The following is a 1,069,134-nucleotide window of genomic DNA, read 5'->3' on the forward strand; positions in this document are numbered from 1 at the left end:
CGCATTGCTGTGGCTCTGGCATAGGCTGGCGGGTACAGCTCTGATTAGACCCCTAGCCTGGGGACCTCCATATGCCATGGGTGCAGCCCTAAAAGGACAAAAGACAAAAAAAAAAAAAAGTTTGGTACAACCACTAGGGAGAACAGTATGGAGGTTCCTTAAAAAACTAAATATAGGGAGTTCCTGTTATGGCACAGTAGAAACAAATCCAACCAGTATCCATGAGGATGCAGGTTCAACATCTGGCCTCACTCAGTGGTTTGGGTATCCTATGTTGCTGTGGCTGTGGCTTAGGCCGGTAGCTATACTCCAGTTGTACCCCTAGCCTGGAAACTTCCATATGCCATGGGTGTGGCCCTAAAAAGCAAAACAAACAACAACAACAACAAAAAACTAAATATAGCAAGTATTGCTGGGAAACCTGAACAGCTGCATGCAAATCAATGAAACTAGAACACACCCTCACACCATGCACAAAAATAAACTCAAAATGACTGAAAGACTTAAATATAAGACAAGACACCATCAAACTCTTGGAAGAGAACACAGGCAAAACGTTTTCCGACATCAACCTTGCACTTGTTTTCTCAGGTCAGTCTCCCAAAGCATCAGAAATAAAAGGAAAAATAAACCAGTGGGACCTAATCAAACTGACAAGCTTTTGCACAGCAAAGGAAACCAAAAAGAAAACAAAAAGACAAGTTACAGGAGTTCCCGTCATGGTGCAGTGGTTAACGAATCTGACTAGGAACCATGAGGTTTCGGGTTCAATCCCTTGCCTTGCTCAGGGGGTTAAGGAGCTGGCGTTGCCGTGAGCTGTGGTGTAGGTTGCAGACACCGCTCAGATCCCGCATTGCTGTGGCTGTGGCGATTAGACTCCTAGCCTGGGAACCTCCATATGCCGAGAAAGCTGCCCTAGAAAAGGCAAAAAGACAAAAAAAAAAAAAGACAACTTACAGAATGGGAGAAAATAGTTTCAAATGATTCAACTGACAAGGGCCTAATCTCTAAAATATACAAGCAACTTATACAACTCAACAGCAAAAAAGCCAACAACCCAATTGAAAAATGGGCAAAATTCCTGAACAGACATTTCTCTAAGGAAGATATACAGATAGCCAACAAGCACATGAAAAAATGCTCAACTTCACTGATTATTAGAGAAATGCAAATCAAAACTACCATGAGATACCACCTCACACCAGTCAGAATGGCCATAATCAGTAAGTGCACAAATAACAAATGCTGGAGGGGGTGTGGAGAAAAGGGAACCCTCCTGCACTGTTGGTGGGAGTGTAAATTGATACAACCACTATGGAAAACACTATGGAGGTACCTTAGAAATCTAAATATAGACCTACCATATGACCCAGCAACCCCACTCTTGGGCATATGTCCAGACAAAACTTTCCTTAAAAAAGACACATGCAGAGTTCCCATTGTGGCTCAGTGGTTAATGAATGCAACTAGGAACCATGAGGTTTCGAGTTCCATCCCTGGCCTTGCTCAGTAGGTTAAGGATCTGGCATTGCCATGAGCTGTGGTGTAAATTGCAGATGCGGCTCGGATCTGGCATTGCTGTGGCTCTGGCATAGGCCAGCAGCTATAGCTCTGATTAGACCCCTAGCCTGGGAACCTCCATATGCCAAGGGTGTGGCCCTAAAAAGACCAAAAAAAAAAAAAAAAAGACACATGCACTCAAATGTTCATTGCAGCTCTATTCACCATAGCCAAGACATAGAAACAACCTAAATGTCCGTCAACAGAGAACTGGATTAGGAAGATGTGGTATATATACACAATGGAACACTACTCAGCCATACAAAAGAACAAAATAATGCCATTTGCAGCAACATGAATGGAACTAGAGACTCTCATACTAAGTGAAGTAAGAAAGAGAAAGACAAATACCATATGATATCACTTACATCTGGAATCTAATATATGGCACAAATGAAACTTTCCACAGAAAAGAAACTCATGGACACTTGGAGAACAGACTTGTGGTTGCCAAGGGGGAGGGAGAGGGGAGGGGACGGAGTGTGATAGACTGGGAATTTGGGGTTAATAGATGCAAACTATTGCTTTTGGAATGGATAAGCAATGAGATCCTGCTGTATGGCACTGGGAACTATATCTAGTCACTTGTGCTGGAGCATGATAATGTGAGAAAAAGAATGTATATATGTATGTGTAACTGGGTCACCTTGCTGTACAGTAGAAAACTGACAGAACACTGTAAACAAGCTATGATGGAAAAAATAAAAATCATTTAAAAATAAAATAAAATAAAATTTGCCTTTCTACTATATAGGAGAGCTTTTTGTTTCTCTCCCATTTATTCCTTTTATCAATGTATTGATTTATATCAAGATGAAATTAGTTTTTTTATTCTATGAATTTTATAATTATTACCATCATTTATTTTGATGTAAAATTTGTTTCAGATTTGGTTGGCGTCTATGTTCTTTTAACATCTTGCCATCATTTTTTAAAGCATTTCCCTTACTTTCTGGCCTTGTACGTTCCTAGTCCCAGCCCTGGAATCACCCATTTCCCCTAAAAACCCTTGTTGCTTTAGAAATTAAGATCTAAGTGGTAGCCGTGCTCATTGGCTCTGTGGTGACATTGCTTCCAGGGTCTCTCAGTAAGTACAGCTAGAAAACGCACACACACAAACCCACCACTTTTCTTTGAACCTCGTTTTTATTTTAAAGAAGAATAGATGAACTACAGTTATTCAGACTTGGGAATTTGGCAGAAATTTTCTAGCAAGTGGATGAATTGAGCTTGTCACTTTAAGGAAAACAACAAAACATTATCATTTATTACCAATGATAAAATTTAAGCTTTCAAGTAAATATTAGAATTTGAAAAGCTTGTATTCACCAACATAAACTTGACAGATACCCAAACCTTTCTGAAGAGATGGGTGGTTATTAACAAAAGCTGTGGAGTTCCATCGTGGCTCAGCAGGAATGAATCTGACTAGTATCCATGAGGACTTGGGTTCAATCCCTGGCCTCCCTCAGTGGGTTTGGGATCTGACATTGCAGCGACGTTCCAGTGAATTCAGGTCATAGACATGGCTCAGATCTCGAGTTGCCATGGCTGTGGTGTAGGCTGGCAGCTGCAGCTTGGCCCCTAGCCTGGAAATTTCCATTATGCCGCAGGAGTGGCCCTAAAAAGACCAAAAAAAAAAAAAAAAAAAAAAAAAAAGCTTGTGGAGTGTTGTTGTTTTTTTTTATCATATAATGAAATATGTCATTATTTGGAAGGTCTGCCTAACTCAGTTAAACAAGTATTTGTTTTTTATTTTTTATTTTTTGTCTTTTTAGGCCACCCCCTTGGCATATGGAAGTTCCCAGGCTAGGGGTGGAATCAGAGCTGTAGCCGCTGCCCTACGCCACAGCCACAGCAACTCGAGATCCAAGCCAAGTCCGAGACCCACACCACAGCTCATGGCAACACCAGATCGTTTAACCCACTGAGCAAGGCCAGGGATCACACCCACATCCTCATGGATAGCAGTCAGGTTCATTACCGTGGGGCCATGACAGGAACTCCTTGAACTAGTGTTTTTTCAAATGACCAGTTCATGATGTTATAAATATACACGTGGGTAAATGTCCCTCCAAGGTGTATATGGACCAAAAGACTTTAGTGAAACAGAGTGCCAAAATAATTTGATATGGTTTCAGATTCCACATTGCAGCTAACCATTAAGAAACTACCATTTGTCAAGTTTTAATGTAGTATCAAAAAAAATAACCACAAGTACCTGAACTGACTATTAAAATGCTCCTCACTTTTCTTTTTTTTTTCTTTTTTTTTTTTTTTTGGCTTTTGTCTTTTGTCTTTTTAGGGCTGCACCTGCAGCACGTGGAGGTTCCCAGCCTAGGGGTCCAATTGGAGCTGTTGCTGCCGGCCTACACCACAGTCACAGACACACCAGATTTGAGCTGCATCTGTGACCTACACCACAGCTCATGGCAACACCAGATCCTTAACCCACTGAGCGAGGCCAGGGAGTGAACCTGCAACCTCAAGTTTCCTAGTTAGATTCATTTTTGTTTCGCCACAACGGGAACTCCGCTCTTCACTTTTCTAACTTTTACGTCAACTAAAGACACATGTCCCAATGGACTGAATGTTTTGCACAGACAGTAAAGTATATATTGTGTTGCCCCTTCTACTGGTGACAAAACCTGCATGACATTTTATAGAAATGAATAATTTAAAAGGTAATTGACAAAAAAATCAAATGAAGCAAAGAAACACAAATGGTAAGGCTGAAAGTGAAACGTCAATTGTACATAAGTGAAATTATGGAAGAAATAGTTGGGCATGGGAATATTGATACTCTTTCCATTTGAAAAATACTAGATATGCAGCCAGAGGAACTTAATGAGGGTAAACTTATTGATATAAGTGGGGAAAGTGGTCGTGATCAAAAGAATGAAGATGTCTAAGAGAAACTAACTCTGGCAAAAACAACAACAACAACAAAAAAAAACTTTACAATTTTTAGAGGCCCTCCCACTGTGGCACAATGGGATCTGCAGCATCTCTGGAGTACTGGGTTGTGGGTTTGATCCCCTGCCTAGCACAGTAGGTTAAGGATCCGGCATTGCCAAAGCTGTGGTGTAGGTTGCAACTACAGCTCAGATCTGCTCCCTGGCCTGGGAACTCCATATGCCACAGGGTAGCCAAAAAAGAAAAAAAAATTTTTTTTTAGAGATACTTTACAAAGTTGAAAGCCGATTCAAACTTAGAAAGAAGCAGGACCATGTGCAACACATAGAAAAACTGGTCACTATAATTGAAAGTTATACCACAAGAAGGAAAGCACTGTTTAAATTACGCTTGGTAGGAGTTACTATCTTGGCACAGCAGAAACAAATCTGACAGATATCCATGAGGATGTGGATTCGATCCCTGGCCTCACTCAGCGGGTTTAGGATCTGGCATTGCTGTGAGCTGTGGTGTATGTAGATCACAGACAGGGCTCGGATCTCAAGTTGCTGTGGCTGTGGCGTAGGCTGGCAGCTGTAGCTCTGATTCAATCCCTAGCCTGGAAACCTCCTTATGCTGTGGTTGCAGCCCTGGAAAAAAAAAAAAAAAAGGCAATAAATTAATTAACTAAAATAGATAAATTGGGAGTTCCCGTCGTGGCACAGTGGTTAACAAATCTGACTAGGAACCATGAGGTTGCAGGTTCGGTCCCTGCCCTTGCACAGTGGGTTAACGATCTGGTGTTGCCGTGAGCTGTGGTGTAGGTTGCAGACACGGTTCTGATCTGGCGTTGCTGTGGCTCTGGCGTAGGCTGGTGGCTACGGCTCCGACTGTACCCCTAGCCTGGGAACCTCCAAGTGCCGCGAGAGCAGCCCAAGAAATAGCAAAAAGCCAAAAAAAAAGATAAATTGGACTTCAAATTTTAAACTTTTGTGAAATTGGTCATGGTGGAAATATTTGTATAATAGAAACTGGCAAATGCTACAAATCTGAGCAAGGCCAGGGATCAAACCCCTAGTGTTTGTTTTGTTAATTGTCTAGACCTAAGAAAGTAATAAAGCAAATGTTAATAATGCAGATGAAACTTAAAACTGTGTTGTATCTTTAGCTGTCACATTGTAAAAAGCACCAGAAAAATTGAGGAAATATTCTTCCAGCATTTGAAAACTGTTACCTGATTCAGCAAAAAAAAAAAAAAAGTCACTTATATTATTGACAAATGAGTGAAGTTCTAATAGACATCTTTGTTGTTTCACTTTTATCCTGTTAACATAAACAAAAATGTTAAAAAACTTTCGTGTCAGAACTATACTCAGAGAGCTGGTTATTAAACATGTACCAACACACCACAGGCTGGAATGGACATTAATGATCCTATAATCCAGCATCTCTTATTATTTTACATGTTAAGGTCATGAAGCCTAGGATTTGCCCAATATTACAAGCAAGTGAATGGATGGATGGTCAACCTTCAAATCATGTACTATTCTTTTATACTTTAATACCACCTCCCTGGGTATCCAGGAAAATATGTTTTCCATGACATGGCAGAGTGAGGATGGGCAGTGAAGAGGTACAAAGCAGGTGTCATCAGTTCAGCCAAAAAAAAAAGCCCTTCTTGGAGTTCCCATGAAGGCTCAGCGGTTAGCAAACCTGACTAGCACCCATGAGGGCAGGGGTTCAATCCCTGGCCTTGCTCATTTGGTTAAGGATCTGCCATTGCCGTGGGTTGTGGTGTAGGCTGTAGACATTGCTCGGATCCGCGTTGCTGTGGCTCTGGCATAGGTCAGTGGCTACAGCTCCAACTGGACTCCTAGGCTGGCAACCTCCATATGCCATGGGTGAAGCCCTAAAAGGACAAAAAGACAAAAAAAAAAAAAAAAAAAAAAAAAAAGACAAAAAAAGGCCTCTCCAGAGTCCTGGGAATGCTGTGTACCTTGCCTCAGGGAAGGAAGGGCCAGAAGAATGAGAACACAAGAAGGGACCTGCCAGGTGCCTCTTGGCAGACAGCAACAGGGCAGGCAAACAAGCCACGTCTTATTTTTAGACTATTCTTCTCAAGACACCCTGCGGCATTAAAGAGATTGGGGAGATATTCAGGCTTCTCTCTTCAATGAGGGATTAAACAGAGGCCCTGTGGGAGAGGATCAGATTCAAGCTCTCTCCTTGGCCTCAGTCATTTGGAATGTCATTTCAATATTATCTTATTTGCTTAGAGTCTCTAACATAGAGATTCTATGTTAGACTTAATACAGAGTCTCTGTAGGAGGCAAACCGAGAATTATTAATAATAACAGACCTTTACTTTTACATACAGCCCTTTACGATTTACAAGGCACCATCCTGTTTGAGCCCTGTAAGAGCCCTGTATGGTAAGGTTATTAAACCTATTTTATAGATGGGGAAATGAGGCTCAAAGAGACAAGGTGCTGGAGCTCCCCTGTGGCACAGCAGTTTAAGGAACCAGTGTTGTCACTGCAGTGGCTCTGGTCACTGCTGTAGTGTGGGCTCAACCCCTGGTCGACATGCTATGGACATGGCCAAAAAAAAGAGAGAGAGAGAAAGAAAGAGAGATCAAGGTGCCCAAGTTCATGTAATAAATTTAAGGACTGGAACCCAGAGATACTGACACAAAATGTAGTTGTCTTTCATGGCACAAAAGTACTACATCATAGGTCTAGGAGTAGTCAGAGAATTAGTATTAGTGATAGTCATGGATAATAAGTAGATCGTTAGGAGAGAGAATAAGTGGGGCAGAAAGATCTTTGAAAAGCAGTTATTCAGGAGGGTCCAGGAAGGTCTGACTGAGGAAGTGACATGTAAGTTGGGGCCTGAAAGCCAATAGCAATTGGCCAGGAGACAGCCTGTGCAATGGCTGGGGAACCTGAGAGTCAGCCAGTGTGGCTGCAGCGGCCTGAGCAGAGGCAAGAAATGAGACCACGGAAAGATAGGTAAAGGTCAGACCACAAAGGACTTATAGCCCAGGGTAAGGATATGGGATTTTATCTCAAGGACAATGGGAAGCCTTGAAGGGTTTTCTTTTCTTTTCTTTTCTGCCTTGGCCCATGGCATGTGGAAGTTCCCAGGCCAGGAATCAAACCCATACCACGGCAGTGATAATGCTGGATCCTTAACTAGCTGAGGGGAGGGCTGTGATCTAATTTATATTTAAAATATCATGGCTGCTGAGAGGCAACGGAATTCTAGAAACAAGATTTGAAACAGGAAACGGGAGGTTCTTTCAGAAATCCAAATAAGATGGTAGCTTGGACTGGGCCTCAGGTCATCAGCGGAGATGGATAACTTTGGATGGGTGAATTTGAAATATATGCCAGATACTGTCAAATATATTTTATTTAAGCCTCCACAACAACCCAGTGATGTAGGTTCTTTACAAATTTTAAAATTTTTTTTATAAGAGGAAGCTGAGATTCAGAGAAGTTCTGCTTCCATATCATGCTTCCCTTCTATGTAACAACGATCAACTCATGTGCTAAGTAAGGAAATGGAAATTCAGACCCAGAGTAGGTGTCAGGGTGATTAGCATGATAAGAGGCATTTTCTTTTTCCAGATGAAAGAGATCAGTCTAGTTAGAGACCTTCTGTGGTTGGAGGGGATTACATCAACTAGAGAACCACGTGTGTGACTTAGCACATGATCCGGCCATCAAGACGCTAGGTTCCAATCAGTGTGGTATTGGGCAACATGAAAAATTTAAGCCCTAGAAAGGAGTACTTGTAGATTGATAGATTTTGAAAGACTCCTCACAGATAGTTGGGTACAAACAACGAACTTCACAGATGAGAAAACCAAAAACTAAATTCAGAGAGGGGGAGGGACTTGTAAGGGTCACCAAGAATGATAGTGATGGACCTGGGGCTGGAACCGGGTCTTCTGATGCCCAGCCTACAGTTCCCACAGAACCGAGCTCTGCTATTTCTTTGACGGACCCAATGATCTTTTTACAATTGGGACACATATTCTGCATCAAATGAATTCCATGTGAGGAAAGTGTGTTTTTGAGTGGGGATGAGAGGACACAAATTTCTCTTCTGCTCCTACGAGTTCCCTGCCAGAAACAGGAGTCACTATCTTCCCGAGTAAAAACCTCTTAAATCCCCCAAAAAGCCAGCTCCTGGAAAAGCAGTAGAGAGGGCCAGATTGTCCTCAGGATTTTAGCCTCCTATTTTCCCCCTCTCTAGCCCCTTCCTGCTCCAGGTGCTCTCTTTTCTCTTAAAAGAATGCTTTCGGGAAAGGATCTTCTATCAGTCACTTGCTGTGGCATGAATTAAAGGGAAGCAAATCCCAAAAGTGTAAGTTTTGGCATCCCGCCTTAGCTACTTAGCCTTTTCCCTTCTCTGTGGTGCTAAAATAGTAATTTCTACCTTATAGTTAAATAATAGCAGCTTGCGATAGCTACTAATTATTGCAGTTATTAAGTGCGGGCTAGTGTACAAAACTTTGACAAACTCATTTAAATCTGACAAGAGCCCAGTGAAGTAGGTACTATTATTTTCAGATGAGAAAACTGAAACTTAGGTTAAATAAGTATCCAATGTAGCACAGACTTAAGCCCAGATCTAGCTGCCATCATAGTCCATGGCATCAGCCATTGTGTATAAAGCCTCTCTGGGGGCATATGGTAAAAAGGGCTTTGTGTACAGTAAGGCTGTGAACACTGGCTATTCATCACTATCATCATCTTCTTCCTCAGATCTGATGCTCAGATTACACAGCACATTATCATTCTCAAAGGCAGTTTTACTGTTTTGTGCCTGGGCTCACATTGTTCGCTCTGCTTGAAGTACTCTTATTTTCCTCTCAAAGAATTCCTTTCTTGAGACCCAGGGAGGAGATCACCTACTTTGTGAAGTCTTCCCTAACATGCTGTCATATCTCTCATCTCCTTAACAGCAGGTGTTAAGACTTCTCCACTTTGCGGTCCTTGGCTCTGTCCACTTGGTAAATGTTCAATAGGTATTTTTTGAACTCATTAATCTTAAGTTATTTATTATATATTTGGTGAAACCAATTAAAGGAGTTTGTTTTTTTTTTTTTTTTTTTTCTTATGGGTCTTCAAGGATGCCAGAAGAAAAAAAAAAAAACCTGTAAAGTGATGATTGAGTGACACTTGGGAGAAAAAAACAGTGCAATTCAAGCTATGTCCAACAGGCGGCACAGCATTCACTGTTTAAGCAGCCCAAGAAAGCTCTTTTGAAAAGGGAGAGAGATCATAGTTACTAACATTTGCATAATAGTCACAAAGCTCTTTTACATATATCATCTACATGAATTTTTAATCTCCACTTTACAAACGAGGGGGGAAATAAGGGAAAATTTCCAAATTCCAGAATCTTTTCAGAACACAGTATCTATCAGTTAGGCAAGGTGACTTCAAGGGTCCACCAGAGGCCCTGTGATTTTCCTTCCAAATTATCTCCCTCCTTTAAAAAAAAATGTGTTACTGTAAGAGCTAGAACTCTTTGGCTGAGGTTTTAATATTTAAATATTTAAATGGAGGTTAGGGATAGGGAGTGGAGGAAATACTTTAATCCATTTGTACTCTAGTGTTAAAAGTTTAAAATATATTTTTGAGAACCACTTGACTTAAGTGGGTTAGATGGATGCAATAAGTATGCATAAGGGCACTGGGGACCTGAAGAAGAGCCACAGCGATGACATGGCAGGTAGGGGAAGGAAGGGGAACTATAAGAAGTGTCAGTAACTTAATTTTGCCATAGGCTAACCTGGTTCTCTGCTGCTGTAGCCATTGCCAGACGACTCCATTCATCAAGGGATTTGTTATCCTGGGAATATGAGAGTACAATTCAGGACAGTGTAGAATCAAGTAAGAATGCCTGGTGAGGAGTTCCTGTTGTAGTGCAGCGGGAATGAATCTGACTAGGAACCATGAGGTTGCTGGTTTGATCCCTGGCCTCGATCAGTGGGTTAAGGCTCCGGTGTTGCCGTGAGTTGTGGTGTAGGTCACAGATGCGACTTGGATACTGCGTTGCTGTGGCTCTGGTGTAGGCTGATTGGACCCCTAGCCTGGGAATCTCCATATAATGCAGGTGCAGCCCTAAAAAAAAAAAAAGAAAAAAAGAACGCCTGGTAATCTCCATGTAATGCAGGTGCAGCCCTAAAAAAAAAAAAGAAAAAAAGAATGCCTGGTAAATTCTCAAGAAAACTTTCTTGGCATCCTCTAGAAAGAAGCTAGAAAACTAAGAGTCATATCTGGGGTTGGAGGAAAGAAATCTGGAGAAAAATAGTAAAATCCAAAATTCCAAGTTGGCACCTGGAGTTCAGCATTAAAATCTCAGAGTTTGATAGAAGTTGAAGGTCAAAAAGAAAATATAAAAGTCACAGATTAGAACTTGTGTTCCAATATAGAGTTTTGGGTCGATCTTATTGAAATTACAGAAGTAGAATTTCTGTGTTGTGGAATCTTTTTTTAAAATTTTATTTATTTTTATTTTTTACTTTTTGGCCCTTTGTCTTTTTAGGGTTGCACCCACAGCATATGGAGGTTCCCAGGCTAGGGGTCTAAGTGGAGCTGTAGCCGCCAGCCTACGCCACAGCAAGACAGTATCCAAGTCACATCTGTGACCTACACCACAGCTCACGGCAACACTGGAGCCTTAACCCACTGAGCAAGGCCAGGGATGGAACCTGTAACCTCATGGTTCCTAGTTGGATTTGTTTCCGCTGCTCCACTTCGGGAACTCCTGGAATCTAATTGTAGGGTTCATCAGAGAGTACAGCCTTATTTCCAAGAGTAGCATTTTGGGTTCCAAGTAGCAGCTGAGTTCTAATGGTAGAATGCTGAGGTTCAGAGAATAGAACTTGAATTTTCAATAGTAGATAGTGGAATTCAGTACTCCAATCTCAGTCTTTGAATCTGACGCCTGGAGTTCTAGTAGTAGAATCTCGGGTTACGAGAGTAAAATCTAGAGGTCCAATAGTGGAGTTTCAGTTTCAGAGAAAGAAGAACCTAGAGGTCCTGAACTTGAATGTGGGTTTACAAGTATAGAATATGGACTTACATTATCGGAATCTTGGGTTTTGAGATTAGAACTTTACATTACAATAATACAATATTGAAGTTAGAATGCTTAGCCTGAAACACAAGTACAGAATATGAGATTCAGAGAGCATATCTTGAGTTCCAGTAGAGAATCTCAAAGTGCCACAGAAGAAGCTTAAGGTACAATATTAAATTATGAATTTCCAAAATTGGAATCTAGCATATTAGATTAGTATTAGAATCGGCCTTCAATAGTAATAATGCTAATGGCTAAAACTAAGTGCTTACTATGTGCCAAGTATTATTCTAAATCCTTTATTATTATTACATTTAGTTTTCACAAAAACCTGTCAGGTGACTACTATTATTATCATCTCTATTTTACAAGTGAGAAAACTGAAGCATAGAGAAGTAAGTAATTTTCCAAAAGTTACACCTGGGAAGCCCAGAGATGTTATCTGACCATTTAGTAGGCCTCCAGTGCTCATGCCTTTAAGCACTATAAGTACCGCTTGATTCTAAAGTTTAGAACTTCAAATTCCATTAGTAAAATTTGAGCTTTAACAAATAGAACCTTGAGTTATTCTAATAGAAACTATAATACCAACAGTAGCATCTTGAGTTATCTTTATGTCCAATGGTAGAACGAGTGACTCATGAAATAGAAACTGAATAAAATTATTCAATTCTGAAAGTGCCAAATGAAGAAACTTGGTTTAATCCCAAAAACTGGAGTTCAGGGAGTTCCCAGTGGTTCAGGGAGTTCCTGGTGCAGCAGAAACAAATTTGATTAGTGTCCGAAAGTATGCAGGTTTGATCCCTGGCCTCGCTCAGGGGGCCGGGCATGCGGCATTGCTGTGAGTATGGTGTAGGTCACAGACAAGGCTTGGATCTGGCATTGCTGTGGCTGTGGTGTAGGCTGACAGCTGTAGCTCTGATTCAACCTCTAACCTGGGAACTTCCATATACTGCAGGTTTGGCTCTAAAAAGCAAAAAAAAAAAAAATTGAAGTCCAAAGTTCTACTATCAGAACTTCAGACCCAGCTCTAAAATCTTCAAATCTAATCTCAATTATGGAATCTGTGTAGGTTTTTATAGTAAAATTTTAGTTTCTGAGAGTAGAACTTTGATGGTTTTTTGTTTCTTTTTTTTTTTTTTTAGCGCTGAAGGTGGGGCATATGGAAGTTCCCAGGCTAAGGGTCAAATTAGAGCTACAGCTGCTAGCCTACACCACAGCCACAGCAACGCCAGATCCCAGCCGTGTCTGCAGCCAACACTGCAGCTCACGGCAACGCCAGATGGTTAACCCACTGAATGAGGCCAGGGATGGAACCCGTATCCTCATGGATAGTAGTTGGGTTTGTTAACCACTGAGCCACAATGGGAACTCCAGAACTTTGAGTTTTAATGGTAGAATTTTCCAGGGATACAAAGACATAGGGTTTCAAGAGCGGAATCTAGCTTTTTCAAATCTAGCTTTGAAGTGTTGTTACTAGAGATTCACTCAATGAAAATATGCTGAACAGGCTCAGGGCCAAAGTGAATACTAGACCAGTGTAGGAGAGATGGTCTCTGCTTGCATATACCTTAACAAAAACTTAGCTGATAGGAAAGATAAAATACTAACATAGAAGGAAAAAGATGGGCTTTAGATTAGGAATCTCTCCCAAGTTTTACCCATTAAATTTATTCTCATTTCCTGACCCTCCTTTATTCCATGAGCTCCTTGAGAATAGAGAATATGTCTTTTATTCCAAAACTCATTTTTTGTGGAAAAACTCATACATACAGGAAAGGTTAAATAAATATCCATAGGCTCAACTTCCTAGGTTTAATAATCAATATTTAACTTATTTCTATGCATATTTTTTTAACTCTATGAAAGTAAGTTGCAGACACCATGGCACCTTACCACTGAATATTTCAGCATGAACCTCCTAAAAATTAGGTTATTCACCTGCAGAATCAGAATACTATCATCACACCTAATATATGAACAATTCCCTAAAATCATCTATAATTCAGCCAATCTTCAAATTTTCCCAGTTGTCTCTAAATATGTTTTATAGATTTTTTAAATCAATTTTCAACCAAGGGTCAAGGATCGCATTGGATTATTGTGTTCCTTAACATTCTGAAATCATCTAAAAGAGTCACCCCATTTTTTTCAATTAACAGTGACCTTTTAGAAACAGGAGGCCTATTTTCTTAAAGAATGTTCCACATTTTGGATTGTCTGGATTTTCATGAAGCAGAAATTCAATCTAAAGTCTTGATTAAATACAGGTTAAATATTTTGGTGGAGTTCCCTAGTGGCCTAGAGGGTTACGGATCTGGTGTTGTCAGTGCTGTGACTTGGGTCACTGCTGTGGCAAGAGTTTGATCCTTGGCCTGAGAACTTCTGCTCGCTGCACCAAAAAACAAAAACAAAAACAAAATGTTTTTCAAAAAGCATTTTGACAGTGTTATTTCATAGGTGATACTGTGAACTTCATGTTGCATTGCACTGGGAGGCACATAGGTCAAGTTGGTCTCTCTCTTTTTTTTTTTTTTTTTTTGGTCTTTTTAGGACTGTGGCCAAGGCATATGGACATTCCCAGGCTAGGGGTCCAATCTGAGCTACAGCCCCCAGCCTACACCACAGTCACAGCAACTTGGGATCCCTGACCCACTGAGTGAGGCCAGGTATCGAACCTGCATCCTCATGGATACTAGTCAGGTTCATTAACCACTGAGCCATGGCCTACTCTTAATGATGCTAACTGTTATCAATTGGTTAAAGGCGGCCAATCACCACCCTCCCCCACCACACCTTTGTAATAAACGAGTAACTTGTGGCAATATGCCTTGGTATCACCTACCAAGCCTCCTCCTGTGTGATTTTGATATGGCTCCATCATTCTTTGAGCATTTCCTTACTTTCTGGAACAAAAAGATATCTTACATTCACTTTGTACTTTGTGTGCCCTAGACCTGGGAATCAGTCATTTTTCTGGGGGACCCCTGATTCCTTTTATTGGGGAATGATACGTAGAAGCCATGATCTGGGCACTAAATGTGCTTATTACTACTAAGGTCTCATTGCTTCTGGGCTCGTTCAGTGGGCAGAGCTTTCTAGCTCTGCCAATATTACCAATATTATCTCATGATTTTTAAAATATAAACTAGAAATATTGGTATTTCCAATTAAAGCTTGTTTTTCCATAACTTTTATTATATTTCTATGTTTTTTCTTAACACGAAAAAATCATAGTTTCTAATAACAGTAACATATTTATTTGCTTTCTCCTACAATATACATAAAATAGTTTGGAAATTATAATACCAATGTACTAAAATGAGACTAGAATCAAATTTAAGGTATTTTTGCAGAGCTTCTTTTCCTTAGATACTACTCCACATCCTACTTAGGATGTATAGTCAGCACTGTGTTTAGGAGACACTTGAAATAATTCTTTTCTCTATGATAATTATAGTAATTTGATGTAGAGTTAGGTCCACTTGCTTTAATTTATTTTCAATTTTAGTATTTCCTTTTTTTTTTTTTCTTTTTTTGATCTCTCTTTTGTCTTTTTAGGGCTGCAGCTGCGGCATATGGAGGTTCCCAGGCTAGGGATCCAATTGGAGCTATAGCTGCCATCCTACACCGCAGCCACAACAGCGTGGGATCCAAGCTGTGTCTTAGACCTACACCACAGCTTATAGCAACGCCAGATCCTTAACCCACTGAGTGGGGCCAGGGATGGAACCTGCAACCTCGTGGTTCCTAGTTGGATTCCTTGCCACTGAGCCACAATGAGAACTCCAGTGTTTACTTTTAAAATAACATCTTGAAGAGTTACCTTGTGGCTCAGTTGGGTTAAGGATCCCACACTGTCGCTGCTATGGCTCTGATTACTGCTGTGGTACAGATTTGATCCCTGGTCCAGGAACTTCTGCTTGCCGCGGAGTGACCAAAAAATAAAACAAAATAACATTTTGAATCTGTAACATTTTACATGGCTTAAAAGTAAAATTATTTTACAGTTCCAGCTGTAGCACAGTGGGTTAAGTATCTGGTACTGCTGCAGCTATAGCATAGATTGCAGCTGTGGCTCTGATTCAATTCCTGACCCAGGAACTTGCATGTGCCTTGGGTGTGGCCAAAAAAAAAAAAGTAAAAATATTTTAAAAGTTATGTTTAGAGACATCCTTTTTTTTTTTTTTTTTTTGGTCTTTATAGGGCTGTGCTTGCAGCATATGGAGGTTCCCAGGCTAGGGGTTGAAGCAGAGCTGTAGCCGCCTATGCCACAGCCACAGCAACTGCCAGATCCGAGCCTCAACTGCCACCTGCACCACAGCTCATGGTAATGCCGGATCCTTAACCCACTGAGCAAGGCGAGGGATTGAACCTGCATCCTCATGGATGGTAGTCAGATTCATTTCCGCTGAGCCATGACAGGAACTCCCTAGAGATATCTTCATTTCATCTGCTCCACCCCATTTTTTCCTCCCTTGATAGGTAGAAATTTTTACAGCTTCTAAAGTTCTTTGTGTTTGCGTTTCTTTCCTCTTTCTTTGAAAAAAATCCTTTACTTAAAAAAATCAAAATCTACAGGAAAGTTATAAGAATAGTTTAATGAACTGTCCTTCACCTAATTCGTCTAATTCACCTATTATTAATATGCCCCAATTTGATGTCTCTCTTTCCTCAAAGTATTATTGTTGTTATTATTATTATCATTTGTTGAACCATTTGAGAACAAGTTGCAGACATCATGACCCTTTACTCCTAAGGACATTAAAAAATGTATAATATAATTATCAATTTCAGGAAATTTAACATTCATTCCATATTTCTGTCTATTATATAGTCTGTATGCAAATTTCACTCATTGCCCCACTAATATCCTTTAGCTCAAGAGGTAACTCCCCACAAACATTTTCACATTTCTGCATGGTTAGGGCTTTCTGAGAAAACAAATTCTAGCAATCTGGGTTAAAGAGTAATTGAAGCGCAACCCTAAAAATAGAGACTTCTGGAGACAAAAAAAGCCTTCTCTCTTCCCCTAGCTATTTTATCCAGGAAGATGAAGTAGTGATCTCTCCAACCTCTCCCTGAATAGGATGCATTGGATTCCAGAGCGAAGATCTCTCTTCATCTCTTGAGGAAAGGATGGGCAACTGTGAAGGCCAGTCCAGATAAACTCTGAGATTCATAATTTTATGGAGCACAAACTCCACCGTATGTGCAGGTGACATCAGGCCCTCTCTCTGTTACCCCATGGGATAATAGGACATAGAAAACGGGTGCTAAGATCGTTATGTCAGTAAAAACAGTTCTCTCTCTGATCCAGATCCAGAGGTTTTTCATGTTGCTTTGCGTATGTGTGTGTGTGTGTGTGTGTATAAAACTGCAAGTGAGGTAATATCTCAGGCCCTTTACAGTTCAGAATTTAACACTTTCCAGCTTTTTCCGCCCAGATCTAGGATCCTAATGAGTAATGACGCGCTGCATTTACTTTCTTTTGTTGGGTTGTTGTTGCATTTACTTTGTTTCTTTGGTGCCTTTTAAAATTTACCTTCATCCGGAGTTCCTGTTGTGGTGCAGTGGAAACGAATCCAACTAAGAACCATAAGGTTGCAGATTCGAACCCTGGCCTTGCTCAGTGGGTTAAGGATCTGGTGTTCTGTGAGCTGTGCTGTAGGTCACAGATGCTGCTCGGATCTGGCATTGCTGTGGCTCTGGCATAGACCGGCAGCTACAGCTCTGATTGGAGCCCTAGCCTGGGAACCTCCATATACTGTGGGTGCAGCCATAGAAAAGCCAAAAAAAAAAAAAATTTACCTTTATCCAGGTTTTGTCATTTATCACACTGACTTTTTTTTTTTTTTTTTTTTTTTTTTTTTTTTTTTTTGGCCACACCTGTGGCATGCAGAAGTTCCAGAGCCAGGATCAAAGCCATGCCACAGCAGTGACTCAAATCATAGCAATGACAAAGGTCCTTTCTTCCTTACACATCTGCCAGTAGGGAGGGTCGACCGTATTCTTCTGCACCTTGCTTTTTCACTTAATATAATCCCATGAGAGTTCCCTGGTGACCTAGCAGTTAAAGATCTGACCATGTAACTACTGTGGCTCAGGCTCCATCTCAGGCCCAGGAACTTCTGCATGCTTTGAGTATGGCAGAAAAAACCCAAACAAACAGGAATTCCTGTCATGGAGCAGTGGAAATGAATCCAACTAGGAACCATGAGGTTGTGGGTTTGATCCCTGGCCTCACTCAGCGGGGTTAATGATCTGGTGTTGCTGTGAGCTGTGGTGTAGGTTGCAGACACAGCTTGGATCCCACATTGTTGTGGCTGTGGCATAGGCTGGCAGCTGTAGTTCTGATTTGACCCCTAGCCTGGGAACCTACATATGCCCCGGGTACGGCCCTAAAAAGCAAAAACAAGCAAACAAACAAAAACAATACATCCCACCAGAGATTATGACATATAAGTATATTAAGATCTTTTCTTTTTTTATGGCTGCATAATCCTTCTTTGGTTGGATATCCTGTTTTCCTAATATATAGCATATATAGTAGGTATTCAGTGAGTGTTTGTTGAGAAAGTGGATAGTTTCCCCTGCCTCCAAAAAAGAATAAAGGAATGGGGATCAGTTGAGCAGAGGAGCAATATATGGCCTGGACAGAGAATAACTTGGAGTCAGACAGACTAGGGATGCAAATCCAACTTTCCTGGCATTGGGCATTTTGGCACAGTGGTTAAGCAAGCTCTGAAACCACAATACCTGGGTTTGACTCCATCACTTACTTAGCTGCCTTTCCTTGGGAAGGCTGTTCAACCAATTGTGCTTCAATTCAGTTTAATGGAAATAATAAGAGCAGCTACTTCATAAAGTTATTGTAAGAGCTCAATAAATATCAGCTATGCTTTGGGAGTTCTCTTGTGGTGCAGCTGGTTAAGGATTTAGTGTCACTGCAGCGGCTCGGATTGCTGCTGTGACGCGGGTTTGATCCCTGGACGGGGAAATTTCACATGCCGCAAATGCAGCCAATAGTTATAGTTTATACGTAGAGCCCAATAAAAATTAGCTATACTTCATAGCAGTGATATTTTTAAATCTTGTTTCTTCATATGTAAAACAGGGCTAATAATACCCATTCAGCAGGGATGGGGGTTTGAGGACTAGGTGAGCTAATGTCTATAAGGCACTTAGCATAGTGACACAGTGGCACAGAGAAGCCATCAGTAAATGACAGCTATTAAGGCTGGGAGCAGAGGAAGAACAGGGTTACGGGGAGGAAAACAGGTACTGTCAACTCCCTGAGGGTTGGACTTTCTCTCATGCATTCACTCAGGCCCAAACACAATACCTGTCACATTGACTTTAGATCTATTCGAATTCAATTCCAGGCAGGACACCTGCAAACTGTGTGATCTTGGACAAGTTATTCAACCTGTCTGATCCAAATTTTCCTCATTGATAAAAACAAGAATAACGATAGTCCCTAACGCAGAGTTTTTATTGGAATTAAATAAAATGATTGTCATAAAGCTATCTCATCTCATCTCAGATGATGATTAAAAAAAAAAAAAAGTAAAGCAGATGGCGGCCTATGTATGCATTACGTAATAGTTTTATGATTACTCCCTGTGGTGGCCATGAGAATGTGACTTGCAGATCTGCAACTACAGCAAGGGTAATTGACCACAGCTCCAGCTGCTGAACTGTGAAATCAATCACTACATCTGTACTGAGGCCATGCCTCCCATGGGCTCCCAAGGCTGTACATCAATTACTGAGTATGGCAGGATACTAAGGCAGACTCACCCGATCATGGACTTTGCTTGGGAATTCTCTGATGGATTTGCCAAAACTCCCTCTGACTGCAAGGAAGCCTAGGGTGCTCACATCCAAACTTTTCTACCTCTATTCTTCACTTAGGGTCAGACTTACATAGCAGTCTGACAGCTCTCTCAGCCTGTTTTAGTTTCCTGCCTGTTTTCTTTTACACAGGAATTTCCCCTAATAAAACCCTTGCGTGATTAATCCCATCTTGGGTTATTTGAGGACCCAGACTAATAATCCCCTTGGAAAAGGAGCACTTAAACATAATGAATATATGTGTTTTTAAATGCTGGATCTTGTGATGAGTATATTTAAATCTAGATATTATCGGAATTTTAATTTGGAAGGAACAATGACTCAGAGGAGAGAGGAAGACTGTAAAAGGTCTGACCCTCAATCACTTAATACTCCTGGTCCTTCTCTCCTTTATCTTCCACAGATGTTATTCCTAACAGATTTATTGCACTTTGTCTTGGAGTCTGCTTCCTGGAGGACTCCAGCTGACACATCCATCCAGAGAGGGAGAATTCCTGATTCTTAAAAAGTGTTCTAGGAGTTCCTGCAGTGGTGCAGTGGGTTAATGATCCTGCTTCTCTGTGGAGGTCCTGGTTTGATCCCCAGCCCCATGAAGTGGGTTAAGAAGATCTGGTGTTGCTGCAGCGGCAGTGTAGGTCACAGCTCCAGCTCAGATTCGATCCCTGGCCTGGGGAATTTCCATATGCCATGGAGGTGGCTGGGAAAAAAAAAAAAAAAAGTGTTCTATAGCGAACTAAGGAGAAAAGCAGGAGTCGGTGGGGGGGGGGGCGCAAGGGTATGAAAAGTCAGATAAAAGGCAAAACAACAAGTGGCAAGCTAAGAATCCTCTTAGCTTGTCAAGGAGGGGTGGCCCCTGATGCAGGAAAGCATTTCCTCTGGCAGAGAGCAAAGAGCTTTATGCAAGAAGCCAATGGAGTTCCCGTTGTGGCTCAGGGGAACTAAATGTGACTACCATCCATGAGGATGCAGGTTCAATTCCTGGCCTTGCTCAGTGGGTTAAGGATCTGGTGTTGCCGTGAGCTGTGGTGTAGGTCACAGAGGCGGCTCGGATCCTGTGTTGCTGTGGACGTGGTGTAAGCCGGCAGCTGTAGCTCCAATTAGACCCCTAGCTTAGGAACTCCATATGCCACAGATGTGGACCTAAAAGAAAAAGAAAAAAAAAAAAAGAAGAAGCCATGCAATGCAGAGCCATCTCTGTATGCTACTTGCTGTCCCATTTGCCCCAGGAGCTGTGAGTGGGGAAGATAACCCAATACCATTGTAAGAGTTAATTAGATAAAATGAGCATTAAGAAATTTATCCGTGGCCTAAATTTTGGCTCCCTGAATGCAGTATGATCAAGATAAGCTGACCTTGATGGTCAGTTATTCCACAAAGGATATACAAGATATGAATGTTCTTATATTCATTTTGTAAAATGAAAAAGTCAGGAGTTCCCGTCGTGGCGCAGTGGTTAACGAATCCGACTAGGAACCATGCAGGTTCGGTCCCTGCCCTTGCTCAGTGGGTTAACGATCCGGCGTTGCCGTGAGCTGTGGTGTAGGTTGCAGACTTGGCTCGGATCCCGCGTTGCTGTGGCTCTGGCGTAGGCCGGTGGCTACAGCTCCGATTCAACCCCTAGCCTGGGAACCTCCATATGCTGCGGGAGCGGCCCAAGAAATAGCAAAAAGACAAAAAAAAAAAAAAAAAAAAAAAAAGAAAAAGTCACTTTTACAAGCATTTTTTGTTATCTATATAAAGAAAATGATTTCTTTCATTACTTGGTGTATATTTTGCAAAAATTAAGAAGACACATGTTAAAATGAATATGTTATTCAATCATAATAGAAGCCTGACAAGCAAAATAGAAGCCCAAATGAATGAATGAATGAATGAAGTGGCAAAAACTGGATTGGAATTTACATCTGACTCCCAAGCCCATTTTCTTTTCACTTCAACATGATGTACTTAAAAGCAGTTCTTTTCTAATCCTATGCAAATTATTGTCTTTTTGCCTTTTCTAGGGCTGCTCCCTCAGCATGCGGAGGTTCCCAGGCTAGGGGTCTAATCAGAGCTGTAGCCACCAGCCTAGGCCAGAGCCACAGCAACACGGGATCCGAGCCGTGTCTGCAACCTACACCACAGCTCACGGCAACGCTGGATCCTTAACCCACTGAGTGAGGCCAGGGATTGAACCCACAGCCTCACGGTTCCCAGTTGGATTCGTTAACCACTGAGCCACAAAGGGAACTCCTGTGCAAATATTTCTGTGCAAATAGAAAACTGTCATTTTTGTGTAAAGTTAAAGCACAGACTTACCATAAATGTTAAATAACAATGGTAGGAATCCATTGGCGGCAGTGTGCTTAGAATTTACAGAATCTCACAGAATCCCAGAGGGGAGAAAAGACCATTAAAGTCTTCAAATCTACGGATTTTCAAATGAGTCAAGTAGTAGAGCTCCTGTAAGTCACAGTGCTCTTTGCCAAAACTTCATAGATTACTGACCGCTAATATCACGTAAAATAGAAATGACTTCACTAGCAGATGCCAGGGAGTAGTGGGAAGCAGCACGCTTTTGAAGTCTCACAGATTTGACTTTCCCATTCACTAACTTGAGACCTTAGGTAAGTGAATTAACCTTTCTGTGCCTCTGATTCCTCATTTGAAAAATGGGGAAAGCAAATCTTTGTTTCAGAGTTGTTAAGGGTTACTTTTGACATACATAATGTTAATACCTTGAAAAATGATAGCTATAGGTCCATAATTCTGTATCTAAAATGCTCAGAGCCAGCTTAATTTCAGAATCAGCCATTTTTTTTTTTGTCTTTTTGTCTTTTGCCTTTTGTTGTTGTTGTTGTTGCTATTTCTTGGGCCGCTCCCGCAGCATATGGAGGTTCCCAGGCTAGGGGTTGAATCGGAGCTGTAGCCACCGGCCTACACCAGAGGCACAGCAACGCAGGATCACGAGCCGCGTCTGTAACCTACACCACAGCTCACGGCAACGCCGGATCGTTAACCCACTGAGCAAGGGCAGGGACCGAACCCGCAACCTCATGGTTCCTAGTCGGATTCGTTAACCACTGCGCCACGACGGGAACTCCAGAATCAGCAATTTTTTGATAAAAAATATAATATGGGATATATGTTTTATTAAGTAATACCCCAGCTGAGTCTGAGGTTGTATCCTATAATTCAAAACATATATTTCTACAGAGTTTTTTTTTTACCAAGTTCATTAAAAATATACTTTTCTTCTCAAACTACCTTGGATTTAGTTGAGGTTTTGGACTTGTGAATAAGGGATTATAAACACTTTTTTATTTGAAGATATTATGAGTGCTATATGTGTCTAGGTCTCCATGGCTTAAGAATATATGAGTTTCTTAATGAGGGATGCTGTTGGTACCAATCCAAATCCTTTTTAGCAGCTTATGCACCCATCCTCCGGCTGCTGCCAGTGGTGGCTGATAACAATTCAGTTGTTCCCTTCCTGGAACTTGCCTTCAACCAAACAGGAGCCATTTCTCTTTGGGTTGAGGGAAGTGGGGAGAAAACCTGTCAATATTGTCTGAGATAAGCCCTTGTCTCAAAAGACTCATTTGGACGTACAGTTCTTGTTTCAGAGTTTCTTTGTGGGTTTAGACCAATGCTGGTCTTTGTTTTTTTTTTTTTTTTTTTCTTTTTGCCATTTTTTGGGCTGCTCCCTCGGCATATGGAGGTTCCCAGGCTAGGGGTTGAATTGGAGCTGCAGCCGCCAGCCTAGGCCAGAGCCACAGCAACACAGGATCTGAGCCCCATCTGTAACCTACACCACAGCTCATGGCAATGCTGGATCCTTAACCCACTGAGCGAGGCCAGGGATCAAACCCGCAACCTCATGGTTCCTAGTTGGATTTGTTAACCATTTAGCCATGACGGGAACTCCCAATGCTGGTGTTTGAATCCATGCTTTTTTTTTTTTTCTTTTTTTAAATGACACACTGGTGTCAATATGGAAGTTTCCCCTCTAGGGATTGAATCTGAGTCACGGCTGCAATCGCCTCAGCTGCAGCATTGCCTGATCCTTTAACACACTGCACTGACTCGGGGATGGAACCCATACCTCTGCAGTGATCCGAGCCTCTGCAGTCGGATCCTTAACCTTAACACTGTGCTGCACGATGAACTCCCACTATTTTTTTTTTTTTTTTTTTTTGTCTTTTTGCCATTTCTTGGGCCACTCCTGCGGCATATGGAGGTTCCCAGGCTAGGGGTTTAATCGGAGCTGTAGCTGCCAGCCTGCGCCAGAGCCACAGCAACGTGAGATCCGAGCCGCATCTGCAACCTACACCACAGCTCACGACAACGTCGGATCGTTAACCCACTGAGCAAGGGCAGGGATCAAACCCGCAACCTCATGGTTCCTAGTTGGATTCGTTAACCACTGCGCCACGACAGGAACTCCCCCACATTTTTCTCTTAGTTTTTTTTCCCCTCCTATTTTCTACCATCTCCTGTGCTGCTACTATCTTTCCTCGTTTCCTAAGAGCAAATTCCTCAACAAGTTACTTAAGCCAGAATCCCTATTTCAGGCTCTGCTTCTAGAGAATCTAACCTAAGACATTTGGTGCCAGTAGTAATTCTAGAGAGTAGATCCTAAGGTTGAGGTTCTGAAGTCAGGATGGCAGTGTGGTAGATGGACTACAAGATTCCTTGGCATACTGTAAATGTAACCACAAAGACTTTCACCTTTAGTGAACTGGGTGGATACAAGTGGAAGGAAAGGGAATGGGGTGCTTAGTCTAACTGCTGCAATGCCTCAGGCGTTTGAAAAATACATTGGAAACATCAATTATTAGGATTGTGGAAGTGGATGACTGCTGTTAAGAGTCTGATGAGGAGTTCCCATCGTGGCGCAGTGGAAACAAATCTGACTAGGAACCATGAGGTTGTGGGTTCAAACCCTGGCCTCGCTCAGTGGGGTTAGGATCCAGCGTTGCTGTGAGCTGTGGTGCAGGTCTCAGATGTGGCTTGGATCTGGCGTTGCTATGGCTCTGGCTTCGGCCATTGGCTATAGCTCTGATTAGACCCCTAGCCTGGGAACCTCCATATGCCACGGGAGCGGCCCAAGAAATAGCAAAAAGACAAAATAATAATAATAATAATAATAATAAAAAGCGAAGGACCTCACTGCAAGCATTTAAAGAGACCCATGTCTTTTGTAGCCAGTGGTCAGAGATGGTTAATTATCAGGCAGAATTGCAAGAATGGGAAAATTTTAGAAAAGGTTGAACTCTTAGTCAAGGAAAGTCTTCTCATAAGAGTTGGCCCCTGATGGGGAAGAAATAAGAGCTTGAGATTTGGGATGATGATATCTAGGTAGATGCATTTGGGAAGATTGAATCTCAAGATTCCTCTGAAACCTCTGGGCCTACAGAAGTGACCCTCAATTCCAGGTAGGAAGATAAAGGCCCATCTCTCCCCACTTTGTGGGTACCTAAAAGACAATGTAAGTGCTCCTTAGGATCTTCTCTGATTTCTCCTCCTGGCCACTAGCCCCATGTCCAGGATCAAATACCCAAGTAGGCAAGATTATATCCCCAAATAGCTACAGGATCCAACTAACATTTGATAGCAAATACCAGGAGAGTATGCCTGAGGGCTGGAAAAGTGGGGGTGGAATTTAAAGCCAGATAAAGGAGAGTTCATCAATATCAGGGTGCTCTGCTGTGACTTAAGATTTAACACTCAGCAAGGGTCCCTAAGAGATGATTCTATACACTACTGGGATGGCTCTTTGACACCTGAAAAAAGTGGTAGCCCACATCCATAAATAGAGATGCCAGAACTGCCATGGTAAACTGTGGTGAAAGGAATCAAAAGGCTCAATGAAGTGGGCCTGCAATAATGGGTCTATTATCTAAGGTGAAATATCCACCAGTTGACCATGCTTCTTGGAAAGGCCTGGAGGATGCTCCATTTACCAAGGCAACAGGAAATGCACTAGATAAGGAAATTACCAGCATCACTGAGGATCCTGTAGCAGCTGTTGTCTCTAAGTCAGGACTGATGATAGGAGATGGGCTCCCTAGAAGCAAAGGGAATGAGGTCACAGATTAGCAGAGACCAAGTGGCAGTATTTAGTCATCAGAAGGGTGGGGCTTAATGTGAGAATGGTAGCCAGGAGGGTCTGGCCAATAAGGATTTTGGAAATGGCTCAAAGGACATGGTGTTCTTCGGGCCAAGATAGATGGACTTCCCATTTTATACAATCAAAAGTGATCAAGAATGGATGAGCAGACAAAAAAAAAAGACAAAAAACAAAAAACCCATCTGATTCTATTTATATGAGGCACCTAAAGTAGTCAAAAAAAAAAAAAAAAAAAAAAAAAAAAAAAAAAAAAAAAAAAAGTACCACTAGGTAGGAGTAAGAAAAGCTAAGTGGAAGCTCCTGAAACTATTCCTCAACGATGGCCAAAATAGAGTTCCTATTGTGGCTCAGCGGGTTAAGAATCTGACCAGTATCCATGAGGATGCAAGTTCGATCCCTGGCCTCGCTCAGTGGGTTAAGGATCCAGCGTTGCTGCGAGCTATGGTGTAAGGTGCAGACACAGCTTAGATATGGCATGGCTGTGGCTGTAGCGTTGGCCGGTCTTAACCTGGGAACTTCCATGTCGTGGGTGCAGCCCTAAAAAGAAGAAAAAAAAAAGTCAAAATAATAAATAAAAAAGCCTGTCATTTTAGAGGAATGGCAGAGTTTGGAATCTTCCACAAAACTGTAAAGAATGGAAGAATGACGGTCCTTGTTTTATTCCAGGGATACCTGCTATACCAGATGTGCTATCTTTCTAAAGGAGATTAACAGCGCCTAAGGTATCTGGTATGCAGCCATTGATCTAGAAAATGTGTTCTTTTCCACAGGAGATGCAACAGTATACATTCATGTTTTGCCCCAATCTTTTTTTTTTTAATCGACATTTTATTTCGTTTTCGTTTATATTCATGTCTGAACTTTGAAGGAAAATAGCACATTTCCCTCACTCTTTTTATATTCATTGAGATAGATTTTCAAAATGAATTAAGAAAATCTATAATGAAAAAGACACTTAAAAGCTGTACACGAGTTCCTGTTGCGGCTCAGCGATAATGAACCCGACTAGTAACCACAAGGATGCTATGTGGGTTCGATCCCTAGCCTTGCTCAGTGGGTTAAGTATCTGGCATTGCAGTGAGCTGTGGTGTAGGTTTCAGACACAGCTCAGATCCTGTGTTGCTGTGGCTGTGGTGTAGGCCGGCAGCTGCAGCTCCCCAGTGTCAGGTTAATTCACACATTCTCTGTCGTAATACAGTACAAAGGGATCTGAATTGTCAGAACATTTTACAGAACATCATATCCATAGTGATCCAGTATATCAATATCATCAGCTGTGATAGGAAGTTAAGTAGCAAATACTCTGGATGCCTTGGAAAGGCACATGTATTCCAGAATGTGGGGGAGAAATTATACAAATATTATTTAGAGGCCTACCAAATCAGTGAAGTTTTTTTACGGGTTAATGATCTGGATCCCTTCAGTACATTGCCTCCAACAGATAAAACTAGCCATTGCAGAATGCACATCTTACCACCAAGGAGGAAGTACCTTCTGTAAGCCTTTTAAGACTTTGGAGGCAGCATCATCCACACTTGGAAATACTAAGACTCATTTATCAGCAGATAGGAGGCTGCGCCTCACCAGGCCGACAAACCCTGTACTTGCCGAACTTTAAGACTGAAGAAAGAACTGAGTCAGCAACAGAAACACCAATGGTTTAATGAAGGGATCTTACCTGTCTGAAGCAAGGTCCTGGAATGACACCTTGCACCGTGCGGCAGAAGGCAGGCAGGACATGGTGGCAGTCTTCTCTCTCAGGGCGAGGGGGAGGTCACCAGTTATAGGGGGAATTGACATCAGATTGCCTCTTCATTTACCAGGGAAATCAGCAGAGGGGCACAGCCTACACCACCCCTCTGATAAGCTAATCATGGTGGAGATATTCTGATCTAAAGCTAGAACAACAATAGCCCGGGCCTGGGGCAAGTCTGTAGGAAGCTTAGTCATGTGAACAGGTGTAGGTGAAGCAGATGCTGGATGAGCAGGGGATGTACAGAGGGCAAGAGAACAGCCCTCTATAGTCACCTGGTCATACAGGTTTGTACCTTTGACTGGGGCCCAGAGCAAGAAGGGACTGAAGATCAACACAGAGATAAGAGCAACACCCTTCTTGGGCTGACGCAACAGATCCCATGTTACTAGAGGAATGTGGGATAGAGAATGACACTGTATGAAACCTTTGGCCACCTCTTGGCTCAGATATTTCCACATTCATGAATTTCTAAATTTAATTGATTCAAGTTTACCTAATATGTGCTTATTTACCATATGCCAGGCCCAGTCCTGGACACTGTAGACACAAAGATATAATAATACCTATTGTCTGTTCCCAAGTAGCTCAGTCCAACTTTATTCTATTTGCATGCCATTTGATTCATCCATTTCCTCCACCCTGGCACTTGCTACGATGCACGTAATGAAGTGGAGCCAAATGGGTGAAAACTTGAGAACAACTCTGCTAACTAAAAATATACCATAAATTGGGCCAAGACGATCATGATTTGACTTGAACAAGCCATATTAGTCATGCTTTACCAATGAAAAACTCACTTATTAAGTGTCTACTATGTATATGTCACACACTTCATATACATTTATTTCCCCCAATAATTCTGCAAGAATTCTCTCTCTCCACATAGGAAAACAGGTGTAGGAAGTTAAGTCATCTAAGACACAAATGAACTGGTGGAGCTAAGACTTGAATATGGGGCCGCTGCTGGCACCTCAAATCCTCTTTCACCATTACACTACATGACCTCGATCTATTTCTACTTCTTCATTAGACATCAAATTCCTATTTGAAGCCCTCCAGTGACATCAAGCTCTTTAAAACAGCCCTTTTCATCTATAAGGAGATTTTTTCTTTACATGGTTCCACCCGTGGCATATGCAAATTCCTGGCCCAGAGACTGAATCCAAGCTGCAGCTGCAGCAATGCTGGATCTTTGACTCCCTGCCCTGGGCCAGGGATCAAACCCACACTGCCATGGAGACAATGCTGGATCCTTAACTTGCTGTGCCACAATGGGAACTCTTTTTAAGTAGGTTATTCTTTTTGATGTCATCATGAATGGAATTATTTTCTTAATCTACTTTTTGGATTGTTCATTGTCAGTGTATAGAAGTGTAACTGATTTTTGTGTGTTGGTTTTGTATCCTGCAGCTTGCTGAATTCATTTATTAGTTCTAACTTTTTTGTGGGCTAGTTTCTTTAAAATATTTTTTAAAATGTGGCTGCAGGATAAATTCATCACCACTTTAAGTTTATAGAATATTTTTCTTTGACAACATATCCCTAAAGGGTGGCAAAGTTTTGAGAAGAAACACCAGTGCCAAGGAGATCAACATATGTAACCTAAGAATTTTTGCTCAAATACAGCTATCAAAGATCTTGTCTGGTACACTAAATATCCAATTATTAAGTTTATAAAAGTCAAAACCCTCAAACTTACTTTCTGAGTAATTCTTAAGGATTGACTTTCAGGCTAATATCGAGCGATATTCTATGAAAATGGCAACCCCTGGAGCGTAACACATATGAATGGTGACCCCTGGAGTTACGCATTATAGCAACCTTCTTGGAAAGGTTACAGTATAGTAGGTAATGGAACTGATCTCTATCTGAAAACCTGTGCATTCCCTACTATTTCATACTATGTCTTATTACTGAATCTTATTTATGGATATATAGCACACTTAGGATTAAATACTGAACTAATTAAAACAAAGAAACAAATCAAACACAAACCAATATGGGTTTTCACAAGAATTTGGTAGGCTTATTAAAATTAATTTAATGGAATCCTATAAACATTAGTTACTTAACACAAATCAAGAGGCTTGATGTATTCTAAAACCATTACTTAACAGGAAAAATAAGGGTAAAACAAATATAAGGTTCCAACTATTTACTCTGGGCTTCCCCAAAACAGCTAAATGAGGGGTTTTACAAAAACTGAAAGGACTAACCACAAAAATTAAGATTATGAATTATTTTTCTGCAGACATTTTCTTGAATTATCCCCAAAATTTAAGGTGAATTTCCCCAGAAATTCTTCTATAGTTATCTTGGCAATAAATACATAACTTTAGGAAAAAGTAAATACTAATAACTACTTCATATGTTAAAAATTAGTTAATTCATATTTATGCCAAGGATACCACAATTTACAGAAGTTTCACCCACACTCATGCCTACTCACTCTGAAGGCAGAAACATTTCTTTGGGTTCAATCAAGATTTCAATATGCTCAGACACAACTTAGAATAGATTTACAAGGAGATCCTGCTGAATAGCATTGAGAACTTTGTCTAGATACTCATGTTGCAACAGAAGAAAGGGTGGGGGGAAAAATGTAATTGTAATGTATACATGTAAGGATAACCTGACCCCCTTGCTGTACAGTGGGAAAATAAAAAAAATTATTAAAAAAAAAAAAAAAGATTTCAATATGCTTTGTCCAGGAAAAGGAAAGGGAAAATATAAAACAAAAAAGAATGTTGGCTCATTGCATACAAGAAAGGCCAGCCATTAGAGTTGTTGTCAACAGGATAAAAGGAAATACTGACCAGAGCTCCTCTGAATAAGTTAAAATGTGATAAAAAATGTAAAAGTGGGAGAAATATATACACAAAGAAACTTTCATGGGTATTGATTAAAAAGATATCTTTAAAAAGACGATAAAATCACCTCCTTGAGGATTTTTAGAAGTGAGAGTCAGAGAACTACAGAGAAGAAGAAATGTTAAGACTTAGAAACCTCTCATTTGATTGATGGTGAATTTCAGAGTCATTAGGTGACCTGCCCAAGGTCGTATAGTAACTTCCAGAGCTTGGACTAGGACCCAAACCTCCTGACTTCCAGATGAGTGTTTTTCTTCCCCCCTATACTACCTATGGTTCACGTGTCCCTAACCTCCTGAAGTCCCCTGACTCTCTCTGCCCTACAATGTGCACTTTGGGGACAGTCAGAGGAACAACATCTGGACTATGTAGACCATTTAGAGGTACTGACCTAACAATGGATGGAACAACATTATTTCAAAAAGTGACCGGGTTTAAATTCATTTGGGGTTAGCAGCAAAAGGGGAAATACAAAAGAAGGAAATTCTGTAGACAACAAAAAGAGAAGCACAAGAGGAAATATTATCCTCTTTTGTTATTTTATTACTGTTACTTTATTTTGTAGTTAATCCATATATTATATAAAACATAACAGGAAAAATGAACAAATGTATAAAATAAACTGAGGTGTCTAGATGGGGAAAAAAAAAAGAGCTTTGCCTTTGTGTATCGATCTCTTGATACATTGTTAGTCTTGCACTTTTAAAATAAACACTTTAGATATCAAATAAAGATATCTAGCTTGAAACAAAGCTGATATGCTGCAAGCCTAAGCCCTAGTTTGATGATGGGCCATGACAGATTTTCTAAATCTTATCCTTAAATATTGGCTATAATTAATGCTGATATAACAAAATGCAAGCTTTTATTATCAGACAGCAAGAGGGACGCTTCAATGAATGAATGCAACTTACCTCCAAATCCTCTGAAAGGAGGTGAAAAAAATAAATACTGTTTACCAGTGTTCCCCCAAAGCATTACTCTAAGCATGCAGGAGGATGCTGTGAGCAGCTACAATAGTAAGATCCAATCCAGAGGTAGGTTCAAGGCCAAGAGCGGGAGAGTGGTTGAAGAAATCCTCCTGGGGCCAGTACCAGTTCACAGAATGCCCACTTGTGCTGGGGAATGCATTTATGGCCTATTTTTTTCCTAATTCAAAAGGACATTCCCAATTTCAATCTTGCTGAAAGAGCCATTTTTGCACCTGCTATTAAAAACAGCTAGGATATGGGATAAGGCTGGCTTAAAATTACTTAGCAAGCACATGCTAGCTATTCCAGTTTGAAATCTACCAAACTGTAAAATCAAGGGAATAAAAAGTTGAAGATGGAGTTGTTGTTCTTCAAGATGCGGGAACAGTCTTACAAAAAGAGGGATTAGGCACTCACTTAACTCTATATGGAGAACATCCTTCTCAGGCTAGATGGAAGATGAGGAAGAGCATTACTAAAGGCTGACCAGGCCGTCTGGAGACCAAAAGGAGAGGAAACAAGGCATTTAGGAAGAAAGCTGGTAGAATAAATTCGGGGTCTGACTAGGTAAGTGAATCCAAAACAACTGCACTGAAGATATGCTACTTACTATTGCCAGCATGAAGCTGGTGGCAAAATATCTCAAGACATTTTAAACCCAGGAAAATGTACAAGAAATATGTTAACCAAGCAAATTAAAACCAAACTTTAAGGTAAAATTTCTTCAGATTTGAAATCCAAGATACTCACTTTTCATTAATTCTATGCATCATTAGAAAAAATAAAAAGTAACAAATGTAAAGATTTGTTTTATTTCTACTGGGGTAAGGAGGATAAATAGAACTGTTTTCCAATTTGCTCTCCACTTTATACACACGTACCCACACACGTACATACACATACACACCAAAAATACTCCAACAAAAAACCAAGACTCTAAAAACCAAAACACCTTCAAACTGCACCGACACTTCGTATTTTGACCAAAAGAATAGATCCTGGGAGGAAGTGCAAAATGCAAAATCAAATGACCAAAAAATGCTGAACAAACAGCATTGTTAATATACAAAATATTTATATTACTGAACTAGTAACAGTTGATGTTCTCCGTGTCTGTAAAACTTTGGAACCACATAGCTGATTTGTTAAATCTAGTCCATGCCAGCTTCCAAAAACCAGAAAAGATTTTAATTAGCTTCATTCTTTGATGCCTCATCAAAATTTTCTACGAGATCTGAAAAAAAAAGGTAAATGAGTTAAAGAAACAAAAAAAAAAAAAAAAAGGAAAGAAAGAAAAAGAGGAATAAGTGCAATCCCTAACTTCTAGCTCAATAAATACAAAATTGTTGCCACTAGAATTAGCTTGAAAATATACAGGACAAGAGGCAAAAATAATTTGGTGGCATTTCACTAATAATGCTTCATTTCTCTGCTTAAAATAGTAACCTTAAGGAAATGTTAGTCTTCCCCCCCCCTCCCCATTTTTCTTTTTTGGCTGCACTCGCGGCATAGGGATGTTCCTGGGCTAGGGATCGAGTCCAAGCTACAGCTGCAACCCTAGGTTACAGCTGCAGCAACAATGGATCATATGCCACATGGGAACTCCTAGCCTTTTTTCTCTTATGCAAACTACTAAGGTGAAGCATTTTCATATGTCAATCATAATTCCCGCAGAAATGTTAACAAAAACTACGCAAATTGATTATCACAGTGATTCCAATTTGATAAATGTAGACAGCAGAACTTAATGTGACAATTTCTTTTTTTCTTTTTTTTTTTTGCTTTTTAGGGTCACACCTGCGGCATATGGAGGTTCCCAGGCTAGGGGTCGAATCAGAGCTACAACTGCTGGCCTATGCCACAGCCAGAGCAACACCAGATGGGACCACCACAGCTACACCACAGCTCACGGCAATGCCAGATCGTTAACCCACTGAGTGAGGCTAGGGATTGAACCCGAAGCCACAGATTCTAATTGGGTTTGTTACTGCTGAGGTACAGCAGAAAAAATGCTGGTGACAATTTCTGATTCTGAGTACTACACGGGAAGGCTTTTTTATACTTTTTCATTAGACTATATGTTCACCATTGTGAATTAATTTAAATTCACAAGCTCACCATCAACGAAAAACTGAAAAATCATCATGTAAGGAATTATACAAGATTATCAGGATGTTAAATATCTCTTTTTAGGGCCGAATCTGCAGCATATGGAAATTGCCAGGCTAGAGGTCCAATTGGAGCTGTAGCTGCCGGCCTATCCCAAAGCCACAGCAATGCTGGATCTGAGCCATGTCTATGACCTACACCACAGCTCATGGCAATGCTGGATCCTTAACCCAGTGAGTGAGGCCAGGGACTGAATCTGTGTCTTTATGGATACTAGTCAGGTTCATTAACTACTGGGCCATGATGGGAACTCCATGTTAAAAATCTTAAAACTAAAGAAATGTCACTTACCTGGAACATCATCATCCTCCTCATCGATGTCTTCTGGTTTTGGTGCTTTGCTATCCAACACTACAAAAAGTTTATTTTAAAATTAGTCATTGAAAACAAAGACATTTATTGAATACTTACAATGTTTACCCTTTTTTCCTGCCTATATAGTTGTAGAAACAAATCTTACACAGTTGCTCAGAAAAAGCTAAGTACCTCTAATTTATCTATTTTTTTGGTTTTTTTCTAGAGCCACACCCGAGGCATATGGAGGTTCCCAGGTTAGGGGTCTAATTGGAGCTGTAGCCACCGGCCTACGTCAGAGCCACAGCAATGCGGGATCCGATCTGCGTCTGCAACCTACACCACAGCTCAGGGCCACGCCAGATCTTTAACCCACTGAGGGAGGCCAGGGATAGAACCCGCAACCTCATGGTTCCTACTCGGGTTCGTTAACCACTGAGCCACAACAGGAACTCCAGTACTCTCTAATTTAATGCCACATTTTTTACTTAATACTAAAATTAATAAAAGTTTAAACTTCATCAGATATACACTAAATATGGCTGGCAATTTCAATGGATAACGAAGGTAAAATTTACATGCAAAATAGAATTTAGATTTTTTTTTTTTTTTTTGCTTTTTAGGGCTGCACCCGTGGCATATAGAAGTTCCCAAGATAGGGGTCGAATTGGAGCTACAGCTGCCAGCCTATGCTACAGCCACAGCAATGCCAGAGCTGAGCTGAGTCTGAGACCTACACCACAGTTCACAGCAATGCCTGATCCTTCACCCACTGAGCAAGGCCAGGGATCGGACCCACAACCTCATGGTTCCTAGTCAGATTCGTTTCCACTGCGCTACAATGGGAACTCCCTAGATGAGTTTAAATAAAAGTATTATATATAGTTAATTTATTCTCTAAATCAAAAAACAGTATTCAAGTATTTTTCTCTCTCTTTTTGGTTTAAAAGTACCTAGCTATTAGCACTGGTAATAGTAATCAAAAGTACCTTTTCATTAGCACTGAAATAATAGGTTCAGACTTTTAGGGGTGACAAGACACATTTGAAATCCAGGACTATCCTGGACACTCAGAACTAATGGTTGTTGATTCTACAGTACAATCAATAATATTAAATAAAAATAGTTTTGTTTTAACACTATCTTCTTGGTGTCATTAGTTATAAGTGAATACCAAATCAACTGTTCATAAAATGTGGCCTGTAGATCCCGGCATATTCCTTTTAGGTAATTACCTCCCAACTCTCTATATTATTACCAGAATGTATCCAAATATTTTACATGCTACGCTGCATAATTATTAAAGAAACAAACTCAAAAATTTATGAAGCACAAAAATAACATTATAAAAAGTAAAATCTGTATATAGGCAAATCCTTCCAGCATAGAATGGACATCTTTTAAATCACTAGGTTCTCCAATTAAGGTGAGGAGGGAGAGGTATTAAAATGAAATACCTACCTTGCCGAGGGAACTGTTCAGCTAACTTCCTAAGACTTGTTAAGCTGTCAGCACCAAGCTGACTTAATATTCCAGGAAGCATTTCTGTGATGGGTTTAGCTTCTGCATGGCCGGTAATTGCAAAGGTGTTAGCAGAAAGGGAAGCCTGGACTTTGGGATTATTGAAATGAATAACCGTTCCATCATCTTTAATCATGTTCACCTGTAGGATCACGGAAGAAAAATATATTTCACGTATTTCATACAACTGTTATATCATAAACAAACAAAAAAAAAACTGTTTAAAAAACACTTTAGCCAATTATTTTTTACTTGGTAGTTAGTTAGGCAATCCCAATGTAGTATTTATCTAAGCAGTGGATTTGGGTGGAAAAAACCCTAGCAACAAAGTAAAATGGTGTAGATGGCATAAATCACTAGGATGGTCAAGAAATAATCACTTTATTATAGAATCTAGGTTTTAAATTCAAAGACTTCTACTATAAGAAGTTCATGCCCACATTTAAAAAAAGTAGAATTCAGAGCCATGAATTGTCTTCTTTCTTTCTTTTGGCTGCATTCATGGCACATGGAAATTCCTGGGCCAGGGATTGAACCCATACCACAGCAGCAACCGAAGGCACTGCAGTGACAACACTGGATCCTTAACCCACTGAGCCACAAGGGAACTCCAAGAATTAGCTTCTTAATGAAATTACCTGTTATCTTACTTAATTTACACTATCAAATTAAAACAGTACAGATACTATTTGGTGGGGTTAGCATCTTACTTATGGAACAGGTTGTAAGGGGGTAATACTGTATGGTAAAAATAACCACTGAAAACCCATAAAGAACACTCAGAATTTTAATTAATCAGATGTTTCACTCCTTTGAATACTTAGTAAATTTACACAAGTTTCAACTTGTTTTCATCACGTCATTCTTTGTATAGGATTTTCTCAGTTCCTGTAATTCTTAAATGTGGTTTTTCAACAACCTTCAATAAACTTTGTCAATGACAAAGAAGTTCTCCCGCCCACTTGCCTGGCCACGTGAATATTTATCAATTACTAGGAAGTCTTTTAAACCATCCTCACATTCCTTCTATAGTTTTTACTGATATGTATTAACTACTTTGGATTTAATTTAATCCACTGCCTGGGACTCACTGAAAAGGAAGGATGAATGTATGTACACTATTTAAAATGTTACTTTTCTCTCTCACTCTATGTTTTGTAGAGTATCTGCATGTAGGTTAAATGTGTAAATAATGTGATTCCACTACATAGTTGATTCCACTGGGTAAGTTACCTTGGTGGTAACATGCTTATTATAAAAAAGGTTAGGAGAGTTAACTCTTGGCTACTTTAGAAGCAGTTCATGATCCATCCAAAAACTGCCCTTGTCACAATCAAGCAGAGATGCTGAGTGTTCTCCATGGTCAGTGGAAGTGGGCTTTTCTTCCTCAGAGGTGATCACCACCACTGACAGACAGCACCAGAAAGGAAGGGGAAGAAAGGGGCTTCTAAATTTCAGGCAAGACCTGGAACACAGAGAAAATAAACGCAAATTCCCTAGAAAACTGTAACTAAACCCCATAAATATTACACAGAGTAATAAGCATTCAATCCAGCTATTCTGAACAAAAATCACTACAAGTTAAAAATAATTTACATTAATTTTAGAAAAAATAAAACCATGTAGTTCTGAAGACAACTAATGTTTAGGTAGAAAAGTTCAATGGAAAAATGGCTAAAAATTGGGGCAGAATGGCTTGAGAAGGCAGTGGTACAGTGGATATGAAATGAGATGTTGCTCTGGATCTATCTTAGAATCACATGATTTTAGTACGGGGAAAGAATAGATATGGTAGGGCTCTATTTTCCATATTAAGACCAAACCAGGAGTTCCCGTCGTGGCGCAGTGGTTAACGAATCCGACTAGGAACCATGAGGTTGCGGGTTCGGTCCCTGCCCTTGCTCAGTGGGTTAAGGATCCGGCGTTGCCGTGAGCTGTGGGGTAGGTTGCAGACGCGGCTCGGATCCTGCGTTGCTGTGCCTCTGGCGTAGGCCGGTGGCTACAGTTCTGACTTGACCCCTAGCCTGGGAACCTCCATATGCCGCGGGAGCGGCCCAAGAAATAGCAACAACAACAACAAAAGACAAAAAAAAAAAACAAAACACCAAACCACTTAATTTAATAAAGGATTTCTACAATATTTCCAGGTGTGAAGAGTCTTAAATATTGGAATACGATATATTTTTATTATTTATTTATTTATTTGGTCTTTTTGTCTTTTTAGGGCTGCACCCGCAGCATATGGAGGTTCCTGGCTAGGGGTCCAATCAATCAGAGCTGTGGCTGCCAGCCTACGCCACAGCCACAGCAACACAGGATCTGAGCCACATCTGCGACCTACACCACAGCTCACAGCAACACCGGATCCTTAACCAACCAAGTAAGACCAGGGATGGAACCCGAGTCCTCATGGATGCCAGTCGGGTTCACTAAATGCTGAGCCAGGATGGGAACTCTGGAATATGATATATTTTTAAATTTATAAATACTAAAGTCACAAGAGATTTGAAATCAATATTGCTCCAAACAGGTCAGGCCATTAAAAAAAGGTGAGGCCATATATTTGTTGATTAGAGGTCTTCTAATTAAAATCTCTTGTTAAATAAATAAATACTGAAGATTAGAACTCTTGGTTAAGCAACATACTCAAGGACAAACAGCTGGTTATACGCAAACTCAGAACATGAACCTGGGCTGTATTTTGGGCCTGACTTTTCTTATTGTTCTGCCCTTTCAGAATCAGCCCAACTGCCCTACAGAATTCAGGGCCATTTTAAGTCATTCCTAGCAACCGCTGGGTGGCCCAATCACACAGCTATCAAAACCTTAACAACCCCTGCCCTTGCTAGCCCTTTGAACAGGGTACATATGTTAACCACAGCAGCCTTCTATCTGGTAGATCTGATGGTTGCTTCATTTCTACTTGGTGATAAATTTTCATGGCTATAAGGAGGCTCACAAAGTTATTTTGAGTCCATAGCTCTTGCTGGTAAGTAACCTCAGTTCACAGAGGAGGTTTAAATTCTTCTATATGATTTTTTGTATCCAAGTTCCCACTAGGGCAGTCAGCTACAATTCATAATTGACAGCTGTCTTTTTTTGTTGTTGTTGTTGTCTTTTTGCCATTTCTTGGGCCACTCCCGCGGCATATGGAGGTTCCCAGGCTAGGGGTCGAATGGGAGCTGTAGCCACCGGCCTACACCACAGCCACAGCAACGCGGGATCCGAGCCGCATCTGCAACCTACACCACAGCTCATGGCAACGCCGGATCGTTAACCCACTGAGCAAGGGCAGGGATCGAACCCCAAAACCTCATAGTTCCTAGTCAGATTTGTTAACCACTGCGCCATGACGGGAATTCCTGACAGCTGTCTTAAAATCAAGTTTTATTGCTACTCTGTCCTCTATGTAGTGGCACTTAAATGTTTACCAGGAAATTAATTTTTTTTTCTTCCTATGTTTTAATGGGGTGAAATAATAGATATCTTAAGAATAAGCACATAAGGAGTTCCCACTGTATGCAGCAGGTTAAGGACTGAGCATTGTCTCTGTGGTGGCGTGGGTTCTATCCCTGACCAACACAGTGGGTTAAGGATCTGGCATAGGTTGCAGCCGCAGCTCAGATTCAATCCTTGGCCCAGGAAGTTCTATATGCTGCGAGTGCAGCGAAAAAGAAAAAAAAAAAAGAAAGAAAAGAATAAGGCACATAAGTGTCTGTATTTTGTGAGGCTAAGAATAGTCAGATTTTGAGAATTATGACCCTTGTACACACTCCCATAAATTAGTATCTTTCAACAATCTTTTTTTTTTTTTGTCTTTTTGTCTTTTCTACTTTTCAAGGCCACACCCCAGCCAGGCATATGGAGGGTCTCAGGCTAGGGGTCTAATCAGAGCCACAACTGCCGGCCTATACCAGAGCCATAGCCAACACCAGATCTGAGCCACGTGTGCGACCTACACCACAGCTCATAGCAACGCCGGATCCTTAACCCACTGAACAAGGCCAGGGATCGGCCTGCAACCTCATGGTTCCTAGTTGGATTGTTAACCACTGCTCCACGACGGGAACTCCTCAATAATCTTTTTAAGGTTCAGCACCTTATCTCTGCCTATTTCTAAAGGCTAGTATGAAATGTACCCTATTATTGTTGAAATAAGCAAAATCTAACATATGTCATCAGACTATATGAAACACTGGGATCACTTTCTCTTATGCTCTGGTGGCCAGAGTCTGATAAGGTAGATTATCTACAGCTATGCTGTAGATAGTGTTAAACAGCATAGCCTTTTTGTCTTTTTTTTTTCTTTTTTCTTTTTTAGGGCCATACCCATGGCATATGGAGGTTCCCAGGCTAGGGGTCCAGTTGGAGATGTAGCCTCAAGCCCACGCCAGAGCCACAGCAACGCTAGATCCGAGCCGCATCTGTGACCTACACCATAGCTCACAGCAACGCTGGATCCTTCACCCACTGAGAGTGGCCAGGGATCGAACCCGTAACCTCATGGTTCCTAGTTGGATTTGTTTCTGCTGTGCCACAACCGGAACTCCAGCATACCCTTTTTGAAAAGCAATTTGACAATATGGACCAAGAGTGCTAAAAATATCCATGATCTTTCAGTCAGTAACTGCATTTCTAAGAATCTATCTGAAGAAAATCAGAGATGAAGATAGATGTTTATGTATATAACATCCAACATGTGATTCTTTACTACTGAAGCACTAGAATGTTAAATTATGGTATATTTATATATTGGAGTATATGCAGAAATTTAGACTAAAGGTTAAGAAGAGGTTTTTTTTTAATGATATGAAACAATTTCTATAAAGCTATTTGGAAAAGAAAAGATTCCAAATTGACCATCTAGCTGTAATCCCAGATATGTTAAATATATATGCACATAAAGATGGGAAAGAACAATAAGACTAATAGTAGTTATTTTTGGATAGTGGAATTATGATTATTAGTGTCTTTTTCATATTTTATGTTTACCTCTAATTTCCTTTTTTTGTGTGTGTTTTAGAGCCGCACCCAAGGCATATGGAAGTTCCCAGGCTAGGGGTCGAATCAGAGCTACAGCTGCCAGCCTATGCCACAGCCATAGCAACGTGGGATCCAAGCTGCATCTGCAGCTGACCCCACAGCTCACAGCAACACCAGATTCCTAACCCATTGAGCAAGGCCAGGGATTGAACCTGAATCTCATGGGTACTTGCTGCATTTGTTTCTACTGAGCCACAGTGGACACTCCTTTTTACTTCTAACTTTCTATACTGACAATCCATTTTTACGCTGAAGAGAAGAAAAGCTTTTTTTTTTTTTTTTTGGTCTTTTTGCCTTTTCTAGGGCTGCTCCCACAGCATATGGAAGTTCCCAGGCTAGGGGTCTAATTGGAGCTGTAGCTGCTGGCCTATGCCAGAGCCACAACAATGCAGGACACAAGCTGAGTCTGTGACCTACACCACAGCTCACAGCAACGCTGGATCCCCAACCCACTGAGCAAAGCCAGGGATGAAATCCGCAACCTCATGGTTCCTAGTCAGATTCATTAACCACTGAGCCACGATGGACACTCCAGGAAAAGCTATTTTAAAAACAAAAGATGTTTACAGGAGTTCCTGCCTTGGCACAGCGGAAATGAATCCGACCAAGAACCATGAGGTTGGGGGTTCGATCCCTGACCTCGCTCACTGGGTTAAGGATTCGGCGTTGCCGTGAGCAGTGATGTAGGTTGTAGATGAGGCTCAGGTCCCGTGTTGCTGTGGTTGTCTCATAGGCCAGCAGCTGTAGCTCCGATTCAATCCCTAGCCTGGGAATCTCCATATGCCGTGGCAGCGGCCCAAGAAATGGCAAAAAGACAAAAAAAAAAAAAAGTTCATCAACAAACAAATGGAAACAGATGGATAAGGGAGTTCCCATCATGGCTTGGAGGAAACGAATTTGACTAGTATTCATGAGGACACAGGTTCGATCCCTGGCCTCACTCACTGGGTTAACGATCTGGCATCGCTGGGAGCTATGGTGTAGGTTGCAGATGTGGCTCAGATCCCATTGGGTCTGCAGTGTAGAACAGCTAGCTACAGCTCCAATTCAAGCCCTAGCCTGGGAACCTCCATATGCCATGGGTATGGCCCTAAAAAGACAAAAAACAAAGAATAACCCCATCCCAAACCAAATGGATAAAATATGTGGTATTATCCATAAAAAGGAATATTAATCAGCTATAAAAGGTGTTAAGTTCTGGTACATGCTAAACATGGATGAACCCTGAAAACATTATGCTAAGTAAAGTAAGCCAGACATGAAAGGACAATTATTATATCATTTTATCTATACGAAATATCTACAACAGGCAAATCCACAGAGATAGAAAGTTAGAGATTATCAGAGACTGGAGGAAAGGTGAATGGGAAGTTATTGCTTAATCAGTAACATTTTCTATTTGGGTGATGAAACATTTTATAAAGAGATTATGGCAGCTGGATATAACACTGTGAGTATAATTAATGCCACTGAATTATACACTTAAAAATGGTTAAAATGGAAGAATGTATGTGTATGTATAACTGAGTCACTTTGCTGTATAGCAGAAATTGGCAAAGAATTATAAATCAACTATCCTTTAATAAAATTTTTAAAAAATGGTTAAAATGGGAATCTAATTCTGGAGCTCTCTGGTGGATTGATGAGTCTGAACTTTTAAAAGGATTTCTGAAAGAAATGGTCCCAAGACTCTTGAGAATTATTAAGGGAGCAAATAAAGAACACTAATGGCAAAATTTCGAGGAAATAGTAGTGAGACAGAATAGAGAAGGAGAAAGCAAAAGAAATTAAGGACACATTGGCATAGGAGAAAGGATACGATGAAAACCATAGAATTTTAAGGAGAATCTCAGAAAATGCTGCAGAGTATTAGTAAAATGAAGATGGAGAGGAAGCAGAATACTACTTGAAATTGCCTGTAAAAGAAAGGAGGGGAAATTGAGATCTGAGAGTGACCAAGACAGCAGAGTAGAACCCTAAGCTCACCTCCTCTCATGAGCAAACCAAAATCACAATAACTACAGAACAACCATTGATGAAAAAGATTGCAACCTACCAGAAAAGATCTTCCATATCTAAAGATAAAAAGAAAGAACCACAGTGAGATGGGCAGGAGGGGTAGACTTGTGATACAATCAAATCCCACAGCCCCTGAGTGGGCAACCCACAAACTGGAGAATAATTATACTGCAGAAGTTTTCCCACAGGAGTGAGAGTTCTAAGCCCCATGTCAGGCCTCCCAGACTGGGTGTCTGGCACTGGGAAGAGGAGTCCCCGTAACATTTAGCTTTAAAGGCCAGTAAATTTGCAGGAGCGCCACAGGATTGGAGAAAACCAAGACTTTACTCTTAAAAGCTGCACACAAAATCTCACACTCAGTGGGACCAAGAGCAAAAGTAGTAATTTGACAGGAGTCTAGGCCAGACCTCCCTGCTGGTCTTAAGACGGTCTCTTGGGGAGGCTGGGTGGTGGGGTGGTGGCCATGACTCACCCAGAGGACACAGACAGCAGTGGTGCACATATCAGAGTATTCATTTGTGTGAGCGCTCCTGGAGGCTGACTTCTTAGCACCAAGACCTGGCCCCAGCTAACAGCCTGACAGATCCAATGCTGGGATGCCACAGTCTGAACAACAAACAAGGTGGGGACACAGCCCCACCTGTCAGCAGACAGGCTGCCTAAAGACTTCTTGAGCCCACAGCCGCCTCTAAACATGGCCCTGCCCACTAGAGGGCCAGGACTCAGCTCACACTAGCAATGGATGGGCACTGGCCACTCCCACCAGGAAGCCTACCCAGCCTCTAGACTAAGCCTCACCCATGAGAGGGCAGACACCAGGAGCAAGAAAACTATAGTCCTACAGCCTGCAGACCAGACCAAGTCTGCAAACACTAGCCTGGGAACAGCTGGCCCCGGTCCTTGGATGATGAGAGGGGCATGCATGGCTGGGATACATAAGATGTCTTCCACAGAGGGTTACCTCTCCAAGGTCAAGAAACATAACTAACCTACAACATACATAAAAATGCAGACAGTAATTTAGATAAAAATGAGGTGACAGGAGTTCCCGTCGTGGCGCAGTGGTTAACGAATCCGACTAGGAACCATGAGGTTGCGGGTTCAGTCCCTGCCCTTGCTCAGTGGGTTAACGATCTGGTGTTGCCGTGAGCTGTGGTGTAGGTTGCAGACGCGGCTTGGATCCCGAGTTGCTGTGGCTCTGGCGTAGGTCAGCGGCTACAGCTCCGACTTGACCCCTAGCCTGGGAACCTCCATATGCCGCGGGAGCAGCCCAAAGAAATAGCAAAATGACCAAAAAAAAAAAAAAAAAAAAAAAAAAAAAAAAAAAAAAAAAAAAAAGAGGTGACAGAGGAATGTTTCAGATGAAGGAACAAGATAAAAGCTGAGAAGAACTAAGTAATGTGAAGAAAGATAACCTATCTGAGAAAGAGTTCAAACTAATGATCATAAAGCTTATCAAAGAACTTGGGAGAACACATGTACAGAGCAAGAAATTAGAAGTTTAAACAAAGAATTAGAAAATATAAAGCACTAAACAGAATTGAAGAATGAACTGAAATGAAAGATACACTCGAATGAATTAACAGAAGACTAAATGAAGAGAGTTCCCGTTGTGGCTCAGAGGGTTATGAACTCGACTGGTATCCATGAGGATGCAGGTTCAATCCCTGGCTTTGCTCAATGGGTTAAGGATCTGGCATTGCCAAGTGGTGTGGTGTAGGTTGAAGATGCAGCTTGGATTCCACATTGCTGTGGCTGTGGCACAGGCCAATAGCTGCAGCTCTGATTAGACCCCTAACCTTGGAACTTCCATATGCTGCAGGTGTAGCCCTAAAAAGAAAAAAAGAGGAAAAGGAAGGAAAAGACTAAATGAGACAGTAAAACAGAAGAGTAAGTTGTAAGACAGAGCAATGGAAATCACTGCTGTCAAATAGAAAAAGAAAAAAGAGGAGGACAGTTTAAGAGAACTTTGGTACAAGTCAAGCAGGTTAATATTTGAATTATAGGGGTCCCAGAAACCCATAAATATACTGCCTACAAAAGACTCACTTCAGATCTAGAGATACATACAGACTGAAAGTAAGGGAATGGAAAAAGGTATTCCATGCAAATGGAAATCCAAAGAAAGCCAGAGTAGTGATACTTATATCATACTTATATTAGATTTTAAAATAAAGACTGTTTATAAGAGACAAAGAAGGATACTACATAATGATCAAAGGATTACTCCAAGAAGAAGATATAACAATTGTTAACATATATGCACCCAACCTAGAAGCACCTCAATATATAAGGCAAATGCTAACAGACATAAAAAGGAGAAGTTGACAGTACCACAAAAATAGTGGGGGACTTTAATATCCCACTTACACTAATGGACAGACCATTCGGACAAAAAAATCAATAAGGAAAGAGGCTTTAAATGACATATTTAGACCAAATGGACTTAACTGATATTTTTAGAACATTCCATCCAAAAGCAGCAGAATAAACATTCTTTCCAAATACACATTAAACATCCTGTAGAATAGATCACATACTGAGCCACAAAACAAACCTCTGTAAATTTAAGAAAACTGGAATCATAAAAGCATTTTTTTCTGACCACAACTGAGACTAGAAGTCAACTCCAAGGGAAAAAAAAAAACTATATATATATATATATATATATAAAATCAACAAACACATGGAGGCTAAACAATATGCTACTGAACAACCAATGAATCACTGAAGAAATCAAAGAGAAAATAAAAAATACTTAAGACACAAATGAAAATGAAAACATGATGATCCAAAATCTATGGGACACAGTTCTAAGGAGTTTACGACAATACACGCTTACCTCAGGAAACAAGAAAAATTTGAAAACCTAAATAACCTACACCTAAAGTAACTAGAGAAAGAACAAACAAAACCCAAAGTTAAGAGAAGGAAAGATATCATAAAGATCAGAGCAGAAAAAAATGAAATAGAGACTAAGAAAAGAATAAAGAATAGAAAAAGTCAATGAAACAAAAAGCTGGTTCTTTCCAAAAAAAAAAAAAAAAAAAAAAAAAACAGATTGATAAACCTTTAGCCAGACTCATCAAGAAAAAAAAAGGGAAAGGACCTAAATCAATAAAGTCAGAAATGAAAAAGAAGTTACAACTGACACCACAGAAATAGAAAGGACCATAAGAGACCACAAGGAACTATATTCCAATAAAATGGACAACCTAAAAGAAATGGACAAATTATTAGAAAGGTACAATCTCCCAAGACTGAACCAGGAAGTAGAAAATATGAACAGACCAACTGACAATAATGAAATTGACTTAGTAATTTAAAAACTCTCAACAAACAAAAATCTAGGGCTAGACGGCTTCACAAGTGAATTGAACCAAACATTAAGAGTTAACCCCTATCCTTCTGAAACCATTGCAAAAATTGCAGAGGAAGGAACACTTCTGAACTCATTCCATGAGGCCATTATCATCCTGATGCCAAAACCAGGCAATGATATCCCTCAAAAAGAAAATTACAGGCCAATATCACTATGATGAACATAGACGCAAAAATCCTCAATAAAATACCAGCAAACTGACTCCAACAATATTTTAAAGTATTACAGAGAGTTTCCTTCATGGCTCAGTGGTTAATGAACCCAACTAGGATCCATGAAGATGCAGGTTCGATCCCTGGCCTTGCTCAGTGGGTTAAGGATCTGGCGTTGCTGTGAGCTGTGGTATAGATCACAGATAAGGATCGGATCCCGTGTTGCTGTGGCTGTGGCGTGGGCCAGCAGCTGTAGCTCTGATTCAACCTCTGGCCTGGGAACTTCCACATCCGCAGGTGCAGCCCTAAAAAGCAAAAAACAAACAAACGAAAAGTATTATACACTATGATCAAGTGGGATTTATTCCAAGGATGTAAGAATTTTTCAATATCCACAAATTAACCAATGTGATAGACCACATTTATAAACTGAAGAATAAAAACCATATGGTCATTTCAACAGATACAGAAAAAACTTTCAATAAAATTCAAGATCCATTTATGATTAAAAACTCCCCAGAAATTCGGCATAGAGGGAACATCCCGCAGCATACTAAAGGTCATATATGAAAAACCCACAGATAACATCATGCTCAATGATGAAAAGCTGAAAGCATTTCCTCTAAGATCAGGAATAAGACAAGGATGTACATCCTCAACACTTTTATTCAACACAGTTTTGGAAGTCCCAGCCATAACTATCAGAGAAGTAAAAGAAATAAAAAGAATCCAGGAGTTCCCATTGTGGCGCAGTAGAAATGAATCTGACTAGGAACCATGAGGTTGTGGGTTCAATCCCTTGCCTTGCTCAGTGGGTTAAGGATCTGGCATTGCTGTGAGCTGCAGTGTAGGTTGCAGATGTGGCTTGGGTCTGGCATTGCTGTGGCTGTAGTGCAGGCAAGCAGCTATAGTTCCGATTAGACCCCTAGCCTGGGAACCTCCATGTGCCATGGGTGTGGCTCTCAAAAGACAAAAAAAAAAAAAAAAAAAAAAGAATCCAAATTGGAAAGAAAGAAGTAAAATTGTCATTGTTTGCAGGTGACATGATGCTACACATAGAAAATCCTAACAATGCCATCAGAAAATGGCTACAGCTCATAAATGAATTCAGTAAAGTTGTAGGATACAAAATTAACATACAGAAATCTTCTGCATTTCTATATACTAACTACAAAATATCAGACAGAGAAATTAAGGAAACAATCCTATTCACCATCACATCTAAAAGAATAATACACCTAGGAATAACCCTCCCTGAGGAGGCAAAAGACTTGTACTCTGAAAAGACAATGATGAAAGAAATTGAAGATAACAAAAACAGATGAAAAGATACACTGTGTTCTTTGGCTGGAAGAATCAATACTGTTAAAATTACTATATTGCCCAAAGCAATCTAGAGATTCAATGCAATCCTTATCAAGTCACCAATGGTATTTTCCACAGAACTAGAAGAAAAAAGTTTTAAATTTGTATGGAAAACACACACACAAAAACCCAAATAGCCAAAACAATCCTGAGAAGGAAGGGAGCTAGAAGAATCCCATCCCTGACTCCAGGCTATATTACAAAGCTACTGTAATCAAAACAGTATGGTACTGGCACAAAAAACACACATAGATCAATGAAGGAGGATAGACAGCCCAGAATAAACCTTTGCACTTACAGGCTATTAATCTATGACAAAAGAGGCAAAAATATAAAATGGAGAAATATATTCTCTTCAATAAGTGGTACTGGGAAAACTGAGCATGCAAAAGAATGAAATTAGGACATTCTCTAACACCATATACAAAAATAAACTCAAAATGGATTAGAGACCTAGATACAAGATGGGGTATTATAAAACTCCTAGAGAAAAATCATAGGAAGAATACTGTGATATAAATCAGAGCAATATTTTCTTGGATCCATCTCCTAGAGTACTGTAAATAAAAACAAAAATAAACAAATGACATCTAATTAAACTTAGAAAGCTTTTGCACAGCAAAGAAAACCATAAACAAAAAGACAATCTACAGACTGGGAAAAAATATTTGCAAACAATGCTACTGACAAGGGATTCATTCCCAAAATGTACGAACAACTCACATAGCTTAACATCCAAGAAACAAACAACCCATTAAAAAGAAATGGGCATGAGTTTCTGTTGTGACTAAGTGGTAATGAACCCAACTAGTATCCATGAAGACATGGGTTTGATCACTGGCCCTGCTCAGTGGGTTAAGGATCCAGTGCTCTCTGAGCTGCAGTGTAGGTGGCAGGGATCCAATGTTGGTGTGGCTGTGGCATAGGCTGGCAGCTGTAGCCTCCAATTCGACCCCTAGCCTGCGAATCTCCATATACCTCAGATGTGGCCCTAGAAAAAAAAAGGAATGGGCAGAAGAACTAAATAAACATTTCTCCAAAGAAGACATACAGATGACCAACAGATACATGAAAAGATGCTCAATATCATTAATTATGAGAGAAGTGCAAATTAGATTACAATTATGTATCACCTCACACCAGTGAGAATGATCATCATTAAAAAGTCTACAAATAGGAGTTCCTGTCATGACTCAGCGGAAATGAATTTGATTAGGAACCATGAGGTTGTGGGTTCGATCCCTGGCCCCACTCAGTGGGTTAAGGATCTAGCATTGCTGTGAGCTGTGGTGTAGGCTGCAGATGCAGCTTGGATCAGGCACTGCTGTGGATGTGGCATAGGCTGGCAGCGGTAACTCCAATTAGGCCACTAGCCTAGGAACCTCCATATGCTGCGGGTGCGGTCCTAAAAAGCAAAAAAATATTAAAAAAAAAAAGTCTACAAGTAATAACTTCTGAAGAGAGTGTGGAGAAAAAAGAATGCTCTTACATTGTTAGTGGGAATATAAATTGGTGTAGCCACTATGGATAACAGTATGGAGGTTCCTTAAAAAACTAAAAATGAGTTCCCACTGTGGCTCGGCAGGTTAGGAACCTGACTAGTATCCACGAGGATGCAGGTTCAATCCCTGGCCTTGCTCAGTGGGTTAAGGATTCGGGGCTTGCTGCAAGCTGCGGAGTAGGTCACAGATGAGGCTTGGACCTGGTGTTGCTGAGGCTGTGGTATAGGCCTGCGGCTAGAGTGCCAATTCAACCCCTAGCCTGGGAACTTCCATATGCTACGGGTGTGGCCATAAAAAGTAAAACAAACTAACAAAACAACAAAGCTAAAAATAGTTACATATGACTGCCCAATCCCACTCTTGGGCATATATCCAGAGAAAACTCTAATTCAAAAAGATACGAGCACCCCAATATTCACAGCGGCACTACTTACAATAGCTAAGACATGGCAGAAACCTAGATGTCTATCAATAGATGAAAGGATAAAGATGTAGTATATGTTCACAGTGGAATATTACTCAGCCATAAAAAACAATGAAATAATGTCATCTGCAGTAATATAAATGGACACAGAGACTATCATATTAAGTGAAGAAAGCCATTTAGAGAAAGACAAATATCCATGGTATCATTTATATGTGGAACCTACAAAAAAATGAAAGAATGAACTAATTTACAAAAGAGAAATCAACCCACAAACAGAAACTTATGGTTACCAAAGGTGAGTGGGTGGGGGAAAGATAAATTAGGAGTTTGGGATAGCATATACACACTACTACATATAAAACAGATAAACAACCTACTGTATAGCATAGGTAATTATATTTCTTATAATAACCTATAAAGAATCTGAAAAAGTAATGTAAGTATGTATATATACATGTAATTGAATCTAACCTGAAACTTGACACGACACTGTACACCTGAAACTAACACAACACTGTATATCATTGTAAATTAACTGTACTTCTTTATTTATTTATTTTGGGGCCACACGTGCAGTATATGTGAGTTCCAAGGCTAGGGTTGAATCACAGCTGTAGCAACAGTGGATCCTTAACCCACTAAGCCAGGCCAGGGATTGAACCCTTGCCACTACAGAGATAACACCAGATCCTCAACCCGCTTTGCCACAGTGGGGACTCCTCACTGTCTTTTCTTCAGTAATCTGCTATTTCTTTATTAGTGATTTCTTGTCTCCATATTGTTTCTGATCTGTTTTCAGCAGATGCGCATTAATAATCTACTAAAAATTGTGTGGTGGTACCACACATAGTAATGAGCTTCTTTGCTGAGGTAGTAATTTGAGAGATTGTGTTAGGTAGAAAGGTACTCTTATGGAAAAAAAACTCCACCTTACTTTAAGAAACCTTTGGGTTTATTTCTGTGTTATTAGAAAAAAAATCTTATTTTACACTAAAATTCAAGAGTGGTTCCATAATTTTGACATATATGTAAATACTTCAAGTCTGAAAAATATAATGAATTCCTTAACTGTCTACTAAAGCCATTTTTTTTTGATAATCATCTAATTTTATCCCAAAAGCAAATTCAATAGCCACAGTCCTTCAAACAGACAATACCAGATTTACCTAAGTGGATATTTTACAACTGAAAGTGTAGATAATTATTTGGGAATGTGCTATTTGTCCACATTACAATTCATAAAGTGATCATACCTCTTCAATACCAGCTATATTATTCACAGCCAGTTTTTTTAGAGAACTCTGAAGTTTTTTGTCATCAGCTGTAGCTGTTCTATGTACCACCTTCTTCTTTCTGCGAGCTGTACCCTAAAAAGTAACGAAACAGAAGTGTTAGCATGTGATCCATTTAACAACAGCAATCACATGTCTTCCTCTCCACAGTACTCTTAATTAAAACCCATAGAGGAAATTGCTGATGTAATAGTAATAAGACTGCTCAGAGTTGTGACTGTCAGCCTAACCCAGAGTTTTGAAGGTCAGTTTCTAGCCAATTCTTCCTATTCTTTTCAATATCCAGCCTTTATCATTTTAACACATTATGTTTCAAGTTTTTTTTTGGGGGGGGGGGTCGTTTTAGGGCCACGCCCCCAGCATATGGAGGTTCCCAGGCTAAGGGTCCAATCAAAGCTGTAGCCCCAGCCTACACCACAGCCACAGCAACACGGGATCCAAGCCACGTCTGTGACCTACACCACAGTTCATGGCAATGCTGGATCCTCAACCCACTGAACAAGGCCAGGGATCGAACCTGCAACCTCATGATTCCTAGTCGGATTCGTTAACCACTGAGCCACGACGGGAACTCCCAAAAGTTTTTAAATAAAAATACTTTACAACTTCAAGACAATTTAGTGTGCTTTATATCAAGTTTCAAGCATTACAAGGAATGATTTTTTTATAGTACCTACCTCCCTCTGACAATAAAGTCTAAAAATGTTCTGAAACTTTGGAGATTATGACATAACTAAGAGTCAAATGCCTATTCTGTGAGTGTTTTAGAGTCCTAGAACCCAGGAATGAAAAAGACCAAGTCCTTACTTCAAGAAGCATACGTTATAGTGGGAAGGAAAAGTCAAAAAATATATAAACATATTAGATCATTTCAAACAGGATAAGGATATTAAGAAAAAAATAACAGTGATACGACTATCAGTGGGCAAAGCACTGCTTTATTAAAATGTTCAGGGACGGCCCCTCTGAAGAGGTGACATATGAGCTGAGACCCACAGAAAGATCGAAGGGAAGAGTGATCCAAGCAGAATGAAACAAGAGTCACCTGTTATTTCTCAAGAAAACAGGCCAGTATGGCTAGAGCGGAGTTACTAATGGTAAAGGATGAGGAAAATGAAATCAGAAAGATCGGCAAGGGCCAGATCATATAGCCTAAAATGCCAGAGGCAGGGGCTGGACTTTATTTCAGCTGCAATAGGAATCCACTGGAAGGTGTTAAGCATGACAATGACTTGATCTGATTTATGATTTTAAAAGATGACTGACATTGCTATGGAAAATGAACCATAATGAGATCAATCAGGAAGCTACTGTAGCAGTCCTGATGAGAGATGAAGGCTGTGGCAGTGGAGGTGGGTGAGAGCTCAAACTGTCAGAAGAACCAACAGGACTTGCTGATGGATTGGCTGTGGGATATGAAGAAAAAAGGAATCTACAATGATATTTGGAACTTTGAGAAAAAAGGTTGAAAATTATACTATTTACTGAAAAGCAAAAGCTCATTTCCAAATGGACATTTTGAAATTCTAAATACAATTTTCAATTCCTGGACCAATTTATAAAAACATAACTGAAAGCAGAGCAGAACACTACCAAAAACAGCCTATGTCTTGAGGGTTAAATCTTTCTGAGACGTGGGAGGAGTAAAGAAAAAGGAAAAGAGGTTTTAATCTTTCAGTGGCTCCTGCAGCATTACGCAGGCAATTAGTCCTACAGAGGGTAGGCAGAAGCCTCAGTCTCAGCAACTCTGGTGGGAGTGGAAGAGAGTTCTGTGAGTAGCAGCAGAGGTTGCATGAAAACCAGCTGACGGGTAGACGAACAGTGATTATTTACACAGACGGCCATTAATTCATGAAGTGTTCCTGACTCAAGGATAGCTCAATTGCTTGCTGGATACTTCAGCTCAAATGGTCCTCTCAGGCACCTCAAAATCAGTATGTCTAAAAGTTTAGCAGTCCACTTAACTAATCTTTCTCTATTTCCTAAGTTTTGTAGCTTTAAAACTAGACGGTTGGGGGTCATCCTAGTTTCCTCTCTCTCCTTCATTCCCCACATTCCATCAGTTATTAAGGTGTGTCAAATCCAACCCCCAATCTGTGCCCCACATATAATAGTAGCTTCTCGATTTTTCTCCTCTATGCCAAACTTGTTTCATTTCATTTCCCCCAATGCCAGCAGGTATCTTTAAAAATGACTGTTATTTCCTTCTCAAAATTCTTGAGTAGTTGCCCTTGCCTATAGGGATAAAATCCTCTCAATACCCCCCGTATGCAAAACTATGATCTAACCCTAAATTACCTGGTTGTTTTCATTTGCTACCATTCTTTATCCATTATAGATTCTAAACTTTAGTTGTAACAAACTAAAGCAAGCCATTCCACTAAGCACGTTATCTCAGCATCCTATGAGCCTTTGCATGGACAAGAATGACAATCCCCTCTTTACTCTGCCCACTTATCCTCCCACCTGTTTTGTGTTTATTTTTCAAATCTCAGCTCAGTGATGACTTGTCCCTCCTAGGCAGGAGCACCTTGTACTTCATCTTAACATTTTCTATTCTGTAGTGTAATTGTAAGTATGCCTTTCTTCCAAGCTGAACTGTCAAGAGCAAGAAAACTTGACTTATTTATCTACTGTAGCTTGGCCACAGTAGATGTTCAATACATAAATTAAATAAATGTGCCGACCACCTGGCTTGAAATATATAACAGTTATGTGCTGCATCAAACTCTCCCAGGTATATTATTCTGTGGTTCTTAAATATCCCTAGTTTTTGCATTGGTATATTACATTGTACTTGATGCTACAATGTGATTAGTACTTTGGTTACAAGAATGTGGTAATATGATTCTAGAATCATATAACTGTATCACTACAAAAGGAGAAAGTACTAGTTGTTTCTTCCCTTCCCTGTCCTGTCCCCTTTCCCAGGAGTTGTGGTTATCACCAAAGTAAAATGAACACAGTGGGGTTGCTACATAGTGTCCTACCTTCCCCCTCCCTAGGTCTGAAGTCAGTATATTCTTTTCCTTTCACAAAGATTGTATTAGGCAGAGATAAGGGTATAACATTCTCCTTGTGCCTGGAGCTAGCACTGAAGGGAATCAAAGGATTTTCAGTGTTCAGAACTAGCTCCTCCTTAGGCTTCAAAGTATATGAATACAAATGCTTATGTTCATGTTCACCAAACAGAAATGCTTATGTTCATGTTCACCAAGCAGGAATTTGAGAGGAAAACCTAGCAATGGACAAATGTATCATCAGCTTGAGCATTTCCCACTGTAAGCCTAACTAAAGCAGTAGGGGTATCTAGTTAAGATAAGGTAACCTTAATAACTGGGATGCCCTGCAAGTGAGTAGCTGTTTACTAAGACACCGTGTTAGGTGTTTTATAAGTATTATTCTAATCTTTAGAAGCATCTTATATAGGATGATTTTATTTCGCAGATGTAAAAAAGGAAGCTTAACAGTACTGGTTGACTTGTTTATATAACTACCTGATGTTAAGAGGAATCAAAGGTTGCTATCTCAACTGTACCAACAGAGAGAGGTCTTCTAGTTACCTATTTTAATCTAGATGAGTTATTTTCAAATTGGAATGTGGTTTAATCTTGATTACTTAGAAGATTTTAGATTTTCAATGACCACAAATCCAAAAATAGTAATACTATCTGGTAATAAAACATTCTCCTATCAGTTTTTCTTATGCCACACTCACCTTGCCCCCTATCCGGACCTGAGCCTGAAGTTTGGCTAACTTTTCTTGATTCATGCTGTTGGTAAATCTAGGGGGGGAAAAATAAATTTGTTAAAGTCACTGTTTTATTTACCAAAACAAAATAACTGTTTATACAACAGTACCTTCTGGTTCACTGAACTTGTAATATGCATCACCACCATGATATTAATATGGTCTATATTTTTAAAAAATATTAATAACTTATTCTAGCTTCATAAACCAGATAGTAAAAAAATCGAAATCAATAATACCAAGAGGGAGCTGAATACATAAACAGAAAACAGAATGGGATTCAAAGTTTTCTACTTGAAGATCCCTCCTTAAAAACAAGATTCAGTACTCTGGCAGACAATAAAACCTAACCAATTATAAAATCTGTACACAAGCCAGTTTTTCCCCCAAAGATTTTTACAGCAGAGAGCTGTTACCAAATTAGCATAACATTTAAGTAAACTTTTTTCCCAAATCACATTCTGTATTTCTTTAAACCATAAATAGAAGATTAAAAAAAAAAAAAGGTAGAAAGAGAGAAGCTGGACAAAGAAAGAAAAAAAAATGCAACAATAGGCTGTCTAGCTGTCAATACGTGAGGTAGTAATGTCCTCTATGCAAGGTCAGGTGGTATGTTAATAATACGAAAAGAGAACCAGATTTTCAGACATTCAGTGCTTCTGTATCACTTCCCTGAGTTCATTCAATACCTTGTACTGATAAGAGTTATGTCATACTTGTCAAGATATTCTCACATACAAGGTAAAATGCCTCCCTGCACAATTTAACAAAAACCTATCTCTGCTATACTAATAACAAATATGGGTGGCAGGAAGGGGAGAGGAGACTCTTAAAAATAAACCTTTAAAGGTTATCTTGATTCTGAAAACTCTAAGACCATAACAAAGTCATGGATCCATCTGGCCAGTCCTTTCCTACTAAGACAAAAAGTTTTTAAGTTCATAATGGGTCATAACATTTCACACTATATAAGCAAATAAAAGCCAATGTTAAAAGTCTTGTTTTACTTGTTCTGTAGATCAAAAGATCATTTCTGAGATATGAAAAAGGAAATAAAAGGATAAGACTGTTATCAACACTTTTTGGCCAATTCTCTCGACTCTTTATAATGATCATTCTTCACTTCAGAGATGAAAGAGAATCAAAGATCATGTAAGTACTGATCATTCTACAGTCTGACACTGTATCAGAATACAAAGGCACTAACCCTTATCTCTCCACTTAAGGCCAAAATATAGCTCCTAAATAATATTTAGAATGTATACTTCCTCAGTCTTTATTCATACTGTATCACAATGTTCAAGCAGCTAAAACACTTTTATAGGATGAAATGTGATTACAGTACAAAGCAGGCTTTAGGTGTGTACCAATCTGAACTCTGTCATACTTAAATCTGCTGATGTAAATCCCAATCTCTATTCTCAATACCTGCCGAAAAGGACTAATATTCACAATTTTCAAAGGAATGTGGCCAGGAAGGTGTAGTGAACTAACAAAGAGCCTAAAGAATTTTTTTACAAAAAAAGGGGATAAGTGAAAATATTAGAGCCAAAAAGCAGGTAAACCTTTTGGGACTCTTCTGCATTTTGAGGTAATAATCCCCAAGAGAAGAGATGGAAGAAAAGTGATGGAAGTCAAAATAGAGTCCTGACTTGTTTGAAACAAAGCAAGAACAAAATTAACTCTATATCAATGTGTAGACAAGAAAGAACAGATTCCATTCCAGATAATCAGGACAACAGAAAACTTGTTCCCAAGGAATATCAGAGAAAAGCATTTTAGGGAGGTTGCAAACACAAGGTTGGTGGGGGGGTGGGGGAGAAGGGTGGCCCTCCTGTCCACAGCAGGTTGAGGTGTGTAGAGTTCAAGTAGGAAAGTGGATTGGACTCAGTCTATGAAAGAAGAAATGTCAAGCTCAGAATCTGGACTAGACCTCAGAGATCACCTGCTTTAACTCCCCATTCCTCAAGCAATCTTTACTTTCTTGTACCCATTATTCCCGTCTTGAACATGTGGCAAATACTTGCAAGCAGCAGCAGGGTATAAATTAGAAAAAAATAAAACAGCTCACCTCTTTCCCAATTTAATAATTTGGAAAATGAGGGCCCAGAACGGAGAAGTCACTTCCTAAGGCCATATAATTAGTGAATTCTTCCTTGGGGATCCTAGCATCTTTTCGCCCTTTCCTCAAGGATTCAAGAAAGGGTGTAAATAATTAAGTTATAATTAATATTTACTGAGTGCCTAAATTCCAAGCATTATGGTAGGCACTTTCAATGACATCATATTTACAGAGATAAAACAATTTCAATCTTTAATCCTGACTTTTTATTATGAAGGGTTACTCTATAAGAGAGGCACAGGCTTTGGAATCCGAAGGATCAAGGTTTTTCCACTTAGGGCTTCAGAAAGTTCTTTTACTTCTCTGAACTTGTATTCCTTCCTATTAGAAAAAGTGTAACAACACACACTTCACAGCTGTTTTACGGGTTAAACATTAAGTAATCAAGTACCGGGTATGGCTCAAGCAGATACTCAAAAACTGGTAACTATTGTTACCATTGCCCAAGGTACAGACATAGTATAGTGAAAGAACGTGGGAACAGAAATTGAAACCGCAATTCACTAGCTTTGTAACACTGCCTGTCGGTCAATCATCAACTTCCTGACAGCCTACTATGCATCACGCAGTGGGATGGGGCTACAAGGATGGGCAAGGCAATGTCTCGGAGAGGGTGGCACACTTGTAAACAAATACTGCCATTACGAGGTGAAGAGCGCAGCAATGGAATTTGGTTGGGGGCGGGGGCTGCTAACCTCGGTTTCCCTATCTGTCGAGTGGGAGGATCAAATGAGATGACAGCAGATAGGCTGTACAAAGCTCAAAGCTCAAGCCTTATTGCTGTGAATAATGAAGAGTAACAGGGCAGAGGCGGGGGACCACCTGCCACCTGGGCCTGGACCTGGGCTGCAACAACGCGGGCCCGCGAGCCCCGACAGAAAGCGGTGGTGCTGGGGACCTTCCCTCAGGTGCCGACCCCCAGCTGCGCCGCCGCTAACCGACAGGCCAAGACAGCCGCCTCCGCCCCCACTCGGCGCGCCACCGCGGAAGTGGCAGCCCGATCGGTTGGCGGGTGTCGGTAGAAAAGGGCGGGGGGAGACCGTGCGCGGCGGCCTATGGCCGTGGAGTGGCGGGACCGCCGGGGGTCTCACCTGAAGCAGGGAGGGTCCTCCAACACCAGCACGCGGCAAGAGCAAGATGGCTGCCTCAGTCGAGACAGAGAAAGACGAAGGCAGCCGCGGCGGCGGGAGTGGAGCCCACGTGACACACCCGGCCCCGCCTCTCTCGCCGGAGCAGCCTATCCTGGAAGCTCATATACAAACTACAAAGCCCAGGCTGCTCTGCGCTTCCCAACAGAAACGCGGCAGGTGCAGACCGCCGCGCTGCTTTCTGGAGCTTGCAGTCTCCTGGGCGTCCCATTGTGTCCGTGCCTGCAGTTTATAGGAAGCCTAATAAAAAGGCAATGGGTATTTTTGTTTGGGTGTATACTTTTGTCGAATGCTTCGCTAGGTATTAAGTACGCACTGTCGGACTCAACTAGAGTGGAGACTCGGAGAGACGGGAAATTTTGAGCCGTTTTTTATGCCTCAAGAGAGGAAAATCGAGAAATAACCCACAAAGTTTAAAAACAACAAAAACAAATACATTTAATCAGAAGAAGCTTCACACTTTAAGTGCCTGCAGTGACTTATGCCCCAGTGCCCCGCAGAGCTAGGTCAGATTTGCAGTAAGAAATCACAAGTTTGGTTTTCTCGGAGCTTGCATCAGTTGGTTGCATCATCCCTGAATGGAAGAATTTAGCTTACAAGGAATAAAAAATAAGGTCCAGTGTTTCTTCTCCAACCGTAAGGGACATTCTTGCAGGCACAAGACTGCACCGCAGAACAGGTTTGCCAGGTCTTCTCGAGACCCGAGCAGGAACTTAAGAATGAAATCCGGTTATCTGTCTTTTTTATTTGCGGAGGGGGATGGGGTACCTGAAACCAATGGGCAACCAGCCCAACAGTTGGGAGAGGCTGACTTCACCGATCAATAATTTGCGTAGTGAGTATTAAGTGCAGCGGTTCTTGGTGGGGGGAGGGGCTAGCCTGAAGGCGGACGCCACCAGCAACGGTTCTCCCGAGTCTCCTCCCCACCCGCCCACTATCTCGGCCCATCTTTTCTCTCTAGGTCCTCGGACGGAATGTCCAGAACCGGGGGGAAGCAACTACCGCTCGAAAGCAACGCCTGCAACCTTCTACGTGATCTGCACCTTTAAACTCAGTCCCAGACCGGACCCCGGAGGCACCACCCACATCCGTCTAACATCACTTCCTTCAGGGTTAGGGGAAAAAAAAAAAAAAAAAATCTGGGAAAGCGAGGGGTTGGGCTGAGCCGCACTTGGGATACCGCGCGGACCATCTGCTAGGACTCGGGCCCGGCGTCTGCTCAGCCCAGGGGCCCCGCGGACTTACCACCATGGAACCGCGGCCTCGTCTCGGGGCCACCTGTTTGCTGGGCTTCAGTTTCCTGCTCCTCGTCTCTTCTGATGGACATGTTGGGCTTGGAAAGGGTCAGACCGCGTTCTTATCTTAATCTTTACTCATTCTGGGCCCCAGCCCAGTACAACCCTCTCCTTGTCCTAACACGATCCCCTTCCCATTCTGTCTCTGGCCACCCTAGATTTCTTTTTATCCTCTCCAACTGCTCCTGGAGTTTGAGGAAGATCTCTTGGGGTAGGGAGTAGCGGTTCTGGGGAATATTGAGTTGGGGAAGTTGTACTTGAGGCCTCCCTAAATGCTTGGGTTGGGGTAAGGAATGACCCGTATATTAGGAAAAGCATGTTTAAGAAACCAGCTTAGTGTCTAGCACTTGGTGGGTCCTCAGACATCCGTCACCGTTCCTCAGGGTGGACTTTCATATTTGGATTCTTTTCGTGGGTCTGAAGATTCCGCTCCTCACCTCTTACCTGAAGAGCTAGATTACTGCCTCCAGACCTGGAGGGAACAGAACCTGCACCCAGGGAGGGTGACTGGGTGCATAAGGAAGGGCCATATAAAGGGTCGAAGGTCTGATGTTAGAGGGTCACCAACAGTTGTCCTCGGTGTGGTTCAGTGTAATTGAAGAAAATGGTTTTTTTGGAAGAATGAGGGACAGTGGTTACCAATGGAGAATAAGAGGTGTTCCCTACTGCATTTATCCCACTACCTACATCTTTATTGGAGATCAGGGTTTATGCTTTTTCTAAGTGGGTGTGATAGTATGTATTTCCCTCTTCTTACTTTTTTTTTTTGACCTGACCTTACCATGTGGAATATCTCTGCTGCAATCTCGCTGTTTTTAATTTTGTTTTATCCTCCCTATTTGCACCTTTATTGGTGGGTGATGAGATTGGGTGGACATTCAGTGTGCCTGAATGCAGTCATTCCTTCACTCAGTAAGTAATTTTTGATCACCTCCCATAATCCAGGTACTGTCCTAGGCACTAGGGATATGGCAATGGACGGGACAGATAAGGTTCCTGCTCTCATGAAGCTTATATTCAGTTCAGAGAGACAGGGAGCAGACACATGAACAAATTAATAGGCAAGATAATTTCAGCTAGGAATGAATGCTGGGAAGAAAATGAAACCGATGGAGTGGAAAGACTGGGGAAGGATGAAGGAGCTGGCATTCCTTGAGCTAGGAAGATCGGGGGAAGCTTCTCTGAGATATATGGGTTTCCATCTCAGTGGTGAAACTGCAAAGTGAATTCGATTGGGCCAGAATGTTTTAAGTACTGAAAATCCCATTTTAAGACAGAGTACTGAATATGTAATGTAAAATTATAAATACTGAAGGAGACAGAAGTGTATAGTGCTAGGAATGTAGGTTTAGATTTGAGTTTTAATTTATTCTGACGCTAACCAGCTGAGAGACCTAGGGCAAGTTGCTAAATTTCTCAAAGCTCAATTCCCTTATCTGCAAAAGGAGCATAACAACTACTTCAGACGCTCTACAAATAATTTACCCTATTCCAGTTAACTGTGTTAGGTGTAGGCAATATCTTGGAGTTGCATATTCAGTATTTTTATTCCTTGTTAGACTGTAAGCTATGTTCCATTTACCACTGCTGCATGATAAAACACCCCCAAATTTAGTGGTGTAGAGAAATCATTTTATGGAGTTCCCTGGTGGTTCAGCTCATTAAGGATCCAGCATTGTCACTGCAGTGGCTCAGGTCACTGCTGTGGTGCAGGTTCCCCTGGAACTTTGCCACAGATGCAGCCAGCGAAAAAAAAAAAAGGGGGATTTTTTTGTTATGCTTATGATTCTGCGGGCCAAGAATTCAAACAAGGCACGGTGGGGAAGGTGTATCTCTTGGTTCAAAGTCTAAAGCCTCAGTTGACCTGGTTATCTCCATGTGGTCTGTCTTCATGGGCTAGTGTGGGCATCCGTACTGTATGACAGCTGGATTCCAAGAGAGAGCACCCTAAGAAAACAAGGTAGAAATGCATTGTATTTTTGTCATCTAGCTGTACAAGTCACACAGCATCATTTCTGTTATACTCTATGGGCATGTTCAAGGGGAAGGGACATTAACACACACACCCCCCATTCCCCATGGAAGGAATGTTTATGTCACATGGTAAAAACAGCATGTGGAATGGGGGATATTATTGCAACCGTCTTTGGAAAGTATAGTCTGCCCCAGTAAGCTAGGACCATTTCTTATTCATGTTCAGGAATATTTGTTGAAAGAAGAAATGAATGGTACACATGATCATTGAGATCCCTGTCTTTTTTCAGCTTATAGTCTGAAGACTGTCAAGACAAGTAAGCAGGCAAGTACATAACACTGTGATATGTATGTACTGTGAACAGGGAAATAGCAGGTAACTGTAGGAACGTGTACACGGCAACAGAGTTGGGGGGGGCTGTGTTGTGAGGATTAAATGAAAAAACAAAAGGTACTTAATATTGTGTTGCAAACTTAGAAAGTATTTATTCGATGTTTATTATTATATCCTCCCAAGGAAGAATATTTTAATTGTTCCTAAAAAGAGTTGAGTTAATACTATTTCAAACTTTTTTTTTTTGTATCTTCTGGGTATGAATTCTTGGGAAGTAGATTATAGCCCACCCAACCCACCTCCCCAAAAAGTGCTACCCAGAGCAGTAATGAGTAAGATGTTTAAGTAGCTCTGAAGATGACCTGTGCTTTGCAGAGAGGAGATACTGAATGATCTACTCTCTTCATTAAGAAGAGAAAGTGCAACGGTGTGGTATGAGCAGCAGATAACAATCAAGAGACCTGAGTTTTGATTCTGATCAGACTGTACAGCCAGCTCTTATCTTCCCTGGGAAGCATTTATTACATGAGAGAGTTGGACTAGAAATGATTGCTAAGAGTCCTTCCAGCTCTAACGTTCTAGAGTTCTAAAACAATTTTGTTGTTCTTGGTGTGCTAAAAATGTGGAATATATCACCTGCGGGGAGATGTGTAATGATTAACATTTACTGTACATTTGCTATATTCCAGAAACTGTTCTGTGCGTTTGTCGTATATTGACTGGCTTAATCCTCATAATAACCCTCTGAGATAGAGAATATTTTTTTATCATCATCCCCATTTCACAGATGAAAAACCTAAAATTGGGCACAGTAGTCACACAGCTAGTGAGTGGACCAGCTGAGTTGTGCATCTCAGAGCCTGTGCTCCCAACCCATACACCACTCCTGCCCTGAGTACAGACACTATTTTGAAGACTTTAAAGGAGAAATGAAAAAGTTGTCAGCGGGAATAGTTCATATGCTCTCCTGCCTGAAACAGAAATAGAGGACTTTATCAAGTCTCCAGAATAAAACTTTGACCCATATAGAATATGTACCTTCCATACTGTGTTCTGTTCACATTCACAACAACCCTCTGGGATAGATAGTTTTGTTAGTCATGTTGTGTATATGTGGAAACAGCAAGTGGCCGACTAGCTCTGTTTGATGCAGACAGACTTTGTTTAGCCACTGTGTTATTCTACCTCTCAGGTACAGCGTTCCCTGTTTAGAGGCGTGGCTACCAGTTCTGACACTTAACCTTTTGTTTCGTCAGCTGGGAGGGGTGGATGATACTCTTCTGATGTCCTTAGCTTACACTCAGGAAAGCAGTTTTAGGATGAAGGGCTTGGGAATTCTGATGTAAGTGATGTGCTTGCAAATGGTCACTTTCCCCCTTTTAAAATTAATGTTTTAGGGAAGGAGCTGCTGATATGGGAGCTTTCCCCTCACTTTGCAGATAACTGATGTAAATTAAGCGGCTATGCAGGCGGCACTTTAGGAAATTGGACTGTCTTCAGATGTTCCACGTTGGCAGGGGTGTGAGTGTGGGTGGTATCAGGGAGTAGGTGATTTTAGTAACAAGGTAAACACCGAACCCTTTCAAGTTATTTTTGAAGGGAAACCAAAGGACCCAGGTTTTCTAGATCTGAAATCTGTGTTTCATTCTGCTTTGGTGGAGCCACATTCCTTTATTCATTTTTATCTTTGCTAGAGAGGCAGTGAAGTGTACTGATTGGTTAAATTACAGACCCTGAGGAGTTCTCACTATGGCTCAGTGGTAACGAACCCAGCTAGTACCCATGAGGACACAGGTTTGACCCCTGGCCTTGCTCAGTGGGTTAAGGATCTGCCGTTGCCATGAGCTGTGGTGTAGGTTGCAGATGTGGCTCGGACCTGGCATTGCTGTGACTGTGGTGCAGGCCTGCAGCTATGGCTCTCATTCGACCCCTAGCCTGGGAACTTCCATATGCCAGGTGTGTGTGTGTGTGTGTGTGTGTGTGTGTGTGTGTGTGTGTGTATGGACTCTGGAACTGTACTACCTGAGTGCTAATCCCAGCTCTGCTACTTTCTGGCACTGTAGCCTTGGGCAATATAGTTAACTTCAGCTTCCATATTTGTAAAATGAGGACAATTAGAGTTTCCACCTCCTAAGTTTACTGTGAGGATTAAATGTTAATATATGTAAAAGCATGAAAAACAGTACCTGACATACAATAAATGATATATGAGTTATTAGACCTTAATCATTATCAATACTATCATTGTATTATAATGATCACATAAAGGAAGAACTCAGAAAATGATGGAGGTTATTATTACTCTTACGAAAAATTCCAATGTGCTTTTTTTTTTTTTTTTTGGCTGCAGCATGCAGCAGCTTGATGCAGGATTTCAGTTCCCAGAGCAGGGATTGAACCCAGGCCACAGCAGTGAAATCACTGAATCCTAACCACTAGACCACCAGGGAACTCCCTCAGTATACTTTTTAATATGAATTTTCAAAGAAATTTTGTACAGGCAGTGAACTGTTTCAAATTATACTCTAGACTTGCTCTTATGGATAATGCAGTATGGCATTTAGGGAAGTGGTGGGGCACTAGACAAGCTTAATTAAGAATCAGACTAAATTCTGGTTGTGGCTTCCTTTGTGATATTGGGTAGCATCTTACCTTTTCCAGGCTTTTGTAATATGACAGGATTGGACGAATCTCTAAGTTTGTGCTGTCCAATAGAGTAGCATGGGGCACATTAAATTTTAGATAGAATAAAATAAATAAAATTAAATTAAAAAACTCAGCTCCTCTGAAATCTGTAGCTACATTTCAAGTACTCAATAGCTGGTGGCTACCATATTGAACGGTGCAGGTATAGAACATTTCCTGGAGAAAGTTCAATTGAACAGCCCTGCCCTAGGGTCTCTCTTAGCAATAACCTCCTATGACTGTAAGCTTTGTCAGCTAGCTTCTGGGTAGCCCGTGTTTGTGGAGAAATTTTACTTTGCCTGTTATTAATCTAGCTTTGCTGACTTTCTTTTGACTGATAATTGCCGGGATGTATTTTTCAATCATTTTCCTTTTGACTTTTATGAGTTCTGTTTTAGGTGCTCTTTAAACATCATAGAGGTAGTGTTTGTTTTTGTTTTTGTTTTTTTCTTTTTTAGACCACACCTGCAGCATCCTAGCACATTTCCAGGCTAGGGGTCGAATCGGAGCTACAGCTGCTGGCCTACGCCACAGCCACAACAACATCAGATCTGACCTGAGTCTGTAACCTACACTACAACTCATAGCAACACTGGATCCTTAACCCACTGAGTGAGGCCAGGGATCAAACTCGAAACCTCATGGCTCCTAGTCAGGTTTGTTTCCACTGAGCCATAACGGGAACTCCAATTTCTGTCTTTTAACTTTAACTGGCAAGTTTAGCTCTCTTATGTTTAGTGGTGATTATTGATGGAGCTGGTCTTATTTATCTCATCCAGTTTCCATTGCTACTGTTTTTTCGGTTCTTTTTTTCTCCCTTTTTTGCCCTTTCATTGGGGTTGAGTATTTGCTGGTTCTTATTTTATCTCCTTGATTAATACTCTAGTTCTTGTCTTTTAATGGTTACTTTTGAAATTTTACTCACATATTTAACAAAATCTAACCTTAACCCTCCAGTGGTTAGTGGGCCTTAGAACATTTTGACTTCAGTCACTTCCTCTTTATTTTTTAGCTGTTGTTGGCCAGTACTTTAGTTCTCTCTCTCTCTTTTTTTTTAACTCCACAAGTTGAGCATTGGAATTTTTTATACAGATGATTTTTTTTTTTTTTTTTTTTTTTTTTTTGCCACTCCTGTGGCATGTGGAAGTTTCCAGGCCAGGGACTGAACCCATGCCACAGCAGTAACCTGGGCCACTGCAGTGACAATGCCAAATCTTTAACCCACATACAGTTAATATTTTGATTTATCTACATGTTAACCAATTAATTTTGTTCATTGTTCCTTGTTTCTAGACTTCCTTCTGGAATCACTTCTATCCTAAAACATGCCCTTTATTTATGCTTTTAGTTTCTCTGTTCTCTCCTAAGGGATTATTTCCTATTTTTTTGTCTCTTCAAACCTCCAGTACTTCTTCCACAATCCTGGTTCTCAGCCAGTCACCATGCTTCCTATTTAACAGAAGACAGGAGAATTCAAAAAGGCCTTTCAAAAATCATCACCACTATATTTACCCATCTTCTAGTACCAGTGTCCATATATTCATCCTTTTCTGTCTTTACATATAAACTGTGTTCCTAGCAAAGGCTAATCCTTTTGAACACTAAATTCCATCTCTTTTCATCTACTCTAGATATTTTTGACTCACCCTTCTAGTCCTATATCATCAATTTTCCTACCTTTATTACATCATTTCTATCAACTTTCAACATCCATTATTTCCTCCATATTGAATAAATACCCTTCATGACTCACAACTTCCTCTAGCAAATTGCTTCCTCTACAGCAAAATGCTTGAGAGTGGTGCGAACTGTTCTCTAATTCTTCCCTTGGCTGTCTTGATCTCACTCTAATCATCTTTTCATCGTCACTCCTCTACTGAAACTGGTCTTGTCAAGGTCAGCATTATTCTCTACTTTCTAAATCCAGGGGTCATTTCTGAGTTAACAGGAGTATTGGAGCAGTAGGTCATCTGCTTGAAACATAGTGGAAGCTTGGATTCTAGGATTCTGTGCCCTGCTGGTTTTCTGCCGATCTCCCTGGCAGGTTCTCTTTATGTCCTTGGCTGGTTCTTCTTTATCTCCCCTAACCTGGGAGCTCTCTAGGGCTCTTGGACGCCCTCTCCAACTGCACTCACTCCCTTGGTGATCTTATTCAGTCTTAGGCTTTAAATAACATCTGTATCCTCAATCCCATTTGCTTATTTTGCATCTCTATTTGGATGTCTAATAAGCATCTCAAAATGAATATATCCAAATCCAGACTCTTAGTGTTCCTTTCCAAAACTCACTCCACCTACTCCCTTCCTCATTTCTATTAATGATAACTCCATTCTTCCAGTTGCCTAGGGCAAAAACTTTAGGGTCATCCTTAACTTCTCTCATCCCATATCTGAAGCAAAATATTTTCGACTTTGCCCACAAAATATATCCAAAATCTGATCCTACCTATTCCCTCTACCACCACAGCTGGTCCAGACCACTATCATTGCATGCCTGGATTATTGCAATAATCACTTTCCTGGTCTCTTTTGCTTTTGCTTTTCTCCCCTGTGTTAGTTTGCTAGGGCTGCGGTAACAAAGCACCACAAACTGAGTGACTTAACAGAAGTTTATTGTCTCACAGTATTAAAGACTAGAAGTCTAAAATCAAGGTGTTGGCAGTATCATGTCCTTCTGAAGGGTGAGGGAGGGATCTGAGCCATACTCCTCTCCTTATAGATGGCTGTGTTTTCCCCGTGTGCATATGTCCACAGATCCCTTTTTTTCATATGGACATCCGTCATATTGGGCTCTAAAGACCCTAATTCCAAATAAAGTCACAGTCTGAGGTATTAGGGGTTAGGATTCCAACACCTTTTTTAGGAGGGACACAGTTCAACCCATAGCACTCTCTGTAGTCTGTTTTCAACACAAAAGCCAGAGCAATCCTGTTAAAACAGAAATCATATCAAGTTACTGCTTTGCTCAAAACCCTCAGAGAGCTTAGTAAAAGCCAGAGTCTTTACAGTGGCCTTTCAGGCCCTGCAGTGTCTGCTCCCTCCCTTGTTTCTTTGTCCTAACCTCCTCCTACTTTGAAGGACAGCCTTGTTTAGTGCTTAAAAGCAAGGAGTCTGGACACTGAGCACAAAAGTTTGGCTTCCATCTCTGATAATCATTAGCTGTGTGAACTTGGGAAGGTTACTTAAACTTTGTGCCTGAGTTTTCTCATCTGTAAAATGAGAGTAAACATGAACACCTACCTCTAGGGTTGTTAGGAGGATCGATATTGGTAAAGTACTTAGAAGAGTGCCTGGTATATTAATTAATAGCAAATACTTGTAGCAATTCTCCAGTCCCAAACACTGTTATAAACTCTTTTTGTTGTTATTGTTTTATTATTTATTTATTTATTTTTTCTTTTAGGGCTGCACCTATGGCATATGGAAGTTCCAAGCTATGGGTCGATTAGAGCTGCAGCTGCTGACCTACACCACAGCTCATAGCAACACTGGATCCTTAACCCACTGAACGAGGCCAGGGATTGAACCTGCATCCTCATGGATACTGGTTGGGTTCGTAATCCACTGAGCCACAACGGGAACTCCTATTGTTGTTGTTATATTCATTTATTTTAGTTTTTAGATTCCTCATATAAGTGAGAACAGATGGTATTTGTCTTTCTTTGTTTGACTTATTTCACTTAGCACAGTACTTTCCAGGTCCATCGATGTTACTGCAAATGACAAAATTTTATTCTTTTTTCTGACTAATATTCCATTGTGTGTGTGTGTAGTATGTCATATATGTATATGTGTGAGTACACACACACTATATCTTCTTTATCCATTCATCTGTTTTTTAAATTTTAATTTAATTTTATTTTTTGCTTTTTAGGGCTGCACCTGCAGCATATGGAGGTTCCCAGGCTAGAGGTCAAATTGGAACTGTAGTTGCTGGCCTACACCACAGTCATAGCCATAGCAATACAGGATCCCAGCCACATCTGCAATCTACACCACAGCTCATGGCATCGCCAGATCCTTAACCCACTGAGCAAGGCCAGGGATCGAACCTATGTCCTCATGGATGCTAGTCAGATTTGTTAACTGCCAAGCCACGATGGGAACTCCCATCCATTCATCTGTTGATGGACATTTAGTTTGCTTCCATACCTTGGCTATTGTAGATAATGCTGCTGTGAACATTGTGGTACATGTATCTTTTTGAATTAGTTTTCTGTTTTTTCCAGATATATATCTAGGAGTGGAATTGCTGTATCATATAGTAGTTCTATTTTTAGATTTTCAAGGAAGCTCTATACTGTTTTCCACAGTGGCTGCGCCAGTTTACATTCCTACCAACAGTGTACAACGGTTCCCTTTCCTCCATATCTTCTCCAACATCTATTTTTTGCTTTTTTAAGATAGCCATTTTGAAAGACATGAAATGATATCTCATTGTGTTTTTTTTTTTTTTTTTTAATTTTCCCACTGTACAGCAAGGGGGTCAGGTTATCCTTAGATGTATACATTGTCATTGTGGTTTTGATTTGTGTTTCCCTGATGGTTAGTGGTCTTGTGAATTTTTTCATGTCCCTGTTGGCCATATGTATGTCTTCTTTGGAAAAATGTCTATTCAGATCCTCTGCCCTCCCCACCTTTTTTCTTTTTAGGGTGCACCTCTGGCACATGGCTGTTCCTGGGCTAGGGGTCAAGTAGGAGTTGCAGCTGCTGGCCCATGCCACAGCTACAGCAACACCAGATAAAAACTGCATCTGCGGCCTATACCACAGCTTGTGGCATCACTGGATCCTTAACCCTTTGAGCAAGGCCAAGGATCAAACTGCATCCTCATGGATACTAGTTGGGTTCTTAACCCATTGAGCCACAATGGGAACTCCCTCTGCCCATTTTTTAATTGGATTTTTTTTATATTGAACCATTATGAATTGTTTATATATGTGGAATATTAATCCCTTATTGGTCATATCATTCTCAAATGTTTTCTCCCATTCAGTAGGTTGTCTTTTCATTCTGTTGATGGTTTCCTTTGGTCTACAAAAGCATTTAAGTTTAATTAGGTCCCATTTGTTTATTTTTTGCATTTGTTTCTTTTGCCTTAGGAGACAGATACCAAAAAATATTGCTATGATTTATGTCAAAGAGTGTTTTGCCTATGTTCTCTTCCATGAGTTTTATGGTTTCAGGTCTTACATTTAGATTTTTAATCCTTTTTGAATTCATTTTTGTATATACTGTGAGGAAATGTTCTAATCTCATTCTTTTACATGTAAGTGTCTAGTTTTCCCAGCACTACTTACTGAAGAGACTACCTTTTCTCCATTGTATATTCTTGCCTTTTATGGCTTAGATTAATTGACTGTAAGTATGCCAGTTTATTTCTGCATTCTCTGTTCTGTTCCATGGAGCCGTGTATTTGTTTTTGTGCCAGTACCACACTGTTTTGATGATTGTAGTTTTGTAGTATAGTCTGAAATTAGGCTCAGTTAATATTTATTTATTGAAATAATGATTGGTGAATATTTGATGGTGGAAAAATACCTCAGTTTATCGAAGGTATTTTGCAGTTCCCTGGTGGCTCTTTGGCTTAAGGATCCAGCATTATCACTGCAGTGGCTTGGGTCATTGCTGTGGCACAGGTTCGATCCCTGGCCTGGAAACTTCCACATGCTATGGATATGACAAAAAAAAAAAAAAAAGTCTACTTTGCCATTATTCTTTTGTTAACTGTCCCTTGCAGTGACAACATGAGATCTTTACCCTACCACACCACAGAGAAATCCTATTTTACTCTTGTTCTTGAAACATATTTTTGCTAGGCATGTAATTCTAGATTTATAGATATTTTCTTTCAGCATGTTAAAGATGACATTCTGCTGTCTTCTGATTTCTAGTTTGTTTTTGTCTAATTATTTTGATTTTTTTGATAGAAATATATCATTTCCCTTTGAAGTGCTTATAAGATCTTAGTGTGATATTCTGAAGCTTCACTGCAATTTTTCCTTTTTTTTTTTTTTTTTGTCTTTTTGCCATTTCTTAGGCCACTCCCACAGCATATGGAAGTTCCCAGGCTAGGGGTCGAATTGGAGCTGTAGCCACCAGCCTACGCCAGAGCCACAGCAACACGGGATCTGAGCCTCGTCTGCAACCTACATCACAGCTCACGGCAACACCGGATCCTTAACCCACTGAGCAAGGCCAGGGATTGAACCTGCAACCTCATGGTTCCTAGTCAGATTCATTAACCATTGAGCCACGATGGGAACTCCCCCTTCACTACAATTCAAGTATATGTGTTTTCTTTTTGTAACTTGTCACAGTTGTTATACATTGTGCTTCCTAATATCTACAAACTCATGTATATCAGTCCTTGAAAAATGCTATGATCATCTCTATTTTTCTTTCTAAAATAATGCAAATGTATTTTTAGTAGATATAACACATTAACATGGTTTAATATTTAAAAGGTATATTTTTTTCTCCCACTCTTGTTTTCCAGTCACCGAGTGCCCCCTCCACTAATATTATCTCTTCAAATATGTCCTTTTCCTTCAACTTTTCATTCTGAGACTCCAGCTTTACATATACCAGTCTTTCTTAATCTACTCTCTCTTAGTCTCTCCTTTACATTTTATATCTCCCCATGTCTCTGGGCTGCATTCTGGATAATGTCTGATCCAGATTTCTATCTGTCTCTAATTTGCTATTTTAACCTATCCATTGAAATTTTTTTAATTAGTAGAGTTTATTTTTGAGCAGTTTAAGATCTAAGAGAATGTGTAAATGTATGTGTGACTGGGTCACCTTGTCATGCAGTAGAAAACTGACAGAACATTGTAAACCAGCTATAATGGAAAAAATAAAAACCATTAAAACAAAATCTATAGATAAACTCAGCAGTAAGTGCAGAGTTCGGGTATAAACCCTCAGCCTGTTACCTCCCTCCCCAGTTTCCCCTATTATGAACATCTCATGTCAGGGTGGTACATTTGTTGCCCTTGATGAACCAGTATTGATACAATGTTATTAACTAAAGTCCATGGCTTACCTTAGAGTTCACTCTTTGTGCTGTACAGTCTATGGGTTTTGACACATGTATAATGACCTGCATTTATTTGCTAGGGTTGCCTTAACAAATACTACAGACTGGGTTAAACAACAGACATTCATTCTCTTCACAGCTCTGGAGGCTAGCAGTTCAAGAGCAAGTGGTTGGCAGTATTGGTTTCTTCTTGTACGTGGCCGTCTACTTTCCATATCTTCACATGGTCCAATCTCTTTCTGTAAGGACACCAGTCATTGGATTAGGGCCTATCTTAATGACCTCGTTTTAACCTAATTACCTCTTTATAGACCCCATCTCCAAATACAGTCACATTCTGAGGTACTGGAGATTAGGACTTCAACGTATGGATTTGGGAGGGAGATGCAATTTAGTCCATGACATATATCGGCCATTACAGAATCATGCAGAATTGTTTCACTAGTATAAAAATTCCTTGTTCCACCTATTCATCCTTCCCCGTGAACCCTAGGCAACCACTGATCTTTTCACCATTTCCATAATTTTGCCTTTTCTAGAACATCAGCCATACAATTGGAATCCTACATTATGTAGCCTTTTCAGAGTGGCATATTTCACTTGGCAATATTTGAGGTTCCTCTTTGTCCTTTGCCAAATCCCCGCCACAGCTACGACCCAAGCTGTGGCAGTGACAATGCCAGATCCTTAACTCTTCCTCTGTGTCTTTTTTTTTTTTTTTCGTGGCTGCATCCATGGCATATGGAAGTTACCAGGCCAGGGGTTGACTCGGAGCTGCAGCTGCTGGCCTACGCCACAGCCACAGCAACGCCAGATGCAGGCTGCCTCTGTGAACTTCACCACAGCTTGTGGCAACGCCAGATCTTTAACCCACTGAGTGGGGGCCAGGGATAGAACCCTCATCCTCATAGATACTAGTTGAGTTCATTACTGCTGAGCCATGACAGGAACTCTTCTCTATGTCTTTTTTGTGGCTTAACAGCTCATTTATATATATTACTGAATAGTAATTGATTTTGTATTTTAACAATTACATTTTTAATTTTGAAAAGATTCTATTTAGTGCCTTTGCAGATTTGCCTCTTTATTTTGTGCATTATTTTATGCCCATTTGGGTGATGTCATGTCCTATTTCTTTGAGTGTTTATACATAGTTATTTTTATAGCCTATGCCTGATAAGTCTAATATCTGAAATCCTTAGGGGTTTAAACCTATTTGTTGCTTCTGCTGACTTTTAACTTGTAACTTCTTTTCTTACATATTTGGTGATCTGTGATTGTGAGCTCATAATGGTTGTTCATATTGGCCATCTTGGAGGCCTAAAGTTAGGAATGCTTTCCTCTAGAAAGATTTGGCATTTGATTCATCTGAAAACCAAGAGGTACTAACTACTGCTCTGGAAGCATTCTAGTCGCTTTTGACAGCTGAGTTAAAATGCAGCCTCAGGTTCATCTCTATTTTGCTGCATCACATGGACATTTGCTTTCGGGTCAACCTTGCCTTTTGCCTTTTGCTTGTTGCTCACAGTTCCTCATCTGGTTTTCCCTTACTTTGTGTTTGTGTCTATTACTTTGAGCCCAGTGAGTGCATTTTGAAAGTCCATTTTATATAGGATTTCATTGTTTTGTAGGTGGACATCCCTCTAGACTGTTTAGTCAAGGCATCCCTCCAAAGCAAGATTGTGTTGCCTGAGTTTGTCTTGACAGGTAGAAAGATGGTGAGCACATTAGGCACCTTCCAGTTCTCCTGGGCATCCTCCCAATTTCACTCTCAGTGAATCACTCTTCAGGATCAGACTTTGGGCCCTAGGCAAGTGACGCATTTTCTCTTGGCCAGCAGCCCATGCTATCAGTAATGAAAAGTGGCGATGGTTAGTTTGAATACTGTCTCTGTGTGCTAATCCAGGTGAGCTGTTTGTTTTCCTGTAGTAATGCTGATGGAAATTTAAACTTATGTCTGGGAAACAAGGCCTGGAAGCTAGTAAGCAACCAAAAAAGAAGTCATAAAATTGAAGTTTAAATCCCCCCTTGGCCATTCACCAGCTATGTGACCTGGTATAGGTTATATAACTTTTCTGAGCCTCAGAAATCTCAACTATAAAGAATCAAAAAGGGGTTATTTACTGATCAGTTATAATATGCTAAGCACTATGTTAAGCTCTCTCTCTATAATATATATGATATATAACATTTAATATTCAATAATCTGATGAGATATAACTATTTGTTAATACCTATTTTAAAGGAAGTATAGAGAAGTAAGAGTGGGTTATTGTTAAGGCCACATTTACATGACATAGCACATGTGGTGTGCCAGACACATATGAAGTGGTCGGTAAATAACAGCTAGCATTATTTTGATGGCTAACATTTATTAGATATAAAATCAAGTCATTTATGTAATAAGGCCTATATAAGATTCATTTGCCCAGTGAATATTTTGTGAAGCACTTACTATGGCTATGTGTAGTGCTAAATGTTAGGGAAACAGGAAGGAATAAGACAGATTTGGTCTTAGCCCTTAGAGAATTCCCTTTAGGGTGGGAGAGACAGAGACACATAAACATTTACAATTCAGCCTAGTAAGTGCTCTTTTGGGGCAAGAATATGAATATTTTATGAAGCACTATTTTATGAAGCAATATTTTATGAAGGGTGCTCTGGGAGTCAGGGAAGATTTACCAGAAGAAATGGCTTCTAGGTTTATACCTGAGGAATGAGTTGGAGTTGAGAATGGAAGGAAAGGCAGAGGAAGCGGTGATTGTGAAGGCTGGAGGGAAGAGAGTGCATACTGCATTTAAAGAAATGAAAGCTAGTTCTGTGTGTAGGATTTTAGAACAGGTATGGAAAGTGAACCTGGAGCCTAGATCTAGTCATTTGTGATGGAACATGATGGAGGGTAATATGAGAAAAATTATATATATATAAGTGACTGGGTCACTTTGCTGTATAGGAGAAATTGACAGAGCACTGTAAACCAACTATAATGGAACAAATAAAAATCATTTAAAAAATAAATTAAAAAAAAAAAGTGAGCCTGGAAAGGCAGATGGGTGCTGTACTCTGAAAGATTTTGTAAACCCTGATGTAAGAATTTGACTTTTCTTTTTAGGGCATTCAGAAGACTTTTTTTTTTTTTTTTTTTTTTTTTAAACCCAGCAGAGATGTGATTTTAAAAGATCCCTCTGGCTGAAGTATGGGGAATGATAACAAGAATAGCTTAAATATCTGAAAATGTATTATCTGAAAATCCTTATACCACCCCTTGGAGGTATAGATATGATTATCTTAATTTTTATAGATGAAGAAATTGGGTTTTGGAGAGCTTCTTTCATTCACAAAATTCACACATTTAATAGAAAGTAGAGTCACACACCCATGTCTTTCTGACTCTAAAACTATATTGCTGTATTGTTTCCAGTTAGTAGTCATTTGTTATGACCTGCTTTATTATTACTCTATAGAAAATTATCATTCATTCTTATAGCATTATTTGCATACTCTAAGTTAGTTTACAAAGCATTTCATAACCATTATTTAATCTCTTTAAAAATTGTGAATTAGGCGATGTTACCCTCAATTTACAGGAATGAAAAGCAAGACTTGAGGTATGGGACTGTCTGTGGTCCCATACACCTAGAAAGTGGTGGAGTTGGGACTTAAACACCACACTGTAGACAAAGGATAACATTTTTTATGGGTATCTTGTGAACAGGCCACACTTCTTTCTTGGGTCTTTGCCCTTTGTTAATGCGTGAATGTTTATAAGGCTTTTTCCTTCCAGGTTTTGGAGATCACATTCATTGGAGGACACTAGAAGATGGGAAGAAAGAAGCAGCTGCCAGGTACAAGATATGGTTTTAGGTTGTTTATATGGTAAATACCCTTTCCAGCCATCAGCTTCACGTTAATTTCAGGCAAAGGATTATGCCAGGCAGAGCAAGAATGGAGTAGTTGCCTGAATGACAATAATAATAGCTAACATTTATTAAGTGCTTATAACATACCAGGCATTGAATTATATGAATTAACTCATTTAATTCTCTCAACAACTCATTTGAGGTGGGTACTATTTCTTTCATTTTACAGATGAGAAAACTAAAGCACAGAGCAGTTAAATAACTTACCTAAGATCACACAGCTAATTTGATTCAGACCCAGGCACCCTGGCTTCAGAGCCTACACTTCACCAGTAAACCATGCTGCCTAATACTCCCAAGTTGAATGATCTTAAGTTCCATGTAGGTTTAATATATGCACAGAAAACTGATTTGACGGAGGAGGAAAAGGCAGAGCAGGGGAGGAAAGGCTAAACACTGATCTATGTGCTTTACATTCATTAATTTTTTAATCTTCACAACCTATGTATGAGGTTGGTTTAGCCTGTGAAATAAAAACCATTATTATTTCACAGGAGAGAAAACTGAGATACAGAATAGTCAAGTAACTTGACAGTAGTTTACATAGCTAGTAAGTGGCGAAGCCAAGACTTGAGCATACTCAGAGTTCCTCTTGTGGCTCAGCAGGTTATGAACCTGACTAGTATACATGAGGATGTGGGTTCAATCCCTGGCCTCACTCAGGGGTTAAGGATCTGCTGTTGCTGTGAGCTGTAGTATAGGTTGCAGATGCAGCTCAGATCCCACACTGCTGTGGCTGTGGCATAGGCTGGCCGCTGAAGCTCCAATTCGACCCCTGGTCTGGGAACATCTACATACTGTGGGTGCGGCCCTAAAAAGCAAAAAAAAAAAAAGACTTGAACATTCTACTCTACTGTATTGGAGAGATACAGAGACCCAATATATGTGCATTTTATACACACACACGTACTTGCACAGAAACACTCATATTTCTGTGTCTACCAAGCTAGAGTGCTTGCTTTTCTCAGAACAGAGCTTCATGGCTGAGTCTCATTACTTCTGCAGAAGTAAGGTTGCCAGATTTAGCAAGTAAAAGTAAAGGATGCCCAGTTACTGAATTTTAGGTAAGCAATAAGTAATTCTAATTATGCTCAAGCAATATTTGAGACATACTTGTTTGTTTTTTGTTTTTGTTTTTTGTCTTTTTGCTATTTCTTTGGGCCGCTCCCGGGGCATATGGAGGTTCCCAGGCTAGGGGTCGAATCAGAGCTGTAGCCACTGGCCTACACCAGAGCCACAGCAACGCCAGATCCAAGCCGAGTCTGAAACCTACACCACAGCTCAGGCAACGCTGGATCGTTAACCCGCTGAGCAAGGGCAGGGACCAAACCCACAACCTCATGGTTCCTAGTCGGATTCATTAACCACTGCGCCACGACGGGAACTCCCACACTTGTTTTTATATATTGATTTTTTTTTTTTCTTTTTCTTTTGGCACCTCCACTGGGCATATGGAGTTCCCTGGCCAGTGATCAGATCTGCCTATGTGGCAGCTGCAACAACACTGGATTTTTTTTTTTTTTTTTTTTTTTTTTTTGGTCTTTTGTCTTTTTAGGGACACACCGCAGCATATGGAGGTTCCCGGGCTAGGGGTTGAATCGGAGCTGTTGCTGCTGGCCTAAGCCAGAGCCACAGCAATGCCAGATTCAAGCCGCATCTGTGACCTACACCACAGCTAACGGCAATGCCAGATCCTTAACCCACTGACCGAGGACAGGGATTGAACCCTCAACCTTATGGTTCCTAGACAGATTCATTTCCGCTGAGCCACAATGGGAACTCCCTACATGAATCTTTTAACCCACTGTGCCAGGCATCCAGTCTGTGTCCTGGCACTGCAAATATGCTGCAAATCCCTGTTGCGCCACAGTGGTAACTCTGAGACATACTTATTTTTAAAACATTTTTTGTTGATTATCTGAAATACAGATTTAACTAGGCATCCTATACTTTATCTGGTAACCTTACCCAGAAGAAATAGGACTATTCCTAGGTAAAGTCTTCAGCAATATCTGTGGGCAGTTTGTTTTTCTCTTTTACACCTCAACCTACCTCTATCCATTAGCGTGTATATTATTCTGCTAGTAGGTACCTGATTTTTCCCATGCAGACCTTTGGCCTCCTATGGGGGAACTGTTTTATGTTCATTTCTAAATCCCCAATCATGAAGATGTTTAATGATTGAAGTGGTTATCGAAAAACAGTTACTGCGTGTACAGGCTGTAAGGAATGAAAGGGAATTAGCATGTGTGAACTGCCTTCTATGTGCTTAGTGCTAATGGTTTTGCAATATTTAATGCTCTTTAAGGCCCCATTGTAAATGGATGGACCTAGTCCTCGACCACTGAGAGATCACATTCTTCTGAGACTTGTAATATTTTATATAAATAACGGATGCCATTCTAAGCTCCCTCTCCTTTCAGAGAGACCGGGACCTGGCTCTAGTTGGCCAGAATTCCTGTTTCCATAGCAACAAGAGGTCCTGTAAGAGTCGTGGGAGGCAGGAAGTGCAGTTTGCATTTCCGTTTTGCGTCGGAAACTCGGGCAACCCGGAAGTTGACGGCGCAATTGCACATGGCCGCCCCCTGGGACGATGCCCCTCGTGGTGTTTTGCGGACTGCCGTACACCGGCAAGAGCCGGCGCGCGGAAGAGATCCGCCGCGCCCTGGAGGCCGAGGGCCGCGCGGTATACGTGGTGGACGAAGCGGCGGTGCTGGGCGCGGAGGACGCGACAGTGTACGGCGATTCGGCCCGTGAGAAGGCCTTGCGTGGGGCCCTGCGAGCTGCCGTGGAGCGGCGCTTGAGTCGCCACGACGTGGTCATTATCGACTCGCTTAACTACATCAAGGGCTTCCGCTACGAGCTGTATTGCCTGGCTCGGGCGGCGCGCACCACGCTGTGCGTGGTCTACTGCGTGCGGCCAGGTGGTTTGGGCAGAGGACCGCGGGTGGCCGGCGTAGAGGAGAATCGGAGCCTGAACGTCAGTGTGAGTTGGAGACCGCGCGCTGAGGAGGGAGGGAGACCTCTGCCGGCGGACACCAGTGTTCTCGGGGAACCGCAGGCAGTGGACTCCGTAGTCAACGGGAGACGCCAGACAGATGTACTTAAGGAACCAGAGCAGAAGGAAATCGGGGCGTCAGATTTTCTAGCTGTCTTGAATACGGAATCCGAGAAACCTGCAAAGCATGTGTCCGGTGTTTTTTACCCTCCCGAACTTCTGGAGGCTCTGGCGCTGCGCTTCGAAGCTCCCGACTCTCGGAACCGCTGGGACCGGCCCCTGTTCACTTTGGTGGGCTTAGAGGAGCCGTTGCCCTTGGCAGAGATCAGGGCTGCCCTCTTTGAGAACCGGGCTCCTCCACCCCATCAGTCTACACAGTCCCAGCCACTTGCCTCTGGCAGCTTTTTGCACCAGTTGGACCAGGTCACTAGCCAGGTGTTGGCAGGACTGATGGAAGCACAGAAGAGCGCAGTCCCCGGAGACTTGCTTAAGCTTCCTGGCACCACAGAGCACCTCCGGTTTACCCGGCCCTTGACCATGGCAGAACTGAGTCGCCTCCGTCGCCAGTTTATTTCCTACACCAAAATGCATCCCAACAATGAGAACCTGCCTCAACTAGCCAACATGTTTCTGCAGTATCTGAGCCAGAGCTTGCACTAACCAGGACTGGTGGGGAAAAACCACGGTTCCTTGTCTCACCTCTACACCTTGGGAAGAGTAATCTAAAGTTCTGCAGATTTTGTTAATGTCTGGTACTTGTGCTGTTGGGGCTAATTCACTCATACTTTCCTGAATGCCTGTGCCAGATCTTGAGCATAATTTGAGACTAGAGAAAATGAAGAAATGGAGCTTGGAGGATCTTCGCAAATTTCTCCGGAGGGACAGCTCAGGTGGATAGGGCTTGCTTAGGTTAGGATCACACACTATTGATTTTCATCTGAACTGTGGGAGGAGAGACTGGGTAGATGAATTGTTTTAAAACAATTCTGAACAGCACTGAAGATGGCACAATTCAGTGTCTAAACTGGGCCTTCTTTCATACCACAGTTTTTAAAATACTTTGCCTACTTTTTCTAGTCTTTGTCCTGGGGCCTGGGCTCACAGATCTCATCCACTAGTTTCTGGCTTTGGGAAGTTTTGGTTCTAGTGTAAGTGAAAGACAAAACCACTAGATTATTTCATCTAATAAAATCTTTCAGAAGTCTGTCTGCTGGCGTCTCTTTCACTTAATGTAACTTTATGTTCTTGTAACTTATTTAATGTAACATTTTAGATACACATGTTTCCCTGTTATACCTTTGATCAAAAGTACTTTTATAGTGCTCATCAGGAATCTAGATGTTTTGGTCTTCAACTATGGTCTTAACTATAGAGTAACTATAATGACAGATTCCATAACTGTTGTGCTTCATTCTGTTTTTCAAGGCAAATAGTACTTTAAGCTTGTCTTTCATTTTTTTCATTCATTTCCTTAAACATTGGTAGCTACCTCCTTTACCACTGCTTTGTGTTTCAAAGATGAATTAGGTACAGTCCTTGCCCTTGAGAAATTAAGTAAACAGGTGATTAGAGGATGAAAAGTCTGGAGGTTAGAATGCTTTGGGATCCCAGAGGAGGAATAGGATTAACTAGTTTTTGAGATAGGTGGTTTTGGGAAGGCGTCACAGAAGGTTTACATTTGAACTGTTGCTCTAGAGCAAGGGTTAGTAACAAGCCAGATAGTAAATATTTTAGGCTTTGTGGGACATAGTCTCTTGGCAGCTTATCAACCACCCATGATAGCACAAAAGCAGCCATAGACAATAAGTACACAAATGAGTGTAAATGTGTTTAAGTGAAACTAGGTATATTGAAGGTGAATAATACTTAATTTTGTAACACATCACAAGATGGCATGGAGAAGTTCCTGGGCTGGGGCTTGAATGCACGCCCCAGTTGTGGCAACGCTGGGTCCTTAACCCATTGTGCCACACAGGGACTTCCACAAAATACTATTCTTTAGATTTTTTTCCCAAGCATTTAAAAATGTAAAGATGCCACATCAGTGTATCACAGCCCTACAGAAGCAGGCAGTGGGTTGGGTTAGGCCTGCAGACAGGTTTACTGACCTTTGCTCGAGGAGGATGAATTGGAGTTTGGGAGAAAGGAGGAAGCAAGACATTCTAAATTGCTCTGTACGTGCATGGCACTGTTAAAAGTATAGGCTGCCTTGGTTGGTGATGTCTTTCTTGCTCATTGAGCCACCTTTTGTGTCTGATATATGAGAGTAGATTCCTGCATGAAATGGAGGCTTGGACTAGGCAGCCTCTAAGGTCTTTTCCATTCTTCATTCTCTAATTCCAGGTTAGTTGATTATTGGGAGATTGGGTTTAACCCTATGGATTCTCGATTACCATTCTAAATTGAAGTAGACTGTAATGGTTAGAAAGAACATTGATTTTGGAAACAGACTTACGAGTTAACTACTAAGTGGCAGAACCTAGATTTTGTGTGGCCAAATATTTAATCTCGTAGATATCTCAGTTTTCTCATTTATATTATGAGACCATTAATGGTACCTGCCTTAGGATTTCTGTGAGGATTTTTTTTTTAATTAAAATTTTTTTTTTTTTTTTTTTTTTTAGGGCCCCACCTGCAGCATATGGCAGTTCCCAGGCTAGGGGTCAAATTGGAGCTACAGCTGCAAGCCTGCGCCATAGCAATGCGGGGTTGTGAGCCATGTCTGCGACCTATGCCACAACTCGGCAACACCACGATCCTTAACTGAACGAGGCCAGGGATTGAACCTGCATCCTCATGGAAACTAGTTGGCTTCGTTTCCGCTGCACCACAACAGGAACTCCTGTTGTGAAGATTTTAATGGGATAACTCATGTAAAGCACATACAACATTGTCATGTAATAAATGGTTAGCATATTTAGCTATTATTATTGTGATCATCTAGATCCCACTTACCTAAGCTTGTCCTGCTCATTTGGTTTATAAGCTTTTACAAGTATGAGAGGCACAAATCTGTCCCAGATTTGTAGTAGGCCTGTGTACGGAAAGACAGCTGAATAATTCATAAATTAACTACTGTATATTTAGAATAGTGCCTGGTACATAGCAAATGCTATGTAAGTTTTCGTTGCCAATAATATTAATTCTCTGTGCTAGCTAGGTATGGGGAAATAGAGAAAATAGCTAAGAGTTCCTTCCTTAGGAAGCACACTTGAGGCATATGGAAGTTTCCGGACTAGGGGTCGAATCAGAGCTGCAACTGCTGGCCTACGCCACAGCCACAGCCACACCAGATCTGAACCTCATCTGTGACCTGCACCGCAGCTCACGGCAATGCTGGCCCCTTAACCCACTGAGCAAGGCCAGGGATCGAACCCATATCCTCATGGATACTAGTCGGGTTTCTTAGCACAGAGCCACAATGGGAGCTCCTATGTAAGCCCCTTCTACACATTGACATTTGAGCCTTAAGCGCCTAAGAGCTTCAACTGGCCAAAATTGATTCAGGTGAATTGTGTTGCTCGTTATTGCATAAAAGAAAAGGCTTTTTCCTCTTGATTATAAAAATTACACTTAATTGAAGAAAAATTTGGAAAATGTAGGAAAAGTATAGGAATATCTACAATCCTTTTATCGGAAATAATGTCTATTATGTTTTGGTATATTTCCTTTTAGATTCTGTATATTTTGATATTTTTTAAAATTTTATTAGTTATAGTTGATTTATAATGTTCTCTCAATTTCTGCTGTACAAAAAAGTGAACCAGTCATACATATATATGTACATTCTTTTTCTCATATTATCCTCCATCATGTTCTATCACAAGTGGCTAGATATAGTTCCCTGTGCTATATAGCAGGATCTCATTGCTTATCCACTCCAAATGCAATAGTTTGCATCTGCTAACCCCAAACTCCCAGTCCATCCTACTCCCTCCCCCTCGGCAACCACAGGTATGTTCTCCAAGTCCATGAGTTTTTTTTTTTTTTTTCCCCCTGTGGATAGGTTCATTTATGCCATATATTACATTCCAGATATGTGATATCATATGGTATTTGTCTTTCTCTTTCTGACTTATTTTTCTTAGTATGAGAGTCTCTAGTTCCGTCCATGTTGCTGCAAATGGCATAATTTTTTTCTATGTTTGTATAAACTATAATTTTATATTCTTGCTTTTAATTTAACATTGCACCAATGAAAAATTTTATTAACATTTCAATGGTTGTATAACCGTAACATTTGTTCTCTTCTACAGTCATTTCTCCCTGGCTTTAAAGCCCAAATTTGCAGAATTTACTGGGATGTCAAACTTCAGCAATAATTTTGCTATAATAATCTGCTCTTATTGAATATTTATATTGTCTAAAATTTTTTTCCAGTTGAAATTATACCACATGGAAGTCTTTGTATATCAATCATTGTCTTCATAGGCTGGTCATTTTATTAGAATATATTTGAAGAAATGAAATTGCTAGATTATAATTTCTTTGTTTTGTTTTTAAGTGGATTACCCCTGATGGTGATTATCCATAAATCCTGGTGTGGAGCTTGCAAAGGTAGGTGCAAATGTTCAAACCTCAGATGTATTCACAAATACTAATATTTAAAAAATATTACAGTGGACTTTGATTCAGCACTGCTTATTGCTCTAAGGAATACCAAAGAAATATATGATATAGATTCCCTGCCCTTGAGAAATTTGCAATTACATTTGCAAGGGGTTGTCGGGTGGGGCAACTAAGATATAATTATGTGGAATATGGGTTCAAGTGCCTCAATAGTTGTACGGACAGTTGTATGTACGGAGAGACATATGAAGAGTGGTTAGGGAAGTCTGGAGGAGGTGGGAGCCAAATTAGAACTCAGTTTATTTTACTTTGTAGCATGTATTCTTTCTGCTATACCACCCTGCCCCTTCCCAGTCAGGTTTTTTCTTTTGTTTGTATGTGACACTTAATAAAATCTTGTTGGAAAAGGAGTATAAAATTAGTACAAATCAGTGTAATAATATATATACATTTGTGGTAGAATATTGTTACTCTATTGTCTTTATTATATCTATTCTTAAATATTCTTTATTATATCTATTCTTAAATTAGGGAAATATGTAAAAGCAAATAGTAATAATTTCTTTTATTCATATGCCATTATCCATATTTTATAAATGAAAGTGTCAGAGAAATGAAGTCAGTCACTTAAGGATGCATAGCTGTGCAAGTAAAAGGCAGAAGCAGGACCAGAAATTGAGTGTCCTGATTTCTAGGTCTTAAGATTAGAAGAAGGATCAGTTACAAGAATCATCTCAGTAGGAGTTCCCGCCGTGGCTCAGTGGTTAGCAAACCCGACCAGGATTCATGAGGATGCGGGTTCGATCTGTGGCCTTGCTCAGTGGGTTAGGGATCCGGCATTGCTGTGAGCTGTGTTGTAGGTTGCAGATGCAGCTTTGATCCCGAGTTGCTGTGGCTCTGGCGTAGGCCAGCAGCTACCATTCTTATTGGACCCCTAAAGGACAAAAAGACCAAAAAAAAAAAATCAGTAAATTAGGGTTTGGGTATAACAATGTTTTCTTCTATTCTAAAATCTTTTTCTCTCCTCCTGCTCCCAGCTTTAAAGCCCAAATTTGCAGAATCTACAGAAATTTCAGAACTTGCCCATAATTTTGTTATGGTAAATCTTGAGGTAAGACTTCCAGAGTTTCTCCTTTCTTCTATGATTTTAAGTCTTTACTATTTTAGAATTAGTATCATTGATAGTATAAAATCTTGCTCAGCAGAGGTGGCTACTCGTTTGTTTTTTCTCTTGACCTCTAATTCTAAGATATGGTAACATATGGTAACAGATATGGTAGCATGCCATCCAGCCCCCGTTTGTGGGAGGAAGCAGGAGAGGAAAGATTGGATAAGATGACAAAATTTTAAGGTCGCTTCATTTTTAGTTTATGACCATGTCATGTTTTTATATCTTTGTAGAACTGAACTAAAAGTATAGTCACACATGCAGGCCACAACCCGGCTCTGTGCTGGGCTTATATGTACAGCTTCCTTGTTTCTTCATTAGATAGCCTTCATGTACTTCACAGAGACCAGAGGCCTTGGAATCCCAAGTCAGAATATCAGATCTTAGAGTTAGAAGGGATTCTTAGGTCATTGGTACCGTCCTCATTTTACAGACTGAGCATCTTAGGCCTGAAGGAGTTGAGTGATTTAGTCAAGATCATACAGCCTCATAAGTGATAAGAATGGTACTGTGACCTCGCTGTGCTGACTTTGAGGCTGTGCTCGTCAAATATGGAACCCTCAGATCCTCTATGATGATACTCCTTGCCCTAAGTTTCTATAAAATGATGTTTATGTAAACATAGGACTGGAAGTCTTCTGAACATATGAACAGTTAATGTTGAAGTAGATAAGGGATTGTTTACAGAGCTGATGGATAGCCTGAGTGCTCACACACCTCACTGAAGGCAAAGTGATACTCACTGCTTGAGGAAATGGCCCCATGTAGCTTTTGATATGGGAATCATACCATAAATGACAAAATTACTATTGATTCCTCAGTAGTGACTGCTCACCACTTTCTGTGGTAAGTTAGAATCACCACTCATAGGAAAGAGAAGTGTGTTCAGGGAGCATTGTCCAACTTGAGAGATTTCTTTAAAAGAAAGCTGAACTGTGTAGTCACGTCTCCTGGGAGGACTGTGACTTCTGATTGTAGCAAAATGTCTCATCAGTTCATACAGTCAAGAAAAACTGTAGGTCAGTGATATGAGTATTGGGAATCAGCAGTGAACGAAACAAAATTATCTGCTATTGTTAAATGATACACAAGGGGAGTTCCCACTGTGGCTCAGTGGTAATGAACCCAGCTAGCATCCATGAGGAGCAGGTTTGATCCCTGGCCTTGCTCAGTGGGTTAAGGATCTGGTGTTGCCACAAGTTGTGGTGTAGACTGCAGATGTGGCGCTGATCCCGTCTTAATGTGGCTGTAGTAAAGACGGGCAGCTGTAGCTCCAGTTTGACCCCTAGACTGGAAACTTTGATATGCCATTGGTATAGCACAAAAAAGACAAAAATAAAAAAATAAATAAATAACACACGGGGAATCAAATATGGGGATACAAACAAGTCAAATAAAAAATGTCAGATGTGGTAAATGCTGAAGCTAAAAATGAAAGATGGAGGGGATAGTCTGCAATTTTAATTAGGTGGTTAGAAAAGAAGGTGACATTTGAGCAAAGATTTGAGGCAGAAAAAGGGAGTGAGCCACATGGGTAATAGGGGAAGTGTGTCCAGACAGAGGGTAAGAGCAAGTACCAATGCCTGAGTTGGAAGCATGCCTGGCTTGTTTAATGCCAGGAAGCAGGTGAGTTAGTGTGGTTGGAAGCGACTGAACAAGGGATAGGACATGATGTTAGAGAAGTGCCCATGAGGCCAGAGATGTATGACCTCTTAGGTCACTGCAAGGACTTAAAAATTTTTATCCTGAGTGAGAGGGGAAGCCACTGAAAGTTTTCGAGGAGAGAAGGAACATGATCTGACCTAAGGTTTATACTTAATAGGATGAAGAGGAACCCAAAGATGAAGATTTCAGCCCTGATGGGGGTTATATTCCACGAATCCTTTTCCTGGGTAAGGTAAAAAGTCTTAATCTGGGGACCTGATCCCTGATGAGGAGAGAAATGAATCAAGGCACTGACTCCACCTAGTGAAATTAATACTGGGATGGTTAAAAACAAAGCCAAAGACCAGTTTCAAGAGAATGGGGGAGTTCTGAAGGCCAGAACCTCAGATCTGCAGGGAAACTTTTCCCATTAAGTAACTGCTTTTGTGAAAAAATAAAAAACAAAAAACAGGAGACTGACTGCTTTTGTGAGCAGTGGAAAGTATTGATCATTCATTATCCATTCAGCAATCACTCGTGCATCAGTCTTGTGTCAGACGCTGTGCTAGGCACTACAGGGACTAAGATAAGCCACAATTCCCACCCTTGAGCCTATAGTGAGGCTGAGGCAATGGGATACTATAACCAGACAAATGTCTTTCCGGAAACAATTTTATAAAAGATTTTAATGACCACCTAGTCTTTGATCAGCATTCTTCTATATTCTATGAGGGAAACAAATAAAAACATAGGATCCCACCATCATCAAACAGAAAAGGAACATGCTAGGAAGAGGGAACAGCATTTGCCAAGGCATGGTGGGAATAGGGGGTGGGTTGTGTTCAGGGAATTGCAAGGAATTCATTGTGATTACAACATAAAAATGCAAGGGGTAAGGAGTGAGATAATGAGCTGCAAAGATGGGCAGGTCTCGTTTTCCAGAAGGCCTAGTGTACCATACAGTGATGGAAATACCTCTCTGTTACATAATTATTGCAACCCCTGTGCCATTTTGTCTACAATAGATCCCAGCGGCAAGGTGCGGCCTGAAATCATCAATGAGCATGGAAACCCCAGCTACAAGTATTTCTACGTCAATGCTGAGCAAGGTATGCTTGTGTTGAGAGAGGAGAGGGAGGGTTGCTGCTACATTTAACTAGGATAAACCACATGCAAGGTGTGATGGGAAACTCAGTTGAATGTGTTTACTGAGTGACTAGCTTTTGGCTAGCTCCTGCCTTGAATCTAGGAGAAAGATAAGCTGAGCCCCTTCCCTTGTTTCTAACAATCCAGTTGAGAGCTAACTGACCCACAAGAAACTGGAGAACTGAGGCTCACAGAAATAGTCACTCACCCATAGTCTCACAGTTAATAATTCCCAGAGCCAGGATGACAGTCTGGAACCCAGTTTTTTCCCCAGTGCTCTAATGCTGTTCTTGTAAGAATTCAAAGGAAGGGGAATGCTGTTAGCCGGTCAAGTCTAAAAGGTTCCGCAGATAGTAAACTTTAGCTGGACCTCGGAGGATAAGAATTATCTCTATGGACAGATACGAAAAGGACATTTCAAGCTTGGGAAGCAAGGGGGGTGTGTGGGGGGGGTGTCACCCAACACGGAGAGCGTGTAAGGCATGCTAAAGGGATGGCAACGGGATTGAGGCCTGAGACGTGAGACCTAGCTAGCGGAAGAACGCAGAAAGCATGTCTGAGGCAGAGGGAACAGCATCAGCACAAACACTGAGGGAGGGTTGAATTCTCACGTCACTCATGCTTTTTTGTTCCTACTGCTTGAGCGCAGTCATTCTCGAGGCAGAGGTTGGGATTCGTACCACATACTGTCACTGTCTTCCTTCTGAAGTTCTCCCTGCCACCTGTAAAAGGCATCTCAGACACATGAAAGTTGCCATGTGCCTCCCATTGCCATGCTGCCGGGTTGTGGATCACTTTACGTTTTGAGTCCTTGGAACTCTTTCTCAGGATAGGGAGAGAGAGATCTGGAGAGGTTATCCTCTGCTTTCCATGGTAAGGAGAATGCCATCTTTCTTACCCAAATGCAGATCCCTGGAGGTTAGAAATAGAGGGAAATTTTCCACATGGAGAAGGGCAACGGAACTTCAGACCCAGGACCCCCCCCCCCCCCGCCGCCCCATTTTTAGGGCTGCACCCGCGGCATATGAAGGTTCCCAAGCTAGAGGTCAAATTGGAGTTGCAGCTGCTGACCTATAGCCACAGCAACACAGGATCCGAGCCACGTCTGTGACCTACCCCACAACTCACAGCAACGCCAGATCCTTAACCCACTGAGCGAGGCCAGGATGGAACCCGCGTCCTCATGGATATTAGTTGGGTTTGTTACCACTGAGCCACAATGGGGATTCGAAGACCCCCAACTCTTGACCCTTGAAATTCACCTTCCTTTCAGAATATTTCAGGAGGTTACCATGCTGTCTCGACACTGGCCTTGTCCTTTAACACATTAATTCCAATGTGGACACCTTGCCTAAATTCCCCATGGCTCAGCTGACATGAAACGAGAACATTCAAACTGGCTTTACTAAAGGCTTAGGTGAAACAAAAGGGATCTAACAAACTATACTACCTGGCTTTCTTTTTTTTTTTTTTTTCATTTTTGGCTGCCCTGCACCACATGGAGCTCTCCAGCCAGAAATCAGATTGGAGCCACAGTCTTGACCTAAGCCACAGCTACGGCAACGCCTGATCCTTAACCCACTGTTCCGGCCCGGGGATCAAACTTGCATCCCAGCACTCCCAAGACACCACCAATTCCATTGCACCACAGCGGCAGCTCTTACCTGCTGAGATTCACAGACTCTGGCTTAACCCAACTCTTGGGCTGCTGTTGTATGGGAGCCTGTACCAAGGCTGTACCAAGGAGGGGAGCCCTCCTTGATGTCTAAATCCACAAGAGGGACACCTGAGACAGGACGTTTCATCTCCACATCTCCATCTACCCAGCGCCGGCCCTTCCAGGTTCTTTTGCCTGAGAACTTGACTTCTGCCACACGTTATTGGTACTGGACATGACCACCTTTTTAGTGAAGACTGTCTTACTCCCTCCAAGTGCGCGCGCGGGCACACACACACACACACACACACTCACACGCACATGTCAGTGTAACCTCCACAGGAAGTGAAGTACATGCAGCGTTCACACTGAAGATAGGATGGAGATGGTAGAAAGATCTCATCTATCCCCTTAGTGTCAAGTGAGCATCTACTGACAGGTCGGGGGTTCAGCTTGAATCCTGGAGGGTAAGCCAAAGTAACTACGAACATTTTTGTAGGACTTCATAGTTTATAAAGCACATTTATGTTTCACTCATTTAATTTTTATAATATTTCTGTGTGAAGAAAGTAGCATCACCTTATTTGTAGATGAGAAAACAAATGTAACAGACTTTCCACAGCTAAAATCCAGCACTAGATCTTGAATCCAGCTCCTGTGCTCCTCTTATATTTTTCCTAAAACATAAAAAAAAATCTTTATTGGTTGTCAAATGTCAAAGATTAAAGGCCTGCTTTATGCTTTTCCCCTCAACCTTTATTTCACAGTTGTTCAGGGAATGAAAGAAGCTCAGGAAAGGCTGACGGGTGATGCCTTCAGAGAGAAACATCTTGAAGATGAGTTGTAACCTCAGTGTATCCCTTCTTTCATCAAAGTTATTGTTCTGGAAGGAAAGCCGCAGGGGAGGGAATATTGAGGAATCACTCAGAACGTTTAAATGGATCAGGAAACCTTGCTCCCGCCTACAGGGAAGGGGCCTCACTGCGGAGGAATTTCTGCCGCCAGAAGCTGGTTTCCATGTTCGTGGATCCAGCAGAGTGTGGCAGACATCCCTCTCCTGTCCCCTCTCACCAAAATGTCTCTCTGTCACTGAAGGTAAAGAATAACACCTTTTGACACAAAACTTGAGCCATTTGGAGTTTTACTCCTCACACTGCAGTATTTAAATCTTGTCATTTCCTTCTGCTTTACTCACCTTGGTGGTGAGAACAGAACAGAAGCATCTTTTCTATAATGTTAAAATTGCAGCAATAGCTTATCAGTTAAAACAACAAATGCTAAATGTAAATCAGTAATTCTACACCCCCCCCGCCCCCCCGCCCCCCCGCAAGGGGACCAGCCTGTTTCTTCTCTTTTTCTCCTGGGAGTAATCTTGGGCTTCTTCCTGAATCCCTGCATCTTCCTTCCTCTCCTCTGGCTTGGCTTCCCTGTTTGCACGCATGCACTTGCAGGATTGGCTGTGTGCGTGGACTCAGCCCCAGCTGGAAGTATGCTTTCCCCTGTTACTGTTGGAGAAAACTCAAACCTTCAAGCCCTAGGTGGAGCCATTTTTGTCAAGTCGTCAACTGTATTTTTGTACTGGGGTTAACAAAAAAAGTGAAAAAATATTAATTGTTCCATTACACTTTAATAAAACTTTGAAAGGAGATCTGTTGTGATGGCCTTTTTGTTGTTGGAGGATGGAGGGAAGGAGAGCACTTCAGGAAGAAAGCTAACCAACCTTGAGAGGCCTGGTCTAAGAGCTCTGACTAGGACTCCTCCTGGGCCAGCACCTCCCACACACGAGTCAACATCAGAGATCTTCTCCTCTACCTTTTTTTTTGTCTTTCCGGGGCCTCGTCCATGGCATATGTAGGTTCCCAGCTAGGGGTCAGATTGGGGCTGTAGCTGCCAGCTTATGCCACAGCCACTGAAATGTGAGCTCCAAGCCACCTCTGGGACCTACACCACAGATCACGGCAACGCTGGATCCTCAACCCACTGAGCGAGGCCAGGGACCGAACCCGCAACCTCATGGTTCCTAGTTGGATTCATGTCTGCTGTGCCATGACCTGAACTCCTCCTATACTCTTTAAATACCCGAATTCCCTCCGTCCTCACTATCACTGCTTTGTACCGGTCAGGCCTTGTCCATTTCCTAGTCTGTTTATTGCTACAGCCTTGGAACTTGCCTGCTTGTCCCCAGTATTCTCTCCTACAATCCATCCTCCTTACTTTCCCCGAGAGTCATCTTTTCATCTTTCCAAAGTGCTGACGTGCACTTATCACCCACGGCTTAGCGGCTTTCCTGCCATCGTCGAGAGACTGTTACTAACCCAGGCACTCTTCTAAGTGCTTTACGTGTATTATCCCATCTCCTAACAGCCTTGTGAGAAAGGTACTATTATCATCTCCATTTTATAGAAGAATCTGAAGCAGGCAAGGAAACCAGGGCACAGGATCAGGTCAAGATCTTTCCTGTGGCCTTTTAGGACGCTTTCTCGACATCATTTGTTCCCATCATGTCTGCGTATTGTGTTGTCATGATACCAGATTCCCTCAAGTCCCCCTCACAACATGCTTTTTATACTTTTGCGTCTTTGCTTGGTTTGTTTCCTCTGCCTAAGTTCTTTTTACTCATTCTTCACCTTTCTTTTTTCTTTCTTTTTAGGGCCGCACCCACAGCACATGGAAGTTCCTAGCGAGGGGTCAAATTGGAGCTGTAGCCACTGCCCTACACCACAGCCATAGCAACGTGGGATCCCAGCCACATCTGCAACTTACACCACAGCTCACTGCAATGCCAGATCCCTGACCCACTGAGCAAGGCCAGGGATTGAACCCTCACCCTCATAGATTCTAGTTAGATTTGTTTCCGCTGCGCCACAAAGGGAACTCCCTTATTCTTCATGTTTTGAGCCATCTTTTGGGGGGATTTTCCTGGTCTTTCTTTTTTCTTTTCTTTTCTTTTTTTCTTTTTTTTCTTTTTAGGGCCATACCCACATGGAAGTTCCCAGGCTAGGGGTCAGACTGGAGCTATAGCTGCAGGTCTATGCCACAGCCACATCACCTTGGGATCTGAGCCATGTCTGCCAACTACACCATAGTTCATGGCAATGCCAGATACTTAACCCACTGAGCAAGGACAGGGATCAAACCGGCATTTTCATGGATCCTAGTTGTGTTCGTTAACCACTGAGCCATGAAGGGAACTCCTGGCTTTTCTCATGAGGATAACATGCCCCTCCCTCCAATATCTCTGTCTTGGCTCAGCACCACATCATATTGTAGTTACTTGTTTATGGTCTGTGGCTGTCCTCAGGCTCTGCTCCTCTACATCAGAGACCCTTCTGTCCTGTGTACCAAGGACCCAAAACAATGTTCTTTAAGTGAATTGTCAAGCTCTGTGGTAGGTTCTTTTCATTCATCCTCTTAAATCCCATTCACAGTTCTAAGGGATAGGTATCATTAGCCTCATTTTATGGAAAAGGAAACTTTGGAGAGGAAAGTGGTTTCCCCTTAGTTTCTAGACTAAGTCACTACTGGGTTCTAACCACCCCTATCTTACTACAAACTCATGCTTTTTCCACCACACATATTACCTCCTTTATGTTCTAAGATGTGACTTGGAACGAGAGTTTTCAATCTGGGGTACATAGAGACTTTACGAGAAATACCTGAGCACAGGTTTGATTCCTGGCCCAACTTCTGCATGCAGCAGGTGCAGCCAAAAAAAAAATAAAAGAAAAGTGGTTTAAATGATAAATTTTGTTATGTATATTTTACCACAATTAAAGAACAAGGAGTTCCCTGGTGGCTTAGTTCCCTGGGTTAAAGCTCTCATGTTGTCACTGCTATGACTGGGTTCCATTCCTGGCCCAGGAGCTTCTGCATGCCATGGGCATGGCACACACACACACACACACACACACACACACACACACACACACACACCATAAATAATTTATAAAGTGGACACAAATTACAAAAAAAAATTCCCAAGAAATGTCATCAAGAGGATTCATTCCCACCTCCCTTTATCACTCTTCATGTTTTCTCACTTTACAGAAGACAGGCATACCTCTTACCCTGAATTTTAATATGATGCATTGCTCCGCTCTACTATGTTAAAACTTCTGTGGTACCAAACCAAGGGAAATGGAAATAGTTCTAAGCTTCCTTGATTAGAGGCTTTTTGTCTTATACCTAGTTGTAGTAAGCAGTTTGTCAAGAGTGGAAACTCACTTTAGAAATGGGCGATCTGCACCATTGGGAGGTGTTTAGAATTTGGAAATACTGTATAGTGAAAGTATGCAAATTTGCTTCTTGCAATTCTCAGTTATTATTAAAGAAGGGATTTCTCCCAAGGGAGAGTTCTAAGAGAAGATGGAAGTTGGAAGTTATCCAGGTGACAAATATATTACAAGTCTTCACCTTCTAGAATTTGGAATCAATCTTAGAGTTAGGATTTGAAACTAAATTGTCATAGAGGTTTATATTAACATGTTTATTTGAATTGAAAAATGGATTTACAATGTTGCCACTAGGCAAAGACTTGAACAGATACTTCACAAAACACTTAAGAATGGCCATCAAACACATGAAAATGTGTGATATTAGGCAATAGAGAAATGTAGATTAAAACTACAATGAGGAATTCTCTGGTGGCTCAGCAGTTAAGGATCCAGCATTGTCACTGCTGCAGCTTGGGTACTGCTGTGGTGTGGGTTCGATCCCTGGCCTAGGAACTTGTGCATGCCTGGGAGTGGCCAAAAAAGTTTCTTTTTAGCCATTGATAAATTCTTCCTTTTACATTCAAGAAGTCCTTCACCTTATGTGTTTCGGAGGGAGGCAGATCCCCTTTCCATTTTAGAAGTTGGAAATACCAGATAATTGCTTTTCCAGCCTCCTCTGCAGCTAGACTATAGGAAAATAACCTAGGCTCAGCAAATCAGATACACCTTCCAGAGTCCTCTGCGGCAGAGGCAACAGCATTTGCGGTAGAGTGCTTGGGGCAGTGGTGGTTATAGTGCCTTCCTGGTGTCTGGCGTTGGGGGCTAGTGGTGTTGGCAGTACCAGTGTAGTGCTTAATGGTGACGGCAATGGTGTCTTTCCCAGCATGTCTGCATTGCACACCCCCAAACCACCCAGGAGGGTTCTCTAGCCTCCCTGGGTAGTTTGTAATCTATTTAGTGGGTCAGTGTTATTTAATAAATTCTTTTTTTTCCTTAGATAAGCCAGAATAAGTTTCTGTGGCTAGTCACTATAGCAATCAATAACTGCTGTTTAGGGAGTGGGAGTTCCTATTGTGGCTCAGCAGTAACGAACCCAACTAGTATCCATGAGGACATGGGTTCCATCCCTGGTCCTGCTCAGTGGATTAAGGATCCGGTGTTGCTGTGAGCTGTGGTGTAGGTCGACAGCTGCAGCTCCAATTTGACCCCTAGCCTGGGAACTTTCATATGCAACAGGTGCACCCTAAAAAGGCAAAAAACCAAACCAAACCAAAACAACACTGCCGTTTAAAAAGGTTATTGATAGGGTCCCAGGACGTTGGTGACAGATCCCTCCCCACCCCCGCAATGTGGCTCTTCACCTTCGAGAACTGTTGTGGACATGGGTACACAAGATTTATACCCTCTCCCAGAATGTGGATGCCCAAGTTGGGCAGCAAGAAACAATGGCAGGCAGAAAAAAACTGCCTGCATAGATTAACCACCTAATAACATTAACTGCCCTCTGTCATGGGACTCGACCCCTCCCCCTCCCCTGACCTTCTCCTACTCCCTCTTCATGGTTCCCACCACAAGTTCTCGCCATAAATTCCCGCCGGGTTCCAGCCACAGATCCTTTGTAAGTCTAGCATCTCCTCAGTCAGCGCTGGCGCCATCTTGAGCTCAGCCCGTCTGCTTCGGACGCCTTAGTAAATCTCTCTCGCTTTACTGACTTGGCTTTGCACGTTCCTCCCTTGGCAAACCTAACATTTGGTGCTGAAACCTGGGGGAGAATGGTGAGGGAAGAGGAAGCCGGTCAGGGGTGCCCCAAACCCCGTGTATGCAAACTGGAGAGCAGCAGGAGCGGCAGTCTGTCCTGGGCTAGCCTCCAGATGCCACCCGGGGTTAGATCCTTAAGCTCCTTCCTGCCAAGCCTCTGGAGCCCAGCCAGGCAGGAATGCCTAACCGGAACTTCGCCTTTCCACTACCGACTCTACATCCACCACCGGCCTCTTCATTCTCAGGTGAGTAATTGCCACCTTTCCAGGTCCTCTGAGGGCATGGCCATTGCGTCCTGGTTCCTCTGACACGTCAGAGTGCAACCCTCTCAACAGATTCTAGCACTAGGTCAGAAGACTCCTCTGCCACTGGGTCCCATTTCCTCTGAGCGGGAGATGCCCCCATCAGAGCACAGCCTCTCTCAATTCTCAGGTCCACCACTCAGACCCTGGAGAACGCCCAGCCGGAGGAGTGGGCACTCCCAAAGATGGTCCTTTACTTACCCTCCATCCTCCCTTGTCCCCTTGTCCCCTCTTTCCTTCTCATCACGGACAACACTTCCTCCACTCCTCCAGGAACACGCCTCTTGGCTGCCTCTTACGAACTTCAGCTAGTCTCAGACTAAGATGAGACATTAGGTCCAAGCATCTTAAGTTTATAATACCACTTGTGTGACTGAAACTCCCGCTGCCTCTGTACTGCGATGCCAAATAGAAATGCAGAGAGAGTTGGAGGAAACAGAAAATGTAGCTTTAGGAGTTCCCTCGTGGCACAGTGGTTAACAAATCCGACGAGGAACCATGAGGTTGCGGGTTCAATCCCTGGCCTCGCTCAGTGGGTTAAGGATCCGGCGTTGCTGTGAGCTGCAGTGTAGTTCGCAGACGTGGCTCAGATCCCGTGTTGCTGTGGCTGTGGTGTAGGCCGGCGGCTACAGCTCTGATTAGACCCCTAGCCTGGGAAACTCTGTGTGCTGCAGTTGCAGCCTTAGAAAAGACACAAAGACTAAAAAAAAAAAAAAAAAAAAAAGAAAGAAAAGAAAAGAAAAAATTGCCAGGCAAAGAGGGAACACAGCAGCCTAGAGCCTCAAGGATCCTGGCAGCACCCCCCACTTAGATGGGGTAGTGATGAGTCGTATAGTGCTGGAGCACCAGGGTGTGATCAGCTCACGGACATTTTCCCGATTGGTGGGTGGGAGGTAACTGAGAGTCAGGTAGGAGTCAGTGTCATCAACCTTCTGGTTCCAGCTGGTCTGGGGACTGTGTGCTTACAGGCAGCATAGTTAACCTCTTCCAGCTGGTGGGGTTTCAACACCTGCAAAACAGCTCCAAGGACATGGGTCAGAATATTATCCATAGTCTTTGAAGAAGAACTAACTAGAAGTCCTTGACTTTGTTGAATGGCTAAACGATGATTATTCTGTCTTCCTCCATGGTTTTCCTTTTCCTCTGTATTTTTTTCCCTTCTCTGATTAAATTGGTTCTTTGACTAAAGTTTTTCTTTTCTTTTTTTTTTTCTTTTTTTTTTTTTTTTTGTGTGTGTGTGTGTGTGTGTCTTTTTGCTATTTCTTGGGCCGCTCCTGTGGCATATGGAGGTTCCCAGGCTAGGGGTCCAATCGGAGCTGTAGCCACCGGCCTACGCCAGAGCCACAGCAACGTGGGATCCAAGCCGCGTCTGCAACCTACACCGCAGCTCACGGCAACACCGGATCGTTAACCCACTGAGCAAGGGGAGGGACCGAACCTGCAACCTCATGGTTCCTAGTCAGATTTGTTAACCACTGCACCACGACAGGAACTCCTGACTAAAGTTTTTAATAGATAAAAAGGCAAGTGGAGCACATGAGTGCAGGGTCCACTCACAGGGTCCTGCTCGGTTACACTTGGACACAATACAGATTGGATTATGGCTCTCAATGGCCCGAAAACAGCATTTTCAATTTTAATATCCTGCGTGATCTCCTTGGCTTTTGTCGTCATAATGGCAAGTGGTCTGAAGTTCCCTATGTTCAGGCCTTCCTTTTTTTTTTTTCTTCTTCTCATTGTTAATCCATTCCAAAAGCAATAGTTTGCATCCATTAACCCCAAGCTCCCAATTCTGCCCACTTCCCTCCTGCCTCCCTGGGCAACTACAAGTCTATTCTCCAAGTCCATGATTTTTGTTTCTGTGGAAAGTTTCATTTATGCTGTATATTAGATAGTAGATACAAGTGATATCATATGTATTTGTCTTTCTGTTTCTGACCTCACTCAGGATGAGAATCTCTAGTTCCATTCATGTTGCTGCAAGTGGCATTATTTTGTTCTTTTGTATGGCTGAGTAGTATTCCACTGTGTATATATAGCACATCTTCCTAATCCAATTGTCTGTCGATGGACATTTGGGTTGTTTCCATGTCTTGGCTATTGTGAATAGTGCTGCAATGAACATACGGGTGCATGTGTCTTTTTTAAGGAAAGTTTTGTCCGGATGCATGCCCAAGAGTGGGGTTCCTGGGTCATACGGTAGTTCTATGTACAGTTTTCTAAGGTGCTTCCATACTGTTTTCCATAGTGGTTGTACCAGTTTGCACTCCAACCAACAGTGCAGGAGTGTTCCCTTTTCTCCACACCCTCCCCCCCAAGCATTTGTTATTTGTGGACTTACTTATGATGACCATTCCGACTGGTGTGAGGTGGTATCTCATGGTAGTTTTGATTTGCATTTCTCTAATAATCGGGGATGTGGAGCATTTTTTCATGTTCTTGTTGGCCATCTGTTCAGGCCTTCTTTACCCCCCCGCTCCCGACCCTCCCTCTGTTCGTCTTGCTCCACCTTTAGATTCTTCTCCTTCATTCAAAAGATTCACAACCTCTGATTCTGATGTCTCCGCTTTTGATCCTGAGATTATCCTCCTCCTCTGTATAACCCTCTCCATGCCCCAGCTCTCCCTCCAGCTCACAAATCATCTTCTCCTCCACCTCCGGCTTCCTCAGCTCCTCCGGATCCTAATCCAGATCCCAGCCCCTCTTTCTTCCTTCCTCATACCCAAACTCCTGTCTCCCTTTACTCCCTTTAGGGGAAGTTATAGGAACTGAAGGGATTGTCCAGGTCCATGTCCCTTTTTCTATGTGCGACCTCTCTCAAGTTGAAAAAAGATTAGGCTCCTTCTCTTCTGACCCCTCTACATACCTTAAGGAATTCGAGTATCTCACTCAGTCCTATGACCTTACCTGGCACGATATCTGCATATCATCTTCTCCTCCACCCTCTCCCCTGAGGAAAAGGAAAGGGTCTGGTTAGGCCCAGGGCCCATGCTGACGCCCTCCACCAGCTGGTTGGAGGAGCATCGGTCCCCAGACAAGATCCAATCTGGGACAATTAAGTAGATTCCCCAGCTGTTAACAATGAAAAAACTAAAGGAAATTAGTCAAGGCTCAGATGAAAACCCAGTCCTCTTTCTCACTTAAGGGAGCCTCTCCAAAAATATACTAATTTAGACCCATCCTCCGTAGAAGGAAGTCTTTTCTTTTTTCTCTTTAAGGCTGCACCCACGGCATATAGAAGTTCCCAGGAGAGGTGTTGAATCAGAGCTGGAGCTGCCAGCCTACACCACAGCCACAGCAACACAGGATCTGACCCACATCAGCAACCTACAACATAGCTCATGGCAACACCAAATCCCCAGCCCACTGAGTGGGGCCAGGGATCAAACCTGCATCTTCTTGGATATTAGTTGGATTCATTTCCTCTGTGCCACAATGGGAACTCCGGAAGTCTTAAACACTCATGGCAAAAATTGGAGGATGGCCCTTAAACCCTACAATGGGCTCTTGAGCCTCGCCTTCAAGGTCTTTAATAATCGGGATGAAGAGGCTGAAAGCCAAAATTTAAAAAGAGATCAGGCTATACATCAAATGCTAGCCACTGCCATCAGGGCTCCCAGAGATATAGGCTCCCTCACAAGAACAACAGTTCCAAGGCCCTTTGCAGGCCCATGTTACAGGTGCAACAAGGAAGGCCACTGGGCCAAAGCCTGCCCTGACCCTCAATCTTCCCCAGGCCCTGTCCACAGTGTGGCGAGAGAGGCCACTGGAAGGTCGACTTTGACACCTCCCTGCCCCCCTCCCCCCATCAGAGGAGGCCACATCCTTCTCCGTGGAGAGATTGGAATCACTGGACCTCAACCTGCTGAGCCTCCTTGGCCTGGCTGAAGAAGATTGACGGTTCCTGGCACCACCTCCCCATCCCCAACTCCATCCCCACACCTATCACTCCATCGGAGCCCTGGGTAACTCTGCTGGTGGCAGGTGAGCTGATCTCTTTTCTTATTGACATGTGGGCCACTTACTTGGCACTGCCTGAACTTACTGGCCCCATAGACCCCTCTCAAGTTTCCATTGTGGCGGTCGATGGCCTAATATCCAAACCCTTAACAACACCCCCTCTAAATTGCACCTTATCAGGAACACCCAGCATTCTTTCCTGATACTACTCAGGTGCCTAACCCTGATTCTCAGCAGAGACATTTTATCTAAATTCAGAGTCTCCCTTACTGGCTTCTCCCTCATATCTCTGTGTCTGACCCCTCCCTCTTCCTCCTTCTTACTCATCCAGAATCTGATCAGCTACCTCTCCCAGCCTCCATTGTTTCACCCAAGGTACGGGATACCTCCACCACTTCCATAGCTCAGCATCGTGCTCCCATTCAAATTAAGTTTTTTTTTTTAACTTTGACCCATCCACACACCCCTGCCAACCCCAATATCCTTTCCCTTGAGAGCAGAAGGGGCGTCCAACCTGTTAGTAACCAGCTTCTTTCTTGTAACTTACTCCGACCCACTCATACCCAGTCCTAGTCAGATGGCTCTTACTGCCTTGACCAAGATCTCTACACTATAAACCAGGCAGTCCTTCCAGTTCCCCTGGTGGTTCCTGCCCACATACTATCCTATCTCTTATTCCCCCAGATACCGCCCATTTCATGGTACTCGGTCTTAAGTGTGCCTTCTATACTATCCCTTTACACCCAGGGAGCACGATGCAGAGCTATGGAAGTGGTGGAGGTATCCCACACCTGGGGCGAAACAATGGAGCCTGGGAGAGGTAGTTTATCAGATTCTGGAAGAGGACTTTTTTGCCTTCACCTGGGCAGATCCTGACACCCACCAGTCGAGTCAGCTTACCTTGACAGTCCTTCCCCAGGGTTTTTGGGACAGCCTCCACTTTTTTTTTTTTTTTTTTTTTTTTTTTTTGGACGGGCCCTAGCTTCAGATCTCACCTCTCTCGACCTCACCCCTGGTACTGTCCTCCAGTGTGTGGATGATCTTACTCTGTAGCCCATCTTACGACACTTCCCTTAAACACCTGGCAACACTGAAACCACCTGGCTGATAAAGGATATCAGGCCTCTCCCACCAAAGCTCAACTTTCCTCCCCCCAGGCCAAATACCTCAGACTCTCTGTTACACCCCCCACATCACACTATCATTGTAGATAGAAAGCAGCTCAGTGCCTCTTTGTTTCCCCCCACTGTCAAACAGGAACTCCTCTCTTTCTTTGGCCTTGGGGGTTCCTCAGTATTTGGATCCCCAACTTCAGGCTTTTGGCCCCTCCCTTGTACCAAGGCACCACTAGGGCCTCTAATGGAGCCAAGGAGCCGACTGTCAACATTAAAGCTCTCTTCCATAAATTAGAGCAGGCTTTTTATCTCTGCCCCTGCTTTCTCCCCTCTTGACTTACAACAACCCTTCAAACTCTATACAACAGAAAGAGAAGGAAGAGCACTTGGTCTGTTGGGCTTATTTGAGCATTTTCTCTTCTCTTCCTTACTCTTTCCTATGACATAATTCCCTGGTACTTCCCAGACTGCCTCTGCCAAGCATTTATTGGGAAAACAGCTCCTCTCTCTAGATTAAGAGTCCTCTGTGAATAGACTGTATTATCCTTGCCCACTCTGCTTCCCCCTAAATCCTAACACCCCATATCCCCTCCCTCTACAAATACTGTCTACACTAGCCATGGCCTCTCTCCATCTTTGCCTTCATATCCTCACCTTCTTGTGGGAATCATTCCTGAAGGGAGACTCTGATTACCCATGGAATTGGATCACACACTTTTCTGGATCCTTTGAGAGACTGTCTGATGCACAAGATCCCCCAAACTTTCCTTCTCCACCTTACTAACCCTAATACTTCTCTTTCAACACCTGCTGTCTCCTGGAGGATCTTGCCATCCCCTCAACCCTACTGTCCAGTCTATAGCACAGACTACAAACCTAACCAATTGCTGGATTTGTCTGAAAACTTCTCAGGAGTCCTCAATAGTTTTATGGGCCTTTCCTCTAAGTCCAGAGATCCTTCTTAGCCTAACTTTAAATGACCATAAAGCCTCCATTTTTTTCCAGAAGATCAACTGTTAAGGATTGATTTAAGTACATTTCCATGAGTGTCTCAACCGATAGGGAAAGTTACTTATTCGGCTGATAAGGCCTATGTCTGCTTCCAACGTATATCTGACTACAACTGGTCCTTACCCCTAGGGAACCTGAGCATTTCCTACTGCAACCACATGCTCCCACTCAATGCCACTACAGGAACGTGGAGGCCTATAGGTGCCCATAAGCCTGGTGGGAGATGTAACGTAACAATTCACAGGGGAAAATTTCCAAATTACCATGCAAAAACTTATGAACCCAATCTCTTTATCTTGAGTAACTCTCACACTATACTCTTTGGGCTAATGTATCAAACAGGACAGACTCTCACTAAACCCATGGCTCATGGAACTTTTACCTTAACTGGCCTCCAAAACAACCTCTTTTATCTTTTATTCCAAAATCTACCCTGTCAGCACACTCCAAAAGCAGAGGCAAAAAGACAACAAGGAAAAAAACCAGGTAACCTCCATACGGCCCTATGTCCAGACCAATATTTTACAGGAGATCATAGATATGATGCCTCCACTGCCACCGCTACATCCCTCTCTTTATTAGGAACCGAACACTTCTTAGGTGGCAGTAGGACCCACCCAGTACTTCCAAGTCGTTTGTCAAGTTCATGTACTACAGTCGCACCAGCGCCCAGTGCTCAAATCCTACGACATCAGGCAATGGCTGCCTCAGATTTAATTCCTAATCTAGGGTCATTCTTAGCACATGCTCTAAAAAGACAAAAATGCAAAATAAAGACAAGGGAAATAGGCCCACCTGGATTTGGCTATAGGTCCTCGACATCCAGGGATAGGCCCCTCCATATGGTAAAGTCTCTTCTGGTTTGCGGAGATTCCCTTACTAAAAAGATCTATCTTGAACATCTCTCTAACCTTACAAAGGCTTGGAATGCCACACTGAAGGCATTCGAAGACCAGCAGAGGTCTCTTAATAGCCTAGCAGATGTGGTCTGCAAAATAGAAGCGCTCCAGACCTTTTAACTGCTGAAGCGCGAGGCACTTGTGTCGTAGATAATGAAACCTGATGCTTTTATATCAATACTACAGGACAAGGAGAAGAAAATACAAAAATTTAAAAGATAACATAAAAATAATACAGGAGTTCCTGTTGTGGTGCAGCAGAAATGAATCTGACTGGGAACGATGAGGTTGTGGGTTCGATCCCTGGCCTCACTCAGTGGGTTAAGGTTCTGGTGTTGCCATGAGCTGTGGTATAGGCCAGCAGCTGCAGCTGTGATTCAACCCCTAGCCCGGGAATCTCTATATGCCACAGGTGCAGCCCGAAAAAGCAAAAAAAAAAAAAAAAAAAAAAAAAAGATAAAAGAAAAAAAAGAAATAATACAGAGGGCTAGAGAGCACACTGCCTTAGAAACCTCCTGGTTAGGACCTCTCTTTGCCTCATTTTCCTCCCCCTTTATAAAGCTACGCTTCTTCTCCTCATAGCTCCCTTTATAATTCTTAATATTACTCCTCCTCGGTCCTTGTTTAATATATATCTTAATCAATTTCATATGAAACACTGTCCAGACTGTGGTCAACAGAGTTACCAGAGAAATGCTCCTCCTTCAGCAGTACGGGTGCCAATCTATACCCCAAACCCCTACTTAGCTTTATTTTTCTTTTCTTCCCATCCACCATAGTAGGAGCCTACCATGTCCAGCCACCCAGGACTCGTCACCCCTAGCCAGCAGGAAGTAGCTACAGGAGAGAGGACCATTGCCCCATCCCATATAACAAAAGGCTGGAATGATATGTTCCCAGGAGGATGGTGACAGACCTCCCCCTCCCCCATTGTGGCTGTTCACCTCAGAGACCTGCTGTGGACATGGGTATAGACTGGCACAAGATTTATTCCCTCTCCCAGAATGTGGATGCTCAAGTTGGGCAGCAAGAAACAATGGCAGGCAGAAACAACTGCCTGAATAGATTAACCACCTTCTGTCATGCGACTTGACCCCCTACCCTTCCCCTGACCTTCCCCTCCTCCCTCTTCATGGTTCCCACCACAAGTTCCCACCATCTTGATCTCAGCCCAGTCTGCTATGGTGGCATTAATACATTTTCTTGGCCTTGCATGTTCCTCCCTCGGCAAACCTAACAGGTATAGCAGCTTTTTCCAAAGGATGTTCCACTGCAACACTGGTGCCCCTGGAAAGGCATTCCATGGTTTAATAAGTTTGGATAACAATGTATTCCTTGGAGTGATTTATAATTCAAAGTAATGTTTTAGAAATTCTGGGAGGTCTCACAGGGGAGAGATTTTTACTTGTCACTCAATGGCGTGTGAAGCTAACACATGCGGGTGGGGGACGATTGAGAACACTGCAGTGCAATGTGGTTGGAGCCAGTGGATTAAGTCAACCTTGAATCCCGCTTTGTAGACTTCCAGATGTATGAGCTAATATTCCTTTATATTTAAGTCAGTTGAAGCTTGGTTTCCCATTACTTGCCATTAAAAGCCATGAAAAACATAATCTAATACCTTGGCCTTTCATTGATTTGATTTCCTGTCATCAGTGACCTCCACTCTATTTCAGCTGCCCACTTCAAATGTTAGCACTTCCATCTTTCAAATCTTGAATTCAGAAATTCCATTCTCTAAGCACACCACCTGTTTATCCTTTCAACCTAACTGATCAACACCTTCCATTACGCTTGGACCTTATCCAGATCTTCTCAGCTTTGCACAGGCAAATCTATAGACCTTGCCTGCATCTGTCCCATCCCCTCCTCCTACTCTCTTATTCCAGTAGGAGAGGTGGTTTCTACTTATAGAAGCTAATCCTGGAGTTCCTGTTGTGGCTCAGCAGAAATGAACCCGACTAGTATCCATGAGGATGAGGGTTTAATTCCTGGCCCTGCTCAGTGGGTTAAGGATCTGGTGTTGCTATGACTGATGGCGTAAGTCCCAGACAGGGCCTGGAACTGGTGTTGCTGTGGCTGTGGTGTAGGCCAGCAGCTGTAGCTCCAATTTGACCCCAAGCCTGGGAACTTCCGTATGCTGCACTTGTGGCCCTGAAAAACAAAAACAAACAAACAAACAAAAACGGACACTAATCCTTCCATTGAGTTCTGATGTCATCCCCTCCTTGCCCTCATATTTTTTAATTTTTATCTTTATTTTTATTTTTACCATAAGTGTTCCTTTCTCTCTCTTATATCGTCAATCTCTCTGTCTGTATTGGGTTATTCCTATGCAAATGTAAACAAGCACTGGTATTTCTCATCTAAAAATAAACCATTCATAGAATTTATGTGTTTCTCCAGCCTGACTCACACTGTCAAAATTTTCTCATCTCCTTCATTTTCTCTTTGACATTCTACCTGTTCCACTATGGCTTTGGCCTTCACAGCTCTGCCTAAATATTTTCAGTTCAGGTAATGGTAGGAGATGTGGGATTTGTCACCTAGACTTGTTTTTTTGTCTTTTTAGGGCCATACCTGTGGCATATGGAGGTTCCCAGGCTATGCATCCATCAGAGCTACAGCTGCTGGCCTACGCAATGGCCACAGCAACATGAATCCAAGCCGTGTCTGTGACCTACACCACAGTTCACAGCAATGCTGGATCCTTAACCCACTGAGCGAGGCCTGGGATTGAACCCTCATCCTCATGGATACTAGTCGGGTTCATTAACCACTGAGCCACAATGGGAACTCCTTTCACCTAGACTTTTACAGTGTAAGATCCCTCAGAGCAGGGCTTTTATCTATCTTGTTCATTTCAGCATCCTCAAAGCCTTGTATAGAATCTGGCACGTGGTAGGCACTCCAAATATTAATGAGATAGCTAAATAAATGAAGAGCTGTTTAGGTGGTTTCCTTGAAGCTATCCCTGCCCCTCTCAAATATTTTCCACAGAGACGGCTCTCTTTATAATAGAATTCTGGTCATATTATTTCCCTGCTTGAAATTCTTCATTGTCTCTCCTCCACTACTCAGGATACAGTCCAAAATCAATACTATTGTTTAAATGGGTGGTATAATTTGGCTCCCAATTTTCTCTCCATCTTCATTGAATGTCATTTTCTCATTCTCTCATAAACTCCAGCCGTATCTGTTTTCTTTCCCTTTTTTGGGCTATGCTCTCGTCATGTGGAAGTCCCTGGGCCAGGGATTGAACCTGCACCAGAGCAGCTGCAGTGACAATGCCTGATCCTTAACCCAGTGAGCCACAAGGGAACTCCTCTTTATATTTTTCAGAGTTCCTAATGGTCTTTATATATGCTGTTCTCTCTACTTGGAGGGTCCATCCTCACATTTTTTGTCTAACTTGTCTTTCAGATATGCCACCTAATGTTGCTTTGTGAAATCTTCCCTGATTGTGGCACCAAAATAGCTTTTTACATTTATTTATTTATTTATTTATCTATCTATCTGCCTTTTTAGGGCCATACCTGCAGCATATGGAAATTCTCAGGCTAGGGGTTGAATTAGAGCTGCAGCCGCTGGTCTACACCACAGCCACAGCAACACCAGAGCCGAGCCGTGTCTTCGACCTACACCACAGCTCATGGCAATGCTGGATCTCTAGCCCACTGAGCGAGGCCAGGGATCCAACCGTGTCCTCATGGATACTAGCTGGGTTCATTAATCATGGAGCCATGACAGAACTCCCAGCTTTTTTCTTTTTATATCTACCATTGCTTTTCCTTCAAGACAGTGATCACAATGGGAATCATTAATGTGGTTATTTGTGTAATGTCTGCCTTTCTCATTCTCATTAGCATGTAAGTTCGGTGAGAATGGGGACTGTATCTATTTTGCTTTATTGTATTTCTGGTTTTCAGTACCTTAGTGATGCCTAGGATACCATAAATGAATAATTCTTGAATTAACGCATGGGCACTGTTAATTTCCTAGGGCTGAACTCTTTAGCTATCACGTACCAAGTGCAAGCCTAAGGTCCAGAAGGGGTACAAAGGAGGCAGTGGTTAAATTCTCTCCAAGCGAGGATGATGTGGAGAGAAGAATGAGTAGGGGTGGGTCTTCTTCGTAAAGGAGAGGGGTTCAGGAAGGCACTCAATGTAGAAACAAAAGCCTTGGCAAAATGCTGAGGTTTAAACAGTTTCTGGGGACTATAAGTCATTCTGCATAGCCAGAGAACAAGGACCAGGGGGACTAGTGGTAGGAGATAAATCTGGAGAGAAAAGGACCTGGTTGAATTTGTTAAGGACGTTGCATTTTTTCCAGTTCTTTCCTTTGTTTAGGTCTTTTTTTTTTTCTTCTTCTTCTTTTTAGGGCTGCACCTATGGCATATGGAAGTTCCCTGGCTAGGCATCAAATCGGAGCTTCAGCTATGCCACAGCCATAGCAACTCAGGATCTGAGCTGCATCTGCAAACACCGCAACTCATGACAACGCTGGATCCTTAAACCACTAAGCGAGGTCCAGTCCGCATCCTCGTGGATACTAGTTGGATTTGTTTTTGCTGAGCTATAGTAGGAACTCTTGTATAAGTCTATATTGCCCTTTACTATCTGTGGATATTTGGAAAAGTCATTTAACCTTGCTGAACTTCAATTTCATCTTGTTGAATGGTTCATGAGAAACATGAGATAATGTATGGAAGGCACCTCAGAAGGATTCTGGAATTTGGCAGGTGCTTACCAAATGTCAATTCCCTTCCTTTCAGCCACAGTGCTCAGGCTGATTTCAGCACCATGAGGGCTGGTCAGCCCTGAGAGACTGCAGTTCCCATTTAGAGCACAAGGGGGAGTATGGAACTAAATCTTTGCAAAGGGTGACCCGGCATGGTTGGCAAGGGTCCCTTTGCAAATCCTCTGAGAAAGAGGAAATAGACATTTTTCCAAAATTAGAGAGGCAGCCTGATTCATTTTATAGATTCTAAGTGAGTGGCAACTGTTTTTAAGTTCCGTAGACATGTATTGAAGGGAGAAATCATTGGCAATTATGATGTATTTAGTTATAAGTATTGTCAGACCCCTTAAATTAGCTTATGGCTTTTTTTGTGTCTGCGTCCTTTTAGGGCATATGGAGGTTCCCAGGCTAGGGGTCGAATCAAAGCTGTAGCCGCTGGCCTATGCCACAGCCACACCAGATTTGAGCCACGTCTGCAATGTACACCACAGCTCACGGCAATGCCAGATCCTTAATCCACTGAGTGAGGCCAGAGATGGAACCTTCATCCTCATGGATACTAGTCAGATTCGTTTCCACTGAGCCACAATAGGATCTCCAGAGTAGCTTGAGTTTTTAAATACCCTATTATGCATCTCCTATTTTACATACATTATCATTTTTGTTTGTTTGTTTTGTCTTTTTGCCATTTCTTGGGCCGCTCCCACTGCATATGGAGGTTCCCAGGCTAGGGCTGAACTGGAGCTGTAGCCACCAGCCTACACCACAGCTCACAGCAACGCAAGATCGGAGCCGCGTCTGCAACCTACACCACAGCTCATGGCAACGCCGGATCCTTAACCCACTTAGCAAGGCCAGGGATAGAACCTGCAACCTCATGGTTCCTAGTCAGATTCGTTAACCACTGAGCCACGACGAAAACTTCATACATTATCATTTTTTAACGTTATCACTTTTAATTGAAATCTCTTAAGGAGCCAGTGAAATAATTCTCATCCCCCTTTTACAGATGAGCAACCTATGTGATCAAGAGAAATTCAATCTCATAAATAGCAAGCAGTGAAATTTGACTTTGAACATTGACCTCTCTGATTCCAAAGCGTGTTCTTTTAATGATCTCGTACTGGTTAACCTTAGAAAGACTTGGAGTTCATTTTAACTGAATTCCCTTATTTAACAGAAATGTTCCAGAAAGAGGACTGGTCAGCAGTCATTGATTACTGATGAGACCAAGGGGGGATGTTGTGCCGAGAGTTGGTTGGTGGACATAAGGACCACTAGCCACTGACTATAGTTGAGCCCATGCCACAGCTGTGTAAACACTTTGCAAGAGAAGAAGGCTTTAGCATTGGTCATGTAGCCATGGTCTCACCCTGGGAGAATTGTCTGTCCTCTCTGCCGCTTAAGTCCCTCATCCTTAAAATGGACTGACTCTTTCTCTTCCATCCGGTCTCAACTCAAATGTCACTTCCTCAGAGAGGCTTTCATTCTAAAACGACCCCTCTCCTAGTCCCTTTTTACCCCATGATCTTGTATGATTATTTCTTTTTTGTTTTGTTTTGGCCACGCCCATGGCATGTGGAAGTTCCTGGACCAGGGATAGAACCCATGTCGGCCACATCAGTGACCCAAGCCACAGCAGTGACAACACCAGATCCTTAACTCGCTGAGCCACTAGCACTCTGGACTATTTCTTTAAATGTGCTCATCACTAACTGAAATTATCTTATAGATTTTGTTTCCTCATTTATTGTTTGTCTCTCTCCCTAGAATTCATCACCTCCTTATGAGCAGGGGTTATGTCTGTTTAGTACACATCTGTGTACTCTGTGTCTAAAACACCACAAAGGGTTAGCACCTACTAACGCATCTTTATAGAATGAATGAAGGGATGGATGATGTGATGATGAAGGACTAGGAGCAGGGGGTGAAGGATACAAACAGGCGTATTTCAGGAAAGAAGAGAACTTTCCTTACAAAAAGAGTTGTTCAGAGACAAAGCAGTTTGCCTTGAATAAGATACTCTCCCTTCCTCGGAAGTGAGCATGCCAAGCCTTTAGAGGGGGCTCCCACGTTGAATTGGTGGGGGAGGGCTGAGTTGAGGTTCTTTTAGCTCCTCAGTGAAATCTTAATTATTGAACTAAAACCCTGGTATCAGGGTGCTGTCTGATCACATCTTTGCCAAGTTTTGACCTCTCTAATGACCAGGGAAAGAGAGGCTCAGAGGGTAGGGGACGAAGAGAAGAGGGGATGGATGGTGCTGGATTCTGCTTCGGGGCTTTGTGGGCTAGGCCTGACTGAGATGCTGGTGGGCTTGCTTAAACCTGAAGACAATTAATGAAGACAATTATGAGTAATTATTTCCAGCTCAGTTGCTGCTTTTATCACAAGGCTCTTGTTCCCTGTCTTCCGTCTTTCCCCGTGGCTCTCTCTCCTGTTCCCTTTCTCAAAGGGAATGGCGCCCAAGTCAGAAAGCTCTCCAGTTGCCTCCGTTTCCTTTTCCCCCATCTACATCCACACAGTCACCAAATTATGTCCTTTTCATTCCTTTAATGTCCCCCTGCCTCTTCCAGCTCAGGCTCATAATCTCTTTTGAAGTCACTGCACCAGCTTTCTCTCTAGTCTCCCTGTCCCCAGTATTTGGGAAACTCTCATCCATTTTCCACTGTACCGGCTGAGATCTTTCCAAAGCAAAAATTTGGACAAGTCTTCCCCTTGTAGAAAGCAGTGTAACAGATCTGCCTTGGCCTGATCTTTGAGTCCACCATCCTCAGAATAGCTCCCTGGGCCCTGGCTGGCCTCTGGCTCTGACTCTCCCTCCCACCTCACTCATTGCCTGTTCTATGCCCATAGTGACTATGCTTCCAGGGACTTACAGTCCTTAAAGTTCCCTGAAACTTTCATATAATTTCATACCATTGGGGTTTCCATTGAAGCTCAGCGGAAACGAACCTGACTAGTATCCATGAGGACGCAGGTTCGATCCCTGGTCTCACTCAGTGAGTTAAGGATCCCATAGCATTGCTGTGAGCTGTGGTGTAGGTCGCAGACGCAGCTTGGATCCAGCATTGGTGTGGTTGTGGCATAGGCTGGAGGCTACAGCTCCGATTAGACCCCATATGCTGCGGGTGCAGCCCTAGAAAGCCCCCCCCAAAAAAATTTTTTTTTTCATACCGTTGAGTGTTTGCTCATGCTAGTCCATCTGCCTGGGTTTCTTCTCCAAAAGTTTAACTCCTACTTATCCTTGAAGGCTCAGCTTAAGTCTGCCTTCCAGGACCTGCATCCCAGCATGGGATGTGGCCTAACTCTGACGCTCCTCCCTGGCGATGTGTCCCACAGTGAGAAAACAGCCATGTCTTGCCAAATACATTAATGTGGTTGATTTTAGTTTTGCTTTTCTCTGCTTTAATTAGCTAAGAAACCATGGGCTGATTATTTTTTCCTAACATCCACGATGGTATGAATCGGTGCCCACATCCCTGGTTTATCGTGAACATTAGATGAGACGGTGCATGCGAGGAATCCCTTGTGAATATCTGTATGCTTATTTATTCAGCAAATATTCTCTGACCCTTCTAAGAATGATCCAGGATACATCGTGCTGAGTTGCAATTTGGCCTATGCCTTTGTGAACTCAGACCAGAGGATCTTATGGCCTGCTATCCTGCACCAGACTCTGAGCAGCTTGGGTCAGGGACTGTTTGCTCTCCACGCTGATGTATGGCAGGTGCTTAGGGGATATTTGCTGGGTGGGTGTGTGAGTGAATGAATGGATGAGTGAATGGTGTTCAAGGTAATGGGAGAAGCAGGCAGATTCATGGAGATATTATGGAGTAGGTCAGACTCTGGGAACCCAAAGGAGTTTAATGTTGCTGGAGCTTACGTCATGCGGGGGAGTGCCCAGTAATAAGGCAAGAGGGTAGGTGAGGCCAGACCACCAGAAACCATTATGTGCACATTAAACAGACTGAAGCTGGCTTAAGAGGAGTCCTCTGCTTCAGCCTGGAGTGTGGATTACAGACGAAGTTTGGAGACAGTTGTGGGGGCAGGATAGTGAGAAGGCTGTGACTGCGGTGGAGAGGAAGGGATGGAATGGAGAGCTCTCAAGAGGTAGCAGGCACAGACTCTGGTGAAGGACTGGTAGGGTGGGTGAAGGAGAGGGAGGGGTGGTGGGTGCGACCTGGGTTCTGCTATTCACCTGTTGGATGCTTTGTGTCTGTGTGTGTGTGTGTGTGTGTGTGTGTGTGTGTGTGTGTGTGTGAGCAATTCCACCCCTGCTCACCATGGTATGCTCTAGAGATGGGGCAGTGTCTTCTGTGTGCATTTTCATTTATTTTACAAGTGAAAAAACTGAACCATAGCAAAGAAAGAAGGCATGATCAGTGCATGAAGTGGTGTTTGAGATACTTGTCATTTTTCATTATTGTCCAAATCTGTTCCTGTTCTGTGCTAGGCTGGTTAAAGGCCATAGATTCCTCCCTTCTCTGTATCCCTTTGCCTTTGTGATGAGACTTTGCTCTTCTTCTCAGACAGGCCCTTTGGAACCTGGCCTGGGCTTGTGACTTGATTTGGCCAGTAGAATGCAGTATATGTGGTGTCATGCAGTTTCTGAGGCTAGGTCTTAAGAGATCGTATCTTCTGCCTTTACCCTGTTGGAACACGGCCTCAAGACCACCATGTAAACTGGTCTAGCTGACTGGTGGATCAGAAGCCTCATGGGGCAGAACCATGGCACCCAGCTGCCCTCAGCCATCCCCCACTGCCAGCCCTAGGAGTGAGGCCGTCTTCGACCTTCCAGTCCAGCTGACCTTCCAGCTGAATGCTGCTCACGAGTGATCTGAGGCACAGTCTGCAGATGAACTCTTTCAGCCACTCACAGAATTGTGACAAGTAATAAACCATTGCCGTTTTAAGCCACTGAATTTTGGGGAGTGGTTGTTACAGAGCAATAGATAACTGAAATAATTTCTCCCCTCCCGTTATCAGTAAATGTCTTCACTGCCTACCTGGTTGTTGATGCCAATTCCTTTTCCTGCATATCTCCCATTTAACCTGTCACCAGGTGCTAAATACAAATCAAATCCCTCTATGTTCCACTGTCCCGAGTGATGTGAGTTCTGGTCCTCTTCACCGCTCCCCTGGATTATTATGGCCATCTGTATCTGTGCTCCCGATCTCCTTTCTCCCTGCTTCTCATCCTTCCCATCCAATCTATCACACTCGCCACAGTCAGAGCTATCTTTCTTACATGCATATGCAACCACGTTATTCCATTGCTTCAAACTCTTTGCTTGCAAGGTAAATGCCCAAAACTCTAACCTGGTTTATAAGGCCTTAGACCATCTGGTTTCTGCCTTTCTTTCCAGCCTTATCTTCTACCACCCCTCTCAGGAACCCTGTGTTTCTAGAGCTGCTTTACATGTTGTGGTGACTTCCTGGTACCTGCTTCAGTTCCCTCATTATATGAGGCAACCCACTGAAGGAGTCAGAGAAAACCACACATCTACATTCCTAAGCTGGGGAGTTCCTGTCATGGCTCAGCAGTTAATGAACCCTGACTAGTATCTATGAGGACTCCGGTTCGATCCCTGGCCTCACTCAGTGGGTTAAGGATCTGGCATTGCCATGAGCTGTGGTGTAGGTGGCAGACACGGCTCGGATCCCCCAGTGCTTTGGTTCTGGTGTAGGCTGGCAGCTGCAGCTCCGATTGGACCCTAGCCTGGGAACCTCCATATGCCACAGGTGTGGCCCTAAAAAGACAAAAAAAAAAAAAAAAAAAAAAAAAAAGAACCTGTGTTACATTCCTAGGCTGGCCATCAGGGACTCGTACTGGGGTATAGATCTGAACCTTGTAAAGATCTGAACATTCCAAGTGGCATCCACACTGAGGCTACTATCTTTCTTTTTCAAATCGAAGTATAGTTGATTTACAGTGAGGCTACTACCTTTTCTAAGTGACTGATTCTTATTCAATAAAAAGTATCAGTTGTATATTTCATGTAAAAAATTGGGAGCTAGAGAAGACTGATTACTCTTGGCAACTAGAAAAGTCTTTTAAGGAAATTTTGTTTGTTCGTTTCTTTTTAGCCATGCCAGCAGCATGCAGAATTTCCTGGGCCAAAGATTGAACCTGCGCCACAGCAGTGACATAACTGTGTCACTGAGCCACTGGGGAGCTCCTTGTTTGTAAGACTTTTAATCACAGTGATGTTTACTGAGCCACCACAATTCTGGGGTCTAATAGAAAGAGCCCTGGACTTGGAGTCAGACAGACCTATTATCTAGTGCAACTATTTAAGCAGATATGTGCCCTTGGAAAGTCACTTAAACTTTTTGACTTCTATTTCCTCATTTATAAAAAGAGGATGACAATCCATACCTTGCATGATTGCATGGAAGACTAATTGAGACAAAAGATGTGAATGAGCTCAGAATGTTTTGAGGTTCTTAATAATCATAATTGTTAGCCAGTCTGATTCCAGGCAAAAGGTAGAATTTTGTCTTTCTTCCTATTCTTACCTGGCCTTTGATCTGGAAATGAAGACAGTCCAATGTAATTTGATTTGTTTTGTACTCTCTCTGGTGCTCAACTATTAGGCAATAGGGAGGTAGCTATTAGGGGCACAAATGATACAGCCCAAATATCAGATATGGCCTCCCTGCCTCTTTAAGATCTAAATCAATGAGCTTGAACCTCAATTTTCAAATTTTATAATGCTTGTAAGCTGGACGACCTGGGGATGTCTGCAGATTCCACAAGGGCTTGCGCTCTCATAGTCTTGACTGTAGTTTCTTTTTTCAACTTAGAGAAACAAAGCCCATTGCTCAGTTTCCCTACTCACTCATCTTTACAACTGCCCCATCTCAGAAAGCATTCCTGAGTGTGTGGCCTGTACTGAAGTCTTGAGAGTCACAGAAAATGATTACATTCCATGTGCAATGAACAACTTCTACCATTTCATACACTTCAGGGCTCAAATACCCTTTGTCCACCTGCCACAGAGGTTTCTTTTGACCCTTTACCCATGTAGGACCTACCCTTACACAGATTCTCTGTCTCATCTTTTCCTTTCCCCCTCCCAGCTCTTTATTATCCCTCCCACCCATTTTGCCAAGTGAATTCCATGTTCTTCTCCCCCTTTTTTGGATGTGCACCCAACATGTGGAAGTTCTGGGGCCAGGAATCGAACCCATGCCACAGCAGTGATCCAAACCACAGCAGTGACAACACTGGCTCTTTAACCCACTGAGCCACCAGAGGACGGCCCTTCTCCTTTTATTTGCACAGAGAAGGTTAGTGTCTCCCTTCTCCTCTCACACTTACGAAGGACCTCTGTATATTAGGGTCTATCCTGTTTGGAAGGCAGTTGGGGCTAAAAATACAATTTTTTTTTTTCTGTTACAATAACCACAGTGTTTCCTCTTTATCGAGGGCTTACTGTGTGCCTGGCGCTCTGGCAAGGGCTTTTCAGCAGCTATCGCAGTTTCTTATTTGATTACCACTATTTCCACAGCTGAGGACGAGGTGGGTGTGTCAGAAAAATGAGGAAATTTACCTAAGATCACACAAGTAAGTGTGTAGAGCAAGGATTGAGAACCACATCTGTCTGGCTCCAAGTCTGTGCTCTTCGTTTTACTACGTGGCCTTTCAGCGAGGAAGGAGAAGACCTGAGGCGGTGTAAGCACAATACCATCTGTTCTCATGTGGTCTCGCAGCTTTAAAAGGATGGCTTTATGTACTATCTCATTATTTCTGTGAAGAGTGAATCATCGTTAGCATCACACCCATTTTGAAATGAGGAAACTAGGGCCTCGTGGTAGAAAGGGAATGAGTGGCTAGTGTAGGGTATTTGATTTTAAGATCATGGAGGCACTAGTTCTGAGTGATTGAGACGTTCAAGGTGTGTTCCCAGCTGTGGTGTAGTGGGTTAAGTATCCTGAACTGTCTCTGCAGCAGCTCAAGTTGCTGCTGAGGCATGGGTTTGATCCCCCACCTGGCCCAGTGGGTTAAGAATCTAGCATGGCTGTAGCTGTGGTGCGGATGGCAGCTATGGCTCGGATACAGTCCCTGGCCTGGGAACTTCCATATGTCGTGGGTGTCCAAAAGAGAGAGAGAGAAAGAAAAAAGGAATGAAAGAACAAAAGAGAGAAAGAGAGAGAGAAAGAGAGAAAAAAAGAAAGAAAGAAGTCAAGAAAGAAAGGAAAGAAATTCAAGGTGTGACCATGATGGGAGGTGATGTGAAGACCAAGAGCAGAGGGAACAGGAAACCACATGGCTGCTGAGGGCACCAGGAGGATGGCAGTACAGGGATAACGAGGATGGCCATGAGCAGGGGCTGAAATTGTCCATGCACAGGGAGTGGGTGGGAGTCAGAGATGATATCCTTGATGAGGAGGGGTAAACAGTAGTAGGGCTGGAGACCTAAGGAGAAGGAACTTTTGTACAAGGGCAAGAGGCAATGCTGACCCACCTCCTGGGGCTGTGGTGTGTGGGGAGGGCGAACGAGAGAAGGCTTCCTGCAGAGGGCTACCAGAGGAGTCTGGGAGGAGGGTCAAGTTTCAGTAAAGGCAAAGAAATAACTTGAGTGGCCTCTGAAACAGTAGAGGGTGTAGGAGAGTTTGCTGACAAAGGAAAAGGATTGTGGAGGGCACAGTGGACAAGGATGCTGGGAAGTGGACTGTGAGAAAGTGAGTGGAAGGGGTAGGGTGGAGTAGCTCAGAACAGCACAAGGATGAATCTGAGAGAGAAGTCTGACAACCAGAGGGGCTGTTAATTGAGTGGTTCCTCTGGCCAAAGAGACAAATTGCAGTTAAGTTCATAACAGAATGTGGGGAAAATGTGTTTTGGTATCTGACTCAGACCTTCAAGATTTGAGATTGGGGAAGAGTATGTAGAGGGCGATGATTCTAAACCAAAGTTCCCAGTCGTGGCTCAGTGTTTAAGGAATCCGACTGGGAACCATGAGGTTGTGGGTTCAATCTCTGTCCTTGCTCAGTGGGTTAAGGATCCTGTGTTGCCTCAGCTGTGGTGTAGGCCGGCTGCTACAGCTCCGATTAGACCCCTAGCCTGGGAACCTCCATATGCCGTGGGAGTGGCCCTAGAAAAGGCAGGAAGACAAAAAACAGACAAACAAACAAAACCCAAAACTTGCAGCTGGTTCCTGTGACCTCAGGAAAACTTGAAGTCTAGGTCCTCACAGAAGGGTGGGGTGCTAATTAGCTTTCGTGGCTGCCTTATCTGGCAAAGCTGGGACTTCTTAATGACCAGGAAAGAATATTTTCTTATTCCAGGCTACTACTGGTAATAGGGAGCCATTGCAAATATTTTGTTTTGTTTTGTTTGTTTCATAAGGGTTGATGGTGACGTTTAGAACAATCACGCAGGCTGCTGGTGTAGATGATGGATTGGGAGTGGAGACAGGGAGGACCCATGAGGAGACTGTTGCTTTAGTCCAGGCAAGGAGTGATGAGGCCTGACCCAGCGTGAGAGCAGTGGAGACGGAGAGGAAGGGAAGGGATAGGTTATGTTAGGGAGGCCATATTACCCGGCTGATGGGCTGTGGGGTGTGAAGTGCATAGGGTAGAGGACAATGCCCAGGTTTCTGGCTTCGTTTCACTCAAAGACAGCAGTCCAGATTCTGCCTCTCCCTGGGCTTTTGTGAGGTTGAAACGACGTAATGGACAGGAAAGTGCTTTGGAAATGGCGAAGCCACAAACCCATCGTTATCTACATTATCATCAAAGCTCCCTGATCATCCCAGTAAGTTCAATCTGCGGAACGAGGGGTGAGAATTAAGATCAATTACCATAGTCGTTGGCGAGCTCCAAGTCCTCCAGAGACCTCCCATTCCCTACACCTGCCCGGAGCGGGGGCCGGGCGAATACGGACTCCGCCCCTGGGCGGGGCATGGGTGGGGCCTGGACGCGGCAGCAACCCGCCCAGCTGCAGCTGGAGCCTCAGCCCTAAGTCGCCGCTGTGGGGACCAGACCCGCCCCGCACTGCCCTGCTCCGTGAACCCGCTGCGCCTTCTGCCGCCCACCGCCAGGTCCAGGGCTTCCGCGGCGCTGCCAGGGAGGGAGCCGCTTGTCCTCACCCGGAGTCCCAGGTAAGGGGTGCGGCCAGGCAGCGCGCCCGGGGAGCGTCTGGGACTGGATCCCGGCGCGGAGCGCTGGGGGCAGTGAGCGGGCGTTGAGAAGGAGCACGGGTCAGTGGAGCGGACGCCGAGGAGAAGGAGCCAGGGGAGGCCACTCAGGAGGGACAGCTGCAGTGCATGGGCGGGTACCCTGGGGAGGGGGCGCTGAGGGGGTGTCTGCCCGGACTGGATCCCGGTGAGGGCCGCAAGGGGAGCTTTCAAGGCAGGGGCCGCGGTGGGGGGCGGGCAAGAAAGAGGGCGCCAGAGCTGGGGGAGAGGATGAACGGCAGCTGGAGCGCAGGGACTGCTCGTGGAGGGGGCAAGGTGGGTAGGGGCGTTGGGGGCGGGGATCTTAGGTGGAAGCCGAGGTGGGCAGTGCGGGCAGAGGGTACCCGCTGAAGGGGGTGCTGAAGCGAGAAGATTGAGGGGAGAGAAGGTGAGGCGCGCAAGTAAAGAGCTAAAGAAGAGGGGGCCGGCTGGCAGGGGTGGAGTGGGGGCTGGAGAGGAGTGAGGTGGTGAGGGGAAGGGGCGCTGGTCAGGGAGAGGGAAAGTGAGTGTGGTGCGGAGCCAGGGCCCAGCCGGGTGTTGGCAGCGGGGGGTGGGGGGGCAACCTGAGGGAGGAGAGGGGCGGGGTTTGAGGGTGGGAAGCTTTGAAGAACCAGAAGGTGGGAGGCAAGGTTGAGTCTATCCGGACTGCAGAGAAAGGGGTGGGGAGCCCATGGAGAAGGAGAGCCGTGGCCTTGGATGTGGGCTGTGGGCACTGCGTGCTGGCCAGGAGTGGCACTTGGAAAAGCCCTGAAATAGAGCAGGGGCTTGGCAGCTGGGAGTGGAGGAACTGTCAGGGAACTTCGAGAGTTTAGCTGGGTGGATGGGCTGGGCAGGGGATGGAGAAGAGGCCAGGTGTGGATTGTGGTGTGAGAGTGGAAACATGAGGGGGGCCCAGAGCGCAGTCCAAGGGCATCTAGGCACTAGCCATGTCTTAGCTCCTCCGGAGACTGAGGAGGGGGATGCAGGCACTGGGCTCTGTTACACTGCTACATGGGATCAGGGACAAGAAGAGAATCTTTGACAAAGGAATTAATGCACAGGCTGACTCTGTTCTTCAAAGATTTTAGGGAGGGCAAGGTGGCAGCCTCTGGAAACTAATAGAGGTGTGGAGGGGAGTGGGAGCAGGACAAGGCCATCTATCCCAACTTCTTGGAATCCAGATGGAAAAGGGTGGGGGGATAGTAAAAAAAAAAAGTGGATGTATGTGTGTGTACAGGTAGATACTACCTGCTCTGAGCCTAGAAAGACAATGGAAGTCCATGAAAAGCCCTATCTGTGGTACTGGGAGGCCCTGGTGCTGTGTTAGCCAGAGCAAAGACATTTTGCCAGAGGATAGTGGGTCAGGGAAGACTTTCTGGTCATGAAGGATTCAGCTAGCAGCAAAGGCAAGTAAATTCCTATCAGAAGAAACAGTATGGAAGACAAAAATCTAAAATGATCTCTAGTCCAAGAAAGAAATCTCCAATTTCTTAAGGTTTAGGATATGAAAGGAGACATGAGTAACCTAGAGAGGATGATTAAAAAGTTTTCCTCTCTAAGCTGAAATGCCTGTGGTTTTTCTTCACCTCCTCAGAGTAGAGCACAGGACCTGGCACATAATAGGTGCTCAGTGAATGCTGACTGAGTGAATAATTGAGCTGTAGTTTTGCTCCTGCCTCAGTTTCCTCATCTATCCGCAAGAGTTGTTGTGAGAATAAAATATGATAATGTGGGTTTCATAAACTGTAAAGCACTGTACAAAAGAGAAAAGCCACCGGTGTTATGCAGGTGTGCCTGTGTTATGTCGGTGGTCACACCCATGACTATCTCTTTCCAGTCTGGAGAAGGAAGTGAACATTTATCAAATGTCTATGGTATGCAAGATAGAATGCATCAAAAACTCCTAGTAGAGTGCCTGGCATTTAGTAGGTGCTCACTAAATCGTAGCTATTACAGTACTGTTTCTATGGGTCTAAGAGAACAGTGAGGCACTGGGCTGGGCTGGGCTGGTGGTGAGGAATGGTCTAAAGAAAGACTGAATTAGAGAAGTTAATAGGGTATGGCTTTAGGAAGGAGGTTGCATATAGTAGCATGAGGTGCACATTGCCCAACTCCCTCCTTATTATCACTGATAAGTGTTCCAAAAGGAAGACAGAGTTACATTTGCTGAGCACCTGCTGCATGTCATATACTATCTAGATGCTTCACCAACACTGACTGTAATCTTCCCAACAATGCTTGTTTTACAAATGAGGGAACTGTGTCTTACTCATGTAAAATTTCTTGCCAAGATCTCACAGCTAATAGTGGTAGACCTGGAAACTGAATCTAGTCTGTTCGATTTGGAACCCCAAGCTAATTCCACTACCCAGGATGACTTGGTAGAAGAAAACATGAAGCACATAAACAAATGAAATTTTTTTGAAAGGGGTTTATAAAGCTATAAAACACTCTCTCAGATATTGATTTTAATTCTTACTATAGTTTGCCCAGAAGTTGTTTCGTTAACTCATTTTATAGATGAGGACATTGAGGCCCAGGGTGTGATCTGTCTGAGGTCATACAACTACTTAGAGAGCCAGAGCTCAGCCCAGGTCTCTCTGACTTAATCTTGCGCTCTTTCCATCAAAAGCGAAGTTCATCCATTTACTTCTTCACTATATGTATTCAGCTGATCTCTTCTTACTGGATGTTAGGGCTGTCTCCTCTCCCTCCCTCTTCCTTAGCTTAAGTTAGCTTCTTCCTTAGCTGCTTATCTGACTGAAAGTGTTATTTGTTTTTCACACCAACCCTTGGAGGAACTCTTTTCTTCTTTCCACCAGCCTGCAACCAGAGATGACTTCCCAGATGGTGCCTGGGCCTTCATCTGTATTGCTTGTCACGAAGACAGTGAGCTACCCAGCTCTGTCATTTATGTGACTGTCACAAAAGAGGGACAATCCGATTGATGCTATCTTACAAATGTGGTTCTGCACACACCAGCCTGCAGTGACCTGTCTGCTCAGATCTGCCTCAGGCGGCTGCCTGCTGGGATGGTTTTTACCTCGCTTCCAAATGTTGTATAGCCCCCACCCCACCCCCACCCCCAGAAGATCCCCTCGGGCGCTCTCAGCTGGACCTGCCCTCCAACCGAATCTCTCCACTGTCTGCCTCTCCCTGTTCTCACACCACCTCTGGGACAGCTATGCTGTGTGCACATAAACAGATGTTGACAGTACAGTATGGCAAGTGCTAGGAAGGAGATCTCAGGGTGCTGGGAATGCTTTTTCAGTCACCCTAACGTTGTTGTAGTTCTTATTTCCCCTCAGCCCAGTCCAATCTGGGAGTCATGAGATGACAAGTTCTAGTAATGATGTTCCGATTGCCTTGCTGTGTGACCTTTGACAAATCACTTCTCTTTGTGGAGCCTCAATATTTATCTATTTATTTATTTAACCTGTAAAGTGAAGGGCAGTGGATCAGATCAGGAATTGAAGCTATTTTTTACTCTTGCCTCACAGCCGTGGCAGACCTAGCTCATAAAGGCAGGCACCACTTCTGCTGATGATTCACAAGGCCACTCGTAGTTTTCTCCACACAGTGTACATATGAAGCACACTTATATATATGTTCTTATTCAACATTCACAGCAGCCTTCTGAGGTAGGTCATATGATTGTATCGTAGATGAGGACCCCAAGGCTTAGAGGTTAGGTCACCTGTCCAAGTTCATACATTGTGGTACTTGGGAAAGCTGGAACTAGGAGCCAGCTTTTTTCTTATGATAAAGCTGCCACTCCCAAATCCCTTCTAATTCTAGAAATCTAAGTGCAAACAGCTGCATCCGAAAAATGACCAATAATACAACATTTATATCTATAGTCTGGCACATGGCAAATGCTCAATATACGTTTTTATTGAAAGGAGTAACATGTCAAAGGATTTACTCTAGGGTAAATGTTGACCGGGCTTGTGACTGGATGAAACTCAGCTGAATCCAGAAGGCAAGACAGATAGTTAATTGAAGCTCAAATTATGGAGCCCAGATCAGGGAGAGGGCAGTTGAAGAAGATTTGGCTGCCGAAGTGAATTAAAGAAGCCAGTGAATTAATATTTATTGCATACCTCTCATAGGTCAAGAAACCATGTCAGATTATTATGTGGGAACTGCTCACTCTGTTGGTACCATAGCTCAGTGAAGTTGCTGGTATTTTCTGTTTTAAGGTAAAAATGCTGTGGCTTAGGGAGGTGATATGACTTGCCTAAGAATTCACCTGAGGAATAGAGCAGGGATTTTAACTTTTCCCATATTACTGCATGGTACGAGGTCTAATCTCGGCTGTTAGCTGTGAGGTTTGGGCAAATCCTTGTAATTTCTGACCCTCAGTTCCCTTCTTGATCAATGAAAATAATAATCTCTGCCGTTCCAGTCTTACCTCCCAGGTCTATGTAGAGGATAAATGAAAGGAAATTGAGGTAAGGATCAAATCTGTGTTTCAGTAAAGTTATTCTTCCTTCCTTCACTGCTCCATGGGATATGGAGTTCCTGGGCCAGGGATTGAATCCACACCACAGCTGTGACCACGCTGAATCCTTAACCCACTGGGCAGGGCTGGGATGAAGCCTCACCTTTGCAGTGACGCAAGGTGCCGCCGTCAGACTCCCAAACCACTGCACTACAGTGGGATATTACTTTTTATGCTAAAAGTTAAGAAAATAGTGCAAATTACAGATAGAGTAATACTTACAGGTAGTAAAAGTTGTTTGAATTATTTTCAGTGTGTATTGCCTCTTTTTAAAACTAGGTTACTGTTTTATTGTAAAAGTGTAAAAGGATATGACTCAGGAAGAGCCAGATGGAAGAGATGCATAGGGCAGGGTATGGGGAAAGGTGGTCTTGGCACTTCCATGCCCTCTCCAGGCTTGCTGCCCTCCCAGCACTTCCCCGTGATCACCAGCCTGGAAGATCCCCATACCTCTTTGGTTAGGGTTTTTTGTTTTGTTTTGTTTTTTTGTTTTTGTCTTTTTAGGGCTGCACCCACAGCATATGGAGGTTCCCAGGCTAGGGGTCTAATCAGAGCTGTAGCTGCCAGCCTACGCCAGAGCCACAGCAATGCCGGATCCTTAACTCACTGAGCGAGGCCAGGGATCGAACCCGCAACTTCATGGTTCCTAGTCGGATTCATTTCCACTATGCCACGACGGGAACTCCTGGTTAGGGTTTTTTATGAAGACTTCATTACTGTTGGCATGATTGATGAAGTCCTTGGCTTTTAGTCCTCAACTTGATCTCCAGTCTTTCTCCCCTTCTCAGAGTTTAGGGGGTGGTGCTGAACATTCTAGCTCTCTAGTCATGTGGTTGGTTCCTCTGGCAACCAGTCCCCACTCTGAGGCTGTCCTGGAGCCCCAGCCACCAGTCATCTCATTAGCATACAGCAAGACACTTATCACGTGCACTGCTGGAGATTCCAAAGATTTTAGGAGCTCTGCCGGAAACCAGGTAACCAGACCAAATACATGTCTTTTATTACATCGCATCATCACAGTGCTCAGTAAATGGTAATATGTTATCTGTTTATTGTCACCATCGTATCTTTCAGCAGAAGTAACGAATGCTTAACAAATATTTGCTGGTAATATTGAGGCCCAGGTATACTACAATGTATTACCTTTTAAATGAACAAAGAGTAAGATATAATTTCAAAATAGATGCACTTTGTTGCATGAAAAAATAAAGGAGGAAGTATACTTCAGATGTTAACAGCAGCAGTTTCTGAGTGGATGGGATATCTAGTAATTTGAATTTTTCTTTTTACACTCGTGTTTTTTTTTTCTAACATTTTATAATGCATATATACTCTCAAAGGAGAAACTTTCTCTTGTAAACAAAGACAACTAGCAGCAGAGAGTGGGGGATGGCTGTGATTGTTTTCCCTGTTTTTGAGAAAAAAAGCATAATTCCTTTAAATTGCCAATTCTTGAATGGGCTCTGCATCTTGTACCATGGAAAACTGAAAAGTTAGGGCTCTGAGACAGTTTGAGCAGAGAGAGCTGGGAGAAAAAGGGAAGGACAAACCAGTTCCTGAAAGCTAGTGATGGCATATTCAAACAAGTATCATTAAGGGCTGCTAATAATCCCACATATTTGTCTGGCTTTGAGCTTTTAATCTGCATTTGTCAGCCCCTTGTCTTTACAGCTCATCTGAGAGGGGCCCAGAGAGATAAATCCATCAGTTTTGCTCTCTTTCTTTTTCTTTGAGGGAAAAAAGCAGGGATTCCTAAAGAGAGTGACACTCTGGACATTATCTTATGTTAGGGCTGACCTCCCATCCTCTTCGACCGCTCACCCAGCCTGTCCGAGTACCCAGTGCTGAGCAGGAGGAATGATTGCAGGTGTATCTGCAGGGTACCCGGAGCTAGTAAGATGTAGAGCAAGCAACAAAATAAAAGTAAATTTAAAAGCAAATAAGGAGTTCCCATTGTAGCACAGCAGGTTAAGGATCCAACATTGTCTCTGCAGCAGCGCGGGTTCTAATCCCCAGCATAGCACAATGGGTTAAGTTTCCAGCATTGCTTTGGCTGTGGCATAGGTTGCAGCTATGCCTTGGATTTGATCCATGGCCCAGGAACTTCCATATGCCTTGGGTACAGCCAAAAAAGAAAAAAAGAAGCAAATAAGATTGTGGGACCAAGTGCTGGATTATGGCATTCAGATCCAAAGTGTTTCAGGAGAGGAGAGGATGGTGGCAGGTCTGAGAGGGTCAGGGTCTCAGGGAAGGTCCAGCACATAGTAAATACTTGCTGAATGAATGACTGAGCAAATGAGCAAATAAATAAATGAAGGATCTAGGCTTTGAAGGGTTTGGAATAGTAATGACTTGTATGCACACCTATTTGCATTTACCATCTTATTAAGATCTTACTCCTTGTTATCTCATTTGAGTCCTGTAACAGCCTTGTGAGAAAAGCAGGGCAGAAATTGTTCTCCCCATTTTCCAGATGATGAGATTGGGACCCAGAGTGGTGACGGGCCTTTTTTTTTTTTTTTTTGCTTTTTAGGGTGGCACCTGCAGCATATGGATATTCCCATGCTAGGGGTAGAATCAGAGCTGCAGCTGCCAGCCGACACCACAGCCATAGCAATGCCAGATCCGAGCCGCATCTCCAGCTTTCACCGTGGCTCAAGGCAACACCAGATCCTTAACCCACTGAGTGAGGCCAGGGATTGAACCTGCATCCTCATGGATACTAGTCAGATTTGTTTCCACTGAGCCACAATGGGAAATCCCAGTGACATAACTTTTATTAATTCAGCACACGTTTACTGAGTGCTGATTAGGTACTAGTTCATGTGCTAGAAGGCAGAGACACAGAAATGAGGTACATTCAGTCCTAGATGAAGGGGGAGCTGGAATAGTAAACAGTTGTGAAATGATACAAGTGCTGGTAGAGGGTCCTGGGAGCATAGGGGCAGGAGTGTGTGCCTCTGCCCTACACAGGGGAGATGAGACTTCCTTTGAATCTAGAGTTGAATAGGAGTTTATTAGGAGGAGAAGTGTTGTAGCTAAAGGGCCAAAAGCAAGAAATAACATGGCATATGTGGTGCAACGTGTGTAATTTGGTATAAAAACAGCATAGGTTGGTGGAGAGAAGTCTTGGGAGAAGATAAAGTTTAGAGAATTTATTCTTTGGTTAGTTTGGTCTTTGTCAAGTTGAACAGCTTGGGCTGGATCTTTAGAGCTATGAGGAGCCATGAAAGCTTTTGAAACAGAGGACTGATAGTCCTGCTTTGGGGCTTTCCTGGAATGTTCAAGCCCTTGCTTTTTTGGTCTGGTTTTTTTTTTTCCTTCAAAACTCAGCTCAGGGAGTTCCTGTCATGGCTCAGCAGAAATGAATCTGACTAGCATTCATGAGGACGCAGGTTTGATCCCTGGCCTTGCTCAGTGGGTTAAGATTGCAGACGTGGCTTAGATCTCACATTGCTGTGGTGTAGGCCAGCAGCTGTAGCTCTGATTCAACCCCTAGCCTGGGAACCTCCATATGCTTCCAGTGTGGCCCAAAAAGGACGAAAAAAAACTCCCCCCAAAAACCCAAAAAACCAAAACAAAAAACACCACTCGGCTCAGGAGCTACCTCCTTTAGGAGACTCTCTTTACCAGCATGCCTCCAGGTTGGGTTAGAAGCTTCTTGTGGGCTTCCTCAGCCAAGGCTACCCTCTGTCTTATCACTGACTTACAGCTTTGTTACTCTGTGTTTATGAGCTTTTTCACTCTATGGCTACTCAGAGGTCAGACATCACGTCTGATTCATATTTGTATTTCCCTTGCCCAGCACAGGGCTTGACCCAGAACAATGTGCTCAGTAAATATTTGCTGAAGGAATGAATAGGAGGAGCTGTGTTCCACCCCAAGCCTGAGACAACATTTGGGGCAGGTGCAGTGATGGGGTGATACTGAATAGTGTGTTTCTGAGTAGGAATTTCCTAAATGACAGCTGGAATGAGGGTGCGAACGATGGTGTGACCATTATAAAGTAGGTGACTCAGGGTGACCTTGGGGGTGTGTTCCTGAGTGACCACAGGTCTCTCCTCCAGATGGCTTCAGTGACTGATGGGAAAGCCGGCGTCAAAGATGCTTCTGACCAGAATTTTGACTATATGTTCAAACTGCTCATCATCGGCAACAGCAGTGTTGGCAAAACTTCCTTCCTCTTCCGCTATGCCGATGACACCTTCACCCCAGCCTTCGTCAGCACCGTGGGCATCGACTTTAAGGTGAAGACTGTCTATCGCCAAGAGAAGCGTGTGAAGCTTCAGATTTGGGTGAGTCTTGGACATCTTGGGCAGGATTGTCTCAAGAGCTGACTCGTTTGCTAGTTCAAAGGCTGGGAAGTGGGACCAGTTTAGAACTTCTGGGTCTTATGATATTAGGCACCAGTGCAATTGCAGGTCTGGTTCCTGACTGCCCCTTGCTGGTTTTATACAAGTTTGCTCTCCTCGGGAGACTCAGTGGCTTCGCTGCTTAACTGTCTTAAGAGGTTTTATCCTGGCTATGAGTGACAATGAATCTGAACTTTGGAGATCTGGATTCTGATTCCAGTTTTGTCATAGAACCTTGACTAAGTTACTTAACCTCTCTGGGCCATGCTTTCCCCTGTGCGATTATAGCATCTTCGAAATAGGGTGCTTAGCATAGTTCCTGGAATATAGTAAATGCACAATAAATGTTAGCTACTGTATCCATAATCTGTATTTGAGTAATAAATCACTTCAAAACTCGATGGCTTGAAACATAATAACACTTCATCAACACATAGTTGCAGTGGATCAAACATTTGGGAGTGACATGGTTTCTGGCTTATGGTCTCTTGTGAGGTTGCTGCCAGATGTTGCCTTGCGTTGCAGTCATCTGAAGGCTTGAGGATTCCCTTCCAAAGTGACACAAGGAAACTAAACAGGAAGTGCCAGTGTTTCTTATTAACATCTCCTGTCAGTCATTGTTTCAGTGTAGGAGGAAACTGCTCAAGGGTATGAATCCTGGGAGGTGTGGGTCATCAGGAATCATCTTGGAAGCTGGACATCATAGCTACTGTTATCGGTATTTACCAATGGTACTAATAAAATATATACATATTTGAGATACAGCACCATGCAGACAATATACTTTTCACTAATGAATTAGAACTGGAATTGAAAATTTTGAAAATTCATAAAGTATTCAGAATGTATTATTTATTATCAGTCTATTCAACTTGTTAACAAAGTACATTAATGCGTTGTACATGTATGTGATTGGTATAATCTGTATATAGTTCTTTTCTTTTCTTTTTTACAAACCATTTCCATGTATTAACATTATCTCACAATTAACCATGAGACAAATGTTCAGAAAGTGATTAACTGGCCTTAGGTTGAACACACAGCTACCAAGTGGGATTCCAACTCAGATCTTCGGCTTTTAAATTAAGTGCTTTTTTCTCTCCCCAGTGCATGTTAGCCCATATCTTCATTTGTGGTCATATTAAGTATTAATTTATAGAGATAAAAGTTCATTGTGTTTATTTAGACTCCATTAAAAGCATTGAAGAATCAAAAACCATTAAAAATGCGAGAAGCTATGCAGACCACTTAATCCATTGGTTCTAGAATTATGGTCTCCAGATCAGCAGCATCCGTATCAGCTGGGAATTTGTTAGAAATGCATCTCTCAGGTCCTTCCTCAGACCTACTGCATCTGAAACACTGAAGTATAGCCCCACGATGTGTTATGATAAGCCTTCCAGGTGGTTTTGAGGTAGGCTAAAATTGAAGAACCACTGATCTAGTTTAACTCCCTTGTGGTGAGAATCACTAAGCATTTATTAAGTATCTGTGATGTACCCAGTGCTTCCATTTGTATAATCTGACATCCTCCCTGCAGCCAGTGGTGCGGGGGGAGGGGGGTGCTCCAGCAGAGGGTGTTTGGGGCATGGTGAGCAATATCGTGCAACTAGAGCAAGGCTGTGAAAGAGCAGGGAGCAGGTGCTGAGACAGAAACTTGCTGGAGAGGCTATCAGGTGGCAGCTTGGGGGTCAGGGAGACCTTTAAACAATAGAAACTTCTTGTCTTGGGCCTGCTTACTCCTTAGGGAGCTGAAGAAACTACTAGAGTTCATCCTTATCCTTGAATATAAAATAAATGTTTACTGATATTTACTATCTGGATTGACACGGATGTCTTCATTTGATCGCCATCACCATTAGATGGTCACATATCCTACACTCGAAAAATCTTCAGGTGGGAGGAGATATTCTATCCTCCTAAGGGGCTGACGGTGGTGGCTCCCTCACTCTTTCATTCATTTTTAGCCCATTGTGAGCTTTTGCAGTGTTCCTGTGCCTGATTCAGTGGATTTATTGATTTCACTAATTTTAACTAAACGAACCCTCATGATGGATATGTGGCTTTGCAAGAGTCCTGCAAAGAAACCTCTTCCTACCGCGTATAGGAAGCCTAAGAGAGCACAGAAAACAGCCGCACTGATGTTTACCTGACACCTAGGGGAATGGCAATGTTTTGAGGTAAAATCAATGACAGTCTAGTCAGATATGAAATAGTCAATCACATTGCTTTTGCTAAAAAAAAAAAAACAAAATTAGCAAAGGGTTTTTTTGGTGTGTGTGCAGATGTGCTTTTCTGTAGCAAAAAATAAAAAGTTACTGTTTGTAAATACATTAAAAGGTAAATACTTAAATATTATTCATATCACTTTAATGTATTTTAATATTTTTTGTATAAAGACATGCATATATGTGTAATCTGAGTAAATATACAAACACTGTGAGTGCTGTGCCTACATTTTCTTACAGGGTTATAAATTTGGAGACCATTGCCATAGGCAGTGGGGAACCATAGAGGGTTTTAACAAAGTCAGATTTTCTGGCTTCAATCTGCGGAGTCATTGGATGTGAGGCAAAGAAACTAGTAGTTAGGGTGAGTTATAAGGGCCTAAACGAAGTGTGTTAGTCTGATCAGGCTACCATAACAAAATAACACAGGCTAGTTGGTTTAAACAGCAGAAATTTATTTTCTCACAGCTCTGAAGACTGGAAGTCTAAGATCAGGGTGCCAGCAGGGTTGATGTCTGGTGAGAGTTCTCCCCTTGGGTTACAGATGGCTTCCTTCTTCCTATGTCCTCACACTGCCTTTCCCTAGCACTTAATGCTGGAGATGGGTGAGCAAGCTTTCTGGAGTCTCTTCTTGCAAGGACACTAATCCTAACAGGTCAGGGCCCCACCCTTATGACCTCAATTAACCTTAATTACTTCCTTGAGTCCCCATTTCCAAATATAACCACGCTAGGAATTAGGGCATTAACATTTGGATTTTGGGAGGAAACAAACATTTGGTACATAACACTGAGACAATGACAAAATGACAAAAGGGATAGAAATGAGAGATTTAGGACTAGAATTTACAGAATTTGATGATTAATTGTATAGGGAGAGGGAGGCTCATATATATTCTTATGTATATCTGTATATATATTCTATAAAAGTTCTGTGATTTTTTTTTTTTTTTTTGGCCATGCTCACAGCATTCAGAAGTTCCCAGTGCAGGGTTCTAACTTGCACCATAGCAACCATCCAAGCTGCTGCACTGACAATGCCAGGTCCTTAACCCACTGTGCCACAAGGGAACTCCTGATTTTACAACAGTTATTTATTTATTTATTTGTCTTTTTGCCTTTTTAGGGTGGCACTTGCAGCATATGGAGGTTCCCAGGTTAGGACTCCAATCAGAGCTGTAGCCACCGGCTTACGCCACAACCACAGCAATGCTGGATCCAAGCCACATTTGCAATCTACACCATAGTTCACGACAACACTGGATCATTAACTCACTGAGCAAGGCCAAGGATTGAACCTGTGTCCTCATGGATTCTAGTTGGGTTCATTTACCACTGAGCCACAATGAAATGTCCTGATGTTATGTTTTTAATGTTATGTAAGCTTTAGTAAGTCATTTCACTTCTATGAATAGATAATATCTTCTCTCACAGGTTTGTTAGGATACATAGTATTATACTCTACTCCTGATCTGCAAGCAAACAGTGACTGGGTTCCCTCTTAAGGTTTCCCACCTCTTGGTTCCAGGAGGACTGGAATAGATTCCAGGGATTCGCTAGCACTGTATGAAATCTTCAATTAAGTTTCTCAGGTTCCCTTGTTCTCTCCCAGAGGATTTCAAAAAGCCACTGTCTGGGTGGAAGGTGGAATGGGAAGAAGAGGTTATAAGCATCACTGAGCATGACCATTCACAAAAAGAGTTTCTATCATCTCTAGGGGATAATGGATGATGAAGACATTGGTAGCGCCTTGTTCCCTAGGGTCCCTCACCACATAGGTCCCTGAGAGCCCCCTTTGTTTCCTGAGAGGTTAATTATTGTGTAAAAGAGAAGAGAATCTTACTGAGGAGGGTGGGGGTAAGGCAGAAGTCTCATTTATTTTTATTTTATTTTATTTTTTGCTTTTTAGGGCTGCACTGAGGCATATGGAGATTCCCAGGCTAGGGGTCTAATTGGAGCTATAGCCGCCAGCCTACGCCACAGCCACAGCAACATCAGATCCAAGCCGCATCCGTGACTCACACCACAGCTCACGGTAATGCCAGATCCTTAACCCACTGACTGAGTGAGGCCAGGGATTGAAACTGCAACGTCATGGTTCCTAGTTGGATTTGTTTCTGCTGCGCCACGATGGGAACTCCAGAAATCTCATGAATAGAGAGTGAGAGCACGTACAGGTGTGGCGGGAGGGAGACCTGATGACTCCACAGCAAGGCACCTGACTAGAGGCTACTTACTGCTTGGGTGCCCGTTGCCAAGCAACCCCTAGAGACCTGTGGGAAGAGAAGAGCAGGAGAGGGCCTTTCACCACCTCTATGTGGGGCCCATTGCTGACACAGTTGGGTCTGGGGCTGGCCAAGGAAAGAATCAGAGGAGGACTGAGCTGACCCAGGACTCTGGAGTCTTGGGTTCCAGTCCTGGCTCTGCCCTGCATTGCAGTTGTTGTGTGATCTGGAATAATCCTTCCTCTCCATGGGCCTATTTCCCCAACTATCAGATGGAGAAAATAATACTTGCTCTTCTTCCCTCATAGGATGTTGTTCAAGTAAGGACATGGAAAGAAAAGTTCAGTCCCTGGCCTGGGAGCTTCTACATGCCACAAGTGCGGCAAAAATAAATAAATAAATTAATTAATTAAATTAAAAAGGACTTTAAAGATAGGAGTGTTGGAGTTCCCGTTGTGGTGCAGCAAAGGAATCAGACTAGTATCTAGGAGGATTCATGTTCGATCCCTGGCCTCGCTCAGTGGGTTAGGGGCCTTGCTCAGTGGGTTAAGGATCCAGCATTGCCATGAGCAGACTGGGTAGGTTGCAGACTGGGATCCCAAGTTGCTGTGACTGTGGTGTAGGCTGGTGGCTGCAGCTCTGATTCGACCCCTATCCTGGGAACTTCTCTATGCTATGAGTGTGGCCCTAAAAAGACCAAAAGAAAAAAAAGATAGGAGTGTCGCTTCTCTCTGTGGTTCCTTGTACAAAGACTGGGGAATGGACAGGCTGGCCTGTGCAACATTTTTCTATTGAGAGTTCAAGAGCTCTGTATTTTGTGAAGGGTGTATAGGCCACTCTCCTCACTCCTGGCCTTGCCTTGGCATTGCCGTTCTCCATCCTCTTTCTTTCTCTGCACTTCCCTCCTCTGAAACCCTCAGTCACTCTGGTGCTTGTGTTATCTCCATTATTCTACTTGTCTTGTTGTGTGGCTGATGATGTTAAAAAGATAATGTGTATAAAGCACCAGAGTGGTCCTTGGCATGGAGTAAACACTAAACAAACAGTAGTTTTTATTAAGCTTCTAGGGAGATGAAGAAGTGACACTCTCTTTTTCCCCTCCACTTAAGTCTGGAACCAATGGAGAGGTGGACACAAGAGTAAGAGAGATGGGGAGATCTGTGACAGTCTTCTTACTGATCCAAGGTAGGATGAAACACACGGCCCAAGTCTTCAGGAAGTGGAGCTTGCTAATACTCCTCTCTGGAATCAGAGATATAGACCCAGTCATAGGCTGACATGAGTGGCTAGCTGCAATTAGCTTCTACAACATGCCCCCAAGGTCAAATTCCCTGTGGCTCAGACTTACTAATGCTTCAGGCCTAAAACATCCCATGCAGGTCCATAGTAGGAGCCTCTGTCTCCATGGACAGCCTTCATGGAGGGGGAAAGAGGTCCCTTCTCCAACAGGTTTTTTATAATTAAAGAAATAGATGGAAGGCAGCATTAGTTCCAAAGAGAGGTTGGGCAGAATGATGAAATCTGGGAAAAATAGAAGGAGTCTTTTTTTTTTTTTTTTTTTTTTTTAGGGCCACACCCGTGGCATATAGATGTTCCCAGGCTAGGGGTCAAATCAGAGCTGTATCTGTTGGCCTATATCACAGCATCGCAGGATCTGAGCTGTGATGTCTGCACCCTACACCACAGCTTATGGCAACGCCAGATCCTTAACTCACTGAGCAAGGCCAGGGATTGAACCTGTGTCTTCATGGATGCTAGTCATATTCATTAACCGCTGAGCCCATGATGGAACTCCAATAGGAGGAGTCTTAAGAGACTTCATGGAAATCCTAAGTTCCACAGTGGTGAGAGTATCTCCCTACCTAACCAGGACTGGAGAACAAGAGGACCGGGGTGAGATGGGCTGTTGGGGAGTCAGCTAGGTTCACTCACTAGCCAGCCTTATTCCCACAGAGCTGCCTCGATGAGATTTCAGTTACCACATGGCTTTGGAATCACCTATAAATATTACAACTGGTAAATAGTAAATCTGGGAACATCGAAGACTTTTGTCTTAGGACCAATAATATAAGAGTAAAATAAAATGTAGTAGAGCTTAGGAATGTGGGGGAAGACTAGACCAGAAACCCAGATTTTTTTTTTTTTTCAGGCCACACTTGCGGCATATGGAAGTTCCCAGGCTAGGGGTCGAATCAGAGCTGCAGCTGCCAGTCTATGCCACAGCCATAGCAACGCAGGATCCAAGCCATGTCTGTGACCTGCTTCACAGCTCACAGCAACACCAGATCCTTAACCCACTGAGCGAGGCCAGGGATCGAACCCACGTTCTCAGGGATCCTAGTCAGATTTGCTAATCACTGAGCCACAACGGGAACTCCAGAAACCCAGATTAAGGAGGATGGTGGCTCTTGAGCAGTCTTTTAACAAGTATTTACTGCACCAGACAATGAGGATAGAGAAATTAATATGAATATGACACATTCTCTGATCTCCAGGAGAATTTACCTCTGAGCTCCAAAAGTGAAATAAAATGAGTAGCTTAATTCTCTTGTTCTCTTAAGGGAAACAAACTGGGACATCAAGAGAGACAGACTTTTCCCTAAAATTGAAGCATGTATAATAATAGATCTTTATACAAGGTTGGACAGCTATCTAATGGGCATCTGAGTTTCATACTGCTGGTTTAACAAATTATCATAAATTTAGTGGCTTAAAACAGTACCTATTTATTATCTTACTGACTTGGAGGCCAGAAATTCAAAATGGTACTGTCTGTTTCTGAGGCTCAGACTGCCTGCTGAGAAAGCCTGCCTTGTTGTTACTAGCAAGCCTGTGAGCTTGGCGCTATCATAAGCTATTGCATCTCAGTCTCATTTTAGACATGAGGAGGTTGAGGTCCAGAGAGCTAGGACTTTACTGCTCATTCCAGTGCTCCTCCCACCACCTTTCACCATGGTGGTGAAATCTGGCCACCAGGACATAATGGAGCCCCACAGAGAGACCGATGGGCAGCACAGAAGAGGCTGAAGGCTGAACAGGAACGCTGGGGCTCTGGCAGGTCCCTGTGGCTGCAGGAATAAGGAGACACTTGCTGAGTACAACGTCTGTACTTAGCTCTTCCCATATTCAGAATTGATTTTTCTAGGCAACAAGTTTCCTGGTGTGGCTGCAGAGACATGTTGACGCTCTCATCTTCTCAAAGCTGGCAGGAACCAGCTGCTGGGAAGGTTTAATCGGATTTTTAAAATCACAACAAAAACTATGGGACATCAAATCAGAATTGCAGGCATAGTCCGCCTTTGCAATGTGCAAATGAATTAACCAGCAATCCTGATTGGCTATTCGGAGGGGCCTCCACCCCTCCTCCCAGACTGGAGCGGGAGAAAAAGAAATGACCTTCCAAGCTGTTTGCACATTTCGTTCATTTAATAAACAGATCTTGTGTACCTGTTTTGTGCCAGGCGCAGTCATTATAGGGCAAATAAACAGGTATGATACAATATAAATGATATGAGGGGATGAAGAAAGTGCTGTGGGAACACAGGAAAAGGCGCTGACATCTCTGCCTGAGAAGGTTGTTTTAGGCTTTATGAAGGAGGGGACATTTGAGCTAGGTGTTGGCAAATGAGTGAGGGTTTTTCAGGTTAATGTGGGGAAGATCTTTATAAGTAGAAGAAAAGATCATGATTTTTGTAAAAATCATGATTGCTTTTGAGGCCCCATCACTGGCTGGCTGGGCTGGGCTCTGCAGGGATTGGTGAGACAACATCCCTACCTTTAAGGGAGTGCTCAGTGTAGTAAGAGAGAAAAAACATGTACACTAATAGTGGGGATACTACAGATGGGGATGATGCCTTGAGAGAGGTATAGAAAGTTCTGAGGGAGTTCAGAGAGGGCTTGCTTGATCCCTGTAAGCCTGAGAGCATCTGAGAGGGCTCCGTGAGGAGGCTTTATTGTAATGAGAGCTGGCTCTAGCAGATAACATCCTGAGGTAGGACTCTCCATCTCATTACTCTCCATCTCATTCATCCAGCTCTGTAGTCTTGGCTGATCTCAATTTTTTTTGCTTTTTAGGGCTGCACCTACGGCATATAGAAGTTCCCAGGCTAGGGTTCAAATCAGAGCTGCATCTGCTAGCTTGCACCACAGCCACAGCAACATCACAACCAAGCTGCATCTGCTACCTACAGCACAGCTTGTGGCAGCTCCAGATCCTTAACCCACTGAGTGAGGCCAGGGATCAAACCTGAATCCTTCTGGACACTGTATCGGGTTCTTAACCCACAGAGCTGCAATGGGAACACTACCTCAAAAAATTCTCTAGGAGTTCCCATAGTGGCGCAGCAGAAACGAATCTGACTAGGAACCATGAGGTTGAGGGCTCTGCTCAGTGGGTTAAGGATCCGGTATTGCTGTGGCTGTGGTGTAGGCCAGCAGCTACAGCTCCGATTAGACCCCTAGCCTGGGAACCTCCATATGCCATGGAGGTGGCCCTAAAAAGACAAAAGAAAAGAAAAAAAAATTCTCTAAGTGTTTTGGGTTTTACTCAGGATGAGATGGGAGGGTTTTGGAGAGTGAAATTGTATGATCTGACTTATATTTTAAAAAAATACTTTATGTATTGATAGTTTTAGATTTATAGAGAAATTTCAGTGATAGTACCGTTTCCTTATATTCTTCACCATTTTCCTAATATTAACATTTTATATAATCATGGTGCATTTGTCAAAAGTAAGAAATTAAAATAGGTACAGTATTTATTATTAACTAAACTATGGGCTTTATCTATATTTTACTACTTTTTCAAAAATTCACGTGTTTTTATTTTAAAATTTGTTTTAGTGCCGCATCTGTGGCATATGAAATTCCCAGGCTAGGGGTCAAATTGGAACTGTAGCTGCCACCCAACATCACAGCCACAGCAACTCTCGATTCCAGCCGCATCTGCGACCTACACCACAGCCCTTGGCAACACTGGATCCTTAACCCACTGAGCAAGACCAGGAATCGAACCCTCATCCTCATGGATACTAATTGGATTCCTTTCTGCTGTGCCACAATGGGAACTCCCAAATTCAGCCTTTTAAAGTATACAATTTAGGAGATTCCTTTGTGATTCAATGGGTTAAGAAGCTGACTAGTATCCATGAGGATGTGGGTTTGATCCTGGCCTTGACCAGTGGGTTAAGGATCTGGCAATGCCATGAGCTGTGGTGCAGGTCACAAATGGGGCTCAGATCCTGCATTGCTGTGGCTGTGGCATAGGCTGGCACCTGCAGCTCTGATTCAACCCCTAGCCTGGGAACTTCCATATACCACAGGTGCGGCCCTAAAAAGCAGGAAAAAAAAATGAAGTATACAATTGATTTTTAGCATTCACAAAATTGTGCAATAATCACTACTAAGTCCAGAACATTTCATTGTCTTACATTTTAATATTTAACAGGATGGCTCTGAGGCAGAATTATGTCTGTTTCAAGAATAAGTTATAAACAAAGGGCAGAAGTCAGCAAGATCAGTTAGGGTTTGTTATAATCCAGGCTGGGAAGGATGGTGGCTTGAAGTAGGAGGTGGCAGTGGTGGTAGTGAAAATGATTCTAGATAAATGTTGAAAAAAATTTTTGTCTTTTAATGGCCACACCTGAGGCATATAGAGGTTTCCAGGCTTGGGGTCGAATTAGAGCTACAGCTGCCAGCCTACACCACAGCCACAGTAACTAGGGATCCAAGAAGTGTCTGTGACCTACACCACAGCTCACAGCAATGCTGGATCCCCAACCCACTGACTGAGGCCAGGGATCAAACCCACATCCTCATGGATACTCATTGGATCCGTTTCAGCTGCGCCACAACAGGAACACCCTAAATGTTGAAAATATTATTGACAAGATTTGCTGATGAATTGGATGTGGGAGAAAAGAAAGGGGAGGAGTCAGGGATGACCCCACGTGTTTGGGCTGAAAAACGGGAAGGTTGACGATGCCTCTGACTGGGATATGGAAGACTTCAGGGAGAGCAGGATTTGGCAAGTCAGTTTGGTGATGTGAAGTTTGCGATGCCTGTGAGATAACCTAATAGAGATGTATAATAGGCTATTGGATAAATGAATCTGCAGGCCAGGGCAGAGGCCTTGCTTGGAGATATAAATTAGCAAATCCTTAGCATAGAGGAAGTTTTTTGTTGTTACACCTTTGGAAGTTCTGGGTCCAGGGAACAAACCTGTGCTACAGCAGTAACCAGAGCCACAGCAGTGACAATGCCTGATCCTTAACCTACTGAGCCACCAGGGAACTCCCATAGAGGTGGCATTTAAAACCACGAAGCCATGGTGCTGTCCTGGCTTAGAGGTAATGAATTGAGCTAATATCCATGAGGACGTGGGTTCAATTCCTGCCCTCGCTCAGGGGGTTAAGGATTTGGCATTGCCGTGAGCTGTGGTATAGGTTGCACTCACAGCTTGGATCCTGTGTGGCCGTGGCTGTGGCACAGGCCGGCAGCTGCAGCTCCGATTTGACCCCTGGCTTGGGAATGTCCATGTGCCACAGATGCAGCCCTAAAAAGACAAATAAGTAAATAAAAGCATGATGCCCCACAAGATCAACAGGGGAAGGAGTAAAGATTGAAAAGTTCTAAGGACTAAATTCAACGGCATTCCGGCACTAAGGTGTTGGGAAGATGAGGAAGAATCACAAAGGAGAGTGAAGAAGAGCAACTGAAAAAGGAAAGTGTAGTGTTTGCAGCCAAACACAGAGTTTTCTAGAGGAAGAAGAGATCAGCTGCATCCCATTCTGTGACTATGAGGATGGAGAACTGACCACTGGATTTAGCAGCCGGGAATTAGTTCATTGGTAACCTGGATAGGGGCACTTTTGGTGGAATGGTGGAGATGACAGCCTAATTAGAGTGGGAGAAGAGAAACTGGATACTCAGCACTTTCAAGGATTTTTGTTCTTAGGGAAAGGAGATCACTGAGTGGTAGCTGAAGGTGAAGGGGAAAGTGAGTCAGAAGAGGTTTTTGGTTTTCAAGATGGGAGAAGTAGCGAGTTTGTGTGCTGGTGGAATAATCCAATAGAAACCAGCAAACTAAGCAACAGATAAAAAACCATAAAACTGATGCTAGAGAAGAGAGAGGAGAGTTTCTGAGACACTATCCTTGAGAGGGATGGGGTTGCAAGCTGAGTGTGAGTCCTTGCTAGGAGCACAGCCTGTGCATCCATATTAACATGGCAGAGCACAGAAGGAGTGGGCACAGGTGCAGCTAGGGGCTACATAGCTGGTGGGAGCTCTTTTGGATGCCATCATTTGGTGAAGTAGGAAGCAAGGTCCTCAGCTGAGAGTGAGGTTGGGGGAGGGGGTGTAGAGATTGAAGGAGAGAGGAAACGTCACCCAGGAAAGTGGGAGAGTGAATAGATGAGGGAAATGTAATTTGATCGCTGATTAGCATTAAGGTTCCACTTGAAATTAGTGATCATAAATTTAAATTCACAAACTCATGAATCTGAAGCATGGTTGTGTGTTTTTCTCTAACCACATTTTGCTCTTTGGATGCAGTCATGGAATAGGCAGAGCGACTTGGCTCCAGTGAAAGTACTGTTTTGCTGAATGAGCATGACAAAGCAATAGAGGGCCAAGGAGTCAGGGGTGTGTGCAAGGAAGCCACTTTCATAATTGGCCATAGAGTTCAACCTGGGCAGAGAGGGAGGTGATGACATAGGGCAGTGAAAAGATGGTAGAGGCTGAAGACTGTTGCCACTAGGAATCTAGAAGGGATGAGCCAGAAAAGTCGAGGCAATCTGAGAGCAGGATGCTTGAAGTTACTCTCCGTGCTGACAAGGTGCAGGGATGATGGTGAGAGTGAGTGGCTGAGGTGGGTGTGGAGATCAGCATCCCTGGAGGAGAGGAAGTGTAAAGAACGAGAGTCCAGGATGTTGGAAATCTCATCTCTATGGCTATGAAATTACTGAGAATCGTGGAGAGAGTAACAGAGAAACAGGAGCTGGTCACTGATCAGTAGAGTGGCCAGCATCATCTCATCATGTGAGACCCAAAGCTGGAGGGCATTTGTGTTTTGAAGGAGGAAAAGAGAATGACTGCAGGCAGTGGGGGGTGGGGTGAAATTGGCAACCTCCTGGCTCAGAGAGTCAACAGTGGTGAGAGAGGAAGCCGCCATCCGCCATCCGTTTGGAGGTTTTGGGAGAAGCCTGCATCTTCAAATGGAACTAAGTTTCAGTCACAGCACAGTGTGGGGGTGGGGGGAGGGTAGGGGGAGTGGGCAGAAAACATCCAGACTAGAGGTTGAGGAAAATGAGATTTTTCTGAGGACTATGGGTTCCGGAAGGCCCAGGGAAAGGTTTCAGTGGGGAGTGGAGGAGATAGAGTTAGAAAAGATGATGGGTAGAGCTGCATGGGAATCAGAGTCCAGTAATCGGGGGTGGCCTGGGAGACTTGGGATTCTTGCCAAGACTGCCATGAAAAGAAGGATAAAAGGGACAACAAAAGAGATTGTAATGCAGACCAGTGGCACTGGGGCAGGCAGTGGTTGGGTGGGCATCAGAGGAAGGATAAGGGCCTGGCTTCCTGGTGATCCTGCTTTTAGAGGCCCAGAGGCTGGGAGGGCTGCCGTTCTTGCTCAGAATGCCTCTTTCTCGATTTCACGTCAGTAATTATTGAGGCAATAAACAGCAACTACCATTTCTGTAAAATGTCCTCACCTGTAAAATGGGGCTCATAACACCTCCTGCAGGGTTGGTGTGAGCTGACAGCACTGCTAAGTCGCCAGCGCTGGGCTCAGGTCCGTTAACAACTTGGTGTCCTCACAACAACCCTGTGAGCCAGGTACTGTTATCATCCCCATTTTACAGGTAAGTAAACTGAAGTCCAGAGAAGTTAGATAGCTTACCCAAGTTCTCACAAAGAGTGGTAGTGTCCAGATTTTAATCTAGGTCTGTCTGACTTCAAAACCCATATATGCCCCACACCGTGCATGCCCACCCTCCTTGTTATATCTTTGCATGGGTAAGGAATTGGGTGCTTAGGAAGCGCTCAATAGATGGTGAAAGCGGTGTGAAGAGTTATAATTTATTGGGCAGAAATTATATATTTTACAGGCACTTTACACACCTTTAAAGAAAATCATCACAACTATATGGAGTTCCCGTTGTGGCTCAATGGTTAACGAATTGGAGTAGGAACCATGAGATTGCGGGTTTGATCCCTGGCCTTGCTCAGCGGCTTAAGGATCCCGAGTTGCCGTGAGCTTTGGTGTGGGTCGCAGACGTGGCTCGGATCCCAAGTTGCTGTGGCTGTGGCGTAGGCTAGCGGCTGCAGCTCCAATTTGACCCCTAGCCTGGGAACCTCCATATGCCACGGGAGTGGCCCAAGAAATGGCAAAAAAGACAAAAAAAAAAAAAAAAAGAAAAAGAAAATCATCACAACTATAGTGCACAGAACAGATGAGAAAACTAAGTTAAGGAACTTGACCAACGTTACCAAAATTAGTAAATGGCACAATGAAGATTCAAAATTAGGGCTGTCTGCTGCCAGAAGCTGTGTTCTTTTTACAGCCAACTGCCTTTCCCACTCTTCCCCTGGCCCTGTGGTACCCCAGGGACCTCACAGGTGGTTGAGCATCAGAGACACAGCTGAAATTTGGAGCCGCGTCTCCAAGGAAACACTCTCAAAAAGGGACGGGTTATCTGTGGCAAAGTATCTCCTGTGAGCTTTCCGGCTCTTTATACCTCCTCTCTCGCTGCCCCTGCTACTTCACAGGTGGTTCTAATGGGCATCGTTGAGCTGCAGGTAAGTCGTTAAGTGGCTTGGGACGTAATGTCCTGCTCTGTGAGGAGCTGCTGCACATTCTGGCACAGAGTGAGGGGACAGGTGGGGGCTTTGTTAGTTGTGGTAGAAGTAGAATGAAAACATGGCACTGGCGGTGTGACAAGTAGCCATGTCTCTGAACCTCTGTTTCCTCAGCTATAAGCTAGGAATGTTATTAAGATCTGCTTCTCAGCAGTGCCGTAGAAATTAAACAAGATAACACAAGGAAAGGGGCTAGTATGGTGCCTGTAATATCTTAGGTGCTCTATAAACTTGCCCAAAGTTGCACAGTGAGTGGCAGAGCAGGATAAGTTGTCTTGTGCTGTACTATGGTGACTGGTCTTGGTTACTGCCATTTAAAAACAACTTTTTTATTATAGTTGATTCTGTCAAATTTCTGCTATACAGCGAAGTGACCCAGTTATATATTTATACACATTCTTTTTTTCACATTATCTTCCACCATGTTCCATCACAAGTGACTAGATATAGCTCCCTGTGCTGTACAGCAGGATCTCATTGCTTATCCACTCCAAATGCAAGAGTTTGCATCTACTAACCCCAAAGTCCCCATCCATTCCCCCCCCTCACTCCCCCGGCAACCACAAGTCTGTTCTCTCTGTCTGAATCTGTTTCTGTTCTGTAGATAGGTTCATGTGTGCCGTTTTTTAGATTCCACATATAAGTGACAATCATATGGGATTTGTTTTTCTCTTTCTGACTGACTTCACTGAGTATGAAAATCTCCAGTTCCATCCATGTTGCCGCAGATGGTTACTGCCGTTTTTAAGACTGGCACCATGGGGCGTACAGGGTCGAGTTCACCAGCAGAGAAGTTAGATAGTCGTGGACCTTTTACTCCCGCCTTCAAAGGTGGAGAGAGAGCAGAGCGGTTTCTGCCCCTGAAAGGCCCCTGGCTTGCTTGGGTCCTGCCTGATGTGTTGCTAAGGGCAGAGGCAGGAGGAAGGGAGGCCACTCAGCGGAGGCTTTATCATTTCTTCCTGCAGACTCCCCCTTCCCCCACACCATTGCCCACACCTAGGGTTGCCAGGTGACGGCTGGAAACGCTTACCCTCTCTGTACTCCTATGCTTCTCACCTTCCCCTGTGAAGTCTGTTGACTCTGTGTTAATGACGCAGAGGCTCTGAGCTCAGGCCCAGAATGGAGGTGGAGGAGACTGTGCCCTAAACTGGCGGGACCTTTCCGTTTTCTTAGCTGGACTTGGGGAGGAAGAGACAAAGGAAGTGAGAGAGAAGAGAAAGCAGGGATAGAGAACATTATAGGTGAGTCTAAGGTTGGACCTTGTGTCCAGGCTCCCATGAGGTACCATTTTGTGGGGAGAGAAATGTTCTCTCTGGGTACTGGCCTCCCTCCACTGGTGTGTGGCTGTGTCAACTGATTGAGCCCGAGGCTGGCCTGGAGATTTACCACTTGCAGAAGCATAATTAGCCCTTTAATTTCCTTCCAGCAAAAGTTTGCTCAGGCAGTTTCCAGCCCTGCTTTCTTGGGCTCCTCCCTCTTCACTTTCCTCTACCACCAGCTCTCCGAGAATCTGAGGCCTGTCCTGGATGTGGCACCAGCGGAAGAAGAGCAGATTATCAGGGGCAAACTGTAAATGAAATGATTATGACTAGTGTTGATACAGACCTTTACAGCTGCCCAAGCACTGTCATACCACTTATCTCATTTTATCTTCCCAACAGCCCTGAGAAAAGAATATTCATTTGGCTCATGAGTTGGCTCAGAAAGTCAGGTAACTGATCCAAGGTCACATGCCAGGAAGTAGCAGAGCTGGAATTTGAACTTGGATGTGCTTAACCCTGAATCTACACTCATACCACTGCCCCTCATAGTACCTGCTCATTGAGTGCTTAATGTGCTTTTTTAAGTGACATTTAAGTGCTGAGGGACACTAAAATTGAGAGGATGATGAGAATTAGGATTTTAAGAAGCATTTTAAAGGAGGTGATCCCCCACCTCCTGAGATGGGAACAGCAATGGTAGAATTAAAAATGCCTTTTTATTTATTTATTTATTTATTTTGGTGGGAGGATGTTGTTCCCAAAGGGATTTAAAGTGGCAGAGAGAGAATTAGACAGTATGAGGGGTTTCATCTTCTTTGTTCTGTTTTGTTGTACGGTTTGGTCCTGATTCTAGCCTGGTCGTTTTCTTCAGGCATGCTGCTTCAGATTACCTCCCAGCAGTTCAGCTGATCCTATGAAGGAAAAATACAAAGCAAGCAAACAAACGACAAAACTAGAACAGTGTATAGTCTAGTGGAGGAGACAAACATGCTGGCAATCCATACACTGTTTCATTGGAGAGAGGATAGGCTGTGTGGTCAGTTTCTCTGGTTCAGATCTTTATCCAGCTGTGTGACCTAAGGCAAGTATTTAACTTCAGAGTCTCAGGACCTTCATCTGTAAATGGATATGATTCCCGAACCTCTCTCAGAAAGGTGTAAGAATTAGCACGGTGCCTGGCACACTCTTAGTCTCAACAAATAGCCATCGGCCATCTCTTCTGCCTATAGAGAGTGGGGAAAATGTAAATTATAGCGGAGGAAGCGTTGGAGCTGAATGCTGAGTGGTAAGTAGCAACTGGTTCAGCAGAACAGGGGATTAGGCTGATCCGGGCAGAGGAACTGGCCGGAGGAAAGCACAGACTTTGAGGAACACAATGTTTGGGACCTGGGGAACAGGCCAGGGAGAAAGAATGGGAGAGGTGACATGAGCTTAAGGCAGTGAGACTTTTACATTAAAAAAACAAGGATAGGAGTTCCCGTCGTGGCACAGTGGTTAACGAATCCGACTAGGAACCATGAGGTTGCGGGTTTGATCCCTGCCCTTGCTCAGTGGGTTAACGATCCGGTGTTGCCATGAGCTGTGGTGTAGGTTGCAGACGCGGCTCCGATCCCGCATTGCTGTGGCTCTGGTGTAGGCCAGCGGCTACAGCTCTGATTCGACCCCTAGCCTGGGAACCTCCATATGCCGCAGAAGCGGCCCAAAGAAATAGCAAAAAGACAAAAAAAAAAAAAAAAAAAAAGTGTTCGTCTCAAAAACTAAAAAAAAATTAAAAAAAAAAAAACAAGGATAAGTGTAGCATTTTAGCATTCTGGGAGGCAGTCTAGCTCAGGGGTTAAACTCCTAGCTCCAACATTTGCTAATTTGGGCACGTACCTCTCGGTGCCTCAGTTTCTTTGTCCTGCCTGCCTCAATGAGCTGATTGTGAGGACTGATGAAGTCATACATGAAAAATACGTGTCACGGTGCCCAACACTTAGTAAATACTCCATTCATGTTAGCGATTATTATTACTCTTTATCCTGACTCCTTAGAGCTAGAAGGGGCCCTAAAAATCATGTAGTGGAATATCCCTCTTTTAAAGATGGAAAACCCGGAGTTCCCGTTGTGGCGCAGGGGTTAACAAATCCAACTAGGAACCATGAGGTAGCGGGTTCAGTCCCTGCCCTTGCTCAGTGGGTTAAGGAGCCAGCGTTGCCGTGAGCTGTGGTGTAGGTTGCAGACGCAGCTCGGATCCCGCGTTGCTGTGGCTGTGGTGTAGGTTGGCGGCTGCATCTCCAGTTCGACCCCTAGCCTTGGAACCTCCATATGCTGCGGGAGCAGCCCAAGAAATGGCAAAAAAGACCAAAAGAAAAAAAAAAATAATAAATAAATAAAATAAAATAAAAAGATGGAAAATCCAAGGCCCAGAGTTGAGGAGGGTTATTCATAAACCCACAAAACACATCATGCCTGGGCCTCCTGACTCCTGGCCTGCACCATGTGACTCCTTTACTATTGTCAGGCTGCCTCTGACAGCTTCCCCTGTCTCTTCAGATGATTGTCTCCCCTCCCTTGTAAATAAATTTCAAGGCATTTGCTTTGAGCTGAGTGTTTATCCTATTTTTAGAACACTCTGGCACCTGCATGCAAATGATCCTCATGGGACTTGTCTGCTATAATGACTCGGGCCAACTCCCAAAAGGAAGCAGCTATGAGACCAAGGGGAAAGCACAGCCTGGGGCAGGATGGAGAGCCTGGACTCTTTTTCTAGTTAAGTCCCAGAAGTCTTGGAGTTCATCCTAATCTCTTACCTGCTTCGTATACACTGACTCCTTGTGTCTCCTTGTCTGCCTAGTAAATGTTAACTCCTTGGAAATGAGTTCATAAGTGGGTCTCTGGGCCAGGCGTCAACCCAAGGTTTTGGACTTTAGCATGTCTTCAGAAGGTGCCATGGAACCCAGGCCTGTACGCATTCACATTTCTTTAGCTATGATGCTGGCTCAGACTCTGGGGAAATATTTCTTACTATCAGGAAAATGGAAGTAATATGGGGGATTGGAGAGAGAAAGACTTTATCAGACAACTTCATGGTTTTGCTCTGCAAAGATGGAGAGAAATGGGACTCATGAGATGACAAGAAGGTGGGGAGAGCAAGGCCTCAAACAACTCTCCTATGAAGGTCAGTGTCCCCTGGCTCTGGGCATAAAAGGGCCGTGTTCCCATCCTCAAAGGCCTCACCACTTAGCACACACTTACTGAATGTCCTTCAGGCAATAGGCCCTGTGTTGGGTGCCACTAAATCCCTCAGTGCTTCCCTATTTTTTAGACAATGTCCAAGTGCCTGGCCTGGCATTCCATCATCTCCACTGTCTAACCCCAGCCTCACTTTCTATTTTAAGAACTGTGTTTCAGAAATCGAAAACTCTATCAATTGTAAGATATATCCTTATTTCAGAGACGCTAAAATGTGAAAAAAATGAGCATCTTAGAATCTATATAATATTGTATTTTACATGCTGGTGAAAATGGAACTGCTTGTACTCTCCCCAGATGCCATGCTGTTTTAGGCCTTACTGTATTTTTTTTTTCTTTTTAGCTGTTTATAATGGAAAATTTCAAACATACACTCAAGTAGGGAGACTAAATAGTGCTTGAACACCATCATCCATCTATAACAAAGATAAACTCATGGTTTGTCCTCCGTGTTTTTGCCGTATTTCCTTCTCTCTGGAATATTAATAACAGCAACTGCCAGCCATCATTATGGTTTACTTTTCTTAATTATAAAAGTAATATATGTTCATTAAAAAATACTTTGAAATTATGTCAAGCATAAAGAATAAAATATTATTAACATTTTGGTTGGCTTCTTTCCAGTTTCTCTTCTATAAATTTTTAACATAGTTGAGATCATGATGTATATTCAATTTTATCTCCTTTTTATTTATTTTTTTATAACTTTATTTTATTTCATTTTTTAATTTTATTTTATTTATTTATTTATTTTTGTCTTTTTGCTATTTCTTGGGCCGCTCCCGCGGCATATGGAGGTTCCCATGCTAGGGGTCGAATCGGAGCTGTAGCCTCCGGCCTACGCCAGAGCCACAGCAACTCAGGATCCGAGCCGCGTCTGCAACCTACACCACAGCTCACGGCAACGCCGGATCGTTAGCCCACTGAGCAAGGGCAGGGACCGAACCCGCAACCTCATGGTTCTTAGTCGGATTCGTTAACCACTGCGCCACGACGGGAACTCCTCCTTTTTATTTTTAATTAAAAAATTTTTTTTGGCCATGCTTGCAGTATGTAGAAGTTCCAGGCCAGAGATCAAACCCAAGCTATAGCAGTAACCTGAGCCACAGCAGTGACAATACCAAATCCTTAACCACTAGGCCACCAGGGAACTCCATATCCTGCCTTTTAAAATGTAACACTATGACATAAGCATAGCCAATATTGTTAAAAAATCTTTATTAATGTGTTTTAAATGACTTCATTTATAGGGAAGATGTACCATTATTCATTATTTCATTCATCAACAATATTTCTTGTGGAGTTCCCTGGTGGCCTGGTGGTTAAGAATCTGGTGTTGTCACTACTGTGGTATGGGTTCAATCCCTGTCCCAGGAACTTCTGCATACCATAGGCATAGCCAAAAAGTCAACAATATTTGTTGCATTTACTGTATTTCGGGCATTCTAAACAGTGGTAAAATAATGAGGCACAATCTCTGGCCTCTTTTTTTTTTTTTGCCTGTGCCAGCAGCATGTGGAAGATCCTGGGCCAGGGATCAGGGGTCAAAACTGTGCCGTAGGAGTTGACCCAAGCCTCTGCAGTGACAAGGCCAGATCCTTAACCTGCTGTGCCACAGAGGATGCCATCTTTGGTCTCAAAGTTTGGTTGTTCTCCATTGTTTGAACGTTTAACTACTTTTCAATTTGGGGTGGTTGTGGACCACATTACAGTGATCAATGATCATCCTTGTGTATGAAAATTTTCCTAGTTTCAAATTATTTCCTTCGATAGAGTTTCAGTAATGAAATTCCTGTTTTACTCTACCTTTGACAACGTAAGATGTTATCTTAGTTTAATTTTAGCTAATTTAATGGGTTAAAAATTGCATTTCTCTGACTATTTATTGAACAATCATCTATGTGCTTATTAACCATTTTTCCCTGCAAATTGTCTGACAAGGGTCCTATTTTTATCACCAGCAGTTTCTTAGTGCAAGACCTGAACTCTCATTTCCTTTTACTTGCTATGACCTGAGGCTATATTAAGTGTAATCTTGTTTCAAGCTTCTCTTTTTCCTTCTGGCCTTTTCTCGCATCACTCTTCCCCCACCTCTTCCTGTCTTGAAGGGGAGTTGGGTGAGTCACCTAAAAGGTACAGCAGGTGGCAAATTAAGTGAATTCCCTAGAGAGATTTCTCAGAATGCTCTGAATGGTGCTGATGTCAATTGGGAGGCAAAAAGACCAAAGAGGAAATGGATTGGCAATTCTGAGGTTCAATCTGTCCATGCCAAAGCGCTGGGGTGTTAGGGATGGTGGTTTGTTCAGGAGGCATCTTTAAAACACCTGCTACATGCCCAGATCTGTGCCAGGTACTGATGAAGGCTTATTAGCTGGAGCAGACACAAATGAAATAGGTTATACGTAATCGTCAACTGTACATGTCGAAGGCATTCAGACTAAGTGGAGACGTCCTGTAGATAGTTGGAAATGTGCATCTGAAACTCAGAAATAAGGGACTCGAGGAGGGTAAAGAGCCAGTTTAGGAGTCAGAGCAGGAGCAGCAAGAGATGTGGGGAAAGCACTGATGAAGTGAGGTTTTGCAGCAGCCGAGGAAAGGAGGGCTTTTGAGAAGATGAGTGTGTTTGGGTCATGTCATCTTTGTTACTTAAGGCAACAGGGAGATCGTGTTATCCGCTTTTCTTTCATTCATTCATTCCTTTGTTCATTCAGTATTTTTGGAATACCTACCAGGTGCCAGGCATTGCTCTAGACATTGCTGAGGGTACAGAAATGAAAAGCACAGCCTCTCACCCACAGTCTAAATGAAGAGATATAAATGGGAGTGGAAACCAATCCCTGATATAGATGCTATAATCCATTCTTTCAAAAATATTTCTTGAGTTCCTGTTGTGGCTCAGCAGTAATGAATCTGACTATTATCCATGAGGACATGGGTTCGTTCCCTGGGCTTGTCCAGTGGATTGAGGATCCCGGTATTACTGCGAGCTGTGGTCTAGGTTGCAGACGTGGCTCTGATCTGGCGTTGCTTGGCTGTAGTGTAGGCTGGCGGCTACAGCTCCAATTTGACCCCTAGCCTAGGAACTTCCACATGCCCCAGCTGCAGCCCTAAAATGAGAAAACAAAGCAAAACAAAACAAAACACAACTTCTTGAACCCCTAAGATATGCCAGATGCATTGAAGAACAATGAGAGGAACCTCTACAACTTTTAGTTTATATTAAGTAAAATGTAGTGTCTTGTATCTTAGTGGAAATCATGGAACTTGATCATATCTCTGAAAGGTTTTGAGTTTTTGATGGGTTTGTGTGGGATCAGTGCCAAAAATAAGAAATCAGGGCATTTATCTCTCTGGGCCTGGATTTTGCATCTGTGAAATGAAGGTGTTAACCCTCTGTGTACCTGTTGCAGAAGTTGTCATGTGTGAGGTGGCTTCCCTGCTAGACTGAGAATTCCGAGGGCAGGGATCACCTATGTCTTATTCACTGGGACGGTGTAGGCTCAGTAAATATTTGTGGAATTTGTTACTCTCACAAGGGCTTTCTAGCTCTAATAGTCTGTGCCCTGCTATTGCTATAATATTATTAAAATAAAGGCCCAAGTACATTCTGTGGAGGCCCTGAAAAAATGATGATGAGTTTTGATGCTGGAACTCAAATAACTTCCCAGAATAGGTGCACTTTGACCTGGACCTTAAAGGTTAGCTAGGATTACAGAGGGCAGGGAAGTGCTATAGAATCCCCAGTTCTGGATTCCAGTGACCTCATTCATGCCTTCTTACCCTCAAGGATCTACCAGCTACTACCTATGTGCCCTTGGACTCCAATTTTCTCATCTGTAAATCAAGAGTAATACATGGTGTGCTGGAAAGAACAGTGGATGTGGAGTCAGAATATTTGTGTTTGAGTTCCAGCCCAGCTAACAAGTAAGAAGCTATGTGACCTTAGGAAAATCACTTTACCTCTCTGTGTCTTAGTTTCCCTACATGCAGACTGCAGGAGCCCTAAGACTGGCTTCTTCTGGCTCTAAAAAGTCTGCGTCACAGGGTCATTGTTAGAATCCAATGAGATGATGCAGCAAAGATGCTTGTAAATGGGAGGGTGCTCTAAGTATGGTCTATACTCCTGAAGACATATGGGTGCAACACCAAACCAGCTCCAAGGGATCACTTTCTCCTTTTCTCAGTCCTTTGCTTTTCCTTGGCTCCACGGAACTTTCCTAAAAACCTCTCTCCTTCTGCTTTCTTCCTATTCCCATGAGACATAATGCCTTGGCTCCCAGGGGCTGCAAAATACAAAGGGCTTGGAGCTTGGCAGCTGTGAACCAGCCCAGAAGCTCTCATTACCTGCCTTCCTGGTGCTCCTCATGCCCACCCCATCGCCTGGCCTGGAAGGAATGAATGGAAGAGTGGGGACAGAGGCGTTTGGCTGGGGGAGCGTGTGTATAACAAGGCGGGATCTAGGGGTGAAAGCCTCAGAGATAACATTTTCCTAGTTGTGTGACCTCTGAGCCTCCCCCTTCTGTCTATAACAGGTAAAGGAATCAAAAAGAAGAGGTGACCCTTCTCTCACAGATCCTTTTCCAACCAATCCTGAGGTTCTCCCTGAGTTTTCCCTCTTCAGCACATAGTCACTCGTTGAGTTTCATTCACCAGCATTCTCATGAAGTGCCTGCTATGTACCAAGTGCTATAGTTGAGGTCCTAGGACTTATCTAAATATAAGATTGGGTCTCAAGATATTCATAATCTGAAAGAGGAGACAGATGAATGAACCAGTAAGTAGAGTAAGCGTGATGTGTGCAGTGATAGGCCAAACCATAAAAGGGCAGAGAAAGCAGTTACTTTGTCAGGGGAGAGGAGGTCAAGGAAAGCTTCAGAAGATGTGACCTTGAATAAGGTTGTGAATTATTAAAGAGAAGAAGATTTCAGGCAAAGATGAGCATATCAGTTTAAGGCCCGAGGATGTAAAGGAACCGTATTTGGGAAACCACAAGTAGTTAGGCAAAGCTGGAACTCATGGGTTCAGAGGAAGACTGGGAGGGAAGGATCTGGAAGGGAAGCCCGAGTAGATCTTAAAGGGTCTATGTTCTACAGAGATGCTTGGACCCTGTCATGTGGGCTGTGGGAAGCCTGGGAAGGGATTTAGAACAGGAGAGAGAAGATAAGCTTCAGATTTTAGAAAGATCCATCTGACATTCATTGTGCTCTATTGAAAATGTTGCAGTAACTCCCCATATTCACCCTTTCAACAAATGTTTATTGAAAATCTCTCCCACCTCATGTGCCAGTGCTGTACCAGGCACTAGAGATATAAGGAAAACCAGACATCCTGTTCTCATGGCACTTGCAGTTTGGCAGGGGAGACAGACTTTAATCAAATAATTACACAAATAAATACACAATTGCAGTGGGTATGAGCGCTACAGAGCAGAAGTCCATGGTGCCAGGAGAATGTGTAATTGGACCATTTGCGTTTGCCAGGATGCTCAGGGCAGCTCCTCTGCTGAGCTGAGCCCTGAAGGAAGTGTGTTGCCTCTCGGAAAGGTGCTGGAAGCCTCTATGGGATTGGGCCTCTCCTGCTTCAGAATCCCCATCCAATGCACACTTCCCATCTACAGTAAACAGGCACTGTAGATTTCAAGCAGGTATCCTGTCGTATTCAGCCTTTTATCTTCACGACCTGGCCAACACTTGCCACAGAATCAGTACCGAGTGAAGATTTGAATAAAAAGGAAGGAAAAGAAGGAAAACTTTTGGGCGTTCCTGTTGTGGTGTAGCTGAAACGAATCCAACTAGTATCCATGAGGATGCGGGTTCAATCTCTGGCCTCGCTTAGTGGGTCTGGGATCCAGCATTGCTGTGAGCTGTGGTGTGGTTCCCAGACGTGGTTCAGAGCCTGTGTGGCTGTGGCTGTGGCCAGCAGCTGTACTCCAGTTTGATCCTAGCCTGGGAACTTCTATACGCTGCGGGTAAGGCGCAAAAAAACAAAAAGAAGAAGGAAGGCACTTCAGATATTTGAAGACAGCAGTACTATGCCCAGAGCTGCTTCTTTCTTCCTTCAGCTGCTCCTCCCATGATACAGTTTCAAGTTCCCATCACCATTCCAGTCATTCTGCTTAATTGTCAAGTTCCCTGTGACGGGCTATTTAAAAACGTCAGAGGTGTATCCCTGTGCCTTGAGCTCTGGTCTCTTGGAGCCGGAAGGCCTTGTTTTATTTAAGCTTCTTTTCATCATTCACCTCTTCGAATCTCAGTTGTCTCTTTTTTTGTGGAATGGAGATATTGGTTCTCTCACAGGATTTTTCTGGGAATTGACTGAGCTAATAAGAAAACACTCTAAACTCTAAGAGCTAAACAAACATAGGACTTAAATATTTGGAGGGCTGCCACAGGAGTAAAAAATTAGATTTATTCTTTGGGTCTCCAGAGAACAGAATTAAATCAATGGCTAGAAATGACCACATGCAGATTTCAGCTCCATGGAAGGGAAGAAGTGTTCTCATGATCAGAACCATCCGTCAGTGGGATGGTTGCCTTTGGAGGTGGTAGGCATCCAGCATCGGGAACACTCAATGCACTTGTATGCTGTGGAAAGAATTCCTTTTTTAAGTGAGAGGGTGGATTGAATAACTTCTAAGGTTTACTTTTAATTTTAGAACTCAACAGTCTGATAGTCAAGACACGTGAAGGAGCTGGGAGAGGGCATATGTGGCAGAGGGAGTAGCATGAACAGACATATGGAGCAGTAATGAGTATGGCATGTGTGGGTGACAATGAGGAAACTCCAGAAAGGAACGATGGGTCTATGTTGGATCAATGATTCGCGGGAAGGTAGAGAAGATAACTCATATGGGTTGAGCACCTGTGTACCAGACACACCTGATTCCATTTAAGCTTTATGGGTGATTTCCAGTCTTACCCTCTAGGGAAGCGGGGATTGTTGGCCTCAGGAAGGCTTAGACATGGTTGGAGGATCTGCTGTCTGGAAGGCTGTGGTGTGGGCTGGGTCCTGTCCTGGGGGGTAGAGAGGGATTAAGAATACACAGTCTGGTTGGGCTGTAGGCTGTGTTGAAAATACATAGACTTTTGTCAAAAGATGAATTTGAATCCCCAGTCTGTTTCCTTGTGACTCTAGCAATTTACTTAACCTCTGTAACCCTCAGTTAATTCACATATAAAATGGGGACTCAAATTTGTCCTGCTTCAGGCCGACATAACAATTAAGAGAAGTAATGTTAGGCAAAGGGCATCCTGGGAAGAGCGCAGGCTTTGGAATCAGACAGACCCAGTCTGAATCTCAGTCTGCCATGAACTGGTTGCAGGATCTTCGGCAAGTTATTTAACTTTTTCTCATCTGTAAGTAGAGACAACAGTATTTCAAGGCTGTTTTGGAAATTAAGTAAAATAGGTAAAGGGCTTGACATACCACCTGGCACATAGCAGTTTTATTTTGTTAGTGCGAATAGTAAGATCTCACATGTAAAGCATTCATCAAAGTGCCTGGCACATAGTAGGTATTTAGCTGACATTAGCTCCCTCCCCCCGGGCTGTGTGTCTGCCGGCCACATGGACAGAGCTGCTGGAGGCCACAGAGGTGGCGTGTGCATCCTGGCATCCACTCTGGCATAATGCTCTGCCCATGTGAAGAGCTCAATGAATGTCTGCTTTGTAGAAGTGAATCGATTGCTCTTGATGACATGGTCTCCTTCCTCAAGTAGCCAGTGAGTCATACCTCTTTCTTTCTCCTCCTTCCTGTCTCCTCTTTGGTTCTATTTCTGACTCTCATCAGTGGGAGGGGAATCAATGTTCGTCAAAGTGATTTTTAAAAATAAAAGAGAGAGGGAGGTTCAGAAGCAATGCTCTGGGCTACTTTCCATTGAGCACACGATAGTGAGAGCTGGGTTGTTGTTTCCAACCTTGCTTTCCTTTAGGTGAAATAACAGAAACAACAATACCAGCTGTAACAGCAGCAGCTGCTATGCACTTTATTGAGCACCTACTATGTGCCTGGCACTGTGCCAAGCTCTACCAGTACACTGTCTGTAATCCTCACATAACCACTTCAGGGCTGGCATTCTTATCATCACTTTACTGAAGAGGAAATAAAGGCTTAACTAAGTTAAATAATAATGAAAATGACAAATACTGCTATATTTGAGTACCTATTATCAGGTAAAATTAAAAAAACCTTAATTACAAACACAAAGTAGGGATTATTATTTCCATTTGAATCATGAGGAAACTGAACCTCAGAGAGATTCAAACAAACCAAGCAACCAAGCTGTCCAAGGTTGCAGAGTTGACAAGTGGCAGAGCTGGGAGGCAGACCAAAGCCTGCTCAGTTCTTAGCTCATCCATTCCTTTTCTGTCTGGCCATCTTCTGCTCTTTGAGGGTAACATCAGTTGAGACCCTGGGCAGAGGCAGCCCTCAGCAGGTTTGAATGAGAGGGAGGTGGCACACAGCATGAGACTCATTCACTCCAGGCAGGCAGGCCCTGAGAAACTGGCCCTGCTCCTGGGGCTGACGGTGGAAGTACAAAAATAATGCCTAAATGGCTCTTACTCAGGATCAGGAACTATTCCAAGCGTCTTAGATATAACGTTTTTAATCGTCTCAGTAATGCTCTGAAATAGGTATTGTTGTTCCCATTTTATCGATAAAGATATTAAAGCCCCCAAAGGGAAATTGCCCCAGGAGGGGATGACGCACGGGCGTGACCACCAGGAGAGAGTAATCATTGGGTGCCGTTTTAGAGGCTGCCTACCATCATCATAGTAATAAGTGCTAGAACAGGGAATTACCACTGGGGTGTAAGCCCAGAGACCATGCTCCTAACCCCAAAACTGTGTAGCCTTTAGGAGTTCCCATTGTGGCTCAGTGGAAACGAACCCGACTAGTATCCATGAGGACATGGATTCAATCCCTGGCCTTGCCCAATGGGTTAAGGATCTGGCATTGCCATGGGCTGTGGTGTAGGTTGCAGACACGGCTTGCATCTGGCATTGCTGTGGCTGTGGCGTAGGCCGGTAGCTATAGCTCTGATTCAACCTCTAGCAGGGAACTTCCATATGCAACACCTGTGGCATGGAAAAAACAAAAACAAAAGCTGTATAGCCTTTTTATTTTACAAGTGGTGGTAGAATCCCTACTGTGTTCATAGCCCTGTGCTAGGCATTGAGAGTATAGAGGTGAAACTGATTCCATATCCAAGCTGACTTATTATTTTACACCAGGATTTCTACTTAATTTGGATCAGTTGGGTGGCAGGATTCTTTGTCAAAGAGCTGGGGCACAGGAGCAGGCTCCAGGCAGAGCTGGGAGACTAGAAACTCTCACAGAGAAATGATATAACATAGGCTGAGTGAGAAGAGTTGAGGCCCGCTGGCAGTGCAGGTGCTTAGGAATCCTGCTTGGGCTTCTGGGTCCCCAGTTTGGGCAGGGGGCTTACCTCTAAACCCTATAGGACAAAGTGAGGGTCTGAACCTGTAGGTTGGCGGGGCGGGGGGAGGGGGAGTCTGGTTTGTGACGTTGGCTCTGAGGAGCTCAGTAAGCAGAGGTAAGTGTGGGAGGGGTGGACCAAGCTTTGCTGCAGTGTTTCATAGGTAGACACACACACACACACACACACACAACTTTTGTGTAGCTGTGGCAGAGAGTGACTGTTACGCTAATATTAGTGCCTAAATTACAGTGTTAGATGTTTATTCATCTCTTTATTCATTCTTAAATTCTTTCATCTTCTCACTCATTCCTGAGCTGGATAAAATTCTATTTGCCAGAACCCTTAGGGAGAAGTATTGCATGTGATCAGAAGGAATACTCTGATGAGCTGCTTGAGGTGAAGAGTAAGACACCCAAAAAGCATGCTCGACAAACAGGGGATGTTGATTCATATGCTTTTCAAGGATAGTGGGTATGTTAAATGCAGATTTTTTGGTTTTGCTGAGTAATGTGCAAGTCTGGGCCAGAGCTGAATTGCTGAGGACATGAAGAAGCTGAGCCCTGCCAAAAACATAACTGGTCCATCATCACGCCCTGTAATTCACCTCTTAAATACTCTTTGAGTCTATTTCTACTACATCCCTGTTGCTACCACTCTAGTTCAAATCCTTACTGGGTCTCTTCTGACCCACTGCAAAGAATTTCTAACCAGCCTCCTACATCCCATCTCTACTTCCTCCAGTCCATTCTTCACATCATAGAGTAAACTTTTTAAAGTTTGGATCAAATCATGTTAATATCCTGCCTCAAAATCTTTGATCCTAAACAATCAAGTTCAAATCCCATAACACAGCATGCAAAGCTCTTTCTAGCTTCATTGCTTACTCAGTTCCCACCATGCCTTAAGTTCTTCTGGAGTAGTCACTGGATAAAACACTTCCTTCTGCTACAATACTTTTTGTTCTCTTCTCTGCTTGGAAAGTTCTTTAGGAAGAGCCCTGTTATCCTCCTTCTGTTGCCAAATAAGCACATCTATAGTTAATGCTCCTGGGCTCAATACAGATTCCATCCATGGGAGTTGTCATGCCATCTACCACATTTCCCATTCTCCTCTTGGGCACTTTGTAGGATTGTACTTTCTTGGGTGTGGGCGTGTGACTTACTTTGGCCAGTGAATGGGAAAAGTGGAAAAGCCAACACATGACACACACTTCTCTTACTGTCTGACTGCCCTCTCAGTCTTTTTCCTGAAATGAGGAAGACAAAAAGCAGAGCACCCAGCCAACTCTTGATGGATATGTAAAAATAGTGAAAAATAAAACTTTGTTACTGAAGTTGCTGAGATTTTGAGATTGCTTATTGCTGAATAACCCAGTCTATTCTAACTGGTACACTCTGCTTTGACATCTTCCATAACTATCCCCAAACCACCATGTTTCTACCTTATCTAAATGTGTGACACATTTTCTTTATATAGTCACTTATCTGGTACTGATGATATACTGCCACATATTGCTAATTATCAGTTCAGTGGTATGTCTTAGCCACCTCTATACTTTTGCCAAGACTTCCTGAGGTCAAGGATGCTTCTCGTTCCTTTTGTTTGTTTGTTTTTTAGGGCTGCACCCACAGTATATGGAATTTCCCAGGCTAGTGGTCAAATCTGAGCTGTAGCTATGCCACAGCCACAGCAACACAGGATCCAAGCTGCATCTGCAGTCTATACTGCAGCTCATGGCAATGCAGGATCCTTAACCTACTGAGCCAACAGGGCCAGGGATTGAACCTACATTATCATGGATACTAGTCAGGTTCATTACAGCTGAGCCACAGTGGGAACTCCATTCTTGTTCCATTTTTGTATCACACAAAGTATGGTTCATAGCCAAGGCAATATACTGTAATGGATGCAGGAATCAGACAGACTTGTTTTGAACTCCAATTCAAACATTTGATGGGCAATCTATCTGTACCTCAGTTTTCTTATCTGTAAAATGAGAGTAATAATAAGTACCCTACAAGGTTTTTCTAAAGTTTGTGGATAACAAGTACAGCATATGCACAAAAAATGTCATGTTATAATTCTTATTGTCCCCATTATTTATTTTTATTATCATTATAGATGTTGTTTCATAAATGACTGTGGATAAATCTTTTATGGATTGAAGTGTAATAGTATGTTCATTGGACTTGGAATCAGACATGCAAGATTTAAGGCATACATAGCTTTTGTCACTAGCTTTGTAATCTTGGAAAAGTCTTTAACTCTCTCTGCATTTTTATATGTAAATACTGATACCTACCTCACATAGATTTTGTAAAATTTAAATGAGATAACCTATGGGGAAATGTTTCATACATGCTCAGGTATCACACGTCTAAAACTGCAATGATAGAAGACTGGCTGGATCCTCACATAAGGACCACGTGACATTTATGAAGCACCCCAGGGCGCTCCAGTCACATTTCATTTTGGGGCTCATCTTAGCTTGCTTACAAGTTTGTCCTTCCAACTAGATTGTGAGCTGCTCGAGATAAGGAATTGTTAGTCATTTTTTAAAGTAAAAATATTTATTTCTCCTTAATAAGTAACATATATTTATGGTAGAGAATATAAAAAATACCTGAAGAAAATTAAAATCCTGGTAACATATCTCATACAGAGATAATCACTATTAGCCCTTTGATGTGTCCTTTCTAGTTTCCTTCTCTGTGTATACAGTAATGAAACAGATACTATATTGGACATACAAGCATTGTTCCATTACCTTAAATATTTCTATATAAATACATTTGAAAATCTTGTATTTTATCCATTCTCCTATTGTTGATTATACAGGTTGATGATAATTTTTCACTAAATAAAGTTGTAACCAACATTCTTGCGCATAAATATTTGTCTGATTTTTCTATTTTTGTAGAAAAAGTTTCAGAAGGAAAAATTTCTGGTCCAGAGGGTACAAATATTTTTTGATTCTTTGGAGATTTCCAAATTGACTTCTAGAAAGATTGAACCAAGTTTCACTCCCACAAGCAAGATGTGAGTTTGCACACCTCACTACGTCCTCATCAGCAGTGGGAATTATAATTAAAAATAAGGTTAGGAGTTCCTTATTGGTGCAGAGGGTTAAGAATCCAACTACAGGAGTTCCCATCATGGCTCAGTGATTAATGAATCCGACTAAGAACCATGAAGTTGCGGATTCGATCCCTGGCCTTGCTCAGTGGGTTAAGGATCCAGCATTGCCGTGAGCTGTGGTGTAGGTTGCAGACGTGGCTTGGATCCCACGTTGCTGTGGCTCTGGCATAGGCCAGCGGCAACAGTTCCAATTAGACTCCTAGGCTGGTAACCTCCATATGCAGCGGGAGTGGCCCAAGAAATGGCAAAAATACGACAAAAAAAAAAAAAAAAAAAAGAATCCAACTATAGTGGCTCTTGTTGCTATGGAGGTGTGGGTTTGATCCTCAGCCTGGCACAGTGGGTTAAAGGATCTGGCATTGGCACAGCTGCAGTGTAGGTCTCAGCTGTGGCACGGATTCAATCCCTAGCCCAGGAACTTCTGTATGCTACAGGTGAGGCCATTAAAAAAAAAAGGTTGAAACCTTTTAATATAATAATCCATTTACATCAAAACTGCAATGAGGTATCCCCTCACTCCAGTCAGCACGGCCATCATCAAAAAGTCTACAAATAATAAATGCTGGAGCAGTATGGAGAAAAAGGAACTCTCCTACACTGTTGGCGGGAATGTTAATTGGTGCAGCCACTATGGAGAATGGTATGGAGGTTCCTTAAAAAACTAAATATAGAACTCTCATATGATCCAGCAATCCCACTTATGGGCATATATTCAGAGAAAACTATAATTCAAAAAGATACATGTACCCCAGTGTTCATTGCAGCACTATTTACAATACCCAAGACAGAGAAGACTCCTAATGTCCATCAGCAGATGAATAGATAAAGGTGTGGTATGTATCACCAATGAAATATTACTCAGTCATTAAAAAGAATGAAATAATGGCATTTGCAGCAGTGACCTAGAGATTATCACACTAAATGAAGTAAGCCAGACAAAGATAAACATATGACATCACTTATGTATGGAATCTAAAAAAAGAAAGATAATTTTTTTTACAAAACAGAAATAGACCCAAAGAAATCCTCTGGTGGCCGAGAGGTTAGGGATCTGGCATTGTCACTGCTGTCGTGTGGGTTCAGTCCCTGGCCTGGGAATTTCTGCATGCCACAGGCATGGCAGGAAGGAAGGAAGGGAGGAAGGATGGAGGAAAGGAAAGAAGGAAGAAAGGAAGAAAGAAAATAAATAGACCAACAGACATAAAAAAACAAACTTATGGTTACCAAAAGGGAAAGGGGGGAAGGATGCATTAAGCATTTAACATATACACACTACTATAAATTAAATAGATAATCAACAAGGACTACTGTAGAGCATAGGAAACTACACTCAACATTTTGTAATAACCTATAATAGAAAAGAATCTGAAAAAGAACATGTCCTTTATATATACAAATCTGAATCACTTCGTAATGCACCTGAAACTAACATAACACTGTAAATCACCTATACTTCAGTTGAAAATAATAATAATAAAAAGGAGGAAAATTGGCATGGTAGCAAATCTCAGAAAACTAGTTTTGCATCTTTGTTGTTTTGCTATGTTGTTTGGGTTTACATTTTGCCATTCTGTAAAAAAAAAAAAAAAACGATCCATTTACATTTCTTCTGTGAATTGTTCTTTCCTCCTGATCACTTTTCTATGGAGATTTTAACTATTAATTTCTGTGAGGTTTTATTTATTTATTTATTTTAAATTGTTATCTCAGAGGTTTTAAAAACCGTTTTATTTTAGTCTAGTATGATACAAGATCCATGATAGATACCTCTTAAATATACTTTGAACTATTAGTTAATTGTCCTGGGGGCTTTTTAAGAGCAAAAGACTTTCTAGGAGGCTGACTCCTTCCTTTTTCTCCCCAGGACACGGCTGGGCAGGAGCGGTACCGGACCATCACCACAGCCTATTACCGTGGCGCCATGGGCTTCATTCTGATGTACGACATCACCAATGAGGAATCCTTCAATGCCGTCCAAGACTGGTATGAGAGTTCTTCATCCTTCCATTCCTCAAACCGTTCATGACAACCGAACATATGCCAGGCCCTGTGCTTTGAGCCAGGGAAGCGCGGATGAATCAGACATGGCTCCAGTCCTCAGAAAGGTCACAGATGAGAGGGGAGGACAGACAGATCCGTGAGCAGGCAATGAAACTATCATGTGACAGGTGCAGTGAGGAAGAGCAGCACCAGGGCTGTGGGGACCCAGCTGAGGGCTTGGACCTAGCTTGGGGAGTCAGGGAAGGTGTCCTGGAATTGCTGTTACATATGCTGCATTTTGTAAGATAAACAGAGGTTAGCCAGGGGGACAAATGGATAAGAATGTTCCAGAAAAAAAAAAGTGTAAATGTGCAAAGGCAAGAAAGTAGGTGAGAAGATAAGAAGAGCAGAGGTCATGAAGGATTTTGTATGCTGGGGTAAGGAGTTTGGATTTTATCCCATAGGTGATGGCATTTGAACAGGAAACCATTGGGTTCAGAGGAGTGTTTTAGAAAGATCATACTGAACATTGTACCAAGTGCATCCACATACTGCTTTCCTATAAGATTTATCCCTGGGCTGAGCTGGGGGTCCAAGTTCATAAAGATTCAATATGTAATAGAGGTCAGCGCACTTCTCCAGAAATTCAGCCTCTGAGCAACTTACATCTTCCTTCCCTGGACGTGACTCACAGGGAGAAGAAGCATGCAGGAAGGACAGGTGAGAGGGAGGGCCAGGACCGTGTGCCCCTAATCAGTGGGAAGGTTGAGGGTGGGGAAAGTGGAGCATCTGTACCTGGCTCTTCACGAGTCAGAGAAGCTGGGAAGCCATGAGCATAGCAGCAGTGCTGGCCAACGCTGAGATTGTCTCCTGCTCTCTTTTGCCCAACAGCTAGCCTTTTAAAACTTCGCTTCTCCAAGGAACAGTTGCTGTGACTATGTGAAGCTCTGTTGGTGTCTTGGAGCCTTGAGCTGGGAGCGACCTAGCAGGCTGCCTGCCGCACTCCTCAGTTCTGAACAGCAGTCTAGGGTGCCCCTGAGTGCCTGGCACTCACGTGTTCTTTTCCGCCTCTTGGTCATCCTTGTTTTCCTCCTTTAGCCCCCTTTTTTGATAACTCCTCTCCACCTTCCTTTTTTCTCCTCTATTTCTTCTGTTTTTCTCTTCTCTCTTTACGCCTCTTTTTTTCTCCTGCTTTTTTTCCTTTCTTATTCCCTCTCTTCCTTTCAGTCATGACTTTTCTCTCGTCCTCCCTTCTCACCCTCCTCCATCCCCCCCTCACCTCCCACCTTGAAGTGATTAGCTCTTAAGGATCCCCACACTGCCCGTTCCCTGTTGGCCTTGACCTCCTTCCCTTTCTCCATCAGTCCCTGTTCATTCTGCCTCAGGAACACCGTGACTTTAACACCTGGTGACGATTCCTCCAAGAATAACCCACGTTGCTAATCTGGGAGCTGAGAGTGGATGGTGGTGGGAGGAGGGAGGAAGGTGACGGGAGAGTCGCACGGGAGGCTGGGAGAGTCGGCTCCAGGTACCTGCCTTGAGGCTGAAGATGGAGTGTCTATCTTCGCACGCTCTGGCCTTTAGTTTTGCCTCTGGTCCCAGCCTAGCACTCACCTGCCATCTAAACCCCAGTGCCCAACATGGAACCTGATGGTCAGTTCACAACAAAGGGCTGTTGAGTGAACCCCATCCTTTGAAGGGAAGGCTCTTCACCCTTAAAGCGAAGGTTGGTGGTGATATCAGCTGTAGGAGCAGAGTTGGTAAGCATTCCAGGCTGTAGTCAGGGTTGAGATGTCAGTGTCAGGATGGGTCAGATTTTATTTATTTATTTGTCTGTTCATTTGTTCATTCATTCATTCATTTGGCTGCCCCATGGTATCTGGAAGTTCTTGGGCCAGGGATCAAACCTGCACCATAGCATTGACAATACCGGATCCTTAACTGCTAGGCCACCGGGAACGCCAAGGTCAGATTTTATTTAGATTTACTTCAGGATTAATCACTTGCTGGCTTTTTTCTTCATCAGGCATTCGCTGACGTGTTCTTTTCTCTGTCTCTATGCTGGGAGCTGGCACTCCAAAGATGAATAAGCCTGTCTCTGCCCTCAAGAAGAGATAGATAAAGTCAACCAAATGGGAGTTCTCTGGTGGCCTAGAAGTTAATGATTTGGCCTCGTCACTGCCATGGGTCAGGTTCGATCCTTGGCCTGGGAACTTCCGCAAGTCCCAGGTGTGGCCAAAAAAAAAAAAAAAAAAAAAAATTTCAGCCAAATGTCACAGGTGTCGCAGTGAAGATGTAGGGGAACAAAAGGGAGGTAATTGTTTCAACCTGATGACGTATTTGGGGACAGTTAGGCCCACTCCACAAAAAGATATCTCCTCAATATAAAGGTCTGATTATATGCCCTCTGTTTAAAATTTTGTTTTTCATTATAGAAATACTATCTTCTCACTGTCAAAAATTTGAGAAGTAAAGTTTTTTTTAAGTTTCATCATCATTCTCTGTGAAGGAAACCACTGACCAGCAAAACCAATTTGCTGACATTTTGGTTTCTGCAAATCCTAATGATCGAAGGCCTCAGTGAAGATTTATGAATCACAGAGGAGGAGGGAGAGGCTAGCTGGGCCAGGGAAGGCTTGAGAAGGCTCCTCCAAGCAACTGTGGGGTCATCCCTGGGCCTTAGAGGGTGAGTTAGTGTGCAGAAGGGATTCCCAGGGTAGGCAAAGGCACAAGCCATGGAAAAGCATTTGGGTGAGAAGGTTTGTGAAGTGGGAGGAAGGGTAATGAGGCTGGAGAGACAAGATGTGAATGATCTTGAACGCCTAACCGAGGGATCTAGACTTCATCACTAAGCTCGTCCGGGGACCAGACAAGGCTTTTAAGAAAGGACAAATCATGGAGTTCCCTTGTGGCTCAGCAGGTTAAGGATCTGGCATCGTGATTGCTGTGGCTTGGGTTACTACTGTGGCTCTGGTTCGATCCCTGGCCCAGGAACTTCCATATGCTGCAGGTATGGCCAAAAAAAGGATAAATCATGGTCATGTCGATGTTTTAGAAAGTGCTCTCTGCCCAATGAGGAGAGGGCTGGGCAGATGCATAAGAGGTGGACTCCAAATAGCTGAGTGAAGTTTGCAGCCAGGGATTAGGGGGCAGCATCTGTGACAGTTGGCAGGAGCAGAGGTCTGACTCTGTCCTAGGCCGAATTAGTTGAAAGTAGCTCAGGTGCTGCATGCCACATTGAAGGGGCTTCTTTGAGCTTTGTGGGGGGTCCTTTCCAGCCTAGGAGGGTGTCATTAACACAGAGTTCTTTTTGTCTCTCTTTAGGGCTACTCAGATCAAGACCTACTCCTGGGACAACGCGCAGGTCATCCTGGTGGGGAACAAGTGTGACATGGAGGAAGAGAGGGTTGTTCCTACTGAGAAGGGCCAGCTCCTCGCAGAGCAGCTTGGTATGTACATGACATATGTGTGTGCATGTGTGCATGTGTGTGTGCACCCAGGAGTGAGGCAAATGGAGAGGGCAAGTGTATGTTTGTATTTGTGATGTTGTGGGAGTTGTCTTGTGGTGCAGCAGTTTCAGGATCTAGCATTATCACTGCAGCAGCTTAGGTTGCTGCTCTGGCATGAGTCTGGTCTCTAGCCTGGGAACTTTTGCATGCTGCTGGCACAGCCCAAAAAAAATGTTGTATGATTGTGAGTTATGTACATATTATGTACATATCTGTGTGTATGGTTTTGTATTTGTGTGATGTACATATGGGCTTTGTGCTAGTGAATTCTAGGTAATTCATTATTTACGATACATGTATATTTTGTTACATTGAGTGTATAAATGAAATTTAAATTTATGAAATTTTTTTTTTTTACCAGCTTCTACCACAAAAGATTTGAGGTATCTTAGGAAAATTATCATAGTACATTGATAAAAAAAATAAGTGAGACAATTGGAGCAAAGGGAAAGAAAGTGTAGGAGAAAATAAGAGGAAGCCAGGGGTGAGATAAGTATATATTTTGTAAGTTTTTGTGCATGTGCAAGAGTTAGGCCAAAATACTTGCTTTGAGCTTTCTAGCAACCATTGCAAAGAAGGAAATGCAGTCAGTTACATGGTTCAGAGATATGGACCTTAAGATTAAAATAAACCCATTATTCCAGAAAGTACTTCTCATCACTAGTAGCTGTAGAGCAGACTCTATATGCTGAATGTAACAAATATTCATATCAACTTCATATCAAACATCCATATAGCAACTACAATACTGAACATCTTAGACTGTGTCTTACGATTTCTCATAAGACAAGATGCTTCATCACCAAAATGCAATTAACAACAAAAATAATTGCATGAAGGGATGAGACAATGTGGTTTAAGGGTATAGCTCAGTGTTGCTCTGACTTTTTCCAAGGTTAAAGCACCATGATCCTTAAGCTTCACTGAGGCCCAGGTACCTGACGTGTGTCTCAGTGACTGCACGGCAGGACACCTACCTACACTTGTTTAAAAGAGAAGCTTTCCTGGGAGTTTCCTGGTGGTCTGGTGGTTAGGACTTGGTGCTTTCACTGCTGGAGCCCAGGTCAATTCCTGGTCTAGGAACTGAGACCCCACATTAAGCCATTGCAAGCAGCGGTTTAAAAAAAAAAAAAATCAGGTTTTTTTAAAAAAAATCTTTTTAGGGCTGCACCCTTGGCATATGTAGGTTACCAGGCTAGGAGTCTAATTGGAGCTGCAGCTGTGGGCCACAGCCACACCAGATCCACACCACATCTGCGACCTACCCCACAGCTCACAGCAATGCCGGATCCTTAACTCACTGAGCAAGGTCAGGGATCGAACCTGCATCCTCATGGATACTAGTCAGATTTGTTTCCGCTGAGCCACAAAGGGAACTCCAAGAGCAGCTTTCTTTTCTTTCCTGTATTGGGGTTCAATGTAGGATCACCTTAGATAAGTTTTCTTCTAGAAGACTGAGTGTGTTGCTTGGCTTATAGCCAGTCTCCTTAAAGATTTCTCACAACTTAGGTGTTGTAAGTATTGAGGAGCAAGGAGTTTAAAATTATATTCCCTGCCAGTTTCTGAAGTACAGATATTTGGATTGGTAGGTGGGTAAACCATGTGATATATATGTGTGAACTAGGTGTTATATATATTTGTATTATGTATATTACAAGTAGATGTATAGGGGAATGTTCTATACTTCTTTCTTCCCTCTCCTATTTTCCAGTATGGCCTGGAAGAGAAGTTAGCAAATTGTAGGTGCTTAATAAATAGGGAGGATGGGTCATTTGGCTCTTGATGTTCTTACCCCATGGCAGAGGTTCTCAGGGTTCAGGATGTGCCTCTACTCCTGCCTGTGGTTCACAAAATAGTAAGCATGTGCTGAAGTCTGCATGTGGGTAACTTCAGGCTATCTTTTATGCTTTCAACCTGCTGCTCCCAAGACCCAGCACTCTCCCTGGACCAACTCTGCCCCATCTTTTTGGAACGTTCTTTTCTTTTTTTTCCTTCCCCTTTTCCTCTTTCTTTCTTTCTTTCTTTTCTTTTCTTTCTCTCTCTCTCTCTCTCTCCTTCCTTCCTTTCTTCTTTCTATCTCTCCCTCCCTCTGTCTGTCTTTCTTTCTTTCTTTCTTTCTTTATCTCTCCCTCTTTCTCTCTCCCTCTTTCTTTCTCTCTCCCTCTTCCTTCCCTCCCTCCTTTCTTTCTTTCTTTCTTTCTTTCTTTCTTTCTTTCTTTCTTTCTTTCTTTCTTTCTTTCTTTCCTTCCTTCCTTCCTTCCTTCCTTCCTTCCTTCCTTCCTTCCTTCCTTCCTTCCTTCCTTCTTTCCTTCTTTCTTTCTTTCTTTCTGCTTTTTAGGGCTGGACCCTTGGCATGTGGCTGTTCCTAGGCTAGGGTTTGAATCAGAGCTGTAGCTGCTGGCCTATGCCATTACCACAGCAACGCGGAATCCAAGCTGCATCTGCGACCTACACCACAGCTCATGGTGTAGGCCAGGGATTGAGTCCACACCATGAGCTGAGCGAGGCCAGGGATTGAGTCCACACCCCTATGGATACTAGTTGGATTTGTTTCCACTGCACCACAATGGGAACTCCCTTCTTTTTTTTTGGCTTTTTCGGTTTGTTTGTTTTTTTACCATGTCTATGGATTGTGGAAGTTCCTTACCCACTGAGCCACCAGGGAACTCCTGAAATGCTTTTTTCTACTCCCCATCCCTGTCTTCATCCAGCTGTTGAATTCCCACTCAGCTTTCAGAACAGCTTCATATCTTCTATGAAGCCTTTTCTGTCCCCGCCTCCAGCTCTTTCCTTTGTGCCCCCACTTAATGCACCCTGTACCTGCAACAGTCATGGTACCCATTACACTTGGGTGCACTCGTTTCCTTGTTTGTCTCCAGAAAGCTCCATGAGGACAGGAAATGAGTCTTGTTGATCTTTACACCCACAGTGCCTGGCATATGGCCTGGCACTGAGTAAACATGAAGATATGTTTTGATTAAAATTTTATGATATCAAGTATTTGGCAGCTTCATTGTACTTCATTCTAATTATGGCTTCCTGAGCTCTTACTGTATGCCAAGTGCTGTTCTGTGAAATAGGACACGTTCCCTGGTCCGAGACAGAAGCAGTGATACACCAAGGGGTCATTGCTGCGGTCAAGGGATGCGCTGGGGGTTGTGGGCGTGCAGAGGAGGCACTCCTTCAGTAGGGGTCCAAGAACATGAGGCCCACACAGAGTCCTGAAGACAAGTAGGAGCAGACACATGAGAAGAAAGGCAAGGACATTCCAGCAGGGGGATTAACACTGGCAAAGGCCAAGGAACAGTACTGTGTGTTTAGGGAACCATGAATCACTGGGTCGTGTGAGCCTAGAGTAGTGTTTCTCAAAAGAGACTCATGTGCAAGATGATGTAATGTATATATTTTGATATGCATTCGAAAAATATAATCAGCATATCAAGGTCTTAAAGTTTTAGAAGACTGAGTTTCTAAAAGTTGAGTTAATTTCATATGAGGAAAAAATATAGCTAGCATGCCAACCCCTTATGACTAAGATTTTTAAAAGGCAAACTAGTTTGATGTTTTTTAGGTGTTTACTATGTGCCAGGTCCTATTCTAGGTGTTTTAAAGTATTACTTATTTAATGTAATCTCCCTAGAACCCTCTGAGATATGTACTTTTCTTATATCCAAGTTGTTCATCTTCCAGATGAGAAAACTGAGGCACAGAGAAGTTGAGTAACTTGTTTAAGGTCACATGGCTAGTAACAGGTAGAGTTAGAATTTGAACTCAAGCAGTAGTGTGCTGCCAGAGTCTGTTCTCCTAACCATTTAACCTCATGATACAGAAAATATGGTGATAATGGCTGACATATATTGAGCCAGGCATTATAGGAAATACTTTGTGTTAATTATTTCATTTGATTCTCACTGTAACCCTTCAAGGTAGGTTTTGTTCAATACTCTGAAAAATGAGATTCTTGCTCAAGATTCTGCAGTTAGGAAGTGGTAGGGTCAATATAGAGCTATCTAATTTATGCAGAAAAACAGATGGACGTGAGATTAATTCTGAGTACAGGGTTTAGAAAGGCACTTGAAGAGGGCCTTAATGAATTGGTTTGATTTGGGTAGGGTAAGGTAACCCATCTCAGTCCTACACAACTTCCTGAGCTTTCCTCTACTGCTTACCAGAACTTGCCTATCTGCATGCCTGGCTCTCTTGCTAGACCTCAGCAGTAATAGGGATTATGTTTAATTTTTTTCATTATCTCAGCCACCCATCTTGAGATAGATATTCATTCACTCACATATTTATTCATTTATTCAATGAAAAGTATTTATTGAGCACATACTCTGAGCCAGGTCATAAAACATAATCCGAGTCAGAAGCTTAGATAACAAAGGTTTATTTCTCACTCACATTACACGCTGGCTCCAAGTCAGCTGCGACTCTGTTCCATGTGTCTTCTTCTGAATCCAGTCTGGAGTGCCTAAACCACGCAAGGGCTCTCAAAGCTTCTGTTGGGACTTAGAATTCCCACAGCTCTTGGCTGAAGCAAATTAAATGATCGAATCTGATGTTGCTAGATTGGGAGAGCTCTTCCTCCCACAAGGAGACCCTACAAGCCACTTGGCAGGGGATGGGGATATCAGATCTTCTACAGGGAGGGTAGTGACTAATCTGCCCCAGTCACTGAACACATGGTGGATGGACCCTGGTGATGCAGAGGTGAATCGGTTCCCTGCCCTCCGGATGTTCGCTGATACTCAGGGAAACAAAATAGTGGAAAGATGATCTCAACATCTTGTGCCAGCCCTTTGCCTGTTTGCTATCATGTTCCACCCTTTCCCTGCTCTGGCTCTCTCTTGCACCCACCCCTGCCCCCAGAAGCTGACCTGTGCAGGCTGAGTTTTCCAGGCCCCTGTGACAGTGGCTTCTGAATGGGTTTAGCCAGGGAGAGGCACTGGCAAGTGATTGGAGCTGGGGAAAAGGGAAAAACTTGCATGCGTGTCTCCCTTACCCCTTGGCCGGCTTCTCAGTAGAAGCTGCTCCTCTTCTCTGGCTCCTGCTCCCATAGTTTTACATCCTTTGGCTCCATGAATAGTTAGTGGTTTTAGTTTATTTGTTTTTTCTGTTGATAATCTCTGGGTTTCTTCACTATTCTACTTGGCCTCTTAGTTCTTCTAGCACCTGTATAACTAATCCCCTCTGGTTTAAATGTTAAGAATAGTGCCCGTGGTGCCTGTCATGGCTCAGAGGTAATGAACCTGACTAGTATCCATGAGGATGCAGGTTCAATCCCTGGCCCCGCTCAGTGGATTAAGGATCTGCCATTGCTGTGGGCTGTGTTGTAGGTCGTAGACACGGCTCAGATCCTGTATTACTGTGGCTGTGGCGCAGGCCAGCAGCTACAGCTTTGATTCAGTCAAAAAGACAAAACAACAACAACAACAACAACAACAACAACAAAAGAATAATGCCCATTTTCCTAGTAGACTCTGATTAGAACAGTCATATAGGGTGGCACTGGAGTCTAGGGGAGAAGTACACTGTATGTTCCGAGTGGTAGAGATGGGGTGGGAGGGGAGAGAGAAGGCTCTCTGCAGTCAGTGATCCCACAGGTGAGTAATGAGAAGGATGAGAGTAGGAGCTAGAGGGTAATAGCATGAGTCAAGTCACCAAATAAGAAAGTGTTGAGGTTTCTGGAGCATGGTGTGAGCCAAGAAGATGAAGCTGGGGAAGCAGACAGAGGCTGAGCTGTGCAGCATCTTGGGTATGAAGCTAATGGGGCTGGATATTGGATAATTTGGACCTCTCTGAGTTCCAGTGACACAAATCTAAGTCAAAATAGTTCTAGTGGACATTGCCATTGTGGTAACAAGCCTGACTAGTATCCGTGAGGATTCGGGTTTGATCTCTGCCCTTGCTCAGTGGGTTAAGGATCCAGCATTGCCTCGAGCTGTGGTGTAGATCACAGATGCGGCTCAGATCTGGCATTGTTGTGGCTGTGGGTTAGGCTGGCAGCTGCAGCTCTGATTTGACCCCTAGCCTGGGAACTTCCATATGCTGCAGGTGCACCTTCAGCCCTAAAAAGCAAAAAAAAAAAAAAAAAAAAAGTTTGAGTTCTAAGGACAGGGACAGAGCAGAAGCAAAACAGAAGAGAATGTTGCTGGAAATGAGATGGTTATGTAATGAAGAGCCAGGGTGTTGGTTGGATTGTCCACCTGAACCCAAGAGCTCCTGAGAATGAATGCAAGCCTGGGTAGAAAGGAAGACAGTGAGTCCCTTGCCAAAATCATCAGTGACCAGAGGGGCTTGAGTTGAGGATTGATGCAAGACATATGAGGAGATATCAGAGCAAAACAGAGAGGGGATTTGAACATACAAATGGAGGAGAATGTTCTAGGGGCACTGTCAGGGTGAGGAGAGGTGAATTTAGCTAGTTGTGCGTTTCCGAATAGAATTCTGAGGTCAAATCCAGAAGCAGGCAGTGTGGACACAGTCAGTGGAGTCTGCGGGGCTGTGACAGCTGCCTTTGGAAGGATAGATAAACAGGAGCATTTTGGGGGTGGGAATCATCTCAGACACAGTTAGGAATTGGGCCCTATTAAAGGCAGCAGAAATTGTGTTGCTCTGAAGCCCATTAGAGGGGGGAGAAGACTGGGGGCAAGTCTGATTAATTGGTTGTCATCTTCCTGAGCTCCCTAGATGCTCAGCTCCTGAGACGCTTTACTAATGAACCTGAGGAAAAGGTTACCATCTGGGCCTGCTAATGAAAAGCCTTCCCAGAGGCTGACAGTAATTGGGTGGAGGTGCATTTGGGGTTGTTCTGCTAGCAAAAGAGACCCATGCACTGGCCAGGGCCAGGCGCTGGTTACTTGAATCCGAGTTCTCATACCACAGGTGCCTTTGAGATGGCAGGGCATCTCCTTGGCATGACATATGAACTCTCCACTGCTTCTTCGCTCACCACTTTGAGCTTTCTGCTCTGATGATAAACTGCTGTGGTCATTCTGGGATACACCAAGGCTGTTTTTTGCCCCTTAAATGTGTGCATGCTGTTTCCCCTGCCTGGCATGCTACACATGCATGTACTCACACATACACTCACAACCACATGTCTTTATCCAGCTGCTTAGGAATCAGCTACTCCAAGGAGCCTTCCCTGGGCTCCAGACTCAGATAGGTGCCTCCTCTGTGCCATGACAACCCCCCCACCCTTCCAGCATTTAACACTGTAATAATGTCCCTATGTCTGTCTCTCATACCAGACTAGGATTTCCTCAAGGGTAGGAACTGCATCTGATTCAATTTGGTGTTGCCAGTGCCCAGCACAGGGTTTGTCATGCTTGTTGAGTTGAGGTCTCATGACCCCTACTGTCTGCAGACCCTCTGCCACACTGTCCATGCTCATTCTCATCTCCCTCGTCCATCTGTCCATTCACTCAGTTAACACTCACCAAGCACCTACTCCTCTGGCTGGTGCTGGAGCTCAGATGAATGACAGGGTCCCGGCTTAGGGAGCTTGTTGTCAGATGGACTTCCACCGTGCAGGGTGACGTGCTGTGGCAGAGGGAAGCCCAGAGGAGGATTCAGAAGCCATATCTAAGCTGAATCCTAAAGAATAAGTTCGGTGAAGGGTTTTGCTCAACTCTGGCCTCAAAGTTGCCTATCTCCGCAAACTCTTGGAAGCCTATTCTCCACCCCAAACCCTCCCTACCACCCTCTCCCTCAGCCACATTCCTGCACAGTCTCTGGTTTTCTTTACTTGGGTAAGAGTGTGAGCTGTCTTTCATCCAACTGAGGGCAAGGGGGCGTAACAGATAGAGCCCTAGCTTATGCCCCATCCCTGAGCCTCGGTTTCCCTATCTGTAAATTACAGGTGATAATCTGTAATTGCCTCCCCCTTCCCCCCACCAAAGTTGTTCTAAAATTGTATTTGTAAATTGTTGAGGACTATGCACATGTGAGCTATTGACCCTTGGGTTAGCGTGTCTTTACTCCACAATCGATTTGGTTTCCCCTTGTCCCTGGCACTCAGTGCAGGACCTGGCACACAGTCAGTGTTCAATAAAGACCAGGTTTATTGATTGACCTTGAACGATGAAGAAAAAGAGGCTTTCCCCAAAAGCCCTGGAGAATGATGGTGGGGTGAGGAAGCTAAGACTCAGGCTGGGAACATAAGAGAAAGGGAATTGCTGTGTATTCTACATGCCGATCACTTTGCATACTTTTGTGCATTTAATTCTTATTATCACTCTGTGAAGTAGGTAACATCGACCTATTTTCACCAATGAGGAACAGAGGCTGGGGGAAATTGCACCTTGCCTGGAGTCACACAGCTAGTAGCTGACAGAGACGGTACTGAAATCTAGGCTGACGCTTGATCTTCTTCCCACTGCCCGCCTGCACAATGGGGCATGTCCTCCCCTCAGTCCAGTTCCCCAGAAGGGAATGCTGCCCTTGGCCTTGACTTTTTTTTTTTTTTTTTTTTCTTTTTGCCTTTTCTGGAGCCGCTCCTGTGGCATATGGAGGTTCTCAGGCCAGGGGTCTAATCGGAGCTGTAGCCACCAGCCTATGCCAGAGCCACAGCAATGAGGGATCTGAGTCAAGTCTGCAACCTACACCACAGCTCACAGCAACGCCGGATCCTTAACCCACTGAGCAAGGCCAGGGATCAAACCTGCAACCTCATGGTTCCTAGTCGGATTCGTTAACCACTGCGCCACGATGGGAACTCCCCCCTTGGGCTTGACCTTTAGCCCCACTTTCATCCAAATTGATGGTTACACCTATTTACTTCTTTACCTGTTTGTCCCTTTCCTAGGCAAGCAACATACTCCACCCACTTCTCCAAACAATGTCACTTGTTATAAACCAAAGGCCAAAGAGTCAATTTTTATGATATTCATTAAGGAAAAGCTACATGCAGGAGGGTCCCTAAAGCCAGCTGAGTTTCTACAGCTTGAGGATAATGAGCCAGCAGCTGCTTCCTTCTTCATCACATGTTCTCAATTAGCAGGCACTTCTGCAGCCTGCCTTTCTCAGGTTGAGAAGCGGGCCACAGGAGAGGCTGGCGACCAGAGGTGGGCTGGCAGGAATTGTGAGGGCCTGCACTCTGAAATGGCCCGGGGAAGAGGAGCCTTGTTTGTACTTGGGGGTGTTCGTCCTCTCTGTGGACTGTGGGATAATAGGGAGAAGGAGGGAGGAGGGAGGAGACCCCGTCCTTTGCTCTAGAGGATGATAAAAGAGGGGGAAAGGGATGAAGAGGAGCTGAGAGGAGCAGATGAAAGAAGAGCAGAGACTGATTCAAACAGGCAACTTCATACGCAATTTATTCATCATCTCACTCAGTCCTCCCAACTGCTCTCAGCAGGAAGACACTGTTGTTATTCCTATGTGACAAACGAGGGGTCTGAGACGCAGGCAGGTTAAGTGATTCAGAGAGATGAAGTGATTTGCCCAGATTCCCAGACTGCGGTACTCAGATAAAAGCAAAGGAGGCCAAAGAGACTCGTGAAGGAAGAAAAATATATGATGGGGGGAAGAAAGGAAAGTGAAAGGGAGAAAGAGGAAGAAATGGGAGGCAGGGCTGCGTGTGGACGCAGGAGCCATTCAAACCCAGATCCAAACCCAGTTTCCACTCGTACAGTCATGTGACCTTGTGTGAATGACCTCATCTCTTGGAGCCTTCATTCTTCTCATTCACTCATTAGAGACGATTATGTTTACCCCACAGGCTGTTGTGGGGATTAAGTGGAACAATATTTGTAAAGCTCCTAGCATAGCATCTGGCATATAGTAGGCACTTAGTAAATATTAAAGATCCCATGGAGCTTAAGAGAAAAAGAAGGAGGTAAAATGGAAAAAAAAAAAAAAATAGGAAGAGAGAAGGTTTTGAGGAGAAACAAAGATGGACCGAGAAGTTAGGGAAAAAGGAAGCTGGAGGGAGCAGCCTGGGGCAGGGACACCAGGAGAAAGGAGGGTTAGGATTCTAAGGACTGCTGCCAACATGCCAAGACTCCTCAGCTGGGAAGCAGCTGCTTTGCCTCAATTAGGAGGCCCTTACTCATTTCCCCCTTGGACAATTGAGTTCTGTTCATTGTCATAGAAAGTTATCTTTAAGGACCTCAAGGTGCAAAACAGCTTCAGGTGCAGTTTTTCCTGGGCCATTGCTGGGTTTGTGTGAGGAGGGAGCCATCCAGAGTAATTCCTAGGAATTCAGGCAGGAGGAACCCCTCTGAGGGGAGATGAACCAGTATGTCTGTGCATGGAAAGAGCAAAGGAAGCTTTACTCATTCAGTGTGCACTTCTGGGTGCCTCCCAGAGCCCAGGCTAGAGTTGGCCAGGCTGGGATGAGTGGAAAGTGGGGGGGAAAGAGAAGTGAAAGCCCTGGTCAAAAAGGCCAAAGCTTGGGCCTCTTATCCTCGTGACCTTGGGCAAGTCAGCTCATTTCCCTGAGTCACAGTGTCGGCATTAGGGCCATGGGGAGGGTCTGCCTGGATCCTTCCTCCCCCCGGGGGGTGATGTGAGGGTCAAATGTGATAACGGTTGTGATCCATGCTTTGGAAACAGAAGTGCCGTGTACACATAGTGAAGTATACACTCTTCTCGAAAACACCTAAGGACGGCTGCTCCCCACCCCCACCTCAGCCGGTGCCCCGCGTCACACACAGGGTTATACACTTGACGTGTGTCATCTTGTTTAATCCTTGAAATACTTCTAGGAGACAGGTAAAATTATCCTGATTTATAAACCAGGGAATTGAGTTATAAAGGAGATAGGCGACTTGCTGGGGTTACACAGCTGGTCAGTGGTAGAGCCAGGATCCCTCTGACTCAAACCAGGGCGGGTAATCTCTGCCCTGTCTCCTTGAAGCAGACTCCTCTGCCTGTGGGATTAGGCCTCCTTGCTTCACTCCTGAGCACTGGCGGTATTAATCCAGAGTGTTCTAGCCAAGGAGGCATGAAAGAGAAGGGGAAAATCCTTACTGGCATCTCTCTTGTGTCCTCAGGGTTTGACTTCTTTGAAGCCAGCGCCAAGGAGAACATCAGCGTGAGGCAGGCCTTCGAGCGCCTGGTGGATGCCATTTGCGACAAGATGTCTGATACTCTGGACACGGACCCCTCCGTGCTGGGCACCTCCAAGAACACCCGTCTCTCGGACACCCCGCCACTGCTGCAGCAGAACTGCTCGTGCTAGGCAAGGCCCACCTCCTGATCTCCCTTCATTGCGGCCCCACACCCACTCTGCTTCCCCATTACATCCGCAGCTGAGCTGCTGCTGTTCTTTGCCTGCAGTGGAGAAGAAGGCTGCCCCCGGGTTCTCTACACATGGCCCTACTTACAGACACTCAGCACCGGAGGAACTAGGTCCCAAGGTGGGTGGAGATTCCCTTTACAAAAGGAGACTCCACTTGACAAAGGGGATTCACTAGAGGGACTTGGAAAAGCCAGTCTCTTTTCTGCCTTTAACGTAAGATCTCCTCCATTGACCAAAATTTGACACACCCGCACACACTTTTTATTTAGGGCCTGGCCAACTGTGTCAAGTTAGACATACCTGCTTAGCTAATCTCTTCACAGAAAACCCCTCCGCACACAACATGCTTGTGTCCTCTCAGGCTCCCTGTGGGGCTTCCTCTCACCACAGTCAAGCTTTGTTTCTCAAAGGCCTCACCTGTTACCACGGATGCCCACAAGGCCTGGACAGTTGCTGTGGCGACAGGCTAGCGCTAATCTCCAGAGAGCTCAGACTTTCTAAATGATGCTGAAGGAGCAAAGGCTGAGTCAGAAACACACTTAAAAGAAAAAGAGTATCCCCTGCAAAATGTCAAAGGTTCCTGCTGTATGAAAGAGCAATCGAGTGAGCTCAAGACAGGAAAAAAAACAGAAATCCAGGCAAGATAAAGAAAAAGTCACAGATTTGTAATTTTGCTGCTCTCGAGTGGGTTCTTAACTGTGGGAACTCCATGACATTGGTTATGGGTTCTTAGACTCTCAGAATCTGAAAATTTACAATTGGTGGGATCCCAAAGTTTACCAAGTCTCACTAGTGAATTGAGATCTTAATATCTCTGACAAGTGGCTGTCAAACCTCACAGCCAAATCTATTTATTTCTTCTAAAATATACCTTCTAGGCAGGGCTGGGAGCTCATTTTCCACACCATCTTTCGGCAGCTCTCATCATCAGAAAGTTTTCCTTGCTTTAAGCTGAATTCTCCCTCCTGGAAATTCTTCTTCCTTTTCCCACCCCATTTGTGCCAGCTCTGCTGTCAGAGAGGTCCCAGTCTCTGCTCTCTCTGCCCTGTGGCAGCCTTAGATGACTTGAACTCATGAAATCTGGGCTCTTCCCTTCTCTAAGTCAAATAGTTCTAATCTCCATCTTCTCCTCAGTCTCCCTTTCCACCAACCCAGCTCTCAATCAGTCCTGAATAACCCAACTGGGAAGTAATGATTCAAAGCAGGATAAATTTAAGGCGGCATGACCCCAAAAAAATTGTGAAAAGTGAACTCAGAGATCCCAATCCCAACCTTATTCTCCTGAGAGAGAAACCTGAGTTTCTACCAAAGTGCAGATGTGAAACCACTTCTGGTGGAAGCCACTTAATTAAACACTCAAAGAAACAAAACCCAAAGAAACCCTCTAACACCAGAAACAATCTGAATGCATGAGCTCATGATTCTAGCTTGTTTGGACATAGGGACGTATTTGTTTTTTAACTGAAATAATGACATGGACCTAGCAATGATTCCTGAAAATCTTTTCTCCCAGCCCTGGCCTGAATCCCTGCTGCCCCCTGCACTAACATGCCACTCTAGAAATCAGTGGGGAAGTAGGGAGACTCTCTCCCAAGTTTTCTCCTTATTTCAAATGCAGCCCATTGTCCTAGGAAAGAGTATTGACTAGCAACAGGTCCCACAACTACATGAAAGGACCCTTTAGAGTCAGCTCTGTGGAGTGCAGAGGACAAGAGCTTTGGGCTTGGAATCAGGAAACTCAGACTCTTCCCTTAAATCAAGTGTGATTCTGGACCGGTTACTCTCTATCATTGAGTCTTGAGTCACTGCTTATAAATGAAGGGGACTCTTTGGTTAATCTGTTAGGTCCCTTCTGGCACTAATAACTCTGAGACTTTTTCTTCACCTTCATCATTTCAGTTGATCTGCCAAATAAACCCCAAAGATGAGGATTATCACCCCAATATCATTGTAGCTAACACTGATGTCATGCTTACTCAATACTAGTCACTGTTCCAAGCACTTAACACAAGTTAACCCATTTACCTTTCCAAAATCTTTGTGTGGGAAGCACTATAATCAACCTCATTTAAAGACAAGGAAATAATGAGCAAAGAGGTTCTCTAGCTTGCCTAAGGCCATATAATGAGTAAATGGTAGAGCTGGGATTCGAACCCACACAGTAAGCTCCAAGGTCTGTGCTCTTCACCACCGTCTCTTCTCCATTCCTTAGAGATAAACTGTGATCCAAAGAGGTTAAGGGACTTGGCCAAGGTCACATAACCAACAAGTGTAGAGCCACAGTAGAATTCAATCCCCAGGCCATCAGATTCCAAGTCCACAGGAGAAATGATTTATATCTGAAATCTATTGATAAATTATTTGGCTGCTCAGACTAATCTGAGGTGATGTATGTCTAATGCTTCTAGGAAGGCGTCTCTGAGGCAATTAGGTCCTCTAGGGGCCTGAGCAAAAAACACCCAATGTTTCTGAAGTCCAAGTGCTAGCTTTCCCTACTTTTCTAAGTATCTGCTCTCCAGGCTCTGAAGCAGTGCTGAAGCAGTGCTGCAAGCAGCCTCCCTACATCAGCAATGGGGAATATCAGGGGCATAACTTAGTAAAGTTCTCTGGCTGTGGAAGAATGTGGTCCCCTCCCAAGACGGTGGTTCTGGATGTGCTTTTTACACTGTGGAGTCCCATATGGGTCAAGGATAATTACTGTTTTTCTGGGCAGTAATACCCATCTATCCAAGTACTAGGATTTCAGACCAAGATCCTCATAATCCCTCGATATATTAGTACATATATCCAGTAATCTTTTCTCTCCCACTGAGTATTCCAGCAAAAATTGAAATTTTTACTTTAAAATTCTTTAACACGCAAGAACCAGTTCAGGGGAACAAGCATCTTCACAGCAGGTGGAATCAAGAGTTAAATGTAATAGTGGAAAGCTCTTCTACTGGGCAACGAACAGAACTGCTCGTTGGATGGCAGTTCCCCAGCCCTTCTGTGTGACCTCATTTCTGCTGAGTGGAAGGCAGCAGCTTCCAGCTGATTGCGGTAAATGTTCATCAATCATGGTAATAGTGCAATTAGCTACGAGGGTTCAAGCTGCATAATATGTGTTAGTGGCAACGTGTCCCAGTTTTCATCTTGCTTAACAATCCAAATAAAAGAAGATTAAAAAAAAAAAAAAACCTCTTGACCTCTAAAAAGACAAAAGTAGGCCCAAAGTGCAATACAGTATTGTAGCTATTTACAGACTCTGTTTTAAATGCATGTGTATCTGTAAATACAACATGATTCGTGACTTATTACTGACTCCTTAGTCTGTAGCATTAACTTCCAGGAGCAGCAATGTGGTAGAGTCTACTGAATGGTCGCAGATTAATTAAATGTTAGATCTGGAAGGGAGCTTAGAGGAAATCTTGTCCAAGCTCCTTATTGTACAAAAAGGAAGGTTGAGGTCCAGGGAGGGGGAAGAAATTTTCTAAGATCACCCTGAGCGTGGATTAGTGATGGGGACAGGATCCGGTCTTGGATCAGCTCTAGGAAGAAGTTCACCTAGTCTGTATCTACTGTGGGTCTGGCATATATGTGTGTGTATATATATATACATATATATATATGAAAACAAATGATCCCTGCCTGCAGGTACCTATAGTCTAATGGAGGTAATGTTTCTGAAATATCATTATCCTAATTTGGCAGGCACGAAAACATAGCCTTGAAAACGTTAACATGCCTAAGTCACTCAGTATCATTTGAACCCACCTCTGTCTGACTCCTGTTCTTTCACTTTTCTTCTTCAGATTGTGTATTTGGGGTGTTGATAGTGACAGACTTTCAAGGATTGTCCAAATTAATTAAACAGCCTCACTTGGGACACTGGTTTCACACCTGCTTTGTGACTGCAGCCTTGTAATGTCCCCAGAATGATATGAACATCTTTCAGACATGACTTTCCCACTTATACCACCTGTTTCTGCCCCAAGGCTCCTTGCTTGTGTATCAAGTTTCCTATAGTGTCTGGAGGAATATTTATGTAAGTTTGCTTACCAACCAGTTGGCGTAAGTAGAAAGAATTATAGCAACGAGTGTTCTGGGACCTCACTGATTTCAGAATCCCAGCCCCAAACCTATACCTGCTTACCTGCCACAGCTGGAAAATCAAGCAACAGCCTTGATTGCTGGGAGTGCCTGCGAGAGAGAAATTTGGATACAAACACTGTTAAGTGATGTTTTTGAAGGCCTAGATCCCTTCTATGGAGCAGGCAAGATTCAAATTTACTCATAAACAAATTAGCGTCGAGTACGTGCTGGATATAATCAGTGGCAAATTAGACACAGTCCTTGCCTTCATAAAGCTTATAGTCTAATAGCTTATAGTTTAGTCTAGACATTGTAAAATAATCATCCTATATTACAAAGTTCAGGGAAGCAAAGGTACATCATTCCATGAGAACATGCAACTGGAAAACCTGGATCGCCTTTGTGGAATTGTTTCAAGGGCCTGAAAAAGACTCCACTGGCCATTGCTGTACATTTCTCAGTGAAGCTTTCATCTTTTAGTTTAAACCTTTGATGGCTGATCAAATACAAGTCCTCCAAAAAGAGTAAGGATGAGAGAAAGAATATGCGTACCTGTGGAATATCTGCAGCTTACATGGTTCAGAGTTCATTGTGGTCCTCTGAGAGACATAACAAACCACTCAGAAACTTCATGATTTAAAACAACAAGCAGGAGTTCTCGTTGTGGCTCAGTGGGTTACAAACCCAGCTAGTATCCGTGAGAATTCCGGTCTGATCACTGGCCCCGCTTAGTGGGTTAAGGATCCGGTGGTGCTGTGAGCTGCAGCGTAGGCTGGCAACTGCAGCTCTGATTAGAGCCTTAACCTGGGAACTTCCATATGCCGCGGGTGTGGCCCTTAAAAAAAAAAGCTAATAATAATAATAAAACAAATGTTATTTCCCATGATTCTATAGATCGGCTAGGTGATTCCTCTGGCCATGGCTGAATGGTCTAAAATGGCTTCTTTCGGAGTTCCCGTCGTGGCTCAGTGGTTAACGAATCCAACTAGGAACCATGAGGTTGCGGGTTCGGTCCCTGCCCTTGCTCAGTGGGTTAAAGATCCGGCGTTGCCGTGAGCTGTGGTGTAGGTTGCAGACGCGGCTCAGATCCTGCGTTGCTGTGGCTCTGGCGTAGGCCGGTGGCTACAGCTCCGATTGGACCCCTAGCCTGGGAACCTCCATATGCCGTGGGAGCGGCCCAAAGAAATAGCAAAAAGACAAAAAAAAGGCTTCTTTCACATCTCTGGGGTCCCAGCTGAGATACCTAAGGTGGCTGAGGTCTCTGCATGTTCTCATCCTCCAGAAGGTGACCCAGACTTGTTCACATGGTGATGGAAGTTTTCCCAGCAGCACAAGAGGGCAAGCTCCAATGTAGAAGCATTTTTTTCAGGCCTCTGTATCCTGTTTTCTCCTATCCCACTGATTAGCAAGTCACAAGGCCAAGCTTAATTTTAAAGAGAAATAGATGCCATCTCTTGATAGGAGGAGCTGTAAAATAATTGTGGCCATTTTTCAGTCTACCAAAGGAAGCAACCCTAAGTCATCGGAAACTAAGTCTGGTAAATTTTCCTGGGTCCTAGAACCTGGCTCTGAAGATAACCCCAAAGGGCAGCAGGGCAGCCCCACTATTTGTTTAGTTGTCCAAAGGGTCTACTTTGGAGCAATCAAGACACAGCTCATGGAGTTTTGGTGCTTGTTTAACAGCTCATTTCGTTACTTCTTAGCTCCCCCAAGGAATGAGTCTGGCTTCTCATTCCATGGGATTCACTGTAACAAAAATGTCTGTGATTCCCACCTGAAGTTCCTGGCTGGAAGCCCAGCAGAAAAATTCAGTATATGCAAAAGAGACAGCTAACAGAACAGCTGGGCCCCCTGCTTTAGCTATGCTTTCTTCCTTGGAGCCTCATCTAGTCCCGAGGCTTTAGATGCCACCTCTTTGGTAATGATGTGTGTACACAAGTACCCACTAGACATCTCTATGTCTCAGACTGAACATGTTCACATTGGAACTCCTGATTCTGCCCCAAATTTATTTATTTATTTGGGCAAGAAATAGATTTATTAAGATAGGACCCTTGTGAGAGATACAGGTGGGCCGGCAAAGAAGCAAGGCCTGCCCCAAATTTATTTTAACCCCGGTCTTCATGGAAATTTCAGTATCATTTCTAATTCCTTAGTTTTCTCTTCTTTGTTTTTTTGGTCTTATTTTTAGGGCCACACCTACAGCACGTGGAAGTTCCCAGGCTAGGGGTCAAACCAGAGCTGCAGCTGCCGATCTCCGCCACAGCCACAACACCACCAGATCCGAGCTGCGTCTGTAACCTACACCACAGCTCATGGCAATGCCGGATCCTTAACCCACTGAGCGGGGCAAGGCATCAAACCCAGATTCTCATGGATACTAGTTGGGTTCGTCACCGCTGAGCCACAATGGGAACTACTCCTCGGTTTTCTTTTCCTTAGTATCCACATCTAATCTAGCAGCAAGGCCTGTGATACTGCTGCAAAATATCTCAAATCTGCCCACTTTTTTCTATTTCCATCATCATCACCTTGGTCCAAGCCACCGTTTTTTTCTCTCCTACCAGTGAGCTACCGCAGAGCTGGTAACTAGTTCCCCTCCTCCACACATGTTCACCTACAGTCTACCCTCCACACAACAGCAGTCTTTAGAAAATACAGATGGAGTTTCCGTTGTGGCTCTGGTGTCGCTGTGGCTCTGGTATTGCCCAGCAGCGGCAGCTTGGATTCCACCCCTAGCCTGGGAACTTCCATACGCTGCAGTTCTAGTGAAAACTGTCAATAAAGGGGACATGCGATGAAGTGGGCCAATCAAAATCCTTCCTTAGGATTTTTTTTTTGCCACACCACCAGCATATGGAAGTTCCTGGGGCCAGGCATGGAACTTGAGCCTCAGCAGTAATCCAAGCCACTGCAGGGAAGACGCCAGATCCTTAACTCGATCCACCATGGTGAGAACTCCAGGATTATTTTTTAATTTTTAAACTGGAGCTATTTTCTTTCCTTTTCAGTAGCAAATATATGCAGAGGTATGCTCTGAAGCTGTGATGGCCTATCCTCAACTCAGGTTTAGAATACTGGGCTGTAGTGAGAGAAAACAAGCTCATCATGCAGAAAGAAGTGTAGACATGAGAGAGTGTGTCCTCTGACTTTCCTGGCCTTGATTCTGGCTTCTTGAGGTTTGGCTGGAAGGTCACCTCTTCCTTTGATGCAGTTGGACACCTCCGTACATGTTTCAAATAAAGCCTCCATTTAGCTTTGCTCATTGGAGTCAGGTTCTTATCACTTGCAACCAAAATATATTCTTTCCTCTTTGGTTCTCAGTTTTCTTACTGCTCCAAAGTGTAGTAATTCTAATTTTTAAACACTGAGTCTTCCGAGAATCCCATTTCTATGGACTTTGCAATTAAGACTTTGTATAGGAGTTCCCGTTGTGGCTCAGCAGAAACAAATCTGACTAGTATCCATGAGGATGCAGGTGCGATCCCTCGCCTCACTCTGTGGGTTAAGAACCTGGCGTTGCTGTGAGCTGTGGTGTAGGTCTCAGATGAGGCTCAAATCAGGTGTTGCTGTGGCTGTGATATAGATCAGCAGATTTGACCCTTAGCCTGGGAACTTCCATATGCCATGAGTATGGTCCTAAAAAGAAAAAAAAAGACTTTGTATAATTTGGAACAAAACCTACACTTTTCACCATTTTCACTTTTCATACCTGAATGCCCAAGGAAGAGGTATTTTGCAAGGTAAAATTTTTAGCATCTCTCCATGAACACTGGTGATGGCATAGGCAAAGGTTCCTATGGTTAGTCACTGGTCCACATGGGGTCTGGCTTCTCAGGTACTTAGAAACTACACAAAACATCTAACACCACTGCTGCTAGTTCTCCATATCTGTTCCTATTTCTCTGCCAATGTGGTTGGGGACATCTGCCATCTCGAGAACACCCTATGGAATGGATTGAGTTGTGTGGCATAGGCTTTTGGCTGCTTCTCGTCTATCATTTCGAAATGGCCAAACAGCAAATACCCAAATAGGAAGACTCTTGAAGGGAGACTTGAATAAAACAGTTTTTCTTTGCTTGGTACAAAGTCTTGCAGCAGAAATGCAAAGTAACTCAGCAAGTCCCAGCTCCCTCCGGATCCTAATGCATCTCTTCCTGAGATTTAACAGGCTGTGCAACTTGAGATAAGTCACTCCCCATCTCTGGGTTTCAGGAGCTTATACCAGATGGTTTCTACAAGCTGTCTTGACACTAATATCTATGTTTTTATGCCCATTTTCTGTAAGAACTGCAAGTGGCAAACAGGATCTTGGCAGGAATTCTTTCACTATGAAAGCTTCTTTCTCCTTAAGTACAATGAAAACAGCCAAGGCTATGTGACTCCCTCATCCCTCAGCCAGGCTTGTGGCTTCAGTTTCTGAGGCTGCCAGAAAGCATCTTAGTAATTAAGTGCATGTGGATGGTCCATGGACGGCCGGTCCCAGGCCAGAGTTTCCTAAAGGGTTAACAAGAGGAAAAGGAGAAACAAGAATTTCTGAGGAGACTTATTAAGAACAGAGCACAGGAGTTCCTGTCGTGGCGTAGTGGTTAATGAATCTGACTAGGAACCATGAGGTTGCAGGTTCGATCCCTGGCCTTGCTCAGTGGGTTAAGTATCCAGAGTTGCCGTGAGCTGTGGTGTAGGTCGCAGACGAGGCTCAGATCCCGTGTTGCTGTGGCTCTGGCGTAGGCTGGTGGCTACAGCTCCAATTCGACCCCTAGCCTGGGAACCTCCATATGCCTCAGAAGTGGCCCTAGAAAAGACCAAAAAAAGAAAAAGAAAAAAAAGAACGGCGCACAGACCCATCCTCTCCCCTCACCCCCCGGCTCCCACACCCTCAGTAGGCATGTGTAATTTCTTGGGCAAAGGGTCAAACCTGCACCACAGCAGCAGCACAAGCTGCTGCAGTGACAGTGCTGGGTCCTCAACCTGCTGCACCACAGGAGAACTCCAGAACCGTGCATTTTCAAAGAGACACTGGGGCAGCCAGTGTTTCCAAGCCATAAATGTATTCCAATCAATCAAGGAGGACTTAATTTATAGAGCACCAAGTGTGTGCCCGCCTCAGCTGGGCAAGATCTTTCTGAGGACAATCTCTGTCATGAAGCTGGAAGCCTGGAAACTAAAGGGCTGAGAGATCTGCATGTGCTGAATTATCTTCCAATCTCTCTAATCTTCAGTCTGAGGCGTGAGGACCGAGAAGGTTGTATGATACATGGTCTGAGAGGTCAGGGCTTGTGGTCCAGCAGACCCAGGTTCAATTCTTGGCTCTTCATCACTAACTAGTTGTGTAACTTTAAACAAATTACTCTTGGAGCTTCAATTACTTGACATGTAAATGGAAAAACAGTATTTACCTCAAGAGTTTGTAGAAAGGACTAAACATGAGAATGGTATAAATAAAGCCTTTAGTACAGGGCTTGACACCCATCAGGTGCCCAGCATTTGTTGACTGTGGTGCTACACAAGATGCACCCAATCAGGCAGAGCAGGGAGAAAATCCAGTCCAGAATCTTTGTAAGGGCTCTAGGAACAGAGACAGGAAAGACCCAGTAATGTTGGGAGTGAGGGATGTACGTAGAAGACAGAGCCTGGACTTGGGAAGTGGCTCAAGGCAGAGTCCCATCAGGAACAAAGGAGAAACCAGGAAAATGGCCTTGAATGGCTGTGTTTCATGACCTTGATGGGCTGGCTGCCACCCGACACCTGACAGAATGCGGAGTCCAGCCTCCAGGAGTAAGGAATAAGCCAAAAATGAAGTGTAGAGTGTCCTGGAGCCTTTGTTAGAAATGCCCTCCAATGATCAGAAAGCCAGGATCCTCAAAACTCGGGTTTGAGTCCAGCCTTTGCAACATCCTAAATGTGTAACCTCGGACAAACATATTTTCATTTGTAAAATGAGGTTAATAATCTTGCCTGCTTAACAAGATAGTTGTGAGAGTCCAGCAAAAGTGCATTTTGCCGACTGTTGACCTACGTATAAGATGGAGCCTCTGTGAGGGCCTGGAGGTAGGTGCAGGTGGCATTCCTCACAGAATGAAACTCAGCCTACCCCTCCTGGAGGAGCCATTTCCAAGGGGTCTCTGCTTCCTCCACCTCCTCTCTTCCCTCCCATCAAATTTCGGTCCCAGGAACCTAACCTCACATGGAAGTATCAGGGCTAACATGCCTTATACCCAGAGGTTTGGTTGACTTCAGGGAAACCTCCAGAGGCTAAGAGCAGCCAAAAGGAACTGGCCAGTGTGTGGAGGGACTGGATGAACAGAGCAGTGAGCTGTGACAGGACTGGACCCCAGGAGGAGCAGACAGTAGAGTCCCTATGTATGATCATTAGAAGAGCATAACAAAAACCACCAATCATGGGAGCTCCTTGGTGGTCTAGTGGGTTGAGGATCCAGTGTTTTTACTGCTGTGGCACGGGTTCGATCCCTGGGCTGGGGACTTCTGCATGCCCCCCAGGCATGACCAAAAAAAAAAAAAGTCACCAGTCATGTATTTGGGACGTTACAGTTCCCAGAGCAATTTCTTATCAAAGCCCCCATGATCTTCCACACAATCCAGTGATGTGGGTTTCATTACTTCTAATACTCAGATGAGGAAAACTGAGGCCTGCATCAGAGAAGCAGTCTGCTCAAAACTACAGAGAGAAGGCAGCAATGGCTTGGCTGGTCTCAGAGCAAAGTAGGGTCTGTCCTCAGGAGTGGGCTGTCTTGGTCCTGAACCCTGCCTGCTGTGGGTAGGGGGAGGGCAAGCTGAAGGGAACATTGAGGCATCAGTTGTGTCTACAGCTGGCTTCTTCTCTGCGTGTAGGAGGGAGAGAAGGGAGGGTAGACACGCTCTTCTCACCGCCCCCCGACCCTCAGTAAAAGGAAACTCTGGAGCAGAGTTAGATGGTCCCCAGTCAAATGAAGAAATGCATTTTACTCAGTCTGCACACCACCTTCAATTCCGCCAATGTCTCTTTCTAATTTATTCAACCAGAAACTAGGCTGGTCTCACGCCAGCCTAGGAGATTTACCATAACAGGCTGAGCAGAATTCCTCAGGAGGAGCAATTAGCAGAAACTGAAGTTGTTGCTCCATAGAAAGGAGCAGAGAGAGAGGAATCATAAATCATGCCCACCCTCCCATCTGATTTTAGCTAAGCAGATGTTTTCACACTTTTTAATTTTTATGTTCTGTATACTGACACCTCAGTGAAGTATGAAATGCCATTTGGTGTTGTGAGTTCATACAGATATAAAGAAGATATAGGGGTATACACAGTAACAAAAGGGAAAATCTGGAGTTCCCTTTTGCTGCAGAAGGTTAAGGATCTGGCATTGTCACTTCTGTGGTGGGGGTTCAATCCCTGGCCTGTGAACTTCTCTGTGCTGTGGAAGTGGCCAAAAAAAAGGAGGGGGGAGATCCAATTTGCAAACATCTGTGGTGTCTCCTTGTTCTGTGTTGATATGTGATGTGTTCTATTGATACAAATTGGCTTTTTTTTTTTTTTTTTTTTTTGGGCTGTGCCTATGGCATGTGGAAGTTCCTGGGCCAGGGATCAAACCCATACCACACCTGCACCACAGCTCTGGCAATGTCAGATCGTTAACCCACCGTGCCACAAGGAAACATCCAAACTGGCTTTTTTTTTTTTTTTTAGGGCCTCACTTGTGGCGTATGGAAGTTTCCAGGCTAGGGATTAAATTAGAGCTGTAGCTTCTGGCCTACACCACAGCCACAGCAACACAGGATCTGAGCTGCATCTGCCACCTACACCACAGCTCACGGCAACGTCGGATCCTTGACCCACCAAGCGAAGCCAGGGATCAAACCCACATCCTCATGGATACTAGTCGGATTTACTTCCACTGCGCCACAACAGGAACTCCCCAAACTGGCTTTTCTTAATGTAGCTCCTACCCTCATCATAGTGGCGATGGTGGCAGATACATTAAAGTTCACCTGAACTATGCCTCATTTATGGAGTGACTCTTCCCTGATTTGTGCTCAGAGGTTTGGGAGGAAACTCCTGCCATCTGAGATCTTAGGAACTGGGGAAACAGATCCAGCACCAATGCAACAAAAGCCACAATATAAGGCAATAGTTCATGACAGACTCAGAAAAGGGGGAGATCAGAGTGGACAGTTAGGAAAGGCTTAATGGAGGGGGAAGCCCTGGGGCTGCAAGAGGACAGGCATAGCCATCCAGCTGCACCTGTGAGGATCCTCTGGGTCCCAGGTGTGCTGGGTGATACAGAGGATGCAGAGAATCACAAGGAGCTGTGTGTACTTCCAAGCAGCATTCCTCAGTCCTGACTCCCAACAGTGGTTTAGGATGCACTGCTGCATAGCACTGGGGAGCAAGTGGACTCCTCAATACACTGACCTGGACAGAAAGCACTCAATGCACAGGACAATGAAACAAAGTGCAGACAGAAATGGCAGGAGTATCCATTGTGGCTCAGTGGGTTAAAGACCCGACATTATCTCTGTGAAGATTCGAGTTCCTTGGCCTCACTTGGTGGGTTAAGGATTCGGCAGATGTGCAAGTCACAGGTTTGGCTCAGATCCAGTGCTGCTGTGGCTGTGGCATAGGCCAGCAGCTGCAGCTCTGATTTGACCTGTAGCCCAGGAACTTCCTTATGCCTAAGGTGTGGCCATAAAAAGAAAAAAAGAAACGAAAGAAAGAAGGAAGGAAGGAAGGGAGAAAGGAAGGAAGAGCAGCTTCCGGAAAGGAAAGAATTCACTCCCCATCCACCAATCCAGCCAAAATATAGCAAGCATAATCAGAGAGCAAATTCACTGTGCTTCCTCTTTTTTTTTTTTTTTTTTTTTTTTTTTTAACTTTTTTGGTCACACCCGTGGCATACGGAAGTTCCCAGGCTAGGGATGGAATCCAAACCTCATCTGCAAATTTTGCCACCACCGCAGTAGTGGGATCCTTAACCCACTGTACTGAGCCAGGGATCGAATTGGCACCAGCGATGCCACCGAGACAAGCCAAATCATTAACCCACTATGCCACAGCAGGTACTCCCACTCTGGTCCTTCACCCATCTCCACCCTGGTGTGGTGGGGAAGCTTTTCCCTGTCTGTTGCCTGGTTCACTCTACTCATCTGTCAGGACCTGGTGAGCCAGAAAGGATGCAGAACTTTGGAAATGTAGAGCAAAATAATGGAAGTGTCAGATACTGCATTCAGTCGGGATTCTTTTGATTATTTGATATATAAACCCCCTTATATTTCTGGCCAGGCCTGCGGCATGCAGCAGTTCCCAGGCCAGTGAGCCTAGCCACACCAGATCCTTAACCCTCAGCACCACCAGGGAAACAAATCCCTTTTTCAGATTCTTTTCCCTCAAAGGATATTGCAGAATATAGACCATGGTTCCCTGTGCTCTACAGTAGGTCCTTGTTGGTTGTCCGTTCTATATACTGTAGTGTGTAGATGTTAATCCCAAACTCCTAATTTATCCCTCCCTCCCCGCCTTTTCTCTTTGGTAACCATAAGTTTATTTTCTATGTCTGTGGGTCTATTGCTGTTTTGTAAACAAGTTCATTTGTGTCATATTTTATTTTTTTCAGCATTTTTTAAAAGTATAGTTAATTTGGAGTTCCCGTCATGGCGCAGTGGTTAACAAATCCGACTAGGAACCATGAGGTTTCGGGTTCGGTCCCTGCCCTTGCTCAGTGGGTTAAGGATCTGGCGTTGCCGTGAGCTGTGGTGTAGGTTGCAGACGCGGCTCAGATCGTGCGTTGCTGTGGCTCTGGCGTAGGCTGGTGGCTATGGCTCCGATTGGACCCCTAGCCTGGGAACCTCCATATGCCGTGGGAGCGGCCCAAGAAATAGCAACAACAACAACAACAACAGCAACAACAAAAAAAAGTATAGTTAATTTACAATGTTGTGCCAATTTCTGCTGTACAGCGAAGTGAATATATACATATACCTTTTATATTATCTTCCATCATGGTCTATCCTGAGAGACTGGATACAGTTTCCGATGCTATACAGGGGACCTCATTGCTTATCCATTCTCAATGTAATAGTTTGTGTCTACTAACCTCAAACTCCAAGTCCATCCCTCTTCCTCCCCACTCCCCCTTGGCAACCACAAGTCTGTTCCCCATGTCTGTGAGTCTCTTTCTGAGATAATTCCTTTGCACCATATTTTAGATTAAAAAAGATGAAGAGGTCATCATGCGAGGGGAATTTGTGAACTCATTTAGATTCCACATGTAAATTATACCATATTGTATCTGTCTTTCTCTTTCTGACTTATTTCACTTAGTATGAGAATCTCTAGTTGTATCCACATTACTGCAAATGGCATTATTTCATTCTTTTTTAGGTTGAATAGTAGTCCATCATACATATGTACCACATCTCCTTAATCCATTCATCTGTCGATGGACATTTAGGTTGTCTCCATGGCTTAACTATTGCAAATAGTGCTGTTATGAATACACAGGTGCATGTGTCTTTTTGAACTGGAGTTTTGTCCAGATATATATGCCCAGGAGTGGGCTTGTTGGATCACATGGTAGTGCTATGTTTGGTTTTCTGAGGAACCTCCATATTGTTTTCAGTAGTATTTGTACCAACTTACCTTCCCACCAACAGTGTAGGAGGGGGTCACTTTTCTCCACACCATCTCTAGTATTTGTCATTTGTAGACGTGTTAATGTTGGCCCTTCTGACCATGTGAGGTGGTAGTTTTACTTTGCTTTTCTCTAATAATTAGTGCTGTTGAGCATTTTTTCATGTGCCTATTGGCCATCCATATGTCTTCTTTGGAGAAATGTCTATTTAGGTCTTCTGCCCATTTTTTCAATTGGGTTGTTTGCTTTTTGTTGTTGAGTTGTATGAATTGTTTATTTATTTTGGAGATTAAGCCCTTGTCAGTTGCATCCTTTGCAACTATTTTCTTCCACAGCATAGGTTGTCCTTTTGGTGTTTTTGTGGTTTCCTTTGCTGTGAAAAAGCTTATAAGTTTGATTAGGTCCTATTTGTTTGTTTTTGTTTTCATTTCTTTTGCCTTGGGAGACTGCATTTGTGTCATATTTTAGATTCCACATATAAGTGATATCATATAGTCTTTATCTTTCCCTGCCTGTCTGCCTTATATCCCTTTTGTGATAATCTCTAGGTCCACCCATATTGCTGCAAATGGTATTGTTTCATTTTTTATGGATGCATAATATTCCATTAGACATATACACACTTTTTATGATCACAAGAAAAAAAGAAGAAGAGGTCATTATGTGAGGGGAATTTGTTAGCTCATGTAGCTGTAAAGTTCAGGGGTATATCTAGCTTCAGGCTCAACTGGAACCAGATGATTAAATTATATTATCAGGATTCTCTTTATCTTTCAGTTTCACTCTCCTCTGGACTGACTTAATTCTCAGGCTGCTTCAAGTTTATCCTGCCAGTGTACCCATCCAGACCAAAAAACAAACAAACAAACCAGAGAGCTTTCACTTCCATAGTTTTAGCAAAAGTCCTAGGTAATGTACCCATTCTGGAATCAATCATCATACCAGGAGTTGAGGTGTTGCAATTGGCTAAGCCTGGACCTTGTGCCCATCTCTGGATTTGGTGAGTAAAGTCAATCCCACTGAAACCAGACGAACTGCAAGTGGGAGAGGAGTGGTTTCCCCAAGGATAATTAGGGTGCTGTTTCCAGAAGATAAGAGAAGAGAATGAATGCTGACCAGGCAAAAATACCACCTATTCACAGGAGATCATTCCTCAAAAGACATCCAAAAACTGGACATAGGAGAACAAGAATGAGTTCTACCTACAGGATATGGGCATGAAGGGAACAGTGTGGGCAAGGATGGCAAGGGGGTGGGAGTTTATACAGACCTGAGTCTGCCGCAGGTGTCGCCCTAAAAAGATTAAAAGAAGAAAAGAGGATGAGGGCATGCTTTAGATTGGAGCCTCTGCATGTGCCATTCTTTCCTCTGCCTCCCAAGCTCAGTTTGGTGCCTTTTCTGGGAAACTACACCTCGCTCTGTTTTTCTTTGCCGTAGGACGTTCTGTGCCATATTGTAATTTTCTGATTACTTGTGGGAATAGATTGTTCAATGATACAGAGCACACTTTTCTGTGAAATAAACCAGGCAAGAACTAGGCAAATGTGCGCAAGGAGTCTGGAGACCTACTTAAACCATGGAAATGAGACGCCAAGAGAGTCACTGTCAGGATGCAGAGTTATTGAAACCAGGGTAGCGATGAATACAAGCCAGGGACAGGGAAGGTCAGTGAGTGCCTGGAATGTCATTCCCCAGAGAAGTGTACCCTGAGTCTCTCACACCCCCTCAGCTTGGGTTTTATTTCCTTCATGAAAATGTCTTCATTAATCACCATGAAATTATTTTATTTGTTTGGTGAATGTTGTTTCACAACAGCAGGGGCCTTGCCTCTTTTGTTCCCTGCTGTATCCTGGGAGCCTTGGGCACGTTACTTTACCTCTGTTTTACTTTAAACCTCTATTATAACCCTCTCATTTTTATTTTTTATTTTTTAATTTTTTTTGAACCTCTCATTTTTAATTTTATTTATTTATTTTTTTTTATTTTCCCACTGTACAGCAAGGGGGTCAGGTTATCCTTACATGTATACATTACCATTACATTTTTCCCCCCACCCTTTCTTCTGTTGCAACATGAGTATCTAGACAAAGTTCTCAATGCTATTCAGCAGGATCTCCTTGTAAATCTATTCTAAGTTGTGTCTGATGAGCCCAAGCTCCCGATCCCTCCCACTCCCTCCCCCTCCCATCAGGCAGCCACAAGTCTCTTCTCCAAGTCCATGATTTTCTTTTCTAAGGAGATGTTGAACCTCTCATTTTTAAAATGTACCAACCTCATAGGATTTTTGTGAGGATTAAATGCATTAATGTAAGAGCTTAGGAGTTCTGGCTGTGGTGCAAAGGGACCAGCAGTGTCTTGGGAGCGCTGGGATGCAGGTTTAATATATATATATATATCTGAGAGAGATATAAAATCATATATGTATGTATTTTACTCATCACATAAGCAGATTTCTCCACATTATAATGAAAATATCATTCTAGAAATACTTCTACTCAGTAAACCTGCTCGTCCTCAGCAGACTAGATCTACACAAATGTCCCTTGGCTACTAGGATCAGGGCCACCCCTCTCTATCTTCCTCCATCTGTTCCTCTTTGCAGGGGGCACCATCTTTCATGTGACAGGTGTCTTCAGTTTGCTTTACAGCCTGTTCTTTCTTCCCCCATTATTAAAATAACCACCCTCTCAGGTCCTGCTACATGATAGATGCTAATAAGTTATTCTCCCATTGAGACGATCTAAAAATAATGGCTTAATAGATCATTTCTCCAGGGGCACTAACATCAAATCAGAGTCTTCAGGAGCTGAAGTCCCTAATGGAAGAATTTCAGGCGCTATGGCAGGGTTAGCAGAATACATAAAGAATCCAGGAAAAGACGGATACATATATGGTAACAAATTTTTTTTTTTTTTTTTTTTTTTTTTTTTTTGGTAACAGAAAGCATTTACAGATCAGTTAGGGAAAGGTGGACTATTTAATAACTGGTTATCTATATGAAAAAAAAAATCTAATCCCTATCTCACACCATGCACAAATATCAGTTGTAGGTTGATTTAAGACAAATATGAAAGATTTAAAGCTTATAGCCTGATGTAAAACAGCAGAAATTTTATTTATTTATTTATTTTTATTTTTTATTAAAAAATTTTTTTTAATTGTTATTTCCCCAGTACAATTTTTTTCCTGCTGTACATACATGTATACGTTCTTTTTCCTCCCATTATCATGCTCCATCATAAATGACTAGACATAGTTCTCAGTGCTACATAGTAGGATCTCATAGCTAATCCATTCCAGAACAACAAAAATTTTAGAAGACAAAGTAGGATATATCTTTATGACCTCAGGTTAGAGAAAGATTTCCCATAAAAACTCACTACTGCATATTCCCTGGCTACTCTTGTGCCTTTTTTTTTTTTTTTTTTTTTTTGTTTTTTGTTTTGTTTTTTGTTTTGTTTTTGTTTTTTTTTTGTCTTTTTGCCATTTCTTGAACCGCTCCTGCGGCATATGGAGGTTCCCGGGCTGGGGGTCTAATCGGAGCTGTAGCCGCCAGCCTACGCCAGAGACACAGCAACGCAGGATCCGAGCCGCGTCTGCGACCTACACCACAGCTCACGGCAACGCCGGAACCTTGACCCACTGAGCAAGGGCAGGGATCGAACCCGCAACCTCATGGTTCCTAGTCGGATTCGTTAACCACTGCTCCACAACGGGAACTCCTCTTGTGCCTTTTGAGATGGATCACATTCTGTCTATGGAATGTGTATCTTCCATGCCACTCTCCCCTTCTGAGACGGCCCACCCCACACTCTCTCTCAAAATCTACTTCTTATGTATCATTTTGCCTCCTGCTGAAATCTTTCTGTGCTTAGACTTGACCTGAATTTCAATAATTGAGACCTGAGACCAGGTGTGTGATATTAATTGAAACACAGTGGGTTCAAGTCACAGTCTGAACTGTATGTTTTCACTATCAGGTGGCCTTCTCTACACAGCCCACTCTGTTTGACTTCCTGTCACCTCCTCACCTCTCCCCCTTCAAGCCTAGGGTGATAAAAACACCGTTACTGGCCTCAAGATAATATCCCGTTGTTATGTTCTTACCATACCCTGCCTGCACCTTTGTAAATAGTTCCTTTAATAAACTCTCCTCAAATTACCCAAATGTGAGTGTGACATCTGTTTCCTGCCGGGATCCTAACTGATATAATATTGTTTAGGAATATACAGATACTATGGTACAACTTATAAAGAAAAGCAAGATAATTATTAACACAAAACTCAGGATAGTAATTACCTCTGGGAGACTCATTAGGTGCTGATACTATTATTATTTTTTTCTTTTTAGGCATATGCAGAGGCTCCGATCATGCTGAAGTCTTCCTCTTCCTTTTCCTCTTCCTCTTCCTCCTCTTCTTTAGGGCCACACCTCTAGCTGATAGAAGTTCTTAGGCTAGGGGCTGAATCAGAGCTGCAGCTGCCGACCTATACCACAGCCACAGCAACATAGGATTTGAGTTACATCTGTGACCTATGCCACAGATTGCAGCAACGCTGGATCCTTAGCCCACGGAGGGAGGCCAGCGATCAAACCCACATCCTCATGGATACTAGTTGGGTTCTTATCCTGCTGAGCCACAATGGGAATACAAACCTGACTCTTTTTTTTTCTTTTCTGGCTGTCCTGCAGCATATGGATTTCCTGGGACAGGAGTCAGATCCAAGCCACAGTTGCAAACTAAGCCACAGCTACAGTAATGCAGGATCCTTTAATCCACTGTGCCGTCTCTTTCTTAAACGAGGCTGTTTGTACATGTGTATTTGCTTTATGATTATTTATTAATATTATTGTTATTTAATGTTATAGATAACATTTTGTATGTATATCCTACAGCAAAGATTAAAATATAATAAACTTCCATTAGAATGAAAGACCGTGAGGGCAGGAGTTCCCATCATGGCTCAGTATGTACCTGACTAGTATCCAAGAGGACATGGGTTCAATCTCTGGCCCTGATCAGTGAGTTAAGGATCTGGCGTTGCTGTGAGCTGTGGTGTAGGTCACAGACACAGCTCAGATCTCACGTTGCTATGGCTGTGGTGTAGGCCCGCAGCTGTAGCTCTGATTTGACCCCTAGCTTGGGAACTTCCATATGCCATGGATGCGGCCCTAAAAAAAGACAAAAAAAAAAAAAAAAAAAAAAAAAGATTGTGAGGGCAGAGATTTTTGTCATTTCTTTGCTACAATGTTGTTGATAATTTTATCGAATAAAAGTTTGTGTCTCTGATGCACAGTGAGGCCAAATAAGTAGAAACATTGGAGTTTGGAGCAGAGAAAGTTTTATTGACGGGCCCGGCAAGGAAAGGGGTGGATCATGCTCAAAAACCCCTGAATTCCCCAGTGGGTTTGGGGGATGTTTTTATAGGCAACATTTGTGTTGAGGGCTGCAGGGTATATAGCTTTCTTCTGATTGGTTGGTGGCGAGGTAGCAGGATGGTACTCCAGGAATCCTGGAGGACACAGGAAAGATTTGTACCTGGTCTTCTCGGTTTCAACAACAGTAAGTACAAAAATGTGTGTTGAACATTGATTGAATGGATATCTAACTTTGGCCTAGGACTTCCCCATCCATGATAGGGAGTCAAGGAATCTTTGTTCAGATTGAAAACAAACAAACAAACAAAAAAAAAAAACAAACTCCAAACCCACTGTACAAGCCAGGAAGAGCTTCCTTTATTCTGTCGTCCTTCCTACAAGTTCCACAGACTCAGTCTCCTTCCCTCTCTTCTTGGTGGCTATCACCATAATTCTGCTTTGGGGTACTCTGCCACACCACCCCATCCTTCTCTCAGTCACCAGAATTAGGTATTTTCTTTCTTCATCTTTCTTCTTCCTTAGACAGCAAGCTCAAAGAGTCATTTTGTTCAAAGGCTTTCTGCCAACAATCTTAGGGAAATAGAAAAGGAATTTTAAAAATAAATATTTACAAAGGTCTTGGTTCCCCAATTATGATTTGAATTCCTAGTAGGAGGTCAAGTTAGATTTTAGCCCTTCCCTTTTAAATATTCTTCCGTGGGTTTGGTCATTGCAACTCACTTTCCAGGTCTTTGGGAAACCACACTTGAAGCCACTGGGGTTTTTTGGGGTTTTTTGTTTGTTTGTTTTTTAACAGCCACACCTGCAACATATGAAAGTTCCTGGCCAGGGATTGAAGCCAAGCTGCAGCTGTGGCACTGTTGGATCCTTTAACCCACTGAGATGGGCTGGGGATGCAACCCGCTCCTCCACAGGGACCCAGGGTGGTGCAGTCAGATTCTAAATCCACTATGCCATGGTGGGAACTCCAAACCCTCTCTTTTTTAAATTAAAATTATATACTTGGTTTCAGGACTTACTGAAGTTCAGGTTCTTTAAGTCTCAGTGCAGAAGGAACTCAGAAAAAGGCAAAGTGATAGGTAAGAAGTAGATTTATTGAGAGAGGTGTGCAGAGTGTGGGCTCAAGAGGCGAGAGATCGACCCTGGGAAAAACACCTTCCATAGACAGAGTGTGGGTATCTCAGAAGGCAAGAGGCGCTGAAACATGGGAGGTGAGTTTTTAAGGGCTGGGTAATTTTATAGACCGAGGGGGAGGATTATTCCAACTACTTCAGGGGAAAGATGGGGGTTCCTGGCAACTGAGCCACTGCTCAGTTTTTGGCCTTTTGTGGTTGGCCTTGGAACTGTCATGGCACCTGTGATTGTGTCATTTGGCATATGCTAATGTATTAAAATGAGTGCACAATGAGGCTCAGGATCTACTGGAATTTGAATCTTCTGCCATCTTGGACCTTGTTGGTTCTAAACAGTTTTTGTCATAGCATTAATGGCCATGTCATTCTTTTAAGGTTGTACCCTGTCACCTTCTCTTCTGTTTCACTTGGAAGAACAAGCTTGGTGGAATGACAGTAAACAATGTGTTTCTCTGAGGACTTCTGAGGAGGGTCATTTCTCATTCCTGGAATTGCTCATTTGAAACATTATTTAACATGCCCTAGACTCCTTTCTCCAAGGTTCTTTCTTCACCATTGGTTTAGATCCTGATGGTAGGTAACAGAATACCTAAGAACAGGCAGATCAGCATAGGAAAAACAAATTATAAGTCAGCCTCTTCCAAGTTGTTTCCCACATTAGTCTTGTAAGAATATTCATTGCCCAAAGAATAAAAATTTAAAAAAGAGAAGGGGTGTATCCTATGGTCAAGCAAGTTTGGGAAATGCATGCTGTACTGTCCTTTTGGAGAATCAGAATATATGTTTAGAAAATTAAAGAACCTGAGAATCAGCTTTGTCTTGTTTAACTCTGCATTTCCCAAGTTTATTTGACCACTGAACTTCTTTTCTGGACCCCAGTTAATATTCTGCTGAAGTGAGGGTTCCTATTACCGCACAGCAGAAATGAAACTAATTAGTATTCATGAGCATTTGGACTCAATCCCTGGCCTCACTCAGTGGGTTAAGGATCTGGTGTTGCTGTGAGCTGTGGTGTAGGTTGAAGGTGCAGCTTGGATATAGCGTTGCTGTGGCTGTGGTGTAGGCTGGGAGCTGCAGCTCCTATTTGACACCTAGCCTGGGAACTTATGTAGGTCTTGGGTGCGGCTCTAAAAAGCAAAAAAAAAAAAAAAAAAAAAAAATCTGCTGAAGTTCTGCCAAACACTTTTGAGGGAATTCTACAAGTATTGGGCACAGATGAACCTTTCCACAGAAAAGAAAATCATGGACTTGGAGAATAGACTTGTGGTTGCCAAGGGGGGAGTGGGAGGGAGTGGGGTAGTTGGGGAACTTGGGGTAGATAGATACAAACTATTGACTTTGGAATGGATTAGCAATGAGATCCTGCTGTGTAGCACTGGGAACTATGTCCAGTCACTTGTGATGGAGCATGATAATGTGTGAAAATAGAATGTGTACATGTATGTATAACTGGGTCACCATGTTGTACAGTAGAAAAAAATTATATTGGGGAAATAACTATTTAAAAAAATAAATAATAGAAAGTAGAATGAAGTCTATACTCGTCTACCAGGGCTGTCATAACAAAATGTAAAAAACTAAATGGCCTAAACAACAGAAATCGATTTTCTTTCAGTTCTGGAGGCTGGAAGTCCAAGATCAATGTATCCAAAGGTTTAGTTTTCCCTGAGATCTTTCTCTGTGGCTTGCAGGTGGCCACCTTCTTGCTGTGTCATCACATGGCCTTCTCTCTTTTGTATGCATGCCCGGTGTCTCTCTCTCCTCTTATAAGGATACCAGTCATATTGGATTAAGCCCCTACCCTACGACATCATTTAACCTTAAGCATCTCCTTCAAGGCTCTGTCTCCAAATACAGTCACACTGGGGTTAGGGCCTTAATGTATGCATTTTGGGTACATATGATTCAGTACATAATAGGGTCACACCTTTATCTTTTCTCTTTCATCTCATATTTACACAACTCATCACATACGTAAATCATGCTTCCCAGGCCTTAGTGTTTTTCCAGTAGGGCAATGAAATCAAGAATTTGGATCAGCAGGTCATGGTTCAATTACACATGTATTGAGTACCAACCTGGTGCAAAGTATTTTGCTGGGTATTTCAAGGGATACAAAGATTGTTGGTGACAAAGGCCAGGTCCAGTTTTCAGGGAACTAAGATTTTTACCAAGACTTATCTCTAGGACAGACTGTTTTGTCTACCACTATACTTTTCCTATTCTTTAGTAGAAACACTGGGTCCAAAAACCTTAAGATCGTTATATTACTTTTTATTCTAAAAATGGCATGGGTTCCTTAGTTTCATGGAGATGACATGCACAACATAGTGCAGCTTTGGAATCACGTATGAGCTTTTTTGACCTCAACCCACTTGGTTCAGTAATAAAAGTTGGATGCTCTTCTGGAAAATAAAGTTGGAGAGATCTTATTTTCCATGAAAACCATTTCATTTGCTGTTAAAGCAGCTCTTGAAAGACGTACAGATGGACAAGCATGGATGAAGGGATGATATGAGAGCTACAACTGAGATAGTCAAGGAGGGCTTCTGAGGAGGTACCTGTGATGGACTGATGGGGGGTGGGGTGATTTGAGCTAAATCTTGGTGGATGGGATGGATTAGAATAGGAAAATAAACAAACAAACCTGAGAATAAAGCAGATGAGGTTGAGGAACTGCTAAAGTGAGGAGATGGAAATTAGCATGTTATTTGGAGCAAAGACACTGAGGGTCATCTGGCAGGAGCAGACAATATTATCCACTGGCCGGGCAGCAGGTCATCAGGGACTGAAATTTAGGGCTAACTGAAAAGCAGTATTTCTTGAGAAGCAGGAAAAGCTCAATCCCTGAGTCAAGGACAATGTGGCAATATCGAGCCAATTTCAACTGTCAAGTTGATCTGCTAGGGGCCCAGTGCAGTGTTCCTCAAAATGTGGGCCTAGGAATCTGTTTTTCTGGTTTTAAAACTGTCTCAGATATCCCTTGAGAATATTCATCTGCCTTTTGTGGAAGAGGCTAGACTCAGTAATCCCCTGTTAACTAGGATTCGTACACAGCCTTTAAAAAAAAAAAATGGATAGTGGTCCCAGAGTGACCCTCTACCCTCAGCACTATGGATAACATTTGCTAAGCCCTCATTATGAGCTGGGCAAAATTATTTCATCTAGCTCTTAACAATATTTCTATATCTATGAGATAGGTTCTATTATCTTCATTTTATACATGAGGAAATTGACACACATTGAGAATATGTAACCTGCTCAATGTCTCACAGGAGTAGAGCCAGGATTTGAATCCCACTAATCTGACTTCACAGCCTCTGTTGTGCTAAACTGCCAATTTACTGTAGTCACTTGCTGTCAGTTTATTCATTTAACAAACATTTATTTACTAAGAACCTGATGTGTGACAGCATTTGTAAATAAATAAGAAAAGTAATCCAGAAAGCAGCAGAGTAATTTTCTTATCTTCATAACAGCAGAAAAAGCAAATTTAAATAAAACTTGGGGAATAATTTCCCAGGAGTACTGAGTCATCAATTTACTCAGCAGATATCACTGAGCACTTCTCTGTGCTTTGTATCATGGTAGTAGCTAAGGATAAGGATATGAATCAGGATCCTAAGACACTGTTCCTGACTGTTGGAGCCTGATAGGGGTGAGAGACATCTAAACCATTAAATCTAACATCAAACGGAGTTAAAGGCATGCCGTAAAGATGACTAAAGTACTGTGGGCATCCAAAGGAAGAAAAAGTCCAACCATGTTCCTTCTTTTTTTGTAGCTGGATAACATTCCATTTATCCATTGATGAACATTTAGATTGTTTCTGTGTCTTGGCTATTGTCAATAATGCTGCAATTAATGGGGGGGGGCATGGGAGTGGTAAAGATACTTTTTCCAAGTTAGTGTGTTCCCTTTCTTTGGATAAACATCCAGAAGTGGAATTGCTGAATCATAGGGTAGTTCTATTTTTAATTTTTAAGGAATCTCCATACTGTTTTCCATAGTGGCTATGCCAATATACATTCCCACCAACAGTGTGTTAGTATTCCCTTTTCTTCACCTCCTTGCCAATACTTGTTATTTCGTGTCTTTTTTGCAATAGCCATTTTAACAGTCGTGTGGTAATATCTCATTAGAGCTTTTTTCTTTTATTTTTTTGGCGATACCTGCAGCGTCCAGAAGTTCCTGGGCCAGGGATGAAACCTGTGCCAGTGCAGCGACCTGAGCCACAGCTATGATAGTGCTGCATCTTTAACCATCAAGCCACCAGGGAACTCCTTTTATTTTAGTTTTGATTTGCATTTTCTTTTTTTCTTTTTATGGACACACCTGTGGCATATGGAAGTTCTTGGGTGAGTGGGAGCTGTAGATGGGGCCTATGCCATAGCTTCAGCAATACCAGATCCAGGACACATCTGTGACCTACACCATAGCTTGTGGCAATACTGGATTCTTAACCCACTGAGCCATAATGGGAACTCCTTGATTTGCATTTCCTGATGATTAGTAATATTGAGCACCTTTTCATGTTCCTGTTTGGCATCTGTATGTCTTCTTTGGAATAATGTCTATTCAGAACTTCTTTCCATGTTTAAATCAGGTTCTTTGTCTTTTCGCTATTGAGTCATGAGTTGTATATGTTTTCTGGATATTAACCCCTTATCAAATATATGGTATGCAAATATTTTCTCCTGTTCTGTAGGTTGCCTTTTCATTTCGTGGATGGTTTCCTTTGCTGTGCAGAAGCTTTTTTGTTTGATGTAGTTCCAATTGTTTATTTTTGCTTTTGTTGTCTTTGCTTTTAGTGTCAAATCCCAAAAACTAACTATAAGACCAATGTTAAGGAGCTTCTCCTCTGCATTTTCTTCTAGAATTTTTATTGTTTGGGGTCTATTTTCAAGTATTTGATTCATTTTGAGTTGATTTTGTGGATGGTGTAAGAGAGGAATCCAGTTTCATTCTTTTGTGTGTAGCAGTCCACTTTTCCCAATAACATTTATAGAAGAGACTATCCTTTCCCCACTATATATTCTTGGTCCCTTTGTTGTAAGTCAATTTTTTTGGGGGGGTGCAGGTGTAGCATATGGAAGTTCCCAAGCTAGCTGCTGGCCTACACCATGGCCACAGCAATGCCAGATCTGAGCCCCATCAGTAAACTACACCACAGCTTATGGCAACAATGGATCCTTAACCCACTGAGCAAAGCCATGGATCAAACCCACAACCTCAGGGATAATAACTGGGTTTGTTTCTGCTGAGTCATGATGGGAATTCCTGTTGTAAGTCAATTGACCCTATATGTATGGGTTTTATTCTGGACTCTATTCTGTTCCTTTGATCTATGTGTCTGTTTTTATGCCAGTATCATACTGTTTTGATTACTATAGATTTATAATATAGTTTGAAATCAAGAAGTGTGATAACTCCAGCTTTGTTCTTCTTGCTCAAGATTGCTTTGGCTGCTCAGGGTCTTTTGCTGTTCCATACAAATTTTAGAATTTTTTTGTTTTAGTTCTGTGAAAAATCCATTGGAGTTTTGATAGAGATTGCCTTGACTCTGTGGATTACTTTGGGTAGTATGGGCATTTTAACAATATTAATTCTTCCAACCCATGAACGCAAAGTATCTTTCAGGTTATTTACGTCTTCTTCAATTTCTTTCATCAAGGTCTTATATTTTTCAGTGTAGGTTTTTCACCTTGGTTAAATTTTATTCCCAGATATTTAACTTTTTGATGTGATTATAGATGGGATTATTTACTTAATTCCTCTTTCTGAGAGTTCATTATCAGTGCATAGAAATGCAGTTGATTTTTATATACTGATTTTGTATCCTGCAGTTTTACTAAACTCATTTTATAACTCTGACAGTTTTTTGGTGGAGTCTTTAGGGTTTTGTATATAAAAAAATCATGTCAGCTGCAAATAAAGGCAGTTTAACTTCTTCCTTTCTGATGTGGATGCCTTTTATTTCTTTTTCTTGCCTAATTTCTCTGGCTAGGACTTCCAATACTTTGTTTAGTTCTTACAGCAACTTCAAGGGGTAGGCGTCACTGGTCCCATTTTATAGGTGAAGAAACTGAAATCTAGAGAGATAAAGTGATCACCTAGGTAGTAAGATCTAAAACATGAACATGCATCCATCTCATTTCTAAACCATTGCATTTTATTGCTTCTTCATCCCAGACAATCCTCAAATTATGGTGTGATTAGCAACAACATCCCATAAATGTTTTCTTTTCATTTATGGAATAGAAATGGAATAGTAGTATCCATCCATTCCACTGCTATTGCTTCAACTTACAGCATCAACTTTTACCTTACCAAAGAATAGAACACAGTCTCTGGGAGTTCACTGGTGGCTCAGCAGGTTAAGGATCCAGCATTGTGGAGTTTCCGTTGTGGCCCAGTGGTTAGGGAATCTGACTAAGAACCATGAGGTTGCGGGTTCGATCCCTGCCCTTGCTCAGTGGGTTAAAATCTGGCGTTGCTGTGAGCTGTTGTGTAGGTTGCAGATGCGGCTCGGATCCCTCATTGCTGTGGCTCTGGCGTAGGCCGGTGGCTATGGCTCCGATTGGACCCCTAGCCTGGGAACCTCCATATGCTGTGCGGGAGCGGCCCTAGAAAAGGCAAAAAGACAAAAAAAAAAAAAAAAAAAGGATCCAGCATTGTCACTGCTGTGGCTCAGGTCACTGTCGTGGTGCAGGTTCAGTCCCTAGCATGCTGTGGCCATGGCAAAAAACAAAACAAAACAAATTTCTTAATACAAATAAATTTAAAAAATTTTTATATCTTTAAAAAAAGGAACACAATCTCTGGAAAATGTATGGATTTGAATTGTGGTTTACTAGCTGTGTGACTTTGAGAAAATTACTTAATCTCTCTATACTTCAGATTCCATATGTGTATAGGAAGTATACTTCATAGAATTTCTGTGAGAATTAAATGAGTTAATGCATATAAACTGCTTAGGAGCATGCATGGAACATAATAAAGATGAGCTGTCATTACTTGTTTTTTCCTGTATCAGTGTCCTGGCAGGAAAACAGCACACTCAATTTGACAATTTGAGGTTTTTTGTTTTTGTTTTTTTTTCTTTTTAGGTCCGTACTCCCAGCATATGGAGGTTCCCAGGCTAGTGGTTGAATTGGAGCTGTAGCCACCAACCTATGCCACAACCACAACAAAGCCAGATCCAAGCTGCATGTGCAGCCTACACCACAGCTCACGGCAACACCAGCTCCTAAACCCACTGAGCGAGGTTAGGAATCAAACCTGCATCCTCATGGATCCTAGTCTGGTTTGTTAACTGCTGCTGAGCCACGAAGGGAATTCCTGAGGTATGTTTTTTCTGTTGTGTTTTTGTTTGTTTTTGTCTTTTTTTTTTTTTTTTTTTTTGTCTTTCTAGGGCCGTACCCAGTACCCGTGCCATATGGAGGTTCCCAGGCTAGGGGTCCAATTGGAGCTGCAGCTGCTGGCCTATACCACAGCCACAGGAACGCAGGATCCGAGCCGCATCTGCGACCTACACCACAGCTCACGGCAACGAGGGATCCTTAGCCCGCTGAGCAAGGCCAGGGATCAAACCCGCAACATCATGATTCCTAGTCGGATTTGTTAACCACTGAGCCATGATGGAAACTCCTCCTGAGGTATGTTTAATAACGTAACTGTTCACAAAATGTCCCCAAGGGCAGGGAGACAAACATGAGATATAAATTCCCCTGGTGCCAGCAGCAGTGGGAATCACTTCTAGCCAAAAGCATGAAAGGATAAAGGGAGGAAGTCTAAAGCGATAAAAGGGAGTTCCCGTCATGGCGCAGTGGTTAACGAATCCGACTAGGAATCATGAGGTTGCGGGTTCGATCCCTGGCCTTGCTCAGTGGGTTAATGATCTGGCGTTGCCGTGAGCTGTGGTGTAGGTTGCAGACGCGGCTCGGATCCTGCGTTGCTGTGGCTCTGGCGTAGGCCGGTGGCTACAGCTCAGATTGGACCCCTAGCCTGGGAACCTCCATATGCCGCGGGAGCGGCCCAAGAAATAGCAAAAAGACAAAAAAAAAATAATAATAATAAAAAAAATAAAGAAAAAAAGAGAGATAAAGGGAACACTCTAAAGAGGACAGTTGTGTGGAGGATGCTGCCTGATAAGAGCTTTGGCCTTTGGCGGAGGGAAGTTTCCTCACAAAGTGACTCAACAGGGAGGGAGCTGGGGGATAACTACTCAGACATCCCTTTCCTCCTGGCCTCTGGTCTCCTGCTGCTGTCTCCCCATGCTGGACCCAACCAGAAGCCAGAGGGCAAGGGGAACTCTTGGGAGCCTATGTAGGTCAAACTTCTGGGACACAGACAAGTGGAGTAGGAGAGGCCAACAGAAAATATCAAGCACCTTCCATTCGATCGTGCCTTCCTCTCTTCTCAACCTTGCAGCCAGAGTGATCTTTCTAGAACATGAATCTAGCCTTGTCTGGCCCTACTTTGATGTCCTTTGGTAGCTCTGCATTACCCTCAGATGAAGTCCATACTCAACGCAAAAAATACAGGGCCTAACGATTTATCTCCCACTTCCCCCTCCAGGTTTAACTATTGCCATTCCCCTCTCAAACTTTACTGTGGAGCCATCCGTAATTATTTTCATACCTACAGGAACATCCCTTTTTTTGACCCTTTGCATGTCTTAGAACTCAGCCTGGAATGATCTTTTCTCTTCCATTCTCCTTCACTTGGCTAATGCTTATTCATCCTTTATTTATACATAGAAATGAAAGGGTTTCTCCATCCAGTTAGATTTTGGGAGAGCTAAGGAAAATTGCTGTTGTTTCCATAGCAATGTTTTCTTGAGTCCTGAAAGCAGAGGTTCTTTGAGGTTGCATGATATTACCTTCATCTTTTAAGTGGACTTTTGTGATTTTCTTGAGATTCTAATTATAACAGATATATAGCCTACAAGATCAAGCCTGAAAGTAATGAGAGTTAAGTTTTTTGGGTTTTTTTTTAAACTAAAGTGTAGTTGATTTACAATGTTGTGTTAGTTTCAGGTGTACAGGAAAGTGATTACATATTTTTTCTTTTTCCAATTATTTTCCATTTACAGGTTATTATAAGATACTGAATATAGTTCCTTATGCTATACAGTAGGTCCTCATTGTTTATTTATTTTATATGTAGTAGTGTTTATCTGTTAGTCCCAAACTCCTTTTTTTTTTTTGTTTTTTTGTCTTTTGTCTTTCCAGGGCCGCACCCAAGGCATATGGAGGTTTCCCCAACTAGAGGTCTAATCCAAGCTGTAGCTGCCAACCTATGCCACGGCCACAACAACGCCAGATCCAAGCCGTGTTTGCAACCTACACCACAGCTCATGGCAACAACGGATCCTTAACCCACTCTGCGAGGCCAGAGATCAAACCCGTCACCTCATGGTTCCTTGTTGGATTCATTTCCGCTGCGCCACAACAGGAACTCCTGTTAATCCCCAACCCCTAATTTAGCCTTCTTTTCCTTTTCCCCTTGATAACCATAAGTTTGTTTTCTATGTCTGTGTGTCTGCTCCTGGTTTGTAAATAAGTTCATTTGTATCATTTTTTTCAGATTTCACAATAAGCGATAGCATGTGATATTTGGCTTTCTCTCTGACTTACTTTACTTAGTATGATAATCTCCAGGTCCATCTATGTTGTTGCAAATGGCATTATTTTGTTTTTTATGTATGAGTAATATTCCATTATACATACATAATGGAACACACACACTCGTGCGCGCGCGCGCATGTGCGCGCGCACTCGCATACCATACCCTTATCTATTCAATCCATTCATGTGTTGATGGACACTTAGGTTGCTTCCATGTCTTGGCTCTGGTAAATGCTGTTATGAATATTGGGGTGCATATATCTTTTCAAATTAGAATTTGTGTCTTTTCTGGATATATCCCCAGGAGTGAGATTGCTGGATCATATGGTAACTCTATTTTTAGGTTTGTTTTCTGTGTGTGTGTTTGTGTGTGTTTGCTACCCCACAGCATGTGGAGTTCCCAGGCCAGGGATCAGATTTAAGCCACAGACGCGACCCAAGCCACAGCAGCAGCAACGCTGGATCCTTAACCCACTGCACTGGGCTGGAGATCGAACTTGCATCCCGGAGCTCCCAAGATGCCTCCGATCCCATTACGCCACAGCAGGAACCTCTATTTTTAGTTTTTTAAGGAACCTCCACACTATTCTCCATAACGGCTACACCAATTTATATTCCCACCATCAGTGTAGGAGTGTTCCCTTTTCTCCACATCCTCTCAAGAGTTAAGTTTTTAATGAGTTACTGAAATACGCCTTCGAAGTGAGAACAGCAGATGCCTAATCTACCTCCTTAGAATCCTGGGATGCTAAATAGACTTCTAGGAGTCCTATTTGCATGGGGACCCAATGGGCTTCTTGGAAAAAATGATAAGTACATCTTTTGGAGGGAATTCTTCTGTGGCACAACAGGTTAAGAATCTGGCATTGTCACTGCAGCAGCTTGGGTTGCTGTTGTGGCACAGGTTCAGTCCCTGGCCCAGGAACTTTCACATGCCAGGGGTGCAGCAAAAAAACAAAAAGTATGTCTTTTGGAGCAAAGAATGTAGACAAGAACTGCTTCTGTCCTCTGGACTGAAGAAGCTAAAGAGAATGAAGTGTATTAATGATTTTCTCTCATAACTGCACAGTCATCTCCAAATAGAAGTTAAATTTACATTATTAAAGAATATCAATTGAAAGTTCCTTTGTCCATCTGATTTTTAAAAATCATTTTTAAAGTTTCACTGAATTATAGTCAATTTACATCTGATTCTTTTTGAAAAACAAAAAACAACCAACCAAAAACCCCAAAGCTCTTATGACGGAGGAACATAGGCTTAAAGGGGGGTAGGATTTATTCTGTCAAGATTCAAATAGAAAGGCTATTCTTTTTTCCCTTAAGTCCAAAATTCCTATATTCAAGGTTAGGACATACATTTCTATGACTCTTGCTCCACCTTGTGGTTAGTCAAGAAATCACCCACTCCCTAGTAGCTCTATTCACAATGGCCAAGACATGGAAACAACCTAAATATCCATCAACGGATGAAAAGTTTAAAAAGATGTGGTGCATATATACAATAAAATAATACTCAGCTTCACAAAGAACAAAGTAGGAGTTCTTGTTGTGGCTCAGCGGTAAGGAACCCAACTAGTATCCATGAGGACGTGGGTTCAATCCCTGGCCCCACTCAGTGGGTTTAGGATCTGGTGATGCTGAAAGCTGTGGTGTAGGTCACAGATGCAGCTTTGATCCCATGTTGCTGTGGCTATTGTGTAGGCTGGAAACTTCCAATTCCACCCTATCCTGGGAACTTCCCTATGCTGTGAGTGTGGCCCTAAAAAAAAAAAAAAAGAACAAAATAATATCATTTGCAGCAACATGGATGCAACTAGTGATTCTCATAGTAAGTGAAGTAAGTCAGAAGGAGAAAGACAAATACCATATGATATCACTTATATGTAGAATTTAAAATATGGCACAAATGAACCTATCTCACAAACAGACTCAGAGACATAGAGAAAAGACTTATGAGTGCCAAGGGAGAGGGAGGTGGGGAAGGGATGGATCGGGAGTTTGGGTTTAATAGATGCAGACTATTACATACAGAATAGATAACAATTAAGGTCCTACTATGTAGCACAGGGAACTATATTCAGTATCCTGGGATAAACCATAATGGAAAAAAAATACAAAAAAGAATATATATGTGTGTGTATAACTGAGTCAGTTTACTGTACAGCAGAAGTTAATATAACATTGTGAATCAACTATACTTCAATAAAAAATAAATTTTAAAAAATTATTAAATTTAGGCTATCATATTTTGAATTTCTAGCTTTGGGTAGATTACAATCATTTAAAATGTATGCATCATATTATAAGTTAAATAAATTCAGTGGTTAAAAAAAAGAAATCACCCACACCTCGTCAACTGGGACCTAGTCATCAGGCTCTATATACTTGCCAACTGTTCCTCATAACAACTTTAGTCCAGACTCTGTGTAAGTACTATTCAAGATTTATTATGGCATTTAATCCTCAAAACAACACTATGAAGGGTGGTTTTTCATCTATTTTTTGTTTTGTTTTGTTTGCTGCACCTGTGGCACATGGAAGTTCTCAGGCTAGGGATTGAATCCAAGCTACAGCCACCCCACATCACGACTATGGCAACACTGGACCTTCAACCCACTGCACCAGGCTGGGGATTGAACCTCTGCCACTGCAGAGACAATTGCCAGATCCTAATCCTGCTTCACCACAATGGGAACTCCTGAAGGATATACCTTATAGATGGAAAACCAAAATTAAGTGAGTTTACTTGATTTGCGATTGACATAAAGCTTTGTATCAAACATCATGGACCATAAATATCTTCGGTTAATATTAATAGAAAAAACCCATCTGTTCAAATGTAATGGAACACATAAATGTATGATTAAACAGACATAGCCATTACAATGATTTATGACTATGAACTTTTGAATTACAGAAAATTGCGTATAGAATAATTTAAGTGTAATAAACCATTTTTTAAAAAGAGAGTTTACCAGAATTTAGGACTTGTCGAAGACCATACAAGTGGCAGTCAGGACTTGAACCAGCCCCTACTAGGCCTTTCCTTGCTATCACAATTGTCTGCTTATAAACTAATGCACACGTACATCACATATGTTTTTTTCTCTTTACAACACACATGTAAACATGTATCTTATTCAATTCCTCTACTGCAGAGATTTTCATTTTCAAGGCAGTCCAAAAGAAATGAATGATCCAAAGATAGAAATCAGTATTTAAACCATAGGCATTAGATTAGAGCATTAGGCCCCAGGATTAACTATTCTTGGTGAGAAAATTGTGTGTTGGAAAAGCCAAGAGCTTTGCAATAGGACCTATGTTTGACTACCTGCTCTGCTGCTTACTACCTTTGTATCTTTGGGCACATTACTTAAGGTCACTGGTTCAGTTCTCTTACTTGTTGAGTTAAGAACCAGTGGACTCATGCCAGAGGCAAGGACCTAAAAAGCAAAAAAAAAAAAAAAAAAGAACCAATGGACTCAGATAATGCTAATTTTTATAAATCAAACTCTGGCTTGTTTTTCATAGAAATTAATTTCTAAAAGTTAATAACATCAGTAAATAAAGTGTCATGTTGGAATCTGATGGTTGATTGTTAGTAGATGGAAGAACTGTTCACATAGTGAGTTAAGATGTTAATGCACAGTGGATTGTTGGGAAGTGAAACTTTGAAGACCATATGCATGACAGCTGCAATGGTGGCTCCCAAAGATGTCTACATCTTTTTTTTGTTGTTGTCTTTTTTGCCATTTCTTGGGCAGCTCCCTCGGCATATGGAGGTTCCCAGGCTAGGGGTCCAATCGGAGCTGTAGCCACCAGCCTACACCACAGCCACAGCAACGTGGGATCCGAGCCGCGTCTGCAACCTACACCACAGCTCATGGCAACGCCGGATCCTTAACCCACTGAGCAAGGCCAGGGATCAAACCCGCAACCTCATGGTTCCTAGTTGGATTCGTTAACCACTGCGCCACAAGGGAACTCCAAGATGTCTACATCTTAATCCCCAGAATCTGTGAATATGTTAGGACACATGGCAAAGGGGAACCAGGGTTGCTGAAGGTATTAAGATTGCTAATCAGCTAACCCTAAAATAGGAAGATTATCTTGGATTATCTGGGTAGGTCCAACTTAAACACAAGGCTTTTGTTTTGATAAATGGTTGAGTCAGAGGAAGAAGTAAATGTAGAAGAAAGTCATACAGAGATGCACTGCTGCTTGCTTTGAAGATGGAGAAAGAGGGACAGGAGTCAAAGGATATGAACAGCATCTAGAAGCTGGAATGAGCAATGGAACAGATTCTCTTCTAGAGCCATTTTTTTGGGGGGGTCTTTTTAGGGCTGCACCTGTGGCATATAAGGATTCCCAGGCTAGGGGTCGAATGGGAGCTGTAGCTGCCAGCCTACGCCACAGCCACAGCAACGCCAGATCTGAGCTGAGTCTTCGACCTACACCACATCCCATGGCAAGACCGGATCCTTAATCACTGACTGAGGCCAGGGATCAAACCTGTGTCCTCATGGATACTAGTCAGATTCATGAACCATGACAGGAACTCCCTATAGCCTTTAGAAAGAAATGCAACCCTGCTGACTCCTTAGTTTTACCCCAGTGATACCTGGGTCAGACTTCTATCTGACAAAATTGTAAGATAATATATTTGTACTGTATAAGCCACTAAGTTTGTGGCAATTTGTTGTAGCAGCAATAGAAAACTAACACAATACCTGTGATCATCAGCGTGTCCAGATTTCTTACCTATTTCCTATGGTTGTGTGGAAAAACCATTGGACTTGGAATCTGAAGCTCAAGGTCAACATCTCAATTCTGCTGTTACATAGCTGTGTGACTTCCAGTAAATCACATTCCTCTCTAAATGTGTTTATCCTATGGTGGCACCTACCTCACAGAGTTGTTATGTACATATGAGATAATGGATGTGTAGGTGTTGTATAAACTATAAAGCATGCTATAGATGAAAGGAATTATTTACAGTGCCTAGTAGGTAATTGATATGCAGGATGAGATTAACCATCTTTGACAGTCCTTGGGCTGTGGAAATGTGATTTCCAAATGTAAGCTGGAAGAGTTCCTGCTGTGGCTCATTGGGTTAAGGATTTGGCATTGCCACAGCTGTGGTGTAAGTCACAGGTGCAGCTCAGATATAGCTGGCCTAGAAACTTTCATTATGTCGTGGTGTGGAAAAAAACAAAACAAAACCCTAGGAAGCTAGGTACTTTGGGGAGAACAAGAGATCATACATGATATCTGCTCTTATGTTGTTTACAGTGTAATTATGGAGATAACATATTGATGAGAAGATTTAAACAATAACTCAAAATGTATATGATAATTGCACAAGAGAAGTCACAAGGTTATATGTGATTAAGTGCCAAAGAAGTGATACCAAAAATGTATCTTGGAGTTCCCATCGTGACTCAGGTGGTTATGAACCCAACTAGTATTCCTGAGGATATGGGTTTGATCTCTTGCCTCCCTCAGTGGGTTAAGGATCTGGCATTGCCATGAGCTGTGGTGCAGTTCACAGATGTGGCTTGGATCCTATTGCTGTGGCTGTGGTGTAGGCCAGCAGCTGCAGCTCTAATTCAACCCCTAGCCTGGGAGCTTCCATAAGGCTGTAGTGTGGCCCTAAAAAGCTAAAATAAAATAAAAGACAAGACAAGAAGACATTTAAAAAATGTATTCTAAGTTCAAGTAAGAGATGGATGGAGGGGTGGGCAGGAAGACTCAAAGACAGATGCCAGGCAGAGGAAGGTTGTAGGCAGGATTTTGGTAGGTGGTTAGGTGGACAGCAATTGCCACTATTATACCCACAAAGCACTGTTTTTCAACACACAATTCCAGGAACCATACTTTACATTTAAGACATTAGCAGTCCTTTCCAACATTTCAAATGATATTCTTTTTGACCCCTTTGTTTCCTTTTTCTTTTTTAAAAATTGCCAACTTATAGAAAAGTTATAAGAATGGTGTAAAGGAGGAATATCCCCCCCTGAACTTTAGAATCCCCAAATGATGCCTCACCACCCCCCAAATTATCAAAATCAGGAAATAAACTTCTATGCATATTACCATCGAATCCACAGACCCCAAGTTTAGCCAATTGTCCCAATAATATACTTTGTAGTGATGCATTTAATTATCAAATCTCGTTAGTCTTTAATCAAAACACTTCCTGAATCTTTCTTTGATTTTCATGACCCTGTCTTTTTAAGGATCATATGTAATATTTCATAGAATATTCCTCAATTTGCGTTAGTCTGATGTTTCCTTTTTATTTATTTATTTTTTGCCCCACCCGTGGCCTGTGGAAGTTCCTGGGGCAAGGACTGAACCTGTGAACCCAAACCACTTCAGTGACCTGTTGAACCACACAGGAACTTCCTGATGTTTCCTCTTGATTAGAGTAAGGTTATACATCTTATCAGGGATAGCTCAGAAGTATGCTGGGTTTTTCCTCATTGCAAAGGATTAGGCGGTAACAATTTTAATCAGTCTCATTACTGATGTTGACTGTGTTCATAGATTAAATGATACTCGTCAAATTTTTCCATTGTAACATTGTTCTTTTCTCCTTCTTAACCAACAAGTATTTTGCAGGGAGGTACTTTGAGACCATGCAAATTTCCCATTCCTCATCACATTTTCACCAAGTTAGTACATACACTGATGTTTCTTGATAGAATTATTACTAGTATGATTGCCAAATGGTGATTCTCTGATTCCATTATCTTTGCTAATTCATTATTGTAGAAACAAAAATCTTTCTTTGCTCCCTCTTTATTTCTTTATATCAGTTTAGACTCATGTCTTCCTATTCTATACAACGGACTGTAATCCTTTAGCATCATTATTTATTTTGGTTCTCAAATTGTTCCTCTTCTGGCCCTGGGGGAGGGGAGTAGGAACCCCTTCAAGCTGGCCTCTGTGTCCCTTTGACATGTTTTCATCATTCTTTGACTACTTCCTTACGTTTTGGCATACAAAATGTTCCAGATTCATCTTGTACCTGCCCTGTCCTTGTCTTGGGTATCACCCATTTCTCCAAGGAGCTCTAGTTACTTTCAGTGGAAAATGGCCTTTTAGTGGAGAACAATATTTAGAAACCAAGATGGAGGTATTAGGTATGCTCATTGCTTTTGGGGTGTCACAGCTCCCCCTCTCAGTGAACATGGCTTTAAAATATAGGTATGCATATACATCCTCACATATATATATGCACATAAACATTCACCTCTATATTTACTTCTGTATCTATCATTTAAAAAATAGGAGTTCACATTGACACATACAATTCCAGTCCAATATCACAGCATACATTTTTTTTTTTTTTTGTCTTTCTGTCTTTTCTAGGGCCGCACCTGCGGCATGGGGAGGTTCCCAGGCTAGGGGTCTAATCGGAGCTGTAGCCACCAGCCACAGCAAGGCCAGGTCCAAGCCATGTCTGTGACCTACACCACAGCTCACGGCAACGCCGGATCCTTAACCCACTGAGCGAGGCCAGGGATCGAACCCTCAACCTCATGCATGGTTCCTAGTTGGATTCGTTAACCACTGAGCCATGATGGGAACTCCCACAGCATACATTCTAATTTCTACCTTTCCATATTTGTAACTGCCTTCTTGCACAATGATTTATCTGAGAAATCATGGCTGTATGTAACCAGTCTCCACTGCCACTGCTACCCTCTCCCCTCACCCTCTTTATTTGGCTTGGATTCTGACATCTTGCACCATCAACCCACATATTTACTCTCCTCATACTGCTCATGCTCCAATACCTGTCATCAAGCAACACTTACACACCCGGGCCCAGATACCTAGCTTGATCAGCCCCACCTAGGCAAATTTTAGACTTAATTATTCAGAAGGGAAGGAGAGAAGGCTAATGGAACCAGATGCTTCCTTCTTTTTTTTAAACTGAAGTATAGTTGATTTACAATGTTGTGTTACTTTCAGGTGTATAGCCAAGTAATTCGTGTGTGTGTGTGTGTGTGTGTGTGTGTGTGTGTTCATGGGAACATGTGAAATATATATACACGGGAACTCCCTTGTATCGCATTTCAAAAAGAAGACAGAGGCCAGGGTTGTCAGACAGAAACTCTTAAATTCTTGCCCCTTCCTTCCTCCTAACAACATTTAAACTCTTTGCTGCTCCCATACCTGTCTGTGCTTCTTTCCCTCCAGACCCAATGATAGACACATTCCATTCTATTTTAAGGCTAATCCCCCATTTTTTTCCTGCCTCTCTAAGGATCTTGAAACTTCACTTGTCTCCTCTTTTTCCTGTATTGTACCAGATGCTTTTGTTATTACTGGGGATATGGTGGGTAAAAGGTAGGTAAAGTATCAACTTTCCAATGGACCTTATAAAATAGAGAAGACAGGCAGACAATAAGCTAAAAGACAAATAATATAACTTCAGATAATGAGTACTATTTTATATAGAGTGGTAAGAGAAGACCTCTTTTAAGAGGTAACATTTGAACTGACATACGATTGTGAGAAGGAGCCAGTGATGCAAAATCTAAAGGAAGAACAGTTCAGGCAGAGAAGTAGACATGACGGCCCTAAGGCAAGAACCGCCATTCTATGTTGAAGGACGTTACGAAAGCCAGCATGAATGGAGCAGAGGGAATGGAGGAAGAGTGGAAATCATATGTGAGCCGTATAAGTGATGGCAAACAGCTAGATTTTATTTAAAGTGATGAGAGGAGCCACTGGCAGGTTTTAAAAGGGGAGTATTATGATCTGGTTTCTGATTAATATATTTTATTTTATTTTATTTTATTTTTTGTCTCTTGTCTTTTTCGGGCTGTACCTGTGGCATGTGGAAGTTCCCAAGCTACAACTTAGAGCTGTAGCTGCCAGCCTACACGACAACCACAGCAGCTCAGGATCCAAGCCATGTCTGTGACCTACACCACAGCTCACGGCAACTAGGGATCCTTAACCCACTGAGCAAGGCCAGGGATCGAACCCACATCATCATGGATGCTAGTCGGGTTCGTTAACCACTGAGCCATGATGGGAACTCCTGATTAATATATTTTAAATATCATTTTATGTCTTCACATTCTCCCTTCCAGGCAGAGTCTCAGAATCTGTATCTTTAGATCAGAGATGAGGAACACTTGGCTGGTATTTGTGAGTGAAGAACTTTCATTTTACATAAAGTATTTTTTTAGAGTCATTTACTTTATTCTAAAGTTTGAACATCAAATTCTTCCTAGAACTATGCTTATGGTACAAGAGAGAACTGTTTCTTATGGTCACACAAATTCTTTGCTATGTCGTGCACACATCTGGTCTCTTAATAGAAGACTCTGTAAGAACATGCCTACGTTTTGACCTAGATGCCAAGCTACCAAATGTGGAGCGCTTCAGTGGGCAGGACACTAATAACTAGCGCTCCTAAGGTATAATTGCTTAGAGTGTGGGCCCAGGACAGAATGTTAAATAGTATTTCTCTTGTTACCCATCTCCTCCTTCTGGGCCTTTCCTCCCACACTTAGCAACCCCTTTCCCCACCCCAGGTTTATCGGGCTCTCAAGTGGCCCACAGAATGCTTTAAAAATGGGGAATAAAAACAAATCCATTCACAAAATGGTGCTAGTTTTTCATTCCTTTTAAGGGTATTATTGACAGTTAAGAGGGGGTTTTTGTTTGTTTGTTTGTTTGCTGCATCTGCGACATGTGGAAGTCCCTGGGCCGGGGATCAAACCCATGCCACAGCAGTGATCCAAGCCGTTGCCGTGTGACAATGGAGCCTTAACCTGCTGCGCTACAAGAGAACTGCAACAGACCTAAAGGGGACAATGAATCACTGATGTGGGAATTTTAGACACTAAAATAGATAACTTTGAGCTTGACTTTAACGGACTCACAGTACTCCCAATCTACTCAACCTAGAATCAGTATTCCATATTTCTGATTTATCCTGACTCTCAAATGTAAATGTGGATAATGGGATTAACGGAGAAATTTATCTTTGAATTTTTAGGAGTAAGGCTCAGATTTGTTCCTTTGGAAGGCAGATAGCAATTTCATTGACTAAGATAACTTTCTGGTAGTTCCCACTGTGGTACAGTGGGTTAATGATCAAGCTTGTCTCTGTGGCATTGCTGATTTGATCCCCAGCCCAATGAAGAGGGTTAAGGATCTGGTGTTGCTGCACGGTAGGTCTCAGGTGTGGCTTGGATTTGATCCCTGGCTGGGGGATTTCCACTAGCTGCAGATGCGGCCAAAAGAGGAAAAACAAACAAACAAACAAACAAAAACCAAAAAATTTTGTGAAGCAGGCAGCAAACATAAAAATGAGGTATATTTAATTTTCACTATTTCTGACCTCTCATCAGAAAAAAATGGGGAGAGAAGTGTCACCAAAACTGATGGGATGGAAATTCTTGAGGTGAAAATGAGAAGGAGTGTGAGGTGACTGAAGATGGAAAAAAAGCACTTAAATACTCTTAGAGAGCCTGGGAAAATGGGGCAAAAAATTATAATCTGCATGTCTTATGTTTATTTGGGGCCTTAAGATACTTTTAACTTGCCAATGTCTCAATTTCCTTTAAAGTGGTAATAGCTTATTTTATGTTTTCTCTGAGAAATAGGCTTTACAATAGTTATGAATTAGAGTTCTCATTGTGGTTCAGCAGTAGCAAACCCGACTAGCATCTATATGGTTGTAGGTTTGATCCCTGGCCACGCTCAGTGGGTTAAGGATCCCATGTTGCAGTGAGCTATGGTATAGGTCGCAGATGCGGCTCAGATGTGGCTGTGGTGTAGGCTGGCAGTTGTAGCTCTGATTTAACCTCTAGCCTGGGAACGTCCATATACTGCAAGTGTGGCCCTAAAAAGCAAGCAAACAAACAACCTCCCCAAAGTTATGAATATTCAAAGGGAGGATGGCAAATTTATAAATTATTTAAAATGGGAAAATAGGAGTTCCATCATGGCGCAGTGGTTAACAAACCCTACTAGCATCCATGAGGAGAGGACGCAGGTTTGATCCCTGGCCTCACTCAGTGGGTTAAGCATCCCGTGTTGCCATGAGCTGTGGTGTAGGTCAAAGACGTTGCTGTGGCTTTGGCATAGGCTGTCAGCTACAGCTCCGATTCAACCCCTAGCCTGGGAACCTCCATATGCCACCGGTGAGGCCCTAAAAGACAAAAAAAAAAGAAAATAATACTTTTGGTTTGGAAGTCCTGACTGTGCCACAGGTCACTTGTGAGCTTCACCTCTCCAGGTAGATATTTCTCTTCATAGGCCAGCTCAAAGTCCTCCTATGATTCCTTGAGGGTCTTCATATTTTATATATCCAATCTGATATTTTGTCATTCGAAATGGGGTCAGAATTGTATTGGGCCAAGCAACAAAGAGAAATTTTTCCTGTACATTCTTCTGGTTTCCCTCTGGTAGTTCCATTCTGATAGTTCCTCTTGGTCTTTTGGGGGAGTTCTTCCTCTTCTATAAGCTCCTCAAAGCTTGGTTCTTGAGCCCTTTTCTCTTCACAGTGAGTGTAGGTGATTTTATTAATAGGCTTTGGTTACCACCTAGAAGCTCATAAACTTCACATTGATATGTCCAATTTAGGCCTCCTTCTGAGCTCCAGACCTGGTCCTCCTTTTGTATGGCTCACAAATGACTCAAACATAACATATCCAAAACTAAGTTTAAGCTTATCTTCTCCCAGAACTGCTTCTCTTTCAAAAGTTGTTTACTGAGATACTGGCACCGTCACCTATTTGCCCAGAAAACCAGGCACACATTCATTCTTCCACTATCCCAAACCAGTCAATTCTACCTCCTGAATATATGACATATCTGTATACATATATTTCCACTATTACTCCTCAAATGTGAATCATCACTAATGCCTATATTACTTTAATGCCCTCCTAAGTGCTCTCTTCTTTCAGTCTTGGCCTCACCACCCCACCCCCAAACTATTTTTCACACATCATCCAGAGTGATTTACTTGGAAAACACTTGTGATCATGTCTTCCTGTTTTATTTGTTCAATTATTATTTACTGAGTACCTATGGTATGCCAGACAATAGTCTAGAAGCTAGGAACCCCATGATACCAAAAAATACACAAGGTAATGTCTTCTTTTTATTCTTAGGAAGGTTCTATATAATCTCTCTCTCTCTTTTTTTTTTCCCCTTGCTTTTTAGGGCCGTACCTGTAGCATATGGAAGTTCCCAGGCTAGGGGTCGAATTGGAGCTGCAGCTGCCGGCTTACACCACAGCAACGCCACAGCAATGCCAGATCCGAGCCTTGTCTGTAACCAACACTGTAGTTCATGGCAATGCCAGATACTTAACCCACTGAATGAGGTCAGGAATCCAATCTGTATCCTCATGGTACTAGATGTGTTTGTAACCCACTGAGCCACAATGGGAACTCCAGTTCTGTATAACCTTGATTACTGACTCAATTCTCCTTTGCCCCTGAATCACTTACAGTTTAGCCAAATTGACCTTTCTCAGAGTTTTTGAACAAGTATATTCCTATATGTTCCTATACCCATTCTTACACAATTTTCAAATGTTTGCCTAAGTATCTCTTGTTTATAGAGAAACTCTCTGACCAAACTAGATCCCTCCGTATTTCTCTTTCTAGAAACATTCTCAATGATGAATTTTTAAAATTGCATGCTTATTTAATGTCTCTCCAACTAGTTTTCTTGTAAGCTCCAACAGAACAGGAAAATTTCTTTTTTATTACTCTATTCTGAGTGTCTGAGACATGTTAGGAGCTCAATTTCTTGGTTCAATGAGTAAATAAAAATGCCTCTCTATAGAATGTTACATATTTAAATTTTCTGTGACCTGTAAGATTTGGAGGCCTCTTTATAAAGGGAAAAACTAACAGGTCACACTTTAGGATGTGGCCTCTCTTTGTTTCTCGTCAGAAAATTCTAATTACTGACTGAATTTGAAGACTTTTTTACTGTAAGCAGATGGGGTAGGGAGTCCTTGGAGGAAAAGAATTAGATATAATTATTTGACATAAGAGAAGTCATTTTGGACTAAGTCTGTGCTGGCCACAATATTTGCCCTTGAACTGGTCTCAGTAATTAATGAACTTCAGGGAACAAAGCGATGCAGAAACAGAGGAAAAGCAGTCAAGAAACAACAAAACAGTGTCCTAGTTCCTCCTCCAAGGATATACATATCAAGCTGATACTTATCTTTGAGTTGTTCTATAGGAACTAACCTCTGTACCCCCTCTTGGAGAATGGTAAATACATGATAAGACCTCAGACTGGTAGGAACCTAAGGAATGATGATGATGTTAACATTTTTCAGTCTCTTGTGACTTGAATCAACTAAAGGTTGGACCTTGTCAATCTTTGCCCCAATTCAATATTGAATTCACCTCTTCTCAAGCCCCTTCATGAATATGCACATACCCTTTATGAATATGCATGTAACCTTAGCTTAAAACTTACCCAATTTTGCTGGGGAGACACTGCTTTGGGAAAGATTCCCCAGTATTCTTACTTGTTGCAGCTAATAAATCCTTCCTTCTCCTGATTTTTGGCTTAGTTGTTGTCTTTTGGTTAGATATCCACCAAAAGGCTAACCCAGTTGTGGGGAATCATTATTGGTAGTGTGTTATTATTGCTTCAGAGAGTTTAAGAAAATAACACCCCAAAATACACATATCACTTCAGGTATTTATTCAACAAACATGACTGTTTTACAATGTGCTGGGAAGCTATGTTAGGGGTTAATAATAAAGTAAAAACACGGCTTTAAAGGAGGGCAATCTAGTGGAGTTGCTTGGTTTAAAAATTGATAGGTTCTTGAAAACCTGTTTTTTTTTTTTTTTTTTTTTGTCTTTTTAGGGTCACACCTGAGGCATATGGAGGTTCCCAGGCTAGGGGTCCAACTGGAGCTGTAGCCGCTGGCCTACACCACAACCACAGCAACGTGGGATCCGAACTGCATCTGTGACCTACACCACAGCTCACGGCAACACCTGATCCTTAACCCACTGAGCGAGGCCAGGGATAGAACCCGCAACCTCATGGTTCCTAGTCGGATTCAATTCCCCTGTGCCACAATGGGGAACTCCATATTGGGATATTTGAACAATATTTTTCAATTAATTTATTTCATCTGCTGCTCTACTTCAGGTTTCATAATTTTTTTTTCTTTCTTTTTCGGTTTGTGTATTTAGAGCTGCATCCATGGCAAATGAAAGTTCCCAGGCTAGGGGTCGAATCAGAGCTGCAGCCACCAGCCTATTCTACTCCACAGCCACAACAATGGCCAATCTGAGAGCGCATCTGTGACCTACACCACAGCTCAAGGCAACGCAAGATACTTAACCCACTGATTCAGGCCAGAGATCCAACCTGAGTCTTCACGGATACCGGTTGGGTTCGTTACTGCTGAGCCACTATAGGAACTCCAGATTTTACCATTTCTTTTCTGATTCCTTGGGCTTCTCCTTCCCAACTCTTTATTTTCCTATCCATCATCATTTCTTGTCTTAGCATTCCCACCTCCGCCCTTTTTGCCTTTTTAGGGCTGCACCCACGGAGGTTCCCAGGCTACAGGTCGAATTGAAACTGTAGCTGCGGGCCTACACCAGAGCCACAGCAACACCAGATCCCAGCCATATCTGAGACCTACACCACAGCTCACAGCAACAGTGGATCCTTAACCCACTGAGCAAGGCCAGGGAGTGAACCTGCGTCCTCATGGATACTAGTCAGATTCCGTTTCCCCTGAGCCATGAAGGGAACTCCCTTAGCATTCACTTTTTAAAAATTATTTTATTCTGTTTCTCCCCATTTGAATGCATGCTCCAAGAAGGCAACAATTTTTGTTTTGTTCATGATTGTCTTCCCTATATCTGGAGCTGGGGAGGCCTAGAAAAATGTAAAGACCTAAAACAATCATCAAGATATCTCTGCTTCAAGTGCTTCTGCATTCACTCATGTTTCTTCCTTTTGTGTGCTACAACTGCTTATGCCAAGGTTAGTAAATCACACACCTAGTACCACATCAGTTGCTTTTTATTTTCCAAGTACGTCTGTTTCAATCACATCTTGCCCACCAACGGCCACTGAAGGCAGGAAAAAACCTTGGGGAAACGGACTTAAGGGACAGGAGGTGGCTGCTCAGCGAAAGTTGGCTAACAACACTAACTGTGGACTCTAGTCTCTGGGGGAAGCTCAAAATGTTTTCGCATAGAAGAGTGAACACATTTACACCGGTCTTTTAAACACTTAGGCGAAGTGCACGACGGTCTAGCAAGCTGTAAGGAGGAGAAGCACGGCGGCTATTTCTCCGGTTCCGCTCAGCTCCACTCCCACGCAGCTTCCATCCGGCTGCAGAAAAACACTTCCGGCGTTCTGCTTTTTACGTGCCGAGTCACGGCCAAAACTCCACCCAGGTCTGAGGGGCATGATACGCAAAATACGACATGAGTGGGGGGAGGGGAAGCCTGGGAATTAATTTTCTCCACTCGCTTAGCGGTTTTCTCATCCGGGGAATATTTCTCTCGGAGCGGTGGAGCACTATTCAGCTGCTACCTCAAGCCACCTCCCCTCTTCCGTCATAAACGCTGCGCAGCCTCCCAGGCGCCGTTCTCCCGTCGTCCTCCGCGTCCCTCTCTCCGCCTCTTTTCTCTCGCCCCGCCCACTCCGTGTCCCGAAGAGCTCTCTGCGTGCTGCGAGATGCCGGCCCGGTCTCTTTGGTTCTTTTTTATTCCTTGTTCCCATTGGTTGATCACATGCACATGACTTCTATCTTGCCTTGTTATTGGCTAAAGTCAGTTGCGTCATCGACGGCGGGAGGGTGGGGGGGATGAGGGAAGTTGGCTTGGGGGAGACCGGATTGGGGGAGGGGTTCAGGCCTGTCCTCCCCGGCGGCTGCGGCAGCACCAGCGCCGGCCGCCACCGCCTCTGGAACGCGGAGGAGGAGGAGCGGCTGGAGAAGTAGGAGGAGGAGGAGGGCCCTAGGGAGCGGGATGCCCATTACTCCGGCTTGGTGGTGAATGTTGAGGAGAGTCACGGTTGCTGCAGTCAGTGCCACCGGGAGGAAGTTGTGGTGTGAGGCCGGGCGGGAGCTCGCGGCGCTGTGGAGAGTAGAAGCGCGGGGTCGGTGCGAAGACTCCGCGGCTGCCAGACCCTTTCCTACTCTGACCATGCCTGGGAGGAACAAGGCGAAGTCTACCTGCAGCTGCCCTGACCTGCAGCCCAATGGACAGGATTTGGGCGAGAGCGGCCGGGTTGCCCGTCTGGGAGCCGACGAATCTGAGGAGGAGGGACGGAGGGTGCCTGTCAGTAATGCCGGAGACCCTGAGATCGTCAAGTCTCCCAGCGACCCCAAGCAATACCGGTGAGGGAGGAGGCTTAGACCAGGGAGGAAAGCAGGGCGAGGGCCTCAGAGTGGCCGCTGTGGTCTCTTCTTGTCTCCGAATCTTCCGAAGGAGCACCAGGGGCACATTCCCAGCCCCAAAGCTTCCTTGGATGGAGGTGTCAAGAGCAGTTAGAGGCTTCCGTGTTGTGTGAGCTGGACGAGGGGGAAAACTTGGGTTCCACAAGGAATCTGGATGTCAGAATGGGCAGGGTTGTTGGAATAATTTTGATACTCGCTAAAGCAAGAATGGAGGTTTCTCTGAGGAAAGCAGGCTGGATGGGCGGGGGGTGGGGTGGGGTATTGGTATTATGAGGAAAGGTTCAAGGAGCTGGAGATTTTAATTTTGGAGGGGATATTTAAGGGAAATACTATCATTATCCACAAACATTCCAGGTGCCCGTAGATGAAAGAGGGGTAAAACTAATGGGTGGAAGTTACTGGAGGGTCATGTGGCTTCAGTAAAACAACTTAGGCATCAGAGTTGGCCTGAAATGAAGTGACTTACTTCCATGGTTTTTTTCTCAATGCTCGAATGGTTGGGTGACATCTTCCAAGAATATATTAGAGAGGGCTTGAGTCTCAGTTGGGTGAATCATAGAAGATTTGTAAGGTTTCCTCTCATCCCGCAATTCTCAACTTTTGGTTTGTATCATAATCCTCTAAACATCTCTAATATCTGGAGGCTCAATCCCCACCTGAGTATATTCTTCGCAGGTAGCCTATTCCATAGAATGTCATGACTATAATTATTTTAAAGAGAGATCATATTGCTTAGCTTCATTTTACAAGTTGAGGAAATTGAGATCCAGAGGGTTTGCTTCTTGCTCAGAATTACATAGCTAAATAACAACAGAGCTGGTATGAACACGGTGTCCATCTGACACTAACTCCAGTGCACCATTTACTGATTTTTTTTATAAAGTTCTTACTCATATTGAGTTGAAAGCTAAAGGATTCTTTCTAGGTTTTAATTTGTTATAAGCCCCTACAGTGTTAGAGCAGGAAAGAACCTTAAAGATAATCTTTTTCATTCCCTACCACCCTCAATAGGCAGATGACTGAAACTAAGGTCTAGAAAGAAGTGATTTAGCCCCAAGTTGAAGACAGACCTAATTTTTTCTTACTAGAGATTAACAGTTTACAACTCTGTACTATTCTTCCCTGGCTGCAGATCTTTATGGATGGGCCAAATTTTCTCTTATCAAAGACATTATATTAGTAATGATGTAATGAGCAATTTGGACCTTGATAAAAAGAGATTAACAGTTCACAACTCTGTACTATTCTTCCCTGGCTGCAGATCTTTATGGATGGGCCAAATTTTCTCTTATCAAAGACATTATATTAGTAATGATGTAAATGAGCAATTTGAACCTTGATAAAAGGTATTTAGTTTTTGCCTTCCAGTTTAAATAACAGCTTCAGTTTTTTTCCTGCCTTTTTAAAGTTATATAATAAAAGTAATGTTTATAGAACATACACCACATGTCAGATACTGTTCTAACTGCTGTGGATGTATTTTTTCATTTAATGACCTCATTTTGGGCAAATTCATTCGAAAAACTCTTGTCTTACTGTGTCTTAGGCACTGAGCTATCTTAACTCTTTTCTGAAACTTGGTTGAATATAACTTGATAAATGATATTTTATTCTGGTACCAGGCATACAGAGGTGATTAAAACTGTCCCTGCTGGGAGTTCTCTGTGGTCCAGTGGTTAGGACTCAGTGCTTTCACTGCTGTGGCTTGGATTCAGTGTCTGATCTGGGAACTGAGATCCCACATCAAGCTGCTACATGCCTTGGCCAAAGAATTAAAAAATAAAACATTCCCTGCCTTCAGGGAACTTCCAAAGTAGTAGAGGGACACAGACATATAAAAAAGGTATAATTAGAGCACTAAAGTTTGATAGAAACTGTAATAGAAGTGTGTGCTAGGTATACTGAGGAATAAAGTAAGGAGTGGTAAACTCCTTACTGGGGAGAAAGTTGGAAAAGACCTTCAAAAGAGAAGATAAGACTTAAAAAGGTATTTTTGTATGAGTTGTTGCATTTCCACATTTTTATGGACCTTTGCCAAATGATGGTCCTTCTTAGTGTCTCAGTTTTTGTGTTTTGTTTTGTTGGCCAAGATTGTGGCATGTGGAAGTTCCTGGGCCAGGGATCAAACCTGTGCCACTGAAGGTCCTGAGCCACTGAGTGACAAAGGCTGGATACCTAATCCACTGTGCCACAAAGGAACTCCTCACTTTTCTTATTTTGTCTTTTTTGTCTTTTTGTCTTTTTTGTTGTTGTTGTTGTTATTGTTGCTATTTCTTGGGCCGCTCCTGCGGCACATGGAGGTTCCCAGGCTAGGGGTCCAATCAGAGCTGTAGCCACCGGCCTACACCAGAGCCACAGCAACGCGGGATCCGAGCCACGTCTGCAACCTACACCACAGCTCACTGCAACGCCGGATCGTTAACCCACTGAGCAAGGGCAGGGACCGAACCCGCAACCTCATGGTTCCTAGTCGGATTCGTTAACCGCTGCGCCACGACGGGAACTCCACTTTTCTTATTTTGAAGTGAAAGGGGTTGATTAAAAATACCAGTGTTTTCCAGGAGCTTTCTCTCCTTTCAAAGGAGCACGTCCACTTTTATCTGTTTTACATACTAAAATTTTCAGTTAGGCTTTTAAAAGAAAAAGTTTGTACTTTAAAATAAAGGTGGAAAATTGTGATACTAGATGATATATACGGATTTACCCAACCTAAAGTTAAATTCTCTTGATTTTGTTGCCAGAAGTAGACATGAGGCCCAGAGAGCTGAATTATCCTTCCAGGATCTGCTCAGGTGTTATCTCTGTGAGGCCTTTCCAGGCAGAACTAATCCCCTTTTTCACTCTATTTCAGTAGTACCTTGTACACGTCCATCATAATATAATTATATGTCTCTTGAATGTGTGAAAAAGCACCAGAGGCAAACCTGATTAAAGGATTATTTTGGTGAAATTATCATCCTGAAATATTTGCTTATCAGACTGCATTTATTAGGCAATAGCTTGTGGAATTTTACTTCTGTTTGTGTAAATTGTTTTAAGCTTCTTTGAAATGTTAATCATACCTCTAGGACATCTATTCTGCTTTTTAAGTGATCTGTATAAATGCCTGTGATTGTTGATTTCTTTCTTTTCTGGAAAGAAAAAAATATGCACACACACACAGGATTCTTTCCCCCCTCCCCCCCGCTGTAAAGTAGGCCTTGAGAACTACTCAAGTGGAGGTCCTCTAAGAAGTTGCAGGGAAAGTAGTGGGAAGGAAGGCTTTAGTGGTTAAGACTTGAAATAGTGTAGAGAGTGGGTGAAGTATACTTGAGAAATATTGAAAGAAGCTGTGAGTTCTTGAGCATGAAAAATGATATAATAAAGCAGCGTTTTAAAATTAATCTGAAGGTAGTAGCTTAGATCCACAGAATGTGGCAAGACTTTTAAGAGGTAATTATAATTGTGTACTGAATGGTGTGCACTCATGTATATGGTACTAGTCTTTCTCTAATTGATGTGTTCTCCTCTTCACTTTTTTTTTCCCTTTCCTCTTGTTAACCCATTTAACAAATGTTTGCTAGGCTAAAACTCTATAAATCCGGAGATCACATCTGTTTTGTTCACTCACAGCACATCATAGGCTCTCAAATAGTATTTGTAGAATGTATAAATGCACGAGTGCCCGTATGCTAGGCATTTTCATGGAACTCTTGAGGATATTCTGCTAGAAATTTTTTCAAATTTGTGTCCTGGCCAGTTTTAAAATAATTACTTGATTTTTCAGAGAAAACAAGTATGAATAGACAGGTTACAGAGAAAAAGAAGTGAATTATGCCAATAGTAATAATATGAAAGGTGATATTGTACTATATTTAATTCACGTAGATCAAATTTGTGTCCTGGCCAGTTTTAAAATAATTACTTGATTTTTCAGAGAAAACAAGTATGAATAGACAGGTTACAGAGAAAAAGAAGTGAATTATGCCAATAGTAATAATATGAAAGGTATATTGTACTATATTTAATTCACGTAGACGCTTGTGGTGGTTGGCACATTAATAAGCATTCAGATGTTAGCCATTGTTTTAATATGTTCACAATTATTAAATGGTATTTGCAGCACTATAATAGCAAAAAATTGGCAACAATTTTATTATCTGTTGGGTGGCTAAAGATTGTTATTATGCCATTCTGCAGTGAAAATAATATATTAGCTATAAGAATAGGTAGGTGGTTTTATATATTGATATCGAAAGGTGTCCTATGACTTGTTATTAAGAGTTAGTTGCAAACCAAAATATATTGCATAATTCCATTTTTATAACAAAAAAAACCCAGAAAACAATACCTCCCATTGTATGTTTACCTGAAATGTAATTTTCTATGTTTAAATATGTGTAGAAATGACTAGAAATGATATTCAGCAAACTTACTTCTCTAGGGAAAAGGATACACTTGGGTTGTTTACTTTTTAGTAATTAAGAAAGATCATCAATAAACAAAAGTATTACATGATCCTTGTAGGAAATTTAGATAACAAGAAAAATTTCATATTCTCTATAATCATTCTACCCAGCATTAACCACTGGTAACCTCTTTTTATAATATTTATTCCTTTTTGTTATGAATTTATAATATTAAAACGTATGATATTTAATGTTGTGAACATTTTCTTATTGTTTTTCTATATATTTTGTCTACTTAGATGTCCATGGTGCAGATATACCATAATTTAATCATTAGCATTTTATAGGATATTTAGATTGTCAAATTTTCTTTACCTTAAAAGCCTGTTTATTCTCAACTGAATCCTTTGGGTGTAGACCAGTCATAATGGGTTTGGTAGTTGGGTAAGGTAGCTTGTCGTAATCCAGTCTTTCTAGGATTTTTTTTTTTTTTCCTTTCTCCTTTTTATGGCTGCACCTGTGGCATACGGAAGTTCCTGGGCCAGGAGTCAAACTTGCATCCTCTCGGAGACAGTGTTGGGTCCTTAACCCGCTGAGCCCCAACAGGAACTCTGTCCTAGGATTTTTTTTTTTTTTTAAATTTTTAAAATTAAAGTGTAGTTGATTTATAGTGTTGTGCTAATTTCTGCTGTACAGCAAAGTGACCCAGTCATACATATGTATGCTTTCTTTTTCTCATATTGTCTTCCATCCTCAGTTTTAATATATGCTGCCTTTAGGGGTTTATAAGAATATGAAAACAAGGTGAATTTGCCATACAAATTCCTTTATTTATAAATACAGGGAGTTTCTGTTGTGGCGCAGCGGAAACAAAACCAGCTAGTATCCATGAGGATGCAGGTTCTATCCCATGAGGCTTCAGGTTCAATCCCTGGCCTTGCTCAGTGGGTTAAGGATCCTGCATCGCCATGAGCTGAGTTTAAGAAAATAACACCCCAAAATACACATATCACTTCACTGAGCGAGGCCGGGATCGAACCCTCAGCCTCATGGTTTCTAGTCGGATTCATTTCCGCTGTGCCACAAAGGGAACTCCAGAATAAGCACTTGTCAACCTTATTTAATTTTAAAAAATTAAAAAATTTTTAAAGAATAGTTGATTTATAATGTGCCAATTTCTGCTGTATGACAAATTGACCCAGTCATACATATATACACATTCCCTTTCTTATATTATCTTCCATCATTGTCTATCCTGAAGACTGGATATAGTTCCCTATGCTATAGAGTAGGACCTCATTTCTTATCCTTTCTCAGTATAATAGTTTGCATCTACTACCTCAAACTCCCAGTCCATCTCTTCCCCCATCCTCTCTTGCCCTTAGCAACCACAAGTCTGTTCTCAATGTCTGTGAGTCTGTTTCTGTTTTATAGATAGGTTCGTTTGTGCCATATTTTAGATTCCACATGTGAAAACATATGGTATTTGTCTTTCTCTTTCTGACTTACTCCACTTAGTAAGAGAATCTCCAGTTACATTCATGTTGCTGCAAATGACATTTTTTTATGTAGTATTCTATTGTGCATGTGTGCGCATGACTGCGTGTGTATGAATATGTGAATGTATATATTAATCCATTCATGTGGAGTTCCCTTTGTGGCGCAATGGAAATGAATCTGACTAGTATGCATGAGGATGCAGGTTCAATCCCTGGCCTTGCTCACTGGGTCGAGGGTCCCTCTGTTGCTGTGGCATAGGCTGGCAGCTGTAGCTCCGATTTGACCCCTAGCCTGGGAACTTCTGTATGCTGTGGGTGTGGCCCTAAAAAGCAAATAAAATAATCCATTCATGTGTCCATGGACATTTAGGTTGTTTCCAGTCTTGGCTATTGTGAGTAGTGCTGCTATGGACATAGAGATGCATGTCTCTTTTTTAATTGAAGTTTTGTCAGGATATATGCCCAGGAGTGGGATTGCTCAATCATATGATAGTTCTATATTTAGTTGAGGCACCTGTATACTGTTTTCAGTAGTGGTTGTACCAATTTACGTTCCCACCAACAGTGTAGGGAGAGTTCCCTTTTTTCCACACCCTCTGTAGCATTTGTTATTTGCAGACTTAATAATGATGGCTATTCTGACTGGTTTGAGGTGGTACCTCATTGTAGTTTTAATTTGCATTCCTCTAATAATTAGGGGTATTGAACATTTTTTCCTGTGCCTACTGGCCATTTGTTTGTCTTTGGAGAAATGTCTGTTTAGGTCTTCTGCCCTTTTTCGATTGGGTTTTTTTGGTTGTTGTTGTTGTTGAGTTGTATGAGTTGTTTGTATATTTTGGAGATTAAGCCCTTGCCAGTTGCATTGTTACAACTATTTTCTCCCGTTCCATAGTCTGTTTTGTTTAGTTTCCTTTGCTGTGTTAAAGAGTGTAGGTTTGATCAGGACTCGTTTGTTTTTGTTTTTATTTCTGTTGCCTTGGGAGGCTGACGTAAGAAAGCATTTGTATGGTTTATTTCAGAGAATGTTTTGCCTATGTTCTCTTCTAGGAGTTTTATGGTATCATGTCTTATGTTTAAATCTTTAAGCCATTTTGAATTTATTATTGTGCATGGTGTGAGGGTGTTTTCTAGTTTCATTGATTTCCATGCAGCTGTCCACTTTTGCCAGCACCACTTGCTAAAGAGACTCTCTTTCTCCCATTTTATATTCTTGCCTCCTTTGTCGAAGATTAATCCACTGTAGGTGTTTGGGTTTATTTCTGGGCTGTCTGTTCTCTTCCATTGATCCATATGTCTGTTTTTGTGCCAGTACCACCCTGTCTTGATTACTGTGGCTTTGTAATATTGTCTGAAGTCTGGGAGAGTTATACCTTCAGCTTTGTTTTTTTTTTTTTTCCTCAGTAAGATATTTTTTTAATTAGGAGAACTGGAAGACAAGAAGGTGGTTTGTTCTAGGACTTCCACTCTGACATAAGTTTTTTATTCATATTTATATTCAGAGAATGACGACAGTCATAACGGCTCTCCAACTCACAGGAAACTGAGTAGATTATAGTCTCTAGCATGTGTTTGTCTGTGTGTGTGTGTTTGTATATATATATTTTTTATAATTTGTTTTTTGTTTTTAGTGGGGATGAGTCTTCAGTTATATGGTTGGACCAGAACAAACCATTTGCCAAAAGGTTGGAAGTAGATTGTAGTTTGGAAAGTTCACTTGGTTTTCAGGGGAAGTGTTCACAGAGATTTTATATTTTTATTACCACTACCATCGATAATATTTGTTCTCTTGGTAATAGCTAGTATTTATTGAGTGCTTGCTAGGTACTAAGTACTATTCTAAGAAATTTACATAGATTATCTCATTTAATCTTTATAGTAACCCTGTTAGATAGTGCTTTTATCACATGATAGCCTAAATGCTATTCAATAAAAATGCATTACTTGGGCAGCTACTGAGCACTAATTGGCACTAGTGTAAATGAATTGTGTTCTCTCATTTGGTTCCTTCTTTTTTTTTTTTTTTTGCTTTTTAGGGCTGTACCTGCAGCATATGGAGGTTCCCAGGCTAGGGGTCCAATCGGAACTGCAGCTGCCAGCCTATTCCACAGCCATAGCAATGTTGGATCCAAGCCACGTCTGCTACCTACACCACAGCCCATGGAAAACACCAGATCCTTAACCCACTGAGTGAGGCCAGAGATCGAATCCCCATCCTCCTGGTTCTGCTGCACCATGACTGGAACTCCCTCATTTGGTTCCTTCTAAGCAAAGTTCTTACCGTGACAGAAGGTCCATGACCCTTCATTTTTTAGTTCTTAACTTTCTAGCTTTAGTTCTTAACTTTGTTGTACTGTTTTGTGCTGCTTGTCTTGACACATGCAGTACTCTTTGGTCAAGCATTACCTCCTCTGTGAACCCTTTGACTTTTTTCTTTCAATTTTCCCTTCCTACATATGAGTTATTTACATTCTTGTGTGCCTTTGTAGCAATTTTTTCCCAAGCTATTTCATATTTTTTATGAGTTGTGTTTTGTCTCTTCACTCCATGAGCTGAAATTTTGTGGAGAGGGACTTTGTTTCTTTGAGCCTTCTCTTCTGTTATTAACAAATCAACTGTCTATACTCCTAAGACCCATCTCTCCACTTGTACACTAGATGCCATCCTCTCTTTATTGATCCCATTCACCAGTTATTCCAGAAGTTGTTCCCCTTCCACCCTGCATCATCAGTTTCCCCCTTTTACTGGGTCATTCTCATGAGCATCCATATATGCTATAATTATTCCTATCTTCTAGGGAAAAACATTTCCTTACTCAAATTTCTTTGGAGCTGCGCCCTTCCAACTACTCATATTTCTCTAGTTCCTTGATAGTGAAGCTGGTTTAAAGAGTTGTCTGTATTTAAAATTTGTAGTTGATCTACTCCCATTTTTTTCTTGAACTCATAGTGGACTTTTGCTACTACTGCTATACCAAAATAGCTGTTTTCAAGATCACCAGTAACCTTTACAATTGGTCACTTCTCAGGTTCTTATCTTATTTGACCTTTCAGTATCTTATGACATGGTTGATCATTCTTTCCTTCTTAAAATGCTTTTTTTTCAGTTGGCTTCCAGGTCAACACTGTACTTAGTTCTCTTTCTGCTTCATTTGCAAGGTTTCTCCTTATCTCCATGACCTCTAAATTTTGGAGTGCCTGGGCTCAGTCCTCGGACTTCTCTTCCCTGTCTGCCTTTGCTCCCTGTGTTACCTAATCCAGTCTTGTGGCTTTAAATAGCACCTCTATTAAATAAAAATTTTACTCAGGTTCCCTACCTTTATGCTCTTTCTTCTCTGTTTTATTTTTCTTCATAGCACTTATTTACCATTTGATACACTGTATGTTTACTTGTTCATGAGATCAAGGACTTTGTTTTGTTCATCACTTTAGGTGCCTAGAATGATGCCTTTCTCATAGTCTTGCTTCCATCTCTGATCCCTTCATCCTTTTCTCCTCTGGCCTGATTTTTGTATAAGGATATATTTTTCAGATTTCCTTTTAAAATCATTTTATTTATTTTTATTTCAGATCAAAAATATTTTTTAAAGAAATAAAACCACATAGATATACTTGAAGCTCTTTGGATACTGCCCCTTCCTATCACATTCCCTACCCTCTTTTTCCGGTGTTAACCATTATCTAAATTTGGTATATATGAATTTTTATGTATATTTTTATTAAATATACTTGTATCTATAAATAGTACACATTATTGCTTTCACATCTTTTAAGACAGAAATTATATCACATTGATGTCTCATAACTTTTTTTTCGTTTAACATTGCTTTTGAGATTTGTTCTTAGTAATAAGTATAATACTAGTTGTTTGTGTTAAATGTTGTTTAATATCTTGTGTGTCTAGATCATTTGTCTGTTTTCCTGTTACTGGTCATTTAGACAGTTCCCCACTTTCTGTTGTATTTTGTTTTCTGATTATGCCGATTTATCTTTTCTCTGATTATTGTACACTGAGGTTGTTTCCAGTGCGTCATTGAACATTTTTATACATGACACCCTGTGTACATTTTTGAGAGTTTATCTATATACCTATGAGTGAAATGACTAATTTAAAACCTTAAAGTACTCCAATTGATTGTACTATTTTACGTTCATTTCAGAGTTCCCACTACTATACACTGCTGATTCTTGATATTATTGGATTTTTAAAAAGTTACTGAGAATTAGATCTTTGGGAAATATTTCTGTCTTAAAATTTTTTATTTGCATTTTCTGTTATTAATAATAAAATCAAGCATTATTTCATGTTTCCTGGCCATTTGGATTTCTCCTTTTATGAACCACCCGTTTCTCTATTAGGGTTTTTTTTTTTTTTTTCCTTTCAGGGCTATACCTGTGGCATTTGGAGGTTCCTAGGCTAAGGATCAAATTGGAGCTGTAGCTGCTGTGGCCACAGCCACAGCAATGTGGGATCTGAGCTGCACCTGTGACCTACACCACAGCTCATGGCAATGCTGGATCGTTAACCACTGAGTGAGGGAAGGGATTGAACCAGCATCCTCATGGATGCTAGTCCGGTTCACAACTGCTTAGCCACAATGGGAACTCCTTTTTTTCCTCTTTTAAATTGACGTGAGAATTCTTTATGTATTTTAAATGCTAATCCATTGTTGATTACCTAAGTCTGTATAGTTTATAGCTTATCATTAACCTTTGGTTATAAAGTCTTAAAATTTAATCATATTTATTTACCTTTGTATTTATGGTTTGTGCTTTTATTTTATTACTATTTTTAAAAAATATGGAGTTCCCGTCGTGGCGCAGTGGTTAACGAATCCGACTAGGAACCATGAGGTTTCGGGTTCGGTCCCTGCCCTTGCTCAGTGGGTTAATGATCCGGCGTTGCCGTGAGCTGTGGTGTAGGTTGCAGATGCGGCTCGGATCCTGCGTTGCTATGGCTCTGGCGTAGGCCGGTGGCTACAGCTCCGATTCAACCCCTAGCCTAGGAACCTCCATATGCCGTGGGAGCGGCCCAAGAAATAGCAAAAAGACAAAAAAAAAAAAAAATATGGACAGCTACAGGAGTTCCCTGGTGGCTTAGTGGGTTAAGGATCCTGCCTTGTCACTGTTGTGGCTTGGGTCACTGCTGTGGCAGAGGTTTGATCCCTGGCTTGGGAACTTCTGCATGCTGCAGGCACGGCCAAAATTAAAGAAAAGAAAAGAAAAAAAAAAAAGACAGCTAGTAGCCCAAGTACATCTTTTGAAAAGTCTGTATCCCAGAGGTCACCAAATTTTCTGTAAGGGCTAGATAATAAATATTTTAGTCTTTGTCTGTCAAGAGGCAAAATTAAGGATATCATGTAGGTACTCATATAACAAGAAAACAAATTTCTGCAAATTTGCAATGTAATTTTTTATTATGTTCAAAATATAACAGTAGTACTTTATTTAGTAATACACATTTACTGGTGAGAAGAGTGGAATTTTTTTTTTTCGTTTTTTGAAATTTTAATTTTTTTTTACAGAATAAAATACATTTAAACACATTCACACAGATTATTATATCATGGATCTTAAGAAACAGATTAAGTGACTCCCTCTGGAGAAATGGAATGGAAAATATGCTGAGACAAATAGGATATTTATTCTATGCTTTATCTCATTTTGTATGGCTTTCATCCTTACTATTTAGTATTATCTATTACATTTTAATTTTTCTTTCACAATTAGCATTATATTAAAATTGTTATATTATGCAACTAAAATTTGTAAAGAAGAAAGCCTTATTATATATACCATTAAATATTTTATATAGCATAATAAAAAGAATAACTTAACTGGTAAGAATAACAAAAGTAATACACCCTCTGAAAATAAGTAAAATATAAAATGCATAAATTGGTTAAAAGACAGTGTAGCTATATAAATATGTCCTCACAGTTTGTTAAATCTTATTGATTCTTCAATATAGGCATTAAACCATTCTAGGTGATGTGATAAACAAGACATTATAGACCTGACATTGTACCATGGAGAGAAGTGGTTATTAATAATACAGTTGTAGAACTGTATTATTGTACAGTTTCATTATTTAATTATAATTATGATAAATTCTTTGATGGACAGGAAATCAGAATCAGATCTAAGAAGACTTCAGCATTCCAAGAATGATGTCGAATGACCCTCTTTATGGTGGATTATGCACTTATTTACTATGAGATATATTTGTTCTCCAGAGATTCCTTGTTTGTGTATCAATTGTAGATTTTTGGTTTGCAATTATTCTGAAGTTTTGATGTAAGAGTCTATATGTATATGAGATTGTTTTAAGTTGTTCTCTTAATTGCAAGTACATCTCCAGTGTCCTGCATTTGCACCCACCTCTTCTCATGATTTCTGATTTTGGTGGTATAATTGTGCATGGATGATTTTGTATCTTTATATATACCTTTACTGGTGAGCCTTGTCATGTGTGGAATTTTTGTTTCCTGTTGCTGTCTTTTCTTTTCTGCCTAGAGAAATTCTTTTAGTATTTGTTGTAAGGCTGGTTTAGTGTTGCTGAATTCTCTCAACTTTTGCTTATCTGTGAAGGTTTTGATTTCTCCTTCAAATCTGAATGAGAGCCTTGCTGGGTAAAGTAATCTTGGTTGGAGATTTTTTTCCTTTCATCACATTAAGTATATCATGCCACTCCCTTCTGGCCTGCAGAGTTTCTGCTGAAAAATCTGCTGATAACCTTATTGGGGTTCCCTTGTATGTTATTTGTTTCTTTTCCCTAGCTGCTTTCAAGATTTTCTCTTTGTCTTTAATTTTGGTCAGTTTGATTAATATGTGTCTTGGTGTATTCCTCCTTGGGTTTATTTTATATGGTACTGGTTGTGCTTCCTGGATTTGAGTGAGTGGTTCCTTTCCCATGTTAGGGAAGTGTTCGGCTATTATCTCTTGGAATATTTTTTCTGTTCCTTTCTCTCTCTCTTCTCCTTCTGGCACCCCTATAATACGGATGTTGGTGTCATTGTCCCAGAGATCTCTGAGACTCTCTTCATTTGTTTTCAATCTTTTTTCTCTCTTCTGTTTCACATCCGTAATTTCCACTAATCTGTCCTCCACCTCTGCCCCCTGGTAGGTGGAGCCGATTCTAATCCCTCTGGTGGGTGGGACTTAGTCTCTGGATGGAATTAGAGGCAGCTGTGTGCCTGAGGGATCTTTAGGCAGCCTGTTTACTGAGGGCTGTGATCCCACCTGGATTGTTGTTTGCCCTGGGGCTTCTCAGCTGCTGACTGATGGGTGGGGCCAGATTTTCCCAAAGTGGCCACCTCCAGAGAAAGGCAGCTGCTGAATATTCCCAAGAACTTTGCCTTCAATGTCCTTCCCTCACAGCAAGCCACATTCACCCCTGTTTTCCCAGGATGTCCTCCAAGAACTGCAGTCAGGTTTGACCCAGATTCCGAAGGAGACCTCACTCTGCCCTGGGACCCAGTGCACGTGAAAGTCCGTGTGCGCCTTTTAACAATGGGGTCTCCATTTCCCCCAGTCCTGTGGAGCTCCTGTGCACAAGCCCCACTGGCCTTCAATGCCAGATGCTCCCGGGCTCTTTCTCCCAGTGCCAGATCCCCGCAAGTGAGGGTTTGATGTGGGGCTCAGAACTCTCACTCCTGTAGGGGAGTCTCTCTCTGTGAACCAGTTGGTTTTCAGTCTGTGGAGCTTCCCACCCGGTAGGTATGGGGTTGTTTATATCACGAAATCGCCTCTCCTACCTCTTGATGTGGCCTCCTCTTTTTCTTCTGCAGTAGGTTATCTTTTTTTAAGGTTTCCGGTCCATTTGGGTGGAGATTGCTCAGTCTTTGGTTGTGAATTTTGTTGTTTTTAGGAGAGAAGTTGAGCTCCAGTCCTTCTATTCTGCCGTCTTAATCCTGAGTGGAATTCTTTTTTGCAGGGGATAACATTTTTGCTTTTGGGGAGGTTCAAAGTTAATGTTCCTTGGTATTAAAGTTGATTGCAAATGTGTCATCTACTAATACTGATTTGTAATGAGATTTTACATATTTCATTTTTGAAAATATGTTTTCCACATTTTTGGTACTGCCAAATACTGATATTGGTCTGTGAGCATTTGATTTTATTTGAGCTTTTTCATTGTTTTGAAGGCGTTATAGAATTCTTTTAGTTTCTTCTCTGATATTTTTACCATTTGGAATGTCATTACATTGTAGATTAATCAACTTTGATGGGACATCAGGTGGAATTTGTGCTTGCACCAATATCTTTAAAACACTAGGGGAACTGTACACTTGATCTTGACTGAAAGGCTGAGAAGCAATACCACTGGAGCTGTAGTTTGCTTGGAAAACATATCTGTTGCAAATTTGTGTGAGAATGGAGATAGGGCTTCTTGTTTTAACTTTTGACAGCTCAGGAAATGTATAAAGCAGCTTGCCATTGCTTGTAATTCAGATAGCATTAGTTGTTGTTGAAATGACTTTACTGTAAGTTTTGCATACAAGAACTGTTTGGTAATTTTGGGTTGACTTCATTAAGAAACATGAAGACTGTAGCAAAAGCTAATTTCCAAAGGTGTTTGGTATTTGATAGTGGTTGAAGGCTATTCTTCAGAAGATTCAGTCTTTTCTCTTCTTTTTTTGGCCACCCCGCAGCACACAGAGCTCCCAGGCCAGGGATCAGATCCCAGCCACAGCGGGGAAACAAGCCTCAGCTGCTGCAATGCCAGATCCATAATCCACTGTGCTGGGCTGGGAATCGAACCTGCATACCAGTGTTCCCAAGATGCTGCAGATCCTGTTGCGCCACAGTGGGAGCTCCAGAAGATTCCGTCTTTACTCCGTGGTCAGAATATTGCAATAAAATGTTCCTATTGCTAAGCCATCAAACTCCTTGCTCTAGAGTAAGAGAAATTAAAAATATTCAGCTTCTATTTTTGACAAAAACTCATAAAACTAGTGACTGTAAAGTCTGCAAGAACAAATGACACTACTGAAGATAGGAATTTAATAACAAAATCCACATTAAAAGTGTGATATTTAAATTCCACTTTCTCCTTTGCTTATTTGGACATGATAAACATGTGCTGCAGTTTCAAAGAAAAAGTTGCAGCACAGTGATAACGTGACTCTTGAAATGCTGTTGGGTTATAAATGCATTGCTACAGTTTTTAGGGTGTGGACCAGCAGTGCAAAGCAGTGAAAATGCTGTTTATGCTCTCTCACAACTATTTCACTCTGCCATTGCAACTCAAAAGCAGCCATAGACAATAAGTAAATGAACAGTGCACTGTGTTCCAATAAAACTTTTGAATTTCAGATAATTTCATGTATCATTAAATATTGATCTTTTATTGAGTTTTTTCAACCATTTAAAAAAGTAAAAGCTGTTCTTGGTTTGAAGGCTATAAGCCATAGTTTGCTAATTCCTGGTATATCTTTTTTCCTGTATTGCCAACTCTGTCATATATTAAATTTTCATATATGAATGGATATTTTCTCAGGAATCTTTTTATTATATTTCATTTTGTTAATTTCTTATTTTAGCATATCATGGCCTAAAAGTTCATATTTTGTTTGCAGAGAGGGTTTGTCAAAAAATCTCCATGTCTGTGGACTAAAAAATTCGATTTCTTGCTGCTTCCATTTATTTATTTTACTTGATACAAGTCTTAATTTTTTTTTGTTTTGTTTTGTTTTTTTTTGGGCTGCACCTGTGGCATATGGAGGTTCCCAGCCTATGGGTCTAATCGGAGCTACAGCTGCTGGCCTGTGCCACAGCCAAAGCAACACCAGATCCGAGCCTTATCTGCCTGCACCACAGCTGATAGCAATGCCGGATCCTTAACCCACTGAGTGAGGCTGGGGATCGAACTTCTAACTTCATGGTTCCTAGTCGGATTCATTTCCACTGTACCACAATGGAACTCCAATACAAATCTTAAATTAATCTGGTTTATTATGTTGCTAAAATCATCAGTTTCTTTTTTTTTTTTTTTTTTTTTTTTTTTGTCTTTTTGCCATTTCTAGGGCCGCTCCTGTGGCATATGGAGGTTCCCAGGCTAGGGGTCTGATCAGAGCTGTAGCTGCTGGCCTGCACCAGAGCCACAGCAACTTGGGATCCGAGCCATGTCTGTGACCTACACCACAGCTCAAGGCAACGCTGGATCCTTAACCCACTGAGAAGGCTGGGGATTGAACCCACAACCTCATGGTTCCTAGTTAGATTCGTTAACCACTGAGCCACAATGGGAATTCCAGCAATTTCGTTATTAATTTTTCATTAATAGCTCTTTTTTTGATAATGAAATTTAGATGTAACATCCCACTTCCTCTCTTTGTTTCTAAAATACATCCTGATTTTTTGGATAAACCAATAATCAGTATTTATAACATCAAAATAGTGTTCATACTGAGACATGTAGTCTACTGTGATTACATTTTCTTTTTTGAACAACTTTCTTTTCTCTAGCATTAAAAATTGCCTTGATTTTTAAAAACAGCTTTACTGAGATATAATTCACATACCATACAATTCACTGATTTAAACATGCAACTCAGGAGCTTTTAGTGTATTTACAGAGTTGTGCATTCATTCCCATAATTTCAGAACACTTTCATTACCTCAAAAAGAAACCCCACACCTGTTACATCAGCCTCCCCAGTGTCCTAATCCCCACAAACCCTAGGCAAATGCTAATCTATTTTCTGTCTCTAGTCTGCTGTCTGTCTCTCTGGATCCTTTCTTGTCTCTCTTCTGGACATTTTATATAGGTGGAATCATATGTCATCTTTTGTGATTGGTTTCTTTCACTTAGCATAATGTTCTCAAGGCTCATCCATATTGTAGTACTTCATGTCTCAGACTTCATTTCTTTTATTACTGACTGATCCATTGTATGGATATATTTTACTTATCCATTCAATGGCTGATGGATGCTTTTTGGCCATTCTGAATAATGCTGCTATGAACATTTATGTGTAAGTTTTGTGGACATATGTTTTCATTTATTTTGAGTACGTAATAAATAGGAATAGAATTGCTGGATCATATGGAAACCGTTTAACCATTGAGGATCTTTCAAACTGTTTTCAAAAGTGACTGTTCTGGAGTTCCCATTGTGCCTCAGTGGTTAACAAACCCAACTAGTAACCAAGATGTTGTGGGTTCAATCCCTCGCCTCGCTCAGTAGGTTAAGGATCCGGCGCTGCTGTGAGCTGTAGCAGACATGGCTGAGATCCCGTGTTACTGTGACTGTGGCATAGACCGGCAGCTACAGCTAGCCTGGGACCCTCTATATGCTGAGGGTACGGCCCTAAAAAGACAAAAAAAAAAAAAAAAAGTGACCGTTCCATTTTACTTTTCTTCCAGCATTGTGTGAGAGTTCCACTTTCTCTACATCCTGATCAACACTTGTTACTATCTATCTTTTTGATTGTAACCATCCTAGAGAATATAAAGTGGTATCTCCTTGTCATTTGCATTTCCCTGATGGCTGATGATGTTGAACATCTTTTCATTTTCTTGTTGGTTATATGTCATTTTCTTATACTATGTGTTTCTTTGGACAAGTGTCTGTTTAGATCCTTTGTCCATCTTTAAATTTTTTTTTTTTTTTTGTCTTTTGGTCATTGTTGTTGTTGCTATTTCTTGGGCCGCTCCCGCGGCATATGGAGGTTCCCAGGCTAGGGGTTGAATCGGAGCTATAGCCACTGGCCTACGCCAGAGCCACAGCAACGCAGGATCCGAGCCGCGTCTGCAACCTACACCACAGCTCATGGCAACGCCGGATCGTAAACCCACTGAGCAAGGGCAGGGACCGAACCCGCAACCTCATGGTTCCTAGTCGGATTCGTTAACCACTGCGCCACGACGGGAATTCCTATCTTTAAATTTTTAATTAAGGATATTCTAGATATAGGTCTTCTTAGATAAATGATTTGCAAAGATTTTCTCTTGATGGTATCCTTTGTGCACAAAAGTTTTAAATTTTGATGATGTCCAGTTTATTTTTGTTGTTGCTTGTGTATCATATCTAAGATGTCTTATTATTATTTTTGTTTAGTTCTCTTTGTGATTTAACATGTATTCTACCTTAGTTCTCTGCCCAAGCTTTAAAACTCCTCTACACACATCAATTAATCCATCAGTTTGACTCTTTTCTTGTATCTTCATTCCTTAATCAATTTAGAATGTATGTTCTTTAGTCCTAGGAAATTTTTCTTGAAAATTTTTCCCCTCTGTTTTCTTTTTTCTTTTGAAATTACTTTATAATATGGGAACACTGGTTCAGTGTGGAGGGAATTTACTTAGGCAACACTCTTAGTCTCTTTCTCTACCTCTGATAAGTCACTTCTTTTGTGAAGAGGAGGAAGAGATAGAGAAAATTATAAACTGTGCACAACAGAATTTACCACTTTAATAATCATTTTTAAGTGTTCTGTTCGGTGGCATTAAGTATATTCATATTGTGCAACCATCACTACCATCCATTTCCAGAACATGTTTTCATCTTCTAAAATTGAAACTTTGCACTCATGAAATAATAACTCCCCATTCCCTCCTACCTCCAGTCCCTGGCACTTCCATTCTACTGTCCATTTGTGAATTTGACAACTCTAGGTGCTTCATATAAGTGGAGTCATACAATATTTATCCTTTTATGTCTTTATTTCATTTAGCATAATATTTTCAACATTCATCGTGTTATGTGGCATGTGTTAGGATATCCTTCCTTTTTTTTTTTTTTTTTTTTTTGTGCTTTTTAGGGCTGAACCTGTGGCACATGGAAGTTCCCAGGCTAGGGGTTGAATCAGAGCTGTAGCTGCCAGCCTATACCACAGCTCATGGCAATGCCAGATCCTTAACCCACTGAGTGAGGCCAGGGATCAAACCTGTGTCTTCATGGATACTAGCTGGATTTCTTGACCCACTAAGCCACAATGGGAACTCCAGGATTTCCTTCCTTTTTAAGACTGAATAATATTCCCTTATATGTATATACCATATTTTGTTTAACCATTCATCTGTTGCTAGACATTTGAGTTGTTTTATTACCTTTTCTCTGTTGTGAATAATGCTTGCTATGAACGTTGGTTTACCAATCCTGTTTGAGTCCCTGCTTTAAACTCAAATATATACACAGAAATGGACTTAATCATTTGAGTCCTTTCAGTGTATTAGCATTACTGTGTAACAGTCCACCTCAAATTTGAGTGGCTCAAAGCAACACTGATTTATTATTTTTTACAATTCTATGAGATGGCTATGCAATTTTTTTGTTTCTCTTACCTGAGTTCACTTGTGTGGCTGTATTCATATCATGGTTGGTGGGAGCTAGGGGGTCCAAGATGGCTTCAATCACGTGTCTAGGGCCTTGGTAGGGACAGATTGAAGGTGGGCTTTCTCTCTGTACATAACCTGTCCTCATTTATGGTCTAGCTTAAACCTCCTGATGTAGCAGCTGAGTCCCAAGACAGTGAAGGCAGAAACTGCAGGGCATCTTGAGGCCTAGGCTCTAAGACTTCACACATCAATTTCATCAGAAATTATAGGGCAGAGTTTACAAAGCTAGCCCAAATTCAGGCAGTGGGGAAAAGTAGACTCCAACTCTTGTTGGGAAAATTGACCAGGTCGCAGTAGGGGCCATTATTAAAATGCTCAGTAATACCTAATAACCTAACAACTGATCCATAGATGAGAGGAACCTTGAGAAATGGAGAAGGACTGCCATTTGGGGAACAAAAAGTCCTTCTGGTGGGCCCTAATTTGGGTAGCTCGCTATTATATTTTAATAAGCAGAGAAGCATATGTATTTTTTTTTTTGTCTTTTTTTTTTTTTTTTTTTGCTATTTCTTGGGCCGCTCCCGCGGCATATGGAGGTTCCCAGGCTAGGGGTCCAATTGGAGCTGTAGCCACCGGCCTACACCAGAGCCACAACAACACGGGATCCGAGCCGCGTCTGCAACCTACACCACAGCTCACGGCAACGCCGGATCGTTAACCCACTGAGCAAGGGCAGGGACTGAACCTGCAACCTCATGGTTCTTAGTCCGATTCGTTAACCACTGCGCCACGACGGGAACTCCGCATATGTATTTTTTGAGCTTGGTTATTTGCAAGAACTATGATATATTGTACCATGCAATAAGTTTTTGTTTCTTTTTCCTCTTTTTGTAAACAACTGTATGGTTATCTTTATTTATTTATTTATTGTCTTTTTTTTGTTTGTTTTTTTAGGACCACACCTGTGGCACATGGAGGTTACCAGGCTAGGGCTTGAATTGGAGCTGTAGCTACTGGCCTGCACCACAGCTCATAGCAGCACCCGCTCCTTAACCTGCTGAGAGCAGCCAGGGATTGAACCTGCATCCTCATGGATACTAGGCAGATTTGTTTCTGCTGAGCCATGATGGGAACTCCCAAAACAATTGTGTGGTTAACTTTAAACTAATGTAGCTTGGGTGAAAAGGCTTTAGCTGACCCAGGCAAGCCATATCAGCTTTATTACTCTCTGGGCTATTTTAACTTGAGAGTTAAAACTGGCCTAGAATTATAGGCAAAGCTAAATAGGGATTTGATTTTTAATGTTTTTTTTTTTTTTTTTTTTTTGTCTTTTTGTCATTTCTTGGGCCGCTCCCGCGGCATATGGAGGTTCCCAGACTAGGGGTCTAATCGGAGCTGCAGCTGCCAGCCTACGCCAGAGCCACAGCGGCGCAGGATCCGAGCCGCATCTGCGGCCTACACCACAGCTCACGGCAACGCCGGAACCTTGACCCACTGAGCAAGGGCAGGGATCGAACCCGCAACCTCATGGTTCCTAGTCGGATTCGTTAACCACTGCGCCACGATGGGAACTCCTGATTTTTAATGTTTTGGTAGGCATAACAATATTATTGCTTTTATGGACTTCTTAAACCAGGTCTGTAGCTTTAAACTGGAAGGATGTCTAAAGTTCCAAATATGCTATCAAGTAACTAATGACTGAGTTTCGGAAGCTGTTAATTCCAGGTCTAGACAGATAGTTCTGAATCTTTTTAGGTTAAAAGAGGGTACTTTGTAATTATGTAACTTGTCACTACCCCTCCCCTGACCCCACCAGGTGGTTTCAAGTATTCTTGGATTTATAAAGATGAGCTTAACTGTGATAATTTTAGTGACTGAAAGTGGCTTCACAAAAGGTTCATTTTATGAAGGAACAGATAAAACTGAGTGGGGGGGATACTTTATTAAAAAGAAAATAATACGTAGTCTTGATTCTTGGACTTGGTTTGAAAAATCTACTTCAGTCTTTATAGTCAGTACAGGAGCAGTGGGAGAATAAAACCAAATAAAGGTGGACAAATTGAATAAGTTAGAGGGAGAGAGGTTTTCTTAGACATCTTAGAAGAACCCTACCCCTCCAAAAATTTGTACACACACACTCATTTGCACACACACAAGCAAATGAGACCACATGGTTTGACAAGTTATATAATTACAAAGTTAGCCCTCTCCCACATACCCTTTTTTGACCTATAATGATTTAGCACTATCTATTTAGATCTAGAAATAGCAATTTAAGACTAGAACCTAAGTCACTAATTATTTTCTCTCTATATATGAAATTGAGGTCTTGAAGGCTGTATAGCGTACTATCATATGGCAGTGAGGTAATTTTTTTGCATATTTTTATATCTGTGGACTTTTGGATGATTTCCAGTGTTTCTCTATGGCAAATGTTACTGCAGTGAACATTGTTGACATCGTTATGCATGTACATGAATGTTTCTATAAGATATTTGGAAACGAAATTACTGGGTTAAAGGATATGCAGAGTTTATATTTTTAAGAAAATATTTATGGCCCTATTTTCCTACAAAGATACCCATTGAAATTCATAAGCAAGTCTTTAAGAATGCCCTGTCCCCTTGTCAGTATTAGATAGCAATACTATTTATTAACTTAATTTAGCTAATTTGCTGAATAAAAAAAATATTGTTTTAATTCGACCACCTTTGATTTCTGATGAGGTTTATTTTATTAATTTATTTTTTGGCTGCCCCGTGGCATATGGGGTTTCCCGGGCCGGGGATCAGATCTGAGCCACAGTTGTGACCTATGCTGCGACTGCAATGCCAGATCCTTAACCCATTGTGCTGGGCCGGTGATTGAACATGTGTTCTGGTGCTGCAGAGATGTTCTGGATCCTGATGTGCCATTGTGCCACAATGGGAGCTCTTCTGGTGAGGTTTAGCATCATTTCATTTATTGGATATCTTGTATTTCTTCTTGTATATATATTTTAAACCCATTTTTATTAGTTTTTGTATTTTGTTACTGATTTGAAGGAACTCTTTTTTGTATATATTTTTTTCTCTCAGTATGCAATTTGTTGTTTGATTTAGTTTATGTTATTTTGTTTTAGAAAAGCTTTAAATTAGAATATAGTGAAATCTTTCTATTTTTATTTTTCCTTTATGACTTTTGGATTTCGTATCTTGTTTAGCACAAGTTTTCTTCATCCCAGTATCATAACAATATTTTCTTAGACTTATGAAACATTTTTCCTTTTAGCTTTGTAAACTATGTGGGATTTATGTGTTGGATATAAGGTAGAGATGGCTATTTTGTCTCCCTAAATGATTACCTATTGTGTTAACATCATTTATTGAATCATAATAAGTAGTACTTCAATAATGTTACAAACATTTCTTTGTTTCTAGAACTTGTTTTCTTTATCTGTGGGTGGTCCTGTTCCAGTATGTTCTTTAATTTTAATTGCTTTTAAATACTATATTTTTATAATTGTTATGGTAGTTCTTCATATTTTTCCTTTTTCGAATGTCTTGGCATTTTTGTCCACATGAATTTTAGGATTAGTTTGCCAAGTTAACACACACACACACACACACACACACACACTTTTTGGGATTTTAAAATTGGGATGGCCTTGGAGTTCCTGTTGTGGCTCAGCAGTAAATAACCCAACTACTGTCCATGAGGATGCATATTTGATCCCTGGCCTCGCTCAGGGGTTAAGGGTCCGGTGTTGCTGTGAGCTGTGGTGTAGGTCCCAGATGCAGCTCGGATCTGGCATTGCTGTGACTGGCAGCTGCAGCTCTAATTCGACCCCTAGCCTAACAACTTCCTTGTGCTGCACCTGCGGCCCTAAAAAAAAAAAAAAAAAAAAAAAAATCAATCAATCAATCATGCCCTGAATTTATAGATTAATTTAGGGGGAGAATTTTAGATGTTCCTATCCAACAAGCATGGTATGCCTAATCAGGTCTGTTATATTCTTCTGTAAAGTATTTTAGTTTTTCTTATGTTGGATGTGTTGAATAGTAATGAAAAAAGTGGCTTCTGGTGCCAGGCTATTTGGATTCAGTCCCTACTAAGCTTGGGCAAATAAAAGCCCTTTTTTTGTGCTTTAGTTTCTACATCCATAAAATGGAAATAATAACTCATTAGGGTTATTAGGAAGATTAAGTGGGTTAAGACATAAAAGTTAATACACTTGAAATATGAGTTATTATTAGGTATATATAATTTCTGTTGCTTTTGTGAATAAGATCTTATTTAAATCTCATTTTAATTGGTTGCCTTAGGTGTATAGGAAATTTATGATGTTTGTTCATGGTTCTTGATTTTAGATGCCTTGCTGAACTATAGTAATGTTACTAATTAGTACTATACTAATGTTTTTTTTTTTAATTCTCTTGCATTCTTTAGATAATCATATATTTTGGCAGTGAATTGTTTTAGCTTTCAGTATCTATGCCGTGTAATTACTTTTTACTTATTTATATTGTGGATCTATTTTCATTGACTAGGACTTCTAATACAGTATGGAATAGAAGTGATGATAAAGAATGTTTTGTCTATGTCTTTAAGTGGATTTGATGTTGATTTATAGAATTTAACTCTCTATGAAACTAAGAGTTTTTTTGTGTATATGTTCCTAACTTGTTAAGGAGTGGGTTTTGGCTTTTCATTAAATTATATTATACAAATAATAAATGATTATGTTTTTACTACAGAATATTGAAAAATATGTAGAAATTATAGAGTAAAGCATGAAAGTTCTTCCTGTATCTTACTCTACTTTTATTCTCTGCAGATATATATGTTACTGTTATAGTTGGTTTGTATCCTTTTAATTCTTTTGCTATACCTTTATGTACATTTAATGTGTGTGTATGTACACATAATTTTATTTTTATAAAAACTACTTGATATTTTATTTGATTTAGCAGATGTAAAGTACCTATCATGTATCAGGCTGCTTTTAGGCATTAGCATTCTTTTGTTTATTCAACAAATGTTTCTTCTGAATGTTTCCTAAGTGCCAGGCAGGGTCTTAGTTGCTGGAAATATAGCCATAAAGAAAAAGAAAAGTTCTGCCCTCAGAGCTAACATTCTAAAGGTGGAGACAAAAAATTAAAAAAAGAAAAAACCAAAAATGTAAGGGTAACTTGACCCTCTTTCTGTACAGTGGGAAAATAAAAACAAAACAGAACAAATGATGATAAAGGTGTGAAAAAAGTTAAAACAGGATAAAAGAGGATAGAGATTGACTAGTCTGCTGTTTTAGTGAGTGTGTCAGAGAAGACGTTTTTTGGAAAAAGGGACATTTTAGCAAAGACTTGAAGAGGCAGATGCTCAAGAAAAAACAGTAAAGTCTTAATCAGAGCAAAGACTGAGGGAAGAGTGGTAGGAAAGAAGTTTGGAGATGTAGTGGGGTGCCAGATTAGATGGAACCTTCTAGACCCTGGTAGGGATTTTGCATTTTATTCCAAGCATAATAGGAAGCCACTGATGGTTTTTGAGAAGGAAAACGGCCTTGTGTTAGTTTGTTAGGGCTGTCATAACAGAATACCAGAGTGGCTTAAACAACAGAAATTTATTTTCTTATAGTTCTGGAGGTTAGAAGTCCAAGATCAAGCTGTTAGTTTGGTTTCCTCTGAGACTTTTCCCTTTGGCTTTCAGATGGCTGCCTTTCTGCTTTGTCCTTACCTGGTCTTTGATCTGTGTGTGCACATGTCCAGTGTCTGTGTCCAAATTTCTTCCTCTTATCAGGACATCAGTCAGATTAGATCCACTCTAATGGCTTCATTTTAACTTAATCACCTCTTTAAAGCCTTATTTCTTTATTTTATTTAAAATATTTTATTACAGTTTTTTGCAATGTTCTGTCAATTTCTGCTGTATAGCAAACTGACCCATTTATACATATATATACATTCTTTTTCTCATATTATCTTCTATCATGTTCCATCGTAAGTGATTGGATATAGTTCCCTGTGCTATACAGCAGGACTTTGTTGCTTATCCACTCCAAATGCAGTAGTTTGCATCACTAATCCCAGGCTCCCAGTCCATCCCACTCCCTCCCTGTCCCCCTTGGCAACCACAAGTTTGTTCTCCATGTCCATGAAGTCTGTTTCTTTTCTGTAGATAGGTTCATTTGTGCCATATATTAGATTCCAGATATAAGTCATATCATACTGTATTTGTCTTTCTCTCTCTCTCTCTCTCTCTCTCTTTTTTTTTTTTTTTTTTTTTTTTTTTTTTTGCTTTTTAGGGCCGCTCCTACGGCATATGGAGGTTCCCAGGCTAGAGGTTGAATTAGAGCTACAGCTGCTGGCCTACGCCACAGATACAGCAATGCAGGATCCAAGCCTCATCTGTGACTTACACCACAGCTCAAGCAACACCAGATCCTTAACCCCCTGAGTGAGGCCCAGGATTGAACCTGCATCCTCATGGTTCCTAGTTGGATTCGTTAACCACTGAGCCATGATGGGAGCGCCTTTAACTTTTTTAATAGAAGTTTTGTCAGGCTATATGCCCAGGAGTGGGATTGTTGGATCATATAGTTGTTTTATATTTATTTTTCTGAGGTACCTCCATACTGTTTTCTGTAGTGGTTGTACCAATTTACGTTCCCACCAACAGTGTAAGATGGTTCCCTTTTCTCCACACCCTTTCCAGCATTTGTTATTTGTAGACTTATTAATGGTTGCCATCCTGACCAGTGTGAAGTGGTACCTCTTCATAGTTTTGATTTACATTTCTTTAATAATTAGTGATGTTGAGCATTTTTTCATGTGCCTGTTGGTCATTCCTCTATCTTCTTTGGAGAAATGTCTGTTTAGGTCTTCTGCCCATTTTCAGCTGGGTTGTTTGGTTTTTTTTGCTATTGAGTTGTATGAGTTGTTTATTTTGGAGATTAAGCCCTTGTTGGTTGCATTGTTTGCAACTATTTTCTCCCATTCTGTAGGTTGTCTTTTTTTTTTAAGCCCTAATTTTCCTTTTTTTTTTTTCCTTTTTAGGCCCACACCTGTGGCATTTGGAAGTTCCTGGGCTAGGGGTCTGATTGGAGCTGCAGTTGCTGGCCTACGCCATAGCCACAACAATGTGGGATCCATGCCGTGTCTGTGACCTACACCATAGCTCACAGCAATGCTGGATCCTTAACCCACTGAGCAAGGCCAGGGATTGAACCCGTATCCTCATGGATACCAGTTGGATTCGTTACCCCTGAGCCATGATGGGAACTCCTAAATCCTTATTTTTAAATACAGTCAGTCACATACTGAGGTTAAGACTTTATGACTTTTGGAGGAACACAGCCTGTAATACACATGATCTGCTTTCCTAAGTTTTTGTTTATTTATTTAGGGTAGTTTTGCTGGCATCTTTTTTTTTTTAAATTTATTTATATTAAAGTATAGTTGATTTAGAGTGTTGTGCCAATTTCATGATCAGCTTTCTTTAGGCTGCTAAGGATAGACTTGAGGTATGTGTGTGGAGTAGGAGTGGGGAGTAAGCTGAGGTATTAAGGTTAGAATGGACAGGAGACCAGTTAGGATACTAGAGATAGTGAAAGCATAGACTAAGCAAGTAGCTGTGGGTTTGTTTTTTTTTTTTTTAAGGCCACACCTGCAGCATGTGAAAGATCCAGCCCAGAAGTTGAATCAGAACTGCAGCTGCTGGCCTGGCACGGCAGCACCAGATCTGAGCTGCATTTGCGAAGTACTCTACAGCTTGCAGCAATGCTGGATCCTTAACCTACTGAGCAAGACCAGGGGGTTCTTAACCCCCTGAGCCACAGTGGGAACTCCCTAGCTGTGGTGTTGATAAGAAGTTACAGATTTGTGATTTGGAGAGTTGAGTACCCTTAGGTTTTTATTCCCCCTCCTTGTGTTCTCTTCCTATTTTTTTTTTCTTTCTATTTTTGAAAATTTTAAGCTAGTCAGAAATAAAAGTGGAGTTCCCGTTGTGGCTCAGTGGTAACAAACCTGACTAGTATTCTTGAGGATGCAGGTTCTATCCTTAGCCTTGCTCAGTGGGTTAAGGATCTGGCATTGCTGTGAGCTATGGTGTAGGTTGCAGATGTGGTTCAGATCCTGTGTTGCTGTGGCTGCGGTGTAGGTTGGCAGCTGCAGCTCTGATTCAACCCCTAGTCTGGGAACCTCTGTATGCTGCAGGTGTGGCCCTAAAAAGCAAATAAAATAAAAGCACTTTACCAAATCTGAGCAAAGTGTCCTTCCCTCTTGCCCACCTGTCCTAAAACAGGCCTCAATGTTTACTTTTCTAAGATTCTGTGTCTCTGAGATTTATCCTGGAATTCACTTCTGGACAGATTGTTCACATCCTTAGAAAACAGCTCTTCAGCTTTAACATGTCCTATTGTTATTTGTTTATTTGGCACAGAGGAGCATGGCCTGACTGGCTAAGTTATTACTGAAGTTCTTTATCATTTAAGAAATTTATAAGACTGTAATTTTTGCTATATGCAAAAGAAAACATACAGCCTCTATAGAAGTGGTAGATAGTACACCCCAAAACAAATAACTTGTCACTCACCTTAAAAGCTAGGATCTAGGAGTTCCCATTTGGCTCAGTGGTAATGAATCTGACTAGTATCCATGAGGGTGTGGGTTTGATCTTTTGTCTTGCTCAGTGTGTTGAGGATCCGGTGTTGCCATGAGCTGTGGTGTAGGTCTTAAAAGAGGCTTGGATCTGGTGCTGTGGCATAGGCTGGCAGCTCAGATTCGACTGCTAGCCTGGAAGCTACCATATGCTGTGGGTGCAGCCCTAAAAAGACCAATACACCATGTGAATATCAAAAAAAAAAAAAAAAAAAAAGAAGAAAGTAGGATCTATTTCAGTGTTCTCCCCCATGTTCTTCCTCTGTTTTCTCCCATGTTTTCCCCCCACAACAATTATTCTGAATTTTGTATTTATAATTCTTTTGCTTTATCTGTTGAAGTTCCCACTGTGGTGCATTGAGGGTTAAGGATTCAGTGTTGCTGCAGCTGTTGTGTAGGTCACAGCTGTGGTTCAGATTTGATCGCTGGCCTAGGAACTTCCTGTATGCCATGGGTGTGGCCGGAGAAGAAAAATGGAAAAAATAAAAAAGTTTTATCACATAGTATATATATAAACAATATACTGTTTATTTTTGCTTGTTTTTTGACTTTATATTAATGGTATTCATATGGTGTATAGTCCTGTGATTTGCTTTTTTCATTCACTATTATGTTAAGATTTACTACGGTTGTAGCTTATTGTTGAAGTATGTATTTCTTTGTTTTATTATATTCTATTATGTGAAAATAAATTTCATTGTGTGAACATTCCATAGTTTTTCCATGCTGCTGTCAGTAACATTTGGGTTGTTTCCTGTTGAGTTCATAATTGAGCTTCTTGTCTTAACACTCTCCCTACTTTTTTCGTTTATTGACCTGGAGCATAGGCTTTTTTCAGACTTTCTGGGAAAGAACTAATACCTTATGTGTATTTAGGCCTGTGGTTCTCTTTTCTATTTTCTCCATTATTTGACTGATATTTTCATGTTGTTTTCTAATTATTTCTAAAAAATTCCGAACTACTAACAGCGTCCTTTTCTTTTTTCTTTTATTGAAGTATAGTTGATTTACAATATTGTGGATACTATGTTAGATTCAAGTGTACAACAAAGTGATTTAGCTTTTATATGTAGAGATTCTTTTCATTAGAGGTTATTACAAGGTTTTGAATATAGTTACCTGTGCTATGCATATATCCTTGTTGTTTATTTTATATATAGTAGCATATATCTGTTAATCCCATACTCCTAATTCCCCCCCCCCTTCCCTCTTTGGTAACCGTAAGTTTGGTTTTTTTTATGTCTGTTTCTTTTTTGTAAATAAATTAATATATTTTTTCCTTTTTCTTTTTACGGTGGTACCTGTGGCATATGGAAGTTCCTGGGCTAGGGGTAGAATTGGAGCTGCAGTTGCTGTCTATGCTACAGCCACAGCAATGCTGCATCCGAGCTGCGTCTGTGACCTACTCCGCAGCTTGTGGCAACGATGGATCCTTAACCCATTGGTTGAGGCCAGGCATTGAACCGGTATCTTCATGGACACTATGTTGGGTTCTTAACCTGCTGAGCCACAGTGGGAACTCCAATAAATAAATTAATTAAAAAAAATTAATGGCCATGTCCATGGCATGTGGAAGTTCCCAGGCTGGTGATCGAATCTGAGTCACAGCTATGAGCCACACTGCAGCTTTAGCAGTGCTGTATTCTTTATCCCGCTGTGCTGGGCTGGGATCAAACCCACACCCCTGCAGTGACCTGAGCTACTGCAGTTGGATTCTTAACCCCCCATGTCACAGTAAGAGCTCCTATTTGTATTATTTTTAATATTTATCTTTCTCTGTCTGACTTACTTCACTCAGTATGATAATCTCTGTCTATCCATGTTGCTGCAAATGGCAACATTTCATTCTTTTTCTTTTTTTTTTTTTTTTTTTTTTTTGTCTTTTCTAGGGCCGCTCTGGAGGCATATGGAGGTTCCCAGGCTAGGGGTCTAATCGGAGCTATAGCCACTAGCCTACACTAGAGCCACAGCAACTCGGGATCTGAGCCATGTCTGCAACCTACACCACAGCTCACAGCATTGCTGGATCCTTAACCCACTGAGCAAGGCCAGGGATCAAACCTGCAACCTCATGGTTCCCAGTCGAATTCATTACCTGCTGCGCCACCATGGGAACTCCCAATATTTCATTCTTTTTATGGCTGAGTAATATTCCACTGTGTGTCTGTGTGTGTAACATCTTCTTTATCCATTCATCTGTGATGGACACTTAAGTTACTTCCATGTCTTGGCTATTGTAAATAGTGCTGCTGTGAGCATTGTAGTGCATGTATCTTTTCAAATTAGAATTTTCATCTTTTCTGGGTATGTGCCCAAGAGTGGGGTTGCTGGATCATATGGTAGTTCTACTTTTAGTTTTCTGAGGCACATCCATACTGTTTTCCGTAGTGGCTACACCAATTTACATTCCCACCAACGGTGTAGGAGGGTTCCCCTTTCTTCACACCCTTTCCAGCATTTATTATTTGTAGACTTTTTGATGATAGCTATTCTAACTGGTGTAAGGTGACACTTTATTGTAGTTTTGATTTATGTTTCTTTAATAATTAGTGACTTTTTTGTTGAACATCTTTTCATGTGCCTGGTGGCCATCTGTATGTCTTCTTTGGAGAAACATCTATTTAACTCTTCTGCCCATTTTTCTATTGGGTTGTTGTTTGTTTGTTTTCTTTTTAGGTCCACAAGTTCCCAGGGCTAGAGGTCAAATCAGAGCTGCAGCTGCCGGCTTACACCACAGCCACATCAATGCCAGATCTGAGCGGTGTCTGCAACCTACAATGCAGCTCATGGCAACGCTGGATCCTCAACCCACTGAGTGGGGCCAGGAATCAAACCAGCATCCTCATAGATACTGGTTGGGTTCATAACTTGCTGAGCCACAGCAGGAACTCCCTGTTTGTTTTGTTGTTGTTGTTGTTGTTGTTTTGATACTGACTTGTATGAGCTGTTTGTACATTTGAAATTTAACCCCTTGTTGGTTGCATTAATTGCAAGTATTTTCTCCCAGTCCACAGGTTGTCTTTTTGTGGTGTTTGTGGTTTCCTGTTCTAACATTTTCTAAGTCTGTTGTGATTTTATTCTCAAAAAAACCAAAACAAAAAATCACTATGAATGTGATTTTTAAATGTGATTTTTGATATGGAAGTGAGATAAATCCATGAGTTTAGTCTTCCGTCTGGATCCATAGGCTCCTTCTGTTTCCTTTGTTTGCATGTTATTTTTTCATCTTCAATGCTCAAGTTAATTGCACCCTATCTCAGAGAGGCCTTCCCTGACAGCTTCCTTCTTTCTGACTTTCTGTGTTTATGTCTTCTGCTCTGTATTATACTGGCTTTCTTGTATTGAGTGCCTGAGGATGAGGAATGTGGTTTTATCCTTTTTACCTTTGATACACTAAAGGCTGCTAAGTAAATGCTTATTGACTAACACATCAAAGAATGAGTATAAATACAAGAAGTTTGTAGTAGGTACCCAGCCATCATACTGCCAGAACGGTTTTACTAATTAGGATAATCATCTTCCTGCAGGGCTACCAGTCTGTGGGATATGCTTTCTTAGAGATGTAGTCATTTTCTTAGTCTGTAAAAGCAGTTTTGGGGAGTTCCGCAGTCCTCTAGTGGTTAGGAGTTGGCAGTTTCATCACTGTGGCTACAGTTCAATCACTGGTCTGTGAACTGAGATCTGCATTGAGCCACTGCACATTGCAGCCAATAAGTAAGTAAGTAAATAAATAAATAAAAGCAGCTTTGGAGACTGGTATAAAATGTCAAATACATTGTACTAGAAGAGACTGACAAAAATCATCATAAAAATAAGATTGGCAGAGTTTAAATATGATGAGATTTTGTTCTAATATTTAAGCTGATATGACTGCTCTATGTATTGAACAATATGCTTCTTTTAGGTTAAGTCTTCTGGTATGGTAGAATGTTTATTAAGTGCTTACAAATAAAAAGTAATGGAGGCTGAGTGGTAGGTTTGTTGGTTATGTTTAACTTCTAAAATACAGTTTTTGCATAGGTAAATATATTTTCATAGTTTAGAATTAAAAATACAGAGTATATTCCCTGTGTATAGAAGATACAAACAGGAAAGTGTCTCTCTCATCTTTCTCTGTAGATATTGAAACTGACAAGCTTTTGAAGTTCTCTTCCCTAGGGTCAGCCAGTTTTTATTAGTTTAAAAATAGTGTTGGTTGTGTATGTGTGTATATTTGGATTTTTTAAAAAGTTGTATGGTAGTTGATTTACAAGGTTGTGGTGATTTCTGCTGTACAATAAGTCAGGATTTTTTTTTTTTTTTAATTCTGCTATGCTGATCACTTGTGTTGGTGTAGTATAATGAATAGTTGACAAACCAGAACAACATGTGTTTTGTTTTGTTTTAGATACATCAAATTACGAAATGGTTTGCAGGCACTTTTGATTTCAGACCTAAGTAATATGGAAGGCAAAATGGGTGATGCAACAGATGATGAAGAGGAAGAAGAGGAGGAAGAAGAAGATGACAATGACGACGACGACGATGATGATGATGATGAAGATTCTGGAGCAGAAATAGAGGATGATGATGAAGAGGGTTTTGATGACGAAGATGAGTTTGATGATGATGATGATGATGAACATGATGATGATGATGATCTGGATACTGAGGATAATGAATTGGAAGAATTAGAAGAGCGGGCAGAAGCTAGAAAGAAAACCACCGAAAAACAGGTGTGAATCATGTCTGCTATATCTTTTTCTAATCTAGGAATCCTTGGGATAAGTTGTAAGCTTATATTTTAACTCTTAATGGCAAAAAGGAAGTATATATCTATCTTTTGGTCTTCATTAAGGGTATTCTTTATAAAGATTACATTTTAAAAAACATTTTTTTCTCTAATTATAGAAGTGATAAATGCTTATTATAGAAACTAATAAAAAATAAACAGAGATATAAAAATCGCCCATAACCCTAACTCTCAGAGATAATCACTTGTAGTGTTTGAATTTATGTTTATTTGTATACATTATATGTTTCATAAACAAATGCCTGGAGGCAAGGATCTGCATAATCCTTAGCCTAGGATAGAGGAATGAGAGGGTGTATTAAGATGCTGGAAAAAGCGGAAAAAAAAGAACAAGGCTAGTGTAGAATCCTCATCTAGGCCTTTGGGTCTAAGAGTCCTTTTATATGGGTAATTTCTATCTAGATAATTGAATGTGATTTATCTCTTTTTTATGGGAAAGCACCAAGGTCTGAATAAATAATAAGTAAATTGGAAGAATTGAAATTAAAATGGAGAGTTGAGCTTAGTGAAGTATATAATAACAGTTTATAAATAGATAAATAGGCTTGAAAGAAGTATTTTCTTCTCTGGATATTTTTTGAAAAAATGCCATTTTGCATAAGGAAGTACCAACATTGGTGGATGCTATTCTGGAGCCATTGTCGTGGAATTGATCAGTAAATGTTTGTTAATGTTAGGACCTTGAATTTGATAATATATTCAACATGGTACAGTCCTTAAAAAAATGAATTTAAGTCCAGATTACTACCACTAAAATCTAAATGGCAAATGTATAATGCCATAAAGTCAGCTCTCAAAGTGTGAAGATGTGAGATATAAGTAGTAGATAAATCTCAGATAAATCCTTTGTTAGGTACTCTTCCTGGAAAAAATTATTTTTTTGAAGAAAGTTGTCCCAGTTCTTTCGCTGAATTGTTGTGGGGATTGAGTCATGTTTTAAAGAAGCGATTTGCATGAGCAATGAGATCCTGCTGTATAGCACAGGGAACTATAATCACTTGTGATGGAACATGATGGAGGATTATGTGAGAAAAAGAATGAATATATACACTGAGGTTGTGGGTTTGATCCCTGGCCTTGCTCAGTGGGTTAAGATTCTGGCATTGCCATGAGCTGTGGTGTAGGTCACAGACGTGGCTGGGATCTGGCATTTCTGTGTCTGTGGCGTAGGCCAGTAGCTGTAGCTCCAGTTCAACCCCTAGCCTGGGAACCTCCATATGCCATAGGTGCGGCCCTAAAAAAAGCAAAATAATAATAATAATAAATAAATAAAGATGCTCTTTGCAGAAGTTCCCTTGTGGCACCCTGGCTGAGATTGGGCATTGCCGTGGCTGTGGCACAGGCTACAACTGCAGCTTGTGTTCGCTTCCTGGTCCAGGAACTTATACATGCTGTAGGTGCAGCCAAAAACAAAACAAAACAAAACATCCCTACAAACTTTGGGAAAAAAATGTATATATGTGCTGCTTGATAGTCTATACTAAAGTCTTCATAAATAAATCAAGAAATAGTAAATCCAGTTTTAATTTAAAATAGATCTCATAATTCCAAATAGAGTGGTACTAGAAGGGAAGAAATGATAAAAGTCAGAGTGGAAAGAACATTGACAGTCTGGAAACCTGAATTCTGATTCTGACTCTGTCCCTATCTTTCTGAATGATCTTGGCCTTTTCATTTTCTTGGTTTTTTTCCTCATTTCTAAAACAAGGGAATTAGATTACACACATTTCGAAGTCCATTTTAGCTCCAAGACTTAAAACTGTGTTATAACTTTATAACTGAATATTCTTTGTCTGTGGGTTGTCTGTCTGTTAGTAGCTTTTCCTGTGCTTTGGACTTGTTTATATCTTCTCTCAACTGATAAGCAAAACTCTAGGGTTAAATTAAAAGTTGTTTTGCCAGCCAATTTTATTGTCAATATATAATATCTTAGATTTATAGAGCGATTGTGAGCTCCTTTGACAAATGAAGTTGTGATTCTATTATTTGGGGTACCCCTTTTTATTTTGCTTAAGTACATCAAACTCTAAATGTTTACCTCTTCTAGGAGCAGCAAACTCAGATTCTAGTGATCATTTAAAAACTGGCTTAGATGCAGCCTTTCTTTTCTGAGAACTCAGTATATTTCCTCATATGATATTGATAGCTAATTTTCTGGATATTAGAAAGGAATGGAAGAACCTAATGTAGTTTGAAGAGGAGATCGAGTTGTTTTGTTTCAGGTGCAGTGTGTACACTAGTGAAAGGAAAGACCCCATGATCGTAATGATGGAAATGATTATATTCACTGAATGAATAAATACTTGCAAAAGGGAAATAAAGTAGATAGTTTAGATAAAGAGGTGGCTTAAGCTGTAGGGTTTTGAGTGGTTTTATGATTTTTTTTATTTGGAAATTGTGAACTGTATTTAAGATAAATACAAGAATTTATAAGGGAAGTGGGAAGAAAAATTTTTGAGGTTTTTGGAAAGTATTTATGTAATTAAGAAGTTAACTACTCTTTTAAGTCATCATTTTTATCTCCCTCCGTTTTCTTCCTTCTAAAATAAAGTTCTTGATCTGAAAGTTTTGATAAATTAACAAGATTAAATTTTAAGTATGATGTATGTTGAATTATGATTCATTCAGGGCTTTCTTAAATCATTTCTCAAGTATGAATATCTCAAGTATGAATTTCTTGGGTAGATAATTCTCAAGTATAAATTTCTTTTCTAGCAATTGCAGAGCCTGTTTTTGCTGTGGTCAAAGCTGACTGATAGACTGTGGTTTAAGTCAACTTATACAAAAATGTCTTCAACCCTGCTGGTCGAGACAAGAAATCTTTATGGGGTAGTTGGAGCTGAAAGCAGGTTAGGCATCTATTAAACATCACAGAACAGGTTAGACTGTGGTTTGAAGAAGTGGCTATTCCCTCATGTTTTAACTGAGTTTATGTGCCTGAGTCTTCAAAATAGGATAAGCGAGGCTGTTTGGTTCTTCCAAAAACATACTCTTTTTTTCCCCCTGGCACATGGTTAGACTTTAAATCAGGTGCACACTGTTATTTAAAAGCCCTGAGACAGCATAACCATTTATCAAAAACTATGTCAGAGTTCCCTTGTAGCTAAGGATCTGGTGTTGTCACTGTAGTGGCTTGGGTTACTGCTGTGGCACAGGTTTCATCCCTAGCCTGGGAACTTCCATATGCTGTGAACTTGGCCAAACAAACTGAAAGTCTGTGTCATCAAATGTGTTAGCCTTTTAAAATTGACATTTGTAAAATTTGGGAAAGTTAATCAACTTTCTATCCTCAAAGGATTCAAATTGACTATTTTTGTCTCCTTTTTTGTGTCCTTTAACTTACAATGGTAATAATAGTATGCCCTGATCATTTTAAATGCAGAATTTGGTGTACCTCCTAACCATCTATTTTGTCGGAAGCTGACTTTCCCAAGGTATTGGGAAACTATCAACAAATAAGTAATATATCCCATTTATTTTCAATAAGAAGTGAAGAACTAAAAAGCCTCTTTAAAGTTTAGTTTTTTAAATAGTTACAATTTTTCTTTTTTAATCATTTATCATCTTTGTTAGATGTTTTCCTAACTTGTTATTTTATGCCGTTTTAATAAAAACAAGATTTCCTGAGTTACTTGTTGAGAATTTTCCCGTCTAGTAACTGAATTCTGAACACAGAGCCTTTCGTTGCTTAGGGATCTTTAGAGAGCATCTACTCAGATATATTACTTCTGCAGATTTCCAAAATCTGATAAATCAGGAAACAGACTTGGTTCAGAACTCTGAAATGCTGACATGGAATGATACTTGCGTGGGCCGGTCAGTCCCCCTTTGCTTTTCTGTCTGTTTCTGCTTTTTCCCTTAGGTCTGTACCTGTTCAGCATTTGGCAGGATGGCGAGAGGAGGAGCAGCAGGGTGAAACTGACACAGTTCTGGTGAGTTTCACTTTGCTGCTCCTCCTGATTCTCAGGGAAAGAATTTTGTTACCTTCTATTGGAAAACATCCACCACCTCCAAGTGAATCCTTAAGCTGCGATGACAATATTATTCCTTTAGGATTGACTCACTATTTGTATGTGTTCTACTCACTCCAGTCTGCAGCGGCTCTTTGTGTTGGAGTTGGGAGTTTTGCTGATCCGGATGACCTGCCAGGGCTGGCACACTTTTTGGAGCACAGTAAGATCTTTGTAAAATATCATTCCTGGGTGTGTTTTTTCCTCTAAATTTGTATGGATTATTTCAAAGATAAGTAACTGGTTTAGTAGAATTATGATGTGTTTAATCTGAGAAAAGCTGGGGAGTTCCCATTGTGGCACATCGGAAACGAATCCGACTAGGAACCATGAGGTTGCGGGTTTGATCCCTGGCCTTGCTTGGTGGGTTAAGGATCCAGCGTTGCCGTGAGCTGTGGTGTAGGTCACAGACGTGGCTCGGATCTGGCGTTGTTGTCGCTGTGATGTAGGCCAGCAGCTACAGCTCTGATTTGACCCCTAGCCTGGGAACCTCCATGTGCACGGGTGTGGCCCTAAAAAGACAAAAGGGAAAAAAAAAGAGCAAAGCTTAGAAAAAAATCTTTATGAATAGTCATAGGGGAGGACTTAATTTTAATCTCCTTGAGTGTACTTGTTTAAGGATTGGAGTGAAACCACTTAAAAAACTATTTTAAAATGGTAGGTTTTATTATTCACGTATGTTAAAGCCAACAAATCAGGAGAAAATTGCTAATCTCTAGGTTTAGGCTGTAGCCTTGGGAAGGGGGGGCAGTCTTTTCCAGGGTTGGCAAAGCCTCAAGATGTCAAAGCATCAGAAATACAGAAAATAAAAAGGCATGATTAATATCAAAACAAAGCAAAATCTTCAGTTTAATTATGAATGTTCCTAAGTAAAACCTATATGGATGCACAGTTAGAAATCCTTAAATCTTGAATTATTCCTTTTTTGGTATCCTGATTTTCTAAGCTCTTTGAGGATAAACTTCTCAACCTTATGAGTTTTTAATAGCAGAAATCATATATATATATATATGTTTACATTTTAACCTTTTTTATAAATTGTGTATTTCTTTCATTAAAAATAAAATATTTTTTGAGTATAAAAGTAATATAATTTTATGGAAAATTACAAAAACAGAAGTGTAATGGAGCAAGTAAGTATAAACCAGGGAATTCCCGTTGTGGCCCAGCAGGTTAAGAACCTGACAAGTATCCATGCAGATGCAGGTTTGATCCTTGGCCTTGCTCAGTGGGTTAAGGATCCAGCATTGCTGCAAGCTGAGGCATAGGTCACAGACGCAGCTTGGATCTGGCATTGCTGTGGCTGTGGCGTAGGCTGGCAGCTGCACCTCTTATTCAACCCCATATGCTGCAGGTGTGGCCTTAGGGAGAGAGAAAGTAAGTATTGTCCAGATGTAACCATTGTTCATGTGTTGGCATATATTCTTCCTTTTTTTTTTTTTTTTTTGCATTTGTTGAAATTTCGTCTTTTTAAATAAAAGCATTGTCTCTATCTTTGTGTTCTGTGACTTTGTGTTCTTTCCACTTAGTGGTGTTCATGGGTAGCTTGAAATATCCGGATGAGAATGGGTTTGATGCCTTCTTGAAGAAACATGGAGGTAGTGATAATGCGTCTACTGATTGTGAACGTACAGTCTTTCAGTTTGATGTCCAGAGGAAGTACTTCAAAGAAGCCCTGGATAGGTAACTAACTCAAAATGTAATTTTATTTTGATTATCTAATGCTACCTTATAATTAGAGGCTTTTTCTTATAGAGGTTCTCTGATTCTGTAGAATTGTCACAATGCTTTATTTGGAGACAAGAACAAACTATAAATACACCTTGGCACTTGTTCTATAATATTTAGTCTCTGTATTAAAATTAAACTGAAGCCCCCCCCCCCTTTTTTTTTTTTTTTTTTTTTTGTCTTTTTGCCATTTCTTGGGCCGCTCCCGTGGCATATGGAAGTTCCCAGGCTAGGGGTCTAATCGGAGCTGATACACCAGGGCCACAGCAACGCTGGATCCAAGCCGCGTCTGCAACCTACACCACAGCTCACGGCAACGCCAGATCATTACCCACTGAGCAAGGGCAGGGATTGAACCCGCAACCTCATGGTTCCTAGTCGGATTTGTTAACCACTGCACCACGATGGGAACTCCCTGAAGCCCTTTTAAACACCTTTTGAGTATTATAAATATTGTAGTCTCTAGTGACTCATAATTGCAGTTGTTGTTGTTTTTTATAATTTTGTAGAAAATGTGGAAAATCAGAGAAGAAAAAAGAGATAAGATTGCTCCCAATTTTCTAATCTAGGGTTAACCATGATTGATATTTTGGAATATAGCCATCTATATTTGTAATATATATGGGATAAGCTTGTTTGTATCTTTCATATTTTTAACAAGATATGTATTTTTTATGTATGATTTTATATAATCTATAAAATATGATCTTAACTGATTATATATGATTCATATTATATAGAAGTACCATAATCTGTTTAGCCAGTCACATATTACTGGACCGTTGAATTATTTCCAGTTTTCTAGTAATAGATTAGTGATAACTCTACTAATCTTTGTGTATATCCTTAACTATTTCTTTTAGTTAAGTTCTAAGGATGAAATTGCTGGGTATATTTGCATGAATGTCTTAAAGCCTTTTTTTTTAAAGCTTTTGGTACTGCAAAATTGTCTTCTAGAAAGTTTATGTCAGTGCATTAATAGAGCTTTGATATCACACGGTTGTAGACCAAAGCCTATACTAGAAAAAAGGAGTCGCTTTATACCAAATTCTAGATAAATGTAAGATTGAAATATGAAAAAGAAAAATCTTGGAGTTCTCTTGTGGCGCAGTGGGTTATGGATCTGATATCGTCACTGCAACAGCATGGGTTGCTGCTGTGGTGTGAGTTTAATTCCTGGCGCCGGAACTTCCACATGCTGTGGGCATGGCAAAAAAAAAGGAAAGAAAAATACTAACTTTGACCAGTATACTATAAGTCCTGAGGGCAGAGGTTTTGGTCCATTTTTTTTATTGATATATCTCCCATATCAAAAATTTGGCAGCTACTTGGTATTTCTTGAATGAATTAATAGAAAAACACCCCATAAAGTAAAAACACAGTGGCAAAAAAATTCTCAAAACATGACAAAAGTCCAGTTTTCTTAAAGAAATCATCTTATCCCTTAAGAGAGTAATTTAACCCTGAGAAATCTTTCAGGTAAATTCCTTTAAGTTGAAAGCATATGCCATTATTTTCAAGAATAAATATTTATGTGTTTTTTGTTTCTTTTTTTTTTTTTTTTTTTTTTTACCTTCATCCTCATAGATACTAGTCAGATTCGGCTCCACTGTGCCACAACAGGAACTCCCTGTTTGTTTTTGAAAACTCAGTGAATTTTATAATATTTGTAGTTGTACAACCATCATCATAATCCAATTTTACAACATTTCCATCCCAAACCTCCAGCCTATCCCTCACTACCCCAACCTGTCTCTTTCGGTAACCATAAGTTTTTCAAAGTCTTTGAGTCGTTTTCTGTTCTGCAAAGAAGTTCATTGTATCCTTTTTTAAGACTTGACATGTAAGTGATAGCATATAATGCTTGTTTCTGACTGACTAACTTCATTTAGCATGATAATTTCTAGATCCATCATTGTTGCTGCAAATGCCATTATTTAGTTCCTTTTTATGGCTAATGCTGCATTATGTACGTCACTCATCTTCTTAATCTATTCATCGGTCCGTGGACATTTAGGTTGTTTCCATGACTTTTGGGAATAATGCTGCTATGAACACAGAGATGCATGTATCTTTTTGTATTGTAGTTTTGTCCGAATATATGCCCAGGAGTGGACTTGCTGGATCAAATAGTAGTTCTACATTTAGTTTTCTGAGAAACCTCCATACCATTTTCCATAGTGGTTGTACCAATTTACATTCCCACCAGCAGTGTAGGAGAGTTCCTTTATTCCCACACCCTCTCCAGCATTTATTGTTTATAGACTTTTTGATGATGGCCATTCTGGCTGGTGTAAGGTGATACCTCATAGTAGTTTTGATTTGCATTTCTCTAATAACGAGTGATGTTGAACATCTTTTCATGTGTCTTTTGGCCATGTGTATGTTGTCTTGGGAGAATTGCTTTTTTAGATCTTCTGCCCATTCTTTGATGGGGTTGCTTGTTTATTTTTTAGAGCTGCACCCATAGCATATGGAAGTTCCCAGGCTAGGGGTCAAATTGGAGCTGTAGCCAATGGCCTACACACAGCCACAGCCACAGCCACAGCCATGCCAGATCCGAGCCATGTCTGTGACCTACACCACAGCTCAAGGCAATGCCGGATCCGTAACCCACTGAGTGAGGCCAGGGATTGAACCCGCAACCTCATGAAATTACGACAGTATTCATGATACTAACTCTGAGGCTAATGTGGGTGCTGGGTCCTTGCTGACAGTGGTCTTTCTTTTTTGCTTTTTAGGTCCACATCTGTGGCATATGGAAGTTCCCAGGCTAGGGGTCAGATCAGGGCTACAGCTGCCGACCTACGCCACAGCCATAGCAATGTGGGATCTGAGCCAAGTCTGTGACCTACACCACAACTCACAGCAACATCAGATCTTTAACTCACTGAGTGAGGCCAGGGAGTGAACCTGAATCCTCATGGATCCTAGTTGTGTTCTTTACTGATGAGCCACAACAGGAACTCCTTTTTTCTTTTTCTTTCTTTCTTTTTCTTGCTCTGAGTGCGGGCCATTTAGGTGTTTACTTTATAGTCTGTCCCTTTACTTTTCTGTATGGTGTCATATTTTATAATAGAGAAAAGGTAGTTTATAGACTTTAAAATCTAGAAATGCAGTGTATTTTTATGTTTTACATACACATGATTATGAACTAAATCTTCAACTAAGTAAAACTAATTAAAAAAATAGATGTTGACTGATGAAAAGCTTTTACTGAATAGTTTTTGTGTTTTTTTGTTTTTTTGTTTTTCAGATGGGCCCAGTTCTTCATCCATCCACTAATGATCAGAGATGCAATTGACAGAGAAGTTGAGGCTGTTGATAGTGGTAAGTGCTTTCTGTTTTACTACTTTTTCCTTCATTGATCCAGTTATTTAACACATTTATCATTCTTTATCACTCTTTATATCATATAGGTCTAAATTGAAATAGATACTTCATGTTTATTCCTGAAGCTATTAAATATCTAATTCAGTATATATTTGAAATAAATCAAAGGATGGTAGATTTTTTTATTTTTCAGCCTCTGTTTTTTGATGGTTTTACCACAGTGAGTGACCTTTTGCAGGATAAGAGCCTAATTCTTAAAGCTTATACTGGCTGTTAAAACTAAAAATTCACATACTCTTTTTGCATGAAGAGACATTTTCTGTGAGGTTCTATTTTAAGCACTATCCTGGTATTTAAATAGCTTATCCTTTGTTACCTTTGTGTGTCAGTGCTTTGTGGTTTGAATATCTATAGTTCCAAAAACAACTGTGATGTATATGTGGATGAAGAAACTAAACTGAGCAGGAAATGCATTTAATTTTACATTTTGATAGTTTTTCTTTGTGATTTAAAGAATGAAGACCATAAAGCTATATGTCCACATAGGGTGAGGATTCGTTATAGAGCTGTACTATAAATATTCCTTAATTACAGAGTACCACTAAATAGCACCACTGCACATTAACACTGTTCTTTATTTTAGCATTAGAAACATGTAATAGTAGACTTGGTGGGGAGGTACTTCCAGTTCATATAGATTGAGTTTGGCTTGCAACAACTGAAGAGGCCAGGCCTCTCTGCGTACTAGTTCCTCCTTTTGTAACATTTCCCCCCGTGGTTTGATTGAGTATCTAGTTTTGGTAATCATTTATTGCACTCACTAGACTGAGTAAACTTCCGATGGCTGGAGAGAACTATGTCTTGAGTCAGCAAATTGTGTTTCACTTATAGAAATGTCACTAACTTGTGGCCCTCAATTTATTTGTAAAAGAGGGTGGGATGGAGTTAGATGCCTCCTAGCTCTAGTAGCTACTTAGAATCAAGAATTTATTTTCTTCATTTTTGTTACTTGCTTTCTCTCCCATAGTGTCTGTTTTTTCATAGACTTAAGTAATTATTTGTTGAGTGCTTGAAAAACCAAAATAACTAAGGAAAACTTGGAGTTCCCATTGTGGCTCAGTGGTAACGAACCTGACTAGTATCCATGTGGGTTCGATCCCTGGCCCCACTCAGTTGGTTAAGAATCTGGCATTGCTGTGAGCTGTGGTGTAGGTCGCAGGTGCAGCAGCAGCTGCAGCTCTGATTCAACCTCTAGCCTGGGAACTTCCTTATGCTGTGGATTCGGCCCTAAAAAGACAAAAAACAAAACAAGCAAATACCCCGCCCAACCCCTGCCAAAACTGAAGAACACTAAGTGCCTTAAAACCTTCCCTACTTTTTGGGACCTAGGAAGTATACTGTGTCTTTAATTCTTTCAAGTCTAATTCTATTTTATAAGTTTAATTCAGAATGTATTTCGTTATAGTTTAAATATTATGAAGAAATATATATACACACATATATATGTGATATATGACATGTATACACGTACGTAAAGTATTTTTGGTTTCAAATGAACTTAAGCTAAAAGCTGTTTGTTTTTTGTTTGTTTTTGATGATAGGAGACCTAAATTGCAATTTGTGATCTGATACAAATAGCTAGGTATATATCATTAGTTACCTAACCTAAATATGAAGGATTTACTTGAGACTAAGGATATGGAAGAGGTCTTTATATTTTTACACATTGATAGATGTTGGTATTTATTGTGAACACAGCATAAATTTATCTTGGCTAAGACCACAACATATTTAATAGTTTTATATGTTAACACATATAATATGAAGACCATCAAGAGGTAATAGCTCTTGGCCAGGTCTAAGTTAGTATTATATTCACTCATCTTAGCTTTTCTTTTTCCAGAATTAGTATCTGCAAATAATAAATGAGATCCATTAACCAGTTTTGAAAACTCAATAATCAGATGTTATTTTCTTTTATTCAGATGTGATAGTCTTTATTCTATCATTCTCATCTCATTCCCATATTTTTAGTTGCCTGCACCCTTGGATGGCCTATTCAGTGTAAGAGGAGTTAAAAGGAAATTCAACTAGTAGATTCTATCCTAGTAGATTCATCTTTTTCCTTTTCCTTTATTTTTCTCCATCTGCTTATGGAAGAGATTCTTTTGTGAGTTTGTATTTATTACCTTGTTTTACCTTCATTACTTTATCACCATGCCCTGCATTGATGATCTATTTGTGTCCTAATCTTTCAATGGAATGGTTATACACATAAATGTATAAGCATTTATTTGCACAGTACAGGTAGGTCCGTTCATTATAGTTTTCTTGAATATATTTAATAACAAGCTTATACATCTCCACAGGTAGGTTTTAAAATTAACAAACTGAAGGATAAAAACCATATGATCCTCTCAATAGATGCAGAAAAAGCCTTTGACAAAATCCAACACTCATTTCCAATAAAAACCCTTCAGAAAGTGGGCATAACGGGAACCTACCTCAACATAATAAAGGCCATATACGACAAACCCACAGCTAACATCATTCTCAATGGTGAAAAGCTGAAAGAATTCCCACTGAGATCAGGAACAAGACAAGGATGTCCGCTCTTGCCACTACTCTTCAACATAGTTTTGGAAGTCCTAGCCACAGCAATCAGAGAAGTAAAAGAAATAAAAGGAATCCAAATTGGAAAGGAAGAAGTAAAACTATCCCTGTTAGCAGATGACACGATTCTATACCTAGAGAATCTTAAAGATTCTACCAGAAAACTGTTAGAGCTCATCCATGAATTTGGCAAAGTCGCAGGATACAAAATTAATACGCAGAAATCGACGGCATGTCTATACACTAACAATGAAAGATCAGAAAGAGAAATTAGGGAAGCAATCCCGTTTACCATCACATCCAAAAGAATAAAATACCTGTAAGTAAACCTGCCTAAAGAGTCAAAAGACCTGTACTCATAAGCCACTGATGAAAGAAATCAAAGATGACACAAACAGATGGAAAGACATACCATGTTCTTGGACTGGAAGTGTTAATATTATCAAAATGACTATACTACCTAAGGCAGTCTACAGATTCAATGCAATCCCTATCAAATTACCAAGGACATTTTTCACAGAACTCAAACAAAATATTTTAAAGTTTGTTTGGAAGCACAAAAGACCCACAATAGCCAAAGACATCCTGAAAAAGAAAAATGGAGCTGGAGGAATCAGGCTTCTGGACTTCAGACTATACTACAAAGCAACAATCATCAAAACCACATGGTACTGGCACAAAGACAGACATATAGATCAGTGGAACAGGATAGAAAGCCCAGAATTAAACCCACGCATCTACAGCCAGCTAATACGTGACAAAGGAGGCAAGAATATACAATGGAGAAAGGACAGCTTGTTCAATAAGTGGTGCTGGGAAAACTGGACAGCCACGTGGAAAAGAATGAAATTAGAACACTCCCTAACACCATACTCAAAAATAAACTCCAAATGGATTAAAGACCTAGACATGAGGTCAGACACTATCAAACTCTTAGAGGAAATCATAGGCCAAACACTCTCTGACATAAAAGACAGCAGCATCTTCTCAGATCCACCTCTCAGAGTATTGACAACAAAAACAAAAATAAACAAATGGGACCTAATCACACTTAAAAGTTTCTGCACAGCAAAAGAAACCCTAAACAACACAAAAAGACAATGCATGGAATGGGAGAAAATCTTTGCAAGTGAATCAACTGACAAGGGATTAATCTCCAACAAAATTTATAAACAACTTCTGCAGCTCCATACCAAAAAAAAACACAAAAAAACAAACAACCCCATCAAAAAATGGGCAAAAGATCTAAACAGGCAGTTCTCCAAAGAAGACATATGGATGGCCAAAAAACACATGAAAAGATGTTCAACATCACTCATTATTAGAGAAATGCAAATCAAAACCACTCTGAGGTACCACCTTACACCAGCCAGAATGGCCATCATCAAAAAGTCTACAAACAATAAGTGCTGAAGAGGGTGTGGAGAAAAAGGAACCCTATTGCACTGTTGGTGGGATTGTGAATTGGTGCAACCACTGTGGAAAGCAGTATGGAGGTTTCTCAGAAAACTAAACACAGAATTACCATTTGATCCAGCAATCCCACTCCTGGGCATCTATCCAGAGAAAACCGTGACTCGCAAAGACACATGTACTCCAATGTTCATTGCAGCACTCTTTTCAATAGCCAAGACATGGCAACAACCTAAATGTCCATCGACAGAGGAGTGGATTAAGAAGATGTGGTACATATACACAATGGAATATTACTCAGCCATTAAAAGAAATGAAATACCAGCATTTTTTGCAACATGGATGGCCCTAGAAACTATCATGCTGAGTGTAGTCAGCCATACAATGAGACACCAACATCAAATGCTTTCACTGACATGTGGAATCTGAAAAAAGGACAGACGGAACTTCTTTGCAGAACAGATGCTGACTCACAGACTTGAAAAACTTGTGGTCTCTGGAGGAGACAGTTTGGGGGATGGGGGGATGTGCTTGGGTTGTGGGATGGAAATCCTGTGAAATTGGATTGTGATGATCATTATACAACTACAGATGTGATAAATTCATTGAGTATAAAAAATGCGGTTAACTTATTGCTAAAAGAAGATCGTAAAGAAAAAAATCATTCTTAATAATTAGGTCTTTATTTTAATAATTGTTCATACTCCTACATAAGCATGTGTAATTGCCTACATAGAGTATTTTGGTAATTGAGGTTGAGGATATGGCTAAAGCCTTTTTTAATATAATCAAGTGGTTGAGTGTGTTTTCTTAAGTGTTCAGTATTTATACTCTCTTTATCTGTTGTGGGGGTTCTAAATCACTTTTTTAAAAAATATATATGTCTACTCCATTAGTTTCCTGTTTGTGCTATAACAAATTGCCGGAAACTCAGTGGCTTAAAATAACAGATTTATTTTCTTAAACTTCTGGAGGTTGAAAGCCTAAAAATATTTCTTCAGGGTTGCATTCCTTTTGGAGTTTCCAAGGGAGAATCTGTTTCCTTGCCTTTTTCACTTCCTAGATATCACCTGCTTTCCTTCTTGGACTTTCCTTGGCTTCTTGCACTATCATAAGAGCCATCTTAAGAATCTTCTTTCCAGAGTTCCCATCGTGGCGCAGCAGAAACGAATCTGACTAGAAACCATGAGTTTGTCGATCCAATCCCTGGCCTCAGTCAGTGCGTTAAGGATCCAGTGTTGCCGTGAGCTGTGGTGTAGGTTGAAGACGCGGCCTGGATCCTGCATTGCTGTGGCCCTGGTGTAGGCCTGGGAACCTCCATATGCTGCGGGTGCGGCCCTCAAAAGACAAAAAGACAAAAAGACAAAAAGACAAAAAAAAAAAAAAAAAAAAAAAAAGAATCTTCTTTCCTATCTGACCTCTACTTCTGTCTTTACATCTTCTGATTTCGATCCTCTTACCTCCCTCTTTTACATTGGGACCACCCAGATAATTCAGGAGAATCTCCCCTTCTCAAAATACTTAATTTAATAACACTGTGAAATTCCTTGTACCACGTAAGATAACACATTCACAGGTTTTGGAATTAGGATGTGGCCATCTTTGAGGCCATTATTCAGTCCATCACACTTAATAATGGAATTGTTTCTTCTGTGTTACAGCCATATCTTCATATTTTTTACAAAGATTTAAAAAATTAAAGCTATGTATATATTTATTGAAACTTTATTGAAGCTATGTATATATTTTTACAATGTATGTTTTCCAAAGTGTAAAAATTACAAATGCATATATATTTTTTACGGTCTCATCTTCAGTTTAGACTTCATGGGTTATAACTGAAATATTTTATCAAAGATACTTATACTTAATTCTGCTTCTTTCCATCCCTACGGTTACCACTTTAGTTTCTACTCTCTTTACCAAGTAGAGCAGTGATGGCTCCTAATCAGTTTTTTCTATCTACTTTTGCTTCCACATTTACAACTTTATAATGTCACTCTCCTTATTAAACATTTGCAATGCCTTGCCATTATTCCTATGATGATTAATAATAGCTAACATTTATTGAGCACTTATTATCTACTTTATTATGATTATTTATCACCTACGTTATCCTTATTTTGACATACAATGAAACTGAGGCTTAGACGGGCTTTTTCAAAAATTGTTTCTTCCTTTTCTCTTTAGCTTGATATCTTGCCTCTGCTTTGATTCTGAACTTTCTACATCCAGCAGCTAGTATGTAGTTGTTTGGTAAAAGGAATATATCTTATTTAATCCTTTTAAAAATCCTGCGAGCTAGATACTAGTAACTACTTATTAAAGATGTAGAAGTGGAATCAGGAAAGTAAGACACCTCTCTCAAGGTAGTACAGCTTAGTAAATGGCAGAATTTGGATTCTGGCCCAGATATTTCTGACTTCAAAGTGACTATTCTCACTAACACTTAATTACCAACATAGTTGGCTTTAGAGAAAATTTAAACAATATATATGACAAAGTTCTTAGATAGTATTTATTAGCACTTTTGTTAGTAAAACCTGGGATGCAGCTTCCCAGAATTTTAACCTTCAGATCATTAACTATCTGTTTCATTTGAAAATAAGGAAAAACCTCAGAAAGGTGAATTGACTATCCAGAGTTAAAAAAGAATGATAGAACTTGTCCTAGATCATTGAGTTCTCCACTTCAGTCTTAACTACACGATTCATAAAATTAATTTTTGCTATTTCCTTACTTTTAGTTATTTAAGCTTGAATTTTGAGATAATAACTCAAGATAATGAATTTATTAAAAGTGTTTCCTTAAAACTGACAGAATATCAACTTGCAAGACCCTCTGATGCAAACAGAAAGGAAATGTTGTTTGGAAGCCTTGCTAGACCTGGACATCCTATGGGAAAATTTTTTTGGGGTAAGATAATAAATACTCTATCTTATTTCATATTTTCTAGTAAAGGAAGATTGAGAGTATGAATAGTTTATAAAGATTGGAAAGTTATAGAGGTAGGTTAGCCTACGTACCTTTTACCTTTTAGGGTAGGTAGCTTTTCAAATAGAAGGTAGTTAAGCATGCCAGTATTTGGTTCTCTAACATTAGATATATCAGGAATAGCACCTAATGTTTTGTGAATGTTTTCTGGGTGCCATATAGTCTGCTAACACTACATGAATTATCCCATTCAGTCATCATAACAATGTTATAAGCTGGGTACCATTATAATCTCTGTTTTTAAAAATAAAGAAATAGGCTTAGGGAAGTAATTTGCTTAAATCCAATAGTAGTGGATGTGGGATTTGAACATCTTTATCTGATTATAAAGTTTTTACTTTACCCCAATCTGACATTTCCATTTATCAACAAAGATTCAGCAATGCTTTCTTTCTCTAGTAGTTTTTGAGCTGTGACCTAATTTTGTGTAACTGGTAAGCTGTTTAAATGGTATCTGTTTTTCACCAAGGCTTTTTCTTAGTGTTAGAATTCAGTTATTATAGCTGTGTATTAATCCTCTTGACCAGAGTAGAATCTGCAGTGGGTTGATCTGAATGGTACTTCATTCAAAGGTTTTTCTTTTTCTTTTTTTTTGTCTTTTTAAGGCCATATTTGCAGCATATGGAAATTCCCAGGCTAGGGGTTGAATTGGAGCTGTTGTTGCCGGCCTACACCACAGCCACAGCAACGCAGGATCTCAGCCATGTCTGCGATCTACACCACAGCTCATAGCAATGCCAGATCCTCAACCCACTGAGCGAGGCCTGGGATCAGACCCACGACCTCATGGATACTAATTCGGATTTGCTACCGATGAGCCACAAGAACTCCCATAGAATGTTTTTCTTGTTTGTGCAGTTATATACACTTTATATGACATCCTTGTTTTATGTGGCTCATTTTTATTTTATTTTATTTTTTGTCTTTCTAGGGCCACACCCGTGGCATATGGAGGGTCCCAGGCTAGGGGTGCAATCGGAGCTGTAGCCACTGGCCTACACCACAGCCACAGCAGGGCAGGATCCAAGCTGCGTCTTCAACCTACACCACAGCTCATGGCAGTGCTGGATCCTTAACCCTCTGAGCGAGGCCAGAGATTGAACCCACGTCCTCATAGATACTAGTCAGGTTCATTAACCACTGAGCCACTATGGGAACTCCTATGTGGTTTATTTTTAAGAATTATGCAAGAGTTCCTGTTGTAGGTTAAGGATCTGGCGTTGCCGTGAGCTGTGGTGTAGGTCACAGACTCGGCTTGGATCCTGAGCAGTCTGCTGGCGTAGGCCGACAGCTACAGCTCCGATTAGACCCCTAGCCTGGGAACCTCCATATGCGGTGGGAGCAGCCCTAGAAAAGGCAAAAAGACAAAAAAAAAAAAAAAAAAAAAAAAAAAAAGAATTATATTACTGAAGTAATTTAGAGATGAAACCTGTATTGAATAGTGGACTAATTAAGAAAGGGAGCTTAAGGCAATTACCATTGTTACGGTATTGTCAACTAGAGGTTAATTCCTTATGTGTTAAAATATACTTTTGAAATTGTTTCTTGTGAATTTTTGTCATATATATATATATATATATATATACACTCAATATTTTGAGTCATTTGGGTTCTTTCGTTTGTTAAATATAGTAGCAGAGGATGCATTGTTGGTGTAGACTTTTAACAAAGTAAATTTAGTCATTTCTATAATCTTTTTCATCTCTTTATAGGAAATGCTGAAACTCTTAAACATGAGCCAAAAAGAAATAATATTGATACACATGCTAGACTGAGAGAATTCTGGATGCGTTTCTATTCTGCTCACTACATGACTTTAGTGGTTCAATCCAAAGGTAATATTGCCTACCGTGGCCATTAGAATTACTTGAAAGTAGTGCTTTCTTAGGATTTGTCTGTCTTATCAGTGTTGCAGTACACTATTAATTTACTTTGGTGCTTGATCCTAATATGAACTAAGGGAAATCAGAATTTGGAGAGACAAAACTCAGGGAAGCACAAAATCATCTGATCCTCAGGCAAATTTTTTTTTCTCTTATAGACACGGGTCTTATTGCTGAGCTAGTCCAAGTATATTAATGTGCAATAGATTGTGAATTGGTCTATTAAGCCACATTCAGCTGTGGCCTCTGTTATCTCTGGTTTTGCATTTAATTTGTATTAAACATAAACTCTTATAGGACACACTATTTGTCTTCTCATCCTTACATAGGGTCTAGTAAAATGACGTGATTAATTTTTCTTAAATGTAAAAATACTGATCAATACCTCTTTTCCTTCTTTTATTATTACTGAAGGTAATATTGTGTCAGCTTTTCTCATGAAAGAAGTTACAGTACCTTTCTTTTGTTTTCTTTATATTTTAATCTCCTTAGGCTATTTTTCAAAATCAGTCATTTGCTAAAAACTATTCCTTTTGATATTCCTTAGAGTTTGCATATTTCTTTTTGAAAAACTAACCCTCTTTCCCTAATGTGATTCTCCTTTTTATAAAATTTTGTTCTTTCATTGTCAAAATTGAGGTTAGAGCCAACTTGGTACATTTTAAGGTTTAAAATTAGTCCACTAAAGTTGACTTGAGGAGTTCCCGTCGTGGTGCAGTGGTTAACGAATCCGACTAGGAACCATGAGGTTGTGGGTTCGATCCCTGCCCTTGCTCAGTGGGTTAACGATCCGGCGTTGCCGTGAGCTGTGGTGTAGGTTGCAGACGCGGCTCGGATCCTGCGTTGCTGGGGCTCTGGCGTAGGCCGGCAGCTGTAGCTCCGATTCGACCCCTAGCCTGGGAACCTCCATATGCCGCAGGAGTGGCCCTAGAAAAGGCAAACAGACAAAATAAATAAATAAATAAAATTAAAAGTTGACTTGAATGTAAAGTTATGGATGTGGTATGGCATTCAAACTACAAATGTGCTTCTGGATTCCTTTTACAATATTTTTAAAATAGGCAATTTCATATTTGATATGTAATGTTAATTTACAGTTTTAATTTTTGTTTCCAAATCTGTCATGAACATGCATTTTTCTTCAACTAGGTATAGATTCTTTCGCATTCTCTTCTGTGTGGTAACAAATATAAGAGCATATTAATGCTTGTTGCGGATTTCTAAAATAAGCCCCAGATATTTGATAAGAAAAGCTTGTCCCATCTGGAGTCAATTGATTTTGGAACTTTAGCAATTATTATACCATTTATGAGTAAAATATCTTTATAAATAGTGTAATTCAAGACTTGACTAGTCTAATTTGTGTTTTGTATTTTATGAACTGGGGCCTCTCTTTTGAGAATTAGTGAAAGTCATGTGTCTGGTGGAATTTACAAATACTATCCAGTGGTGGTAATGAGTCATTAGGATAACACTAAAAGGGTTCCTTTTCCTTTCTTCTTTTTTTTTCTTATGGCCTCACCATGGCATATGGAAATTCCTGGACTGGGGTCGAATTGGAGCTGCAGGTGCAAACTGACACCACAGCCACAGCAGCACCAGATCTGAGCTGCATCTGCGATCTCTGCTGTAGCTTGCGGCACCACTGGATCCTTAACCCACTGAATGAGGCCAGGGATCCAACCTGCACCCTCACAGAGACTGTTGGGTTCTTAACCCACTAAGCCGCAATGGAACTCCTAACGGGGTTCCTTTTTCATTTAGACCTCCTGTTTTACTAGAAATTTCAAAAGAATGTAAGAAAATTAAAAACTATAAGAAAATTTTAAAAAGATAGAAATCATGTGTAACCTAAGAAGACAATGCATTAAAACCTTAAGTATGAATTAATATAAAATAATGGAGTATAATAGTACCTATGAGCTGTTGAGAAGGATTAGTGTAGTGTAGGTTAGTTAAGAGAAACTTTCCTAGAGGAAATAAATTTTGGAATGGGGTAGGGGAATGATTGATGTATTCTTATATCTTGGTCCTTCACACTAGCCTAATGATAAAAACTTCTTTTTCCTACTTGTGTACTTTTTCTAACTTCACCAGGGAGAAAGAATAAAGCAGTCTAACAAAATTATATGTGTCTCAAGGTTTTCTTAACTATTGTTATTTTTCCTGTTACTGATTACCAATTAAGGAGTGGCAAGTGATTTCCCCAAATTATTCATTTGTTTTATAGCAAAAGATAAGTGAGAAATCGAAATTGCATTTCTACCTTTAGTAACAACATTGCCTTTCCATGTCTCCTTCCTGCCCTCTCCACCAAGAAACACTGGATACTTTGGAAAAGTGGGTGACTGAAATCTTCTCTCAGATACCAAACAAGTAAGACATTTATTTTCATAAATCACATACCTGTAAAGTTAAACAGGCCATGTCTTCTTGTATGAGTTTCAGAGGTTTTCGCTTTCAGTTTATTTTTTAAACAGGTGATTAAATTAAGACTTAAAGTAGTTTAGTAAGATCACAAAGCTTTTGAGTGAGAAAACTAAGATGGGAACCCAAGTTTCCATAGTTTTTGTAGTTCAGAATTTAAAAGCTTATAAACATATAGCAAGCAGTAACTGAAGAATTTGTCTCTTTTTATGTTTATTCAGAGTTTTTCTGTTACTGTGTAGAATGTTTGAAACTATGATGTGAAAGCAAATATTATATTGAGAGGCAGAATACACATAAATATAAGTGGGTTACACATACTTATATGTATTCCCTTTTTCAGAACAAATTGTGTTCTCAAAGTTTGTTTTTTAAGTCAGTTGTTTGGAACTTGGAATGCTTTTCCCCCGTAAAGGAAATAATTTTGTAGATGATGATTGACTGTGTGTTGCCTGAAAGCTTATTGCATATACTTGAACCAAATTATGTTTTATTAGAAATTGGACATAGCGTTCCAGTTCAAAAAGATATTTTTTGACCACCTCAAATTCCATCAAAATAGACATTTTATTGTTACATTTTTGTTACAAAGAATACAAAAAAAATTAATTCTGAAGCAATGAATCTCTCCTCCCACCCTAGCAATTTGCATTTTAGTAAACTTAGTGAAATGAGATTATTTTTTCTTGCATCAGGTGAGTAAGCTAGACTTTTTCCAGTTCTTCATTCTAAGACAATTTGTTTTAAATTTATGAAAGAAAAATTAGCTTTAAAAGATGTTAGAATAATTTGTCATAACAAATGATTGGTTACTATTATTATGGCTTTATATACATTTCTATTGGTAATTAGCAGTACTTTTAAGTATGGGTAGATAATGAGAGCCATGACAAAGTTATGGAGTTGTTTTACATTTTTGTTTGCTTGATTTGGTAAAAAATGAATATGAGCTATGAAATGTCAAATGGCAGACTGAAATGTGTTTCACTGTGAGACTTTACTGATAAAATCAGAGGTATTTCAGTAGAGGAATTGATTCGGTCTTGTCAATCTCTGATAAGAATTTAAATTTTAAGCTTTAAAAAATCCTCTTAAATATTTTTCACTTAAGAACTTTGGTTCCTTAATCAGACAGGTTAAAAAATCTGGGTATTTAATACTGATTCATTTTGACCGTGTTTTAGAAGAAATGTTAGTTTCAATATATTCAACCAGGTGGGAAGCCTCTAGAAGGAGAGTCTAAGTTTTTTAAATACCCTAGCACCTAATATAGTACTTTATACCTAGTAATCACTCCATATATATTTGTTGGATTAAAAAATGTCTCTAGTCTAAGTTTTCTTTCTGAAATGGCTTTTGTATTAAGTGGAGAACTAAAGTTGAATGGGACTGATAGAGGCAGTAAATATAAAGTATTCGAGTTATTGGGACTGAGGTTAAGAATAGTTTGTGTAGTTCTGGGTTTTGTGGCTTTGTTGCCATCTGTTTTCTTATGCCTAGAATACTTTTCAACCAGGAATATATAGAATAGATTATAAATACCTATCAGGTAGGCATCCCTAAAGATACTGCTTATAAAGGCTTTTGCCAATTAAATCTTAATGTATTTGTTTTATTTTCAGTGGGTTACCCAAACCAAACTTTGGCCATTTAACGGATCCATTTGACACACCAGCATTTAACAAACTTTATAGAGGTTCGTGAACCAAAGGTTTAAAACTGTTTGAAATAACTTTAGCCCATTCTCTAAAACTTAATTGAGGCTGCCAATTTTCTTTGAAAATGAGAATACAACAGAAAGTACAGCTGGGTTTGAAAGGGAGTAGGTAGATAGTGGAAATCCAACTAGTGATAGATAGCAGGCCATTAACTAGTAGCAGATTGATTGGTCTGGTACCTTGATTCTACTTGATTAAGTCTGTGTCATGCTTTCGCCTATTTTCCTTTTGTTCTTGGCTTTTTCTTTCCTATTTCATTTTATCTGTGTTCTGCTCTTTTTTTTTGCCTTTAAAAGAGAAAAATAAAGGATGGGAAAACACTTTGGAAATCATTTCCTTTTAGCTTCATTATAAAAACAATTTTTGTTAAATGAAGACAAATTTAATGTAAAAGGGGGGGGTCACTCTTAAAGTTACCATCCAGAGAAGTGGTTTTGGCAGATTTCCTTTTACATTTCTGTAGGTGTATTTTCTTAACTTAGTTGAGATTTTAAAGTATATAGACATCTATCTCTTGCTTTTTTCATTTAATATTATATTTGTAATAACTGCCCAATGAGTCATCACATGTTTATGCTATAATTTACTTAACGACTGGCCCATAGTGAATGATTGTGAGAACATTTCCTAATTCACCATTTCTCTTTCTTTGCTCTTTTTACCATGGCAGATATTTTTTCTTTCTCTTAATTGCCTAGGTATTCCCTTCTCCTTTACTCCATTGCCAGTCTTTTTCCTCTCCCCTCCCTCTGCCCAGTGACTTTCTGTCACACCCTTTTTTGTCGCACTCTATTTATGTGCTGCTGCTTGCGTTCTATCTAAGGTGATCTTCCCAGAGACAGCTTATTTTTCGTTGTGCTCTTTCTGGCTTTAGATTTTCTTTTCATAGAATCCTAGCATAATAGCATTGGAGAGAATCATTGAGTTACTTTTTAACCTTACCCCACTCATCCATACCATAATAGATTCAGAAAGATTTAAATGCAAGCGATTTTCTCTAGGTTGTGTAAACACAGATAGCAAGATAGTAGTATTGCTGGATTTCACCATGGGTCTTCTTACTCCTTGTCCATACCCTTTCTTGGAGGAAGGGATCCATCCTGCAAGAAAGGGTATGCATTCGTATTTTCGTAATTCCTCTATCCATGCTTTCTTTACTTGTGAAACCAAATTGGAAATAATTTTACAAAAATTGCATTATTCAAATTGGAAAATTGGCAACTTAAAATAATGATTGCATTGTATTTAACTTTCCCCTGCTTTTTGAAGGATGAAATATATTGAATTAAAAAAATTTCATGTAACATAGTATTATAAGTAATGGAGAAACACTTATATCTGTTCTTCTGAAAAATATTTTTGTTCAGTTGTTCCAATCAGAAAAATTCACGCTCTGACCATCACATGGGCACTCCCCCCTCAACAGCAACATTACAGGTAAGAGTTCAAGGGCATATTTACTCCATTCAGTAATGAGTGAGAATCATATTTTATTTTACTTTTTAAATTTTTATTTATTTTTGGCTTTTAGGGCCGCACCCATGACATACGAAATTCCCAGACTAGGGGTCTAATCGGAACTGGAGCTGCCAGCCTATGCCACAGCCACAGCAACCAACTCCAGATCTGAGCCGCATCTGGGACCTCATGGCAATGCTGAATCCTTAACCCACTGAGTGAGGCCAGGGATCGAACCTTCATCCTCACGGATGCTAGTCAGGTTCGTTACCGCTAAGCCACAATGGTAACTCCAAGAATCATATTTTAAAAGCATACTAAATGGTTTAAATTTGGGGGTTCTGGTTTTATAAACACAGGTTATATAGTAAACTGAGATCTTACTACTCCTGGATTGTTCAAGCCTTTGCTATATATTTTAATGTCTTCTTTAGTATAAAAGGTAGAATCTTCTTATAATTACTTGCCTTTCCTTAGTCTTTGAAATTATCTTAGTGTGAATGCTAACTTTTCTAATTATTTTCTTTAGTACTTTGAGTATGAATATATACTAGCTTATGATTTGTCAGTGACGACCATTTAGTTTGATCTTGTCAAAAGAAAAGTTAAATAATTTTGAGCCTGGAATACAATATAGCATAAATCTCAAGGACTTAACTTGAGTTGGGAATGAGGGCCGATTTTTAGAAATTAGAAAACATTTCAATTTATTTAATTATCTTGCAAGAGCAATTTATATTGGTTATGAAGTTCTTTAAAGATAAAGATCAGTCAGTGGCTACAAATGCTTTTCTCATTAAAAATAAATGCTAAAGTACTGATAAAAATTTAACGTAAGTTTCTAAAACCATTATCAATAGATCCTATGAAGGCACACAAACAGGCAGAAGGAAAAAAGTAACGTGTGTTACTTAAGCTTAGTAAAAAATGCTTTTAACAATCAAGTCCCCTAAAGCTAACAAGAACAGTATGTGTCCAGTAAAAAAGTAGCGAATGTCTATGTCTGCTTGCTTTAGTGCAAGAATAATATAGGAAAAAGTAATATACTTTGATTGTATAGTTATGTTAGAGTATCCCCAAAAGTGTTAAAATGATTATAAGCATATTTTAAAGCTTATTCCCTTTGTATTAAATTCTGACTATAAAATATGCTTGTAAAGTATTAAAATATTCAGGATGGATTTCCTTGGTGGCTTAGTGGTTAAAGATCTGGCATTGTTACTGCTATGGCGCAAGTTTGATCCCTGGCTCAGGAACTTCTACATGCCATGGGCACAACCAAAAAAAATTATTGAGGACAAACAAATATTAAGTAAAAAGTAAAGCTCTACTTCTCCTTGTCTGTCCTCAGAGATATGCCCAACATTAATAGTTTCTTATATGTCCTTCAGACATTAAAATGATGAATATAAAACACATCTTTTTTGGAAATAGAATTATGCTATATATGTCATTTTTCTCCTTTTCTGCATTTCTCTTTTTTTTTTTTTGTAATTAACAGTGCCTTTTTTATCCTCCACCTGATTACTAAAGTAATTCATTGTTGAATCTTGAAAACTACTGACAAGTAGAAAAAAGTCATCCATGATTCTGTTTTCCAAAAACTGTTAACATTTCTGTATATTTTGGTTCAGTTTTTTTTTTTTTTAATAAAGAAACAAGAGAAATTACTCCAGAATTACCAAATATGGTACAGTTACATTTATTCAGATGTAAATGTAATCACTAATCAGATAGCATGTAATCAACTTGGTTCATTTTTTTTTTTTTTAAATGCTTTTTAGGGCCGCGCCCACAGCATATGGAGGTTCCCAGGCTAAGGGTTGAATCAGAGCCCACAGCATATGGAGGTTCCCAGACTAAGGGTTGAATCAGAGCTACAGCTGCCAGCCTACACCAGAGCTGCAGCAATGCCAGATCTGAGTTGCGCCTGTGACCTACACCATAGCTCGTGATAGCGCCAGATCCTTAACCCACTGAGCGAGATCAGGGATCGAACCCACAACCTCATCGTTCCTAGTTGGACTCGTTTCCATTGTGCCAAGACGGGAACTCCAGTTTGGTTTATTCTTTAACTGATTTTGCTCCTCTGTATCAGTTTTAGGATAACTATAATCTAAAACACGTCAAATTCATATTTTAAACAATGACTTTTAAGAGTTTACTGAGTATAATTCTGTAAACTAATTTTAAAATTTAGGAATGTTTGGATTTCCTAGCTCAATTTTTGTTTGTTTGTTTGTTTGTTTAGGGCCACGCCCACAGCATATGGAGGGTTCCAGGCTAGGGGTTGAATCAGAGCTGTAGCTGCTGGCCACAGCCACAGCAATGCCAGATCCAAGCCATGTCTGAGACTTACACCATAGCTTATGGCAACACCGGATCCTTAACCCACTGAGCGAGGCCAGGGAGTGGACCTGCATCCTCATGGATGCTAGTCAGATTCATTTCCGCTAAGCCACGACGGGAACTTCACAATATATTTTTTTTTTAGTTTAGGAATGTTTAGATTTCCCAGCTCTATTTTTCTGTATATTTTTAGTAGGAATATATTCCTGAAATTATAGTAGAAGCCAGTGGGAAAAGGCAATGTGAATAACATTTAAACAACTGCTCAGACTTTTAAAGTGTGTTATTATACAAGAAAGAATTTGTACACTTGTTACTGTGTTTTCACGAAAAATCCTATGAGTCCCAACATTGTAAATCAACTACACTTCAATAAAACTTTAAAAATGAAAAAAAAGAAAATCCTATAAATAGTTAAGCAAGTGAAGAGAAAAAGAAAATATTGAGTCTTTTGCTCAAGATCATGCACTTGCTTTAACAAATAACTAAAACTATAAGCTAGATTTTCTGACCCTTATTTTATTTTATTTTATTATTTTGTTTTATTTTATTTTAATTATTTTATTTTACTTTTTGTGGCATATGGAGGTTCCCAGGCTAGGGGTCAAATTGGAGCTGTAGCTACTGGCCTACGCCACAACCATGGCAATGCAGGATCCAAGCTCAGGGCAACGTAGGATCGTTAATCCACTGAGCAAGGCCAGGGATTGAACCCATGTCCTCATGGACGGTAGTCAGATTTGTTAACCGCTGAGCCACGGCGGGAACTCCCTAGATTTTCTGACCCTTAAAGCAGCACTTTTCAGCTTACCATCTAGCCTGATGTAGTGCCGAAAGCTTTTATAGATACAGAATGATTCATATCTGCATTAGCTTCTAAAATGATAAAGAATCTGTATTATTTCCAAATCTTTCTAAAAGAGAAATATTCTACTATGAAAAAAAAAGTTGATATTCAAGAGAAAAAGTAGTAGTCTTAGATTTTGGAATGTTTGTACTCATTCAATGATTTCACATAAAGAATTTAAACTTTATCCTGTTTTCTGTTTTTATCTTGCTGCTGTCAAATTATTTATAGTTTTATATTTAGTGGAATTTATGTGAGAATAAGTATGACTGCATTTTCAAATATCAATCTCAGAAGTAAGATTTTCTGACCTTAACTTTTTTTTTTTTTTAAAGGTCGAAGCCACTTCATTATATCTCTTGGCTGGTTGGACATGAAGGCAAAGGCAGCATTCTTTCCTACCTTAGAAAAAAGTAAGTGTTTCATTATTAAGTATTTTCATTGTAGCAATCTCTGAAGAAAAATCACAGACAATAATTTGTTATAAAACCCATTCTTTTTTTTTTTTTTTATTTTTTATTTTTTTTTTATTTTCCCACTGTACAGCAAGGGGGTCAGGTTATCCTTAGATGTATACATTGCAGTTACAGTTTTTTCCCCCACCCTTTCTCCATTCTTTAATTTTTTTTTTTTTTTTTTTTTTTTGCTTTATCTGCTAGGAAGTCTAGAATCAAATCTTATGGTCAATTATAGTCTCTTTCCTAACCTGGATTATTATGCTGGCTGTATTATATCTGTGTATTTCCTTGGAAGCCATCTTTTAGCTCATGTTGGAAGTAGTTGTACCCAGAATTTTTAAATTCATAAATAGAGTCCAACATTACATAAAAGGTCAGCTCTAATCAGTAACTTGGATTTCAATAGTAATTAAGTCAGTTATTTAAATGCTGTGGATCTCCAGGCTTTCCCACCCAGAAGGCATGCTTTAATGAAAACGTTATTGGGCAGGTGAATCATATAAATATATGGGGACTGTGAACAGTATATACAGCCATGTTAACAGAATGTGTTTAAGCAGTTGTTTACATTTCCTATCCAAAGAATAGAAATACAGCTTTAGAATCAAGACCAGTACATTAAAGCAATTCCTTTTTTGATTTTTCTGTACACTAATTCAAGAATAGAAAAGTAGATGAGAGATTTCAATAAAACTCTAAAACGTTGATGCGTACTAGATTATTCTAAGAAAACTGAGAGGGCAGGGTTATAACAGGAAAAAAGAATGATATTAAGTGCATATATGCCTTACACAATAAATGTAATATGATTTGAGATTTGTATAACCTTTCTACCTTACTGAACTTTATTGGAATTTCACATTTTTTATTCTGGCTTCCTCCCTCCTTGCTGTAGACTTTCAGGATTATTCTAGTTATGAAAAGATAGATTCTTAATGCTTCTTTCCTGGATAACCTTTGTAGGTTAGCTGATAGTCTCAAAGAGCTCATTTGACATTCTAAGTAGAAATGTATCTGAAGTGTTTTAAGGCTTTTCCTGGGAGATGATTCAAAAAGGAATTCAAGAAATGCCTCCAGCAAGTGTAATTTTTTTTTGCTTTTTAGGGCTGCACCTGCGGCATATTATGGAGGTTTCCGGGCTAGGGGTTGAACTGGAGCTCTAGCTGCTGGCCTGCACCACAGCCACAGCCATGCCAGATCCGAGCCTCTTCTGCAACCTACAACACAGCTCATGGCAATGCAGGATCCTTAATGCACTGAGCAAGGCCAGAGATCGAACCCACATCCTCATGGATACTAGTCAGATTCGTTAACCACTGAGCCACAATGGGAACTCCCAGCAAGTGAAATTTTAATATTTTTGCTGTTCTCCTCAACAAAAAATTGCAAGACTTCATGAAACTCTTCCTAGTGATTTACTGTGCTGTAATATTACATTAGTGTTTCCATTAAAGAAGTCAATATGGTTATTATTCCTTCTGTTCATTCCTGCATGCACTACAATTCCTTGAGAGGCCTTTGTACTTTTAAAAAACTTGTACTTTTAAACTTACTATTGGAAAGCATGTTTACTTCAGAGGCTGGGCTTCCTGAATTTTAAATAGAAAGCTTACCTGTTTTGTTAATTTGAAGTATTCATATATTATCCATCCTAAGATATTGATTGCATTAATTTTTTCCCATAACTATAGGTGCTGGGCTCTTGCACTATTTGGTGGAAATGGTGAGACAGGATTTGAGCAAAATTCTACCTATTCAGTGTTCAGCATTTCTATTACATTGACTGATGAAGGTTATGAACACTTCTATGAGGTAAATCATTAAAATGGTTTTTTTTAATATTACATAGATATCACTTTATGCACAAGTATAACCACTGTTTTGTTTTCAGGTTGCTCATACTGTCTTCCAGTATTTAAAAATGCTGCAGAAGCTAGGCCCAGAAAAAAGGTAACATATATTTATTAGAATTAGGCCAAGAGTCAGTCCTAGTTTGGGTTAACCTTCAGGTTGCCAGTAGACATGCTTTAGTCCTGCCTTAATGATTTTCCAGGCATTGCTTAATTTCCTTGACTGGCTCCATATCCTTATTCCTCTACATGTAAATGTACATTAAGGATTTGTTTATATGGGCAGTCTATTTTTATACTTCTCTTTTCTTGGTGGTGATTCTAATAAGAAATTTAAATATGTTCTCTAATTATAATTTTCTTTCACAGAATTTTTGAAGAAATTCAGAAAATTGAGGATAATGAATTTCATTACCAAGAACAGGTACTGGACATCAAATTTTTTTTGAATGTTATCTGTGACCAAGTTGAAACTGGTGTGGACATTGTCCCTCTTTTTGGAAGTGTCACTGGAGTTTTAAATCTGCCACTCTCTGTCATGTGAGTCTCAAGATGGCCTTGAGGCTATGTGAAAATTAAGTCTTGTGTTTTTGAGTATTTGTATTGAGTAACAGAGAATTAGGCAGATTGACACAGATCATGCTGTATGACAATCATTGATCTATGAAGTCATTTCACCTGTCTATCCCTTTGATAACCCTTCATGGAGAACTCGCTATTTTGGGAACTCAAGTAGTGTGAAGACATTCTACAAAGTAATATGAAGCAGTTACCATATATAATGTTAGAAACAGTGTGCTTTGGGATTTCAGGGCAAGGAGAGTATTTGCCTTGATTGGAATAGGACAGAGAAGACTGCATGGATGTAGTACATTTGAATTGAGTTCAGCATTAAAAATGGATAAGGTTTAGATACATTTTAAGCAATGGAGGCACATATTATGGAACTGTGAAGTATTGTGAAAAAGTGAATGATCCTACATGTCTATAGCATAGGGTATATGAAAGTTGAAAAGTAAGGAGTTTGGAGCAGGGTTTTCTTTCTTTTTTTTTTTTTAATTTAATGATTTTTATTTTTTTCCATTATAGCTGGTTTACAGTGTTCTGTCGATTTTCTACTGTACAGCAAGGTGACCCAGTCACATACTCACTTACATTCCTTTTTCTCACACTATCATGCTCCGTCATAAGTGACTAGATATAGTTCCCAGTGCTATACAGCAGAATCTCATTGCTTATCCATTCCAAAGGCAATAGTTTGCGTCTAATAACCCCAAATTCCCAGTCCATCCCACTCCCTCCCCCTCCCCCTTGGCAACCACAAGTCTATTCTCCATGTCCATGATTTTCTTTTCTGTGGAAAGGTTCATTTGTGCTGTATATTAGACTCCAGATATAAGTGATAATCATGGTATTTGTCTTTCTGACGTACTTCACTTAGTATGAGAGTCTCTAATTCCATCCATGTTGCTGCAAATGGCATTATTTTGTTGTTTTTTCAGAGTTTTCTTAAAACCCTTTTTGTGCCTTGGATCCCTTTGCAAATCTTTTGAATCCAATGGACCCCTCCTCAGAATAGTATTTTCTCTCTTCATGTTTTTAAACTTCTCAGAAAAGTCACCCTAGTAATGCTAGTATAATGATCACTGGTAATATCCTTCACCTAGATTTACCAGTTCTTAATATTTTCTCATATTTTCTTTCTTCTCTCTTTGTTCTTCGTGTGTGTGTGTGTGTGTGTGTGTGTGTGTGTGTGTATTTTTTTTTCTTTTTATGGCCACACCCGCAGCATATGCAAGTTCCCAAGCTAGGAGTTGAATCATAGCTACGGCTGCCATCCTACACCACAGCCACAGCAACACCAGATCTGAGCCATGTCTGTGACCTACACCACAGCTCATGGCAACGCTGGCTCCTTAACCCACTGAGTGAGGCCAGGGATCGAACCCAAATCCTCATGGATCCTAGTCGGGTTTGTTAACTGCTGAGCCACACAGGGAACTCCCTATTTTTTTTTGGCCACCCTGTGGCATGAGGAAATTCCCAGGCCAGCGTCGAACCTGTGCCACAGCAATAATAGCCAACACTGGATCATTTAACTGCTAGGCTACCAAGAAACTCCCTGTTGGTATTTTTTTAGATTTAGTTACAGATATCTTAGTACTTCACCTCTTGTAGTTTTTTTAGCATGTACAAACAAATGTTTTCTCTCATATAACCTCATAAAATTGTCAAGCTCAGGAAATTTAACGTTGAAACAATACTGTTAAATAGTAGGGTTTTTTTGTTTTTGTTTTTGTTTTTTTTGAAGTATGGTTTATTTATAATATTGTATTAGTTTCAGGTGTACAGCAAAGTAATTCAGAAAAGAGAAAAAGAGAAAAAAAGAGCCCGCAATTTAGAATGAGTCCATAGAACTTTTTTTTTTTTTTTTTTAAAGGCCACATCTGTGGCATATGGAAGTTTCTAGGCCAGGGGTTGAATGGGAGCTGCAGTTGTAGCCTATGCCATAGCCATGGCAACACTGGATCTGAGCTGCATCTGCAACTTATGCTTTAGCTTGAGGCATTGCTAAATTCTTAACTCACTGAGCAAGGCCAGGGATCGAACTCACATCCTCATGGATACTAGTTGGGTTTGTTACCACTGAGCCATGACAGGAACTCCCTGTACTGGCCATTTGAGGGTCCTATAGACACTCCTCTCTATAAATAGATTGATATGCATAGAACCTGCAAGTCCTGCCATCAGCCTTAGCAGGACTGATTTTGTTCAGTGTTCTTATTAGCTGTTGTCACAACATGTGGGCCAGATCTGTGGCAGGGAAGAGTGGGAGCAAGAATTGTGGACTATAGTCATAAGTAATACTCATTCCTTTTTTAGGGACTGGCTTTTTAGCATTAGTTGAGTAATATTTTTTTCTGCTCTTCTAGTTCCTTCTTACCAAGACATTTCAAGATACCTTTTTTGTAGCTCCCCATTTTGTGGCTCATTTTTTTCATCTTTAGCAGTATTCATGAATGCTTGTCTTGATTTTAAAACTGAACTTAAAACATTTTAGACTAAAACATAATCAGCACAAAAAAAGAAAAAAAATCAGAAAGGTCCATATCTCTGAACTGCTACATTTTAACTTAACTCAGCCTATTTTGGCATTTACATATTTCTGTTTTATTAACAAATTTGACGTATCTCCTCTTGAGACATTTTTCTGGTCTTCACTGATAAAGGCAAATAGGAATGCTCTTTCAGACTAGTCAAACCATCTTTTTTAATTAAGAAATTTAAAAAGAATTTTTATTTCACATGGGAACTTGGACTCAGTATGTCTTATAAATTAACTATTCGAAATAGAAAAAAAAAAGCTATTTAAGTGCTTTACTGTTGACAGAGAAACAAAAATGTAACAGTAATGGAAAGCAGTCTGTTTGTGGTAGACAGAAAAATCAGAGAGTTGATAACAAGTGTTGGAGAAGATGTAGAGAAACAAACTCTCATGTATTTCAGGTAGGAGTGTAAAATGGTACAGCTGCTTTGGAAGACAGTTTGGCAGGTCCTTAAAAAGTTAAGCATAGAGTTACCATATAAACCAACAGTTCCACCTTTAGGTATACAGCCAAGAGAATTGAAAACATATGTCCACACAAATACTTGTACACTAGTGTTGACAGCAGCATTAATCATTATAGCCAAAAAGTGGAAACAACCCAGAAGTCTTTCAATGAGTGAATGGTTAAACAAAATGTAGAATATGTATACTGTGGAGTATTATTTAGCATAAAAAGGAATGAAGTACTGATTCATTCTACAACATGGATGAACCTTGAAAACATTATGGTAAGTGAAAGAAGCTAGACACAATAGGCCACATGTTATGTGATTCCATTTTACGTGAAATATCCAGACTAGATAAATCTATAGAGACAGAAAACAGGTTGATGGTTGTCAGTGGCTGGGGGAGGGATGTAACAGGGAGCAACTACTTAATGGGTTATAGAAGTTTCCTTTTGGGCTGATGGAAATATCCTGGAACTAGATAGAGGTGATGGTTGTACAATTTTATAATATACTAAAAACCAGTGGATTATACAATTTATTATAAATTTTTAATTTTTAATTATATACTTTAAAAATGTGAATTTTATGGTATGTGAATTATATTTTTTTAAATTAAAAGATAGCATATAAGTGTTTTTTCCTAATTCCTTCTCCATTGCCTTGGCATCAAAGATCTACTTTTAGTGGGTTCTGTTTTCTCATAGGAAACATTGTGAATCACTCAATTTTGTAGCATTTTGATTAGAACAGTTAACTTAAAAGTAAGTGGCTAGAGAACATCACTGATTGAAAAATGTAGAACAGAGTAGGGGAGAGTCATTTTAAGCAGTAATAGCACTTGAGGGAGTGGGAGATAAGGGAAATAGGGAGAAAGTACAAACTTCCAGCTATAGATAAATAAGTCATGAGGAAATGATAGGGAATACAGTCAATGCTGTTATAACTTTGTATGATGACAGATGGTAACTAGACTTACTGTGTGGATCATTTTGTAATGTATAAAAATATGGAATCATTATGTCGTATACCTGAAATTGATATAATACTATAAATCACTTATACTTAAAAAGAAAAGGTACCTTAACCTACATATACACACATACAAAGTAATAGCACTTTAGTGACTGATCAACTTTGATTCAAGAATGTTTCCCGAAGTGGGACAAAAAAAGATAATAATGAATCTTTCCATACTTTTTCCATATTTTTTTATGTGATAATGTGGTAGGTAGCATATATCATGATCTCTCATTTGATATATTCATTTCTCCTCAAAGAATGTAATAACCTTCATTTCTGTACTGTCTTCCACTGGATGAGAGGACAACCCAGAGACTGTCTAGGAAGGAACTGAGCAGTATGGTATTTTGGGAAAGAATGTTCACTGCTATGTTAAGAGGCATGAGTTCTACCCTGCCTATTACTTATCGTGTGACCTGGGCAAGTTACCTAATCAGTCTGAGTGCATTTCCTCATTGTAAAATGTAGGAATGGAGCCACTTGGTATCTAAAGGACCTATCAGTTTTCAAGTCTCTGTGCATTTGGGTGCTCAGAAAATACTTGAATTGATTTCTTTCCTCTGGAAGAGTATTTCCATTTCATAGGTTAGAGAAGTTTTGGTCGTTATTTCAGTTTTGTTTTGTTTTTTTTCTTTTTTTGGCTGCCCCATGGCATATGGAGTTGCCAGGCCAGGGATCAGATCCGAGCCACAGTTGTGACCTAGGCAGCAGCTGTGGCAACACCTGATTCTTAACCCACTCTGCCAGGTTGGGGATCAACCTGTGTCCGTGTTCCCAAGACACTGCTGATCCTCTTGCGCCATGGCGGGAATTCCTATTTCAGTTTTAAATCGAGATTATGTACTGATTAACTTCTTATATCAAGACTTTCATCTAAGGACACATTTTGATTTCTACATTGATTTTGATTTGTGCTTACATAGTTTTCAGGTGATAGTTCTGTAGTGATAAAATGATGAAGACCCCATCTTTAGGGACATCACAGTCATCAGCATTTACTGGTTCAGTGTTGCAATTCAGTGTTCAATGTTGTAATTTCTCCCAAGAAGACCTACAGTACGGTTAGAGCCTAGTGTGTTGTAAAGCTCAGGATGGGGTATTGGAGGGGTGTTAGGTTAAGCTCCTCCTTAAGGTAGTTCTCTGGCTAAATTTCTTTAGAGTTCTGAGTATCAGATCTTTAAGCTAAAATTATATCTGATTTGTTTGGAAGTTTTTGGTTTCATTGTTTAAAAAAGAGATAAGTATTTGTTGTCTTGTGGCAAATTAAGAAAAGTAATGGGGAGTTTCTGGTGTGACATAATTTTACCTCTTTACAGACAGATCCAGTTGAGTATGTGGAAAACATGTGTGAAAACATGCAGCTGTACCCACTGCAGGACTTTCTCACTGGAGATCAGCTTCTTTTTGAATACAAGCCAGAAGTAAGGTGGTTTTCATTTCTAAAACTTACTTGTAGAGAAAGAGGAAGGTGAGATTAAGAACTGTGGGAATGGAGGAAACCTGGTTTTATTTGTCAAGTTTTTTTGTTTGTTTAAACAGAAGAAATATCAATAGTTTTGTGAATAATTTTTCATGATTTGTGTTTGCAACTTTTTTTTTTCTGTCTTTGAAGGGCTGCACCCGTGGCACATGGAGGTTCCCAGGCTAGGGGTCCAGTTGGAGCTGTAGCTGCCAGCTTATGCCACAGCCATAGCAATGTGGGATCTGAGCCGTGTCACGGCAACTCTGGATCATTAACTCACTAAGCGAGACCAGGGATCAAACCTGCAACCTCATGGTTCCTAATCAGATTCGTTAACCACTAGGCCATGATGGGAACTCCTGTGACTACGTTTTAAGATGAGGAGAAAAATCAAGTCCTCTTCTTAGGTCCTATTCTCCCACTATTTTTCAAGTGTTGAAATATCTACCAAAGTCATTTCTAAGAACTATGTGCTTTAGAGACTAAACATACTTAGAGACATGTTTAGCTTACCTTTTAATTCTGTTGAAGACTAAACAATAAATGTTAATCATTTTGAGGATATCAACAAGAAAAACATAAGATGCCCTAAGTTCAGAATATATGACTAATGGATAATATTACATAAAAATAAATATTTGGTCAAAGTCTTTCCTTCACTAGTCCTGAGAAATAAGTTACTTTACTCCATATAGCATAGCAGTTCTTAACCAGGAGTGATTTTGCCCCTAGGAGATATTTGTCAATGTCTGGGCACATTGCAATTGTCACAGCGGGGGAGTGCTCTTGGCACGTAGTACGTAGAAGCGAGAGATGCTAAACATTCTGCAGTGCAAAAGATGGTACTCTGCAACTAAGAATTATCTAACCCAAGATGTTAATAGTGCCAACGTTGAGAGACTTTGGTATAGGATATTCTAAAACTATTAATTTTAAAGAGGATAGGGAAAGGTAAAGGAAGAAGCAGCAACCACACATTCTTGTCATTTCCTTAGCATGGTTGTGCCCAGGGGTCCAAGTGTTTTTGTTTTTGGGTGTTTTTTTTTTTGAACCACAATTTGTTATTTTTTCTCAAAAGAAATGATGTTTAAGTGGTAGTTAAGGTTTTAGATCTAACCCACAAATCTTGTGTTTTAGTCCTCATCGTAGCTGAAGGATTATTAAAGGAGGCCTTACATTGGGATCATTTCATTGATTCTTGTGTATGGAGTAGTATAATACATAGCAGTTAAGAGCATAGTTTTGGAATTATGTATAAACTTGTTTAGAACTCCACTTTTGCCAATTTTAGGTGTATTTTTCTGTGCAGATTACAGAATCTTTAACCTGAGCAAATTACTTAACCTTTAACTTCCGAGGCTGTTTTCCACAAAATGGGTGTACCTTAGGGTTGTTTTTAGGAAAAAACAAAATAACGTATGTTAAACACTACCTGGCACATAGTAAAAGCTTAGTAAATGATAGCTCTTTTCACTGCTAGTGCTCTTACTAGTAGGATTTGAGATGATAACTGTCTATAGCATTCTGAAATAACATATTAGAAACAGCTAACAGACTAGTGAAGTTTTATAAATTTGAATGTTCATGGGCTATAGACAGTTTTATGAGCATCAGGATCTAGAATCTTGGGTATCTAATATAACATGGCTTTGCTTTTTTTTTTTTTTTTTTTTTTTGGTCTTTCGTCTTTAGGGCTGCACCCTCAGCATATGGAGGTTCCCAGGCTAGGGGTCCAATTGGAGCTACACTGCAGGCCTACACCACAGCCATAGTAATGTTGGATCCTTAACCCACTGAGCGAGGACAGGGATTGAACCTGCAACCTTATGGTTCCTAGTCGGATTCCTTTCTGTTGTGCCACAATGGGAACTCCAGCTTTGCCTTTTTAACAGAGATGTGTTACATTAAAGTTATAATTGTTGTGTGTGTCTCCCCCCCCCCCCAACTAGGTCATTGCTGAAGCCCTTAATCAGCTAGTTCCTCAAAAGGCAAATCTTGTTCTACTCTCTGGTGCTAATGAGGGAAAATGTGACCTCAAGGAGAAATGGTTTGGCACACAGTATAGTATGGAAGGTAAAATATTTTAAAATTGTCCTACATTTTAGGTGTATGACTCAACCTGGGAAATTTTATTCCTTAATAATTTGTCTGATGGTTCCTGTGGGGGAAAAAAGTATGTATCTTTTCAGAAGTTTACCTTTAGAATTATTTATACCTCTTTGCAGGAAATTGTTTTCTGCTATATTTATACCTATATTTATTAGCTAGTGAAGAAATCTATTGTCTTGGTAGTTTGGGAGCAGAGTTTTGACTGTGTTTCAGAAAAGTGCTTCCCAGACTTCGGTGTGCATATGTATCACCTGGAGGTCTTATTAAAATACAGATTATGGTTCAGTAGCTCTGGAGTGGGACTGTGATTCTGCATTTCTAACAAAGCTCCCAGGTGATAACAATGCTGCTGAGACCACACATTGAGCAGTAAGGGTCTAAAATGCCTGGATATGTCGCTCAGCAGTGTTCCTGAGAGAAAAGAATTGATTTGTGGGGCCAGTTGTTGACTGGTTTGTTATTAAGAGAATTCTGAACATTGCATTCTTTATTGGATCAGTTTGTCTTTTCATCTTTACAGATATTGAAAACTCTTGGGCTGAACTGTGGAAGAGTAATTTTGAATTAAATCCAGATCTTCATCTTCCAGCGGAAAACAAGTACATAGGTCAGTGAGATAGCAATCATACATAATTCATCCATGCACTGCTAATAAAACAAATAGCACCTATCATTTGAATTCATATTTGAGGTTCCCAGTAACACTCTGGGATGAGCATTCCCATCTTCTGACTTTTCCAAGTGAGAAAACTGAGGCTTAAAAAAGCAAAGTGACTCATCCTAGTCTCTTCAGTTGGTGAATGGAGAAAACAGAACTTAAACATAGATCCTGGGACTTTTTCTTGTATATCACAGCTGATCCTTTCATGTCAGTCTCTGTAGGAATTACCATCATCTTACCTGATTGTTCTGGTGTTTTTCAAACTACAGGTTGCAACCCATTAGAGCATTGTGAAATCAGTGTAATGGGTTTTGAGGTCAATGTAATGAATTATGAAAGCATTAAAAAAATCAGTTGGGAAAAAAACAAAATGTTTCATTGCAGAAAGAAAGGGTATTTTTTCAAGAACTTTTGTTCCAGGTAGGTATATGTGAATATTTCTGTTCACTAGTTTGCAATGGAAAACAATTCTAACTGTGAGGAAGACATTGGTCTAGGTTAAAGGTTACAGTTGAATATAACTAATTTACTCAGATAATCGTTTTTCCTAGCAATTCCACTCTTAGTTGTGTACCCAAAGGAATTGAAAAGAGGTACTCAAACAAATATGTGTACGTGCATGTTCACAGTATTGTTTACAAAAGTCAAAAGGTGGAAACAAGCCTGTGTCCATAATGGATGAATGGATAAACAAATTATGACATATACATACAATGGAGTACTAACCATAAAAAGAAATGAAGTACTGATGCATGCTGCAGCATGGAAGGACCTTAAAACATTGTGCTGAATAAAAGAAGACAGAACCAAGGGATCACAGATTGTATGATTCCATTTACATGAAATATCCAGAATAGGTAAATCCAAGACAGAACTCAGGGTTTGTTTGTTTTTTTGTTTTTTTTCCCCCCTTTTTAGGGAGGCACCTGTGGCATATGGAGGTTCCCAGGCTAGGGGTCTAATTGGAGCTGTAGCTGCCAGCCTATACCATAGCCACAGCAATGCCAGATCTGAGCCTCTTCTGCAACCTACACCACAGCTCACAGCAACGCCAGATCCTTAACCCACGGAGTGAGGCCAGAGGTGGAACCCACAACCTCATGGTTCCTAGTCGGAGTCATTTCCCCTGTGCCATGACGGGAACTCCCAGAACTCAGATTGGTGGTTGCCAGTGGCTAGGGGAGTGGGTAATGGGAACCACTGCTTAATGTGTGGTTTCTTTTTGGGTGATGAAAATTTTTTTTTTTTTTTTTTTTTTTGTCTTTTTGTCTTTTTGTTGTTGCTATTTCTTGGGCCGCTCCCGCGGCATATGGAGGTTCCCAGGCTAGGGGCTGAATCGGAGCTGTAGCCACCGGCCTACACCAGAGCCACAGCAACGAGGGATCCAAGCCGCGTCTGCAACCTACACCACAGCTCACGGCAACGCCGGATCGTTAACCCACTGAGCAAGGGCAGGGACCGAACCCGCAACCTCATGGTTCCTAGTCGGATTCTTTAACCACTGCGCCACGACGGGAACTCCTTGTTTTGTTTTGTTTTGTTTTTTGTCTTTTTGTCTTTTTGTTGTTGCTATTTCTAGATGAAAATATTTTGAAACTAGAAAGAAATGATAGTCGCACAACATTGTGCGTGTACTAAATGCCCCTGAAGTTTTCACTATAAAGTGGTTAATTTTATGTTATATATGAATCTGATATCACTTAGGGAAAAATGCTTTTATACAAAAAGTCTTGCATATTTTAGACAATTCAGTTGTGTGTCTTGAACTTTATCTAAACAACCCCTTTTTATTTTTAAAAATTTTTTTTGCTTTTTAGGGCCCCACCTGCAGCACATTCCCACGCTAGGGGTTGAATTGGAGCTACAGCTGCTGGCCACAGCCACAGCAGCAGAGGATCCAAGCCATGTCTGTGACCTACACCGCAGCTCACAGCAACACAGGATCCTTAGCCCACTGAGAAAGACCAGGGATTGAACCCTTGTCCTCACAGATGCTAGTTGGGTTTGTTACCACTGAGCCATGACGGGGAACTCCCAATCCATTTGTTTTTGGTAGAGCCAGTACGTTTTAATTCTTAAAAGGTTTTGTACCTAAGTGTTGATGAAGCAGTTTATGTTATCATTAACTTAAAGGACAAGTTTGACATTGTTTGACCAAAACTATTTTGTTACCTTTCAAAAGTCTATAAGTTTGGTAAAAGACATTCTAATTAAAAAATGAATTCAGTTGTAAATTGATTTATACACCTATTCTGACCAGAGGTCCCTCTCACAGTTAAGATTGTCTCTGAGAAAGGAAATGAAGTGGAATATGGAGATATCAGAACCAACTCTTGGGAAATTACAGATCTTCAGAGTTCATTTAGTTTAAGGCCAAGAGGACTTTCTTTTTAGTATTGTTTTACTAATTTATTTTACTCCAGTGTTTGAATTTGGCTTATTTTTGTCACAAAGTAGAGTTACTTAGGCTTCTGAAACCAAGAGAGATTGCTGGGAATCCTGTTGAAATAACTAACTGAATGATTTATTACTTTTTACTTTTGTTAGCTACGGATTTCATGTTGAAGGCCTTTGATTGTCCAGAGACAGAATACCCTGTTAAAATTGTGAATACTCCACAAGGTTGCCTATGGTATAAGAAAGACAACAAGTTCAAAATCCCCAAAGGTAAAATGTTTTCCTCCTTAAAAGAAGTGAAATAAGTATGACAAATCTTCCTCCACTTTGTAGCGACCTTGTCAACCCTGTGTCTGTCCCCTCCCTCCCTTTCCTTTTCTTCCACTAGAAGACCTTTTCTAGGCTTATGTATCAGATCCATACCATGCCCCTGTGCTATCACTGACATTCTTATAGACGCTACAGATGCCAGGAAATACATGAAGATTCAAGCCTAAAATGGAAGTATTTTCAGATTTTTTTTTTTTTTCCCCAGTTATATGAAAGCTGACCTAGGTGTTTGGTCATCTTAGGGAATAGGTGGTGTTTTTGAATATTATTGTTAAAAAGAGATTAAGAATAAGCTGAAAGAAATTATTCTTGGACATAATAGATAGCCAAATCCAGCATTACAAATGTGAAATATCCTCTTGTCTTTCTCCCTCTCCTGTTTTGCTTTTCAGAATAAAGGAAGCAAAGTATACAGTTAAACAGACTCTAAGGCTTTTGTCTTCAGCCTGGTTGCCTAAACTGTGTTGCTTTTTTCTTTTCTTTTCTTGTGCATGGCATAGGAACTTAACTGAAGCAACTTGGAATCAAAGGCCGAGTGCTCTTGGTTGCCATTCAACCCCTATTTCTAACCTAACGTAACTGTAGCTCTGAGAGATTCTTGACTTCACTGGAAAGGTGTTTTCTCAGTTTTTCTTGAATAGATTATAAGAGTTTCTAAAAATATTCTTAACATTTATTCAGCTTCCTTGGAAAGGGTCTGATACAACTTTCTGTGAGCACTGGGATTGTTCCCATAATGTTCTTGACATGTATACCTCCGTAAGCATTTTTTGTGACCAAAGTTTTTGATAAATAAGAGTATTCATAGGCCTCTCTGTATATCTGTCTAAATATATGATCTTCCCTTAGATTAATTTGGGTCTTCTGAACACTGGAATGATAAATATTATTTTTTAAGGACACTTAAGGATAAAAATATAATGGGATTTAAGGATTAGTGGTTTATTTCAGAATTATTAAAACAACATCTGGGAAAAAAACAGATGTATTAAATATTTAAGGTTTCTAGTATGTATTTTCTTATTTAGGGTCTTTTTTCTTTCAGCATATATACGTTTCCATCTGATCTCACCTTTGATACAGAAGTCTGCAGCAAAGTAAGAAAGTGTCCTCTTTTCTGGAAAATATATTTTTTTAATTATTGAAAGACTGTTTTGTTTCATTCTGTATCACTCTATCATTTTTCTCTATCAGTACTTGAGCTATGCTCCTGATTTATGTGTTTCTTATGTGTCCCAAACAAATTATATGTATGAATACTAATTACTAAGGTGGTATTATGGCTAATCTAACTCCAGAACCCATTTGTAAAACATGCGAACAATGTAGGCTAGTCATAGAAGTTCTGGACTGAGAAAGTTCCTAAGAGATGAGTTTGGGTTATCTCCCAGTTTATAGTAAGGACTGATGGATCTGTTTATTCTCTATTTAGAGACTGTCAAGGAATCTGATTATACTTTGTTCTAAGCAAATTATTATATGTTTATATAGATAGATGCTTTGCGGGGAGGTCAGAGAGCCTAAGATGTACCTGGATCATAGGGGGTGCTTAGGAGGTGTTAATGTACTTCTTTATTTTGCCACTTAACATGTCAAATCCAGCCTTAATGTTTTTGACAAGCAGCAGTGACATTTATTACTATACAGTTTAAAAGAAAAATGCATCACCCTCCTCCCTTCCCTCAGATTTTTAATTTGTTGTCAGAAAACCTAGGCCACGGGGATATCCAGAGCCTTTGGTCTGTTGCCTTTCATGAATTTTATATTTACCCCATTGTGCAGTATAAATATCATGTTCTTTGTGTGCATGTGTCCATGAAAAAGATAGGGAAGCACTGCTGAAGGTGGGAGTTCTATATAATGCCCCCCTGTGAAACTGAGTCCTGGGTAAGCCATATTAACCTTTGAACTCAATTAGTATAATCTTACATTCCGGAGTAGTGAAATAACATCTTTCTAAAAGTGAAGTTTTTCTTGGAGTTCCCATTGTGGCGCAGCAAAAACGAATCCGACTAGGAACCATGAGGTTTTGGGTTCAATCCCTGGTCTCACTCAGTGGGTTGGGGATCCAGCGTTGCTGTGAGCTGTGGTGTAGGTCGCAGACGCAGCTCAGATCTGGCATTGCTGTGACTGTGGCGTACGCCGGCAGCTACAGCTCCAACTGGACCCCTAGCCTGGGAACCTCCATATGGCACTGGTGCAGCCCTAAAAAGACAAAAATAAATAAATAAATAAATAAAAGTGGAGTTTCTTATTCTGGGTAGAAGCAAATCTGTTTCTGTTTCTTGCCAATTAATGATGCTGTTTACATTTTATACTCTTAGTGTGGTCCTCTTTGATATCTTTGTCAATATCCTTACCCATAACCTTGCGGAACCAGCTTATGAAGCAGATGTGGCACAGCTGGAGTATAAGCTAGTAGCTGGAGAACATGGTTTAATTATTCGAGTGAAAGGATTCAACCACAAACTACCTGTAAGTACCAGTGCTCTGTTTTCCTTGCAGACAGCTTTAAAACTTTTATGCTTGTTGGGTCTGTAGCAGCAAGCATAGAGGTTTGTGTGTGAGGTGTTGTACATAGAAATAAATATTTGTTTGTTTGGTTTTGTTTTTTTGGCCATACCCATGGCATGTGGAGGTTCCCAGGCCATGGATCGAACCTGCAACTGTAGTTGTGACCTGCACTGCAGCTGTGGCAATGCCAGATCATTAATCTGCTGCACCACAGGGGAACTTCCAAGAAATGTTTATTGATATGGATTATTGTGGATTTTTGGGCTGATGACAGGTATTCCAACTTTGGTCACATGTAAGAGCAATATATATTCATTCATTAATTACATTAAATAATGTTGTATGCTGTGCTTCAGGCTTGATTTCACTTCCTTTTGCTGTCTGTTTCTCTGCAGCCCACACTGGCATTTAGGACTGGTTTGAGGTTAATTCCATGCCATATAGCAAGTACAAATTTAAAGCACCTGGGACATTGCCTGACACAGAGTAGAACTCACGTGCTTGTGTTCTGTCTTCCTCTTTTTGTACTCTGTTCCATTGTTTCAAACATGTGTCTTCTTTCCCTTCTAAATTTATGAACTCTTAGAGTATATATCTTAGTCAACACTTATCTTTTGATAAAGAATATGTTTCATTGTCACTTTGTCAAAAACTTCGTAAGTAAAGGATGAAATAATATGGGATGCTAGCTGAAGGATTAGATCATCAAGTGCCAGGTAAAATAACATAATGTAGTAACAACAACTTTTATGTCTTAGTTTCTTGGGTAGGACATAAATTATAAGTTTTGGGAACTGGGTTCATATGAGAAAAAAAAAAAAATCAGAGGAGATGACCTGGTAGAAATTATACCTGTGCTAAGAGATTATAGCCTCTATATTTTAGCAAAAACCCTAGAGAAGAATATAGTTCTGTCCTTTATACTCTCATCCTTACCAGTCTCCCCAGGGGAAAAAAATTGATCTTAGGAGGAGACACCATGGAATATTTTATTTTTATTAACCTTCAAAAGTTTAAATATAATGTAGTTTAAGATCCAAACAGATTAGAACCAAATACAGTAGTTGTCATTTGGGTGGTAAGTTTTGAAATTACCTGGAGAGCTTTTTAAAAATACAGACCATAGAAAAGTATTTGAGGTTCTTCATTTTATGAAGCTTACCTAGCCTTAACATTAAAACTTGATATGGGAGCTCCTACTGTGGTGCAGTGGGTTAAGAATCTGACAGTAGCAGCTCAGGTAACTGTGGAGGTTTGGGTTCAGTTTCTGGCCCAGTGCAGTGAGTTAAAGGATCTGGTGTTACCATAGCTGTGGTGTAGGTCACAGCTGTGGCTCACATTCAGTCCCTGGCCCAGGAACTTCCATATGCTATGGGTGCAGCCAGTAAAAAAAAGGAAAAGAAAAAGAAAACTTGATATAGACTATAAATATATTTTTAAAACTAGAGATCAGTTTCACTTACAAACATTCTAAAATTTTGAAAATTAAATTCAACAATATAACAAAAAGAATAATTCAGCATGACCAAGTGCTAGGAATGCAGAGTTCTTTGTTCATTATTAGGAAGCTGATGAACATAAATCATAACACAAATCATTTGAAAAGCCCTATGTGAATATAGTGATAAATGCCAAAAAAATTATTTGATAAACTTGTATGGTCATTCCTAATTCCTAATAAGTAGGAATGGAGGGCAATTACCTAACGACCATAAAAACCTTAATTAAAAGATTAAAAGCAAGTGTTAAATGAAATGCTGAACATTAAAATTAGGAACAAGCTAAGATACCCACAATCACCTCTGCTACTTAACTTTATTTTAGAGATTCTGGCTACTACATTAAAGTGAAAAAATAAAATAAAAACCCTTGGAAAAGAAAAAGTATTTTTATCTTTGCAAGCGAAATGATTATATTCTTTTTTTTTTTTTTTTTGTCTTTTTGCCTTTATGTGAGCCACTCCCGCGGGATATGGAGGTTCCCAGGCTAGGGGTCTAATCGGAGCTGTAGCTGCCAGCCTACACCAGAGCCACAGCAACTCAGGATCCGAGCCACGTCTGCAATCTACACCACAGCTCACGGCAACGCCGGATCGTTAGCCCACTGAGCAAGGGCAGGGACCGAACCCGCAACCTCATGGTTCCTAGTCGGATTCGTTAACCACTGCGCCACGACAGGAACTCTGAAATGATTATATTCTTAGAAAACCTATTATAGTACTAAAATTTTAAAAAATAATTTGCGATGTAGCTCATCACAAGATCAGTATATCAAAATCAGTAGCTCCTTTTCCTGTAGTGCAGTAACCACTTAGAAATGGATTGGAAAAAAAAATGCCATAAAGAAAAATAATAAAATATCTAAGAGTAAATAAGTATAGAACTTATCTAAAGAAAACTATAAATCTTTTTTTGAAGCATATAAAACAGACTTTAAGGGAGATAATCATCTTTCTGGCTTGGACAGGTTGATGCAAAGTTGTCATTATTTCTAAAATTATGTGCTCCCAATTAAAATCACACTTAGAGGCAGTGGAGATGCTGAATAAAATTATTTTAAGTTTATTTGGAAGAAAAATTTTCGAACTCATGAAAATTATTTTTTAAAAAGATTCATTGCTCTAAATTTGACAGTGACTGGGAATTTTAGCCCCTGAAGATTCTTTGAGTCATTAGTACTTCTCCTAGGTCCCCCACAATGCCTGTTAGCCTGTTGAGCCCCTGGTAAAAACCAGTGGGAAACATTTTCCGCCTAAAACTTAGTAGATTACCATGCTTCACCACTTAAGGTGCTTCTTTTTCTTCTTAGCTACTGTTTCAGCTTATAATTGACTACTTAGCGGAGTTCACGTCCACACCAGCTGTCTTTACGATGATAACTGAGCAGTTGAAGAAGACCTACTTTAACATCCTCATCAAGCCCGAGACTCTGGCCAAGTGGGTATATACATGGGATAAACTTATATTTTGAAGACCCGAGAAGTACTTACCTTCCTAGGAATTAAGTGTGGGGAATGAGGCTCTAGTTTCAGTGCTAATTTTCAGTCATAGAATTGTGCTGTGTTTTAGGAAGCCAGCCCACAGAATTAGAGGACTTCTAACCCCAGCGTTAAGTAGCTGCATAAGCAGGGCTGCAAGCAGCTTACTCTACTTATTAGAGGCTAAAGGTAAAAAGGATATTTTTTCCAAAGTTTGCAAGTAAATAACAGTTCAAGAAGTGCTGTTTTTGTTGTAGCTCAAAATTGCTTCCTGGTTGGTTTTAGTATGGTGATTTTAGTGTGTTGGATGTTATGTTAAGTAGGTGGATTACATTGCTTAACTCATCACTTACCCCTGGTAAGTGCAGCTATTCAGAATTCAGCCAGGTTTCAGAAGAGAGCAAAAACGGCTTCTGGACAGTCTGTATACTAATGCTTAAACCCTCTGCTACTAGGCAACCCTCTTGGGCCGTTCATTAGAGCCTGTTCTTTCATCCAGAGCTAACAGTAGACTATAGAGTCCTTTGTGTGAATCAGAAAAAAAGTACACACCCTTAGGGTAACCTCAGTTCAGCATCTCTAAGTGGTAAACAGCACAGCTTTATATAGAGGCTCGGCTTCTGACAAAGTTAAAATTAGCCCATAAATGGCCAAAGTTCAAAAGCAGGGGAGAGAGCAGAGAATCAGACAGGTAATAACTGATAATCTGATCATAAGAAGTTACAAAAACTAATAACCAAATATAAGTTCAAAAGGCAAGTTGTCTAGAACTGTTTTTTTTTTTCTTTTTTGTCTCTTGTTTTTTGGCCTAGGCATATGGAGGTTCCCAGGCTAGGGGTCAAATTGGAGCCACAGCTGCTGGCCTACACCCCAGCCACAGCAACACAGGATCCAAGCTGCATCTGCAACCTACACCATAGCTCATGGCCACGCCGGATCATTAACCCACTGAGCAAGGCCAGGGATCGAACCCACAACCTCATGGATACCAGTCGGGTTTGTTAACTGCTGAGCCATGACGGGAACTCTAGAACTGTTGATATGATGAAAAAAATAGCTCCGTGTATCCAGTAACTCCTCAATACCAATCTGTTAAAATGTGGTAGAGTAGTAACACCTGTTTCACTGAAGATTTGTTAGATGTTAGATCTCAGAACTTTAAATGTATTTCTCACTAAATTATTATTATTATTATTGTTTCCCTTGGTTTACAGATAAAGAAATTGAGTCACAAATTTTAGATAACTTGCCAAGTTCAAACAGCTTACTGTGTACGAGGAGGTTAGGGGGTGAGGGTTAGGGGTTAGTCTGATTCGGGCCTAGAGCCGCTTTTACTGTATTGTCATTGTAGTAATAGACATCCATGATGGTCACCTCCAGTAATTAATAAATGTTAGTGAGATGTCAAATCAAAATAGTAGTAATATTAAATTGGTATGTGGTATCTGGCAACTTATGTGAAATATTTTATTTTTCAGCTGAAACAGATAAGGGAATTGTACCAGTGAGCTAATCTATATAATAGTTTGTATATGCAGTTTTAAATGCTTTTTGGTTATTATGACATTATTTCCCTATCTTAAGTTTTGATAGAAATTGTCTCTTTTTAGAAACACATTATCTTTAGAAACAACCAAATCCATCTTTACCTTTAAGATTCATTTCTTAACAAAAAGACTTCCTTTTGTTTCTGGTCTCTGTGCAGAGATGTTCGGCTTTTAATCCTGGAATATGCCCGTTGGTCTATGATTGACAAGTATCGAGCTTTGATGGATGGCCTTTCCCTTGAGTCTCTGCTGAGCTTCGTCAAAGAATTCAAAGCCCAGCTCTTTGTTGAGGGCCTGGTGCAAGGAAATGTCACAAGCACAGTGAGTGTGAGGTGCTCTGTTACTACTGGCCAGGTTTGAATGCTGTTGTGGGCTCTGGAATTGCATTAATTCTTCACTAAAGGGGAAGCTTTGTAGTTTTGGCAGGTCAGCATTGTCATGGTCTGTTAGAAGGGAACCTGGCTTCTCCAGTGCTAGGCAAGACTTTGTTATGAAGGAGACTGCTGGTACAGGACATGACTTTGAATTCAATGTTTGATAAATATTTGTTTTGGGTTATGTTTGTTGAAGATTGTGAAAACCACAGTTTAGAAATCAGAGTTGGAGCTGGGGAGTGGTGAGGGATGTGTATATACATATGCACATGTACTTAGGCAGATCTTGTATGTCAAGCTACGTGTCAAGCTAAGGAGCTTGAGCTTTATTTTGTAGTAAATGGAGAACCACTGATGGATGTAAAAAAGAGGATTTGTCATCAGTGAAGATCCAGAGATACCAGTTATGAAGCTGTTACAAAAGTTGACACGAAGTGAAATTCCATTTACATGAGACATCTAGAGTAGTCACAGTAACAGAAGGTAGAAGAGTGGTTACCAACGGTTGGGGAGGAGAAAAAAGGGAGTCATTGTTTTATGATTGAGTTTCAGTGTTACAAGATAAAAAATGTGGGGTTCCATTTCACAATAATGTGAATATACTTAACACTATGGAACTCTACATGTAAAAGTGGTTAAGATGGTAGACCTCTTGTGTTTTATCATAATAAAAAAAATTGGGAGTTCCCGTGGTGGCTTAGCAGAAACAAATCCGACCAGTATCCATAAGGATGCGGGTTCGATCCCTGGCCTTGCTCAGTGGGTAGGGGATCTGGCATTGCCATGAGCAGATGCAACTCAGATCCCGTGTTGCTGTGGCTATGGCTGGCAGCTGTAGCTCTGATTCAACCCCTAGCCTGGGAACTTCCATATGCTGTGGATGCAGCCCTAAAAAGCAAAAAACAAAAAAAGGTGGAAGTGCAAAATGATGAAGCCCCAAGTTAGGTATAATAAATGAACGAGAAATGCTCAAGAAATAATGAAGTAGAAGATGATCAAAACTCAGTGACTGCTTGGGTATGGGAGTGAGGGAGAACGGAGGGCTCTAGGATGATGCCTAAAATTTCTTTCTTTCTTTCTTTTTTTTGTCATGGATGCTAGTCAGATTCATTTCTGCTGAGCCATGATGGGAACTCCCACCCAGATTTCTTATTGGAACCTGTGGGTTGGTAGAGGAGTGGGAATAGTGGTAGTAGGTTTGGGGGCATATGAGGAGTTGGTTCTGATACACACTGAGTTGGATACGTCTCTGGGACCTTGTAACTAACTCAGGCCTCTTCTAGACAAGAGTGCTTGTTTGGGACTCTTCCTGTTGACCATCCTCTGCCATGGCTTTCAAGTTTCTCAGGACTCACCCTTTGTTGAATATATAAAGTGCCGCTCTTAAGATTGGCTGCTCTCTTCCCTGCCTCCTCTCTGTCTTTATCCCCCAACCTCCAAACTAGCCTTGGTTTCTGTCCTGCCCACAGAAGGAAGTTTAAAAGCCTCACCTCTGGAGAAGAGCAGGAATAGCTGCCTGCTTCTCTGAGCTCAGTTGGGAGTACTGTGCGGGGCGATGGCAAGTGGTGGGGGCGGTCTGGTCTTTTGGTTCAGAGGACTCAGTGTCATGAATTGCCCCAGGCAGAAACCACTTTAGAGATGAGCTCCCCTCCCCACTTGTCCCTCCTTTTATAGGTTAGAAAACAAATCTTGGGGGAAGGGATGCCTCATTCACTTACTGTTAAGTATTATTCTGTTGCTCACATTATGCCATGCTCCGTATTAATAATCCAGGTTTCTAAAACACAGCCCAGTGAGGTAAACTGAACACTAAGTTTGATCACAGTGGACAGGTAAACAGAGTGCCAAGAGAAAACAGAGAAGGAAGCACTTCAGTTGAGATCCATTTAATATTCAGCAAACATAATCATATTGAATGAGTGAATGAGCTCAGTGAATGAATGGCCAGCGTTTGGGGTAATAGACTGTATCTGCTTTCCTGATGCATTCCGGGGCTTCCCAGGCAATTCAAATACTGGTTTTAGCAGGTTCTGGGTGAAATTAATGTCAGTAGAGCCTGATGTTATTTTCTTCTTTTTTGCCTCCTAGGAATCTACAGATTTCCTGAAATACGTTGTTGAGTGAGTAATGGTTTGAGTTTTTTGGAGTTACATATTGTTAATAGCAAGAGGGACTTGAGCTCACAACTCAGTTGTTATTAAATCCACAATGGAGATGCTTCTTGCAGTAGGTTTTTTTGAGGCTAGTTATGTAAACAGAGCAATTCAGAAGGGACTGTGGAAGACCTGACCTTTTCAGTTTTGAGGGCAGGGGTAAGAGGATAAAGGCACTGCCTCAGTGACCCACGCTGATTGTTTTGCAGCAAGTTGAACTTCATGCCTCTGGAGCAGGAGATGCCTGTGCAGTTCCGGGTGGTAGAGCTGCCCGGTGCCCACCACCTCTGCAAAGTGAGAGCTCTGAACAAGGGTGATGCCAACTCTGAAGTCACTGTGTACTACCAGGTCGGTGGTCCCTGTGCACACAGCTCTCCTCATGGCTATCTTTAGGACACTCAAACTTGGTGGAAGGTCCAAAGTATCTGCGCAGAAGTGAGCCTGTGATCTTTAAAGCCCTTTGGTGGTTACTTTGGTTTTATGCTTGGGGTCATTTGTCCTCTTGAAGCAACTGTGTTTAAAAATCTCTGTCACAGTGCTCCATTAATCACCCAGCCACCAGGCCAGAGGGAAGTGTGCTTAGAAGTTCCTCCATGTTCCTCTGACAGAAATCCAGGGAGCAGGAGGACATCTGTTAGCCAATCAATCAGTATATGTAAACAGAATGATTACCAGAGTCATAGAGCTTTCAAAGCACCCAAGAGATTGGATTTATCACCTCTGTTTTATGGATGATGAATTTGAAATGCTTCACTTACCTTCCATCATACCAGCTGGGGCTTGAATTTATACCTTCTCTCCTCAAATCCTGTGTATTTTCCACATCATTCTGGGGAGATGGGCGGTGCTTAAGTTGAGGAGGAACTTTACAAGTGTCACTTGGCCCGTAGACTAGGACTGTGGGGACTTGTGCCTGTCTAGACAGATCTCAGACTCATCCCTGGGGCTCCTAGAGCTGCTGCTATGGTCAGGTTTTCTGCCTGAGGAAGCTGCTTCTCTGTCTGGCCCTGTGGAGACCCCTGGTCTGGACTTTGGACAGGGCTGTGTACGTGGCCTCACTGTTACCTTGTCCTTTTCCTGTGTTTCTGGCCCTGGGCTCTTTCCCTAGAGACCCAGCTTGTCTGTAGAGCTTGTTTTCCTCTAGCTGTAGCTACCTGGGGTTTTTTCCAGGTTCCCCACATATTTGAAACGAAAATGACCACCCGTTCCCAAACTTCGTAAATTGTATGACCTGGCTCTGCTTAGCCTTGTCCACATTTCCTGTGCATAACCCAGAGAGAGTAGTAGTTTTCCAGTTTCAGGCAGGATTTCAGTGTAAAAGGGAGCCTGCTGAGGTGCTCTCCATCCATCACCTCCTAGCACTAGCTTCTAATACAGACTGCTTCCCTTAGGGAACCATTTCCCTCCTCACCGAGAGCATTTTGACTAGTAGGTGGATAACAAGGTTTGGACTAGTTTTGTTACAGTCCTTTCAGAAGCAAACAGGAAATCTGCTGATGAAGAGGGCTTGCGGGGCACACAGGCTTCAGCCTCCTCTGGTGAAGCGGGAAGTGGTAATGAGTCTGTATCAGAGGAGCCTGATTGTGGGATGCACTGGCAACACTCTGCTTATTGGCCTCCTGCCCTCTTCCATTCTGACGGCTTGTTTTGCCTGTCTCCAGGCCAGCCAGGGTGTGGTCTCCAAGTGTGGATCTGCCTCTGAGGCATTTTTCTTATCTACTGGTTTTGGGCCCCTGTTTGTGGCCTCGGAAGCAACTGTGCGTATCCTCTCCAACTGAAGAATAGGTCCCGATATGCTTCGCTGATTCCCAGACATTTCCTGCTCTCCTCCTCGAGACCTTGACGTGCAGTTACTTGGCTTTAGGTTGTGTGCTGTGGGTCCTTTGGGCAGGAGCTGCCAGGTCGGGGGTTATTGGACTCATCTCCCTGTCTGCCTGTGGTTCTGTGCTGGGGCTGGGAATGCAAATGTTCAAGCCATGAGTCCTGTCCTCACAGACCTTCTGTTTTGTGAGGAGGCAGAAAGTATGGCAATGGAAAGTATGATAAACTCTCTTGAAGGAAGAGTAGAGTGGGATAGTTACCTGAATAAATGGTGGCCAGGAATAGCTGGATTATTAAAAAGCCTTGTTAGCCATTGGGTTTTCAGTTAGTCTGATCAGCTTCTCCTTTCAGTCAGGTGCCAGGAGTCTGAAAGAATACACTCTAATGGAGCTGCTTGTGGTAAGTTGTATAAAGGAGAGCCCCTGACCCACTGTGAGGACTGGGCGTTTCTGCTTGGGGGTAAGGACTTGGGAATGGTCAGAGATCGGGTCAGTAGGTGAGGTGGTTAGTATTTCTCACTCAGCATGAGTGTAGACAGGGGCCTGGGCAGTTTAGGAAGAAGACAGTCAAGGGAGGCTGGACTCTGGGGTTGTGTGTAACACTTTTGGGGGAAGAAATGGAGTTTTCTCTACTGGGAGGAGCTGAGCTGATGGATAGTATGTTGAATTACAGATGCACATGGAAGAGCCTTGTTTTGACTTCCTTCGAACCAAGCAGACCCTTGGGTAAGTCTGCTGGCAAGAGCACTGAGCTCAAAGTCTGGGGCTTACTTTGCAGGCCTGTTTATCAGGTAGCCTGACTGAGCAACCTCAGAGCTCTCTTCCATGCCTTAGAGTCATACCTATTGGTCAGAACTTCTGGAATTTGCATCTTGGACTACAATCAGGCTTTCAGTTTGGTCAGGCTTCAAGGTTAGCAAGAGAAGCAGCTAGCCTGTGGCTCTCAGTTCAGGAGGGTTGGACACCATAACCTGGGAGTAGAGTGTACACATTTTTTGGATCTTCTTCCAGGACCTCCAGGTCCAGGACCTCCAAGGATGAGCAGAACCCCTTCCCACTCCTCTCTAGTGCCTTTGAGGACAGGGTCCAGGTGACTACCTGAGCTCATAGGACTTTTCACTTTGGCTGTAGGTATCATGTCTATCCTACATGTAGGAACACATCTGGGATTCTTGGATTCTCTGTCACCGTGGGGACTCAGGCAACGAAATACAAGTGAGTAAACGGGCCCAACTGTTATTTCTTCTTGGCATAGAGAATGGGGGCTGCATCCTTCAATCAGGCAGCTCTGACCTGCTTCATTTAATAACAGCTGCAGGGGTGGCTCGTAGATGGCCTGATCCAGGACTTAGCAATGTTTCCAGGGGGCCCGTAGGGTTTGATTCAAGTCCTATGGTGACTAGGCAGGGCTTGCCAGTATTTCTTCTCTTCAGGCGTATCTGAAGACAAGAAAGGCAAAGATGCTCATCCAGGCATTCATGCTAGAACCAAGGTACAAGGCCTTGTTGGTTCTCAGCTTCAGATTGGTCAGCATGGCTCTCATGCTTCCAATAAGAACACCAGGAAATTGGGCTGGAAGTGGGGTAGAGGTGGGTTCCCTCCCCTCCCACATCTTAGGGGGAAAGAACCACTTCAGCCTTTTTCCTGGAAATAGGGCTTAGCCCCAGTTCTGTCCTTCACCTTTTACTTGAGACCTGGTCACTGATGACTTTTAATTGAAAACATTTTATTTCAGCTCTGAAGTTGTTGATAAAAAGATAGAAGAGTTTCTTTCTAGCTTTGAGGAGAAGATCGAGAACCTCACTGAGGATGCATTCAACACCCAGGTGACTGACGGTGCTGGCCTGGTCTTCTGTCCCTTGGCCCACACAAGCCCTCGTGACAGTGATACCAGTCCTGAAAATGCTGTGTGCAAGCTAGTTCTTGAGCTCTGATGGAGAGAGAACGATGGGGAGGGATGAAGTTCCTAGCTCCATCCCTCGCCATCATGCTGGCAGGTCCATCACAAAACAGACTAGACAGGGCCAAGTGTGTTTGGAGGGCCTTGCTGTGATGCCTGCCTGACAGTGTCTCTTTTGGTGCTAACAGGTCACAGCGCTGATCAAGCTGAAGGAGTGTGAGGACACGCACCTTGGGGAGGAGGTGGACAGGAACTGGAATGAAGTGGTGACCCAGCAGTATCTCTTCGACCGCCTTGCCCATGAGGTAGTTAACACAGTTTTCAGACAGCCCCATGGAGACTCCTGATTTAATAGAAGACACACTTCTGAGCAAACTGGTGTTGTGCACAAGAGAAACTTGGGACACTCGCCCAAGGGTCGTGCATTTTTACTCATTTCTTGATTTAACCACATCTTGTTTTCAGACCAGCCTCTCTAGTGCCTTAAGTGGCCGAGTGAAAAGGAATCCTTACTCCTGCACCCCCAGTTTCAGATTCATTTTTGGATTTATTCAGGTTCACTACAAGATTTGTAAAGAAAAATGGCTTCTGCTCTGTAAAGAAAATTGAGAACTTCTGGTTTTTATAAACACGGAATTTCTTCTCCAGATTTAAGGATTCCAGGTGTAGGTCTTTGAGACAACTTCTGGCCCAAAGTAGTAATTCCCATGAAAAAGAGCTCTGGGTCCTGGAGTTCCCTTTGTGGCTCAGTAGGTTACAAACACAACTAGTAACCATGAGGATGCAGGTTGGATTCCTGACCTCGCTCAGTGGGTTAAGGATCTGGCATTGCTGTGAGCTGTGGGGTAGGTCGCAAATGCGACTCCGATTCATCATTGGTGTGTGTGGCTGTGGCATGGGCCAGCAAGTGTAGCTCTTGATTCTAGCCCTGGCCTGGGAACTTCCATATGTCGCAGGTGCGGCCCTAAAAGAGTAAAAAAACCAGAGCTCTGAGTCCTTCAATGCAGTGAGTGCTCTGACACTATAACTCTTCGTGGCGAATTACTAAAGGCCACTGAAGCGGAGGGGTTATTTAAAAAGAGGCAGCTCTTGAGGCTCTGCAGTTTTCCTGTTAGAAGCCAGAGTGTGATACCATTACGTGTACCTGAGAGGCGACACCGAAGTCTGGTGGGTTTGGCTCAGCGTATAGTACTTCTAATTACAGCATCTACGACCCTCTCTTGCTTTCCCATCAGGCTCAGTCATCGTTCAGGAACACCAGAGTGTGTCAGGGCCCGTCTTTACCTTCTCTGAAAGGTTGGGAGCCAACTGAAAGGTTAAGATGACACGCTCAGGTGCTAATAGTGTTAGGTTTAAGAACTACCTTTCCGGGTACATTGCCAGTCTTACAGCTTGCTTTCTTTCCTTTCTTCCCTTCCCCCTGTTAAGATTGAAGCACTGAAGTCATTCTCAAAATCAGACCTAGTCAGCTGGTTCAAGGCCCACAGAGGACCGGGAAGTAAAATGCTCAGCGTTCATGTGAGTACCTGAGCTGGAATTCTGTCCTTTCCAGGGTCAGGGTCATGTAGCACATTTATCCTTCCCTCAGGTAGGGTTGGTATCAGAGAGCCCAACAGGTCTTTGCCCAAATTTGGTCAGCATTGTCTCTCACCTCTTTCAGGTTGTTGGATTTGGGAAGCACGAGCTGGAGGAGGATGGCATCCCTTCCAGTGAGGATTCGAACTCTTCTTGTGAAGTGATGCAGCTGACCTACCTGCCAGCCTCTCCTCTGCTGGCAGATTCCACCATCCCCATTACTGATATCAGGGCTTTCACATCAACACTTAACCTTCTCCCCTACCATAAAATAGTCAAATAAACTGCAGTCTCGTTGGCCTGAAGCACTGTGTATTTAAAAGTGTTTGTATTTTATGAAGTTACACTACTACTGCCTTAGGGCTTCCACTGAATTTTTTGCACTGGCATCGTAGAATTTGATTTACTTCCCCACCCGTCTTCTGTTGTAACTAACAAATCGATGGTTACCATATCATCAGCTGCGGAGAGAAACTGGGGTGGGCCAACTGTAACCAGTCTGAGAAGCCCTGGCCTGTCTTGGTCCTCTCAGATTGAGAGTCCAGTCCTCTGTGACCGAGGCCCTAAGTAACTGATGTCATCTTAGTACCGAAGTGCCAGGTGCTAATACTAATACCTGTGTTGTTGTTTTTAATGTATTTAAAAATAAAGATAATTCTGTATTGCCCTTCAGAATGAGCCATTCACTGCTGTGGCATTCCTTTTGTTATATTTTCAATGTGGGATGGGGATCTAAAGGTAAACATTCTTCCCAAATCCTCTAAGGCAATAAAATATTTTTGGATAAAATATTGGTAGCCCGACGTGTACTATTTGAGAGTTCAATTAAGACTTGAGAATAGCATTGTGGGGGCTAAAGACAACACAGAGTGTAAGGGAGAAAAAGGATGGACCCCTCCATAGTTCAAGAGTCCTAAAAAGCTAGCTCCTCCTGTATTCAAGGTTGCCAGGTAACTGAGTCCAAGTTTAATCATAAAAATAAGAAACACATTTTAAAAAAAGGTTGGAAAAATTATTTATGAAGCCTTAAGAAGCACTGAGTATAATTAAACTGTAGTCCAGAATTAGATACAATTTAATAATAGTTCAATTCCAAAATAAAAGTTACTGTAAGTGAGGCCATGAAATCTCCTAATACTTGATTTTAATACATTGCGCTACATTTTCTAAAACAACTCAGAGGAACCAATATTTACAGTAGATGGAGTATTTATGAAAAATCTGGCATCAGCTAGATTATATATATGTATATATATGTGTGTGTGTGTGTGTGTGTGTGTGTATATATATATATATATATATAGAACCCAAGATACCTGAACTAAGAAACATGTTGTATTATCACAACAGCAATTCTAGAGTGCAGAGTTTGAAACTGGGATTTATAAATGCTTTTCAAAGCGTGGGATTTGGAAAAGGAGCAGACATCTTGTTTTCAAAACCTGAAGTTTTTCTCAGGACTGAAGTCAAATTGTGACTGCCACAGAACAGGAAAAATGGAAGCTCTTCTCGCTTTAATTGTTCATCTGCATCAGAAAGTCCAGTATCCCTGAGATAGGAACCACTGCAATAAGAAGGGAGTTAACAGCTTCTCCCAAAGGAAGATTGTTGCTTGCTTACGCCTCCTGCCCTGGTTATCAGGAGCAAACCCTGTTTCCCAACCTAATGCTTGGCAGCACCCAGACGTTTCAGTAACGGTTCATCATACACCCAGCATTCTCCATCCTCGTGAAATAACTGTAAGAGAAAGAAGGGGGAGGATCGGTTACACACTTGCTTTGTACGTCTATCATATCATGCTTTTAATTACGTTATGCGTCTCTCCCCGCCACCCCAACACTGCAGTGACTTTTAGGCAGGGGCCATGGCTCATTCAAAACAGTGTTTGGTACTTTGCCATTCACTGAAATGAATAAATGAGTTATAGTTTAGGGGACAGCAGGTGGAAGGTTGAGGCAGGCTCCCCGAAGCAAGCTTACCCTTGTCTCCCATTGAATTTCCTTTTCCTTCCTTTCTCGGGCTTCCGCTCTTTGTCTTTCTTCAAGTCTATGCTTGGCTTCAGTTGCTGCATCAATGTCTCTGATTTTTAAGTTGAAAGTGACATCCTTCCAAAGGCTACGGAAAAGAAGTGAAGGTGCTAAGTACTTGATGGACAGAGCAGAAAGCAATCTTGACAATGAAAGGCTAGAGTCGTCCTGAATACAACATCACTACAGTACAAGTCAAATGGCTTTGACCGCTGTACTTCACAGACGAATCTCCTTAGACTGGCACTAGGCACTGGAGTAAAGGACAGAGAAAAGGACACAGAAGATGACACCGCTAGTTGTCAAAGGAGGAAATAAAGGATGAGAAGAAAGCTGGATACATGCTTAGACAAATAGAGGAGAAAAAACAGCTGAGACTGGGATTCCCGCTGCCCTCCCACCTCATCTGGCTGTACCTCTAACTAGGGATACAACCTTGGGGCTGTCAGTTCACCTCTCCAGGGCTTCAGTGTCCTTTACTATAAACCAAAAGGGTTATTTAGATCAGAGGAGCTGAGAAGTTCCATTTGATAAAAACTCCCTTGGAATTAAGAATGAAACCTGGGAGAAGCAGTTTTGAATACAGAGAATAAGGGTCAAGAGAAGCACTGCAGAGGCTTAAGGGGGTGATGGTGGAAAGAGAGCTGGCTTCCTCTCAAGGCCGGGAAGACTGGAAGATGAGAGACAGATAACGAGACACGTCTGGTCCAAACAACACTTTACAAGTGAAGATTCATTGGGACTAGAAAAGTAACCATCCTAAGACCCCCTTGTGTTAGCGGCAGAGCATAAATGTCTATGTATTTCCAGTCCAGGCAAGTAGACTGTTAACAACTTAAAGGCAATAGGCAGGGTTACAATTTGTAAGGTCCCCTTCATTTAAGAAATCCCTTCATGTGCTAAAAAACAACTTTAGTGCATGAATCCTCATACCACTAAAGGATCCTGATTTCATCCCACAGATGGAAGGGGGAAAAATTTATGATGTTTGAGACATTATAAATTGAATACCAATTAGATATTTGATGATATTAAGGAGGAACTCATTTTTTAAAAAATACATTGTGGTTAGTGTTTTTTTAAAAATGTCACTTTAGAGATACTGAAATTAATTTAGGAATGAAATTATTTTTTAAAGTTCCTTGCAAACAAAAAAAGACCTGAAGATGTTTTCGATATATATACACATGGTCTCAGTTGGGACCTCGCTGCCATCTCTTATGAGCCACAAAGGTGGTGCTAAGTCAGCATACACTTGACTCTTATTATATGCCAAGCAGCACACCTGTGCTCCATGTTTCTCTCATTTAGTTCTCATGACAATGCTGCAGTAGTTCCCTTTTCAGGGATGAAGGCAAAGAGAGGTTAACTTACTGTCACGGTTACAGTGCTCAGTGGTGGAGCTCCATGTGAACCCGGGCCTTCAAACTCAGCGTGTGCTCTGCTGTGTCCTGCTCTACAGCCCACCGCCAGCCCTGCACCTATGCATGGCCACCAGCAAGAGAATCAATAGCTCTAGTTGTGTCATCTCCTTACCAGCGGGATTCATACTCATTCTGGTCCTCCAATTTCCTCACTTTCTTCTTGATTATAGGCAACTTCTTGGTATCTATAAAAACTGCATTTTCCTAGAAGACAGAAGGGGTAGGTATGTATTTTATTGCTCACCTTATTCCAGGAGGAAAAGTCAACTCTTCTCATTAATAGATTTAATAATGAAACCCCACATATGTTAATGGTGTGGACAATGAGTTCCAAAGGCAAGCTTGAGGCTAAATTATAATTGTGTGGGGTTGTTTTTTGTCGTTTTAGGGCCATACCCACAGCGTATGGAGGTTCCCAGGCTAGGGGTCCAATCAGAGCTGTCGTTGCTGGCCTGTGCAAGGGCCACAGCAACGTGGGATCCGAGCCACGTCTGCGACCCACACCGCAGCCCACAGCAACCCTGGATCCCCAACCCACTGAGTGAGGACAGGGATCAAACCTGGGTCCTCATGGATGCTAATCAGGTTTGTTAACTGTTGCGCCACGACGGGAACTCCTAATTGTGTTTTAAACCTTGGTAAAGGCTCAATTCAACAGACATTTTTCAATGTTGCTATGTGCTACATGCCTGCAGAACTAGACAGATAAATCTTTTTTTCTTTTTCTTTTTCAAGGCCATACCTGTGGCACATGGAAGTTCCCAGGCTAAGGGCTGAATTGGAACTGCAGCTTCAACCTACGTGACAGCTACAGCAATGCTGGGTCCAAGCTGCATCTGTGACCTACGCCTCAGCTTGCAGCAATGCTGGATCCTTAACCCACTAAGCAAGACCAGGCATCCAAATCCACATCTTCACAGACATCACGCCAGGTTCTTAACCTGCTGAGCCACAGTGGGAACTCCGAGACAGCTAATCCTAACGTTAAGTACTCAAGTGCTTTTCACATTTCAAATGCTCCAAGTCCAAATCCAGTTCACTGATTCCTCCTGTTAATCCCATACTACCCGCTCCTATCTTAATTAGTAGTTTGCAAGTTCCTTGAGGGCCAGGACTATCTTATTTCTGTGTCCCTGGTGCCAGGCGATTAACACATTTCTTACAGTAAATCAAACTGTGTATATAAAAAACAAACATGAATTAATAATTTAGCACTTCCTTTTATTTATAAACATACCACACATTCTAAAGTCATAGCTAACACTGACTGGGTGCTTACTAAGTGCTAAGCATTCCCCCCCCCATGTTGTCTTTGAGTGTTTTAAGAGGAGAAGTGAAAGTAAAACTCATTCTACTGCCTATGCTGCTGGGGAAGAGGTGGGGAGGAAAAGGCTTGCCCTGAAGAGAGAGCATTAGAGCTCATCTTGGTGGTTCGGTAGCCAGCTGAAGGGAGCCAGAGGAAGGGACAGGCTATGATTCCACGAAGCCTGAAATAAGTGGCAAAACACAGCTTCTTACCCCCGTTGAATACTTTGCATACATTACACCATTCCATTCCCCTTCAATTGAGCAGAAAGACTTCTTGTCATTTGGAGAACTAAATTAAAACAAACAAACAAACACAAACGTTTGTGTTAGTCTCAAATTGAAATTTACTCTAGCAAAGAATCTGGTCAGTGTGGCCTACTCACAGAGCAGAACAAAGAGCAGCTGTGCAGTCTGTGGTGGAGGCAGCTTAATAAAACTGGATTCTCAGTCATCTGTCTAAGAAGGAGGGCCCTGAACAAGATGCTAATGAACAGGAACGGTGGCCATGAAATGCACTAGGTGCTGGGGCCACAGCAACCTAGGGACAGGCCCTGCTTTAAGCTGTGCACAGCCTGGTGGGGAAAGACATCGCCACTGAGATCTGAGATGGCAAGTCCTGTGGTGCGTCCAGATGGGCTCTGGAGAGCAAGGGCGATGCTGCTAGAATGAGGCTCAGGAAAGCCTTCACTTAAGGACACGACACTGGAGACGAGGCTTCCATCTTCAGGCTGAAAGGGACCTCTGGGTCAAAGGGGTTTACTCTTTTCCTTGCTTGGACATGGCAGTGACGTGCATGGCAGCGGTAAAACTCGGGAAGACATGCGTTACAGCAAAGGCCAGATTAGGAAGGGCAACGCATGAACACGGAAGGCTAGGAGGTCAGAAAGAGAAAATACACAGGGCAGAGGAATGAAGCCGCTGTCACTGGACTGAAACTTCTTTCCGCGGTGATTTGGGACTTTGTGCAAAGGAAGACAAATGGAAAGGAAAACGGTAGGACCCCAAGCTTGGAAGGTTACTGTGCAGAGGTTCTCAAAGTGTGGTCTAGGGGCCCCTGGGGCTTCCTTCCCCTTAGGTCAAAATTATTTTCATAATATTAAAATATTACCCTAACTTGAAGAGCTCACCAAGCGCTCTTTCAGAAAGCAGTCTTTGTTATTTTACGTCGCTGTGACTGGCCAAAAAATCTGCTAGCAGTTCCTGTTGGTGCAGGCCCGCCCATGTCTTCGTTCTGGACCTCCTACCTCCCCCACCTGCCTGTTGGGGGCCAGGGGCAGCTGCATTACAATGGGGTTGGGTGCTGCCTAAGCTCTCCCATAGGTGTTTTCTGACTGTAATGATATTTTAGATTTTAACATGATGCTTAGTAAACTTCATCTTGTGTTGTTCATGGTCCTATCCTGCTCAAGAATTTTATGGTTGCTGATTCTGTCATCCAAATTTAATAATCTCCCTAAAGAATTGCTTAACCAATCCTATGCCCAATAACGTCTTTTTTTTTTTTTTTTTTGGCTGTACCTGCAGCATGCAGAAGTTCCCAGGCCAGGGACTGAACCTGCAACACAGTAGTGACAATGCCAGATCCTTAAACCACTGAGCCACCAGGGAACTCCCCCAGTAGGCCTCTGAGGACAGAGAAAGTCCTGCATATTTGCCTTTTCTAGGTAGGCTCCAAACCACCCAGCTGACTGGTTACCCAGACAGCATAGCTCCTAGAGTGTCAAAAAGAATCAAGCAAAGATGTGATGGTTACTTTTCACCCCAACAAAGGCACAGAAAAGGCACAGTGGGGGAGTTCTTGTCGTGGCGCAGTGGTTAACGAATCCGACTAGGAACCATGAGGGTGCGGGTTCGGTCCCTGCCCTTGCTCAGTGGGTTAACGATCCGGCGTTGCCGTGAGCTGTGGTGTAGGTTGCAGACGCAGCTCGGATCCCGAGTTGCTGTGGCTCTGGCGTAGGCCGGTGGCTACAGCTCCAATTCAACCCCTAGCCTGGGAACCTCCATATGCTGTGGGAGCGGCCCAAGAAATAGCAACAACAAAAAGACAAAAAAAAAAAAAAAAAAAAAAAAAGAAAGAAAAGGCACAGTGGGCATCACAGGATCTACGGTATGGACTAGCTCATCGTTAATAATGATCAGGCACCCAAGAGTCCCTGTTGTGGCTCAGGTTACGAACCCAACTTGTATCCATGAGGATGTAGGCTTGATCCCTGGCCCTGCTCAGTGGGTTGGGGATCTGGCATTGCCATGAGCTGCAGTATAGGTCACAGACACGGCTTGGATCCTGCATTGCTGTGGCTGTGACCACAGGCCAGCAGCTGCTGCTCCAATGTGACCCCTAGCCTGGGAACTTCCATATGTTGCAAATATGGCCCTAAATAGAAAAAAAAAAAAAAATCAGGCACGCGTGATCTGGGTTAGTGAGGAGATGCAGGAAGACTCTTTCAGTTCCTCAACTGCAAGTCATTCCTAGGAAGGAAATCCTACCAATGATCTCAGATTATCCTGAACCCAGATTTTAGGTCTCTTTCTGATATGAGATGTTAGGAAGAAGTTTACAAGACAGAACCATTAAAACAGTCAACTCCTGATGGAAGTTGCAGTTCAAGATAAAAGAAGTATTTCTGAGAATCAGGGGCACTGAGACAGAAAAACAAAATACCTACAAAATCTCAGCAGTAATTCTGTGCTTCTTGCCCCCATAGAAAGGCTTAGTGTGGAAGACGATATTTGCGTTGTAGCCGGTTTTGGAACAATTAATACTGCATTCTCCGCCTAGTTCCACCCAGGGCACTGTGAGGATGGACCTGCAGAATCAGAAGTTTCAGGTAAGGCGGACCGTTGAGAGGAAAGAAAGGAGGGGACAGCGCAGGGAACAGCAGGACCTGCTGCTGGCCGTTCGGAGGAGGACACAGCTCTACTTGCCTGCCGTAACCATTGGGGAACGTGAGAATGTAATGCTCGTCATAGTCCAGACACGAGACACAGCCTGGGGAGAGAGGGCGGAATCGCGGATGAGCAGCGGACAGACACTCCTCTCAGTTTAGGGAAAACCAACCCTGCTCCCACCCCGAGGACACGTGCTTCCATGCCAACAATGACATCCCGCCTGTCTTTCTGGGGCCATTTACTCTTACTAGGCAAGTGTCCGGCACACATCAGAATGACATGAAATCCTCCTATTAACACTGCAGTTCACCCAAAGCACCCAGACTCACCCTGCCCTATGTTGTGCACCCCGATGGACATCCCAAGGAATTTTGATTTGGTCCAGATGTGAGCATTGAATTGTATCTTCTTGTTATAACACTCAGCATAAAAGGCTGAAACTGAATAGAAATTGTTTTCAATTGGTGCACTATCTACAGCCACAGCCTCCTCTCCCACTCCCTCAACCTAGAGAAAAACCTGCCTGCAAGGGGAAAATCCTTTACCCCTCAAAGGACAGCCTTGAATGTGGCCAGGAATCACCCACCTGCCTTTTACTCCCTGTTTCCCCCAATGCAAGCAACCATTCAGGACCTCGTGGGCAGGAACGTCCCTGAACCACGAGGCTATGGTCAATCCCAGGGCTTAAAATCAAAGGCTCTGTCCTTCTGGTCAGCAAGCACGTTTCTGCCCAGCCCCAACCTGGGCCCGTCCAGTGTTTCGGTCTTAACACTGCACTGAGCAAGTAACAGAGGAGAACACACGTTCTTTCCACTCGGCCAGAAATACACTGTGCAGAAACGACACCTCTCTCATATAAACTGTCTTCAGAGCTGCTGAGATCTCTTCAGTACAGCTCATGCTATGTAAGATGACTTTAGAAGTATTAAAAGTTGGCTTCCCTAATCCCTTCTTTCCATGTAGATTTAACCGGTGAAGCTAATAGAGCCTTTGGAACTTTTACAAGGAACAATCATCAGGAAGCATCCTCACAGGACTGGGAAGATACAGGCAGCCATAAAACAGACAGTATGGCGACCTCGGTTACAGAGTTTTTAGGAACCTCTTTAGACAGAGGAGTCTGAAAGCGGACCTTGCGGGAGCAGCACTGTGACTTACTGGGTGGATGATGGGAGACCTGCTCGGCCACGAAGGTTACGCTATTCTTGGAAACCCAGGGAACTGGTCCTTCTGAAACGAGCTCCTGTAAGCAAATAAAACATCACCTTCTTTTGATGTGGAAACAAATGACACTGCAGAGACTCTAACAGCTGGAGTCTCTGCCTCCCAAGGTGGTCACTGCTCCCTCCTCTACACACCCAAAGCATCGCACCTACACTTGTCTTACGGCACTTAACTACACTACAGAATTACTGCTCTATGTCAGTCTTCCTAAGTCTCCCTGAGACATTCCTGAAAGCAAGGACTGTGTGTCTAACTCAGGACCAGGGCTGGCTCAGAACAGGCACTGATCAATGTCTGCAGTATGAACAACAGACGTACACTGCCTCTCTTTGATTCAGTAAGAACTACTTACGGAAAGGGAGAAATATGGAGTTATGTTTCATGAGAGATTATGTGCCTGTCACTGTGGGCTAGGAGGTTACTTCTTCATCCTTAGGGGCCTGTTAGCATTTATTTGAGTCTTCCCTGCTCCCTGTTTTCCTTAAAATCAAGTCCCACACATTGGAGCCTGGGGCTCAGGTTTCAGTTACTTCCCTTCTCTAGCTGTGCTGTCTTTCTAGGTGATTTCACCTCATCTCAGGGCTTTACATGCCATCTAAATATACTGAAGTCTCTGAAAGCCCCATCTCCACCCGAGACGTCTCCCTGAACTCCAGACGCTTAATTCTAACTCCCTATTTGACAGTCCCACTGACAGAGCCAACAGATCTCTCATACATCAGAGTTGAGTTCTGGATTTGTCCCTCCCCAAGTTCAGTCTTTTCCCTTATGCTAAATGGCACCAGCCAATTACTGAGACCCACATGCAAGGACGCCTCTGATGGTCCCCTTTCCCTTACCTCCCCAATCTATCAGCTCTACCTCCAAAATATAGCTTGAATCAACCATGTCTCTCCTGGTTTTTCGCAAAACCATTATAATGACCTTTTCAAAACAAAAATGAGTTCCTGATAAGCCATAAAATGATTATGCTCCACAAGGACCTTGCATGATCTGATTTCTAGAATCTCTTTGTCTCATGTCACTCTTTCCCCTTGTTCATTCTATTCGAACTATGCTGATTGAACAACACCGTTCTTCTATGGGTGGCAAACATCTTTTGATCAGTGCTTTTGCCATTACTCTCTGCCCCCAAATAAAATGAAGTCTTGAATCGGTACACCGAGCTAAGTATTAAGTATCTAAGCACTAGGTCAATAAAAACATCACTGCAGAACGTACCGCATTCTCTTCCGTATCATTTGGCAGTGTCCAGTGACACTGAAAGATCTCACCCAAAATGGGGTTGTAGGGCTTCTTGGCAACTGATCCTTTTCTTCCTGCGTGAAAGGCTGAGAGGTACCATTTCACAACCTGAACCATTCGGTCCCTGGCATCCTTCTGGTCACTAATACTACAAGGGAGAAAGACAAAGTGTAAGGTCTTGCTTTCTGACAGGATACAAGCGGATGCAGCACCCTCAGGAGGGTCCACCCTAAGCCCAAACTGAGAGAGGACCCAGCACCAGGAGCTAGCTCAGTTTCTTATAAAAACTGAGGTATAATATACATAATTAAACACAACAGTCTTCATTGATGAGTTTGAAAAGTGCATCTGCCCATTTAATCAATCACCATGCAACTGAGATAGAGAACACTGCCACTACCTCCAAGTTTCCTGATACTTCTTTCCAAGCAATTCCCACCCCTACCCTGGGGCGGCAATCACTGCCTCTGTTTTCTAGTACCATTAGTCTCGCTCGTTCCAGAACTTCATGCATATAAGTGCACTGTTTAATTGTGAAATAGTTGGAGATTTTCTGGATATATCTGGGTTACTGATTTCAAATTGAATTATTTTATGATCAGTAACTATATTCTGTATGGTTCCAGTTATTCTAGATTTATTAAGTCTTCCTAGTTCATGGTCTAGCTTGATGAATGTTCCATGTGAACTTAAAAAAACTGTGTTATACAAACTGTCTGGTAGTATTTTAGAAAAGTCAACTGGATTTTCTACAGCCTCACTGATTTTTGGGGGGTAGGTGGGAGAGAGTGATTGTTGTTCAATCAACTCCTGAGGGAAGAATTTCCAACCCTGAGTGTGAACTTGTCTATTAATTTTTGCTGCACACAATTTGAAGCTGTTTTAAATACTTAGGATTATTATTTATTCTTGATAAACTGGTTCTTATCATACGACATAACTCTACTTGTCTCTGGTGATATTTCTATCATAAAAGTATCCTTTCTCTGATATCAGCTTTGTTATATTTAGTGTTTTGCATGATATGTCTCTGCCCATTCTTTTACTTTTTCTTTTTCTTTTTTTTTTTTTTTTTTGTCTTTTTGTCTCCTAGGGCTGCATCAGTGGCACATGGAGGGTCCCAGCCTAGGGGGTCGAATTGGAGCTGTACCCACCGGCCTATGCCAGAGCCACAGCAACGCCAGATCCTTAATGCACTGTGCAAGGCCAGGGATCAAACCTGCATCCCCATGGATGCTGGTCGGGTTGGCCAACCACTGAGCCACGACAGGAACTCCTCCTTTACTTTTACTTCTTTTTTTTTGGTCTTTTCAAAGACACTCCTGCGGCATATGGAGGTTCCTAGGCTAGGGGTCGGAGCTGAATCATAGCTGTAGCCGCTGGCCTACACCACAGCTCACAGCAACCATAGATCCATAACCCACTGAGCAAGGCCAGGGATTGAACCCGCAACCTCATGGTTCCTAGTCAGATTTGCTAACCACTGCGCCACGACGGGAACTCCGAACATGTATACCATTCCCGTTTAGTGTAATACTGTTATAGCTGGGTTTAACTCTGTAATCTTGGTGTTTGTTTTCTATTTATCCCCTTTATTCTTTGTTCCATTCCTTTCCTCCTTTTGGGGGAATTACTTATTTTTAAAACTATAATTAATCTTTATCTATTGGGTTTTTAGCTGTACTTTTGTATTTTTTAAATGGATTCTCTAAGGATCTCAAAGTTTAAATTCTCATACATAAAAACTATCCTTAGGGGTTCCTGTCATGACTCAGTAGTAACAAACCCTACTAGTATCCATGAGGACACAGGTTTGATCCCTGGTATCAGTCAGTGGGTTAATGATCCAGCATTGCTGTGTCTGTGGTGTAGGCTGGCAGCTACAGCTCTGATTCGACCCCCAGGTCCGGGAACTTCCATATGCCGCGTGCGCAGCCCTAAAAAGACAAAAAAGCAAAAACAAAACTATCCTTAAATCTCAAATCTTCATCTAGTGAATAACTGATAGTTTCTATCTTTGCTTACAAATGTTACCAATATTTGTTCAATTTTGTATTAATTTAAACAGTGTCACATTTATTTGAATTTCTATCCTTTGGGAACTGGTTAAGTAGCCCTCAAAATCTTCATCAACTAGGTATGCATCACTGTCAGCCAATGTGTCCACACACTGTGAAACTTAGTTATCCGAATCTGGTTTCAGTAAACAACAGTTCAAAGCCAAATAATACAATCAGAGAGGACGGATTAGAATATTCTGTTATAAAGAAAATTTTTCTGCTACCACCGCAAGGCAGTGTGAACTCACTGACCTCCTGATAAATCAATCCCACATTTGGATTATCTCTGTCCTTTGCACATATATCTAATATTGCGAGCTTTGTATTGAAATTTATGAATCCGTCCATAATCTGGACACTAGACTATAAACTCCTCAAAGGCAGACACTGACTCTCCTTTTCCAACTCATAATAAAGTATCTGGCAAACAACAGGTGGGAGAGAAAAGTCTGCTGAACTCAGACAACTGAACTTCATCAGGATATAGTGTAACTACTTTAACAGTGATTGATTACCAATCCCAGGATCAAAGAGGATCCTAGCCTTAGCTCCATAAATACTGGCCACATTATTAACAGGCTCTCAAGATTTTTTAAAGTGCTTAACTTGGTGGCCTAACAACATTACCAACAAATAACCTAAGCAAACAGGCATCTAATACAAACAAAATATTCAAAATCACGTTTCCCCAGATATGTTTGAAAGGCAAAAAGGAATTCATCTATCTTGCAATGGCAGAGAGCTAATAAGTAACACCTTTTTAGAAAATTGGAAACTACTGTATTAAGTCAAATACCTCACAAACAGGTCCGGATGTGCAAAAAAGTCTGCATACATTTCTAAAAGAGATCTTCTTTCAAGAATAAACGTTGGAAGAACTACCTGAAAAACATACGTATTTGATCCTTGAGGATCAAATTCCACTGCAAATAAACAGACTGCTGAAGTACTTAAGCAAAAAAAAAAAAAAAAAAAAAAAAACAAATGAGAACAAAAAACTCATTCTAAAGATGGTAACACCCACCAAACACTGTTCAGGCATGCTTCTGATAACTACTTCCCAAACTGTTCTGATTCAGAAATGCACTTTAACCTGCCCAGCAGATGGAAAACAGAGATTCTGAATGTTCAAACGTCACTTCCTTTGTGCAACATCCCTTTAGCTCCCTGAATCAGTGTAGCAATAACAAGCAGCAACCCTTTAATACCTAGGACCTTCTAGGGCATCACATATACATTATCTTATCAAACTGTACAACAATCCTGTTTAGAAGAAACTGTTACCTTTATTTTTATAGACGAGAAAAATGAAGCTCAAAAAGTGAGAAATTTTCTCACTGCCCCATTACTAAGTGGGATTCAAAACGCTCTGCCTAACTTCAGGGGGTGGGGGTGGGGGCGGTTCTGCACAGTCTTTACTGTGGCTTCTCTAACATCATAAGCGCATTAGGAAATTTATCTACTTATGGATCTGCGTTTCTCAAATAAACAATAAGCTCCTAGAATACTAGGGCCATACTTATTTGTACTTGCACCCTAGGCTACTATTACAAAGAAAGAAAACTTTAAATAAGTAACTGAAGGAATAAACAAAAGGAGAGAATAAAAATGGGATTCAGAAGTTCCCATTGTGGCACAGCAGAAACGAATCCAACTAGTATCTATGAGGATACGGGTTCAATCCCTGGCCTCGCTCAGTGGGTTAAGGATCCAGTGTTGCCATGAGCTGTGATGTAGGTTGCAGACCCAGCTCGGATCCTGCATTGCTGTGGCTGTGGCACAGACTGGCAGCTGTAGCTCCAATTCGACCCCTAGCATGGAAACCTCCGTATGCCGCAAGTGCGGCCCTAAAAAGCAAAAAAAAAAAAAAAAAAAAAGGGATTCAACCAACTCTTTCATCATGGGAATGTGGCAAAGGAGAAAGTAAAGAAAAGAAGAAATTGGAATATGGGGAAACAATGAGAAAGATTAGCATTAACCAATTTAAAAAAGGAAGATTTCATTAGGGAATGGAAGAAGAATTTTTAAAATGTGTATCAGATTAGACATTATTCACTATGGAAGTGGAGCATAATAGGAAGTAAAAATTCCTTTCAGTGCAGTAATTACTGCACATCTGCTATATTCAAAATCCAGTAGTAATGCTATAGTGGCAGCAAAGGCAAGTATGACAGAATAATACCAGCATTTACATTTTAGGTGGAATGTGATAAATATCATACAAAAGATGCTCAAGAACCCTTGACATTCAGAAGAGGGAAAGATGATGTTTTGTTTGGGGAACCAGAATAAGGGCAAAACTTAATTCAAGTGAGGCTAGAGAAAAGCCTTCGAGAGTGGGCTAAACTAGACAGAGGGAAAACAGAAGAATAAGACACAGAGACAGAAAATGAGTGTGACAGGGACTGACCAGTGTACCAGTACTGCTGAGTATATAGAGAGGGATGACAGAACACAGGCTTGGAAAGGAACACCAGGGTTCTAACATTTAGAGTGTTTATTATCAGACTCCAAAGTTTAAATGTTCCACAGAACATGTATGTTCACAATATAAATATCCTTAGAGTGGCAGGTAAGCTTGGCACAACTTCCTACCACTCTTGAAAAACACAGAAATCCTAAGTGTAACTAAGTTAAGACTATTGAAGAACAAGATGGGGTGAATACCTTAATATATAAATAGCTCTCCCAAATCAACAAAAATAACTGCTGCCAGTTGAAAAATGAACAAAAGAACTGAACAGGCAATTTGAAAAAGAAGAAATCGCTAAAAATCATAAATTTGATGTGCAGTAAAAAAAATTTTTTTTCTTTCTATTTGAAAATTTTCTTGAGAACTCTCATTCAACAGATTTTCAATGTTTTCAAAGCAATATACTGATATGAGTCATTATGTCAAGCTGTTGGAACAGTGATGAAAGTGACCTGGCTAACTTTCTTCAATCTGGGTTCAAGTACTTATTTCGCCACTTCTCAGTATCAAGAGACTCTGGAAAACTAATTCGTCTTCTCTAAGTTTCTGTAAAAAGGAGGATAATCATATGTCTTCCTAAAACTTTAGGACTGTTTTGAAGATCAAATGAGGTAAATGGGATGTGACTTTATGGTACTTCCAAACCCCACAATATATTTGGAAAATAACTTTTTAGAAAATAGTTGAAGTGAGAAAAAAAGATTTTTTTAAAATGGCTGCATCCCTGGCATATGGACGTTCCTGGGCCAGGGATTGAATCTGAGCTGCAGCTGTGACCTATGCCGTATCTGTGGCAACACCAGATCCTTAACCTGCTCTGCCATAGTGAGAACTCCGAAAATATTTTAAAAAAATAGGAAAATGAGACACAAATTTAAAGTTTTGGTTCTTTTTTTGCTTTTTTGGGCTGCACTTGTGGCATATGGAAATTCCCAGGCTAGTGGTCGAATCAGAGCTGCAGCTGCCAGCCTACATCACAGCCACAGCAATGCCAGGTCCGAGCTGCATATGCGACCTACACCACAGCTCACAGCAATGATGGATCCTTTACCCACTTGAGCGAGGTCAGGGATCAAACCTGCATCCCCATGGATACCAGTGGTTTTTTTTTTTTTTTTAAACCACTGAGCCACAAAGGGGAACTGCAAGGCTACTCCAATTTTAAAATCCCAGTAAGTTTGTGCGTGTGTGTATGTAAAACTGATTCTAAAATTCATGTGGACAAAAACCACAAAAATGCCAAGACATTCTGAAAAGGGAAAGCACGAAGAAGAACTAACCTTACCAATTAAAAAAATATAGTATTTTAAAGCAATAAAATGAACCCACATCCTTATGGATACCAGTCAGGTTCATGTCCGCTGAGCCACAATGGGAACTCCCAAGGCATTATTATAATAATACTTTGGAATGCACAAGGGAAACAAGATTTTAAAAGCCACTGCCAATCAGAGTCATTCATGTCAATAAATATTTATTAAATAGCTAACTTGGCAAAAAAATTAACAAACTTGTAGTGGCTACAAACCCAAATATAGACCATCTGGCAAAAGAAATTGTATGAGACAAGAATTACGCACTTGGTCGTGGCACACACTTCTGTAGCTTATGCGCATTCTTAGTAACACAACTTTGATTCAGTTCAGGTTTAGGCTCTATGTTGCCATGAGAGTCACAGGGCCCTTCCAGATCTCAAGGGGTGAATGTAGATTAATCCAAACCAATTGTTTACCCTCCTTTGCCAGTAACTGGCTTAGGTGTGCATACATGCCTAGCTCTGGCCAATGAGACTCAATTGGAAGCCTGATGGGCCAATTCTGGAAAAGAAATTATTCATGAAAATAAGTTATTTTTCTGTCGCTTGACGTAACTGCATTCAGATGTGATGACTGGAAGTATGGCAGTCATTTTGCAATGCGGAAGAGATGGATCTGAGGGTAGCAGGCTAAGGACAGCAGAGCAGAGAGACAGAAGGAACCTCGGGCCTTTGTTATACTGTTGACATATCACAAATTAATCCTGGAACTACCCTACGTCTGGACTTCTCATTACATGAGACAATATACCTAGTATTGTTCAAGATACCATTTAGGTAGATTTCCTATTACTGGAGACCCAAACCAACCAAGGTGAAAGATGTAGAAAAAAAATACATTATAAATGTCGACATCTAAAATTAAGCTCTATCTTTCAAATCTGGAGTGACAATTCTTCTCTAGCAATTATGCGATCAATCTAATGATCACTGAAAAAATTCTAGGGGCAAGCTCCTGCCAATATTCTCTTATCTAGAACATTCTCAGCACGTGTCTGGTTTCACGAATTAATCCTATTCTTGTGTTTCTGTTCTCATTTAGATCTGTGGTAAAAATTTTTATTATAAACACTTACTGGGAAGTATTACAGGTTAGTTTACAGATTTTGAAACCTTTGACCAGAAATCTTAAGACTCTCAGTTCTGCCACTGAACAGGACTTAGCCAAGTGACTTAACCTCTCTGAACGTAAGTTTCCTCATCTATGAAATGAAGTTAACAACAGCATCTACTCTGCAGCGCTTTGGTGGACATTAGTAAAAGGATGAGGCTTAGAGCACAGTGGCAGGGATTTTACAGTCACCTATACACCAGTCTCCTATACCACAGGCATTCTGTTTAGAGCTCCAAGTTTAAATTCAAATCCAGAACCACAGCAATTAAATGGCTCAAAGTGTATCATACAATTTTCCACTAACTGTTCCAATCCTTACAAGAATCCTGTAAAGTAGGTCACTGTATGTCCATTTTGCATATTAAAAAACCCAAACAAGGATCACAGAGGAAGTGACTTGTTCAGTGTCACATAGGTTGGTGAGAGCAGAAGTAGGATGCCAACAGAGGTCCTCTAAACCCAAGTTCAGAACTCTGCTCATATTGATTCTGTGCAAACTACATTGCTTTAGGTTTTGTCAAAACTATGAAACAAGCCCGATACTATTGCATGCTTGCCCCAATAAAATCCCAACCTTAATCCATACAATCCATATGTATTACCTCTATAAAACTGTTCTTTCTTTATTATTATTATTTGTCTTTTTAGGGCTGCACCCACAGCATATGGAGGTTCCCAGGCTAAGGAGTCAAATTGGAGCTGTAGCTGCCGGCCTACACCTTAGCCACAGCAATGTGGGATCCAAGCCGCATCTGAGACCTACACCACAGCTCACGGCAACACGGGATCCTTAACCCACTGAGCGAAGCCAGGGATCGAACCCATGTCCTCATGCATCCTAGTTGGGTTTGTTAACCACTGAGCCACAGCCATGATGGGACCTCCCCTATAAAATTATTCTAGTTTTACTTATTTTGTCCATTTATAAAAATTGTCGGTTTACTCATCTACATATATATTAACTCTTAAGACGAAGGTATAAACAAGTCATGTCACTGTACTACATCTGCATACACTCACCACACAATCACTGAGCAGTCTACATTTACATGCTCAGACGAACAGCAAATGCTAAATTTGATTCTTACCTTAGTAAGATCCATTCCAAGCCTAACCTGTGACAACAGATGCATGATAACGCTCTTGTGCTCTTCCACCGACCCTGCCTCTCCTTCATCATCTCTATCGTCATGTGAATCAAAAAGGTCTAAAAGAAAACAGATCTTCTTAAACTGGTGTTAAAATGGGCCAATCTGTGCTGTTACCAATATCATACAAATTTTTTTCAAACTTTTTTTTGGGCCACATCCACGGCAGATCGAAGTTCCCAGGCCAGCAACTCAAGCCATTGCAGTGACAATGCCAGATCCTTAACCCACTGCACCACAAGAGAACTACTCAAAATTTTTTTTTTCTTTTTGGGCTGCGCTGACAGCATGTAGAAATTCCAGGGCCAGGGACTGAACCCAAGCCACAGTTGTGGACGATGCCATAGCTGGGGCAACACCGGATCCTTAACCCACTGTGCTGAGCTGGGGATCGAACCGGCACTGCCACAGAGACAAACTGGACCATTAACCCACTGTGCTACAGCGGGAACTCCCTCAAACAAATATTTTAAGGGAAAAAAAGTTAAACTCTCAAAGATTGCTTACCGGCATCACTTGTCCCATTGGACATGGAAGAGTTAAGTGATTCTGTGGTATCTGGGCGCTTTAGACTATTTCCTGAGCTGCTGTGTGTTAAGACTGAGGCAGATCCAGAGGAACTAAAAAAAAAAAAAAAAAAAAAAAAAAAAAATTATCACCTTCTTAAGCCTTTAAAGAAAGCAATATAAAATCACAGTAAGATGTTAAACTATAAAGCTACTTAAAGTCAATTTTTTTTTTTCATCTTTTTAGGGGCACACTCATGGCATATGGAAGTTCCCAGGCTAGAATCGAGTTGCGGCTGTAGCTGTCAACCTACGCTACAGCCACAGCAATGCCAAATCCAAACCATGTCTGCAACCTACACAACAGCTCACGGCAAGGCCAGATCCTTAACCCACTGAGTGAGGCCAGGGATCAAACCTGTGTCCTCATGAATACTAGTCAGGTTCATTACCATTAAGCCACAATGGAAACTCCTACTTAAAGCCAGTTTATGCAGAAAGCTGACAGAAACAAACTACACTCTTAAAGTTGGCTGGTTCTATACATTCACACATATATGCTTCTCAACTCTCCTCGTCAGCCTCATGCTTTTTGCACAGTGTGTGCTCAACTAAGCCGTGTGGAAAGGTCATCAAAAATTAGTAAAGTGTTGCTTCTGCACCCAAGTTTAAAACTAGAGTTCATTTTCCAATTTTGTTACTTTGCATAAATGTAGGTATGTCATATTTTTCCCCCCACATTCATGGCACTCACAAGTTCCTGGGCCAGGGATGGAACTGTGCCACAGCAGTAACCAGAACCACAGCAGTTACGACACCAGAGCCTTAACCCACTGAGCCACCAGTGGGAACTCTGTGGTGTATCAAAATTCTTGGCAACAATTTTCAGAAACTCAAAAATGGCAAGTCTGTTACTTTGTCTCAGAAAGATGTCTTGTCTATACTTTTGAGATCCTTTGATAAAAGCCCACATTGGTATTAATGCTTCCCAGTCATTAAAAAACTGAATCTGAAATTAAAAAATAAAAAACCATATTACTTTCCACAAGTAAATTTATGGTAAGTAATATTATGAGCTGATTAACAGGGTCTTTTGAAAGCTTCCTCCTTTATATCATTATACCTGAGATCATAACTTACCCAGGATTAGTATTTTTACATTAAGAGAAGAATGATCAAAGGCATACGGTTTACCTATTAAGGGTAAAAACAGAAACCTAATTTCTCACACTGAGATATTATTTATAAAATAGCACACACATAAAAGTCTATTATAAACTTATAGATGCAAAACACATTATATATTCTAAATTAAACATTGTTTGCCTTGATTGCTTACCTTTTGATTTCTTTTCTTAGTCTTTTTAGGGCTGCACATGAGGTATTATGGAGGTGCCCAGGCTAGGGGTCTAATCGGAGATGTTGCTGCTGGCCTACACCACAGCCACAGCAATACCAGATGCAAGCTGAGTCTGCAAACTACACCACAGCTCACAGCAATGCCGGATCCTTAACCTAGTACGCAAGGCCAGGGATCGAACCCGCAACCTCATGGTTCCTAGTTGGATTCATTTCCACTGTGCCACAATGGGAATTCCTGATTTCTTATTTAAGAATAAACTTGATTTTTTTTTTTTTTCTATTTATGGCTGCACCTGTGGCATACAGAAGTTCCTGGCTATGGGTAGAACTAGAGCCGCATCTGTGACTGATGCCAAAGCTTGTGGCAATGCCGGATCCTTAACCCACTGAGCGAGGCCAGGGATCTAAGTGGTATCCTCATGGACACTATGCTGGGTTCTTAACCTGCTGAGCCATGACAGAAACTCCTAATTTAATTTTTTAAAAAATAGTTTTAGGTTCTCAGCAAAACTGAGCAGAAAGTGCAGAATTCCCATATGCACAACCTCCCCACTACCAATCTCCTGCACGAGAGAGGTACATGTGTAACAAGTGATGAACCTACACTGACACGCCAATGTCATTCAAAGTCCATAGTTTACAGCAGGATTCGCTCTTGGTTTTGTACATTCCATGGATTTTGATACACGTATAATGATAAGTATCTACAACTGTAGTGTCGCCTAGAATAGTCTCATTATCCTAAAAATCTTCTGTGCTCTGCCTCTGTTAGAACATTCTAATATTAGAATACATGTTAGAATATTATTTCATATTAGATATTATCTAATATTAGAATTTAAACATAGTTTGTCCTGGTTACCTTCTTTTGATCTATTTTTCAAAACTCCTTAGGTAACTAAATACTGCTCCTTTGATAATTTAGTGGTACATATCACAAAAGTACTTAACTAATGTCTACCTCCCCAGCTTTGAGAGCCAATGGAAAATAAGAGTAAAAGACCTAGGTAAGAGAAATCAAATTATCATTAAATAAAAGAGCTGTATAAAAACTATCTTCAAAGAGTTTTGTGGCTCTTTGATACAACATCAAAATAGAATCAATCTTTTAAATCAATTGATCTAAAAACTTTAATGCAATTCCGAAGGTCAGAGATAAATTTATGCTGTGCTTTTCATCCTTACTCAGGTTAGAAACCATATCTGGGCCAAGTGAAATGCTTAATAAAGCTCAAAATGGAAAAAAATGAGATCAGTTCTCATTTATTCATCTCATAATTTACCTCAGGAAAAAGAATTTAAAGACTAGAGTTATAAAACAAGAGCAATACTGGCAAAAATGATATTCATACAGGAAAGGTTTATCTGCAATGGGCTCGCCTGTACAAAATTAAATCATAAGATCATAAATAAACCAAAAAAATGCAAAGCTCTGAACTTAATTACCTCAACAGAATCCAAAATCTTACCGAGACCTTGTATGTGCCGATCACTGTACACGTTCAGCTCCGTAACAATCGAACTTTAAAAGGTAGGCTTGACTATTCTCATCATTCTCAGGGGCTCAAGAGGGTCAGTGACTGGCCAGAGGTCACACAACCAGTAAGCAGGGAAGCCATTTCAAACACACGTCTGGCTCCAAAGCACAATTTCTTTTCAACATGTACTTTCATTCAGTTTACAAATCAGTGAAACCCAATAACAAGAAGTTCACACAGAAGCTATCATATTACAGGTCTTTAGAAACAGAACAGTGAAAGGACTCAAGCTTTCAAATTCTCTTCCTTCAGGGAGAGAAACAGCGGAAACCTGACTCAACAGCTAGAAAACTAGTGGTAGCAGCAGATGACCAGCAGGTGGCACACAAGCTCAATCAACACCTACTGAGGCCAAGCAGGGAATACAATCCCGTGATCTCTGGGGCCGGTAACAAGGGAAGCTGGGAACCTGCCTATCAATTTGAAGGGATTTAAAGTGCCATTAAAATTTTTAAAAGTGGGGGGAATTCCCGGGATGGCTCAGTAAGGAACCTGACTAGCATCCATAAGGACGCAGGTTCAATCTCTAGCCTCGATCAGTGGGTTAAGGATCCTGCATTGCCATGGGCAGGTCAAAGTCGCTGCTCAGATCCCGTGTTGCTGTAGCTGTGGCATAGGCCGGCGGCTACAGCTCCGATTGGACACCTAGCCTAGAAACCTCCACATGTTGCAGGTGTGGCCCTAGAAAGACAAAAAATTTAAAAAAAGGAGTTCCCTGTCCTGGCTCAGCAGAAACAAATCTGACTAGCATCCATGAGGATGCAGGTTCGATCCCTGGCATCGCTCAGTGTGTTAAGGATCAGGCGTTGCCGTGAGCTGTGGTGTAGGTCGCAGACACAAGCTCGAATCCTGCATTGCTGTGGCTGTAGTGTAGGCCAGTGGCTACTGCTCTAATTCGACCCCTACCCTAGGAACCTCCATATGCCATGGGTGCAGCCCTAAAAATACAAAAATAGTAATAGTCAATGAACACTGTGCTGGCCAAATAAAATATCTGTAGTTCCACCAGTTTGGGAATCTATATTAGGGCAAATAAGGATAGATGAAATTGAGGGAGAAAAGGAAGCCTGAGCTGGTTAGCTGGACACAATTTAACTCTGGGTTCCTTCAAATAGGAGGTTCATAAATTCTGGATTTGTTCTGGGATGGGTACTGGGAGAGCACAGAGAAGGAGGCTTATAAGGTGAAGAAAGAAAAGTCTATGCGCCTGCATATCTGACTCTGTATACCTGTTACAGATACAACTGGTAACACTTAAAATTTATCTATTTCAGGAAAATTTCAGAAGAACCCTTAAAACTGAGGCCAGAGAGTGACTATCAGTGTCAATGTTATAAGACTAACCGATTATCAAGCTTTTGCTGAATACAGTTATATCCTTCTAGAGTACAGACGATCCATTTTGATATTCAATTGTACTTTGTTTTGAATAATAGCTAATGTCCAATGTAGGCGACTGCTCTTAATTCTGTTTCAAGACAGTGATTAAATACTTCAAAGTACTTCAATAATAACCTTTAGTTTGCAATTTTCTTCCAAACGCCTATTTTCTTTTAACTCTACTATCATTTTAAATTTTTTTTTTCAAAATTAAAGTGAAATTTCTACTGGCAAACTGCTAATTACGGTCTTGTAATAGTTTCCCCACATACAAATATTAAGAAAGCAACACACTAAACCAAACTCTTCCTGCTAAGCTAGCCTTCTTGAATCGTGGGTTCAAATCGCTCTTCCTTATTAACTAAAGTCTTCTGTCTTAACAGTATGTATTCACCTAGTCACATATATTTTACTTTTCCCACATTCAGAACCTGAATTTGATTCATAAGGTAACAAAATTTCCTGAATTAATACAGCCATTTTCCTTACAAAATTTGAAATTCTGAATAGTTACGGTAAAATTATACATGATACTGTATTTCTCAGTTCCTATGCACACACTTAAAAGAACTGGAATCCTCCACAATTTTTCCTACTAAAATAAACCAAGGTTCAAGGTCTATGTTTGGCTGATGGTACTGAGCTTGCAAATTCACATTTAATCATTTCCACATTTGTGCTAGCTTTCAAGGCAAACCCCAAGCTGTAAGAAGAGCACTGACTCCTGAGATGGCAAGAGTTGGAAAAAATACCCAACAAGAATTAAGCCAACTGCATCTACTACAAATATAAGAACACTAAAGCAAATAAATGTTAATTTGTCTTCTATAACAGCTACCATTTACTGCATATATATTATATATCAGAAACCAAAGCCAGCACTGACTGCCATTATTCTCATTTAAATGTCCACAATGACATCTTGAATCAGCTTAAACTATTATCATCCTCATTTTACAAACAAGAATTATATGGGTTAAATAACTTGACCAAGATTATGCACCTTTAAAGCAATACAGATTTAGAACCTATTCTAAGATTCCAGAATCCAAATTCTAACCATAGCAACCTATATACCAGTAAGGCTTTAAAAAGTATTTTGCTTATTACTCATGTAAAGACCTTTTCTGTACAACAGAGCACATCAAGCTCTGATCTGACAGAATACAATAGGTCAAATATTTCCTAATGAGTGAAAACTCATTGTCAGTATCTGCCCAAATCTGCCTACTTACTGCTTCTGAAGTCGATGTTTTTTCCTCTATTCCTCTGTGTGACCATAGTTCAGGCTATAAACATTTCTCAATTTTCTACCCAGTTTTGGCTGGTCTTCCTACATGTAATGCAGCCCCACTGCATTCACTGCTACACAATTTAGGTGTATCTATCTTTCTAAACTGCAGTCCTGACCAGCAACTGCCATCACTTATGAGAAAATATTAAAAATTCATAAAAGACTAAAAGGACACTTTCATGACCTGGTCCTTGTCACCCTCTTTTGCATCTTCCCACAATTTATGCCAGAGCCACTCAATAGCCTAGGGCTCCCCAAAGAAAGCAAGCGCCAGGCCTTTCTCACTGGGGTTTAACCTCCAAGGGAAGAGCATTTCCATTCCCCTCCCTCCCGTGGCCCTTCTCTCTGCTCATCCACATCTCACCTGAGGGTCACATACGCTCCCTCCTCTGTGAATCCTTCCCCGACTTCTCAGGACTTCGAAAGGCCCCCATTCTTTCTGTGCTTATTCTTACGCAGCGTATTTCCCACAGGGTTATAAACATCTATTTTTCCCCCAGACTGTAACTTCCTCGAGGAGAGGGACTGGCTCTTTTTTCACCTCTGTATCATTCATCCACCTAGTATAGTATCGGATTATAGGTATTCAAATAACTCTAATGCAAAAAACAAGTAACAGAAACCTCTTCTTATATGAATAATACGTCTTAGTTTAGTCGGTTTAACACTATCTTAATGTTGGTGCCAAAAAAATGACAGTTCAAAGCACAATAATGGCATATTATCACAGCTGATGCTAACTTATTCCATCTGAACTAAATCAGGAGTGAAATCAACATTCTCACAAAACCAGCTTTGCTCAATAAGCCAATTAAAAATAAGCTGTCATGTAGAGTTCCTGTCATGGTGTAGCGGAAATGAATCTGACTAGGAACCATGGGGTTGCAGCTTCAATCCCTGGCCTCACTCAGTGGGTTGACAGTCTGGCATTGCCATGAGCTGTGGTGTAGGTCGCAGATGCAGTTCGGATCTAGCATTGCTGTGGCTGTGGCATAGGCCAGTGGCTAGAGCTCCAATTGGCCCCCTAGCCTGGGAACCTCTATATGCCATGGGTGCAGCCCTAAAAAGCTAAATAAATAAATAAATAAGCTGTCATGTCTCAAAATCAAATTACATTTTTAAAAATCAGGAGAATCATTCCAATTCATAGGTAGTTCACCTACTTACTCTATTAAGTGCTTTGGGGATGAGCCACTTTGATGGAATTCATCAGCGTCATAGAATTCGTCTTCACTGCTAGAATAAGAGAACTCTGGAACTGTGTTTGGAGACAAGTTGACATGGCTTGGAGAAGTTAGACTGCTACTAGGTGGTGAGTGTCCACTGCCTAGGAAGTTAAAAAGTTTTCAATTAGGGGACAATGTTGGTAATAAAGGGAGATGGGGTCAAAGCAGACCTTTCTAAAATGAAGAAATATTTAAGTTGGTGGAAGTCTCTACACTAATTGTAAAGAAAACCAACATTTAAACTAGACAAAGAAAAAGGCAAATCACATCATCCACTCAGACACAGCCTTTTAAAATAAATGAAAAAATGCCATGTCCCCATGGCACTAATAATCACAGTGTGTAAGTTAAGGGTGTGGAAGTCCCATAACAGACACCACTACCAATGGGAAGCCAGAGCTCTTATGCAGATACCTAAAAAATGCAGCAGTAAGCCAACAGTACATAATGGAAAGACTATCAAAAATCACATGAACATGATTTGTCCAAATGGACACATTTTGGCTGTTTCAAAATTCTGACATAATTCCTCCTTATATAAAAAAGAAAACACGGGAGTTCCCGTCGTGGCGCAGCGGTTAACGAATCCGACTAGGAACCATGAGGTTGCGGGTTCGGTCCCTGCCCTTGCTCAGTGGGTTAACGATCCGGCGTTGCCGTGAGCTGTGGTGTAGGTTGCAGACACGGCTCGGATCCCGCGTTGCTGTGGCTCTGGCGTAGGCCGGTGGCTACAGCTCCGATTCAACCCCTAGCCTGGGAACCTCCATATGCCGCGGGAGCGGCCCAAGAACCAAGAGATAGCAACAATAACAACAACAACAACAAAAAAAAAAGAAAACACGGATACCGTCTTTAAAATGACACCATGTAATGAAATACAGAAAAAAGTCAGCCAAACATTTCAACCTCATTATTCAAACTGCTTATCAGTATTTTCCCAAAAGCTTCAAATGAGAACTGTCGTTGCTTGCTTTCTTTCAAAATTAAGAAAACATCTGCTCAGGCTGTTAAATATTAAAAACCAAAGCAATAATATCAGCACTTTTACTGGTGTAAATTTCACAACGGGCGAAAAAATCACAGTAACTTTTCATTATTACACAGCAAAGTCCCTCCCAGGAAAGAACTTGCAGAGCAAAAGCAGGGGCTTATCTCCCACCTCCTCCACAGGGGTTTTGTTTGGCCTCCACATGTAACAGGGATGAAAGCACTAAGTGCTCCCTTGAGTTTGGTTCTACTGGTAACCAAATTGGTTTTAAAACAAGAAATAAATATCTATGCAAACAATGTTAGCATCCCTGTTAATTAGAAAAAAAAAACAGAAAAATATAAACCATAAGTCTGATAAATCAAGAAAATGCAAATTGAAATGATCTTTTTTTTTTTGCCTATAAAACTGGCAAAACATGACTGATAAATCTATCCTTAAAAAATACATATGTGGGAGTTCCCATCGTGGCGCAGTGGTTAACGAATCTGACTAGGAACCATGAGGTTGCGGGTTCGATCCTTGCCCTTGCTCAGTGGGTTAACGATCCGGCGTTGCCATGATCTGTGGTGTAGGTCCCAGACAGGGCTCAGATCTTGAGTTGCTGTGGCTCTAGCGTAGGCTGGTGGCTACAGCTCCAATTAGACCCCTAGCCTGGGAACCTCCATATGCCACGGGAGTGGCCCAAGAAATGGCAAAAAGACAAAAAAGACAAAAAAAAAAAAAAAATGTATGTGCCAAAAGTTACTGTACAAGGATGTTCCCTGAAGTACGGATATTTACAATAGGAAAATACTGGAATCAACCTAAAAGTCCATCAGGAGGAAAACAGGTAATAGCTACTTGAGCAGCTATGAAAAGAATGCTGCAGACTCCATGAGCACAGACAACTCTCTAAATGTTCTTAGTTAAATGAAAACAGAAAGTCCCAGAACCACATGATCTCATGACAACAGAAATATACAATATAGATATGTATGTACATACATGCATGCAAACAACAGAGATGAGCAAAGAAGACTTACAGCTTTTGTTCTCATACTTCTGTATTGTTTGATTGCTTTATAGTAAGAAAGCGTGTAAGTCTAAAGAGCAAATTTTTTTAAAAAGCCAATATAGATCCTCAAAATAAATCTGAAGGTAAGCAAATACAGACAACTCTGCGATACTTTATTTCATTTAAATTTTAACTATAACTAAAGCTTCTGGTTCAATCACAAAGTTAACCAGTTCATGAATGTAATTACAATGGTAAGACTATGGTATCTCCAACTTGAGCATTCAACCTTTCTTCAATCTTTTTGCCATCAGTAAGCAAACCAAATTTTAAATGTTAGCAGGCAGTTATAAGAAGGGAAGGAATCTTACAAGTCTGTACCTGTACTATTTGGTGTTGGAGTCTGATGATGTCCCAAGGTAGCTAACACAGGTCCAACTGGTAGGGAAGATGGACGCTGCTCTGATTTACATAACTGAGCAGGTTCTAGAAGATATGAACACGTGAAGTAAGTTAGAGAAAAAGTCAAACACAACTCTTTAACTGCAACTGTGTGGGATTCAAAATTCTAAAGAGAATAATTTTTTTGTCTTTTTTGTCTTTTTAGGGCCGCACCCATGGCATATGGAAGTTCCCAGGCTAGGTGTCCAACCAGAGCTGTAGCCACTGGCCTACGCCAGAGCCACAGCAATGCCAGATCCCAGGCTAGGTGTCCAACCAGAGCTGTAGCCACTGGCCTACGCCAGAGCCACAGCAATGCCAGATCCAATGCCAGATCCAGGCATATGGAAGTTCCCAGGCTAGGTGTCCAACCAGAGCTGTAGCCACTGGCCTACGCCAGAGCCACAGCAATGCCAGATCCAATGCCGCACCCATGGCATATGGAAGTTCCCAGGCTAGGTGTCCAACCAGAGCTGTAGCCACTGGCCTACGCCAGAGCCACAGCAATGCCAGATCCAAGCCACAAGTGTGACCTACACCACAGCTCATGGCAACACCAGATCCTTAACCTACTGAGTGAGGCCAGGGACTGAACCCACAATCTCATGGTTCCTAGTCAGATTCGTTTCTGCTGTGCCACGATGGGAACTCCCTAAAGATAATAATTTTTGAGATTATATTCCATTAAGTCAAGTTCCACTACTCCTTTCTGACCTCCTATACCCTTTGAGCTCAACGATATGCTACCTAGTACTAAGACACTAGAGGCAAGATATCAAGAGACTAGTCAAGACATGCCAATACCTCAGTATAACTGCTCTGTAAAATCAGCAAATGCTTCTGATGATAAACTGTTTCCAAGCAGTTTATCATGCATGTTTCCAAGCCACATGTAAAATCTAAAATGGGGCACAGTACTTCCTCTTTAGTCTCATGAGAGATTATTAAGCTTATTCTCCTAAGGAATAAAAATTCAGAAAAAGGTCTCATACTGGTAAGTACTTTTTAAAAACATTTTCTGTTGAAGTTCCCTTTGTGGCTCAGTGGTTAACGAACTCCACTAGGATCCATGAGGAAGCGGGTTTGATCTCTGGCCTTGCTCATTGGGTTAAGGATCCAGCATTGCCATGAGCTGTGGTGCAGGTTGCAGACATGGCTCGGATTCCAAGTTGCCGTGATGTGGGCTGGCGGCTACAGTTCCGATTCGACCCCTAGCCTGGGAACTTCCATATGCCATGGATGTGGCCCTAAAATAGCACCCCTCCAAAAAAAATTGCTTTTTCTAGTATAATTTCTGACTTAATCACATCATCGAGAACACTGAAATGTGGATGCAACAAAAATGTAAAAGGAATCAGTGAGTGTTGGCCCTAAGCCCTCCTTTGCTGATTAAAAACAAAACAAAACAAAACAAACACTATTTATTAACCTATCCTTAAAAATACCCATCTATTTAATCAGTAGGCATCCCAAATTTCATTCTTCTCTTTCTCAGTGTCTTAAAGTTCACTATGAAGAAACCATTTGTATTATTCAGAGCTATAAAGAATATACCAAAATAGAACATTCCAGGATTAGTTTCAAGTAGTTCGAGGTAAATTAAGGTATAACTAAGTTTTCCTTTGTAGTCATGAATCTGGATCATGGGATTCTACCAGCTAATCTCAATTAACCATGTTTGTCTCCCATCTCACTTTGAAAACCAAAAGCCCTTTAACTGTACTTAAAAAGCTCCAACACCAAAAATATTATCATCTTTCCCCAGTTCATTATTTTTGGCTGCATTTTATGTGTGAGATTCCTTTTACTTATTTGGGGGAGAAAAAAAAAAGAGTCCTTCAAGATTACAACTGCCATAAAAAATTAAGCTTTTTGGGTCATCAATGAATCTGTGAAACATTTCTCCAAATATTATACTATACCTGGAGGTAAGACAGTCTGGGAAGGCATTGTGCTGATCACAGGTTCCAAGGGACTAGGTTGATATATTGCATCTACAGGATTAATAGTACTCTGAGATAAAGAAATACAGTATAATTATTTTTAAATATCCTTCAAGCGTTGACCCTCCCAAGTGTATGAAATGCCCCTGTTTCTGACAGCAAAGTCCTGAGGGTAGCTCTATAGACATGTTGGTCAAAATACAAGCAGTAAATAAAACTTTCCTATACAGAAGTCTAAGAGATTCTCATAAAATTTTAAAAAAAGCATAGTAAGGTGGGAAAGTGAATGAGTCTCTGTCATATAGAAAGGTAAAGCCAAGTGAAAACATTTGCAAAGAGCTATACAATGGTTTCAGGAAGCCAAAACAATAACCTCTTTATTCAACTCAGGGCCTCTCAAATTTTTAATTCACCATAAACATCAAAGATAGAAAATGCTCTCTCCTGCTTTGGTATTAATAACTATTACACCCTATGATTAGCTAATATACAGGCACCACTACATCATCTTATCTTTATATCCCATACTACTGCCACCTTCCATCACTGTGTATTCCCTGTCTAGGCATCTAGTTTCAGTCACTAAAGGAAAAGAGATGTGTCTTCTAATTGGTCGCTGTGAGAAAGGATGCTTTCTTTTTGAGGATTTAGAAGGAAAAAAATATTCAAACATACAGCTATAATTTGAGAGAGAGAAAAAAAAGTCTAGGTCTTTCTGATTCCAATTCAGGAAACTATTTTGCCAGCATGATGGCATTTTAAAAACAAGACTCTACAGCTTACTGATTTTTTTTTTTAATTTGGAGAAGGATCTTTGCCAAATAAAGTTTAATCCACTTTTTAGAAGGCTATACTAAATAAAACCTAGAAAATAAAAATTTAAGTTTTTCAGCTTTCCTGGATTTGGAAAACAAACCTTCAAACACATATTAGGTAGACCTTATGCTAGAAAATACCCAAACTGAATTAGAAAAGAAATACTTTACTAATGAATGAGCCCCAAAAAGCACTTGTAAAAATTTAAGAGCATGTAACAATAGAAACTGAGATAATGGGAACGTTTTTATAGCATTCTTATTTAATGCCTAAGTTAAATTTTTTTTCTTAAATCCTCTCTGCATAAAAAACATAAAATTCATTAAATCAAATTTAAGTGATTTGAACATAAGAATTCTGATTATTACTTTTTTTTTGGGGGGGGGGCTGCACCTGTGGCATAGGGAAGTTCTGAGGCTAAGGGTCAAACGAGAGCTGCAACTGCTGGTCTACACCACAGCCAGCCATGCCAGGTTTAAGCCGCATCTGCAACCTACGCCACAGCCTGCAGCAACATCAGATCCTTAACCCACTGAGCACAACTAGGGGTCAAACCCATATCCTCATGAAAACCAGTCAGGTTCTTAACCTGCTGAGCCACAATGGGAACTCTGAGAATTCTGACTGTCACCACAGTCAACCTACCATAAGCATTCTACTCCAAGAAAATAAAGGATAGAGAAGAAACTCTGAAAACAAGAATTAATACTCAAAAACCTCAAAGTCAAGTGGGAAAGGTTTTGAAGCATTAAGAAAAGCACAGAAACAGAAACTAAGAGTTTTAATTCCTAGAATCCTTGATCTACTAATGACTTGGCAAGTCTCTAATCTGCTGGGCCCCACATTCCCAGTGTATAAAATGAAGAAATGTCTGGATGATGTGGTCTCTAAGGGCTTTCTGGTTATTACTTTATGATTCTATTTTCAGACATCGGTCTGGCCATAATACCTAAACAAGTGTCTCAACAAGCCCTGGAGCAGTTTTTAAAATAAATTCCTTATTTTTACATAGTGATTTTCTCCAAAGGATTCCAAGTGCTTTACAAAGGCAAAATCCCACCTTATTATATTTAATACATTGAGCCACAGAAATAAGAATATCTCACCTCTTTATCCCCACCTATTATACAAGAAAAATACTAAAGAGACTGAGAAATAAAATAACCTTGGAAAAAGGGACCAGAATTCTATATTTTGAATGTAATCTTGTTTTTTCAGATGAACTGTTAAGATTAGGCTTGTCAATACCACAAAACACTTTTAGATTTTTTTTTGAACATACACTGAAAGTACCAAATATTTTTTGTTGCTATTGTAAATACAAGATGTAACTACTCTACATATACATAATAGTTCACTGTCTATCGAGCTTAGCCTAAAATTTGTCAAATATTCTACACTTTGCTTTGAAAAAGAATGTGCAGAGCTTGAGAAGTGCAAATTATAATCCTGAACACTAAATCTGTTGTAACATTAATATAATTCATGCAATACAATATATACATTATACACACATATATATGTATAGCTAACATTGATTACCATGTGCTCACTATCTTACAACAAACAACCCTCTGAGATAGAAGTCACTTTTCTTTATAGATGAGGAAACAAAGACTCAAAGGTTAAGTAACTTGCCTAAGGTCACAGTTAACAAGTGGCAGAAGGTGGGTCCTAGCAATCTGGGTCTAAGGCTACTAGGAACCACAAATAGTGCCTTTCTTTTTAAAAAACAAACACTGTTAACGAAAAACATGATCAAATGTTTCAAATATGTTTGTTTTCTACAATTTAGGTTTTCTATAACTATAAAATTTATATATATATATATATATATATTTTTTTTTTTTTTTGCCTTTTCTAGGGCCGCTCACGAGGCATATGGAGGTTCCCAGGCTAGGGGTCTAATGGGAGCTATAGCCGCCAGCCTATACCATAGCCACAGCAATGCCGGATCCGAGCAGCGTCTGCGACCTACACGACAGCTCACAGCAACGCTGGATCCTTAACCCACTGAGCAAGGCCAGGGATCGAACCCACAACCTCACGGTTCCTAGTCGGATTTGTTAACCACTGAGCCATGACGGGAACTCCTATTTTTTTAACTGCAAATAACCAAACATTTTTGGTATGCTTTAAAAAACTGCTATATCACATATTTAAAATTAAGTGATTCGCTCTGAGGGAGAAGAGATGAAAATAAGTGCCATCATTAATTTTCCTTGGGGTCTTTGGCAACATAGACCAACATAGACCATGCTAAACAACATGCATAGTCTTTTTCCATGATGCTTACAATCTTAATTGATATCTCAGAAAGAGATATTATAGTACATCATACTAATATCACATAATTGTATTAAATTGCCATGGCTCAAATTTTGAACTCACACTTGTGAAGAGAAACAAAAATTCCCATGTGTTTAATTCGAATTAAAAAAATTTTTAAATCTCTGTCACCTAAAGAAATACGTAAACAACATAGATATTTAACTTCTTTTTCATTTTAAACTAAATATAAAGATAAATCTCACCCTTTCACATACAATCATAAGATGGTTTTGAAGATTTACAAAATGAGTTTCCAGATCTTACATAAGCTGGCATTTGTAAAGCCTCAAGACAAAAAAAGAGGCTGCCTTCCTGCTTCAGAAATACAGTCTGAACAGAAGCCATTCAGTTACCATAAAACTAAAGTAGCTTAAACTGCAAACCTTCAAACTCTTATTTCTGAATAAACACAGCCAAGAATCAAATTCGTGCCCCAGCAGTGACAATGCTGGACCCTTAACCCACTGAGCCACCAGAGAATTCCAAATTTTCTTTTATTTTTGGTAGGGAAATTGAATACAACGGAAGAGTTAAAAAATCAATGGGAGGAAAGAATAAGAAAATGGCTGTAAGATAAAAGAATTCATGTTGCAATTTGTTCCAACAAAAAAGCAGTATATACCACAGTAGCAATGACAGTTAACATAATACACAAAATCTAAAAATAAAAATAATAAAAACCTATAAACATATAATTAGATTAAGATGTTTTAATATTGTGCCCCTCCATTTTTGTCAGAAAGAAAGAAGTTTGGCAAGAAATGTAGCATTGTGAGTTATGCCTTATTTAGTCATAAAAGCTGCATTTTTATACCATGATTAACCCTTGAAGTTAATAAATACATGCAAGGTGATTCAACATGAACCAATACTTAGAAAAATTTTAAGATCAACATTTCCCCTCCAAATGATTGCTGAAAGATGGCCAACTTTAAGAGCACAAGGAAAATTGCAAGAGTCAACAACAAACAGCAGCAAGTAGGTAAAAAGAGAATTTGTGTGGAAAAATGAGTAGAAATTCAGGCTTCTCCTGACATGACTGGTTATAATGCTCTGCAGAAGTAAAAGGGAACAAAGATTAGATTAAACTTACTATAATTCCATCTGCGTGCTTCTCCGCATTACACTGGTCCTTAAGGAAAAATGTTAAAAATATTAACTTCATTCCTTCATTTAGTAATGCCCTGGTGCTTTCTTCCCTAGTAAGAAGGCTTATTTTACTGGGTAAGTAACAATGTTAGAAAACTACTACCCTGCTTCCACTAAGATAATAATTTCATTTGTTCATTCCTAACCAAACATAATTCTAACCAACAGCAAGACAATTATTTTTCTATACAGGCATTTAATTATATTCTCTGTAGAAACATTCTAGCGAACTGTGTACTCACACTAGTACCAGTGATTAAAAGCAGATTATATTAACTCAGGATTAAAGATTCTGAATATTTCTGGGTTTAATTTTATAGTAAATTATGCCAACTTCTTAGAACCCCCAAACTCATACCATACTTTAAAGATAGGAGAATCACATACCATTAAAAACTCAGGATAGACACAATTTCCCATAATCCGCTGCTGACCCCAGAGTTGTATTAATACTTTTCTAAACAGATGATCTGATTTTTGTTTCAGTAACCATAATCATTATTCCACAGAATGGTGATACAGGGGCTGTTTTTTGGGGGGCTTTTTTGGTTTGTTTTTTTAAATTTATGATACACTTGCTACCTGGCTGTTTTGTTGTTGTTTGGTTTGGTTTTAATGGCTACACCTGTGGCACATGGAAGCCACCCCCCCGCCCCCGCCAGGGACTGAATCTGAGCCACAGCTGTGGCAATGCTGGGTCCTTTAACCCACCTAGCTCACCCAGGGATCGAATCCATGCCTCTGCAGCGACCTGAGCTGCTGCAGTTAGATTCTCAACCCACTATGCCACAGTGGGAACTTCCCTGGCAGAAATACCTTGGAGATACTGTGGTTCATTTCCAGTCCACCAAAATAAAGAAATATTGTAATAAAGCAAGTCTCACAAATTTTTGGCTTCCCAGTGCATATAAAAGTTATTTTTACACTACTATAGCGTATTAAGTATGCAGCAGTATTATGTCTTAAAAAATTATATACCTTAATTTAAAAATACTTGCTTGAAATCAACCATACTTCAATAAAACTTTTAAAAAGGGAAAAAATGAGGCAAAAAATACTTAGCTAAAAAATGCTATCATCTGATGGAGTTCCCGTCTCAGCTCAGCGGTTAACGAACCCAATTAGCATCTACGAAGATGTGGGTTCCATCCCTGGTCTCACTCAATGGGTTAAGGATCTGGTGTTGCCGTGAGCTGTGGTGTAGGTCGAAGACACTACTTGAATCTCGAGTTGCTGTGGCTGTGATGTAGGCCGGTGGCCACAGCTCTGATTGGACCCCGAGCCTAGGAACCTCTGTATGCCGCAGGTGCGGCCCTAAAAAGACAAAAAGACAAAAAAAAAAAAAAAAGCTATCATCTGAGCCTTCAGTGAGTTGCAGTAGTAATATCGGAGATCACTGACCACAGATCACCATAATATAGTAATGAAAATGTTTGCAATACTCTGAGAATTACCCAAATGTGACAGGCAAACTAAGCAAATGCTGTTGCAAACGTGGTGTCTATAGACTTGCTTGACACAGGGTTATCACAAACCTTCAATTTGTGAAAAACAGCATCTGCAAAATGCAATAAAGCAAGGTAACTTCTATGTTAATTCCCTTGTTCCACTAACAACTGTATAAAGTAGGTACTAGTATTATCTCCAGTGGATAGATGAGAAAAGCGAGACAGAGAGAGGGTGGGGAGCCAGGACTCCAACACATATGGTCTAGCTCCAGAGTTCATGCTCTTAACTAATATGCTATTTGCCTTGCCTCTCCTCCCTAAAGATGCACTTAAGGAAGAAGGGGGTAGAAAGTTACCACACATATTTGTTCCTGTAACTATAATCCATCTATTAATATTACACAGACAATATCTTTAACTTAAAACTAGTGTTTTAAATTTTTAACTCCATACTAACAGGAAGTTTTCAAGTTTTAATAGAAACCAACATTTGATCTTGGTTTTAAAGTTAATGGCCAGTTACTCATTTGTTTATAACCTTCCTTCTTTACTCTGAAATCTAAGGGTCACCCAGAGCAATCTGAAGATTTGGGGACAATTTTTCTTTAAAGAATTAACAAAGCAGGCCTACAATAGCTTTCCTTAGACAAACCTGTCTACAAACTTGGCCTTCGGCTGGTGTCTGTGAACTTGGATTTTAGGAGGGTTCCCACCACCTAACTATACTAAGGGCAGCTCACTGGGCCAAAAACTGTTTAAGCAAACAAAATGGTTTACGCTGATCCTGTGCTTTCCCTCTGAAAATATGGAATCTTGGTTAAGTGCTAGGTAAAGAGTGCTTATAGGACAACCCCCTGATAAAAACCTTGGGTGTCAAGTCTCTAATGAGCTTCTCTGGTAGACATTTCGCACACATTGTCCCAATTTGTTGTTGGAGGAATAGAGCACACCCTGCGTGACCGGAGGGGAGGAAGACTCTTGGAAGCTTGGGCCTGGTTTTCTCTGGAATTTGCCCCATGTGCTTTTTCCTTTGCTGATTCTGCTCTGGATCTTTTACTTTAATAAATTCTAGCTGTGAGTACAACTACGCGCTGTGCCCTGTGAGTCCTCCAAGCAAATCACCAAACCTAGGGGTGGTCGTGCAAACTGTCACCACAGTGCATATCCTTCCCACGTCCTTGAGAGTAAAAGTATTTTGATATCTACATAATTAACTTTGGGATTTCCACAACTGTGTTAACTATATAGTTACAATGTCCAAAGTTTCAGTAATTGTTTTTATGGCCATACCCATGGCATGTGGAAGTTCCCATACCAGGGACAGAACCTGAGCCACAGCAGCAATCCAACTGCAATGACAATACTGGTTTTGCTCTGCCACAAGGAAACTCCTCAGTAATTTTTATTAGAGATAGTTGAAAATAAATTATTGAGAACTACACAGAAAAAGAAAAAAAACTTTTTTTGTCTTTTGTCTTTTTAGGGCCACACCCACGGCATATGGAGGTTCCAGGCTAGGGGTCAAGTCAGAGCTACAGCTGCCAGCCTATGCCACAACCACAGCACCATGGGATGTGAGCTGCATCTGCGACCTATACCACAGCTTATGCAATGCCAGATCCCCAACCCACCGATCGTGGCCAGGGATCAAACCCGTGTCCTCATGGACACCAGTCAGATTCATTAAATCACCGAGCCAAGATGGGAACTCCAGAAAAAGAAATTTTAACAAGTTTTTTGGAGTTCCCACTGTGACTTAGTGCGTTAAGGACCTGACATTGTCTCTGTGAAGATGCAGGTTCAATCCCTGGCCTCATTCAGTGGGTTAAGCATCTGGTGTTGTGTGGCTGTGGTGTAGACCACAGCTGTAGCTCTGATTCCTGGGTCCCTGACCCAGGAACTTCCATATGCTGCAGGTGAGGCTGTAAAAAGGAAAGAAAAAAAAAAAAAAAAAGGTGTCTTGCTCAGACGATATTTTAATTTACTTTCAGCTTTCCTCTATTAATTTCTAAACATCGAATTGATTTTTCCACAGAATTTCTTAGAAAGACATATGTAAGCAGCAATAAGTGGAAGGAAATACATGCAGTAGACTAAATTTTCCAAAAGTGGCCCCAACAAGAGGTAGCATTCATGACCCCTACTCTTGAAACTTTGTGACTGCCCTTGCCAATAAACATAGAAGTAACGATACATGACTTCTGAACCAGGCCATGGAATTATCACAAATTTATACCTTGTTTTCTTGGAACCCAACCACCACATGTGAGAAAGCCTACCCAAACTGAAGATTTGTGAGGAAAATAAATAACCACTGCTATTTTAAGGCATTTAGTTGGGTTGGCTCGTTTTATAGCAATATATTACTGATACGGTACATTATATCACCTAAGAAATCCACTACTTCTATTTCTGGTATAATTTAAAATAATCTTAAATATCCAGTTTTAAGACAGTAAGTATCAGGCATAAAATGTACAACATGATACATATAATTAACACTCCTATATGTTATACATGAAAACTAAGAGAGTCAATTCTAAGAGTTCTCATCACAAGGAAAAAATTTTTTTCTATTTCCTTAATTTTGTATCTACATGAGATAATGATGTTCACTAGGCCTCTTGTTATAATCATTTCATGATGTGTAAGCCAAATAATTATACACCTTAAACTTATACTGTGCTATCAATTATATCTCAATAAACGTGGAAGAAAAAAATAAATATCTGACAATCCCACCCCACAAATGTTCTCAATTAAAATACATGCTATCTACAAGGTATTTTAAGTCAGCGTTTATCTTTTTCTTTTTGCTTTTAAGGGCCACACTTGTGGCATATGGAAGTTCCCAGGCTAGGGGGTTGGATCAGAGTTTTAGCTGCCAGTCTACACCACAGCTCACAGCAATTTTGGATCCTTAACCCACTGAGTGAGGCCGGGGATCGAACCTGCCTTCTCATGGATACTAGCTGGGTTCACTACCGCTGAGTCACAATGGGAACTCCAAGGGTTTATCATTTTTATTTATTGTCATGGTTTATCTTTTAAGGCAAAGTCTAATCTAGACGAACCCACGGACTTTTAAACATCTTACTACAAATCCATTCCCATCACGAACTTTAGGAATTTTGTTCTATTATTTTAACATACATTCATTTCCCCATTGCCCTCCTATCTTTCTTTTAATAAACTTTTACTGTTTTTGTTTTGTAAGTAAACCACAAATAGTCTTTTATCAGGGTCAGCTAACGGTAAATCTCAGGTTCTACTAAGCCAGAATTCAACTGAATTCGATGTGAATTATGCTACTGAAACAAAGAAAGGGTCTAATGCTACTTCCCACTTAGATTATAACATGTGTTTATCTGGTTATAATTCCCTCATTCCTTAACACAATGGCCATTCTCTTCTTTGAACAAACCAGCATGTGACCGAGATCTGGAAATATGATAGTGAACAAAAACATCAGCACAACATAATTTGGGAAGATCTTTGCCCAGAATTATAGACTCTAGCATTTTAAAACCATACCTACCAACAAAGTACATGAAATACAATCCCCATCTTTCCAGGCAATGTAGTCTAATGAACTCTCTCTTAATTATGGACCTACACACATACTTATTACACAAAATAAAAAATACACTATGTGATGAAGGAAAATTTCTAATTCGAGTTTGATGTGATGGCACTAGGATAACTGGATATCTACATGCAAAAAAAATTTTTTAAAATGATCTTGGATCCAGATCTCACACTACAAAGATTAGCTCAAAGAAGATCATACAGACTTAAATATAGAGCTAAAGCCAGAAAACTCTTAAAAGAAAACACAGGAATAAAAGCTTGTAACCTAGGATTAGGCAATGATTGCCCGGAAAAGCTACCAAAGACACAAGTAATAGAAGACTGATAATTCAGATTTCATCAAAATTTTAAATTTGCCTGTTTCTCTGGACACTATCAAGAAAGTGAAAAGATAACCCACAACACTTGAAGGAAAAAATTTGCAAGTCAAATATCTGATAAGGCTTATATCAAAAATATATAAAAACCACTCCTACTAAGATAACACAACTTAAAAAAAAATGGGCAAAGAATGTGAATAGACATTTTTCCTCCAGAAGAAATGCAAGTAAAAACCACAATGAGACACCACTAGGATGACTAAACTCGAAAACACAATCACAAATGCTGGTGAGGATGTGGGGCGAACAGAACCCTCATACATTACGATGGAAATATAAAATGGTTCAACTGCTTTGAAAGATAGTTTAGCAATTTTTCAAAATGTTAAACACAAAATTACCATATGATCCAGTAAGTATATTCCACTCCTAGGTGTGTACTTAAGAGAAATGAAGATATGCATCCACATAAAAACATAATATGCAAATGCTCACAGCAGCATTATGGTCAAAAAATGGAAACCATCCAAATGTTCATCAACTGATGAACTGGTAAAAGGTGGTATCATTTTATATGTAACATCATTGAAAGGAATATTATTCAGCAATAAAAAGGAATTAAGTCCTATACGTGCTATAACATGGATGAACCTTGAAAACATTACGCTAAGTGAAAGAAGCCAGTCACAAAAAACCACGTACTGTATGACCCTTAATGTCTAGAACAGGCAAATCTAGAGAGAGAAGGTAGATTAGTAGTTTCCACGGACTGGAGAGGCAGGGGCAAAGGCAAGTGAAGGAAGGAGGTATGGGGAATGACTTCCTTCATAGGCATGGTGTTTCTTTTTGGGGTGATAAAAATGTGCTAAGATTAGATTATGGTGATGGCTGCACAACTGTGTAAATATACTAAAAACCATTAAAGTTTAAACTTTAAATGAGTGAACTTTATGGTATGTAAATTATATATTAATAAATTCGGTTTAAAAAGAGGTCTGATGAGAAATTAATACTGCTGTAAACAAAAAGTCTGTGCAGAAAAATGTTCTAGGGGGAGAGTGCGGATCTAAGGACAACTTAAATATACAATCTGCTTTAAAAGTCTCTGTGGTCAGACAACTCAGCTCTAAAAGGGTAATTTAGACCTGTGAAATCTAGTTTGGAAGCCACTAGTTACATGTGGCTACTGAACACCTGAATGTGGCTAGCTCAAAGTGTAAAACACACCCAGGATACTGAAGATTTAATGTTAAGAGAGAGCGAGTGAGTGAGTGAGAGAGAAAGAGAGAGAGAGAAAAGACATGAAATCTCTCTTTTCGGGGGGTGGGGGGAGGCCTACTCTGGCAGCACACGAAGTTCCCAGGCCAGGGATTCAACCTATGCCACAGCAGTGACAATACCAGATCCTTAACCTGCTTGAACCATCAGGGAATTCATTCTCATTAATGAATGTTTATATTGATTACATGTTGAAACGGTATTATTTTGGATATACTGAGGTAAATAAAATACATTAAAATTAATTTCACTTGTTTTTATGAGTTATTCCATTTAATCTTGAAGAAGAACTGATCAAGTCCCAGGACATAGGGGTCTCCCAAATTATCTGACTCTGCTCCCTTCCTCCAATCTCTCACTTCCTCTGCAGTTCCCTATGAACAGAAAACTAGCTGTCTCTATCTATGGTACAAAGGAAGAATGAAGTCATCTAACGTAGCTCATCTGAAAATCCCACTAACCAAGTGGTTCTCAAACTTTGCTACACATTAGAATCAACCTGGGAGTTGAAAAGTCCCAAAGCCGAGGTGACACCCTACAACAACTACAACATAATGTCTGGGAGTGGAAGCCATGCATCAGAATTGTTAAAGATCACCAGATGATTCTACTGTGCAGGCAAGTTTGAAAACCAATACACTCATCATTTAGGCAGGTGGAAAGCTTTTGGGAGTGAGAATTAAAATCAAAGACTTAACACTGGAAGGAGCTTAAAATCCTAACTATAGCTTGCTGCTTCTAAAAAGCTAATACTAATCTACCCCAAACAAGGAAGGCATCAAATTAGCTATATATATATATATATATTTTTTTTTTTTTTTTTCTTTTTAGGGCCACACACAGCATATAGAAGTTCCCAGGCTAGGGGCCAAATCAAAGCTACAGCAGCCAGCCTATGCCACAGCAATGTCAGATCCGAGCCATATCTGCAACCTACACCACAGCTCACCACAATGCTGGATCCCTGATGCATGAGTGAGGCCGGGGATCGAACCTCATGGATACTTCACCACAACGAGAACTCCAAATTAGCTATATTCTTATATTCCTTTGGGGTCTCAGATGACAATACCTCTTCAAAGTAGCTGATTCCAAAATTTTATTACTCTACCAGGGAAGCATAATCCTCCAAAATAACTATAACAATTTATATTTCCATCGGTGTTAGATGGAAGTTCTCCCATTTTTACCAACATGACAATTTATGTCCTTCTAAAATGTTTTTTTTTAAAACAACTTTTTAGGATTAATTATATGTTTGGTACTAAGAGCATTACAAACACTAATCCATTTAAGTTTCATGCTATCAGTAAAACTACAGTTACAATAATTAGCCCCATTTTATATAGGAGGAAACCAAAGCACAGAGAGGATAAACTTGCTCAAACCCAGGCAGTCTGGCTCCAACAGCGTCCATGCCCTTAAATAAAATGTAATGCTGCCTCTTATTGTTATTTAAACACTGTATATCTTAATCACAGATTGACTGATTAGATTTATCTACAGATTAATTTATAAGGATGATCATCACAGAACAAAAGAGTTGGCTAAATAAAAAATCATAAATACTAAACCATGCAACTATTAAAAATTATGTAGGAGTTCCCATTGTGGTTCAGAGGTAACAAACCCGACCAGTATCCATGAGGACATGGCTTTGATTCCTGCCCTTGCTCAGTGGGTTAAGAATCCAGTGTTGCCATGAGCTGTGCTGTGGGTCACAGGCGTGCTCAGATCCTGCATTGCTGTGGCTGTGGTATAGGACAGCAGCTGCAGCTCCAATTCAATCCCTAGCCTGGGAACATCCATATGCTGCAGGTGTGGCCCTAAAAAAACCAAAAAAAAAAAAAGTATTAAAAATTCATTCAAAATTCGCAATTATTCATCAGGCCCCTACTCTGTGACAACTGCTCTAGGAACCGAGGATTCGGTGGTGTTACAAAGTGAATGTTTGTGTCCTCCACCACTCTGCCTCCCAATTCAGACAACGACCCCAGTGCGGCTCTATCTGGAGTAAAGGAAGTAAATTCAGGTTAAATAAGGTCCTAAGGGTGGGTACCTAATCCATAAGCGTCCGTCTAAGGAGGCACAAGAGAACTCTCATTCATGCTCTCTTCAGGGCACCAAGGAAAGGCCTTGTAAGGCCATAGTGGGAAGGTGGCTGTCTACAAGCCAGGAAGAGAGTCCTCACCAGAAACCAAATCAACTAGACTTCTAGCCTCCAAAACTGTGAGAAAACAAATTTCTGTTGTTAAAGCCATGGTTTCGTTACAGCAGCCCAAGCATTCTTATACAAGCAATAAATAAGACAAAGTCCTCACGGAGAATACAGTCAGGTGTAGACAGACAACAAACAGAGCACCATGTAAATGTGGCTAATGATGCAAGGCCATGAAGAAAAAAGAAGCTAACTGGAGGCAGAGATTATTTTAGATAGAGTGGTCAAGAAAGTCTCTCTAAAGAGATTTCATGTGGGTAGCAACTTGAATAAAGTGAGGGAGTGAGCCCTAAAAGTCTGGAGGAAATGCTTTCTAAGCAGAGGGGAAAGCAAATACAAGCCCTTGAAGGAAAAAAATCTTGGCCTGTATGAGAAAAAGAAAACAGGCCAATGTTGTTCGAGTCATGTGATCAAGTAAGATGAGGTAAGGGAGTGGAGACGGCTCAAAGGACATTAAGTTTAGTAAGCAGTTTAGATTCTACTCCCAGGGAGATGGGAAACCATTAAGGGGATGTGAGCTGACAAGTGACAGGTCGAATTTACATTTAAATTGTTAAAAAATACACAAGGTTCATAGAGGGTACGTATATAATTTGAGGGACATATCTGTACATAAAAAGCCTTAACAATGAAACCTCCCCCTGGAAAAAATTAAAAAGCCAAACTCCATTTACTTGATCCATGTTACCCATTCTGAAGGACCCTGAAATGCAGATCTATTAAAATGGGCTAAAATAGGCAGGAAGCAGGTACAGACTAAATTGTAGAAATTTCTAGAACAGTTTTCGTAATCTGCATTATAACTCATCCCAAAGTAAGAAAATCAAAGATGTTCTTGTTGGTGGCTAAATGGTGACCTAGTGAAAGAGGCTGGGCTGCCCTGGTTTACAGCTATCTGAAGTCCTGAATGATTCGCAGAGATGATCCAAACTGGCCTAAAGGCTATCAGCTCTACTAATGCCCCAACCTTCGAGAGAAGACACTGTAAATCCCTAAAATACCCACCTACTCACACTGGGCTTGATGTAGTTTACTGGTTATCTGTACATCAGCTTTTGGGTAACTGTAGGTGCCCCTAACCCACCCAGGTAATTTCACAGTAAAGAAAATAATAAAAACGTTACCCCTTTTTTGCCTCCACCCCATACTGCCTTAAGCTTTAGAATATATCTGATCACAAAACTAGATGGAAAACTTTTAAACACATACAGAGGAAATAAGGCATAGTGGTCAAAAATGCTTAGAAAATGAACACAAGCTTTTAAGTGCTGACTAATACTGAATCTGAATACTAAAGCCTCAAAAGAAAATGACATTTCCCCTCACCCCTTAACTTATAAGCTGAAGAGCCATATGATCTAAGCACAAATGCATTTTTCTACACTAATGTGTCATTAACAATGCTAAGCAAACAGTGTCCATTATTGGGCAAACAAATATACGCAACTGAAGAAGTAAAATAGGCCAAATAATTAAAAACTTAAGCATCATTTCCAAAAGCAGTTGCTGAATTGGCTGCCCACACACTTCTAGCCACTGGCTAGAAATACAGAGGTACAAGTCAGGCAGATAAAGAAATTTTTTTGAATTCTTACTTTCAAACACTAAAATTCTTGTTTCTCAAAATATGCAATCAAGCACACGTTTAGGTTCTATACACCAAAATTTTTTAGAAAACAGTTAATAGCGATGAAATTAACCAACCGAGTGATTCAAAATACATTTTATTTCACAAATAAGGAATAGTAATTAAAGTAGTGAATTATTAACATAGTTCAGTACCAGAAAAAATACGTAAAAAAGTAAAAAATACACCTCTATTTTATATTCTTCATTATGAATGAAAAAAACCGACTCTGCTAAAATTTAACTCCTTTTTTCCTAGGAAAACATTATTTTCTAAAAGGTTTTGCAAAATATGTTCCTGTTTCAAGCAGTCGTTCAAATGTGCTCCCCTCCTTCCCAGCCACCATCACAAATGATCTTATCAAAAGCAAGCACAGCCTGGGAAGGTAGCATCTAAACAAAATAGTTTTTTGATAGGACAAGAACCCCAAAAAACAATTTAAATTTACTGTAGAAAGGTAATAGATTTCAGAACCGAGGTATTTTGGCCATTAAGAAAAATGCCATTATATTTAAATCCCATTAAATTAATAAAAAATAGAATTTACTTACTTTAGCAATCTGTAGCAACACAATGCAGTGTTTAATTGATTCTACCATGCTCTATAAAAACAAAACACTGATATTAGCATACTGCCCCAGATAAAACAGCCATATAATATTAACTCTTAAAACATAAAAATCAGTTCAAATATATGGGGTTTAAGTCTATTCTACCCAGTAGATACCTTCTCTGGATTTCCAGTGAGTTCTAACACGCTGATTGTGTCTCATGAAATTTTCATTAGCAATCCTATGAATTGCTTAGGAATGCCAAAAAATTGTTAATTTATACTGAATAATATCTAAAGGGTCTTTCAATACTTCAAACATAAAGTAATATGAATCTGATTAACTTCCAAATGCTTAGATCAAATGCAGGCAATCCCAGTGTAAATTCCTAAAATATCTATTCAAGACTTTCATGGAATTATGGCGAGTAAAGGATCCTATCAAAATACTGGTGAACATGGAATAATATTCTGTGTTTTTAATTTATTTATTTATTTTTTGTCTTTTGTTGTTGTTGTTGTTGTTGTTGCTATTTCTTGGGCCGCTCCCACAGCATATGGAGGTTCCCAGGCTAGGGGTTGAATCGGAGCTGTAACCACCGGCCTACGCCAGAGCCACAGCAACGCGGGATCCGAGCCGCGTCTGCAACCTACACCACAGCTCACAGCAACACCGGATCGTTAACCCACTGAGCAAGGGCAGGGACCGAACCCGCAACCTCATGGTTCCTAGTCGGATTCGTCAACCACTGCGCTACGATGGGAACTCCGATATTCTGTGTTTTTAAAATGCTTTTATCAAAACACAAATCTTATTAGTAGCACATCATATAATGTCAGAAGGCCAATACATCAGAAAACTTGAACCATATATGTTTAATTACAAAAAAATAGAATATACGTTGTGCATGGATGACCCCTTTTATCCAAGGATCTCAGACAGACAAGACCAGAGACAGATGAAAGGGCATATCAAGTCAATTCAATTAAAGGGATTATTCTATTCATTTAAATTCCTTTAGAAAATACAATTCTTACATACCCCTGTACAAATTCATAAAAATTAAAATCTCAACTACTCTTATTAATAGTAGTAACTTAAAATAGAAACATTTTAAAGCACTTTCTAATGCAAAGCCAGAGTTTATCAAACACATAACTTACATTTGTTGTTTCTTTGAGAGTTTCAATTTTCTGTGGAAAATAATGTTTAAATGGATTATCAGAAGCACAAAGAGGCATCATTTTTTTACTGGTTAGTCATTTTAAAAAGAGTTTTATCAAAATGCATTCATTACTCTGAGTGCAGGCAGGCTGGTGTGTGATTTTAGTTATACTTTTTAATTCAAATCAAGCATTTATTGACATTTTGTGCGTTACATCCTCAAAATTCATGTGATTCAAGCTTTGTAAGAATAATATAAAACATTCTTATTCCTTACCTGAAAACAAGTTTTGTTCTTTTCTACAGGATTCACTATGTGATTTTAAAATGTTTATTTTTTTTCTTTTATGTCTATACCTGCAGCATATGGAGTGCCTGGGCCAGGGATGGAATCCTAGCCGCAGCTGCAACCTTAGCCGCTGCAGTCAGATTTTTAACCCACTGCACCATGGTGGGAACTCCTAAAATGCTTATTTTAGAAACACCTTAAAGTTGCTCAAAAATGACATGAGACTAAATTCCAAAACTAAGAAGGTAAGCTAAACATGAGTTACTACTATTAAGTACTGAAAGTGTCAAAGAGTAAAAAGAGTGTAAAAGAGTCAAACGCAAGGCTATGGTGAACAGAAATGCAAATAATAATAATAATAATAATGTTGCATCAGGAAATCTAGTCAAGGAGAAGAAAAACATTAATAGAAAAAAATTAATATTCAAACTGCAAAGTGGGTATTAGAAACCCAAAGTGGGGGGACTATATTTAAAGCAACATTCATTTTGTTTCCTCATTTGTGGCTTTTGGTTTATTCCGAAAATTCTTGCCAGTTGGTTTATTAATATTTGAAGTGACCATATGTAAATTTACTAAATTAACTCTACCTTCAACATATGATAACTGAAGAGAAAGAATGTGTTCTTAGGAAGATGATACTTACAAAAATGGTATCATATTCAAATTTTCTATGTTACTCTTTTGTTCAACTATGAAACCATACAGAAATTCACCAGAAAACTCCCCTTGAAATCTACATGACAGCAGTATCATAATACATCAACAGCACTATTATAGTAGTTGAAACACTGAAGTCCTTCTATTACCTCTCCAAAAGGCTCCTGGTTTTAAAAAAATTTTTAAATCAAAATCATGATTATAGAAGTTACCTTCCTCTGTTCATCATCTTTGCAGTTTTGAAGTTTGTCATCAAAAAGCTACAGGGTTAAATAAAAAAATGATTATAGTATCAAGCTACTTTACCACCTTGTAAACATATTACTAAACACAGAACAGCAAACATATTTCTTCCGTAGATGATTTATACATTTATTAAATGTATAATTAATATTTTTAAAAATATAACATCTCAAGGCACTGCTATCAAGTCAAATTCTATTGGACTATTTTAAGCAGTCAAAATCAATTACTCTGGTAGAATTACAGCAGAAGAAAATAAACTACTTTAAGAATTTAAAATATCACTTCAGGAGTTCCCGTCGTGGCGCAGTGGTTAACGAATCCGACTAGGAACCATGAGGTTGCGGGTTCGGTCCCTGCCCTTGCTCAGTGTGTTAACGAGCCGGCGTTGGCGTTGCCGTGAGCTGTGGTGTAGGTTGCAGACGCGGCTCGGATCCCACGTTGCTGTGGCTCTGGTGTAGGCCGGTGGCTACAGCTCCGATTCAACCCCTGGCCTGGGAACCTCCATATGCCACGGGAGCGGCCCAAAGAAATAGCAAAAAGACAAAAAAAATAATAATAATAAAATAAAATAAAATACCACTTCAAACCTAAGTTTTTTCTACATTGACATCCAAGTTTACCAACATTCCTTTTTCTTCCCAGGACCTTTGTTTGCAATTAATTTTAATGTGGGAACTGAAAGAGACAATTTTACTAATGATAAAGGAAGTAGAGAAATAAACTCTCCCAACCCCCAACTCCCTCAAACAAAAAAAGAGCTTAGAAATCAAGCCACTTAAAATTCACTAGTTTTACAGAACTTTTAAATAGAACATGAATCTAATCTTTTTTTTTTTCTAAGTATGTTTCGGTCAGCTTTAAAAATTTCTGAAGAACCACATGACAGGTGTAAAGTAGTATCAAGTAAATGTTTTTACTCAAAATCAAGCTCAGTAACATTTACTACTTTATATCAGTTCCATATATAATTGAATGCCATACCTTTAGCTGTTCTATCAAGATTTGTAAGTAAGCATCAGCCTCTGTAAGTTTCTTATCAAAGTCTTGAACAGTAGGAACAAATCCTGAATCCAAACCCTAGTGGGGGGAAAAAAACGCAATGAATTCCAGTAATATCGAAGAGTACAAAAGATACTTCATCCTTCACACACGGCGTTTCACTTTTTAAAAGTAAAAACAGTATTTTTTTGTAAATAATAGGTCTATTTAAATTACCTAAGTTCTTCAAGAATAGTGATATATCAATCTCCCTCATCAATTTCCAGCACTATCCCAGGCTTATTAATTACATGTGCCGCTGTTCAAATTAGGATTTACCCAGCTTTTTCAGAATCATTTTTTTCTCTTCCAAAGCCCCAAAATGGACTCCAGAGGAAGAGTAATTTAGCTAAAGGAACATATACAAACCTAGATTACCTCCTATTTCCCCCCTACTTTTTGTTCAGTGCAATGTTCTAGCCCCTTAATCTTAACTTCATATTCTCACTATTTAGTCCTTCTGTTTCCTATTCCACTCCATTAGCTCTGATGCTTTTCTCTTCCTCCATTATTTAAAAACAAACAAACAAAACCCCCTCCAAATTCTCACCTCTTCTAAGAGGGCCCTCCCTAAGTGAAAGTGACAACACTTCTATCTCAATCAAGTTCCCTACTCATTTTCACCCTTGGCAGGAACACTACACACTGGACACAGTGTGAATGCTTATTTATTTAGAGGAGTCATTTCTTTCTCAGTTTAACAGTCTAGTATTTGCATGTCCTTTTTTGGGCGGGGGGGGGGTATACTAAAGCTTTTAAGCTCCAAGAGCAAGGGATTCCGAGGTCTTCACACAAAAGGAAGTTTTGAGTTCTTAATCATCTTTGACTGAAAAACACATCAATCCTGGGTATAAAAGACAAAACCCTTTGAGAATAAACAAGCTATCAGCTTGTCATGTTTTCACGCCCAGAAGTCATACAATTAATATCACAATTTCAACCCAATTACCAAACTATATACTAAATGGATGAAATATAGTGCTTCAACATTCCATACCTGACTCTCATTTATCTTTCCTGCCTTTGGCCAAAACATGATGACCATTTCACATTTCTTATAATGTGAAATCATGTAAGTTACTACAAGAAATATGATAATTTTATATATCTTATACATCTTTTTTTACATTTTATACATCTTTTTTACATCTTATAGTGTAAACTGAGGCCAGAGTTCATTTTACATTAAACCAACTCCTCATCTTTGCCTAACACTTTATCATTAAAGCATTTTCACAGCCATGACCTCAAATATCAGACTGAGACACTACAGTATTATGGAAACAAGTTGGCAAACCCAGTTTTTAATTGCAGCTCAGCCACTAACAAGATATTGTGTCTCTCTAAACTATTTTCTTACCTGCCAAATACAGGCATCTTCCTCTTTCTCCTCCTATTAATGTGGCAGCTACAACCCCTACTAAAGACTATAATTACTATCAATTACTACTAAGTTTACTTATTGCTGCTTCTCCCAAACTAAAATTCAAAATCAGAATAAAAACATTAAAAACCTAAGTCCTATTAAGACCATGGGAAAAAAAAAAACTTATCTTGTAATGCATTTTCTTTTTCCAACTCAAAGGCAATAAAACTGACTACTTTTTTTTTTTACATACACATTAAGAAACTTCTTAAAATGAGTAATGAAAAACCCTTTTCCAATGACAGATGTCCTGTATAAACACAAAGTTTAAAAAAGAAAAATCATAATAATCAATGTATGTAAAATCCAGATACATTTATTAAGCTGTAGTAAAATATCTTTATTTTTAAAGATAACCCCCAAAACTTCCTTTTAGAAGCATTTACTATGTAGAGTATATTAAACATGTGGGAAGGAAAGGATCAATCCATCTACTGTACTTTCTTAAGAAAGCAGGGAGTAATTTCCTTCCATGGTACTACACCACAGGAAAACTGGGAAAGACCACTTGGCTTACTTTTGGTTTTGTTTAACAGAGTGATAAAAGACAATTTTCAATAATTTAACTATAAAACCCAGTTAAAATCGGCTAAATACATGGTTCTTACTACATATTAGGTCCATGACATATCCATAAAGTGAGTAAAAGGTAAAGCATCTAAATGAAGGAGAAAAAGTGATTTTTAAGAGTTTTCCCTCTTCTGAATCAATTTAGAAGTAGCACTATAAAAATCTAACATATTCTTCTCAACAAATCACTATCTGTTTTAAAAAAAAACAGTAAATAAATGGAAAAAATTAGATTTAAATAACTGAGATCTGAAACCTACCTAAATTAATTTCTTTCTTTTTTTTTTTTTTTTTTTTTTTGCTTTTTAGGGCTGCATCCATGGCATATGGAAGTTCCCAGGCTAGGGGTCAAATAGGAGTTACAGCTGCTAGCCTATGCCACAGCCCCAGTAATGCAGGATCCAAGCCCCGTCTGCGACCTACACCACAGCTCAGAGCAACACCGGATCCTTAACTCACTAAGCAAGGACAGGGATCGAACCCACATCCTCATGGATCCTAGTCAGGCTCATTAACTGCTAAGCCATGAAGGGAACTCCCTATCTAAATTAATTCTTAAAAAATAACTCTTTGATGTTGCTATAATCTTGTGAGCCTCACTTTGGCTCTCAGACTTGCCTCCTGATAGACATTCCTTTACCCTTAGAATAAACTCCACACATTGAAACATCCAAGTCAAAGACCTATGCAATAATCCATTTTCCTTTACGTAATGTATAACAGGAGGTTTATAACAACAGTTATTTAGCTTAAAATCCCAGAACTGTCCTAAATTCCCTTGCACAGTAATCCATAATTATCTGATGTACTTAAAAATAAAATCTACAGTTTCCTCATCTGAAAACAAAATAACATGTACATTTACTAATAAAATGGACAAGCAACTGACAGTAATTAAACTGTTTTCTCAAATCTTATAAAAATAATCCATTAGAAGAAAATACAAGTTTTCACTACATATTATAACAGTACACAGAATCAAAGCTACCTAGTCCAACCTCCCACTCATAGAAATTACTTTTATAATTTCCTTGAAAGTCATCTAATCTGTGCTTAAGCATCTTAAGAGACAAGGAACTCATTACCTCCTAACATAAACGATTACATAATATGCCTTTAAAGTCCATTCCTTTTTCCATTCAACACTTACGGCACTACACTTATCATACATCATTTTTAATGAAGTTTTGTTTTAAAACAGATCAAAAAAACAACATATAGTCCTTTACCACATTGAGTGGTCTGTCTTCCTTTGAAAAAAACTTAGAACAGGCAGACCCTTTAAGACAGTGTGACTTCATACTTCTTACAGTGACACCTCAATTCTTGAGAACAAGAGGTTGGGAGCCAAGCAGATTTACGTTCTAGTACTACGGACTGGCCTTGATCTAACACCTATCACACGTAATCGTAATCAAATATTTAACTGATTGACTTCTCTAAAGGATTACAAACTCTATGAGGGCAGGAACTGCCATTCATTCCACACCCTACCCCTCTGCCCCAACTCCAGGCTAGCTCACTGTTTATAAGTGAGCACTGCACTGACTGCAGCTTCTGGCAGTTGCTAATGCCATACCAGCCCTCTCTATGACCACCTCTCCCGAGACTTCCCTTGCCTTTAGGTTTTCTTTCTTTCCTTTTTTCTACTCCCTCGCTCCCTTCTTCAGTGTCTTTCTTTCCTTTTCTTTTGTCCTTCAGCAGTAACTAAAGTGGTTATGTTATATTTTTGGCAAATGGAACCAAAGAGGTTGCTGTTCCCTAATTTACTATACTGATGAGTCATAGCTAACTTGATGATTTCTGTATGAATTCATTTAAAGTTTAAATTAAACACAACTATTATAGAGGAATAACGACAAAATGGTCTGTGATGTAAAAGAAGTTAAGTCAGAAGAAATGCAATAGAAATTAAACCTACAGCTAACCATAAAATTAGAAATCTATATTAAAAAAAAACTCCACTTGTGTGGCAAATATGCTAAAAAACAAAAGTCTCTAGTTTTCAAGAACAATTTACTAATTAAAGGAGGCTAAAGTATATACATAAAGTCAGGAAGAGTAACACATTATTCTGTATCATGATTATCCAGTTTAAAAATATATACACATATGTATATACAGAGACACCTGCCCAATTTAAGGGGAATTTCAAAAAATAGTACCTAGAATGATAGAAGAATATTATTAAACTGCCTCAAAACTGTATAAGTGCTTCCTACTACCTAATACTTACGTTCAATAGCATCACTTTTCTCAGAAGGTACTTCAAAGCTAACAAATATCAGCCAAATTAAAGGCATTTCTATTAATGACTTTAATTCAGACATTAAAAACTATTTATACTTTACACATACATATACTGAAGCCTCACAACCATTAAAAAGAAGAGTATCACAAGGGATGTCTTTAATACTTTCTGAAGTACATATGAATTGTACTTTATATGTAGCTGCTTTGGAGAGATACTCTTAGTAAAAGAGTACAAGAGACTATTTTTGAGGCAAGGAGTAAAATCTTTTAAGGTAATTCCTGCTGGTAGAGGAAGAGTAATGAATAGTGGAGGTAAAGGTGGTTTAAAGTCTTCTTGAGGTCAGAATCAGGAAATAAGAAAGTTATGGGTAATTTAAGGAACTAAGAAGAATAATGTAGAACAGGAAGGGCTGTGGCTGAATAATAACATTGTAAAAAGAAGTTCACAAATAAGTAATTATTTTCATATCAAATCTTATTTCACAGCAAAAACTTAAAAGAACTAAGTACCCTATAGTCAATGCTTTCTCTTATACAGGACAAAATAGTATATAATATAAATATGTTGTGAAAAGAGAAATAGAAAAATTATTTCATTTAAGTCTTATAGAAAAGTTCAGAATAACAAGAGAACAGAGTAAGTTATCAGTAGTAGAACAATAAAAAGGAGTAACAGCTTAAATATTTAGTAAAGGAAAAACACTGAAGAAAACAATCCTAATGAAAAATAAATGGCATAAATTTGGACAAAGGTAGATGATTTTGAAATATTAGCAAAACATACACCCTATAATTAAAATAACAAAACTTGGCAGAAATGTTGTTTTGATTAAAATATGAGAATATTTGGAAAGTTTATGTTTACAATTAGCAATTTGAGATGACATGCATCACAGATATGCTTTCATCCAATGAAAGAAGTACAGGGCATACTTACAATTGAATCACTTACAATTATTTTTGAAAATTCAAGAACTGGAGAGATACCAGAAGACTGGAAAAAAGCAAGTGTGGTACTGATCTTCCATAAAGGTAAGGAAAAGAGAGAATAGAAAGTTACTATGCTGTGCGTCTGACATCGATAATTAAGTAAAGGAATAATAAGAGAAAAATCTGTAATTTACAGAGGAAAAGTAGGTATATGAGCAGCAAGTGGCAAGTTAAAAAATAAATAAAAGAACATATAAAGTTAAACTTAACGGCTTTTCTGTTGCTTAGAAATTTATCAACAAATTAAGTTTTTAAAGAAATGAAACCATTTTGTCTCCTTACCAAATAACTCAAAAGTTGCTTTAATAATGAAAAAAGTATATTAAAGAAACCAGAAATATTAGTAACACCATGATTTTATATAGGGTATACTAATCTGTGATTTCCTTAGATTACTGAAAATTTGGAGACATTTATAATCTGCTGTCTCTGTGGTTTACCCACTTCAGCTAAAGGAAAACAGGAATTTAGAGGTATAGAGAGGTTTTAAGAGTAAGAATTTCCCTTATTTTTAACCCTAAAGAATACTCAATTACCAATTCATTTGGAGTAAAGAGTATCAATTTTAAAATGTCCTTAAAATTTAGCCTATTATTAAACTCTTTCCCCTAGTGTACATTTAGGAAGCTATTTTTCATCTAATTCAATGTCCTGATAATCTAAGGCTTGAAATCAGGTTCTCTTTTATCAACGTGGTAGCTATATCTATCTTATCAACAACTGCAAGGTACCCCAAAGAATGGCCTAAAAGACAAAGTTTCTCTCTATAGTTCAAAGTGAACACTTCTAACACCACGGATTCACCAGGGATGCACAGTACAGTATACTAACTTTTTTTTTACAGAGGATCAGGTCCCCTGCTAGACACTTTTATTATTTCTTGTCTCATTATTATAATATAGTAAGATAGATAGACACTAAACCTATTTTATAAGTGCTTACCTAAATCAACCAGCTGGGCAGTTTTATTTTGTTTAAATTGAGATTTCAACCCAGTCCTTTGATTTTCAATCCATTACACTTTTCCATTAAACAATGATACCATATGAAAAGAATTCATGGCATAAAAGAGTACCACGTAATCTAAAAAATGCCTGAAGGAAACTCGTCTACTAACAATGAACACAAGCTTTAAGGTCATAGACTGATCTAGTTTTTTTTCTTTTCTTTTTTTTTAGGGCCACAGGTGCTGCATACGAAAGTTTCCAGGTCGAATCAGAGCTATAGCTGCCGGCCTATGCCACAGCCACAGAACGCAGGATCCAAGCCACATCTGCGACCTACACCACAGCTCATGGCAACCCTAGATCCTTAATCCACTGAGTGGGGCCAGGGATCAAACCCACATCCTCATGGATACTAGTCGGGTTCATTTCCATTGAGCCACAATGGGAATTCCCTAGGCTGATCTAGTTTTACATCCTGAATCTGCAGTTCCCTAACCAACCACCCACATGATCTAGCCAATTTACTTTCTCTACTTCCATTTTCTTTCCAGGGATGGACACAATAATAAACCACTAAAGGTTGTTGGATAAGTGAAATGAAAGAATATGCACAAAGTAACCTAACAGTAAGTGTTCCATTTCCTTTTCACGACATGAACTGAAAAGAACCAGGATTCACTATTGTATCCCAGGCCCTAAGCAAGTGCCTAACATACAGAAAAGGTACTCAATGAATATGTGATGGGTTAAAAACAAAATGAATTAATGACTAGGTAAGACACAAAATACATGCAATTTTAATGGAGTATAAAGAAAAGGATATAAGCATAAGTTAAACTGTATTTTACATTCCTTTTAAAAAAGAAAACAAACAGCAAGTAGATGAAGCCCGAAGAAAATAGATAACAGTAATTAAAAAAAGTATGAGAAATAGAAAAAATAAGTGATCTAATAGTCTTGGAAAACATATCAGAAACTAAATTCCTCATGAGATGTTCTAAAAAGTACTGGGTATTATGCCTGAACCACAAAAAGTAAATTGTACTAAATTATTACCTTGGCAACAAAGAGTCAAAAAGTATAAAGCCCCCCCTTCCATAAAATAATCTGACTTCTGAAAATACATTAGTTCCTTGAAAAATAGAATCACTCCTATCTTTAAGTTTACAAAGAAGACAGCTTCTCTTAAAACAACAACACAACACAAAATCTGAATTGCTCATATACTTGGGACAGAAAAGAGCTGCTTTGTCAAACAGGAATTAGGTACAGACCTGTGCCAAAATTCTTTAGTTTTAATCATAACTCTTAGCACAACTGCTTACTCTTCATGATCTCTCTTCATCTAATACTGTTATTAACCTTTTGACTTATAGAACAAGACACTAATATTGGTTCCATAAAGTGAGATTTGGTTACACAAACAACTGCACAAGAAGGGTTTAGGATTTGTACCATTTTCCCCTATTTAAATCACTTGTCTTTCCAAAAGACTCTCCCAATTTATTCAATAAAGTCATATGAACTATATCCAATCACTTGTGATGGAAGATTATGGAAGATAATATGAGAAAAAGAATATATATGTATGTATAACTGGGTCACTTTGTGGTACAGTGGAAAATGGCAATACATTGTATATCAACTATAATAATTTATTTTTAAAAGTTATTGTGAAAAATAAATAAACAAAAACCTGAAGTTTATTAAATAAGGTGACCATATATCCTAGTTTGTCTGGGACAATGCCTCTTGAATCAACAAAATTATGAGCAGCCTCCTTCATTCTCAAAAGTTGTAACTAGAATTTTAGAGATAAATATAATTATAGGATTATATCAAGATTTCAGAATGTAGCAAATTAGTTTAAAAAAAAATCCACTAAAATGGAATGAGGTTAGAGTCTGAAGGTAGAAAGCAAATTACAGAAATAAAATAGACACCAGAATTCAAGACAATTAATATTGGCTAAGTGCTTACCTTATGTTAATAAGTAGACATGAATAATGAGTTACATTTTTTAAAGTTATTTTATTCACACACACACACTTGAAATAAGACACATGAAACAAAATACATGAGATACGGATATCATTCCTGGGGACTGAGATTGAGCAAGAGGGGCATTTGAGACAGGGACTCAGTTTTTACTTTATACATCACGATGTCTGATTTTTTAAAATAAGTATTTATTTAAATTTATTTTTTAATTAAAAAGTTTTATGTAAAAAAGTATGCATAAACTGTGCAGGTTATAAATATGTTTCAAAAAATTTATAACTTTTAGCTTGTAAAGTCAGCATTATTATTTTAAAATTATCTACAAAATCCTAAAATGTCTTGAAAGAATAAATTTGGCAATGCTGAAGCTGCTCAAATACACCTTTCCAAGCAAAATAAAATACAGCATAATAAATTTATAACATCATTTACAGATAAAAATATAAACCAGCAACCACCCCTCCCCCCAAAATCCCCGAAATTGGCAATCACCGCTATACTGGAATAAATGCTGAGAAGAAAAAAGGCCAGGAAAACAAAACAGAATATGTAATTTTTTTCCCACATCCTTCCTGCCAATACCATGGTCATGAGTCAACATCCAAGAAAGCAAACTCATAAAAAACAAAAACACCTACTACATGACTCCCCTAACAAAGCACTGTTTGACTATGTGGTGCTGGCAACCAACCAAAGCTCTTCTCTTCACACAGCAGTTGGTCAGGCTACTGACAATATCTTTCTTAAAAATCACAGGTTAAGTCATTCCAGGATTAAGTAAACTCTAAGTTGCTTACTAGAACGGGATGCAAAAAACACCCTCTTCCCCTTCCCAACCTAGATTATTGCCTATCATTGAGCTTAACAGCATTCTGGAAAGCAAAAACTCTCACTATTTTCAAGGGCCCACCAAAAGTGGAACTTTTAGTTAAAGTTTCCTAGAAATCTGCTCTACATATAATGAGGGGAAAAAAAAAATCACATTAAACACAAATTCCTAAACTAGGTGTTTTGGCAGTTTAAGTTTTGAAATAACTGCAGAGTACTTATTCATAATACTTGTTGGAAATCTGGTTATGAAATGGTTTCACAAACAAAACCTAATATATTCTTCTAGCAAAACTGGATCTCTCTATAGCAAAACATAACAAACTGAAAATGAAATACCCAAGGGGAGTTAAGTGATAAACTAGCTAGGTCAATAGATAATCAGTACTAAAAGGTTTATTTCCCAAAGAAAACAACAACCCTAAATTGAAAGGAATAGATTCTGTAACTGGTTTGGCAGTTACCCCTTAAAAATTACGTATACGAAAGTGGTTTTTGTATATCTGATTTTAGCTGCCAATGAATATCAAAAAGAAGGAAACAGGTTGTTGTTGTGAAGGCTGTTAAAAGTGCAATACAAAATTACACTGATTTAGTTTTATTGTTGTCAGAAATCTATCGAAATGGTCTAAAATGTGCCCGGCAGGATAGGACTCTTTTTGTTCTCTACTGTACCCTCCAGGCTAGCACTTGATTTGTATTAAGTGCTCAATAAAATTTCTGTAAATGAATGAGTTAAGGAATTCTGAAATGAGCCTACCTGTTAGGATTTAAACTTAGAAAGCAATCAAAGAAGTTGTCGCAGATTACAAATCAGAGTACTCATGAAAAAAATCATAAATAACATTTAATTATTCTAAATTATTTATTTAATTACAAGTATGAAGGCTAATTCAAAGTTTTTAAGAAAAGAGAAATTGAACAGGAGGAAAAACACTATACCACCCAGGCAGTACAAGAAGCAAGGCTAGATGATAACTAAAACCAACTCCTAAAAATTCATTCTTTAATGCCAAATCTCACAAGCACAGTTTTATACATATTACTCTGGGCTTAGAATTGAGCGTTACAATTAATTATTTATTCACTGGGTGTCTTTCACAACTATAACTGTATGCCGGATGCTTTAGGTATGCCAAGAAGAAGCAGATATAGATCCTAAGAGTTTCAAACCTGTATCAGAAGATAAATATCTACCTACAAACAACTGATTCAAGCATGGTGAAGTGTTATGAGAAAGATACTAAGAGATTCAAAGGCGAAAGTTAAGGAGATGAGAGGAGTTCCACAGAGCTAGCATTTTAGAATGCAGGATTTGGACTGAGATAGGGAGGCGGAGATCATTAACAGCAGTGGGCAAGGGCAGGAAACATCATAATCAGGTGGGATGTTTCAACTTCTCTTCAACAAGTGACTTGAGAAATGAGGGCAGGGTTAAGGAAACTAACAAGGGATGTAGGACATAGCCATCACTAGAAATGCATCAAATCAAAGAAAAAGCAAGAGGAATAAATACCTAAAGTGTCTCTCTTTTCCTTTCAACTCCTGTCCCTCCATTGGCTAAACCCAAGCAGAAGCCACAGGATAAAGGACTCCAGGTGACACAGGCTGTCAAGGTCAGCCTCCTGGAGCAGAGTAAGAAAATTAACCTGCAGGAAAATGGAGAATACCCAGAAAAGCCATCTTCCCAGACTCAGAAGCTAACATAAGCACAAGACAAAAAAGCACAAAGAGGCCAATAAGAAACAATTTTCTCTTGCTGAAAAGATGATATTTTCCAGATCCAGATGCTGAGCCTGAAAGGAAACCAAAGTTAGTTGCCTGAACTGGAAAAATTACTGGGATTTGGAGAGTGAGGTGTGCAATGCATAATGAGATGCATCAGAAAGACACCCCAGTTCTCTCTAGAGCTAATAAAAGGGTAAGAATCATAGGTGCAGTCCTAGTTATTCTAGTCTCTGTGTGGTCTTGAACAAGTAACTTGGCTTCTCTGAAACTGTTTTCTCCACTATAAAAATAGGTAGAGGTTTAATTAAAACTTTAAGATCTCTTCCAGTTCTAAGATTCTGTGAAGACAGTGTCTTCAGGTAAATAACCATGTTCACCAGGTGAATAAAAACCTCGTATTTACTGGAAAAACCTGGGGTCCACTTCTTTACTTTTGAAAAAATTAATTTCATTTAAATAAGGACAATATGAACTTAACATGTTCCTACTGTAGGACAAAAAAAATGTTAAAACACAGCAAAAATTCAGTACAACCTTGAAAGTCAGTGATGAAGACTAATGCAACCAGATTTAAAAGCATGCTCTGGAATGCAGAGAATGCAAAGAAACAACTGAGTAAGCAGAATAACTTGGTTGAAGTGGCACATTTCAGGAAAAAAAAAAAAAAAAAAAAAAAAAAGAGTTCCTCAGTCAATATAGCAAAGAAGTGAAGTTCTTAAAAGTGTTTCCAGAAATAAATGAACTCCAATGTGGGAAGGACAAATCTCTCTCCCTCTTACACACATACACACACACACAGAGCAACCAGCACCATTCCTTTGTGACACAAATACTCACCAAATATCTGTCACATGCCAGGTACTATCAACGTTTTCAAAGGACATCTTTAAGGACAATACAGATAATAGCAAATATCATTATCTCATCCTTAGGAATGAGCTCAGATTTCACCCCTTCCAAGCAGTTTCCCTGATTTCTCTAGCCAGCAACATGCTCTTTTTCCTATGATACTAACTACCACAGAACCAATTTGTGTTGGTACTGCTATTAGTATTCTTGAAACTATATTAGAGGTCCCATAGGTTTGGAGACAGGGAGTTTGCCTAGAAATCCATTCACTATTTATAACATTGTTGGTAAACATTTTCTCCAGTCCTGTCTCTCAGGTGTGGTAGCAACCAGGGAGCTTGGGAATTTAGGAAGCATTTCTAACATGTAGGGATAAACCTAACCCCAGTACAACTGAGCCAAAGGTCTGCACACTTTAGACATGGTTAAGTCACATATTTTGATCATTTAATGAGCATCCATTAAGCACCTACTATGTGCCGAGCACTGGACTAGGGACAAAGGCCCTAGGCACATAAAGATCAGTAAAGACTTCTGGCTTCTAGGAGGTTTAGAGTCTAATGATAGAATCAGATAGGTGTACAAAAATTTACAATACAACCTAAGCAGCACAGAGGTGTGAACAAAGTGCTGTGGTAGCACATGGAGGACAACAGTAACTCTAACATGCTCTGCCTGAAGGAAGACATCAAAGAAAAAATAACACACAAACTGTACATGAAAGTAGAAGAGGAGATGTATCACTGGATTGAATTCTAACCAATTATAATTCTCATCAAGAGAGAAAGGCTGTGACTGGATAAACAGCTATGAAAGGCTATGCCATGTTCCAAATGGTTAACAGTTCACGGTGCTAGAATAGATGCCATGGGTAAGGTGCCTGCAGCTGAGTTCAGACTCAAGCTCAATAAATTAGGACCAGGTTGTGAAGGGTCTTAACATCATGAGCAGCTTTGGCTTTGGCAAGGGGGAGACAAAACAGATCTTTAAGCATGAGAGTAACCAAGTGGAATCTGGCTATGGATAGAGTCGGGGTGGAGGGAATCTAGTGACAAGGAGACTTAGGTTCTGCAAAAGTCTAGATGAGAGATGATGAGGGCTTCAGTTAAATACTATGGGAGTTCCCATTGTGGCTCAGTGGTAATAAACCTGACTAGTATCCAAGAGGATGGATCCCTGGCTTTGCTCACTGGGGTAAGGATCTGATCCAGTACTACTGCGAGTTTTGGTGTATGCCGGAGACAAGGCTCAAGTCTGGGGTTGCTGTGGCTGTGGTACTGTAGGCCGACAGCTGCAGCTCTGACTCAGCCCCCAGCCTGGGAACTTCCATGTGCTGTGGGTGCGGCTGTAAAAAGAAAAAAAAAAATTATGGTAAATTCCCTAATGTGAAGCAGCAGGATAAGGATCCAAGGTTGCTGCAGCTGTGGTGATCGGATCCCTAGCCCGGGAACTTCCACATGCCTCAAGAGCAACCAAAAAAAGTTAAAAAATAAATAAATAAATAAAACATCATCACGTGGGAAAAATCCAAGAGTTATTATGCTAAGGCAAATTTAATAGGATCTGGTGACTGGACATGGAAAATAAGGGAGATGGAAAAGTGACTTTAAGTGACTAAGTGTCTCTGTATGGTGGAACTTCAATTAATTTAGGGAGAAGTAGTATTTGGCTTAAAAACACTTTCAGCCTAAGAACTTTTTGCAAACATAATCTTTGTTTGAACCTTATTGGAAAGGAAAATATTCTTAAATGTAGTTTTAGGGCAGAGTACATTACGGTATCCATAAAAACTTTTTTTGTATAGAATTTCCATACACATTGGTTCTCTCAACACCAAAACATTTAGATAGTGACAAAACTCAGTATGTTCCAGGGGACGTCCTAGAATTTGCTTTTTACAATAAAAGCTTGATGTCTTCTTTCTTAAGTAATAGAATACAAACTATACAACTGCCTGATTTTCCAATCAGCAGAAAATGGTAGTATCACAATGTTCTTTCCTGGCTGAGAAAAAGTTAAACTGAATTCCCTGGTGCTCTTCATATCAACAGGGGATGGCTAAAGGGTTAGATTACTACCGAATCCAATCTTCCCCCATTGAAGAAAAAAAGATACCACCTAGGACTTTGGAAATACCCAAATGGATGTGACCAGTAATCCTTGCGACCTAGTATTTATTGAGGAGCACTTCAAGTATAATGCTATCTCTGTCTAAAGCAAACTCTGGACACTTTGAAAACCATCACAAAGTCAGTTCAATATAGGGAATGTTCTGAGAGATGATTCACAGTGGACAAGAATTTCCAACTTAAAGTTCACCACAAAAGCTCTTAAAACTGAAACTACTATTCTAAAAATGTATCCCATCTTCTCCATTCAAAACTAGTAGAAATAATTACTTGATTTGTTTTTTGACTTCCTGAACTGTTTCCTAAAAGTAAACAGTCCAATCAACAAGCAAAGCCAAATGCTACTTCAAATTAGTGAAAAGAAGTTTTCTTGATCAATACCTCTCACTCTTTCATAACAAAAATAGCTGTGAAGTGTAGTAGGAATGCCACACACACAAAAATGCCTGACTCAAACATGCTTCCTGGTCTATTCCTTATATTCAACTTTCCATAACTAAGCTGTACTGAGAGCCCTAAACTCTTCCCTCCAGTGTTTACCTGAACCCTATACAACTAATTCAAAGTTTTCACTGTTTTTGCACAAGCTACCCAAAAAGCATTAAACCACCTCCCTCCCCCAACACACATACAAATAATAGCACCCACAGTTATTATACATAAAAATACTGGGACTGGCAAGAACACAGAGCCAAAAAACACCAAACAACAACAAGAGAAAATGTCTGGCTGGCAACTGGAGACTCTATTAATGGGCAACCTGTCAAAATAAAGCTTTTACATTAAGAGAAAGCTTAATTCTTATGGTTGGCATCTTGAGAGAGCTTTCGAAAGGAAAACAGTTCCACCAAAATAAATCGAAAAAGGGGAAGCGAATCTCCTCCAGTATGGTTTGGTGGCAAATGCCCTCTCGGTGGTACAGAAGGCCCCCAGCCTCAGCCTCCGTCTCGGCTGAGGAAGTGAGGAGAGTCCCCAGGAAGAGAGGGCCGGGGCAGCCACGTCGTCCTACTCACCCCAGGGGGCGGCGGGAAAGAGGCAGGGAGAGAAAGACATTCGAGCCCAGGGCCCTGGGAAGCCGCAGAGTCCCTGGGGACTCAAGGGTGGGGGCCGGCCCCTCTCCCAGGCCCTCCGGGGTCTACTCACTCCGCAAGTGGCCAGCAAGAAAGCCATTCGCCAAAGCCCCCGCCCTCTGCGCCTCCAGGGGAGGGAGCTGAGGGCTGCTTCGAGCACCCCCTTGTCTCCCCCCAGGCGGATCCCGGGCTGAGCGGCAGTCGGTCTGGCCAGGTTCAGCCAGTCCTCCGGGACAGCCCCTCAACCCTCCCCCTGCCCCGCCCCCGCCCCCGCCCCGGTCTAGGGGCCGCACCGATTGGCTAGCCCTGCCACCTCCTGGCAAAGAGACCCCTGGCGATTGGCCATGGGTCACCTGCTGTAAAGGAGGTGAGCGGCCGACGATTGGCGGTTAGGCTGATTTTGGGGTGGAGAGCGGGAGAGGTGGGAGGGGCGGGCGGGTCCCCGCTCCCCAGCCTCCTGCCTGCCGGCTTCACAGACCCGCCATCCCCACCTCGCGGAGCCCAGGGCTCGCCTTGGGGCTCGGGCCTGCGCCCGTACCTCGACCTGTTTCAGGACACGCAGCTACCAGGCCAATGCCATCCCCAGGAAAGGGAGATTGTGGCTCCGCTAGACTTGGGGGCTTCGGCCCTGGGGATTCCCACAGAGTGGCGCCTGGAGGAGGACTCAGGGACAGACGTAAACATTCTTCGCCTACACCCACCTGCTTCTAACTTGACATCCCCAATATTTTGGCAGCTGTGGAGCCAAGTTGCATCTGGATAACTGCTTTTGCTCACTTCCGGAAACTTGTTTGTATTGCAAGGTGGGGAAGAGCGTGAGGGGAAGAGGGGATACTATATCGATAAACAATAGCAGGGGTGCCTGATTTATATTATTAATCCAGGAAAATATTGGGCGTGCTGTCATGCCACAGCTCCGTAGGTGACTTGGGAAGATGCTTCAGGAATCCAAATGGCATAACTTCAAATTAAATCAAAAGTTCAGACTTCGAGAACCATCCAAAATGCAGGAATTCACAGACAAAAATAAATAACTTACTGATCTGAGGACAACTGCTTTCCGCTTTTACTATTTCTTCCTTATGGCTACTTATAAACCTATAATTCTACTAAAATCCTCTAAGCATTTAAATAATTTCTGTAGCTCTACTGGTAGCTCTTAAAACAACTAGCATGGTGTACACTGCACAAAAGGCTCAACAGATGCTTCCTGCACTGTGTTAAAGATATCTTGTTTGTTTTATGTAAGTTTTTTCAAACTGTCCAATACTAAATGCACTCTCTTCTTCCTGCACCCCCTCCTCAAAAGCTTGGTCCTCTTCCAGTACTCCCTATTATCAGTAAACGAGAACCACGACCATCTACTCTAACATGCAAATCATAAACTTGACGGTCCTTGACAATTCCCTCAGTCCACATTCAGTCCATCACCACACTCTTGATATTTTTACCTCCCAAATACAATCTCAATTCTATCCTCTCTTCCATTACCACCATTCAGTTACAGGTTCCAACCTCCTGCGGTAATCTCCTTAGTAAAGTCTTACTGCTTCTTAAAACTCCTCCCATTCATTCTCAACACTAAGGTGGTAGTAACTGGTTTCCAAAACCAATGTCATCACTCCCACCTCACTATGCCCCCCCCCCCCCCATTCAAGAACTTCAACAGCTTTCCCTTGGGCTTAGGACTCAACTCAGTATTCAACAACAGCGTGCAAGGTTTAGCCTTACCTGCCCCTAGGCTCCATCTTTTACTCCCCACTCCCTTATATTCTGCCCTCCACACAATGGCCGTTTTTAAGTTTCTTCAATTTGCCATGGACCTTCGAACCTCAGGGCCCTTGGCACATGGCTTCTGTAATTACTGCCATCGTTTACAATGTTCCATTGACACTAATTCCCACTCTTCACTTTCTACTCATCATCATTTCCTCCCTGCCTATGCGAATTCTTCCTATAAGATGTTTTCGCAGCCCAAGCAATGCTCCTTGTAAAGCGTAACACAGCTATAATTTTACATGTATTTGGGTTGTTCTTTTTAAACAAATTTGAGTTATAATTTATACACAGTTATATGCATCCCTTCAATGTATTTTGATAAATGTATGCACAAATGTAGCCACCATCACAATTAAGACAAAACATTTCCATTATCCCAAAATTCCCTTTGTGCCCCTTAAAGAAGTCAACCATGGCTCTATTTTCTATCTATCTGCATTATTCTTTACTTAATGTTTATGTTCACTGCTAGACTGTAACCTTAAAGAGGCAATGATTTTGTTCATCGTAGCCTTAATATCTAGCCAAATGCCTGGCACATGTTAAGGACTCAATAATGGATTTCCTATGTTAATAGAATTTAAAAATACACATCAATTCTACGATAAACATCAATTAAACTACAAGTACAGTGACAGAAAAAAAAAATACATTAATTTTGCCAGGTGGACAAGGTCAATGTCTAACAACCTCCACTAATACCTTTTTAAAATTTTTCTTTAATATCTGCTTTTCTAGCAGTTAATTTTGTGGTGGAGCAGCTCAAAGGACTTAATTCAATATTAGCTGACCTAACAATTCTCCAGGCCAAGAGAAAAAAAAGCCTACATCTGTAATTCTGTCTATATACTGTGCTATTTGACCCTAAAAAGAGACATAATATTTATGCAATTCTTGCCTACCAGTTCTTTCATGTGTTCCTTCTTCTCTCCCAAACAACACGGAAGGACACACGGGGTCATCAAGGAGTTTGGATTTAACAGTGCATACCAAAGTAGCGGATTAAAAACGAAATGTCCTCCAGCTCTCCCATCATCCTCGTCCTCATCCTCATGGGTCGGGAGCCTCCCCATCGAGGGCACGACCACTTTTGACAATGTGGTATACACAGTTAAGTTCTAATAAAAATTCAGTGAACCCAGTTATAATTCGCGGGGTTTTTTTTGGACAGGCTTAAGTGTTAAGACTGGTGTAATGGCAATAGAGAATATGATTTATGACAGTCTCTTAACAATAATATTGCGTTTTTTCAATTGCATATATATATCTCCATGTTCTAGTTAAAACTACAGTCCAAAGTCTACCTTTTCACAGTTTCATATCAGAGATAACTATGTTACAGACAGACAGTTCTCATTTTCCTAACCCTAGTGTAGTGTGCATACATGAAGCATTTAAAATGAAAAGTGATTAAGCAATACAAAGCAACTATACCCATTTATCTCAAGAAAGTGTAGGACTTCTAAGCAAATTTGGCAACTCAAGTGTTTTTAAAGAAACTCACTAGTTGTTTCAGAAGTAAATCAAGTGATCAATGCCTCAAACTCGTTTATGACGACTGGTTTCCAACCCATATATCAAAGGATCTTTAATACTTATATTTGAACTACATAACTAATGCTATTAAGCGATTAAACTGATAGTTTTTTGTTGTTCAAGATAAAGAACATAGTAATTAAGAAGTATAAAAAGCATCGTCATACTGTATACCTTAAACTTATACAGTGATATACATCAATTATCCTCAAGTAAACTGGGGGGATTAAAAAACAAATACAAAACAAGAAAAACTGAAAAGAAAAAAAAAAAAAAGCTCTAAATTTCCCTCTTGCTGTATCTCACAAAAACATGTATTAAAAATACCTGAGGAAAATAAAAACACTAAGGTTTCAGTGGGGGGGGGCTGTCTACTGAGTAAAAAAAATAGGCCAATTTTACCTACAGCTATTAAGATGAAAAGAACATTTTAACTATACAGAATGCATGCACTATTTTTATTTCTGCTAGAAAGTCCAGTAATGTTTACCCATAATAACGTTCTAGTGTGATGTCATCTTAGACACAGATGACAAATACTTCTGATTACAATAGAAGAAAAAAATAATTAAAAATAGAAGAAAAAAAATCATGAAGTCTCCTCAGGAATTTGCCTAGCAACTCAGGCCAGATAACATTAAAAGACACCTCTTGAAAGCAGGATATGCCGCTCCACTGTTTTGTCTGGCCAGTACATAGAAGTCTCAAAACTAAAGTCAGCTAATACATTTCCACATAGAAAATTTAGCCAGATGGAATAAATAAATTACTTGGCATATAGTATAAGCAGTCCTTAACTTGTGATCAGGGCCACTATGTTTCAGAAGTTTGTGTGTAAATTATTTGCAATTTTCAATGTATTATCAAACAGAAAAATAATATTTGGTTCAAGGTTAGGAATGAAACCCACAACCACAAAGGCTATTAGTGTACTGCCTTATTCGCCACTGTAACTTTAACATCTCCTCACACAGAGATTGGTGTATATTAGGTGCTTAATAAATATCTACTGAATGAATGAGATACCAGTTACTATGCTACAAAAACAGCAGTATAAACAGCTAAAAAGCTTAAAAATGGGTAGTCTAACAAGCAGAACAGAGAAAGAGGGGGCAGAAGACTGATGTTGGTCTATAGGAGCCTTTTAGGACCATTCAGTTTTTAAATTATATGAGAGAGGTGCTACTGCCACATTTTTTACAGTTATATTCTGCATTGGCCACTTAACTTTCTTCTGACAACTTAAAGATTTCATTAAAATCACGAGTGGCCAAAACTGGTTAAAAGTACAGAGCTCCTTGCCACAAGATGGATAAATGGCTCTGTATTATATAATTACTCTTCACACTAACTTTACATTAGTATTAGGACATAACGAGTTGGAATTCTATGTTTTTCTCTAAAGAAGAATGTGGGGATAAAACTATTCTTTTATTTCATATACTTCCACATATAAAAATTTTTGGAAGCATGACTAACTTATGACATTACTTTATTGTAGTTTGAAAAAATTCAATTCTCATGATTTTTATATTCTTTATACTAGAATGAGCTCCAGAAAGACAAGGACAATATGTCATTTACCAACAGTTATATCCTCTACAACTAGTACAGTGAATGAAACATTAAGTGTCTGATAAATATTTACTAAATAAATAACTTTTCTGTATTTTCTACATGTTCCAAAAGACCACGTACTTTTTTTTTAATTTTAAACTTTATTTTTATAAAGAGAAGGCAGGAAAATATATAATAAGTCCTAAAAGATTTCCATAAAAACACAGTTAAAATAAATTTCAGGCAGTTAAATAACATTTGGCATCTTACAAAAATGGACTATCTGCTTAGTTACTTCCCCGGAATTCAAGATAGATGGGCTCCCAATACTGTAACAAAATTTATTAAAAAACTGAATCCTTGAATCCTAAATTCCTATCTATCTATTTATTTATTTATTTATTCATTTATCTTTTTAGGGCTGCACGCGAGGCACATGCAGGTTCCCAGGCTAGGGTTCGAATCAGAGCTAAGGCTGCTGGCCTACACCACAGCTCACAGTAATGCAGGATCCTTAACCCACTCAGCAAGGCCAGGGATCAAACCCACTTCCTCATGGATACTAGTTGGGTTCCTTAACCGATGAGCCAGTACAAGAACTCCCTAAATTCCAATTTAGAAGACAGAAATTTGTCTGCCCTCAGAATTAACAGCAATATTGGCAAAAGTCCTCAGGGGAATTTTCCTTTGTTGTAGGAACCACAGGTAACTGGCTGCTGCTTCCTATCATTTTACCTGTGGAAGAGGTGACACATCTATATTGCAATTGTTTCCTTTGGGAAATGAAGGGCTTTAAGGGAGAAAGACAAAACACTTCTACTTTTCCACATACTACAAATATAAAATCTAATGAGGATAAGGGAAATAATGTAGTGATAGTTATTATTATGTATTATATATTGAAATTTTGAAATAATATGTTCAAAAAGCTGATCTTCAGTGAAGCAGCTTAACAGTCAAGAAAAAACCTCAAAAGATTTCTATTAATCTTAGTTACCCAATTAGACACACAAGGCAGTATAGAAAAGAGGGTAGACTCAAGCTAACCTAATACCAATGATTGATTTCTAAGATACCATGCCAAATTGCACCTAATATTAAATTTGTGCTTGTCTATTATAAAAGTTTAACTAATAGGTAATTTTCATATGAAAGTATCTAATTGTGAAAAAAAGGCTTCAGAATGGTTCTACTGTTTTTCTAGTCTCAATAATGATTTGCAATCTGAATTCTATGACATCTCCTTCATGTATAATGATATTTTATTCACAGATTCAATAGTTTTTCTGGTGAGGTTTCTATGAGCCCTTCCATATTCTTATAGGTATCTTGTCTTTTCTCTCTAGGGGTTTGAGATCAAAGTCAATATACAGTGAAGAAATAGGAAAAGGCAAAAATAGTAAGATTACAAATCAGCAATGAAATTCCAATTTGATAACCACCTAAGATGCAGCCTACAGTGGGCCTACATAAACTTATACAGACAAGGACAATTATAGCCCAATTTCTTAGCCTAAAGAATAATCAAAGAAACCATTTAAGAAAAAATATTTAAATATCAATTCATTTATAGCATAAAAGCCAAAAACTTGGAAGTCTATACTACTCAAACATCTACATGAGGGCTGTCGTTGTTTTTTTACAGCTGCACCTATGGCATATGAAGTTCCCAGTCTAGGGGGTCCAATAGGAGCTGCAGCTGCAGTCTATACCACAGCCATGGCAACACTGGATCCGAGCTGCACCTGCAACCTACACTGCACCTTGCAGCAATGCCATATCCTTAACCCACTGAGCATGGCCCAGGATTAAACCTGCATCCTCATAGAGAAAACACTGGGTCCTTAACCTAATCAGCCACAATGGGAACTCCTACATGAGGGTTTTCAAATTGGGATCTAAAGAAGTCTCTATCACAATCTTTTATGTTTTAGTTTCTGATAAGCTAGGAAAATTAGTATAACCGCACACGGAATCAGCTCAGTAACAACCTCAAATCCAAGTGTTCACAAGTTATTTCCCTGTCCATGTTTTTGTTTATAATCAAGCTGGCATCATGCACTATTACTGGCCACAGAAGAGCCTTGACCATACAAATGATGTATGTGAAGTGAAGTGAAAACCAAAGACCTCATACTGTAAAAATAAAGGTTTCCCAGGAGTCAGGATAGAGAAAAGTGGTGAGATTATAGTTATTACATACCACACAGTAGTATATGCATGCCAAACTTAAAAACAATCTATCCCCCTGATAGTACCATACTCATATTCTAAGTAGTAACTAACTTTAAGCAAGGCAGTATCATTCATCACATTAAATTAATGTTAACTTAGATTTTATTGCTGTGTTTTGTTTGTAATTTGAAATTTTCATTTGGATGTACAGTTAGTTCTGTAAGATTTTAAACCTAAGAAGTTTATACATAGCTTTATGTTGGCCCACTTTAAATAACACTATGATATTTCATTTTAAAACACTGGAGTTTAAGAGTTTTATCTTGCAAGTTTTTTTTTTTTCCAAATGGGCCCATTTACTCAAGTTTATAAAATAGATTTTTACACCTGTGTAATATCCATTCAAGCTGCTATAATTTAAAATACCTTATGTAATATAGGATAGATACTGGAAAACCTGCAAGATATAATATCGTAAGTCTTATTCCAGTGATCAATCCCTTATTTGGCAATCTCTCAGCTTTTAGTTGGTACTGAAGCTTACTAGGGTTAATGAGGAATCTGATAGGCTTCCCCTCTATTAATCAGTATCATCAAATATCTATAGACTTAAAAGAGGGAATTAAGAGGCTCAGCAGCCCCTCTGGCCTCTCTTCAAGGAGTGAAGTTGGTTGTAAATACACGAAAAGGTACTGCAAGATGAATATAAGTGTAGAATGACTACTGGAAGCTCAACTTCCATAGGAGTTGACAGATAAGGTTTAGTTGTCTTCTTCCATGCTCAGATTAGCCTAATTGCAATTTGCAGATACCCAAAGAGGAGCAAAAGTAGGAAAAGAATGAAGGAAAGACAGAAGGAAAGGAAGAAGGTACAAGAGATGTTCCAGATGAATTCAATGTTAATCAGAACTGAAGGAAGAATAAAACTAATATTTATGAGTATCTTCTATGTACAAGGCATAATATGTTAGAGATACTATAATACCTCTCCACAACTGCTTTAGTTTATTTATTTATTTATTTATTTGTCTTTTTGTCTTTTCTAGGGCTGCTCCAGCGGCATATGGAGGTTCCCAGGCTAGGGGTCTAATTGGAGCTGTACCCACTGGCCTAGGCCAGAGCCACAGCAATGTGGGATCCAAGCCGCGTCTGCGACCTACCCACAGTTCACGGTAACACTGGATCCTTAACCCACTGAGCAAGGCCAGGGATCAAACCCACAACCTCATGGTTCCTACTCGGATTCGTTAACCACTGTGCCACAATGGGAACTCCACACAACTGCTTTATTGAAGACTTATACCTATCTTTAAAGATCAGGTAAAGTTTAAAGGTGGTTTAAAAGACAGATTACAAAGCTAATATGAGGGCAGAGTGAAGACCCAAGTCCTGGTCAGCCTGGCTCTAAAGATTTTCTACCATAATGTGTATTTGCCTCTTAAACCATATTAAGAAGCTTGGGGAAAAGAATATGAAAAAAGAATTAATATATATACATACAACACACACACACATATACACATACACACACATATATAACTGAATCACTCTGTGGTACAGCAGAAATTAACGCAGGTTTGTAAATCAACCATACATCAATAAAATTAAAAAAAAAAAGAAAAAAGAAAAAGCCTGGACAGTGCCTGCTGGGTTTTGCACATACTATCAATAAGACAGGTTCTCTCTCTAGCCTCATTATCTCAAGTGGGAAATGAATTACATAATATTTTATTATTAAAAGAGTTAATGCATGTAAAGCCCATACAATTCCCAGTGCATAAGAAGTGCTTAAATATTAGTTGCTACAATTATTATTACAAAGCAGAATGTTATATGGGCTAAAGGAAGTAGACATTATAGCAGAGGTTAAGAAAATATGAGATTAATTTTTATTATAATGAAAAGACAAGGGTGGAATGAAAAGGTAATATGCATTGGGTCTTAAATGTGGATTGAAACTCAACAGAGGCAAATTTGAGGACTGCAATGGTGAAGACCTAGAGCATGAGCAGAAGCACTGAACCAGGAGTGAGGTCTCTGTGGAGCATCAGGTACATGTAGGGACGGCAGGTAGAAAGGTAGGTTAGGGTCAAATCAAAGAAAGTGTAAAATTCCCCAACAAGAAGTTTTACTTCACCCTACAGGCAAATGTAAACCACTAAAGGTTTTTCATAGTTATGGAGGCCTTAGGACTATTAAATTATAGTTGCTCAGTTTATAATATAAAGAAGGAAATAAATTCAAGAATATTAGGAGGGCACCAGAAAAAGAGCTGGCCAGATACAACAAAAATGATAGTCAGAGAGTTCCCACTGTGACTCAGCAGGTTAAGAACCTGACTAGTATCCACGAGGATATGGGTTCGATCCCTGATCTCTCTCAGTGGGTTAAGGCATCTTAGTGTTGCCGCAAGTTGCAACACAGGGCACAGATGCAGCTTGGATCTGGTGCTGCTGTGGCTGTGGCATAGGCCAGCTCTGATTTGACCCTTAGCCTTAACTTCCATATGCTGTAGATACTGCTCTGAAAAAGACAACAACAACAAAATGATAGTCCAAGTGATCAGAGGAGTATGAGTAATTCTATTAAAAAGAGGGGAAAAAAAAAAAAAAAAGAGTCCCAGGTTTGGAGGATCAGAAGTTGTCACCAAAAAAAACCCCTCAACTTTCAAACCTCAATGGCTCAGATTATAATGCCATTTAACAGAAATAGAAATATTGGATAAAGAAATAGGTTTGAGGAGAAAAGAGCTGATAAGCTAGCTCAGTTTTAGCCTCACTGAGGTTGAGTTTCAGGGAGAAATTTAACTGGCAAAATCCAAAAGGAAAGAATACAGGGCTAAAGCTAAATATCAAAAGCAATATGAAGATGGGAGGAGGGGAGAAAGTCATCAACACATAAGTTTTAGCTGAATTTACGAAAATGGGGGGGCAGCTAGAGGGTGAAGAAGTAAAGCAGTCATAGTCTCAAAGGAAACATCATGCGGTCAAGAGTATGGGGGTAGCATTAACTTGGGGAAAGAGTAAGAATACATTTTCTTTGAAATATGCAAAGCAGAGAAAGAAACAGGTGAAGTCACTTAAGAACTGCTGAAGAAGAACTGAGACCTTTGTCTATAAATAAAAAGAGTAGAGTATATTAGATACTAAAGAGTAATGAAAAAGATTCCACTGTGGGGATTTGACCAGCAATTAAGAAGAAAGCAACAAGAAGATTGTTAAATATTTGTAGATAGCCATCTGAATTTTGTGACCTCTAAGGAGAAGCAGAGAAATGAGACAATGAGAGCCCTGGGGAATGGAAACCCAAATGGTATACAAAATATCCCGTGCAAAATACCCAGTGACAAAGAAATTCTAAGGGTGATAGCAAAATCTATGCTGAAGAAAACGACCATAAAGTCTACACTGGGAAGTGAGATAAACAAAACTAGAAAGGTACTAAATGCTCAGGAAAAAAAAAGAGAAGTAGAACTCAGACCAAAATGAGAGAAGCAGAGTTCAGAAGAACTAACGTGATAGAAGAGGATGAAGGTAAGAAAACTGTGGCCAAAGAGAAAACACTTTTAAACTAAGTATTTTGGAGATGGTGCAGCTCTTAGACAAGGCCAAAGCAGTATAGCTTAATGGCTAAAACAGAGATAAAACTCACTGGAATCTATGTAAATATCCTCTCCTTCACCCATTTGAGAGAGCTCCGAGAATACCTACTCCACAGGGGCCAACAGCATGTTATACATGTCAAAGTGCTCAATAAACGGCAATGTAGAAGCAACTCTACATCATCGGTTTGTTCATTAATTCCTTCAATTATTTCTTTAACTAACAGTTATTGAGCATCATTTAGAATGCCAAGTACTGGGGGTAGGAATGGTAAGAGTAGTTGTTGTTATATTAGTAATGTCTTAAAACTTATCAAGTTCTTAATCGAGCTAGGCATCACTTCAACAAGTTTAACTCATTTGATCATCAAAACAAGGCTGTAAAGTAGGTGCTTTTATTACCCTCAGTTTATTTTTACATTTTTATTTATTTATTTTTCTTTTTAAGGCCACATCTGCAGCATGTGGAAGTTCCTGGGCTAGGGGTCTAATTGAAGCTTCAGCTGCTGGCCTAAGCCACAGCCATAGCATTGCCAGAACCAAGCTGCATCTGCAACCTATGCAACAGCTGTGGCAACACCAGATGTGAGCTGCAGCTGTCACCTATGCTGTAGTTTGTGGCAATACCAGATCCGTAATCCACTGAGCAAGGTCAGGGATTGAACCAACATCCTTATGGGCACTATGTTGGATTCCGTTTTATTTATTTATTTATTTATTTATTTATTTATTTATTTATTTATTTTTGTCTTTTTGCTATTTCTTTGGGCCGCTTCCGTGGCATATGGAGGTTCCCAGGCTAGGGGTCTAATCGGAGCTGTACCCACCAGCCTACACCAGAGCCACAGCAACGCAGGATCCGAGCTGCGTCTGCAACCTACACCACATCTTACGGCAACGCCAGATCGTTAACCCACTGAGCAAGGGCAGGGACCGAACCCGCAACCTCATGGTTCCTAGTCGGATTCGTTAATCACTGCGCCATGACGGGAACGGGAACTCGTTTTTTTGTTTTTTTTTTTTTTTTCCGTTTTTTTAAAATAATGATTTTTATTTTTTTTCCATTATAGCTGGTTTGCATTGTTCTGTCAATTTTCTACTGTACAGCATAGTGACCCAGTTACTATGTTGGGTTCTTAACCTGCTGAGCCACAACGGGAACTCCTATCTTCATTTTATTTTACTTTACTGTCTTTTGTCTATTTAAAAGGCCACATCTGTGGCACATGGAGGTTCCCAGGCCAGGGGTCAAATCACAGCTGTAACTGCTGGCCTATGCCACAGCCACAGCTACATGAGATCTGGGCTGTATCTGCCACCTACACCACAGCTCATGACAATGCCGTGATCCTTAACCCACTGAGCAAGGCCAGGGATCGAACCTGCGTCCTTGTTAACCACTGGGCTTGTTAACCACTGAGCCACGATGGGAACTCGCCTATCCTCATTTTATAGATGAGGACACTGGAACTCAGGGTAATCTCAAGAGTAAGTATTGGCACTGGGATAAAAACCAAGATATTAGGGCTCCACAGTCAAGTCCTTAACCACTGTTCACCATCTCTGGGAAGAAAATCTGTACTTTATTTGCCAGTCAAGTTAAAATTTAATTACATACTTCTGAAGATGGTGGAGTAAAAGGACTTGCGCTCACTTCCTCTTACAAAAACAAAATCACAGTTAATTACTGAACAACCATCAGCAAAAAAAACTGGAAACTACCAAAAAATGTATTTCATACCCAAAGACAAAGAAGAAGCCACAAGAAGACGGTAGGAGGTGCACTTTAGTGATATAATCAAATCCTATACCCACCAGGTGGGCCACCCACAAACTGGAAAATAATTACATTGCAGAGGTTCTCACACAGAAATGAGAGTTCTGAGCCCCACATCAGGCTCCTCATCCTAGGCGCCTAGCTGGCATCATGAGAAGGCACCCCCAAGAGCATTTCACTTTGAAGGCCAGTGGAGCCCGAGTGTAGGAGCTCCACAGGACAGGGGAAACAGGGACTCCACTCTGAGAGGGTGCACACAAGGTCTCACATGCCCTGGGATTCAGGGCAAAGCACTGACTCCTTAAGGGCCTGGGCCAGACCTACCCGCAGGTGATGGAGGGTCTCCTGGGGAGGTGGGGTTCAGCTGTGGCTCACTGCAGGAGCAAGGACACTGGGGGTAGAGCCCCATGGAATAATCATCAGTGTGAGCTCTCCTGGAAGTTGCCATTTTGGCCCCAGTCAACAGCCTGAAGGCTCAATGCTGGCACGCCTAGGCCAAAAAATTAACAAGCCCACCCATTAGCAGACAAAATGCCTAAGGACATCCTGAGCTCACAGCTACCTCTAAATACATCCCTTGACATGGCCCTGTCCACTAGAGGAACAAGTCCCAGATCCACTCACCAGTGAACAGACACCAGTCCCTTGCATGGCACAAGTTCCTGGACCAACCTACCCACCAGGGGGAAGATACCAGAAGCAGGTGGAACTACAATCCTCAGCCCATGGAATGGAGGCCACAAACACAAGTTAGACAAAACAAGGCAACAGAGAAATATGTTCCAGATGAAGGAACAAGCAAAACCCCCAGAAGAACTAAGGGAAGTTGAGATAGGCAATTTACCTGAAAAAAAAAATTAAAAGTAATGACGGTAAAGATGATCTAAGTCTCGGAAAAGGAATAGAGACACGGACCAAGAAGACACAAGAAAGGTTTAACAAAGACCTAGAATATTTAAAGAACAAACTAAATAGAGATGAACAATATAATAACTGAAATGGAAAATACACATAGATGGTATTAATAGCAGAATAAATGAGGTGGAAGAATGAGTAACTGAACTGGAAGACAGACTGGTGGATATCACTGCCACAGAACAGATTAAAGAAAAAAGAATGAAAAGAAATGAGGACAGTGAAAGAGACCTCTAGGACAAAATAATATGTACTAGTATTCATATTATTGGGGTCTCAGAAGAAGAGAGAGAGAACAGGCCTGAGAAAATATTTAAAGAGATAACAGCTGAAAACCTTCTTAATACGGGAAAAGAAACACTCACTCAAGTCCAGGAAGCTCAGAGAATTCCATACAGGATAAACCTAAGGAGGAACATGCTAAGACATGTATTAATCAAAAGACAAAAATTAAAGACAAAGAGAAAATATTCATATCAACAAGGGAGTTTGCTTGGCACAGTGGGTTAAGGATCTAGCATTTTCACTGCAATGGCTTAGGTCACTGCTGTGGCACAGGTTCAATCCTTGACCCAGGAACTTCCATGTAATGCAGACAAGGCAAAACAAACAAACAAACAAACAAAAAACCCAGCAAGGGAAATGCAACAATATACAAGGAAATTCCCATATGATTTTCACCTGATGAGAACTATAAAACATTATTCAAGGAAATTAAAGAATCTATGGAAAGATATTCTATGCTCCTGGGTTAGAAAAATTAATATTGTAAAAATGGCCATACTACCCAAAGCAATCTAAAGATTTGATGCGATCCCTATCAAATCACCCATGACATATTTCACAGAACTAGAACAAACAATACAAAAATTTATATGGAACCCCAAAAGACCCAGAATTGCCAAAGCAATCCTGAGGAACAAAAACCAAGCAGGAAGCATAATTCTCCCAGACTTCAGGCAATATTACAAAGCCACAGTAAGCAAGACAATGTGGTAGTGGTAACAAAACAGACATACAGACCAATGAAACAGAAGAGAGAACCCAGAAATAAACCCAGACACCTACAGTAAATTAATCTTCAACCAAGGAGGCAAAAATATAAAATGGGAAAAAGACAGTTTTGTCAGTAAGTGGTTCTGGGACAATTGGACAGCCACATGTAAATCAACAAAAGTGGAGCATACCCTCACACCATGCACAAAAATAAACTCAAAATGGCTTAAAGACTTAAATGTAAGACATGACACCATCAAACTCCTACAAGAGAAGAGAGGCAAAACATTCTCTGACATCAGCCTTACAAATGTTTTCTCAGGTCAGTCTCCCAAAGCAACAGAAATAAAAGCAAAAATAAACCAGTGAGACCTAATCAAACTGACAAGCTTTTGCACAGCAAAGAAACCATTAAAAAAACAAAAAGACAATTTACAGAATGGGAGAAATAGTTTCAAACAATGCGACTGACAAGGGCTTAATCTCCAAAATACCCAAAAACTTACAATTCAACAGCAAAAAAGCCAGCAACCCAATGGAAAAATAAGCAAAAGATCTGAATAGACATTTCTGCAAAGAAGATATACAGATGACCAACAAGCACATGAAAAAATGCTTGACACCACTGATTATCAGAGAAATACACATAAAAATTACTCTGAGGTACCACCTCACACCAGTCAGAACGGCCATCATTAGTAAGTTCACAAATAACAAAGGCTGGAGATGGTGTGGAGAAAAGGAACCCTCCTGCACTGTTGGTGGGAATGTAAGTTGGTACAACCACTATGGAAACAGTATGGAGGTGCCTTAGAAAACTATACATAGAACTACCACATGACCCAGCAATCCCACTCTTGGGCATATATCCAGACAAAACTTTCCTTGAAAAAGACACATGCTCCCGCATGTTCATTGCAGCACTATTCACAATAGTCAAGACATGGAAACAACCTAAATGTCCATCAACAGATAAATGGATTAAGAAAATGTGGTGTATATACATATATACAATAGAATACTACTCAGCTGTAAGAACAAAATAATACCATTTGCAGCAACATGGATGGAACTAGAGACTCTCATACTGAGTGAAGTAAGTCAGAAAGAGAAAGACAAATACCATCTGATATCACTTATATCTAGAATCTAATATAGAGCACAAATGAACCTTCCACAGAAAAGAAAATCATGGACTTGGAGAACAGACCTGTGGTTGCCAAGGGGCAGATAGAGGGAAAGGCATGGATTGGGAATTTGGGGTCAACAGATGCAAATTGTTGCCTTTGGAATGGATAAGCAATGAGATCCTGCTGTATGGCACTGGGAACTATATCTAGTTACTCATGATGGAGCATGATAATGTGAGAAAAAGAATGTATACATGTATGTGTGACTGGGTCACCTTGCTATACAGAAGAAAATTGACAGAACACTGTAAACCAGCTATAATGGAAAAAATAAAAAAATAGTAAAAAAATAAAACAACAACAATGAAAAAGATTTTCAGCTGACTTTTCAATAGAAACTTTGCAGGCCAGAAGGAAGTGGCATGATTAAATATTTAAAGCAATGAAAGGGAAAAACCACAACCAAGAATACACTACCCAGCAAGGCTTTCAGACTCAATGGAGAAATCAAAAGCTTTACGGACAAGGAAAAGCTAAAAGAATTCTGCACCATTAAACCAGCTTTACAACAAATGCTAAAGCGGCTTCTTTTAGCAGAAAAGAAAAGGCCACCTCCAGAAACAAGAAAATTACAAATGGGAAAGCTCATCAGTAAAGACAAACACACAGTAAAAGCAGGAAATCATCCACACTCATATATGATACCAATACCAGTACTGTGGGAAGAGGAAGACACAAATGCAGGATATTGGAAATACATTTGAAATTAAGAGACCAGCAACTTAAAAAATCTTAAATATACATAGCCTGCTATGTCAAAAACTCACGGTAACTGCAAATCAAAAATCTACAATAGATACACACAGAAGAAAAGAAATCCAAACATAATACTAAAGACTGTCATCAAATCACAAGAGTTGAATAAAAGAGGAATGGAAGAAAAATTATCTATAAAAACAAATCCAAAATAATTACCAAAATGGAAATAAGAACATACATGTTGATAATTATCTTAAATGTGAGTAGATTAAACATTTAATTACATATTTATAAATGTCCTATCTTCTGCATGTATTAACTTCAGGAAAAATATAAATAACCTTTCATTACATATATTTTAAAATAGCAAAGTATCAAAGTCTAAGACTTCTGAAAGTTATCTTTTTCTTCTCATTATACCCAAAGACATATCTCTTCATAGTAAAAGCTCATAAATTCCACAACTGGATCAAATTAGGTACCTGAACTTAAGGAGGTGGGAACTATATATACTCTAAAGGAGAACAAGAAGAATATAAGGACTTTGTGAACTGTGCAGTGAGTTCGGCATTCAAAGGAAAGAGATCACTAAGTGTGGGGTGTGGGGAAGGAGGGATTGGTCAGGGGAGACTCCACAGAAGATGTCAGTTCTGAACTGAGCTTTGAAGAAAAGAAGCAAAATACAAATGCGGAGTGGAGGCAGATGACATTGCAGAGAGAGAAAACATCATGTACAAGAATGCAGAGACCAGAAATGAAGATATGCTCAGAGGAAAGGGAGTAAGCAGCAGCACTCTAGCAGGAATACAGTGATAGAAATATCTAGAAGGGCAGGGTGATAACAGATCATAAAGAGACAAGTATCATTCTAACCAACTGTGGGGGAATCTCATCTGCCACATTCAGTAATATAATTTTTAAAATATTTATTGTCTTACTGGATCACAAATTTGCTGAAATGATGCTACAGTCATTTATTAAACTGCTTAAATTAAAGCAAAACTTATATAGAAATTCTTAAAAAAGAAATCATAGAATTTCTTCATAGAAATTACAAAGTTGCTTTTAAAAAAGCACAGCTCATAGAGTAACTTATAGATCTCCTACTTCAACTCCTTATTCATTTCTTAGAGTCTCTTAATAACCATATCCTCACATAAGGTTTTTTAAGCCTCTATCCTCTTTCAAAGTGAGGAAAGTGTGCCATCTTGTAGGACTTGTGATATCCTATACTAACTTGTCTAATCAAGCCAATTCTTGATATAGGACAAAGATAAGTTGAAATAAGGGGTTATAAAACATCAGTTTTCTATGATTCAATTCTATAAATCAAAAAAATAATCTAATCAAAATCTATACATGCCACAATATAAGCTCTTTCAGTGGAGAATAAACAGAAAACCATCTATCAGTACAGCAGAGGAGACATTGTTGTTTTTTTCACCTAACATCTTTTTTCCCTATTCTGACTCTGCCTGGAGGCGGGTGGTCATGGAGGACCACCTCCTACCCTCCCAGTTACATGTTTTTTGTTTTTGTCTTTGTCTTTTTGCCTTTTCTTGAGCTGCTCTGCGGTATATGGAAGTTCCCAGGCTAGGGGTCTAATCGGAGCTGTAGCCACCAGCCTACACCAGAGCCACAGCAACACAGGATCTGAGCCGCATCTGCAACCTACACCACAGCTCACGGCAACGCCAGATCCTTAACCTACTGAGCAAGGCCAGGGATCGAACCTGCAACCTCATAGTTCCTAGTCGGATTCATTAACCACTGCACCACAATGGGAACTCCACCCAGTTATGTGTTTCTGATGAAGCAAATAACATCCCAGCTTGAGAGGGAGAACATATGACTATGAAACTGTGATTGGTCAGGACTGGGTAAGTGATTGAAGCTAAGGTACCAGCACTAAACTTCTTAATCCAAAAAGCACAATAGCCTCCTATGGATTTGGAGTTCCACCAATTGGAGGCTGAAATTGCTGCAACCATTTTACTACCTCAAAACGGCTAACATCTAAAAGTGAAACCAACTCAGAAGAACTGAGATCCAGAAATAGATGGGGAATCTGGGTACTCGTGACACTATTTATGTGTTTGTTTGTTTTGTCTTTTTTGCCTTTTCTAGGGCTGCTACCATGGCATATGGAGGTTCCCAGGTTAGGGGTCGAATTGGATCTACGCCTGCCGGCCTACACCAGAGCCACAGCAACACCAGATCTGAGCCAAGTCTGCAACCTACACCACAGCTCACGGCAACGCCAGATCCTTAACTCACTGAGCAAGGCCAGGGATCGAACCCGCAACCTCATGGTTCCTAGTCGGATTTGTTAACCACTGAGCCACGATGGGAACTCTCTCATGACACTATTTAAACGCCTCCTTCAAACTACGCCCAAGCCGGATGTGCTTTTTTTCTTAAACCAGTTTGGGTATTTTTTTCTTTCACTTTCATCCCTAGGAGTACCACCCAACACATATGCTTAACTGCCACATCCTATAACAAGAAAAGGTCAATTTCTCAGCACTCATTTATTATAAGCTGAGAATATATTATGTATTATTATATAATTTGGCTGAACCAATAACTAACTATAGATAACTAAATTTAAAAAATTAGCCTAGTACATTTTAATTTTAACAATATTTTACTTTCAACATTGCCTTGCACTATCTTGTTTCTAGACAAAAATCAGTATTTTAAGCAGAAGAAAGTGACACATCTATATAACACTGTAAAGGCAAAAATAACCCAGAAATTAAAATTTTCACTACATCATATTAATTATTTAAAAGAACAGAAAACAAAACAAAACAAAAACCTAATGAACTATCCAGAAGCCATGTAAAGACTCTTACTTGAAGCTGAAGAGTATGTCGAAGAATTGTTTCCTCTAAGGCATGGATCCACTTCTCTCGTTCATCAGCATCACGAGCTGGAATGAAAGTTTGTAAAAATTAAAACCTTAGGTTCTACAATATACCTTCATATTTGGAAGTAAAAACTTTAAACCATGATGCTAATAGAAAAGGGTTTTAGTTCTACCATTTCTTTAATTTTCCAAATATGCAATCTGCTTACAGCAGTTTATAACAAAGGTAATACACGTGTTTAATGATAGCAAGCTACCTTCCCACTGAGAATAATCAGAAAAGCTGAAATTATCAGTAAAAATAACTGTTTTGAAGGCATTAGAAAACAACAAGGTAGTAAAGGACAGACCAAAATCTAGGAGAAGACAAACATCTAGAAGATTAGCCTGGTGTTTAGGGCCATGTTTCTCCTGGAGGCATTATTAACACCAGGAGAGGAGATACAGATTGAGCAATATCTTAAGAAGCTCTGTCAGTATGTATAGGCAGGGGGCATACGGGAACTCCATGTAGTCTGCTCAGTACTTCTGTGAACTTAAAACTACTCCAAAAAATAAAGTCTACTAAAAAACAAAACCGAAAAAAAAAAAGGTGGGGGGGTAGGCAAAAAAACAGTCTTCTCAGGCCAAAACCAGGAGACCAGGGCCCATCAACAGTGGTAGTTCAGGTAAACAGCTCAAGTTTTGATTGGGACCTCAGAAGGCTACACCTTGGGATTAAGAATAAAACAGAATTAAAACAATCACTCAGTCATGTGGGATGGTCCAGAAAAATCTTGATGCCTGAAATGGCTTAAAACTACCCCCAGGTTGTTGGTGACTCTAAACACCTGGTTGGCAAGAGCAAATGAAAAGCTTCTCTGTAGAAAATAACATCATCTCAGCCACCAAATTATTTCTATAAACAAATTTTAAATATGTCTAGAACATAAGCAAAGACAACCAAAGACATACCAGCAGAAAAAAACCAAAGATGAATGAGAATCAAAAGACAACAGAAGCAGACCAACAAGAGCTCCAGATATTTGAACAAACAATCCCCACACTTTAAAATCAGCTATGCTTAATACATTCAATAAAAGACTGAAAACTCTGATTTAGAGTCCAATTTATAAACGATACAGGTTTTTAATATAATTGAATATAAATTCTAAAATTGAAAACTATAATAAACAAAATTAAGAACTCAGTGGATAAGTCTAATAGCAGATTAAATCATTTAAAAGAGACTATGGATGAACTGGAAGAGCAATTAAAGAAACTTGCCAGAACAAAAAACAATTGAGTCAAAGGGATAGAAAACATAGAGGAAAGGGAGAGCAACAGAGAGAGTGAGAGGGTATAACATGCATGTGATTGAAATACCAAAAGGAGACAAAAGAAAGAATGGAATAGAAGCACTATCTGGCTAAGAAATTTTCAAAACAGATGAAAGACATTAAGCCACAGCTTTCAGAAGCCCTAAGATTTCTAAGCAAGATAAATCAAAGAAAATCCATGCTAAAATCCTGTGAAATCAGATTGTTATGATCATATACAACTACAGATGTGATAAATTCATTTGAGTAATAATAAAAAAAAGAAGCCTCCCAACTCTCAAGTCATGAGTTTCTTGTTCATGCTAAAATTTTCACAGTCATAGATAATAAAACCAATAGAAAAAAAAAAAAAAGAGAAAAGAAAAGAAAATCCATGCTAGGCATATCACAGCAAAAATTACTACAAGCCAAAGGTATAGGAAATACCTTAAAAACAGCTACAGGTAGGGGGAGACAGGGAGAGAAAGAAGAACAGATTACTTCTAAAGTAGCAACAATTAGGAATTCCCTGGCGGCCTAGTGGTTAAGGACTTGGCATTGTCACTGCTAAGGCTTGGGTTACTGCTGTGGCTCAGGTTTGATACCTGTTGGGAACTTATGCATGCTGTGGGTACAGCCAAAAAAAAAGAAAGAAAGAAAAAAAGGGAGTTCCCATCGTGGCTCAGTGGTTAACAAATCCGACTAGGAACCATGAGGTTGTGGATTCAATCCCTGGCCTTGCTCAGTGGGTTAAGGATCTGGTGTTGCAGTGAGCTGTGGTGTAGGTTGCAGACGCAGCTCGGATCCTGCGTTGCTGTGGCTCTGGCTGGTGACTACAACTCCGATTAGACCCCTAGCCTGGGAACCTCCATATGCCGTAGGAGTGGCCCAAGAAAAGGCAAAAAGACAAAAAAAAAAAAAAAAAAAAAAAAAAAGGCAACAATTACATGTGCTAGGTCTCAAAAGAAACAATGAGAACCAGAAGACAAAAGAGTACTATATTTAAAGGCTAAAAGAAAATAACTATATTTAAAGGCTAAAAGAAAATAACTATATTTAAAGGCTAAAAGAATAACTTCAAATCTAGAATTTGGTGAAAAATATCTCTAAGGAATTAAGGTCATTTTCAAACAACAAACAAAAACAGAGTTTAAGCACAAGCAGATACTTATTAAAGAAAATTTGAAAAGGTATTCTCCATGCCTTCTCTTGGAATAATGTCTGATAGAAGATGGTAGAAGTAGGAAAAAATGTAGAACAACAAAAATAAGTACATGGGTAAAGCTAAATGAATAGTGACTACCTAAAATAATAATATCCTGGAAGGTTTTAAATAAGAGCATACAAAATTGAAATACAAGACAATTGCAAATAGATTAGGAAAGGTAAAATGGAGTTAATGAATTCTATGTTTCTTGCATTGTTCGGAAAAAAATTACCAATTAACATCAGATTTTAACAACTGAAGGAATTATCTTGTAATTTTTAGAGTAATCATTGAAAGCATTTTCTCTTTAGTGTTTAACTTCCAAAATAATAAAAATTTTAAATTTAATAATAGGAGTTCCCACAGTAGCACAGTAGGTTAAGAATCCAACAGCAGTAGTTCAGGTTGCTGCAGAGGTGTGGGTTCAATCCCCAGCCTGGCACATTGGGTTAAAGGATATGGCATTGCTGCAGCTGTGGCATAGGTTGCAGCTGTGGTGTAGGTTGCAGCTGTGGCTCAGATTTAATCCCCGACCTGGGAATTTCCATATGCCAAGGATGCAGTCATAAAAAGAAAAATAAAGTAAAATAAAATTCAATAAAAAATTATCAAAAAATTGATAAAAAGGAGAAAAAAGAAATAGGATATACAAGACAAAAAGAAAACATATGGTAGGAGCTCCCTGGTGGTCTAGTGGTTAGGATCTGGCACTTTCACCACTGTGGACTGGGTTCAATCCTTGGTCTGGGAACTGAGATTCCATGTCAAGCTGATACATGTTGTGGCCAAATGTAAATAAATAAATAAAATAAATGAGAAAACATGGCAAAACAGTAAATTTTAAGCCTAAAAACATCAATATTAAGTGTAAAGTAAATGCTCCAACTGAAAAAGAAAGGTTTTTAAACAAGATTTTAAATGATGCTTACAAGAGATATTTACTAAGCATAAGGGTACAACAATTTTGAAAATTCAGTACAGAAGAAAGATATACCAGAGAAACACTAATCCCCAAAAGGTGATGTTATTAAAATCACATAAAATAAATGTTATCACAAAAAGTCTTCAAGAGGTTCACTTTGTAAATACAAGGGGTTCAATTAATTAGAAAGATATGATAAATATAAATTTATATGTAAATAATTATTAACATGGAATATATATATGTATTTTTATGTTAACACATCTCTCTCATTAACCGATAGATCAAGGAGACAAAAAAATTTCTAAGGATCTAGAAGATCTGAACAATCCCTGGTGAATAAACTTGATCCAATGGGCGTACAAAGAACTCTGTACCCAAGTGTAAACTACACATTCTTTTCTAGAACACACAGAATACTTCTCAGAAATAACCGTATAATGGACCCTGAAAAGGTCTTAACAAATTTCAAAGGATTTAAATCACAGACAGTGAAAATTTTTGCTAGAAGTCAGTTACGAAAATATAAATTAGAAAATAAAATATTTGAAAAAAAATTTAAAACACTAAATAATCTATTGGTCAAAGAAAAATATTTCACTAGAGATTAGAAAATACTTGAAACTGCAAAATTGAAAATATGACATATTGAAAGTTGTTGGATGAAGTTTAAAGCAGTGCATAAAGAGAAATTTACAGCCTTAAATAAATATAGAGGGGAAAAAAGTTGAAAACAATAGGAAATTAAATTCAAAAAAAGCATAAAGGAAATAAGGAACATAAATTAACCAAGTAGAGAGAAAGTGATAAGACAGATCCATCAATAAAGCCTATAAAGCTGGTTACCTGAAATAACCACTGAAACTGATGAAACTTCTAGCAAGACTGAATAGGAGGGGGCAGCGCAGGTCATTAACACCGTGAATGAAAAAAAAAAAAAAGACATCATGATAGATGCACACATTCAGAAGTTTGTAAGAGAATGTTATGAATAACTCCATGATGACAAAAATGAAAATTTTAAATGGAAAATTTTATTTAAAATATAACCTATCAGAGTTCCCTGGTGGCCCAGTGGTTAAGGACTCAGTGTTTTCATTGCTGCGGCTTGAGTTCAATCCCTGGCCCAGGAACTTCCACATGAAAGGGCACAACCAACCAAAACAAAACAAAAAGCCCAAAAACAACCTACCAAAACTTCCACAGGAAGAAAATTTAAAATATGGATAGTTTTATAACTATTTAGGTGAGACCACAGGAAAGTGCCCTTTGGGTAGACCAAATATACTCTATATTAGGAGTTCCCCTGTGGCCCAGTGGGTTGAGGTTCTGGTGTTGTCACTGCATTGGCTCAGGTTGCTGCCGTGGTGTGGGTTCGATCCCTGGCGCAGGAACTTTTGTATGCCACAGGCACAGACAAAGAAAGAAAGAAAATGGTAAGGGAGAAAACCATAATGATATCTGAGATAAAAGGTTGGAACAGAGGTATCAGTATGAACACATGATTTTCAATATAGGTAAGTAACTATAGGTGGAAATATGGACATGAACACACATTTATGTACACATGTATATAACATTCATATGTTTCTTCACTCTGAGAGGGCCTGGGTGCCACGACACCCAACAGCAATAAGTACACCTCGCACTAGGCGATCATTTCTAAACGCCATTCTCCATTAAGGGAAACTAGGTTTACTTGGAAAAACGGTTGATTCTAGGACTAGCACAAGAAAGGCAGAAAATGAGCCTGGAACATGTTTTTTTTGTTTGTTTGTTTGCTTTTTAGGGCTGCACCTGCAGCATATGGAGATTCCCAGGCTAGGGGTCGAATCGGAGCTACAGCTGCCAGCTTTTGCCACAGTCACAGCAACACAGGATCTGAGCCACATCTGCAACCTACACTATAGCTCATGGCAACACCGGAGCCTTAACCCACTGAGCAAGGCCAGGGATCGAACCCGCAACCTCACAGTTCCTAGTCAGATTCGTTTCCGCTGTGCCACGACAGGAACTCCTGCAACATCTTTTTTGTGTCAGAAAGTAAGAAAGAATGACGGGAACATGTCAAGAGAACACTGAAGTCAGCTTAAAGGGACTCCCACCGGCCAAAATCAAGGACAATTTGAGCATCAAAATAAATAATGGTAGTAAAGAATTATAATCCACTGAGTAAAACAGGAAACCATGAGTTACTACTGATATATATATAAATTGAAAGTTTGCTGAGGAATGGGATTCAGAATAACTTAAAAATACCTCCCCACAAAATATTAAGAAGGGAAAAGGATAAAATTTAATGACAAAAAGATGACAGACACCACCTCAATCAGGTGATCAGAGTAAATGTCATCAGTTGTGGAACAAAATGAAATCCTGTGATAAGAACACAGAATCACTTCTGTGATCTTCAGGCCAAAGATACATAATCTGAATCATGAAGAAACAGGAGAGAAAAAAAAACAGGGAAATTCTACCAAGTAATCAGCCTATAATCTTTAAAAGTGTCAAAAGTCATAAAAGTCAAAGAAAGACTGAGGAACTGTTCCAGACTGCAGCAGAGTAAAGAGACATGACAAAATTTGATTCTGAATCAGATCCTCTTGCTATAAAGGACATTATTGGGACAAGCGGTAAAACCTGAGTAGAGTTTAAGGATTAGGTGGTGTTAATGCATCAGTATTAATTTCCTGATTTTAATTGGCACATGATGTGTATACAGGAAAACTTCCTTATTTGCAGGGAATACATAATAATAAAACATTCAGGGTGATGGGACACCCAGTTAACAACTTACTTTCAAACAGTTGTGGGGGGAAAAGTTATTTGTTTTATATCTGCAATATTTCTGTTAAGTGTGAGATTGTTTCAAATTTTTAAAAACTGTGTTTTAAAAACATTATGTAAAGAAGACATAAATAAATAGAAATACTATTTCATGGATTGGAAGATTCAATACTGTAACAATATTCAAATTGATCTTCAGATTAAATGCAACGCAAAGTAAAATTCCAAAAGGCATTCCTGCAAATTTGCCAGGCTATTTCTAAAATGCAAATGCAAAATGATACAAAAGATAAATAGCAAAGGCTTTCTTGAAAGGAGAGAGGCATTCTTAGGTGGTTTACTGGATCACATATAAAGTTTCACTATAAAGCTCTAATAGTTAAGAGAAGGTGGTACTGTAACAAGGATAAATAAACCAATGAAACAGAACAGAGCCCAGAAACAGACCCACTCATTTATATAGACACTTGGTTTGTGACAAGTGTGGCTCCAAAGAACAATAAGGAACAATCTTTCAATAAATGATGCTAGGACAATATGTGGGAAAAAAAATGAAAGCTGACCCTACCTTGTACTATACATAAAAATCAATTCCAAGTGGTTCCTTAATTTTTAAATGTTAAAGAAAAACAACACATCTTCTAGAAGGTACGACAGGTGACTATTACTTTGGAGTAGAAAAAAAGTTTTCTTAAACAGGATACAAAACCAACAAGATATAAAAAAATGATAAATTTAACTACATCAAAGTTAATTTGGGTTCATCAAAAGACACCATTTAGAGGAGTTCCCGTGTGGCTCACAACAAAAGACACCATTTATTTATTTATTTAATTTTTTTTTTTTTTTTTTTGGTCTTTTTGCTATTTCCTGGGCCGCTCCCACAGCATATGGAGGTTCCCAGGCTAGGGGTCCAATCGGAGCTGTAGCCACTGGCCTACACCAGAGCCACAGCAATACGGGATCTGAGCCGCATCTGCAACCTACACCACAGCTCACAGCAACACCGGATCATTAACCCACTGAGCAAGGGCAGGGATCGAACACACAACCTCATGGTTCCTAGTCGGATTCGTTAACCAGTACACCACGACATGGAACTCCCAAAAGACACCATTTAGAGAATACTATGGTAAGCCACTGTGACATAAGAAGTTCAGTACATGGACTTCAGAGCCAGAATGTCCAGATTCAACTCTAAACTTTGCTATTTATTAACCATATGACTTTTGATAAATAATTTAACCTTTCTAAGCCTCAGTATTCTCCTCTGTAAAATGGGGACAATAATAGTATATATCTCAGAGGGTTATTACAGAGATTGATTTAGTCCAAATATAATATCTGGATAGGTACATGTCATAAGGTATGTGCTCAATAAGTAGTAACTGTTATTATCATTACTGCTGAGTATTTATTATGACTTATCCCTGATTCCATGAAGCTCAAAAATCAGAAGACAGATTTGTATTTAGCTGTACAAATACATGGCTTATACCATCACCAACAAGCTCCTTCAGGAGTTTAGAGCTTAAGGAATAAGAATTAGTTTGTCAAGTAGAGAAAAATAAAGACATACTGAAAGAGGAAAGATGCTAACAAAGACACTGAAGCCTGAAAAGGGTGCAAAGTGGGAAACTAGTTTCAATGTGTCTACAACAGTGGACTGATGCAGAGAGGAGGAAATGGCAAAATTTTAGGCTCCCATCCCAAGGAGTGTCAATGGACTTTATGACAATGGGAACCACTGAGGATGACATGGTCTAATCTGCATATTAAAAGCATCAATCTGGCGGCGCTGTGTATAGAGGTGGCATGCCAATTAGGAAGCAGTTGTGAGAGTGAGGCCTGAATTCAGCAATGTCTGGAACATGACAAGAAGTGCCATTCTCACTGCCATCAGGGCACCAAATAGCAATCACCTTTAAATCTGCCACCTCCTCACAAATGAAATCAGGTACCAAGTTCATCAGATTCTTCCTTGATATGGTCCCTCTCTCTACCCTTTCTTTCCATTCCGATTGACAAGATGCTGGTTCAAGCACTCATAGTCTCATGCTTATAAACAAAAATCATCACAAAGGTAGTAAAGGCGCTAAACTCTAATTCCAATGCAGTCTGCACACCTCACTCAGGTTGAGCGTATACGGAGATGCTGTTTCCATTAAAAAACCTCAACATTCTTCCATGTCCTACAGACTTTACCTACCCTCTCTAGCATTCAGTGAAGGCCTTCCACATCTTCTATTTCATGCCTCTTTTATATGAACCAAACCATCTTCTCTTGATCCCTAAACACTCTAAATGAATTATTTTCCTGCTCATGGCATACTTTCCCCCTCCTAGAATCTTAATACCTACTCTGACTACCCGCCTTTCCATCTCTATTTAAGCCCCACATGCCTCAGAACAAGTCCTAGTTCTCTTCAAGGAAGCCTCACCTACCAAGTCCAAAGTAGTGTCTCTCCTTTAAACTCCTAAAGGACTGATATATGCCAATGCATCATCCAGCTTTTCTTTGAGCAAGTATTTACTTATCACCTATAAAATGTAATCGTATACTGCCCCTGCATTATTACTTGCACTTTTCATGTGCTTATGTTTTATCTCTCTGACAAGATTTTATGTTATCTGATAATATTAAACATAGCATATTAGATATATCCATCCATCTTTTTTTTTTTGGTATTTCTTGGGCCACTCCCGCGGCATATGGAGGTTCCCAGGCTAGGGGTCTAGCTGCCAGCCTACACCAGAGCCACAGCAATGCGGGATCGTTAACCCACTGAGCAAGGGCAGGGACCGAACCCGCAACCTCATGGTTCCTAGTCGGATTCGTTAACCACTGTGCCACGACGGCAACTCCCATCCATCTATTCATTCGCCTGTCCATCCACCCAACCTTTACTGAGTAGCTGTTGTGTACCAAGTACTATGCAGAAACTAAGTACATAAATTCAAATAAGCCCCAATTCCTGTCTTTACAGAGCTTACACTCAAATGACAGGGAGAATCATGAAAACTGACAACTGCTATACTGAATGACTAGTACAAGCACAGAGGAAATCAGAGAAAGCACAAAGTTCAAGACCCTGTCCCGAGGGAGGTGTGTTTCTGGACATAAACTCAGGGAAGGCTTCTGAGGCAAGATTAGAACTGAGTTTTTAAAACTGAGTAGGAATTAGAGGCAAAAATGTGGGGGAGGGGTGACAGAAAGAGGGAGGGAGAAAGGAAGAGAGAGAGGGAGACATGGAGATTGAGAGGGAGAGGAAGGAGAGAGGAGAGGTGGGGAGTGATAGGGGAGGCATTCAGAGTAAAAAAAAAAAAAAAGCAAAGACAAATATGTGACAAATTACTATATCAGAACATAGGCTAAGCAAGAAAATACAGCCCATGCATTGCTACTTTTTTCTAGTGATGACCTCGTTACCACCCAGGGCTCTTGGCCTTTCTTAGTCCATAGAAATTGATAACAGGCCAGACAGGAAAATTCAGGCCAGGCTTTTACGGGGGCCTGCTGCAGGAAGGGGAGGGAAAACATACACGTTCCCTTGCCTGCTTCCTCCCCAGGGTGGGGCCAGCTGGTTCCTTATATAAAGAGAGGATTTGGGCCACAGGGGTGGCTTAGGTGGTCTGCCCACCTCTTTGGTGGTGCTGTGTGCAGGGAGCATGCAGAATACCCTGCTTTTGTTCCGGACACCCTGATTTTTGCACTTGGCTCTTCTGAAGTGGCAATTGGGTTTTATTTTTTTGTATCTTCTTGCTCATAATTTGCCCAACTACCCATGTATACAGTTATTTTTGGTCCTTAAAGTTTCTTTGTATTTTGTTGCTCAAGGTGTTTGTCCAGTTGCAAGCACTGCAGCCACTACGGCAAATGGTACCAGATCCTAGCCTGTACCAGCCTTACTATACCATCTGAATGTTCATTCTGGCACCTTTAAATTGTAGGCTTGCTGGCATAAAGATAGATATATAGACCAGTGGAACAGAGAAAAGTCCAGAAATAAACCACTGTATGGATGGCCAAGTTATTTTCAACAAGGGTGCCAAGACTACACAATGGGGAAAAGACAGTCTCTTCAACAAATGATACTGAAAAACTGGATATCCACCTTCAAAAGAAGGAAGGTAGACCCTTACTTCACAAGATACACAAAAATTGATTTAAAATGTTTTAAAGACTTAAATGTAAGACCTAAAACTAGAAGAAACATAGGGGGAAATCTTTAAAACATTTGGATTTAGCAAGATTTCTAGAATATGATACCAAAAACACAAGCAACAATATTAAAAAATAGGCAGACAGAATTACAGTAGTCCCCCCCATCCACAGTTTCATTTTTTTTTGCAATTTCAGTTACCCCCAGTTAACCATGTCCTAAAAAAAAATTTTTTTTTTTTTGTCTTTTTAGTACTATACCCACAGCATATGGAGGTTCCCAGGCTTGGGGTCAAACTGGAGCTGTAGCTGCCAGCCTACACCACAGCCATAGCAACATGGGATCCAAGCTGAGTCTGTGACCTACACCACAGCTCACGGGAACCCTGGATCCTTAACCCACTGAGGGAGGCCATATATCGAACTCATATCCTCATGAATACTAGTCAGGCTCATTTCTGCTGAGTGACAAGGGGAACTCATCTCACATTACTAAGGAGGAAGGTGAGTACTATATATATAGTAAGATATTTTAAGAGAAGCCACGTACACATAACTTTTTATTATAGTATTATTATAATTATTCTATTTTATTATTAGTTATTATTATTAATGTCTTACTGTGCCTAATCTATAAATTAAACTTTATCAGAGGTATTTATGAATAGGAAAAAACATAGGATGATAGGGTTCAATACTATCTGCTAGGGGTCTTGGAATGTATCCCTGTGATAAGAAGGGACTACTGGACAACAAACTTAAAAATTTCTGTGTATCAAAGAAAACAATCAACAGAGATAAATGGCAACCTAAAGAACAGGAGAAAATAATTACAAATCACACAGCTGATCCAGAATACATAAGGAACTTCCATAACTCAACAACAACTTGATTTAAAAATGGGTAAAGGACAGCAATCAGACAAGAAATAAAAGGTATCCAATTGGAAGAGAAGAGGTAAAATTTTCATTATATACAGATGACACAATACTATACTGTACAGAGAAAACCACTAAAACTGCAAGTACTACATGCCATACTCATTGTTATTTTCTCTGCTGTACTTCACTTTTTAAGAAATGTTTATCTTGGCTCACTATGTAGTATTCTCAGTCTACTAATGGTCTGCTACCCATGGTTTGGAAAACACTCCTCTAAGCCCCACAGAGCTATTGCTTTTTAGTATCTCTTAAAGCTGTATAGTGTAAAGGCTAAGGAGGTTGGCTCTAATACCCAGCTTTTCCCTTATTCATCTAGCCCTTGAGCAAGTCACTCAAACTCTCTGAGGTTTATTCTCCTCATCTATAATCTGAGCATAATAATATTACCTATGGGGAAGATTATAATACCTAGACCTCATAAGGTTGTTGTGAGGTTTAAATGAGATAATAAATCTGTACAATATTTACCAGGACCTGACATACATTAAAATATCAATATGTGATTATTACCATACACAGCCTTAAGAGAAAGCAAGTTTTATCAAATAATCTAATAAGTGATTAGAGAAACTGAGTAAGGAAGAGATTATTGGTAACTCTTAATTCCCAATAATGCCTGGCTTATATAGAAACAATGTAAGGCATAAAGAAAGAAAAAGATTTATCCAATAAGTAAAATACTTACATTTTTAAGATTTTATAATCTTAGCTCTTTTATTGCATATATATATTCACATTTCATACAAAACACATACTTAAAAGTCGATTTTTTTTTTCCTTCTTTGGTCTTTTCTAGGGCTGCACCTGTGGCATATGGAGGTTCCCAGGCTAGGGGTCGAATCAGAGCTGTAGCCATTGGCCTACACCAGAGCCACAGCAACGTGGGATCCGAGCCGCGTCTGCGACCTACACTGCAGCTCACGGCAATGCCGGATCCTTAACCCACTGAGAAAGGCCAGGCATCGAACCCACAACCTCATGGTTCCTAGTCGGATTCGTTAACCACTGAGCCACCACAGGAAGTCCTAAAGTAGATTTTAAGACAGGTTTCCAAAACTCCTATACCTTATCATTACTGATCCTCTATTTAGGGATCTGTCCTTGTCACATTTTCCTCTCCTTTAAGACATATGACGAACTATGAATAAATTAATGCCTTTTTGCAAACGGAAGTGGTTATTTGCCTGTTTTGTAATTGAAGCAAAAAGAAGAAGCCTCTTCAATCAGGAAAGCCTCCTTTTCTCTGAAAGTCATTGTGAAATGAAAGCATGACACAAAAACCGTATTTACAAGATTAAATGCTGAGACATGGCTCAAATACCTCCTGAGCCCCAGTGTGCATCAGGTACTGTGTTGGAGTTATGAGCAAGGGTAAGACAACCTACTATCTCAAGCAGTTTAGTCTCTTGGAAAGTACAGTTACTTGGTTGAGTAGTATACTGTTTAGTGAGGAGTCATGTTCACCCATACTAGTAGCCTCTCCTACCTGCTTATTAGCATCTTACTCATTCTTAAGGACTACACTGAAATGTAACTTTCTCCACATATGTTGCTCATGATAAAGTGATCTGTTCTCCCCTTTAAAATTATTCAAATGTTTCAATACTCAGATAATATATAAATATATGCCATATTCCAGTCACTGTCTTAGGCATTAGGGGCACAGCTTTGAGTTTACCACTCTAGTCCAGCAACAATCAGGGTCCAAATCTACCTTTTCTGTCTTACTTCCCAATTAGTCCTCTGCAAACAATTACATTTCAATTACACTGTACCTACTACTCACATGACTCACGATTCCCACCTTTGCTCAAGTTGTTCTGCTGAAATACTTTATCTCTGTAAATAATAGGAGCTAACTCTATTGAGCACTTAATTTGTGTCAGTACTGTCTGATACATATGCTTAAACACGTAACATGGGAGTTCGCCAGTGGCTCAGCAGGTCAAGGATCTGGTGTTGTCCTGCTGTGGTTCTGGTTACTACGGTAGTGCAGGTTTGATCCCTGGCTCCGAACTTTCACATGCCGTGGGCACAGCCAAAAAAATAAAAATAAAAATAAAGAAACAACATGTATTAAAGCCTCACAACAACTGCATTAGATAAGTATTATTGTTATCTTATTTTCCAGAATAGAGAAACAGAAAAGTTTGATATTTTGCAATGATGTACCACCTAGAAAGCAGTCAATAAAAATTAAGTCTCCAGAGAGTTCCCAATGTGGTGCAGTGGAAACAAATCTGACCAGTATCCATGAGGATGTGGATTCGATCCCTGGCCTTGTTCAGTGGGTCAAGGATCTGGCATTGCTGTGAGCTGTGGTGTGGGTGGCAGATAAGACTCAGACACTCGGATCTGGTGTTGCTGTGGCCCAGGCCAGCAGATATAGCTGATTCAAGCCCGTATGCCGCACCTGAAGTCCTAAAAAAAAAAAAAAAAAAAAAAAAAAATCTCTAGGCTTCAAGCAAGCCTAGCCACATTAAATAAATCTCATCCCACACCCTTCTTACTACAAAGTTCTTCTCAAGAAATAACAATATGTTGACACACCTCTGGCAGCCTGTTTAACTCATGCCTGAATGGAGTTTACCAAACACTTACTTTAAACAATGAAGCCTGTTTAATACTTATCTTCTTTTCTCCATAAGGCAGATACACAGCTTTCTTGCACTTAGGAACACTAGACAGCACTTCAGCACCTTGCTTGGGGTGCTGTTAGGATTTTAGTCAGCAAAATCACCAACACAATGCACAAAAATGACAAAAATATGGTGGTAATTAGAGAGAGAGGCTTATTTTCAGCATGGGAGCTGAAACAAGAAGGCAGGATCCTGCCTTCAACTTTAATTGAGAACATGTGCACTGGGCGACTCCAATTTTCCACTGCTCTAAGCATACTCGCCTGTGACCATGAGTGACCACGAAAAAGCTTGGAAATACTGATTTTTGGAGTTTTAGTGAGGAGAGGAATTTGCAAGTACAGAATGTATGAATAACAAGAATCAACTGTATCATTCTTGATGGATATTTGTTTTGTGTCACTTGCTATAATAAATTAAAGTGTTATGATCATTAAAATAGAAAAAAAGAGATAACAATATAAACCTTTCCACCTTGGAGATAGTATATGATAGAGAAGAAAAAAAAAAAAAAGAGCCCAAAATGCTAATCAGAAAACTTGGGTTCAGAGTTCCTGCTATGGTGCAGTGGGTTAAGGATCCAGCTGTGAAGTAGGTCACAGATGTGGCTCAGGTTCGACCCCTGGCCCAGGAACTTCCATATACCACAGAACCAGGAAGATAGTACTTAATAACTGAGTTGTATACACAAATTTTAAAAGAGGTTAACATCATGAACCACCTTGAGGATCTCCTGTGAAAAGCAGGTAAAATATGATATATAACAACACTGAGGGGGCGAGGGATGAGGTCGAGGGGTCCTTAAGGCAAAACCACTTTCATGAAAATACTAAAATGCTGTGTTTTTCACTATGTTATCATTTGCACTGATGGTGCAAGAGCAAAGGTGGTGAAACTGCTGGCACCTCGACACGAACGGAAGCCATGGCACCAAAGTAAACGAGTAGTCATTATATTCTTTACCAACATGTTCTTGAAAAACAAAAGAAAAAAAAAATCCTGTTTCACTCAAGAATGCCCTTGAAGAAACAATATATATTGTTCCATCTTGATCCTTGAATATATATATTTTTTTAAATAGTCTATGTGACAAACGGCAAGTACACATAAAGCACCGCTGCTGCATATGAAAGTGTAATGATTAACTCAAGGAAAAGTGCTTGTGCAACTGTCTGGCTTGTGAACTAGGTGGCTCTTTTTCTCATGAAACATCATTTTTGTGTGAAAGAACAACTAAGGAGTTATATTACTCACCTGGGTATCTGACAGACATTTCTCCAAAACGACCTCTCACTTGTTGTCATTTGACAGTATTTGTTGCCAATTATAAAATTCAGAATTCCAAGCAAACATAAGCATCTCAGAAAAGGTGTATTTACCAGCCACCAATACTCAATACTTAAGGCTTCTTCTGATGAGTTTAGGGCCATAAAAAATACAATTTTTATCTCATACAATAAAATGTCAGTATTTGGAAGATCTGCATATAACCAATGCATGACGTTACAAAGTCATACATAGGGTAAAAGATCCATTCAAAATGCCAGACAGACCAAAGGACTGAAATGCTAGAATATTTTTACATATAAATTTGTTATAGTTTCAGATTCTGAGCTGCAACTAATCTTTAAGAAACTATCACTTGTTAAGTTTCGGTTACCAAGAATATTCATAATTATCTAAAAAGGCTATTAAAATACTCCTCCCTATTCTAACTGTATATATGTGAGATTAAGTTTTCTTCACACACTTTAACCAAAATAAACTATCACAGAAGACTGAATGCAAAAACAGATATGAGAATCCAGCCATCGTTTTCATTTATGCCTACATCCATGGCATATGGAAATTCCCAGGCCAGGGGTTGAATCTGAGCCTCAGTTGCAACCTACGCTGCAACTGTGGCAACACTGGATCCTTTACCTGCTGTGCCAGGCTGGGGATTAAACCTGCACCTCTGCAGCAAACTAAGCTGCTGCAGTTGGATTCTTTTTTTTTTTTTTTTTTTTTTTTGTCTTTTTGCTATTTCTTTGGGCCACTCCTGCGGCATATGGAGGTTCCCAGGCTAGGGGTCGAACTGGAGCTGTAGCCTCTGGTCTACACCAGAGCCACAGCAACGAGGGATCCGAGCTGCGTCTGCAACCTACACCACAGCTCACGGCAACGCCAGATCGTTAACCCACTGAGCAAGGGCAGGGACCGAACCCGCAACCTCATGGTTCCTAATCGGATTCGTTAACCACTGCGCCACGACGGGAACTCCTGCAGTTGGATTCTTAACCCACTGAGCCACAGCAAGAACTCCCCAGCCATATTCTATTTAGTCAGATATTTTAAAAGACTTACGATGACATTCCCTTTTTTTTTTTTTTTTTTTTTGGCTGCAGTGTACGGTGGCCTGATGTGGGATCTCAGTTCCCAGACCAGGGACTGAACCCAGGACACAGTGGTGGAAGCACCTAATCCTAACACTAGACCACCAGGGAACTCCCCTACAATGTCATTCACACTACTTTTTTTTGGCTTGCATATTTTCTTAATTCTCAAAGCCTGACATATTCTTAGCAACTGATGCTCATAATCACTAGACAAATGATAATCTGTCATCTTCTCAAATGATACCTTCTCAATGAGGTCTCTGGACCAGTACACACTAAAACCTGTTCCCCTGACCCTGCATTTCCAATTCCCCATATCCTGCTGGACTTTTTCTTTTCTCCGCTGTACTTATCCCTTCATATAAACTATGTATATTTACATATATATAGTTACACATGTTTATATGCATGTATGTTTATGTTTATTATTTACTATCTCATCACTGAAAAGTAAGCTCCACAAAGGATCTTTATTTGTTTCATTTATTTATGTATTCCAAGCCCCTAAAATTACTCCAGGCAAATAAATATTTGTTGAATGAATGCTAATGATTCATTGATTTCATTATTGGTATATGGTTCCATTTTTTTAAATATTTGGAATCTAAAAATATGTTGGATTTCCTAAGAAACCATTTTTGTTTACAATCTTTTAAAGCTGCCATATTTGGCTCCCTCAAAGAACAGTTTTAGTTGAAGTATCCAAACTGTTGAATAAAACATAAGCAAATATTTACAAAAGTGTTTCTCCCCCATAGCTTCTGCTTTGACTATCTGAAGCAATACTGGGCTTCTCCTGGACAAAGTCAGCATTGTATTGGGCAATTGGATATCTTTGATTCAGTCAAAGCAGACAATGAAAAACAGACGTACATTAATGGGTTATTTTCAATTCATTCTACAATCACATGCTTCCAAGTCAAGTTATTTCTGGTAAATGAAAATCCTCACAAAATTTACATGTAAATATATCCTAATAATTTTAGCTCCTGCAGAAGAAAAATTAAGCTCTTGCAGAAGAAAAATTAAGATTTGAGTTTTTAATCTTTCAGACTTGCAACACTGAGAAGGGTAGAAAAAAAATGTTAGGAATAGGTTGGTTTTAGAGAACTCACCTAGACATCAATAAGGAGGGTGATTTGCAGGAACAAAGACCAGAAGAAAGGAAAAAAGGAAGTTGAAAAGGATCCATACAGAAACTGTGAAAGTAAGAAGTGTGATATAAAGACCTGGACTATGTTAAGTGACTTAGTGAATAGAAAAAAGGGTAGAATCCAAAGGCTATGGGGTTTCATGTGATTCAGGGAGAATAAAGAGAATGCAGATGTAGAGGAAAAGCAGCCTTCAAATTTGGCTAACCAGGTAAAGGGGAATGCTGCACAGAGAACACAGGAGGAAAAACAGGCTGGGAATAGTGGGTTGCAAAATATTGTTTGCGGTTTGAAGAGACCCAGATTCAATGAATCCTGAAATGTGGTAAACCTGATCTCCTGAAATATCTTATTATCAGAAGTTTTATTGAATTTGTTTTTTGTTGTTGTTTTTTTTAGGGCCGCACCTGCGGCACATGGAAGTTCCTGGGATAGGGATCTAATCGTAGCTAGAGCTGCCAGCCACAGCCAAAGAAATGCCAGATCCAAGCCACGTCTGCAACCTACACCACAACACATGGCAACGCCCGATCCTTAATGCACTGAATGAGGCCAGGTTTCAAACCCGAATCCTCATGGACACTAGTCAGATTAGTTTCCACTGAGGAACTCCCATGAATTCATTAATTTTTACAGTTAGTATATACGTTGCTAGAAAATACTCCCTTCTCCAGGAAATGCCAAAAAGTAGAATACATCTTTAATGCATTCTGGAGAAGGCAAGGGAGAGAGGATGGAAGGAGGTAATTTTGAGAAGCTGCAGCCCAGTAAGTATTAGTTCATGAGAAGAAATACAGTTTGACCCTAAAACAAGGGTTTAAACTGCGTAGGTCCACTTCTAAATGGATTTTTAAAAAACAGTTACTACTACAATACTGCACAAATCATAGTTGTCTGAATCTGCAGATTTGGAACAGATATGGAGGAAACACGGATACAAAGGGCCAGTTAAAAATTATAGGTGGACTTTCAACTGCCCAGTGGACCCGGACACCTAACCCATGTTGTTCAAGGGTCAAATGGATAGAACTCAAAAATACTTTCACTGACTACCAAGGTTAAGGGTTATTCAGAAAAAAATAATGCTGTTATAGAATTACTTAACTGTTGAATTAGGCAATGAAAGGAAAAAGAGGGGGAAAAATTAATACGTGTTGGAAAATTTAGGAAGAAAATGAAAGCAAGGCAAATAAAATATATTTATAAGAAAAGAGAATTTGCTACTTAATCCTTTTGTCCACTTCCAAGGCAAAGAAGGCCAAAATAAACATGGCCTAACAAAGTGATAGAATCACATTAATAAGAAACTATACTGATTGATTTATGTTACTTTAAATAAAATGCTTAAAGAGTTTCCTGAAGACAAGTATTATTCCTTATATACTGAGGATAGGGAGGCCCTTTATATTAAAAATAATTTAATATATATCCAAATATATCTTAAGGGTATAAAGTATAGCAGAGGCACTTCTGTATTATAATCTTAAATATTCCTAGTGAACAGCCTTTCCGAAGGCTTCACTCTTTGCCCTCTGTAGCTCTCCAAGGAATTCTGCTCAGAGCACAGAGCTAGCAATAAGCTACTTCCTTCCTTCTCTATATTTAGCTGTAAGCTGTTAATATAATATCTTCACCTTTCTATAGGGAAGTATATATTTCCAGACCAAGACTGCAGTATAAACTCAGACACAACCACAGTGCATTCCACAAGCTTTAACTCTATCCTGTAAAAATACAACCTAGACATTAAAAGGTCACTGATTCAGCCCTCCATACAATTTAGAACGTGTATTTATAATAGTTTATACCAAACCACAATGCTTAAACAAATTCACTAAGTACAAAATGTAAATAACATTAAAAGAAATTCTTTCAAATCATGCTAAAAAATATATCATACATCAATGTTAGTTTAATTCTAGTATCTACACATAAAGCTAGAGAAGGGCTTTTTTTTTTTTTTTAGATAGCCTATAATTCAGATTTGCTTCTATCTCTTTACCATGAAATAACTTGCCCATATTACTAAAACTCAACTGTAAGTCATATTTATGGCATTACCCTGATTTATCTCATTAATCTAAATATGTCGATTCCTGAAAGGAAATAACCCCTTTTGGTTCACATTCAGAAGTGCTGCAAGATGGTTAGAATCTTCCACACAGAGAACAAGGTCAAGAATCAACTTATATACTTCCAACAGTCATATTCTACTTGAGACTTTCCATTAAAAAAGCAGAGTATGCCCTCTGCAAGTAAAAGGCACTGCTCCCCACATATGAGTGCTTCTTTTCAAGCCCAAGTTGCTAGTCTTGTGACTGTTTCCTCAGAGGCCTGAAGCCCTGAAGCTTCCTTCAGTGGGATAACTCCATATGTTTTTCTTTTTTCTTTTGTCTTTTGTCTTTTTGCCATTTTCTTGGGCCACTCCCGCGGCATAGGGAGGTTCCCAGGCTAGGGGTCCAATCGGAGCTGCAGCCACCAGCCTACGCCAGAGCCACAGCAACGCGGGATCCGAGCCGCGTCTGCGGGATCCGAGCCGCGTCTGCAACCTACACCACAGCTCATGGCAATGCCGGATCCTTAACCCACTGAGCAAGGGCAGGGACCGAAACCCGCAACCTCATGGTTCCTAGTCGGATTCGTTAACCACTGCGCCACGACGGGAACTCCCATATGTTTTTCTTAAACAATTGCATTTATCTGGACATATTTGAAAGTTACACTTTCATTCAACAAAATATTTATTGAGAGCATGTGTGTCCACAGCAGGCAGGCACTGGTGACACAGCAGAAAAAAGAAGAAAAGACAGTCCCCCATCATCACTCTACCAGAACGCTAAGGCTAAATCTGAACTTCTTTTCCCCTATCTTCTTACATGCAGTTAATCACCAAATGCTGTCTGTCACGCACCTTTGTGTGTTTATCCTCTCCCGGGCACTCTAATTGCCTTTGTTCGAGACCTCATCACTTGTCACTGTGTTCAGAACTTCTGCAGTAAGCTCCAAACCAGGATTCCTGCTTCCATTCTCACTTCTCTCCAAAGCATCCCACAAATAGTTCCCAGTGTTCCTTCCAAACCACAAAGATGATAATGGCTTTTCCCTAACTAAACTATCCCGTGCCTCTCCCTAATTTATAGAAAAGGTGTTTTAGTTTATCCTTCTGGTATAGGGGACCTTGATGATCCATGTGGCTCCAGAGTGAACTCAAGATCTCTCTCCTCAGCTCCCATGTATTCTCAAATATACTACACATCTTACATTTCACAAATAAGTCATCTTTTTTCACCTACTTTCCTTTATCTGGCATGTGTTTCTCCTTTCTCATAAGTTTGGTATTGTTCTTTCCTTTCACTTCTATCCCTGCTTAACTATGTCTCTTCTTCATTCTTCAAAACATGCATCAAAAAACATCTTTCTGTCAGGTGTTTCTATCTTCACCAGTCCTCTCTTCCACATTTCCATACGTCTCTACTGCATAAACATCTTACTGTAACTAATTGTTCCAAACTATATACCTTGCATAAGTGATTTACCATTCTATGCCTCAGTTTCCTCAAAAAAAATTTTTGAGGTTGTTAAAAGATTTAAAATGAGAGGGGTTCTCATGTGGCTCAACAGGTTAAGGATCCGGCCTTGTCCCTGCTGTGGCTTGGGTTCAATCCCTGGCCTGGGAACTCCCACATGCCTTGGGTGCAGCCAAAAATAAAAAAATAAAAAAATAAAAATAAAGATGTAGTTTAAAAAAAAATGAGAAAATGCATATAAGCCTTGGTAAAGAACTGCACCAGTTGCTCTCCTCATCATTGTCTTTCTAGTAAATATTCCCACAGTCATTCCTTCTTTAAACTGAGAGCTCCCTGAGCGGCAAGGAATCAGCTTTGTCTCCCTAGTATTGTGCTCCTTGTGTAGCATTTTCAAGAACCTAATTTGAGTTGTCTGTAGCCCAGACCCTTGGCTAGAAAAAGCAGGAAATGGATTCCCAGAAAGAGCAACATGATCATCAGCAACTTCATAAAATAAAAAATAATAATGGCAACAGCTACTATTTTTTGAGTCTTGCTATTTTCCAGTCATCCTGCTGAGTATACATATGCATTTTCTCTAGCAGTACAACAATTCTGGAGGTCGGTATCACCATCCTCATTTTATTGGTGACCCTCTGCTCCACATTCAGGCTTCTTAGGTAGGCAGGACTTCCTCTACAAAGAGGGAATATATATCGAAGATATGTTGGCTTGTTTTCCAGTTACATTATATTCCTTGTTATGTAATGCTCCCTCACCAAAATATTAAGAGAACGCTGCAGTCAATAGGAATAAAATTAAACAAGATACAAGTCAATACGTCAGTTTGACTCCTTGCCTTCAAATCCATACAGGGAACATTCCTGAGCCTTTCTTCAACCACTCCTCCAAGCCTCCCTCACACGTGGTGACAGGCTGCTCACCTCATGCTTCATGCCAACCCAATCTATTCTGACCTATAATGTGCCAGGTCCCTTGCTTCTGCTGGGCTCCTGCCAGTGACAGCTAGCAACTTGGATACACATTGAGCACAGGAGAAACTGTGACACCAAAGCACCCGATAGCACGAACACCCTAACTTCTGTCAGAATAGGAAGCATGCTGTACTGCTTAGAAGAAAACAGCAGGGAAGCTAGAGCTGCAGAGTCTAAGGCACACTGAAGAGAGAAGTGGGTAGGGGTAAGCGGGGAGGAGAGTCATGGAGAAGGAGCACTGCGTAATGAGGAAAGCATGGGCCTGAATTCAGGCTCAGCCACATCCTGTATGTGGTACCTTGGATAAAAACTTCTCCAAGCCTTATCTATGAAATGGGCATAAAAATACCTATCTCATTAGCATGTGTGGGGTATGAGGATTCCAGTGACTAGCACCATATTAACTACACTCATTGTGTTTGCTTCCTCTCCACCCCACTCCCTCCTTCTGTTATCAGAGGCTCACATGGAGAATATAATCACCTCCAAAAAAGATTTCCAGCCATTCTTTCCAAGATTAAAAAAAAAAAAAAAAAAAACCTCCCATTGACACCCATCACCACTTGATTTAAATCACCCATATACAAGGGCTCAGGTCAATTCTTTCTTTCTCTTTTTTTCAGCCCCACTCAATGCATGTGAAGTTCCCAGACATGGAATTGAAACTGCGCCACAGCTGTGGCGGCAACACCAGATCCTTAACCTGCTGCGCCACAAGGCAACTTTCTCAATTCTCTTTCATATGATGCCCTAATTCCACCCATTAGACAGTCCCACCCAAAGCAGACATTCTCATTAAAGACAGCAACCTAACAAAGATGCAGCTTCCTTACAGTTTATCTGCATTCTAACTCTTTTTTCTGGGGTATTAGTCAAACTGTCCAAATTCAATATTAATAAAATGTAATAATGGAATTCCCACTGTGGTACAGTGGATTAATAATATGACTGCAGCAGCATGGGTTCAATCCTTGGGCCCCTTCCTGGCGCAGTGGGTTAAAGGATCTGGCATTGCTACAGCTGCAGCATAGGTCACAGCTGAGGCTTGGATTCAATCCCTGGTCCAGGAACTTCCACATACAACAGGTGTGGCATTTAAAAAAAAAAAAAGGAGACGAAGAGAAGGAGAAAATGTAATAAGAAGTCCCTTGGTGGCCCACCATTAAGGACTTGGCATTCTCACTGCTGCGGCTTGGGTTCAGTCCCCCGCCCAGGAACTTCCACATGCCCCAGGCACAGCCAAAAAGAAAAAGAAAACAAAGGGGGAAGGGAGGGAGTGGGATGGACTGGGAATTTGAGGTTAAGAGATGCAAACTACTGCCTTTGGAATGGATAAGCAATGAGATCTGGCTGTATAGCACTGGGAACTTTATCTAGTCACTTATGATGGAGCATGATAATGTGAGAAAAAGGAATGTATATGTGTGTGTATGACTGGGTCGCCTTGCTGTACAGTATAAAACTGACAGAACACTATAAACCAACTACAATGGAAAAAATAAAAATCATTACAAGAAAAAAGAAAACAAAAAGAAAATGCAGTGATGAAACAACTTGAATTTACATGCTAGACAAATATTGCATTAAAGCATGATGATTATGAGAACGAATTTTAATAAACTGAATGTAGTTAATGAAGAAGGTTGAAAGGCCAGAGACAACCTTGGCAAAAGTGTGTATTTTCTTAGAGAATTTACCAGCTAGTTAGCTATCTAAAAGTAAAAACAAGGCACTGCTAAAAGATAGAACTTTAACTCAGGGATATTTAACCTGGGGGCAGAGAATTACCTGCAAATGTACAACCAGGAAGCCTCCTCTAGAATAACGATTTTCAAAATGTGAGGATAGGCAGTTTGCTCTGCTCACTACGTTACACTCAGAAACTAGCCAGGTAAGCACTCAAGTATTTGTTGACAATACAAATGAATGAATGAACGACAAGAATGAATGGATGAAACAAATTAAATACTAGGAAGTTTCTCCAAGTGCCTAGGGGCTGCCTGGAGCAGGGACTCTAGACCCCCAACCCCCTAAATTCACATTTGGGCTTCTAAATAAGGTTACGTATGTAAAATGCTTTTACAAAACTATGGAGAACCTAACTATCATGATAGTGTCCCTCCCTGAACTCCTAGTATAGTTATAAGTGCATACAATTGGATGCTTCATTGTCCTTTAAGTTACTTTTGAGTCCTTAAGGTTATTTGAGGTACGAGATTATATTTTACATAAACAGCATTTGCCTATTCAACTGTCACTTAAACTGCACTTTTCTTTTATACCAACTCCTCAGAGAAAAGTCTAAATTTTCTTTCTTTTTTTATTTTTAGGGCCACACCTGTGGCAAAAGGAAGGTCCCAGGCTAGGGGTCGAATGAGAGCTTCAGCTGCCAGCCTAGACCACAGCCATAGCAACACAGGATCCGAGCCACATCTGCAACCTACACCACAGCTTTGTGGCAATGCCAGATCACTAACCCACCAAGTGAGGCCAGGGATCAAACCCATATCCTCATGGATACTAGTCAGGTTCTTAACCTGCGAGCCACAACAGGAACTCCCTGGATTTTCTTGTATCAAGCAACAAGCAGACATTTGGAGCCAACACATTCTACAAAGTCTGCCAGGCAACAATTTAGTTGTTAAGGCATCCTCATCTCCACGTGAAGAACAGGGCTCCTGTAACTATTTTAAAATGCTTTGCATTCTATTCTACCCCCCGCCTCTGCTTTTTTTTTTTTCTTTTTAGGGCTGCACTCGTGGCACATGGACGTTCCCAGGCTAGGGGTTGAAATGGAGCTACAACTGCCAGCCTATGCCACAGCCACAGCAACGACAGATCCAAGCTGCGTCTGTGACCTACACCGCAGCTCACTGCAACCCTGGATCCTTAACCTACTGAGCAAGGTCAGGGATCAAACCCACGTAATTGCGGATACTAGTCAGGTTCGTCAACTGCTGAGCCACAATGGGAACTCCCTATTCTACCACTTTTTTAATTAGTAGAAAGAGAAAAATTAAAGTGTCAATAGGGATGACAATAAACATACATTTTATAAACATAATATAATTGAGAAATCATCAGGCATGCTGAAAACAGTAAATCTCTGTCATCAACAGGACACTCCTCAGACTTCTGGCGCCTAAGGCTTTAGCCCATTTTTAAAGGAAAGGAATAAAATGTTATGAATATATCTTAAGAATAAGTATTTTGTCTAAAAGGCAAGGTGTGGTTAACGACTTTGTAGTATGTGGTGAGGATACCTCTCCCTTATACTCTTCAAGTCTTTGTTCAACTCACACAGATTCCTTCCATGCATATCTGCAGTTACACGTTATATACTAACGTAGGGAAAGACTTTTCCTTATGTATCTTAATTTACTCTTTACAATAATATCTACCAGCAGTGTGTTCCAAATTGGGTAAAAGATTACTTAACAATTAACAATATATATCAGCAATTTTAGATGGTATGGTTAATGAATGAGTCTAAGACTATTCCCTATTCCCTTTCAAAAAGGAGGATATAAGAAAAGCATGAGCACACCACCACCACCACCAAAAACATGGACAAAAAAATAAGCAATTCACTAAACAAGAAATAAACACATTATAAGTTATTTTTGAGAGGAAGACATTGGGTTGACACCCTTTTAAAATTATAATGCTAAGTGCTGATGAAGGATGTGATAAAGCAGAAGGGAGTATAAACTGACCATCTCCCTTGAAAGCTACTGGGGAAGGTTGTTTCAGGAATATTAAAAATATTTGTCTTTTGACATTCCCTGGTATCCTAGTGGTTAAGGATCTTGAGTTGTCACTGCTGAACTCAGTGCTATCTATGGCACAGGTTTAATCCTCGGCCCAGGAACTTCTGTATGCCGTGGATGCAGTCAAGGAAAAAAATTATCTTTCATTCTGACAAATTATTTTATGAATCTGCCTATCCTAAGGGAAACAGAGATTTGGCCAAAGATTTATGTACAGGGATGTTCAACACAGTATTATTCAAACAGGGAAAAATTTGTACAACACAGATAAATGGTTAAGTATGATTATTCATAAAATGGTACATCATGCAACTATTAAAAATCATGTTTTCTTAGAACATTCGGTGTCATGGGGAAACGTTCATGATATAACATTTAAAATTGAAAGTATGGAACTTTACACAGAATATAATTTGGTTTTGTAAAATTCACACATACACACAAACAACTCAAGTGTCAGAAGGATATCCAAGCGCTACTGATAATTATCTTCAGGTGGCAGGACTGTGGGAGATTATTCGTATCATCTTTATAATACTCTATTATATTTTTCAAAATTTCTACAGTGATCAGTTATTAATTCTGCTACTGAAGAATTATGTAAAAGGAGGAGTTCCTGTCATGACGCAGCGGAAACGAATCTCACTAGGAACTATGAAGTTGCAGGTCCGACCCCTGGCCTCATTCAGTGAGTTAAGGATCTGGTGTTGCTGTGGCTGTGGCATAGGCCGACAGCTGTTGCTCTGATTCGACCCGTGGCCTGGGAACCTCCACATGCCGCTAGTGCGGCCCTAAAAAGCAAAAAAAAAAAAAAAAAGAAAGAAAATGGTGAGATAAAATCCACCATTACTAACAAAAAATAAAAACTGTATATCCACTCTAATCCTGGCTACTCAGTAAGCCAAACAGTCCACAATTGGTTAAATTTGGGTAAATTATAATTTCAAATACTCAGGGAGAATACTGAACAGAAAGCAAATTAAAAAGAAGAAAGTTATACCACTGAGATCCAATCCTCCTACAACAGTACAACAAACTCCCAATGTATGAATTCAGTGGCATTTCCCCACTTAACGTCTACTAAAATTATAATATCTAATTAGAGAGTTAGTTATACCTGATTTACTTCCCTTAAAATCTGTAAATGATTATTTTGTTTTGAGGAGGGGTTATCACATAAAAATAAAAATATAAAATTGCAGAGGGAAATTTTTTGAGTCAGTAATCAACAGAAGATAATGGAATCTGTTTACTAGTGATATGCTGAGATGGTTATTTTTAAAGCAGAAGATACTTAAGCCTGCAACCACAAGTTAGTCTAATGATGTACCATCTATTCTTCTAAATGATTAATGATGCAGACATGCCATGTTGATTGATGTTAATGCAGCAAGGGCAATGCTGCCGTAATACACTTGATCAATATTCTGTTTCTGAATTAAACACTTTCCTTCACCACTGAGCTGACTTGTAGTAATTTTGCATTTTAATAAATCAGAGAGCTCTAATGCACTGAGTTGAAAAGGTCAACTATCAGCCCAACCACAGACTTACGCTAAGACTTACACAGTTCCTAAAGGTTCTTCTATTTTATACATTTTTAATGTTTAAAAGTACTGCATTTTGTCTTATGCAACTTGTATTGCTTTAAAAGTATACCCCAAAAAAATTTGCCAACAAATTTCATACTGAAATCATTTGGGGGAAAATAATGATTAAAGGATGTTTTTGTTAAAGTCCTTTGAAAGTAAAGAATTATTTTATGAAGAACTAATCATACACATATCCCTAATTTTTATCTTTAAAAAATTTAGATTTTTCACACACCAGCTTTCCTTAAGGCAAGACACCTCTTCTAAGTTAGGACACAGTAAGCACGATCTTAAGATCAAGGCCAGGACCCTGCACTCTGTGTCTCACTTCTCTCATATATAAATTGGGGATAATTCCACCTAATGTGTAAGGTTGTTATGAGAGTAAATTGGAATAACATGTGAAACTACTGGATCCAGACCAAAGGTTGTCAAATTTTAAAGTGTGTCAGAATCACTAGACAGGACTCATTCCCAGAGCTTCTGATTCAGCAAGTCTGGGGCTTGGCCAGGGTGTGTTTCTAACAAGCTCCCAGTTGGTGATCTGGGACAACACTTTAAGAACTACTTATTTAGACAGACCTGAGCATAATCCACCAATCCTGGGCACTCAGCTTCTCTGAACCTCTGCTTCCATAACTCCAAAACTTGAAATATACTTCATTGTGGAGTTTATGAATTATGGAAGGAATGTACAGGTCTGCTGAACACAGGGTCTAGTTTGTAACAGATAGTTAGTAGTGTTAACAGCAGTTGTTACCACCACTACTGCTACTATTTCTACTAAGTAATGGAACATGTAGAACATTCATATCACAAAATGTTTAATTGCATTAAACTGCACTGTAAAGTTCCCTATATTATTTTACATTAATTCCTTTTCTGACAGAATTATAAGTCAATTACAAACTAATTGACAAATTCCTATAACAACTTTTTTGTAGCAGTTAAGAGAATGGCTCTAGAGAATGACTGTGTTCAAATTCTAGTTCTGCCTTCTATTATCTACATGTCCATGGCCCCTAGCTTCCTTAAATATAAAATAAAAACAGTAAGAGCACCTACTTCATAATGCTGTTAAGAACTGAATGGGTTAACCTCTGTAAAACTCTGCATAGTGCCTGGCATAAAATAAACATTCAATAAACATAACTCATCAGAATTATTATTATGCCACACTATCAGCAACATTATAAATTACTGTGTATATATTAAAGCATTAAATAGATTCAACTTTATTTAAAGGTAAAATTCAAATAATGGGTACTTTTCTAATTATTACTATGAACTATAGACTATCTAGTCTTTTATTATGTTGAGACACATGAACTGCTTGCTGATATGCGACTACTTTTGACCTATAAAAGTAGTACATACTCTCACATGGTTGAAGCTAATAACTTTCACCCCAACCTCTGATCATTCCTTTGAGCCTGTTAATGGTTCCACCCTCATATACTCCAGGATTTGGTTTTCAGCTCTCTTCCAACTCAGATCTCCCAGAAGGTTGATACCCACTACTACCATGGTTTTAATTAGAGACTATAAATCCAGAGGTTTTACCTAGCCCATAGATGGATCTGGTTGGCCTACATAATTGTTTTTTTGGAAAACCTAGAGTTTTAACACTAACATATTCAAACTCTCAACCACAAAATAAATAAATAAATAAAAATAAATATGGATTTCTGGCTTTTCTTGAAAAACTGAATGATCTAGCAACACTGGATAGGCATTCCCAAAAGCCTACAACTATCTGGAATTAACTATCAGCAGCTACCCCTTCAAACGGGGCCTGAGCTCTTCAAATTGCTACTCTTAAGTAAATAAGTGAAGAGTAAAGTTGACTAATCTGCCTAGGCCTGAGGCAACATAGGATCTGAGCCTCAACTGCAACCTAAACCCAGATGCCTGAGCACTGAGCAAGGCCAGGGATCGAATCCGCATTCTCATGGATACTACTCAGATTCGTTTCTGCTGTGCCACAACAGGAACTCCTTCAATTTTTCAAATTCTAATTCTACCTTCAGCAATATGCTGATAGACACTAATTTCCATCTCCAGCCCAGACTCAGATCCAATTGCCATCACCATCAGTATCTGTGTATCCCATAGACACCTCAAACAAAGGAAGTTCCTCATCAGTTTTGTTCTCCTAGATTCTCTATTTCAGATGTTGACAGCATCCAAACAAAACATAAGTCAGTCTTACACCTTTACTATTCTCATTCTCTCACCTCCCACTTCTAAGCAATCAACAGTTCCTATAGATTTAGTTCCCAAAAATCTCAAGTCTATTTTCCTCTTCTTCCCCATTACCAATGCTTTAATCCATTCAGGGCCTTAACAATCAAGGCCATTTATCTAAAGCTTACATCTTATTCTGTCTCCTCTCTGCTTAAAATTCTGCCCCATTGGCTCCTCACAGACCTCAGAATAAAAAATAAAACTTTTTCAACTCTGCTTATCTTTACAGCTTCATCTCCTGCCCATTGTACTAATGGTACCAAACATCTGTAGTTCTCTGAATACATCTGATAGCAACACATTTCCACACCTCTGCATAGGCTACAACACCATCCAGCCCCATAAACTTCCTTTCAATTATCAGAGTGCTATCAGGTAGAGGAGGTAAGGAGACAGAGGTGGGAGACAGAGCCTGGTGATAGAAAACTTTTAATTTTTATATCATATAGTTCTAGACCGCTTGAAATTTTTAGAATTAGTTTAATTTTAAATTTTTTGGTTTTGGGGGTTTTGTTTGTTTGTTTGTTTGTTTTTGTCTTTTTACGGCTGCACTCACAGTATATGGTATGGAAGTTCCTGGGCTAGCGGTCCAATCAGAGATGTAGCCACCAGCCTACATCACAGCCACAGCAGCACCAGATCCAAGCCATGTCTAGGACCTACACCACAGCTCACGGCAATGCTGGATCCTTAACGCTCTGAGCAAGGCCAGGGATCGAATCCTAGGTTCTTTAACCGCTGAGCCATGATGGGAACGCCTAAATTTTGGTATTTTTAAAAGGGATTACTTGGTCACAAGAAAAATTCTGCTCTGCTGTCAAGCACAGAGTGATGGTCTCTTTTGCCTCTCCACTATTTCAGGGTTCTATACATATTTCCACACTATAGCATATTTCACATTACATTATAATTACTTCTTTACAAGCTCCCTAACATCCCGGCTCATTTCTTAGTAACCTGTATACCCTCGGTTCTGAGAACAGGGAGTTGCACATACTACACATATATTAAATGTTTGAACTCAACAGCCAGTTTAATACCAAAAATACTTCCTACACAATGTCAAAATTCATATGCAAACAACTTTGGTTGACTGATAGAAAAAGGGATTTTTTTGCTCTTGTTCAAAAGAAAAGAGTCGGTTTATAAACTGCCAACTATTTTCTTTTTAATCTGAAAAATGAAAGAATGAAGCTGTAGTTTTCAAACCTTTTTAAAGCTCTAACATGCTAGGACTAATTTCAATTATTACCTATAGAGGGGGAAAAAAAAGTATTTCTTTTTCAAAACTAGTTTATGTTCATTTAAATTGACTTTGTGTTGGTGTTCCCCTTGTGGCACACTGGAAATGAATCTGACTGGCATCCAAGAGGATGTGGGTTTGATCCGTGGCCTTGCTCAGTGGGTCGGGGATCTAGCGTTGCTGTGAACTGTGGTGAAGGTAGCAGACTCGGCTTGGATCCTGCATTGCTGTGGCTGTGGTGTAGACCAGCAGCGGTAGCTCTGAAAGAAAGCACTTGACTTTTCTTTCTTGCTACTATGGCTAAACTGTCCATGCTCCTAGCCAAAGGCAATGCCACACTCTACTGCCTTGTCAAGGACACTGATCCAATAATTCTCTCCTTTCTCTCTTGCATCATAATTTTTTTCCCTCCCCACTGAATCACTGCTGACAGCATAGAAACATGCTACTATTGTTCTTATCTTTAAAAAAAAAAAACAGAAAAACAAAACACATTACTTCTCCCCTACAGCTACTACTGTATTTCTCACCCTCCCTTTACAGTAGAATTTGAAAGCACTGTCTACATTATCTTTAAATTACTCTTCTCAATGTTATTAATGGATTTTTAACTGTTAAATCCTGTGATCACTTCTCAGCCTTCAACTTACTTGATCTGCCAAGAGCATTTAACACAGTTGCTGACGCCTCTCACCTCCTAGAAACTCTTTTCTTTTCTTTTCCTTTCTCTTTCTTTCTTTTTGCCGCATAGCAGCAACCCAAACCACAGCAGCAGTGACAATGCCAGATCCTTAACCCTTTAATCCTTAATCCTTTGAACTGTAGCAAGTGAGAGAAAGAGAGTAGTCCAGGATGATACCAGATTTTTGGCTTGAACAACAAGAATGGAGCTACCATTAACTGAGCTAGGGAAGACTGCAAGAGGAACTAGTTGGGAGGGGACATCAGGAGCTTAGCCTTGGACATGCTTATAATCAAGTTCTAGGTACCTATCAAACATCTAAATGGAGATGTCAAGTAGGCAGTTGAAGTGTCGAGTTCAGGAGAAAAGTTCAGGCTGGAGAAATAAATTTGGGGGTCACTGCATAGAGTTTTTAAAGCCATGAGAATTTGGGAGTAGAAAGAGAAGAGAAGAGAGGTCTGAACAATGAGCTCTGGAGCACGCCAGCATTTATTTGGAAGGCAAAGGGATGAGGCAGAACTAGCAAAAGAGATCCAGAGAAGCAAACAAAAAGGAGGAGGAAAACCAGGTAAATGTGGTACCCTGGACGCCCAGAAAGGAGGTGTTTCTAGGGAGTTCCGTGATGGATGAATACAAAGATCTATTGTAAAGCACAGGGAACTACACTCACTATTTTGTAATAACCTACAAGAGAAAAGAATCTGAAAAAGAATAAAACCTGAATCACTGTGCTGTACACCTGAAACTAATGTGACATTTTAAATCAACAATACTTCAGTTTTTAAGTTTAAAAAAAGAATATTATGAACATTACACTGAGCTAAAATAAAGCCAGAAAAAGAGAGTACATATTATGAGATTCCATTTATGTGAAACTCTCCAAAAGAAAGAGTTAATCTTTTAGTGATAAAAAGTAAATGAGCAGTTGTCTAGAGCCAGAAGCAGGGAGTGAGGACTGACTAAAAGAATAAAAGAATCTTTTGGGTGATAGAAGTGTTCTAGATCTTGACCAGCAGTTATATGAGTAAAGAAATTTGTCAATATTCATTGAAATTTACAGAGTATACATTTAATTGTATCTTAATTATACCTCAATAAAGTTGACAAAACACACATGGCACTCCCACTGCTACCATGTGGGAGCCACTATCATCTCTCTTCTGAATTACTACAGCCTCCTAACTAGTTTCCCTGCCTCTGCTTTTCCTGCATTTTATTCTCAAAACAGTGGCCAGAGTGACACAAAAAAAAAAAAAAAAAAATTCACATCATGTTACGCTTCTGCTCAAAACCCTCTATAATGGCTTCTTACCTCAGTAAAATTCAATGTCCTTGCTGTGTTTTACATATAAGGCCTCAAAGGATGCTCTCTCATAGACCTCATCTCCCACTACCCTCCCCCCACAGTTATCTGCACCCCAACCAGAGCTGGCCTCCCTGCTGTTCTTCAAACATGGCAGACACGCCCTTTTGCACTTATTGCCTCCTTTGCCTGGAATGATTTACTGGGCACCATCACTCCAACAAAGCCATATAGCTTGTTCCCTCACTTTCTTCAGGTCTTTCACCAAAAGGCACCATCCCAATGAGTCCTTCCCTGGTCATCTAAAATGTCAGATCACCTGCCCACACACACACACACACACACACACACACACACACACACACACACACACACCCTCTCTTCTATTTCATTTTCTCCTTTCATGCTTTTTTTTCCCTCCTTAGGACTTAGCATTCTCTTACTTATATTTTACCAATTTACCTTGTTTATTGGCTTTCCTCCTCTACCAGACTAGATGTCCCAAGAAGGTAGGAATTTTATGTTTTATTCCCTACTGTATCCCCCAAAACTTAGAATAATGTCTAAAACAGATGTTGAATAAACTAATGTATCCACACAAATTCGAGATTTCCCTTTAAGAGTTGATAGTAATTAGAATTTGTCTTATAGATGCATCAATTGATACGTCACCTGCTTTCAAAAATTCTGGTACATTAAACTTAAAAAACTTCGACACATTTACACACATGCAAATGTATGTCATCTAAACTTGCTTTCAATTCTGATCAAGAATGTAAGATCTAACCAGATATTTAAAGTCTTTTAATCAAATTTTCAGAGATTTTCTTCTGCAGGGCCTATGAATGTGAAATAACTCCTATTACTGGCAAGAATATAGAGAAAGAATATTATTCAGTTCTTTACAAAAACCAGATAATCTCATGTTGTCCAAGACTCTCATAACTATTACAGTAGAAAATAAACAAATCAATCTGACAATCTCAGAACTAAGTATCCATTTAAAAAATACATATAACCCTTATTTATTCTTATCATTTAAATAATTCATTAAAGGAACTGTTTTACCAGCAAGCCACATAAATATGGAAGTGTTTAAGGGGAGCTCAGTTTAACATAAATAATTTAAATCAGAAGGTAGAGGTGCCTTTGCTCTAGAGGCCTGAGTCTCCTCTCCTTTAAACAAGCAAACAACACAGCTTCCAAAGAAGGTGTCTCCTTAGTAACTGCAGAGGAGAGAATTCCCTACTGCAGCCTTCACCTGCATTCAGCAGCTATTACTTAAAACTCAATAAGGTATTCAACTTCATTCAAGTAGAGTTCCAGTGTGGGCACTATCTGCTTTCATTTATAAGCAGCATTTTATATTTAACCTAAAAATAAAGGCAATGGGCTTTCATAGTAAGATTTTTAATGTTTTATGAAATTAAATGTAGTAGAAAATTTCAGGAGAGCATCATTAGTTAAAAGCAGCTCTGAATAAAGAGTATGACCAAACATAGTAAATACTTTAAAGACGCTTTTTCCTAAAAGCATTAGAGAGATCATGACTGAGTACAGCGGTTTGTCTTCACTGCATATAAGCTGCATCTTTCATTTCTATGTGCTGATTTCTTTAACAAGACAATGAAGAAAAATAACTGCAATATTCTATCCTAATATAGAGGGACAATAGGTGTCTGAACATCTCGTATATCTGGTCCCAGACTTCACAACCAAAACATTTTTAAGCTATAAATTGATTTAATTTTTCTTTATCTTGGTATACCTAGCATCTATCACAGTGCATTATCACTTGCAGTTCAGACAAAGTATTAACATCTCCAAATATTCTCATTTCTAAGTTTCTCAGACTGCTTTACACATAAAACAGAGGTTATTCTTGATAGGCAAAATAGCAAAAACATGAGTAACAAAGCTAACAGACACTCCTAATAGATAAAAGGTACATTAGGACAGGATCATTAAAATCAACTTTTATTTGCTGGTTTATAGTTTTCAAAGCAAGATGAAATGAGAATGATCATCCAATACCTTACCCTTTCTACCGGTGAACCATAGCATGCAATGCCGAAACATAGCAGTGGCAGATGGCATTTGGTGTTATTAACTATAAAAAGGATAATAGCAGAGAAATGACGGCTGGCAGACAAGACACAGAAATGCAGATGAAATGAATGCAAACTTGTAGTTCTTGAAGCAAAGCAAAACCTTTAAGCCAAAGGCTGCCACTAGCTTCAATTTAATTTACATTTTGAGTTTTACACGGACAAACACTGCAACCTTCACAATCAGTCTTTCAACTCTTCATGCAGAAGCAGAACCATACTCCTCGATAAAGAAGATCAGCAACCTTCTGTAAACACAAGCCAGCAGCAGCAGCAGCCCATTACTCTCTCCCTTCACTGATTTTTATCGTTTAAATTTTTAATCTCCAATTGCAGCCAGATCCACAGTCCTTTCAAATAGATCTGTATCCACTGCAGATACAAATCCCTGCCTAACCTGAGGTACCATTTCATCCGGAACGTTCCTGTGCACTCGTTCATGCAGGATCAGTTGTAAAACCATTCAAGTCATCCAGCAAACAACCCAAAAGAGAAGGACAGAGGCAGTTGGGACTATGAAGAGAAAGGATCTCTTCTTTCAGCTCACCCTGGAAATGGAAGGTTTTCTGATCAACAGTTATTGTGAAGGTGCTGTCGTCCTCATCGTCTATACCAATCACAGCTCCCTGTGAAACAAAGAGCAAAATCCCAATAAGGCAAACAATGACATCAGCAATATTCACTACTGCTACAGCCCTGGAATGCTCAATGCACCAACGACACTGGAAGCAGGCTAGACACAGAAGAGGGGACTCAGACTAGCTTTGCTTAAGGAGGAAGGCTAAAGGAGAGGGGATGGCCGGCATTGCTGTACTCTGCAAAGGTATCCTTGCTTGAGGGGCATGGGTATGGTGGGAGGGGGAAGGGAAAAACACACAAGCTGAGTCTAGGATATCTGTTTAAGAGCCAGTCACTGACCCTTTCTGAACTTCATTGTTTTTTGTTTTTTTGTTTTTTGGTCTTCTTAGGGCTGAAACTGCAGCATATGGAGGTTCCCAGGCTAGGAGTCCAATCGGAGCTACAGCTGTTGACCACAGCCATAGCAACTCCAGATCAGAGCCACATCTGCAACCTGCACCACAGCTCACGGCAATGCCAGATCCTTAACCCACTGATCGAGGCCAGGGCAAACCTGCATCCTCAGGGATGCTAGTCAGATTCATTCCGCTGAGCCATGATGGGAACTCCCCTTTCTGAACTTTAAATTGCTAAGACAGGAGTCACCAGGTTGTTCTAAGGCTCAAAGAATGTAGGTGCTCTTTATCAAGCTGTTTCTGTGTTATATTTGTACAGAAATGCCAGGTGACACTTGCTTTCTAGGTGTGCTCTCAAAACCACTTGTCCATGGCTCTGCTACTGCACTTGCACATTACACTGAGAGTATCTATTTCTGAGTCTGCCTCCTCCCACTGAACTGCTATGAGATCCTAGATGCCGGGAACTCTTTTATATATTATGATACATGGCACTCAAGCACATACTCCAGTATATGTTTTCTAAATAAAAGCATAAACAGCTCTCCAAAAGAGGGGGGTAGGGTGGGACTGCATTTATAAGTTGTTTCAGGAATGTGGACATGGTGGGTTTTAAACTTTTGTGCTTATGTTCAAGAATATGCAGCATATTAAAACAATAGAAATTAGGAAAGCAACACGAAGTTCTACAAGATACGGAGTCTACTGGGCAGTGTCTTAAAAAGTAAATGTCGTAAGTATTCCAGAGAGAATAGCTGGAGAACATGGCTCAGATATAATGCCCCAGGTTGGTAACAAAAGAAGCAGTATGCCACAGTTAAAACTAGGACCATGTAAAGGGAGGGCTGAAAAGACTTAAGGGGCAAAAATACCTAATCTGGAGTTCCTGCTGTGGCAATGGGATCGGTGGCATCTTGGGAGCACTAGGACACAGGTTGATCCCCAGCCCAGCAAAGTGGGTTAAGGACTGGTGTTGCCACAGTTGCAGCTTAGCTCACAACTACGGCTCGGATCTGATCTCTGACCTGGGAGCTCCATATGCTGCCGGGGAACCAAAAACGAAAAGAAAAAACAAAATAAAACAAAAAACATCTAATCCCATGGGAAAAAAAAAAAAAAAGGCTACTCTTATCCCAGTAGGAATAGGCAAACATGTTTGGCTAAACATTTACAGGTACACCCCACTTTTCAAAAAAGTTCTTTTTATGTCACTTTGCTTCTGCAAAAGACCTAAGTTAATATAAACAGTCCTCCACCTAAGATGGTTTGATTTATGATTTTTCAACTTTATGGTGGTGTGAAAGCAATACACATTTAGCAGAAATGGCATTTTGAAAACTGATGTCTTCCTGGGCAAACAATATGCAATAATGCCCTCTCATGATGCTGGGTAGCAACTCCCAGTCAGCCACGTGATCACAAGGCTGAATGAGACACACCGATGACCATTCTGTACCCAACCATTTTGGGCAAAATCATCTCACACAAAACCTGTAATAACCTGTTTTATTATAAACAGGTTTTGTGTGAAATAAAACAGGTTTTGTGTGAGATGATTTTGCCCAACTGTAGGCTCATGTAAATGTTCTGAGCACATTTTAGGTAAGTGAGGCTAAACTATAATGCTCAGTATGCTAGGTGTAGTGAATGCATTTCAACTTAAGACATTTTCAATTTATAGTAGGTTTATTGATATGTAACCCCATCATAAGTCTATATCTATTTTCATTAAATATAGGAAATCTGGAAATTTTCCAGAAAATAGGTGGAAATCAAAAACAACATTCAGCCTTTGTTTTGTCCTGAGCCACAAGCAGTGCCCCCCAACAAGCAGTGAGAGTAGAACTACCAAGCTCTTCCCAACTACACACAGTACCTCAGCATTAGGCCACATTAGGTACTGTCTGTGAGCATCTGCACTTTACCTCAATTTATTTTGTGTATCTGTTAGCAAGCTGCATCCTAAGGTAACTGCTTTTTTGCTTTACCCATTTCTCTCTCAAACAGTTTCATAAGAACAATCTTCTTCCAGATATGAGGGGAAACCTACATTTACTTCTTTTCAGAAGCTGTATGGATGAACCCCAACACTATCCAAGTCCCATCAACTTGAATTATTTTAGTTATTCCTCTGTTTCATATTGGGTTGGCATTTTTATCCCCATTTTCAGATAATAAAAGTGCTCCAGAGTATAAAGACTTATCCAAGGTCATACAGAGTTAATGGCAGAACCAGAACCATTGGCTTAGGACCTACTTATTCCATGACAGCAAAAAAAGACACATCTTAGTAGGTGAGCATGTGTGGGGGCAACTCATTCTGGTTAACAATTTCATGGTTAATTAAGTTAACCTTCCAATTTATGATGTATCAAATATTTGCTGAGTCATAACTAAATACAGCACATGCGCTAGATACAGCCTTGGAATACGTAACAATAGTGCCTCTAGTGGAGGAGATAAACATATAAAGAGGTGAGTATACATAATATAGAGCAAAAAGTGACCTCTACATGGATGAACTTTGAAAACATGCTAAACAAAAAAAGCTAATCACAAAGGACCACATATTGTATGATTCCATTCATATGAAATGTCCAAAACAGGCAAATTTGGGAGTTCCCGTAGTGGCGCAGTGGTTAACGAATCCGACTAGGAACCATGAGGTTGCGGGTTCGGTCCCTGCCCTTGCTCAGTGGGTTAAGGATCTGGCGTTGCCATGAGCTGTGGTGTAGGTTGCAGACGCGGCTCAGATCTGGCATTGCTGTGGCTCTGGGGTAGGCCAGCGGCTACAGCTGATTAGACCCCTAGCCTGGGAACCTCCATATGCCGTGGGAGTGGCCCTAGAAAAGGCAAAAAGACAAAAAACAAAAACAAAAACAAAACAGGCAAATTCATAGAGACCAAGAGTAGGTTAGTCATTGCCTAGGGTTGAGGAGTTGAGGAAGTAGGTTGAGTAAAATGGGAATGACTACTAATGGGTATGAGCTTCTTTAGAGGATGGTGAAAACACTCTAAAATTGACTGTAGCAATGGCTGCACAACTTTCTGAATACACTAAAAACAGTGAATTGTATACTCTAAATGGATGAATTGTATGGTATGTGAATTATATCTCAACAAAGCTGTTATATAACTCACCACAATCCCAAATGTCTATTCTTTCTTTTTGATCCCTTAATGGAAATAACCAGTTACCGAGTCAATTCAAATAGAAAACTCCAGGTTCTATACTTCTCCTTTATTCTATAATCATAAGATGTGCTCATCCCACTTGTGAACTATAATCTCAAATTTACCGACTCATCTTCACACCATGGACTGTCATTGCCCTAATTCAGGTTTTCATCACTTCTTGCCAACTAGCCACCTTTAGTCCACAGTCCTTGCTATTGCCAGAGTAATATTCCTAAAGCACAGACTCTCACAGGAGATCCAAATATTTAAAACTTTCTTGGCTCTCCAGGAACTATTGGATAAAGTCAACATTTCTTCACAGTGCCATTTAAGATTGTTCAAAATCTGGCCGAACCAGTCTTTCCACTGTCACCACCTAGCTGCTTCCTTCTCACCTCACAGAGACCCTAAATGTACTCAACCTTAACATTTCTTGCATACACTGAGGGAAAAAAAAAAAAAAAAAAACAAGCAATTTCACTTTTTCATGTCATTCCTCAAGTTCAATTCCCTACCATTAGTTAAAGAAAAGCAAAACTCCCTATCTCCCCCTAGCTACCACCTCCTTTCTTACTGCTTTCACAGGGAGCTTTTCCAAAACCGGCCATGCTTTAACCTTTTCTCTACTCCTGGTAATTAGCTCCGTTCCCCACCTCTGCAGCAAGCTTCACTCTCACAGGTCTCCCGTGACCACTCTATAGTTTTGTCTTACGGCACCACTCTGAAGCACTGCTGCTGCTCCTGATGTCTTCTTCCTTAACTCTCTCCTTCAATGGCTCTAAGCTGTGCTGCAGAAACACTTCTACCTAAGTCCTTTCAACAAACTTACATGGGAAAAAGCATTCTTTTCCAGCCCATTACACTTTACCCTCCTCTATCCAAAAGCTTCTTTGAAGACTTTGGAATCTACCTAACAACCTCCCACTCCAATCCAGTCTTGCCATTACCCTGAGAATTCTTCGATGTATAGATGCACAATTCATCTAATACTCTGGCCTTTCAGTTTCTTGATTAGTTCGACCCAAATAAAGTTCATTGATATTCTCATTCTTTCATTCATTCCCATGGCAATTCCCTAAACCTGTACTATCCAACATAACTGTCATTAGCCACATATAGGTATTTAAATTTTAGTTGTAATTAAGTAAAATTAAGCAATAATTTGAAGAAGTTCCTCAGTCATATTTCAAATCCTCAGGAGCCACATGTGCTAATGGCTTTGGAACTAGCCACATGTCTACAGGGCAGACAGAGAACATTTTAACAACTGTAGTAAATTCTAATGGACAGCATTGTCCTAAACCTCATGATCACAGAGAACTAAACCGTAGTAAAAAGCTGGGAGATCAAGACGATGGCAGAATAAGAGGACATGAAGTTTGCATCTTTCAAAAATGTATCAAGAAAACATCTACAAATGGAACAATCCTTACAAGACCCTGACTGAGCACTGACAGAACAACTTGAGCAACTAGAAGGATAGGAAGGAGTGCTACATAACCTGGCAAGATGAAGGAGAAAGAAAAGGAAAAAAGGAGGAGCTCCCATTGTGGTTCAGTGGAAAGGAATCTGACTAGATCCATGAGGATGCAGGTTCGATCCCTGGCCTCGCTCAGTGGGTCAGGGATCCAGCATTGCCATGAGCTGTGGTATATGTAGCAGACCCAGCTCGGGTCCCACATTGCTGTGGCTGTGCCCAGCAACTGTAGCTCTGATCTGACCTGACCCCCTAGCCTGGCAACTTCCATATGCCCCACATGCAGCCCTTAAAAAGAAAAAAAAGGAAGAGAGGAGAAGTGAAAATGAGATGGGACCTGCGGCCCTGGGAAGGTGCTGAAGAGGAGGAGAAGTTCCCAAACCCAGGGAAGTCCCCTCACCAGCAGGGAGGTTAGCTGGGACAGGAAAGGAGACTTCGAGGATCAGAGGAGAACACAGTGATCAGTCTGCAGCAGATGGGACAGAATGAGACACACAGTGATGACGCTCACCACCGCCCTGGGCACCCTAGCTTGAGATTCCTGACCAGTGATGTGGGTGGAGGCCAACTGCTGTAGCATGAAGCTTAGAGACAAGGCTGCAGTAGTTGTGTACCTGGGTAGAGCTGGAGGACAGAGTACAGCAACTATGAAGGTTCAGGAGGAAGCCTAGGTGGCCACGGCTGAGCACCGCTATTGAATGGTGTGAGAGAGGCAGGGCCACCACTGCAGCCCCTCTCCCATGTAGGCCCCTACAGTCCCTAAAAAAAGCCTTCCCCAAGGCTGGCCCCACTCCCAGACCATTGTCCCACACCTCACGCCAGTGTGAATGCCCACACCTGATCTCCGGCCCGCCTCCCTCAGGAGCTAATTCACTCCCCAAGATCTCTGACCAGCCCACTCCTGCCTGAGTGAGCCTGGGCAACCTTATCTCAGGCCCTCCTCCCTTTGGAGCAGATTCTTGTGCCCTGATCTCTGGCTAGCCCACTCCCACCAGAGTGAGTCTGGCAAGTGACTAAAGTCATTTGAAGTTTGCCTTCATCTCTAAATACACCTCTCAACATGGCCCTAACCACCAGAGGGGCAAGATCCAGTTTCACCCACCAAGAGGCAAACACCAGCAGGAAGCAAGGACTACGATCCTGCTGCCTGTGAAAAGAGATGACAAACACAGAAAGTTAGTCGAAATGAGATGACAGAAAAATGTTTCAGATGAAGGAACAAAAAAAAAAAGCCCACAAAGTCAACAAAATGAAGAGGAGACAGGCAATCTACCTAAAAAAGAATGCAGTAAGGACAATCCAAGATCTTGGGAAAAGAAAGGAGGCCAAGAGTGAGAAGTTACAAGAAACATTTAACAAAGATCTAGAAGATTTGAAGAACCAAAATGGGAGTTCCCGTGGTGGCACAGTGGTTAACGAATCCGACTAGGAACCATGAGGTTGTGTGTTCGGTCCCTGCCCTTGCTCAGTGGGTTAACGATCCGGCGTTGCCATGAGCTGTGGTGTAGATTGCAGATGCGGCTCGGATCCCGAGTTGCTGTGGCTCTGGCGTAGGCCGGTGGCTACAGCTCTGATTCAACCTCTAGCCTGGGAACCTCCATATGCCTCAGGAGCGGCCCAAAGAAATAACAAAAAGACAAAAAAAAAAAAAAAAACCAAAATGAACAATACAATAACTGCAATGAAAAATACTCTAAAAGGAATCAGTAACAGAATAACTTTTAGGCAGAGGAACAAATAAGTGAGCTGGAAGACAGAATGGTAGAAATTTCTGCCACAGTAAAATAAAGAGAAAAAAGAAATGAGGACAGCCTAAGAAACTTTTGGGACAATGTTAAACATACCTACGTTAGCATTATAGGGGTCCTAAAAAAAGAAGATGTAAAAGAGACGGAGAAAATATTTTAAGAGATGATAGCCAAAAACTTCTTCCCTAACATATGAAAAGAAACATTCAAGTCCACCAAGTGCAGAGAATCCCTTATAGGATAAATCCAGAGGAACATGACAAGACACATATTAATCAAACTGACAAAAATTAAAAACAAAGAAAAAAATGAAAAGCAACAACAGAAAAGCAAAAAGAGCATACAAGGGAAATCCCATAAGGTTATCAGTGAATTTTTCAGTAGAAATACTGCAGACCAGAAGGGTGTGGCAGGATATACTTAAAGCAATGAAAGGGAAGAACCTATGACCAAGAATTCTCTATTTAGCAAGAATCGCAGTCAGATTTGGCAGAGAAATCAACAGTTTTTCAGACAAGCAAAAACTAAGAGAAATCAGTACCACCAAACCAGCTTTACAATGACTGCTAAAGCAGCTTCGCTAGGTGAAAAAGAAAGGCCAGGACTAGAAAGAAGAAAATTACAAATGGAAATGCTCACTGGTTAAAGCACATATATAACAAAAATAGGAAATCATTCACAGAAAAATATCATATCAAAACTAGCAATGAGGGGTCTCTGGGCTGATGGATGGCTATCTGGCGCCTTTACCCAGTGCACTCATCCTGCCTCCCACCACCACTACTGCTGCTGCCACTTTGCCTCAGTCACCCTGAATCTGCCCAACACCTTTCAGGAGATTGGGGGCACACACCATGGCCAAACTCAACAAGTAGCCAGCAAGCAAGTGAACCTGGATGATGTAAGCCACTAGCACTGGCCTCCAGGTTGAGTAGCTGGGGAAAAGACATGCTAAAAAGAACAGAAGAAACCCCTGAGCAGCAAACTTACCCTATTTTATAATATTTTGAAAGGAAGATGGGATTAGGATGGTGGAATAGAAGGACTGGAGCTTACCTTCTCTCATAAAAACAACAAAATTACAACCAAATGCTGAACAACCTTCAACCAAATGGACTGGAAACTTTCAAAAAGATATCCTACTCCAGAAGACAAAGAGGAGGCCACATCAAGAGATAAGAAGGGGAACTATGTGATATAAGCAACCCCATACCTGCCAGATGGGAAGCCCACAGACTGGACAGTAACTGCATCACAGAGACTCACCTACAGGAGTGAGAGTTCTGAGCTCCATGTCAAGTCCTCATGTCTGGGGATCTGGCATTGGGAGAAATAGCCCCTGGAGCATCTGACATTGAAGGCCAGTGAGGCTTATGTGCAGGAGCTCCATGGGACTGGGGAAAGTGGAGACCCTATTCTTGAAAGACACACACAGGCTTTCATGTGCATTAGGTCCCAGAGAAAAGCAGAGATTCCAAAGGAATATGGGTTCAATCTGACAGTAGTTCTTGGAGGATCTCCTGGGAAAAACAGGGGGTGACTGTAGCTCATTGTGGGGGAAGGACATTGGAGGCAAAGCTCTCAGGAATATTCATTAGCGTATGTTCCTCTAGAGGTGGCCATTTTGGGAAAATCTGACCCCATCTATCAGCACTCAGAAACCTCAGGCCAAACCAATAATCCAGGTGGGATCACAGCCCCACCCATCAGTAAACAGGCTGCCTAAAGATCCCCTGGCACACAGCTGCCTCTAATCTCACCCAGAGGCAAAGCCCCACCTACCAGTGGGCAGGCACCAGTCCCTCCCAACAGGAAGCCTACAGCAAGCCCCCATACCAACTTCAGCCACCAGAGGGGCAGACATCAGAAGTAAGAGAGGCTACAACTCTATTGTCTGCAAAAAGGAGACCACACCAAAAACCTATAAAAAAATTAAAAGGCAGAGAACTATAACTCAGATAAAGGAACAAAACAAACAAACAAAAAACAGACAAACAACTAAGTGATTTGGAGATTACCATTCTCCAGAAAAAAGACTTTAGACTGATAATGCTGAAGATGAGGCAAGACATTGGAAATAAACTAGAGGCAAAGATTGATAATTTACAGCAAACACTGAGCAAAGGAATACAAGATTTAAAACTTAAGCAAGCAGAGATGCAAAATACAATAACTGAAATAAAAAATTCATTAGAAGCAACCAACACAGAATACAGAAGGCAGAAGAACAAATAAACGAGGTGGAAGACAGACTAGTGGAAATAACTGATGCGGAAAAGAAAAGAGATAAAAGATTGAAAAGAAATGAAGAGAGTCTAAGATAACTCTGGGACAACGTTAAACACACCAACATCCATATTATAGGGGTGCCAGAAGGAGAAGAGAGAGAGAAAGGAACAGAAAAAATTATTCAAAGAGACAATACCCAAAAACTTCCCTAACATGGGAAAGGAACCACTCACTCAAATCCATGAAGCACAAGTACCATATAAAATAAACCCAAGGAGGAACACCCTGAGACAGATAATAATCAAACTGACCAAAATTAAAGACAAAGAGAAGATATTGACAGCAGCTAGGGAAAAGAAACAAATAAGGTACAAGGAAACCCCGATAAGGTTATCAGCAGATTTTTCAGCAGAAACTCTACAGGCCAGAAGGGAGTGGCATGATATACTTAATGTGATAAAAGGAAAAAACCTCCAACCAAGACTGCTTTACCCAGCAAGGCTCTCATTCAGATTTGAAAGAGAAATCAAAAATAGCAATGAGGGAATTCCCATTGTGAACTGAATCTGACTAGTAACCATGAGGTTACAGGTTTGATCCCTGGCCTCATGCAGTGGGTTAAGGATCCAGCATTGCCGTGAGCTGTGGTGTAGGTCACAGACATGGCTCAGATCCTGTGTTGCTGTGGCTGTGGCACAGGCTGACAGCTGTAGCTCTGACCCAACCCCTAGCCTGGGAACTTCCATATGCAGCAGGTGTGGCCCTAAAAAGCAAAACAAACAAACGAACAAAAACTAGCAATGAGTACAAAAGCAGAATATTGAAAAGGCATTTGAAATTAAGAGATCAGCAACCTAAATTATCTCTGAACATATGTAGTTGGCTGTATCAAAATTTAATAGGAAGCACAAACCAAAAAATGATAGACACACACATATAAAAAAGAAAAACTAAATCAAATACAACACTAAAGATATTCAAATCACAGGAGAAGAAAAAAGAAAGGGGAGAAAAAAGACCTAAAATAACAAATCCAAAACAATTAAGAAAATGGCAATAAGTACACATATATCAGTAATTAAAGAGCAGAGAGAGAAATTAAGGAAATAATCCCATTTACCATCCATCAAAAAGAATAAAATACCTAGGAATAGGCCTACCTAGTGAGGCAAAAGATTGTACTCCAAAAACTACAAGACAGTGGTGAAAAAAGTCAAAGATGGCAAAGATGGAAAAATATACCAACATCTTGGATTGGAAGAATCAATATTGTCAAAATGACTATACTACTCAAGGCAATCTACCCAAGTCAATCCTATGTAGATTGCAATCCTATCAAATTACCAATGGCATTCCTATCAAATTACCAATGCAATCCTATCAAATTACCAATGGCATTTTTCACAGAACTAGAACAAAAAAATTTTAATTTGTATGAAAACACAAAAGACCTCAAATTGCCAAAGCAATCTTGAAAATGAAAAACAGAACTGTAGGAATCAGGTTCCCAGACCTCAGGCTGTACTACAAAGCTACAGTCATCAAAGCAGTAGAGTACTGGCATAAAAACAGAAATACAGGTCAGTGGGACAGAATCGAAAGCCAAGGGATAAACCCATGCACCTATGGTCAACTAATCTATTACAAAGGAGGCAAAAATATACTTTGGAAAAAAGACAGTCTCTTCAATACGTGGTGCTAGGAAAACTAGACAGTTATAAGTTAAAAAGTGAAATTACAACATTCTCTAATACTATACACAAAAATAAACTCAAAATTGATCAAGGACCTAAACACAAGGCCAGATACTATAAAATTTCTAGAGGAAAACATAGAACACTCTTTGTGTTCTATGTAGATGGCTGTATCAAAATTTAATAGGATCCACAAACCAAAAAATGATAGACACACACATATAAAAAAGAAAAACTAAATCAAATACAACACTAAAGGTATTCAAATCACAGGAGAAGAAAAGAGAAAGGGAAGAAAAAAGACCTAAAATAACAAATCCAAAACAATTAAGTTTATTTGTTCATTGTATATTGGATATTCTTTATCCAGTCCTCTGTCAGTGGACATTTAGGTTGTATTCATGTCTTGGCATTTTTTGGACCCATCTTAGAGTAATGAAAATAAAACAAAAATAAACAAATGGGACCTAATTAAACTTACAAACTTCTGCACAGCACAGGAAACTATAAACAAAAGGAAAAGACAAACCAGAGAATGGGAGAAAATCTTTGCAAATGAAGCAACCAATGAGGGATTAACCTCCAAAATACACAAACTTTTTTTTTTAGGGCTGCACCCACAGCATATGGAGGTTCCCAGGCTAGTGATTTAATCAGAGCTACAGCTGCCAGCCTATGCCACAGCCACAGCAATGCGGGATCTGAGCCATGTCTGTGACCTACACCACAGCTCACAGCAACACTGGATCCCTAACCCACTGAACGAGGCCAGGGATTGAACCTGCAACCTCATGGTTCCTTGTTGGATTCGTTTCTACTGAGCCACAATGGGAACTCCCAAAATATACAAACATCTAATGCAGCTTTATATCAAAAAAATACACAACCCAATCAAAAAATGGGCAGATCTAAATAGACATTTCTCAAAGAGATACAGATGGCCAAAAAGTCCATGAAAAGATGCTCAACATCACTAATTATTAGAGAAACGCAAATCAAAGCTACAATGAGATTATCACCTCACACCAGTAAGAATGGCCATAAGCAAAAGGTCTACAAACAATAAATGCTGGAGAAGGTGCAGAGAAAAGGGAACCCTCCCACACCGCTGGTGGGAACGTAAATTGGTACAATCATTATGGAGAAGAGTATGAAGGTTTCTTAAAAAACTATATACAGAACTACCGTATGACCTGGCAATCCCACTCCAGGTCATATATCCAGAGAAAACCATAATTTGCAAAGATACATGCACACCAATATTCACTGCAGCACTATTTACAACAGCCCAAGACATGAATACAACCTAAATGTCCACTGACAGAGGACTGGATAAAGAATATCCAATATACAATGAAATGTACAACAGAGTATTACTCAGCTGTAAAAAGAATGAAATAATGCCATTTGTAGCAACATGGACGGATCTGAAGATTTTCATATTAAGTGAAGTAAGCCAAAGACAAATATCATATGAGATCACTAATATGTAGAATCTAATAAAAACATACAAAACAACTTATTTGTAAAACAGAAACAAACGCAAAGATTTCAAAATTAAATTTAGGATTACCAAAGAGGAAACCATGGGAGGTGGAGCAGGGTAAATTGGGAAGATAATATCAACATACACCCACTACTATATATAAAATAGATAACAAGCTACTGTATAGTGCAGGGGGATTTACTCAATGTTTTTCTAATAAGTGATGGTGGAGGGAAAAGAATGGATATATGTATATGCATAACTGATTCACTTTGTTGTAAACATAATGCTAATACAACACTGTAAATCAACTATATGCCAATAAATTTATTAAAAAATTAACACTGCCAGCTGCTGAACATTTTAAATAAGCCAGCCACTGTGATAAGCACTTTACACATATCCTTTGAAAATCTTTATATTGAAAGGTAACCTACACAAATCATAATTATACAAGCTCAATGAAGAGACACTCTCCTTGTACCCTTTGCTAATCATCAGCCTTGCCCTCCATCCCAAAGACAAACAGTATCCATACTTCTAACATGAAAATTGGTTTTGTCCATCTTTGAGTTTTATAAAATGGACTCATATCACATATTTTCTGTGTCTGACTTCTTTCACTCAATATTTGTGAAATTCATCAAAGATGATGCATATAGCAATGGTTTGTTCACATTCATTGTTTTATATATATGCGTTCCTTTGTATGAATATCCACAATTTATCAACTTCATTCCAGTTTTAGGTTATTGGAATCATATTGCTATGACATTCTTATTAATATCCTCTGTTATATATTTGCTTATACTTCCATTAGATACAATGTAGGAATCAATCTGTTAGGTCAAATTGTATGCACATGCCAATTTTAATAGACACCATCAAACAGTTCTCAAAAGTGGTTGTACCAATTATACTCCAGCCAATGGTGCAGGAAAGTTTCAACTGTTCCACAGCTTCACCAACACTTACTTTATTTTAGTCATTCTGGCAAGTGAATACTAGTATCTTCCGGCAAGTGACTACTAGTGGTCCTCATTATATTTCCCTGATAACTAATGAAGCTCATTATCTTTCCATGGTTGTGGCCATTTCCTCTGAAACAGTTCACGTTTCTTGCCCATTTAATAGAATGTACTATCATTTTCTAATTATTTGTAGAAGCTTTTTATATATCCTGGACATGAATCCTTCACTGGTTATGAATTAGGCAAATATCTTCTCCCACCCTGCTGCCAGTCTCTATACTCTGAAAATGATGTATTTTTCTTTCTTTCCTACTTCTGGCCACCCCCACGGCATGTGGAAGTCCTAGCCCAGGCATTGAACCCACAACACAGCTGTGACCTGAGCCACAGCAGTGACAAAGCCAGATCCTTACTTCACTGCACCACCAGGGAATTCTATAATTATGTTTTTGCATGAAGAGTTTACTTTAACCTAGTAAGATGTATTGGTTTTACACTTCATGGTTGTACTTTCCTAAGAAGTTTTTGCCAATCTTAAGGCCATGAAAATATTCACATTGTTATCATCTGGAAGTTTACATTTGGATATCAGGTGGAATAAGTCCTCCAGGGAATTCTCTCTTGGACCTTGTAAAGTATAAATCAACATCCCCATGGTCACTGCCAGTTCTCTCTAGAACAGCAGGTGAGAAAAAGCTGCTATTTCTATTTCTTCTGGGGCCGCTTTGTTGACTGAGAAGACAGGAATCCAAAGTGGGTATTCTTACATTCTTCTCAAGGGCACAAGGAACATTCTCTCAGATTGATCATATCCTGGGCTACAAATCCAACCTCAGTAACTTTAAGAAAATTGAAATCACATCAAGCATCTTTTCCAACCACTACGCTATACAACTGGAAATCAACAACAACAAAAAACTGCAAAAAATACAAACACGTGGAGACTCAACAACATGCTACTAAACAACCAACGGATCACTGAAGAAATCAAAAAGGAAATTTAAAAACACCTAGAAGCAAATGACAACAAAGATACGACACTCCAAAACCTATGGGATGCAGCAAAAGCCGTTCTAACAGGAAAGTTTATAGCAATACAAGCCCACCTCAAGAAACAAGAAAAAGCGCAAATAAACAACCTAACTTTACATCTAAAGCAGCTAGAGAGAGAAGAACAGACAAGAACTAAAGTGAGTAGAAGGAAAGAAATCATAAAGATCAGAGCAGACATCAATGAAATAGAAACGAAGAAAACCATAGAAAAGATCAATGAAACAAAAAGCTGGTTCTTTGAAAAGATCAGCAAAATTGATAAACCCTTAGCCAGACTTATCAAGAAAAAAAGAGAGAAGACTCAAATCAATAACATTAGAAATGAAAAAGGAGAAGTAACAACGGACATCACAGAAATACAAAGGATCATAAGAGACTACTATATCCAACTATATGCCAATAAAATGGAAAAGCCAGAAGAAATGGACAAATTCCTAGAAAAGCACACTCTTCCAAGACGAAACCAAGATGAAATAGAAAAGATGAATGGACCAATCACAAGAACGGAAATTGAAACTGTGATTTAAAAACTTCCAAAAAACAAAAGAACAGGACCAGATGGCTTCACAGGAGAATTCTATCAAACATTTAGAGAAGAGCTAATACCTCTCCTTCTAAAACTATTTCAAAAAATTGCAGAGGAAGGGATACTCCCAAACTCATTCTATAAGGCCACCATCATCACCCTGGTACCAAAACCAGACAAAGATACCACAAAAAAAGAAAACTATAGGCCCATTACACTGTTGAACATTGATGCAAAAATCCTCAACAAAATGCTAGCAAGCTGAATGCAACAATACATTAAAAGGATTGTACATCATGATCAAGTGGGATTTATCCCAGGGATGCAAGGATTCTTCCATATCCGCAAATCAATCAGTGTGATACACCACATGAACAAACTGAAGAATAAAAACCAGATGATCCTCTCAATAGACGCGGAAAAAGCCTTTGACAAAATCCAACACTCATTTCTGACTAAAAAAACCCTTCAGAAAGTGGGCATAGAGGGAACCTACCTCAACATGATAAAGGCCATATACGACAAACCCACAGCTAACATCATTCTCAATGGTGAAAAGCTGAAAGAATTCCCACTGAGATCAGGAACAAGACAAGGACGTCCACTCTCTCCACTACTCTTCAACATAGTTCTGGAAGTCCTAGCCACAGCGATCAGAGAAGTAAAAGAGATAAAAGGAATCCAAATTGGAAAGGAAGAAGTAAAACTATCCCTGTTTGCAGATGACACGATTCTATACGTAGAGAATCCTAAAGACCCTACCAGAAAACTGTTAGAGCTCATCCATGAATTTGGCAAAGTCGCAAGATACAAAATCAATACACAGAAATTGACATAGTGCATTTCTATACACTAACAATGAAAGATCAGAAAGAGAAATTAGGGAAGCAATTCCGTTTACCACCGCATCCAAAAGAATAAAATACCTAGAAGTAAACCTACCTAAAGAGACAAAAGACCTGTACTCTGAAGACTAAGACACTGATGAAAGAAATCAAAGATGACACAAATAGATGGAAAGACACACCATGTTCTTGGACTGGAAGTGTTAATATTATTGAAATGACTATACTACCTAAGGCAGTCTACAGATTCAATGCAATCCCTATCAAATTACCAAGGACATTTTTCACAGAACTCAAAATATTTTAAAGTTTGTTTGGAAGCACAAAAGACCCACAATAGCCAAAGACATCCTGAAAAAGAAAAATGGAGCTGGAGGAATCAGGCTTCTGGACTTCAGACTATACTACAAAGCAACAATCATCAAAACCACATGGTACTGGCACAAAGACAGACATATAGATCAGTGGAACAGGATAGAAAGCCCAGAATTAAACCCACGCATCTACAGCCAACTAATACGTGACAAAGGAGGCAAGAATATACAATGGAGAAAGGACAGCTTGTTCAATAAGTGGGGCTGGGAAAACTGGACAGCCACATGGAGAAGAATGAAATTAGAACACTCCCTAACACCATACTCAAAAATAAACTCCAAATGGATTAAAGACCTAGACATGAGGTCAGACACTATAAAATTCTTAGAGGAAAACATAGGCTAAACACTCTCTGACATAAACGACAGCAACATCTTCTCAGATCCACCTCTCAGAGTATTGACAACAAAAACAAAAATAAACAGATGGGACCTAATCACACTTAAAAGTTTCTGCACAGCAAAAGAAACCCTAAACAACACAAAAAGACAATGCATGGAATGGGAGAAAATCTTTGCAAGTGAATCAACTGACAAGGGATTAATCTCCAACAAAATTTATAAACAACTTCTGCAGCTCCATACCAAAAAAAAAAAAAAACAAACAAACAACCCCATCCAAAAATGGGCAGAAGATCTAAACAGACAGTTCTCCAAAGAAGACATATGGATGGCCAAAAAACACATGAAAAGATGTTCAACATCACTCATTATTAGAGAAATGCAAATCAGAACCACTCTGAGGTACCACCTTACACCAGCCAGAATGGCCATCATCAAAAAGTCTACAAACAGTAAGTGCTGAAGAGGGTGTGGAGAAAAAGGAACCCTATTGCACTGTTGGTGGGATTGTACATTGGTGCAACCACTGTGGAAAGCAGTATGGAGATTCCTTAGAAAACTAAACATAGAACTACCATTTGATCCAGCAGTCCCACTCCTGGGCATCTATCCAGAGAAAACCACAACTTGCAAAGACACATGTACTCCAGTGTTCATTGCAGCACTATTTACAACAGCCAAGACATGGCAACAACCTAAATGTCCATCGACAGAGGAGTGGATCAAGAAGATGTGGTACATGTGCACAATGGAATATTACTCAGCCATTAAAAAGAATGAAATACCAGCATTTTTTGCAACATGGATGGACCTAGAAACTATCATGCTGAGTGTAGTCAGCCATACCATGAGACACCAACATCAAATGCTTTCACGACATGTGGAATCTGAAAAAAGGACAGACTGAACTTCTTTGCAGAACAGACGCTGACTCACAGACATTGAAAAACTTATGGTCTCCAGAGGAGACAGTTTGGGGGATGGGGGGATGTGCTTGGGTTGTGGGATGGAAATCCTGTGAAATCAGATTGTTATGATCATTATACAACTACAGATGTGATAAATTCATTTGAGTAATAAAAAAAAAAAAAGTGGGTATTCTTGGCCCTCCACAAATTTTAGAGTCAACAGCTGAACAAGTTACACACACATATACACACTTATTAGAATACCGACTGGACTGACTGGGGACAACCTGAGATAGCCACTTATTCAGGTCTTTTTTAACTTTAGTGTTTATAGTTTTCTGAGTAGATGTCTTGTCCATCTTTTGCTAATATTTCTAAGTAATTAATGTTCTGATGCTATGGTAAATGTTCCTCTTTTCAAAAATTCATTATCTAATTAATAGCTGTTGATATATTGAAACAATTTATTTTTGTATAGTGACCTTGTATCCAATAATTTTACTAAATTCACTTATCAATTCTAATAGTTTATCTGTAGATTCTTTTGGATTTTCTGTATGCTCAACTAAAGCTGCCGTGAATAATAATGTTTGAATTTCTTCTACTCTCTTTTTTTTGTCTTTTTGCCATTTCCTGGGCCACTCCTGCAGCATATGGAGGTTCCCAGGCTAGGGGTCTAATCAGAGCTGTAGCCGCCGGCCTAGGACAGAGCCACAGCAACGCGGGATCCTAGCTGCATCTGCGACCTACACAACAGCCCACAGCAACGCCAGATCCTTAAACCAATGAGCAAGGCCAGGGATCAATCCCACAACCTCATGGTTCCTAGTCAGATTCGTTAACTACTGAGCCACGACGGGAACTCCTCTACTCTAATTCTTACACCTTGTATTTATTTTTCTTGCTCATTGGATAGGACTGCCTGGTTTAAGACTTAGACTAGAGTGGTAGGCAATGTTGAATACAGGGGTAATAGGGGACATCCTTGTCTTGTTACTGGTCTCTCTTCCACTGTCCACTATAGCTTTATAAAACCTTCTCTACTTTCCTTAAGCCCCAACAGCATAAGCAGTTACTGGGTAGGAACTCTAAACCTGCTCTGCCCTCCCACCTGAAGACTCACCTGCAACTATACCCACTCTTGATTCCTTCCACTTGTCATAATGGAAACGTTGCCTATTCCTTTTCCTCAGGTCTCTTACTCTACCGATTTTCAACTTCTCTCTCCATTGGCTCTTTCGCAACTTCATCTACATATGCCTAGACTTTACGCTAACAACAAGAGCAATCCTTCTCAATTATACATCCTCATCCAGCAATTGGCCCACCTCTCTCATTACCTTCCAGTCAAGATGACTGTTCATACTTGTCCAAGTCTCCGGCCTAAAATCCGCCTTTAACCTCCCACTCCTTGTAAGATATGTAATTTAATCAGTGGCTCATCTTCACCTTCCAATAAGGTGACTGGTTTACCCATGACAGTCCAGATTATTCCTGTTATCCTAGCATAATGACGAACAGAACCCTCCTGTATTCTCAAGTGTCCTGGTTTAGAGGATACGGTCACTCTATTGTGGTCTAACCCAAAGGCCCTCAGTGATTTTCTCCATGCCCACCTCTCACCTCTCATCAGATTCTACAGTTAGGCAGCTTGAGGTTTACCAATTGGCCCAAGCTCCCTTCCTCTCCCCTTATCTGGGTTATACTATTTATCTTTTACATCTGATAAAGAAAAACTTCCTTTGCTAATCCATATATGGAATAATATTCTGTTGGGAGTGTCTGGCCAAGCCTGTGGCATGCAGAAGCTCCCAGGCGAGGGACAGAATCCACGTCACAGGAGCCACCCAAGCCACAGCAGTAACAATGCCGGATCCTTAACTTCAGCCACCAGGGAACTCCCAATAATATTCTGGCAAAAAGCAAAGGTCTTTGTTATGCTAATACATCAAAATTTCCGTTTTTATTTCAGTCCTGCTTTTATGGCCCATTATGCCACATAGTAAACATATAAATCTATCAGTGACCTTCTATGATTTTTCTTCTGAAGTTTTCAGATGATCAACCTTTCAGATTCTGCCAGGACTTGAGCTAACCAAGGTGCCTACTGCTCCAGGTCACACCATCCAGGTTCCAGAAACCTGGGATCTGGAGTCTTAGGAAATCAGATTAGTTTCCTGACTTTACCTCTTTTCCTTTCTTCTATACACACAACCATACTTCAGACATGAATCACAGTTCTGGTACCAAAGACAGAAAGAGAGTTTTGCTCTTATGCCTTGGGAAAAAAAGAGAACATTGGCTATTTTAGGACCAATCTCCCTTTGGAAGAAGGGAAAAGTTAGTACACTGGAAAACTGGCTCCAAAGATACCAAAAAGGAACGATGACTCCTCTGGGACAGAGATTGCGCATGCAGCTCCTAAAAGGCACGTTGACAGTGCTAAGAATACATAGTCTAGCTACTCCCACTGCAACTCTGCATCCACATACTTTCCCTCACTGCTGAAATATTACAAGGCTTACAATCATATGACAGTCTTACATTATATGATCTTATATGATCTTACATTGATATACCACATTTAAATATAACCTCTGAGACTTAGGCAGAACAGGTATTACTCTTCTTTATAAATTTAGAAAACAGACTCAGAGAAGTAAAAAAAAAAAAGTACCCAAAGTCCTACAACTAAAAGGCAGGAGACTTCAGGTCTTACAACTCCTGATCCAAAGCCCATTCTTAACAGGGAACAGTTATAATAAGCAATATTCACTAATTACCTCAACAAACTTATTAAACACCAATTCTGGGCCAGGAACAACAACAGACAGGTGATATAAATAGGAATAAGATATATCTCTGGCCCTACTAGAGCACACAGTTTAGAGGGGAAAGAGAACAGTTAACCATACGGAAAGAAGCAGGAAAGCTCAAGGTCCAACCTGATCACCAAAGATATTTCAGTGTCATTCACTGATTCAACAAGTACTTACTGAATTTTCAGTGACAGTAATAGAACGGTGAACAATTTGCTTTCCTTTTCTCACTCAACATTGTTTTGAGGTTTGTTCATAAATAAATAAATAAATATATATATGTACTTTTCAGGTCAAGAATATATATGTATGGGAGGAATGGATTGGGAGTTTGGGATTAACATATACACATTCTTATATATGAAACAGAGAATCAACAAAGACGTACTGTACAGCACAGAGAATTCTATTTAATATTCTATAATAACCTATATGGGAAAAATCTGTATAAGAATGCATATATACGTGTATAATAACTCACTTTGCTGTCACCTGAAACACAACATTGTAAATTAACTATACACCAATAGAAAATAAAAATTAAATTGAAAAAATATATGTGTAACATACATATATACATACATATCCATGTTGAGAATACATATGTACATTTTGTCTGCTATATAGTATTCCATTACATAGGTATGCCACAATGTCTCAATTCCCCTGTGCAGAACACTTAGGTTATTTTTAATTTTTCCTATTCCAATAATGCAGCAATAACCGTGACTGTATATATCTTCTGGTAACACTTCTGCAAGAAAATGTCAAGTATACACTCCAAAATTGAAGAGAGTTCCATTTTTATATACAGTTGTGCACACCTTCAACTTTATTAAATACTGCAAAGTGCTTTCCTTAAGAAACTGTACCAATTTACATCCCCACCAGCACTGTGTGAGTTTCTATTATCCCCAATTAGCCAACACCAAATATAATCTGACTTTATAAATCCTTGGCAATCTGATGAAAATACTGTCTTACTGAAGTTCTACTTTAGATTCTCTGGTATCATTGAGAATAAAAATCTTTTCTTGCACAGCAAAGGAAATCATAAAAATCCCAAAAAACAACCTATGGAATGGGAGAAAATAGTTTCAAACAAGGGTTTAATCTCTAAAATATACAAACAACTTATAAACTCAATAGCAAAAAAAACCCAATTGCAAAATGGGCAAAAGACCTGAAGAGACATTTCTCCAAAGAAGATATACAGATGGCCAACAGGCACATGAGAAAGTGCTCAGCAACACTGATTATTACAGAAATGCAAATCAAAACTACTCTGGGGTACAACCTCACACCTGTCAGAATGACCATCATTAACAAGTCAACAAATAACAAATGCCCATGTGGAGAAAAGAGAACCCTCCGACAATGCTGGTGGGAATGTAAATTGGTACAACCACAATGGAAAACAGCATGGAGGTACCTCAGAAAACTAACTATAGAACTACCATATGACCCAGCAATCCCACTCTTGGGCATATATCCAGACAGAACTTTCATTGGAAAAGACACATGCACCTGTTATGTTCATTGCAGCACTATTCACAATAGCCAAGACATGAAAACAACCTCAATGTCCATCAACAGAGCAATGGATTAAGAAAATGCGGTGTGTGTGTGTGTATACATACACACAATGGAATATTACCCAGCCATAAAAAAGTACAAAACAATGCCATTTGCAGCAACATGGACAGAACTAGAGATTCTCATACTGAGTGAAGTAAGTCAGAAAGAGAAAGACAAATACCATATGATATCACTTATACCTGGAATCTAATATACAGCACACACGAACCTTTCCACAGAAAAGAAACTCATGGACTTGGAGAACAGACTTGTGGTTGCCAAGGGGGAGGGGGAGGGAGTGGGATGGACTGGGAGTCTGGGATTAATAGATGCAAACTATGGCATTTGCAGTGGATAAACAATGAGATCCTTCTGTACAGCACAGGGAACTATATCTAGTCACTTGTGATGGAATATGATGGAAGAAAATATGAGAAAAAGATTATATATGTACATGTATGACCGACACTTTTCTGTACAGTAGAAATTGACAGAACACTGTATATCAACTATAAAGGAAAAAATAAAAATCATCAAAAAGAATCTTTTCTATCATAGTTTTTAAGACATCCTCCTCTACCCTGACATCATAAAGATATTCTTCAATACATTCTAAGTATACATTTTCATTTTATACCTTTAATACTTCTGGAATTTACTTTTATTTATTTTTATTTTTTGGCCATGCCTGCATGATGGAGAAATTCCTGGGCCAGGGATCAAACCCACACCACAGAAGTGACCCAAGCCACAGCAGTGACAAGGCTGGATCCTTAAACCACTGAGCCACCAGGGAACTCCTGGATTTATTTCTGTGTACAGTATTAGGTAGGGAATAATTTTATTTTTTCCACATGGGCACCCAATGGATCTAGTTTCATTTACTAAGTGATAGGCTCTGGTCTGTAACACTGTCATATACTAAATTCTCATAGATGTGTGGTACTACTTCTGCGCTTTTTTTCTTTTGTGCCACTGATCTATTTCTTTCCCCTTATTATAATACCATATTATTTTAATTTACTACAGTTTCATTTAAAAAGTCTTAATATCTGACATTGCAAGTCCTTCAACTCTTTTTTCTTCAAAATTTTCTTGCCCCTTCACCATCATAAATGACTTTTAGAATCACCTGGTCAACTTTTTTGTTACACCTTATTTGTGATTTTTTTTTTTTTTTTTTTTTTTTAAGGGCCAAAACAATGGCATATGGAGGTCCTCAGGCTAGGGCTCAAATGAGAGCTGTAGCTGTGGTGTGCTAATCTATACCACAGCAACGCCAGATCTAAGCCACATCTGAGACCTACACCACAGCTCATGGCAAGACTGGATCCTTACCCCATTGAGAGAGGCCAAGGATCAAACCTGCATCCTCATGGATGCTAGTCAGATTCATTTCCACTGAGCCACGAGAGGAACTCCTAATTGTGATTTTTTTTTTTTTTTTTTACTGGAATCACACGTGCCATAGATTAATTTAGGGAAAATAAACACATACATGATATCAAGTCTAATAGGCAAGAAGATGAGATAGCTCTCTATATTCACATCTTCCTTTAGTCTTTCAAGGTGTTTATATTTTCTCTCCATCAAAGGAATGCATTTATCTTATAAAATACATTCCTAGGTGATTTAGAGTTCTTATTACTATTAGAATTCTCTTTGTAAATACCTTTCTTCTAACTGGGTATTTGAGGAACACTATATTTTCTGTATATTGATTTCATATCCAAAAACTTTGCTGAAAGCTAGATATTCGAATAATATTTCTGTAGATACTTGTGGATTTCTTAACATAGACAATCATATCATCTGCAAATACAATTAGTGCCTGTTCTTCAAATCCTTTTTCTTTTAATTCTTTTGTTTCATATTCTTATATGTTTGCCAGGACCTCTGGCACAGTTACAGAAACATCATCTGCAAATACCAATTCTAATTCTTCCTTCTAAACCTTAAATCGTCTGTATCTCCTCTTCCGCATCTTTTCTTACAGCATTCCCTAAGACTCCAGAGTACAATGTTTAAATATCTGTTTTTATAATATATTCATTTAAGATCATAAATCATAGACTAACAGAAATGCAGTTTTAACATATGGTCCTTTCATTATCGTTCAAGTTTAAATACTTTATAATTTCCATTATAATTTCTAATTCCACCTATTAATTAGAAGTGTGAGTATGAGGTGGCAGATGGCTACTGTTTTGTTAAGGGATTTGTAATTCATCCCGCAGTTGTCAAGAATATTATGTATGTGACACTAAACTTTTGGTATTCTCTTTTTCAATACAATTCTAATTTTTTTCTTAAAGTCTATTATGTCTGATATTAATACTACTTTATAGATTTCTTTTGGTTAATATTTTCCGGGAATATCTTTTTTTCATCACTCTTTCCAAATTTAAAAAAAAATTAGGAAATTTTTTTTTTTTTTCAGAACCACAACCACACCATATGGAAGATCCCAGGCTAGGGGTTGAATCAGAGCTATAGCTGCCAGCCTATGCCACAGTCACAGCAACACCTGATCCTTAACCCAATGAGGGCGGCCAGGGATTGAACCAGCATCCTCATGGATATTAATCAGGTTCTTAACCCACTGATCCATAATGGGAACTCCTCTTTTTAGATTTTTAATTTATAGTCATAATATATTGTAAACATTTAGAAAATATAGCATCAATAACATCCATTACCAATCATTACATAGATGATTAAATAGATGTTTACAACTTGCCCTAAGAAAGGGCATATTTGGTGTCAAATTAGTAAGACATGAGACAATGCTTGCAAAAAAAAAATCTAGCAATTAACAAAAAAGGACATGAATCAATAGAGTAACTTTTCACAATGAAATGTCAAAACAATTGACAAAAGAATGCAGATAGGATGCAGATTGAAGGGGATGAAAGGGGAAGGACATTCTTAAGGTTATACATTAACCTAAAAATACCTGGTTGGATTCATTCTAAGATGTCAGTGATTATAAAATGCATTCAAATGCCAAGTTTTTTTTGTTTTGTTTTGTTTGTCTTTGCAAGAGCTGCTCCCTTGACATATGGAGGTTCCCAGGCTAGGGGTCCATCAGAGATGTAGCCTCGAGCCTATGCCAGAGCCACAGCAATGCCAGATCCAAGCCACATCTGCGACCTACACCACAGCTCATGGCAACACCAGATCCTTAACCCACTGAGCAAGGCCAGGGATCGAACCTGTGACTTCATGGTTCCTAATCGGATTCGTTAACCACTGAGCCACAACGGGAACTCCCCAAAGATGTTAACACATGAAAAGATAATGTAGCATCATTGAAATAAGGCAGCGGAAGAAGCAGTTGGTGTTAAAACTATTAATAACCTACACGTTACACTGCTGACCTCTCTTGCGATGGACTAAAAGAATGCAAACGACACACCCTCAGGGAATCAGTCAGCTCTGATGACCAGCACAACTGATAAATGGAGTACTCAGTTTCACTGGACTGGGTTAAAAAAGAGTTACTTTAAATCACATATGTATTGATAGTTATCAAAAACTCACAATACACTTAATGATAACTTTGGTGACTCCTAAGGCCCTGCAGAATTCTGCAGAATCTGAGATTCATCTAACCAATGGTAAAATTTTGAGTTTAATTTTTAATTAGATTGATTTACTAATTACATTATTTAAGTTTTTTCTATCCTTCTTTATTTTGGCCCATCTGACATAGAGAGGTGAATCAGTCTCATACCAAGTTTCAATTGTAGTTCTTGTCATTTTTGTTTCGATAATTTTGATGTCATGATTTTTCAGCCCACAGATATTCATGACTTGAACTATAATTTCTATTTTAAAATGTCTTTCTTTGATTCATTTAATGTTTCCAAGCTGACTGAAAACTAAAACTGTTTCTTGCTCTCATTTTGTTTTTATTTGCCTGAAATGTCTTTGTCTCCCCCCACCCCCCGCCGCCCCTTTTTTAAATTGAGGAGTTCCCATTGTAGCTCAGCAGAAATAAATCTGACTAGTATCCACGAGGACGCAGGTTTGATCCCCGGCCTCACTCAGTGGGTTTAAGGATCTGGCATTGCTGTGAGCTGTGGTGTAGGTCGCAGACATGGCTTAAATCTGGTGTTGCTATGGCTGTGGCACAAGCCAGCAGCTACAGCTCTGATTCGACCCTTAGCCTGGGAACTTCCACATGCTATGGGTGCTGCCCTAAAAAGACACAAAGACAAAAATAAATAAATAAATAGAAGTATAGTTGATTTACAATGTCATGTTAGTTTCAAGTGTAGAGCACAGTGATTCAGTTATACATGCACACATACACACATGTTACAGACACATACATGTATTATATACATATTCTTCTCCAGATTCCTTTTCCTTATAAGTGATTACAAGATAGTGAGTTTAGTGCTCTGGTTATATAGTTTCTTACTGGTTATCTATTTTATATAGAGTAGTGTATATATGTTAATCCCAACCTCCTAATGCATCGCTCCCCTCTTCCTCTTTGGTAACTCTACGTTTGTTTTCTCTTGTCTGTAGGTCTATTGCTATTTCCTAAATAAATTCATTTGTACCAATGGTTAATTATTACTTACAACAGTAACAACCATTCAGGAAGAACCTAAGTCCCAAACACTGTTTGGATGCTTTTTAATGTTCCACTTAAGTTGATATTCATAATTATATGAGTAAATGACATGAAGCCCATTCTAGAGCTAAAGGAAATAGGACTCAGAATTGAATAGATGAGTTAGCTAATTAGAAGTCAAACAGCTAATAAAATGGCAAAATCCTGAACTGAATTCCATTTCATTTTCGGTCTGTTCATGTCTCTACCCTACACTACCTTTAATGTTACTGCTTATCCATTTTTCAGATTTTACCTGGAAATGTCAATGTTTCACCTTTGAGTCCTGGGTAGAGGAGAGGAAGTCAGACCCCAGGACACAACCAACATTTTACTTTACCATCAAGGCAAGAGCACCATCTAGTGGCCACACTTTGCTACCAACACAGCCAGTAGATGGGAAAGAAACGGGTTTTCAGTCTTCGGTTTTTCTCCGCTAGTTTTATACTTCCTTGCATCAGGCTGGAGCATCTGCCTTGACTCTTCTAGTCAAGAAGAACAGGAGCCTGGTAACATTAAGGTCCGAACAGAGTTTTGGAATGAGACAGACCCAAGTCTGACCCCAGATTCACCATTTACTAACCGTGTGACTTTGGTTAAGTTACTAAAAGTAGCTTGAGCCTGTCTCATTTGTGAAATGAAATAACACTGTGAATCTGAGAGGATTATCATGGGAATGTCTATGAAAATCAGCCAGCACAATGACTGATCCAAAGAGCTTCCTCAATAACTACTGGTTCCTTTCCCTATTCTCTTTTCGCATAGCCTAAAACCACATGGGTATTTTGCTTTCTCTCTCTCTTTTTTTTAAGAAAATATCATACCACTGGCTCATGTTCTGTTTAACATAACTTCCATATTTCTTTTGTATGTAAACTATAATAAAGGCAAATTCCCCAATGCTTATTCCTCATTTTTAATAAGTACATAAAATCAATAAGCATTTTTTTTCATGGCCACACCTGAGGCATATGGAACTTCCCAGGCTAGAGGTCCAATCAGAACTGCAGCTGTTGGCCTGCACCACAGCAATGCCAGAACCCAGCTATATCTGCAACCTATGCCTTAGCTTGCAGCAACACTGGATCCTTAACCCACTGAGCGAGGCTAGGGATCAAAGCTGCATCCTCACAGACACTATGTCAGATTCTTAACCCAGGGAACCACAATGGGAACTCCAAGAATAAGCATTTTTTTGAGTACTTACTTAGAATGTACCAAGCACTTGTGACAGTGGATGGAAACTACTGAGTGGGAAAAATAGACAACATGTAATACCATGTAATAAGTATTTTCATAGATATAAGTGACAAACTTAAAAGGATGAAATCTGTTAGAAGGATGTGAACAGGAATGCTTCACAGAAGCACCACCATTTGAAAAGTCTCTTAAAGGATGAGCTCACCAGTTAAGGGGACAGAACAATTTTTTTTTTTTTTTTTTTTTTTTTTTGTCTTTTTGTCATTTCTTGAGCTGCTCCCACGGCATATGGAGGTTCCCAGGCTAGGGGTTGAATCGGAGCTATAGCTGCCGGCCTACACCAGAGCCACAGCAATGTGGGATCCAAGCTGCATCTGCAACCTACACCACAGCTCACGGCAACGCTGGATTTTTAACCCACTGAGCAAGGGCAGGGACTGAACCCGCAACCTCATGGTTCCTAGTCGGATTCATTAACCACTGCACCACGACGGGAACTCCAGAACATTCTTGATATAAGCTCATTTGGAATCTAGACATTAGGAACATTATCTATCACCACCATTGCCATCAGCAGCAGCATCGTTCATAGCAGTTATCACTTATTAGATGTGTACTATGTGCCAAACTCTAACACACAATTGCTAAACCTCACAACCCTGCAAGTCATCTAATGTTATCTTCATAGAGGTTAAGAAACTTGCCTAAAGGCACAGAGTCAGTAAGTGGTGGAGCCAAATGACGTTCACCCCCAGGTCTCTCTCTTTCCACTATACCAGTGGTCTCAAATGTGGCTGTACAACACCTGGAGAATCTGTTTAAAACATAAAGGCTCCAGGAGTTCCCATCATGGCTCAGTGGTTAACGAATCCGACTAGGAACCATGAGGTTGCAGGTTTGATCCCTGGCCTTGCTCAGTGGGTTAATGATCTGGCGTTGCCATGAGCTGTGGTGTAGGTCGCACACATGGCTAGGATCCTGCATTGCTATGGCTATGGAGTAGGCTGGCAGCTACAGCTCTAATTCGACCCCTAGCCTGGGAACCTCCATATGCCATGGGTGTGGCCCTAAAAAGACAAAAAATGAAAAATGAAAAATAAAAAAGTAAAGGCTCCAGACCCTGTTCTAAAATATATCTAGGAGTTCTCATCATGGCTCAGTGATAACGAACCCAACTAGTATCCATGAGGATGCAAGTTCAATCCCTGGCCTCGCTCAGTGCATTAAGGATCCAGCATTGCCGTGAGTTGTGGTGTAGGTCGCAGACATGGCTCGGATCCCATGTTGCTGTAGTGTAGGTCGGCAGCTACAGCTCCCATTTGATCCCTAGCCTGGGTACTTCCATATGCTATGGGTGTGGCCCTAAAATTACACACACACACACACAGTGGAACTTGAGAACCTATATTGCAAACTAATTCTCCAGATGCTTCTTAAATAGAAAGTCAAATGGCAGTCCAAATTTTAAAAAACACCATAAAGCCTCTTAGACACATACACAATACTAATTAACAGCATCCATCGATGTGCCAGGTGCCTAATCCTCACAAAAGTCTGCATGGATGTTATAATCCCTACTTTAAAGGAGAGAAAACTAAAGCTCAGGAAGCTTACAGCCTCCTTCTTCCAGTCAACAAAGCAAAGGGCAAAAATAAGATTCAAAAACAGGTTTGTCTATTTCCTGTCACGCTGTGTGGTAGACAGAATTCTAAAACAAACCCCTCCAAAGTGACCCTGCCCCTCCACTATTTCCTCCCTTCTGAGTATGAGCGTAAACCATAAATATGGTGAGACGTCACTGCCGTGACTATGTTACAGGATGACTTATCACTCAAGCGATATATTATATGGCAAAAGGGAGATTATCTGGTGGGTGTAACTTATTTTAATCATGTGAGGCCTTTTTTAAAAGCACAATGTTTCCTGCAGCTGGTAAGAGAAATGAGAAGTCAGAGAGACTTAAAGCACCACGAGGATGCCATGCACCATGATGGAGGGCTGCAGACACATGTGGAGTATGTGCAGCCTCTCCAAGTTGAGAGCAGATCTCAAGCTGACAGCCAGCAAGAAAACGGGGCCCTCAGTCCTGTAACCACAAGAAACTGAATGTGAATGAGCCTGGAAACCAGCTCTCCCTTGGAGCCTCCCCCATGTCCTCCACATAAGGGCCCGGCATGGCCTATGTCTTGATTTCAACCTGAAGGAGAGAACATTTCTGAGGTGTCTGATCTACAGAACTGTAAGATAATAAGTGGGTGGGGGCTTTTCGATTGTAGCAAAACATACCTAACATAAAATTTACCACTTAAAATGTTCAAGTGTTCAGTTTAGAACCATTAAGTACATTCACATTACTGTGCACCCACCATAACAGCCATCGTCAGAACTTTTTCATCTTCTCAAACTGAAACTCTGTACCCATTAAACAAGAAACCTCTAATCCCCCTCTCCTCAACCCCTGGAAACCACCATTCCGCTTTCTTTTTCCACTGATTCGATTACTCTAGGTACCTCAGGTAAGTAGAATCACAAAGTATTTCTCTTTTTGTGAATGGCTTATTTCACTTAGGATAATGTCCTTAAAGAATTTCCTTCAAAACTACACAATATTTCATTGTATGTATATTTCATTTTATCTATTCAACCATCAAATGGACACAGGGCTGCTTCTACCTCTTAAGTGATTATAATGCTTCTTCAAACATCAGTATACAAATATCTGTTGAAGTCTGTGCTTTCATTTCTTTTGGATACACACAAACACACACACGGTGTTGTTTATAATCCTGAAAGTTAAGTAGGTAAAAAGAAATAAGCGTTTATTTATCCTATTTGCACTGTATCACTGGGTAACCAAGTAATAGACAAAGAGAAATATTTCCTTATAAAGATAAAAGTTAAAACAAAATGATAAAACACTGGAATTTTACAAACCCCAAATGAATCTAGGTGCTGAGCATTTATAGTTGATAATATCAATGAAAAGCAAAATTCAGATATGATGTGCACGATAAAAGAACACAACACCGCCTATAGTCTTGCCAAAGGAAATCAAATCTAAGTCTGATCTAGTCTCTGGATCCAGCGGCCAATGTGCAGGAAAAGCAGAGACAGAGGAACATGCAAAAATGCACCAGTATGCAATCAGTAAAGTCTATACAATGGAAAACTCCATCTCCATCTGTAGATCAAAGGGTCTGGATTCTTCAACAGATAAATTACAAACAAAAGATATCAAGTTTTTTTTAAATGGGCAAGACAAAATACAGAATTGAGGAATGCAAAGTCAAGAAGTTAGTTCTATAAAAGAATAGTGGTTACTTTTGGAGACACAGAGTGAGCTTTGTTGCTGTTGTTGCTCTTTTTAGGGCAGCACCTATGGCGTATGGAAGTTCCTAACCTAGGGGTCAATCAGAGCTGCAACTTCCAGCCTACGCCATAGCCACAGCCACATCCAAGCTGTATCTGCAACCTACGTCATAGCTCAATGGCAACGCTGAATCCTTAACCCACTGAGCGAGCCCATGGATCAAACCTGCATCGTCATGGATACCAGTTGGATTCTTTACCTGCTAAGCCACAGCAGGAACTCCCCAGGCTGCAATTTGAATGAGGCACATAGAGAGGATTCTAGGGTAACTGGCTAAATTCTGTTTCTTAACCTAGATGGTAGTCATGAAAGTTAATAATTAAGTCATATTTGAAAGAAAATAACAGTGCATTAAATGTAACAATGAGACAGTGGCCTGAATCCAGATTGAATTCGATTTAAGAGCTGTCTCACCACAGCTCTGCCAAAGTCTCACTATTGAGTTTCTCTCAAGCCAAGAAAGCAGTTAATATCAGATTGAGTGGGGACTGAGGTCAATGGCAAGTGCTTAGAAAAGCGTCAAACCAAGAAGGCAAAAGACAAACCAAAGGAAAGGAAATAACAGTAAACAGTATAATGAGCTGAATTTTCAAAAATCTTTATGCTATCACATATACCCCATCTGTTCAAAACAGGCCTAATTTTCATCCTGCAAATTCGCCATACTTACTCCTATCTTGGTGCCAAGATTTTTCCTTTAGAATTTAGTTTCTTCCTGTTATTTCCCATCTCTACTAATTAACTATGCTAATAAAGGCCATCATGTGTTTACCAAATATATTTACGTCTTTAAAACTAAGGGTACAGAAAAAAGTTGGGTGAAAGAAAACAGGGACCAGAAGTGAAGGCCATGAGAAGCTGAGTTACCTAATTATGACAGAGATAGACCCTTCTTTAGATACAGGGGAGTACTAGAAACTGTATCTCCAACCCTGCATTCTTTCTTGCCTTTACCTATTTGGACAATGGTGGACAATGAACAAGCAATCAAAAGCAATTTGAGAGAGTTCCTGTTGTGGCTGAGCATAATGAACCCAGCTAGTATTCAGGAGAACACGGGTTCAATTCCTGGCCTCCCTCAGTGGGTTAAGGATCTGGCATTGCTGTGAGCTGCGGTGTAGGTTGCAGATGTAGGTTGGATCTGCCAACCCTTAGCCTAGGAACTTCCATTTGCCACGGGTGAGCCCTAAAAAAAACAAACAAACAAAAAAAAGACTTGAAGCTCCAGGCCTGCACTGTCCTATAAGTCTGAACCAAGATGTGCCACAAATGCAAAGGATATACTGGATTTCAAAGACCTATATGGAAAAAATATATATACAAAATACCTCAATAAATTTTTTTACTGACTACATGATGACTACATGACTAAATAATGTTCTGGATATAATGGCATAAATAAAATAAATTACTTATTACAATGAATTTCATCTGCTTTTTACTTTTAAATGTGACTACTACAAAATATTTTAATTATATATATGGCTCACATCCTGCACATCCTGCTAGAAAAACCATGACTAAATAGTGCTGAACAGCAGTAAGCAGTTAAAAGTGGGGACTTTTCAGAATTTTTTTCTACTGTTCACTCTACTGCACAACCCATTTAATTTCCAACCCCTGTCCTTGATGTTAAACAGAGGTTAAAAAAAGTCAGTAGGTGCATTAAGTTATGGATATGACATTAAATCACAGGCCAAAAGAACTGAGTTCTAGTCCTGGTTCTGGAGTTACCCTGGAGAAATTTTTCCCTCTGAGCCTTTAGCTGCCAATGCCAATAATTAAGTAACAAAGCTAAACTTAAGTTTAGACTACCATGAGTCAAAAAAAATTTTTTTTCTGACAAAATTGGTTTTCATAAAAATGAATAAATACTCACTCTGAGTCTAACACATCCTCTGCGAGAGCCTCTCATCATTTTGTCCTTCGACTAAAAGAAAAACAAAAACATTCAATCAATAAATGATAAACAGACTGTTTTTAGAATCATCTAAGGATAAAGAGACAAAATTTATATAACATTCCTCCCTTCTCCCCCACCATCACTTAAAGATAGGAATTAACAGGTTTAAAATGAAAATGTTTTGCAGTCTATACAAATAAACCTAATCAGAATTTTATATGTACTTTAAGTATAGCAAATATTACACTATATTTTCATTCCTCCTTCATACCCCTTAACTCTGGCCCTGTTTTATTAAAAATTCTCAATATCTACTTACAAATATAAGGATTCATATTTTATTAAAGATTCTCAATACTGGAGTTCCCGTTGTGGCTCAGTGGTTAACAAATCTGACTAGGAACCATGAGGTTTCGGGTTCAATCCCAGGCCTTGCTCAGTGGGTTTGGGATCCGGCATTGCTGTGAGCTGTGGTGTAGGTCGCAGACGCGGCTCGGATCCCGAGTTGCTGCGGCTCTGGCCTAGGCCAGCGGCTACAGCTCCAATTAGACCCTAGCCTGGGAACCTCCATATGTCACGGGAGCGGCCCAAGAAATGGCAAAAAGACAAAAAAAAAAAAAAAAAAAAAAATTCTCAATACCAATAGAAAAGAGTTCTTTACTAACAATACAGTTAGATAGTTGGCAAAAACAGAGTTAATGAAACATTCCCTAAGCACTTAATAACCCTTTTACCATACCCTATACTTATCTTCCCTCCAAAAGTGCCAAGGCAGTACACAAAAATAATAATTAGGTTTGCAATACCCAATGAGAGTTAGAATGCAACTCCAACAAGGCAACAACCAATATATTCATCCTTGATCCTCTTTCACTTTTAAACCTAAGATTACAGTAAATAGAAAAAAAGGCAAGAAAGGCCCCAATTATGTTATCACTATTAGGGTTATGAGTAAGTTAGAAAACATTGAAATAGATAAGTGAAAATAAAACAAATATAACTAGGAAACAATCAGACAAATCCAGACCATGGGACATCCTACAAAATAACTAGGCTAGACTATTTTAAAAAGCTCTGCCCCCACCCCCCAAAAAGACTAGCATGTAAACAACTGTAATACAGAGCAAAAATAAGGCAGGTACACACAGGTACAAAGTGCTATGAACTACAGAAGGCTCCCTGCCAGGGAAAAGATCAGGGAAAGCAATACGGAAGTGATCAGGTTTCAAGCTTCAACCTTAGACTTTTTTACAAAGGGTTCTTTCTGATAAGAGAAGGGACAGAGGTTTAAAAAAAAAAAAGCATTCCAAGCCAAAGGAAGAACATCAGCAAAGGCACAGGTACAGAAAACTTTACACATGAGGTCTTCACAGAAGAGAAGACCCAAGAGCAGAGAGCAGAGAGCAAGGTGTAGAGAGATGGAGAGAGGATGCTGAAAGGAGATATGGGCACCAGGTCCTGGAGGGTCTGGAAAAAAAGTTAAGGACATTAAATGTTATTCAATACAAGGACTTTGGGAAATTCCAAATACAAGGACTTTGGGAAAGGGATGGTGGTGACATTAATGATAGCGAAAGCAGCAGCAACAGCAGCATCAGAGTCTCACTCACTGATGCCCTCTATGTGCTATGCATTTTATTATATACAGCAAACCTCACAAGGCCTTGCATGGTAAGAATTATCCACATACTACTATAAATGAAGTGACACCAGGGAGATCAAGGAAATTACTCAATTAAATTATACATGTTTGAATGTATAGCAGAGTTTGAAATAGCAGACACAATTTGGAATGGCTGCCCTGCAAAGCATTCTCCCAGACCCTATCTGGGCTCTGCTAGCCTTGAATCCTCCTCCTCTTCCACAATGACACAGAGTCTTCTCCCTCATTTTCTCACCACTCGGCTCCAATGTGGGGCCAGTGGGAAGCTGGTATGACTAAGTCCCCCAGGCACAGTGAGTACTCAGTTGCCGCTATCTGGCCAATCACAAAACCCACTACCCCAGGGACAAGGCAGAATACAGTCCTTTCACAGCAAGTTTTTCAGCTGAGGCTGAGGGAAGAAGTCTTTCCTATCTGCTCTTAAAGCTGTGAGGTACAGTGGCCACAGGCCTTGGGCCTTCTACAGAAAGGAGGTAACAACTAAAGATACAAGGTGAGAGAAGGAAAGAGAGGCAGAAAGTCCTAGCTGCAAGCGATCTCCAGCTACCTCCTGATCTAAAGCAAACCTGCCTAAGCCAATGTTATTCATCAAATAGCAGAGTTGTTGTTGTCTGTTTTTTGATGAATACTGGCAGTGATGAGAGAAAGGCAGGGCCAACTTAACCCCAACTCCAGCAATCTTCCTACCAGGTACTATCCTACCGATGTTCTCAAACCTACTAACGAATGTATTTTTTAGCAAGTTGGCATAAATATGCCTCCAGGAGTTCCCGTTGTGGCACAGCGGAAACGAATCCAACTAGGAACCATGAGGTTGAGGGTTCTACCCCTGGCCTCGTTCAGCGGGCTAAGGATCCTGGCGTTGCTGTGAGCTGTGGTGTAGGTCACAGATGCAGCTCAGATCCCGAGTTGCTGTGGCCGTGGTGTAGGCCGGCAGCTCTAGTTCCAATTAGACCCCTAGCCTGGGAACCTCCATATGCTGTGTGGTGCAGCCCTAAAAAAAGACAAAAAAATTTCTTTTTAAGGGAATTCTCGTTGTGGCTTAGTGGGTTAAGAACCCAGCATAGTGTCCATAAGTATGCAGGTTCAATCCCTGGCTCAGTGATTTAAGGACCCAGTGTGCCACAAGCTGTGGCAAAGGTAGCAGATAAAGCTCGGATCTGGCGCTGCTCTGACTATGGCATAGGCTGGCAACTGTAGCTCTGATTTGACACCTAGCCCAGGAACTTCCATATGCTGCAGGTGCAACCCTAAAAAGAAGAAAATGACAAAAGAAAGAGAGAAAAAGAGAAAGAAAGACAAAGAGAAAAAGAGAGAGAGAGGAAGAGAGGAAGGAAAGATGGAAGGGAGAAAAGAAGGGAGGGAGGGAGAAAGGAAAGAAGGCAGACAGGCAGGCAGGCCTGGGCCCAGGTAACTTTGCTGGTAAATTCTATAGAATGTTTAAAGAATTAACACCTAGAAATAAATTTAAACATGGAGGTGAAAGGCCTTTACTCTGGAAATAAGGAGGAGTTCCCGTCATGGCTCAGTGGTTAATGAATCCAACTAGGAACCATGAGGTTGCAAGTTCAAGCCCTGGCCTTGCTCAGTGGGTTAAGGTTCCGGCGTTGCGGTGAGCTGTGGTGTGGGCTGCAGATGTGGCTCAGATCCCGAGGTGCTGTGGCTCTGGCGCAGGCCGGTGGCTATGGCTCCAATTAGACCCCTAGCCTGGGAACCTCCATGTGCCACGGGAGCAGCCAAAGAAATGTCAAAAAAGACCAAAAAAAAAAAAAAAAAAAAGTCAATAAGGAAATTGAAGACACTGCAAATAAATGAAAAGATATCCTTTGTTTGTGGATTAAAAGAATTAATGTTGTTAAGATGTCCATACTGCCTAAAGCAATCCACAGATTTAATACAATCCCTATGAAAACATCCATGATGTTTTTCACAAAACTAGAATACTCCTAAAATTTGTATGGAACCACAAAATACCCCAAATAGCCAAAGCAATTTTGAGAAAAAAGAACAATGTTGGAGGTATCACGTACCCTGCAGACTATACTACAAAGCTATAGCAATCAAGACAGTATGGTAGCGGCACAAAAATAGACATATAGATCAATGGAACAAACTAGAAAGACCAGAAAAAACCTTGCACATAGAGCCAATTAATCTATAATAAAGGAGGCAAAAATATACAATGGGGAACAGACAATCTCTTCAGTAAGTAGTGCTGGAAAACTTAACATCTACATGTAAAAGAATGAAATATTCTAATTCACAGCAACACACAAAAATAAACTCAAAATGGATTAAAGACTTAGAACAGAAACCATAAAACTCCTAGAGGAAAACATAGGCAGTGTACTGCTTATACAATCTTTTTTAAACTGTCTCTCCAGGCAAAGGAAACAAAAGCAAAAACAAACAAATAGAACTTAAAAGCTTTTGCATAGCAAAGTTAATCTCAACAAAACAGAAAGGCAATCTACTGTAAGGAGAAGATATTTACAAATGATAATATGATAAGAGATTAATAGCCAAAATACACAAAGAATTCATACAATTCAATATCAAAAAACCAAGCAATTCGATTTAAAAATGGGCAGAGAGTGGAGTTCCTGCTGTGGTTCAGTGGGAACTAATCTGACTAGCATCCATGAAGACACAGGTTGGATCACTGGCCTTGCTCAGTGAGATAAGGACCTGGCATTGCTGTGAGCTGTGGTGTAGGTTACAGACATAGCTCGGATCCCATGTTGCTATGGCTGTGACATAGGCTGGCAGCTACAGTCCACATTCAACCCCTAGACTGGGAACCTCCATATGCCACAGATGAAGCCCTAAAAAGACAAAATAAATAAATTAATTAATTAATTTTAAAAAATGAACAGAGGACCTGAATGTTTTCAAAAAAGATATAGAGATAGCCAATAGGCACATGAAAAGATGCTCAATATCACTAATCATCAGGGAAATGCAAATCAAAACTACAATGAGCTGTCACCTTACACCGGTCAGAATGGCTATCATCACAAAGACCACAAATAACAAATGTTGGTAAGAATGTGGAGAAAGGGGACCTTAGTCAATATTGGTGGGAATGTAAATTGGTACAGCCACAGAAAACAGTGGTCCTCAAAAAATTAGAACTACCATATGATCTAGCGATTTGACTTCTGGTATATATCTGAAGAAAACAAAAACACCAATTCAAAAAGATATACGCACCCCAATGTTCACACCAGCAGTATTAACAATAGCCAAGACATGGCAGCAACTTAAGTGTCCATCAACAGATGAATAAAGATGGGTACATATATAAATGGAATATTACTCAGTCATAAAAAAGAATGAAATTTTGCCATTTGCAACAACATGGATGGACCTATTAAGCTTACTGAAATAAGTCAGAAAAAGACAAATGCTGTATGTTTTCACTTAAATGTGAATCTAAAAAATAAAACAAATGAACGAATTTAACAAAACAGACTCAGATACAGCAAACAAACTAGTGGTTACTGGTATGAGGGATAAGGGGAGGGCAAGCTACTAGGTATAGAATGGATAAGATACAAGGATGTAATATATAGCACAAGGAATATAAACCAATATTTTTATAATTTTATATGGAGTATAATCTATACAAAATCATTGTTATATACCTGAAACTAACATAATATTGTAAGTCAACTATACATCAATCTAAAAAAAAGTTTAAAGAATTATTAATAACCTTTCATACTCTTCCAAAATAAAGAACATTTCCCAACTTTTTCTATGAGGCCAATATCATTCTGATACCAAAACTAGACAGAGATATCACAAGAAAAGACCAATATTTAAAATGAATATAGATGCAAAAATCTTTAACAAAATACTAACAAATCAAATCTAGCAACAAATACAAGACTATATACCATGATTGCTGTGGTTTAAATTTTGTGTCCCCCACCTGCCTCCCTGCAAATTCATATGCTGAAATCCTAACCCCAAGGTGAATGTATTAGGAGGTGAGGCCTCTGGGTAGTGAATGGTGCCCTATAATAGAATAGAATTAGTGCCTATAAAAGAAGTCAAAGAGAGAGTTCCTTTGCCCCTTTTACCATGTGAGCTTACAACATATAATCATGTGAGGAAGCAGATGCTCACCAGATACTAGAATCTGACAGTTCCTTGAACTTAGACTTCCCAGCCTCCAAAACTATGAGAAATAAACTTCTGTTGTTTATAACAGCCTACTGCGTTGTTGTTAGAGAAGCCTAAATGGACTAAGACAATGAGCAAGTAGGATTTATTCCAGGAAGGCAAGGTTGGAAAACACATGAAAACCATCAATACAATATACCATATTAGTAAATAAAGAACAAAAAACACATGATCACCTCAAAAGACAAAGAGGGGAAGCACTTGACAAAATTCAACATTCTTTGATGATAAAACTACTAAACTAACCAGGAACAGAAGACCAAGAACAAAGGATATTCTCTCTCACTATTTGTATTCAACATTGCATGGGAGGTTCTAGCAAGGGAAACTGGGCAAGAAAAAGAATAAAAGGCATCCCGATGGAAAGAAAGAAAGAAAATTATCTCTATTTGAAGATGGCAGGATCTTACATACTGAACATGCTAAGGTATACACAAACACACACACTTACTAGAGCTAATAAATGAGTTTAGCAAGGTTTCAGGCCACAAGACTCATATACAAAAATAGCTTGTTTCAAGAGTATAAAAATACGATTTTTGTGGGGAAAAAATTTCATTTATAATAATACCAAAAAAATACTTAGTAATAAATACCTAAATAAATGGAAAGATATCTTGTGTCCATGGATTGGGAGAAATACTATTGTTACAATGGCAATACTCTCCAAATTGATAGACAGATTTTAATGTAATCCTTATCAAAATCCCAGTAGGGCCTCTTAATTGTGACCCTCTGGGTATATTTTATTACTTTAGCTTAACTTCTGTGTACCACTTAAAAAACTGTCTTCTGAAGCGATAGCTATAAAAGCAATTTAAACACAGCTCAAAATATTCCCCGTTGAGGCTGCTGAGGCTATAGATAAGACTCGTGTGAAATCTCTCATTTAAATGTACAAAATTATTTCAACTCCCCAAGCATATGCTTTAAATTTTTTAAAAGGAAGTACAATTTCTAGAAGAAATTATTTTTTTAAAGTATACCTAGACGTATTTAACTTATCCTATAAACAGTACAGTTTAATGGGGTGAGAGAGAGAAGATTCCGAATTCCAGCTCTTCCAAGCTGCTAGCAGTGTGACCCTGGCTACATCACTTAAATTTCCTGAGCTGAGGTTTCTTCATTTGTAAAATTGGGAATATTACTTACTCTAACAGAATCATTGCATTTTCTGAATTAATACAACTAAATCACTTAGCACATATAAAAGGCATAGGTTCACACCCCTTCCTTTCTTCTACCTTAAATACAGCAAACAGAGATCTGCAATCATTTCATCTAAACCTAAGCTAACTTTATTCCCATCAAGCCACACCTGGTCAGACATGTCTCCTACCATCAATTCAGTCCCACCTACACACACTATACACACACATACACCACACTCTGCTTTAGTAATAATGCAAAGACAGCCTACAAAAAAAGTAAGCAACAAAATAAAACAAAAACATATTTTCCCTCCTATTCATGCTCACAACCTCCTCTGTGAACCCTCTTTCAACCCAGCTCATATGCCGAGGTACAATTTACTGCATTCCCAATTTATGGATGTTGCTGTTGCACTAGTTATTATACTGTATTAAATTGTATTAAACTAAATTAAATTGAAGGTAGAAGACAAATGGACGATGAATGTGGACAAATGTCAAAGTGGTCTCCCACCTTTTAACATAAATGTAACACTGCTTCAGTGTGAGTCATATGTTAGTTCCCTCCCAACAGTACATGAGGCCACACTTCTAGCTAGCGTTTCACTTTGGACTATACTCTCCTGAAACAACTAACACGTGCTCAACCTGCTAAGCTAAACGAATCCATAAAGACTAAAATCACAAGCTGGCTCTGTGGTACGGGATGGACAGGAAAAGGACAGAAGGAAATTTTGCAAGGTGACAGCAAAGCTCTATATTTTAATTGATATTAGTAACAAGGGTGTAAACAAATGTCAAAGCTCATCTAACTGCACACATGGAATCTGTGGTTTTCATTGGGTATTAATAACATCTCAATAAAAATAAATAAATAAATAGGACTCCACAGAGGTACACTCTTTACAACAATAACTACAAAATAGAAAATGACAGCAATAACACCTATTCCTGCAGTCTCCTTTCCATTTGAGAGAGCACAGACTGCTCAAACCATCCTAAAAATATTTAATGTACCAGAGATCCTTACTAGTTAATGTCTGTAGCCCTCAATAACCTAAAGTGTCATCATGCTTCTGGAAAGCTACACCAACAAAAACACTGAGGATTCACAGACCCACAATAATGGAGGAATTTTCTCCATCATTCATCCCTCAAGTGAGCATAGATAACTCGCTCATCTTCCCTCCCCATTATAGAGGGCCTCATTTGAGCAGCTGCGTACTACAGATAGAGCCTTAGGAAAATATATTGAATCAGTACACAAGGAGACTGTGATATTAGGGGTTTCTCCAAGATGCTGAAAGACAGTTGCCTTCCTTTAAAAAAAACAAATATATATCAGAACAGAGATATATATACGAGACATATGTAAGAGCTAGAACAGCCTGGAGGTAATTATACAAATTATGACTAATTATACTAAGTATCAGAAAGTATTAATAGTAATAGAATTATAGTAAGAAGGCTAGAACTAGACTCAGGAAGCCAGAATAGAAATTACGTTGACCGAAAATTAGACCGGTTGAGTTCTTATGATAGATATGTCTCTAATACAAAGATACTGCATGTTGATATCAACGTCTGATGTCATTAAATACCAACATATAACTACTTTTTGTCTGCTTCTGCCTATAAATTTGGCATCCCACATAGCTTGCTTTCAGACACTACATGCACTAACGCACTAATCAGCCTAAATACACAGTCTCCTTAACAGTTATATTTCATGCTATGAATCTTGAATATTAGTTTACGTAATAGTGACCACAATGTACATTTAGTGAATATTATATGTCAAACACCGCCAGAAGTTTAGCTTTTTGTTAACATTTATTGAGCACTTACAGGCCAAACACCGGGCTAGTGCTTTAAACACAGTTTTACAGTTTTACTTAATTCTCACATCAATCTTATGATATAGGTTCTTTTATTATACCCAATTTATAATTGGGAAAATAAAGGCTCAGAGAGGCTTAAGTAACTTGCCCATGGACTCACAGGTAACAAATGGGATAGAGAGGATTCCAACTGAGGTATGACTCTAAAGACCATGCATTTCTGCCACAGTTACGATAGATCTGATTAAGTCTTCTTTCAAAGTTTCTCTGAGCCACAAAGGCTGAGTGTCAAATCAGCAACCCTTTTGAACTCAGCAGTGTAGATGTCACTCTATTTCAGCCATGCAGCAGTGTTTTAGAGGGTGGTACTCCTGCCTTCTAAACTACTGCTGGCATGTAAACCCCTAGGTCATTAGATAACAAGTGCAAGTCCAAATCTCTTATCTGAGACCTTTGTAGCAAATGTGTTCTGAACTAGATAATTTTCAAAAAGTAACGTAAATATAATACCTAAGTAGTGTCACATCTGCAGTGGAGTATGGGGTGTTAATCATTTCATTAACTTCACAATCAAGCATACTAATATTTTGGTATTAAAACATATTTACACCAAGCACGACAGAGATTACAACTAGCCACACAGTTCAGGATAGGCTTTACTTCAAAATGAAAATATAATAAATTTAGGAAAAAACTTCTGGAATTCAGAGAGTGCGAGACTTGTACTTTGATCTAGTGATCTTTGACACTGTAAACGCTCAGGTCTTTCACTATTTCTTTTTTTTTTTTTTTTTTTTTTTTTGTCTTTTTGCTATTTCTTGGGCCGCCCCTGCGGCATATGGAGGTTCCCAGGCTAGGGGTCCAATCGGAGCTGTAGCCACCAGCCTACGCCAGAGCCACAGCAACGCGGGATCCAAGCCGAGTCTGCAACCTACACCACAGCTCACGGCAACGCCGGATCCTTAACCCACTGAGCAAGGGCAGGGACCGAACCCGCAACCTCATGGTTCCTAGTCGGATTCGTTAACCACTGCGCCACGACGGGAACTCCTTTCACTATTTCTTAAAAAGTACAATTGTACCTTCGAGTCAGAATTTCAGGCTAACAGATCAGTGAATAGATCCACTTTCCCAGGGGTTAATTAATTAAGCACAGCTATGATGATGGGGTTTTTGCATCCTTTTAAGAAAAAGTTAAATATGAAATACTAAACAGTAGCCTAAGTGCTGCAGATTACTTAAAACATCTTAATATATGTTGGACCTCAATGTGTATTTCCTGTTTTTGTTTTGTTTCTCAAATACTGCCCCAAGTACTAAATAGTGACTAACGTTATTTCACAAAAAATGACTGAAGGAAATGATGGGGTGTGTTAAACTCCAGAAAGTTTATGCTGTATATTAACACTTCTACCACCAAGCTATGCAGTGATAATCCATTATTATCATCCAACTTCATTTTTCTATCAAAAATTGCCCAAGGATGTTTCTCCTTATTTGGAAAACGCTAAGTCAGGGCCCAAAATAATAAGATCATGAAAAGATGAACAGCAAGAGGAGCACTACAAAAATTTACAGAAGGGAAAATTTGCACAACGCAGAAAATAATCTAGTTAGCAAGAACAATAGCCAGAACCACAGATTTTTGAGATGTCAGATCTAACTCTAAGACCCATCCTACAGCCCCAATTTAAACTGAGGCTATGCTTCAAAAGATCTTTGTTCAGATTTGGAGGTTAAAACCCAGGACAAAGTTTGCAAAGAAACTGTTCAAAGTAGTCCCCAGGTTAGCGAGGAAAAGCACTCAAAACGCAACATGTTAATATCAAAAGATAGGAGAAACACCGTTAAAAATTCAAAAATTGCCTAAAAAATTATCTTCTTAAAGAATTTCTGGCTCTGGGGTAGGCCAGCAGCAACAACAGCTCCGACTAGACCCTTAGCCTGGGAACCTCCATGTGCTGCGGGTGTGGCCCTAAAAAGAGAAAAAAAAAAAGAGAGAGAGAGAGAAGAATTTCTATTAGATGTTGCTGCTTAAGGGAAAGCAGGATTATAAGCAAGAATAAGGAAGTAGGTCAAGAATTCAAGAGCTATGCCAAAGGGCTTCAGAAACTTTCAAGGACTTGAGAAGTTAATGATCTGTAATAAACACATTTTACTTTTATAATGGGGGGGAACACCTTTGAAAAGGCCGTTTAAAAATACTCATTCTTTGCAGCAGGTTAAGGATCCAGTGTTGTCACTGCAGTGGCCTGGGTCGTTACTATGGCATGGGTTCAGTCCCTGGCCTGGGAATTCCCACATGTGGCAGGCGCAGCCAAAAAAATAAAAATTCAAAAATATAAATACTCATTCTTTATCAGGTGTATTTTACTTCAGAATGCATGGATTTTTTTTTAAAAAATGAAGGCAAAAGAGTTAACATGCAAGCACACAGGATGTCACCTATCAGATTTATATTTCATCTTCCTCTGGATGGCTAAAATTTCAAAATAGAATTATCTTCAAGAATTTGCCACTTTCTGTGTTCCCGCTGTGTAAGCATAAAACAACCCATTACTAAACATATTCTAAGACTTAGTATCCGCTCTTCCTCCCCTTCTCTAGGCTTTCAGTGAACTGGAATAGGAAGGAGTCTTTTGATTATCCTTGGCGTTTCAAAAAGAATGATCTAAGTCCCTATCTTACAACTTAGATGTAAAAGGATTCAGTACTTTTTAATGAGGAATCAATGCAGTTTGCATTTTAGAACAGCCTGTGCAGAAAGTTTATTTCACATTGTGATAATGACATAAATTAGTTATCACCAGTAAGCAGACTAGTGATACCTTGGGTTTACTGTCATTTTAAAATATCAATGCTAGTATAATTCAGTATCTGCTGACAGCAGAACATTCTACCTGGAGTCAGAGGACTTAATCGCACACACAGAAACTACTGTGTGATTTAAGTCTCAATTTCTTCATTTGTAAAGGAAGAAATATCAACTATTTCAAACTTGTTCATTCCATAAATATTTACTGAATATTCACTAGGTGTCAGGTACTGCTCTAGATGCTAAAAATAAAATGATGCAGATAAGGAAATCAGCCAGGCTCAGACCTGGGGTAATATTAATCCATGAAGCCTGAAAATATATGCAAAGGCCCTGAGGCAGGAACAGGTTTGAGGTGTTCTAGGAAAGGGGGGTGGGGAGGGACAAAAAACAGCTAAAGAAGATAGAGAGTGGTGAGCAGAAAGGTAAGTGGAGGCAGATCACAAAGCACCTTTAAGTCATGCTAAAGAGCTTGGATTTTTTTCTAAAGCCACTAGAGAATTTTAAGAAAGGGGAAAATACAGGGGAATCTTGGGGGAGTTCTTTTGTAGAATGGTGGTAAGGATCCCTGGCCGGCACATGCTGTGGAAGTGGGAAAAAAAAGAAAAAAAAAAAGAAGTAGAGTCTTTTGTCTGTGGTTGGGTATTTGTAATTGCCTTAACTAAGTGGACTGGGTACTACCAGCCTATCATAACTATGGGCGATAATACAGATTATTGCAACTTCTCTTCTAGTATCACAAACAGCATACGAATCTTAATTTCCCAAAGCCAGATGACTAGGATTTCATTAAGCAACAAGGGTGAAGGAAAAAAAATGATATCTTTTGTTCATTTTGTTACTTGAATAAATACAATACAAAATGGTACAACAAATTATATTAAAAAATTTTAATACAATGCTATTAGGTCATAGAATATCCTAAAATGACGCCATTTGTATAAAGCATATGTAAATGTGTATATAAGCCCAAAGAGTTAGGAAAGCTCTTCTCCAAAAACAAACGGTAGGATTTCAGATGAGTCTTTTTTTCCTTCTACCTCATATATTTTTCACTATTGTTTCCATTTTTGAAAATTAAGAGTATGTTGTCATCCCTTCAAGAACAACAAAACTATTGCTTTAAAGTTTTAAAACAAAGAGTAACCAATGTAAAATTCTGCAGAGAGTGCTATTAAAATTAAGAGTAAAAAGGGAGTTCTCTGGTGACACAGTGGATTAAGGACCCAGCATCACTGCTGTGGCTCAGGTTGTTGCTGTGGCCTGGGTTAGATCTCTGACCCCAGAATTTCTGCATGCCACAGGCGTGGCCAAAAAAAAAAAAAAAAAAAAAAAATAAGAGCAAAAAGTACCCATTGGGTTTAGCAACAAAGCTATCATTGGAGACCTTTGCTAAGATTTTCAGTGAAATCTGAGAAGTAAAAAAGAATGCCATAAACACAAGAAAGATGAACAGAGAAAAACAATGTAGAAGACGCTTACAATAGGTTCACCAATCTTGAAGAAAAGAGGTTTAGATGATAGTCCCAGGGAGACAAGGAATTAGCAGCTATTTTTCAACTTTGAAGAGATATAAACAAGTTAATTTGTTAATGAAAAAGTCAGTAGATCCTAAAATTCATCTGGAAGCTCAAGAAACCTAGAATATTCAAAACAATATTTTTTTCTTTCTTCCTTTTTTTTTTTTTTTTTTTTTTTTTCAGGGCCACACCTGTGGCATATGGAAGTTCTCAGGCTAGGGGTTGAATCAGAGCTGTAGCTGCCAGCCTATGCCACAGCCATGCAGGATCCAAGCCATGTCTGCAACCTACACCGCAGCTCACAGCAACACTGGATTCTTAACCCACTGAGCAAGGCCAGGGATTGAACCGCAACCTCATGGTTACTAGTAGGATTCGTTTCTGCTGCACCACAATGGGAACTCCCAAAACAATCTTGAAAAAGAACAAAGATGAAGACTTTACACATCTCAATTTCAAAGTATTCTACAAAGCTACAGTAATTGAAACAGTGTGACGCTGTTGTAAAGATAGTATGACATAAAGATCAATAGAATAGAATTTAGAGTCCAGAAATAAACCCTCATATTTATGACCACAAGGGTGCCAAGACAATTCAATGGAAGAAAAAATAGTGTTTTCAATATATGGTGCTAGTGATTTGTCATCCACATGCAGAAAAATAATAAAAATAAAGAATATAAATTTTTTTAAAATAATGTGACCCTTAGTTCACTCACATAAGAAAAGTAACTCAAAATGGATCAAAGACCTAAATATAAGAGGTAAAACTATAAAACTCTCAGAAAAAAATATGGGTACAAAACTTTGTCACCATAGATTAAGCAATGGTTTTTCAGATACACCACCAAAAGCAGAAGCAACAAAATAAAAAGATAAATTAGACATAATCAATTTAAAAAGGTGCTCCAGGGAAGTTCCCTTGTGGCACAGTGGTTAAGGATCCAGCATTGTTTCTGCTGTGGCTGGGGTTCAATCCCTGGCCCAGGGAACTTCCACAAGCTGTGTGCAGGAAAAAAAAAAAAAAAAAAATGAAAAACAAAAAATAAAAAAAGTTTGTGCTTCAAAGGACTCTATCAATAAAGAAAGTAAAAAGAAAACCCACAGAAAGGGAGAGAATATTTGCCAGTTATAAGGAACTTGTAACTAGAATATATAAAAAATTCTTACAACTCAACAAAAAAGACAAACAACCCAATTCAAAAATGGTCAAAGGATCCAAATAGTATTTCTCCAAAGAAGATTTACAAGTGGCCACTAAGCACATGAAAAGATGCTTAGCATCAATAGTTACTAAGGAACACAAATTAAAACCATAGTAAGATACTACTTCACACCCATCAGAATGGCTATAATCAAAATGACAGATAATAACAAATGTTGGCAAGGATGTACAGAAATTGGAAGCCTATACCCCTGATGGGAATGTAAAACAGTATAGCTGATTTGGAAAATAATCTGGCAGTTCCTCAAAAAGCTAAACTGAGTTACTATATAACTCAGCAATTCTACTCTTAGATGTGTATCCAAGAAAAATGAAAACATATGTCCACACCAAAACTTATGTATACAAACATTCAGAGAAGTATTAGTCCTAACAGCTAAAAAGTGGAAACAAATGAAATGTCCACCAACTGACAAAGGAATAAATAAAATGTGGACTATGCGTACAACAGATTATGCAGCAAAAAAGCACTGATATGTGCTACAATATGGAAGAACTTTGAAAACATTATGTTAAATGAAGGAAGCCATATCATAATTATTTAAAGAATACTTTTAGAATATGATTCTATTTATATGAAATGTCCAAAAGAGGCAAATCTGTACAGACTGAAAGTAGATTAGTGGTTGCCTAGGGCTGGGGGTGAAATAATAGGAAGTGATTGTTAACAGAAACAGTTTCTTTCGGGGTAACAAACATTTTCTAAAATTGGGAGTTCCCATTGTAGCTCAGCAATTAACAAACCTGAATAGGCTCCACAAGGATGCAGGTTTGATCCCTGGGCTTGCTAGGAGGGTTAAGGATCTGGTATTGCCATGAGCTGTGGTGTAGGTCACAAATCTGGCATTGCTATGGCTGTGGTGGGCCAGCAGTTGTGGCTCCAATTGGACCCCTGTCCTGGGAACCTCCATATGCCACAGTTGTGGCCCTAAAAGCAAAAAAAAAAAAAAAAGCTCTAAAATTGATTGTGGACATGATTACAGCGGCCCTAAAAAGAAAAGAAAACCTATTTTTTCCATTACGAGAGTGAAGGATGCAGGGAAGGATAGGCAGGAAAGTAAGTATACCACTAAGTGGGGGTACAAAGAGTTGAGAGTGTTCCCACCAAATGGTCTCTATTAATAGTCTCTGGGAGGCATGGCATCTTCTACAAGTGGTGGAGGAAAGAAGAGGGTTGCGGCGCTGTAAAGAGCTGCCAAGGTGACAAAGCAAATACCCGCCCAATATTTCATGTGTCCATCTATGCCAAACAGTAATGCTACAATTAAATTAAATAAGTGGACAGGCCTAGCATGAAGTCTTAATGTGAACAAAATTCCAGGAAACAGAACATCAATTTTCTTGGGGTTTTTTTTTTTGGTTTTGGTTTTTTTGTTTTGTTTTGTTTTGTTTGGCTTTTTAGGGCCACACCCACAGCATATGAAAGTTCCCAGGCTAGGGGTCAAATCAGAGCTGTATGCAGCTGCCAGCCTACACAGCTCACAGCTCCACTGGATCCTTAACCCACTGAGTGAGGCAGGGGATCAAATCCACATCATAATGGATCCTAGTCAGGTTCATTACCACTGAGCCACAAGGGAAACTCCACAGCAACTTTCATAATAATCTTAACGCTGTCATGTGAATGGGAAAAAAATTCATTATGAATACTTCAAAACACTTTCCTTGAATATGACTCCATTTATATGATTCTATATATCATGTTACCCTAACTTTTGCCCCAAAAAAAGCATATTCCTTTTTTTATAAGAAGTTTTAACTAGTCTGACAAGATTATCCATTATAATAAAATAAATGAGAAAGAAAAGATTAGGCTGGGGAGTTCCGTTGTGGCTCTGCGGAAACGAATCTGACTAGTATCCATGAGGACGAGGGTTTGATCCCTGGCCTCACTCAATGGGTTAAGGATGTGGCCTTGTCGTGAGCTGTGGTATAGGTTGCAGATGCTGCTCAGATCTGGCATTGCTGTGGCTGTGGTATAGGCCAGCGGCTACAGCTCCGATTTGACCCCTAGCCTGGTAACCTCCATAAGCCACGGTTGCAGCCCTAAAAAGACAAAGGAAAAAAAAAAAAAAAAAGATTAGTCTGGCCATTTGTTTTTCTCTATAAGCAGTAAAAGGAATTAAATCTTTAATTTAAATCACTTGAGCACTTTCTAGCTAGATCTAATTGGGATTATGTAACTAGTTAAAAATCTAATCCTATGACAACTACCACATATAAGAGTAGCATATTTAAAAACAACTCTACTTTCCATCTTTCTACAAGTTGTGACCGTCAACAAAACTGCTTGCAACAAAGCAAGAACTGCTTTTGTGATATGAGACACTAAGCAAAAGATTCCACATAGTTCTACAGGCTCTGGATGATTGAACAAAAGCCATTGTTAATAATATAAACTCTATCAGGCTTTACATAAACAGTGGAAATAGATATATCTGCTATTAGTATATTCTACAAAACTCACAAGGCTGTGTAAGCAACAATTTCACCAGAGCTTCCTCCATCTCATCTCTATGCCTAGTTTGCAGGGCCGTGGACATTCCATTCACCATGAGAACAGTGGCACACACTGTAGGGCTTGAAGATTAATAATGTTTAGTATTGCCATCAAGGAGTTCACAAGTTTGTTGTACAGATAAAGAATGTACTAAAGATACAACTAGTTAATTATAACAGATGTAAAATGAATCAGTGTCCAAAAGAATTACATGAGCAATGCTCAAGAACATTAGAACAGAGAAAAATCAAGACTGAGTATTGGAGGAAAGTGAAAAAGATGAAATTTGCACATACTTTTTCCCACTGGTACTACTTAGCATCTTAGGCAGTTTCTTTGTTTCCTTTTCAGAGCATTTAGATTAGATACAAGTTTTCTTCTATTCCTTTTGTAATTCTAAAGCTACTTTATTAGATTTGGACTATTAATATGCACCATGTAAGCTTAATAAAAATCATGCTTGATACATTCAACAACAGTTTATTTAGGAAAGTACAAATTCACTTTGAACTGTTTGATGGAAGTGGTGATATCTTTCTAGAAAAATGTGAGACCACCTCGTCTATATCTTTTCAAGAGAAATACATATACTTAAGCTCTTCAAAAACCTAAAATCCAAGAATTAGACAGATTTTTTTTTTATCACCTTCCAGACATTGCTAAGGACTGCCAAGTAACACCTAAATGTGTTTAGGCTACCAGCGGTTCTGAAATGCTAAGTCACTATGAGTCTCTTTCAGTCAGCATGTAAAGAACAAATTATTTCTCTAATGATCCCTTTTACAAAGAATATTTTGCGTGCCCCTGATAACTTATTAATTCACTGTTTCTACCTTTCTCTCCAAAGTGTTTTAAAACAATACAAATCAAGAAAGAATGTTAACTATTTATGGGTAATGATTCAACAAATTACATTTTATAGTCTCATCTAAAATTTCTCAAATTGGTTCATCTTTAACATGTCCCTAGTTATTCCATTTTTCCACTTCCCATGGCCGTTGATCTAAATCGTTACTACCCTCCTTAAATCCTGACTCTACCTTCACTTTTAACACGGATCCTGCTTCCCATTCTCACATCTGTAAGCATGCTCCTATCTTAGGAACCCCTTCCCCTCAATTCCATATTCCTCTCTGGCTCTTTCGCAATGAAACATCTTGAGTAATCTACACTAGTTTTCTCTACCTCTTACCTCCTACTTACTCTTCAAACCACTCCAATCTGACTTCCACACCTCCTGCTCTATAGAAACTTCTCTCTCTGAGGGCATCAGTGATGTCCAAACTGATCAGTCCAACGGATATTTTTAAGATTTCATCTATTCGAGCTTCACAACAATGCTCAAGCCAACTCACTATTCCTGCCCTGACCACATTCTTCTGATTTTTTTCCTGATATCTCCCAGTTGTCCCTTTTCATTCTCCTGTGCAAGCTTTTTTCTCGGCCAGTCCCATAAATACGACTGTGATGGCTTAAAATCTCTCCACAAGGGAGTTCCCTGATGGCACTGTGGGTTAAGGATCCAGCATTGTCACTGCCGTGACTCAGGTTGCTGCAACAGCATGGGTCCAATCCCTGGCCTGGGAACTTCTGCATGCTGAGGGTGCAGACAAAAATAATAATAAAAAAATAAAAATACAATTGAGAATCTTTTCTTTCAAAAAAAAAAAAAAAAAAGAAAGAAAGAAAGGAAAAGTTTGGAGTTCTTGCTGTGGCACAGTGAGTTGAGGATCCAGCATTGTCTCTGCAGTGACTTGGATCGCTGCTGAGGCACAGGTTTGATCCTCAGCACAGCTCAGTGGGTTAAGGATTAGGCATTGCCACAGCTGTAGCATAGCTGCAGGTGCAGCTCAGATTCAACCCCTCGCCTGGGAATCTCCATACGCTGTGGGTGCAGCCAAAAAAGATAAATCTCTCCTCAAATTCTGTGACACTCTTTTCAAAAGGTAGAGCCTAATTCTCCTCCCCATGCCTAAAATTCCCATCCCCATGAGCATGAGCTAAATTTAATGATTCATTTCTAATGAACAGAATAAAGGAGAAGTGATGTTCTCAGACTAGGTTATAATAGGCACCTTGGCTTCCTCCTTGATCTTACTTAGATCACTCCTCCTTGATGGAGCCAGATGCCCTGTCATGATGACACTCATGTAGCCCAATGGAGAGGTTAGCTGGTGAGGAACTGAGGCTACCTTCCAACAACCAGCAAGGAACAAAGGCTTTCTGCCAATAGCTGTGAGAGTGAGTCATCTTGGAAGCAAATCCTCCAGCTCCACTCAAGCCTTTCATATGACTGCAACCTTAGCCAATGTCTTGACTGCAACTTCATGAGAGACCTTGAGCCAGAACCACCCAGCTAAGTCACTCCCAAAGTTCTGAGCCACAGAAACTATGCAATAATAAATGTTGTTTTAACTGGCTAAATTTGTGAGTAATATGTTACAAAGCAATAGATACCTAATCCAACACTGTTTCTCAGCATTCTATCCAAAGCTATTATTCCCACTCACTCTCTCAGCTCTCCCTGTGTATAAAGCTACTATTTGTAATCTGGATTTTTTTCCCTAAATTCCAGACTATATGATATCTTTACATCAATTTCAACACGCCCCAAAGCAAAAACCTTTCTCCCCTCTAATCTACTCTTCTTATCATGCCTATCATCACTCATCCAAGAAAACTAAAAACCTAGATTTCATCAGACGCCTCCTCCCCTTTCACTCACATCCAAGCAATTACTGAAATCCTGTCAACTGACCTCATTATTTCTCTTTAACAAGAGTATTCTTTAAAGATTACAAATTTTACCTGAACCTATTAAATTTTTTTTTTTTTCTTTTTGCAGTTGCACCCATGGCACATGGAAGTTCCAGGGCTAGCGGTCAAGTTAGAGCTGCAGCTGGGGCCTACACCACAGACACAGAAACACTGGATTAGAGCTGCATCTGCAACCTAAGCCAACTCCAGATCCTTAACCCACTGAGCAAGGACAGGGATCCAACCTGCATACTCACAGAGACAACACTGGGTCCTTAGCCTGTTGAGCCACAAGAACTCCCTGATGGATCAATTTTAAAATCACAAAGAGACAACCAGGTATCGTGTGCCACTTGGTGTACAGGTGTTCCCCACTACCCAAAAGTAGAGTGTTCCTATGAAACCTTTCCTAAGTTGAAATGGCATAAAGCAAAGAAGCAATTACCTTAGGACACATCTTGCTAATGGATGCACATAATAAATCAAGAAAAAGCAAAGACACTCACAGACACAGTTCAAAGCCACAGCAGTTGAAGCTGTGCAGCTCCCAGGGAAGGAGCGTCCTGGCACCATTCTTGCTGCCTGGGGTGCACACTGCCTCTGTAACAGATCACTGCAAAATAAAAACCTCTGAACGCTATTTTCACTTTTCACCTATTTTCTATAAAAGCAAAAATCTTCTTTGGGTTTCTTTCAGTTTTCAAAAACAGGTGCTAATGTAAGTCTTTCCTAAAAGTGAAGGGGGGTAAAGCAAACTATGAAAAAGTGGGCGATATCTGTAATCTGTTCCACCTATTTCCTGCCCAAAGGGGGGTAAAAGCTGAATGTGATTATGCTTCCAGTTCTAATTATCAGTTTATAGGAAACACAGAAAACAAAGGAACATGTTTAAAGGTACCACAAGAATATCATCAACAAAACCCAGAATGTGGAAAACCTACAGAATAAACGAACTGCTTTCTTCAACAAATCAGTGGCAAAGAGGGAGTTCCCATCATGGCTCAGTGGTTAATGAACCCGACTAGCTTCCATGAGGAATCGGGTTTGATCCCTGGCCTCACTCAGTGGATTAAAGATCCGGCGTTGCCATAAGCTGTGGTGTAGGTCACAGAGACGGCTCAGATCCACCAGTGCTGTGGCTCTGGCATAGGCCGGCGGCTACAGCTCACGTTTGACTCCTAGCCTGGGGACCCCCATATACTTTCGGGTGCAGCCCTAAAAAGACCAAGAAAAAAAGAGGGAAGGAAGACCTACAGAGTGAAAGAGACTCAGTTTTATGTGTGGATCTTACTTAGAATCCTGATTGAAACGAACTGGTGAGGGAGAGATGTTTGGAAAAAAAATTAAGGAAGCTGAACACTGACTGGATATTTTAATAAATAATAATCATTTAGTTTTAATAATGGTATTGTGATAACATTTTAAAACAGAGACCTTAACTTGTAGTAATACACACTGAAACATTCACAAATGAAATGACAAGAAGTCTGGGATCTGCTTTAAAGCAACCCAGTGGGTAGAAAGGAGCTGATGGGAGTATTAATAAAACAAGGCTGGCCATATGTTGATAACTGCACACGCTGGATGACAGGAATTCATTTCACTATCCTCTTTTGTGTATGTTTGGAAGAAATTTTCTATAATAAAAGTTTTTTCTGTAACAAAAAGTGCTTACAACACTTAAGTGATTTTCCACTGCCCTGGGGGTAAAATTCAAATTCCTTAGCATGATCTACCAAGAAAGCCTTTCATTAACCTGGCCCCTGTTTCTCTCTTTAGCTCATTTCACTATTGTCTATCTCACAACCCAAACTCCAGAACTAACAAACTCCTTACTCTTGTTCCCTCGAAAAACATGTGTTTCCTCTGTCTCAAGCAGTTTTCTCTCTCTGCTCACATGGCTAACCTCTATTCATCATTCAGGTCGCAGCAAACCTGCTTCCTCTAGGAATCCTTTTTTGACCTTCCAAAATAGAGTCAAGTAACCCACCTTTGTAACCTCCTGAAATCCTATGCGTCTCCTATCATAGCGCTTACTTGATGTACACCCCCAGGAGACTCTAGGTACCATGAGAGTGTGCACTATTTTCACCTTGTTTACCATTTTAACCCCCTTCCTAGCATAGTGCCTGGTACATAGTAGGTACCCAAAACACACTTGATAAATTTATAAAAGGCATGACCTCCACTAACTTTCCAAGACCTCACATTATCACTATCTCCCTCAATTTTCCTTCTTTGCTTGTCTTCTTGGCGATTATGATTCACATAAATAGTTGGCTGTTCATACAGTATTGCCAAATTTATACCCTTAGCCCTCCCCTGGGCATTTCATCTAGTAAAAATTCAACTAACAAATTCGGTACTATAACCTAACAGATTTTCATCTCTGGGCCTGACCTGTGGTCCAAATACCTCTGGACTCAATCTCCTGTTATCTCCCTATACATCTTTACACTAAAGCTTACTTTACAGGCCAACTCTAAAGCAAGGCCAATCTAGTTTACTGCAGAGTTTTCATGGCCACCTTAGAATAGACCTCCAACCAGAGAACCCGAGCAGAGCCCAAGTGATTCTGGAAACAAGAAACAGAGTGACTTGCTATTTACTGCTCTGCTTAACCTGCTGTGCAACTAATTCAGATATTCTTCCTAGAAGAAGCAGCTCCAAGTTATCAGCCACAAACAAATCATTAAGATGTACCTTCAAATCCTTCCAAATCCTAATGCAGTGGAATAAAGCTCAAATGTACAGAATTCATTGCCAACATTCAATGTGCCTCCCACTTTTTCTTTAAGCGAATACCTATCCATTTCCCAATTTTACTGGACCTCTTCTAATGTGGGGTTGGCTATCATACTATTTTCACAAGATCGTTTTATAATATTTCTCTGCAAGCATATACTTTAATACCAAAGAGTAAGGGAAAAAAATATCCATTAGTGAGAAATATGATACCTCCTACTGCTGGCAAGGATAATGTATAAAATCTTATAGTCTAATCTCAGAAATGAAGATAAGTAATGGGGGAGGGAGAAGTATATTTTTAAAACTGTATTTAGCCAGTAAGACAAGCAGAGATTTGTCAAGATATTCAGAAACTAAAAAGACAAGGAAGCAGAAAAAGGATATGCTAAAGGAAGAAAAACAGAAAAACAGAAAAAAAAAGAAAAGGAAGATTCTATCTGGGCTAGGAGTTCCTAAGAATCCCAGCTTGGGGCCTAAGTGTGGCCCTAGATTCAGACTCACACAAATTTGGGATTTGAAGTTGCATTCCACAGTGCAACTCACTGAAATCACCCTACACTGAATAGGCTGGAAAAGGTCCATGGAATTTTCTGATTATCACTTCTAGTGAAACCCAGAAACCCGTATTACTTTTCATTTATCTGAACAATGGGATTTCATACTTCCAGAGTTTTCAGGATATAATGTTCAGATGCTTCTCTTTCGTGGCTACCTAAAAATCTTTTTTTTTTCTTTTTAGGGCCACACCCATGGCAAATGGAGATTCCCAGGTTAGGGGTCCAATCAGAGCTACAGCTGCTAGCCTATGCCACAGCAACACCAGATCCAAGCCACATCTGCGACCTACACCACAGCTCACAGCAATGCCGGATCTTTAACCCACAGAGTGAGGCCAGGGATCGAACCCACAACCTAATGGTTCCTAGTCAGATTCATTTCCACTGCACCACAGCAGGAACTCTTTTTTTTTTCTTTCTTTCTTTTTTTTTTTTTTCTAAAGATAATCTTAATGTATTTAAATCTCATTCAGGTTTGATCTTTTTTTCCCTTTAATTACGTAAAGAAAGGAAGTTGATGTTGAAAGTTATATTTTTTACTCCTGCAAGCTTCTCTTTAGTAACTCAAAGATTGCATTTTTCTCTTTCCTGTAGTGAAAATGAAGTACAATGTAAAAAGTCAGAAAGGCAGGTATTTGGAATCCTGATAACACTGCTTACTACTAGCTCTGTGATCTTGAGCAAATTGCTAAAAAGCCTGGAGCCTCAGATTCCAAAACTGTAAAGTTGGGATAATGGATACTTACTTTGCAGAATTTTTGGAAGTAAAATAAATTAAGGGAATCACGGGACTAGAATATAAACTCCAGAGAAAAGGGACAGTATCTTGATCACCAATGATTCTTGCTCACGTGCACATATGTGCACACACACACATCTAGCCTAAAGCAATAATAATTAACATATGGAGAGTTCCTGTTGTGGCTCAGTGGTAACGAACCCAACTAGTATCCATGAGGATGATGCAGGTTTGATCCCTGGCCTTGCTCAATGGGTTAAGGATTTGCAATGAGCTGTGGCGTAGGTCAAAGATGCGGATTGGATGGAAGATATGCTGCTGTGGCTGTGGTGTAGCTGGCAGCTGTAGTTCCGATTCAACCTCTAGCCTTGGAACTTCCATATGACGCAAGGGTGACCTTAAAAAAAAAAGGGAAAAAAAAAAATTCCATATAGGAGTTCCCGCTGTGGTGCAGTGGGTTAAGAACCTGACTGCAGAGATTCACTTGCAAAGGTGCAGCCTGGCTTCAGTCAGGCCTGGCACACTGTGTTAAACGATCAGCAGTTGCCTCAACTGCCTCGCAGGTCTCAGCTGAGGCTGGGATTCAATCACTGGCCCCAGAACTTCTATATGCTGCAGGTGCATCCCTAAAAAACATATAGTGGGTGCTTAATAAACGCTGTCTAAATGAGCGAAAAAATACTAGTGTCCCTATTTCTCTCACTGACATGAACCCTTTTTTCCATAATCATTTTTTTTTTTTTGCCTTCTGTCTTCTATTATTTCTTAAAGCCTTCAGGACATTCTATTTTGTTCTTTTAAGAGGCTTCCTCCCTCTCATTGGCTATTATTAACTAGACACCATTCAGAGACAGCACCTTCGGAAATAATTTCTCTAATTCCACCAACCTTCCATTTATAATGCGACGGGGGCGGAGGGGATAGTCAGAACATAAGATTCATAGCAATTCATAGACCTGCCCATAGCCACTGATTCGTATTCAACGACACCGAAGCCCTGAACTCGGCCCTTCCCAGAAGATAACTTTCAGGAGACATCGCACTACCCAATCTCTCTTCGCTAACAAGACACTCCTGTGCAGGAAATGCTCCACTCTCAAAAGTTAAGGCGTCAGTTACGCTTGCCTCCCGCTGAATGGAGGAGCGACTCCTGTGAAAAAAGACACTCAACTTAGGCAGGCAGGAGGAATTTCAGAATCTTTCGTGTTGACTCAGGGCCAGTCACTTCACGACCTGGCCAAGCTTGTCTGACCGCTGCTGGAAGAAAGCAGCGCTCCTCTACCCCAGGAATGAAGCGAAGGGGCGCGGTCGGCTACAGGCCCTGGGGGGGACAGTATCAAGTCTACGACAACACCGGGAAACCGCAGGAACCTCGCGATTACACCCTTTAATCCATGATTACGACCTCCTTACCACCTACAACAGCGCCTGCTCCCAACCCCCCACCAAATACCAGACCCTCGGAAAGGAACACGGCTCGCCCCCAGCCCAAAAATCATTCAGCCGGTGCCTGCTTATTGGCTGCGCCAGCATCTCCTTCACCCCCATTGGCGGTCCAGGACGTAAAACCCTCCCCCCCACCCCCCCAGGGAACCCTCTCGTACGGCGGCACCCCCAGCCTAGCAACCTCAACCCAGCTACCGAAAAGCTCGGTCCCCGCCTCCACCCAGGGATAGCGACCTCCAAGGCGCTCGGAGCTTTGCCCCGGAGGGCTTACCGTGTAGTAGGAGAGCAGGCCGGCATTGTAGTCCAGCACGAACCAACGGTACTGCCACCCCTTCATTACGTTAGTCCATTTACTCAGCGGCCCTTCCATGATGGACGCCATCTTGGGAGCCGCCAATGACAACAAACGGCCTGACGTCACTCGACTATAAGGTATTCGGCATGCGGGGGGCGTGGCTGTCGCGGGGCGGGGCCGGGGCGGGGCTAGCGGCTGCTTCTTGCCAGGTGAACTGGTGGACCCACGCCCCCAGCTTTCAAACTCAAAAATCTTTTATTTGGAAGCCTGTTGTGTGCAGGACTCTGTATCTGAGACGTGAGGAATTCAAGCATGAATACTGCTGTTAAGATTATTTGATAACATAAATCCTGTTACTACCCATGATAATACTTTACACATCCAAAAGATTTCACAGCGATATTCATTTAAGCATTCCTTTCACAAACATTCATTTAATAAATACTTGCTGTTTTGTGCTAATACTCTTTTGGGCTTCGGGGATTCAGCAGAGACTTCATGAGGAGAACAAACAAAAATAAATAAATAGTAAGGTATATAGAATATTAAGAACTGGTAATGTGGAGAAAAATTAAGCGAGGAAAGAGGCAGGGAGTAGGGGCTGCAATTTTAAATTACCAAATAGGGAAGGCCTGAATGAGAAGGTAACTTCTGAACAAGGTCCTAAAGAAAGGAAAGGAGGGAGGCTGCCAAATGAAGAGCAAATTGTTCATTGTGAGTGGAGCAGTGAGTTAGGGAAAAAGTAGTTGGAGACAAGGTCAGAGAAGTAAGGGCAGGTCACTTAGAGCCTACATGGGCAATGGGATTATTGTTCTACTATCTTGAGGCAGTGTTTGAGGTCCTGGAAAGGCAACATTGAAGGAGACAGACAGGTTCCTTGCTCAGAGCTTAAGTTCTGTGATGGAAAGCAAATGCTAAACAAGTAAACAAGATATTTTTATCTAATAATGATAAATGCCTTGTAGAGAAAGTAAATTGATGTAATAGGAAGCCAATGGGTAGCAACTCTATATTAAAAGGTCACTTGGGGGTTCCTCAGGAAATGGCATTTAAATTGAGATGTGAAGGATAAGGAAAGGCTAGATATGCAAATATCAAGAGAAAGAACTGAAAAGGGAACTAAAAAGTAGGGCATTAATTAGAAGTGGCTGTAAGATCAAGGGAGAAAAACTAATTTTTTAGTTTTAGTTTTTTGGACTTATTCAGGTACTGTGCTATGAATCCCTCTTCTTTACTGGTAACAGAAGCTCTAGGAAAAACAGCACTGAGAGCTAAACAGAATCTACTTGCTAGATAATAAAACTGGGTGAAGATCTAAAGTCAGATTAAATTGATTATTCTTGATCTGCTCAATATGTTATTTTTGTTGTTGTTGTTGTTGGTTTTTGCCACACCCACAGCATGCAGAAGTTCCCAGGCCAAGGATCAAACCTTTAACACAGTAGTGACAACACCAGATCCCCAACCTGCTGAGCTACCAGGAACTCCTGCTTGATATCTTTTTTCTCAGTTCTATTGAGAAATTGATATATAACATTGTGTAAGTTTAAGATGTACATGATTTGATGTATGTGTATATTGTGAAATGATTACCACACGATGTTTAGTTTAAAAACATCACTTTTATTCCATAATTTTCCTTTTATGATGAGAACTTTTAAGATCAAATCGCTTAACAACTTTCAAATATACAATCTAGTATTAACTGTAGTCACCATGCTTTATATTACATTCCCAGAACTTATAACCAGAAGTTTTAACCTTTTGACCAATTAGTTTGATGTCATGCCACTTGTTTATTTTTGTTTTTGCCATTTTGTGCTTTAGATATATATCCAAAAAAATTCATTACCCAGACCAGTTGTAAGAAGCTGTGTTTTCTTCTAGGAGTTTCTATGGTTTCAAGTCTTACAATTAAGCTTTTTTTTTCCTTTTTAGGGCCACACCTGTGGCATATGGAAGTTCCCAGGCTAGGGGTCAAATCGGAGCCACATCTGTGACCTACACTGCAGCTTGAGGCAACTTGGGATCCTTAACCCACTGAGCGAGGCCAGGGATCCAACCCACATCTTCATGGATACTAGTTGGGTTCTTCACTTGCTGAGCCACAAGGAGAAGTCCACAATTAAGTCTTTAATCCATTTTGAATTAATTTTTATGAGTGGTGTAAAATAGGAGTCCAGTTTCATCCTTCTGCATGTGAATATTCAATTTTTCCAGCACCATTTATTACAAAGACTATTTTTTCTCTAGTGAGTGAGTATTCTTGGCTCCCATGTCAAGAATATTAGTTGACCATACATGCATAGGTTTACCTTTTGGTTTGGTTTGGTTTTTTGGGCCATGACGTCAGTAGCTTGATGTGAGATCTCAGGTAGCAGACCAGAGAATGAACCTGGGCTGCAGAGGTGAAAGTGCTGAATCCTAACCCCTAGACTGCCAGGGAACTCCCTGTGTATCTGTTTTATGCTGGTGTTGTACAGTCTTAATTAGTGTGGCTTTGTAATATAGCTTGAAATCAGGCAGTGTGACGCCTTCAACTATGTTATTATTTCTCAGAGTGGCTTTGGCTACTCAGAGTCTTTTGGGGTTCCAAATGCATTTTAGGATTTTTTTTTTCTATTTCTGTAAAAAAAATGCCACTAGAATCTGGAGCAGGATTGCATTAAATCTATAGGTGGCTTTGAGTAGTATGAACAGTTTAACTATTTTAAGTCTTCCAATTCATGAACCCAAAATATCTTTCCATTTGTCGGTGCCTTCTTCAAATTCTTTCATTAATCTTTTAGAGTTTGCAATGTACAGATCTTTCACCTCCTTGGTTAGATTTATTCCTAAGTATTTTATTGTTTTTGTTGCTGTTGAAACCATGCCCAATAGGGTTAACAGAAGCTGAAACCTTAACAGAAATCCTTGAGTGTGTTTTACAGAACAACAGATAAGGAAATAACTTGTTAGAAACCCCTCTGCTTGTAACCTGCCATTATTGATTAAGTCTGCTTTCATTTTTGTTTGTGTTTCTTTGGTTTTTCCTTTCTCTAATTTCATACCCTCCAAGCTTCACTAGCCTAGGTAGTATATCACCATACTTCTTAACCACCGCTATAGATCACACTTTTTACCTGTGGGTCACTATAGTGACAAGAGCTTAAGTTGTTTTCCAGAAATTTGGACTTGGCTCCTATCCAGCTCAGACTGGCTAAAACTAGTGGAGACCACTGACCCTAAAACTGGGCCTGCTCAGAACACCAATTACCTCACCTTTCCCTTACCTCCAATCACATTTCCCCACACCTAAAACCACTCTGCTTCTTTATTCCATAAATATCTTAAGCCTGTTGCCTTTGGGGAGACAGATCTAAAATTTATTCTCATATCACTTCACTTGGCTGTCTCATGAATAAACTCTTTCTTAGTGTCTCAGAGTTTGGCTTGCTGCACGCTGGGCAAATTGACCTGATTTGGTAACACTATTGTAAATGAGAAAGTCTTCTTTATGGGTTTTTTTTTTTTTTTTTCTGATCATCCATTTTTAGTGTATAGAAACACTACTGATTTTTGTAGAGATTTGTATCCTATAACTTTACTGAATTTGGTGATTAGATCTAACTTTTTTGGTGGAGTCTTTAGGATTTTCTATATATAAAATCATGTTGCCTGCAAACAGAAAATGTTACTTCTGCCCTTCCAATTTGGATTCCTTTTATTTATTTTTCTTGCCCGATTTCTCTGGCTAGGATTTCCAGTACTATGTTGAATAAGAGTGGTGAGAGTGGGTGCCCTTGGATTTTTCCTGATCTTTGAGTAAAACGTTTCAAGCTGTTGCTGTTGAGTATGATGTTAGCTGTCAGTTTGTCATATACGGCCTTTATTATGTTGAGGTATATTCCTTCTATACTGAATTTGTTGAGAGATTTTTATCATGAATGTTGAACCTTATCAAATGCTCTTTCAACATTTATTGTGATGATCATATGATTTTTAATTTTCATGTTATTAATGTGATATGTCATGTTTATTCATTTGCATGTTGAACATCCTTGCATCCCAGGGATGAATCTCATTTAATTGTTGTGTATGATTGTCTTAGTGTGCTGTTGAATTTGATCTGCTACTATTTTGTGGAGCATTTTTGCATCTATATTCAGAGGGATATTGGCCCGTAGTTTTTTTTATTGTAGTGTCTATGTCTGGCTTTGGTATCAAAAAAGTTTTGGAGTATTCCCTTCTGTTCAGCTTTTTTTAAGGATTGAAAAGGATTGGCATTAATTTTTCTTTGAATGTTTGGTGAAATTCAGTAAAACCAGAAGCAGGGTACTTCATCCATAAGAGGAAGAACAGTAGTTCCCATCGTGGCACAGAGGAAACGAATCCGACTAGGAACTGTGAGATTGCCGGTTTGATCCCTGGCCTCGATCAATGGGTTAAGGATCTGGCATTGTCATGAGCTGTGGTGTAGGTAGCAGACGGGGCTTGGATCTGGCGTTGCTGTGGCTGTGGTGTAGGCCAGCAGCTGTAACTCTGATTAGACCCCTAGCTTGGGAACCTCCATATGCTTTAGATGCGGCCCTAAAAAGACAAAAAGACAGAAAAAAAAGGAGGGAGAATAGAGAGTATGGGTTCAAATGCCATGGGTTGGTAGTTTGGTGGTAGAGAGATGAATAAGCTTCTGTCTGCTTTTGGTTGAGGAGAGGCTTAAAGCTTAATGGTTAAGATTGTGAACTCTGAACAGACTTGTGGTTGCCAAGAGGGAAGGAGGGTGAGGGAGGAATGGATTGGGAATTTGGGATTAGCAGGTGCAAACTATTATATATAGAAGGATAAACAACAAGGTCCTCTGTATAGCCCAGGTAACTATATTCAATATCCTGTAATAAACCATAATGGAAAAGAATATATATATATACACATATACATATGAATCACTTTACTGTACAGCAAAAATTAACACAGCATTGTAAATCAACTATACTTCAATAAAATAAATTTAAGAAAAAAGAATGTGGACTCCAGTGCCACCGTACCTAGGTTTGAATCCTCAGACCCATTAGTAAGTAGCTATATGACATTGGGCAAGTTTTCTAACTTCTCTGTGCCTCAGTTTCTCCATCTTTAAAATATGGATAATAGGAGTTCCTGTCATGGCGTAGTGGCTAACGAACACAACTAGCATCCATGAGGACTCGGGTTCAATCCCTAGCTTCGCTCAGTGGGTTAAGGATCTGGCCTTGCCGTGAGCTGTGGTGAGCTGTGGTGTAGGTCGAAGATGTGTTGTTATGGCTCTGGCATAGGCTGGCGGCTACAGCTCCAATTAGACCCCATCCTGGGAACCTCCATATGCTGAGGGTGTGGCCCTAAAAAGACAAAAAAAAAAAAAATGTGGATAATAAAAGGTTGTCTTCAGGGTTAAATGAGCTCATACATGAAAAGAGCTTAGAACAGTACCTGGTAGATACTAAACATTCAGTAAATATCCTTAGAATATTCCCAAAGAAATTTGGCCTGAAAAAAGAGGGAAACTTTTGAAAGAGTCATTTCAGAGAGTGAGAAAGCAATAGAAGTGAAGTAGGATTTCTGGGCAGTGTTGCATGCCCGTTTAAGATTTATGGTCATGAATTTAAAGTCAGTAAGGATATCAACTTTTCTTCAGCAATGTCATGCTGTTCAGGAGTAAGCTCAGAGTGTACAGAGAGCTGGATTTATCCAAGGGAGCCAAGGGAAGGGAAGGGACAATTAAGTTCATAGTTATTCCAAAGGGTGATTATGATTATGGCCTATGAAACCTAGTTTGGGTTAGAAGGGAAGTTAGAACAGGAGGGGAAAGAATGATCAACTCAGATTTTTCTAAGGTCAAGTAAGAGCGTGAGAGTAGGTGACCTGGAAGGGTAAGAAGTGGTGGTCAAGATTTTGGAAGTGAGAGAGTTATTGATGAGGACAGAGACTGAGGTATGAGCATAGGCATGGATGATTAAGGTCAGGTAGAGGAACAGATCAGAGGACTAGGAGATCCAGGAATGTAGAAGCGAAAGAGAATTTCAAGTATTGTCCCAGGATGTGTTGAAAACAATGACAGGAACAGCAGTGTAAACGAAGTGAGAGCTAGGAGCTAAAAATCAACCGTTGAAGGCTAATGCCCAGACAGCAGGTAGATAACAGCCACAAAGCAGAATAGTAGGGGGTGAGGTGGAATGGCAGGAACTTAAAGGAGCTAAGGTTTATGAAGGAGAAGGGAAGATAAATGGTTGAAAGGCAAGAAATGGGAGCACTGAGTCCTAACCACACCCTGTGGGATAGATAATAACACCATTTTAGCTGATGAGAAAACTGAACCCAAAAGACTTGCCCAAGTTTACAGAGTCAGTAAATAACAACACTATCATTCAGCACAAAATTATTGAGCTTCCTACTGAGTCCCTTCCCATGTGTCAGGCACTGGTGTAGACCTTACTGTTACTTAAGAGAGTAAGATTCCCCCCCCCCCGCAAAATTGAGGGGATCTGATACAGAACAATGTATAAACAATGATAAGACAGTGTGCTAAGGGCTTACACTTCTTTCTCCAATCTGATACTCTCTCCACTGAATTCACTCTCAAGACTGCTACATACATAAGCATTTAGCTAGCACCTCTCACCACCAAATATATTATAGAAGAAGCTAGGAGGTGTGTGTGTGTATAATTGTTTTCTCTCCCACCTCAAATGTGTCTCCATGACAATAGAGATTTTGTCTATCTTTCTTACAGTTGTATCCCCAGCCATCAAAGCAGTACCTGAAATACGGTTGGCGTCCCATAAATATTAATTGAGAGAATGCTCTCCCTTCCCTGGCAAAGAGCTTCTGATCTAGTTCAACTCAGCAATTCAATGTAGTAAAATCATATGGAGTGAAAGACCTTTATTTATGGATAGTATGGATGCAGTCCTGTCCTCAGGGGGTTTCCAGGCTAGTGGGAAGGATGGGACATACATAAAAGTCAGAGGAAAATGAAAGTCATTTCAAAAAGGTATAAAGACAATGCAGCTGGAAATCATAGAAGAAACCTGGCCAGGGAATGGAAATTGATGGTCAGGCAGCCGAAGTGCTGGTTAGGAAAAAGCCATTCTCCTAATTGTTGAAAGCATATTGTATGTTTCCTACACTCAAGAGTCACTCTGACCTACTGACAATTTGAGTACTTCGTACTATTCTTTGCAAACTATATTTTGTCTTCTTTAAGGAATTCCATCGATCTCAATATTCAAATAAGGACCACTTTCTTTATCCTTATTTACTGACTTTTCTATACGTTTCCATAAGAGACAGCAAAATGGAATAAAAAGAACTTGACTCTAGAATTAAAGAGAGTAGGGTGAGGTATCCTGGCTCTGCTGTAGTGGCTGAGGGGCCTTGCGTAAGCCTTTGGGGGACTTAAATTCCTCTTCTGTAATCGTGAAGGGGATCATCTCAATGTAAGTTAAGGAGTAAATGAGAACATATCCGAAGGGGATACCAGCCAGTGGCGGCCACATTCCAGTTTCCCCCTTCCTTCCTTTTCTTTGGGATGGCCTCTTTCTTATAGAGTACAGTTCATCTAAGTTTGTTGAGAACAGAGTACATGTTTGGTATCTTCAAGAAAACTAAAGATGTTGCTGTGGCTGTAGCGTAGGCCGGTGGCTACAGCCCGGATTCGACCCCTTGCCTGGGAACCTCGCAGCCCTAAAACACACACACACACACACACACACACACACGGAAATCTAAAGATGAAGAGACACAGTTCCTGGAGTTCCTGTCATGGCTCAGTGGTTAACGAATCTGACTAGGAACCATGAGGTTGTGGGTTCGATCCCTGGCCTTGTAAGGATCCGGCATTGCTGTGAGCTGTGGTGTAGGTTGCAGACGCAGCTCAGATCCCGCATTGCTGTGGCTCTGGTGTAGGCTAGCGGCTACAGCTCCAATTTGACCCCTAGCCTGGGACCTTCCATATGCCACGGGAGTGGCCCAAGAAATGGCAAAAAAACAAAAAAATAATAATAATAAATAAAATAAAAAATAAAAGTGAAGAGACACATTTTCTATCCAGTAGCTAACCAGGGGCATGAAGCATCCATGCAACCAAGTGTAATACAAAGCTACTCTTTGTCCTTTGGGGTGTATTTTTTTCCTCATTAATTCTACCATTTACAGAGTCTCTACCCTTGCTAGGAACTGTGCCGTAAACTGTACCGTGAGTTTTATATACCTTATCACAGTTAATCCTCACAATAAACCTGTGAATGAATTAAGTCTCCGTAGTTTACAAGTAAGGAAACTGAGGTTCAAAGAGGTTAACAAACTTGCCCAGGTACCTATTAGTCTTAATTGATGAGTATCTGAGTCCACGTCAACACGTTTGTCTTTTTGTTATGCTACATGTCTCACCAAAAAATACCACATAGAAACTTAATATTCCAGAAACATTGTTCATAGAAACTTAATATTCCAGAAACGTTGTTCAGCAAAAAAGCTCTTGTTGCTGGCATCTTTTGGCATAAGCAAAGTGTTGGGATCTTGAAACATCATGATTCAGACTGATTTAAAAGATTTACAATGTGTCAATTATGATTCCATTGGCTTTTTTTTTTTTTTTTTTTTTTTGTCTTTTTTTGTTGTTGTTGTTGCTATTTCTTGGGCCGCTCCCGCGGCATATGGAGGTTCCCAGGCCAGGGGTCGAATCGGAGCTGTAGCCACCGGCCTACGCCAGAGCTACAGCAACGCGGGATCCGAGCCGCATCTGCAACCTACACCACAGCTCACGGCAACGCCGGATCGTTAACCCACTGAGCAAGGGCAGGGACCGAACCCGCAACCTCATGGTTCCTAGTTGGATTCGTTAACCACTGCGCCACGACGGGAACTCCGGCTTTTTTTTTTTTTTTTTTTGGCTTTTTAGGGCTGCACCCACGGCATACGGAAGTTCCCAGGCTGGGGGTTGATAAGGAGCTGCAGCTTCGAGCCTTCGCCACAGCAATGCCAGATCTGAGCTGTGATTGTGACCTGCACCACAGCTCACGGCAATGCCAGATCCTCAACCCACTGAGCAAGGCCAGGGATCAAACCTGCATCCTCATAGATATTAGCTGGGTTCATAACCCACTGAGCCACAGTGGGAACTCCTCCACTGGCTTCTTAAGAGCAGGAACCACATCATATTCATCTCTGTACGCCCTGGAAATTAGCCCAATGCCTGGCACCCAGAGATGCTTAAAAATTATTGTTTATCTGAATTATGTGTTCTATTAAAACTGACCTACTGAGTTCCAAGGACTGTGCTAAGCACCATCAACTACATTTCCCCTTTATTTCACATATCAATCTTTAATAAGAGTTGTATTATTATGCCCATTTTACAGATGAAGATGCTGAGAGATGTTACTTTTTTAATGGAATTTAAAAAGTTTTTTGTTGAAGTAGAGTCAATTTACAATGTGGTGTTAATTTCTGCCGTACAGCAGAGTGACTCAGTTATGCATATATACATTCTTGTTCATATTCTTTTCCACTATGGTTTATCATTGCATCTTGCATATTGTTCCCTGGAGACGCATAGTTATTGAATGGCTTGCGCAAGATCACACAGCTAGTAACTAGCAGAACTAGACTTAGAGTCTAGGTATTTTCACCCCACATCCCTTCTACCGCAGCTGCAAGCTATATTTGCATTGCCTATGTGTAAATAAAGGTCTTAGACATGAATTAGGCGGCATCGTCAACTGCTAAATCGGTTTTAACACTAATCAGGCTCATGGAGGCATCAGCAGGCTCTACTTAACTTCAAATGTCAAAACACAGGTCGTCAGGAAGACCCAGGAGCCAGGGCAGTTCTTAACTCCTAAGACCATGTCCAATCGCACAGCACTTTGTCTACATTCTATACCAAGCGTCAAACTGCTTCCTTTAGATCATCAGCTAAAATTAAACACGGTGGAGACACATCAGTGCTCATTCCCACATTCCTCAGTGATTGGCCTCTCATGGAATGAAGGAGCAGCTGAAGCAGAGCAGAAGACAAGGATGAGACTCAGAATCAGAAGGTAGAGGTGATGTTAACCATTGAACCTCACAAGCTCACCAAGGACAGGAACTGGGACTAATTTACCCTGCCCCTTAGAGTGTCAATAAATGCTAAAGATGTGATTATTTAAAAAAATCATATTGGCAGCAAAACTGAGAACACAACAGAGATGGGGAAGATTGGAGGCTAGAAGACAAACTCAGAGACTTTTAAAGAGCCAAGCAAGCAGGAGAAATAGTCTAAACTTGAACAGTGAGAACAATGATAGCAAGGATGGGAAGTGGAAAAGATACTGTACTGTATTTTATTGAGAAACATTTTAGAGATAAGATTTTCAAACTCACTAAACAATGGAATTAAGTGAGGAGGAAATAAAGGGAGGTGGAGATAAGACCAAAGTTTCTAACTTGTGCAATAATTAAGTAGTTAGTTTTTTTTAAGGGAAACAAAAACGGCTTGTGTTTCTCAATGAGTTTCCTTCCTTTACACAGCTGTTTAGAAATGTGATTTTTTTTTTCCACGTTTCTAGCAAAAATCATTTCCAACTTTTCCACAGCCAAGATTGTAGGCGCAAACTGCTTCAAAATGCATTCTGGTGTTGCTGGTTTCCTGCCTTCCTAAACGTCCCACCAACTGCTTTTTGTTATTGCTGTTATTGTCATGTTTCTTAATTGGCAGTTGTTGGGCATCAAGTAAAACAACATTTACAAAATGCCACCTTCTTCAGGGAAAACACAGAAATCTACAGAAACTCGACTGTCCTGGGCTGGGTATAGAGGAATCAGAAGATAGGAAAAGCAGATAAGACACAGCCTGTTTTGCCCACAAACAAATCCCAATTTCTTCCTACCCTTTCCTCCACCTACAGAGCAAGAAAGTGAAATGTCAAGCTTAGGAAAATGCAACTATGATTTTGAGGCAGAAGGGAGCTGGGGGAGGGAGAGAAGATATTTTAGGAGATCTAGATGCTGTAAGTGTTCGAAGGAGGGAAAAGAGGAAGGCACTCATCTTTGGCCCTCCCCTTTTAATATCTCTTTAGAGACACACACTCCAGCTACTATGGGCTATAAACTTTTCACAGATATCCTCCCCCGACCCCAGACAGAATTGACCCCTCATTGCCTTGTGCCCCCACCTTTTTGAACAAATTCCTAACAGGGTCTAGGACACCTCATTGTGTCTACCGGGTCAGAGTCTGAATGTTCCCTTTGACAGTGGGGTCCTTGAGGACTTGGTCATGTGTGCATCCTCAGCTTAGCTCAGGGCCTCAAACAAGGAAACAGTGGAAGCACTTTAGCAGCATCAGGCAATCTGGATAAAAGGGGAGGGGAGGCGAGGGAAGCTGGTTTGCTAGAAACAGTTTTCACTTATATTTTGTATTTATTTGAGTTGATTTAGAGGAGTGAATAGAGATTAAGGGGCTAAATCTCCTGAGCGTCCTTCCTCAAGAAACGTCAAGGAAAAAGTAGCTTGTCAAAACTATAATCTCCTTGAGGTCAGTGGCTTCTTCACCTTCTTGTTCTCTTCAGGCAAGGAGGACATTGCCTGGAACACAGCAGCCCACACTGAATGTCTGCGAAACTGATTCAACTCCTTGCCTTTCTCTTGTTACAGCTGACCCTTGAACCATACAGGGTTAGGGGTGCCCACCCTCTGCAGAGTGTAATTTTAGAGTTGGCACTCTGTATCCATGGCTCTCCACCCACAGAGTCAACAAGCCACAGTTTGGACGGTACTGTAGTCTTTACTACTGAAAAAATCCAGGTATAGGTGGACCTGCGCTGTTCAAACCTATGTCGTTCAAGCGTCAGTTGTCTTCCCTTTTCCTAGAAGGACCTTTCCATTTTTCTCTGCCTAGGAGACTTTTTACTCATCATGCAAGTCCCAATTCAAATGTTAATGCCTCTTCCAGGGGCTCTTTAGACACCCTATGCCCACAGCCAGCTAGAACTAATCTTCCCCCGACTGTGTCCCACAACAGATTATACCCTCCTCTGATACAGATAGCAGTTATCTCACAGCGTCCTTAGTAAGTTCATCCACAGTGTATGGTGAGCCTGTACGCAGTATTGTCAGGGCATGTCTTAAAAAGACAACTCCATCTGCTGAGACCAGGATGGATGCCCTGCTGGAATCAAGACCAAAGTCTCTAAAAAGAGTATAGAGGAGAGAGGATGAGGACTGGCTGAAAACAGGACCAGAAGGGATGAAGACGATGGAGAGGAAAAATGTTAAGGGGTTAGAGAAAGGGAGGGATCAAGGTGGGCTCCAAATTTCTAGCTTGGGAACACAAGAAAGGATGTGGATTTGGGTGGACACTGAGAAGTGTAACATTGGACATGTTTAATTTGATGTATGTGGCCGAGCCAGGTAGAAATAAGTGTTCAGCAGACAAGTGGATATACTGATTTGGAAATCTACTCAGTACTCTGTGGTGGCCTATATGGGGGAAAAAAAAATCTGGAAATGAATTGATATATGTATATGCATAACTGAATCAATTTGCTGTGCACCTGAAGCTAACATAATATTGTAAGTCACCTATACCCCAATGAAATTTTAAAACAACAACAACAAAGTACTCTGAAGTCTAAGAACCACGTTCAAATATATGACTTCATTTAATTATAAATAAGCAGAAGATAAAGCCCCTGCCCTAGGAAGTTAGTAATATAAATGAAAAAAGCCATATACAGTTGAAAAAGATAATGAAGAAAATAGTATTAGGAATAACATCATTGTGTACTGATATAATAAGTCAACTGAGGCCAAGGAGGATCAGGACTAAGAAAAAGATTTTAGACTTGGAGAGAAAACTATCTTAGAGCTCCACTTGGGGGACTTGGTAAAAATGTTTAATACTTTGTCTTATGTCATCTTCACAAAATCCCAGTGAAGTGATATTGCCTCTGTTTCCCAGCAGGGAACAAAGTCTCTTTGTTTGAGAGGTTAAGTGTTTTGCTCAAGGTCACACAGCTGGTTGGCCTATTCTATGTTCCAGTCTCTAAGAGCCTTCTTTTTTTTTTTCTTTAATTAATTCATTAATTAATTAATTTTGTCTTTTTAAGGCTGCACCCATGGCACACGGAGGTTCCCAGGCTAGGGGTCTAATCAGAGCTATAGCCACTGGCCTACGACAGAGCCTCAGCAGCGTGGGATCCGAGCCTCAACTGCGACCTACACCTCAGCCCATGGCAGTGCCAGATTCCCAACCCACTGAGTGAGGCCAGGGATCCAACCCATGTCCTCATGGAGGCTAGTCAGGTTCTTTAAGTGCTGAGCCATGACGGGAACTCCATTTTTTTTTTTTTTTTTTTTTTAAATGATAGCTGGATTATTCTGTGCTAGTATTTTAGGGGAATACTAATCATTTGTGTGTTATTTTTACTGGCAGCAAAAAGATTTTAGCAGGGGGTCTTCTGGCTAAACATTGTAGTGTAGTAGAGTGAATATTATGTTTCCTAACATCTCTGAGCGACTTGAGGACAGGAACCATGCTTGACTGATCTTTGTCCTCAGCACCTGGTCCAGGGCTTGACACAGAACCACTGCCAGTGAAGGCTACTTCTTGAAAAAAGTGAATGAACACACTGAAAGATTTTGTCTGTGGCAACTTGTCTCCAAGTTTGCAAAATTAACATGTTGCAGTGTCAGCTCAGTGGCGACCCAGACATATATAGAATGAGGAAGAAGGCCTGAGAATTCTGGGGCAGAAGGCTGTTCTGGCAGGATCTGACAAGATATCGCTGCTTGAACTGTGATGCTTATTTATTCCAGCTCCTTAAGAAGGCAGGCATATTATGATTAGAGATGACAAATACCTAGAAAATGCAGAGATGACATAATTACCTCATGGTATTTTTTATTGTGTTCTTTTTTGTTCCATGAGAAAATAACATTTTGGAGTTCCCGTCGTGGCGCAGTGATTAACAAATCTGACTAGGAACCATGAGGTTGCGGGTTCGATCCCTGACCTTGCTCAGTGGGTTAAGGATCCAGCATTGCCATGAGCTGTGGTGTAGGTCGCAGACGTGGCTCGGATCCCGCGTTGCTGTGGCTCTGGCATAGGCCAGCGGCTACAGCTCCAATTGGACCCCTAGCCTGGGAACTTCCATATGCTGCGGGAGTAGCCCTAGAAAATTCAAAAAGAAAAAAAAAAGAAAGAAAGAAAAAACATTTTTTCTCATTATTAAATACAATATCTGTTACTTGTAGAAAATTTGGAAAATACAGAATTATAAAGAAAAAGATAAAATCAACCACAATCCCACAAACTGACTAGAGGTGTTTTCTGTATATCCTTATAGTCTTCTGGGAAGATACATACATTTTCCATAAAATTAGAATCATGCTATATTATAATTTTTAATCGTTGTATACATGTGTATAATCTTGTATAATTTTTTTCATTGTCATTATATCCCAAACAATTTTTTTTTTGTCTTTTTAGGGCTGCACCTGAGGCATATGGAGGTTCTCAGGCTAGGGGTCGAATTGGAGCTGTAGCCACCAGCCTACACCACAGCCACAGCAACGCAGGATCTGAGCCACATCTGCGACCTACACCCCAACTTACCGCACCTCTGGATCCTTAAGCCACTGAGCAAGGCCAGGGATCGAACCTGTGTCCTCATGGATACTAGTCAGATTCGTTTCCACTGAGCCACGCAAGAATGCCCCCAAACAGTTTTTAGCAGCTGTACTTCAGCTCGTCATACATATCTATCATCACTTATCTATCCTTTTCTGTGTTGTTGGGCATATAGGTTGTTTCCAAGGTTTCAGTACTACAAACAAGATCTTTGCACATAACTCTCCAATTATTTCCTTGCTGATAAATTCCTAGAAGCTCCTAATGCTATTTTGTTGCAGCAACTGGAGAGTGTCTGTGCTGGTCATGTGAAGGGTTACCATAGGTAACTGATATCCGCAAATAACTTATAAAACTCCAACAATTTACCCAACTCAACCTAGGCTCTTTAATCTTAGGGCCCTGGGAAAGTTCGGGAATCACAGAGGAATCTCCTTCTGTCACCGTTGTCATTCAGCAACCTCCTTCATTAAAGTCCTGGCACCTGTCTCACAGCTCTCCTCTCAACTTCAACCCCTGCCATCAAGTGGGTAATTTCAACTTCGGTTTGAACAAATTTTCCAACATAGTGGCCTCACAATTCCCTGACTTCCATGCCTCTCCACACACTGCAACGCTCCACTGCTGTGGTTTCAGCCTCAACCTTCCAGCATCTGAAGCTGTTCTGCCTCAGAAAGCTGAAGTTCTGGAGTTCCCGTCGTGGCACAGTAGTTAATGAATCCAACTAGGAACCATGAGGTTGCAGGTTCGATCCCTGGCCTTGCTCAGTGGGCTAATGATCCGGCGTGGCCGTGAGCTGTGGTGTAGGTTGCAGACACGGTTCCGATCCCGCGTTGCTGTGGCTCTGGCGCAGGCTGGCGGCTACAGCTCCGATTGGACCCCTAGTCTGGGAACCTCCGTATGCCACAGGAGTGGCCCAAGAAATGGCAAAAAGACAACAACAAAAAAAAGAAAGAAAGAAAGAAAGCTGAAGTTCCTCTCTCTGATGATAACTCCTATCTTCCACGCTCTCTTAAAACCACAACACCTCTCAAACCTCTTGACTCCTTTTTCTAATCTAGCCTCCTTTCTGCCACACTTAGCCTAGATCTCGTGATCTCTCTTCAACCCATACACGCAGCTCTTTTCTTCACCTACCCTCTAAATCCCCTTAACCTTGGATAATCCCAATCATGTGTTTGCTAAATTCCTACAGTCAAGTTACTATGAATTGCTGGGGGAAAAAAAAAAAATCCCACAACCAGAAAAACCAGTGCTACTAGTAGTTTGTTTCCTTAAACTCAGCTGGGCTCTCTTTGCTCCTTGGAAATCCTTTTCCATGTCACAGGGCCACTCCCTCTCATCTTTCTTGCTTCATCATCTTCTCTTTTAAAATTTTGTAAGTTCCCACTGTGGCTCAGCGGCTGAAGAACCCAGCTAGTATCCATGAGGATGCAAATTCAATCTCCAACTTCAATCAGTGGGTTGAGGATCTGGCATTGCCTCAAGCTGTGGTGTCGGTCACAGACAGGGCTTGGATGTGGTGTTGGTGTGGCTATAGCATAAGCTGGTAGCTGCAGCTCTGATTCGGTCCCTAGCCTGGGAATTTCTGTATCTTGAAGGTATGTCCATAAAAAGAAAAAAAAAAATTTTAATTCTGTATTGGAGTATAGTTGATTTACAATGTATTAGCTTCAAGTGTACAACAAAACGATTCAGTTATGCAGGTACATCTATCTATTGTTTTTCATATTCTTTTCCCATATAGGTTATAACAGAATATTGAGTAGAATTCCCTGTGCCATAGAGTAAGTCCTTGTTGCTTATCTATTTTTTATATAGTAGTGTGTATATGTTAATCCCAAACTCCTAATTTAGCCCCCCCCCACCCCCACCTTTCCCCTTTGGTAACCACAAGTTTGTTTTTAAGTCTGTGAGTCTGTTTCTGTCTTATAATAAAAAATCATTTGTATCTTTTTTTTAGATTCCACATATAAGTGTTATCATATATTTCTTTTTCTGTCGACTTACTTCACTTAGTATGATAATCTCTAGGTCCATCCTTATTACTGCAAATGGCATTATTTCATTCTTTTCATGGCTAATATTCTATTGTATCTATGTAACACATCTTCTTTATCCAGTCTTCTGTCATGGACATTTAGGTTGTTTCAATGTCTTGGCCATTGTAAATAGTGCTGCAGTGAACATTGCGGTACATGTATCTTTTTTTTTTTTTTGATTTTTAGGGCCTCACCTGCAGCATGTGGAGGTTCCCAGGCTAGGGGTCTAATTGGAGCTACAGCTGTCAGCCTACACCACAGCCACAGCAATGCAGGATCTGAGCCGTGTCTGTGACCTGCTCCACAGCTCATGGCAATGCCAGATCCTTAAGCCACTGAGCGAGGCCAGGGATCAAACCCGCAATCTCATGGTTCCTAGTCGGATTCGTTTCCACTGTGCCATAACGGGAACTCCCATGTATCTTTTTGAATTATGGTTTTCTCTGGATATATGACCAGGAGTGGGATTTCTGCATCATACAGTAGTTCTATATTTACTTTTTAAAGGAACCTCTATACTGTTCTCCATAGTGGTTGCACCAATTTACATTCACATCAGCGGTATAGTTATTACTCACCTCATTCCATCAACATGTTTTGAGTGCCTATTGTATGCCAGTCATTGTGCCACACATTCAGCACACAGAGAGATGTGAGATTTGGTCTCTGATTCGAGGGTTTAGTGAGGGAGACAAATTATGATGGTACATAAATAAATTATCATACAGGGAAACATGTTACGGAAGGGATATGATGGAAGGCTTTGAAAGCTCAAATATTGGAGTTCCCGTCGTGGCGCAGTGGTTAACGAATCCGACTAGGAACCATGAGGTTGCGGGTTTGATCCCTGGCCTTGCTCAGTGGGTTAACGATCCGGCGTTGCTGTGAGCTGTGGTGTAGGTCGCAGACGCGGCTCGGATCCTGCGTTGCTGTGGCTCTAGCATAGGCCGGTAGCTACAGCTCCGATTCGACCCCTAGCCTGGGAACCTCTATATGCCGCGAGAGCGGCCCAAAGAAATAGCAAAAACACACACACACAAAAAAGAAAGCTCAAATATTGAAACTGTTTGCCTGAGAGAGACAGTGACAGTGACTGAATTCTAGTGCTACCTCCACCCTTTACTGTCATGGGACTTTAGCCAAGACACTTTACATTTAAACCTCAAATTATTAATCTGGGACCTGAGAATAAGAATCCCTCCTGCACAGAACTGCCCAGAGGATTAAATAAGATGATAAATGCAAAGAATCCAGCATAGTACTTCTGCCTAAGTGTTGTCTGGTACCCAAGTGTATTCCTTTTTCCCCCCCCTTCTTTCTAGGGAAGGTAGGAAAGGCTTCCAAAGGAAATAACTTTTGAGCTGAGCTTACCAACATGAAAACTTTGCTTTCTTGCTGAAGAAGGAGAAACTAACACTAGTAGAGTAGGAATAGGCACTTTCTCTGGGGTTTCCCAGAATGAAGAGGGGAAGAATTTTCAAAGCAAAGTTAACAGTCCAGGTAAAGACATGATGTTTTGAGATGGTGTGTGGTGCATTTAGGGAATGGCATATCCTTCCAGATGGGGTGGGATGAGGTAAACCAGTGAAACTATGGTGGGAGATGAGGCTGAAGAGGGAGACCCGGGCCAGATTGAACACAGTTTGCAAAGTTCTTTTCCTTCTGATATCTGCTGTTTATAGTTCAAATGTCCAGCTAGCCCTGCAGAACTGCAGACACACTGTCCTTAAGCAGTAAAAAGTTCTCACAGATCCACAGGGTTCCAATCCTTCAGTGGAAGCATATCAATTGCAAAGATCTAACCTCCTATCTAATTCCCAAGACGACACAGTGATTTCCAAAACACGGGCCTTGGTGCATAATTTATGCACTCACTTTGTAGCTTTGTAATTAAATCTGCAGAGGATTTAAAGATACACAGCAGTACTGGTACAACTCCTTGCATGTATAAACACACCATACGGGATTAGAAAATTGATGGTTTTCAACACTGCCCTATCTGTATAGCTAATGATAGATTGTGTTGTGAAGGCAATTAAATGGAGCCAGGACATGTATGCACTGACAAATAAAAGATTAAAAAGCATGTGAACTGATGGGCCCACACAATCCTTCCTGATCCTCATTTCTGTTACAGGCAAGGTCTGTACCATGTATTCCCGCTTTCTGATATTTATTATGTATGCTCTGAACTGTTCTCTAGGACATCTGGTGGAATAAATCTGAGAGTTGGCAGGTGTTTACTGTACGCTGGCACTGTGAGTCTAAACTTCACATTCATGTTACTAAGTGCTTTCTCTTTGTCAAGTGCTCTGGGTGTCAAGTGCTCTGGGGGTAATGCACAGTGGAGAACAAATCAGATTTGGTTTCTGTCCTCATGCAGCTTCTCAGTCTCTCAATCCTCATAACAACACTTCAAAACTACAGTTTTAAAAAGAAGGAAATGAAAACTAAGTGAAGTCAGTAATTGGCCCCAAGGCCAACTTAGGCACAATAGACGTAGTGTTTAGGGCCCAAGAAAATGTTTTAACATTACTTTCTTTTCAAATCGGAATTTTTAAATGAATATGATAATAAATGAACATATGATAATGAATCCAGCCTGCATTTTGTCTTTATGTCATGCAGCAATAAATATAAATTTAAATACTTTTTTTTTTTTTTTTTTTAAATGGAGAAAGGGGGCCATGAAGGCAAAAGTGCCGAGGGCCTACAAAAGTCATAGTATGGCCCTGATCTGCCCAAGGTCACACGGCTGGTAAGGGATAGAACAAGGTCAGGCAGGCCCTGGTAAGCCTGACACCCCTTTTGATTAGATACATCTAGCAGGTGGGAACTGTATGTTCGTAACACAATGAGGAAATAGTTGTACTCTCACCCCAAATGGCTTTATACAGTGAACAATGAACAGTAAATTCTTACAGATTGAAGAAAACTCTGTGGATGCTGCAAAAATCATGTCAGCCTACTCGTCTGGAAAATAAACCTATAAATGAAGTCTATGCATTTTATCAGGTTGTAGAATTTGGGGATCAAAAGACTGAAACAGGAGTCCCCGTTGTGGCTCAGTGGTTAATGAACCCGACTAAGAACCATGAGGTTGTGGATTCAATCCCTGGCCTTGCTCAGTGAGTTAAGGATCTGGCGTTGCCGTGAGCTGTGGTGTAGGTTGCAGACAAGGCTCGGATCCCGCGTTGCTGTGACTCTGGTGTAGGCCAGCGGCTACAGCTCCGATTAAGACCCCTAGCCTGGGAACCTCCATATGCCGTAGAAGCAGCCCTAGAAATGCCAAAAAAAAAAAAAGACAAAATATACATATATATATATAGAAACAGACATCTTTCTTTGCTTGCAAATAAAGATGCTTATCTTATACTAGGTATCATTCCTCTGACAAATCTCTGATGTTAGCATGATATCCTAATGATAAATATAATTATGTATATAATAAAAATTTTATAATAAAAATTTTAAAGTCATCTCTTCATTCAACATTCAGTCTGCTAGGGACTGAGAGTATAAAAACAAAGAAGCCACTGAGCCTTTGAGGAGCCTGTGGTTAACTTAATCTGCTTGTTTCATAAAAAATGAACGGATGCTGTGGGAATGTTACCAAAGTAGTTCCAGTGATTACAATTTATCAGAATTGGAACACAGTGCAATTTCTCACGTGATGAATATAACAAATAACAACGGTAGAGGTTATTAGTGTTAAGGGTGCACCTAGTGCTTATCATCTCACAGTCTTTTCAAAACCCTGAATCCCACCAGTGCCCAGAGCAGCAGTTCTCAACTGGAGACCAGTTTGTTACACATGCCCCCAGAGAGACATTTGGCAAGGTCTGGAGATTTTTTTTTTTTTCCTTTGACATTTCTTTTCTTTTTTTTTTTTTTAATTGACTTGTATTTGATTTGCAATGTCCTGTTAGCTTGAGGTGAACAATACACTGTGATTCATATATATTCTTTTTCAGATTCCTCTTTTCCCTTATAGGTTATTACAAAATGTTGAATATACCTTCCTGTGCTGTACAGTAGGTCCTTGTTGGTTCTCTATTTTATATACAGTAGTGTGTGTGTGTTAATCCCAACCTCCTAACTGATCCCTCCCCTACCCTCATCCCACTTTCCCCTTTGGTGGCCATAAATTTGTTTTCCATGTCTGTGAAACAATGTCTGGAGATATTTTTTATTGCCACAAGTGTGCAGGAGGAGTGCTAGTGGCATCTAATGAATAAAAGTCAGGGATGCTGCTAAATATTCTACAGTGCAAAGGAGAGATGCTCCCTCAACAGGGAGTTATCTGGCCCAAAATGTCAACAGTGTTGAGGTTGAAAAACCTTGGCTGGAAGAACCAAATCCAAACTCCTGTTGGCATTCAAGGCCTGGACCTTGAATTTGGCCCTTCCCACCTTTTCATTTCATCTCCTTGTGCCTTGTTCTCTGAACCGTTCATCTTCCCAGGAGCCTTATGTTCCAACCCTTTCAGACTGTCCCAAAATTTTAAAGAGTGATTAAGCACTTGGATTCTAAAGTGAGGCACACATGGCTGTGTATCTAGGCTTCACAACCTGCCAACTATGGATCCTTGGGCAAGTTACACACACCATCTCTAAGATTCAGTTCCTTTTTCTGTGAGGTGGGTATAACAATATTTACTGTTGTTACAAGGACCAAAAGAGATGATGCAGATAAAGCCATTGGACTCTGGCTGGCACATCTTTCTGACTCTATGCTCTTGCTGTTTGTGTCTTTTTAAGGGCACCAAACTTGGGCTCCCATGTTTTAAGTTAGTTCCCTAAAAGGTCTACCCAGGTGGCTCAAGAATTCTTTGAGGGCAAAGATTGGGTCCTATAAGCCTTTGTCTCTCGAAAACGTGGCGCAGTATCCTTCCCACAGGAAGTATTAGTTGGATTGCGATTTTGTCACCCCCTTTAAGAGAAAACCACCCTGCCAATGGGTAAGAAACCTAGAATTTTATAGGAAGCTCTTTATTTAGGAGTGTCATAGTTTCCTTCGCTGCCTTCACTTTCTTCGCTCCCCTCTAGGGATGGGGTTCTCCAGGGCTGGGGTACTTATGTAATTCTTGGCCAATCCCCCCTCCCTCTTAGCAAAGACCTCATCTCTCTATGAGGCTTAAAATACCACTTTTATGACCCCAACGTTATATTTATAGCCAGGACCTCTTCTGCAAACTCCAGGTTTACGTATTTTAACTGTTAGCTCAGTAACCTGAACTGATCCTATATGGACATCCTCAACTTAGCACCCAGCTACCAAAGTTATCTTCTAAAATTTAAATCCAATAATGTCATCCTCTTCAAGGGTTTCCTATTGCACCAGTTATAAATTCTTCCCATCCATTTCAAGTCTTGTTTTCACACCTGCTGACATCATCCTCCTTGCTCATTCTGCTCAAGCCACATTGGTGATCCTTCCAATGTTCAGATCAAACAAACTCATTCCCCTTCTCTGAGCCATTGCACTTGAGATTACATCTGCTTGAAACACTTGTCCTCAGATCAACTGAGATCTCATTCAGATCTCAATCAATACCACCTCTTGAGGGGGACTTCCCTCTCCTCTTCCAGCCAAGCAGCCTCCCCCCATCTCTCACCAGCTCTCTCTAAGTCAGAACCTTGATTTACTTTTTCGAATGCTTATCACTATCTGATATTCGTTTGCTTCCTTAATGATTTTGTCCCCTCGCTGGAAAGGGAGCCCCATGAGAGCATAGACCTGTCAGCCTTGTTCTCCATGGTCTCTTCGGCACCCAGCCCAGTGCCTGGCACATGGTAGGACCTCAGTAAATAGATAGTGACTAGATGAACAGTTGAGTGAAGGTGCAGTGGAGGCGCTGGAATAAGAAGGCTTGAGGTCGAGTCCCTGTTCCATCTCTGTGTGACCTTGGCAAGTCATTTTGTCTCTCAGTGTCTGTGAAGTAAGCCTCACAAGATAACACCGAGCTCACAAGATTGGTGTGAGAATCAAATGATATAATGCACGGTAAGTGCTTGGCGCCGTGCTTAGCCCACATGATGACGATCAACTAATCTTAGTGCCTTTTTTCCCTCTCTGTGAGCTTCACGGCCTCACAATAGGGGAATTAATACTGACTGCTTAATATCAGCTTGTTGTAGAAGTGATACTAAGTTACAAGTCTTGGGAATTCCCATTGTGGCTTGGTGGTTAATGAACCGGACTAGCATCCATGAGGACGCAGGTTCGATCTCTGGCCTCGCAGTGGGTTAAGGATCCAGCGTTGCTGTGGCTGTGGCATAGGCCGGCAGCAACAGCTCCGATTGGACCCCTAGCCTGGGAACCTCCATCTGCCGAGGGTGCAGCCCTAAAAAGACACACACAGACAAAAAAGTTATGTCTTTCCCTCCTCTGGGCCTTGTGCACAGTATTCCTTTTGCTCCTCTCTCCCTGTTTCTTCCTGCCTACCGCGATGGTCATCCACTTCCAGAGGCCCTCCTTGAGGCCTCATGCTGATTTGGGGCCTCTTTGGGGCCCTCTTGGGCCCTGGGTGTTTCTGTTAAACAGACATCACACTGTCATTGTTCTGCACAGAAACAGTGGATGGACAGGTGGATGCAAGGAAAGATAGAGGGGGTAGCGTTGATGGTACAGTGGTGAGCATAGCTGCCTTCCAAGGAAAGATAGAGGGAAGGAGGGATGGAGGGACAGAGGGATGAGGGAAGGAGGCATGTGAGAGCACTTTGAAACTGACTACACCTACAATGAGCAGGCTCAAGGATCCCCAGAGGCCAGCCTCAGCTGGTCCTGCCACTCCTCCAGTCCCTAGGGACCCTGCCTTGTAGCTCCCTCAACTCATAGTCACCACCCTCCCTCACCCCGATACCGCCACCCTCCCCGGTCCTCCAACGCTCTCAGTGTGTGGTCTCCATCCATTGGCTGCGGTCATTATCACCCCCAAGGCAACAAATAAAGGGCAGTCAGGTGGGAGGTGCAGGTGATCCCAGCCAGCGCCCCAGTGCCCAGGCAGAGGCAGCGGCTCTAGCATCTGGCTAGGATAGCAGCTCTCTAAGCCTGGGCGTGGGGATACCGAGATGAAGGGGTTGGCGCTGCTGCCACTGTTGCTGGCCACTGGTGTGCTGGGGACTCTGTCCCAGCGCCAGGTCTACCTGCGTGAGGAGTTCCAAGATGGGGGGGAAGAGATTTGGGGGGATGAAGGCAGACCAGACCCTACCGCTCCTCCCCAATCACCTGCCCCAGCAGTCTGCAGTTCAAATTCCCGCTCCTTCCTTCCTGACTGTGTGACCGTGGGCTGGTAGTTTACTCTGTCTGCATTTTAATTTCCTTGCCTGTCAAAGGAGGACAGCAATGGGTATCTTGCAAAATTTGTTCTGAGAATTCAGTGACATAAAACATGTAAAGCATTACCCCTAGAAGGTGTGCAGTAAATGCTCCTTCCCGGTTCTTCATCCTGAAAACACAAGTGAACTCTGGAGGGAAATGCGAGTGCTTGTTGTGATGGTAAAATTTCATGCGTTTCATAAACTATCAGAGCTCAGAGGATCTAGGAGGTCTCCAGCCTCCTCCCTGGAATGCCTCAGGAACATCGGAAAATTATGACACATTATTTACCCAAGGACAGATGGTACTGTTTAAGCCCACAGAATACTGTGTGTGTGTGTCTGTAAAATCTGATTCGTTTTACAGTGGATAGGGCACTTGCCTAGGAATCAGGATTGTTTGGATTTGAGTATATATTCCATCTTACAAGCCTGGACAAGTCCTTTCCCCTCTCTGAGATTCAGTTCCCTAATCTGTGATGCAAGTAACACGGTGCTGAGAACAGGCTGCAGAAATGATGCAGAAGAAGAGATGAATAAGCCCAGATAAGGGGCCTGGACAAGAAAGTATCAGAGAGAAGGTGCAAACCTAGCAGGGTTTTGAAGGATGAGTAAGAATGTATCAGATAGGCGAGGGTAGAGAAAAGGGTGTTCCAGACAAGAAGAACAACATGTACAAAGGTTTCCAGCCAGGACACAGCCAGGAGTGGTATCTTCAGGAAACTGGGACGGGTGCGAGGGGGAAGGTAGTTAAGGAGAGGTTGGAGGGCAGTCAGGGGCTGCATCAAGGGGCCAAGGAAGAAAGCAGTGGGAGCTAGTGAAGATGGTAAGCCAGGGAGAAACAAGATCTGGGCTGGCTATAGAGCATTTCAACAAAAATGTGGAGAGTGTACTGTGAAGCTGACCAAAGCTGAGATTGGAAACACCCCCCAGATAAACAAAATAACTGTCTGGGGAGTTCCCAGGTGGCTCAGTAGGTTAAGAATCTGGCATTGTCACTGCTGTGGCTCTGGTTACTGCTGTGGTGCTGGTTCGATCCCTGGACAAGGAACCTCTGCATGTCGCAGGCAGAGCCAAAAAACAAAAACCTGTCTGGGAGGCTATGGTAATCCTGGGGCTAAGTGGAGAGGTCTGCTTTGGTGATTGGCAGGGGATATGTGGGAAGGCAGGGGAAGGGGCAGATATGAGAGATGTTTAGGAGTTGGCTGAAGGGTGGGATGCAGGAAGCCCTCAGCTTCACTGACGGACTGTGGGGGAACTTTTAGATAAGGAACAAGCCTCTTCCAAGCATAAGTTGGTGCTCCTCCATTTCCTGATTGACCTCAGCTATCCTTTGCAGTGAACCCTGTGGGGCTAAGCTTCTGACTGCTCACTCCTGGGCCACCCACCTGCCTGGGCAGCTTTACCTATACCACGGTTCCTCCTGTCAGAAAGCAGAGAACATGCCCAAATCTAACGTCACTTCCCCAAGGACTGGACTCTCCTCGCCTAGTGCGGCAGGGCTGAAATGCCCAAGGGGAGTACTGACCAATATTTCCGAAATACTCCTCGGAAACCAAGAAAGAGGGGCTCCAGGTCCCAAACCCCAAGGCAGTTGATCATGAACAAAATCCAGCACCTTATGTGTAGAAAAGGCTGCTCTGTGTGACGTCAGCTCCTCCACGAAGTCCTGCCTGGCCTCCCCCAGGTCCCTCAGCCTCTGTGCTTCCTTTGTGTCAGCCCTCCTCACACTGTCATTGTCTGTTGACCTCATTCTCCTCTATGTTTTCAGTGTCAGAGTCAGTGCCTGGCTTAGACAAGTGCCCAGTAAAGGATTCTGGAAGGGTTGAACTGAACTTAAGCACACATAAATCACATCCCATGGAGAGAGCTGATGTTCCAAGAAATCTTCCTGCATCAGGACTTAGAGACATGTAATTATTGATATTCAGTGCCTACTTTATGGAACAATTATTTGTTGAAAAGAGGGAGGTCAGAGAGATGTGCTGGTGGGCTGGTGCTGCTTACTGACTATGAGGGTTGGCTGGTGGGGTCACCACCGTTCTGAGGCTTATCCTTAGTTTAGCAGATGAAAACCCCAAAAATATTAGGGTACTCAGACCTAGGAAGATTTAGACATTGACTTGTTCTACCAAACTCACATGAGGCTGGCATACAAACCAGATGCCCATGAATTCTTGAGCATCTCGGACTTAACATGTCTAGAACAAACTCTTGGGTTCTCTTCCAGACTTGTTCTTCCCCTCTCGTCTTCTCCCTCTTGGTATATGACCCAACCACTCATCTGGTCCTTTAGGTCAAAAGTCTGTGACGCCTTTATTCTCTTCCCCCTCATCAAGTCCAGCAACAAGTCCAATTAACTCTGTCCTCAAACTATAGTCTAAATATTTTTACCTCTCACATCGCTGCCCATGCTCATCTGGGTTATTGCAATAATTTGAGTGGCTTCTCTGCTCCTGTTCCTGCTTCCCCCTAGTTTCCTCTCATCTATGTTTCAGAATGTTCCTTTTGAGACTTGTGGCTGCCTGATGGGAGGGGGAGGGAGTGGGAGGGATCGGGAGCTTGGGCTTATTGGACACAACTTAGAATAGATGTACAAGGAGATCCTGCTGAATAGCATTGAGAACTTTGTCTAGATACTCATGTTGCAACAGAACAAAGGGTGGGGGAAAAAATGTAATTGTAATGTATACATGTAAGGATAACTTGATCCCCTTGCTGTACAGTGGGAAAATTTAAAAAAATTTTTTAAAAATTAAAAAAAGAATGTTCCTTTTGAAATGTAAATTAGATTGTATCATTCTGGAACTTTAAAAACCACCCCTGCTCTTCTTTTGGATTTTGACCTATAGGAACCTCTGTGATCTGATCCCTGCCCACCTTTCCAATCTAGTCTGCTGCTTCTTTATGTTCTAGCCACACTGGCTTTCAGGCTGTTTCTCAGACACTCCACACTCAGTCCCGTCTCAAGGCCTTTGCACGTGCTGTGATCTCTGACTGGAATATCCTACTCTTAGCTCTTCACATAGTTTAGTCCTCATCATTCAGATTTCTGCTTAAATATCTTCTTGTTGGAGAAGCTTTTCTTGTTCACGCTATCAGAAATTATTCCACTGCATACATATTTATGCCTTTGTATAATTTCATTTTTTAAAATCAACCTTTTTGTAATACCATTTATATAGGTAAAATGCCCCATTTGAAGTGATTCATTGAATTTTGAAAAATGTATACACCTGTGTGACCACCACCAAAATATTTGCATTTAAATAAAGCATTTGCATCACCCCTAAAAGTTCCCTCACGCACCTCGGCATGCTTAATTTTTTAGAATGCTTATCACTGTAGATTCGTTTCTTGTTTGTACGTTTATTCATTGTCTCTCTCTCTTTCTTTCTTTCTTTTTTGCTTTTTAGGGCCACACCTGCAGCATATGGAAGGTCCCAGGCTAGGGGTCTAATCAGAGCTACAGCTGCCAGCCACAGCCAGCCAGATCTGAGCCTCATCTGCAACCTACACCACAGCTCACGGCAGCTCCAGCTCCTTAACCCACTGAGAAAGGCCAGGGATTGAACCCAAAATGTCATCGTTCCTAGTCAGATCCGTTTCCACTGTGCCAAGACGGGAACTTCCATTGTCTCGCTTTCATGCCTCAACATTAGATTAGCTTCTCAAGAACGCAGTGCTACTCTGTTGTGTTCATTGCTGTATCTGCAGCCCCTTAGAACAAGCACATAGCAGGTGCTCAAATTGTTTTTTGAATGAATGAAGAAATTTCACTGGGCAAAACGCTTTTCTGAGATCAGACTACTCGAACTAGCCAAGGTAAATCCTTCCTGGCTTTCAAGGACCCAGGAAACCAAATGCAGCTGAGTCAGAACTTAATCTTGGTTGAATGCCTATTGTGTACCAGTGGATTTTTTTTTCTTTATACATTACTTTATTGAATCTCTCAACATTTCTATCATTATTACTCTTTCAGTAGTTAGGAAATTGAGGTTCAAAGAGGTTGAGTGGTTCTCCCAAGGTTACACAGTTAGTGTCAAAGTGGTTTGGAGGCCAAGAAAGGCAAACTCTGGAAAGCATTCGTCGCATTTTGTTGTTAGGAGACCATTTCATGACTCAGAGGAGTGATGGGGGTGAAAGGCTGCCCATGGTAGGGTGAAGGGTAGATGAGGACCTGGGAAATGAATAGAGCACGTGTGGGCAATGTTTTGGAGAATTCTGGCTGACGGAGGAAGTCAGGTGGGGTTCATGTTGGTAATTTGCGATAAACAGTGAAAGTGAAGGTGGAGGGTTTGGATGACACAGGTGGGGTTTTGCAGAAAAGCAGATGAGCAAGGGAGCTGAGAGGAGAGAGCTAGGTGATGGATCCACATCTCTATCAATTTTGCAAGCCCTGTGCTTGGCACAAAGCCCACACATAGAAAAAGCTCTTTAAATTTTGGGACGAGAAGGAAGGAAAAGGGAGTCAATTGAGAGAAGAAAATGGAGGGAATCAGGAGTTCCCGCTGTGGTTCAGCAGTAACAAACCTGACTAGTATCCATGAGGACGTGGGTTTGATGCCTGGCCTTGGTCAATGGGTTAAGGATCTGGCATTGCCATGAGCTGCAGTGTAGGTCACAGGTGGGGCTCGGATCCCACATTGCTATGGCCGTGGTGTAGGCTGGCAGCTGCACCTCCATTCGACCCCTAGCCTGGGAACTTCCTTATGCTGCGGATGCAACCCTAAAAAAAAAAAGGACAAAAAAAATGGAGGGAATCAAAGAGCACATGTATGTCAAGTAACAGAGCATTAGAATTGGAGGATAGGAAGCCACGGTCATGGAGCAGGGAGTTTGGGTTTTCGATTTCAGAGGTGAAGCAATTTCTGATCATGATAAGATCCAAGGTGTGAAAGTAGGGAAGATGGCAAAACTAGAATGGATGTGAAGGTCAGTGGAGATACATCTATAAAATGTTTAGTAAGTTTTTAATGTTGTAGGGAAATGGTTATGATCTAAGCTTAGTTGGAAAAGGTACAGAATTATGTACAAGGTATAAATTGTCACTATGTAAGATATATTTGTGCATAGAGAAAAGGAATAGACAAAAATATACCAAAATGTGTTTCAGATGACTTTAATTTTTCTTTTTTTTTTTGCTTTATTTTCTACAGTGAACTTCTGTTACTCTTTTAATTTAAAACGCCATTAAAAATTAAGAGAACTGTTCTGTCTTTCCATTTATTTCTGAAACTGAATTTCCTCCTTTTGAACTCTAATCTTACAGCTAAACTGTATCTGACGCCTGAGGTAACCTTTATTAAGCACAGTATTACTCACTAGGCAGGATGCTTTACACATGCCAATTCTCACCTCCACTCTATAAAGTAGTTATTATTTTTGCAGTCTAAAGGCAGTGTAACTGAAGCTCAGAAAGGTTGCATAATTTGTGTGAGATCACACAGCTGTGAAATAGCAAAGTCATGATTTGAACCCAGGACTGTGTGATATCACAACTGATTTTTCTTGCATTACCCCTGCTCCCCACCCTACTGCCTCCCATGAGTCTAGTAAGTTGGAGGTCCTCTAGCTCACATTTTAAGCAGTGTCTAGAAATCCCAAGGAAGGTAAATCTTAGGTTCTTTGAATGTCAGAACTGAAAGTGCTCACCTAGTCCCCTATGACTCCCTTCTCCCCATTTACAGATGGGAAAACTGAGGTCCAGAGAGAGAATATGACATGGCAGGGCCATTTTTGGGTTTGTGGTGGAGCTTGACATGGGCTCCTTTCTTTCTGCTCTTTTCTCAGACTATTCCAGGCCAAAGAGCAGCTTGGCAACTAGAGGGTGTTTAGAACTCAACTGTCTCATCATACAGATGGGGAATCCGAGACCCAGAGAGAAGGAGTGGTTTTCCCAAAGTGACACAGAGTCAGCGGCACAGGTGTTTGTTGAACCCAGGTCTCTTACCTCCATCAAGGATGTATTGCCACTGCTGCAAGCTGCCAGGGGTCAGGTGGCCAGCAGGTAGTGGTACCAGTGGCCTCAGGGACAACATGAGTTTTCAATGTCTCAGACCTTGCATTAAAAAAACAACAGATTAAATTATGCAGGAATTGTGGTTGAATTGGAGAGTCAATGAATTAGTGATATAAACAGGTGTGAGGGGAGAGCTGATAGTGACAGCAAAGGCCATTGTCAAAGTACAAAAATCAGACAAAAAGAAACGAATTCAGATGAGGGGCTGAATGATGCAAAAGTCACAAGGGATGTGTGTGTGTGTGTGTATGAAAGTTAATTCTGTCAGCTCTCAGACTTGACCATGAAAACTTGGCTGAAGAGACATTCTTAGACAAAGGACCTCTGTGCCCAGCTGGCTCAGACTTGCTGAGGACAGCACAGCAGGACCAAGGAACAGCCTGCTTCTCAGGCCTCTGACTGATAAGCTATTGGGACCATCTGTGCATTGTGGATACTTGGACATGCTGGGCCTGAGGAAGAATCACCCTGGACAGATGCCCAAACCCAAGAGGCCTGGTCCAGCTGGCCTTTCTAGGTCTCAAGTACAAACCGATGGCAAGGATCTTTCCAGAGGCTGCAGGGATGTGGAGGCAAGAGCAGGGGCCTTTGTTAACATACAGAAAGGAAAAAAGAAGGGAGGGAGATATATCAAAATGTTAACAATGATCATCTTTGGGAGGTAGATTATGGAAATGAATGAAGCACCATTCAATGACAGCAAAAAATTTTTTAAAAGTTTTTAATTGTTAATATTAATTAATATCATCATAATGATGTTAATTAATAATAACAATGATTATCTTAATTAATTTGGCCCTCATGCTAATATATCATTCCACAAACTTTTATTGAGTACAACTATTGGCACCGTGTTCCTTTCCTTAAAGAGTTTAAATATAATCCTTATGTATAGGCAAGAACACAGATTCTGAAAAGTGATTGCCAAAGATCATTATCCAGTGCTGTTGATCACACCATAAAGGCTTTTTAGTAGCTGATAAATATCTGAGTAACCGTGGTCAATGTGGCAGACATGTAGATAGCCTGACAGAGAGAAAGAAATAAGAGAAGGTGCACAGGTATTCAGCAGGCAGGTGAGCAGAGACATAGGCCCACTGGTTTCATAAGGGCTGGATGGATTGCTGAAGGCAAATACATGGACCTCAGAGAGAAGTGAGTGCTCACCACCGAGCTGGAACAGTGGAGACAGAAAATTTTCAAAACAAACCCACACTTCTGCTGTACATTACAGTCTGTTACAGAGCTTGAGTCTTCAAGAAACTAAATTTTTGCTTGGGATTCTCTACGTAAGAGGTCAGGGTCTGAAATTCCCTGGTGGCCTAGCTTTTAAGGACTCAGTGTTGTCACTGCTATAGCTCTGGTTTGATATTTGGCCTAGGAATCTCCATGTGCCACAGGCATGGCCCCCCCCCAAAAAAAGAAAGAAAGGTCAGGGTGTTTTATAATGTCTGCAAAACTTCTTCATTAAAAATAGTAGACAGGACCCCATCAAAAAATGGGCAGAAGATCTAAACAGACAGTTCTCCAAAGAAGACATACAGATGGCCAAAAAACACATGAAAAGATGTTCAGCTTCACTCATTATGAGAGAAATGCAAATCAGAACCCCTCTGAGGTACCACCTTAAACCAGCCAGAATGGCAATCATCCAAAAATCTACAAACAATAAGTGCTGGAGAGGGTGTGGAGAAAAAGGAACCCTAGTACACTGTTGGTGGGATTGTAAATTGGTGCAACCACTGTGGAAAGCAGTATGGAGATTCCTCAGAAAACTAAACATAGAACTACCATTTGATCTAGCAATCCCACTCCTTGGCGTCTATCCAGAGAAAACCATGACTCAAAAAGACACATGTACTCCAATGTTCATTGCAGCACTCTTTGCAATAGCCAAGACATGGAAACAACCTAAATGTCCATTGACAGAGGAGTGGATCAAAAGATGTGGTACATATACACAATGGGATATTACTCAGTCATTGAAATGAACAAAACACCAGCATTTTTAGCAACATGGATGGACCTAGAAATTATCATGCTGAGTGAAGTCAGCCGTACAGTGAGACACCAACATCAAATGCTTTCACTGACATGTGGAATCTGAAAAAAGGACAGACTGAACTTCTTTGCAGAACAGATGCTAACTCACAGACATTGAAAAACTTATGGTCTCCAGGGGACACAGTTCAGGAAGTGATTCATTTGCAAAGATTTTCTCCCACTCTTTGGGTTGTCTTTTCATTTTCTTTAGAGTTTCCTTTGCTGTGCAGAAACTTTTAAGTTTGATTAGGTCCCATTTGTTTATTTTTGTTTTTGTTGTTAATACTCTGAGAGGTGGATCTGAGAAGATGTTGCTGTCGTTTATGTCAGAGAGTGTTTGGCCTATGTTTTCCCCTAAGAGTTTTGTAGTGTCTGGTCTTATATCTAGGTCTTTAATCCATTTGGAGTTTATTTTTGAGTATGGTGTTAGGGAGTGTTCTGATTTCATTCTTTTCCATGTGGCTGTCCAGTTTTCCCAGCACCACTTATTGAACAAGCTGTCCTTTCTCCATTGTATATTCTTGCCTCCTTTGTCACGTATTAGTTGGCTGTAGATGCGTGGGTTTAATTCTGGGCTTTCTATCCTGTTCCACTGATCTATATGTCTGTCTTTGTGCCAGTACCATGTGGTTTTGATGATTGTTGCTTTGTAGTATAGTCTGAAGTCCAGAAGCCTGATTCCTCCAGCTCCATTTTTCTTTTTCAGGATGTCTTTGGCTATTGTGGGTCTTTTGTGCTTCCAAACAAACTTTAAAATATTTTGTTTGAGGTCTGTGAAAAATGTCCTTGGTAATTTGATAGGGATTTCATTGAATCTGTAGATTGCCTTGGGTAGTATAGTTATTTCAATAATATTGACTCTTCCAGTCCAAGAACATGGTATGTCTTTCCATCTATTTGTGTCATCTTTGATTTCTTTCATCAGTGTCTTAGAGTTTTCAGAGTACAGGTCTTTTGTCTCTTTAGGTAGGTTTACTTCTAGGTATTTTATTCTTTTGGATGCGGTGGTAAACGGAATTGCTTCCCTAATTTCTCTTTCTGATCTTTCATTGTTAGTGTATAGAAATGCTGTAGATTTCTTTGTATTGATTTTGTATCCTGCAGCTTTGCCAAATTCATGGATGAGCTCTAACAGTTTTCTGGTAGGGTCTTTAGGATTCTCTAGGTATAGGGTCATGTCATCTGCAAATAGTCATAGTTTTACTTCTTTCTTTCCAATTTGGATTCCTTTTATCTCTTTTACTTCTCTGATCGCTGTGGCTAGGACTTCTAAAACTATATTAAAGAATAGTGGAGAGAGCGGACATCCTTGTCTTGTTCCTGATCTCAGTGGGAATTCTTTCAGCTTTTCACCATTGAGAATGATGTTCACTGTGGGTTTGTCGTATATGGCGTGTACTATATTGAGGTAGGTTCCCTCTGTGCCCACTTTCTGAAGGGGTTTTTATCAGAAATGGGTGTTGGATTTTGTCAAAGGCTTTTTCCGCGTCTATTCAGAGGATCATATGGTTTTTATTCTTCAGTTTGTTCATGTGGTGTATCACACTGATTGATTTGCGGATATGGAAGGATCCTTGCATCCCTGGGATAAATCCCACTTGATCATGATGTACAATCCTTTTAATGTATTGTTGCATTCAGCTTGCTAGCATTTTGTTGAGGATTTTTGCATCAATGCTCAACAGTGAAATGGGCCTATAGTTTTCTTTTTTTGTGGTATCTTTGTCTGGTTTTGGTACCACGGTGATGATGGTGGCCTCATAAAATGAGTTTGGGAGTATCCCTTCCTCTGCAATTTTTTGAAATCGTTTCAGAAGGAGAGGTGTTAGCTCTTCTCTAAATGTTTGATAGAATTCTCCTGTGAAGCCATCTGGTCCTGTTCTTTTGTTTGTTGGAAGTTTTTAATCACAGTTTCAATTTCAGTTCTTGTGATTGGTCCATTCATCTTTTCTATTTCGTCTTGGTTTCGTCTTGGAAGAGTGTGCTTTTCTAGGAATTTGTCCATTTCTTCTGGCTTTTCCATTTTATTGGCATATAGTTGGATATAGTAGTCTCTTATGATCCTTTGTATTTCTGTGATATCTGTTATTTCCTTTTTCATTTCTAATTTTATTGATTTGAGTCTTCTCTCTTTTTTTCTTGATAAGTCTGGCTAAGGGTTTATCAATTTTGCTGATCTTTTCAAAGAACCAACTTTTTGTTTCATTGATCTTTTCTATGATTTTCTTCGTTTCTATTTCATTGATGTCTGCTCTGATCTCTATGATTTCTTTCCTTCTACTCACTTTAGTTCTTGTCTGTTCTCTCTTGAGCTGCTTTAGATGTGAAGTTAGGTTGTTTATTTGCGCTTTTTCTTGTTTCTTGAGATGGGCTTGTATTGCTATAAACTTTCCTCTTAGAACGGCTTTTGCTGCATCCCATAGGTTTTGGAGTGTCGTATCTTTGTTGTCATTTGCTGCTGGGTATTTTTTAATTTCCTCTTTGATTTCTTCAGTGATCCGTTGGTTGTTTAGTAGCATGTTGTTGAGTCTCTACGTGTTTGTGTTTTTTGCAGTTTTTTTCTTGTTGTTGATGTCCAGTCAAACAGCGTAGTGGTTGGAAAAGATGCTTGATATGATTTCAATTTTCTTAAAGTTACTGAGGTTGGATTTGTAGCCCAAGATGTGATCAGTCTTAGAGAATGTTCCATGTGCATTTGAGAAGAATGCGTATTGTGTTGCTTTTGGATGGCATGTCCTATAAATATCTATTAAGTCCATCTGGTCTAATGCTTCATTCAGGGCCTGTGTTTCCTTATTGATTTTCTGTCTGGTTGATCTGTCCATTGCTGTAAGTAGGTTGTTAAAGTCCCCCACTATGATTGTGTTATTGTCGATTTGTCTTTTTAAGGTTGTTAGCAGTTGCCTTATATATTGTGGTGAACCTGTGTTGGGTGAGTAGATATTTAAAATTGTTATATCTTCTTCTTGGATTGATCCTTTGATCATTATGTAGTGACCTTCCTTGTCCCTTAAAATATTCTTCATTTTAAAGTCTATTTTGTGTGTTATGAGTTTTGCTACTCCAACTTTCTTTTGATTCCTGTTCGCATTGGTTATCTATTTATAAAATATAACATATAATAGCAGTGTGTATATGTTAGTTCCAACACACCCAGGTTATTGACACTGATATAACCCACTAATTTTATTCAAATTAAAAAAAAATCTGTGGGGAGAAGATGAAATAAATGCTACCCTCAAAGCTTTGTCCATCTCAGACTGCCAGATTGCCTCATGACTCTGAGACCAGGTGGGCCCAGGAAGTGGGCCCTGTCAGCAACTCTGAGGCATAAGATCAGAAGGGCACTAAAGGTCCGGATGGAGTGTTAGGTCTCCAAAAGGATTGCTTCTTTGTCTTCATGCTGTCTATGCCAAAGCAAAACAAATTTATCAGCATCTCCTTGAAACTGCAAAGGAGAGTGTAAAGAGTTTGGGCAATAAAAAAGGGTACGTGGAAATGGCTTGTTCAATATCATCATTACTAATTTAAGACTTTCATAAAATGATGTAGCTAATCTCTTTACTTGGTAAGCTAATTTTATTTATTTATTTATTTTCACTAACATAGCTATTTATAAGGGCTCAGTCCCACAACTGTATTTTCTACCTACTTGTAAGAGAGCGTTTTAGGCCTTTCAGCCAAACATGGTTGGTTTGTAGGACTGAACTTTCATTGGGGAGGGAGTGGTCGAGTATGACTGGAGCACTAATGACAAGGTAGTGCAGGAATGGTGGGGTCCAGGCACAGAGAAGGAGGGGGTTTTCAGGAATATTGGCATTCTCTTCTGACATCCCCTTACTGTTCCTGCGAGTTCTATCACGCTTAGTTGCATGTCACTGTCTTTAAAAAAAACACAAATCATTTTGCTATGTCGCTTTTTTGGTCTTTAACCCCATAGATGGATGGAAAAAACAATGGGTGGAATCTAAACACAGGCCGGACTATGGTAAATTTCAGCTCGTTGCAGGAAGATTTTATGGAGACGAAGAAAAGGACAAAGGTCATTACTAGAATTTGGGAATATTCTAATTAACCGGGAAAGTTCTGACTTTTATACACCTGTTTTTATTCATGATTACCAATTCACTTCTCTTTCTTAGAATAAAAAGAAGTAGTAGGTGGAAAAGAATGATGTGTCCACAAAAATAATAATGTATTTATTGAATAACAGACGTTTAAGACTAAGTCCCAAGACACATTCTCCCCGTTAATCTTCATAACGACTTCATGAAATGGCTACTATTATATCCCCAGTTTTGCAGAGGGCCTCAGAGAGGTTTGATAATTTGCCCAAGGCTGTATTCAACACTGGCCAAAGGTGGGCCTGAGACCTGATTCTAGGTCTGACTCCAGCACTGTATTCATTACCCAGGGCTATACAGCTTTCCCCAACCCTGGGATTTTTTTATGTAACCCTCTGCACTTGAAAGCACTTAGATAACCTCTGACTACGGCGCCCTTTGGAGCTGCTTGTTACGGCGGAGAGCTGAGCAGGCAGACGTAGGGCTTTGCCTTGCTGGCAGCATCGTCTGGGCAGGTCTTTTCCTTTCTCTGAGCCTTGATATTAGACGGAGATAATGATGGTCATTGGTCAGGGCCGCTGGAAGAGCTGTACTGTTACGAGGGAAGGGGAGCTCTGAGGACAAGGCCTCTAGGCAATGATTTTTGGTCTGAGAAAGCTTTTGTCCTATAAATAGAATCCATTGATTGTCCTCTGGAATGATTTCCCATCTTCTCTCTCCTGGCTACTGTTATGAATCTCATTTTCATGTTTATTAAAGGAGAGAATTACGAATTGGCTTGAACGTCCAAAAACTCATTTAAATCCACGCTGGAAAATTGTTTCCAGAGGATGCAGAACCGGAGACTGAATGACCTTCCCTGACAGCCTGCACAGACACCATCTCCTTTCATTTTGGTTTCTTGGTTTGCTCCCAGTGCCTCATCCCTCTTCGGTTCATGAACCCCCCCCCCCCCGCCCCCACCACCCCAGTTATCTAAAACGGTTCTGGGTACAAATGAGGCTCAGAGGTGGGGGGGAATGACATGCAGTGGAGAGTCAAGGTTTGGTCTTCTCTGCCTGTGGGCTCAGGGCTCTTTCCTTTGTGTCTAGCCCTCCCTCCCTGAAGTCTTCTCCAGCTGCTTTAGCCTCACTCAAGGTCCTTGGGGAAATAAGCATACTCTTTAAAATATAGACAGCTCCAAATGCATTGTTAGACATGAAAGTGCTTAGCACAGAGCCTGGTGTGCAATAAATGCTTAAGAGACCTCTGAGTCAGGACCTGTGATCCTTCTGTGCAATTTAATGCATGTTAAGTGTTTTCTCTATGCCAGAGTTTGTCTTAGATCTTTATGTTAAAGATGCCCCTGCTCTTCAGGAGCTTAAAAATTATTCAAAGAGACCGAAATGAACTTAATTGCAGCATAGCATGACCCAGGGAAGTACAAAGAGCTATGAGATCATGAAGGAAGAACTCTCACTAAGCGTGAATAATCATAGTCCCTTGCTTTTTATACTGACAGTTTACAAAGTTCTTCTCACATCTCTTACCTACTTGACTTTCGCAAGAACCCTCTGGGGTCTGATTAATTAATTATCCACACTTTGCTGATGAGGAAGCTGAGACTCAGAGAGTTTAAGTGACAGAGCCATAACCATAAAGCTGGTCAGCAGCTTAGAATAATGGAAAGATCACTCACGTGGAAGTCTGGACACTTGGCTTGTGTGTCTGTCACTTGTGACTGTGTGATCTTAGATAAGTAACTTTCCCTCTCTGGGTCTTAGTTTTCTCCTCTATAAAGTAATGTAGTTAGACTAGAAAGGCTCTAAGACCCCTTACGGCTATGATGCTCTCTGGAGGAGGTGATGAAGTTTCAGGTTGGGGACTCTGCAGTTAGACTGGTCGTGTGATTCTGGACAAGTGAAATAGTCTCAGTGATTTCATGATAAAGTAGAGCTACTAGTAGGGCCCACCTTATGAGGTTATTATGAGGATTAAGGGCAGCAATGCATCTGAATGAACTATGTTTCCTGGTAAAGAGGAAGTGATCAATAAGGGTTAGCAATGTTTATTACTTATTCTAAGAGGCCGTGCTGGGCCTCTTCCTACCACAGCAGTTGTGCATGGCAGAGCCCAACTCTAGCTACCCAGGGAGTCTCAGAAGAAACAAAGCTTTGTTCTATAAATCTTCAGAACAATATTTAAGTACCTCTTGAAAATCAGAGGCAGTGTTTATAAGGGAAAGAAAGAATTAGACAGACATGGCTTAAAAATCCCAGTTGAAGAGTTCTCTTGTGGTACAGCCTCTTAAGGATCTGGCATTGTCAGTGCTGTGGCTAGGGTTCCTGGCCCAGGAACTTCCACATGCTGCAGGTGCAGCCCTCCAAAAAATCCTGGTTTAGTTCCTCACTAGCCATGTGGCCCTAGGCAGGTCACTTCACCTTCCCATGACTCAGATTCCCAATTTGTAAAAGTGAAAATAATACCTGTTTTGCAGGGTTGCTCCGAGGCTTGACTAAGATGTGTGTAAAGCATCTAGCATAGCACTTGGCACGAAGTTGTTGTGTGAGAAAGTACCAGAAATTAGTGAGAGCAAGTGCTGGGATTCTCTGGCTGCTTTTAGGGTATTTAAGCCTAAAGATTCTGTGCTCTTAGGTCTCCAGACCAGCGAAGATGCCAAGTTTTATGCCCTCTCAACCATTCAGCAATGAGAACGAGACCTTGGTGGTTCAGTTTTCAGTAAAATATGAGCAAGGCATTGATTGTGGTGGCAGGTATGTGAAACTCTTTCCTGACACCTTGAACCAGGAGGATATGCACTCTGAGTATTACATCATGTTTGGTAAGCTCTTTGATGGCAGTCGCTATCAGCCCCATGAAGTCTTTTTTTTTTTTTTTTGTCTTTTTGTCTTTTTAGGGCCACACCCATGGCATATGGAGGTTCCCAGGCTAGGGGTCCAATCTGAGCTGTAGCCGCTGGCCTACATCACAGCCACAGAAACATAGGATCTGAGCCATGTCTGCGACCTACACCAGATCCTTAACCCACTGAGCAAGGCCAGGGATCTAACCCATATCCTCGTGGATGCTAGTTGAGTTCGTTAACCACTGAGCCATGACGGGAACTCATTTTTTTTTTTCCCCATGAGGTCTTAATGAGAGCCACTGTAGTTGTAGAAACGGCTCAGAGGGGCCTGGAACAGCAAGTTTCTAGTGTGATGGCTCTACTTCCCTCCGCAGTAAGACTCTTCAAAGACTTGAGAGAAGCAGCTCTAAACCTAAATGTTAATATAAATAGAACAGAGGTGGACGTCACATGGTATTAACAAGACTGTAGTACAGAAGGACATTCCCTAGTTCCTGGGATCAGAACCTATAGATACCCTCAAATGTCCCTCCTACAATAAGGCATTGTGCGCTGAAGGAGGTTCCTGCCTTCAGGGAGAGAGGCATGGAAGGTCAGGGAAGTCACCCATTTTGAACATCTGTAGTGCATCCAGAGTGTTGCATCTGTAACCTCAGGATGTCACTAGGCCTCCTTGGGTACAGGCCAGCTCTTACTTAGCTCCTACCCTAAGCACAGTTACAACGTGGTGGAGATGAAAAAACTCAAGAAATGGCATGTGGGCTATGGATCCAGCATTGTCAGCTGCAGTGGCTTGGGTTGCTGCTATGGCATGGGTTTGATCCCTGGCCCAAAAATTTCCACATGCTGTGGGCAGAGGCAAAAAACAACAGCAAAAACAAATGAACAAAAAAACCAAAAAGCAAAAAACAAAACAAAACAACAACAACAAAAAAAAGCAAAACCCAAACCCAAGAAACAACAGCAGTTAATTCAACTCCCAAATCACTGATGAAGAATGTGGACTTTACTGACTGTTTTTGCACAAATTTAGAGGAAAGGATTAAACCACATCATACAGCCACATTTCCTTAAAATTTTAATATTTTTTTATCTTTTTCCAAGAAGCTTCATATCTCTCTCTTCAAGCCCTCACCAAAATCCTCCTCCTCAGCGGCTTCACCCTTTTTCTTCTCTTCTCCCTCAACTCTCTTTCTTATTTATCTCTTTTCTTATCTTCAATCCCTCTCTTGTACAGACCACTACAGCACTCTGCGGGTCTAAAATGTGTGTCTGCTCATCTCTGTTTTCTCCAGAATCCACCCTTCTCCGAGGAAATTATATGTACGTGATGGTTGTCGTAGGGAAATTATAAATAGGGGTTTTTTTAATGTGATTTTTTTCTTTTCATTTATTTGATGCTCAAACAACCCAACAAGTTTGGGCTGTTATCATCTCCATTTACAGATGAGAAAACAAAGGCCAGAAATTTGCCCAAGGTATTTTGAATTCAGTCTGTCTGGCTGTAAAGCCTGGGCTTTTTCTACTCTACCCTATTGCCTTCTCTTTTGTGGGGACACAGGTATATGAATCATTTTTTTTTAAAAGAAAGAAAGACATACTTTAAAAAAGATATTGAAAAAAGATATTGATGAGATTCTATGAGATCGCAAAAGATAGCATGACTTAGTCCAACTGGGGCTTTTTGGAAAAGGTATTAATTATTCTTTGAGGAATAGGTTGGATTTTAATAAGCAGAAAAGGAAATGGAAGAAATGTAATGAGGGCAAAGGAAACTGCACGTACAAAATCTCAGAGCCATGAAATTCAAACGCAGGTAGAAAAATGATGAGACTAGTGTGGCCAGAGCACATTGTGTGTGTGTGTGTGTGAGAGAGAGAGAGCAAGAATGTGGGAATTTAGGTTGAAAAACTAGGTTAAAACCTATTTTTTGGACCTTTATCAGGTTAGGTTGTCTGGGCTCAGAGTCACAGATCAACAGTTTCCTCTAAAGTTTTCACAAGGCAGAAAGAGCTGCAGGCTCTATTTCTAGGTAGGCTTGGGTTTAGATCCCAGCAATGCTAATTATTAACTGTTGGGCTTTTTGCAAGTTGCTTAACTTTCCTGAGCCACAATTTTCCCAGCTAAAAGCAGAGAGGGTAATACCTACTTGTTGTGAGAATTCAGTGGCGTGGTATAAAGTACCTGGCGTAGAAGGGGCCTCAAGTTTGGTTTGGTCAACGGGAGCCCTGGCAGAAGATAGCAGCGAGGGAGGAGACTTGTGTCCCTTGACTTAAAGTCACAGCTTCTCTCCTGGATGCCCTCTCTGCAGGACTCTCTCTTCTGGGCTCTGGTAACCACCCCTTCTCCTGGGCCCTTCAAACCTAGGGACAGGAATAGCCCTACTGCTGCTGGTCCAGAGCATAGCACTATTCCTTATATTTTCTCAGTGCCCTGCTCCTACCATTTAAAATAATCCCTTTATTAAATTCTCCTCAAATATTCCTAAATATTTGTGTGCTATCTATTTCCTACTGGGACCCTGATGATTACACAGACTATGTCTGTCTTGGCCACAGGACAGGATGACTGCCTAAAAGTGGTATAAAACCATGCACTGGGGAGTTCCCGTCATGGCACAGTGGTTAACGAATCCGACTAGGAACCATGAGGTTGTGGGTTTGATCCCTGGCCTTGCTCAGTGGGTTAACGATCCGGCGTTGCTGTGAGCTGTGGTGTAGGTTGCAGACACGGCTTGGATCCTGCGTTGCTGTGGCTCTGGTGTAGGCCGGCGGCTACAGCTCCGATTCAACCCCTGGCCTGGGAACCTCCATATGCCACGGGAGCAGCCCAAGAAATGGCAAAATGGCAAAAAGACAAAAAGACAAAAAAAGACAAAAAAAAAAAAAACCCATGCATTGGGATTTAATTTCCAGGCCTTGACATCTGTGGCTTTGGCAACAACAAAGTAGGAGTCATCCTTTGCTATCAAGGGAAATACCATGAGAACAACAAGACTATCAAGTGCAGGGTGAGTGTGCGGGCTGGTCCTCAACCTCAAGGGAGGATAACCATTTTGTATATGTTATCGGATTTAATCCTTTCAAAGACCTTATAAATTCAATCCTATCATCTCCATTTTGCAGATTAGAAAACTGACTTAGGGAAGTGCTCTAAAGTATAGGAGTTCACATAGATGCAATTGATCTGAAAGCTGAGGAAGTCATATAAGTTTGTCTCTTAGAACAATGCTCAGCATGGCTTGGTTTCCCACTGCTAGATGTTGGAAGAGATAGGGCAGGTGGGGAGTGCTGCACTTAGAAGTGGGTGGTGAGTTTACCTAGTAACATCGGGGTTAGAGAGATCTAGGTTGGCCGGAGGATAGTGGCTGGATTTCATCAGCAGCTCGATAGGAAATCACTGAATGTCAGCTCTGTGCTGGGCCTTAGGCTGGGGCTAGAGTGATCCAGGCATGGCCTCTGACTTCACAGAACTCAGAATCCAGTGAAGGTAAGAGTCAAGCAAAGGAGAATGACTGCCTAGTATAACTAGGCTCTAGGAGCACAGAGGAAGCCCCTGACCCAAACTGGTGGCTTAAGAAATGTTTCATAGAGGTTTCCCCTGTGCCAAGGTTTGAATCATGACCATGAATAATTAGCCTTGTAAAGGAAGGTGACAATTTTAGGGAGGATTGAGCTACTGAAAGAGGTAATCACATGAGAAACGTCAAGAAGACTTTAGAAAGAGTGGCACTGCAAGAAATTTGGCACAACTAGAGCAGAAGAGAGAGGTAGAGACTGAGTCTAATGAAGCCCCTAGGTCCTGGGTCAAAGGAGAACTTATGTTCCGGGCAAGGTCCTTTCCTAACAGGACTGTACCGGGGCTATACATTCATGGGCTCCCTGGGATCCTCCTCAGAGTAGGCCTTGTCCTGGAACCTGCAGATACATTGGATGAATCAGACATGATCCCACTGTTGAGAAACTCAGAGCCTGGTGGGACAGACAGTAAAACAGACAAAATCAGGGATTGACCATTGCTGTGATGGAGGGAAGGATGGGAGCTGGGGGAGCCCAGGGGAGTGTCTACTTAGGAGAATGAGACCCTAAGTCTCTTTCCCAGAGAAATGGGACGAGGGATGTGGTAAAGAATGTTTGTGAACATATGGGAGGTGGCATTCAGGAGCTGATTGTCTGTTTCAGGTCATGCATTTAGTGCTTGAGGTCCAATAGGGAACTGAAATAATCCTCCTTCCCTTTCTAGATCATAAAGACACTCACCTGTACACTCTGATTATTCACCCTAATGCTACTTATGAGGTCAAAATAGACAACCAGCAAGTAGCAGCTGGGGATCTGGAGGATGACTGGGCCTTCTTGCCTCCCAGGAAGATCAAAGACCCCTATGCCCAGAAACCAAGGAAATGGATGAACGTCTGCAAGTAGAGGATCCTGAAGATAAGAAACCTGAGGTCAGAGGGTGTTTGGGAAGCAGGTGGGGGTCTCAGCTGTGAGGTTGGACCAAGGAGGCTGGGAACAATGGAGCAGAAACCAGGGACATCAATCCCTCAAGGAGGGGTCCGGCTAAGTATCGGTATCAAAGAGTCATGGAGGGAATAGGGAAGCACCTCACTTTTGCTGAGGTTCTGTTGCTTCTTCGGGCAGCTTCCATGAAGATAAGGAAACTGATGCTTAGAAAATGAAGTGACTTGCCCGAGCACACATACTTTAGCACCAACATTTGAACCTGTATCTCTTTGACTGCAAAGTTATTAATATGGGAAATATATGGGGTATACTCACTGATTTATTAACACTCACTGGAAGGCTGCACTGGATAGAGCTATGAAGAGAACAATCCAGGGACCGAGAATCCTCCTGGGATTCAGAGTCTAGTGAGGAATGCAGGCAAGTACCCAGATGAAGGTCACACTGTGTAATTAGTGGTAAAAGGGAAGCCAAATCCTTTGGGAGCCCCAAACAGGCTTCTAACCCAGTCCGAGCTGGGGTGCAGCTGGTGGTCTGGGAAGGAAGAGGCAATGAGGACTGGGTTAACCTTGGGGTTGGAAATATGGAGTCAGACAGATACAGGTTTGTATCTGAGGTCCACCATTTACTAACCATGAAACGCCGCCTATAAACAGACCTTGAGCAAGGAGCACAACTGCTATTATGAAAGTCAGTTACTTAGCAGGGGGTATTATAGTATCTATGGGTGAAGGTTGTTGTGAAGATTAAATGACTACATAATAAGCCCTTAATATATGGCATTTATATATTAGCCATGTACTGAATTTCTCTCTCTCTCTTTTTTTTTTTTTTTGGTCTTTCTAGGGCTGCACTTGTGGCATGTGGAGGTTCCCAGGCTAGGGGTCTAATCGGAGCTGTAGCTACTGGCCTTCACCAGAGCCACAGCGATGTGGGATCCGAGCCGTGTCTGCAACCTACACCACAGCTCACAGCAATGCCGGGTCTTTAACCCACTGAGCAAGGCCAGGGATCGAACCCGCAACCTCACAGTTCCTAGTCGGATTTGTTAACCACTGAGCCACAACGGGAACTCCCATGTACTGAATTTCAAACAGTGAATTCATTAGAGCAATGGAAATTGAGTTGGAAGAAAGACATTGCAGAGACTGAGAACAGCAGGAATAAAGGTGGAACAGTTAGGTGAAAGTAACTGGTTATGTAAAGAAGTAGCAATTTAGTGTTTGGGGAGCATAAAATTCAATAAAGCAACATGGATGGACCTAGAAATTGTCATGCTAAGTGCAGTTAGTGAGACACAAACGTCATGTGCTATCACTTATATGTGGAATCTTTTTAAAAAGGACACAGTGAACTTCTTTGCAGAACAGATACTGACTCACAGATTTTCAAAAACTTATGGTTTCCCAAGGAGACAGGTTGTGGGGGAGGGATGGGTGGGCTGGGGATTTAGGATGGAAACGCTGTAAAATTGGGTTGTGATGATCATCCCACAACTATAAATACAATAAAACTCACTGAGTTAAAATAAAAAAGGATAGAAAGCCCTGATTTAAAAAAAATTCAAGGTAGAGAGTGGTTGGAATAAGTTGGAATGGTCTGTTGGAGCCAGGCCCTGGAGGACTTCCCCTGCTGTGCTGCTGCTTCACAGGTCAGGGCAGATTCAGCCTGATGAAGAAAAGATGCTCAGAGTTAAGCATGGAGCAGCAGGGCACCCAGCAGCGAGAATCCATTCACTAAGGAGAAGCCTGCAGAGAGGTGGCCAGCGGGCCAGCCATGTGTAGGGAGACTCAGTGGGCTCCAATTCCAGGGGCAGGGAGTATAGTCAGGGAATTAAAGCAGGTGATTGGGCAGTATCTGGACCTTCAGCAACAGGAAAAGGAGAGACTAGGTTATTTCCAGGCTGGCAGGCAGGCTCAGAGCAGCCTCCTGGTGAGGACTGTGTATCTGAGGTAGTCAGGATTGGCTCAAGGCCTGGGGGAGAGGAGAGAGGCTGCAGGCCGCTGTGCTCCCTGTTCAGTCGTCCTAGAAAAGGTAGAAACTCGATAGTTAGTCTGGGCTCTATCAAAACTGTAACCCCCAGAATCGGATGCTGACTGTTAATGTCTCAGGAACCGCGAAGCAGCTGAAACAGCCCAGGGGCCAGGGAGCTCTGCAATTCGCAATACTGAGGCAGGACTCTGAGTCTAGTGCACTTGACATTGAAGCCTTTGGTCAGTCTGGGCAAATGGCCAGCACCAAGGTGAACTGCCAGGTAGACAGAGCAAAACTTTGGAGGCTCCACAGCAGAGGAAATAATGAAAGTTGGAGTCGGCAGTGACTTGGAGCACTGTTTTAGGAGATAGAAAGGACTTGGGGTGCAAGGGAGGACTGATCCAGGTCAGGGAGCACCCTGGGGTACAAGGCGGGTCACTAAGAGAGGCCTTCAGGAAGACAGACCCAGGCTAGAAGGCTTGTTCTGAGAATAGGGGCGCATGACTGGGGACAAGAGAGTTCCAAAGATAAGGGAAATTCCCGTCTTATTTGAACTCAGAATTCTCAAGGTCAGAAGGATAGGGAATTTGCAGAGAGGCTGGAGTTGATGGAAGTCTTTTTCTTTGCTGGGTGTCTTGGATTTGTCTGCAGTCCTGAGCTGGGCTTTCCTAGGGGTGAGGACCAGAGGGGGGCAGGGGTAGGGTAGCAGGTCCAACCCAGCTGTACTCTGGACCCCAGTTTCATTCCATTCCCCGCCCCCTCCCCATCCTCATGGAGGAACATTTTGTTTTAGGACCGGGAAGACTGAATTCATCCCAGACCCGAATGCCAAAAAGCCAGAGGACTGGAATGAGGCAATGGATGGGGAGTGGGAAGGGCCTCTGATACCAAACCTGAAGTATAAGGTGAGCAGCCTCCCCTTCCAGTTGGTGTAAGAGATAAGGCAGGAGGGATGTAAATGTTCATTTACAGGACGGAAACACTGAGGTCCTGTAGTCTCCTCCTCCTTTTCCCCAGCTCCTTCTCTAAGGAGCCACATCCAGACCCCGCTCTCAGAGCTGTGCCCATCTGGGAGAAGGTGGGCTGGTCGAGGTGGATGCTCAGAAGCAGAGATCCAGGCAAGGGGTTTGTGCAGAGTGCTGGAAAGCATCCAAAGGAACATTGTCAAAACAGGAAATGGGTCTGGGTCAGGAACCAGAAGTCGCAGAGGTGGTCCCAAAAGGGGAAGGGTGAGACATGAGTGAGCCGAAAGGTGTTGGGGGGAGGGGAGGAGCTTCTTTAGCTAAGTCCTGACCTCCCGTCAGGAGCGAGAGGGAGCTAATTAAGGAATCAACTCTTAAATGGCCCGGAGGTAAAACTGACTGAAGCAAGCATGGTTTTTATTTGGCCACAGTTTCCTGTGCTGCTTTCAGGGAAGAGAATGGCCCCCAGTGCAGAATCCTTAGTGGTGTTCCCTGAAGCTAAACTTTCTGAACTCCATAGACAAAACTTTTGCAGAGAGCAGGTACCAGGCTCAGAATGGGTTTCTGCCACCTCGTTTGGGTTCCTCTGGGTAGAAAAGGGATCTTGGGAAGAGTCATCAGCATCAACTCAATTCAAAGAAGGGGAAGGAAGCCCCAGATATCCTGCTCTGAATCCTTATGCCTAATACACAACTATCTTTATAAATCGATTGGCCTTTCTGACTGCATGTGAAGAATGGAAAAATACTAATACCACACTTACTCTGGTTCTTTGCTTAGGGACAATGGAAACCCCAGATCATTGACAATCCCAATTACCAGGGGGAATGGATTCATCCAGAAATAGACAACCCTAAATATAAGCCTGATCCCACCATTTGTCACTATTACAACATCAGTGTCCTCGGCCTGGACCTTTGGCAGGTAAAGTTCTCTGGGCTCCGAGCCACTGAACAACAATTCCTCTAAAGCTTCCACAAAGTAGAAAGAGCTCCAGGCTGGAAATTATAACGACTTGAATGAGTCTTGATCTTTCTAAATTTCAAACTGCTCATCTTTAAAATGGGGCTGATTTTATATACTCTAGTAATTTTCGTAGCTAAAATTGATTGAGTCTCTGCCATGTCCCAAACATTGTTTCAGAGACCGCAAATGAAATTTTTTATTTATAAATGTGAAAACTGATATTCAGAAAAGTTAGCTAATTTGCCCGAAGACACGTCTGGTCAGCAGAAAAACTAGAATTTGAGTCAGGCTTTTCTTTCTTCTTTTTTTTTTTCTTTTTTTTTTTGTCTTTTGTCTTTTGTCATTTTAGGGCCATACCTATGGCATATGGAGGTCTCCAGGCTAGGGGTCCAATCAGAACTGCAGCTGCCAGCCTACACCACAGCCACAGCAACACCGGATCTGAGCCGCATTGGTGATCTACACCACAGCTCACAGCAACACCAGATCCTTAACCCACTGAGCAAGGCCAGGGATCGAACCTGCATCCTCGTGGATGCTAGTCAGGTTCATTAACCACTGAGCCACAATGGAAACTCCAGAATCAGACTTTTCTGAGGCTAGATTCAGGGTTCTAATACTTTATACTGCCAGGCCCATCCTATATGAATGTTGTGGGGTTCTGGAAATAAAAGGAAATCAAAGGTGTGGTAAAACTTTGAAATATCAAAATCCCCAGGGAGTTCCTGCTGTGGCACTGTAAGTTAAGAATCTGACTGCAGGGTCACTGCGGAGGCCCAGGTTTGAGGTACAAGTTCCCATGGTTATCTCTCCTTTTTTTCAGTTATCCCTTTTTAATAAATTATGGGAACTTTTTACATCTTGTAAAAATATGTGGTCGTATTAATATGCCTAATCTGATTGTTCCCTTGAAATGCATTGGTTTTCTTTTTCCACTGATAACATTAAGGCACCCACTATAAACTGTATCTTTGTTCATCTACAAAATTTTAAAATTATTTGGCACTAATCACTCTGCATTCTATCTTCCTCCTCAAGTAGGCAAAGCTTTCTGTTTGAGAATTTAAACCATGCTGAAGGAGTGCTTCTCAAACTTTAACAGGCACGTACATCACTCAGGAGCTTAATAAAATACAGATTCTAATTCAGCAGGTCTGGGATGAAGCCTGAGAGACTGCATTTCTCAGACTCCAGGATTATCTCTTTTATCTTTTCTTTCCTCTTGCGACACAGTTCTGTGCCATGCTGACCTCACCCTTGCAGGAATCCTTTCCTTTCAAGTTCTAATTGAGTCTGGCACTCACAAGTGCTACTCCACCCTACCTACTCAGCCAGCCGGCACATCCAGTTTATTACGGGGTCCCAGCACCTTATCAAAAAAGCCTAGTGACTCTCAGCTTAGAGATGGGTGGGAATTTCCAAGCCTGGGATTCCAGCTTTCTCTGGGAGTCCATTGCCCTCCTGATCAGGTCCTAGTCTAGCTAGCTGGTCTAGCTAGTCTAGCTAGCTTCCTGCTTAGTCCCTGACCCATCCTGCTGTCCGTTTTGACATTTCCATACACAATCCCTTTTCTTTTGCTGTCCTTTCCTTTCCTTTTATTTTCCCTTAGGCAGAAGGAACTGCATTCTTTCATTGGGACGGAGGCTAGGAGGAGAAGGCAGTGAACAAAGAAAATTCTTTCTCTTTGCTTTAGGACTCTTTATGATCTTTGAAGGAACAGTGACACAAAATGCAAAGAGGACAGCCCAGCTCTAACGCAAAGCACATTGACATTCCTTAGGTCATATGATTTGTGTCACAGCCCTGTGAGGCTGTATGGTGAGACGTATCATCTCTGTTTTACTGATCAGGAGGTGGGGAGGCTCAGAGGTGACTTGACTTATCAAGATCCTGTAGCTAGAAGTGCCCAAACCTGTACTCTTTCTATTTTATGATTCAAGTAGGGTATCACAGGTAAGCAGGTAACTTTCAGTGAATTAACTTTTACAGGCTTTTGAGTTCCTGTTGTAGCTCAGTGGTAATGAACCTGACAAGTATATGTGAGGATGCACGTTCAATCCCTGGCCTCGCTCAGTGGGTTAAGGATCCAGCATTGCTGTGAGCTCTGGCGTGGGTCACAGACGTGGCTCAGATCATGAGCTACTGTGGCTGTGGTGTAGGCCAGCAGCTGCAGCTCCAATTTGACCCCTAGCCTGGGAACTTCCACATGCCATGAGTGTGCCCCTGAAAAGCAAAACTTCTACAGACTTTACAGTCTCACAAAGCTCTTTCTCACTTGTTCTTTTCTTCTGAGAACTGTATGAAGAAAGCAGGGAAATGACATTTTCTCCACCTTCCAGATAAAAACATGGAGACACAGAGAGGATATGCGTAGACCAAGTCACTTGGCTATTGAGTTTTAGGAAGATCCTGATTCTCAGTTCTAGGCAGAGCCTCGAGTTTGGTGTAAGTGGGATGGGGGAGGGGGCACCAAAGAGAACAGGGGACATTAAAAACATTTCTCATCAGAGTACGAAAAATGGAAGAGCCAGCACCTGAGCAATTCTCTAGCCAAGACTGCTGATAACTCAAAAGAGGAAACAATCCCAAAGGTAAAGAAGAAACATTTAATTGCTTAAGGAATTATTAAAACCAAGTTTTAAAATGGCTCATGGGAAAAATAACAATCTCTACTCAACGTACTATTTTGTCATTTATTTTTCTGCTAAAGGCAGTGTTGGTGGGATGATGTGAGCCACATAAAAGTCTTTCTTATTTAAAAGGTCAAACAAAACAAAACATTTTTCAAAACCTGGGGAAGGGACACATGATTGCTCATGCTGCAAACTTTCTCTTGGTCAATTAACTTGTTGATTTATTTAACATAGTGCTAAAGTAAAAAAATCCACAGTGAACTTCCTTTTGCTTCTTTTGAAACATATCTAGATACTGAAAAGTTATGATAATAACTGTTACAACTTATTGAATGACTGTTATTTGCTAGACACTGTGCTTTACATGTATTATTTCTAATGCCGGTGACAACACTGCGAGGGAGTTATTTTTAATACTTTAGTTATGAGGGAATGGACTCAGAGGAGTTGAGCAACTTCCCCAAAGTCACACAGCTAGTATGTAGTTGAGCTGGTCTGTCTGACTCGATGACTTCTGCTCTTTCTATTCTGTTCCTTCATCATTAAATCAGTAAACACTGAACTTACTATTTGTCGTTGACTTAATTCATCTTTTTTCTTTATTTGTAAATATTAAATAAATATCTTGAGAAAATAGAGAAATATAGTAGAGAATCTAAGTTGTGCTTTACTTCTTGTCAAACCTTTTCTTTTCCCTATATTCTTTTAGTTTTTCTGATTATATTAAGGAGATAACTTTAAAAAGGGCATCTATATGTGGCAGCTGGGGTAGATGTTGTCAGTGTGAGCTGTGACAAGAACCACTGGGCGGCATCTTGGAGCCTAGCAGAGTGATGAAAATTTCTGCACAGTCCTCTAAAATAGTGGTCAGAGGCTTGGGGAGCACAGAACCTTGAGAAACAAATTAACTTCTTTCTAGAGCAGATCAGCTAAGGCAGTACAGCATTCTGATCCTCTGTATTATTAATCATCTTTGTATTTCCTCACTGCACCTCAATTATTGATTAAAATCTCTGGGCCTTTGGCCTGGGAATTTGCATTCAACAAAGCTTCCAGTTGATTTTTTAAAGTCCTTCAGCCTAGTTGTAATAATCCCATTGTTTTCATTTCAACAGGTGAAATCAGGAAGCATCTTTGACAATTTCCTTCTTACAAATGATGAAAAGTTTGCGGAAGTGGTTGGAAATAAGACCCAAGGAATAAGAAAAGTAAGATTCCCCACCCGCCCTGAGTTCCACATGTCTGACTCCTCAGTTATGCACTGTTCTTTGCCTTTTAAAAATTGGTCTCCCAGTCGCTGTCTCATTTGCTGGTTACATGGCCCTGAGAGTCAGGATAAAGGACTCCTTGGACATTTACAATCTTGCACTTGACTCTGTGAACACTTTCCAAGTCTTCCCACTTAGCCCTTAAAACAACCCAAGACACACACACACACACACACACACACACACACACACACACACACACATTTTTTGCTTTGCTTTTTAGGACTGCATTCGAGGCATATGGAAGTTCCCAGGCTAGGGATCTAATCAGACCTACAGCTACCAGCATACACCACATCCACAGCAACACAGGATCCAAGCTACATCTATGACTTATACCACAGCTCATAGCAACACCAGATCCTTAACCCATGGTGTGAGGCCAGGGATTGAACCCACGTCCTCATGGATGCTAGTCAGGTTTGTTGCCACTGAGCCACAATGGGAACTCCCCAGCAAGACATATTATTATTCCCATTTTTCAGATGTAGGAACTGAGATTCAGAGAGTATATATAAACTGTGCAAGGTCACAAACAACTTTTAACTTGTCGAATTAGAATTCACATTCCTTCTGTGTCACAATCGCTGCTTACAGTGTGTGATCTGGAAGGGAATCACTGAACCCACTTCTGAAGGAAGACTTGGAAAAGGAAGGAAGGTATTGGTGCTGTTTACCAGCTTCCCTGCTCTCCTAGAACTGTTTTATGGGCGGAGGGGTACTTGTGACAAAGTAGGGCTTTGTGGCAAAGCCTTCTCAGTGGCGTCATCCTTCATCCAGACGTCCTGGTTCTGTAGGAAGGGCCATTCAAATAGGTTTGTGACCAGTGCTTGATTACCCAAAAGGCAGACTAAGCTAATGCTTAGAGCACCAGCAAAGCGTAGGCATTTAAAAGAAATTTTTGAGAGAACTTTGATATTTTAATATTTTCAGAGAAGCATTGATGTAGTCATCATGGAAAAAACAAAAATTAGACTTTTTTACATGTTTTAGTTTTTTTTTTTTTGTTTTTTTGTTTTGTTTTTTTAGGGCCACACCCAAGGCATATGGAAGTTTAGGCTAGGGGTCAAATCAGAGCTACAGCTGCTGGCCTACACCATAGCCACAGCAATGTAGGATCCAAGCTTCGTCTGCAACCTACTCCACACACAGCTCATGGCAACGCTGGATCCTTAACCCACTGAGCGGGCCCAGGGATCGAACCTGTGTCCTCATGGATACGAGTCAACTTGTATCTGAGCCACAATGGGAACTCCTAGGGGTTTCGTTTTGTTTTTTTGTTTTTCTTTTACTTTGAGCTTATCGTCTAATATTATTTTATTAAAGAAATAATGCATATTGTTTAGGAACATGAGTTTTAGAGCTACATTGCTTAGTTCAAATCCAGGCTCCATTACTTACCAGCTGTATGACCTTGGGCAAGTTATTTAACCTCTCTGATCTTCAGTCTCCTCATCTATAAATTGGGGGTGATGATAACAGTTACAAGTTCCTAGCATAGCATAAGTGTTCAATACATGGTACTTATTATTAATAACTTATATATTCACTTGGCAAATATTTTGTTGAGTGCTTGTTCAAAACACTGTTGTAGTGGGGGGGGGATATACCAGTGAAATAAAACAGAGACATTTCTGCCCTCATGGGGCTTATATTCAGTCAGCGGAGACCGACAGGAAGCATATAAAGAAGTGCATATATATAAGTGAGGTAAGCTACAGAGAACAGTACAGCAGTAGAGTAGGCTGTGAACATGGGGGTTTTGCTCTTTGGTCAGGAGAGACCTTGGTGAATAGGTAACATTGAAGAGATTTAGGAAAAGAAAGGAGCAAAAACCACAGGTGTCCAGGAAAAAAAAGCATTCTGGTAGAGAGAATAGAAAATGCCAAGTTCCTGAAGTATTAGCCTAATCTGCTTGTCCAAGAAAGAATAAGAAGGGCAGTGTAACTAGAGCTGAGTGAGAAAGAATGAGAGCAGTTGGGGCCATTTCTGAATAAAATGGGGAGCCATCAGAGCCATTTTTAGCAAAGGTTTGACATGAACCGGTTCAGAGATTAAGATGTTATTCTGGCTGCTGTGTTGCAAAGGACTATAGCAAAAAAAAAAAAAAAAAAAAAAAAAAAAAAAAAAAAAAAAAAAATACTGTGGTGGAACAAAGACCGGAACAGGTAGTAGTGATAGAGAGGGAGAAATGCTCAGATTCTAGATCCATTGTAAAGGCAAAAGCCACAGGAGTGATATAAAACATGAGTGAGAGCAAACAGAGATGGCTCCAAGGATTTTGACCCCAGTGATCAGAAGGATGGAGTTATTAAGATAGGGAAGAACAAGGAAGAAATAAATTTGGGGTAAGAGTGGGGAGAGAAATAAATTACATAATTGTTAAATCAGATATGATTCTTAGAAGTCCACATGCCAATGAGGCCATTGGATATAGTCTGAATAAGAGATATAAATTTGTGAGTCAACGTTCTATGCGTAATACTTAAAGCCCCATGAAGCTGGATGAAATCTCATAAGGAGTGGGTATATATTTTTCTATATTTCGAGATGAGGGAGATAACGTAGAACCGGCACAGAAAGGAGAAAGAGTAGCCAGCAAGGTTGGAAGAGAACTGGGACAGTATCCTGTAGGCCAAGTGAAGAAAGTGTTTTAAGGGGAAAAACAGTGGTCATTTGTGTCAAATGGTCAAGAAAGATGAGGACTGAGAACGGACCACCGAATTTGGTAATATGGAGTTCACGGGCAACTCTGAGAAGAGCAGTTTCAGTGGAGAGGTATAGGGAAAAAATGGGTTCAAAAAAGAATGGAAAGGAGTTCCTGGTGGCTCAGCAGGTTAAAGACACAGCATTGTTACTGCTGTGGCTTGGCTCACTGCTGTGGTGTGGGTTCTATCCCTGGCCCAGGGAACTTCTGCCTACCCTGGGCATGGCCAAAAAAGAAGAAAAAGAAAGAAAGAATGGAAGGAGAACAAGTAGAAAAAGCAAGTATAAACTAGGCTTTTGAGGAGTTTTGCTATAAAAAAGTTAGACAGAATAGGATGGTAGGTAGAGGGAAATGTTGGTCAAGATTTTTATATATAGTACATTTTTCTGCCTGCTTGTATGTTAATGGGGATGATACAATAAAGAGAAAAGCAATAAAGGAGAGAAAAAAGAGAATTTCTGGAGCACTGTCCTAGAGAACATGAGAGTGGATGAGATCCGGTGCCCAGAAGATGGGTTGGCTTTCTACAGGAGTATGGATATTTCATCCATAATCACAGGGATGAAGAATGACTATATAAGAATAAATACAGGCAGGTGGGTCGATGTGGTGCTGGGAGCATATGTAGTTGGATTCTCTAGGAAGCAGACACCAAGAAGAAGGTGTTAGAAATGTAAGCCATTTATTGGGGATAATGCCTGGGAAAGATGCAGGGTAGAGGATGGAGGCATAGGCACCTGTGAGAGGACAGAGGAAAAGAAAGATTGGGTAGGAATTATGACCAAGTGCAGAGCAGCTCTGAGAAAGCCCAGCATGGCTCCAGGAGAAAAGGAGAGGAGAGCAAATCCACCATAGCAACATAGAAGGCTCACCACTTAGCGCTAAGGGCTCACTTGAGTTCAGCTATAATGAGTTTAATATGAGAATAATCAGTTTGTTTTTATTATTTTCTCTAGCCATTTTCTCTGCTTAGATGCGGGTGTAGCAAGTTGGATTTAATCCTAAATCCAGACTTAGAGGATTTGCCCAACTAAGGGATGGAAGGGTGAAGGAGCCAAGGATATTTCCAAGAGGGTAATCACATAAAAATAAAGAGGAAAGTGAAGGCATGAGTTGGTTGAGGTCTAACGAAAGGAAAATGGCTCAATAGATGGTTATAGGTCTGAGTGGGCTTGAGGAGTTGGTAGAGTTGGGGTCTTTGGTTACCTTTGGCAAGAACTGTTTTGGTAGAGAGTGGAGTGAGGAAACCAATTAGCAGAGCACAGACGGAAGTGAGAAATAGAGACACTAACTGTAGCCAGTGCTTTCCAGGCATAATAAAATGAAGAGCTGGAGTTCCTGCTGGGGCTCAGCATGTTTAGAATCCAGCTAGTATCCGTGAGGATGCAGATTCCATCCCTGGCCTCGCGCAGTGGGTTAAAAGATCCAGTGTTGTCATGAGCTGTGGTGTAGGTCACAGATCTGGCGTTGCTGTGGCTGTGGTGTAGGCCAGGAGCTGCAGCTCTGATTTGACCCCTAGCCTGGGAACTTCTATATGCTGCGGGTATGGCCCAAAAAAAGAAAAAGAAAAGAAAGAAAACGAAGACCCAACTGAGAAAGAAATTTTCTCCCTAATACTGTGGGAATCACAACAAGAAGTCAAGCCTTGGTCCCAGTAGGATTGTTAAAGTCTCCAGCCTTCTGGGCATGCAGGTTCTCAGTGTAGTTTTGTTCCCTGGGTAAAAGACTATTTGGCCTAGATTCTCTAGGTGAGAATTAAAGCCCTAGAGGAGTTTGCATTCTGTCCTTTCTTTGAGGCCCTTCTGAGTAGAAAAATTTATGAAGCTGGCTGTAAAGATCAAATTCTAGAATTTGGATGAACACATTAAGGAACACAGAAGTCCCATTTCTGACCTAATGTAAGTTTGAACTGGTTACAGTTCAAAAGCAAATTCAAAGAGTTCTATAAAAATTGTTTTTCTGTGCTATAGCAGAAGGAGGGCCAAACTCGGGGGCCACAAAATCTGGTTTCTAATGCTAGTTCTACCACTCACTAGCTGTACAGCTTGGACAAGACACCTAATCAGTCTGAACCTCATATCCCTCATCTAGAAATTGGGACTAGTAACACTTAACTTCAGCTATTGCTGTGAGTCATAGAAATATGTGCAAATGTCTCTCACCGTGCTTAGTTGTGCTGAAGGCATTTGGGAAATGTTTATTGAATCCAGGCCAATTTTATTTATGATCAGATCTCTCTCTCTCTCTCTCTCTCTCTCTCTCTCACACACACACACACACACACTCACACATTCACACATTTCTCTCCACCCCACACACAGTGAAAACTTGTGTGTAAATAAACACCATACCAGAAATCTTAAAGCGTGTGGGAAGATGCCAAACATTCCTAAAGGGAGTTAACTTTGTTTATACCATCTGTAAATTATTTTGAAATTCCACACTCTAAATAGGACATAGAGAAGCAACGGAGAGAACTGCATGAAGAAATGGAAAAAAGAAAACAACAAGAAGAGGCCAAGAAGAAGAATGAAAAAGAGAAGGAAAGGGAAGGTGACATCGGGGGAACTGAAGAAGAGGGAAGTGAAGAGGATTCAGCTGAGGAATCAGGAACTAACAGGCAGCTGAAGGAAGATGATGCTGAAAGAGCATTTCTGGATAAACATGTAAAAGTCCACGTTGACCAGAAGGATAAACTGTAACTGGGTAAAAAGTGGTTACTGCTCAGAGGCAAACCATATTGCATAGAAGGAAAAATGTTCATGAGGCTGGCAAAATCTGGGGCGCAAAATAACTTGCTCTTTGAATGAACATTAGATTTATATTTCTGTCCCATCTCGTTTGCTCTGTATGACTTTGGGAAAGGTGCATCACCTCTTGGGTCTTTTATTTTCTTATCAATGGAAAGGGAGTGATAATTCCTATTTTATAAGGTTGTCATAAGGGTTAAATTAGCTATGTGTGTAAAGTGCCTGATATAAATACAGTCAACAAATAGTAGCTATTCCTACTTATCATCATGATATTTATGAAATTAACTAACAGTAAAAAAGCTTCTGTATACACATGAACCTCACTTTCAATTTATTCCAGTATATTCAGTGGTTTTATTTTGAGTATATTATTTGGTATTTCCTGAACATTTCTTTTTTTTTTTTTTTTTTTAGGGCCACACCTGCGGCGTATGGAGATTCCCAGGCTATGGGTCAAATCAGAGCTGTAGCTGCCGGCCTACGCCACAGCCACAGCAACGCCAGACCCAAGCCACATCTGCGACCTACACCACAGCTCACAGCAACACCAGATCCTTAACCCACTGAGTAAGGCCAGGGATCGAACCTGCGTCCTCATGGATACCAGTCATTCATTTCCACTGAGGCATGACGGGAACTCCTTACCAAGCATTTCTGATAGTTGCGTTTAGGGGCAATGTTGTTTTCTTCTTGTAGGTGTATCAAGCACCTAAAATCAGACTTCCTCTTAACATAAACAAAGATACTTTATGAAATTCCTTTTGCTTCTCTGCTGTTTCGTGACCTAATTTTTTTTTTATTTTCTTGTCTTTTCCAGGCCACGCCTGCGGCATATAGAAGTTCCTAGGGTTCGAAACAGAGCTACAGCTGCTGGCCTACGCCACAGCAGCACTGGATCTGAGCCAAGTCTTTGAGCTATACCACAGCTCACAGCAACGCTGGATCCTTAACCCACTGAGCAAAACCAGGGATCAAACCCGAGTCCTCATGGATACCAGTCGGGTTATCCCCTGAGCTACAACAGGAACTCCCCTAATTTCTGATTAATTGTTACTTGTTGCAGGTTTGCTGGCTTTACATTTATCTTTCCTGTACCACTGGCTCACAACATTATTATGTGCATTCATGCAGCAATTTACAGATCACAAGCGCTTTCCCATAAATTTGAGGAGTTCCTGCGATGTGCTCATTTAATCCTCATAGCAGGTATTGTAGAAAATATCATTATTATCTTCCTTTTACAGAATCAGAAACTAAGAGCTGGCAAGTCACTTGCTCAGGGTTAAAAAGCCAGTAAGGGGTGGGGCCAGTATCTGAACTCAAGTTTGTCTGACTCCAAAGATCATCCTTCCATTGCATTAGGCTGTGTGTCGAATGGATGAGTAAACATCTGTTGCTCTAGAATACGGATAGTAGGCCAGTCACACATAGAAAAAAATATCCTTTAGAGAAAAATAATCACAAAGTAATTTTCCTCTTTTAACAATTTTCTCAAAAAAAAAGAAAAAAAAAGACAAACACGTGTTCCCTGGTGGCTCAGCAGGTTAAGGATTTGGCGTTGTCACCGCTGTGGCTCCTCCTGTCACTGCTGTGAAGTGGGTTTGATCCCTGGCTGGAGAACTTACACTTGCTGTGGGCAAACAAACAAACAAGTAGTTGAGTGAAGTGTAAAAGCTTTTTCATATTAAGAAGTGATACAACTAATGTGGTTGCCAGGTGTTTAAGGCCACCATGATTGAGTCTTGGTCCACCGCTGTATTACCTTGGGCCGGTAGTCTAACTTTCCTGTGCCTCATTTTTCACAGTTGCAGGCTTGTCTGTGAGGATTAAATGCTGCACCTTCCTTCCTTCCTTTATTTTACTGGGACTACACCAAGGACTAATCCCAGTCTAGCTGGAGAGTCAGGCCCAGACACAATTATCAAATGATAGCATAGAGCTACAAATTTGGGTCTGGAACATAGTAGATGCTCAATAAATATTAGTTGAAAGAGTGAACGCAACTCTGGCTGGTGGTCTCAGGAAGAGTTCATGAACAAAGTAATTTTTGAATCAGCTCTTGAAAAATAAAAGTCTGTCTGTTGGAGAAGGATATGTGTGAACCATATTTCAGAGTCAAAGAGCATGGCACCTGGGTAATAGGAGTGGGGTGGTGAGGTCAGGGAGGAGCAGCAAGAATTCCTTCTTCCTTCTTTCTTGTAGATTGGTGTCTGCTGTAGTTTCTGGGCACTACAATCATTGAAATATTCTTGTTTGGGAAACTTGCCTTTGCAGAGGAGGCAAAACTTTACCTCTACCCTTTTAGGGTCTTCAGTTGGACCTGAGAATTTCATTGACATAAGACAGATTAACAAGAGAAAACATTCAAATTTATTTAATGTAAGTTCTGCTTTTTTTTTTTTTCCCCTTTTTTGTGCCATTTGCAGTATATGGAAGTTCCCAGGCCTTGGGGTCGAATCCGAGCCACACCTGCAGCCTATATGATAACTGCGGCAATGCTCGATCTTTAACCCACTTCTCTGGGCCAGGCAGAGAACCAGCGCCTCCACAGAGACAAGCCAGATCATTAACCCTCTAGGGCACAGTGGGAACTTCTATTTAATGTAAGTTTTATGTGACACAAGAACCCCCATAAGGAAACAAAGAACCAAAGAAGTGGCAAAACCTAAATGCTTTAACGCTGAGTTAAGCCAAGAGGGGCAGCTGTGGGAAAGTAACTAACACAGGGAGGCTGAAAGATGATAAGAGTTATTTTAACAATGTCAGTTTGTGTAGAACGCTCTTGGTCTCAGCTTGATAAGACTGTTTCTTTTCTCCTGGTATGTGGAGGGCAGCTCCTACATGGGAGTTTTATCTCCTGTGCTCAGGAGGAAAGGGGAGATCACAGTGTCCCTTTTGTATCTGCTGTTTTTCAAATGCCTTCAGCTCGAAAAAATCCTTATGCCAAAGTGGCATATTTTGGAGGAGCATATTTTGGCACCCTTCACCTTTATATCTTCCCAGGGTGAAAAAGAGCAAGTGTTCAATTGCTGAATCTGAGCATTGTCTTGGGCTGAAGGGCTGGTGTGTGAAGAATCTATATTTTAGGGATGCCAGTCTGATAGCATCATTTCCTACCAATGTCTGCTCTGATTGGTCTACCAATTGTTACATATTTTCAAATATCACCAGATGAAGATACTGATTTTTCATGCAGAATTTTGGAGGAGGAGTGAACAGTAAAGGTCCATTTGAATGTATTTTGTTAAAGCTGCTGTTTTCCCTTAGTTAATTTTTTGCCTTTATTTTCATCGATTGTACAAATGTTATTTCATAATTTAATGTAATTTACAAGAAAAAATATCCATGCATAGTTCCATCCATTCTGAATATAGACTGAACTTTTTTTCTGTTTCCTTCCAGGACTTGTCTTTTGATCACCACCATTCTGCCACTGAGCTGTACACCTCCAAATTGAGTTTTTCCTATATTTTTCTTCTATAATTTTGTTTTTCATATTTATTACATTTTTAGTCCTCCTCAAGCCAGTCTTGTATAAGGTGTAGAAGTGATAAAATATGGTAATTGAGGCCTTGATATATTAGTTTCTGGGGGGGATTATCAAAGTCTTCAGCTACAATTATGCATCTATCTATTTCTCCCTGAAGTTCTGTATATTTTAAGACTATATAATTAGGTGCATCTGTGTGTTTTACCTGTCGCATTTGTATGTGCCTACTGCTTATGAATATGTAGTGACTTTTTATCATTTATTATCTTTTAAGACTACAATTCCTTCCTGTTTGCTGCATTCTTGAAACTAATACAACATTGTAAGTCAACTACATTCCAATAAAATTTAAAAATAAAATAAAATTCCTGCAGTTTCCGTCATGGCTCAGTGGTTAATGAATCCATCTAGGAACCATGAGGTTGTGGGTTCGATCCCTGGCCTTGCTCAGTGGGTTAAGGATCCAGCGTTGCCGTGAGCTGTGGTGTGGGTCGCAGATGCGGCTCGGATCCCGCGTTGCTGTGGCTCTGGCGTAGGCCGGTGGCTACAGCTCCGATTAGACCTCTAGCCTGGGAACCTCCATATGCTGAGGCAGTGGCCCAAGAAATGGCAAAAAGACAAAAACAAAAAAAAATAAATTCCTTTCTGACAGATATTACAATCACAACCCAGTTCATGTTTTCCTGGTGTGTTTTCTTTCATTTTTTTTTTTTTAAGTCTTTCTATCTCCTTATGTTTTAAGTGTGTCTCTGATGACCAATTTATTGTTGGATATAATTTTAAAAATCCAATTGGTGAGATTAATATATTGCATTTAATGTAATATATGAAGAGTTAATCCTGCCATCCATGTTCTATATATTCTTATTATTTGTTATTTGTTATTTTATTTTGGCCATGCCCATGGTATGTGGAGGTTCCCAAGCCAGAGCCACTGCAGTGATTATACCAGATCCTTAACCTGCTATGGCACAGAGAACTCCTATTTTTTTATTTTTAACCTCCATTTCTGCTTTTTTTTTTCAGCCGTAGTTGTGGCATTTGGAGGTTCCCAGGCCAGGCATCAAACCCATGTCACAGCAGTGAGCTGAGACATATCAGTGACAACACTAGATCCTTAACCCACTAGGCTACCAGAGTATTCCTCTGCTTTCTTTATTATTTATTGAAACATAGCGAATTTACAGTGTTGTGCTAATTTCTAGTGTGTACCAAAGTGATTCATATATATATGAAGCATTTAGGTTGCTTCTATGTCTTGGCTGTTGTAAATAGGGCTGCTCTGAACACTGGGGTACATGTGTCGTTTTAAATTAAGAGTTTTCACTGGATAAATGCCCAGGAGTGGGCTTGCTCGATCATATAGTTACTCTGTTTTCAGTTTTTTAAGGAACCTCCGCACTGTTCTCCATAGTGGCTGCACAAATATACATTCCCACCAAAAATGTAAGCGGGATCCCTTTTCTCCACACCCTCTCCAGCATTTATTATTTGTAGACTTTTATTTTTTTATTTTTTATTTTTTATTTTTTTGTCTTTTTGGCATTTCTAGGGCTGCTCCCGCAGCATATGGAGGTTCCCAGGCTAGGGGTCGAATCGGAGCTGTAGCCACCGACCTACACCACAGCTCACGGCAACACCAGATCCTTAACCCACTGAGCAAGGCTAGGCAGGGATCAAACCTGCAACCTCATGGTTCCTAGTCGGATTCATTAACCACTGGGCCACCACGGGAACTCCTGTAGACTTTTTTTTATGACCAGGCCAGGGATTGAATCCGAGCAGCAGCTGCAACCTACGCCACAGCTGTGGCAACATTAGATCCTTTAACCCACTATGCCATGCTGGGGATCAAACCCATGCTGCCACAGAAACAACACCTGCTGGGTCGCAGCAGCAACTTCCAAGTTGTTAAGGCATTTTGAGTTTATTTTTATGTATGGAGTGAGAGTGTGTTCTAACTTCAATGATTTATATGCAGCTGTCCAGCTTTTCCAACATCACTTGCTGAAGACACTGTCTTTTGTCCATTGTATATTCTTGCCTCTTTTGTCAAAGATTAATTGATCATAAGTATTTAGGTTTATTCGGAGCTCTCTATTCTGTTCCATTGAGCTATGTGTCCTTTTTTGTGCCAGTACCATGTGTTTTGATTATTGCAGCTCTGTCTATAGTATATTCTGAAGTCTGGGAGGCTTATGTTTCCAGTTTTGCATTTTTGCTTTCTATTGGCTAGGCTGAATTTTCTTCTGTGAGTTTAAAATTTATACATAATTTTTTTTCCTGTGGTGGTAGCCATTAACTTCATATCCGTAGGCTTAGGAGAGTTCCTCCATCTCAGCAGTTTGAACAAAAGCCCAAACAAAAGTTCTAAGGGTGATGCTTAGAGATCTGATGTACCATGTGCACATGCTGATCCAATCATGTTGCTGTGGTAGAAGGTGTTTTATCTCCAAAGAAAACACAGAGTATCGTTAACAAAAGGAGGAGGAGTTCCTGCTGTGGCACAGTGGGTTAAGAATCTGATCGTAGCAGTTTGGGTCTCTGTGCAGGCCTGGGTTCCAACCCCCGGCTGGGGTAAAGGGTCTGGCATTGCTGTGGCTGCAACCTAAGTTGCAGCTGTGGCTCATATTCAATTTCTGGCCAGGAACTTCCATACACCATGGGTACAGCAATAAAAATAAAAATCTTAAAAGAAAAAAAAAGGTGGAATGGAGGCTGGGAGACCACAAAATAATATATGTCCACACTTCATACTGCATTAACTTTTTAAAACCTCAGTTTCTTCATCTGTGAAATGGCAATGATAATAACTATCACAAAAGGGTGATCTGAGGAACAAATTGGGTAATAGGAGGACTGTCCCTTGTTAATCATAAAGTGCTGTGCAAAGATTAGTTATTATTGCTCTTACATTCCTCTCGTGGTATCATTTGTTTAGATGTTGATATTTTTCTGTATTGTTACATGGGGAAGTACCATCCTAGCCAGCTTTCTTCCTAAATTGTGCTGGTGTCTGTAGAATTGATTTTCCTTTCCTATGAATAATGAAGGTCCCAGATGTGAGGATCATATTTGACCTGGTCGTCAGTTTCCATTCAAACAATCCTGAAGTTGCAGGACAGCATAACTTGCTAGTAGACTCATCAGACTGCACACAGCTGAAAGCTTGGTGCAATGGTGCCCTACTGGGCTCCACTTCCTTCTCTACGTCACATTAGATGTGTGACCTTACTCAGGTCACTTTAACTCTCTGATCTTGAAAAATGAAGGTTATAAGAAGACCCGCCTTTTAAAGTTGTGGTAGGATTAAATAAGATTATATATAAAATGCTCTGGCCTTTATATATAAATGCTCTTTAGCTTGTCAGATTCAAAATCTCTTTATTGAGCACTTACTAATTTCCATTCTGGTGCATCATGGCTAGGTTGAGTATAGGTTCTTTCTCATCTCTGTAGTACATTGCATTGCTCTGTTTCCTTAGATATGAACCACTGTCTCCCTCAAAGCCCTATGTCTTCATAGTTTGGACCGGGAATACTTGCCAGAATGATAAAGTCTCATGGGAAATATTGTTCTTTATGGGCAACTGAAGTTGAGAATTCTGCCCTTCATATATGAAAATCTAGATTCGGACTAAAGTGAAAGATAGTAATGAACCTACCGTGTTTACCAGAATAGGTTTACGATTGCTCTGCCTTAGGGGGAAGTTCAAGTATCATCAAGCTCCTTTAGAACATTTCACTGGACATTCAAATGATGGGTCTGACAGTGGTCTGGGTTATGAGTCAAGATGAAAGTCCCAGAAAGGAAATGAAACAGTACTATGTAGGCCATCACCACCCCACACCCTGCCAAACACAGCTGTTTAGACCGGGACTGGGAATCTGACCCAAAGGCAAGCAACCCATGAGCTTGCCAGCAACCCACAAATATGGCCTGGCTTCTAAAAACGAGTTGAACAAAGCAATAGTTCTCTCTCAGGAGTTTGAGTTGGGAAACATGAAGTGATTGAGGCAATTAGTAGCAATAAGAACTATAAACAAAAGGAGAGATCATGAGGTCGAGGAGGGGTATGTATGGGAGGAAACCGAGCCTGGGCTGGGATAAACCACAGTGCTGAGGAAGCAGAATTAGGAGTGAGTGGAAGCAGTGATGTAGCAAAAGAGATGCATTTATTCAACAGATATTTCTAGAGTTCCTTCCATGAACTAGGCACTGCATTAGGCTCTGAATGGATAAAAGTGACTAAGACTCAGCCTCTGCATTCACAGCTAACCTTAATTTTAGTAGGGAAGAGAGGCAAAACAGGTAACCAAACAAATGTATAAAATTACAAATTTCTGTAAGGACTAAAAAGAAAACAAGTACGCGGCTTACGTAGAACATACCAGGAGGGAAGCTCCTTAAGAAACACCGTCGTGGGGGAGATGCCCTCAGAACAGACAACTAAAGTGAGACCTGTAGAATGAGAAGGGGCAGGGAGAAGGGTATTTAAGGCAGAGGATGTGTAATGTCTGCTGGCAGGAAAGGACTTACGTTCAAAGAAGCTAGAAAGCAACAAAACAAGCCCTGTGGTTAGAGGGAAGTGAAGGAAAGGGAAGCAGCATGAGATGAGTTTGGAGGAGTAAGCAAGAAGCACGTCAAAGGACTCAGCAGGCCTTGAAATGGAGCTGGGTATTTAGTCCCTGTGTAGAGAGAAGTCCTGAAAATATTTGAGGTTGGGTAAGAACATGATCCCGTGTCATGTGGTAGGTAAGCGCAAAGGCTAAAAAGTCAGTCTAGGTTCAAGCCCAAGTTCTACTATTTACCAGCTGTGGGACCTGGGGCCATTACTTAATGTCTCTGTGCTACAGTTTCCCTGTCTATAAAATTAAGATAAGTTGGTTTTTACTTCGCAGAGTGGTTGTGAAGATTAAATATATGTAAAGTGCTTACAGCTGTTCTTGACACATAACAAACACCTGATATATGTACGCTTATATTATGTGTTTTCAAAAAGGTCATGGTAGCTACTAAATGGAGAATGAATGTGTTGGGGATAAATGAGAGGCTAGTGATGAATTTGATGAGTCTGGGTGAGAGCTGATGAGTGAAGAGATAGTAATGGAGACATAAAAATGGACTCCTCTGACTTATTTTTGGAGGTAAAGTTTTCTTTCTTTCTTTCTTTCTTTTTTTTTTTTTTTGTCTTTTTGCCTTTTCTAGGGCCGCACCCTCAGCATGTGGAGTTCCCAGGCTAGAGGTCTAATCGGAACTGTAGCCGCCGGCCTACGCCAGAGCCACAGCAAAGCAGGATCGGAGCCGCGTCTGAGACCCACACCACAGCTCATGGCAATGCCAGATCCTTAACCCACTGAGCAAGGCCAGGGATCGAACCCACAACCTCATGGATCCTAGTCGGATTTGTTAACCATTGTGCCACGACAGGAAGTCCAGGAGGTAAGGTTTTCTTATTTTGCAGATGGACTGGACATTGTGTCTGAAGGAAATAGAGGAATCAAGACGGTCTCCTAGGTTTCTGACTATAGAGCAACCAGGCAGATTGGCGGCGGTATTTACTGAGAGAGAGGAGCCTGGGGAAGAGGGTTGGACAGGGAGATGAGGAGTCCTATTTTAAACATGTTAAACTGAAGATGTCACTGAGCTCTTTAAGTGGGTGTCAGTTCGGCAGGTAGTTCTAAGTTTCGAGACCAGAGAGAGGTCTGGGGTGAAGACAGCTCTTTGGAAGTCATTACCACGCCAGCATTCGCGGGCTCAGCCGTGGTTGAGATGGGCTAGGAAGGGACTACACAGAGGGAAGCGAAGGGAGCCATGAGGCCCGAGGAGCAGCACATTGCAGGGTGTTTGAATAGACATGGGGAATGAGGAGAGACCTGTGAGCAGAGAGTAAAACCAGAAGAGAAGGGTATCAGAAACCAAGAGAGGAGAGTGTTTCAAGAATACTGCAGAGGTCAGCAGAGTGTGGAAAGGTCAAATAAAATGATAGAAAGATGTTGGTCACTAGTGATCTTCATAAGAGCCACTTCATTGAAGTGTGTATCGGGTGAGGGGTCTTAAGTAAGCATACAGTGGGTTGAAAAATGAACTGGAGGTATTCTTTTTGTTATTTTTTAATTTTTATTTATTTATTCATTTATTTTTGTCTTTTCTAGGGCCATTCCTGCGGCATTTGGAGGTTCCAAGGCTAGGGGTCAAATCGGAGCTGTAGCCACCGGCCTATGCCACAGCCACAGCAACACAGGATCCAAGCCTTGTCTGCAACCTACACCACAGCTCACGGCAACGCCGGAGCCTTAACCCACTGAGCAAGGCCAGGGATCGAACCCGCAACCTCACAGTTCCTAGTCGGATTCGTTAACCACTGCGCCACAATAGGAACTCCGTTGTTGTTGTTTTTAGGGCTGCACTGGCAGCATATGGAAGCTCCCAGGCTAGGGGCTGAAGCAGAGCTACAGCTGTGAGCTGGAGGTATTCTTACTTTGTCAGCACATATAGTGAAACTCCAACAACACAGAAAACAACTCCTACATACAGATGACACACACCTTCATGAAGTGTTCCATGTGTGTTGTTTATGGATTTGACTTTTGGACAGTGTTGACTGGACAATCAACAAGAATGAAAGGGATCCTAAAACTGAACATAAACAGACACGAATAAGTCTAACTACATTTGCTATTATTTTGTTTTCTTTTTAGGGCCACACTGGCGGCATATGGAGGTTCCCAGGCTAGGGGTCTAATCAGAGCTACAGCTGCCAGCCTATGCCACAGACACAGCAACAGAGGATCGGAGCCACGTCTGCGAGCTGCATCACAGCTCACGGCAATGCCAGATCCTTAACCCAATGAATGAGGCCAGGGATCGGAACCCACAACCCGAAAATGGGTCCTAGTTGGATTTGTTTCTGCTGCACCAGGAACTCCCCTAACGACATTTAAATAAGTAATATAACCACTCTGAAGGAAGATAAAAAATGAATCCAAATAGCTTTTAAACACAAGATTTTGACCATATTCCCTTAGTCTAAAAACAAAACAGAACTGCAATTATTGAACCCTATTTCATAGATTATTTTCTTTAGTGGAATGGATATAGCAATTCTGGAAATATTTTGTATGTATCATAACAGTGAACAAATGAAAAAAAGATGTCAATTAAAAAAAAAAAAAAGCCATGGATGCTATTGGAAGCCAAAGTTCTCAACTGTGGGAAAAGGGAAATGCAAATCAGGAATAACAGAAAGAAACCTGTGGTGGTGAATTGGAATGAGAGGTACCAGTAGTGAATTCATGATTAAAAATAGTTCAACTATATTAAGTTGCCTTTCCTCCTTGGCTCTGTTTACTTAAAGGGCCCGGAAGCAATTAGTCCACAGTAGCAATGGATATATCTGGTGCCCAGATTTTGCTTTCTAAATACCATTCTCCACTAAAAGGAGTGTTCTTTTGGAGAGGGGGATGTCCAAGGCTGGACAGGGAAGTACAAGATTAACCCGGAACATTGTATTGTACCAGAAAGCAAGGAAATGCTATTTTTTAAAAAAGTATGTATCTGAAGGACACTGAAGCCGGATTAGAGGAGCTTTCACTGGCCAAATCTATGACAAGTGGAAGAATAAAATGAATAATGACAATAATGAATTATAACCTGTTAAATAAAATAAGAATCCATGAGTTTTGTACTGATGATAATAAATAAACACATAAATCAAAGGAGAGGGTGTTCCCATTGTGGCCCAGCAGTAACAAACCTGACTAGCATCCATGAGCACAAGGGTTTGATCCCTGGCCTCGCTCAGTGGGTTAAGGTTCTGGCATTGCTGTGAGCTGGGGTATAGGTCGCAGATGTGGCTGGGATCTGGAGTTGCTGGTTGCTGTGGCTGTGGTGTAGGCCAGCAGTTACAACTCCAATTCGACCCCTAGCCTGGGAACTTCCATATGCTTGGGTGTGGCCCTAAAAATAAATAAATAAATAAACATATAGGAGAGAGGGGCAAGATCTTGCTTACCGTAGAATGCTAGCCAAAAAATGTAGATGAGGAGTTCCCATCGTGGCCCAGTGGAAACAAATCTGGCCAGGAACCGTGAGGTGGGTTCGATCCCCGGCCTCGATCAGTGGATCCAGCGTTGCTGGTTGCTGTGGCTGTGGCATAGGCTGGCAGCAATAGCTTCAATTGGACCCCTAGCCTGGGAACCTCCATATGACAGGGGAGCGGTCCTAAAAAAAAAAATGTAGGTGAAACAATGGTGCTAAAGAATCACCATTTTGCAATTATCGTAGTAATTGACTCAGGCAAGAATTACCGGTGAATGGTGAAAACTTTGGGCAAAAGTTTTGAAGAGGAACAGGATATTTACATAGTCTCAGGGTACTTCTCCATGGATTACTCGTTACTGACATAGGGGAAAAAACGCTAACTTTACAGTGATGATATCTGGAAGATACCACCTTAACCAACTGATCGAAATAAATATCATCAATAATGGGACCAGGTAACACCATGTTACTCCTCATGTGACACTAAGGACAGAACATCCTGTAGGTAGTATTCCTGTCCACTCTAAAAAAAAAGAAAAAAGAAAGAAAACTGTAAATCTCATCATAAGGAAATAGGACCACAAACCCAAATAGAAGGAAATTCTACAAAACACTGGCTTGAACTTTTTTTTAAAGTCAGTATCATGAATAACAATCTATTTTAGATTAAAAGAAACTGAGGAGTCAGGAGAGTTCAATGCAATGCATAATTAGGGGTCAGGCACCAGATCAGACCCTGTAAAGGAGGGAAAACTGCTACGTAGGCGGTTATCAGACCAAGAAGTGAACTTGGAATATGGACTACATAGAAGGATTATATCAATGTTAAATTTCTTGAATTTAATCATCATATTGGGGGTGGGAGGTGAGGAGAGGAATAAATAGGTACGTAACGAATGTCCTCGTTCTTACAAAACACACACTGAAATATTTACAGCATTGGGGTAAATACTACAATTCTAATGGTTCAGAACTCCCCCCTCCAGGAGTTCCCACTGTGGTGCAACTGGCTCTGCGGGATCATTGGCCTCTTGGCAGTGTTGCGACAAAGGTTCAATCCCTGGAGGCAGGCAACAGTAGTTGCTGCAGCTGAAGCTTGGGTCGCATCTGTGGCTCAGATCTGATCCCTGGCCTGGAAGCTCCATATGCCAGGGGGGTGGCCAAAAAAAAGGACTCCCCCCTCTGTACATACATTCACACTTAGATAAAGAGACTATGGCAAAATATTAACTTTTGGTTAACCTGGGTGAAGAGTATATGGGAATTCTCTGTAATATTCTTACAACTCTTCTGAAAGTTTGGAATTACTTTAGAGTAAAAAGTTTAACAATAAATTGGAGATGAGTAAGCAGAAACAGTAAGCAGATAATTCTTTAGAGAAATTTGGCTCTGAAGGGGAGCAGAGAAATAGAACCAGAGAGTCAGGGTTGTAAAATAGCTCTTCAAAGACAAGAGAAACTAGGAGAGGTTTGCATGCTGATGACAACAAGGATGGGCCTCAGCAACTCCTTCTTAAGAAGAGAGATTCAGCGCTCCTACCTTTAGATACTTGTGAGCATTTCTGAAAACCCATTTTTTCCCCTTAAACTGCAAACAGGAAAAGACATTTGGGTCACCACTTGAGGGCAGTACAAAATGACGCTGTCTGCCTTTCTGGTGGTTTTATTGTTTTAGCTGCGGAACCAAACCAAACCAAAACAAAACAAACAAAACCCTTTACATGATTTTCTTTCAAATGCGTTACATGAAATAAACCTCCTTCTAACACACTATTTTTTTTCAAATGTTTTACACAAGAAAAGCCCAACATAATTCATAACAGGAGTTGGGCAGGGGGAGTGAAGGGAGTCTCACACATGCTTGGAAAAGTGCCTGCCACGTGTTATAAGTTTAATAAAGAATAAATGATAACAGAAAAACTAGAGCAGACCAGAGCTGGAAGGCACCCTACCTCCCCCCACCCAGGTTTCAACACTTATCAGGTTAGTCTGTGATAACCTCCCCCCCAGGTTTCAACACTTATCAGGTTAGTCTGTGATAACCTCCCCCCCAGGTTTCAACACTTATCAGGTTAGTCTGTGAAGACAGAGTTTGTGGTTGCTTCAAATGACATCATAAAAATAGCTTGGGAAGAGATTGGCCTCGTTATTGGTATTGATACTGAGTGCGTGAAAAACCTGTCATACCTCAGTTGCAAGACTGTACCTCTCTGTCTTCCTTGACCTTGGAGAATGTGACTTTTTACCTTCCACTTTATCTGCTGCAACCAGTCCTATGCTCTGGACAGCAGAGTGCTAATCATAGGCAGCCTATTTCCCACAACTTTCTAGCAGGAGTTTCAGACTCATAAGATATCACATGCTCGGCTTTCCTACCAACACTGGGAGATGGAATTGAAGTCTACTGGAGAGAAAGTGAATGGGCATGTAGCAGCACACTGTTTGAAAAGAAATAGCAGTATCAGTGCAGTAGAGGGGAAATAAAAGGACAATCAGGAAATCCTAGCGAAATGTAAAAATTCTAAATAGGACCTAAATAGGAGTTCCCATTGTGGCTCAGCAGTAAGGAACCTGACTAGTATCCATGAGGATGCAGATTTGATCCCTGGTCCCACTCAGTGGGTTAAGGATCCTGCGTTGCCATGAGCTTTGGTATAGGTTGCAGACATGGCTCAGGTCTGGTGCTGTTGTGCCTGTGGCATAGGCTGGCAGCTGCAGCTCTGATTCAACCCCTAGCCTGGGAACCTTCATATGTCGCAGGTGCAGCCCTAAAAAGAAAAAAAAAAAAATGACCTAAGTACATAATGGAGAAGAAAGTCCTTTTTGTCAGCCACATGGCACACAAAATTTCCTGGGTTAGGGGATGGAACTTGTACCACGGCAGTGGATCTTTAATCTACTAGGCCACCAGGGAACTCCTGAGAAGAAAGACTTTAAACTGATCAAAAATACAGAAACCAATATGACTTCATATCATGCTAATAAATGGACTCAACTATATAGAAGGACCCCTAACCTCACTATTACCTTCAAAAAATGCTCAGGCATCTGCTTGGCATTTTCAAAGATCTCGTAACCCGGCCCCAGCCTGTTCTCTAGTTTCCTCTCTTGACATAGCACCTGACCCATGGTCCAACTGAACACTTGTACTGAACACTTGCTGCATATAACTGTTTTATCAGACTATGCTCTGCACTTGCTCCATTTCCAGGCTCATCTCAAATGCCACCTTGTTTGCAAACTTTCCTTTATCTGACCCTCACACTTACTTGAAGACTTTTTTTGGGCCCAGCCATTGCATGCACCATTCCATTCATTTCATTCTGCTTTGTCCTCCCCACTATATAGTGAGCACTTTGAGGTCTTACTACGACTATTATTTTAGGGATTGTTTCCATTTATTATTGATCTAGCAAAAATCTTTCTTAACTTTCTACCTCTCTTGTCTATCTAGCTGACTCACTCTAGCAGTTCTTTGACCCTCCCACCCCCGCCCCAGCTCTACCGTCTAGTGATCCTAACACCTATTCGCCAACGCTTACTGTTTCATATTCTCTCACTTCTATTTTTACCCACTTCACTTCCAAGGTCCAATGTTATAATCATTCCCTTGATATGTCTCCTCGCTTGCCTCTCTCACTGTGTTATTTTGCCTCACAAAATTCCTACCCTGGACAATCTAACGCTTCGCTTACGTTTTAACCTTTGGAAAAGTAGATGCAGAAAAACTCACAACAGTGTCAGCTGGACTCTTGAACTTCATTAACCTCAAGGGGGCCTTTGGTGCTCCCTGGGAATCATTTTATTTTGAAAGTCCATCCACTCTCCCTAAATGATTATTTCACACCTTTTCTTTCCTCAAACTTCTAGCGACTTCCCAGGCCGTTTCCCTCTCACCAGATACCTCCCCCATCGGCCCCCATAGCAGCATACTCCATCCTGCCTTTGGTACTTAAGAGCCCATCATTCCCCCTACGTGCCATCTGTTCTCTCTCTGACCTCTATCATCAATACTTCACGTTCCAAAGGATCATCCCATCAGCTTAAAAAAGTACCACGTTCCTTCTCATCCTACAAAAAAGAAGTCACTCTTGACTCCATATCCCCTTTCAGTTACCACCCTATTTCTTGCTTTCCATGTCAACTAACCATCTCTGAAGGATAATCTGTATTCCCTGACACCACGTCCTTTCTTTTCATTCTCTCCTGAGCCCACTTTAATCAGGCTTGACCCCTTTTCTTAACTGGAATTGTTCTTACTAAGGACACCACAGACCTCCGCTCTGACAAATCGGAGGTCAATTTCAGTCCTCATCAAACTCGCCCTATGATCAGGTTTGACACATCTGCTCACTCCTGCCTTCCTTATTTCCTCCTGAAGAGCTTTTCTTGATTCAGCTCCAGGACAGACACCATACTCTCCTGGTTTTCCTCTAAGCTCACTGCTGCTCCTTTGCAGTTTCCTTTGCAGTTCTTCATTCCCCTGAGCTAGAACATTGGAGGGGCGCAGGGTTCAGTAGTAGGACTCCTTGGATCTACAGACATTCATCGGACAGAGGGTCCCACCCAGTCTCATGGCTTAAAATGCCCACATATGCAAGGATATGCTACCTCAGGCCTCTCTCCTGAACGCCACACTCATTCCACTTTCATCTCTAACATTCCGTTGTGTGTGTCTAAAAAGGTGTCTTAAACCTACTCCATGACCAAAGTCTTTCTCCCCACATTGGTTTCTCACACGGTCTTCTTTATCTTAGTAAAAGGCAATTCCATCACTCCAGTTGCTCAGACAAAAAAAAACTGGCATCCTCCTTAACTCTTTTCTTTCTCTCATATTAAGGAGAGTTAATCCTTGAGCAAGTCCAGTGGGCCCTAACTTCAAAATATATACAAATCTGACAACTTCCTACCTCCTTTATCTCCAGTGCTAACACCCTGCCCCAAACTATCATCCATCATCATATTTATCAATCTTTTTTTTTTTTTTTTGGTCTTTTTTTTTTTTTTGCTGTTTCTTTGGGCCGCTCCCGAGTCACATGGAGATTCCCAGGCTAGGGGTCGAATCGGAGCTGTAGCCCCCCGCCTATGCCAGAGCCACAGCAACGCGGGATCTAAGCCGCGTCTGCAACCTACACCACAGCTCACGGCAACGCCGGATCCTTAACCCACTGAGCAAGGGCAGGGACCGAACCCGCAACCTCATGGTTCCTAGTCGGATTCGTTAACCACTGCGCCACGACGGGAACTCCCCATCATCATATTTGGATTACTGTAACAATTTCACATTTGTTATACCAATTTCTGCCCTTGTTTACTTAGGATCCCTTTTTCCCACAGTAGTCCAAATAATTTTTTTTTTTTTGGTTGTGCCTGTGGCATGTGGAAATTCCAAGGCCATGTATTTAACCCACGCCACGGCATCAACAAGAGCCACTGTAGTGACAATGTTAGATCCTTAATCCAATGCGCCACGACGGGAACTCCTAAATAATCTTCTTTAAACCTAAGCTACAGCATGTTCTTTCTCTGCTCAAAACTCTCCATTTCATTCAGAATAAAAGGCAAAGTCTTTAAAAAGGCCTACAAGACCATGTCCCACTTCATATGGGACCCCATAACCTCTCTGACTTCCTTTCTTAATCATTCACCCTTTCCCTCGCTCTGCTCCGGCCATTGGCTTCCTGGATGTTTCTCAAACTCCTCAGGCAGACCCCTGCCTCAAATCTGCTGGTTTCTTTTACCTTGACTACTCCCCATCCTAGATATACTCTTGGTCACTTTCTTACTTCAAGTCTTTTCTCAAATGTTTTCCTCTCCATGGGAACTTCTCTGACCACCCTAGACGCTCAACCTCTCCCCTTCTCATATCGGCTCTCATCTATCCATCTTCCTTCCCTAACGTATTTTTCTCCAAATCAGCTTATGATTATATACATATAGTGCATATATGAACTATATAGATGTACATAATCATGTTGGTAGAAATAGAATCTGTAAATTATAAATATAATTTGTCATTTATTTATTTATACTTTTGTATATAGCTTATATAATTGTCACCATTGAAATATAAACTACATGAAGGCAAATTCTGTCTGTTTTGTCTGCTGTTCTATACTGTGTACCTAGAACAGTGCCCAGCACTGTTCCATTTTATAAATGAGGGAACCAAAGCTCAGATAGGCTAAGAAACTAACCTTAAATCACACAAAGAATAAGTGGCAGAGCTGAGGTTGAAATTAAGGTGTCTTTTTCTTTAAGACCCACGACTTTATTTTATTTTATTTTATTTTTAATAATTTTTTTATTTTCCCACTGTACAGCAAGGGGGTCAGGTTATCCTTACATGTATACATTACAATTACATTTAAGACCCACGACTTTAACCACCATGGTATGCCCTCTTTATCTATGTCCCTGTACTCAGTCTTCTTAAGTTTGTCACCACTGCCTCTGCCTCTCTTCAATAACCCTTACCAGGAAATCTAAAGCCTCCCTGACTCCACTGCTTCACCCTTTACATAGAGCAGAGTAACTTTTCTCCTGTGTGTCTGTACATTTAAGTGTTTCTTTTTTCTCTATACTCAAGAGTTGCACGACCATCACCATTGTCTAATTACAGACCATTTTCATCACCCTCAAAGAAACCTGGTACCCAGTCACTCTCCTCTTCCTCTACCCCCAGCTGCTGACAACTGCTAATCTGCTTTCTGTCTCCATGGATTTGCCCTTTCTGGACCTTTCATATAAATGGAGTCGTACAAAATGTGGTCTTTTGCTTTTGGCTTCTTTATCTTAGCATAATGTTTTCAAGGTTTATCCATGCTGTGTCTAGTATCAGGTTCATTCTTTTTTTATTGCTGAATAATACTCCTGTTTTTAAAGTTATAGCCATTTTAGCAGATGCGAAGCAGTATTTCATTGTGATTTTGATTTGTACTTCTCAAATGACTAATAACATTGAGCATCTTTTTGTGTACTTTTTGGTTATTCGTGTGTGTATATATATATATGTATTCTTTGAAGGAATGTTGATTCAAATCTTTTATCCACTTCTAATTGGTTGAGTTATAATAGTTCTTTGTATATTCTGGGTAACTCATTTATGAGATATCTGCTTTGCAAATTTTTTTCCCCATTCCTTGAATTGCCTTTTCAATTTCTTGATGGTGCCCATCGAAACACGTTTTTAATTTTGATGAAATTCAGTTTACCTATTTTCTTTTTGCTGCTTATGCTTTTGGTGTTACATCTAAGAAATCTTCACCTAATCCAAGATCATGAAGATTTACATCTTTTTCTCTTTTTAGGGCCACACCTGCAGCATTTGGAAAAGTCCAGTTTAAGGGTCCAATCAGAGCTGCAGCTGCCAGCCTACCCCACAGCCACAGCAACTCCAGATCTGAGCCAAGTCTGTGATCTACACCCGTAGCTCATGGTAACACCAGATCCTTAACCCACTGAGTGAGGCCAGGGGTTGAACCCACATCCTTTTGTATATTAATCGGGCTTGTTAGCACTGAGACATAACAGGAACTCCCCATCTATTTTTTTCTTCTTCTTAGTTTTTGCCAAGAGCTATATAGTCTTACATTTATATCAATGATCTACTTTGAGTTAGTTTTTTATATGGCATCTTTGAGGTGGGGTCCACCTTCACTCTTTTTCATGTGGACATCTGGTTGCTCCAGTACCATTTATTGAAAAGATTATTCTTCCATTTCATTGAATTGTTTTGGCAATCTTGTGAAAAATCACTTGACCATAATTATATGGGCTTTTTTTTTTTTTGGCTGCTTTTTAAGGCCACACCCGCAGCATATGGAGGTTCCCAGGCTGGGGTTGAGTCGGAACTACAGCTGCTGGCCTATACCACAGCTACAGCGGCTCGGGATCCGAGCCGTGTCTGTGACCTACACCACAGCTCATGGCAACGCCAGATCCTTAACCCACTGAGCAAGGCCAGGGATCGAACCTGCAACCTCACGGTTCCTAGTTGGATTCTGTTTCCACTGTGCCACAATGGGAACTCCTGCGGTCTTATTTTTGAAGTATCATTTCTAATTCCATTGATTCATATGTCTCTCCTATGCCAGTACCTCACTAACTTGATTATTGTACTTTTGCGGTAAGTTTGAAATCCGAAAAGTATGTCTTTCAACTCTTCATTTTCAAGCTTGAGTCCTTTGCAGTTCCATAGGAATTTTAGAATTGTTGGTTTCTGCAAAGAAATCAGGTGGGATTCTGATAGGACTTGCACTGAATCTGTAGATCAACTTGGAGTTGCCATCTTAAACTTAAGTTTTCTAATGCATGAACATGAGGAGTTTTTCCATTTAGAACTTTTTTTTTTGGCTGCTCCTGCAGAACGTAGTGACACTGCAGGATCCTTAAACCACTGTGCCACGGGGCACTCTCTTTTTTTTTTTGTACCTCTTTTAAAATTTCTTTCAAGGATGCATTGTAATTTTCAGTTAAAAACTGAAATTGAGGAGTTCCCATCGTGGCGCAGTGGTTAACTAATCCGACTAGGAACCATTAGGTTAAGGGTTCGATCCCTGCCCATGCTCAGTGGGTTAAGGATCCAGCGTTGCTGTGAGCTGTGGTGTAGGTTGCAGACGCAGCTCAGATCCCGCGTTGCTGTGGCTCTGGTGTAGGACAGTGGCTACAGCTCCAACTCGACCCCTAGCCTGGGAACCTCCATATGCCACGGGAGCAGCCCAAGAAATGGCAAAAAGACAAAAATAAATAAATAAATAAATAAAAATAAAAACTGAAACTGAAATTTCAGTTTCTTATACTTCTGTTAAATTTATTCTTGAGTATTTTGTCTTTTCAATGCTTTTGTAAACAATTTCTTTTTCTTTTTAGGGCTGCACCTGCAGCGTATGGAAGTTCCTGGGCAAGGGGTCACATTGGAGCTGCTGCTGCCAGCCTATGTCACAGCCATGGCAATGCCAGATATAAGCTACATCTGTGACTTACGCTGCAGCTCACGCCAACACTGGAGCCTTAATCCATTGAGTGAGGGCAAGGATCGAACCCACATCCTCGTGGACACTGTGTTGATTTCTTAACCCTCTGAGCCACAGCGGGCCCTCCTGAGAGTGACTTTTCTAAAACAATTTTTATTTCCTTTTCCTGGAGCTCTCCCTGACTCCATGTTGCCCTTAAAAGGAACACTTCACTTCACTTATTAGTTTATGAGGCCAGTGTGCCTCTCACCCTAGCCTAGGAGCCTTACAAGCGAAAATGCAACCCAACTGAATTACAATACTTTTCCCAGTTTTTGCTCTCTTTTGCTTCTGGACTTTTGTACACATTATTCCCTCTGCCTGGTACACCTGCTTCTCCATCCACCTCTTGCTTCACCAAAAAAATTGCTACTCCCACTTCAAGTCTCAGTTTACACACGGCTTCTACTGGGAAGTTTCTCCCGGCCCCACAGTACAGATGTTGTGTTCTTCCAGTGTGTTTCACATCACGGGGATCGTGTTCTTCTCAACTTTATAACTTTGCATTTATAACTGCCATTTTACCTGTCTGTCTTCCTTTCTAGGCTGTGTGCTCCTTGAGAGTGGGAACTAAGTCTTTTTCAACTTCTGGGACTCCTCTGCCTTGCCGAGTGCTTAAGGCATATGTGATGAAACCTTAATTGAATGAATGAGAGAAAGTCGAATGATCTGCTCTTCCTAAGTCCCATTCTTCAGTAAACCCGTCCTTAGGAGTTCTAATCAGTGGTCTGAGAATAAGCCCATGAGGCTAGGAGTTGCAGGATGTTGTTTGGGCCTAAGATAATTACCACTGAAGTTGTGATCAGAATCTGCTGTTTTAAATAATAAAAAAATTTTTTCCACAATAATCTTTGGGTGGATATTTAATTATAGGAATGTTTTTTTTAAATAGAAATTTCAGCTCTATAGTCTTTCAAAAACCATTGAGTTTTTTTTTTAATCCAAGTCTTCAGTATTGATAATTTTCTAGACTCCGCCACATTTTGATATAACAAAAACTTAAAAAGTAGCTCTTTTTTTTTCTTTCTTTTTATGGCCATACCTGAGGCATACGGAAGTTCCTGAGCCAGGGGTCGAATCAGAGTTGCAGCTGAGGCTTATGCCACAGCCACAGCCACAGCAACATAGGATCTGTGCTGCATCTGCAAACTTCAGCAAACAGCGCTGCAGCTTATGGCAATGCTGGATTCTTAACCCGCTGAGCAAGGCCAGGGATCGAATCTGCATCCTCACAGAAAGAACATCAGGTCCTTAACCCCCTGAGCCACAATGGGAACTCTGTAATTAGCTCTTTGAATGCTTGTTGTGTAGTTAGCACTGTCTTAAGAACTTTATATAAAATATCATTTCGTCCTTATAATTGCTCAATGAACTAAAGGTTATCATCCTCATTTCTCACATGAGAGACAGACTGGTTAAATAACTTGCCCAGATTCCCAGGAGCAGAGCCAGAATTTGAACCCATACTATTTTGACATTAAATCTATACTTTTACTTGATTTACTTCCTTCATTTTCCCTACTTATACTGTATAATTTTGTGGGAAAAAAAAAATGTATCTCACTTGAGGCTATGTTTACAGTTAGTAAGTAAAGCAAAATTTGTATTTCGTCAAAATTATCCCTGAAAAATTCATGAAATTATTCAGTATCATATAAAGATGCATTATGTCTGCATAATCTCAACTCAGCCAGGTTTTTTTTTTTTTTTTTGTGGTGGGGGGGCTTAGATCAAATCCTTGCTCCTTTGGTTGAACATCAGCTGAACTCTGGCTTGCTTATAGAGATAACATTGAAAAACAAAAACAAAACATTGAAAAACAACAACAAAAACCCCCTTCTTAAACACTGAGCACCAAGGGTGCATAATAACATCTATATAGAGTTAAATGCAAACATGACGCTACTGACATACTTTGCATACTCATATACCTCGATTTTCTGGGCTGGGGGACGTAGCAGATAGAGACTCTGGTGCCCCTTTTTGTATCTCTTATACTAAATGTTGCTGTGAATTGGGACAGTCTCCTCAGACTTTTAAAATTTGACAGGCTTACTTCAGATCTCTGTTAGGGAGTAGACACAATGTTTATCAGTAAAGCCAAGGAACACAGGACTTATAAAGATAACCAAATCTTTCATCATCACTGTCATAACCAGAATATGAGTCCCTACTTTCTGAGTACTTATTCCGTTTCTCATGTGCCAGGCACTGCGCAAAGTGCTTTACAAGCATTGTCTATTTTATTTTTTAATTTTTTAATTAAAGTATAGTTGATTTACAATATTGTGCTGATTTCTGCTGTACAGCAAAGTGACTTAATCACTTCCTCAATATATATACACATTCCTTTCCTTCTTTTTTTTTTTTTTTTTTTTTTTTTTTCAGGGTTGCACCTGTGACATATGGAAGTTCCAAGGCTAGAGGTCAAATCGAAGCTGCAGCTGCCTGCCTACACCACAACTACAGCAACTCGGGGTCCGAGTCGCATCTTTGACCTGCTCTACTGGATGGCCACACTGGATCCTTAACCCTCTGAGCGAGGCCAGGGATTGAACTCGCATCCTCATGGATACTAGTCAGGTTCGTTTCCACTGAGCCACAAAGGGAATTCTCTACATTCCCTTTTTTTTTTTTTTCTTTTGGCTTTTGTCTTTTTAGGGCCATGCCCGAGGCTAAGGGAGGTTCCCAGGCTAGGGGTCCAATCGGAGCTGTAGCCACCAGCCTACGCCACAGCCACAGCAATGCCAGATTCAAGCCGTGTCTTCCACTTACACCACAGCTCACAGCAACACCCGATCCTTAACCCACTGAGCGAGGCCAGGGATCGAACCTGCAACCTCATGGTTGCTTGTCAGACTTGTTTCCTCTGCGTCACGACAGGAACTCCGCATTCCTTTTCTTATATCATCTTCCATCATGGTATATATTTAATTTTATTAATCACTTTGATATAGTTTGCGTAAAACTGAGGCTCAAAGACGTTCAATAACTTGTCTATGATGTTATAGCCTAAATGATTCAATCTCAAATTTTCTGATTCCAAAGCCCATCCTCTTGTCCCTGTCAGGATTCCTGGCCCATAAACCTGACTCCCTCTTAGAAAGGTATAATAGGTTCCTCACTGTGCTTTTAAAAAAAATCAAGGCCACTAGATTTTAAAATACTATCAACACAAAACAATAATTTCCCCATTTGCTTCCAGTGGTGATTTTGCATCTCTGGGAATCTCCAGACAGACATTTCTCTAAGCCTCTTCTGGCTCAGCCACGAGTCCCTCTAGGTATTTTCTAACATCTTCTCCTCCATCCTCTGCTAGTTTCTCCCCTTCCATCCTCACTGTGCTTAATTTCACCAAACATCTCAACATGCCCAGAAAATACTTGCTTTTCCTTGCTTTGCTGACACAAACTTCACCTGGGAAAATCTGGCTGCACTGTAGGCCAATGGTCAGGAATTTGATGGGAAGTCCCCTGGAGGGTTTTAAACAGACAAATGACCAGACCTGATGTCTGCTTTTAAAAGATCTTCCTGTCTATGACGTAGGGGCAAACATGGAATTGGGGACATTAGTGAAAGAGCTGTAGCAGTGGTTCATGAGAAAGGTGATGATGGCAGTAAAGATAGAAACAGTCAGATCGGGAACATATTTTGAAAATAGAATTGGAATTTCAGATGTATATTGCGGTTGAGCCAAAAAAAACTTGCTGATAGCTTGGACTTGGGCTATGAAAGAAAGCACAGAATCAAGGAAGAAAAGCGATGAAAGTCCAAACAAGGCATCCTCTATCTGTGTTATGAGATGTTCAATACACAGCCATGGTTTTACATTTAGACACAACTGTGATTGTGGCTTAGAAGATCTTTGACTGAAATAGTTGTCTGTTTGTCATTACATGTCCATGTAGGGTGTCTTAGTTTTCTCTACGTACATGAACCTTCTAAGTGCAGGACACTGTTAGTAGGCTCTTTCACAATAGTTGCATCCTTTAGCTTTCTCCAAACCCTTGGAAGTAAGAATTAATATCCCCATTTCGCAAAGAAGGAAACTAAGCCTTAATTCATGATTTCACTGAGGTTACATATTTAGTAAGGGGCTGAGCTGAGATTTGAAGTTAAATTTTACTCTAAAGCCCATGCTCTTGTCACTGCAATAATTCAAAGGTACAGAATCAGAGTTCCCCAAACTTTCTCCTCATTGCTTGAAGCCTCTGTTGACTCTCATATGCCCTACTTTAGAGCCCAAGGCTGGCAAACAGGACAGCTTTGTTCTGTCTGCAGCCCATCTGCAGACTTGCCTTGTGATTTAGGGCAAGCTTCTTAATTTGATGGTGTCTCAGCATTCCCACATGCTAAGCAGGGCTTGTAATTAGTGATTAGTGATTAGTGATGCTTTGAAATCTGCAGATGAAAGGATCTGCAGCCTTAAGTGTAAATATTTTCTTTCCCATCGTGTTCTTTTCATTTCTTATAGCTTGTAGGACCCTTCGTAAAGAAAGAAAGAAAAAGGAAGGAAATGGGACAAGTGTGAAATTGTGTATTTGCCTGCTCACTAGAAGCCAGTGGAATTTTAGGAACACAAATGTAACAACCCTCCTGCTCTAGAGAACTCCATACATACTACTAATAAATGAATAAGTTTGTTTTTGTTTTTGTTTTTTGTCTTTTCTAGGGCCGCTCCTGTGGCATACGGAGGTTCCCAGGCTAGGGGTCTAATCCGAGCTGTAGCTGCCCGCCTATGCCACAGCCACAGCAATGCGGAATCTGAGCCGCATCTGCGACCTACACCACAGCTCACAGTAACACCAGATCCTTAACCCACTGAGCAAGGCCAGGGATCGAACCCTCAACCTCATGGTTCCTAGTCGGATTTGTTGACCACTGAGCCATGACAGGAACTCCTAAATGAATAAGTTTTATTTAAAAAGAAACCTTTAAGGTAGGCTTTGAAAGACCACTGGAGATCTTTAAAATTGATTTCTATTTTGTTTCTGGCTTTTTTTGGGGGGTGGGGGGGTCTTTTTAGGACTGCACCAGTGGCATATGGAAATTCACAGGCTAAGGGTTGAACCAGAACTGCAGCTGCCAGCCTATGCCATAGCCATAGCAATGCAGGATCCCAGCCACATCTGTGACCTATGCTGAAGTTTGTGGCAATGCCGGATCCTTAACTCACTGATCAAGGCTAGGAATCGAATCTGAACCCTCATGGGTTCTTAACCCATTGAGCCACAGTGGGAACTCCTTTCTGGCTTCTTAAATTCTAAATATTCTCCAGTAGGAAGCAAAAGGAGCTAACACCTAGTCTCTGCTGTGTGCCAGGTATCAAGCTAAATGCTTTCACATGAAACCTCATTTAATCATCATAATAGCACTACAAGGTAGGTGCTCTTATTACCTTCAGTTTAAAGGAGCGGAATGGAGTTCCCGTCGTGATGCAGTGGTTAACGAATCCGACTGGGAACCATGAGGTTGCGGGTTCGACCCCTGGCCTTGCTCAGTGGGTTAAGGATCTGGCATTGCTGTGAGCTATGGTGTAGGTTGCAGATGTGACTCAGATCCCGCATTGCTGTGGCTCTGGCATAAGCCGGCAGCTACAGCTCCTATTTGGCCCCTAGCCTGGGCACCTCCATATGCTGCGGGAGCAGCCCTAGAAAAGGGGAAAAAAAAGGAGGGGAATGGAGTTCCGTCGTGGTTCAGTGGTAACAAACCTGACTAGTATGCATAAGGATGCAGGTTCTATCCCTGGTCTCGCTCAGTGGGTTAAGGATCTGGCATTGCCGTGAGCTGCTGTGTAGGTCGCAGACATGGCTCAGATCCCACATTGCTGTGGCTTGGTACAGTCTGGCGGCTACAGCTCCAGTTCAACCCCTAGCCTGGGAACTTCCATTTGCTGTAGGTGCAGCCCTAAAAAGACCAAAAAACAACACCCCAACCCCCCAATAATAATAAGGGAGAGGAAACCATGGATTTGTATAGTTCTTTGACTTGTCCAAAGTCACAAAATTAGGAAGTTGCAGAGCCAAGACTGGACCAAGGTGGGCCTTCCCAGTTCTAAATTCAGTCTCTTCCCTGGACTCTCCCTTGCCCTGAAAAATTAGCAGTGCCTATAATTTTGAACTGTCCTATCACACCCTGGGTGTGTGGTATTTAAAAATCTCTCACTGCTTGTTCTTTTCAGTCCCTGGCACAGGGACAGTTATTTGTGCAGCACAATTGTTATTATTGTGCAGCCTCACATATTTTTTCTGCCCTGGGCAAACATGAACAATAATGGGCTATATTTATGAAACCAGCAGCTTGGAAGCATGAGCTCCAGATTACCATTACAATTGTAGTATAATTTTTTTTTTTTGGTGGCTTAGCACCATTTATATAGAAGGGCTTTCTCAAAGTCTCATGCCAATAAACTGGTTCTTTGTATATTCAGAGAACTCCTCATAGCTTTTTTTTTTCCCCATAGTTTCGATCAATCATCCTGCATTTCTAAAAGCTGACATCACAGACGTGCAGTGTTCAAGAAGAGCTGATAGCAGTCACCTCCCAAAGTTGAAAAATAAAGAAATAAAAGTAGCTGTGCAACTGTGCTGTCTCTTAAGGGTGGGTTGGGGAGGGAGAGTTAGAGCAGGACGGTGAAATAGAAAGATGGGCTGATGAAAACACTGTTCATAAGTTTTCTTCTCTAAGATCATCTTGGGTTTAGGGTTACTACAAATCTGGAGCCTCATCTTCAACTTTTCATGATCAAAAGCTTCATTTCATGAAGTTTCTTGGGAGTGATCAATGCCTTCAAGACACCAGCAACATGTCCTAGTGTAAGAAGCACATATGAGTCCGAACATCCATGTATAATTCCTAGCCTTGTCACTCTGAATTTGACAAATTCCTCTTCTATTACATAAAATTAATAATAACCCTAATAGTGAGGATTAAGTGAAATCATGCACATGAAAGCAGCGATTGTTGGTTATCAGTATCCAGATTTAAGTCATTATATACAATTTATTTACCTAGGAAAACAACTACTTTTCCAGGGATATGGTTATCAGCTATTCAAGGTACTCCTTTCTAATAGTTAATGTATCTGCAAAACTGACTTAGTAATTGGGGGGTTGTTTGATAGGCAGAGTTAAATGGGGATCTTGAAGAATAGTATCCTTACAGCTGCCATTTACTGAATACCCATTTCAGGCCAAGCTCTTTAAAAAGACATTTATGCTTGATTTCTAATCCTTACACCATCCTTACAAGGTAGGTATTATTATCTCCAATGTATACATGAGGAATATGAAGCTTAGAGACCCAGAGACATTAAGTTGCCCTAGAAAAAACAGGTAAATACTTTTTGTCTGCTCCATGAAGCTCATTCTTGTTACAATCAATTAGATTATAACATAGCTTCCATTAGCTACATTTTACTCTCCTAAAATAGATTTGGGATATGACCCAGTGTTTTGATAAGATCTGGGGCACACATTTGCAAACTGTCATCGGTGTGTCATCTAAAAGAAAAAAATTCAGAAGTTCCCATTGTGGCTCAGTGGTTTAAGAACCTGACTAGTATCTGTAAGGATGTGGGTTCAATCCCTGGCCTTGCCCAGTGGATTAAAGATCTGGCATTGCTGAGAGCTGTGGTGTAGGTTGCAGACACGACTCGGATCTGGTGTTGCTGTGACTCTGGCATCGTAGGCAGATACATGGCAGATACAGCTCCGATTCAGGCCCTAGCCCGAGAACTTCCATGTGCCACAGGGTTGGCCCTAAAAAAAAAAAAAAAAAAAAAAAAATTTCAGTCCCGGAAGCTCTAGGCCTTTTTGGGAGTTTGGCCCATCACTCCCATCAAGTTTTTAATTTAAACCAAAAGCAAATGAGCAAAGAAAGAAGCCAATACAAATTACTGGTGGTCTGGAAGGGAGCTGGGGGCAATTCCCATACAAGCAGTCTTCCCTTGCTTAGGGGTCTGATTATTATTATTATTATTATTATTATTAAATCTTTTAACCAAGGCTGAAAACTGCTCTGAGCTTACTTAAACAAATTATTTATAAAGTATTTGTTCTTCGGGTCTCTTATCTCTGAAATTGAGTTAAAATAAGGATCCAAATAATAACTACACATGAGTCTATGCAGTCAGTTCAGTTCAACAAACTTTTATCATATACCTATTCAACTCCAGGAGTTGTACTAGATACTGTATATAAAAACATTTATAAACCATGAAAAGCAATACTATACAAATATGTGTTGCTTTTGACTTAATATAAATCACACAATAATGATTCCTTACAGTTCCTCAAATTTTCCACATCAATTGGCTCATTTTTTAATACATGAGGAGTGGAGGCTCAAACAGAGTAAATGATTTGTCTAATACTATACATTGACTCAAATATTCTCCTCACTACTCCACACTGAGTTCTAGGAAACTCTATATACCAGGGACTCCCAAGTGTCCCTGTCACCAAGAGCAATATCTTGTATCTCGTATGGTTTGGAAGAGTCTCCTTGAACAGCAAGTGAATCTGTACTCCCAAAAGCCATTTATCCTATGACTTTAAGATTTCTTAACTAAACCCATGTATCTACATCTTTAGGTATTTCCATACATGTTATCTCATACAGCCTCACAATAATCCTAAGGTTGTAGGAATAGTAAATAGTAGAAACAGGATTAGAACCTGGACTTTCTGAGGTCCAAGCCCTATTTATTCCACTATGCTGTACTATTTTGGTTATTGGCTTATAACCGTGGGAGAATCACCTACCCTCTGGGACCTTTAGTTACCTCATCTATAAAATGAGTATGGTGATTATTACATTTCAGAATTGTCGTGAAGTCCAAAAGTGATGATGTAAATTAGAAAAGTAGAGTAGAAATATCAGTGGTGGTTAGAGCTGATAAATGTACCAGGAGAGTGGGGAATAATTTAAAATTGTATTTCTCCTTCTCCCTTAAGTTAAAAAGAATAACAGCAAAAAGAGATCAAAGAAGACTCTCTTGAAGACGTGGTTGCTCACGAGACCAGCATAGTAGTGGCTCTTTGTTGGATGGACCTTGTAAAAAGGGATCTGAGTAGAGTCAGGAATTTCTGAGGGCATTTCTGGGATGGTTTGCCTGTGGTGTTAAGGTCTAAAACCTTTTGTGGGGCTGCCTCCATCCTGGGCCTTGTTCAGTGGGTCCTCAGGGTGCATCAGATGGAGACCATTATGATAATAGGGGTGTGGGCCTGATAGAGTTGTGTTTCATTGTTGTGGGAAGCCATTACGATTGAGAAAGGAAGACCCATTCTTGGCAAAAACATTTACTGATGCCTTCTCTGTGCTAGGTCAAATTGTGAGAGGGATGAAGTTGGGAGTTGGCCTTCTGTCCTCATGGGTTTTACAGTCTAGTGGGGATATAGAAAACCCCCCTCAGGAGTTCCCATTGTGGCGAGGTGGAAACGAATCTGACTAGTAACCATGAGGATTTGGGTTCCATTCCTGGCCTTGCTAGCGGGTCGGGGATCTGGCATTGCCATGAGCTGTGGTGTGGGTCCAAGACAAGACCTTGGATTTGGCATTGCTGTGGCTGTAGCATAGGCCAGCAGCTGTAGTTCCACTTTGACCCCTGGCCTGGAAACTTCCATATGCCACCAGTGTGGCCCTAAAAAGCAAATTAAAAAAAAAAAAAAAAGAAGAAAAGCCTCTCAACTAACTCTTAAAAACAAGTCAGAGTGTTAGGATCATATCAGAGCAGCTAAGGTGGGGTGTGATTTCCTAGAAGGCTTCTTGAAGTAGATGGCAGGCACATACTCCAAGTCAAGTCTTTTTTTTTTTTTTTTTCCCGCTTTTGCTTTCTAGAGCTGCACTCAGGGCATATGGAAATTCCCAGACTAGGGGTCAAATTGGAGCCACAACTGCCAGCCTATGCCACAGCCACACCAGATGTGAGCCAAGAATGCGACTACCCACAACTTACAGCAATGCTGGATCCTTAACCCACTGAGCGAACCCAGGGATCAAACCTGAAACCTCATGGTTCCTAGTCGATCGTTTCCACTGAGCCACATTGGGAACTCCCAAGCCAAGTCTTTATAGATTAGGATTTCAAGTAGCTGGTTGGTTATTTCAAGTGAAGAAGGCAGCATAAGAAAGTGTAGTCTTGGAGTTCCTGTCGTGGCTCAGTGGTTAACGAATCCGACTAGGAACCATGAGGTTGAGGGTTCTATCCCTGGCCTTGCTCAGTGGGTTGAGGATCCGGCGTTGCCGTGAGCTGTGGTGTAGGTTGCAGACGCGTCTGGGATCCCATCTTCCTGTGGCTCTGGCGTAGGCCGTTGGCTATAGCTCCCACTGGACCTCTAGCCTGGGAAACTCCATATGCTGCGGGAGCAGCTCAAGAAATAGCAAAACAAACAAACAAAAAGAAAGTATAGGAGTTTCAGTCATGGCTCAGTGAAAAACGAATCTGACTAGTAACCATGAGGGTGCAAGTTTGACCCCTGACCTCGCTCAGCAGATTGAGCATCCAGTTTTGCCGTGAACTGCGGTGTGGTTCGCTGATGCGGCTCGGATCTGGCATTGCTGTAGCTGTGGCATAGGCCGGCAGCTGCAGCTCCGATTTGGCCCCTAGCCTGGGAACCTCCATATGCAGCAGGTGCAGCCCTAAAAAGAGACAAAGAAAGTGTAGTCTGTGTCATGTTTGACTTGGCAGGAATTAAGGCCTTATAATGAACACCTAACACATTCTATGTATCAGAAACAGTCCTTATCATTGAGGCTCCCAGTCGAGAGAGCAGACAGATGGAAACGGTCATCAGGGTGGTGACTTCATAACGTAGAGAAGAAGTGTTAAAAAGAGGAGTGTGTAGCTCCGACTTGCGGAGGTCGGGAGATGCTTTGCGAAGGACAGGACGTGATCCTTGAGTTGTGTCTGGAGAACGTAAGAGGAGTTTGTCAGGTGGACCCGGGGAGGATTTAGGAATGCGGCAGGCACCTGAGCAGCTCCCAGTGCTCATTTATGGAACAATCTGAGTGTGGGAGGCAGCAAGTGGGTCAGGAAAGCATTCTTTCCCCCTCCCAGGTAGACTCTAGCTCCCGGAGGGAATGACTTTAGAGTCTTCTTTGTTGGTATCACACTGTAATAGCAGGTGGTTAAATGAAAAGTTTTGGAGTCAGACGTGGATTCTACTTCACCAGCTATCGAACCAGCTTACGTGTGACACCTATTTGTGTTTCAGTTTCCTCACTTGTGCAATATATTTATGTCTCAGTCCCTTCATTTATACAATTAAAAAATAAAGCGTCTAACATAGATTCTGACATATATAAAGTGCTGTTATTTCTTATAAAGATCTCATTTAATCCTCACAAGCAATCTGGACTTTGGATATAATTTCCCCCTTTTTTCAGAAGCAGAAGCTTAGAGTTGGCAGGTGACTTGCTTAAAGTTCTCGGGACAATGGAGAGCGGCCTCTGCCTCTATCTTCACAGGCCGCCCACCTTCATTTCTTTACGGGCCGGGTTTTCTCCGGCGGCCCCAAGAGTAGGCTCCGGTCCGGTGGCAACAACTCCGGCGCCAGGATTTGGGGGCCGCCGCGGCCTGCGCCGGGCGGGCGGGGCCAGGCGGGGCGGGGCGGGCGAGAGGAGGGAAGTTGTCGAAGTTCGGGGAGACGCCCGCCTGCCCGGGCCTCGCCTCCGGCCGCTCCCTCCGCCTCCTCCTCCCCCGGAGACCCCGTCCGCTCGTCCTTCCTTCTCCTCCCGTGCATGATGGAAACACCATGGCTGCGGCGGCCCAGCTTTCCCTGACACAGGTAACGCGGCCCGCCCGTCCAGTGGGCTGGTCGGCCGGTGTCCCTGGCCCCCTCCCCCACTGCCCTGTGGTTCACCGACCCGGGCAGTTTCTCTCGGGCCCGGGCGGGCGGGCGGGGCGACCGAGACGGAGCGCGCGCGCGCGTGTCTGTGTGTGTGTGTGCGCGCGTGTGTGTGTGCGAGTGTGACGGGGGGAGGGCGCCATCCCGAGCCGGCAGCTTCGCGGCGGCTGCCCAGACCCCGCCCCGGCCAGTTTGCGCCCCGGCGCCGCCCCAGGCGGCGCCCACTCCCCTCGACCCCTCGGTGCCCCTCGCCCCGCTCGGTCGGTGCCCACCTCTCTCACTCCGGTCCGCCTTCACCCACCCAGGAAGTTTCCTCCTTCCAGGCCACACGCTCCCCAGGTGAGCTCCTGTTGAGCTCGCGCGGATCAGCCTCAGCCCCCCCGGCTCAGCCCCGGTCCCTCACGAGGCTCGCCTTCCCGAGCCGGACACCCAGGACCCCTCCGAGCCAGGCTTTCCTTTCTAAACCGGCCTTTTCCTGCTGGAGTCCGGCGATAGCCCTCTCTTCCCCAGTAGTTTCCTTAAGTCAGCTCTCTTCCAAATAAGTCTCATCCCACCGGAGCGCACGCACCCTTGCCCTGCTGGCCCCGTCCTGGGATTCAGCCTCTTCCCCTCCTGATCAGGTTTCGTGCGGCGTCAGATCCCCAGATTCAGTCTTTCCCTCAGTTGTGCTACCACTCCTACTCTGTGGGGTCAACATCGCTGTCCACGCGGATAACAGGGAGTCATCCTTTAACAGGTGTGATGGTTCCTCCAGTCTCGGTGCTGGGAACGACTTGCTCATCCTGGGGGAATCTTCACCAAAACCTGTTTTCAGGGTCTTTTCCTTGCCTTTCTGCTTCCTTCAGAGCCCAGTCCTCGTGCTTCCCGTAAAACTGCTCAACCTCACTCTCCCTGGGAGCCTCGTGCCTCCCTCTCTGTAAAGAAAGCTAGTTGTAATCTTTCCATGATGTACAGGATGATGAGGGGATGTGCACCTGTCAGTCCCTTTCCACTTTTTTGACCAAACCCACCCCAGCCTTACTTTTCAGCCTGCTTTCTCCCGAGTGAGCTGGTGGCTCTGCACCTCTGTGCTGGGGCCCATGCAAGCCTTCCTGCCTGCCCTGTAGTATTTCCCTGCCACCTTGTAGTCTCCTTGGCCTGGATTTGTCAGGGCTTCTAAGGCAAAACACGGGGATAGGTTATACATTTGGGCTGGAGAGTTTTCCGTGTTGGGAGCAAGAGACGTGGGGGCATTTTGCCAAGCATTCTAAGATAGACTGAGTGAAAAATATTCTCCCCAGGAACCAGGAATCACATTGTAAACACGTGCCTCAGGTAAAATAAAAATTAACTTCAGCTTGCAGGAATTATCAGCTTCATAAGTGAAGTGTGTTTATTTCCCACTCTGGTGTTGCTTATCCTATTTTGACAAGCACATAATGGGGAAGAATACTTGGAATGTGGGGATTTTGTCTTGGTGGCAAATCTCTTTGTAAGGGTATTCCTGAAATTTGAGAAATGGCAACATTGACTTTTGAGTGTTCACTTTTTTGGAGTGGGCGCTCACTTTTTAATAGTCTAGTTAGTGATACCCATTAAACAAGATCCTTTAGGCAGGCTGTTGCTGTCTGGCTCTGTTAGCCATTTCCAGCAGGAGTTTTCCTTTCCTGAAGATTTTGTTCTCCTGAGGACTTGTATAGATTTGCTTCCTAGTTTTGTGCTTACTTTATTCTCTTCCTGTAAGACTGTGTTTTTAGTTTCTATTTACTCTCATTCATCTCTGGATATTTTCTTCAGGCTCTGTCAGTTTTATAGACAGTTAAATAATTTAAGTATGTTCTTGCAGTTATATATTTAAATATTAACCTGTACACAGAGTAAATACTGAATCAGGAATATAATCCTTCAGTGTTTCACATATGAGAGAACAAACATTGATGGTTCATTTACATTGAAAATCTAAATAAATCAATTTAGAATATTTTGATTTTAAGACATTAAGAGAGAATAAGATATACTGTAAAGGCTCAGGAAAAAGAACCTTCCCAAATGTTAATATATTTGTTATAATGTGCCTCCTTGTTATTTAAAAACTTGGCTGATTTGTGTTTTTTGATTTTTTTATCTGCTTGAGGCAAATAATCTGAAATAACAATGCAACCTGGTTTCACATTCATTATTGATCTGTTTACTATCACACCAACCCCCACTCCACCCCCAGCACACACAGACATAGGTATGCTTCAGGGCAGGGACTTCTTTCACTTCATCTCTCTCCTTCACTGCCCATCTGGAAGAAAGTGATTAATAGCTGGAAAACCTAAAGGACTCTATGGCAGTTACAAAGATTAAACAGATGCTGGAGTTAGTTTCTGCCTCTAGTTATGAGATAATAATAGTTTTGGAATAAGTTCATTTATTCAGTATTTGTTAAGTTTTTAGTATGTGCTATGCACTCTGCTAGGATTGTCTATAATTTTCTGCCTTCATCAATTAAGCAAAACTGACAATTGGGGGAAAAACACATGAAAAATAATTTACTCTTTCCTTCCTCTTTCCCTTGCCTGCCAACCGGCCTTCCAACTCCTCCACCACCAGAATAAATTATCTAAATTATCATAGCCTAGCATCTAGACAGGATAGGATGCTAGAATAATGAAACATTAGTTTCAGTCCCAGCTCTGCCAAGAGCGAACTATGTCATTGAGTTGTCTCCAGGGCCAGTTTTCTTAGCTTTAAAAGTCATTGAACAAATATTTATTGAACATTCATTATGTGCTCGGAATTATTCTAGGTACTGAGGATATACTAATGAACAGAATAGACGACAGCTTGGAGCCTGAAGACAAACAAAACATGGAGCTTACATTTTAGTTGGAGAGTTTGAATTAGCTGATCTAAAGGCCTTTCCAACTAACATTCTTTTTTCTAGATCATATTCTATGATTTGGAGATCTGGTGGTGACTTTCCTAGGGCACTTTAGTGCTATATAGCGTCTGTGTTTTCTGATTTCAGTTTTCTTCACTAGGTGTTCTATTTTCTTCTTGTAAGTTAAAACTTGAGTGAGAAAGAGCTTGTGATTTTTTTACCTAGGGTGGTAGATTACAAAAAAGATACTTCCTCTTTTTAAACTTGGTTGATTGCCCATTTCTTCCTTAAGCCTGTATCTAATAATATTATTATGATTCTCTTTGGGTGTTATTATATGACAGGAATTGTACTTCACTTAACACTCCATTTTACAAATGAGGGAAGTAATTTGCATAAATTAGTAAGTGGTAGATCGAAGATGAAGGTCTGTAGGACTTTAAAAGCTGTCTGCTATACTTCTCTGTGTACTAGATGCTTGGCATGTCCATTGTTCCCTTGTAGTTTTTCTTCTTTTTTTTTTCATTATCTGCCCTGTTTTCCTAATTAGGTCCTAAATTTCTTGAGGATGGAAACGATGTCTTTTACTTCTGAATCTCTAGTTCCTTTCATGGTATCTCGACAGTATAGTTGTGAGTGGGCAAGTAGTGCTGTTTTTTTGTTGTTGTTTGTTTTTTAAAGGCCTAATCTGTGGCATATAGATGTTCTCAGACTGGAGGTCGAAATGAGTTGCAGCTGCTGGCCTACACCCCACCATGTCAATGCCAGATCCGAGCCTCATCCGTGACCTACCCTGCGGCTTACAGCAGTGGGGGATCCTTAACCCAGAGTGGGGCCAGGGATCAAACCTGTGTCCTCATGGATACTAGTCACGTTCCTTACTGCTGAGCCACAACGGGAACTCTGGCAAGTCGTGCTCTTGATGATGATAAAGATTTTATTTTATCGAAAGATGGCATACATAAAATGATATTTTAAATAATACTCCAGCAGTTCAGCTTTATGTTGGAGTTTTCTTATTTTAATTTATCAGGGATTTTTTTTTTTTTTTTTTTTTTTTTTTTTGTCTTTTTGCCTTTTCTTGAGCCACCCCAGCCACATATGGAGGTTCCCAGGCTAGGGGTCTAATCGGAGCTGTAGCCATTGACCAACGCCACAGCCACAGCAACAGGGGGTCCGAGCTGTGTCTGCGACCCACACCACAGCTCATGGCAACGCTGGATCCTTAACCCACTGAGCAAGGCCAGGGATCGAACGCCCAACTTCATGGTTCCTGGTCAGATTCGTTAACCACTGAGCCATGACGGGAACTCCAGGGATTCTTTTTTTAATAATAAAAAGCCTTTAGGTTCCTTCCTGTTGCAGCTCAGTAGGTCAGGAACCCACCAAAGTGTCCATGAGGGTGTGGGTTCAATCCCTGGCTTCATTCAGGGGCTGGGGATCCTGAGTTGTCACAAGCTGTGGTGTAGGTTGTAGATGTGGCTTGGATTTGGTGTTGCTGTGGCCCAGGCCTGCAGCTGCAGCTCCAGTTCAACCCCTAGCCTGGATACTTCCTTATGCCGCAGGTGTGGCTATTAAAAAAAAAAGAAAGAAAAAGGGAAAAAACCTTTTAGAATGTATATGATCAAAAACAATAAATACTATGAGAATATTTTTTCTCTTAATGCTAATTTTAAATTGCAAGAGTGATATAACTGCATCATAGAAAATTTGGAAATTGGAAAAAATCTCCCATAATTTTATAGTTTCTGGTGTTTATTTTCAGTTTCATTTTTAAAAAGTATACAGAATGTGTTGATAAGCATCTGGTTTAAATAATGATGGTAAATACAAGGCAGAGTATGAAAATTACAACATATTCTCAGAAGCAGAAAAGGAATTTTTTTTCAACATGACAGATTATTGGAGTTCCTACTATAGGACTGGCACATTAATGGTATTTTTCTTTTTTGCTTGCAATTGCAGTACAATGTACTCAGGAACTCTTAGTTTCTTTGAACGATATCTAACAGTTTTCAAAATGGCTTGGAATGTTCAGCATTTGGGAGGAGCCGTCATAGTTAAAATTAATTAGGAACAGTTGGTTTGTCCAATAGAGAGTCTCCCAGGAATAGCCTAAGAGTGAATTCTTTTGTTTTCTCTCTGTTAGCAGATAGAAAATAATAACAGACTAACATGTAGTCCAAGAAGATCGAGCATCTTTATTTAGTAACGAATCATAGTTCTTACCTCTCTCATTAATAGTCTGATTTAAGGGTTCAACAATCTAAGGTGTTTTTACTTGCTCTTCAAGAAATTTTAAATACACACATGCTTCTTTGTTTTGCGAATTTTGGTCTAAAGAAAATTGGAGTTCTGGAAACGAAAAGCAGGAAAATGGCTTAAAAGAGGGGAGGGAGGAAAGAGAGGCAGGGAGGGAAAAGACCCATTGATCAAGATCTGTTAATTTGGAGAATCGGTAGAAATAAATGAAAAATTAATCTAGGCAGAGTTCATTAGGCAAACCCATACACTGGAATTTCATTTTAAAATAGTTGAACTGTCATCAACAAGATAAAATATTATACCTTCATTAAAAATTGTGTTTAGGAGCTTTTAGTTATCTGAGGAATGTTGTAATTTGCATGCTGTGTTACCAGTAAGTGGAAACATTTTATTTGGACAGATGGTCTAATCCAGTTAAGCATGCATAGAAAAAAAGACTGGAAGAACCAAAAAACCCACAAGGTTTTATGATAGTATGGTTATAGTTTTTATTTATATTCTTTTCAACAGTGACTGTGTATTTCTTCTGTAACCAGCTGATTTAGCATTTCTGTATCACAACTACTCAGAAGATTCAGCTTTTTAAATTGAAATCAATAACTATTTATAATATTTTATATCAACTATACTTCAATTAGAAAATAAAGTAGCTGTATATATAAAGTAAGAATTTGTGTTCTAAGATGGCATCTACATTCACCTTTCATCTTAAACATTCCTAGCTTTGGCTTTAGAGAAATTGGTCAGAAGAATGATAATAATAATTATTGTTATAATTGGTTTGGAGAATTCAGTCAGAGGATTAATTTATAATTTCGTGTGCTGCTTTATAATTTACCAAAGGTTTATGTTCCTCGTTTGATCTTCATAATAACCCATGAGCTAGGCTATTATTATCATCATTTCAAATTGGAGAATACCGAGGCTCAGAATTTGTGACTTAAGTTTTATAGTCAGTAAATAAAAGAGCCAGCATAAATCCATGTTAAAAAAAAAATTCGCACATAACAGTGAAAGTCTCCATCCTGCTTTTGGCCCTCAATCCCCTTACCAGAGGCAGTCATTCTTACTGTTTCTTTTTTTCTTTTTTTTTTTTCTTGCCGTTTCTTGTGTGTATTTCCAGCAATAGTCTCTGATATATTATGCAAAAAATTATGTGTATATGAAACCTATATATGTTTGATATGCTGTGTATATTGTATGTATAGATATAGTTCTTTGGAGTAAGCTGCATGTTTTGTGGCTTTACTGTTTTTTTTAGCTTAATCTAGGAGATTGCTCTGTATATACACATATAGATGTCCCTCATTATTTCCAAAATTTTAGAATATTCCTTTATATGAATATACTATAATTTATTTAACTAGTCCTGGTGATGGACTTCTGTGTTGTTTCCAATTTTTGGTATTACCATCAGTGCTGCAGTGAATATTCCTTTACATGTCTTTGTGCACAGGTGTATGTGCATTCATTTTTGGTAATGATAATTTTGGGGCCAAAGGTCTTTTTTTTTTTTTTTTTTTTTTTTTTTGTGGTGCACCCATGGCATGTGGACGTTCCCAAGCCAGGGATTGAATTTGAGCCACAGTTGCAATGCGCGGCAATGCCAGATCCTTTAACCCATTGCACTGGGCCAGGGATCAATCCCGTGCCTCCACAGTGACCTAAGCTGCTATAGTCGGATTCTGAACCCACTGCGCCACAGCTATAACTCCCAAAGGATATTTTTAATTTAGATAGATACTGCTGATTTGCATTCAGAAAGGTTATACCAACAACAGTGTTTCTGCCTTTCCCTATCAACATAATATGAAAATTTTGATCTTTGTTAACCTGGAATATAATAATATTTGTTGAAATTTGACCTCTTTTGGCCTCGTGCACTATGCTTTTCTATCACATAAATGTGAGCTTTTTATGTATTTTGTACAAAAGGTTGAGATGAGGCATATTGAATCACAAGTGCAATTAAAAATAAAAATTTGGGAGTTCCTGTCGTGGCGCAGTGGTTGACGAATCCGACTAGGAACCACGAGGCTGTGGGTTCGGTCCCTGCCCTTGCTCTGTGGGTTAACGATCCGGCGTTGCCGTGAGCTGTGGTGTAGGTTGCAGACGCGGCTCGGATCCCGTGTTGCTGTGGCTCTGGCGTAGGCTGGTGGCTACAGCCCCAATTGGACCCCTAGCCTGGGAACCTCCATATGCCGCGGGAGCGGCCCAAAGAAATAGCAAAAAGACAAAAAAATAAAATAAAATAAAATAAAATAAAAATTTGGTACTATAAAGCTACTGTAATCAAAACAGTGTGGTACTGGCACTAAAACAGACACATAGATCAATGGAACAGAATAGAGAACCCAGAAATAAATCCATGCATTTATGGTCAGTTAATCTATGACAAAGGAGGCAAGACTATACAGTGGAGAAAAATCTGTCTCTTCAATAAGTGATGCAGGGAACTGGACAGCTGCATGTAAAAGAATGAAATTAGAACATTCTTTAATACCACATACAATACTAAACTCAAAATGGAATAAAGACCTAAATGTAAGAACTGAAACCATTAAACTCCTAAAGGAAAACATAGGCAGAAACACCCTTTGACATAAATTGTAGCAACATCTTTTTGCACCCACATTCTAGCGTAATGAAAATAAAAGCAAAATAAAAAAATGGGACAAATTTAAAAGCGTTTGCACAGCAGAGGAAACAATCAACAAAACAGAGATAACCTACTGAATGGGAGAAAATATTTATAAATAATATGACCAATAAGGGGTTAATGTTCAAAATATATAAACAGCTTATACAACTAAATATCATAAAAACAATCTGGAGTTCTCTTGTGGTGGATTAGGGGTCTGGCATTGTCACTGCAGTGGCTCAGGTCACTGCTGTGGCAGTTTGGATCCCTGTCCCAGGAGCTTCCACATGCCGCAGGTGCAGCCAAAACAAAGAACAAAACCCTAAAAAAAAACCCAATTAAAAAATGGGCAGAGGAACCGAATAGACATTTTTCCAAATAGCACATGCAGATGGCCAACAGGCACGTGAAAAGATGCTCAGTATCACTAATCATTAGGGAAATGCAGATCGTAACCACAGTGAAATATCACCTGACACCTATCAGAGTGGCTGTCTTCAAAAAGAACACAAAATAGTACATGTTGGTGAGGATGTGGAGAAAAGGAAACCTTTGTACACTGTTGGTAGAATGTAAATTGATGCAGTCACTATGGAAAACAGAATGGAGGTTTCTCAAAAAACTAAAAATGGAACTACCGTATGACCCAACAGTTCCACTCCTGAGTATACATCCAAAAAAACCCAAAACACTAATTTGAAAAGATACAGGCACTGCAATGTTTATAGCATTATTTACAGTTAAGATATAGAAGCAACCTAAGTGTCTATAAAGCAAAGCATGAATAAAGAGGTAGCATATATAGGAGTTCCCATCGTGGCTAAATGGTTAGCAAATCCGACTAGGAACTGTGAGGTTGCGGGTTCGATCCCTGGCCTTGCTCAGTGGGTTAAGGATCCAGCGTTGCCGTGAGCTGTGGTGTAGGTTGCAGACGCAGCTCGGATCCCGTGTGGCTGTGGCTGTGGCATAGGCATAGGCATAGGCCGGTAGCTACAGCTCCGATTAGACCCCTAGCCTGGGAACCTCCATATGCCGCGGGAGCGGCCCAAAGAAATAGCAAAAAAAAAAAAAAAAAGAAGTAGCATATATATATGTGTATGTATATATTCATTCAGTCACAGCTATAAAAAGAATGGAATGATGCCATTTGCACCAACAAATTATTGGGAGAGTGGAGTCTGTGTGTGAGTGTATGTCTGTGTGCATATGAGAGAAGAGGTCGACATTGGGATAATAATAACTGCTTATTGAGCACTTAAAATTTGTCAGCAAAAATCCTGTTTTCAGTCAACCTTAGAGCCTGATAACCAGATCATCCTTATTATTCTTGTTTTATAAAAAGAAAAAATTTAGGCACAGAGGTGAAGTAATTTGTTCAAGGTCAAACTACTGCTAAGTGGTAGAGCCAGGATTATAACCTAGGTAGTATAAACAGCTCATATAAGTTGAATGAGTCTGTATTTCTTTTTCTTTTTGTCTTTTTGCCTTTTTCTAGGGCCGCTCCCGTGGCATATGGAGATTCCCAGACTAGGGGTTGAATCGGAGCCGTAGCCACTGGCCTACACCAGAGCCACAGCAACGCAGGATCTGAGCTGTGTCTACAACCTACACCACAGCTCACGGCAACGCTGGATCCTTGACCCACTGAGCAAGGGCAGGAACCGAACCCACAAGCTTATGGTTCCTAGTTGGATTCGTTAACCACTACGCCACGATGGGAACTCTGAGTCTGTATTTCTAAGGGCAAAATCGCTCTGACAGAGCTAATTATGATGCCATTCCTCAACTATAACTGAGCACATGCTCTAGGCTGTAATATCTTAGCTGAAAATCAACTTTTCATTGCATAGACCACATTTCTAGATAGTGATTGTTGTACCAAGTTGTAGTGGAGGGCTTTTGTAGACATGATAGAAGGTAGTTTTACATTTTGAAAACTCTAGGAGTTTGTTACTTGTGAAAATAGCTTATCTAGGTTAGTGTACATCATGCCATTATTTACTCTTCTCTTGGACGTGGTAGTTTGAACTTGGAGTTCCTTCAGTATCTTATTACTAAAGGTGATACCATATATCAGAGAAGAATTTCCCTAAAAAATATATATCTACTCTTAAGTAAAATTTAGAACTGCTGAGTCTAAGGATTTCTCAGGCTCTGGATATGAACATTGTTGAGAACTAGAGTGAAATAACAGGAGATCTTGGGCTTTACCATCAGAACGTCTTCATTTAAATCTTTTATTTGATTGTATAACACGTCTCTTAGGCTCTTTTTTTTTTTTTTAAACCCTAAAATGGTGAATAAACTTAACCTGTAGAATTTGTTGTGAAAAAATCTGTGAAATAGTGGTTATAAATGTCCAGGATCAGTTTAAGTGGTCACGGCCATTAATAATAACAGCAGCAACAGTTAGTACCATCACTGGGCAAATACTTATGACTGATAGATTTTAGTTAGTTACAGGGCCATTTATTTTTATGAGATGTTTCATTTAACTAGACTTTTCATAAATCATGGTACCAGGGGTTATTGGTAACTTCATTCCGTCTTGTGTTGACTTGGTACAACACTGTTACGTCATTATGTGTCTGCTGAAACTATGAAACTTACATACATTAAAGGTGCTTCCATTGTTATTACTGGTTGATCCTCTTTTATTTTGGAACGCATTTACTAAAAATGTCTTGCATGTTGTGTCCCCACTGTATTAGGCCTGGGATGTACAAAGAGAATAAGACCTGGACTCATGCACTGAAGTACCATTTAGTCTTTTAGGGAGATAAACACTGACTCTGTGGGGTAATAAGTACTGTGATAGAGGATGATGGAAGTAAGACCCTTGGGGGCTGTGGAGTATTCTGATTCTGATGGAACTTTTTGTGGTAACTTAGTTTTTAATGTTTTCATTGTTTTGCAGTATCCAAGATTGATACTGTAGATGACATTTTAAATTGTACTTAAAAGGACAATATAAAACCATAGGAACATTTGATTCAAGTCAAATTGTATTTTGGTGCATAAAATCCACATTGGGGGATATAATATCCATTTTCTTATGATTTATTCTCCGCTTTTTTCTTTGTAATAAAGCAAGAATTTTTTTTCTTTGCTTTTTTTTTAGGGCTGCAACTGCAGCATATAAATGTTCCCAGGCTAGGGGTCGAATCATAGTTGCAGTTGCCAGCCTAACCACAGCCACAGCAGTGTGGGAACCAAGCCACATCTGTGAACTACACCATAGCTCATAGCAATGTTGGATCCGTAATCCACTGAGTGAGCCTAGGAATCAAACCCATGTCCTCATGGATAGTAGTCGGGTTTGTTACATACTGAGCCAGAATTGGAACTCCTAAAGCAAGACTTTTTAAAACTAGATTATAAGACATTAGGAAGGAGTTTCAAAGATAGGATCAAAGGATCTTTGACCTGCTCAAAAATAGGATGTTAAAATAATCAGAGTATCAAGTTTTTATATCGCAGGAAGGACGCTAAACTTAGTACAAGGCAAACCTGGATTTGAATTCTCCCTTTGGCATTTATAATCTCTCTTGGTGACCAGTGGCAAGTTATTTAAACTCTCTGACTTCCTTTTCCTTATGTATGATATATGTATTATTAGAACATAGGAAACATTCAGTAATATTATTGATACTTAAATGCACAATTCACATAAATAATATTAATTTTTTTTCACTTCCAAAATTTTCACTCCTTAAGAAAACTTGAAACATGGAGAACTATAGCAGGAAAAAGCATGGGTCAGTCACCATCCAGTCCATTCTTTTTTTTTTTTTTTTTGCTTTTTGCTTTTTTAGGGCTGCACCCACAGCATATTGAAGTTCCCAGGCCAAGGATTGAATAGGAGCTGCAGCTGCTGGTCTACACCACAGCCACAGTAACATAGGATCTGAGCCACATTTGCAACCTATACCACAGCTCACATTTGCAGTCTGCACTGCAGCTCACAGCAATGCCGAATCCTTAACCCAGTGAGTGAGGCCAGGGATCAAACCTGTATCCTCGTGGATGCCAGTTGGGTTTGTTACTGCTGAGCCACAACAGGAACTCCCACCCCATTCTTTAAATTTTAGTTTTCTTTTTTTTTTCTTTACATGTTTTTAACATGTAGGTTATAACTTCTCTCCTGAGTTCCCCTTCACCTTTCTCCCCCCACCCCCCGCCCTCCATGTCTGTTTCTCTCTTTCACACGAGTGTGTGCAAGTGCACACACACAAAGTATAACTTTGTTTTCTTTAACTTAACATTATAGGTGTTTTCTTCCTATTTTGGCCTTTGTAACATCTTTTTAATGTCTTTATTGATTGGATGTTTTGTAGTTAATCAAACCCTTATGACTACAGATAGTTTATGTATCAATTATAATTAATGCTGTTGCAGATGACATTTGACATGCCATTTGGTGAATCCTTTTTTGTAGTTGTAAATAGTATTTACTATAATTGAGTAATTTTTCTATGTATACCCTTGAGTTTTGAAATTAAATTTCATTTAGTTATATTTATAGATCTTGAGTGGCAAAGCAGACAGCAGCAGTAATTTACTCAGGAGCAGTAACCTCAAAAAACTATTGTGAAGGGATTAAATTTATTTAATTCGGCTGTAACGACCACTTACAGGTTATGAAGTTCACTTAGCCTAGGAAACTGGCATTAAAAGTTGTGAGCTTGAAGAAGTTTGGATGATTGCAGTTTGCATACATCTTTTTTTTGCAGGTTGTTTTCGTTCTTAGTCTGTACTCTACACTCTACATTCTGTACTCTACATTCTAGTCTTTGTTTTTGTTTGTTTGTTTGTTTGTTTGTTTTTTCCTGGCACACTTTTAGGCAGGCCCTTTTAAGATCTGGGGGATGGATTCTGAACCATCTGGCTCTTTAAAATGGTTCAGAAACTTAACTCTGTTGCCTGTGCTTTGAGCTAGACTTGCTTGAAATGTCCTGGTTTGTCTCTGTGCTTGGCAGGGTTTTTCTTTTATACCTTCACAGCTTTTCACAACGGATTTCTTCCTTATTTAAGTAGAGGAATTTTACTGGTACCAGTGTTTACAGGTTGAGGTAGACAAGAGTTACTTTCCTATAACCTCACTAAAAAGTTAATAATTTTTTAAACTAAATCTGCATTTAGAAATATGAACCATATCATACACTTTAAAAAAGTACTGGAAGTACTGCATTTATAATATGTGTAAAAATTATTAATAATGTCCTTTGATACACAAAACTTTACCTGTTAAGAGATTTTTCTATGAGTTTCTTGCCTTGTTATTTCTTTAAATTAAAAAAAAAATATGGAGTTTCTGTGGTGGCTCAGTGGTTAATGAACCCGACTAGTAACCACGAGGATATGGGTTCGATTCCTGGCCTCACTTAGTGGGTTAAGGATCCAACGTTGCCGTGAGCTGTGGTGTAGGTCACAGACATGGCTTGGATCCCGCGTTGCTGTGGCTGTGCCATAGGTCAGCAGCTACAGCTCCGATTGGACCCCTAACCTGGGAACCTCCATATGCTGTGGTGTAGCCCTAAAAAGACAAAAGACAAAAAATAAATAAATAAATACTTTTAAAACAGCCACATTGACATAAAAATCACATATTATACAATTTATCCATTTGAAATGTACAGTTCAGTGGTTTTTAGTCTATTCATGGTTGTGTGCAACTATGACCACGGTTAATTTTGGAGCATTTCTATCACCTAAAAGAGAAACCTTGTACCCCTTAGGTATCATCCCTTCTTCATGTTTTCTCCAGCCCTAAGAAGCCACTAATCTACTTCTGTCTTGGTAGATTTACCTATTCTGATCTTTGTATGAATAGAATCATACATGGACTCTGGTGACTGGCTTCTTTCACTTAACATAATGTTTTTGAGGTTTATCCAAGTTGTAACAAGTATCAGTACTTTATTATCTCTTTATGACTAATACTCCGTTTTATTGTTATATCACAATTATTGTTATACCATGTTTATTATTTATTGTTTATCCATTTGTCCACTGATGGACATTTGGGTTGTTTCCACCTTCGGCTATTATAAATGAACATTTCATTTCTGCTGGATACATATCAAGCCATATAGGAACTCTATGTTTAATTGTTTGAGGACCTGCCAGCCTATTTTCCAAAGCAGCTGCACCATTTTATATTCCCCACCAGCAGTGTATGAGAATGAGGATTTCTCCACGTCCTCTCAAATAATTGTTACTATCTGATTTTTCAATTCTGGCCATCCTAGTGGGTGTGAAGTAGCATCTCATCATGGCAGTGCTTTTCATGTGCTTATGAGCCATTTGTTTATCTTCTTTGGAGAAATGTCTATTCTTATCCTTTGCCCATTTTAAATTGCGTTGTGTATTATTATTATTATTATTTTTTTTGTCTTTTTGCCTTTTTTTTTCTAGGGCCGCACCCGTGGCATATGGAGTTCCCAGGCTAGGGGTCTAATCGGAGCTGTAGCCACTGGCCTATGCCAGCACCACAGCAATGCGGGATCTGAGCCGCCTCTGTGACCTACACCACAGCTCACAGCAATGCCAGATCCCCAACCCACTGAGCAAGGCCAGGGATCAAACCTGCAACCTCATGGTTCCTAGTCTGATTCATCAACCACTGCGCCACAATGGGAACTCCAAGCGTTGTGTTTTAATATTGAGTTATGAGAGTTTTTTTATTCTAGATATGTCCCTTAAAGGCTGTTTGCAAATATTTTCTCCATTCTGTTGATTGTTTTTCTCCTCTCTTAATAATGTCCTTTGATACACAAAACTTTAAAATTTTGATGAATCCAGTTTATCTATTTTTTCTTTTGCTACTTGTGCTTTTTGTGTCATATCTGACAGCCCCTTGGCAAATCTCAGGTGATGCAGATTTATCCCTATGTTTTCTTCTAAGGGTTTTATAATTTTAGCTTTTACATTTAGGTCTTTGATCTGGATTACGTTAATTTTTATACATGACGTGAGATAATGGCCCGGCTTTGAGCTTTTGCATGGATATACAGTTGTCACAGCACTGTTTGTTGAAAAGACTCTTCTTTGCACATTGAATGATCTCAAAGATCAGTTGACCATAGATGTATGAGTTTATCTCTGGATTCTTTAATTCTGTTCTTTTAATCTGTATGTCTCTCCTTGTGTAGTATAGCACTGTCTTGATTATGATTGTTTTATACACAGTTTTGAAATTTGAAAGTGTTAGTCTGTTAACTTTGTTTTTCTTTTTCACAGTTGTTTGGCTATTCCGTGTTCCTTGTAATTCCATATGGCTTTTAGAATTGCCTTCCAATTTCTACAAGGAAGTCATTTGGAATTCTCAGAGATTGCATTGATTCTGTAGATTAGTTTGGGAGTATTGCTATCTTAATAATGTTAAGTCTTCTGATCCATAAACATGGGATTTTTTTCCATTTATGTATATAATTTTGTTCAGTATCTTGTAGACTTAAGAGTATGAGTTTTCTACTTATTAAATTTATTAAGTATTTTATTCTTTTTGATGTGATTAGAAATCAGTTATTTGAATGGAATTGATTTCTTTAAATTAAAAAATTTTATTGAAGTATAGTTGATTTACAATATTTTGTTTTGGGTGTACAGCAAAAGTGACCCTTTGATATATCATGTATATATTCTTTTTCCGATTCTTTTCCCTTATAGATTATTATAATATATTGAGTATAGTTCTTTGTGCTATACTTCTTTTGTGGTTGTCTGTTTTATATGTGGTAATGTGCATATGTTAATCCCCAAATCCTAATTTATCCCTTCCCCTCTTTCCCCTTTGGTAACCATAAATTTATTTTCTTTGTGAGTCTGTTTCAGTTTGTATATAAGTTCATTTGTGTCTTTTTTTAAATTTCATATATAAGCAGTATCATATAATGTTTGTCTTTCTCTGCTTGGCTTATTTATTTCACATACTATGGTGATATCTAACATTCATGTTGCTGCAATGGTATTATTTCATTCTTTTTTATGGCAACGTGGCAATGTAATATTCCATTGTGTAAGTGAAATTTCTTTCTTTTCTTTTCTTTTCTTTCTTTCCTTTTTAGGGCCGCACCCACGCGCAACATATGGAGGTTCCCAGGCTAGGGGTCTAATTGGAGCTGTGGCTGCCGGCCTACGCCACAGCCACAGCAACACATGATCCAAGCTGCGTTTGTGACCTACACTACAGCTCACGGCAGCTCTGGATCATTAACTCACTGAGTGGCACCAGGGATCGAACCCCAAACCTCATGGTTACTAGTTGGGTTTTTAACCACTGAGCCATGACAGGAACTCCTAGAATTGGTTTCTTGATTGCATTTTTATCTTGTACATTGCAATTATAAAAAATTCCATTTTTTTTATATTGTCCTTGTATTCTCCAACCTTGCTGAACTCATTTATTAGTTCTAGTAGTTTTTTAGTGGAGGATTTTTTATGTAATAGAGCATGTCATGTGTGAATAGAGATAGTTTTACCTCCTTTTTTCCAGTCTGGATGCCTTTTATTTCTTGTTCTTAACTAATTTCCCTTCCTAGAAACTCCAGTACAATGCTGGTTAGAAGTATCCAGAGTGGACATTCTTGTCTTGTTCTTGATCTTTGGGGAAAAGGATATATTTAGTACCTTGAAGGTGCCTAGTTCAGCCATTGATTATTTAGGAAACCTAGTATTATTTGAAAGGGGTTTAATTGACATTTGGGTTATGTAGCTCAGGGTTTCTTGAAAATGGTCCTGTACTATCAGCAACACCTGAGAACTTCTTAGAAATGTGAATTGTTTGATCTCACCCCAATCCTATTCTGAATCAGAATCTGAAATACAGAGTTTGGGGAATTTATGTAGCCTTTTTCATGGTAAATATAGTTCATATTTTAAAAAATCTAGTAATGCTACTAATGAATAATATATACAGGGTTTTAAATATATGAACCATGTCATATTCACAGACTGCTTTTGATAGATATTTTTTCTTCCTCCCTCCCTTCCTTCCCCCTTTCTTCCTTCTTTCCTCCCTCCCTTTCTCCCTTACTTCCTACCATTTGTGGAAACAACCCTGAGAGATTGTTAGTTTCCTCTGTTTTGGGGCATTTGCTAAGGATGAGCTCTGGGATCTTGCTGTATAGCACTGGGAACTATGTCTGGTGACTTGTGATGGAGCATGATAATGTGAGAAAAAAGAATGTATACATGTATGTGTGACTCGGTCACCTTGCTGTGCAGTAGAAAATTGACAGAACACTGTAAATCAGCTGTAATGGAAAAAATAAAAATCATTATAAAAAAAAAAGAATGAGCTCTGGCGTTGTACCTCATGGCTTGGAATTCTAGTTCTGACATTTACTAGCCACGTGAATTTGGTCAAGTCATTTAATCTCTCTGTGTTTCAGATTCTTCATTGTAAAGTGTGATAAGGGTGTTTACAGAGTTGTGGCAGTTAGATGCTATAATACAAGTAAAGTGCTGAGAATAGTGCCTGGCCCATACGTCCTTAAATGTAAATGTTTACTGTTAGAATTATTGTTGATCAAGAGCACCCAGCCAGGGCCTTTTTCTCTTACCATTCTTCTATATGTTTCTTGCTGAGCCTGAAATTCATTCCTCTCTTTTGCTTTATTCATTTGAGAAATACTGAGTACTTACTGAGTATTGAGCCATTGGGTTATAATTTCTCTCTCTTTTTTTCCCTCTGTCTTAAGATGTCTATATTTTGATATTACATAGTGAACAAGACAAGTCACTGGCCTCATGGGTTAATATTTCTAGTGAGGGAGGCCAATAGAGACAAATAATAAATATGCCAGATAGTGATAAGAGCTAGGGAGAATAATAAAATAGGATGAGGGAAGAGTGTTGTAAGGTGGCACTCTAGATAGGGTTGCCAGAAAGGCCTCACTGAGGATATTACATTAGCTCAGAAATACAAATGAAAGGAGTTCCCATCGTGGCTCAGTGGTTAATGAGCCCGACCAGCATCTGTGAGGTTGTAGGTTCTATCCCTGGCCTTGTCAGTGGGTTAAGGATCCAGCATTGTTGTGGCTCTGGTGTAGGCTGGACTCCTAGCCTGGGAGCCTCCATATACCACAGGTGTGGCCCCAAAAAGGCCCCCCCGCCAAAAGAAACCTGAATGAAATAAGAAGTGAGCCTTATGAATATCTATGGAGATATTACAGGTAGAGGAAACAGCAGGTATATAAGTCTTGAGATTGGAGTCCTCTTTGTATTTGCTTGACTAGTTCTTTTATGATTTAGTTTAGGTGTCACCTGGAAGGGACATCCTCAGCTTTTTCTTAAGTTTGTCATGAAATAATTCAGACAAGGCTTTATTGACATTTCCTTTTCTTCTCCCTTAGGTATCTCTGATCCCATAGCAACAGTGTTTGCTCCCTCTTGATGCACTTATTGCAGTGGATTGTTACTGTCCTTTTTTCCCACTGGTCTGAGTTCTCAATATCAGGGACTATAGTTCCTTATTTATTTTATCATTACCACCATCTAGGCATATAGATGTACAACAGATGTTTCAATAAATGAGGAAAGAATGAACAGCCAAGTTTTTTGACTTCATATTTCCTCTATCTGTACTTAACTTCTGCTTGGTAAGATTGATAGTCTAAATATAATTTATTTGAATACTTTTTTGTCTGACAGCTTAGTGCCTTAAATACATTTTTGTATTTAGCCATTGTGGTATAATTTCTCTCTCTCTTTTTTTCCTCTCTCTTAAGATTAAGTTCCAGGAGGTCAAGTAAGTTCTCCTGTTTGTTCATCTCTGTATCAGGAGTGCCCAGTGTAATAACATATGAGAGATCAGCAGTTGTTTGAATGAGTGGTGTGTTAAATGTTAATACGTTGAGTCTTCTACTGAATCCCATAGGCTATATAGTATATATAAAACATATTTACAAAATATTCCAATAGACCTTGAACTGGGAGCTTTAATAGGGCATATTAGATATATTTTAAAAATGTATTAAAGTATAGTTGACTTACAATGTGGTGTTAATTACTGCTGTACAGCAAAGTGATTCTGTTATACATATACATATATGTATTCTTTTTCATGTTCTTTCCCATTATGGTTTATTATGGGATACTGAATATAGTTCCCTGTGCTATACAGTAGAATCTTGTTTATATTAGATAATCTTCACCCTCCTAACTGCTTTTCCTCAGCAGCACCATTTCAAATCTAATGTTCATATAAGTGCTCCAATCAGCTATAATATTTTCTCAACTAGAAATCAAAACATATGGTCCAATAATTATACAGAATACTTGAAATTCAGATTGGATGAGTGTTATCTCTGTACCCATGCACCAAAATTATCTCTTTCTCAAATTCCATAGTAAAAATTCTTTTTTTTTTTTTTTTGGGTGGGGGTGCTGCACTTGCGGCATATGGAAGTTCCTGAGCTAGGGGTTGAATCAGAGCTGTAGCTGCCAGCCTATGCCACAGCCACAACAATGCAGTATCCAAGCCACATCTTCAACCTACACCACAGCGCATGGCAGCACCGGATCCTTAACCCACTGAGCAAGGCCAGGGATCGAACCTGCATCCTCATGGATGTTGGGTTCGTTACCCCTGAGCCACGAAGGGATCTCAATCCATAGTAGAAATTCTTGTTTCTACTATCTTTCAGAGAGAAGCAATTATAGCAGTGGACAACCCCCAGAGCAATATTTGCGTTTTTAAAAGAAGAGTTTGCTAAGTAGGGCAAATAACAGATTGGTGGAATGTGTATAGCTGAAGGTAACACACTGCTAGTATCTTATTAAACTACTGATTGAAAAGGAACAGATCTTTTCATGTTTAGGTATAGGTAAGCTGATGGTATTTTTCCAGTCACAGGTTCAGTGGGGCCGAAAAGGATGTTTTGTATTTCCTGGCTTTTCAGTTAATTTCCAGGAAAAGACAATGAAGCACTTGCAGGGATGGTTCGTCATATGAAAACCAGTCAGTGTAATACACCACTTTAATAGAACGAAGGTGAAAAATTGTAATGATCTGAATTGATGCAGAAAATTCAACACCCTTTCATGATAAAAAAGTATTCAGCAAACTAGAAATACAAAGGAACTTCCTCAGTACGATACAGGTCGTAAGTGAAAACCCCACAGCTAACGTCATACTAAATGATGAAAAACAAAAAGCTTTTTACTCTTTGGTCAGGACAAGATGAAGATGCTGGCTTTTACCACTTCTTTTCATTATAGTACTGGAAGTTCTAGCTAGGGCAGTTAGGCAAGAAAAAGAAATAAAAGAAAGGAAGAAGTAAAATTATTTGTTTTGGGGTGACATGATTTTTAAAAAAATTTATTGTGGTAAATAATATGACATCTCCCCCCTTAATACATTTTTATGTGTATAGACACCGTAGCTCATGGCAACGTCAGATCCTTAACTTACTGAGTGAGGCAAGGGATCGAACTTGCATTCTCATGAATCCTCGTTGGGTTCATTGCTGCTGAGCCACAATAGGAACTCCCTATGATTTCCTTTTTTTTTTGTCTTTTTTTAGGGCTGCATCCGCGGCATATGGAGGCTCCCAGGCTAGGGGTCAAATCGGAGCTACGGCTTCCAGCCACAGCCATAGCCACAGCGACATCAAATCTGTGCCTCATCTGTGACCTACACTGCAGCTAATGTCAGTGCCAGATCCTTAACCCACTGAGTGAGGCCAGGGATCGAACCTATGTCCTCACAGATGCTAGTCAGATTCGTTTCTGCTGAGCCATGACTGGAACTCCTTCTGACTTCTTAAATGTTGAAAACCCTAAAGATTCCACAAACGTAATGTTAGAGCTAATAAATTCAACAAGGTTGCAGGATACAAGATGAACACACAGCTGCATTTTTATATATTAGCAAAAAACAGTTCAGAAAGACATTTAAGAAAACAGTTCCATCTATATTATCATCAAAGAGAATAAAATACTTAGGAATAACATTAACCAAGAGTGAAAGAGTTGTGCAATGAAAACTGTAGAACGGTGCTCTGACTTAATGTTTGTGATATTAGAGGAAAAATGATGGATAAATGTATGCAATTGTGGTTAGCAATAAAAAAACTATTCTTTTAAATTATCTTTATTTTTACTAAGTTGTGTTAATTAGATGGTGGCCCTTACAACTAAAATTGTCTTAGAATTGGAGTTCCCATCGTGGCGCAGTGGTTAACGAATCCGACTAGGAACCATGAGGTTGTGGGTTCGGTCCCTGCCCTTACTCAGTGGGTTGACGATCCGGCGTTGCCAAGAGCTGTGGTGTAGGTTGCAGATGCGGCTCGGATCCCGCGTTGCTGTGGCTCTGGTGTAGGCCGGTGGCTACAGCTCCGATTCGACCCCTAGCCTGGGAACCTCCATATGCCGCGGGAACGGCCCAAGAAATAGCAAAAAGACAAAAAAATAAAATAAAATAAAATTGTCTTAGAATTGGAAAATATAGTAATACCTCTCTGATTATTATGGAGGGTCAAATGATACACTGCATATAAAAGATGCTAATAAGATGATGGTAAGGACAACAGCATTGATAATAGAGGCAAGAGACCTAAGGATTAAGAGCGAAGTCCTGCAATTAGACTTCTCCGATTTGACTCCTGATGCCTGCTCTTAAATAGATGTGTGAATTTCAGTTAGCTACTCAACTTGTTAATGTCTCACGTTCCTCATATTCCTATAAAATGGATTTAAGAGCATGGACCTTGTCGGGATAAATGGACTCAGTTGGTAAAGTGGTTAAGACTAGTACCTGGTGTGTAGGAAATGCTCAAAAAGGATTCAATATGTTATTTACTATGAAGCTATAAAATGATGATGTTTGTGTATGTATGACTTTAAAATGTAGTGTATTTAATTAAGCTCATACTTTATAATTTAACTTGTCTTTTTTACAAGCAACATTTTATGGCCGGTTCTTTGGGGTCTCTTGGAACTCCATTAATTGAACATTTTGTTTGTTTGTTTCATTTGTGCAAAGCTTATATTTTTTTCCCTATCTACTCTTCATTTGTCTGTGTTAAATTTCAGCATGTTTGTTTACCTATAGCTAATACAGGTCAACTTTACTAAGCAAATCTATCAGTTCTAGTTTATTAATTATCCCACCTAATTGGGTATCAGCAGTAATCTCTGAGGATTTGACCTCTCCCATTTTATATCAACACATTGATGAAAATTCTTTTTACTAAATTCTTTGCTGTTTTGGGAATGAGAAATAAGACAGCTAATAAACATGCAAGATGTATGTTTTTTTCAGTTCATTTTAAGAAATTGATTTATATGGGAAATGATGTTTATTTCAAATTATACTTGAGATAAAATTGTGGATGTATTTTTGAAAATGTTAGGTCTATAATATGAGAAGAATTGAAATAGCAAAAAGATTTCTGTTGGTTTATATTCATTGGTTAGGTCTATATGGTTCCAAATACTAGTCAAGAAGTATAAAACTCTATCAGCCAGTTTTTAAAAAAAATTTTGTTTGTTTTTTTGCTGTTTATGGCCGTACCTGCAGCATATGGAGGGTTCCAGGCTAGAAGTCCAATCAGAGCTGCAGCTGCTGGCCTACACCACAGCCACAGCAATGTGGGATCCTGACTCCACTGAGCGAGGCCAGGGATCGAACCCACCACCTCGTGGTTACTAGTCGGATTCATTTCTGCTCCACCACAACAGGAACTCCTAAAAAACCTGTGTTACAGTATAGTTGACTTACAGTGTTATATTAGTTTCAGATGTACAGCAAAGTGACTCAATTATACATATATCCATTCCATCGCTCTTCTTTGCCCATATAGGTTATTAGAGAATATTGAGTAGATTATAGTAATATCTATTTGACATATAGAAGTCTGTTTATGTTAATCTCAAACTCCTAATTTATCTCTCTCTGCTAACATTTCACCTTTGGTAACCATAAGTTTGATTTTTAACTATTTATGTTTGGTAAATAAGTTCTTTTGTATCATTTTAATTAGATTCCACATGTAAGTGATATCATATGATATCTGTCTTTGTCTGATTTATGTCACTATTGAGTAAATTATTATCATTAATTATTATCATGTTAATGATAATCTCTAGGTCCATTCACATTGCTACAAATGGCATTATTTCAATGGGTTTTTTTTTTTTGAATGGCTGTCAGCCAATTTTATTCATTCTTATATCAGAACTCTTTTGTGCAGATAATAGGAAGTGGCAGTTCGAACTGTCTTAAGTAGAAAGGAAGTTTGTTAGTTTATGTGATTGATAGGTCCAGGAGTAGAGCTGGCTTCAGATGTGTTAGGGTCTCAGTGAAAGCACTATTCAGCTTTTCCTTCATCTCTTGCCTCCAGTCTCAGGTAAGCTTTCCTATTATGTACTAAAATGAGCAGTAAAAGCTTAAAGTTTGTATACTTTATAATTCCAAACCAGTGAAAAAGAGAGCCTCTTTTCTGGTAGCTCCCACAAAATAGCTGATTTTTTTCTGATTGGACTAAATAAGGTCATGTTTCTCCTTGAAATAGTTGTTATGAAAAGTAGCCTGAAGAGTAGTTTTGATTTAAAAAAAGTTTTTTTTTTTTTTTTTTTGAGGCTCCTGATTGTCAAGGGTTGAATTGTGTCCTTTCCTCAATTTATATGTTTACTTAGAGTCATTACTGATGTATCAGTTAAAATGAGGTCATACTGGAGTGGAGTGGGCTGGTATCCTCATCAAAGGAACAAATTTGGACACAGACACACAGGGAGAATGTTATGTGGAGATTGGAGTTAGGCTGCCACATGCCAAGGAATTACCAGAAAAAGAAGGGACGCCTGGAGTAAATCCCTTCCTAGTGCCTTTAGAGGGAGCTTGTTTTTGGACTTCTGGCCTCCAGACTGTGAGACAATAAATTTCTGTTCTTCTGAGCCACCTAGTTTGCGGTACTTTTTTTTATGGCAGTCCTAGCAATACAGTGATTACTAATACAGTGATCATTAATACAGTGATCGTAAATTTATAGTTATACCAGTCTGTTTTTTTGAGTGACTTTTTTAGCTGCATAGAAAGAGGATAGTTGGGTTCTTCCAGATTTGGAGTTTTGCTATACTGCTGTGACCAACAGACAAGGGAATTAACGTTATTGACAGGAGGATTATTGAAAAGATGTACCATAGAATATAAACTGAATGAGGAGGAACATAAAGCGAGGGTCTGGTCTGATGGCTTACAGTCCAAATGAAGGGGTCCGTGGGCAAGAGGTCTTGTGGAGGTTAAAGGATCATAACTTGAAAGAAGAGATTGTGGTTGGAGGACAAGATGCTTGAAATAGTGATTTTGGATGGTTTCAGATAAAGGTAGGAGGGCCAGGAAGGATGTTACCATGGCAGGAACAGGTGACTGTGTCCACATTGGTGGCACATTGTCTAACTGTGTTTAGAGAGACCGCTGGAGTCAAGGAAGTCAAGGAAGTAAGAAGCCAGATTTTCATGGAGGTTTAGGGTGGAGAGGAAGACAGCCGTTGCCAAAGCCTTAGATGAATGATGGAGAGAGACCAGGAGGTTAAACGGTATCAGTGATAAGGAAGAGGAGAGGGTAATTCTGCTGAAAAGAGCCTCAAAAGAGTAGAGCTTTATTTTGTGTTTTGTTTATCCACAAAGACGATGTGGATAAGCTGCACAGATGAGCAAAGAGGATTTTAATCCTAAAATTTCTAGAACCGGAGATAGGCGAGTGGTTAAAGCTGGACTGCAGCTATTTGAGAGGGCTTCTAGGGAGGTGAGTGATTGTTTCACTTAAATTGAGGAGTTAGAGGTAACATTCTTAGAAAAGACTGTCTGGCTTGCTCAGGAGAGGACCAGGTGTTATTTCATGTAGGGGGTGGTGGGAACTTTCTCAGAAGCGATTGAGGAAAAAGGACTTGCTTGCTTTTTTCTTTTTGTGCTAGACTAGTAAACTTGAGAGCAAGGGCTGTATCACTGTGCCTATCTCATCTTTGAGGTTTTTGCCTATCTCATCATCACTGTGTCTATCTCAATCTTTGGCAAGTGATAGGTTATCAATAAATGTTGAGTAAATTAATTTATACTCCCAGCAATATTTTGAGAATTGACTGCAAGAAGGAATTTCACTAATGATCATTCATTCAACTCATATTTATATTTTTTTGAGGGCTTCTATTGTAGGTATTGTGCGAGGTATTGGGGATTTGATGATGAACAAGATGGATGTGATTTTCTGCTCTCGTGGAACAAATATTATAGTGAGGACAACAACAACAAAAAAGCAAACAGACAAAAGTTGTAACAGGTCCCTGAAGGAAACAAGCAAGGCTAGGAAGTAGAAATTTTTAAAAAGGGCCTGTATTATGATGATCCAAAAAAGTCTCTGCGTGGGTAATATTTAAGCTAAGTCCTAAAGAAAATGAAGACACCAACTGTGCTTTTCTGGAAGAGAGAATATATGAAAAGGTGTGAGTTGGGGCAGAGTTTGTTCTTTTAGAACTGAAATCTCAGAGTGCAGTTAGTAGCCTCTTAAGTGAGGTGAGCAGAGCCTGGATCATGCAAGGACTCAAAGCCATGTCATGGAATTTGGATTTAATTTTTTGTCAAATGAGAAGCCATTAATGGCTTAATGTTACATGGGGGACTGTTATGTCCTTTTTATATTTAAATATACTCTGCAATCTGTGGAGGAAAATAGAGACAAGAATAAAAGCAGAGAGGATGGATAGAAGGTTCTGATAGTCAAGATGAGATATGAACTAAGACATGGAGAGAGGTAGGTGGATTCAACATGTTTTGGTATTAGAGTTGATAGCACTTGGTGCATATGATGGATTGAAAATTGAGAGTGAGGGATAGCTCACTCTTAACGTATTTGGCTTGTGCACCTAGATGGTTGGTGTTGGGAGTGGAATAGGTTTTTGGAGGAAAAAAATACAAGTTCTCTTAGATGTTTGGGAAACATCCAAGTGGAGATGAAAGTAGATGGTTAACATGTAAATTTAGAGTTCAGAGAAGAGGTCAGAACCGAAGATAACAATTGATATTCATCAGCATAAATGTGGTATTTGATCCATGGGAATTCGTGTGATCATCTGGCAAGTGTAGAAAATGACATGAAAGAGATTGTGAATATCCTTTGTAAGACACAAAGTGCTGTACAAACGGAGGAAGTGGTTATTTTGTTTCATTTGTTCCTTCTGTGCATTTTTATAAATCCATATGTTAGTTGTTCATACTTAAAGACAGTGCTTCTCTCAGTGATTTCTGTTTATTTGGGGCTGGCAAGAATGGTATATGTGGGACTCACTGCCTTCTGATGAGACACCAGAAGTCTATTATTCATTCTTTGTTGGTCTGCCACCTAGATTTTTTATCAGGTTGAACTGGATTTAATAAAAGCTAGTCCATTATTGGTTTGAGTTGCTGGTTTGGTCTGTTTATACCTATTGTTTTTCAGTAGTAATACAGCTGTACTGCCTACTTAAAGTCCTTTTAATCTTTTATTCTTTTGTCTCCTTAAACTCAGAAGGTTTTGCTCTCTTTCCCTGCAAGCCATTCACATCATGTAAATGTATGTGTGTAAAAGCATAGGCTCTTCTGGTTTCCTTCATTTGGTATTTGGTCTTAGGAGTTGCTGTTCCACCATTAGAGAGGTGGTGGTGATAGTTGTGATGGAGTTGAAAGGATATAGTGACTAGTTCTCTTTTTGGTTGCTCTTGAAATTGGAGTACTAGAAGGCTGAATTCTAAATAGCTGAATTTTTCTGTGTTAATGTGTGAGGAATACATGCATGGAAGATTCCCCAGAAAATTGTATGCTTAAAAAATTTTTTTTAATTTTTTATCTTTAGGGCCACACCCATGGCATATGGAAATTACTGGGCTAGGGGTCAAATCAGAGCTGCAGCTACCAGCCTGTGCCACAGCCACAGCAATCTGGGATCCGAGCAGCATCTTCGACCTGTGCTACAACTTGCAGTAACACTGGGTCCTTAACTTACTGAGCAAGGCCAGGGATCGAACCCACATCCTTGTGGACACTATGTTGGGTTCTTAACTCGCTGAGCCACAGTGGGAACTCTGAAAATTGTATGCATTTTAATGATTTTTTTTAAAAAATGCACACTAGTACTGAATTGTTAATCATATTCTTAAATTTTTAGAGAAAACTAGAAAGATTTTGAGTGATTTAGTTGAAAGAATAAAATCTGTTTTATTGTCTCCTTTCACTATGCAGACTTCTATATCTATTTGCTTTTATGCACAATGTTGTTTTTCTTTGGATTGCTACCTTCTCTCTAACTTCACCATGGTTTTCAACACTGTCTCTTCATGGGAGGTTGCAAAAAGTGGTACAGAGGGGTTCTATACCCTTCACTTAATTGTCCCCGATTGTTGGAACACCGTATATTCCTGTAGTTTAATAGCAAGATCAGGAAATTACCATTGGCACAATTCACATACTTTATTCAGATGTCATCAGTTTTATAAATACTTATTTGTGTGTATGTATATAGTTCTGTGCTTATGCAGTTTTTGTTTGTTTGTTTTGTCTTTTTGTGTCCTGTAATTTAATTCACACTGGCGTCGTATGGAGGTTCTCAGGCTAGGGGTCTAATTGGAGCTGTAGCTACTAGCCTTCGCCACAGCCACAGCCACAGCCACAGCAACGCGGGATCCAAGCGGTGTCTGTGACCCATACCACAGCTCACGGCAATGCCAGATCCTTAACCCACTGAGCGAGGCCAGGGATCGAACCCGCAACCTCATGGTTCCTAGTTGGATTCATTAGCCACTGAGCCATGATGGGAACGCCTCAACTATGTTTTCCATCTCTCAGTCTGGGTAGCTGCTTCACGTTTTGCCACCATGTCTGCATTCTGAGGAGCTGGAAGAGGGACTGGGAGGTAGAAGGCATTTTCCTGTAGGTGTGCAACCTGGGAGTTGGACACATTACTTCCTTTCACGTTCCATTGAGGGAAACTAGAATTGCAAGAGAGGCTGTAACTTTAGCTAGGTGTCCATATGTCTGAGTAAGGCTCAGGGGTATTATTACCAAAGAAAGAAGAGAAGAAAGGGTATTAGGGAATTAGCCATCTCTTTTTAATTCAATTAATGTAATTCATACAAAGCCTATGAAGAATAGATATTATTAGTACTTTATAGACAAGGAGGCAGCCTTTTCAAAGAAGTGAAATAAGATTATACAGCTAAGAAGTAGGGGAATAGGCTTTGAATCTAGGTCTATCTAATACCAAAATATGAGTGTTTTTACAAAAGTCACATGTCTCATTTACAAGCACTTAACGCTTTTTTTCATAGTAGTAATAGCTGTTTGCTCTTTAGAAGAAATTCTTACATTTATGAATATTTTTCTTTCTGACAACTGATAAGAGTTTATGGTATAGCCAGTGAATAAATAATTGATTTTAAATTATAATGTTAGAATTTTTAAGTCAGATTGTAATTTTGATAACTTTAATTTAAAAGTTTTCCTTGAGAAATTAATTTATTAGTTCCTAAAAGTTCATGTGTAATTTTGCATACTGATTGCAGGTTTTAGATTTTACATTTTTCCCCCAATTGAAAATAGCTTTATTGTTTTCTTCTAATTATAAAAGTGAGAAGTGCCTATTATAAAATAAGTTTTCAGAAAACACAGAATAGAAGATGTAAAAATCATTTATAATTCCATTGTCTGGAATTATTTATCTGGAAATAATTGTTGTTACCATTTTCTCTATGCCTTTCAAATTTTCTCCTCTGTGCATTCATGATTTGTGTTCTGTATATGCGATTTTTTTTTGACATCTAAAATGACATTTCAGTTTAAAAAAAAACCCCAGATTTTCCAAGCCACACCAAACACACTCTTTGGTCATCTTGCTTGATGAATGAATTGCCAACTTGGATGGCTTTTTCCAGTTGCACTTAGTTGTATCGCATTAGCATAGTTAAGCAGCACAGGATGTACTCTAGAACACTTGTTGAGCCAATGCCTTCTCAGATGTGTTTACGTGGTAACCAGTGAGCCTGAAATGTGATGATTAATGAGGTACAGTTTGGAGTTCAGAATTTCTTACTATTTATGAATTTTTTTCTCTAGGTGCTAAAAATTCAACTGAATTGTCTTTAAAATTAACTCCTTGTTAGTAATGCAATGTATTTCATTTGCTTTCTCTGTGAGTACCCTGGTGGCCTAGTAGTTAAGGATCTGGTATTGTCACTGCTGTAGCTTGGGTTCAATCCCTGGCCAAGGAACTTCCACAGGCTGTGGGTGAAGCCAAACCAAGCGAACAGAAATTTGCTTTCTCTAGCAAAGTATTTACACTCTTGTCTGGAAGTAGGGCTAATATATAAGTTTTTATTCAAACTGGAACATGTTTGAGAATGAAAGGGACATTTCAAATGTTTAGTTTTCCAAGTTTTTTGAAAAAATTTTTTTTGGCCATCAAAATGGTTTTGTTACATTGATAGATCGTTAAATAGTATTTGTTCTAGATCACAACAAAATAAAGTCTTTACATTAATTACAAGAATATTTAAAAACGTAGCAGAATATGGAGTTCCCGTCGTGGCTTAGCCGTTAACAAACCCCAACTAGTATCCAGGGGGATGTAGGTTCAATCCCTGCCCTCACTCAGTGGGTTAAGGATCCGGTGTTGCTGTGGGCTGTGGTGTAGGTCGCAGATGTGGCTCAGATCCTGTATTGATATGGCTGTGGTGTAGGCCAGCAGCTGCAGCTCCAATTCTACGCTTAGCCTGGGAACCTCCATGTGCCGAGGGAGCAGCCCCAAAAAGACAAAAAACAAAAACATAGCAGAATAATTATTCTTGGTAATAATCATTTTTGTCAGCTTCTTAGCCATATCTGAATCTCTGAACAATGTCATTATTTCCCAGTGTAGTTTAAGCAGTTTTAATTTTTTTTTATAAAGTTGTCTATGGCATTTTTCAGTTACATTTTATGGTTTGTAGTTGTTGACTCTTTTCATAACCAGTAGTATTTTGAATTGCTAATATACTCTCTATATATGTTGTGGTGTAGCTGCCTAACTCAGGAAGGTTTTTATTAAGTGGGGAATATTCTATTTTTTTCTTATTGAAAACTATAAATTTATTAGCCTCAGTATTTTCACAGGCATTGTCTTTTTGCCTCTATTAAAGGTACTCTTTTATAAATTTTTAATAAGACAAATCTTGTCATACAAGTCATCTCTATTTATGGTTATTTTACATGTTCTGCTAAATTCAGATGCTGCGAAATTGTAGGCTTTTTGTAATTTCATTTCATTCCAGTATAGAATATAAATTTATCCAGTTAAAAATAGGAAAACTCTTTTGGTGGAACTTCAAGAATTCCTTCCTAAGTATAATGATAGAATTTCAAAATTAAATCTTGTATTCTCTTTGAGCTGTTATCATTACATTATTCAGTTCTTGCCTTGCTTTTGAGGGATATGTTTCAATGTCTTGGCAAACTTTCCATTTAATAATTGGTATTTGCTAAAAGCTTTAATAGCTAAAAGGTTTTTTGTTTTTGTTTTTTTGGCTCTTTATTCATTGAACTTTAATCTTTGATTGAGGCTTTTTCCTGGGAACTATGTCTACTCACTTATGATGGAGTATGATAACATGAGAAAAAAGAATGTGTACATGTATGTGTAACTGGGTCACCATGGTGTACAGTAGAAAAAAAAATTGCATTGGGGAAATAACAATTTAAAAAAAAAGGCTTTCTCACTGATTTTTAGCAATATGCAACCAGTTTTTAGAGGACCTGTTTTCAAAAAGTTTTAATACTGAGATTCTTAGTTGGGTTTATAGAGTCAATCTTTCAAAGATTCTAGCCTTTAAATTATGATGACAGGTTACAAGTATAGAGCACATATTGCCGTGTTGAAGTTTTTTTTTGTTTTCAGTATCGTTTTTATCCTTAAACTTTTAACTATGAATATATAAAAACATTTATAAGTTTTGGCATTTGCAGCTAACTCATTATAGTGATGTCGTTAGAACTCAATGATAAATAAAAATAATCTCAAAAGTTTTATGCAAATTATCTATTCATTTTCTAGGTGAAAATTTAGTACATAATTTTGTATCAAATATACAGTTTATTCACTTTAGCTCATTGCACCTGAAAGTATTTATTTTACAGAAATGATTGTCAGGAGTTCCCATTGTGGCTCAGTGGTTAACGAATCCAACTAGGAACGATGAGGTTGCAGGTTCGATCCCTGGCCTTGCTCAGTGGGTTAAGGATCCGGCGTTGCCGTGAGCTGTGGTGTAGGCTGCAGATGTGGCTCGGATCCCGCATTGCTGTGGCTGTGGCATAGGCCGGTGGCTATAGCTCTGATTCAGCCCCTAGCCTGGGAACCTCCATATGTCTTGGGAGTGGCCCTAAAAATGGCAAAAAGACAAAAAAAAAAAAAAAAAAAAAAAGATTGTCAGACAACACAGTAAACAGTTGTAGAATTATACCATGCCATAAATATCAAAACTATAAAACCACCTGAAGAGATTTTAGACTATTAATTCCTCACACGTACTTCATTTGCACCTAACCTATAATTTCTCTTACTTTACTGGCTGGTGGCCTGATACATCTTGCGGGTCGTTGCACATGTCACTGTACTGACTGGCACACCAAATACTTCTTCCACTGTCTTGAAAGACTTAAAGAGTTAGCTGTCCATGATTGCTTATGTCTGAGGGTTACTTTTCAGTGAGTCTTTTGTATGCTGTCCTTGAAAAGGTGTTATTTATGTTTTACCTGTAAAGAGTCGGGAAAAAGGTGGAATATCACTAGTCCTTGATGATTTCATCACTTGTTCAATTGATTTAGAACACTTACATATTACTAGCTGATTTCTTGGACAGAAGTTAGGTGTATACAGTAGAGGTATGCTAAATTCATTTTGGTTTATTTTAGTGTAGTGATTGAAAATAATAGTTCATTTAAGAAAACAGGAAGTTTGATACAAGTGGTGGATGGATGTCGAGACAACAGGTTGTTTTGTCCTGAGAAAAGCAAGGCATATGGGAAAGAGCATGGAGCTTAGAGTGGGCCAGACCTGCGTTCAAGTCCAGGCTCTGCCACTTAAAAGCTTAGACAAGTAACCTCCCTGAGTCTAGATGTATTAGAGTTCTCCAGAGAAGCAGACCAACAGAACAGAGACACACACACTGATTGATTAATTTTAAGGAATTGGCTTTTATGACTGTGGAGGCTGGTAAGTCCTCAATCAGTAGGGCAGGCTGGGAACTCAGGGAAGAGTAGATGTTGCCACTGAGTCTGAGGACATTCTGGAGGCAGAATTCCTTCTTTTTCAGGGGACCTCAGTCTCTTCTCTCTGAGGGTTCAGCTGGCCTGCCCACAGTATTGGAGGGTCATCTGCTTTACTTATGGTTTACTGCCTTACATGTTAATCACATCTTTAAAAATACCTTTAACAGTAACATCCAGACTGGTGTTTGACCAAACAACTAGGTACCCTTGCCTAGTCAAATGGACATGTAAAATTAACTTTTACAGGAGATTTCTTTATTTGCATATTGGGATGATAATTTATGGCTTATAAGGGTTAAGTGTGGTAGTATTTGTAAAGCACTTAGTAGGCACAATGAATGTTGGTTTCTTAATCTAGTTTTGTACCCAGTCCAACTTTGATGCTTGAAGATTTTTTCCCCTATTTATCTTTGTATTTCTAACCAAGCCTCTCCTGCCCCTTCATCTACTTAGTAAGTGCTGTCCAATGTATTTTAAACGTTTTTCTTCAAACCACACCCGTCTTTTTTGCCATTGCCTGTGTTCAGGTCCTCTGCAGGGCCATTAACATTATTTTCTAATTAACCCTCTGCATTCCATCTTTTTGCCTCTTCCCATATAAAAAAGTCACTTAGAACTAATACTAAGTTAATAGCTCTTGAATTTGTCACCCCTTTCATCCTTATTTTCTTTATTTTTATCATGGCAAATGAAGCCCTTCATGAGTTGTCTTCTGTAACACGTCATGATCTTATTTCTAATCTTGTCACCATCCAGAACTCCTTATTGTTCTTTTCAAACAGAATTGAGCTTGCTTTTGTGTGGTTTTGTGCATGCTGTTAACCTCTGTATAGAATCACCTTCTCCCTTACGCTCCCATACATCAAATTTCTGCACCGATGTTGCCCCTAGGAAGCCTTCTGAGACTCTCTTCCTGGTCCCAGAACACTCTTAACACATCCATGTATATATCATGCAAACCTGAGCCTCCAAAAATTGATGCTCCTAAGCTGTGTTTCAGGTGATACATGGATCTGTTCGTCAGCTGACCAGGGAACCCTTTGAACTGTGGTATGAATCGAACAACACTCCCTGCCTACAAGCATTTCAGATTTCATTATATCATATTTTGTACATTAGTTTGTGTATTCATTTGAATATTTTATTGAAGTGGTTTTTGAATTGTATTCATAGGTACCTTGGGCACTTGGCTAGAGGATGAATGCTTTAGGCGTTAGGAATTTCAGTTGATCCCTAATTTGTTATATGTTGGGTTTCTGAGTAAAATTTTACACGGGGAAAGGTATTCTGGTGTCATAAATCATTTAAAATTTTTTATTTAAATAATTTATTGTCTACCTGACTCTTGAAGTAATCCATGTGGCTACCTTTAATCATTTTCCCCTCCCTGACCCAAAAAGAAACAAAACTTTTTGAAATCAAGGATATTTTAATCGTATTCATCTTTGTTCCTAGTATCTGTTGAATGAATGCAAATATATTAATAGAAGTTATTGAATAGCATTTAATTTCTAATTATTTATTTATTTTAGTTATCAAGTGGGAATCCTCTATATGAAAAATACTATAGACAGGTAAGACGTTTGTTTTTTTTTGTCTTCTTAGATTGAACATAAAATATACTTTCAACTCTTAATTTTATACATGCAGCCAGCTGAATGATTTTGACATTTGTTGTTTTCATTTTCTTGTGCTTTAACCTCCTGCTTTGATTAATGCTTTTGACAAGCTCTCAGAAAGATGAAGGAAAGATAATTATGCCCAAACACTTAATTATCGTAAATATCTTATCTGAAAAATCCATGTAGCACTAGGTTTATTCCTCCAGATATAAACATCCAAATTAATTTATTAGCTAAATAGGAATGATTTTATGTTATTTTTAAGACATTAAAGTTTAATTTTAATAAAGTTAAACCATGATTCTCATACAAATATAAAATGAACATGTGTCAAGGATTTTTTATTCAGCTCATAAATTATTGGGAGAACAGTAAAATGTAAAAATGGGAATGTGAGTTACAGAAATTTATATTCTCCATGAGAGAAAATTCATTTCATTGGTGTGGACAGAAATCATTCTGTCACTATCAGTTTTCTATAATTTAACCTCTACCCATACAGAGTGTAAAATAATCTAGTTGATAGAAAATCAAAGATGCATACCATAGATAATCTCCTAAGAGACAGTCTTATTGGCCCATTTCCAATATCAGATCATTTTTCTTAATATTTTTTCACCTTGTGATCATGATTACAGAAAAGGCTGGTCTCATTATATTTGAACCAGTTATCTACATAGTTGCAGCAAGTGTTAATGAACCATCATAACTCTCCTTGGGAGTCAGTTGCAAATCTAGAGCCATACATTTAGTCTTTAACAATTTCTAAGGCCAGAAAATTAATTTCTGCTTGAAATTTCTAAAGAATCTCAGTGGTTTCCTGTATCTGCTAAATTTCCTAGCCTGCTAAGTGACCTTGCTTTACCGCTTGAGAGGCACAGACCTTACAAACCAGGTTGCAGGCCAGTCTTCTTGTGGGGCTTTGTAGACATTGGCTCTATACCCAGCTAATCCTTGGTCCTTGATAGTGGCTTATTCTGTCTGATTAAAAGAGAATCATTCTCACATATGGTCTTGTTTTTGTACAATTGGTTTACTCAACCAGTTCCTGATAAAAAGGAGAACAAATTGTTAATTAACTTATTTAATAGCTATATTGCTATAAAAAGTGAAGACATTCAGTTAAAGGATTTATTTTTGACTTCTGAAGGGTCAGTGAGAATCAGATACCATTGAAAACTTTTTCATTTGGTTTACAAAAGCAGAGCCTACTAAACTGAGGGAGACAGAGTAAGAAGAAAAAGAAAGGACTTTTCCACATATCCATTAGAAAATAGAATATGGAGTTCCCATCGTGGTGCAGTGGTTAACGAATCCAACTAGGAACCATGAGGTTGCGGGGTCGATCCCTGCCCTTGCTCAGTGGGTTAAGGATCCGGCGTTGCCGTGAGCTGTGGTGTAGGTTGCAGATGCGGCTCGGATCCTGCTTTGCTTTGGCTCTGGCGTAGGCTGGCAGCAACAGCTCCGATTAGACCCCTAGCCTGGGAACCTCCATATGCCGCAGGAGCGGCCCAAGAAATCACAAAAAGACAAAAAAAAAAAAAAAAAAAAGGAAAGAAAATAGAATATTAAAAATAATACCAACCATATTCCACATAAATAATCAAAATTGAATTTTCGCTAATCATTCAGTCCTGTGTCATTAATTCTTGTTCTCTTGCCTCTTGGGTTAGGAGTTTGCTTTCATGAGATGTAGCTACTTCCTGAATACAAAGTTCTGGAATTCTGACTTAGTTTACCATACAGTCTGAAAGTTGTCTAAGTGCTGTCAGCCCAGAAGTCTTTCCCTAAAAGTCTGTATTTTGAAGTGTTAATAGTTCAGAGTATGTAATACAGTACTTTACACATGGCTCTGAGACTTTGTTACACAGATTCTGGCTTGTAGCTCATGGCAGAGCCTTTAGGCAAGCATCAGAGTGCAACAGAAAGTGCCTATAGATGACAAAGACTAAATAGCCTTTTTTTTTTTTTTTTTTTTTTTAATGGTAACCAAAAGAATGGAAGATAGATTCTCTTGGATAGAGTACATAAATACTTCACAAGAGTTTGATCAGTATTTCCCTCAGTGCCTCTGTTTTTAGGCTGTGTGGGGATAGTTATTCCTTTTTTTCTCCCACATTGGTCGAGCAGTGGGCAAAGAAAAGGAGTTCTGGAGAATTCTAGAGACAAATTTCCCAACTCTTTTGGTACTTCCCTGTTACCCCAAATTTAGATTAGGCAATTCTTTCTTTTTTCCTGACTGCCTGATTTATCCCTAGCACTTGAAAGAAAGGATTTCTCTTTTGCTTCTTTGCTGGATTGGTCTGTCTGGCGTGTTTTGTATATGTTTATAGCAGACTTTATCTTAAAGTAGAGAAACAGCTAGCTCACAAATATCCTAGTATGATGTTACCACTCCCATGACTTTTCAAAATTTATTTTTCATTTTTTATAAATAGAACTTTAAGAAATCTCTGCAAAAGTTAGAGTCATTGTTTTTTTGAACTGTTTTTCTGTTCTTGGTGACCTCATTCTGTCTTAAAGGAAAGTCCCCATCAGTTAAAATGATGTGTTTCCCTTAATGTGCTTTAGGAACTTAACAGATGTTTAAATATTTCTCTAAGTTTATAATGGAATCATTGCTGGTTTTAGAACTGATATTGCTTTGATTTTTTTTTTTTTTTGAATAAAATGTGCTGTGGTTTCTTGCAGGTAAGTATAAAAGCAGAAGTTAATTATTTAAACGTATTTGAAAAAAGATAACTGTGCAGCTATTCCCATTTGTCAAAAGACCTCTGCAGAAACTACTACCCTTTTCCTCCTATTGCCATTTAACTTTATCAGAATTTAAATGGCAGCTATAGAAAACTTGGAGTCAGAAGATAGTGCTAATGTTGTGTCTCCACTAATTTGTTCTACTTCCTCTGAGCTTCAGTTTTATCATTTGTGTAATGGGTGTGATAAAGACAATCTAAATTGCCAGTGCTGTCTAGATGGTACTCTTCTCATATGGCCCTCCACAGATTCCGTGGCCTTTGTTAGTCAAAAGATTCCTGCTCCCCTTTTGAAAACGCCCTTTCCCAAGTCACAGGGAGGAAGGCAGGTAAATGGTGATAATTTTATCTTTATGTTTATCATCAGCTTATGGTTTGTATCTTTTCAGGTTGATTCGGGCAGTACTGGAAGGGTATTGGCTTCTGATGCTGCTGTGTTCCTGAAAAAATCAGGACTTCCAGACCTGATACTTGGAAAGGTAGTACTTTTTCATTGTAACTAGATTATAATGAATATTTAGTAGTGTAGGTAAATTAGATGCAAATTTAGAAAGATAGCATCAAGAAACGTAGAACTGAGTCATATAAGAAGTTACAGTAATGCAATGGAGGGGATTTCTGGTGTGTCAGTTTACGCTCTTGAAAAATAAGGTGCTTTTCACATTTTTAGAAGCATTACTTTTTAGTAGGATGAAATGAGGAAGTAATAGTACATTTGGGTATTGTGGGAAGAAACAGTGCAGACTGGAAACCTTGCCACCCACTCAGAATTTGCTCTATCCCTGCTTCCTGTGTTATAACTGTCTCTCACCAGATTTAATATGTGGTAAGTGGAGTAGGGGATAAAAGGCTTAGGAAAGAGCACAAAGACGTAGAAAGTCCCTCTCTTGGCTTGATCTTGCAAATCCTTGTACATAATATTGATATGTATTTAAACCCTGAAAAATAATCATTATTAATAATTTAATTATTCATAAATAAACATTAACCATTTCAACTTATCCATAAGAAAGACTATCATTTTAATATCATGTTCTTGTAGAGAGAGTATTGCACTTGGAGTTAGAACCTGGGTTAATGTAAAAGGAATTGGACTGAAAGTTAGAACTTGGGTTTTATTTCTTTCTTTGATGCCTTAAATGTTCTTGAGTTAGTTGCTTAACCTCACTGGACCTTTCATATCTTTATATAGGGTTACACTAAATTATCTTTAAGGTTTCTTTCCACTTTTTTTTTTTTGGTCTTTTTGCCATTTTCTTGGGCCGCTCCCTCGGCTTATGGATGTTCCCAGGCTAGGGGTCCAATCGGAGCTGTAGCTGCCAGCCTACGCCACAGCCACAGCAACACAGGATTCAAGCCAAGTCAGTGACCTATACCACAACCCATGGCAACACCGGATCCTTAATCCACTGAGCAAGGCCAGGGATCGAACCTGCAACCTCATGGTTCCTAGTTGGATTCGTTAACCACTGAGCCACGATGGAAACTCCATCTTTCCACTTTTAATTCTATGATTCTTTTATTTTTTTGGCTGTGCCTATGGCATGCGAAAGTTCCCGGGCCAGGGATCAAACCTGCAGCACAGCCATCACCAGAGCCTAAACAGTGACAACCCCAGATCCTTAACCCACCAAGCCTTGAGGGAACTCCTAATTCTGTGATTCTTAAATCTGACTGCCAAAGAACATGAAGCTGTGACTTGCAGGGCTTTAATTTATCTTTAAGATGATTTTTGTTTAAAATAGAGATTGAGGCGTTCCCGTCGTAGCGCAGTGGTTAACGAATCCGACTGCGAACCATGAGGTTGCGGTTCGATCCCTGGCCTTGCTCAGTGGGTTGATGATCCGGCATTGCCGTGAGCTGTGGTGTAGGTCGCAGACATGGCTCGGATCCCACGTTGCTGTGGCTCTGGCGTAGGCTGGCGGCTACAGCTCTGATTGGACCCCTAGCCTGGGAACCCCAACATGCCGCGGGAGCGGCCCAAGAAATGGCAAAAAGACAAAAAAATATAAATAAATAAATAAATGAATGAATGAATGAATGAATGAATAAAATAAACCGCAGAAATAAAATAGAGATTGATACTTTTTTTTCTTCTTCTAAATTTCAGATCTGGGATTTAGCTGACACAGATGGCAAAGGTATCCTGAGCAAACAAGTAAGATTCAGAGATTAATATGAAAAATTTTTGAGTGATTCAGAATAAAAAACAGCAGTTTTTGTATTTTTAAACTAAAAAAAAAAAAAAATTTTTTTTTTTACCAAAGTTAGGGCTTTGCAAGGGCAAGTGTTGTAACAATGAAAATACTTCCAATCATTAGATATTAAAGTACCTAATTCCCAAAGGTTTGTGTTAATTTGGTGACATTAGTCCTGGAGTGTCTTTGTTTGGGCTGCTGTAACAAAATACCACAAAGTGGTTGACTTATAAACAGCAGAAATTTACTGCTCACAGTTGTGGAGGCTGGAGGTCTGAGGTCACTACGCCAACATGTTTCTAGTGAGAGCTTTCTTCTAGGTTGCAGATTTCTTGTTTATCCTCACATGGTAGAACATGCTAGTGATTTCTGTCAGGGTTCTTGGCCTCCTTAATCAACAGATATTGGTAAGAGGCAAAACAAGAAATTCAGACAAGGCTTTATTGGGGCTCCTGCTGCAGCAGGAAGGTTCCCTTGTTTGCTCCCAGAGAGGGGACTATCTGGTTCCTTATATGGGGTGAGGGTAGGAGTAGATCTAGGGGTCTGGCCAGAGGGGTGGCTTAGGTGGTCTGCCCACCCCCTTGGTGGTGGTGTGCACAGGGCTCACGAGTCGTACCCTGCTTTTACTTCTGGCTCCTCAGAAGTGGTAGTTGGGTTTTGTATCCTGTTTTTATAATTTGCTCCAACTGCACATACACAGTTATTTTTAATCTCTTATAGTTTCTCTGTATTTTGTTGCTGGAGGAGACATTTGTCCAGGTGCAGTCACTATAGCAAAGAGTCCCAGGCCCCAGGTCCCAGCCTGTCTCAATACCATTATTTTTGGGAGTTAAGATTTCAATATATGAATCTGGTGAGGAGGACATACTCAAACAATACCGTAGGAGAATTTTTCTTAGTTATTCACGGAGACTTTTTTTTGTTTTGTGTCCTATTAATTACATTTCTTATGTGTACCAGGTTATAAATAAAAGCAGATTTTATTAGTTATGTGTTAAGATGGTATTGCTTTATACATTTGAAAGGACGCTCTTAGCTAATCAAACCTGACTACAGTGTATTATGGTCTAGGTCTTACCTCTGGGATATAAACCAAATGATTTATAGGCCAGAAGTAAACCTTAGACCAGAAATATGTGAAGGTAGGTATGGGTTTTGGACACCATCAGAGTATTTTAAAGTTCTGCTTATTGGGGATGAATTTCAGAGTTCTAGAGGATTAAATTCAGAGCTTTCTACATACTGATATATTGGTTGAGCCCAGCTATTCACAACTCATTCCCTGTATGGGGATAGCTGAAGCAGACTCAAAAAAGATGGAAAAATTTAGTTTGAGGGAGTTAGTGTCTCTCCTTTTTTTTTTTTTTTTCCTTTTTGGCCACCCCGTGGCATGTTGAGTGCCCAGGCCAGGGGTCATACTCGAGCCGCAGTTGCTACCTAAGCCGCAGCTGCAGCAATGCCGGATCCTTAACCCACTGTGGTGGGCCAGGGATCGAACCTGTGTCCCACCGCTCCCAAGAGGCCACCGATCCCATTGTGCTACAGGGAGAACTCCAAGGCAGGCAGTCTCTTAAGATTTCAGGGCTAGATTATAGTCCCTCTTGGAGCCCTTGGGCAGAAGAGCCAATTCGGTACATGGGAAACACTGGAAAACTAAATTCATATGGGCATCCAGGGTGCTCTGTACTCAGCCAGCAAATATCTGTTGGGTACCTATTTTGAGATAGGCTTTGGAAATACAGACATGAACGTGACAGAATGTGGTCCCTATCTTCATGAGTTTATAGTAAAATTAATTCTTCACCACTATTCCTGAACTTCGGATGTTGAGTTTTGTGTTGTCTTTGTTATATCCAAGTGGCTGGATTTATGGGTCTGCAGTTAAACTTTTATGTTTGCATTAGAGGAATAAAAGTTTTTTAATTAACATGAAATTAAGAAAATAAACCAATAATTATTATTGAGTATGTGCCAAAAATGATAGTAGGTGCTTTCTTCCTATAGTTTGGTTTTAATTTTGTTCCTCAAAATACATTGCAAGGTAGATATTTGCCCCTCTTTTAAAGACTTAAAAAAAAAAAAAAAACTAATAGTAGAACTAGATTGAATGCAGGACTATTTCACTTCAGAGCCCATCCATACTATGGGAGAGGACCTGATTACCTAAGAGTAATTGAATCTCATGTAGCATGAGAAGAGAAAAATGATTACTTAGTTCCAGGACTTAAAGGTTGGAGGAGGCATGGACTCTAATAGAAGATGCGCGAAAGGTCGGAGGAGAACTAGGAGAGCTTTATGAAATTATGCAGGTAGAGGGGTGCTTCAGGGAGGACTGTAGAGTCCAGGCTGAAAAAAGAACAAATAGGATGAGGCTTTTTTTTTTTTTTTTTTTTTTTAAGAGTCTATTGTATTTGGCAGCTGGGAGGTTATTTGTGACACAGGCAGTTGTTTCTTGAGCTTATGGTGGCATGGAGGAAGTTGAAGTTAGATTGCATAGAAGCTTGTGGACTGAATGAAAAGAGAAGGGGAGATCTTGAAAGAGTATTTTTTTTCTTTCAAGAAACTTATAAACAGACAACCTGCAGGTTTCTAGGAATAGGTTAAGAATTGAATAGGAAGGTTGTAGATGAGAACAAGAGAGAAGCAGTATAAGATTGCATCAGCAATTGTACTAGAGTTTTGACAAATTTCAGGTAATCATGACTGGAATAAAGGATTTTGTTAATGTTTATTCTCAGACTTGGAATAGCTGAAAAACAGTTGCTTCAGTGTCTGTGTGTCTATCAGGGTTTAATTATTTTCCCATTTATATTATTATTATTATTATTTTTTTTTGCTATTTATAATATTAGGGACATCTTTGTATGTAGTACTCTTCTCAATTTTAGAGCAAGTGGTTTTTCAAGTAAATGTGCTATTATATTCACTGTTGAGTTTTGTTTGTTTGTTTGTTTTTTTGTCTTTTTGCCTTTTCTAGGGCCGCTCCTGCAGCATATGGAGGTTCCCAGGCTAGGGGTTTAATCGGAGCTATAGCTGCCGGCCTACACCAGAGCCACAGCAACGCAGGATCCGAGCCACATCTGCAGCCTACACCACAGCTCATGGCAACGGCAGATCCTTAACCCACTGAGCAAGGGCAGGGATCAAACCCGCAACCTCCTGGTTCCCAGTCGGATTCGTTAACCACTGAGCCACAATGGGAACTCCTGTTATATTCACTGTTAGGTAAATATCTTGGAATAGGTGTGAATTGTTTTTATATGTTCAGATTAAAAGAATGTGTGTGTATAGATAGACGGATGGGTGGATAGATGAATGGATGGATAGATAATGCCCTTAATCTTCCTACTTTTCTTTCTTAGGAATTCTTTGTTGCTTTGCGTCTTGTGGCATGTGCCCAGAATGGATTGGAGGTTTCACTGAATAGCTTGAACCTGGCTGTTCCTCCACCAAGATTTGTAAGAAATGCTTTTAAATTTAAATTGAATTTAGTTTAAAAAAAAACATGATTTGAAAATTGAAGTTTACTATATTAAAAAAAATTTCCCCAACCTCTCTTGCTGAGCTACCTGATTTTCTTTCTTAATGGCTATTGCTGTTAGTAGTTTCTTGTGTATCTTCTGAAGTTATTATATGTGTATATAAAGAAATAAAAAACCTATTTCCTCAGTTTACATTAATTGTAGCGTACTATACACATGATTTTGTACCTTTTTCATAACTTAGTATGTCTTAGGTATCATCACATAAAAGCTTCCTCATTCTTTTTTTGTAGCTACATAGTGTCTCATACTTGCTTGTATTTAACATAATTTATTTAATTTCCCATCAATAGGCCTCTTGCTTGTTTCTAGACTTTTATTTTTTTAAAAATGCTATAGTGAATAATAACTTTGAGTCTCTGTCATTTCGCATGTGCAGAAATATATTTATATGTGTAAATTCTCAGAAGTGGAATTGCTGCTTCCAAAGTTTGTGTATTGTAGTTTTCACATATAATATCAACTTGTCTTCTGCAGTGATTGATTCATTCACATTTCCCCCAGCAGTTGGTTGAGTGTACTTTTGCTACTGTTGTCAAACTTGTGGTCCTTGCCAATTTGATAGGTGAAAAATAGAATGTAAGTGCAGTTTTCATTTGCCCTTTTGGTTTTATGGAGTGAAGTTGAGTAAGTGCTTATGAGCCATTTGCATTGCCTTTAGGTGAAATGTTTGTTTATAGCCTTTGCCTTTTTTTTTTTTTTTTTGCTTTTGATCTTTTTTTTAATTGAATTCTAGAGGCTCTTTATTTATTTATTTTTTTATTTCCCCAATACATTATTTTTTTTCCTGCTGTACAGCATGGTGACCCAGTTACACATACATGTATACATTCTTTCTTCTCACATTATCATGCCCCATCATAAGTGACTAGACATAATTCCCAGTACTACACAGCAGGCTCTCATTGCTAATACAGTCCAAAGGCAATTGTCTGTATCTATTAACCCCAAGCTCTCCTTCCATCCACTTCCTTCCCCTCCCCCTTGGCAGCCACAAGTCTGTTCTCCAAGTCAATGAGTCTCTTTGCTGTGGAAAGATTCGTTTGTGCCATATATTAGATTCCAGATATAAGTGATATCATATGGTATTTGTCTTTCTCTTTCTGACTTACTTCACTCAGTATGAGAGTCTCTGGTTCCATCCATGTTGCTGCAAATGGCATTATGTCATTCTTTTTTATGGCTGAGTAGTATTCCATTGTGTGTGTGTGTGTGTGTGTGCGCGCGCGTGTGTATTTGTATATACCACGTCTTCCTAATCCAGTCATCTGTCGATGGACATTTGGGTTGTTTCCATGTCTTGGCTATTGTGAATAGAGCTGCAATGAACATGCAGGTGCATGTGTCTTTTTTAGGGAAAGTTTTGTCTGGATGTATACCCAAGAGTGGGATTGCTGGGTCATATGGTAGTTCTATGTGTAGTTTTCTAAGGTACCTCCATACTGTTCTCCATAGTGGTTTTACCAGCTTACATTCCCACCAACTGCAGGAGGGTTCCCTTTTCTCCACACTCCCTCCAGCATTTATTTGTGGGTTGTCTATGGCCATACCACCCAGAATGTGCCTGATCTTGTCTGATCTCGGAAGCTAAGCAGGATCAGGCCTGGTTAGTACTTGGATGGGAGGCTCTTTATATATTAGGAAAATAGTTCTTCGTCTGTAATGAGTTGCAGATTTTTTTTTCCCAGTTTGTCATTTGTCTCTTGACTTTGTGGTAATTTTTTCTTTAAGGAAGTCATATGTAAATGATTTATTAGGATTTAATTTTTTTGTGGTTTCTTTGTTTACATTTACATTAGTTAGTCCTGTTGTAAAGGTATGAACATGAACTCAAATATATGTTTTTTTCAAGATGGCTACCTTAAAAGGTAGACCTAATCCAGTTTATTGAATAATTGATCTTTTCCTTACTGATTTGAAGTGCTGCCTCAATTATGCTAAATTCTAATGTATATTTTTGGTTTTTTTCTGGATTTTTCTGTTCACACCCATTGATCTATTTATCCATATGCTGGTCTCACATTGTTTCAGTTACCATAGTTGGTAATTTATATCTCATAGGGCTAGTCCCCCCAGCCTATTGCTTTTTTCAGAAGTTTCATGGCTCTTCTTACTTGTTTTTAAATTCAGTATTTTAAAATTATTTGTTCTGAATATTATGAATTTAACTTCAGTTTTGAGAATTTCTGTACTTCTAATTTCACTTGTTGAGTCAGAGGGTTAATTTAGGGATTTATTGCCTAACTATATTGTTATAAAATTTTTTCAGATATATTCATCTGTCTCTGCAAGCAAGGAAACATAATAACTTGGACATGCTTTTGATAGGCTCGTATACTTGTGATTTAGAAATTTTTTTTTTTTTTCTTTTTAGGGCCACTTCTGTGGTATATGGAAGTTCCCAGGGTAGGGGTTGAATTGAAGCTGCAGCTGCTGGCCTACACCACAGCCACAGCCACAGCCACAGCAATGTGGGATCCAAGCCGTGACTGTGACCACCACAGCTCGTGGCAACACCAGATCCTTTAACCCACTGAGCGAGGCTAGAGATCAGACCCACATCCTCATGGATACAGGTCAGATTCTAACCCGCTGAACCACAGCAGGAACTCTGATTTAGAAATCTTAAGTTGAGTTCTTGTCTCAGTTTACTTTCCTGAAATAGTGTCGGGGAAAAGTCATCAATTAACAGAGCCATAAATATTTTTAATACATTCACATAACTTTATCTTGATCTCAATAGTAGTAGGATTTCTTCTGTAAAATCTACATGATTGAGGTAGTGCTCCACAGTCATTTTTGTAACTAACTCAGCTAACTCAGCTTTTATTTCATTTGTTCTTAGATGAACGTCTAATACAGTTAATGTAAAGTAGTGTCCTGTGTGCATTGGGAGCCAACATTTTGTCTGACTGTATTTAAATCCAAACATTCCTTTCTCCTCATTGTTTAATGATTCGAGAATTTCAACCTTTCATGTTCTGTACTTTCCTTTTTAGCATGATACTAGTAGTCCTTTGTTAATCAGTGGAACTTCTGCAGTTGAGCTCCCATGGGCTGTAAAAGTAAGTAAACTTCGTAACTAGTCTCTCTTTTACCCCACTTTGCTTCCAACCTTCATAATCCTCTCCTGCCACTTCAAAGTATTTACGGTCTGCATTAGACTTTTGTTTTTTATTATAGAGGAAATACTAATACTAGAAATTGCTTGAGGGCCCTTACAGCTCTGTCAGTCATTTTGTGACATTTGGTATTGGCTTAATCTCATTTCTGTTACAGTGTAAACTGAAAATGGTGATGTCATAATCCTGTATTAACTAAAATATTTGATAAATTAGGTAGTTTACCTCACTAGTATTATTTCTTGTTTAAAAATTCTACTTAACTAGATATTCTCTTTATGGTTCTAAAACAGACAATTCTGTGTGAAATTTTTTTTCTGAAATGGATATTTTGCAGTGCAGTTACTTGGAGGCACCAAAATGGTTATAGCTATTTTATCAAATTTTAAAAGTCATAATGTAAAAATAGAATATAGCAGATCAAATAACCTATAATAAATGTGTACAGTTTTGTCAGAAAATCATTTTGTTTTCTATGCCTCTGTATGCCTGTGTTCTATTAACTTTATTAAGTTTTTTTGAAGTACAGTTATTTATAATGTGATAATTTCTGCTGTATAACAAAGTGATTGTTATACATGTACACACGTTAAAACTTTAAAAAATGTAGGGGTCTGGCCTTGACTTGGCAAATCATGAACAGTAGTGTTTTATGTTATACAAATAACGTTCTGAAATTTTGGAAATGCCTTATTATTGCTAAATAAACCAAATCCTGCTTTCGGAAAAATGGGGGAATTTAATGTTTATTCATATGGCAGTGATTTAAAAATTTTTGAGTTTGAAATGTGACAAATACCATGTTTAGGAAGTCATACAATGTCAGTAACTATGTGTTCTTATAAAAGTTATTTCATTGCTTTGGGTCTGTTTGAGTGAGAGGATCGGACTAGATTCTCTTCTCAAGGCCCTACTATTATTAAATTTTTTTTTTTTTGTCTTTTTAGGGCTGCTCCTGCAGCATATGGCGGTTCCCAGGCTAGGGGTCTAATCGGAGCTGTAGCTGCTGGCCTACGCCAGAGCCACAGCAACGTGGGATCCAAGCCAAGTCTGCAACCTGCATCACAGCTCACGGCAACACCAGATCCTTAAGCCACTAAATGAGGCCAGGGATCTAACCCACAACCTCATGGTTCCTAGTTGGATTCGTTAACCACTGAGCCACGACGGGAACTCCAAAATTTTTTTATTTTAACCTAACAGTTAAAGGCAAAGATAGTGTTCCAGCTACAAATGGAATGGAGAGGATTCTATACTCTTATGTAGAGTAATTTTTAAATTATTACTTATTATACTATATGTTAAGGAAATTGAAAAATGTTTTTTTAAGTGATAGTTTTAAAAATGTCTATCTTTGAGGATTTTATTTTTATAACTGCAGTTAAATTCCTTTCACCTTTATTTTAACTTGTGATCTTTTTTATATTATAGTCTGAAGATAAGGCCAAATATGATGCAATTTTTGACAGTTTAAGCCCAGTGAATGGATTTCTGTCTGGTGATAAAGTGAAACCAGTGTTGCTCAACTCTAAGTTACCTGTGGATATTCTTGGAAGAGTAAGATATTAGATTCTAAATGTAATTTTTGTATATTTCAATTTTATATCTACCAGGAATGTTATAGCTCATTGTTAAAAAAACACACAGATCTTATTTTGAAGTTTGGTATTACAGAATGTTTTGTATTCCAACTTAATATATAAAATTATTACCAATTTCTCTCTTCCTTTGGTAACTCCTTCTAAATATGTGTTTGGAATTAGCTATATATGTAATCCTCTGAGGTAGGGGCTTTTCTCTTTGTGCTTTGCGCTCTGGCCTCCTAATTCCTTGACTTAATTTCCAAGGACAGTCACTATTCTACATGTGCTGTCTACTCTGTGGCTATATCATGGGGCCTGGTTATAAGGAATAGTTCCATCTCTGAAATCATAAATTCTCCAAAGACAACTTCTTGTCTTTCTAGATTACTTGCAAGACTAATTCTTTGACCTCATCAAGACCTTTAAATTTCAGACTCTTCTCTTTTCCACAACTTTGGAATTGACTTTTTTCCTCATCCATCTTGGGTTGGATGGACCTTATCCATTTTGGTCTATGGTATCTTTAGCTTCCTTTGCCATGTTTTCTAACTTCTTGCCTGGTGAATATCCAGCTTTGCTTGAAGCTAATTACCTGCCTTCTCTGTCTGTGGTTGTATATGGACTACTGAGAAAGTCTGGTAAGATTGGTGTCATCATAATTTCAGGATCCCAGCTTTAGCTGGGATTTACCTACTGTAGCCACTTTGGTGCTGTTTCCATAGTGATTTCTCTCTACTCCTCTTTATATTTCAGACCCTGTCTGCTCTTATTAAACTTCTAGCCCTTGAATTCCATGCTTAGGTTACATAGGATCAAATGCTGGCTACATCATTTTCTTCTTTGCTTTCTTTCTTTCTGTCTGTCTGTCTTTCTGTCTTCCTTTTTTAACTATTTTCTTAACTGTGTGACCTTAGGCAAATCATTAGGAAACCATGTCTCACATGTCTCAATTTTATAACCTTTAAAATGAGAGTGGCTCCCAGTTTACAGGGTTGTACAGATTAAATGCGATACTGTGTATGGAGTACCTAGCACAGCGCTTGGTGCGCACTCTCTGAATGCCAGCTGCCATGATCAGGATGACGATAAGGACTTCACCACACCACCAGGTGTCGTACTACTAGGTCATTGTTATGTAGTGTAGGTGGTCAGTAAATATTAATTTAAAAGCTGTTTTCTAGTGTCGTTTCCCACTATTTATTTCTCCACCATTTGGTCATGTGAGATTTCTAAACTATAAAAATAATCTTGTTATTTTTTGACTTAAAAGTTACCTTCTGGAGTTCCCGTCGTGGCTCAGTGCTTAACGGTTCCGACTAGGGACCATGAGGTTGCAGGTTCGATCCCTGGCCTTGCTCAGTGGGTTGAGGATCTCGCGTTGCTGTGGCTCTGGCGTAGGCCTGTGGCTGCAGCTCCGATAGCTTCCCATTGCATTTAAGATGAAGTCTAAATAAACTCTCTTCAAGGCACTCAGTGACCAGGCACTTGCTTATTTTATTCCTTTCTCTCACAAGTACACCTTCTTTTCTTACTCCAAGTAAAATGTTGTTGAATAACTTAAATACCTTCGTTTCAAGGATTTAACAGTTTATAACTGGTCTAACGCTATGGAATATACTCTAGATTTAGACCAACTATACCAGGGCCTTTTAGATTTTATTTTTGCTTTTTATGCCCTGGACATTAGTTGGCTAATGATTTGTAATACAGTATTCATTAGATATTTCTTTCAGTTGATTAGAATTCTGTATTATAGGGAAAACAGTAATGGGCTTCATTGGAAGTCTTCGCATTGAAAACTGATTCTGTTACTTGATAATAGTTGCATGATCCTATATAAGTCATGTAGTCGCAGTTCTAAACCAGGTTTTTTAGTACCACTTGGAGTTGTTGCATGAATTAACTGAGATGTTTGTGGAAAAGCATTGTAGTTGTTTAAAGTACGGTGTTACGTAATTGTTTTCTTACTTGAGAGGAACAAAATATTTTCTTTAAAAATTTGTAGAGGAATTTCTATTTAAAGAGTACTTGGTATTAGGAATGAGTACTTCTTTTTACATTAATGTTAATATAGCATATAATAGTGATATAATAAAGCGATCATCGTAATTGAAATTTCTTTTTTTTTTTTCTTTTATAATTGAAATTTCTTAGGGAAATAGACGTTGTAATGTTTAGGCTAAACTTTTTCCCTAAAACATTTATGTGTGTGATTGGATGTGTTCGATGTTTATAAGTAGCACATGAAATGAAAGAATGTTGATCTTTCCCGTTTCTTTTCTTTTTAAGGTTTGGGAGTTGAGTGATATTGACCATGATGGGATGCTTGACAGAGATGAGTTTGCAGTTGTAAGTAACCTAATGCTTTTAAAATCTTAAACATCTTAATGGTTTTCTTAAGTGAAAATTTCCCCTTTTTGTTTATCTGTAGAGGAAAATTCCTCTTAGGATTGTTGGTGTGACTATTTTTAACTAGAATTTATAGGTACTCAATAAATATTTTTGAGCAAATGGATAATAGAGTGTGAATGTTTTTGCCATCTTCATTTTATTTGTCTTTGAGGTACATGAGAATATTTGCTTTGGGTAATGCACTGTAAAGATGCTGAGTAGTATAACTTTTGTGTCTCAGCTTAACCAGGCATCTCAGTAGCTGTTTCTGCTATGGAATAACTTTACTTCAAATATATCTACAGATTTTCTCTTTTATTTAATTAAAGGAAAACATGAATAACTGTAGTTTTACCTTACTTATGAAGGCAGAGAAAGTTTTGACATCTTGTCTGAAGACATGTTGTTCTTAATCATTGGATAATTAATTCCACATACAGTTGTTTCCATTGCTTCCTTAAAGGTTAGATAAAACTGCTATTACCTCATAGATGGTGAATCTCTAATCTTCTCTTTATAATCTCTTATTTGATGATTAGTCTTTTCAGGTTTTCTCTCTTTATTTTGCTAAGGAATTGTCTGTTTCTTTGATTTTCAAACATACCACAGATATGTATCATTCTTTTAATCTCTTCTGGACTTGGTTGTGCTCCTTTCTCTTCCCAAATCTTATTTATTTTTGCTTCTTCTGATTTTTTGTTTAATTTCATTTTATCTAGCTTATCTTTTGAAAGAGCCATATTTTGGATTTATTTTTATCTTTTCTATTGTGTTTTGACTTTCTATTTCAGCCTTTTCCTCTTTTATCTTAATTCTTTCTAGTTTCTTTTGATTTATCTTATTTAATTTTCTGAAGATGAGTACTAAGTCCCTTTAGTTTTCATCTTTTTTTTTTTTTTTTTTTGGTCTTTTTGCCTTTTCTAGAGCCGCTCCCGTGGCATATGGAGTTTCCCAGGCTAGGGGTCTAATCAGAGCTGTAGCCACCAGCATACAGCAGAGCCGTAGCAATGCGGGATCTGAACTGCGTGTGTGATCTACACCACCCCGGATCCTTAACCCACTGAACAAGGCCAGGGATCGGACCCGCAACCTCATGGTTCCCAGTCGGATTCGTTAACCACTGCGCCACGATGGGAACTCCCATCCTTAATATTGAAAACACTTGAAGTATTTATTTCCCCCTGAATATAGGTATAGCTTGATTCTATAGATAATAGTTCAAAGTATTCATCTTTTCACTACTTTTTAGATGATTTAAAATTCTCTGAAATTTCCATTGTGGCTCTGCGGATTAAGAACCTGACATGCCCTAAAAAGGCAAAAAAAAGAACCTGACATTGTGTCTACGAGGATTTGGGTTTGATTCCTGGCTTCACTCAGTGGGTTAAGGATTCATCATTACCACAAGCTGCAGCATAGATCACAGATGTGGCTTGGATCCTGCATTGCTGTGGTGTAGGCCTCAGCTTCAGCTCCAATTTGACCCCTAGGCCGGGAACTTCCATATGCCTCAGATGTGGCCATAAAAAGAAAAACAATTTTTTTCTTTGGTCATCTGTTTAGGAATATGTTTTATAACTTCAAAATAGTATGTTTGGGAGTTCCCGTCGTGGCGCAGTGGTTAACGAATCCGACTAGGAACCATGAGGTTGCGGGTTCAGTCCCTGCCCTTGCTCAGTGGGTTAACGATCTGGCGTTGCCATGAGCTGTGGTGTAGGTCACAGACGCGGCTCGGATCCCACATTGCTGTGGCTCTGGCGTAGGCCGGTGGCTACAGCTCTGATTCGACCCCTAGCCTGGGAACCTCCATATGCCGCGGGAGCGGCCCAAGAAATAACAAAAAGACAAAAAAAAAAAAAAAAAATAGTATGTTTGGTTTTTGTTACCTTTGTAACCTTTGTTACCTCTCAACTTGGTTAGATTATGAATAGAGAATGTGGTCTTTAAAAATTTGTTAAGGTTTTCTTTGTTGCCAAGGTCACAACTTGTTTTTACATTTGTTTTCTGGATATGTCAACATATCTGTTCAAAAGATATTAGATTTCTATAAATCCATTGTGTTAATTTTATTGACTATGTTTCAGTTTCTCCTTTTCCTTGCTTTTCTTTCTTTGCTCTTTCATAAATTGTATTCTGCTATTTATATCCAAAGAGCAAAATGAAATAGGCAGAATACATTTTATTGTATTTTAAAAATATATATACAGAAATAGAATTGTAAAGTGACTTGGGTTGATAGTCATAGGTTGTTTAAATTTTAATAGGAGTGATAGTAGGGAATGGCAGGGAATACCCCCTCACAATGGGGACAGAAGTTATCAGTTGTATATCAAGGATTGAGTCAGTGTGGGATGTTTAGGGGAAAAGTGGCATGTTGAAGAGATTTGGCTGTTGATACATTTGAAAGACTGTTAGTCTATAGAGTGTTGCCTTTTTTATAAATGGGTTTTGTGTTAAGAATCTTTGCATTAGTAAGATGTGGGGGGGATGTTTTTCTTATGAAGACAAAAATTATAAATTTCAAAGGAGCGTTTGTATGTGCATGATATAGGTAGACCATAGCATTATCTTAATTTGATGAAGCAGTAGTATTTGCTAAGGTAAGTGAGTAAACAGTTTTTGCGCCCTGAAGCCTTCTCTTAGGCAACTTTTTAAAAAAATGACAGTAAAGTATTATTAAAAGAATAATTTCAGTGTGAACAACACATCTGTTGGAAATTACTGCTTTAAAAACTAATGAACATCCATATACCTTCTCCTAGATTTAGTAATTTTAACCATTTTTGCCATGTTTGATTTTTTTCTGTATGCATTCCTCAGAATTTTTTTCCAACTTTATCTTGCTTAGTGCCTTGAATTTTGAATTCCAGCTTGTGTGATGTTAATTCTGCTTCGTGTTCTCTTTTTATTTGAATTACTTGATATTTCTTATGTTTAAAATATATCTCCTAAAAATTTTAATTTTTTACTTCACATGACAGTTTTTTTTGTTTTTTTTTTCCGTCTTGTTGCTATTTCTTGGGCCGCTCCTGCGGCATATGGAGGTTCCCAGGCTAGGGGTCCAATCAGAGCTGTAGCCGCCGGCCTACGCCAGAGCCACAGCAATGCAGGATCCGAGCCGCATCTGCAACCTACACCACAGCTCACGGCAACGCCAGATCATTAACCCACTGAGCAAGGGCAGGGACCGAACCCGCAACCTCATGGTTCCTAATCGGATTCGTTAACCACTGCGCCACGACGGGAACTCTGACAGTTTTTGTTTTTTAAGATAATGGCCTGTATATTGATTTGATTCCCCCTACCATATCCTATTTATTTTACATTATTATTTTCTCTCTTTTTCTGTTCCTTATTGGTGCTGATTATCGGGTTGTGATTCATTCATTTTCCCCCCTTATTAATGTGGAAATTCTGTTACATTTATTCCATTAACGATTATTGCATTTTTGCCTGTACTTACCATACTTATTTCTCTAATATTTGAAAACAAGATTGTTAGCTTTCTTCAACTAAAATACAAGACCTGTGGATTATTTTCATTTCTTTCCCCTTCACCTCCCAATTCCAGAAGATTTTAGAACTTTTTTTTGTAACTGAACTTCTGTGTTTTACTCAGTTTAATTCTTTTGGTTTTAAGATTTTCTTTTGTCACTTTTAATTTAATTTCCTTTTGTCAGTATTAATAGTTTCACTAGCATTCTTTTGGTAGTTTGCCTGATAGATCTTTTTCCATCTTACTTTCATGAATGGGGCAACACAGTCCACACTGTTTTTAAAAATTATCATTACCACAACGTCACCAGTGTAACTGAAACTGCAAGTTATTGATTTTTATTTATAAGCATCAGTATTTTTAAAAACTGGATTTTAAGAGTTGATCTCATTCTTCTTTGAAAATTGATCTGTTTCAAAATACTCCTGTAATAGTGGAATACGTAAACATTTAAAATTACCTTCCTAAGTAATGAAATGTAAAGATAATGTGCTTATTCATATGATCATTTCTTTTGGAGTATGACAGTTTATACTCTGCCAGTTTTTTTCGTTTGTTGAAGTATAACATAGCTTTTTTCTTTTAAAATAGTATTTTCCTAATTAATCAAAACTGTATTGAACATAATAATATTTATGTCTAAGATTTACCTCTAAAATTCTTACCCATTTTCTTACGGATAAAATGATGCTTTATGTTTGTTTCAAAGACCCAGTATCTGGTCTGTGTTTATTTTTTCAATGAGAATAAATAAAAATGAAGTTAGTGAGAAATTCTAATTTGGGCTTCTTGAGTTAAAATATGGATTTTTAAAAAGAATAACCAACTTCTTATTTCACTAATGAACCAAAATTTGATTTAACCTAAATCTGTATGTTTAAGGCTTATCTTTAAAATTCTTAACCAATTTCTTTCTTTCCTTTTATAGCATAAATGGGATTTTTGGTTGGTTTATTTTTTTTAATTAGAATTAGAAAAGAATAAAGTCGAAGTTAGTGAGATTTTGACTTGTATAACTTCTGCTGCCATGTGAACCTTTGATGAACAGTCCTCATTTTCTTTTCAAATGTAAATTCTTTTTCATATTCTCTGAAACCTAGTGGTTTAATTGAAAATCCAGAATATAGAATATCTTTGAGTTTATTTATTTTTCAATCCAGGTGATACTGATGGCCACTAAAATTTGAATTTATAAAGGTCGGACCTTGGCATGCCTTGGTTGTTCTGGCCAAAACTAAAATGACTTTTGAGAGGGGTATGTGTGTATGTACCTAATTTAAAATATCTTTGACTGCTACTAGTATTCTGTTTGCTCATTGATGAATTTCATGACTAGGATACGAGGGTATTGGAAATACATCTTCATGAGTTTACTTACGACTTATTTAGCTTAGTAGAGAGTCAGTGACAAGGCATTAGGGGACATTTTGCAAAAGGTCAGATTTTCCTCTCTGGTGTCAGTTTGAAAACTCAGAAAATATATAAAATTATGGTATTGGTACTGAACGAAGGGAAATGACTATGAATCATGTTAAAGTATATTGTCTTCTTTGTTGGCATGAGTTCCACCAGGGTACAGTCCTATTTTGTGACATAATTCCTTGTTTTATTGAGGCTGAAACCACACCTTTTAAACTTGGAAGACCCCCTAAATCTAGTAATTTAGTATTTGGTAAATGAGCTTATGCTTATGCTTTTTCATATATTTTTATTTTTTCATAGATTTTCGGATTTGGACAAGGTCCTATAAATTAGCTCCTCTAAGCACATCAGTTAGTGGCAGAGCCAGGGCTGAACCTGGGACTTCTAGATCATGCTGTTTTTGGTTTTTGTTTGTTGGGTTTTTTAAAAAAAGAAACTTTAAATTTTGGAATGGTTTTAAATTTACAGGTAAGTTGCAGAGAGTACAGCGAATTCCTCAGTACTCCTTGCCTCATTTCCCCTATTATTAGCGTATTACGTTGCCATGGTACATATATCAAACCTAAAACCGACACTGGTGCATTACCATTAATTGAATTCTAGACTTTATTTGGATTTTAGTAGCGTTTCCAGTGGATCCAGTCTAGGCTACCACACTGCATTTAATTGCCATGTCTCCTCAGTCTCTCTGGTCTATGATAGTTTCTCAGTCTTGCCTTTTTTTCTATAACTTTGACATTGTCAAGGAGTACTAGCTAGGTATTCTGCAGAATGTCTTCCAACCTAGATTTGTCTGATGTTTTTCTCATCATTAGACTAGGGGAGTAGGTTTTTGGAAAGAATACCGCAGATGTGAGATACCTTTCAAATCACCTTCATGGGGGGGTATTAACCTTTGTCACTTGATTAAGATGGTATTTGCCAGGTTCCTCCACTATAATTTCCCCCTTATCCTTCTCTCCTCTTTGGAGAGGTAGCCTCATGTCCTTTTTACTTTGTATTCTGTCTTCCTGTCTATCTATTTTTTGGCAGTGGTTTTTACATTATTAGTAAGCCTTAAATTTTTCTGTCAGATAAATTCTTAGACTGAAAGTGGTGTACATTTTTGCCAGTAGCTTTTGTTGGATCTTGATGATGTGAAGAGTTTTTGGCACTCAGATTGATTAAGGGCCCATCCCCCCAACTTCTTCTCTCAACATGTGTACATTGCATTGAAACTTACTTTTTATATGTTTGCTGCTGTTTCTGTTGGGTTGAAAAATGAGGTTTTTTTTTTTTTTTTTTTTTTCACTTTTCTATTTCTGATACCTAGCACAGTTCCTGGTGGCTAGAAATTTTTGGTAAATGTTTGTTGAACTACATTGGTGAAGGGAACTTCTGTTACTTGGAAAACACAACAAGTGCATGATATTTTCATTATAGATTGCTACCATTAAGAAATTATAACCTGTAGTTCAACTGATTGAGTAGGCCAGCAAGTGAATAAAACTGCTAAGGGAACTCCTAAATGACAGATTCTCAAAATATGTTGTCCTACAAACAACGTCAACATCTCCCACAAACAGCATGAACATCAGATAACTTATTAGAAATGCATATTCTCAGGCCTTACCTCAGACCAACTGAATAAGAATCTCTGTGCTTGGGTTAGAAAACCTGTGTTTTCACAAGCCCTCCAGGTGATACTGATGGCCACTAAAATTTGAGACATACTCCCTAAAAGCATAGAAGATAAAAAAAATCAAAGAAAATGAGCCGCTGGTGGTAAGTGACCACAGCAGTGAAACTAGGTCCCCTTGTACCCTGCTATCTCTGTCCTTGAGGAAGCTTAGGTATATTTTGATGCTTTTAATTTGAAATCATCAAAACATATTTGAAATGCTTCTTAGGTTAAGTGTCTGTCTCTAGCTGTGCAAATGCATTCGCTAGTACACAGTACATTCCAGTTTAAAAACTAGTTGCCAGCCAGATTTTTTTTTTGGCAAATGTGATACGTCATTTGATTTAGGTGCTGTATGTGTTTCAACAGCACACTTTGATTAGGATAAAGTACAGTATAATAAGGACAAACAAAATCTTAACCCAAAAGTATACTGTTGTTCACTTTCTCTTTTACTTGGTGGAAAATTTTTTGACTTCAGTTTTGTCAGGGAAACTGTTTTCAAGGCAACATGAACTTAATGATACGTTTTTTTAACTTTCAAAAAATGTGTTGTCTATTGGCAGCAGATGGCTGACATAGCTCTTTTGCTTCAAGTGTCCACTTTTCCAGGAAATGACTCCCATCTGCCGCAAGAGGAATGCTGACCTTTAATGTGCATGTTAGTCAGTTCTTTTAGCTCAGTGCCAATCTAATAATATTGCATATATTGTGAATTTGGTTGAAAGTATGTGCTAGCCAGATTGTTTTCTACCTGGAGTTTCAGTCTTTTGGAGATAGAAAGTTTGTGTGTTATGTATTTAATAATTAAAAATAGTTTTAATAAGTAATACATTCTCATGGTTTAGAAATCAGTACAATATAAGAAGATATTCAGTGGGAAAAAAATGTCAGCCCCAGAGTTCCCTGGTGGTTCATCAGGTTAAGGACCTGGTATTGTCACTGCTATGGCTTGGGTTGCTGCTGTGGCATGGGTTTGATCCCTGCCCCTGAAACTCCACACACTGCAAGTGCGGCCAAAAAAAAGTCAGTCCCATTCCTGCCCTCAAGTGCTTCATTTGCACCAACTCTGTGACCAACCACTTTTCTTATTTATCCCATATTTCTTGTTTATCCTCCTAGAATGTCTTAATACAGACACAAACAAATATGAATAATTAGTATCCCTTTACCACGAAAGGTTACACATTATTATACATACATATTGTTCAACACTGTATTTTTTGTCAAATTGCTGAGCGAAAGGGGAAATAAATAATTTGGTAGATGTTGCCAAAATGCCTTCACTAGGCTTGGTACCAGTTTGAGTTCCTACTAGCAATGTTTGAGAGTGCCTCTTTGCTCAATCTAGCTAACAAATTATGTTATGAAATTTTGGATTTTTACCACTAGGTGATGACCGATATTTTATATATTTTATGTTATATTTATATTTTATATATTATATATTTATATATATATTATATATTTATATTTTATATATTTTATATATATATTTCTTTTTTCTTTTTAGGGCTGCACTTGTGGCATATGGAAGTTCCCAGGCTAGGAGTGAAATTGGAGCTGCCTGGCCTATACCACAGCCACAGCAATGCAGGATCTGAGCCCCATCTTCGACCTCCAACACAGCTTGTGGCAATACCGGATCCTTAACCCACTGAGCAAGGCCAGGGATTGAATCCACATCCTCATGGAAACTAGTTGGATTCTTAAACTGCTGAGCCACCGGAGTATAGTTTCAATGACATTTTCTTGTGAGTAAAGTGAGCTTATTTTTATAGGTTAAAGAATGGGCCTTTTGTAGTATTTACTTTTTATAAAGTATCTGTTAATACTCTTAAGTCCATTTTTCTATTGGAGTTTGTTTATTCTCTTAATTTCGAGGAATTCTTTGTATATTGTATATATTCTCTTAATTTCTACGAGTTCTTTCTTTGCAAATATTTTTCCCCAGGTTGTTTTCTTTTGACATTACATGAACTTTAGTTGAAGGGTATGTGTCTTAAGTTTTTACTGCTCAGAGTATCTTCCTAAAAGTTGCTTAGCTTTGATTTATTTCCTTTTTTCCCCTCCTTCCTTGTATCTCTCCCCCTTTTCTTCTTCTTTCCTTCCCAGCCTAATTTCTTAATACAAGTTTTTGCGGCAGTTTGAAGGTGCTTTTTTGTTGAACAGTAATCAGTTCATGGGTGGATATTGTTAAATGATTTTAATGTATATGACCCTGGTTCATCTGTTTTGAAGGCCATGTTTTTGGTATACTGCGCACTGGAGAAAGAACCTGTGCCAATGTCCTTGCCTCCAGCCTTGGTGCCACCTTCTAAGAGGAAAACGGTCAGTATCTCAGGCCCTATGCGGTTGATCCCTTCTTCTTCAGCATCAGCCAAGGAACCTTACCACTCCTTACCACCTGTAGGCATTTTACCAACCAAAGCACCATTAAGACAGGTATAGATTTATAAGCGTTAAAGGGCTTTTTTCTTGCATGGCATTTAATAGTTGTTCGCTTGATGAAAGATAGAAGGAACAATCAAAGGGATCGAAGATTTAGAGCTCCCTCTGGTTGAAACTAATGTGACATCCTAGAGAGACAGATAATTCTTCTGCATTGGCCTTACTTAGGTCACGTGGATGTTTCATTGCCTTTGCCTTGATCTGCCTGAAATTAAAGTTGGAGACTGAAGATACTCCATGCTAATCAGCATGCTTGCTCGGGCGTAGTTAACAGATTTTTTTTTTTTTTTTAAATCTTTAGTTAACTCTTGATTCTTTGGGATCATATTAGCCAATTTTGGGTTGTCTAAGGCCTTTTTTTTCCTGCAGCCTACTTCTTATTAGGTCGAATAAAGGAAAATGATGAGATATGCAAATCAACCAATTTGGCTACAATTGAGAATGCAGAATGAAATTATGAAAAAATGGAGTTTTAGAATTTTCTGAATATTTTGTTTATATAGACTCTCACATCTTAATGTGGTCATTCATAAGTCAAGAGTTAACTGTGCTTGAATTTACTCGTTACTTAAAAATAAGGTGACATCTGTAAATACAGTCCCTGTAGCTGACCTATATTTTTCTTCTGTAATTTTCTTTTCATCACGGCATTTCACTTGGGGTGTGGTGGAAGTTGCTGTGGTTAGTTGGGTAGAATTGCTCAGAATTTGACAGATACTGTCATGGGTTGAAAGAGTGACACTTGTTTCATTTTGGCAGAAATGATACATATATATATATATATATATATATTTTTTTTTTTTTTTTTTTTTTTTTTTCCCCCCTGTAGTGGGTTGTGTCCCCTGCGGAAAAAGCTAAATATGATGAAATCTTCTTGAAAACCGATAAAGATATGGATGGCTTTGTGTCTGGATTGGAAGTTCGTGAAATCTTCCTAAAGACAGGTTTACCTTCTGCCTTATTAGCCCATATTTGGTAAGATTTTATTTAAATTGATCTAAAAAAACAAATATGGTTTTGTGTTAACTCTAGTTTTGTCCATTGCTATTTTTAAACATTTCTAGGTAGGACAGTTTTTGTTTTAGAATTCTTCGTAGAGAAAAATTAAGTGTCATGATTTCTTTTGGATAATGAACAAAATCTTGAGAATGGGTCACCTGTACTTTTATTAGATTGACAGTGTCAGTTAATGGTTATTAGAATATTAAAATTCAGCATTGGTTTATATCAATTAAAGTTCAGGTTTTAAGGAAAAATCCCAAATTCTGAAATTTAAACAATATAAAAAACAAGTCATCAAGGTGTACTTCTATAATTCTCTAGGGTATATATACACTTTTATACATTTACATGGGAACTGCACACTTGGTCCTTTAAAAAAAGACAAATTTCGGTGTCTGTAGTGAATTTCACATTGAGATACTGTGTAATGAAAATACATTGTAGTGTGCCTGCTGTCAATCCATCTGACTGTACCACAAATTATCTTGAGGTTTTCAAGGGGCAGCAGATATCAGAAGTGGAACCACGTAGTTGCAAAGAGGAACTTAGAAAAGAACAAAGGATCTGCTTTAAAAGGAACAAGAACCTAAGACTGAGAAAGATTAAATATTTTTAACTAGTAATAGCTGCCACTTTCAGGTGCCTAGGCTAGGCACTGGTGCTGAATAAATGGCATCTGTCATGAGCTCGGTATTATACACAAACCTTTTTTATGTACTTTGTCTTTAGTTCTCACAGTCACCTTGAAAGATAGGTGTTATCTCCACTTTATAAGTAAAGGAACTCAGGCTTGGAGAGGTTAAAAAACGTGACCGTCACAGGAAAAAATAAGTAGAGAAGCTGGAATTCACAGTTTGACACCATAGCCCATAGTCTTTTTGTCATGCACATTAGCTTTCAGTGAATCAAATAGATCAGGATTTTAGGAAGCTGGACTTCAAAAAAAGAAAGAAAGACAGAGAGATAGAGAAAGAAAGGAACAAGCAAAAAGAGAAAAAGCAAATAAAATAAAACATTTGCTATTTCTCTTCAAGTGATTTTGTAAAAGTTCCCAGGCTGCTGCCTTCTCTTTGCATGTAATCTCCAGGTGTTGTTTTTTGCTTTGACTTGGTGATCCTTATATCCTCCAACTTCAACAGTTACAGGAAGCCGCTGACATGGAATATTTTAGAATTGTTCTAATGCTATTAATGAACCAAAATTGTTGAAACTTAGGTTTCACTTTTGACATCTTTATTTTTTCTTTTTTATAGCTGCACCTGTGGCATATGGAAATTCCCAGGCTAGGGGTTGAATCAGAGCTGCAGCTGCCAGCCTACACCACAGCCACAGCAACTCGGGATCCTTAACCCACTGAGAGAGGCCAGAGATTGAACCTACTTCCTCACAGAGACTGTGTTGGGTTCTTAAATCGCTGAGCCACAATGCACGCTCCACTTTTAATGTTGAAATGCTGGGAGTAGAGAATGTTGGAATTCTTTGGCTCACCACAACTTTTACTCTATGGCAGTTTTGGAAATTGGTAAGAAAGCACAGAGCAAACCCAAATTTGAGGCCCCTGCTCACCACGAAGGTGAACAGTCTCTTCTTATCATTTTAGCCATCATCTCTCCTCTAACATTTCAATGAGTTTTAGCTACAAGTTGGTGTGACTTTCTTTTTTAATTCAACTCATCGTTTTTGTTTTTCTTTTTAGTTAGGGCAGCACTCGCGACATAGGGAAATTCCCAGGCTAGGGGTTGAATTGGAGCTATAGCTGGCCTACACCACAGCACAGCAACGCTGGATCCTTAACCCACTGATCAAGGCCAGGGATCGAACCCACATCCTCGTGGATCCTAGTCAGGTTTGTTAACCTCTGAGCCATGAAGGGAATTCCCCCAACTGATCATTTTTTAAAAGCTACATAGTCATATTACTTTTCCCTTGGATTTTTAGAATGGTAGTTGTGGCATTTATCTATTGTTCATTTTGTGTATTTGTACAGGGCATTATGTGACACAAAGGACTGTGGGAAGCTTTCAAAAGATCAGTTTGCCTTGGCTTTTCACTTAATCAATCAAAAGTTAATAAAGGGTATTGATCCTCCTCACATTCTTTCTCCTGAGATGATTCCACCATCAGATAGGGCCACTTTGCAGAAGGTAAGACCACTTAAAAGAAAACCTAAGTACATTAACAGAAAGGAACAAATGCTATGTCAGCTGACAGACTTGATTTGTATGGAATAGTAGAGAAAATGTATCTGGCTAGGAACAGAGCAATATACTGTTTGTGGTTTGGTTTGTGCCTAAAATATGTTTTGAATGCCTTGTATGACATAATTGTTTATCCCACCATTCGTTATGCATATGGCAACCATATTTTCCAGTCTTAAAATTGGAAAAATGTGATCTTGTTTTTCCCCTCCTGGATTTACAAATTAGTTTTTATGAATAGAGTGTAAATTTTAGGTGAAATCTGAAGAAATTATTGTGTTTCATTTGATGATTCATTCTTGGAGAAAATACAGATTTGAAAACAAAATCTAGGAGATTTGTTGATTTTACATTAAAAAAAAGGAAAAAAAAAACATGTTGAGGAAAAGTCTGGGTGTTGTTTGCCATATAGATGACCCTAGATTCCCAAGCATAATATCAGATTTCATATTTGAACAGCTAGAAGTAGGTTTTGGCTACTTTTGGTTTCTGGGCAAGAATGGGAATTTTTTATACTACATGTTTTAGTAATGTTGATTTTTCTCTTATCTAGAAACCCTTCCTTACATAGTGGTTTGTAATATCTTGGCCTTAGTAATAGAGCTTTAAAAGGACTTTGCATACTCTAGTGGCTTTTGCCTTTAAAAATACATGCTTTGTATCTTTAAATCTTTTGTGACCTACAAAGTAACATTGCTGTGGTTATTCTCCATATATATATATATATATATACACACACACACATATATATATATTTCATATATATATATATATATATATCTGTTTGGTATAGGAGAATTCTCTTTAAAATGTCAACAGAATATTTTAGTCTTGCATTAATTTTGTCACAGGTTAAAAAAAATCCCATTTTAACAAATATAATAAAAGCCAAAATTAGATTTTTTTTTTCCTAAGTCAACTAAATGGAAATTAATAGCCACTAAGCACAGAAGTTATGTGTAAGAGTTTTTAATCCTTATTTTTAAATAAAATAAATATTTGATTATCTGCTTTTTGGTTTTTTTGGGAGGAGCTTTTCATGAATTTTTGAGTTATCTTGTAATGTAGGACATGGGCTCCCTAAGCTGTAGAGAAGGTTAAAAATGATGCCACCAAGAAAGTTAAAGGTTGCAAATTGGTATTATGCCCCTGCTGTAACTGTGTATCAGTTATGGGATGCTGTGGTGTTCCATCTTTTCTTGTCACCTGTGTACACTGTTTCCCCCCCCCCTTGTTGCCTTTTTAGATCCACTGAGTCTTCCACCAACACAAAATACAGATATGGCAGAACTTTCTATAGCAAATTATGTTTGTTCATTGAAGTTTCTATAACATTATTAAATACTTCGAGTTGCATCTGCTATACAGAATTTTTAATTTAGTAGATTTGTCTGAAGTCCTTTCACTAGAGCATAGGTAACTTTGTCTATATCAAATATCAGTATTAAATTCATTAAAATGGGATTTTATCACTGTCATCTATTAACCAAAAATTTTAACCTTTAAAATTTGCATTTGTCTTTCAAATGATCTCTTTTCTCTTTTATAATCTAATTTTTTTAGAACTGCATTTTTTGCAGCTTTAACTAATCCTTTTTTGAATGTTGCTTTCCTTTCTTCTGTGTTTTTTCTAGTTTGGACTATTTTTTCCATTCTGCAGCCCTCTGCTTTTCGCCTTTCTTGTACTGTCAGTTTCTTAACCCTACTCTCTCAAGGTTAGAGCTTTACTTTATGCCTTTTTTAGCATTACAGTTTTTGGTTTACAAGATACATTTTGAAATTAAAGGGTTTTCTGTTCAGCAAAGTTGATGCAGAGAAAATAGCTAAACAGCATGCTTTTGTCACATGTCTGTCACTTGGTCCTTGTGTGCATTTTAACTTGCCTTCCTTAGGCACTCTGATCCACTTAAAATCACCAAAGTGGAACTTTCGTGTAATGCACAAAACAGTGAGAAAAATATTTTGCAAGAAGGGGGCAGGATACTTTTTTCTTCAGATGCCCTTCTTATACCTTATATACTGTTAGCTGAGCTTTTTCCATGCTTCCTGATTGCATGCCATTTTATTGCTTTAGAATGGGAGATTAATTTTTATGTCAGCAATTGAAGAGAGACACAATCTATACCAACTAAGTACACTAGTCTTCATTCTGAATCATCTGTGGTATCACCTTATAACTTGTTTGAAGTTAAACTTATTTGTCTCACTCTTCTTATTTGATGATATTTTTAATAGTGAAAGACTGTCAAATATGAGTCACTTTTTTTGAGTTAGTGACGGAAGAGGTGTGGAAGTCATGAGTTTCTTGGTTTGCTTGCACCTCTGATAGCAAATTTCTCAGTAGCATTTAGGTGATGTTAAGTTACCCTTGGTGATAGAAGTGAGACTAAGTGCTACTTTTTCATTTCGTTCACCTTTTCAGTTGTCTGGCCTGACTTAGCTCATAAGTCAGGTTTGGACAGAATTAAAATCCTAGTGAATGCTTGTAACATTCAGAAATCCATTTTAAAATTTCCAACCTAATTTAGAATGATTAAGGGTCTGTGTATCAGTGAAACATGGTAAAACAGTAAGAAGTATATTTGGTATAAATCTATAGTTAATATGAAATGGAGACTAGCATTAATTGAATCCTAATAGATGAGTTTTGGTATTGAAGTCAAAACAAAACAAAACAGGAGTTCCCTGGTGGCATTGTGGGTTAAAGATCCAGCATTGCCACTGCTATGGATTGGGTCACTGCTGTGGCGTGGGTTTGATCCCTGGTCCGGAAACTTCCACATGCCACGGGCATAGCCAAAAAGAAAGAAAAAAAAAAAACAAACATGAGGGCTATTATGCAGTGTAGCATAAAGAAATATAGAATTATTTACCAAATTTTGTTGATGTGTCTGTTTATCAAGTTGGCTTTTAGCGTAATGGGGGTTTCATTTATCTAAATAATCTTAATATGCAGGTGCCAAGGGGCATAATGTGAGGTAGTGCTTGAATTTAATTAGAAGTTTCCTGATCAGTATCACTTGTTAGCTGGGCTCAACTTTAAGTCATTTAATATGTTTCCTTAGCTCTAAAATGGGGTTAATGAAGTTCCCATCGTGGCTCAGTGAAAACGAATCTGACTAGCATCCATGAGGACGCAGGTTCGATCCCCAGCCTCGCTCAGTGGATTAAGGATCCAGCATTGCCATGAGCTGTGGTGTAGGTCACAGACATGGCTCAGATCTGGTGTTGCTGTGGCCGTGGTGTAGGCCAGTAGCTACAGCTCCGATTCAACCCCTAACCTAGGAACCTCCATATGCCACAGGTGCGGCCCTAAAAAGACAAAGATAAATAAATAAATAAAATAGGGTAAATGATAATACCTTCTCTACATACAGCCCAGTTTTCAGATTGGTTTTGAGACTTGACTAATGGATTTGAAAGTATTTAGTAGATTGTAAACCGTTGCATAGACAGGAGCAGATGGGATACTGTGAACTTTTAGGTTTCTTCCTCTGTTGTGCAAGTTGGTTACATATATTAAGTTCACAGCAATATAATTTATATTCTGTTAATAAGGTCCTCAAAATATCTTAGTTTTACATGTTCAGGCCTCAGTTTTAACATTTCCTAATGATAATTCTGTTACTTGTCAACCTGGTTGTAGCATTGGGTGTAGGCCACGTGTTTGAGGGAGCAGTTGTCTTTTGGCCCTGACTTCAGGCAGCTATATAAGGCATCAAAAGTGGTTCACAGGGAGTTCCTGCTGTGGTGCGGTGGGTTAAGAATCTGATTGCAGTGGCTGGGTCACTGTGGAGGCATGCTTTCGATCCCCAGGGCACTACAGTGGGTTAAAGGATGTGGTGTTGCCACAGCTACGGCATAGGTCACTGCTGTGGTTTAGATTCAATCCCTGGCCCAGGAACTGTTGTATACCGTGGGTGTGGCCATTTAAAAAAAAATTCACAAAGGAGACTGAGCCAGTGTGGAAGCAAGTCATCCATCTTTTTAAGAATATGTTCTATTGAGGAAGTTAATAATAATTATAGCTTATACTTAGAAAATATCATAATGTTTGCAGAGTGACCTCATATGCAGTATTTCATTTAATTTGTAAAATGGGAAGGGCAGAGATGCGTTGTCTATTTTGCAGTGAAGTTTATGTAGCTAGTGAAATATCAGAGCCCAGAATAAACCCAGCTAGGTTTTCTAAATGTAGATACCTTTCAGAGGCCAATTTTGACACCTTCATTATTGAAAGAAAACCATATGTAAGAGATGTCATATGAAGACAGTTTCGTATATGGTGATACTGGTATTTACTATGGACCATGCTGACCAAATGGTTTTACTTTAAGTAGAGTGTACACTAAAAGTATTTAACAAAAGTTAAATATTTGTTGAATTAAATAAAATCAACCACCATTATAATTCCGTGATTCCAACAAAAATGTGCATGCTTATGCTGTACCAGATGATACAACTACAAATAAATCACCACTCACCTCCCCAAGAAATGTGTGCTTCAGTGGAAGAATTAGTTTATAAATCTGATGTCTGCTTTACTGCAACATTCTAGACAGGCTTAGATCAAGCGATGAAGACATTGGGATCAGAAGTTGTGGTACATATTAGAGAACAACAGCTTTTAGAGAGATTAAGGGAAAATGTCTTAGTATATAACTGTGTGTGTGTGTGTGTAAAATTGTACTAGATATGGCTTTCTTAAATGAATTGAGTGTTTGTAATACCATAAAATATGTATCCATATATTGCTTTTAGACATTTGTCATGCTTTGCTGTATACAGTTTTATAGTAATAATGGTATAATTGTGAACTTTGTGTTTTTAGAACATCGTAGGATCAAGTTCTGCTGCAGATTTCTCTGCTATTAAGGAGCTAGATACCCTTAACAATGAAATAGTTGACCTACAGAGGTATGTAACGTAAGATCACACCTGACTATGTAAATACACACACATATTCTTTTCTCTTTCTCATGTATATCTTGGTAAATACTACTTTATTTGATTAAATATGATGGTTCTTCAAATGGGAGTTGGTATGCCTTATTAAATCTAAGGCAACCTTTAATTGCAGGATATATTATTTTCTTGTGTAGCATGAAAAAAAGAAAAATCCCTGCCAAACAAATATTGTCCTTTCATCAGCTATATGGTACTATTTGATTTTGGTAAGTAAAATATATGTATCTTGGAATGAATAAAATACAGTTTTCTTCCAACTTTAGGTGTTTGAATAACATATTAGGAAAACATTATTACTTAATACATTTTATGGAAAGAATGCAGGCACCAGGCCGAGAACTTTCATTAACTGTTAGTGCTAATGACTTGAGATAGATATTATTGTTCCTATTTTACAGGTGTGGAGTTAAGATGCTTAAAAAGGTTATTTTACATAAAGTTATACAAAACCTGTCAGCAGTAGAACTAATACTTGATCTCCGTACTATTTTATTTGGAGTTGAATCTTCTTTTTTACACACATCTGTGTGGAACAAACTTGCTTACAGTTAGATTTGAATCTAAATAGAGCAGATACTATTGGTATTTCCTAACTCCTTTGTTCCCTAGAAATTTTGTAATAATATTCATTGTAAAAATGACCTCCTAAAATTACATGTGAGAAAGTGAGACTGTGGAGTTCCCTGGTGCCCTAGCAGTTAAGGATTTGGTCTTGTCGCTGCTGTGTTTCAGGTTCAGTCTCAGGCCTGGGAAATTCCACATGCTGCAAGCAGGATCAAAAAAAAAAAAAAAAGCAAAACTATTTTTCCATTTACTAGGGCATTGAATTTAAATATCATTTTACTTATTACAAACTTTTTTAACCTTCAGAACACTTTAAAGCAGATAATGGCTAACTTATTTTATTAATGATATTAAGACATAGGAGATTAAATGATTTATCTGGTTATATGGCAAGAACTCGGGAATAATCTTTCCTCCTCCATGAAACTACATTGAGATTTTTGTAGAGAAACTAAGTTATGAATTTTTTTAAGTTGCAAGAAAGAACTCAACCCAGGCTAACTTAGGTGAGAGTGAATTTATTCAGTTGTGAAACTAAAACCTCAGAGAGGGTAGGGATGGCTCAAGGTTTAGCTTTGTACAGAGGCTCAGATGATACAATTCTCTTGCTCCATTTCTTATTTCCACTTCCACTGGGTTGTTCCATTCTCAGACAGACTTTCCTATAATGTTGTCAGGTTATTGTACATCTTAGTCTCATATACTTATTATTTCAAATTTAGTGGAGTGCCTTTCTTCTAGCAGTTCCTGCAGAAGCCGTAAGATTCAATCTGATTGGACTGGTTTAGGGTCATACCTACTTCTGAAACAGTGGCCTGGGATGTACAGTTTGCTAATTTGTCATGAATTCTGTCCTGGGAGTGGTGGGGAGGGGCAATAATTTGCCACCAAGACCACATAGAGGAAGGGGTGTCCCCACATGAAAATTTGGCCAGAGGAGGAATGAATTCTGGGGATAAATGTCTACAGAAGACAGTATAGCTTCAAATCCACAGTGATTTCAGTGTTTACTCTTAGTATCATCTACCTATTTGAACAGTATGTCTTGACATTTAATAAACTTAGTCTTAGGCACCTTTTTAAAAGTTTATTTTATTGAAGTATAATTGATTTACAGTGTTGTGTTAGTTTCTGCTATGCAGAGGAGTGATTCAGATCATATAAACACATTCTTTTTCATACTCTTTTCCATTATGTTTTGCCACTGGATGTTGAATATAGTTCCCTGTGCTATGCAATAGGACCTTGTTGTTTATCTGTTCTACGTATAATAGTTTATATCTGCTAATCCCAAATTCCCAGTCCATCCTTCTCCACCACTTCCCCCCTGACAATCACAGATCTGTTCTCTATGTGAATTTGTTTCTGTTTTTCAAATAAGTTAATTTGTGTCATATTTTAGATTCCACATATGTGATAACATATAGTATTTGTTTTTCTCTTTCTGATTTACTTAGTAGGATAATGTCTAGGTCCTTCTGCTGCAAATGGCAGTATTTCATTCTTTTTATGGCTGAGTAATATTCCATTGTATTTCTTTATCCCTTCATCTGTAGATGGATATTTAGGTTCGTTCCATGTCTTGGCTATTGTGAATAGTGCTGCTGTGAACATAGGGGTACATGTATCTTTTTGAATTATAGTTTTCTTCAGATATATGAGTGTGGGCACCTTTTAAAATGTCATTGTTGAGAGTTCCCTTTGGATCTATGAGGATGCGGGTTTGATCCCTGGCCTTGCTCAGTGGGTTAAGGATCTGGTGTGGCCGTGAGCCGTGGTGTAGGTCACAGACTTGGATGTGGCTCAGATCTGGCGTTACTGTGGCTGTGATGTAAGCCAGCAGCTGTAGCTCTGATTCAGCCCCTAGCCTGGGAACTTTCATCTGCAGTCTACTGAGTTTTACCAAAATCTCATTTCTAGCTCAAAAATTAGCCTTTGCCTATGACATAAAGCTTCTAATATTGGAATTCTAGAAAGTAAAAAACAAACAAAAACAAACCCTTGAAGATTATGTAATTCAAGTTCCTTTTTACTTATGGGGGAAAAAAGTCAAATTCAGAGTCATACGTCAAGTCAGCAGAAGTGCTGGCTAGCACCCAAACGTGGTTGTATAAGTTCTAGTTCTGCATTTTTCTTTTATGTATGTCAGCTTCTCATAAAGATTTAGAAACAACCCAAATGGCTGTCAACAGATGATTGGATTAGGAAGATGTGGTGTATATACACAACGGAATACTACTCAGCCATGATGCCATTTGCGGCAACATGGATGGAACTAGAGACTCTCATATTGAGTGAAGTAAGTCTGAAAGAGAAAGACAAATACCATATGATATCACTTATATCTGAAATCTAATATATGGCACAAATGAACCTTTCCACAGAAAAGAAAATTATGGACTTGTGGTTGCCCGGGGGGAGAGGGGGCAGTGGGATGGATGGGGAGCTTGGGGTTAATAGATGCATACTGTTGCCTTTGGAATGGATTAGCAATGAGAACCTGCTGTGTAGCACAGGGAACTATGTCTAGTCACTTATGATGGAGCATGATAATGTGAGAAAAAAGAACGTATGCATGTATGTGTAACTGGGTCACCATGCTGTACAGTAGAAAAAAAAATAATGTATTGGGGAAATAAAAAAAAATACAAAAAAAAAAGATTTAGAACACTTCTACTTTGGTTCATAATAGAAGTAAACGTGATTACTCAGTCTATAATAGGTCATAGACTTCATTTTCATTTGGTTTATAGGTGGTCCACTAACATGTTTGCTTGCCTTATGATAAATGTGCATTGAATTGTACCTAGATTTGAAAATACTCATCATTTGTATCTCTCAAGCCTATGAAAACAGACACATATCCCAGTCTTCTAGGGCTTGCTTGATTTCAACAGTAGTTATTTAACATATGAAGTGTTTTTCGTACTGAGTTTTAATAGGAAATAGAGCAGTGTACTTAAAATGTTCTTACTAATATAAGGATTTGTAATATTAGTTACATTTTGATCAACTGATCTTTCACTTTTAGTTACCATAATATTAAATTATACTGGTGTCCGTCAATATAGTGAATTGTTGCTAACTACATAAAACAGAACATATCTCATATTTTATGACTATCTTTTTTAATTCAGAAAATCATAGTGCCGTAAAACCTTAAGTTTTACGTTGTAGTCACGTTTTATAAATGTATAATACCTGATTTGACACTTGTGAAAATGTTTTCCCTAGGCTTTTATTTTAGGCGAGATCGACAGTGTAGGTGAACTTCCCATCATCTGTCAACTTCAGTAATGTCATAGTAAGACTTATCTACCTATGCTAAAATTATGGTTTTTAAAATTCACTTTTTAAATGGCTGTGTTAGGTCACTACCACCAAGTCTTTAAGATATTACATTATAAACCTTGGCTTTGCTGTTGTGAAGACAATATTTTCTGTGCCATGGTACTACCTTTTAGCCTTTAAATCTTTTATTAATAAATCAGGATGTGATGTGTATGACACAAAACAGGAAAAAAATAATTTAAACAGATTTTTTTTAATTCATTTGCCTTTCAGATAAGATATCTAATTTTAGTCCAGGAACCAAATCTGCAAATAAATAACATGCAGAATATGGAATTGTGATGAATATGTACTGAATATGGTGCTTTCCGAGATTCATTTTTCCCCCTTAGTTATGGTTATAATACTCATAAAAATTGGAAAATACAGAAAAGCACAATAAAGAAAAGAATATTTCTTAGAATAACATTTTGAGCACTGAAAATCAGTGAAAATATAAAAAGCTATGTTACAACCTTAAGAGTTGTTTGGGTAGAGAATGTTCTTTGTTGTCTGTCGGAAAATAAGATGTTTTCATATCTTATTCGCCAAAGTTTCTAGTCTAGTTGAAAGTATAAGACCTTAAGAACATGAGGCAGAATGGCTTTTTGTCATTTTTTTTCTTTAATTTTTTTTGCCTGTGTCTGAGGCATGCCAAGATTCCAGACCAGAAATCAAATCCTCACCACAGCAGCAACCAGAGCCACAGCATTGACACCACCAGGTTCCTTAACCCAGCCAGCCACCAGGGAACTCCAAGTTTCTTCAAATTTTTATGAGATTCCCTCAACATCTGCTATATAGGGATTTAAATTATAATCTATCAGATTAAATTGGTCTGATATTTTTAACTTGAGATGTGATATTTGTAACTTTAAGAGTCTATCTTGGAGTTCCTGTAGTGGCTCAGCAGTTAACAAACCCACCTAGCATCCTTGAAGATGAGGGTTCGATCCCTGGCCTTGCTCAGTGAGTTAAGGATCCGGCATTGCCATGAACTGTGGTGTAAGTTGCATATACAGCTGGGATCCCACATTGCTCTGGCCCTGGCATGGACCGGCGACTATATCTCCAATTGGATCTCTAGCCTGGGAACCTCCATATGTCGTGAGTGCAGCCCTAAAGGAAAAAAGAGTCTATATTATATTGTGACTTTTTTTTTTTTTTTTGGCCATGCCTATGACATGCAGAAGTTCTGGGACCAAAGCTCAAACCCGCACTCCAGCAGCAGCCTGAGCCACAGCAACAATGCTGGATCCCTAACCCACTGAGCCACCAGGGAACTCCAGTTTTTAAGTTTACACTTGTCATAGCATTTACCATCCTTTATTATGGTTGTCTGCTTTATTTGGATATCTCACTGAAATATGTACTTCTTAATCATAGGGGCTGTTTGCTTCTTCACTGTTAAATCCCTGCTGCTTAGCTTACATAACAGATGTAGTGTGTGTGTGTGTGTGTGTATATATATATGTATGTATGTATGTATATATGTATATGTATATATATATATAGCTTGTATAATAGATTACAGAGAAAATTACTTTTTCAATAATGTTGAACTGTCTTGTCCTTTCTGCTTTTTCTTAGTTTTAGCTTTTACCTCTTACCTGGATCACTGTTGTAACCTCCTAATTGACTGTCTGCTTTGAATTTTTTCTTCATTCCTTGAGACCATCCTTCCTCCAACTGATATATAAAATAAAATTGTGATTCCTTAGGGACGCCCCATCCCCAACTGGACTTCTCTCACTTGTCTGAGTATGGCATAAAGTCTTTTCCTTTGTGGTGTTCTCTTGGCATCCTTAACATTCTTTTGACTCAGACACCTCCCACAATAAAGTAGAATCATCTCCCACCATGGTACTCTAAAGCTCCTACAACAGTCACTGTGTGTTTGCTCTTGTATACTTTCTCAGTTTTCAGCATAATGCTCCAATCTACCATTTGAATTTCATTCCTCTTCTCCAGCCATATGATGGGTGGGCTTATTACCTCTCATCTCAGCACGCTGCCAATTTTTATTCTTCTGTGCCTCTGATCCTATTGTTCCCTTTTGCCTAAGCATGCCTTTTACCTTATAAACTTTTATTTATGCTTTAAGGCCCAGCTTAAATATCATCTTTATCAAACTGTCCCTAAAACCTTGATTGGTAGTTGTTTTTTACTTTCTACTTAGAGACATAATTCTTGTATCATAGTACTCACCATATTTTAGCATGATTTTTTTTAAAATGTGTTTTTTTTTTTTTCCCAAATTTGTACTCTTTCAGGGCAGGGACCATGTCTTACTCTGTTGGATATGTCTGGAAATTAATGCACACAGTGCCTGACATCACAAAATTTCAGTATAGGTTAGTTGGTTGAATGAATAAATCAAAATATGTTATAAATATTAGAATGTTTCCCAGATTAATTCCTGCAAAGTTTATAGTAGACTAGAAATCATCACTAAATGTTGAAATAAAGCAAAAGATCTCTGAGTAATAGCTTATTTTGAAGGCTATAGAAGAAGATTTAATAGACAAAAGAGTTTTTAATCCTCACAGGGACACAAAGGTTCCTGGACTGATTTTTCATATTTTGCCAACCTGTTCTTGTGTCAAGGATTTCTTGTGAGAATCTGTTGAAGGCTATTAGACTTTGCCTCCAGAAAAAAAAGAATGTATGCATCCATGTACACCATTTGGCATTTATTTCAGGAGTTCCTAGACTCTTGCAGACTCATTTTTAAGAACCCTTGTTCTGAAAGTAAATAGAGAAGTTCTTGGCAGTGGAAAGGCGAAACGTATTGAGAAATTGCTTCAGTCACTTAGATAGTGTGGTGGTGGTAGTTTATGCTGAGGCTGGAGTTAAAATATTTATTTATCGTCTACCAGCTTCTCCTTCCTTCCTGTCTCTGTCCTTTTAGCACTAATATCAGGAAGTAAAAGCTACGTCCTGTCAGACCAGTGTGTCATTCTGGTCTTGGGCCAGTAAACAGGATAGATGATTACAATAATAGTGATTAGGCATTGTGCTATGTTTGTTTTTTTATAAATTTTCTTATTCAATTTTTGCAGCATAGCTGAAGGGTAAGCAGTTTTATCCTGATTTTTCAGATGAGGAATGGGCAAGTCTTTTTTAAGAAACTTTCCTTGGTATCCACCTCAGCTCAGAAAGCACTCAATCTCCTTCTCTCGGAACGCTGACAGTTCTGAATTACATTTCTTTCCCCATTAGCCTCTGAGCATTGTGTGATAGCACCAGCTGTCTCCTTATTTCTAATTAGGCTATGATATTTATTTCAGACCATGAACATTCTAACCAGATTGTCTGGTTTGACTCCTCGTGACTTAGACAAATTCCTTAACTGTCTTTGCCTCAGTTTCTTCATCCATAAAATGGAAATATGAATATTACCATCTAAAATGCCTAGTATAGTACCTGAAACTATAAACATGGTAAATTCTCAATGCATATTGGTAATTATAATCATTCCACAAACCTAGCTCAGCACTCAGAGCATAGCATTCACTGCAAGGGGCTCAGCAGACATTGGTTGGAGTTATTAGCTTGCATAAATGCTTTCTTCACTAGTTGGAGATTGGAACTGTGTTCCTAAATATATAGATCTCTATCTCAATCATATTTAAGAACTGTTTATTTAGAAAATATTTATGGCAATGTTAGCATATGGTTTGATTTTTTTTTTAAATATGTTTTTGGTTTAGTTCAATTCAAATACTGTGAGAAACCCTTAGCTCTGGAGAGAGCATTGCTTACACCATGAGATCTGGAATTCTTTTGCTTATGAAATCCAACCTGATCTGTTCCTGGCCCTGTAGTGTATTGATGCTAGAAAATCTCAATCGTGACTTCCTCAGCAGTGGTGTTACTGATCGAATAAGCTGTAGATTGTAGCATGCATATTTTCTGGTAATAAGGAGGCAGCTTAATTCATTTTCACCTGAAGTACATGGTTCATCATTTAAGACCTCTGCTTAGAGAGACTTCCCTTATTTGAAACCCTCCTTGCTCAAGTCTGAGTCCGTGCTAATACAGTAGCCACTAGCTACACGTGGGTATAAGCACTTGAAATAATTGATCCAAATTAAGATGTGCTGTTAGTATCATATACTGAATTTCAGAAGAAGAATATGAATATTTTGGGTACCTTGGATTAAATTTATTAAAATAAATTTCACTTGCTTCTTTTTACTTTTTAATATATAGATCATTTAATATTATATATGTGGCTTACTTTATATTTCTAATGGATCACTCTGGTCTGAATCAATTGGTTTCTATAAAAATACATTTTAACTTGCTTTGCATTATTTTGTGGGACTGGTAGCTTATTAAGGGGCTCTTACCTCTTTTAAGAGAGCAGTAGTTGGGAGTTCCCATTGTGGCTCAGTGGGTTAAGAACCTGACTGGTGTCCATGAGGATGTGGGTTCAATTCCTGGCCTCACTCAGTGGGTTAAGGATCCAGCATATGCCTGCCATTGTGAGCTGCAGGCATAGGTCACAGCCACGACTGGGACCTGGTGTTGCTGTGGCTGTGGCATACACTGGCAGCTGTAGCTCTGATTCAGCCCATAGTCTGGGAACTTCCATATGCTGTGGGTGAGGCCCTAAAAATAAATAAAAAATAGATAAATAAATAAGCAAGCAAGCAAGCAAAAGTTATTAAGGGTGTGTTTCACTTTGGGAACCAAAAATATCTACCAAGAAATGTCAGCTCCTGAGGATTTAGGAATCAGTCTTTACCAACATATTTAAGTGCTAACTGCCATCACTCTGGACATTTGATCGCGTCTTTCCAAAAAGCCATTAAGTGTTATACTTTTACATTAGTAGACTGGATGATGATGATGATAGCTGACATTTATTAAGTACTTACTGTGTGCTAGGCACTGTCCTGAAGTGTTTCTAGAGGTAATATAAATGAGTCCTCCCCATCAATTTTGTTCCCCTTTTTTAAATTAAGAAAACTAAATCTTGGTCTTACATTTCTTTCCTGTCAGCTTTTTCATCTCTTTTTTTCCTACGAGATAAGTAGAATAAACTAATTATTAGGGGTTTGCAAAATACTTTCACTTCTTGTTTACTTTTTTTAAATTTATTTTTTATTGTTATTTCCCCCAACACACTTGTTTTTTCCCACTGTACAGCATGGGGACCCAGTTACACATACATGTATACATAATTTTTTCTCCCATTGTCATGCTGCATTCTAAGTATCTAGACATAGTTCTCAGTGCAACACAGCAGGATCTCATTGTTAATCCATTCCAAAATCAATAGTTTGTATCCATTAACCCTAAGCTCCCAATCCCTCTCACTCCCTCCCCCTCCCCCCGGGCAACCACAAGTCTATTTTCCAAGTCCGTGATTTTCTTTTCTGTGGAAAGGTTTATTTGTGCTGTATATTAGATACCAGATATGAGTGATATCATGTGGTATTTGTCTTTCTCTTTCTGACTTACTTCACTCAGTATGAGAGTCTCTAGTTCCATCCATGTTGCTGCAAATGGCATTATTTTGTTCTTTTTTATGGCTGAGTAGTATTCCATTGTGTATATGTACCACATCTTCCTAGTCCAGTCGTCTGTTAATGGACATTGGGTTGTTTCCATGTCTTGACTGTTGTGCATAGAGCTGCAATGAACATGCAGATGCATGTGTTTTTAAGGAAAGTTTTGTCTGGATATATGCCCAAGAGTGGGATGGCTGGGTCATATGGTAGTTCTATGTATAGATTTCTAAGGTACCTCCACACTGTTCCCCAAATAAACAAAATAAGAAATGAAAAAGGAGAAATCACAAGGGATGCTGCATGAATATTTCTCCTTTAAAAAAATGAACCGTGTAATTTTGGATCCTGCCACTGACAGGGTGGTAGTCATGTGAGCAATACCACACAGACTATTTTTCCTGATTCCATTTAGGCTTTCCTTTCAACAATTTGCGCCCATGAAGGTATTCTGACTTATTTTTCAAAAATAAGTCTCATTAAAACAGCCAGCCTCTTAGAACTCAAAAGTTTGGTTATTCCCATAGGACCAAATGCACTTAAACTTTTATAGCAGTTAATCTTACAATTTTATGCTTAGTGGCTATGCTCATTTTCCCAGAAAACAATAAGTAGGGGCCCAAGTTTAATCTTGTTTGGCATATGGTAGATATTCAATAACAGTTAAAAGAATGAAATAATACATAGTCATACAGTAATTATATATTTAAGGCAACTTTTAGAGAAATTAAAAACTTAAGATACAAATCAACGTCTACTTACAAACTTTGACTTAAGTTTTTGTCAACTAAATATGAATTCTTAGAGTGAAAGACCATCTAACTTTCAGACTGGTTTAAATTGCAAGCCAGGAATTTCTCATCAACTGTCTATAGTTGTTACTGTAATCTAGCTCAAGACTTTTGACAGTTCTCAAGATAAGCAGAGTCAGAGTGTTCTATTGTCTTTTTAACAGTTGTCGTCAGCTTTCTCAGTAACAGGAGCTTCTGCTTCCTCTCTTCTCCCACAAAGCAGAAGCTAGCAGAGAAAGCAGAGCTGTGTTGTTAAAAATGCCATTCAGAGTTCAAAAAAGCACAGCTCAGAAATCTTTAGGGACTCCCATTGCCTGTATATTAAAAATCTATATGTCTTTACCTAGTACTGAAGTTCTTTTATAATCTTACCCTTATCTATCATTCAAGCTTTATTTCGTCACATATAATCCCTCCATCTTAGATAAAATTAGTCTACTATCTAGAATTTTCTCACCCCTCTGGTTTCTTTTTTCTTTTTTATTAATTTTTTGTCATGGTGAAATATACATAGCATAAAGTTGACCATTCTTAAGCATGGAGATCAGTGGTATAGGTGTATTTACACTGTTATGCAGCTATCACCACTCTTCATCTCCAAAACATTATCATTCCTAACTAAATGATTTAATTGAAATTGATATCAACTTAATATAATTTGTATACAAAATTCTACTCCTGTAACCCTATTATTTCCACTTTATGTTGTTGATGTCATAAATTATCTTTATCCATATGTATCAACTAATATAGATTTATTACTATATTCATGCATTTGTCTTAAATCTTACTGAAAATATAAAGGGGTGTTGTAAACTAAAATTATGACAATACTGATTTTTGGTTTTTTCTGTGCATCTGTCTTCACTGGATATCTTTACATCTTCATATGGCTTTAAGTTATGGTCTAGTAGCCTCCTTTCATTTCAACCTGAAGGACTCTCTTTAGCATTTCTTATAGCACAGGTCTAATGGTAATAAAATCTCCAGCTTTTGTTTATCTGGGAATATCTTAATTTCTCCCTCATTTTTGAAGGACAGTTTTGCCAGATAGAGTATTTTCAGTTGACAGGTTTTTTTGTTGTTGTTGTCTTTTACTTTCAGCATTTAAAATATGTCATCCTACTGCTTCTGGCCTTCAGAATTTCTACTGAGAAATCCACTGATAACCATTTTGCTGATCCCTCGTGCATGAACAGTCTTTTCTTACTGCTTTCGAGATTCTGTCGTTATCTTTCAACAATTTGATTATGATTGTCTCAGTGTGGGTTTCTTTGAGTTTTCCTGCTTGGAATTCATTTAGCTTCCTGGGTAGATTTGTGTATTTTATCAAATTTGGGAAGTTTTCTTCCTGGCTTACCTCTTAGTCGCCATTTTGCTGACATGCTCTTTGTTTTCTTGCATAAGCTCCTTGCATTTGATGTGCCATTTTTCTACCCAACATTCCTTCTTTTCTTTAAGGCTTACCCGAAGTCTCATCTCCTTCACAAAGCATTCTCAGGCTGGAATAATTTCTTTTGAAATACCGTATGATAACATACCACTTAGTCTGCACAGCTTTTTTTTTTGCAGTTATGATCCTGTCTTCACTGATCCCAAAGAAGCCTATTCTGACCCTCTCCAGGGAAGTAGGTACCCATCTTCTGTGTTTCCAGAGCACCATGTACTTACCTGTGATAGCACACAGTACACTGAATTGTAATTATCCTTTTATGTTTTCCTGCCCAACCCCTCACATATGCTTACTGGCAAGTTCCTATCTCATTGTTTTTTGTATCCCTAAAGTGTAGCAGTGGCAGGTATGTAGTAGAATTCAGTATTTGTATGTTAAACCAATAGGTAGGTCTTAAAGTTGCATAAGGATATATTTGGTTCCATTGTGTATTTTCTTTTTCACTCCTCACAACAATCCTCACATATGTTATGTAAGGTAGATATTATCTTCAGTTTGCTTTGAGGAACTGGCTCGTGTGCTTGTGGAGCTGGCGACTCTAAAATCTGTAGAATAGGCTGATAGTCTTGGAGGTTGAGGCCAGAGTTGATGAGCTCAAGTCTGAAGACAGTCTGGAAATAGAATTGCCTCTTTCTTGGGGGAACCCTTAGTTTTTTTCTCTTAAGGCCTTAAACTTGGATGAGGCCCACCACACGATAGAGAGTATCTACTTTACTCAAATTAACATTTACTGATTTAAATGTTAATTTTACCTGAATACCTCCACAGCAGCATCCAGACTGGTGTTTGACCAAATATCTGAGTATCATGGCCTAGACAAGTTAATACATAAAAGTAGCTATCATAGAGGGTGATAAGAGCCAGGGCTTAAGCCCTACCTGGTGTTCTCTTGTGGTGCAGTAGGTTAAGATTCTGGTATTGTCACTGCAGCTGCTGTGGTGTGGGGTTGATCTCTGGCCCAGCAACTTTTATATGCCATGGGCACAGCCAGAAAAAAAAGAAAAAAAAAGCCTCTCTCTTCCCTGCATTTCACCGCAGCGTCTTTGTGTAAAAATTGTATTCTTCTTTAGACTGACAACAAATGGCAACAATACCTAGATGCATGTTTGTCTTTTTTCATCATTTCATAAGAATGATTTTTCTTAAGAATGAATGAGACAATCCATGTAAAGTACTTATCACTTAATACCTATCATGTAGTAAACACTTAATAAGTGCTGGTTTCTATAATAATTATTGTCAGTAGTAGTCGTAGTAGTAGCCATGATAGTGGTAATAATGATTTTTCCATTAATTCCAAATAAAGGCATCCTAGATAAAGATTTCAACTGCCTTGGCTTTGGTCCTGGGCCCAGTTTTGAGGTAATCCCATAATTATGAAGTTGGGAACTGTGCTGGTTAAGTTTTGATCAGGAGCTTATCCCTGGCCAGTTATTGCTCAGAGAGGTTGAGTCCGTAAAAAGGTGGCATCTTCCACTTGAACTATAAGGGTAGGAAGATAATAGAGAAAGAGAAGCAGTCTCCTAAAAGATGGATCGCTGAGTCCTAGGAGAGGGGTGGGTCAGCCACAACAAATAGCTGTTGCTCAGTGATTCAACAAAGATGACCTGTGATGGAGCCAGTATTTGAATTCTGGCCTGTTTTACTCTGAGTCTTATGTTTTGAAAACTATGTAATGAGTTGCTAAAAGTAGAAGGTGGTTATTTTGAGTTATTTAGACAAGATTAATGTTTTATAGACTTTTTGTACCCCATAATTCCTTTTAGCAAATTTAAAGATTACTCCATCAATATTATTTAAAATTCTGAGTAATGGTAATATTGAGTAAAGCAAAACCATAGCATAGGCTTAAAGCCTGCCTTTTTTTAAAAAATTACATGATACACATTTCACCTTGCATATCTTAAGACCTTAGGTAGAGATATTAGCATCTGCATAGTAAAAACTGATATTGAAGCCTGAACAGTCATGTGACTTAACAAGAGTCAGAAAAGTTATTTCATGGCAGAGCTAGATTAGAATCTAGGTCTCCAGTTTTTAGTCCCATTTTTCTTGTTGTCCATAAGACGCAGGTGCTGAAGACTACATAATAATGGTGTACTTTTGGAGTTCCCATTGTGGCGCAGTGGTTAACGAATCCGACTAGGAACCATGAGGTTGCGGGTTCGATCCCTGCCCTTGCTCAGTGGGTTAAGGATCTGGCATTGCCGTGAGTTGTGGTGTAGGTCGCAGACATGGCTTGGATCCCGCATTGCTGTGGATCTGGTGTAGGCCGGCAGCTACAGCTCCGATTAGACCCCTAGCCTGGGAACCTCCATGTGCTGTGGGAGCGGCCCTAAAAATGGCAAAAAGACAAAAAAAATTAATAATAATAATAAAAAAGGCGTACTTTTCTGTGTTTGCTTGTCGGATTTATTTCCAGTTAAAGCTATTCAATAATAAGAACACTTTTAGGGTTAAATGTACCCCAAAGGATTTTTATAAATTTCAGGATTGTTTAGAAAAATATACTGGAAGTTTAGCTTGGGCTTTGCTTTTCTTGCTTGTTCAGGTAAATACTAGGTTCTCGGAATCAGAAGAGTCATTTTTTGAACATGAGAGAGCTCTCTCTGGCCTTTCTTTCTGGCTTGGGTATTTGTGGATTCTTCGGATGTGCCATCATCTGGGGAGTGAGCAGGGCCAGAGAGAGAGTCTCAGACGGAAGGTGTGTAGGATCATGTCCCTATTCTCAAAGTTAGTAAGCTGAAGGCAGTAGCTTTTCCTGATATCCCAGCTGAGCAGCGTTTTGGGCAAAATGCTTACACACCTGTCTTTGAGATATATATTATGTCTGTCTTATCCACATATATTGATAGGCACCTTAGGAAACTACATCTAACCACACAGAATCTTGCAAAGAATTAAGTTGTAAAATTACTGATAATAAACAGAATGCTTGAACAATCATGTATTGGATGTATATCCATCACTTTTAGAAAAAATGTACCTTTTGTTTGAAAGAGAGGAGAACGTAAGGAGTGTGGCCAAACATTGTTATGTAAATGTGTGTTTAGATATATCTGCTGGCCTGCAATGAGAAGGACAGCTGTGGAGGCTAACAGTCAGTGGAATACCACAGAATAACAATTTAGCATCTCCAAAATGATCATTGAATGAGAAAATTATTTGATTTTCAGTCTGATTTATAGGTCAGATTTTCATTCATAATATTTTTTATAGAAAGTATAACTATTCGTTTTACTATTCTTAAAGATTTCTATTTAGTAATACATGTTATAGTACTTGGTTTTGATAATAAAAGAAGTTATTATGAGAGCACAATCTTACTGGATAAAAGTAGATTGAAAATTTAATTGATCTCGGACTAAGATAAATCAATCCCTAAATATTCCCATATTTTATTTAGTTGGGAATAATCTTTAGGATGTTTGAAGACATCACCACCGCTCCCCACCCCTCCAACACCCAAAATCATGAAGAGAAATTTGTACTTTCTAAGCTTCCTGCATTTTACCCAAACAATAGACTTTATTTGCTGGTTAGAGCTGACAGTCCTTTGCAGTCTTTTTTCACTAAGTGGGCTTCCTTCTTTTTCTCTCCCAGTCTTGTGTCTTGGCTGTGCTAAGTCAGCTCACTGCCTTCCTGCAACCCTGTTTTCCTGTGTTCACACTTGATCTTCTGAACAGATACTCTCAGTAACAGGAATGAACAGCAAAGCAGAAAGGATTGAATGCAGACATGCACATTAGGGTGTGGAATTTTGGTCTGTGATACAATGCAGCGTTTTCTGTTTTTGTTAAATCTACTGTCAGAAATGAGGAGCTGAGTTGATGATGACCTTGTATGGAATGCCTCTGAGGATGGGTTGGAGGAGGGGGCTTCTTTTTCATGTGACTGATCTTTGACTTGCTGCAGTAGGACTGAAAACACTCTTCTGCTCACATAATGAGGAAAGAAAAAATTTTCTGGTTTGAACTTGCAGAATTTGTCAAGTATATTCAGGTTTTTCTTCCTGTGTTTTTCTATTTTTCAATTTTGCCTAATTTTATAAGGGTTGGAAGTGGGGCGTGACCTTTGCATAATAAGTAGATTGAGGTATGGGAGTACTGAGCTGCAACAGTGATTCGCTTGGTAGGAGAATGTTTGAAATCTCCACAACATCTTGACCAACATTTTGACCCATGTGATGAAGCCATCTCAAGTGTTTAAAGTAAAGTAACAGTATACAAATGCTTTGTTACTGTACTTTTTTTTCTCCCATACAAATCTTAAGAACATTGCACCTACATATCCAAAACAAGTTGAGTTTTGTCTGTATTTAAAATCTCACCTTATGGAGTTCCCATCGTGGCTCAGTGGTTAACGAATCCGACTAGGAACCATGAGGTTGTGGGTTCGATCCCTGGCCTTGCTCAGTGGGCTAAGGATCCGGCGTTGCTGTGAGCTGTGGTGAAGATTGCAGACGCGGCTTGGATCCCGCGTTGCTGTGGCTCTGGCCTAGGCTGGTGGCTACAGCTCCAATTAGACCCCTAGCCTGGGAACCTCCACATGCTGAGGGAGTGGTCCAAGAAAATGGCAAAAAAAAAAAAAATAAATAAATAAATAAATAAAATCTCACCTTAAAAAGATGAGAAATATAAATGTAGCATGCAGCTGTCTCTTAAATATGTCCTTTGGTATAATTTTCTCACTTTTATACCTCAGCTTAATGGAGCCTGAGCTTGGCTTTGGGTTATGTTTGGGACAAAACTGAAATACAGTCATGAAGCTCTTAGAAGAAACTCTATAGTACTAGTCTGGAGAACTTCTTGAATGCTGCCGCCCTCCTTCATGATGCCGCCTTTTACCTATCCCCCACCTCAGAAATGTATTGCTATAGAATTCTACGGCTTTTTCTCTTATTTTGTGGAAAAGAAAAGAAAGTAAAGGGAGAAGTGTGTGGGTGAGTGGGATGGGAAGAGATTTCAATATAAATGAGCATTTAAATTTATTACATAAAAAAAAAAAACCTGTTTTGTAATTCTGAATCTAAGTTTGCTTAAGATTCATTCACTAGGAATCCAGCGCTTATGGAAGCACATAAGATTTTAGATGAGTGTCCAAGTAAAAGTGGATCCTAGCATGTTTGATCTGAGGAATAGAGATAAATGCTGATGATTCTTTTTTAGTATACATTGTTTTATATATTTGATCAGTTGGTATTGATAGGTGGTCCTAAAATAGCTTTTGAGCAGATGTGATGTTTAGTAGAGCAAATGGCCTGTGCATTGACAATCTTTTCTATTTTCTCTGCTGTTTCATTCTAAAATTGGTGTTCACAAGTGATTTAAGGGGAAATTAACACTTCAGTAAATGTTCTTTTCCTTAATATTGTTGACTGTTTCTCTTAGCCATTTTCATTTCACTTGACAGTGGTACTTAAGGGTTAAGCTTATAGAGCTGATGCAACCCCTCCTTTTTTTCACCAGCAATTTTCATTGGACAGCATTTCCATAGCAACAGTGAGATCAGAGAAACCTGAGTGTTTCATTGATTATTTTTCTCCTCTTCCTTTTTTAATCTATTCTCTTTTCACCACATTTTAGTGAGAAAGCGATTTTTTTTTTTTACAAACAGAGCTTATATTGATTTCTATTCCATAAATAATTAAAAGAGGGTAGAAAAATCTGCCCTGCATTTAAAAATTGAATGTTTCACTATGTATTTAAAAAGCGATTCAGGATTAGGAGGATGGATAAGCATACCGGCTGTAGCTGATGTTCTCAAATATTCTTGCATTGTTTGCTGGTCTTCTAGGGAAAAGAATAATGTGGAACAGGACCTTAAGGAAAAAGAAGATACTATTAAACAGAGAACAAGCGAGGTTCAGGTATGTGAACTATAACATTCAGTGTTCTGTTTCTGATTTAGGAGGATTATTTTAATTGTATGGGGTCATTTACTATGTGACGGTTGTGGTGTTGATGAGTAGGTCAAGGGAATACCTATTATTTATGTGATATAAATATTTATCTTTTGCAGAATGATTATTTCTCACCTAATTCTGGCCTGCAAAGATTACACTACAATGATAAAGCAGTATTTTTTGACATAAATTTCTAGTTTTTAAAGTATTTTAGGATGATATTTATCTACATATTATATCCTTAAAGGTTCAGTTTGAATGACTTACGATATAAATATTATTACACCAGTGAAATTAAATGAGTGAAATCATCATCATCATCATCATCATGAAAACGCAAATTGCTTTTTCATGGATGTGAGATTTTGTTCGCTGGTGGACCTAGTGTTATGAGACGCTCTCTCATAATACTGTCAGGGCAGGAAACGTTATGGAACAATTTAAAATAGCCTTTTATAAGTTGCTTAGTAGCCAGGATATCTTAAACTTTGGCATAAAGAGATTTAATTTATTTTCACTATGTGCAGTGTTAAAGTAGCTTCATTTTACAAATGGGAAAGGACAATAAAACCTCAGTTTCTGATTGGGAAATGGCACAAAAGAGGTGCTTCAAACATTAAAAATATAGAAAATTGGGCAGCGTTGCATTTAGAGCAATAAGCAATGCATGTGACCATGTTATTGGGGCACCGTTTCTTGAATGCTGCACCAGCACATACAGGATGTTGGATGTCGAAGCACTGATAGCAGTTGCCAGTAAGGGCTCATAGATGGGCATTTCTTAACATGTTACTTGTATGTTGGATTTCTTTGTCCTGGTAGTTTCCAATAGACGAAAGCTCTGAAATTGTTAGATCCATGATTTTGTTTTCATGTAGCACATTCACCAGAGATTGTCTATCAGGTGGACTGTGGTAGGGTGGGGGAAATGATTTATTGAGAGATTGAGGAAGAAGCCACAGGGAGAGAGAGACTTCTGTTAGAAGTTCATTCTGCTATTGCACTTAAATGTGTATATATTGGAATTTTTGATGCAAAGTCAGGAGACCATCACTAAGATATTTTTCTTTGTGTTAGTAACACAGGGACTAGTTGCCTCAATTACATTATTTTTGTGCAATTTTTGAGCTTCCTGAGAAATGCAAAAGAGTCATATCGACCTTAAGCAGTTGTTGCTGAAAATAGCTTTAAGAATGGAAGATAAAATCATCTAGAGAAGTTTTCTCAATCTGGATAGAGATAGTTACTGATACAATATTGGACAGCTTCTAAATTTAGTCAGATAATGTTTGAAAGTACAAAGATTTTTTACAGTAGACAATATTTTATTATTTGTAAAACAATCTATGGGTTTTCACTACTACATCTTTTGAGGATGTGACTTTTAAATAGCCAATTTGGAAGAACACTAAAATTTGCATCATTTTTTTCAGGCTAATTGACCTGTCCTTGAATATTTGATTTCTTGTATTTATAGAAGTTTTGTTACAGTTAAAATTTCTTTGTTGTATGTTTGTCCTTCTTTACTTAGTGGTGATGGTAAGGTATATGTCTAGTTTTAAGCTTTGCTGAATCCAAAACATATGTTTGGCAGAGGAAGTCTAAATTGTTGAATTTTTTTGCATAAGGTGCTGTAAGTAGAAGGTGTCTTAGAGCATGGGTAGTACAGGCCGGGTTGTAGTGGTTGAGCATAAAGTTCGTTGGAAAAGAACACTGGATTAAAGCTTTGCATTAGTAGATTCATTACTCATACCAGCTGAGTACAGGTATCTTTGTATTATCCATGGTAGTGAATGAAGACACTAGACTAAGAATGACATGGGTAATTGACACTGACGAGTAATTAAAACTTTTCAGTTCAATGATTATTTTCAATTTTCTGAAGCAGGACAACTTACCTGAAGGTGGTAATAAGTATATTTCATCACTTATTGGGTTAACTTTGATTTACCCATTGGTAATAAGGCACAGACTGGGAATAACACAGGTAATTAAGATCTGTAACTGACTTCAACTCCTAGTGCTTATTTTCTGATTTCTCTGGCAGAAGGCATTCTACTAAAGCTTATTAATAAATATAAAGAATTATATTTGTTGCATTTATCTTAAACATAATTAATAAATTTCAGAATCAAAGAACTTCAGTGTTTCTTTTTGATACCACTTTCTAATGTAGGTGCTAATGAAAAATGCCAAAATGAAGGTGTCGGGTGACAGAAGGGAACTTTGACCTATCAATAAGTGTCTGTCTGTCTGCCTCATCCAAACGTGGCTTTCCTAAGTGTCCTCCTTTTCTCCATGTTTATAAAGTCAGATAGTGATTATGTAAGCTCATATCTCAAGCAGAGAAACCAGACTTTTGAGCCTCTTTAGATGTGACCCAAGTGTCAAAAGACTAGTTCTTTTTTAACATTTATGTAGATTCTTAATTCAGTTAAAATAGGAAACTACTACATAATTAATTTCTAAATTAATTAATGATCTCCATGAATACCATCTTGAAAACTTAAACAGTTCAGTATTTTTTTTTTCTTGGAGACCAAACCAAGTATTATTTTCAAATTCTGAGATGGGCACTGTTAACTCTTGTGAGATATACTGCTAGTTCATCAAGTTCTATGCAGAAGTTAGGCCCAAAGTGGCCCAAGGGCAGAAAAACCATAAAAGGCCATTCTGTCTCAAATGTTTATGATGTGCACGTCTTACTGTTGTTACAGGGAGAAGGTAGACCCACGTTCTTTCCTACCTTAATCTGCATATGTACAATTTTATTAACATTTTCTTCAGAGTGGTCAACAAATATTTAGGAATTCACCCTCATATGTATGCTTTCATCATTTTAGCATAGACGTTTCTAAGAATGACTTGATATCAGAGAAACTTGAATTCAGTTCCTGGTTTTTGCTCTTTCGAGGTTTGTGATTCTAAGTGAGAAATTTAACCCCTCTACACGTTAGTTTTCTCTTCTGTAACAGGGAAGAGTTTGCTGTAAAGTACCTGAGAGTGATTGTCACAGGCTAAGAGTTCAGTACGTGTTCCAGTTAATAGTATTATTCTACATAAAACTGCTGTCTCCTTGTTACTCTTGATCATCATGCTCCTTCTTCTCTGACTTCTATCTTCACATCAGGCTATCTGCGTATAGCGCTCACCAGTTTTAAAATACTTTTTTTTTTTTTTCCTATTGCTGCCACTCTAGCTCCCGACCTATTTTTCTCAATTTTTGTTCCTTTTGTGGCCCTTTTCCCCCTTCCTATCCTTGCAGAAACGCTATTTATTTTCCTGTTCGCCCATGCTGCTGTGCTTAATTTTTCTCCCCAGACCAGGAATAATCTTAAGGCCAAATCCATTGGTCCTTCCTGCACTAGTTACAGATTTCTTGGCTTGCATTCTCCTACATAGTCGTAGCCCTGCCTACCTCTCTGACCCCTTGCTTCTGTTGCCTCTGCCATGGATGGACAGACATACTTCCCACTCACCCTCTGTCTTTTTTTCAATACCCCTGTCATCCATATTCTGATGACTCCCAAATATTTACCAAGCCCTTACTTAACTCTCTTGAGTTCAGTCTCACATCTCTGGTTAGGCATTTTGATGTTTATCATTTCAAAGCCAATATGACTAAAATGAGTCCCATATTGTTGAAAAAATTGGCTTCAGGATTTGAACTTCCCTATTTGTCAAGCGTATTTCTTTCTATTACTGCTGCCCTTATCACCTAACATCTGAAAATTTGAAAGTGTAAGTGCTTACTCCACTGAAATTTTTCAAGTTGTAAGTGTTTACTCCATCATTTTCTTGCCTTCTTTCTAAACCAGTTTTAGTATCGTGAGTCTCAGATGTGAAAATCTGTACTGCTGCCCACTGCCTCTGTTAATAGTGGGAGGATGTCATACCTCATGGGAATATTGAAAGTGGAAAAAAAGATAAAATAGAGACCACACTCCTATAGTACTTAGTTTTTGATTGTCTGTCTCTGAACTGTGTGCCATATATTCTCTTCCTTATTCCCACCTTTTGCTGTTGCAGTCTAGAATATTCCCTGCTTCCCTGCTCTTGTGAATTCTACCCATGCCTTAACATCTAGCTCAAATCTCAACACTTCTCTAAACTTTCCCTTCTCTATATCCCCGTAGTCTACATCTGTCTTTCCTGTGTTGAAACTCCCAGAGGAGTGTGTATCCACTTATATGGCACGTCTAGCGTATTATCTTAGTATACTAGTTTAGTATGTATGTTACAGATTCCAGCTTCTTACAGCCTATATTGTGAGCTCCTTAAGCTTAGAAATTGTACCTTGGATCAGATCTTTCACTATATATAGTAATATATTCTTAGATGGAGGTAAATTTAAGGAAGCTATTGACAGTAGAAATGAATAGACTTTAATTTTGTGCATGAAATTAAAAATAGGAGAAGATACATCCAGAAAGCACAGGCAGAAAGGATTGGGAGCACAGTTGGTATTGCAAAGAGTCAGACTTTTCCATATTGTTCATACTACCTTCGTGAAAGAGAAGCTCCCAATTATTTATACTTTATCAATAAATATTTAGTAGTTTATAGTAATTGCCCATGTTTTTTTTTTTTAAATGTTAATTCACTTAGTTTTTTTTTTTTTCCTAGATGAAAAGGGATGACTTATTTTGGGTGGAAATAAAATTAGATACATGAGCTCAACATTCTTTTTCTAGTGATAATGCTCTTAGAACATGCTGAGAAGCATATGATTGAGCAATAACAGCAGGCTGTTAGGGAGTTTTTCTAACACCTACCCTAGTTTAATAGACTCCCTCTCTCTGGTCTTCGTTTTTTATTTTTTATTTTGGTCTTTTTGTCTTTTTAGGGCCGCACCTGCGGCATATGGACGTTCCCAGGCTAGGGATAAGTCGGAGCTGCAGCTGCCAGCCTACACCACAGCAACACAGGATCTGAGCTGTGTCTGCATCTACACCACAACTCACGGCAATGCTGGATCCTTGACCCACTGAGTGAAGCCAGGGATCAGACCTGCTTCCTCATGGATGCTAGTCGGGTTTGTTAGCCACTGAGCCATGACGGGAACGCCCTCTCTCTGGTCTTTGACTTAAACATCTTGCTCTATAGTTGGTCCTATTTTATATTAAGAGTATTCCTATAACTTCCATTTGAGAATTAGGCCAACATAACTAAATGTACCTGATTATTTCTAGTTTTTGGATTAGTGTATAGAACTTTTAAAAAAATCAATTGAATCATTAGCATTTTCTGTAAGATTACCAAAATACTTAGAATTCCCCTTATTCTCTTTAATAATTCTTTAGGTATGGATATATACTAGTGTATTGTTATAGATATACTATACCTATGCTTTGGGGGTTTTTTTGTTTTTGTTTTTTGCTTTTTTTTGACGGGCTCCAGGGAGCCCTCACCTACAGCATATGGAAGTTCCCAGGCTAGGAGTTGAATCAGAGCTGCAGCTGCCGGCCTACATTGCAGCCACGGCAACCCTGGATCTGAGCCCAGTCGGCGACCTACATCACAGCTCATGGCAGTGCTAGATCCTTAACCTACTGAGGCCAGGGCTTGAACCCACATCGTCATGGATACCAGTTGGGTTTGTTACCACCAAGCTACACCAGGAACTCCTGCTTTGGCTTTCTTAAGTAACAGTTTTATTCATAAGTTACTGTCCTTTTTGTTTATTTTTTACTCACTTAAATTTTATTTCCACTACCCCCCATAGTGCTTCATGAAGTGTGGAGGGATGGGGCAAGCTTATAATTTTCTTTAACTTGTTTAATTTCTAGAAAATAGGACATTTTCCTTGAAATTTATTTTTACCAAGATCCCAGGGCAAGGATCCCTTCATTCCTGGAGGAGGAACCTTGGGTGAGGCTTGCTTTGGTGTTTTTCTTAAACAAACCTTGGCAATGCATTACAGTAGTCTTGTTCACTGTATCCTTGCCATTTGCTCACTGCTGCTGTCCTCCTTTCTTTTGCTGTTAATGGTACAGGTGGGCAAGTAGAGCATGATCAGGGAAAATAGAGCATAACTAGGAAGGCATCTGCAAATGTCTTTACTCGTCCGCGTAGTGGGGTGGTATTCGATGGTGCCGAGGTTGTACACTAATTCAGGAAAGCATTTTCCCAAAGGGTTACCTTAAGGGTAAAAGAAAACTACAGCCCTAGTTTAGTGTAAAGCACTCTTTGCTAAGAGAATCTGCAACTGCCCTAGTCAAGGGTTAATAGGTAGGGGTCAGGGAGGGAAGGTACATCTGTTGCCTTCATTTAGTCTCAGGATAAACAAATCTGTACCGAAATAAAATAGCCAATATCTGGATATGAAATTTTTGTGAAAATTGCATTACAAGGAGTCGTAGCCTTATCAAATAATTTTACAGTGAAATTTGATTCTTATTCTTGTCAGCATGTATGTTTGCATCTGTTCATTTTTATTTTGTGCAGTTGAATAATACTAAGTTTGCTTACTGAAGAAGACCTTTGTGTGTATGGATTAGTGTTGGAATTTTTTTAAAGATCTTTTTCATATTTAGAGTAGATGTAGAGAAACATTAGTTATAATTAATTTTAATATGGACCTCTACCCAGCTTAAAATATATCACCAATGTGAGGTATTTTCTCAATAACTTTTCCCTTAAGGCCTGTACTTTTGTGTTACTATGTAGATTTTTACTGCAGCTAAGAAGCAAGGTTGGGAAATTTGAATGAATGTGTTTGCTCTTTGGAAGAGAAAGGGCAGGAATGAATAAATATTATATTGGCTTGCTTATTCCCTTTCCTTTTGCATAAACCTATTTTCTAGGCTCACTAAAAATATGAGTTTTGAAAACTGGTTCATTTTTATTAAAGGAAACCAGCATTGAATCTACTATTGGTACTTCTTACATAAGAATTCAGTCATGTCAGACTATTTATATACTGGGATGAAACCATGAGAGATATGTGATACTTTAAAAACTGCAAACTTGACATTTTCTGATTATAAAAGTAATATGGGTCCATAGTAAACTTGTAAAATAAAGAAAAATATAAATAGAAATCCCACAATTTTACATTTCATGAACCCATTGAAGGGAAAGAAAAAATTTTTCCAAGATCCTTAAAAAATGCTTTTTGGACCAACATTATCATTATGTATTAACTATATAATAATTTTATGAACAGAGTACTGTCAATAGATTATTTTCCCAAATATAAAATTACTTCAGGAGTTCCCGCTGTGGCACAGCGGGGTAAAAATCCAACTGAAGTGGCTTAGATTACTGCAGAGGTTCAAGTTCAACCTCTGGCCTGGTGCGGTGGATTAAAGGATCCAGCAATACCACAGTTGTGGTGTAGCTCGCAGTTGTGGCTCGAATTCCATCTCTGGTCCAGGAACTTCCATGTGCTGCAGGTGCGGCCATTAAAAAAATTACATTTGAATCATGAGAATTTTTCAGAGCACGGTCGTTTTTCAAGCTACTTGGTTAAAGTGAAGCTCTCATTCTGCTTTCCTGAAGAGTAAGAAGAGTGTATATAGTATAATGTAAAAAAAAAATAGATAAGTTTAAAACATAAGAAAGGTCTGTATGACCACAGTGACATGCCAAAGCAGTAAAGATTATTTCCTTATAATGGGAAATTTTAAATGTCAAATCAGTTTTGGTCTATAGACTGTACCAATATTGAATCCCTATAGAAATTTAGATATTAATTTAACAAAAACATTTTTATAGGTCAGTTTGAATATAGTTGTAATATTTTTTTCTAGTTTAAATGCAGAATGAAACTTTTCATAGTATGCTGAGAGAATGTACAGGCCTTTCTGTCAGCCTTAGGCACATGTCCTAATAATTTCTCCCAGATACTAGAATCCTTGCGATAGTTACAAATCATTGCCTAATTAATTAAACATGCTAAGCATTGTCCTAGGTTGTGGAACCTCTAAGAAAGATGAGGCATTGGCCCTGTCCTTCAGCAGTGTATCATTTAGAGATAACTGTAATACAGTGGAGTAATAATAGAGGTTGGGTACAAACTGCTGTAAGAGCACAGGTAAAGGAAACTCAGGGTGGTCAGAGGAAACTAAATTTGGCTGCACCTTGAAGAATGAAAAGTAAACTTCTAGGTAGCAGTGCTGTGGAAAGGCATTCAAGGCAGAGCAGATGGCCTAAGGAAGGGCACAGGGACATTGAAGTATACTTTTGATTGGAGAAAGAAGAGGGTCTGCTGAAGAGGGGGCACAGGTAAACATGAGGAGAAGAAGGCAGTAGACGAGGAAGGATAACATGGGTCCCAGAATTGAAGGTTCTAATGTATCTTGTAGCCTGTTTTACCTTGTCCTTTAGCTAAGAGGAAACTATCATATATTTTTGAAATAGAGTGATTAACAAAAATCTCCTTTGCAGTGAGTTATTTTTTTTAAGAAAATTGGACATTTGGAGTAGGAAGAAACAAGGCAGAAAAAGCAAATTATGAATCAAGGGAGGGACAATGAAAACTAGTATGTATTTATTGAGAGCCAGTGCCAGGTGCATATCTAAGCTGTATCTCCTTTTGAGTGTGCATCAGTTAACAGTGTAGACAAGGTTAAAAACTTAGGCATGAAAAAAATTTAGGCATGCTGGTAAATTAATGATAAAGTCGTAGCAGAATTTACCATTATGAACCTATAATCACTTAGACTTAATGTAATGTTAGCCCAGGAAGAGTCTTTTATTATCATCCATTGTGTTGGGCCTTTTAAGGGAATTTTTAAAGGAAAGCAGCATGGTGGTAGTTGTACTTTTAAATTAATCTGCTGGTTGAGCAGAATATAACATAAAAAGCAAATTATTAAAAACATTATTCATAAAGTTAAAAAAGAAAAACATTGTTCAGTGTTTTATTTAATCATTCAAGCATCTACATATATTTGAAAAATAGTGGCACACGTGTGAGACATTTAGTCTACAGACAATAGATAGCATAGTATATAGCAGAGCTCAGACTCTGGAATCAGAACCTAGTTTGAATCTATTACCTGTTGACTATAACTTTTAACAAGTTACTTGCTCATCTGGGCTTCAGTTTTCTTAAATGTAAAATGTGAATAATGATAGTACCTACCTCATAGATTTGTCATGTGAGTTATAAATCAGTTAATATTTGTAAAGATCCTGTAACAGTATCCAGCACATTGTAAGGGCTTTTGAAAATGTTTGCTATCATGATGATGATAATGCTACCTTGTATAAATCATGCTATAATTCAGAGACCTTCTTCTGATAAGTTTTTCTTCTTGTCTTAGTTCTTATTCTGATGCATGATCATTGGGGCCTTTGAATAGTATGTTATCTTTAAAATACTGTTACCATTAGAAATTTGTGTTCACAGTTTTACTTCACCCTCTCTGAGGTCTCTGCCCACCTCTTGTGGACAAGCCTTATCAGTCCATTCTTCTTTCTCATGTATGGTTCCTGGAGAGAATCAAGTCCTAATTCCGGATGAAATCCTTTATGTATAATGAATTAACCTCGCTCCTGTGCATCTGCAGTGATACTAGTAATGTACCGTTCTTCAGAGAACTGGGAAAATAGTCCCTCAGATGATTTTCTGTGGTTCAGATGAGGAACCCCAATTGGAGGATATGTAAATCAAGCCATCTTGGCTGCTGTGTTTCATGGTAGTATCATAATGGCAGTAGTTGCTTTCATCTTTCTCCCAAGTCTCCTTTTTTTTTTTTTTTTTTTTTTTTGCTTTTTAAGGCCACACCCACAGCATAAGGAAGTTCCCAGGCTAGGGGTCCAATCAGAACTGCAGCTGCTGGCCTATGCCACAGCCACAGCAATGTGGGATCCAAGCCACATCTGTGACCTACACCACAGTTCATGGCAACGCCAGATCCCTGACCCACTGAGTGAGGCCAGGGATCGAACTGGCATCCTCATGGTTACAATTCAGATTCGTTTCCACTGCACCACAACAGGAACTCCTGTATTTTTTTAAAGTAGACTTTATTTTTTATTTTTTTTAAACTTTTTTTTTTTTTTTTTTTTGCTTTTTAGGGCCGCACTCATGGCATATGGAGGTTCCCAGGCTAGGGGTCAAATCGGAGCTACAGCTGCTGGCCTACACCACAGCCACAGCAACACCAGAACCCAGTCGCATCTGTGGCCTATCCCACAGCTTACAGAAATGCCGGATCTTTAAACCACTGAGCGTGGCCAGGGATCGAACCTGTGTCCTCATGGATGCTAGTCAGATTCATTAACCACTGAGGCATGACGGGAACTCCAAAAGTAAACTCTATTTTTTAGAGCAGTTTTAGGTCCACAGAAAAATTACGCAGAAGATACAGAGATTTCCCATTGTATTTTTATTTATTTATTTATTTATTTATTTATTTATTTTTGTCTTTTTGCTATTTCTAGGGCCACTCCTGCAGCATATGGAGGTTCCCAGGCTAGGGGTCTAATCAGAGCTGTAGCCCCTGGCCTACGCCAGAGACACAGCAACTCGGGTTTCAAGCCTCGTCTGCAGTGTACACCACAGCTCACGGCAATGCCGGATCCATAACCCACTGAGCAAGGCCAGGGATTGAACCCACAACCTCATGGTTTCTAGTCGGATTCATTAACCACTGAGCCAGGACGGGAACGCCCCCATTGTATTTTTAAAATCTATGTAACCTTTATCATTAAGAATGAAGTCTGGCATACACATGAATAAATAAATATATAATTTTCAAAATGGTTTATCTTATTTTAAGAAATTCATTCTGACACTGAGATCTATCTGTATTTTCTTCTGTACATTTAAAATTTTTGTCTTTCATATTTAGGCCTGTAATATACCTGGAATATTTTTTTCCCTTTTGGTATTGGTGACTTAACTTTTTTTCTTTTTTGCCACATGGGTATGCCCAGCATTATTTACTGAATAGCTAATTCTCCTTTCCTCCAATCAGTTTTAACATTATGTCTTATCATATTTTCTGTGTACATCTAGATTCTGTATGTTTAAATTTTTCTGTTCCATTGATCTGTTTATCTATCCTTCCACCAAACCAAGCAGCCTTAATTACTTTGGTTTTCCAGTAATTCTTATTATCTTGTAGGGTAAGTCCTTTAACATTTTACAGTACTTTTTTTGTTTTTTTCTTTATTCTTCCAAATACGTCTTAGAATCAACTTGTCAAGACCCTTGAAAAATCTTGTTAGGATTTTTATTGGAGTACATAGAGTAATTAGGAGAGACATGACATCTGTCTGAAGTTATTCATCCTTCACTAAATAGGTGGTGAAGTACCTTTTGTATATTGGGAACCGGGAACATAGCAGTGAACAAAACTCACGACTATCCCTGTACTCTTGGGGCGTACATTCTAGTGGAAGGAAATTTGTTCTATCACTGGGATCAGTCTCAATGTCCATCAAATGTATATCCATATGATGGAATACTACTCAGCAATAAAAAAGAACAAACTACTTTTATATGCAATGATATGGATGAATCTCAAAAATATTCCATGAGGTGTAAGAAGCTGGGTATAATAGACTACATATTATATGATTCTATTTATGTGAAATGTCTATGAAAGGAAAAAGTATAGCAACAGAAAGCAGATCATTGGTTGTCTGGGGCTTAAAATGGCATTGAGAATTGACGCCAAAGAGTATACAGGCACTTTTTAGGTGATGGAAATGTTTTAAAACTGATCATTGCACAACTGTATATATTTACTAAAACTTACTGAATTGTATACCTGTAATGGGCAAATTTTGTGCTATGTATAAATTATACCTCATAAAGCTATTTAAATATATTATTTTATGCCAACTCAGAGATAACTTGAAAACATGGAAAGTCACAAAGAAGCCAAACAAAAAAAGTACACGTTACATGATTCCATTCATATAAAATATCCAGAATAGACAAAGCTATGGAGATAAAAAGTAGATTTGCCAAGGGCTGGGATGATCAGGAGGGAAATAGGGAGCAACTTACTAATAGGTATAGAGTTTCTTTTGGGGGTAAGAAAAATGTTCTAAAATTGTTGTGGTCATGGTTGCACAGCTCTATAAATATACTAAAATCCAGTAGGAAAAAAACATATATATATAAATAAATGATTAAAAAATTATTAAAAAAAAAACCATTGACTTGTACACTTTCAATGGGTGCATTGTACAGTATGTGAATTATCTCAATAAAGCTGTTCTAGAAAATAAATAAAAATGATATCCTGTAGACGAAGGAGAGTTAGTGAAGGGAGATGGCGGTGGGTGGTGGTGAGGAAAGCCTCACTGAGAAGTTAACAGTTGAGCAAAGACTTCAAAAAGATGAGGGGTTGAAACATGTCGATTCCTAGTGGAAGAACTTTCTAGGAAGAGGGGATAATCAGTGAAAGATCCTGAGAAGGAAGCATATCCAGCATGTTTAAGAAACAGCAGTGATGCCAGTGTGGCTGAAATAGAGTGAGCAAGAGGAAGAGCAGGAAAAGAATCTGGGAGGTGGGATCACATAGGATCCCGGTAAAGACTTCGTTTATTTCCAGTAAGGGAGGTGGGGAGTCAGTGCAGAGTTTTGCGTAGAGGAATGACATCATCTGACATAGGGTTTTAAAAGTGGCTACTGTGCTGAAAGTAAACTGGAAGGCACCATGGGTGGGAGCAAGGAAACCAGTCAGAAGGCAGCAATCCAGGAGAGAGAGGAGAGAGACTTGGACCACGGATGAAGAAAAATGTGGCCAGTTGTAAAATAAATTGTAAAGGAAGAAGCAACAAGATTTGCTGACAGGTTGGAGATGAGATGTGAAAGATAAGAATCAAAGATGCTGGATGTTTTGCCCAGAGAAACTGAGAGGGGAGAGTTGGAGGATGAAGTAGATTTGGGCAGGTGGAGGGGACATGCCAGGAGTTCTGTTGTTGATGTTAGAGAAGTCCATCAGACATCCACGGACAGATTTGAATAAGCAAATTGGATTTTTTTTTTAACTTTTTCGGAGTCTAGTTGACTTACAATGTTGTATTAGTTTCAGGTGTACAGCAAAGTGAGCAAATTGGATTTCTGAATCTAGAATCTAGGAAAGAAATCCTCAGGCAAAGATTGCATTTAAAAGCCATGAGTCCTCCAATCCACCAATATACTTAATAAGAGGAGACTTTATCTTCCCTTAAGATTAGGCTTTTAAACATTATTAATGTTCACCTGTGTCCAAGGGTAATAAATATGTTACTTTTCTTGTATTTCAGGATCTTCAAGATGAAGTTCAGAGGGAGAATACTAATCTGCAAAAACTACAGGCCCAGAAACAGCAAGTACAGGAACTCCTTGATGGACTGGATGAGCAGAAGGCCCAGCTGGAGGAGCAACTGCAGGAAGTCAGAAAGAAGTGTGCTGAAGAGGCCCAGCTGGTACAGTCTGGTGGTTTACTACTGCCTATGTCTATACCTAGTTGCTTTTGCTGGCTTAAATTGGAACTATTTTCTGCTTGCTGTTAAGTAGCAGTCTAGTTTGGGAGCATGAAGGAGATGGGGCGTGGTTCATCCAGAAATTACAAGGGAAATGACTCTTCATATACCATTTTCTCCCAGTTTTAGTTGGAGGTATGGTACCTATGCCTTCAACTCTCCTCTGTCAATCCCAGTTACCACCACCCCCCCACCTTTTTTTTTTTTTTTTTTTTTTACCAAAAATAAACATCAAAAAACTCCCACCAAAATATTAAATTAAACAAACATTGCATTATGGAACATTTTCATGACATCTCTTTTTTTTAATCCCACTTTCTTTTCATTCACCTCCATATTATAGATCTCATCCCTAAAAGCTGAAATAACGAGTCAAGAATCACAGATCTCCACTTACGAAGAAGAGCTGGCCAAAGCTAGGGAAGAGCTGAGTCGTCTACAGCAAGAAACTGCAGAGTTGGAGGAGAGTGTGGAGTCAGGGAAGGCTCAGCTGGGACCTCTTCAGCAGCACCTGCAAGATTCACAGCAGGAAATCAGTTCAGTAAGTCTTTGTGGCAGCAAGAAATGGGCACTCACATCCTTACAGTGAATAATATCTTTTCAACTTCTGTTTCTTCTCCTTCTGCCTAGTTTATTATTCATTTTCAGTGATTTTATACAAATAGGTTTCTTGTCACCTCTCATAAGTTAAAGCTCTAATACATCTTGTACATCTCATGATTATCACTGGAGTTGTGGTCAAGAGTGCAGAAATTACAAGGGAAATGGTTTAGGTTTAGGTGCTGGCTTTGCCACTTGCTGCCTGAATCATCTTTGTATCAGCTTCCTTATCTTCAGAATTGGAGAATTAACAGTACCCCTACCTCTTAGGGCTGCTGTAAGGTTTAAATGAGGTAAAACTAATGAGATATTTTAGCATAGTGTTTGGTAAATAAGTGCTTAGTAAGTGTTGCTTACTTTTTTTTTTTTTTTTTTTTTTTTTGTCTTTTTATGGCTGCCCCTGAAGCATATGGAAGTTCCTAGGCTAGGGGTCAAATCGGAGCTATAGATACCAGCCTATACCACAGCTGCAGCAATGCTGGATCCAGGCATCTGTAACCTACACCACAGCTCACGGCAGTGCCGGATCCCTAACCCACTGAGTGTGGCCAGGTATCAAACCAGTGTCTTCCTAGATACTAGTAGGGTTCATTACCGCTGTGCCACAATGGAAACTCCTACTTGTGTAAATAATAATCCAGTGTCTTCCCTTTTGGGATTCTAATCTTGAAACCAGTTTTGCTTATTTGGAAACCTTTATTTTTTTGTAATTAGGAAATTATTCGTTATATAGATAAATATGCAGTGTTGTGATAGATCCAGTATATAGATCCTTTGCTTTGCTCTTTCTCAAATTCCATAAATGGAAAATAATATTTTATAGAATGATAATAAGATGGTTGGATATGCATAGAGATCATATAGCCCATTCCTTTCATTTTGAATTTCAACAAACTGAAGTCATGGAAGGTTAAGCAACTTGCTTATGATTACACAGCTTTCAAAAGATCCACAGCCTAGAGTCGATCTTCTAAAACCTAGTCTAGCAGGTGAATGAATACCTACTCACTCTTCTTCTAGGACATAGCTTAACCTCTTATTGCTTTGTGGCATTTTCTGAACCCTGCCTTTATTGGACGTTGTACTCTCTTACAGCAATTGTAACATTTCCCCTGCACATTTGTTTATGTGTTTGTCTCCCTCAGTAGACAGAGCCTTTTGGTCTAGAAACATACATTTCCCCCCTATCATTTGCTACAGTTCTTGTCCCAGTGTAGGTACTCAATAAATAGGTAGGAAACCCAAAAGAAAGTTATCCTAGTGGGAATGATATCAGGTGAATCCACACTGACCTCCCCCCACCGCCAAAAAGCAGTCCTGTGAACCATGAACTGCTACCAAGATTTACACGGACCCCATGCATAACAACTCTCTGGTTTCAAGGAAGGTAACATAATACCACCGCTCCCATCACGTGCTCTAGATACATGTGAGCCACTAACACCTTTATGAACTTCAAGACAAGGCAGTGGTCATGGCATCTACATACCTGTCATTAAGGGGACAATAAATATAGAAAGTTAAACATTATGAGACAACAAAGAAATAACCTTCAGACAAAGGAAGAAGACAAAAACAACTAAATTAAGAGGAGACAGACCATCTACCTGAAAAAGAATTCAGAGTGATGATGGTAAAGATGATCCGAGACCTTGGAAAAAAGATGGAGACAGAGAAGTTTTGAGAAATAATAGAGAAAATAGAGAAGTTATGAGAAATGTTCAACAGAGAGCTAGAGGACCTAAAGAATAAGCAAAGTAAGATGGATAGCACAGTATCTGAAATGAAGAATATACTAGAAGGAATCAATAGCCAGATAATGGAGGTAGAAGAATAAATAAGTGATGTAGAAGACAGAGTGGTGGAGATCACTGCTGCAGAAAAGCATAAAGGAAAAGAACTGAGGAGACTCTAGGAGATCTCAGGGACAACATTAAAGTACCAAAATTCACATCATAGGGGTTCCTGGAGGAGAAGAGAGAGGAAAAGGGGCCAGAGAAAATATTTGAAGAGATTATAGTTGAAAATTTCCCTAATATGGGAAAGGAGACACTCACTCAAGTCAAGGAAACACAGAGGAACCCACACAGGATGAACCCAAAGAGAAACACAGTGAGACACGTACTAATTAAACTGACAAAAATTAAATATAAAGAAAAAAATATTAAAAGCATCAAGGGAACAGCAACAAATAACGTACAAAGGAATCCCATAAGGATAATAGCCGATCTTTCAGTAGAGAAAGCTAGCAAGCTAGAAGGGAGTGGCAAGATATATTTAAGGTGATGGAGGGGAGGAACCTAGAACCAAGAATACTATACCCAGCAAGGCTCTCATTCAGATTTGAAGGATAGATCAAAAGCTTTTCAGACAAACAAAAGCTAAAAGAATTCAGCAACTCCAAACCAGCTCTATAGCAACTACTAAAGGAACTTCTCTAAGCAAAAAGGAAAAAGCCACAACTAAAACAAGAAATTTTCAAAAGAGAAAAGTCAGTGGTAAAGACAAAGATAATATAAAGGTAGCAAATCACCCATTGAAAAAAATGATATCAAAACTAGCGGACATGAGAAAAGAACACAAATGCAAAACATCAAAAATTCATTCAAAAATAAGAGAGCCACAAACCAAAATAAGTACAATAGACATACATATAAAAAAGAAAAAGCAATCCAAACACGATACTAGAGTCAACAAATCACAGAGAAGACAACAAAAGAAGGGAAGGGGGAAAAAAAGATTCAAAGTAACAATTCAAAGCAGTTAACAAAATGGCAATAAATACGTACTTACACATAATTACACTGAATGTAAATGGATTAAATGCTCCAACCAAAAGACACAAACTGGGCATTGGAATACAAAAAGAAGACCCAAATATATACTGTTTAAAAGAGACCCACTTCAGACCCAAGGACACATACAGACTGAAAGTGAGAGGATGGAAGAAAATATTACATGCAAATGGAAATCAAAGGAAAGCAGGAGTAGCAGTACTCATATCAGACAAAATTGACTCTAAGATAAAGAAATCACAAGAGACAAAGAAGGGCACTACCTAATAAAGGATCAATCCAAGAAGAAGAAATAACAATTGTAAATATATATGCACCTAACATAGGAGCACCTCAACATATAAGGTAACTGCTGACAGCCATAAAAGAAGAGATCAACAGTAGCACAATAATAGCGGGGGACTCTAACACCCCACTTATATCAAGAGACAGATCATCCAGACAGAGAATCAACAGGGAAACATAGGCCTTAAATGATACTCTAGACCAGATAGATCTAACTGGTATTTATAGAACATTCTATCCCAAACCCACAGAATATGCATTCTTCTCAAGTGCACATGGAACATTCTCCAAGATAGATTACATTTGGGGCCACAGATCAAGCCTTGGTAAATTTTAAAAAGTTGAAATTATCCCATGCATTTTCTCCAACCACAATGCTATGAGACTGTAAATCAAGTACAAGAAAAAAACAGCAAAAAACACAAACTCCTGGAAGCTAAACAATATGCTACTGAACAACCAAAGGATCATTGAAGAAATCAAAAGATCCTTAGGGACAAATGACAACAAAGATACAACAAGCCAAAATCTATGGGACACAGCAAAAGTAGTTCTGAGAGGGAAGTTTATAACAATACAGTCTTACCTCAGGAAAGAAGAAAAAGCTCAAATAACCTAAACTTGCACCTAAAACAATTAGAGAAGGAATAACAAAGCCCAAAATTAGCAGAAGGAAAGAAATCCTTAAGATCAGAGCAGAAGTAAATGAAGTAGAGACAAAGAAAACAATAGAGAACATCAATGAAACCAAAAGTTGGTTCTTTGAAAAGATCACCAAAATATATAAACCTTTAGCCAGACTCATCAAGAAAAAATGGGAGAGGGCTCAAATCAATAAAATTAGAAATGAAAAAGGAGAAATTACAACTGATTCCACAGAAATATGATCTCTTATGCTTATAGGAGACTACTGTAGGCAACTATACACCAATAAATTGGACAACCTAGAAGAAATGGACAGATGCTTACAAAGGTACAACCTACCAAGTCTGAATCAGGAAGAAACTGAAAATATGAACCAATCACAAGTAACAAAATTGAATATATTATTAAAAACCTTCCAAAAAACAAAAGTCCAGGACCCAATGGCTACACAGGTGAATTCTATCAAATATTCAGAAAAGAGTTAAAACCTATTCTTCTGAAACTCTTTCAAAAAATAGCAGAGGAAAGAACACTCCCAAGCTCATTCTGTGAGGCCACCATCACCCTGATGCCAAAACCAGACAAAAATGCCACAAAAAAAGAAAATTACAGATCAATATCACTGATGAACATAGAAGCAAAAATCCTCAACAAAATACTAGCAGACCAAATCCAAGTGTATATTAAAAGGATCGTACACCATGATCAAGTAGGATTTATTCCAGGGATGCAAGGATTCTTCTGTATCTGCAGATCTATCATTGTGATACATCACATGAACAAACTAAAGAATCACATGAACAAACTAAACAAACAAAAAGACAAAAAAAAAAAAACAAAACAAAACTGAAAAGACTGGAAGAATAAGAGAAAATCTTTGCTAACAATGCAACAGACAAGGGCCTAATCTCCAAAATATACAACAATTCATGCAACTCAACGACAAAAAACTAAACAACCAAATTGAAAAATGGGCAGAAGATCTAAATAGACATTTATCCAAAGAAGACATACGGATGGCCAATAAGCATGTGAATGAATGCTCAATATCGCTAATTATTAGAGAAATGCAAATCAAAACTGAAATGAAGGTACCACCTCACACCAGTCAGAATGGCAGTCATTAACAAGTCAATAAATAGCAAATACTGGAGAGGGTGTTGAGAAAAAGGTACCCTCCTCCACTGTTGATGGGAATGTAAATTGCTATAACCACTATGGAAAACAGTATGGAAGTACCTCGGGAAACCAAATATAAAGCTACGGTACGATCCAGCAATTCCACTGCTGGGCATGTATCCTGGCAAAACTCTCAAAAAGATACAAAAGATACTTAGATAAAGATACCTGTAACACTGTGTTCATAGCAACACTATTCACAGCAGCCAAGACATGGAAACAACTTAAATGTCCATGGACAGATGATGAATGGATTAAGATATGTGCAATGGAAGATTACTCATCCATAAAAAAGAGCAAATTAATGCCATTTGCAGCAACATGGATGAACTAGAGGCTCTCATGCCAAGTGAAATAAGCCAGAAAGAAAAAGATGAACACTGTATGCTAGCACTTATTTGTGGAATCTAAAATATGGAACAGATGATCCTATCTAAAAATAACAAAACAAACAAACAAGCGAACAAAACAGAAACAGATCATGGCCAAGAAGAGCAGACTTGTGGTTTCCCAGGACAGTGGGAAGGGGAGGGAGTGGGATGGATGGGCAATTTGGGCATTGGGGGGATGCAAACTATTATATTTGGAATGGATGGGCAATGGGATCCTACTGTACAGCACAGGGAAATGTGTGTGATTGGGTCACTTTGTTGTATAACAGAACTTGACAAAATACTGTAAATCAACTATACTTTAATAATAAATAAAATACTTTTGGAGTTTAAAAAAAAATTCTTTTTTTTTTTGTCTTTTTGCTCCTGAGGCATATGGAGATTCCCAGGCTAGGGGTCTAATCGGAGCTGTAGCTGCCAGCCTACACTACAGCTCACAGCAATGCCAGATCCTTAACCCACTGAGCGAGGCCAGGGATCGAACCCACAACCTCATGGTTTCTAGTCAGATTCGTTAACCACTGAGCCACAGCAGGAACTCCTAAAAAATTGTTTTTAAAGTATGATTCATAGACCATGAAATTAACTGCTTTTAAAGATACAGTTCAGTGATTTTCAGTAAATTTAGAGCTGTTTGAACATCAGAGTCTAGTTTTAGAACATTTCCATCACTCCTTGTGGTCATTTATAGTCAGACCCCACCCTTACCCCAGGTAACTGCTAACCTACTTTCTGCTTCTACAGATTTTCCTTTTTGAGCATTTCATATAAAGGAAATCAAACACTGGTTTTTCTCATGTGGTTTCTTTCACTTAGTATAATGTTTTTAAGGCTTATCCATGTTGTAGCATGTATCAACGTTATTGTCCATTGTATAAGGTATTTTGTTTATCCATTCACCAGTTAATGGGCATTTGGATTCCTTCTACTTGTTGATCATTAGGAATAATCCTGCTATGATTTGTGTTTGTCTTTGCATACAGTTCTTTGTGTAGGTACATGTTTTCATTTCACCTGGTTATCTAATAGTTGATAATATTGCAAAGTTATGTTAAACTTTTTTATTTAACTTTAAACTTTAAATTGCCAAACTATTTTCCAAAATGGTTGTAGCATTTTATACTCCCTGTAACAGCCTAGAAGGGTTCCTTCCGATTTCTCCACATTCTTACCAACACATTTATTGACTGTCTTTTTGACAGTCAATGTATAATGATTGTAGTAGGTATAAAGTGTTACCTCATAGTTTTTAATTTGCAGTTCTCTAATGACTCATGATGTTGATGATCTTTCCATGTACTTATTAGCCATTAATATATCCTCTTGGATAAAATATCTGTTTAAGTATTTTGCCCATTTTAAAAAATTGAGTTATCTTGTTACTATTAAATTACAAGAGCTTTAAATATATATGTGTGTGTGTGTGTGTGTGTGTGTGTGTGTGTGTGTGTGTGTGTGTGTGTATGTAATCTGGAGATAAAGTCCTTTCTCAGATATTTGACTTGCAAATAGTTTCTCCCAGTCTCTGACTTGTCTTTGACTTGTCTTTTCATTTTCTTTTCTTTGACTTTTTTGAAAGGGGATTTCTTTCAAAGGAAGGAGCATAAATAAGAGGAGTAGAAAGGGCTCTGGATATTATAAATTATCAGAAAGAGGGAAAAAAAACGATGTCTTTCAGCATGGAAAATAGTCTTAGCAAGCTGTACTACCAAGTGTGCCAGAATATGATTGGTATCTGTGAAAGGAATTAGATCTTTGTGTCTCATCTCCAAACTTTAAGAACAAACATACCAATTTCTTCTGCTTGACTCAGTGACTAGTGTATCTTTCCCACAGAGGGCAGTGTATTTCCATGAGTCTGTAAGATGAAAATTTGGTTTTGAATTAGCCTGAGACTTTCATTGCTCTCTAAGGCTTAACTATAGCTCTTCTGGGAAAAGGAATAACTAAAGAAAATTTTTCTGACTTGCTAATTTTGTTTGTTTTTACTTTTTACCTTGTGTTTGCAAGAAAAGAGCAAAGAACCTTTAACCTTCACTCTGTGTAACTTGCTTATTCAATATATACTATTTAAACAAGTTTTTCTGTCTTTCTGAATGTTTATTGCACTTTTCTTGCACAATTTGCAAAGAGCTTGTGCTAGTTGTGTGATTTTTTTCCCACCTTATCCTCTAAGTTTATTAGAAAGTAAGGAAGAACACAGGCTTAGTGACAGGTGCATGGGAGAGTCAGACAAAGGAAAACCTAGTTTTGTTCAAAATTCTACTGATTGTCTCAGAAATAACTGTAAGGAATAAACCATCCTAGACAGAAGTCTTTGAAAGGCAAGTATTTTAACCTACTGCCTCATCTGTATGATGGATATCATTTCAGTATTAATGTTTTGAATTTTAGACTGCAAGATCATGGTGGATATTAAAATTGATTCAGTGCTCGTGATAAATTTTTTAAATGAATTAAAAGAGGATAGGAAATATCAGCATGCATCACATGTAGTAAGGATAAATATTACTTTGTGTAAAAGCTATTTATTTCTATGGATTTACATAAAAACAAGTTTATAAGCCAGTGCTCTAGGAATATATAATACATATGCTGTATGTTGCAAATGTGTAGTATTTTTGGATTGTTATTTTAAATTCTAAATACAGTGTAGTTTGGGAGTTCCCGTCGTGGTGCAGTGGTTAACGAATCCGACTAGGAACCATGAGGTTGCGGGTTCAATCCCTGCCCTTGCTCAGTGGGTTAACGATCCGGCGTTGCCGTGAGCTGTGGTGTAGGTTGCAGACGCGGCTCGGATCCCGCGTTGCTGTGGCTCTGGCGTAGGCCGGTGGCTACAGCTCCGATTGGACCCCTAGCCTGGGAACCTCCATATGCCGTGGGAGCGGCCCAAGAAATAGCAACAACAACAACAACAACAACAAAAAAAAGACAAAAGATAAATACAGTGTAGTTTGATATGTATTTATATATGCTACTGATGCCCACTGTTTAAATTTACAAGCATAATACTTGTGTTTTTTAGTGAACATATATTAGCTCTTATAGTTTACATCATTGTCCTAGATGTTGGAGATAGATACAAAATATAAATAAGCATTTTTTTTCTTCTCATCCCCAACATTTTTCTTTATATATATATATTGCAATTTATTGCGTACCACCTTTTGTGTCCCACTGTTGTCCCAGGTTTATAAAGTCACTTGGATATTGGGATCAAAAAAATTTTGGTGTCCTTTATTTAACATATTTGGTATAACTTAGATTTAGAGACTACCTCCTAGGGCTCTAGCCCATTAATAAGTCATGCCAGGGGGTAGGACACTGGCTCATTTCCCCTTTATCTTCACTTCTCTCCTGCCCATTAGGAGTGTGGCTGGCTGCAAAGTCTCATGTGCTATCCTTCTATTTCATTTAACTCTCCTAAATCTTCATCACAAAATCTTCTTTTGCTCTACCACTTTGCTATCTTTTTCCCAATGCCCTGACCCCTTTTCTAATTAATTTGCACATATTTGAATTAAACTTCTTGGAGCTGTCAAAAGATGTACAAAAGCAAACCCCTATATACTGAAATTTCCAGAGGAAAGCTTACTGGGATGGATTACTGAAATTTTTTCTTTAAGTCATGCTGCATTTCCTGAGATTTCTCCTTAATGGAAGCAAATTTATTCTTGACCAAGTCTAAGCATATAGTTATTTTTATGTTACATGTCTTTCTAGTAATAAATTCTGTTTTGTATTATACTTTGTCTTGACAGTTACAAATGAAACTGATGGAAATGAAAGAACTGGAAAACAATAATAATCAATCAAATTGGTGCAGTAGCCCACACAGCATTCTTGTAAATGGCACTACAGATTATTGCAGCCTCAGCACCAGCAGCAGTGAAACAGCCAATCTTAATGAGCACGCTGAAGGCCAGAGCAACCTAGAGTCTGAGCCCATACATCAGGAGTCCCCAGTGAGTCTAATAGCTCCTTAACTTTCACAATCGTCTTCAGGAAAAAAACATTGACTCAGATCAAAGTTTTGTTGACATCATACCTAATATAAATATGTGACCTTGCTTCATCTGGGACAATTGAGATTTTTTTTTTTTGAGAGACAGAGAGTGGGTTCTCACAGTTTTACCTAATGTAAAAATGTAATTTTTAATGATCCATTTGTTACAGAGCATGTTTTCGAAACAGTGGTTCTATAGATAGTAACTTTTTAAAATAGTTTTTAAGTACTCTCACCCAAAGCTGCAAGTAATTCTCTATTTCATAATGTTGAGGACATTTATTTACTAATTATTTGGAGACTACCAGCTAATGCAAGTGTGCAGTAGTGTTAGCGTGAAAGCTGCAGAGAGAAAAGACCTTTAACCCTGTCAAGCATACAGCCTAGCTGTGTGTGTGACACCAGGTTAAAAGGCTATGAAAAAGTAAGCATAAGGTATTCAGGTAGAGCAGCTTAGAGGAGGCTCAGAGATGTTGGAAGGAAAGTTTTACATGTGACCTTTCAAGTGTGGAGGGGTTAACAAAGGAGAAGGTGGTACATTCCTCGCATAAGCATAGGTATGAGATGGGAAAAAATACACTGTACAAGGTCATGAGAAGCTGTCGGAGGATATTTTTTGCTAGTGGGAAGTGTATTGGTGGGAGATGAGGCTCTGGTACTTAAGCAGAATAGAGGTGTCTGTGACCCCCTCCAAACTTGTTGAACTATAGTGTCTGGGTTGGAGCCAAGTACATACATTTTAAAAACAAATTCTGTGGGTGATTATGATGTGTACCTGGATAAAAATGACCACTTTTAGGTCAGAAAGGGCCGGAGAGTAAGACATTTGGATTCATCTTGAAGCATTGGGGAATTTGTCTTATTACAGTGAGTAGCCATTGAATTTTTAAGCAAAAAGTGACAAGATTAAATTTACCTTTTAGAAAATGTGGATAACGGAGAGCAGGACTGGACACACAGGGATATATTGAGAGACTGTTGGAATGGTTTCTGTAAGAATTGTTTTAACCTAGACTTAACCAATTACAGGAGGGATGATGAGAAGAATACAAATTTCAGAGATATTAAGAATGGAAAATTAACAGACTTGATTTTATTTAGATACTGTAGTCTTGGATATATTACACGATATTCCTTTAAGTGCAAAATGCAAATTACTAAGTTATCCTTCTAAGATACAGGGTGTATGAAATGAACATTGCCCCTTCCACTTTTTTTTTGACCTTGCCTGCAGCATGGGGAAGTTCCTGGGCCACAGATTGTAGCCTTGCCACAACATTGACCTAAGCTGCTGCAGTGACAACCCCAGATCCTTAACCTGCTGCACCATAAGGGAACTCCATCCAGGCCACTTCTTAAGCCTTACTATCTACTGATCTAAATCCAGAAAGCAGTGGGAAGCCCCTTGAAGGACTTTAAACCAGAGGGTCAGGATCAGATTCACTTTTTAGATCTATTACTTTGCCTACTCTAAGAAGGATCAATGGAAGGACACATTAGAGGCAGGAAGGCAGTTGGAAGGTTATTACTACAGTAATCTGGACCAGAAATGATGATATGGTAAGTGGATGATAGTGACAGTAGGGAGAGGGAAGAGGGAAGGATTTGAGAACAAGGTAGGAGGTAGACTCAGCAAGACTTGGAATCTAGCTTGGGAACGACCAAAGGGAAGTAGTTAAGGAAGACCTGAAGTTTTCTGGCCTTGAAAATTTTTTTTTTCTGGCCTTTTGTTTTATTTTTATTAGAGTACAGTTGATTTACAGTGTTGTAATTTTATTTTAATTTTATTTTAATTTTTATTATGGTCGATTTACAGTGTTGTATGGCCTTGACCGACTTTGATGCTTGGTGATACCATTTTCCTAAGAAAGATTATATAGAGGCAGGCATTCGGTGAATAAGTTCTGTTTGTCTTTTTAAATTTTTTAGTAATTTTTGGCTATTTTTTGTCAGTTTCCTCTGCCAAGTAGAAAATACATTGTTAGTCCATGCAGAATTAATATTTTGTAGGCAAGAAGTAGTCCTGAAATACTGCCTTCTGGTGTGACTGATGAAAACGAAGTGGTGACTGCAACTGTTAATGAAAAAGTTTGTCCTGAATTTAATAGTGACGGACATTCAAAAGAGGTAAAATAATTTTATATGTAAATGTTCTTATCACTGGCTTCCCAAGATGGGTTTTGATACATTACTTTAGGCAACATGTTATTTTATTTTAAAATGTAAAAACTTTGGTTTCTAAAGCTTTTTTTTTTAATTTAAAATTATTTTCAGGAAGATCCATTTAATGTAGAATCAAGTTCACTGACAAATCCAGTTGCAGATTCAAACTTGGATTTTTTCCAGTCTGATCCTTTTGTTGGCAGTAAGTATTCTTATTTTTATATTATTGATTTATCAGAAAGGCTTTTTTGTTTCTGTTTTTGTTTTTGTTTTGTCTTTTTAGGGCCACACCTAAAAAGACCACACCATATGGAAGTTCTCAGGCTAAAGGTCAAATTCTAGCTGCAGCTGCCGGCCTACACCGCAGCCACAGCAACTTGGGATCCGAGCCACATCTGTGACCTACATCACAGCTCATGGCAATGCCGGATCCTTAACCCACTGAGTGAGGCTGGGGATCAAACCCACATCCTCATGGATACTAGTCAGGTTCGTTATCAGTGAGCCACAAGGGGAGCTCTCTATCAGAAAGGCTTAATTAATTAATGCATAAACTATGTAAGAATTAGGCTTTGAGAACCTACTTGTTAAAACAAAAGTAGAAGGGAGAATGAGGATTTATATGCTCAGATTTTAGTATTTGTCCTCTTTTAGGCAACTAAATCCCAGAACTAAGTCTTGGGTTATGTCTTAAGAACCCCTGATTAAGAGTATGCTTCTTTGTCAGAATAGGGGCCAAAAGAAAGAAAGGAAATTGGGCATTCTTAAGTCAACCAACAATTATTTACCAAAAGTGCCAACACCATGCTTTTAAAACAGTGGTTAGCAGCCCAAATTCCTACTCTTAAGGTGCCAACAGTCTTAACTGAAGAAACATAAGTTTAAAAAATTAAAATATCTGATGTCATTGTAAACTACATTAAGTACTACTTGTGTCAAAGCTCTTTTTGCTTTTTATTTATTTCCAAACTCACCTTGTGAAACTGATACCTCAGTTTTTATCAGTTCTAAAGATGAGAAACTGAGGCATATAAATAGAAGAATTTGCTTAGAGTCAAGACAGAAATGAGCCTAGAAATTAGAACTCTCTTTTTTTTTTTTTTTTTTTTTTCTTTTTTTGCCATTTCTTGAGCTGCTCCTGCGGCATGTGGAGGTTCCCAGGCTAGGGGCTGAATCGGAGCTGTAGCCACCAGCCTACACCACAGCTCACAGCAATGCCGGATTCTTAACCCACTGAGCAAGGCCAGGGATTGAACCTGCAACCTCATGGTTCCTAGTCAGATTCGTTAACCACTGAACCACGACGGGAACTCCTAGAACTCTTTTTAAAAGAAACATCTTTACTGATAGATATAAAATGTTAAAAGATGTATAAATTGAGCATTTGAAGTATACAATTAAATGGTTTGTGTACATTCACAGAGCTGTATAATCCTCACTAAAATCATTTTGGAACACTTTTAATCACCCCACAGAGCAGCTCCATACCCATTATAAGTCACTTCCAGTTCTCCTAACCCCTAATTCTAGGCAGCCACTAATCTACTTTCTGTCTCTATGGATTTTCATATGTATGAAATGATACACTATGGGGGGGGGGGGGCTCTGCCTGTGGCAGGCACAAGGTCCTGGGCCAGGTATCAAACCCACACTACAGCAGCGCCCAACCCACTACAGTGCCAACGCCAGTCCCTGTACCACAAGAGAACCCCAATATATGTTTCTTTTTATGTCTGGCTTCTTTTACTTAGCCTAGTGTTTTTAAGAGTCACTTAAGTATCAGTATTTCATTCCTTTTTACTGATGAATATTATTATACTGGACGGATATACTGCATTTTACTTATTCACTGGTAGACATTTGAGTTGTTCCCGGTTTTTTTCACTGTTATGAATAATGCTACTATGAACATTTATGTGCAAATTTTTGTGTGCACATATGTTCTCATTTCTCCAGGGTATATGTCAGATCATGATTTTCTATGTTTAATCATTTGAGGAACTGCCGGGCTGCTTTCCGGAGTGGCTGTACCCTTATACATTCCCACCGGTGATGTATGTGGGTTGCGGTTTTTCCGTATCTTTGCCAATGCTTGTTACTATCTAGCCTTTTGATTATAGCCATCCTAGTGGGTAGAAGTGGTGTCTTATTTGGGTTTGATTTGTCTGTTGTTGAACATCTCTACGTGCTCATGGGCCGTTCATATATCTTCTTTGGAGAAATGTTTTATTCAAATCATTTGCCCATTTAAAAATTGGGTTGTTTGTCCCTTTTTTTGTTGACTTGTAAGAATTCTTTACATGTTCTGAATAGCAAGCATATGATTTGCAAATAGTTTCCTGTATTCAGTGTTGTAATTTTGATGAGGTCTAATTTATCTGTTTTTTTTTCTTTTTTCACTTGTGCTTTTGTTTTTTTAATTACTCAATGAATTTATTACGTTTGTAGTTGTACAATGATCATCACAATCCATTTTTATAGGATTTCCATCCTACAACCCCAGCACATCCCCCCACCCCCTCACTTGTGCTTTTGATGTCATATCTAAGATGCAAAGTCATGAAGACTGACTCATGTTTTCTTCTAAGACTTTTGTAGTTTTAACTGTTATATTTAGGTGTTTGATCAATTTTGAGTTAATTCTGTGTATGCTACGAGATAGCGATCCAACTTTATTCTTTTACATGTGGATGTACAGTTGTCTCAGCACCACTTAATGAGAAAACTTTTCTTTCCCTCCATTGCATTGTCTTCATAGTCTTATCAAAAATTAAATGACCGTAAATGTGTCAGGATTTATTTCAAGACTCTTCAGTTCTGTAAACATTTTTAAAAATTTTACTTCAGTGAAGCTCAGTGTCTTTGATTCTAAAGTGGTGATGGTAATACCCATCCAGTACTCCTGTGAAAAGTAGAGATTTTGTGAGTATCGTTCTTGCTGTCATGACTGCCTTTCCCCTCCATCTGTTAACCTCAGCTTATGGTCAAGAGGTAAGTGTGGCTCTAATTCAGATTTGCCTCTATTATAAGGTATGTTGACGTCCTGTCCTTTCTCTTTACTATTGTAAACATTTCCTAAAGGCACATGGTATTCATTGTCTTATCTTCTTTAGTTACTGAAACAAACTTTTCTTTGTTTTAAAGCTACCCCGTAAGTAATGGTGCCACAACAGTAATTATTATTTTGTTTTCTGCTTATTTATTTTATCACAGGTGATCCTTTCAAGGATGATCCTTTTGGGAAAATTGGTTAGTATATTCTTGAGGTCCATTTTGGCTTTAATTTGATTCCACTTAATTATAAGCTTCTGTTATATTTAGGAATAAGAAATCACAGTTGAGTAGTCATAGGAAATGGACTTTTAAAAAGTTCACTCTTGAAATCAACCTAAGGCTTCGTTAAGATGTTATATGTGCCTGGTATTTTCATTTTCAGAGAAAATGTGGTAGAGTTTTATGAATTTGCTTAATAGACTGTTAGCTATACATTATAGAAAATGGTATTACTGTTTATACTTTGATGCTTTTAGTAATATTTACACTGATTTCTCCTTATTAGCTAAGGATTAGCTGAATATAGTGATAATACACTACTATAGAGTTTAGAACTTTTATTTTCTTAAAATAACAGCCTATTTGAATAAATAGGGGAAAAGTAAACACCTTAAAAATTACTAAATGTCAGGCTTTTTAAGATAATCTTTCTCTGGAGTTTTTACATTAGGATAAAGCCAATCTTGTTTACCATTTATTATTTTAAAATTAAAGTATAGTGGATTTACACTGTTTCTTCAGTTTCTGTTGTGCAGCAGAATGACCCAGTCATACAGAGTTCCCTGCGCTGTACAATAGGACCCCATTTATTATTCTTCCCAAACCTGTTCCAAACTATTGGCCGTTACCCTCGAGCTCAGAGAGAGAAATACATTCAGAAGCTTTTGTTGTTTCTTTAGTTATGATAGCATAGAATAAGGGTCTTAAATTGGGATCACTTGAAATAATTATATGCTAATTTTAAAAAGTAAGTTTATTAGGTGAAAGACTGTTTGTCTCTTATCAAAACCACAGAGGAATCTGTATTCATCTCCCTACCCCCAAAATTAGAGTCACCAGCTAGAGGAATTATTTAAATCTGGCATATAGGTAACATTTGTGCAGTAAGTGTTGGAAGTATTGATTTGCTTTGAGTGAATGATGAACACATAGGAAAGAATGTTAATTAAAGCTATTCAGCTAAATGCAACTGTCTATACTTTTTTTTTTTGGTCTTTTTTAGGGCTGCACCCATGGCATATGGAGGTTCCCAGCCTAGGGGTTGAATCGGAGTTGTAGCTGCCAGCCTATACCACAGCAATGCGGGATCCAAGCCGCTTCTAGAACCCACACCACAGCTCACAGCAATGCCGGTTCCTTAACGCACTGAGCAAGGCCAGGAATTGAACCTGTGTCCTCATGGATACTGGTCAGATTTGTTTCTGCTGAGCCGCCATGGGAACTCCCTGTCTATACTTCTTGATGACCAAATAGTCATAAAGTACCTAATTTAGATTCTTCAGCAGTTCAAAATGTCTTTTAATTAGGGCAGTTGTCATGCCTTTAGGTGACAGGAAATTTAGCGTAATAATTTTTTAGTCTCTCATATTTGTGTTGTATTTTCTCAGATCCATTTGGAGGTGATCCTTTCAAAGGTTCAGATCCATTTGCATCCGACTGTTTCTTCAAACAATCTTCTACTGACCCTTTTGCAACTTCAAGTACTGACCCTTTCAGTGTGGCCAGCAATAGTACCACATCGGTAAGTAGGAGGGTTAAAAACTGTTAAATGGATAACAGATGTTCTGAGTGAGTTTTTGTTTGTTTCATTTGTAAAAGCAGGCAGTTTATTGAGTAGAAAACTGGTGAAATAACAAAATCATTAATTATTGCTAGATAGTAGATTCCTTGAGGGTAGAAACAATGTCTTATAAAACATTTAGCACATATCCTTGCCTGTACTGTGGTTAGGATTAGGTGGTTGATAAATATATGTTAACTTCAGCTTGATGGTCAGAAAATAAAAGGGAAAAGAGACAATGAAAAAAAATGATAAGCAGTTTACCTATGAAGTAGATTACTATTTGAATCATCTTTCAAATCTGAAGGCTATAAATAATTCAGTACTCTAGACAAGAAAATTATTTACCAAACTGCCACTAACTCCTAGGAAAGAGAATCATACACCTTCCTGGTAAGTCCTGCTCCTTCCACATGGAAATATCAGGCATATATGATGCAAGTGAAGGATTAATTGGCCTAGTTTATTTTGTCTTTAAGATACTAAGTATATAGTGGATCTTTTGGGTTCCATATGCAAATAGATGAGTTAAGTGACTTTCTTGAAATGCACAGTGCTGAAAGAATCCTCCTTTAGATGACGTCTGAAGGACTCCATAAAAATTTCAGTCTCATCAAACCCATCTACTTTTTAGTTCAGACACCTCAAGCACCCACAGGAATTGAGTAGAATAACTCGTGTCATCCAGATATCAAGTGCACCCTCCAGAGGACCAGATATTATCCCGTTTGGGGATATTAAAGATAAGTGATTAGAAATGCATAAACCAGTCTTTAGTAAAGCTTTTTAGAAATGGTTGGTATGTGTTATTGAAATAATGAAATCAATTTAAAAGGAACAGTATTGATTTTTTTAAATCACTGTTATAGACACATCTGGGATATTATTCTTATAAAGAAGTATAGATTCCCAGTAAACGCCACCTCTCTTGATAGTAAACATTGGGTAGCAATCACCATGCAATCACTATTTAATAATCGTATACTATGATTCAGGTACTTCTGTGTGCTTTACATTCATAGTTTCTGATCTTCGCATCAGTCTTGCAGAGGAGGTGTTGGTGTCCCTATTTGACAGTGAGGACACTGGAACTCAGAAAAATTAACGTTAACTGCACTCATACATCTAAGTGTTTTATCATCTAGAGGCTTTGAAAAACAAAACCTTTATATTATAGATAGTTAAACACATGCAGAATAGAGTAATATAATAAAATATTTTAACTTTAGTGTATCTATCACCCAATTTCATGGGTGGTTATGGATGGTTTTGGAGGAGGTTTTTTGTATGTTTTCTTGTTTTGTTTTTTTAATTTTTATTGAAGGCCAGTTTTTTGAGGCATGTTATTTCATGTATATAAGTAAACCAGACCTAGAAAGGAACAGTTGATTGATAGACCTGTGAAGCAGAAATGTTGTCTTTTAGCACTCTTAGATTAAGAATACTTCCTTAAAAGAGTACTTAATTCTTTTAAGAATAATAGACTTTGGTCTTCATGAATTGCCTCCTTACTGTATTCAGCAAAGAGCTACTTGGCCAACACCTGGTATTTTCCACTGATGTGAAAGTAAGCAAATGCCTCTGTAACTGAATATTTGTGGTTTCTACCGGCTACTGGATACTCTGTTTTCCTCTAACACTTAGTTTGCAGTGTAGACCCATTTGCCAAATTCTTCTCAAATTGGCTGCAACCTGAATTCTTTTCCTCTCACCTTATTTTAGCCTCTCATTATCCACTCATTGGTTTAGAGTAAAAAAAGCCAAAGCAGCTCTTCCTAATTTAAAAATAAATTTCTTTTGTTTCTCTCCCTAGTGAAATTTTTCTACTATTCCTTCTACTTACTTTTTCCTTTTTCTCCTCAGTTTTTGAAAGCCATCTTGCCCTTGCTGACAGCTTTTAATTTCTCCATTCAGAACAAAACTAAACTTGGAGTTCCGTGGTGGCTCAGCAGGTTAAGGATCTGGCATTGTCACTGTGGTGGCTCAAGTCACTGCTGTGGTGTGGGTTTGATCCCTGGACCAGGAACTTCTGCATGCCTTGGGCATGGCCAAAAGAAAGGAACTGAACTAAACACCACGTTGGTATATAATAACAGTTACATTTATCTGATCTTTTCGATGTGCCAGGCATGATGCTAAGCTCTTTTCATGTGTTAAATCATACCATCTAAATTTTAGTAATGAAAATTACTTTCATGTACTAAATTGCTTAATTATCAAACTGAACATAACATAAACATGTTATCAAACTGAACATGTTATCAAACTGAACATAACATAAACTAAACATGTTATCAAACTGAACATAACATAAACATGGCCTGCACAATCCATCCTGTTCCCTTTGCTGTCCCAATGGCCTTCTAAAGTGGTTTCACAGTGTATGATAAAGGAATAGAAATGAAACCTAACACACATGTAGGCATACTTGTTCTATTTCTGTCTGTAATAGTAAAACCTGAAAGCTATTGTTAAAAACCAGGCCTGTGGGAGTTCCTGTTGTGGTGCAGCAGAGACAAATCCAACTAGTATCCATGAGGATGTGGGTTTAATCCCTGGCCTCACTCATTGGGTCAGGGATCTGGCATTGCTGTGAGCTGTCATGCAGGTCACAGATGCGGCTCAGATCACACATTGCTGTGTCTCTGGTGTAGGTGGCAGCTGTAGCTCTGATTCCATCCCTAGCCTGGGAACTTCCATATGCCATGGATGTAGCCCTAAAAAGAAAAAAGGAAAAAAAACAACAACCCAGGCCTGTTGGTTTTTCCTTCCCTCAAAATGGAGCAATAATATTTAATGACTTAAGTTATCATATCAGTGACTGTCTCACACACTGTTTTTGTTGTTGTTATTGTTGTTTTGTTTTTTTCTTTTTACTGCTCTAGTTGTGGCATATGGGGTTAAATCAGGCTAGGGGTTAAATCAGAGCTGCATCTGCCGGCCTACACCACAGTCACAGCAATGCCAGATCCGAATCGTGCCTGCTACGTATGCTGCAGCTTGCAGCAACACTGGATCCTTAAGCCACTGAGCAAGGACAGGGATTAAACCCACATCCTCATGGATACTAGTCAGGTTCTTAACCCGCTGAGCCAAAATGGGAACTCCTCACACTGGTATTTTGACTATTAAGAGCCACGGAAAGTTACTTTGCTATCCAGACCAGCTGGATTTTTTTTCCCCCTTGATAGATATTTATTCATTCAGCAGATAATCAAAGTATAAAGTGTGTTCATTTTATAAAAATGTAAGTTAAAAAAGCATCAGTTAAAATAAGTACTGTCATTTTCAGTTCTGAAAACATCACTAGTAGTATTTCTTCCTGCTAGTAGTTTTAATGGGTCCTCTTTTATAAAAAGAGAATCTAAGTCGCATCATTGCTTTTCTCTTCAGATACACCCGTTTTACTGAGCTCTGCAGCCCTTTGACATTCAGTTGTAATATCCAACTTTCTGATGATTAGAAATAGAGCCTATAATACAGATAATATGGATGGTTGTGAGTCCGAGTAGGAGATAAATATTACAAAACTCTTTTTGTGCTCCTTTTGTCTAATTGTAACCAGGGCTTTTGACTGGCCTCTTAAAAAGAGCCTGCTGCCAGAAAGAAAAAGTGCAGTTTTCTTCCTAAACATGCAATTTATTTGACTGTGATTTAAAACCAAAGTAAAGTAGGAAGGCAGTTCAATAGTCAGAAACGCTGGCTTCTGGTAAAGTCCTCCCTCACTCACCCTTGCCTTGATCCCAATTTTTACATGGCTTATTACTGAAAGTGGCTGAATTATTTTACCAGAAGACTCTTTCTCTCTCATGTACTCAATAAAATTAGAGGAAGCTGGGTGAAGGGCATATGGGGAGTCTCTGTACTATCTTTACATCTGCTCTAGAAATCTAAACTAATTTCAAAAGGAAAGCTAAAATAGTGTGCACCTATACAAGTAGCAAAATCATGAGGGAAAGAAATGGATACCACCAATGCCAGGATAATGGTTATCTCTGCAGAGGGGGGAGATGGCACTGTGATTGGAGAGGCGCACATGGAGTTTTCTAAGGGCTTGGCAGCGTCCCAGGAGGTGATTCCATAAGTGTTCAGTTGATACTTATCTGTTAAACTGTATTCGAGTTTCATACACTTTTCCGAATGTATGTTATGTTTCATAGTAAAAGATTAGAAAATGAGGAGTTCCCTTTGTGGTGCAATGGGTTAAGAACCTGACGGCAGTGGCTCAAATCACCATGGAGGTGTGGGTCTGAACCCTACCCTGGTGTGGTGGGTTAAAGGATCTGGTGTTGCTGCAGCTGCAGCATGAGTCGCAGTTGTGGCCTGGATTCAATCTGTGGCTCGGTAACTTCCAGATGCCATGGTGGCGGCCATAAAATTTAAAAAAGAAAAGATTAGAAGGCGATATGTTTTAATTTAATAAGATTGCAGATCAGTAGGGGGAAGCATTTGTTCCTAATGCCTTGCATTCCTTAATTAATTTAGAGTTTATAAAGAATATTTTCTTTGGTGTGGCAGTGAGGTATTAGCTATGAAATGCTGCCTCTTTCAGTCATGATTTTGTGTAATTTGTTTAGGTAGAAACATTAAAGCACAATGATCCTTTTGCTCCTGGTGGAACAGTTGTTGTTGCAGCAAGCGATTCAGGTAAGGAAATAATTTATCAGTTTCTTTGAACAGTAAACATTACCCTTTCTTTAAGCTTCTTTTTTTGGTCTTCAAATATATTTGTCCTATTTACTTACTGATGGCTTTAAAATTATTGCATAGTTATATCTAATTGCATTCTACCAATAATAATGATGATGAGTATTTGTGTGTCACTTTCTACATTTCATTCATTATCTCCTTTATTGTTCATGCTAAGGGTCTTAATATGTACGCTACCCAATGTCGGTAAAATCAATAAAAGTTGTTTCTGTTCTATAAAAGGTAGTGTTGCTTGGCAGTTTCAAAATCAGCATTGGCGACTATGGTCTTGACTTAAATTTAAAAATTAGTGGCTTCCCATCGGTGATGATCATGGCTTTACAAATGGTACATGGAGTCTGTTAATAATACAGAGAAGAGCTAAAAGTCATTCTAGCATTCAATCTTTATGCTTTTATTTATGGATCTAATTTTTCATTTATTCTTCTAATAACCTTTTGAGTAATATTCCCATTTTAAAGATCAGGAAAGATCAGGAAACTGAGGACCAGAACATTAAATAACTTGATCAAGGTTATACAGTGTACTAGATTTGAACCAGGTGAATCCAAAATTCAAACCTAAGTCTAAAAGCCTTTTCAACTAAGTAGAGTTACTTAGTTACTTCTTTCTCACTATACATTTAAAAATAAAACAGACCAGCTCTTGTGTAGAAGAGTGGGGAATTGGAGAGAAATAGACTCAAACATGTGAATAACTTCAATATCATCCTGAAAATAAGATGCTTTATTTTTCCAAGTAAAAGTAGAGTGAGTTCTTCAGCACAGAAATTTGCTGACTACTATAAATTGAGGATTGTGAGTAGAGAAAGAGTAGTAGAAATGCATTTATGATTTGGATTTTTGGTACAAATTGTAGCAAGATGAGATTTAACAGTGTGCATTATTTGTTTTCAGCTTGAAAATTAACTTTCAACATGAGTAACAAGAAGAAGAAATGTAAAAAGCAGATATGTAAAAAACAAGATTTAATGTAGTGCCGGGTTTTGATTTAACCCAAAATTTAGAATGACAGGGAATCGCTTCTCGGCCTTTTGGCTAAGATCAAGTGTAGAATGACGGGGAAATAAGATTTCTGAAAGGCTCATTGTGCTATTAGCAGTTAAATTATATCTTTTTAAAAATATGTGTGTTTTTTTAGACTCATTGAGCTGATGAATTAATTGTTGCAAGGACTATTGTGTGATTAGAAAGGATAATGTAGAAAAATAAAATGAAAGGTTAGTATATTTATAATTAACTCTAGATTGCCCACCCTAAGGAATGGTAAATGCCATAGGAGTGCATTAAGGCTGCAGAAGTGTAAAGGAACGGGATATCACCTCCATTTGGGGCAAATCATGAATGATTTCAGAGCAGAAGGTGGCTTTTGTGGTGTGCCTTGAAAGAATGGGCTGCCTAAGTAGATTTGGAGAGTGGTAGATCAAAGAGATAACATGAGCAAGGGATGGAGGTGGGACATAGTTGGCATGTTCAAAGAAAAACAGGCATTTTAGTAAAGCGTATTTCGAGATAGAGGAATAGTCAGGTTAAGGCTGACGTGGTAGATTGCCCTTTCACTCGAGGTGTCTGTTGCCGTCGTTGGTCTTCTCTTCCGTCCCAGTTCCTAGCTCTTTCCTATAGAGTGGCAGAGGGAGTGACTACAGTAGCCTGAAAGGGGATGAAGATTCGTTGTCGTGTGTCATCACCGTAGTAGATACCGTTTATTGGGTCCTTGCTTGACTCCAGCCTCCATGTGCCAGCCATTTTCCTGCATGTGGTCTGGGTGAATTCTCACAGCCACTCCCTGAGATCGTTGGTATTATGTTTAAAGTACAGACAAGGAAGATGGAGAAATGGGAGATGAAGCCCTTTCACAGGGTAAAGAAGGTGTCTCGGGTTTCCCACCAACCCCTTCAGTCACTCCTCTGTCTCCTTTGCTGGTGTGTCCTCTTTTCCCAGCTGCTTTATGTGGTATTGCTCTAGGTCTGAGGCTCCAGACGTCTTTTCTTCTCTCTCTGTCCTCCTTGGGGATCTCATCTGGTCTCATGCTTTTATACTCTCTCTATGCTGATTTCTAGCTAGCCACATTTTCCCCCTGAATTCTAGACTCATATATCCAACTACCTATTGGCATCTCCACTCAGATATCTCATAGATATCTAACTCAACACGTCTACCACCAGACACCTAATCTTCCTCCCCAAACCTGCCTCTCTTGAATCTTTCCCTGTCTTAATTGCTGGCAGTTTCATCTTTAGCATTGCTAAGATCTAAAACCTTAGAATCATCCTTGGTTCTTCTTTTTTTTATAATACTCTATCTCTAATGTATCAGGAAATCTTACTGGTTCTGCATTCAAATTACAGCCAGTAAAAGCCATACAATGGGCTAAACCTGTCTTATAATATCTCATCATTATTCTCTTCTGCTTCAGCCACACTGCCGTTCTTGCTGTTGCTCAAAAATCAGGCTGGTGTTCCTTAGGCCCTTTGTCCCTTAGCTGTTCCCTATTCCTTGGATAATTATCCACTTGATAATCTCCATTACCTCTAACAAATTTTTGCCAAAATGTGGCCTTCTTACCTAGCCCAGCACTCCCACTATACTGTTCTCTACTCTTTCTTATTTTATTTTGACTTAGTACTTTCCAGTGTACTGTATAAATTCTTTTTCTTTTATCTGTCTCTTCTTCCTCCCACTAGATTTTGAACTGCACAGGAACTTAGATCTTTTTACTCACTTAAACCATACCTGGGTACGTTACAGGCTTGGAGTTTCTCTACATCCATGTCAACATTTACGACTTTCTATTTGTTTGTTTGTTTTTTATAATAGCCATCTTAATGGATGTGAAGTGGCAGCTTATTGATTTGATTTGCATTTCTGTAATGACTAGTGATGTTGAGCATCTTTTCACATGCGTCTTGGCTATTTGTACATCTTTGAAGAAATATCTAGTCAGGTACTTTGCCCATTTTTTAAGGACAATTGTTTGCTTTTTGTATGTTTTCATGGCTGAAGATAGTTTGACCTTTCAGACCTCCCTAATGGGTCTTGGTCTTCTGGGGTTTGTGAATCATACTTTGCCAAAACTACTGATCCAGTATGTTCTAAAAAGTTTTCCTGGAGTTCTCTGGTGGCCTAGAAGTGAAGGATTCAGCATTGTCACTGCTGTGGCTGGGGTTCAGTCTCTGGCCCGGCAGCTTCTGCAGGCCTCAGATACGGCACACACACACAAAATTCTGTTGCCCTATATTGTGCTCTTCTCTGTTCCTTCAGGCAAGTTTGCTCCCAGGAGGTATCTGGGACAGGTGTCTCCTTTTATTCAGAACAAGAACAGGAGAATAATCTCAGTGTTCTGGAGAAAGAGCTAAAGAGTAGAGGCTGTCTTTTTAGTTCCATATTTAGCCTGGTGCTTCTGCTCTTCTCTCAGTACACACTTCCTGTGGTGGTGGTGTTCACCTCTGTGTCTTCAACTACAGCCTGCTTCCTGATGACACCTAGGTATTTAGTCCCCCATCCCCGAACTCTCTCCTGAGCCTCCAGTACCTTCAGGTTACCTGCTGGATGTTTCTCCGTATATGTCAAGCTCAGCAATGCTTAAAACTGGCAGTCGTCTTTTTCAATTAGCCTCTCCTGCAAAGTATAGTACAAACAATAACAAAAAGCAAAGGTTTTTATATTCTACTTTCTACATTCTTCATTCTACAAAAAGCAGAAGTTTTTACATTCTGCCTTCGTATTCCGCTTGCTATACTAATGACTCTATTATTGGCCCTCAGCCAGTCATCCTAGACATCTTCTCTGTCATTCCTCACCTCCAGTGAATAGTCGAGTCTTACTGTTTTACCCCCGAGTGGACCCTGATTGCCTTTTCTTCCTTATACGCAGCTTTGTTTGGGCCCTCATCGTGTGTTACCTGGGTTATGATATTAAACTGCCTCCAGGCTCTTTACCTGATGATCTGTCACCTGCATGACTGCTGGAATTACCTTTGTTAACATTTGATCATATTACTAACAAATCCAAGTCAGTAGTCCTGTGCTCCATATCTGTGTGTATATATGATTTTATTATTATTTATATTTGTAGATTTTATATTGTTATAAACATTTATATATTCTGTATTCTTTAATATGTTGTCTGTAATGTGGTGCAGATCTATGTCTGAAGGTAAAGTTGTCCACTCTAAGAAATGTAAAACAGTACTGAGCAACCTCTGAATATCCCATCTCTGCTGTCCCATCAGCCTTCCCATCTGTCCCATCTGGCATGACCATGCTATCCCAGCTAGCATCACTGTCTGCGAGTCATCCTAGTTGCATCCATACTCTCTCACCCCAGAGCTTCCGGGGCATAGCAAAGCCTTGCCAATTGACTGCCGAAAAAAATGAGTAAATGATTTGTCTTAAATCTGCTAAACTGTCATAAGATTTTGAATTGAATGGAAGTACAAACAGTCTAGAGAGGGATTATCATCAGTAGGACATGGATGCTTGAGTCCAACTTCCAACTGTAGACAAAGAAAGAAAACTTAGAGAAAAAGCAAATTTAGACTACTCAGTTCCTACATATACTTTATTTTGACTTGTAAATGTTCTTTTTACACTTCATTATAAATGAGATTAGTTCTGGTGCCAGAAAAATTTTTGCATGGAATATTTTAGTAACTCCTGACTAAGAAAACGTAGAACCTTTCCAGTTCTTAAGTTTTATAACATTCTGAGGCTATATAAGAGAGCACAGGGCGTCTCCAGAGCATCTTGGACGTCAGCATCCGTAAAATGCCAAGTAGGACTTCGTTTTTACAGGCAACGTCTCAGGCTAAGCATGCAGGTGATCCTGTATTTTATAATTCTTAGCCTCTGCTTTCTTTCCCGTTTCTTCTCTAATTTCCTCCATTTCCACAAACCACAGGCCATGACTGTGTCTTCAAGGCCACTTGACTTTTTTTTTTTTTTGCAGCTTTGGTTCTCACTTAAGATCCAGTAAATTTATTTATTTATTTATTTATTTTGTTTGTTTGTTTGTTTGTTTTTTGTCTTTTTGCCATTTCTTGGGCCGCTCCCGCGTCGTATGGAGGTTCCCAGGCTAGGGGTCAAATCAGAGCTGCAGCTGCTGGCCTAGGCCAGAGCCACAGCAACAGTGATATGGGATCCGAGCCGTGTCTGCGACCTACACCACAGCTCACGGCAACGCCGGATCGTTAACCCACTGAGCAAGGGCAGGGATTGAACCCGCAACCTCATGGTTCCTAGTCGGATTCGTTAACCACTGCGCCACGACAGGAACTCCCCCACTTGACTTTTGAGTGGAAAAATGTGTGTGCATGAGCAGGTGTATAACAAGTGTATAGCTCTCTCTTCTCCCACTTCTATTCATCCACAAGTAAAAGAAAATAAAAGGTGTTTCTTTGTTTGTTTGTTTGTTTTTGTAAAACTTTTTTGCCCCTTCCACTGAAACCTAGGTGTTACTTCTGCTTTACTTTCTTTGAACTCTAACACCTACTGTGTACCAGTTATGTGCCTGTATCTCCTTGCTTAAATCATGAGTTCCTCGAAGGTAGATGTTGTATCTTATTTCCCTTAGTACCTAGGCTTGAGCATAGTAGAGGCTCAGTAAATGTAAGTGGGTTAGTGGGTCAGTGAGTGAGTGAACTAACTGGAAACTGGAGAACGTAGACCCTTTATGAATGACGAACATCTACGACTCAGATTCTTCATGAATATCTTTTTTTTTTTTTTTTTTTTTTTTTAACTTAGGGCCCCACCTGTGGCATTTGGAAGTTCCCAGGCTAGGGACTGAATTGGAGCTGCAGCTGCCGTTCTACCCTATAGCCACAGCAACGCAGGATCCAAGCCAAGTCTGTGACTCGAGTCTGTGATCCACAGCTCATGGCAACCCCGGATCCTTAACCCACTAAGGGAGGCCAGAGGTCAAACCCGCATCCTCATGGATACTAGTCGGGCTCTTAACCTGCTGAGCCACAATGGAAACTCCCCATGAGTGTCTCTTAAAAGTTTTCTGTGAGCATGAGTTTCATTGTCTTAGCAGTTTTGAACGGGTCACCGGGGAAAGGGGTTTCTTCCTCCTCCCAGGATTCTCTGGTTGACAGCTGTTCCCTGGGGATTATTTGTGAGCCTCCCTTAATTCTTTGTTAGTCAGCTGGTTGTGCTAAGAAATGTTATGGTATTTGTCTAGAAGATCCATAGTAAATAGATGGTTTTTGTCATTTTTTTCTCTCAATATTTTCAGTAAATATGAGTGTCTCCTATCTGCCCGACCTAGTGCTAGGCCTTGAGGATACAGTAGTGAACAAAACAAAGTTCCTTCCGTGCAGAGCTTATGTAAACAAGTATGTCATATGTCAGATACTGTTGAATGCTACGAATTAAATCAGGGTAAGGGGGCTAAAAAGTGATACCCCTAAAATGTAGCTTTATCATTCGCACCTCACAAAGAAAAGTATGTCAGCATTGTATGATCTCAAATATATAATAGAAAAAATACTAAGAAGAAAAGCTGTTAAAGCAGTATGCTAAAATATTGGTAAGGCTTCTTTCCTTTAAAATGGAACTACTTCCATTGATACACAACATTATGTTAGATTCAAGTGTACAGCAAAATAATTCAACATTTAAATGCACTGCAAAATGATCACCCCAATAAGTCTGTTTTTCATCTGTTGCCATACAAGGTTATGGATCTCCTTCACCCATGGTGCCCGTTCCTCAACCCCTCTGCTCAGGATTATTTCTGCCAATGAGATTATAGATGATTTTTTAAATTGTGCTTCAGTGTGTTTTTCCAAAGTGATCATAACCTTTATTCTTGGGGAGGAGAGGGTGCTAATGAGATCAGGTTCACATTCAAAGCCTGATTCTGCTGACACAGAGCTTCTGGGTGCGTCCAGCGGAAGAAAGCCGCCAGCTGAGCTTCGCTGTCAGTATTTCTGGGACTCCTGACCAGAGTCTCACAAACAATCTGAACAGGTGCACACTCAGTGAGTCCTTCCAGTTTCTGGACAGGCCTCTGCTTCATATCACCCGTGATCAGTATCTAAGTTCTTTCCAAATTCTTATTTTCCTGATTTGGGCAAAAGTGCTTTGTCATTCATCTGGGATACATTCCCCAGTGTTTGGAGCAATGCTGAATTGATCACTTATTCTGATGAAGAAAGTGTAGAAAAACTCTAGTAAATGTATAGCATATTCGTCATACACAAATGTCGTGTTTTTTATTAATGTCTTTCACAGTGTACACCTCATAATATTTTAGTCAAACCTGACCTGACTCAGTACTGTTGCGACGTACATTATGACTGCTTGTCCGAGCTGTGGGACAGTGGCAGAGCAGAGGATGAAGCAGAGCTTTTGATTCCTCCAATGAAATGAGCCCAACTCCTTTTCCATCATCACCCTTCTGCCAATCAGGAGAGTGTCTGCATAGTGCTCGGGCTGTACCCCAGCTGCCACTGCATCAGGAGTTATAGGAAGAGGAGGAAAAAGAAGGGAAAGCCTGAAACAGCACCCACGACGAGGCTGGGCCTCAGGCTGTGGGACTCAGCAGATATGTAGTAATACAAAGGCATTTTTATGGCTAAACCTGTGGGATTTCCTGTAACTCTGGACTTTCAACATCCTCTTCAGGTTTAGAGTTGTTAGTATATCCCTAAGAGACTGATTTTTCTCTGTGCTTCTACCCACCCCACGACAGTCTTGCTTACAAGCCAAACAAAAATAATATATATTCCCTGCCCCTCTTCTGTGTATGTCCGTGGCATACGCCTTGTTAGAGGCAAAGGCACACTTTACAGATGTAAATGGGTTGGGGAGCACACTTTCGTTCTAAAACTGATTTGAGTTAAAGATGAAGAGTTGAGGAAGAACAAGGAGTATTTTCTGTGCCTCTTTGCTCTGTCTCACCCTCCTTTGATGCTCTCTTTCCTTTTCTTCCTTTGTTTCTCCTTCCCTATGTCAAGCAGCAATTCCCATAAATATTCTTTGACTTTATTGGTAGCTCTTATGTCTGAACAGGCAAGGCCTATCTTAAAGTAAATCATTTTATTCCAGCTGGTAATGTTAGTCCATTTGGTAAGCGTACTGTGATGAAGCAGATAACTTCTCATGTCTGTGGAGCAGTGATTAAATACTGCTTTTGCAGTAACTGTTCCTTCTGTCTGGAATAGTTTTCTCTCCCCCACTCCATCTATTTAGCAAACTCTATCCTTTATTTAAAAGACCTAGCTCAAATGTAATAGGTCCTTTGATGTTTTTCCCAATTCTCCTAGACAATTAGTGACTTCTGCTACAGGGGTTTCATACCTCTCTCATAGTTCATTGAAGATTGGTTTTGTTGATGATGATTTTTTCTTTTTTCTCTCTTTTTTTTTTAGGGCTGCCCCTGAGGTATATGGAGGTTCCCAGGCTAGGGGTCGAATCGGAGCTACAGCTGCCAGCCACAGCCATAGCCACAGTGACGTCAAACCTGTGCTGCATCTGCGACCTACACCACAGCTCACAGCAACACCAGATCCTTAACCCACTGAGTGAGGCCAAGGATCGAACCTTTGTCTTCATGGATGCTAGTCAGATACATTTCCTCTAAACCACCACAGGAACTCCTGATTTTTCTTTTTCTTCTTGGCTACCCCGAGGCTTATGGAGTTCCTGAGCTGGGGATTGGATCCAAGCCGCAGTTTAAACCTACACCTCAGCTGCAGCAACACCAGATTCTTAACCTACCGTGCCAAGCTGGGGATTAAACCTGAGCCCCGGTGTACCAGAGATGCCCCTGATCCCATTGTGACACAGTGGGAGTTCCTAAGATTGCTTTATTCAGAGTTGCCATTGTGATGAGATAGGTTAAGAATCCAGTTGCAACAGCTCAGGTCATTGAGGAGATGCAGGTTTGATGCATGAGGTTGCCAGTTCAATCCCCAGCCTCGCTCAGTGGGTTAAGGATCCTGTGTTGCTGTGGCTGTGGCCTAGGCTGGCGGCAGTAGCTCCGATTCGACCCCTAGCCCGGGAACCTCCATATGCCCTGGGTGCAGCCCTAAAAAGCAAAACAAACAAACAAAAATAAATTCAAGACTGATATTTGGGACTAGATGTTTTTATTTGTCTGAAGTTACCAATCAAAAGAAGACACGAAATAGGATCTCTCTGTTCTATTTTATTGATTTTCTTTTTTCATTTTAGCCACAGACCCCTTTGCTTCTGTTTTCGGAAGTGAGTCATTTGAAGGTGGATTTGCCGACTTCAGCACATTGTCAAAGGTAATTTACAGTAATTAGTGAGAAAGTAAAATATACGGTGTTTCTGCCAAAGGGGCAATCCTTCCTTTCGATTTTACAACCCTCTTATAGGCATTGCAACTTGATTTCAGTCTAAGTCACAGCAAATGTTGATTTCAGACAGAAATGAACACAGTAGACATTTCTGTACACAAAGACAGTGATGATGGTACAGATAATTATAATTTGCTCAACAACTTTCAGACTTTCCTGTCTTTTTAAACATGTTTCTTGCAGTTGAACTGCATTTCCTGCCTGTTCGCTCTCTGGGTCAATAGCTGTAAAACCTGAGCATTCTCAGGATGAATTTTACCATCTTATCTGCACTGGTTACTTGAATTCATGTTCTAAGGCTATTAGGGTTAGCATTGAGATAACTAGATAGCCCAGTGCTATGTGTCCACTGCCTGTTTCCCAGCATAGCCCTAGGATTGATTCAGGCCGAAAGAGTAAAAGCCGAGTGTATGTCAAATGGTCTCTATCACTGGTGCCCACCTGGGGGTTACCCCCCTACTCCCATCTCCAGGACATTTAGCAATGTCTAGAGACATTTGGGGTTGTGACAGCCAAGGAAGAAGGCTATTCATATCTAGTGGACAGAGACCAGGGCTGCTGTGAAACATCCTGCAGTGCACTGTCCGGCCCCCACAGTGGAAATTATGTCCAGCCCAAAATGTCGGTCATGCTGCTTTAAATACTGGCCTAAAACGTGACGTCCGCGTCATTAGAGGAAAGGGAATCCTGCATTACTCCATGCATTAGAAAGGCCAGGACTTTAGAACCACAGTGAGACTTGTCATTCTGTGGGATCAGTTAGCTTTAAAAAATGAACTTTCAAGTTGTCTTTAATGTTTTTCACGATACCTTTTTCTTTGGCATTAGTACTGAGTCTTTATTTAAGTGCACCAGGAATCGTGGCAGCAGTATTTTTTTTTCTTTATCATTTGGATAAGATATTTACTGGAATAAAGATGTATGTTAGTTACTTTAAAATGAACCTCGGTGGTTTTGTTTCACCAGAGGCTTGACAAACCTTTAATTCAGAATTGGCTTGTTTTGGTCTGATCTGTCACTCTTAATAAGTAGTATGTTATAATCACTGCTTATATAGAACAAGTAAAGCTTTTTTTTTTTTTTTCTTTTCCTGTTTTGGTCCTGAATGCAACGGTTAAAAACTAGAGTTGAAAGTCGTATAATACTGAAGATCATTCTTCCAAATGCTGCATAACCGTATAGAGTTTAGTTGGTATAATATATATAACTGTGTATAATATTTCTTTTCATACCAAGGTCAACAATGAAGATCCTTTTAGTTCAGCCACATCAAGCTCTGTCGGCACTGTGGTCCTTACAAAAAATGTACTTGAGGAAGCATCTGTCAAAAGTGAAGATGTACCCCCAGCACTGCCACCAAAGATCGGAACTCCAACCAGACCCTGCCCACCACCACCTGGTACGAGAGTTGGTACCTTTCCTAAATCAACTGCATTCCTTTTCCTTATGAAAAGTATTGTGTGGGCCTTATTTGTAGACTTTATGTAAAGGGTCTTAAAACAAGTTTGAAAAAAGACGGCCAAAGCCTACTACTGCTATGTTCTGTCCCGACCTCAATGCAGAATTACAGACATGTCCCTAAGAGTCCAGCCTGTGTAACTGTCATGAACTACCTTTATTAGTCATTTCTTTCTAGAGAGGCAGTAAATGAAAAAAGGAAAGAATCAGTGAAATCGCTTCCTTTTTGGAAGCTCATTGATTACCATCTGAATAGCAGTTTCCTGCACTTTGGTTTTGGTTTTTTTTTTTTTTTTACGGCCACACCTGTGGCATTTGGAAGTTCCCTGGGCCTACATCACAGCAATGGCAACACCAAATCTGAGCTGCATCTGCGACCTATGCAATGGCAATTGCTCGTGGCAATGCCAGATTCTTAACCTACTGAATGAGGCCAGGGATCCAGTCTGCATCTTCACAGAGACGTGTCGGATTCTTAACTTGCTGAGCTACAACAGGAACTCCCAGATGTCAGCAGTTTTAAAAGAAAATACTGTTTTTCTTAAAATATTTTACCTCACTTAATAAGAGACTCCTTTATTTTATAAAAGTGATGTTTTTGGTCCAGAAACAAATTCTTACTACTTTTTTGTTGTTTTTTGTTTTGTTTTGCACTGTACAAAAGAAAGGTGTTTTGTTTTTTTTCCTTTTCTAGGGCTGCTCCCTCGGCATATGGAGGTTCCCGGGCTAGAAGTCCAATCGGAGCTGTAGCCGCCGGCCTACGCCACAGCCACAGCAGTGCCAGATATCTGAGCCACATCTGCAACCTACACCACAGCTCATGGCAATGCTGGATCCTTAACCCACTGAGCAAGGCTAGGAATTGACCCCGCAACCCCATGGTTCCTAGTCGGATTCATTAACCACTGAGCCATGACGGGAACTCCAGGTTTTGTTTGTTTTTAATGAAGATAATAAAGTTCATGAGAATTGGTAAGAAGGCAATCCCCTGAGGAGTCATAGTGCTGCCAGGTTGTTATGTGAGAAGACACATCTTAATCATCTGTCATTCCTTGGTAAATTTTCAGCCACAGTAGTTGGAGATTTTTATTGTCTTTTCATAATAACCTCTTAATGGTATTAGGCAGACTTGCGAGGATGTGGGTTCAGTCCCTGGCCTTGCTCAGTGGGTTGAGGATCTGGCATTGCTGTAATCTGTAGCATAGGTCGCAGATGTGGCATAAGCCCCAGCTGCAGCTCCAATTGGACCCCTGGCTTGGGAACTTCCATATGCCACGGGTACGACCACAAAAAGAAGAAAGAAGTATGAGAGTCGATTTGCTCATTTAAGTTTAACACCTGTAGGATGCCAAACGGTGAAGGTATTTCAAATCCTGAGTAAACTAATACACCAGTGCTGTAACTACATCTAAGACTTCAGCAAAGGGAATATGTGTCACTTGTAGAAAAATCCGGGAGAGAAGGATAGTTCTAATTCTGGATATCCTCTGAGTAGCTCTCTGATCTTGAGTGTGTAACTTCACATATGTCTGAGCCTCCGCTACCTGAGCTGTTAGACGGTGGCAGTGACTGCGATGTTGCCTGTCGTCGCATGATTGTTGGTCAGATCCATGGAGATGAACGAGATATGAACATCTTTTATCATTGCTGTTACCAGCTTAGAACATCAGGTTTGAGTATGTCTTGGAGTTCCCATCATGGCGCAGTGGTTAACAACTCTGACTAGGAACCATAGGTTGCGGGTTCGATCTCTGGCCTTGCTCAGTGGGTTAAGGATCCACCATTGCCGTGAACTGTGGTGTAGGTTGCAGACAGCAGCTCAGATCTGGCATCGCTGCGCCTCTGGCGTAGGCCAGCGGCTACAGATCCGATTAGACTCCTAGCCTGGGAACCTCCATGTGCCACGGGAAGTGGCCCTAGAAAAGGCAAAGAGAAAAAAAGAAGGGAAAAAAAAAAGATTTGAGTATATCTTAACACCTTTTCTTACTATCCTTTCTTCAGAAGTACTAAGTTTAAGTCTTTAAAATTAGAAACGTTGTTTGAAAATGGTGATGAATTCATGAGCAACAGTATGTTGTTGTTTGGTCAAAGATTAGTTTATCGACAACTACCAAGATTTAGGCCCTGGGCTTCCAAACATTCTCTTTATTCTTCAGTATGATTGCTTCTCAGCCTTTTGGCTAAGATCAAGTGTATTCTTCAGTTTGAAATATTCTAGATAGCAAGAAGTAGGTGTATTTTGCCAGGGTGGTTTTTAATATCATGCTCCCAAGTGTTGCATATAGATCCAGAGAAAAATCAGAAGAATAGTGGCATTTTTTAAAAAGATCATTTGGCCTTAGTACCACTAAAGGATACCTGTGTCAGGCAAAGGTTGTAATGGCAGAGGCCATTTCTGTCATTATTCTCTGTCATTTTCCTCTTGTTTTATCCTCTCCTCTCACTCTCCTTGGGAACATGCTACTTTGTGAACGAGAAGGATAACTCTCTGGGCAAGTAAGATTACTGGCCCATTGCCTCCCCCTTTACTATTTTTTCCATTTAGCTACATGAGCTGGAAAGAATGTACCAGGTTGTCTGTGACAATTTTGAGGACAGACTCTTGGTTGTGGCCATTTAAGACCATATTAAGAATATGTTTCAGGGAGTTCCCTGGTAGCCTAGTGATTAAGGACTTGGCATTGTCACTGCCGTGGCTTGGGTTCAGTCCCTGGCTCCAGAACGTCTACATGCCACAGGTGCAGCCAAAAAAAAAAAAAAAAAGTTTTTTAGTTATTAGGTACTGATTCCATTCCCCACCCCTAGTTCTTTAATGCTCCCTGTGTTCATGTTCTTGTGTGTTTGTGTTTGCCGTATTTTCCGGTTGAGTTAATTGTAATGATTTTGATCCAGGGAAAAGACCCATCAACAAATTGGATTCTTCTGATTCCTTTAAACTGAATGATCCATTTCAGCCTTTCCCAGGCAATGATAGCCCCAAAGAAAAAGATCCTGATATGTTTTGCGATCCATTCACTGCTTCTCCTACTACTGGCACTACCAATAAAGAGGCTGACCCAAGCAATTTTGCTAACTTCAGTGCTGTAAGTACTGCAAATGGGCTGATTGGGGAAAAATCTTTCCATTTTCAGTTCGAAGAGTTTTCAGAGATTATTCTGGAATCTACCAAATTTGCATTATTTCAGCTAAATTTACCAGCATATTAAAAATAATCTGTATTCTTCCCCCAATCAAAAAAAAAAAAACCTGTTTGATTATTCTAAAAATACTTCTCTGCACAAATGATTTTAATAGTCTTAATTCCTGGAATATATTCCAGTTATTTTATAAAACCCTTCTCTTAGTCTTGGTAAACAATATAAATAAAATTCTGACAATTACCATTTAGCAAATTATTATGGATAATGAACCATTAAAGAGTCATTTGCTGTATGCCCTCTGGATGCATAATAGCAATAATGAGTTTGTGTATTTGTAACCATGTATGTGTGTTTATGTGTGAAGCCTTGATGATTTGTGGAAACCAGTCAGCAGCTTTTATTATATGAGGAGATAGGACCAGGAATACTTTGAACAGAAAGTAAAATTCTGGTTTCATGTAATAGTGTTTTTAAAAAGTAAATGTTGGTTTTATTTAAATAAATATGATAGTCAAGGTCTAAACAGTCTTTTATTTGAAGGGCACTTACTTACTAGCCTTCCGTATTTATTCTTCATCCTCCCAGAGCTGACTAAAATAGGCAGACCAGTAAAAATAATGAAAGGATGCTCTGATAAGGGCATAGGCCTCTAAGATCACAGAAATGGGGGAACCAACTGTGGTGTCAGTCCGTATTAAGCAATGACCTGTATTCCATCACTGTTTAGATTAAAAAACAAAATTTTTTCTTTTTAATACTATTCTTAGAGTAACTTTCACTTTCCCAGATGTTTTTCAGGGAAAATAACCTTCATTATCACTCTCTATAACAAAGCCATTTTCCTCTGCTTAACACCTTAAGCCCTTGAGATGATTTTGGAAATAAGAGATCTCAAGGCCAGGTGACTCTTGACCACAGTCTGCCTAATGCCTCCCCCTTCGCAGCATTGGGTCACCCAACCTGCAACCATTTCTAGTTAGAAAGGAGGTAGGCAGGAATCTGCATGCAGCTAAGGCAGACAGAACTAGGCTGGACTATCCAGCTTTTGAATCTGAACTCTTAAGTTTCAGTGGCTTCTTTTGAACATGAAGGAACAGGCTAGGAATCAGTATTTTGACTATTGGAAAATGAAGTGTTGGAATTATAATGATTTAACATTTGTTAGATGGAATTTAAATTGTTATAAGCAGAGTATCCAGAATTGCTACTCTTAGTATAATCCTCTTAAAAAAAAAAAAAAAACCTTCTGGTATTTGTGTGATATTAATATCTTAACTATTAAATATGGTTGGAATGAGTCTTGAATAATAGCTAAGGCATTTTGCTTATTTCATACTCCAGAATCTCAATGTAGTATAGCATTAAGCAGCTCATAATAAAGTATCTTCATTTTTTCATTATGAAAGATTTGTTAAGTGTTATAAGTTTCATAGGCCATCTAATGCCCTAGAATTAGGGAATGGTAACTAGGGAAAAAGCTACCATTTTCAAAAAGCCTGACAGTTTCTTTCATTTCATTTTATAGTACTAATGCTATTACAGTTTTCTTTTATCTGAGAGGACTTGAAACCAAGTAGCATTTAAGTTAGAATCTGCCATGATTGCTGTTTTGGATGAATAAAAATATTTCCTTGACCTAATAATTATCAGCATTATGATTTTATTTAGACGGGGTCAAAGAGTTTTCAATAGCCAGCCAAAATCTTTATAATACATTTTTTAAGATGATTAGATCCACATCTTGTTTAGTATACGTAGTCCTCTTATTTTGCATATAGCAAAATTTATGTATAGCATATTCTTTGCTTCATAGTTTTTTGTACCTGAAGGGCTGGGGTGAGGTAGGAAATCACCAGTGGGATTAAGTTGAAGATGATTTATCATGTGAAGATGCTCGCCGAAGTGGAAATAGTAACTATTTTATGTCAGATTAAAATGGCAGCCCTCTCCTCTTTTTAAATCTCCTAATCCACCTTAAGAACGTCTATGTTTTAAAATGATGTTTTAATATTTAGTTTTATAGACTCACTGTCTGTAGACTGCATTAATTTTTAAAATTAAATCATATTTTAGTAACTAATTAAACATGTTTCCAGAAAAAAAAAATTAGCAAGTAGCAAGACTATTTCCAGAGTCCTTTAGGTGAAACAAGGAGTTAAGTGTCCTTTTGTGAAGCCTCTTTTTCCTTCTTTTCTTTGTATTTGTACCACTCATGAAGCTGTTCATTTGTTTGTTCATTTGACTTAAATGGCAGTACCCCTCTGAAGAAGATATGATTGAATGGGCCAAGAGAGAAAGCGAGAGAGAGGAAGAGCAGAGGCTTGCCCGACTTAATCAGCAAGAGCAGGAAGACTTGGAACTGGCTATTGCACTCAGCAAATCTGAGATCTCAGAAGCATGAAGAATTCTCCTGTCCTTTGGTCAGCCACACAGTACCCTCCCTCCCGAATACTGAAGCTATTTACAGTGTGTACCAAAACTCCCTACAAGCATGGGAAAACAAAAGGTTTGAGATTCCTGTAAATGTGACAAAAAGTTTTGTTTTGTTTTTTAACTCCATTTCAGATTTGTCTCCCCCCGCGCCCTACCCCGACCCCCGTAAAAGCAGTAACTCAGACAACTTCACCTAGGCCCCTGTTCTGGTGTGCATTTAGTGTGAGCTTTTGCCTGCCTGTGCTCCTTTTACTTGTAAAGCTAGAGCACCCAAGCTTCTGCCTTCTGGAATATAGAGAAGTAGTTTCACCCCTGTGCTACCCTTGTTCTGTAGTTACTCTAATGATAGCTAGTGGGGTTCTTAAAGTTGGCAGTATTCTCCCTGGATTTAAATAGTTGAGAGAGGGGAAGGGAAAGAACATCCTGTTTCTTTTACAGTAAAACAAATTGGGTAGTTTAAAAGTACATATTTGTATTTCCTTATAATCAGAGTACTGTTCAGTTTGGTTTTTATAGACAAGAAAAAATATTTTGCATAAATTGACTCCCCTATTGAAAAAGGGATGCTTTAGATTGACCCATTATAGCTTCAGACTCCATCTTTTCCTAAATAAAAAATGTTAAAGCCTCATGTGTGAAATATATTTAAAAAATTTTTTCTCTGAATTTAAAGAATTTTAGATAAACAGATACCTCTTCATAATTTTAAGTGCTAGAGAGTGGAGAAAAATTATCACCTAAATTATACCCATCAATATAATACAAGGTAAGCAAAAATCTTATGGCAGCCATTCTGCCATTCCTATGGCACTGTCCTCTTTAGTTCATGGTAGGTTTATTTTTATACTTTTGAAGAAGAAACCTTAGCAGGCTAGAACTGGAAGGTACTTTAACTTTTTGTATATATATATATATTTTGTTTTCTTTAATGAAGACGCAGTTACTTGAAATGTAAAAACATTCACTGAATACAAATGAAAAAAGTGACATTATTAAATCATATTATTTTTTTCCCATCTTTGTGGATTAGAATAGTTTATTATCTTCATGTTTTTCACCTATAAAATTGGCAGGCTAGCAAAAAATATGTTTTTTTTTTAATTGGGAGAGAAGAGACCTGACAGATTATCAAAGTTCTTTATGTCTTAGAAGTTGTCTCCTGTAAAACTGACCTAGCAGACAAGCTGAATTTAAAAGGGACTCTGAAGTAGGCTGTAAATTATAAAGTAATCTTAATTTTTTTAACATCAGTTACTAAAATAATGTATTGAAAACGAAGATAAAGGAAAATGCACCTAAAAACTAATTAAATGTCCCTGTGGTCACCAAGTAAAGGTGGTATTATTGATCTGTGTTAATCAGGGTGGCTGATTGTCTAGCCTATGAATAAATCCCCAAATATCCAGTTCATTTCATCTTGAAATGGTGCTTTTTTTCTCTCCACACAATTGGACTGCTGCATTTCAAAAAACTTAAACCACTTTCTTGCACTGCTAACTTTTTTCTACTTTTATAAATTGGAACATCTCGGCATGGAAGTCATACATGTGAAGCAAGGGCTGAATCATAATCACAAGGCTTTAATTTTGATGAACAAATTCAGTAATAAGGGTATACTGCAAAAAGTTGATTGAGAAGGTAGTGTTGGGACTTGTGATAGGTAGTGGTTTTTGGGTTTTTTTTCTTCCCCTTACATTTGAGGAGAAAAGGTAAGTTGACTTGAACAACCTTTTGCACTGGGAAAATGAACAGATGTTTGAAATGGTTTTAAAATCTTTTTTTTTTTTTTTAATTAAAAAACACTCTGGAAAATACTAAATATCTGTAACTTAAAAACACCAACTTTTGATGTAATAAATATACCCTAATCTTATGTGTGTTTAACTGGATTACATAGATTCTTATCTTTTGTTAAAATGTGTATACTCAGTGGACCAATATAATATGAAAGTATGTATATATTATATAAAAATATATATATATATATATATCTAAATCTCCATGCTCACTTGTGTAGGATGAATGTCTTAGAGTTATTTGTGATTATATTTTACGTTGTTGACTGACTCCAGAGCCTGTGCTTGGAAAGGACAGATAAGTATTCGGAGAGCTAAGTGGCACTACTTACAAAGTTTTAACCATCTTCTACCTACTTGTTCAAGTTTGAGTTCTCTTTATAGAACTTTCTCCTCTGTTTCAAACTTCTAAATTGTAGCCTGTAATTATGAGAACAATAAACTTTCAGTAATAATAAACCATACTATCCGTCCGTCCTATCTGAAATGGAGTTTTGCATGGTTCTCTGTTATGTCCATGCTGTGTCCACGGAGGGGTAGGCATACAGTCAGCACAGATGAATATGTGTAAAGTGCTTGAGACAGTACCTGGTGTAGAATAAATACTCAATAAATGTTAACTCTTATTTTCAGTTATCACGTCCTGTTTTTGTGAGAGAGTGGTAGGAAATGTGTGTGCATAGAGACCGTGCCTGAATCATAGGTGGTTTGTATGTGTTTGTTGAGTAAGGATTTGTGACATGGACTCTAGGCGGGCACTGTGCTGTAGAAAATTCACGCAATCCTGGGACTGAATCCCTGGTCTGCCATTTCTGGAAAAGAGACTTGGACAGCGTTATATCTGGCTTCCCTGAGCCTCATTTTCCTCATCAGGATGGTTCTGAAGAATTTGAGTTGGACAGCTTTTTAGTATTACTTACTTTAATTAAACAAATTCAGCCATGTTATTATTAATAGTGAAGATGGCTATTGGTCATTGAATGCGCTATACTAAGCACTTTATGTGTGTTTCTCTTGTTTAATCTTCACAGCAGCCCTAAATAGTACTGTTACTATCGTCTGTTCTAGAAATGGGGAAACTGAGATTCTAAAAAGTTGAAATAATGTGCTTCTGATAATACAGCTAAGTAGTAGATGAGCCAGGAATTGAATTCTGGTCTCTCTGATTCTAAAATATGAAGTCTCTCCAGGTTACTGTGCTTTGTTTCTTCTCGGGGGGATTGCTTATAGGAAATACTAGGAACAGGGCATGATAAATAATAACAACAAGTAACATATATTAAATTCCAGGCAGAATCCTTACTGCTTTGCGTATATTATTTCATTTAATTCTTTAAAAAAAAAAAAAAAACCTGTAATGTATAGGTACCATTTTTGTCTCCATTTTACGGAGAAGGTGTCCTGACTAGGCCACAGTTATGTAGCTAGTAAGTGACAGCTGGAATTTGAACCCAGAAGGCTGGCTTTACTCTTCTGACCACTACTCTCTATTCCTGTTAAAAATGAGAAGCCAAAGGAGAAATAGCATAAATAGAATCATCCATGTAATGTCTGCTCTTGAGGATTAATGAAATAAACCTACTACAGAGCACATAGTATCTTATAAAACATTTCTCAATTCATTTTCCTTTTTAATCCTTACCAGGATTTAGAATAGTTTCTGACACATGAAAGCATTTAACCACTGTTAGTTATTAATATTACCATAAATGATAAATACAAATGTGGGGGGATAGCCAATCTTTCTCTTATTAAAGAAATACAAATTTCAGGAGTTTTCCTAGCACAATTAGTTAAGGATCTGTCTTTGTTACCACAGCAGCAGCTCAGGTCACTACCGTGGCATGGGTTTGATTTTTGGCCTGGAACTTCCACATGACATGGGCATGGTCAAAAGAAAAGGAAATACAAATTTTAAAACCATGAAGCTAGAGTTCCCATCGTGGTGCAGTGGAAATGAGTCCGACTAGGAACCATGAGGTTGCGGGTTCAATCCCTGGCCTCACTCAGTGGGTTGGGGATCCAGCATTGCCGTGAGCTATGGTGTAGGTTGCAGACGCAGCTCAGATCTGGCGTTGCTGTGGCTCTGGCGTAGGCTTGCAGCTACAGCTCCAACTGCACCCCTAGTCTGGGAACCTCCATATGCTGCGGGTGCGGCCCCAAAAAGACACACACACAAAAAAAAACCATGAAGCTAGCAAAAACAAAAATAATTAATGTTTTGGAGAGTTTGCCACACAGATGAAGGGACAAGGCATTTTAGCAGAAGCCATGTTTGTAGAAAGACAAAGAGGTAGGACATGAAAGAGTGTGCCAGCAAGCATCAAGTATTGAAGTGGTTCAGTGTGACTAGAGTTTAGGATTGTGGGCAAAAGAGTGAAGCGTTTGTGTTCATATGTAAGAAAGAGCTCATTGGTCATCTGGGGGATTGCTTTAGGAGGAAACTAGGTAAGGTAAGGCGAGCGGGTGAAGGCTTTCGGAGTCATTCAGCTGAGATGGTAAGGACCTAAAACATGACTGTGGCTGAGGCCAGAGAGAAGGGAACTGCTTGAAGAGAATTAGCAGGCCTGAGAGGCTGGTCACATGTGGGTGGTGAGAGGAAAGCCATGGTTGCAAGCTTCAGCAAGCATCAGGATCCCCTGGAGGGCTTGTGAAAGTACAGACCACCCCAAAGGTTCTGATGTCAGTAGGTCTAGAGTGGGACCCAAGAATCTGAATTTCTGATGCGTTCCCATTTCCCATGTAATGCTAAAGTTGCTGGCTCAGGGACCTCACTTGGAGAATGACTAGGATAGAAGTCTCTGTTCTCCTGTGCCTTTTATTAGATCTACTCATTTATTGCACCTTGTCATTCCGTACTTGACCTGTGGATTCTGCTTCATAATGTAAAGCACCTCCAGTCTTGCTTGTGGGTAGAGTTTTTAAAAATAATAATAATTGCAAGCTAACAGCACTTACTGTGTGCCAGTACTGTTTGAAACACTTTATTTACAAACGGTCCCCAACTTTCATGATGGTTCGATTTTTTTTTTACTTTATGATGGTACAAAAGTAACAACTCCTTCAGTAAGAACTGTACCTTGAATTTTGAATTTTTATCTTTTCCCGGGCTAACAGTGTCCCCTCTGGTGATGCTGGACATCAGCCATAGCTCCCAGTCAGCCACACGATCACAAAGGTGAAAAGCTTACAACCTTTCAGTACACAACCATTCTGGTTTTCATTTTCACTACAGTATCCAGTAAGTTATGTGAGGTATTCAAAACTTTGTTATAAATTAGGCTGTGTGTTAGATGGTTTTGCCCAAATGAAGGTTAATGTAAGTGTTCTGAGCATGTTTAAGGTAAGCGAGGCCAAGCGCTAATGTTTGGTAGCTTAGGTGTATTAAATGCGCTTTTGACTTGGGATATTTTCAAGTTACAGTGGGTTTATGGGAACATAACCCCATCATAAGTCAAGGAAGATCTGTATACTGATTCATCTTATTCTCCGTAACAGTTCTTTAAGTTAGGTACTGTTCTTCATAGTTTACAGATGAGAAAGCTGAGGTACAGAAGGGTTTCACAGCTTGCCCAAATCACAGAGCTAAAAAGTGTCAGAGCTAGGATTCAGACCCAGGCAGTGTAGCTGCAGAATCCATGTTCAGTCACTCCGCTCTGCTGAAGAAAACTTATATTAAAATGCTTTTGATGCATGGATCAGCAGTGTCCCTCTTAATGCCAGAAAGCCCTTTATTATCTGAGTTTTGGAAGCGCACAGTGAGAAGTTCATTGGCTTTCCATTCACCCTTGCCAAGGCTTATTGTGTTCTGGGTGCTGTGCTGGGTCAAGGACAGGGAAGACCTGTACAAGGGCCTTGGCCTCAGTGGTGTGAGTGGGAGATAGACATTACTTTAGAGTCAGTTCCACAGCACAGCATGCTGAAGGTGGTGATGGGCATGCCAGGACACCTGAAGGAAGGAGAGGAAAGCTCTGGCCGGTGTCCCTAGGACACTCTGTTCTGCTCTTTGCATTAGTAAAAGCATAGATAACAACTGTTGAAATTAAAAATAATAATAATAACAGCTTTCACAAGGCCACATCGTTTGATGCCAGGGCTCTATTAACTGGGAAAGGCTGGCATATAGTCTCCCGGGAAGCCACACTTCAGTGACATTCATTATTTTAGTGATTTCAGCCTTACCCAAGGTCTGACCTTCAAGTTTAGAAACCCAATTTCACCAGTAAAAGACAGAGCTCCCATTAAGCAAGTTCACAGGGACTGATGTAGAGACCAGACTATCAGTTTCCAGTAAAAGTTGCCGTAGTGCTTGGACTGCCCACACTTGGTTTACGGATCCGGTGGGTTAGAAGACAGGCGATTCCTTCTCCCTGTGGGTGCCTGGAAACCTCCTACCCCTGAGAACCCTCACTCTGCCGCCAGGGTTGCCTTGACCCTCTGATGAACCCTTTTTTAGACTAATATTTTTAATCAGGTTACAGTCTGGTTTGGCTGGTTGAGTAGCTACATGCTCTTTGGGGTGACTTTGCCTATCTTTGCTTTCATCATGCATGTGGCCTCAATATTTAACTCCTCCTAAGGCAGACTTTCCCCAGTTTCTTAGTTTTTAGTGAAACACCTCAGTCCCTGGGCTCTGACTTCACCCTTTCGTTGATCATGTCATTCATGAGTGTGTATGTGCCAGGTCTTCTGCTTGACTCATCCTCCTCCAAGCCATCAACTTGATCTGACCGTTCTCAGCTCTGTCTTCTCTGTCCCCATCACCACTGCTCCAGTTCAGGTCTTCATCATTCCTCTTTAGATTCTTCCCAAAGCCTCCTAACCTCCTTGCCACCAATCTCTCTTTTTCTCTCTGCCTCCAGACTGTCCTCCATGTGGCAGTCAGATTCTTCTAGAATCACAATCTGCCCTATCACTTCTATAATAAGACATGCCCCTGATTGCCATCACATTCAGGGTAAAATCCTAGCCCCTTAGAAGGCTTTTCCTTCACAACTTTAATTTCTGATTGGTATTTCATCAATAATGGCTTGAATATGTAAGCTGGGTTTTTTTCCCTTTTAAACCCTGAGAAAATGCTACTTGAAGGAAATAAAGTTATTCTAATATGATTTTAGTGTATGGAATCCTTTGGGAATGTGCATAATTTTACTCTCTAACTTGACATTTTTAAAACAACAGGTTGTAATACATTAGTTGGGCCACGAAATCAGCTTAGTGAATTAAGCAGCATGGAAAAAATGTAAACAGTAGCACAGGTATATCTTGGAGAGAGTGTGGGTTTGGTTCCAGACCACTACAGTGGAGTGAATGATTTAATAAAGCGAGTTACATGATTTATTTGGTTTCCCAGTGCATATAAGTTATGTTTACACTACATTGTCGTCTATGCAATAAATAGCATTATGTCTAAGAAAACAATATCTTAAGTTGGAGGTCCCATCGCAGCTATGCAGAATCTGACTAGCATTCATGAGGACGCAGGTTCAATTCCTGGCCTTGCTCAGTAGGTTGAAGATCCAGCATTGCCATGAGTTGTGGTGTAGGTCGCAGACGTGGCTTGGATCTGGTGTGGCTGTGGCTGTGGCGTAGGCCAGAGGCTATAGCTCCAATTCAGCCCTTAGCCTGGGAACCTCCATATGCTGCAGGTGTGGCCCTAAAAATCAAAAAAAAAAAAAAAAGACAAAAAAGAAACAATATGTTAACTTAAAAATACTTTATTGCTAAAAAAAAAATACCAAAACAATTATAACTGTAATATCAAAGATCCCTGATCACAGATCATATAACAAAAGTAATAATAATGAAAAAGTTTGAGGGAGTTCACATTGTGGCTCAGCTGGTTACAAACCTGACTAGTATCCATGAGGATGTGGGTTCGATCCCTGGCCTTGCTCAGTGGGTTAAGGACCGGTGTTGCTGTGAGCTGTGGTATAGGTTGCAGACAAGGCTCAGATCTGGCATTGCTGTGGCTATGGTATAGGCTGGCAGCTACAGCTCTGATTTGACCCGTAGCCTGGGAACTACATATGCTGCAGGTGCAGCCCTAAAAAAAAAAAAAGGAAAAAGAAAAAAAAATAGGTTTGAAATACTCCAAGAAGTATCAAACAGTGACACAAAAGACAGAAAGTGAGCAAATGCTAAAATGGTGCTGGTAGACTTGCTCACTGCAGGGTTGCCACGACCTTTAAATTATAAAAAAATACAGTATCTCCAAAGCACAATAAAGCAAAGCTCAGTAAAAAAAAAATATAACAAAAAGAGGTATGCATGTTAAGTATAATGAACCCATATACCAATAATTAGCTTCAGTAAATACAATTCATATTCAATCTTATTTCATCTATATTCCTACCCTCTTTCTCATGTTATGGTAAAGCAAATCTTATATATTTCATTTGTAAATTTTTCAGTGTGTTAATGATCAGCATTTTAAAAATCGTAAAGTAGAATTTGTTTTTGAGTATGTACTGGGTCACAAGACAAAATGCAAGTCACTGATTTTTTTTTTTTTAATACTTCTTTTCGACACAAACTCATGGACATGGAGAACAGACTTGTGGATCCCGGGGGGGGAGGGCAGTAAGATGGACTGGGAGTTTGGAGTTAGTAGATACTGTTACATTTAGAGTGGATAGGCAATGAGGTCCTGCTATATGGTACAGGAAACCGTATCTAGTCACTTGTGATGGAATATGATGGAGGATAATGTGAGATAGATAGATAGATAGATAGATAGATAGATAGATAGATAGATAGCTGGGTCACTTTGCTGTACAGCAAAATTTGACAGAGCATTGTAAATCAATTATTAAAAAAAAATACCTCTTTTCAAGTAAGAAAGGTGGGTCTTACTGTTGTGTATCCAGGATAATAATGTAAAGATTATCTCATGGAGGGGAGAGTGTGTCTTTGCTGAAAGACGCCACCTGTTTTTCTTCCCCGCTCCAGTAAGTGTATAGAATGTGTTCAGCTGCCCAGGACCTAAAGACTTAGTTTCAGCCTCTCCTTTCTGTTTCCTTTGGAGTCAGAACTTGAGAAGATTGAGTTGTTTTGTAAAAAGAAAAATTGCTGACATTTACGGAGGATCTTCTCTGAGCCTGGTCTAAGGCTATTTAGTATACATTACTTAATCCTCACAACGCTATAACTGATAGAACACATGAGGTATAGTGAGATGGAAATGACTTGCCCAAGGCCCCCCAACCTAGTCGAGAACAAGCCAGGCTCCAGCCCCGTTGCCTCAGCCCTGCTCTTCCTGCACCCCAGGCTGCCTTTTGCACTTCTGGCCCCAAAAGCAGCCCTTGGAGCCTAAGTATCAACAGAGATCAAACACAGCAGCCCTGGGCCCCAAGCAGGAACTGATGTTCTCAAAGAAAACCCTGATGTGTCACAGCTTCTCGAGAAGTTTCCTGTCCTTACCATTTGCTATCTGTGTGGCTTTGGGTAAATCTCTTAACCTCTCTGGTCCTCAGTGGGAATAACAGTTACTTCACAGGATTATTGTGAGGATTAAAGATGATGGATATAAAGTCTGCATTCCTGTTATATGGCAGTAAGAGCTGTCACACCAGTGTTTAAGAAGACAGAAAAGTTAATACATTTTAGGGAAATGTCTGTATATGATTAATTAAGGGAATAAACTACAGTTCTCCTGAAAGTTTATTGATACTAAACATCCCCCACTGATTCTGGATAAATTATCACATAGTGGAGGTGCACAGAACACACACTATGTATCCAGCACTATTCTCTTTCATTTGCATTAACTCATTTAGTGCTCACAACAACCCTTGTGCTAAGTTTTGGTATTATCTTCATTTTACAGATAAGAAAACTGAAGCACAGAGAGGTTAAGTAACTTTCCTGAAGTTCCACACAGCGTCAAGTGGTGAGGCCAAGATTCTAACCCCGGCAGTCTGGCTCCAGAGCAAGGGAAGTAATAAAACCTGGTCTGCCTTGGGGTTGTTAGGAGATTCAAAATAAGATAAGCTTTGGAAAAGTGGTTCATAAATGCTGTGTGCATTTTAAGAGCCTGTGTGGCAGGCAGACCAGGGCTGGCATTGAGATACAGACTAGGATCCAACTTAGGTTGAATCCTAGATCTGCCACTTAACTAGTCTTTGTGACCTTGAGCAGATTGCTTAATCCTCTGCCTCACTTTCTTAGCTGTAAAAACTGAAACTGTAAGAATATCCCTGATAGGATTGTTTTGAGAATGAAATGAGTTGGTACATGTGAAGGGTTTAGAATAATGCCCAACAAAGTTGTAAACAAATGATGATGATAAAGAAGGTGTCAGGATGTCAAAGAAAAAGAACAGGAAAAAAGCCTTAAAGTTTAAGAACCCTGTATTGAATCCCAGTTCCTGATTTGACCTCAAGAACATTTCTAAACTTTTGAGTCAAACATTCTCAAAACAGAGTTGCCCAGATTAAAAGTAGTGGCCCTCAGGAGGTAGCTGCCACTGAGTAGAAACTTAATAAATATTCCTTCTTTCTCTCAACACTGAGCACCTACTGTGTGTAATGATAGTGATAGGCTCCGTGGAAGACACAAGTGTGAGACACTCTGTACCTTCGGATAGAAATCTGAAGAGTGAGACTAATATGGTCACTGATATAAAGATTTAAAAATACATAGTACGAATGCTGTGAGAAAGGTAAGAATGTAACCTCTATCCTCAAAAAAACAAGTAAAATCTCAAACAACCTCACCTACCACCTAAAAGAATTAGAAAAAGAAGAACAAGCAAAACCTAAAGTCAGCAGAAGAAAGGAAATAATAAAGATCAGAGAGGAAATAGAGATTTAAAAACTAATAGAAAAAAAAGCAATAAAACCAAAAGCTAGTTCTTTGAAAGGATAAACAAAACTGACAGACCTCTGGCCAGGCTCATCAAGAAGGAAAGAGAGAGAACCCCAATAAACAAAGTAAGAAATGAAAAAATGGGGAAAAAAGAAAAATGTGAAATTTCAACTGGTATTGCAGAAATTTAAAAAACCATAAGAGGCACAGTGGTTAACGAATCCGACTAGGAACCGTGAGGTTGCGGGTTCGATCCCTGGCCTTGCTCAGTGGGTTAAGGATCCAGCATTGCCATGAGTTGTGGTGTAGGTCACAGACGTGGCTCAGATTCCGCGTTGCTGTGGCTCTGGCATAGGCCAGCGGCTACAGCTCTAATTAAACCCCTAGCCTGGGAACCTCCATATGCCGCAGGTGTGGCCCTAGAAAGGAAAAAAAAAAAAAAAAAAGAGAATACTGTGAACAATTATATGCCAACAAATTCGACAACCTAAAAGAAATGGACTTTCTAGAAATAGCCCACCAAAATTGAATCAAGAAGAAGTAGATAACATGAACAGACTAATCACTAGAACTGAAATAGAGTATGTAATTAAAAAAAAAAAAAACAAAAACTCCCTACAGTGAATTAAGGATCCAGCATTGCCACAAACTGTGGCATAGGTCACAGATGCAACTCAGATCCAGTATTGCCATGGCTGTGGCATAAGCCTTGCAGCTCCGATTCAACCCCTGGACTGGAAACTTCCATATGCCACAGAGGCAACCATTAAAAAAAAACAAACAAACAAACAAAAAAACCCTCCCTACAAACAAAAGTCCAGCACCAGATGGTTTTGCAGGTGAATTCTACCAAACATACAAAGAAAAACTTAACATCAATCCTTAAACTCTTCCAAAAGATTAAAAGATCGAAGAGGAGGGAATGCTTCCAAAGACATTCTATGAAGCCATCCTCACCCTAATACCAAAAAGAGACAGATACAACCAAAAGAGAAAATTTTAGGCCAGTGTCTTTGATGAATATAGATGCAAGAATTCTCAACAATATTTTAGCAAACCAAATCCAACAATACACAAAAAAGATCATACACCACAACCAAGTGGGATTCATCCCAAATTCACAAGGATGGTACAAAACACAAATCAATGTCGTACACCACATTAGCATAAGTCAAAAATCACATGATCATCCCAAAAGATGCATACAAAGCATCTGACAAAATTCAACATCCACTCATGATGAAAACTCTTAACAAAGTGGGTATAGAGAGAACATATCTCAACATAATAAAAAGCCACTTATGACAAACCCACAGTCAATATAATACTCAATGGAGAAAACCTGAAAGGCTTCTCACTAAAATCTGAAACAAAACATAGATGCCCATTCTCACCACTTTTTAAAATCTGAAACAAGACATGGATGCCCACTCTCATCACTTTTTTTCAGCATATTATTGGAAATCCTAGCCGCAGCAATCAGACAAAAAAATAAAACAATAAATGGTATCCAAATAGAGAAGAGGTAAAATTGTCACTATATGTAAATGACATGACACTCTATATAGAAAACCTTAGGGACTCCACCCCAAAACTACCTAATCTAATAGACAAATTCAGCAAAGTAGCAGGATACAAGATGAACAATCATAAATCAGTTGTATTTATGTATACTAACAATGAAATATCAGAAAAGGAGTGTAAAAAACAATACCTTTTAAAATTGCACTCCCCCCCGCAAAAAAAAAAAAACTGGGAATAAACCTGACCAGGGAGATGAAAGACTTAAATGTTACAAACCATTAAATATTAGTAAAAGAAATTAAGTAAGATTCAAAGAAATCAAAAGATACCCTATGCTCCTGGACTGGAAGAATTAGTATTGTTAAAATGGCCATATTACCCAAAGCAATCTAAAGATTTAATGTGAACCCTATCAAATTACCTATGACATTTTTCACAAAACTAGAATAATCCAAAAATTAATAGGGAACCATTAAAGACCCAGAATTGCTGAAGTAATCCTGAGAGGGGGAAAAAAAACAAGCAGGAGGCATAAATCTTCCTGACTTCAGACAATATTAAAAAGCTATAGTAATCAAAACAGTATGGTACTGGTACAAAAACAAAAATACAGATCAATGGAGCAGAATAGAGAGCCCACAAATAAACCCAGACACTTACAGTCAGTTAATTTTCAGCAAAGGCAAAGATATAAAATGGGAAAAAGATGGTCCCTTCAGCAAGCGGTGCTGGGAAAAGTGGACAGCTGCTTGTAAACCAATGAAATGAGAACACACCCTCATGCCATGTACAGAAGTAAACTCAAAATGGCATAAAGACATAAGCATAAGACACGACATCATAAAACCCCTAGAAGAGAGCATAGGCAGAACATTCTCTGACATAAACCATGCAAATGTTTTTTTAAGGCCATAGAAATAAAAACAAAAATAAACAAATGGAATCTAATCAAACTTATGAGCTTTTGCAAAGGAAACCATAAAAAAAGAAAAGACAACCTACAGAACAAGAGAAAATTATTGCAAATGCCTATGCCTAATCCTCCAAATATACAAACAACTCATACAACTCAACAACAAAAAAACAAAACCAATCGAAAAACAGGCAGAAGACATCTCTGCAAAGAACACATATGGATAGATGGACAGTAGGCACATGAAAAGATGTTCAACATGGCTAATTATTAGAAAAATGCAAATCAAAACTACAGTGAATATCAACCACTTCACACCAGTCAGAATAGCCATCATTAATAAATTATGGCTCAGTGGGTTAAGAACCCAACATAGTACCTGTGAGGATGCAGGTTTGATCCCTGGTCTTATTCAGTGGGTTAAGGATCTGGCATTGGTTGCAATTGTGGCTTGGATCTGGCATTGCTGTGGCTGTGGCATAGGCTGGCAGTTGCAGCTCCAATTTGACCCTAGCCCAGGAATTTCCATATGCGGCACATGTGGCTAAAAAAAAATTATTCATTGGGCAAATAAATAAATAAGAGTAACTAGAAAAAATCTGGAAAATAGAGTAATAAATACATTTTTTAGAAAATTAGTCTACAAATAACAAATGCTGAAGAGGGTATGGAGAAAAGGGAATTCTCCAATACTGTTGGCAGGAATGTAAAGTGGTACAACCACTGTGGAAAGCAGTATGGAGGTACCTCAGAAAACTAAATTTAGAATTACCATATGATCCAGCAATCCCACTCCTAGGCATATATCTGAACAAAACTTTCATTCAAAAAAATACATGCACCCCCTATGTTCATTGCAGCACTATTCACAATAGCCAAGAAATGGAAATAACCTAAATGTCCATCAATAGCTGTGGTACTCATATACAATGGAATACTACTCAGCCATAGAAAAGAATGAAATCATGCAATTTTCAGCAACATGTATGCAACTAGAGATTATCATACTAAGTAAAGTAAGTCAGAGAATGACAGGTACCATATGATATCACTTACATATGCAATCTAAAATATGACACAAAGGGCAGTTCCTATCGTGGCTCAGCTGTTAACAAACCCGACTGGTATCCATGAGGATGAGGGTTCCATCCCTGGCCTTGCTCAGTGGGTTAAGGGTCCCGTGTTGCCTTGAGCAGTGGTGTAAGTCGCAGATGCGGCTCGGATCCCACATTGGTGTGGCTGTGGCGTAGGCCAGGGGCTGCAGCTCCAATTCAACCCCTAGCCCAGGAATCTCCACGTGCAGCGGGTATGGCCCTAAAAAGACAATAAATAAATAAATTAAATATGACACAAATGAATCTATCTACAAAACAAACGGATTCACAGACATGGAAAACAGATTTGTAGTTGCCGAGGGGGAGGGAGGAGGGAGTAAGATAAGCTGAGAGTTTGGGGTTAGTAGATGCAAACTATTATATTTAGAATGGATAAGCAATTAGGTCCTACTGTGAAGCACAGGGCACTGTATCCACTATATATATATCCTGGGCTAGATCATGATGGAAAACAATATAAAAAGAAGAAATGTATTTATATATGTATATACACACACGCACATATATATATGACTGAGGCACTTTACTGTACAGCAGAAATTGCCACAGCATTGTAAATCAACTGTAAAAAAAAAAAAGTAACCGCTAAAGAGGAAGATAGTCCTCCACTGGGGAGATACAGAAGGACTCCCTGGGGCAGTGATGTTGGCTGTGAGCTTGGAGGCTGGGTGGGACTTAAACCTGGGCTCTGGCTTCTGAGATCAGGCTTCTGAGGCCTTGTTGGTATCCATGCCTGTGAGCCCAGGAGGAAGTTGGCTATCTGCAGGACCCAGTGCTTCCAAGCTGGGCAAACCTCTGTAAGCTGAGAGGTTTGGGCCCCGGGGTGCATTGTAACTGGAATTTCCAGATCTGGAAGCTCTAGCCTTGCGGTCAGATAGGCAGCATTCTCGGGCCCTTGCTGATCTGCCAAGACTATGACATGAATGCTCAGAAAAAGAGGGAAAGGTCGTATTTTCTCTGCTGCGTACCAAGGAAAAGTGAGAGCAACTGCCCAGATGATCATTGAGGCTTCTGCCCTCTGCTCTGCCCTGACCTCCCACTCCATGTCCAGTCCACCTGCAGACCACAGGCAAGGTGGAGAGGAACCACCAGATGGGGCTAACAGATCTGGTGTTAGGCTTGGTCTCAGGGAAGTCAGTTAACCCCTCTGAACCTGTTTCATCAACTGTAAAATGGGAGTATTTTAGTAAGATGAAATTAAATGAGAATGTGCGTAAAACACCTGGTTTAGGGCTTGTCACACTAGAATTAGTCACCACTTATTAGACACACAATTTGTGTTTCGCAAAGCCTAGGGTACAGACCCAGCCCAAAAGGAGACAGACATCGTCCTTGGTCACCTTGCCCCGCCCTGAATTCAGCCTCCATCCTCCCTCACAGATGCTTCCAGAGACCCCTGGATCCATCCTTCACGCTGGACCTGGGAGTGATCCTTCTCAAACACCTACTCAAGGGGTTCTCTTGCTCCTTGTGAGTCTCCTAGGAGAGCCTGCTGGACTGCACAGCTAGGGGCTCACCTTACTCCAGCTGATTCTTCTACTTGCTGGTTGTTTAAAATAAAAAGTTAAAATGGGAGCTCCCATGGTAGCTCAGTGGAAACCAGTCTGACTAGCATCCATGGGGACGCAGTTTTGATCCCTGGCCTTGCTCAATGGGTTAAGTATTAGGCATGGCCTTCACCTGTGGTGTAAGTCGCAGACGCAGCTTGGCTCCAGCGTTGCTGGGCTGTGGCGCAGACCAGCGGCTTCAGCTGCAATTCCACCCCTAGCCTGGGAACCTCCATATACCTCCAGAGAGGCCCTAAAAAGACCCCCCCCCAAAAAAAAACTGCCCATAACCCTAGGTAAGATGAGGAGCTCATGCTCCTCCCACAGGGGTGCTGGGATCCAGAAGCCTGTGAAGAGGGCTATGTCCCAGTACCTTGCCTGGCCAGCAGCCTCCACTCCCAGGCCCAGGCAGCTCTTTTCTATCTTTCTGACCCCTCGCCTGTCCCTCCTCCTCTGTGCTCTACGCTTGAGGCCAGTCCCAAGCCCCTGATTCCAATCAGGTACAACCCTGGCAAGGCAGGAGGGAAGGGCGTTGATGACGCCACCATCCATAGATACTGAGGCCGGGCTCTACACTGGGAGTCGGGGGCGGGTGGGGAAGGACAGGTCCTGGTGCTGCCACTGGCCCTTTATGTGACCTGGGACAGATCCCTGGCGGTCCATGGTGGGCCTCAGTCTCTCCTTGTGTCTAAAGTGAGCCCCAAGGGCTCTGGACGGAAGGCGGACTGTCTTGGGATCCCAGGTCCGCTCCCGGGACAGACGCCCTTGCCAGGCAGGGAGGTGCTCGACCGCGGCGGGGCGGAGCCAAAGGTCCCGCCCCTCCCACCCCGTCCAGGTGCTGCCGCCCAAGCGGCCGCTGCCGCCGCTGCTGCCACGAGGGGCCGCCCGCGCCCCTCTCCGAGTCCGGCCCGCGTCCATGGCTTTTCTGACCGCTTGGAAGAGGGCAGCCTCCGGGAAAAGCGACCGCAGGTACCAGGCGGGGGCGGGGACTCGGCGGGAGGCGCGGATGGGACAAGGGCTGCTGGGGAACAGCCGACGCGAGGGGCAGCTGAGGGGACACAGCTGGAGAGAGCAGCGTGCGCGCTGCTGGGCGCGGGGTAACGGCCGGAGCGTCCGGGGTGAGGCAGCCCGGCTCCTCTCACCCGCCACGTGTCCCCTGCTCGCGCGTTATGGGCCGGGGGGTGGGGGTGACGAAGTAGGGCCCCACCCCAGCCCCCTCCGAGACCCGCTTCCGCAACTTGTGGGCCACCTGCGAGGGCAGCTCAGGTGAGCTGGATCTCGGGCGAGCTGGGAGTCAGGTTTGGGCAGCTGCATCTCCCCGCAGCAGTGCCGCTCACGCACCTGGTCCTCCCCAGCGCAGCCTGAGCAGAGATATGGGCACTCCCTGTGCCTGGACAGGTGAAGGCAGACACGCTAACAACCCCCACTCCGCCCTAGGGATTGTCCACATCTGGGGCAACAGTGCGGAGGGAAATCCTGGGTCCCAGTGCCCGTCCATGGTGAAAATGTGTGACAGCTCCTCCAAGGTCAACCTTTCAGGGATGTGTCATTGCTTCCTGTGTGTCAACTCCAATTCCCCGCCTGTCCCCAGCTCCCGAGTGAGTTGGTGTCTCCAGATGAGTTCCCATGAAAAAAGGAAAAGGGGACAGCCCTAATCTCTCCTTGTAGCTTTGACACCCCCCCCCCCCAGTTCCTTTCCTTTATATATTTAAAGGTCATCCTGCTTCTCCCTGGAGAAGAGCAATCTGACTGCCCTCCCAATGCCCCCATCTGACTGTCCTATGAGCACATCGCACTTGGCAAGCCCCAAATTAGACTGCACATCTTAGACTTCACATCCAAACCTGTTCCTCCTCCTGTATCCCCATGTCAGTGAATGGCATAGTCATCCACCCAGTTGCTCAAGCCCAGAACCTGGGAGTCATCCCTCTCACCTCCCTCCCTCACCTCCACCCTGGTCTCCAAGTTGTGCTGACTTTATCTTTTTGATGTCTCTCAGAGCTAGCTGTTCATGCCCCATGGACTATTGCAGCAGTGTCCAACTTTCGCATTTCCTCCTGTCTCTCCCTTTCTAGGCATCCTTTCGTCTGGTCTTTTCTAAAGCACAAACCAGTCCGTGTCATTTTTCTGCTTTAAAACTCTTCCGTGGTTCTCTATCACCTAGAGGTTAAAGTTCAAGGCTCTCAAGGGCAGAGGTCCAGGCCCACTTCCCATCACTCCCTGCCCGTCACCCTGGTCCAGCAGCAATGACTGGCTTTGTAGGGCTCTCCCAACTGTGCTGGGCTGCTCAGAGCTACCTCTGCCTGTAATGCCATCCTCCACTCCTGACATTCACCCTGTAAGATTCAACTTTGGGTGACCTCTTCTTATTTTTATATTAAAATTTTTGTGCACACACCCATAGAACCAGCACCCAGATCAAGACACAGACTGTTCCAAGCTCCTGGGGTCTCCCTTGTGCCCCTCCCAGTCACAACCCCGAAGGTAACTACTATCCTGACTTCTAACACCAGAGGGGGGCTTTGTCCTGATGTCTAACAGCAGAGGCTTGTTTTTTGGTTTTGACTTTTCCGATTGTAGTATAGTTGATTTACAATGTTGTGTTCATTTCTGGTGTAGAGCAAAGTGATTTAGTTTATATGTATATATATTTATCTATGTGTGTGTATATGTGTACACATATATGTGTATGTATGTATTCTCTTTCATATTCTATCCATTATGGTTTATTATAAGATATTGAATATAGTTCCCAGTGCTATACAGTAGGACCTTGTTGTTTATCTTTTTTATATACAGTAGTGTGTATCTGCTAATCCCAAACTCCTACTTTATCCCTCCCCTACCCCTTTTCCCCTTTGGTAACCGTAAGTTGTTTTTTTGTTTGTTTGTTTGTTTTTTTAAATGAGAGTTGCAACGTTTATTTCAGGTTCTCTCTTGTTTTTTTATTTTTTGTATTTTTTTTTCTTTTTTGCCACACAGGCAGTATGTGGGAATTCCTGGGCCAGGGATTGAACCTATGCCGCACAGCAGCAACCAGAGCCACAGCGGTGAGAACGCAGGAGCCTCAACCCGCTAGGCCATCAGAGAACTCCCTGGTAACCGTCAGTTTTTATGTCTGGGAGTCCATTTCTGTTTTGTAGATAGGATCATTTGTATCATATTTTAGATTCCACATGTAAGTGATATCATATGGTATTTGTCTTTCTGTCTGACTTACTTTAGGTGACCTCCTTTAAAGGGCCTTTCTGACGCCACCCTTGAGTCAGGCTCAGGGGCCTTCAGAACTCCGGCATCTTTGCTTCCCTCTCAGAGCTCTCATTCAGTCTTTCAACAAACATGGTTGAGCACATACCATGTTCCAGGCATTGTACTAGGTGCCGGGGATGTGGGGTTACTTCAGGCATACAAGTCACTGCTCTTAGGAGACCACATTCTAGCGGAAAGACAGGCAAAACAAGTATGCAAATAAACAAGTAAATGCCAGAAACAGATGCTGTGTAGGGTTTAAGATAAAGCGATGTGATGGACAGTAAAATCCATCCAGCATTCCTAGCAAGTAAGGAGAGCTCCTGTCAAAGCCTGAGGTGTGTCCGAGGAGCAGAGAGGTGTGTGGGTCATTGAGGATCCCCCGCCCGCTGGGATCCTGGAGGCAGGCTGCTCAGGAGAGGGCCGAGTTTGATTTTCAGTGTGTCTTGGGAAGCCACTAGAGGGCCTTGGGGAAGGGGGTTACATTTTTAAAGATGGCTGTGCTACCCCATGGAGAAAAGATTTTGCTGAGGACAGACCAGACCGTTTAACACCGGGAGAGCCAACATGACAATCCAGGATGGGTGCTGGGCTGTGAATTAGAGACTAGAGGGAAGCAGGGAAAGGAAGCTAAACTGAGAAGAGGTGAAGACCCAGGGCCACTAATGTGGGAGGGAGGTGAGAGACAGTGAAGAGGACGGGGAGAAGGGACTCAGCCTCCACATCCCCGCAGGGGCCTGTGCGAAGGAGTGTAGGTGAGGGCCTGAACATGCGCCTTTATACTTCAGCTGGAACTTACTGGATGCAAATACCCAGGAATTCTGACTCCCAGTTGCCCTCAGAAGGTCTCACACCTGAGGCCACAAGCCAGGTCTCCATTCTCTCAGCTCAGGCCCTGTGACTTCTCCACCCTCAGGCCTCACCCACCACACTGCTGTGTTTCCCACAGCCTGGCCAAAGGGTGAGGGGTTGGCAGGGTGTTCAGCCCCTGTTCTGCCACCTACATACTGGCTCTATGACCTTGATCCAGCCCCCTGACCCATGTGAGCCTCTGCACCTTAGGAAGCAAGTGATGAGCAACAGAATTTTATGATTCTCTGGCTCCTCTATGAGCCCTCAGCCATCCTGGAAGGAGCCTTCCTGCAAAATTTCCACTTCCGGGAGGGCCTGATGTAGGACTTTCAGCATCTTCTCTCCCAAGAGAGAGGAGGATATTTCTTGCTTAACCCAAGACAACCATACCTTTCCTTTCCCAGGATCAGCCCTTTCCCAGGTGAAGAGCAGTGCAGAAACCCACTGCTTCCAGGGAAAAATCCTTCCCGCAGCCTACTAACTGGCTGTTCTGTTTAACCAGGACAATTATATTAGGACCTATGACGGTGGATGTGACATCAGGCCCCCTGTCCAGGTAGACCTGAGTCAGGTCTATTCCTTTTACTCCCTTCTTCCCCCTTTGGAGGAAGTTTGTCCCTGCTAGTTCCCTCCCACAGCATCAGGTGTGCCCCTTTCTCCCTCTCAGAGACGACTCTGGCCAGAACCAACCCCTGCAACCAGTCATCTTCCAGGAAGAAACACCCTCCCCCAGAGAGAGTTCTAGGTGTCAGACTGAAGCAACTCTGCTATCTTTCCAAGAAAGTGGGTGGCTGAGTACTTCCTGTACAAGTAGGTGTCTGAAGGGCGCACCTAAGCACTGTCCCTGAGCACAGGCCAGGCCGTCAAAGGGGGGTGGCGGCTCCCTAGGCACAGCCCACAGCGCTGCACTCAAATCGTCACCCTTCTCCTTCTTCACTTGCCCCTGCTCCCTCTAGCCCCAGCTTCTCTCCCTGGACACCCTCTGAACTAGGCCTCCGCCTCCAGGATGCCCCATCCCCTGCCAGGCTGCGGCCTAGGTGATCTGTAATGACAGCGAGATCTGCCCTTGGCTATGCGCTGACTTGACATGCATTGTCACCTTCAGCGCCTACAACTCTGACCAGGGGGCTCGTTGTCTCCAACTCTAAGAGTTGAGGACATGGAGACCGCCTCATACTTCCTCAAATGCACAGACATTGGGGTTTTCTTTTTAGCACTAGTTGTATAATTTTGTACTCTGCTTTTTTTTTTTGTATTTTTCTACCTTTTCAAAAGCTCATTCATGCGGTAAACATTTATTGAGCACCTACAATGTACCAGGCACTATGCTGGGCACTGAGAACAAAGTGATAAAACAAACAAACAAACAAACAAAAAAACCTCCTTGTGGAGCACAGAATTTAATAGGGGGTGACAGACTAAATGAATAAACAAAATATACAAGATGTCAGACAGTGCTATGGAAAAATAACACAGAACAAAGGAATTAGGAGAGTGAGAACAAGGGTTTTATTTATTTATTTATTTATTTATTTATTTAGCAGTCATCCCTCTGTGTTACAAAGGGTATAGCAGAATGGGGTTAGTGGGTTAGTTCACTCTCTAAATACATTATAATTCATTGAACTAATTCCTTATGGATGGGCACTTGGGTCATTTCCAGCTCTACCTTTATTATAGGAAACACTGTGATGAACATCCTTGTACCATAAATCTTTATGTCTGTGATTATTTCTTAAGACATGTTTGCTGGAGTTCCTGGCATGGCCCAGCAGAAACGAATCTGACTAAGAACCGTGAGGTTGAGGGTTCGATCCCTGGCCTCACTCAGTGGGTTAAGGATCGGGCATTTCTGTGAGCTGTGGTGTCGGTTGCAGATGTGGCTCAGATCTGGTGTAGCTGCAGCAGCTATAGCTCTGATTGAACCCCTAGCCTGGGAATCTCCATATGCTGCTAATGCGGCCCTAAAAAGCAGGAAAAAAAAAGAAAAAAAAAAAAAAAAAGACAGGTTTGCTAAAAACAACAACAGCAAACAAAAGATATTTGCTGCACAGGTGCTACCGGGTCATCTTTCTAAGGCTTTCAGCCCATAATTCCAATTGCCTTTCAGAAAGAGGTGCCACTTTCTACTTTCACCAGCAGTGAGTGAGGCAGCACATTTGGCCTGAGGGCACGTCGTAGGTGTCTGATGGATGCTGCTCTGTCCTTGTGGACCTGGCCAGGTCTGGGGTTGGTACATCAGAGGGGAAACCCTTCTTTTCTGGACAGCCTTGTTCCAAAGCTCTTTTGAGTCCATTTGCTTATTTAATGCTCATGACAATCTTGTTATCCCTGCTTTATGGGCGAGGACACTAAACCCAAAGATTAATGATATGGCCCCATTCCAAGTGCTTTATGTATATTGCCTCATTTTTTAAAAAAAAAAATCCATTAGAGTATATTTGATTTACAGTGTTGTGTCAATTTCTGCTGTACAACATAGTGATCCATTCACATGTATATGTGTGTGTGTGTGTATACATACATACAATTATTTTTCTCATAGTATCTTCCATCATAGTCTATCCCAAGAGACTGAATGAGACAGGATATAGCTCCCTGTTCTATACAGTAGGACCTCCTTGCTTATCCATTCTAAATATAATGGTTTGCCTCTACCAACCCCAAACTCCCTGTCCATCCCCCTCCCTTCCCCACCCTCTTGGCAACCACAGTCTTCTCTTTGTCTGTGACTCTATTTCTGTTTTGTAGATAGGTTCGTTTGTGCCTGTATATTACCTCATTTAATCCTTGCAACAACCCAGTGAGGTTGCTGCCATCAATGTCCCCATTTCAGAGGTGAAATCATTGGTTCAGGGTGCCAGAGCTGGCGTATACGGCTTGGCTTGCAAACCTGCTCCCTGCACCATTCCCTTCCCAGCTTGGGACTACAGGGCTAGGACATGGTGGGGCCAGGAATCCAGCTGGATCTTCCTGAATCTGTAGCCCAAGTTCTAACTTCTGACAGGATGCCACTCAGTGCCAGAAGCCTCTCATTAGCATTCTGCATCTTCTTTTCAGTCAAAATTGTTCTTGGTCCCTTGTGCCTGACCAGGGGCTCCTTCCTTAGACCCAAGCTTAGCAGCTCCTAGAGACCAGACTTTAGTAGAAGAGCTCAGATCCCAGAGCCGAGAACATCAGAGCGGGAGGTGCCTTTGACCTCCTGGTCCAGTCTGCTCCCTCCTTTATATTTTGTGGGAAGAGAGAAACTGAGGGCCAGAGTGAGATAGTGACTTGTCCAAGGTTACACAGCTAGTAGTGGCCAGAGTCCATGGTGAGGGAGGGCCCAGCCCAAGGAGCAGGCCTGGTCCTCCCTCAGGGCCCCTCTCCAGGGAATACTGAAGAACTGTGACTTGTTCAGCCCTCTACGAGGGCTCTTTGTGGATGGGCCTGTTTACTTGTGAATTATTAACGAGCCCAGGCCTGTGACCTGCTGGGCGGGGCCGGACTCATTCTTAGCGGGCTGGGAGGGCTTCAAAGACTTGAAGAGGGGATCCTGGGCTGTAGAGACAGCAAGGTGGGGATGAGGTTAGGGGCACTTCGTGCCAGGGAAAGGCCTAGAAGGCAGCTAAGAATAGGGAAGGGATGAGGGGGTCACCCAAGTAATGCTCAGTAAGCCCACCAGCATCCTGCAGAGGGTGGCACTATTATCCCAGGTTTACTGATGGGAGGGCTGGGACATGGAGAGCTTAAGCTGTTTCGACAATGGCATCCCTTTTCACATGCTCACACCCCTGCTTCTGTGACCCCCACGCCACCCCAATTCCACACCTTTTCTCTACAGGATAAAGAGTTGACACCAGGCTAGATATGGCGAGACCTGAGTCCAAGTCACACTTGGGTTCAAGCCTCAGTTTTCTCACCTGTAGGATGGGAGATGAAGCTACTCTGGAGCTTTTTGGAGAATTCCAGTAAGGTTTCACTAAGCAGATGCTTATTGAAGGTCTTCTTTTTATTATTTTTAAGGCCTTAATAAGCTGAGAGATGGTATCAGTGAAAGCAGTCTTTATCAAGTCCACAGGGCTGCTGACACGTGCAGTGAGCCCAGTGGTTTGTTCCTGCGGGTTGGGGAGAAAATGAGAGAGGAAAGCATACCTACCATCTCCTAGGCACAAAGCACCAGGTCCCCTGGCAGAGGAGGAAGGAATCCAGGACTTAGGATGTTCTCCCAGTCCGCAGGCCTTGGTGGGAATGAGCAGGTGACCTGAGCAGGGTCACCTGGGTTGGGAGGCAGAAATAATGGTGACTCACAGGCCCCCCAGGGTTGGGTCTGGGCCAGAGCTCCTGGGGACCTAGAACTGGCCAGGTGGAACCCTCCTGATCTTCTGACTCACCAGGTGAGTGGCTCCAGCATCACTACCGCTGTGGTGGCATGGGCAGGGTTCCAGCTCTGAAGGCAGAGCTGAGCCTCAGTTCTCATCTGTAAAAGGGGGAGAATAATAGTATCACCGTGGTACCACCACCACTATTCTGAGCATTTTACACATGTGAATTCTTATTCCTCACAATGACCCTTGGAAGCAGGCAGTGTTTCCATGTTACTGATGCAGAAACTGAGGCTCAGAGAGGTGGTTAAAACTGGGCATTAAATGGGATAATCCGTTTAACGTGTGTGGCACATAATAAGCCTCTGATGAACATCAGTCATCATTATAATCATTACCTCAGAGGAAAATGGTAAAGTGCTAGGCGCAGTGTTCATATTATTGGTGATTAGTCAGGCACCGACACAGAGCTATGACTAGGCCTTACCCTCCAGAAGCTCCCAGTCTGACTGACAGCAGTGACAGTCACAAACCAACTTCACACCCCCCGACCACACACAGATGGTGTTATCCCAGGGCGAGTAGGGGAGGTCAGAGGGGCTTAGAGCAGTGTGTACCCAGGAAGCCCCTGACACATTCAGGGAAGAAGGGCCTCCTGTAAGAGGAGGCATCTGAACTGAAACCTAAAGAGCGAACAGGAGCTTTTGCACATGGCAGGGTTTTAATAAATGATGGTTAAATACAGTAAGGGTTTATCTTGAAGCTAATAGCCTAATGCTTCAGAACCCCTACTCTCCTAGCCCTCTCTAGCTCTGGGAGGACCTTGGCAGTTTTATGGTGATAAATTTGGTTTTCTTTTTTTCTTTTTTTTTCTTTTTTATCTTTTTGCCATTTCTAGGGCTGCTTCTGTGCCATATGGAGGTTCCCAGGCTAGGGGTCTAATCAGAGCTGTTGCCACTGGCCTACACCAGAGCCACAGCAACTCGGGATCTGAGCTGTGTCTGTGAACTACACCATAGCTCACGGCAATGCCGGATCCTTAACCCATTGAGCAAGGTCAGGGATCGAACCTGCAACCTCAGGGTTCCTAGTCAGATTCATTAACCACTGAGCCACAACGGGACCTCCTGTATTTATTTATTTATTTAAAGAAGCCTTTGAATTGTAAGCTTCTGGCTTGTCTCCTGGTTGAATGAATGAATAATATGTGATCAGAGAAGAAGGTATGTTCCAGGCAGAGGGAATAGCATGTACAAATGCCCAGAGACCTGAAAGCATGGCATGTGACAAGAGCCCCCCAGCCTCCTCTCCCAGGCTCCTCCTTAGACACATTGCTGGTCTTCTCACCAGCTTCACAAACTCCAGCTGTCACCAGTATGCCCTTGCCCAGCTCCATGCTTTTTCATCCATGTCCCCATCAGGTACACCCTTTCTCTACCTCCGCCTTTGTGCAGAAATAATACAAACTTCAAGACCCAACTCTGGAATTTCCACTGTGGCTCAGCAGTAACAAACCTGACTAGTATCCATGAGGATGCAGGGTCAATCCCTGGCCTTGCTCAGTAGGTTAAGGACCTGGAGTTGCCATAATCTGTATAGGTCGCAGATGCTTGGATCTTGTGTTGCTATGGCTGTGGTGTGAGCTGGCGGCTACAGCTCCGATTTGACCCCCTAGACTGGGAACTTCCATATGCCGCGGGTACAGCCCTAAAAAGCCAAAAAAGAAAGAAAAGAAAAGAAAAAGACTTAACTGTGTGCCCTGGCTTCTCCAGGAAGCCCCCGGGCTCCTCCAGCCTATGCTGTACTCTCCCTTATCTGGACTTCTATAGGTGCTGGCAGATGTTATCTTACCCCGCTCCTTGTAGTTAATTATCTTTTCCATGCCTGCGTCAGAATCCCAGAGATGGGATGATCCTTGCAAGTAAGCGTTGGCCTCTGGTTGCAGATGGGCAGAAGAACAACTCACTATCTTTCTAGACACTTGTTTAGATTTAAACAGTAATGCCCTAAACCTCTCCCCTCTGCTACCAGGCCCCATCTGCCTGGCTCTCCCAGAACCTAGTAAAGCCCTCTTTCTATCATGGCTGCTTCTACAGGCTCCTCCTGTTTCCTTTTCTGACATCCTGGAGCTGAGCGCTGATCCAGGGGTGCTGGAGTCCCTCCTCCTCCTGTCCCCTGCCTTTGTGAAGGGGCAGCTCTAACGACAGCCACGTGCTCTGATGAGTCATGATTAAGAGCATCTGGGGCCTGGAGGTGGGTAGCTGGTTAACTCCTCATGGGCCAGTGGCCTTTCTGCCAGGAGACCAGTCGGCTTCAGCCTTAGTCCTAGACGTGTACCTCAGAGCTGGGCACACAGTAGGCATCTGAGGAATGTTATAGGTGACCCCACCTAAGCCCTGAGGATTCAGGAGAGTGGGGACCAAGAGGGCAAGAGTGTGCACTTTGGAGTCGGGAGCGCTGGGTTCCAACAGCGACTTGCCATTTATTAGATGAGCGGCCTTCAGCAAGTCACCTGAACTCCGTGCCTCAGTCTCCCCATTCCTAAAGTGGCCGCTGTGGGGATTATTTGAGAAGGCGAGTGCGAGATGCTGGCTAGCAGTGGTGCTAAACCGCGTTATTTTCCTCCTGTGGTCTCCTGCACACACAGTCAAGCTGTGGGCAAGAGGGTGGGAGGAAAATCCAGGGCGGCCTCTGGAAGTCGCGTCTTTCTCTGCCTGAACGCCCCCCACCAATGCAGTAGGACGACCAAGGGCTCAGGTGGGGGCGCTGCGGGGCGGGCGCTGCGGGGAGGGGAGAGTGGCAGGGAGGTGGACCTCGGGTCCAGGAGAACTTTCTGGGCCCAGCGAGGAAGGTGCGAGCGCCCGCTCCCGGGGGCCGCGCGCAGCGGGTTCTCGGCTATGGGCCGGGCCGACCTTGGGCGCCCCGCGCTCTCACCTGTCGGACCCGAGGGCGGGGCCGACTTCTGCGGGCGGGCGGTGGCCTGGCCCCACTGCGCCGGTGGGCAGACCGAGGCCCGGCCCGGCCCCGCCGCCTTCCCCGCCCCCGGCGCGCCCCTCCCCGGCCGCCGCGTCCGCGGCTCGGCCGCACAGCGCCCGCTCCGGGTTCCGGCGGCAGCACCTGGGCCGCGGCTGGCGTGCGGCGGGGGCAGGCTGCCCGCCCCGCTCGGCGATGAGCACGGCCGGCGCTCCGGGCGCGCTGCCCGCGGGGTAAGTGCGCGGCGGGGCGGCCCCGGGGGGCGCGGGCCGGAATGAGCCCGGGGCGGGGGGCGGGGGGCGGCGCCGGGCCGGGCCTCCCCGGGGCCCGCACTGCGGCTTCCAGCCCCTGCGGGGCCGCCCTTCGCCCCCCGCCCTCCAGGCCTCCGGGTGCCGCCGCCGCCGCCAGGGAGCTGGGCGGAGCCCGGGGAGTGGGGGGCTGTGCGGGGGCTGTGGAGGCCCCGGGGGCCCTGAGTCAGTGACTCCCCTCTGGGTCCCAACTTTCTGAGGAAGCGGTGGCCACAGCCACGTCAGAGACGCCCTCTTCCGCTCGTGGCGTTTACTCCTGCGGGGGGTTCCTATTATCAAGTGCATTACAGGTGAGGACACTGAGGCATAGATGGCTCTTAAATGACTCGTCTTAGGTCTCCCAGGAGGCGAGAGGCGCGCCCGCGATTTGAACCCAGCTTTTTCTGATGCCAGACATGACTTCGCCCTCAGGGATGTTGGGAAGAGTTGAAAGGCTAAGATAGGAACCGGCCGAGTCCATTGGGCGCAACAGGGGCAGGGGTGGTAAAGGTGGGTGCTGACCCTAATGTTCATACCGCTGAGGGACCCTGTAGGACCCCTGCTCTGCCCCTGCAGCAGTGCCAGCTGCTAACTGCTGGCAGAACCGGAGCCGCTCTTGACCGTTCCTGGGCCCCAGTGGCCATGGCCTGGGAGCCCCGCTGCTGGGAGCCTGCTCTGCTGGGAGGTTGCTGGGTGGGGATCCGGCCCAGGTGAACTGGGAGGAGTGCCGTTTGGCCTGGAGCCTCACCAACAGGGACAATATTTACCAAGGGCCAGGGCTGACACTTGAACAGAGGGGTGGCAAGGCTGATGCCAGCTGTCAGCTGGAGGCCTCCACAGGGCCTGCGCATGTCCTGCGCTGAGGGCTTGGAAGGTGGGTGGCTGAGGGACACCCTGGGGAGGGGCGCCTAGTGAGACTTTGTCATTTTTTGATATGACTTTAGCCAAGTCCTTTATCCTCCCTAGACTTCTGGTCCCTCCTTTGGAAAATACAGGGAGGCTGGGCTGGTCTTGGTAAATCTGGAAGTGGTTATGTATCTTCTGCCCAGCCCTGAGCTCCACCCCACTGGGCTCAGAAAAATGGCTTTCACGGAGTTCCTGTCGTGGCGCAGTGGTTAACGAATCCGACTAGGAACCATGAGGTTGCGGGTTCGGTCCCTGCCCTTGCTCAGTGGGTTGACGATCCGGCGTTGCTGTGAGCTGTGGTACAGGTTGCAGACACGGCTCGGATCACGCGTTGCTGTGGCTCTGGTGTAGGCTGGTGGCTACGGCTCCCATTAGACCCCTAGCCTGGGAATTTCCATATGCCCCGGGAGCGGCCCAAGAAATAGCAAAAAGACAAAAATAAATAAATAAAATAAAATAAAATAAAAAAAGAAAAATGGCTTTCAGGAGAGAAGGCAGGAGTGGAGCAGGGCACCTATCAAATAATCCTGAACTCCCAGACTAGAACCCACATTCATCCTTCTTCCTTGCACACTCACATCCCTGTCTGAGCCCCCTTTACAACCCTGTGTTCCTCTGGCTCCTCCTTGGACCTCCAAGGCAGTGAGCTTGCCCCCCTAGCACTGTCAAGTTGCCCTCGTACCAAACCATACCTGCCCACCTGCAGGCCCTCCAAGTCCATTTGCCCCTGGCCCTGGTCAGTGCCATTCTGGTGGAGTCTGAGAAGAGCAGCAGCAAAGCAGTTCTACCTTCATCATAGACACTCATTCAGTCACTCAACAAACACTCCCAAGGTTTGCTCTGGGCCCAGCTCCATGTATGATGGTCAGTGGTGAACAAACGAAGATTTAAATCTCTACCACTTCAAAAATTATGAAACAAGTTCAGCCTTCAGAAACATACAGCACATAGTAAAATGACTCCATGCCCTTGTCACAAGTTTTTTTCAGATATTAACATTGTGCCCCATTTAGTTCATATTCTTTTTTAAGAAATAAACCATGGCAGAGACCATTGAAGCCCCTGTGGACCATCCTCTCTCCCTCTACAGAGATAATCACCATCCTGAATTTTGATTTTATCATTTCTCTGTTTTGATTTTGCTGAGGGTTAGAGTATAAGAAAAAATATGTTTGTTTTTTAATTTTTATCTGTAAATGGAGTCATACAGCATGAATCCTTCTGCAGCTTGATTTTTCTCACTCAGCTTTAGGTTTCTGAGATTTAGCCCTCTTGATTCTTGAAGCCCTGATCCCTACTTGCCCTGATGTATGATATGCCACCCGATGTAAAGTCTGTCATTTATTTATTTACCCGGGCTTCTTGATGGACATTGAGGGGGTTCCCAGTGTCTTGCTATTCAAACAATGAATATTTTCGAATGATTGTCCTTTGCACATATGTGAGTTTTCTTCCAGGTTGCCAGGTAGGAGTAGAATTGCTGTGTCATAGGATTATGTGCACCCAGTCTTTTAAAGTTACTTATTTTCATTGTAAAAGTGGTGCTGTTTGGTAAAAGAAATGATGGAAAGGCATAATCTTAGGGGAAAAATTGCTAAGATTTCCTGAGTACTTCTTATTGTGCTTTACACTGTCTCAGTCATTCTTCCCAGCAACCCTGGGAGGCAGGTACTGTCATTCCCATTTCATTGATAAGGAAACTGAGGCTCCTAGAGGTTAAGGAACCTTCCCAAGTTTCTCTAGCAAGTTATTGCTGAGCTGCAGCTTGACTCCAGGGTTGTCTGCTTTCAAAATTCCACACTGCCTAGGCCACACCACATCACTCCCTGCCACATGGTCCTCGCCTTATGCACAGCTCAGGGTGACTCTGGAAGCAGAATCATAATCCTCTTTGCCATTAGAAAGTTCACTGTGAGAGCAACAGGTCCCTGTGGACAGATTGCCTCACCCCCTGAGCCAAAGCTCGTCCTGAATGCTGGAGCAGAAGGCTGACTCCAGTCTGCTGAGTGGCTGCCTTGCCCTGCCTCCATTGCCACCCCCACTGGGGTCAGGGTCGGAGGGTTTTCTGTCTCCTGCAAGACGAGAGTCCCCCAGCTCTGCCCATCAGGCACTAAGGGAGCATCCTCCAGGCAGACTGCGCAGGGAAGTGGGAGGAAGGTGGAGAGTGTGGGGCTCCAGGTCTGACACCCCCTCCCACCTTTCAGCTCTCTTTTCACTTTGGCTTCAGGCCTCCTCCCCCACTAAATAACCTGGCGTTAGTTGTCTTACCAGCCATGCTCCACACTGTCCAGCTCAGCATCCTCCCCATGCCAGAGTTACCACCTGGCACAGTCAAGAGGCCACCATCACCACTGGGGATCCCAGGAATATATTGTCCTGGGCCCTAGCAGGGTGGCTTGGAGCAGAAGGGCCTTAAAGCCATGGGACAGCCTGCAGAGAAGTGGGAACCTCAGGCATAGCCAGCGGAGGGGAAAGGTTTGGCAGGTTGCTTTTGCAGAAGGTATTTCTGTCTTCTCCCAGGTTTCTGTTTGCACTGTCTTCACTTCCTTATCTGTCAAATGCAGATAAGAGCACCTGACTCTTGGGGCTGGTGGGAGGATTGAATGATATAGCACAGTCATCAATTTAGATAACTTGAAGTGATATCCTCCTGGTGGTGATGGGTTTTGTTTTTTTTTTTTTTCTTTTTTTTTTGGTTTCTTTGTTTTTTGGCCACACCTATGGCATATGGAAGTTCCCCAGCCAGGGATCAAACCCACGCCACAGCAGTGATCTGAGCCACTGCAGTGACAGCACTGAATCCTTAACCCACTGGAGCACAAGGGAACTCCGATGAGGGTTGCTGATGCTGTCATTAAGTCAGATGGGGCCAGTGTCTCCAGGTTACTTGAGCTCCCCAACCATCTGCAACCCCCACCTCACCCCTTGACCTACAGGCCTTCCAGAGCCTCTGTCGTCCCCGCCTGCCCCATGACAGCTTGTGCCCCCTCCTCACTATGGTGTCATACCTCCCTCCCTATGTTCACACTCTCTTCCCCTTCTGGGACTTCTTTTTCCATCTTGTCCTCTGTACAGGCCATCATATCCAGAAAGCTTCCTGAATTGCCCCACCCTCACTTCCGGGCCTCCTCAGCCCCCCAATGATTCCCCTGATGGCTCTGGTTGTCCCTGCCTCTGCCTCCTGTAGCCTCTGAGCTCCTCAAGGACAAGCCTGGGTCTGGGTCCAATTTCTTCTCCAGAGTCTGGCCCCAGACCTGGCCCAGAGCTGGAGCTGACTGGGTATTTGGAGGAGAGCAGGAAGGAGAAAATCAGCCCCAGGGCCACCCCGGAGCAGCTGCCTGTCTGGAGAGGTCTTCGAAGACCCACCTCACTGCAGTTAAGGGGAAGAGGTGCCAGGGCTGCCAGGGGAGGGGATATGTGCTTCTGTGCTGTCTGCCCCTCCATCTGTGCATCTTTCTCTCCAGGTAGAACCCCTTTCTTGATGGAGGCGGGGCTGGGGGTGTGGGTGGGATGTGCGCAGAAATGGGAGGTAAGCTCTTGACTCTGGAACTGATTAGAGGGGAAGAATCCAGGACAATGGGTTTGACTCTCTGGGACTGAGCTGGTGGACACTGGCTCAGGCAGAAACTTAGGTTAGAAACCATGCTTGGGCATGTGACCTTGGCCAGAGGAGGTCACCTCTCCTCTGTGCCTCAGTCTCCTCATCTGCATTGGAGATACTAACCCCGCTTTACAAGGCTTTGTGAGGGTTCAAAGAGAGAACACCAGTTAAGTGCCCAGGTGAGGAGGTGCTCGCTGCCTCTGCATTGGTTCATCGAACAGAGATGAATGGACTGAATACCACTCCCTGGGCAGAGGAAGACACTGTCCCTGCCACATGAAGAGGGGACCTTTTGGCTCCCGAAAGAAACTTGTCTTTATCCTCAGAGTAATGGGAAAGCAGAGAAGGATTTCAAGTCCAGATGTGACATGGTCAGATTTGGGTTTTAAAAGATAATTTTGGCTCTCATTAGAGGGACAGAGTAAAGGGACTAATGCTTCCTACATGCTCCCTTAAAAAAAAAAAAAAATCTACCTAAAGTCTGGATGAGCTCTACATCCTTTGAAAGACATTCCTGAGCTCCCACAGAAGCAACATCCTCCCAAGCCAAGGATGAAGAAGGAGCCATAAATGAGGTTGGAAAATGAGATGAAGTCATGGCAACCTGGGGGAATTTACAGATTCCAGAAACCTAGAACCTGGAGTTTATTGTTTTTTGCTTTTTTTTTCTTTTTTTCTTTTTGCCATTTCTTGGGCCGCTCCCATAGCATATGGAGGTTCCCAGGCTAGGGGTCTAATTGGAACTGTAGCCGCTGGCCTACACCAGAGAAATGTGGGAGCCGAGCTGCATCTGCAACCTACACCGCAGCTCACGGCAACGCCGGATCCTTTACCCACTGAGCAAAGCCAGGGATCGAACCCGCAACCTCATGGTTCCTAGTCGAATTCGTTAACCACTGAGCCATGACGGGAACTCCTAGAGCCTGGAGTTGTAATGGCATTTAAGGGATGGGAAAGAAGGTCTTGGGTCTGGTGAAGAATGGTGTGAGGAGTTGGAGCTTAGCCTCTCTCCCACCACACAAATCTGGCACCTTCAGAGGGTGTCCTCCGCAAATAGAGGCATTGCCCAGAAAAAAAGAACCTCCCACCCACAAAGGGAGACAGAAGTTCTGGTGGGGACGAAGACATTCCCTAGAAAATTATACATACGGCTCTGCCCTCACAAAATTTTCAGGTTTGAATATACATCACCTCTGTGGTCCTGGTAATGCTAAACTTTAGGATGGTAGCACCCCAGGGAACTTGGCTGAAGTAAATGAAAATCCTCTCTAGAGGAAGAGATCCTCATTTTAAGATCCCTTTGGGATTGGTTAAGTAGGAGCTCATGGTAAAAATTACAAAACACACAAGGAAACACGTCACTGTGAGCAATAGACACCGGAAGCAAGAAATACCAGAATTAGAGTCTAAGATCCTAGAATGATGAGACATTGATTATAACTGACTATATTTAAAATGTGTAAAGAAACCAAAGATAGACTTGCAACAATAAGCTGGAAACAAAATACTGCCCAAAATGACCACACAGATTTGAAAAAGAACCAGGTGTAATTTCTGGAGATGTGAAATAAAAATCATGGAAATGAAAAACTCAGTAGACAGGTTAAGTAGCAGATGAGACACAGCTAAAAAAACTTTGTGGAATGAAAGATCTAGAGAAATTAGTCTCACAGAGAGAAAGAGATGGCAAAGCGAGCTGAAAGACATGAAATTTAGAATAAAATGGGATGAGAGAGAGAAGAACCAGGAGAGGGAGTCTCCATCAGACCTGGGTAAAGAGGGTAGTAGCCTAGACTGGGGGGCCCGGGGGTGTCGAAAGGGGCGGAGCGGGAGGTGTGTGGGAGGTGAATTGAGCGGACTTACTGATGGAGTACCTGATGGAGGCCAGGGGAGCATGTGTCAAGGATGACTCTTTCTGGCTTGAGAAACTTGGTAGAGGGGTATTTACTGAGGTGGCAGAGACTGGGCGAGAACAAACAGGAGTTCAGGTTTGACCAAAACATGCTTCGTTTTGCCTGGGAAGTTCTGCTGCTGCATCACGGAGGAGGAGACATCAGAGCTGGGCCTTAAGTGTGTGTAGGAGTTTACCTGGTAGAGAAGGAACTTTTAGCTAACCTTTCAGGAGAAGGATCTCCTTTCAGCAAAATCATCAAGACCCTTTATGGAATCTTCTCTACTCACAAGAGACGCCTTGAGAAGAGACATTCCCAAGGCCATCAGATAGGATTTGGGGAATCATCTCTCATCTTTCAGATGGCAAGCTGAGGCTCAGAAAGGTCAGGAATTTGCTCTCCTAGTCTAAGACTCTTCCTTCATTCATTCACTGACTTAACCTATATTTATGCTATATTTAAGCTTTATTTAACCTATATTTAAAAACCCATTTTGTACCAGACAGTAGACGCTGGTGATACAGCAGTGAACAAAACAAAGATTCCTGTTCTCAGGAAGCTCAGGTTTTAATGGAGGGAGATGGACAATAAACACAAAAATAAGTTAAAAAACAGAAATCAGAGGGTGATAAGAGCTAAAGAGGTGTAAGGACTGCGAGGATGTCGGGTGCACGGTGTACAGAAGGTACCAGTGGGAAAGTGGCCCCAGACAGCCCTCACAGGCTGGCTGCCCTCTGTGGCCCATGGTGACCGTGCCCAAGGGGTTCTATCGTGCAGGCCTGAGGAGGCCAGGAGAAGGGGGAGGATAAGAAGCACCGAGGTGGGATTAGTGGGTGGGCTGAGCTCTCCAATTGGGGCAGAAAAGCCCAAGGGGCCAGAAGGGACACAAAGGCTCCTTTTACCCTGGTGAGGGGTAAGAGGAGTTTGTTCCTGAGGCTTCCCAGCACCCATACACCCCGCCCTCAGCCCCTCCCCCACCCCCTCCACCAGATTTCAGATGACACCACCCTTCTGCTCCCCCTCCCCCTTTGAGAACACATAGAGGTGGGTGCAAATTGACCCGTGTCTTAGTACAGAGTGGGCGGCCTGGAGGAGCTCATGACAGGCATCCCAGGACCACCAGGGAGGTCCTGGGCCCTGAGAGGCTCTGTTCCGGCCAGGACTGGGGTTGAGGGTGCCGGGTCACACCCATGTCTCTCCCATCAGGACTCCTGTGAGCAGTCTCCATGAGGCCTTAGACCAGTGCATGACCGCCCTGGACCTCTTTCTCACCAACCAGTTCTCAGAAGCACTCAGCTACCTCAAGCCCAGGTGAGGCCCAAGCCCAGGCTGGACATGGAGGGTGTGTGCATGTGTGTGTGCGTGTGTGTGCTTGTAGGGATGGGGGTGCTGGGTGCAGAACCAGAGGTCTGGTGTGAGAGAAAACTTGTGTAACTGAGGTCCTTCGGCCTCCTGGGTCACGATGACCCCTGAGAATCCCATAAAAGTGGCGAAGGTTCCCCCTCCCGCAGCCCTGAGCAGCCGGGCCCTCAAGGTCACTGTGACTTCCTTCCCCTCAGGTTCATGCTGTCTTTCTCCGCTTTGATTTCTGAATCCTGCTCGAAAACAGCCCCTTTTCATTATTTTCCTCCACAGCGCTGAAGCCTTGAGTTGCTTTTATTCAAGCCTTTTAGGGCAATGATGACAGTAATTTAGCCATGCCTTCTGGGGTGGACTTTCTCAATAATACACTTACACTGCTCTTTTTTTTTAACCTACGCTTTTTTCAATTTTTTAAAAACTGAAGTCGAGATATAATTCCCATAGCATAAAATTCATTCTTGGTAAAGGTTTCGCTTTTAAACATCACCTGATGGTTGACCAAAATTGACCTTTTTTATACCCTGCCCCCCCCCCGCCTACTGCTCCCCCATCATTATATCACAACATTTGGCTCAATCAGTACTCAGTATTTTCATTATTTTAACCGTATAATTGTGCTCATTGCAGAGACAAGTCTTACACTGTAAGATTGCATTTCCTTTCTGGGGTTAATAATTGTCTTGTTTTTTTCATTTGCCTAATTTGCTGTTTATCCTGAACTCTTGTAACTCCTCCATCAAGTCATGAGGTTTTCCCTAAATGCTCAGACGTATCAGGTAAGCCCTCAGTCCCTCCTTTTCCTGGAAACCTGTTCCCTGGGGGACAGGCCCATTTATTGGCCCCCTTCCAGCTGGCTCCTGAAACCCCCATGTGCTTCTCTCCTGTTTACGTGCCCTGGCCTCTTCTCTCTCGAATCCTCCTTCGTTTTGCTAGCGCATGTCCTCTAGAAACTTCCTAAGCCATTTTGCATGAGTATAATCTTCCCCTCAGAATTCTGAAGGTGTTGTTTTCTGGCATCCCCTGTATCTGGGGAACCCTAATTCTTCTGACTTGGCACAGGATCTTTTTTTCCTTTTCCAGAGGCGTTTAGGATCTCGTCTTTTATCCACCGGAAATTTCACAACGATGTGCCAGAATGTAGGTCTTTTCACTGGGTATTTTTTAATTTGGAAACGCAGTTCTAGGAAGTTCTCTCGTACGATCCCTCCATGTTCTGTTTCCCTTTCTTGTTCCTTCTTTAAGTCAGACACTGGACTTCCTGGATCAGTTCTAAGCTGCTTCTCTGCCCACCCCGTCCTTTGCCATCATCTTAATCTGTTTTCCCTCTGATTTTTGGAAGAGTTCCTCAACCTTATCGTTAAACCCATTGACTTTTCGTTTTTGGTGTGTAAGCATATGATTCATTCCCGAGGACTCCTCGGTGTTCTCTGGATGTTCTTTTTTTTTCCCTGTAACATTTTATTCCTGGTTTATGAGTGCACTCTGTGCTTTGTATCTCTATTTAAAATAGGAGTGTCCTGAGGATAGGGCCTCTCATGGAACAAGCACGCTAATAAGTATGTATTGTTATTACTATTATCACAGGATGTTATCTCTTTTAAAAATATTGTATTCTTTTCCTCCATAATCTTGGCTTTCTCCAGGTTTCCTTTCTCTGTTTAATGGGGAGGAAATCCTCTCCTCGTGGGGGTGCTTTCCTGAAATGCCCGATGGTCCCTGCTGTCTGTCTGGTCACATTTAAGAGCACGTTCACTCCGAGGCCTGCCAGCATGTCTGGCCCAAGGAGCCCTGTCATTGGTGGGATCAGCTTTTGGATGGTCTGGCAGAGAGCTGGCCCCAGATATTCGCTTCTCCGGGGAGGAATCCTCCGTTTCTCAAACTGGACAGAGAAGCCCTGGTGGCCTGAATTCTGGGATTGGGGTAGCGGTGAGGGACCAGGGGTCTAATCAGGTCTGCTGCCTACTGGCCGCATCCCCTCTTTTCAGCACTAGGTTGTCCTCTGCCACAGCTGGTTCCCCCAGGGAAAGCAAGTGCTAGAGCAGGGGGACCGCTTTCCCCAAGACCCCAAGCCTGACCTGCTCCATTTCTCTAGACCTGGCTGACCCCTTGTTCCGTTGGGGGTCCATGGCCCAGCTTCTTGGGGGGGGAAGGGGGTTTCGGGGCTTGATGGCCATGCATTTTACAACAGTCCCTCCGCGAGCAATCCCCACGCCTCATCCCCACCCTCGGAGGGGGTCTGGGCTTGAGGTTGCAGGGTCTGCAGCAAGAGTGTGGTGGCAGCACTGTCAAGTTGTGATCCATGGCAGAGCATGGTTGGCCATGGCGGGTTCATTCCGCAGCACCTGACACGTGTCCTCATGTGCCCGGCAGTGTGTAGGTGCTGGGGCCACCGTGTGGAGCGAGGTATGGGCTGTTCTTGGGGTTCCTCAGGGAACCAGTGAAACAAGTGATAAGTAATAAGGGCTGGTGCTGAGAGTTATGCAGGGACCCCAGCTCATGTGGGAAGGGGGCTGGTCAGGAAGGCTTTGGGACCAGCCACATAATTCCTGGGCACATTGCAGTGTGAAAGGGTGGGATCCTTTGATCAGAAATTTACTAAGGAGCTCAAGATGGTGACAGCAGGGCATTAAACCAAGCATGGGGCCTTTGGGGGCATGGGACTCTGTATCTGCACAGATTGCACACCCGTAAAGCCAGCCCTGGGAGTTTTCCTGGAGGAAGTGACATTTAAGCTGAGCTAGACTGGGTGAGAAGGAGTCAGCCAGGTGGAGAGAGCATGTCCAAGTGGAGGAACCGCCTGTGCAAAGGCCCGGCCGTGAATGTGGGTGTAGTGTATTCGAGGAACAGAGACACTCAGCCTGGCCGGGGTGGAAAAGCTGGGGCAGGTCCCGGAAGGGAGAGAGCAGGATGACGGGAGGTGGACGAGGGGCATAGGAGTCCCTCAGAAAGTGTTCGGGCTGAAGAGGAGGGCAGCAGGAAAGTGGCTCTTCAGCCTAGGGCAGCCTCACCCAGAGAGGCCTTGGGCTGGGACTAGAGGAGATCCAGGAAGAGCAGGGTGGGCAGAGTCAGTAGGCATGAATGTGGGGACAAGGATGGCTGCCAGGCACCTGACAAGGCTGAGTCCTGGCTGCTGGCAGGGGAGGGAAGGGCTGGAGGCCACTGGGCTTAGCTGACCTCCAGGTGGCCAAGGAGTCCCTAAGCCAACACCCTCTTCTTCTGAAGGCTCTTCCAGTGCCCTCACCATCTGGACAGCTGGTCTAGGCCTGGCAGGTGAGACCCCAGTGGGCACCGTGTCCCAGAGCTGGGTCAAGCTCAGAGGGGAGAGGCTTGTTACTCCCAGGAGTCTGCCGAATGTATAAGAACTTTGTGGAGGGCAAATGAGGTGCCATGTCTGGGGGGTTGTTACAACACGGGGCCCTGAATCCCAGTCCAGACCATGGTTGGGGGGCTTCCAGGTAGTGGGCTGAGAAGAGGCTAGGACTCCCACTGCAGGCACCTGTCAGGGCCTAGGGCCTCAGACTAGAAATTCCACTTTGCCTGCCAACTGCACAGGCAGGGTTGTCCCTCCCCCTGGGCTGGGCTGGTGGGCCTGAGTCTCAGGCCCAGGCCCTGAGGTGGTGAAGGCGGGGAGGGGAGAGCGGAGAGGCCTGGGAGAGGAGATTATATGGGGATGTGTCTGTGTGCTGCCGGGGAACCCTCCTCAGGCAGAAAGTTTTTATGTGGGGCAGTGACCCTTAACCCTGGCAGGACACAGAGGGACTCAGACTCACATTTCTTGAACATCAGTGTCCTGGCCTTGCTCTGGGCACCCTGTTTAAGCCCTCAATGTCCTGGGAGAGAAGGACTCTGGTAGCCATTTTCAGAGGAGAAACCGGAGGCCCGGAGAGGCCATAGGACTCACCAGGATCACACAGCAGGTAACTGTGTCTGAGAGACTGAAGCCTGCGTCTGTCCCCGCTGCAGGCCGAGGCTTCCTTCCCACAAGCAACTACCCTCAGATAAAGCAGTTTTCGCAAAGACTGGGAGGTGTCCTGACGGCCACCAGGGCTGGTTTCCTTCATAAACCTTTGACTTCCAAGGAGGGTATCACCTGAGAATTGCCCAGGAGCAAAAAAGCAACTCAGTTTACAGAGGTGTTTTATGAATGAGAAAGGCTTGTGATTTTACAATAGAACAGTCTATAAAGCTTTGTTCTCTCTTTCTCGCCTGAAGTTCCCAGCGTAAGCCTGGCACTGAGGAGTTTGGGAAGCAGTTAATAAGGGGGTGGAGGAGGGGAGGCCAAAACCACTGCACATCTCCTGGGTGCCAGGCAGGGTTGCCCCCAGCCAGCAACACAGATCACGTGGGCTGGCATTATCGCCCCTGTTTTGCAGAAGCATAAATCAAGGCCTGGACATGTGACTGCCCCCGTTCGGAGAGGGCCTGCACTGGTGCCATCCCTCCTTGCCTGTTGCCCTCTGCATGCGTTAGGCTGAATGCCACCCTCCTCCCCCAACAGCTGAAAGGTCTGGGACCGGGGAGGAGCAGAGAGCCAGGAGGCAGAGGCTTCCTGAGGCTGGTCCCCCCGGCCCTGTCACACTGGGGGTGACACAGAGATACACCCCACACCAGCTCTGTCCTTGAGGTGCCCACATTCTGGGCAAGAGCTGAGCCTCTGCTGGTTAAGGTTCATTGTGACCTGGGCTGGTTTTAGACACGTGCTCCCTGGGGAGGGAGCTCTGAATGCCCAGTGGCCTTGGAGGCGGTGGGGGCCTTGACAGATGAGTCGGGGAAGGTGGGGGTAGGAAAGGGCATTTTAAGCTGAGGGAACAATATGGACAAAAGCCAGGAAGAGGGAGAGTTGGCCTTTTCTTGCAAGTGTTGTGGTTCCGTGTGGGCACAGTCTTGAATGTGACCAGACGGTGGAGCAGAAGCAGAAGTGCCAAGAGCTGGGCTGGAGAAGCGGTGGAGCCTGCCACCTGTGGGGCCTCAGCCTCAGTGTTACCTCCTGGGGAGTGGCAGCCGCAGGAGGGGCTAACAGGAGAGCCACGTGATCAGATGGTGGGAAGGGGAGAGGCAGGAGGTGGCAGAGCAGGGAGGTAAAGGGCACTCACAGGGATGGACAAGCCCAGGGTGGAGCTTGAGGGTAGAAGAGACCCCACAGACAGGACTTGGCTCAGCCTGTGGCACCTGGGGCCGAGGGTGAGGATAGGCCCCGGGTGCGGGGACGATGGCCTCAGCCCTTTGGGAGCCCTGACAGCAGCCCTGCTCCTGCCATCCGTATGGAGTGGATGATTTGGAAAGACATTTCAGGCCACTCAGCGGGAAGAGGAGCCAGGGTCCGAGGCCTTCTGAGCATCAGTGGAAGGGTCAGCCCTTGGGCAGGTCCCTTCCCACCTCTGGACCTGCGTTTCCCCCAACCCGAGATGGGGGAGGGGATGGGTGACGGCACAGGGTCAGACCCCAACTCCCTTGGATTCTAGGAGTTGATGCGCTCATGTCCCTTCTCTCTGGCAGAACCAAGGAGAGCATGTACCACTCGCTGACATACGCCACCATCCTGGAGATGCAGGCCATGATGACCTTTGACCCCCAGGACATCCTACTGGCTGGCAACATGATGAAGGAGGCGCAGTCGCTCTGTCAGAGGTTGGGGCCATGGGGAGGGCAGGCCCAGCCTTCTGTCACCTTGGCCTATCCCAGTGCCCAAAATGCTGCTATTAGTGCTGCTCCTTTTGGCTAAAATGGTGTGTCCCCAAGTTCTGAAAACTGTCTCTTGTTAGCAGTGTCCAGGGAGCCATGTCGTGTGAGCCCATCCCTGAGGGCTTCCAGGGACCAGGCTGGATCGGGAGATGACTCCTGGCCCTGGCACCTAATGACTCTCTGACCTTGGGCGGGTCCCTCTCCATACTCAGTCCTCCCCATCTGTAAAGTGGGTGGGATGACAGGGTTGTTGTGGAGACTGAATGAAGACATCAGTTATGGACCCTGGGGCACAGTTGGTGTTCAGTACACGTGAGCTGCTCGAATGCGTTGGCACACAGGTGGAGTCTTCACTTACCGGGACATCTCCCACCTGCCCCAGCCCAGGCCTGGTGCTGGGCACTGGCCATCATCAGACCCCGGCCCTTCTGGCCCCTGAACTGCCTGACTGGGGAGATAGGCACAGATAGTGACCTCCTGGCATGATGCCAGGAAGCTTGTGGGGTTTGGGGGTTCAGCCGGAGGAGCAGGACAGGCTTCCTGGAGGAGGTGATGCCAGAACTGAGTCTGTAGGGTGACTAGAAACTGGCCAGGGCAGAAGGAGCAGGGCAAGGGGGCTCCCAGAAGAGGCAGCGGCAAGGCAAGGGTGTGAGAAAGCCTGGATTTGGGGGAGTTGCCAGGCGTTTGGTAGGTGGCGTCTATGGGGAGGGGCGCGGGAGGTGTGGTCGGAGGTGCCCAGGGCTCCCCGCCCCCTCCCTGAATGACACGCGCGCCTTTACCTCCTCAGGCACCGGAGGAAGTCCTCTGTAACCGACTCCTTCAGCAGCCTGGTGCACCGGCCCACCCTGGACCAGTTCACGGAAGGTGTGGCACCCGGGATGATGTCCTCTCAGCCTTGCTGCCTGGTTCCAAGCCGGGGCTGGGCTGCTGGTGGGGAAGGGGCAGTTGTCCTCCCGGTGGTCGCCCAGGGGGGCCAGGCCCAGTCGAGATGCTGGGACTTGGGCAGGTCCGATGTGGGGCCCGTTTGAGGAGTGGTCTTGGGGGAGGGGGAGGGGAGGGGAGACGTACCTGACAGCCTGACCTCCCGAAGGCCTGGAAATCGAGGAACGAAAATGCTGTCACAAAGTCATGCCCTTTGCGCCTCAAGCCAGGGTGGGCTTAGGACCAAGTGGGCAGTTAGGTCCTGTGGTTTCCTGTCGTGGTGATCTCACGCATGCCCCAGAGGGAATGTGAGGGGCTGGCACACTGCGAGGAGACAGCCGAGGGCAGTGGGAGAGAAGGTCTGGGCTGCCTGAGCCATGTGGCATCTTTGTGCCATGACCTCATGTGGCAGTCCTGGAGGCAGGGGCTGACAGCCATACCCACCTCCAGAGCCCCGAAGGTTCCAGCTCGAAGCAAAGCATGTGGCAGTGCCACCTTCGTCTTCCCGCCTTCCATGGCTCTCTCCCGCCCACAGGACCGCATCTGGGGTCCTCCACCAGTGTTCAAGGCCCTTGGCAGCCAGACCTCTGCCCCCATCGCTCCCTCTCACCCTACTTCTGCCCTCTGTGGCTCCGCTGTCCGCGAATATCTGAGTAGTTTGGCTCTCCTGGGCCTCTGCCAGAAGAGCTCTTCCTGCCTCATCCCTCCATCCCTTTTTCAACCCCGGTGCCCTCCTGGAAGGCTTTGCTGACTCCTCGAGCTGTGTTAGGTCTCCTTCCTTACCGCCAGGGACTGGAGCTGCCCCGAGTTTATCCATCCCACCCAGCGCAGGAGGACAAGAGAGCAAGGCCCAGGGCCCTGGGCTGACGTGCTGCGGGTGGGGCTGGGGGTGGTGGAGGAATGTAAGTAATTTGGGGCATGGTGAGTGCCGTGAGGTGAGGGAACCTGTGACAGAAGGTGGGTGGAGGAGGCTGGCTCAGGCTCCCGCTGCCTTTTGGGAAGTGGGATGAGACCCGCTGGGCCCTCGCCTCCTGCTGAGACTCCCAGGAGGCTGCAGGGCTTCGTTTTCTCCCCGCAGAGGAGATCCACGCTGAGGTCTGCTACGCAGAGTGCCTGCTACAGAGAGCAGCCCTGACCTTCCTGCAGGTAGGAGCCCGGTCCTTTTACGGACAGCCTGGGGGTGTTCAGGAGACGGTTCACCGTGTCTTAGCCCCAAGGGACTCAGGCAGCCTCAGCCCCTCGCAGTCGAGGCGAGGACGAAGGCTCAGTCACCCCAACACTCCTGGCCCCGGGCAGGCTCAGTGGCAGGGGCGAAGGGCTTTCCCCTCCACACGGTGCCCTGCCAGAGATGCCCCTCCGTCTCGTGACTGCTGTTTCCCTGTCACGGGGACAGCCGTTGTCACCACGCCTGCTTTACAGTTGATTCATTCAACAAACAAGTCTGAATGAATCAAACTTGATTCATTCAAGGAGCTGACCTACAACATACCAGGTTTTGTATGTATGTCATAGGCCTGTTGTTAGTACATACCTTATACATACTGCATGTGTATTTTTAACCTACGTTCACATGTATTATTTAATCATTATTTAACCAGACCTGTGAAGGGGAAGATTAGAGGGAGGAACTGCTTTCCCAGGTCCCGTGGTCAGCAGGTGTCAGAGCTGGGGTTTGAACCCGGTCTGGCCGAGTCAGCCCGTGCTCCTCTCACCACGGTGGAAATCACCATCACCTCGTGATTTTGCCCCAAGAGCCTGGATTACAATGACAACAAATAACCGTCTGTAAATAGGTGTACTGGGGGGGGAGAGGCACATGTCAATTTTACTGTTGGGGTGCTGGGTTTTGTTTGCGTGTCACTTTTCAGGGCCACAAAAAGTGGCCTGTGGCATATGGAAGTTCCCAGGCCAGGGGTCGAACTGCAGCTGCAGCTGCTGGCCTACACCACAGCCATACTGCACAGGACCCTTAACCCACTGGCGAGGCCAGGGATCGAACTGCATCCTCATGGATGCTCGTTGGGCGTGTAACGCTGAGCCACAATGGGAACTCCCGAGGTGCTGTTTTAAATAGCTATTTTTCTCTTTTTGGACTCCAGTTGATTAGAATTGGCTTAATCCTAATTCTTTGTTAGGATCGCTGTAATAACTGCACCATAAATGGCCTTTCCCTTCCTTCGTTTATTTGCTCTGTTATTATACATAATAATACTCCCCACCCAACCAGAGAACAGAGCCCTGCTGGCAAGTCCCCTTGCCCTCTGCCTCCCTTTCTCCAGGGAAACCACTTCCTAGAGTTTTGGATTTATCACCCCCACCCTACTTTTTAAAATAGTTTTCTCAGCTTCCTATTCATGGTCGAAGCGCCTGTTGACATGTGTTAGTTATCTTTGCGCTCCTGAAGACCGCGAGCGGAGGGGGACTTGCTTTCCTCCCGCAACCCATGCAGCTGTGTGAGGCTCCCTCCCGTGAATACGCCGGTTTGTTTATCCATCCTCCTGCTGGGGACATCGCATTGTTTCTGCTTCCCAGCTGCTGTGAACAGTGGTGCTCTGAGCATTCTTGAAGGTGCTCATCCATTTCTCCTGGGAGTCCACCTGGGCGTGGGGCTGCCACGTGGGCTCCAGGTATTGGTGCTTTAAATTACACGTGTTAAATACCTGCTTGATGTGAAAAACACAAACGATCCCAAAAGGAACGTCTCTCTTCCATCCCCACAGTTCCTCCACCTGGAGAAGGAGCGTTTCCGCCAGGCTTTCTCCACGTACCTAGTATGTGGATACGTGAGCCTGGGGAAGGAGGTCGTGGTCCAGCCCGGGGCATTTTGGAGGTCTTATTCGGCAAGGAAGATCCTCATCTCAAGTCCCTGGTTTGGCTGACCTCTGACCCCACCCAAGCTGGGCCCCTCCTAAAGCTGGGCCCAGAGAGGGGCAGGCAGGACCCTGAGCCTTGCCCGAGCTGTCTCATGCCGGTGGCTCCCCACCCAGGCCCCGCTCTTAGCATCTCTCCCCCCGCAGGACGAGAACATGGTGAGCTTCATCAAGGGCGGCATCAAAGTGCGAAACAGCTACCAGACCTACAAGTGAGTGGGGCTGGCTGGGGGGCCTGGGGCGGCGGCACCCCTACTCCGTGCCCCTCAGGCTGCTCTGTGGGAGGTAGATGGAAACTCAGAATGCCGTGTGACCTCAGATAGATCTCTGCACCCTCAGAAACTCAGTTTTCTGGAATATTATTCTACTTTTTTTTAGGGGTGTATCTGTTCATTTGGTCCCCCCGAGTGCTGACTCTGTGCCTGACTCTGAGCTAGGGGAAAACATTCTGTACAAACAGCTCAGTCTGGTTGGGGTGGGGGGAAGACACAGGAACAGTAATTTTGAGCACAGCAGTAGAACTCCTACATGGCTGTTAAGGCCCCATCCAAATGCCACTTTCCCCATGAAGCCTTCCTTGAACTTCACTTCCATTACACAAGGATGGCTGACGCGCTCTCGCTCGCGCGCTCTCTCTCTCTCTCTCCCTCTCTCCCTCCCTCCCTCCCTCCCTCCCTCTCCGACACACACACACACACACACACACACACACACACACACACACACACCCACACCCTCCCCACACTGGGAGCTCCTTGAGGGCCAGATCACTTCCATGCTGACTCAGCCCTGGGTCATGCATAGGCTGTGTTTATGGAGCAAAAGCATATAGACGCAACCCAGGGCTTTGACCCAACATGGTGCCACAATCTGTATCTACAGTTCCAACATTAGAGAAGCTCTTGGTCTCCCCAACTTTGGCATTAAAACTCCTTTCCCATTAAGAGTTGAATTGACTTGAGACTGTCATCTTTATTTTCCCCACTTAATGTGGCTGTTTCCCTGCAGAGAGATTGTGAGTCTGATGTCAAAGTACTGCTGGGGTTTAACACACCATGGGTACGTGGGCACCACGTTACTTTGTGGGTCTCTGCTGCTGTCATTCAGGGGAACCAGACAAGGGTGCTGGCCCCTCTGGTCTCCCCAGCTGCCGGCGTGATGTTTGTAAAGCACAAACCTGGTCAGGTCACCCCCTGCCAACCCCTGGGACCCCTCTCGCTCTTAGAATAAAGCCCTGGGTCATTGCTGAGTCATTCCTGGGCATCCCCCTGTCCTCTTAGCCACATCTCCTGTCCCATTCTGCCCAAGACATTTGGGCCTTCCCTCAGCTTTTCAAACATGCCAGCTTGTTCCTACTGCAAGGCCTTTGGACATGAGGCCAAGAACTCTCTGTGCCAGGCTGACTCTGCCTCATCCCTCAGGTTTCAGCTCCACTGCCAGCTCCTTGAGGACACCTTCCCAGAGCCCCAGCCTAGGTCGGGCCCCAGGGTTCCTCCTCATCCTCACATGACTCAGCAGGAATCTGCCCCTAGAGTGGGAGAGTTGTGAGGACAGCAGCGTGGTGGCTTTGCTCCCTGCTGTCCTTCAGTGTTTGGCACAAAGAGCCTCAGCCTGTGTTTGCTGGGTGGACATCCCCAAGATCCTCACGGCCCGGGAAGGGGCAGGCTCGTCGCCAAAGCCCCTGACTGCCCCAGGTGGGCTGGGCTGTGGGCTCTGTGCCCTTGGGGACCAGAAGAAAGAGGGTTGGATTCCAACCAGAGACTCCAGGAGGACTTTCTCTGAGAGGTGGTGTTGGCGTTGGCCCAGCGGTTCTCAGCAGGGGCAGTTTCCCCCAGGGGACATTCGGCAACGTCTCGAGACATTTTGGTTGTCACACTTGGGGGAGGCTGCTCCTAGAATCCAGTGGGTAGAGGCCAGGGATGCTGCCGAACATCCCAGGACGCACCCGACAGCCTCCCGCCCCCACCCGAACAAAGAACTTACCCAGCTGAAAATGTCAGGAGTGCAGAGCTAAGAAACTGTTCTAGACACAACGCAGGGCACGAGCAAGGGCCTAGATGTTGGGTAAGGCGGGTGTGCAACGGCTGAAATGCAAGAGCAAGGGGCGTGTCATCATGGTGGGAGATGCGGCCAGAAAGTCCTCAAGTCTCCGTGCTCTGGGTTGCCAGACTGTGAAACACCCACTGCCAAGGAGCTGTGAGATCAGCTGGGAATGGGGGCAGCTTCAGCCCAGCTGGAGTGGACCCACCCCTAAACGGGCTGAAGCAGCCTTTACCCCCTCTGCAGGGAGCTGGACAGCCTCGTGCAGTCCTCGCAGTACTGCAGGGGGGAGAACCACGGGCACTTTGAAGGAGGGGTGAAGCTTGGCGTGGGAGCCTTCAACCTGGTGAGTGGGCGTGCCCTCCCCGTGTCTGTCTGGGTTCAAGATTAATCTCTCCTGCATGTCCCTGCCCTACACATGGTGTCTGCTGGGCTACTGTCCTGCGCCCTAGGCCAGCCCGGGGCCCCCGTGATGAAGCAGACATGTTGCCAGCCTGGGGGGCTTACAGCTGGGGCGGGGGCGCGGTGCTGGTGCAGGCTCCAGAGTCCCTTCCTGGCATTTCTTCCCAAGGCAAGTTGAAAACTTGGAATCCACTATGGTGGCAGCGTTTATGGTGCCTTTTCCTCCCTGGAGAGCTGGTGGGTGAACATGGAGCAGTGGCCGAGGAGACAGGCCTGGGAATAGCTGACCCACAAGGAGCAGAGAGCTAGGACTCCTTCCTGGGGAGAGTAGGGGAGGGTTTCTGGGGGCGGGGGATAGTATTTGAGTTGGATCTTAAAGGATCCACAGGGGAAGTTTTCCAGGCAGGAAGTGCATCTAGGCAAAGGGAACAGTATGAGCTGAGGTAGGGAGGCTTGGAGGAGTCGTGCCTGGTCCTGGGTGGCCAGGAACTTATTCGAAGTGCATGTGTGATGGCAGGGGGTGGCTTTGTCCTTCCAGGGGTGGGTCCTTGCTCCTCTCTGGGTTCCAGATTCCTCATAAGTAAAATGGGAGCAGTGATCCTGGCCCAAGTGCTGAGAAATACAAGCTGCCAAGTACATCAGCTACTTTAGCGGGTTATAGGCAGACTGTCTTGGGTTCAGGAGTTGGCTCCACCTCTGCCGAGCTGTGTACCCTTAGGCATATCCTGTCGTTTATCTGTGCCTCTGTTTCTCCATCTGTCGAAAGCAGCAGTAATCCCTTTGCGGGTCTGTTCTGAGGATCAAAGGCAATGACAGAGGCCCTAGGACAAAGTAGGGATTCGGTGTAATAACATTGATAGCTAACTGCTAGGTGCAGGCCCCATTACATGCTTGACATAAAGAAATCTCATCTATCTGGTAGGGGGTATTAATATTTCCACTTTACAGATGAGGAAACGGAGGCATAGCGATGAAACCTGACTGCCCCAGGTGACCTTGCTGGGACTGGTGGCACTAGAATTTAGACACAGTCTGCTCCTAATTGTCACGTGTAATGTCTCTCTGTCTCAGGAACTTGGCCTTCAGAAACCTGGGGCCTGAAGTTCCCATCATGGTGCAGTGGAAGTGAATCTGATAGGAACCATGAGGTTGTGGGTTCGATCCCTGGCCTTGCTCAGTGGGTTAAGGATCCGGCATTGCTGTGAGCTGTGGTGTAGGTCACAGATGCGGCTCGGATCCGGCGTTGCTGTGGCTGTGGTGTAGGCCGGCAGCTATAGCTCCGATTGGATCCCTAGCCTGGGAACCTCCAGATGCCGCAGGTTCAGCCCTAAAAAACAAACAAACAAAAAAAGAAAACCTGGGGCCTCCTCGTGGGCATTCCAGAGTCAGGGCCTGCACCTCTGGGACTTACCCCCCGGGCTCTGGAGGTTTGGAGATTGGGAGCGGCAGCTGCCAGCCCTTCCCATGCCCACCGCCCTCTTCCCGCAGACGCTGTCCATGCTTCCTACTCGGATCCTGCGGCTGCTGGAGTTCGTGGGGTTTTCAGGGAACAAGGTAACCACCTTCCTTCTGGGGCTCCCAGCCCCCTCAGAGGGCCTGAGGGCTGGAACTCAGCTGGACAGGGTGCAGTTGGACACAGCCCTATCTGTGCCCCCATCTCAGTCCAGTCCTGGTTCAGTCTCCGTTGTCGGGTGGCCCTGGGCAAGGCCCAAACCTCTGGCCTCAGTCTCCTCTCCTGCAGAGGGGGCCAACAGTCCCTGCCTGGCCCCTCCCAGGTAGAGAGGCTCCAGGTGAGGGTGGGTGTGAAGAACAGCTCCATGCAGCGGGCTGGGGTCATAGTCTCTGAGCCGGAAGGTGTCAGGACCTGGTCCTTCTCCCCTTCGCTTGGGACCGTTCCCTGCTCTGGAAAGTACCCGAGGGAAGCCCTCCTGTGCATTGGGCCCTGAGGGCGGGAACCAGAGGACTCAAGCACCCAGAGGTTTTACTGCGGGCAGGAAGCTGAATGCCAGGTAGATCGGGAAGGGCTCCCTCGTGGAAGAGGCCCTGTGTGGTGCGAGGAGCACTCACCTGGGAGTCAGGAGCCCTGGGTAAGTCAGGCCCAGCCCCCTTCCCCCTGTGGCTCTGAGCAAAATCTGCCCTCCCCTGGGCCTCTTTTCTATAGAACAAGGGGCTTTTTTCTAGATCAGGTCAGTGTTTCTCAAACTTGGGCTTTCTCTGGCCCTTCCTGGTTTTTGCCATGTCCATGGACATCTATTTTATTATTTATGTATTGTTTTTTCAAATGTGGTTCATATTTAAATTTATTTAAAGAAAGTATTACTCCACAGAAAACACGTTACATGGTACGATAAGAGCAGAATCATAACAACAAATCCTGCAAGGAGCAAGCACTCTGAGAAAGCTCACAGCCTGGCTGTGTGTCTGTGCACAGGGATACACACCAACATCTTTTTCCTGGACACCGTCAGGGGGACAGACGGGCTCTGGGGAGGAAAGACCCTCGCCCAGGACTCTGTGCTTCCTCATGCCTGTCTGCCGACCTGTACGAGCTCCGTTGCCACCGTGGTCCACGGCCCAGGCCTGAGGAAACCCTCGTTAGAGGCTCTGAAGGCCCCTTTCAGCTTCGTTTTCTTAAGGAGGCCCTTGGGTCATAGGTAGGCTTTCAGGACGGTGATGGGAGGGAAGAACGTGAGAGAGGGGACAGTGTGGCCTGCCTGGCCAGGAGGAGAGGGTGGCGAGGCCAGAGCAAGAGAAGCCTCCTGCACCGGCTCCGTCGTGGCATTTATCCCAAAGGTGAGGGGGCTCTGGAGGGTCCAAGGCAGGGGGAGCCGTGTCAGGTTTGTACATTAGAAAGAACAGGAACACGCTGGAGGATGGAGAGCCGGACTACAGGCGGCGAGACAGGGGACAGTCCTCAGGGCCCTATCTGCGCCCCAAGCCTGTGGTTAGGGCTAGCTGCCTCCTACTCCCCACCAGACTTGGGGCTGCTCGGGGCCTTGGCACCAACCACTGGGACCTAGCAGGTGGGGACGAGGGTGTTGTGGAGGCGGGGACACCGGGACCCTTCGCCCTGGCCGTTGCAGCAGTATCCTCTGTCCCCAGCAAGGTCGCTGAGGCACCTAGAGGGGCGGGCCCTTGTCAGGGGTTGCACAGCCTGGGAGCCCCTGGCCCGGCCGCCAGTGCTCCAGACTTGGAGTCCAGTCTGTCTGGTCCCTGCCACAGCCACATGGCCCCCACCGCTGTCCAGCAACCTCCCCTGGGGAGCTCAAGCCTTGCTGGCCTCAGCCTGTCCTGTCTTTCCCCAGGACTACGGGCTGCTGCAGCTGGAGGAGGGGGCAGCGGGGCACAGCTTCCGCGCTGTGCTCTGTGTCATGCTGCTGCTCTGCTACCACACCTTCCTCACCTTCGTGCTCGGTAGGTGCTGGGCCTCTGGGCGTTGGTGGGCTCTGAGAGCAGGGGGTGAGAGGGCTGGGGGCTGCAGACCCTGCTCGGGCCCTCCAGGACCGGGGACGGGGCACTGAAACTGCATCCACTGTCCTGGGCCTGGCCTCAGACCATTCACCTCCTCACAGTGCGACTGGGTTCCCGCCTCAGTTTTCTCATCTGCGAAGTGGGGGTGGCCCCGCCCACCTTGTAGGGGGTGTGAGGATGCTTAGGCTCTACTAGCTATTCAGCCCTTGCATCACCCTGGCGGTGGAACTATCACCCCCGTTCCTGGAGGGGAAACGGAGACGCTGGGAAGCCCCTGGTAGGTTGCTGGGAGGGTCACCAGGGAGGATGGTGACGTGTGCTATTGTCCCCTCACCTCCTCTAGGCACCGGGAACGTCAACATCGAGGAGGCAGAGAAGCTCTTGAAGCCCTACCTGAAGCGATACCCAAAGGTGAGCCCCACCTGCTGGCAGGCTCCCCAGCCCACGTGGGCCCCGCGGACCCCCGGGGACCCACGCGCCTGTCCTTGCAGGGCGCCATCTTCCTGTTCTTTGCGGGGCGGATCGAAGCTATTAAAGGCAACATCGACGTGGTGAGTCGTGGGCGTCCAGGCCAGGGCTGGAGGCCTGTCGGGTCCCCAGGGCAGTAGGGAGACACACACAGAGGGGGACTCGGGGAGGGGCAGACGGCGAGGGGCCCGCAGAGAGGAGCGGGGGCGGGAGAGGCCCTTGGACGAGACAGTCGGGGAAGACAGACGGGGCGCACGCGGCGGCGTTTGTGGCGAGGAGGGTGTGACAGGGAGACGTGGGGCTGCAGCATCCCCGAGGAAGGCAGAGGCGAGGGAAGACCTGCTCTCCCGGGCGTGGCGACGGGCTGGAACCTGGTGAAGGGGGGAGGGGGTGCCGAGGGTGAGGCTGGCCCCTTGCCGGCCTGGCTAAGGGGTCTGGGCTGCGCAGGGGCAGGGAGCCTTCAAGGGGGTGAAAGCTGGGACGGCCACAGTCCTGGCAGAGTCCCCAGCACGAAGCCAAGGCCTGGGCTGGACTCCTGACTGGGAGCTCCGGGGTCTCCCGCCGGCCCTGCTGGGATGGGTCAATTCTCCGGAGCTGCTGAAACCTTCAGAGTTTGCTCTGAGGAATAGGCATCATTGTCTGACTTTACCACTTCCTGCGTCACTGTGGGCGGCAGGAGGCTGGGACGGAGGGCGCGGAGTGCGGGCAGGCGTGGGTGTGGGTGCAGATGCGGGGCCAGCACCGAGGCTGATGAGCGGTGCCCACAGGCCATCCGGAGGTTCGAGGAGTGCTGTGAGGCCCAGCAGCACTGGAAGCAGTTCCATCACATGTGCTACTGGGAGCTGATGTGGTGCTTCACCTATAAGGGCCAGTGGAAGATGTCTTACTTCTACGCAGACCTGCTCAGCAAGGAGAACTCCTGGTCCAAGGTGCGCTGACACCCGGTGTCGGGGGAGGTGGGGCCGGGCCAACCCACACCAAGGGCCACCACCCACAGTGAACACAGACGGCTCAGCTAGAATTTAAGCAACACCGTGAATTCCACTAGGCCTCGGGGTTGGAAGGAACTCAAGGCCATGAGGAGCAGAGAACTTTTAGAACTGCAGTGTGTCTAAGGAGACTTTTAGTCACAGGGGAGGCTCCCACCGTCTAGGTGAGTGTTGCCCAACAGAGCTTTCTGTTAGGGTAGAAATGTTCTATGTCCGCCCTGTCCAGGGCAGCAGCCCCCAGCCCTCTGTGCACACTGAGCCCTTGAAACCTACCTATTGCAGTTGGGAAACTGGATGGTTTCAATTTGCATTTGAATTAGTTTAAATGTAAAAAGTCACATGGAGCTGTGGACATAGTACTGAATTTGGTGAGTATAAATACAGAAGGCTTATTGGTTCATGTAACTGAAGAGTCTAGGTGCATCTGCCTTCAGGTAGGGCTGAATCCAGGAATTCAGATTATGTCAGCTGGGCTTGTTTTTTCCATCTGGTACTGTGCTCTTCTCTATGACATCTTTGTGATGCAGACAGGTTCTCTCCATGTGCCAGAGGGGTGGCAATGGTCTGCCTGCCTCCAACTCACATCCTCACCCACAGTCCCACAGTACAGCCTCATTGGTTCCTGCGTCAGTGCCCGCAGACGAGGTGGGGGAATTCTCCTCACAGATCAGGAGCTGGGAGAGGGGTAGTTCTTCAGAAGGAAAATGAGGCGATGTCCCCAGGATAAGTGTTTGTTGGGGGTGGGCATTAAAGAGCTGCCACGTAGGCAGAACAAAGCAGAACAGATGCTCAGCATAGGTTAGAACATCGTGGTAAGCGGTGAAGTAAGTCCTGGCCATTATCACAGAGTGATCCTAGCACAGAATTCTGATCCAGCACTCTTAGAATTATCTAGATCATCACAGGGCATCAGGTACTGTCAAATCCACAGCACTTGGGTCTCAGTGGCCTTAAATCCCTGTCTCTCCTGCCTTCCCCACCTCTGCTTGGAAGTTCCTTTTGAGTCTCCCTGCCTGCGGCCCAAGTTTCACGGGAAGTATCTGGTCAGGGCAGGTAGGCTGAGCTCTGACTGTGTGCCCAGCACTGGCCGTCCCTCCACGTCACAGCCAGTGAAGGAGACGTCATCTCCGAGAGGCACCTGCGGGTCACCGAGGCTAAGAGAGGGCATGTGACTTTCCTGGGCCACACAGCTGCTGACGACAGACACTGGATTTGAAGGCGGGTCTGCGTAACTCAGAGGCCTCTGCTTTCCCCTTGCTCCTCACATCCCCCGAGGAGGCCCAGCTGGCCCGAGACCGCCCTGCTGTTGAAGGCACTTCCTTCGGCCCAGCCCCTGTGGGCCCAGCATTCATTCCTCATTCTCTCCCACTCCCAACACACCCTTGGGGAACCTTTTTATACTAAAGGGACCTAGAAGGCTTGTGTGGAGTGAGGCAGGCAGCTGGGCCCACCTCCCTGGGGAAGACGAGGCCTGCGGTCCACACAGCTGTGAGAAGCAGAGGGAGGGCCAGGCCTCCCAGGCGTCGGGAAGCCTGGCAGGACGTCGGTGCAGCCTCCAGCCCTGCGCAACGTTGGGTGGCCAGCCCCCTTCCCTCTGCAATGCTTTCCTCAGAAGCATTTCCTGGAAAGTGGGGTGTGGCTCCCCCAGTGCTGGGGCCTCATTCATTCCTAATCTCCAGCACTCGGCCACCAGCGTCCACCAACCTCCAGCTCTAGGGAGGTGGCCTGTGGGCACAGCCATCTATGTCGGCCCCTCTGCTCAGCACCCTTCCCTGCCTGTACCATGCCGAGTTGTCCCTGTGGGCCTGTCATGTGTTCCCCACTGCATGCAGCTTGGAATGGCCAGAAACAAGCTGGTGACACCTGTGTGCTCAGTGCTGTAAGGGGGGCATCTGAGGGGAGCTCAGAGGCAGCCCTGAGCAGCCCAGCAAGGAGGACAGGGGAGGCCTCTGGAAAGGCAGACGTCTGAATTGAACCTTGAAGGAGGAGGAGTTAGGGTGGTGGAGGGGAGGAAGTGGGAGGGCATCCCAAACCAAGAGAGCAACCAGGGCCAAAGGCTCGGAAGCTAGGGTGCTGCCAAGAGGTTCTGGGCCAGCAGATGAAGGTTTGTGGGTGAACACGCAAGGGGACTGCGGAGAGACCGTCCCGCTAAGCCATTTATGGAAGCTTCTTGAGAACAAGGGCCGTCTGACTGCACAAAGCCTGGTAGGATTATCCAGCACAATAAGTATATGGGGTCAATAGGCAAACAGGTAACTCTGGTGACTCGCATCAGAGAAGGGGCTGCTGTTTCCATCAGTGTGGCTCCGTAACCTCCCTTGATGACTTGGACATGTGTGGGTCTCGCAGCTGTCGGTCACTGCATGCGTCCTAATTCTCTTTGACTCACTGGGGGTGTGCTGTCCAGGGGGCATAGCAGAAGGCTCTTTGAGGATGAGCCCGGCAGAGAAGGGACAGTGGCATTCCAGGGACAGGGACAGCACAGGCCAAGGCCTAGGTGAGTTTAAGGAATGATGGGAAATAAGTGGCCAGAAGAGGAGGAGCCAGGAAAGCAGGTCATGAGCGGCTGTCTGGGCGCTAGTCTGACAGTAGGGAATCCCCCTGATGCTTGTGGCTTAGATTCGTGCCTTAAGAGATCCTCCTGCAGTCACACCAGATCCCATTCTCGGGCAGGACATGGCAGCGAACCAAGCAAAGGATCCCTCAAGGCTTGTGTTCTAATGGTAGGAGACAAGAAACAAATACCTGTGCAGTGTGAGACAATGTCAGGTTCTGGTGAGTGCCATAAAGAAAACTCAGTCCTTAGAGTTCCCATTGTGGCTCAGCAATAACAAACCCAACTAGTATCCATGAGGATGGGGGTTCGATCCTTGACCCCGCTCAGTGGGCTAAGGATCTGGCCTTGCCGTGAGCTGTGGTGTAGGTCGCAGAGGAGGCTCAGATCTGGTGTTGCTGTGACCGTGGTGTAGGCCAGCAGCTGCAGCTCTGATTCGACCCCTGGCCTGGGAACCTCCTTATGCCGAGGGTGTGGTCCTAAAAAGCAAAGAGTCCAGGTAAGGATGCTGGGCATGATGGAGGGCATGATGGAACAGCGTGGCCAGGGAGGGCTGTCTGAGAAGAAATGGGGTGAAGGAGCAAGCCATGTGGCCATCTCAGTTAAGAATGTTCCAGGCAAAGAGCACGGTAGATGCAGGGGGAGTGGAGGAGGAAGCTGAAGCCGTGAGTTGATGTGTTCTGGAAACAGCCTGGAGACCAGTGTGGCCAGAAGATATGAATGAGGGGGCAGCAGTGGGAGATGACGGTGGAGAGGAAGCTGGGGGGAGGCTGGATAGGGCCCCACAGGCCATGACAGGGAATTTGGCTGTTATCCTGAGTGCGATGGGACATGAGGGGAAGACTTTCAGGAGTGATTGACATGATCTGAGTTTCAAAAGTCAGAGTGGCGATGCTGCGAGAGTGGCTTGCGGGGGCAGGAGTGGGAGCAGATCCGTTGGCAGACCACGTGCACTAGGGCAGTAGAAAGGCATCGCTGGTGGCCTGGAGCAGGGAGACAGCGTGGAGGCTGGTGCAATAACAGGTGAAGGATGGGGCAGGGCCCGTGAGATTTGAGAGCCAAATAGCAGGTAAAATCTTGAGGACTTGGTGGCTCACTAGCAGGGCAGGGAGAGGGAGCCGGCACAGTTGACACCGCCAGGTTAGAGATGGGACAGGGAACAGATTTCACTGAGGGAGCTGCTGCTCAGCACACCCCGCACTGACCAGCTTCTCCTCTTTTTGTGAAGGGCAGACTGAGGTGCTGAGGGCAGAGTGGAATGGGAGTAGCCCTGGGATTCACCCTGAGGGGGGTTGCCAGGTGCATGTGGCTTTCCACCTTCTGCAAAGACTGGACTCGAGGATGGCCTGCTTCCTTCCCCCTCCGTTTCTTTCTGAGCTGGTTCCTGGGTAGCAGCCCCAGGTGACTGTTATTCAAGACTCCGCCACTGGAGGGCAGCACCGAGCCAGGCTCCCGGGCACAGACTTCAGGCAAAGGGGTGCGGCTTTCAGGGATGGATTCTCTGGGGCGGAGGTGGAGGGGGGGCACTCTGCGGAGCGGCCCCTCCCTTGTCACTGGCAGCTGTGGATCCTGTTGGCAAGGCCCCTGAAGCCACACCAATCCGAGGTCATTCCCACTTCTGTCCCTGTTCAGCTCTGCGGTCCCAGGGAGCAGAGGTGGGATACAGCTTGCTTCCGGGCATCGTCTTTGCGATCAAGTGAGGTGATGCCCGTAAAGTACCTGGCACACAGTAGGCAGTGTCACCAAGGGACCCTGAGCTGAGCCCTGACCCGGGTTCCTGCTCATTCTTCTGGCCTCATACCTCTTCTTTTACACATCCCAGGCTTTCTGCCGCTGATTCGTGTCCTACTTAGACATCTCTGCCGTCTCTGGCTTTGAACAGGCTGTTCCCTTTTTCTGTCTCTGTGAATCGTACCCTCGGCATTCGAGGGCCCAGTCTGCCACAGCTGCTTCCCAGGAGCCCCGCGACCCCGTCTCTGCGCCCCTGTCCTCAGCACAGGCTCATACACCCACTAGCTCTTGAGTCCACCCTGCTGCTTCCGAGTGGGGAGAGCAGCTGCCTAAACACGGCGCATCGTGGAATTCACTCCCGGCTCAAGTCCTCAGCTGCCTCCGCTTCTTCCCCGGTTTCTTCCGCTGGGCTTGAGGATAATGTACTGTTAGCTCTCCCTGGGCCACAGTGAGGTCCCGGTGTGGTGTCTGCGCAGTTTGGGACTGTGACTGGAGGGCGGGGTGCTCCTACCTGACTCTACTCTCCGCTCACAGGCCACCTACATCTACATGAAAGCCGCCTACCTCAGCATGTTCGGGAAGGACGACCACAAGCCATTCGGGGATGACGAGGTGGAGTTGTTTCGGTGGGTCTGACCATTGCACCCTCCCCTGAGCAGAGGGAGGTGGTGTGGTTGTCATCTCCTGGGCTCTGCGCCCCCTGACCCTCTGCCAGGGTCCCCCCACATGCCTGTCACCCCCTCCTACTGCCGCTGCTCGTTAGTCCTTCGTCTGTTCAGAGGTTTTCTTTCGCAAAAGTGGTTTTATCAACATCCTTTACACGGAAGCACTTTCATCTGGGGGTAGGACAGATGTGGACACTGAAGTCCAGAGAGGTTCCTTCTGCTGAGTTAACCTGATACACTCAGAAAACCACAGACTTGGAATCAAACAAACAGGATTAGACTTAGCCTCTGCCATTTGTTAGCTGTGTCATCTTGGACAATTCCAGCATCTACAAAACGGGAATAACAACCTCTGCTTTGCAAGGTTCGTGGCAAATCAAATAGAGAATAGATTTAAAGAGCCTGGCATAGGGCCTGGAGCCACTAAGTGGAGGCTGCTTTTATTCTTATCTGCACTGCTGTGTTTGCCTCCTCTGAGAGGCCTGGCGCAGGGTTCAGCCATGGCAGCTGAGGATGGAGCCAAGGCTTTCTTCTAGTCCTGCCGGGAGTCAGCCCCAACTTTCAGACATGGAAATGGTGGTAGCTCAAGCTTCGTGGGCTGTCACAACCCCGGGGCACATCATTCACCACGTGATTCTTTCTCCATTTGTGTAACTCTTCCAGAAGGTCTGTGAGGGTAAGCCTCTGAAGGAAGAGTAATTTCTCCTCCATCCTTCTAGGTTTTTGGCTGAGGCCCTCCTGATAAGACAGATTAACAGGAGAAAAGCAAACAAAAGTCTAGTAACTCCTGTATGCAGTGGAGAGATGAAGGAAACTGAGTAATTCTCTGAAGCAGCCCAAGCCATTACTTTAAATACTGTCTCAGTGAAAAGACAAAAGATTTGGGGGACGGGGAACCAGTTACAGGAGGTTTTCAGGTAAGATAGGGTATTAAGTTTAAGTTTCTGCCTTCACCATTAATACAGTTCTAGAGCTCTAGTTATCCTCTGCTTCCTGGTACAGAGAGACAGCCTTGCAAATGCAGACTTCTTTTATAGGTAGAAATGTCTCCTCCAAAAAGTAATTTCTACCAGGTTTTCAGAGCTTTTGTGACTGCTGTTTCTTAAAAACCATCAACCTAAAACAATCTCTATGCCAAAGAGGCATATTTGGGGTGACGACTTCTGTTCCCCTTCATATCATCATCTCCATTCCAGGGGTGAGAAGTTGGCCCAGAGAGGTTCCACAGTGAGTGAGTGGGGAAGGTGTGTGGCAGGGGCCTCACAGCGAGGTCCAGCTGTTTCCTGGGCCTGGACAGCTCAGGTCTGAAGGTCACAGCCATACCTCATGACTGTGGCAGCGATAGAGGGTGGGCGAGGCCCCAGATGTGGAGGCTTGCCCAGCTGCATACCCCGTCTTACTCTAACCCGGAAGCAGTTGAAGAGGCCACAGCTCACATGGCCAAAGTTAAAGTTTGCACTGTGCAGGCTTGGGCAGGGCCTTCTCTTTCTCTGTGTTAGTCTCCTCTGTGAACCTGGGGTCGGACTTCTGCTGGGCCCTCAGGAAAGGGGTCTGGGAGTAGAGGAGAGACAGCTAGAAGGCAGAGCAGGTCTGGGGGAGTCGTGTGCATTCTCACCTCTGCCTGCTTGCGTGGGGGGGCTCTCTGCCTAGCCATAGGCAGTGGGCAGGTCTTGGGGCAGGCCCTGAGTCCAGCACTCTCATTATATAGATGGGAAACTGAGGCCCAGAGAGCAGCCAAGCAGAGGCTAGGCAGACTGGGGACTCCCAGAACTTTTTAGCTTTTTCTCACCCTCTCTCACCCTCCTCATCTCTTCTGCAGAGCTGTGCCAGGCCTGAAGCTCAAGATCGCTGGGAAGTCTCTACCCACAGAGAAGTTTGCCATCCGGAAGTCCAGACGCTACCTCTCCCCCAAACCTATCTCATTGCCAGTTCCTGCTCTGGTGAGTAGAGGGTCTTAAATGGCTCCCGTTTAAGATCGTGGGGATTAACTGAGAGCCAAGGTTATAGCCACTGACCCTGGGGTGGGGGAGTCAATGAGGGAAAATGACCTTTATGCCTCAGGGGCCTGGAGAGGAGCTCGCAATTCACCTGGCACTGAGTGGAGACATAGAGGAGTTTGAGCCTGCCTCCACCGCTGAGAAGGCACTGGTCTGCTAGGGAAGAGGGTGGGGAGACAGGTGAGCAGGCTGCAGGTATCTCAGGACAGAAAGAGCAGCCCTCCAAGACAGCCCCACACCCCTGTGCCCAGGCAGAGGCATCACTCACTTGTTTGTGTTCCCACCTGTCCGTTCCTGTCTTGTCACATGATCATAATTATTGTTGGTACTGCCCCTTCCTCACTGGACCAAGCTTTTCTGAGGCCAGGACCATGTTATAGTCAGTTCTGAAATAACAGTAAAGGCTGGCATTGTTAGTGGGCCCTTGCTATATTCAAGGCTCCTCATACCCATCGCCTTGTTGCCTCACTTGCTCCTCACAACAGCAGCACCCTCTGAGTAGGTGCTGGTGTTATCTCCATTTTATAGAGGGGATAATAAGTAGAAAGATAAAATATCTAATAAGTAGCTAGGATATAAGAAGAAGGATAAAGTAACTTGTCTAAGTCGCACTGCTAGTGAGGTAGTCAGAAATCTGAATCCAGGCAGCCTGGTTCCAGAGCCAGTATTCTGAATCACTGTTATGATGCTACTTCCATGCATGATCTGAGCAGGCGTCAGAAAAGATTCTAGTTTGTTAAGAGTTCTTGTTATTCAAACAGGCAGGGCAGCCAGAAGGGTGGAGAGGGTGCTGCTTCAGACCTCGTTCTGCCATTCACCGACTGTATGGCCCCGCACAGGGTTTCCCCGAATGTGAATAATGGATACCTTGCCTAATTCATAGAGCAGTTGTGAGAATCAGCTGATACAACACTTTAGCAATCAAGAAGTTCAGTTTTTATATAGAATTTATTTAGCGCTTGTATCCTGAAGATCTTTAAACCAATTTTGAAATATTTTATAGTTTAAAATATACAACAAAGCTGTTATCAAATGGTTGGAGATGTGAGGAAGGGTTGGGAAGCGACTGTACTAAACATATAGGGGAGAATTTCCAAAACTAAAATCTCCAATGCTGTTTGTGCAGAAAATTATGTTGGTGATTAAATGCACTTGGGAAAGACTGGCCTAAACAAAGTTTATATGCTATAGACTTTCGTAGAGTCTTTATATGCAAATTTGCATGGTACATCTCCAAGAAGCCTGACAATGCAGTTTTTCCCTGATTTGGCACAGAACTCTTTTTTTTAATGGACCGTTTGCCAACTTGGGACCATATAATGATTGATAAATACTTGTCTAAACTTAAAATCCCTCCCTAGAATACAATAAGAACCGTAACAAAAGTCTTTCTAAAACTGTATGTATACAAATCATTTTCATATCCATTGCCTGGTTTGTTTAGGAAATGCTTATCTAAACTAACAGAATTACTAGAATGAAAATTTTAGTATTCTGAGCTTCCTGGCAGTCAAGGCAAAGAAGGGAATCAGGTATGTTTCATAGTTTTCAAGATGTTAACTCAAGCCCAATGCTTTGGCAGAATAGGAGAGGTGACATAGTCTTAAGTTTCTGAAGCACTTAAGTAAATTATGGTTCCTCCAATACAGGAGGCCCTGTTAACTGGAGGAAGGAGCTGGACTTCTTGGAGAGTGTGGGGCATGACCTGGTCCTTGAAGGATGGGGAGAGTTTGGACACAGAAAGGTTGCAAGAGAGCAGAATAGTGCCCCACAAAGCCATGAGCATAAATGTAACTGAAAACTATTTGCAGCTATGAGCTGAAGAGTGAGAATATGGGTCCATCTTAAATCCTCATTAGGTTAAAGAGAGACCTCAATAAGTAAGAGATAAGGCTGCCCCATAATTCCTTTAAGCCCACACACAGCTTCAGAGGCTGGGCTGAGACTGGTAGATAGAGCTATAAGGGCCTTTAGCTATCCTCTGATTTGAGCTGCCCTTTCTACAGATGGGTAAACTGAGGCCCCATGGGGAGGAAACCTAGGATTGACTTGCTCCCCTGCCCCCAGGAAATGATGTACATTTGGAATGGCTACGCTGTGATTGGGAAGCAGCCGGAACTCACAGACGGCATACTTGAGATTATCACCAAGGCTGAAGAGATGCTGGAAGAGGGCCCAGGTGACTACCCCCAGGCCCTTGAACCTGCCAGGCTGGGTCAGACCACAGGTCTTTATAGTTGAAGGTCCCCTGTACCAAAAAATTGTCCTTCCTCACTTCTTTACCCTGGTAACCATCCTTTGCCTTTCTAGACTGAGCTTCAATGGCAGCTCCTCCAAGAAGCTGTTTCCTTGTCCCCAGGTAGGGTCAAGGCCTCTTCTGAGCTCCCACAACCCCCGGGGCTTCCTTCACTCAGTCCTGATTTCACTGTATTGTCATTGTCTCAGTACCTGTCTTTCCTTCCTAGATGTGAGCTCCCTGAGGACAGGGACCATTTTTGAGTCACCTGTGTCCCCAGGGCTCAGCACAAAGTAAGGGCTCCATGAGTAACTGTTGAAGAGACGAACAAACCCATCTTCTCTGCTTACTCCCCTCTTCTCAGAGAATGAGTACTCCGTGGATGACGAGTGCCTGGTGAAGCTGCTCAAAGGCCTGTGTCTCAAATACCTGGGCCGCGTCCAGGAGGCAGAGGAGAATTTCAGGAGCATCTTTGCCAAGTAAGTGCCTCTGTGGCTGTTCCCGCTCCAGATGGCGAACTGCTGGGTCTGGGCCTCCGGGGTAGAATCTTCTGGGTTTCTCTTTCGTTATGCACACTCCAGTGCCTGATGCCAGCCTACCTCTGCTCCCTGCACATGTACTGGTGTCTACTCTATGCCAGGACCCTTGCTGGGCACAGATCGTTCAGACCTTGTCCTCCAGGGCCACCAGACTGCCCACCTACAGGAGAGGAACCGTCCATAATGTCCTAATTTAACAACTCTGTGCTTGGGCCATGCAGACATTAGAGACAGCTATAGGCAACTCGATCTGGTGTGGTGAGGGCTGTGCTAGAGGAAAGAAGAGGACAGGAGGTGCCTGCAGGAGGGACCTAAACCTAATGAGAGATACTAGGAAAGGCTTTCCAGGGATGCCATTTAAACTGGGAAGTTTATCAGGTAGAGAAATAAGGGAGAAGGAGTTTGAAGTGGAGTAGGTACTGCATGTGCAGATGCCTGCACACAGGAAAGACACCTGAGCTTGGTGACAGTGATCAGGTCCTTCCTTGCCTGGGAGAAGTTGTAGAGGGAAGGGGTTGCAGACAAAATGGGGCGGTTTGGTGGCGGGGGTGGGGGGCGGGCAGCGGGTGAGACTGAGAAGAGCTCGGATGTCTCGCTTACAAGTCTGAACTCTACCCTGTAGACAGAAAAGAGCTCAGAATGATCCTGGGCAGGGAAGATTTGGGTCTTGAGAGAGATGTCTCTCTCTCTATGGTAGCATGAAGGGTGGGTGAGGGGGGGCCAGCGGGAGACAGTAGCCTTCTCAATAAACCTGAAAAGGGAGGATTGGGGACTGAGGTGGGATGGGCTAAGGACATGCCATATGAGCCATAGGCCATCACGGATTAGGGGCCCAGGTGCAGACGATTAAAAAGATCTGTTGTGGATCTCAAGCCTTTCTGGAGCTAGGTAGCGGGACCCTTCCCATTACTGGAATTCAGAGCAGGCAATCCAAGACCCTGGGTCTGGGAGAGGCTCAGGAGGAGTCTGAGGGAGGTGCCTGAAGGAGGTCTCAAGAGCAGAGTAAGCCATGTACTCCTCTGTCCTGCAGTGAAAAGAAGATTAAATACGATCACTACCTGATCCCAAATGCCCTGCTGGAGCTGGCCCTGCTGTTCATGGAGCAAGGCAGAAATGAAGAGGCCGTAAAACTCTTGGAAACTGCCAAGTGAGTTGGCAGCGGATTAACCTTGGTTTGTCCTTGGTTCCCCCTGAGCATGGCCCAGGCAGGGGCAGAGGCAGCCAGGCAGCAGTAAAGGAGGGCGCTGGAAGGGCAGTATGGGCAGCCCATGTCCCTGGGGAATGCAGCTCCCACCTGCCATAGGGAGGATTCTTCCTCAGTTTATCAATGAGGAATTGAAGCCCCAGAAGCAGGGATAGAGGTACCCAGAGTCACACCACAAGCCGGGCTGGTGTGAAGGTGCAGGTGTCCTCCTGCCTTCCAGCCCATGGATCTACTTCTCGAAACCACTCCTTCAAGCTTAGGGACCCAGCAGGATCAAGAATGGTTCCAGAGGGCATGGTAACAGGTAATCCCTAATACTCAAGTAGTGCCCAACGCGGTAGAGATTTAAGCCTCTAAAAGTATTTCTTGGCTAGTGGGCTCCCACAGTTCAGACGAAAGGAAAAGCACTTGCTGGAGCAGCCTCACGTGTCTGATTCTCTGTTCTCTCCTAGGCAGAACTATAAGAATTATTCCATGGAGTCAAGGACACATTTTCGAATCCAGGCAGCCACACTCCAAGCCAAGTCTTCCTTAGAGAATGGCAACAGATCCATGGTCTCGTCAGTGTCCCTGTAGTTTCCGGACGGAGCTCCTGGAAAGGTTTCAAAAAGATCCCCTCCCCCTGCCTTTAGGGTCCACCGGTGCTCCAGTGGGATGGCACGACATAGGTATGGGTGCAGAAGCCAAGCCGGCATTTTCACCAGTGTGGCCAAGGGCGTTTGCGAAGGCCAGACTAGGTGGGGCCCTCTGCTTGCCCTGTCCTGTATACGGGTACTTGTTTCACTGTGATGTTTAAGAGAATGTATGAAGCGTTTACATTTTCCTTAGAAATACACTGATGGGATCAAAGCTGGCTTTTAAAAAACCACCAACTAGCCACATGTAAATCATTGTTTTAACCCATACTGATGTGGGGGTAAATTTATATGATGCCAAAGGCCAAAGTGCTGTTCAGACTTCAGGGAGGGTTCTGCTTCCAGGGCTGGAAGGCCCCAGAGGAGGATCTGCACGACCGGCTTTGAGGCTTCTGGGGCGTCAAGAGGTTTCACACACACTCCTGCTACCTTACCATCTTCCTTCTTATGCTTCATTTTCACATCCTTTTAACTAACTTTACAATTTAAAAAAAAAATCAAACATGTCTTTTTAGTGAGATAATTTTGAGTCCATCTGTAGAAAAAAAAAATCAGTCTCCACTAGTAAGGAATGGTGATTCCAGGGCCTGACGGAAGGGGAACCCCAAGTGAGACTCTTTCTGTGCCAAAGCCAAGAAGTTTGGCAGGTAGTTTCTCAGACACCAGTCTGCATCCTTGCTGTGTGCCGAACTGAAACCACTGGGATTCATTTATAAACGAACATAAAACTCTTCTGTACTTCACTTGGAGGTACATTTATTTACAGACAGCATTTTTTCTTAGAATGGTTATTCTTGGCCTATTGTATATGTTTTAGATTTAAGTAAAAAGAGATATTTAAGTAATAAAACTTATACACTTAAGAGATCATGCAACATCTATTTCTTTTTTTTTTCTTTTTGTCTTTTTTATCTTTTTGAGGGCTGCACCCATGGCATATGGAGGTTCCCAGGCTAGGGGTCGAATTGCACCTACAGCTGCCAGCCTACGCCACAGCAACTAGATCCAAGCCACATCTGTAAACTATACCACAGCTCACGGCAATGCTGGATTCTTAACCCACTGAGCGAGGCCAGGGATCAAACCTGCAACCTCGTGGTTCCTAGTTGGATTTGTTTCCACTGTGCCATGATGGGAACTCCATCCAACAACTATTTCAATAAAATACATGTTGCTTGAATTCTTGGGCAGGGCAGAAAGTTTGGGTCAGAAGCCATATGACCCGGGCATGTTTTATTTAGAAAACATAATGTTCAAAAATTTTTAGAATAAGTTACTATCATTCACAAATCTTGTTTTTGGTCTCTTATTTAAAAAAAAAATCTGGATTTCCCTTGTGGCACAGCAGGTGAAGGATCCAGTGTTGGATTGGGTTGCTGCTGTGGCACAGGCTTGATCCCTGGCCCAGGAAATTCTGCATGCCATGGGCGCTGCCAAAAAAAAAGGCAACATTAACACACAACCATTCAAAATCTATGAGAGGCCACAAAAGCAGTGCTTAGAGTTCATAGCAATACAGGCCTTGCCCCAAAAAAAGAAAAAAAAAATTTAACAACTTTACCCGCCACCTAGAAGATTTAGAAAAAGAAGAATAAAACCTAAAGTCAGCAGAAGGAAGGAAATCATAAAGATCAGAGAGGAAATCAATAAAACAGAGACTCAAAAAACAATAGGAAAAAAATCAATAAAAAAACAAGAGCTGGTTCTTTGAAAGGATAAACAAAATTGACAAACGTCTGGCCAGACTCCTCAAGAAGAGAAAAAGAACTCAAACTAAGAAGTGAAAAAGGAGAAATCCCAACAGATACTGCAAAATAACAAAATATCATTAAGAGAATACTATGAACAATTATATACCAACAAATTTGACAAGCTAGAAGAATGGACAATTTTCTAGAGACTTACAGCCCACCAAAACTGAATCAAGAATAAATAGATCAACTGAACAGACCAATCACTAGAAAGGAAGTTGATGATGTCATAAAAACACTCCCGACAAAGAAAAGTCCAGGACCGGATGGCTTCATGCGCAAAATTCTACCCGACATACAAAGAAGAACTTACTATACCCATCCTTCTTAAACTTTTCAAAAAGGGTGAAGAGGAAGGAACATGCCCAAAGACATTCTACGAAGCCACCATCACTCTAATACCCAAACCAGACAAAGATACTACCAAGAAAGAAAATTATAGGCCAGTATCTTTGATGAATACAGATACAAAAATTCTCAACAAAATCTCAGCCAACCAAATCCAACAACATATAAAAGAGATGATACACCACAACCAAGCGGGATTCATCTCAAGTTCACAGGGATGGTTTAACAAATGCAATCAATCAAGGTCATTCACCACATCAACAAAAGCAAAGTCAAAAAGCCACATGATCATCTCAATAGATGCAGAAAAAGCATTTGACAAAATCCAGCATCCACTCGTGATAAAAACTCTTACTAAGGTGGGTATAGAGGGAACATACCTTACCATAATCAAAGCCCTTTAGGACAGACTCACAGCCAGTATAGCACTCAAGGGAGAAAAGCTTAAAGCCTTCCCGCTAAAACCTGGAACAAGACTCTCACCACTTTTATTCAACATAGTATTGCAAGTCCTAGCCACAGCAAGCAGAAGAAATGAAAGGTATCCAAAACTGGAAGGGACGAGGTAAAGTTGTCACTCCATGCAGATGACATGATACGATACATAGAAAACCCTAAGGACTCCACACAAAAACTACCTGAACTGATCAATGAAGTCAGCAACGTGGCAGGATACAAGATTAACATTCGGCAGTCGGTTGCACTTCTGTGTTACTAACGACATCAGGAAAGGAACATAAGAACGCAATACCTTCTAAAATCGCACCTCCCAAAATTAAACACCTAGGACTAATCCTGACCAAGGAGGTGAAAGACTTAGGTGCTGAGAACTACAAAACGTTCTATCAAGGAAGTTAAAGAGGATTCAAAGAAACGGAAAGCTGCTCCATGCTCCTGGGTTGGAAGAATTAACGTCGTCAAAACGGTCATACTACCCCAAAGCAACCTACAGATTCAGTGCAATCCCTATCAAATTACCCACGATATTTTTCACAGAACTAGGACAAACAATCCAGAAATTTATGTGGAACCATACATAAAAGACCCAGAATCGCCAAAGCAATCCCGAGGAACAAAAACCAAGCAGAAGGCCTAACTCTCCCAGACTTCAGACACTATGACAAAGCTGCCGTCATCAACACAGTGTGGTACTGGTACAAAAACAGACATACAGACCAATGGGACAGAACAGAGCACCCAGAAATAAACCCAGACACCAGTGGTCAATGACTCTTCAACAAAGGAGGCAAGAATATAAAATGGGAAAAAAGGAGTCTCTTCAGCAAGTGGTGCTGGCAAAACCGGACAGCTGTGTGTAAATCAATGAAGCCAGACCACACCCTCACACCACGCACAAAAATAAACTCAAAATGGCTTATAAACATAGGACAAGTCACCAAAAACTCCCAGAAGAGAATGGAGGCAAAACATTCTCTGACGTAAATCATACCAATGTCTTCTTAGGTCAGGCTCCCGAGGCAACGGAAATACAAACAAAAATAAGCCAATGGGACCTAATGACACCTACAAGCTTTTGCACAGCAAGACACCATAAATAAAACAAAAAGACAGCCTAAGGAATGGGAGAAAATAGTTTCAAATGATGCAACTGACAAGGTCCTCAGCTCCAAAATATGCTACCAACGCATACAACACAACAGCGAAAAACAAAACACCTCAACTGAAAAATGGGCAGGAGACCTGACCAGACATTTCTCCAAAGAAGACATACAGATGGCCTACAAGGACAGGAAACAACGCTCAACATCACTAATTATTAGAGAAATGCAAGTCCAAACTATCATGAGGTACCACCTCACATTGTTCAGAATGGCCATCCTCAGCAAGCCTACGAGTAACAAGCGCTGGAGAGGGTGTGGAGAAAAGGGAACCCTCCTGCACTGTTGGTGGGAATGTAAACTGGTACTACGGAAAGCAGCATGGATGTACCTCAGAAAACTAAATACAGAACTACCATGTGATCTAGCAATCCCACTCCTGGGCACATGTCTGGACAAAACTTTCCTTGAGATAGATCCATGCACGCCTATATTCATTGCAGTACTATTCACAATAGCCAAGGCATGGAAACAACCTAAACGTCCACTGACAGATGAATGGGTTAAGAAAATGTGGTAGTATACACAATGGGATGCTACTCAGCCATAAAAGGAACAAAATAATGCCACTTGCAGCAACACGGATGCAACTAGAGACTCTCATAATAAATGAGTCAGAAAGAGAAAGACAAATATCATATGATATCACTCACATCTGGGATCTACTTTCAGCCCCAATGAACCTACCTGCAGAAAAGAAACTCAGGGACATGAAGCACTTATGGTTGCCAAGGGGCAAGGGAGTGTGATGGACGGAGAGTTTGGGGTTAGTAGACATAAACCATAGCATTTGGAGTGGATAAGCAACGAGATCCTGCTGTATAGCAGAGGAAACTATATCTAATCACCTATGATGGAACATGATGGAGGATAATGTGAGAAAAAGAATGTTATGTATATGTATGACTGGGTCACTTTACAACAGAAATTGAGAGAACACTGTAAATCAACTCTAATAAAAAAAAATTTTTTTTAATGGCAACACTGGGCCTCATCCCCACAAGGCAAGCATGAGTTGGAGCTGAGTACAGGCTATTTGCAACACTTTCTGGCCCCTAAATCCATCTCAATTTTAGGGCTCAAGTTCAGTGACGACACCAGTCTTACCATTCACAATCTAACAATAGCATCTTCAACTTAACCATTTCCCTGGTAAAAATATTCATCTGTGAAAATGTGATTCCTCAAACACAGGAATGCAGTTTCTGTAAGTGGCAACTGCAGACAACTTTTCCATCTTCCAGCCTGCTGTATTAAATACTTTTGAGCATTTGTCTTATACTCTTGAGCATTTGCCAGGGACTGGGTGGGTTAATACAACCAGCTTCCTGTGACTGATACTGAATGAAGTCATGGGTTTTAGGTAGAGTGTATTCTCATTAGGAAAACCAGAAAGTCCTCACCCAAGATCCTCTTTTGCACTTAGTAATGTTAGAGCAGAAATGCTATGAAAAAAAAGATTTCTCATATTGTTAGACAACAAATGCTTTGTAACAGTGGGCAAGTCCTTTGCAAGGTCTCTCCTCCAAAGCCTGGATGCTAGGAGCCTAGCCTTTTTCCAGGTTGGACAGGGCAGGGTGAAAGGTGTGACTAGAGCCAGGCTGCTGAGGGAGGGTGGCCTGCTGTGGCTCCCTCACATTAGAATGCTACCTACTACAGTAGAAAAGCAGCACTAGTCACAGGATACCTAACATGTAATTTGCAAAATTGCCATTTACAAAAAAGTTTCATCTCCTTGTCCATTTTAGGTGTGTTTATTTTTAAATTTTTATGCCAGGATGGTTTCCTTGTTGCGATTCGTGCTAGGCTCCATTAATTAGCTCCCCTCACCTTTACCTCTACCTGCTGCCCTGGCTGCAGTCTGGCTGATAAGGGAAATCTGCAGCGTTTGCCTTCTTTATCCCACCTGCTGCTTGAGCTAATCTATCAAAAAATGTATGTGAAAGCAGGTGAAAAAAGTTGGGTATCTGACCCTACCATATCCTTGTGTAGAGGCCTCTGAAGTTGACAATTCTGTCACGCTCTCTTCATTATGTCTTCAACAATTTCTGGTCATTGCTTCTCTAACACTGAAGACCTTTCCAGCTCATATATGCCCTGAAGAGGCAGCTGATTAGGTGGAAAGTTTTGGCCTAGAAATAATAGGACCTGAATTCTAGTTTCTCCTTTGCTAATGCTTTTCAGAATGACCTTGGGAAAGTCATGGACCCTATAAAAATTAGTAATTTAGACTAGATTAAGGGTCTTTCCTATTGCCAACAGTTCTACTTCTGGTCAAGTCTGTTTCTGGGCTTTCATCTCTAAAAAAGGGGCAACAGACATATCCTTCCTACCTTTTGTCTAAGCCTTGTGTTCCCAAGCAGCTTACCAAAAGTGATAGGCCTCCTCAATCAGGGGCCTCCACAGTAGCTCAGGACCCCAGAGAGCAAATAATCCTCATTTGTAGGAAGTCTGAATCCTGTGCCATACGGAGGAACTCAGTTGTTGGGAAGCAGCAAATGTGTCATATGGTCTGAAGAGGCCATTGGCAACTGGTCCCAAGCCTTGAACTGGCAAGGGTGGCTTCCAGCAGTGTGCTGGTCCCTATCAGTTCTCCCATGTGTTGGCAGGATTCCCTATTCCTTATCTCTCAAGTTAGAATGGGAGTGTTTCCAAGACAGCTATCGTCATTCACAGCAAAAAAAGCCACAACCTGATAGCAAAGCCAGGACCCTAAAAGGTCAATGCTAACCAAACACTTGGCTGAGGTCCAGGTGGGATATTCTCAGCAAGTTAAGAATGGCACCAGGAGAATTTTAAAAAGCCCCAGTCTGCTGAGTGTTTGAATCATTCAACAAAGGAATAAAACCCAAATATACTTTTCTCTGGAGTTACTCCCAAGTTTATTTCTTTTAAGATGACAGGGGTGCCAAGGAAATGTTTTCACAGAACTGGAACAAAATATTTTAGAAGTTTGTTTGGAAGCACAAAAGACCCACAACAGCCAAAGCCATCCTGAGAAAGAAACATGGAGCTGGAGGAATCAGGCTCCCTGACTTCAGATAAAGCTACAGTCATCAAAACCATATGGCACTGGCACAAAGACAGAAATACAGATCAATGGAATAGGATAGAAAGCCCAGAATTAAACCAGGTACCTACAGTCAACTAATCTATGACAAAGGAAGCAAGAATATACAATGGAGAAAAGATAGCCCCTTCAGTAACTGGTGCTGGGAAAACTGGACAGCCACATGTAAAAGAATGAAATTAGAACATTCCCTAACAACAGACACAAAAATAAACTCAAAATGGATTAAAGGCCTAAATATAAAATTCTTAGAGGAAAATATAGGCCACACACTCTGACATAAACCACAGCAATATCTTCTCAGATCCATCTCCTAGAGTAATGACAATAAAAACAAAAATAAACAAATGAGACTTAATTAAAAAGTTGCTGCACAGCAAAGGAAACCCTAAACAAAATAAAAAGACAGCCTTCAGAATGGGAGAAAATATTTGCAAATGAAGCAACTGACAAGGGATTCATCTCCAAAATTTATAAACACCTTCTGCATCTCAATACCAAAAAAAAAAAAAAAAAACCATCAAAAAATGGGCAGAAGACCTAAACAGACAATTCTCCAAAGAAGACATACAGATGGCCCAAAAAACACATGAAAAGATGGTCAACATCACTCACTTTTAGAGAAATGCAAATCAAAACCACTGTGAGGTACCTACCACCTTACACTGACCAGAATAGGCATCATCAAAAAGTCTACAAACAATAAATGCTGGAGAGGGTACGGAGAAAAGGGAACCCTCCTGCACTGTTGGTAGGAATGTAAATTGGTGCAACCACTGTGGAAAACAGTATGGAGATTCCTCAGAAAACTAAACACAGAACTATCATTTGATCTAGCAATCCCACTCCTGGGCATCTATCAAGAGAAAACCATGACTCAAAGAGATACATGTACTCCAGTGTTCATTGCAGCACTATTTGCAATAGCCAAGACATGGAAACAACCTAAATGTCCAAGGAGTAAAGATGATATGGTACACATATACAATGGAATATTACTCAGCCATTAAAAGGAAAGAAATAACAGCATTTGCAGCAACATGGATGAACCTAGTAATTATCATACTAAGTGAAGTTAGACACCAACATCATATGCTATCACTTACATGTGGAATCTAAAAAAAGGACACAATGAACTTCTTTGCAGAACAGATACTGACTCATAGACTTTGAAAAATTTATGGTTTCCAAAAGAGACAGGTTGGGGTGTGGGGGGATGCGTTGGGGGTTTGGGATGGAAATGCTATAAAATTTGGTTATGATTGTTGTACAACTATAAATGTAATAAAATTCATTGAGTAATAAAAAAATAAGATGATATAGGGTGGACAACTGTCTTGTTTGCTTCAAACTTAAAACTCACAGTGTCTGTGCCTTTTGAACAGTTTTCTTAGGTCCTTAGCACCATCGCACTAATTCAGTAATAAATGAAAGGTACCTAGATTCTGACAACCAAGCAGCAAATGGGAATTTCTCACCCTCATCCTCAGATGCATCTTTCCAAGTGGCACAGCTCTGTGGAAATCTGGTACAAAGTTCATTACTGCCAAGAGAGTAAGTCCACAGACAAGGAGCCTCATTTGGTGGCTTGAAAAATCCATTTCTAAGTGAGCAATCTATGAGCTGCTTCTACTGTTTAGTCAGCTCTTAAGTGACAAGATGTAATAGGGCCCTTACTTTGGGAAGACAAACAATTACAGAAGATCGCTATGTACTTCTGAAAGTTGATTCTTACATCGCAACACAACAATGGCAGGAAAAGGTACGTGTACATGTTATGTGTAACCTGGTCCCCATGCTGCACAGCAGAAAAAAAAATACATAAATAAAAGAAAAAAAAGTTGACATTCGAGTTTAATCAGATACATCACAGCTGACACCTCACAAATGACTGGATTGGATGGTTTCGTTATTCTTCACATCATTAAAGAACACTTCATTCATAACACAAAACTCTGGATGGAATGATACTAATTAAGTGCTGACCACTTACTGTGATTCTACGCACTTTACATGTATCTAATCCTCAAAACTATCCTATGAAGGAGGGCTATTCTATAGTAGCCCCTTTTACAGATGAAAAAAACTGTGAGATAGGTTAATGAATTTGCCTAAGATCACACAGCTATTATGCAGCAGCAATCTCTGAAGCCAGGCAGTTGAACCCTGAAGCTCGTGCTTTGCTAAACTGCTGATATGGAGAGGGTACTAGCTCATAACCCAAACACCAGAAATCCTTGGCTTGAAGCACATAAGGCATATGTCAGTGTGGCATGCTTTTCCCCATGGCACCTGGCATCATGAGGCAGGGGCAGGGTCAAAATGGACAAAGCCAAAAAAAAAAAAGTCAATCTTTAAGCAACCCTATTTGTCCATAAAATCATTAGGATGTTGAAGGAAAAGGCATGATCTAGTCCCAGTAAGCATAGGGAGAATTCCAGGCAGCTACTCCAGAGCTGGGAAATGAACAGATGCAGAGGGTCTGGCCTGAGGCTTGAGGGGGTAGCAAAACATGATAGAAGAGGTCTGGTAAGACAATGAGAGGCAGGTACACTGGCAAACTGGGAAGCATATGATGTTGAAGACCCCCTCAGAATTTTAAGCCCTTATGAGTGCTTGCTGGCCAAACATCACATCTGTGGGTCAAAGTGTTCCATGGACCAGAAGTCTGTTACCCTTGGGCTAGAGGTGACTTTCAGACAACTATCTATGGAAAAGAGGTGATGGGCAAATTCATAAAAGAGAAAAGCCTGATCTACTGAAAATACTATCTTTAAAATATATTAATTACATGAGATAATGCATGAAAGTACAGACTGAACTCAAATTTGGTTGGAATTACTTTACAGCTTTGAGAATCAGTTTATTCTCCTATAAAATGGTGCTAATGCTGATTGCTTCACAGGGCTGCTGAGGACAAAAAGAAATCACCTAAGCAAATAAATAGCCCATCACAGCCCCTAGGCATATTAAGAGGATAAATTTATTGTGAAGACAGTGGTGAGTTTGGCCTTGGGGATGAATGAATCAAGGGCTTTAAGTGTGTCCATTAGGCCTTCTCCATCTCTTGGCTTTGCTCGTGTTAGGTTTACTCTTGTGAACTGGCTTCTCTGCATGGCAGTTCAGACCTTAAACTTTAAAGCTTTGCAACCAGAAGAAAAGAGCTCCTTTTCCTACCTGCAGTATTAAAAATATCAGATAAGGACTCTGATTAGTCTGACTTGGCTCAAATGTCCATCCCTTAGACCAGTGGTTCCCAAATCTGCATTAGATATATCAGGGAATTTGTTAGAAATGCAAATTATCGCGCGCGCGCACACACACACACACACACCCCCCTCAATGTAGGGGTGAGGCCAAGTAAAAGCAACCTGAACAAGTCCTCCAGGTGGATCTGATGCACACTGAAGTTCGAGAACCACTGCCTTGGAAAGGGAGTGAGGTACAACAACTAGTTCATCTTGGGTTACATGCTGAGTTGGGGGTTATTACTAAAAAAGATGGGGTACTGGGCAGACAAAAACATGTATCCACTACATGTTCTTTCTTTCAAAGTTGATAGACAAGAACTCTGACCTGCCCATTCCCAGGTGAACGGGAGGATGAGGGCAGTACAGGTTAGAGATAAGGCTTATCAGAAAGCTGCCCATTCAGGAAGAGCTTTGTCTTTGCCCTTCTCCTTGTCACCCTTAAAAATCATTAAAAGATCCCTCTTTTCCAAGGAGAACCTCCTAGATGGTGGCTCCCTCTTTATCAGAAATGCTCGGATTCCTTAGGGCTTCTCTTATTCCCTTCATTTAATAAATATCTGTTGATGGAGTTCCCATCGTGGCACAGTGGAAACCAATCTGACTAGGAACATGAGGTTGTGGGTTCAATCCCTGGCCTCGCCCAGTGGGTTAAGGATCTGGTGTCACCTTAAGCTGTAGTGTAGATTGCAGATGCGGCTTGGATCTGGCATTGCTGTGGCTATGGCGTGGGCTGGCAGCTGTAGCTCCAATTGTACTTGTAGCCTGGGAACCTCCACAGGCCACGGGTGTGGCCCTGAAAAGCAATAAATAAATATACCTGTTGAGTACCCAATGTCCTCCACCCATGGAGACAAATACAAGTAAATTATAGAGGAAGCGATCAAAATGGTGGAGGAGTAAGACGTGGTGCTCACCTTCTCCCACGAAACATCAAAAAAAAAAAAAAAAAAAACCCCATCTACATGTAGAATGATTTGCAGAGAACATCAACTGAATGCTTGCAGAAGGCCTGAAACCTCCAAAAAGGGCAAGAAACCCTCCACATAACTGGTGGAACAAAAAGAAAAATGAGAGAGAAAATCAATCAGGAGAGGATTAGCACTCCTGAGAGGGAGCTGTGAAAGAGGAAAGGAACCCAGACCCTGGGAAGCTGCTGAACCAACAGTGAGATCGGCTGAGACGGAGAGACCTCAAAGCCTGGCAGAAGAGCGCAGCAGCTGGACTGAGGAGGGCAAAGCAGCAGGAGCGCTGCGGAGACCACTGGTACCACCTCCCAGGACACCACAGCCTGAGACGCTCGGGCAGGGGCTGGGTGCTGAGACTCAGGCTCCGGAGGTCAGTTTGGGGAGAGAACTAGGGTTGGCCGTTTGGAGATAGCCTGAGAGGCTAGGGAGTGGAGTGCCACAGCCAAGGGAACCGAGGAAGAGGTCTGGGCCCACAGGAGAAGCAAGCCTCGGGAGAAGCAAGCCAGCACTGTTGGGGAGGGCGAGAGAGGGAGGGGTGGACCACCATAGGAATATCTTTCCCTGTGCATGCACAGACTCTCAAAGAGCGGGGCACTTCTGGCATAGGCTATGGGTGGCCAGGTACCTCTTGTGCAGGCTAAGTGTGATGTAGTGCCTCTTGCATGGTCTGTAGGCAGCGGGGCAAACCACGGCAGTCATTTTGACACCAGAGGTGGGCATGGCCCGCCACCACTAGGGGTCTGTGAACAGGCACACATTCGGCCCCAGTCACCTCAGAAGTTGGCACACCACAGGGGCAACCACTGCAACCAAGCACCACCTGTTGTTGCTCTCGCTCCCCTGGGAACACACATGTCCTGCTGCTGCCACTGCCAAACACTCAGGGTGCTGCCTACACCTGCTTGAGAATACTGTCACTTCCCAGGGCCTTACAACTAGGAACAGCCTGTGCCACCTCGCTGCAGGTCTCTGTCACTGTCAAGGGCCCAGCAACCAGGCAATGGCTACTAGCCTGGCCCACTGACCATCTCCATGGACGCACATAAAGCACCCTGTCAAGGGGATAACAGCCTGCACACACTGAGGGAAGACACACCAAAGCAGCCCTCATGCCAAAAATAAATATTAAGCCCTCATAAACTACCCAGGGGCACTCATGGATATAAACAGCCCTCTAAGACTAAAGTAGTTGTTTTCCCTAAACTCAGATAAGAAAAATCTGAGTAAAATGAAGAAGCTCAGGAACCGTTCCCAGGTAACAGAACAGGAGAATTCATTTAAAGGAGCAAATAATGAAACAGACCTCTGCAGTCTAACAGACACTGAGTCCAAAAAGGAGAGAGTGAAAATACTAAAGCAATTAAGAGTGAATATGAAAGAATGAAGAGTAGATATGAACAGTAATACAGATTACTTTAGAAAGGAACTAGAAAATATAAAGAAGAGCAAAGAAAAATTGGAAAATTCATTTGCAGAGAAACAAGCTGAGTTAAAAGCACTGAAGAGCAGAATGAATAATGCAGAGGAATGAATCAGTGGCCTGGAAGATAGAATAATGGAAATCACCCAAGCAGAATAGCAGACAGAAAAAAAAAAAATGAAAAAACATGAAAGCAATATACGTGATCTATGGGATAATATAAAGCAGGTCAATCTATGCATAATAGGGACTCCATAAAGAGAAGAAAAAGAAAAGGGGATTGAAAATATATTTGAAGAAATTATGGCTGAAAACTTTCCAAATCTAAAGGAAACAGCAAGATAAGGAAGCACAAGTTGAACAAGTTGAACCCAAACAGGCCCACACCAAGACGTATTATAATAAAAATGGCAAATGTTAAAAATAAAGAAAGGATTCTAAAGGCAGCAAGAGAAAAACTAAGAGTTAATTATAAAGGAACCCCCATAAGGATATCAGCTAATTTCTCAACAGAAATACTACAGGCCAGAAGAGAGTGGCAAGGTATATTCAAAGTTTTGGAGTTCCTGTTGTACCTCAGTGGTTAACGAACCCAACTAGTATCCATGAGGACGGGGGTTCAATCCCTGACCTCGCTCAGTGGGTTGGGGAGCCAATGTTGCCATGAGCTGTGGTATATAGGTCACAGACATGGCATTGCTGTGGCTGTGGTGTAGGCCAGCAGCTCTGGTTCAACCCCTGGCCTGGAAACCTCCAAATGCTGTGTGTGAGGCCCTAAAAAGACCAAAAAAAAAAAAAAAAAAAAAAAAAAAAAAGATATATTCAAAGTTCTAAAAGGGAAATTTGCAGTCTAGACTGTTCTACCCAGCAAGAATATCATTTTACATAGGGAGAAATAAAGAATTTATAAAAAAAACCTAAAAGAGTATAGCAATACTAAACCCATTCTAAAAGAAATACTGAAAGGACTCCTCTAAATAAAAAAGATGTCAGAAAAAATAGGATGGAGGAAATCACAAATGGAGAGCAGTCACTTAAATAAGCCAGTATACAGATCTAAAAGGGAAAAAAAAGTATTGTAAAAGCAATGACAAGCACAAGCCAACAGCAAAAGGACAAACATGATGATATTAAAAAAAGGACTTCAAAATCATAAAATGTGGGGAAGGAAAGGAAGAAAATCTAGGCTCTTTTTTTTTTTTTTTTAAGAGTATATTTGAGCCTATATGATTATCAGGCTAAAGCAAGCAGATATAGGAAGGAGTTAACATACTTGAAAAACAGTGCAACCATAAACCAAAAGCAAACAATACCTTCACAAAAACTAAAAGGAAGAGGACACAAGCATAACAAGAAATCATTCAACCAAAAAAAGAAAAGAACAAAGGAGAAACATGGAGTCAACTTGAAAACAAGGTTTAAAATGGCCATACATACATTATTTTTTAATATTAGCCTAAACGCCAGTGGACTGAATACTCCAATAGAAAGACACAGAGTGGCAGACTGGATAAAAAAACAAGTCTCTACTATATGCTGCCCGGAAGAGACCTTAGGGCAAAGGACACATATAAATTTAAAGTGAGGGGATAGAAAAAGACATTTCATGTGAATGGAAAAGACAAGAAAGCAGGAGTTGTAATACTCATATCAGACAAAACAGAATTTAAAACAAAGGCCGGAGTTCCCGTCGTGGCGCAGTGGTTAACGAATCCGACTAGGAACCATGAGGTTGCGGGTTCGGTCCCTGCCCTTGCTCAGTGGGTTGACGATCCGGCGTTGCTGTGAGCTGTGGTGTAGGTTGCAGACGCGGCTCGGATCCCGCGTTGCTGTGGCTCTGGCGTAGGCCGGTGGCTACAGCTCCGATTCAACCCCTAGCCTGGGAAACTCCATATGCCGCAGGAGCGGCCCAAGAAATAGCAACAACAACAACAAAGGACAAAAAGACAAAAAAAAGACAAAAAAAAAAAAACAACAAAAAAACAACAACAAAAAAAAAACAAAGGCCCTGAAGAAAAAGAAGGACACTATTTAATGATAAAAGGATCCATTCAAGAAGAGAATATTATGTCAATATATATGTCCCCAATATAGGAGCACCCAAATACATAAAACAAATACTAACAGACATAAAAGGAGAAATTGACAGGAATACAATAATAGGAGACTTTAAAACCCCACTGATGTCAATGGACAGATCCTCTAGACAGAAAATCAATAAGGCAACAGAGATTCTAAAGGATACGATAGAAAAGTTAGACCTAATTAACATTTTCAGGACACAGCATCCAAGAGAACAGCATATACATTTTTTTTCAAGTGCACATGGAACATTCTCAAGGACTGACCATATACAGGGGTACAAAACTAACACCAACAAATATAAGAGTACAGAAATTATTTCACGTAACTTCTCTGACTACAATAGCATGAAACTAGAAATCAACCACAGGAAAAGAAATGAGAAAAAACTGACTACACGCACTAACTAACCAAGTGACTGGGTCAACAAGGAATTAAAAAATACCTGGAGACAAATGATACTGTAAACACAACGATTCAAAATCTATGAGATGCCACAAAAGCAGTGCTTAGAGAGAAGTTCATAGCAATACAGGCCTTGCACAAAAAAGAAATAAAATCAAATTGACAACTTTACCCACCTAGAAGTTTTAGAAAAAGAAGAATAAAATGTAAAGTCAGCAGAAGGAAGGAAATCATAAAGATCAGAGAGGAAATCAATAAAATAGAGACCCAAAAAAACAATAGAAAAAAAAATCAATTAGAAAAACCAAGAGCTGGTTCTTTGAAAGGATAAACAAAATTGACAAACATCTGGCCAGACTCACCAAGAAGAGGAGAGAAAGAACTCAAACAATTAAAATAAGAGATGAAAAGGAGAAACCTCAACAGATATGGCAGAAGTACAAAAAACCATAAGAAAATACTATGAACAATTATATGCCAACAAATTTGACAACCTAGAAGATACAGACAACTTTCGAGAGACAGACAGCTCACCAAAACTCAATCAAGAAGAAATAGATTTGGAGTTCTAATCGTGGCTCAGAGGAAATGAATCCGACTAGGAACATGAGGTTGTGGGATCAATCCCTGGCCTCATTCAGTGGGTTAAGGATCTGACATTGACGTGAACTGTGGCGTAGGTCACAGACGCGGCTTGGATCTGGCATTGCTGTGGCTCTGATGTAGGCCAGCAGCTATAGCTCCAATTAGACCCCCCAAATGCCACAGGTGCAGCCCTAAAAGGACAAAAGACAAAAAGAAAAGAAGAAGAAATAGATCAACTGAACAGACCAATCACTAGAAAGGAAGTTGATGATGTCATAAAAACACTCCCGACAAAGAAAAGTCCAGGACCGGATGGCTTCATGCGCAAAATTCTACCCGACATACAAAGAAGAACTTACTATACCCATCCTTCTTAAACTTTTCAAAAACGGTGAAGAGGAAGGAACACGCCCAAAGACATTCTACGAAGCCACCATCACTCTAATACCCAAACCAGACAAAGATACTACCAAGAAAGAAAAGTATAGGCCAATATCTTTGATGAATACAGATACAAAAATTCTCAACAAAATCTCAGCCAACCAAATCCAACAACATATAAAAGAGATGATACACCACAACCAAGCGGGATTCATCTCAAGTTCACAGGGATGGTTTAACAAATGCAATCAATCAAGGTCATTCACCACATCAACAAAAGCAAAGTCAAAAAAGCCACATGATCATCTCAACAGATGCAGAAAAAGCATTTGACAAAATCCAGCATCCACTCGTGATAAAAACTCTTACTAAGGTGGGTATAGAGGGAACATACCTTACCATAATCAAAGCCCTTTAGGACAGACTCACAGCCAGTATAGCACTCAAGGGAGAAAAGCTTAAAGCCTTCCCGCTAAAACCTGGAACAAGACTCTCACCACTTTTATTCAACATAGTATTGCAAGTCCTAGCCACAGCAAGCAGACAAGCAGAAGAAATGAAAGGTATCCAAAACTGGAAGGGACGAGGTAAAGTTGTCACTCCATGCAGATGACATGATACGACACATAGAAAACCCTAAGGACTCCACACAAAAACTACCTGAACTGATCAATGAAGTCAGCAACGTGGCAGGATACAAGATTAACATTCGGCAGTCGGTTGCACTTCTGTGTTACCAATGATATTAGAAAAGGAACATAAGAACACAATACCTTCTAAAATCGCACCTCCCAAAATTAAACACCTAGGACTAATCCTGACCAAGGAGGTGAAAGACTTAGGTGCTGAGAACTACAAAACGTTCTATCAAGGAAGTTAAAGAGGATTCAAAGAAACGGAAAGCTGCTCCATGCTCCTGGGTTGGAAGAATTAACGTCGTCAAAACGGTCATACTACCCCAAAGCAACCTACAGATTCAGTGCAATCCCTATCAAATTACCCACGATATTTTTCACAGAACTAGAACAAACAATCCAGAAATTTATATGGAACCATACACAAAAGACCCAGAATCGCCAAAGCAATCCCGAGGAACAAAAACCAAGCAGAAGGCCTAACTCTCCCAGACTTCAGACACTATGACAAAGCTGCCGTCATCAACACAGTGTGGTACTGGTACAAAAACAGACATACAGACCAATGGGACAGAACAGAGCACCCAGAAATAAACCCAGACACCCGTGGTCAATGACTCTTCAACAAAGGAGGCAAGAATATAAAATGGGAAAAAAGGAGTCTCTTCAGCAAGTGGTGCTGGCAAAACCGGACAGCTGTGTGTAAATCAATGAAGCCAGACCACACCCTCACACCACGCACAAAAATAAACTCAAAATGGCTTATAAACATAGGACAAGTCACCAAAAACTCCCAGAAGAGAATGGAGGCAAAACATTCTCTGACGTAAATCATACCAATGTCTTCTTAGGTCAGGCTCCCGAGGCAACGGAAATACAAACAAAAATAAGCCAATGGGACCTAATGACACCTACAAGCTTTTGCACAGCAAGACACCATAAATAAAACAAAAAGACAGCCTAAGGAATGGGAGAAAATAGTTTCAAATGATGCAACTGACAAGGTCCTCAGCTCCAAAATATGCTACCAACGCATACAACACAACAGCGAAAAACAAAACACCTCAACTGAAAAATGGGCAGGAGACCTGACCAGACATTTCTCCAAAGAAGACATACAGATGGCCTACAAGGACAGGAAACAACGCTCAACATCACTAATTATTAGAGAAATGCAAGTCCAAACTATCATGAGGTACCACCTCACATTGTTCAGAATGGCCATCCTCAGCAAGCCTACGAGTAACAAGCGCTGGAGAGGGTGTGGAGAAAAGGGAACCCTCCTGCACTGTTGGTGGGAATGTAAACTGGTACTACGGAAAGCAGCATGGATGTACCTCAGAAAACTAAATACAGAACTACCATGTGATCTAGCAATCCCACTCCTGGGCACATGTCTGGACAAAACTTTCCTTGAGATAGATCCATGCACGCCTATATTCACTGCAGTACTATTCACAATAGCCAAGGCATGGAAACAACCTAAACGTCCACTGACAGATGAATGGGTTAAGAAAATGTGGTAGTATACACAATGGGATGCTACTCAGCCATAAAAGGAACAAAATAATGCCACTTGCAGCAACACGGATGCAACTAGAGACTCTCGTAATAAATGAGTCAGAAAAAGAAAGACAAATATCGTATGATATCACTCACATCTGGGATCTACTTTCAGCCCCAATGAACCTACCTGCAGAAAAGAAACTCAGGGACATGAAGCACTTATGGTTGCCAAGGGGGAGGGAGGAAGAGGGGGAGGGAATGTGATGGACTGGGAGTCTGGGGGTAATAGATGCAAAATGTAGCATTTCTAGTGGATAAGCAATGAGATCCTGCTATATGGCACAGGGCACTTTACCTAGTCACTTGTGATGGAACAGGATGGAGGATAATCTAAGAAAAAGAATGTATGTATATGTATGACTGGGTCACTTTACCGTACAGCAGAAATTGACAGAACATTGTAAATCAGCTATAATAGTAAGTTTTTTTAAAAATCATAGCCACGGAGTAAATAAACAGGAGATGCTGGTCCAGAGGATAAGAAACCAACTATCCGAACTATCTGGGGAAATGAACTACAGGACAGAAGCTACAAAAGACCTGAGACAAGAAAGAGCTTGGCATTTTAGCAAGCACACACAAAAATGTCGAAGTTTGGATTTTATCCTCTGAAAAATGGGAAGCAATTAAGATTCTAAGCAGAGGAATAACATCTATTTACTCAAAATTATTTTAACTGCTGAGTGAAGAATGTATAATATATAGGAATAAACATGGAAGCTGGGAAGCTGATGCCATGCCAAAGGCCAACAGAACCAATTGTTTCTGCTTTGTGTTAATTTTTTATAAAAACACCTCATTTTCATTTCATCAACTACCAGACTTGTGGCAAAAATACTTTCAATATATACTAAGTGATAATCAGGCTTAGTGTGAGTTGGCATTTCATATTCTTTACTCTCCATGAGATATTAGAAACCCAAGTTTTTCAAAATCAAAACTCATAAATTTTTTTCTTTTCTTTTCTGGGCCACACCCACAGCATATGGAAGTTCCCAGGCTAGGGGTCTAATTGGAGTTACAGCTGCCAGCCTGTGCCACAGCCACATCTGCAACCCACACACAGCTCATAGCAGCACCACATCCTTAACCCACTGAGCAAGGCCAGGCATCGAACCTGCAACCTCAGGGTTCCTAGTTGGGATTCGTTAACCACTGCGCCACGATGAGAACTCCCATAAATGTTTCTTACTTCAGTTAACTTTAATGCCATTAACTCAAAGAATCAGAAATAATACTAAGAACAAGATTTATAACAATGACCAATCTGAAAATGCCATGCTCATCTCACTACTGAGAAGAATGGCTGTTATTCCTTGAATCAAAGTGACATTATATAATGATTATCAAGGGCCATGAGGACAAATAGTTTGTGAGAAACAACTTCCCTTCACTGCATACCCTAAAATTGCAACTACTAACTTCGTAACGTCCGCTGAGTTCAGCTACCCTCATAGAGGATCATTATTCTGCACCGTTTCAAAGCTGAAGAAATTAGCTCTGATTCTGAATTGGTGGAATTCCGTTTATTTCCATACCTCTGGTATGGACAGTGCTGAAAGCCATTCTACATGTCTTTTTGATAGCAAAGCTTAGGCTTCCCAATTCACACAATACCTAAGACTTGGACTTTTGCATCACAATTGACTAAAACTACTATGTGGTGCCCAGAGAAAAGCTGGGGCGGTCACTTGCTAAGATAACCAAATCTTCTCATAAACATTCCTAGTTCACCACTATGACCAGACTCTTGAGGTAAATCCTCAGTTTCTTTTTCTCAGCTCCAAGAAATCTAATCTGTAAGCACTGACACTACAGGAGGTATTCAAAGCAAACAGGCACTACTCATCCTTTTATCACAGTTTTAGATGCCTAAAATCTGTGCCTTATTGATAATGCTGTTTTATTCATATGCAGAGAAAAACAAACTTCCTATGGAAAGCATCCAAAGATGACCAAATCTTCCAATGGACAGTAATTTTTCTCAGGAAACAAAAACACAAAAGAAAGTTAGTATCTCTCTTCAAGTCTCCTTAAAAGCTTGATGAAATAGTAAATGATTTTAGTTTAATCAGATGGACCTGGTTACTGTTCTGGGCTAATGTCTACTGCTCAGGGTAATTAAGCGAATAAGAACAATGTGGACAATTAAAATGTGCAGATAAATCCAAGCCCCTTTTGTAAAATTTTATTAAAAACCTCTAACAAAAATTTTATGGATCAGGAAATGGGTTGCAAAGGACTTCATATGGATTTTCTGTTTCTATGCTAAAAAGCAAGAAAACAGCCAAAGGAAAAATGGAAAAGCAACATCTGGATACTCCTATCAGGATAATCAATATCTGAACAAACAAGCATCCAGTACTTCTGTTATTTTTTAAAATACCCTTGTATGGTTTGGAAAAGAACTGGTTAGGTTAACAGGGTTAATCATCTTATTGTGGGACGTTTTTAAAAAGACTCAGAGGTCCTCAGAATAGGAATTACAAAGTGTATTTTATATTCCCCAGATACAGGTGCCTTATCCATTCACTAATTTCTATGCCATTTTGATATAAACAAGGTATTATAAACTAATTCCTGGAAACTTAAAAAAGATGGTTATTTTTCTCTAGTTAAAACCAATACTTTATGTGCAGAAAGAGCTAAGAGTCATTAACTTTCCCTAAACACATAAAATTAACTTAGTGTCTCTTTCAAATCACTTAGCAAAAGTACTGTTTTAAGGTGTTTATATAATGCAATTACAGTTATTCCATTAAACCTTTATGTTTCACTTGAATTACCAGAAGCTAAAGCCCTGTCTAAACTTGTATTCCAAGCATTAAACCAGTGCTTGACCATAAGCAAATACACAGTCTGACAATACAGAACTGAGAAAAAACTCTTTCAGAGACCATTTCTTGATAGCTCTCATGAAAATCTCACCTTAAACACTGAGTGGGAGAATCGGTAATGATGTTCAGGAGATGTTAACCAAAAACCCACCTTTTCTCAGGTCTATCAATTTCAATATTAAAGGCTTACAAAAATTACTTGAGGTTGCTATATTAGCTATAATGTATTCAGAAGCAAGTGTCATCGGTTGACTCTGAAAAACTGATTGCTAGCCAACGCCTGTGTAAGCGAACATGGCCAACTGCCCGCATTTCTGAATTATGCCAAAGAAACTTACCTTCTTTTCTGTTTGCCATTTTCAGTCTCAGGACCACAGGCAGCTCTGCTTTGGACTCCTTCATTGTTCTTCCTTTTTAAAAATGCATGCTTCCTTAAGAAGGAGTTTTGTACACAGAGAATTTGCTACCTTGATGTTCACTGTATTCTGTTTTATAACACACAGGCACCAAAAGGAGTGGGAGAGTCTTCTAATACCTGTTTAAGAGATGCCCTATAAAAGAACACTCATAGGATTTAAAAGTTTGTGTGAACCAAACTATAAGTTTCTAAAAGTATTTCAACTTGTTTCATTTACATTTAAAAGAGTAAGAGTCTTCTATTTTTTTCCTGGTCATGCTTTTCAGACATTTCAAACCCTACAGCCAAGCCTGAACACAGCTTTCCCAAATCTAAATATGCTGCGCCTATTATCTGCCTGTAGAAAATTAAGAAGCTATAGCGCTTATAAATTTATGATTAGATAGTATTACCAAGTCATAAAAAACACTTCCCCCAAAGTATATATACCTAGAAATTTAAAATTAGAGAATTCCCATTGTGGATCAGCAGGTTACAAACCCAACTAGCAATGATGAGGATACAGATTTGATACCTGGCCCCACTCAGTGCGTTGAGAATCTGGCATTGCCATGAGCTGTCTTATAGGTCACAGACACGGCTTGGATCTGGCACTGCTATGGGTGTGATATGGGCCAGCAGCGGCAGCTCTGATTTGACCCTAGCCTGAGATCTTCCAAATACCACAAGTGTGGCTCTAAAAAAGAAAAAGAAAAAAAAAAATTAAATTTATACCTGTGTGTTTTATAAAGAAAGGATTAGATATCTTGGGAGAGTATTCTTATGTAATCAATTCTAACTTTACAACTGCATTAAAACTTTATTTAACTTGGTAAAAGCCAAAATTTATTTTTCTTAACATGGTATGTGGAGATCAAAATTAAAGAATACAAAGTATCTATTTTAAAAAAAAAACAGGCATTCAGCTCAATCCTGGTTCCTTCAATATTATTGCCAAACTTCTGTGAAAGAAGCCTTGTAATAGAGACTAACAGCAACATAGAAGATGATTAAAAAAAAAAGCTCATTTACTAATTTTAACAATCTAGAAAAAAAGTTTGACTGTAACACTTGATGACAGACATGTTTCTAAAACACAAACATAAAGTAATATCACTGAAAATATTGCACAACTTCAGATGTTTCCTCCAAATTTGCTTTATGTAATTGGGTGGATATAAATTAATGAACAAAAACTTAAGCAAGATACATGTAACAATTTAACAGAACCAGATGATCTAATTTCTTTCAATTTTTCTCAAACTCATAATGGGGCTCAGAAGAAAATTAACCAACACAGATACTACTACAGTTGAATGTCAATTCTTTAAGAAGTGCTTATGACATACTAAATTCTTCTACAACGCAATTATGAAGAACCCTTCAAGAGACTTGTGTTTTCTATGTAGAAAAGTGTTAAGAGGCAAATATTCAACTCAATATAAAATAATAAGAAACATTTCTGATTTGTTGAGATTGCTTCTCTTTTTGCTAATGAATGACTTCTTTAGCTGTAATATCACTGAGCTGAACAAATATGTCACCTTAGAGTACATAAAGAAAAAGAAACCCATGCTAAATGGATAAAACATTACAACTACATCTTTACTAGGTCGTCTCTATCTACCTCTAACACTTCAGAAGCTCAGAGATTCAGAGTGTTCTTACATGAACTGCAAGAAAAAGATAAAGGAGAAATTCCTTCTTTGAGATCACAACTATGAAGTCATGTGGTTATACAAATTCTGCATTTGTGTGCAAAACATGAAACACAATTATCTTAATTCTCTCTGCTTAGAACTGTCAATTAGCAGGACTTTCCTTCCAAGAAAGAGAGACTGAGATGTGTTTTTTATAACTTCAAAAACCTCAGCACTACAGATAAGAGATGCAGTATCCTTTTGCTATGGTTCAAGACAACAGGGAAGAAGGTCACAGGAAAGAATAAATCAAAATTGCTACAACTGAGAAACTTCTCAGTTTTATCATGGTGCCACTTTCATTTTTACATAAGCATGGTGGCATAATTCAAGCTCAATTTCAGAAATCTTAATATTTAAAGTTTACCTTGACTTTTAATTATCACCATATTAACAACCAAAATTAGATAAAACACATACAGGAAAGGGTAATATTAAACCCCACTTTACTAGAGTTGGTTTCTTGACACATTAACTCATTCAACTTTTTTTTTTTAATAGAAAAGGGATAGTGCATCTCAGTTTGCTTACAAGCTAGGAGATCACTTTGAATTCTGCATTTCCTAACTGCAAACAGATTTAGCACTTATAACAGGTTATAAATAAACTGGTTTTCAAGCACAGAGCCAGCCCCAACGATAATACACTATTTTAAAAGACCTAAGGCAATGAATTCCATTTCCAATGGAAAAAAAGAACTGTGCAAACAAGCTTGAAACTACTTTTTTTTGTGCCAGTGTTATAAAATGTAGCTTTTAATAAAACCTTGACCCAAATGCCAGCAACTTCTGAAAAGAATTTAGGTGAGGGGAAGAAAGTTATTTCATTTAGGAAAAACAACCACTATCTTTTTCCTAATCTTCAAGACACACAATTTAAACATATACAGCTGCTGTAACACTTTACACAATTCCTATGTACTGGAGCAATATCTAGATACAATTATATTTTTAAACACTGGGTCAAGGCTTTACATAAAAATACCATCCTACTTTCCCCCCTAAGTTTCTAAAATATCACGTACTTTTCCCCAACATCTGCAGCCATTCAGGAATTTTTAGGAAACTTTTGTGCATGATCTTAATTCCTAATCCCTGGCTCTTTGGGCTCAGTGACAAAAGATCAAAACCACCAAAAATGATGGTTCACTTGAAGTCAGATGAGAGACCCTGGCTCAATTAGTCTCGTAGGATGAAAGCAGTGCTGCATCAACTGGCTCCATGCAGGAGGGGCACGTGAAGGATCTCATCAACCAGTCATCTATACAGTCCAGGTGATAGATGTGCATGCACGGCAGAAATCGAATTGGGTCCCCATAAACAAAGTCCATCATACAGATCACACACCTGTTGAGGGCGAAGGCAAAGAAATCAGAACGCATTTTTAAAGATGTGATCTACATAGAACTCTTTAACATACCTAGTATAAAGACAGTGTTAAAATGAACAGAAGAAAATATCCTGCCTATCATCCTACTACCTAAGCAAGCAGACTGAATTTTTTCCTAATAAGTGTTACCTAGCACAATCTCTTATTTCAATCACCTGGGAATTTAAAGCCTTTGAGAGCAATGAACAGGGCAACAAAAACAGTATCACATGGGGATCAGGTCCATTGCTAGCACTGTGCTTGTGAAACAGCTACAGATGACAGAAGACACCTGAAGGAGAATGTGAAGCTTAGTAAGTAGGAATCATGTTAGATTAATTTTGTTTACTTGAAAGGAGTTTTTAGTGTAAATCCAGGAGTAAGACAGTTTTCACTTTAATTACTATATGTAAAAACAGAACCACTAATTTCAGTGTACTTACTGGGCTGTTGCAGCCTAAAGGTCTCTTCATTAACCCCAGTTTAAAGCTCACTATACCTTTCTACAGATTCAAGAAGAACCCAACTCTGCAATGTTTCAGAAATCAATACTCTAGGTAAGATTTTCCTCATATCACTAAAACTCTTAGCAAACAATTTTAATGGCTGCATAACTGTTCAAAATATCCTACACCTCAATTTACTTAACTATTCCTCTACTGTAGTTTTCCACTAAATAAAACTATGCTGGCAGTTCCCTTATGGTGCAGTGGGTTAAGGATTCAGCATTGTCACTGCAGCGGCTCAGGTCACTGATGTGGCACTGGTTTGGTCCCTGGCCTGGGAACTTTTTGTATGCTGTGGACACAGCCCCCCCCCCCCCCCGAAAAAAAACCACCAAAAAACAAACAAACAAATCAAAACAAATTTAAAAACCCAACTTACGGTGAATATCTTTGTACATAAAGCTCTAGGGGTTGGAGTGAGTTATGTATTTTTGGACAGATTCTAGAATTAACTCTCTCAAATAGTTTAGGTCTAAAAGTTCTTGAGGAGTTCCCGTCGTGGCGCAGTGGTTAACGAATCCGACTAGGAACCATGAGGTCGCGGGTTCGGTCCCTGCCCTTGCTCAGTGGGTTAACGATCCGGCGTTGCCGTGAGCTGTGGTGTAGGTTGCAGACACGGCTCGGATCCCGCGTTGCTGTGGCTCTGGCGTAGGCCGGTGGCTACAGCTCCAATTGGACCCCTAGCCTGGGAACCTCCATATGCCGCGGGAGCGGCCCAAGAAATAGCAACAAAAAAAAAAAAAAAAAAAAAAAAAAAAGACAAATAAATAAATAAATAAATAAAAGTTCTTGACATATTGCCAAATTTCTTTCCTAGACGAAAAGGCCACCAGCAATGTTGGCACTAGTTCACACTTATTATCACTAGGTGAATCATTTTTAACTGACACTGTCATCCAAATGGACATAGGCAACATAAAAAACAGAAGTTGCACCATCAGTTACTTCTTACCTACTTTAATATGAAAATTTCTTAATTGCTACCTCTAAATATTTTCTTGCACAAACTGATTAAATATCTGCTTCCAAATGCAGGATAATATTTTTTAAAAACAAATCTCTGAAGATAGACCTTAAAAACATGTATAAATTAAACTTACTCCCGGATCTTTTTTTCTGATCCATCTCTTCCAGGGTCATAAACTCCTTTAGGCAGATGCTGTATAAGGCCTATTCTTTGAGCTATCCTAATTTGTTCCTCTTCAGTCAGCTGAGTTGCTAGGCGAGTCTGGCTAGGTGTTGGATGATAGACCGGAACTGGAACTTGTTCCTAAATTTTAAAAAATGGAGAAAAGAATTATTTTTAAAAAATATGTATCCTGCAGTAATGCTTTCCTTTTGTTTCTTTTTTTGGCTGGGGTAGGGAGCTTTGGGAGAAGGAGACCGGATAAGTATGCAGAAACGTGAGATTCTGTTTTACCCTGCCTTAACTTCTAGCATATCACGTGTTTAACGGATATAAACACAAAACTTTACTGAAAAACTAGCATGTTTTTCAGAAATGTTACCTGAAGTATTTCTACAGGAAGACCATATAACCTAGATATATTCATTCCTGACACACAGATAAATCAATGTAATTAATTAACCAATAATTCAATATTCTGTAGGCCATATTCAATATTCGATATTGTAGGACCGTATCCAATATTTTTTTTTGGGGGGGGGGGTCTTCTTAGGGCTGTGCCCATGGCATATGGAAGTTCCCAGGGGTCTAATCGGAGCTGTTGCTGCTAGCCTACGCCAAAGCCACAGCAACGCCAGATCCGAGTCGTGTCTGCAACCCACACCACAGCTCACGGCAATGCCGGATCCTTAACCCACTGAGCAAGGGCAGGGACCGAACCTGTAACCTCATGGTTCCTGGTCAAATTCATTTCCACTGAGCCATGACAAGAACTCCCTGTATTCAATATTCTATAGGCCATAACAGAGTATTGTGACCTCAGTATACCATTATTTACATTAGAATTGGCCATTACAGAGTCTCCTTATTTGCAAACTTGTTTCTTTCCATATAGACAATAACTTTATTTTTAAATTTTTTTTTTGTCTTTTTGCTATTTCTTGGGCCACTCCCTCGGCATATGGAGGTTCCCAGGCTAGGGGTCGAATAGGAGCTGGAGCCACTGGCCTACACCAGAGCCACAGCAACGCAGGATCCGAGCCGCGTCTGCAACCTACACCACAGCTCACGGCAACGCCGGATCCTTAACCCACTGAGCAAGGGCAGGAACCGAACCCGCGACCTCATGGTTCCTAGTCGGATTTGTTAACCACTGCGCCACGATGGGAACTCCTCCTAAACAATAACTTTAAAATTATTATTTATTTGGAAAGACTGGACGATGTTGCAATAAACTTCTGTAACATTCCTTTTAGGTTTTAGGATACTTATATTTGGATATGATAATCCACTGAGCTCTTTCCTTTCAAATAGAATACACATCTGAGGAGTCAACCAACCACAGATCATGCAGTACTATAGCATGTATTTGTTGGAAAAAAAAAAAAATCTGCATAAGTGGTCCCATGCAGTTCAAACGTGTGTTGTTCAAGAGTCAATTGTTACTGTCATGAAATAATTTTATTCACACTCTATAAATTCTTTCAACAAATACTTAAATATCTATTACATGCTAGGTAATGGAGAATGAAGAGTAAATAAAAAAAAGTACCTAGATTGATGGAGGATGCTACTTTAGAAAAGATACTAGAAAAAACTCTGAGACATCTGAGACCTTAATGAATGCCAAGAAGATAGTGCATCTCTGACCTAGTGAATTCACTGTGGCTAGAGCCATTTCTGAGCCATCTAATATGGTGTTTCAGGCAACATCTCTACTGAATAAATTGACTTAGGCATAACGCTCTGAATCCATGTATGAAATTTTCACAGGAAATTTTATGTTAAAATCACAACTACCTACTCACATTACATTAGCAAACCTTATTTCCATTCATCCTGTAGGATCTCTAATATTTAAGTATTTGTTTACAATGGCAGCCAACATTTACAATTATGAGATTATGATTCCAGGAATAATTGCTAAATTTGTGTTAAGCTTTAAAAAAATTCTGTTAAATATCTTCCATAAATATCCATAACTAGCATCAAATGAGGCTGTTTTGAGCCAAAGGCTTCTGGGTTTCAAAATAAAATAACAGAGAGAGCACCCATAATGAAAGACTTTACAAGGCCTCAAGTATGAATATCCTTTTCAAAGAGAAATCTTAGGAGAAAATCCCAGAGACATAGATAAATTAAGCTCAAATACTGAAATATTTAATTCAAAGAAAAAGAGGAGTTCCCATTGTGCAGCAGAAACGAATCTGACTAGGAACCATGAGGTTGCGGTTCGGTCCCTGCCCTTGCTCAGTGGGTTAAGGATCTGGTGTTGCCATGAGCTGTGGTGTAGGTCACAGACTCAACTCGGATCTGGTGTTGCTGTGGCTCTGGCATAGGCTGGCAGCAACAGCTCCAATTAGACCCCTAGCCTGGGAATTTCCATATGCCACAGGTGCAGCCCTAAAAACACAAAAAACAAAAAAAGAAAAAAAAAAGAAAAATACACTTTACCACAGTGTCTCTTAAAGATATAATTATGCCCCTTTAAATTAGCATTATTTTAACACCCCCCTTTTTTTTTTACATAGCAGAAATATCTTTTTCTTTAGGTAACCTCTTTTTTAAAAATTTTGATTTTTAAATTGTATTTTATGCACTTGGTTTAATAGTAAAATAGTACATGCATGCAGTTTACAAATAAATATGCATGTTAACGATTCATTCTCAAATATTTTCCCAAGAGAACTGTTCATTCTCAAATATTTCTCAAACATTTTCCCTATTCAAACAAGTTTTTTTTCAACTTGCATTTTTATTTTATTAGAGTATAGCTGATTTGCAGTGTTGTGTCAATTTCTGCTGTACAGCATAGTGACCCACTCATATAGATACATATATATATGTATACACACACACATACATACACACATACACATTCTTTTTCTCATTATCTTCCATCATGGTCTATCCCAAGAGACTGGATAAGGTTCCCTCTGTTATACAGTAGGACCTCACTGCTTATCCATCCCAAGTGCAATAGTTTGCATCTACTATCCCCAAACTCCCAGTCCACCCCACTCCCTCCCCCTCCCTTGGGGCAACCACAAGTCTGTTCTTTATGTCTGTGAGTCAGTTTCTGTTCTGTAGATATGTCCATTTGTGCCGTATTTTAGATAAGTGATGTCATATGGCACTTGTCTTTCTCTTTCTGGCTTGCTTCACTTGGTATGCGAATCTCTAGTTGCATCCATGTTGGCTTCAAATGGCATGATTTTGTTCTTTTTAATAGCTGAGTACTATTCTATTGTATATATGTACCACATCTTCTTAATCCATTCGTCTTGTCAGACTAATTTAGTAAACCCCTTTTCCGACAATAGTTTCTTATCAAAGGCAATTCAACTTAAGACTTTATGCCTTTTCTCTGAGATTGAGAACAAATTTATAAAGACCTCAAAACACAGTAAATTCTTTATCAAATAATCAAGATTATATTCTTTGGTACAAGTAAAATGCCAGTAGTTCAAAGTTTCATGTTTTATGAATTTCCACATAAAATCAATGGCTACTTTCATACTTGTAGCTCATTACTTAGGAAATAATAACCAAGCATGTGAATGCTTATCAGAACTATATTCTTCATCCAAATACTTTAGTTCATATTATATGTAATGATATGACATTATCATTAAATATGGCTCTTGGATGAAGATAATCTTGAGTCTAAGGTAGTCCTCTGCCACTTAGAGTGACCATGTTCAAGTGATTTAACCTATCTGATTACCCTACTTTATATGGCTGCTATAAGACTTAAATGGAAAGAAAGACAGTGAACTTCAGAATGGCAGTAACTCAATAAATAGTAGCTATTATAATTAACATTTCATTTGAAGAGCTATACCTATGACTACAGCCCAATTAGCTGTTTCCTGTAAGTTTCACACTGTGTCCATCTCATTGCCTTTGTTGGTGCTATTTCCCAACCTTCTCCTGAAGGGCTATTGGTCCACATTTTACCTTGTCTGGTGGGTTGTTGACAGAAAGGTTTCTCCAATCCTCCTCCCTGCCACTCAAAATTGATAGACTCTGCCTCTAGACTCAGCTTAATTACATAGGTGTCTACCTATAAAAGTATTCAAACAATTATACAGTGAAATTTCAGTTAACAAGTGCAGTCATCAAGAGAGAGAAGACTGTCAAATTCTTTCAGTTTTCACAGAGGAAGGTAAGTACAAAACTGACTCCATTTCTCTAGCACAGCCAGAACTAGCACCTCTGGTTTGGATAGATATTCATCTCTTGGAGCATTTATACCTAGTAGGTGAACTTTGAATACAGAAGGGCTTTATAGTTCATAGTAAAAAAGACTGTCCCTGTTCCGTCACTTATTAGTCACAACACACTGACCAAGTTACTCAACTGTTATGAGCCTCAGTTCCTCCATGTGTAAGGTACTTGGACTACTGTAAGAATTAGATGAGAATTCCAAGTGTTGTCCTGGTACAGCAAGAGATACACATACAAAAGCTCATTAAATAAATGTTACCTGCTATTATTACAGCCCTACTATTATATAACTATAGAAAGTATTCCAAAGTTTTAAAAAATGTGTTGAATTTTCAATTTTAGTGTCAACTATGCCTCAAAGAAGAAGAAAATGAAATAAAATTTAATTTAAAAAGATGGAATTCCTGTTGTGGTTCAGTAGGTTAAGAACCTAACTAGTCTCTGTGAGGATGTATGTAGGCTTGGTCCCTGGCCTTGCTCAGTGGGCTAAGAATCTGGAGTTGCCACAAGCTGTGGCACAGGTTGGAGACATGACTCGGATCTGGCTTTGCTATGGCTGTGCCGTAGGCTGGTAGCTGCAGCTCCAATTCAACCCCTGGCCTGGGAACTTCCATATGACTCAGGTGTGACCATTAAAAAAAAACCTTTTTTTAAAAAGATAAAAAAAAAAAGAAGAAATGGTAATCGGGTCAACATACTGTACAGCAGAAAATTGACAGAACACTGTAAACCAGCTATAAAGAGAAAAATTAATTTTTAAAAAAAAGAAGAAATGGAACTAGACTATGGCAGAGGTAAGCAAAACTTTTCAGAAAAGAATCTCAGAATTCACTTAAGAACAACTCTCCCATTTTATAGGCCCAAGTCTGCCTATAGTCACATGATTACTGACAATGTTGGAAAGTTCTGGGCTTCCTTTTAAGCCCGCAATTTTCACTATACCATGCTTGGTTGATGGACAGCAAGAAGATTTTAAATTAAATGATTTGGGTTTTGTCCATTTACATTATACTGAAATGACATTTAAGACAGCCATCAAAATAAGGAATTTCTAGGAGTTCCCGCTATGGCACAATGGGATCAGCGGCATCTAGGGAGCACTGGAACGTGGGTTCGATCCCTGGCCTGGTACAGTGGGTTGAGGATTCGGTGTTGCTGCAACTGTGGCTTAGGTCATGACTGTGGTTCAGATCTGACCCCTGGCCTGGGAACTTCATATGCCTCAGGGTGGCCAAAAATGGGGGGGTCGGGAGGGAATTTCTAAGAAAGGTTTTTCACTTGCAAAAAGATTTTATAATTGCAACAATTTTTAGAATTTAATAATTTCAAGGAACCAGTTCCTATTGTGGCACAGTGGGTTAAGAATCCAACTAGAGCAGCTCAGGTCACTGCAGACTGTACCTCAATCCCCACCCAGTTAGTGGGTTAAGGATCCGGCACTGCCACAGCTGTGATGTAGCGGAGGCTCAGATTCAACCCCTGGCCCAGGAACTTCCATATACCACAGGTGCAGCCATTAATTAAAACAAGAAAAACTTCAAGGAACTTGATCAAATCAATCTCTAAATTGTGTCTGTAAAGCAGATGACTAAATAGAAAAATAAATTCCAAATTTTATCTAATCATGCTTTCTCTGCCGGTCCTGGAACTCTTGCTGGCTATTTTAGGTAGTTCTTTTTTTTGGTCTTTTTAGGGCCATACTAGCAGCATATGGAAGTTCAAATGGCTAGGGGGTGAATAAGAGTTATAGTTGCTGGCCTACACCACAGCCACAGCCATGCCAGATCTGAGTCACATCTATGATCTACTCAGCAGCTCACAGCAACACTGGACCCTTAACCCACTGGGCAGGGCCAGGGATCGAACCTGTGTCCTTATGGATAACTAGTCAGATTTGTTACCACTGAGCCACAATGGGAACTACCTTTAGGTAGTTCTTATCATAAAATTGGAGAAGGTCAAATAGTGGAATGGGACTGGGATGGAATGTGACCTAGGAGGGATGAGAGTCCCCCAGCCTCATCCCTACCTGAAGTACCTTTGTAGAACCCTAGCAATCAGTGGAACACAGTTTTAAAACCACGACTACCTACAAATATGGGATTTTCAGTCTGAAAAATTAAATTATAAGATTTTGAGTCTCTGATACTTACTGTAGTGACATAAACCAAGTCTCTTAATATCTTTGAATAAAGGAGACAATAGCACCACTTTAGAGGGTGATGATACAGTCAAATAAAATAATACCAGAGAGCTTTGTAAATATCAACATTTATAAGTTATTCTAACCCTTTGCTTTCTTCCCAAATAACTCTGGTTTGCAGACTTCAAGCTGCTGTTGCCCCTGGCTTTGGTCCTGGCTTTCTGGCTAGTCTCTGAATATAAGAAGTTCATTGGACTCTGCTGTAACCCCTACCAGCTCAGATCTTCAACCCTTGAATTACAATTCCCAGTCTACTTTTCTGATTCTCAGTCCCAGTCCAACTGACCAGTCTTGAGATGCTATCCACAACAAGTTATGACTCATATGAAGTCAGAAGAACAACTAGTATAAGACTATGGGTAATAAGGGACTCCTAAATCCTTGACACATACCAACTACAAATAAAATGACCCAAACTGTTTGAGAAGTAATAATCTTTAAGCATGTGCTTTTTAAAAAGGCTAGATTTCTTTAGTCTTATGGTTCACATATGGGTACAGAGAACAAAGAAAGTAGAACAGAGAAGGAAAGCTCTACCTCATGAAGAAACATATTAATAGATAAGCAAAAATCTCATACACATTACGGAGGTACTCTACTTGGCATTTTTTTTGTTGTTGTTGTTAAACCAAAAGATCCCTCTAGATACTTAGAATGATTCACCATTCTAATTTCAGTTCACATGCAACTTTTCAGAAACCCTCTATAGGGAAGGAAGTGACTAAGAACTCCTGATATTTTAAAGATGGCCTTACCCCTCTTACCGTACATGCACAAATTCCCATCATACTTATCTGAAATGATCTAAAGTATGAGTTATTAATCGTTTAGTAACTAGAGATCCAATGTCATTTTCTAAGCAAAATGGAATCTTGCTTCCAAGGCCAGCTAGAAGATACTGAACAAACAAGATATAAAAACAGCAATTTAAAAGATTTGGATTCCAAGACAAATTTTCAACATTCCCTTGAATGTTGATGGCTCACTGTCCCTAAACTCTCTGTGTGAACAATATGATTTATGCTCAACACCTGCTTTCCCTTTGAGAGTCTGGAATTTTAGTATATGCTAGGCAGTACTTTTGGGCTTCCCTGGTAGACAACACCTCACACATGTTGGCACAATTCAATGCTGGAGAATTAAGCACATTCTACATGACTTAATTAGGAGAGAACTCTTGGAAGTCTGTGCCTTTTCCTATGAACTTATGCACCTTTTCCCTTTAACATAAGGGAATTCTTTTGCAGTAATAAATCATAGATGTGATTATATTTATATGCTAAGATCTATGACTCCTCCAATGGAATTGACATTCTAAATAATGTTAAGTGATGGACGGATAGTGCCTGCATTGACTCCTTTGTTTTCAAATAGTTTATATACTGATGTACATTAGAAATGCTTTGTGGAAAGGTGTGTTTTGACAGTGGCAGTTATACAGTACATGTGTTTTATTTCTTTTTTCAAAACAATTTAAAAGAATATTTTGAACATTTATTCTTTATCACAGAGAAAAACACCTTTGACACAGAGATGTTATGTGCTGAACTATGTCTCTTTCTACTTCCACAATCCTTCTCAAACTGAGAATTTCTATGCCCTCTACCTAGGTTAATAATAGCAAAGTACTGTGGAAGGAACAGAGACGTATCATAGAATTTACCTCTGGCATTTATTAGGTAAGTGACTATAGGCAAATTACTAAGCCTAAGGTTCTTCATCAAAAATGAATAGAATACCTATCTTTAAAAAGAGTGTTATAAGGAATAGCTAAGAAAATATAAGTACCAGGAGGTCCCATCGTGGCTCAGTGGTTAATGGATCTGACAAGGAACCATGAGGTTGTGGGTTCCATCCCTGGCCTTGCTCAGTGGGTTAAGGATACGGCGTTGCCGTGAGCTGTGGTGTGGGTTGCAGATGCAGCTCGGATCCTGCCTTGCTGTGGATCTGGCGTAGGCTGGTGGCTACAGCTTGGATTGGACCCCTAGCCTGGGAACCTCCATATGTTGTGGGAGCAGCCCAAGAAATGGCAAAAAGACCAAAAAAAAAAGGAAAGAAAATGTAAGTACCAACTGTGACAGCGTTCGTTATCTGGGTCTTCTTATAATGACACCCCTAGTCATCCAAGGTAGAAACCTCTTCCCCCCCTCCCTTTATCCCCATCATCTACTTAAATGTCTTACAACAACCACAAAAACAACAAAACCTGAGGAGAATCCAAGGAATAGCATTTGCTGTAAAGAAAGACAGTAATTTTAAATTAAAATGTCACTCAGGGAAAGAAACGCAGTATCACAGAAAGGGTCAGAATAATAAAGGAACAAAGGATTACAAAATATGCTGAGGCTGAGCAAAATTTTCAAAAGACAGGGCTAGTCACACAAAAAAACAAGGTTTGACCTTCTGATGAGAAAAATCTGAAGCATTCCAGTTGTTAATAAATAATGAAGCATCTATACAATGATGAATGTTGTGAAAAATAAAATGGACCACAATCTCAAGGGGTCTACAAATCAAGAAAGACAGAAACAGATTAAAGTGTAAACATGTCTATCTGAAGTAAGGCGCTAAATTAAAAGTTGGACCCAGTTTAGGGAATATGATACAATTTCAGAAACTAAATAAAACAATGCAGTGGGGAAGTGCCTAAATAATGTGCTGAGGCTGGAAATAGTACAAGTCTGGTTTGTGGCGAAGGAAAAATAAAGTCACTGCTAAAGAATGCAGCTTGTCACCAAAAGCTGTATCCTTTGCTCCAGTAGGAAATAAGAGTCAGCTCTTCTGATTTTCTCCTTACAGCCTTACAAGCTGCTGCTGGCAACACCCCCTCCCCAGCTGCAGTCTCCTACTGGGAATGTTTTTTCTGAATTTTGCCAGACTGAAACTTAAGGCCATAAAATGGAGGATTTGGAATCAATGGTCTTAATGCATATTCTAACTCTGATAGTCAATGAATCTTAACCAAAAAAAAAAAAAAAAAAAAAAAACCCAAACCAACAAACGAGCCAACCAAACCCCAAAGATCAGCATTAATGCAGTTCTTGAACCATGAAGGATAACAATTACACATACAGAGGGAAAAAAGGCCAGCATCCCAGATATTGACAAATGATACGTTTAATGAGAAAATATACAAACCAGAGTGATCTGCGTGGGAAAAGAGCCCTGTTTCCAGGGTTGTGGTTTTGTTTGCTTTAAAAAAGAAAGAAAGAAAGAAAGAAAAAGTTGGCTTTTTTTCATTTACTACATAGATATTCACTAAGCACTTACACAGGGTTATACACAGTATCCTAACTGGTGCAGGGCTGGTAGGCATTATCCCCACAGGCACTCAGCATTAGTAAATTACTAGATTAAATCTATCCAAAGGTCAAGATAACAGAAATCAAGGTCATATTTTGAGACTGGGCACAAATTACAGTATTTCTTGAATACACAACCACATTTCAGATGGTTTTAGGCAAGGGAGATAATACCGGTAAACCAAGACAGATGCGGTCTCTGTCCTTATAAAGCCTAAATCCCATATAATAGGGGGATACAGAGACAGCAAATAAGAGAAGATGATTACCTCAATCATGGCTCTACTATCCCTAAACTGCTCCTGACCTGGCAATTGCCTGGACAAGCATACACTCCAGTGGACCCACAGGATAGTCAACATTTGACGACTTGCACTTCCTGACTGGTGAAGAGAGGCTGAACCAACAGATTGTCTTCTCTTAGAATTACAATTCAAAAAATGAATCAATTGACCTCAAAGGTCACTGAGTAGCAACTAAGAGGCATGTGCAAACTGAGGTTTTGAGGAAACTGATGGTATTAAAGACTGATTAGAAATGCTGAGTGAGGAGTTCTCTTATGGTGCAGTGGGTTAAGGATCTGGCGCTGTCATTGCAGCAGCTTGGATCGTTGCTGTGGCACAGGGTTTGGTCCCATGGCCGGGGAACTTCCACGTGCCTTGGACTCGGTCAAAAAAAAAAAAAAAAAAAAAAAAGAAGAGATGCTGAGTGAAGCAGACATTAGGAAAGCCCACAAATGAAAAACCCTAAAGCTCAGAAAACTACATACAAAACTACCATACGACCCAGCAATCCCACTCCTGGGCATATATCTGGATAAAACTTTCATTGAAAAAGATACATGCACCCCTATGTTCATTGCAGCACTATTCACAATAGCCAAGACATGGAAACAACCTAAGTGTCCACTGACAGATGAATGGATTAAGAAGATGTGGTGTGGTATATATACACAATGGAATACTACTCACCCATACAAAAGAAAAAAATAATGCCATTTGCAGCAACTGGAGACTGTCATACTAAGTAAGTCATAGAAAGAGACACAAATATCATATGCTATCACTTATAACTGGAATCTAATAAACGGAACAAATGAACTTATCTATAGAAAAGAAACAAACTCATGGACTTGGAGAACAGACTTATGGTTGCCAAGGGGGAGTGGGAGGTGTAAGATGGACTGGGAGTTTGGGATTAGTAGATGCAAACTCTTGCATTTGGAGTGGATAAGCAATAAGATCCTGCTGTACAGCACAGGGAACTATATCTAGTCACTTGTGATAGAACATGATGGACGATAATGTGAGAAAAAGAATGTATATATATGTATGCCTGGGTCACTTTGCTGTATAGCACAAATAGACAGAACATTGTGAATCAACTATAATAGAAAAAATAAAAATCTTACCAAAAACAAAAACAAAAAACACCAGACAGACAGACCCTAAGGCTCCTGGGGTAAGAGAAATGGAAGAAAGTGGCTGCCTTAGTTCCCTGACAGCTTTCTAATTCTAATCCACATATACATCATTTAAATAAAGCACCTTTCCTCTGAGTTAACTTCGTCTAATAGAGTCTCTTAAGCACCATGACTATTTTCTTTACTAAATGACCACCTTTTCCTTCTCCCCAAGCAACCTGGTTTCCAGAGAGAAAATGGTACCCACTCACTGACAATGAATTGCTTACCAGTGGGGCAGATATCCAGGGTGGCTGTAGGCCAAAAGATATTTCTCTGATGGAGCACGTGAGTTATTGTTGGAACCATTTCAAACTACTTGAAAGCTAACAGTAATAAACCCAAGAGTTCTTTGCAAAACCAGAGTCAGAATATGCATAGCCCGTAAGAAGTTAAAAGATGAAAACTTAAACCTGTAAGGAGTTAAAGTATGAAAACTTAAAAAGGTATTAATTCCAAAAAGAATGTCTGTAGCAGCCAAGGACTGCCTCTGAAGCTCAGGAAGTCTGTTATTGCATTTATTGCACCGAGTTCTATAACAGATACCTTTAAGTTATTTTCTTGAAGGACCAGGGCTAACATCACCAATAAAAATGAATTTCCTCTAAAAACTGGCAAACTTCAGTTCTAAGATAAGAGTTCTGCAAAACTCTCTAGGAGAATATTTCTTGAATCTAATAGGTTTTTGTTGTTGAACCACGGTTAATTTACAATTTACAATATTAGTTTCAGGTATACAGCACAGTCATTCAATGTTATTACGAAACAATGACTGTATTTCCCTATGCAGTATAATATATCTTTGTTGTTTATTTTAGAGTAGTTTATATCTTCATCTCACACCCCTATCTTGCCCCACCCCCCTCCTATTCCCACTGGCAACTAGATTGTTCTGAGTTGTTTTTGTATTGCTACATTCATACTATAAGGTTAAAGGCCTACATTTACTATAATACCTTTACTGAGATATATTTCACACAATATAATTAATCCATTTAAAGTATACAATTCAATGGTTTTTGGTTACGTTCATACAACCATCATCACAATTTCAGAACATATTCATCATCTCCCATAGTCCCACATCATTTGGCAGTCATTCCCCATTTCCCCCCAAATTCCCCAGCCCTAAGGAACCACTAGCCTGCTTTCCATTTCTATAGATTTGCCTCTTCTGGATGTTTCATCTAAATGGAATAATACTAATATGGTCTTTGGCAACCTAAAAAGTCAGCATGGTTTTAAAATTCACCCATGTTGTAGCATGTATCAGAACCTCATTCCTTTTTATTGCTGAATAATATTGCATTGTATGTATATACCACATTCTGTTTAGCCATTAATTAGCTGATGGACATTTGGGTTGTTTCCACTTTTTTTGGCTATTATGAATATACATACTGCTGTGAGCATTTGTGTACAAGTTTCCGTGTGGACGTGTGTTCATTTCCCTTGTGTGTACACCTAAGAGCAGAACTGCTATTCTATGTTCAATCTTTTGATGAACCGCCAAAGCACTTGAACCATTTTACATTCCTACCAGAAGCGTACAGCGATTACTCCCAATTTATCCACATCATTGCCAAATCTTATGTCTGTTTCTCTTTTTAAATTTAAATTATAGCCACCCTATAATCAGTGGTTTTGATTTGCATTTCCCTGAGAGCAAATGGTGTCAAACAACTTTTCATGTGCTGATTTGTCATCTGTATATCTTCTTTGGAGAACCTCTTTTAAAAATTGGGATTTGGTCTTCACTGAGTTGTAAGAATTCTGTATATATCCTGGACATTGGTTCCTTGTCATATGTGCAAATACTTTTTTTTTCCTTTTTCGGTCACACCTGCAGCATATGAAAATTCCAGGTGGCCAGGGATCGAATCCAAACCACAACTACAGCAACTCCAGATCCCTAACCCACTGGGCCAGGCTGGCAATTAAACCAGTGGCTCCACAGAGACAAGCTGGATCATTAACCAACTATGCCAGTGGGAACTCCTGCAAATACTTTCTTGCATTCTATGGGCTGTCTTTTCACTTCCTGGTATCCTCTGAAGCAAGTTTTTAATTCTGATGATATCCATTTAATTTTTTTTTTTTGGTCATTGGTGCTTTTTGTATCATATCTAAGAAGGCCTTGCTTAATCCAAGGTCAAAGAGACTTACACTTCTATGTTTTTAAGAGTTCTATAGTTTTAACTCCCATATTTACATATATAAACCACTGAGTTAATTTTGGTATAAGGGGAGCAAAAGGGGTCCAACTTCATTCCTTGTATGTGAATATGCTGGTGTCCCAGCACCAGGCGCTGAAAATTCTTTTAAAAAGGCCTATTTTTTTTTTCATGCCATACCTGTGGCATATAGAAGTTCTTGGGCCAAGGACTGAATCCAAGCAGCAGCTGCAGCAATACTGGATCGATCCTTTAACCCAATGCGCCAGGCCAGAGATCAAAGCCACATCTTAGCAGCAACCCAAGTCATTGCAGTCAGACCCTTAAAACTGTACCACAGCAGGAACTCCAAGGTCTCTATTTTAATGTGAGATTTTTCCAAGAAGCCTAGTGAAATATTTTGGAGTGGAGGTTAAAGAAGTAAGGATTTTAAGATTGCTTATCTCAAGCAAGCAGGGTCTCTTCAGGAGGCCTAAAAAAAAATTGGTATGACCCTATAGGTTTTCCTACATCCTCTAGTCAAATCAGCTGCTGAATCTTCTACACAGCCGGTTCTTATTTTTTTAATGGACTATTTACTCAATACCATATCCCTAATATTTGCCTTCTAACTGTTCACACTGTTTCACACAATACTCCCTAACACAAGAAAAACTATTAATTGCCTCTTTAAGACACAGATACTGAGAATGCTCTGGACCTCAACGTTGAGATTGTATTAAATAAACAGTGAGATGCTGGAAGTTCTTTTGTGGTGCAGCAGGTTAAGAATCTCGTGTTGCCATTAACTGTGGCAAAAGTCACAACTACATTGCAGGTTTGATCCTTGGCCCAGGAATTTCCTCATGCCATGGGTATAGCCAAAAAAAGAAAAAAAAATAGTGAGATGCTGTTATCTGTCCACTAGACTCCTCAGATCATGCCAAGTACCAGCACCTATGAGTCTTAAACTGGAAAATCAGGTTTAATCTTTAGATTCTTCCTCAAGCTCAATTCCAGGGGTCAGGTCATCAGGAAATCTCTAGTTAAGAGAAATGGAGGGTAGCAAAATATGAAATACAGAGTGCTTAAGTCCTTTTAGTAATAAATCTCAAAAAAAAAGTCTTCCTAATACAAATATAAGTAAAACAAAGTTTAAGATTACTAGAGAGTTACTAATCTTAGAACCCAAATGTAAAGCTGCCCTAAGCAAGGCTATCTACTCATCAGCCAGATATTTACAAGTTATTTTCCAACTGAAACCATCAGCACACTGTTTTTTCATAAAATGATCTCTGGTACAATTCCTAGGTGAGGAACACATCTCACCATCTCCTCTACCCCCACCACCATCAAGAATCAAGAAATGCATCCTGGAATATCAAGAAATAATCTAAATGCACAGGAGAATACAAACAATGGATTTAGTTTTAATGGTTTTTAAAAACATATACCGAAGAAGGCAACAAAAGAAAGAAAAGAAATTTGAGCTAGACCAGAGGTTGTTAACTGCAGTCTGAGCATAAAAGGATTCATAAACTCCTTGAAATTGCATGCAAAACTCAATGCATCCGAAGAGGATTTACGTTTTCAGTTTCTCAAGAGTTATTACACAAAGAAAGGGTTAAAAGACACTTGTGTGAACTTGAATGGCTGCCACAGAAACAAACAATTAAAAAAAACAGTTGAGGAATATAAGAAAATAATTCAGGAGTTCCCGTCTTCAGAGCAAACCCGACTAGGAACCATGAGGTTTCGGGTTCGATCTCTGGCCTCGCTCAGTGGGTTAAGAATCCGGCACTGCCGTGAGCTGTGGTGTAAGTGGCAGACACGGCTTGGATCTGGTGTAGCTATGGCTCTGGTGTAGCCTGGCAGCTGTAGCTCTGATTCGACCCCTAGCCTGGGAACCTTCATGTGCTCCAGGTGCAGCCCTAAAAAGCAAAACAAAAAAAAAAAAATTCAAACAAGGAGATAAAGGAAATCCAGTCTCTCAATGTGGCCTCTCACACAACTGTAACCAAAAGATAGCTGTCTCACTTCGAGCCTCCTCTAACACCTACCACCCTAATAACTTTTGTACTGTTTCATGTTTGATCTTATTCTTGGCCCATGCTACCAACAGTTAGAGCAACCTCCCAGGCCCATTAAAGTTAACTGAAAAACTATACAGCTATTCACAGATGCCTTAAGTCACAGCAAACAAATTTATAATTTAGGCTTTATCAATTTTTCTATTTTATATTAAAATTACAAGTTCTATAACCAATAACCGAAACATAGAAAACTGACATTCTTTTTTTTTTTTTTTTTGTCTTTGCTATTTCTTTGGGCCGCTCCCGAGGCATATGGAGGTTCCCAGGCTAGGGGTCGAATCGGAGCTGGAGCCACTGGCCTACGCCAGAGCCACAGCAACGCAGGATCCGAGCCGCGTCTGCAACCCACACCACAGCTCATGGCAACGCCGGATCGTTAACCTACTGAGCAAGGGCAGGGACCGAACCCGCAACCTCATGGTTCCTAGTCGGACTCGTTAACCACTGCGCCACGACGGGAACTCCGAAAACTGAAATTCTTTAGAAACTAGGCAGTAATGACTTATTACAGAGATTATGAATCCAAACAATTTCTTTTTTTTGCTTTTTAGGGCTGCAACTGCAGCACATGGAAGTTCTCAGGCTATACATCTGGGTATTTGGTAAAAAGTGATACAAAGCATCATACTATTCTAATTTCATAAATGTTAGAGGAATCAGCTCAACTAGGGAAAGATACAATTAAAAAGTGTCAGTACAGAGTTCCCGTCGTGGCTCAGTGGTCAGCGTATCCGACTAGGAACCATGAGGATGTGGTTCTATCCCTGGCTTCACTCAGTGGGTTAATGATCCGGTGTTGCTGGGAGCTGTGGTGTAGGTTGCAGACATGGCTTGGATCCCACGTTGCTGTGGCTCTGGTATAGGCCAGTGGCTACAGCTCTGATTCAACCCCTAGCCTGGGAACCTCCATATGCCACAGGAGCGGCCCAAGAAATGGCAAAAAGACAAAAGTGTTAGTAGAATACAACTGCCTTGCTTTTGCTGTTGGTAAGTGGGTTAGAATTTAATAAACTCTTTGAGTAACAGAACAAGTCTCTAGAACTAATGATTTGCGTTTATTGGACCCTCTGAAAAAAGGAAGACAACATAGAAAAAAGGGACAATCTCCAGATAGCGATACACATCAGGCATGATATTTATTTATTTATTGCTTTTTATGGCCACATTTGAGGCATACGGAAGTTCCCTGGCCAGGGGTCGAATTGGAGCTGCAGCTGCTGGCCTAAGCCACAGCCACAGCCACACAGGATCCAAGTTTGTTACCACTGAGCCAGACAGGAACTCCCCCAAACACAATCTTTGCCCTAAAGGGCTCCCTGCCCTTTAGATAGACTAGATCCATTTAACCTTGAATGAAGGGCCCCAATTTGATGCTACCCAAAATAGTCCTAATTCTTCAATATTAAACAGTGATTTCTAAAAGTGACTTTTGATTGATGAAACACACAGTTTAAGGAACTTTCCTGGCTGTTGTCGCCAACTAATCCAGTGACTCCCTTACCTCCATCTAGTTTACTGACCTGGCCTGATTTCCCTAGGTGAGGTATTTAAATTCCTGCTATTACCTCTTTAACCTAAATATTAAAATTGAATCTGCTGGCCCAAAATGGACTGCCTAGCTCTGTGTACCAGATCATTTGGACCCCTTAACTTCTCCCAGAGTCAAACATACAGTGCTGGAGTTCCCTCTGTGGCTCAGCAGTAAGGAACCTGGTATCCATGAAAATGCAGGTTCAATCCCTGGCTCCGCTCAGTGGGTTAAAGATGCCACATTGCTGTGAGCTGCACTGCAGGTTGCAGGCATGGCCTGGATCTGTCACTGCTGTGGCTGTGGCACAGGCCAGCAGCTGCAGCTCCAACTCAACTCAACTTCCATATGCCTTGTGTGAGGCCCTAAAAAGACCAAAAAAAAAAACTGTCTTGCCCATGTGCTAATCTTTCCGCCTTGTTAAAACAGAGGCATTAAATGTACATCAAGTAGGGAACTGGTTAGATAAATAACAGTATGCACAATGAATACTATGCAGCCGCAGAGAAGAATGAAGCTTTATGTACTGAAAAAGCTTTAAGATAAAGTTAAGTGGGGAAAAAAAAGGACAAGGTGCAGAACTGTGTGTATGGTGGGCTATTTTTGGTGTAAATGGGTCAGGAAGGATTATCTGTATTTGTTAGCGTATGTATAAAATCTCTTAAAGGATACACAAAAACCATTAACATTAGTTGCCTACTGGATGTGGAACTGAGTGGTTAGAAGGTAAGATGACTCACCCATTAAAGATTTTGTTTTCTTCAGTGTAGGCCAATCCTACTACCCCTGGAGTCCATCTGTTTCTACCTTTTCAGAAACCTTATACTACAGATTTTTGCTGCCTTCTCTCTTCAACTTCTTTTTCACTGGATTCTTCCCATCAGCTTAAAAACATAACTAAGTATTTCTCACTAAACAAAGTGAACCACTTTCAATTCCACATCCCATTACTGTCCTATTCCTTACCCTTCCTTCAGTCAATCTTCTTCCAAAACAATCTGTTCCTGATGTGTCTGCATCTTAAATCTCCTGGAAAAATTCTTACCATACAATCCATTACTAAGTTCTGCTGTTTTGTCTCTTGATTTTCAACAGAATTTGTCTATAACTCTTCATCTCTATTGCTAACACCCAAGCTAACAGTATCTGCCAATGCAGTGGCTTCCTAAATAATACCCTCTTCCAACTTGTTCTCAGAGACCCCTTTAAAAATGCAAATCAAATTTAATTACCCCCCCCCAAATCCTTCACTGGCTAGCTTGCCACTGTTCTAGAATAAAGTCCAAAATCCTTATAAAGATAATAAATGCAAAGGTCCTGGAACAAGCAACTTAATGGCTATTCCCAGAGAACAAACATGTCCCCACTTCTCTAAAATGCTCTTTTTAGAGAGGCAAGTTTGGATTCCTAGAGATTTTGTTTGAAATGCCAAATATATAAAATATTTTAATTGTATTTCATAACCTTATGTTCCCTGTACCTTGGAGTCTTCTTCCGAACTGCAGGTCATGAACACTATAGATTATAAAGTCAGTTTTAGAGGGTCAAAGCTAAGACTTTTTAGAAAATGAAAGAGAATATGTAATAGTAAGGGATAATACTGTTTTAAGAAACTTGCCTCCGTTTTTATAAACTGAAACATGGTATAAAATGTACTTATTTATTGTGATTTGCCAAAAAAATAAAGTCTGAAGTCCACAGATAAAGAAATTATGCTTGAAGTTAATTTTCAATAGACTCGAGAATTTCAGACATTTAAAAATGACTCCATTTCACACTACCTAATCTTAAATGAGGTCTACAATTTACCTAACAGTGTTGAAACAGCAAAATTTAACTGAATTCCTATACCACACACCTATCAGAACTCTGCGGCTCAAACCCCAAAGGCTTTGCGGTTTCTGGCAGCAGAGATAGGCGCTCAGGACCTGCAACTTAGAGAATGCCTGTATACTAGAGGCCTCTGGGCTCTACAGGCAGCTGCTAGGAAATACCATGACAAGCCTAATTATCTAGCTTCCCAATACGCAGAATATTAAAAGAAAAAGTGCTGCAAGGAGAGATGCATTAACAGATGAAGAACCATCCAACAATGGGAAGACAGTGGAAAAAAAATAATAAAATGCAGGTACAAGAATTAAAAGCAGAATGGACTTTACCCAGTAACACAAATATTCCTACATAATTTAAGACTCTGAGGTACCTACAGAGTAAACTGATCTAATAATTTTGAATCAGTAAAATGAAAACCTGTTGAGAAGTTAAACTTCAGGAGTTCCCATCAAGCCTCAATGGTTACCGAATGTGACTACCATCCATGAGGATGCAGGTTTGATCCCTGGCCTTGCTCAGTGGGTTGGGGATCCAGCGTTCCTGAGCTGTGGAGTAGGTTGCAGACACAGCTCAGATCTGGCATTGCTGTGGCCATGGTGTAGGCTGGCAGATAAAGCTTTGATTTGACCCCTAGCATGGGCACCCCCATATGCTGCCAGTGCAGCCCTAAAAAAAGGAAAAAAAAAAAAAAAAAAAGAAGTTAAACTTCAGTGATTTGTGTTAAGGAGTGAGAATGAAAAGGGAGGGTTGAGAAGTCTGCAAAGAGCCAGTTTGGGAATTAGTCTTAGTTAAGACACTGTTGGAGCTCCTGTCATGGCGCAGTGGAAACGAATCCAACTAGGAACCATGAGGTTGAGGGTTCGATCCCTGGCCTCATCAGTGGGTTAAGGATCCGGCACTGCCTTGAGCTGTGGTTTAGGTCACAGACGTGGCTCGGATCTGGCATTGCTGTGGCTCTGGCATAGGCTGGCAGCAACAGCTCCGAATGGACCCCTAGCTTGGGAACCTCCATCTGCCACGGGTGTGGCCCTAAAAAGACAAAAAACACCAAAAAAAAAAAAAAATTAAAAAAAGACATTGTTACCAAAGATAGTTTATTGGAATAAAAAATTTTAAAAATATAAAACCTGTTTTAGAAGGTTTTCTATCCAAAACAAATTGTAAAAACATAAAACCTATTTTAGAAGGTTTTCTATCCAAAACTTATCTATCCAAAATAAATTGTCTGAACTGGAAAATTCCACTTAAATTGTAGTTGTACTTTCTACAACTGGATCCAATGATTCTCCTGTGTGAGCTTAATACCTCACCTTTTTTAAGTCTTTTTTTTTTAGACCTCCTTGTTCCTCCATTACCTTCAATGGACTACTTATCAGTACCCATGGCCTCAGGGCCCTCTTAGCTTCAAATCTACTTCCAATACTTCTACATTTCAAAAAATATCACAGTAAGAGGCAAGAAACTAGGATACAAATGACTACTGGAGAGATAATGCTAAATAAACACACTCTCAATATTAGCCTTAAGCAGGAATTGGTGCAATTAATGACAAAAGTACCATCTCTTATTTAGGAAAGAGACAAGGAGCCCTGATCACCTAAGGGAGAAAAGAAAGTGAAAGGGGAAATTACCAATTGAGGATAGAAAGAGGACATTGGAACACCAACCAAAAACACACTTTGCTAACTTTAGTACCTTGCTGAGTGGCAGGGCTGTTTATTTTCAAATGACAAAATAGATGTTATGCACAGATGTATTTTTGCCGATTTTGCAGAACACTGCTGTGCTATATGAAACCTACCTTTATTATGATTTGAGATATTTTTAGAAGACCCATTTTATTACAAAGGAGTCTCATTACCTCAATAACCACTGTATAAATCACTTCATTCTAACATCCCATTCTTCTAACAGATTCACTCTACTGGAAAAGGACTCTCAGGTTCCCATCTCATGACTACCTTTGAGTCAAATGTATCATTATCTATTTTGATTCTACTATTCCTCTGCCATACTGTGCAATTATCTCTGCCACCTAGCTCTACTGCTAAGCCTGTTTTTTTCATAAGATGGGAATAACATTCACTTTCATAGAATTATGTTGAAAATTAAAAACTTCCAGTTTCTGATCTGGCAGGTAAGCTTAAAAGACACCATACCACCTACACCAAAAACAAAAAAATCCAGAACTAATTGAAAAGAAAAAAAAAAAAACAAAAAAACTCTTCTTAGCTCTGTCAGAGATCTGAGGTCACAGAGGAACAAACTGCTGACCCCTAAATAAGAGACAGATGGATAGAGAAAATCACAACTTACCAGAGCAGAAACCTGTGAGCAGAACCAGTGCTGGGGTAGGAAAACCGAAAACTCTAATTCTGCTGAGGACTGTATGATTGCTAGGGGCTCAGCGTTAACAAGACTGAGTTAAAAGCTCTAGCGATGAGTTCCCTTGTACCTCAGTGGGTTAAGGACCTGGCATTGTCACTGCAGTAGCTTGGGTCACTGCTGTGGTGCAGGTTCCATCCCTGGCCTGGGAACTTTCACAAACCGCAGATGCAGGCAAAAGAAAAAGAAAAAAACTCCAGCAAGACCCCACATTAAATCTGTAAGTTGTTTTTTTTTTTTTTTTGCTATTTCTTTGGGCCGCTCCCGTGACATATGGAGGTTCCCAGGCTAGGGGTTGAATCGGAGCTATAGCTGCCAGCCTACGCCAGAGCCACAGCAACACGGGATCCGAGCCGCATCTGCAATCTACACCACAGCTCACGGCAACGCCGGATCGTTAACCCACTGAGCAAGGGCAGGGACCGAACCCGCAACCTCATGGTTCCTAGTCGGATTCGTTAACCACTGCGCCACGACGGGAACTCCCAAATCTGTAAGTTTTAATCCCATGAACTTTACAAGGTCCTCACAATGAATACTAGAAAAATCCCCTTGGAGTTCCTGTCATGGCTCAGCAGTAATGAACCGACTAGTATCCATGAGCATACGGGTTCGATCCCTGGCCTCGCTCAGGGGTTAAGGATCTAGCGTTGCTGTGAGCTGTGGCGTAGATCAGATGTGGCTCGGAAACCAAGTTGCTATGGCTGTGCTGTAGGCCAGTAGCCACTGCTCTGATCAGACCCCCAGCCTGGGAACTTCCATATGCACCAGGTACAGCCCTTAAAAAAAAAAAAAAAAAAAAAAAAAAATCCCCTCATCCTCCCAAGAGGAGGAGAGGGAAAGAACCATTTTGATATAGTCAGAGCATTCTATTCTTAACAAGGCCTGCCCTCAGGATAAACTACTTTGCCAGGGCCAACCTACTGGGGTTTTATTAGCCTAAACTATCTGAGGAAAGGAAATAGTCAAGTAAATCCGGCTGGCTCTAGCTTTCCACCTGGAGGAAAAGAAATATCCATCTCTTGGAGTTCCCATCGTGGCTCAGCGGTTAACGAATCCGACTAGGAATCATGAGGTTGTGGGTTCAATCCCTGGCCTTGCTCAGTGGGTTAAGGATCCCGCGTTGCAGTGAGCTGTGGTATAGGTTGCAGACATGGCTCAGATCTGGTGTGGCTGTGGCTGTGGTGTAGGCCAGCGGCTACAGCTCCAATTAGACCCCTCGCTGGGAACCTCCATATGCCAGAGGGTGTGGCCTTAGAAAAGCCAAAAAATCAAAATAAAAAAATAAAAATCTAAAAGAAATATCCAACTCCACTCTCCTCTTGCCATCCTGTCCCACCTTAGGGGGTAGAGGTGGACACACTGAGAAACACTGGGAACTGCAAATTAAAACAAGCAAACAAAAATACCACCATACACCTATTAGAATGGTGAAAATCCAAAAACACTTGACAATACCAAATGCTGGTAAGGATGTAGATGGAGCAACAGGAACTCTCTTTTACTGCTGGTGGGAATATAAAATGACACAGCCACTTTAAAAGACTTTTGGCAGTTTCTTACTCTTACCATATACAATCCAGCAGTTGCGTTCCTTAGTATTTACTTAATTACACAATCCAGCAGTTGTGTTCCTTGGTATTTACTTAATTATGCTGTTTTACACTGAATATAAAATGCTTCATGTATACATACGTTAATCTTGTCCCCTTAAAGTGGTAGCTCCTGGGAGTTCCCTGGTGGGGTCAAGGATCCAATGTTGTCCCTACTACGGCACAGGTTCAATCCCTGGCCTGAAAAGAGGTTTAACCCATGGGTGCAGTCAAAAAAAAAAAAAAAAGTGGTAGCTCCTTAGGGGTAAAGGACTCATTTTACATACTGATCTGTAGAAGAAATGAGTTATCAAGTGTCCTGGTTTTTATCCTTAAAGCCTTGCTGCTCAGTTTATGGTAAACTAAGAGTTAAACTGTTATACACAATTACATGTAATTTTAACTACTTGGGTCAGTTATAAAAGTCTCAATCTTCTTAAAGCTATTCAGCTTCGTAAGAATTCAAAGAGTTTTAACATATTTAGGAACAAATATATCTGAAGGATCACTTTTTTCATTTCCACACTTTCAGAGCCCTTAGTTACCTTACAGTATGCTCTCTGGACTAAGTAACAACATAATTACTCAACTGTCCCCTGGGAGCACACTCTAAGTTGGCTATTTAATTAAAAGACAGATATATGTGCATTCATATTAAAATGAACTCAAAATATTTTTAATCAGTTACAGTAAGGAGCTCAAAAGCAACATACCATAAAGTCAAATCAAATATCAAAGCCAAAAGGTTGAGGAGATTCCCCAAGAGCAGAATATATATTTAGTTCTCCCTTATCACTTTACTTTCAATCGTACATAAGCAATCTCTTCTGCCATTAAAAACGCACACATGTTGGAGTTCCCATTGTGGCTCAGTGGGTTAAGGACCAACACTGTCTCTGTAATGATGTGGGTCCTGGCCTTGCTCAGTGGGTTAAGGATATCTCATTGCCACAAGCTGTGGCATGGGTCACAGAGGTAGTTCAGATCCACTGTTTCCATGGCTGTGGCACAGGCCGAAGCTGCAGCTCCAATTCAAATCCTAGCCTGGGAACTTCCGTATGCCGCAGGGGAGGCCATAAAGAGAGAAAAATACGCACACACTTTGGCTACCTACAAGCTGGCTTCTCCTCACATTTCCACTATGAGTCTTTAGTATCTTTACCACCTCACTCTTAATTTCATTTATATTAAAAATGCCAAAATCCTGAATTCTGAGCATGTTAACAATATCACAAGTATCTGTTAAATTCAATATTAAGAGTTATTGAAAAGGGAGTTCCCACTGCGTTGCAGTGGGTTAAGTAATCTGACTGTAGCAGCTCGGGTGGCTGCAGAGGCAAAGATTTGATGCCCACTCAGGCATAGTAGGTTAAAGGATCTAGCAATGCCACAGCTATGGCTCAGATTCAATCCCTGGCTCAGGAACTTTCACACACTGTGGATGCAGCCATTAAAAAAAAAAAAAAAAGTTACAGGGAATCAACTTCTAGAAATTTTTACAGCCTATTTTTTAATAAGCTCTTTGATACAGGACAGAAATACATCATCCTTAACTCTCTGCTTGAAGGAACAGAAGATAATTATATTCAGAAATGGCTTAAAATTTTTTAAAAAAAGGCAAAGATGAGGCAAGATGACAAAGAAATATAACATCTAATTCCAATTGTAGTTACAATCATCCTCTTTTTACTCCATCATTTCTAGAAATTTAACTTGGCACAGTAGAGACAAAAGACAGAAATGGTACAAGCTGAAGAAAAAAGTCAGGAAGAACCTAGTAGCCATTCTGTGACAATTTTTCTATTTAGAAAAGTTCTCAGATCTATGTACCAAGTACTCATTACCCCTATCTTCTCAAGTTACCCTATAATTAGCTCTAGAATTAAACTCTGACACACACTGTCCTACTCTTAAAGGTGCTCATACATTCTTAATGGCAAAGAATCAGCTTTAATTAAAGGACAACCAAAGTGGGAGATGATGCATATAACAAAACCCAACCCCCTGCAACAATGGTTACAAGTAAATAAGCAAACATCTTTGCTTATTTATTTAAAAAAAAAAAAAAAAAGATGAGGCAAGCTGAACTACACAGAACACAGACTGGACTCAAAAGCACATTATAAATTAGAAGTGACAGGACAAAACTGAATATAGTCAAATAAAAGTTAATGTAGGAAAGAAAAGTGGCAGAAAGAACCCTTTTGAAGTACAAAGGCCAAACACTAAAGCAAAGGATTCTGGGAACAATTCACATGAAGCAAACAACCATAAAACTTCATACTCACAGAAAAACACAGTTAACTGATTTTCAGTTACTCAAGTATTAGAGTGCCTGCTATGTGAAAAGCATAGGTCTAACAATGCAAAGGTGAATCATAAGACTTGTATTCTACCAAGTAGGGCAGAGGTGACATTGTTATAAATAATTAAAATCAAATAGGAAGCATAAAGTGTCCTAAGAGTAATAAACAAAAGTGCTAAATTGCTAAATGAGTTCAGATTAAGAAGTTATTCATGTTAGGGGAGATCAGAAATGGACTCATAACATTTGAGCTGAATGTTGCAAGCTAGAAATTTTATATATATATATATATATATAAGGAACTATTAAAGGAATAGTATGCTGGGCAGTAAATGGGAATAGAATGAGCAAAAGGCAGAGGATGCAAAGCAAAAGGCATATACAGAATACAGCAAGCTGTTGTATTGAGAGTATAGGTTTTGCACAAGACTACAAAAAGCTGGAACAGTATATAAGAAGCTAGATTATATATGAATGAGATTTTCAGTAATGATCATGAAGAATCATTAAGGACTAAGAGCAAGGGAGCCTCATTGAGACAGAATTTATTGAGCAGCAGAGAATGAAATGAGGGAGTTCCCGTCGTGGCGCAGTGGTTAACGAATCCGACTAGGAACCATGAGGTTGTGGGTTCGGTCCCTGCCCTTGCTCAGTGGGTTAACGATCCGGCGTTGCCGTGAGCTGTGGTGTAGGTTGCAGATGCGGCCCGGATCCCGTGTTGCTGTGGCTCTGGCGTAGGCCGGTGGCTACAGCTCTGATTCAACCCCTAGCCTGGGAACCTCCATATGCCGAGGGAGTGGCCCAAGAAATAGCAACAACAACAACAACAAAAAGACAAAAAAAAAAAAAAAAAAAAAGAATGAAATGAATGGGGAGAAGAGACATCAATTAGGTTACCAAGAGAGGTAATGAAGACTTCAATTGAGGTGGTGATGGTGTAAGAGGGAGAAGGCAGAGTTCTAAATTAGACACCAGGTATCTACAGTAGGTAAGGAGCCTTCCACTCTGCTGAGAGACTTAAAATCTTTTTTTTTTTTTATCTTTGGTCTTTTTAGGGCCACACTCGTGGCATGTGGAGGTTCCCAGGCTAGGGGTCTAATCGGAGCTACAGCTGCCGGCCTACACCCCAGCCACAGCCACGCAGGATCCCAGCCACATCTGCGCCCTACACCACAGCTCATGGCAATGCCGGATCCTTAACCCACTGAGCAAGGCCAGGGATAGAACGCAAAACCTCATGGTTCCTAGTCGGATTCGTTTCTGCTGTGCCATGACGGGAACTCCGAGACTTAAAATCTTAACACATTATTCTCACTTTTAAGAAAATTGTAATCTAAAAAAATAAGAAATGTTAAAGCACCAAGAGCTAATTAGTAATGTAATATATATGATTTCCAGATAAACATTACAAACCAAAAGTAATGTATCTGAAGAAATCAGGAAAAGGAGAAAATGGTCAATGAAGACTTTATTAAAGAGGCTGGAGTTGATGTGCACCTCAGTGAAAAGGTAAACTTGAAGAAGACGGGGATAAAATTTCACCCAAAGAGTTTTTTTTTAAGTTATATAATTTGTTCAAAAAGAGTAAGATACGTGAGATACATTTTGAAGTAATTGCCAACAAAATGGTAACCAAAATACTAATACATAAAAAAACCCTTCAATTACCTGAATATAACTTCATAAGATAGCAGAAAAACAAGGTATTATTACAGCTTTGAATGCTGAAAAATAAGTATACTCTAGATTTTGAAAGAAGAGGGATTACTTTTAATGAGTTCTACAGGAGGGACTAAGCCTTAAAAAAAAAAGTACCTTTCAGTCACAATTTGAAATAACCAAAGTGTTGTTTTGTTATTTACGAAAGAAGTTCCTCAAAATACAACATAATCTGATAAAATCTCTTGATGTTTTACATGTGACAACCAGGATATGAACTATTAGCAGTCACTTATTTTCTTCTGATTTTAAAAGCTCAAATGTATTAATCACAAAATGTAGGGCAGAAGGAAGAGATTAGTAAATCTCAAACTATGTAACTATTGCAAAACTGAGAGACACCACTTCATTTATATACATACATATATACTCAAATAAAAATAATGTAAAGTTGTTTTTGTTGTTGTCGATGAATGTTAACTTTTTAACAGTGCCACTCTTGAACCAATCTGTAAGAAATGGGGGTCTCAGAGTAACAATGGCATCTCAGTCTGCTCACTTAACACCTTTCAGGGTTGGGTTACCTACCTGGCCCTTTCTCCTTCATTCCCCAGCCTTTCAAGACTTACCCTCCTCACAACTCTTCTAGGACTGCCCTTGATGGGCAGACTTCCTCTGTATACTTTTAAACATTCAGGAAGTAAAGAATAGAGGGTACGCCAAATTTCTTTGTTTTTTACCTTCTAATTCAAGAAAAGCTCTAACCCCCTTCCCTCAAATTTTTTTAAGGACAAAGATTTGAGTACTTTCTCATAAGATAAACATTTTGCTGTAGAATATCAACAGTGAATTGTTTTATCAAATTATTTTAAACTAATTTATGTATTTAATATTATTGGGACTTTTTTTTTAGGATTTATTCCTTAGAAATGATCCATAAAGGGAAAAGGCACTAGAAATATGCATAGTTCATTAAGACATTGAACTGCACTTGCCTCAAAATAAATACATTAATTCATTTAAAAGAAATCCAATCATTCAATCAATAACTAAGTACCTAATGTGTGCCAGGCACTGTTCTAGGCACTTGAGAAACAACAACTTTTTTGGGGTTTTTTTTTGGTCTTTTTTTTTGTCTTTACCCACAGCATATGGAGGTTCCCAGGCTAGGGGTCCAATCAGAGCTATTGCTGCTGGTCTACGCCAGGGCCACAGCAATGCCAGATCCTTAACCCAATGAGAGAGGCCAGGGATCTGAACCTGCAACCTCATGGTTCCTAGTCGGATTGTTTCCGCTGCCCACAACAGGAACTCCAGAGAAACTACTTTGAAGAAAAACAAAAAACAAAACCAAAAAAAGCCTTCCCTTGGGGAGTCTACCACCTAGTGGGAGGAGTCAGATAATAAGATAATATCTTAGAAAGTGATTAGTGCTATGGGGAAAATAATACAACAGGGTAAGGGAGAGAATTCCAGGGTGCTAAGTAAGGCATGCACAACTTTAAACAGGGTGATCAGAGAGGGTTTAAGAAGGTGTCATTTGAGTAAAGCCTTGAAGGTGAAGGAGTCAGCCAGGATGACACCCTGAGGAAGAGTAATCTTAGTACAGAAACAACCACGGCAAAGGCCCTGGAGTAGCCTAGGAACAAGGATAGACTAAAAGCAAGGCAAGGGTGGGACACAGGGAGACCAGCTGGGAGGCTACTAAAGAAACCCAAAAGGGAAATATGTACTTGCCATAAACTCTGACCATAACTGCAGTGCTTACTTTTAAAAATAAATAGATAAAACAAATCTCAGATCCTGCTAATAGGAAATAACAAGAACTTTTAGAAGTTTACTATATAGAGCTCTTGGCATATATGTACATTGTGCAACACAAAGGATATCCTTCAACTGCTCACTACAGAAAAATACCAAATGTCTTCTTTTATAATCAGTTGTATAATCAGTTTCTCTCTTTTTCTTCTTTTGTCTTTTTTGCATTTTCTAGGGTCGATTCCTGGGCAAATGGAGGTTCCCAGGCTAGGGATCTAATCGGAGCTGTGGCCTCCGGCCTACACCAGAGCCACAGCAATGCGGGATCCAAGCCGCCGCGTCTGCGCGTCTGCGACCTAACACCACAGCTCATGGCAATGCCGGATCCTTAATCCACTGAACGAGGCCAGAGATCAAATCCACAACCTCATGGTTCCTAGTCCAATTCGTTAACCACTGAGCCACGACGGGAACTCCATATAATTAGTTTCTTCTACAATTAAAAAAAAATCCTATGGTAGCTGCAACCATTTTTAAAGAAATAATCCAATTATTTCCATAGTCCTGTTAATTATACATTATTTTTGAAGAAAAAAAGTTCTGTTTAATGAAAATGTAAATCATTTACCTTGGATTGGTATTTCTTAGATCTTTTAGATCGTTTGAATTTACCGTTTTTAAATTTACCATTCCTTTAAGTAAGACAAAATTTTTTTCTACGAAAGTTTCTTTTTATGCTCCTGTCTTTTAAAGAAATTACTCCGTTCCAACTGATACTAAATTTGCATATCAGTATCTGGGTTATTCATTTCAAGAAGGGGCAACCACAAAAAACTCCCACTGTCACAAATAACATGTTTCAAAAAAAGTTTCTTCATGATACCAACAAAAACTCTACCTTATCCTCCTCGAATAGGCAAATACGATCTCCACAAATTCTAAAAAAGTTATCCTTAACACTGTATTACCATAAGGACATAAGAGAAAGAGGGCAGTAAGTCAAAGATATTTGACTTTCCTGGAAGGTGGCTAGGGAACACAGGAGATTTTGAAATAAATATCAAACATCTAAGAAAATATGCTTATGAAACTGAAATAAGCACAATGACCTATAGCATTTATGAAGAAAACCAAGAGTGAAATATAAACAATGTACTTGCTTCAAAGATTCAGAACAACATCCAGATTTATTTTGAATTTTTTAAGACTTCTCTTGTGAGAATTCTTTGGAAGAAATGGGTGTATAAACTTACAAAACTAATACTGAATTCAAATTCATTAATTCATTCATTGGGGACATTGTCTCTATTCTCAAAGGCTTACAGTCGTCATTTATTTCACAGTTACTGAGCCAGACGGTGGGCATACAACACACAGGAACCATGGGGACCCTACCTGCATGCAGCTTATACTGGAAGAGAGAAATGCCTCAAGAATGAGACACACATCTAACTAAACAAGGATAACACTTAAGTATTCTATATGCTGCTTATGGAAGTGTAGAGGGTTGTGGGGCGGGGGCACAAAGAAGGGAGTGATGGATTCAAGGTGTAAGGGAGGGGAATGTAGGGACTTCAGATACAGATGAGTTCTCAAAGAGGATCAGAGGTTCACCTGGCCGACCTTGGGGAAAGGGCTCCAAGCAGAGGAAGGAGCTAAGGCAGAGAGGTGTGAACAGACTGCTGTATTTGATAGGCCAGGAATATGAATGTGAAAAATAAACCATGGAGGTTTCTGTATGCCACAGTAAGACTGGACTTTACTGGTATATATGAAAGGTTTCCGAAGGGTTTTATTCAGGAAACTAGCATATGTGATCAGGTTTTTCTGGTGTGATGAGGCACTGATTTACATAGGTATGAGAAAAGAACAACACTAGATAATGATGTCACCACATGAAACAACAAAGGAGAAAACTAAACCCTGTTCAGGAAAAAAATTAAGGCACTTAACTATCCAAGTCCTTCTGGGAAAAAAGTTTTTAATCAACATCATTTAAAACTGAAAAACTAGACAAAAGGTTTATATATATACATAAATATTATGTATTATAGTATCTACGTATCTATTTTGAATTTTCTAAAGAGGTCTTTAGCTCTTTACTAATTGTGTAAAGACAGCTGAAGCTGCTGACTGCTGTGCAAAAGGCAATGAAGCTGTTTGGGAGAGAAGCCTTTGATACAAAGGGAGAACCACAAGTAAGAGAAGGTATTTCTCAAGTAAGGTTTAAAGGTTTCCAGAGTTCAAGATAATCACGTTCTATTAAGTCAGCGCGTTTAAAAGGTGTGTCATAGGGGTGGAGCAAAAGGATTAAGGATTAAAATTTTTAATTTACTATATATATAAACAAGTAATCCTTGGTGCTGCTCGAACCAAAAAAACTACCTGAAAATCTCCCGAGCTGAGGGAGAAATGAATGCTTACCAGATCCAATTAATCCTACCAGATCCAATTAATCCAAACAAGGTAGGGAGGAAAGGATGGTCACACTTGGAAGTATAAATGAGGTGGGGGTTAACCACCTATCCACAACCCATAATTCATCGCACCTGGCGATGCGATGTGGCAATCGTCTCCAAACCTCACAGTTCAGACTCCACGACTCAGACATAAAGGCAGGAAAATGTCACTTCCAAACTCCACAAGCTAACCACTAGCCACCGGCCAAGGGGACATAATCATATATCCGAATTTCAGAACTCAAGGACAGAAGTACCATCCCCACATCGAGGTGAAAGAGTCCCCCTATTTCTGGAAGTGAAGAGCAGTCGCCCTCAAATTCAGTCCTAAGCGTGTCAGTGCCCCTGAGGCCAGGTCTTACCGAAACCAAGGGCAGTGACAGCCCGAAGCCCCCACGACCTCGGCCAGAGCTGCCTCTGCTCCTCGCACCCCCCTTCCCCACACACACCCTCCGTACCTGATATGGCGGCGGCGGCTCCTGATCCGGCTCCGTCCCCTCGCCAAAGCTAGCCCGGTCGGACTGAGACTCGTGAAGCAGGGAGATGTCATCTGAAGTGGGGGATTTGAGGCAGTTCCCCATCTTCTGGGGTTGGGGTGTGTGATCTAGGGGAGGAAGAAAGCAGCGGCGGGGTCCTTCGCACGCTCTGCGGTCAGCCCCGGTCAGCGACGTGGGGTCGAGTGGCAGGCCGGGGCTCAGGCGGCAGCGGCTCCCCCGCCCCCCGGCGCCGCCGAAGGGCCGCTCATGCCAGCCCCCGGGGTTGGGGGCTTAAGGCTGGGCCGCGGGCTCGGCTGGGGTCGCGGCGGTTGCCTCCTACGAGGCGGCGGCTGCCTCCTACGAGGCGGCGGCGGCGGCGGGGGGGGGGGGGGGGCGGGGAGACGAAGAACTTCCCCACCCCGCCCCCCCGCGGGGCGGCGGCGGCCACGAAGCTGTTGGGCCTAATCCAGGTCAGGAGGGGGGGGCGCGGCCGTCGCGGCTCCCTCAGCTGCTGCCTCAGCTGCTGCTGCCCCCGCCGACGCCGGAGCCGCAGCCGCGGGCCTCATCCTACACCGCCTCAAAGCGGCGGCGGCGGCCAGAACGAGGCCAGCTGCGGCCCTGCGTCACGCCGCCGTGCGTGCCCTGGTCCCGCCCCCGGCGTTGGGAGGTGTAGGCGGCGCCGGCCCCGCCTACCCGGTTCCCAACAGCTGTTCCCCGGGCTGCGTCAGTCTCTGCTTCTCCGACAATTAGCTGGGGACCGAAACCTCTGAAAGCTCTCTTGGGTCTCCTTGCCTCCCCACATCCACTGCTCCCTCCCCGCTTGCCTCACTTCACACCTGTACGCTGTTTTGTCAGTCTTCTCACGACCTTCTGCCTAGTTATCTATTTATGAACCCGTATTTGAATGGATCACTCCCATTATTAACATATTAAAAGGTTTACCATTTATCCCTTCAAATAAAGTCCAGACTCATTAAGGAAACTTTCCTAGCTCCCCAATCGCTTCCTGATCCTCCTATATCACAGCCAGAAAGATTCTTCTTCCAACTATACTAACTGAATGCTCTATTTCTTTTTTTTTTTTTTCCCACTGTACAGCAAGGGGGTCAGGTTATCCTTACATGTATACATTACAATTAGGTTTTTTCCCCCACCCTTTGTTCTGTTGCAACATGAGTATCTAGACATAGTTCTTGAATGCTCTATTTCTTTCCATTCCCACCACCATAGTACAAGTTACCATCATATTTCTATTGTTGTACTTGGAACCCTTCCCCCTGCATTCACCATTGCCCCTATTCAATCCACTATTTGTTCAGTCCAGTTTTCTTTTTAAAATGTAAAGCTGATGTCCCTAGGGGGAATTTAAACTTTTTAAAATCTTCAATGGCTTCCCAATGCTGTTATGGCTAAGCATTAATTCTTAAATGGTTTACAAATCTGGCTACCTCCTCGATCTCATTAGACATTGTTCCCTGACATATTCTACACTCTAGGATGCCTAAATAAAGTAGTCCAGTTATCTAGAAGGGATAACTTTTACCTTTTAAAAGTTAAAACGCTAAGGCTTTACCCACACTGTTTCTCTGACAGAAACTCACTTCCGCCCACTTCTGACCTTATACCTCCCATCAAGCTAAACATTATCCCCACTTGTCCTTCCTGGACTCAACTTTGGTTCCACTGGGAAGCCTCTCCTAATCGTGGAGTCTGGTTGCCTAGTTGCCTCTCCCTGAGCTTTTCTCTATTACAGTCTGATCAAGCTGAATCATCTGTCTCTCCTCTGTGCAGGGCCTGGCACATTGCTTAAGGGAGAGTAGTCTCTCTTCTTAGTTGAATGAACCAAGAGCCCAAGAAGCAATGTATGTAAAGGAAAGAAATAAGAAGGATGAGAATGTTCCTAATGGTTATTCATTCGACAAGAAGACAAAAAGTGAGTCTTGACTCTCTTTCCTTTCATTCATCATTTACTGATTTTTTTTCTTTTTCTTTTTCACACTAGACCCTATACTAGGCACTAGGGAAACATAGCTTGTTCTTGATGGAGCCCAGAGTCCAGCTGGAAAGAAAAGTAAACAGACAAGTTCTTTTGCCACCCTCATCAAAGGTTTTGGGAGGAGAGATGATAGAAAGAAAGATAGATAGATATAAAGTCATAATTTCCATTTATTAGCCTGGGCACTGAAAGGTTTGTATTGACATTCCTGTTTTACAGGAATAGAAACATGGCTTCACATGGCTATTGAGGGGTAGAGCCAGGATTTGAATTATATACCAGTTACCTTTATTATACGCCAGTTGTGGAAAGGAACTACATCTTTTTTCATCCTGATATTCCTTTCTCAGAGTATAAAAACAGGGGAATGGGGGAAGACTTATCTTGAAAAAATGCCTTTGGCATCCACATATATGTTTGTAAGGAAGTAGCTATACAATAATCTTTCTTCGTAAGCCAGAGGGTTTTTTTTTCTTTTCTTTTTCTTTATTCTTTTTTTAATTCCTTACTGGAGCATATGGAAGTTCCTGGGCCAGGGACTGAATCTGAGCTGCATCTGCACCAGATCCGTAACCCACTTGCTGGGGATCGAATCTGTACCTCCACAGCGACTTAAGCTGCTACAGTCAGATTCTTAATCCACTGTGCCACAGGAGGAACGCCAAGAACTAATTTTAAATGGAAAAAGTAACAAGAATATTGAAGTGACAAAGATTTTCCAAGACCCAACTCTAGACAAGCTCCCTAAGCCCTCAAGGCCCTAACCTTGGGTTCTGTCCTTGGCCCACTTATTCTAGTTTTAGAAAGAATCTAGCTGAATCAGTTTAGCCAGAATTCCCCTCCTTCAGTATCTGGCCACCTTGGCCTGCCTTCAGCAAAAATCCTATCAATGGGTTTAGCCAAAATTCCCTTTTATCCCTGATGTTTCCTCTTTGTAATTTTCCCTATTATGTCCCACCCTGTTCCTTGCCCATAAATCTCCACTTGTCCTTTTTGTATTCAGAATGGAGTCCAGTTCCATGCTGAGTTCTCTTTTCCCCTACTGCAATAGTTCCTGAATAAAATTTGCCTTCATTGCTTTAACTTATCTTGTTCTGGTTTTCTCTGACAGATCTAACGCAGAAGCAGATATGAGAATCTAGTATCTTCTGTTGCACCAGATTTTTTTAAATAGACTATTTTTTAGACCATTTTTAGGTTCACATCAAAATTGAGCAGAAGGTACAGAGATTTACCATATACTCCTCCTCATACATGCATAGCCTCCCCCATTATCAAAATCCTGCACCTGGTACTTTTGTTACAATTGATGAACTATCACACAAAATCCTTGCTTATGTTAGGGTTCACTTTTGATGTTGTACATTTTATGGCTTTGGACAAATTTATAACGATGTCTATCTACTATTATAGCATCATATAGAATAGTTTCACTGCTGTAAGCCTTCTGGGCTCAGTCTATTCACTTCTCTCTTGCCCCTAACTCCTGGCAACCACTGATTACTTAGTAGTCTCCACAGTTTTACCTTTTCCAAATTGTCATATATTTAGAATTATACAGCATGTAGTCTTTTACATTGGCTTCTTTCACTTAGTGATATGTAATTAAGGTTACTTTGTGTCTATCCATGGCTTGATAACTCATTTCTTTTTAGCACTGAATAATATTCTACTCTCTGAAAGTCCCATAGTTTATTTATTCATTCACCTACTGAAATGCATCTTAGTTGTTTCCAAGTTTTGGTAATTATGAATAAAGCTGCTATAAACATTTGTCTACAGGGTTTTCTTTTTTCCAGTGTTTTAAATTGTAGTAAAATATACCACCTTAAAATTTACCACCTTAACCATTTTTAAGTATACAGGTCAGTATTAAAATAAATTCATAATATCATGCAAACATTAGCACCATTCATCTGCAGAATGCTTTTCATCTTGTAAAACTGAAATCATCCATTAAATTTAACTCGCCATTCTTCCCTCCCCTTAGCCCCAGCAACCACCACCATACTTTCTGTCTCTGTGATTTTTGACCACTCAAACTAAGTATCTCATATAAGTATAATCATATAGTGTTTGTCCTTTTACGACTGGCTTATTTCACTTAGCATAGTATCTTCAAGATTCATCCATGGTATGGCATATTGAAGAATTTCCTTCCTTTGTAAGATTGAATAATGTTCCACTGTATGTACGTACAAGATTTTGCTTATGCATTCATTTATATTTGTTTCCATATTTTGGCTATTATGTTGCTGCTATGAACATGGAGTACAAATATCTCCTCAAGACTCTGATTTGTTTAAATATCCAAAAGTGGAATTCCTGGATCATATGGTAAATCTATGTTTGATTTTTTGAGAAACTGCCGTACTGTTTTTCCACAGTAGCTATACCATTTTACATGCCCACAGTCTGCAGGTTTTTACTTGAACATAAGTTTTCAATTAATTTGGATAATACCAAGGAGCAGAATTACTAGATTGTATGGATAAAAGTATGTTTAGTTTTGCAAGAAAGTACTAAACTGTCTTCCAAAGTGACTGTACCATTTTGCAATCCTACCAGCAATTCTAATAGGTGTGTAATAGTATCTCATTTAATTTCCATTTCCCTGAAATTTTCCTTTCATATGTTTATTTGCCATTTGTATATTGTAACTGGTGAGGTTTTTTTTTTTTAATCCTAAAAAAAGGATTATTTTCTTGTTGTTGAGTTACAAGAGTTCTTTATACATTTTAGAGAACAGTCCATTGTCAGACATTATCTTTTGCAAATATTTCTTCCCAGTCTGAAGCTTGTCTTTTCATTCTTTTGACAGCATCTTTTGCACAGCAGAAATTTTTAGTTTAACTTATTTTTTTTTCTTTTTTGGCTGCACCTGAGGCATATGTAAGTTCCCAGGCTAGGGATCAAATGTGAGCTGCAGTTGTAACCTTCACCACAGTTGTGGCCATGCTGGATCCTTATCATACTGTGCTGGGTCAGGAATTGAACCTGTACCACCACAGAGACAACATTGGATCTTTAACCCACTGCACTAAATCAGGAACTCCAAAATTTTTTAATTTTAATGAACGCCAGCTCATCAAGTCTTTCATGGATTGTATCTAAAAAATCATCACCAAATCCAAAGCCAACTAGATTTTCTCCTGTGCTATCTTCTAGGAGTTTTATATATTTGCATTTTACATTTATTTGTGATCCATTTTGAGTAAATTTTTGTGAAGGGTATAAGACCTGGGTCTAGATCCATTTTTTCACATGTGGGTCCAGTTGTTCTAATAACATTTGTTGGAAAAAACTACCCTTTCTCCATTGTATTTCCTTTGCTCTTATTTATTTATTTATTTATTTTTTTGTCTCTGCCTTTTTACAGCTGCTCCTGTGGCACATGGAGGTTCCCGGGATAGGGGTCCAATCGGAGCTGTAGCCTCTGGCCTACGCCACAGCCACAGCAATGCCAGATCTGAACCGCGTCTGCAACCTACACCACAGTTCATGGCAATGCTGGATCCTTAACCTGTTGAGCAAGGCCAGGGATCAAACCCGAAACCTCATGGTTCCTGGTCAGATTCGTTAACCACTGTGCCACAACGGGAACTCCTCCTTTGCTCTTTTGTGAAAGATAAGTTGATTGTATTTGTGTGGGACCATCTGGGTCTCTATTCTGTTCTATTAACCTATTCTTTCACCAATATCGTATTTTCTTCATTACTGCAACTTTACAGTAAGTCTTGAATTTGGATAGCATCAGTCCTCCAACTTCCCTCTTCTTTTTCAATAATCTGTTGACTATTATGGGCCTTTTGCCTCTCCTTAAAAATTTCAGAATCAGTTTGTGGGTATCCACAAAATAACTTTCTGGGATTTTGATTGGAATTGCATTGAAGCTATAGATCAAGTGGAAAGAACTTACATCTTGACAATATTGAGTCTTGCCACCCATGAACGTGGACTATTGCTCCATTTACTTTAGTTCTTCTTTGACTTCATTAATCACAATTTTGTAGTTTTTTTAATGTAGATCTTGTACATATTTTATTAGATATGTACATAAGTATTTCATTTTGGGGGTGCTAATGTAAATGATATTGTGGTTTTTTATTTTTTATTTTTTGCTTCTCAGAGCCATACCTGTCGCACATGGAGGTTTCCAGGCTAGGGGTTGAATTGGAGCTACAGCTGCTGGCCTATACCATAGCCACAGCAACACAGGATCCAAGCCGCATCTGCGGCCTACACCACAGCTCATGGCAACACCAGACCCTTAACTCACTGAGGGAGCAGGGATCGAACCCGCAACCTCATGGTTACTAGTCGGATTTGTTTTTGCTGCACCACAAAGGGAACTCCTGATATTGTGTTTTTAATTTCAAATTCTACTCATTCATTGTTAGTTATATAGGAAAGTGATTGACTTTTATATGTTGACATTATATCCTCCAATCCTACTATAATCACCTCTTAGTTCCAGGAGGCTTTTTTTGTTGTTGTTGATTCTTTGGATTTTCCATAGAGATGACATGTCTTTTATTTACAAAAGTCAATTTCATTTCCACTCTCTCAATCCATATAACTTTGATTTCCTTTTATCTTATTGCAATACCTAGGACTTCAAATGCAATGCTGCAAAGCAGTGGTGAGATGATACATCTTTTCCTTGTTCCTTATCTCTGTGGAAAAGCTTCTCACCAATGTTGGCATCTCAACATTCTTTTTTTTTTTTTTTTTTTTGTATTTTTGGTTTTTTTAGGGCCACACCCATGGCATATGGAGGTTCCCAGACTAAGGGTCCAATCAGAGCTGTAGCTGCCAGCCTATTCCAAGCCATGTTTGTAACCTGCACTGCAGCTCACGGCAACGCCAGATCCTTAACCTACTGAGCAAGGCTAGGGATAAGATCGCTAGAGCTTTTAACTCAGTCTTGTTAGTGCTGAGCCCCTAGCATCCTCATGGATGCTAGTTGGGTTCGCTAACTGCTAAGTCAAGATGGGAACTCTGGCATCTCACCATTCAGTATAATGTTACTTTAAGTTTGTTTTTTTTAATAGATATTCTTTATACAGTTCAGGAAGTTTCCTTCTAGTCCTAGTTTACTGAGAATATTTATCATGTATGGGTATTGGATTTGGTCAAATGCTTTTTCTAAATCTATTGATGTGTTCCTGCGATTTTTCTTCTGTAGCCTGTTAATGTGATGGATTACATTAATTAATTTCAAATGTTGAAGTGGCCTTGCATATCTGGGATAAATGTCACTCAGTATATAGTTGTGTTTTTTTTTTTAATGCATTGGTTCTATTTAGCAATTTTTTTTGAAGATTTTTTTGCATCTATGCTCATGAGAGATACTTGTCAATTTTCTTTTCTTGTAATGTATTTTCTGATTTTGGTAATAGAGTAATGCATCATAGGATGAATTAGGAAGTATTCCTGCTGCTCTATCTTCTGAAAGAGATTAAAAGAATTGGCATAATTTCTTAATTAAATATTTAAAATGATTCACCAGTAAACCCATCTGTGCCTGGTGCTTTCTTGTAAGGTTGTTAATTATTAATTCAATTTCTTTAATAGATATAGACCTATTCATATTGTCTATTACTCTTTGTGTGAGTTTTGACAGGTTGTGTTTTTCAAAGAATTGGTCCATTTCATCCAGGTTATCAAATATGTGGACATAAGATTATTCATAGTATTCCTTTATTAACCTGTTAATGTTGATGTGATCTGTAGTGTTGTCCCTTATCTCATATCTGATGTTAATAATTTGTTTCCACTCTTTTCTTAGTTAGCTTGGCTTATTGACTTTATTATATTTTAAAAGAACTGACTTTTGATTTCATTGATTTTTCTCTACTGATTTCCTGTTTTCAATTTCATTGATTTCTGCTCTTATTTTTATTATTTCTTTTCTTCTATTTACTTTGGATTTAATTTTCTCTTCTTTTTCTAGTTTCCTAAGGTGGAAACTAGGTGACTGATTTTAGATCTTCCTTCTTTCCTAGTATATGCATTCAATACTCTAAATTTCCCTCTAAATGGTGTTTTTGCTATATTCCACAGATTTTGATAAGTCCTGTTTTCATTTTCCTTTAGTTCAAAATATTGCTTAATTTCTACTGAGCTTTCTTCTTTGACTCATGTTTTTGTTATTTAGGGATTTTCCAGCTATCTTTCTGTTATTGGTTTCTAATTTAATTCCATTGTGGTTTGAGAGCAGACATTGTATGATTTTTTTTAAATTTGTTGAGGTATTTTCTAATTCACAATGTGGTTTGTCTTGGCCAATGTTTTATGAGAGCTTGAAAAGAATATGTATTCTGCTGTTGTTGGATAAAGTAGTCTATAGATATCCAATATACCCATTTGATTGATGACATTGCTGAGTTGAACTATGTGCTTACAGATTTTCTGCCTACTAGATCTGTTCATTTCTAGCAAAGTGAGGCCAGATAGTAAAGAGATATTATGAAATTGTAGAACATTTTTCTTAGAAGTATAGTTATTTCAGAGTTCCCACTGTAGCTCAGTGATTAATGAATCCGACTAGGAACCATGAGATTGCAGGTTCGATCCCTGGCCTCGTTCAGTGGGTTAAGGATCTGGCATTGCCATGAGCTGTGGTGTAGGTTACAGACATGGCTTGGATCTGGAGTTGCTGTGGCTGTGGCATAGGCTGATGGCTACAGCTCTGATTAGACCCCTAGCCTGGGAACCTCCATATGCCACAGGTGCAGGCCTAGAAAAAGACAAAAAACATATATATATTCTTGACCCTTGAGTTTTATAGAATGACTGAGAGCAGCTGGAGAGGACTGAAACCAAAGGACTCAGGCAGAAAGGAGAACTTGGATAAAGGCATAGTAGAGAGAAATGCCATGACCCACTGGGAAACTGCAAACAGAACATATCTAGACTCTTGATAACATTCTTTTCCAATTTTAAAAAATTGTGCTAAAATACACATAACACAAAATTTTCCATCTTAACCATTTTTAAGTGTACAGTTCAGAGATTTTAAATACCTTCACATTATCGTACACCCATCACCACTATCAATTCCCATAACTCTTTTCATCTTGTAAAACTGAAACTCTATACCTATTAAACAATAACTCTCCAGTTATTGCTGTGCACAAGGGTTCAAATTTTTCCACATCCTTGCCAACACTGGCTGTTTTCTGTTTTTCTGATAGACATCATCATTATGCCTCACACATATTAAGTGTGAGATCATATCTCATTATGGTTTTGGTTTACACTTTTTTAATGATCAATGATGCTGAGCATCTTTTCATATGCTTCTTGGCTATTTGTCTATCTTCTTTGGAAAAATGCCTATTCAAGTACTTTGCCCATTTTTGAATCAGGTGGGTTTTTTATTGTTGAGTTTTAGAAGTTCTCTATGTTTTTTTATTGCCTTACCAGACAAATGATTTGCAAATATTTTCTTTTATTTGGTTGTTTTCCTTTTTACTCTACTGTAGTACCTTTTGATACACAAAATTTTTAAATTTTCATGAAGTACAATTTGTCTGATTTTTCTTTTATTACTTATGCTCTTGGTGTCACAGCTAAGAAATCATTTTCAAGTTCAATGTTGTGAAGCTTTTGTCCATGTTTTCTTATAAGAGTTTTGTTGTTTTAGGTCTTACAGTTAGGTTATTGATCCATTTGGAATTTTGAAAAATACAGTGTTAGCTATAGGTCCAACTTTATTATTTTTCATATACATTTTCCCCAGAACCATTTATTAAAAAGACTGTCCTTTTCTCACTGAGTGGACTATGCAATCTTGTCAAAAATCATTTGACCATGTATATGATGGTTTATTTCTGGGCCCATATTCTATTCCATTGGCCTATATGTCTGTATTTATGCCAGTACCACATTGTTTTGATTGCTGCAGCACAAACAAAACCCCCAAGAAACTCCTGTAGTTAAGTTTTTAAAGTAAGATGTAGAGTCCTCCAGTTTTGTTCTCCTTTTCCGAGATCATTTTAACTACTTAGGTCCCTAGAGATGCCATATGAATTTTAGTATGCTTTTTTCGATTACTGCAAAAAATAGCTAGTTTGTATTTTTGTAGGAATTACACTGAGTCTGCAGATTGCTTTGGGTAGTATTGACATATTAACAATATTAAATTTTCCATTCCAAGAATATAAGATGTGTTTCCATTTATTTACATCTTATTTAATTTCTTTCAGCAATGTTTTGTAGTTTTCATTGTACTTAACCCTTCTTCGTTAATTTAATTCCTCAGTGTTTTATTCTTTTTTGATGCTATTGTAAAGGGATTGGTTTTTTGTAATGTTCAAATTGTTCATTCTTAGTATATAGAAATGCAACTGCTTTTTGTATTGACTTTGTATCCTGTTTCTTTGCTGAATTAATTAATTAGTTCTAACAGGGTTTTTGTGGAATCTTTAGGATTTCCTACATATAAGATTATACCATTTGCAAATAGAGATACTTTTACTTCATCCTTTCCAATGTAGATGCTTTTATTTCTTTTTCTTACCTAATTGCTCTGGCTAGAACTTTCAATACTATGATGAAGAAAATTGGTAAAAGTGGGCATCCATCCTTACCTTGTTCCTGAACTTACAAAAAATGTTTTCAGTCTTTCACCATCCAGTATGACATTAGCTGTGGGTTTTTTGTATACAATTTTTATTATGTTGGGGTCATTTCCTTATATTCACAGTGTTTGAGTGTTGTTGTTTTTTTTTAATCATGAATGGGTGTTGAATTTGTCAAATGCTTTTTCTGTATCAGTTGAGATGATCATGTGTGTTTCTCCTCTTTCATTCTATTAATATGATGTATTATATTGATTGTTTTTCATATAGTGAAACATCCTTGTATTCCAGGAATGAACTGCACTTGGTCTTGGTGTATAATCCTTCTAATATGTTGCTGAATTTGGTTTGCTAGTGTTTTGTTGAGGATTTTTGCATTAACATTCATAAGGGATATTGATCTTTTGTTTTTTTGTAGTGTCTTTGTTGGGTTCTGGTATTAGGGTAATGCTGGCCTCCTGGAATGGGTTAGGATGTATTCTCTCCTCTTCACTTTTTTTTGCAAAAGTTTGGGAAGGATTGGTATTAGTTCTTCTCTAAATAAATGTTCGGTAGAATTCACCAGTGAAGCTATCAGGTCTACAGCATTCTTTGTGGGAATACTTCTGATTGTGAATTCAGTCTCCTTACTAGTTATAAGTCTATTTTATTTTATTATTTTTTTAATGGCCACACCACTAGTATATGGAAATTCCTGGGCCGGGGATTGAATCCAAGCTGCAGCTGCAGCTGCAGCAATGCTGGATCCTTTAACCCACTGCATTGGGCTGGAGACTGAACCTGCTCCTCCAAAGTGATGCAAGCTGCCACAGTCAATTTTTTTTTTTTGTCTTTTTAGGGCCACAGCCACAGCTTATGGAGGTTCCCAGGCTAGGGGTCAAATTGGAGCTGTAGATAATGGCCTATGCGACAACCATAGCCATACCAGATCCTAGCCGTGTCTGTGACCTACACCACAGTTCACGGTAATGCTGGATCTTAACCCACTGTGCAAGGCCAGGGATCAAAACTGCATCTTCATGGATACTAGTCAGATTTGTTTCCACTGAGCCAGGATGGGAACTCCCACAATCAGATTCTTAACCCATTATACCACAATGGGAACTTCTACAGGTCTATTTAGTCTTGGGTTATTTTTCTAGTCATTTGCCTCTATCATCTTTTTTGGCCACACCCACAGCATATGGAGTTCCCAGGCCAGGGATCAAGTCCAAGCTAGAGCTGCAACTTTTGCATTTTTGCCACAGCTGCAGCAATGCTAGATCCTTAACTCACTGCACCAGGCTGGGAATGGAACTTGCACCTCTGCAGTGACTCCAGGCACTATAGTCAGATTCTTTTTCTTTTTCTTTTTTTTTTTTTTTGCCTTTTCTAGGGCTGCTCCTGCAGCATATGGAGGTTCCCAAGCTAGGGGTCCAATTGGAGCTGTAGGTGCCGGCCTATGCCAGAGCCACAGCAGTGCCAGATCTGAGCCGCGTCTGCAACCTACACCACAGCTCATGGCAATGACAGATCCTTAACCTGCTGAGCAAGGCTAGGGATCAAACCTGCAACCTCATGGTTCCTAGTCGGATTTGTTAATCATTGTGCCACGACAGGAACTCCTATAGTCAGATTCTTAATCCGTGTCAGGAAATCCAGGGCCATTTCATCTTGATAATCCAATTTGTTATTATATACTTGTTAATAGTAATCTGTTTTTTCTGTAGAATCTATAGTTATGTCCCAACTTTCATTTCCGATTTTAGTAATTTGAATCTTCTTTCTTTTTTGGTCCTTCTAGCTAGAGGTTTGTCAACTTTGTTAATTTTTTTCTGAAGCAACTTTTGGTTTCATTGATTTTTTTCCCATTGTTTGTATATTCTCTGTTTTATTTATCTCTGCTCTATATTATTTCTTTTTTGTTCTGCTAGCTTTAGGTTTAGTTTGTTTTTCTTTTTTGTTTTTTGTTTTTTGGTCTTTTCTAGGGCCGCACCCATGGCATATAGAGGTTCCCAGGCTGGGGGTCTGATTAGAGCTATAGCTGCTGGCCTACGCCAGAGGCACAGCAACACCAGATCCAAGCCGCGTCTGCAATCTACACCACAGCTCACGGCAACACCGGATCTTTAACCCGCTGAGCAAGGCCAGGGATCAAACCCGCAACCTCATGGTTTCTAGTCGGATTCACTAACCACTGAGCCACAATGGGAACTCCTGCTTTTCTTTTTCTAGTTCCTTAAGTTGTAAAGTTACGTTGTTGATTTGAGATCTTTCTTGTTTTTTAATATATTTATGGCTACAGATTTTCCCCTTAACACTGATTTCACTGGGTTTTATAAGTTTTGTTGTGTTGTGTTTAGTCCTTCATCTCTAAGTATTTCCTAATTTCTCTTGTGATTTCTTTAATCTATTAATGGTTTAAAAGCGTGTTTATAGGCATAATTTTGTGACTTTTCCAATTTTCCTTTGGTTTTAGGTTTCTAACTTTAGCCTGCTGTGGATAGAGAAGATACTTGACATATTTATCTTTTTAAATCTATTGAGATTTAATTTGTGGCCTTACACGTGGTATAGCCTAGAAAAAATGTCCAACATGCACTTCACGAAGAATATATGTTGTTGTTGTTGCAGAGTGTTATGTTTATGTCTGTTGGATCTAGTTGGTTTATTTTGTTGTCCTTTATTTCCTTACTTGTCTTCTGTCTGGTTGTTCTATCCATTATTGGGAGTGGGTTATTGAAGTCTCCAACTCTTGTTGTGGAACCTTATATTTAACCTTCAATTTGATCAGAAGGAAAAGAGAAAAATGAGCGAGGCAGCAAAAAGGAGTGCCAGCTCTTTAAATTTCCTGGAAGTTAGCTATATGAATAGGGGCTTGCAACAGGGTGGGAGGTGCAGCAACTACTGCTGCCTCTTTGTCTGCACCTCTTTGACCAGAAGAAGCAAACAGTGATCAGAGCCCAGATCCCCAATATTTGGAGGACGGGGTCCATTTTTGCTCACCCTGGCTCCTGCAGGCTGTGTTCAAGCTGCTCTAGGAACATGTGCCACAGCTGCTACTGCTGAGGGTGGGGGATAGATACCTGCCTCTGTGATAAGAGCTGGAATTGATTGAAATTAATGACAGTTTACCTTCCAACTCTTCCTCTGGAATTTGCAAGCAGCCCTCCAACAGACTCCAAAGTTCCAAATAGTTACATGAAGCAGATTCTGCTAGTGCAGAAATTGTCTCAGTGGGAAGGCAGAACCCTGGTGCTTTATACTTTGCCATCTTCCCAGAATCCTCTCTTGATAACATTTTGCCCTCTGGAAAATGAATTATGGTGATTACAATCTTTACAGTAAGACTGTCATACTCTTTTGGAGTTTAATTCTAAAGAAAAATTTTTAATTAAATATATATATATATTTATTTCACAATCTCAGAAAAAATGATCTAAATGTTTGATCATAGGGAAATGATTAAGTAATTGTGCATTTACTTCAAGAGGTATTTTCTAAGATGGTCATTCTCTAAAACATTACTCTCTGTTCCCTTGCCTTGCTTTGCTTTGCTTTATAGCACCTGACATTTTACTGTATATGTATTGTTCATTGTATGTCTCTCTCAGTGGAATTAAGTCCATAGGGTAAGGGCTTTGTCATATTCAATAATGAATCCTCAGCATCTAAAACAGAGTCTGGAGTTCCCATCATGGCACAGTAGAAACAAATCCAACTAGGAACCACGAGGATGCAGGTTAGATCCCTGGCCTTGCTCAGTGGGTTAAGGATCTGGCATTGCCGTGAGCTGTGGTGTAGGTCGCAGACGAGGCTCAGATTTGGCATTGCTGTGGCTCTGGCGTAGGCCAGCAGCTGTAGCTCTGATGAGACCCCTATCCTGGGAACCTCTATATGCTGTGGGTGTGCCCCTGACCAAAAAAAGACAAAAAATAAGTAAATAAAAAATAAATAAAATATAGTCTGACAGGAGTTCCTATTGTGGCTCAGCAGTAATGGTCCCAATTAGCATCCATGAGGATGTGGGTTTGATCGTGGCCTCCTCAGTGGGTTAAGGATCCAGTGTTGCTGTGAGCTGTAGTGTAGGTTTCAGACACGGCTCAGATCCCTCATTGCTGTGGTTGTGGCCTAGGCCAGCAGCTGCAGCTCTGATTCAACCCCTAGCCTGGGAACTTCCCTATGCTGCATGTGTGGCCCTAAAAAAATAAAGTAAAAATAAAATAGAGTCTAGAAAATTACAAGGACAATGTAAATTAATAAAGGAAGTTAAAGATGATTCAAAGAAATGGAAAGATAACCCATGCTCTGGATTAGAAGAATTAATATTGTCAAGATGGCCATACTACCCAAAACAATCTACAGATTTAATGCAATCTCTACCAAATTACTCATGACATTTTTCTCAGAACTAAAACAAATAATCCTAAAATTTATATGACACCGCAAAAGATCCAGAATTGCCAAAGCAATCCTGAGGAAAAAGAACAAAACTGGAGGCATAATTCTTCAGATTTCAGACTATACTACAAAGCTGGAGTGATCAAAACAGCATAGTACTGGCACAAAAACAGACATATAGATCAATGGAACAGAATAGATAGTCCCAAAATAAACCCATACACTTATAGTACACTTATAGTCAATTAATCTTTGACAAATGAGGCAAGAATACACAATGGGAAAAAGTCTCTTCAAGTGGTGTTGGGAAAGCTGGACAGCCACGTGTAGAACAATGACATTAGAACACACTCATACACGATACACGAAAATAAACTCAAAATAGCCTAAAGACTTAAGCATAAGTCACGACACCATAAAACTCCAGAAGAGATCATAGGCAAAACATTCTCTGACATAAATTGTACCAATGCTTTCTTGGGTCAGTCTCCCGAAGAAATAGAAATAAAAACAAAAATAAACAAATGGGACCTAATCAAACTTACAAGATTTTGCACAGCAAGAGAAACCACAAACGAAACAAAAAGACAACCCATGGAATAGGAGAAAGCATCTACAAAGGATGGTACCAACAAGGGCTTAATTTCCAAAATACGGAAACAGCTCATACAATTCAACAATAACAAACCAAACAAACCAATCAAAAAATGGGCAAAAGATCTAAATAGACATTTCTCCAAAGACATACAGATGGCCAATAGGCACATGAAAAGATGCTCAACATTGCTAACTATTAGAGAAATCCAAATCAAAATTTCAATAAGCCATCAGCTCATACCAGTCAAGATGGCCCTCATTAAAAAGTCCACAAATGGGAGTTCCCACTGTGGGACAGTGGGTTAAGGATCCAGCATTGCTGCAGCTGCAGTGTAGGCTGTAGGTATGGTTTCGATTTCATCCCTGGCCCAGGAACTTCCATATGCTGTGGGCACGGCCAAAAAAAGAAAAAAGTCTATAAATAAAACAAATGCTGGAGAGGGTGTGGAGAAAAGGGAACCTTCTTACACTATTGGTGGGAATGTAAGTTGGTCCAGCCACTATAGAAAACAGCATGGAGATTCCTCAAAAAACTAACAATAAAATTGCCATATGAGGAGTTCCCGTCGTGGCGCAGTGGTTAACGAGTCCGACTAGGAACCATGAGGTTGCGGGTTTGGTCCCTGCCCTTGCTCAGTGGGTTAATGATCCGGCGTTGCCGTGAGCTGTGGTGTAGATTGCAGACGCGGCTCGAATCCCGCGTTGCTGTGGCTCTGGTGTAGGCCGGTGGCTCCAGCTCTGATTCGACCCCTAGCCTGGGAACCTCCATATGCCGCGGGAGCGGCCCAAGAAATTGCAAAAAGACAAAAGAAAAAAAAAATGAACAACAACAACAAAAAATTGCCATATTATCCAGGAATCCCATACCTGAGCATATATCCAGACAAAACTATAATTCGAAAAGATACATGTACCCCTATGTTCACAGCAGTACTATTCACAATAGCCAAAGCATGGAAACAAACTAAAAGTCCCCTGACAGATAAATGGATTAAAAAAGATGTGATACATATATAAAATGCAATACTGTTCTTCCATAAAAAAGAATTTTGAAATAATGCTATTTGCAGCAACAATGGATGGACCTAGAAATGATCATACTAAGTGAAGTAAGTCAGAATGAGAAAGACAAATACCATATAATATCACTTATATGTGGAATCCAAAATATGGCACAAACGAACTTATCTACAAAACAGAAACAGACCCACAGGCATAAAAAAGAGACTTGGGGTGGCCAAGGGGGAAGAGGGTGGGGGATGAATGGACTGGGAGTTTGGGGCTAGCAGATGCAAATTATTATATGTAAAATAAATAAACAACAAGGTCCTATTGTATAGCACAGGGAACTACAGTCAATATCCTGAGATAAACCATAATGGAAAAGAGTATGAAAAAGAATAATATATATATTAATCATGCCTTTAATAATATATATATCTGAATCACTTTGCTGTACAGCAGAAATTGACACGATATTGTAAATCAACTATACTTTAATAAAAGCTGTAAATATTTGTTGGATATATGCACAAGTAAAACATAAAATTTTCTTGGGAAATTCTATTTAGTAAAAAGTACAGAAAATAAAATGAATTGTGTTCTGTCATTAAAACAATGAAAAATGACATACATGTGGACAGAGTTTGGACTTTAGAAACTTCGAGACAATGGTCACTAAGGTAATGTGGAAAAATGAAAATAGTTTATGTGATAGGAGATAGGATTGCCAGCCATGTCCTCACTCCCTGTTTCTCTTTATTCCTGATACTGGTGTTTCAAAATAGTTTATGTACTGAAAAAAATTTTTTTAAAGTCATTTTCCCGAGGCAGTTGAAAGTATGGATATTATCCTTGCCAAACTTGTTTAAATGGGATCTACATTCCAGGATAGGAAGGAACAGTGCCTGGAGCTTTTCTAAAATATAAGGACAGAAAAGGATAAGGATTTGCTTAGTGTTGGAACAGTAAGTCACAGAATATGTTATAATCAAGGGATGTGGGGAAAAGGGGACGGAAACTAGCTTCTCCGGTCTATGTCCACAGGCAATGTTCTGAATTTAACAACAGAACACCAATAACCAGGCAAAGCCAGAACATAGAGTCATACATTTTGTCCATGTCACAAAGGTGCCGGAGGCAGGAAACAAGTGGCAGCTGAAATTCAGGCCCTGCTCTACTCTTTAAGCCACAGAAACCTGGGGTGGGGCTGTATCTTCCCAGAGGATGTATATGTTTCAATTTTCACAAAGGCATTGCAGGGGACAGGTACTGGAATGGGTCACTGACTTCGTACATCAGAGTCCAATGCCAAGTAAAATAACCTCTTAGTTGCACAACATCAATCTCCACTCCAGTAAGGACTGAGGTCAGGCTTAAGGTGTAGTCTTCAAATAACCATATAAAAAGGCATGATTAATATTTATGATATAGTCCATTACCCAGAGTTTCACACATGTTGGAAGATAGTTTATACTCTGGATGTAAATAGAGAACATTAAATGACCTTATTTTCTTCTAATCCTATTGCCATGATTCTTTTTTTGTCTTTCTGTATTTTCTAGGGCCCCACCCATGGTACGTGGAGGTTCCCAGGCTAGGGGGTGAATCTGAGCTGTAGCCGCCGGCCTACGCCAGAGCCACAGCGACATGAGAGACATGAGATCTGAGCCGCGTCTGCAACCTACACCACAGCTCACGGCAGCACTGGATCATTAACCCACTGAGTGAGGCCAGGGATCAAACCTGCAACCTTATGGTTCCTAGTTGGATTCGTTTCTGCTGCGCCACTACAGGAACTCCTATTGCCATGATTTAATAAAGAAACAGGGTGGGAAATAGAAACACAGGTTGCAAATAGAAACACAGAAAGAAAACTCTGGAAGTTTTCTTAGTGGAAAAGAATCTGACTAATATCCATGAGGATGCAGGTTCAATCCCTAGCCTCACTGAGTAGTAGGTTGGAGATCGGTGTTGCTATGAGCTGTGGTGTAGGTCACAGACACGGCTCAGATCTGGCATTGCTGTGGCTGTGGTGTAGGCCAGCAGCTGTAGCTCTGATTTGACCTCTAGCCTGGGAATCTCCATGTGCCGTGGGTGTGGCCCCCAAAAGACAAAAGCAAGCAAGCTAGCAAGAAAACTCTGGAGTCACAACTCTTAGAATCATCAATAGGGAAAACATTAAGTTGAAATGAAGTCTCCAATCAGCTGCTTTGACTGCCTCATTAAAAAAACATTAAAAATAATTACAGGTTTATAATCCGCATATTCTCAATGTCAGTAATGTGAACTCCTCAGTGTTTCCCAAACATACCATGCTCTCTCACTCTGCTTCTTGGCCCATGCCTAGAAAGTTTTTCACTGTCTTTTCTTGGCAAATTCTCTTCAGCTTTTAAAATTCAGCCCTAAGTTCATTTCTCTAGGAAGCTGTCCCAATGCTCCCTCCTCCCAGCTGCAAATATTCTCTCTCTCTTCTGTGTTCCCTAATCAATAGCATCTAGCATTACCTATGAACACCTTGACTGACCTCATTAGACTGTGGGCTATCCTAGAATAGAGTTTATACCTTTTAAAAAATACTTATATCTTGTCTTGGCTTCTAACATGGTACTTAACAGCTGCATTTCAGAAATGTTTCTCAAATCACGAATGACTGAATGACAGAATGAATGTTATGATACATGCATGTGTCTGGAGACAGAATTTCTGGTTTCAACTCTTTGTTTTCCTGTTAACTTTCTCTATGTGGCAGATTAAGGCCACAAATTCTTTGATGTTCCTCCTACTAAGAGATGATGTCCAGAGATGGGATTAAGACGGCAGAGTAGAAGGACTGGAGCTCACCTTCTCTCATAAAAGCAACTAAATTACAACCAAATAGACTGCAAACTATCAAAAAAGATATCCTACTGCAGAAGCAAAGAGGTGGCCACATCAAGATGGTAGGTGGGGTGATTACGTGATATAAGCAACCCCACACTCACTGGGTGGGCAGTCCGCAGACTGGAAAGTAACCGTATCACAGAGGCTCACCAATGGGAGTGCCCCATGTCAGGTTCCCATGCCTGGGGATCTGGCACTGGGGGGAGGAGCTCTTGGAACATTTGGCATTAAGGGGCATCAGGGCTTGTGCTCAGGAGCTCCACGGGACTGGGAGAAATGGAGACTCCATTCTCGAAAGGCACACACAGGCTTTCATGTGCACTGGGTCCCAGGGCAAAGCAGAGACTCCATAGGAATCCAGGTCAGAACTTCCTGCAGTTCTTAGAGGATCTCCTGGGAAAAGAGGAGGTGACCATAGCTCGTTATGAAGGAAGGGCATTGGAGGCAAAGGCCTCGGGAATAATCATCAGTGTGTGCTCCTCTAGAGGAGGCCGTTTTGGAAAAATCTGGCCCCACCCATCAGACCTGAGCAACCCCAAGCCAAGCAATAATCCAGGTGGGAACACAGCCCCACCCATCAGCAAACAGGCTGACTAAAGACCTCCCAGGCACACAGCTGCCTCATATCACCCAGAGGTAAAGCCCCAACCACCAGAGGGATAAGACTCAGCTCTACCCCAGTGTGCAGGCACCAGTCCCTCCCATCAGGAAGCCTGCAGCAAGGCCCCATACCAACTTCAGCCACAAGGGAGGCAGACATCAGAATCAAGACAGGGTTGTGTGATGTAACCACAACCCTGTTGTCTGCAAAAAGGAGACCACACCAAAAGTCTATACAAAATGAAAAGGCAGACAATTACGACACAGATAAAGGAACAAGAAAAATCCCCAGAAAAATAGCTAAGTAATGTGGAGAATACAAACCTCCGTGAAAAAGATATTAGACTGGTGATAGTTAAGATGATTCAAGATCTTGGAAATAAACTGGAGGCAAAGATTGATAAATTACATGAAACATTGAGCAAAGAAATAAAAGATTTAAGGACTAAGCAAGGAGAAATTCAAAATACAGTAACCATAGTAAAAATTCATTAGAAGCAACCAATGGCAGATTACAGGAGGCAGAAGAACAAATAAGTGAAGTGGAGGAAAGACTAGTGCAAATCACTGATGTGGAACAGAAAAAAGAAAAAAGATTGAAAAGAAATGACAGTCTCAAAGAATTTTGGGACAACATTAAATGTACCAACATCAATATGATAGGGGTGCCAGAAGGAGAAGAGAGAGAGAAAGGAACAGAGAAAATATTTGAATAGATAATAGCTAAAAACATCCCTAACATGGGAAAGGAATCACTCACTCAAATCCAGGAATCACAATGAGTACCATATAAAACAAACCCAGGGAGGAACACCCCAAGATACATATTAATCAAACTGAACAAAATTAAAGACAAAGAAAAAATATTGAAGGCAGCTGGGAATAAGAAACAAATAACATACAAGGGAACCCTGATAAGATTTTTGGCAGATTTTTCAGCAGAGAAACTCTGCAGGCCAGAGGGAGTGGCACGATATACTTAAAGTGGTGAAAAGGTGAAACCTCCAACCAAGATTAGTCTACCCAGCAAGGCTCTCTTTCAGATTTGAAGGAGAAATCAAAAGCTTTACAGACAAGCAAAAGCTAAGAGAATTCAGCACCACTAAGCCAACTTTACAACAAACACTAAAGGAACTTCTCTAGGTGGAAAAGAAAAGGCCACAACTAGAAACAAAAATATTACAAATGACAAGACTCACTGGTAAAGGCACACACACAGTAAAGGTAGGAAATCATACACACACAAAAATATGCTACCAAAACCAGAAATCGTGAGAAGAGGAGGATATGAATGCAGGACACTGTAGATGCACTTACAATTAAGAGACCAGCAACTTAAAACAATCTTGTATACATACAGACTCCTATATCAAATATGCCATGGTCACTGAAAACCAAAAGTTTACAATAGATACACACACAAATAAGAAAAATCAATCCAAATACAACACTAAAGATAGTCATCAAACCACAAGAGAAGAGAACAAGAGAAGAAAAAAGACCAACAAAAACAAATCCAAAACAGTTAGTAAAATGGCAATAAGAACATACACATCAATAATTACCTTAAATGTAAATGGACTAAATGCCCCAACCAAAAGACATAGACTGGCTGAATGGATACAAAAGCAAGACCCATACATATGCTGTCTTCAAGAGGCCCACTTCAGTTCTAGGGACACATACAAATTGAAAGTGAGAGGATGGAAGAAAATATTCCATGCAAACAGAATCAAAAGAAAGCTGGAGTAGCAGCACTCATATCAGAAAAAAAAGAGACCTTAAAATAAAGGATATTATAAAATACAAAGAAGGACATTACATAATGATTGAAGGATCAATCCAAGAAGAAGATTTAACAATTGTAAATACATATACACCCATATAGGATCACCTCAATATATAAGGCACCTGCTAATAACCTGAAAAGGAGAAATTGACAATAACACAATAATAGAAGGGGACTTTAACACCCTACATACAGCAATGGACAGATAATTCAGACAGAAATCAGCAAGGAAACACAGGCCTTAAATGCTGCATTAGACCAGATGGACTTAACAGATATTTATAGAACATTCCATCCAAAAGCAGTAGAATACACATTCTTTGCAAGCACACACAGAACATTCTCTAGGATTGGTCACATTCTGGACCACATTCTTCACAAGCAAACACAGAACATTCTCTAGGATTGGTCACATTCTGGACCACAAATCAAGCCTTGGTAAATTTAAGAAAACTGAAATCACATCAAGCATCTATTCCGACTACACACTATACAACTGGAAATGAACAACAAGGAAAAAATGCAAAAAACACAAACACATGGAGACTAAACAATATGCTACTAAACAACCAATGGATCACTAAATAAATCAAAGAGGAAATTAAAAAATACCTAGAAGCAAACAACAACAAAGACACAACAATCCAAAACCTGTGGGATGCAGCAAAACCAGTTCTAAGAGGGAAGTTTAGAGCAATAACAACCCTACCTCAGGAAACAAGAAAAAGCTCAAAGAAACAACCTAACTTTACATCTAAAGCAACTAGAGAGCGAACAGAGAACACCTAAAGTTATCAGAAGGGGAGAAATCATAAAAATCGGAGCAGAAATAAATAGAAATGAAGAAAACCATAGAAAAGATCAATGAAACTAAAAGCTGGTTCTATGAAAAGACCAACAAAATTGATAAGCCCTTAGCCAGACTTATCAAGAAAAAAAGAGAGAAGACTCAAATCAATAAAATTAGAAATGAAAAAGAAGTTACAACAGACATCACAGAAATACAAAGGATCATAAGAGACTACTACATGCAACTATATCCCAATAAAACAGAAAACCTAGAAGAAATGGACAAATTCTTAGAAAAGTACAATTTTCCAAGACTTAACGAAGAAATAGAAAAGATGAATGGACCAGTCACAAGTACTGAAATTGAAACTGTGACTAAAAAACTTCCAACAAACAAAAGTTCAGGACCACAGGCAAATTCTATCAAAAATTTAGAGAAGAGATGGAGTTCCCGTTGTGGCACAGTGGTTAACGAATCTGACTAGAAACCATGAGGTTGCGGGTTCGGTCCCTGCCCTTGCTCAGTGGGTTAACGATCCGGCGTTGCCGTGAGCTGTGGTGTAGGTTGCAGACGCGGCTCGGATCCTGCGTTGCTGTGGCTCTGGCGTAGGCCGGTGGCTACAGCTCTGATTCAACCCCTAGCCTGGGAACCTCCATATGCCGCGGGAGCGGCCCAAGAAATAGCAACAACAACAACAACAACAAAACAACAACAAAAAAGACAAAAGACAAAAAAAAAAAATTTAGAGAAGAGCTAACACCTATCCTCCTGAAACTATTCCAAAAAACTGCAGAGAAAGGAATACTCCAAACCATTCTATGAGGCCACCATCACCCTGATACTAAAACCAGACAAAGATGCCACCAAAAAAAGAGAAAATTATAGGCCAATATCACTGATGAGCATAAGATGCAAAAATCCTCAACAAAATGCTAGCAAGCTGAATCCAGCAAACATTAAAAGGATCATACACCATGATCAAGTAAGATTTATCCCAGGGACGCAAGGATTTTTCAATATCCACAAATCAATCAGTGTGATATACCACATTAACAAACTGAAGAATAAAAACCATATAATCCTCGCAGTAGATGCAGAAAAAGCTTTTTGACAAAATCCAATACCCATTTCTGATTAAAAAAAAAAACCTCCAGAAAGTAGGCATAGAGGGAACCCACCTCAACATAATAAAAGCCATATATGACAAACCCACAGCTAACATTACTCTCAATAGTGAAAAGCTGAACTAATTCTCACTAAGATCAGGAACAAGACAAGGACGTCCACTCTCACCCCTAGTGTTCAACATAGTTTTGGAAATCCTAGCCATGGCAATTATAGAAGAAAAAGAAATAAAAGGAATCCAAATTGGAAAGGAAGAAGTAAAACTATCACTGTTTGCAGATGATATGATAGTATACCTAAAAAATCCTAAAGATGCTACCAGAAAACTATTAGAGCTCATCAATGAATTTGGTAAAGTCGCAGCATGCAAGATTAATACACAGAAATCAAATGCATTTCTATATATTGACAATGAAAGATCAGAAAGAGAAATTAGGGAAGCAATTCTGTTTACCATTGCATCAAAAAGAATAAAGTACCTAGGAATTATCCTATCTAAAGAGACAAAAGACCTTGTCTCTGAAAAGTACTCTGAAAACTATAAGATGCTGATGAAAGAAACCAAAGATGACACAGACAGATGGAAAGATATACCATACTCTTGGATTGGAAGAATCGATATTATCAAAATGACTATACTACCTAAGGCAATCTGCAGATTCAATGCAATCCCTATCAAATTACCAAGGACATTTTTTATAGAACTAGAACAAAATATTTCAAAGTTTGTTTGAAAGCACAAAGGACCCAGAATAGCCAAAGCCATCCTGAGAATGAAAAATGGAGCTGGAGGAATCAGGCTCCCTGACCTCAGACTGTACTACAAAGCTACAGTCATCAAAACCGTATGGTACTGGCACAAAAAAAGAAATATAGATCAGTGGAATAGGATAGAAATCTCAGAATTAAACCCACACACCTACAGTCAACTAATCTATGACAAAAGAGGCTAGAATATACAGTGGAGAAAAGACAGTCCCTTCAATAAGTGGTGCTGGTAAAACTGAACAGCTACATGTAACAGAATGAAATTAGAACACTTCCTGACACCATACACAAAAATAAACTGACTGGATTAAAGACCTGAATATAAGACAAGATACTTTAAAATCCTTAGAGGAAAACATAGGCCAAACATTCTCTGACATAAACCATAGCAATATCTTCTCAGATCCACCTCTTAGAGTAATGACAGTAAAAACAACAATAAAAATGGGACATAATTAAACTTAAAAGTTTTTGCACAGCAATGGAAATTCTAAACAAAATGAAAGGATAACCCATAACATGGGAAAAAATATTTTCAAATGAAGTGACCAACAAGGAATTCATCTCCAAAATATATAAACACCTTCTGCAGCTCAATACCCCCCAAAAAACCCAAACAACCCCATCAAAAAATGTACAGAAGAAAAAAAAAAAAAAAGGAGCTCCTGTCGTGGCACAGTGGAAATGAACCTGACTAGGAACCATGAGGTTGTGGGTTCGATCCCTGGCCTCACTCAGTGCATTAAGGATCCAGCGTTGCCATGAGCTGTGGTGTAGGTCACAGATGCGGCTCAGATCTGGCGTTGCTGTGGCTCTGGCATAGGCTGGCAGCTACAGCTCCAATTAGACGCCTAGCCTGGGAACCTCCCTGTGCCACGGGTGCGGGCCTAAAAGAAAAAATGGGCAGAAGATCTAAACAGACAGTTCTCCAAAGAAGACATACAGGTGGCCAAAAAAACACATGAAAAGATGTTCAACATCACTCATTATTAGAGAAATGCAAATCAAAACTACTCTGAGGTACCACCTTACACCAGCCAAAATGGCCATCATCAAAAAGTCTACAAAAAATAAGTGCTGGAGAGGGTGTGGAGAAAAAGGAACCCTATGACACTGTCGGTGGGATTGTAAGTTGGTTCAACCACTGTGGAAAACAGTATGGAGATTCCTCAGAAAACTAAACATAGAACTACCATTGGATCCAGCAGTCCCACTCCTGGGCATCTTTCCAGAGAAAACCATGACTCGCAAAGACACACGTACTCCAGTGTTCATTGCAGCACTATTTTCAATAGCCAAGACATGGAAACAACCTAAATGTCCATCGAAAGAGGAGTGTATAAAGAAGATGTGGCACGGAGTTCCCGTCGTGGCGCAGTGGTTAACGTATCTGACCAGGAACCATGAGGTTGCAGGTTTGATCCCTGGCCTTGCTCAGTGTGTTAATGATCCGGTGTTCCCATGAGCTGTGGTGTAGGTCACAGACGTGGCTCAGATCCTGAGTTGCTGTGGCTCTGGCATAGGTCGGGGGCTGCAGCTCTGATTAGACCCCTAGCCTGGGAACCTCCATATGTCCCAGGAGTGGCCCTAGAAAAGGCAAAAAGACAAAAGACAAAAAAAAAAAAAAAAAAAAAAGAAAGAAAAAGAAGAAGAAGAAGATGTGGTACATATACACAATGGAATGTTACTCAGCCATAAAAAGGACTGAAATAATGACATTTGCAGCAACATGGATGGACCTAGAAATTATCATGCTAAATGAAATTAGTCAGACAGTGAGACAAAAATGTCCTATGCTATTACTTATATGTGGAATCTAAAAAAAGCATACAATGATCTTTGCAGAACAGATACTGATTCACAGACTTTGAAAAACTTATGGTTTCCAAAGGAGGCAGTTTGGCATGAGGGAGGGATGGGCTGAGGTTTTGGGATGGAACTGCTGTGAAATTGTGTTGTGATGATCATTGTACAACTATAAATATAATAAAATCCATTGAGTTAAAAAAAAGAGATGACTTCCATGTCCTTTCCCCTTGAATCTGAGCAGACTCTATGACTGCTTTAGCTAATAAATAAAATATGGCAGAAATGACACTGCCAGTTTCCAAGCCCAGAACTTAAAAAATGCAAAGCTTCCATCTCCCATCTCTTGGAACACGGCCTCTTGGATCCTTGGGTGTCATGTGAGATGTTTGACATCCCTTCTGGACACATCTTATGAATAGGCTTTGAGATTACATGCAGAATGAAGGGGCTGACTGAGCCCAGGCTTCAAGAGAGGGACAAGGGCTTCGCCAAATCCTGCCTTCCAGCTGTCCTTGCCATTATCTCAGTCATGTGAGTGAAGCTGTGTTGGATCCTTGAGACTAGCCCAACTGCCATCAACTGACCCCAGTTCATTTAACGTGGAACTTAAGAACTGGTTATTCAAGCTTTACACCAAATACTGACCCCAAAAATCTAGAGATAAAATGATTTTTTTTAAAGCTACTAAGTTTGGGGATAGTTTGTTAGGCAACAACTGATAACCAGACGGAAGTTGATAACTGGGAACTGGGCACTCCTATAACCAAAAACTCTATAAACATGTGACACTGGCTTTGAGATAGGGCAAAGGGTGGGAACTTGAAAGACCTTGGGGCATCTATTAGTGAAAGCAGAAGGACCTAGAGGAGATTATTGGTGATCATTTTCAGAACAGGCAAAGAATTGTTATTGAAAACTAGCGGAAGTTTGGCAACATGATTACTCGTGGTAATATGGAAAATAGAAAGGTACCTAGTGGACTTGAGGATCTGGTTGGGGAGTTTCCAGCAGAGAGTCCAAAGTGTCACCTGGCTTGTTCTAGTTATTTATAATAAAATATGAGAAGAGAGAGGTAAACTAAAGAAGAGCCAAGAATTGTATTTCCAGCCAGCACAGGATCTCAAAGGAAAAAAAAAAAGGCCTGATCAAATCTCAGGTGCTGCCAGCAAAATGAGACCACGGGGTAAAGACAAGTCAAGGATGCAACTGTAAAGTCTTTAGTTAAGACCTCAGAAGTATTTTGAAATTGAGGTTGGTTTATAAGTCATGTATACAACATTATATTTCTTTTTTTTTTTTTTTGTCTTTTTTGGCCCATTTCTTGGGCCCATCCTGCGGCATATGGAGGTTCCCAGGCTAGGGGTCAAATTGGAGCTATAGCTGCCAGCCTACGCCAAAGCCACAGCAACACGGGATCTGAGCCGCATCTGCAACCTACACCACAGCTCACGGCAACGCCGGATCGTTAACCCACTGAGCAAGGGCAGGAACCGAACCCGCAACCTCATGGTTCCTAGTTGGATTCGTCAACCACTGTGCCACGACGGGAACTCCACATTATATTTGAACTTCCGCATACATTACAGTGTGCTTACCACCAAAGTTTAGTTTCCACCCATCACCATGCAGTTGATTCTCTTCACTTATTTCATCCTCCCTGCCACACCCCTTCTCCTCTGCTTAAACACTACTTTGTTCTCCATTCTATGTGATTGTTTTTGCTTTATTTTTATATTCCACATATGAATGAAATCACATATTTGTCTTTCTCTGACTTATTTCACTTAGCACAATACTCTTAAGGTCCACTCACGTGTGGCAAGATTTCATCTTTTTATAGCTGAGTAGTATTCACACATACATACACACCATATCTCTTTTTATCCATTCATCTGTTGATGGGCACTTAAGCTATTTCTGTATCTTAGCTATTATACATAACACTGTGATGAACATAGGGGTATATGTATCTTTTTATAATTAGTGGGTTTTTTAAAAGAAGATCTTGGTGGTTTCTTTTTCTTTTTCTCTTTTTGGAGCTGCACCCATGACATATGGAAATTTCCTGTCTAGGGCTCTAATTGGAGTTACAGCTGTTGGCCTCTGCCACCCATAGCAATGAAGGATCCAAGCTATGTCTGCGACCTACACCACAGCTCATGGCAATGCCAGATCCTTAACCCATTGAGCGAGGCCAGGGATCAAACCCTTGTCCTCATGGATACTCGTTGGATTCATTACCGCTGAGCCACAATGGGAATTCCTTTAATTAGTGTTTTCATATTCTCTGGATAAATACCCAGACCTGGGATAGCTGGATCATATCATGGTTCTATTATAATTTTTTGAGGAAACACAGTAATGTTTTCCACAGTGGCTGCACCGATTTACATTCCCACCAACAGTGTAGGTCAAAAGGATTTAAGGCACTATCTCATAGAACATTTCAAGGTTATTCCTAGAGGAAAAAAATCTAAGGATCTCAATGCTGTGCCTCATGGACCGTCTGTGTTAAACAGTATAATTTCTTAGAGTGCACAGCAGGTTCACAGGGGGCCCAAGGTTGAGAAAGTATCTGAAAGGGATTTGTGAGTGTGTTTTTTGGATGATGGAGCAGAGTATAATTTGATACACAGGAAACTCCTCAAATTTTAAAAGGATTGCATTAGCCTGAAACTAACAGAGACAATATGAAATGAAAAGAAATTTTTGGACTCCCAGTCTACCATTAGCAGAGAGCAGGCTGAGAAAACTACTCAACCATAAAAATGGGCTATTTCTTTCAGAAAAAGAAGGGTGACTCAGAGGGCAGAATCAAGTCACAGAGACTCACTCCCAGGGAGCAGAACTAGGTCTTAATCAGAGAGCTGGCTTCATGTGTTTGTCTAGGTTTCAGAATTTCTATGCACCAGTGGCTTCCTTGTGCTTCCATTACTTCTACCCACCACCACCCCCTTTTGAACAGGAGTATCTAATGCAGTTACTTTATGCCTGTGTCACCATTATAGTTGGGTATATGTGGGGATGATAATGTTTCTCTTTAGTTCAGTGCTCTTCAATGGAAAGGAACAATGCTCAAGAAGCTTCATTGCAGGAACTACATCTGAGGAAGCTCATCCATGCCTGTAACTTATTCGGATGATGAGATCATAGACCTTGATCCTGAATCTGATACTATCATAGGCTGAGTTTTGAAGGGTAGGTCCTTTAAGGATGTGAAAGTATTTTGTATGTGGGAACAGTGTAAATAACTTGTGGCCAGAGGACAGGTGGTGACAAATTAAAGATGACTGTAAATTCTTTGATCCTTCTCCCATTGACAGATGGGACACAGGTCTCTTTTTCTGGAGTCTGAATGAGCTCTATGATTGTCTTGACCAATAGAATACTGCAGAGGTGATACCGTGCTAGTTTCCAAGCCCAAGTCTAAAGACACTGGTAGCTTCCACTTCCTGTCTCCTAAGAACATTTTCTCCTTGAGCCCTGAGCTACCGTGAACTCAGCTGGAGAGAGCACACTCAGACTATCTGAAGGTGGAGAAGGGGCCAAATCAAGCCAGCTTTCCAGCCATTCCTGCCAAAGCTCAAGGAATTGAGTGAAGCAAAATGAATACCACTGAGTGACCTCACTTGACTCCATGTGGAGCAGAAGAAGCAACTAGCCTAGCCCTGACTACATTCCTGACTCACAAAATTGTGAGGAACAATAACATGGTTGTTGATCTAAGCCACTGAACTTTGGGATAGTCTGTGACACAGCAGTAGAAAACTGAGAGCTCCATGACCTTGGGTCAGTCTCTTCCCTCTAGAACTATTGCTTCAGCTTAGGCAGTACTGGGCTAGGTTAGGTGAACTCTAAGGGCCTCAACAGCTCTGATTACCAGTTCTGATGTAGTTGAAGGCAGTGGGTGCTTTAGACATCAGTTGAATGACCAGAGGTACATAGAACACATATTAGGTCAATAAACATTTTAATGAGTTTTGAATGACAAAGAACTGGGTAAGCAGAAGTGAAGGGAAGGACACTGCAGGCAGCATGAACAGCACATACAGAGAGGCAAAAACCTGGACAGCTTATGAAACTGCAAGCATTTCAGAATTGTTAAAGTAGCAAGTACAGAGAGAATGGGTGAGATGAAGCTGGAAATGTAGACAAGGACCAAATGGCGGAGAGACTTGTGTGCCTGGTCAAGTGTTTTAGGCTTAATCTGTAAATCCTAGGAGAACTTGGAAAGAAAATTATTAATGAATCCTCAGCCAGATGAATGACATAATTCTTCTTTTTATACATATAGAAACAGGTTTTGTTACTTATCCAAGGTCATATCATTGGTAGATGGCTGATTCTGGATTTGAATTTATGCCTAACAGCTTTGAACCTACATTTTAAAAGACTTCAGAAGTAAATATAACTTTATTTTAAAAATCATTTTGAACACATTCTACATGGTTGAAATTGTATAAAGTGGACGTGATGTGAAAGTAAATGGCAGGAGTTCCTGTCGTGGCTCAGGGGAATCAGATCTGACTAGCGTCCATGAGGATACAGTTTCCATTCCTGGCCTCGCTCAGCGGGTTAAGAATCCAGCATTGCCGTGAGCTGTGGTGTAGGTTGCAGATGTGGCTCAGATCTGGCATTGCTGTGACTGTGGTTTGGTCAGCAGTTGCAGCTCTGATTCATCCCTTGCTGGGAACCTCTATATGCTGCGAGCATGGGCCTAAAAAGCAAAAAACGAAAAAAAAAAGAAAAGAAAGAAAATAGTAAATGTCATAAGCAATATAAATTGCTTATGATTAATTTCCCTTGGGGGAAATAGAAGGAATTATTAATTTTCTTAGAGAAGTGAATAAAGCTTCTCAGAAAAGAGGATGTTTAATTTGTTTATTCTGGAGTTCCTGTCATGGCTTGGCAGTTAACAAACCCGACTAGTATCCAAGAGGATTGGGGTTTGATCCCTGGCTTCGCTTAGTGGGTTAAGGATCCCGTATTGCCGTGAGCTGTGGTGTAGATCGCAGACGCAGCTTGGATCCCAAGTTGCTGGGGCTCAGGCGTAGGCTGGCGGCTACAACTTGGATTGGACCCCTAGCCTGGTAGCTTCCATATGCCTCAGGTGTGGCTCTAAAAAAAAAGACAAAAAAATTCGTTTATTTATTATTAATTTATCATTATTTTAAGCCAGAGCTGACATTCATTGAGCTCTGACTACATGCAGCATCGTTCCAAGTATTTGACACGTGCTACTTATATCTCGCAGCAACAACCCTGTGAAACAGGTACTATTATTTTCTTTCTTTCTTTTCTTTTTTTTTTTTTTTTGCTATACATTTTTCTCTTTACTTAAAAAATGAATTCTATTACACATTTACATCAATTTGGGTACTATTATTTTCTATTTTTATTTCTAAAGCAAAGAGAGCCTAGGTAATTTGTTCCAGTCACGTATTTAGTAATCTGCTTTTAACCATAACTAGGGACATTTAAACTGGGCCTTAAGATAGGGAGAAGATTTGAGGGCCAAAGGGCATTTAAGAGAGAAAAATACATGCACATGTTTGATGGCATGAAAGTTCACTGTGCTCTAAGAATAGGGTTTCAGGGAAGTTTAAGGAAATTTAGATAAAGAACATTGTGTGTGTGTGTGTGTGTGTGTGTGTGTGTGTGTGTGTGTGTGTGTGGTAGGAAGTAGAGAGAGAAAATGAAAGAAGAATGATAGAAGAGGGTGCTAGAAATGTGGTTTGTGGCCAGCTAATAAAAGGCTTGGATGCTAGACAAAAGAGTTTGGACTTGATCTTGTAGGCTATGGGGAGGCATTGAAGTTGTTTTTCTTTTTCCTTTTTTTTTAAATCAAAGGAATGCCATGATTAGGTCTGTATTTTAGAAAGAGTAATCTGGTAGCAAGGAACAGTGGACTGAATGCAAGAGGCTAGAGGCACAGAGAAGGGAGTCAGGGCTCAGTTGCAGTGTCTGAGAGCAAGGCCTGAATTAGGATGCTGGTCGTGGGGACAGGAAGAAAGGGAACTGAAGAACGTGTGGACTAGTGCTTATCTTCATAGCTAATGTCTGTTTCCTACTGGGCAAAATATTGTGAAAGATAATTAGATGTTGCTGGTTTTGTTTGGAGAGGCTTGGATAAAAAGCCTATTTTCATAATTTGGAAGGTCAGGAACTCTGCCTATAACTCAGTGGTCTTCCACACAGGACAAATCAGACACACTGAGACTATGAGAGGGTACACGTACCAAAAAAGTTTAAACACTTGAGTGTTTTTCTGGCCTTCCCATTTGTGACAATGTGCCATCCATAGCCGTTTGCCTTCCTTTTTCCTCAAAGACAGGACACCAGCTGCATTTTAATAACAGGAACTTTTCTGAGATCAGAAAATGTCCACAGGAGGCCACAAAACTTGATTCAACACAGATAAAACTGAACAAAAGCTGAGGCAGATCCCACATTCCGCACATCCTATTTTCCAGTCTTCACAAATGGGATAAAGGAACATGCTGACACCTCCAGCCCTTTTCACATCAATTCCATTTGCCTGGAAACATTATCCTCCTCTGTGAAGCCTCTCAGATCCACCCCTTCCAAGGCACAGCTAGATATGCACTCCTTTCCGCTTGCGTAATGCCTCCCTATTTCTCCATTATAGTAACTGTCATCTGTTTCATAGACTGAAGAAAAACTTGATAGATGCAATACTTTGATAGATTGATGCAATACTAAATAGTCGATTATTTTTCTTTTTCCCTTACCTGTGCTGTGAGCTGTATCTTTAAGGATAAAGCTGTAATTTTTTTTTTTTTTTTTTTTTTTTTTTTTGGCTGTGCCCACAGCATGCCGAAGTTCTGGGCTAGGGATCAAATCCAGGCCACAGAAGTGACAATGCTGGATCCTTAACCCACTAAGCCACTGGGGAACTCTGTAAAGCTGTAATTTTGGTCATTTATTTATTTCCAGTTCTAGGCCAGACACCAAATTCATACATAAATATTTGTTAAATAACTGGCAGTGAGCATATAAACTTATAATAAAAAAAGCTTCAGTTAAGGAAATTCAAATGAAAATGAGATGATGTTTTTAAATTATTTTAAAATTTAAAAAGTAATAAAAGTAATACATTCAAGCTGTTTATAAAGTCAAATAATGCTATAAGGCTTCTAATGAAAACCCCTAATCTCCAGTCCCATCCATCCTTAACCTCAAACCCCCTACCCAAACTCTTTTAGCTATTTCTTCTGGTATTTATTTCCATTAAAAACTAATATGTGGAGTTCCTGTCGTGGCTCAGTAGTAACCAACCCAACTAGTATCCATGAGGATGCGGGTTCGATCCCTGGCCTTGCTCAGTGGGTTAAGAATAAGGCATTGCTGTAGCTGTGGTGAGGCTTGCAGCTGCAGCTATTGGACTCCTAGCCTGGGGAACGTCCCATATGCTGGCCTTAAAACAAAACAAAACAAAACAGAAAAACAAATATGCTTATATTGATTGTTTTTGATTTATCAATTTTAGACATTATCTTTCAAATTCCTATTTTGGAAGATGAGGATTCAGCCCTCTTCCACCACCCTAGACTCCTATTTTCTTTCCCTTAAGTAGTTAAAATATAACTTTTGACTAAATAAAAATTCACTTTTTGAATTACTGTATGTATTAGTTACTGCTAAGCTAAGCACTGTGGTGCAATTATATTTCTTTCTTGTGCATACTTTTCTTACTGGAGATAACTATTTTTTCATCTGCTTAGTTATCTGTGTCACTATTTCATACAATATCAAATATATCTGATAATTTATCTGTTCCATATATTTTCCTGAAGATATAAGTCCTGGAGCCCTACATTCTCCTGTTCCAATCTTTATACATGCTAAATAGTGGTCATCCTGGGCTTTCCATTGATAATCTTTATAGGGATTCTCCTTGCCTCTCTCCTGTGTTACATGTCCTGTTTTACCAATCCCATATTTCTTGTTCTCTCTCTTTTTTCTTTCTTTCCTTTTTTTTTTTGCTTTTTTTTTTGCTTTTTAGGGCTGCACCTGTGCCATGTGGAAATTCCCAGACTAGGGGTCCAGTCAGAGCTACAACCGCATCTGCGACCTACACCACAGCTCAAAACAACGCTGGATCTCCCACCCATTGAACAAGGCCAGGGATTGAACCCCCATCCTCATGGATACTAGCTGGATTCATTTCCACTGTGCCACAATGGGAATTCCTTTACTCCCTCATTTTGGTGGCACGTATCATATAGTAGCTTCCTGGAAAAGAAGTATAGAAAGTAATTTTTAAAAAGTCTTCGCAAGTCTCAGTAGGTCTCAATTTTATCTTCACACTTGATTAGTAGTCCTCCGGATATAGAATTCTAGGTTGAAAATAATTTTTGCACAGAACTTTTAAGGCATTGCTACTTTATTTCTAGTTTTTGCCGTGAGAAATTTAATGTCATTTCGATGAGTCTTGTTTCATGAATGCAATATCTGTTTTTATCGAGATACACTGATGATCATTTAAAAATTTTCTGGGGGTTCCCGTCGTGGCGCAGTGGTTAACGAATCCGACTAGGAACCAGGAGGTTGCGGGTTCGGTCCCTGTCCTTGCTCAGTGGGTTAACGATCCGGCGTTGCCGTGAGCTGTGGTGTAGGTTGCAGACGCGGCTCGGATCCCGTGTTGCTGTGGCTCTGGTGTAGGCCGGTGGCTACAGCTCTGATTCGACCCCTAGCCTGGGAACCTCCATATGCCGCGGGAGCGGCCCAAGAAATAGCAACAACAACAACAACAAAAAAGACAAAAGACAAAAAAAAAATAAATAAATAAAAATAAAAAAATAAATAAATAAAAATTTTCTTCTTTTTCCTAATTTGTTTCCCTGAGTTTCATTTTCCATTTGTTGCTTTTTGTTATCTCTCACTTTGCACTCTCTTTTCAAATAACTGGTGAAATTTTGCAGCCTTTCATACTCAGCAGTAAGTTACTAAAAAGTCACATGGAAGCTCTGTGTGAATAGATGGAATTTGTTGATTGGTGGCTTCACTATAGAGTAATATGGAGGCTACCTAATCATCTTGCTGGGGACCCCAAAGTTTCAGTACTTACAGTCCTATTTTCTGAAACTGGTCAGTTTCTCTACTCTCTTCTCTTGAGTAACAGAAGCAGGTGTGACTGCCTGCCCATCCAAGTACTCTAAGCTGAGTAGGGCAAGGGGGCCAAAGGCCATTCAGTAAGTAGACATTCATTTAATTCCTGTTTCCTCTTGGTACCTCTCTCCTCCTTCTACAGGGCCTAATTCATTGGGGCTTTGGCCCCTCAGGCTCATTTTTTCCTTAGGTCAAATCTCTGGTTTCCTGCCAGGGTAGAGAGATATATCAGCCTGGCTGATTGAGTTGGGAGAAGGAACCTTCTGGTCTAACTTCTCTCTTTACAGTCGTCACACCTCCCCACTGCCTTCCATAGTTCCAGTGCCTCAAATCACTCAGCCTTTCCCAAGAGTCAGTACAACGTCATTGTTAAGGGAATAACAATGCCTGGGCTTGAAATCTGGCTATGTGACCTGGGACAAATTATTTGACCTCATGCTTCAATTTCCTCATTTGTAAAGTGGTTAAAATAATAGTATCTATCTCAAAGGATGCTGTATTAAATGAGTTTGTATAGGTAAAATGCTTAGAACAATGTCTGAACATCTAGTAAGATATATAATAATATATTATTCTTATTTGTTTCTGTGGCTTCTCATTGGAATCTCCTCTTAGCATATACTTCAGCTTTCTCAATTCTGCTAACTTTCCCCACTCCTAAAAATGTGTCTACAAACAACTTCTCTTTCATTCTCTTTCACTGTGAGTTGATGCCTTTAAAACAATAATTTGTTCTCATTTTTTTTATCTTTTGGGAGAGAAGAGATAAGCACATGTATAGATTATAATATATATACATACTATATAGAAACCATATATGTGTTATATATTACATATATAACATGTATAATAACATTTTACTTATATGTTATGTTAGAACTGGTTCAACTAGTCAAAATTTAAAGCATTGAAGTTATAACATCGATGTTAATAAGATTGTGGTAAACTAGGCAACTCATTCATAGTTGTTATCAATACAAATTAATATAATTTTTTGGAATATATAAATCTATATTGAGTCATAAAAATACTTTAATACCTTTAATAGGTTATCATATGAAAATTTTTAAAGGGAAAATCAATAAACAAAAAAGTTATTCATTTTAATTAAAAATTAGAAGCAACAAAAATTTCCAACAATCTCAAGATGTTAAAATTCAGTAGATGTCTAATACATCAGTTAATAATATTATATAGTAATTATTTTCAAACATGACTTATGTTAACATTTAAATATTACAATATAACCCTAAGTGCAAAGCAAAGGATACAAACATATGTTCACTGTGGATAAGCAATGTAAACTTTATATACTCTAAAGGGATTATGCAAAAACAAAACCAGTTGTTTTAGAGAGGTAGAATTAGAAAGGTTTTGTTTTTCTTTGTAAAAAATTCCTTTTATGTTGTCATAAAAATGTTTTTATAATTAAAAAAAAAACCCTCGAGCCTAAAGCTGACAAAAATCATAGTGATTGTGTCTACCAGGCCCCTTAGAAGAAGATGAAAACTAAACTCTCCAGCCAAACATCTGAAAGTTTCAGAACAGCCAGTTCTTTGATGTTCAGTAGACTAAACAACCAGATGTTTGACTGAAGTTTTCCGTTTTCTTTTGAAAAGCTGACATCATGTAACTATAGCCTGAGCGCATTACTGATGTCAGTCACCGTGAAGTTCAGTGAGTTGTTAACACGGCCCCACATAGCTCTCCTGGCCTTTCTCATTTGGTACCCACAAACATCATCTTTAACTTGCTCTTTGCTTTAAGGTGTTACATAGCCAGTTGATTATTCTTCATTATCCAAAGAATAAAGGCTAAACTCCTTTATCCTTCATAATGTGGTCCTAAACTGGCATCACCATTCCCATCATCATTTCCTTCCCTCACAAAGGCTGTACTCTCTAGGTGCTAGAAACATACTTCCTGACCCACATGATACTCATAGTTGTATTATTATTATTATCATTGGCTAGAGAATATTAGCATTATCATGCATTGAACTATTATGTGCATGTTAATAGAGATAATAGAGAGATAACGATAGTAGATAACTAAGTCTAGAGATGAGTATACATTATAGAGTTTAATCTTCACCGTAACTTTCTGTGGCATTATTTCCATTTTACCAGTAGAGAAAGGGAAGATACTATAGAGGTTAAGTATCTTGTCCAAAGTTATATAACCACTTAAGTTACAGAGCCAGGACTCAGTCTGTTGGATTCCAAAGCCTCTGCTCTTAATCACAACACCACAGAGAAATGTCTACTAATAAATTTACTAAGGTATTATGGTGGCTTTGTGGTAATATGGAGAGAATGAGGTCTATTAAAATGGCTGTAAATAAGGTAGAAATAGGCAAAAGTTTAGTCCAAGTACCCTTTATAGAGAAGCTGGGCCCCAGCCTAAGTACTAGGGACACAGAGAAGTCAAATATCATCTTTGCTCTGAGGAGTATCAGGAGTTTTTTTTTTTTTAATTTTTTAACTTTTTAAAATGATTTTAATTTTTTCCCATTATAGTTGGTTTACAGTGTTGTCAATTTCTACTGTACAGCAAAGTGACCCAGTCTCACACACCACATACACACACACATATATATATTCTTTTTCTCAAATTATCCTCCATTATGTTCCATCAGAAGTGACTAGATATAGCTCCCTGTGTTATACAGCAGGATCTCATTGCTTATCCACTCCAAATGCAATAGTTTGCATCTTATTAACTCCAAACTCCCAGTCCATCACACTCCCTCCCACTCCCCCTTGGCAACCACAAGTCTGTTCTCCAAGTCCATGAGTTTGTTTCTTTTCTGTAGATAGGTTCATTCGTGCCATTTATTAGATTCCAGATATAAGTGATATCATGTGGTCTTTGTCTTTCTGACTTACTTCTGACTAGAGTCTCTAGTTCCACCCATGTTGCTACAAATGGCATTTTTTTGTTCTTTTGTATGGCTGAGTAGTATTCCATTGTGTATGTATACCACATCTTCCAAATCCAATCCTCTGTCGATGGACATTTGGGTTGTTTCCATATCTTGGCTATTGTGAATAGTGCTGCAGTGAACATATAGGTGCATGTGTCTTTTTCAAGGAAACTTTTGTCTGGATACATGCCCAAGAGTGGGATTGCTGGGTCATATGATAGTTATATGCATAGTTTTCTAAGATACCTCCATACTGTCTTCCATATTGGTTGTACCATTTTACACTCCCACCAACAGTGCAGGGGGTTCCCTTTTCTCTGCACCTAGCATTTGTTATTTGCGGACTTATTAATAATGGCATTCTGACTGGTGTGAGGTGGTACCTCATAGTGGTTTTGGTGTTGCATTTCTCTAATAATCAGTGATGTTGAGCATTTTTTCACATGCTTGTTGGCCATCTGTATATCTTCTTTGGAGAAATGTCTATTCAGGTCTTTTGCTTATTTTTCAATTGGGTTGTTAGCTTTTTTGTTGTTGTTGAGTTGTGTAAGTTGTTTGTATATTTTAGAGATTAAGCCCTTGTCAGTTGCATTCTCCCATTCTGTAAGTCATCTTTTTGGGTTTTTTTTTTTTGTGGTTTCCTTTGCTGTGCAAAAGCTTGTCAGTTTGATTAGGTCCCATTGGTTTATTTTTGCTTTTATTTCTGTTGCTTTGGAAGACTGACCTGAGAAAACATTTGTAAGGTTGATATCAGAAAATGTTTTGCCTATGTTCTCTTCTAGGAGTTTGATGGTGTCTTGTCTTACATTTAAGTCTTTAAGCCATTTTGAGTTTATTTTTGTGCATGGTGTGAGGGGGTGTTCCAGTTTCATTGATTTACATGCAACTGTCCAGTTAGAATTTTGACTCTTATTCTGAGAGAAATGGGTAGTCACTGGATGGTTTTTGAACCAAGAAGTGATATCATCTACTTTATGATGTCACATTTCCATTTTGGTTGCTATGTTAATAACAGGCTGAAGGAAGATAAAGGTAGAAGTAGGGAGACCAATTAGGGGGGATTGTAGGAGAGAGACAAGGGTAGCTAGGATCAGGATGATAGCAGTAGAGGTAGTGAGCGGTCTGATTCTGGATACACTGTATTGTAAAGATAGAGACTGATAAGTTTTCTGGTGGATCAAATCGAGGTCTAGAACAGTGAAGTCAAAAATGACATCAAGATTGACCCGAAGGAAATGGAAAGATGGAATTGTAATTTACTGTGGTGAATAAGACTGAGGAAGAAGCAGGTTTTAAGGTAAAGATCTGGAGCCAGTTTGAACATGCCAAGCTTTAAATGCATATTAAATATTCAGGTGGAGATGATGAGTAAGCAATTGTTTACATGGGTCTGGAGTTTAGGGGAGAGGTCCAGGTAAGAGATAAAAAATTTGGGATTGATCAGCATGTAGATGATTATTTGAAGCTACATGAGGTGACCAAGTAAGTGAGTATTTACAAGAAAAAGGTCTAAGGATTGAGCTCTGGGAACTCCAAGATTTAGAGGTCAGGACATAAGACACCAGAAAAGATTACTGAGGAAGAATTATTAAAATTAGAAAGAAAAAAAGGAGAGGGTAGACTTTAGGAATCAAATAAAGGAAATGTTTATAGGAAAAGGAAGTGATCAATTATGTGCTGCTGAGACCTGACTGTTGGACTTAGAAATATGGGGGTCATTGGTGACCTTGACAGAGAAATTCTGATGGAACATTGGTGGCATAGCCAGACTGGAAAAGTTTATGTGATATTAGAAGCAAGAAAGTGAGATTAGAGAAGACTTTTGAGGAGTTTTGCAGTAAAGGAACAATAGGGTTGAAGATGGAAGGGAATGTGGGGTTTGGAGAGGGATAGGAGTTTACTGATTGATTGATTGTCTTTTTAGGGCTGCACCTGCAGTATATGGAAGTTCCCAGGCTAGTGGTTGACTTGGAGCCATAGTTGCCAGCCACATAGTTGCCACAGCCATAGCCACAACACTGCCAGATCCAAGCTGCATCTGTGACCTACACCATAGCTCATGGCAACGCTGAATCCCTAACCCACTGAGTGAGGCCAGGGATCAAACCAATATGCTCATGGATACTAGCAGGGTTTTTAACCCACTGAACCACAACGGCAACTCTAGGACAGGAGTTTAATACGGGAGAAATGGCAGCACGTGTGTATGTGTGTGTGTGTGCCTGTAGGAATGATCTCAACTTTGGCACAACTGACAATTGCTGCTGAATAATTTTTTGTTATGGAGGGCTCTCTTTTGCATTATAAGATTCCAAACATAGCATCCCTGGCATTCTATCCACTCGATGCCAGGAGCTTCCCTCCGCCCAACCTCCCACTTCCCAAGTTGTGATAACCATAAGGGTCTCTAGATATTGCCAAATGTTCCCTGAGAGATTTGGGGAAGGGAATGGGCAAAATCACCTGTGGTTGAGAACAACCGAGTTAGCAGAAAAAGAAAATATTGGTGATGCCAATAGAAGATGGGAGAATTGCTGGGACAATAACCTTGAGTTACTGACAAGGGGTGGGTTCTACTACATGAAGAGGGATGGGTCTGTTATTTTCACAGACTGTGAATCCACATTAATTGAGAAAGCAGTGGGTATGGGCACAGACACAGCTGGGTGGCTAAACGTTGTGGTAGAAAGCTAAATAAGTTCTCTTCTAGTCACCTTTCTTTTCTCAATAAAATAAGCAGAATAAGCAGCAAAAATTGAGCACATGAAAGGTGGTGTTGGGGGTTTTAGGAGATGAGTGATCTAGGAGAGTGAAAGACAAAATGGACTAGTGAAATGTACTGTGATTGTTGAGCAGCTTTACTGTTCAGCATTAAAGACCTATTAAGAAAAGAGTAAAGTTACTATCATCAACATATATGCCCCAAATACAGAAGCACCCAGATACATACAACAAATATTAACAGACATAAAGGGAGAAATTGATGGGAATACAATCATAGTAGGAGACCTTAATACCCCACTCACATCAATGGACAGATCCTCTGGACAGAAAACCAATAAAGCAACAGAGATCCTAAAGGAAACAATAGAAAAGTTAGACTTCATTGATATCTTCAGGACACTACATCCAAAAAAATAAGAATACACATTCTTCTCAAATACACATGAAACATTCTCAAGAATCGACCACATACTGGGACACAAAGCTAACCTCAACAAATTCAGGAGCATAGAAATTATCTCAAGTATCCTCTCTGACCACAATGCCATGAAATTAGAAATTAACCATGGGAAAAGAAATGAGAAAAAACCTACTACATGGAGACTAAACAACATGCTACTAAAAAACCAATGGGTCAATGAGGAAATCAAGAAGGAAATTTAAAAATACCTTGAAACAAATGATAATGAAGACATAACCTCTCAAAATCTATGGGATGCTGCAAAAGCAGTGCTCAGAGGTAAATTTATAGCAATACAGGCCTTTCTCAAAAAAGAAGAAAGATCCCAAATTGACAACTTAACCCTCCACCTAAATGAATTAGAAAAAGAACAAAAAAGACCTAATATAAAGATCAAAGAAGAAATCAATAAAATAGAGATTCAAAAAAAAATAGAGAAAATTAATAAAACTAAGAACTGGTTCTTTGAAAAGGTGAACAAAATTGACAAACCCCTGGCCAGACTCACTAAAAAGAGGAGAGAAAGAACCCAAATAACCAAAATTATAAATGAAAAAGGAGAAATCACAATGGATACTGCAGAAATACAAAAAATCATAAGAGAATACTATGAACAACTATATGCCAACAAATCTGACAATCTGGAAGAAATGGACAATTTTCTAGAGTCATACAGCCTGCCAAAACTGAATCAAGAAGAAACAGACCAACTGAACAGACCAATCACTAGAAATAAAATTGAAGAAGTCATAAAAACACTCCCTACAAATAAAAGTCCAGGACCAGATGGCTTCACAGGTGAATTCTATCAAACATATAAAGAGGAACTGATGCCCATCCTCCTTAAACTCTTTCAAAAGGTCGAAGAAGAAGGAATACTCCCAAAGACATTCTATGATGCCACCATCACCCTAATTCTAAAACCAGACAAAGATACCACCAAAAAATAAAACTATTGGCTAATATCATTGATGAATATAGATGCAAAAATTCTCAACAAAATCTTAGCCAACCGAATCCAACAACAGATCAAAAAAATCATACACCATGACCAGGTAGGGTTCATCCCAGGTTCACAAGGATGGTTCAACATACGCAAATCAATCAACGTCATACACCACATTAACAAAAGAAAAGTCAAAAATCACATGATCATCTCAATAGACACAGAAAAAGCATTTGACAAAGTCCAACATTCATTCATGATCAAGACCCTCACCAAAGTGGGTATAGAGGGAACATTTCTGAACATAAAGCCATTTATGATAAACCCACAGCAAATATAATACTCAATGGAGAAAAACTGAAAGCCTTCTCACTCAAATCTGGAACAAGACAGGGATGCCCACTCTCACCACTGCTCTTCAACATCGTTTTGGAAGTCCTAGCCACAGCAATTAGACAAACAAAAGAAATAAAAGGCATCCATATAGGAAGAGAAGGATAAAACTGTCACTGTACGCAGACGACATGATACTATACATAGAAAACCCTAATGACTCAACCCAAAAACTACCTGAACTGATTCATAAATTCAGCAAGGTAGCAGGATATAAGATTAACATTCAGAAGTCAGTCGCATTTCTGTATATCAGCAATGAAATATTAGAAAAGGAATACAAAAACACAATACCTTTTCAAATTGCACTTCACAAAATCAAATACCTCGGAATACACCTGACCAAGGAGGTAAAGGACTTATATGCTGAGAACTATAAAACTTTAATCAAAGAAATCAAAGAAGATGTAAAGAAATGGAAAGATATTCCATGTTCATGGATTGGGAAAATCAATATTGTAAAATGGCCATACTACCCAAAGCAATCTACAGATTCAATGCAATCCCTATCAAATTACCCATGACATTTTTCACAGAACTAGAACAAACAATCCAAACATTTATATGGAACCACGAAAGACCCAGAATCGCCACAGCAATTCTGAGAAACAAAAACCAAGCAGGAGGCATAACACTCCCAGACTTCAAGAAATATTACAAAGCCACAGTCACTAAAACAGTGTGGTACTGGTATCAAAACAGACAGACAGACCAATGGAACAGAATAGAGAATCCGGAAATAAACCCTGACACCTATGGTCAGTTAATCTTTGACAAGGGAGGCAAGAACATAAAATGGGAAAAAGAAAGTCTATTCAGCAAGCAGTGCTGATAAACCTGGACAGCTGCATGCAAAGCAATGAAATTAGAACACACCCTCACACCATGCACAAAAATAAACTCAAAATGGCTGAAAGACTTAAATATACGACAGGACACCACCAAACTCCTGGGAGAGAACATAGGCAAAACACTCTCTGACATCAACATCATGAATATTTTCTCAGGTCAGTCTCCCAAAGCAATAGAAATTAGAGCAAAAATAAACCCATGGGACCTCATCAAACTGAAAAGCTTTTGCACAGCAAAGGAAACCCAAAAGAAAACAAAAAGACAATTTACAGAATGGGAGAAAATAGTTTCAAACCATGCAATGGACAAGGGCTTAATCTCTAGAATATATAAGCAACTTATACAACCCAACAGCAAAAAAGCCAATCAATCAATGGAAAAATGGGCAAAAGACCCGAATAGACTGTTCTCCGAGGAAGATGTACAGATGGCCAGAAAACACATGAAAAAATGCTCAACATCGCTGATCATAAGAGAAATGCAAATCAAAACTACCATGTGATACCACCTCACACCAGTCAGAATGGCCATCATTAAGAAGTCCACAAATAACAAGTGCTGGAGGGGGTGTGGAGAAAAGGGAACCCTCCTGCACTGTTGGTGGGAATGTAAACTGGTACAGCCACTATGGAGAACAGTTTGGAGATACCTTAGAAATCTATACATAGAACTTCCATATGACCCCGCAATCCCACTCTTGGGCATATATCCAGACAAAACTCTACTTAAAAGAAACACATGCACTCGCATGTTCACTGCAGCACTATTCACAATAGCCAAGACATGGGAACAACCCAAATGTCCATCGACAGAGGATTGGATTTGGAAGATGTGGTATATATACACAATGGAATACTACTCAGCCATAAAAAAGAATGACATAATGCCACTTGCAGCAACATGGATGGAACTAGAGAATCTCATACTGAGTGAAATGAGCCAGAAAGACAAAGACAAATACCATATGATATCACTTATAACTGGAATCTGATATCCAGCACAAATGAACATCTCCTCAGAAAAGAAAATCATGGACTTGGAGAATAAACTTGTGGCAGCCTGATGGGAGAGGGAGGGAGTGGGAGGGATTGGGAGCTTGGGGTTATCAGATACAACTTAGAATAGATTTACAAGGATATCCTGCTGTGTAGCATTGAGAACTATGTCTAGATACTCATATTGCAATAGAACAAAGGGTGGGGGAAAAATGTATACATGTAAGGATAATTTGATCCCTATGCTGCACAGTGGGAAAAAAATAAATTAAAAAAAAAGAAAGAAAAGAGTAAGACATGAAGTTCCTTTTTGGTGCTTTGGGTTAAGGATCCAGTGTTGTCACTGTAGTGGCTTGGGTTGCTGCTGTGGTGCAGGTTCTATCTCTGGCCTGGGAAATTCCACATGCTGGGAGCAAGGCCAAAAAGAAAGAGAGAGAGAGTAAAGACTAATTGACATTGTTGTGTGTTTTTGACTAGCCACACTTAAGGGTCTTGGTGCACAGAATAAGCTGAGATTGGCATGGGCAGAGCTGTAGCTGCACCTAAACGTTTCATGCACTGAAGTCCGGCAAGGAAGTTGATAGTATAAGCCAGGGGGTGATTATAATCATGGGCCATGAAATTTAAGCTGGGTATGGAGGACATGAAGGAAATGAGGACACAAAGGGGTGAGGGACAGTGAAAAGGTGGTAGGAATATCTGTGAGTATAAGTTAGACATTAGTGGTCCTAATAACCACTAATGAATGAAAGACTGCTGGAGTTGGAGTGTTAAAGTGAAATGGAAATACAGGCCATCAGAGAGTGAGATGCTTGCTTGAAACTGTAATTATGGAGGGATGCATTTATTGGTTAAGGTTAGGGTCTAGGGTGTGACCACGTTGGTGAGTTTCTGGGTAGGGTGGGAAATGGAGTCACAAAGGCAGATGCACAGAGCTACAGAGTGTCAAGAGTCAAGGGGATGAGTGACAACAAGACCTTTCTGTAGTGATTCACATGAATAGCTGCCAATTTCCCCCTTACTTTGGATAATTAACTGAACTCTTTGTGGTAATACTATTCCTCTTGATGGTGACTGATTCAGGGGAAGATGAGGGAAAGTCTTCTAGGGAGTTTCTGGGGTATGTTTCCTTATTCCAAAGAAATAGAACTCATCTTTCTCTGGATTATGTGATGCTGAAGGATGAAGGAGTATGAAGTTAACTCTAAAGATGGCAGAGAAACGGAAAGAACATGGATTCTTGATGACAGAGTTGAACTACTGTATCAACCAATCCTAGAGCCTTCCCTAGAAAATAGAAATAGAAATTTCTTGGAGTTCCTGTTGCGGCTCATTGGTTAACAACTCTGACTGGGAACCATGAGGTTGTGGGTTCGATCCCTGACCTTGCTCAGTGGGTTAAGGATCTGGAGTTGCCGTGAGCTGTGGTGTAGCCTGCAGACATGGCTTGGATCCCACGTTGCTGTGTCTTTGGCGTAGGCTGGTGGCTACAGCTCCAATTAGACCCCTAGCCTTGGAATCTCCATATGCCATGGGAGCGGCCCCAGAAAAGGCAAAAGGAAAAAAAAAAAAAAGAAATTTCTACTTTGAGAGATAATAAATTCTCTTTAAGTCAGTTTGCGTTACGTTTCTGTTATTTGCAGCCGCAGCATCTGATAACACAATCCTTGAGAAGAACCCCACCTGTGGGAAAGTCAAACATGGAAACAAACACATCCTCAGTGTTTCGAATGCTGCCCTGGAGGAAAACCAGAGGCCTGTGAGAGTGTTGTGTCACTGCCTGACCAGTGTGAGAGTCAGAGAAACCTTCCCAGGGAAGTGTAATTCTTAACGGTCAATAAGAGTTTTCTGGCAAAAAGTGGGGCAAGAGAGCTGAATATGTGATGGGGCAATGGTAAAAGAAAGCTCAGATGTGTTTGTAGTTTTACAGCTGGTAGGAATTCCAAATGACCTCCACAAAAATGCTAGTAATAGCTGATGTATATTTGCCGATCAAAAAAGTAATGTAGTTGCCTATCTAGCATCTGCCTTCCCATTCCCCTTCCTAATCATATTTTCCTCTGGGAGCTACTCCTTCCTTGTGTGCTTGATGCCAACCACAGCTCTAGCGGTGTCTCTGACGGACAGAAGCCAAGTAGTCTTAAGCACCTTGATAACAACGATTTGTTCTGGTAAATCATGTGTAAATCAGTCAAATCTGGCAGTTTCTGTCTAGAGAAAGCAGTTCAGTGGTGGTTTGGTCAAGTTTGGGACTTTTCACTAGTTTTGAGAATCAATGCTTTCTCTCCCTGCACATGAGCAAGAAAGCATGTCATTTCCTTTCTACTAGCTGCTAATTTGTGCCCACTGGGGAAGCCAGTCCAAGGGTTACAGTCTAAATACATGGTGGTCAGAGATGAGACAGCTGAAGAGCAACTGAGGAAAAGCTCTGACTGAACCGCCCTGAACTTTGCCCTATTGCTTAATCCCATTAGTTAAGCCAATTTGAATTGAATTTTCTGTTATGTAAAACTGAATGGATCCCAATTTGAAAAACATATATACAGGATCAGTACGTTCATTAGTAACATATATTTTGTTAGCTGGTACATGAACAATTCACACCATAACGTAATATGTTGTATTTCTTGGACAGATAGGTGAAATACAGATGGTCTAGTTCCACACCGGACATCTATATACCCTAACATTAGGCTCAAGATGAGATACATGGCGATAACTCTGGAGCAGAGGACAGGGCACAGATAGTGGGGAATCAAGAGTGAACAAATGGTAATAAATCATAGTTTTGAGGACAAGCCTTTTCAAAAGGGAAATGCTTTTTCCTTGCCTTTTTTGTTATTAAAGTTCATATTGATTTCAAGATCTACTCATTCATTCAATAGCTAAGCATTTATTATGTGCCAGTCACAGCTGTAGGAATTTAGGATAGAATCGTCAACAAAACAGAAAATAATCCTGCCATCATGGAACTCAGGTCCTTTTCAGGCCAAATGGTATCATCTCCAAGATGTCTACCTGAATTATCTCAATTATAATTGGTATTTTCTTCTGCTTTTATGGCATGTACCACTGTAATTACACTTAAGGTTTGTTTTAAGGTAGAGGTGTTGCCTCAGCTGTCAAATATCTCCCTCACCAGACCAGGGGAATCTTGGGATCCATCAGGGTCTATGTTAGCATCTCTCTCCCAAGCACAGAGCTGATTTGGAGCAAGGGCCACTGGGTATTTGTTAAATGAGTGAATGACTCTGCCTACTGTCCTACAGGGGTTGGCTCACATGGTGCACCTCTCACGGCTGCTTCTGCCAGGCATTCATTTGGAGCAGTTGGGAGCCAACCTGTCAAGGACTTAGGCAATCCACAAGTTGTAGAGACATGACATTCCTAATTATTACTGATAAGTGATAATAATAAAGCTCACTTTTATGGCTATGGGCATAACAGGAAATGAAAGTCTGGATAATTCTATAATGAAATTTAAACAGCTGTCCACTTAATGAATGCAAATGGCTTGGTGAGGAAGGAATGGAACAACGCCAATGAATGGTGACTGTAAGTATGAAAATATTTCTTTGGTTACAATTTACATGACCCAATAACTGGGTCGTATATGCACTTGAACATTTTATAAGTTATTATAATCCAGGGGCAAAGACCTCTGATTTTCCTAAAAACAAAACAAAAAGAATTACTGTAAAGATCTAAAGCAGTCATTTCTGCTGGATGTCAAATGGCTGCTGTTTTACAGATACACAGTCAACAGGGAGACTGGGTTATAAAACCCAATAACACAACTTTCTTACAGAATTTTGTATATTTGTAGAAAGCCAATAGAAGAAATAGAAACAGAATAGAAAAGTCAAAGTATTAGACAAACTTGGTTTTAAACTGTAATGGGAATCTGGAATCTCCTTTATGAAACTGGGGTTGGGGAATGATGTTAATTATAGATATTTCAAAATAGCATATATGTAGTGAGTTTTTTAAAAGGCATTTGACATATTGCCAGAGTTTTCCTTTATCTTTAAAGTACACAATCATATTAACTCTCGTACTAAAACCCTCCAGTGGCATCTCTATTACTTGTTAAGACAAATCCAAACCTATGGGGTTGTGAAAACTGAAGGATATGATAAATAGCATACTGCCTGGCACAGTAAATTCTTAGTACTATTTTTCAGTACTATCTTTTATTGTAGTGATCTTGCAGTGCAGAATGCTTTCTGAACCGTTCTATCCCCACTCTGGATTTATTTCATTAACTCCCTTCTTGTCCTATGGGTTTCAGGATCTCAGGGTCTCATTCACAGTCTGAGTGCTCTTCTGATACTTCTTACACCATACTTCTGTGATCTGCTGTCTCTCCAACTTGAGAGCACAGGCCAGATCTCATAAACTGTTCTGTCTCTAATGCCAGAACAATAAGATGTCCAATCAATGGCAATAAGATGTCCAACCTTTAGGTTTCCTTGGGAGTTTGCCAGTTTAGCACTGAAAATCCCATGTCTCTGGAACCCTACAATTCCAGGCAACCTTGCCACAGGTCCTGAAACATAGTAATAGTTAAATCAATAAATTTGTTTACCTGAACAAATTACTTTGATGAGTCACTTTTGCTTCCTGGGCTTAAATTTCTCTAACCGTAACTAAAAAGCTTAAACAAAATAATATTTAAGGCCTTTTTAAAATATAATTTATTTTTTCCCACTGTACAGTAAGGGGATCAAGTTATCCTTACATGTATACATTTTTCCCCCCACCCTTTGTTTGTTGCCATTTTAAATGCTGACTATTATAGTTGATATAGAATGTTGTACCAATTTCTGCTGTATAGTAAAAGTGATTCAGTCATACATATACGTGTGTACATATACATATATTCTTTTTTAATACTCTTTTCCATCATGGTCTATCCCAAGAGACTGAATATAGTTTCCCGTGTTATATAGTAGGAACTTGTTGCTTATCCATTCTTTTATTTTTTTATTTTTTGCTTTTTAGGGCAACGCTCATGGCATGTGGAACTTCCCAGGCTAGGGGTCCAATCGGAGCTACAGCTGCCAGCTAGCTGCCAGCCTACACCACAGCAATGCAGGAACTGAGTCACGTCTGCAACCTACACCACAGCTCATGGAAACACCAGATCCTTAACCCACTGAGCAAGGCCAGGGACCGAACCCGCAACCTCATGGTTCCTAGCCGGATTCGTTAACCACTGCGCCACAACGGGAACTCCTACTTATCCATTCTAAATGTAATAGTTAAATGCTGACATTTTAGAATTGGATGTCATATATATGGCCTGCCTACATTCATTATTTTACCTTATTTACAGTACGAAGGGACTCTTAAATAGGTATCTTCTATCTACTTTCTTAAAGCACTTCTAAAAATAGTTGTGATAAATTAATTGAAAAGAGTAAGACATAAATCCTTTATATATGGTGTGAATCCAATTTTGTAAAATATGTGTATTTTTATGTTTTAGAGAAGTAAAGGGAATAGATTTATGAATGTTTTTTATTGTGAACAAATCTTCCTCTACTTTGAATTTTCAAACATACCTACAGTTACATGATTTTAGAGTCAGCCCAATATACCAGTGTTTTTGCTGAGGGGACAGTGGGTAGACTTTAAGTAATTATTCTTCAGAGAATTATTACCTTTGTGTAAAGTTTTTGGCAATAGTTAGGTAACTGATTACATTGCTTCTCAAATCTCAACGTAGGTATGGGGTGGGCCTGCGATTCTGCATTCCTAACAAACTTCCAAATGATGCCAGTGCTTCTGGTCCATGGACCACATTTTAAGCAGCAAGTTTAGCGTATATCAATTCTAATCCACATTGGACTATTAATCACATTTTTTTAACCATTCTGTGCTTTTGGTAGTTCTCCCCGAAATGACACACTGGGGTAAATATGGGGAGCCTTCTCATAATTCAACTTTCTGAGAACTGGGGGATCAACACCTTGGGAACCTCTCTGAATTCTTTGAGGTATCATGGTTGGGAGTTTCTGCCCTCGAGATAATTACTTTTATAAACAAGAAGTCAAATGCAACAAAACATTTCAGACCAACCAAAATACCAGAGCACTATGTTGATAGGTGCTACGTTACTCAAAATAGATTAACTACCCCCTCCTCTATGCCTGTCACAGAGCTCCTAGCACAGCTGTATTTGAATGAAGGAATGAGTTTAATTATATAATAACAGCTAACGTTTGGATGCTTTCTGTAGATTTAAAGCACTGGTTCTCAAGTTTCAGTGTGTGTGAGGCTTACCTGGAGAACTAGCTGAAATGCCTGAACTGTACCCTCAGAAATTCTGATTCTGGGCAGTGGAGTTCAAGAATCTCTATTTTTAACAGGCATCCAGATGATTCTAATGTAGGTGTCCCTGGATCATATGCTTAGCAGCACTGGTTTTAAATGTAAGGAAAAAAACACCACACCTATAGTAAGAAATACACTTTACAGCTTGATCCAGTGTACACACACATTTATATAAATATACATCTGAAGCAAAATTTCACAAAAAATACTGAGCCTTACTATGTGTTCTGTGGTCTGATATTTTCTATTTTATTCATTACAAAAACATTCCCCATGGCCAACTGCAATGATTTCATATCACTTATTTCATCAGTGCTGTAAGGTAAGCACCTTTAAGTACCTTTTACTGCATCTTTTTTCATTCGGAAACTTAGCCTTGGAGAAGACTACTAGGCACCCTGTTACACATGGAGTAAGTGGGAGAGGCAGAATTCAAACTCAGAATGCCTGGCCTTAATTGGCCCTGACCTGCCCTCACCCTCACACAGACATCCTGAAAAAGCCCAGCAACCCTCCAGTTTGGTAGTACATGCAGACAACTTCTGGTTTCCCCAGTTGAATCCTATCACCTTTGACTGCCAACTTGAAATTTCTAAGAGAAAAAGAATTTGACTCAACTTGGACCAGGTGTGAACTCTGATCTTTTCTGCTGTAGTCCAAAGGATGCTGAGGAAGGGTCACCTAGTACAGCCCTGGCCATCTAACCCCTACAAAAAGTGCTGAAGCTGGGGGAGATTTCAAAGAAGGGGAAAGGGCTTGGCAGTCATAAGGATACACATTTACCATACCTGCATTTCTCCTCATTTAAGAAGGGGGATTTTCTGTTTGCCGCTCCAAAAAGTTCTTCACTGCAGCACCATACCAAGCGAAACTAGAAAGTATAATCCATGTCTCCTCCATCTCACAACCTCCTGCCAAATGTCTGCCCTCATCACCTCCTCAAATACACAGAAGGATAATTCTGGAAGTTCTCACCTGAGGCAAAGGAGAATGTCAAAATGAAAAGGGCCTCCATTTCGGTCTCTGTGGCTCAGGATTGTGACTGACTTTCTGGGTCAATAAAGATCTCAGGAGATTCAGGAGTTCCCGTTGTGGTGCAGTGGAAACAAATCCAACTAGGAACCATGAGATTGAGGGTTCAATCCCTGAGCAAGGGCTCAGTGGGTTAAGGATCCGGGATTGCTGTGAGCTGTGGTGTAGGCTGGCAGCTGTAGCTCCGATTGGACCCCTAGCCTGGGAACCTTCATATGCCGCAGGTGCAGCCCTAAAAAGTAAAACAAAACAAAACTTAGGAGAGATTCAGCAGCAGCAGCTGATTCTTCTCCATCTTTGAGGTTGTCTCTCTTGTCCCCTTCATATCTGGATCCCAGGAGCAAGTTTTTGCCTATGGTTCTGAAAACGTGATACTCTTTATTACATGATTCAAACTTTGCATCCAAGACATTATTTTAAGCTTTTGAAAAATGAAAAATTGCAAAATTTCTCTCAAAAGTTGAATAAAGAAAAAAAGTAAAAAGCAAAAAAAGCATTATTAGCCTCTTAAAAAATTATCCAAAATAGAAAATTAATGTGGCAGTCCTTTTACACATGTTCCTTTCTTCTATTAATGTAAGCACACACCTCTTACGAAGACCAGCTATGGGAGTTTCAACTATGCCAAGAAACATAAGACTAAATAAATCAAAAGGTTATAAAAGCATATGGAATTTTTAAGTGCCTAAATCCTTTTTGGACAAATCAAAGAGTGCTTTCATCTCAATCCTTTGTTTTCTTCCCGCCCTGAGGAAGATGGACAGTCTCTTTGATTAAAAGAACAGTTTGATTGAAGTGTTTTTTAAAGAATATTTTAAGATTTCATTTTCTTTATTTTCAATATTTTTAAAAGTTTCAAAGTATGTTCTTGGAGTTCCTGTTGTGGTGCAGCAGAAACAAATCCAACTAGTAGCCATGAAGTGGTGGATTCAATCCCTGGCCTCACTCAGTGGGTTAAGGATCCTGTGTTGCTGTGGCTGTGGTATAGGCTGGCAGCTGTAGCTCCAATTTGACCCCTAGTCTGGAAACCTCCATATGCTGCAGGTGCGGCCCTAAAAAGCAAATATATATATATATTCCCTCTCTCTTTAACATAGCAAAATAAAGATTGATTTTTAAAAAAATTTATTTTATAGGGCTGCACTTGAGGCATATGGACTTTCCCAGGCTAGGGGTTGAATTGGAGCTGCAGCTGCCAGCCTACACCACACCCACAGCAACACAAGATCTGAGCTGCATCTGCAACCTACACTGCAGTTCACGGCAAAGCTGGTTCCTTAACCCACTGAGTGGGGCCCAGGGACTAAACCCACGTCCTCATGGATACTGATTGGATTTGTTTCTGCTAAGCCACAATGGGAAATCCAAGGCTGATCTTTAACTTGCTTTATAAATAGAATTCTAATAACATTTCTTTCTTTCTTTCTTTTTTTTTTTTTTTTTTTTTTTTTGGTGGTGTCCCTGGCACGCCAAAGTTCCCAGGCCAGGGATCAGATGTGGCCCACAGCAGCAACTGAGCCAGCTGCTGCAGTGACAACACCGGAGCCTTAATCCCCTGTGCCACAAGAGAACTCCAATAATGTTTATTGCTAATTAAATTCTAAAATTTTTTAGAAATAGAAACAATCTCTAAATCCCAACTCAACAAGTATTCTCCTTTTCTTCCCATTGTTTTCAAGTCTTTACTCGCTATATTTTTGTATAATGATAATCCTTGGGAATATAAAACATTGGGCTGTACATTTTCCCCTTGATGACAACAATAACAAAAATAATAACAGTGCTTTCTTTTGCAGAAGTTTTTTTGTTTGTGCACAATTATTATTAATTTTGCTTCTTCGTCTTTTAGGTATTGCTATCATGTCTTATACTCTTTCATATGGAAGCATTTTAACATGTATTATTTAAGATGAATATTATTTTAACATTAATTTGTTAATTATTATTCATATTTACCTGAGGAACAATAGCACTTATATCCCGCCAAAGTATTATCAAAAGTTAACCCAATGAGTTTCTGAAAATATACATTTCCAGTTCCAATAGGTAAACTGCTTTATATTTATTCTTTCATTTAAAAAGTTTTATTAAATTATAGTTGATTTACAATGTTGTGATAATTTCTGCTGTACAACAAAGTGATTCAGTTATACAAATACACATATCCATTCTTTTTCATATTCCTTTTCCACGTAGGTTATCACAGGATACTGGGTAGAGTTCCCTATGCTATACAGCAGTTCCCCATTGACCATCCACTCCATGTACAACGGTGTGCCTGTGCCAATCCCCCCACACACACCTGTCCCCTTCCGAACCAGTTTTTTTTTGAAGTTTGTAAATCTGTTTCTATTTTATAAGTTCATTTGTATCCTTTTTTTTTAGATTCCACATATAAATGATAAATATATGATGTTTGTCTTTCCCTGACTTAATTCACCTAGTATGATAATCTCTAGGTCCATCCATGTTGCTGCAAATGGCATTATTTCATTCTTTTTTATGGCTGGGTAATATTCCATTGTATATATGTACCACATCTTCTTTATCCACCCCTCTGTTGATGGACACTTCCTCTGTCTTGGCTATTGTAAATAGTGCTACAATGAACATTTGGGTTCATGCATCTTTTTGAATATGATTTTCTCTGACTATTATGCCCAGGAGTGGGATTGCAGGATCATATAGTAATTCTATTTTGGTTTTTTTGAGGAACCTCCACAAGTGATTGTACCAATTCCAACCAAGAGTGTAGGAGGGATTGCTTTTCAGTGATGCCCATTGTACCAGTGTGAAGTGATACCTCATTGTAGTTTTGACTTGCGTCTCTCTAATAAAAGATGTTGAGCATCTTTTCGTGCATTTTCTAACCATCTGTATGTCTTCTTTGGGGAAGTTATATTTGTCTTCTGCCCATTTTTTGATTGGGTTGTTTGGTTTTTTGATATTGAGCTGCATGAGTTGTTTGTATCTTTTGGAGGTTAATTTCTTGTCAGTCACTTCATTTGTAAAGATTTTCTCCCATTCTGTGGGTTGTCTTTTTGTTTTGTTTATGGTTTCCTTTGTTGTGCAAAAGCTTTTAAGTTTGAATAGGTTACATTTGTTTATTTTTATTTTCATTACTCTAGAAGGTGAATCTGAAAAAATATTGCAGCACATTCTATCAAAGAATGTTCTGCCTATGTTTTCCTCTAAGTTTTATAGTATCCAGTCTTACAGTTAGGTCTTTAATGCATTTTGAGTTTATTTTTGTGTATGGTGTTAGAAAGTGTTCTAATTTTATTATTTTACATGTAGCCGTCCAGTTTTTCCAGAATCACTTATTAAAGAGACTATCTTTCCTCCATTGTATATTTTTGCCTCCTTTGTCATAGATTAGTTGACCACAGATGTGTGGGTTTATTAATACACAGAAATCTCTCAAATTTCTATACACTAGCAATGAAAGATCAGAGAGAGAAATTAAGGAAATAGTCCCATTCACTCTCACATCAAAAAGAATAAAATACCTAGGAATAAACTTACCTAAGGAGGCAAAAGACCTGTATTCCATAAATTATGAGATGCTGTTTAAAGAAATCAAAGATAACACAAACAGATGGAAAGATACATCATGTTCTTGCATTGAAAGAATCAATATTGTCAAAATGAATATACTGCCCAGGCAATCTACAGATGCAATGCACTCCTTATCAAAGTACCAATTGTCATTTTTTTCACAGAACTAGAACAAAAAAAAATTTTAATTTGTATGGAAATACAAAAGTCCCTGAATAGCCAAAGCAATGCTGAGAAAGAAAAAGGAATTGGAGGAAATCAGCCTACCTGCCTTCAGACTACACTACAAAGCTACAGTAAGCAAAACAGTAGGTACTTGTATATAGATCAATAAAACAGAATAGAAAGCCATTAGGTAAACGCTTTTCTTTTTTTCTTTTTTTTCTTTTTTTTTTTTTTTTTGCTTTTTAGGGCTGGACCCGTGGCATATGGAAGTTCCCAGGCTAGGGGTCCAAGTGGAGCTACAGCTGCCAGCCTACACCACAGCCACAGCAACATGGGATACAAGCTGCATCTGCAACCTATACCACTGCTCGTGGCACTGCCAGATCCTTAACCTGCTGAGTGAGGCCAGGGATGGAACCCATTTCTTCGTGATTACTAGTCAGATTCGTTATTGCTGCACCACAACAGGAATTCCTAGGTTAACACTTTAAATAGTATTACTATTACTTTGGTAAATAAACACTGGCATTTCTCTTTAGAAAATAAATGCTGCCAGAAATAATTTTCACAAAAAATTAACAAATTAAATGAAACTCTTAGTTTGTATTTTTCTCTTTTTGTTCTTTTTTTTTTTTTTTTTTAGGGCCACGCCTACAACATATGGAAGTTCCTAGGTGAGGGGTCAAATCAGAGATGCAGCCACCAGCCTATGCCACAGCTACAGCAACGTGGGATGTGGGTCACTTCTGTGACCTACACCACAGCTCTTGGCAACACCAGATCCTTCACCCACTGAGAGAGGCCAGGGATCAAAATCGCATCCTCATGGATACCAGTTTGTAACCCACTGAGACACAACAGGAACTCCCTCTTTTTGTTCTTTTAAATGAAACTCTTTTAGGAATGAAGAGGTAAGTATACAGTTGAATCCTAATGGTAGATGGGGAGAGGGAATAATTACATTTAAATTTAGGCCTCAGTCAAAATTTAATGTACTCAAAATTACCATTTAAAATGCTAAGTCAAGACTGTATACACTGCCTATTTTGGTATACAATCCTGTATAGCATCAATGTATAAGATATATGCATCAAATATGAAGAATACATTTCCAAAAGGACTCAGAAATTAAATAATTTAAGTAGTTCACTGTTTGAAAGACCTCACATTAGTGGAGATTCCAAGCTTTTGTTCCTCCTACAACTGATTTTATCGGTTCTTCCTTCCATCATCCAGGAAAGGGTACTACTTATTTTCAGTGTAACTGCATATTCTAGTATTTGATTTGATTTCTATGAAAAAATTTGTTTATTATGTTTCAAAACCTCCTGTTTGCTTAATTTAGTAAGTGAGAAATGCCTCTTTCATTGTATTTTTGTTGGTCTAGCTTTTCTATGTGTGTATATAAGAATAACACCAGCAAAGAGAGAGGCATATTGGTAAAATCCTAATAAAAAAATAGTGTTGTTAAGACCGAAACAAAGACTCTTTTGTGCTTCTGAATAGAAGAATTAAAAAACAGATTCTAAAAAAATAATCATTATCCCTCTGAACTTAGAAACCCTGCAAATGAAACACAATTATAAATATTCAGAAGTTACACAAATAATCAGACTGAACACTCAAAAATACATCTTTTAGCATATTTGAGGAAAGGTACAAAATATTTTGATATATGAAATACCTATCTGAGGAGAAATAAACCAGCTGGCAAGTTTAGATCTCTGCAAGAATATTAATTTCCTGAAATTTTCTGTGTTACTTTGTTTTATTAAAGCATACAATGTCATTTATGACTTTAATAATCTAAATTTAGGAAAAATGACAGGGAAATAGTATTTACCCTTTAAAATGAAAACTTGCTATTTATTTATTTTATTTTTAATTATAGTTGATTTACAATGTTGTGCTAATTTCTGTTGTATAGCAAAGTGACTTAGTTATACACATATACACATTTTTAAAATATCCCTTTCCATTATGGTTTATCCCAGGAGATTGGATATAGTTCCCTGTACTATACAGTAGGAACTCATTGTCTATTCATTCTAAATTTAACAGTCTGCATCTAGTACCCTCAAACTCCCACTCCATTCTCTCCCTTCCATCCTGGCATCTGCAAGTCTATTCTTCTTGTCCATGGGTCTGTTCCTGTTTTGTAGATAGATTCATTTGTGCCATTTTTTTATCTTTTTTATTTATTGATTTATTTATTTTAGGGCTGCACCCGTGGCATATGGAGGTTTCCAGGCTAGGGGTCTAATTGGAGCTATAGCCACTGGCCTATACCACAGCCACAGCAATGCCAGATCCAAGCCATGTCTGCAACCTACACCACAGCTCACGTCAATGCCAGATCCTTAACCCACTGAGCGAGGCCAGGAATTGAACCCACAACCTCATGGTTCCTAGTCGGATTGGTTTCCACTGCGCCATAACGGGAATTCTCTGTGCCATATTTCAGATTCCACATACAAGTGACATCATATGGTATTTATCTTTCTCTTTCTGACTTACTTCACTTAGTATGAGAATCTCTAGTTGCATCCATGTTGCTGCAAATGGCATTATTTCATTCTTTCTCATGGTTGAGTAGTATTCTATTGTACATATATAGCACATCTTCTTAACCCAATCATCTACTGATGAACATTTAGGTTGTTTCCATGTCTTGGTTATTGTGAATAGTGCTGCAAGGAACATTGTGGAGGGAGGTGCAAGTACCCCTTTGAATCACTATTTTGTCCAGGTATATTCCATGAGTGGGATTGCTGGATCATATGGTAGTTCTGTATTTAGTTTTCTGAGGAACCTCCATACTGCTGTCCATAGTGATTGTACAAATTTACATTGTCACCAACAGTGTAGGAGGGTTCCCTTTTCTCCATACTCTCTCCAGCATTTTTTATTTATAGACTTAAAATGAAAACTTTCTATATCTTGAATTTTAAAAATTTCAATTTTGATCTTGGGTATAGAAAAAAGTTTCAATACTCTTCTATTATTTTATTTCCAGAATCTTTCTCTCCTTAAAAATATTTTATGGCACCTATTGCCTAATCTTAACTTAGCATTCCAAGTCCTCCACAAACTGGCTGTAATCTATTTTTATAGTCTTATTGCCCATCATTCTGTCCCTTACAAGACTCTGACTAATGCTACATTAGACTACAATTTAATCTTCAAATAATCTCTCTGCTCACTTTACCTGTGTAATGCTAACTCTTCTGCCTGTGTTGCTCTTCTCCTACTTCTCTGCCAAGAAAACACTGGTCATAGATTAAGATTCATCTCAGATTGCTTCTATTACACTACACAAGTTCCTTTTTTTTTTTTTTTTTAAGGGCTGCACCCATGGTATATGGAATTTCCCAGGCTGGGGTCAAATTGGAGCTGCAGCTGCCAGCCTATACCACAGCAACAGCAATGCCAGATCCAGGCTGCATCTGTGACCTACACCACAGCTCATGGCAATGCTGGGTCTGTAACCCACTGAGCAAGGCCAGGGATCAAAACTGCATCCTCATGAATACTAGTCAGGCTCATTACTGCTGAGCCACAATGGGAACTCCATAGTACACAAGTTCTTAAATAATTTCCCTGAAGTCCATTTACATATCACTTCTAAGCCAATCTTATTAAAACTCTTATTTTATCCTTTTATTATCAGGTAGTGACTGGGGCTTCTAGTTCTGGATGGTAAAATGAATAATTATGTTATAGAAATACAGCATTCCTAAATACTTCAACATGTGACTCTTAAGCATGAGGATGTTCTCCTACATTATCACAATAAAATTATTACATATGAAATTTAACATTGATTCAATATTATTCTTACAGTTCATATTCAAATTTCCCCAAGTGTCCTGACAATATTCTTTATAGCTCTGTGTGTGTGTGTGTGTGTGTGTGTGACATCCAGAATCCAACCAAGCACCACATGTTAGTTGACATGTTTCTTTAGTATCATTTAATAAAGAACAATTCCTTAGCCTTTCACTAGTCTTTCATGACATTAGCATTCTTGAAGAATCCAGGCCAGCTGTATTATAGAACATCCCTTGATTTGGATTTATTTTATTGTTTTCTTGAATAATTCAAATTTGGGAATAGGGTCAGGAATACTACATCAGAATTGGTGTGTCCTCAGTACAGCTTATCAAGTGGCAAATAATGTCAGTTGGTCCAATTTGGCGTGATATAATTTTGATCACTTGGTTTGATCACTTGTTTGATCACTTTGATCATTTTTTTCCCATTGTAAGTGTACTTTCTTCTCTTTTTATATATAATCTGTGGACGACTGAGTCTGTGGATATCATGTTCTCAACAATCTTAATGTGTACACTGACTTGTTGCATAAATCAGTTATTGATAAAGAGGTTGCAAAATAGTGATTTCCTAATTTTATCATTCTTTCTACATTTATTACTCAGCTTTTGGTCATTATCCCCTTTAAATTTTTTTTAAAGTTATCAATATGGACTCAGGATTCTTTTTTATTCAGTATATTATAGTCTATTATTGTTCATTTTGATTTCAAATTTTCCTGAATTTTGCCAGTGGAGTCCCTTCATGCTGGTTTGGGTGTCCTTTTGGCATGGTCCCATTAATTTATGAGCACTTCCTTACTTTAGGCACAGTAAAATGTTCCATGCTCAGTTTGTACTTTCCTTGCTCCCATCCTAGCATTAGCCATTTCTTTAAGGAATGTCGTTTCCATTGAATAGGGAATAGTTATTAGAAACCAAGATCTGGGCATCAACTGTGCTCACTGCCACTGGAATGAGGTATCAGTATTAATATATGTAGTATGAATATGCTAATACTAAGAATAGTAGTAGAGGTATCAGTGTAAATAAACAAACGCACACACACACACACAAAATACATATACATATATACATACCTCACATTCCAACCCAATACCACACTAGGTGATCCTACTCTGCATGAAGATCAGCTAAGATCCCTCTAAGAAAGTGATATTTGAGGAGTCAGTCATGCAAAACTCTATAAGCAGATCATTAAAAGCAGAAGGAATAACACAAAGGCCTAATGCAGAAATAAGCGTGATATATTTGAGAAGCAGAATGGCCAGGGTGGTTAGAAATGTACTAAGCTATAGGAAAGTGGTTTGTTTTGTTTTGATTGGTTATTTTGGACACACTCATGGCATATGGAAGTTCGCTGGCCAGGGATCAAACCCGAGCTGCTACAGTGACAATGCCAGATTCTTGACTTGCTATGTCACAGGAGAATTCCTACAGGAAGGTGGTTTGAAATGAAGTCAATGAGGCAGGAAAGAGTTGCCTCATATAAAGCTGAACAGAAAATGATAAGGAACTGAAAATTAACGGTACCAAAATAGACATTGATAAGGGGATTGTGATAATCTGATTTATGTTTTGAAATATTACTCTGGATGTTGTATAGAGAATGAATTGTTCAAAGAAAAGGAAAAAAATCAAGGAGATGATAAAACTTGCAGTAATTAGGCAAGATAAAATGATGACTTAGAGCTGCAACAGATGAGACAGAAGAGAATATACTTCAAATATATTTTGGAGTAAGAGCTAACTGGACTAATTCTGAATTCTCAAATGATTATACTTCTACTAGGCACCATGCATCATTGTACTAATAAGTCTTTGATATAGAAACATTAAAAAGAGACAAGCCCTACTTTTAAGAAGCTCATCATCTAACAGTGGGGACTGATATACAAATAATTTTTTGTATGTATGATAACAGATCATTTTTAATTCTAGAACCAGAAGCTACACAAGGGTACACTTTATAAATGTCATGGGACTGCTGTACACATTCAATAAAGTGACAACTGTGCAATATCACTTAGCATCTAAAGCCAAGAACACACTTTTGAATTGCCTAAATATAATCCACATAATTAAAAACAAAATAATAAGCCATCCACAGTTATATTAATTATCAAATAAAAGTTTTACACTTACTACTTGATGCACCAGCAAATACCTTAAAGGGAATACTGAAAGTGATTTCAGAATCTCATCCTGTTGTATTCTCTTGGGAAGGTTTATTTGAGTAGGAATGTGACTGGCCGAAGGTGGTTACAATCAGGACCAGAACAGCAAGTAAAGTTTTACCATTGTTTCTAGTTTTCACTTTCTTTCTTTGTCAGTTAAAAGGGAACAGTGGAATTAAATATTTATCTTTACATATACACAAGGGGTATGCTGTGAAAGTACATTTGCTTACAAACATGTAAAAATACTTGTTAGCCAGTTTGGTAAGAAAATAATCTATCAAAGTATATAGTAAAAATATTAATTATCTCTGACCCTGGAAAGATCAACTCCATGTTTTATATTATAAGCAAAACCAATTTTTGTTTTTATTAAAATCTCTTATCCAGAAATAGTTGAAAAGACAGCAAAAATTATTTATTTTTACTCTCAACATGGCTGTAAAGAGAGTTATATTAAAAAACCAAGGACACTGAAATGCCTCAGTCCAGAATGAGTACAAATACTTGACCACACAGAATTGTATCATCTTTAGGGGCAGGAGTAATAATAAAGGCTTTATAAGCACTGTATTAATTGCATTTTGATATTTTGGTCACCAGAAAATAGACTGTAGCATCAGTAAACAGACTATAGTCTCACTTGTGTGGGTTTAATTCAGTGTATTTAAGGTTAGCTAAAGTGGACATCAAAACTTTCAGAGATAGGAGTTCCCATTGTGGTGCAGCAGAAATGAACCTGACTAGTATCCATGAGGATGCTGGTTCAATCCCTGGCCCCGCTCTGTGGGTCGGGGATCCAGTGTTGCTGCAAGCTGTGGTGCGGCTCACATCCTGCATTGCTGTGGCTATGGTGTAGGCTGGCAGCTGTAGCTGCGATTCCACCCCAGCCCAGGAACTTCCATATGCCACAGGTGTGGCCCTAAAAAAAAAAAATAAAAAAAAAAAAATTATTTCACAACCTATGGCTTCAGCTTGGCAAATAGCCTAGGTTCCAAAACTGATTCAATTCATCCACAATGAAAGCCTTTACAAATAAATGTGTCTGTGTATATGGATACATACTTAAAAGGGGTCAGATAATTTTTTTGTATATTATATATCTATTTTAATCAAGTTGTGACATACAATAACATTACTTTCAGGTATACAACAGAGTAATTTGATATTTTTATATATTATGAAACAATCCCAAAGTCCATTTACCATCTGTCACTATGCAAAGTTGTTACAATATTATTGCCTGTGTGTACATTACATACTGTGACTTTATTTTATAGCTAAAAGCATGTACCTCTTAATCCCCTTTACCTATTTTGCCCAATCCTCCACTCCCTTCCCCTCTGGCAACTACCAGTTTTTTCTCTATATCTATGAATCTGTTTTGTTTTCTTTGTTCAATTATTTATTTTTAATATTCCGCATATGAGTGAAAGCATACAGTATCTATCTTTATCTGTCTGACCTATTTCACTTAGCATAATACTCTTTAGGTTCATCCATATTATCACAAATGGCAAATTTCATTCTTTTTTATGGCTGAGAAATGTTCCATTGTTTATATATAACATATCTTCTTTATCCATTTATCTACTGATGGGCACAACACTTGGGTTGCTTCCATATCTTGGCTATTGTACATAATGCTACAAACACACACTGGGCACATCCATCTTTTTAAATTAGTGGTTTTGTTTTCTTTAGATATTTATCCAGGAGTGGAATTGCTAGCAGTTCTATAGCTTTTCTTTTCCTTTTTCTTTTCTTTTTTTTTTAGGGCCACACTGTGGCAAATGGAAGTTCCCAGGCTAGGGGTCAAATCAGAACTAGATCTGCTAGCCTATATACCACAGCCACAGCAACGCCGCACCCCTAACCCACTGAGCGAGGCCAGGGATCGAACCTGCATCCTTATGGATACTAGTCAGATTCATCTCTGCTGTGCCACACGGGAACTCGTTTCTCATTTTTCTTAGAGTCCTCCATATTGTTTTCCATAATGGCTATCCCAGCTTACATTCCTACCAACAGTGGACAAGGGTGCCCTTTTCTCCACATCCTCAGCAACATTTGTTTCTTGTCTTCTTGATAAGAGCCATTCTCATAGGTGTGAGGTAACAATATCTCATTATGATTTTGATTTGCATTTTCTTGATGATTAGTAATGAGCACCTTTTGAGGTGCTCGGCCTTCTGCATGTCTTTTTTTTTTTTTTTTTTTGAAAAATGTCTATTCAAGTTTTCTGAGGAAGAAATACTTCAGTCTGCTTCACAGATAGCTCTGCATGATATGCCAGTAGCCACTGCAAATTCCCAGCTGGAGTACCATAGTCCTGCTCATGTATGGCTCTGATGGGCAGTAGTGAAAAAATATCTCAGTAGGCGTAATTTTGAGCAGTGACTTATTTGTGTAGCCTGAAAGAATAAACGTTCAGACTATAGATTTTCAGTGATTCATTGGCAGTGACGAATGGTTTGGCTAGATGGCTGGGGACTTGTAAGGAGTACAGTTGGAAAATTAGTGACAAGGAGTCTAAGGAAGACAGATGGATGTCTCTGTATGGACACAAAATGTAAGATAAATTTGAGCTCCTTGTAAATGCTTCCTGAAAGGCAGTAACAGGAAGATGTTAATAATTAAGTGGACAAAATGATCTGTTTTCATGGATGTCAGACAGAAACACTTGTCCTTGCCCATTGGACTCATGAACAAGGAATGAAATTTTCTCCTGGGATTGGGAACCTGGACTTCCACTCTCCAAGGCTGATAATGACTACAGCCACTTCTGAGAGCCCAATCCACTAACAGCAGAGACTAACACTGGCTCTCCATTCCCTGTGGAGAGTATAAGTCAGCCACCTAGTAACAGGCTGATTACTTGGATCACTTTTTTTTCTTTTTATTGCTCCACCTGCCACATATGGAAGTTCCCAGGCTAGGGGTCAAATGGGAGCTGCAGCAGTTGGCCTACATCACTGCCTTAGCAATGCCAGATCTGAGCCACATCTGTGACCTACACCACAGCTCACTGCAATGCTGAATGCTTAACCTACTGAATAAAGCCAGGCATCAAAGCCACAACCTCATGGATACTAGTCAGGTTCTTACACTGTGGAGCCACAATGGGAACTCCCCTTGGATCACTTCTACCATGTGAAAGATACCACCTGTGTTATCACCGTACTATGCACTCACTTTGGATATGGATTTGCCTTTCCAGACTGCAGTGCTTCTCCCATGACCACTATCCATGGACTTCAGGATACCTTATTCACCATCATGATATTCACACAGGATGGCTTCTGACCAGAAAATAATTTTACTTTACATCAAATGAGGTGTGTCAGTAGGGTAATGTTCATAAAATTAACTTTTCTTACCATTTTTTTCTCATTACTTGAAACCAGAACCTGACTGAATGGTGTGTGGTGGGATGGAGCTTTCTGAAGACCCCAGTTTTTCATGGCCCAGACAATATCCTCCAGGCTGTGGTATATTTTCAGATATCAAGATATTATGCTTGTTATCTCTTGACCAGGATTCTCAGGTCCGAGAAAGAGGGGTGAATAAGAGAGTGACTCTTTTCTTACTCCTGGTAATCCAGCAGTATTTTACCTTCTGTCTCAGCTGTGATCATGTGACAAGTCACAAAAAATGATGTAGTAGTTACAGGCATTTCACTCTGACTTTTTTTTAAGAGATGGAAAATTTTTTATTACTCAATGAATTTAATACATTTATACTTATACAATGATCATCACAAACCAATTTTATAGGATTTCCATTCCAAAACCACACTGCATCCCCAAGCTATCTCCTTTTGAAACCATAAGTTTTTCAAAGTCTGTGAGTCAGTATCTGTTCTGCAAAGAAGTTCATTCCATCCTTTTTTCAGATTCCACATGGCAGTGAAAGCATTTGATGTTGGTATCTCATTGTCTGACTGACTTCACTCAGCAAGATAATTTCTAGGTCCATCCATGTTGCTAAAAATGCTGCCAGTATTTCGTTCCTTTTAATGGCTGAGTAATATTCCATTGTGTATATGTACCAAATCATCTTGATCCACTCCTCTGTTGATGGACATTTAGGTTGTTTCCATGTCTTGGCTATTGTAAATAGTGCTGCAATGATCATTGGAGTACGTGTGTCTTTGCGAGTCATGGTTTTCTCTAGATGGATGCCCAAGAGTGGGATTGCTAGATCAAATGGTAATTCTATTTTTAGTTTTCTGAGGCATCTCCATACTGTTTTCCACAGTGGTTGCACCAATTTACAATCCCACCAACAGTGTAATAGGGTTCCTTTTCCTCCATACCCTCTCTAGCACTTATTGTTTGTAGACTTTTGGATGATGGCCATTCTGGCTGGTGTGAGGTGGTACCTCATCGTGGTTTTGATTTGCATTTCTCTAATAATGAGTGATGTTGAACATCCTTTTCATGTGTTTTTTGGCCATCCGTGTGTCTTCTCTGGAGAACTATCTGTTTAGATCTTCTGCCCATTTTTGGATGGGGTTGTTTTTTTGGTATGGCGCTGCAGAAGGTGTTTATAAATTCTGGAGATTAATCTCTTGTCAGTCGATTCATTTGCAAAGATTTTCTCCCATTCTGTGGATTTCCTTTTTGTTTTGTTTAGGGTTTCCTTTGCTGTGCAGAAGCTTTTAAGTTTGATTAGGTCCCATTTGTTTATTTTTGTTTTTACTGTCATTACTCTAAGAGGTGGATCTCAGATGTTGCTGTCGTTTATGTCAGAGAGTGTTTGGCCTATGTTTTCCTCTAGGAGTTTTAGAGTGTCTGGTTTTATATCTATGTCTTTAATCCATTTGGAGTTTATTTTTGTGTATGGTGTTAGGGAGTGTTCTAATTTCATTCTTTTCCACGTGGCTGTCCAGTTTTCCCAGCCCCACTTATTGAACAAGCTGTCCTTTCTCCATTGTATATTCTTGCCTTCTTTGTCACGTATTAGTTGGCTGTAGGTGCGTGGGTTTAATTCTGGGCTTTCTATCCTGTTCCACTGATCTATATGTCTGTCTTTGTGCCAGCACCATACTGTTTTGATGGCTGCAGCTTTGTAGTATAGTCTGAAGTCCAGGAGCCTGATTCCTCCAGCTCCATTTTTCTTTTTCAGGATGTATTTGGCTATTCTGGGTCTTTTGTGCTTCCAAACAAACTTTAAAATATTTTGTTCGAGTTCTGTGAAAAATGTCCTTGGTAATTTGATAGGGATTTCATTGAATCTGTAGATTGCCTTGGGTAGTATAGTCATTTTCATAATATTAACTTTTCCAATCCACGAGCATGGCATGTCTTTCCATGTATTTTTGTCATCTTTGATTTCTTTCAGTGTCTTAGAGTTTTCAGAGTACAGGTCTTTTGTCTCTTTAGATAGTTTACTCCTAGGTATTTTATTCTTTTGGATGTGATGGTAAATGGGATTGCTTCCCTAATTTCTTTTTCTGCTCTTTCATTGTTAGTATATAGAAATGCTGCAGATTTCTGTGCATTGATTTTGTATCCTGCTACTTTGCCAAATTCGTGGATGAGCTCTTAACAGTTTTCTGGTAGAGTCTTTAGGATTCTCTAGGTATAGTATAATGTCATCTGCAAATAGGGATAGTTTTACTTCTTCTTTTCCAATTTGGATTCCTTTTATTTCTTTTACTTCTCTGATTGCTGTGGCTAGGACTTCCAGAACCATGTTGAAGAATAGTGGCGAGAGCAGACATCCTTCTCTTGTTCCCGATCTCAGCAGGAATTCTTTCAGCTTTTCACCATTGAGAATGATGTTCGCTGTGGGTTTGTCATATATGGCCTTTATCATGTTGAGGTAGGTTCCCTCTATGCCCACTTTCTGAAGGGTTTTTATCAGAAATAGGTGTTGGATTTTGCCAAAGGCTTTTTCCGCGTCTATTGAGAGGATCATATGGTTTTTATTCTTCAGTTTGTTAATGTGGTGTATCACACTGATGGATTTGCGGATGTTGAAGAACCCTTGATAAATCCCACTTGATCATGATGTACAATCCTTTTAATGTATTGTTGGATGCAGTTTGCTAGTATTTTGTTGAGGATTTTTGCATCAATGTTCATCAGTGAAATTGGCCTGTAGTTTTCTTTTTTTGTGGTATCTTTGTCTGGTTTTGGTATCAGGATGATGGTGGCCTCACAGAATGAGTTTGGGAGTGTTCCTCCATCTGCCATCTTTTGGAATAGTTTCAGAAGGAGAGGTGTTAGCTCTTCTCTAAATGTTTGATAGAATTCGCCTGGGAAGCCATCTGGTCCTGTTCTTCTTTTGTTTGTTGGAAGTTTTTTAATCACAGTTTCAATTTCAGATCTCGTGATTGATCCGTTCATCTTTTCTATTACATCTTGATTTAGTCTAGGAAGATTGTACTTTTGTAAGAATTTGTCTATTTCTTCTAGGTTTTCTGTTTTATTGGGATATAGTTGCATGTAGTAGTCTCTTAGGATCCTTTGTATTTCTGTGATATCTGTTGTTACTTCTCCTTTTTCATTTCTAATTTTATTGATTTGAGTCCTCTTTTTTGCTTGATAAGTCTGGCTAGGGGTTTATCAATTTTGTTGATCTTTTCAAAGAACCAGCTTTTCGTTTCATTGATCTTTTCTATGGTTTTCTTTGTTTCTATTTCATTGATTTCTGCTCTGATCTTTATTATGGCTTTCCTTCTACTAACTTTAGGTCTTGTCTGTTCTCTCTCTAGCTGCTTTAGATGTGAAGTTAGCTTGTTTATTTGCGCTTTTTCTTGTTTCCTGAGGTGGGCTTGTATTGCTATAAACTTTCCTCTTAGAATGGCTTTTGCTGCATCCCATAGGTTTTGGAGTGTCGTATCTTTGTTGTCATTTGCTTGTAGGTATTTTTAAATTTCCTCTTTGATTTCTTCAGTGATCCACTGGTTGTTTAGTAGCATGTTATTTAGTCTCCACGTGTTTGTGTTTTTTGCAGATTTTTTCTTGTTGTTGGTTTCCAGTTGTATAGCATTGTGGTCAGAAAAGATGCTTGATATGATTTCAATTTTCTTAAAGTTATCAAGGTTGGATTTGTAGCCCAGGATGTGATCAATCTTAGAGAATGTTCCATGTGCACTTGAGAAGAATGTGTATTTTGTTGCTTTGGGATGGAATATCCCATAAATATCTATTAAGTCCATCTGGTCTAATGCTTTATTCAGGGCCTGTGTTTCCTTATTGATTTTCTGTCTGGATGCTCTGTCCATTGCAGTAAATGGGGTGTTAAATTCCCCCACTATTATTGTGTTATTGTCGACTTCTCCTTTTAAGGTTGTTAGCAGTTGCCTTATATATTGTGGTGAACCTATGTTGGGTGTGTAGATATTTAAAATTGGTATATCTTCTTCTTGGATTGATCCTTTGATGATTATGTAGTGACCTTCCTTGTCCCTTAAAATATTCTTCATTTTAAAGTCTATTTTGTCTGATATGAGTATTGCTACTCCAGCTTTCTTTTGATTCCCTTTTGCATGGAATATTTTCTTCACTTTCAATTTGTATGTGTCCCAAGAAGTGAAGTGGGTCTCTTGAAGACAACATATAAATGGGTCTTGTTTTTGTAGCCATTCAGCAAGTCTTTATCTTTCAGTTGGGGCATTTAGTCCATGAACATTTAAGGTAACTATTGATATGTATGTCCTTATTGTCATTTTTATTAATTGCTTTGGATTTGTTTTTGTTGGTCTTTTTTCTTCTTCTGTTCTCTCCTCTTGTGGTTTGATGACTATCGTTAGTCTTGTACTTGAGTTGATTTTTCTTATTTGTTTGTGTATTGACTGTAGATTTTTGGTTTGCAGTTATTCTGAAGTTTTGATATAAGACTCTCTGTGTATACAAGATTGTTTTGTTGGTCTCTTAATTGCAAGTGCATCTCCAGTGTCCTGCATTTGTACCCTTCTCTTATCACGATTTCTGATTTTAGTGGTATAATTGTACATGGATGATTTCGTATCTTTACTGTATATATACCTTTACTGGTGAGCCTTGTCCTTTATGATATTTTTGTTTCTGGTTGCAGCCTTTTCTTTTCTGTCTAGAGAATTCCCTTTAGTATTTGTTGTAAGGCAAGTTTAGTGTTGCTGAATTCTCTTAGCCTTTGCTTATCTGTGAAGCTTTTGATATCTCCTTCCAATCTGAATGAGAGCCTTGCTGGGTAATGTAATCTTGGTTGGAAGTTTTTTCCTTTCATCACATTAAGTATATCATGCCACTCCCTTCTGGCCTGCAGAGTTTCTGCTGAAAAATCTGCCAATAACCTTATTGGGGTTCCTTTATGTGTTATTTGTTTCTTTTCCCTAGCTGCTCTCAAGATTTTCTCTTTAATTTTTGTCCATTTGATTAATATGTGTCTCGGGGTATTCCTCCTTGGGTTTATTTTGTATGGTACTGTACGTTGTGCTTCCTGGATTTGAGTGAGTGGTTCCTTTCCCATGTTAGGGAAGTTTTCGGCTATTATCTCTTGGAATATTTTTTTGTTCCCCTCTCTCTCTATTCTCCTTTTAGCACCCCTATAATATGGATGTTGGGGCATTTAACATTCTCGCAGAGTTCTCTGAGACTCTCTTCATTTGTTTTAAATCTTTTTTCTCTTTTCTGTTCTGCATCTGTAATGTCCACTAATCTGTCTTCCACCTCGCTTATTCGTTCTTCTGCCTCCTGTAATCTGCTGTTAGCTGTATTTTTTATTTCAGTTATTGTATTTTGCATTCTCTTCTTGTTTTATATCTTACATCTCTTTGCTCAGTATTTCCTGTAAATTATCCATCTTTGCCTCCAGTTTATTTCCAGTGTCTTGCATCTTCTTCAGCATCAACAGTCTAAAGTCTTTTTACTGGAGGCTGAGAATCTCATCACTTAGCTGATTTTCTGGGGGTTTTTCTTCCTCCCTCATCTGAGTTATAGTTCTCTGTCTTTTCATATTTATAGGTTTTTGGTGTGGTGACCTTTTTGCAGATAATACAGTTGTAGCCCCTCTTACTTCTGATATCTGCCCCCCTTGTGGCTGAAGTCAGTATGGGGGCTTGCTGTAGGCTTCCTGATGGGAGGGGCTGATGCCTGCCCACTGGTAGGTGGAGCTGATTCCTATCCCTCTGGTGGGTGGGGCTTTGCCTCTGGGTGAGATTAGAGGCAGCTGTGTGCTTGGAGAGTCTGTAGGCAGCCTGTTTACTGAGGGGCATGGCTGTAATCCCACCTGGATTGTTGTTTGCCCTGGGACTTCTCAGCACTGTCTGATGAGTGGGGTCAGATTTTCCCAAAATGGCTACCCCCAGAGAAAGGCATGCTGTGGAATATTCCTGAGAGCTTTGCTTCCAATGTCCTTCCCCCACAACAAGCCATATTCACCCGTTTTCCTAGGAGGTCCTCCAAGAACTGTGGTCAGGTTTGACCCAGATTCCTATGGAGACTTTGCTTTGCCCTAGGACCCAGTGCACGTGAAAGTCTGTGTGCCCCTTTTAAGAATGGGGTCTCCATTTCCCCCAGTCCTGTGGAGCTCCTGCACACAAGCCCCACTGGCCTTCAATGCCACATGCTCCGCGGCTCTTTCTCCCAGGGCCAGATTCCCACACATGGGAGTTTGACGTGGGGCTCAGAACTCTCACTCCTGTAGGTGAGTCTCTGCATACCAGTTACTTTCCAGTCTGTGGGGCTTCCCACCTGGGAGGTATGGGGTTGCTTATACCACGTAATATCCCCTCCAACATCTTGATGTGGCCTCCTCTTTGTCTTTTGGGGTAGGATATCTTTTTGAAAGTTTCCAGTGCATTTGGTTGAAGATTGCTCAGCATTTGGTTGTAAATTTTGTTTTTTTTTAGGAAAGAAGTTGAGCTCCAGTCCTTCTGTTCTGCCATCTTAATCCCCTCCCTCAATCTGACTTTGAAATGAATATATATGCCAGTTCTTTTTCTTTCCTTTCCTTATCTCATTCTCTTACTATCTAGCACATGTGAACAGTGGCTAACTTTATATTTCACTATTTAGTTTACAGAATGTCAGTGGAGATCTCTCTCTCTCTAGATGAGGAACTTCACACAAAGATGGATAAAGTGACATGTGGGGTTTGAATCCTCCACTGGGGAGAGTTTTGGTGCACTGCTTGTTATAGAAGGGATCTAGCATCAAGGAACATGATTGATATTTTTTAAACAGAAGTTTTAAATACAGCTGTGTTAATAAATGCCAAATTGATGATGATGAGTGGACTCAAAGTGGTTTGTACTCTGTTAACTCATTAAGCTAGAATTCTGTTTCCCAGTATTTTTTTCCCCGTATGATTCTGGGTTAAAGTTGGCCAAGAGAGGAATTTGTGTAATATTTGGAAGGCAGAATTAGCAAAGCCATTACTCTGTGAAGGTCATCATGCTTAGATGTGGTAACAGCAGAGAGAATAGTGGGTCCAAATTGTCCTCACTCTCCTCTGCCATGTTTCTGGTTCTTCTTCCAAATGGCCAGATTTTACTCCTAATTGCTGACCCTGTTGACAAACAGTGGTCCCCGGGTTACCAGCAGATGCTTGGCAGAATACTGTCAAGGCAGTTGCTACCCAGGTACAGCTTCCTATAGACATTCCCAGAAGCCTTTCCTCCTCAGTCTCATTGTGGCAGTTGGACAAGGTGGATTCTTGGATTATCTGACTGATGACTCCTCTGATTCTCCAACTTCTCTCCTAAACCTTCATTTCCCCAGCTTCTCCTACAACTACCTAAGATATAATTCCTATAATAAATCCCTTTCTCATATGTGATAGTGATTCATTTTCCCTCATCAAAACTTGACTAGTATGAAAAGGAGAAAGTCCTGATGGATTTTGAGCCTGTTCTATCTGCTTCTGAGGCCCAGTTACAATCTTATGCTTCCTGTATTTAGTTGCTTACCCATTATTTGAAATCTATTTACGAATAGTGTAATTTTTCCTAAGCACACTTGAGTTAGTTTCCAGGTATTTATGATTAAAAAAAAACTGTAACCAATATTGTATGGCAATGTTAATTATGGATCTCTTGTATTTCTTCATGCTTGTAAGCAGAGACACAGAATGCCAAACTCTTTTTAAGCAAATAGTCCTGAAATATATTGTGGCTTCCTATGGTGTAAAGGGTAGGCATGCTTACTGCCCATTATAAAATACTTGGTTCCCCAAACTCAGAGTCACTTTCCTGTTATGCAGTCCACCAGGTGGGTGTTATTTGGGCCTCTTCTCACTGCCCTGTAAGAACTAGGATCAGGAAATGATGCAAAAATGAAGATACTCTGCTATTGCTATTGCTATGAATAATAAACTGTCCTTTGTCACTGACCTAAGAGACATGAAACTGTTGCAAGTTAACTTGTCAGCTGGTACAGATGGTGAAAAATCCTTCACAGTTCTTGAAAATAAGATTATTTTAGACTTGTAATTTCACATGTAATACTCATTAGGCTTTTCAAAGAGAACAACAAATATACCTATGATACAAAGTAACATTTTAATAAACAAGTAAATGTATTAGGTTGTGAAAATTATCAATTTATTATATCACTACAGTGTAAAAATTACTTTAAGTGTGAAGATCTCTTCTCATTTATAATGACTACGAATTTGGTTAGGATGCCTCAGTTATAGCACAAGAAACAAATTCTTGTTTTATACAGAAAGCATAATTTAAAAATTACAAGGATACTTTACCAAAGCTAAGGAAAAAAGTTAAAAACAGGCCTTGAGAATGATGGCCAGTAAAAGAAGTCAAATCTTCTTAGCTCAAGCCAAAAAGGGAATTTATAGTTAGGATACAAGTGTGCCTTACTAAGCAAGAGCAGGATTCATGGAATAAGGGAATGTAGCACTGTGAGAAAGCCAAGAATCACATTCTCCTGACCTCTTATATCTTTTCTTCACTTTGTAAATATTTCACTGCTCTCTCTCACTGCAGATTTGCTGTTTTTTTCTTCCTAAACCACAAGGTTGGACATGGCAGCCCTATAGCACATATATACACCATGTGTAAGTTTCTGGGCCAAGGCTCCAATAAGCACTACAGCAGCAACCCAGACTGCAGCAGTGACAATACAGCGTAGAGGTTTTGCTATTAATTGCAGCGTGCCTGCCCCCTTAAGGATTTCTAAGAAAAAAAAAAAAAAAGAAAGAAAATTATTTTCTGGATTCTTCACAGTGTTCCAGGGTCCCCTAGAGGTGCAAAATTATACTGCTTACAAAAATCATGACATGTATACATGTATGTGTAACTGGGTCGCCATGCTGTATAGTAGAAAATTGACAGAACACTAAACCAGCTGTAATGGAAAAAAAATTAAAATCATTATATAAAAAAAATAAAAAGAAAAGAAAAAAAATCATGACATAAAAAGATTTAAATGGTGGAATTCCTGTTGTTGCTCAGTGGAAACAAAACCAACTAGTATCCATGAGGATGTGGGTTCGATCCCTGGCCTCACTCAGTGAGTTAAGAATCCAGCACTGCTGTGAGCTGTGGTATAGGTCACAGATACAGTTCGGATCCTGAGTTGCTGTGGAGTAGGCTGGTGGCTGTAGCTCTGATTCAACCCCTAGCGTGGGAACTTCTATATGCTGCACCTGTAGCCCAAATAGATAGATAGATAGATAGATAGATAGATAGATAGATAGATAGATAGATAAAGATTTAAATGGTGATTTATTTAAAATTCAGCAGCGGTGATGGAAGTATTCTACCCAGCCTTACCCACATTGAAATAAAACTAAAAATATCTAAAGTATAAAGAAATGCTGTGAATGTTTTACTAAAAATGTATTTGTGCTGAAGATTTCTTAAATTATTTCTTCTATGTGTTGAAATACATTTGTATTATTTACTATGTCCTTTGATATTGCTCTAGTTCTTATAATTTCATTTCTAGAAATAATCGGCAAGGTAAGTAGAACCACTCTATCATAAAGAACAAGAAAAGCAATATTAGTATGGGCATGTTAAGAGACTCGGAAGTTGGTAATTCAGTTTTAACTTTACATGATTTCAGAGTACACAAAGTTTCAAAAGAAAAAAGTCATTCAATATTATGTTGAAGGTTTTGTATTTCAACCTCTGTATTTCTTCGTGTAAATATTTCCTTAATGCTGCCATCTTTCTGATCATCATAAAGTGTCATATTTAGTACATTTCCAGTACATTCTTCTAGTGGAATGGTTGATAAGTATGAAAATACTTTTTCCATTAGAGGCTCCCCGAGAAAAGGCACTGGAGGACTCTTTTTTGCTAGAGGATCATCAGAAAACCAGTCATCAGCTACTTCTATACTTTGGCTGTAATAAGAATCAGATGGCAATGTTGATAAGCTTAAGGTAACACTGCTGGGATTTGTTGCCGAGCTAGTCTCTGAGGGATCACAAATGACCTTTTTTGTTGCAAGGCAGAATTCATCTTTAGAGTGATCTTTAATTGCTGTAAAAAATTAGATTTACTATGAATATTACATATTCACAAGCAAAATCTTAATTATAAGAATAATGTTACTTTTTAAAATTCAAACTCTGTTAATGGTTTTAATGAACATGATGATGCTAGAGTGAAAATTCTGAGTTACTATCATCATCTGTACATGTAACTGGGAATCAGAAACATTTTCATGATAATCAAGAGTATAAAAGTCTATTCTAAATAAAGTCAACTTGTTTTAATAGGAGAAAATTCTAAACAGGCTAGAAATCTCAGTTCTGGAATGTCCCTTAAAATCAGAAATGGTGGGTAGGTTCTTAAATAGCTAAATATTATCTTATTTTTCAAAACTATATTTTAAAATAATGCCTTCTTAAGCAGGTAGATTACAAAATGTTTGATCCACAATGGAAAGGGCCTGAGTTCACTTTATACCAAGTAATGACCAACATTGTGCCTTACAATTTACAGAGCAGTTCGATATACTTCCAGATCTCATTTATCCTCTCAGTTATTCTTTGAGGTAGTTATTAGCTCCACTTCACAAAAGCTAAGACTGAGACTTAGAGATCTGACCCACCAAAATCAGATACGAAGTGGACCTCAATATAGAACTGTGTTACCCTAAGTCTCAGCTTCTCTCATTACATTATTTATGCTCCACAGTTGGTAAATAAAAAATGTTAAGTTTTGGAAAATATCACATTTATACATTATAAAATATTTTTATAATATTTTACATATTATTTTTTTATATTACTATATAACATTTATTTTAAAGTTGTCTAAAATACTTTGTTACATTTTATATTTGGCATTTCTACAATTATGTAGGAGGGTAATATTTTGAGGTAATAGGTCAATATGCAAAGGTTACAAAACCCTCATGTATGTCTTTTGAGTCTCCATCATTACTACATGGCATTGACTATGATATCTCTGGGTATACATATGAAAAAAAAATTAATAGTTCACATTTTAACTTGATAGGACACTGCAAGGTTCATTTTCTTAAAAAAATGCCCATTCATATACCAATAAATCAAAGTTTCCCTTGAATTTTTTTATGGTTTTAAAAAATATTTAGATAACATTTAGGATAGTCTCTTGATTCTTTAAGATATGAATTGCTAGAAGCTGATTATGATTTCTTTTAATAAATTGAGAAAAATACCTTTTATACGTGCTGTTTCCTTTCTTCTTTGCTCCTCCTACACAAAAAAATGTTATTTATGTTTTAAAAATGAATAGTTTTAAAACAATTTCTTTCATATATTTGATATATACCTATATAAGAATAACAATACATTTTTAACATCATACTGAATTTTTGATAGAATCCTGTTTTTTCCCATGATATAAATTTATTTCACCAAAATATATTTACAGGAAAGAAAATGTGTTGAGCTATCATCTGAGAAGAATGTGAATTGGTTCAAGAAGGCAGTCTCCAGGATAGGGAATGAAAGGGTGAAATAAAGTTCAACAGGATTATTTCTCTCCATCCTCACTAACTTAAGTCTCTTGGTTAGAACTAGAGAGGGCTTAAAAAAGTGATTATAATTCCTAGACTTACTTATTCTATTAACTAACAACAACAACAAAGTGAATTCTGGCTGAAGGCTTTTATAAAAATGCAGCTATTCTTTTGAAGCAAATAAAATATTTGATCAAACAATACATTCCAGATGTGTTCTGGGTAGCACAGTGGTGTAGCTGCTCTCAAACCCAGGGCATCAGAATCACCTGGTGTGCTTATTAAATGCTGATTCAGTGGGGTGTAGGAGTCTGCTTTGTAACACACTCCACAAGTGGTTCTGATTCAGTTCAGCTTTTCCTTAGATCACTAGATAAACAATGGGCTAGTGCACGGCGTGTTTGGTATGCCGTGAGTGAAGATGAAGCTGGAGAAGTAATAAGACTGTCTTCTATGTTCTGGGGGAACAGTGTTAGCACACTATGCTGATCTTCATTGTCCTAGTAGTCCAAAAGGCTTGTTAGGATAGAAATATACATAAGGTGTTCATATATGTAGGATAACACATAAGCACGTTCACACAACCTACTTTACTTTTCAGTCATTTTCACCTTTTATTAATATAAATGCCAGTATAGGCTCCTTGATTTACCTTGCCTGGACTTAGGACCAATTGAATTTGTGACTCCTGAATAAACAGAACATTGCTTCTCAGATTTTCATGTGTGTTTATCTATGTTTTACCTGGGGGAACTTGTTAAAATGTAGATTCTAACTCAGTAGGTCTGTGGTAGGGTCTGAAATTCTGCATTTCTAACTCACCTTGGCTCCCAGGTGATGCTGATATTGTTGGTCTGAGGGCCACAGATTGATTAAAACTCTAGGCAACGAAGGGAATGACAAAATGGGCATTCTTACATATTGCTACATATAAATACGTAAAATTTTTCTGGAGGGCAATTTAACAAATCCACTTTCAGAAATTTATTATTTTATTTTATTTTATTTTTTTGCCCTTCTTTTAGGGCCACATGTGCGGCATATGGAGGTTCCCAGGCTAGGGGTCAAATCAGAGCTACAGCTACTGGCCTACACCACAGCCACAGCAATGCAGGATCTGCACCTGCGACCTACACCACAGATCATGGCAACACTGGATCCCCGATCCACTGAGCAAGGCCATGGATTGAACCTGCATCCTCATGGACACTAGTCAGATTCATTTCTGCAGTTACACAACAGGAACTCTGCACTTTTAGAAATTTATTATGCCAGGTAAATAATTTTGGGTTTGTGTAAATATTCAGCTACCAGAATGTTCATCATCCTAACACTGTTTAGCATTTTTTAAATCTACAATTTAAAATTCTAAGAGTAAGGAAATAGTTAAATATGTTATACATAGATAGTAATACAATGAGTATTCTTTCAGAAAAGATGCTATAGTATCAGAAATAAGGACTCAAAAAATGATGGGGACATAAAAAGACAGAGGAATAATATTGAACAAGTGGATCACTGGTTAAATTTAGGAAATTTTGAGCATCAAAATAATGATAGTAATGGATTATAATCTGCTGAATAAAATAGAAATCATTGAATCTATATTGATAATAAATAAATAAAATGAGGAAGGAGGGAAAGTTTCTTCCTTACAGTAGAAAGCCAAATGTCAAATATGGATGAGATTGGTAGAATTAGAAAATCCTCATTTTGGAGTTCCCATTGTGGCACAGTGGAAACGAATCCAACTAGGAACCACGAGGTTATGGGTTCAATCCCTGGCCTCTCTCAGTGGGTTAAGGATCTGGCGGTGTGAGCTATGGTGTAGGTCACAGATGTGGCTGGGATCCTGCATTGCTGTGGCCGGGGTGTAGGCCGGCAGCTGTAGCTCCGATTGGAACCCAAGCCTGGCAACCTCCGTATGCCCTGAAAAAAAAAAAAAAGAAGAAGAAGAAAGAAAGAAAAAAAAAGAAAATCTTCATTTTGTTACAGTTTTGTAAAGATTAGATCAAGCAACAATATATAGATAGTAAGTAGAGTTTGATGAGAGAAGGATATTTAAATGTTTTCAAAGTGTTATCACACAGATCGTTTATTAATTGCAAGAGTACAAACAGAAATAATACAGTGAGGGAAGAACAGACATCACCTTGATTGTGTGAACAAATAAAATCAGTAGTAAAGAGCAGATGTACAGTGCATGCTTTCAGATGTGATAAACTAAATCTGCCATAAGGAAAAGCCACATTAGGAACATTCTATGATTTATAAAATAATTGGCTTATGGAGTTCCCGTCGTGGCGCAGTGGTTAACGAATCCGACTAGGAACCATGAGGTTGCGGGTTCGGTCCCTGCCCTTGCTCAGTGGGTTAACGATCCGGCGTTGCTGTGAGCTGTGGTGTTAGGTTGCAGATGCGGCTCAGATCCCGCGTTGCTGTGGCTCTGGCGTAGGCCGGTGGCTCCAGCTCCGATTCGACCCCTAGCCTGGGAACCTCCACATGCCGCGGGTGCGGCCCAAGAAATAGTAACAACAACAACAAAAAAATTGGCTTATATTCTTCAAAAATGTCAGTATCATTCAAGGACAAATAAAGAACATTTTAAGCTATTTTAAACTAAATAATTATGAAAACAAAACATTAAAGTTGTGGGATGCAACAAAAGTGCTTAGGGGAAAATTTAAATATTAAATGTTTATACTATAAAAGAATAAAAATCTAAGAATGATAAAATGTAAAACTCCAGGCAAGACTGATTTAGAAAACAGAAATATAATCAGGAATAAAAAGAGTGCCACCACTAAGATTCTATAGATTTTAGAAAGATAATAAGAGGAAACGATTTAAAACTTTCTGCTAATAAATTTAACAACTAGATAAAATGGATAAATTCACTGAAAAAGACTTCTAAAGCATACAAAGTAGAACATTTAAATAGTCACATATTTATTAAAAGGGCTAAATTCACAGGAAAAAATATTCTCTTGAAGAATTCTACAACACAAAATTTTTTCAGAATGTAGAAGAACAGGAAACATCTCTCAACTGCTTTGTGACCAGAATTACTGTGATATTGAAACCTAATAAAATATTACAAGATAAGAAAATTACAAAATAATATCCCTCAACATAGATGCAAAAATTAAAATATACTATTAAATCGAATCCAGTGGAGTTTATTCCAGGAATATATGGTTGGTTTAACACTTGAAATTCATGTAATTCATATTAAGAAAATAAAAGAAAAAACCCTCGTGAACAATTTCAAAAGACGCAGAAAAAGCAAAATTCAGTAAAACTTTGTGGCAAAACAAACTAAAAAACAACCAGAAAAACCTCTCAATAAACTAGAAATGAAGGGAATGTCCTCAATCTGACAATATGCTATTAAAATCCTAAAGCTAACCTCCTATTTAATGATGAAGAGTTGATGTATTCTCTCAAGATCATAATATAAAAGGGTAGCTGCTCTCACTACCTGTATTTATCATTATACTGGAAGTCTTACCAGATATAATAAGATGAAAAAATAAAATAAAAGCATAAAGATTGGAAAAGATATAAAACTGACATTTTTCACAGATGACATAATTGTGTATGAAGAAACCTTTTGCGGTCCTCAAAAAAACTCCTAGAATAAATACATTTATTTATAAAGATCACAGAACACAGGTCAATTGTAATAAAGATGGCAATTCACTACAAACTAATCTACAGTTGTTATTCTCATAATGATCTCAACAAGATTATTTCTAGCTAGAGATAAGTTTACTTTAAAATTTATAGACACTCACAAGAAGAGGAAAACATAAAACAATGTTGAAAAAGAATGAAATTAGAGAAATTATGCTGTTTAATTTTATACTTTACTATATAGCCAGAGTGTGGCAGAGATAGACACATAGGTCAATGAAAGAAGAGAAGCAGAATCCAGAAAGAGACTCATATATATGCTGAACAGATTTTTTGACAAAAGCTGCAAAAGAAATTCAATGGAAGAGTATAGTCTTTTTAATAAATAATGCTGGAACAATTAGACATCAATACCCCCAAAACAAATTTGATTTAAACCGTAAAAAAATAACTAAAAATGGATCAAAGGTAGGAACATGCAAAGTAAAATGGTAATATCCAAAACAATCTTGAAAAAAAAAGTGGAGAACTTTCCTAATATCAAAACTTACTACAAACTACAGTATTGAGAGAGTGGTATTGGTATAAGGATGGATATGTAGATCAACAGAAGAGAACTGAAATTCCACGAACAAATGCTCTTATTTACAATCACTTGATTTTTGATAAGGGTGATAAGACAATTTGATGGGAAAAGAACAGTCTTTTCAACAAATGGTGTTGGGACAACTAGACATATACACAAATATATGAAGCTGGACCCATACCACAAACCATATTAAAAAAAAAACTAGCTCAAAATGGACCATTTATATATAAGAGCTAAAACTATTAAACAGAATAAAACATATGCATACTTATTTATTTATTTATTTATATCTGTGGAAAGCTTTATTTGTGCCATATATTTCAGATATGTGAGATCATGTTATTTGTCTCTTTCTGACTTACTTAGTATGAGAGTCTCTAGTTCCATCCACATTGCTGCAAATGGCATTACCTCGTTCTTTTTTATGGCTGAGTAGTATTCCATTGCGTATATATACCACATTTTCCTAATCCATTCATCTGTCGATGGGATATTGAGGTTGTTTCCGTGTCTTGGCTATTGTGAATAGTGCTGCAATGAGCATATGAGTGCATGTATCTTTTTCAAGGAAAGTTTTGTCCAGATATGTGCCCAAGAGTGGGATTGCTGGGTCATATGGTAGTTCTATTATTTATCTTTTTAGGGCCACACCCATGGCAAATATAAGTTCCCAGGCTAGGGGTTGAATTGGAGCTGCAGCTTCTGGCCTATGCCACAGCCACAGCAACACCAGATCAGAGCCATGTCTGCAATCTACACCACAGCTCACAGTAATGCCAGACCCTTAACCCACTGAAGGCCAGGGATCAAACCTGGGTCCTCATGGTTACTAATCAGTTTCGTTACTGCTGAGCCACAACAGAAACTCCCATTTTTTTAAATTAATTTTATTACATTTATAGTTGTACAACAATCATCAAACCAAATTTTATAGCATTTCCATCCAAACCCTCAGTGCATCCTCCACCCCCCAAACTGTCTCATTTGGAAACCGTAAGTTTTTCAAAGTCTGTGAGTCAGTATCTGTTCTGCAAAGAAGTTCAATCTGTCCTTTTTTCAGATTCCACATGTAAGTGATAGCATTTGATGTTGGTGTCTCATTGTCTGATTGACCTCACTTAGCATGATAATTTCTAGGTTCATCCATGTTGCTGCAGATGCTGATATTTCATTCCTTTTAATGGCTGAGTAATATTCCGTTGTGTATATGTACCACATCTTCTTGATCACTCCTCTGTCAACGGACATTTAGGTTGTTTCCATGTCTTGGCTATTGGCTATTGTATATAGTGCTGCAATGAACACTGGAGTACATGTTTCTTTTCAAGTCATGTTTTTCTCTGGATAGGTGCCCAGGAGTGGGATTGCTGGATCAAATGGTAATTCTTGTCTTTTCTGAGGCATCTCCATACTGTTTTCCACAGTGGTCCATTTTTATATTTAATTAAAGTGTAGTTGATTTACAATGTTGTGCCAGTTTCTGCTGTAGAGCATAGTGACCCAGTCATGTGTGTGTGTGTGTGTGTGTGTGTGTGTGTGTGTGTGTGTGTGTGTGTGTGTGTGTGTGTTTACAAAGACATATACATTCTTTTTCTCATATTATCTTCCATCATGGTCTATTCCAAGAGTGGATATAACTCCCTGTGCTGTAGAGTAGGATCTCATTGCTTATCCATTCTAAACGTTAATAGTTTGCATCTACTAACCCCAAATTCCCAGTCCACCCCACTCCCTCCTCCTTCCCCCTTGGCAACAAGAAGTCTGTTTTCCATGTTTATGAATGTTTCTGTTCTGTAGATAGGTATGTTTGTGCCGTATTTTAGATTCCACATAAGTGATATCATATGATATTTATCTTTCTCTTTCTGACTTCACTTTCTATGAGAATCTCTAGCTGCATGCCCATTTTTTGATTGGGTTGTTCGGGGTTTTTTTTTGCCGTTGTTGAGTTGTATGAGTTGTTTTCTACATTTTGGAGATTAAGCCTTTATCGGGTGCATAGTTTGCCAAGATTTTCTCCCATTCTGTGTGTTGTCTTTTCATTTTTTTGTTTATGGTTTCTTTTGCTGTGCAAAAGCTTTTGAGATTAATTAGGTCCCACTGGTTTATTTCTGTCTTTATTGTCATTATTCTTGGAGGTGGATCAAACAAAATATTGCTGCAATTTATGTCAAAGAATGTTCTGCCAGTGTTTTCCCCTAGGAGTTTTATAGTATCTGGCCTTACATTTAGGTCTTTAATCCATTTTGAGTTAATTTTTGTGTATGGTGTTAGAGAATGTTCTAATTTCTTTATTTTACATGTAGATTTCCAGCTGTCCAGTTTGAGTTTGGGAGTGTTCCCTTCCTCTGCAAATACTGGAAGAGTTTCAAAAGGAGTTAACTCTTCCATGAATGTTTGACAGAATTTGCCTGTGAAGCCATTAGGTCCCGGACTTGTTTTTTGGAAGTTTTGCAATCACAGTTTCAATTTCAGTACTTGTGATTAGTCTATTCATATTTTGTTTCATCCTGGTTCAGTCTTGAAAGAGTGTATTTTTGTAAGAATCTGTCCATTTCTTCTAGGCTGTCCATTTTATTAACATATATTTGCTTATAGTAGTCACTTATGATCCTTTGTACTTCTATAGTGACAGTTCTGCTTTTTCATTTCTAATTTTATTTAAAACCTTTTTTTTTCTTGATGAGTCTAGCTAAACATTTATTTTTTTATTTTTTATATTTTTGAGGAACCAATTTTTGGTCTCATTGATCTTCTCTATTGTTTTCTTGGTCTCTTTTATTTATGCTCTGATCTTTATGATTTCTTTCCTTCTACTAATTTTGGGCAGTGTCTGTTCTTCCCCTTTTAGTTGTTTAGGTGTAAGGTTAGGATATTTGAGATTTTTCTTGTTTACTGAAATAAGCTTACATTGCTCTAGACTTCCCTCTCAGAACTGCCTTTGCTATATTCTATAGATTTGGGATTTTGTTATGTTCAATGTCATTTTCTCCTAATATCTTTCAATTTCCCTTTTTATTTCTTCACTGTTCCACTGGTTGTTTAGTAGCATATTGTTTAGTTTCCAGGAGTTTCTGGGGGTTTTGCTATTTACTTCTTGTAGCTGATTTCTAGTCTCATAGCGTTGTGGTTGGAGAAAATGCCTGATATAATTTCAATTTTTAAAAATTTACCGAGGTTTGATCTGTGGCCCAAGAAGTGATCTATCCTGGAGAATGTTGCATGCACTTGAGTTGAATGTATATTCTGCTGCTTTGGAATGGAATGTTCTGTAAATATCAATTAAGTCTATCCAGCCTAGCATGTCATTTAAGGCCTATGTTCCTTTTTCAATTTTCCGTCTGGATGATATGTTCATTGAGATAAGTGGAGCGTTAAAGTCCCCCACTATTACTAAATTACTGCTGATTTCTCCTTTTATGGCTGTTAGCAGTTGCCTTATATATTGTGGTGTTCCTATGTAGGGTGTATGTGTATATACAATTGTCATATCTTCTTCTTGGATTGCCCGTTTGACCATCATGTAGTGTCTTTGTCTCTTGTGACCTTTATTTTAAAGTCTATTTTGCCCGATAAGAGTATTGCTACTCCAGCTTTCCTTTGATTTCCATTTGCGTGTAATACCTTCTTCCTTCCCCTTTCTTATAATCAACATATATATGGGTCTTGTTTTGTACCCATTAGGCCAGTCTATGTTTTTTGGTTGCAGCGTTTAATCCATTTACGTTCACTGTAATTATGGATATATATGTACTTATTGCCAATTTCTTAATGTTTTGGATTTATTTTAGATCTTTTTTCTTTTTCTTTTTTTTTTTTTTGTCTTTTTGCTATTTCTTGGGCCTCTCTCACGGCATATGGAGGTTCCCAGGCTAGGGGTCGAATCGGAGCTATAGCTGCCAGCCCACGCCAGAGCCACAGCAACACAGGATCCGAGCCACGTCTGCGACCTACACCACAGCTCACAGCAACGCCAGATCATTAACCCACTGAGCAAGGGCAGGGATCGAACCCGCAACCTCATCGTTCCTAGCCAGATTCATTAACTACTGAGCCACGACGGGAACTCCTAGATCTTTTTTCTTTGCTGCTTTTGTTCTCTTTCTTGATGTGTTGACTATATTTAGTGTTGTATTTGGTTTTCTCTTTTTTTATGGTCTGTCTAATGCAGTTTTTTGGTTTTTGGTTCTTATTAGATTAAAAAAGTTTTTTTATTACAGTTGATTTACAATGTTCTGTCAATTTCTGCTATAAAGCAAAGTGACTCAGTACATACATATACATTCTTTTTTATATTATCTTCCGACATGTTCTATCACAAGATTTTATATAGTAATCTGAATATGTACAGAATTGTTTTAGTTGATCTCTTAACTTCAAGTGCATTTTCAATGTTCTGCATTTGTTCTCTTCTCATGCTTGCTAGTTTTGATATATGTGTCAAAGGGTGATTTCTTACTTTTTTTTTTTTTTGGTATTTTTAGGGCCACACCTGTGGCATACAGAGGTTCCCAGGCTAGAAGTCAAATCTGAGCTGTAGCCGCTGGCCTAATGCCACAACCATGGCAATGCCAGATCTATGACCTACACCACAGCTCACAGCAATGCTATAGTGTTAACCCACTGAGTGGTGCCAGGGATTGAACCCACATCTTCATGGATACTAGTTGGGTTAGTTACCACTTAGCCACAATGGGAATGCCTCATTTGTAATTTTCTTGTTTCTAATTGTGGCCTTTTCTTTTCTGTCTAGAGAAGTTCCTTTAGTAGCTGTTGTAAACCTAGTTTGGAGGTCCTGAATTCTCTTAGCTTATACTCGTCTGAAAAGTTTTTGATCTCTCCAATCTCTCCATCAAATCTTTTTTTTTTTTTTTTGTCTTTTGGTTTTTTTAGGACCACCCCCCCACACACACGGCATATGGAGGTTCCCAGGCTAGGGGTTGAATCGGAGCTGTAGCTGCCAGCCTACACCACAGCCACAGCAACACAGGATATGAGCCCCGTCTGTGACCTACACCACAGCTCAGGGCAATGCCAGATCCTTAACCTACGGAGTGAGGCCAGGGATCAAACCTGCATGCTCATGGATGCTAGTTGCGTTTGTCAATCACTGAGCCATGACGGGAACTCCATCCATCAAATCTGAGTGAGATCCTTGCTGGTTAGAACATGCTTGGTTCTAATGTTCCTCCCCTTCATCACCTTAAATATATCTTGCCATTATTCTAGCTTGCAGAATTTCTGCCGAAAAATCAGCTGTTATTCTTATGAGGAGTTTCCTTGTATGTTATTTATTGCCTTCCCCTTGTGGCTAGAACTTTTTTTCAGTTTGATGAGTATGTTTCTTGCTATTTTTCCTTGTGTTTATCCTGTATGGTATTCTCTGTGCTTCCTCGACTTTAGTGAGTGCTTCCTTTTCCATATTAGGGAAGTTTTCAGCTATAATCTCTTCAAATATTTCCTCTGGTCCTCTTTTCTCCTCTGGAACCCCTATGATGTGAAAATTTTTATGTTTAATGTTGTCCCAGAGGACTCCTAGACTATTGATTCTTTTATTTTTTCTTTATTCTTTTCTGTGGCAGTGATTTCACCACTGTCTTCCACCTCACTCACTTGTTCTTCTACCTCCATTATCCTGCTATTGATTCCTTCTAATGTATTTTTAATTTTAGATATTGTGCTATTCATCTTAGTGTGCTTATTCTTCAAATCTTCTAGCTCTTTGTTATACATTTCTTGTAACCTCTCAATCTATGCCTCCAATATTTTTCTGATATCTTTGATCATCTTTACTATTATCACTCTGAATTCTTTTTCAGGTAGATTGCCTATCTCCTCTTCATTTAATGGCTTTTGTGTGTTTTCATCTTTGTCTGAAAGCTATTTTTTTGTCATCTCACATTGTCTAACTTTCTATGTTTATTGTCTCCTTGAGAGTAGGTGTGTAGATGCAGAAGCTGGTGCCCAGTACATGTGGTGGTGCCTCACATTTATCCAGAGCATGTGATGGGAGCAGGAGTATCACACTACCTCTCCTTGAGCCAGATAGCTGTGAGGGATGGGGTCCATGAGGGAGGCAGTGGTTCACAGTTTATGGGACTGCTCTTGTCGTGGAGGTGGGGGGTTGCAGCAGCTCCATGACCCCTCCCACTTCCAGGCAGCCATCAGGATCATTTCCTGCAGGCTACAATGTCATCAGCTGCTCTTGCTGTCCCTCCCTTTGCCAGGGAGGCTTTCAGGACTGTTCTCTGTAGCCTCAGGGTTGGATGCTCTTCCCATGGACCCTCCCTTTGCTAGGCAGCTTGTGGAAATGGTCTCTGTATTCCCAAGGGTGGGGGCTGCCCCCGAGTTGTTGCTAGGCAGCAGCTTCTCAGGCTATGGATCCTGGAGCTGGAGCAGGTGGTGTCCTACTGCCTTAGAGCGCATGCAGGGAACAAGGTTGTAGTGGTGGATCCCAACCCTTCCCTCTAGCACCTCCAAACAATGGTACCTGGCCTCCAAGCCCATCTGGGTTTTCTCAGCTTACACCCTCAAATGTAATCACCTTAGACTCTAGTCCCTCTAGGCTGTTTCTGCACAGCCAACTCCAGTTTTTTCCCCTACGGTCAACCCTAGCTCTCTTGAGTCTGATCTCCAAAGCCCAAGTTTCAGTTTCTAACCCCTGCCATTCCAGTGGACAGTGGGGAAGTGCAGGGCAGTAGCACTGACTGTGGAGAACTCTTTCTGTTTTAATTGCTTCAAACCAAATGCTGTATTCTCCTCAAAGACTCTAAAGTTCTTCCTCTGTTCCAGCAGATCTTGCTGGTAGGGGTACTTCCCAGTGAGTAGGAGCTTTTATTCTTTCCAGCTCCCTCCTAGGGGTGTAGGTCCCATCCTGCTTCCTTTCTCTTTTTCTCTCTCTTTTCCATTTTTCTTTTGTCCTACTCAGTTTCATGAAGATTTTCTAGCACTCTCAGAATTCTGAGGTCTTTTGTCAGCATTCAGCAAATTTTCTGTGCAAATTGTTCTACATGTGGTATTTTTTCGATGTATTTGTGGGAGTAGGAGAGCTTCATGTCCTACTTCTCCATCATCTTCTCCAAGGATAAAAATTTTAAATTTATTTTTATTCAAATATAGTTGATTTACAATGTTAATTTCTTATGTACAGCAAAGTGATTCAGTTATATATATTTAATATATGCAATATATATTCTTTTTCATATTTTCTCCATCTCTCCTTCTCCTCTCCCCTTTTGGCAACCACAGTCTATTCTCTACGTCTGTGAGTCTGTTTCTGTTTCATAATTGGTTCATTTATGCCATATTTCAGATTCTGCATGTAAGTGCTATCATATGATATTTGTCTTTCTCTTTCTGACTTACTTAATAAGATAATTTGTAGGTCCATCCATGTTGCTGCAAATGCTATTATTGCATTCTTTTTTATGGCTGAGCAGTATTCTTGTGTGTGTGTGTGTGTGTGTATGTGTGTGTGTGTGTACACAGGTTTTTCCCCAAAACAATAAAACAGCACATGGCATAGTAATTTATTTATTTCTGGTCACACCCATGGCATGTGGAAGTTCCCAGGGCAGGGATCGAACCCATGCCACAGCTGTGACTTGAGCCACTGCAGTGACAACAGTGAATCCTCAACTCTGTGCCACAAGGGAAGTCCACAGCACAGTAATTTAGCACATAATATAAACTGATATATTCAATCAATAATGCTGAAAATGGTTGAGTCTTAACGTTGGGATTCCTCAAAAACTTACACTCTTAAGGTTATCAAAGTTATCAACAAAACAACAAAAGGATTTACCTCAGAAAAGTCTTAGCGTGAGAGAAACTATGACTCCTAGAAACTGGAAATCTTTTACAACAGAAATAATTGACTTGCCTTTCTATAACTGAGCTACGGCAGATAGGCTCAAGCTCATTTTAATTTTAAGTAACACTGCTATAATTCCTAGCTTGAGAAAGCGTTTTCTAAAGTTAAGATTAATGTTGCAGCTTTCACCACAGGGTATATACACCACATGTTCTTTATCCATTTATCTGTTGATGGACATCATTTAGGTTGTTTCCATGTCTTGGCTATTGTAAATAGTGCTGTTCTGAACATATGTGTGCATGTATCTTTTTGAACTCTGGTTTTGCTGGATATATGCCCAGCAGAGGGACTGCTGGATCACAGAGCAACTCTTTTTTTTTTTTTTTTTTTTTTTTTAAGAATCCCCATGCTATTTTACATAGTGGCTGCACCAACTTACATTTCCATCAACAGTGTAGGACGGTTGCTGTTTCTCCACACCTTCTCCAGCATTTGTTATTTGTAGACTTTTTTTTTTTCTTATGACTACACCCTCAGCATATGGAAGGTCCTGGGCCAGGGACTGAATATGAACTACGGCTGTGACCTATGCCACAGCTGTAGCAATGCCAGATCCTTTAACCCACTGTGCTGGGCCAGGGATTGAACCTGTGCCTCTGCAGTAACCCAAGCTGCTGCAGCTGGATTCTTAACTCACTATATACCATAGCAGGAACTCTGTAGACTTTTTAATGCTGGCCATTCTGACTGGTGTGAGGTAGAACCTCACTATAGTTTTGATTTGCATTTCTCTAATAATTAGTGATGTCAAGCATCTTTTCATGTGCATAGGCATAAATCTTGACAACTTCAGTTTAGGGAATGATTATAGCTATGACACCAAAGATACAAGCAACAACAACAAAAAATGGATAAATTGGACTTTTGAAAATTAAAAACTTTCATTCTTCAAACACCACCATAAGAAAGTGAAAAGACAACTCATAAAATGGGAGAAAATTTTTACAAATCATACATCTGATATAGAATTTGTATTGAGAGTATATAAAAAACTCTTACAACCTGAAATCCCCATGTGGTGCAGCAGAAACAAAATTGACTAGGAATCATGAAGTTCCAGGTTTGACTGTTGGCCTCGCTCAGTGGGTTAAGGATCTGGCACTGCCGTGAGCTGTGATATAGGTAGCACACATTTTGCATCCTGCATTGCTGGGGCTGGGGCGTAGGCCAGCAGCTGTAGCTCTGATTCGACCCCTAGCCTGGGAAGCTCCACATGCCACAAGTGCAGCCGTAAAAAGAAAAACAAACAAACAAACAAACAAACAAAAAAACCCCAAAAGAAACAAAACTCAATAACCCAAATGGAAAAAAAAAAAAACGGACAAAGCTTCTGAATAGATATTTCTCTAAAGAAGATATACAAATATCCAATGTGCACATTAAATGGTTTTCAACATCATTAGGCTTTAATGAAATGCAACTCAAAACATGGTGAGATAAAACTTGATGCCCACTAAAATAACGATAATAAAGAAAAGACAGGAAATAAATGTTAACGAGGATATGACATATTAGAACCTTCATACACTGCCTTTGGGGTTATAAAATGGTACAGGCACTTTGGAAAACAGTCTGGCAGTTGTCCAAAGACTAAACATAGAGTTCCCATAAGACAAAGCTTTTCCATTCCTATGTATATACTCAAGAGAAATGAAAACATTATATACACGCAAAAACTTGTATATATGAATGTTCATAGCACCATTATTCATAACAGTCAAGAAATGGAGGAGTTCCAATTGTGGAACAGTGGGTTAAGAAGCCAACTAGTATCCATGAGGACACAGGTTCAATCCCTGGCCTCATTCAGTGGGTTAAGGATCCAGTGTTGCCATGAGCTGTGGTTGCAGATGCGGATAGGAGCTGGAGTTGCTGCAGCTGTGGTGTAGGTTGACAGGTGCAGCTCAAATTCGACCCCTAGCCTGGGAACTTCCAAATGCTGCAGGTGCATCCCTCAAAAGGAATAAAAGAAGTGGAAACAACCCAAATGCCCTTCAGCCAATAAATGTATAAACAAAACGTTATATATCAATTCAATGGAATATTTTCAGCCATAGAAAAATAAAACAATGTTACTGATAAATGAAGTAACACAGATGGACCCTGAATACATTATGCTAAATGAAAGGTGGAAGATTCAAGAGACCATACGTTGTATATTTCTACTGGTATATGCACACTGTGTTATATGGAATGACTGGCCAACGGGGACCTGCTGTATAATATGGGGAACTCTACCTAATATTCTGTGATAATCGATATGGGAAAAGAATATGAGAAAGAATGGATGTGTGTATACGTATAAATGAATCACTTTGTTGTACAGCAGAAATTACCATAACATTGTAAATCAACTATACTTCAACAAAACTTTTTTAAAAAATGAAAAAAAAAATGAATCATGGATTTACATATAAAATGCAAAACTACAAAACTTTTAGAAAAAAAAATAAAGAAAATCTTTGGGGAAAAAGTAATGTCCAAAACTCTACTTAAAAGAGACACATGCACCTGCATGTTCACTGCAGCACTGTTCACAATAGCCAGGACATGGAAACAACCCAAATGTCCATCAACAGAGGATTGGATCCGGAAGATGTGGTATATATACAAATGGAATACTACTCGGCCATAAAAAAGAACGACGTAATGCCATTTGCAGCAACATGGATGGAACTAGAGAATCTCATACTGAGTGAAATGAGCCAGAAAGACAAAGACAAAACACCATATGATATCACTTATAACTGGAATCTGATATCCAGCACAAATGAACATCTCCACAGAAAAGAAAATCATGGATTTGGAGAAAAGACGTGTGGCTGCCTGATGGGAGAGGGAGGGAGTGGGAGGGATTGGGAGCTTGAGGTTATCAGATACAACTTAGAATAGATTTACAAGGAGATCCTGCTGAGTAGCATTGAGAACTTTGTCTAGATACTCATGTTGCAACAGAACAAAGGGTGGGGAAAAAATGTAAATGTAATGTATACATGTAAGGATAACTTGATCCCCTTGCTGTACAGTGGGAAAATAAAAAAAAAACATTAAAAAAAAGAAATGTCAAGAATAGACAAATCTATAGATACAGAAAGTAGATTAGTGGTTGTCTTGGCTTGGAGGGTTGTGGAAAAACGGAGGGCAGTGGTTGCTAAGGGTATTGGGTTTCTTTTGGAAGTGATACAAGTGTTGTAAAGTGATTATGAAAATGGTTCTACAACTCTGTGAATACCTAAAGAAAAAACGCACTGAATTATATACTTTAAAAGGGCAAATTGCATGGTTTGTGAATCATAACTCAATAAAGCTAGTATACATAAAACAACCTAAAACTAAGAAACTTTTAGAAAAGAACGTAGAAGCAAATCCTTGTGACCTTGGGTTAGGTTAAGAGTTCTTGGACATGACACTAAAAGCATGATCCAAAAAGGAGAAATGGATAAACTGGTCTTTACCAAAATTAAAAACGTATACTTTGCAAAACTGTCTATTGAGAGGATGAAAGCACAAGTCATCAAATGGGAGAAAATATTTGTAAATCATATGTCTGACAGAAAGATTTGTATAGAGAATATACAAATAACACTCTAAATTACATAGAAAGATAATCCACTTAGAAAATGCATAAAAGACTTGAACAGACTCTTTACCAAAGAAGTTATATCAATGGCAAATATGAAAAGCTGTTCAACATCACTACCTATTAAAGAAATGCAAATTAAATTAGTAAACATATTTTGAATGGCTAAAATTTAAAATACTGCTAAGACCAAATAGTAATGAGGATGTGGAAACATGATTCTCTTATAAATTACTGGTGGGTATGTAATATAGTACAATCTGGAAATTAATCTGGTAGTTTCTTTAAAAATTAAACATGCCACAAAACCCACTAACTGCATTTCTGGGCATTTATTCTAGAGAAATTAAAACTAACATTTATAGAAAAGCTCATACACAAATGTTCATGGTATCATTTGTAATAGCCTGTAATTGGAAACAACCCAAACATTCCTCAATTGATGAAGGGTTAAACAAATTGTGGTATATCCACATGATATTATACTACTCAGCAATAAAAAAGTTAAAAAACTACTGATACATGCAGTGATTTGGAGCAATCTCAAGGGTATTATGCCTAGTGAAGAAAAGCCAATCTCAAAAGGCCACATGCTATATGATTCGATTTACATAACATTCCAGAAATGATGAAATTATAGCGATGGAGAACAGGTCAGTGGTTTCTAGGGGTTAGGGAAAAGGAGGAAGGGAGTGAACATGAGGGAGATCCTTTATGGTGATGGAACAATTCTGTATGTTGATTGTGGCAGTGGTCATGCAAATCTGCACATATGATGTCACAGAATTATGTACAGGGACAACAACAAGTGAGTACATGAAAAAACTGGTAAACTTTGAGTAACATTTATAGTCTAAATTTTCTGGTTTTGATAATGTATATTTATAACAAAGTATAAAGTGTACTTTTCATAAACTATACTTATGAAATATATTATTGAGTGACGTGAGTGATGGGTATACAGGGCATATTTGTAAATTTTTGGTAACTTTTTGATCTGTAATTCATAATAATGTAAAATAAATCCATTGTATTTATATTTACTAACAACAAACAACCAGGAAATAAAAATTTTAAATCAATACTATTTAACCATAGCATTAAAATACCTATAAATAAATATAAAACAAATGTGAAGGACTTCTATACTGAAAACCATGAACTAAACTAAAAGAACACTTAGCTGCATGCAAAGCAATAAAATTAGAACACACCCTCACACCATGCACAAAAATAAACTCAAAATGGCTGAAAGACTTAAATATAAGACAGGACACCATCAAACTCCTGGGAGAGAACATAGGCAAAACACTCTCTGACATCAACATCATGAATATTTTCTCAGGTCAGTCTCCCAAAGCAATAGAAATAAGAGCAGAAATAAACCCATGGGACCTCATCAAACTGAAAAGCTTTTGCACAGCAAAGGAAACCCAAAAGAAAACAAAAAGACAACTTACAGAATGGGAGAAAATAGTTTCAAACCATGCAACAGACAAGGGCTTAATCTCTAGAATATATAAGCAACTTATACAACCCAACAGCAAAAAAGCCAATCAATCAATGGAAAAAATGGGCAAAAGACCCGAATAGACTGTTCTCCGAGGAAGATGTACAGATGGCCAGCAAACACATGAGAAAATGCTCAACATCACTGATCATAAGAGAAATGCAAATCAAAACTACCATGAGATACCACCTCACACCAGTCAGAATGGCCATCATTAGTAAGTCCACAAATAACAAGTGCTGGAGGGGCTGTGGAGAAAAGGGAACCCTCCTGCACTGTTGGTGGGAATGTAAACTGGTACAGCCACTATGGAGAACAGTTTGGAGATACCTTAGAAATCTATACATAGAACTTCCATATGACCCCACAATCCCACTCTTGGGCATATATCCGGACAAAACTCTACTTAAAAGAGACACATGCACCCGCATGTTCACTGTAGCACTATTCACAATAGCCAGGACATGGGAACAACCCAAATGTCCATCGACAGAGGATTGGATTCGGAAGATGTGGTATATATACACAATGGAATACTACTCAGCCATAAAAAAGAATGACATAATGCCATTTGCAGCAACATGGATGGAACTAGAGAATCTCATACTGAGTGAAATGAGCCAGAAAGACAAAGACAAATACCATATGATATCACTTATAACTGGAATCTAATATCCAGCACAAATGAACATCTCCTCAGAAAAGAAAATCATGGACTTGGAGAATAGACGTGTGGCTGCCAGATGGGAGTGGGAGGGATTGGGAGCTTGGGGTTATCAGATACAACTTAGAATAGATTTACAAGGAGATCCTGCTGAGTAGCATTGAGAACTATGTCTATATTCTCATATTGCAACAGAATAAAGGGTAGGGGGAAAAGTGTATACATGTAAGGATAACTTGATCCCCATGCTGTACAGTGGGAAAAAAAAGAATACTATATACAGAAAAGAATGAAGTAAATACTAGGTTCCAATATGAATTCATTAAGAACAAACCATGGTATGTAGTGTAATTTCTTTTTTCCCAATAAAATAAGAGAATGCCATAAAAAAGAACACAAATAAATTAAAGAAGTCAATAAAAGTAGAGTAATATTATCCTCATAGATTGGAAGAATCATTGTTAAGATATCCCTTCTCCCTAAAATGACTTATAGATTCAATGCCAGTCCAATACAAATCCAAGCAGGCCTTTTAGAAGAACTAAATAAGCTGCTTTCTAAATTATACTGAGGCATTCTGGTTATGGCACAGGAGAATCGGATCTGACTAGTATCCACGAGGGCAGAGGTTCAATCCCCGACCTCACTCAGTGGGTTGGGGATCCAGCGTTGCTGTGAGCTATTATAGGATGACAGCGGTTGCTCTGATTCCATCCCCTTGCTTGGGAACATCCATATGCCATGGCTACAGCCCTAAAAATCAAAAATTAAATAAATAAATAATAAATTATATGGAAAAATAAAGCATCTAGAATAGCCAAAATATTCTTGAACAAAGAAGAATAAAGCTGGAGGACTTACACCATACATGCTTCCTTAACTATAAGGCTACAGTAATTAAGACAGTGTAGCATTATTTAAGGACAAATAGTTCACTAAAAAGAGTACAGAATTCAACAAATAAACCAACCACATGTACAGTAGATTGATTTTTCTAAGTGACTAATTAGTTCAATGGGGAAAGAAAGTCTCTTTTACAAAATTTTCTGGAGCAACTGGATATCATCATGGAAAGTAATGAACCTTGACCTTTATTACCTCACAGACCTAAACATAAAACCCAATATCATATAGCAAATATAAAAGAAAATATAGAATATCTTTTCTTTTTTTTTTCTTTTTTGTCTTTTTGCCTTTTTCTAGGGCTGCTCCTTCAGCATATGGACATTCCCAGGCTAGGGATCTAATTGGAGCTGTAGCCACCGGCTTACGCCACAGCCACAGCAACACAGGATCCGAGCTGCGTCTGCAACCTACACCACAGCTCATGGCAATGCAGGCTCCTTAACCCACTGAGCAAGGCCAGGGGTTGAACCCACAACCTCGTGGTTCCTAGTCGGATTTGTTAACCACTGAGCCATGACGGAAACTCCTAGAGTATCTTTACAAAATTAGGAAGATAAATATTTGTTACATAGGATACACATTTCTTTTAAAGTTTCTTTTAAAAGAAAAAAACCATAGACTGGTCTTTATAAACATTAAAACTTTCTGCCTACAAACTGATACCATTATAAAAATTAACAGACAAGCCACAGTCTGGAAAAAATCATTCACAATATATATATCTTACAATAGACTGATATCCAAATTGTATCAATAACTCCTACATGTCATTTATTTAAAAAACAAACAAAACAAAACCAATAACTCAATTTTAAAAATGAGCAAAAACTTGAGCAAGTAGGCCACAAAAATATTAGGCACATAGAATTCCCAGGTGACCTAGAGGTTAAGGATTCAGTTTTGTCACTGCTGAGGACTGGGTTTGATCCCTGGCCTGGGAACTTCCACATGCCACAGCCATAGCCAAAAAAATAAATAAATAAATTTTTAAAATTTAAAGATTTTTTAAAAATTAAAAGAATTTACAAACTGGCCAAGCAAAGCATGAAAAGGTGCTCAACATCATTAGTTATCAGAAAAATGTAAATTAAAAGCATATTGAAATGTCACTTCACACACATTAGAATGGCTAAAATAAAAAACACTTGTAACATGAAATGCTGACAAGGATGTGGAGCAACTAGAACACTCACTTATTGTTGATAAGAGGGAAATAAATTATAAGCAGTTTTCTTTTCTTTTTTCTTTTTTTGTCTTTTTGCCTTTTTTTTTCCAGGGCCACTCCTACAGCATATGGAGGTTCCCAGGTTAGGGGTTGAATCGGAGCTGCAGCCACCAGCCTACACCAGAGTCACAGCAACGCTGGATCCGAGCCGCCTCTGCAACCTACACCACAGCTCACGGCAACGCCGGATCCTTAACCCACTGAGCAAGGCCAGGGATCGAACCTGAAATCTCATGGTTCCTAGTCAGATTTGTTAACCACTGCGCCACGACGGGAACTCCATAGTAGTTTCTTATAAAGATACACATACATTTATTCAAGCCCCACCAATTCCATAGTCAGTTATCTTTTCCAAGAAAAATGAAAATATATATTTACTAAAAGTACATAAATCAATTCATACTAATTAAAAACTGAACAAATGTCCATCAATAAAACAATGTTTATATACATAAACATGTTATTGTATATTCATAAAATGGAACACTACTTACTGCAAGAAAGAACACAGTTTCTAACACATAAGGTAACATGAGTGAATCCCTCAAAATTGTATTAAGTGAAAACCATATGTGAAAGATACATATTACATGATTTTATTTGGATAAAATCTAGGAACAGATAAAAATTAAACTTTGTTGACAGAAATCAGAAAGCGCTTACGTGGAACGGTTAGAGAAACTAGAAGGGGACATGAGGGAACTTATTCAGATCATAAAAATATATACATATATTTTTTGTCTTTTTGCTTTTCTAGGGCTGCACCCGTGGCATGTGGAGGTTCCCAGGCTAGGGGTCTAATCAGAGCTGTAGCCGCCGGCCTACGCCAGAGTCACAGCAACGTGGGATCCGAGCCACGTCTGCGACCTACACCACAAATCACAGCAACGCCAGATCCTCAACTCACTGAGCAGGGCCAGGGATCAAACCCGCAACCTCATGGTTCCCAGTCGGACTCTTTAACCACTGTGCCACGATGGAAACTCCCATAAAAACATTCTGATTCTTGTTTGGGCGTTGTTGAAAAATACACTTGTCAGCATGCAGTGAGTGGAACATCTAAGGTCTTGCATTCCATTGTAGGTAATTAAACACCAATATTTTAAAAACCACTTCAGTGGTATTCTTTCCCCAAATCCATATACCCAGTATAAAAACAAGAAAAACATAAGATAAATCCAAATTGAGGAAACACTTTACAAAATACATGACCAGTACTCCTTAAAACTGTAAAAGCTCTGAGGCAAAACATGGAAAGTCTGAGATACAGTGACAGAGCAGAAGAAATTCTGGATTAGGACTTGAAGGAGCAAAAGTAAATTCAAGTAAAAACTGGAGAAACCCAAATAGAGTCTGGAGGTTGGTTAATAACGATGTACCAATGTTGGTTTCCTGGTTTTGACAAATGGGTCATGGTAAGCAGACGTTTAACACAGGGGTAAAATAAGTCAAGTTCAAGAGAACTCTGTGCTGTATTACCTTTGGAACTGTCCTCTAAATCTGTTATTCCAAAGCAATTTACTTAAAATCATATCATAAAAGCATAAACATATACAATTTCCTGTAATAAAGGTTAGTATAAGATGTGCAAGTCTTTTATAAAGTAATTATGAAGTTTCACTGAAAGATATTAAAGATAACGTAAAAACAGAGAAACACTATGCTTATAGATTAGAAAACTTAATATTATAAAGAATTCGTTTTTACCCACTTGATCTAAAATTGCACTGCAGTTCCCTTCAAAATTCCAAAAGAATTTCAATAAATGCTACTAGGCAGCTGGGCAAACATATGGGGAAAAAGTTAAATTGGACTGCTATTTATACCAAACACAGAAATCAATTCTAGACAGACTAAAGATCTATACAGTCAAAACTATAAAACTCTTAGAAGACAACATAGAAGAGTATCGTTATGACTTTAGAGTAGGGAAGAAAAATGTAATAAAAGGAAGGGCTAAGAAATTAGTTTACATTGAAAATTAAAGAATTTTTTTGTTCATCAGAACACAAGATAAAATAGTGAAAACAAAATCGGAAACAGACTCACAGACACAGAAAACAAACTTATGGTTACCAAAGGGTAATTTATGGTTAACAAAGAGGAGGGATAAATAGGAGTATGGGATTAAAAGATACATATCACTACATATATATAAAATAGATAAACAACAAGGATTTACTTAATAGCATAGGAAACTATATTCAGTATCTTCTAATAACCTGCAATGGAAAAGAATTTGAAAAATAATACATATTATATATATATATATATATATATATATATATATATATATAAATGCTGAATCACTTTGTGTGTGTGTGTGTGTATATATATATAGATATATATATGCTTTGCTATACACCTGAAATACAATATTGGAAGTCAACTATACTTCAATTTAAAAAGAACAGTGAAAACAAAAGCCACAAAATTGATGAAGATATCAAAATTAACATAACTGAAAAAATATTATGTATCCATATAAATAACTTTTAAAGTTTAGTAATATAAAGACAAAGTAATAGAAAAAGCGGTAAAAGTTTTTTAATAAATCTTATTGGAGTATAGTTGATTTACAAAGCTGTGTTAGTTTCAGGTATAGAGCAAGATAAATCAGTTTATATATATAAACTACACATATATATATACAAACTATGTGTATACATATATATATAAACTGTGTGTGCATATACACACGCACACACACACACACATATATATATATCCCTTCCTCCATTCTTTTTAAAGAGGTAAAAGATGTGAATAGACATTTTACCAAGAGAAAACCATAATGGCCAATGAACTTTAGAAAAGACGATCACCTCATATTTTAGCAGGAAAATACAAATCAAAACTATAGTGAGATATCAAGAGAATGAGAAGACAAGCCACAAACTGGATAAAAGTGTTTGCAAAAGACATATCTAATAAAACACTAGTATTTAAAATATAAAAGAACTCTTAAACTACAACAATATGAAAACAAACAACCCAATTTTAAAAATGGGCAAAAGAGCTGAACCTCACTAAAAAAAGATACATACAGATGGTACATAAACATATGAAAAGATATTCAGCATCATGCATCATTAGGGAGATGAAAAATTAAACCAACAAAATACTACTATACACCTATTATAATGGCAAAATTCCAAAACACTGACAACACCAAGTGCTGGTGAGGATGTAGAGAAATAGGAACTCTTACTCATTGCTGGTGTGAATGCAAAACGGTACAGCCACTTTGGCAAACAGTTTGGCAGTTTCTTACAAAACTAAATCTCTCTTACCATTCAATCCAGCAATCATGTTCCTTGGTAGTTACCCAAATGAGCTGAAAATATGTCCACACAAAAACCTGCACATGAATATTTATAGCTGCTTAATTCATAATTGCCAAAACCTGGAAGCAACCAAGATGTCCTTCAGTGAGTGAATAAATAAATTGAGGTAGATAAATACAATGGAATATTATTCAGTGCCAAAATAAATACGCTATCAAGCTTTGAAAAGACAGGGAAATCTAAATGAGTATTAATAAGAGAAAGAAGCCTAAAAAGGCAACATGCCTTATTATTCCAACTATATAAGGCAGAACTATGGAAAGAGTTAAATGATAACTGGTTGGGAAGGATGAATAGTCATGAAACTAAAAGATTTTTAGAATAGTAAAACTATTGTATATGATACTATAATGCAACTCTCTGTCTCTGTCTCTCTGTCTGTCCCTGTGTGTGTATGTGTCTGTCTGTCTCCACATATATGTCCAAAACCATAGAATATAGGATTCAAAGGTGAATCCTAATGTAAACACTGGACTTTGGGTGATGATGTGTCAATGTTGGTTCAACAGTTGTAACAAATGTACCACTCTGGTGTAGGATGTTGATAGTGGTACTTATGTGGGGGCAAGGGATATGTGAGAACTCTATGCTTTCTTCTCAATTTTATTGTGTACCTAAAACCACTTAAAAAATAGTCTATTAAGAAAAACTACAGTAAGATATTATTACACATCCATCAGATTGTTAAACATTTACAAGCCTAAAAATGTAAGTATTTGTTCATATGGAGCAATTTGTTCATATGGAGCAATCCTAGCAATTATGCATGCCTCAGGGGAATGTATACTGATAAAGCTACTTTGGAAAATAATTTGAAATTATCTAGTAATATTGAACATGCACGAACCCCATGAGTTAGCAATTCCACCGCTAGGTACATTCCCTATGAAAATTTCCCTTAAAAAGAAAACTGAAAACAACCCAAATGTCCTTAACATAAAATTTGACATATTCATTCCATAAAATACCATAAGACAACAAAAAAGTAATGAACAACATGCACCAACCTGGATTAATCTCAGAAATGTAATAGCACAAGCAACAAGGGAAGAATATAATTAGACATGGAGTCCAAAATCATAAAATTTAATAATACACTGTTTAGCTATATCATAGTTTTTCATTTCTGCCAGGGTCTCCCTTGTTTTACACGTTCATACAACGGTATAGGTAATACAAAGTTAAATGTGTCTGCATTTCCCACTGATACTGCCCTAGCACTTCCAAGGTAGGATTGGTATCTTACTATCCTCAATAGGGAGAGCCCAGAGCTCAGAATGTAATGAGGACTTAATAAAACCTTGTTCAATTGTATTAAATTTCAATTAGTTGGTTTGGTTAGGTTACTTGGTTATCTGAGTATCCTCTTATCTCCAAATCTCTTCCTTCTTATAGGTCCGGCAATTTTGCTTTGTTTTTCTTATGCCATTTATCTTTATCCCTATAACAATTCCAATATGAGGAATATAGATTCTCGGGCCAGAGATACAGAGAAGCAACTGTAGAAGGAGATATTTTCATTTAGTTTTTCAGTTTCCTATAAGATAAACTCCCATTATTTTGGGTAATTTAAATTTAGCTCCTTGTTATTGTCCCTCAAATTTAAAAATGACAGTGGATACTCTTAAATTTAAAGACAACAATGCTAATGATATGGTGTCAAGAGAAATTATTTGAAAAGATTGCTATAAAACATTAAACTCTACCTGTAACTGGACACTTCCAGTATGAAAATTTCGAGAAATAAAAACACACTGAGAATGAGATTTAATCTTCGCCTTTGATGGTCTTTGCTTGCATCTCTCATCAGTTGCTTTAAGTTTGGTATCTTGAAATATTTCTCTGAAAAATATTTTACAGAGGATATTATTAAACATGTATTATAAACCAATTGATAGTTTCCAACAATTCTACACAAAAGTTTTTAAATCAGAACAAATATATTACTACATATTTATTTATAAAAGCACAAATCATATATTCCCTTCTCATATGTTATTGATTTAATTACACCTATTTTTTTCATAGAATGTAAGCTAAGCTACTTCTTCACAGGGTTGACATTTCCATTTTGAAGATTAACCAAGAGTTTTTCATAACCTTTTCTCTGGTTATGAGGTAACCGATTGACTTTAATGTCAACTATTCTTTTCATAGATTTGCCTTTAATGGCAAAGGGGATGAAATGAAATAAAACTTGGCCAATTTTATATTTAATAATAGCTCTGGCAAAAATGAGTGGAAAGAAACTGAATTGAAACGGATGACTTACAAGGGAAGAGTACCTGTGGTCTTTATGCACGCAACCATAAACAATTTTGAGAGTTAGAAATAATGAAGCAGCAAGCAAACCCCCAGCTGATTAAAGACAGTTAAATATAAAGGAATATATTTTTTAAATGATTTTTATTTTTTCCATTATACTTGGTTTACAGTGTTCTGACAATTTTCTATTGTACAGCAGTGACTCAGTCACACACACACACATACACATTCTTTTTCTCACATCATCCTCCGTCATTACTTATCCATTCCAAAGGCAATAGTTTGCATCTATTAACCCCAGATTCCCAGGTCCATCCTACCCTCCCCCCCTTTCCCTTGGCAACCACAAGTCTATTCTCCAAGTCCATGAGTTTCTTTTCTGTGGAGAGGTTTATTTGTGCTGCATATTAGATTCCAGATAAGTGATATGATATGGTATTTGTCCTTCTCTTTCAGATTTACTTCATTTAGTATGAGAGTCTCTAGTTCCATTCATGTTGCTGCAAATGGCATTATTTTGTTCTTTTTTATGGCTGGGTAGTATTCCATTGTGTATATATACCACATCTTCTTAATCCGGAATGCATTTTTTAATAGTAATTCTAAACTATTTAAAAAAAGAATGCTCATTGGAGTTCCCGTCGTGGCTCAGTGGTTAATGAATTCGACTAGTATCCGCGAGGATGCCAGTTTGATCCCTGGCCTTGCTCAGTGGGTTTAAGGATCCAGCCTTGCCGTCAGCTGTGGTGTAGGTCACAGACACAGCTTGTTGCTGTGGCTGTGGCTGTGGTTGTGGCTGTGGCCAGCAGTTACAGCTCCAATTCGACCTCTAGTCCAGGAACTTCCATAAGCCGCAGATGAGGCCCTAAAAAGACAAAAAAAAAAAAAAAAAGAATTCTCATTGCCATTTCCTTTCTCTGAGGTACTAGAAATTTTCCAAATTAATTTGAGATCATATTATGTTAGTTAATGAGGTATTAACAATTAGAATTCATTCTTTTTTTCACTTTTCGGGGCCTCATGTGTGGCATATAAAGCTTCCCAGGCTAGAGGTTGAATCAGAGCTTCAGCTGTTGGCCTACACCACAGCCACAGCAATGCTGGATCTCAGCCACGTCTGCAACCTACACCACAGCTCACGGCCACACCAAATCCTTAACCCACTGAGTGAGGCCATGGATCTAACCATATCCTCATGGGATACTAGTTGGGTTTGCTATTCGCTGAGTCACAACGGAAACTCCAGAATCCATTCATTTTTTTTAAATTCAGTTCACTTAGCAAATATTCATTCAGTACTTACTATGTGGCAGGCATTATGCTGGATATTGTATATATTGTGGCAGGTGAAAAAAGGCACAGGCACTACCCTCAGGGAACTGTCATTGCTCTCATGGAGCTTAAACACTAGTAAGGGAGATAGATATTAATAAAATAATGACAAGAAATGAAAAATTACAACTGTGGAAAGTGTTATCAAGGAAAGCTACCTTGCTACTGTGTGAATAGATATGAAATAGAATTAACCTGGTCAGAGAAGTCAGGGAAGGCTTTTCTGAGGAAGGGATGATTGAATTGGGCATCCGAAGAAATGGGGGAAGTTATTAGATACAGTGTAGTGGAGCAGGGGAGTTGTAGGAGTAAGAATATGCTAGTCAGAGAGAATATCAGGTATAAGGACCTACTGACCAGATTAGGACAGGATAGCTAAAGTACAGAAACCAAGAGGGAAAGTGGGAGATGACATTAGAAAGTATGCATGAGCAGATCGTGTACCTTAGAAGTCATGTTGTTTTGTCTTTATCCTAAAAGCACCAGGAAGTCACTTATAATATAGTGGGAATGGGGTGGAAGGGTGACTTGATCAGATGTGAATTTGGAAACTATCTGGCTAAAGTGTGAAGAAGAGAGTAAATGAGGACACAATGAAGGTAAAGGATCGGTTATAACTCCTACTCTAGGAGCCTCTGTGGGGGTTAATACATTGGATAATGTGGTGGCATTGGTAATGGGGAGAAATGGATAGACTTGAGCAATTTATAAGGTAAAATAAATAGAAGTAGGTGATGGTTCAAATTTGGTAGGTGTGGGAAAGAGAGAGGGAGATATCAAGCATGGCTTCCATGTCTTTTCAGAGGAAAAGTCAAAATACATCAGTCCTTCCCCATACAGATGGCCAAGAAACACATGAAAAGATGTTCAGCGTCACTCATTATTAGAGAAATGTAAATCAAAACCACTCTGAGGTACCACCTTACACCAGCCAGAATGGCCATCATCCAAAAGTCTACAAACAATAAGTGCTAGAGAGGGTGTGGAGAAAAAGGAACCCTAGTACACTGTTGGTGGGATTGTAAATTGGTGCAACCACTGTGGAAAACAGTATGGAGATCCTCAGTAAACTAAACATAAAACTACCATTTGATCCAGCAGTCCCACTGAAAACCACAGAGAAAACCACAACTCGCAGAGACACATGTACTTCAATGTTCATTGCAGCACTATTTACAATATCCAAGACATGGAAACAACCGAAATGTCCATCAACAGAGGAGTGGATCCAGAAGATGTGGTACATATACACAATGGAATATTACTCAGCCATCAAAAAGAACGAAATACCAGCATTTTTAGCAACATGGATGGACCTAGAAACTATCATGCTAAGTGAAGTCAGCCATACAATGAGACACCAACATCAAATGCTTTCACTGACATGTGGAATCTGAAAAAAGGACAGACGGAACTTCTTTGCAGAACAGATGCTGACTCACAGACATTGAAAAACTTATGGTTTCCGGAGGAGACAGTTTGGGGGGTGGGGGGATCTGCTTGGGCTGTGGGATGGAAATCCTGTGAAATCAGATTGTTATGATCATTATACAACTACAGATGTGATAAATTCATTTGAGTAATAAAAAAAATAATAAATAAATACATAAAATAAATCAGTCCTTCCTTAACCTCCCATTTTCCTCCAGTTCCTTCCCCTTTTATCAATTTCCCTTCAAAGAAAAATCGTATTAAAAGAGATGTACATACTAGTCTCAGTTTTCTCAATTCTTGTGTTTTACTCAAAGGTAAGCTTCTGAACCATCACTCCACTAAACTGTTTAAGGCCACCAATAACTTCCATGTTGTTAAATCCAAAAATCATTTCTCCATCCTGTCTTTCTCAATTGCCTAAGTACTTTCAACATAACTGCCCATTGCCTCCTCCTTGAAATATTTTCTAATTTTGACTTCCTTGATACCACACACTTTTTAGCTTTTCCTTCTCAGATGTTATTGATTCTTCCTACTCTTTTTTTTTTAAGATTTCTAAATGTTGGTAAACTGAAGAAAACAGTCCTATGCTTTTTTCTTCTCTTACAACAATCACTCCCTGGTTAGTCTCATCTAGTTGTATGACTTTAGATATTTTCTATATGTTGATAACCTAAATCCTCAGCCTGGACTTCTCTCCTGAAGCTCATACATGTGTATCTGACTATCTCTTTGACATTTCCAGTTGGATGTCTCATAGGCTTTCAAACTTACACCCAAAATACAACCCCTAGATTATCATTACTCCCTCAACTTGTTCCCCACTCTTACTTCCTCATCTCAATAAACGGCACAATCAACTTTCAGTTGCTCATGGTAGGTGTCAGCATTAACTCTGCCACTTCGCTTCCCTCACCTCTAGCTTTACTAGCTTTACCTGCAAAACATATACCAACCCTTTCTTTTCTTCTCTCTCTCTTTTTTTTTTTTTTGTCTTTTTGTCTTTTTGCTATTTCGTGGGCCACTCCCATGGCATACGGAGGTTCCCAGGCTAGGGGTCAAATTGGAGCTGTAGCCCCTGGCCTACGCCAGAGCCACAGCAACTCAGGATCCGAGCCGCGTCTGCAACCTACACCACAGCTCACGGCAATGCCAGATTGTTAACCCACTGAGCAAGGGCAGGGATCGAACCCACAACTTCATGGTTCCTAGTTGGATTCATTAAACACTGCGCCACGATGGGAACTCCCCAACCCTTTCTTTTCATCTCATCTACTTCCATATTAGTCTAAGACACTATCATCCCTAACCTGGACTGTGTAATAGCCTCCTAACTTGTCTCTCAGACATAAGAAAAGTTATTTTGAAAATGTGAATCAGAACTCTCCCACATTGCTGATGGTAGTATACATCCATCTTGGAAAACTGTTTAGCAGATACTTATAAAGTTAAACATATGACCCAGCAGTTCAACTCTTAGGTATTTACTCAAGAGAAGGAAAAGCACATGAACAAAAAGATTTATACCAGACTGTTCATAGCAGCTTTATTCCAAAGGGCTACAATTGGAAATGATGTGAATGTCCAATTAACAGAGATATGGATAATCAAACTGAGGTAAATTCATACAATGGAATACTACTCATTAATAAAAACAATGAAATACAGATAAATGTAACACAAGTGAATCTCAAAAATATTATGCTAAGTAAAAAAAAATCAGACATAAAAAAGTCCATATGATTTAATTTATATAAAGTTCAAGAATAGATAACATTAATCTATGGTGATAAAAATCAGAACATTAATTACCTCTAGGTGGAAGGTGGGGAGTGATGCCTGGAAAGGAGGATGAGGGAACCTTGCAGCATGATGGAAAAGTTCTGTCTCTTGACTAGAGTCATGGTTACATGGGAATATATATTTGGAATTCTACATCGTAGACTTAAAATCTACATCTCAAAATGTAAAAAGTGTTATCAAAATGTAAACATCTGTAGGTGGCATTGTAGTCTTCTAGTATGTAGTAAATACTTGATGTTAGCTATCGTTATGATGATATTGTCATTCCCTTGCTTAAAACCTTCTGATGGCAGAAAAATAAAACCTAAACTCCATGTTCTAGCCTGCAAATTTCTATGTGATCTGACCCCTATCTACCTCCTTGATCTCATCATTTCCCTCTCTGCCTTCAGCCATATTCCCACTGAACTTCCTTCTGTTTACTGAACAATATCAAGATCATTCCCACTTGCTATCCCATTAGTGTAGAAAAAAAGCTCTCCCACAAGGGCGGCAGATGTCTGGCTCTTTCTTTTAATTCAAGTCGTAAATACGACCCGCTTGAAGAGACATTGCCTGACCACTTTATTCGTTAATTATCTGTCTCCTCCCAGTGGCACTGCAAATCTATGAAACAGGAACCTCATCTGACTTGTTCACAGTTGTATCCTCAGTACCTAGAACAATGGCAGGCACCAATAAATTTTTGCTTTAAGAATGAATTAGTGAATAATTGCCAGTTTTCAGACTTGTGCAAATGTATAGATAATATGCATCCATTTGCTGAAATGGGATACTGGAAGAGTGTATGGGAAGATTATATTACAATTTACATTCTTAACATCAGATAAAGTAAGTACTGAACCAATTAAATCATTAAAAACACCAAATTTTAGAGCTGGGAAGAACTGAGGTATCAAGTATCTTTTTTCCATCTCTGGCAAAAGACTACATTTAGATCATACCAGAGCATTCTGTCAGCTCTTTTCTTAAATATGTAGTAAAGAGAGAGCCTTTCGCTTTCAGTAATGTTTCTGACTTCCAAATTTGTAGTAGAAAAATTTTTAATTTTACAGCCTTTTATTATAATTCAAAGTCATGTCTTTTACAGAATAAATTACATCTCATTATTCCTTAAAATTTTAACGCATGAAGACTGCTATTATATTACTTAGACTATTATACTTCAAGGATATTCTTTTCATGCTATTTTAAACTTGTAGTTTCTCTCCCCAATCAAAATACATAATCAGTACCATTATAGCTATTAAATTTAACACCATTTGAGAAAGCCATTCACTGAATTTTTAAAAGAAAAAAAGTTAAATATTCTGGAGTTTCCGTTGTGCCTCAGTGGTTAATGAATCTGACTAGGAACCATGAGGTTGTGGGTTCAATCCCTGGCCTCGCTCAGTGGGTTAAGGATCCAGTGCTGCTGTGAGCTGTGGTGTAGGTCGCAGACACAGCTCCAATTAGACCCCTAGCCTGGGAACCTCCATATGCCACGGGAGCAGCCCTAGAAAAGGCAAAAAGACAAAAAAAAAAAAAAAAGTTAAATATTCTAATAAATCTTACCTTCGTTTGCAAATCAGGAACCACAAAGCTGATGCCAAAGCAAAGAAACCAATTCCCAAAGTAACAGCACCAGCAGCCAGAAAATAGGTTAAGTGGTTAAAAAAACCTATACAGATAAATCATAAAAGATTATTTCATGCATATATATTCGTTCTCTATGTAAAATTAAATGACAATATTTCAAATGATATTACATTGAGTAGTGTTTAACACATTAACTAGCAAGTAGGGAGATCTGAATTCTGATCCTGTCCCATCCTAATAAACTTCAAGAAACTGTGTTTGAGAATTACATGGAGCCTTATGCTGATTAGGGCCCAGGGCACATTTCTTTGACCCTGCCAAAATTTAATTCCTAGGTTTTGTGGGATTTTTTTTTTTTTTTTACAGCTGTCACCTCCTTTTTTCTTATCCAGTTTCCTCCATTTCCAGTCCAGCTATGAATTATTAGGCTATTTTTCCACTATCATCCTTTGTTGTCCTCCAGCATAAGAAACTTCCCATTTTAAGATCTGTATTATCAACCACTACCAGGTGATAGATGAGGGTAATAAAGGACAAACAGGAGGAATTTTTTTAAATCTTAGAAATCTTTAAATATTTCATCCCTACTTCATCCCAGAAACAGTGAAAGATCATAGCCAAAAGCTAAATGTAAGCAATGTAAATGATAGTATATCACAGGTTTATAACGGAAAAGCCCATAGGGACTGCATAACTCCTTCATTTTATAGATGATAAAATTAAGGCCGAGGGAAAGAAGTAAGTGAAGTAATTAAAAGCAGTACTCTCTTTTTTTTATTATATTATTCCTGCTACCAAACATCTTAATACTGGTGTGTATTAAAAAGAATAAAGAAAGCATGAGATATTTATAGTAAGATTGGTCTCGTATCCATTAAGATTCTGAAATCTGCTACCTAAGCAGAAATCAAGCTGTAGAAATCTTTCACAGAGGCTGTATAGAACTTTAGGAGTCTTAAGACAATTTAGGAGTATATTATTTGGTGGGGAAAAGAGGTTAAAAAGTAAAAACTAATAGAATATATTTATGTGTGCACATATTATAAGTTCCACTAAAGGTATGACATGATAAAGACTGTTTGTTCCTGTATTTTTATTGTTTGCTAAATAATTTCCAGCTTTCTCAATGGTACCTCTCAAATCTTAATTTTCTTTTGGTTCAGAAATATGTACATTTAGGAATTAATGGTACAAAAGGTAATATAAGGCTATTTATCAAAGTGATACTTAAACACACAAAAAAACCCTCCAAATGCCTCACATTAGGGAGTCAATTAAATAAATTATGCTGTGTTATATATGAAAAGATAGAGATATTTTTGACCAGATAAACTGTTGTGAGGCAGTGTCCTGTGCACTGTAACAAAGATATCTCCAGGTATTATCAAATTATTCTGAGGAGCAGAACTGCCCTCAGTTGAGAATCACAGATATAATGATATAAGGAAATATCAGACAGTATTAAGTGACAAAAGCAAGATAGATAAAATCCATGTCTTTTTAACTATAAAAGATATAGTTTTAACTATAAAAGATATGGACAAAAGAAGAAAAGCCACACAAAGAAATGAGTAGGAGCTAAAACCACAGGCAAGCTAGGTACTAAAACCTGGAAGCAGGGATTAACTAGAAGAAGCAAAGTAAATCAGTGAGACAGTACTCATACCAAGCCATCCTCTGGCACAGTAAATGACCAACTCAAAAAAAAAAGCAAGGAGGAATCTTGGAAATTATAAATTTAAAAAAAATTGGCCATGCCCAAATGGAAGTTCCTGGGCCAGGCATTGAATCTACAACACAGCAGTGAATTAAGCCACTGCAATGACAATGCCAGATCCTTAACCTATTACACCATAAGGGAAAACCTGTATTAAAACATTCTAAGATAAATTCTTCTTTAAAAACAAAGAATAAAATGAAGATAATACTGAGAGATTCTCACAACTATATAAAGAAATGAAAAGTGGAATAAAGAAATTATGGGGGAGTTCTCATCGTGGCTCAGCAGAAATGAATCTGACTGGTATCCACAGGACACAAGTTTGATCCCTGGCCTCACTCAGTGCGTTAAGGATCTGGCATTGCCACGAGTTGTGGTGTAGGCTGCAGATGTGGCTTCGCTCTGGCATTGCTGTGGCTGTGGTGTAGGCCAGTGGCTACAGCTCTGATTCAACCCCTGTCCTGGGAACCACCATATGCCATGGGTGCAACCCTAAAAAGACAAAAAAAAAAAAAAAAAAGGAGATTTGGAAAATATTAAGAGTATAAAACATAAAAAGAGAGAATAGAGAATTAGCAGAGAAATAATATTCAGAAATGTAGACTAAGAAGGTTTCTTTAAAAACATTTTAAAATTCGCACATAGTAAAATTCCCTTACGTGTACATGTAGTTCTGCAAGTTTTGACAAATATAAAAAGTGTTTAATCACCACAATCAAGTTACAGAAAAATTTCATCACCCCCAAACATTTCCCTGTACAGCCTCTTAGTGGTTAAGTACTCACTGCTGGCAACCACTGATTCTTTTCCATCCCCATTCTCTATCCTTATACTTTTACCTTTTCTAGAGTATTAATGGAATATTACAGCATGTTGTCTTTTGAGTCTGTTTTTTTGTTTGGTTGGTTGGTTTTGGTTTTTTTGCCATTTCTTCGGCTGCTGCTGCGGCATATGGAGGTTCCCAGGCTAGGGGTCGAATCACAGCTGTAGCCGCCAGCCTACACCACAGCCACAGCAATGCCAGATCCAAGCCGCGTCTGTGACCTACACCACAGCTCACGGCAATGCCAGATCCTTAACCCACTGAGCAAGGCCAGGGATTGAACCTGCAACCTCATGGTTCCTAGTCAGATTCATTAACCACTGAGACACAATGGGAACTCCTGAGTCTGTACATTTTTAAACTTAGCATAATGCAGAGCTCCCATTGTGGCTCAGTGGTAACAAACTCAACTAGAACCCATAAGGATGTGACTTCGATCCCTGGCCTCATTCTGAGGGTTAAGGATCTGGCATTGCTGTGAGCTGTGGTGTAGGTTGCAGACTCAGTTCAGGTCTGACATGGCTGTGGCTGTGGCATAGGCCAGCAGCTGCAGGTCTGATTCAACCCCTAGACTGGGAACTTCCATATGTCATGGCATGGCCCCAAAAAAGACAAAAAATAAAACAGAACAAAACAGCATAATGCATCTGAAATTCATCTATGTTGTTCCATGTATCAGCAGTTTTTTTTTTTAATTGCTGAGTAATATTCTACTTTACAGATGTACTACAGTTTATTTCCTAGGTGAGAAATATTTGGTTGTTTCCAATTTGAAGTTGTTAGGAATAAAGCATTCTATGCATTAACATACAGGCATTTGTTTGAACGTAAGTTTTTATTTCAATGGGATCATGTGGCAAGTACATATTGAAATTTATAAGAAACTACCTTACAACAGACACCACAGAAATAGAAAGGATCATAAGACACTACTAAAAACAACCATATGCCAATAAAATGGACAACCTAGAAGAAATGGAGAGATTCTTACAAAGGTACATCAGGAAGAAACAGAAAACAGGAATAGACCAATCACAAGTACTGAAACAAACAACCCAACTGAAAAATGGGCAGAAGACCTAAATAGACATTTCTCCAAAGACACATGGATGGCCAGTATGCACATGAAAAAATGCTCAACATCACTAATCAATAGAGAAATGCAAATCAAAATTACAATGAGAGCACCATTGTAATTCTGGAGAGGGTGTGGAGAAAAGGGAACTCTCCTTCACTATTGGTGGTAATGTAAATTGGTAAAACCAATATGGAAAACAGTATGGCGGTACCTCAGGAAACTAAATATAGAACTATTAGGAGATGGGATTAAGATGGTGGAATAGAAGGACTGGAGCCCAACTTCTCTCCTAAAAACAACAAAATTCACAACTAAAGACTGAGCACTCTTCACCCAAATGGACCAGAAACCTTAAAAAAGATACCCTACTCCAGAAGAAAAAGAGGAGGCCACATCAAGAGGTAGGAAGAGCAATTTCACGATATAAACAACCCCATACCTCTGGGGTGGGAAGCTCCAGAGACTGGAAACTAGCTCGTTCACAGAGACTCACCTACAGGAGTGAGAATTCTGAGCCACACATCAAACTCTCACGTGTGGGGATCTGGCACTGGGAGAAAGAGCCCCGGAGCATCTGGCATTGAAGACCAGTGGGGCTTGTGCGCAGGATCCACAGGACTGGGGGAAATGGAGACCCCATTCTTAAAAGGTGCACATGGACTTTCACGTGCACTGGGTCCCAGGGCAAAGCAAAGTCTCCATGGGAATCTGGGTCAAACCTGACCACAGTTCTTGGAGGACATCCTGGGAAAACAGGGGTGAATATGGCTTGTTCTGAAGGAAGGACATGGAAAGAAAAGCTCTCGGGAATATTTGGCAGCTGCCTTTCTCTGGAGGTGGCCATTTTGGGAAAATCTGGCCCCACCCATCAGTCAGTGCTGAGAAGTCCCAGGGCAAACAACAATCCAGGTGGTATCGCAGCCCCGCCCCTCAGTAAACAGGCTACCTGAAGACCTCTCAGGCACACAGCTGCCTCTAATCCCATCCAGAGACTAAGCCCCACCCACCAGAGGGATAGGAATCAGCTCCACCTACCAGTGGGCAGGCATCAGCCCCTCCCATCAGGAAGCCTATAGCAAGCCCCCATACTGACTTCAGCCACAGGGGGGCAGACATCAGAAGTAAGAGAGGCTACAACTCTATCATCTGTAAGATAGTCACCACACCAAAAACCTATAAAAATGAAAAGACAGAGAACTATAATTCAGTTGAGGGAGAAAGGAAAAACCCCAGAAAATTAGCTAAGCAAGGAGGAGGTTCTTAGCCTCCAGGAAAAAGACTTTAGACTGTTGGTGCTAAAGATGATGCGAGACATTGGAAATAAACTGGAGGCAAAGATGGATAACTTACAGGAAATGCTGACCAAAGAGATACAACATATAAAACTTAAACAAGAAGAGATGCAAAATACAATAACTGAAATAAAAAATTCACTAGAAGCAGCTAACAGCAGAATACAGGAGGCAAAAGAACGAATAAGCGAAGTGGAGGACAGATTAGTGGAAATTATGGATGCAGTACAGAAAAGAGAAAAAAGATTGAAAACAAATGAAGAGAGTCTCAGAGAACTCTGGGACAACATTAAATGCTCCAACATCCGTATTACAGGGGTGCCAGAAGGAGAAGAGAGAGAGAAGGAGACAGAAAAAATATTCTAAGAGATAATAGCCAAAAACTTCCCTAACATGGGAAAGGAACCACTCACTCAAATCCAGGAAGCACAACGAGTACCATACAAAATAAACCCAAGGAGGAACACCCCGAGACACATATTAATCAAACTGACCAAAATTAAAGACAATGAGAAAATCTTGAAAGCAGCTAGGGAAAAGAAACAAGTAACACATAAGGGAACTCCAATAAGGTTATTGGCAGATTTTTCAGCAGAAACTCTGCAGGCCAGAAGGGAGTGGCATGATACACTTAATGTGATGAAAGGAAAAAACCTCCAACCAAGATTACTCTACCCAGCAAAGCTCTCATTCAGATTTGAAGGAGAAATCAAAACCTTCACAGATAAGCAAAAGTTGAGAGAATTCAGCAACATTAAACCAGCCTTACAACAAATACTAAAGGAACTTCTCTAGGCAGACAAGAAAGGACAGCAACAGGAAACAAAAATGCCACAAATGACAAGGCTCACCAGTAAAGGTATATATACAGTAAAGATACGAAATCATCCATGTACAATTATACCACCAAAATCAGAAATCATGAGAAGAGGTGGATACAAATGCAGGACACTGGAGATGAACTTGCAATTAAGAGAACAACAACTTAAAACAATCTCATATACATATAGGACTCTTATATCAAAACTTCAGAATAACTGCAAACCAAAAATCTACAGTTGATACACAAACAAGGAATCTGTGGAGAAGAAATATATCTCATAGTAAATAAGTGCATAATCCACCATAAAGGGGGTCATTTGACATCATTCTTGGAATTCTGAATTCTTCTTATATCTGATTCTGACTTCCTCTCGATCAAAGAATTTATGATAATTATAATTAATGCAACTGTACAATTAAATAATACAGTTCTACAAATGTATTATTAATAACCATTTCTCTCCATGGCACAATGTAAGGTCCATAATGTCTTGTTTATCACATCACCTAGAATGTTGTAATGCCTATATTGAAAAATCAACAAGATGTAACAAATTGTGAGTACATATTTATATAGTTATACTGTTTTTTAACCAACTTATGAATTTTATATGTTACTTATTTTCAGAGGGTATATTATTTTTGTTCTTACCAGTTGTTATTCTTTTTATTATGCTATATAAAATATTTAATGGTATATAAGGCTTTCTTATTTATAAATTTTAGTTGCATAACAATTTTAATATAACGCTAATTTTTAAAGAAAAATTGAAATGTAATAGATAATACTAAATAGTAAAGATGAAAGCCATATAAAATGGGATAAAGTATAGAATAAATTTCTTATTTGTCTCAACATATTTTCCATTCCATTTCTCCAGAGGGAGTCACTTAATCTGTTTCTTAAGATCCATGATATAATAATCTGTGTGAATGTAATTGTGTTTAAATGTATGTATTTTATTCTGTAAAAAAATAAAAATGAAATTTCAATTAAAAAAAACCTAATGTGATAGAGAAGTATTAAAACATACCTTACTCATGATATTGGTTTTATCAGGGAGGAGATGAAGGGAAGAGAATATGGATGGAATATAAGCCTAGACTTTAATCTATAATGTCTTATTTCTTTAAAAAATTAAAAAATCTGAAGCTTATATGGAAAAAAATTATTTAGTAGATTGCATGACTGTCTGTTATTGTCTTTTTAAAATTTTTCTTATTTTCTCAAATATTTTAAAAATATAAAAACAATATGATTCCAATTTTGAAAAAAAAAAAAGGAAAGAAAAAGGAAGAAATACATTTATATAGCAAAATAATTAACACTGGCTATTCCTGGAGTAAGGGATTAGTTATAATTTTCTACTCCAGGAGTTCCTATCATGGCACAGCGGAAACAAATCCAACTAGGAACCATGAGGTTGCAGGTTTGATCCCTGGCCTTGCTCAGTGTATTAAGGATCCAGCGTTGCCATGGGCTGTGGTATAGGTCACAGACGCATCTTGGATCTGGAGTTGCTGTGGTTGTGTGTAGGCCGGCAGTTGTAGCTCTGATTTGACCCCAGGCAGGAGATCCTCCATATGCCGTGGGTGCGGCCCTAAAAAGTACAATAAATAAATAAATAAATATTTTTTTCAATTCCAGGCTTTTCTGAACATTCAAATTTTGTACCAAGAATATCTTAGAAAAATCAGGAACAAAAAAAAAAAATATTTGGGAGGGCTGTACCCATGGCATGCAGGAAGTTCCCAGGTCAGGGACTGAACCCAAGCCACAGGAGTGACAATGACAAATCCTTAACTGCTAGGCCACCAATGAACTACAGGAACAAAAAAATTTAATGTTCTTATTCCTGACTCCTTTACTTAGATCTCCATGGAGCAGTTTCTTTATTATTACCACTGTGTTTACAGCCCTCTTAGCTTTCTCTTGAAGATCTCTGCCCTCCTCTTTACTCTTTTTGTATTTAGCCATTAGGGAAGAAGATGGGTGCCATTAGTAGACCACCATTCTAATCCTTGGTTTAAATGGGCCATTTACATCTTAGGGGAACTGCAATGAGGTATAAAGAATTTTGAAATCACTTTACCAAGAGAAAGACAAATTACATATTTCCTGATACCTCCAACAAGTCACACTTTCTCTCTAAATCAGTCTGTAAAATGAAAAGGGTTGGCTCCTATCATTAAGATTCCCCTCTCACTTTGAAGGTTTAGTTAACACATAATTTAAAGAAACATTATATACAAAGGTAGTATTTCTACTTGCTTGACTCTGCCTTTAAGTATCCTATCTAAAGTAGTAACTCCTCATTTCCGACAGTCATTCTATTATATCACAGTTTCTTTGCCTTTAATAATTATCATAAGTAATCTTTTTTAATAAGTAAACTTCTTTACTTATTGGTTTATTGTCTGTTGTCTTCTTTCTCTACCAGAAGATAAATCTTTTTCACTATGGTATCCTCAGAATTTAAAATAATGGCTGATTATTTGAGAAATGATTCAGTGAGTAAGTGATAGGCACAGTGCTAGATGCTAGGCTACAAAAATGAGTAATATAGGTACTTGGTTTAATAGGAAGGTCATATATGTGAAAAAAGAATAAGTGCAATTAAGAAGTATTATATGCATTGTCCCTGCAGGGGCTCATGCTGCTGCTGTGGCCCACGTTTGATCCCTGGCCTGGGAATATCCACATGCTGCGGACTCAGACAAAAAAAAAAAAAAAAAGTGCTATAGGCATTATAAATGGAAAAAATAAATAGAAATACAGATACAGGAAGATCTATAAAAAGATAGGACACTTAAAAAAAAAAAAAAGGCTCCATAACAGTTAAACATGATTTCAGAACTTTCTTTTTTTTTTTTTTTTTTTTTTTTTTGTCTTTTTGCTATTTCTTGGGCCGCTCCCACGGCACATGGAGGTTCCCAGGCTAGGGGTTGAATCGGAGCTATAACCACCAGCCTGCGCCAGAGCCACAGCAACACTGGATCCCAGCCGCGTCTGCAATCTACAACACAGCTCAAGGCAACGCCAGATCGTCAACCCACTGAGCAAGGGCAGAGACCAACCCTGCAACCTCATGGTTCCTAGTCAGATTCGTTAACCACTGCACCATGACGGGAACTCCATGATTTGAGAACTTTCTACCGCCAAACCCTTGCCAAGAATTGATGATTCAAAGGTAAGTAATACATGGCCATAGAGTTTACAATCTGGAAAGGACAACGTTTAAACAATATTCTTTAAACAATTCTAATTGCTATGATAATGACCTATTGATAGCACTAAGACAACAAAGGCAGTCTGACCAAGTGCAGGAATAGTGTTTTAGAGAAGACCTGAGCTGAATCCTACAGAATGAGTAACAAATAGCTAGCCAAACATTTAAACCATCTTCCATCTTAAGATAAACAAAACTTTGCCTCTACCCACTGCAACCTCCCATTTACAACTGATCCTTATCATTTGTAGACACAACTCTTAGTATGAGAATTTCCACATCTTCACAACTGCTATTCCCAAGGTCATTAATACCTGCATTAACACAAAATTGAAAGGTCACTATTGACCATTCCCTCTCTCTTACCTTGGCATAAATAACCTAAATTCATTTGGTTCCCCCCCTCCAACTTCTCTGTTATAACTTTATTGCCTTTATAGGTCCCTCTTTCTCAGTGCATTCATCTTTTAAACTAATTCTATGTAGATACCAGCATATCCTTTAACATCTCTCTCTCTACGTGGAACAACATATACATAGAGATATATAAGTATACATATATAGACGTAGATGCTACTCATCCATATCTATGTCTATAATATTTAACCAGTCATATCGGCATCAGAAGTATTTTCAGATTATTTTTTGCAGTGATTCCAGAACTAAAAGTTCTGTTTTATTGTTTGAGTATTCACAAATTACTTATTTATTATATTCTTTCAGAACTGTCAGATTTCAGTGTCAGGTGAAACGCCAATTCAATAAGCAGCTATTGAACACCAAATATGTGTGAGATACTGTTTGAGGCACCAAACGAGGGTTAAAAAGCCATTTAACTAAGAGTGAATCCTTGCCCTGAGGTTTAAAAATCTATAACGAAATAGAAGCAGGGCTCATATACAACTTGTATTAAAAAGGTGACCCATATTGAATTTTTTAGTTGGTGGCTGTTCTGACTGATAAAAAACTAACTTGATATATGAACGTGGAAGTATTATTTACTAGGCTGACTGGATTTTAATGTTCTTATTTGAAAAACAGGAGTCATATTATCTGTCTCACAGAATTAGAATAAGGAACAAATGAGATAATGATACAAGGAATTACTAACATAGTAAAGAAAAAGACATCTTGTTGGAGGCATGAATATGCAACGTGACAAAGAATGGAAAGAAAAGACTGGCGCCATAGAGTGGCTGTAGAGGTCAGTCTATATTTTACACAAAGTCTTGTGACTCTCTCATGACCCTTGAGGCAAAACGAAAGAGAACATCAAAAAACGGCATCTTGAAAACAAGATTGTTAAAGCAGTGACATTCTCAGGACTAGAGCCTTGGGGGATTTATGGGAGAGGCCATAGATGGCTTGAAGCAAAGAACAAGTTACGGCCTGGGAGGGCTAAAACATTTATGATTGCTTTATGTGCTTAGGAATGACTGTCCTAGCATATCTTGCCTCCAATAAGTCTGAAGTAAAATACAGATGTATCCCCTGCACGTACAAGGAAGTAGAAAATAGTAAATAAAATCATGAGTTGGCTCAGAGGGTGGCTATTGCCTCTTGAAGGCGGTAGCCCCCTGATCCCCACTCTATTTCTTTGTCTCTTTCTTCTTATTCTGCAGCACCGCTGACTTCGGGACCTGGGTTGACAAGCAGGCCTCGTCAACATCTCAAACATATTCCAGGCCATACAGCAAGACTCAACAAGCTTTACAGAATCATTATTATACATACCACATTCCCGGACAATAATATAATTAATTTTAAATTAATAACCTAATATATACCCTAAGAAAAGCTCATATACTTGTGCAAATTTCAAAGCACAGTGTAAATAACCCATGCCTTGAAGAAATCAATGGAAATTTGGAAATACACAGCAAACTAAACAACAATGAAGCCCTCTGTATAAATGCTTGCAGCAACAAGGATGAAGACAAACTCAGGGGAAATGTATGGCCCTAAATGCTATATTAGGGGGAAAAAAGCTGAAAAATAAGGAGCCTAGCATTCAAATTATAAGTTGAAAAGACCAGCAAAATAAGTCCAAATAATGTAGAGGAAGGAAATAAATAAAATTAATAAAAACATGTTAATATTTTAGGTAAAGACTAATAAGATTAACAAATCTCTAGTAAGATTAACCAAATTTTTAAAAAGAAGGCACAAGTAAACACTAAAAATGAATAAAGAACATGACTACAGTTATAGCAGAGATTTAAATGAGAAAATACTTTCAATGAATTTATGCTAATATATTCTAAAACTTATACTAAATTATATATACCTAAAAAGTGACTTACAAAAAGTGACTCAAGAAGCAACAGAAAATCTAAGTGAATATGTATCCATTAAATTGAATCAGCAGTTACAAAGTTTCCCCAAAGAGAACAGCTGGCCCCAATAACTTTATAATTTTTACTGTATACCCATGATTCAAGTATTTCTTATCTTATACAAGCTCTTCTACAGAACATAGATTCTCTGGTTGTTTGTCCAAATATAATTTCCTCTTCTTCCCAGGCAAAAAGCGAAACTACGTGTCCCAGCTTCCCATACCATTAGGTGAAGCCATGCGAATTTGACTGGAAGTGATATCATAAAACCAGTAATCAATGGAATTTGAGTGGAAGTGATGTCATAAAACCTTCCCTAAGACCTTTCTCCATGTTCTTTCTACATTTAGGTTTGACCTGGATTGCGATTATCCCCAGGGAACTTTGGTCATCATGGATCTAACTGACATTTACAGAAAACTCAACGCAAATAAAAGGACACACAGGAGTGCCCATCGTGGCGCAGTGGTAATGAATCCGACTAGGAACCATGGAGGTTGCGGGTTTGATCCCTAGCCTTGCTCAGTGGGTTAAGGATCCGGCGTTGCCGTGAGCTGTGGTGTAGGTTGCAGATGCGGCTCGGATCCTGCGTTGCTGTGGCTCTGGCGTATACTGGCAGCTGCAGCTCCGATTTGACCCCTAGCCTGGGAACCTCCATATGCCGCGGGAGCGGCCCAAGAAATGGCAAAAAAAAAAAAAAGGACACACAACGTAACATAGCAAGATTTGTGGGATGCTACTAAAGCAGGACTTAGGGGGAAATCAATGCCAAAACCTACAATATTAGGAAAAATGTATGACTAATCTTAAAATCTAAAATAAGCAGAGAAAATTAAGTGCAAAGTAAACAGAAAAAAAAATTTAAAAACAAAAGTGGAAACCAATGAAATAGAAAACAAAAACAGTAGAGAAAATCAATGAAACAGAAAGCTGGTTCTTTGATATTTATAAAATTGATAAACTTCTAGCCTGTCTGATCAATAAGAAGAAAAAAGGCACAAATTATCAATAACAGAAACGAGAGAGGTGACATTACTACAGATTCTAAGATATTAAAAGAATAATAAGGCAATGTTATAAACAATTTTATGCTAATAAACTTAACAACTTAGACAAAAAATTCCTTAAAAGATATAAATTTTCAAAGTTCACTCAAGAAGAAAGAGATAACATAAGAAGATAACACATCTATCAAAGAAATTGAAATTGTAGTTAAAATTCTTACAATGAAAACTCCACGTCCAGGTGCTTCGTTGGTAAATACTACCAAATACTTAAGGAAAAAAAAAAAACAGCACTAGCTAGCACTCTACACAACCACTTCCAAAAATTTGAAGAGAAGAGAATACTTTCTTTCTTTTTTTTTTTTTTTTTTTTGTCTTTTTAGGGCCGAACCCATAGCACATGGAGGTTCCCAGGCCCCAGGCTAGGGGTCTAATCGCAGCTATGGCTGCCAGACTATGCCACAGCCACAGCAATGCAGGATCCAAGCCACATCTGTGACCTACACCACTGCTCATGGCAACGCCGGACCCTTAACCCACTGATCGAGGCCAAGGATTGAACCCGCAACCTCATGGTTCCTAGTGCTCCCTAGCAGATTCATTCCACAGTGCTCCCTAGCAGATTTGTTTCCACTGAGCCACAACGGGAACTCTGAGAATACTTTCTGATTTATTATATAATAGCAAGTTAGATCCAATATTTTGTTAAAAGGATAATACATCGTGATTAAGTGGAGTTTATCCCAAGAAGACAGAGTTGGTTTAGCATTAAAAAACCAACCAATGCAATTCACCATATTAACAAGGTAAAAAAGAAAATCCATGTGATCAATATGGAATCTATGTCAATAGACACAAGTTGAAATTTGAAACATCCATTCCTGATTTTTAAAAATAACTCTCAGTAGCTGGGACAGAAGGGAATCTCTAACCTGATCTCTAGTTATCAGATTCCCCAAACTAATAAAGATGATTTATTTAAAAAAATCAAACTTGATGGTGAAAGACTCAATGCTTTTCCCCTAAAATCAGACAATACAAGGATGTTCATACTTCTAATTCTATTCACTACTGCACTGAAGGTTCTAGCCAGTGCAGCCAGCCTGAAAAAGAAATAAATGGCATCTAGATTAAAAAGGAAAAAACAGGAGTTCCTGTTGTGGCTCAGCAGTAATGAACCCAACTAGTATCCATGGTGACACGGGTTTGATCCCTGGCCTTGCACAGTGGGTTAAGGATCCAGTGTTACTGTGAGGTGTGGTGTATGTTACAGATGGAGTGTGGATCCCATGTTGCTGTGGCTGTGGTGTAGGCTGGCAGGTACAGTTCCAATTTGACTCCTAGCCTGGAAACTTCCATATGCTGTAAGTGCAGCCCTGAAAAAAAAGAAAAAGAAAAACATAGGTGTTTACATTCTTAGCATTTTGGTCTGGATGTTTTTGTGCCTCCCAAATTCACATGTCGAAATCCTAATGCCCAATGTGATGGTTTCAGGAGGTGGGGCCTTCAAGAGATTGCTACACGTTACATCCTGTAAGTGGAGTCCTCATGAAACAGATAAGCACTCTGATGAAAAAGATTCCACAGCACTCCCTAGCTCCTTCCACCAGTTGAGGACAGAAAAAAAGCAAGAAGATGGCTCTCACAAGACACAAAACTTGGTCTTATGGGTACCCTGATCACAGACTTGCAGCTTCCAGACTGTGAGAAATAAATTTCTGTCGTTTATAATACACCTCATTTGTGGTATTTTGTTATAACAGCTTGAAATGTTTAAGACACATAGAGAACATAATCATATATATATATAGAAATTCCTGTGGAATTTTAAATAAACTAGTAAAACAATTAAGTCGAGTTTAATAAGACTGCAGGATACAAGAACAGTGTACAAAAACCAATTTTCTCCTGGAAGTGTAAAACTCCTAGAAGAAAATACAAAAAAAGTTTTATGACGTTAGTCTTAGCAATTATTTCATGAATATGACAGTAAAAGCATAGATAACAAAAGAAAAAATAGGCAAATGGAACCATATCAAACTAAAAATTACTGCATTGCAAAGGAGACAATCAACAGAGTGAAAGGCAAAATGCAGAGTGAAAAAAAAATATTTGCAAACAATAAGGGATTAATTTCCAATTTATAAAAGCTACAACTCAAAGGCAACAAAACCTAATAACCCAACTTACAATGGGCTAAAGACTTCAATGACATTTCTCCAAAGAAGATAATAAATGGCCAATAGGCATATGAAAAGATGTTCAACATCTCTGACCATTAGGGAAATGTAAACAAAGCCACAACAAGATGTGACCTCCCACTGGTTAGAATGGCTATTTTCAACAACAACAATAACACAAAAGAGGATGCAAAGAAACTGGAACTCTGTACACTGTGAGTGGAAAGGCAAAATAGCACAGCTTCTATGAAACATACAGATATTCCTCACAGATTTGATCCCTGGCCTTTCTCAGTGAGTTAAGGATCCAGCGTTGCTGTGAGCTGTGGTGTAGGCAGCAGATGTGGCTCAGATCTCGTGTTGCTGTAGCCCTGGCACAGGCCGGCAGCTACCACTTGGATTGGACCCCTAGCCTGGGAACCTCCCTATGCCATGAGTGTGGCCCTAAAAAGACAAAAAGACAAAAAAAAAAGGAAAAAAGAAAAATACAGATATTCCTCAAAAAATTAAAATTAACCCAGACACCTACAGTCAATTACTCTTTGATAAAGGTGGCAAGAATATAAAACGGGAAATAAAAACAGCCTTTTCAGCAAGTGGTGTTGGGAAAATTGGACAGCTGCAAGCAAATCAATGAAACTGGAACACACCCTCATACCATGCACAAAAATGAACTCAAAATGGCTTAAAGACTTAAATGTAAGACAAGATACCATTGAACTCCTAGAAGAGAACATAGGCAAAACATTCTCTGAAATCAACCTTACAAATGTTTTCTCAGGTCAGTCTCCCAAGGCAACAGAAACAGATGCAAAAATAAACCAATGGTACCTAATCAAACTGACCAGCTTTTGCACAGCAGAGGAAACCATGAAAAAAACAAAAAGACAACTTACAGAATGGGAAAAAATAGTTTCAAATGATGCAACTGACAAGGGCTTAATCTCTAAAATATACAACTTATACAACCCAACAGCAAAAAAAGCAATAACTCAATTGAAAAAAGGACAAAAGACCTGAATAGACATTTCTCCAAAGAAGATATACAGATGGTCAACAAGCACATGAAAAAAATGCTCAGCATCACTAATTATTAGAGAAATGCAAATCAAAACTGCTATGAGGTACCACCTCACACCTGTCAGAATGGCCATCATTAACAAGTCCACAAATAACAAATGCTGGAGAGGGTGTGGAGAAAAGGGAACTCTCCAACACTGTTCATGGGAATGTAAACTGGTACAACTACTATGGAAAACAATGCAGAGGCACCTCAGGAAAGTAAATATAGAACTACCATATGACCCAGGAATCCCAATCCTGGGCATATATCCAGACGAAATTTTCACTGAAAAAGACACATGCACCCATATGTTCACTGCAGCACTCACTATTCACAATAGCCAAGCCATGGAAAACAACCTAAATGTCCATCAACGGATGAATGGATTAAGAAGATGTGGTATATATATAAAATGGACTACTTGGCCATAAAAAAGAACAAAATAATGCCATTTGCAGCAAGATGGATGCAACTAGAGACTCTCAAACTAAGTAAAGTAAGTCAGAAAAAGACAAATACCATATGCTATCACTTATATCTGGAATCTAATGTACGACACAAATGAACGTTATCAACAGAAAATTCATGGACTTGAAGAACAGACTTGTGGTTGCCAAGGGGGAGGGAATAGGATGGACTGGGAGTTTGCAGTTAATAGATGCAGACTATGGTACTTGGAGTGGATAAGCAGTGAGATCCTGCACGGGGAACTGTATCTAGTCACTTGTGATGGAACATGATGGAGGATAATGTGAGAAAAAAATATATATATATATGACTGTGTCACTTTGTTGTACAATAGAAATTGACAGAACACTGTAAATCAAACTAAAATGGAAAAAATAAAAATCATAAAAAAATTAAAGTTAGAACCACCACATGATTCAGCAACCCTACTTATGGGTATTTACCCAAAAGAAATGAAAACAAGATCTCAAAATGATATTAACACCCCAACATTTGTCATAGCACTATTCACAATACCTAAAATGAAAAGAAAAAAACTAAATGTCTATCAACATGTGAATAAAGAAAATGCAGTATATACATATACACAATAGAATATTTTTCAGCCTTAAAAAAGAATGAAATCCTGGAACTTATGACAACGTGAATGAACTTGAAGTACAGTATCCTAAGTGAAATATGTCAGTCAAATTAGGACAAATACTGAGTTATTCCACTTATATGAGGCATCTAAAACAGTCAAACTCTAGAGTTCCCTAGTGGCTTAGCAGGTTAAGGATCCAGCATTGCCACTGCTGAGGCTTGGGTCACTGATGTGGTGTGGTTTGATCCCTCGAACTTCCACATGCCACAGGCGCAACCAAAAAACTAAACAAACAAATAAATAAAACATAGACTCAAAGAGTAGAATCATGGGGAGTTCCCATTGCGGCTCAGTGGTTCACAAATCCGACTAGGAACCATGAGGTTGCGGGTTCGATCCCTGGCCTCGCTCAGTGGGTTCAGAATCTAGTGTTGTTGTGAGCTGTGGTGTAGGTCACAGACGCAGCTCAGATCCCACATTGCTGTGGCTGTGGTGCAGGCTGGCAGCTACAGCTCCAATTAGACCCCTAGTCTGGGAATCTCCATATGCCATGGGTTCCACCCTAGAAAAGACCAAGAAAGGAGTAGAATGATGGCTGCCAACAGCTGGAGGAAGGAAGAAAAGGTAGAGTTGCTAATCAATGGTCATAAAGTCTTAACTACACAAGATGAGTAAGTTCTGGAGAGCTGCTGTACAACATCATGCCTACAGTCCACAGCACTGTATTACACACTTAAAATTCTATGAGGTTAGATCTCACGTTAAGTGTTCTTACCACGATAAAATAAATTTTTTTAAAAAGACAAAAGAAAAAGTTTTTCTATATACTATCAAAAACTATTGGAAATTGAAATGTTCAAAAATTACCATTGGCAACAGCATAATAATATGAAATATTTAGGGGAAATCTGATAAAAGATACAAAAAATCTGTACAAAGGCAACTACAAAATAGTGTTAAGACAAATAAAAGGAGACTTAAATAAACAGATATGTTGCTTATGGTTTGAAGGACATACTACTATACTGAATGTCAATTTTCCCTAAATTGATCTATAGTTTCAACACAATCCTAATCAAAATCCCAAAAGGCTTTCTTGTAAAAATTGATAAGGTGGTGCTAAAATTCATATGGAAATGCAAAGAACCAAGAATAGTTAAAACATCTCTGAAAAAAAAAAAGAGTAAAAATTGGAGGGAGAGCTACCTGATTTCAAGAATTATTATAATTAAAACAGTAAACAAAACAGCATGCTACTGGCATAAAGATAGACAAAGAGATAAATGGAACAGGATAGAGAATTCAGAAATACATCTACACATAAGAAGACAATTGAGTTTTAACAAAGTGTCAAAAGCAAAGCAGTAGTGCTGGAACAACTGGATAACAATATGCAAAAACAATTAACTTGTATCTAAAACTGATAAAATACCTCATACAAATTTTAACTCAAAATTGATAAAACCTAACTGTATCTAAAACTATAAATTTCTAGGAGAAAACATAGGAGAGAAATCTTTGTGATACTGAGCTAGGCAAAGATTTCTTAGATATGACACAAAAAGCACAATTCAGAAAAGAACAGACAGACAAATCAAATTTTAAAATACGTGTTCTTCAAAAGACACTACTAAGAGAATGAAAAGACAAGTCACAGACTGGGAGAAAATCTAGGCAAAGCATATATCTGATTAAGAACTTATATCCAGAATATACAAAGAACTCTCAAAATTCAACAATAAGACGAACAACTCAAAAAGGAGCAAATTATATGAACAGACCCTTCACCAAACAAGATAGACATATGACAAATAAACATATCAATATTCTCCACATCACTAGGACAGCCAAAATTTTTAAAATTGACCATACCAAAAATTGGCAAAGATGGGAAGGAACTGGAACTCTCATACTTTGCTGGTAGGAATGTACAAATGAGTGGTACAACCACTTCAGAAAACAGAAACTATTTTTTTTTTGTCTTTTTTTTTGTTGTTGTTGTTGTTATTGTTGCTATTTCTTGGGCCGCTCCCACGGCATATGGAGGTTCCCAGGCTAGGGGTTGAATCGGAACTGTAGCCACCGGCCTACGCCAGAGCCACAGCAACGCAGGATCGGAGCCGCGTCTGCAACCTACATCACAGCTCACGGCAACGCCGGATGGTCAACCCACTGAGCAAGGGCAGGGACCGAACCCGCAACCTCATGGTTCCTAGTCGGATTCGTTAACCACTGCGCCACGACGGGAACTCCAGAAAACAGAAACTATTTTTAAAACTATTTTAGAAAACAATTTCAGTTTTAGAAAATATGAAAAATTAAACATATACCTATCACCTGATTCTCCCACCTTATTCCTACATATTTAACCAAGAGAAAAGGAAATATATGTCCATACAATTTTCATAGCAGCTTTATCTGTAATAGCCAAGAACTGATGCAGAATTCTAAGATGGTTCCAAGATTCCCAGCCCCTGGTATACATGAATCTACCTTTTCCTAGATATTAAAAAAGAACTAATCTAGGTACTACTATGAAAAGATTTTGTAGCTGTTATGAAAGTTCCCAATCAGTTGAGCTTAAGATAAGGATTATTAAGATTTGAATGGGCCTGACCTAATCACTTGAGTCCCTTAAATCTAGGTCTAGAGGTCAGACTGGTATATCAGGGATTTGAAACATGAGGAAGATTTACGCATGAAAGTTCTCTGCTACTGGCTTGAAGACGGAGGGCGCCATGTGACAAAGAGTGAAGGCAGCCTATGGCAGCTGAGAGCAGCCCTGGACAGACAGCAAGAAAACAGGGACCAACAGTTCTACAACTAGAAGGAACTAAAGCCAGTCAACAACCTAAATGAGGTAGGAGGTGGATTTCTCCTTAGAGCCACTAAAAAGGAATGCAGCCTCCTTGCACTGATTTTAATGACACCTTGCTTTCACCCTTATAATACTGTAATTAGAGGAATCGGGCCACACTGTGCCTTGATTTATGCCCTACATAACTAAAAACTAATAAATGGGTGTTGTTTTAAGCAGCTAAGATTGTAGTAAGTTTTTAGGCAGCAATGAAAACTACTACAAATTGGAAACAACTTCAGTGATCATCAACAGATAAATGAATAAACAAATTGTAAAACATTCATACAATGTAAACCTCTTAGCAATAAAGAGAAATAAACTACTGATACCTGCAGTAAGAATAGATTCTTAAAAATCCTTCTAAGAAAAAGAAGCTTCCCCAAAATAAAAAGCTTCATGCTATATGACCCCACTTCATAAAATTCTAGAAAATGCAAATTAATCTATAGTGACAGAAAGAAGAAGGGTGGTTACTTGGATGGGGGACAGGAAGGGTGGGAATGGGGAATTACAAAAGGGTACACAAAAACATTTGGGGGTAATGCATAGGCTCATTATCTTGATTGTGATGTGTATTTATCCATGTCAAAACTTTGTTAAAAATAGGAGTTCCCATCGTGGCGCAGCAGAAACAAATCTGACTAGGAACCACGAGGTTGTGGGTTTGATCCCTGGCTTTGCTCAGTGGGTTAAGGATCCAGCGTTGCAGTGAGCTGTGGTGTAGGTTGCAGATGCGGCTCGGATCCTGAGTTGCTGTGGCTCTGACGTAGGCCAGGGGCTACAGCTCCAATTTGACCCCTAGCCTGGGAACCTCCGTATGCTGCAGGTGTGGCTCTAAAAAGACAAAAGACAAAAAAAATTAAAAAAAAAAAAGGTGTTAAAAATATATTTCAATTATTCCTCAAGAAGTATTATTTTATTTTATTTACTTTGTTGTCTCTTTAGGGCCATGCCTGCATATATGGAAGTTCCCAGGCTAGGGGTCCAATACGAGATCCAGCTGGGGGCCTACCCACAGCCACAGCAGTGCCAGATCCTTAACCCACTGAGCAAGGCCAGGGATCAAACCTGTGTGCTCATGGATGGTAGTCAGATTCATTACTGTGCCATGATGGGAACTCCAAGAAGTTTTTTAAAATAAAAATTATAGTAAATATTTCTTCTTTTTGGGCCACCCTGCTGCATATGGAGTTACCAGGCCAGGGATCAGATCCAAGCTATAGTTGTGACCTTATGTCACACACAGCTATGGCAATGCTGGATCCTTTAACTCACTGTGCTAGGCCAGAGATTGAACCTGTGTCCTGGCACTGCAGAGACACCAGTGATCCCATTGCACCACAGTGGGAACTCCATAAATTATAATATTTTTAAAGAAGAGATGAAAGAGATAATTTGAACACAATAAAAAAGAAATTAAATGCTACATGTCAAAAAATAAATAAATAGAAGAGCAGGAGGGGTTTTTTTGTTAGTTTTTAGAACCATTTAAATTCTACAATGAAATATGGATCTGAAACCTTGCTAAAGATATTATAGTTGACCCTCATTATTTGTTGATTCTCTATCTGTGAATTCATCTACACACTAAAATGTATCTGTAACCCCAAAATCAATAACCACAGGGTTTTGCACTTGTTTACAAAGATGCGTATCACAAGAGTGGTGAAAATTTTGAGTTGAAGTGCATATTTTTACCTGAGGTCAAACAAGGCAACAGTCTGTCTTTTTGTTGTAGCTCTCATACTATAAACAACAGCCTTTTTTGTGATCTATACTGCACCACAATTTTTTTTCTTTTTGTTGGTGATTTCTTCATTTAAAATGGTTCCCAAGCAGAGTTCCTGCTGTGGCTCAGTGGTAACAAACCCAACTAGTATCCATGAGGACGTGGGTTCAATCTGTGGCCTCACTCAGTGAGTTAAGGATCTGTGGTGTAGGCTGGCGGCTACAGCTCTGATTCGACCCCTAGCCTTGTAACTTCCATATGCTGTGGGTGAGGCTCTAAAAGACAAAAAAAAAAAAAAAAAAAAAAAAAAAAAAAAAATTAATTAAAAAATAAAATAAAATGGTTCCCAAACATAATGCAGAACACCATCTAGTGTTCCTAAGTGCAAATGTGGCTGTGATATGCTTTAAGGAGGTAATGTGGGTGCTAGATAGATTTCATTTGAGTATGCACTGTAGTGCTGCTGCTGGCTGTGAGTTCAATGTTAATGAATCAGCATGATACCTTATGAAGTGTCTTTAAAGAAAAGCACACACAAGGAGTATAATATAGTAACTGTTCGATGAAAATGTTGTAAACAGAGGCTTCCAGGAACTTAACCCTATATTTTCCCCTAGGAACAATGTTTAAATATTTGTTAATTCAGTGTTCACCACACATAACTACCATGAATAATGAGAATTCTATTCTCAATGATGTATATATCTAGGTCTTATAGTCAGTTTTCAATTCTGTCTACTATCCTTAACTTCAGATTACCTCTGTCCATTTCATGCTTTAGATTTGAATTTTCTCCCACTTACAAACATTTTTAAATGTTATAAACCTAATAGTTACAGGAATTGCATAAAATTCCAATCTTATATAAAAGAAGATGATATACCAATTTTCCTTCTTAAATTTGCTTTTAAATAACCTGGTTCAGTAGTTGCATGAATTGACAAGAAATATTATTGTATTTGCTATAAAAACTTTATTGGATATGCATTTTGCCATATCATTAGTCTCTTAATAAAATCCTATGTGAGGAGTTCCCATCGTGGCGCAGTGGTTAACGGGTCCGACTAGGAACCATGAGGTTGCGGGTTCGGTCCCTGCCCTTGCTCAGTGGGTTAACGATCCGGCGTTGCCGTGAGCTGTGGTGTAGGTTGCAGACGCGGCTCGGATCCTGCGTTGCTGTGCCTCTGGTGTAGGCCGGTGGCTACAGCTCCGATTGGACCCCTAGCCTGGGAACCTCCATACGCCGCGGGAGCGGCCCAAGAAATAGCAACAACAACAACAAAAGACAAAAAGACAAAAGACAAAAAAAAAAAAAAATCCTATGTGAAAAACTAAAAAAATTTTTCAAATGCAATAAAAGCAAAAATAAACAAGTGGGATTACATCAAACCAAAAAAGCTCTCTCTGCACAGCAAAGGAAATCATCAACAAAATGAAAAAGCATCCTACTGAAAGGGAGAATATGTTTGCAAATATGATAGGGGGTTAATATCCAAAATATATAGAGAATCTGTACAAATCAACAGCAAAAAACAAACAATTTAATTAAAAATGGGCCAAGGATCTGAAGGATGGCTAACTGGTACATGAAAAGGTGCTCAATCGCTAATCATCATGGAAATACAAATCAAAACTCCATTGGGGCTATCACCTCACGCTTATCAGAATGGCTATAATCAAAAAGAAGAAATAAGTGTTGGTGAGGATGTGGAGAAAAAGGATCCCTGTGCACTGTTGGTGGGAATGTAAACTGGTGCAGCCATTGTGATAAACAATATAGAAATCCCTTTAAAAATTAAAAATAGGAGTTCTCGTCATGGCACAGTGGAAATGAATCTGAATAGGAACTATGAGGTTGCAGGTTCAATCCCTGGCCTCGCTCAGTGGGTTAAGTATCTAGCATTGCGTTGCTGTGGCTGTGGCGTAGGCTGGCAGCCATAGCTCCGATTAGACCCCTAGCCTGGGAATCTCCATATGCAATGGGTGTGGCCCTAAAAAGACCAAATAAATAAATAGTAAAAATTAAAAATAGAACTGTCATACGATCCAGCTATTCCACTTCTGGGTATTATCCAAAGGAAACAAAAACAGTATCTCTAAAAGATATATGCACCTCTCTGTTCACTGCAGCAGTTTACAGTAGCCAAGACACAGACGCAACTTAAGTGTCCATCAGTGAAAAAAGGGGTAAAAAAAATGTGTGTGGGGTGTGTGTGTGTGTGTATATATATTTATATTTATTTATATATATTTATATGCACACACACAGTGGAATATTATTCAGCCATAAAACAAAGAAATCTTGACATTCGTGACAACTTAATCACAAATGGCTTACAAAGTGTAGTAAGTCAGACAAAGACAAATACCATATAATCTCATTTATATGTGAAATCTAAAGAAAACAAAAGCTTCTCCCAAGACAACAGAAATAAGAGCAAAAATAAACCAATGGGACCTAATCAAACTGATAAGCTTTTGCACAGCAAAGGAAACCATGAAAAAAACCAAAAAGACAACTTACAGAATGGGAGAAAATAATTTCAAATGATGCAACAGATAAGGGCTTGATCGATCTCTAAGACATACAAGCAACTTATACAACTCAACAGCAAAAAAGCCAACTACCCAATGGAAAAATGGGCAAAAGACTTGAATAGGGGAGTTCCTGTCGTGGTGCAGTGGTTAACGAATCCAACTAGGAACCATGAGGTTACAGGTTCGATCCCTGCCCTTGCTCAGTGGATTAAGGATCTGGCATTGCAGTGAGCTGTGGTGTGGGTTGCAGACACGTCTTGGATCTCCCGTTGCTGTGGTTCTGGCGTAGGCCGGTGGCTACAGCTCCGATTAGACCCCTAGCCTGGGAACCTCCATATGCCGCGGGAGTGGCCCAAGAAATGGCAAAAAGAAAAAAAAAAAAAAAAAAAAAAGAAAAAAGACTTGAATAGACGATTCTCCAAGGAAAATATAGATGGCCAACAAGCACATGAAAAAATGCTCAACATCCCTAATTATTAGAGAAATGCAAATCAAAACTACCATGAGATACCACCTCAAACCAGCCAGAATGGCCATCATTAGTAAGTCCACAAATAACAAGTGCTGGAGGGGCTGTGGAGAAAAGGGAACCCTCCTGCACTGTTGGTGGGAATGTAAACTGGTATAGCCACTATGGAGAACAGTTTGGAGATACCTTAGAAATCTATACATGGAACTTCCATATGACCCTGCAATCCCACTCTTGGGCATATATCCAGACAAAACTTTCCTTGAAAAAGACACATGCACCCTCATGCTCAATGCAACACTATTCACAATAGCCAAGACATGGAAACAACCCAAGTATCCATTGACAGATGACTGGATTTGGAAGATGTGGTATATATACACAATGGAATACTACTCAGCCATAAAAAAGAACAAAATAATGCCATTTGCAGCAACATGGATGGAACTAGAGACTCTCATCTTGAGTGAAATCAGTCAGAAAGAGAAAGATAAATACCATATGATATCACTTACAACTGGAATCTAATATAAGGCACAAATGAAACTTTCCACAGAAAAGAAAATCATGGACTTGGAGAATGGACTTGTGGCTGCCCCGGGGGAGAGGGAGGGAGTGGGAGGGATTGGGAGCTTGGGGTTAATGGATACAAACTATTGCTCTTGGAATGGATTTACAATGAGATCCTGCTGTGTAGCATTGAGAACTATGTCTAGATACTTACATCACAACACAACAATGGGAGGAAAAAATATGTATACATGTATGTGTAACTTGGTCCCCATGCTGTAGAGTGGGGAAAAGAAAGAAAGAAAGAAAGAAAGAAAGAAAGAAAGAAAGAAAGAAAGAAAGAAAGAAAGAAAGAAAGAAAGAAAGAAAGAAAATAAAGAAAACAAAAGCAAAAACTGGAACCCATAATACAGAGAATAGATAGGTGGTTGCCAGAAGTAGAGAGTGGGTGAAATGGATGAAGGTGGTCAAAACGTACAAACCTCCAATTATAAAATGAGTCTGGAAATATAATACACAGCATGGTGACTACAGTTAATTATATTGTCTTATATTATTTGAACATTACTGAGAGTAAATCTTAAAGGTTCTGATCATAAGAAAGAAAAAAATCTATACCAAAAAAAGAAAAAAAAATCTTTTCATCAAGGAGAATAATGCAGTTGAGCATGTTTCCTTTCACATTTTGTTTTCTAGGAAGCTCACAGTTAAATTTTAGGTTAAATATAGTTAATATGAATATTGCCTATTTTAAAAAATATTTTGCCAATTCTGAATCTTTATTTCTTATTTCTATTATGTTACTGAATGTGTTCTTGCTCTAAGACTTTGTTGTAAATTGTGTTGCATTCCTGACATAAAGACCAGTACACAACTGAAAGCTAATGTCCTAGACTTACCATCAGGAAAAAAGAGTTAAGAGTTAACTATTAAATATGTCAAACATTTCTACTTGTGAAAAATGCTACCCATTTTCAAATGGATAGTACTAATTTTATTCATTATAGACGTAACTTTACATGGGGTGGGTAAATTTTATCACTAGCTCATCCTGCAGTGTCTATCTGGACATGATATTAAAAATTAGATGGGCAGGAGTTTCCATCATGGCTCAGTAGTTAACGAATCTGACTAGCATCCATGAGGACACAGGGGTGATCCCTGGCCTTGCTCAGTGGGTTAAGGACCCAGCATTGCCATGAGCCTCTGGTGTAGGTCGTAGATGTGGCTCAGATCCTGCATTGCTGTCACTGTGGTGTAGGCTGGCAGCTATAGTTCTGATTCAACCCCTAGCCTGGGAACTTCCATATGCCATGGGTGTGGTCCTCAAAAACAAAAACAAAAACAAAAAAATAGATGGGTAGAAACTATATGCAAATCTTTAATGATTAATGCAAAATTATAACAATTCTTCAGAAAAAAGTTCAGGCCAAAATAATATATTCCATATTCAATGACAAAAACAACAGCAACAAATCAAAAATACAAATAAAAACCCCTTGCTACTTGAATACAGAAGAAAACATAGTCATCACTGCAGATAACCTTGGGATTCATCTGTTTTTGAAGGGGGAAAAGAACCAGACTTCAAAGCAGAATTTCTGAGATAAATTCTGATTCTGCCTCTTGATATCTACTGCAGGGGTGGGGTTGGATGCCTATAGGTTGAAAAGATTAAATTAGCTAATAAAATGAAAAACATTTTAAAAGCTGGAAAAAGTTATCAACTGTGTTATTAATTTGGTGAGTAAAAGTCAACCTCCTTAATTTTCAAAACAGATTATACACTTTTATTATGTATATATCAAACACACATAAAACATATGGATTTTCCTTCAATAAATAATAAATTAGTCTGTATCCTCATCAGACAGCTTTGACTAATATCTAGCTGCTCATAAAGTCAGTGCAAACAAATGAAATAGTATGGTTATAATAACCAAATATTACTTATAGTCTAATAATGACACTATGAGAACATATATCTAAGCCAAAACAGGTTAATATTTCTACAGAAACATCTTTAATTTCATGCTATATTTTAACATTTTGTCTTTCTCTTTTAGAAAGGATATAATACACAAATGATTACATGGGGAGTAATCATCTATACATTAACTATATTATCTAAGTGTTCCTTACATAAGAATTCTATGACAAATTTCTTATTTTTATTTTTTATTGAAGTATAGATGATTTATAATACTGTGTTTCAGGTATGCAGCATTGTGATTGTTTTATATATATATATGTGTGTATTTTTTTTCTTTCAGATTATTTTCCATTATAGGTTATATAAGATATTGAATATATTTAGTTCTTTATATTATACAGTAAATCATTGCTGCTTATCTATTTTATGTATACTACTATACATAAAATACTTATAATTTATCCTTCCCCCACTCCTTTTCCTCTTTGGTAACCATAAAAAAAGTTTATTTTCTATGAGTCTGTTTCTGTTTTGTATATAGATTCATTTGTACAATTTTTTAGATTCCACATATGTCATATCATAGGACTATCTTTGTCTGATTTATTTCACTTAGTATGATATTCTCTAGGTCCATCAGGTTATTGCAAATTGCAAATGGTTACTTCATTTTTTTTGGCTGAGTAATATTCCAGTGTGGGCAGAAATATACATGTATATATTTATATACATATCACTTCTACATACTACTTTTACATATATATATCACTTCTCTTTTTTCGGCTGCACCTGTGGCATATGGAAGTTCCTGGGCCAGGAACTGAACCCAGGCAACAGCTGCAGCAGTGCTGGTTCTTTAACCCACTGTACCACGGAGAACTTCCAATATCACTTCTTCTTAAACCAATCATCTGCTAATGGGAACCTGGATGGTTTCCACGTCTTTGCTATAGAGCTGCTACTAACACTGGGGTGCATGTATCTTTTTGAAGTAGAATTTTCATCTTTTCTGGATATGTGCCCAGGATTGGGTCTGCTGAATCATATCGGTAGCTATACTTTTATGTTTTTTAAGGAAACTCCATACTGTTTTCCATAGTTCCAATTTACATTCCCACCAACAGCATAGGAGGGTTCACTTTTCTCCATACCATCTCCAGAATTTATTTGTAGACTTTGTGATGATAGTCTGATAGATGTGAGGTGATACTTCACTGTGATTTTTATTTGCATTTCTCTAATAATTAGTGATGTTGAGCATCTTTTCATGCGTCTGTAGGCCTTCCGTATGCCTTCCTTGAAGAAATGTCTATTTAGGTCTTCTGCCCATTACTTGATTAGGTTATTCATTGAGTTCTTTGAGCTTTATGTATATTTTGGATATTAACATCCTGTGTTTCACATAATTTGCAAGCATTTTCTCCTATTTGTAGGCTGCCTTCATTTTGTTGATAGCTTCCTTTGCCATGCAAAAGCTTTTAAGTTTGATTAGATCCCATTTATTTTTGCTTTTATTTCTTTTGCCTTAGGACGCTGATGTAAGAAAATATTGCTATGACTTATGTATGAGAATGTTTTGCCTATGTTCTCTTCTAGGACTCTTATGATGCTGTGTCTCATATTTAGGTCTTTAATCCATTTTCAGTTTATTTTTTTATTTGGTGTGAGGGAATGTTCTAATTTCATTGATTTACATGTGCCTGTCCAGCTTTCCCAACATCATTTGCTGAAGAGATTATCTTTTCTCCATTGTATATTCTTGACTCCTTTATTGCGGATTAAGTGTGTGGGTTTATTTCTGGGCTCTCTATTCTGCTCCATTGATCTGTATGTCTGTTTTTGTGCCAATACCCTGCTATTCTGATTACTGCAGCTTTGTCCTATCTGAAGCCTGGAAAGGTGATGCCTCTAGCTTTATTCTTTTTCCTCAGGATTTCTCTGTCAATTCTAGGTCTTTTGCGGTTCCACAAAATTTTAGGATTATCTGTTCTAGTTCTGTGAAAAATGTCATAGGTATTTTGATAGGGATAACATTGAATCTGTGGATTGCTTTGGGTAGCATGGCCATTTTAACAATATTAATTTCCTAATCAAAGAGCATGGGATATCTTTCCATTTTTGAAACATCTTCAATTTCCTTTATCAATGTCGTATAATTTTCAGCATATACGTCTTTCCTCTTCTTTGTACATTCCTAGGGGTTTTTTGATGCAATTTTAACACAAGTTTGTTTTTCAGCTTTCTCTTTTGGATATTTCATTGTTAGTGTGAAGAAATGTCACAAATTTCTGTATATCAATCTTATATCCTGTTACCTTGCTGAATTCATTTATTACTTCTAATAACTTTGGGGAGTAGACTTTGCAGGTTCTTTCTAGAGAGCATCATGCCATCTGCAAACAGTGACAGTTCTACCTCTTCCCTTCCAATCTGGATATTTATTTATTTTTCTTATCTGACTGCTGTTACCAGGACTTCCAATAACATGTTGAATAGAAGAGGTGAGAGTAGGCATCCCTGTCTTGTTCCTGAATTTAGCAGGAAAGCTTTCAGCTTTTCACCATTGAATACTATGTTGGCAGAGGGTTTGTTGTAAATGTATTGTATTAAGAGATATGTTCCCTCTATATCCACTTCGGTGGGAGTTTTTTTAAATCATGAATAGACACTGAATTTTGTCGAATGTTTTTTGTCTACTGACATGGTTTTTATCTTTCCTTTTGTTAATGTGGTGCATCACATTGATAGATTTGTGTGCATTGAACCATCCTTGCACTTCCAGAATGAATCCAACTTCATGAATCCAACATGAAGGATCATGGTGTACAATCCTTTTTATTTATTGTTGGATTCAGTTTGCTAATATTTTTCTGAGGATTTTTGCATTTACATTCATCACAGATATTGGTCTGTAATTTTCTTTTCTAGTAGTGTCTTTTGTCTGGTTTTGGTATCAGAGTGATGGTGGCTTTATCCAGTCCTGGACTTTTATTCGCAAGGAGTTTTTTTTTAATCACAGGTTCTATTTTGCTGCTAGTGTTTCTTCTTAACACAGTTTTGGCAGACTGTATGTTTCTGGAAACTTGTCCATTTTTTCTAGGTTGTCCAATTGGTTGGTATAAAACTGTTCATAGTATTCGCTTATGATTTATTTTTTGTATTTCTGTGGTATTGGTTATTATTTCTCCTCTTTCATTTCATATTTTATTTGGTTCCTCTCATTCTTTGCAGAGGTTTATGATAAACTTTTAGAATTCAACATCAAGAAAGAGTCCTTTTAGACCAACTGACATTTTCACTTTTCTGATATAAGAATTATATACCCAGTGTTTCTTTGCCTTGAATATAAAACAGTTCAGACTAAAATTCATGCTTGATTACGGGAATTACGTTAACTAAAATGTAAAAATTTTGTCTTTATTTCTCCTTCTAATTCTTATCTTTTATATCTTTATCAGTTCTATTATATGACTTTTACTGAAAACTACTTTAAATATTTTCTGAAAGTTAGTTCTACAGTTTTTAAATTCACTAGAACTCTCTTAGTACTTCAAAGAATATGGCCCCATGTTATTACCTCTGTGTCCCTGGGCACTTTTAAATGTATCCTTTTCTTTCAGTATAGTACACAACAGGGATTGAACTATGATTTATTTATATTACCATTTGAAGAACCACTGGTATACAATGGGAACATGATTCATTTATTCCACCATCATTTATTGAGCATCTTCCATTCTGAAACCAGTAATACTTTGAGGAACAAGATGAGGGTCCTGGGACTCATATTTTAGTAGAAGAGAACAAATAATAAATATATAAGCAAGTAAGATACTTTCAGAGAGTAATAAAAGTCTTGAAAAAATCACCTTATGACCAAGTGGAGGCTGGAAAAGTACCCCAAGATAATACGTATTTTCATACTATCATCCATAAAAAGATTTAAATTATCAATTTGAAAGGGATATTGCCTATATTTATTACCGATTCAATCAATATGGCCACTTTTTACAAAACAATGCTAAGGAGTCTTGTTTAAGGATTTAGAAGTAGAAGGCGTTGAACATTGTATTATTAGAGCATCAAAATAATACAAGCAGTTTTGTTATTTAAGCTCATTATACAAATACAAGAAGAGTCTACTGCCTTTCACTAAGGCAGTCCTCTAATTTTAATCTCTAAAGTTTACTCTGCATTTTTCTAAATTCTCTTTATTGTAAACTTTCTTCCAAAAAATGAACATATCGAAGCCAAAGATAAGCATATATTACTGGTTAGGATGAGTACTTAAGTATTAGTTTCCCTGACTTGAATTAGATAGGTGTGATACCATTGAAGTTATTGTTTTCTCTTCTTCATGAGGTTGCAGCATCCTCTGGTGGGCATTAATTTATTTAATAGCTTTTGAGAAAATCTTTTATAATTTTTGATAAATAGTTTTATGACATTTGGCACAGGAATAAAATATATAGCACTTCATTATTTTCATTAACTTCTCAAAGTGTTGTTAGTGCTTATCAAATTCAAACAAATATCTGAGAGATATGCAAATATACCGATACTACTACTAATAAATAGTAATGTATTATTCTGGAAAGTCTTCAATTGAATTTTGAGGAGAAAACAAATTCCTCATGCAATTTAAATTCTCTAATTGTGCGTATCCCTTTGTATAGTTTGACTTCTTTTCCATGTACATTTATTATCTATTCAAAACACTAAAAAGCACCACTAAAAAGGTAAAATAAGTTATTTAAATATAATTTTTTATCCAAAGGGACAAAAATTTGCTTCTAATGAGTGATGTAAAATTGATGATACAGGAGTTCCCATCGTGGCACAGTGGTTAACGAATCTGACTAGGAACCATGAGGTTGCGGGTTCAATCCCTGTCCTTGATCAGTGGGTTAACGATCCGGCATTGCCGTGAGCTGTGGGTGGGTTGCAGACATAGCTCGGATCCCGCATTGCTGTGGCTCTGGCGTAGGCTGGTGGCTACAGCTCCAATTCGATCCCTAGCCTGGGAACCTCTATATGCCACAGTTCAAGAAAAGGCAAAAAGACAAAAAAAAAAATTGATTATACAAAACAGCCAAGATTCTATGTTTTTATAGGATGATTTACAACTCAATCTCATAAACTGGTATTGATAATCTATAACAGAACATATAAGAAAAAGCTGGAGATTAGTGCTTTTTCATTTCTGAACTCTATTCCCTTCTAGTTATGGATGATGATGCTTTCCAGGAGAGCCTGTAAGAAGGAAAAGGGTCTCAAAAGAACAAAGACAAAATTCTGATGGGGGATTAACTAGAAACTCATCTCAAAGCCAATAGAGTATATTACACATGGCTGACATAACATAGCTGCTTATAACAAAAAACTGAGGAGAAGGTAGGACTTAAGTCAGAACTTAATGGATGCATAAGCTAAGAGTAACAATAAACAAGGGACTCAAATGCTTATAAATCAAGAGGCAGACTCAAATTCTACTAGAGGAGCAATTACCACTGCTGTCTGGGCACAGAGAACAAAACTACAAGTACAAGATAAATGCTTAGCCAGTTTAGAAGAAAGTCTCAAGGGCATTCTTTTTTTTTTAAATTGAAGTATAGTTGACATACAATATCATATTAGTTTCAGGTAAACAGCATAGTGATTTAAAATTTATACACTCTGAATTTATCATTACAGTAAGCCTAGTAACCATCTATTACCATACAAAGGTGTTGCAATATTATTCACTATATTCTCTATGCTGTCCATTACATCCCTGTGAGCTATTTATTTAAAACTGGAAGTTTGTACCTCTTAATCTCCTGCACCTATTTCCCCCAACCCCCTCACCCCTCTCCCTTCTGGTGACCACAAGTTTGTGCCTATATGTCTGTTTTTTCTTGTTTGTTAATTTGTTTTCTTTTTTAGATTCTACATATAAGTGAAATCATAAAATCATATCATATCTGACTTTCTGACTTATATATCACTTAGCATAATACCATCTAGGTCCATCCATGTTGTTGCAAATGACAAGATTTCATTCTTTTTATGGCTGAGTAATATTCCATTACATACATATGTGTGTGTGATGTGTGTGTATTTTATATGTGCGTGTGTGTGTGTATATCTCCACATATCTTAATCCATTCATTTATTAATGGACACTCAGTTTGCTTCTATCTTGGCTATTACATATAATAAACATATGGGTCCACAAATAATGAACAGACGAATCCATATGGCTTTTTGAGTTAGTTTTTCATTTTCTTAACCAGGATATTTTTATTTTACTTTTAGTATCTCTTGAATGGGATTTTCAAGCTTATAGATCTCTCCTATCCTAAATTAACACTTTAAGACTGGTCCTCTGATTGCCACCTAATATGTGACTGTTTATTTCCTTGCAGTGTCTACGGTAAACTGTTACTGAACTGACTGAACTCCACTTTTACAAAGCCATGAAATATTATCAAAGTACTACTCCTTTTTTTCCTACTCCTTACTAATCCTGATAAGAAATATGCAATTATGGGAGTTCCCGTCGTGGCGCAGTGGTTAACGAATCCAATTAGGAACCATGAGGTTACAGGTTCGGTCCCTGACCTTGCTCAGTGGGTTAACGATCCAGCGTTGCCATGAGCTGTGGTGTAGGTCACAGACACAGCTTGGATCCTGCGTTGCTGTGGCTCTGGCGTAGGCCCAGTGGCTACAGCTCCAATTGGACCCCTAGCCTGGAAACCTCCATATGCCACGGGAGCAGCCCAAGAAATAGCAAAAAGACAAAAAAAAATGCAATTATGTTATTATACTCATTATATATTATGAAATGATTAAACATATGATTATCAATTAATTTAACCTCCTCAAAACTGTAAAAGAACAAAAGAGGAAAAAATAAAGTAGACTAATCTATTCTACAACAGAAAATTTCGAATCTTAGAGAATCAGATCAATACCATTAGCAAGCCTTATTGCAAGCAACCTTATAGATGTGTTTGTATATATTAAATATTTTACATAATTCTGTTCATTAAAATACATAGGTGAAAGATTTACATATATTCACTGTTATAATATAGTTTTCATAAAGACTGTTTCAACCTAGTTTTGAGGCCTTGACTAGAGGCTGGTCGGATCCCTTTCTTGAGGAGCCAATTATATTCATACTTTCAACCACTTCCCTTACAGGACTCTCACATTTCCAAAGTACCAGACAACCAAGAATAGTCCCTGTGTTTCAAAACCTGAAGTAATTATTCAAACCAGCCCATCCTAGGTCTGCTTAGTCTGATTCATCGTATTCCTTCCCACAGAAACCAAAACGGAGGCACTTGCGTATTGTTCTCCACTCTCCCTCTGCCTCATGCCCTGCCCTGGTGCTCCCCTTGAATGGGCCTGTATGCCATATTTCTTCTTTCCAGGGAGTTCTGAGTATAATAAACTTTAAAACTCTTCCTGGTTTATCTCTTTTGATCTGCATCTGGCCTCGCATACCTCATTCAAGGTAATGTGGTTAAAACAAGTGTCAGTAATAGTTATCAATAGGGTCTATAGTTTCCTCACAGACAACTATGTCTTGTTACTTTTGACCTGCCACAGATCAGCAAAAGCGACTGTATGCTACCCCAACTACAGTTTTATTATAGCACAATTTCAATGAGACATTTATTCAGCTAATAATGCTAAACCTGAAACTTTACCATTTGATCTTTTATTATCAACAAAATTCTATTCTTAACATTAATTTTAATATGACAATATTAATAAACAAAGAAAAATATTTCACACAATTTAAACTATTGTTTTGAGGAGACTATTACAAAGGAGTAAGCACATTGGATAAGCAAAGAAACAAGGTAGAAGGACTAATTAAAATCTAACATAAAAGTAAGCACAAATGAAGAAATATTTTCCTTACTTCCTACCATCCCTTGCCCTGGACCAAAACTTTCTGACAGTTAGGAGTTCCTGGTGGCTCAGTGGGCTGAGAACCCAGCAATATTGTCACTGCTGTGGCTCAGGTTATATACCTGGCCCAGGAATTTCTGCATGCCACAGGTGCAGCCAAAAAAAAAAATGTTATGGCATAGAGAAGACTCTTTATAGATTATGCAGAAATTTACCCATTTGCCAGAAAACATGACTGACTACATTATGTCAAGCCAAGAAATGCTAAACAATTTAATAGATGGAACTGCCATCATAGTTATAAGTGATTTTTATTTTTCTGGTTAACTTGTAATCCCAGTTAGGAGATGTAATAGCTGATGAGCTCGGATAGAGATGAGGTTACTTTTTAAATGTGCTATTTTCACAAGTATTCTATTACTTGTATTAGAAGTAAATCTAGAGGCAGCATAACAAAAACAGGATACAAGATTAATTTACATAAATCTTTTGCTATTCTATACAATAATAGTGAACTAAAAGAAAGAGAAAACAAGAAAACAATCCTGTTTAAAATCTCATCAAAAAGAATAAAATACCTAGGAATAAACTTAGCCAAAGAGGTGAAAAGCCTATACTTTAAAACCTATAAGGGGAGTTCCCGTCATGGCTCAGGTGCAGTCAAAACAAAACAAAATAAAAAGCAACAAAAAAAACCCTATGAAACAGCGATGAAGGACAGTGAAGATGACATAAACAAATGGAAAGACAGCATGTGTTTATGAATTGGAAGAATGAATACTGTTAAAAATGGCCATACTGCCCAAAGCAATCTACAGATGTAATATAATCTTTATCAAGACACCCATGACACTTTTCACAGAACTAGAAAAAATAACCTTAAAATTTATACAGAACCACGGAAGATACAAATTACCAAAGCAATCTTAAGAACAAAGCTGGAAGTATCATGCTCCCTGACTTCAGACTACACTGCAAAGCTACAGTCATCAAAATAGCATGATACTAGCAGAATAACAGACACACATATGAATGGAACAGAATACACAGCCTAGAAATAAACCCACATTTATAGTCAATTAATCTACAAAAGGGGGCAAGAATGCATAATGGAGAAAAAACTTTCTTCAATAAGTGGTGCTAACAAAACTGGACAGCTACACATAAAAAAATGAAATTAGAACATTTTTCCATACTATATACAAAAATAAACAAAATATATTAAAACTTGAAACCACAAAACTCCTAGAAGAGAACAGAGAACACTCTCTGATATAAATCATAGCAATATTTTTTAAGATTGGTCTCCTAAAGCAAAAGAAATAAAAGCAAAAATAAAACAAATGGGACCTAATCAAACTCAGAAGCTTTTACACAGCAAAGAAAACCATGAACAAATGAAATGAAAACCTACAGAAAGAGAAAAAATGTTTGCAAATAATATGAATAAAAAGGAGTTAATAACCGAAATATATAAACATTCTCATACAACTCAATATGAAAAAAAACAACCCTGCCAAAATGAGCAGAAGAACCAAATAGACATTTTTCCAAAGAAAACATAAAGATGGCTAATACACATATGAAATGATTCTCAACATTGCTTATCAGAGAAACATAAATCAAAACCACAATGAGGGAGTTGGAGACAAGAAGGTGGAAAAGAAGGACTTAAGCTCACCTCCCCTCACGAAAACACCAAAATCACAAGTGACTGCTGAATAACAATAGATTAAAAAAAAAACCTGGAACCTTCAAAAAGGTATCCTACACCCAGAGAATAAACCACAAAAAGACAGTAGGAGGGTGCATTCACAATAATATCAAATCCCATACCTGCCAGGAGGATGACCCACAAACTGGAAAATAATTACATTGCAGAGGTTCTCCCACAAAAGTAACAGTTCTGAGTTCCAAGTCAGGCTTCCCAGACTGGGGGTCTTGCATTGGGAGGAGGAGCCCCCTGAACACTTGGCTTTGAAGACCAGGAAGGCTTGATCGCAAGAGCTCCATAGGACTGTGAAAACAGAAACTCAGCTCTTGGAGGGCACACGCAAGGTCTCATAAGTACCAGAACCAGAGAAAAAGCAGTGACTTCATAGAAGCCTGGGCCAGACCTGCCTGCTGATCCTGGAGGGTCTCTTGTGGAGGCAGGGGATATCTCTGACTCACTGTGGGGACAAAGACACTGGTGGTAGATGTGCCAAAGAGTGCTTACTGCCATAAGCTCTCTTAAAGGCTGCCATCTTGACACCAAGACATGCCCACTCAAGGAACAAGACCCAGCTTCATCCACCAGTGGGCAGGCACCAGTCCTTCCAATTAGGAAGCTTGCACAAACCTCTGCACAAGGCTCACCAGCTGGGAGCAGACACCAGACACAAGTGGAACTACAATTCTGCAGCCTATGGAACAGACACCACCAACACAGAAAGTTAGAAAAATGAGAGAGCAGAGAAATATGTTCCAGAGGAAGGAACAAGATTAAAAAGTAAAACACAAAAAACACCCACGGAGTTCCCATCATGGCACAGCAGAAACCAATCCTACTAGGAACCATGAGGCTGCAGGTTCTATCCCTGGCCTCGCTCAGTGGGTTATAGATTTGGCATTGCAGTGAGCTGCAGTGTAGGTCAAAGATGTGGCTCAGATCTGGCCATTGCTGCGGTTGTGGCGTAGGCCAGCAGCTATAGCTCTGATTAGACCCCTAGCCTGGGAACCTCCATATGCCGTGGGTGTGGCCCTAAAAAGACAAAAGACAAAAAAAAAAAAACACCCAAAAGAACTAAGTAGAGATAGGCAATATACCCCCCCAAAAAATTCACAGAGTTCCCATTGTGGCTCAGGGTTAAGAACCTGACATAATGTCTGTGAGGATTTGGGTTTGATTCCTGGCCTCATTCAGTGGGTTAAGGATCCAGCTTTGCTGCAAACTGCAGCATACTTTGCAGATGTGGCTTAGATCTGGCATTGCGTGGCTGTGGTATAGACTGGCAGCTACAGCTCCAATTCAACCCTTAGCCCAGGAACTTCCATATACCAGAACTGCAGTCATAAAAAGGAAAAATAAAGAATTCAGAGTAATGACAGTAAAGGTGATGCGAGATCTCTGAAAAAGCATTGAGGCACAGACCAAGAAGATACAAGAACTGTTAAACAAAGAGCTAGACAAGGAGGAGGTCTAAGATGGCGGAGCAGCAGGACGTAAGGCTCATCTATCCCCACAAATACATTGAAAATACAACTATATGTGGAACTTTTCACTCAGAAAATTTGCGGAAAACTGACAAAAGACCCAAGATTACGATAAAACAAGAAAAACATTACAAAACCAGATAGGACATAAGAAAGAAGAAGAACAGGAGAAAAAGCAAGAAGAAACGAGAAGGTACCTGCTCCCCCAGGAGGGAGCTGGAGAGAGGAACAGCTCCTTCACCCTGCGAAGTTCCCCCACCAATGACAAGGTAAGCCAAAAATGGAAGAGGAACTGTAGACAAATGGTCTGAAGCAGTTAAAAAGGAGACAGTCTTCCATAAATGGTCAGTGCTATGGGCAACAGACAACCGTAGGCAGGTACCAGCAATGCTGTGGGCAACAGACAACCGTAGGTGGGTACCAGCAGTTCCCAATGTTTTTGGGAACTAAAACTTTGGCCTTAGAGATCAGACCTGAGGAGGGAGCTGAGGCCGGCTACATGGGGGAAAAACCAGGGTTGGCCCTGCAGAAACGGTCTGGAGGGACTAGAGTATGTGGCAACCACAACGGAGAGCATCTAAGCAGAGGAAACCCAGTCAGGCTCAGAGACTAGACGCCATTGTTTGGGGGTGCTAGAAGGAAGGGGCGGTATCCACCACTAGAGCCTTGTTCCCTACACCCACTTTTTCAAGCTGCAGGACATTGCCTGCCTCAGCTTAGGAACCACTTGACTGTAGCCACTGTCTAGCAATGGCTGGGAAGTAGCCCCGCCCTCAGGGCTACAGACTTCTTGGAGCATGTGGAGTAACCACCTGGGAGAATAACATAAGTTCCTGGTTCCTGCCAGTGGGTGGAGCCCAACCTGTGCCAGAAGAGCAGCCCGTGGTGGTGGTGGTGGTGGCGCTCATCCCTCATGAGATCAGGGAAAACACAGGTGCTTTGGCTCCACCCAGACAATCTGCAGAGGCTCTGGCCAGCAGGACAGCACTAGAAAAGCTGCTGGTGGCAGCGCCCACTTCCTGCAAAAGCAACAACCTGCTTAAGCGGGGAAAACACAGGGCTCTCAGCTCCTCCCAGAGAAGAGGTGCCCATTCCCACGAGAGGGCCACCAGCGCCCACTCCCTGGTGATCAGGGAAGACACAGGTGCCTGGACTCTGCCCAGAGAATCTACAAAGCCTTGTACCAGCAAAGGAACACCAGAAAAACTGCTGGCAGCAGCGCCCACCCCCTAGAAAAGCAGTGACCTGCTTGGGCGGGGAAAACACAGGCGAACACAGACATCTCAGCTCTACCGAGAGAATCTACAGAGGTTTGTGCCGGCGCAGCAGCACCCATTCCCATGAGAGGCGAAAAGCACAAGATGTAGGACCCCTGCCAGTGGTCCTGTGAAGGCTGATGTCAGTGGCACACTTTGCACACCAAGGGAACCAGAGGAGGCCCACTAACCCAGATTCTAATCTGCAGGACCACAGAGAGCACTCATACCAGCAGCAAGGCAAGGGGAAGGACTGCCAGAAACACACATTCTCCAACGACAGAGAGAGCCTGTGAACAACAATTAGGGAGAAGCCTCCCCCCGCCCCCACCACCTTGTAAGAAAGATTCCCTAGTGGCCAAACAAGGAAAGTGCCAAGAGAACAGGAGCACCTGCTCCTAAATCTACAGAGAGCAGTCCCTAGAGCCTACCCAGCAAAGAAGTACACGTGAACCACTACCACCCCTGAGAACTCCACAACTGGGCACTTGCGTCAACATCTACACATCAACTGTCAGGGGGACAATAAACAGAGAGGTAGATACTATGACATGAAAAAGAAGCAGCTTCCAGACAAAGGAACAAGACAAAAACACACAAGAACCACTAAATGATGAGGAGACAGACAATCTACCTGAAGAGGAATTCAGAGTGATGATGGTAAAGATGATCCAAGGTCTTGGAAAAAGAATGGAGACACTGATGGAGAACTTAAAAGAGATGTTTAACAAAGAGCTAGAGGATCTGAAGAGCAAAATGCATAGTGCAACAGCTGAAATGAAAAATAATCTAGAAGGAACCAATAGGAGGTTAACGAAGGCAGAAGAATGAATAAGTGAGGTGGAAGACAGAGTGGTGGAAATCACTGCTACAGAAAAGAATACAGGGAAAAGAAAGAAAAAAACTAAGGAGAGCCTAAGAGACCGCTGGGACAATGTTAAATGCACCAACATTCACATCATAGAGGTTCCAGAAGGAGAAGAGAGAGAGAAAGGGCCAGAGGAAATATGCGAAGAGATTATAAACAAAGATTTCCCAAATGTGAGAAAGGAAAGACTCACTCAAGTGCAGGAAACACAGAGAATTCCATACAAAACAAGCCCCAGAAAAAAATACAGCAAGACACATACTAATCAAACTGACAAAAATTAAGTACAAAGAAAAAATATTAAGAGCCACAAGGGAGAAGCAACAAGTCACACATAAGAGAATTTCCAGGAGGATAATAGCTGATCGCTCAGCAGAAATTCTACAAGCCAGAAAGAAGTGGCAAAACGTATTTGAGATGATGAAGAGGAGGAACCTAGAATCAAGAATACTCTACCCAGCAAAGCCCTCATTCAGATTTGATGGAGAGATCAAAAGCTTAACAGACAAGTTAATGCTAAGAGAATTCAGCACCTCCAAACCAGCTCTATATCATCTACTAAAGGAACTTCCCTAAGCAGAAAAGAAAAAACCACAATTAGAAACAAGAATATTAAAAATGAAGGTGCTCACTGGTAAAGGCAAAGACAATTTAAACGTAGGAAATCATCCACTGACAAATATATCTAAACTAGCAAGCAAGAGAAGAGGAGAGGGCAAATGCAGAACATTGAAAATGCAATTGAAATTAGGGAGATCAGCAAGACAAAAACACTTCTGTACACATATAGATGGATATACCAAAATATAAGGGGAAACACTAGTCAAATAACTATAATGGTAACACACATAAAAAAGAAAAACCAAGCCAAATGTAACACTAAAAACAGCCAGCAAATTACAAGACAAAAAAAAGGAAGAAAAAAGATCCAAAATAGCAATCTAAAAAAAATTAAGTAAATGACAATAAATACATACTTATCCATAACTAATTGAATGTAAACATCTTCCAACTAAAAGGAAGAGACTAGCTGTACAGATTCAAAAGCAAGACCCATATATATGCTGTCTACAGGAGACCCACTTCAAATCTAAGAACACATGCAGACTTAAAGTGAGGGGATGGAATAAAACATTACATGCAAATGGAAATTATAGAAATGCAGGGGTAGCTATACTCATTTTAGACAAAATACATTTTAAAATAAAGAATATTATAAAAGACAAAGAAGAATATTACATAATGATCAAATATATTACATAATGACAGAAATATAGATCAGTGGAACAGGATAGAAAGCCCAGAATTAAACCAATGCACCTACAGCCAACTAATCTATGACAAAGGAGGCAAGAATACTCAGTGGAGAAAAGACAGCCCTTCAATAAGTGGTGCTGGGAAAACTGGACAGCCACATGGAAAAGAATGAAATTAGAATACTCCCTAACACCATACACAAAAATAAACTCAAAATGGATTAAAGACCTAAATATAAGGCCAGATACTATAACACTCTTAGAGGAAAACATAGGCCAAACACTCTCCAACATAAACAACAGCAAAATCTTCTCAGATCCACCTCTTAGAGTAATGATGGTAAAAACAACAATAAACAAATGGGACTTAATTTAACTTAAAAGCTTCTGCACAGCAAAGGAAACCCTAAACAAAACAAAAAGAAAATCCACAGAATGGGAAAAAATATTTGCAAATGAATCAACTGACAAGGGATTAATCTCCAAAATTTATAAACACCTCCTACTGCTCAATACCAAAAAAACAAACAACTCCATCAAAAAATGGGCAAAAGATCTAAACAGACAGTTCTCCAAAGAAGACATACAGGTGGCCAAAAAAAAAAAAAACAAAAACAAAAAACAAAAAAAAAACATGAAAAGATGTTCAACATCACTCATGATTAGAGAAATGTAAATCAAAACCACTCTGAGGTACCACCTTACACCAGCCAGAATGGCCATCGTCAAAAAGTCTACAAACAATAAGTGCTGGAGAGGGTGTGGAGAAAAAGGAACCCTAGTACACTGTTGGTGGGATTGTAAATTTGTGCAACCACTGTGGAAAACAGTATGGAGATGCCTCAGAAAACTAAACACAGAATTACCATTTGATCCAGCAATCCCACTCCTGGGCATCTATCCAGAGAAAACCATGACTTGAAAAGACACATGTACTCCAATGTTCACTGCAGCACTATTTTCAATAGCCAAGACATGGAAACAACCTAAATGTCCATCAACAGAGGAGTAGATCCAGAAGATGTGGCACATACACAAAGTGGAATATTACTCAGCCATTAAAAGGAATGAAATAATGGCATTTTTAGCAACATAGATGGACCTAGAAATTATCATGCTGAGTGAAGTCAGTCAGACAATCAAATGCTATCACTTATATGTGGAATCTGAAAAAAGGACAGAATGAACTTCTTTGCAGAACAGATACTTACTCATGGACTTTGAAAAACTTATGGTTTCCAAAGGAGACAGGTTGGGGCTGGGAGGATGTGCTGGGGGTTTGGGGTGGAAATGCAATAAAACTGGGTTGTGATGATCACTGTACAACTATAAATGTAATAAATTTATTGAGTAATATAAAAAATAAAAAATAAATTAAATTTTTAAAAGGATTAATACAACATGAAGAAGTAACAATTTTAAATACATATGCATCCAACATAGGAGCAGCACAATATATAAGGCAACTACCAGCCATAAAGAGAAATTGACAGTATCGCAATAATAGTGGGGGATTTTAACATCCCACTTACAGCAATGGACAGATCATCCAGAAAGAAAATCAACAAGGAAACACAAAGGTGTAATTATATGCTATACCAAATAGATTAACTGATAGCTACAGAACTTTTCACCCCAAAGCAGCAAAATATACTTTCTTTTCAATTGCATACGAAATATTCTCCAGGTAGATCAAATTTTGGGCCACAGATCAAGCCTTGATAAATTTTTTAAAATTTAAATTATTTCAAGCATTTTTTCTGATCACAATTCTTTGAGACTAGAATTAAACTACAAGAAAAAAAAACAGCAAAAAACACAAACTTGTGGAAGCCTAACAATATGCTACTAAACAACCAATGGATCATTGAAGAAATCAAAGAGGAAATTAAAAGATGCATAGAGACAAATGACAATGAAGATACAACAATCCAAAACCTATGGGACACAACAAAAGAAGTTCTGAGAGGGAAGTTTATAACAATACAATCTTATCTCAGGAAAGAAGCAAAAATGCAAATAAACAACCTAACCTTACAATTTAAATATCTAAAGAAGGAAGAACAGACAAAGCCCAAAATTAGTAGAAGGAAGGAAATCATAAAGATTAGCACAGAAATTAATAACACAGATACAGAGAAAACAATTGAGAAGATCAATGAAACTCAAAGTTGGTTCTTTGAAAAAATCAACAAAATTGATAAACTGTTAGCCAGACTCATCAAGAAAAAAAGGGAGAGGGTTCAAATCAATAAAATTAGAAAAGAAAAAGGAGAAGCTACAACTGACATTGCAGAAATACAAAGGATCATGAGATACTACTATGAGCAACTGTATGCCAATAAAATGGACAACCTAAAAGAAATGGACAGGAGTTCCCGTCGTGGCTGAGTGGTTGATGAATCCGACTAGGAAACATGAGGGTTCGATCCCTGGCCTTGCTCAGTGGGTTGAGGATCTGGAGTTGCTGTGAGCTGTGGTGTGGTTCACAGACGCGGCTCGGATCTGGTGTTACTGTGGCTGTGGTGTAGGCCGGCGGCTACAGTTCCAATTGGACCCCTAGCCTGGGAACCTCCATGTGCCACAAGAGTGGCCCCAGAAAAGGCAAAAAGACAAAAAATAAATAAATAAAGAAAAGAAAAGAAATGGACAAATTCTTACAAAGGTATAACCTACCAAGACGGAACCAGGAAGAAATAGAAAATATGAATAGACCAATCACAAGTACTAAAACTGAAAATGTGATTTAAAAACTTCCAAAAAACAAAAGTCTGGGACCTGATGGCTTCACAGCTGAGTTCTACCAAACATTCAGAGAAGAGTTAGCACCTCTTCTTCTGAAACTTTTCCAGAAAACTGCAAAGGAAGCAACACTCACAAGCTTATTCTATGAAGGCACCATTACCCTGATACCAAAACCAGAGAAAGTTATCACAAAAAGAGAAAATTACAGGCCAATATCACTGATAAACACAGATGCAAAAATTCTCAACAAAATATTATCAAACTGCAAAAAAATATATATTAAAAAGATCATACACCATGATCAAGTAGGATTTATCCCAGGAATTCAAGGATTCTTCAATGTCCCAAATCTATCAATGTCATATAACACATCAACAAACTGAAAAATAAAAACCAGGAGTTCCCATCGTGGCGCAGTGGTTAACGGGTCCGACTAGGAACCATGAGGTTGCGGGTTCGGTCCCTGCCCTTGCTCAGTGGGTTAAGGGTCCGGCGTTGCAGCGAGCTGTGGTGTAGGTTGCAGACGCGGCTCGGATCCTGCGTTGCTGTGGCTGTGGTGTAGGCCAGCGGCTACAGCTCCGATTGGACCCCTAGCCTGGGAACCTCCATATGCTGCAGGAGCGGCCCAAGAAATAGCAAAAAAAAAAAAAAAAAAAAAGGCCAAAAAAAAAAAAAATAAAAAAAAAATAAAAACCATATGATCATCTCAATAGATGCAGAAAAAGGTTTTGAGAAAACTCAACACCCATTCCTGATAAAAACTCTCTAGAGAGTGGGCATAGAGGAGAACTATCTCAATATAATAAAAGCCAATTATGACAAACCCACAGCATCATTCTCAATGGTGAAAAACTGAACGCATTTCCACTAAGATCAGGAACAAGGCAAGGATGTCCTCTTTCACCAATGTTACTCAACATAGTCTTGGAAGTCCTGGCCATGGCAATCAGAGAAGAAAAAGAAATAAAAGGAATCAAAATTGGAAAAGAAGTAAAACTATCACTGTTTGCAGATGACATGATTCTATACCTAGAAAATCCTAAAGACACTATCAGAAAACTGTTAGAGCTCATCAATAAATTCGGCAAAGCTGCAGGATACAAAATACATAAACATAAATTGATTGCATTTCTATATACTAACAATGAAAGATTGGAGAGAGAAATTAGAGAAACAATGTCATTCACCATTACATCAAAAAGAATAAAATACCTAGGAATAAACCTACCTAAAGAAATAAAAGACCTGGAGTTCCCGTCGTGGCGCAGTGGTTAACGAATCCAACTAGGAACCATGAGGTTGCGGGTTCGGTCCCTGCCCTTGCTCAGTGGGTTAACGATCCGGCGTTGCCGTGAGCTGTGGTGTAGGTCACAGATGCGGCTCAGATCCCGCGTTGCTGTGGCTCTGGCGTAGGCCGGTGGCTACAGCTCCGATTCAACCCCTAGCCTGGGAACTTCCATATGCCGCAGGAGCGGCCCAAGAAATAGCAACAACAACAACAACAACAACAACAACAAGACAAAAAAAGACAAAAAAAAAAAAAGAAATAAAAGACCTATATTCTGAAAACTATAATATGCTGATGAAAAAAATCAAAGACACAAATAGATGGAAAAATATGCCACACTCTTGGATTGGAAGAATCAATATACTCAAAATGACAATATTACCTTAGGTAATCTACAGATCCAATGCAATCCCAATCAAATTACCAATGACATTCTTTCCAGAACTAGAACAAAATATTTTAGAATTTGTATGTAAACACATAAGACCTCGAATAGCCAATGAAATATTGAAAAGAAAAAAAAAAAGGAACTGGAGGAATCAAGCTCCCTGACTTCAGACTCTACTACAAAGCTACAGTCATCAAAACAGTATGCTACTGGCACAAAAAGAGAAATAGAGATCAATGGAACAGGATAGAAAGCCCAGAAATAAACCCAAACACCTATGGCCAATTAATCTATGACAAACTAGGCAAGAACATACAGTGGAAGAAAGTCTCTTCAATAAATGGTGCTGGACAACTGCATATAAGACAATGAAATTAGAATATTGTCTAACTCTATACACAAAAATAAACTCAAAATGGATTAAAGACCTAAATGTAAGACCAGATAATATAAAACTCCTAGAGGAAAACATAGGCAGAATGCTCTTTGATATAAATCACAGCAACATCTTGTCTGATTCACCTACTAGAATAATGACAATAAAGACACAAATAAACCAATGGGACCTAATTAAATTCAAAAGCTCCTGCACAGCAAAGGAAACTATTAAAAAAAGAAAAAACAACCCACAGAATGGGAGAAAATTTTCACAAATGACTCAGTGACAAAGGTTTAATCTCCAAAATATATAAACAACTCATACAACTCAACAATGACAAAAAGCAACCCAACTGAAAAATGAGCATTTTTCCCCAACAAAGACATACAGATGGCCAGCAGGCACATGAAAAAATGCTCAACATTACTAATTATTAGAGAAATGCAAATAAAAAATACAATGAGGTACCACCTCACACCAGTTAAAGTAGCCATCCTTAACAGGTCAACAAATAACGAGTGCTGGAGAGGATGTGGAGAAAAGGGAACCCTCTACACTGTTGGTGGGAATGTAAACTGGTACAACCACTATGGAAAACAGTATGGAAATACCTCACAAAACTGAATATAGAACTACCATATGACCCAGCAGTCCCACTCCTGGTCATATATCCAGACAAAAATTTCAATGAAAAAGATACACACACCCCTATGTTCATCACAGCACTATTCACGATAGCCAAGACATGGAAACAACCTAAATGCCCATCAACGATGAATGGATCAGGAAGATGTAGTACATATATACAAGGGAATACTACTCAGACATAAAAAAGGACAAAAATAAGATCATTTGCAGTAACATGGATGGAACTAGAGACTCTTACTGAGTGAAGTAAGTTAGAAGGGAAAACACAGACACCATATGATATCACTTACATGTGGAATCACATGATGTATCTACAAAACAGAAAAGATGGACACGTAGGACAGATTCGTGTTTGCCAGGGGGCAAGTGGAGGGAGTTGGAGGGATTGGCAGTCTGGAGTTAGTAGATGAAAACTCTTACATTTAGAGTGGATGGGCAATGAGATCCTGCTGCATAGCACAGGGAAATATGTATCTAATCACTTGTAATGCAACATGATGGAGGATAATGTGAGGAAAAGAATATACATATATATATATATATATATATGTATGTATGTATGACTGGGTCACTGCTGTACAGCAAAAATTTACAGAACATTGTAAATCAATCATAATAAAAATTTTTTTAAAAAAGAGCTAGACGATATAAAGAAAAAACAGTTGAACACAACAACTGGAATTAAAAATACACTAGAAGGAATTAACAGCAGCATACACAAGGTAGAAGGATGGATAAGTAAGCTAGAACAGAATGGTGGAAAACACTGCCAGGGAAGAAAATGAATTAAAAAGAATAAGAATGAATGAGGATACTTTAAGAGACCTCTAGGACAACATTAAATGCACCAACATTGGCATTATAGGGGTTCCAGAAGGAGAAGCAAAAGAGAAAGGGCCTGAGAAAATATTTGAAGAGATAATAAGTGAAAAATTCCCTACCATGGGAAAAGAAACAGTCACCCAAATCCAGGAAGCAAAGAGAGTCCCACGCAGGATAAAACCAAAGAGGAACATATCAGTACGCACGGTAATCAAATAGACAAAAATTAAAGACAAAGGGAAAATATTACGAGCAACAAGGGGGAGTTCCCATCATGGCTCAGTGGCAGCGAACCCAACTAATATCCATGAGGATGTGGGTTCTATCCCTGGCCTCACTCAGTGGGTTAAGGATCTAGCACTGCTGTGAGCATGGTGTAGGTCACAGAAACAGCTTTGATCCCATGTTGCTGTGCTTGTGGTGTAGGCTGGCAGCTGCAGCTCTGATTCAACCCCTAGCCTGGGAACTTCCATGTGCAACAGGAGTGGCCCTAAAAAGACAAAAATAAAATTAATTTAAATTAAATTAAATTAAAGCAACAAGGGAAAATCAACAAATAATATAGAAGGGAATCCCCATAAGGTTCTCAGCTGATTTTTCTGCAGAAATTCTGCAAGCCAGAAGGAAGGGGCACTATCTATTTAAAGTGATGAATGGGAAAAAAATTACAACCAAGAATATTCTACAAAGCAAGGCTCTCATTTAGATCTTACAGAGGAATCAAAAGCTTTATAGACAAGCAAAAGCTAAAAGAATTCGACACCACCAAATAAGCTTTACAACAACTGATAAAAGAACTTCTCTAGGTGGAAAAGAAAAGGCCATAACTAGAAACAAAATTATGAATGGGAAAGCTCACTGGTAAAGGCAAACATAAGAGTAAAGGTAGGAAATCAGCTACACACAAATGTGATATCAAAACTAGCAATCGTGAAAAGAGAGTACAAATGAATGATATTGGAAAGGCATTTAAAATTAAAAGACTGGTAACTTAAAACAATCTTGTATATATACATACTGCAATATCAAAACCTCTTGGTAAATGCAAAACAAAAATCTACAATAGATACACACAAAAATTATTTTAGATATGTATAAAAACATACATTATTGATTATGACCTGAATAGATATTTCTCCAAAGATATACAGATGGCCAACAAGCACATGAAAAAATGCTCAACATCCCTAATTATTAGAGAAATGCAAATCAAAACTACCATGAGATACCACCTCACACCAGTCAGAATGGCCATCATTAAGAAGTCCACAAATAACAAGTGCTGGAGGGGCTGTGGAGAAAAGGGAACCCTCCTGCACTGCTGGTGGGAATGTAAACTGGTACAGCCACTATGGAGAACAGTTTGGAGATACCTTAGAACTACCATATGACCCTGCAATCCCACTCTTGGGCATATATTCAGACAAAACTCTCCTTAAAAAAGACACATGCACCCACATGTTCATTGCAGCTCTATTCACAATAGCCAAGACATGGAATCAAACCAAATGTCTACTGACAGACAATTGGATTAGGAAAATGTGGTATATATACACAATGGAATACTACTCAGCCATAAAAAAGAATGACATAATGCCATTTGTAGCAATATGGATGGAACTAGAGACTCTCATACTGAGTGAGGTAAGTCAGAAAAGGAAAGACAAATACCATATGATATCACTTATATCTGGAATCTAATATAAGGCACAAATGAACCTTTCTACAGAAAAGGAAATCATGGACTTGGAGAACAGACTTGTGGTTTCCAAGGGGGAGGGGGAGGGAGTGGGATGGACTGGGAGCTTGGGGTTAACAGATGCAGACTATTGCCTTTGGAATGGCTTAGCAATGAGATCCTGCTGTGTAGCACTGGGAACTCTGTCTAGTCACTTATGATGGAACATGTAATGTGAGAAAAAAGAATGTATACATGTATGTGCAACTGGGTCACCATGCTGTACAGTAGAAAAAAAAATAATAAAAGGTTAAAAAAAATGACCATACTACCCAAGGCAATTTCCAGATTCAATGATATCCCTATCAAATTAACAATGGTATTTTCACAGAACTAGAACAAAAAAATTTTTAATTTGTATGGAAACAAAAAAGACTCTGAATAGCCAAAGCAATCTTGGGAAAGAAAAACGGGGCTGGAGGAATCAGGCTCCCAACTTCAGGCTATACTATAAAACTAAAGTAGTTAAAACAGTATGGTACTGGCACAGAAAAAGAAATATACACAATAGAAAAGGATAGAAAGCCCAGAAATAAAACCACTCACTTAGGTCAATTAATCTGCAAAGGAGGCAAGAATATACAATGGAGAAAAGACAGTCTTTTCAATAAATGGTGCTGGGAAAACTGGATGGCTACACATAAAAGAATGAAATTAGAACCGTCTCTAATACTATACACAAAAACTCAAAATGGATTAAAGACCTAAATGTAAGGCTGGGTACTATAAAACTCTTAGAGGAAACGTAAAATGCAACAACATCTTTTTGGATCCACTTCCTATAGCAATGGAAATAAAAGCAAAAATAAACAAATGAGACCTAATTAAGCTTTAAAATTTTGCAAGGCAAAGGAAACCACAAACAAAATGAAGAGAAAATCCACACAATGGGAGAAAATATTTGCAAACAAAGCAACCTACAAGGGATTAATCTCCAAAATATACAAACAGCTAATGCAGCTCAATAACAAAAAACAAAAAACCCAATCAAAAAATGGGCAGAAGATCTAAATATTTATTTCTCCAAAGAAGATACACAGATGGCCAAAAAAGCACATGAAAAGATGCTCAACATCAAGTATTAGAGAAATGCAAATCAAAACTACAATGAGCTATCACCTCACACCAGTCAGAATGGCATCATCAAAATGCCCACAAACAATAAATCCTGGAGACAGTGTGGAGAAAAGGGAACCCTCCTACACTGTTGGTGGGAATGTAACCTAGTATAACCACTATGAAGGACAGTATGGAGGTTGATTCTAAAAACTAAAAAAAGAATTACCATTTGATCCAGCAATGCTACTCCTGGGCAGATATCCAGATAAAACTGCAATTCAATACATGCACCCCTATGTTCACTGCAGGACTATTTACAAAAGCCAAGACATGGTAGCCACCTAAATGTCCACTGACAGAAGAATGGATAAAGAAGATGCAGTACATGTGAATAATGGAATATTACTCAGCATAAAAAAAGAATGAAATAATGCCATTTGCAGAAACATGGATGGACCTGGAGATTATCAAATCTAAGTGAAGTAAATCAGATGAGAGAGAAAGACAAATATCATATGCTGTCACTTATATGTGAAATCTAAAAAAATAGCAAAAACGAACTTATTTACAAAATGGAAATAGACTCACAGACATGGAAAAAAAAAACACTATGGTTACCAAAGTGGAAAGGTGGGGAGAGGGATAAATTAGGAATTGGGATTAACACATACACACTCTTATATATAAAACAGATAATCAACAAAGACTGCTTACACAAAGAATACTACTCAATATTCTGTAATAACCTATATGGGGAAAGAGTCTGAAAAAGAATATAGGTATGATAACTGAATCACTTTGTTGTACACCTGAAACTAACACAACACTGTAAGTCAAATATACTCCAATATAAAATAAAAATTAATAAAAGAACCACAATGAGATCATCTTACACCTGTAAGAATGGCTAAGATAAAAAAGACAGTGATTTCATTTCCCGCAGTTGTACACCAAGAAGTGGGATTGCTGAATTATGTTAAAGATCTATTTTTAATTTTTTAAGGAACCTCCATACTGTTTTCCAGTGGATGTACTAATTTATATTCCCACTAACATTATGGATATTTCTCAAAAAACTGAAACTAAAACTACCATATGATCCAGAAATTCCAGTCTGGGGTATTATATCCAAATAAAACAAAAAAACTATAATTAAAAAAAAAACATACTCTTATATCCAGCATTATTTACAACACCTATGGAAGCAACACAAGTGTCCATCAACAGATGAATGGATAAAGATGTGATATACACATACAGTGGAATACTATTCAGCCATAAAAAGAATTAAAGTCTGCCATTTGAAACAACATGGGTGGACCTAGAGGGTATTATGCTTAGTGAAATAAGTCAGAGACAAATATTCTATGTTATTACTTACATATAGAATCCAAAAAAATAAAACAAATAAAAGTGTATAACAAAACAGGGAGTTCCCATTGTGGCTCAGTGGTTATGAACCTGACTAGTATCCATGAGGATGGGGTCGGATCCCTGGCCTTGATCAGTGGGTTAACAGTCTGGCATTGCTGTGAACTGTGGTATAGGTCACAGATGCAGCTCAGATCCTGCTTTGCTGTGGCTGTGGTGAAAGCTGGCAGCTGCAGCTCCAATTTGACCCCTAGCCTGGGAACCTCAGGTGGGGCCCTAAAAAGCAAAATAAAATAAAATAAAATAAAATATATATATATATATATAAAACAAAACAGAAAGAGACTCACAGAGAACAAACTAGTGGTTACTAGTTAAGCGTGGAAAGGAGGGAGGGGCAAGAGGAGGTATCAGATTATGGGGTTAAAAGTGACAGACTATTATGTATAAAATAGATAAGCAACAAGAATATACTGTATAGCAGAGGGAAATATAAACCTTATTTGATAATAACCTTATAACATTGTAAATATTATAAATATTGTAAATCAACTATACTTTTAAAAAATATATGGTATTGGCATAAAAACACACACATAGATTAATGGAACAGAATTAAAAACCCAGAAATAAACCCATGCATGTACAGTCAACTAAAATTTGATAAAGTAGCCAAAAATATTCAATGAGAAAAGGCTAGTCTCTTCAATAAATAGTGCTGGAAAGCTGAACATTCACCTGGAAAGGAATGAAATCAGACCCCTATCTTACACCACTCACAGAAATTAATTTGAAATGTATAAAAATTTAAATCTAAGACATTAAACTATAAAACTCCTTGAAGAAAACAGGGGGTAAGCTCCTGGACATTGATCTTGGTGATGATTTTTTCAACAGGACACCAAAAGCACAGCAACAAAAGCAAAAATAAACAAGTGGGACTATATCATACTAAAATCCTTCTGTATAGGAAAAGAAACAACAAACAAAATGAAAAGGCAACCCACAATAAGATACAATATTTTCTTACCACTTCTAATGGATTTATTTTCCAAATATATAAGAAACTCATAGAAAACAGTAAAAAACAAATAATCTAATACGGAAATGGGCAGGGGATCTGAATAGACATTTTGCCAAAGAAGATATCCAAAATGTCCAGCAAATACATGAAAAGATGCTCAAAATCACTAATCATCAGGGAAATGAAAATCAAAACCACAATGGGGATATCACCTCACATCCGTAAGAATGGCTGTTACCAAAGAGACAAGAAATAACAAGTGTTGGTGAGGATGTAGAGAAAAGGGAACACTTGCACACTGCCAATAGGAATATAAATTAGTACATCCAGGAGTTCCCGTCATGGCGCAGTGGTTAACGAATCCGACTGGGAACCATGAGGTTGCGGGTTCGGTCCCTGCCCTTGCTCAGTGGGTTAACGATCCGGCGTTGCCGTGAGCTGTGGTGTAGGTTGCAGATGCGGCTCGGATCCCGCGTTGCTGTAGCTCTGGCGTAGGCCGGTGGCTACAGCTCCGATTCGACCCCTGGCCTGGGAATCTCCATATGCCGCGGGAGTGGCCCAAGAAATAGCAACAACAACAACAACAGACCAAAAGACAAAAAAAAAAAAAAAAAAATTAGTACATCCACTGGAAAACAGTATGGAGGTCCTTAAAAAATTAAAAATAGATCTCTCATGTGATTCAGCAATCCCCTTCTTAGCATACAATGAAGGACACGAAATATCTTGAATACCTGAACCTCTCATATTCACTGCAGCATTATTCACAATAGGCAAGACATGGAAACAAGTGAAGCACCCATAAGTGGATGAATGGATAAAGAAAATGCAGTAAAGCACATAATGGAATATTATTCAGCTATATAGAAAAAGAAAATTTGACATTTGTGACAACATAGATGGACTCTGAGGGCATCATACTAGGTGAAGTAAATTGGAGAAAGACAGACATTGTATGATTTTACTTATATGTAGGACTTTAAAATTCCAGTCTCATAGAAACAGAGTAGAATGGTGGTTACCAGGGATTGGTGGCTGGGGGAAATGGGGACATATTGGTCAAGGGTACAAACTTTCACTTAGAAGAGGAATAAATCTAGGGATCTAATGTACAACACGGTGCTTAGAGTTAACAACAGTGTTATACAGAGTAGACTGTAAATGTTATCACCACAAACCAAAAAGGTTATTATGAGAGGTGACAGATGTGTTAGCTAAGTATACTAGGATAAGTCATTTCATGATACATACATGTATTGAGTCATCATGTTTGTATACCTTAAGCTTACATGATACTGTATTTCAACTGTATCTCAATGAAACAAAAATAAATAAAAGGCTTATTAAGGCCCCTCTTTGAACTGAAATCTCTCAAGAACTTTGTCTATCTTACAGAGTGTGAAGAAAGAACAGACAGACATACGATGGGGTTCTTTTTTGCTATAACTGTCCTAATGACTATAAAGATGAATCTAATACCAGTAGGATTAAAAACACTAATAATAGGTCACTTAAATTTTTATTTTCAAAGCAAAACTGAATCTTTGATGATCAGAATTAAGCAACATGTATATAACTTTATTACTGAGATCTACTGCTTTATTTTCCCTTTAGAATTCAAGAAAGTGATGACTAATAATAAATTTGTTTAAAGATGAGAGTTATCTTACACCATTAAGAGTTCTTTATAGAACTCTGTTACATGAATTTTTGTGTTAACAGTATATTTAATAAGCATGTAATAATCTACAAAATTCGGGGGGGGGGCAAAAATTAAACTTTATAGTTTGACTACTGGTGACAAAACACTTAACCTAGATGGTTTCTAGTGGTTTTATTTCAATTCTGTCACTTTAAAAAAAATTAATTTAGGATTATTTACTCAAGTTCTCACTGCCATGGATGTAGTCCATCTTGGTTTTACCTAAGCTGTTAGTACAATAATTGATGTTCTCGTAGTCCCTTCTTTCTGTATAGGCAGTGTCTGATGAGGAAGGTTCAGTCTTATTCTCCATCTAGGAGTCCATCCTGAAGTCCTATACCATAGGGTCATTTTGCCTCTCCCTCATCATTAAGATCTCCTGGTGCATTATCATCTTTCTCCTTCAATTCTCATTTCCCTTCCTCTCATTTGCATATGGGAATTTTACATTTCCTTCTCATTCAGCCAGGGTTCAGGCTTTCCTCAGGGTCCCTGCTCTTTCCCAATGAGAGCTGCCACTCCACCATTCTTCTGGTTCTTCATTCTTTCGTTCTCTAAATAATGCTGGATGCTGCTCTTAGGCTACTATCTATTAGAAATCTAGTCAAAGAAGCAGGCTATGTGTCTGTACTCCTTTAGGATTCCTCAGATCACACACGCACACACACACACACACACACACACACACACACTTTACACTATTCCCTAGAGCAGAGTGGAGGGAGCAGAACTCTGTATTACTCTGTATCTTCTTCCAAATTCCATCTCTTCTCTTCAGTCTACTTAAAAATTCTCTAGCAGCTTTAAGACAAATCAGTTCTTATACATTCTTTTTCCCTTTTCACTCCCATTTGTTTTTATTTCATGCATAGTACAGTGTCTTTTGAACACAGCAATTTATAATCCAATGTTTTGCCCTTGGTGATTGCGAGAGAAAAACCCCAGAACAGTCCTTTCAATATTCCACTAATCTGCTATAAATTAATATTCCTATATCTCAATCCTAATTATGATAGGCAGAATTCTGAGATGGCTCCTAAGATTCCTTTCTTCTGGTGTACATGCCCTGTATAATCTTCTCTCCTTGGAGGCAGGTGGGACCTGTAAATATGATGGGATGTTATTTCTGTGATTACATTGCTTTATGGCAAAGGTCAAGGGATTTTGCAGATATAATTAAGACCCATAATCTGTTGACTTTAAGTTAATCAAGACAAAGATTATTTTGAGAGATCCTGAGCTAATCAGGTGACCTCTAAAGAGGATTTAGAGGTCACAGTTGGAAGATATTAGAGAGAGTCTCCTGCTACCCTTGAAGGGGCAAACTGCCATGTTGTAGAGAGGGCCATGTCCCATGGAATGGTAGTCAACCACTAGGAGCCAAGACTGGTTCCTGGCTGACAGACAGCAACAAAGTGGGGATTTAAATCCTAGAAATGTGAGGGACTGAATTCTACTAAGAACCAGTAAAACTGGAAGAGACCTCGGACTCAAATAAGATGACGGTCCCAGCCAAGACACTGAATTCAGCCTTGGAGGACCCTAAGCAGAGAATCTAGTTAATCCAAGCCCAGAGTTCTGACCTATCATAACTACGAAATAACAAAACTGTGTTGCTTTAAGGTGCTAAGCATGTAGCAACAGAACACTAATATGCTATTTTTGTATTAAACATATATATTTAAATAAATTTTTCTATGTAATTCACATTTACTTTGAAGGTATATCATACCCAAATCTCTAACCAACTTAGCTCTCCTTTTGGTAAAGGGCAGTTTATCTCTGTTCAAGAATGGAAGAGTATAGATATCCAAGATATGAAGTCTTTTTACACATGGAGGAAAAAAAGCACAACGGTTAATTTCACACTAGAAAGAGATCTGTGAGGTAGACTGAGATACATGATGACAATAAGAAAAAAAGAAAAAACCTTTCTCAAATACTTTCAATGGCTCTTGGGTCTAGGTCAACACATTAATAAAGAAAGCATATAAACTATGTGCCAAGACATTACCAATTCCTTATTTTTAAGCAGGCAACATGCTCTAAAGAATGAAGATAGGATCTGGAGGAGTTCCCGTCGTGGCGCAGTGGTTAACGAATCCGACTAGGAACCATGAGGTTGCGGGTTCGGTCCCTGCCCTTGCTCAGTGGGTTAACGATCCGGCGTTGCCCTGAGCTGTGGTGTAGGTTGCAGACGCGGCTCAGATCCCGCGATGCTGTGGCTCTGGCGTAGGCCGGTGGCTACAGCTCCGATTCAACCCCTAGCCTGGGAACCTCCATATGCCGTGGGAGCGGCCCAAGAAATAGCAACAACAACAACAACAAAAAGACAAAAAAAAAAAAAGATAGGATCTGGAGATGCAGGATTTGGTTTCAAGTAAATGCTTTAATATTTAAGAGCACTGCTACCTTAGTTACCAAATTAGATTTTGCCTCAACTGATCTTTCAAACTCTATCTGCTTGTTACACATATTCTTTTCACATCAGGATACTTACCACTTTCTGAATTAGCTCTAGGTTTTCAATTTTTGGTGATCATTTACCTCATTCCATCCTCTGGAATGCTTTTCACTCACTTTTTTACGTGTTGAAACCTTGCCTATTTTTTTCTTCCAGTTTTATTGAGATATAATTGACATAGCACTGTATAAGTTGAAGTATACAGCATAATGATTTGATTTAGAGACATCATGAAATGATTACCACAATAAGTTTGGTGAATATTCATCATCTCATACAGATATAAAATTAAAGAAATAGAAAAAATATTTTTCATCTCAACCTGGGGGGAAGGATCAAGATGGCAGAGGAGTAAGATGTGGCACTCACCTTCTCTCACAAACGCATTAAAAAAAAAAAAAACCGTCTACATGTAGAACGATTCACACGGAACATCTACTGAATGCTGGCGGAATTTAAACCTCCAAAAAGGGCAAGGAAGTCTCCACATAACTGGATAGAACAAAAGGGAAAAAAAGAGAGAGAGAGAAAAGGAATGACAATGGGACTAGCACTCCTGAAAGGGAGCTGTTTAAGATGAAAGGAACCCACACCCTGGGAAGCTACCTAAATGACAGGGAGATAAGTTGAGAAGGAAGGAGCTCAAAGCCCTGGAGAAAAGCACAGCAGCTGGACTGAGGAGGGCAATCCAGAGTAAGAGCCACACAGACCATCTGCACCACCACCCCCCGACACCACAGCCTGAGATACTCGGGCAGGGGCTGGGCACTGAGGCTCAGGCTTCAGAGGTCAGTTCTGGGAAGTGGACTAGGGTTGGCTGTGTGGAGAGAGCCTGATGGGCTAGGGAGCAGTACAGAAAGATTGGAGAGCTGAAAGCCATGGGCTGAGGAGCAGAATGCCACAGCCAAGGGAACCCAGGAGGAGGTTTGGGCCCACAGGAGAAGCAAGGCACCACTGTTGGGAAGGTCAAGACGAGGAGGGGCAGACCACCATAGTAGTATCTTTCCCTGCACACAGGCAGATTCTCAGGGGAAGGGAGGAGGGGACACTCTTGTCAGATCTACAGCCGGCAGAGACAAACACAGCAGTCATCTCAGACACCAGAGGGAGGCATGGCCCACCACCACTAGGGGTCTGTGAACAGGTACCACCTGCGGCCCTAGTCACCTCAGGGGTCAGCAAAGAAGAAGGCAGTGCAACCGAACACCACCCATTGTTGCTCTCACTCCTTGGGAACACACCTGCCCTGTTGCTGCCATTGCCAAATGCTCCATGCACTGCCTACATATGCCAGATCACAGTCACTTCCCAGGGTCCTGCATCTAGGAGCAGCATGCACCACCTTCCTGACGGTCCTTGCCAATGTCAAGAGACCAGCAACCAGACACTGGCTACCAGCCCTGCCCATTGCCTCCACCTCCCTGGAGGCACATGTAGCACCCTAAAAATAAAGAGTAAGCCCTAACAAAATACCCAGGGGCACTCATGCATAGAAATAGTCCTCCAAGACTACAGTAGTGCTTTTCCCTAAACTCACAGAATAAGAAAAATATAAGCAAAATGAAGAAGCTCAGGAAACATTCCCAGTTAAAAGAAGAGGAGAATTCACCTGAAGGAGCAAATAATGAAACAGACCTCTGCAGTCTAACAGCCATTGAGTTCAAAAAGGAGACAGTGAGGAGTTCCCATCGTGGCGCAGTGGTTAACAAATCTGACTGGGAACCATGAGGTTGCGGGTTCGATCCCTGCCCTTGCTCAGTGGGTTAAGGATCCGGCGTTGCCGTGAGCTGTGGTGTGGGGGGGCAGAAGCGGCTTGGATCCAACGTTGCTGTGGCTCTGGCATGGGCCGGTGGCTACAGCTCCAATTGGACCCCTAGCCCGGGAACCTCCATATGCCATGGGAGTGGCTCAAGAAAAGGCAAGAAGACAAAAAAAAAAAAAAAAAAAAAGAGACAGTGAAAATACTGAAGTAATTAACAGAGGATATGAACAGTAATGCAGAATACTTTAGAAAGGAAAGATAAAATATAAGGAAGAGGTAAGAAAAATTATAAACTTCATTTGCAGAGATACAAGCTGAGTTAAAGGCATTGAAGAGCAGAATCAATAATGCAGAGGAATGAATTAGTGGCCTGAAGATAGAATAATGGAAATCACCCAATCAGGACAGCAGACAGAAAACCAAATGAAAAAACATGAAAGCAATGTAAGAGATCTATGGGATAATGTAAAGCAGGCCAATCTACACATAATAGAGATTCCAGAAGGAGAAGAAAATGAAAAGGGGATTGAAAATATATTTGAAGAAATTATGGCTGAAAACTTTCAAAATCTAAAGGAAACAGTTATCAAGATACAGGAAGTTCAGAGGGCCCCAAACAAGTTGAACCCAAACAGGCCCACACCAAGACATATTATAATAAAAACGGCAAAAGTTAAAGAGAGGATTCTAAAGGCATCAAGAGAAAAACAAAGAGTTAATTATAAGGAAACCCCCATAAGGTTATCAGCTAATTTCTCTACAGAAGCACTACAGGCCAGAGAGAGTGACAAAATATATTCAAAGTTCTAAAAGGGAAAATTTTGCAGTCTAGAATACTCTGCCCAGCAAGAAGAGCATTTAAAATAAGGAGAAATAAAGAATTTCTCCAAGACACAAAAACTAAAAGAGTACAGCAATACTAAACCCAGTCTAAAAGAAATACTGAAAGGGCTCCTCTAAATAACAAAGAAGTAAGAAGAAAAAGGATGGAGGAAAACACAACTGGAAAGAAATCACTTAAATAAGCCAGTATACAGATCTAAAATGGAAAAAAAAAAAAAAGCACTGTAAAAGCAATGATAAGCACAATGAATAGCAAAAGGACAAACATGAAGATATAAATAAAGGACTTCAAAATCATAAAATGTGGGGAAGGAGGTAAGAAAATCTAGATTCTTTTTTTTAGAATGTGTTTGAGTCTATATGACTATCAGGCTAAAGCAAGCAGATATAGGAAGGGGTTAATATACTTGAAAAACAGGGCAACCAAAAATCAAAACCAAACATTACATTCCCAAAAACTTCTAAAAAAAAAAAAGGACACAAGCATAAAATAAAAGGAAATCATCCAACTACAAAAAGAAAGGAACAAAGGAGAAACATAGAATCAACTGGAAAACAAGGTTTAAAATTGCAATTAATACGTATTTATCACTAACTGCCTTAAATATCAATGAATTGAACACTCCAATTAAAAGACATAGAGTGGCAGATTGTATTAAAAAAACAAGAGTCTACTACATGCTGCCTACAAGAGACTCACCTTAGGGCAAATGACACACACAAATTGAAAATGAGGGGATAGAAAAAGATATTTCATGCCAATGGACAAGACAAGAAAGCAGGAGTTGCAATATTCATATCAGACAAAATAGACTTCATTTAAAACAAAGGCCATAAAGAAAGACAAAGAAGAACATTAATGATAAAAGGATCCATTCAAGAAGAGGCTATTACAATAGTCAATATATATGCCCCTAACATAGGAGCAACCAGATACATACACAAACACTAACAGAAACAAAAGGAGAAACTGATGAGAATACATTAATAGTAGGAGACTTTAACACCCCACTAGCATCAATGGACAGATCCTCTAGACAGAAAATCAATAAGGCAACAGAGATCCTAAATGGCACAGTAGAGAAGTGAGACTTCTTTGACATTTCAGGATATTACATCAAAAAAAATTAGAATATAGGAGTTCCCGTCATGGCTCAGTGGTTAATGAACCAGATTAGTATCCATGAGTACACGGGGTTGATCCCTAGCCTTGCTCAAGTGGGCTAAGGAACAGGGTGTTGTCATGAGCTGTGGTATAGGTCGCAGATATGGTTTTGATCCTGCATTGCTGTGGCTGTGGTGCAGGCCAGCAGCTCCAATTTGACCCCTTGCCTGGGAACCTCCATATGCTGTGGGAGTAGCCCTAAATAGACAAAAGACAAAAAAAAAAATCAGAATATACATTTTTCTCAAGTGTACATGGAACATTCTCAAGGATTGATCACATACTGGGGCACAAAGCTAAGCTCAACAAATTTAAGAATATAGAAACTATTTCAAGTAACTTCTCTGATCACGTCACGAAACTAGAAATCGACCACAGGAAAAGAAATGAGAAAAAAATTGACTACACGGAGACTGAACAACATGCTACTAAAACACCAATGGGTCAATGAGGAAATCAAAAAGGAAATTAAAAAATATCTCGAGACAGGGAGTTCCTGTCGTGGCGCAGTGGTTAACGAATCTGACTAGGAACCATGAAGTTGCGGGTTCGATCCCTGCCCTTGCTCAGTGGGTTAAGGATCTGGCGTTGCTGTGTTGTAGGTTGCAGACACAGCTCGGATCCAGCGTTGCTGTGGCCCTGGTGTAGGCCAGCGGCTTCAGCTCCGATTAGACCACTAGCCTGGGAACTTCCATGTGCTGCGGGAGCGGCCCTCGAAATGGCAAAAAGACAAAAAAAAATCTTGAGACAAAAGATAATGAAGACACAACCATTCAAAATCTATGGGATGCCACAAAAGCAGTGCTTAGAGGGAAATTCATAGTGACACAGGCCTTCCTCAAAAAGGAAGAAAAATCTCAAATGGACAACTTAACCCACTACCTAAAAGAATTAGAAAAAGAAGAACAAACACAACCTAGAGTCAGCAGAAGGATCATAAAGATCAGAGAGGAAATCAACAAAACAGAGATTCAAAAAACCACAGAAAAAAGTCAATAAAAACAAGAGCTGGTTCTTTGAAAGGGTAAACAAAATTGACAGACCTCTGGCCAGACTTACCAAGAAGAGGAGAGAAAGAACTCAAATAATGAAAATAAGAGATGAAAAAAGAGAAATCTCAACAGCTACTGCAGAAATACAAAAAAACATAAGGGAATACTATGAACAATTATATACCAACAAATCTGACAACCTAGAAGAAATGGACAACTTTCTAGAGATTTACAGCCTGCCAAAGCTGAATCAAGAAGAAACAGATCAACTGAACAGATCAATCACTAGAAATAAAATTGAATATGTCATAAAAACACTCCCTATAAACAAAAGTCAAGGACCAGATGGTTTCACAGGTGAATTCTACCAAACATACAAAGAAGAACTTACTATACCCATCCTTCTTAAACTTTTCAAAAAGAGTGAAGAGGAAGGAACACGCCCAAAGACATTCTATGAAGCCACCATCACTCTAATACCCAAACCAAAGATACTACCAAAAAAGAAAATTATAGGCCAATATCTTTGATGAATATAGACACAAAAATTCTCAAACAAAATCTTAGCCAATCAAATCCAACAACATATAAAAAAGATCATGCACCACGACCAAGTGGGATTCATCCCAAGTTCACAAGGATGGTCCAACATATGCAAATCAATCAACGTTATTCACCACATTAACAAAAGAAAAGTCAAAAGCCACATGATCCTCTCAATAGAAGCAGAAAAACCATTTGACACAGTACAGCATCCACCTGTAATAGAAACTCTTACCAAAGTGGGTATAGAGGGAATATACCTTAACATAATAAAGGCCATTTATGACAAACTCACAGTCAATATAACACTCAAGGGAGAAAAGCTGAGAGCCATCCTGCTAAAATCTGGAGTAAGAAAAGGATGACCACTCTCACCACTTTTATTCAATATACTTTGGAAGTCCCAGCCACAGCAATCAGACAAACAAAAGAAATAAAAGGTATCCAAATTGGAAGAGAAGAGGTAAAGCTGTCACTCCATGTAGATGACATGATACTATATATAGAAAATCCTAAGGACTCCACACAAAAACTACTCGAACTGGCCAACAAATTCAGTAAAGTAGCATGATACAAGATTAACATTCAGAAATAGTTCCATTTCTGTATATTAACAATGACGTATTAGAAAAAGAATATAAAAATATACCTTTTAAAATTGCACCCCCAAAAATTAAATACCTAGGAATAAACCTAATGAAGGAAGTGAAAGAATTATATGATGAGAACTATAAAACATTAATAAAGGAAATTAAAGAAGATTCAAAGAAATGGAAAGATATTCCAAGCTCCTGGACTGGAGAATTAATATTGCTTTTTGTTTGGGTTTTTTGGGGTTTGTTTTTTTTTTTTTTTTTGTCTTTTTAAAAAAGGGCCACATCTGTGGCATATGGATGTTCCCAGGCTAGGGGTCTAACCAGAGCTGTAGCCGCTGGCCTGTGCCACAGCCACAGCAATGCCAGATCCAAGCCACATCTGCAACCTACACCACAGTTCACGGCAATGCTAGATCCTTAATCCACTGAGCAAGGCCAGGGATCGAACCCACAACCTCATCGTTCCTAGTTGGATTCATTTCCATTGCACCATGACAGGAACTCCAGGACTGGAGAATTAATACTGTTAAAGTAGCCATACTACCCAAAGCAATCTACAGATTCAATGCAATCCCTATCAAATTACCCATGACATTTTTCACACAACTAAAACAAACAATCCAAAAGTTTATATGGAACCATACATAAAAGACCCAGAATTGCCAAAGCAATCCTGAGGAACAAAAACCAAGCAGGAGAGATAATTCTCCTAGACTTCAGGCAATACTACAAAGCTGCAGTAATCAAAGCAGTTGTGGTACTGGTACAAAAAGAGACATACAACCAATGGAACAGAATAGAGAACCCAGAAATAAATTTAGACACCTGTGGTCAATTAATCTTTGAAAAAGGAGGCAAGAATATAAAATGGGAAAAACACAGTCTTTTTAGCAAGTGGTGCTGGGAAAACTGGGCAGCTACATGTAAATAAATGACACTAGGACACACCCTCACAACACGCACAAAAATAAATTCAAAATGGCTTAAAGACTTAAACATAAGACAAGAAACCATAAAAATCCTAGAAGAGAACATTGGCAAAACATTCTCCAACATCAACAGTACAAATGTTTTCTTAGGTCTGTCTTCCATGGCAACAGAATAAAAACAAAAATAAAGCAATGGGACCTAATCAAACTGACAAGCTTTTGCACTGCATAGGAAATGGTAAAACAAAAACAAAAACAAAAGACAACCTATAGAATGGGAGAAAATAGTTCTAAATGATGCAACTGACAAGGGTTTAATCTCTAAAATATTCATCAACTTACACAACTCAACAACAAAAAACTGGAATTCCCATTGTGGTACAGTGGAAACAAATCCAGCTAGGAACCATGAGGTTGTAGGTTCGATCCCTGGACTCACTCAGTGGGTTGGAGATCTGGCACTGCCATGAACTGTGGTGTAGTTCGCAGATGCGGCTCACATCCTACGTTGCTGTGGCTGCGGCATGGGCCAGCAGCTGCAGCTCCGATTTGATCCCTAGCCTGGGAACCTCCATATGCCGCACATGTGGCCCTAAAAAGCAAAATAAATAAATAAATATTTTAAAAAAAAAAAACAATAACCCAGAAGACCTGAATTGACATTTCTCCAAAGAAGATACACAGATGGCCAACAGGCACATGAAAAAATGCTCGATATCACTAATTACTACAGTAATGCAAATGAAAACTACTATGAGATACCACCTCACCCAGTCAGAATGTCCATCATTAATAAATCCACAAATAACAAATGCTGGAGAGGGTGTGGAGAAAAGGGAACCCTCCTACACTGTTGGTGGGAATGTAAATTGATATAACCACTATGGAAAACAGAATGGAGGTACCTCAGAAAACTAAATATAGAACTACCTTATGACCCAGAAATCCCACTCTTGGGAATATACCTGGACAAAACTTTCCTTGAAAAAGACACATGTTCATTGCAGCACTATCCACAATAGCCAAGACATGGAAACAACCTAAATGTCCACTGACAGATGAATGGATTAAGAAGATGTGGCACATATACACAATGGAATACTACTCAGCCATAACAAAGAACAAAATAATGCCATTTGCAGCAATATGGATGCAACTAGAGACTCATACTAACTGAAGTCAGAAAGAGAAAGACAAATGCCATATTATATCACTTATATCTGGAATCTAATATACAGCACAAATGAACCTTTCCACAGAAAAGAAACAAACTCATGGACTTGGAGAACAGATTTGTGGTTGCGGAGAGGGAGGGAGTAGTATATACTGGGAGTTTGGGGTTAGTAGATGCAAACTCTTACATTTGGAATGGATAAGCAATGAGATCCTGTTGATTAACACAGGGAACTATATCTAGTTACTCGTGATGGAACATGATGGAGGATAATGTGAGAAAAACAACATATATATATATGTGTGTGTGTGTAAGACTGGGTCACTGCTACATAGCAGAAATTGACAGAACAATGTTAACTATAATAGAAAAAAGAGAAACCTAAAAATAAATATTTTTCTTATAATAACTCAAGATTTACTTTCTTAACTTTCACACGTAACATACAGCAGTGTTAATTTCATTTTCATATTGTACATGACATCTCTAGTATTCATTTATCTTATAATTGGAAGTTTGTACCTTTTGACCGTCTATACATTTCCCTATCTCCCTACCTCCTGCCTCCAGTAACCATAAATCTGATATCATTTTTTATATGTATGTTTGTTTCTGAAGTATAGATAACCTATAACACTATGTTAGTTCCTCTTACATAACATGATTCTAAGAATTCTTTCTGTGGCACAACGGGTTTGGTGATGTCTTTGAAGCGCTGGGGTGCAGGTTCGAACCCCTGCCCAGCACAACGGGTTAAGGATCCAGCGTTGCCACAGCTGCAGCTTAGGTCACAACTGAAAGCTGGGATCTGATCCCTTTCCCAGGAACTCCATATGACACAGGGTGTCCAAAAAAAATAAAAAATAAAAACAATAATGACTCCATAGTTCTATATATTTCAAAATGATCACAATAAGTCTAGTTATGATATGTTACCATACCAAGATATTATCTAGTTATTGACTATATTTCCCACACTGTGCATTTAATACCTATGACTAAATTATTTTTCAACTGGAAGTTTGCAACTCTTAATCTCTCTTATTTCTTCTCTTACTCCTACTGCTCTTCTCCGGCAACCATCCATTTGTTCTCTATATCTGTAACTCTGTTTCTCTTTTTTTATGTTTGTTCATGTTTCATTTTTTAGGTTCCACATTTAAGTGAAATCATACAGTATTTGTCTTTGTCTGATTTATTTCACTTAGCATAATACCATCTAGGTCCATGCATGTTGTTGCAAATGACAACAGTCCATTGTGATTATCTATCTATCTATCTATCTATCTATCATATCTTCTTTATTCATTTATCTATAGATCAGCACTTAGGTTATGTCCATATCTTGACTATTGAATATAGTGCTGCAATGAACATGGGGGGGTGCTTATTATCTTTTCCAATTACTGTTTTTGTTTTCTTTATATAAATAACCCAGGAGTAGAACTACTAGATCATATTACTATACATCTATTTTTAATTTTTTGAGGAACCATATTGTTTTCCATAGTGGCTACACCAATTTACATTCACAGCAAGAGTGCATGAGCGTTCCCATTTTTTCATATCTCTGACAACACTTGCAACACAGGATCCAAGCCATGTCTGCAACCTACACCACAGCTCATGGCAATGCTGTATCCTTAACTCTGTTGTCTTTTTGGTAAGTCATTCTGTCAGGTATGAGTGGTGCCCCAGTGTGGTTTTTATCTGCATTTCCCTAGTGATTAGTGATGTTGAGCATCTTCTCATATGCCTGTTGGCCATCTGTGTATCTTCTTTGGAAAAATGTCTATTCAGGTCTTCCGCCATTTTTTAATTTGTTTTTGATGTTGAGTTGTATGAGTCCTTTGTATAATTTGGATATTACTCCCTCATCAGGTATATTGTATACAAATATCTTCTCCCATTCAGTAGGTGGCCTTTTGTTTTGTTGATAGTTTCCCTTGCCGTGCAAAAGCTTTTTGGTTTTGATATAGTCCCACTTGTTTATTTTTGCTTTTGTTTCTCTTGCTAGAGGAGACACATTCCCCCAAAATATTACTAGGACATCAGTAATCAATATCAGAGAGCTTACTGCCTATATTTTCTCCTAGAAGTTTCATGTTTTCAAGTTTTAAACTTCCCCTAAGATCAGGAACAAGATTTACAATTACATTCCCATTTACAATTGCATCAAAAAGACAAAATGCCTAGGAATAAATCTAAGAAGGTAAAAGACCAGTACTCAGAAAACTATAAGACATGGATGAAAGAAATTGAAGATAATGAAAATATAGAAATATATACCTAATTCATGGGTTGGAAGAATTAATATTGCTAAAATGACCATACCTCCAAAGGCAATCTACGGAGTTAATGTAAACCCCTATCAAAACACCAATAGCATTTTTCACAGAACTAGAATGAATAATCCTAAAATTTTTATGGAAATACAAAAGACCCCAGGAGCCAAAACAAACCTTGAGAGAGAAGAATAAAGCCAGCAGTATCATGCTCTCTGGTTTCAAACTATATTATAAAGCTATAATAATCAAAACAACCACCTCACACCAGTCAGAATGGCCATCATCAGTAAGTCTGCAAATAACAAATATAGGAGGGGGTGTGGAGAAAAGGAAACCCTCCTGCACTATTGATGGGAATGTAAATTGGTACAACCGCTATGGAGATCAGTATGGCAATACCTTAGAAATCTATATATAGAACTACCATATGACCCCGCAATCCCACTCTTTGGCATATATCCAGACAAAACTCTCCTTAAAAAAGACACGTGCACCCACATGTTCATTGCAGCACTATTCACAATAGCCAAGACATGGAAACAACCCAAATGTCCATTGACAGATGACTGGATTAGGAAGATGTGGTATATATACACAATGGAATACTACTCAGCCATAAAAAAGAACAAAATAATGCCATTTGCAGCAACATGGATGGAACTAGAGACTTTCATACTGAGTGAAATAAACCAGAAAAAGAAAGCCAAATACCATATGATATCACTTATATCTGGACTCTAACATATGGCACAAAGGAACCTTTCCACAGAAAAGAAAATCACAGACTTGGAGAATAGACTTGTGGTTGCCAAGGGGGAGGGGAAGGGAATGGGGTGGTTGGCGAGCTTGGGGTTAATAGATACAAACTATTGCCTTTGGAAAGGATTAGCAATGAGATCCTGCTGTGTAGCACTGGGAACTATGTCTAGTCACTCATGATGGAGCATGATAATGTGCAAAAATAGAAGGTGTACATGTATGTGTAATTGGATCACCATGCTGTACAGCAGAAAAAAAATTGTATTGTGGAAATAACTATTAAAAATAATAATAATAATAATGATAATAAAAACAGTGTGATATTGGCACAAAAACAGATATACAGGAGCTCCCACTGTGCCGCAACAGGATTAGCAGCGTTTTGGGAGTGCTGGGAGGCAGGTTCGATCCCTAGCCCACCACAGTGGGTTGGGGGTCTGGTATTGCTACAGCTGTAGATTAGGTCAAGACTGTGACTTGATATAGTAGAAAACTGATAGAACACTGTAAACCATCTATAATGGAAAAAAATCATTTAAAATAAAAAAATAAATTAAAAAAAGATTGTAGCTTGGATCTGATCCCTGGCCTGGGAGCTCCATATGCCGCAGGGCAGCCAAAATTGGGGCAAAAAAAGAAAGAAAAGAAAAGAGAAGAAAAGAGAAGAAAAGAAAAGAAAAGAAAAGAAAAAGAAAAGATACATAAATTGATGGAATAGAATAGAGAGCCCAGAAACGAACTATATTTACATGGCAATTAATCTGTGGCAAAGGAGGCAAGAATATACAATGGGGAAAAGACTGCCTCTTTAATTAGGAAAACCAGACAACTACATGCAAAAGAATCAAACTGGACTCCTCTCACACATGCACAAAAATAAATTAAAAATGGATTAAAGACAAACAAAAGCTTGCCTGTTTTAAAAGGTTCAGTATAAATGCCATCTTTTCTAGGAAGCTATCCTAGATTTCACCAGTTGGAATTAATTCTGCTGCTCCGCTCCCGCCTCAGCTGTTTGTAGTTTATCTATAGTACTATCAGCCTACCTCATATATGTATCTGTCTTACAAAATCACATAAAATCAGAAGTAGAAACTGAAAGATACTGGCAGCCTCAAGAGCACTTTGGTCACTTTAGTCCTTCCTTAATTTCAATAAACACCTGCCCAATCTCTACCTAATAAACACAATCTAAAAATCATGTGCTGGCTATATGGGCTAAACTTCAAAACGAGTTGCCTAAGCCTCATTTCCAATCAGGAACCAGGGCTGCTGAGAGATTAACCTCTTTCACTAAATTACAAATTCTTTTAGAGCTAGATGAGGAATGCCCTAACTGCACTCTATCAAGGAAAAACAAAACGACACTCAAGAATCACAAAGAGGAGTTCCTGCCGTGGCGCAGTGGTTAATGAATCCGACTAGGAACCATGAGGTTGCGGGTTCCATCCCTGGCCTTGCTCAGTGGGTTAAGGATCCGGCGTTGCCGTGAGCTGTGGTGTAGGTCGCAGTCGTGGCTCGGATCCCGCATTGCTATGGCTCTGATTTAGGCTAGCGGCTACAGCTCCGATTAGACCCCTAGCCTGGGAACTTCCATATGCCGATGGAGTGGCCCTAGAAAAGGCAAAAAAGACAAAAAAAGAAAAAAGAATCAGGAAGAGACAACTGGGCATGGTACCTGCAAAGGCAAAGTTAACAGAAGACAGGTTTGCAATAAAATTCAAGGTCAGTAGAGCAGATACTCTTTTAGCATAAAAAATACCTAAAAATTATGTTTGTAAGAATATGAATACTGTATGCATGTCTGAAGAGGGCTACTGAAAGAAAATTAATCTTCACAGTGAAATATCTGATTTTTTTTTATATCCAATAAGAACTAAAACCAAATAAATAAGAGAGGATGGAAAGAAAAACTTAAAGTTTACTCCACTCTTTATTCAGCAGAGGAAAAAGGCAAGAGAGATGATAATGACAAGGCACCATTGCATGACTGAGGCCTGATTTCCTAGACATAAAACCAGGTTAGAGGAAAAGCTACAACCTAGAACAGAGGGGAGGAGGGGAAACTGGAGTGTCTTGGGATAGAGGGGAAGTGATGCAGGGGTTAAAATGTGCCAGGCACCGGGAGAGGTGAGAAGATACTTTGAGGAGGAGAAAGGTCTCTGTGGTACAGAGAATGTCCAAGAGAAGCAATTCTGTTCCAGGCACATGCTTTGCGCAAGGGGAGCTGGATTTAGGGGCGCCATGCTCAATTTTTCAGCTCTCCCACATATATTCTGCATGACTTGGATTTTATCATTATGAAACTAGAGTACAAAACTAATTGAACTTTGTTTAGGCTTCCTTATTTGTTTAATCGGAAAAGAATGAAGCATTTTCACTCCGTTTTTCAATGTTAAGATATTTTTAGAGTAGACGACGGGGAAAAAAGGAAAATCTCTCCTAGACCTCATCTGGCCTGCTAAATAGACTTACCAATCCTGCAAATATTATTCAATTTTATAAAATTTACACGGGTAAAGAATATACTGTCAGCACACTTGTTTATTATGTTCAATATAGTAAAAGAAATAGCAATAAACATCCCAAAATTATTTTTAAAATTTTTTCACCAATAACTTGTTCCCAAAAAGAAGATTTGTTACAACCTCACTGTGAGATTCTCTTATACTCTGCTTAAACTCTTATTTAAAGGAGTCCTGTTAGGGAGTTCCCTTGTGGCACAATGGGTTAAGGCCCTGGCGCTGTCATTGTAGCTGCTCGGATCGTTATTGTGGCATGGGTTCAATCCCTGCCGGAGGAACTTCCACATCTCTCAGGCATGGGCAAAACAATAACAATAAAGTAAAGGAGTCCTGTTATGGGCAGTACTGTCACACATATAACTGTTAGAATTGGTGGGGAGGGAAAAAAAGTACTTTGATCCTTCATTTGTCACTCAAGATATGTATGGAGGTCTCAGATGTCCATATTCCTTATGATAGTTCCTTTATATTTTACATTACATATTGGAAAAATAATGTCTTCAGAAACTTCACCAACCTGGGAAATATTTCAACATAATGACAAAAGACTAAATAATAAAAATTATAAAACTGCCTGTCAAAAGTATACTCTATGAAATCACTGGACAAACATACAGACTACAGACTACTTGTTCAAATCTTTGAGTATTAACAAATAATGTTAAAAAAAACACTAATAATGTGCAATCATACAGAGGAGGAAATATTGTGATTGAAATCTTACCAATAGTAACTGTGACAATTTCATCATCTGTGGAATACTTCTTTCTTTTACTTAAAGTTGTGAAGGAGTACTTATGAAAGTTCAATTTTGATGATGAGTATTAAGGAGAGTATAAAATTAACTCTTGGTTTCCTCATCTTACTTATCTGGCATAAGACTTCTTAGTCTTCAAGTTTTAAATCCATCAGTAGAAAAGCATACATTTTGTGAAAAAGATCCCCGTGTTTCCTGCTTTAGCTGCAATTCTGCAGTTAATAAAAAAGAATAAATGTATCAGAAGAGTACAACTTTCTAGCATTAATACATTCAACATTTAAAAGACTAACATGAATTTTCCCATAAACGTAGTGATTACTCTTTTTGATATTATTTACATTATTTAAATGTGATGTTGACTTCAGATCACATTTCTAAATTTACATGTTGCTGCTTTCCAAAATATTTTTTACTTTAGGTACCTGTCTCTTTTATGATTAATTCCTGCCACTTATCAATTTACATATACCTTATAAAACTTTTGATTTTTTTGTGAAATTTTCCATTTGGCTTTAGAAATTTATTATCTTACAGATCTGAATGAAATTTTCAAAATGTTCTGAAGATGCCATCATATGATTATATTTAAATCTCATAATCTTTGCCAATTTAAATGAACATAGGTATTTTAAATTTTCTTGAACAAATTCTGAAGCTGCTGCTCTACTTTTGCTTTTTAAAATAAACTGTTTGAAAATCTGTTGTTAATTTTACTATAAAGCTTTCTTGAATTACCTTGCGTATGCTTGTTCTATTACAATCAAACTTACATTTTCTGTAACTTGGTGACTCTTTTGAACTTAAGCTGATTTTTGTTTAACAGAAGTTGGAAAAATGAAGGACTTTTACTTTCCTTTGGGGTAAGTTTTGGTAAATGATTTCTCTGAGAGTACTTGCCAAGTGTTTTAACCATTTATTAAACTACTTAAAAACCATAGTCCTCCATAACATGGATGTTTTTTCCTTTTTCATGTTTAAAGCACAGAACACTTTTTAATGTAGGGAACCAAACAGATCATATGGTTACTATGTGCTGAATCTCTGATGAATTATCTTTAAGAAATATTAGCAATGCACTAAAAACATTATTTTTTTCAATTTTAATTTGAAATGATTGTTTTCACTGTCCTAAAGAAAGCTGCTTAAATTTAATAGTGAGATGCTTACTAAGTCTTTTTTATCCCAATATTTGAACTGGTATTCTTTTCAACTGCCTTCTTTCTGAGGTAATTAAAAATTCCTTCATAATATGTAATCTGATACATATTATATTTATTTCTTCAAATTTCTTATAGTTGCCAACAATATCATTTTTGCCATTGAAATAGAACTGAGTTTTTTTTGTGTTTATCTTTTCATGTGTGTTTATCATTTTTAAACAGATTTCTTTACGGTTTCACTGATATCCTTTTTGTTTACCATATATTAAATGAGTCTTAAAATATTTTCAAATCAAAGTTTTTATTGCCAGTTCTTGTCTTTTTTAATATTTTCTGTTGAAACTCTGCTTTTCTAACATCCATAAAATAATTTTTCTTCCCAACCCTTTAATAACTTAAATTCTTTAAAGTGTGGCCTGCTCTTAATTTGAACATGGTAGCTGCCCAAGATAAGTCGTTTAGTTCAGTATTGATATCGATTCCCTTTTATTTGATATAAAAAACATAATAAAGTACAACCATAATTAAGCAGATGTTTTAAATCACTGTTATTAATATTAAATCATTAATTATTATGATTAAAATTACTTTGGAAAATTCTAAGAGTAAAAAAATACCATTAGAAAAAACCTGCTAAGACTGTAGTAAAATTAATCATAAAATGAAGCTCCTTATAAAATCTGATTTCATCAGCTTAATTTAGGCAAGTAACAATCAAAATCACCTCATCTACCAAAGGGAAATAATGACAGTATATACCTTATTAAGGATTGTGAGTATTAAATAAGATATGGCATATAAAATGCTCAGTACAGTATCCAGCATTCTAAAAGCTTAATAAATGCTAGTTATAAACACTCTCCACACCCTCTCCAACTTCCATCCCGGCTCAGTTCCAAACTTTTTCACCTTGAAATTCGAACTCCTATTATTACTCTTTAACCATAATACGCTTTTCTCTGATCATTATTTCAGCTTTTACTAGCTTATTATTACCACTACAACTTAAATTTTACTTCATACTATTTCCAAGCTTTTGACCGTTCCATTTCCCCTCAATTTATTACCAACTCCTTGGCTTTACTTTCAGCCCTACTTCTTTTCCTATCCAGTACTAGATCCTGTAGTCCACAAGTTTAACTGCACTCCCTTGGGTTTTGTTAAACTCCAGAAGTGTATTAGTCATAGGATCTGAAGCCAGAAAGACTTTGGATTCAAATTTTGACTCTGCTACTTACTAGCTATGAGAAATGACCCTCCCTTGATGTATGTAATGACTGTTAGAATTAAATGCAATAATGTATATAAAGCATTCACCACAGAGGCTGGCGTATTAGACATTCAATAAATCTTAGCCTCTTTTTTTCATTCTTTTCAGTAACTATTCCAAAATTTCAGCTCTTTATTCAAATTTTTATTTGTTTCCTCCCACTAGGCCAGCAGATGATCTAATTTCCTATTTCATAGAGAAAATTGGAACCATTAGGCCAAAACTCCTTTAATTTCCTCCATACCACATAAATTAATCTGCATCAGTACTCATCTTTATTTCACTCTTTCCAGACTCTGTAGAAGAATCCCCCTTCTATCTATGATTTAAGGTTTCACCTGAGCTCAGAATCACTAATCATCACTTCCCTCTTCCTTCTGTACTATTCCTTCTCCATCCCCTTATTATCTTTTTCCTTAACATATAAATTTACTCTTTAAAAGTCTCTTCCAGGAGTTCCCGTCGTGGCGCAGTGGTTAACGAATCCGACTAGGAACCATGAGGTTGCGGGTTCCGTCCCTGCCCTTGCTCAGTGGGTTGACGATCCGGCGTTGCCGTGAGCTGTGGTGTAGGTTGCAGACATGGCTCGGATCCAGCGTTGCTGTGGCTCTGGCGTAGGCCGGTGGCTGCAGCTCCGATTCAACCCCTAGCCTGGGAACCTCCATATGCCTCGGAAGCGGCCCAAGAAATAGCAACAACAACAACAACAAAAAGACAAAAGACAAAAAAAAAAAAAAATAAAAGTCTCTTCCATCTTCAAGACAAATAAACCTCTTATCATTCTTGATAGCCAAGCACCTTGGAAGAGTTGTTCAATCTCACTATCTCTGCTGCTTTCTCGCTTTCCAAGTCACTCTGATATTACTGCTGCCCATATGATTAAAGCTGTTCTCCCTAAGGTCCATACTGATCTCCATATTACCATGGCCAACAGACACAGTTCTGCAGTAATGACACTGTTGACCCTCCCATCATTCCATTCTTATAATCCTTTTTCTCCTCAGCTTCTATACCACAATTTTCTTCAGGTTTCCAGTTCTTGCTTTTTTTTTTTTTTTTTGGCCATGCCCATGGCATCCAGAAGTTCCTGGGCCAGGGATCAAATCCAGGCCACAGCAGCAACCCAAGCTGCTGCAATGACAATGCCTGATCCTTAACCCACTGTGCCACGAGAAAATTCCTCTGGTTCTTGCTTTAGTCTTATCAGGTTCATCTTCTAATGCTCATCTCCAAAATGTCACAATTCCCTAAGATTCTGTTTTAAATTGTGTTTTCTCACATTAGTTGCGTGATCCATCTGAATCTGTGTCTTTAACTGTAACTTACATGTCCTGAAGACTTATGAAACTTTCTTTCCAGTCTATATGCCTAGTATAAGATTCAGAATGTTTTACTCAACTAGCTATCACATCTCGCCTCCTAAATGTCCCATAAACACCTCAAATTCAATATACTGAAAACCAAACGCAAATTTACTTCTGTACATACAGGACATATTTTAGCCAATAATAAACAACCATCTTCCACACAATTACCAAGGCCTTTTTCAACCCAGGCTCTTTTCTAAGCACAGAAAATTATTTTAATGACCATTTTCTCAATTTTCCCAAGAATCAGTACATAATTAAACTATTCTAGATAACCGGAAATTAATTCATTGAATATAATGGATGTCTTAATGCACAAGGCATCATTCTCTCACAGAACTCAATTGAGATATAGGCTCATTTACCTTTTATATCTATGCACCAAATTACATAGCTTTTATCTCTTATCTCTGGTATCCTCTGCTCCTTCTTCTCTCACCTTTGTTAGTTTATGCTCTCATGCTTTTCCACTTGACTACTACAATAGCCTACAAATCTGCTTTGGCCCAAATTTAACTCTCTATTTTAATTTCCTGACACTTTCCTTTAGTCTCATTATTTCCTGACACTTTCCTTTAGTAGTATGGTACATGTACAGCCATACTATTCTACATGTACCTCCCTAAATATGATGCAGTCCTCTGAACAGGTCTCTGCCTTTGCTATTTTCTCTCTGGTTCTCTCTTCAGCCCCCTTTATCAAGCTAATTTTTTTTCTTTAATTACACAAGCAAATGAGTACACATTCTTTATAAAGGATTCACACAACACAAAGCATATAATAAAAAGTTAATATTCCTTTATCTTGCCCTCTTCCCTCCAAATTACACACACACACACACACACACACACACACACACACACACACTTCCCTCTTCACAGATAACTATTATAAACAGTTTGGTTTGTATCCTTCCAGACTAAATTCTACTTATTCATCAATTGTAAGCTTAAGTACATTTTCTTCTGAAGCTCTTTCTGATTTTCACAGGAGGGGTTAATTAACTCCTCCTATTTGCTTCTTTAAAATCTTGCATTTACCTTTATCTGAGTATCATCATGTATTTAAAAGTTGTTTAGGGGAGTTCCCATCATGGCTCAGTGGTTAACAAATCCAACTAGGAATCATGAGGTTGTGGGTTCCATCCCTGGCCTTGCTCAGTGCGTTAAGGATCTGGCGTTGCCATGAGTTGTGGTGTAGTTTGCAGACATGGCTCGGATCTGGCGTTGCTGTGGCTGTGGCATAGGCCAGCGGCTACAGTTCTGATTAGATCCCTAGCTGGGAACCTCTGTATGCCCTAGAAAAGACAAAAAAAAAAAAAAAAAGTTGTATAACTTTTGGTTTATATTCAGCCTGAATTATAAAATCCCAAAAGGGGCTTTCTTTTTAATCTTTATATTCCCTAGTTTGTCACAGTGCTTCATACATTTTTGTTGAAAGATAAATTACACTCTTTGTTCTCATTATGGTGTAATAGGGAGACATAAATAATTCTAGGGAAAGGAGCAGGGTGGTAGGTAACCACGTTTAGGAACATCTTCCAGGTGATGTGTGTGAACAGAAGTAAACTAGAAGAAATGGGAATGTTCCACAAATAGAGTGATACCACAATCAAATATCAATGTATGCTTAAAATCGAAAAAAGGAGGTGCGATTAGTACAGTTAGACATCCTCAGTGCCCACCCCCCCAACCCACCACGGAGGCTACCTGCGGCTTCAGAGTCAGTTCCCATGAAGGCCATCCCAGCGGCTTCCTATCTCAACCATCTGTCTTTCTGCCTGAGGATTTTCTCTAGCAGTGGGCTATACTCAAAGGAGAGCTGCCGGGGGAAGTACCAGAGAGTTAACAATCCCAAGAGTTATCCTCAACTGCTGAGGGAAGGGAATTAGTGGATAAATATCCCAGTTTCCTTGTTCCTCACTGGGACAGTTTTGAGTTCTATTCTCTGTAGACTCTCAGAGGACTGCCAGTAGAACTCATTTCAGTTGCTGTTAGTGATCATTAACAGACTTTAAAAAAAAATTTTCGGAGTTCCCGTCATGGCGCAGTGGTTAACGAATCCGACTAGGAACCATGAGGTTGCGGGTTCGATCCCTGGCCTTGCTCAGTGGGTTGACGATCCGGCGTTGCCGTGAGCTGTGGTGTAGGTTGCAGACGCGGCTCGGATCCCGCGTTGCTGTGGCTCTGGCGTAGGCCGGTGGCTACAGCTCCAATTCAACCCCTAGCCTGGGAACCTCCATATGCCGCGGGAGCGGCCCAAGAAATAGCAACAACAACAACAACAAAAAGACAAAAAAAAAAAAAAAAATTTCCTCTCTTCCTTATCATGCTTCCTAAATAAAGTTCTTTGTACCCAGTCCTTGTCTCAGGGTTTTAGTTGTGGGGGAACCCAACTTATGATAATGAAGTTGCTTAAATTCATACTCAGCTAATAAATAGTGAACTTAGGTCCATCTGAATCTACATAACCTACCCTCTATTTTTTTTTGTCTTTTTAGGGCCACACTCGCAGCTTATGGAGGTTCCCAAGCTAGGGGTCAAACACGAACTGCAGCTGCTGGCCTACGCCACAGTCATAGCAACACAGGATCCAAGCCACCTTTGCGACCTACACCACAGCTCAGAGCAACGCCAGATCCTTAACCCACCGAGCAAGGCCAGGAATAAATCTGCATCCTCATGGATTCTAGCTGAGTTCATTCACCACTGAGCTGTGATGGTAACTCCTTCTATTACATTTATATCACCTCCTAACTGACTTTGAGCTTTCTTTTTCCTACTGGTCAGGCAAATTAGATAGGCTCAATTAAGTTTACATGTGGCATAACCGCAGAAAAGAGTAGATATACAAAGATTTTGAATACTGATTATTGACAGTAAATAAAATGAACTATATTTTGAAAAACATATTTGATGGATTATAATAATGGAAAATATATTCAAGTAGAATAGTTGCTTTTTTCACTGTCTATGCTATACATGCATACCCCATTTTATTGTGCTTCACAGACACTGCATTTTTTTTTTCCACAAACTTAAGGTTTGTGGCAACCCTGCATTGTCAGGTGATGGTCAGCATTTTTAGCAATAAACTATTTTTTAACTAAGATACATTATTTTCTTGGACATAATGCTACTGCACACTTAATAGACTGCAGTAATTTTTATATGCACTGGAAAACGAAAAAACTCAAGTGACTCATTTTATTGCCCTATTTCCTTTATTGTGCTAGTCTGGAACTGAACCTGCAATATCTCTGAGATATACCTGTACTATTTTGTAAAATTCAGCAAATCTTAATTTCGGGAATAACTTAGCCATAGATATTACTTTGTACCCTGAAAGTGTTCACACTTCATTTCCATAACAGCCCTGACAAAAATAAGCTCATACATGAAGGAAAGGTTCTCGATCATTACTTTAATTAGCATGTGGTAAGAAACCATTTTCTTTTCATAAAATGTTCATATGTAAGAAAGAGGAAAAGAACATTATCTCACTATTCCAATGACCATTCTGAAAGGCCAGAATAGGGCGCACGCACGCGCGCGCGCGTGTGTGTGTCTGTGTGTGTGTGTGTGTCTGCCTGTCTGTCTGTCTTTAGGACCGCACTCCCAGCAAATGGAAGTTTCCAGGCTAGGGGCTGAATCCACTATGCCACAGCAAGGCCAGATCAGAGTGGGATCTGCTATCTACACCACAGCTCAGAACATGGCCCTATCCTTTAACCCACTAAGCGAGGCCAGGAATGGAACCTGCGTCCTCATGGATATGAGTCCGATTCATTACTGCTGAGCCACAACAGGAACTCCATGAATAGGGCAACTTTTTAAATGTAGAGTCAGCACTTCCTTCAGGCTTCTAAGAATTTTCGGGCCTTTCCCTTACAAACTGGGCAAAGGGCTCCCATTGCAAACCAGAGGAGTCAACTAAAGCACAGGCTCTTTCAGGAACTCTAGGTCAGAGAGGGAAGTTGATTCCCAAATTCTAAAGCCCCAGTGGATGCACAGAAAGGGAACAAAAGAAAACGAAGGTAAAAGTGGGTGCCACGTAGCTAACTCACACCTACAGTAGGAGACTCCACGGAAGACGCCGTACTCCCCGGGAGCGAGAGGTGCAGAGGCATTTTTTTCTTCCAGAGGATCTGAAGCTTGCTGAAACGGCAGACAAGGAGAAAAAGAGAAAACCTGGGAAACGGAGGAGCAAAAGGACCCACAACGCGAACCACCAAAGCGGCGCAAGCTTCGCGCCCCGGAAACCGAGGTGTGCCTCCGCCGCCCGCCGGAAGCTGCCGCCTCGTGGGCAGAGAGTGTAGACCCGGCAGTAAAGCGGTGCCAAGCCCAGCTAAGACCGCGAGAGACCTGGGGCCGGGAGGTGGAAAGCTGGAGCTTGGTTCAGAATGGCTGGCCCAAGTTGGCACCAGCCCCTGAGCCGATGTTATCGGGGGGGAAAAGGGACCAAGCCTTCCACGTGCTTGCAGACGGCTTCTTCGAGTCCATTGCCGCAGTTCGCGCCTTTCATTCTTTGGAGGTAACTGGCTCCTGCAGCCTCCCAAATGCCAAAGGCGTGCCAAGCCCTTCAGAGTCCCTGCCCTGGGAGCTACGCCGGTTTTCCTCTACCCAAGCCGTACCTGTTACTGGCTCGCCCTCTCTCACACACACCCGCCTTACCCCGCGTGGGGGTGAGAATGACAGCCTGTAGCTGGGTCTTCCCAGAGCACCCGATATATTTTAGTAGCTTACTACTAGTATTGAATTCAACATCATGCAGTAGATATACTTGTGCATACAAGTTCTGAAAGAAATTCAAGTCAAAAGTTTGATTTTGGTTTTCACCAGCTTTTTCATATTAATTTCAGTATTTTTTTCAACCAGTATGTGGCACTGAGTCTTGTGGGAATGAAGCATATTTATTTTTTGCTGTCAAAGAGCATCCAGGATAGGTGAAAATATTGGATTCAGCATATCAATACTTCTTCATATATATTGAATTCAATGAGAATTTATTAAATATCTATTATGTGTTAAGCTCTGTGCTAGGTTTTGGTCATAGGAAGTTGAATCAATCTTTGTATTAGAGATTAAGCTCATAATCTCCGTGGAGGAAAGGGCCAGAGCCCAAAACAATTCTCTTTAAAGGTATAAGGTGAATACTGGTAAATGCTACTACACAGATTCAGAACAAGTGGGAGTACAGGAAACAGAACTGAATTATCTGTCTGGAAGGAGTTGGAAAAGCTTTGTAGAGGAGGTAACTTGTGAGGTATGCCCTCGAAGAGGAGGGGTTATGTTTATAAGAGGAGTTCTGGCTTAAGGTTTGTACTTTCTAACAGATCTCACTTAAGGGCTTTGTTCACCTTCTCTTGCTTTCCAATCCCTTTTGCCTTCTACCCACTAGCTCTTGTTCTGTTTTCTTGGAAGTAGCCAAGACCAGGATACATCATTTACAAATGATGATTACCTCTCATTAAAATACTTAACTTCTACATAGACAGTACTTGTAAAGAAAGAAATTTTTCTCTCTTTTTTTTTTTTAGAATTTGTTTTAGCCAAGTCAACAAAGCACAGTTCCCATGGCCCATCTCCTAGAACACAAAAATAGCCTCACTATGTAGAAACAGATGTTTAAAATGGTATTCATTAAAATGAGATTCCACCTGTAATAGAAAACAGAAAGTGGATGCAAAAGAAATGTAAGCTGACAGTGTTTACTAATGCCTTCTATTCCCTTAGGAATGTATATTGTGGGCAAAATCTTGCAAATTGGAGTATGCTTCTGGCTTTAGTCCCTAGCCAAATGGGTTATTAGTAATGTTGAAAAACAATCGCCCTAGCTCATTATGAGAGTAAAGTGATCAAACAAACAAACCTGCTACCTCTAGAGGGTGCCTTCTTACCAAAGAAAAAAGTTACCTTGCACAGAAAATTAATGATCATCCTAATGAATGAACCTTTACTGGTTACCTTCTGTGTCAGGTGCTTTACAGTTTTACTAGGACCCTCTGAAAGAGATATTATCCTCACTTAGTAGACAAGGAAATTGAGACAGCAATGTATTAAATAACTTGCCCAAAGTCACAACTACATTGGAATCCAAGACTCTCAGATTCCTAAGCCAGTGTCCTTTTTCCACTATTTCACACTGTCTTTACGGTAATGGAGGCTTGTAGAGGTTAAAAACCCTACCCTATTAAGTGGAGTATCTGGGATGTAAATCTATTTGTTTCCAAAGCCTATGCATGTATACTTCTGTATGTTTTTGTCCTTTGCTTCCAAGTTCATTTAGCCCCATTTATGTCATCAAAGAAGAGAAGAGAACAGCTCATGAAATAGGCAGTGTTTTACCTTATAATTATCAAGCACAGGCTGGCATTTAATAACTGTAAACAGAAAAACACATAGACTGGTGAAAATTCATGAATCATATTTGAATATATAGAAAATGTAGGTTAACTTATTGACTACTCCTTTCATTCATTGATCCAACAAATTTGTTGATCTACTTTGTTTGAGACATAAGATCAATTAGACAAAGTCTCTGTCTTCATGGAGTTTACATTCTGGTTGGAGATGCAGGCAATAAACAAGATAAATATAAATCAGCAAAACATGTTGCATGTTAGGTGTTAAGTGTTAAATAGAAAAGTAAAGTTGTGGATGGTGATAAGATGTATGTGGTAGGGATTATTGCATTTTTAGGTAGGTTAGCCAAGGAGGTCTTTACCTGAAGGAGACAGGAGAAAGAGCCAAATAGGTATCTGTGACAAGTGCATTCTAAGAGATGGAATACCACATGCAGAGGCCCTGAGGCCAGTGTGGCAGAAACAGAATATGGGAGAGGTAGACAGATAGTAAGATGAGGTTGGCATGGTGAGGGGGTTCACATCACGAAGGGCTTTGTGGGTCATAATGAGAACTTCTACTTTATTCTGAATGAGATGGAAATTGTTGAAGGATATTGATAAGTTACTTGATTTGCCTTATTTTGTTGTTGTAAAATACACATAACATACAATTTACCATCTTACCTGTTTTTAAGTGTATAGTTTTATAGTATTAAATAAACTCACATTGTTGTGCAGCTGTCGCCATCATCTATCCCCATAACCCTTTTTCTTTATTTTATTTTACTTTTTTGGCCATGCGATGGCATGTAGAAGGGATCAAACCTGTACTGCAGCAGTGACCCAAGCCGCTGCAGTGACAACACCAGGTTCTAAATCTACTGTGCCACAGGAGGACTCCAGCACTTTTAATCTTGTAATACTGAAACTCTGTATCTATTAAACAATAATGCCCCATTCTCCTCCTTCCTTAGACCATGCAAATCATTATTACACTTTGTTTCTTTATGATTTTAACTCATACCTCATATAAGTGGAATCATATAGTATTTCTTTTTGTGACCGACTTACTTCACTTGGCATAATGACTTCAAGGCTTAACCATGTTGCAACATATAGTAGATTTCCTTCCTTTTTAAGGCTGACTAATATTCCATTGTATGGATGCCACATTTTCTTTAGCCATTCATATGTTGATGGACATTTAACTTGTTTCTGTATGTTGAGTATTGAGAAAAATGATGCCGTGAACATTGGTGTACAAATGTCTCTTTGAGATCCATCTTTCTGTCCCTTTAGGTATATACCCAGAAGTGGAATTGCCAAACCATATGGTAATTCTATTTTTAATTTTTGAGGACACTTCATGCTGTTTTCCATAGTGTGTGCCATTTTGTATTCCTACCAACAGTGCACAAGGGTACCAATTTCTCCACATCCTCATCAATACTTGTTTTCTGTTTATTTAGTTGTTGTTTTTAATATTAGCCATCCTATAAGTGTAAGGTAGTATCTCATTGTAGTTTTGCTTTGCATTTCCTTAATGACCAGTGATATTAAGGTCTTTTCATACATTTATTGCTCATTTGTATGTATTAACTGGAGAAATATTGACGTTCAAGGCTTTTGCCCGTTACTGAACTAGATTATTTGTTTTGTTGTTGTTGTTGTTGTTGAGTTTATGCAGTTCTCTCTTCTGGATATAAATCTTTTATCAGATACATGATTTGTAAATATTTTCTCCCACTTTCGTGGGCTGCTTTTTTACTCTGTGTTTAGTGTCTTTTGATGTACAAAAGGGATTTGATGTGCCAAAGGATTGGTATTAATTCTTCTATAGATGTTTGGTGGAGTTTTCCAATGGAGCCATCAGGTCCAGGGCTTTTCTTTGTTAGAAGATTTTTGATTATGGAGTCAGTATCCTTACTAGTTAGCTCTATTTAGATTTGCTATTACTTTATGATTTAGTCTTGGTAGGTTTTGTGTTCATAAGAATTTGTCCATTTCATCTAGGTTACCCCAGTTTTTGGCATACAGTTTTTTTTAATACTCTCTTATAATTTTTTTTTAATTTATGTAAGTGGAAGTTCCTACACCAGGATCTGAACCCATGGCACAGCAGCAATAAGCCACTGCAGCAACAATGCTGAATGCTTAACCTGCTGACCCACATAGGAACTCTGCTCATAATATTTTTTTTCCATAGAGTGAGTAATAATGTCTCCACTTCCATTTCTGATTTTAGTAATTTGAGCTTTCTCTTTCTTTTTTTTTAGTTCATCTACCTAAATGTTTCTCAACATTGCTGATCTTTTTGAAGAATTAACCTTTGATTTCATTACTTTTTTAATATTCTCTATGTTGTTTATTTCTGCTTTTATCTTTATTATTTACTTCTTTCAGCTAGCTTTTGAGCTCTTTGTTCTTTTTCTGATTCCTTAAATTTTAAAGTTAGGTTGTTTCTTCAGTTCTTTCTTGCTATCTAATGTATTTATAGCTATATATTTCCTGCTTAGCACTGCTTTCTCTGGATCACACAAGTTGTAGCTTTGTTTTCATTTGTCTTAAGCATTTTCTAATTCCTTTGATTTCTATTTCAATACATTGGTTGCTTAAAAGTAAGTCGCTTGGAGTTCCTGTTGTGGCGCAGCAGAAACAAATCCGACTAACCATAAGGCTGTGGGTTTGATCCCTGGCCTCACTCAGGAGGATCTGGCATTGCCATGAGCTGTGATGTAGGTTGTAGATGCTGCTTGGATCCAGTGTTGCTGTGGCGGTGGTGTAGGCTGGCAGCTGTAGTTCCGAATCAACCACTAGCCTGGGAACCTCCATGTACCGCAGGTGCGGCTCTAAAAAGCAAAAAAAAAAAAAAAAGTAAGTTGTTTACTTTCCACAATTTTGTGAATTTTTCAGATTTCATTATGTTGATTTTAATTTCTTGCTGTTGGGCAGAGAATATACTTTGTATATAATGTTTGTCTTTTAAAATCTATTGAGATTTGGAATTCCCATTGTGTCTCAGCAGTAATGAACCTGACTAGTGTCCATGAGGACATGGGTTTGATCCTTTGCACTGCTTAGTGGGTTAAGGATCTGGTGTTGTTGTGAGCTGTGGTGTAGGTTGCAGACATGGCTCAGATCAGGTGTTTCTGTGGCTGTGGCATAGGCTGGCAGCTGCAGCTCTGATTCAACCTCTAGCCTGGGAACTTACATATGCTGCACATGCAGCCCTAAACAAACACACAAACAAAAACATCCCCAAACATGTGGAGGCTAAACAATATGCTGCTAAACAATCATTGGGTCACCAAAGAAATTAAAGAGGAAATCAAAAAATACCTGGAGATAAATTAAAATGGAAACACAATGATTCAAAATCTTTTGGACATAGCAGAAACAGTTCTACGAGGGGCATTTATAAATGTCTACATCAAGAAGCAAGAAAGATTTTAAATAAACAATCTAACCTTATACCTAAAGGATCTAAAAAAGAATAAAAATCCAAAGTTAGTAGAAGAAAAAAAAGAAAGATTATAGTAGAAATAAATGAGACTACAAAACAGTATAAAAGATAAATAAAACTAAGAGCTAATTCTTTGAAAAGTTAAGAAAATTTATAAATAGGTCCTCATCAATAAAAAACAGAGCATAAATAAATAAATGAGAAATTAAAGAGAAGATACAACCAACACCACAGAAATACAAAGGTTCATAAGATAGTATATGAACAATTATATGTGAGTAAAGTGGAGAACAGAGATGAAATGAGTAAATTCCTAGAAATATGCAATCTCCCAAGACAAAATCAGGAAAAATATATAAAATATGAGCAGACCAATTACCAGTAGTGAAATTGAAACAGTAATTTTAAAAATTCTCCCAAAAACAAAAGTCCTGGATTAAACATCTTCACAGGTGAATTCTACAAAACATTTAAAGAAGAGTTAACACCTGTTCTTCTCAACATATCCCAAAAAAATTAAAGAGGAAGAAACACTTCCAAACTCATTCTATAAGGCCAGCATCACTCTGATACCAAGACAAAGGCACCACATAAAAAGAAAATTATGACATCAACATCATGAATATTTTCTCAGGTCAGTCTCCCAAAGCAATAGAAATAAGAGCAGAAATAAACCCATGGGACCTCATCAAACTGAAAAGCTTTTGCACAGCAAAGGAAACCCAAAAGAAAACAAAAAGACAATTTACAGAATGGGAAAAAATAGTTTCAAACCATGCAATGGACAAGGGCTTAATCTCTAGAATATATAAGCAACTTATACAACCCAACAGCAAAAAAGCCAATCAAACAGTGGAAAAATGGGCAGAAGACCTGAAAAGACTCTTCTCCAAGGAAGATGTACAGATGGCCAGCAAACACATGAAAAAATGCTCAACATCACTGATCATAAGAGAAATGCAAATCAAAACTACCATGAGATACCACCTCACACCAGTCAGAATGGCCATCATTAAGAAGTCCACAAATAACAAGTGCTGGAGGGGCTGTGGAGAAAAGGGAACCCTCCTGCACTCTTGGTGGGAATGTAAACTGGTACAGCCACTATGGAGAACAGTTTGGAGATATCTTAGAAATCTATACATAGAACTTCCCTATGACCCCGCAATCCCACTCTTGGGCATCTATCCGGACAAAACTCTACTTAACAGAGACACATGCACCCGCATGTTCACTGCAGCACTATTCACAATAGCCAAGACATGGAAACAACCCAAATGTCCATCGACAGAGGATTGGATTCGGAAGAGGTGGTATATATACACAATGGAATACTACTCAGCCATAAAAAAGAACGACATAATGCCATTTGCAGCAACGTGGATGGAACTAGAGACTCTCATACTGAGTGAAATGAGTCAGAAAGACAAAGACAAATACCATATGACATCACTTATAACTGGAATCTAATATCCAGCACAAATGAACATCTCAGAAAAGAAAATCATGGACTGGGAAAATAGACGTGTGGCTGCCTGATGGGAGAGGGAGGGAGTGGGAGGGATCGGGAGCTTGGGCTTATCAGACACAACTTAGAATAGATTTACAAGGAGGTCCTGCTGAGTAGCATTGAGAACTTTGTCTAGATACTCATATTGCAACAGAACAAAGGGTGGAGAAAAAAAAATGTAGTATATATAACTTGATCCCCTTGCTGTACAGTGGGAAAATAAAATTAGAAAAAATAAAATAAAATAATTATGGACCAATATCACTTATTAACATACATGCAAAAATCAGCAAAATGTTATCCAACAGTAAAATTCAACAATATAATGGAAAGTTCATATAGCATGTTCAAATGGGATTTATCCCTGGGATGTAGGGGTGGTTTAGTATCCCCAGATCAATCAATGTGATACATCCGTATTAAAAAATGAATAGTAAACATCCTGTGAGCCTCTCAATAGATGCAGAAAAATCTTTTGACAAAATTCCACATCTATTAATGATTTTAAAAAATCTCAACAAGTGTATAGCGGGAACACACCTCAACACAGTAAAAGCTGTTTATGAAAAACCCACAGCCAACATCTACTCAATAGTGAAAAGCTGAAACCATTTCCTCTATGATTGGGAATAAGACAGGGGTGCCCACTCTGGCCACTTTTATTCAACATAGTATTGGCAGTCCTAGCCACATCATTCAGATAAAAGAAAAACAAAAGGCATCTGAATTGGAAAGGAAGGAGTAAAACTGTCACTGTTGTCAGATGACCTAATACTATATATAGAAAGCCCTGAAAATGATACCAAAAAAAAAAAACCTGTTAGAACTAATAAATGAATTTAGTAGGTTTTCAGGTTGTACAATTAATGTACAGAAATCTGTAACATTTCTATACACTAATAATGAACTATCATAAAGAGAAATTAAGAAAACAATTCCACTTACAATTGCATCAATAATAAAATACCTGTGGGAGTTCCCGTTGTGGCACAGTGGAAACAAATCTGACTAGGAACCATGAGGTTGAGGGTTCGACCCCTGGCCTCATTCAGTGGGTTAAGGATCCAGTGTTGCTGTGAGCTGTGGTGTAGGTTGCAGATGTGGCTCGGATCTAGCATTGCTGTGGCTATGGCATAGGCCAGCAGCTGTAGCTCCAATTAGACCCCTAGCCTGGGCACCGCCATATGCCGCAGGTGCAGCACTAAAAAGAATAAATAAATAAATAAATAAATAAATAAATAATAAAATACCTGTGATGCAATCTAACACAGGTAGAAGACCTGCACTCTGAAAACTATAAGACATTGATGTAAGAAATTAAAGATGACACCAAAAAAAAAAAAACCAAAAAGAAATTTATATCATGCTGATGGATTGGAAAAATTAATATTGTTAAAATGACCATACTACCCAATCTACAGATAAATGCAATGTGTTAGAATAGTAATGGCATTTTTTATAGAACTAATACAAATAATTCTAAAATTATCATGGAAACACAAAAGACCTCAAGTAGTCAAGGCAATCTTGAGATAAAAGAGCAGTGGGAGTGGGGAGGGTGTTGGATAGACTGGGAATTTGGGGTTAGTAGATGCAAACTATTACATTTAGAAGAGGTAAGCATTGAGATCCTACTGTATAGCATAGGGAACTGAATCTAATCTCTTGGGACAGAACATGATGAAAGAAAACACAAGAAAGAGAAAAGCATGTATATATATGTGTGTGTCTGTATATATGAGTGACTGGGTCACTTGTCGTATAGCACAACATTGTAAATCAACTATAATTTAAAATAAATAAAACCTTAAAAAAGAGAAGAGCAAAACTAGAGTTGTCATGCAAAAAAAAAAGAAGAGCAAAACTAGAGTTGTCGTGCCTTCTGATTTCAACCTATGCTACAAACCTACAGTAACCAAAGCAGTATTGTTTCAGCACGAAACAGATTCACAGATCAGTGAACAAAATAGCCCAGAAAAAATCAATGTCTATGTGGTCAATTAGTCTATGACCAAGTAGGCAAAGTATACAATGGGAGAAAGACAGCCCTTTTAAGAGAAAACTAGACAACTACAAGCAAAAGAATCAAACTAGACTACTTACACCATATACAAATATAAACTCAAAATAGACTAAAAACTTAAATATAAACCCCGAAACCACAAAACTCCTACAAGTAAACATAGCCAGGACACTCTTGACAACAATGACAGTAGTATTTTTTTGATCTATTTCATTAGGTGAAAAACAAAAACAGCTAAATAAATGGGACTACATTCAACTAAAAAGCTTTTGCACAATGAAGGCGATTCAACAAAATTAAAAGGGAGCCTATTAAATGGGTAAGATATATGCAAACTATATACCTGATATGGGGTGAATATCAAAAATATACAGAAAACAAATATAACTCAACATCAAAAAAACACAAGCCACCTGATTAAAAACTGGTCAGAATACCTGAATATACATTTTTCCAAAGAACACATACAGATAGTCGACAGGCACAAGGAAAGATGTCAGCATCACTAATCATCAAGGAAGGCAAATGAAAACCACAATGAGATATCACCTCACACCTGTCAGAATGGCTGTCATCAAAAAGACGACAAATAACAAGTGTTGGCAAAGATATGGAGAAATGGGAGCTCTGGTACACTGTTGATAGGATTGTAAATTGGTGCAGTCACTGTAGAAAACAGGAGGTTACTCAAAAATTAAAGGGAATTCCCATGATGGCTCAGTGGTTAATGAACCTGACTAGTATCCATGAGGACATGGGTTCGATCCCTGGCCTTGCTTAGTGGGTTAAGGTTCCAGTGTTGCTGTGAGCTGGGTGTAGGTTGCAGACACAGCTTGGATCCCGAATTGCTGTGGCTGTGGCTGTGGCTGTGGTGTAGGCTGGCAGCTACAGCTCCAACTCTATCCCTAGCCTGGGAACTCCATATGCCACAGGTGCAGCCCTGAAAAGACAAAAATAAATAAATAAAAATAGAACCACCATATGATCCAGCAATTGCTCTTCTGTGTGGTTACCCAAAGAAAACAAAAACACTAACTTGAAAAGATATAAATGCCCACCAATGTTCATTACAATGTTATTTACAGTACCCAAGATGTGGAAGCAACCTAAGTGTCCATTGATAGATGAATGAAGAAGATTACACACACACACACACACACACACAAAAACACAACAGACTATTACTCAGCCATAAAAAGAGAAATCTCTCCATTTCTTGCCAACATGAATGGATCTAGAGGGTATTAAACTAAATGAATAAGTCAGAGCCAGAAAGCCAAATGCTGAGTGATCTCACATATGTGGAATTAAAAACCAAAACAAACAAATGAAAGAAAAACAGAGTCATAGATGAAGATTCAACAGATGGTTGCCAGAGGGAAATAGGTGAAGGGGGTTAAGAAGTACAAACCTCCACTTATAAAATAGGCCACAAGGATATAATATATAGCACAAGGAATATGGTTTGTTAAGATTGTAGTAACTTCATATGGGAACAGGTGGTTTCTAGACCTATTACAGTGGACATTTCATACTGTCAAATGTCAAATTACTATGCCATATATCTGAAACTAGAATAATATTGTATGTTAACCATATTTTAACTATCTGAAACTAGAATAATATTGTATGTTAACCATATTTTAACTTTATAAAAAAGGTATCTAAATTGAAAAAGAACGTGATCAAATATACAGAAAATCCTAAAAATGTGAACACACATGAAAAAACTACTGGGGCTAATAAACTAGTTTAGCAAGGTTGTAGACACAAGATCAATATGCAAAAATCAATTATATTTTAGTTCCCACTGTGGCATAGTGGTTTAAGAATGCAGTTGCAGGAGTTCCCGTCGTGGCACAGTGGTTAACAAATCTGACTAGGAACCATGAGGTTGCGGGTTGGATCCCTGGCCTTGCTCAGTGCGTTAAGGATCCGGCATCACCGTGAGCTGTGGTGTAGGTTGCAGACACAGCTCGGATCCTGCGCTGCTGTGGCTCTGGCATAGGCCGGCAGCTACAGCTCCGATTGGACCCCTAGCCTGGGAACCTCCATATGCCGTGGGAAGCGGCCCTCGAAAAGGCAAAAAGACAAAAAAAAAAAAAAAAAAAAGAATGCAATTGCAGTGGTTGCAGAGGTGTGGGTTCTTTAACCCCTGGCCTGGAACAGTGGTTTAATGGATCTGGCATTGCCACAGCTGCAGCATGGCTGATAGCTACAGCTCAGATTAAATCCCTGGCCAAGGAACTTCCATGAGCTGCTGGTGCAACCATAAAATATATATATATAATTTTATTTTACCCAAAGAAAACAAAAACACTAATTTAAAAGGATATATGCCCACCAATGTTCATTACAACATTATTTGCAATAGCCAAGATATGAAAGCAACTGAAGCGCCCAATGATAGATGAATGAATTAAGAAGATTACACAGGGAGTTCCTATCGTGGCTAAGTGGTTAACCAATCCAACTAAAAACCATGAGGTCGCAGGTTTGATCCCTGGCCTTGCTCAGTGGTTTAAGGATCCGGCATTGCCAGGAGCTGTGGTGTAGGTCGCAGACGAGGCTCGGATCCTGCGTTGCTGTGGCCCTGGTGTAGGCTGGCAGCTACAGCTCCGATTCGACCCCTAGCGTGGGAACCTCCATATACCGTGGAAGTGGCCCAAGAAATGGCAAAAATACACACACACATACACACACGCAAAAAGAAGATTACACAAACACACAAAACACATGGAATATTACTCAGCCATGGGAATGAAACCAGGTTGGCCGTGTGGAAACAGCCTAGAGGGACTAGAGTCTAGGGTAATCACATTTGAGGGTATAAGCTGAGGAAACCCAGGTGGGCTTGGAGGCCAGACACCATTGTTTGGGGGTGCTAGAGGGAAGTGTCAGGATTTACCACTATAGGCTTGTTTTTCATGTGCCTCTCAGGTGGCAGAAAACTACCTGCTCCAGCTCCAGGAGCCATAGTGCAAGCAGCTGCTGCCTAGACGCAGCTAGGGAAAAACCCCTTCCCCCAACCTTGGAGCTACGAAGAATTCTCCCACGAGCCACCCAGCAAAGGGAGGGACCATGGAAATAGCACCCAGACTGGTGGCTACAGAGAGTGCTCCTATAAACCACTCAGCAAAGGGAGTGACCATTGGAATGGCACCTGCCCCCACAGCTACGGAGAGCACTCCCACAAACCACCCAGCAAAGAGGGACATTGGGATGCTGCCTGCCACTGCAACTGCAGAGAGCACACCCACAAGCAACCTAGCAAGGAGAGGGACAAAGGGAACAGCATCCATCCCAATAGCTACAGAGAATGGTCCTGAGAGCCTCCATGGCAAATGCAGGGACTGCAGGAGCAGCTGCTGACATTGCCAGTTTCAGGAAAGGGTCCTGAGAGCTGCCAGTTAAGAGGAGAGGTCCTGGGAGCCACTGCTGCCTCCCTTGCTACAAGAGCAGTTCCATGAACTGTGAACCACCACTAACTCCTTCATGGACCTCTTCCCTAGTAGCCATCTGGCTCCAGGTGAGGTACCGTCATACTCACGTTCCCATCACATGCTCTGGGTACATGTGAGGCACCACCACTCCCCAAGAACTCCAGGATACCAGCTGCCACATTTACAAACCTACTCTCAATGAAACAACAAACATAGAAAGTTAGACAATATGAGATGACAAAGAAATAGTTCTCAGATAAAGAAAGATGAAAACACACAAAAACAATTAAATGGGAGTTCCCGTCATGGCGAAGTGGTTAACGAATCCGACTAGGAACCATGAGGTTGAAGGTTCGATCCCTGCCCTTGCTTCAGCATGGCTGATAGCTACAGCTCAGATTAAATCCCTGGCCAAGGAACTTCCATGAGCTGCTGGTGCAACCATAAAATATATATATTTTAACGATATATTTATCGTGGGTTAACGATCCGGCGTTGCCGTGAGCTGTGGTGGAGGTCGCAGACTCAGCTTGGATCCCGTGTTGCTGTGGCTCTGGCGTAGGCTGGTGGCTACAGCTCCGATTCGACCCCTAGCCTGGGAACCTCCATATGCCGTGGGAGCGGCCCAGGAAATGGCAAAAAGACCAAAAAAAAAAAAAAAAAAAAAAAAACAATTAAATGAAGAGGAGCTAGGCAATATACCTGAAAAAGAATTCAAAGTAATGATAATAAAGATGATCAAATGTATCAGAAAAAGAATGGAAGCACATATTGAGAAGTTATAAAAAATGTATAACAAAGAGCTAGAAGATTTAAAGAATAAGCACACTAAGATGAATAGCACAATATCTAAAAAGAAAAATAGGGAGTTACCATTGTGGCTCAGCAGAAGCAAATCTGACTAGCATCCATGAGGATGCACGTAAAATCCCTAGTCATTCAGTGGGTTAAGGATCTGGGGTTGTTTTGAGCTGTGGTGCAGGTCACAGATGTGGCTCAGATCTGGCATTGCTATAGCCATGGTGTGGGCCAGTGACCTTCAGCTAACATCATTCTCAATGGTGACAAGCTAAAAGAATCCCACTAAGATCAGAAACAAAACAAGGATGTCTGCTCTTTCCAGTAGTATTCAACATAGTTTTGGAAGTCCTAGCCATGGCAATTACAGAAGAAAAAGAAATAAAAGGAATCCAAATTGGAAAGGAAGAAGTAAAACTATCACTGTTTGTGGATGACATGATACTGTATTTAGTAAACCCTAAAGACACTACCAGAAAACTGTTAGAGCTCATCAATGAATTTGGCAAAATCATAGGATACAAATTAATACACAGAAATCGACTGCATTTCTATATACTAATAATGGAACATCAGAAAGAGAAATTAGGGGAACAATCCCATTTACCATTGCATCAAAAAGAATAAAATACTTAGGAATAAACCTACCTGAAGAGACCTGTACTCTGAAAACTATGAGATGCTGATGAAAGAAATCAAAGATGACATAAACAGATGGAGAGATATACCATGCTCTTGGATTAGAAGAATCAATATTATCGAAATGACTATACTACCCAAGACATTCTACAGATTCAGTGCAATCCCTATCAAATACCAAGGACATTTTTCAGAGAACTAGAACAAAATATTTTAAAGTTTGTTTGGAAGCACAAAAGACCCGGAATAGCCAAAGCCATCCTGAGAAAGAAAAATGGAGCTGGAGAAATCAGGCTCCCTGACTTCAGACGATACTACAAAGCAACAGTCATCAAAACCGTATGGTACTGGCACAAAAACAGAAACATGGATCAGTAGAACAGGATAGAGAGCCCAGAATTAAACCCATGCACCTATAGTTAACTAATCTATGACAAAGGAGGCAAGAATATACAGTGGAGAAAAGACAGTCCCTTCTAGAAGTGATGCTGGGAAAACTGAACAGCTACATGTAAAAGAATGAAATTAGAACACTTCCTAATACCATACACAAAAAAATAAACTCAAAATGGATTAAATACCTAAATATAAGACCAGATACTATAAAACTCTTGGAGGAAAATATAGGCCAAACATTCTCCGACATAAACCACAGCAATATCTTCTCAGATCCACCTCCTGGAGTAAGGACAATAAAAACAAAAATAAACAAATAAGACCTAATTAAACTTAAAAGTTTCTGCACAGCAAAGGAAACCCTAAGCAAAACAAAGAGACAATCCACAGAATGGGAGAAAATATTTGCAAATGAAAAACTGGCAAGGGATTAATCTCCAAAATGTATAAACACCTTCTGCAGCTCAATATCAAAGAAACAAACAGCCCCATTAAAAAATGGGCAGAAAATCAAAACGGACAGTTCTCCAAAGAAGACATACAGATGGCCAAAAAATACATGAACAGTTGTTCAGCATCACTAATTATTAGAGAAATGCAAATCAAAATTACTCTGAGGTACCAGCCAGAATGGCCATCATCAAAAAGTCTACAAAAAATAGATGTTGGAGAGGGTGTGGAGAAAATGGAACCCTCTTACACTGTTGGTGGGAATTTAAATTGGTGCACCCACTGTGGAAAACGGTATGGAGATTCCTCAGAAAACTAAAAATAGAATTACCATTTGATCTAGCAATCCCACTCCTGGGCATTTATCCAGAGAAAACCATGACTCAAAAACATACATGAACCCCAATGTTCATTGCAGCACTGTGTACAATAGCCAAGACATGGAAACAATCTAATGTCCATTGACAGAGGAGTGGATTAAGAAGATATGATACCTATGCACAATGGAATATTACTCAGCCATAAAAAGGACTGAAATAATGACATTTGCAGCAACATGGATGAACCTAGAAATTATCATGCTAAGTGAAGTTAGACAGTGAGATACAAACCTCATATGCTATCACTTACATGTGGAATCTAAAAAAGGACACAATGTACTTCTTTGCGGAACAGGTACTGACTCACAGACTTTGAAAAACTTACAGTTTCCAAAGGAGACAGATTGGGTAGGGGAATGGACTGGGGGTTTGAGATGGAAATGCTGTAAAATTGGGTTGTGATGATCATTCTACAACTATAAATGTAATACAATTCATTGAGTTAAAAAAAAAATATTCCACGGGGAGTTCCTTTCCCATATGGAGGCTCAGCAGTAATGAACCCAAATATTATCTGTGAGGATGCAGGTTAGATCCCTAGCCTCACTCAGTGGGTTAAGGATCCAGCGTTTCTGTGAGCTGTGGTGGTCGCTAATGCACCTCATTGCTGTGGCTGTGGTGTAGAGTGGCAGCTACAGCTCCAATTCGACCCTTAGCCTGGGAACTCCCATATGCTGCAGGTGTGGCCCTAAAAAAAAAAAAAAAAAATTCCATGGTTTTCAAAGCCCTCTATAGTCTGGCCTCTACAAACCTATTCCACTCAACTACATTTAAATTTGTCTTCCAACATATGACATGCGTATGCACACTATGATTCCCTTCTTGATTTTCTTTATCTGTATCTTGTCTATCTTTCCTTCCTTATCAACCTTTCCTTTAAGACTGAGCTATCATTTGTCCCTTATTATGTAGCTCAAATCTTTACTTCTATAGCATTTAGGATATACATGCCACTATTTGACAATTAGTATATATAACATTATATTTTAAACTTTGTTTTTATGTCTATAACATGAGGTAAGATGCTGTTTTCCTCAATATCGTTTGCCCAAACTTTTCTCTTTCCCACTTAAATTGCAAATTGGAGATTATCTTGTTTGAAAATTACCAAACTACTCGAGCAGTTGAGATCCTGATGGACTTCTGGCCTGGTACATCTAAGGAGTGGAAAATGTAATAGAAGAAAGATGCTAGATTTTAAAAAGAGCATCAAGGACCTCCTGTATCCATAGTACTTGGCATGGCAAGGAAATGCAGTTTTCCTGTCTGTTGAATAACCATCTCTGTAGATAGCTGGGGCTTCAGCCACCCTGCTAGAACCCTCTTCCTAGAGGACAACCCATTGAACAGGTGTACTATAGCCTCAAGAAGCTTCAGGTGGGAGTTCCCATCATGGTTTAGCAGTGAACAACCCCGACTAGTGTCCATGAGGACGCAGGTTTGATCCCTGGCCTTGCTCGGTGAGTTAAGGATCCAGTGTTGCTATGAGCTGTGGTGTGGGTCACAGGCACAGCTGAGATCCCAAGTTGCTGTGGCTGTGGTGTAGGCTGGCAGCTACTGCTCCAATTCAATCGCTGGCCTGGGAACCTCCATATACCGAGGGTGTGGACCTAAAAAACAAAAAAAAAAAAAAAAAAAAAAGAAAGAAAGAAAAAAGAAGCTTCAAGTGGATTGCTGGTAGTGGAGCTTATGGGTTAAAAAAATGGATAATAACTGAGGACACTGTGCTACTTCTGAAGAAAATCCTAAGAGATGAGATTGTCGTCATAGCTACTCCTCAGAGGAGAAAAAAAACTGCATCTTAGGGCCTGCGACATCAGAAAGAGGGAGCACCGGGGTATTAAAATTTGGTTTTGATAAAGAAACTCTAAAAGGCCTATACAAATGCAATCACATTTTGTCTATTCGTTTTCTTTTTCATACATTGTTTTTCTGTTGTTTTTAGAGGTATTGGTAACTATACAACCAAAGATTGTCAGTAGCCTTAGTATTTGTCACTCATTAGAAATGCCACTCTATTTGCCACATGATGTATAATGGGAAGAATCTGACAAGGTGAAAAACCTATAAAGTTAGTCTTTATTTTTTTTTATTTATTTATTTTTTTTTGTGTGTGTGTGTGTGTGTGTCTCTTTGCCATTTCTTGGGCCGCTCCCGCAGCATATGGAGGTTCCCAGGCTAGGGGTCTAATAAGAGTTGTAGCCACCAGCCTATGCCAGAGCCACAGCAACGCGGGATCCGAGCCGCGTCTGCGACCCACACTACAGCTCATGGCAATGCCGGATCCTTAACCCACTAAGCAAGGGCAGGGATCGAACCCACAACCTCATGGTTTCTAGTCAGATTCGCTAACCACTGCGCCACGACGGGAACTCCCAACTTTGTAATTTTTTGTTAAGTGATAGTGGTGCCACTTCTCAGTGGAGCTCTTTATATTTTCTCCTGTCACTTGTATGAGTGTGTCAGAATGGGGAAAAAATGGCCACACATATGTAACGAAGGGATAAGTGATAAACTTTCTGTCCAGTCCTATAATAAGACTCTTTTGAGTATGATAAAAGCCTACTTTGATGTGAAATTAGTAGGTATCAAGTTTTGTTTTGTTTTGTTTTGTTTTTTAGGGCTGCACCTGTGGCATATGGAAGTTCCCAGGCCAGGGGTCAAATGAGAACTTCAACTGCCAGCCTATGCCACAGCCACAGCAATGTGGGATCTGAGCCATGCCTGTGACCTACACCACAGTTCACAGGAATGCCAGATCCTTAACCCACTGAGTGAGGCCAGGGACTGAACCCACATCCTTATGTATACTAGTTAGGTTTGTAACCCGCTGAATCACAACAGGAAGTCCTTCAGATTTTTTAATTGCACAAAATACAAGATCATGATATTGTAAGACTTATGAAATGAAATAGAGGTAAGCTTATGCAGCCAGTGTCCCATACATAGTCTGCTTGCACCATTCATATCCACCTAAATACTGGCTGTGGTACTGCCACTTGCTTATTCAGGCTGAAGTAGTGACAGAAATAATTCAGGCTTATGTGTATATTTGGAATTTCTGTACGGCTGCAGTGATTCCGGAACCTTCTTCTTAGTCCAGTTTTTTCCCTGATCTGGAGAGATAAGGTCAGGAAAATACTAGCAACTAAGTTATCTGACCTTTGATATAAAACTTCATCTCATTTCAAAATACTCATGGACAGAATGAGAATACTCTTTCAAATATCAAAATAAAAATCTTAAATGATTGCTAATAGGAAAATAATGAACATAATAGAATGCTATATTTTTGTTTGAGTCTGCAATTTTACTGTTAGTTACTTGTGGTTCCAATTAGTAGTTTGAAAGACTCCAAACCCTGAATATTAATTATTGAGTTAAATTATCAAAAGGAAAAAATTAATAATCCATTTTTCCTCAACTTACTAGAAAACAAATAACCTCTCTGAAGTAGCTCTTCGAACTGTCTGAATTTTCTGGCTAATAGTCTGTCTTACATATCAGGTTATGCAGTATAAATTTGAACTAAAATAGAATAGTTTTTTTATTCATTCATCTAGTACCTTTATTGATAAACTTCTACCACCAAAACATTTCTAGAAGCTGTCCATACTAATTCTAATCTTCATAAAATAGGTAGTATTTTACATAGGAAGAAGCTCCATCTACAGTCTGCCCTAGGTACTGAGGCTTTTATCTTTGTATTTATATCTATATGTTATAAATCTCATATAATAAACTTTATACATAAATCTATATTCTCCCTACATATGTAGATTATATTATTTATAATATATTATAATTACTATAATGTCATTGCTATGTAATTAATATTTATTATAATACAAAAGCATATGTTTATATGTAATATATAAAGGTATATTTATATAATAAAATATATAAATGATGACTATAATATATCATGTTACAATTATATATGATATATATTTTGGACCCTGGTTTTCAGTCAGCAAGATTGGTTTAAGATTTTTTAAAAGTTTCCAACCATGGACTAATTCCTGAGTCCTCTTTCTTTCTTCTTGCCACATTGCTTCTTACTAAGAACATTATAAAATTGTGAAAAAAAAAAAAAAAAAAAGCTTAACTGGCTAGTTCCATGCCTTGCTTGGTGATTTCTAGAATGGTACACCACTTTAAAAACTGATGTCTGGAGTTCCCGTCGTGGCGCAGTGGTTAATGAATCCAACTAGGAACCATGAGTTTGCGGGTTCGATCCCTGCCCTTGCTCCGTGGGTTGAGGATCCAGCGTTGCCATGAGCTGTGGTGTAGGTTGCAGACGTGGCTCGGATCCCACGTTACTGTGGCTCTGGTGTAGACTGGCGGCCACAGCTCCAATTCAACTCCTAGCCTGGGAATCTCCATGTGCTGCAGGAGCAGCCCAAGAAATGGCAAAAAACAAACAAACAAACAAAAAAAAACCTGATATCTAATGCCATTTGCAGCAACATGGATTGAACTAGAGACTAGATAGACTGGCTAGAAAAGACCACACTGAGAAGATAGCTTTCATGTCAAGGCCTAAGGAAAGTGAGAGAAGTAACTATGTTACTTCTGGAGGAATTGTATTTCAGGAAGAAGGAAAAGCAGATTCAAATGGCCCTAAAAACAGGAGCATCCCTGACATATCAAGGAACAGCAAGGAGGGCAGTATGGCTGGAGTAGAGTGAGAAAAATGTAGAGTTGTTGACTATAAGTTTAGTAAAAAGAGGAATGCTGGATCATAAAGCCCATCTAGATCATAGTGGGGACTTCGGTTTTACTCTGAGACAGAAATTTATTGGAGAGTTTTGAAGAGAGAAGTGGCATTATCTGGCTCTATGAAGATTCACAGGATTACTCTGCTGGTATATTGAGAATAGATTCTGGGCGGTAGGAAGTGGTTCTGTGGAGAGAACAGAAGCAAAGGGATCACTTAAGGGATGATACTAAACTAGTTGAGAAAAAAGATGATAACAGTTTGGACGGGGGTGGTTACAGGTGGGATTGTAAAAATGATAAAAGTCTAGACATATATTTGTTTTTTTCTTTTTTAGAGCTGCACCTGTGGCATATGGAAATTACTGGTCTATGTCGAATCAGAGCTGCAGCTGCCCACCTATGCCATAGCAACGCGGGATCCGAGCTGCAGCTGCAACCTACACCACAGCTCGCGGCAATCCTTAACCCACTGAGCAAGGCCAGGGACCAAATCCACATCTTCATAGATACTAGTCAGGTTCTTAGCCTGCTAAGCCACAATAGGAACTCCTGGATATATCTTAAAGACAGAGCCAACAGAATTTTCTCTCTAATTGAGCATGAGATGTAAGAGAAAGGAAACGTAAGATAACACCAAGTTTATTTTTCTGTTTAACTGAAAGTACTGAGTTGCCAGGAGGAATTGGTTTGAGGATTTTCATGAAAAAATTAATCAGTTGATCTAAAAAGAAATGGAAAATTTTATTCGAGCCAAATTGAGGATTATAACCCCAGAAAAAGCCTCTCAGAAAGCTCTGAGAATTGTTCTACTGGTTAGAGATCAAAGCAGTTATATAAGTTTTTGAGACAGAGGGCTGTACGTTAAATGACATATTATTGACAGGTTACATAATCTAAAGAGTAGTGGGTAATGGGTCATCATGGTCCCTTACAAGATTAAGAAGGAATGTTATCCTATAAGGAGTAGTCTTACTAGACCTAGGAGAATGTTGCTTTTTATGGTTAAGCAGGTATTTCTGCTAATGGGGGAGGTTTGGTCCATGTATAATACAGGTACACAACACACAATAGAGGGGTAGGAGAAGGCCAAAGAGAAGAGAAAATTTTTTATGTTTAAATTTTTCTTGTCTTGCCATTAAAATGAATTTTATTTCACAGTGTAAATATCAAACCTAGTTTTTAATACATAATTTTGAGATGTATTATTGAATACCCAAGTGAAAATGCCAAAGAAGCAGTTAGATAAACAGGACTGCAGTTCAAGGGAGAGGTCAAGGTTGGAGTTATGAAAAATGATGTGTTCTAAGAACTGAGGGCTGGAGTACTCCAACATTTAGAAATTCATTCATTTATTTATTTCCAAAGGACAAAAGTGTTCAATGAAGGGCAGAAGAAAAGACCACAGTCTGGGAGGCAGGTGATATAGTTCTGGGGCTGTACTGAGTTGTGTGACCTTGGACAAGTCACTGCTCCACTCTGGGTCCATGTTGGACTTAAATTAGCATTTTAAGGAGTTCCCGTCGTGGCGCAGTGGTTAACGAATCCAACTAGGAACCATGAGGTTGCGGGTTCGGTCCCTGGCCTTGCTCAGTGGGTTAACGATCCGGCGTTGCCGTGAGCTGTGGTGTAGGTCCCAGATACAGCTCAGATCCCTCATTGCTGTGGCTCTGGTATAGGCCGGCGGCTATAGCTCTGATTCAACCCCTGGCTTGGGAACCTCCACATGCCGCAGGAGCAGCCCTAGAAAAGGCAAAAAGATAAAAAAAAAAAAAAAAAAAAGAAAAAAGAAAAAATTAGGATTTTAAAATTGCAGGCTGCAAACTTGACCCTATCTACACTGAAGAACCTAGAGCTCGTAAAGGCTGATCTTACAAAGAGTTGGGGCATGAGGAGGCCAGGGACCAGGGTGCCACTGTGTTGCCAAGATCATCTACACCATGTAGCTGGATCTCCAGGGTGAGTGTATGTCACCCTAGACATGCCCATTTTGGGTCTAATATCCTTGGGGAATCAGAGCAGGCAGACTGCCTACAGCTTGGGGAGCAGGGAGTTAACTCATTTATTTTTAAGAGCTTGTAAATTCAAGCATTTCAACATTCAAAGGATTCAAGTGAGTGAATAATGAAATATCTACCTTCCATTGTAGTTCCCTTCTCCTCAGGCAACTAGTGTCAGCAGTTTCATATGTATGGCTGCTGAGTTTTCCATCCCATGAATATATGAACATAACTAGCTCTCAATTGATGAATATCAAGTTGCTTTCAATCCTTTGCTAATACAAACTCTGCTCCAGTGAGTAAACTTCTACATATGTCATTTCACACATATGTGAATAAATCTATGGAATGCACTCAAAATGGATTAATGACTTAAACATTAAGACCTGGAACTGCAAAACTTCTAGAAGAAAATAGAGGGGAAAAGCTTTATAACATTGACCTTGGCGATGATTGATATGATATGGTACTGACATGCATATGACACAAAAAACCATGAGCAGGAAGAGCAAAATTAGCCAAATGGGACTACATTAAACTGAAAAAGCTTCTGCACAAAAAGAAAAAAAAAGAGCAAAGAAAAAAAAAACTGATAAACATGGTGACAAGGCAACCTACAGAATAGAAAATATTTGCAAACCGTTTGTCTATAGGAGATTCACTTTTAAACCAGATAAAAAACTTTACAAAATAACAGCAAAAAAACATTTTTTAAATGGGCAAAGAACTTGAATAGGCAGTTCTCCAAAGAAGATATTCAACAGCCAATAGGTATATGAAAAGATGCTTAGTATCACTAATCATCAGAAATGTAAATCGGAACTACAATGAGATATCACTTCAGACTTATTAGAATGGCTGTCATCAAGAAATTGGAATGCTTTTACAGTGGTGATGTAAAACAGTGCAGCCAGTATGGACAAAAGTATGGAGAGTCCTCAAGAAATAAAAATGAATTTACTGTAAGATCCGGCAATCATATTTCGGGGTATATATCAGAAAGAATTGAAATCTGGATCTCAGATGAACACTCCAGTGTTCATTACAGCACTATTCACAATAGCCAAGATGTGCAAGAAATCTCAAATGATGAATATCAAGTTGCTTTCAATCCTTTGCTAATACAAACTCTGCTGCAATGAATAAACTTTATCCATCCATGAACAGATGAATGGATAAAGAAAATGTGAGGTAAGGGTTATATATATATTTATAAATATATATGTATATATATATATGTATGTGTATATATATGATGGAATGTTATACCATATATATATACTGGAATATTATATATATTGCCTATTCAAGTTCCAGTATATATATTGGAATGTTATTTAGCCTTAAAAAAGGAAAGAATCCTGTTACATGGATAAACCTAGAAATTATGCTAAGTGAGATAAGGCAGTCACAGAGGGAAAAATACAATATGATTCCACTTTTATGAGATATCTAAAGTAGTAAACTCAGAAACGGGACATACAAAGGTGGTTGCCAGGGGCTGAGGAGAAGGGAAATGAGGAATTGTTCAATGGATCTGAAGTTTCAGTTGCATAAGATGAATATATTCTCAATAACTATCATACAGCATTCATTGTGCTGATAGTTAACAATACTGTATTATGCATTTCAATTTTTTAGCGTTTAGATCTCATATTGAAGGTCTTTAATATTTTTTTAATTTTTTAAAGACTTGTAAAAAGTTTTAAGCTATAATATTTAATAAAAATAATGGTTAAGAGGTTATTTCTAGGGTGTTCTTGTTGTGGTGCAGTGGAATGAATCCAAGTAGTATCCATGAGGATGTGGGTTTGATCCCTGGCCTCACTTAGTGGGTTAAGGATCCAGTGTTGCCCTGAGATGTGGTGTAGGTTACAGACGCTGCTCATATTCCACATTGCTGTGGCTGTGGTGTAGACTGGCAGCTATAGCTCAGATTTGACCCCTAGCCTGGGAACTTCCGTATGCCACAGGTGCAGCCCTAAAAAAAGCAAAAGTTTCCAGGCCATGGTTCAAACCTGCATCATAGCAGTAACCAGAGCCACAGCAATGACAATGCCAGATCCTTAACCTGCTGAGCCACCAGGGAATTCCCCTATACTTTTATTGTATTATTGGAAGAATTTTTTCTCAAAATGCAATAATATTGAGTCCATTAAAAATTAAACATATGGAAAATTAAAACAGTTATCTTGGTATACCCTTAGACTTTCAGTAAACAGATTTTTAAATTATATTTTAATCTCTGGATTAAAATTTCTGATATTTATCTGAATTTCTAAGAAGCAGTTTTGTGTTATGACAAGAATGTGGGCTTTGAAGACTTGGATTACAATTATGACTTCTTGGAGTTCCCCTCATGGCTCACTGGTTAACAAACCCAACTAGTATCCATGAGGATGCAGGTTCGATCCTGGGTCCCACTCAGTGGATTAAGGATCTGGTGTTGCTGTGAACTGTGGTATAGGTCAGCAGCTGCAGCTCCAAATCGACCTCTAGCCTGGGAACCTCCATATGTCACGGGTGCAATCCTAAAAAAAAAAAACCCACAATTATGACTATGACTTCTTACTAGTTGTGTGATCCTAGTGACTTATATAATTACTCAGAGTCTCAATTCTCCTCATCTACAAAGTAGAAATAATAGTACCAACTCAAAAGATTGTGGGAAAGATTATAGTAGAGAATGTACCTAAATGCCTAGCCTATAGTGGGATCTACTATAAACACTACAATTAAAGGTAATTGTAAACTCTTAAGTTCTGAACCTTTGTAATGAAAATATTATAGAAAAACACTTCAATCTTTTTGAAAAATTGCATTAATTATGCCAATGATTTTTCTGTATACTCTCTGAATGTCATTACAACATTGTGTGATTAATGCTTTCTCTCTCTCTCTCTTTTTTTTTTTTTTTTTTTTTTTTTTTTTGTCTGCACCCATGGCACGTGGAAATTCCTGAGTCAGGGATCAAACATGTGCCACCACAGAAGCCTGAGCCACTGTAGTGACAGTGTGGGATCCTTAACCTGCTGAGCCACAAGAGAACTCCCAATACTTTTCTAATTAAAATACCACCATATTCTGTATAATTTCCTATCACAGTCAATAAATATTTAAATCCATTTGAAAATAACATATAGCTTTTGATTTGATATTGTCAGAGCTTAGTGTGTTGTGGTATGTCTTCTCTAACACTTGACAATTACAGGTTTGTTTGTTTGTTTGTTTTTGTCTTTTTGCCATTTCTTGGGCTGCTCCCGTGCCATATGGAGGTTCCCAGGCTAGGGGTTGAATCGGAACTGGAGCCACCAGCCTACGCCAGAGCCACAGCAACGCAGGATCCGAGCCGCGTCTGCAACCTACACCACAGCTCACGGCAACGCCAGATCCTTAACCCACTGAGCAAGGGCAGGGACCGAACCCGCAACCTCATGGTTCCTAGTCGGATTCGTCAACCACTGCGCCACGACGAGAACTCCGACAATTACAAGTTTTTTAATTTTATCTCAGAAAAATTAAATTTAAAATGAATAACTCGTGAAGGATCTGGCATTGCCATGAGCTGTGGTGTAGGTCGCAGATGCAGCTCGGATCCAGCATTGCTATGACTGTAGTGTAGGCTGGCGGCGGCTACAGCTCTGATTAGACCCCTAGCCTGGGAACCTCCTCCATATGACGCGGGAGCGGCCCAAGAAATGGCAAAAAAAAACCAAAAAATAAATAAATAAATAAATAAATAAATAAATAAAAATAAATAACTCATGGCCAGTGAGTTATTAAACTTAGATCTAATAAACATTTTTTCTTTTTTCAAGCCTACTCTGTATCAATTCCTATATTTTAACAGATCCTATCCTAAATCAATATAAAATTACAGTAACAGGAGTTCCCGTCGTGGCGCAGTGGTTAACGAAGAACCATGAGGTTGCGGTTCGGTCCCTGCCCTTGCTCAGTGGGTTAACGATCCGGTGTTGCCGTGAGCTGTGGTGTAGGTTGCAGACGCGGCTCAGATCCCTCGTTGCTGTGGCTCTGGCATGGGCCGGTGGCTACAGCTGGGATTGGACCCCTAGCCTGGGAACCTCCATATGCCGCGGGACAAAGAAATAGCAAAAGGACAAAAAAAAAAAAAAAAAAAAAAAAAAAAAGTAACATACACAAAATTTATATTTATATATGGAAACATACAGACACATCTTCTACACACTAAAATATAATCTATATGGTGTATTTAGAACCAAGTGGCCAGTTTGAAATTTTATATAAGCAGTTAGCAAAGAAAATGCTTTAAAAAGAAAAAGTAATGCTGGAGTTGGTTAGAGTATTTACCTATATAGTTGAAGCTCTTTAAAAGAGATTGAGGCATTCCCGTTGTAGTGCAGTGAAAACGAATCTGACTGGGAACCATGAGGTTTGGATTCCATCCCTGGCCTCGCTCAGTGGTTTAAGGATCCAGTATTGCCATAAGCTGTGGTGTAGGTCGCAGACACGGTTGGGATCCCAAGTTGCTGTGGCTGTGGTGTAGGCCGGCCGCTACAGCTCCGACTGGACCCCCAGCCTGGAAACCTCCATATCGCGGGTACGGCCCTAAAAAGCAAAATAAATAAATAAATAAATAAATAAAGATTGAGTAAGATTACTTTCTTTTTTTCTCAGAAATACCTTCATTTTCAGTATCTTTACATGAATGTTTGCACAATTCAGCTATTTAATAAATATCCACAAGATGGTGCCATGGTTAACATGTTAACATGAGAATTTGAAAATTAAAAGGGAGGAAAATGCTCAGCATACCATTGTATGTGACAAAATTACCATCAAATTTTCATTCCCTTTCTGTAATACTCATTTATGCATTTCACATGTTCAGATTATTATATTTGTGGTATTATAGTATTAAAGTGTTTTTTTGATTGTAAACATATTCAGAGAAACTGTTAAACAATGAAAGGATATGCAAAATTGCTAAGACATAAGTTGAACCTTTTATATTTTACAAATTAATGGATTTTTTTGATGACCTCTTGTCCCATCTTTACTGCCAGAATTAAATATCCAAATGGCATTCCATTAATTAGTGTTAGTTAATAGTACATGTAGCCTAGGTCTTTGCTATGGACTGAATTGTATCCCCCCAGAATTCATACATTGAAGGCTGAACCTCTGGGGTGATGATATTTAGAGATGAGGCTTTAGGGAAATAGGTTTGGATGAGACCATGAAAGGAGGCCTCATGATGAGATAAGTGCTCTTACAAGACACCAGAGAGCTAGCTCCTCTCTCTTTCCACCGTGTAAGGACAAACCCAGAGATGGCCTTCCGCAAGTGGGGAAAAGTCCTCGCCAGAATCTGATTATACTAGTAATCCTGATTTTGGCCTCACAGCCTCTAGAACTGTGATTAAGTAAATGTCTGCTGTTTGAGCTACTCAGTCCATGGTACTTTGTTATGGCAACTTGAGCAACTAAGACTGTCTAAAACAACAAAAATTACCCAAATGGCAGAAACCAATTATTAAAAAAAAAAATGTGTGCACAGTAGATAGAATTTGGTATAGTCTATAACAATTAACTATTATTTATAGTCAACCAAATGTAATCATTAATAATGTTTAGGCTGTTGTAATTGGAGTTCACTATAGCCATAGTAATAATGGTTTTGTTGATGAAATATCTAATATAATCATTTTAAGGAAGTATTTTGAAGGAAAAATCCAAAGGAAAATTTGATGAGTGAGTGGGAAGAATCTCCAAAAATAGTCAGATGTATTCAGCAGGAATACATTGAAATTTAAGAAAACAACTAAAGAAGGAAACTAGGAAATGGGAAAAATGAAGTGAAATTTTTGACTGTGGAAAAGAGGAAGTGTGAAAGTACTCTGATTGGATTCCCTACAGACACCTAAAAGTCATTTTAAAAATGTATCACTAAACTCGTATCTTTTTGCATTTTTTTCTGTGATGATGTGCAGTTGTTAGTTAGCTCAGGTTGAAATTTGAAGTCTTCTTTGATTTCCCCAGCTCTTTATTTGACATGACTTAACCTACCACAAGATTTTGCCATTTCTTTCTCTGGGATATAAGTCTAGTATGTTTTCTGCCTCATTTCTGGGTTAGTTATCAAGAAACCTTATAAAAAGAACTTTAAGTACTTACTTTTAAAATGTATATACTCTCCCAGATTTTAATCTAGTATCTATTTCCAATATTATCTATTCCATTAATGCTAATTAATGGAATGTCATTTGGATATTATTCTTAAGAGATGCCATTTATAAATTCTGTGTTGGTGATTTAACTATTCAGAAATCCTATATTCTTTTGGACTTACTCTGAATTTTGCAACACTTCAGTTACTGCCTCTTTCCTCCAATAGTCTTTTCTCACTATTTATCATCAAATCATATATTCATCTAATGCAGAGACACTGGTAAAGGAATTTTTGATGACTATGGGGAATTGATATCTTTTAAAAAATATATTATTTTGAAATATTTCAAGCCAAAAAAAGAGTATAAAGCATAGTACAAAGTTTTATATCTTCAAATTCACTAATTTTTACTATTTTGCTACTTTTTCCTTATCACTCTTTTCTTTCACTCTCTCTACACACATGCATACATATATGCATTGTTCATTTTTTTATTATGGTAAAATATACTTGACACAGAATTTACCAGTCTTAACCGTTTTTAGGTGTATAGTTCAATGGTATTAAATAATTCATAATGTTGTATAACCATCACATGCTATGCCAGGCAACTATCCATCTCCATAGCTCTTTTCAGCTTGTAAGACTGAAGTACTATACCCATTAAACAATAACCCCCCATTCTACCCTCTTCCCACAACCTGGAAACCACCATTCTTTTTGTCTCTAAAATTTTCACTACTATATGTATCTCATGTAAGTATAATCATACAATATTTATTTTCTCGTGTCTGACATTTCAATTAGCATGATGTTCTCAAAGTTCATCCATGGTATACCATATTTCAGATTTTTTTTTTCTTTTTAAGGCTGAATAATATTCCATTGTATGTATGTACCACATTTGTTTATCCATTTATCCATCAATGGACACTTGGGTTGCTTCCACATTTTAGCCATAGTGAATAATACTGCTGATAACATAGATTACAAATAATTCTTCAAGACCTTACTTTTGGGAGTTCCTGTTGTGGTGCAGCGGAAGCAAATCCTACTAGTATCCATGAGGATGCGGATTTGATCCCTGGCCTCACACAGTGGATCAGAGATCCAGCTTTTTGGGGACCTGTGGTGTAGGTTGCAGACTCAGCTCAGATCCTGCATTACTGTAGCTGCGGCGTCGGCTGGCAGCTATAACTCCAATTTTACCCCCAGCCTGGGAATGTCCTTGTGACATGGGTGCGGCCTTAAAAAGCAAAAAAAAAAAAAAAAAAAAAAAAAAAAAAAAAAAAAAAAAGAGGAATTGCTAGATCATAAATACATCTGTATTTAAAAAATATAAAAAATGTATGTTTTGTACATCTTCATATATAAAGATACGTATTTTTTTTCTTGAGTCATTTGAGAGTGGGAATTGGCATAATGCCTCTAAATACTTTCTGTGTGTATTTCCTAAGAATAAGAAAATGTATGATTATATATCCACAATATAATTACAAAATTTTAGAAATTTTACATTGATACATTAGTATTATCTAACTACAGTCCATATTCAATTTTTGGTAGTTATCTCATCAAAGTCCTTATGGCATTTTCTATGATTCAGAAGCCATTTGAGGGCTACACATGGCATTTTGTTGCTATGTCCATTTAGTTTCCTTTAATCTAGAATGGTTTTCCAAATTTTCTTTGTCTTTTATGATACTGATATTTTGAACAGTATAAGTCAGTTGTTCTGCAGAATATCCTTCGCCTTTTGTCTGAATTAAATTCAGGTTATGCATTTTAGTCAAATATTGCTTAATGATGATGTCAGTTTGCCCCATTACATTATATTTGTTATATTGTCAGTTACTTTGGTAATTGGCTCATTTTTCCTATGCTGATATTTTTTGGTAAAAATCAGAAGATGAATGTATATTCTCTTATTTCCCTTATGTCTTGCCTAAAAGATAGCATATTGTAGTTGCTCTATTTACAGTTTGTTGTTTTGGCTTTACAGTATATCCTGAAAATCTTTTCATTTCAGTTTATGCAGATCTTCCTCATTCTTCTCTACATCTGCATATTCTATTGTGTGGATCTACTGTAATTTATCCAACCAGTCTCCTTAAGTATGCACATTTAGGTTTTTTCAGTATTCTGTAATTACAAATAATGGAGCAATGAATAGCTTTGTGTATATGTGTTTTCAAATATTGTTGAAGATGTATTTTGAGGGTAAATTTTTAGACATGGGATTACTGGTCAAAATGTAAATATATATACGTATATATAACTAGTTAGATAGTGCATATTCACCTCTGTAGGGAATATACTACTTTTAATTCCCATTGGCAAGTTATGAAAGCACTTATCTTTTTTTTGTCTTTTTTTTTTTTTGGTCTTTCTTTTTGCCATTTTTTGGGCCGTTCCCTGGAGGTTCGCAGGCTAGGGGTCCAATTGGAGCTGTAACCACCAGTCTCTGGCAGAGCCACAGCAACATGGGATCTGAGCTGCATCTGCAACCTACACCACAGCTCACGGCAACGCCGGATCCTTAACCCACTGAGCAAGGCCAGGGATCGAACCCGCAGCCTCATGGTTCCTAGTCGGATTCGTTCACCACTGAGCCACGACGGGAACTCCTGTCTTTTTTTTTTTGGTCTTTTTAGGCCACGCCCACGGCATATGGAAGTTCCCAGGCTAAGGCTCTAATCGGAGCTATTGCCACTGGCCCATGCCACAGCCACAGCAACGCAGGATCCCAGCCACATCTGTGACCTACACCACAGCTCATGGCAACACTGGATTCTTAACCCAGTGAGCAAGGCCAGGGATTGAACCCGCAACCTCATTGCTCCTAGTCAGATTCGTTTCCTCAACACCACTAGGGGAACTCCTGAAAGCGCTTCTTTCCTCAAAGCCTAACCAGTACAGTGTGTTAAAAAGCTTGAGAGAGCTGGTAAATCTGACAGGTGAGAAGTGGTATCACAGTGTAGTTTTTGGCCTGAAGGACTCATTTTACTGTTTCTTGAAGTACAGGTCAGCCAGTAATTAATTCTCTCAGTTTTTATCTGGGAGTATCGTATGCTCTCCTTCAATTTCGAAGAATATAGAACTTTTGTTTAACAGTCTTTTTTTTCAACTCTGAATATGTCACCTCATGACTTCTGGCCTCCATGATTTCTGCTTAGAAATTAGCCGTTAACCTTATTTAGGATGTCTTTTACCTAATGAGTTACATCTCTTGCTCCCTTCAACAGTTCACTTATGAAGTGTCTGGGTGTAGAACTCTCGGAGTTTATTCTACTAGGAATCTATTCTGCTGCTTGAATGTGTATATACTAAAGTTTTTAATCAAATTTGGGAAGAGTTTAGGCATTATTTATTCAAATATTCCTTCTGCCCTTTCTCTCTTTGCTACTTGGGCTTAAGTTATGCATACATTGATACGCTTGATGATATCCCACACGTCTCAGAGACTGTTCATTTTTGTTCATTCTTTTTTCTTTCTTTTCTTCACACTGGATAATCTCAATGCATGCATTCTCATATGTATAATTGTATGTATGTATAATGCATAACGCATAAGGGTAGTCTAAGAAGGAGAGGAGAGGAAGAAAGGAGCAGGAAAAAAATAATTGAAGAAATTTTGGCCATGGATTTCCTAAATTTGATGAAAAACACTAATCTACACATCAGAAAAGTTAAACAGATGCCAGTTAGGATAAACTCATATGTATTTAGCCATCAGCATCAAGGCAAGACCCTCCACCAGCAAAAAATTGCAACATGTGAAGATTACAACAGTTTTTAGCAATAATGTATTTTTTAGTTAAGGTAGGTACAATGTTGTCATAGACGTAATATTATTGCACACTCAGTCAACTACAGTATAGTGTAAGCATAACTTTTATGTGCAATGGGAAACCAAAAAAATGTGTATGATTCACTTTCTTGCAATATTTGCTTTAATGCGGGTATCTGGAACTGAACCCACAGTATCATTTAGGTGTGCCTGTGCTTAGTCAATCTTTTTTCTCTTGCTACTTTCAAGATTTTCTCTTAGCAGCTATAGTTTTTTGAGCTTCTTGAAAGTCTAAGTCAATATTTTTTTCTTTTAATCAACTTTGGGAAGGTTTCAGTTATAATTTTCCAAATAATTGTCCTGCCCATTTCTCCCTCTCCTATCCTTTTGAGACTACCACTACATGTATGTTGATATGCCTAATATTGTTCCACAAGTCTCTGAGGCTTTGTTAATATTGATTAGTATTTGACTTTGTGTTCTTTAAGTTGTATTATTTCTGGATCTAGCTCAAGTTCACTGATTTTTTTTTTTTTTTTTGTCTTTTGTCATTTTTAGGCCATACTTGCGGCACATGAAGGTTCCCAGGCTAGGGGTCTAATCGGAGCTATAGCTGCCAGTCTATGCCACCGCTACAGCAGTGCCAGATCCAAGCTGAGTCTGCAAACTATCCCACAGCTCACAGTAACACCAGATTCTTAACCCACTGAGCGAGGCCAGGGATCGAACCAGCAACCTCATGGTTCCTAATCAGAGTCATTTCCACTGCACCATGACGGGAAATCCAAGTTCACTGATTTTTTTTTTGGCACTTAAATACACAGTTGAACAAAATGAATTTTTATTTTGATTGTGAATATATTAAGTGTACAAATTATAAAAGGATAGTGTTTTCTATGCTTATGTAAAACATTTTTACATTGAATAAGTTTCCTTTATATCCATCAGGCTTATGATTTTCAGCACAATTCTTACATTTCTTATCAAGTTCATAATTAGACATTCTTTGGATTGATTATTTTAAGAAACTCTTTTTGTGGTGGTTGTCATTATAATGGTTTTATTATCATCTGTAATAAAACTTTGTAGTTTTCCATGTTTATTTTGTAACTAAATACCTTAGTAAAGTTGCTCAGGTTTTTAAAAATCTTCATTTGATTATGAGATTCTTTAGATATTTGATCATAGTATGTGTAATTAAGAATGTATTTGCCTCCTTTCAAAATCAGTATCATTTATTTTGTATGTTTGCCTTTTGTCTCTGTGCATTAGCTGGGCACAGAGGTATCACAAACTTTCATGTTCTTATATCAAAACTTACCAAGGTAGGAGTTCCTGCTGTAGCACAACAGGATCAGCAGCATCTCTACTGTGCCAGGATGTGGGATTGATCACTGGGCTAGCACAGTGGGTTAAAGAATCCTGAATTGCCACAGCTGTGCCTTAGGTTGCAACTGCAACTCAGATCTGATCCATGGCCCAGGAACTCCATATGTTGTGGGGTGAACAAAACAAAACAAAATGAACAAACAAAAACTTGCCAAGATATAAGATATCTATGTAGCATATATTTAAACAGGGAATAACACAACTGCAAAAATTATCTATGAGTATATGTTTTAGTCTGTTAGATACTGTAAGAAAGGCATGTTATGCCAACAATAGTTGTTTTCAGATTTTTTTTTTAGAAGTATAGTTGATTTAAAATGTTGTGTAGTTTTAAGGTGTACAGCAAAGTGATTCTGTTATATATGTAACTTTTTCAGATTCTTGTCCCTTATAGGTCATTACAAAATATAAGGTAGAGTTCCCAGTGCTACACAGTAATTCCTTGCTGGTTATCTATTTTATATACAGTAGTGTGTATATGTAGATAAGTCTTAATTTATCCCTCTCTCCCCTTTTCCCCTTGGATAACCATAGAAATCAAAGATATAGAAAACAAACTTCTAGGCATAGAAATGGTTCTGTTTCTGTTTTGTATATAAGTTTATTCGTAGCAATTTTTTTAGATTCCACATAAAGTGATATATATGATACTTATCTTTCTCTGTCTGGCTTACTTCACTTAGTGTGATAATCTCTAAGTCCATCAGTATTGCTGCAGACAGCATTATTTCATTCTTTTTGATGGCTGAGTAATACTCCATTGTGTGTGTGTGTGTCTGTCTGTCTGTCTGTATCTTATCACATAATATCTTCTTTATCCATTCCTCTATTGCAAAACATTTAGGTTGCTTATATGTCATGGCTATTATAAGTAGAGCTGCTATGAACATTGGGGCAGGGGGCATGTATCTTTTCAAATTATGGTTTTTTTTCCACCTAGACGCTCAGCAGTAGGATTGTAGGAACATATGGTAATTAATTTTTTTTTTTTTTTTTTTTTTTTTTTTTTGCTTTTTAGGGCTGCACTTGCAGTATGTGGAAGTTCCCAGGCTAGGAGTCAAGTTGGAGCTGCAGCTGCCAGCCTCTGCCACAGCCATAGCAACACAGGATCTGAGCCTTGTCTGCAAACTACACCACAGCTTATGGCAATACTGGATCCTTAACCCACTGAGTGAGGCCAGGGATCAAACCCACATCCTCATGGATACTAGTCAGATATTTTTCTGCTAAGCCACAGTGGGAACTCCCAAAATTGTCTTTTTGTGAGAATACATTCATCCAGGTCCTTTGGATTGAATTGATTCAATGCCCCCAGAGATGATGTAACTCAGGTTTGACCAGACAAAGCCGCAGAGACTGGTATACCAGCTAATTAGAACCAGTGAGACTTGATGGAGAAAGTAAGAAATCATCAAATTCAGATTGGTAACATATTTTGATGATGAAATCAACATTTGCTAATAGTGTAGATGGTATAAAAGAAAGAGAAGGGTCAAGACTGATTAACCTGAGGAGTTCCCACTGTGGTATAGAAGGTTAGGGATCCAACATTGTCTCTGTTGTGGCGGGGATTCATCCCCTGCCCAGTTCTGTGGGATAAGGATCTGGATTGCTGCAGCTGTGGTGTAGGTCACAGCTGCAGCTCAGATTCGATCCCTGGCCTGGGAACTTCTATGTGCCATGGGAGCACGCCCCCCCCCAAAAAAAAGGCTGAATAACCTGAGCATTTGGGAGATGGTGGAAAAGTTAAGAGTTTAGTTTTGAGAAAAGTAAATTTGAGATACCTATTAGACACAAGAACAGATGTCAAGTAAAGAATTGTAAAGATGAATTTAGAATTCCTTAGGGTAGATTTAGGAGTAGATTTGTTGGATCAAAGGTTATGTGCATTTTTACAGAGTTGCGCTGGAGCCAGCTCCTGCTAGCTTATGAGAGTTGATTGTTAAATTTTAAAAAATTTTGTGAGTCAGTTGTTAGAAATATCCATTAAAAATTAAATTATATATATATGTATATATCTTATCATACAGCACAAGGAAATGTGTGTGATTGGGTCACTTTGTTGAATAATAGAACCTGACGAAATATTGTAACTCAACTATACTTTAACAATAATAAAGTTAAAAAATTAAATTATATGAACTTACAATTAAATACATTACTTTTAAAAAAAGATAATGGGGGCAGTGTCAGAAGAAGTCAGGATTTTCACCGCTACCCAGCAGGAATGAGGCTACTTTCCCCCCACCTCCCCAGGAAGTCACGTAGGGAGTAGGAATCAGGCACGCCTATCTTTCCCAGGCAGGGAAGTATCAGTTGGAGCACTAGAGCCAGAACTCCCATCCCTGCCCGGCAGTAATGAACAGCCCTTACTCTGAATGTCAACAGAGTCCAAGTCAGAAACCTGGACTTCGACCCCTGCCTGGCAATGATGAGAAAATCTGCCCCTCTCCTCCCCTGCCATAGCAATGTCAAAGAAAGCTGGTTAAAACAGAAGGTTTTTGTTTTTGTTTTTGTTTTTCATTTTAGGGCTGCACCCTCGGCATATGGAGGTTCCCAGGCTAGGGGTCAAATCAGAGCTACAGCTGCCGGCCTAGGACACAGCAACAGCAATGCCAGATCCGATCCGCGTCTGTGACCTACACCACAGCTCAAGGCAACACCGGATCCTTAACCCACTGAGCGAGGCCAGGGATTGAACCCGCAACCTCATGGTTCCCAGTCAGATTCATTTCTGCTGTGCCATGTTGGGAACTTCCAAAACAGAAGATTTAAATAAGATCCAGAGTCTCATAAAACAAAACTCAAGATATCTAAGTTTCTGTCAAAAAGCACACCACCTATCCAGAACCAGGAAAGTCTCAAACTGAATAACAGAAGAAAAAAGAAAGATAGTCAGTAGCTGCCAACTTGATGACAGAGGTGTTAGACCTATGTGACCAAGATTTTATGTTTTTTTTGTTGTTGTCTTTTTGTCTTTTTAGGGCCACACCCACAGCATATGGAGGTTCCCAGGCTAGGGGTCTAATCGGAGCTATAGCTGCTGCCTACACCAGAGCCACAGCAAAACCAGATCCAAGCCAAGTCTGTGACCTACACCACAGCTCATGGCAATGCTGGATCCTTAACCCACTTAGCGAGGCCAGGGATCGAACCTAGTCGGATTCGTTTCCGATGCACCAGGATGGGAACTCCTGACAAAGATTTAAAAATAGCCATCATGAAAACATGTCACTGGACACTTACAATATGCTTGAAACAAATGAAAAAAATAGAAATTTTTAGCAGAGAAATAGAAATGTAAAGATAAACCAAATGGAAATTTTATTTTATTTTTTGAATTTTATTAGAGTATAGTTGACTTACAGTGTTGTGTTAGTTTTGGGTGTACAGCAAAATGAAAAAGTTATACATAGGCATTTATCCATTCCTTTTCAGAGTATTTTCCCTTATAAGTTATTAGAAAATATTGAGTATATTTCCCTGTACTCTGCTGTAGATTCTTGTTACTTATCTATTTTATATAGATTTATCCCTCCTAATTTATCCCTCTCTCGGTTACCTTAAGTTTGGTTTTGAAATCTGGAGTCTGTTTCTATTTGTGAATAAGTTCTTTTGCATCATTTTTATTATATTCCACATATTAGTGATCTTCTATGATATTTCTCTCTCTGACTTATTTCATCTAGTACGGTAATTTCTGAGTGGAAATTTTAGAATTGAAATATATAATAACTCAATGGATGGGTTCAGTGGCACAATAGAAGCATCAGAGGAAAGAATGACTGAACTGCAAGAAAGAATGGTAGAAATTACTCATTCTGAACAATAAGGAGAAAATAGATTAAAAAAATGAACAGAGCCTCAGGAATCTGTGGGACTATAACAAAAGATCTAATATTTATGTCATTAGAGAGTCTTTTTTGAAAAGAGAAAGAGGGCATGGCTGAAAAAATGCTTGAAATAATTGCTGAAAACTTATCAAATGTGGCCAAAAGAAACCCCATAAGCCTATATATTTAAGTGTCTAAATAAACCTAAAGAAACCAAACCAATATACATCACAGTCAAACTATTAAAAACTAAAGACACATTAAAAAATCTTTAAAGCAAAGAGTAAGAGAAGCAACACCTTACTTAGAGAAAAACAATTCAAATGACAGTGGATTTCTCATGAAAAGCCACAGAGACCAGAAAGAAGTAGCACCACACTTTTCAAATGCCAAGAGAAAAGAACTCTGAATCCAGAATCCTATATCCAGCAAAAATAACCTTAAGGAATGAGGGGGAAATAAAGACATTTTCAGATGAAGGAAAACCAAAAAATTATTACCAGCAGACCTACCCTAAAAAAATGGTTAAAAGAAGTGCTATAAACAGTTCTCTAAACCATACAAAGAGATGTACTCACAAATACTATAGATAAGTCAAAATAGAATTTTTCCTTTTTTTTTTTTTTTTTTTTTTTTGGTCTCACCTGTGGCCCAGGGAAATTCCTGGGCCAGGGGTCAAACCCAAGCCACAGCAGTGACAATGCTGAATCCTTAACTGCTAGGCCATTAAAGGACTCCTTAAAATAGAATTCTAAAAATATTCAAGTAACCCACAGGAAGGCAGGAAAGGAAAATAGAAAGGTGCAAAAACAGAGACCATAAAGAAGATAAGAAATAAAATGGCAACTTAACAGATCAACAATAATCTTAAATGTAAATGGTCTAAATACCAATTAGTAGACAGAGATTGACAGAGCGAATTTTAAAACAGAACCCTGCTATATACTTTCTTTTAAAAAAGTATAGGAGGAGTTCCAGGAGTTCCCATTGTGATTCAGTGGGTTAAGAACGTACATAGTATCCATGAGAATTCAGGTTCGATCCCTAGCCTCACTCAGTGGGTTAAGGATCCAGCATTGCTGCAAACTGAAGTTTAGGTCACAGATGCAGCTCGGATCCCACGTTGCTCTGGCTGTGGCGTAGGCTGGCAACTGTAGCTCTCATTCCACCCCTAGCCCAGGATCTTCCATCTGGTGCTAGTGCAGCTGTAAAAAGAAAAAAATAAATAAAAGGAACTTCAAAAATAATGATCTAGACAGGTTGACAGTAAAACAATAGAGAGAGACATCACAGAAACAGTAAATAAAAGAGTAGTAATTGTTATATTAATATCAGATATAGTACAATTCAGAGCAAGAAAATTGCCAGAATGATAAATACATTATATGATGATCAAACCACCAGTAAGACACAGTAATCCTAAATATGTATGCACCAAACAACAGATCTGCAAAACAGGTGAGGTAAAAACTGATAGAACTGAAAGGACAAATGGACAAATGCACAATTAGAGCTGGAGACCTCAATACCCATCTGTCAACGACTGATAGATTGGAGAGCAGATTTAAATGTAAAAGCTAAAGCTGTTAGAAGTAAAAGAAGAGAGAGAATATCTTCATGATCATGAATTAGGCAGAATTTTTGCAGAGAGGACCTCAAAAACCATAACAGAAAAAAAAATGACAAAAGGGCTTCATCAAAATTTAAAATTTCTGTTTATTGTGTGGATATACCACATTTTGTTTATTCATCAGTTAATGGACATTTGAGTTGTGTCCATGTTTTTGGCTATTATGAATAATGCTACTATGAACATTTGTGTACATATGTTATTGTGAACATGTTTTCATTTTTCTTTGATATATATACACACTAGAAGTAGAATTTCTGGATCATATGGTAACTGTCTTTAACAATTTGGGGAATTGCCACACTGTTTTCTAAAGTGGCTCTAACATTCTTACCAGCAGTGAATGAGGATTTCAATTTCTCCACATCCTTGTCAACATTTATCTTTTAGATTGTAGCAATCCTACTGTACGTGAAGTGATATCTCCCTGTGGGTTTGAGTTGCTAATGATACTGATCATCTTTTCATGTGCTTCTTAACCATTAGTATATCTTCTTTAGAAAAATATCTATTAAAGTACTTAAGACCTGAATAGACATTTCTCCAAGGAAGATATACAGATGGCCAGCAAACACATGAAAAAATGCTCAACATCGCTGATCATAAGAGAAATGCAAATCAAAACTACCATGCGATACCACCTCACACCAGTCAGAATGGCCATCATTAAGAAGTCCACAAATAACAAGTGCTGGAGGGGGTGTGGAGAAAAGGGAACCCTCCCTCCTGTTGGTGGGAATGTAAACTGGTACAGCCACCATGGAGAACAGTTTGGAGATACCTTAGAAATCTATCCATAGAACTTCCATATGACCCCACAATCCCACTCTTGGGCATCTATCCGGACAAAACTCTACTTAAAAGAGACACATGCACCTGCATGTTCACTGCAGCACTATTCACAATAGCCAGGACATGGAAACAACCCAAATGTCCATCGACAGAGGACTGGATTTGGAAGAGGTGGTATATATACACAATGGAATACTACTCAGCCATAAAAAAGAACGACATAATGCCATTTGCAGCAACATGGATGGAACTAGAGACTCTCATACTGACTGAAATGAGTCAGAAAGACAAAGACAAATACCATATGACATCACTTATAACTGGAATCTAATATCCAGCACAAATGAACATCTCCTCAGAAAAGAAAATCATGGACTTGGAGAAAAGATGTGTGGCTGCCTGATGGGAGAGGGAAGGAGTGGGAGGGATCGGGAGCTTGGGCTTATCAGACACAACTTAGAATAGATTTACAAGGAGATCCTGCTGAGTAGCATTGAGAACTTTGTCTAATTACTCATGTTGCAACAGAACAAAGGGTGGGGGAAAAAATGTAATTGTAATGTATACATGTAAGGATAACTTGATCCCCTTGCTGTACAGTGGGAAAATAAAATAAAAAAAATAAAAAATAAAAAAAGTCATGTGGGCTAAAAAAAAAAAAAAAGGTATATAAGTTTCCAAGCCTACTTGCTTTGGGGGGAATTTTCTTTTTTCTGTGTAGCCTCCTTAGAAGTAAAAGTTTAAAACATCAGTTAAGTATTAAAAAAAAAGTACTTAAATCCATTTTTTGTGTTTTTTTTTTTTTTTTTTTTTTTTGCTTTTTTTTTAGGGCACTCATGGCATATGGAGTTTCCCAGGCTAGGGATCCAATCGGAGCTACAGTGGCTGGCCTATACCACAGCCACAGCAACTCCAGATCCAGGCTGTGTCTGCAACCTACACCACAGCTCACGGCAATGCCAGATCCTTTACCCAATGAGGGAGGCCAGGGATCGAACCTGCATGCTCATGGATGCTAGTCAGATTCATTTCTGCCAAGCCACGACGGAAACTCCCCGCCAAGATCACCATTTTTTGATGAGTGGATTTTTACATTTTTCTTTTCATTGTATAATATATACAGCAAAATTTACCATTTACACTATTTTATAAGTACAATTTAGTAGAATTAATTACATTCACAATGTTGTGTGACTATCACCACTATCCATGTCCAGAATTCTTCCATCATTCCAAACAGTAACTCTGTACCTATTAAACAGTCATTTCCCATTCCCCTGCTCCCCCCAGACCCAAGTAACCGCTATTATACTCTCTATCTCTATGAATTGCCTATTCTAGGTACATCATATAAGTGGATCACCCAATATTCATCTTTTTGTGTCTGGCTGACTTCACTTAGCATATTGTTTTTGAGGTTCAGTCATTTTATAATGTATTGGAGTCTTTCCTATTTAAGGCTAATATTATATCGTATGTGTATACCACATTTTGTTTATCTACTTATTTGTTGATAGATAGGGGTTATTTCTACCTTCTGGCTATTGCGAAGAATGCTGCTGTGAATATGGTACAAGTATCTGTTTGAATTATTTTGGGCACATACCTGGTAATAGAATTGTTAGGTCATATGGTAATCCTTTGTTTAACTTCCTGAGGAACCATGAAAACTGTGCTCTACAGCAACTGCATCATTTTTCATTCCCACCAACAATGCATGAAACTTCTAATTTGTCCGTGTCCTCACCAACACTTGCCATTTTCCTTTTTTTTAATAGCCATCCTAATGGGTGTGAAGTGGCATCTCATCATGGTTTTGGTTTGGATTCCCCTAATGATCAGTGATGTCAAGCGTCATTTGCTGTGCTTATTGGCCATTTGTATGTATTTTTTGGAGAAATGTCTATTTAAATCTTGTGTGCATTTTTGTTTGTTTGTTTTTGGCTGCTCCCTCAGCGTATGGAAGTTCCCAGGCCAGGGATCAAATCTGAGCTGCAGTTGTGACCTATGCCACAGATGCAGCGACATCAGATCCTTGACCCACTGCACCAGGATGGGGATCAAACCCATGCCGCTGCAGAGATGCTGGATCCTTAACCCGCTGTATCACAGCAGGAACTCCTTGTGCTTTTTTTTTGGCCACCACATGTGGAGTTCCTGGGCCAGGGATTAGATCCTAGCCGCAGTTGCTACCTAAGCTGGGCTATGGCAACTCTAGATCCTTAACCCTCGGAGCCTGGCCAGGGAACCTGCATCCCAGTGCTCCCAAAACACCACTGATTCTGTTGCACCACAGCAGAAACTCCTGCATTTTTAAATTGGATTATTTTTGTTGTTGTTGAGTTGTAGGAGTTCTTTATACATTCTGGATATTAGTCCCTTGTATGATTTGCAAGTATTTTCTCCTATTCTATGGGTTGTGTTTTCATTCTCTTGATAGTGTCCTTTGGTGCAAAAGTTTTTAATTTTGTTGATGTTCAATTTACTTTTTCTTTTGTTGCCTGGGCTTTTGAGCTTGTATCTATAAAAAATAAAATAAAAATAAATAAAAATTTTAAAAAGAAGTTATCATCATGGCTCAGTGGTTAATGAACCTGAGTAATATGCATGAGGATGCAGGTTCAATCCCTGGCCTCACTGAGGGGGTTAAGGATCCCACGTTGCCACGAGCTGTGGTATAGGTGTCAGATGCCGCTCAGATCTCACGTTGCTGTGGCTATAGCGTAGGTCAGCGGCTACAGCTCTGATTGGACCCCTAGCCTGGACCCATATGCAGTGGGTGTGGCCACAAAAAAAATACTGTGTTCTGCAAGAAACAGATAGCAATATTATTGAGTTTAAGTAGTTTACAGTCTAGTGAAGAGGTCTGGCATGGATACTGTGGACCCTGTGATTTGAATTTTGGACTTAGACCTGGTTTGAGTGTCAGCCCTGCTACATATTGGATTGTGACTTAGACCAACTTCCCTAACTTCTCTGAAACATAGTACAACATGGAGATGGGTGGCACCAACCCCAAATTATTACCACTGGAATTCAATGAGTAAATGAAGACCACTTGTGAAAAGAAATGAGCCCAGTAATTGGAACATTGAAACTCAATCAATATAACTTCCTATCTTCATAGAACAAGAAGAATGTGATATTATCAAGGAGTTGCAAAAAAATACAGAAGCACAGAATGAAGAGGGGTTAATTAAATTACAGAAACCTGGAAAGTTATAATTTGAACTAAAAAAATATTAAATGCAAATGTAGTGCTGCAAAGATGAGAGATGTATTTCTATGCAATTCGTGTCCAGTTTGGTTTGACCTCAATGAATATCTAATTCCTTTCAGTTTTATTCAAAAGTGCTACTATTATATTCTTAATAGAGCCCTAGTTTCAGACAAAAGAGAAGGACCTACTAAATTAATTAAATTTACATCCAGTAGGAATAAATACAATTGAGACAAAAAAAAATTTTTTATATGTAGAATAGAGTAATGGTCCAACTTCATTCTTTTGCATGTGGATGATACAGTTTGGCACCATTACTGAAATCATATGTCCATATATGTGAAAATATAGTTCTAGGCTGTTTGGGGGGAGGGGACTTTTTATTCCAGTCCATTGGTTTTTATATCTGTCTTTATGCCAGTACCACACCTTTTTGATTACTGCAGTTTTGCAGTAAGTTTTGAAAGCAGGAAGTGTAAGTCTTCCAACTTTGTTCCTATTCTTCAAAGTTGTTTAGGCTATTTAAAGTCCCCTAACTAGAAACTCTTGAGAGTCTGGTGACTTATCAGCTACTCTATCAGACCTAATAAGTCAATTATTATTCAACTACATCTGCAAATAGTTCTAACAGGTGATATCTTCAGGGGAAAATTAATATTTGCTATTGGATATCTAAAGCTCAGCTAATAATGAAATTTTCTGCTGGTCTATTTTTTTAAAAAGTTCAATCCCAAAGCACTCTACTTATGTATTCCTTTAATTCTGTCACTCTTTTGCAGTCCAAATGGCTGGAATCAAAATTTAAATTTTGCTAAAACACTCAAGGACCAGTTAACCCTTCCTTTGTCTCTAAAGACTATGTCTACACACCTATTCAGGAACTTACTAGCCCTTTAAAACATGTAAAAGCAGCATCGTGACTCAGTTGAACAACAGTAGCTCCAGATCTTGCAGTCATCTCAGAGAAGCAAACTGTTTCCAAGTTTTGCTGTTACTGAGAAATCTAGCTTAGTCTCTTAACTTTAAGTTATATTTTGGAGTTGTTTTCACTTTCCTGACATAATATTTTCAATTAAACAGAAACTGGTAGGTTAAGTGACCACTTGTTTGTTCTGAGTCATTTAAATATAAGAATGTACTGAACTAAGTCTCATTTCTGTCCAAAGGGACTCTCATTTCAGGATTTCAGTAGCTTTAATAAAATCCAAACAAATCTTTTTTTAAAAATTTTAAAAAAATCCCCTGAAATTCCATGTGGATTTTAGAATGAGTGTTTCTGTTTCTGAAAAAAAAAAAAGTAGTTGTGATTTTGATAGGGATTGCATTGAATTCATAGATTACTCTGGATAGTACTGTCGTCTTAAAAATACTGAGTCTTCCAATCCATGAACATGGGATGTCTTTCCATTTATTTATGTGTTATTCAATTCCTTTTCTTTTTTTCTTTTTTTTTTTTCTTTTTTTTAGGGCCGAATCCCTGGTATCTGGAAGTTCCCTAGGGATCCCATCAGAGCTACAGCTGCCAGCCTATGCCACAGCCACAGCAATACGGATCCAAGCTGTGTCTGCAACCTACACCACAGCTCACGGCAATGCTGGATCCTTAATCCCCTGAGCAGGGGCAGGGATCAAACCCACATCTTCATGGATAGTAATTGGATTTGTTTCTGCTGAGCCACAACAGGAACTCCCAATTCCTTTGCTTTTTAAGTTCCTTTCAGCAATGTTTTGTGGTTTAAGTGTATAAAACTGATTAAATTTATTCCTAAGCATTTTATTATTTTTTGATGCTATTATAAATGGAATTATTTTAATTTCCTTTTTGAATTGTTCATTGATAGTGTATTAAAATTAAAACCAATACAAAACTGGTTTTTATGTATTGATTTTGTATCTGCAATTTTGCCATTTTGCTGAATTGATTTATTATCTCTAAAGGTTTTTTTTGTGTGTGTGTGGTATATAGAACTTTTAGTATTTTCTGCGTATAAGATCATATCATCTGCAGACAGAGATCATTTTACTTCTTCCTTTCCAATTTGTATACCTTTTATTTGTTGTTTTATAGTACATCTTTAAATCAGGTAGGGTTATTCCTCCAACTTTTTGTCTTCAAAATTATTTTGACTCTTCTAGGAAGTTGGCATTTTTGTACAAATTATAGAATCAGCTTGTAAATTTCTAACAAAAAGTATCCTCTAGGCACTTAAATGTAATTCTGTTGAATTCATCAATCACTTTGAGAATATCTTAGTGGTATTGAGTTTTCCAATTCATGAAACTATTATATCTCTACATTTGTTTTTAAATTTTATTAACAATATTTGTGGTTTTAAATGTATAGATTATACACATATTTTATTACATTTATCAAAAACTGATTTATTAGTAAGTAACTTCCTTTCTAATATCTGTGTCTTTTATTTCTTTTTCTTGCCTATTTCACTGACCAGGATAGCAATACAACACTGAAGTGGTGAGAGTGTGCATCCTTGTCTTGTTCCTGATCTGATGGGGGAAAACTTTCAGTCTAATTCTTAAGTGTCAGGTTAGTTGTAATTTTTGCTTAGATATTCTGTTGAGGTTTAAGGAGTCCCATTTTATTACTATTTTTTTTTTTTTTACTTTTTGTAATGAGTGGATATTGAGTTCTATAAATGCTTTTTTTACACCTATTGAAATGGTTATATGAATTTTCTCCTGAATCCTGCTAACACAGTCACTTAAATTGAATGACTCTTGAATGGTAAACCAACCTTGTATTTCTGGTTTAAACTTTACTTCCTCATACTGTATTACATATTGCTGAATTCTGCTTGCTAATATTTTGTTTAAATGTGTTTTATCCATGTTTGTGAGAAATACTCTATAATTTTCTTTTCTTATGATATTCAGTTTTGGTATCAGAGCAATGCTGGTGGCATAAAACGAATTGGAAAGTATTTCTACTTCCTCTATTTTCTTATAGAGTTTGTATAGGCTAGCATTGGTTCATCCTTAAAAATTTGATGGGTTCAAACCAGTGAGTACATTTGTGCCAGGAATTTGCTTTGCACAAGTATTTTAAACTAAGAATTCAGTTTCATTAATAGCTATAAGTTTATTCGGCTCATCAAATTCTTATTTCTTCTTGATTCAATTTTATTAATTTATGTTTTCTTCAAGAAGAAAATGTCCTTTTCACTCAAGTTGTTGAATTATTAAGAAAAATTTGTTCATAACACTTTCTTTTATCCTTTAAAAATCTGTAGTGAATAGGGAGTTCCCGTCACGGCTCAGTGGTTAACGAATCCAACTAGGAACCATGAGGTTGAGAGTTTGATCCCTGGCCTTGCTCAGTAGGTTGAGGATCTGGCGTTGCCGTGAGCTGTGGTGTAGGTCGCAGATACGACTCGGCTCTGGCGTAGGCCGGCAGCTACAGCTCCGATTAGACTCCTAGCTTGGGAACCTCCATATGCCGTGGGTGAGGCCCTGGAAGACCCAAAGGCAAAAAAAAAAAAAAAAAAAAAAAAAAATCTGTAATGAATAATTTTTGTATTTGCTGTTTCTTGATCAACCTAGCCAAGAGATTTATAAATATTTTTAAACTGTTCAAAGACCCAGTTTTTGGTATCTTCTAAGAAGGATATTGTCCTAAATAATCACAATGTTATTATCTACCCAGGAAATTTAACATTGATACGTTAATCTTGTGTAATATACAGCACACATTAAAATTTCCCTGGATGGGAGTTCCCATTCTGGCTCAGCAGTAATGAACTCAACCAATTTGTATCCATGAGGATGCAAGTTCGATCCTTGGCCTCACTCAGTGGGTTAAAGGTCTGGTATCACCATGAGCTTGGCGTAGGTTGCATACTCAGCTTGGATCTCGTGGTGCTGTGGCTGTGGCTGGCAGCTTCAACTCTGATTCTAGCCTAGGAAATTCCATATGCCACATATGTGGCCCTAAAAAGTCAAATAATAATAATAAAATAAAATTTCTCTAGTTGTCCAAAGAAGTCCTTTAAAGCTGTCTTTTATTCAGTCAAGGATCCAAGCTAAGACCATGCATTGTTGCTGCATGTATCATCTCTTTAGTCACTTACAATTTGTAACAGTCCTGTCTACTTTTTTCTTTGATAAACATTGATATTTTAAAAGGATCTAGCCAAATGTCTCATAGAATACCTCACAATTTGTTTTTGTCTGGATGCCTTTTCAAAATTAGACTCAGGTTAAAAGTTCTTGGCAAGAAATTTCATAAGTAATATTGTGTACTTCCCACTGTATCATATCAGGAGGTATTTAATGTCAGTTTATTGCATTATAGCTATGCTAAGTTTGATCACTTGACTGAAGTGGTGTCCATAAGAACTCTCCCCCTTTGTGATTAATAAGTAATCTTAGGGGTGATACTTTGAGGTCATGTAAATATCTTGGTACCCAGCGAATTTTCATACAATGATGTCTACTGTTATACTGGTGGGTACAAAATAGAATTTCTTAGTTCTATAATTCATTCTACTTTCCTTTTTCATTCAACATATATTTACTGTCTACAATGTTCTAGGCACCACGGTAGGAATTAGGGATAGTGAGGTGACCAAAAGAAACACATTTCCTCATTCTTATAGAGGGAAATAAGTAATGAAACAGCCTCTTCTCAGCACTCTAGGAAGGAGCTACCTAAAGAACATTATTTGTTTTGTTACTCTCTATATCAAAGTTTATTTCATTTGTCATTTCTTTCTTTCTTTTTTTTTCTTTCTTTTTTTTTTTTTTTTTTTTTTTGCACCTGCAGTAGGCAGAAGTTCCCAGGCCAGTGATCTACCCCACACCACAGCAGTGACTTGAGCCACTGAGGTGACAACTCTGGATCTTTAACCTGCTGTACCACCAGGGAACCCCTTTTGTCATTTCTTACCTTGCATGTGTGTGCTTTCTCCCACTCGATATAGTAAGCTAGTGGTTTTTCTGTATTTTATTGATTTTCTCGAAAGAAACAGAATTTTTTTAAAATTTTTGGTGCCACACCCGTGGTATATGGAAGTGCCCAGGCTAGGGGTTGAATCGGAGCTACAGCTGCCAGCCTACACTACAGCCACACCACCGGGGGATCCAAATCACATCTGTGACCTACATTACAGCTCACGGCAATGCTGGATCACTGACCCACTGAGCAAGGCCAGGGATCGAACCAGCATCCTTATGGATACTAGTTGGATTTGTTTCCACTGCACCATGACGGGAACTCCCTAGAAAGAGAAATTTTAATTTATTTATTATATAGTTTCTCAGTGATCTACCTCAAAAATATTTGCTTTTACATTTATTATGTCTGCCCTATGATATCATTTGATTTATTTTCTTTTTCTAGCTACTTGAGTTCAAAAATTAATTCATGTATTTTCATTCTTTCATTTTTATTGATAGAAATATTAAGAATATGTTCCTCTGACCACTACTTAATTGTATCACTGAGATTTGGACATCTAGACATTTATTGTTATTTTTTGAAAAATTCTGGGATTTTCATTTGTATTTTCATTTTCAGCCAAGAGTTGTTTGCTAGAAAGTTTTAAAATATGTAGTTGGGAGTGGGTTAGAGATCCGGCATTGCTGTGAGCTTTGGTGTAGGATGCAGATGCAGCTCAGATCCCACATTGCTATGGCTATGGTGTAGGCCGGCAGATGAAGCTCCAATTTGACCCCTAGCCTGGGAGCTTCCATATGCTGTGGGTGTGGCCCTAAGAAGTCAAAAAAAAAAAAAAAAAAAAAACTTGCTGGGTTATTTGGTTCCTATAATCGATAACTTTCATATGTTCATTGTGTATTGAAGTTTTTAGTAGCGCAACATTTCTTTCTTTGTCCCATTTAATGTTTTTCAGCATGAATTCTACCTGTCTGATATTAGGATCATAAACTTTACTATCTTATTGTTTGTCTTTACCTGGTACATCTTTGCCCATCCCTTTAGGCTTTCTGTTTCACTTAATTTTAGGTATATATTTTAAATAAAGCATAAATTAAATTTTGTCCTGAAATCTGAAAATCTTTTTCTTTTAATAGGTGAATCAAGCTCATTTACATTTGTTAATATGGCCTAAGTATTTGATCTCACCTGAAATAATACAAAGTATATTTTCTGGCAACAATGGAAATAGCTCATGGCTCAAAGAGAAAGTCACAGGAAAATCAGAAATATTTTTAATTAACTGAAAATGAAAATAGAACATATCAGAATTTGTTGGATGCAGGGAAATTTGAGAAACAGTTGTTTCTTTTAGAAAATAAAGAAATATCTCTAATCAATACTCTAAACTTCCATTTTAACAAAATAAGAGCAAATTATAAAACTGATGTGACCAACAAGGGGTTAATATCCAAAATATACAAATAGCTCTTAACAATTCCATATCAAAAAAGCCCCAAATAACCCAATCAAAAAATGGGCAGAAAACCAGAGTAGACATTTTTCCAAAGAAGACATACAGATGGTGAGCAGGAACATGAAAAGATGTTCAGCATTTTTATTTATTAGAGAAATGCAAATCAAAACCACAGTGAGGTATCACCTCACATTGGTCAGAATGGCTATCGTCAAAAAGTCTACAGGAGGAGTTCCCGCCATGAGGGGTTATAATACCAATTTTAGATAAATTATTTCATAAAACAGAAGAAGAGGGAGTGCTTCCCAACTCACTTTATAAGATCAGCATTACTGGAGTTCCCATTGTGGCTCAGCAGTAACAAACCCAACTAGTATCCATGAGGATGTGGGTTCAATACCTGACCTTGCTCAGTGGGTTAAAGATCTGGTGTTGCCATGACCTGTGGCATAAGTCACAGACTCAGCTTAGATCCTCCATTGCTGTGGCTGTTGTATAGGCCGGCAGCTGCAGCTCTGATTAGACTACTAGCCTAGAAACTTCCATATGCCACAGGTGCAGCCCTAAAAAGAAAAAAAAAAAAAAAAAAAAGACAATCAGAGCAAAGGGAAAGCAAGGGTAGGAGAAAATAAGAGAAAGGTGTGTCTTATCTGTTTGGGCTGCTATAACAAAATGCCATAGACTGGGTGATTTATAAACAACAGACGTTTATTTCTCAGAGTTCTGGAGGCTGGCAAGTCCCAGATCAAGGCTCTGGAATATTTAGTGTCTGCTGAAGGCCTACTTTCTGGTTCATAGGTAGAAGGGACTAGGGAGATCTATAGGAGTCTCTTTTATAAGAGCATTAATCCCATTCATGAGGGGTCTACCCTCATAATCTAAGTAAGCACCATCCACAGGCCCCATCTCCTAAAATCATCACATTGAGCATTAGGTTTCAGCATATGAAGTTTTTCGGGGGGGAGGGGAGACACAAATTTTCCATCTATAGCAAGATGTCAAAAGGAAACAAAACTCTAGACCAAAAACACTCCTGATCATATGCAGAAAAATATTTAACAAAATATTAGCACATCAAACCTAGAAATGTGTAAGTATAATACATCAACACCGATTGAGAGTTCTAAGAATGCAAAGTTGATTCAATATTTTAAAATCAATGTAATTCACCTTTAACAGGCTGAAAAATTATAATCACCTCAATAAAAACAAGAAAAAATTTGACAAATTCCACATTAATTTAGGTATTTTTTAAACTGTAAGCAAACTTGAAATAGAAGGAAACGTCCTTAAACTGATCAAAAGGCATCTTTGAAAAATCTAGAGCTAGCATGGTGAAATATTGAGTGTTTTCCCCTTCGAACAGGAATAAGGCAAGAATGTCCTCTTTCACCACTCCTATTCGGCATTGTACTGGAGGTCATAGTGAGGCAAGAAAAAGAAATAAAAGGCATACAGATTAGAAAGGAAAAAAAACAAACCTATCTTTGTTTACAGACAACATGGTTATTATCTATGTTGAAAATCAAAAAGTATCTATAAGGAGTTCCCTGATGGCTCAGCAGGTTAAGGATCCAGTGTTGTCACTGCTGTGGCTGGGGTCACTGCCATGGTGCAGGTTTGATCCCTGACCCTGGAAGTTCTGCATGCTATGAGCATGGCCCCCAAAAAAGTATCTATTGAAAAAAAACTAGAATAATTAATGAGTTTAGCAAAATTTCAGAATATAGTTAGTATACAAAAGTCATTGTATTTCTATACACTAGCAATGAACAAATGTAAGTTGAAATCTAAGCAGCATGAAAAAATGTGAAATACTTAGGAGTAAGTGTAGTGAAATGCAAGATCTGTATACCAAAAGTAGCAAAATATTAATGAAAGAAATGTTTAAACCTAAATAAGTAGAGGGATATTCATGGTCAAAAGTCTCAAAATTGTTCAAATTTTCCCCAAGTTGAGTTAGAGATTCAACATAACCCCAATAATTTTTTTGAGAATTTGACATGCTAAATCTAAAATTTGAAAGTGTATATAGAAATTAAAGGACTTGGAATATCAAAATTAAGTTTGAAAAAGAATAGAACTCACACTACTTGATTTCAACACATATAAAGCTATAGTAATCAAAACTATAATATTTATATAATGATAGACATGCAGATTAATGGTACAAAATAGAAAGTCAGAATTAGACCTACATATAGATGGTCAAATGATTTTTCCACAAAGATGTCGGATAACAGTGGATATGGTCAGTATTTTCCAAAAAGGATCTTGAAATAATTGGATATACACATGCTAGAAGAAAAACTAACCCTCACCTCACATCATATATAAAGATTTTACTTGAAATAGATCACAGATCTAAATATAAATTCTAAAATTATGAAACTGCTAGGAGAAAAACTTTATTTCCCTGGTTTAGGCAAAGATTTCTTGGATCACGCAAAGCATGAACAAGAAAAAAATTGATAAGTCATACTTAA

At 40.2% G+C, this 1,069,134-nt stretch overlaps 10 protein-coding genes, 4 long non-coding RNA genes and 1 pseudogene across 74 annotated transcripts; 8 read left to right on the forward strand and 7 right to left on the reverse strand.

The window, feature by feature from the left end:
- Nucleotides 1-29,297: 29,297 nt before the first annotated feature.
- BTF3L4 (basic transcription factor 3 like 4) lies at nucleotides 29,298-57,334 on the reverse strand. Of its 10 annotated transcripts, none has more exons than XM_084965113.1 (8): nucleotides 57,253-57,334; nucleotides 56,111-56,220; nucleotides 54,007-54,073; nucleotides 50,250-50,363; nucleotides 36,340-36,571; nucleotides 35,047-35,248; nucleotides 33,583-33,642; nucleotides 29,298-32,356 (listed from the first exon to the last, which is right to left on the reverse strand). In XM_084965113.1, exons 6-8 carry the CDS (start codon nucleotides 35,240-35,242, stop codon nucleotides 32,310-32,312), a joined length of 303 nt encoding a protein of 100 aa, XP_084821239.1. In that variant the 5' UTR covers nucleotides 35,243-35,248; nucleotides 36,340-36,571; nucleotides 50,250-50,363; nucleotides 54,007-54,073; nucleotides 56,111-56,220; nucleotides 57,253-57,334; the 3' UTR covers nucleotides 29,298-32,309. The 10 variants fall into 10 exon arrangements, with proteins under 10 accessions (XP_084821239.1, XP_084821240.1, XP_020952314.1 ...); XM_084965114.1 differs by having other exon boundaries at nucleotides 56,111-56,225; XM_021096655.2 differs by lacking the exon at nucleotides 36,340-36,571.
- Nucleotides 57,335-58,452: 1,118 nt separating this feature from the next.
- TXNDC12 (thioredoxin domain containing 12) lies at nucleotides 58,453-89,388 on the forward strand. 2 transcript variants are annotated; one of them, XM_084965107.1, is made up of 8 exons: nucleotides 58,453-58,652; nucleotides 60,869-60,903; nucleotides 74,423-74,483; nucleotides 82,061-82,113; nucleotides 83,163-83,236; nucleotides 85,116-85,185; nucleotides 85,963-86,046; nucleotides 88,508-89,388. In XM_084965107.1, the coding sequence occupies exons 4-8, from the start codon at nucleotides 82,074-82,076 to the stop codon at nucleotides 88,585-88,587; spliced, it is 348 nt and encodes a 115-aa protein (XP_084821233.1). In that variant the 5' UTR covers nucleotides 58,453-58,652; nucleotides 60,869-60,903; nucleotides 74,423-74,483; nucleotides 82,061-82,073; the 3' UTR covers nucleotides 88,588-89,388. The 2 variants fall into 2 exon arrangements, with proteins under 2 accessions (XP_084821233.1, XP_020952320.1); XM_021096661.2 differs by lacking the exon at nucleotides 60,869-60,903.
- On the forward strand, nucleotides 77,105-78,762 carry KTI12 (KTI12 chromatin associated homolog). Its single transcript, XM_021096660.2, has one exon. The coding sequence runs from the start codon at nucleotides 77,152-77,154 to the stop codon at nucleotides 78,214-78,216; it is 1,065 nt and encodes a 354-aa protein (XP_020952319.2). The 5' UTR covers nucleotides 77,105-77,151; the 3' UTR covers nucleotides 78,217-78,762.
- A 26,051-nt stretch (nucleotides 89,389-115,439) lies between the features above and the next one.
- On the forward strand, nucleotides 115,440-695,717 carry RAB3B (RAB3B, member RAS oncogene family). Of its 5 annotated transcripts, none has more exons than XM_084965095.1 (5): nucleotides 115,440-115,499; nucleotides 124,471-124,698; nucleotides 158,006-158,124; nucleotides 161,446-161,570; nucleotides 172,628-176,168. In XM_084965095.1, the coding sequence occupies exons 1-5, from the start codon at nucleotides 115,440-115,442 to the stop codon at nucleotides 172,813-172,815; spliced, it is 720 nt and encodes a 239-aa protein (XP_084821221.1). In that variant the 3' UTR covers nucleotides 172,816-176,168. The 5 variants fall into 5 exon arrangements, 3 of the variants coding, with proteins under 3 accessions (XP_084821221.1, XP_003128025.1, XP_084821220.1); XR_014808316.1 differs by lacking the exon at nucleotides 115,440-115,499 and adding an exon at nucleotides 115,699-115,845 and having other exon boundaries at nucleotides 158,006-159,996; nucleotides 161,113-161,570; nucleotides 172,628-176,051; XM_003127977.6 differs by lacking the exon at nucleotides 115,440-115,499 and adding an exon at nucleotides 115,699-115,845.
- NRDC (nardilysin convertase) lies at nucleotides 219,615-309,027 on the forward strand. Of its 2 annotated transcripts, XM_003482082.5 has the most exons (33): nucleotides 219,615-220,108; nucleotides 252,356-252,683; nucleotides 255,476-255,609; nucleotides 256,623-256,692; nucleotides 256,852-256,933; nucleotides 258,300-258,453; nucleotides 261,755-261,828; nucleotides 268,678-268,773; nucleotides 270,564-270,686; nucleotides 273,053-273,110; nucleotides 274,784-274,857; nucleotides 276,247-276,316; nucleotides 279,869-279,946; nucleotides 281,683-281,803; nucleotides 281,883-281,941; nucleotides 282,211-282,265; nucleotides 287,736-287,840; nucleotides 289,831-289,954; nucleotides 290,511-290,597; nucleotides 293,199-293,318; nucleotides 294,424-294,475; nucleotides 295,703-295,853; nucleotides 298,701-298,828; nucleotides 300,575-300,737; nucleotides 302,879-302,910; nucleotides 303,153-303,291; nucleotides 305,116-305,163; nucleotides 305,437-305,489; nucleotides 305,895-305,978; nucleotides 306,499-306,589; nucleotides 306,852-306,968; nucleotides 308,092-308,181; nucleotides 308,324-309,027. In XM_003482082.5, exons 1-33 carry the CDS (start codon nucleotides 219,765-219,767, stop codon nucleotides 308,519-308,521), a joined length of 3,702 nt encoding a protein of 1,233 aa, XP_003482130.1. In that variant the 5' UTR covers nucleotides 219,615-219,764; the 3' UTR covers nucleotides 308,522-309,027. The 2 variants fall into 2 exon arrangements, with proteins under 2 accessions (XP_003482130.1, XP_003128026.3); XM_003127978.7 differs by lacking the exons at nucleotides 255,476-255,609; nucleotides 256,623-256,692.
- On the reverse strand, nucleotides 309,229-484,540 carry OSBPL9 (oxysterol binding protein like 9). Of its 16 annotated transcripts, XM_005665435.4 has the most exons (25): nucleotides 484,411-484,540; nucleotides 458,963-459,013; nucleotides 426,233-426,311; nucleotides 390,741-390,817; nucleotides 362,068-362,136; nucleotides 356,810-356,905; nucleotides 355,795-355,842; nucleotides 354,633-354,662; nucleotides 353,470-353,520; nucleotides 342,381-342,419; nucleotides 338,120-338,210; nucleotides 336,138-336,242; nucleotides 333,713-333,872; nucleotides 326,973-327,085; nucleotides 326,406-326,524; nucleotides 321,212-321,297; nucleotides 318,332-318,503; nucleotides 317,045-317,129; nucleotides 316,216-316,326; nucleotides 315,923-315,986; nucleotides 315,664-315,804; nucleotides 313,208-313,286; nucleotides 311,802-311,893; nucleotides 310,218-310,353; nucleotides 309,229-309,975 (listed from the first exon to the last, which is right to left on the reverse strand). In XM_005665435.4, the coding sequence occupies exons 1-25, from the start codon at nucleotides 484,519-484,521 to the stop codon at nucleotides 309,901-309,903; spliced, it is 2,280 nt and encodes a 759-aa protein (XP_005665492.3). In that variant the 5' UTR covers nucleotides 484,522-484,540; the 3' UTR covers nucleotides 309,229-309,900. The 16 variants fall into 16 exon arrangements, 12 of the variants coding, with proteins under 12 accessions (XP_005665492.3, XP_084821210.1, XP_003482132.3 ...); XR_002345204.2 differs by lacking the exon at nucleotides 313,208-313,286; XM_084965084.1 differs by lacking the exon at nucleotides 426,233-426,311.
- Nucleotides 484,284-544,980, forward strand: CALR4 (calreticulin 4). Of its 10 annotated transcripts, none has more exons than XM_084965101.1 (8): nucleotides 484,284-484,571; nucleotides 527,639-527,846; nucleotides 530,630-530,741; nucleotides 531,579-531,722; nucleotides 535,513-535,605; nucleotides 540,826-541,078; nucleotides 542,189-542,331; nucleotides 544,528-544,980. In XM_084965101.1, exons 3-6 carry the CDS (start codon nucleotides 530,694-530,696, stop codon nucleotides 541,072-541,074), a joined length of 534 nt encoding a protein of 177 aa, XP_084821227.1. In that variant the 5' UTR covers nucleotides 484,284-484,571; nucleotides 527,639-527,846; nucleotides 530,630-530,693; the 3' UTR covers nucleotides 541,075-541,078; nucleotides 542,189-542,331; nucleotides 544,528-544,980. The 10 variants fall into 10 exon arrangements, with proteins under 10 accessions (XP_084821227.1, XP_084821230.1, XP_084821232.1 ...); XM_084965098.1 differs by lacking the exon at nucleotides 484,284-484,571 and adding an exon at nucleotides 543,431-543,504 and having other exon boundaries at nucleotides 540,826-541,038; nucleotides 544,528-544,662; XM_084965099.1 differs by lacking the exon at nucleotides 527,639-527,846 and having other exon boundaries at nucleotides 484,436-484,571; nucleotides 540,826-541,038; nucleotides 544,528-544,664.
- EPS15 (epidermal growth factor receptor pathway substrate 15) lies at nucleotides 573,299-709,556 on the forward strand. 10 transcript variants are annotated; one of them, XR_014808272.1, is made up of 25 exons: nucleotides 573,299-573,461; nucleotides 607,081-607,122; nucleotides 610,313-610,402; nucleotides 612,034-612,081; nucleotides 615,484-615,579; nucleotides 618,663-618,728; nucleotides 620,217-620,342; nucleotides 622,658-622,717; nucleotides 631,579-631,668; nucleotides 632,618-632,763; nucleotides 634,778-634,934; nucleotides 639,820-639,905; nucleotides 657,410-657,482; nucleotides 670,737-670,898; nucleotides 671,299-671,496; nucleotides 680,613-680,816; nucleotides 682,868-682,984; nucleotides 683,132-683,335; nucleotides 684,174-686,269; nucleotides 687,682-687,815; nucleotides 692,432-692,501; nucleotides 701,746-701,822; nucleotides 703,131-703,293; nucleotides 706,245-706,435; nucleotides 708,747-709,556. XR_014808272.1 is itself a non-coding variant. In XM_013999405.3 (25 exons), the coding sequence occupies exons 1-25, from the start codon at nucleotides 573,429-573,431 to the stop codon at nucleotides 708,891-708,893; spliced, it is 2,817 nt and encodes a 938-aa protein (XP_013854859.1). In that variant the 5' UTR covers nucleotides 573,299-573,428; the 3' UTR covers nucleotides 708,894-709,556. The 10 variants fall into 10 exon arrangements, 8 of the variants coding, with proteins under 8 accessions (XP_013854859.1, XP_005665495.1, XP_013854861.1 ...); XM_013999405.3 differs by having other exon boundaries at nucleotides 631,579-631,782; nucleotides 683,132-683,222; nucleotides 686,234-686,269; XM_005665438.4 differs by having other exon boundaries at nucleotides 683,132-683,222; nucleotides 686,234-686,269.
- LOC146402966 (U2 spliceosomal RNA) lies at nucleotides 693,582-693,711 on the forward strand (annotated as a pseudogene).
- A 15,947-nt stretch (nucleotides 709,557-725,503) lies between the features above and the next one.
- Nucleotides 725,504-773,328, forward strand: TTC39A (tetratricopeptide repeat domain 39A). 13 transcript variants are annotated; one of them, XM_084965139.1, is made up of 20 exons: nucleotides 744,790-744,830; nucleotides 745,135-745,191; nucleotides 747,277-747,324; nucleotides 747,841-747,971; nucleotides 749,551-749,682; nucleotides 750,524-750,600; nucleotides 751,736-751,803; nucleotides 753,675-753,739; nucleotides 755,814-755,913; nucleotides 757,458-757,523; nucleotides 759,275-759,383; nucleotides 759,784-759,851; nucleotides 759,932-759,991; nucleotides 760,676-760,837; nucleotides 765,717-765,808; nucleotides 767,667-767,787; nucleotides 769,912-770,023; nucleotides 770,445-770,559; nucleotides 771,650-771,766; nucleotides 772,276-773,328. In XM_084965139.1, the coding sequence occupies exons 5-20, from the start codon at nucleotides 749,564-749,566 to the stop codon at nucleotides 772,397-772,399; spliced, it is 1,575 nt and encodes a 524-aa protein (XP_084821265.1). In that variant the 5' UTR covers nucleotides 744,790-744,830; nucleotides 745,135-745,191; nucleotides 747,277-747,324; nucleotides 747,841-747,971; nucleotides 749,551-749,563; the 3' UTR covers nucleotides 772,400-773,328. The 13 variants fall into 13 exon arrangements, 9 of the variants coding, with proteins under 9 accessions (XP_020952329.1, XP_084821264.1, XP_020952331.1 ...); XR_014808348.1 differs by lacking the exons at nucleotides 744,790-744,830; nucleotides 745,135-745,191; nucleotides 747,277-747,324; nucleotides 747,841-747,971 and adding exons at nucleotides 725,504-725,597; nucleotides 743,899-744,003; nucleotides 770,155-770,203; XR_014808349.1 differs by lacking the exons at nucleotides 744,790-744,830; nucleotides 745,135-745,191; nucleotides 747,277-747,324; nucleotides 747,841-747,971 and adding exons at nucleotides 736,134-736,239; nucleotides 743,899-744,003; nucleotides 770,155-770,203.
- Nucleotides 730,237-735,209, reverse strand: LOC102158077 (uncharacterized). Its single transcript, XR_002345206.2, has 4 exons — nucleotides 734,885-735,209; nucleotides 733,103-733,188; nucleotides 732,632-732,826; nucleotides 730,237-732,269 (listed from the first exon to the last, which is right to left on the reverse strand). It is a non-coding gene; the product is annotated as an uncharacterized LOC102158077 (long non-coding RNA).
- Nucleotides 768,774-793,924, reverse strand: LOC146402967 (uncharacterized). The gene is made up of 2 exons (XR_014808376.1): nucleotides 793,712-793,924; nucleotides 768,774-771,643 (listed from the first exon to the last, which is right to left on the reverse strand). It is a non-coding gene; the product is annotated as an uncharacterized LOC146402967 (long non-coding RNA).
- A 646-nt stretch (nucleotides 793,925-794,570) lies between these two features.
- RNF11 (ring finger protein 11) lies at nucleotides 794,571-830,510 on the reverse strand. Its single transcript, XM_003482086.5, has 3 exons — nucleotides 829,891-830,510; nucleotides 798,445-798,614; nucleotides 794,571-796,816 (listed from the first exon to the last, which is right to left on the reverse strand). The coding sequence occupies exons 1-3, from the start codon at nucleotides 830,011-830,013 to the stop codon at nucleotides 796,645-796,647; spliced, it is 465 nt and encodes a 154-aa protein (XP_003482134.1). The 5' UTR covers nucleotides 830,014-830,510; the 3' UTR covers nucleotides 794,571-796,644.
- Nucleotides 806,353-807,510, reverse strand: LOC146402968 (uncharacterized). Its single transcript, XR_014808381.1, has 2 exons — nucleotides 807,200-807,510; nucleotides 806,353-806,760 (listed from the first exon to the last, which is right to left on the reverse strand). It is a non-coding gene; the product is annotated as an uncharacterized LOC146402968 (long non-coding RNA).
- A 72,729-nt stretch (nucleotides 830,511-903,239) lies between the features above and the next one.
- LOC102167771 (uncharacterized protein C1orf185 homolog) lies at nucleotides 903,240-949,982 on the reverse strand. Its single transcript, XR_014808369.1, has 5 exons — nucleotides 949,949-949,982; nucleotides 938,401-938,506; nucleotides 931,719-931,854; nucleotides 906,377-906,413; nucleotides 903,240-905,208 (listed from the first exon to the last, which is right to left on the reverse strand). It is a non-coding gene; the product is annotated as an uncharacterized protein C1orf185 homolog (long non-coding RNA).
- Nucleotides 949,983-1,069,134: the final 119,152 nt, after the last annotated feature.

The sequence above is a fragment of the Sus scrofa genome, chromosome 6 (assembly GCF_054392235.1).
Source record: "Sus scrofa isolate SSC_HxYL_T2T_F1_AM1 chromosome 6, Sscrofa_HxYL_maternal_Yorkshire_Landrace_v2.0, whole genome shotgun sequence".
Taxonomy (NCBI): Eukaryota; Metazoa; Chordata; class Mammalia; order Artiodactyla; family Suidae; genus Sus; species Sus scrofa.

Bases quoted from the DNA above. Each gene is read 5' to 3' on its own strand.
- KTI12 (XM_021096660.2), top strand. From the start codon at position 77,152: ATGCCCCTCGTGGTGTTTTGCGGACTGCCGTACACCGGCAAGAGCCGG.
- RAB3B (XM_084965095.1), top strand. From the start codon at position 115,440: ATGGCGAAGCCACAAACCCATCGTTATCTACATTATCATCAAAGCTCC. The intron at 115,500-124,470 runs GTAAGTTCAATC...TCTCTCCTCCAG, and splicing joins AAAGCTCCCTGATCATCCCA to ATGGCTTCAGTGACTGATGG. The intron at 161,571-172,627 runs GTATGTACATGA...TTGTGTCCTCAG, and splicing joins GCTCCTCGCAGAGCAGCTTG to GGTTTGACTTCTTTGAAGCC.
- TTC39A (XM_021096670.2), top strand. From the start codon at position 725,545: ATGGCTTTTCTGACCGCTTGGAAGAGGGCAGCCTCCGGGAAAAGCGAC. The intron at 760,838-765,716 runs GTGCGCTGACAC...CTCCGCTCACAG, and splicing joins AGGAGAACTCCTGGTCCAAG to GCCACCTACATCTACATGAA. The intron at 767,788-769,911 runs GTGAGTAGAGGG...CCCTGCCCCCAG, and splicing joins CATTGCCAGTTCCTGCTCTG to GAAATGATGTACATTTGGAA.
- CALR4 (XM_084965099.1), top strand. From the start codon at position 530,694: ATGGATGGGGAGTGGGAAGGGCCTCTGATACCAAACCTGAAGTATAAG. The intron at 530,742-531,578 runs GTGAGCAGCCTC...TTCTTTGCTTAG, and splicing joins TACCAAACCTGAAGTATAAG to GGACAATGGAAACCCCAGAT. The intron at 531,723-535,512 runs GTAAAGTTCTCT...TCATTTCAACAG, and splicing joins TCGGCCTGGACCTTTGGCAG to GTGAAATCAGGAAGCATCTT.
- OSBPL9 (XM_005665435.4), bottom strand. From the start codon at position 484,521: ATGGCGTCCATCATGGAAGGGCCGCTGAGTAAATGGACTAACGTAATG. The intron at 327,086-333,712 runs GTAAGTAGGTGA...TTTTTTTTTTAG, and splicing joins TCCCCAAAGCACTTAATAGA to TTCCTCTGGATCTGCCTCAG. The intron at 315,987-316,215 runs GTGAGTCTGGGT...CTCTCTCCCCAG, and splicing joins GGTGCACAACATAGGGCAGG to GCTGTGTCTCGTGTCTGGAC.
- RNF11 (XM_003482086.5), bottom strand. From the start codon at position 830,013: ATGGGGAACTGCCTCAAATCCCCCACTTCAGATGACATCTCCCTGCTT. The intron at 798,615-829,890 runs GTACGGAGGGTG...TTTAAAATTTAG, and splicing joins AGCCGCCGCCGCCATATCAG to GAACAAGTTCCAGTTCCGGT. The intron at 796,817-798,444 runs GTAAGTTTAATT...CGCCCTCAACAG, and splicing joins TCAGAAAAAAAGATCCGGGA to GTGTGTGATCTGTATGATGG.
- BTF3L4 (XM_021096654.2), bottom strand. From the start codon at position 54,060: ATGAATCAAGAAAAGTTAGCCAAACTTCAGGCTCAGGTCCGGATAGGG. The intron at 35,249-50,249 runs GTATGATCACTT...GTGATCCTACAG, and splicing joins ATATAGCTGGTATTGAAGAG to GTGAACATGATTAAAGATGA. The intron at 33,643-35,046 runs GTAGGTATTTCA...AACTTTTTGTAG, and splicing joins TGAACAGTTCCCTCGGCAAG to TGTTGGATAGCAAAGCACCA.
- TXNDC12 (XM_021096661.2), top strand. From the start codon at position 58,559: ATGGAACCGCGGCCTCGTCTCGGGGCCACCTGTTTGCTGGGCTTCAGT. The intron at 58,653-74,422 runs GTCAGACCGCGT...TTTTCCTTCCAG, and splicing joins ACATGTTGGGCTTGGAAAGG to GTTTTGGAGATCACATTCAT. The intron at 82,114-83,162 runs GTAGGTGCAAAT...TCCTGCTCCCAG, and splicing joins CTGGTGTGGAGCTTGCAAAG to CTTTAAAGCCCAAATTTGCA.
- NRDC (XM_003482082.5), top strand. From the start codon at position 219,765: ATGTTGAGGAGAGTCACGGTTGCTGCAGTCAGTGCCACCGGGAGGAAG. The intron at 256,693-256,851 runs GTGAGTTTCACT...TACTCACTCCAG, and splicing joins GTGAAACTGACACAGTTCTG to TCTGCAGCGGCTCTTTGTGT. The intron at 256,934-258,299 runs GTAAGATCTTTG...CTTTCCACTTAG, and splicing joins GGCACACTTTTTGGAGCACA to TGGTGTTCATGGGTAGCTTG.
- EPS15 (XM_013999405.3), top strand. From the start codon at position 573,429: ATGGCTGCGGCGGCCCAGCTTTCCCTGACACAG. The intron at 670,899-671,298 runs GTACAGTCTGGT...TCCATATTATAG, and splicing joins GTGCTGAAGAGGCCCAGCTG to ATCTCATCCCTAAAAGCTGA. The intron at 683,223-686,233 runs GTAAGTATTCTT...ATTTTATCACAG, and splicing joins GTCTGATCCTTTTGTTGGCA to GTGATCCTTTCAAGGATGAT.